At 40.7% G+C, this 1,153,433-nt stretch overlaps 6 protein-coding genes, 2 long non-coding RNA genes and 1 pseudogene across 19 annotated transcripts; 5 read left to right on the top strand and 4 right to left on the bottom strand.

Moving 5' to 3' along the window:
- Positions 1 to 42,777: 42,777 nt before the first annotated feature.
- LOC123607631 lies at positions 42,778 to 47,575 on the top strand. Its single transcript, XR_006716821.1, has 3 exons — positions 42,778 to 42,826; positions 46,106 to 46,246; positions 46,885 to 47,575. It is a non-coding gene; the product is annotated as an uncharacterized LOC123607631 (long non-coding RNA).
- Positions 47,576 to 437,794: 390,219 nt separating this feature from the next.
- On the bottom strand, positions 437,795 to 441,089 carry CA2H7orf25 (chromosome A2 C7orf25 homolog). 2 transcript variants are annotated; one of them, XM_045494339.1, is made up of 3 exons: positions 440,944 to 441,089; positions 440,436 to 440,533; positions 437,795 to 439,979 (listed from the first exon to the last, which is right to left on the bottom strand). In XM_045494339.1, exon 3 carries the CDS (start codon positions 439,956 to 439,958, stop codon positions 438,693 to 438,695), a length of 1,266 nt encoding a protein of 421 aa, XP_045350295.1. In that variant the 5' UTR covers positions 439,959 to 439,979; positions 440,436 to 440,533; positions 440,944 to 441,089; the 3' UTR covers positions 437,795 to 438,692. The 2 variants fall into 2 exon arrangements, with proteins under 2 accessions (XP_045350295.1, XP_045350294.1); XM_045494338.1 differs by lacking the exon at positions 440,436 to 440,533.
- Positions 441,090 to 445,798: 4,709 nt separating this feature from the next.
- On the bottom strand, positions 445,799 to 456,432 carry PSMA2 (proteasome 20S subunit alpha 2). Its single transcript, XM_045494340.1, has 8 exons — positions 456,305 to 456,432; positions 452,546 to 452,622; positions 451,449 to 451,581; positions 449,871 to 449,993; positions 449,038 to 449,119; positions 447,262 to 447,335; positions 446,165 to 446,222; positions 445,799 to 446,077 (listed from the first exon to the last, which is right to left on the bottom strand). Exons 1-8 carry the CDS (start codon positions 456,343 to 456,345, stop codon positions 445,961 to 445,963), a joined length of 705 nt encoding a protein of 234 aa, XP_045350296.1. The 5' UTR covers positions 456,346 to 456,432; the 3' UTR covers positions 445,799 to 445,960.
- A 77-nt stretch (positions 456,433 to 456,509) lies between these two features.
- Positions 456,510 to 461,179, top strand: MRPL32 (mitochondrial ribosomal protein L32). Its single transcript, XM_045494341.1, has 3 exons — positions 456,510 to 456,715; positions 458,344 to 458,525; positions 460,619 to 461,179. Exons 1-3 carry the CDS (start codon positions 456,586 to 456,588, stop codon positions 460,871 to 460,873), a joined length of 567 nt encoding a protein of 188 aa, XP_045350297.1. The 5' UTR covers positions 456,510 to 456,585; the 3' UTR covers positions 460,874 to 461,179.
- Positions 461,180 to 486,168: 24,989 nt separating this feature from the next.
- On the bottom strand, positions 486,169 to 599,805 carry LOC123606238. Of its 3 annotated transcripts, none has more exons than XR_006716183.1 (4): positions 599,646 to 599,805; positions 564,809 to 565,003; positions 541,297 to 541,442; positions 486,169 to 486,270 (listed from the first exon to the last, which is right to left on the bottom strand). It is a non-coding gene; the product is annotated as an uncharacterized LOC123606238 (long non-coding RNA). The 3 variants fall into 3 exon arrangements; XR_006716181.1 differs by lacking the exon at positions 486,169 to 486,270 and adding an exon at positions 529,924 to 532,166; XR_006716182.1 differs by lacking the exon at positions 486,169 to 486,270 and adding an exon at positions 539,009 to 540,215.
- On the top strand, positions 598,753 to 1,021,601 carry HECW1 (HECT, C2 and WW domain containing E3 ubiquitin protein ligase 1). 6 transcript variants are annotated; one of them, XM_045494331.1, is made up of 29 exons: positions 598,871 to 598,980; positions 600,161 to 600,395; positions 780,926 to 781,250; positions 788,740 to 788,847; positions 823,259 to 823,353; positions 867,573 to 867,648; positions 873,343 to 873,512; positions 907,460 to 907,602; positions 909,592 to 909,692; positions 911,248 to 912,585; positions 917,667 to 917,768; positions 922,298 to 922,448; positions 930,200 to 930,339; positions 932,095 to 932,216; positions 934,982 to 935,167; positions 946,321 to 946,455; positions 955,358 to 955,463; positions 956,383 to 956,479; positions 961,630 to 961,713; positions 962,588 to 962,697; positions 967,982 to 968,102; positions 968,828 to 968,941; positions 969,763 to 969,915; positions 999,157 to 999,255; positions 999,802 to 999,931; positions 1,004,877 to 1,005,023; positions 1,006,409 to 1,006,523; positions 1,008,458 to 1,008,656; positions 1,017,677 to 1,021,601. In XM_045494331.1, exons 2-29 carry the CDS (start codon positions 600,273 to 600,275, stop codon positions 1,017,786 to 1,017,788), a joined length of 4,902 nt encoding a protein of 1,633 aa, XP_045350287.1. In that variant the 5' UTR covers positions 598,871 to 598,980; positions 600,161 to 600,272; the 3' UTR covers positions 1,017,789 to 1,021,601. The 6 variants fall into 6 exon arrangements, with proteins under 6 accessions (XP_045350292.1, XP_045350287.1, XP_045350288.1 ...); XM_045494332.1 differs by lacking the exon at positions 598,871 to 598,980 and adding an exon at positions 599,609 to 599,717; XM_045494333.1 differs by lacking the exon at positions 598,871 to 598,980 and adding an exon at positions 723,145 to 723,202 and having other exon boundaries at positions 600,299 to 600,395.
- A 14,689-nt stretch (positions 1,021,602 to 1,036,290) lies between these two features.
- STK17A (serine/threonine kinase 17a) lies at positions 1,036,291 to 1,075,376 on the top strand. Of its 4 annotated transcripts, none has more exons than XM_045494330.1 (8): positions 1,036,321 to 1,036,677; positions 1,047,345 to 1,047,557; positions 1,057,824 to 1,057,968; positions 1,069,534 to 1,069,660; positions 1,073,557 to 1,073,605; positions 1,073,694 to 1,073,873; positions 1,074,700 to 1,074,815; positions 1,074,915 to 1,075,376. In XM_045494330.1, the coding sequence occupies exons 1-8, from the start codon at positions 1,036,481 to 1,036,483 to the stop codon at positions 1,075,022 to 1,075,024; spliced, it is 1,137 nt and encodes a 378-aa protein (XP_045350286.1). In that variant the 5' UTR covers positions 1,036,321 to 1,036,480; the 3' UTR covers positions 1,075,025 to 1,075,376. The 4 variants fall into 4 exon arrangements, with proteins under 4 accessions (XP_045350284.1, XP_045350286.1, XP_045350285.1 ...); XM_045494329.1 differs by having other exon boundaries at positions 1,074,676 to 1,074,815; XM_045494328.1 differs by having other exon boundaries at positions 1,036,291 to 1,036,677; positions 1,074,700 to 1,075,376.
- A 20,153-nt stretch (positions 1,075,377 to 1,095,529) lies between these two features.
- Positions 1,095,530 to 1,104,684, bottom strand: LOC123607239 (cytochrome c oxidase assembly factor 1 homolog). The gene is given in 6 exon segments (XM_045496389.1): positions 1,095,530 to 1,095,880; positions 1,096,759 to 1,096,848; positions 1,099,341 to 1,099,399; positions 1,099,402 to 1,099,488; positions 1,102,081 to 1,102,179; positions 1,104,615 to 1,104,684. Coding segments are annotated over 6 exon segments (462 nt in total). The 3' UTR covers positions 1,095,530 to 1,095,823.
- Positions 1,104,685 to 1,113,117: 8,433 nt separating this feature from the next.
- Positions 1,113,118 to 1,113,214, top strand: LOC123607828 (annotated as a pseudogene).
- The last annotated feature ends 40,219 nt before the right edge of the window (positions 1,113,215 to 1,153,433 follow it).

Raw genomic sequence — 1,153,433 nt, 5'->3', positions numbered from 1 at the left:
ACTGGGGAGGTGCAGAGAGAGGGGGACAGAGGATCCAAGCAGGCTCTGAGCTGACACCAGAGATCCCGATGCAAGGCTCGAACCCACGAACTGTGAGATCATGACTCGAGCTGAAGTTGGATGTTCAACCGACTGAGCCACCTAGGCGCCCCTCACTGCTGTGACTTTGGAATGAGGTGGGGTTACTAAACCTAGGTCTCCGTGACAAACACCTAGCCTTGCAGGATTGCCTAAAGGTCTTTTCTAAGACTTTCCCCAAAACACGTGTGAAACTTGGTCCGGAGGACGGGGATGTGTGAGTAGTTTTTAAAGTGATAGTGGAGAGCAGGCCCCTCCACACCTGCGTGGCCCAGGTGTGGATCACATGCAGGTGCTTCAGTCTCCAGACGTCATCTTCCAACACCAATCGTCTTGCTAGTTTCAAATGCCTCCTTGACCATCTCTGCACACCCCAGGCCCCTCCTGCTTGTGACCTTTCCACTTGCTGTTCACTCTGCCTGGGATGTTTTTCCCATCACTCTTCGAGATCTCCACTAAAATGTCTTCTTGTTGAGGCCTGCCTTGGCCACATCACCTAAAGCTGCTCCCCGCCCCCCCGCCCCAATATCTACTTATCCCCTCTTCCCACCATTTTCTTTTGGTGACTCATCACCTTGTGGGATGGTTTATATTTTTCTCATTTATCTTGCTTATCATCCTCTCCTCCACTAGAAGGTTCACACCAGGAGGGCAGAAATTTCTCCCTTCTTTGTTCAGTGTTGTGTCGCCAGTGTCTAAACGTTGCTTAGCACATAGATGTTGGACAGATGTGTTGAATAAATTAATAAAGTCAAACCTTACTCGTAGGATATTATTTCTTCTCGATGGTGTAGTTCTTCTTTTCTCATACAGTCTTAGAGGAAACGGAGACACTAGGGCTGGAGGTATCTCCTGGAACATCCTGGTCCCCATACCACATTGAGATCTCAAGTTCCACAGTAAATAGGCGATGGAAGGGGATAAGGGCCCGAGGATGGGGAGGAGATAAAATCACTTCACCTTAGGGAACACTGGAAATGAGGGCAGAGAAAGTATGGTTCTGGAAAGTGCCTCTGGGGACAAATGCTTGGGAGCCCAGCAGGGCACTGATTTTAATGTCTTCATGTTTCTTGTAAGGAAGGATGGGGAGATACCTTCCACATGTCCTTATTTGAGGCAGCTCCAAATGATGTTTTAGAGAATTTTGACCCTTAAAAGTGCTTTCTAGGATTCAAAAAGATAGGGCATGGCATTCTTGTTAGAGATCTGTTGACCCTGTCCCAAGCTTAGTTGGCTGTTATAGTTGGCAAAATAGGTAAAGGGGGTTAAGAGGCACAAACTTGCAGTTACAAAATACATGAGTCACAGAGCTGAAGAGTACGGCATAGTGAGAAGTCAATAGTATAGTAATAATGTTTGTATGGTGAGCATTGAGTAATGTACAGAACTGTCGAATCACTATGTTGTACATCTGAAACTAATATACTATTGCATGTCAACTATACTTCAATAGTAAATAAAAAAAAAAACAATTGTCCTTGAGGCTTAACCTCAAACTCATGGGTTTTCAATAACCGTTACACATTCAGTTGAGATAAATATTTATGGAGAACTGAAATTCATTTCTTTAGACTCATAGTTCTCAGACTTGGCTTGGGTATTGGATTGCCTGGGGATTTATAAATATACAGATGTCTGAGCCTCACCCACTGGGATTCTGATTCAGCAGGTCTAGAGTGGTACCCATATATCTGTATTGTTAAAAACTTCCATGGGTGTTATGGCTGCTGAGCTGGTCTTGAGTTACTACACAACAGTGAAAAAATTGAACACAAACTAAAATGCCTAAGGGGGCCAAGCAGGTAACATAAATGAATTAAGCAGACTAGTGAGGACTATGGAAAAATCTATCGCCCATCTCCTGTACAAAAGGGGCAGCTGCTACTCAAAGCCAACTAGTTATAGCAGTGTAAATCTAGGTTGCCAAATCTTACAATTCTTTAAGGAATTCTGAAAACTCTGAATTTTTATGTGCAATGGCTCAATTTTTATGTTTGCTTAATTAACGCCCCCTCCCCCCAACTATTGTGGCCAAACCAAATATATTTCAGGCCAAATTTTAGTTCAAGGGTAGCCTGTTTGCAACTGAGGCAAAAATCTTTTCTTGGTTGAAGCCAGTTTGTTAGAGAGCCGTGTTCCTGGACTGCATTGAATTGGCTCTTCATTTAGTAATTTTTAAAAAATTGTGGCATTTGCTTATATTAAGAGAAGTTATAAAAACAGTCCCACTAACATGATACACTCTGTTTATTATAACGCTGCTATGGGACGCCCCTTGTTGCACTACCTCTAGTCCCGAGGATTTGGAGGAAATTTATTTTGAGCTTCAGTGTAAGGACGGGCTGAGGGTCTCTATGAGAGATTGGTTTATACTTACTCTAAGGGAACTGTGAATGGTGGAACTTCTCACGTGTCCCAACTTCTCATGTGTGTACTAACTTGATCATGATCAGGCCAGATGTCCTGATCTTAGCAAGGATATAAATTGACACGGGTATGTGTTTTTTCACATTGAATTCCTGTTTGCACTTTATAATTTAATCTTGTTCATCCTCCATGGCATGAGTCTTGCTTCTGCCTTACCTTGCTATGTTCCAGTTTCTAGATGAACTATCTCAATTAACATATTCCTGCGGCGAACAAGAGTTGCTGGAAAACAAGGAATCTTGAACTTTGTCTTATTTTGGAAGAATGAAAATATCATTCAGAGTTTTGAGAGAAGACAGTCACGAATCAATACTTGAAACAGAGTTTACGTGATTCCATAGTAAGCCCATAGTGAAACCAAAGGATCTGCTTTATTTGTACATTCTCACACTGTCTCTATTAACTAGAATCTGCAGGATTAATAGGGATTTAGCATGAGATGGGGACCTAAAAAGTATTTATAATCAAATTAAAAAAAAACCCCACCATTACAGTTTTAATGTGACTAAAGGAATGTGTGTTTAGGTATTTGGATGATACAAAATTCTCCTCTACAGGCTGTGTCTCCAGCTCTCTGACCTTTACAACAAAGCATGAGGACACTTCTCACACGTCTGTCTTCTCCAGCAACCAACAGTGTCAATCTTGTAGATTGTTCCGACAATGCGATAAATCGCTTTAGTTTGTTAGCGATCTTAAATATATTATCATAGCTTGGCTTGCTCTATTTTATCTTCTTAAACTTTTTTCAGATGTTTTCCAATAGGTTGTTTATGCTTTTTCTTATGAAGTTGTATGTGGTGTCCCTATGCTATGGGGACAATATATAATCGATATATGTTGTAAACATGTCTTGATAATCACTTATTTTTAATTTTATATGACAAAAGATACCATAACCATTTATTTTCATGTTGCCAAATTTAACAATATTACTTTGATTCTGAATATTTTGCTCAGGAATATATTCCCCACTAAAGTATTTGTGCAATATGATGTTTATTATCTATTTAGAATTTTATTGGAGCGCCTGGGTGGCTCAGTTGGTTAAGCGCCCGACTTCAGCTCAGGCCATGATATCCTGGTCTGTGACTTTGAGCCCTGTGTCAGGCTCTGTGCTGACAGCTCAGAGCCTGGAGTCTTCTTCGGATTCTGTGTCTCCCTCTCTTTCTGCCCCTCCCCTGATTACGTTCTCTCTCTCTCTCAAAAATAAATAAACATTAGAAATTTTATTTACAAATGCAACTGTACATATTTAGGTTCAGTTTCTAAATCTATTTGGAGTTCATTGTTGTGTGCAGCTTTACGTTAGGGAGTTTCATTTTTTCTCAAGTTGAGAGCCAATTGTCCCCAATTTTGTGTCCAACGAACTCTTTATTTTCCCATCATTGGAACTGGTCCAGTTATTTTACTCTAAATTTAGATAAATGTAAAGGACTGTTTCAACGCCTGTCAATATTTTTAGCTTTAGTTCATTCATTTTTAACTTCTGTATAGAGTCCAAAATGTGAGCATGGCATTATTTGTTTATTCGTTTCTCCTAGGTTGTTCATAATTTTTTGCTCTTACAAAAAGCCTAAATTTCCTTGTGCCACCTCCTTGGGTAATTATGTAAAAAAAATTGTCACGTATAGCTAGAAATATGCAATGTTAGGAAGCAAGGTACCTTAAATAGGCCTTGATAGAGTACTCTCCAAGTAGTAATTAGAGCCAAGTAATGAACAACTACTCATTTTTCTAAATCCCTCCTTTTTTTCAAACATTTTTCCTTTTGTCAACCTAAGCATATAAAGTAATATATCACTGTTGTTTTTGTGTGCTTGTCTTTAATTGCATGTGATGCTAAATGTTTATAGACCATTTGGTGTTCTTCCACTAATAAATGCCTATCCTTATTCTTTGCATATTTTTTATCTTTATTGGCATTAAATAAAATGCAAATGTTTTAAAGTATAAATTCTGTAAGTTTTGTCATATGCACACACACATGAAACCGTTACCACCCAAGTCAAGGTAGTGAACATATTCATCACCCTATATAAGTATGTATCCATCACCCACACAACATGGTGTAATTCAATTTATATAAAATTCTGAAAAACACAAGTGAATCTATAGGGACAAAAAAAAGATCAGTGGTTGCCTAGGAATGGCAGGGGTTGGATGAGTGCAGAAAGGAGACAGGGAGAATACAAATGGGCACAAGGTACTGTCTTTGTTCCAGAATTTCTTTATTCCTTTTGGCTCTTTCTTCTTCCATGTACATTTTACAATGTTATTCAAATGTCACAATGCTTTTGGAGTCTTGATTGGAATTGCATTGAATTCATACATGAATTTGGAGATGTTGGTATCCATGCAATATTGATTTTCTCTACCCATGAATATTCTTGTCTATGTTTCTCAATGTTTTATAATATTTTCACTAGGATCTTGTATACAATAAAAAATATTTTTTCCCTAGGTATTTTTTATTTTTTGCTACTTTTGTGAGTAGCATTTTTTTCCTTTGCCATATTTTAATTGTTTTTTTCTGATATATAAAATGCTATGCATTTGTAATGTGGCTGTTAAAATCAAAAGCTTTAAAATCTTAATTTTAATGGTTTTAATTTAAATTAAAATATAGTATTATTAATAGTTGGATTTTAATAGATTTGTGTTTGATACATTTTTAACTTTCTAGGTAGACAAGCATGTTATTTGCCAATAATGACAATCTGGTGCCTTCCTTTCAAATCTTATGCCTCTTCTGTCTGTTTCTTGTCTTATCACATTGGCTAGTAGTTGCAGAAGAGTAAGTTTTCCTTAATTTGGAGAGACTGAATCTATGGTCTCACCAGTATCATAAATCATACTGGATCAGACTCTGTTCAAGCTTGCTTTCACTTTACTTTCCTTTCAAGCCATAAAACAAGCACTGTAAGGAGATAAGTAACCTAATCAAGTGGATGCAGATTATAATGACTTCTTTATTACTCAGTCCAAAATGGTGGTTACTGCACTGCAACGAATGAGGAACCCACATGACAAAGGAACTCAGAACCATCAGTGCAATATTTTTTTACACGAATGCAATGGGGGAGGAGTCTCATTAGGCCCAAAGCTTCTCTCTTACCATATAAGAAATTTCTCCTCCAAGCCATTTGTTACATTCTTCAGCATTTTATTTTTTTTAAAGTATTTTTTAGGTTTATTTGTTTATTTGGGAGAGGCAGAGAGAGCACAAGTGGGAGCAGGGCAGAGAGAGAGAATCCTAAGCAAGTTCCACACTGCCAGCACAAAGCCCAAGGTGGGGCTCAAACTCACAAAACCACAAGATCATGACCTGAGCCAAAACCAAGAGTCCGGCACTTAACCAACTGAGCCACCCAGGGGCCCCTTCAGCATTTTATTTCTATTGTGTCACCAGGCCTGGAGTGTTTTTGGCCATGAATGACCATATTTGGTTAAAAATTTTATTTTACTTATAGTGTTCTAATTTTTAAATTTTTATTAACTAATTAATCAATTAAGTTTTTGCAGGGGAGAGAGAGAGCAGGGGAGGGGGCAGAGAGAGAGAGAGAGAGAGAATCTTAAGCAGGTTCCATGTTCAGTGCAGAGCCTGTTGTGGGGCTCAATCCCATGACCCTGGGATCATGATCTGAGCTGAAATCAAGAGTTGGTTGCTTAACAGACTGAGCCATCCAGGTGCCCAAGGCTTTAAATTCTTAAATTATTGCTTACATTTTAATTTTATTTTAATATATTGTTTTACATTTTAAATTTTAGAACAAAGTCCAAACTTGTTCGGTATCTGTATTTTCTTCTCAAAGAAATTAACCTGCTTTAACTTTCTTTTAATTTCTACCATTTCTATGAACAATATGTGATATTTTAGTTTTATTTTTTAACTAATGAGAATTACTGGTTATTGTTGCCTTTAACTTCATTTAGATTTATCATCTTTTATTGGTTTCTTTGTTCACCTTTTTTTCTTTCGGTTCACCACTTTATCCTTCAGTAGTTTCTTAAGTAAATAATTGTTAAAGTAAAACTTTCATTTTTATGTGCTATTAATATCTTCATTTAACTCTCAATACTAGGTGATAAAATTGCTCGGTATAATATTTTTGAAGATACCGTAATTTCTTATGCTATTACTGATCACTGGGAGAAGTCTTCTCTTACTCTGTATTCTTTGGCTTATAAACATTTTTCTCCTAGTTACTGAACAACTTTACCTTTGATGCTATACAATTGTATTTTAGAGTTTCTAGATGGGATTTAAGTTGTTTGAAGACTAATAAATTCCTGCAGATTTGGAAAATTCTCTCCTTCGCTACTGCCTTTGTCCTGTTCCACTTGGTCTTTCCTTTTGGAAGGCCTATTCGATCAAGATCGATCCTTCCCTGTGCCCTCCGTGTCATTTCACTTCTTTCCTATTTCTCAGTTTCCTCTTTCATTACCTATATCTGGTGAATCACTCAGTTCTATTTTCACATTCACTACTTCTATCTTAAGCTGTACCTTTACTGTTTATCTCCTCTGATGTTTGTGCTTTTCACCAAATAATGTTTATTCTGCATTTATAGAATGCATAAAATATCTTTCTGCTCAATGTGTTCCCAGTAGAAATTCTTCTGATTTTTTCATACCCCCCAAAGCATAGTGTATTGGAATACAGAAAACATTTACATTTTCTCCCATAATTCAAATATATTCAACAAAATGACATAATGTAAAATACCCAAGTCATATTTTAAATATACAGGTAGAGTGTCAGAATTTCATGTGGCTATTTCAGGAAGTGACCCAAGGGTCAGCAGAGGGAATCTGCAGTATGTAATTGCATATGAAGCAGCTGTTCACTCATAATCATGTGAATCTTTCTGGTCATCCAGGGGTGATGTTTTAACCAGTTCACATTCTAACATGAATGGAGGAAAAAGAGTTCAAGGCATCACGTCTAGAGGGCCATGGGCAGAGTTGGTCTGGGATTGGTATAAACCGCCTCATGGAACTTTCGAAGCCACACTGTGAGTGAGGCGTGTTTAGCCTCGTTTTACAGATAAAATTCGTTTGTCCTCAGAGTAGTCCAAAGTACTTCACACTTTGCTTCTTGAGGCCCACCTCTCCCTGCCTTTCTTCAGGCTTGACCCTGACCTCTCTACTTGGAAATCCCATACAAACAGCAAATGCCATGCATTGCCATATACGAAACCTGAGCATATCCCCTTCCCTAAGACTGCTCCTCTTCCGGTCACACTGGAATCTTCTCTCTTCTTCTGTGACAAATAAATTCAGACATCAAAATTTGTGACTTAACCTTTTAACACGTTTTTGGAAGTTATGGTCTGCTCACGCATGCTTACGCTGACCTTGCTGAGGGCCTCGTCTTTGCTCCCAGCCTGTTTCAGCAGCTTCCGAATGAACGTTCCTGATCTGAGTATTTCATCCACATAACTGCCCGCGTTATCCAATGGAAGCATAAGTGAGAATAAGAAATCTCTTTCTTAAAATACCTCTATCTTCCTGGGGCTACTGACCATCATCATTCATGGCTGAGCAGAGGCCTTACGTCTTCAGGACCTCCTTGGCCACTTCTGGTTGTTAGTCATATCTTCTCTGTATTGCTGGACTATTTAAGACATATTGCTGTTATCCTGAGTAAAAATATTGAAGTAAAGAAGAAAGGAAAATAAATAAACGTTGAAAAAAAAAAAAAAGATTTAAGAAGAAAGGAAGAATTTTCTTAAAGATTCAGAAGGATAGTAGATCCCTAAAAATTATTTAATGTAAGAAACAGAAAAAGGATTCCAAAAGAACAAGATGAGTTAGAAAGGCAACAGGTTGGGGTCCCCTGGGTGACTCAGTCAGTTAAGTGTCCAACTTCAGCTCAGGTCATGATCTCACAGCTTATAGGTTCGAGCCCCGTGTCAGGCTCTGTGCTGACAGCTCAGAGCCTGGAGCCTGCTTCCGATTCTGTGTCTCCTTCTCTCTCTGCCCCTCCCCCACTCATGCTCTGTCGCTCTCTCTCTCTGTCTCAAAAATAAATAAACATTAAAAATTTTTTTTTTTTTAAGGAAGGCAAAAGGCTGAAATTTAAGCCTAAAATGAAAAGGGCAGTGGTGGAGAAGAGGAAAGACTTCTGGGAAACCAAAAATGATGTAGCCAAATGAGAAGTAAGATTGGAAGCAATATAGAAAAAGTGAACACTGCAAAACAAACAAAACAAAACAAAACAAAAAGACAATTTTTGAGGGTGAACTGGAGTTCTCTCAAGCTATAGAAGAAAAAGGAAAGGCAGATGATTTAGTTCTTCTGTCTGTTGCATGTGATATATGAATAATGGTAATTTCTTAAGAAACTAGAAAAAATAAGGAAAATGTAGTAACTAATTATATACATAATAGAAGATTTTCTTAGTTATATAAGGAGCTACATATATAGATTTCAAATATTTTTTTCTTATAAGGCAAAACTGATAAAAATAAATAAATAAAGGTACTTGAGGGGTGGGGCACCTGGGTGGCTCAGTCAGTTGGTTAAATGTCCGACTTCGGCTCAGGTCACGATCTCATGGTTCGTGAGTTTGAGCCCTTCATCGGGCTCTGTGCTGACAGCTCAGAGCCTGGAGCCTGCTTCAGATTCTGTGTCTCCGTCTCTCTCTGCCTCTACTCTGCTTATCTTCTGTCTCTCTCTCTCTCAAAAATAAATATTAAAAAAAAGGTACTTGCATTTGGATGAATATTGGCAAAAATGCTTCAATTACAAGGAAAAAATCAATTTGTTTACTTTGCTCATATAGAAACAATAGTTAAGCTGATCTTAGACTTAGTTGTGACTCTGAATGCCAGCACATAGGAAAGCAATGATTATAGTGTATTAGGGGAAAGTGTGTGTCCCCCCAACTGTATATTCAGTCCAAGTCTTAAGGTAACAAAATAACTCAATATTAGTAGCTTTAAGAAGTGTAATATACACATAGGGACAAAGAAACAGAAACATTGCTACTTGGAAACAATCTCAATGTAACTGAGAAGCAAAATAATATTAAGAATTCAAAATGTAGAAATCATATATGAATAATATGACAATAAGTGCTAAAATCTGCTAAACATATTATAAATAAGTTTAAGTATTGATTTAAAACACACAAATTACATGTTGGTAAGTGATTGTCATGATGGAAACACCAGAAATGATAATATTTTTGTTTTTGTCTCAGATTATGTTAACAGACACCATAAAGCAGGTGAATGAGGAATTAAAGGTGTAATAAATTTATCCATCATCCTAAGGAGGGAATGAAAACATGTGTTAGTTTTTCCCTTGGCAAATGAGATAAATATAAATCCATATACGTCCTTGAAAAGATTACTACTACCATTAAAATACAGAATCTATACCTATAAATTACAAAAACCTTAATATGTAGAATAAATGTAACAAATACAGAAGGCTAACATATATTTTAAGAAATGGCAAAATTTAAGCACAAGAGTTCTGATAGCAAGCCTTATTTGTCTAAATGCCACAATTAAGAACAATAAAATTATATAGTTTCATCGATTTCTATGTCAGAATCAAGACCCTGGTAGGAAGTGAGCAGGACTTGGGGACCTGGGATGGAACATTCGAGTGAATGGGCCTGAGAAACTTAAATCCCAAACTTGCCAGTGAACCCTTCCAGCTGGCAGATGTGGCCTCTTTCCCCTTGCTGGAAAAGACCACTTTAGCCTTGTAAAGACCTCAGCTGGGGCAGAGACCTTGCAAAGGGATGTTCAGTCCGTTAAGGAGATCAACCTTCTTCTTAGTGGCAGGTTAGATCCCTTCTACTGGGGAGGTGAGTACGTCTTCTACCCCTGGTGTGGATGTGTCTCCTTTGCCTCTGCCATCACTGCAATCTGACGGCTTACACAATGCCAGAATACACCACAGAATACAGAATATCCACAGGGGATCCACGCGATGCCCTGGGCTAAGAGACTGACTGCATGACAAGGAGTTGCCAAGACCATTACAGGACCATAAGGTCCACTCATTGTACCCCCAGACACAACAAGACTCTCAGAATATTGGAGTCGCCTGTTAATGGTTCAGCTAATGGGGCTGCTTGAGTACAATACCCAGGAGACTGGACACTGTCCTTCGGGCTGCAGTACATGCTACAGTAACCAACGATTGATCTAAGGTGTTATAACCATATTAGTTAGAATGCTAAGTCCAGGAACCAAGTGCAAGTAGAATTGGTCCCATCCACTTGCAGAATTAGATATCCTAGGTCCCCTGCTTGGGGGTGGGGTGAGGTGGACACTTTCACCAGGACACAAAGTATGGGGTTCCTTTGAATTGGAAGCCACGACTGCCATTGGGTCGGTCACTCTGGACTGGGAGAAGCTGGCCGTGGCTGCCATGTGGAGTCAAGGTTTCTGCTACAATGGAGCAGGGATATTTACTGGGCTGTCTTTTGTCACTCTCGTGCCTTGTCACCTGAGTGGACATTCACAGCAACCATGGCCTGGCAAGATCAAGGAAGACTGAGGGCACAGATTTATTAGTGGTCTGGGTCCACTGGTCTGACCCTATCAGATCAGCTTCCTAGATGAGCCCAGCTGCTGGCCAGGGGGGAGAGAGATTAGAATAGGAGGTAGATGAGGCAGAATATGACCAGCAATTGTGGCCTTGGGACCAGATGCAGCAGAGGAACTGAGGATTGCAGCTTACTTCACCAGCCCCTGGAATCAGATCATGGAATCATGATCCCTGAAGGGGATTCCGTAACTGGAATGAATTTACTGGAAGGCATGAAGAGATCTGAGTAATGCAAGGGGGTGGATATGTTACACCCCTTGTACATTGCTTCATATCCTCCTGCCCCTGTCCGCTAACTGTAGCCACCTCTGCAACAACCAGGCCTCCTCGGGCTCTACTCAGCCTAACCCAGGAGCAATCTCAACACCGTGCCCTGGGATACCTGCCACGGACCTCTTGCTTCCTGATCTCTGGGCTTCTCAGTCCATAGCACGGAAGACTCAAGGACACCGGAGCAGCACGCACAGTCTGGCAACCAGGAAATGCAGCAAGGTCAAGTGAGCAGAGACGACTTTGACCAGCAAGGGAAGCAAGCCGGTGAACTGACACTTTCTTCCGGGTGTGGCCTGGACACAGTCCTGAGAAGTATTCCACACAGCTCAACAGGGGCTGCCTTGGGATCCCACAGGAGTGCCTGGCTTGCGAACACACTGGTTTTCTTTCCTTTTCCCTGTTTACTTTCTCTGCATTCCCGAGATCTCATTGTCAAATAAGCTATCTGCACATAAGTCGTTACTCCAGGCTCTGCCTTCAACTAAGCCACAACCTGAACCGTAATAATTTCATTCAGAGGCGGTCACGTTGTGCAATATAGCAGTTCTCAAGCTTTTTGGTTTCAGGACCACTTTTTACTCTTAAAAACTGATGACCCTAAAAGGGCTTCTTTTTTTAAAATTTAATTTTTATTTTTGAGAGAGAGAGAGAGAGAGAGAGAGAGCAAGTGGGGGAGGGGGACAAAGAGAGAGGGAGAGAGCAAACCTTAAGCAGGTTCCATGCCCAGCACGGTGCCTGATGCAGGGGTCCAACCCAGGACCCTGGGAACATGACCTGAGCCAAAATCAAAAGTCAGATGCTCAACTGACTGAGCCACCCAGGGGCCCCTAAAAGGGCTTCTTAAAGTAGGTTAGATCTATTGATCTATTAAAAATTTGAAATGTTTACTTTAATTTTAAATTCATGAAAAATAACATTGGTAAATCTATTCCGTGTTAAAATAAATAACATTTTTCATAAAAAAGAAACTACATTTTTCAAAGCAAAACAAAATAACTGGTGAGAAGAGTGGCATTGCTTCACAGTTTTTAGTCTCTTTAATGTCTGGCTAAATAAGAGACCACTGGAGTCTCCTGGCTGTTGCTGAGTTCTGTCTTCATGATACATTGTCTTAGTTCAAGTGTTCAAAACACCCAGCCTCACAGAAAAACGTAATTGGAAAAGGGAGGGGTATTTAGTCGTTTTTTCCAGATAACTGAAAATATTCTTCTTTGATAGGACACCAAAACTTGGCAAGTGCTAGTTACTTAAAGGTTAGTTGTGACGTGGCATCTGCTCTTTTATCGATGAAATTTTTGTTTTCTGTTGCATTCAAGTCCATGTGATGTATCGTACGATGTGGATGGACCTTTCACCCATGTGTGATTTTTGTTTTAGACCATGTATTGGTCACTTGGGCAATATTGATTCGCTGAGTTATGTAGATCTCTCAAATATCGGCACACTTCATTATACGGGATCCAAAAAGGATATTGGTTAAAAACCCGCCGATCGCATCAGAAAATCTCTAGTTATTGGGCAGCTTTCACGTGGTGGGTACAAGTTTTCCAAAATTTTAATCTTTTGTTTGAAAACTTCAGTGAAACCGTTGGCCCCCAGGACTGTCAGTGGTTTTCTTCAAAGTGACAGGCTCACTTCATTCACTTTCAAGGCAATGTCACACCAGTCCCCAAACCTGGGTAATTACAGTTTTTTAATTGTTCTTTCAAGCAAATATGGCGTTTCATGGAAGCAGTGGCTAGTTGAGTTCACAGCTGAAACCACCATTCAAATGTTCTCCTGTAAGACGAGCTTCCCTCTGCCGTGGGCGGCAAAAGCACTGTGTGCACACTTCCCGCTTCATCACAGAGACTGCTCCTCTGGGGTTGAGGTTAACAACGTCAGTCATTTCTTCTGCCTCATCAAGGACGTTCTCCTGTGACACTGGCATTTTTTAAACTGTAAGCGTGCAGAGGGAAGGGATGACAGGCTCGTGCCCCTGTGGACCCGGCCTGGCCACTGCCTGTGCACCCAGCAAGTAGAGTAAATGTGAACTCGGTGAAAAGAATAAGTAACCGTGGGAATCGTTTTGGCTTCTCAGACCCCCTGAAAGGTTCTTGGGGCATCCCAGAGGCCCAAGGCCTTGTTCTGAGAACCACTGATCTGAAAGAGTATTTTATTTTCTCTTGCCCACGTTTTCTGGAAGCTCAGCAATTAAAACAAAACACACACACACACACACACACACACACACACCTATTTAGAAAAAAATTTTTTAATGTTTCTTTATGTTTGAGAGACACAGAGCACAAGCAGAGGAAGAGCAGAGAGAGAGAGAGAGAGGGAGGGAGACACAGAATCCGAAGCAAGCTCCAGGCTCTGAGCTGTCAGCACAGAGCCCGTCGCAGAGCTCGAACTCAGGAACCGCGAGATCATGACCTGAGCTGAAGTTGGACACTTAGGCTGAGCCACACGGGTGCCCCCACACCCCCCTATATTTAATGCAAGATCGACTTGTTTTGCCCCCAAAGTCTCCAGTCAGCCATACTACCTGAAAAGGAAGCCCCTGAACCATTTTTCACTGTGGTGTGGCCAGAGCTGTGTATCCCCAGAAACACGAGTCTGGTCGTATCATTCCCTCGTGTAAACCTGCGTGAACACTTTTTGGAGTTTCTGTTGCACCAAGGATAAAATTAAAACTCCTTTGCATGGCTTGGAAAGTTCTTTATGGGGCTCCGAGCCCCCTCCAAGTTTATCTCTTGCTTTCTTCCCTTGAGATGTCTGCTGTGGCCATAACTGATAATACTTTGGTTTACATAACTCCTTTCCACCTTTACAGGTGCCAACTTCGGTGGCCCCAAAGTGCCCTCTGTGCTGGGATTGTGACACATTTCACAGTGGCTTCTGATTTCGTGTTTAAGCATCCATTTCTTTGCTGCTTTGCGAATTTATGGAGGCAGTGATGTCACTTGCTTACTTATCTATTCCCACTGCCTTTCAAATGCTTGGCACAGAGGGAAACCTGGCTTCTTTTACCTTCTACCTGGATGAGGAAGTTGGTACTGGGGCCTGGGCTAAGAGCAGGGATGTTCTGTGCCTCACCCAGATTTCTACAATTTCGGGAATGTTTGTCATTCTTAAATAAGTAATACATACTAATTGGAAATACAGCAATAGACACATGTATCACATATGTATGACAGTCATGTATTTTAAATAATGCAATCATAATATATGGTGTTCTGAAATCTGCTTTGCACACAATAATATAACTACAAGATTTTTTTTTATGCCAGCGACATAGGTTCTCTTTTTAAAAAGAACTGTTCAGTATCCCTTTGAGTTTATTTCATTGTATTTATAAGTTAAATAGTTGTCTACCAATGGATCTGTAGATAATTTCTGAGTAACTATTACCAGTTAAGCATCAATGAACACTTTTATGCACATATGTTTTTACTATGTGAATACTTCTACCCAGGAAATTCCCAGATGTGAGACTTCCCAAAGAGCACTCGAAAAAGCTAGATTAGGGGCGCCTGGGTGGCTCAGTTAGTAAGTGTTCGACTTTGGCTCAGGTCATGATCTCACTGCTCGTGAGTTCCAGCCCTGCATTGGGCTCTGGGCTAACAGCTCAGAGCCTGGAGCCTGCTTCAGATTCTGTGTCTCCCTCTCTCTTTCTCTGCCCCTCCCCTGCTTGTGCTCACTCTCTCAAAAAAATAAATAAAAAATAAACGTTTTTTTTTTTTTAAAAAAGCTGGATTAATACATATTTCACCAAAAGTGTATGATGGTGTCCATTTCTCTACACTGTATTATCAGTTAAAATATTTCAAACATAAGTGAAAATTGTGTTATAACTTTTTAAATTTATTTAGGTATTAGTAGTTTGGCCATATTTTATTTATTTTTAATTTTTATTTTGAGAGAGAGAGGACACGAGTGTGTGGGGGGAGGGGAGGGGCAGAGAGAGAAAGAGAAAAAGTCCTAAGCAGGCTCCGTGCATAACATAGACCCCTACCTGGGGCTCAATCTCACCACCATGAGATCATGACCTGAGCTGAAATCAAGAGTTGGTCACTTACCTGACTGAGCCACCAAGGGGCCCCAGTTTGGCTATATTTTAATGTCTTTGTCGCTTACGTTTGTTTCTACCTGAATTGCCTGTTCATACCCTAATGGTATGTTCTTTCCCATGGGCCTACTGGTTTTCTATCATAATTTAAAAATTATTATATATTATGAATAATAACCTACTGTCTGTTATATTTTCAAATATTTTCATTAGTCTAAAAAATTGTCTTTTAGCTTAATTTATCATGTCTTTCCTGTTACAGAAATTTAAAATTTTCAAACAGTCCAACTTGTCAACATTTTCCTTTACGATTGTGCCTTTCATGTCGTGCTTAAAAAGGCTCAGCATCCAAGAGTGTAATGCATTCCCTGTTTTCTTCGCAGATAAGACTGTTGAGTGCATCCAGCTCGTGAGGGCAGAACTATAACAAGAACGCAAGGAACCAGAGGTCCATTTTCCTTTCTCCTTGGACTACCGCCATGTCACAATGCCTTGCTTCCCAGAACAGCCAGACCAAAGGCAATTCTCCAACCTTGTCACAAACACTCTCCACGACTTTCAAAAATCAAGCACAACCTCCTGTCAGGATTGCCCCTAATTTTTTTTTTTGGGGGGGTCTGGAATTGAACAAAAATATTTCAGTGGGAATTTGGGAGGAAATCACACACACAAGGTTCTAGCAACATGAAAATGTGCGTATCTATCCCATATCAGGCAAATGAACGTAAGTTAAATCGAGATAAATGTTGAGTTTTTAACTTTCTTTTTAAATATGTATTCTTGAGATTTTTAAGGAAAAAAGCTCATCAAATTTTTTGTTTCCATTTTCTCCCTTAAGTTCTGAAATCCTTCATATACTCAATAGGAAATAGTAATTTGCACCACTGTCATCATAATTAAACATAATGTGATAATGGTTAAGATTATGAATCACTGTCTTAATGAATGGTGATTATATTGCTCATTATTATGGCAGTTGCTATGATTATTATTTGGGGATTATGGACTATCCAGAAATGGCAAGTTCTTTCCTCTGATGATGATTATAAATAATAATGATGCCGATACCAATATAACAACAGATTTCTGCTTTTGGGGGCAGGTATGACTATGTTATAGGTAAGAATCCTTAAAAATGCACCTAGAGTTTCTTGTATAGAAGGCGAGGGAATAAATGATGAATAACCCAATAAAGGAGTGGGGTGCTGCTGAGTACCTAAAGACTGTGTACTAAAGCCAAAAAGAGCAGAATGTGTTAAAACGATCACATTAATGTATTAAGTATCTACTTATGAACTCTTCTTCATGAAGAATGATGCAAGGGATTAAAGATAATCAGCAGTGTTCAGTTTCAAATTTCTTATATTACAGTGATGTGATGGAAATGCAAGGAAGGAAGGAGGGAAGGAAGGAAGGAAAGAAGGAAGGAAGGAAAAGAGAGGAAAGAAAGAAAGAAAGAAAGAAAGAAAGAAAGAAAGAAAGAAAGAAGAAAAGAAGAAAGGAAGGAAAGAAAGAAAGAAGAAAGGAAGGAAAGAAAGGACAGAAAAAAGAAGGAAGGAAGAGAGAGAAAGGGAGAGAGAGGAAGGAATGAAGGGAAAGAAAGAAAGAAAGAAAGAAAGAAAGAAAGAAAGAAAGAAAAGACAAAGCTATAAAAGAAGACACAGCACGACAGGTGGAGTGGGGTACACAGTATAAATTCCAGTGGGAACATGTCAGATGGCATCTAGAAAATGAGGCTCTTTATTCCAATAACCCCTCTTCCGTACTGTCCTGGGAAGTCATGCATTTCCTCCATGACCTACGTGGGATAATACAGATTCCTAAATTTTAATTTATTTGAGAAATGTGTAACAGCAATCTAATTTCCTTGAAAATTTTCCCGAGAGTTTGGAAGTATGTTTATAGTTCACAATTTTAGAAGAGAAGACTGCTGTTATTATCAATAACAATGCACCTGTGTAAAAGATGCTGAGAAAACATACTTTATTAAAAATCTAGCTCAGTGCTCCGGTTTCCAGCTGAAAATATTGTCATGTTTACTCTCATCGGTAGAATTTCAATTCTTGTTCTGATTCACACAATGCAAAACAAACATTAGAAAAATATGGAAAGGGCTCCAGTACAACATGTAAAGTAAAAAACTCAAATAAAGTAGAAGGAGCACTTAGAAAGAGCGAATGATATCAGAACACTCTTAAGTTTTTCACACAAGCCAGGTGGAATAAAGAAGCCAAGTGGAAGTCTCCCGTGGGAGAATAAGAATAGTTTGTACCAGTACCGTGTTTACATGATCTCACTGACAACCTTGGGAGTTCGCTATGGCAGGTAGTATGCTCCCCAGTGTGTGGATGAGGAAACTGAGCCCTAGTCCCAGCTTCTGATAAAAGGAGAACTAAAGCATAGCTTGGCTCACTCTTGGCCCGGGTTCCAACATAGTCACTGTATTTATTACCAGGGAAACAGAACCAATAGGGTATATCTCCATCCATATATCAGATACAGATATATGGAGAAACACGTCTTTTAAGAATTGGCTCATGTGACTATAAAGGCTGAGAAGTCCATGCAAAGGCACGGTTCCCGTTCTAAACATGAGGGCCGGGGAGCCGATGGTGCAAGTTCCAGGTCAAGTCTGAAGACCAAGAACCAGGAGCACTGATGCCCAAGGATAGAAGAAGGTGGATGTCCCAGCTCAAGGAGAGAGAGCAAATTCACCTTTCCTCCACCTTTCTATTCTCAGGGCTCCAATGGATTGGATAATACCCACCCACACTGGTAAGAGCAGCTTTGTATTTATCTAGTCTATTGATTCAAATGTTAATCTCCTCCTGAAACACCCTCCTAGACACGCCCAGAAAGAATGTTCTGCCTGCTCTCTAGGCATCCCTTAGCCCAGTCAGGCTGACATATAAATGCACCATCACAGGAACTGTATGTAACTACATACAGTGACCTTGTTCCCCAACATTACTGGACACACAGACAGCACATGCCGTGTGCTCACCGCAGTTCTGGTGCCTTTACGTATATTAACCCTTCAAAGCCTCACAACAGCCGTAAAAGGCAGGTATTACTATCTGTGTTTGCAAGTGAGAAAACGCAGGTAAGGAAGCAAAGTCACATGATTGGCAATTGGCAGAAGCAGAATTTAAAGCCTCAGAGCCCCACTGTGCTGGCTGATGGATTCTCAGTCCCTAGCGCAATATCCAGCATCGAACAGGCATGCGATAAAGGCATAATGAATTAACAAATGATCAGAATCATTTAATGATGCTGTTTATTGCTAAAAGCATAATTTAACAGCACATGTAGTACATATCTATTTCACATGATTCTGTGTGTTCCCTCCTTTATTCATTCATTCAAAAAAAAAACAGAAATATTATTCCCTCAATATTTATTGAGCACTTCCCATGTTTGAGAACTGTGCCTGACATGAGGAATACTGAAATAAACAAAAATTGATGTGGTTCTTCTTTTCATGGATTAAATAGTCTAATGGGAACAAAATGCCCTGAATAATCAAACATATATCCAGTGACAAATTCTTAGATGTTTAGTGAAGAAGAAGTTTATGAAAATAATTGGCTATGTAATTGGATGGGAGAAGTGGGCGGTCGAGGAAGGATTTGGATGAGGTGACACTTTATGTGATGCTTGAATGTAGAAGTTAACAAGGCAAATATAGATGAAGGGCACTTGAGAAGATTCCAAAGCAAGGAAAAGTGAGCTTTGGGAGAATTAAAAAAAATTCCTTTTTAATTTTATTTTTTTTTTAAGTTTATTTATTTATTTATTTTGAGAGAGAGAGAGAGAGGAGGAGGGGCAGAGAGAGAGGGAGAGAGAATCCCAAGCAGGCTCCGCACTGTCAGTGCAGAGCAGGTCATGGGGCTTGATCTCACCAAATGTGAGACCATGAGCTGAGCCAAAATCAGGAGTCAGACACTTAACCTACTGAACCCACAGGGGCCCAGGAGAATTTTTCTTTAAAGGCCACTGTGGTGGGAGCCAGGGAACAAGGGGGCTCGGTGGTCCACAGAAGAACACATGGAACCACATAGATTACAAAGTTGATCTGAAACGGAAGGGGCTCCGGAAGTCTTACGCAGGAGAGTTATGTGAGCCAACACGCACTTTAAATCATCACTTTCCAGGGTGCATGGGTGGCTCAGTTGGTTCAGCAACCACCTCTTAATTTTGGCTCAGGTCATGATCCTGGGGTCATGGGATCCAGCCCTGCCTTGGGCCCTGTGCTGAGTGTGGAGCCGGTTTAAAACTCTCCCTCTCTCTTTCACTCTCCTTCTGCCCCCTCCCCAATTCATGCCTGCATTCTCTTTCTCTAAAAAAAAAAGAAAAAAAAAGAAACAAAATCACTTTTCTTAGCTACAGAGGCAGTGAGTAAATCTCCTAGCCTCTGCTTCCATAAATCTGGGAGCACTTCTAGAGATGCAGTCTCAGCAGTTAAATGTTACTTAGGGATTTTACATTACCCATTTGCTTTAACCCCAAAGACCATAATGGCTCTGGGTACAAGGACTAACTTTTATAACTGCTCTGAAACCCTTTCAGCCTCTGATAAGAGAGTGAAAGCCGAGGATAGGTGTTCAGTAACTCTTCACAAATTTTAATCCATGAAAATATATTAAAAACGTGCACATCTGCACACATGACACTCACACAAAACAGGGAGGATGAGGTCCTTGGTTACATTTCTAGAAGGTTCTTTAGAAAGCTAAGCACAGGCCGTGCAGGCACAGGGCTGGGGCATTTTATGGTCCAGCCTGAATCTGCCCCAGTGAAATTCCCACCCCGGTTTTATAGAGTCGACTTTACTCCATGTTAAGATAAGCATCAGAAAAGAATGGAAACACCTGCCCTTGTCTGAGGCTCACATTCTCACTGGCTGTAACCCTAGCCTTGGCCATAAAGCTTAAAGAATGAGGCTCTCCCCCAACAGACGTGCCTGTTTCAAAGTTCATAAGGCACACTGCTTCTACCTGAAAACTTCCATTTTGTTAAAAAAATAAAAATAGCTGCTTTGCAATTTTGAACTCACAAAAACTCTTTTAGCGAAAGACGTTAAAGAGGACCCGATTAATGAAGACATCCAATTAATTGAGAAATTTTGCTCTACTTCATTACTGAGGAGAAGGAGGCAAATTGCACACCCCAGGCTCGAGGCCACAGCCATGAGCACATTTCCAATACTCTGTAAGGAGAACTGGTGTTTGGACTGATAAAGAGAGTCACAGAAAGTCCAATCTTTTGTGAATATCAAATGTCAATCCTCAGTACATTGTTGTTACTAATGTGGACTAATGCATTTGGGGAGGATTTTTCACAAGGGTAAAAATAAAAGGATTTGCCACTGAAGCCTGAATTTACCAGTAAATTCAATTAACTGGAAAGAACATCCTGCTCCCCAGCATTTTGATTAATTGATGGTCGGCTGTATAGTCCTTAGATTCTGGCGTGCTCACACTAAAAGTGGAAATTATAATGACGTAGCATTTACTGAATCCCCTAGCGTGCATATGTGGTAGGTGGAATCCAACATAGGAGGGCTACACAGTCAGAAAGAACTGCCTCTTCAAAACACTGCAAGACAAACTCAAGCGCTCTTGCCACTACTCTTCCAATTATTTTGTAACTAAATGTTTGAATATACATAGTGTTACCCGTATTTAGATTTTTACAAAATATGTTTAATGTTTATTTATTTTTGAGAGTGAGAGAGACAGAGCGCAAGCAGGGGAGGGACAGAGAGACTGGGAAACACAGAATCTGAAATGGGCCCCGGTCTCTGAGCTGTCAGCACAGAACCTCACGCGGGGCTCCAGCTCCGGAAGGATGAGATCACGACCTGAGCCAAAGTCGGACGCTTAACCGACTGAGCCATCCAGGCACCCTGCACATATTTAAATTAAACCATGGCATTAAAAGAATTGTTAATGACCTCTAAAATTCTTTACAACACAATTTAATAATAGATTTTGTATGAATCTCAAAGACAAAAATAGCCCCAAACTACATTTCACAAATGAGCGGGACATCGATGATTTTTTTATGGTTCTAGGTATCAAAAGTTCAGCTGCACACCTTATGTCACGTGTATTTCAGCAAGTGGTACTTCTTTCACAAAAACGTATCTCAGGCAATTTCTTTCTTTTTTTTTTTTTTTAATTTTTTTTTTAACCTGTATTCACCTTTGAGAGACAGAGAGTGAGCAGGGGAGGGGCAGAGAGAGACACACACACACACACAGAATCCAAAGCAGGCTCCAGGATCTGAGCTGTCAGCACAGAGCCCAACACGGGGCTTGAACCCACGAACTGCGAGACCATGACCTGAGCTGAAGTCGGACACTTAACCGACTGAGCCACCCAGGCGCCCCTGGGCAATTTCTTTTCGATCTGGAACTTGAGGAATATTGGAAATATCCCAACAACTGGAAGAAATACACCAGAAGAAATCTGGTTTTAGCTGATTGTTACTAATAGGAAGAAATGTGCGGTGTTCACACTAGGTGTGACCAGCAGGAAAACCCTTATGCATACACCTTAGACCTCATCAGGACTCAGGGGTTCGATCTATAATCAGGATGATTCGGTGGGTTAAATAAGTGGCCTTAAAAAATTATTATTACCAATCATATTTCTCTTGCTGGAAGTTCACAGCGTTTTTGGTTAGGAGACCCAGTGTACCTGAAGCTCCCTGCCTTATCTTTGTTCTCTGCTTTCCCAAGGGGTGTGGGGGGAGGTGCAGTTCTTGTAGAGATGTTGAATTTCCATCACAACGGAGAACAGAAGGCATTTTGCCATGGCTCTTGTATTTTAACTTGTCCAGTGAACACATAAGCCACCCACATTTCAAAGCCTTGCTTGATTCAGAATAACATAGCGCGTTCCCTTAAGAATATCTGTATCATACTTGGTTTTGTGTTCTCCGTAGAAGCCAGCAACACGGCCTTCCATATGAAGGTACTCAGCACACATTTGTTGGAAATTCACTAATTCTCTCTGCTCTCCATGTCCATGCAGCCCAGAAAGAGGAGGTCCACCATTTCAGCCTCGGATCAAAATGATAATGACAGATACTTGGCCTAATTGCTAAAGACTCAAATTAAAGCCACACATTTCGCGCTGTTTCTGTTGTTAACGGACACATTTCTAGGGCCAGAGGAAGGATGACTCTTCGCCCATCTTTGTGAATTTGTGCTTACATTGATTCACTAAAATCAGAGTGTAGCATATCCCTGTGATGGCAATCCTGGGCCACGGGAGCTGTCACCTGACTGTCCCACTCGAGATAGTCACTGCTAAACCACCAAGCCCTCTGGAAACTTCCAATCCCTCCATGCAGCACATAGGCAGCCGCAGGTCCATAGGCATCGACACAAGCTGACCATCTATTTTACCACCATGTGCATTCACAGTCAAGTCTTGATGACTGTTAATAAATTAGCTTTTTAGACCTAATTGTTTTAAACTTAGTACAAGTCGGTGACTTGAGTTATCCTTTAGGTAATATTCAGTCTTGATTCTTTTTTTTTTTTAATTTTTTAAATGTTTTTTTAAATTTATTTTTGAAGGAGACAGACAGAGAGACAGAGCATGAGCAGGGGAGGAGCAGAGAGAGAGGGAGACACAGAATCCGAAGCAGGCTCCAGGCTCTGAGCTGGCAGCACAGAGCCCGATGCGGGGCTCAAACCCACAAACTGTGAGATCATGACCTGAGCCGAAGATGGATGCTCAACTGACTGAGCCACCCAGGCACCCCTTCAGTCTTGATTCTTCTCCCACTGCTGATAATGGTCTCCCCTCTGCTTCTGGTGGCTGTGGAACACCAAGTCTCTGTCACATCCCCACCCAGTCCCATGTCCAGCAACCATGGTGTGGTCCCATGCTGGCCCACTGCAGACTGTGGGATGCTCAGAGGTGCCAGGTGGGGCTCTATTGGGCCCTGCTGTTTGGCTTTTCTATCTGGACTAGACTGCACTATGTTGCCATAGGGCTCTAAGCACTGATCTTCAAGAATTACGAATGGGAAATCTGGGGTCGCAACTCCTCCGTCTGCCCTCTGAATTACGCCAATTTGTTAACTCTTTCTAGCTTCTCTGGTTTGAACCCGGGAAAGAGGAAGATTGGGACAAATATTTCTGCCCTATCTTTTCTAGCTCTTTCCTTCTTCTTTCTTAAAGCTGCAAGGAAGAGAAGTAGTAGGCTTTCCGCTCCTGTGCCAAAATCTCTGGAGTAGGGCTTGGGGATCTGTCATTTAACAAGCTCTCCAGGTGACTCTGATGCAGCTGATGTCTGAGAACAATTGACTTCGGTCACCTCCTTCCTGAATCCATCATGGCTCGGCTTTAGTAGAAAAGAGGTAATTCTTTCCCCGTGAAGAGAGATTTATGGTGAATCCCCCATGGTTAGCCCTTGACATGGAAAAGGGGGAGAAAAAAACTACCTTGGATAATCTATATTTTGAGGGCCAGAACTCAAATTTTAAATTAATTCTGTCAAATCCTAACCTTTCCCTTCTCCCTACTTTTTGCTCGTTCCCCCAACCAAAGATGCCCTAGGTCAATGGGTAAGAAAGGCATGATCTTAGAAAGGAAAAAACAAAAGTACATCTATTATTTCCCAAGATAAGAAGCCCCAATGGGATTCAACAAACCATATTAGCACACAATGTGACCCATGTCTTCCCATCACCCTGTCAGAATGTACTTGGTAACAACCTGGCCAGTGACCGCTAAGGTGAACATTTCTATCCATGCAGCCTCCTGTGACTTACATTGTTGGGATTCACATAGTTGGAATCATCTCCTCATTGCTGCCTGATGAGGAGGATTTATTACTAGTTGCAAAGGATTCTGAGATGTTTCACCTGCAGTGACCCATGTTTCTTTTCCCTGAGAGCACAGTAGGGTTTGCCTTCTCCCTCCACACCAGTGGCTGTGGCTCACCTCCTGACTCTGTCCCCTCCGAAGCTCTCTTCCCATTCACTGGCATGGGAAAAGTGGGCTGATGGCCCCTAGCTTTCTGGTGGACAGAGTACAAATTTCAGAAACTAATCGGAAGAAGAATTCCTATCACTTATGCCTGATGATTCTTTAACATGACTTAATCATCACAGCCATTCCCTGAGTCCTCTCACCAGGGACCACACGTGAACACCTGTGTCTTATAAATTAATTGTTTCAAACTCTGTTGAGGTAGATCAGTGGCTCTCAAATATGGATGTGTATTAGAATCACCCAGAGGGCTTGTTAAACCAGAGGGGACTGGACCCATGTCTGATTCTGTATGTGTGGTAAGCAGAGGAGAGCCCCCTAATGATGTCTGTATCCTAATACCTGTAACCTATGGTTATGTTACCCTACATGGCAAGGAGGAATTAAATTTGCAGATAGATAGAATTAAGGTCGCTAAAGGCAACGTACCGAATGGGAGAAGGTATTTGCAAATGACTTAGCTGATAAAAGGTTAGTATCAAAATATATAAAGAACTTATACAAATCAACACCCCAAAAACGAATTATCCAATTTAAAAATGGGGAGAAGACATGAACACACATTTCTCTTAAGACATCCCAATGGCCAACAGACACCCAAAAAAGATGCTCAACATCACTCAGCATCAGGGAAATGGAAAGCAAAAGTATAATGAGATACCACCTCGCACCTGTCAGAATGGCTAAATCAGCAACCCAAGAAACAACAAGGGTTGGTGAAAATGTGGAGAGGGGCGCCTGGGTGGCGCAGTCGGTTAAGTGTCCGACTTCAGCCAGGTCTCGATCTCAAGGTCCGTGAGTTCGAGCCCCGCGTCAGGCTCTGGGCTGATGGCTCAGAGCCTGGAGCCTGTTTCCGATTCTGTGTCTCCCTCTCTCTCTGCCCCTCCCCCGTTCGTGCTCTGTCTCTCTCTGTCCCAAAAATAAATAAACGTTGAAAAAAAATTTTTTTGAGGAAAAAAAAAAAAAAAAGAAAATGTGGAGAAAAATGAACCCTCTTGTTGGTGGGAATGCAAACTGGTGCAGCCACTGTGGAAAACAGTAAGGAGGTTTCTCAGTTAAAGATAGACTACCTTATAATCTAGCAATCACACTACTGGGTATTTACCTCAAAAATACAAAAACACTAATTCCAAGGGATACATGCACCCCTATGTTTATTGTGGCACTAATTTACAACAGTCAAACTATTGAAGCAGCTCAAATGTCCATCAATCAATAAATGGATAAATAAGTGCTTTTATTGGGGCACCTGGGTGGCTCAGTCAGTTAAGCGGCCGACTTCGGCTCAGGTCGTGATTTCGCGGTCCATGAGTTCGAGCCCCGCGTCGGACTCTGTGCTGACAGCTCAGAGCCTGGAGCCTGTTTCAGATTCTGTGTCTCCCTCTCTCTGACCCTCCCCTGTTCATGCTCTGTCTCTCTCTGTCTCAAAAATAAACGTTAAAAAAAATTTTTTTTAAAAAGTGCTTTTATGTATATGTATATACATATGTATATATATGTATATATGTGTATATGTATGTATGTATATATATGTATATGTATGTATATATATGTATATATATGTATATATGTATATATATATGTATAATATTATTCAGCCATAAAAAAATGAAGTCTGGCCATTCACAACAACATGGATAGAGCTAGAGAATATAATGCTAAGCAAAATAAGTTAGAGAAAAACAAATACCATATGGTCTCACTCATATACGGAACTTAAACAAAACAAACGAGCAAAGTGAAAAGAGAGAGAGAGACAAACCAAGAAACAGACTCATAACTATAAAGAACAAACTGATGGTTACCAGAGGGGAGGTGGGTGGGGGGATGGATGAGGAGGAAGAAGAAGAAGAAGAAGAAGAAAAAAAAAAGGTCCCTAATGAGCTGATCTTAAAATAAGGAGGTAATTCTGGATTATCCAGGTAGCCCAATGTAATCACAGGATCCTTAAATGTAGGAAGGGAGGCAGAAGAGATCAGAGTGATGTAATGTGAGAAGAACTCAACCACGGTTGCTGGCTTTGAAGATAGAGTGATGTGGCTGGGAGCCAAAGATTGCGGGCAACTTCTAGAAGCCCTAAAGACCAAGAAAACAAATTCTCACCAGGAACTTTCAAAAGGAATGCAGTCCTGCTGACGCTTTGATTTTAGTCCGGTGAGTCCCGTTTCAGACTTTCTTAAAGTTTATTTATTTATTTTGAGAGAGAGAAAGAGAGAGAGAGAGAGAATTCAGGGGAGGGGCAGAGAGGGAGAGAGAGAGGGAGAGACAGAATCCCAAGCAGACTCCACACTGTCAGTGTGGAGCCTGATGTGAGGCTTGAACCCATGAACCATGTGATCATGACTTGAAGTGAAACCAAGAGTCCAGTCAGACCTTTAGCTGACTGAGCCACCCAGGCGCCCATTTCAGGCTTTTTGCCCTCAAAACTGTAAACTAATAAATTTGCGGTGTTTTGATGCAGTAAGTTTGTGGTACTTTGTTACTAATACAGTAGGGCTGGAGTGTGGCCAGTGACACTGCTGGACATGGGATCAGACTTTGAGAAGCATGTGTGTAGATTCTATTTGTACCTCAGACTTTCTGAGGTCTTTTCTGGTTGTAACAGACAGACTTTAGGGCTGCCCACAATATCCCCACGTCTTGGAATCCTCTTGTACAACCCCTTCTCACTGACTGTGGATGGGGCGTGTATCTTGTTCCCAACCAAAGACCATGGGCAAGTGATGGGATGTCACTTCTATGATTTTTATATTACATTCTGTCTTCCTAGCAAATTTGCTCTCTTCTCTATTGCCGTCTTTGAAGAAACAAGGTGCCATGTTGTGAGAGGACTGATGCAGAGGGCCACATGGCAAGGAACTGAGGGCAGCCTCTAAGAGCTGAGGGTGGCCTCTAGTTGCTGACATACAGCAGGAAGTCAGGGCCCTCCGTCTTTTAACTGCAAGGAATTGACATCTGCTAATACCTGAGTGAACTTGGAAGTGGATCAGTTTCCAGTTGAGCTTCCAGATGAGAATCCAGCCTACCTAACACTCTGATTGCAGAAGGCAAAACAGAAGACCCAGTAAAGCTGTGCCCAGACTCTTGATGCACATACACAGTGAGGGAATAAATGCTATTCAGTTTTTGCTCCCTTGTTACACAGCATAGAAAATGAACACAATAATACAGTCCAGAGACTGGACTAAACAGAGGTAAGGTTTGGCAAAAAGAAGGGTCAGTGGATCCCAAAGTGGATCCTGTTTGTCATCCAGTTTGAGCCTATAATAATAAAGCTATCATTTATGGAGCATGTTCTGTGTGCCAGACATCAAAACTGTCCTAAAAGTTTAAACTTACTACCTTAGTGAATCCTTGAAATAGCTATTAGCCCATTGCACATATAAAGAAATGGAGGCCCCAAGAAGTTAGGCAACATTCTGATGTCCCCGAGTTAGTAAGCCAGGACTGAGATACCTAAGTGTCTGGCTCCAGAAGGTACACCCGAGTCACGGGTGCAGAGATACCTCCCTGAAATGAAGGCGGTCAAGGTCCTCGGGGTGACCCAGGGGTTCACCAGTAACAGTCGTCTCCCAGTGATGACCGTGCATGAGCCACTGATGGCAAGGCTTGGGAAATGGGAAACGATAACAGCCCCAGTCAGAATTTTGTGCCCATTCAAACTTGCCATCTTTCCTTTGAGTCCTGCTGGCCTCGGGGTATCTGCGATATATTCTACCATCTCCTAAGGTCTGTGTCTGGGAGTGGGGCTGAGGTGGAGACAGCCCCTTCAGAAGTTTAGGTCGTTGGGGGAGAAATAGGACTTGCCGACTTCAACAATAAAAAGCACTTGTACAAAAACAGTTGAAATCTGGAAAAGGGAGTGTTTGACTAAACCATTTGTCTACATAACATATTTCCCTTAATTTTGCTTGTAATGGATGATTTCTGTACATTCGTGAGTACAGGGATGAGATACCGATTTTAAGCAGACCCACGTGGTTGCGACCACATTCATAACTGTCTCATTTATGAATCTCAGCAAACCCATTGAGTGTAATGAAGTAGAAAAATTAGGAGCTCAGAAGGTCATTGAGCGCTACGACTGTGTGCAAATACAATTAATGCACATCTCAGTAATGGTGTTAAGGAAGTATGTGCACCTAATATCCGATTCAAGACAACCAACACGACTAACCCAGCGCTTTGTCTGAAGACACATCTGAAATACATCAAGGAAATAAATTAACTGTCAAAAACTTCATTTATTCTCCTGAGATTATGAAATGCGGCCAGGGAATTCGTCTGAAAGATGGCTGCAGGAACTTGGAGGGAGTTGTGGTTGACACCCACCGCGGAAGGCGCCCAGGCAGCCGAGGGCAACCTCCGACGAATGGACAGAGCTCCAAGTGGCCAGGGGCTTGGGGCCCGAACTAGGGCAAGCTCTGGCGGGGCCGAATTAGCAGCGCGACCAGTGTGGTTGTGGTAAATTCCTGTACTCAGTTTTTATTGAGGAAATAAGTCATACTCCACCCAGATTTTTCAAAGTTGTCAACTCTCTCCCCCAATTTTTCCTTCAAGATTATTATTTTGTGGGTGGTGTGTCAGAGGAAGTTGGGGACGGGGCAAAGGTTCTCAGCAAATGGATTTCTTTTTCAGACACTGGAATGTTAAATTGCAGTTGCTGAGGGATAAAACCACAAGCTCACTGGGTGAGGTTGTTCATTCCATTAGAAAATGGATGAGCCACATGTGGCAAAAAGGAATCCATGGAGATTGGGTGCCATGATGAAAAAATGGGTGGTATCAAAAACAGTGATCTTTCCACTGTGTACACACTTGTAGTCTTCTAACAAGGGCCCCTTCTTCCACCGTCTAAGGGAAAGAAAGTTGTCTTCCCATGACTGTTCAGGACTCAGGCCCTTGTTCCTTCCCCCACGGCCCCAGCCCACGAGGCACGCTCTAGGTGGGCAGCTAACACCAACACCTGCCCCTTGCCAGTGCTGGGTTGTCATGTTCCCTAATCCACCTAGGAACGCTGTGAAGACAGCATCGCCATTTTGTGGACAAGGAAACAACAGCTCAGCAGGTTTAAGCAGCTTCCCCAGGGCCACCCAATTGGGAATGACAGAGCCTAAACAGCAAACCTATTGGCTTAAATAGCAGACCTATTCAAAAGAATAAGTAAAATGCTAGGATGGCCTATCTGAATGAAATTCAAATGTCTTTACAAAGGAGAATGGTCCTGATGTTTAATAATCCTGAAGATTAATATTTGTGGAGTCCGCAGAGAAAAATAAGCCAGAGGACAGAAATTAAAAGAAGCTTTCAGAAAATATAAGAAAAGCAGCATGAACATGCATGTAGAGATGAATATGGAGGGAAGAAAATATCTCCAAATGAGATCACAGTTTTCAAACACTGACTAGAACTAAGGACAAGGGGTCCGGGCAGAGGACCTGACATCTAAGACAGGAGGAGTCAGGTTGGGTGGGAATTACAGGGAACGCGTAGACAGCGGTTTTCTTCCTTCCTCTGGTTCAGCTCGGCCCTGAAGACAGACATTCCACAAACCATTCTTGAGGTAGCTCTGGTTAGACTAGAAGCAGGAAGTGCCAGAAACCTTGCAGGGAAGCCGACTCTCTTGACATTTCCTGCCCTCAAAATTCGAGGAGCTCAGACGCACCTTTAAACCTGAGGAAGCTTGGTGAACTTCACCAAGTTCACCGGACCCGGGGAGAGCCCCGCGGGCTGACAGCAGCTCTCACCAGCAGCGAGGATTTATGTGCCACATTGCAAAGGACATGCATTTTAAGGATTTCGTGCTGTGTGAGAAACCGTTGGGGCAAAATGGAATAGAAAAAAAGTACACCTGATTGTAATTAATGCTGACAGTAATCTCCCGCTTTCCTTCTGCAAACAGCCAGATGGGAAAGCTGGAACTGTTAATAATAGAAAACGTTGCCATCCATGGTTCCTGGAGTCATAACTCTTTAAAGACTGTTTGGATTCCAGATCTCTACAGACCAGCCCAAGCCAGATGCTACTCACACTCTCTGCAGCCATAGGAAAGGAATCAGGAAAGCTGTGCTCTCAGACCCCTGGCCCTGATGAGAAATCTTTGCGTGGGAAGCCTGGAGCTGGCGGGAAGAGAGAAAGGCGAGGAAATGGCAAGAAAATGTGGGGTCAGACTGTGGCATTGAAACATCTTCACTAATAGCCTCCCATACAAGCCTCGTTGAGGGAGGAGCCCATGAATTCCGGCGGGCGGGGGGGGGGGGGGGGGGTAGGGAGGGAGGGATCCAGCCCAAATGAGGTTTAAGAGCGCAGTGGAGAGGCGCCTGGGTGGCTCAGTCGATCAAGCCTCGACTCTTGGTTTCAGCTCATGGTTCATGAGTTCAAGCCCCGTGTCAGTCTCTGCCCTGACAATGGGGAGACTGCTTGGGAGTCTCTCTCTCCTTCTCTCTCTCTGGCCCTCCCCCTGCTCACTCTCTCTGTCTCTCTCTCTCAAAATAAATACATCAACTCAAAAAAAAAAAAAAAAAAAAAGCATGTTGGAAAAAGATGTCATTCCTCCAGGGCCCAGTCAAACGTGGGCCAACGGAGGTCTGGGTGTGGGTGTCCGGGAGCAGGTGAGTGGGAGCCAGCAGTGCTGGTTCAGGCAGGGGGCAAAGGCCGGAAGAGGAGAGCTTGTCAGGGACCAGAGGTATTGAGTCATCTTCTGCCCCCTCCCTGACCCACCAGAGACATCTGCATTCCACCTGACCATGTGCCTTCTGACCCGGGGGGTGGGGGGGGGCAGCCTGGCACAATGAGGGAAACTGAGGGGGCAGCGGGGATCGATGCCATGCCCCTGCTTCTCCCTCAAGGCCTCAGAGAAAAGAAGTTAGGTGCTAAAGGATTTACGGCCAGAGGATTCCTAGTCGGAGGTACACTATCTGGGTCCGAGGTGGCCTTTGCCAGCAGAGGGGGAGTCCTTGGTAAAAGCAGGGGGGGGGTTGCCATCAAAGCTCTCTGCTCAGTCCCTTGCCTGTCCTTTTCAAGAGCACCCCAATCAGCATCACCAAAGTCCTGCCGACCGGGAAGGAAGGACACTGGAGAGACACACGCAGAGGGGCTGTGCAGGAGTTCTGACATGCATTCAGGCTGGCAGAGGTGAGCAGGCTCCCTGGAGGGAAGGGGCCGGCGGATCTGAAGGTCTCGTGCTCAGAAAGAAGCAGTTAGAAAGGCACTGGAAGGGATGGGGGTTCGGCAATGAGAAGGAAAGGAGATGAATTCGAGCCGGAGGATGAACCTCCGGAGAAGCGAGTGCGCCCACGAGGGTGAGCACTGGACGGGGCCCGGTTTCCTCTCCTGCACGACCACCAGAGAAGGAGGTGCAGAGAGGGTGGCTATGTGTGCAGGGGACCCGTTGAAAAGTGGAACTCATCAGGAAATGGAACCGTATGCATAGGCTTTAAGAACAGGCACGGAAGGTCTGTGAGGTCAGTGATTTCTGCTTGATGCTGGACCAGGTGTCAAAATCCTCGCTGCGCTGGAGGGACTGGCCTGTCGAGGGACAGGGACTGAGGAAAACAATAGATGGGGACAACATTTCAACAAATGCTCCTGACAGCCCACACCATGAAAGATGGGATTCTATTTCCACCAGATAACTGGATTAAAAAATAGAATAATAACCCAGCATGCTTTTATTTTCTTCCCACAAATACATCCTAATAATTTTCACTGAAAGTTGGGTAGGTAAGAGAGAAACATTTGGGCTGAGGAGTGCTTGGAATGGGGATCAGAAGACATTATGGAGTAAAAAGGACACTAAGGACAGAAGAATAGCAAGGTTTTGACTGATCATTTTCAGACGGGAGAAAGCTTTTAGCCCCCACCCCCCACCCCCGATAAAATCTCATGGGGAACCACAAATGGAAAACAGGAGAGTGGGTCTGAGTTTTCAGTCAGATCCAAGACTCCTCCCCTGGCCAGCTTCCTCCTGGCCTCGGGGTGGCCACAAATGTCCCCTCCAGAACCTGATGCCTGGGAGGAGCCGTCTGGAAACCATGGGCTTCAGCAACCCTTTCATTTTGAAAATGAGGAGGCTGAAGCGGCTTTGCCATGGGAAGAGACACCAGTTAGAGGCCAACTTGGAGGACCCCGCCGCGCTGGGGAAAACTCCTTAGGCCCCCCACCCCCATATTCTTCCAGCATCCTAGCCCCGGCCTGGGACAGACAGAAGTCTGTTCCCTCTGCAAGGGCGCTGGGACCACAAGGGAGGAACGGGCGCAAACTTGCCTCTTGGGTTTGTAGATTCTGCTATTAAAGTCGATTTCCACAGGTCGTCAACCGGGCTCCCCCCTCTGAGGCAAGGCAGGCCTCACAGCAGCTCGGCCCGCAAAGAGCGTGCAGGGGGCACATGGTGAAACCCGACTGGGCCGTGTGGCCCCCTGTGCCTGCGGATGCAACCTTCTGAGCAAGCGCCCGTAACCCGGGTAATTACAGAGCCTGAGCCCACTCAGGGGAATTAGATGAAGCAACAGGTTATTATTTCCCTTGGTTGCCGAAATAATAACATGTAGTCCCTCCGTGGCACCTTTCATCAGGAGACTTCAAGGTACTTCCCAGGCACTGTTTGATTGTAAACTCTTTTACCACTGATTTGCAATAAAGGAAGTGAAGAAGAAAAGGCCTCTGGTCAATGAAGCAGTATTAGCTCAGCCAAGGAGCGGGGCTGCCTCCGGGACCGGGGTCTCCCTCTGCTCCCCCAGACAAAGCGCAAGATCCTACCTGAACCACAGACGGGGGTGGGGGTTAGGGAAAGAGCGCAAACGGCAAGGCCGGGAATTGCTAGAAAGACTTAGGATTTCCACAGCGCCTCCTCAGGTCAGCTCTGCCAGGCTCTGGGCGCACAAAAGGAGGCTGAGGGAAACAGGAGAAGGGCCAGGATGTTTAAACAATTTCGCTGAGTTCACAAAAGGCCCCAGAGGAGATGGGATGACTAAGGCCAATAAAGCAGTGGTTTGATAAAGGAGCCCGTGGGGACCAACTAGGAAACTGCAGGCCCGTCCATTTGACATGAATTGTGGGCCACTTTGAACTTCTTTTAAGAGTCAAAGAGGAGAACATTTGGAAAGATACAGATTGACTGGGGTGACTGGGGTGTCTTCAGGAAGGAAGGGGCATTGGATTTCAGGAACTCAGAGAATTCTTTATAGATCCGGCAGGTCTGGCTGACAGAGGGAGCGGGCCCCCATGCTTGGAAAATCCACCTCCCCAAGGCAGGCAGGCAGGACGCGCCCACACAGCAAATGTACTGAGCCAGTGGTGATGAGAAGTGAAGACAGGATAACAAACACGAAGGATTTGAAAGATTTCTCGGCCCCGCACACTCTGTCAACCTTTGGCATCAGTCCACCCGGGGAGCAGAGCCCCATGGCCCTGCCTCCACGGTCGCGTTTCCCCAGATGCGTCCCTCAGAGTGGTGTGAGATGGGCCTTGAGAATTGTTCCGGGTTGACGTAAATTTTGAAAATGCCGCAGGATGCTTGAATCCTCCATTGGAGAGGAATAATGCGCATTCATATGAGCTTACTAAAGGCCCTGGGAAGTTTTGTAGGAAACAACTGTTTTAAAATGTCTTTGTCATGGGGGCGCCTGGGTGGCTCAGTCTGTTGAGTGTCTGACTCTTGGTCATGATCTCACGGTCATGATCTCACGCTCGGATCTCATGAGCTCCGTCATGATCTCACGCTTTCCTGAATTCGGCCCCAAGTCAGGCTCCCTGCTGATAGTGCAGAGCCTGCTTGGGATCCTCTGTCCCCTTCTCTCTCTCTCTCTCTCTCTCTGCCCCTCCCCCACTCTCACTGTCTCTGTCTCTCTCAAAATAAGTAAATAGACTTTAAAAAATAGATCCATAAAATGTCTTTATCCCTGCATTCCCAACACTTAACTGGGACATATATTCCTTTTAAAAACATTTTTTTTTTTTTTAATTTTTTTTTTTTTTCAACGTTTATTTATTTTTGGGACAGAGAGAGACAGAGCATGACCGGGGGAGGGGCAGAGAGAGAGGGAGACACAGAATCGGAAACAGGCTCCAGGCTCTGAGCCATCAGCCCAGAGCCCGACGCGGGGCTCGAACTCACGGACCGCGAGATCGTGACCTGGCTGAAGTCGGACGCTTAACCGACTGCGCCACCCAGGCGCCCCTAAAAACATTTTTTTTAAGTTGTTATTATTATTATTTTTTTTTTAGAGAGAGAGACAGAATGAGTAGGGCAGGGGCAAAGAGAGAGGGAGAGAGAGAGAATCCCAAGCAGGCTCCACACTGTCAGCACAGAGCCTGGTTTCAGGCTCAAACTCAAAACCTTGAAATCAGGACCTGAGCTGAAATCAAGAGTCTGCCACTCAACCGACTGAGCCACCCAGGTGCCCCTGGGACATTTATTCCTCTTGCAGGCACACGTGACTGTCCCACAGAATGGCTAGCCCTCAGAACATGAGTGGTGAACACTGTGTGAGAAGATGATGTCATGGCACATAGTCCTATTTGCTCATCCAAGATGTCACAAGTGCAGGGGCTGCTGCTTGAGGCACACCGGGGACCAAGTGGAACCCCGGGGCAGGCAGAAGACATGCTCAGTAGTACAGGGGGAGGGTTCAAGGCTCCTGCCAGGACAGCCGACCAGTCAATAAAACGCCGTTCAGAGAGTGGAGGAAAGCCAGGCGTGGGTTGACCAGGGGCAAGCACACAGATCCCTTGGGCAGTGGGGCAAGCAGCAGGCAATTGCTGGAAGCCCCGGGCAGAAATATCACTGCCTAGAAGAGTCACGGTAAGAGTCATCAGCTGGTGCTTGTTTACCAGGCACTTGCAAACCGTCTTAAGCCCTTTATATGCCTGAATCTCGCTGACGTCTTATAAGAAGAGCATGGTGTAAACCCCAGTAATACACCTTGCAGAAGTCAAGTAGTTTGCCCAGGGCTGCACAGAGAGCAGACTGTTGGAGCTCAAGTTTGAAACCAACCATCTGTTTTCAAAGCCTCCCCTTTCGACCTCTATGCTGGGGGTTGGCACACTACAGCCAGCGGGCCAAGTTCAGATCACTGCTTGTTTTCGTAGTGAGCATTTTATTGGCACACATCTGAACCCATTCATTTACCTCTTGCCTGGGTCTCTGCTGGGTGGTGGGGCGAGGTGGTCTATGGCTTGGAATGTCACAATGGCTGCTCCTTAAATGAACTTTGATTGTTTATAATGTGCCTGGCACCGTCCATATAATGTGTAGGCCCTGTCCTGGGTGTATCACAGAAGGTATTCATTCTGAGCTGTGCTGGGTTTTGGCTGCAGGTAATGTTTGTGATCCTGCCAGGACGGCTGCGAACTGGAGTTGTCCCGTCCGGCCTGTGTTTGTTTCCTTACCTGCCCCAAATGCAGCCTGCACTTGGGCCTCTAAGCAGCCTTGGCCCCAGGGAGCTGGGAAAGATGGCTGCGACAGGAGGCCGGCCTTGGCACCGCTTAGAGCTAAGAGCCCCCAGGCTTGTGACCTTCAGGGAGGGGAGGGTGCAGACTAATGATGAGGGCCCCTTAGCACAGCAGGTGGGGTGCTGCGGATTAGCCCAAGGGGTAATGAACCTTGTATGAAACTGAGCGGGTTCTCAGTTTTGAAGTCATTCTGTCTGTCTCCTCTTGGCCCTGGGGAGATTCTTGGAGGCAGAAGCCTGGGCAGAGGCTGGGAATAGAAGGAAGCTTCTTCTTTCTCTGACTGTCACCCTTCAAGTCAGGCTCGGCTAAACTCTGAAGACTGTGCTCGCAGCCGTAAGTTGGGACACAGGAATTTGTATCTCTAACACGTATCTCAGAAGTTCTTTTTTTCTTATTTTTAATAATTTTTTAATGTTTATTTATTTTGGGCGGGGAGGGGCAGAGAGAGAGGGAGACAGCATTTGAACAGGCTCCACACTGTCAGTGCAGAGACCAATATTGGGCTTGAACTCATGAACTGTGAGATCATGACCTGAGCCAAAGTCGGACACTTAACCGACTGAGCCACCCACGTGCCCCCAGGCAGTTCTTATTGTGTGGGTTCTCGGACCACAGCCTGAGATTTTCCGAGGCTGGAATTCTGACATGGGCTAGCTGCCATCCCCTCTCTCTGGCACCTACCCCCCCAAGCGGGCTTGTCCTTACCCTCACATCCAGGATTACTACTCTGGCGACCAGCATGCTGGAGAGTTCCCTTTGGCCTCCAACATATTGGCACCCTTTTGAGCCTAGGTGCTTGAAACAGGGGACTCCAGACACCTAAGACTTTATGTGCCATTCTTCTTAGCATCTTCTGTCCCTGCAAATACAAATTCTTGGCTTTAGATCCTGGCTTTGTGAAATGCTGTTTCCAGCTTTCTCCAGCACCCCCATGTCCTATGAAAGGCAGTGAGTGGATCTAGGTAAGTACATTAGGGTCTATCATCCTGAACCTCCTTTTTTTTCCTCCCACCCGCCACCCATTGGGCAGTGGGTGATATCTTAGCCATTTCTACCCCTTAACCAGAGGAAGACACCACAGCCATCCACCAAGGGTGGATATATATATTTATATATATATTACTTCATTTTCAATTCCTATCACTATGTTCAGCAAGATGTTTCCCAAAATGGCGGCTGTATATGAGCAGGCAGGTGTGGCATGCAGCCTGTCCCTTCCCGGGATTCTGGCCAATGGGAAGTGTCTCCTTCTGTGGGGCTGTGGGAATTCTGGTAGCCCTAGAGCACAGGTGACCCCGCTGGCCAGCATGTCCCCATAGACTTCCACTCGTGCTCCATCTGGAACGTGTTGACTGCAGGCCCAGTGCAGGGAAGGGTTGTGAGCATGTGCAAGACAGTGCTTTTCTGTTTACCTAGCCCCTCTTGGAGAGCTTCTAGGACACTCCTAGTGTCACGAGATTGCCTTCAAAATGCAGATATTCATCACTTCACAGAGACGCACAGCAACTAACTCACGGCCATTTTGGAGGTGACAACGGGAGATTAATAATTTAGGATTTATAATGCCTGTTCCATTGCAACATTCAAGTTTCTTTTCCCTTTTAAATATATGATTTTTCATCTGGGATGAAGAAAATCATATCATGATAGCCCCATTCAGGTTCTCTGTCATCACCTTCCTTGCAGTGACCCTGCAATATCCAAATTCATGTTTTTCCTGGTGACTGTCATCGCGATTGCCCCTTTGGATGCTGCAGCAAGCTAATAAAAAGGCAAGGAGAATACTTGAATGTTTTCTTATTTCAATTCCTATTAAGGGTTTAGATCTAGCAAAAGAGGGTGAGGCCTGGCTTAGCCAGAGTTCCTACGTTGATGCAGTAGAACCTCAAGCTGCCATTCATTCTTTCTTGTGCCTCCAGGACAAACCTCCAGGAGCTGACCCCTCCAATTTCCTCCTCTCCCTCTATTTCAAGCACATTCTGAGGTGCCACAAGGCCTGTGGCCTCCATGCGTGCTCTTCCCCGGGCCCAGGGCTCTTTGCTCTCGCCAGGACTCCAGCGTCTTGTGGTCAGCGGAAGGAACGTGGGCCAGCCGGTCCACATCATGGCTGGGACGCAGGCAAGCAGAGAGACTGAACAAGTTCTCCCCTCCTCCATCCTCAGTGTCTTCATTTTGAAAATGAACATATTGATAAGAATTGAAAATGAAGTAACATATATAAGGGGCCCCACCAGGACCTTCTCGGTTGGGGAAGAAATGACCTGAGCTGTTATTTTGGACACTAATGTTGCAACTCTCCACTCAGACTTTGTATCCACTGGCATGCTGCCTCTGGTTTGCTCTGACTGGTCCAGGCTTGTCCCGATCCTACCGCATTCAGTGAACAAATTCATTCCTTTAATAAATTTTTATTAAATGTCTCTTATGTGCAGGCCTCTAGACTAAATACGGAGAATATACAGAGAATACAAGGAAAAGAAGGCCTCGTTCCGGACTTCAGGGAGCATGTGGGCCAGTAACTTCTGACTGCGGGTCTGCTCGCTCTGCACCTCAGCAAACTCCACCCCCCTCCCCATCTCCTGTCCCCTCCACTAGGATGTTCTGGAACTAATCTCTGTCTCTCATCTGTACATGTAGCACAAGGGTATGTCTACAGACTCTGCTTTGTCGATATCTGCTCTCTCTCTGTTTAAGGAATGAAAGCAAGGAATAACAATAGTGAACATCAGCAAGCCCTCACCATTGGCCCCGGACTGTCCTAAGCGTCCCGCATGAATAATGCCGTTTTTTCTTACAGCCTCCCATTGAGGTGGGTACTATCTTTGCAGTAAAGAACCATGAGTGTAGCCATGTCGCCTCGCCTAAAGATCTACAGCTAATCTGCCAGTAGAACCAGGATTTGAAAACAAGTGGAGACAGAACCTGCATCTTAAACTCTGTTCTACTATCTCACATCAGCACACGGCAGGCACTCCTTCTGAGACAAAGATCTCTCCCAGGAACCCTCTGCTTTGTCCACAGCAGCCTTAATTTGTTAGATCAGTTGCTGCTTTGGTTAATTCTTCTCTGTTGAGAAATGCCATGTAAGATGATCGCTTTCTCTAAGCACCGACCCTTCCCTACTTTGATGGTCAGTGGTAAGATCATAGAAGCAGTGTTCTATTTTGGTCTATTGTTTTTTATTTTACTTTCACATAGGCTGTCCCTACCGCGGAGCAAGACAAGCGGGCAAACTTTCTTTTCCAATGTCTTCGGGTTGACATTCCTTCTCCTGGCTCCCATTAAAATCCCTACAAAGATGAACTTCCCAGATTAAATGGCAGCTGGTTACAGGCATGTTACTTGCCTTCACAATTTCTCATTGAAATAATTATGGAAATTGAGTGAGAGATAAAACCTTCCACAGGACTGGAAATTAAGAATACAGACTAATGATTTGCTAGATCCTGGGGGGAGGGGGATTTCTCCCAATTAAAGCTTGGATGGTGCCTGAGGTAGACAAGCTGGATCAAGCAGAAAGACATTGAGAAATGTCCACCCCATCTTACTGAATTATGTATCCTAGAATTCTGGAGACTTCGCCAGTTGAATAATGAAATGACTGTTTTCTGTCTTAGCTAAGGTCATTTTATGCAACCAAACTGTTTCATTGGCTTCTTATTCATTTATTTATTTGTTTACTTATTCATTTATTTTAAGTTTTATTTAAATCCAAGTTAGTTAACATATAATGTAATAAGGGTTTTAGGAGTAGAACCTGGCGATTCATCACTTATGTACAACACCCAGCGCTCATCCCAGCAAGTGCCCTCCTTCATGGCCATCACCCATTCAGCCCATCCCCCACCCAACCCCCCCTCCAGAAGCCCTCAGCTTGTTCTCTGTAGTTAACAATCTCTTATGGTTTGCCTCCCTCTCTATTTATATCTTATTTTTCCTTCTCTTCCCCTGTGTTCATCTGTTTTTTTCTTAAGAGTGAAATCATGTATCTATCTTTTTTTGACTGACTTATTTTGCTTAGCGTAATATACTCTAGTTCGATCCAAGTTGTTGCAAAATGGCAAGATTTCATTCTTTTTGATATCTGAGTAGTATTCTATTGTGTGTGTGTGTGTGTGTGTGTAGTGTATTATATATATATTATATATAATTATATATATATATACACACATTATATATATATATACACACATCTTCTGTATCCATTTGTCAGTCGATGGACATTTGGGCTCTTTCCATAATTTGGCTGTTGTTGATAGTGCTGCTGTAAACATTGGGGTACATGTGCCCCTTCGAATCAGCATTTTGTGTCCTTTGAATAAATACCTTGTAGTGCAATTGCCGGGTCATAGGGTGGTTCTATTTTTATTTTTTTTGATTTTTATTTTTTTCTTAATTTTTAAAATATTTGTTTATTTTTGAGAGAGAGAGACAAGAGAGAGAGAGAGACAGAGTGTGAGCAGGGGAGGAGCAGAGAGAGAGGCAGACACAGAAACGGAAGCAGGCTCCAGGCTCCAGGCTCCAAGCTGTCAGCACAGAGTCTGACACGGGGTTCAAACCCACAAGCTGTGAGATCATGACCTGAGCCAAAGTCAGACACTTAACTGACTGAGCCACTGAGGTACCCTTGGATAGTTCTATTTTTAATTTTTTGAGAAACCACCATACTGTTTTCCAGAGTGGCTGCACTCGTTTGCACTCCCACTGGCAGTGCAAAAGGGTTCCTTTTTCTCCACATCCTCGCCAACATCTGTTGTTTCCTGACTTGTTCATTTTAGCCATTCTGACCGGTGTAAAGTGGTATCTCATTGTGGTTTTGATTTGGATTTCCCTGATGCTGAATGATGTTTCTTCTCTTTTGATACTCATTTGGAGAGTACCATTTGGTAATGCAAGAGAGTCAGGTCAGAAATAGGTGCAGGTGTGGGACACTGACAATGGGACAGGAGAATAGTATGAAAACATGCCATAGGAATTGCAGTCTAGGTCCACATCTGAAAAGGAAAGACATACAGACTATCAAATTATCTATGAATAAATTGTGTTTCCCAGTATAAGATGATCAGGCTGGGGAAGCAGACCCCACAAAAATTTGAAAGAGCCATACTATATATCATTGACTTTTAAAGATTACACATTTGGATGGATTTCTGTAGTAAAACAGCCTTCCAGTTTGGGGCCTGGGAACAAGGCCCCAGGGGTGTTTGTATGGTTATTGTTGGAACCAGGTGACGCCCTGAATTTGTGGATATTGGCAAATGTCAGGCATGGAGAGTCCTCAGATCCTTCAGCAATGAGTAAACAGGAGAAAAATAATCCCTCATAGGGCAAAAGGAAAAATAAAAGGAACGGGTCATTCATGTCAAATTGCAGTAGGCAGATGGAATTCTGCATAAAGATCCACTGTAGGAAAAGTTTGCCAAGTCAACCACCTGTATATTCGTTCTGGAAAATACTCAAAGGCATGTGGCACCTGGCCCCGTAAATGAATTAAAATTAAATAGCTAAAAGCGGGGAAGTAGTGGTATTATGGCAGCCAGATAAATATTGAGTGAAGTCTAAATAATTGTTGTAATTGTTATTAGAAAACTGAATGGAAATATTACAAAAGACAGAATATAAGTAATGTACCTAACAGTGATACTTGTAAGCATTACTGTAACCATCAGAGTCATGCTCTATTCCAGGGGGACCAGGAAAAGGCAAAAAGGAGGGACAGTAAAGTAATGCTCATTTCACCATTTTATTTATTAAGTGCAAAGGGGCAGCAATTCTCTTCCTCCCTGAGAGAGAAATACACACTGGAGTATTTTAAAACTTACACTCGAATTAACTACCAGTAAAACTAAAACCAGGATATGCAGTTTGAAAACTACCAGGTTGCGAAAAGATTTGAAAAAACAATCCCCACGTAGGAAAAGACTGAAAAACAGAAAGACAACAGTCATGAATTGGAAAACATATAAAACATAAAACAAGATAATGGAAGAAATACTCTGTATTATAAAGGTCAATGAGTGTAAGTGGATTATGTTCAAATACAGACACAGGCGCAGGATGCATAATGAAAATAGGAAGTAGAGATACATTATATTTAAAATAAAATAAGTGGATGACTATTGTGAACCAGAAAACTTTTTAGGGGTGTGCTTAGAAAATATCCACGTTTCGGGGCGCCTGGGTGGCGCAGTTGGTTAAGCGTCCGACTTCAGCCAGGTCACGATCTCGCGGTCCGTGAGTTCGAGCCCCGCGTCAGGCTCTGGGCTGATGGCTCAGAGCCTGAAGCCTGTTTCCGATTCTGTGTCTCCCTCTCTCTCTGCCCCTCCCCCGTTCATGCTCTGTCTCTCTCTGTCCCAAAAATAAAAAAAAAAAAAAAAAAAAAAAAATATCCACGTTTCAAGGAAACTATTTGTTCCATTGCCGCAACATAACATCTGTTTTTTTCTCAATTCATGGGGACATTCTTTTAGGAAAAAGAAATCAAGGTTGAACACCATTTTCTTTGCTATGCACAATATTCTGAACCCCGGCAAGTAAGCCAATGAAACTTGGTGTAGGTAGGATTTCCAGACTTCTTCATGTCTCTGAAACCCGACTTTGATCGCTCATGACAAAAGGTAAATGGGTTCCCCTGGTCCAATTTACCATTTTATAAGTCCTCTCTTGTATGATCGTGCAGTGAATTGTTCAAGATCAAACCTCAGTATCGTGATTAAAACTAGGCTCACATTAGAGCAATTATCTGGTTATTTGCACCTATGATGTAATCAGCTTAGACAAAAAGTCCTACACAAGTCAAAATGTCAGTCATTGTTAATATTATTGTGGTATGAAGTGAATTTTGCAGTATTTCATATTCAGTATATCTTATGCTTATTTCTGTCTCATTCAATGTAATCCTTGCAGGCTGAGCAGATCCTGCTGTGAACTGAATGTCAGAGTGGCTGTTTTAGGTACATGTGAAAGTGTTTGTTGTCATTGTTTATATGAATAGAATCATTTTAACTGAATCAATCTTAATTTTTTTAATGTTTACTTATTTTTGAGAGAGAGAGAGAGAGACAGAGAGAGAGAGAGCAGGGGAGGGGCAGAGAGAGAGACACACAGAATACGAAGCAGGCTCCAGGCTCTGAGCTGTCAGCACAGAGCCCGAGGCCGGGCTTGAACCCACAGACTGTGAGATCATGACCTGAGCCGAAGTCTGACGCTTAACCGATTGAGCCACTCAGGTGCCCCTGAATCAATCTTATTTTTAAAGTAACTATTAGTGTTCTTTGTTTTCTTTTGTTTATGTATTTATTTTGAGAGAGAGGGTAAGAGAGCTAGTGAGCAGGCGAGGGTCAGAGAATCCCAAGCAGGCTTCCAGCTGCCAGTGCAGAGCCCGACAAGGGGCTTGAACTCATGAACTGTGATAACATGACCTGGGCCGAAATCAAGACTCAACTGACTGAGCCACCCAGGTGCCTCAATAACTATAGTGTTCTAAAGTGTATGTCTGTGTACAAATATTAAAAACGTAGCTCTAGAACCTTGTCCCATCTGCAAGCGCCTATGAGGGGAAACCGTGGGCTTGCGGTTGCGGTCCATGGAGCCATTAGGAACGGAATTCATATCTCTGAGGAGGGTGGCTGAGAAAGCACTGGAAGTAGGATCATCTCACAACTGAGGGAGGTTGCAGGAAACAGAGCTGGGTTGAAATGGAGGTTAGAAAATTTTGAGAAGTTTAGATTATTAGAACATAAACCAGCAAGAAGTGAGGCCAAGGAAGAGGTGAGCAGGGTACAAATCACAAGAATTCCCTTTCAGTCGCTTGTGCTTTATTCTGTAGGGAATAGGGAGGTCTTGGTTAAAGGCATCCGATCAGACCTGGTTTTAGAAGGACCCCTTCGAGGGGGGTGTGTGAGGGTGGGGAGATGGGAAGAGGACTGGCTCAGGGGCTGCCGAGCTCTGCAGGATCTGACATGATGAGCTCCCGAACTCAGGCCGGAGCTGGGGGGACAGCTCGAGTGTCTGTGCTCTCTTCCCTGGGAGCCAACGCATGGCAGGCTTCCTGGTTCTCTCATCAGGCCAGCTGGGTCAGAGAGAGGCCCGCCATTGGGTAAGCTCTCTTGAATGGCAAAATTTGCAGCCTCCAACTGAAAAGTTCCAGAAAGGTTACTTCTGCCCTCTCTGCTCCCACTCCCACTACATTTCCAGCAAGTGCTTGACCAGTAGCTGCTTAAAAATGTGTTTCTCCAACCTCCATTCCTGGGACTCTCTTCCTTAACCAGTCTGCTCCAGATGGTTCAGGAGCTGGCAAAGCTCTCTCTCTGTGCCGTAGGCCTTGATGCCCACTGTGTCCTCTCCCCGTGGCCTTTGGGTCTGCATAAGTGTCACCTCCTACAGAAGCCATCCCTGACTATTTTTTCCAACATATTCACCACCCCCTTTATTCTGCACAGTCATGCCATGTTCCTTCCCTTGTGCCACTTGCCATAATAGGAAAACATGATTTACAGGTTTTTAAAACATGCATTTACTATTCTCTTTTCCCCAAACTATGAACTGTATGTACAAGTGCAAGGCGTATATCTGTTTTATGCATTAGTGAATACTCAGCACTTCTGCATAGATCTCATTGTTTAGATGTTCTTTTTTTTTTTTAACGTTTTTATTTATTTTGAGAGAGAGAGAGTGAGCAGGGGAGGAGCAGAGAGAGGGAAACAGAATCGGAAGCAGGCTCCAGGCTCTGAGATACCAACACAGAGCCTGATGCAGGGCTTGAACTCACAAATTGTGAGACCATGACCTGAGCTGAAGTCAGACGCTCAACCGACTGAGCCACCCAGGCGCCCCTGTTTAGAAGTTCTTAAATGCAAAGCCAAATATTCTTCCCTCTAGGGTCTGGATCTGCTTCTTGATATGTACCTCAAGACAAATCAAATGCCCTGACGAGAGCTCTGGGCTCCTGGCCACTGAGTAGAGCCCACTGGGCAGCATAAGCTCTCCCCTGGCCGCTCCAGTCTCTTGGGGATCAGCAAGAAATGACTGGAAATGACACTGGACTCTGGAAGGAGGTCTTGCTAATTGAGATAAAATTTTTGTCCCCCAGTAATAGATCTTATCCTTAAAAAAGTTGCTAAGTTTCATAAGGGAGAAGATTCTGGTCTTTTACTTCCAAATTCTCTCTCTGAGGATATATCCAATGTGGAATTGCTTGAATAATGAGGATGAATACCACACTGTTTAATTATAGCCCAATAAAAATATAAATAAGATTATCAGTCATTTATAATTACCTCTTGATCTGATCCTTCCGGGGAAACTACATTCCCTTTGGAGGTAAATTAACTCTTTCCGGCTCCTTCTTGCAATACAACTGTAATTTTCCAAGTGCAATGCTTGCAGCCAAACAGTTCAATTATCATTCAAATGCAGACAATTTACTTACTGGTAGGATCAGTGCCCTTAGTTCATATTCGGGAGGAGGCAAACATCAGATGGAGCCCATCTCTGTTCTAACCGCCCGTGGCCAACAATCACTGGAGCACGGTTGAGACTTGTTTAGGGTTTGGAGTCCCTTATAAGTGAGGACTCAGCCATTAGGACCAAACAGCCCAGCAAGGAACAGCCCTATACTGCTTGCTTGCTAATGGCTTGGAACCCACAGCTAAGAGGGCCCTCGGTGCAGATCGCGGCTTTGAGCTCCTTCAGTCCGAACCTATTGGGCCTTGGAGAGTGGAGCCTGGCGCTCTGAGAATATGGTTCGGTGCATCCGCGGTCACGGCCAGGCTACATCTCCCAGAGGCCTGCCCAGATGGGTCCCAGGAGACCAGTGCTGTAGATTTCACAAGGTGACAGGAGGGCTGGGGGTATGGGGGGTGGGGGGATGGGCACAGGCCATTTGGCAAAAAATGACACACATCAGAAAAATGGCTTCAAATACTGCAAGACTTTGGGCTGGGGACCCATGGGGCCTTGATCTAGCATTTCCTATCAACATGCTGTGACACAACCTCTAACTAGGGAAAAAAGCATGCTGAACACCCAGTGTACGAGCCCTGGAAATAGGGTCAGTTCTCATGGGGCCCAGGAGCCCATCAGGGCAGAGCACTAGTGTCCCTGAGAGGTGCCCTTTAACATTGCCAGGGATAACATTGGATAGCTTTCTCCCGTTTTGTTTGAATTCTTATTCTGTGGGCGGAACAGTCCGCTCACATAGTGCAGTGACAGAAAGTGATGTAATCTCACAGGCTCAGGGACGCGGAGAATGACTCTGGCCAGGCATGGATCCCAGCTCCTTGGGGGATTTCATCCAGCCCACCGGGCCGCAGGGTGGCTGGTCGAGGAAGACCCCTTCACTCTTTTCCAAAAGGCCCCAACTTCAGTCTGAGGTATGGGGGACTGGGTGAAGGGTGGGGTGAGTCCACGGCCCCCACGCTCCTCCTCACCATCTGGCCACTCCATAAGCCCCTCCTGAGCCCATCCCTGTGGAGCTTGCTGCCTGCTGAAGCAGTTTGGGGCCTCCGTCCTCTCCAGCTTCTGGCTTTCCCTTGGCATCTTGTCATGAGTTGGGGGAGGGGAGGGAGGCTTATACTTCTTTATTCTGTTTTGGAGGGTAAAGATGGCACAGGGCTGTTCATAACAGGGGAAGGATGCAGAAATAGCACTAGGAATAACATGCAGGCATTTGACTGCGTGTGTCCTGTTCCTTTCTTAACAGACGGCCCTCCTGTCTGGGGTCCACCCCTCGTAACCCCCCTCATCCTGGCCAGGGATCTATCTTAGCTCCTTATTTACACAGCAAGTGTCTGGTCCTCAGCTAGGAACTGTGAGCACATTCCTCTGTGGTGACCAAGTGGTCCTTTGTAGGGTTTGGGGGCAGCTGAGGGCTGCCGCTCCCCTGGGCATGCAGGGTCCTGACCACACACTCTCTCCTCTCTCCCTTGAGGGATACGGGTCCAGCTGAGGCTGAAAGTATCATGGGGTCAGGGGAGGCTACACCTACATGTTTGTGCTTCTGGCTTTTCAGACTTCCCTTTCTCTGGAGCATGAAGACAAGGAGGGAGGCAATCCCCTCTCAGTGATGGACCTGGGCATCGATTAAATTCCCTTAGGGGGCAGAAGTGTTGAAAAAAAATGCGTGGCAAAATGGCAGGGACTTTACTTGTAAATACTGTTAATTTCACCTATTCCCTTCTCTGCGGTTGAAGTACGAAAATCAGAGGATACTTTTCTTGAAAGTAAATCTAAGACAGTGAGCTGCATCCTTGCGTGTTTGTTTCCACGCAAACAGGAGGCAGAGACTGCTAATTCCCTCCCCCTGTCCTTGGTTGGAGAATTTCAGTTGTAGTCTACCAGTCCATGGACTCCGCCAGAAGACTACAGGTCTCAGTTTCCCCCGCAACTGGGTGTGACCACCTGCCTAGGTCCTGGCCAATGAGGTATAAACTGAGGCGTATCCCAGAGGCTTCCTAAGTGAGTTGACTGATGGGCTACACCCTTTCTGCCACTTGAGATTTCTTCCTTCTTTTGGCCTGCGGGCAGGACACTGTGGCCGAAGTGACAGCATCTATCCTGGGCCATTGAGGCTGGAAAACACATGTTAGGTAGATAACGCAGAACACCGGGGTCTGGGCTCCTGAAGACCATGGAATCACCAAACCAGTCCTTCCTTTGAACTTTTGCATGATAGTGAAATAAATAATGTCTATCTTATTTAAGCCATGGGTTTTTTTTTTTTTTTTTTTTTTTAATGTGTTGTTTTCTATTCTGTACGCCATCTGGCCCTTTAAAAGACTGAAATGCCTGTGGGTGATCACTCTGTAATCTATGGGGATATTGGCTTCATCTGATTACGACCAACTGAATCATTTTCCTCCAGCCTGGGGGAGTTAGCCGGCCTGGTTTTTTGGCGATGACCGGTCCACTGGTTCTACAGAAGCTGAAATGACCTCGTGGCTATTCCTTGCTGTGTTTTGTCGCCTTCCAATCCAGCCCTGACCAGGGAGGATAGCTTTTGGCAAAACCTCTAACCAGAAATAGCAACTCTCCTTCTGCCCCCCATTTTTGAATACAGGCTTGACTTCATTTTTAAAAACATTTTTTTAATGTTTTGTTTATTTTTGAGAGACAGAGAGAGACAGAGTGTGAGCAGGGGAGGGGCAGAGAGAGAGGGAGACTCAAAATCCGAAGCAGGCTCCAGGCTCTGAGCTGTCAGCACAGGGCCCTGTGCAGGGCTCGAATTCAGGAACGGTGAGATCAATACCTGAGCCGACATTGGACGCTCAATTGACTGAGCCACCCATGTGCCCCAACTCTTGACTTCATTTAAAAAGAAATTTCTTCCAGCTTTTTTTGCCAAAAATTAGGCACAAATGATAATTTATGCATCTCAGTATGGCTGGCAAGAACAATAAGTGAAGCAACAATTATAAATTTAAGAGCCAGATTCTTATACTTGATAACGGTGATGGAATATTCCACTAGTAATGGGTTATTTTATCCATGACCATGGTAGTCTAGCTCAGGGGTCAGCAAATCTCTTCTGTAAAGAGCTCAGATAGTAGATATTTTAGGCTGCGCAGGTCACGTGTTCTCTGTCACAACAACGATTTAGTTTCGCCATTGTTTAGCACGAGAGAAGGCAGAGCTGATATGTAAACATGAGCATGGCTGCATTCCAGTGAAGGTTTATTTGCAAAAACAGCTGACAGGGCTGGATTTGGTCCCTAGACTGTAGTGTGGTGCAAGGAGCTGAGTGAACACTCTGTGTGCCTCTCGGGGATTGAGAAAAGACACTGGTGAAGCGACGGAGGGAGGGTGTGCGGCTACCACTATGACACGAGATGGTCTGCACAATTCCCTGTAGTGACTGGGAAGGCTCTTTGGTCCTTCAAGCACACGACTGCAGGATGCTGCTGTGCTTCGGGGGTGCTGGGCATCTGTTCCAAGTGGGGAGCCGAAGATTTTTGGAAGTAGACAATGGATAAAGTTTTTTTTTTCCCCTTTCTGAAAGTAAGAGTAAGAGCTTCTGCAAATAAAAATATGTCTGTGCCAATAGTCACTCTCTGTTCTCCGTGTGCCATGTGAATCTCAGGCTCAAAAACTATCATTGACTTAGAGCTTCACGAGCACGTCCTCTGCCCATCACCCCTGCCTGGAAAGGTGGGTGCCCTGCGAGCGGTGAGACTTGAACAGCATTTCGCATCAAGACTTCACGTTTGCTTTAGTGTTTAATTAGCGTGGGGAAGAGGGGACCAGAAAGAAACCGACTTTTCTGAAATTTTAAAAATATCTTTTTAAGTTCAAAACAAGGAATTTACTGAAAGAACTGTACCGAAAAGAAACGAAACTTGTTGGAGATTATCATTGTTTTAGTTTTCGTGTTACTCATTATCAGGTACTCGGGCCATCTTTATTCACTAAACGTAAGTGTCTGGATATATTTATAGAGTCATGTTTAAAATATGTTGAGGTCCTCACACCCCAACCCTCTTGGGGAATCCATCCATTTTGCGTGGATTCAGGGGACACAATACCCTCAGTTTACAGCATATTATAGAGATAGAAAACAATGACAGGTAAGCGGGAAAATGTAGTTTTTGCAAGGTCTTAGCCTGAAAATGATCATTGCAGCCAAATCGAGGATTCCCAAAGGGGAAAGATACAGAAAAATCAAAGAGGGAGACGTGGAAAAGATTATGCTCATGTCAGGTAGGGCCTGCATTCAGCTACTTATAACAGCTACCTTAACCAGCCCAGGCTGCTGTCGAGGCCCCACGGTGATTTCAGTCGTCCATAACTCCTCAGTCTCTCCCATCACCACCCTTAGCTTGTGGTGAATGGTCTCAAGGTGGTCCCTGCCCACCCCCCCACCCCCGACCCCAGGCACAGTGTCCATATTCCAGGCAGGAAGGAAGAAGACAGGGGGGATGTACTCTTTAAGTACATTGCCAATCATCACAACTACCTCTAAAGGTTAAGTGTTATTCTTAGCCCCCTGTTTCCAGAAGAAGAGACTGAGGCACAGATGCTTTAAATTCCTGGCCCAGGCTCCCCCAGCTCTATGCGACAGGAGCAGAATGTGAGCCCTCTATTCTATGGGACAGGTGTCCAGGTGACATCCACATGCTTAAGACCCGCATGTCAAACACCCCAAAACACTGGATGCTGATGGAGCCCTTCCTGCAGCAGCTCAAGGACCAACAGGTTGTCCCACAAGCCAAACATGGGAAACCACACTGTTTGGAGCACACCTTCTGGGGAATGGGGTGACCACGTCCTGGTTTGTTGGGGACTGTAGGAACTCCTGGGATGTGAGAATTTCAATGCTAAACCTAAAGAGTCCTGGGCAAAGCAGGACATGCTGACCGCCCCAGTCTGGAATAAACAACTGGTGTTTGTTTAGGGGGCCCCACCTTAGTTCTAAACTCTCACGGGGAGCTAAGGGTCAGAGGAAAATTGACTCCAGTCAAATAAAGATCCTTACGGTATTATTGACCAAAAAAGTTTCAATATAGCTTGTAGAAAAGACAGCAGCCTGAAAGTCAGAGAGTTATTTCCACATCTGCCTCCATTTCTTCTTCTTCTTCTTCTTCTTCTTCTTCTTCTTCTTCTTCTTCTTCTTCTTCTTTTAATGTTTATTCATTTTTGAGAGAGAGAGAGAACAAGTGAGGAGGGGCAGAAGAAGGGAGACAGAAGATCTGAAGCAGGCTCTGCGTTGACATACATCTGCCTCTATTTCTAACTTATTCTGGGACCTTGGGAAATTTGCTTTATCATCTGGCCCTCATCTCCCAAGTCAACAAAATGATGAAAGTAAATGTAATTTCTAAGGGTTCTTTTAGTTTTCAAATTCAAGAACTTGATTGTTCTTAACAGAAACCCATGGGGGAGGGGAAGAAAAAAAAAAAAAGAGGTTACAGTGGAAGAGAACCAAAGCATAAGAGACTCTTAAAAACTGAGAACAAACTGAGGGTTGATGGGGGGTGGGAGGGAGGGGAGGGTGGGTGATGGGTATTGAGGGGGGCACCTTTTGGGATGAGCACTGGGTGTTGTATGGAAACCAATTTGACAATAAACTTCATATATTGAAAAAAAAAAGAACTTGATTGTTTCTACTGTCTCTTAGCTTGGGAGCCTTCTATGACTGTGTGAATCTACGGTGAGAAACAGGTAATTCTCTTGTGGCCTCTAATTCCTTTTGGTTTGGAGACATTGTGGCCATCAAGAAAGAAAAAGATGAAAATAAATTTTAAAAAGTGGAGTGCCTGGGTGGCTCATTCAGTTAAGCATCCAACTCTGATTTTGGCTCAGATCACAATCTCATGGTTCATGGGATAGTGCCCCGTGTCGGGATCCGGGATAAGTGTGGAACTTGCTTGGGATTCTCCTCTCTCTTTACCCACCCTGAGCTCTCTCTCAAAATGAAAGAAAGAGAGAAAGAAAGAAAGAAAGAAAGAGAAAGAAAAAAGAAAAGAAAAGAAAAATATGAATTTAATTCTAACATTTTGGTGAGATCTGATAATGTGTGCAAAGTCACAGCCAGCTCTCAGCTGTAATGAATGAATGAGTGAATGAATGAATGAGGAAAACCTACCGTGAGGCATTTGCTGTCCTTTTTTGTGTTTCCAAACTACCAGACCAAAATTACTCTTTTTTTTTGAAGTTCTAGGCTACTGTCTACAGTAAATATTTTATGCTAAATCCATATCCTTGTTACATCTCTAGCGTTGCTGTTTCCAAAGAACAGGTGTACGTATGGAGCTTCTGCGATGAGGCTGCATTGGCGAAAAGCTGTGTGAACACCAGAAGTACACCAAATAGTTTCTTGTCTCGAGGAATTTATCTGGGAAGGAGCTAAGATCTATGAACACCGCAAGGAGAGAATATAGAAAAGTATGACAAAGTGCAAAAAACAAAAAAAAGGTATTCAATAAAAAGCAAAAATGTTATGTGCTGTGAGGACTAAACACACATTCTGTATTTTCAAGGACAATCATGTTTTCAAATACCCTGCCCCATTGTTCCTACCAAAATATCCCAAGAATGGCAGCATTTTTGGCAGTCAAGCTACAATTTCATTGTTTCCCATATCCAGAAGTAGTACAAAATATTTCGGTCAAGTTGTGTTGTGAGTTTTGGTACCGAAATACGGACTTGATTAAGAACAGAAGCGACCAGTATTGGCTAAAGTGTCTTCCTGGAAGAATTAGTACTTAGATTTAGAGAGTATTAGACCTGGACGGAATTTCAGAAATTATGCAGCCCAGCCCTTCCTTGCACAGGCCAGAGAGATGAGCAGACAAGTCCAGGCATAATTCTAAGGAGTAACAGAGTCATGAATGGAAAGCAAGGCTCTTGACTCTCGATACATGGTTTCCACTGTGTGCACAGGTACCACTGCTGGGACAGAATGCCTTCACTTCCCTCCAAATAGGGCTACTCTGTGCTGACTGGCCTCCTACTAGGACTTGTGGTGAGTCCCGGCCCTTCAATGACAATGAGCACCAGCAGTGAATACATCCAAGTGGGATGCATTTGGATCCTGGGGGGATGGGGGATGTTGGGAGTCAGAGGATATGGCGGGGAGGCCGGCAGAGTGGGGAAGACTGGATGGCAGTTGTGGACAGTATCAGACAGAGCCAGGGAGATTTACCACAGAGATCCAGGAATGCAGGCTGAGGAGCTGGGACCAGACTGCCCAGGCAGGATAGGGAGACAGATTAGCATAAGGCAGAGTCAAATTATCTGGGCTCCCATCCTTGGTTTTATAACCTTGTCTTCTCACCCATGAAATAGGTATGATAACAGTATTCTTCCAAAGGAGGATCTAATGAAAAACTATATGATATGGCATGATGCTTCGTACATAGGAGACTCAATAAACGTGTATCCTGATTATTATTATTATAGAATATTATATTAATATTATTATATTTATGAGGAGTAGTGTCTCCCTGCACAGAGGATAAGTGCAACAAAATCAGTATCATCTCTTAGACAGAGACCTTTCATGTGACGCTGCTCAATGTTTCCTAACAGAAAAGTTGGTATAATCCTTAGAAAGAAATGGTGTAAAATGCAAAGCTCCGAAGATCCTATAAGCGACCCGAATGTGGACTAGCTTCCCCCTACGTGGAAGGACAGCTTAGGAATGCTTGGTGATGAGAAGGGACTGACCCACAGTAAGGAAGGTGGGACAAGGTGTTGGTGACTGAACGGAGCTTCTGCAGGTGGCTGTGCAGAGCCAGCGTGGACACCATTGCACGGGGGTCTTGGAAGGGACACGTGTGCCAAGCAAGAAAGACACACATTCACGAGGATTTGGGGCAAATAATCAAGTATATTCTTGGATTAGAAAATGAGGGGCGCCTGGGTGGCGCAGTCGGTAAAGCGTCCGACTTCAGCCAGGTCACGGTCTCGCGGTCCGTGAGTTCGAGCCCCGCGTCGGGCTCTGGGCTGATGGCTCAGAGCCCGGAGCCTGTTTCCGATTCTGTGTCTCCGTCTCTCTCTGCCCCTCCCCCGTTCATGCTTTGTCTCTCTCTGTCCCAAAAATAAATAAACGTTGAAAAAAAAAATTAAAAATAAAAAAAAGAAAATGAAACATAAAACGGTCTGCTAAGGAAATAAAGTTCTGAAGTCATTCTTGGGCTTATTCACAAAACCGCCTGGTGGTCCTCACTCATCTAGAGGTTTCTTGAAATCAAACTACCTACGGCCCTTAATAAACACAGAGTCTGGATTCTGATTCTGCAGGTCTGTGGTGAGGCCCAGGAGTTTGTGCTGTAACAAATGCCCAGGTGGTTCCCATGTAGGTGCTTGTTGGACCAAACCTAGAGAAATATTGACTTGTTCCGAGCCTTAGAACGTCTTCATCTATAAACACAGGTAATACTATGACAGCACTATCCCTTTTGTGGGTTGAATTGTATCCCTCCAAAAGATATGATCAAGTCCTAACTCCTGGTATCAGTGAATGTGACCTTGTTTGAAAACCGTCATTGTAGGTGTAATCAGGTTTAGGGAAGGTCACACCCAATTAGTATTGGCCCAAATACAATGGTTTGTGTCCTTATAGAAGGTGTGAAACAACACGGAAGGTGGCCATGTGAAGTTGGAAGCAGAGATTGGAGTGACGTGCCTATAAGCCAAGGGGAGCCAAGAATGGTTTGCAAGGCCCAGACGCTAGGTGAGACAAGGAAGGATCCTTTCTGGAATCCTACAGAGGGAGCATGGTCCTTCTGACACCTTGATTTTAGGCTCTATCCTCCACAGCTGTGAGAGAACACATTTCTGTCGTTTTAAGCCACTCAGTGTGTCATCTGTGTTATGGCAGCCCTAAGCAATGAACCAGGAACTCACGCAGTTGTCAAAAAAATCAACTATGCCAGGGCACCTGGGTGGCTCAGTCGGCTAAGCTTCTGACTTCAGCTCAGGTCATGATCTCACAGTTCATGAGTTCAAGCCCCTCATCTGACTGACAGCTGGGAGCCTGGAGCCTGCTTCGGATTCTGCGTCTCCCTCTCTCTCTGCCCCTCCCCACTTGCACTCTGTTTCCCTCTCAAAAATAAATAAACATAAAAAAAAGAATCAACTGTGTTGTTACAATAGTAACTCAGAACATTATAGCAAATATTTTAGGGCAAGATGGCAGAAAGCATCTTTTTTTTTTTTTTTTAATAACATTTATTTATTTTTGAGACAGAGAGAGAGCATGAACAGGGGAGGGTCAGAGAAAGAGGGAGACACAGAATCTGAAACAGGCTCCAGGCTCTGAGCTGTCAGCACAGAGCCCGACGTGGGGCTTGAACCCACAGACCGCGAGATCATGACCTGAGCCGAAGTCAGACGCTTAACTGACTGAGCCACCCAGGCGCCCCAGAAAGCATCTTTTTAATTACTTGTCACATCTTAGAAAAAACTTAGGAATTTTGTAGTATATTAAAGGGAGGCTTGGGGAGAACGACAGCAGTTTTGGAAGAATCTGGAAACATAGGCACATCTCAGTTCTGGTCTGCGGCCCTCCATTCACTGACTATTTACAGCGGCCACGTCGGGCAGGCTTACACCTCTCAGTTTACCTGTGGGGAGGAAGAAATGCCCTCCTTCCAGGGCTGTTGGAGAAACAAATGCTTTAAAGAATATACAAAGGCTTTTTATAAACTTGAAGATGCCATGTAAATGAAAGAGGTCATTGAATTATAATTATTTTTAGTTTTCAATGGGATTATATTTGGAAGCTACCTGAAGGAGTCACGCTTGAAATACTACTGATCAGGACCTTGCAGATCATGTCTCCTTCAGGTGAGAACACATTTCAAGGCCAGATTACAGAACCACATGGGTTCCGTGGGTAATGGAAGAAGGGAGAAGAGAAGTGATTTTTGGTGAAGGGGCCTTTGTGTCCTTGAGGGAAGGGGTTTTGGAGATAGTATGGTGTTCGTCTCCAGGGTCTGCCAGAGGATCTTAGAGAGAGCACAGCCAGCGGCATCTCCGTAAGATGTTAGGGCTAGCATGCCAGGGTGTGGCACCAAAGGGCAAGGAATCTGCTCCCTCCAGCAGAGTGGCTTTGGCATAGTGTTTTGGGCACAGCACAATTTGGGGGGTGACTCACAGGGAGCAGCACCAGGGACAATGGGAATGTGCCCACGTGCCAGACCATGATGTGCCCAACCCAAAGGGTGCTGGATCAGAACAGGAGACAAAGTGCATGGCCAACCCTACACCATGACTGAAAGGTTAGTCTAGGGACAGTGGTGATCCTGAGACATCTTTCTGGAAAAGACTGAGATTTGGCGCAAAGTATAAAGTAGGGGTGAGTGAGAGTGAGCTGGGTAGAATCATGGCTAGCTGAACAACCCTGTCTCTGCCGGCTTGTTACACCTGAACTGTACCCCCAAAATCTACATGTGGAAGCCCTGGCCCCCATACCTCAGAAGGTGACTGCATTTGGATATTGGGCCTTTAAAGAGGTAGAGATAAAATGAAGTCATTAACCTGGGGTCCTAACCCTACCTGACCGGCATTCTTACAAGTTTGGACACGTACAGAGACACCCGGGATGTGCATGCAGAGGAGACAGACTGTGTGGGGACACAGCGAGAAGGTGGCCGTCTGCAAGCCAAGGACAGAGGCCTCAGAGGACAGCAAACTTGCTGACACCTCGATGTCAGATCTCCAGCCTCCAGAACCGTGAGGAAATGTGTGTTGTTGAAGCCCGCCCCTGGTCCGTGGTATTCTGTTATGGAAGCCACAGCAAACCAATACACCGCTTCATCCTTATTCTCTGTTAGGGCCTACAGGAGAATTTCTTCTGAGAAAAAAACAAAAAATGATTCCAAACACCCTCCCTTTCCTTCCATACCATCTCGGAGATGCCGAGTGGAGCCGTTGGTGTCTTTGCTGCCTGGGACAGTCCACGGCATGAACCTGGTGCTCCAGGCGACTGTATAAATGAGCCGGGCCCCAGCGACAGGTGCGGCCTGTGGTGAGCAGAGACAAGCATTTCTGATTTGGGAATGCGTCGCCTGGTTCTACAATTAACAGGAGCAGGAAGGAATTTCATGAACACTTTCGAATACTTTTAGAAAGGCGTATCTCTTATCCCATGGGGCACATGCTAGAAGTGTCGTCTCCTAATCTGCTGCTGGCAAGACGGATTGCTCGTTGTCCACTCCCAGAACTAGCTCTGTTGGGGAGGGGGCTTTCTTGTCCGACTTCAAGGAATTCGGAAGCCCCTTTTCCAGTCTGGTCACCAATTGCTTTTCTTCTTAGAATGTCAGAAAGGAAGACAGCTTTGAGACTGGAGACTGGAAAGACAACCCCAGAAAGCAGAAGTGAGGGAGTGGAGAAGACAGATGGGCAAGTGAGGAAAGCCAGCGGAGGGTGCCTCCATGGCTGCTTACTCCTTTGCACAACTGAGCCTCAATCCCTCAGGGCCCCTCTGAAAACCCATGTAAAATCCAAGCAGAGGGCAGGTGATTAGGCGTTTATTCACCAAGCCCTTTGGTTAGGGATGCCACTGGCCACATTAATTTCCCTGTGGGACCAAGTTGCTCTGCACTTGGGCTCTTCGTGGTTTCAAAGAAAGTTCTGTGGTAAACAGGCAGGGGGTTATGCACACTCATGATGTAGGTGCTGGTGACGTATGTGGAACAGCCCATCAGAGCTGTGAAGTCAGGTGGGCTGAGGACACGGAGCACAGTGCAGAATATTGCGGGCAGAGCAAACAGCCAGTGCAAAGGCCCTGGGGCAAGAGCATCCCTGAGGCGTTCAAGGAACACAAGAAGGCCAGCGTGGCTGAGTGGAATAAGCTAGGAAGAGAGTCATAGGAGTTGCAGTCAGAGAGACAATGGGGGCCATTCTATGGGAAGACTGCTTTTACCCTGAGAGACGCGGTATAACATAGTCTGATTTATGTTGTGCTGATAATGGACTTGGGTTGGGGGAAGGAGAGGCTGTTTCCAGAATTCGGGTGAGAGATGACAATGGTTGCATGTACCCGGGTGGAAGCAGGGGAGGCGGAGGGCAGAGAGGGGGGAAATGGTAAACATTCTCTAATTCTCTCAACAACACAGCAAGATGATTCTTATTTTGAATCTTCAGACTTTAAGGTTTTTTTGAGAGTTTGAAATCCCCGCGAATCCTATAGGTTGAGGAGCTTGTACAAATGTCCGCCCCCGATAAGGGTGTACGACTGGGTCCTGAGCCTCCATTCTTTCTGAGCCTTCCTGTGATGATCTCAGAAAAGCTGTTTACTCTGTGTCTCCTGCAATATCAGCCGCTGGCCTGGCTATACTTCCTGACGAGGAAGGATAGGGAGAGTAAAGAAAAGAACAAAAGGTCCATATGGTTTTTCTAACAGAGAGCCTCCTCTCCTCATCACATTCCAAGATGCTGAACAAACTAGATGCAAGACTGCAGAAACTATAGAACAGCAAATTATTGGGTTGGGAAGCAATAATTAGAAAGGAAATGAAGAAAATGGACGTTGGGGGCCTTAATGTGAAATATGACATTGATAAATCAAAGGAAGCCTTGAATTAGAGATGTGGATATTTCAACTGATTATCCGAGATAACTCATATCCTCCACTAACCTCGTCCATCTTGTTTTGCCTTTGTGAGGACAAAGACAGTCTTTGCAAATTGCCAGGCCACAGGATTGTATCTTCCAAATGTTTATTCAAAGAGGGTGGGGAGGAAGGGGATGAAGCACTTGAAAAATAATTTGCTTGTTAAGCAGCCCAGAAGAATGTTCCCCTTTCCACCGAGTCTGGTATATTTACGGGAAAGATAATAAGAGAAGCTTGGGATGGCTTTGACAGTAAGGCAAAAGTAAACAATCGGCCCAGGCCAGGAAAAGTTAGATTCGCATACCTTTGCTTTTGATGCTTGTCCTAATAGTTGAGGGTAAACAAAGTGCCACATGACTGTGGAGAAGAGTAAGAATTACTCAGCTGCCTTCTCTCTCCTGATTCCAAAGCAAATGGTGTTTATTTGAGGGACTTTATTTTTATGTCTTTTTTTTTTTTTTTTTTTTCCTGAGAAAGATCCCACTAGGGACAAAAGGCATGTTGGGACATTAGCATGACCACGTGTCTCCAGATTGGTTTGATTCATGTGATAATGTGATGGGAGTCTGAAGGAGACCACAGAAGTAGGGATGGAAAAGACCCCATTGGATTATTCCCTTTTGGCCACTCCACCCTTCCTGGCAGGACAGAGTCCCTCGATAGAAGACGACCCAGCCGGCCTTAGCCAAATATCCCAGTCTTCTGAAGGAAACTCTGACAACATGACAAGAATTTGAACTGGAGCCACGAGACACCTCAAAAACCCCGTGGGCAGAGGAAGAGGGCGGGATTCGTTTTGCATGAGGGTGTTACTTGGGTGTTTGATAAGTGTTTTTGGTGCTTGTTTTATGGCAGGTGACCTTGTGCGAGATCCAGGAGAATCCTTTCTGGCCTTTTTTCGAGACCTGTAACTGCTCCCCTGTTGTACTATAAGCTGTTGCTGTCACAAATAGAGCTACCCAGGGGCGCCTGGGTGGCGCAGTCGGTTAAGCATCCGACTTCAGCCAGGTCACGATCTCGCGGTCCGTGAGTTCGAGCCCCGCGTCAGGCTCTGGGCTGATGGCTCAGAGCCTGGAGCCTGTTCCCGATTCTGTGTCTCCCTCTCTCTCTGCCCCTCCCCCGTTCATGCTCTGTCTCTCTCTGTCCCAAAAATAAATAAACGTTGAAAAAAAAAAAATTAAAAAAAAAAAAAAAAAAAAAACAAATAGAGCTACCCAGGGGCGCCTGGGTGGCTCAGTCGGTTAAGCGTCCGACTTCAGCTCAGGTCACGATTTCACAGTCCGTGAGTTCGAGCCCCGCGTCGGGCTCTGGGCTGATGGCTCAGAGCCTGGAGCCTGCTTCCGATTCTGTGTCTCCCTCTCTCTCTGCCCCTCCCCCATTCATGCTCTGTCTCTCTCTGTCTCAAAAATAAACGTTAAAAAACAAACAAACAAACAAACAAACAAACAAACAAATAGAGCTACCCAATGCCAGCCCTCGAAGGAGCTCGTCTGGTTTTCCCTATGAGGTGGCAACCATTCAGGAGTCTTCGTTTTCTGCTGGGCTCTGGGAACCAGGGTCTGGTTTTGCCTAGCGCCGGAATGCCTGAGGCTTCTAGAACTACTGTATTGTGCCACCAGGGCTACCTGTTGGGTGTTGAGACTCTTGCTCACTCCTCCGCAAATAAGCTGTCACCTAGCCTCGGCCAGCCTCGCCACTCTTACCTGCACTTTCATTCTTTAAAAAAAACTGTTCACGTGGTACCACCCTCCTAAATTGCCCCTCACTTTCTTCTTTGTTACCAAAAATCCCAAAGAAACGGGTCTTTCTTGAGGAACCCTTTTACAAATGTTTAATAAATGTTGAGAATTATGTAGCCCATCGTACTTCCCACCCTGACCTTCACTGCTTAAAAGTTCGGGGCTAGACTGAATGCTTCTTCTTAATTACGCCAGTAGGCTTGGGTCCATATGTTTGCTTCCTCTTTCTATGTTTTCTCTTATTTCCCATTTTAAGATGTAAATATGTACATCATTTATGATAAGCTTTCTTATGTTTTTTGGTCAGAAGCATCAGAGACATAAAGCAAAAACGATCACGTGATGCAATTTACTTTCCTCCAGATCACCTATGGGAACCAACTCCACCAGACCAGGAGCAGGGGTGATGTCCTGCACTGGGCAGCCTTGGCCATCTGTCAGCACAAGTGTGTCCACAGCAGGAGGAACGGTACACCAAGAAGATGCATGGCTGCTGTCCAAGGACAACAGGCATCTTCCAACCAGGCCACTTGGTCAATCTGCTAATCCCACAGTTCTCAAAGTTGGTCCCCCAAACAGGAACATCAGCATCAACCGAGTCCTTACTACAAATGCAACTCCTCGGGTCCCCCCCACCCCCAGTATGTTCTGAGCCAAAATGTCTGGGGAAGGGCTCAGCAATCCGTGTTTTACCGAGTCCTTTAGTTGGTTCTGATGCGTACTCAAGTCTGAGAACCCCCTGCCAACACCACACGCCAGTGGAGACCATTTGAGACAATTTCGTTTTGATTCTTTCTGCTCAGCTTGCATTTTGATGTACAGGCCACAGGTTTTATGTCTCCCTGCACTTCCTTGCTCCGTCGGAGTCTCATTTGCTCTTTTTCGTTCACAGATGGGCCACTTCCCTGCATCCCTTCTGCTTGGCCCATGTGATTGGACACTGACCTTAAGTATCTTCTTGGATCCAGAAACTCGCCTTTGTCCTTCAGCTGACACATTAGTAGGATGTCAAGTGAATTCTTCATTTCTGTGCACACACTTGTCATTAGTTCATTTGCTGGTGGCCCTGCTGATTCACACTATTATTACTCACTGCTCCTGTCATTTTGAACTTTAACAGAGAGGTATAAACAAGCAGGGAACTTCCACGTAAGTGTCTATGAAACAATGAACAGAAAAATTCCAATAAGGCCGTGAGTATGAAAATGTAAGGCTTGTCTTCTCCTGGCACAGGGTATTTTGCTACGGGTGCAGGAAATAATGGGTGAATAAAGAGTTTCTGAAAAATGGGGCAAAGTCAAGTAGCACTCAACCTTGAAGTTAGCTCTTTCCTGCCACAAACCAAGGATATTTATAAGACCTCTCCTACCACATAAGTGCAAAGAAGAAGGCTTCGGTTTTTTTCCTCAGCAGACATTTGATAGAGAACAGCCACTATGGAAGAGAATTACATTCCCCACTGGTCGTGCATTGCTCAAATATACCAGGATGTCCCTTACTTTACTTTATTTGGTGTTCTGAATAAATAGACATCGAGGACCAAAATAAAACCGGCATTCAAGGCCAGAAATAGAATGAGTCCTGTATGAAAGAGGGCAGCGAGAAGGGGATGCTTGGGTCACCTGCCACAGAGCAGGGCCTGTCGCTGTTTGAACGTGTTGCCACCTGTGAAATCCCTGCTCTGGACACGTCTGTGGTGTTAAATCTCCTCTTCCCAACTTCTCATCAGGCTTCTGCCCTTCCTCCCCTTCGCCGGGTAAGTCCAGCCCTATTAGCACATAATCCACAGGCCATAGTATTTTGAACAGCTTGATGCCAACTCTTGTGAGCTCATGAGAATTGCAGAATCTAGTATTAATCCAGATAATTACAATGAACCTCACAGGGACCAAATTGAGGCAACGGAGAGTAATCCCCACTTGCCTGATGAGGCTTTTTTAAAGAGTGACCTTTGAAGGCTTGGTTTCCTGAGACATTGCCAACATCATACGTAATTTCCAGCATTTCTGTGAGGTTTAAATGAGATAATAATTGAGACCTACCATTGTGCCTGGTGTGGTACACACTTGATAAATGTTACATGCCTTTCCTCCAATCCTCAAGCATCAAACTATGATATGAATATTTCTTTGTCAAGCCATGAAATTAATGGAATCATAGGACCTATAGGGCACTGAGGCCAGCTGGTCCTGCCATGAAAAGGACCATTAGGGAATATTTCTTTTGCAAAATTGGCATTGGCCTCTCCATAAAGGCCATATTTTCCTTTCAACTGTTTTCATCCCAGACTCTCAGTTCAACACACACATCTAGATGCCAAAGGCAAGATTTCTATTCTCTTTTTGCTTATAACTTTGCCCAAAGCAATCTAAATAGTCGTGAGGGAGGAAACGGCGGAAGCCCATTATTTTATTTTGGGTTCTGAACAAGTAGGCATCGATGTCTTAAGTAACTAATGTAACTTGTGTTTAGGCAAAATTGTGCTTAAAAAAGCTGTTGCAGTTGGGACGTCACCGTTCCTTTTGTTAGTCTGATCACACAAGGAATAGAAACATAACAAAGGATCAGGAACGTGGTCTGCTTCCTACCTAAATATGTAAAGCATGGGTCTTTTTTTCTTCTGCACGTAAAAATTCACACTAAACCTTTATTAGCAAATGGGCACAAACTAGCTTATACAGCCACCCTGTTCTGTGGGCTTGATGATATTTATTTGACTCAAGGCAGACATGTCAACCTTCCCGAAACAGCGTTCATAAAGAATTCTGGCAAACAGAATCCCTCCTCAGTCAATGGCTGTTCACAGGATTTTAGGCATAAAGTCCCAGGTGCCATCCCTACCACTTTTCTCTTCTGCTCTCTGCTGAGTGAATCTGCTTGGCCCAAGAATCCTTCCCAGTGAGCAGTCACAGGTAGAAGATTTGTCTCATGGACAAGGAGAGAACACATAAACCCACAGGGGTATCAGGGGCTTCTAAAGTGGTTTACTGTGAATAGAAGTGCTGAGGCACTACAACTCCTTCTTGAACTAGGAATACAGAGAGAGCAAGGCCCTTGGCTTCTCTTCAATGAGAGTCAAGGCTCACTGAACGCCATATAGTAGTGGAAATTTAGTGTGGCCATAATGAGCCATACACAAACTGAACTGACCAGGGACAGAAGCAGAAGATAGGTGGTTCAGAAAACATATAGGATATAAGGCATAGAGGCCAGCAGATACCAGAATAGAAGAATCAAAACAAATAACAGATGCCCAAAGAGCCTGAGTCGTAGGAATACAGGAGCACCAGAATGGAGAGGTGGACTCTTGCCGCAGGGGTCTTTAGAACATCCTTAGACTCAAAGCCCCCTTCTGGTCTAATGTCCATGAAATTTGCTCTAATTATAGATCCTGGTTACCCACTCTCCCCCTCTCACTCTCCATGAGATTCTGTATGCCTTACCACTCCATGTGTGTCCTTAATAAATAGTCCTTTTCAAGGACTATTCTCAAGTTCAACTAACTTGAATGAACCTCTGAAACTTACAGCCACATAAGTTAACCATATTTTAGTTCTTCTCTGTGTTTTCCACGTTCAAATATTGCATTTTATCACAGACTTGGCCTCTGAGCTCTCCTTACCCCTTCCTGTTTAACAAAAAAAGGATGGTTCTAGAACATTGCATAACAAAATTGTACCTGGTAATCTATGAAGAGTTTTTTCACTTTTCACAAAGAGTAACCTCCACTTTGCCATTCTTCTTCTGTAAATTGGGCTTTGTGATTTCAAGTTTCTCTGTGAATTTTCTCAGCTCTGGTTGTAGCTGGCCCATATAGCTTGTTACAATGGCTTTGAGCCGCTCTGTTCTCAATGTCATGTTGGTTCATGCCTGGAAGGTCACAGTGAAGTCAACTGCTGCCTTGGGATGTCATGTTTGTTTGTTTGTTTGTTTGTTTATTTATTTTTACGTATTTATTTTTAAAAAATTTAAATTTTATTCAATTTTGAGAGAGAGAGAGAGAGAGAGAATGAATGCATGAAGGCCAGAGAGATAGGGAGACAATATTCCAAACTGGCTTCAGGCTCTGAGCTGTCAGCACAGAGCCAGACTTAGGGCTCAAACCTACAAATTGTGAGATCATGACCTGAGCCAAAAGTTGGATGCTTAACCAACTGAGCCATGCAGTCACCCCGGGATGTCATGTTTGAAAGGAATGTCTTACATTTTTCTTATTATAAAAATTATATATGCTTACTAGAAAAAATGGAGATAGCAGAAGAGTCAAAAAGAAAAACATCACCTATACTCTTAGAGAAAAAAGTCACAGTTAAAATTTATATATGTTTTGTCTTAATTTCTTGGTACATGTTAAGAAATAATTGAGATCATGCGGCACATACATTGTGGAAGCTTCATAATTCATATAGCATTGTAGTGTAAACGTCTTTCCAAGTTTTAAAAAACTCTTTGTAAACATCAGTTTTAATAGCCGGGTGATAGCTCATCAAACAGAATTTCATCACTTGCAATACAGCTAATAATTCCACAGTGTTGAACATTTGTTTACAATATTAAGCTAATATAAATAATTATGTAATGGGTGTTTAGTCCATGTTTTAGATGATTGTTTTCAGATGGATTTCTGAACGTGCAATCTCTGGGAAAGAGTTTGCTTTGGCATCTGTAAGACCCTTTAGCGGCTTTTTTCAAACTTAGAAACTTTTGAGATTAAACAGCCTGCCCTCTGTGGAATCTATCACTTATCATGAAAATTCAATAACTGTATAGTTATCATGACACCTAGATGTCAGATCCCTTGATGACTAATCCCGCTTCTACGCCTACTGAACTCTGCGGTGTAGAAATGTCACACAGTAAAAACCTGATTTTCTACTCAGGAAGTTTGACTAGATGAGTAGTCTTAGCTAAACCCAAGTAGGAGTTTAGTGGATTAGACTGCTGTATTGGATCCTGAAAAGATTGTTATGAAAAGTAGAAAAAAAAAGTATCAAAATCGTATACGTGCACAAATACACACACACACACACACACACACACACACACACACACACACAATAACCCCTTCTCTCTTCAAGATCACCTACTTGGTAGAAGATGAGGAGAGCCAGAATTGAGAAGCAAATGCTCTGTTTGCCCCCCACCTTCTGCTTCAACAAGAAGACCCTGCATTTACCTTCTATATATTTGCCCTCTGGATGAACTATGTTTTGAAGAATGGTACATGGAGGATGGGGGAGAGGGGAATTCAATAGCATCACTCTTAAGGATAATATAGAGAGGCTGAAGAACTTTAGCCTTTTTCTGAGTTTTATTCTAGTAGCATGACTTTGAAGCACAGTACGTTTTCTGACTATCTGAAAAATGTTACTTGTAAAGCGTGTATCAGAATCCATAAAGGGAAATATAAATGAAAGAGGACTCATTGCCTGTCATTCAATTTTCTTTTCAATGGCCATGTTCGAACGATGTTAAAAAATATCACACATTATAGATAGGGACCCTTTAAGTACATAACTCTAGAAATTCTAGAGACACGGAGCCATTGTGGTACCCATGGTCCTTTAGAACTGTTCCTAAAACCAATCGAGCAACCAACCAAACAACCAAATCAGTGGATATAAAATGAAATGAAACAAAGAGATAACACCCACAGAAAAGAAGTTATAGAAGGGGGGGGGTAGCTCATTATTCAGTCAACAAATCCGTCATGAGGACCTACTGTGTCCCATGTACTGTGCTACATGCTGAATATACAGCCTCGATTAAGGCCCATTTCCTGCCTCTGGAAGTTATAGCTTAGTAAGGAAACACACACACCAAAAATGAAGATATCCCAGGATGAGTGGTAGAATGGAGATGTCTGTGGGGTGTAGTGGGAAAAGAGGAGAAATTTAAATCTTATGGAGGAAACAGGAACAAATTCAGAGGAGGAGAAAATGAAGCTGAGGACAAGGTTGCCTTTATGGGCATAAGGATGTTACCGAGGCCTTCTGCTTAGCAGGGCTCTGTGCTTGATTTAATGCTCCACGGCTGGCATTTTGAAATTCTTGAGAGTTTTAAACAAGAAGCCCATATTTCCTTTTTCACTGGGCCTTGGGAATTATGTGGCTGGTTCTGACTGAGGGGTTCATCAGGTGATGAAATGGGGAAGGTATTCCAAGCAAATGGAATATATATATATATATATATATATATATATATATATATATATATACACACACACACAAATACATATTTAGCATAGTTAAAGATATGAATTGGAAAGAATGGGGAATGTAAAGTCTACCAAGGGTCATACAGTTTGACAAAATTACATGTTAAGAGAGGGTAGGGGATGTATGTGAAAATAAGGTAAGGCAAGTTGTAGGATCTGGATCCTGAAGAGTCTTGAGTTCACTGAAGAATCTAGATTTCATCCTATGGGTAATACAAAATCATTCAAAATTTTGACCAGACGAGTAGTAAGAGGACATTTTCATATCTGCAAGCTCATTTATACAATGGAGTAGAGATAAATTGTAGAAGATAAGCATAAGAGTAGGCAGACTGGTAAGATTTCCTTGGGAAAAGCCCACAGAACAGAAACTGAATGATAGCAGAGGGGATTTTTAGGAGACACAGAAAGAAGGTTCATGGACATAGGAACAACCGAAGGAGACAAATGTTGGTTGCATCTAGGAGCTAAGGAGGGGAGAGAAACAAAGGAGTGCTAGATTTCTGACTTGAACAAATGGGTGGGTTGGGATGCGGTCACTTGAGATGGGGAATCTAAAAGGATAACGTTGCCAGTAGAGATGATGGGCTCAATTTTGAATATGTTAACTATGAGTCCATAGTAGATTGATGTGCCAGGGCAGAATTTGGTACCCTGGTCTGGCTGAAGAGACGAGTGTGGAAATCACTAAGAATTGAAGGTAAGTGCAAGGACGACAGCACCCACTGGATTATACAGAGTGAGCAGAGTACCAGGACTAATAGTGAGCTCTGGTGAAAGTCAAACACAAGGCTCAGGTGGAGAAACTGGAATCACAAAGCAAAGTGAGAGAGAATGCATGGAAGGCAGCACCAGCCAGGGTGCCATATGCTAACCAAAAGAACAAGTGTCACAAGGAGAGGGGGGTTAACAATATCCAGGAAAGGGAGGTTTCCTTACTGTTCTCCAGAACCCTGTGCAGCTACAACATGAACCATGCGACTTTGTGCTAGTCCTCTTTCTTTCCTCTTTCCACATCTCATGCTGGTTTTGAATGCGGGACCTTGTTTTTTTTTTTTTTTGCTCTCTCACTTGCTTAGGTTTTGTACTAGCAGTTTCCTTGCTGACATCAGGTTCTCGACCACAACCCAAAGCCTGGTTTCCCTTTAAACTTCCAAAGTCATTCTTAACATGAGAAAGGCACCACCCTCCTATTTGGCAAGAGTTGGGCAAGAATAGATGGAAATTCAGAATGGAGGTGGATTGACCACCTTTTTGCCATGACATCATGACTTTAAGCCAGACCAAATCACCATGTGCCAAGGAATGGCCTCAGACTTCTGTGCATCTATGCTGTTGCGTTCGAGTCTCTTTTTAGCCTTTCCTTTGTGCCTCGCCTCCTGCGTTGCCTCTGCAGCATCCTGGTTTCTGGGACTCCTGGTCCTGTCATCCTTCTGCATCCAAACTTTGCCTTTGGACTTGACCGCAGAAGCAGCTATCCTTGGCGTTCCTGAGGACACACCTTGCATTTGCCTGGTTCCTTACATTCTTGACTTATCTGACCTGGTTGATCCGAGTCCTGGAATCCCTCTGGAATGATTGTTCACCCAGCTGGAATCCCCCCCCCTCCCCACCACTTGGTTCGCCACCATAAACCCTACCTGCCAAGATGGTGATGGGCATTACCTTGTTCTTGCCCTTTTCCCCCAGACTTGAGCCCACCATTTGAAATCAATAATACAAAAGCTATGGGATGCCCTTCTTTTCTACCCTTTGACATTCTCCACAGAACAGTCCTTTGTTGAAGGCCCTTCAGATGCCAGTCTGAGACTGAATAGGATAGTGAGGTTGCCCTGAGTGTACTCGGGGTGGGAATTCTATGCAGTAAATGTCAACTTTGTCTCCATTTACTCTATCTTCTGAGTTCTTAAGTGATTCTGCTGGGTGGATTCCCTGTACAATGGTGTGCTCTTGTACAAACCATTTCTCAAGTGAAAAAGCATCTCCAAATGGTTATTTTTAAGGTTTTATATATAATTTTAAGATACAAATATGTGTATATACATATGTACTTTATATACGAAATTGATATTTCAAGAGCCTTTAATTATTTCTCATGTATTTGTTTGGCAGTAAGGGTAGGGGATTATGCAAATGGTTTCATCAAACACTGATCCAAAAAGAAAATAAAATAAAGAGGAAAAACATTATAGAAAGTCCTGGCAAGGCGTGAGATAGCAAGTGCCTGGTATCCATCTATCTAGACTAGTATGTATGTCTGGATACGATACACGCTCTGCCTTCCTAAAAAAGGTTTGGAACTTTTCCCCTGGGAAGGAATGCAAGACAAGATCTTGGTTTCTTAGTTTGGACAAGCGTCTTGTTCAGCGGCGGGGCTGTGTAAGAAGCTGTTTTGAGAGTGTGCATGTGTGCGGGAGGGGAAAGGGCCAGGAAGTGGGAGAGAGGGATGGAGGGACAGGCAGAGGTTATGACAATGGAGGATTCACTGGGATTTGCCACGCTGAGCCTCAGCTGGCGGGGCCTCCAGAGGTCATAGTAGGGGCATCTGCTTCATTGGATTTAGAACAATAAAAAGGCTATGCTCTCTTGATAATTACTTGCTGAAAGAAAGGAAGAAAGAAAGAAAGAAAGAAAGAAAGAAAGAAAGAAAGAAAGAAAGAAAGAAAGGAAGAGAAAGGAAGAAGAAAACAACAAAAAAGCTAAATCCTGGCTTTCCAGAAATAGTATCATCTCTTGGTTTTTCTATGACACAAAATACAAGGCAAAATAAAACTATCCAGGGTTTCTTTGGCCTGAAATTTTTTCTCAACTCTAAATGTTCTCAGGGGCCTTTTCTAGTAGCTAGTGGGCCAATTATGGTGCCCTGGAAGTAAGTAAGGGGAGAGTTGGAAAATGCCCCCCTGGGGGATCTGTATTGACTCACCCTTCAGAGATAGCAAAGATGTCCTTCTGCTCCGAATATCTGACTGCCAACACCTCCGGGTTCCCCATGCAATGTAAATGTGCCTGACCCTGAGCCTGAGCATCTAACTGGGCCCTCATTTCCTTTCAGTCCTATACTTTAAGCTGTTCCTGTTGCAACATTCGGCCGGGTGACTGGATACTCTGATCTCACTGAACTTCCAATATCTTTTGTGCATTCACTCAACAAGCCATTATTAGGCAGCTACAATATCCTCAAGGAATTAATCATGAGATTTGAGTCAACAAGCAGGTGAGATGGAATATATAAAAATTGTGAGCAGGGCGCCTGGGTGGCTCAGTAGTTTGAGGGTCTGACTTCAGCTCAGGTCACGATCTTGCGGTTTTGAGTTCGAGCCCTGCGTCGGGATTGCTGCTGTCAGCCTGTCAGCCCAGAGCCAGCTTTGGATCCCCTGTCCCCGCCGCCCCCCCCCCCCCCCCCCCGCCCATCCTCCGATTGTGTGCTCTCTCTCCAAAAATAAAATAAAAACATTAAAAAAAATTATGAGCTATTTGGTCAATACGTGGCCCTCCACACACAAAGTAGCTGCTGTGATCTCATTCAAATATATATTTGGAAGGTCCACAGAGAATCACTGAATTCATGCAAATAAGTAAACTGGTTCTTAAATTACTTATGGTCAAAATGAACTTAATAGCTCCCTAAACATGGTGCTCAATAAATGGTTGCGTGTGACTGAATTATCCAAAATAAGAAAACCTTCAAAAAACTTTGAATGGAATTTTTTTGGCCGTTAATTTTATATTTATTATTGGTTAATGCTCATGGTAAGAATGGAAGATGTTACCTTTGGAGAAAGAGAATTTCTTAACATTTTCTGTTCACTGATTTATAAAGAAGACTCTGCTCCAATGTTCTGTTCTGTGTTCACCTATGAAACAAATATTAAGGGCGAATACAGAATGCACAACGGAGAAACATCTAGATCAGTTACTAGTGATTCATGTCTAAACTCAGTGTCCTGAAGCAAGTCTATTTTCTCTCACTTTTAAATCCCTTCTAAATTTTCAGATAAAAGTACTGAGTTAATGCAAAATACCTACCCCCCAAAAAAATAAAGCAAAACAGGACAAACCTCTCGAGTTTGGTATACCTTTAATCAGAAGTAAAGTTTAATTTTTGAGGTCATGGCAACATCTACTAACGTATGCAAACAATTTTTGCTGAATTAAAATTGACTTATTTGACAGTCCCCCTCCAACAACAACCAAAAGACACGAGTCTGCCAATTATTTGTGCCTGTTGAGCCAAAGCTTATGGCAGACACCAGACAGGGTCACTTGGGCAGGCGGAGACTTGGGCAGAAGACCAGCAGGTCACAGGTACCTGTCATCACATGTTTGGGTTCCAGCATGTGGGGTTCTGCTTCAAAAGAGGGATCCTGATTCCCTTGCTGTTTTCTCTTTCAAGTAGAATGACAGTGGGCATGACCTGGTGGGCAGGGGATTAACACTTGGGCTCGGCCATCGGACATCAGGCAATCTGAGCTCAGATGCCGGCTGCTTGGGGGAAGGCTGAAAAATATCAACAGCCCAAGCCTGGAGCCATGGAAGACGCAGGGCCTGATGGAACTGAAGTGGGTGCAGCCTTCCCGCGCAACACCCCCCCACCCCGCCCCCACCCCTGCCGTGGACCCGGAGAGCCTGGAAAGCCTCCAGCTCCTGGGCATTTCCAGGCAACCTGCCTAAGCCCTGTTCCATGGTGACACACACAGTTGTGAGGGATCCTCCTCTTATCAGATACATACTCACATTTCCGATTCCTTAACTGGTTTTTTACTCTAATTTGCCAAGAAATGAGGCAGTAATTTCCATTCAACCTAAAATTCAACCCCTCCCTGCTTTAAAGACTTTAAAAAAAAGGCTTTTAAATGTAAATATCTGAATAGTGTAGATAGGTAGTAGATTAAAAAGAGTGTCAAGGAAATTGACCTCAAAGAGACGGATATTTACATTCTTGTAAGGCTCAGATAGTTAGTTAATTACTTGAATAGATCAACATTCCCTGAGCAAGGTGACCTGGGACAGGGAAATGTAGGTCGGGCAAAGTCTTCCAGAGGAGGTACCTCGAACCAAGTCAAAAGGTCATTTCTGGGTAGCTAAGCCTTTCATTGCTGTGAATAAAATATTTTTATTCATGATATTTTCTAAGGTGTTATAGATTTCATATATGAAATATTGGTTTTTAATGTTTTTTATATATGCTAAAATATTACAATAATTTTATTAATTTTTTTCAGTGATTGTTAAATCATCTGAAAAAAAAAATGCCATCTGTGCAAATGCAAATTGGTGTTCTTTCCAGTAGGCTTTTATATAGTATTTACATAGTTGTACAATGCATATTATGTGGCTGATAGAGTTATCCTTCCTTTTTGTTTATTTAATTTTAATGGCAATGCTTCTAGGTTAGCATATCCCAAAATACGTCTAGTAGAGATTGATAGAAATTTAAGGGTGCCTGGGTGGCTCAGTCGGTTGGGTGTCCGACTTCTGCTCAGGTCATGATCTCACAGTTTGTGACTTTAAGCCCCACATTGGGTTCTGGAGCCTGCTTCAGATATTCTCTCTCTCTCTCTCTCTCCTTCTCTCTCGCTCTCGCTCTCGCTCTCTCTGTCCCTCCCCCGCTCGTGCTCTGTCTCTGTCTCTCTCTCTCTCTCAAAAACAAATAAACATTACAAAAATTAAAAAAAAAAATTAACACAGGTGTTGCGAACAGAAGTATTCCTTGCTTAAATGAAAATGGTGGAAAACACTACGTTTAACAGTTAAACTTAGTCCTTGGATTTCTGAATCTTTATTTAATATGCTAATTGAGATTTGAAAGGTGACTCTCCAAAGGGAACTGATCTGAGTGTTTTTCAAACTTGTTTGACCTCAGGACATGTACTTCTTTTTTTTTTTTTTTTTTTTTTTTTTAACGTTTATTTATTTTTGAGACAGAGAGAGACAGAGCATGAACGGGGGAGGGGCAGAGAGAGAGGGAGACACAGAATCTGAAACAGGGTCCAGGCTCTGAGCCATCAGCACAGAGCCCGATGCGGGGCTGGAACTCACAGACCATGAGATCATGACCTGAGCCGAAGTCGGCCGCTCAACCGACTGAGCCACCCAGGCGCCCCAGGACATGTACTTCTATTAGAAACTGTGTTCTTTCTTTCTACATACGTACTATATCATCACCATCTTCCTGTGTTGTTAAATATTCCCTTACTCCTATTTTCTAGTCAAATATAAGAAATTTAATTTATTTCGCTTCCTTATACTTCTAACAGTTTTTGTTTTATGTGTTTTCAGGGACACACTCTGGTTTGTGAGGCCAGAATTTTGTACAATTTTGAGAGTCATTTTTAAGAAAGTGCTTACAAAATTACGAACATAAAATTGTTAGCACCTCTCTGTTTACAATTCAGTTTAGATATTGTCTTTAATGAACCCCCCAAAAATGACTCTGTCTTCCCTTAATATCTGCCCTATTTGACACTAAAATTGACCATCCTGCCTTTGTTTTTCTGTTACTGAGTATCTTTGCCTTAATTTGTCATTTTGTCTTTGTCAGTTTCTCTTGTAAATATTTAGTCAGAAAAACAGGAAAATCAAAGGCCTTTGCCTTATACTTTACTTCTGAAATGGTTTCGTGCAGTCCACCAATTAAGAGCTAACTCAAAAGAAAGAGCTTAATAGTTGCTGTAGTATTTACAGAAAAAAATAATTACAAGAATAGCTAACTAACATTGACTATTGCCTATGTGCCAGCCTTGAGCTAAGCACTGAATATGGATTACCTTTTTTAAAAACACGAAACAGGTGCTATCAAACCAAATATTATTAATAGACACATTGCATAGATGGGGAAACTGAGGCCTCGAGTGCTGAACAGCTTTGAGCGTGGAGTCAGCTTCACCTCTGTGCAGGTCTGCCCTCCCAGGACTCGGTCCCCCCTGCTCCCCCCCCCCCCACCCTGCGCCTCTTCAATAGGAAGTCCCTGTGTTCAAGGCCCACGCGACAGAATCTATAGACTGTCCATGGGATGACAAAACGGGAGTATTTTGTTTACGATCTTGGGCATTTTTTTTTTTAAATTTTTTTTTTTTAACGTTTTATTTATTTTTGGGACAGAGAGAGACAGAGCATGAACGGGGGAGGGGCAGAGAGAGAGGGAGACACAGAATCGGAAGCAGGCTCCAGGCTCTGAGCCATCAGCCCAGAGCCCGACGCGGGGCTCGAACTCACGGACCGCGAGATCGTGACCTGAGCCGAAGTCGGCCGCTCAACCGACTGAGCCACCCAGGCGCCCCCGATCTTGGGCATTTTTGATGAGAAGTGGGACGCGTTCACCTGAGGAACTGTTAGCATGATGTTTTTGTTAACCTAACCTGTAAGTCACCTTTAAGTGTCCAGGCAGGTGGGCGGTCTGGACGCGCTGGGGCAGCGCTTCCACGGGTTGAGGCAAGCCTCCCACCCCCCCCACCCCCCTCCCGGCCCCACCGCCCGCCCGCCAGGGGCTGAGAGGTGTGGGTGCCTGATAGCAGCAGTCGCACTAGCAGCTCCTGGAGGGGCCAGGCAGGAGGGAAACTGGTGGTGCCCTCTGAGGCCCCCGAAGGCGAAGGCGAGGGCGCGCGGGCGCGGTGACAGGTGACCCGCGGAGGCGAGGGGGGACCGCCCGCGGCGACTACCCGGGTGGGGGCTGGGGTTAGCTGGCACAGGGCGCGGGGTCACTTCGGGGAGAAGGAAAACAAGGGTCTGCGGTTGCTTTGCCGGGCAGCCGGGGCGGGGCCTGGAGCGAGCCGCGTCTGCACCGATTCTAGGAACGTCCGCCCCCTGGGCAGCCGGCCCCTGAGGGCTCGGAGGGTGAGCCGCCTTTACGGAAAATCCGCCTCCGGGCACACCCCGGCCGGCTCCCACCGCAGCCCCCCATCCCGGTGCGATCGCTTCGGGCCCGGGGCGGGGGGGAGGGGGGGAAGCGCACCCGAGGCTACTGTCCCCCGTGCTGGCGGGGTCTCACCCCCAGGGCCCGGGCCCTTTAGTCCCCTCGCCAGGGCCTCGCTGGCCTCTTGCAGAGTTGGTACTGCCCCAGCTGTCGGGCGGAGCTGCCAGCCCCTCCGTCAGGGCACCTGAGCTCGCTTTCGGCACCCCAAATCACAGGCACCCCAGACCCGCGCTCTCTCCCGGACAGGGGCGTGCGGCTCGCGCAGCGCATGGAGGCTTGGGGAGGGGGTGGGGGTAGGGAGGAGTTCCGCTTTTCACTTGGTCTATTATCTTTTCAAGTCTGGTGAATCGCAGCCACAAGTAGAGGATGTACCCGGACGTTTTCAAACGCTGTGGGTTTTCCCAGGCGCTCTGAACACGGAGATGAACTCCGAGCTCCCTTTTGCATTATGTGTCTCAGAGCAGGCGAACCGCGCGAAGCCTGGACTGGCAATCCTTCCCAACAGACACCTCCGTCTTGAGCCACCATTTGAAACTATCCCCAAGGCTATTGCATTCAACCTTTACTTAAAGATCATTTCGAGGAGGCATCCAATTTCTGCTGCTCCCTGGGGCTGTGGTTGAAGACCGGCTTCGCGGTATTTACTGTTTATAGTTTTGAGCTGACAGCTATTTAAGGGCAAGAGATTTCAGCTGCCACCACCCTTCCCCGCTTTTGCCACCAACACATTTGCCAGACAGAACTAGCTGGAGCTTTGCGAAGCCAAGGAAACCAGATTAATATGGTACAGGAGAAAAATTTTGGAATTTGGAGTTCTTTCCGCACTAATATGGTCTGGGTCCCCTGTCAGGTTGGAACGGTGGGGAGTTATCTGTGGCATCTGCCCTGCCTAGGGGAATATTCACTGTGTGTCATGCATCTAGAGTGGTCAGCTCTGCTGGGGTCACCCACATTCTTGGCTGGGGGGATTAAGCTCTGCTCCCCATGCCTCTTAGCCTCCAGCAGGCTAGCCTGGGCGTGTTATCAGAGCGAAGGCAGAAGTGCTGCAGAAACTCGGCCTCTTGAGGTCCCAGCCCAGAACTGGCATACGGTCAAGTCCAATGAATTCTAGTGGCCAAAGAAAGCCTCAAGGTCACCCCCTGTTTGAAGCGTTGGGAAGTTAACTCTGAAAAGAACCATAAAATCCCAAGACAACATGGCTAGATACAGGCACGGGTACAGTATTGGTACTATCCATGCAACCTACCATAGCCGTCCAAGTGGGTGCCTGTCCCCTCTTCCCTGGACTTGTGTCATCGTGGGGTATTCATCTTTTTCTCTGCCACTTCCCAGGAGAGCACTTGCATGTAAGTAACTTTGCATTGGTTTGAGCACAGCTGTACCCAGAGCCTGCATTTACACTTTTTCCTGTAACCAACACAATAGCACTAGAGATGTTTCCTTGCCCTCCACCCACGTCTACTTCTGGCATTTTTCTCCTTACGTTTTCCTATGATGTGTCTAGGTCTGGAGTCTTGTTATTTATCGACTCATCCAACAGGGCTTTTCATGTGCTTCCGCACTTGGAGAAAATATTTGAACTACTTTCTCTTTCACTCTTTCTTCTCCACCATTCATTGTTTCCTTTCCTTCCAAAACCTATACCAGGCTTTTCTCCTGGTATCCCTGTGTTCCTTAACTCCTCTTGTGCATTTACCATTTTATTGTCTCTTGGATTTCTTCTCTGTTTCAAGCTACGACTCAGTTTGTTTTTTGTTATTATCTTTATTATTGTTTATTATTTCTCTCTTCAGCTTTTTCTAGTAATTAATTCAACAAAGTACTTTACAGTACTGGCTACATCTTAGAATCATCTTGGTCCTGCCCTCAGAGTTTCTGGGTTAATTGGTGTGGGTCAGGACATGGATATCAGTATTTTTTTTTTTTAACATTTATTTATTTTTGAGACAGAGAGAGAGAGAGCATGAACGGGGGAGGGTCAGAGAGAGGGAGACACAGAATCTGAAACAGGCTCCAGGCTCTGAGCTGTCAGCACAGAACCCGACGCGGGGCTCGAACTCACGGACCGCGAGATCATGACCTGAGCCGAAGTCGGCCGCTTAACCGACTGAGCCACCCAGGCGCCCCGATATCAGTATTTTTTAAAGCCTGAAGGTGATTATGATGTGTAACCAGAGTTAAGAACCATCAACAAAAACATTTTTTTTTTTTTTTTTGGAATTATTTTCTCAGTGACTGTATTCTTCATGCCCAAGATATCTAATTTTTTTTTTTTTTTTAATACCCTGGGTCTTATTTCATAACCCCTGTTCTTGTTTCGCAGATGACATTCCTTCCTTAGAACATTTTAAACCCTCATAATGTAAGTCTCTTTTGCGTTGTTCCATAATCTGTAACTCCTAAAATATGAATTTCCCCCACTGGTTGATTCTGGCTACTGTCTGTCATGGTATTGAAGTTCCTCATAAGCTTTGTAATTTTTGACTGTGTGTTCATCTCAGACCTTGTGCCTTGGGATATGAGGGGCTCCTAATGGGGTGTTTTCACACTTCCCTGTGCTTGTCTCTGTGAGTCTCACTGGCTCCAAGTCAACTTTTAAAAATTTTTTTTTTTTTTTTTTTTTTTTTTTGAGAGAGAGAGCGGGCAAGAAGGAAAGGGGCAGAGCGAGAGGGAGACAGAGGATCTGAAGTGGGGCTCGAACTCACAAACCATGAGATCATGACCTGAGCCAAAGTCAGTTGCTTAACCGACTGAGCTACCCACGTGCCCACAAGTCATCTTTTATGTAAGTGTATTTTCTTGGGTTTAAACAGCACTTATAGTTCAAATTTAGGGTCTGCATCTAGTCACATATAGCCTTAGTGTTTGGAGCTCATTCAAGTGACCCATCATTTCACATCATTACCTAGGGCAGGGGGCTGATTTCCAATCTGAAGGGTAAGGGTATCTGTGTTTTTATTTGTGAACTTATAATTCCTGGGTTCCACTTCATATGGGGATCCTAGTTCTGGCTCCTTGTGTGGTATTCCCAAAGAGCACTGCTGTGTCCAATTCCTGGGCATCACTTTGGACACATGTCTTGTGCTTCTGTGCACTACTGTGGATTTCTTCCCCATTTCTCTCATGAGGAGATTTCCCTTTCTTGCTCTTAAGTTGTGTGTATATTTTCTTAGTAAAATTTGTAAATAATATTAATGATTTATTATTATTTTAGTTTTAGATTTAGGAAAAAATTGCAAAGATAGTACAGAGAGTTCCAGGTACCCTATCCTTAGGTTCCCTTATCGTTACCATTTTACATTGGTTTGTTGCCTTTGTTAAAACTAATTAAATATTTGGGGCACCTGGGCGGCTCAGCCAGTTGAGCGTCTGACTTGGGCTCAGGTGATGATCTCACGGTCCATGAGTTCGAGCCCCGCGTCGGGCTCTGTGCTGACAGCTCAGACCCTGGAGCCTGCTTCGGATTCTGTGTCTCCCTCTCTCTCTGACCCTCCCCCATTCATGCTCTGTCTCTCTCTGTCTCAAAAATAAATAAACGTTAAAAAATTTTTTAAAAACTAATCAAATATCAAATATTAGAATCCGTATTGTATTCTGATTTCCTTAGTTTTTACCCATGTCCTTTTTCTGTTCTAGGATCCCATCCAAAGTAGCATATTACATTCAGTCGTGTCTCCTTAGCCTTCTCTTGGCTGTGACAACTCACCAGACACTTCTTGGCTTTGATGACCTTGACAGTTTTAAAGAGTACTAGTCAGATATTTTTATAGGATTTCCTTCATCTGGGATTTGTATCATGTTTGTCTCATAACTAGATGGGGTTATGGGTGTTTGGAAGGAAGACCACAGAGATAGAGGTGACATCCTCATCACGTCATGTCAAAGGTACATACTGTCAAGACGACATATCAGTATTGATGTTGACCTGGATCTCCTGGCTGAGGTAGTGTGTGTTAGGTTTCCACACTGTAAAGTTACTGTTTTCCCCTGTGCATATTGTCCTCTCGGGAAGGAAGTCACAATGCCCAGCAAGCACTTCAGAAATGGGGAGTTACGCTGTGTGGCTAGGCTGTGAGACTAGCTGCGTGTATTATCTGGAATTCTTTCACATACAAAACTTTGTCTATTCCTCCCTAATTAACCAATTAATTAGTTTAACCATTTATTTGTATCCTTATGGCCCCTTGAATATTTACCTTAGACTTTGGTTTATAACCCAATACTATGTTACTTATTTTGTGGGCCAAAATGCTGTGGCTTTGGCTATTGGGAACTCTTTCAGTTGGCTCCTGTGTCTCTTTGACATTTTTTGTTTGTTTTTTGAGAATGTACTTACTTTTTGGTATCACGAGATGTTCCAGGCACATTCTGTATATTCTCTTAGTCCAAGAATCAGCCATTTCCCCAAAGATCCCTGGTGTCTTTTATTGGAGAACGGCCCTAGCTCCGGGTTTCTAGGTGTGCTCGTTGTTACTGGGATTTGTTGTTTCTAGGCCCTCCCATCTGACATATATATATATATATATATATCAGTGTGTGTATACTAATTTATGTATATACACATATCTGTAAATATTTCTGTATGTATCCATTTCAATCCATATTAAGCTAAAGAGGAGCTCATATGAGATAACTCTAACTCCAATTCATTGCTACAAGGATCATTCTAGTCTCTTCTCACATGTCTGTACTTCCTGCCTGACTCCTGCCATCCACCATCCATTTACTTAATTGTACAATTCCAGGATACGCGTATAGTGGTTCCAGAGTTATTAACTTGTATCCCACAGGAAATAACTTTATCAGCCAGAGTACAGCACATGTATCCAGTTCCCTTTTCTTTTAGCCTTTATAGACCCCACTCATTTCTAAAGTTGCTTCCCTTTCCCCTTCAGTGAGGTTATTTCATACATGCATAACAGAGTTCGATCTTTGTCACAATCTGTATTCCATTCCTGAGATCTCAGACCTCCTAAATAATGTTTAAAGTTTGCATACATGAGGGCTCACTCTTTGTGCTGTGACATACCGTAGGTTTTGACAAATTCACAGCCATGTATCCACACCATTGTTGTGTCACACAGAATATTTTCATCATTCTAAAGAAACCCTTCAATCTTCAACCTTGCTTCAACCTTCTCTTCTCCCCAAGCTCCTGGCAATCACTGATTTGTTTACCATTTCTAGTTTTCAAAATGTCATGTAAACGGAATCATACAGTATGTAGCCTTCTCCGACTGGCTTCCTTCACTCAATAATGTGTGTTCAGGATTCATCCACATTTTGGGGTAGCTTGGTATACGAATTAAAAAACAAATCCTGGGGGCGCCTGGGTGGCGCAGTCGGTTAAGCGTCCGACTTCAGCCAGGTCACGATCTCGCGGTCCGGGAGTTCGAGCCCCGCGTCGGGCTCTGGGCTGATGGCTCAGAGCCTGGAGCCTGTTTCCGATTCTGTTTCTCCCTCTCTCTCTGCCCCTCCCCCGTTCATGCTCTGTCTCTCTCTGTCCCCCCAAAAATAAATAAACGTTGAAAAAAAAAAATTAAAAAAAAAAAAAAAAAACAAATCCTGTTCACCATTGCATGGTATTACATTGTACAATGCACCACGTTGAAGGACCTTTTGGTTCCTTCCAGTCTTTGGCAGTTAGGAACAAAGCTGCTGTCAACACTTGCGCACAGGTGGTTGTTTACTTTTGAAATGTGTATAGACAGATATTTGCTTTAATAGCATTTGTATGTTTCTGTGAAATTTAATCCTGTGTTTAATCTAGTATCTTGGTACAGAAGCCCCTGAGGGTGAGCCCGGCAACCAGATCTTGAAAGGTCGTGGATCCCCATGGTGCGTAACTAACTGGACCTGTAGTGGCAGAGTAAATCGTTTAGACGTGGGGAGCCACCTTCAGCAGTTGGAGTTACCGTGTGACCATGTTACCACCCATGTAAGCATGGTCATGTTGACCAAACATGCAGACATGGCGGCTCTGAAGTGGAAGAATCACAGGCACAGAAAGTAAGACAAAGAGAGAAAGGAGCGGAGAAGGCATGTCTGTCTCAGGTGTTGGTTAGCTTTCCACTTCCTTTCCTTTGGGGTCTTGGTATCCTTTCTGTTTAGAGTCTCTATATATGATTCTTTGTCATTTGTTCCATAATCTTCCTTTTCACTGGGGCTCGCCTGTGTTCATGCAGCCAACCTCCCCCTCCCAATCAAAAATCCAAACAAAGCCCTGAGAAGAATAATTCTGTTGGTTGTATTTTTGATGGAACATAAAAAGAGATCACCAGAACCTCAAATCCCCAAATCTTTACCAGCTCTGTTTGTGGTTAGAGCTACCTCACCAGATCCCTGAGACCAGCTCAGGAGATTCCTCTAGGGATGCTCTCAATGAAAATCAGAGCATTGGCCTTGGCCTAAATGGTATTCTTCCTTTGTTGTCTAGGTTGGACTACTTTTGTCCTTCAAGAGGCTGATTCAAATGCTTTCTCTAATCCCCTTCCTCTGGCCCAGATTAGTTCTATTAGGACAAGAAACCCTTTTCTAGGAAAGAGGTACCCGTTCCTTAACACACAGCTACATGAGAGCTATAGGAGTGAGCAGCGAAAACCAACAAAAGGAACCACAAGGAAGAAAACATTGTTACATTTTTGAGCCTTCTGTAAGTAATCTCCAACCTCTGAACACATCCTGCTCTTCTCTATTTTATGTTATGTTATGTTATCATTTTATTTTCTACTGAGGAATAATAACACATAGTGTACTAATCTTAAGTGTACAACTTGGTGAATTTTTACATATGCATATATCAATGTAACCATATCTTTTTACATCAAGATGTAAAAAGTTACCATCATTCTAGAACGGCTGCTGAACTTCATATAAATGGAATCGCATAGTATATCATCATTTGAAATTTCTTCTATATTGTTGCATAGATCAGTAGTTTCTATAAATTTGCTGGGTGTGTAGTTTTCTACCACGTGAACTGCTGCAATTTATCCATTCTACTATAATTGTATATTTGGCTACTATGAATAAAGTTGTTCTGACTGTTTATGTACAAGTCTTTTTTTTTGTAGGCGTATGTGATCATTTCTCTTCTATATATGCTTAGGAGTGGAATTTTTGGACATAGGATAAGTGTATGTTTAGTTTCTATTGCCAGCTTTCCAACGTTTATATTCTACCATCAATGGATGAGTTCCAATTGCTCCAAATTTTTGCCAAGATTGGTAGTTTTAGTCTTTTTAATTTTAAACATTCTAGTATTTTTCTGGTATATGTTTTTCTTTTGTCATTGATCCATATCATGACTCCTCCCCACTCACTCTGTTCATCCCCAAAGTTAGCCAATTTGGCAAATGGCATTCTTTCATGACAGTTTTCTTGGATTAATAGTGACTTCCTGGAGTAAGCATTGGAAAGAGAGATATGATTATTTAGTCATGTATTTCATCAGCTCAAAAGGAAAAACTCTGGAATACATGCAAAATATTTATCACCCTGAGATTAAAAGTATGCCACTGACAAATCTTGAAGTCTATTCTTTTTTTTCCTCTTTTTTCTGTTCTTCTCCCCCCCCCCCCCAATATATGAAAGCACAGAATCAGCTCTAAATCCGTGAGACCTTGTTGGATTAGTTAATGCACATCTCAGGGATATATTCTACATTGCATGAATTGAACCATTAGTAAACAAGTGAAGAATGACGCCTACCATTGTCAGGACACTTATTAAAGGACATAATATAATGCAGTTACCTATTATCTCTTGATGCTGTGTATTAGATCTTCCTACTAGATCAAAGTAAATTTTCTCTGTTGAACACAATTCTTATTACACTCCCAGACTGAGTGAAGCCGGATCTTATATTCAAAGGTAAGTGGGAAGTAATCAAATAAAGCTAATAAAGTCAATGCAGTTTTAATAATTAAGTTTTTTAAAAATATATGTGTTAAATAATCATGGCTTTCCCCTCAAATTCTGGGTGATATTTTTATGTGTATCTATTTATGTGTGTCTTTTTTGGTGTAATATTCAGCATAAAGAAGTAATATTCTATAGACCTTCAATATTCCGGAGGGACTGAACCCACGACTTTTTGCAAATAGGGAAATTTGTGATTATTTTTTGTGTTGGTTTCCAAATCACTTCATGGGGTGTTTTGCTCATGTTCTCACAATGTAAGTAAACCACATTTTAACTTTGATGATGGAATTTTTTTTTTGGGGGGGGATCATATCATGACCCAAATCTAACATTTATTCCACAAAATTCATGATGTAAGTAATAAGGATGGAAGTCAGGCACATTCTAGATGGTTGGCTGGGTTTCTTCTGAGAGTAATGCTCTCACTCTATATGACCAAAACATATCCAAATCCATGCCTCAGGAAAATTTAAATTGTTACATTTCCAGAAATATTTGTCGAATGGAATAATGATCTCACAAGGGACTTCTGCCAGGCTCACAGGCCACAGCCCTGAGAAACCCAAACAGGTGACCTTACCCTGACCTCTCCCTTCCCTGGTCATCCCTGAATAGCTGATTCACCATCTTGGTAGCGATTCACACCCTCACAGACAGAGCACAGTTCGTCTGTTGATCCCTGAACCACCCCCATTCAGATGAGGTTCTGCTCCATTAATCATATAAGAAAATTTCCACTGCATGGGGTTTGATGCATTTTCCCATGTTGTGGCGATCCGCAATAATCTCCCAGAAGACTGAGGCAGCCTCTTACATCACTTCATCTTTATGATAAGTGTGGTATGTTATAGCCTCTCCACAATTTTCCTTGGCATAGATGTCACGAGGTAGCTTGGTAAAAGCCCATTTTCCTCCATAGATCCACGCAACAAGGCTCTTCTAAGAAGGAAGCAGGGACTACATGACTCTAACAAGCATTCTAGATCATGGTTACGATGTGCTAAGCTTTGGAAACACCTGTCCAGCGGGAGGGCTGTGATTTTCCCACAGGTTTTATATATAGTGCATTTGAAGCATGGCTCAGTGAGTTTTTTTTTAATTACTTTACCTATCATCTTTCTATTTGCCCCTTCATCTCTCCATCCATCCTTCCATGACACATTGTTTGAGTGTTTATTTAGTGTTTTTAATCATTCACTTATTTACTGAGCAGCTCAGAAGCCTTGACAATGGGTTTGTGTGATTTGGAGGAGGTTAGCCTCTTTGAGCCTCAGTCTTCCTATTTGTAAAATGAATAAAATGGGAATATTTAATTCCAGGTTTGTCGTCGTGGCTGTGCTGACAGCTCAGAGCCTGGAGCCTGTTTTGGATTCTGTGTCTTCCTCTCTGTCTCTGCCCCTCCTCTGCTTATTGTCTGTCTCTCTCTCTCTCTCAAATAAATAAACATTAAAATAAATAAATAAATAAATAAATAAATAAATAAATATGTACATTTTGCTGTTATTGGGTGGAGTGTTCTTTAAATATCAAATAGCTCCAACTGGAGGATAGTGTTTCTATCTTCCATATCCTGGTTGATTTTCTGCCTACTACTTCAAGCAATCGTGAAAAAAGAGTTTTGAAGTTTCCTACATGATGTGTGTATTTTTCTCTTTGAAGTTCTTGAAGCCTTTTGTTTCATTTTTTGAAAGATCTGTTTTTAGCTACATACATTTTTAGGATTTTTATGTTATCTTGGTAAATCGACCCTTTTATCAATTCTAAGGTCTCTATTCCTGGTAATTGTTTTTGCTACAAATACTACTTTGTTTGATATTAGTGTAGCCAATCCGGTTTTCTTTTGGTTAGTGTTTGCAAAGTATACCTTTTTCTGTTATTTAACTTTTATCCTACCCATAGCACTATATGTATAATGAGTTTCTTGAGAGCATGTGGTCATTCTGACCATTTGTCTTCTAAGTAGAATTTTTTTTTTTAAGATTTTATTTTTAAATAATCTCTACACTCAATGTGGGGCTTGAATTTACAACCCTCAAATCAAGAGTCACATGTCCTACTGACTGAGCCATCCAGGTGCCCCTAAGTCTTGACCATTTACATTTATTATTATTATTATTATTATTATTATTAACATTTACTTATTTTTTGAGAGACAGAACATGAGTGGGGAAGGGCAGAGAGAGAGAGAACCAAAGAATCCAAAGTAGGCTCCAGGCTCTGAGCTGTCAGCACAGAGCCCGATGCAGGGCTCCAACCCATGACGTGAGATCATGACCTGAGCTGAAGTCGGTCGCTCAACCGACTGAGCCACCTAGGTGCCCCATTGACCATTTATACTTAATTATTAACTTGGATCTATCTCTGCTCTTTTAAAATTTATTTTCTGTTTGTTCACTCTCTTTTTTACTGCTCTGTTGCCTTCTGCCTTCTTCTGAATGACTAACATTTTTAGTACTCCATTAAAAAATTTAGCAGTATTTTTACTCTATTTCTTTGTATAATTTTTTAGTGGTTGTAGAAAACACAATATACATATTTAACTTTTCACAGTCTACTTAGAATCAATTTTAACTACTTCAAATGGAATGTAGAAATTTTGATAACCATGTATCCTCTTCATTTCATGCTTTAAAGTATCTCATGTATTATATTTACAGACATTGAAAACTCCATCAAACGCTGTTGTAATTTCTGCTGTCATCATTGAAAACTATTTTAACAATCGTAGAAGAAAAGAGTAGTCACTCATGTTTACCTATATTTTTACCATTTCTTTTCCTCTTCCCTTATTACTAATGTCCTGGTATAATTTCTCTTTTATAAGTTCCTTTAGTAATTCTTTTGTTGTTGTTTTTTTTAAGTAGGCCCCAGGCCCATTGGAGACCCCAACATGGGGCTTGAACTCACAGCCCTGATATCAAGACCTGAGCTGAGATTAAGAGGCAGACACTTAACTGACTGAGCCACCCAGGTGCCCCAAGTAATTCTTATAAAACAAAATTGCTGGTAATGAATCCTCAGTTTCCCTCACTCTATTTCACCTTAATTTCTGAAGGATGTTTTTGCTGATACTGAATTCTGTGTTGGTAGTTTTGTTCTTTAAACACTTTAAAAATATTGTTCCAAATCCTTCTGTACTCAGTGGTTTCTTATGAGAAATCATAGTCTCTCAAATTATTCTCCGGTAAGTAATGCATCATTTTTCTTTAACTGTTGTCAGACATATTCTTTCTCTTTAATTTTAATTGACTTGATTATGATATGTCTGAGCATTATTATTATTACTGTTATTTTGTTGTATGTGTGGTTTTTCCTATTTAGGATTTACTCAGCCTCTTAAATCTGTGTGTTACATCTTTCAGAAAATTGGGGAAGTTTCAAGTCCTTATTTCTTTTATTTTTCTGTACTATGTTCTTTCTCCTTTCCTTCTGGAACTCCAGTGCCACAAATGTTAGGCCTTTTGGTATTTTCCCAGAGCTCCCTAGGACTCTGTTCATTCCCCTGCCCCCATTCTTTTGTTCTCTGTATTGCTCCAGATTGGATAATTTCTATTGATCTATCTTCAAGTTTACTAATTCTTCTATCATCTCCATTCCAATCCATGAGTTTTTCATTTTCATTATAGTATTTTTTTTTAGCTAATATTTCTTTTGGCTCTTGTTTATAGTTTCTATTTCTTTACTGGGACTTTTCAATCTTTCCATTTACTTTGCTACTTCTCGTCAAGTCTTCTCAAAGTCCTTGTCAAATAATATCAACATCTGTGTCCACTCGGTGTTGGTGTCTCTTGATTTCTTTTATCATAGGATTTGAGATTTTCTAGGGGATCTGGGTTGCTCAGTCAGTTAAGCGTCGGACTTTGGCTCAGGTCATGATCTTGCGGTTCACGAGGTGGAGCCTGGAGCTCTGTGCTGACAGCTCGGAGCCTGGGGCCTGCTTCAGATTCTGTGTTTCCCTCTCTCTCTGCCCCTCCCCTGCTCGTTCCCTCTCTCTCTCTCAAAAATAAAATAAACATTAAAAAAATAGAAGTTGAAATTTTCCGGATTATCTTATAATGAGTAATTTTGGATTGTATCCTGCATATTTTGAATATTATGTTACAAGGTTCTGGGCTTTATTTAAATCCTATGGAGATTTTTTTTTTTTTTTTTTTCAGTCCATCAACCTTGTTTGGTTCAGGCTGCTTGTGATGACCAGCCTTCTGTGGATTGTTAATGTCGGCTCTGTCCCACATGCGTGCCCCTCATTGCTAGCTTCACACCTTTGTGCTGGCCTGTATCTTAGTGCAGTGCTCAAAGTATGTGTATGCTGTTTAATATCAGATCTACACATGCACAGTGAGCTCACGCCTCCCTCTCCACCATCCCCCTAGAACTTTCTGTCTATTTTGGTCTTCCAGACAAAAGCTGAGATTTTAGTTTCATCTCTGATACGTACTTCTTTTCATTACACCCCTATCCTGGGCCAAGCAGCAGGAGGACACAGAGAGAAAAATAGTAATAGATTTTCCTGACCCTCGTGGAGTCATCACTTATCTCCTCAGAGGAAGGTTACTCTCCTTCAGAGCTGTAGGGTCCCTGGGCCTCCAGTGTTCTGCCACAGCTGCCAGAATTGCCATGGGATGACAGGACAGAGAGAGGATGGCAAAACAAAAACAAAAACAAAAACAAAAAACCAACTTGAAAGAAAAGCAGGAGTCTTCTCCCATACTCAGTATGCATTAGGAGTTCTCTTTCCACGTCTCAAAGCAGAACCAGAAGTCTTCTCCTTGAGTTTTTTCTGTGTCCAGATACCCACCTCCTTAGTACTACTTTTAAATTTGGGGTTGTGTTGGGGCACCTGGGAGCCTCCCTCAGTTGAGCATCTGACTCTTGGTTTCCACTCAAGTCAGGATTTCACAGTTCACGAGTTCAATCCCAGCCTCGGGCTCTGCACTGGCAGCATGGAGCCTGCTTGGGATTCTCTCTCTCCCTTTCTCTCTCTGCCCCTCGCTCACTGGCTCTGTCTCTGTCTCTCTCAAAATAAATAAACTTAATTAAAAAAAATTAACTTGGGGTTGTGTTGAGACCAGTTTGTGGGATACTAGAGGAAAAAAACCTGTTAAACTCACTGCTGGTCCAGGTTTTATGGCAGCATTCCTTGGAGAGACAGGGTGCAGTGAACTTACTCTGATTTACCTAGAAAAAAAAATGCCTATTTTTTTGTGTTACTCCTTCTTTCTCCCTCCAGGCATTGGTGAGGTAGCCCATCAGTCAGTGGGTGGGCAGCTGCCCGCTTCCCCCCACACACTGACTGTGACAGCCGTAGTGATAGGTGGCGGTGGTGGAAGCTCATCTATTTCTCGGCTTTTCTCAAAGATTGTGTTTAAATGAGTCCCTTGTGTACATCACATGGTTGGATCACGTTTTGTGAGCTGTATTGTAATCTTTTTCTTTTAAGCGTTCAAAGGTCATTTGTTTATATCGATGTAATATTGTGTGAGCATATAACACATAAAATACAACATAAAACATAGAATCCTTTCACTTGTGTCTTTGTTTTGATTTTAGTTTTAGATCTATTACTAATTATACTAAATGCTCACATTTTTTTTTTTTTTTTTTTCCTAAATCAACTTCTGCAGTCTCTTTGCTAGATGCAGCTCATCCTCTGGTATATTGCTCAAGGAGGGCTGATGATTGAAGAATTCACCAAGCCCCTGCATATTAAAAACTTTATCTATTTAGCCCTGGTACTTAATATACCTTGACTGGATATAAAATTCTTAATTTCTTGATTTTTTTTTTTTTTTTTTTTTTTTTTTGGTATCTTCACTGTTGCCTTGTTTGTGTATTTTTTTTAGGAGAAGAAATCTTTGAAGAGTTATTATTATTATTATTTTTTATATTTAAGATCTAATGGTTTTACTAGGATACAGCTAGGGATGGAACTTTATGGGCCATGTTTTCAGAGGACATGGTGGGTCCTTTTAATATATTGGGATATGTGTTCTTTTATTTCCATAATATTTTCTTGCATTATACTTTTATTTTTTTACTAATTTAAAAAAAATTTTATTTTGAGGGACAGAGGGAGTGAGCAGAGAAGAGGGCCAGAGAGAGAGAGAGAGAGAGAATCTCAGACAGCTTTTACACTCAGCACAGAGCCCAAAGCAGGGCTTAATCCCATGACCCTGGGATCATGAGCTGAGTCAAAATCAAGAGTTGGCCGCTCAACCACCTGAGCTACCCAGGTGCACCTCTTGCATTATACTTTAAATATTACTTCTTTTTCATTGCTTTGTTTTTCCTCTTCAGTGTCTTGAATTATACAGAAATTGGATGCTCTTTCTCTGTCTTCTAGTTTAGACATGTTTTCTCTGAACATTTTCATGTTCCTTATTTTATGTTCATATCTTGGTTACGTTCCAACGTCTCTTTTAAATTTTCATCAAAATTCATTCTTTCTTAGACACTTTATAATTTCTCGTTTCTTATTTGACATGATTTTGTTTTTATCTTCTATGTGTTTCATGATTTTAATAAAACCTCATTTTCTTTCTTGATGCTTTTGTCTATTTGCTTGGTTTTTAAATTTCTGATTCAAGGTAGGATTTTTTTTTCATATTCCCAAGTGCTTGTTGGAGAGTATGTAATTCAATCTGAAGTGTTATATTATGGTTTTTTTCTGTTTTATTACTACTCTTTTTGAGGGGGTCCACCAGTTGAAAAAAAAACTTTTTTTAATTTTTATTTATTTATTTTGAGAGAGAGAGAGCAGGCATGAGCCTTGAAGAGGCAGAGAGAGAGGGTAAGAGAATCTGAAGCAGGCTCCACACTGTCAGCGCAGAGCCCGATGTGGGGCTCGAACTCACAAACCATGAGATCACAACCTGAGCTGAAATCAAGGATCAGACACTTAACTGACTGAACCACCCAGGCACTCCCCAACTGAAAACTTTGATTCTCACTTTGATTATATTTTGTTCTCAGTTTTTATTCCCGTTTTCTGTTTTTTTTTGTATATTAGTTTTGTATAGATGAATATCACTCACTTCTCTACATTTTCAGTCCAGGGCTGTTGGTATGAAGTGATTTATACACTTGCTATTTCAAGATCACCCCTTCTGTCAGCATAGCAAAATCTGGTTTATTTACCTAGAGACTTGCTGGGTGGAAGAATGGAACAGTCCCATGTCCTTGGATATGTCAATATTATTTTGTTTTACAGAATTCTAAATATGTCTCTCTTGCCTCTTTTTCCTTTCACCACATAGTTTCCAGAAGGCCACTGCAGCTTCTATTTTACCATTTTCTTTTCTGAAGTATTGCCTCTGGAGAACTGCTTCCTTGAAATTTTTAAACCTCTTTCCCTATGACCTGTCCTTATCCATCAAGATTCTTTTTCAATCTTAGCACACTTAGGGTGCACTTTCTCCTCTGTTAGCAATTTTATACCAATTCTGGGCTTCCCAACGTCTCATTTTTTATTTTTCTCTGCACGGTTTTTCCCAGACTGCCCTGTTAAAACTAGAGATTGGTGTTCGTGTTTCTATTTAACGGTAATTTGAAGTTTGGATGTTCCCTCTCTCTTTTTGTTTTTTCTTATGATGGGGATGGGTTTGGGGCAGTTTTATTTGTTCTTATTTTTTTCCCCTAGAGAATACCTTTGCAAATTTGGATTAATACAGCTGCTTTACCTCGGTGACTCAGATTTCCTTACATCATGCATAATGGTGAATACTGAACATTTTCTTCCTAACATCAGAAACAAAGTATGGATGTTCACTCTCATTCCTTCTTTTTTTTTTTTTTTAATTTTTTAATGTTTATTTATTTTTGAAAGAGAGAGCGTGAGAAGGGGAGGGGAGGAGAGAGAGGGAGACACAGAATTTGAAGCAGGCTCCAGGCTCTGAGCCTGATGTGAGGCTTGAACTCACAAACGGTGAGACCATGATCTGAACTAAAGTCAGACGCTTAACCAAGTGAGCCACCCAGGGGCCCCCACTCTCATTACTTCTCTTTAACATTCTGTGGAGGACTTTCAGCACAATAAAATAAAACAAAGAATTAAAAGCAATATTATTACAGAATACAATGTAAACTGACTTTATCCAGGGATTGCATGAGATTTTACATAAGTAACCCTAAGAAATATTCTAAATTAAGGCCAATATATAAAAATCAGTATGTTATCTATATATTAAAAGCTAACACTTAGAAAACGAAATTAAAAAGACAACTAAATTTATAATATCATCAAAAATATAAAATGCCTAGGAACAAATTTAACAAAAGACTTATAAGAACTATACACAGAAAGGCATAAAACATTCCTGAGAGAAATTAAAGAAAAAAACCTGGATAAAGGACTGACGTAACAGGCCCTTGTACTGGGAAACTTGTTAGGATGTCATTTTTCCCTCCAATTGTTCTATATTAAATCCAGACTATATAAAGAGCTCTTAAAAATTAATAACAAAAGACAGACATCTCAATTGCAAATGGGCAAAATAATTGAGCAATCCACAAAAGAAGGTGTAAATAGCCAATAAACACATGAAAATTTGCTCAATATCATTAGTCTCACAAATACAAATTAAAACCATAATGAAGCTTTAGTGTGTATCCACTACCGTGGCTCAAATTAAGAAGACTGACAACTATTGTTTGAGAGTGTGAAAACATTTCGGAAAATTGTTTGGCTCTTCTTACAGGGTTAAGCAAACGCCTACGTTAAAAAAACAATTTCCCTCTTAAAGATTTACCCAAGATAAATGAAAACATATGTCCGCAAGAGACTTTTATATACACTTGAATCATAGTAGCCCCAAATTGGAAATAACCCAAATGTGCCTTAACAGAAACGTGGATGAAGCAGCTGTGGTATGTTCAGACAATGGAATACTATTGGGCGATCAAGAGGGATGAACCGGTGACACATGCTTACAGATAAACCTTCCATACTGTAGACTGAGAGAAGCCAGGCACGCAAGACTGCACAGTGTACAATTTCATTTATGTTGAGGTCAAGCAGAGGCGAAACTAATCTAACACGACACATACTCAGAACTGTGTTTGCTATGGGAAGTGAGGATTACCTGGGAAGGCCACGAGGGAACTTTCTGAGCTGTTAGAAACGTTTATATCTTGGCTGTGGTGATAGATACAAAGATTTACACATTACTCAAATTTCGTTGAGTTGTTCATTTGACATCTGTGTATTTCACTCAAAGTAAACTTTACATCATTAAAAAAAAAATCAAAAACTAAACAACTAAACTAAACTAAACTGAACTAAACTAAACTAAAATGATGCCAGGGGCACCTGGGTGGCTCAGTCAGTTAAGCGTCTGACTCTTGATTTAGGCTCAGGTCACAATCTCATGTTTCATCGGTTCGAGCCCCACACGGGGCTCTGAATTGACAGCGTGGAGCCTGCTTGGGATTCTCTCTCCCCCCTCTCTCTGCCCCTCCCCTGCTTGCGTGCACTCTCTCTGTCTCTCAAAATAAATAAATAAACTTAAAAAGATAAATAAAGCAATCCAGCGTAAGTTTTCATACCGAAGGACTTTGCCACAAATGAAGACAGCAAGGACACTTACTAGTTGCATGGCTTCATTCAAGTTTCATAATTTGGTACTCATTGAGTGTTCTGATGCAAACTTTAAGAGAGCTTAAAGGGAAGACTCTAGAAGACAGCTGGGATTTTGTTCTGCAATTGTTCAGGCTCAAGGGAGGCAGCAAGAACTCTGACAAAGCAGAGCGAACATTCCTCCCTTGTGCTTTCCTCTGAGATTTGACAGTCAGGCTTTTGCTTCTGCTCAACAGAGCCTCATCTGTCTCTGTTGAAATGGTAGAGCACAAGTGTTTGTTCTCTCCGTTCCCTCAACCCCAAACACACACATGTTCACTCAGCATGCGGCTTCTGGGCCCCATCACTAAAGATGAATGAGGCTCTCATCCCGTTATCTTCAGCTCCGATTTCTTCCTCTCTGGTCCTCGCTGGTCCTTGCTTGCTCTCTAAGTTCTGTGCAGCTCTGCTCAGCCCCTGCTCCCTCTGATCCTAGTCATATTGGACCCCAGAGGTGACGGGACTTCACCAGGGAATAATAGCTCCTTCAGACAAGTAACTTAAGGTCATTGTGTTTACGTGTTCACCCAACTTGATGCAATGTCACATGCTCCTGGGACTTCTAAGGAGTGTCCCTATATGAACCTTCAAATGTCTAAATGAGAACTGAGTCTAATGTCCCTTCAGCAGCACCCTTTGGGAAATGTTACGCTCCTCCTCTGTATGCATGGAGTGGGGCACAGGCTTACTTACTCAGGTAAAGCTCAGTTTGCTAAGTGGTTAAAGTCCTTGGAATCCTATTTCTAAAACATATAGCTATAGCTCTTCCTGAGGCCTAGGCCCCATTTTTTTTAAAATGTTTATTTATTTTTGAGAGAGAGAAAGAGAGAAACACGGAGTATGAGCAGGGGAAAGGCAGAGAAAGAGGGAGACACAGAATCCAAATCAGGGTCCAGGCTCTGAGCTGTCAGCACAGAGCCCGACATGGGGCTTGAACCCACAAACTGTGAGATCATGACCTGAGCCGAAGTTGGACGCTAAACGAACTGAACCACCCAGGCGCCCCTCTAGGCCCCGTTTTTATTTATTTATTTTTTAATTTTTATTTATTTATTTTTTTTTAAATTTTTTTTTCAACGTTTTTTATTTATTTTTGGGACAGAGAGAGACAGAGCATGAACGGGAGAGGGGCAGAGAGAGAGGGAGACACAGAATCGGAAACAGGCTCCAGCTCTGAGCCATCAGCCCAGAGCCCGACGCGGGGCTCGAACTCACGGACTGCGAGATCGTGACCTGGCTGAAGTCGGATGCTTAACCGACTGTGCCACCCAGGCGCCCCTAGGCCCCGTTTTTAAATGAACCTTAGGTATCTGATTTTGACCTTCCTCTACTCTTTTCTGAAGGGCTGATATGTTTAGTCCTATCAGGACTGTCTACTCATGATCTTATCCCAACATACCGCACATGATGAATTTCACATACATATCTGGTACAATTCTAGTTCATAGAACATATAAATCATGTGAGTTTCCTCATTAAATGTTTCTGCATAACAAGAAAATATAGAAGGCATGTAAAGGAAAATATTCAAGATCAAAACTGATCAATGTAGCCAGAAAAGTTTCTGTGACACCACGGGAGAATCACTGCACTTTTCCCTCCAACTCTAATTATTACTTTCCATTTTACTACAGAAGCTAAATTATTGTTGTCACACAACATGACATCAAATTATCATTGGACGCTAGCCAACTAGGCAGAAGCTGGAGTCTGGTTGAAATGCCAAGTGGGTAAATGCTCCAAACTTCAGAAGAAGCAAAAGCAACTGTGAAATGAACTTGAGTTCATGCATGTTTATTTGGACTTACAGTTTGTGCTGGGTGGAGATTCCATATATCGGTCCTTCTCATTGCCTGAACGCTGCCCACCAAAAGGCAGATCATGCTAACTTGTCAGTCCGCAAACATTCTTCGAGGGGGGCGTGGCTAGGGGATACATTAGGAATTCTTTATGCCACTCACTTCTTTAACAATAAGCAATGACAATGGCCTTTTAGACCTGCTCTTACGTCAAGGCCTCACATGCACTGTATCCACTAATTCGAACACTCGAGTCATTTAGCTGATTCCTACTCATTTTTCAGGTTCCAGTTGAGATATCCCTTCCTCCCGGAAGTCTTCCCTGACAACCTCAGTCTGAGTTGTTTGCTCAGACCCTTCCTGTTTGCTCTCATAGCCCCATCTATTTTCCTTTCCATATCAGATATCATAGCCCATTTAAAATTAATGCCATTCCGACCAGATGGGAAGCAGTTTGAAGTTAGAGACCACGCATGTTTTCTTCGTTGTTCCTGGCACTTGGTGGGTATGCCCCGTTCCATACCACAGGAAAAGGGATTGAATAGAATAGAGGGTCTCTCACAAGTGCTAATGTACCATCCGGATCAGAGCATGCGGCACTTGGCGGGGACTTTGGAGGAGAGAGACGAGTTGGTGTGGCGAGAAGGAAGAGACTTTGGTAGGATATCTACGGTGCCAGGCATCTTGCGAAATGCTTTACACATCCTGTCTATTTACTATACACAGCAGCCTTTAGAGGTCATCTAATCCAACTTTTCACAGAGGAGAGACTGGAGGGAAACATTCTCGGTGGTGACAAGAAATGCCCCATTTAGGTATGGATGGCTGTTTTCACACCCTATTGAATCACACCCGGGGCTTCCATAGCTTCCTCATCTGGTGTGCCCTTCACATAGCAGTCACTCATAAAGTTCAACTTATCCCTCAAATCCAGCCCAGGCATTTCCTCTACCTTAAACCTTCCCGTGAGAGGGCTTCCTACTTCGCCACCAATCCCTTCCATCAGAATTAAAGATTGCTTCCTTTGAACCTCTCTTGAACTGGAATTTCTAGAAGATACGTGAATATAGTTGCTCAGCACAGGGGCTTTGTACTCAAACTCCCTGAGTTTCAATCTCCTCCCCCGTGCATCGGCCCTATGACCTTGGGCAAGTTACTTAGCCTCCCTGGCTTTGTTTACTCTCTTATTGTATCAGCCAAGGTTCAACCAGAAAAACAGAGCCAGTATGAGATATATTAAGAGATTTGTTGCAAGGAATTGGTTTGCATGACCTCGAGGGCTGGTCTGAAATCCCAAGGGACTTGGGCTGGTCTTGGCCCAAGTCTGAAATCCAACAGGCAAGTCCATCAGGAAGGGCAGGTCGAAACTCTGGGGTATCAGATAAATCTGTTGTCCAAAGTTAGAATTTCTTCTTCATCAGGGAAGCCTCAGATGGGCTCTTAGGCCTTTCAACTAATGGAAGCTGGTCCACTCAGTTTATCTAAGATAATCTTTCTTAAAGTCAACTGATTAAGGGCTTTAATCATATCTGCAAAATATCACCATGGCAACACCTAGATTAGTATTTGACTGGATAACTGTGGACTGTAGCCTTGCAAAATTGACACATCAAAAGTCCATCACATTGATAGAGAGGGTGGGGGGAGCAGAACAATGCAATGTACATCTTAGGGCCGTTACAGAGATTAAATGGGTTTATCCATATCAAGCATTTAGAATAGTGTTTGGTAGGTGACAAGGCCTCCAGACATGTTGACTCTTAATATGTCTATTGCATATATTAAAATTATTTTTGCATACCCACTTTCTCTTCTAGACTTTGAATTCTCATATTCATGTAGGTACCCAAAGCTCTGTATAGAGCCTGACCTACAGTATGGATTTGTTAAGCTCTGCAAGTGAATAATTAATTTCCTACAGTTTTGAAATGACTCACCGACAACCTAGAAGAATGCCATATGTGGGATCCATTAATGAAGACTATTCCTCTTCATGGAATTTTTCTGTCTAACTGGAAGACTAAGAAGATATAACATTTTGGGCCATTTTCTAAAGAAGGAAAGAGCATGATGGCATCTGCCAGCTGAGTTTCACAGCTTCATTTTTTTTTTTTTAAATATTTTTTTCAACGTTTATTTATTTTTGGGACAGAGAGAGACAGAGCATGAACGGGCAGGGGCAGAGAGAGAGGGAGACACAGAATCGGAAACAGGCTCCAGGCTCTGAGCCATCAGCCCAGAGCCTGACGCGGGGGTCGAACTCACGGACTGCGAGATCGTGACCTGGCTGAAGTCGGACGCTTAACCGACTGCGCCACCCAGGCGCCCCAACTTCATTTTTAATATTAGTTTCTAATGGTGGCACAGAGCATTAGCCAGATAGGAGAAGCCCCACCAAAAGGTCTAGGACTTGGAAACGTATTAAGTCTAAGAGTGGCAGTAATTTGGTTTTCGGCCGAGTCACTGTTTAAAGATGTAAGAAAAAGTGTTTTACTTTTTTTTTTTATGTCCCAGAAAGAAGTTCATGTTTATAATAAAGGGATTTTCATTCCATTAGAATTCAGATAATGACTGAGATCTAGGTTCACGTATCTAGAAGATAAGAAAATTAAGCTAAACTCTATGGAGGCACCCAAACCATGGTGCCTATTATTGCCTGTACTCTGTCCACATTTGGAGGTCGGTTTGCTTTATACAGTATAACCTAATGGTAGGAGAATGAAACTCTTCAGTAATCTCTTCTTTTATGTGCGTGAGGATGTTGCAATATCTAAGAGCCAAAGACTATGGTTGCGGTACAGGGGATTCACGTTAAGTCTTCATTTTTATACTTTCTTTGGATTTTTGTTCATCTGTAAAAGTTACTTAGACTTAGCACTTGCGTGCAAATATCACACTTAAGCACAGTTGCAAAGAAAGCTCTACTGGGATGGCTTTAGACTGATCCTGTTTGGAAGGCTAAGTGTAAGCAGTGTTGAACGTTTAAGAAATGAGGATAAAATTCAGGTGCTGGTAAACAGTTTGAACGCTTACTTGAGCTAAAAGAGCAGATAAAAGTGAAGAGTTAACTTTGTTACCATCCAACGGTTTGTAGCAGTTCAGATAGCATGAATATGTTCTACACCAATTTAGGAATGATTTGCTACTAAAGGATTGGAAGCGTGACTGGATTTATCCAACCACATTCTTTTTTTTTTTTTTAAACGTTTATTTATTGTTGAGAGAGACGGAGACAGAATGCAAGTGGGGAAGGGGCAGAGAGAGAGGGAGACACAGGATCTGAAGCAGGCTCCAGGCTCCGAGCTGTCAGCACAGAGCCTGATGCCGGGCTCGAACTCACAAGCTGTGAGATCATGACCTGAGCCGACTGAGCCACCCAGGCACACCTTTCCAACTGCATTCTTCACAAAATCTTTGCATTATAACTCTGTAAATAAGCAAACACATAAAGTTAGTGTGATATAGTTCTTAATTTTTTTTTGTCTTAAATGACATCGCTTTAATCCAAACATTTTCAAGGTGGTTAGGTTTTTATTAAATTTTGTTTGAGAAAGAACATTTGTGAATTCCTAAATGTGGTACTAACTAGATGGATAATGGATCATTCATTTTCTCATTTACTTATTAGACGTTTCCCAAGGGCCTGCTAGATGCAAGAAATGCAGTGGGCATCCGTGTTACAAAGAGAAAATGGAAATTTCAGTCTAGCAGACAAGGTATCTGAACAGCATTTGGGAAAGATGGGGTGCCAGGGGAGAGCACTGGAGAGGTGCCCAGACTCTAAAATATTATGGAAAGCTTCTTGGAGGAAATGACATCCACACTGAAACTTGACCAGCTTCGCAGGTGAGGGGTGCATACATCTGTAGTGTGTGTCTGTGGGGAAAGGGATCGTAGACAAGCTCAAAGTGTTTCAGATAAAGAGAACAGAATATGTGAGGGCTCTGTGGCCAGTAGAAGCATGGCCCCTTCCAGTTGTACTATATTTAACTTTAGCACAGCTAAAATAAGAGTATTTCTGGCATGTTTGTTACAGAAGAGGAGCAGAGGACATGCATGGCAAGAAGACTGGAAAAGTAGAAGTCCAAAAAAGAAGGGTGGTAGATGGATTCAAGGGGTATATTTCCCAATTTTATTATAGGTAAGATTTCAATGTGAGGGAAAGGATAAATCAAGGGTGGCTCTCAGGATTCTGATGTGAGCCAAATAGTGGTGCTACTCACTTTAAAAAAAAAAAAAAAAAAAAAAAAAAAGAACCTCGGAGGCAAGGTTTTCCTGGGACGATAACACAATTGGGTTGGATTTCTGAGTTTGAAATCCCAGTGGGATATCAAGTGGAAAGCCTAGTGGGCAGGTAGATATAGTGCTCTCACTCTCAGAAGCCCCAACTACGGAAACAAATTTGTGATTTGTCATCATATGCTCTAGGGTTTGACACCATTGAGATTTTGGGCCAGGTCATTCTTTGCCGTGAGGAGCAATCTATGCACTATAAGATATTTACCAACATCCTTGACCTCCACCTACTGAATGCCACTAGCACATCTCCAAGTTGTTACAATGGAATGTGTTACAGATATTGCCAAATGTCCCCTGGAAGACAAAATCACCCCCAACGAATCCAGGGACATGGGTGAGTGTAGAAAGGGAGAGGAGAACAGGTCTCAAAGTATGACACTTAAGGACACTTGTAGGGACCAAGTAGAGAGAGAAAACTCCAAAAGAGAAACATGTGATCCATGAAGGCAAATGTGGCAAATGAAGCCTAAAAAGCAGCCTTCTTTTTGGCAGCAAATGTGTCATTGATGATCTCAGTGAAAATAATCCCATTGGAGTTAGGGGGAAAAGGCCAGGGGGCAGTGGGGCGAGAGGTAAATGAGTTCATTGTATACATACAATGGAATACTACTTGGCAATGAGAAAGAACGAAATCTGGCCATTTGTAGCAACGTGGAGTGTTATGCTAGGTGAAATAAGTCAGGAAGAGAAAGACAGATACCATATGTTTTTAGTCACATGTGGATCCTGAGAAACTCAACAGAAGACCAGGGGGGAGGGGAAGGGGGAAAAGAAAAAAGTTACAGAGAGGGAAGGAGGCAAACCATAAGAGACTCTTAAATACTGAGAACAAACTGAGGGTTGATGGGGGGTGGGGGAGAGAGGAAAGTGGGTTATGGGCACTGAGGAGGGCACCTGTTGGGATGAGCACTGGGTGTTGTATGGAAACCAATTTGAAAATAAATTCCATATAAAAAATAAAATAAAATGCTAAAAAAGTAAACATTATAAATTAGAACGAAATAAATAAAAACATTTTTTTTTTTTTCCAAAGTTTATTTATTTTTGGGACAGCGAGAGACAGAGCATGAACGGGGGAGGGGCAGAGAGAGAGGGAAACACAGAATCGGAAACAGGCTCCAGGCTCTGAGCCATCAGCCCAGAGCCTGACGCGGGGCTCGAACTCACGGACCGCAAGATCGTGACCTGGCTGAAGTCGGACGCTTAACCGACTGCGCCACCCAGGCGCCCCAATAAAAACATTTTTATGTGACTCCGCAAAAAAATAAATAAAGAAGTAAATGAGTTCATATTGTGTTGTATTATTTTGTCCCACTAAACATGACAGTCTGGATAGGAGAACATGGACCACCATGTCTTGGGTTGGGATTTTGAAAGAGGGCTCAAGGGACGGTCCAGTGGCAAATGGAAGCTGATGATATTGACAAAGGAGTGACTGAAGTAGGGAACCATGGAACATAAACTGGATAGTGACAGAAACGAGTACAAGGGAGAGTTGACAGGCACAAAGAAGGTAGAGAGTTGAGAGCCAAGGTCTCTGCGACTGAGGAGGGAAAGTGAGAATTTCCGACAGGAACATTTGGAAATCAGTAGAATAGTCATCAACCAGATTGGGCTTTGGTTTGTTTGTCAGTAAGTTTGAGGGTTAGACTAGATGCTCCCAATATTGCTTCAGACTTGTTTTATATCGGTGTGAATCTTCTGATTCTTACACAATAGAAATAGGATTCTCAGAAATGAAAACCATATGTATATATAAGTGTATGTCTATGAAAGCTTATGGATATCATATTTTTCTTAGATAGGCTTCTTTTTGATTTGGGGCAATCTTGACTTTGATGCTATAAGTTTGGTCCTGACTTTGAAGCTATATGTTTGATGCCATGAGTTATTTGATATCCAACCATTAGGTCCAACCAATAGAGGTTGATAGATTCTTTGGTAGAGTCTTTAGCTTAGATATAGGAGATAGTTCTGAGTGGTTCCACTTTACTTTGGAGAGAAGCATAAGTTTTCCAGAAATACAAAGATCAAGGAACCTTTGTTTTTGTGGACTTTCTTCCCTATTAGCATACTTTTCTTCTGGGTGGTATCCTCTCTCCTCTGATCCTTTCTGACAGGTCAGCAATAATAAAAGCTTAAATGATTGTGTCTTATAGGAAAATGATAAGCCTATGAAATGAGGTCAGTGAATGGAGGACAGACACTTCTGCTTTGCCTTCTGACACTCCAGGCAGACATCACTACTTGATTCCCAGCACCTCTTCCTCCAGAATCTGGACATGATTCTTACCTCTGGCTGAGCATCAGAATCCCTTGTGGAGATTAAAAAAATTATAAAGTTTCTCAGGACTCATCCTAAACTTACTCAATCAGCATCTTTGGTGACTCCGACGTGCTTGCCTAAGACTGATTTTTCTACACGTGGCTTCGGGCAGACAGTTTGGAGTTGGCACTTGAGATGAAAGACACATTATCTCAGCTAGAGAATAACTGCCAGCTCTCACCCTCCTCCCAGTTCCCCGAATTGCCGCTTTCCAAAGTGAAGACGCATTTCACTTCCAAAAGTTGCCAATTCTGAATTAGAACAAGACTCCGTCCACAAAGGAGTTAGAGCAAGACCAGCAGTCATTCTTCCAGCCCCTCCCCCATCTGCTTTTTGTCCTTAAGGGTAAGCAGCAACCAGCTCATGGGAGCATTATTCCATTGTAAGCTGTCGTTGATTCATTTATTCCCAAAATATTTAATAACAGCTGGTAGAGTCTAAAGATGCCATACATTTCAGGTGATAAGCAGACTAGGTGATAAAACCAGGTACTGGAGAAATTAATTAGCTCTTGCTCACATGTGCTTCCCCAACAAGCCCAGCATCCAAAGAAACTTTAAATCAAAATACCATCACTTTTTCCCTAAATGACAAATGTACGAAAGGCAGGAGCAGGAAGTGTGATCAAGTCCCCTCATCTGGAGTTGTGTCCCAAAAAGACTTTCCCAATGAAGCCTTGTCCCTGATTCTAACAGAGCAGCCCTAGCTGAATTCGGGGTTCTGGCTCCATAGTTTATCTTCCCATGTGGCATCTTCTGGTTGGGGTATTAGAATTGCTTTGCCGCCCAGAGGTCAGTGCCTGTTGCCTGATGAACGTTTAAGTTATGCTTTTCTTGGGCCCTCTGCAGCACTATCTTTCAAATCTTTGATGACATTTTTGCTAAACTGACAAATTAAAAGATGCTGTTCTTAGCGAAGGTGGCCTCTGAGATAAGAGATTATCAGTTTAGTGTTTCTCCTCCTTTCTGGAAACAGAAAGCTGAGGCAGATTTGACAAAGGGTTGACAAGCTGCTCTGTGGAGCTCCTTGAGTCCAGGTGGTGTGGGAGCCTCAAGGGGGAGCAGACAAGAAGGAAGCCGAAAGAATTGGGGCTCCCCAGCTCTACCGAAGTGAAACTCTGGTTTGTATTTTACCTACTAATAATTCAAATAAAAGGTGAATCCATACTCACCCTCCTTAAAACATCTGAAAAACAATAGCAATCACAACAAAACTGGAATCCTAAAGCCAAAGGGAATAGAACCCAGAACAGTAAGTAGTTCTTGAAATTGAGCTGTGTGGGAATCACTGGCAAGTTTAAGACATAGGATCCTGGGCTCCACTGCTAGATTTTTCTGATTCACTAGGTCTGGGGTGAGGCCCAAGAATTTGCATTTTAACTAGTTCCCAGGTGAGGTTCTGATGCTGCTAATCCTTTGACTCCTCTCTGAAAACCACTGCCTTAGAAATATGAAACTGGAAACTCTATGGATTTCGCGGCCATTAAGAGATGTCTGTGACCCTCACATGCACAGACATCACCACGTTTGGTCGCTGGGTCCACCTCAATCTTCTCAAGGAGATGTCAGGAGATTTATCAAATGCAAATTTTCACATTTTACTTTATTATTATTTTTTTAATTTTTAAATGTTTGTTTATTTTCGAGAGACAGAGAGAGAGAGAGTAAGCACGAGTTGGGGAGGGGCAGAGAGAGGCAGACACAGAATCCGAAGCAGGCTCCAGGCCCTGAGCGGTTAGCACAGAGCCCGACGTGGGGTTCGAACCCCCCGACCCGTGAGATCATGACCTGAGCTGAAGTCGGACACTTAACCGATGGAGCCACCCAGGCGCCCCGCAAATTTTCACATTTTAAGAATTAGACAGGACCATGTTCCATTGGGAGGTTTCACATATACATCTGGATTTGCAGGTGCTCTTGAAAAAATCGGAATAGCTAGCCCCACGGGCTGGCTTTGCCACGTGGCAGACTTGTGCTGGAGACTAAGTAGTAGCTGTCCACCTTAGACAGTCATGATCCTCGCCTCGCCTCAGCCATCTCGCAGGTTCCCCAAATTACCAAGAAATCAGACATACACACATTCAAACCTCACAGCCCATTGGAAGCGTTTTTGGAGTCACGCAATTGATCACTTAGGACTGTGAAGGCCATTCCTCAAGTGTTTTGCCATCATGCACAACATGATACAACATAGCGTTAAATATGGATACATTTGCAAGAAATCAAGCTTACTATAAATTTACGTGAAATATATTATTCTAAATGAAAACAGTACCCCGAGATCCCTAGCGCGGTTTAACAGCGTGAACTATGACCTGATGTAATACTTCACGAGGGAGTTTCAGAGTCTGTTTCACTGAGGTTATTTCATCTGCCAACGCTGGCTACTTCCCGAGTTTCTACAAAAATTGAATCTGTAGCATGATGGCTGGAAAAACAAACATATTTAAAATTCTTAGACTCTTTGGAGAGTCTATTGCTGCCTTCGACTCTGTGATTTTTCTCTAAATTCTTTGGAACAAAGTCCTAGCCTCCGGATCTTTCAGAGGAGGGATTTGCACTAAAACTAATATTCCCAGTCCATGCTCATCAGGGTCAGAGGCTGCCTTTTGCGCTGAGATCCCTCAATATTCACAATCATGCCACACTTTAATTGGGACGGTTTCCCTAAATTCAAAGGCAGAAAGTCCTGTAGAACTTGCTTTGTTTAACAAAGGAGGCTTTCTCTCCCAAACCCCTCTGGCTTTGGTGACTTGGAAAATCTTATTAGCCAGATGAAAAAAAGAATGCCAGTACCAACTCTGGGACTCGAACAGCTATTTGGAGGCTTGCGAAGAGCAAAAACCCAATTAAGCAGCTCAGCGGCACAGGCCCGAGCACAGCGTGGCGGACCCGGGGCGCCCTCACACACCTCGTAGGGTTGAGCTGCCTTTAAGCTCTCTGTCAAAATGGCACGAGTCTGAGTGATTCATTTCCCAACCACAAGACACCGGTGGAGGGTAAAGCTAATGCAGGCCGGGAGTAGCCGGATCAGGGAGATAGGACTCTGATATCTAAACAGGGATTTGGATGGAGCAGAGGCAGGCTTAAAACAACTTTCTCATAACAAAATAGAATGGCTAAACAGAGCTGCAAAAGCATTTTCTTTGACCCCTTTGTCCTTAGCTTCAAGAGGAACAAATATGTTCTACTTTCTTCGCTTGACCTCTTATCTAAGAAAAAAATGACCCTTCCCCCCAGGAATGGTGCTGACAAATCTTGTGTAGGTCTGGCGTGAAAAGAAATGAAGCCCAGGTGGTGGCTGAATCTGCAGAGGAATCTGGGGAATTTTAGGATGTCCCCGTTTGGAGGCCCCACGAGAGGAGGTCAGGCTGGGAGGGGTTCCTGGTTGGAGGCCAACCGCTGCCCCCCCCCACCTCACCCCCCACCCCTTGGAGGCCTGGAACCGAAGGTGAGCCCACTGAGGCTAGAGGTTGCAGCCGATTAGAATATTCATTTCCCAAGTGATTCCTATATGCCAGCGTTACCTTAAAAACATTTGGCACGGCATTTTAGAAGCAGAACCACGGAAAGCTTTGTTAGGATTTAAGTTAACCCTACTCATGCAAAAGTAACAGCTTCAACAACTTAATTTCAATCAAAGTCCACTTCTCACGGAAACCAAGCTCCTGAGCCAAAGAGTGAATAATGCTATAAATATTAGTTACTTAATAACTTAGAGGTTTGGAGAGACCTTGATTTTTATGGTTTTGATCTAATTATCCAGTTTACCTCCAATTATTACATCTTTCCCTATGTTCTGTTCTAAATGGATTCATCTAGTAATTTCCATGGCTGTATTCTGTCTCCTGACCTGGCACCTACCATGTGTCACTCTATTACGTACTCTGAAGGAAACAAAACCAGTCTTTTGGTGTGTTTTGTTTTGTTTTGTTTTTCTCTCAAAGGCATTATAATTTAGTTAGGGAAATGAGTCTAGCATAGGAACAGTCAAGACAATTTACAGGGAGATAGTGTTCACTTGACATTTAAATGCAATTCAAACTTCTATCCTGGACCTTTTTCTCTACTCATTTAGCCTCTCTCTTTGGAAGCTCTTATATGCATCCACTGATGTGGATTTCCACGATTTCCAACCCGCAATTTTCTCCAGACATATACAATTTTTTGTTAATGTATTAATACATAGCGCTGCATAAATTTAAGGTATACAACATGCTAATTTGATACATTTATATACTGTAATATCATGCCATGGTAGCAATATTAACACCTCTATCATGTTGTATAACTATTCTTTTTTTTAGTGGTTGGAATAATTAAGTTTTATAGTCTCTTAGCAAGTTTGATGATCTTAATACAATATTGTTGAGTATGTTCCATTAATACTGTGCATTAGGTCTCTATGTCTCATTTATTACTTGTGTCAAGTTTGTACACCTAACCATCTATCTTATCCTCCCACTGCCCGTCCCTTGGTAACTACCATTTTGCTCTCTGTTTTTACAAGTTTGATTTTCTTATTTTAATTAATTAATTTATTTTTTGAGAGAGGGTTTAGGTAGGGAAGGGGCAGAGGGAGAGGGAGAGAGAGAATCTTAAGCAGGTTCCACGCCCAGCGCAGAGCCTGTCTTGGGGATCGATCTCACGGCCATGAGGTCATGACCTGAGCCGAAGTCAAGAGTCAGACACTTAGCCAACTGAGCCACCCAGGCACCCCGAGTTTGGCTTTATTCGATTTCACATATAAGTGATATCAAACAGTACTTGTCTCTATCTGACTCATCTTACTTGGTATGATGTGCTCAAAGTCCATCCATGTTGCTGCAAATGGCAAGATGTCTTCCCTTCTTACGGCTGAATAATATGTATATACACCACATCCTCTATACTTATTCATCCATTGATGGGTATTTAGGTTGTTTCCATATCTTGGCTATTGTAAATAATGCTGCAGTAAACATAAGAGTGCACATAGCTCTTTAAAATCATGTTTTCAATTCCTATGGCTATATACCCAGCAATTCCATTGCTGGATCATTGATAGATCTGGCCTTAATTTTTTGAGAAACCTCCATATTGTTTTCCATAGTGGTTGGACCAATTTACATTATCACCAATAGTATGTAGTCATTCCCTTTTCTCCACATCCTCACCAGCACCTGTTGGCTCCTGTCTCCTTGTCTAGCCATTATAACAACGATGAGGTGCTATCTCATTGTGATTTTGATTTGCATTTCCCCAATGATTAGTGATATTGAGCATCTTTTCATATGCTTGTTGGCCATTTGGACGTGCTCTTTAGAAAAATGTCTATTTACTTCTGTCAGTTTTTTTAATCAGATTGGGTTTTTCTGTTACTGAGTTTTATGAGCTATTTATATATTTTAGATATTAACCCCTTATCTGATACATGGTTTGAAACTCCCCCCCCTGCCATTTTGTGGGTTGCCTTTTCATTTTGTTAATTGTTTCTTTCGCTGTGCAGAAGCTTTTAAGTTTGATGTGGTCCCATTTTTTGATTTTTGCTTTTGCTGTTTATGCTCCTGGTATCATATCCAAATAAATCACTGCCATGACCAATGTTGAGGAGCTTCCTCCCTACGTTTTCTTTTAAGAGTTTAATGGTTTCAGGTCTTATGTTTAATTCTTGGCCCATTTTGAATCATTTTGGGGGGTGTTGTGAGATAAGGATCATTGGATCGTTGTTCTGCATGTGTTTCTCCAGTTTTCCCAGTATTGTTTGTTGAAAAGACTCTGCCCAGTGGGTGTTTTCAGCTTCCTGGTCAATTATTAGTTGCCTGTATATGCAGGGGGTTAATATTAGGTTCTCTATCCCATCCCATTGGTCTATGTGTCTATTTTTGTGTCAGTATCATTATCTTTTTATTACCATGGCTTTGTAGTAAAGCTTAAAATCAGGAAGTATGATATGTATGACTTTGTTCTTCTTCCTCAGGATTGCTTTGGCTATTCAAGGTCTTTTGTAGTTCCATACAGAATGTAGGATCGTTTCTTCTATTTCTGTGAAGGATGCTTTTGGGGTTTTGATGGGGATTTTGTTAAATCTATAGATGGCTTTGGGTAGTATAGACATTTTAACAATATTAATTCTTATTAATTCTGGTCTATGAATACAAGATATCTTGAGTTGTTCTTCATAGTCCCTTCCTCCACCCTCAGGAGATTGTTGCTTTCCCAGGGTTTTCCGTGGCAGCATCTGAGGTGGGGCTCGTGGAGCATGCCCTCCTTGGGAGATAAGTAGACCTTGGAGATGCTTCCTGTTCATGGAAGATCGGGGCTCGAGGTAAGGGTCATTTAAAATTCAATCTGTAAAAGGCATCTGTAATCCAGGCTTGCTGTATATTTGACAATTCAATTCACCTGAAAACTTAAAAAGCTCCTGATCTGTTTGCTTCTGGTGAGTTTTATATGCCAGTAACACACCTACCATTCCTTTTTTTTTTTTTTTTAATGTTTACTTATTTTTGAGAGAGACAGAATGTGAGTGGGGGAAGGGCAGAAGGAGAGGGAGACACAGAATCTGAAGCAGGCTCCAGGCTCTGAGCTATCAACACAGAACCTGAGACAGGGCTTGAACCCACAAACTGAGAGATCATGACCTGAGCCAAAGTCAGATGCTTAACTGACTGAACCACCCAGGTGCCCCTGCACCTGGGAATAGTTCTCAAATTTGGTCTGTCTTGGCTTTGTTCACACCATGCTTCTCACCTGACTTAACAGAAGCCAACTTGAGACCAAACAAAACCCAATAGTGTCTCACTATATTGTTTTTTCACTTTTGCCATTAGAATACAAGTTAAGTAGGTACCTATTCTATTTACCAACTTATGATAGGAAGAAGTTTTATCGATGTTTTGTCAATGTTTATAATGAATCTACATCTTTCCAGAATTTAGTAATGGTTTCCATAGTACGGGATGCCAGAATTCTCCATAAATTATTAGACTTTTGAAGTTAAGAAGAACACAGACTATTTTTCCAGAAAATAAAAGATATTAAGCTGTAGGTACTAGGATAAATATCAAATAAAAATCTCTTAAGATAGGGAGAAAGCCCAAATATGAAACTTTCATGCTAAATGTGGCTGTTTTGAAGTCCTCCAACTCTAAGTGTCTCCTGACCATAAATAATAAAAATAAGAATAATATGACCTTATATTAGATAAGGGAAACATTTTCCAACTTATAAAGATCTTTTGTACAAATAAGATAAAAACAGAGAGGGAGGCAAACCATAAGAGACTCTTTTTTTTTTTTTTTTCAACGTTTATTTATTTTTGGGACACAGAGAGACAGAACATGAACGGGGGAGGGTCAGAGAGAGAGGGAGACACAGAATCGGAAACAGGCTCCAGGCTCTGAGCCATCAGCCCAGAGCCCGACGCGGGGCTCGAACTCACGGACCGCGAGATCGTGACCTGGCTGAAGTCGGACGCTTAACCGACTGCGCCACCCAGGCGCCCCAAGAGACTCTTAAATACAGAGAACAAACTGAGGGTTCTGGAGGGGAAGTGGGTGGGGAGGTGGGCTAAATGGGTGATGGGCATTAAGAAGGGCACTTTTAAGGATGAGCACTGGGTGCCATATGTAAGAGATGCATCGCTGGGTTCTACTCCCGAAGCCAAGACTACACTGTATGTTAACTAACTTGAATTTAAATAAATTTTTTAAAAAAAGATCTTTTGTATAAATTAAATAAACACAACTTTTCAAAATTGATCACTTTTTTTTAAAGAAAAAGTTAAGCAGAAAGAAGAATTCTCATAGAGCCCCCCCAGCCCCCTCCAACCTCCCCTATTATTAACAGCTTGCATTAATGTGATAGAGTTATTATAATTGATACGTTAATATTGATATATTATTATTACCTGGAGTCCATGGTTTACATCAGAGCTCACTCTTTGTGTTGTACATTCTGTGGGTTTTGACAAAAGTAATATGACGTGTCTCTACCATTACACTATTGTACAGAATAGATGTAGTGTCCTAAAACTTCCTGTGTGCTCTATTTATCCTTCCATCGCCCTTCCCCAAGCCCCTGGCTAAAAGCTTTTTAAAGATAAATACAATAAATTAATGTTATGTTACCCGCATACAGTAAAGGACTCACATCTTTAGTGCCCAGACTGATAAACATTTACATATCACATTCAGGCTCATTGGGATTATTCAAACAATATATGAAGGTGAAAGGGACATCACCTAATTTTGTACTCTAGCGCGGAGTACTAATCATAGCCTGGTGACCATTATCCCAAACATCTTTATCTATAAATGTATTTGTTTTTATTTTTTAAGTTTATTTATTTATTTATTTTGAGAGAGAGAGAGAGAAAGAGAGCGCACAAGTGGGGGATGGGCAGAGAGAGAGAGGGAGACAGAATCCTAAGCAGGCTCCACACCATCAGCACGGAGCCGAATGCACGGCTGGAACTCATGAACTGTGAGATCATGCCTTGAGCCAAGATCAAGGGTCGGACGCTTAACGGACTGCACCACCCAGGTGCCCGATCTCTCCATCTATAAATTTATTTTATGCATATAAACATAGATTCTCAACCCTACTATTTAAAAGTGTATGTTTGATTTGGTTTGGCTTTGACTCACAACTGACATACAAATAGCTTTGCAAGTAGCAGCCTCTTATTCTTTGCTGTTAGCAAACAAACAAACAAACACACCCAGAAGACAAAACACGGGAGGAGTTAATGGAGTTGTCAGCTCAGGAAAATAACTCATAAAAGACAGTTTGTGATTTTTGCATGTAATTTTGAAGAGTTTCAAAGATAAGTGAACTACAGTAAGCCTTCTTCCATTCCCCACCCCCTTTTAATGTATGTGAAACATGGTTTCTTTTGCTCTTGCCTGTGAAAACGAGGAGAATTGATGCTGAACCCTGTTCTCATTCTAAGGGTAATCATTCTCCATACAAATATGCACCAAAAAAAAAAAAAAAAAAGAGGAAAAGTTACACATATTCTATGATTTTGGTGCAGTTCTAAACAAAAGTTTTCTCTGGACATTTAATAACAAATCTGTGATGTGTTTGTCTCATTTCATTTGGGTTTCTATAACAAAATACCAGACTAGGTGGCTCAGAAAGCAGCTCACAGTTCTGAGGCTGGAAGCCTGAGTTGAGCGTGACAGTATGGACCCCTGAGAGCCCTTCTCGGGATCCCATCTTCTTGTTGAGGGACAAGGGAGCTTGGTGGGGTTTCTCTTATAATAGCATTAATCGCATTCATTAAAACTCAGTCTTGGGGCTCCTGGGTGGCTCAGTCAGCTAAGCCTCTGACTCTTGATTTTGGCTCAGGTCATGATCCCAGAGTCATGGGATTGAGCCCTGCTTGGGATTCTCTCTCTCTCTCTCTCTCTCTTTCTCTTTCCCTCCACCCACCTGCACCCACCTCTTCCTCACTAACACAAGCATGCGCGTGCTCACGCACTCACACACGCTCTCTCTCCCTCTAAAAACAAAAAAGAACTGTCCTCAAGATCTAATCACCTCACAAGGCCCCACCTCCTAATACCTTGGGGGATAGGATTACAACCTTCCTATGGTTTGAATGTTTGTGTCCCCCCAAATTCACATGTTAAAACGGTATGCTTCTTATCTTCATCTAAATGGGGGTTACCTGAGTGTAATGAAAATCCCCCATGCACGTGTGTATAGGTGTGTTTGTGCGAGACAGAGATTTCTTTGAAAATAGTCACCCTGCTAGCCTACATATTTAGTCTAAAACAATTCCATGTAACTGTCTTAGCTTCTACTGTTACTATAACACATTACCACAAAAGGAGTGGCTTAGAACAACACAGATTTATTATCATCTTATACTAGAGGTCAGAAATCCAAAACGGGTTTCACTGGGTTAAAATCAAGTAGTCAACAGGGCTGCATGTCTTCTGGAGGCCCTAGGGGAGAGTCCATTCCCTGTGTCTCCCGTCTCCCCCGTTCCCATACTCCTTGGCTATTGGCTGCATCTCTCTAACCTCTGCTTGTGTTGTCACATCTTGTCTGACGCCCTCGCTTCCCTCTTTCCCTTTTAAGTACCTTAATGATTATGTTGGACACCCCCGGATAATCCAGGATTGTTTCTGTATCTCAAGATGCTTAATTACATCTGCAGAGTCCCTTTTGTCATGGAGAGTAACATATTCCCCAGGTTCCAATGAATAAGATCTTTAAAGGACCATTATTTTGCTTACCACCGTAACCCATACATAAAACATGAAATCACTATGGGAATAAGAAAATGCTGTTAGTTGAATGAAGATAAAACACAACGTATCAAAGTGCACAGGGAAGCAGTGGTTGAAGGACATTCATAACCTTGTCTGCTTTTTAAAAAAGAGCAAGAACTCAAGTCTGTGATTCGTGTCAGCTTTAATTCTTTAAAAAAACAAGAGCAAATTAAATGCAAAACAAGCAAAAGAATACAACAATAAAAATAGCGGAGACATAAGTGACATTGAAAACATAATTAGAAAACAGAAAATTAACAAAAGCAAAAGCTGTCGTTTTAAGTACCAAGAAAATTATTGAACTTGTAGCCAGACTGACCAAAACATAGAGAGAAGACACAAATTACTAATTTCAGAAATAAGAAGGAACATCACTACAGATATTACAGGTGATTCATAGATATTAATAGAATATTAGTAACATTTTACCAATAAAAATTTCTTGAGTGACACAGCATATCAAAGTCTGCTCAAGAAGAAATAGATAATTGAATAATGCTATATTTAGAAACTAAATGTGCAGTTAAAACTCTTCCCACTAGATAGATAGCTGGGTAGGTAGGTAGACAGATACATAGATACAATTAAAACCTCAGGTTCAGATAGCTATAATGGTGATTTTTACAAAACATTTGTAGAAGAAATAACATCAATCTATACAATTTTTTCCAGGAATTGAAGAGGATGAAACTTTTCCCAAATTGTTTTGTGAAGTCACATTACATTGCTACCAAAACTAGATAAAAATATGTCAAGAAAATAAAGCTACATGCCAATATCTCTCATGAACATAGTGAAAAAATTCTTAGCTAAATATAAGCAAATTGAATCCAGCCCTGTAGAGAAAGTATAGGGAAACATCACCAAGGGGGGATTAGCCAAAAAATGTTAAGATGGGTTCAACATTCAAAATCATTCAAAAATAAAAAATTATGACTCACCGCATTAACTATCTGTGAATTGGTACAAAATCATTCAACATCCACTTCTGAAAACTAGAGATATAACTAGAAAAAGACAGAAATTTGTTCAATCTGATAAAGAACATCTATAAAATACCTCTTGCTAACTTCATATTTTATGGTGAAAGAATATGTGCTGTCCTTGTAAGATAGGCAACAAGACATTCCTATCCAACATTTTACTGGAGGGTCTACCCAATGCAACAAGGGAAGTAAACAAACAAACAACCAAAGGCATTTATATTTGAAAGGAAGAGGCAAAGTATTCTTACTTACATATGACATGATCATGTACATAGAAAATCCTGGAAATCTACCCTCAAACAGCTCATGTTAGTAACTGAATTTGGCAAGATTTGTATACTAAAACTCTATTGTATCTTCCTGTAGCAGTAGCAAACAATTGAAAATTAAATTTTAGGAGATAAGTCCATTTATTCAACGTTTATTTATTTTTGGGACAGAGAGAGACAGAGCATGAACGGGGGAGGGGCAGAGAGAGAGGGAGACACAGAATCGGAAACAGGCTCCAGACTCTGAGCCATCAGCCCAGAGCCTGACGCGGGGCTCGAACTCACGGACCGCGAGATCGTGACCTGGCTGAAGTCGGACGCTTAACCGACTGCGCCACCCAGGCGCCCCGAGATAAGTCCATTTAAAGTAGTGTTCAAAACAGGAAATACTTAGGAATAAATTTAACAAAAGATAGGCAACATTTCTACACTTAAAACTACAAAGACATTGCTGAGGAAAATTAAAGGAGGTGTATATAACTGGAGAAAATTCAGTATTGTTCACACCACTCAAAAATTAACTCATATTAATCATACCCCTATTGTAAAACCTAAAAGTATAACACTTCTAGAAGAAAACATAAAATAAAAATCCTATGGCCATGGGTCTAGGCAAAGTTTCCTAGACAGGACATTAAAAAGCTTGAAATATAAGAGAATTAGTAGCGGAATTGATTTCATTAAAATCTGAAACATCTGAGGGTGCCTTTGTGATTCAGTCAGTTAAACATCCAACTTTGGCTCAGATCATGATCTCACAGCTCGTGGGTTCAAGCCCAGCATTGGGCTCTGTGCTGACAGCTCAGAGACTGGAGCCTGCTTCGGATTCTGTGTCTCTGTCTCTCTCTGCCTCTCTCCTGCTCCCCCTCTGTCTCTGTATCTCCAAAAATAAACAAATATTAAAAGAATTTAAAAAATAAAAATAATAAAACTTGAAACATCTGCTCTTTGAAACACATAGTTGAGAAAATAAAAAATGGGGTTCCTTGGTGGCTCAGACAGTTGAGTATCTGACTCTTGATTTCAGCTCAGGTAATGATCCCAGAGCTGTGGGACTGAGCCCTGCATTGGGCTCCATGCTGAGCATGGAACATGCTTAAGATTCTCTTTCTCTCTCCCTCTGCCCCTCTTCCCAGCTCATGTTCTCCCTCTCTAAAAACAACAACAACAACAACAACAACAACAAAAAGAAAGAAAGAAAAAGAAAAGCCACAGACTGGAATAAATACATACTTGCAAAACACATATTTGTTAAAGCAACTGTGTTAAAAATATATAAAGAACTCTTACAACACAATAGAAAGTCCAACGACCAGACTTTTTTAGATGGGTAAAAGATAGAAATGGTCACTTAACCAAAATAGATGTATGGATGAAAAATAAGCACATGAGATGATGATCATTAGAAAAATGCAACATAGGGGTGCCTGAGTGGCTCAGTCAGTTAAGCGTCAGACTTTGGCTCAGGTCATGATCTCACAGTTCCTTGGTTTGAGCTCTGTGTCCAGCTCTGTGCTGACGGCTCAGAGTGTGGAGCCTGCTGCAAATTCTGTGTCTCCCTCTCTCTCCAGCCCTCCCATGCTCAAGCTCTGTCTCTGTCTCTCTGTCTCTGTCTCTCTCAAAAATAAATAAACATTAAAAAAAATTTTTAAAAAGAAAGACAAAGGCAAAATAAAACTATAAGGATATACCACTACACACCTACTGGTATAGAAAAATTAATACAATTTTGGGGCGCCTGCGTGGCTCGGTCGGTTAAGCGTCCGACTTCAGCTCAGGTCATGATCTCACGATTTGTGGGTTCGAGCCCTGTGTCAGGCTCTGCGTCAGGCTCTGTGCTGACTGTTCAGAGCCTGCAGCCTGCTTTGGATTCTGTCTCTGGCTCTCTCTGCCCCTCCCCCACTTGTGCTCTGTCTGTCTCTAAAATAAACATTAAAAAAATTTTTTAAAAAGGAAAAATTATTACGATTGATATTACTGAGTTTTGATAAGCTTTTGGTGCAACTGAAAATCTATACATTGCCGGTAAGAATGCAAAATGGTGCAAACACTTTGCAAAAACAGTTTGTCGTTTTAAAATTAAATATGCGCTTACCACACAACAACCATTTTGCTCCTAGGTATTTATCCAAGAGAAATGAAAATATATTTCCACACAAAGACCTGTATGTGAATGTTTACAGCAGCTTTTTCATAATAAAAATCTAGAAAGCCCCCGCTGTCCATTAAATGGTAAATAAACTGCAGTTCATCCATTCAGTGGAATACTGTTCAGTAAAATAGGAAAAAAAATCGTGATCCATGTAGAAGCAGAAGTGAATCTCAAATATGCCAAATCAAAATAATCCAGACTCAAAAATCTTCAAACTATCTGATTCCATTTATATGACATTCTGCAAAACGAGGAGCTATCGGAACAGAAAATTGATCCGTAGTTGCCAGAAGCAGGGAGTAGAAAAAAGGGAATGTCTACAAAGGGTCATGACCCATAAGGGACCTTTTCTGAGGCGATGGAAATGTTCTATAGCTTGATTTTGGTGCTGGTTACACAACACTACACATTTGTCAAAGTTTACCAAACTGCGCACTTAAAAATGAGTGAATTTTATTGGGTAGACATTATACCTCGATACATTTGACTTGAAGAAAGCAAGGGAACAATAAACTCAAAATTCAGTATGGTTGTAAAACACATTTCACAGTGTCCAACATTCTCTTCGGGTTGACTGTTTCCTCTGTCTAAGGCTTGAATGACTCCAGTTAAGTGATTCTCATCTATGCCTTCCTGTTCTAAAGTACTCAAAGCCTAAACAAATAAATGTATTATAGTAGGACCTGGGTAAGACTATTTGTGTCTGAGAACAAGGGAGAAATTCTCATTGAAAGAATTTAAAGTAATCCTATTTTAATATAAATTACTGAATGAATGTGCAATCCTCTTCTCCAAACTGCAAACAGATAGGAAAAGATAAACGAATTGAAAACTGAGGAAAGGTGATTATTTGAAATTCTGATTATTAGAAATTATTAGGATTTTTATAATTGTGTCTATGTGGGGGCAGTTTTGGAAGGAAAGATCAGTCCACCTTGGCCTGTAGGTGTCAAGCAAATAAATCATCTCATGGGAGAGTGGGTCAGAGAGAACTTTGGTGAAAACCAAGCAATTTTAGGAGGTAAGGACAACAAGATAGCAAGGATAGAATGCTTTCAATAGAAGACAAGAATGAACTGTAGAGATTTGAGCATTACGGGAAATGCTACTGAAACAATGATAATAAAGGCAGTTCTCTGAAGGCAAGTAATTTGTATTTTCAATGTAATAAGGATTATCACGTGCAGAGAATTCGAGTAAATCTACTCAAAATTTTTAAAAGAAACCTCAAATTTTTATCTTGGTGTGAAGACTGATTTCCTGGTGCAGAAAGCACACATTAGCAACTCACAAGCCTTTTTAAGAGGATTTTGTGGTGACTTAGCTTTCTTTTCTGAAATACAAATTTATTCAAAGAAATGTCTGTTAAAATGAAGACTGAGATTAGTAAATCTACAATTTTAAGGTGCCTTTTCAAACATAAGTAGTATTAAGTTGCATATATGAAAAATAACTCGTATCTTAATAATTTCTGTTTTCCTTTCTTTTTTTGGAAAGGGGTATTCTCTTACATAACCACAGTATTATCCTCACACAGTAAAAATTTTTTATTGAGATATAATTGACATATGAAATTGTGTACGTCTTAGTTGTACATTTTGATTTCATACATTTGTATATTGCATATGATTACCACTGTAGCATTAGCTAACACCTCTATCAAATCACGTAATTATTATTTTTTTGCGACAAGCACAATTAAGATCTAGTCTCTTAACCACTCTGAAGTTTATAATACGGTATTGATGACTACAAATGCTACACTGTGCATTAGATTTCCAGAACTTATTTATCTGCTCTTAGCTAGTTTGTACCCTTCAGCAACACTTCCCCAAGTCCCCCTGCTCCCCAGCCCTGGCAACCACCCTTCTACTTTGTTTTTATGAGTCCTGCTTTTTTATTTTTTTAATTTTTTTTAACGTTTATTTATTTTTGAGACACAGAGAGAGAGAGCATGAACAGGGGAGGGTCAGAGGAAGAGGGAGACACAGAATCTGAAACAGGCTCCAGGCTCTGAGCTGTCAGCACAGAGCCTGACATGGGGCTCAAACCCACGGACCGCGAGATTATGACCTGAGCCGAAGTCGGACGCTTAACCGACTGAGCCACCCAGGCGCCCCGAGTTCGGCTTTTTTAGATTCCACATGCAAGTAATATCATACAGTATTTGTCTGTCTTTGTCTGATTTATTTCACTTAGCATTACGCCCTCAAGGTCCATCCATGTTGTTGCAATGTTCCTTCTCATAGCTGAATGACATTGGCTTTTTTTCTTGAATGATATTGCTTTACACACACACACACACACACACACATCTATTTTTATCTATTCATTCACAGATTGACACTTAGCCTGTTTCCTTATCTTGGCTATTGTGAATAATGTTGCAACAAACATAACAGGGCAGATATCTCTTCAATATCTGGTTTTCATTTCCTTTGGATGTACACTAAGAAGCGGGATTGTTGGATCATATGGTAGTTTTATTTTTAGTTTAGGGTTTTTGGGGTTTTTTTGTTTGTTTGTTTGTTTGTTTAGGAATATCCATACTGTTTTCCATGGTGGCTAAGCCAATTTACATTCCCACCAACAGTGTATAGGGTTCCCTTTTCTCCACATCCATGCCAGCATTTGCTATCTCTTGCCTTCTTGATGATAACCATTCTAACAGGTGTGAGATGATATCTCTGTCTGGTTTCAATTTGACTTTCCCTGATGATTAGTGATGTTGAGCATCTTTTATGTGCCTGTTGGTCATTTTGATATCTTCTTTGGGTAAATGTCTATTCAAGTCCTCTGTTCCTTTAATAGGATTGTTTTCTTGTTGTTGTTGTTGTTGTTGCTGTTAGTGAGTTGTATGAGTTCTTTATATATTCTGATATTAACCCCTGATTTGATATGTAGCTTACAAATATTCTCTCCCATTTTGTATGTTGCCTTTTTATTGTGTTGATTGTTTCTTTTGTTATGCAGAAGGTTTAAATTTTGATGTAGTCCCACTTATTTTTTTTAATTTCATAGGTTGTGCTTTTGGTGTCATATACAAAAAAAAAATCATCACCATGACCAATGACAAGGGTCTTCTTCTGTATGTTTTCTTTTAGGAGCTTTACAATAGCAGGCCTTATGTTTAATTCTTTGACTCTTTTGAGTTCAATTTTGTGTGTGGTGGTAAGATAGCAGTCCAATTTCCTTTCTCTGCATTCAGTTATCTAATTTCCAAGCACCATTTGCTGAAAAGACTATTCTCTCTCCTTTCAGTGGTTTTGGCTCCCTGGTCAAATATTGTTGACCATATATGTGGTGGTTTATTTCTGTTCCATTGGTCTATATGTTCTATTTGTATGCCTGTACCATAATTACAGTTTTAATTATTATAGCTTTGTAGTATTGTTGAAATCAGGAAGTGTGATGCCTCCAGCTTTGTTCTTTCTTAGGATTGCTTTGGCTATTCAAGTTCTTTGTGGTTCCATACAATTTTTAGAATTATTTTTTCTATTTCTATGAAAATTGCTATTGGGATTTGGGTAGGGACTGCATTAAATCTACAGATGGCTTTACATAGTATGGACATTTTAATATTAATTCTTCTCATCCATGAACATGGGATATCTTTCTATTTGCTTATATCTTCTTTTGATTTCTTTTTTCATCAAACTCTTGTAGCTTTTATCATATGGACCTTTCATTTCTTTGTTTAAATTTTTCCTAAGTATTTTATTGGTTTTGATACTATTGTAAATGGGATAGTTTTCTTCCTTTTTCAGACATTTCATTATTGGTGTATAGAGATGCAACTGATTTCTCTATGTTGATTTTATATCTTGTGGCTTTAGTGTATTTGCTAATTAGCTCTAATAGTTTTGGGTTGAGTTTTTGGAATTTCTTAATATACACAATCATATCATTGGCAAATAATAACAATTTTACATTTCCCTTTCTATAAGATTTCAATCTTTCACCATTGAATATGATGTTAGCTTTGGGTTTGTTGTGTGTGGCCTTTATTATCTTTAGATATGTTCCTTCTATGCCCAATTTACTGAGAGTTATTGTCATGAATTAATGTTGTATTTTATCAAGAGTTTTTCTACATCCATTGAAATGACCATATAATTTTTATTTTATTCTATTACTGTGGTGGTCACATTGACTGATTAAGTGTACGGTGAACCACCCCTATATCCCAGGGGTAAATCTAATTTGTCATGGTGAGGATCCTTTCAATATTTTTTGAATTCAGTTTTTTAATATTTTGTTGAAAAGTTTTACATCTATGTTCATTGGAGATATTGGTCTATAGTTTTCTTTTCTCATAGTGTCCTCATATGGCTTTGGTATCAGGACTTTGGTATGAGACTTTGGCCTCATAAAATGAGATTGGAAGTATTCCCCCTTCTTCATTTTTTTGGAAGTGTATGAGAAGCATTGGCATTTATTCTTCTTTAATATTTGATATAATTCACCGGTTAAGCTGTCCGCTCCTAGGCTTTTCTGTGTTGGGAATTTTTTTTTTTATTATTGATTTAATCTCATTACTCATTATTGGTATACTCATATTTTCTTTTTTTATTGCTTTATTTCAAGTTTTTATTTAAATTCCAGTTCATTAACATATGCTTTATTTCAAGTTTTTATTTAAATTCCAGTTTCAAGAGTAGAATTTAGTGATTCATCACTTACATATAACACCCAGTGCTCATCACAAGTGCCCATCTTAATGGCCATCATCCATTTAACCCATGTCCTCACACACTGCCCTTCCAGCAACCTCAGTTTGTTCTCTATAGTTAAGGGTCTGTTTTATGGTTTGCCTCTCTTTTACCCCGCTATGTTCATCTGTTTCATTTCTTAAATTCCACATATTAATGAAATTATATGGTATTTGTATTTTTCTGACTGACTTACTTAGCCGAACCTAAAATACTCTAGCTCCATTCACACCATTGCAAATGGCAAGATTTCATTCTTTCTGATGGCTCAGTGATATTCCATTGTATATATTTTTAGCACAACTTTTTTATCCATTCATCAGTTGATGAACATTTGGGCTCTTTCCATAATTTGACTATTGTTGATAATGCTGCTATAAACATTGTGGTGCATGTGTCCTTTCAAATCAGTGTTTTGTATTCTTCGGTTGTAGTGCAATTGCTGGATTGTAGGGTAGTTTTGTTTTTAACTTTCTGTGGAAGTTCCATACTGTTTTCCAGAGTGGTTGCACCAGTTCGCATTCCTACCAATGGTGTAACAGGTTTCCCCTTTCTCCACATCCTCACTAACATCTGTTGTTTCCTGTGTTGTTAATTTTAGCCATTCTGACAGGTGTGAGGTGATATCTCACTTTAATTTTTATTTGTCTTTCCCTGATGATGAATGATATTGAAAATCTTTTCTGTTGTCTGTTAGCCATCTATATGTCTTCTTTGGAAAATATCTATTCATGTCTTCTGCCTATTTCTTTACTAGAGTACTTGTTTTTTCGGGTGTTGAGTTTGATAAGTTCGTTATAGATTTTAGATACTAGTCCTTTATCTGATATGTCATTTGCAAATATCTTCTTCCATTCATGGGTTGCCTTTTAGTTTTGTTGATTGTTTCCTTCACTGCACAGATTTTTATCTTGATGAAATACCAAAAGTCCATTGTAGTTTTTGTTTCCCTTGTGAAACAAGTGAAAGAGGTTGCAGCCTTTGTTCTCCTCTAGGGTTTTGATGGTTTCCCACCTCACATTTGGGTCTTTCATCCAGTTTGAATTTATTTTTGTGTATGGTATAAGAAAGTGGTCAAATTTTACTCTTTTGCATGTTGCTGCCCAGTTTTTCCAACACCATATGTTGAAGAGACTTTTTTCCAGTGGATGTTCTTTCCTACTTTATTGAAAATTAGTTGGCCATATGATTGTGGGTCCATTTCTGGGTTTCTATTCTGTTCCATTGATCTCTGTGTCTATTTTTGTACCAGTACCATGCTATCAGTACCATACTGTCTTGATCACTACAGTTTTACAATATACTTGAAGTCTGGAGCTGTGATGGCCCTAGCTTTTTTTTTTTTATTTTATTATTTTTTTTATGATTGCTTTGCTTATCTTTTTTGGTTATTGGTTCCATACAAATTTTAGGATTGTTTGTTCTAGCTCTGAGAAAAAATGCAGTCATATTTTGATAGAGATTGTATTAAATGTGCAGATTAATTTGGGTAGTATAGACATTTTATCAATGTTTGTTTTTCCAGTCCATAAGTATGGAATGTGTTTCCATTTCTTTGTGTCAACTTCAATTTATTTCATAAACATTTTAAAGTTTTTAGCACACAAATCATTTACCTCTTTTGTTAAAAAGAGGTTTATCCCTAGGTATCTTATGGGATTTGGTGAAATTGTAAATAAGATATATTTCTTGATTTCTCTTTCTGCTGTTTCATTATTGGTGTATAGAAATGAAAAAGATTCCTGTATGTTGATTTTGTATCCTGCAACTTTACCAAATTTGTGTATCAGTTCTAGCAATTTTTTGGTGGAGTCTTTCAGGTTTTCTACGTAGAGTGTCATATTGTCTTCAAATAGTAAAAGTTTGACTTCTTCCTTGCCAATTTGGATGCCTCTTATTTCTCTTTGTTGTCTGATTGCTGAAGCTGAGACTTCCAGTACTATGTTAAATAAAAATGGTGACAGTAGACATCTTTGTCTTGTTCCTGACTGCAGAGCTGTCAGTTATTCCCCATTGAGGATGATATTAACTGTGGGTCTTTTGTATATGGTGTTTATGATGTTATGTTCCCTCTATCCCTACTTTGTTGAGGGTTTTGATCAAGAACAGATGCTATACTTTGTTAAATGCTTTTTCTGCATCTATTGAGAGGTTCATATGGTTCTTATCCTTTCTTTTTTTTTTCTTTTATTTTTAATCTGTAGTCTTTATTTTAGGTAGTTTCCATGCCCAACATGAGGCTTGAACTCAAAATCCTGAGATCAGAGTCACATGTTCTACCAACTGGCGCCCCCTTATCCTTTCTTTTATTAATGTGGTATATAACATTGATTGATTTGCAAGTATTGAACCACACTTGCAGCTGGGGAATGAATCCCACTTGATCGTGATGAATAATTCTTTTAATGTGTTGTTGGATTCAATTTGCTAGTATCTTGTTGAGAATTTTTGCATCTGTGTTCATCAGATATATTAGCCGGTAACTCTCATCTTTAGTGGGGGCTTTTTTCTAGTTTTGGAATCAAGGTAATGCTGACCTTGTAGAATGACTTTGGAAGTTTTCCTTCCATTTCTATTTTTTGAAACGGTTTGAGAAGAAAGGTTTTAACTCTTCTTTAAATATCTGGTAGAATTCCCCTGTGAAGTCTGAACCTGGACTTTTGTTTGTTTGGAGATTTTTGAATACTGATTCAATTTCTTTACTATCTATCTGTTTCAAGTTTTCTATTTCTTCCTGTTTCCATTTTGGTAGCTTTTATGTTTCTAAGAATTTACCCGTTTCTTCCAGATTGCCCAATTTATTGGCATATAATTTTTCATAATATTCTCTTATAATTGTATGTCTATGGTATTGGTTGTGATCTCTCCTGTCTTGTGTGTGGTTTTATTTATTTGGGTCTTTCTCTTCTCTTTCTGGTAAAGCTGGTTAGGGTTTTATCAATATTATTAATTCTTTCAAAGAAAGAATTCACCGATCTTGTTTCATTGATCTCTTCTACAATTTTTGTTTTGTTGTTGTTTGTTTGTTTATTTTTGACTAATCTTTATGAATTCCTTTCTGCTGGATTTAGGCTGCATTTGCTATTCCTTTTCTATCTCCTTTAGGTGCAAGGTTAGGTTGCTACTTCTTAAAGTAGGCCTGTATTGCTATATACATCCCCTCTTATGACCACTTTGACTGCATCCCAGAGATTTTGGACACTTGTGTTTTCATTATCATTTGTTTTCATGTGGTTTTTAAGTTTCTTCTTTAATTTCTGGTTGACCCATTCTTTCTTTAGCAGGATGTTGTTTAACCACCACATATTTGTGCTATTTCCAAATTTTTTCTTGTGGTTGACTTCGAGTTTCACATTGTCATGGTTAGAAAATACGCATGCTACAATCTCAATCTGTTTGTACTTATTGAGGCCTGATTTATGACCTAGTATATGATCTATTATGGAGAATGTCCCATATGCACTTGAAAATAATGTATATTCTGTTGCTTTAGAATAGAATGTTCTGAATATATCTGTTAAGTCCATCTGGTCCAGTATGTCATTCAAAGCCATTGTTTCTTTGTTGATTTTCTGCTTAGATGATCTGTACATTGGTGTAAGATCTATCTGTCCAAGGGTGTTAAAGTCCCCTACTATTACTATATTATTACCAATGAGTTCCTTTAAGTTTGTTATTGTTTTATATATTTGAGTGTTTCCAACTTGGAGCCACAAATATTTACAATTGTTAGATCTTCTTGATGGATAGACCCCTTTATTATGATATAGTACCCTTCTTCATCACTTGTTACAGTCTTTGGTTTAAAATCCAGTTTTTCTTGGAGTGCTTGGGTGGCTCAGTTGGTTAAGCATCTGACTCTTGATATTGAGTCAGGTAATGGTCTCATGGTTTGTGAGATTGAGCCCCAGGTTGGACTCTGTGCTGACAGTGTGGATCTTGCTTATGATTCTTTCTCCCTCTCCTCTGCCCTCCACCACTTGCTCTCTCTCTCAAAATAAGTAAATAAACTTTAACAAATAAAAATAAAATATAGCTTGTCTGGTGTAAGTTTTGCTACTCTGTCTTTCTTTTGACATCCATTAACATAATAAATGGTTGTCCATCCCCTCACTTTTGATCTGCAGGTGTCTTTAGTTTTAAAATGTGTCTCTTATAGGAAGCATACAGATGGGTCTTGTTTTTTTTGTTTTTTGTTTTTTAATGCATTCTGACACTCTATGTCTTTTGATTGGAGCATTTAGACCATTTACATTTGGAGTAATTATTGATAGATATGGCTTTAGTGTCATTTTATTACTTGTATTGTTGTTGTCTCTGCAGATTTTCTCTTCCTTTTTAGTCTTTGTTGCTTTTGGTCTTTCTTTCCACTCAAAGAGTCCCATTTAATATTTCTTGCAGGGCTGGTTCAGTGGTCACAAACACCTTTAATTTTTGTTTGTCTGGGAAACTGTTTATGTGTCTGTCCATTCTGAATGCTAGTTTTGCTGGATAGAGTATTGTTTCCTGCATATTTTTCCCATTCAGCACATTGAATATATCACGCCACTCCTTTCTGACTTGCCAAGTTTCTGTAGAGATGTCTGCTGCTAACCTTATTTGCCTTTCCTTGTAAGTTAGGGATTTCTTGCTGCTTTTAGGAATTTTTTATCTCTATATTTTGCAAATGTAACCATGATATGTTTTGGTGTTGGTCTGCTTTTGTTGACTTTCAGGGGAGTTCTCTGTACCTCCTGGATTTAGATGTCTCTTTCCTTCCCCAGATTAGGGAAGTTTTCAGTTATAATTTCCTCAAAGAAATTTTCTGCTCACCTTCCCCTCTCTTCTTCTTCTGGGACTCCAATGATAAGAATGTTATTACACTTTATGAAGTCACTGAGTTCCCTAAGTCTACATTTGTGATCTAATATTTTTCTTTTCCTCTTCTTTTCAGCTTCACTATTTTCCATATTTTATGTTCTATATCACTTATCCATTCTTCTAATTATCCCATCCTTATGACCATTACATCCAGTCATTTTAAATGGCTATTGCATTTTTCATTTCAGCCTTACTAGCTTTTAGGTCTTTTATCTCTGTGGTAAGGAACTCTATGCTGTCATCTATGGTTTTCTCAAGCCAAGTTAGTATCCTTATAATTGTTGCTTTAAATTCTTGATCAAGTATATTATTCACATCTGTTTCAATTAGATTCCTGGCTGTGGCCTTTTCTTATTCTTTCTTTTAGGGTAAATTCCTCTGTCTTGGCACGTGTGTAGGTCTGTCTTCTTTGTGTTAGGAAAGTCTGTTATGTTTCCTATGAGATAATGGCTTTATAAAGAAGAAGTCATATACCATCCAGGGCCTAGCACTTCAGGAAGTGTCTCTGGTATTTGCTGTGTGCACTTTGCTACTGTGTTTTGGCTGCTCTTTCCTTCAGGTTAGTCCTCTGCAGAGTTTTGCCTTGCCTGCAGTGAGTAGTGTTTCGACCTTGGCCAGAGTGTGGTGTTTTAACTAGGTGTGCTCTGATCTGCTTGTTAAAAGAGACCTGATGCTATTTCCACTAGAGCTGGAGCTTTGCAGAACTCTATGGTCAGTAGACCTGGTGCATGCAGGGAGTTTGTGCTAGTCTTCTAGGTGAGGAGCTTGCTGCTCTGGTTCTCAGGCACATTTGCCCCCCCAAAAAGCAGCACCTGCAAAGCACAGTGGGACAGGGCTTGATTATAAGTGGTTTAAGCCACCACTGCTGGCACTGTGCTACTTACTAAAGTTAGTTTAAGCTGAGAAGCAGGGGGAAGAAATGGTATTAACCCCCTCCCTTACCCTCCAAGAGGGGAGTTTGTGCCCACCGCTGTCCAGGAAGCCCTCCCAGAAGAGCAAACAATCTCCCCTCATATGTCCCAGGCCTCCTTCAGATTCTTGCCTTCACCCTGTCTGTGCCTGGGCTGTCTACCTGCCCAGCAAGACAGTGCATCAGTGTTCTATCCAAGGGAGGCTGGCTGGGTTTTAAAACTCTAACCTTGGGGTGCCTGGGTGGCTCAGTCATTAAGTGTCTGACTATTGATTCTGGCTCAGATCATGATCTCATGGTTGTGAGATAAAACCCCAAGTAGGACTCTATGCTGGATGTGAAATCTGCTTGAGATTCTCTCTCTGCTTCTTCCCCTTTCCCCCACTCATGCTATCAATCAATCAATCAATCAATCTCCAAACTTTAGGGACCTGATATGGTGGATACGTGCGCTGGTTCTCTGGAGGAGGGTCTTGCCCCAGTGGGACTGATGCAGGTTTTTCTGAGAAGGGCAGATGCACCATAAATGCACAGGCAAGGAGTTTGGAGTCAAGTGCAGCAGAGATCCAGTGTCCAGATTAGCCACCTCAGCAGGTGTCTCTGCACCTATGCTGAGGAGTGGGGTAAGCTAAAGGTGCCCACTGGCTCTTTCGTTCCTGGAGAGACAATGCCACCTTCCCTAGATGTGCTCCAAGAAGGGGAACCATCTTTTCTGGTGTATGCCAGGGGATGTTAAGATCGTACCATCTGCCCCCCTGGGCTATCTGCCCTCCTTCTCCACAGGAGCACTGCAGCCTCCACTGGGCTCCACACCATCCATGCTTCAGACTTCTAAAACTGCAGTCTTTGAGTTCCACTCATTGTAAACCTCATGAAAATCAGCCCTTTTCATTTTCCCAGTCACTTGCTTTGGGGAACCGTTTCCTTTGTGTGTTCCCCTGTGTGCTGTTCTCTCTCTCTCTTTCTCTCGCTTCTCTCTGTGACCAGGGCTCCCTCCCCTCTGCAGCACCCATGATCTATTTCTCCCAAACCATGTCTCCACACCTCCTATCTTCCACAATGTGACCTTTTCTTTCCCTCTAGTTGTGCAGTTTGTTCTGTTAGTCCTCAGATCAATTTCTTGGGCATTCAGCATGATTTGATATTTATCTAGCTGTGTTTGAGGGATGAGGCAAGGCTTGGGTCCTCCTACTATTCCACCATCTTAGCTCCTATGGTCTGTTCATTTTTCTATTTCTTCATGATTCATTCTTTGTAGGTTGTAGGTTTCTAGAAATTTATCCATTTATTCCAAGTTGTCCATTTTGTTTGTGTGTAGCTTCTTATGATCCTATGTATTTCTGTAGTATCAGTTGCAATGTCTCCGCTTTCATTTTTTATTTTATTTATTTGAGTCTTCTTTCCTTTTTTCTTAGTCTAGCTAAAAGTTTGCAGTCATTCAGTTTAACTTTAATATAATATTTTTTAACAGAGTCCATATTCAAATTCCCTAATTGTCTACAAAATATATCTTTATTTTGTGCCTGTCTTTCTTTCTTTCTTTCTTTCTTTCTTTCTTTCATTTTTAGTTTACTTATTTTTTTTTAATTTGCATTCAAGTTAGTTACCATAGAGTGCAACAATGATTTCAGGAGTAGATTCCTTAATGCGCCTTACTCATTTAGCCCATCCCCCCTCCAACAACACCTCCAGTAACCTTCTGTTCTCCATATTTAAGAGTCTTATGTTTTGTCCCTCTCCCTGTTTTTATATCACTTTTTCTTCCCTTCCCTTATGTTCATCTGCTTTGTATCCTAAGGTTTTCATATGAATGAAGTCATATGATATTTGTCTTTCTCTGACTGACTAATTTAATTTAGCATAATATCCTCCAGTTCCATCCATATAGTTGCAAATGGCAAGATTTCATTCTTTTTGATTCCCAAGTAATACTCCATTGTGTGTGTGTGTGTGTGTGTGTGTGTGTGTGTGTGTGTGTATATGCCACATCTTCTTTATCCATTCATCCATCGATGGACATTTGGGCTCTTTCCATACTTTGCTACTATTGATACTTCTGTTATACACATTGGGGTGCATGTGCCCCTTCAACACAGCATACCTATACCCTTGAATAAATACTTAGTAGTCCAATTGCTGGGTCGTAAGGTAGTTCAAATTTTAATTTTTTGAGGAATCTCCATACTTTTTTCCAGAGTGGTTGCACCAGTTTGCATTTCCACCAGCAGTGCCAAAGAGATCCTCTTTCCCTGCATCCTTGCCAACATCTGTTGTTGCCTGAGTTGTTAATGTTAGCCATTCTGACAGGTGTGAGGTGGTATCTTATTGTGTTTTTGATTTGCATTTCCATGATGATGAGTGATGTTGAGTATTTTTTCATGTGTTGGTTGGTCATTTGAATGTCTTCTTTGGAGAAGCATCTAATCATGTTTTTTGCCCATTTCTTCACTGGGTTCTTTGTTTTTTGGGTATTGAGTTTGGTTAAGTTCTTTATAGATTTTGGATACTAAGCCTTTATCTGATATGCCATTTGCAAATATTTTCTCCCAATCCATTGGTTGCCTTTTAGTTTTTCTGACTGTTTCCTTTGCTGTGCAGAAGCTTTTTATTTTGATGTGGTCCCAATAGTTCATTTTTGCTTTTGTTTCTCTTGCTTCCAGAGACATGTTGAGTAAGAAGCTGCTGCAGCCAAGGTCAAAGAGGTTTTTGCCTGCATTCTCCTGGAGGATTTTGATGGCTTCTTGTCTTACATTGAGGTCTTTCATCCACTTTGAGTTTATTTTTGTGTGTGGTGTAAGAAAGTGGTCCGGGTTCATTCTTCTGCATGTTGCTGTCCGGTTTTCCCAGCACCACTTGCTGAAGAGACTGTCTCTATTCCATTGGATATTCTTTCCTGCTTTGTCAAAGATTAGCTGGCCATACGTTTGTGGGTCTATTTCTGGGTTCTCTCTTCTGTTCAATTGATCTGAGTGTCTGTTCTTGTGCCAGTACCATACTGTCTTGATGATTACAGCTTTGTAATACAGCTTCAAGTCCAGGATTGTGATACCTCCTGCTTTGGTTTTCTTTTTCAAGATTTCTTTGGCTATTCAGGGTCTTTTCTGGTTCCATACAAATTTTAGGATTGTTGATTGTAGCTCTGTGAAGAATGCTCATGTAATTTTGATAGGTATTGTGTTGAATATGTAGATTGCTTTGGGTAGTATTGACATTTTAACAATATTTGTTCTTTCTATGCAGGAGCATGAACTATTTTTCAATTTTTTTGTGTGTCTTATTCAATATCTTTCAGAAGCTTTCTATGGTTTTCAGTGTATAGATTTTTTCACCTCTTTGGTTAGATTTACTCCTATGTATTTTATGGTCTTTGGTGCAATTGTAAACAGGATCAATTCCTTGATTTCTCTTTCTGTTGCTTCATTGCTTGTGTATAAGAATGCAACCAGTTTCTGTGCTTTGATTTCACATACTGCAACTTTGCTGAATTCGTGGATGAGTTCTAGCAGTTTTTTTGGTGGAATCTTTTGGGTTTCCACATAGAGTATCATGTCATCTATGAGGAGTGAAAGTCTTATCTCCTCCTTGCTGATGCCTTTTATTTCTTTGTGTTGTCTGATTGCTGAGGCTAAGACTTCCAATACTATGTTGAATAACAGTGGTGAGAGTGGACATCCCTGTCGTGTTCCTGACCTTAGGGAGAAATCTCTCAGTTTTTCCCCATTGAGGATGATATTAGCATTGGGTCTTTCATATATGGTTTTTATGATCCCGAGGTATGAATTTTCTATCCCTACTTTCTTGAGCGTTTTTACCAAGAAAGAATGCTGTATTTTGTCAAATGCTTTCTTTGCATCAATTGAGAGGATCATGTGATTCTTGTCCTTTCTTTTACTGATGTGATGAATCACACTGATTGTTTTGTGGATATTAAACCAGCCCTGCATTCCAGGTAAAAATCCCACTTGGTCGTGGGAATAATTTTTTAAATGTATTGTTGGATCCGGTTGGCTAATATTTTGTTGAGGATTTTGCATCCATGTTCATCAGGGAAATTGGTCTATGGTTCTCGTTTTTAGTGGGGTCTTTGTCTGGTTTTGGAATCAAGGTAGTGTGGGCTTCATAGAAAGACTTTGAAAGTTTTTCTTCCACTTCTATTTTTTGGAACAGCTTGAAGAGAACAGGTGTTAACTCTTCCTTATATGTTTGGTAAAATTCCCCTGGAAATCCATCTGGCTCTGGACTCATGCATTTTGGGAGATTTTTGATTACTAATTTGATTTCCTTAATACTGGCTATGGGTCTGCTCAGATTTTCTATTTCTTCCTGTTTCAGTTTTGGTAGTGTGTATGTTTCTAGGAATTTATCCATTTCTTCCAGATTGCCCATTATATTGGCATATAATTGTTCATAATATTCTCTTATTATTGTTTTTATTTCTGCTGTGTTGGTTGCGATCTCTACTCTTTCATTCCTGATTTTATTTATTTGGGTCCTTTCCTTTTTCTTTTTGATAAAACTGGCTAGTGGTTTATCAATTTTGTTAATTCTTTCAAAGAAACAGCTCCTGGTTTCATTTATCTGTTCTCTTGTTTTTTGTTTTTTGTTTTTTTGTTTGTTTCTGTTTTTGTTTTTTGGTTTTGATAGCATTGATTTCTGCTCTAATCCTTATTATTTCCTGTTTTCTGCTGGTTTTGGGTTTTATTTGCCTTTCTTTTTCCAGCTCTTTAAGGTATAGGGTTAGGTTGTGTATCTGCTGTCTCTTTTAAATCCTTAGTCCAACCAGGAATTGTCCATACTTTATATTGCCATGTTCTTTTAATTTTCTTTAGAAATAGTTCTTACTTTTGTTTCTTTTTCATGGAATTAGTACTTTTGAAGAGTCCAGATATGCTGTCTCATAGAATGTGCTGTAATTTGGATTTTACTAAGTTTTGTCTTATAGTAAGATTCTGGTTAAATAATTTTCACATGAATACTGTAAGGGAAATGTTGTGTATGTTTGATTTCCTCTGGTCAGTAAGAACCCAATTAACTAAATACCAATATATTTACTTATCTGCCCCACACTACAATTTATACAAAATGTTCTCAGCATTACCTCTACCAACAACAAACCTACTAAGCAAACTTCCAGATTTCCTTTTTGTCCTTAAAATATACAACATAAGGTGTAGAATGAGACCACCATATATGTAGAAATTATATGAATTGATTCTTTGTTCTGTGGGGCTTAGTTGTCCATTTGGTACTGAGTTGAGTTGATTTTATTCTGTATAATGTACTCTTTTAATAATTTAATTATAGTTTCGAGTATGTAAAATTTTAAATGGTTCAAATTAAAAATTATGTGAAAAGTACACTAGAAAAGTCTCATACTCATTCCTATTTCCTTCACCTGATTTCTACCCACCTCCTATTGGTAAACATTTGCATTAATTTCTTCTTCACCCTTTGTATGCTTCTTTGGCAAAAATGTACCTTTGTAGGTCTGAAATATATATGTGCATATTTATATTTTGTAAAATGTGATAAAAATACATAATGTATACACCTTTACTCTTCTTTCTTTCATAAAAGATAGGATGCTGCATATATTGTTTTATATGTTGAGTTTTCTTTCTTTATTCTTTCCTTTTTCCTTTTTAAAAAAAATTTATCTACAGGAGAAAATGGATGTTAGGTGAATCTATTCTGGTAAACATTTCACCGTATATGTGAATCAAGCCATCATGCTGTATCCCTTAACTTATACAGTTGTGTATGTCAGTGATTTCTTAATAAAATTAAAAAAAAATCATACACTTAATAAAATTGCATGACAGGGCAAGTTCCAGAGTATTTTATCCAGTTGATCCAGAATTAGATTGCATTGGTCATATAGATCATCATTAAAATGGAATAACACAAAATACATTTTTTGTTGTTTATAGAAAATTTGCAGTCCTATGAGAATATATCCCTGGACTCCCAGGAGTCCACAAACCCTGTTGAAATACTGTGACATATATGCAATGGTTTAATTGTTTCAACTTAAGAAATATAGACTACATTTTTAAAAACTGCTGCTAAACATTTAAGTATTAGTTAGCTTTCTATGGTTTCATAGTTTGTTAAAAACCTTTAGAAATTATATAGTGAATATACCTTTACTCTTCTTTTTTTCATTAAAGATAAGATACTGTATATATTCTTTTACATATTGAGTTGTTTTCCTTCAACAATATATTTTTTCTTACTATTCCATAACAGTGCATTGAGATCTTCTTCACTTTTCCTTATGAATATATAGAATTCATTGTTTAGATAAAATGTTACATACTCAACTAATCTCATAAGGATAGACACTTAGGGTGCTTCCAATTTTTATAATTACAAATAACAGCACAATAAATAATATTGTAAGATGTATGGACAGTCTTCTAATAATGATTGAAAATTCATTAATGGTAAATGAAAGATCCATTCACCTATGTAGAAATAAAATAAAAAACTTTAGCATGCCAAAATAAATGAACAAAGACCAATGAGAGAAGATAAATTGGGAGAAAGCTAATTTCTCTGATATATAACTAGTTCTTATCATTTGGGGGAAAAGGACTAACATCAAATAGAAAAACAGCCAAAAGACATAAAGACAGTTTGTAGAAAATTATGTACAAATGGCCATCAAATGTACAAAGAGCTGTTTTCAGCCTACTTTATACCAAGAGAAATATAAATTTAAACTATACTGAGAAACCATTTTTCACACATCAGCCAGGCAAAATTTCATTAGCTTTACAACACACTCTGATGTGAGGGTGCTGGGGAGACCAGTATTTTCATACAACATTTATGGGAGAGCAGAATGGCATACACTTTATTGATTAATATGGCAACAATTAACAATATTTTATATGCATTTCCCCCTTGGCCTAACAATGCCACATCAGAGAATGTATCCTGAAATTTCACCTCCACAAACATGATCCTAAGTTTAAAATATATTATTTATTTATTGACTTATTTTAATTTATTATTTCAGTATAGTTGGCATACAATATCACATTAGTTTCAGGGATACAACGTAGTGATTTGGCAAGTTTATACATTATGTTGCTTTCCATCTGGCACTATACAATGCTTTATAATATCATTGACTGTATTCCTTATGCTGTGCCTTTCATTCCCGTGACTTACTCATTCCATAACCGGAAGCCGGTATTTCCCTTTCCTCTTCCAAAAATCGTACCAATATTATTATAGTTAAGCAATGTGGGATGAATACCATGATTTGTTTAAATGACTGCTAGGTTTTATTGCCTTTCAGTGAAAACGTTGGGAGAAAATGTTCATTTGTGAATGTTTAGGAAACACAAATATTTTTTAACCTCTTTTAAATATATACTTGAATTTAGTATGACTTGAACTTTCATCAGCTGAGAAGGAAGATGTGTTTAAAATACTATAATGACATTGTTCCATTTTGAGCACTTGGTCAGCCGTCTCCGGGGTGAGTTTCCTCCTTCGAGGACCATAGCTCACTTGGATGGAGAGGTTTTTAACTGATTGTAATCTGTTGTGATCTCTCTTCAGAAATTGCTTTTATAATTTTATATTTTATAAAAATATAGTTTTTTATAATAGCCTTTTTTTTTTTTTTTTTTTTAATTTTTTTTTTTCAACGTTTATTTATTTTTGGGACAGAGAGAGACAGAGCATGAACGGGGGAGGGTCAGAGAGAGAGGGAGACACAGAATCGGAAACAGGCTCCAGGCTCTGAGCCATCAGCCCAGAGCCCGACGCGGGGCTCGAACTCACAGACCGCGAGATCGTGACCTGGCTGAAGTCGGACGCTTAACCGACTGCGCCACCCAGGCGCCCCTATAATAGCCTTTTATGATAGATTGTTTGTAATTTTATACATTTTATATTTTATAACAATATAGATATTTAATGAGGATGAGGGACCAAATTAATCCTTTCCAAGTTTGTTGAAATGCACAAGCTAAGACCGTTTCAGTTATCTGATACATGGTTGTAACAAGCCATCTTAAAACTTAGTGGCTTAAAAGAACAACAAAGTATTTGTTTGCTCATGATCCAGCCAGGTCCACCCGACAGAGAATGTTCCCTGAGGAGGCCTTGTTTCACTCTTTCATCTACTGCTTTCTGCAGATCTTGGTTTTGCCTTCTACTTTTTTGGTTCTATCCTCTGAGAAGTCTTTTCACTTCCTGTAACAAATGGTTATACTTGCAGCTAAAAATAGCTCTCTCAAGCTGCTTCTGGTACATGGAAAATTGAGAGCCTGTAGACCTTTTTTTTAATTTTGAACTGTTCTTGTCCATTTTAGTCCAAGCTGGTGGTGCTTTGTCAAAAGTCATTCTCTTCAAAACTTTTTGGGTTTTCTATGAGTATTTCTGAGCTTTACTCTGTGCACTAAAAGCCTCATTTGTAATTCCTGCCAAACAAACCTTTGCCTACTTTGGGTGTGTCAAACTAATATATGGCAATATCCTTAAGAATTTAGAAGTCGTTTTGTCTGGCTGAGAGGGGATAGGAGACTGTCGTAAATCTTTCAGAAATCTTAACAAGCATCTTACAGCCACAGCCTTTGTTTGCTTTTTACCTTGAGATTGTATTTTATTCAGTGTACCCTGGATCTGATCTTTGCCACGAGGCATTTTCTCGTTTTGAAAACATTTTGCTCTTTGAAAAGCTGTCCAGAGCCTTCTATACTTCCTCCACAGTTTGCTTGCATTATTAATACTTCTTGCTTTAGCTCACTTCTGTCACCATACCTTACCACATGCTGCTGAAAGAAGTCAAAGAACACTTTAAATGTTCTGCCTCATAATCCTATGCAAACCCGTAAATTCATTAGGCACATTTTCTATGTTTCTTATTACCACAGGCAATGGTATGGCCAAATTTTTACTTCTACGAAACAGGTATTGTCTTGTATCCAGCTTCGATTAGTAATTTCCTCATTGCTTTTCCAGGCTCCACCGACAGTTTCTTTGTCACCCCACCTGTCTTTGCCAGCAGCTCATTCCCAACATTGACACTACAGTCTTAGGGCATCTATTTATCTATCTATTTATTTTTTCTAATTACTTAACACCTATACCCTAGTTCCAGGTACCAATTACTGCTTTAGTTATCTATTTCCATGTAGGAAACTACCCCAAAACCTAGTGTTTAGAACAACAACTATTTATTTGCTCATGATTTGCTAAGGTTTGGTAGGGTTGGATTATCTCTGTTCCCTGTGGCGCTGACCAGGGTCGTTCATTAGTGTGGAAGACCCAAGATGGCTTCACTTTCATGTTTGATGTCTCAGCTGGGGGGCTGGGAGGGCTTCTCTCCTTTTGTAATTTCTCATTCTCCAGAGTCGTTCTGCACCTGGCTCTTCTCTCCAGGAGGGTAATTGTACTTTTGTACATGGCAACTGGCTTCCAAGATGGCAAGGCTCCTGAAGACCAATGCTGTGGAACTGTTACCGTGTTATTTCTAGGATATTCAAATAGTCAAAGCAAGACACCGGGCCAGCCCAGAGCTCACATGGGAAAGGATATGGATGTCATCACTTGGTGGGAGGAGTGGCAAAGAATTGGGGACATTTGTAATTCATAGCTACTGTTTGATCAGCCTTAAGGAATAATTTGTAATTTATTTATCCTAAAATGAGAATCTGTATAAATGGAGGTCCCCACTAGTAGGCTGAGTCCGCTATTGATCCAATCTTAAAATTGATTACTCTGCTAACTCTGACTCAGGCTCTTAGTCCAGTCCTTGCTCTCCTTTTTCTTCCATCTCTCCCTACCCCCAGTGTGGATTACTGTTGGTTCACTTTCTAGTGATATCTAAAGGCCTCTGGGAAACACAAAATTAAAAGCCACATCAAAATATTATATGTCTAGTAGGATGAATGTAGTTGGATGGAGGTGTGGGATCCATGGTTGTGTAAATGCAGTGTGACTGATCCCAGAAAAATTTATTCCACCTGAGTTTGATTTCAGCAATGATCTGTAAATACTAGGCTACCATTGACCTGACTATATCACCAAGATTATATGAAGTAGCACATAGCATTTTCACTTAGATATTTGGCACAAGAACTTTTTAATAGAGCCCAAACCAAACAATTAAAATGTCAGCTTTTAAAAAATCACCAATCAGCCTAATAACCAATTAACTAATTAGTTGGGCTAATCAATTATCTGCTTAACAACTTATTAATTGTTACTTAAAATAATTAGTTTATTGACTTAATTCGTTGTTATTAATTAATTAATGAAACCAATAAGCGACTAATTACCGATGGATCAGAAACGAGTTTACCGACTAATTTCTTGGAGGGTGAGCCAGGGGGTGTGTCTCATGTACAGGCTGGAAGGAAGAATGGAGAAAGGGTAAGGATGAGACACAGGTGAGGGATGAAATAAGGCACAGGGCTAAGTGATGGATGAGAAGAAATGAGATTCAGGGAGGACTGAGATTCAAATATAGGGTAAAGATCAAGGCAAGCTGCACAGATTACAGTGTCACATCATCAGCAGCAGCACATTTTTTTGTCACAGTTACAGAAAAAACCTTGAAACCCCATCAAACAGCTGTAAAAAATGCTCTTATGCTGCCCACTGTCTTCCACCCATATCTTGTTCATCTCCTTGTTGATGCCTTCCCCCCTTGCCCTTCTTCTGGAGAGCCATCCCTCTTCTCCAGCAACCATGTTCCATCCATCCTGCAATGTCTGCTCAAACGCTGACCTTTTAGGAGCTTCTCCTGGACACCAGTTCACACTTAGCGCCACTTTTGACAGATAGACTCAGCACCTTTCCATTAATACCAGCCCGGTCTGAATCACATAGCTTACCACATCAACATTTGTCATGGCCCTGTCTGTAAAATGCAACACATACTGCTACCTTATTTCCTTATAATCTGACAAATGGGTGCCCTTTATCTAGCCCAGACTTGAAATTATTCCTTTTGTCTATTAAATGCACTGCAAATACATGTCGGACTGAATGGTATTCAATTGCTACAGACGTTTGACTAGACCGAGAAAATTCTTGCCTTTTGGCCCTGTACAATTTTGATCTTTCAGTTAACATTAAAATTGCAAGGGAACAGACAAAAACCTAAAGGAAGACAAAAGCCTAAAGGAAAATAATAAAGAACTCAATCAGTTCTCGCAAGTCCTGGATTCTTGTCCCATCTCTCCCATTTATAATCTTTGTGACTATCAACTACTCTTGACCTCTAAGCTTTTGTCTTTTCAGGAGGCCAGTCATATACACTCTGGCTCCCCCCCAGGGATGCATCAGTGATGAGACATGGCTGTAACCATAAAAGGACTTTGACAACCCTGAAGCCTCATGTGTCATCATGTCATGTGAGGACAGGAACCTTTGTGTGCTCAACTTTGAAGCCCCAAGTTCTTCACACGGTATATACAATTTAGGTCCCATATGGGTTGCTTGAATTGCATTTAAATGTAATAGATGTCCAGTTTTTTCTGACCCATATTAAGAACTTTAGATGCTTTTAAGACCTAAAACTCTTCAGTTTTATTCTCATATTTAGGGGTTCATCTTGCTCCTCAACCCAGAAACAAGAACCTGTTTTTCTCGGGACAATCTCCATATTCCTTTTTGAGTATAATTCAGACGTATCCTCATGAGGTGCCCTATCTCATGCCGCCTCTTGCCTTAATGTACATAACTGCCTTAATTTCGATTCTCCCAGAAGGATACCTGGAGACAATGATTTGGGGTGATCCTCTAGGACTGGTAGGGGAGTAGGGAGGGAAAGCGTATGTTTTCAAGCCAGTATCACTGTGGTTGATGGGAAGCTCAAACCCACCAGGGAACTCTGGGAGAACAACGTGGGATATCTGCCACCTGGGGATGATGGGAGTTGGGGATTTATTTTTCCCACTCCCTTTGACCATTTGGAGACGGCTGCTGGGGGTGGGATGGGTGGTATTTTCTGGAACTTCCAGCTTTCTGTGCCTTTGGACTGAGTGGGCTCCAGCTGTCAGAGAAAGCCCTCAGGCAGGTGGAACTTGGGCGGTTGTGCGGTTGTGTACAATGGGTTACAGGTGGGGTACCCCCTGCTTCAATGACACTTCCCCTCTCTGCCCTGTCCCTGGACCCCCAAGAACTATGTCTGAATGAAGTATATTTCTTCTCATTTCAAAACCTGTTGCATAATACCCACCTACAACTGAAACAACTGTGCTTTAATACCACCTTCCTTTGCTCAAACATCAGCATTTCTCCAATAGATAATCCTCAGAAGAGTCAGCTCCACTTATGACCAGTACGAACATGTATATTTGCTTTGAGATTTCAGCAGACTGAACAGCTGCAGGCTCTGGCAGACAGGCAGGAGGCTGTGGTTTCAGTTAGATCTCTCTCTTCCAATCACTGTGCTACCAAGCACCTGTTTTTCTTCTCAAGTGTAAGAAAAATGAGGCATTTCTAGTGTCCTCTTCTCCTAAACATTTTTCTCCAGCCACAGTATCATTCTTGTTCCTTTGCAGGTCTCTGTCAAGGATCCCACAAGATTTATAAACAGACTGTCTCTGCCGCCTCCACTCCATCAGGCACAGCTTATATGCGACACTGCGGTAGCCCGTCTCTAGTTATCATCTGCCTTTGAGATGGACCTCTCACTGCCAATCATTCTTGCTTCCTGCACATGAGACCAGTTTCCTTGCCCCTCCCCCCTCCCATCACAGTCTTACCTCCTTCACCCCACCTTGCCTCCTTGGCCCCTCAAGGTGTCCTTCCTCCCATCTTCCTAAATGCATGCATGTATTGCTGTCTTGTAACGAGTGCTTTTATATCATGACATAGTCCTCAGGGCAGGGGCAGAAAACCGTTTCTATAGAGGACAAGATAGCAAATATTTTGTTTGTGGGCTATGGAGTTTGTATTGCAACGATTCACTTCTACCACTGTAAAGCAAAAGCAGCTTTAGACAATACAGAAGTGAATAAATATGGCTATGTTCCAAGAAAACTAACAGCTTTGTAAAAATGGGAAGTGGGCTAGATTTGACCTGGAAGCGTAGTTGCCTACCCTGGGCTTATTGACAACAGAAAAAGTAACAACTTTCTGTTAGAGTTCCTGGTATAGAAGTGCTCATCAAATATTTATTAAAGTGTTCTGAGGCATGTGTACGAAATAAATTAATACTCTTGTCTTAACCGAGATATTTGGCAGAAACAACAGATTTCTATACCAGTAAGTGAAGGAATTCGCATGATGTCTCCTCCACTTAAATGAACAACTAGCACATTATTTTTATTTTCCTTTTAATGTTTATTTTGTGAGAGACAGAGACAACATGAGTTGCAGAGGAGCAGTGAGAGAGGAGAGAGAGAGAAACCCAAGCAGGTCAGCACTGCCAGCCCAGAACCTGCTGCAGAGCTTGAACCCAGGAAGCTATGAGATCATGACCTGAGCCAAAACCAAGAATCAGACGCTCAACTGACTGAGCCACCCAAGAGGCCCTACATGTAGCACATTATTTTAAAAACAAAGGGGTCATAGCAAAATTTTTAACCAAATAAAAATAAAGGCAAAAATTTGAAGAACAAAATAAATATTTGAATTCTGATTTTCAGTTCCTTTCTCTGCAGTTCAGACGCGAACAGAATCAGTGAAATAATAGCTTGTAGACTGATAGGACTTTTTCTCCACACTTTTAATATTTTTTAAGCGTAGTTTTAGGTTTATAAAAAAATTTAGAGGTAGATACAGAGATTTCTATACATCCTGTATCCCCACACATGCTTGGTTCTTTTTTACCTACATTGACGTGTTGTAATTTCCCAAAGTCTATAGTTTCCTTAGGGTTCACTTTTGGTGTCATAAATTTTATGGGTTTGGACAAATGTATAATGATTTCTATTAATCATTATAATATTATGCAGAGTATTTTCATGCTTTAAAAATCATGTGTGTTCTGTCTATTCATCTCTCTCCTGCCTCCCACCCCTTGAAAACAACTGATATTTTAATTATCTCCATAGTTTTGTTTTTTCCAGAATATCCTACCATTCGAATCACACAGCCTTTCATATTGGCTTCCATATTGGTTCCATTTACTTGGTAATATGCATGTAAGTTTCCTTCATGTGTTTCCTGGCTTGATAGCTCATTTCTTTTTTAGTGCTGAATAATGTTCCATTGTCCAAGTCTACCACAGTTTACCCATTCATCTATTGAAAGATATCTTTCTTGCTTCCAAATTTGAGCCATTGTGAATACACCTGTTATAAACATCCTTGTTCAGGTTTTTGTGTGAACATACAGTTTTCACTCTTTTGGGTAAAAATCAGGTAGTGTGATTGCTGCATCATATGGTAAGAGGATGTTTAGCTTTGCAAGAAACCACCAAACAATCTTCCAAAGTAGCAGTGCCATTTTGTATTCTTACCAGCATTTCGTCTTATCAATGTTCCAGATTGGGGGCATTTCAATAAGTATACAATGGTATCTTGTGGTTATTTTAATTTGCATGTCCCTGATGACATATGAGGTGGAACTTGTTTCATATGCTTTTTTGCCATGTGTATATCACTTTTGGTGGGGTGTCTGTTAAGGTCTTCAGCTCATTTTTAATTAGGTTGTTTGTTTTTGTTTTTTTCTTGGTAAGCTTTAAGACTTCCTTGTATATTTTGGTAATAACCCTTTACCAGATGTGTGTTTTGCAAATATTGTGTTCCAGTCTATGGCTTGTCTTCTACTTCCTTTGGTTTTGTCTTTTGCAGAGCAGAAGTTTTTAATTTTAATAACTTCCAGTTTATCAATTATTTATTTCATGGATCATCTCCTTGGTGTTGTATCTAAAAAAGCATCACTATACCCAAGGTCTTCTAAGTTTTCTCCTATATAGGAGTTTATATAAGTCCTTATAGGAGTTTTATCATTTGACTTTTACATTTAGGTCTGTGATCCATTTTGAGTTAATTTTTGTGAAAAATGAAAGATCTGTGTCTGGATTCATTATTTTATATGTGGATGTCCAGTTGTTCCAACAACATTTATTGAAGAGACTCTCTTTTCTCCATTGTATTGCCCTTGCTTCTTTGTCAAAGATCAGTTGACTATATTTATGGGGGTCTATTTCTGGGCACTCTATTCTATTCCATTGATCTATTTGCCTATTCCTTCACCAATGCCACACTGTCTTGATTACTACAGCTTTATAATAAATCTGAGGCTGAGTAGAATCATTCCTCCAACTTTGCTCTTTTTGGTGGGTTGGACTTAATAAAATGTTTTTGCTTAAAGGAAATAAAGAAAAAAGAGAAATTCCTCAAAATACTAAAACTCAAGGAAATATTACATTACCACTTTGGCTTATGTAAGTTTCATTCATTTATCTTTCTCTCTTTTTCTGCATTGGTGATGTTACTTCATGGTTAAAATCAAGAATTAGTTTATTCAGCATGTATTCACTTATGGACTCCTATATGTCAGGCTGTGGGGATTCACCAATAAATAACATAGACAAAATTTTTGCCCTCATGGGGCTTACATGCAAGGGGGAACTGGGAGAGAGAAAAGAGACAATAAACAAATAAACACATACCATAACAAGTGGTGGTACATGTTAAGAAGGAAACATGATAATAGGCAAGGAGGAGCAGTGAGTGCTAGCATAAGGAGGGTGGTGGGTCAGAGTATACCCTTCTGATGATACAACATTTGAGAAGAGACCCGAAGGAAATGAGTGAGGGAGTCATGTGAACACCTAAGGGAGGAATATGCTAAGGAGAGGAAACAGTAAATGTTAAGGTCCTGGGTGGGTATAATGGTTAGTTTTGTGGTGTTAACCTGACTGAGCCAAGGAGTGCCCACACATTTGACTCTACATTATTCTAGGTATTTCTGTGAGAGTGTTTTTGGATGAGATTAACCTTTAAATTGATAGAATGAATAAAGCAGATTGCTCTCCCTAACATTAGTAGTCCTTACCAATCAGTTGAAGGCCTGAATAGAACAAGAGTTTGACCATCTCCAGAGTAAGAGAATCTTTCCGACAGCCTGTGAACTGAAACATTGGCTCTTCCTGCCTGAAGGCCTTTGAACTGGAACACTGGCTCTTCCTAGTTCTACAGTAAATAGTGTGCTGGCCTTTGGACTCAAATTGAGACATCAGGTCTGCAGATTTTGACCTTGCCAGCCTCCATAATCACAAGAATCTTCCCTTATAATAAAATGCATACATACATAAAATTGGTTCTGTTTTTCTGGAGAACTCCAACTAATACAGTGGGGAAGTGAGTGACTGGGTGTTTGACTGTTTTAGAGAGAAGATGGAAGAAATGAAGTCAAAGAGACTGGAAGGACCTTTTAGGCTATTATTGTAAGGACCTGGCATTTGTTCCAAATGGAAAGTTTTGGAAAGCTTCTGAACTGAAGACAGCTTATATTTTTTTTTTAATTTTTTTTTTAACATTTATTTATTTTTGAGACAGAGAGAGAGACAGCATGAACAGGGGAGGGTCAGAGAGAGAGGGAGACACAGAATCGGAAGCAGGCTCCAGGCTCCGAGCTGTAAAGACAGCTTATATTTTAAGAAGATCATTCTAGCTGCTATGTGAAGAATAGTCTGAAGGAGGCCAAGAACAGAATGGGAACAACCAGTTCAGAGGCTGTTTCAAGAGTCTAGGTGCTTAGAATTGCAGTGCTGGTTGGGGAGCTGGTAAAATTTGCAGACGTTGCTTATTATTTGAAGATAGATCTGACAGGAGTTTCTCAGAAGTATGGAGTGTGAGATATAGAGGACTCCAAATGTGTTATCATAGCAGTGGGAAGAATACTATTTTCATTTATTGAAATGGACAGGAACATGAGACAATCGGGTTTGGTGACACAGGGGGCACCAACAATTTGAATGGGGTAAATTTGAGAATCCAATTAGACATCCAAACCAAACGTAGATATGTAATTATGCAGTTAGATATGCACATGTGAAGTTCTGAGAAGATATAAATTTGGAGATATCAGGGCACTGGTGGTATTATTTATTGTTGTTAAAGTAGATGAGGTCACCAAGGAAATGACCGAGTCCTGGGAAGGCCAATATTTAAAAGGTCAGGGAGATGAAGATCCGGTAAAGAAGATGGAGAATGTGCTGTCAGTGAAGGGAGAGGAGAATTGAGAGGGAACGTAGCCCCCAAACCTACATGGAAAACTATTTCAGGAAGGAAAGAGTGTTTCAGGCTGTCAAATGCCACTCCTAGGTCAAGTAAGATTAGGAGTTGTACTGGTGTCTGACCACCATCTCTGACAATGTGGGGTCAAGGAGGATCTTGAGAAGAGCTATCTTGGTGAAGTAATGGACAAGCTTGCCTGGAATCGGCTCAAGAGGAATGGAACAAGAAAAAAAGGAAGCAAACCACAGGGGACTCTTAATGATAGAGAACAAACTGAGGGTTCTCAGAGGGAGGGGGTGGGGGATGGGCTAAATGGGTGATAGGTATTAAGGAGGGCACTTGTTGTGATGAGCACTGGGTGTCGTATGTAAGTGATGAATCATTGATTTCTATCCCTGAAACCAACGTCGCACTGTATGTTTACTAACTAAAATTAAAATAAAATAAAAAAGAAGAAATAGGCTCAAAAAAGAAAGTTTTTGAAGCAATCTGCTGCAAAGGGGAACAGAGAAATGGAATGTTAGCAGAAGTGGAAATATTTATCTGTATGCTGATGGGACTGATCTGATAAAGGAATTTGATATGGGGAAAATGAGGTATCTTGGAATAGACACAAAAGGATGGGAGTCAGTGCCCAGTGATAGGGGTTGGCTTTGGTTAGGGAATTGGACTGTTTATTTGTATTTAATCGGAAGTAAGGCAGACAAAATAAATATTGATATAGGTGGGTGAGTGACTGTGTTAGGTGAAGCTTGTAGAAATTCTCTTCTGATCACTTGTATTTTCCCAAGGGATATAAGAAGCCAGGCCATCAAAGGAAAGACAATAGGAAAGGAATTAGAACAAGGAAATGGTGAAATCTAGAAAATGCAGGAAGTGAAAAGAGTGACTGGATGAGGGAATTGTGAGATTCTAGTATCTGTAACATCACCAACAACTATGACGTCTGCTTTGTAGTTGTTAACTATGAATTTATGTTGAGATCAGTAAGTACTGCCATGCGTGTTCCTCTAATCATGTCTAGCTCTTGATACAGGTGTGCACGAGGCAGAGGTGAATTAACAAGGCAGGTGAGCACAGGTAAGAACAAGGGAGAGGAAGGAGACAAGGGCGTTGAAGTATATGCAAAGGAGAGTTTGTTATGATGGAAACGGAGTCTCCGTCATGCAAGAAGGAAAAGGCGGGCAAGAAGGGAAGGTGAGAGTTTTAAAAGGTGGTAGGATCACTGTACTATTGATCTTGGCAGCGTTGTTGAATTCAGATAGTGAGCTTCACTTTTACTTCCCTTTCTCTAATTCTCCACATCCACTCCTCCAGCAAGTGGTATTGACTCGACCTTCCCAATATATGCAGAATCGGAACACTTCTCCCCACTTTCAAGATGATCACCTGGGCCTTTGATTATTACTGTAGTCTGATTCCTGAGCTTCCTACATCCACTCTTGACCACGCCCTCCCCTGCCCCATATTCCAGCTCACGGTCATTTTCCACACAATGTCAAGAGGGATTTCTTTAAAACATAAAGGAGGTAATTACTTTTGCCCAAAACCTTCCAGCAACAATCTCACTCAGAGCAGACGGAAGTCCTTATGATGACCTACAAGGACCCACACAAACAGTAAACTCCCTGGCCATCATGACCTCATCTCCTGCCCCTTCCCTTCCTCATGCCCCTCCAACTACATCCTACTCTTTACTGTCCTTGTGCCCACCTACCTCAGGGCATTCCCACTTGACCTTTCTTCTGCCTGAATCACTTTCACCAGCAATCTGCATGTCTGGCTCCCACATTTCAAAGCTTTGCTTAAATTTCTCCTTATCAGTGAAGCTTTTCCTGACCACCCTGTCTGAAACAGTACTTTGGGAAAGTTCAATACAGACATGCAATTAGTATGCTTTTATATCGTTTGGGGCATTGAAGGGAAAGATTTCCCTTTATTCTCTAGAATGAAACAGACTAGCAAATTGAAAAACATCGCTGAGTTTTTTAATAGGAAAGTTGCAAGCCTGATATGTATTCTCCTTCATTCTTCTCCACTTTGCTGCAACCTGTAGCTAATACTCTGGAGAAAAGCACACAGATATTGGTATGACTGGTTTAAAGCAAATGTCACATCTATATATTCCACCTTTTTCTCATAAGAAAGAGAAATGCTTTTTCATGGTGATATTAGTGGGTCTTAGAATTTTTTTCCAAAGGTCAATCACAAAAATTGTGTTTAATTTCTCAAGCTACTTTCTCTTCCCCTCAAAACTTTATAGAATTACTCCATTGTCTTCTGATTTTTGTTGTAAAGGGAAATATGAGCTCTGTTTCCCCCTCTCATAGGTTTTACTTCTTCTAGGTTTTCTTATTATCTTTGTAACAAAAAATAATTCTAGGATTTACCTACCTGTGATTATATTTGCATGTATCATGTCTATGTTGATGTTTTAAAGATTGCATTCATGGCTTTTTTTTTCCCCTCCAGCTCATGAAACTTTTACTCAATTGTACTATCACCAAATATTTCTGTTGTAATTGCTCTGGAGACTTCCTTGGGAATATCTATAATTTTTAGTTTGTATCTCTGATTCCTATTCTCTGCATCAATCATATTCATTTCCTTTTCTTTTGTCCCTTTCTTCCAAATCCTGGAAGATCTTGTCCTTGGCTTTGACATCACTACTATGACTTTTACACTATCGATTCTGCTCCTTGTGAACTCTCACAAAAATTATATTTCTGTGATTTCAATTTTAGTTGCTCAATATTCTTATCTTATACATTTCTGCTTTTTTCTTTGCACCTAGCAATATGTGTATTCTTTAGGCTACTGTGCTATGGAAGTAATACCAAATAGTTTTCTAAAAATTTCCCCCTGGTTTCAGTAGTAAACGAGTTTTAAAAGTCCATGCTTCTGAATTCTCAGAGTAACATTTCTTTTCTGTGGTTCCACAGAATTAGTTCATGGGTCCTGTCACTGCATGTTTTGATGCTAACACTTAAACACACCTGACAACAGATCAGGTGGGTTGTCCATTGGCTCTGTTTCTTCTCATTTTGGTGCTGGGTGAATGCTGGGTGGACACATTACCTAGCTTCATTCCTATTGTCCAGTAGAGATCCTGCTGGCTCTGAGCTGGTGTGGCAGAGACTGTCAGTGCTCATTTATGCCCTCCGCATTTTTCAGCTGCCCTGTTAATTAGAGTAATTAGATGATGTTACCGAGTTCTCAGCATACAAAGGGATATGCAACATTCTGGTGACCCCACGCTTGTGCCCAGGATCTTTCTCACATGCACACACATGTCTGGGAAGCTAGTAGATAAAACGATGGGGCCACAATGATGGAAGGGGCTTGGATCCCTGAATTACCACTTGAAACAGTCTTCCAGAAGAGCTATCTGACTCATATCTAACTGCAATGTGAAAACGATATGTACTTTTATGAAATATATATATTATATATTATTATTATATATTATATATATTATATATATTATATATATATATATGAATTACCACTTGAAACAGTCTTCCAGAAGAGCTATCTGACTCATATCTAACTGCAATGTGAAAACGATATGTACTTTTAGGAAATATATATATAATATATTATTATTATATATTATATATATTATATATATAATAATATATTATATATATTATATGTTATAATATATATAATATATATATATATATATATATATATATATATATATATATTCCTTCCTGGGGAAACGTATATAGACTTTGCCTCTCCCTCTCTAGTTCCAGTTTATCGTTGACATGGAGTCATAGGATCTTCTGAGTACTGAAAGACAGGTAATGGAGAAAGGGTTGCATAACAAAACAGTAGTTTTAAGGTGGTCATGATTTTGTGTTCTGAATTGGGGAACAAGATAAAGTTCCTTTCCGCCAAATTTCAGGTAGACTTAGGATCGAAATACCACTAAGTATGTATTTTAGTCTAGCTTTCTCAAGTTTCATACCTTCATTGGGATCTTTTGGTAATTTTTTTGTAACTGAACTTTTAAATAATTTCAGACTTACAGAGGAGCTGCAAGAATTAAAAAATGAATCCCTGTTCACTCTTCATAGATTTCTCATTTTTTAATACTTAATCACATGTGTTTTATTGTTTTCTCTCTGTATGTATACATATGACTATTTTTTTCTGAACAAGTAAATTACAGATATTATACCTCTCTATTCCTAAATCTGCCATGTGTATTTCCTAAGAAAAAAGACATTTGCTTACATAAACATAATATAACTATTAAATCAAGAAATTATCAGGATTGCACTATTATATAATATAGGAACCTAATTCAGATATTTCCAATGGCTCATGTTTCTAGTATGTGTGTGTGTGTGTGTGTGTGTGTGTGTGTGTGTATCCGTGTACACATATCCTAGCTACCCTCCAGTTCTGGATACATTCTAGAATCAAGCATTGGCCAACCTTTGCATTCGGTTTTTGTGTCTCTCTAGTCTCCTTTAAATTGGGGCAGTCTCTCAGTCTGTCCCTTATAACCTCGATAGGCATTGGTAGATGGTCCCTCAATGTGGACTTATCTGATGATTCCACATGATTAAATTTAGGTTATACATTTGTGATAGTTCATTTTATGTGTCAACTTGACTGGATCATGGGGTGCCCAGATACCGGGTTAAATGTTATTTTTGGGTGCGTGGGGGGGGGTGTATTTCCAGAGAAGATTAGCATTTGAATTAGTAGACTGAGTAAAGCTTGCTGATCCCTTCTGTGCCGTGGGCATCATCCAATCCATTAAGGGCCTGAATAGAACAAAAACATGGAGGAAAGGAGAACTCTCATTCTCTCTCTTTACCTGACTAAGCTAGGGCAATGATCTTTTGCCTTTGACATTCCTGGCTTTGGGGCCTCCAGACTGTGGCTGGAATTTACACCATTAGCTCCCCAAATGGACCACCAGCTTTCCCTGGTATCCAGCTTGCAGATACTGTGGGACTTCTCAGTCTCCATAATCACAGGGGCCAATTCCTTACACTAAGAAATCTCTCACATATGTATGATTAGAGATTACCATACAAGTGATGCTGTGTCCTAATCTTCCAAGTGCATAATATCAAAAGGCACATGATGAAATGTGTCCCCGTGCTGGTGCTCTTAACTCTTATCATATGGTTCATTCTGCCTGCTTCAGAATTTCATAAAAATGGAATAAAATCTTTATTTTCTGGCATATATCACTTAACACTATGTTTATGAGATTCATGTGTTATTCTGTGTGTGTGTATCTATCTGTTTATGTGCAGCAATAGTTCATTTATTCCCGTTGCTGAGTAGTATTCCATTATATGGGCAGATTACAAGGTATTTACTTATTCTTCTTTCTATAGACTTCTGGGTCGTTCTAAGTTTTTAATTATTATAAATAATGCTACTACAAGCATTGTTAGTGCATTTTCACATTTTGGGAGGTATGTATCCAGGAGTGAATTATCAGTATTATTTGATATTTATGAATTCAACAAGTTTCCCAAGGTGGTTGTACAAACTCACATTCCTACAAGCAGTAGCTGAGTAACTGTTGCTTCCTATCTTCGCTAACACTTGGCAAGGTCAGTTTTTGAAATTTAGTCATTTTGCTCTTGACTTCGGCTCAGGTCATGATCTCAGGGTTCTTGAGTTTGAGCCCCACGTAGGGCTCTGGGCTGAGAGCGCGGAGCCTGCTTGAGAGAAGTTCTCACTGTGGTTTTAATTGCTTTTCCTTAATGTAAAGTAAGATCAAGTGCACCTTGTATCTTTATTGGTAATTTGTGTATTTTATTTTGCAATGTGATTATCTAAGTCCAATTTTTTAAAATTGGATTATCTGTTTTCTTTTCTTGATTTGTAAAATTTCCTTATATCTCTTGGCAACGCATCATTTGTTAAATGTATGTTTTGCAAATATCTTCTGCAATCTGAGGCTCATATCTTCACTTTCTTAAATACACTTTTTGGTAAATAGAACTTGACTATGTCTGCAAAGGCCTTATCTCCAAGTAAGATTACATTCTGGGGTACTGGGTGTTAAGGCCAATAACGATCCAGAAGGGATTGGACACAGTTTAACTCAGAATGACTTTAAAGATGTCATTCCATTTTCATCCAGCATCCTTTGCTTCTGTTTAGAATTCACTCATCAGTTCTACTGATGCTCCTTTCAAGGTAAAATACCATTTTTTTTCCTCTGGCTACTTTTAAGATATCCTCTTTGTGGGGCAGTTGTGTGGCTCAGTCAGTTTAGCGTTCAACTTTAGCTCAGGTCATGATCTAACGGTTCATGGGTTCGAGCCCCACATTGGGTTCTGTGCTGACAGCTCAGACAGACCTAAGCCTGCTTCGATTCTGTCTCTCTCTCTCTCAAAACTAAACCTTAAAAAAATTTTTTTAAAAGCTATCCTCTTTGATTTTGCCTTTCAGCAGCTTATTTTAATGTCCATATGTTGTATTTTCTTTCAATCTTGAGAATTAATAAAACTCTTTGAATCTGTGATGTAAAGTCTGTTGAAACTTTTGGTACATCCCCAGCCATCATCTCTTCAATTATTACTTCTGACCTACTCTCTCTTTTCTCTTCCTAAGTCTCTAACTACCCACACATTAGACCTTTTCACCAAATTGCATGTGGCTCTCACACTCTTAACTGCATTTTCCATCTTCGTTTTCTCTTTGTGCTTTAGTATGTTTTCTGTTTACCTACCATCCAATTTACTAATCACCTTCTCTGCTGCATCCAGTCTATAGTTAAACATATCTATTCAGTTCTTCATTTGATTTATGGCATTGTTTCAGTACTAAGGTTTACATTACAGCGTTTTTATTCATCTTAGTTGATGGTTAAAATTATCCATGTTTTTGGTCTTTTGTTTCATATTTTCATCCCGGTTATTTTTAACTTCACATCTGCAAAGTCCAAATACATGAATCACATGGGTGCGTTTCAATTATCTGCTTTGTCTCTTGGATTTGCCCATTTGGTCCTGCTTCCTCAAAGGTGTGGCAATTTTTGACTCAGTGTCAACTATTTGCAATGAAACACTACAGAGGCTCTGTATAATATCTTCTTTGGCTTTTTCTTTTTAAGTTTATTAATTTAGAGAGAGAGAGAGCACATGAGTTGGAAAAGGCAGAGAGAGAGAGAAGGAGAGAATCCCAAGCAGGCTGCACGCTGCCAGCACAGAGCCTGATGCGGGTCTTGAACTCATGAACCGTGGGACCATGACTGAGCTGAAATTAAGAATCAGATGCTTAACTGACTGAGCCACCCAGGTGCCCCTAATATCTTCTGTAGAGAATTTAGTTTTTGTTGTTGGGGATATAGTCTGAGGATCTCAACTCAGTCTATTTGATACTGTTCCATTTCTGGCCTTTCTCCTTTTCTGTTATAACTCTTTAAGTAGGTTCAGTATACACCTCATGCTGTGAGCCTAGGCCCTGCCAACTTGGGAGGTTGTGAACTGCAATTGTGTCTTCTCGGCCCCTTGAAAATGCTATTATATTTAGCCATCTTAGCAGCTATATTCTTTTTGGTTTCCAGAGTCTCTCTGTGAATTTGCACTGTATTGGATTTTAGCAGATCTAGAGAAGAGTTGTATGCAGAATATCTGGCTCACTCATCCACAGTGACTTTTTCTCCAGGATCTGGCATCTCACATCCCCGATGTGCTTGTGGTCATCACAGCCCAGTGAGACTGCTGCAAGCTTCAGTCCTGCACTGCCCAATACGGCAGTCATTGGCCATTGGGCACTTTAAATGTGGCTAATCTGAATTGGCCTGTGCTGTAAGAGTAACATACACGCCAGATTTTGCAGTTGTAGTACAAAAAAATTGTAAAATGTTGCATTATTTTTTTTTACATCAAATACATGTTGAAATGATCTTTCGAATCTATTGGATTAAGTAAAATATATTATTAAAATTAGTTTGGCCTGTTTCTTTTTACCTCTTTTAATGTGGTTGCTAGATCATTTAAGATTATGTGGCTCACATTATGTTCCTATTGAACAGCACTGTTCTAAATTACTGCTTTCTATTTGGCTTCCATGCCCCATACTACGAATTGGCAGTTGTCCCAAAGGGGTAAAGTGGCTTCACATGTAGAGCTTACTTCAATATGCTTCTCTTTTCTCAAGAATTTTAGACCCTCAGATTCTGACTGCCTTGGTTGCTCTCCAGTGCCATTCAATAAATGTTTTCTTCCTTCCCTCTTCCTTTTCTCCTCCCCCTCTTCCTCCTCCTCTTCCTCCTTCCTCTTTTCATCTTCTACAGTTTTTCTTATCGGTAGTGCAGTCTAATATCACCCATATATCCCCCTGAAGCCATGCTTCTCCTTGTGATTATTTAAAAATGCTTTTTAGCAGATGCTATCAGTATCCCCACATATCCCTCAGACATTATCATTTAGTGTGGCACAAATGAATTCTAACTCCCAGTATCTGCATTTTTGTGCCTGTGTATTTTTACGGACTCATAGAATATGTATCTCTTCTTATTCAGATGGCATGCTGGGAATGTCCAGAAATGAACAACCTGTGTGAACAGCCTCAACCTAAACCTATTGCGAGTAGGTATGTAAGTACTCGTTTCTTTGCCCTCGGGACCACAGTACTGCTGTCTGTGTTTTGCACTGTTTCCTAGGTCTCTCCAGGATGTTAAACTCTCGTCCAATGTGGAATCCCTTTCAAAACACAGCCATTACTGGCTGACTTCCTTTCCCTGTTTTACTTCCCCACCCTCTCCCAGTGTTCCCTGAACTTGCCACATAAACTACTTATAATTGAATCATCGTCTCAAAATGTCCTTTTGTGGGAACCCAAATTAAAACAAGTTGTAAGTATTCTCCCAAAGTTCGTCCCCTTTCCTTTTAATTCCTTGAACACAACAATTACATGTAACGCTTTACTTTTTCAAAAAACGAAGCCAATTTATGCACCATGCAACACACAGATTTTAAGGGTACATTTTGGGGAGTTGTGGCAAAGGCATGCATCTGTGTAATATACACACCAGTGAAGCTATAGAACAGCTAGCATCGCAGAAAGTGCTCTTATAGCCCAAATTCAGCTATGATGATAGAAATTAGGACAGTACCGGCTCTGGGTAGTATATATTCTCATGTTTCATTTCTTTTTCATAGTATGATCCCTGTGAGGCTCACGTAAGCTTTGGTGAGAAAAAGTTGCTGTTTTCCCCTTCGTGGCTGAGCAACACTCCTCTGTATAAGTGAATATTCTACACTGTGTATTTACTGTATGAATCTTTTTAAAACATATATTCTCGTTCTGTTGGGGGAATACCTAGGGATAAAATTGCTGGAGCGTAGGTAAATGCGTTTCAATTTCTAAAGGAAAGTAGTTTCCAGTTATTCTTCATCTTCACCAACATTTAGTGTTGTCATTCTTTTTAATATTAGCTATTTCAGAGGATGTGGAATTGTAGCTCATTGTGGTTTTAATTTGCATTTCCTTGCTTACTATGGAGCATCTTTTCACATAGCAATTCACATCTTATGTTGCAAAGTAGTTGTTTAAATTTTTGTCCATTATATATATATATATATATATATTTAATATATAAACACATATTTACGTACATAGTGACACATATATGTATACATAAGTGAATATTTTCTTCAATTTGTAACTTGCATTTTTATATTTTTAATGGTGTCTTCTGTGAGTTTTAGTTTTCGTGAAGTCCAGCTTCTCAATTTTTTCTTTTATTGTTAATGGTTTTGTGTTCTGCATAAGACATCTGGTGAATGTGCTTGTTATTCAAAGCCAGTTGTTGCTCATACAGAAAGCTTAGTTTTTCTTAAAAAGCTCTGATTTGGAATGTTTCTCTATTTCATGATGTTTCATGTTGCTTTAAGTGAAGTCTTCTCTTTTTCCTAGTTCTAGCTTCATGGAACCTGACCTCAGACACTCACCACTTGGCTGGTGGCCTAATCAAGTGCTCCTTACTTCAAAACTAGTTATCTCATCCTCGTAATTAGCAGACATTTCTCCCAGATTCTCGCAATCGGCTGTTTGCAACTTCCAGTTTTCTCTGCTGTTGTGAGTGTTTATGTTTTTCTGGGTCTACGATAGGTCATTTAGAAGGAAGTTGGGAAAGGAGCTGTTTTTTTTAAAATATATATCTTCAATCAAAATTGTTTACATAAAAATGAAAGGAGATGATTGGATTAAAAAGAAATGATGGCTTGTAACTCAAATTACAGTGTATTTTAATTTAAAAATGCCAGGCTCTTCCAATGAATATTTTCAGGCAGTAAGTGACTTGCCCCAAGTCATAAATTAAATAAGCAATTATCTCTATTTGTTTAGGAAAAAATGGTCACCCCTGGAGAGCAAATAGCTTGCTATTTTCCAGGTTGTGGTGAAGTAGGCTCTGCTGCCCTCTTTAAAATAGTCGGTTGAGCGTTCAGCCTCTAAGGCATTGAGAATGGCTTGTCCGTCCTTTAAAGGTGGAATGCCATCATCAGGATATCCAGTTCTCATCTCCCTCTAGGCACTACCGCCTTACGAACTGAATAAAACTCTGTTGCCTTCAAAGTACAAACAAAGGCTCAAGATTCTGTAAACAAAAGATGAATTGGGTAGTTAGGGTAAAAGGAGAGCAGGCCAAGTAAACTACGAAGGCCAGCTCTCAAATGCTCGGCCCTCAATATATTCGTTGTTAGCCATTCTGTACCCACTTCTGCCAGTCACCAACAACAGGGCAACTTTTCTAAATCCTACCGTAATGCATAGCTGAAAAATACAGGTATTCCTCAGTAAATACATATTTCAGATTTATAGTGTTTTGCAACGGGGTGTTTTCAACCTGTAAGAAATAATTTATGGTGAATTCTAATGGTGTTTTTGTCATGGGAAGAACCTAAGAACCATTTTAGAGAAAGACACGGAGGCAATAATATGCCCGAGGTTACGTAGCCATTAAGTGTAACATCCAGAAGCTGAGCTGTGACCACTGAATCCAAAACAAGTCCCTCACTAACCACCCTCCATCAGCCGTTTCTAGAATTTAACCTTTTGGAATCTTTTGTCCAGCACCGGTTAAAAAAAAAAAACTCCCTGGTGACTGAAGCCATAAATTGGAACAGCACTAAGCATGGGTGGTTTCTTCTAAGATTTAATGGGCAGATATAGGTCTCCCAAAGATTTGACACAGTGCCTAAAATTAACATATTGCTGAGTATTCTGATTAAGGCACAGAAGTTACCTCTCAAAATGCAAATATTATCTGCCAGAGGATAATATGTTAAATAATGGAGAGCATTAATACTCTAATGAAATGATTTCTCAGAAATTAGATAACAATTCATTTAGCAAAGCCCTGAGGAAATGGGAATATAGCAGGTAGTTTAGATAAGAGAGGAGTGATTGAACAAGATCTGGAATATTGAGGCTATAAGAGGTGATTTAAGCCTGATATAGAATTTATTTACTGATGTATCTTTGGTCAAGTTTCCCAGCCCTTCCCGTCTATGCCTTTTCTGTTTATGTACTTTTATCTAACCAAGGAGCCACGGGATAAGCCAAAAGCTAGCATACTATAGAATTTAAAATAAAATTAAAAAAAAAAAAATCTGGAAAAGGCAGGCTCAGCAGGAATTGAAAAAGTCTTGTCATTATTTCCCAGAGCCCCAGTGTTGTAAATTACAATACAAAATAATAATAATAATAATAATAATAATAATAAAGTGATTATCAGGAATTATTGTCCAGAAATATGGATGGGGAGGAAGCTGAGGATTATTGTGTTGTAGATGTGTTAAGTCTGACGTGCACTGGGAGAAATAGAAGTGAAAGTACATAATAGCAGTTCAAATATAGGAGTCCCAAGTTCTAGAGAGAGTTTTACGGTATAGACAGATTTTAAAACTATCAACTTTGGACTAGAAATTAAAGTCCCACGTGTGAATCTCACTGCCCAGGAAGCCTATGAAAAGTGAGATGATCAGGGACCCAGTGAAGGGTCCCTAGGGAAAGATCAAAGAAAGAGGAATAGCCAAAAGAGTCTAGGAAGGGCTAGTTATAGAACTAAAGAAAAATGTGTCCCCAAAGGAAGCGAAAAAGGAGCTTCCAGCAAAGGAGGGCACAGCTAAAAGTGCCAAATGATCCAAAGAGGCTGGCTGGGTGGTTAACAAGAGGACAGAACTGTCACTAGTATAAGGTACAGGAACTGGATGTGGGTTTTTTCCTGGGGGCCGTGAGGGCCTGGCCATATGGGTAGAAGTAGTAAGTGGGGCCAGTGCCCACCTGAGGACTCCGGTTGTGAGAAGGAGCAAGAGAAAGCTGGGAAGCTTGAGAGAGCCTGGGGGCTGAAGTGAGGGCCTTCGGGAATGGACGGGGTTCTTCCCGCCGGGGAGGAGCCAGACGGGGTGGAATAGGGCATAAATGATGGAGAAGGGTAACCGTGATGGAGAAAGGAGGGCGACCGGGGCCTCAGAGGACGGTGGAGGCTAAGGCTCAAGAAGGAGAGAGGCTCGTGTTGTCAGAGGCAGGGACGAGGGAGTGTTTGCCGTGGGGTCTGTGGACCAGGCTGCAGCCCCTCTTTCACTGTGAGTGAGATCAGCTCATGTTCTCGGACACACAGACGCCGAGATGGAATCAGACACGCGAGAGATTTCCTGGAGGGAAATGCTAGCGATGGACTAAGGCAAGAGAGAGCAAGGGCAGGCTGTGAGAGCCTTCCGCTGCCTTCCGGCGCAATCCGGAAGTAGAAAGGATCGGACGGGAAGTGCCTCCCCCTGCGGTCAGAGCGTGCGGTGCTGATGGAGGCGCTTCTCGGCCCGTCAGGAGTCCTGCATCAGGCGCCAAAGGTCGGTCCCAGGAAACCCTGGGGTGCGGAGGCACGTGGGGGCCACCACATAGGGCGTTCCCTGGGGCCAGGAGCACACAGCGCCTCACAACCCACAGCCAGGCTGCTCCTGGGCCTGGCTGCTGGCTGGCCTCTGAAGGGCCCTCTGACCTCGAGGTGTGAGCGGCTGCTTCCTGATGCGAACCTCTGACAGCATTGTCTTCCTCTGGCTGGCCTCTCGGCCCTTCTGTTGCTCGTGAAACCGGTGCCATGCGTGAACCCTCTGTGCGACAGACTGAAAGCGTTTCTTCTCTCCTGGGCACACCAGGACTGACCGGAGGCCTGTGTTCACAGCACCTCTCACTCTCGCCCTCCCTTCCCCAAACCCTGAGCTTGGAGTTCTTTATTTTGTTTTGTTTTGTGGTCTCTGGCACACACTAACTAGGAGCAAACAGTACCAGAAACCTAAGTGGAAGGCCTGGTTCCGGCACAAAGTTAAAATCCCAGGTTTCAGAAGAGGCTCAAACTTTGTAATTATCGTGAAAACAGCCACCAGGTTTCTTGGCTGTGTTACTCAATTCCCACCACACAACCCCCACTTAATCCTCATGTCAGGCGAGATGCCCATCTTAACTCCTAGCTTGGCTCTTCAGTCCGGAGGATGCAACATGTCTGTTAAAAAAATACACAGAGGAGGGGCGCCTGGGTGGCGCAGTCGGTTAAGCGTCCGACTTCAGCCAGGTCACGATCTCGCGGTCCGTGAGTTCGTGCCCCGCGTCGGGCCCTGGGCTGATGGCTCAGAGCCTGGAGCCTGTTTCCGATTCTGTGTCTCCCTCTCTCTCTGCCCCTCCCCCGTTCATGCTCTGTCTCTCTCTGTCCCCCCAAAAAATAAATAAACGTTGAAAAAAAAAAATACACAGAGGAATAATGACCTCACGTTCACCACATTATCTTAATAAAACTATGTGCATTTGAAAAGCCCTACCCAGCGTTCCCAGTTTTGTAGTGTGCTGATTTTTCACCGGGCACAGAAAGAAAGGTAATTTTTTTTCTCCTATTATAACCAACATCTAGAAGGAAGAGAAGGCATTCTCCAAATAATGGGTTCATCTATAAAATGCAGCATCATTCTGGGGCTCACAGTAAGTGCAGGGAAAGGTATATTTTTTTCCTATTACTTTTCATTCATTTTTTCCCCCCAGTGGAAAAGCTCTACTAAGTAAAAAGCTCTAATTCCACCCAAGTATAATTTGTGGAGCCGTTCTGGGTTACATCACCTACGAGCTGGCGGTGCAGCAGCTGGCCTTCTCTTTTGTGACTGTCATTTGTAATGAGGGCTCATGGGCCAACAGAGCCTTTTTCTAATTCTTTCTTCAGAGGAAATAAAACAGGAGGGGTGGATATTCATTCGGTGGCTTGCAGGAAAGATCTTGTTGGCTGGGGTAGATTGTTACGACAGTGGCCCCAATGTGGCATGCCTCCCTGTCTGCATGCCACCGAGCACCATGACTTTGCCCACGAGAGGTTCTCCACCCCTTGGCCAGTGACTTGCTTTGGCAGATGGGACAAGTGCACAAGTGGGGCAAACAGAGCTGGAAGGCAAATGCGAGTCCCTTTCACTCTGGGACTTGCTCTCCTGCCATCAGGCCCCTCTGTCCTCATGAGCAAGCCCAGGCTGGCAGGCTGCAGGGTGAAGGTACCCTGCAGAAAGAGGCCCCGGCCAGCCTTGCACAGGCTCCAGACCAGAGGGACCTGTAGAATCACAAGATAAGCTCTCCAGGGTGTTTCTCGGCCCTTTCAAACTTCTCTTCCTTTCAGTGGATATTTGGGGAAACTTAAAAAATACTGTTTAGTATCATTTCTCAGTGAAATCACATTCTTCGTTTCTTGCAGAGAGTTTTCACTTTTCCTTCTTGTGGTTTCTAGCAGAGTTACCAGTCGGGGATGTTTGTATACAAGCCCATTTGGCCTTCTAATCGCGCATAAAATAACAAAAATGATGTTTGTTGTTCCGATTCACTAAGCTCTGGGTGGTTCCTGAGGCTGCAAAATCGAGATGTCTAAGTGAGATAACCCACACGGAATGCCTAGCATAGACCTGACGCATGCTAGGTATTCAATCCTTGCTTGTTGGATGATTGCAAGATGCCTAACGGACTCCTGAAATAGAAAATGAAATCTTTCTCTAACCTTGAGATCCTCTCTTACAACACTATAGCTCACCTTCATTTACCTCTTCTTATCTTTTTCTTAAGTAAGTTAAATTAATTTTCAATTTGCACGGATATTTAGCTACTTTCCTAAAGGGGAGCTGGAAAAGGGTGGAACTGGGGGGTGGGGGGCAGGTGGAAGAGAGAAGAAGGAAATGGAGCAGAAGGCAAAGTGGGAACGGGAAATTTTATAGTGCAGTCTTGCTCTGCTACAGGAAGTGGACACAAAATAAACGTGGGTCTTAAAACTGTGCTCAGGGACGGGTTGGGGGTGAGGCAGCGGAAAGGCGTTTCAGAAGTGAAGGAATCAGGTACTTCTGCTACCTTCTTGTGTGCACATGAGGTGCAGTGAAGGCTGTATTTATCTTCCATATTTGGGAGAGAAGTTGAGAAATACCTACTCGGCTCTGGCAATCTGACTGAGTTAAATAAACACTTCCCAGACGGTTTGTATCTCGGGCTTCCAAATTAACTCTAGTGCGAGACCTTAAAGGCATGTTTCAGCAGCTCCTCATTACAAAGCGCTGAACATTTTAATGGAAGACCAAACCCAACGACAACAACAACAACAAAAGAAAATATCAATCAAATGCCTTTTTTCAACATGTGTATCAGGAAAATAAATTACAAGCATTTTATGAACACTTCAGAGAAGGAAGAGTTTGAAATATTTCTATCCCCAAAAATAGAGGATGGCAAGCTACAGCCCCTGGATCAAATCCAGCTTGCCCCGTTTTTCCAAATAAAGTTTTATTGGAACACGGACGTGCCCATTCATTTACGTATTGACTGCTTTGGGGCCTCAAAAGCAGAGTTGAGTAGCTGTGACACAAAGCATATGGCTTGTGAAGACGAAGATATTTACTACTTGCCCTTTTACAGAAAATGATTCCCAATCTCTGACAAGGAAGAAGGCAAATAAATGGTAACTGCGTTACCTAGGACCACCAGTCACCGAAGATGTCTCAGATATCATTGATATATCTTCTTATTTCCTTTGCTGTCTTTGTTTATCATTTTAATGACCTTGTGGTAAGCGTTCCAGCTTGAGTGTGAGCCCCAGACATATCTAGGCAGGGAAGTGAGAGCTCCAGAAACTCATTTTTATGGGGACTCAGGAACGTCTTTGGAAAACTCCACGTGAAGCAAGACAGAGTCAGGAACGCTGGGCCCCAGTAGGAAGGCAGTGGCTGCCACAGAGGTGCATTCTGAGCACAGCTCCATTCCAGTGAAGTGAATTTGCCCTCCAGTCACAACTCCCCGAGACTCACCTCTTCATCTGAGTGGAATCTGGGACATAAATGCTTCTCCGGAGTTAGTTTACTACAGTCTGTTTAAGGGTTCAGCCAAATGCAGCGCTGTCCAAGGATCTCTTTGAAGGGGGTGGGCGAGAGCCACCTGAATGAAAGGGAGAGGGGCTTCTCTCCCCTCATCTCCCATTTGGCAGTGTGGGGACTCTGGTCAGGTTTGGGTGTTCGGAGATGTAGCAGCCAAGATACTAGAAGGCAGTAGCAGTCGGAGTGCCTGTTTTGTGAGGCTCGTTTGAACAGAAAGATTGGGCAGAAGTGCCTGTCCTTGGAACTTGGTGTCCAAGGCCACAGTAGGAGAAGAGTAGAGGCTATGTGAGTTCTTGTGAATAGCCCCTGGGGCCTGGGGGACCTGGCAGAGCTGGGGGACCGTCACACACCATCACTCAGAAATCCAGCCTTGGCAGACTTTGTACAAGTGACCAAAAGACAACACCCAACGGCCCTGGGGTGGGACGTGTGACAATTTTTACTACGTGAATAATTTTCCCATTCATTTTAAAAGGAGCTGACAGAATCAGAGGGAATAGGATTCAGATTACCCTTGGACCAGCAGGGACCTGAGGAGGAGAGGATGTGACTGTGGTTGGCCCTTCCTCCTAACCTCACTCCACATATTTGTTCTTGGACTAAAAAGTGATGACCTTCAGACCGCATGCTGCTTCCGCAACACAAGCTACCAGGGAGACTTTGAGGCCAAGCTCCAAAACTGCTATCAAAAGGAGAGATCGGCCGTTAAGTAAATATAGGTCTCTTCCCAAATCAAAGAAAGTCTTCTTTTACTCCAAACTTTGATCATACCTCTTAATCCTTCATAGGCAAAGCTAAAAGGGAGTGCTATTTATAGACAGATCCTTCCAGGAAAGGGGCCACATGCCTTTTAATTTCACATAGTATTTGTTCTATAACAGGTGTCATGTGTTTTCTGGAGGAATGGTTTATACATAAGAGTGATACTTCATCTATGGACCATATAAAATGGCCTGCAATTCATCACAGAAGTAAAACAAAAGCTATGGATGTTGGATAGCAAGTTCCACACACGGACAAAAAAGTCTCTATGATCAAACATATTTGGGAAAGGCTGAGTTACAAAACTTAAATGGTTAATTTGCTTCCAAACTTCTCAGGTTCTTAACTATGCTAATGTGTGAAATGCATTTCCAAGAGAAGAAATAATCTGGAGTATTACCCAAATGTATTTGATCAGTGAGACCCTTTTGTGTCACATAACATTACACAAAGCACACCCCGCCCTTGCATGTTTTAAGATCCCAGTTTATTATGGCAGGGGAATTTGTGTAAGATTGTAGACATCTGGGAGTATGCACTGCATTCGGCAGAACTCTTAGGGATAGAGATGGTAAAAAGTCAATGCAAGAGCAGATTAAGTAAAAACAAAATGCACTGGCCATGTGGCTGGGAAGCAGAAGGGTTAAAAAACAGCTTGGTGAGTTGGTGCTCAGTTGGAGGGCTTTGTCAAGTTCTTCCTTGACCTTCCTCTTTCTCTCTTTCCACCTTTTAGCCCCACTTCTTTTTTGCTCCCTTCCCTGCAAGAAGGCTCTTTCTATGAAGTGGCAAATCTGTGATTTCAGAAGGAAAGAATGCCTCTTTTCTGAGAATCCCAGCACAATCCGCAGAGAGTGCTCATCGGCCAGCTTGGATGCTACATCTATCTGTAATCCAAACACTGTGGACAGGGGAATGTAGAATTATGGCGGGCCAGGTCTAGGGCATGTGTCCACCCCATAAGAGAAGTGAAGGAGGAGGAGTTACTCCCACTTCAACTACATGGGATAAGTTCTTGATAAGAGAATTCTTTTAACACGAGACGGAAGAGGAGATGCCAGGCAGGCAAAAAAGTCAACAGACATCTGCTATTTTTGCACGCATATGTAATGTCTGGTGGTGTGCCCCACCCCCCCACCCCCGTTTAGGCTCTTTGCATGTTTAGACCTATGTCACAGCCATCATCATCATCGGTCAGTCATCGTACGGACCAGATATCTTCACCTGGAAGGAAACATTTCTCTGACTCCTCTGTTCTCCTTTTCTTTGCGCAAAAGACCAACTGCATAAACCAAACAGTAAAAAGATTCTCGAAAGTGGGGGGATGCTCAAAGTGTTATCCTAGAACAGCAGTGTCGAAATCAGCTGGAAACTTGTGAGAAAGGCAAATTCTTTGACACCACCCTAGGCCGACTAAAACATCTCATGGTAGGGCAGGGCAGTCACGTTTTTCCCAATTCTACCGGGGATCCTGAAGCATGCTTCAGTTTGAGAACCACTATTCCCTGGAGATCGTTAAAAACCATGTAACCAGAGGTCATTTCAGGGCCTCAGGGGGAAGCGTTTTCTTAATAGACTGCATGAAGAGTCCTTCTCTGATCATTTTGATTCAGCAGGTGTGGGATGGTGCTTATTCATCTATATTTTACCAGAATTCCAAAAGGAGTCCGAATGCATACCAATGCATACTCAAGTTTGAGAATCACTGTCTGAAAAGAGAAAAACATTTAAGGCAAGATTGGTGTTGAGGTTTCAACATTGTGGAGACAGCCACCATAGTTCAAGAGCAGCCCAAGAACTTGAACAGATTGGAAACTGAGTGACCCCAGGATTCGAAAGCAGCTGCTGTAGAAAGAACTCAAGCCAGGCTGGCTAATGAAATGTGACGAGGACCAGGGAAGCCCTTTCAGATAATGTAGCGCGACTGAGCGCCGCTTGGAAACCGAGGAAGGCAGAGGCCCTGCAAGTCAGCAAGGTTTTGAGGGTATCGCGAGGGGGACAGGGCAGAGAACAAGAGGAGAGTGTTCGAGCAAAGACACCAGGTAGTCTTGCAAGGTCAGGAGACAGAGCTCTAAGCAGCAAGAGATTCTGCAATCAGGACAAGCATAATATTCATTTGTATGTTGTCCAAGATCACGGTCGGTTGTTTCAGCCCTCCTGACAGACGTGGAAAACAACTCTTCAACAGCGCCATCTCGGAATATAGAAGGCAAAGACACATGCACTCTTCAACAAGTATCTTGGCAGCTTCAGTAACCTCAACATGCCGGCAGTGAGTGCGCGCCTTCCTGAAGGTGACCAGCTGTTGCCCCGCTCTCAGAAGAACTGAGCTTAAGTGGCTACACGGGGGAAGCAGGCCAGTGTCAGAATATCCCTTCTGACCGGAACGTCCTGAGACACAGACACCAGAATGGATTACAGCAGGAGGCTGAAAAAGGCCTTTCCCCAGAGGGGGCTGCCTCTGGGATGGGGCCTGGTGCATTTAGGACTCTTCTCATGTCCTTGAGATAGTCCAGGATATCTACACAAACTCTGTCCAAGAAAGCAGATGTATAATAGTTTCTAAGGCACAGATTGCCACAGCAGTGAGGGCTTGAGGGAACGAGGCCAACAGAGCCTCTAAGGTTTCAGTAATCCTCTCGAGGTTCCCCCCGGGGACTTCCTGACAATCCACATGAGCAAGAAATCCATCTACTCTTGATTGTTTAATAAGTAACGTTCTGGTTGGTGGATTTTTCTACCTGCTTTTAATCATTTCATTGCTTCTTAGAACTGCAACCAACTGTTAACTGCAGATGAAAACTAAAGGGAAAAACTCAATCCAGCTCTGCTATACGTTAGCTCTGCTAGAGGAAGTGGTATCTTAACATTCAGAGGGAACAGAACCTACTTTATAAACCGAAGCCAAGGGAATGTTATCTACCCCAGCTACAGTGTGATGCAGGAAAGACAGTACAGGATTGACAGCTGGACAGACATCATTCTCTTACACTTTGAATTTCTGTTCATAGCTAGTAAGATTGAGATGAAACTGTTACAATATGGGGTCCTGGTGAGAAGCAAATGGGCTACTGAATCCTCAGCATGGAGTGCTATCTCCCTATGTTGTTGGTGTCGCTAAAGCATGGAACCCTGGCGCATTATCCAGACGGGCAAGTCTGTTACTTTTATTTTATTTTATTTTATTTTATTGTTTCATTTTTATTATTTCACTTCATTTCATTTCATTTCATTTCATTTCATTTCATTTCATTTCATTTATTGTATTTTAATACCAGTACAGTTAATACACAGTGTTACATTGGTTTCAGGTGATTCAACAATTCTATACATTACTAAGTGCTCATCACAATAAGTACACTCTTAATTCCCTTTACCTATTTTACCCATCCCCCCCATCCACCTCCCCTCTGGTAATCACCAGTTAGTTCTCTATAGTTAAGAATCTGTTTTCTAGGGGCACCTGGGTGGCGCAGTCGGTTAAGCGTCCGACTTCAGCCAGGTCACGATCTCGCGGTCCGTGAGTTCGAGCCCCGCGTCGGGCTCTGGGCTGATGGCTCAGAGCCTGGAGCCTGTTTCCGATTCTGTGTCTCCCTCTCTCTCTGCCCCTCCCCCGTTCATGCTTTGTCTCTCTCTGTCCCAAAAATAAATAAATGTTGAAAAAAAAAAAAAAGAATCTGTTTTCTAGTTTGTCTCTTTTTTCTTTGTTTTGTTTCTTAAAGTCCACATATGAGTGAAATCATATGGCATTTGTTTTTCTCTGACTGACTTAATTTCGCTTAATATTACACCCTATAGATTCATCCATGTTGTTGGAAATGACAAGATCTCATTCTTTTCTATAGCTAAATAATATTCCATTGTATGTATATGTATGTACATACATATACCACATCTTTTTTATTCATCAATTGATGAAAACTTGGACTACTCCCATAATTTGGCTATTGTAAATAATACTGTAATAAATATAGGGTTGCGTATATCTTTACAAGATATAATCCAGGATCATGGAAGACTCTGAAGCAAGGTCTAAAGAGAGAGAAATGAAACGATAGACGAGAAGAAAGAAACTGTGGGAAGCAGAAATGTAGAAGCTGAGTCAACGACACACAGACCGCAGGGGTGGCGCTGAATCTCTAAAGCTGCTATCTGCTATTATTGTCACCACCATCACCACCTACCACCTACTATTTATTGAAGACTAGCTATGCATCAGGGACCGGAGAGTAGTACATCACCTCGGATCATTTAACTAGCAAGTGGCAGATCCTAGATCTGAACTTAAATGTGCCTAAATCCAAAGCTCGTGCATTTGTTATATCCCAAAAGATGATAAACACAGTTCCCTGTGAGGCATGTATGTATTTGCTAACAATTTTTTAAAACTGATTTTTGTTTTCTTTTGTATTCCCTGTATAGCTGATCGATAAACTCTTCTTACATGAGGTTCCCTACGCCTGTGCCCAATCCTTGAGACCTGACAGATCCTGAACACACACAGCTTGGAATCCTTCAAGTCTCTCCTCCAGACCTTCTCCAGCCAGCTGACCAGTTTTTCAGCCACAAAAGTTCCTAGACATGATGTCCTGGCATGGTCATTTAATGTGATAAGTTCCCCTCTAAGCACTGTTCTGACTGCATTCCAGAAATTTTCATATGTTATATTTTTCTTTTGGGTCCTTTCAAACTATATTCCTAATTTCCCTGAGACTCCTTCTGTAACAAGTTGTTTATTTAGATGTAGGTTAATTTTCAAGAGTTTGGATAAAGAGTTTCTATTACCTTCTACTACTTTCCAGTTACTGATTTCTAGTTTAATTCCATTATGGTCAGAAAATATATTTTGAATGACTTTATATCTTGTAAGTCATTAATTTTGTGTTATGACTCAGAATATGGTCTATGTTTATGCATATTTTATCCATGTGCACTTAAAAATAATGTGTATTTTGCTGTTGTTGGAAGAACATTCTATAAATGCCAGTTGTATTTTTCTCTGTCTCCCATTTTGATTTTGTTTTGACCTGTTCATTGATTACTGAGAGAGAGAGAGACTTTGAAATCTCTACCTATAATCCCCTTTTTATTTCAATCACTTTTCCCCTCTGTACTTAGAAATTTTGTTGTTAGGTGTGTAAACACTTAGGTTGTTTTGTTTACTTAGGTTTATCATTATGCAATGTCTCTGTTTCTAGCAATTTTCCTTGCTATGAAATCTACTTTATGTGATATTTATAAGTCCACATAAGTTTACTTTCCATTGTTATTTGCATGGGAAATCTTTTGTATCCTTTTATCTTTATCCTTTCCATATGATTATTTAAAGCAGGCTTCTTTTAGTATATGGCTGGATCTTCTTTTTATCCATTATGACAATCTCTGCCTTTTAATTAATGTACTTAGATCATTTATATTTCTTTTTTTTTTTAGCGTTTATTTATTTTTTGAGAGACATAGAGAGACAGAGCACAAGTTGGGGAGGGGCAGAAAGAGAAGGAGACACAGAGTCTGAAGCAGGCTCCAGGCTCCTAGCTGTCAGCACAGAGTCCAACGCGGGGCTCGAACTTACAAACCATGAGATCATGACCTGAGCCAATGTTGGAGGCTTAACCGACAGAGCCACCCAGACACCCCGTATATTTCTTTTTTTAAAACTTATTTATTTTTTGAGACAGAGACAGAGACAGAGAGAGAGAACGAGCAGGAGAGGAAGGATTGGGGGACACAGGATCTGAATTGGGTCCTGTGCTGTCAGGACAGAGCCCAATGTGGGGCTCGAACTCATGACCACGAGATCATGACCTGAGCCAGAGTTGGATGCTTAACTGACCGAGCCACCAGGTGCCCTTAGATCATTTATATTTCATTTAATTATTTTTTATATTTGGATTTAGGCTTATCATTTTGCTTTTTGCATTCTGTTTCCTCTCTTTTTTATTCCTTCTTTTCACCTTTGATATTTTCTTCTGATTATTTGAATTTTTTGAGCAACTCATTTTAAATTTTCTATGAATTTTGACTACGTTTCCTTGTGTAGTTTTTTAATGGTTGCTCTAGGGATTATACAAGCTCAAGTTTTCATGCTCTACTTAGGATTGATATTTTACCATTTGGAGTGGAATGTTGAAAACTTCCCACCACATAAGTGTCTTTATTTTCCTCATCCTTGTAGTTGTCATGTATTACCTCTGCATACTTAAAAACCCACTGTTATAGACAATGCTATAAAATTCTCTCTCAACTGCATACATGTTTCAAACAACAAAAGAGAAGACTAGCCCATTGTATTTATCTGTATAGTTACTATTTCTTTCACGCCTTCATTGCTGATGTTCCCACTTTCCCTTTGATATCATCTCCCTTCTGCCTAAAGAACTCAATTTCGTATTTCTTTTATATAGCAAGTCGACTGACTACAGATTCTTACTTTCCTTTTATCTGAGAATGTCTTTATTTCTTCTTTATTCCTAAAGAATATTTTTGCTAGATGTGCAATTTTCAATTTATAGTTTTGTTTTTTGTTTTTTTTTATTTCAATACTTTTATACTCTTATGGCCCAGCCTTTTCACTCAAAGTGCATGGTCATTCCAATGGCTGCTTCCAAGCAGATAATGCATTGTTTTTTCTCTGGCCACTTTCAAATTCTTTCTATTACATTCATTGCAATTAATTCTTTCTATTGCATTCATTCTTTCTATTTCTAATGCAATTAATTAATTGCATTAATAAGGTTATTATGTATCTGGGTGTGTGTTTCTCTGAGCTTACACTTTTTTAGATTTGCTGTACTTTTTGAATCTGTAAGTTTATGTCTTGTGCCCAATTTGGAGTTTTCAGGTATGTTTTTTCCTCAAACAGGTTTTCTGTGCCATGCTTTCTCTTCTCCTTCTAGAGAGTCTGATGACATAAATGTTAGACCTTTTCCCTTTTCCAGAAGTCTTTTATTTTTTTTCACTTTTTTCCCATCTTTTCTCTCCACTGTTCACATGGTATAACTTCTTCAAATTCTTCTTCTGCCATTTTCATTGTTTTTTTTATCCCATCTACTACATTATTTATGTTGATTTATGTCTATTTTAGTTATGAAATTTTTATTTGATCCTTTTAAAATATTTTTTATATCTATGCTGACAATTCCTATCTTACTATTTGTTTCAAAAATGTTCAGCCTTACTTCTTGGACCATGGTCATAATAGCTGTTTTGACTCCCTTTTCCATTATAAATTGAGATTTTCCTGACATTTCATTTATCGAGCAGTTTTGGATTGCATCCTGGACATTTTGAATATCGTATCACGAGACTGTGAGTCTTGTTTGTATCTTGAGACTGTTGACTTTTTGTTTTTGTTTTTGTCTTCTTTTTGTTTTCGTTCCAGCAGGCAATTTACCTGGTTCGGTTCAGTCCACAACTTCTGATCCACCTTTTTTCAGCTGTGGTTTCAATATCCATTAGATTCTTCCGCCTTTTCAGTGCCACTTAAGTCTGTTCTATATGTACGGCCATGGTGGCTAATCTGAGACCTGGCTGGTGGTCTGTCCTATATCAAAGTTCTCAAAGCTTGGGGTATGCTGTTTAAGATTAGATACACTAGGGGCGCCTGGGTGGCTCAGTCAGTTGAGCAACCGACTTCGGCTCAGGTCATGATCTCACGGTTTGTGAGTTCGAGCCCTGCGTCAGGCTCTGTGCTGACAGCTCAGAGCCTGGAGCCTGCTTCGGATTCTGTGTTTCCTTCTCTCTCTCTGTCCCTCCCCCACTCATGCTCTGTCTCTCTCTGTCTCAGAAATAAACATTAAAAAAATTAAAAAAAAAAAAGATTAGATGCACTTGTGAACAGCTCTTAGATGAACTTAGGAGTTTATAAACAACACTATGGGATTGATATCTTCATCTCCCTCCCCTCTATAATCTCACTAAAGTTTCCCTGACCCCTCGCCCCCTCTGCCTTTTCTAGTACTTCAGCCAGCAAGGCAAACTTTACTTTCTCTGATCTGCTTCACAATTCTCATGACTGCATCTGTTTTGGGACCAAGAAGCACAAGAACTGAGGGGAAAAAAAAAACAAAACCAAAAAACCAGCAGTAGGAATTGCCCCCATGGTCTTGTCACTACAACTCCTCTGGTCAGAGTGAATCTTCTTCCCTCAGAGTGGTTCCCTTGGAGCCACTGCTCCCATCATCTTTGCTCCTGATGTGCCATAATGGTAGTCTCTAGGGGCTGTGGTGGGAAAGGAAAGAAACAAAAGAGGGATTTCGTCTCACTCTTTATGACACTTGGAGTCTTGTTTTCTGCTCTTGGACCTGTAAAAGAGGACTCCTATCAGAGTTCCACTTCCACCTGCTGTACACTTCTGGGCTTTGGCTGTTTTTGAGTCTGGGTAGAATGATTCTGGAGGGGAAGACATGAGAAACTCCTGTGAGTGTCATATTGCATCAGAGTGTGATCTGTTTCCTTAATATGCCTTGTTTACTCTTCAGAATCCTCACATCACGGCTTCATCCATTCTGTCCAGAGTTTATAGTTGTGCTTGGTGGGAGAAGGTCACAGGGTAGAGTGTGTTCATTCCATCTAGCTTGGAGTCAGAAAGTTATGGACAGGGTACTTTTTTATAGTTAAGTCGTCTGTTGCATAAGAAAACATCTCAAACTGTATAACCGGATACATCGTTTCAGTTTTTTCTGAGAACATTTTATTTCACCACCAATATAAAGCTATTACGCTTTATATTTGACCTGATCTGGTTAAATTCGATCTAAAATCTTTGGTGAGTTTCATTCACTGAAATGACGGCTTTTTTTTTTCCCACCCACCATGACTGACAGATTCAACATCAAATCTTTTGAATTCAAAACTGCCTCAGGACATAAAAAACCTACAGAAAATGTAATCTAACCAGATGGCCATAACTGTATCAACATATTCAAAGAGAGGTATCATCCTTAAATACAGTGACAATTTCATTATTTATAGGACCAGATTGAATGAAAAGTGGAAGAAGGGGAGGAGTATTCGTTTTCCACAGAAGCCATTAATAATATGTGGTCCCCATGAGGTCCTCTCTGGGATTCATAGTCTGTGTTACAAAGAACTGATGTAGACTGATCAGGGAGGCCAACAGTAACTTGGGGTTTATCTTCTCATATAGTGAAATACAAGAGTAGATCCTCCATTGAATTAATATTCACATGGTGTCTGTAAATTATTATGTAAAATAATAAGTAATGCATAAGCTTCACGATCCCTTCTGTTACATATAATGAATGTTCCATTTTACACCCAAGATTTTGAGCTCTTTACTAGATTCCAACCAAGTATCAGGATAATTTTCGCATTTATTTGGCTCAAGAATAAGATTGACTGTATTCATAAGCAAGACCTCAGATTTCTTTTCTACCGAGGATATTTGACTGCTTGGATTTTCTTGATACTGTTTACATTATGGTAAACAGATGATCAACCCTCCATGTCTGTATTCGGCTCCACTCCAGAAATCACTGAATATGTATACAAAATTGAAGCAGAAGTTCAGAAGCCTTTTTCTCATGTTAACCCTGTTTGCAAAAATAAACACACAAACACAGAAATGGCAGCATAAGATAAGCATAATAGAGAGGAAGTGTGGTAGGCAGAATAATGGTGCCCCCAGAATGTCTGTGTCCTGATCTTTGGTGCTTGTGAATATGTTACCTTACATGACAAAAGAAACTTTGCAGTTGCGTTTAAGGATTTTGAGATGAGGAGATTATCCTGGTGTATCCAAGTGGGCCCAATGTAATTACAAGTTTTCTTATAAGGAAAGAGCAAGTCAGGAGAGTCAGAGAAGGAGATGTGCCAATAGAAGCAGAGGCTGAGTGACGTAGACCTGAGCTAAGGGATGTGGGCCGCCTAAGGGAGATGGAAAAAGCAAAGAATGGATTCTCCCCTAAAGCCTCTAGAAGAAATGTAGGCCCTGATTTTAACATCCTAACACCCTTTTCGGACTTTTGAGCTCCAGAACTATAATATAATTAATTAATTTGTGTTGTTTTAAGCCACTATATTTGTGCCAATTTGTTACAGCATAAATAAGAAACTAATATACTGAGTTTCTGGCTACACGAGGGAACCACGGTGGCCTCTGAAATTGACTATATGCATCACAATTAATTTGCCTGGACAACAGCTCATCAGGAATCTGTGGAAGAAAGAAGAAAGAAGAAAGAGGGAGATGATGGATGGAGAAGGCGGGGAGGGGAGGGGGGGAGAGGAAAGGAAGGGAAAGAAGATCATTTTGTGAAAGTCTCACGCCAGCTGGAACTTCAGGCCAGCTTTTCAGGTTCCAGCTGGAACATCAGGGAATATAGTTCGCAGGAAGTAATGTACATCAGACTCCATTCCTGAGAAGGAGCAGCTGCCCAGGAAGTAATCAGAGAAGACACTAAGAAAACCCTCTAAGTTCTCCTAATTCAGCTAAATAAGACCTCACGTAAAGACCCCGGGGCTTCTGGAGCCCTCTGCCATCTGGAAGCTGCCAAGACACTGGAGCCCACAGTGGTTGGGTGGTTAGGGCATGAAGGGAGACCAAGGGAAATACTGTCTCCTGCCACTGCGTGTTCCTGGAGTTCGGGCTTTGCTCAAAGAAAGTCCATCACCAGCAGACCTCATGTCTACTCTTGTGTTTTTTCAAACACAGTGAGGAAATATCAGAATCCAAGTGCTCTGAGATTCTCAAGGGTCTTCCTAGGTTTGCTGGATCTCTATAAACTAATGCAGAAGTACAGTAAATGTCATTTTTTTTCTTTCATTTGGATTCGAAAATTTCAGGCAGGTGTTTGTCCCATTTTGGGGATAGCTATAACTCATATCTAACTATAAACCACTATGTAAAGATGAGCAAAAGAGAAAAATGGTCAAATCTCTTAGAAAATATTGCAAATCAATGAAAAAAAAGTTTTCTAGAACTGCAGAGAAACTTGCTGCCTGAACGGTAGGAAAATTTAGAGAATCTCTCATGTTCGATTCTAAATGATTGAAGAGGACGTTTTATCTTTGAAACAAATTTGAGTAGTCATGAATAAGGCTCAGGGGAGTCTGCGGTAAGAATAAAAATATATACCGGCTGGTTGAAAGGTTATATACAAAACAAGTAGAGTATGATAAATCAGCTTTTGTAAAAATCATTTTGGAAAAATCGTAGACATGTATGAGGAACTTAGAAGCTACATGGAAAAGATGAGAAGAGGAAAATGATAAATAAAAGTTAACTTTCCCTAGCAATTGCTAATACTACAGTTGGCTGATGTATCTGAATAGTGTCTTCGTTGTCACCGAGGAAACTTTGTCCTGTTGAGTAATTCAACAGCTCATTTTGCAATAAACGGAACAGGAGGGATGAATGTACTCCAACCACAGATGACACTCTGGGCTATCTTCTGAGCACCAGGACCATGGTCTCCGTGAAGGCCTGCATGCTACAGATTAATGTCCTTTATCAAGGGTGAGAAAGAGGGTAACTATGGATCACACGCCCAATTTGATAACAATAAATTTGGGGGGGAAGCAAATTGGGTTGTAACTCCACTTTTCAGTTCACGGGTCAAGTACAACCATAGGTTGCTTCAAATAGAAAAGTTTGGGGCACCTGGGTGGCTCAGTCAGTTGAGCATCTGACTTCGGCTCAGGTCATGATCTCACGGTCTGTGAGTTTGAGCTCCGCGTTGGGCTCTGTGCTGACAGCTCAGAGCCTGGAGACTGCTTCGGATTCTGTGTCTCCCTCTCTCTCTGACCCTCCCCAGTTCATGCCCTGTCTCTCTCTGTCTCAAAAATAAGTAAAACATTAAAAAAAATTAAAAAAAAAAAGGTTTGGCAAAAATCAGTGAAAGCGGGGCTCGATCCCACCATCCTGGGATCATGACCTGAGCCAAAATCAAAAGTGAGCGTATCACTGACTGAGCCACCCAGGCACTCCAGTGAATTGTTTTTTTTTTTTTTTTTAATTTTTTAATGTTTGTTTGTTTTACTTTTGAGGGAAAGAGCACACGTCAGGGAGGGATAGAGAGAGGGGGACAGAAGATCTGTAGCTGGCTTCATGCTGACAGTAGGGAACCTGATGCAAGGCTTTGACTTGTGAACAGCAAGATTGTGTCCTGAGCCAAGGTCAGATGCTTAACCGACAGAGCCACGCAGGCACCCCAATTGTATTTTTTAAATTGTGTGTTACAGTCTTTTATACCAGTAAAATTTATGAGTCTGTGTGTGCATACACACACACACACACACACACACACACACACATATGTATACATACATTTTTCAGAGCCAATTATTAAACATTTACTAGTGTGTTACTGCTTATAGATAATTGTTTCTTAAAAATCAATTAGAATTAATTGAAAATGATAAGTGTATATAAAATAAGTACAAAATACTGGAGAAATATTTTATTTAATAAAATTGATAGCAGTATTCGATTTGTTCCTTGAAGACAACTTGCTAAAGTGGAGAATCATTAAAATTATACAAATATGCTTGCAAACATGACTTCAACTTAAGAATTCATGACAACTTGTCAATTTGGGGGTTATAAAACTAAAGTTATTTCCTTTAGCGTGTGTACACTCATTAAATTTCCCTTTTGTCTTTCTCACATAAATCATATCTGTTAATTCCAAGAGTTTGGGAACATCTGTGACCCAATGTGCATAACTTTCTCAGGTCACGCCAACAGGTAAGTTGCAGGGCTGGGATGTGACTCTAGGCAGTGTGGGCACAGGACCTGCGTTCTTCAGCAGTGCGCTGTCCCGACTCTCCCACGTGGATGCTGGAGAACAGCAGACAGACCACTAGTGTTCATCGTGCAGGAGCCATCGGCCAATGTCGGACAGAGGAATAGGGGAAGAGGGCTTGGGAAGATCTGTTATGAGAGTTAGTATAGCTTTATTTTATAACAGCAATAACTAGCGTAAAGGTATCATAAATATATTAAGTTAAAACTACAATAAGGTACCACCTCACACCCACTAGGATTGCTAGAATGAAAGAGGCAGGTAATAACAAGTGTTGGCAAGGATGGAGAAATTCGAACACCCAAACACTATACATGCAAATGGTGCAACTCTTGTGGAAAACAGCCTGGCCGTTACTCAGAGGGTTAAATATAGAGTCACCCTGAGGCCCAGCAATTCTACTCTTGAGTGTCTACCCAAGAGAACTAAAGACACATGTCTACATGAATACTTCCACACCAATGTTAAATCTAACAGCCAAAAAGTGAAAAACAACCTATATGTCCAACAAGTGTTTTAAAAAAAATCCCAAGAAAAAATATTAAGATACACATGAATACATACGACATGAAATACACTTGTTTTATGTGAAGAAAATGTTACAACTTTGATGAGAAATATGAAAGAAGATTTTATTTTATTGAAAGAAAGGAGAGATGTATTTGTGAAAATATAATGTTGGGCTGTGTGGGGGCCTAAGTGCTGTAGAACTCAGTATTATAAACAGATTAACTCGTCCCAAGTTACTTTTAAATTTTAATTATTTATTTTGGGTAGAAATCTTACCTTTCCCCCTTTTTGTACTTGGTAATGGGATTCTAAAGTTTTTTTTTTAATTTTTTTAATATTTTTATTTATTTTTGAGAGAGAGAGAGAGAGGGTGGGGGAGGGACAGAGAGAGACAGAGGAGACAGAATCCGAAGCAGGCTCCAGGCTCTGAGCCGTCAGCACAGAGCCCGACACAGGGCTTGAACTCATGAGCTGTGAGATCATGACCTGAGCCGAAGTCCGACGCTTAACCGACTGAGCCACTCAGGTGCCCCTAAAGTTCATTTTTTCATTATTTTAAATATTTATTTTTGAAAAAGAACCAGAGAGGGGCAAAGAGAGAGGGAGACAGGATCCAAAGCAGGCTCTGTGCTGTCAGTGCAGGGCCCAATGCAGGGATTGAACTCACAAACACCAGGATCATGACCTGACCTTAACCGACTGAGACACCCAGGTGCCCCAGGATTCTAAAGTTTATTGAAAATTTAAATTACTGGGAACTGTCCTGAAATTAAAAAAATTATAAGAAGAGTAAAGAGAAAAGATTTACTGTACCACATATAAGGTATTATCAAGCTTTGGCATACATAAAGTATGAAGAAAGTGATATTTTAACTGAAGAGATCAGGAACACAATTTAATAGATGAAAAAATGTGTATACAAAATAATTGGGGAAGGAAACCATTATTGAATACATTATAACATGACAACTAGTAAAATATAAAATTCTCTGTCTCACACCTTACATTGAAATAAATTACAGACTGGTCAAAAGAAATTCAATCTTCCTGAAAAGAAAGCCACAAAAGAACTAAAACAAAATGGTTATAGGTGATAACAGTTAACAAAGAGCATTGTAGGAATGAAAACTATAAAATAAACCACAAATTAATGTGTTGGAATATACAGATGTGTTGGAATATACAGAAATGTAAATTTTCTGTCCATCAAAAGCATTATAACATTTAAGATGAGATGGCAAAGGGGAAAATTTGTGCCACAGATAAAATGCTTCTTATCTGTAATATGTGAAATGCTTTTATAAGTCACTAAGAAAAAGACAACCAAAAACATATAAATAATATACACAATTAATTTATTTAATTAAAATATCCATGTATGAAAACATGGTTATGCACAAATAAAAAATTAAGTTCAAATTCACAGGAAATGAGATATTATTTTTTACATAGTTGGAAACAATGGAAAAGAATGATAACTGATGTTCTAAAAAGTGAAGTAAAAGGATATTCCTGAAAATTTTTATTTCCCTATAAATTTCTATAATCATTTCAAAGAGAAGTTATCCTAAGGGGATAATTAGTCATGTCAAAAGACTAACATATAAAGACATTCTTTTTTTTTTTTTTCAACGTTTATTTATTTTTTGGGGGGACAGAGAGAGACAGAGCATGAACGGGGGAGGGGCAGAGAGAGAGGGAGACACAGAATCGGAAACAGGCTCCAGGCTCTGAGCCATCAGCCCAGAGCCCGACGCGGGGCTCGAACTCACGGACCGCGAGATCGTGACCTGGCTGAAGTTGGAAGCTCAACCGACTGAGCCACCCAGGCGCCCCAAGACATTCTTAATTGTATGATTTATTTTTACCAAAAATAACTAAGTAAAACCACCTTAATGGTCCCTGATACGGTACATGCCCAAAAATTATGGTAAATCTACATGGTTGAAAATTATGTAACCACTAGCAATCATGGTTCCAAAGAATTTAATCATATGAGAAAAAACTCATGATATGTTGCCAAAAACTTTACGCACATAAGTTCAGTGATTCTCACGTGTACACACTCATGCATGTGAATGCACACACATACACACACATGCACCAAACCATTTTTATAAAAACACTCACACATTAACTGAAAAAGTTTATGATGATCATACATAATTTTTATATTCTCCTTAAGGTTTTAAGTTTTTTCCAAATTTCTATAATGAACTGATTTATTTTATAAGCAGGAACTAAGTATTAAAATAAAAACAAAATTTTCAATTGAAAGCATTGTATAGAACATTCACTGAGCATGTACCGTGTACCTTGCACTGTTCTTGATGCTAGGGCTGTGCAGGGGTCCCATCACATTTCTGCTCTCTAGAACCTTACATCCTAGTGACAGATCACACAAAAACATCTCCCCTAGACTCCGCTGCCAAAAAGAGTGTGTTTTAGGGGCTCAAAAAGCAACCAGCCCTGAGTAGAGCCTCTTATTCTAACTCAACTGACTCCGAAGGAGTTTTTTACCTGTGTGAACACTGATTAACCATGGACCGCTCACAAGGAAGCTGTGTCCAAGGTATCAGGTATCCGATACCACAACAGAAGATACGGGTGATTTAAATCCAGACTTGTTCTCTTTCCTGAAACGTAGAGGTTGTAATCCTGTTGTTTCCAAAGCTTGGCATTTCGAACACCTGTATCTTTACAGAAGATTCATAGTTTTTCTGCTGTATGGTTTGTGCAAATTCACAAGTAGTCTCAGATCCACAAAGACATGCCTATTTATAGCCAATGATAGAGAAAATACTTATTCTATCAATTCTGTGTCACTTAAGTAAATTGATTTGTATCCACATTCTTTCATCCACGTTAGGTTCTAAATTTCTGGAGGATGGGAACCCTAGAGGCTATTCTGACATTTGTATAGGCACTAACTTAAACACATTAATTTTTAATAAAGATTCTAATGCTTTAGGATGATTAACATGAGGTTACTCAGTACATAGTAAAGAACTGTGTACATTACCTGATTGACGACTTACCTGGGGTGGTGTATAAATACGCTCTTACAAACTTGTCCATACATGCTTTGCTAGCCATGCTGAAAATCATGTTTCCACACTATTTACACAAAACAAAGCAGATGATGCCAAAAAAAAAAAAAAAAAGCGCTTTATTCTTAGTTGACAGAATGTATATTTTTGCATTTGAGCCTATGTTACTGCAGGGGCACAACATAGTTATAATGTATGTTTCTCTCTTTCATGACATCGTGTCAAGATGGAAAGAAGAGGGAGGAAGGAGGAGGAGGGGAAAAAGAAGAAGAGGAAGGGAAGAAGGAGAAGAAGAAGAAGTTGTCAGGGCTAGATTATTTTTACATCAACATATATGTTTAATCTGTGAAGAAATGGCTTATAGTAGCCCCATGTTTGCTGTGTTCTACCTTTTTCTCTTCCTGGGAGAACAGATTTTTAAACATTCTAGCACATTCGCCATTTAGGTGATTAGGACCCAGGCTCAGTTATGAGGACATCTAAGAAAGGTCCCCAAACCTACATACAGCTCAAAAGAAAATCATCACTTGACTTCCTAACAGCAGTATTTCAACCTTTTATGAGCAAAATTTTCCGTAGAGCTTCTAAAAACACTTTCTTGGGGCTCGTTTTCAATGATTACAGTTTTAGTAGATTTAGCCGGAATCAAGGATTGCTGTTTAAAACAAACAAAAACTACTTACACAGGTGATTCTCACATGTCCTGAAGGCAGAGAACCGCTATTTGAGATATGTGAATGATCTCCATTATTTAACATCTCAATGATGTTAAAATCATGTTATGAAATTAACAGTTCACATGATGGAGTTTTCCCATACAACTTAGGTGTATCAATTTGGTTCAGATCAACCAATATTTGCCAAGAATCTATCAGGTACAAATCACCTTCCTCTGACTGGGGAACACAAAGGTATGCTGAAAACAAAAGAAAACAAAAACCTATCGCAGCCCTAAATGATTAAACCCTACTGATTAAACCCCAAGAGAGAATCTGGAAGGCTCTAAAAGGCATGACAAAAATGCTATGAGGGGCGGAAAGAGGGAAAGGTCTCATCGCTCTCACAAAATCATGAAAAGCATTATTAAAGATGTAGTCGAGGCAGGCATTGAAGAATTGAAGGGAATCTGACAGGCTGAAGTTGGAGGGGCCGGCCAGGGCAGGACCCCGAAGGAGGAAGGAAAGGATGGATGGGAGCAAACTGGCTGAAGCTTAAGTAGAAAAAATAAAGCGAGAAAGTCCTTTTGGGAAATTAATTCCATAGGCAAGAACTCAAACCAAGGAAATGAAAGAAATTCCCTTACCACCATAGAACCTAATAAAAACTCATTTTCAAAGAACGAGCTCAGAGAAAGGAATAGTAAAAACAATAGAATGAATGGAAAAAAATGGAGATTGCAGTTAAAGAAACAAAATAAGGAACAAAACAGCAATATTGGAAACACATACATTAGGCATGTAATAAACAGAACACCATGTCTGAAATTTAATTATTGAAATAAAGGCTTTAGATAAGGGTTGGTGCAGAGGGGAAACAGAAAACAATTAAAACATTTAGATAGATGACATCTTATTTCATTAAAGCAAAGTTACCATCAACTGCAAGACGCACGGCTATTTTACGTAGCGCTCAAAAAGGAAAAAAGAGCTGCCGATAACACCAGGACACAAGGTTGTCTTAGCATTTTTATATTTACTGATGGAGCTCATTTAATCATAGGCAAGATTGTTTTATATCACGTAAGGTTCTGGCGCACACAGAAAGGATACCTTATCAAGATTTATAACAAGATAAATGAGTTAAGACATAACTAGTTTCTCACATTGTGTCCAATTGCCCTCCATCGCTTTCCAGCTCAGAGTTGTTGATGTCTGTGTTTTTCTCCAGCTGATGTCTCAGTAGCACAGCATAACCCAGCATCATCTAATCGTGACCGTTATCGTTTGTGAGAAAATATGGCATTGAGTCATTCTGCCATCGATGAATATCTGTTTCAAAGATAATCCAACACACAAATGGCAGATGTACCTGAATTTAAAAAGTCAGAGAACGGATTCTTGGAAATGTATTCGAGTTGTAAGTACAAAAGTTCACTTAATAAGGTACACTCTGTTCCAGAAAAAAATAGAGAATTTGGACACAGAAGAAATACTGATGAAGGTACCACGTTTCAAGAATGGGCTGTATAGTATATTACTGAAGCATGGGGAGCTGACAGTAAGACTGCCAGCGTTCAGCTCTCAGTTCTTTTTAGTTACAGTCTGTGTCCTCACTGGCAATCTGTGCTACCTCTCTAGGGGGGACTGGGGGGTCAAAATGCCATATCTCAGAAGGTTGTTGTGAGGATGAAGCAACTGTCAGGAAGCGGGTTGAATGTAACTGTTAGGTTAAAAACGATCATTCAGAGGGATGCCTGGGTGGCTCAGTCGGTTGAGTGTCCGACTTCGGCTGGGGTCACGATCTCGCGGTTCCTGAGTTCAAGCCCCGCGTCGGGCTCTGGGCTGACAGCTTGGAGTCTGGAGCCTGCTTGGGATTCTGTGTCTCCCTCTCTCTATGCCCCTCCCCCATGCATGCTCTGCCTCTCTCTGTCTCTCAAAAATAACAAATAAATGTGAAAAAAACCAAAAACAATCATTCAGAGTTCTACACTGGCTGACATGGAGTCACAGAGACTGGACTTACTCTCCCTCTTGAAACTAAACCATTGGACCAAGTGTATGGAACAAGAAAGGTTTTCAAGACATGAGACCCTCCTGCGCCCCACTCCCCACAACACACCACAGTGATCCCTGAGGGACTGGAAAATAGTGAGATGTGCCCCACAGCTGCTCAATGTGTCTTCTGGGGAGAGGTTCTACACCCCGGTGTAGAAGTGACCCCAGGTGGAGCCAGTGGTTTCCCCGGAGCTGAAGAGATGGAGATGGGCTTCTGGGGAGGCCAGGTGTCCAGAGTATGGGGCAGAGGGCCGGAGAGGGGAGAGCTGTCCAGAGGAACTCAGGAGATCTGTGGGGGGTCCCCATCCACTGTCAGCACATGCAAGGCAGGAAGCTATCTGAGAACCATCGAAAGGATTCGGGAATTGCTGAGGTTCGCGCAGGGCCAGAAATTGTTCTGTTCCCAAGAGCCAGAGTGGAAAGCCTCAGAATTCATGGGTCATCGGGGACAGTGCTCAGATGCCTCAGTCATAGGAAAGAATTAGCTCCAGACCAAATGCTGCTCTGGGCCAGCCTAACAGAGCTTGGAGGCAAGACCCACAATGTCCTCAATGTGTTAAATGTTTCTAAGTAACTCTTTTGGTGACATGTCTGATCAAATCTTTTGCCCATTTCTTTTTCAGTTGGATTTTTTGTTTTTTAGTATAAAATTAAAAAAAAAATTTTAATGTTTATTTTTGAAGGAGAGAGAGAGACAGAGTGTGAGTGGGTGGGGGGGGGGGCGGGTAGAGAGAAAGGGAGACACAGAATCTGAAACAGGCACCAGGCTCTGAGTTGTCAGCACAGAGCCCGACGCGGGGCTCGAACCCACGAACCGGGAGATCATGACCTGAGCCGAAGTCAGACGCTCAACCGACTGAGCCACCCAGGTGCCCCTTTAGTATTAAATTTTTGAAGTTTTTTTTTAATATAGTTTCCAGTTATATTGAGATATAATCGAAACATAACATTGTATTAGCTTAAAATATACAACATAATTATTTGGTATATATGTTATATAAATAATATACATATAGCAAAATGATTAGTTAACATCTGTCACCTCACGTAGCTACAGACTTTTTTTTTCTTGTGATGAGAAGTTTTACGTTCTGCTCTCTTAGCAACTTTCAAATACACAATACATGTATTCTGGTTACAAGACCTTTTCAGAGGTGTGGTTTGCAAACGCTTTCTCCCAGTGTGTGATTTGTATTTTCATTCTCTAGGCAGTGTCATTTAAAGGGCAGAAGTTCGGGGCCTGTAGGTGGCCCAGTCGGTTAAACGTTGGATTTCGGCTCAGGTCATGATCTCGCGGTTCCTGAGTTTGAGCCCCGCCTGGGGCTCTGTGCTGACAGCTCAGCGCCTGGGGCCTGCTTCAGGTTCTGTGTCTCCCTCTCTCTCTGCTCCTCCTCTGCTTGTACTCTTGTCTCTTTTTCAAAAATAAATAAAACACTAAAAAAACAACTAAAAAGTTAAAGGGCAGAAGTTCTTATTTTGATAAATTCCAATGTTATCAACACACACACCCACCCACACACACACACACACAGAGCAATATTCATTGCTGCTTTATTTGCAATAGGAAAAACCTGGAAATAATGCAAATGCCATCAACAGGTGCATGGATAAATTTTGGTACATTCATACAGTAGTATACTACGGCTCAGTAATGGACTATGTAAATATATGAATAAACTATTCACATATTCAACAACTTGCATGAATCTCAAAATAATTATGCTCAGTAAAAGAAGGCAGGCCAAAACAGGAGGTACAAATTGTATGATTCCATTTATAGATAACTCTAGAAAACCCAAGCTAATGTGCAGTGATGCAAACAGAACAGCGGTTGCCTGGAAAGGGCAGATGCAGACAGCCGGAATTACAAGGGAGCACAAGGATACATTTGGAAGTGGCGAACATGTCTGTTATCTTCATTGTGGTGATTATTTGATGGTTATATACATACTCTGAAACTTATCAAATTGTACACTATGACGATGTATATTTTATTTTATGTACATTATACTTCAATAAAGCTCTAAAAATTATTCAGTCATCCAATCAAAAAAGCAACCACGTACTAAGAAATGTGGGGGAAAAAAGGTGGAAAAATATCAAGCTAACCTCAGATTTCTCCATGGCCATATAACTTGATTTTACTTAGTGATTTTTTTTTAAGTTTTTATTTATTTATTTTGAGAGAGAGGAAGCAGAAGTGGGTGGAGGGACAGAGAGAGAGAATCCCAAGCAGGCTCCACACTGTCAGTGCAGAGCCCAACTCAGGGTTCAAATCCACGAGCCGAGCCGGGAAATCATGACCTGAGCTAAGGTCAGAGGTTTAACCCACAGAGCCCCCCAGGCGCCCCTATTTACTTGGTGATTTTATCAAGATAGTTGGCAGACTTTTTCATGTCTGTAAGAGCCCAGAGGCTACAGCATCGAGGATCATTTCTTTAAAAGAAAAAGTAAAGGACTGCAAATCATTACAAGCATGACAACTGGTACAGGCCAGTCCTGGGCTGTTGCAGGGGCTTCTGGAAAGTATCTCAGGGCCCTGATCCTGTCTGAGTACCTGGGTAAAGGTCACTCTGGGCAAAGCACATCTGTGCTAAGATAAAGAGAAGTTTTCTGGGTGAAGAAGAGTCCCAAGAGTGTCTTGGGAAGAAAGAACACGTGCAAATGAGGTCCTCCCTTACTGTGAGCTAATCTGCTTCCCAGGAAATGGTGCCAGGTCTAGGAAATTCGATTCGGATGCTTAAGAGTTTGGCCAAAGTCACCCTAGGAAGTGACCAAGACCAGTGAAAATTTAAACAGCTCTGTTTGACCTATTTGATCCAAGAAAAAAAAAAAAAAAAAAAAAGCAAGCCCAAACCCAGAAAGCTGTATAATGTAACCATGAGAGCTGAAAAAGGGAAGAGTAATTCATACTACCGTCCGGAAAATACAAAAGACACATGTGGAAGTTCCCAAATATCTGTCTTGAAAAAAAAAAAAAAAAAAATAGCCACCCTTGTGAAAAAAAAAAAAAATTACCTACCTTTGTGACCTGAAACTAATGTAACACTGTGTGTATCAATCATGTATATAAACTTCCAAGGGCTTACTGAGCTCTCACTGGATGAAATCCAAGCGCATTTGCACCCCATACCCAAGCCTGCATCATTCGCTCACTGCCTAGCTTTCTGCATGTATTTCATCCGTCTCTCTTCTTCACGTTCCTTCCAGCTGCACTCAACAAACCCCAACTTTGGAAGGCCTTGCTGGCTTCCGGTGGCTAGGTTGGCTTCCTCTGCGGGAAAGTTCCACCCCGCCATCCTCCAGGCCCCACCACTCCTCCTCCAAAGGGCGCTCGGCGAGTGGAGAAGTCTGTGCCCAGGCTCAGTGCTATCCATCCGCTCACCAGCGCAGAGGATGTGCTCCACCCAATCGGCCCTACATCCCTGTCACTTTTTTAAACTCCAAAGGTGTGATGAAAGATCTAAAAAATGAAGCACCTTAAAATTGCAGCATTTCCTGGGTGATGCACAATACCCGGGTCCTCCTCGGGAGCGGAAGGACATTTGGGGAGGGTTGGATTCGGGCTGTTAAGCAGTGACTTTCAAATGTTTTAAAAGCTTTTAAAAATATTTATTTATTTTTGAGAGAGACGGAGAGACAGAGCATGGGGGGGGGGGGGGGGGTAGGAACAGAAAGAGAGGGAGACACAGAATGGGAAGCAGGTTCCAGGCTTTGGACTGTCAGCGCAGAGCCCAATGTGGGCCTGGAACTCACAACCAGCGAGATCATGACCTGGGCTGAAGTCGGGCGCTTAACTGACTGAGCCAGGGAAATATTTTAAACAGTGGAGGCCTTTTTCTCACCCCACATGTTACCTGGGATTCCAACATACAGTATAGATTAAAGTAGGACTTCATGAGTAAAAGTTTATTATCTCACATGGGGAAGGGCCGTCTGTAAGAACACTGGGGCAGTTTAGGTACCCGGCCTATTTGAGTGTCTGTGCTTTTTAATTACAATTTTATTTAAAGTTTTTAATGTGTCTTTTAAAAAGCCACTCAGACATTTGCAGACCCTGAAGCAGTCCTGAGCCTGGCTTGAAAATGACTGCTTAAAGTCGGGAGGAGTGAGGCTTAGGCAGGAATCAACGGGCATTCAGGGAATTCAATGGTGTTGCTTGATTTAAGCCTGGGTCTTTCCAATTCTGAAAGCCCGCGCTCTTTCCATTGCCTCACTGCTCTCCAGGCTTTGTGAATTCGCCCTGAGGAGTTACAGACAGGCATTTGCACCGTCCTGAGTTTCTAATTAACAGACCAGAAAATGCACTGGCGAGAGGTGGGGAGCTGAGAACCCAGCAGCGCGGCGCTCTGCAAAGTGCTCACTGTCCTGTGGGGCATGCCCGGCGGAATCCTGCAACCCTCTGGGAAAAGTACTTTCGCGGAGGCCACAGTGAACTGGGCTCGGGCAGCGGCTTCACCGTGATAAAAACGGAAGGTATCTGACTTCGTTCCAATGCTTTCCGGAACGGCCAGTATCAAGTGCAATTTGTGGGGTTCCTTCACCTCAATAGAAGCAGAAGGTTCTGAATGGAGTGGTTGTGCGCCAGCTTGGCAGTAATGTGAGCCACCGCCCAACACCCCCCCCCCCCCGAGGATAATAGGCATCTGGACCCCGCAACCAGAGCTATGTAAAGCTAATACACGCAGACGCTGTGGGCTTCAGCCTGTCGAAAAAGGCAGGGAGGTTGCATGGTATATTAAATTCACTGAATTTTACAGCTCACATCTGGCCTCAAGGACAGCTGTGGTCAGGTTTCCTGAAAGACTTCAGTGAAAAATGGCAAAGTCAAAATATTTGAGCCTCTCTGTTTGCACTGAAGCAACTTGTTCATCAGTGGGTCTGCACTGGGACTTACTAGTTACCAGTTTCACTTTACTTGAGGCAAGAGTAAACTTCTGAAACACAATTAAACAGCATCCTTGGACTCAGGGGAGTCTTACTCATGCAGCGTTGTCCTTTCCGTTTGAGAAACATATCTTTATATTGTTAGAAAATTATGAATGGGTCTCTTAACATCCCTTGAGTTTTGCTTACCTTGATACCCGTTTGGCACTTAATGATGGATAAGTGGTTTAAACAGAGAGTGTGAAATGATCGGCGTTTAGGCGGCCTCCTTGCATGTCCGAGATTTTGAATAAAAGGGAATTTAGCATAAATAACAACTGTTAATCATAACCATGAAAACGAAACTGGGGTTTTACATTCAACAGAAAAGTTGCATCTCAACACTGTTGGGTACGTTGGGCAGTCTGTTTCTAATCTGTCAAAAAGCGCAACATGGATTTAATGTGACCCTGAAGGATATAAGGAAAACAGGGCTTGCCCTCTGATCCTCCATTTGAAGCTTGTTGAATTAGTCCAAGCACATTTGAAATGAATCAAGATGGTTAACATCTGCCTCTCTTTATTAGAAAAATTCTCTTTTTATTATAAATAAACACTTTGTCCGGGTATGATTGTGAATTCCACTAGTCCATGGACTTGGGTTTCCGGAGCAACTTGAGCACCGGACCAGAAGCGCAAAGCATCTTCTAAATCTCTCTAGCATCCATCAGTGAACGCAGAGAAAGGAACCAATAATTAGCTAGTACATCGCAGGCTTTTTACCTCAACCCAGGTAGCAGCGGATTCAGCTACGTCGCAGAACCTTGGACCACTCGGTCACGATTTTCCGGACTTACATTGCAACGGAACGGCACAGAGGTGCCTGGAGCTCTGTAGGAACATGCCTCAGTCAGCCCTTCACTGGTCATCAGAACACGGAAGAGGCCCACCAGACAGTCGATTTGCCTCTCGGCCTCCTCAGTGTGGGTATTCACTGATACCAGGGGGATAAAGTAGGCCCAGATGAGGTAGTTCTTTAAGGGGCTGTGGGTATTAGAAAACAGGACTTTCAAGAGAGGTTGGGTCTCCTCCCCCCACATCTTCCATCTTCCCTTTCCTTCTGCTCCCAAGAACATACAGTATGTAGCTTTATGGTTGTTCATCAGAGCAACCGTTCTGCTGTTGCTTATACCCTATTTAATGGCTGAGGCATAATGGGGTGGTCCTGTGAATTCAGGAGAGTTGTTTCTCCCCAAAAGCCAGAAAATTTAAAAGCCTGTATTGAGTGTGAACCCTGTTCACTGAAAGAACAACTATACCCTCTCATCCAAAAGAGACTGACTCAGGGGCACCTGGGTGGCTCAGTTGGTTAAGCGTCCGACTTCGGCTCAGGTCATGATCTCATGGTTCGTGAGTTCAAGCTCCACCTCGGGTTCTGTTCTGACAGCTCAGAGCCTGGTGCCTGTTTCAGATTCTGTGTCTCCCTCTCTTTCTGCCCCTCCCTGCTCATGCCCTCTCTCTCTTTCTCTCTCAAAAAAATAAACATAAAAAAAAGAGACTGACTTGAACAGTACCTTATTATGGTATGACTTTGGACATGATACTTCACTCCTTGAGGACTATTTCTCTAGTTCAAAAACAATAGAATATTGGCATCTGAAGAATAATCCCCGCAGTGTGCCTTCACTTACATTTATCATTAATGCCTTCTGGTCACCTTGTAGTGGAGACATGATCAACCCGTTTAATCCAGGAAGAAAATTAAGGTCTGATATTTGTACTTGCTAAAATGTAAAATTGGATTAAACTTTCATCTTCCCATTTCTCAGTCGTATGCTCATTTCAAAGCACTAAATCCAAGGGACCTAAAAAAGAGAGAGGTAAAGAGATCCCCTGAAAACTGTTACTGTCCTACACTTTACGAGGTCTGATTGATAGAAAGATATTCTGTTTTTGATATATGTCAGACTAGTGCTAGGTCAACCCACTGAAAACAAACAAATAGAAAAGCTAGATGAAATATTTAAAAAAAAAAAAAATCTTGTTAAAACAACCACTCAGTGATTGTGACATACAAGCCTTAAGGGAAGGAAGCATTGTCTGTTTCTTACCCTGATGCACCCCCAACACATAGAAGTAGCTGGCATATTGGGAGCACTCCAGAACTATTTGTTGAATGATTGCTTTGGTGAGCTAGCAAGCAAGTGAATACTTGGGTCCAGATCTCAGTGAACATGAGAACCTAGAGAGGCAAGCATGGCATTTCATCCAGTATTTTCACCTTGAGAACATTTGCAGAAGCTGACCATTTAAGCTTTTATGATCCTGTTCAGTGTGGAGGCCAGAAAGTAAAGCGCAGGTCCCTTCCAAGTAAGAGTCTAATGGGAAACCTTTCCCCATAACGTGGGAACATCAAGAAGCTATATCTTCAGTACGACAGTGAACTAGAGATAAACCCCAACCCCCCCCCCCCCCCGCCTTTTGACCAGAAAATGGTAACAGGGAAAAGAAAAAAAAGGAGAAAAAGAGAAAGAAAATTGCCTGTCTCAAATCTTGGCACTGAGAGGAAGGGGAGACAAGACTGAGAAATTATATTTACAAGCTAGCTCTCGTGTGGATTTGTTGCCCTAATTTCATAGCATCTGGATGGTCCGGAAAATTTCAAATAGAATTGTTTAAATAATCCTAGATTGGTTGTTACCTGGCAGAGGAAAGCAATAATCCTTTTCTTCTTCTTCTTTTTTTTTTAAATGTTTATTTATTTTTAAAAGAGAGAGAGATAGAGTGCCAGTGAGGGAGGGGCAGAGAGAGAGACACACAGAGTCCAAAGTAGGCTCCAGGCTCTGAGCTCTGATCTTTCAGCACAGAGCCAGCTGCGGAGTTCAAACCCATGAACTGTGAGATCATGACCTGAACTAAAGGCAGATGCTCAAACAACTGAGCCACCCAGGCTTAGGTACAAAGGTACTAACCTTTGTCTCAGTACTTATAAGATTTACACGCATAAGCAAACCACACAGGAAAATTAGCAGCTTACATTAGGGTTTTTTTTTGTTTTGTTTTGGTTTGGTTTGGTTTGGTTTGGTTTGGTTTGGGTTTTTTGAGAAAAAGAGAGAGAGAGAAGGGGGGGGAAGGGTAAGAGAGAGAGAACTCAGGCTGGCTTCACTCCCAGTGTGGAGCCCAATACAGGGCTTGATCCCATGACACTAGGATAATGACCTGAGCCTATTCAAGAGTCAGATGCTCAACCAACTAAGCCACCAAGTGCCCCACAGCTCACATTGTTAAAATGACTGAACAGATGAAGAAACAAGATATCTTTGAGTGAGAAACACTCTACGTGAAATTTTAGACACGGAAACAAAACAACTATGTTTGCAAAGTTTAAGTTAGTAGAATATGAGCTACAACTTTGCCTAAACAGAGAATAAAATACTGCAAAATAACAAAGCAAAGAAGAATCAAAACTTTTAGAAAGAAAACACGTAATGATGAAAATTTAAAAACTCAGTTTGTTTGCATTTGAAAACAGATCAGACAAAGCTGGAGATTAAAGAGTAAATTGGAACACTGAGCTGAAGGATTTATCCAGAATGTAGCACAAAAGACAAAGAAACAGTAATTATAAAGGAGAGTTAAGAGACACGAAGGATAAAATGAAAAGTTCTCACTTATTCTTAGCTGCAGTTCTAGAAGTGGAAAAGATAAAGAATGTGGCAAAGGAAATGTCTACAGAGAAAATTATAAGAATTTTCAGACCGAGAGACTCAAGAATTGAAATACGACATAGGGGGCACCTGGGTGGCTCAGTCAGTTGAGTGTCCAACTCTTGATTTCAGCTCAGGTCATGATCCCAGGGTTGTGAGATTGAGCCCCATGTGGGGCTCCACACTGAGTGTAGAACCTGCTTGAGATTCTCTCTTCCTCTCCTTTGCCCCTCTCTCCCACTCATGCTATTGAGAAAGAAAGAAAAAGAAAGAAAGAAAGAAAGAAAGAAAGAAAGAAAGAAAGAAAGAAAAAGGAGGTAAGTATAAGATCATTTTAACACTGGGAAATTTGAATGCCAAAGCAGAGGTACTATAAGGGAAGCAAGAGAGGAAAGGCAGTTTGCCTTCAAAAGTATGTCGAACTGACAACAGACTTCTCAAAAGCCACATGGAAACTAGAAGATAGGGCAGTGGAAATTTCATTGTACTGAGAGGAAAAACAAGCAAACAAGCAAACTAAACCCAAGAACTATTCAACCTAGGAGCCTAAGAAAATATTTTTCAGAAATGAAGTTGGATATTTTTAGAGAAACAAGAATAGATAGGTTTTGTTACCCACAGAACTCACTAAAGAAAATTCTAAGGGTGCCTGGGCAGCACAGTGGATTAAGCATCTGACTCTTGATATTGGCCTAGGTCATGATCTCACTGTCTGTGGGATAGAGCCCCGCATTGGGCTCTGCGCTGACAGCATGAAGCCTGCTCGGGATTCTTCCTCTCTCTCCCTCTCTCTCTGCCCTTCCTCCACTCATACTCTCTCACTCTCTGAAATAAATAAGCATTTCTTTTAAATATTAAAAATAAAAAAAGATTCTAAAGTATGCCTTCAGCTCAAAGGAAAGTAATTTCCAGGTAAAGATTTGGAATGCCAGGAATAACAAAGAGCTAACAAAGAAATGCATATTTGGGTAATATTTAATGACTACTGACTGAATAAATCCACAGTAACTCTTCTGACATTGAGAAATAATGTACAACATAAAAAGAGCATAAAATTTGGGAAGGAAGTGAATGGAGCCAAGGTATTCTAAGATCCTTATATTTCTGGAAAGAGGATAAAGATATTAATGAAATTTAATGTTGATAAATGGGCATGTTATAATTTCTTAGGTAAACACCAAAAGAATAGAAACTGAATGCACAATATCCAAACTAGAGGAGGAAAAAGATGGATAAAAAACCAAGTTCCCAAAAGTCCAAAAATGAACAAATAAGTGCATACAAGACAACTGAAAAACAAAAAACAAGACGACAGATGCAAATTAAAATACAGTACATGAGACATTCATTACAGCAAATGTAAATAGAGTCAATAATGCAATTAAAATGCTAAAGTTGTCAGGCTGAATTTAAAAAAATTTTTTTAATGTTTATTTTTGAGAGAGAGAGAGAGAAAGAGAGAGAGACAGTGTGAGCAGGGGAAGGGCAGAGAGGAAGGGAGACACAGAATCCAAAGCAGGCTCCAGGCTCTGAGCTGTCAGCACAGAGCCCAATATGGGACTCGAACCGATCATGACCTAAGCCACAGTCGGCTGCTTAATGGACTGAGCCACCCAGTCGCCCCTTCAGGATGAATTTTTCAAAAGCCAACTCTATGGACATGTGTTTATACGAGGCAGATTCCCAGCACTAAGGGCACAAGAGACTAAAAGTAAAGGGATAGAAGATAATGTATCAGGAAATATTAATAATAACAAAAGCCACTGTATGTTAATCATCTACAAAAAAAAATTCTAAGGTCAAAAGATTTCCTAGATATAAGTGAATTTCAGATTGCAAATGATTCAATTTAGCAGTAAGGTGTAGCAATTGTAAATGTGTATGCACCAAAGAACATAGTCTTGCTGGAGCAGCCACAGAGCCACAGTGTTATCTCCAGAAGAAGAGAGCCATGCCAGACCTTACACCTTTCCAGCAAATATTCACTTCTAGAAAAAAGGGATGAACCCCCCCTGAGTGGAGTCTGCTATAAACTAGTTTTAGTTGACAAGAATATATATATATATAGTTGACAAGCATATATATAGGAGTTAAATTTTATAGCATATAATTGAAAAGAAATCCATCAACGGTCAAATAATTTACAGTGCGTTTATGCAGTGGACTACCACAGAGTAGTGAAAATCAATGAACATCCTACATCCACATAGAAGAATCGCCAAAACATGAGCAAAACTATCAAGTCAGAGAAAGTACATGCAGTATGATTCCAACTGTAAAACGTTTTAGTAACCGATCAGACAAAGCAACGCATTATTGGGATATATGCAAAAGTCTTAAAATCATAAAGAACAGCACAGCAATGATTATCACAAAAGCCAGGATACTGATTACATTTGGTGGAGAGGGAGGAGTGACACACAGAATGGGTATCTAGGAAAATGGCACAATCTATTTGGATGGATTACAACTCTACATGGATGTTTAGTTCTTGGGTATTCTCTGTATTATTATTTTAGCAAACTAAAATATATGCACAAAAGTGCAGAAACAGAAGTATATAGCTCAGTGAAAGGAGCTAAAATTTGCAGCACATCAGAACTCCATCTGAATCACTAGCTATCCTAATGGGGGAGAAAAGAGAGAGAGAGAGAGAGAGAGAGAGAGACAAAGTAAGCAGAAGTTTACAAAATAAAGAATGGCAGGTCAGCCCCTCAAAGGTAACTCTATTCTGGCTTCCAACACTATCAATCAGTTTTGCCTGTTTTGCACTTTTTATAAATGGAACTACATAGTACATATTCTTTTTATTTTTAGTCTGGTTGCATTTCCTCAATAATTGGTTTGTGAAATTTACCCATGTTGTTGCATGCATAAATAGGTGTTTTTTTTTTCATTCCCTGCTTTATCATTTTGAAATCACACATATATATGTGTGTTTTGTGTGCATCTGTTTTGTTTCACAATAAAACAAATGAAAATAAAACTTTGAAAGGTCAGATTCAGTAATTAGGTAGTTCCTGCTACTCTTTGCAGATCTCTTAAAAGTTGTAAATCCTAACTATCCAAATATTTTCGACATTAAATATTTCCAGAGAGGCTGGAATGAAAGTCATTTCTCAAACACCTCCCTCTTTCTACTTTTGCTGCCAAGCCCAAGCCAGACACCGGGATAACAGATACAGACTCTGTCAAATACGTTCACCTGAAGTCTGTTTATGAGACCAATTTCAAAAAGCAAAAACAAAGATGTGCTCAGCCGCATTCCCTCCAGGAGATCCGCTCCCAACAGAGCTTTGCAGCAGGTCAACTATCACCAGCTCCACTCTTCCCAGCCCTCACCCCCCTCACACACACATATTCACCTGTTTGCCCTTCTGATCTGTAGCTCCCACCCCTGCACCACACGCTTAATCCCGATTTCTCCCTCCTTTTCAGGAGTCACAGTAAAATGTGAAAAAGAAGGGGTTATTCTATATTTCCAGGGGCTGTCTACATTTTACAAGGCTAACGGTAAGGGCAAAGTTCAGCCATGGTGATGAAATAGTCGAGGGAGATTTGGGGTGGGTCCTTTACGTTACGTCAGGTGGGCATTACCCTCGTTTGCTTGCAACTGAGCTACTCCAGACCCTGTGCCCTGGGACGCTCTGTCTCTTCTAAGCAAGAGGACTTCTGACAGCAGGAAGGAGACTTTTTAGCTTTAGCCTTGTGGACTCCAGACCAGAAACCACAATTCAAAGATGAAAGCTAATCTTCCCAGCAGAAAAATCTTTCTGAGCTGCTGCCACCGAAAAGAGCAAGAAGTCAACCCCCGCAGAGGCCATGGTGGGGACACGCAGCGACTGCCCGGCCTCCTCGGCAGTCTCAGCAGTGCCCGGAAACGCCCCCGTCTGAGGGGCTGGAGGCCAGACCTGCGCATGCTCACAGGGCTTCTGAAGTTGTTTCCCTGAGGATGCTGGTTTCACGGAGCTCCTCTCTGGGGGTAGTCTTCCACCCCAGAGGGACCCAACTTTCCGATTTGCCCTAAAGAGTCCTGATGTATGCCTGTTATCTTAGGATCTTGTTGGTCCTGAAAATTTAATTTTCTAACAAGGTGGCAGTGGTAGTAGTCGCATTAAAGTATCTTGGGAAAGGTTGGATACCCTTCTTTTTAGCTCCACCTTCTGCCATAGTCTCATCTAGGAGTGCGGGAAGTGCATGATCAACCAGCAGAGTTGACTCTTTCTTGCCTGGTTAGACCAGAAAGACGACCAGGGATCACCTACTCTCTTGTTGCACGTCTTCCCACATGCAACACTTCTTACGCTGGACCTATCCCCCTTCTTAGAAGTCAAGAAAAATTAGAATACATTTTTCCTCTAAATTTTTTCACATCCCATTCTCATCTCACAGCCTCTTTTTTTTTTTTTTAAGTGTATTTATTCATATTTGAGAGAGCACAAGCGGGAGAGGGGCAGAGAGAGAAGGAGACACAGAATCTGAAGCAGGCTCCAGGCTCTGAGCTGTTAGTGCAGAGCCCCACATGGGCTCAAACCTACGAAACATGAGATCGTGACCTGAGCAGAAGTTGGATGCTTAACCAACTGAGCCACCCCAGTGCCCCTCAAAGCCTCTCAATGTAGCTTTTATCTTCACTCTTCCTCTGAAACTGCTCCCGAAAAAGAATCACCAATGTTCTCCCTATTGGCATTTCAAGAAAAAATATTTTTGCTATTATTTCCTTGATCTTCTGCAGAAGTTGATGCATTTACTGTTACACTTCTTGGAATTCTGTATGTGCCTGGATTCTTGTAACCACTTCCTCCTGATTTTTCTTATCCCTCCAGGTCCACTACTTTTTCTCTCTTTTTTACTTCTTCCTGATACATCCTTCCCAAATCTGAGCATTTCTTCTCAATCTCCTTCATGGGAGCATCGGGGTTCCCAGGATTCCCCAGCTTGGCTTGCAATGGTCCTCACTTGACTGCTGTCCCAGGGCAAGCCCACCCATGCTGCTGGTCATCTATCCCTATGGGACAATGACCCCAAACTGTCTTCCTCGCCCCACTTTTCATGAACATACCAAATTCATATCCCTACTTGCCCCCTAAAATGCATACACTTACTTGCCACATAAATAGCTCACAGCTCAAGGGGCCCAACATACCTCATTATTTTCCTTTCAAACCTATTCCCTGTGATCCCTAACTTTGTTTATCATGGCTCTACCATGCAGTAGTCACTCAGGCCAGAACCTGGAATTTTTCTGAGATGCTGCACCCCCTTGAGTGTCCAGTATCCAACGAATCATCAGAGTTACTTTTTATGCTCCATATTTTTCAAAATGCTTCCCATCTTTTATATCTTCTATTCTCAGGCCCTCAATCCCTAACTTTTCTCCCTTCTTACACCCTCATCACTCCATGCCGACACTCGGCTATTATGAACACATCACTCAAGTTTTTAAAAACAAACGTTTCATGGGTCCCTATTGCCTGCAGGGTGAACTCCAGGCTCCCAAGATGGCAGATACAGCTCTCCCTGCCCCAGTCAGTCTGCTGTCTCTCTGTGAAGCACTCCAGGAGAAACACACAGAAGCGCCTTCTCTTCCCTGCTGACATGAAATTTGAACATGCATAAACCAGCAGCAAGGTGATGTAATCCCATCCAATTTTCACAGATAATATCCAGGGTGGAAATGTTTCCAAACCACAGCTGAAAGACACATGTGGTTTTATTCGGCATGAAATTCAGCAAGTAATTAATACTCAACTCTGTCATGCTTCTGGAAGCAGGGTCACTCTTGGAGCTTTGGAGGGTGGGAGTAAGACCCTCACCCTGCTCTCTCGTGACTCCATTCCACGAGGGAAGGCTAAAGCCTTTCATACCCACTGCTGGGTAATCACACACCTGTGTTGGCTGCTTCTTGGGATGCATGGAGGAGTATTGAAGATTCTGGAGGATTACACAGAGAGCATCCTGACTCAAGACCGTTTCAGGAGCTATTTCTGGGGCTGATTTCTCTCCTGCACTGTCCAGCAACTATACACAACTAAGGAAATTCTAGAAAAAAGACCATGTAATCATACTAAAGGTTTATACTATACTAAAGGTGTCAGATGCTAGAAAACCTCACCTTTAAGATCAGCTGCAGGAAAACCACAGAGTCAAACTACAGGAACGGTCAGGCTTCAGTAAAACTTCATCTGGAAAACTTAACTCAAGGGTGTTGTTATAAACACTTGCCATAACCAATGTGAAGCTTTCCTTGTCATTCTGTCCTTTCTTTTGCCCCTTCTCCTACTGGATATATTCATTTCTTACTTGATCATGCCTTTGACTGGTCTTCAGTTCTGCTGAAGAATATATTTCAGTGGTTTGAATAAATTTTTGGTTTTCAATCATATTTAGGTTTTTCATATTTTGGAGCTCTCTTTGAGAAACAAAATAAAGCTATGGACTTTCTCTCCAGGAAGTAAAATGTGCATACAGGTAAAGTTTTGCTTATAATTCATGGAGTTCATGGACCAGCTCCCTCCCAACAAAGCACATCCATGACCCTCATATGGCCTGCTTTTCAAATATTTGAAGAGAGCGCTCACATATCACTTCCTCTCTCCTCTCCACCTCCAACTTGACCTATACAATCTTTGCTTGCTTGTCATGTTTCTCTCCCAAATTAAATCTGTTCATTTTCCTCTTCAGGGATGAACTGAGTTTGGTTCAGTGAGTTTGGTATGACACATGTCCCTTAGGATAGGCCACTGCCTCCCATTATCAGGACAGTAGTGGAGGAAATGTAGTCTGCCAGCACTGTCTTCCTCTGCAACTCCATGGCAGACTCCCACAGAATGTGATGGAAAATTAAATTCTAAGGCTGTTTCCTAACATATAGGTACTGAGTTGCATCTCTATCCAGCTCCAGTTGTTGGGTCTGCAGGAACCACATGGAAAGATCTAGTCAACTGTAACCAAACGGATCAGGTTAGGAGAGAGCAGGACCTGGTGTCAGAGTTCCCTATGGGAAGGGGGAGAGCGGCGTTGTGTTGGAGCCGGTTGACAATGCAGAAGGAAGTCCTGTGTTCCTGTCCACACATGGCACCCGTGAATAGAGCATCCATGGGTACAGACAGGTAGCAGATGCTGACACTATGACGTAATCCGGGCCAACCAATGCAAGAAAGCAATGGGAAAGCACATTCCTTCCTTCTTTCTTTCATTTAATGAACCAGACTGCTGTGCTTCTACTAAGTTCTTGGCTCTGTGCTAGGTGCCTGGGAGGAAAAAAAAAAAACCCAGATATGGCCCTACCTTCGTGGAACTTCTGTCTAGTGGGTGATACAGACACGATGGCGTGACCGTTGAACTATGAAGGTAAGAACAAGATTTTAGAGAGGACTTCGGAAAACATCTAACACACTTTGGTTGGGGGGTGATGTCAGAGAGGGCTTTCTCAGGGCGGTGACATCCATGCTAATTTGTAAAGGGTGAAGAGATGCTAGCCGGGGAGTGTGTGTGTGGGGGAGGGGGGTGGAGGTGGAGGGGCGGCGGTGTGGACAGGGCCAGAGTGGAGTGGAGACCTGGAGGTGACTTGGTGGTGAAGGGGCCGTGGGAGAGGCTGGGGGAGCCATACTTCTCTGCAGGTGCTACAAGAGAGGCGGGAAGGGTCCAGAAGGGCCCAGACACCACTTGAAGAACTTCACACTTTCCTTTGAAGGGTTCTAGCCAGGGCATGATCAGAGCAGTGGTGGGTCTCAGAGCCGTGCCAGGGGAAGTCTGGAGGGTTTGTCAGCTTGCAGCCACCCCACAGAGCTGGCTGGGGAACAGAACTTTGTTCCTGTGACTGGGGGCTAGGGGACGCAGAGAACCACCAAGGTCCAGGCCTGCCCCGGCAGCCTGCTGGCAGAGTCCAGAGCACCTCGTGTTGTAAACATCCTCCATCTTGTCTCTCATAGACACATGTGCCCCTCGTAACAAAGAATGTCAACCCGTTTATCCTCCTTTACTTTTCCTGCCTGTCCTTAGGGGATGGGCAGTGGGAGAACCCAGAACTCACTAAAGGCCATGGGGAATGACCCAGGAATGTGTCTTTTGTGCTCTTTGCCAAATCTCACCCATGCCTACGCCGGTCCAGCTCTCCTTGGGGTTTCTGAAACCTACCCAGACTGGGCCTGATACCAGAACTCTTACTGGAATATCCTGGTTCCAGGGCCCAGAGCAGAGAGGCCACACTGAGCTCCTGGGGACCCTGCCTATAACAGCCCACCTCCTCCCTGCCCTGTCTGGTGAGTGGCCCTCCCAGGGGCTGATTCTGTCTTTCTGATTATCTTCCCAGGGAGGCGACTGAGTTGTTAAGTAAAGAAACAGTCCCTTGGGAGCAGAAGAAACAGGTGGGGCTTGTCTCTTAAGAAAACTTCTTGGGGCACCTGGGTGGCTCAGTCGGTTGAGCGTTCGACTTCGGCTCAGGTCATGATCTCATGGATCATGAGTTCAAGCCCCGCATCGGGCTCTGTGCTGACAGAGCCTGGAGCCTGCTTCGGATTCTGCGTCTCCCTCTCTCTCCCTGCCCCTCCCCTGCTTGCACTCTGTTCTATCTCTCAAAAATAAAATAAAACGTTCAAAAAATTTAAAAAAAAAGAAAACTTCTTAAAACAACAAGCTTTTTGGTGTCCGTTTAAATATGGCTTCGACTTGATGCACAGAAAGAAAAAGTCATTTACACTTCTTGTGTTTGACTGAGATCCAAGGAGGCGGGACATGTGGCCTGCTGGTCCGGGACACCACCCTAACCCTGCTGGGACCAAGCTAGCAAGGAGTCCCTTTTGTCCAGGAAAGGACCTGCTTACCTGGGCACCCAGGCCCGGCTGTGCCCCCAGGCCGGCGCCCGAGGTCTCAGCAGTTTGCTGGGTTGACCTTCTGCTGATCCCGGCCCCTTGGGGCAAAATCCAGACGAGGCAGCTGCCTGTTAATTTGCAGTAGTAATAGGACCCCTTCTAAATGCTTATCAAAGTGCCGGGCGTTGAACGTGAGCTCTGGAAATTACTTTCACTGTAAGATCCCCGGTGCCTGCCCTTGCATTCGGTTTCCAGGAGCTCTGCAGCCCCTGGGTGTTTTACTGAGCTCTCTCTCTATTTTTGCAGCCAGCTTGTAAGTCCTGGATGACACTCGTTAAATGGGTTTCTGAGGACTTGTGTACTGCTTGTTTATGAGCCAAGCTGGAAAACTCAGCCTTTCCTGGGGAAGATTCTGGCCTGCAATGTGTGGGTGGGTGTTGGAGGGCATCCGGGATTAGCTTGGCCTGAAACCCGGAGGAGTGTTTGTTCTGGTGTTGAAAGCACTAATGTAACGCAGTCCGAGAATGGGAATAAAACCCGTTCTGCTCCTCAAGGCCAAGGTTAAAAAGAACTGAAGCCAAACTTTGCGTTGAGTCCAGTAACCCCTGAGTATTTCATACCACAAAGCCCCACGCTCGGGCAGCCCACCTCCCTCTGCTTGGAGAATTTATTTTTCTTTGTCTCATATATCAAAGCAATTTGCAAACTCTAGTAGGTTCACTCACTAGTAAATATTCATGGAACATTTACGGTGAGAGATAGAATCGTGAAACAGATACCTCCCATGTCTTTAGGAAGCCTGATTGTAAGGGAAGGAAAACAGACTCTCAGGATTGGGAAAGGATTAAGGGCCATGTAGGCCAACCGTCCCGGGGAGCCCAGGTGTCCTGGATTGTCTTCTTATCGGGCAGATTTAGAGCCCAGGAAGAACACCCTTGTGACTCCCTGTGCCCTAAAGGCGTGGGTTCCTTTTCCAGGGAGCAGCTCATCTAAAATCCCAAACCTGAAGTCTTCTGTCCTTCTTTGCACTGTCTCCAGAGTCTTCAACCATTCCTCTGGGGTGTGGTCCACGGAGGAATGTTTTAAGGCCGCCAAATCTCATTCTATACCTAAGCCTGGTCTCTCCTCCCGTATGTGGGAGGCTGATTCTTTAGGTCTGATGTTATCATCTTGTTTTTAATCTAGAATAACTTCATCTTTTTATATTCACCCCAATATTTCGTCTGAGATCAGGGGTTGACACGTGGCAGCCTGTGGGCCAAATCTGGCCTATCACCTGCATTAGCACCATCTAAGTCTACCATCTAAGAATTGTTCTTACATTCATATTTCAGTGGGAAAAATCAAGACAAGAGTATGCTAATGACACATGAAAATTACATGAAAGTACTTACATGTTATCCTCAACTTCACCTCTCGGCCTGTAAAGCCTAAGATATTTACTGTGTGGCCATGTACAGGAAAGTGTGCCAAACGCTGGTCTCAATTTTAATTCTGTTGTTGACCACAGAGTAATCCATCCCTTTTTCTTGCAAGGGCTCCAATCTGATAAGGATGACATTTTATATTTTTTAGAAAATCTCAAAAAATGTATACAGACCAGGACACGACAGCATACAGTCTTATCACCTATAAGGAGGAGAGCCGTCCTCCAGATAATATCAGTCTAATCCCCAATGTAGTGCAGCTCCCCTAGCTCGGTTGTTCGTAAATTTGCCTTGTGTCTGAGGATATTAACAAAACTATGTCAATCGTCTTGCTTACATCCAAATATGCCAGATGTACTGACGTGCCTCGCTGTTAATTCTTGCTTAGCAGTTGCTTCAGGAAAAGCTCAGGTCGGTCTGACATAACTTATTCTTGGGTGCTAGTCTCCTTTTCTAACATCCAAGATTCAGCACAGAATCTTTCCAGGACTCAGTCGTTGCTCTCCGGCCTGAGCGTGAGAAACCCATCTGTACTGGTGGGGTACAACTGCTGCAACAGGTAAGCTCCCCAGTCGTAGTGGGATTAATGCAATGAAAACCCCAGAGTAGTTCACGATTCTTACAACTTCCATATGGCGGTTTCGGGACTTAATTACTCATGGGTCTGTCATCCCAAAGTCTTTGGGAGGAAGAGAAGGTGGAGAAGGTACACCTGGCTCTTAGCCAGTCACATGACTCTCTACCAAGTGGAAACTTGATCTAGTCTCTCCCCGGCTGACTCTAAGCTATGGAAGGGGAACATAAACCTTGGTGGATAGCTGGCCATCTCTGCCATGACCTTTCCTTTTTTCCTTTGGAGTGTTGTACCTATCTTTGCAAATGTCTATACCTCTTTTTTCCTCTCGTTTTGCCTCTTTAAGCACTGACAATAGGCATATGTGCTGAGGCCAGGGCAGAAAAACTATTTTTAAAAAGCAAGACATTCTAGGGGCACTTGGGTGGCTCAGCCGGTTAAGCATCTGACTTCAGCTCAGGTCACAATCTCTCGGTTCGTGAGTTCGAGCCACACATCGGGCTCTGTGCTGACAGCTCAGAGCCTGCAGCCTGCTTCAGATTCCGTGCCTCCCTCTCTCTCTGCCCCTCCCTCTCTCTCTGCCCCTCCCCTGCTCATGCTCTGTCTCTCTCAAAAATAAATAAACATTAAATTAAAAAAAAAAAAAAAGCAAGACTTTCTGTTAGAATTACTTCACCTACTAAGTGATTATATTTTGGCTCTTTAAAAAAATTTCATTATTCTACCCATTTGGGTTTTAAGATCATTTCCTTTAACTGAGGTCACTTTAGCAAAGGCATTTGGTTGCAAGCAATAGAAACCCGACTTAAATGAGCTAACAGAAAAGAAGGTAGGGTATACACAGGCACAAAAGACCTAAGAAACCATAAGCTTGGGGACTGGAACTAGCTTCTCTCCCTCCATCTCTTCCTCACTCATGTGTCTATCTGACTTCATTGTCTCTCACTGGGGACAAACACCAGCAGCCCCACTCATAGCCCCAAATGAGCCTCATCTAATATTTTAGATGAAGAGATCTTGGGCAAGTATTCTGATTGGCTGGACTTGAGACACCTGCCAGCGCTTAGACCAATCACTGTGTCCACACAGATGGGAGTAAAATAAGGGGCCCCCAGCCCAGGCCTCTCCACACCACCCCTCCCCCACCACTCCCAACTCCACCGGGACTCTGGATGGCCACGGGCCAGGTGGTGGGAATGCTCTCTGGCAAACATACAGAACCAACCCCCCTCTCTCTGGAAGCGATCTAGGACATGGGGATTCCTTGGTTATGTCATCCATTTATATCCTCCTGCAGGCACCCACAGCCCACCAAGGCCTAACACCTTCTTGTTTTTCTTTTTGTTTTTAATTTTTCGCTTTTGTCTTTTTTGTAGAACACATCTGAAAAAAAATATGTGAGCCAGTAGCAAAGTGAAACATATTATGCTATGGTTGCGAGCAGAGTGCTATACAAGTTAGGAGGTGAGAGAGATCCTATGTGACAGTCAGGTTAGGATGTGAGGGATGGGCAGGATTACAACCAAGCAAGGGGCAGGGGTGGGGGGGGGGGTGGGCAGGTATCAGCCAACCAAGGTTCTGAGAGAATCCTCCTTGGGGATGATCACAGTAGAAAGAGCGTCAGGGTGACGGGCAGAGTGGAAGGGTTCCAACGAGTGTCCTGGGGAACAAGGAATCTTGGGCTTTGGCTGAGGCCTGTGAAGGCCAGAGTGTCAGGATACATAAATTCTGGTATGTCTGTGTGAGAAACAGTCTCATTTCCTTATCGTCTCTCATTGTAGATTCCGTTTCCCTCATTAAATTCCAAGCTCCTTGAATCCCCGGGGAAGGGAGCTCCTTTATAGAAAGTCAGCTGTGTGCTGATGTTTTTTTAAGTCTTCATAAATCATGTGAACCCTTTCATAAATCACGTAGAGCTGCCTTGCTGTCGCAGCTGCTCTCCACAGATACTTCAGGGTAATGCTTCTATTTGTCCCGGGCAAAACTACCAAGACTTTTGGCAGTCCCAGACCCCCTTGTTTCTAGATGCTACCTCTCCCCCACCCCTGCAGGTGCCCAAGGCCTCTTACTGTCTTTACTCCCCCTCTCCCGCCCACTGCACCTATGAAAACAGGAAAGACTCTGTTATCAGTCACTTATGCTTGATGATGGATTGATTAATTGCACTTTAACTGAAATCCAGTCACACAAGTAGAACCTGTGCTTTCAACCCTTCATTTGCATTTTAATCCTTTTATCTTCCAATGTGGAATGCAAGGCTATTTGCTATGCTAAAAGAAATTCCAGGCTTTCACCTGCTTACAGCGATGTTTTAGATGATGGTGGTGGTGATGAGGAGAGAGAAAAGGAGGAAGAAATCAGAAATCAGGAGAGGAAAAGGGAAGAGCTGTAAAAGAAGGAGAAAATGTAAGAGAGGTAACAGAGGAAAGTGGAGTACAGACATAGAGTATGTCTAATAAATAAGATGTTCGTTAAATATTTATTGAGTAAGTGCTCATGGAATGCAGAGACAGATGGATGCTCGGTTCAGAAAAATAGATTTAAAAAATTTTCTTCTCCAAACTAGACAACAAGTTCCTTGGGGGTGAGAAATGTGACTTTTTTTTAATCCCCTGGCACCAGGGATATATCGCCCTTCTCGGTAAATAACCAGAGATGTAATAAATATATGCTGATTGAGGGGTTATATGTGTATTTAGCAAGTACTGCCCGAATTTCTTTCTGGTTTGGAGTGTGTTGAAAAATTCTTTCAAAGCTCAAAAACCTCAATCTTTACTTCTAGACACCTGGCTTTTCAGTCAACCAGCTGGGCCCCTTAGGTCCATGACTGACCTCTCTGTACCTTGGTTGCCTCATCTGTGAAGTGGGTGGTTAAGCCTGTTCTCCGTGGAGACCCAGAGATTTCTGTAAGTGCCCCAAAGCCATCCTGAGTAGGGAGAAACAAAGGAAAATCCAAACAGTCGGGGCAGAAAGCCCTCCACCACGGTGCTGCCTCAACATTCCCCACCCCACTGCCTGCAGCTGCTTTGTGTTCAGGAAAGCAGACCTGCTTTTACCTTTTGGTATTTTAATGTCTTAAGTAAATTTTAGGGGCGCCTGGGTGGCTCAGCCAGTCAAGCATCCAACTTGGATTTCAGCTCAGGTTATGATCTCAGGTTGCCAGATCGAGCCCCACACCTGGCTGTGTGCTGAGTGGGGAGCCTGCTTAAGATTCTCCCCCTCCCTCTGCTCACTCCAGCATGTACCCAGGCTCTCTCTCTCTCAAAAAACAAAACAAAACAAAACAAAAAAGCCTGGGGCTCCTGTGTAACTCAAGTGCATCTGACTGTTGGTTTCCACTTGGGTCACAATCTTGTAGTTTGGTGAGTTCAAGTCCTACATTGGACTCCGAGCTAACAGAATCCTTCTTAGGATTCTCTCTCTCCCTCTCTCTCTCTCTGCCCCTCCCCTGCTCATGCTCTCTCTTATTTTGTCTCTCTCTCAAAATAAATAAATAAACTTAAATAAAAGGTCTTGGGTAAATTTTTATTTGGAGGAGTGCAAAGTTTCAGGACCACTGCATTTGATCTCTCAACTCAGAATTTCTTTAACTCCTTTATTTATTATTTTAGGACATTTTTCCTAGGGTAGTATCTCGTTATAGCAGCTTCTCAATTTTTCATGATTAATATCTTTTAATTAGGGATTCAAAACAATATAATTTCAAAGCATTTGCCACATGTCTTCACATACTAGATGCTAGATGGAAAATAGATTTAGTCATAATCTTACAATTGCTCTTAACATATTTGATGTGCTTTCCAAAATAGTTGCAAAATCCTCAAGCCATATTCGAAATATTCCTTGAATGGCAACTATTAAAATTAATTTTTGAAAACATCACTGTTTTCCTAATCAGAAAGCTGAGTCACATAGTCTTTGGATTCCCAGAGGAGAAGCAGTTTCTAATTAGTGATTTCTCTGCCGTGTTGTAATAGAAAAAGAGAAAATCTCATATTAATGAAGACGAGAATACAACTAAATTCTCAGTTGGGTGGTAAATGGTAAGTATCTGGCTTATGAAAGCATGGGAAATCTATATGTTCAACTTCTAGCTGGATGATAACTGTAGTCAAAATAGTCGCTATGGTTTACCTAGACAGTTATTGGCTGAGGTGAGAGGAGCTAGGACAACTTAGATTCATGAGTTGCAAGTCATTTTAGAATTCATGGACACCTCCATGCCAGGAAGGAACCATTGGAGGCCAAGCTCCAAATAATTAACGTTGGTGTGCAATGACATGTGTGGTTGTGTTTAAGGCGGTCCGTCCAATATTTCTGACAAACACAAAGATTGTGCTTCTGGCTCCCCTGTGGTGGGGTGGTGTCACGTGACTAGTTCTGGTCATATCTCGAATGGGTCTACTCTGAGCTAAGCACTGAATTGCTGAGACAAGACCTTCCAGAGCCCTCCTTCCATCTGGCATGACGCTCAGCAACTGGGTCCCTGAGGCCCCACAGACGCGTGGTCGCATAGTGTCACTGAGAAATAAACCACTGTGGCTTTTGTCACAGAGATGTAAGCAAGGCTTTATCGCTGGAGCATAATCTGGAAAAATATGTGAAAAAGAAATTTGTTTCCACCAGGTGGTAAGTAGCCTTTTCTCTTCTAAGCAAATTGGGAAATTTGCTCAAGACGGGACCACAGGCAGGGGGTTCGGAGATAATGCAGCACACCCCTTCTGAAAAAGACGAAAGTGCCTTTATTCCTCAGGCTCCCATGGAATACTTAAATCCTCTTGGGGAACGCTCAAAGAACCTACTTTAATTGGAAGCGTATGACTTTTCTTCTCCCATCTTGAAGTTTTTAAATGGCATGTGTCATATTTTTTGAAAACAAGACCGATCGGGGTAAAAAAATAAATAAATAATTCCCTGTAATGTTTTTCATTTGAACGGGACTCAGACATTTTTCCACAAAACTTTATTTTTCCAACTCTTTTTTTTTTTTTTTTTTTTTTCACTTTACAAGAGAGGCTATAAAACGAGGGAAAGAAAGAACAAGTCCCCAGAGCGTCTCATCTCTCGCAATCCTGGTCACTGTCCTCAAAGCACATGGACGATGTACTGCATACACCTTTTGAAGGCAACTTTGGGTCTTAATCGGCTTAATTTACAGAGCTGAGCTAATGGCTGCTGGAAGTGGTGGTGTCTCCATCCGAGAGCGGCAGAGGGGAGCTCTTTCCCGGAATGAGTCACACCGTCCACATGGCTGCTGAGTTCAGTGGTTCCTATTAGCCAGAGTTCCAGACTTTATTCCCCCCACTCTTGTTTTTACAGCAATATTAATTCCATTCCTATGAACTGAGGTTTGGACAAGTTCCTCCTTGATTTTTAAAAACATATTAGTAGTGAATCAGGATGGGCCCCAAAACGAGAAAACACACACACACACACACACACACACGCAACTTCTGCATGATTCCACTCATGTTAGACCATAAATCCATCAATTCTTATACTTTATACTTCTTTTCCATCATTTAGTTTACTGAAAAAATAAAATGAGTGGAATATTCTACCTATCCTGTGATTAACCACTTAGTCACTGAAAGTTTCATTGGTAAAACAAGATGGAAGGTAAATTTATTTTGGGGGTGCCCCTTGGGAATTTTTTAAAGTACTCTGCCCACCCCCCAAATGCCAAGAGCCATCTGTATTTTAAAGTCTCACTCAAAAAGCATGGAAGCAAGGCATTCAATACCCGTGGCTACTTCACTAACTTTAGTCATTATTCAATTTATCTCTTTAAAATATAACACTTTGGGGGCACCTGGGTGGCTCAGTCGGTTGAGCGTCCAACTTGGGCTCAGGTCATGTTCTCATAGTTAGTGGGTTTCAACCCTGCATTGGGTTCTGTGCTGACAGCTCAGAGCCTGGAGCCTGCTTTGGATTCTGTGTCTCCCTCGCTCTCTGCCCCTCCCCTGCTTGTCTGCTTTCTCTCAAAAATAAATAAATATTTTAAAAATTAAAAAAAAAAAAAAAATATATATATATATATATATATATATATATATATATATAACACTTGAAACCACAGTGCCCAAATAGAGCTTGATTTGCAAACTGAGATATATTTTTCACATTTAACTGAGGAACTTTATAAATTTCTTTTTGGCAATTGAGCCTCAGAAGGCTCTGAAAGTGCAGATTGATGAACACAATACCTAACATAGTCCATTTATAGTAATCGTTGGTAAGTGCTCATCAGTTGGGAAACTTCGCATTAAGGGTCATGATAACATCCTACATCACTTGGGCTTCCATAGAAGAGCCTGCTCAAACCAGTGACTCTTGTATACTGGTAGCCAGGCCAATGTACTGGCCAAGGGTGCTTTTCCAACCACATTCTGACACCAGACAGCTGCTCTGAACTGTTTGAAAGTATTGTTAACAAGATAGACTATCACCTCTACTTCTTCGGCCACCAATTAGGACAACATATGTGAATAACATCTTTAACTTAAACTTCCCTTTTGTGACTTTCCCCCTTGAAACCACACAGTTTGTTGAGGGTTTGCTTCTGAAGACAGTGTTAACTGGAGACAGGCTTATGTGAAGAAGCAAGTGAACATTATCAACAACAACAAAATTTACAGAAAAGCCCTTTACGTGTGATGAACCCTCTACATTCAGGATCATCTACAACATTTATAGAGAGTGCCGTGCTGTACCAAGTGTGTGAAGACATGACATGACCTTCGGTCTGTTCACGAAGCAAGACAAAAAAAAATCAGGCTGCATAGAGTTACGGCACACAGAGAGAGCTGCAGAAACATTAAGCAAGTGTAGGAATAAAAAATAATGCAGGCATTTTATGTATAAACAAGGGGCTAAGTAAGGACCATGGACTAATAACTCTGACTCAGCAGGGAAGGGTTCACTTAGTGAATTTTCCACGTCAACACCCCAGATATACTTTTCAGGATGCCCGAGGCTACGTCAGGCGTATCTACACAAGCACATATATTTGGGGGAAAAAATCCGCCTGAATTTGAACTGCTTAATGATTCATTAACATCATCAAGCATCTGTTAATATTAACGATGATGGTTTTAACCTTTTATTAAGCATTTTGCATGGATCTGGCCCTAGGTTATAAGCTTCTATTTTGAATTGGTTAATTACTAATCCCCATTTCGTAGAGAAGGAAACGGTGGTGCAGATTAATTAAATGCTGGCAGATTGTGAAACTGGGATTAGAACCTGCATCTCTCTGAATTCACATGGTTGCTTTGAAACTTGATGCTTTGATGACTTGACTGTTTGCTTGTTTGTTTTCCTTAAATATACACTTTTAATGCAGTCAGGGAGCCGAGTAAGCAAATTGGGAGGAAAAAAGAGCCCAAGAAATCAGGGAATAACCCTCTGCAGAAGAAAGTATTTTGTTGGAGAAAAGGGCGGGTGATGTGACCCAGGTGAAATAGTCAAGTTTTCTTTTCCTTTCCCCCGCTTCCCGGACGCAGAAGGAGCCTGGACACTGACCCGGAGCCACAAGTGAAAAAATCAAACACAGAGTGAAGGCTGAGGGCGAGACCATTCATTCCCTGAGGGGGCTCTCAGAGCAGCTCCAGCTCCCACATTCAGCGGGTGCTGGGGGTACAGGAACAGACATGGAGGCCCACCAGCTCCTGCAGGTCAAGTGCACACATTAGACTGAATTCCACCGCATCAAAACTACCTGAAAGAAGGTTGCCCATGCCTCGGGCTTTCTTCTTGTTCTAATTCTTTTTTAACCATTATTCATTTTTGAGGGGGAGAGAGAGAGACAGACAGAGCATGAGTCGGGGAGGGGCAGAGAGAGACGGAGACACAGAAACCGAAGCAGGATCCAGGCTCTGAGCTGTCAGCACAGAGCCCGACGCGGGGCTGGAACCCACTAACCATGCCATCATGACCTGAGCGGAAGTCAGACACTTAACCCAACTGAGCCACCCAGGCACCCTGCCTTGAGCTTTCTTAAAGAAAGGGGAATGGATTTTTCAGACCAAAGTTATCCTGGAATTCTGTCTGTGAAATATGTACATACATTAAAATTACACACACATATATACCTACACATATATTCCACATATGCATCATTTGATATATGTACACAAATTTTCTAATTAAACTTTTTAATATAATCTCATGTTGAGTTCCAGCTGTGTAATTTAAATATTCTGTGAATGCCTGAAGACAGAAATATGCCACATGGCAATATTCCACGAAACTACCTGGGGAAATTCACGACAGGGAAACATGGAAGAGATTCAGTCTTATTCCTAGTCACTGGTGTAAATGAATTTTCCTTAAGACTTCCAGCATCCCAAACAATCTGTTTTAGATGTAGCAGCCGGGATCACAGAGAGTGGTTTTCGGCATTTTTAGACTAAAATATACACTTTGTTCTCAGCAACAAACATGACTTCAAGATCCAGTATCTTCTTCCCTCCCTTTGCATCCCTAAGGCATAATAATTCTGTGCAGCTCAGTGCAAAATTTAGCCTTCTGGACTAGCACAACAGCAGCACCCCTCAGGGAAGGGGAGCCGTGGGTGCCGGTCCATAGTGGATTCGGCCTTTGGAAGGGGAGTGAAGGCTCTGCTCTCCTCAGGACAGGAAGTCCTGAGGAGAGCAGAGTGAGCTGGGAGTGAATGACTCTTCTCAGGGAAAACCTTCCTCCTTTAGCTGCTGAAGCCCAACGGGTATGTTTTTCTTTCTTTAAGATTTCCAGCCTCCCTACTTGGTCTCATTACTGCCAAGTTGCACACAAACATACCCTTGAATCCAGACATTTTCCGGGCCCTCTGGCCACATCTTGATTTCTTCTCCTGGTTAGGGTTCCATGCTGGGCCTGGTGCTCACACAGAATTGCACGTGGGGAAATTGCCTAATAAATCATAGTGATCCTGGGCTCCTTATATAAATGGGGTTTTTCTTCATATATCTTCTACCTGGTGCAAAATGCATTGAGGACTGATTTTCTGTGAGTAATTGTGCAATTTTATGCATTTGCAAGAACTCAGGTCTTTAATAAATCAGACCTTTGGAGTCTTGGGAGTATTTTTCTTTATACCACAGACCTGAACGTTTTTGTATGGTTTGTGGTCATTTGTTTTTTTTTAATATTCTGGTTGGTTTTCAGTTTGCTTGGTGGTGTTGGCTGCAGACTTGTAATTTCTGCTAGAGTTGAATTTTCCACTCAGAGCAATTTTATAGCTCTCCAGGGTTCATGGAGACCAGAACGAACATTTTTGCCAATTTTGACCAACTTCATTGACAGACTCGGAATCTTAAGTGTGGGCCAGATAATGGACGTGATTCATATCTTACAAGCACCCCCGTTGATTTGCCCAGAATCTGATGCTGGCCTCATGTGAATAACATTCTCCAGCCTTCTTAACAGGGTGTCTTGGTGTATACATGCAAGGCCCTATCCCACCCGGAACACAACTGTTATTCCTCGTTTCTAGCACATGCTCTCAGGGTCAATAAAATCCTTTGGGAGACATATAGTGTCTGTACCACCCTGCATATCTTTTATTATTATTATTATTATTATTGTGTATGAAGTGAGAGAACATTTAGTGTTCAGAGCTGAAGCAGAGTTATCACTCATCAAACCATCAGACTGGTTTGATGAAGAAAACCTATATTATAGTAGTCTACCACAGGGGAAGGCAACAAGATTTTAGAGAGGCTCTTTCATTCTGTTTTACAAGAATGAGCTCAGGAGAATGACAGATAGCTCAGATGTCACTTAAGGATAGCTGACATAAGACAATACCTGCCTAATGTCATATATCAAGGCGACGAAAACTCAACACACGAATCCATTGTATATAATCTAGCTGTAGCTAAAATTAATGGTAATTATTATGTATGAGCAGGAGCTCTAAGTGAGTTTTAATTCCACACGGGAAACAACACCTTCAAGAAATTAGAGGAGGGGAATTAGCAACATGTAGGCATCTGCTCTATAGCCCATGCCTTGCCTTTATTAAAACTAATTAAATCTGGAAGGAATCATGGATCACATTTTACAGAGTCACCACTCCAAACAGGAAAATTAAGGAACATACCCAAGATTGCACAGCTGATAACTGGCGGAGTTGAACTAGAACCCTGGTTCCCCTGACGACACAGTTATCTCCTTAAACTTACATAAAGCCTTGAGTTTCAGTTTTGAGATTTCAAGCGAAAGTTGGCAAAGCCTACTGAGATCATTCACTTCCAACTGTCCTGCCATTACTGCGGAGGGTGTCCCCACTTACACATATTACCTTGCAAGTGTTTGCTTCGTGCCTACCATCCAACATATTGCCAAGGGCCAAGGAATACAACATGAAATGCAGGGTAATTCCTGTCTTCTAGAAGCCTGTGATCTGGGAGGAAAGGCATGAGGGAACCACCTCTAACAGTTCAATAACAATGTGAACTAGCACTGATCATTGCCTCCATTCATTGATTCCTTCTGTCATTTGCAGTCAGCCAGACCTCATTTTTCGAAAGCATGATTTATTAAAACACGCTTCCGAAACACTTGAGGTAGCTTACAGTGTTACAACACATGTGACACAAAACATTTAACGTAAGACTGGAAGACCAAAACCAGTTCAGACAGATGAGAACTTTCAGCCAGGAGTCTTACAGTACCGTGCCAACCTCTTAATATCGAAGCCCAGTGTAAGATCCAAAAGGACTCTGTTATCTTCCCAAGTTCCACCCAAGGAAGGCACTCTTTCTAGATATGAAATGCAGAGAGAATTTATTCAAATAGATGCATATGCATCAGAGCCTCAGAGGGTCACCTAGAAATTGGCTGTAAGTAACAGAGATTATTTGAGGAAATACTGCAGAGAACCAATTTAGGGCAAATGTAGTGGGTGGTAGTGTGGGTGATTTTCAGAATTAAGAGTATCCAAAATTAGATCCAGTCAATCACAGGGTAAGAAAGTCACTTCCTTTTCAGTGGTCTTTCAATCAGACTAAGTCATTGACTCTAATATTCTCCAATACCTGCTAGCTTTCCCTTTTAATAAAGGGAAGAGTGACCTGGGGTTGAATGCATTCAGTAGGTGAGAGTGTCTAGCAACAATTTTATTTTATTTTATTTTATTTTATTTTATTTAAAAACTTTTAAATGTTTGTTTATTTTTGAGAGCTAGATACAGCACGAGTGGGGGAGGGGCAGAGAGAGAGAGAGTGGGGAGGCACAGAATCCCAAGGAGGCTCCAGGCTCTGAGCTGTCAGCACAGAGCCCGCTGTAGGGCTCAAACTCATGAACCGCAAGATCATGACCTGAGCTGAAGTCAGATGCTTAACCAATGAGCCACCCAGGCACCCCTCTAGCAATAATTTAAAATGTGATTTTTTTTTCATGGTTTCCTTCTCCCTATAACAAGTGATACTAGTGTTTAACTATTCATCTTTAAAATAAATTTATTTTTTTTTCAGTGAGACTTTTTACCTATCCTATTGTTATAAGCCCAGATGTCTAACAATAGCAAGAATTGAGGAGGGTGTGGGTTTATGAGATACCTGTATGTGACTGGAGGCAAAATAAGTTAGTGTGGCCACTTTAGAAAACAATTGAACATCTGCCTGCCCTCATGAGCCACTGTTCCACTGATATGTCCTTACCCAAGATACATTTTTGCATTTGAATTGCAGGCCATATGCAGAAAAAGGGTCATTGGAGGCTTCTGAACAATAGCATGGAAATCACCACTGTATCTAACATAGGTATGAGAGTAGATGAAAAACCGGTGATTTCTTTTTTTTTTTTTTTTTTTTTCAACGTTTATTTATTTTTTGGGGGGACAGAGAGAGACAGAGCATGAACGGGGGAGGGGCAGAGAGAGAGGGAGACACAGAATCGGAAACAGGCTCCAGGCTCTGAGCCATCAGCCCAGAGCCCGACGCGGGGCTCGAACTCACGGACCGCGAGATCGTGACCTGGCTGAAGTCGGACGCTTAACCGACTGCGCCACCCAGGCGCCCCAAAAACCGGTGATTTCAAATAAGAAAATATTGCACAATTGTCAAAATGAATGAATTACAGCCATGCAGAACAAGGATAGATCTAAATAAAATAAAGTGTGATATAGAGTGAAAAAAGCAAGACTCAAAATAATACACACAGATTCTCTTCATAAGGTTAAAAGCAACAAAAGTAAAAATGCACATTTTTAGATATACATATTGATGAAATGAGACTACTTAGAAAAGGAAGCAACAGAATGATAAGCATAAGCTTCAGGATGATTTTCATGTGGGAGGATGCAGGAGAGAGCTTGCAGGAGGGACCACATGGCTGGGATTTAGGTGAGTGTCCTGTCCTGAGGGGGTGGGTTACAGACACGTGCTACCTTGTTCAAAGTAAATAAGTAACTAACAAAAAGAGGAAAAGTAAGCCTTGAGTGGGGCAATGATGACAGTCTGTCAGCAACCAAATACGCTGAACTCAATTCCATGCATTTGAGGTCAAATAGGAAAAACGAGGGCATCAAAAGGAACGTTCTAAGCAAAATAACGATACAGGTGTACAGAAGAATACAACAGACCGAATTCTGAAAAGCACCGCATTGAGGAAAGGCCCCTCCCTTTTGATGGTTCAAACAAAAGCTTGGATGTCAGGTTGAGCAGGTATTCGAAAAGCGCCTGAAATTAACCTGAAATTAGAATAAGCTAGGAATTTGGAGAAGTATGGGAACCACGTGGAAACTGTGGACAAAAGAGGGCACACAGCTCCGTATTAGGCAAAAAAGCTCAGAGCATCAAGGGCGGTACTGCAGTTGGGGAGACAGCAGCTCTGATTGATGCTCACTGAGCAATTTTTTCACATTTGGGGGCTTGCCTTTCGATCTCTTGACGTTCTCAGCCCACAGTCAGTCTGGAGTACACGAGTAACCTACTTTTTTTCAGAAAGAATTTAAGACGGCTTACAATAATATTTAAAGCACATCAGGGTAACTAGGTGAGAAGTAGGTGAAGAATAAATGAGTACAAACAGGGGGAAGAAGCCAAACCAGAGTCAGCAGCACTCTTCGTACAGAAAAAGCCTGTGTCAGGAAGTTGTCCAACACACTTGCTCTGTAACAGATGCGGAAGAACAGTGGGCACTGTCTTCAGCTGCACCTTTGCAGGATTCCCAAGCATGCTCATCAAATGCTGATTTCACAGTGGTTCTTCAGCTGAATGCAAATATAACAATGTTTCTCTGAGAAAGCCTTCTTGAGAGAACTAGACAGGTCTACTGGCTTTTGGGAGCTTAACTTACCAAAGGGTAGGTAGAGAACCTGCAAAAACAAGTAAGTTTGCTATGATTATAAGAGGGTGTAAGTCTTAGATGATTAAATAATAGTAGTTCCCGTAATATTTTTGGCAGGAGCACTTGGAGGTCGATTTCCTGAATTGTTCCTGAAATGGGTATTCGCCTCTAAACAGAGAGATCCGTGTGCTTCAGATTCTCAATGGACAAATGAAACGGTTGACCTTTGGATATAACATGGAAAAATGTGGCCTATGTTCCAGCCCAGGCTTGGGCCATCCATTCTCCACATGCAGGGAAGGCAGGATGTACAGAATTTAAGTAGAGACTTGGGGCTGGGGCCTCAGGGCATTAAAACATTCTCTGTAGTGGATCTTGCAGGATAGAAGATATGGAGTCTAGGGGCGCCTGGGTGGCGCAGTCGGTTAAGCGTCCAACTTCAGCCAGGTCACGATCTCGCAGTCCGTGAGTTTGAGCCCCGCGTCGGGCTCTGGGCTGATGGCTCAGAGCCTGGAGCCTGTTTCCAATTCTGTGTCTCCCTCTCTCTCTGCCCCTCCCCCGTTCATGCTCTGTGTCTCTCTGTCCCAAAAATAAATAAACATTGAGAAGATATGGAGTCTAGAATAAGCCAGTGATGAGGGATAGCCCAAGCTGGCAAAAGTGGAGAGAAAAAAAGAATAGACAGGCAGTTAGAAGATGAAACATCCACAGGAATGTTCATTTCTAGGAGGCACATTAGTATTCTTTCCCATTTGGAAAGGGGAGCCAGTACAGGGCTGTAGGCTGTGGAGTAAGAAGAAATACACATCCCCAAGAAGATCAACCAAGGGGAGAGCTCCAGGAGGCTTGGGCCTGGGCATCTGAGGGTACAGCCGGGTAGGGAGGCAGAGTAGTAGTTCAGGCTTCAAGGCTCTGAGCATCACGTTTCAGGTGATAGCCCATCTTTTCATGCCTTTCTTCTGAGTGAGTCCCCCGGCTCCGTGTGGGCACCTGTTTTGCTATGTATAATTTCAGCTGGTTTTATTCCCCAAAGTAACTAACTCTTTTTAGTTGCTAGGGAAATACTTCTTGTTTAAAATCAACCCTTTCAAGAAGCACTGATCCGGAAACTAGAGTACACAGGATGTGGCAGGAACAAAAAAGAAACCAGTAACAGGGGATTACACTCAAAATTCAATTTTTTGTTTGTTTGTTTGTTTTTAACAGTTGGAACAGACTTGAGCAACATAAGAGATGAGATTCCCGGTTGAAATATTCCAAGGATGTCACACCATTCCTCTTGAAATGCCAGTGAAGTTGAGATGCTAATAAATCAGTCTAAGGCATTCCTTAAAATCCAGTAGCTGAAGAACAACTCCAAGAGGAATCCCTGAAAAACACAGCGTACCCTTCCCAGTGTCCAAAACCGTGGGTCCCACTTGGCTTTGATACCTTATATCCCCTGGTAGTTGTATCAGGCACTCATCACCACACCCGATATGATGGCCCCTACTTTCCTCTTTTTTAGATCACAACAAACTTCAAAACAACTCCTTCTGGCAGAAGGGAAGGGAGCTAAGAGAGCTAAGGAGGGTGCCATGCACACACCTCAGTTCACCAGGGCACGTGCATCGTGGTGAAGACATGAAGAGAGGGAGAAACAGACAGTCAGCAAAAGAGAGAGTTGAACCTAATGCTATTACAATTTTTGGTCAGTTCCTGATTTTTCATGCTAAGGTGGTATGACTTCTGAAAAAAGAAAAGTATGAGTATTTCCACTGGTTGAACTTTCATGCGAAAGAAAAGTCATGTAAAGTTCCATGCACCTGTAAGCCAGTTATTGACTGACTTCCCCAGGCTTGGGAGATCTTTTAGGCCATTAGCTCAAGCTAGAGATGCTGGGAGCTGGTTTCCCAGAAGTGAAGAAAGATGGAAAGGAAGGAAAAGAAATACATCACTTTCCTTCTCACAAAGACATTTCTTTGACATTAAATTAGACGCTAAAAAAACTTAGATCCTAACAGATCATGCCCTGTATAAAACCTGGTTTTACAGTATTCAGTAACAAAATTTAAGTCCACTTAAAATGTGGCTTTTATTATCTCTACTAGGATATATTAGGTTGAACCATAGCAAATATTCAGCCATTTTTGACCTACAAAAGCCAATTTCATATGGTTCAATCTGACACAATTATGAATACCCCATTATAAACTATAGAGAATAGTCATTAAAAAAACCTAAAATTGGATCCATAATCAGTGATATAAAGCTCAAATCCATGCATTTTTTTTCTCATAGGAAAATTTTGAAGAACCAAAGAACATTTTTCTTTAATATCACCTAGCCCAGCCCCTTGATTTCTGTGTTTGAGAAATAATGCCTCAAGAGGTTGATACTTGTGTAAGACCATACATTTCTGTAAATCTAATGGATGTGAAATTAAACAAAGGTTGCCTTCAGGATATTTATGAATCAATCTATAATCTGCCCATGTCACTGATGAAAAAGCCTTAGCAACAACATGGTTCTTATCAGAGGACAAGTATGCTCATGGGGCCACCTGAAACATTTGAGAGAGCAAATAACTCCGTTCTCACCTGCAGATGTCATGTGCTTGATGGTGGAGATAAAGGAGGGAAAGGATGCCAACAACCCAGGTGTGATTATCCCGCCCTTCTCCATTCTGGAACTATTGCAGCTGGTTAAAGCCTAGCTAGTAGGCAATATGGAGAAGTAACTTACACATGTAGGTAGAGGCTTCAAAAACAACAGCATGAAGCTATCTTTGGGGTTTTAAATACTTAGGGTGGTTTCCATTTTCTAGTGAACTCAACGCAGTGTGAGCCCTAAGAGAAGGCATGGGAGTGTGGGAGTTGGGAGGAAAGGAAGATGGTCCAGAATCCCAAGTAGTCACAGGTAAGAGGTCCAGGCAAAGTCCCCCTCTGACAAAGCAGCAGTTAAAAGCTGCTGGCTGGGCCTTTACCTGAAAGATACTGAAACCAGCAGTGGGAGCTTTGAAGAGATGCTGAGTAAGGAAGCCGAGTACAGGAGCAGACACATCTTCAGAATAGCAGTTGTGAAATAGAAGCAAATGCAAGAATGCACCCTACAGGACAGCCATTCCGTGTGAATGTAAAACCCAATGCAGTACATACTGAACAATTGATCATAAATTTGGGAATCTTTGGGGCACCTGGGTGGCTCAGTCAGTTAAGCATCTGACATCAGCTCAGGTCATGATCTTGTGGTTTGTGAGTTCGAGCCCTTCATCGGGCTCTCTGCTGTGAGCACAGAGCCTGCTTCTGATCCTCTGCCCCCCTGTCTCTCTGCCCCTCCCCTGCTTTGTTTTTTCTCTCTCTCTAAAAACAAGTAAATAAACTTTAAAAAATAAATAAGTAAATCGGGGAATCTTTCAGTGTCAGTCACACAAGTTTCATAATGCTATGTAGCCTAGAAACTGAGAGATCAAGTATATCAACCATTTCACCACAAAATATACCTTTTATTAATCCTAAATGTCAACTACTCCCTGCCTAGCTGGTATTTCCCAAACCCAGTGATTTACATTGACAAATATTACCTCATTCTTTACAATGAAGGACTGTATTTTGAAGGTGAAATAAAATATTTTATATTTGTGTAGCACTTGATAATTTATACAGAGATATGCACATGCATTATCTATGCCTGTGGGCTTTATAATAAACCTATGAAGTGAATGGTACAGGCATTTTACTGATAATCATCTTCATTTTCTTTATCTTTGTATTCTGTGCATTTTCACATATGGATTCACTACTGTGCACTATTCCACTGACTCTCCAAGTGTGATCTCTGGACCAGCAACATCAGCGTCACTTGGGCACTTGTTAGAAAGGCCAATTCTTACTCCTCACACAGACCTACTGAATCAAAAACTCAAGGTGTTTTAGGTGACTCTGATGCATGTTCAAATTGAAGAATCACTGCACAGTTCTTAGTCTTACTCCACTTCCTAAGCCAATCATGAGTACTACAGGATATATGTCCAATGGCTCAGGTATCCATGTGCTGAGATTTAGAATACTCACCTCACCAGCTCCAGAATCTAAAGACCTCAGAGCCAACGTGTTATCCCAGAACTGACCCACTTGGGCTTTGTTTTTTGGTTTTTTCCTCTACTTTGAATTTCTAGAACTAGCTTAGATCTGGGTCCTGTGAAAGACAGAATGTACCAGCCACCTAAGGAAATGCTTTTATGGCAAAATGTTCACTCATGAAGACCACCTCAAACAGAAAGAAGGTGTCCGTTGGCAAAACAACAGGCTCATTAATTATTGCATCATAATGGCCACCCCCAGGGCTGCTGTCATGACTCATTTTGATGCAATCTCTTTGCCAATATTACACTCTCTTGATTCCTGTACCTTTACAGTAAATCTTAAAGTCTTATAATTTCTCTAACCTTATCTTCTTTTTCAAAATTGTTTTAGCTGTTCTAAGTTCCTTTGCCTTTACATAAATTTTAGAATTAGTTTGTCTATATCTGTAAAACAAAGTCCTGCTGAGATTTTAACTGGGCATATTGAATCAATTTGGGGAGGATTAACATTTTTACTATGTTGAGTCTTCCAATTCATACACACAATGTGTTCTCTCCAATTATCTTGTTCTTACTTGATTTCTTTAGCGTTTTATAGTTTTCAGACTACAGAATCCACATATGTTTTCTTAAATTTATCTCTATTTCATTTCTGAACCTATTACATAAATACATATATTTATTAAAATTTTTGGTTTGTATGTACCTTGCTAATGTATAGAAATATATTTCTATGTAACTGAGTACATTGTTTTGTGTGTTATGCTTATATCCTGCAACCTTGCTAAACTCACTTTTATTATAGGTTTTTTTTTTTTTTTTTTTTTTTTTTTTTTCCCATTCCTTGGGATTGTCTATGAAGCAAATCTGCTATGTGTGAATAGGGACAGATTTATTTTTTCATTTCCCTTCTGTATGCCTTTTCTTTCCTTCTTTTTTTGTTTTTTGCCTTAATGCTCTAACATTTCTAGGACAATGCTAAACAGGAGAGTTGATACTGGATAACTAACAATATGGCAATTGTAAGCCCTGACATCAATGAAATAATTACTTTAAATGTAAGGAGATTAAATTATCCAATCAAGAACAGAGTGGCTGAATAAATTAAAAATAGAAAGCTAGAATTCAAAGATATGCTGCCTATGAGAAATTCATTTTAACTTTAAGGACACACAGTACTGAAAGTAAAGCGATAGAAAAAGATACTCCATGTTAATGGTAATCCAAAAAGAACAGAGGTGGTTATATTTATATCAGAAAAAAACTTACTATTAGTCAAAACTGGTCACAAGAGACTATCTAACTATAATGATAAAGAGATCAATTCACCAAAAGGATAAAATAAATGTAAATATATATATGCCCAACATTGGAGCACCTAAATATATATAGCAAATATTAATGGAACTGAAGGGAAACCCAGACAGCAATACAATAATAGTAGGGGACTTCAATACCCCATTTTCATAACTGGATAGATCATCCAGACAAAAAAATCAATATGGAAACAGCTGATTTGAATAACATTATAGAACAAATGGACCTAACAGACATTTACAGAACATATCACCCAATAGCAGCAGAATACACTTTCTTCTCAAGTGCACATGTAATATTTTCCAAAATAGATCATGTGTTGGGCCGCAAAATAAGTCCTGACAAATTTAAGACTGGAATATCAATCTTTATACAAATATCTTCTCCTAGCACAATGATATGAAAGTAGGAATCAATAATAGGAGTAAAATTGGAAAATTAATAAATATATGGAAATTATACAACTCACTCCTTAACAAGATCAAAAGATACCAAAAGTATCTTGAGACAAATGAAAATGAAAATACAATATACCGTATTTTATGGAATGCAACAAAAGCGTTTGAAGAGGGAGGGTTGTAACAATAAATGCCTACGTTAAGAAAAAGGAAAAATCTCAAATAAACAACATGACTTTACATCAAAAAGACAATAAAAAAGATCAAACTAAGCCTAAAGTTAGCAGAAAAAGAGAAATAATAAAGATCAAAGCAGAAATAAATGAAATAAAGACTAGACCTACAGACAATAGAAAAATCAATGAAACTGAGTTGTTTCTTTTTTAAAGATAAACAAAACTGACAAACATTTAGCTAAACTAACCAACAACAGAAGAGACAGATTGCCAGTAAATGAAACCATTAATGAAAAAGGAAACATAAACACAAAAGATTATGAGACTGCTATTAATAATTACATTCCAGAAAAAAACCTCAATAATCTAGAAGAAATGAATAAATACCTAGAAACATAAAACCTAACAAAAATGAATCAGAAAGAAATAGAAAATCTGAACAGGGGTGCCTGGGTGGTTCAATTAGTTAAGTGTCTGACTCTTGATTTCAGCTCAGGCCATGATCTCATGGTTCATGGGTTTGAGCCCTGCATTGGGCTCTACACTGACACTGAGGATTGTGCTTGGGATTCTCTTTCTGTCCCTCTTTCTCAACCCCTATCCTCACTCATGCTTACTCTCTCTCTCTCTCCCTCAAGATAAAAACATAAACTTAAAAAAAAAAAAAGAAAATTTGAACAGAACGATAATAAATAAGGAGATCAAAGCAATAGTAAAAAGCTTCCCAACAAAGAAAATTCCAGAATCAGATGGATTTACAGGTGAATTCTATCAAACATTTAAAGAAGACTTAAGGTCAATTTTTCTCAGAGTCTTCCAAAAAAATGAAGAGGAGAGAATATTCCCAAACTCATTTGGCAGTCAGGAATTAACCTCATAACAAAGCTAGATAACAACACTACAAGAAAAAAAATTATAATCAATGTCCCTGACGAACATGGATACAAAAATTCTTCAAAAAATATTAGCAAACCAAATCCAGCGGTGCATTAAAAGGATCATACACCGTTATCAGTTGAGATTTATGCCTGGGATGCAAGAATGATTCAAATCAATAAATGTGATTCACCACATTAACAAAATGAAGGATAAAAACCATATAATATAACCATACGAAAAAGTGACAAAATTCAACATCCTTTCATGATAAAAACTCTCAGCAAATTAAGTATAGAGGAAAGGTACCACCACATATTAATGGTCATATAAAACACGCCCACAGCTAACATCCTGCCCAGTGGTGAAAAGCTGAAAGCTTTTTCTCTAAGATCAGGTACAAAACAAGGGTTTACACTCTCACAACTTTTCCACATAATATTGGATGTCCTAGCCAGAGCAATCAGACAAGACAAAGAAATGAAAGACATCTAAATCAGAAAAGAAGAATTAAAACTATGTTGTAATAAAAACTCTTAGAACTAATAACAAAACTCAGTAAAGTTTCAGCATACAAAATTAATACACAGAAATTAGTGGTATATCATACACTAACAACAAACTCTCTGAAAAAGAACTTAAGAAACAATCCCATACACAAGAGCATCAAAATTTTTTAATATTTAGGAGTAAACTTAAGCAAGGAGGTGAAAGGTCTGTACCTTTATAGTTTTATAAACATATAAACACTGATTAAATATAAACATTGATTAAATAAATAGAACAAGGCACAATAAATGAAAAGATATCCCAAGTTCATGGGTTGGAAGAATTAATATTGTTAAAACATCCATACTAACCAAAACTATCTATAGATTTAATACAACCCTTATCAAAATGCCAATGGCATTTTTCACAAAAATAGAACAATGCTCAAATTTGTATGCAACCATAAAAGACTCTGGATCACCAAAGCAATGCTGAGAAAGAAGAAGAAAGTTAGAGGCATCAAACTTCCTGATTTCAAACTATATTACAAAGCTTTAGAAATGAAAACAGTATGACACCAGCATAAAAATATAGACATTCAGACCAATGGAGCAGAATAGAGAGTTCAGACATAAATCCACACATATCCAGTTAACTAATCTGGCAAGAATACACAACAAAGACATATAGTCTCTTCAATAAATGATGTTAGGTAAGCTACATATCCACACGCAAAAGAATGAAATTAGACCCTTATCTTGCACCACACATAAAAATTACCTTGAAATGGATTAAAGGTTTAAACATAAAAACTGAAACTGTAAAACTCCTAGAAGAAAACAAAGGGAAAAAGATCTTGGACATTGGTCTTGGCAATGACTTTTTGGATATGACACCAAAGCACAGTCAACAAAAACAAAGATAAACCAGTGGAACTACATGAAAGGAAGAAGCTCCTTTACAGCAAAAGAAATAATCAGCAAAATGGGAAAGAAACCCATGGAATAGGAGAAAATATTTGCAAACCATGTATCAGAAAAGGGGTTAATAAAATATATGAGAAACTCATACAACTAAATAACAAAATAATAAGTAACTGGATTAAAAAATGAGCAAAGGATCTGAACAAATCTTTTTCCAAAGAAGACATACAAGTGGCCAGCAGGTATATGAAAAGATGTTCAACATCACTAATCATCAGAGAAATGTAAATCAAAACTATGATGAGATATCACCTTGCACCTGTTAAGATAATGATACCAAAAAGACAAGAGAGAAAAAGTGTAAGCAGAGAGGTAGAGAAAGGGGACCCTTTGTACACTGTTGGTAAAAATGTAAATTGGTACAGTAAATTAACTGTAACATGGAATTTCCTCAAAAAAGTTAAAAATAAAACTACCATATGATTCAACCGTCTCACTTCTTGATATATATCCATAGGAAATACAAACCAGGGTCTCAGAAATACTCTTCCATTCATTGCAGCATTATTCATAACAGCTAAGATATGGAAATAAACTATGTGCCCATTGACAGATAAATAGATTAAGAAAATGAGGTACATACATACAATGGAATATTATTCAGCCATAAAGAGAAGGAGATCCTGCCATTGGGATGAGATGGGTAAACCTGGAGGACATTATGCCGAATGAAATAAGTCAAAGACAGAAAGGCAAACACTGTCTGATCTCACTTATATGTAGAAGCTAAAAAGTTGAACTCACAGAACTACTGAACAGAATGGTGATTTCCCAGGGATAGGGGGTAGGAGAAACGGGGATGTTCATCAAAGGGCATAAACTTTTAGTTATAAGGTGAATAAATTCTGGGGATCCAATGTACAGGATGGTGATTATAGTTAATGATACTGTAATGTATATGTGAAATTTGCTAAAGTCTTTATCCTCCATAGTCTTCTTTTATACAACCATAATACCACAGAAGTTCTTCAAAACCACCCCCTCTGACTTTTGTGACTTCCCCAAATCCAAACAGGAGGATTAAATCAGTTCTAGAATGGGACTTAACAAACCTATACTTGAGTAAGGTCATAGATATCGGAAGAACTTTTAAGGGTCTTGTGCTCACATTAAAGTTCCCCATTTTCCTCTTCTCAATTGTATCCACACTGAGCATACTGATACAAGGAGTTTTTGGTTTCCTTTTTCATAACACAAAACAACAATTAAGACCCTTCATTTTACAATCGGTTCGACACATGTGAGTAAACTCATTCAGATGCTGACTGGACAGTGGGGGGCATCAGTGGAGGGGCTTTGAGACTTAGATCCCAGTTTATCTGGCCACAAGAGACCTTTGGATATAAGGCATGACTTTTCAAGTTCTGGACAAGAGGCATTTTCCTAAATTGCATCAGCCATGTCTGGTGAGTAATAGAAGCATTTATACCTAGAGTCACAGAAAGAGTCTAGCCCAATTAGGTATTTATGAGCTGACACTTAGCCCAATTGATGGAGGGCTTTCATGTGTTTATTTAATGGCCAGGCCCCGTATGGGTTAAGAAGCATGGGCAAGATCCTGGGGAGCAAAGGCCTATCTTGCACACAAGGTCAGTGCTTGTCCCCCAACTCCACAGGCAGACCAGAGATTTACTGTTAAATGTGGATAAACCCGTATTTGACAGTCCTTTTCCCACATGTGTCTACCGCTCATAGCAAAACAAGCAAATAGGTAAGAGAAGGGAATGATCAGGGATGAAAAGTCGGCCCGTAAAACAGTGCCAAGAGCTGGGCGGATGCTCGCAAGTGGGCCTTTATCTGAAAACTCGGCACAAGTCAGAGGTTTACGACCTGGGAACCACTTTCACTGAAGCAAAAGGCAGAAAAGACTGGTTATAAATAGAGACTGGCCACGAGGAATTGTAATTCCTCCCACCGCTGGCCAGAGAAAAAGCATATCTGCTATTCACAAGGGAAGGGCCTTGCCATCTTTTCTGCAGCCGCTCTGTGGGTAGTTCCTTCCCTCTTACCCCATCTCCTGCTCCCTTCCTCCACACACAGCTGCTCTCACAGGTCCTGAAGACTTTGTGATTTTGGGTTTTGCTGGCAGCTTGCATTGCATGATGTCTAATAAGAGCGTCAATGACAAAACCAAACTGAAAATGAGGTTCCAGTATAGACCGAGCTGTGTGAGGTTTTCAGGAAGTTGTGTCTGGAGAGGAAGAGTTTAGGACAGATAACGTGGCTGTTTACAAACATTCTAAGGCCCTCCGGAAGGCAGGGGGGGTAGACTGATTTAGTGTAGCTCCAGCATGCAGAATTGTTTGAGGCTTGATTTATAGCCAGTTATTTTGTCCTCTGGCCTCAGTGAAAAGAGTTGCCAGATCATGAATGTTAGAATTCGCCAAGCATTGCAATTGAAGCCTGGGAGTAAGATGTTAAGCTGAGGTAGGTAATCACTCTGCCAAGATCATTCCTTTTTCCCTTTCAAATATGTATTTTGCCATCTGTGAAAATAATATGGCATCATTGCTGATCTAATCATTGTGAGCACTAACTAGAAAATTAGTTCTCCTTTATATTTATGATTTTAAACCCCACTGAAATATTAATTATTATTTCATTACACCTGGATTCCATAGAACTTTCCAGAAAAATATGACTGTCACGCTAAGGAAAAATGAATGGATACATGAGAAATTCCATTCTGACACAGTGTTGCAACATTTGTGTTCAAATACATAAAGGACACCTTCCTTTAAGCCTCCCCACCTTTGTATTCACGTATTTAAGCTTTTATTTCTTTTGATTTGCCATATCAGAATCTTTCTTTCCAAGACTAAGATATGCATGCCATATTCAATAGTTTCTACTCTTCCCTTTCAATAACTGTTGAAATGTTTTCCATTTAAACATTAGATGGGAGAGGGATTAATCATGTTCAGAAAAGGTCAGATGCATTGTGAGTCTCCCTTTCTTAGCTATGTTCTGATTTTTCACTGCCAGCCAGCAGCAGAACTGATGCGGGTAGGGTTGGGGACAATAGGGCAGGGATCTAGGAACACAATCTATGTAGAGGATCTGGGAGCTACTATGTCCTCCAGGGACCTCCTGAGCCAAGAGACTAGGCAAGCCAAGATGAGCATCCCTCACACTTGCCCTGCCACTAATGAACATGACAGAAAGCCAACAAAGATGGCCACGTGGTGATCCCACTGTGAGTTGCCCATTTCTCTCAGGGCTGGAATGTCTGGAAGACAGTAGACATTTAGCTGGTCAAGAAAGTTTGCGTACAGTAGAAGAGAGAAGATTTCAAAAGCTCCCTATCCTTCTCCTTGTTCCTGGACCTCTGCCAACGTCCAGGCATATTCTGGGAACTTCTGGGAAAGCCACCTTCTTCCCTCAACAGAAAAACAAGTCAACCCAACATTTAGACCAGGAGATGGCTTCCAGGGAAAATATAAATGATCCACCTGCTGAAGCAAGGAGCTGACATAAAGTTGGATATATTTGCAGATGACTCACAGTGATGACTTTCTTGCGGTTGGCCATGTGCAGGCTTCTCATTGCCCCTGTAATTGTGGGGTGGACAGCTCAGCAGGCGATGTAGCCTCACTGTCTCTTCCTGGGGGGACCACAGGGACTGTCTCTGCCCTGACCTTTGTGCTCTCCTGTGACAAGGAGCTGGCCTCAGTTCCCGGGTAGCCACAGTGCTTAACCCACTTCTTCCCTGTAGTGGGCACTCGTGAATGCTTGTGGAAATGAACTAGAATCCAAGGCAATAGATAAGGATGACAGTCTTTCCAGTTGTCCTTCAGGACCTAGGTAGGTGGGTTTATTTAGAACCAGTCTATCTGGGAAGCATTTCTGGGAAAGTCTAGCTAAATGCTAATGTTCCTATACTAGGTTGTTTTGCGGTTCATAGAACCTCAGATTTAGGGGAGTGTTTTGAGGTTACCTGGTCACAAAATCACATTTATGCTTCCCCCCCCCCCACCACCTCTGGGGCAGCTGTGGCTCTTCACTCTTCTAAAAGGTACATAGTCTATCACCATCTCCCAAGGAGAAATCCTCTTCTGTCATAAAACTCACACTCAGATTTCCAAATCAATTCTAGTTCATGGATGAGAATTCTTTTCTTCTCTTTCCTTTACTTATAAAGGAAAAAAGGAAAAAAAAATAGGAGAGTACTATAACTGTGAAGATTCATATAGTAATCCTTAGTTGCATTATTTTTTAACAGAAGATATGTGTATCACCTCGTTTTGAATTAAATCAAAGGATACTAAATCCATATAGTATAGTATTTTGTGTATATATGTGTGTGTGTCTGTATATACATATATATGTGTGTAATGTTATACCAATAAGCAATCTTATCGACTATGCACCGTGCTTCCCTTATTTTACAGAAAAGGAATATTAGGGACATAGAGTCAAAGGGCATACCCACGAATATACAGTGGCAAAGCAAATTAAAGGAGAAAGAAACATAAACAGAGACCGAGGGAAAAACAAATTCTAGGCATGAAAGAGGAAAGACAAGAAGTGGAAAACAAAGGCAGAGAAAAGAAGCAAAGGCGGGGAGAGGAAGCAGAGGAGATTCTGGAAGAAGTCGGAAGAGAAAAAAATAGAACAAAGAGTAAACAGTGGTGAGGAGCAGAAGAAAGGAGAAATAGTAAAAGGAAAGCCTAACATAAGAAAAATTATATAGCTCTAATCATAGAAGAATGGACTTTTAAGTCTTAGCCTCTAAGTTTAAATACCAACTATACTCCTTACTACTCTTATGTGCGATCTTGGAAGTTACTTTCCTCAGCTTCCTCATCTGGTAAGTAGGGATAATGGCAGCGCCTGCTTCCAGAGTCACTGTGGAAGTGCTGGGACCCGGCGAGCATAGTAGCTGAGCATTTGTTCCTGTTATTTTCTGCGGACGCATCCCAGAGCCTGGGGCCCTGGTAACTGTCGTGTGTCACATTCATTGTCAAAATCAAGTGATGGACATTTGTGAACACCTCTTAACTGATTTTTCAAGTCTTGAATATGAAAGATTTTCTCCTTATACCACATTTTTTTTTTTTTCAGATTTGGATAATTAATCTGTTGGAAGTATAACTGTGGTGACTAGATTTCTGGAATTGTCTGGACTTCGAACATTCTTTCCCATTTCCTGTAAGTTAACCCTGTTGCCTTGTGCTCCTACCTCTTCACATAGATAAACGGAGTATATTGTTTTCTGAGCATCAAGGGACAGAAATCGTCTGGGCTATGCACACAGGAGGGCTAACTCATGAGCTTGTCAGTGGCAACGTATGCTTCTGGAAGTCTTCTAAGCAAAGCCTAGGCTTGCCCAAGTGTATCATCTCCACTATGAGCCCCAGCCCTCCAAACCAAATTAACTTACTTGTTATTTCTTATTTGTTCTTCATTTCCGAGCCCCATCCTGGGCCCTCCATTCCCTACCAGCCAGCTAATACTATCCAGCCACTTAGCACACCTTGCTCTGGCATTTCAGACCAACCTTTGAAGTACCAATTTGGATGCATGATGTTCTAGAGTGAATGGCTATGGGAAAATCCCTAAACGTCGAGATAGGTCCACAGTCTGGACCAACGCAATGTTTGTCTTGAACAGCTCAGACTTTCTGAATTCACACAGTCATAAAACAGACAGAACTTTGTGTATCATGGTCTGGCCCTATCAGATTTCTCCACTGCTGTGATGAACATATAATCTGCATTTACTAGGAGAAAATGATACGACTATCATTATTATTTTCAAAGTTGTGCCTTTAGTGGAACTGACTCAGGGTAAAGTACAAATATGAAAACTAATTAAAATTCATAAAGCCAAAAGGCAGCAGTAATTAAAACAACTTAATTTCCCCCTCAGGGTAATCCAATATAAAATTTCATGGGAATCTTCCAGTTGAGAAATCCCAAAGAATTACATAAAGTCTACTCTGGCCCTCATGTAGTGTTAGTTCTCTGCTGGATCTCAGCTTCCACACCATTCCACATGCTTTGAACTGGGTACTTTTTTTAAGGATGCCATCAGACTCCTTATCATCCTTCCCCTCCCACCCCCTTAAATGTGGTAAGTGAGTGAAAATGGGTTGATTTTACGCACTGCTGCTGCTTCCCTTAAAGTTTCTCTTTCTTGCCAAGGGGGATTTTGAACTAAGGGTCATATGTATAGGTGTAGACCTGGGAAAGAGAGGGAGCAGGGACTAACATGAAGCATTGAAATGTGAAAGAAACAGACAAGCGTGCTCCAGAGAAATGTGTCTGGGGGTGAAGGTGTCATAGAGAGCAGGTACAGGCGGGTCCTGTCAGTGCTCGGTGCCATACCCGGTTTCCTGGGTCACAACTGTTCAGCCATAGCTTTTTCATGGTGAGTATTTCAAATTCATTCTATGTATTGTGTATATGTGTGTATACATTTTATACATAGTATGTATATACATTATTTACTACAAACACCTGTGTACCCAGTATCCAGCTAAAAAAAAATAAGTAAATATTGAGCATTTACTGAAATCTCCTGTATCCCTCCCTGGTTCCTGAGTTCATTCTCCTCTTCCACACACACAAAACAGAGCATTATCAGTGACCTGGGGTGTTCATCCCCACATATATTACAGAGAGAGCATTGCTTTGTGTGTTTGTGTATTTATTTAAACTAGTATGTAGAATTGTGTGAATATTTTTTGAAATTCAAGGCCAGCTTCTGTTATTATCATTTTTGAGGATGATATTTTCTGCCACTCAATGGAAATGAAGTGATTTAATTTGGAGATAAAGAAACAAAAGAAAAGCATATTTCTTACCAGCAAATCAGAACTCCCTAAGGGCAGGAATGGCACTTCCTCCTAGGGTTCCATTATATTTCCAGTACCTCGTACAATTGCCTCACACATAGTTGACACTCAGTGAATATCTGTCAGGTGAACAGATGAAGAGTTGAAAAAAAAAAAAAAAAGGAGACAGAACACTAATTCCCTTTTCACTGCTTGGCTCACAGGATGGCTGTCCCCCTGGAAGTGTAGTTTGAGAAACGTCCTTCATTCCAACAGTACATGAGGGGCAGGGAGCTATTTTGGTTGAGGAAGTCTGCAATGCAATTTGGGGGCATACCCAGAGAAACAATGCAACTATTACAATTTTCTAAACTCTAGTACAATGTAGTCAGACAGGGCCTCAATGCATTTCCCTGGTGTTGAAGAGAAAAGGAGAAATTGTTGGACAACAGGCCAAATTATCTTGTTTGAATGATTGGATTTCCTTGCAATACAGGGTCACATATGGCCAATTGCATTCTTTCTGCTCATAAAGAAGCCTAGATCAAAACAACTGAATTGAACCCAAATTTCACAGTTCTTTTCCCCCAAGGCTCAACTCAGAAGCTCGGAGACATCAATGACCGATGATTTTTATGACAAGCTCCAGTCTTGGCATAAAGGGGTCCCTCAGTTAGTTTTAAGGCCCTTTCATTTGCGATATAACAGCTCTGTTGTCGGCAGCACTCAATGACATCACAGTCATAAAACTCAGCAACAGCAAGAAGATTGTCTTGGTGGCCAAGTGGGGATTCTGCTGTGGCCAGCATCACGCCATCCTGTGTTCTTTGTTCAACGCAGAATTCAGGCTGCACTGGGTGCATCCAGTTACGGCCTCTGGCTCACATGGCGGCCACTCATTTGTCACCACCGCTTCCAGCCATGAAACACAGTCTGGCTCTGACATCTTGCTTCTTTCCTCCTCTTCTACTCTGGCCTTCAGGATCGGGAGCTCAGGTGACCACATCGATGAGACCCTTTGACGAAGGCCCAAGGAAAGAAACATGAAATTTCGTCACCAGACCTGTGTTCCTTTATATATGGAAGGCGTTCGGGCTTCATTAGACTTTTCTGAATACTCCCAGGAAAGGTGAGTCAGCTGTCTGTGGGGAAAGGAACGTGTGCTGGTATTGCACACCGAGCTCTCTCACTAGCACCTGGCATATCCCCACACCCCTGGATCCAACCCAACCATGGGCCAGCTGGGTGTGGCCGGGGCTCTCAGCTCCCGGGCTACCTCAGGCACAGAGCGGACTGCTCTGGGGCTCGGCCAGCCCAGGAGGAGCAGGGACAGCCGCAGAGCAGAGACGTGCACAGACTTAGCTTGGCTACCCGCCATCTGCACTGGACCAGGAAAGGAAAATTGGTCACTCACCTTCCATTTGCCTCAAACGTTATGAAAAGTCGGAGCAGGAACCACATAACGTAACTGCACCACTAAAGTCGCTACAAACACCTGCAGAAAAGAACTCAAATACCAGTCTCCCTAGGTAAGAAGCTGACATAGAAACGGCTTTCACAGGAGGTGACTCTGTGGCGTCACAGCCTCAGCCCCCACTTACTCGAAAGGAAGGGGCAGCTTTGCAGTGGGTGCCCTGCGCCTCCCCCGGCGCCTGTCGCCACCGCAAGACACACCCAGGCATTCCCCGTCTTGAGCATCTTGGAGAGCAAAAACGAACAACATCCAAATGGGATCTAGGAATTTTATTCTCCCCAGAGAAGGTAACGGGGTTCCGTGAAGACTCCTGCACTGAGTGCCCTTTCTGTAGTGAGCTTGCGTCTCCAAAGTTTAGCAGAGCAATGAGGCAATTGAGTGCAATTTTCCTGGGCTCAGGGCAGTATTTCCTCCTTATGAAACAGCTAGAGTTTCCTGAGTGTGATCTGCAAACCCTGTGCTTCGGTCTCCACTGAATTCAAGCCAGCCGCCCTCTGTTTCCTCAATTACAGTGGGGCAGGAACTCTCCTTTCCTCACCGGAGTATTGTGACTTTTAATTGGTCTTGCAAGGGCTCCCCAAGTCCCCCACGGCCACCCTCACAAGCTCCTCCCTCTGGCTCCCGCAGCTGCTCGGGGCTCTGCCTTGTGCAGGGAGCAGAGCGGCTCTGCTGGACCCGGGGCTTTCCTTCCAGGGGCATCTCTTCTGCTCGTCGCTGGAACCTGTGAACATTCCAGGGTGAGCTGGCCTCACCAGCCTTTCTCGAAAGTCTTCACGACAGCTTTTCTGAACGAGTTCAACAGGAATAAATCCTCCCACTCCTTCGGAATATCACTTAATTACTACCTGCGCCTCTGTTCCGAGTCCCTGAGAGGAAGATTTTTATCATCAGGCTTGTTCATCGGGCGTTTCTCAGAGTGGGTTCTGTGGGGCACTCATGCCGCACAGTCCGGATAGGTGACACACACTACACACACCCGCTGCTTGCACACACCTACAGTACCCACTGCACACACATACACACCACGCAGCTATTTACACACCGTGTGCAATATACACGCTCTTCCCATTGCACGCACACACATATACTGCACATGGCATGTACCATGTTGAAGTATAGAAAAACCTAATCAGTTTTTTGCATAAAATTTTGCGTGAGCTCGTCAGAGCCTTTAGTATTCTAATGTGCATTGTAAATCTTTAAAAATAGGGTTTTAGTATGCAGTGTTTCCCAAGCTAGTCAAACACAGAGCTATTGTCTTGTGGAGAAGACCTAAAATGAATGGGTGTATCATGGAACATGATTTGCAGAATGTTTTATTACAACAATAAGAAAAATTGGGGCACCTGGGTGGCTGAGTCGGTTAAGTATCTGACTCTCGATTTCAGCTGAGGTCATGATCTCATGGTTTGTGAGTTCAAGCCCTGCATGGGTCTCTGCACTGGCAGTGTGGAACCTGCTTGGGATTCTTCCTCTCCCTCTCTCTTTCTCTGCCCTTCCCCGCTCTCTCTCTCTCTCTCAAAATGAATAAACACTTAAAACACACACACACATCTAAAACTGGAGTGATAGTAACAATTATCCTTAGTAATATTAAAAACATAAACATTTTCAAAAGCATTGAGAGATTAGGTCAGGGGCCAGCACACCATGGCCTGCAAACCAAATCTGGCCTGCGGCCTGTTTTTGTACAGCCTTCCAGCTGAGAGTGTTTTATATTTTTAAAGAGGTATGAAAACAAAACAAGCAAAAGCAAAACAAACAGAAAAACAAAGAATATGCCACAGAGATGATGTGTGGACCACAAGGCCCTTTACTGAAAAAGATTGCATAGCCATTAGCCATTTGTGTTACTTAAACTTAAGTTAATTAAAAAGTAGGAAAAAGTAAAAACTCAGTTCTCAGTCACATTAGCCATATTTCAAGTGACCAATAGTTACATGTGGTAAAAGCCATCATGCTACCAAATGCTGATAGAGAATATTGCTGTCATTGCAGAAAGTTCCATTGCATTGTGCCGGTCTAGATGAAACTTTCTGCTGAGGTTTGGGGTAATGCTATTTGTGGTTGTTTCTAGAATAAGATTTCTTTCTTGCTGTTGCTGTGTTGAAAGAATTTGATTGAAGCGATGTGGACAATGTGAATCTGGCAAAGGATGTCTGACTGGTTTCTGATAGATTTCCAGTTGAATAAGTTTTCCATCTGACGCCTTCACGGGTATGTTGATCTTTCTTTAGCTCCCAGAAACTAGATCTATGGCTGGCCCCATCATGCCCCCAGACCCACACAAGCACCTAAGACAAGCTAGTAGTCGACAGGAGGATTCTCACTAACCACTATTTACATAGTGTCGGGTCTTGAGTTATTTTGGCTTGCCTCTGTCTCCTTCAAGCTCCTGCCAGCCTCTCTGTGTTTCTTTCTTTCCTGAGTTTCCCTTCTGTCCTTCTTCCCTGCTAAATGTAATTCCCTTCAGAACGATTTCGTTCCTCACCCCGTCCTTGGCTTTGGGCCTGTATTTATATATTGAAAGACTCATAAATACACTCTGCTAAACAAAATGTCTACTAAATTACTCCTTAGCAGTAGGGAAGAATTGGCAAAAGCCTTGAAATCTTTCTGCTTTTCCCCACCAATATGTATAACTGGACGGGAATAGTATGAACATTTAGTTCCTAATGGAATATATATTACATCTCACTCATTGAAAGTTAATGGCAGAGTTTTTGTCAAAATGGCATTTCCCCTTGCTGCCTTAGGAAATGTGTGCTGTCAGCAAGAGCAAGGAGAGCATCCAAAGAAAGAAGGGGGTCAGCACCATCGAATGTCATGGAGACAAGTGAGGATGATGACTATACCAGACCGTTCTATGGGGCTTCCAAAAACGTCTTCAATAAGCTATTTCTGGGCAGTAGTTTCCAAGATAGATAATCTGTTGGGCTGTAAGTTACGTCTCAATAGACTTTAAAAGATGGATATTATTCAGAGTATCTTCTCTGATGACAATAGGATGAAGTTCAAAATCAACGATACAAGTAAAATTGGAAATTGGTGAAAAATAAATAAGACGCTCTTAACCAACTGATTAAAGGAGAAATCACAAAGAAAATTAGAAATAATTAAACATAAATGAAAACAAAAACATAATATACCAAAATTTATGGGATACATAAGGAGATATTTGTTAGCATAAATACATTTAAAAATAAAAAAAAAAATCCCAATTCAGCAATGTAATTTTACAACTTAGGAAAATCAAACTAAACTCAGAGCTAGAAGGAAAGAAATAATAAAAATTAGTGCAGAGATAAACACAGAAAATCAATAAAACAAAAAGTTGGTGCTTTGAAAAAATAAACAAAATTCACAAACCTTTAGCTAGGTAGACAAAAAAAAAAAAAAAAAAAAAGACTCAAATAACTAAGATCCAAAATGAAAATGGAGACATTACTACTAATCTGTCATAAATAAAAAGAATTATAAGGGAGAATAACAAACCATTGTACCCCAGCAAACAGATTACTTAGATGAAAATGGAAACATTCCTAGAAACACAAAATCTAATAAGACAAAGTCACAAGAGATAGGACATCTGAAATATGAATAGACCTGTAACTAATAAGGACATTGAATCAATAATCAAAAATCTCCTGAGAAAGAAAAGCCTTGGACCTGATGGCTCCACTGGTGAATTCTATCAAATATTAAAAAAATTCATAATAATTTTTCTCAAAATGTTCCAAAATAATTGGAGAGGAGGGAACACTTCTTAACTCATTCTATGAGGCCAGAATTACTCCCATACCAGAGCCAGAGAGAGACACTTCAACAAAAGAAAACCAGAGATCAATATCCCTTAAAAACATTGATCAGAGGGGCGCCTGGGTGGCGCAGTCGGTTAAGCGTCCGACTTCAGCCAGGCCACGATCTCGCGGTCTGTGAGTTCGAGCCCCGCGTCGGGCTCTGGGCTGATGGCTCGGAGCCTGGAGCCTGTTTCCGATTCTGTGTCTCCCTCTCTCTCTGCCCCTCCCCCGTTCATGCTCTGTCTCTCTCTGTCCCAAAAAAATAAATAAACGTTGAAAAATAAATAAATAATAAAAAAACATTGATCAGAAATCCCCAAAAATCTACTAGCTAACTAATTTCAGCAGCATATTAAAAGGATTATATACCAGGACCAAGCGGATGGTTCACTTTGCATCACCAGTTGCAATTGCATCAAAAATAATAAAATATTACTAATTAATTTAACTAAGACAGTGAAAGACTTGTATAATGAAAACTACAAAACACTACTAAAAGAAATCTTAAAAGGCATAAATAAATAGAAACACATCTCACAGTCATAGATTGGAAGTATTGTTAAGATGTCAATACCTCCCAAAGTAACCTACATATTCGATGCAATCTCTATCAAAATCCCATTGACACCTTTGCAGAAATACCAAAACCTAACCTAAAATTCACATGGAATCTCAAGAGAGCCTGGGCAGCCAAAAGGTTTTTGAGAAAGAAGAACAAAACTGGAGGACTGACACTTCCTGTCAAAACTCACCAGAAAGCTACAGAAGTGAAATATATATATATATATTAGGGGGGTACTGGGGTGCCTTGGTAGCTCAGTCTATTGAGCGTCTGACTCTTTTTTTTAATGTTTATTTATTTTTTTGAAAGAGAGAGAGAGAGAGAGAGTGTGAGTGGGGGAGGGCAGAGAGAAAGAGGGAGATGCAGAGTCCAAAGCAGACACCAGGCTCTGAGCCACTCAGGCACCCCGAGTGTCTGACTTTTGATATTGGCTCAGGTCATGATCTCAGGGTTCATGCGACTGAACCCTGTATTGGGCTCTGTTCTGGGCATGAAGCCTGCTTAAAGTTCTCTCTCTCCCTCTCTCTCAACCTCTCTCCCTCTTCTCAACATAAATAAATAAAAACATTTTTAAAAAGTATGGTACTAACATAAAGACAGATATAGAGACCAACACAGTAGAATAGAGAGTCCAGAAGTAAACCCTCAGATGTATGGCCAAATGGTTTTTCACAAGAGTGTCAAGACTATTCAGTGGGGGAAGGAAAATCTTTTTATCAAATGGCACTGAGAAAACTGAATATCCACATGCAAAAGAATGAAGTTGGACCCTTACCTAACACCAGAAACAAAAGTTAACTAAAAATAGATCAGACACATAAATGTAAGCCAAAAAATTTTAAGGAAAGCATCGGGAAAAATTCTTCATGACATTGTATGTGGCAATGATTTCTTGGATATGACACCAAAGGCATAGGCCTAGACTGGATTTCATGAAAATTAAAAAATAAAAATAAAAAAATTTCTGCATCACAACACAATATCAGCAGAGTAAAAATATAGCCCACAGAATGGAAGAAAATGTCTGCAAATCATACATCTTATAAGGGACTAATATTCAGAATGTACAGACAACTCTTAAAACTCACCACAAGGGGCGCCTGGGTGGCTCAGTCAGTTAAGCGCCCGACTTCGGCTCAGGTCATGATCTCAGTTCGTGAGTTTGAGCCCCGCGTCGGGCTCTGTGCTGACAGCTCAGAGCCTGGAGCCTGCTTCACGTTCTGTGTCTCCCTCTCTCTCTGCCCCTTCCCTGCTCATGCTGTGTCTCTGTCTCAAAAATAAATAAACATTAAAAAAAATTAAAAAAAAAAAAACACAAACTCACCACCACCACAACAAAGTCTGATGCACACCTGGGCAAAGAACTTGAATAGACATTTCTCCAAAGAAGATAAATGAGTGACCAATAAATACACGAAAAGACACTCAACATCAATTATCAGTAGGGAAATGCAAATCAAAAGTGCAATGAGACACAACCTCAGTAAAAAGCTACTGTCAAAAAAAAAAAAAACAGAAATAACAATAACAAGGATGCAGAGAAATTGGAACGTTGTGCACTGTTGATGGGAATGTCAAATGGTCTGGCTGCTATAGAAAACAGCATGGTGGTTCCTGAAAACATTAAAAATAGAATGACCACATGATCCATCGGGTTCACTTCTGTGTATATACCCAAAAACATTGAAAGCAGAGTCTCAAGGGTGCCTGGGTGGCTCAGTTGGTTAAGCGTCCGACTTCAGCTCAGGTCACGATCTCGCGATCCATGAGTTTGAGCCCTGCGTGGGGCTCTGGACTGATGGCTCAGAGCCTGGAGCCTGCTTCCGATTCTGTGTCTCCCTCTCTCTCTGTCCCTCCCCCATTCATGCTCTGTCTCTCTCTGTCTCAAAAATAAATAAACGTTAAAAAAATTTTTTTTAAATAAAAAAACAAAAAAAAGAAAGCAGAGTCTCAAAGACATCTTTGTACATCCCTGTTCATAGCAGTTTATTCACAGTAGCTGAAACAAGAAAGCAACCCATGTGTCCATCAATGGATGAATGGATAAGTAAAATGTGCTATATATGTACCATGAGGTAGTAGTCAGCCTTTAAAAAGTCAAGGAAAAGTTGATGCTGGCTGCAACGTACATGAATCTTGAGGACATTATGCCAAGAGAAATAAGCTAGTCACAAAAAGAGAAATATTGTATGATTTCATTTATATGAGATCCTGAGACTAGTCAAAATCACAGAGACAGAAAGTAGAATTGTGGTTGCCAAGGGCTGGAGAAAGGTTCCGAATGGAGGTTAGTGCTTAACGGATGAGCAGTTTCAGTTTTACAAGATGAAAGGAGTAAGCAAACGGTGGTAAGGGTTGCCTGGCTGGCGTCATCGGTTAAGCTTCTGACTCTTGGTTTTGGCTCAGGTCATGATCTCATGGTTTGCGGGATGGAGCCCCACGTCAGGGTCTGCACTGACAGCATGAAGCCTGCTTGGGATTCTCCCTCCCTCTCTTTCTGCCCTTTCCCCCTCTCTGTGTCCCTCACCCAATCACATACTCTCTCTCTCTTTCTCTCAAAATAAATAAATAACCCTTAAAAAAAAGTAGATGGTGTTGAGTTTCAAAACAACATGACTGTATTTAATACCATTGACCACTTAAAAATCATTAAGTGGTCATTTATTTATTTATTAATCATTTATTTTCTGTGTATTTTACCACAATAAAAAATTTTGAAAGAAAAACAGAAGTTCCAATGGTTCTTTGTTACCTCCAAACTAATCTCCCAAACATATAGTGTATATACAAGCCTTTTCCTAATCTTGCTCCAAACGTTCCTTTCTAGCCTCCTGTCCCATGACACCTGCCCACACCACCCAACCTCCCTACCCAATCCACTGTAAGCATATTAGAACCCACTGAGGATGTTCCCGTTCATCTGGGCTGTGCTTCTGCACTCACCAATCGCAAAGTGCCTAGTTGCACCTGCCTGGATCTTTGCACACGATTTTCCCACCTGGGATGCCCCTGTGGCTTTGATTTATTAATTTAACAAACATTTACTGGTAGTTAAATTTGTTTTGATTCTTGGTAGTTAGTGGATACCTGTCGACAAAGAAAAGAGGTTTGTTTGGTTTTCAAAAACTCAGTGTGCTACCACTTTTTCCAGAAAGGCTGACTTAGAAACTGTGGCCTCTATCTTTACTGTGAGAGGAAATTTCAGCGAATCACCCTTTATAAAAGTGCTGGGTTGGCTGTCCTGGAAGTTTGGGTTCATATGTTTTTTTTTTCTCGCTAAAGATGGAGGACTCCCCCCAAGCGAGGTGACCACCTCTCTGCACGCACCCGAATCCTGGCCAAGACCGCAAGTGATAGAGCGACTCCTTTCTTCCCACTCTGGGGCCAGATGGCAAAAAAACTGAAGTAAACACAACAAAGACATTAATGCGATAGCTTGGCTACTGGATGTGAATCTTGTATTGATTTTCATAAATGACCTTAATGCGAGGCATTAGTGCAGAGTGGTAGAGATCACAGGATCTTTTTAAATTTTTTTTAATGTTTGTTTACTTATTTATTTATGTAGAGTATGTGCACACACAGGGGAGGGGCAGAAAGAGAGGAGAAAGAGAGAAACCCAAGCAGGCTCCACCCTGCCAGTGTAGACCCTGATTCAGGGCTGTATCTCACGAACCATGAGATCATTACCTGAGCTGATTATCGAGAGTCAGACACTTAACCGACTGAGCCACCCAGGCACCCCAATTTTTAGAACAATCTTATTGAGATATAGTTCAGTACTCATAAACTGTACAGTCTACCTATTTAAAGTGTATGATTTGGTGATTTTTAGTATAACTGTACAACCATCACAATAAATATTTTCAATAGAAATAATAATAACCCTGTGGAAAAGCCGGTGGTCAATTGCTAATCTGATTTATAGGCAGAGAGAAAGGGACCAAAAAAAGGTCAGGGAATAGAAAAATAAGAAAGAGAATAGTAAGAATTATCCAAACTGAAGGATAGGTTGCAGTTTCACAGGCAGTACCCATTTAATTAAAAAAAGAGTCACGACTGAGATCCTGGATTACCCAAACTCACCATCGGGGCTGAATCAGATCACTTCCTAGCTTCCCCCCCACCCCCACCCCCACCCCCCCGCCCCCCGAGTCGGAACTGAGTAGACTCAGAATTAACTGAGAATTAAAAACAGCAATATACAAAAGTTATTTGTCTTCCGTGGTGGGGAAATATGAACCTTTCAAAAGGACTGCTCCCCAAAATGACAGAAACATACAGTTCTGGGCAAAAAAGGTGACAGTATTGCTGTAAATGACAAATCCTTTTCTCAGCCGGGTCCCTGTTGTTCTAAACAAGGGAAGCGTTTTTTTCTTTTCCCTGCATCTCCCAGAATGTTCCTTCTGCTTCCTTCCTTTTATGATCTTTTTCCTTCTCATTTCTGTTTTCCCTATTAAATGCTCTTCCCTTGTTGTTAAGGAAATGAAATAGTACTATTTCAGTAGACATGCTTCATAGCCTCTAAGACTCTTATAGTCGCTCAGTTCCCACATCTAAAGACTTGGAAGCAGAAACTGTGGAGGAGAAGCTCAGAAGAAGGAGAAAGTGCTTGTCTACCGCGAATGAAGCATTTGGGGGTCCAGAGGAAAGTCTGTCTCGAGCGCATCACTATGTTACAGAGCCACGACCCTCCTCTTGTCATCTAGCATTCAAATCAGCTGTGACTCCTGAAGCCGATGGCTCAATGCACAACCCACTTGGGCCAGCCCTGGTGCTTCAGGATGAAGCAATGTGTCTCCCTTGATGTTATTTTTCATTGTCTTCCATTCCCTTTTTTGCCCTCACTGAAATCCAGCTTGAAGAGGCCCTGGTGCATTTGGAGTGGCTGTGAGGGCGATCCCCTAATTTGACCCTCATTGCTTACAAATGAGGAGCTTCCTAGCCCTTAGCATCTAGAGCTCACTGTTTAGCACTGACATTACCAGGCCATTGCTTGTGAGTACAGAGGGAAGCAGTTCAACATGAACCTATGCCTTAAAAAAAAAAAAAAAAAGGTTATTTATTTATTCTAAGAGAGAGAACAAGCTGGGGAGGGGCAGAGAGAGAGAGAATCCCAAGCAGATTCCACACTGTCAGCACAGAGCCTGACACAGGGCTTGAACTCACAAACCGTGAGATTATGACCTGAGCCCAATCAAGAGCTCAACTGAGCCAACTCAAATTAAATCAACTGAGCCACCCAGGCACCCCAACATGAAACTATACTTTTGTCTCTTGAGAGAAGTGCATCGCTTTCCTCTGACTCATTCCTCTTCACCCCCCAAGGAAAGAGATGACCCGATTTGGTAACGGTCAAAGACCTGTCACTGAGCCTTGTTTTCTAGCCGTAGAACTAACCCAGCAGTTTTCAAGCATACATGGATGTGGGCTTCCTTCCTTGGTTAGAAAGGCTCAGTGGCATTTCTCCAGAGGCCCGTCCCTGCTGCACCCAGGACAGACCCAGGACCAGAGGCACAAGTGAGCTTTACCCGGAGGCTGCTTCAGGTTTCCACTTGGAGATACCTCATTCGAAATGTGACAGAGACCAAAAGGAAGCATTCACAACCATGCCCTCCACTGGACTGGCCTGTTTATTGGACCTCAGGCCAATGACAGGAGAGAATCATAAGAGGCAGGTACAGTGGGCAGGATTCCATCAGAGAAACAGGAACTTCACGAAGCAAAGCAATCAGCAGAATTTAGTACTCACTCTGGAACACTTTGAGAGCAAAAGGAGGCATTATTAATTATTAGCAGGGACAACAGATGTGAACAGGACTGTCCCAGGTAAACCAGATGTCACAGCAACCTCACTCCAGAAATTTCAAGGAAGGAGAGCTTTCATGTGGGGAACCCAAGCTTCCACCAGAGAGGCTGGGAGTGCAAAGGTCAGGCTCAGGGATGCTGGGACCGAAGCATCAGAAGCTACACAAATCTCAGCAATTACGGGGCAAGTGACCACCAGTGAGTCCAGCTGACAATGTTGGTTTGTGAAGAACTCGGCTCTGCTTATAGGACTACCTGCAACTACCACCTCTCCTCCAGAATGGCAGCTCATCCTTCTCATTTGCCTTCTAGATCTTACACAAGAGCCAGTAGCTGGAAGACGAAGCCGGACCTTGAAAAGAGACCATGGAAAAGCCTGCTAGGGGCACAATGCCAACATCAGAGGAGGCACGCTGATGGAGAGGTGCTAAATTGCAAAATGGATTTATATGAAGAAAGGCAAAACGATTTATCTCGAGGGGCAGAGAGGGATGCAGGAGAAGGAGAGAGGATTTTGAGCCATTGCGGTTTGGCCTCTTGGTCCCGAGGGGAAGGAGAAAAAAATGAGAGGAAAGAGAAGTGAGATTAGAGCAGCTCGCCCACTATAAAGCAATGGAGGGATATCGAAGGGTGAAGAAGAGTTTTAGGACACGGCAGGTGTTGAGGTAATTCAACCCTTTGCTATGTCTTCTAGAACCTTCCGCAAAGGCTTACATTATGTTTCAAGGGGTTTTGAATCAGTGTGTTTTGAATGCAATGCCCAGACACTCCCCAAGTCACATAGTTTTATACTCAGGACAGTGACAAAACATGTGGTTCAGGCCAGCTTTGTAAAGTTAGACACTCTGGCTTGGAGCCAAAGTCCCAGGTTAAAAAAAAAACAAAGTTTGTTCTTATTCCACTTATTGGTCATTTTCTTGTGTCTGTATTTTCCCTCAGGGACACAGACACACATCTCTGGTATGGGGCAGGTTTGGCATAATACTTGGTTCATAATGATTACCCACACACTTGCACCGGACACGACCTTGAATTCTATCAAGGCAATCACACCAATTGGGAAGGAAGACCCCAAATGATATTGGAAAATATTTCAATAAATAAATGAAAATCTGAAGACTTTAAAAAGTTATAGGACAGGAAAAGATAGTGGTGTTTATTCCTAGTACTTAAACTATCCTCATCAACCATGTACTTCAATAAGTGGTTTAATGCTCATCTTACTCGTGAAGGTATAATCTCCATGAGCAGGGACGATGTATATCTTTTCTTCGCTTTTGTAATCTTTTGGCCTAACATGGTGCTCAGACTGGCAAAGCATGTGTCTTTATATTTGTTAAACAATTATTCAAGATACAGAGACTGCTAATCTCCTCCCAACATCAATTCCCCATGTCGCAGTATTTCCCAGGTGTTTCCCTTATTTTTTGCTTAGAAGTGTGGCCACTTACTAAGTCCCATTCAGAGCCTGAGTTAACTTGCCAGCTTTTCAGTGCTATACCGTTCAGCTTTCCAACAACCTCCCAAAACACTGTATGGGAAAGAGCTTCTGTAGAATGGGTATGACTCAGTTTAATTCCCTGACCTTCAGAAATGTGACCACAACACCTGAGCTTTGTTAGCAACTTTTGGCATGTCTTCCAGGAAAGAGGGGAGTTCATGGAGAGAAGGATTATGTCACGCCTAAAGGACAAACTGCATTGGTAAGTCCTTCTCTGACAGATGGACAGACAGAACTCTCTAGACTCCAACTTCCTGCTTAGAAAGGAAGTCAGGGGCCAGAATAATCGGAACGTTGGATTATAAACATTTTAGAATGTCTTTACATCCACTTGTCTCCCCTCCATAAAGCCATTTATATGAAAAAGGACACAGGAGACTTCATTTTGGGGGTGGGGACAAAAAGTGTCTGGGACTGTGCCCTCTCCATCCTGGGGCAGGACGGGGAGAGGGGGACAATGACCCCCACAGGATGGAGTAATAGCAGCCACCATCAGGTCAATAGACGTGCATGAGATTATGGGGTCTGCTTTCAATGAGTCTGGGGCTGACCACAGAAAGGCCTCTATCTGGTTCCTGTGTAAAACCATTTTATTTTGTCACACCTGAGCAGTGGAAGCGGCAGTAGCAAAATCAAGGCTTTATTGAACACGTAAATATTGCTCCTGGATTTCAGATTTCTTTGATACAAGTGGATATTTGATTCCTTGACTAGTTTTTTTTTTTTTTAACGATGCAGCTCGAAAACCTTTTCCTGAAGATTGCATGCGTAGACTGACATGTTCTTTCAGCTCCTTGTTAAGTCCTTCAGCATGACTGTATTCTTCTACTCAATAAAAAAAAAATTATTGCATTAAAACTAAACATACAACGTAATGCTACATGATTCAAAATTCAATCTAAGCGAATGCCAATTACTCCAGCTGCACGTTATGAATAACCACAGAGCAATGTCAGGGTCTTCATTAACTTATTAAATTACAAGCCTGCTGCTGATGTCACATGCTTTTGTTGTTTTTCAGTTGGAAATAATTTTTTTGAACTGCCTCTGGAAGTAATATTGGCTAGATATTCTCAAAAGTGCCCCTAACACGACTCAAATGCATTCTGGATAAATAACCATGAGCGTATTTTTAAATTAATTGTGGAGCTAGCAGGAATATGAGGGAATTCCCCAAAGATTTCTCTCTCAATCCCCAATCCCCAAAGAAAAAAGTAGTGAATCAAAAAACAGGAGTGCGCAATAAATGAATATAAAACTGAAGGCTGCCCTGGGCCAAATACTGATACAAAGAACATAGAATTCGGGGGATTAACATTTGCATGCCACAAACAGGAGATTAAGCTATAGGCATATACAAGGTCAGGGAGCTAAATCAGACCGCAGCACTCAGTGTTAAGCTAGGACAATCAAAAGAAATGAAAAAGAATGCAAAGCCAGATAAAAGAGTGTGTGGCAGATATTACTGATACTCGCAAATACTTCTAGCCCTCCTCCCCTTGCTGGAGCAGTTCCCAGCCCTCTTACAGGTGTTTGGAAACAACTTTGGCCAATGGTCTAGGAGCGAAAATGACATATGTCACTTTCATGTGAAACTCTTGGTGTTTAATTCCGCAAGTTATCTTTCTCTGCTGTGATAAACTCTAATGCATCACATTAAGTTGGAAATACCACGGAATTGAAGTTGTATGTGTTCTAAGCTGCTATACAGAAGACAACTCCCCTGAAGAGCTTTTTAAACCCATGTCAGACTTTGCACAAAAAATTAAGTTTTGTAGTGTGAGTCACTGAGAGAGTGTGGTATATGTCACTTGCAGTCGTTTGTTGGAGTTGTTACTTACTCAGTATTAATTAGCCTATTCTGACTGATACATACTTGCCCACCAGGAAGCATGTCTTTTTCCTCCTGTTGCAAATGAGGTAAAATAATGATTCTCACTAAGAATTTACAGTCATAAATCTGTTCACCTGCAGATCTCAAGTTCAAATGCAACATTACCTCCATTCAGGGAAATCTGAGCCCCAAAACTGTAACTAAAATGTTAACATAAAATGTCATTCATATAAACATAAAATGTCATTCATATAAACTTACCTATTTTCTGAAGAAAATTATCGTCAGTGTTCAACCAGATATGAGCTTACAGTAATATATTTCCATACATTCAAGGTAACAGCCCCCCATAAGAAAAGTAAGCAGATAAAGAACAAAAATCAGAGGCCCTCAAAGACCACTAATAATAAAATTATAAAATCTAGAATATAAAGTCAAGATGTCTGAAATATTTCAAAACAAATACAGACTATAAAACATTAGTAAGGAACACAAAACTAATAAATTAATCAGGCAGATTTATTTAAACCTTTTAGAGATAGATATAATTATTTTATTGAAAGAAAAAAAAACACTCCATGGATTAACAACTGAAATGATAGTAAACTGATAGATTAAACTGAATAAATTTACCTGATATATAGCATAGACATAAAGAGATGGAAAATATGAAAAAAAAGTAAGATATGGAAGATAGCAAGTCAAAAAGTTATTCTTTATTCTTTGTAGAATCTTACTCAACTAACAAAAGAACCTAAAGAGACTGACTTCCAGGGAAATAGCAAGACTAGTTCACGTTATAGGAAAGCCCACAGTCAGAAAGTTTCAGCCATGTGATCAGACCTTCCAATCAACAATATAGTGTTCTGTTCTTAAGATTAGCAACTAGCTGTCATGTCCAAGATCTCTAGACAACAGAGGAAAATCTCAAGCAGGAAAAGTAGGGTCCACCAAAAGCAGAAATAAAAACAACTTGGAAAAAACAGACAATGCAAGACAATGAATATTTTAAAAACCTACTATTCTTGGAAAGATAAGAAACTATATTGCATCCATGAGACAAGAACTGGATGCTGTAAAAAAGAATAGGGAGAGGGGGCGCCTGGGTGGCGCAGTCGGTTAAGCGTCCGACTTCAGCCAGGTCACGATCTCGCGGTCCGTGAGTTCGAGCCCCGCGTCGGGCTCTGGGCTGATGGCTCAGAGCCTGGAGCCTGTTTCCGATTCTGTGTCTCCCTCTCTCTCTGCCCCTACCCCGTTCATGCTCTGTCTCTCTCTGTCCCAAAAATAAATAAACATTGAAAAAAAAAAAATTTAAAAAAAAAAAAAAAAAAAAAAAGAATAGGGAGAAATTTGGAAAGAGTTCTTGGAAATTAAAATCATGATAACAGAAATGAAGACCGAGTATAAGAGTTGCAAGACAAATGAGGAAATCTCCTAGAAAATTAAATGAAAGGAAATCATGAAAATAACAGGCAGAGCAAAGGTAAAAATAAAACTTAGAAAGTTAGTCCAGAGTGAACAGAGAAAATTTAAAATTATACAGTTGAAATTCTAATTTTCCAATTTAAAGTTACCATCTAATGTCCAATAACATGGATGAAAATGGGCATGCAATGTATCACATGCTGAAATTTCTGTACATAGAGGATGGAGATCTTAAGAATATACTTCTTGAGGGAGGAGTCAAGATGGTGGAACAGCATGGAAGATTTTTGTGTGTCTCGTGTCCATGAAATACAGCCAGACCAACACTAAACCATCCTACACACCTAGAAAACTGATTGGAGGATTAACACAACAATCTGCACTACCTGAACCACAGAATTCAGCAGGTACACGGTGAGGAGAGCTGAACTTGGGGAGTGAGAAGCCGCCAAAGGTAGGGAACCGCTTTTGTGGGCAGAGAGAGGATGGAGACTGGGGAGGGGGGGAGAATACGGGAAAAGCACCCCTCCCCAAAAGCAGCTGGAGAGAAAGTGGAAAATTGGAAACAGCCGCAGGGACTAAACTAAAAAGGGAGAAAGGAGAAAGGAGAGGGTTTAAATTCCATTAAGACTGTGAACAAGGGGAGCACAAAGGCTGCAACTCCACAGCTCGATATCTGGCGGTGCGCTGGTGGGAAGGGCAAATCCCCAGGAACAGAGTGAGGTCCAGGAGGTTCTCGGGCCACATGGGGAAAAGAGGTTCCACTGCTGGAAGGACATTTGGTAGAGACTGTTGAAGCTACCTGGTCCCAGCAGACCCTGGAAGGTGGCCACATTCACTGGTGCTGGGGCAAGGTTAAGGGTGAAGCCTAGTGCCAGATGTGTGTTGTGATTTTCCATAATCCCTGAAATGCTGCTGTTATGCTGTCTCACAAACGTTTTCTGGGACAGGCTGGAACCTGGCCACAGTCTTGGGGCACCAGTGACAACAGGTCCAATGGGCGTTCCTTGGTGCAGCCAATATTCAGCCATTGCTCATTCGGCCATTGCTTGGTGACACCCTCCCGCAGAGGGGCAGAACAGGTCAAAGCCAGAAGTAAGGGGCTGGGGAAAACAGCTGCATCTGAGACAAAACTTGGGAAAGAGGTACTGCCTGGGGTCTGGTCATGGAGAGTGAAAAAGCGGGGAGTGGATGAGAGCTAAAGACAAGGATGGATGTGCAATTGCTGATCACGAAGAAGAGACTGGGTAGCTGGGTGGCGCCATTTTCACCACTCCTGCGCATGTGTATATGCACCTACAAGCTCTGCAACAATCCACCCCAGTAGGCTAGCAGCGCCATCTAGTGGAGAGCAGAGCTGTTACACTGAACCCCGCCCAACTGGGCCAACTTTGCTCTTCAAGAACACAAGTCTCACTGCTGGCTAAATTTATGGACTATAAAGAGCTACATAGACTGACTTCTAGGGGAAAACAAAGCAATTTCAGTCCTATTTCAATCTGTTAGCAGGTTCATCTATTCAATTTTCTTTCTTTCTTTTTTTTTCTTTTTCTCTTTTACAATTCTTTTCTTTTTCTTGAATACAGAAAGAGAAAAAAACTCATTTTTACTTTCAATTTTTATTAAAAATATCTTTCTTTAATTTTTATTACTATATTTTTTACTTTTGTGTAAATTTTTTTCAAAATCTACTTTACTTCCATCATATTATTTTAATCTGCTTCAGTGTATCCACCTTTTCAAATTTTCAAACAATTTCCTTTTTTTCTTTATTTTTCTTTTTTTCTCGTTTTTGTTTCTTTTCTTTTCCTTGAATGCAGAAAGAGAAAAACTTCATTTTTACTTTCAGTTTCTATAAAAATATTCTTATTTAATTTTCATTACTATATTTTTTGCTTTTATGTAAATTTTTTCAAATTCTGTTTTACTTCCATCATTTTATTTTACTCTACTACAGTGTATTCACTTTTTAAAATTTTCAAACAATTTCTTTTTTTCTTCTTTTTCTTATTTTAATCTTTTTTCTCTTTTTCATTTATTTTCTTTTTTCTTAAATAGATAAAACGAAAAAATTCATATTTATTTTTAATTTTTATGAAAAATATTTTTCTTTAACATTTTTCTACTATATTCTTTACTTTTATGTATATTTTTTCAAATTCTATTTTACCCCATCATCTCATTTTAGTCTAATTCAGTGTATTCATTTTTTAAAATTCTCAAACGATTTACTTTTTTTTCTCCCCCCCCCCTTTTTTTCTTCTCTAATATGTCAAACCACTTTCAACACCCAGACCAAAACACACCTAGGATCTAGCATCATCTATTCGATTTGTGTGTGTGTGTGTTTAATTTTTAATTTTAATATTTTTTTAATTTCAATTTTTTTATTTCAATTTTTCTACCACATTAATTCCTTTTCTCCCTTCAAAATGACAAAACTAAGGAATTCACCCCAAAAAAAAGAGCATGAAGAAATGACAGCCAGGGATTTAACCAACACAGATACAAGGAAGATGTCTGAACCAGAATTTAGAATCATGATAATAAGAATACTAGCTGGAGTCGAAAATAGATTAGAATCCCTTTCTGCAGAGATGAAAGAAGTAAAAAATAGCCAGAATGAAATTAAAAACGAAATAACTGAGCTGCAATCACGGATGGATGCAGCGGCGGCAAGGATGGATGAGGCAGAACAGAGAATCAGCAATATAGAGGACAAACTTAGAGAGAATAACGAAGCAGGAAAAAAGAGGGAGATTAAGGCAAAAGAGCACAATTTAAGAATTAGAGAAATCAGTGACTCATTAAAAAGGAAAAACATCAGAATCATAGGGGTCCCAGAAGAGGAAGAGAGAGAAATAGGGGTAGAAGGGTTATGTGAGCAAATCATAGCAGAAAACTTTCCTAACCTGGGGAAAGACACAGACATCAAAACCCAGGAAGCACAGAGAACCCCCCAATTGGATTAAAAAAAACTGACCATCAACAAGGCACATCATAGTCCAATTCACAAAATACTCAGGCAAGGAGAGAATCATGAAAGCAGCAAGGGAAAAAAGTCCCTAACCTACAAGGGAAGACAGATCAGGTTTGCAGCAGACCTATCCACAGAAACTTGGCAGGCCAGAAAAGAGTGGCAGGATATGTTCAATGTGCTGAATCAGAAAAATATGCAGCCAAGAATTCTTTATCCACCAAGGTTGTCATTAAAAATAGAAGAAGAGATATAAAGTTTCCCAGACAAACAAAAATTAAAGGAGTTTATGACCACTAAACCAGCCCTGCAAGAAATTTTAAGGGGCACTCTCTGAGGGGAGAAAAGATGAATATATGTATATATGTATGTGTGTATATATATATATATATATATATATATATATATATCAAAAATTCAAAAGATTAGAAAGGACCAGAGAACACCACCAGAAACTCCAACTCTACAAGCATCATAATGGCAATAAGTTCATATCTTTCAGTACTCACTCTAAATGTCAATGGACTCAATGCTCCAATCAAAAGACATAGGGTGACAGAATGGATAAGAGACAAGGTCCATCTATATGCTGTTTAAAAGAGACCCACTTTAGACCTTATGTCACCTTCAGATTGAAAATAAGGGGATGGAGAATCATCTATCATGCTATGTGGTCAACAAAAGAAAGCCGAAGCAGCCATACTTAGACAATAAAGACTGTATCAAGAGATGCAGAAGGGCATTATATCATAATCAAGGGGTCCAGAGACCAAGAATACCTAACAATTGTAAACATTTATGCACCAAATGTGGAGGCACCCAGATATATAAATCAATTAATCACAAACAAAAAGAAATTCATCAATAGTAATACCATAATAGTAGGAGACTTCAACACTCCACTCACAACAATGGACAGATCATCTAATCAAAACATCAACAATGTTGATGTTGGCTTTGAATGACACACTGGACCAGATGGACTTAACAGATATATTCAGAACATTTCATCCTATAGCAGCAGAATATACATTCTTCTCCAGGTCACATGGAATGTTCTCCATAATAGACCATATACTGGGACACAGATCAGCCCTAAGTAAGTATGAAAAGATCGAGAACTTTTTCTCGATCTTTTTCTATGATATTTCCATGATATTCAAAGAAATACCATACCGTGCATATTTTCAGACCACAACGCTATGAAACTCGAAATCAACCACAAGAAAAAATTTGGAAAGGTAACAAACACTTGAAGACTGAAGTACATCATACTAAAGAATGAATGGGCTAACCATGCAGTTAAAAAGGAAATTAAAAAGTATATGGAAGTCAATGAAAATGAGAACACCACAACCCAAAACCTCTGGGACACAGCAAAGGTGGTCATAAGAGGAAAGTATATAGCAATCCAGGCCTTCCTAAAGAAGGAAGAAAGATCTCAGATACACAACCTAACCTTACGCCTTAAGGAGCTAGAAAAAGAACAGCAAATAAAACCCAAAACCAGCAGAAGACAGGAAATAATGAAGATTAAAGCAGAAATTAATGCTTTCAAAACCAAAAACCAAACAAACAAACAAACAAACAAACAGTAGAACAGATCAATTCTTTGGTTCTTTGAAAGAATTAACAAAATTGATAATCCACTAGCCAGTTTGATCAAGAAGAAAAAGGAAAGGACCCAAATAAATAAAATTAAGAATGAAAGAGGAGAGATCACAACCAACACAACAGAAATAAAAACAAAAATAAGAGAATATTATGAGCAATCATATGCCGATAAAATGGGTAATCTGGAAGAAATGGACAAATTCCTAGAAACATATACACTACCAAAACTGAAACAGGAAGAAATAGAAAATTTGAACAGACCCATAACCAGTAAGGAAATCAAATTAGTAATCAAATATCTGCCAAAAAACAAGAGTCCAGGGCCAGATGGCTTTCCAGGGGAATTCTACCAAACATTTAAGGAAGAGTTAACACCTATTCTCTTGAAACTGTTCCAAAAAATAGAAATGGAAGGAAAACTTCCAAACTCTTTCTATGAAGCCAGCATTACCTTGATTCCAAAACCGGGCAGAGACCGCACTAACAAGGAAACTATAGACCAATTTCCCTGATGAACATGGATGCAAAATCCTCAACAAGATATTAGCCAACTGAATCCAACAATACATTAAAAAAATTATTCACCATGACCAAGCGGGATTTATACCTGGGATGCAGGGTTGGTTCAATATACGTAAAACCATTAACGTGATTCATCACATCAATAAAACAAAGGACAAGAACATATGATCCTCTCAATAGATGTAGAGAAAGCATTTGACAAAATACAGCATCCTTTCTTGATAAAAACCCTCAAGAAAGTAGGGATTGAAGGAGCATACCTTGAGATCATAAAAGCCATATATGAACGACCCAATGCTAATATCATCCACATTGGGGAAAAATTGAGAGCTTTCCCCCTAAGGTCAGGAACACGACAGGAATGTCCACTCTCACCATTGTTATTCAACTTCGTATTGGAAGTCTTAGCCTCTGCAATCAGACAACACAAAGAAATAAAAGGCTTCCAAATTGGCCCGGAGGAGGTCAAACTTTCACTCTTTGCAGATGACATGATACTCTATATGGAAAACCCAAAAGATTCCACCAAAAAACTGCTAGAATTGATTCATGAATTCAGCAAAGTTGCAGGATATAAAATCAATGCACAGAAATCGGTTGCATTCCTATACACCAACAATGAAGTGACAGAAACAGAAACCAAGGAATCGATCCCATTTACAGTTGCACCAAAAACCATAAAATACCTGGGAATAAATCGAACCAAAGAGGTGAAAAATCTATACACTGAAAACTATAGAAAGCTTATGAAAGAGATTGAAGAAGACACAAAAAAATGGAAAAAGATTCCATGTTCCTGGATAGGAAGAACAAATATTGTTAAAACGTTGATACTACGCAAAGCAGTCTACATGTTCAATGCAATCCCTATCAAAATAACACCGGCATTCTTCACAGAGCTAGAACAAATAATCTTAAAATTTGTATGGAACCAGAAAAGACCCCGAATAGCCAAAACGATCTTGAAAAAGAAAACCAAAGCAGGAGGCATCACAATCCCAGACTTCAAGCTATACTACAAAGTTGTAATCATCAACGCAGTATGATACTGGCACAAGAACAGACACTCGGATCAATGGAACTGAATAGAGAACCCAGAAATGGACCCACAAACATATGGCCAACTAAATATGAACATTTTCTATGGCAAAAATAACATTTACAATGTCAAAGATAAAAGGGTAAATTATTTGCAGCATATATGACAGGAAAGCTAATTTATCGGATATAAAAATAATTCTTTAAAATCAATAAGGATGGCACAAAAACAGACACTCAGATCAATGGAACAGAATAGAGAACCCAGAAATGGACCCACAAACATATGGCCAACTAATCTTTGACAAAGCAGGAAAGAATATCCAATGGAATAAAGACAGTCTCTTCAGCAAGAGGTGCTGGGAAGACTGGACAGCGACATGCAGAAAAATGAACCTGGACCACTTTCTTACACCATACACAAAAATAAACTCAAATTGGATAAAAGACCTAAATGTAAGACAGGAAGCCATCAAAATCCTCGAGGAGAAAGCAGGCAAAAACCTCTTTGATCTTGGCCCCGACAATTTTTTATTCAACACGTCTCTGGAGGCAAGGGAAACCAAAGCAAAAATGAACTACTGGGACCTCATCAAAATAAAAACCTCTACACAGTGAAGGAAACAATCAGCAAAACTAAAAGGTAATCGACAGAATGGGAGAAGATATTTGCAAATGACATATAAGATAAAGGGTTAGTATCCAAAATCTATAAAGAACTTATCAAACTCAATACCCAAAAGAGTAATAATTGAGTGAATGGGCAAAAGACATGAATAGACACTTCTCCAAGGAAGATATCCAGATGGCCAACCAACATATGAAAAAATGCTCAACATCACTCATCATCAGGGAAATACAAATCAAAACCACAATGAGATACCACCTGACACCTGTCAGAATGGCTAACATGAACAACTCAGGCAACAACAGATGTTGGCGAGGATGTGGAGAAAGAGGATCTCTTTTGCATTGTTGGTAGCAATGCAAGCTGGTGCAGCCACTCTGGAAAACAGTATGGAGATTCCTCAAAAAACTAAAAATAGAGCTACCCTATAACCCAGCAATTGCACTACTAGGCACTTATTCACAGATTACAGGTGTGCTGTTTCGAAGGGACACATGCACCCCCATGTGCACTATCAACACTAGCCAAAGTGTGGAAAGAGCCCATGTCCACTGATGGATGAATGGATAAAGAAGATGTGGTATATATATATATATATATATATATATATATATATTACTCGGCAATCAAAAAGAATGAAAATCTTGCCATTTGCAACTGCGTGGATGGAACTGGAGGGTATTACACTAAGTGAAATTAGTCAGTCAGAGAAAGACAAAAATCATATGACTTCACCCATATGAGGACTTTAAGAGACAAAACAGATGAACATAAGGGAAGGGAAACAAAAATAATATAAAAAAAGGGAGGGGGACAAAACAGAAGAGACTCATAAATATGGAGAACAAACTGAGGGTTGCTAGAGGGGATGTGGGAGGGGGGGATGGGCTAAATGGGTAAGGGGAAGTAAGGAATCTACCCCTGAAATCGTTGTTTCACTATGCGCTAACTAATTTGGATGTAAATTAAAAAAAATGAAAAGTAAAATTAAAAAAAAAAAAAGAATATACTTATAAGCAATGTTGGACCAAGAAAATAGTGGAATGAGGTTTTCATATTCTGAAGAAAAATTGCAACCCAGAATTATGTATCAAACTATTACTCTACTGTGAGGGTAAGATACACATATTTTAGACATTCAATGTGCAAAATATTTACTTCCCATGCATACTTTCTCAGAAAATCAGTAAAGCCTATATCATCAGTCAGATTGCCAACAGAAAGACTGAAAAGGAGTGAAATCATGTCTAATATGGGCAGGAAACCAGGTAAGGTGAAGCATTCTTGTGCTAACAATGATGGAAAACAATTAGCATCCCTAGCCCAGAATGACCATGGGAAGTAGTCATGATCTCACCATCCTGGGATTGAATCCTGCATCGGGCTCTGTGCTGACAACTTGGAGCCTACTTGAGATTCTTTCTCCCTCTCTCTCTGTCCCTCCCATGCTATCTCTCTCTCTCTCAAAATAAATAAGCATTAAAAAAAAACCACTAAGCCCCTGAAATAGTGTGCAGAATTATTAAGCAAACATCTAAGAAAAGGGGACAATAGAAAGATCTAAAAAGACTTCAGGTGTTATAAATAAATATCATATATAGAAGACACATGATTAACCAAAGGAGAAAGGATGAATTATTCAATTAATAGTGCTCAGACAATGGATTAGCCTTACAGGAAAAACAAAATCTTTATACCTCTACACTGAACTGAAAAATTAATTCCAGATGAATTAAAGACTTAAGAAGCAAAACTTTATAGCTTGAGATGGGAACATGAATATCTTGGTTGCTTCTAGGTAAGAAAAACTCAGCAAAATCCAAAAAGCAAAAATTTTTAAAGAAAATAAGTTCTAGTAAGTATACATTGTAAATAACTTTTTGAAAACACATCATCAGTAAATGAAAAGATGAGTCACAAATTGGGCAAAGAGAGGTGCCTGGGTGGCTCAGTCTGTTAAGCCACCAACTCTTGATTTTGGCTCAGGTCATGATCTTACAGTCATGAGATTGAGCCCACATGGGGCTCCACACTGGGTGTGGAGTGTGCTTAAGATTCTCTGTCTCCCTTTCTCTTTGCTCCTCCCCCATTCACACTTCTCTCTCCCTCTCTCTATCTCTCTCAAAAAAATTGGGCAAAAATATTTTTAATGCGTAAAACTAAAAAAAGGATTATTATCTAATATCTATAAAGAAGTTATACAAATCATTGAGAGATAAAGAAATTATTTTATTTTATTATTTTTTTTAAATAACTTTTTTTAATTTGAGAGAGAGAGAATGTGTGTGTGTGCACACGTGTGCACGTGGAGGAGGCAGAGGGAGAGAAAGAGACAATCTCAAGCAGACTCCATACTCAACGTGGCGCTCAATGCCAAGCTCTGTCTCACAATCATGAGTTCGTGACCTGAGCCAAAATCAAGAGTCAGATGCTCAACCAACTGAGCGACTACGTATCCCAAGAACTTACTTTTTAAATGGGCAAAAAATATAAAGAGGGATTTCAGAGAAAAAGAAACGTGGAAACAAATTAACAGATGATACAATGCTCATCCTCATTAGTAATGAGCCAAAGGCAAAATAAAATCCTGAGATACGGTTTTACACCCAAAAGACTAGCAAAAAAAATGTTTAATTGGAAAACATTTTGTAACTGGTGAACATGTACACCAGTGAGAATTCATACTCTGTTGTCAATAGTGCAAATCGGTGCAACCATTTTGGAAAACAATTTGACATTTTCTCATAGACACTGGAAGATGTGTATAATGTATGACTTAGTCATTCATCTTGCAGATATGCACATATGCAAATGTGCACAAGTTTGTATTTTTTATAATAAAGAAACAAAATTTGTTTCTTTACAGTTGTGAGACCGAGGGCCTCAGCTTCTTGCTGGATGTTGGTTGGAGGTCGTGCTCAGCTCCTATTAGCTGCCTTCAGACCCTAAAGGCTGCACACAGATCCTTACCACATGGGCTCTTCCAACACGGCTGCTGACTTCATCAAACCAGCAAACGAAACTCTCTAGACTTTCATTTACCTTTCCTCTTACTCGGTACCTAAATGAGGACTGCTTTTGCCTGGCACAGGGTGTATGATGTATAGTCTTGCTCCCAAGAATTTTTGTAGGAGATCAGATGTGGAAACACACAAAAATTAAGTAGGAAGGCTGATGAAAATGTTCTGGAATGAGGCGGTGATGATTGCATGACTTTGAACACACTAAAACCCATTGAATTGTAAGCTTTAAAAGGATGGATTTTAAGTTATGTGAATTATATTCAGGGAAAAATAACATACCCGAACTATTCATTAAACGTACACGCAAAATAAAAACAATTCAGATACACAAGGAATCAGAAATGTATGCACTCTTAAAAAGCTACTAAAGAATGTACTTTAGGACAATGAAGGATTTAACCCAAAAGGGGAGAACATTAAATCCAAGGATCCAGGGACCCAACACAGAATTCAGGCCCTAGGACAAGAGCTCCATAGTAAGCTCTTCAGCAGGAACAAACGCCACCAAAATTCCCCAGAGGATGATTTGGATATGCTAGAAACACCCAGCCACCAATTTCCAGCAGCAGCACATATGGCGTCTCTAAGGCCTGCAACTGCCTGACGAAAGTGACCCCACTAAAAAGGACTGACATTATTTAGAAAACTTTAGAAAGTTAAGCTGGGAAATAAAACACGGAAATTTGACCTTCTGCCCACTACCTTGGATCACTTGGGGATTCAGGTCCAAAACTTTACTCTGCCATTGCATGGTAGTTTGGCAAAGAAAGTGGTATTTGTAATTCGCCTTTTAACTTCAAGAAAATGAGACGATATTTTATTTTCAAAAAGGAAGTGAGAAGGATGGTACCTATAACTTAGAGTAGAGAAGTAGATGTTTACGTGTTAAGTTCCTAGAGCAATGCACAGAGTAAAAGAATTCCATTCAGAGCAGTTACATAGCTATTTGGGTTGAAGAGGGAGGAGATGTGGGGGAAGTGGATTCAATGCACGTATTACAGGAGGAATCAGAAGGATGATGTCTTCAGGTGATAGGGAAAAAACAGCATTTTGTGAAGCAAATACCTCAGATACATGGAAGCAACCAAAAATAAAATCATCAAACAGAATTGGTTGTACAAGACAGTGGTGAGTGTGAAAGACTTAATGCCTGTAAACTTTGCACTTGAAAATAGTTGAGGTGGGAACTTTTTTTTAATGTTTATTTATCTGAAAGAGAGAGAGAGAGCGCGCAAGCAGGGGAGGGGCAGAGAGGATCCCAAGCCGGCTCTGTGCTGACAGCAGAGAGGTTCCCAAGCCGGCTCTGTGCTGACAGCAGAGAGCCAGAAGCGGGGCTGGAACTCACAAACCCCGAGATCATGACCTGAGCCCTAGTCAGAGGCTTAACGGACTGAGCCACCCAGGCGCCCCTAAAATGGTAACTTTTATGTTAGTGTAATTTGCCACAATTAAAATGTTTTTGAAAAGCGGCTCCGTGCTGGGTGTGGAGCCTACTTAAAAGAAAAAAAAAAGGTTTTTTTTAAAGAGAGAACTGGTTGCAACTGGTTGATTCTGAGTCAGAGATACGTTGAGTACGGGACTGTTGTACTTTACTAAAAGTCTGTGCTATTTAGGTTTGTTTGCCATGTGCATTAAGGAAGACAGTAGAGCATTTTTTTTTTTTGATATTTATATTTTGATGAAAATAAAGCAAGTAAATATTTTATCAGATAAAATACTTCCAGCTGCGCGTCACAGAATTTCCAACTAAAAGCGGCATAAAGAATAAACATCTTACGATTCCACCTAAGAAGCAGTCTGGGAGCAGAGCAGGCGGAAGCCCAGATTGGCAGTCCGCCAGCGCCACCCTGCACGGTGTCTCTCCGTTGGTCCGCTCTGCGGACTTGTGTCAGTTATGTTTTCTTGCCCGTCAGCTTCCACTTTGCTCTTCTTTGCCCGGCGCCGGGATGCTGGGGCTGGGCTCCGTCAACACTTCCTTGCCAGAAGGCACAAAGTTGAGCAGTTTCCAAGGAAGGTGCTTGCGGACAGGCCAGCGGAAAAGGCTTCCTTTCTCGGTTCCCGGGAGCGACATCCCGCCGGCTCCTACAGCACGTGGTCGCTAGCGGGGCGTGAGGCACCCGGGGCGCTCACCCCACTCCAGGGGCTGGACTCCCAGAGAATCCTGCCCGTGCCCCGCCAGCCTCCCAATGTCCTGGGAGCCCCAGCAGGCACGTTCCAGGTAAGTTTCAGCAACATCCAAGGGTGCAGCTTTCCAGCGAGTCCTGCAGGCCAGCTTCACCGGCCCCCTCGGCAACTTGCAAGCGTTCACCCCTGCAAATTTGGTGCTCTCCTAGAGCGTTTTGCCAGCATGCCAGTGGGCAGTTTCCTGCTTGCCAGCCCTACCCTGGGCCACCTCGGGTAATCTCTCCGGTGGGCGTGGGGCCACAGCCACACTCTTGGGAGGTATGAATCTCAGGCTAGGGGGCGTTGGACTCTCTTCTGATTTGTTTCTTTCATATGTATATATGTATACATATATACATGTATATATACATATATATATATATATATATTAACATTTAATTTTGAGAGAGTGTGTGCAGTTATGTGCAGGCACTGGTTGAGAAAGGGCATAGAGAGGAAGACAGAGGATCTAAAGAAGGTTCCATGTTGTGAGCACAAGAGCTTAATGCCAGGCTTGGTCTCATGAACCCTGAGATCATGACCTAAGCCGAAATCCAGAGTTGGCCACTTAACCGACTGAGCCACCCAGATACCCCATGATTTGTTCTTTCTTAAATACTCTGTCTCTGTTTCCAAAGTAGTGGCTGTTCTTATATCTGTGAATCTTGTATTCCTTAGAGTTCTCCTCGCCCTTTGTAGGTTATTTCCCTGTTCATTTAATAATCCTGTATATTAAACTTTCCCAGTCAACTGACTGTCTCCTGCCTGGGCCCTGAAAGATGCATCGCTTAATGCATGGACACTGTGTCCCATTACATACAAACAAAATAGAGTCTGGAGAGAGATGAAGAGGGACTTTTATGTCTTATGAGATGCTCCCAGCACATTTCCCATCAAGCCTCATTGACCAGGATTGAGTCACATACCAGTAGGTAGAAAAGGAAAACGAGAAAACCATGTGTCTGAACTTAAAGTGATAGGCAAAGCACAGTGTTGCAAGTTTAAGGTTAAACATCAGTCAAGACATAGGACAATGTAGGATATGATTAAGCACTGAGGAGAAACAAAAATGTCTTAGATGTAAGGGCAGAGACAGTGGTTAGGAAAGAAGGCAAAACTTGAGCAAAGATAAGTATTGTTTTATAAGCAGAGGAGGGAAAGTGGGGCATTTTAGATGGAAATAAGTCAATGAGGAAACAAGAAAAGAGAAGTTCCAGTTTGGGTCAGGAAAAATCAAAGAAATGGAATTTTTGACGGAGAAGGTCATCAATGAAAATGATCAGTTCAGGCGTGGCCAAGTCACCGGAGCCAGGAATTCCTGCCCACAGGGTGTTCCTTCCCCTACATTCCTATGTCACCAGATCCAAACCTGCTTTAATGTGGACGGCACACAGAAAGTAAGCACTAACTGTCTGCTTGATGATAGCACATGTTATACTCTGTTTATATGTTTTCATGAGTCTCCCTCCTATGCATTCCTTGAGGAAAGAACCGTTATTTCTTCTTGTATCACAAGTGACCTGCATCTACTGCTCAGCCTCTCGGGTGTGGGTGCTGTGCTCTCCAGCTCTCCTCTGCTGTCTTCTTGACCACCCCCAAGCTCCTGTCCTTAGGAGCACACCCCTCACTGACGTGAGACCCTGCACCAGGCGTGAAGAAGGTGGTCCTCTTCATGGAGGCACCAAAGATGCCACCCAGGTCTCAAATATAGACCTTGAGTCTATATTCTTTGGTGGTCTGGTACCTGGAAAAATTCAAGCATTTTTGTTATACTGCTCTTCTCTCTCCTCAGCCATCATTTGCAGGCTGTTCAATCCAGTCTCCTGCCTTCAGGGTTCTCAAGCATCCTATCCACATTCGCCAGCACTACATGCTCTCAGAGACACAAAATTATCCCTAGAACATTCTCATCAAACTTCCCTCTACAGGGCTGGCATTCCTAGGGAAGGCCTTCAGACACCACAGCTCAGCAAACATCTCACTGAGGAGGCAGACGCCAGCTTTCCCTCCTTAGGCACCCCAGATTTTCACACATGGCTTTCCTAGAGCCTCTGTCAGCTGGCCTGAGAGTGGGGAAATGCCTAGAACTTTCCACTCAGCCAATAGTGTGCAATACTGAAGCTACTAAAATTTGCCCATTACATTAAACTACCCTCAAATTTCTAGTCTTCTCTTTTTATAAATATTTGGGGATTGGGACAGGCACTTGTAAGACCAATGTGGCCACCTCTTAATAAATCCTGGACATTTGTAAGGCCGTTGTAATGCCAAATGTAATATGGACATTTGTAAGAACTGGGGGTACTTATCAAAACTTGTCCTCAGCTCGGGCCCTTTGACAGAAGTATTTGATGACAGAAGTCCAATCCACGTCCCTGTGTTTAGACCCCAGCCCATTTTGGAAAAAGTTGTATGCAGCTTCAGAAATGCACAAACTATAGCTTAACACAGGTGAAATCCTGAAAAAAAAATCCATCTGATACTATAAAGATACTAAAGATCTATCTGAGATTTTTGAATGGGAAAGTCACATGATGGAAATAGTGTTTTAGAAAGACGAAACGGAGGGTGGTGTGAGGGATGGGTAGGAGTGTGAAAAGTCTGGAGACCGGGGGAACAACTCAACCAGGGTGTTACATAAATGCAGTCATGCAGGGGGAGAGAGCCTGGCTACAGGGGTGCTGTGCAGGTGGTGGGAGAAGCATGTGGGGGACAAGTTTGGGGGCTGGTTAAGTACCAGAAATGTTTACAGGGTGTAAAAGGGCATTGCTCTCCTGCTGAAATCAGGTGTGTTCAAAATAAGCACATTGGAGGGCGACTCCTTTTTCCGCGGCAGGTGCCAAGTCTCCATCTCTGGGCAAGTCCCTCCCAAATGGCTCCCCATGGACTCGACCGAACTGTGCACATAGACTCATTAGCTACTAAGAGGCAGAGTTGGCTGCTTGCTGAGCGCACTTTAAGATGATAGAGAGAGAAAGAGAGAGTAAGCAAATGAATCAGTGCTAACAGAACTCCCCCAGCCCTCCCAAAGGACCATCCAGGCCCGATTACTAGCGCTCTATCGGTTGTGGAGAACAGCACAGCAGTGCCAGCTGCTGGGGTAAACCATCTGTTCAGTCTCACAGAGAAGAACAAACACCTGGACGTGCCCGCCTGGGAAGATGCTCCCTCTGTCTCGAGTCCTGAGTCATCCTGGACCACCTCCAAATGTGGGTTCAGAAGAGGTAAAGGACAGTCAGTGGAGCAGTGGCACCAGGCTGACATATTTCTGACAGAAAGTTGGGCTTTCCAACTATCCTCCGTCACACTCCAGAGAGTTCTCTGTGATTCTCAGCCTGACTGCTTTCAAGCGGTACCAGGCGAGTCCCCTGGAACTTCTCTCAGCTATTCTCTACAGCTGTGGAGACAGCTCCTTGGGTGAAATCCAGCCTGCTGAATCACTCATTTCCTGTTCTTGATCTCAGAAATTTCTGTTTGATGTTGCTTTCTGAAAAAAACAAAACAAAAAAGATAATAATGATTTTTGGAGGAAAAAAGTATTTTATATAATGCAGCACTAAACCAGTTCATTTTTTGAAGAAGTCCTACCATTATAGCCATTTTCCAAGGAAAAGTTCTGGGTGCCGAGAAAAACTCGAGGAGCTTTCTCCCACGACGTGAGGATGTTGGGTGTCATAGGGCAGGATTCCCAGTTCTGTTTACACCATAAAGAGAAGACATTGCTCAACTGGTCAGCAACAAGTCAGGAGAAGCTGCCATTTGTGAAAAACATCAGATGAGTTACAGGCACAACCCGAGAATCAGCTGTGTGGGTGTTTCCAAAGCCTTCCATCTTGTGAGAGCATCCTCCTCTCCTTTGATATCAAAATAAAAGTGAGTTTATTCCCCATCCTTCATTTAGCTGACTCCCTGCATTTCTCAAGAATTCCAGGGACTTTCCATTTCTTCTAGTTACTCCCTGCCCTAATATCTTCCTTCTGTTCAATTATCTGTTTCACTTAGATTCTCATCTCTTACATCTGCTTCCTCTCTCCACTCTGCATCAAACCAAATGTGGAGACATGGATACTCTTCCATGATTTTTCTGAGCTATTTCTCACACAAGATGATAGTTTTAATGAAGTTTCCTAAGGAGTCAGAAATAAGGAGAGAGCTTATGGAGTCATATAGCAGGTGGCTGGAAACTGGCTATTAGTGTGTATGAGAGAGACACCCCCCCAGCCTAGACCTCCCTGGCCACTTCCCCCAGAGGAGGCATCTCCCTGGCTGACCCCTGCCTCTGATCTCCTTCCGTGCAGCTGGCCCCAATCCTTCCCTACTCCCCATTCATCCATAAGCCCTCTCACAGCCTTCCTCTTAAGCTGCCATGAAAATTTTTGAATTCTTGTTTTATTGGGCAGGCCAATTTAATTTTCTTTGTCTCACTGCTCCTCCAGACCAAGGCCTAGGGTCTCTTTCCCTGCCCAGATTCAACAACCATCAATCATGCTGCCAAGCCAGACTGTTTCCCAACTCCCGTCCGCTACGTTAGTTTTTAAATCATTAAATTTAAAAAGTTACATAAACACTGTAAAATATCTGTTCTCATTAGAAATCAGAAACAGCACACAGAAGGACTCAGTTTCAAAACTATCGTTCCTATGTTTGTTCTAAAAAGTCTATCCACTTAACTTGGGAAAAATCATTTCTATGCTCGACAATATTTAAACCAATTTTTTCTGGCTTCCATTGAGGGTAATGACTGGGGATAAGGAACCATTGTCTGTGGACGTGCAGTTGGACAGTGGCTTCTCTTCCACAAACCAAAGAAGAACACCCAGTGAAACCCAGCTCATCCTGCTTCTTTGCAGAAGAAAGGAGCCCCTGGAAATGACCCTGCCCTTCCAACATATATAAGAGAAAGACACATGCAGTGAAATGTAGCATGTGCCATCTTAAAATGTGAACAACACAAAAATATTATAAGAGAAAGGTGCGATCTCATCTTTCTGCGAAGTTCATGACTACAAAAGCTTTATGGAAAAAGTATATGTCAAGACTATTGGTTTGTATCTAGACATCTCCCCTAAAAGAGTAATTCTAAAATGCACCAGTGTTAATGTGTGGCAAAGAGTTAACTGTTAAAGACAAAATGAGAAAAATAAAGGCAGTAGTGTGTTTTCAAATACATCTGCATGAGGTTTCTACCTCCGGTGGTATAGGTTGTTCTGTGGGATAAGATGAGATCCTCTCTCCATTTTACATTTTTAGTGTTATAATGTCTTGTTCAAAATAGATGCAAAACCCAAAAGTAAGACAGGAAACCATCAAAATCCTAACAGAGAAAACAAGAAACAGCCTCTTTGACCTCAACGACAGCAACTTCTTAGTAGACATGCCTCCAGAAACAAGGGGAACAAAAGCAAAAATGAACTATCGGGACCTCATCAAAATAAAAAGCTTCTGCACAGTGAAGGAAATAATCAGCAAAACTTAAAAGCAACCGATGGAATGGGAGAAGATATTTGCAAATGACATATCAGATAAAGGGTTAGTGTCCAAAATCTATAAAGAACTTATCAAACTCAACACCCAAAAGAGAAATAATTGAGTGAAGAAATGGGCAAAAGACATGAATGGACACTTTCCCAAAAGAAGACATCCAGATGGCTAACAGACACATGAAAAGATGCTCAACATCACCCATCATCAGGGAAATGCAAATCAAAACCAAAATGAGATACCACTCACACCAGTCAGAATGGTGAAAATTAACAACTCAGGCAACAGATTTTAGCAAGGATGCGGAGTTAAGTGGAACACTTTTGCGCTGCTGGTGGGAATGCAAACTGGTGCAGCCACTTTGGAAAACAGTATTGAGGTTCCTCAAAAAATTGAAAATAGAACTGCCCTACGACCCAGCATTTGCACTACTAAGTATTTATCCAAAGTATACAAAAAATGCTGAATCAAAAGGGCACGTGCACCCCAAAGTTTATAGCATCATCATCAACAATAGCCAAATTATGGAAACAGCCCAAATGCCCATCAACTGATGAATGGATAAAGAAGACGTGGTGTATATATACAATGGACCATTACTCGGAGATCCAAAAGAATGAAATCTTGCCATTTGCAACAATGTGAATGGAACTAGAGTACATTTATGCTAAGTGAAATAAGTCAGTCGGAAAAAGATAAATATCATAAGATTTTGGTCATATGTGGAATTTAAGAAACACAACAGATGAGCAAAGGGGAAGGGAAGGAAAAATAAGATAAAAACAGAGAGGTAGGCAAACCATAAGAGAGGTCTTAAATACAGAGGACAAACTGAGGGTTGATGAAGGAGTGTTGGGTGGGGGGATGGGCTAAATGTATGATGGGTATTAAGGAGAGCACTTGTTGGGATGGACACTGGGTGTTATATGTAAGTGATGAATCACTAAATTCTACTCCTGAAATCATTATTACACTATATGTTAACTAAGTTGGGTTTAAATATAATTAAAAAAGTAGTTTCCCTGATGTCCCATAACTGGTTCATGGAAAAGTTAGTATCCAAATTTGACTCCAAAAACTAGCTCTTGGGAATTCATGAGCAATATTTTCAACAGAAAACCAGCTGGATGGTTATGGTAAACTGTCACTGTGCTAGCCAAAGTATTTGAAAAGTTGTAATGATTATTTATGAGAATTTGAGTTCTTTGTTGCTGCTGCCTTTTTTTTTCTACTGCTGTTGCTTCTTAATTGTAAAATTGTGCTCTGTGAATCCTTGAATGGAGATTTATAATGGTGGGCAAGGGGGAGATAGAAAAGGTCTGAATAAAGCCTTTAAGATTAAATTTTTAAAATAATAAAATAAAATGGAGTGATGATAATCTTAGATAACAGTTTTGAGATGAGGAATTTTTAAAAAAAAATTGTACCAGAGTAAACTATGTCCTCAATTAAAAAAAAAAAATTATTCATTAATGTCTGGGAACCAGTTCTCTAGAAACATATTACAAGGATTAAGAAAACAAAACAAAACAAAAACATAAACTTCTCAGTGTCCCAGAATTTGTTTTAAAAAAATCACATCAAGCTTTCCTCAAGTCAAGAACCATTAGAGCTATGAGAAAGGCTGCACACAGGGCCCATCTCTCCCCCAAAAGGGAGGGTCTGGAGATTGGGCACCAGGGCCAGCTGGAGACCTGGGATCAGCCTACTCTGCGGTGTCTTTGTCCTCCTTTCCAAATTTCCATATTCTCTTTAGGGACCAACAGAGGAGTCTGAAATTTTAGCTGCAAAAAGAAAAGCAGATATTATGGTACAATCAGAAGGGTTTGACTACTTCTTTGGAAAGCCGGCTGTGCTGGCTGTCAAATCCCAGAGCCACACAGCTGCGTCTGTTCTCACGGGAGGTCCAACACTCTCATGCTCATAATCCCAACCCAAGGCCAGGACGCTTGGACGAGACATCTGATGGGGAATTAGCTCCTCAAACAAACTATTTTTCGAACAATTTTTCCCTCTTAATTTATCCAACCTTTGAGGAGACATCAAAATTTTACTATATGTAATCTAAGATGCTTTTGAAATTGCAAGTTAGGCAACTACTTTCTAAGCTTCTGCTCCTGTGTCCACCAAGACTGATTCAGGTAATACCAGATTTGAGTCTTAAAGAGATCTTGGAAATACTGTAGCCTGGTGCTCTTTCACTGATGAAAAACTATGATGAGTAACTATGGAAGTTAGAGGCTCCATAATAAGTCAGGATGCCCAGCTCATTGGATGACAATGCTTTGCCTCCAAGGCTCCTTCAAGCAAAGCATACTATTTGCCTTATGCCAAGCTTATATATATATATATATATACACACACACACACACACACACACACACATATATATATATATATATATATATTTCAGGAGATAGAATTGAGAATACTTTTCTTTTACCTCATCCTTTTTGGCAAGGTATAATGGGTATGTTCTGAAATTTCTCAGTTCTTGATTCTTCTATGTACTTAAAAAAATGAGAGTAATAAACGATAGTCTCCATATCATGTTCTTGCATCCAATTGTTGAGTTTTCATTGTCTACTTCTTTCTTCATTCATGTGTTTATTCTTCCCCCAGCCCCCTCCCTGCCAATAAACATATTGCATGACACTCACGTTGAATGAGCTCACACCATGATTCATGATATATACGTGTACATCATGTATGTAGACTATATTCTCAAAGTTTGCATGAGAAGAAAGGACAGTGTTCAAAGACAAGAGAGCATTTGTCAAACGCTAGCGTCTCACCTAAAACTGTTTCTTGTTAATTTGAGAAGGGGAAGCTCAAAGGTCTGTACCTAGCAATGTCGGTTCCCGGGATATCTGCACTCTCAACAGGTTCCTGACATCTGAGAACCCTGCAGGTAAAACTGAAGCATGGATTTTAGAAGTAGTGTCCTGAAAGAATACAACACAAGAGCAATGGCAAAAGTGAAATTCAGTCGACTGTAACTGTGTGCTTCCATCAAGAACAGGATAAAGAAATCATGGACTGAAGATGGAGGCTGATGGAAGGTGAGGCTGGAGGGTATCCTGGAGCCCTGCAGGGTGAGAGGCCCTGTGGGAACTGATGCCAGTTTGCCATGTTCACTACAGAGACTGAGGCCAAGGTCCTAGTTTAGCCCGGTAATATGCTAAGAGGAAGGAGGAGGGAGAATGGGAAGAGATTTGAATAAAAGCAGAGGTGGAAGGGGCAGGAGAGAGGACACTTCATTCTGTGGATGGCTCAGGCTGAGGGATCCATGGGTTTGCCCACAAGTTTGAAGGACAATGTATGATGAAGTCTTTCCTATTCCTTCCCTGACACTTCCTTGTACAGTTGGAGGCTAGGTCATCTTCATGGAATATTGGTGAGGATTAGGTAGGGGGAGGCAGGAGCACGGTGAAGCCTTGCTTCCTGCTACAGGTGCTGCCAAAGACAGAGGAAAGACTTTCCAAGCAGAAGTGTGGGCTCCGCTGCCATTGCAGATCACCAATGGCCCATGGTACTGACCTGCACAGCTGAGCTCAGACACAGGAGTGGAGATGGCATATTTGGGGATGGAATCAGAGTTGGAGACTTTCAGGGCAATGTTTCTAGAGAGGTAAGGGTTGAGAGAGGGTCCCAGGTGACGACTGCCAGAAACAGAGGAAATGTGGCGCACACGTGTGGTTGAAGGGCTGTTGATTAGGACTGAATACAAGACAGAGGAAGATGTGAGAGAATGCAGGGGGGGTCTGGCTTGACAAGAGTGGTTGTAGGAATGGCTTCAGTTGTTAGTGGGTGAAGGAGGCTGTGAGAACAGTGCTTGGCATAACTTTGCGTCACAGACCTTGAAATTCCCCAGAGAATAGAAGGAATTGAGTTAAAGAGGAATACTGTGGCTCAGGACCCACATCTTTAAGGAAAGTGATGCAGTAACAAGGAGAGAAAAAAGTAACTGAGGTCAAACATGAACTTCAGAAAAAGAGGGTTTGGTTTTTTTTTTTTTCATGAAAGTGTAGGAGGCATGCAATTATGACGAAGACAAGTTGCTGAAGTAGAGGGACTATGAAATATTTGGGATAAGAAGCATTTTGTGAAGGGTTTTCCACAACCATAAACGTTGAGTATGACATTGCCTATGGAACACAGGTTCTAAGCAATCCCAGACCTCTCACTGCTAACTGACAAGATCGGGAAAGTCACTTTCAACAATGGAAAATAAGGGACACTGGGATGGCTCAGTTCGTTAAGTGTCTTACTTTTGATCTCAGGGTCATGAGTTCAAGCCTTGCATTGGGCTCTGCATTGGGCATGAAGCCCACTTCATAAACAAACAAACAAAAACAACAGAAAATGAAGGCTTACATTAGTTGGGTCTAGAGCTCCAAAAACACAACTACAAAAAAAGTGTAGCCTCTTGAGAGCCAATCAGTTTGATACAGCATGTTGCTTCTTCCCACGGAAACTATTGGTTCCATGGATAGCATTAGTCCCTAGTGAAGGCAAGCCGGGTCTGTTTTTTATTTTACCCAACACCCATCCATGCATTCAGTCAGTGAATATGTACTGAGTACCTCTTTTGTGCCAGGCATTGATCAGAAGCCAAGAGAAACTCTGACAAACAATAGTAGAGGTGACCCCTGCCCTCACAGTGGTTCCAGTCTAGCGGAGACATTCATGAACCAAACGGTCACCCTCAAATGCCCAATTACAGCTATGATAAGGATACAACAGAGAGATATAGGTGCTGAGAGAGACTGTGATACGGGGCCTTATCTAACTTGGGGAGGCAGGATATTCTCCAGGACATGGCATCTGAGCTGAGATCTGAGACATACGTGAGGCTAATCACAAGGGAGGGAAAGGATCCAGCATGGGCAAAGGCCCTGGGGTAGGAGGTGGTGTGAGTTCTTGGCTAGCTGAAAGGCCAGCACCCCAAAACCCTAAAATGAGGGGGGTCACGATACATGCAAGATAAGATTAAGGTCCCAGTAAAGATCGACTGCTAGAGGATCAACACATGGCATATACCGAACACTCACCAAATGTCAGCTATTAGAACTCTTTAGATTTCAGGGGCACCCGGGTGGCTCAGTCGGTTAAGCATCCGACTCTTGATTTCAGCTCAGATCATGATTTCACAGTTTATGAGTCTGATCCCCGAATCGGGCTCTGTGCTGACAGCCGGGATCCTGCTTCGGATTCTCTCCCTCTCTCTCTGCCCCTCCCCCAGCTCATACTCTCTCTCTCTCTCTCTGAAAATAAATAAATCAAATTTTGAAAAAATTATTAAAACAAGAATTATTTAGATTTCAGAAGCTGCGGAATCCCAGAGTGGTGAGAAAACTTGGGACCACTTAGAGTACGTATTTTTTTTTTATTCTTTATTTGTATAATGTACTATTTTCCCATTGGCTTCTAGAGTCAGTTGATAGAAACCTCTTTTGTGGAGCTTGATGTTTTTTGTTTTTGTTTTTGTTTTTTTTAATAGTGGAACTGGAACAAGGAAAGGTAAGATACAAAAAATGTATTTAATCCGCCCCTTGCTTATTCTCTTACCTTCTCAAAACTTGAAATATTTTCATCAGGCTCTGGTCTTGCTCGGAAGAGGCTGTGTGTCCCGTGGCCTTCTGCCTCCGATCCCCAAGCTCCTGTCCAGTTGCAGGATTCCAAGCCACCACCCCCCTCCGCTTCTCTCCATGAGGCCTTCTTTAATGCGGATCAGCTTCATTGCAATTACCGTCCCTTTCATCTCAAACACCAGTGAGGCAGAAGCAATGTATAAAGTCAAATTGTTTCTTTGAAATCTAGAATTTATTGTGTCCTAATGTCACTTTTATTAATTGTTTAAACTTAATGGTATCCAGACCTGCAGAATTTCTTATAAACATTCACCTTTTTTTTTCATCAAAGGGAAATCTCTCTCACACTCTATATACGGTGATGTGCCTTCTGTTGCAGACTAGTTATACACAGTCGATTTATTTACACCAAGGAAACCAGGAATTTGACCCTTGAATAACATTACTAAGAAAGAATATCAGATCAGATAGAATGCAGCTGAACCAATCGGACAGGTAACCAGCAGGATTTTCCACGAGCCTGTTCCCATCACACAGATGCCAGCACTGTTGGCCATAACAGATTCCTAGGAAGAGAGGGACCCTTTTTCTGGGGTTCCAAGCCAGGACCAGTTGGGCACAAGCATAGAAAACCATTCTCTAGATAACATGAAGACATGAGAGGAAAGTAAGATACCTTTTGCTTTTTTCTTTTTTATTTTTTATTTTCTCCTAAATTTTTTTGAAGAAAAATGTCTGGGGTGATATCAAAGGAATCTTAACTTCAACATTAGGAATATTTTAACATAATACAACCCCCCTGGGGAATGAGAACTGATTCTGGAGGCATAATTTCTCCCCAGGGAAGCAGAGTCCTTGCAATCATTGCCCCCAAGAGGGTCATGTACCTTGCAGTCCAAGAGCAAATTAAGAACAAATTTTGGGACTTAGGGTAGGTGCCAGAATTCACACCAGTCACCCCTAACTTTAAGGAGGAGCATATGGAGTTCTGGTATGCTCAATTCTTTGATCAGTCGACTTGCCTGTGTGCATCTCAACAAGGAAATGCTTTGTTTGGGCATAGATGTAGCACTGCCCATTCGGCTTTGTTCTCGAAATTGGATTATAAACGTAATTCTTAGCAATGCTGCTTAATTTATCTGCGCAAACTTCATAAAAAGCCATTTCATTACATGAGCTGGAGTCCCACTCATGTCTGATGTGTCGCACATGGCAAGCAGCATGATTTATATCCTGGTGAGCGGTCTGCCATAGTCAGGCATTTCAATGCTATGCCCATTATTTAGATGTATTCAGAATCTCGCCCTTTCTTGCCAGTGGATACTGGGTTTTCTCCAAGAGCTCTATGTACGTGTCAAGATATTCTTTTCCTCAGAGAGATGCCAAAACCAGATTTATCCTGTTCCCCCAAGGTTAAAGCAACGAGGGAGATGTCCTTTGCTTTTTTCTTCACTTCTTACTCCCAGAAAATAATTCATCTACATCCACACAGTGACAGCTTTGGCACGAACAAAGGTGTCCCAAGAAAAGCCAGTAGGCATCCATGTAATTGTTCATGATTGTATCAATGTGTACTTAGCATATTTGTAGGCTTCTAGACTTAAACAGTAATCTGACCCAAAATAAGACAAAACAAAACAAACAAAATGTATACATATTCAGTAATTTTTATCATACTTTACAATATGCTGGCAAAATGTCAGTGGAGTGCAGCAGGTGAAGAAATCCAATATCAGAGATTCCGAGAAAAGTAAGTCAGGTATCCACTTTCCTAGTGAAGTATCTCTGATTTTCTTCCTTGACTCTTGAAGCAATCCGCATAGAAAATTCATCCGCAATCATGTAAGCGACTAGAGTTTTGTTTGCTTGCTTGCTTTGGGGATGTAATATGACTTTTCTTTTCCCTTTTTGCCACCTACATAGTAAATGCTCCTCCTGTTAATGTTAATTTCCATATACGCCCAGGTATGAATGGACTGCCAGGCAGGAGAAAGAAGATTGGGGTTAACAATGCATGGAAACTGGTCTAGTGCAAATAATACTCCCAGAATTTTTATTTTTTCTCTTCCTTGCTTGATTTCTTCATTTTAAGTTTCCCTTGAGAAAATTGTTTTGAGATCAGTAGTGAGTCCACTGTGTTACAAACATCTCATATATGTAACTCTCAGGACTAGTCTCATTCAGTCGATATGTTTGAGTGCAGTGAATATTATTCCCATTTGGTAGACAGAGGAGGAAGAGATATAGGTATTAATATCTTGCTCAGATCCCTTAGGTGGGAATGACCTGGAAGGTTGTCCAGTCTTGCTGCCTTAGTCCTCTGCCCTCCTCCTTAGAGCTGGGCCTCAGCTGTGAGTCAGTCTGGTGGGTCATGATGAATAAGGAGAGATAGATCAGGAGCTAAAGGAGAGTTATTTTAAAAAGTAAAACACAGGAAGAACAATCATGAGAGATAATTGGAAATTTGGGATCCACCAACATGCCTTAAACATGGAGGTGGATATGGTTACCTTAATGGATGTAGGAAAAGCATTTGACCAAATTTAATACCAATTTATGATAAAACTTCTAGTAAAGTAAGAATAGAAGGGTTTTCCCAAATTGATAAAGGATATCCACCAAAGACCTACTGCTAACATCGTGGTTAATGGTAAAAGACTGATGTTCCCCTAAGATCAGGGATAAAGTAAGGATGTCTACTTTCACCACCTCTGTTCCATATCATACTGAAGCTTCTGGTTAGCGCAAAAAAAGCAGCAAGAAAAAGGGATAAAAGATGCCCACAGTAGAGAAGAAAAGCAATACTTACTGTATTTAAAGACACATGATCATGACTTTAAAAAATCCTTCTTGGGGCACCTGGGTGGCTCAGTCAGTTAAGCATCTGACTTCGGCTCAGGTCATGACCTCACAGCTTGTGAGTTCGAGCCCCACATCAGGCTCTGTGCTGACAGCTTGGAGCCTGGAGCCTGCTTCGGATTCTGTGTCTCCCTCTCTCTCTCTCTCTCTCTCTGCCCCTCCCCTGCTCACACTCTGTCTCTCTCTCTCTCAAAAACTAAGTAAACATTTAAAAAAAAATTTAAAAATCCTTCTTAAGAAATCCACCAAAAAGATACTAGAATACATTAGTGAGTTTAGTAAAGTGACAAACACAAGGGCAGTGTGAACAAGTTTTATTTCTATATATTAAGCAACAAACCAGCAGAAATTGAAATAAAATACCATTTACAGTAACATTAAAAAACGTGAACTATTTAGGCACAGATTTAGCAAAAGAGGTAAAAGGTGAGTGCACTGAAATTTCTAAAACTTTTCCAAGAGAAATTCAACAAGACCTAGGTAATGGAGACTCATACCATGTTCGTGAATCAGAATATTCGATATTGTTAGGATGTAGATTCTGCCCAAATTGATCTATAAATCTAAGGTAATTCCAATCAAAATTATAGATTATTTGTAGAAATGAACATGTGAACTTGAAAATTTATATTCGCATGCAAAGGATATGGAATAAGCAAAACAACTTGGAAAAAGAAGTAACAAAGTTGAAGGACTTAGACTATCTGATGTTAAGACTTTCTATAAAATTATGGGAAAAAATAGACATTCTGTGTCAATGGGGAAAAAATTAAGAGTCCAGGACTGAGTGCGCACATAGGACCAATTTTCAACAAACATGCCATGTAATTCATTAGAAAAAATAGTAGTTTCTCAACAAATAATGTGGGAACAATTATATATTTATTTAAAAAAAGAATCTCCATCTTTACTTTGGGTCATACATAAAATTTAACTCCAAATGGATCATAAACCTAACCAAAACTATGTAAGTTGTAGAAGACAATATAGGAGAAAATTTCTATCATCTCAGGATGAGATGTCCAAATATATTTTAGGACACAAAAGGCATAAACCATTAAATAATGATAAATTAGATTTAAAATTTTCTGCTTCTTGAAAACACTGTTGAGAAAATGAAAAAGCAAGTCAACAGTATTATTTTTAAAACTCTTGGGGTGCCTAGGTGGCTCAGTTGGTTACATGCCTGACTTTGGCTCAGGTCACGATCTCACGGTTTGTGAGTTCGAGCCCCGCATCAGGCTCTGTGCTGGAGGATTAAAGCCTGGAACCTGCTTCCAATTCTGTGTCTCCCTCTCTCTCTACACCTCCCCTGCTTGTGCTCTTTGTCTCTCCCTCTCGAAAACAAAATTTAAAAAAAATTTAAAAAATTAAATTAAAGTCTTACAACATAATAATGACAATATAATAAAAATAAGGACAATATTTAAACAGACATTGCACTAAAGAAGCCAAATCACTAACAAGCACACCAGTAGTCACAGTGTGATGCCACTTCACACCTCGTAGAATGGCCACGTAAAAAAGACTGACAGTATCAAGTGTCGGGGAAGCTATGGAGCAACTGGAACTCTTCCATGTTGTTGGTCAGAATGCAAATTGGCACAAGCAATTGGAAAACTATTTGATGGTTGTTGATGGTTGAACATGCAGTGTCCATGCAAACGACAATCACATACCTAATTATTTACCCAAGAGAAATGAAAACAGTGATCTATACAAAGGCTTGTACATGCCTTTGTTTGTAGAAGCTTTATTCATAATAGCCAAAATTTGGAAGCAATCCTGTGCCTATCCACAGAGAAATTGGTACCATCAATAGCGGAATTATCAGCAAGAAATAAAAAGCACACACACATGCATGAGTCTCAAAACATGCTGAGTGGAAGAAGTGACACAGGAGTACATGCAGGTGATTCCATGCGTGCGGCACGACAAAGCCATCCACAGTGACAGAAAGCAGTTCAGTGGTGGACTGGGGAGATGGACTGGGAAGGAACACTAGGGAGCTTCTTTGGGTGAGATAATGCTGTATATCTTGACTGTGATGGTTGTTATACACGCGTATAATTCATTGAAAAGTACACATAAAATGTTTCTCTTTTTTTTAAGTGGTACTTTATTTATTTATTTATTTATTTATTTATTTATTTATTTTTAATGTTTATTTATTATTGAGAGACAGAGCATGAGCGGGGGAAGGACAGAGAGAGAGAGGGAGACACAGAATCTGAAGTAGGCTCCAGGCTCTGAGCTGTCAGTACAGATCCCGACGCAGGGCTTGAACTCTCAAACTGCGAGATAATGACCTGAGGCGAAGTCAGACGCTTAACTGACTGAGCCACCCAGGCGCCCCTGTTTCTTTCTTTCTTTCTTTCTTTCTTTCTTTCTTTCTTTCTTTCTTTCTTTCTTTTTTTCTTTCTTTCTGTTCTTTCTTTCTTTCTTTCTTTCTTTCAAGAACAAACTGTTTAGTAAGTATTTCTGATTGATCAGTCTTTGTACTCTGGCCCCATCAGAGTCCCCCTGGGGAACACTGGGGGCTGGAGGCAGCCTGCTGGGGCTAGAAAGGGAGCTCCCAGGCCCACAAGCTGTGCCAGCAGCTAAGCATAAGGGAAAAGCAATCTTCATCATCTAGTTTCATTCAAGCAGAAGAGGCCAGAGGAAAAGCTGTCCTATGGGGACTGGATGGAACTATTCCCAAGTCCATTTTCAACTCTGGGCCTGCCAGTACCAAGAATGACCCCGGAGCACTGTACCAACCTGGAGCCTGGCTCTACTGAGAGTCAGTCGTGCTTGGGTGAACTTGTATCATTTTACTGCCTCCAATTCCTCATTCTCATTCTCCATGTCACCTTGGGATGGCCTACTTCTCCATGCAGGGTGTGGTCTGCCTAGCTGTAGTCACAATGTCTGCAGAGAAGACTGTCTCTTCAGGGACTGGGGTCCTTGTTGTGGAAAGGGAAGTCCCATCCCACCCCACCCTCACTCCCAAGCTTCCCATGAGTGACAGAGGCACCAACTCACCTGCCCCAAGCTGCTCACATCAGGAAAGCCTCAAACTCCAGGCCCAGGGAAGAACGTGCCCTTCAGTCCTGGGGATATAACTAGACAGATGCCATGGTACCCACATGGGTGCATGTGTGTCATCACCCAGAAGCTGGGACTAAAATCGGGAACCTAGACTGGTTTTGCCCTCCCTTTTCACTAACAACAAAAGATGTCTGGTTACTGTGTGCACAAATAATTTTCACATTAACATGAAACTTTGTCATGTGCCGATTATTGGACTTGTAACCAAACACTTGTTCCTACTTACTACTTGGTCCCTGAGGAAAATAATTTCCAGTAACGTTTTTCTTCCCAATTGGACTCTTTCGATCCAGGACCTAAAGATCTTCTGTGAATCTCTGAAGGCAGCTCAAAATAAGGTTCTCCGAGATACCAAGCATCAGATGACTTCATCAGGCTTCCCGCCAACGCCGTGGCCAACAGAGAGATGGGTCCACTCTCTACCAACTGAGGCCAGCCTCTCACAGAACATTCATCGATGGCGACCCAGAAGGCTTTCACACTCTCTTTGCTCAGGAAGCAGCCTCGGTAGGTAGCTCCATGTTTTTGGAGGAGCCAATTAACCCTTTGGATGGGAAGTAAATTTTCTGACCCAGCCACAGCTTTTTATTTCCTAGTCTCCCCCTCAACACCAGACATAGGAAGCATAGAGGCTTAGCATCAGCGTGGAAAATATGACTCAAAATCGACACTTGCTCCTTCCAGACAGCAACATGTTACCTGAATGTAAAGCTAACTGTAACAGGAAACCTGGTTTTCATTACAAGAAGGGTCTGTGTGTAGCTGAAAGGAATCTGACCAGAAAGAAATCAGTCAGTAATTCTACACGCTCAAAATCCAAATGATCCCACAGCACAGGAGAAATATGAATCAGAGAGAGAACTAAGCCCTCGCAGTAACGTGTCAGAACTCTTCGATGGTGATGAAATCTCAGAACATTTATTATCTTCCTTATGTCAGCGCTTCCTCCTCAGTGCCTGGGCTCTTGGCCCCCCTGTGCCCGTTGCACACACCTGGAAAGCAGGTGAGTTTTGTCCTCGGCCTTCCCCTAAGCTTGTTTTTTTAAATCTCTTCTCCTTTCCTTAGCCTTTCCCCTCAAGAAACCATGGTATACTGACAGCTTTGAGCAAATATGTATTTTTGCAGTGCCCCGTGATGTACCTGGGATGTGGTAGGCACTCCAATAGAGGGGTGCTGTAATAAGTGATGCTCCTTCCCTTCCTGATTCACAGGACAGCTGCCCTAGTGCCTCTACCAATCCAGCCCCCTTCTTAACTCCAGTAAGAACAAACCTGCACAGAACTTTCATCAATGAATACGAGCTTCCTTAACACGTTACTAGGATCGAGGATATTCACTGACATGTCACTCCAAAAAGGAAATTGCAACAGGAAGAGGCTGGTGACTCAGGTATCACCAAGTCCCCAGAAGTAAACTGTATCAGGATCATCCCTATTTATTCCTAGTGGATAGCCCTGGTCCTTCCTATAGCACTTTCTTTCCTGAGAGCTCAAATATTAGTGAATCACAAAGTCTGAAAAATATTTGAAAAAAGAGAAGAAAAAAAAAAAAAAGACAACACATGATCACTTTCCAGTGGAAGACTGAGCTTCTTTCCTAACTGGTGAGCTGGTTGGATTTGTTGTATGTTTATGTTAGACTCCATCCTGACTTCATTCAGGATCCTGTGCTGATTCACAGTGGTTTGGACTCACTTTGTCCCTGACGCACCCACATGATCCTGGAGCCACAGAAACTCCGAAATAGGCCTCCACACTTCCTTGTATCTCCACAGGGGTGGGCTGGGCAAGAAGTTGACCAGGGGTGGGACTCAGAGCTGATCTGTCTCGGGGCCTCAGCATGGATGCTCGCACACCCTCATCACATGCAGCTTAGGAGTCACAACTGGGTGCTTTGGCTCTAGAAAGAGCACTTAAGGACTTTGGCTAACTGCCTCTAGTTGGCCTCCAGGTTTTGAACACACTCTTCTTCACCCAGCAGACTCTCCCCAGGCTTACCGCAGACTAACTCCGATTCATCCTTCCGTTTCCAGGTGATCCTCAGGACCAAGACCTCACAGTGACCTACCATGTGGCCTGATCAATTCTAGAGCACCCATTTATAAGAAGTTGCCCGGAGCCTGTGTCATCCATAAGACCGTGGCCATGAGATCTAGCTCAGCGCCAGGCTTCGGTGAGATAATTGCCTAATGTTTGCTGAGTTCATGACAAAACTCACCCAGCCACCACAGCTCCAATTGAAGATGGCTCGATCCCGCCAGGCTTTCTCTAAGTATAGTCACTGCTTCCCACTTGAATAGAAAAATCATAACTTGAAGAGGGGATCAAAGGAGCAGCAACGGTATAAAATACTGGTACAAATATTGGCTCTGAAAGCAGATAATTATGGTGCAACGTCCAGCCGTGCCTCCTACCGGCTCTATGACCCTAGAGAAATCATGTAACCACCTGTTTCCCCCTTCATTTGTAAAATGAAGATAAGACTATTACAAAATGAATCGGGTCATTGCAATGATCATGGGAAGTAATACACACATGTAGAACGCAGTTAAGAAATATTCCATGGTATCGCCATTCAAAAAGAGGGTGGCTACCTTAATCAAGGATATTGCTCTGACAGTGGGCCCAGATCTCAATCCTTGTGATAGTGGGCCATCTACCTGGCTTCTCTCAGAATTCACAGACTGGGAGCATGAAGTGACATAAGGTGCCAAACGGTTTAGAAAAGGTTTTGATCATCCATTATACATACGTCCCCCCCCCCCACACACACACACCGCCATTCAAGTCTAGACAACTTTGCCAAAACATTCTTGGCCATGGATAAGAAGAAGAAAGAAAACAAGTCAGTAATGGTTAAACTCAAACCAGAACAGGACTCACTGGCTTGCCTTATGGGACCCCTGAGCTGTGCAAGACACCTGTGGCAAACTTTAGACCCAGGGCAACGAAGTCGTAAGAACAGAAGCATTCAGGCACACTCCCAGGACCCAATCTTAATTCTGCAAACAGTGTCATGATATCCCCTGGGGTAATTAAGGACCCCAGGGCTCTGTGTCTGTCAGCCAAATTGGAAAAAAAAAAAAAAAAGTTCTAGGGCAGAATAAGCTGTCTTCAACCTAAGCAGGCCATTGGCTTTTGGCACTGGAGCTGGAAACAGAAGTTGGCTCTAAGTCAAAGCTATAAAAGGGGTTGTGTGTGGAATATGTGTAGCTAAGCAGCTGCTGACATTGCAGAGTTCTACATAAAATCCCCAGGTCAGTTTCAGACATTACAACCAAGAGATCTCTTTATAGCATTCACTGGCAATTTCGGGAAGGTTTCCTTAGGGGAATAGAAGATGCCAGGTTGAAACAGTGAAATGTTCCAAGCCTTCAAGTCCTCACATCCTTCATTCCATATTTCATCAAAATAGAGGGATGTTAGAGTATGACAGGGAGAGAGAAGCAGGACAGTCAACCCCCAAACAAGTTCAGGAAAGAGATCATGGTCAAGGAGGCGGTGAAGTTGAGCACACAGAAGAGGACCCCAACAGGGGGCTGAGCAATTACGTGGACCGAACACTGTTCTTTTTTAAAAATTAGAGGAGATGGAGTAATTGTCCAGCTACCTTACCTTCGGTCAGTCTAAAGAGGTAGAGGGATGATAAACCTTTTCCAACCAACAGTTTCAGCCTCTCCTGTGATGCATTTTACTAAAGCTGCTGTATTAGCATGGCCTCTCCTTTCTTCCTCCCTGCCCAGAGATGTTTGTGAGCAGTAAAAATGGCTAAAGGGCAGGCAGCCGATGGGGAGGAGGGGGAGGAAGGGGAGGAGGGGGAGGAACCAAAGCCCCAGATAATCTTTAAATTTGTATAATAGGGTTCCAGAAATTTGACTTCATCTCTGTTAAGGAGTTTTACAAAAATAAATCTTACAACCAAAGAATGTTAGAGCTGGAAGAGGCCTTTAGAAAGATCCTTAGAACCCTATCTATTTAGGGGACAGATAAGGCCACATTTATCCCAGAATAAAGGGCTGATAAGAATGTTTCAAAAAATACATTTCAGTTGGATAATAATTCATGTAGCCGCCAAGATGCTCAATATGTTTGCAACAAGGGAAGGGAAAGCACCAAGTTCAAGAAAGAAGGAATAATTTTCTGGAGAGAATCTGAAAGGCAACCCAGAAATGGAATAGGTAGTGTTAAGAGTTGTGTTTTTGTTCGTTTGTTTGTTTGGGTTTTGTTTTTGTTTTTGTTTTTGTTTTTGTTTTTGTTTTTTTTGGTCACTAGAAGAGAATTAACATTTATTGAAAGCCTACCATGTATCATGTGTTTTCACGAGCTTTATCATCCTCAGTCCTTCAGACTACATATGAAGGGTACCAAATATGACTGTAGGGAGAGAGATGGGGCCAGGGAGGATATTCTGGCATAAGGAGCAGTGGGCAGTCATGTGGCAGGATAAGAGCGAGTACTCTGGGGACCAGGGCACCTGTGTGAGCATAGACACCAGAGTAAGAGACAGTGTGGCCAGATGAAGGGCATGCAGGAGTGACAACCTGGAGTAAGCAAGTCAGGAAGCAGGCAGGAACATGGCTGCAGCGAGTCAGTCACGTAGGCCATGTAAGGATGTTCAGCCTTCATCTTGAAGGACCTGGGAACCACTGAACTACTCAAAGGAAAAAGCATGAGAAGAGAAATTGTCATTTTTGTCTCCAGAAAATTGATTCCTGATCTAACTAGAAGGGCTGCAAGGTTGGAGGCAAGGAGACCAGAGAAGAGATTTCCAGGAAAGAAATGACAGAGAGGTGACAAGTTGACTCTGCTCTTTTCGATCTGTCCAGAACATTTCCAAAGTGTGGGTGATGGTTTAGCTCTGTGATAGTCAGAGATTAAAAGTGTCGAATGGTTAACACACAGTATCCAGAACAAATCAGAGCGAGACGATCATAGAGTTTGTAGAAGAAAAAGAGTAAGCCTTTCCAGATGAGATTTAGAGAATATAGGATTAAATTAAATTGGGTCTGATAAGAACCATCACTGCTTTGATCTACAACTGCTGCCCCCAAGAGGAGCCACAGGACGCAAGTCACAAACAAAGAGCCAAACAAACACAGGACACTGCTTTGAAGGGTTGATTTTTTTTTTTTTTTTTTTTTTTAATCCTGGCCAATTTTAAACTAAAGGGCTGTTATACAGGTAGCCATCTGACCAAGTGGGAGGGAGCCTTTCTTTCATAGTTGGCACATGGACCAGAAAAGTAGAGGCAGATTTAATTTCCCAGCACTTGTGTTGAGTGATCTAGAAATCTGTGATCAGATAATGTACCATGTATTTAACCAACGCTCTTTCTGGTATAGACCAGAGACCTGGGTCTTTGAGTAGGGGAGTGACCAGCCTGAGGTCACCTATCTAGTGAGTAATGGGGTTGGGTGTTCAGACTCCCACCAGCCTCATTTCAAAGTCTGTGCCCTTAGCCACTACACTGTGGTGCTTTCGTTGAATAAAAACTCTTGTGATAATTTATGTTCTCCAGATGCGTATTGTGAAAGGATTTATAAGAAGCCTCCATGAACAATTGTTTTAACCATTGAAGGACTAGACTTGTTGAGCAGTATAAACATGGTTCTGATCCACACTAACAATGAAAACAGTCCTGCTTGACTTGTCACTACCCCACACTCTACTGTTGAAGACTTGCAACATTTAGCGAAGCAGCACTTTTTTTAAGTTTATTTATTTATTTATTTAGAGAGAGAGAGAGAGCAGGGGAGGGGCAGAGAGAGAGAGAGAGAGATCAAACTCACAAACTGTGAGATCATGACTCAAGTCAAAATCAAGAGCCAGATGCTTAACCAACTGAGCTACCCAGGCATCCCAAAGCAGAACTTTTAATTGTAATTTCAGTCTTGTCCTCCTCCTCCCCCAGAAGTTTATATAACTGACAGATACCATAGAAGACTTTGAAAGTGTCCCTTCTAACAGTGATGCCTTGTCCTTAGACTGGCTTAAATACATGGGCTTCCTAAGGGTCTTATTTTCTTGGTGACTCTTTCAATGTAAATGGAACCATGGCAGACCTTCCTTACAGCCCCTCCAGAAGTGTCCAGACATTTTCAAATTTCAGGGCTCAACATGGGACCTGTGTGGTGTAGGTTAACATACATCTCCAGGCAATAATCAAAGCAGTCAATGACTACATGAGTTTGTTTTTAATAGACCTATTTAACCCAAAAATAGATCCAGTCTTGAGAACATAATCAATGATAATAGATCTTTGTCCTCGGGAGTCGACTTCATTATCATAATGCAGCAAGCATGAGTTTTCTGTATGGCTCCAACTGACTCAAAAGAGGAATTCTAGAGAAGCCAAAGACTGGTATGGTCACTGGAATGTGTATACAGCAGTTCAAGTCAATTTCTTTGACAGATGACATTTGTCTAGATGTTTACTTTGTTTTAAAGTTACTGTCTTTGCCATTAGTCACACCTCATGCATCGCTCTACTCTGAGTGCGTGGTCGATTGGGGGAACATAATTTGATGACTTTAATCAAGCCTGAACGACTATTCATATTCGCAACAGCTGTTGGCATATGTTAAGTTTTACATTATTTCCTTCTCCTGGGAGTCGTTCATTAATGGGAGTAAAGAATTGTCCTAAACATTTTTTTTGGCAATTTCACTAGGCAACTGCCAAACACTAAAGTATTGTATTTGCAGTTGGGCTGGGCAGCATGTAGATTCTGACCAGTAAAACTCTGCTTTAAGTCTGCTTCTGTCCTAATCCATAGAAGAGTAAAACTTAAGCCAAAAAAAAAAAAAAAAAATTGGATGATTGCCACATATCTCTGCAACTATTGGTTGGATATGAAATAATTTAAAATGCAGTAAAACTCAGTAATTTAGCACATAGGTTAGTGAAAATGCACATGTTTTGCCAAGAGGCTGCACACAGATGGAAAACCTATTTCTAGACACCAATTTATTGGGTTCTAAAAGTCCCCTGTTTACTCCATTCATTGTGGAGCATATATTTATTTGTAGTTTTTGTGTCAAAGCAGTTGGTAGCAATTCGAAAGCCCAGGAAAAAGTCTTAAGAATGATTCTTTGCTCCCCACATTTATATCAGCAATCAGTGATGGGGAGAAAGTGGATAAAGCGGTGAAATATAGACCTGCCAAGTGATTGCAAAAATTAGGCAACTATTCTTGAAAGAAAGAAGTGGGTGATGTATGGATGTTCCAACCTTTCATGTGTTGGATGTACCCCAGAAGTTATAGATCTCTGTTGTCAACAGCCACATGGAAGTAGATAAAGGGAGAGATTCCAGGCTCTCTCAGAATTCTGTGTATCATTTTCATGTAAAAATATCTACTTCAGTGTCAAAAGTTCTGTACAGAGAAAAAGCATGTGGAAGGAAAAAAAGAACACGGCAGCTGGGCCCCGAGTAGATAATGTTGTCACCTTTTCAAGACTGACCTCAACTAATCAGGGAGTCTGGGTAGCAACATGAAACTAATGAATTCCAGTGGAGAAACCTTGAGCTGGGTCTTGTCAGCATCCCGGGTTTTCCAGGGTTTTCCCAACTGGGAAGCACAATGATGGTCATGATAGGGAAGCGTGGCTGGTCCCTCCTGTGCCACGGGTTACCCTCAGCGCCTGCAGAACTGGGAGAAGGCAGTGGCCATGGCCAAGGCCAGAAGGGGACTCCTGCAAAGTGGAAGGAATGGCCCACACTTCAACTTTGAACCCAAATCTCTTTTACTTAATTTGTAATAAAGTTGCAAAAGAGAAAAACCACACCAGCCAAACACACAGAAACACAGAGTGAAAAGACCATGGGGTGGGGGTGGGGGGGTCTCCAGAATGGTGGCGGAGGTGGTTTTTCTGCCAGCACTAAAGCTTTATCTGCTTTTTACGTTTTTGCGTTTCCCAGACTTCCTAGGATGGCTTTCTTTTAATCCGTAGATATTTAATTTTAGATGGATTTTATTAGTCTGCATTTTGTTAACTTGGCCAATGTTTCAGTGTGATGAGGTTCTTTCTGTTAAGCTTAAATTATAAATATTACACAGCCAACCCTTGAGCAATGCAGGAATCAGAGGTACCAACCCCCATACAGTTGAAAATTCATGCATAACTTTTGACTCACCAGAAACTGAACTATTAATAGCCTACTGTTTGTTGACTGGAAGCCTAAACAGTAGCGTAGATGGTCAATTAACACATATTTTATATGTTACATGCATTGCAGACCACATTCTTACACTACCGTATTCTTACACCCTCTTCTTTCTTTCAAGCATAGTTTCCTAATATTTGCAATCACTTGGCAGTTCTATATTTCACTGCTTTATCCACTTACACTAAAAGAAAATCCTAAGAGACAATGCATTTACAGTCCTGTACTTATTTATTAGTACTTGTATTTATTGAAAAAGAATCTGCATATAAGTGGACGCATGGGTTCAGACCCATGTTGTTTCAGGAGTCGACTGTATTCTAAAGGAGAGTAAAGCCAAGTTCACAAGCTGATGCTTTAGAGACATTTGCATTGAAGATAATGAAACAGCATCTGTGGAAAATCACTTCCTGAAGTGGAGAAGCCTTAGGCAAGTTAGTAAAGCAAGACAAAGCCTCCTTCCAGTCAGGAGAGGTGTAAAGGTATTGGTTCAGGTTCAGGGTGTGAGTACGCACATTTTTTAATCTCTCTCTTGGCATCTGCAGTTAGCAAACCTCCGTCTTTCCTCTGCTTCCCTCACACAGGGAGTCACTTGGAAGTTTGGTGGTGAAGCATTGGCGGGATGCTGGTGAGGGAACCTCCAGAAATCAAAGGCTTTATGACCTACCCCCAGGAAGTTAAACTTCTTGGAAGCGGCAGAAGAAATGATGCAAGTGTGACGAGAGCGTGTTCAGAGTTAACGAGGTTTATCGTGTACCTACTATGCACCAGGTGTGGGTTGGAGGGCCTCCAGGCATGCATACTGGGGGGACTTTGGGCCCCAAATACAGAGTTGTGGAGCAAGTTCAAAGGAGTCTCCAAAGTAAGCCTTGGCAGAACTCCATAGCTAAATTAGGCAACAATTGATAAGAGTTGGGGATCCATTTTTGCCTTGGCTCACACAGCTGCCTAGCTCGGAATGTTCTTCCCTGCCATTTCTCCTCCCCTCTCCTGGCCCAGGTAATCCCAATGGCCCCCATCCCCGCCCTGGACATTGTAGCCCTGCACAGGGTAAGGACTGCACAGTCCGAATCATGGAGTCACAGCCTGACCTCAGAGGAGTCTCAGCTTTCAAACCTACAGACCTGGGTTCTAGGCCTAGTGCATCCACTTTTGTGACTGTATCAGTCAGGGTTCTCCAGAGAAACAGAGTAAACAGAATATATATATATATGTAACTGATATAGGATATATATCTATTCTCCAATACAGGAGACACACACACACACACACACACACACACTGATTACAAGGAATTGGCTCATACGATCATGGAAGCCGAGAAGTCCCAAGATACGTCGCAGTCAGGAAGATGGAAACCCAGGACAGCCGATGGTATCATTCCAGTCAGCGTCCAAGGGCCTGAGAACCAAAGAGCCAATGGTGTAAGTGAGTCTGAATCTCAAGACAGAAGAACACCAATGTCCTAGCTCAAAGAAAGTCAGGCAGAGAGAAAGAGAGAAGGAATTCTCTCCTAGTCAGCCTTTTTGTTCGATTCAAGCACATCCACATTGGGGAAGGTCGATCTGCTTTACCCAGTCTACCTTTCAAATGTTAATCTCATCCAGACACACCCAGAACATTTAACCAAAAATCTGGGTACCCTGTGGTCCACGCAAGTTGACACATTTCTATGTGACTTCGGACAGAGTTGTTTGATCTAGGACAACCTCAAGCACCACACTTATAAAAGCTACGTCCTCTCTGAGCTATTGGTTTTAAATTATAGACAAAATCCTTGGCACGGTGTCTGTCCAGTGAGAAGGGCTTGGTACTCAGCAGGTATCAATCATATCCATTACTGCTATGACACCCTAAGAAATTTGTGTTAAATCCCACAACACTTGTGCTTTTACACACCTTATTATTTAATCTCCACATCAAACTTTTTACCCCCGCTTTACAGTTAAGGAAACTGAGGCTTAATGAGTCATACCTTGTCCCACGGTCACACAGATAGTAGTCCATAGAGCTAATATATGAACCAGACATTCTGACGCCAGAGCAATCTCTTAGCTCCTATACCATCTACACTGGGTTTCCTCAAGCTATAGGTCATGCAAATGATGTAAAAGTTAATTAGCCCACGATTATTATTTATTTTAATTGCCAGCAGTGCAATAGCATTATTCTCCACTATTTTTATTAGAAATACAAAATATTTGAGCTATGTTATAGGTTAAATAGGTTTTTATAAGGTAGCCTGGAGACCAGATTGCCGTTTATAACACTGTTTCTGAAAATGTGGTCTGAATTTTAAACGACCAACCTAAAAATGAGTTTTACATGGGAACATGTTGCCAGGTTGGAGACTGTCTACCGAAATTAGCAATACTGAGTAATGTCGATTCTCGGTTGTTTAACTAAAGGAAAAATTTTGTTTGTTTTTCACTTTTTGAGGACAGTAATAAGAAAAGGCATGCCGGCCTCCCTCACAGTTATCTGTGTGATTGGAAAGGCTAGCCATAAGACATACAATCAAAAATATTCACCCCAAGAGCCCACCTCAGTCTGCTGACACCCTGAGCATAAACCAACTCTGAATGAGGGGAAAAGGAACAGATTTGTGAGCGCCAGATGACAGGTACAGGACATCTTCACTCCCAACATACACACACATTGCCTGTACCCATGGGTCCTCTCCTTCTTCTCTCCATGGGGCTCCCACCTACGAACCTCTGGAGACGGAGGGCCTGAGTTTGACTCCCAAGCTAGTAAGGAACTGTGCAACCTTGGCCAACTAATCATTTAACATCTCCAAACCTCATATTGTTTTCAGCAGAAAAATAGGTCGAGTAGTAAGTAACTCTTTGTGAGGTTCCCATGGGGATTAAATAATTTGTGCATATAGATTCTACATATATATTTTCAGTATACAGACTTTCCTAATCACTATTCTCATCTGTTCTGTTCTAATTTCTGGGCAGGTTGAAGATGGAGGTCCTCAACATAGACGTGATGGAGACGGTGATGACCAGGGGAGGTGGACGCAGAGGCACAGGAGAGAGGGGGAGACCTCCCCATACATTAGGTTGTGAAAAATCACAGCTCTGCCAGTTGCTGGATTCCCATTAATGAGGCTTTCCAGATTCAGGTTTCAAGTATAATTGCTGTTCTGAGGCTGGGCTGATGGGAAACAGAAATCGCTGCCTGTTCATGGGCTGCCGCAGGCTCTGGGCTCTTCCTCGCTGAGCACAGGAAGGCCAGGCCCAGGTGGGGAGGCCCGGGGGTGGGGCAGCGCACTCCGGCCCCTTGCGCCCGCTCGCCCCCCACATCCGTGTCAACCGCAAAGAAAGCCTCGGTGCCGCAATGTATCCTATACTCACTATCTGAAAAAGTAGTTCAAATGTGCTAGGTAGTGTCTTTAGCTGCCCCAAACAGCACATGCATCCAGACCACACTGCTGTTTAAAAATACAAGTTAGGGGTGCCTGACTGGCTCAGTCGGTTAACCTCCCACTCTTGGTTTCGGCTCAGGGCGTGATCTCAGGGTCATGAGATCCAGCCCCGCATCTGGCTCTGTGCTGAGTGTGGGCCTTGCGGAAGATTCTTCTCTCTCTCTCCCTCTGCCCCTCTCCCCTTCTCAAGCGCTCTTCCACTCTCTAAAAATAAATAAATAAATAAAAATACAAGTTAAAAACTACATAGTAATAACACCCCTGAAGGATCCATGAAGTGGGCAAAAATCATATATACACCCTGTGCAAACTAAAACTCTGATCTGTAAGACACTTCAATCAGATCAGGATTTCTTCACTCACCTGTGTTTTACGTAGCTTCGGTTTACCATCAATGCAATTGCAGATAGAAGAGACAAAAGTCGTAGAGGTCTTTTAGGAGCCAGTTAGTCACTCTGCCTCCTAAAAGCAAAGCTAGAACCTGCATTAATGAAGCTGGGCAATAGCAAAACCTTATGCTGTATTTTGTTCAGTTGATACATGTTTAGGTTATATTCCTATACCTTCTTTCATCCTCATGGAATATATTGTATTCTGAGAAATAACAGAAACAAATCAAGAACATGAGTAATAAAGACTTTCCAATTTTACTTTTCATCCATTTTAACCTACTCTATCTCTGGTATTGGACCTGCAAGATCGGTTTTTCGGTTTTTTGGTTTTTTGGTTTTTTTTTTGAACGTGTTACTTTATGTGTCAATAACATGGCTGTGCTAATAGTATCGAAAATCTCCACAACTAAGGGAATTCGTCTAAGAGGAGTTAAACTACTTACAGAAAAGTCGCCCACCTATTGAATGACAGGATTCAACCTGGAGGCCTTTGATTCCAAGATCTATATTATTTCCAATACGTATTGGCTTTCAGATATTTCCAATATATGTAGATATTGAAAAACCAGTGTCAGATCAATTTATCTTGGTTGACGTTAGTCATGAATTTGTCTGGGTAAATCCAAAATTTACTAAGATTATTTTTTTTTATTTTTAATGTTTATTTATTTTTGAGAGAGAGAGAGAGAGAAAGAGAGAGAGAAACAGAATATGAGTCGGGGAGGGGGCAGAGAGAGAGGGAGACACAGAATCCTTAGCAGGCTCCAGGCTCTGAGCTGTCAGCACAGAGCCCGATGCGGGGCTCGAACTCGTGAGCTGCGAGATCATGACCTGAGCCAAAGTCAGATGCTCAGCCGACTGAGCCACCCAGGTGACCCTGAGATTATTTTGATCTTACTTGTGCACTGATTCATTCTAAAGTGGATTGAGGCATGGTTTCCATCTGTGCAGCGGCTCCAGAGCTAAAATGGATGTTTTCATAAAGCTTCTTCGGTGGATGGGTACAACGACTCCAGATCTGTATCACTGATTGTGTATTTGAGGATCTGTATGACTCCACTGAGTTGATTTTTTAGATAAATTACAAGGGAAAATAAGCATGTGTGAGACAGGTCAGCTTCCGCTCCTGCTCTTCAAGACCTGCCGTGGTCCCTTCTGAGGCACTGCCAAGGCCACAGTCTGTACTAAGGAAGGAGCCTGGGTGGTTCCATAAACTGGGTGCCATCACTGTTCCAGGAGGCTCCGGCCATCCTAACTGGGTAGGCAGTCTCAAAGGCCTATCATCAAGGTAGCCGGCAAACCGTGGCAGGCCTGGAAAAAAAGTTTGATGGCCTCTTGGGCACTTTTAATTTGATCAGAACATAAAATGTTGGGGAGAAGGTAAGCTGTGGAGGCACCAAATGAGTTTAAGTGATGGATAAACTCAGGATGTTAGTTGACTGAGACTTCGCGATGGCAACAACAATAATAAACAATAATATTACAGTGTTTACAAAATGCCAAGCTCTATTTTAACGATTTTGTATCCATTGGCTCATTTAATGTCAGCAACCGGCCCATGAGAAAGTATTAACCTTTCCTAGTAGTTTCTCCACGGCGAGAGAGCTGACTCATGATGTCGTGTGGCAGCAACCACAGAAAGCAAGGAGGTGGAAGGGGACCACGGTCCCTCCAGCCGCCTGGCCACCACAAGGGCCATAAAGATCATTGCTCTGTACGTCCTAGCTCAAATACATCTCCTACTCATCCCCTGAGGGCCCATTTCCCTTAGTGTCATCTATATCTCTAAATGGAATCCCATTTCTTGAGGTAGCACGAGTGAGTTCTACTCCGGGCAGCCCCCAAATCTCAACTAACACAGAGCTCCCTCCTGGCTGTGCTGAGTGCAATTAGAAAAAAAGCAATAGAAATATAGGTCCACAGGCTGGTGTCCTGAGCTTTCAACATAGGAATCACCCGATGAAGTCACTGAATAGAGTAATGTGTAATGTGTTCACATGAGTCCTCCAGCCTTTTGCACAAAAGCAATGAACTCTATGAACTTGGACAACCCCTCGTGCTTAGCATCTTAGTAAATGTGAAGGAACATTATTGAATGTGGGTGGGTGCATGTGTATGTGGACAAAAATTTGAAATCTTGGGTATTTTTAATGTTTATTTATTTTGAGAGAGAGAGAACGTAAGTGGTGGGGGGCAGGGAAAGAAAGGGAGAGAGAGAATCCCCAGCAGGTTCCACGCCGAGCGTGGACCCTGACGCAGGGCTCGATGTCATGACCATGAGATCATGACCTGATCTGAAATCAAGAGTTGGATACTTAACCTACTGAACCACCCAGGTGCCCCCCAAATGTGAAATGTTTTCTAATCATCTTCATATGATACCAATAACCCTGTTGACATGTAAGTTGTTTACAGATATTGAAGAAATAACAAAGAATCAAATTGAAAACCTCAAGGAGCTGTGCTAAATGATACAATTTATGTAGCAAGAAATCCCAGGAGGGCATAAGCTGTCTCTGTAGGACACATTTACCTCTGTATCCCAAGCACTTAACACAGTGCCTTGTACATAATGATCTCTCAATGGATATTAAGTGAACTGAGCTGAATTGATCTAGTTACTATATATACTTAATCTCCATGTAGACAAATCATTATTATGAATACCATTAATGCTGGTTAATTTTATTATCAGATTAAAGCATTCAACTTCTGTTCTTGTTCAAAATTCTGAGATGGTTATGTCTAGGATATGGCTTTGTTTCAACCACAAACATTAAAGCAAAATGAAGAGACCATTGGCAAAAACTGTGTGATATGTTTATGTTTTTAATTTTTTTAATTGTGGGATATTTTCAAGGATACCGAAAACTTAACAAAATCTCCGATATCCACCAGTCTGTTTTATCAAAAGAACATTGGTCTCTATTAATTATATTTTTCTTTATTTTTAATGGCTTCAGCTGCACAGAACTAGATCAACCATCACTTTTGGTTTTTGACACAGTATAATGCTTGGCTCTTTAGTGGCCCTCAGTTAGTTAGTTATGGCCTTCAACTAGTTATTAATTCGTTTATTCATGTGGTCACTTGTTGATTTGGTATCCCCACCAACCCTTTGGGTAAAGGGTATCCCCACCTACCCTTTAGAGACAAACGCTATCCTGATTTTGGTGTTTGTCATTCTCTCGTGTTTTTTAAGATACAGTGTTATGATTATATATAGATAAATAGATATATGATGTATTAATACCAAATCAATATATTGTTTTCAATTGATATATTGTTTTACTTGGTCTTGACCCTCTTCAAAAGAATATCATGATGTATGAAGTTTTCTGAGATACGTTACAGGCACTCAATACTGCATTACCAAATTCATCTGTGTGTTATATGTGGCTCAGTTATATGTGGCTCACTGCTGACTTGTTCCATATTGAGGACATGCCTCAATTTTGCATGATTGTGGTTTGTTTTCAGTTTGTTTGTTACTACAAGAACTGGTGGGAGGGGAACATTCTCACAGGTATCTTTTGGTGCTTTTGAGTAGACTCCTAGCAGTGGAGTAGCTTGGACACAGGCTGTAATAATATCCACTTCTATGCTGTGATATACTGGATATGCCACAATATACTGCGATATGCTATACGATACATGGTGACATACTGTGTATGACTCACTGTGATATACTGTTATATATTAAGATGTATTAGGACTCCTTGTAATATACCGTTATCTACTGCCAAGACTGGTTCTTACTCCCACCCGCTGTGATCCTAGATCTTCAACACTTTGTAAGTCAGATTTCTTCATTTTTTTCCCAATAAAAGAGGTGCAAAATGGCATCTCATTCTGGTCTTGATTTTAATTCCTGTGAAGTGGAGTATTTCTTCATATGTTTATTGGTCATCTGCATTCCTTATTTATAAAAACCTGGCTTGTGCATTTTGCACATCTTCTGTTGGATTGTTTGTCTATTGTTTTTGACATTTAAAAAAAAATTTTATGTTTATTTTTGAGAGAGCAAGACAGAGTGCAAGCAGAGGAGGGGCAGAGAGAGAGGGAGACACAGAATCCGAGGCAGGCTCCAGGCTCTGAGTTGTCAGCACAGAGCCCGACACGGGGCTTGAAGCTATGAATTGTGTGATCATGACCTGAGCCAAAGTCTGATGCTCAACCGACTGAGCCACCCAGGCATACCATTGACATTTTTTATATAAAATAAAAATTACAGATAAAGTTGAGGCCCTCTTGTCACATTGCCTTCTTCCCTCCTTAAAGGAAATCGCTATCATTAACTTAGTGCTTATTTTTCTCACAAATTTTGATTGACTTACCATGTTTCTATAAGATACACAAAGTGCTATTTTGTTATTTTTTGAACTTCAGATAAATGTTCCCATATTTATCCATCTTGGTAAAACTTACTTTATTCTCTCAACGTTACATTTATGAGACTTATCCACTTTGATAGTGGAAGCTCTCCTTTGGTCTTTTAACTGGCATAGAGTATATTCCATTACTAAAACATACCAAAGTTTATGTATGCGTATTCCCATTGATGAGTTTTGAAGTCTTACCAATGTGTTTATATGGGCCTCCATGCATGCATGTGCCAAAGTTTCTGCAGAGTGTACTTCTAAGAATGGACTTGCTGATCGCGGGGTGAGCACATCTTCCCATTTGACAGTCATCACCAGAGTAGTAAAGGCACTGAATTCCACCAGCAGCCTATGATGACTCCCATTTCCCCACATTGTTTCTAACTGTATGGATGACACTCTCTCACTGTCCTTTTCATGCACATTTCTATTACCACATTAGTGAGTTTGAACATTTTTTCAGATGTTTGGGTTCTTCTACCAAAAATCTCTTGTTCATCCTTCCCCCATTTCATTTTTCTGTTGAAGTGTATTTTTCTAATCAATTACATATTATTCATTACATATATTCACACATGTTATTATATATAGTATACTTATATGTTACATGTGTAGTCAATATACACGATTCATTATATGTTATCAATCTGTGTTGGGTAGGTTTTAAGTCTTAAATTTTGAGTCTCGTCTATAGTCTCCTTTTCCTTCCTTCTTCCTTCTTTCCTCCCTCTCTTCCTTTTCTCCTTTTTATACAAAATGTAGTAATTTTTTTGAATGTTTATTTATTTATTTTGAGACAGAGAGAGAGCAAGTGGGGGAGGGGCAAGGAGAGGGAGAGAGAATCCCAAGCACGGGGGCTCCATGCAAGAACTGTGAGATCATGACATGAGCCGACATCAAGAATCAGATGCTTAACAGATTGAGCCACCCAGGCGCCCCCAAAATGTTGTAATTTTAATGCAATTGCATTTATACATTTTCCCCTTTTGACTTTTTCCTGCCTTTGTCTGAGGGGTCCTATCCTATGCTGATACCATAAAGGCATTCTCCTATCTTTTTTCTTAAGTTTTACCAAGTTTCTCAGTCACCCTTAGGTCAATGTTCCACCTGGAATTGATTTGGGGCATTGTAAGACATAGAGGGCTGGTTCTATTTTATCTTTTACAAATGGATAGCTGGTTCTGCCCACGCCATGTACACAATAGTCTTTCTTTCCCACTGGTTGGTAAGGCTAGCTCTATCACAGACCAGGTTTCCATGCATGCACAGGTCAGTTAGTTGACTCTGTGTGGTGTGCTTCTCCATCCCTGCACAATTTTTGCTGCCCAAAGTGCTCCAGGCTCCTATAACCTTATATCCAATAGGGCAAACCATCCCTCCTGGCTGTGGCTAATTGCCTCCCTTTACATTTCAATGTGTCTTTTAGATTTAGATGTGTCTTTACTCTTCTGTATGTCTTTTAGATTCAGGTTGTCAAATTCCATGAAATCTTCCTTAGGCTTTAAATAAAATTGTAGTGAATTGCATTGAAATGGCTTTTATTGACATAATTTATGGTCTGGCCTTATTTTTTCTACACTATTTTCTTTTTACCTGAATTTAAATCTATTGTAAATATTTCTCATTATATGTCTCATTAGAAACTCCTATAAATCCTTTGGGGAATGAGGTAGGATATAATTAAGTTAAATGGGTAAATAAGTGCTTGTCTATGTTTCCTGTGGGTAACCAACATACTCTGGAAATACATTTTTGACAGATTGAAGATCTTGTGCATCTCTAAACGTAAAATCCCACTGTACAGCAGAATAAATTTAAAAATCAATAAATGTACAAAGTGTATAAAAAGGTGGACTAAATGCATACTAATCCCAAAAGATGAAAGGGTTTGCTTGGGACGGGATGGAAGGGGATAAGTGAACGAAGTCACTTATTCAGTTTTTTTCCTACATATTCAATACTGCAATTGTAGAGGCAGTTTGCTTTCTCATTAACAAAATTCTTATTACCGTTTGCATCTTCATATAACACATGAGCACAGGCATGGAGCTTTTCAGCCCACTGATAGAATTCTTTTACTTCCTTCATGCTTGTCACTCCATCTTCAAGCTAAATGCATATAACATGCACCGTTGTGTGAACCCTCTTCAAAATAGCATCACTTTCTTTTGCATTAAATGTGCTTCACCTCCTTTGCGGTACTAATAGCAGTCATTATCTCTAAGAGTTGTACTCAGCGCTAAGATAATGCCCCACAATCGGGACATTTCAGAGAACCTTTCACCTCATCTCCACTGCACCTCTGAGAAACCTAAGTGTAGGTCCCATTTTATAGATGGTGAAGTTTAGGTGTCCAAAATCAAAGGACTTCTTCCATTTCCCCCATTAAAGCCCTAGGGAGGCATAAATCTGGCAGCCGTCTGGTGAATACAATGTGTGTGGACAGCACAGCCACATGATGTTCACTGACAGGGCGCGGAATGATGCAGGGAGGTTGAGTTTGTGGATCTAACCACCTGCCCAATTGCCAAGTTCTGCTTTTCTGGTGTGTCTTAGACCCAGTCAAGAAAAGCACGCGGTAGCTTTGGGACCACTAGGCTTCTGGTCCTAGGCTGTATCCTGTGAGTTGTTCATTCTCCAGCCTTTCCCAAGGAGGGCGCTGGAGAACACAGGTTTTAAGGGATGTTGATAGATATTATACACAGTGGGATTCCTTGGTGAAACAGGTCTGAAAACATAAATTTATTGTAGGATTTATATGTCACTGTTAATCTCCAAAAGCAGTAGAACACAGAAGATACCATATCCTCACAAATTTAGATTATAGCATTCTTTTCATTACACAGCAGAATTCACAGAACTAATATGACACAAAACTAACTTTTGGGGCCAAATAAATTTGAGATCTTTTTTTCCAAATGATATAGAAGATCTATTACCAATACCTGTTTGGAAGTTGTACTAGTTGAGGAAACTCTTCGACATTTTACTTGGTACTAAAACACCCAGGTTAGAAACAGCAGGTCCTTTCCTCCTCACTGGGGACATTTGAGAAGGTTGGGACCTCTTCAAATCCCAGCTACTTTGGTACAAAAGACCAGACTGGAGATAAGCAGTCTGTTGCTCATCAAATGGCAAAAATCTTGTATCAATATGGAGAAAATCATGTTAGAATCTTCTCTCCACCCTGACCCTTCCAGGCCATCTCTTAGCTTCTTACCATCATTGACTTAGAGGTACAGCCAAGTATGCATTCCCTTGGACCACCACAGTGGACCTCCTCAGACATTATTTCATGGACAGATGATCCACCCAAGGTGAGGGATGGAAGCAAGATGGCAGGGCACATACTATGCAACGATAGCTGCCATTTCTGGGGATCTGAATCAATATATACAGGTAGTGTTAGTTGTCCATTCTGTGCCAGGACCACCAAATCCTCCAACCTAATGTTTTCTGGATGCATAATAGGATAAATAATAGTGTTTCAGACCCCAAACCTACATTCTAAGGTAGGTAACCCAATGATGGTGTCTCCCCATGCAAAATATTCCTGGGAATCCTTGAGGGGTTTCAAGTCAAAAGCACCATGTCAGGGATTTCAGAATGGTGCAGAGGACTAAGGTCACTCTAACTGGTGTAGTGTCTCCATTTGAGTCTCCTTCCCGGGTGACGACAGATAACTGGTATTTCCTCATGCATGTGGATAGTGCCCAGGAATAAGCAGTGGCTTTGCAAACGAGATTCAAATTCTGGATTTACCTCCCATTAGTCATGTAGACTTCCACAAATTATTTCAAATCCTTGAGACTTGGTTACCTTATCTTAAAATAGTGAATAATGCTCCTTTATCGAATTGTTGAAAATATTAAATGAGGTGACATATTGAAAGCATCTCAGTGCCTGATGCAGAGTGGGACTCAATCAGTTGCACCTGGCTAAGAAGTTTAGACCTTCTTTCTCCTGATTAAATATTCATAGGTTCTACTCCCTTAATTATATACATATACAATAACATATATACCATATATATAAAATACATGTGATAACATACATACATCAGGACTTCAACTAAGTGAAAAAGAAGAACCATATAGAGCACAAAAACTGCCAAAATCGACAGACTAAACCACAAGTAGAGGCCTTGTTTTCTTTTTAAAAAATTTTTTTTTGTTTTAATTTTTTAATTTTTTAAAATCTACATCCAAATTAGTTAGCATATAAACACTTCTTTTTTTTTTTTTAATATTTTTTTTTCCAACGTTTATTTATTTTTGGGACAGAGAGAGACAGAGCATGAACGGGGGAGGGGCAGAGAGAGAGGGAGACACAGAATCGGAAACAGGCTCCAGGCTCTGAGCCATCAGCCCAGAGCCTGACGCGGGGCTCGAACTCACGGACCGCGAGATCGTGACCTGGCTGAAGTCGGACGCTTAACTGACTGTGCCACCCAGGCGCCCCTAAACACTTCTCTTCTAATAAGGTATTAAAAACTATAAATTTCCCTCTAAGCATTGCATTAGCTGCACCACCAATTTTGCGATTAGCTATATTTTCATTGTCATTACATTCAAAATATTTTCTTTTTTAAAATTTTTTTAATGTTTTTATTTACTTTTGTTTTTTTTTTGTTTTTTTATTTTTTTAAATTTATTGTCAAATTGGTTTCCATACAATACCCAGTGCTCATCCCAAAAGGTGCCCTCCTCAATACCCATCACCCACCCTCCCCTCCCTCCCACCCCCCATCAACCCTCAGTTTGTTCTCAGTTTTTAAGAGTCTCTTATGCTTTGGCTCTCTTCCACTCTAACCTCTTTTTTTTTTCCTTCCCCTCCCCCATGGGTTTCTGTTAAGTTTCTCAGGATCCACATAAGAGTGAAACCATATGGTATCTGTCTTTCTCTGTATGGCTTATTTCACTTAGCATAACACTCTCCAGTTCCATCCACGTTGCTACAAAGGGCCATATTTCATTCTTTCTCATTGCCACATAGTACTCCATTGTGTATATAAACCACAATTTTTTTATCCATTCATCAGTTGATGGACATTTAGGCTTTTTCCACAATTTCCACAATTTGAGAGTGCTGCTATAAACATTGGGGTACAAGTGCCCCTATGCATCAGTACTCCTGTATCCCTTGGGTGAATTCCTAGCAGTGCTACTGCTGGGTCATAGGGTAGGTCTATTTTTAATTTTTTTGAGGAACCTCCACACTGTTTTCCAGAGCAGCTGCACCAATTTGCATTCCCACCAACAGCAGAGGCCTTGTTTTCCACCAAACTACCTAGTGGCTTACTAAAAGAAGTAAACCTATGAATGTTTTTCTCTCTTCCCTTTCTTTCTTTTTTCTCTGTCTCTTTCTTTCTCTTTCTTTCTTTCTTTCTTTCTTTCTTTCTTTCTTTTTCTTTCTTTTGCTGCTGACCTAGAAATAATGCATGATGTCCCCTTTTCATAACTCTGTACCAACCACAATACAAACATGGTGAATATATGACCAAACAAGTCATATATTCTAAACAAGACCATATATTTGGTCAAACATTTGACCAACAAGTACAAATGTCATCCTGGATAAGCTGGAGAAACCCACAGTCAAGGTACGGAAACAGTACGACATAAATAAACAATCCTAAGTCCCTTTTATTTCTGCCTTAATATACAATTTTTTATATTATTATAAAATAAATATTAATCTGAAATATTATTTTTATTGAGATATAGATGACATAACATTGTGTAAGTTTAAGGTGTACAATGTGTTGATTTGATACGTTTATATATTGTAATATGATTATCACCATAGCATTAGTTAAATCCTCTGGCACACCACATAATTATCATTTCTTTTCTTGTGGTGAAAACATTTAAGTGGTGAGAACATTTAAGAGCTAGTCTCTTAGCAACTTGAAGACTGTAATACAGTATTGTTGACTATAATCACTATGCTGTGCATCAGCTTTCCAGAACTTACTCATCCTCTAGTTGCAAGTTTGTGAACCTACCTTATTTGCTCTCTTTGCTTCACATGAAAGTCCCTAGTAAACAATGAAATTCTTCAAAGTCACGCAGAGAAGGAAAGGAGGGGCCACAAGACATATACTCTCCAGAAGGGAAAATAATTGGTCCCGGATGAAGGCCAGGGAGCTGTCTTCTAAAAGCATGGGTTTTGTTGGGAAGAGAACCCTTCATTTTCAAGCCATAGACACACACGTTCTTGTAAGGCTGGAATGGGCAGGCCTGTTGGAAACCTGACTGGTGCCAGAGGTTGGGTAAAGATTGGCCTGAGTGGCAGAGTTGCAGACATGGGCTTCTGGTGCAGGCCTTACTGTGAATGATGTTCCCAACGGAGAGGTCGGAGGGTCTTTATCATTCTTTTGAGTAATTTGCAGTCCTCTGGAAACAGGATGGCTGATTGGATATGATGTACCTGTCCTCATCTGAAAAAAGATCAAATATATTCGTGTGGAGCTTATATGAGTTTCTCACTGCTACTGTAACAAATTCCCATAAACTTAGTGGTGTAAAGCAACAAAAAGTTACTCTCTTAACAGGTCTGGAGACCAGAAGTGCAAGATGAGTCTTATGAGGCTAAAATCAAAGTGTTGGCAAAGCTGGTTCCTTCTGGAGGCACTAGCGGGGAATCTGATGCCTCTTCCAGCTTTTGGTTTGTTGCCAACATTCCTTGGTTTGTAGCTGTATCACTCCAGCCTCTGCTTCTGTCTTCACATTGCCTTCTCTTCTTCTATAACCAGATCTCCCACAGCTTCTCTCTTTTTTTGTTTTAATTTTTTAAAATGTTTAGTTATTTTTGAGAGAGAGAGAGAGAGAGAGAGAGAGAGAGTACAACCGGGGGGAAGGGCAGAGAGAGAGGGAGACAGAACCCAAAGCAAGCTCCAGGCTCTGAGCTGTCAGCACAGAGCCCGACGCGGGGCTCGAACTCACGAACTGTGAGATCATGACCTGAGCCAAAGTTGGCCGCTTAACCGACTGAGCCACCCAGGCGTCCCAGCTCCTCTCTCAGGAGGACCTTGTTATTACACTAGGCCCTTCCAAATTGTGTAGGATAATCTCCCCATCTCGAGCCTAATTTAATCACATCTGCAAAGTCCTTTTTGCCATATAAGTCAGCATTCACTGGTTCTAGGGATTAAGACCTAGATATCTTTGGGGACCGTTATTCAGCATACTACAGGTATAGAAAATAAACCTTTGGGGCATCTGGGTGGCTCAGTCGGTTGAGCTCAGGTCATGATCTCACAGCCCGTGAGTTTGAGCCCCGCCTCAGGCTCTGTGCTGACAGCCCAGAGCCTGGAGCCTGCTTTGGATTCTGTCTCCCTCTCTCTCCGCCCCTAACCCACTAGCAGTCTGTCTCTGTCTCTCTCAAAAATAAGTAAACATTTTTTAAAAATTTTACAAAAAGAAAGAAAATAAACTTTTGTGGACTACATCTTCAGTGGCTGAGGGCTTGCCTGGTGCTATTTCTCTGACAGGGCTATATGTATATATATATATTTTTTTACATGTATCAATAGCTCCTTTTATTGCTAATTATAAATATGTACTCATTGTTTATTCATTCTCCAGTTGATATTTTTCCAACTTGGGGCCATTAAGATTAAAGTTTCTATGAATATCCACATACAAATCTTTTTATGGGCATACACAATCATTGCTCTTAAGTAAATACCTACGATTGGGGTTTATGGATCATAGAGAAATGAATACTTAACTAGAACAGAAACTGCCAGCTTCCCAAGTGATTGTGCCATGTTCGCTCTTACCAGTAACAGGTGGGAGTTGCAGTTAACTCCACATTCCCACTAGCATCCAGTATTGTCACTCTTTTAGATTTTAGCCGTACTGGTAAATGAAGATGTATAACATTCTCTGTTTTTAAATTTTATTTTTTATTTTTTAAAATTTTAGATACATTAGTTGGATATAGTGAAACAATGATTTCAGGAGTAGATTCGTTAGTGCCCCTTACCCATTTAGCCCATCCCCCCGTCCCACAACCCTTCCTGTAACTTACCCTCAGTTTGTTCTCCATATTTATGAGTCTCTTCTGTTTCATCCCCCTCCCTGTTTTTATATTATTTTTGTTTCCCTTCCTTTATGTTCATCTGTTTTGTCTCCTAAAGTCCTCATATGAGTGAAGTCCTATGATTTTTGTCTTTCTCTGACTAATTTCATTTAGCATAATGCCCTCCAGTTCCATCCACGTAGTTGCATATGGAAAGATTTCATTCTTTTTGATTGCCGAGGAATACTCCATTGTGTGTATGTGTGTATATATATATGTATATATATATACCACATCTTCTTTATCCATTCATCCATCGATGGCCATTTGGGCTCTTCCCATATTTTGGCTATTGTTGATAGCGCTGCTATAAACATGGGGGTGCATGTGTCCCTTCAAAACAACACACCTGTATCCCGTGGATAAATGCCTAGTAGAGCAATTGCTGGGTCGTAGGGTAGTTCTATTTTTAGTTTTTTGAGGAACCTCCCTACTGTTTTCCAGAGTGGCTGCACCAGCTTGCATTCCCATCTGATGGGGATACATTAATGGGCCTCTTGATGGACTCCATGTGGTATTAGGAAGTGGACAAGTGAGTCCAGAAGTGTACCACTTTGGATAATGTTCTCTAAAACCTCAGTTGGTTGTGTCTGACTCATGGTCATGAAATCGAGCCCTGCATTAATCTCCATGCCAAGTGTGAATCCTGCTTGTGATTCTTTCTCTCCCTCTTTCTCTGTCTCTCTCCTGCTCTCTCAAAATAAATAAATAAATATTTTTAAAAAATGCAAAAGAAAAGAAATGAGAAAGAAAGAAGGAAAAAATAAAGGAAAAAGAAAACAAAAGGAAGGAAGGAAGAAAGAAAGGAAGGAAGAAAAATTGTGGGGTAATAGTCATGGTTGTAGATCATGGGTCTAGATTGTCTGTGTACTCAATCTCTATAATGAACAGAGAAGTTAAATTGATGAAGATACATGACCAACATTCAAGGAAAGGTTGAAATTGTCTCTGTTATGGGAGAGGTACATTGTACAAGAGAATACATTGTAATGGTATCCTAGGGCAGAAATAGATGCATAAATTCTTTGAGAGTCCAAGGCTCATCATTGACCTATTACTGAATAGTGATACATTCATTCAAGAAATATTTATTGAGTACCCACTGTGTCCCAGGCCTTGGGATAGGTAAGTGTACAAACAGATGAAGATCTCCACTCTTGTATGATAATAGGGAGATTAGAACCAGAAGGTACCATGTCTGACATAAGTCCAATAGAGCTTCCATGGACCAACAGAGGCCCAGCCACAGTCCTTGGATACAGCCTTTTCCTCCAGGAGGATATAGCCTTCTGTTTTGGAGACTCAGCTCTCTGCTCCTGGAGGGATCTCAGCTGGGAGCTGTTGTGAGCAAACATTTGTTTGCTGCCCTTACTCGATCACTGCCATCAACTGTTACACAGTCTCAGAGGGTTGAGAGCTTCCCAGTCCAGAGGGTTTCTTGAGGTTCTCAACTTACCTTTGTTATCTGCTCCTCAGTGTGGGATGCCAGGTCATTGACAATGTCAAAATTGAACCTTCTGAAGAACATGGCCCACATCACCTGACACTGGCTGAATTTTAGGTACATGTAACCATATATACTGTAACCATTTAAGGGAGTGCCTCTGAGCCATTGAGGGGGTCCAGCTTCACACATCCAACATTCTGCCTTCCTGATAAAACTGTGCATTCTCAGCGTGCCTGGATGGCTCAGTCAGCTAAGTGGCCCCGGTCATGATCTAGTGGTTCGTGAGTTCGAGCCCTGCAGTGGGCTCTGTGCTGACAGCCTAGAGCCTGGAGCCCACTTCAGATTCTGTGTCTTCCTCTCTCTCTGCCATTCCCATGCTTGTGCTCTGTCTCTCTCTGTCTCTCAAAAATAAACATTTTAAAAAATAAAAAAAAAACCCAACAACCTGTGCATTCCCTCCTCAACAACCTCAAAGGAGGATCTGTTCCAGGGGTAACAATGAACAATCTGCTGCATATGGCCATGCAAGCTATGCCCTATGTAGCTCTAGGGGACAACTTTTGCATCATAGTGGATATGAAAAACACCTCCCAGAGACATGTAGTGCACAATGTACGTGGCAGTCCTGAGGGAAAAGGCCCCAAAACATGTTTCCAGGTCAAAACACAGACAATGAGGGCTGAGCTGTCAGAGTGCTCGGTCCCTGGAGCTAGATCATCATGGAGTTCTCCACTGAGGCCCTTGTGAACACAGCCAGAGCCACAGATTCTCTGGAATGTATCCTGACATGGTGCTGGAGGTAGAAATTTACTAGTGATAAGGTGAGGACTGGGTGTGGTAGATGTCACGTTCAGGTTTCAGCTGGGTACCCCTCGAGGAAACCAGAGGTGTCCTAACAGTGGATGTCTAAGTTCCCTTCGGAAAATGAAGAGGGATCCCATTCTGAAGGCTTTATAGGGAGGCTTATGTTGGAAGAATGAATCTAGGTAAGAGCTGAGTATTGAGACGAGACCCAAAAAACCAAAGCAGGGATTGAAATGAGTCACCAAAGACAGGCAACGAAGGTGAGACCATGACATCAGAGAGTCGGAAAGCCAAAGAAATAAGAACAAGAAGCATGAGGTGTGCTGGGGCACTCCCTAGATTTTCATACTGGAGCCCTATCAGAAAGCATTAATCTCGACCGCCGGCTCCATTTCCCAAATGCGGAAACAAGAGCCAGAGTGCCAAGGGCCTTGCCGAGAAAAGGCAGGACTGGAGCACGTGCCGGTTTCCAATGAGTCACTTCTTTATCTTGTATTCACTAAATAGTCAGCAGAACCACACATTTCCCAGAGAAATGGGTCAGCATCCCTAAAACCAGCACCTTCAGAGAAAGCAGATTATGTCTGTCAAGTTCCTCAACTCCTCTCTAAATTTCCTATGGATCTTTCCTCTCAGTCACTGGCTGATGGCTGTCCAGGCTTCCGGTGAATATCTGATTAATCTGAAGATATGTTAGCCTACATCCCGAATAGTTTTTCCCTTAAGATTTTTATCGCTCTCAGGTAAGTTTGAGAGTTTGCTAAGCTTGCAAAGTTCTCTTACTTTCCCAACAGTGAGCAGGTAATTCAAGGACAGACATCGACTTCACAGCAGACCTTCATGCACCTGCCAAGGCCTCACACACGGTGTTTGTGGTCTGAGGTCACCGATGGGAAGTTGACAGAGAACAGGTGGGGCAAAGGACAAGATCTGGCTCACAAATGCTCTTAGGGAAAAGGAAGGACAAGGGCAAATGGTGACTTATAATGTTTCCTAAGTAGCATGGGTACACTTTCTGATCCCAAATGTCTAAGATGAAGGATGACCCGCCCCTCCCCACCAAAGCTGATGAGAACACTAGTGAGAACAAACTGATTTTTATTTACACAAACATTCTTCAGATGGAGAAATGACGTGGGTGTTTTAACTACAAAGTCCTTAGCACATTGGCTGTTGGCAGTAACTTCAAGGAGTCAGTTCTGACTATTTTTTTCCATGTTTCCATTCAACATTTTAGTTTTCTGGGCTTGGAGAAGCTCTGGTCCTTAATCAAACATAGAGACTCTCTGGGCTAATAAATCTCAGTATGGAGAGATTGACTGACTGAGGTGTGGGAAACATGGAAGGACGGTTTCTAGTGCCTGAGAAAGTATGGATGTCAGGAACACAGCAGCTCACCACACTGATTCAGAGGGAAAAGTCTTGATGACTTTCCAGACATTAGTGTAAGAGCCAGGATGTGCATTTGCCACACTGTTTGCTCTTCATCCTCAAATAAAGCTTCCAGTTTTGAGGTTGACTCTTTCCTCCAGCTACACCCTTCCTTGCTTCTGTCATCTGTCAACTACCTTTCTCTACTGCCATGGTCATCTAGACGTGAAACCTGAACGCTTCCTTCCAACATATGGCCTGAAGGAATGGGAAGGGGTACCAATGGTCAAGATAACAACCATACCAAACTCCATCCTCACACCCTTTGGCTTCAGCTGCCCACTCTCTGGTCACTCCAGGGACCTGGCCATCACCGAGAGCAACTCCACTTGTGAAAGATGAAACTCCAATCTCCATCCCTCTGACCCACATTCTCCTGTTCCTTGATGCTTCCCATAATTGAAGCCTCTTTGTTGTACTTTTTTTTACCTGCCCATTCCACAGCCCAGGGCTAGTCCCCTAAACGCTCTCACCTTCTCTACCACCTGGGCTGCTGATGGACTGGAGACAACCTCGCCCATTCACTCCATCTTCCATTGAATCCCCAGGTCCACTGCTGGTCTTTCACTTGTCCTTTTCCACTTCTTCTCCATTCCCCTCTCCCCTTCAGCAGCTAACCTTCACTATCTCCGTCAGGCTCCCCTGAGAACATCAGCTCCTGTCTCATCAAGACAGTGAGGATTATCAGGAGTTGGTGGCCCCAAGTTTCTGTTTCTCGCCTACAAACCCATATGGCAACCTTTTAATCCTCTTCAAAAGAGGGTGTCTCTTCTCTTCTTCCTCAGTAACTATCCTTTTGTGTCTGTTCTTGGTCACACTTAATCCCATTTTTGAAGGACATAGTTAAAACTATTCTCTGTCTCACAGCTTCACCCTCTTCAGAGTTGATGACAATCTCCCCACACCCTATCACTATCTCCCCTCTAATGCAGAATCAAAGTTGAAATGCAGTTTTGTGTTTTTTCACTCAAGAAGTATTTATTGCGAACCTAGGGGTTACCACCCACTACAACAGGCACAAGAAATCTATTGGCGAAGAAGACAGACATGACTCTCTCCTTCAAGGAGCTTAGGGTCTAATGAATGACAGGGATGGTATATAATGAATATAAAATGGGCATATCGTGACAAATATTAAAAGAGCTAGAAAAGGGAAGTACAAGCTGCCATATGAGCTTGTATCAGGGTACAGCTCTTGGGCCCAGGGGCAGGGGGTTCTCTCTCTGAGAGTATAGGTTTGGATGTCTGAGTCAAGGATGCCTGCCAGCCCACCCTCTTAATAGCTGGTTATTTCTCTCTCTCTCTCTCTTTTTAAATTTTAATTCATTTTTGAGAGACAGAGGGTGAACAGGGGAGGGGCAGAGAGAGGAGGGGACAGAGGAACTGAAGCAGACTCTGCACTGACAGCAGCGAGCCAGATGTGGGCTCAAACTCACAAACTGTGAGATCGTGACCTGAGCTGAAGTTGGCCGCTCTGGCGACTGAGACACCCAAGTGCCCCTAACCAGTCATTTCTTAATCTTGAGCCCCACCTCTCCTCCAGCTCCAGCTCCAGCTCCAGATGCCCATACATTTCTTATTTGGATCTCTTTTTAGAATAGTCCACATTTCTACATTCTTGGCTCCTTTTTCCCCCTCAGCCCACAGTCATATGGCTTCTATTTCAGCTCTGCCTCCAGATCGGCTCTAACCAGGGCCATTCATGACCTCCTGGCTCCAAACACAAAGACGCTTCCCTCCCAGTCTGTGTTAAAATGGAAATTCATTAAGACTGCCCCCAAAAGAGTAACTGTATACCTTGCTAAAGTAAACAGGTTTAACATCTCCGAGTCTGATGAAATTAGGAATGGAAAATAGGCCATAACCATAAGCGTAGAAGCTTTTAGATCAAAAGAGAATCATATATCAAACATTTTTGTACTTAATTTAAAGATCTTAATAGAATAGACTAATATCTAGAAAAATACAAATTATCAACAATGACTTAAAAAAAAAAAAACCAAAAACCTAAATTTAAGAAATGATATCCTCAGAGAATTGCCTTGAGAAGTTTTGCATTTTTTTTCCCCCAAATGCCTATAAATTACAGAGCTTGGGCCAGCGCCATCCAGTGGGGCAGCCACTAGCTCTGGATGACTATTGAGGACTTAAAATATGGCTCAACAGAACTGAAATGATCTGCATGTGTTAATTACACAAAGATTCCAAGGACCAGGGATTACCAAAAAAAAAAAAAAAAAAAAAAAGTAAAATATCTCATTAAAAATTTGTATACTGATCACACGTTGAAATGATCATTTTTTATTGGAGGAGTTTAAATATGTGATTAAAAATTAATTTTACCTTATTTTACTTTTTTTAAACTTTTTTAATGTGGCTACTAAAGAACTTAAAGTTACATATGTGGCTGGCATTATATTTTATTGGACAGTGCTGGTCGAGTAAAAGAAGGGATATACAGCAAATCACCGTGGATAAGTAGCATCAAAGGGAAAGCAGTATTGAACACGGTATTAGTGATACCTAACACTGTGAGTTTACTGTGTCCCAGTAGCATGCTAAATATTTTATATAAATTATCTTATCTCTGGTCTCAGAACCACCCCCACAGGCTAACTCCGACAATTATTAAATTTTTTTTAATGTTTATTTATTTTTGACAGAGAAAGAGAGAGAGAGAGAGACAGAGCATGAGTGGGGGAGGGGCAGAGAGAGAAGGAGACACAGGAATCTGAAACAGGCTCCAAGCTCTGAGCGGTCAGCACAGAGCCCGACGAGGGGCTTGAACTCACAGACCGCGAGATCGTGACCTGAGCCGCAGTCAGATGCTCCACCGACTGAGCCACCCAGGTGCCCCATAACTCTGACAATTATTAAGAGCATTTTGCCATGACCTTACCCAGGTGATGCAGCCAGCGATGACAGAGCTGGCCCTCCCATCCAGGTGTGCATGTGCTCTTCACCTGGTGCCCCCCTCACCTTTGCCCACCAGATAAGGATGAGGAAGGCACATGTACAGCACCATTCTCTTTAATGCATGAGCTTCCTTAAGATGCCTTGGCTGTCGAGTTTCAGGCCAATTTTCTCATGTTCTGGGGTCAGTTCACAGCCATGACAAGGGAAGAGCTGGGTGCCACATCACCGACTATGAGGAACATAACCCATGACATGTGTCTCAAAGGCTAAAGGGAGACCAGAAATGTCCCCAGGGCCAGGCAGGCCCACACTCAGCCTGCTGGTGGTTTGACCATTGGGATTCTATTTGCATTTGCTCTGTCCTCCCAGACAGGAACAGGCCTTTTCAAATGGGCTTAGCTCTCCAAATCCACTCAAAATGTCACAAAATTAAATGAATGGTTTCTTAGACACCATGGGGAGTAGAAACCCAATAGCAAAACACTAATGGTTTCCTTTGCAGGAAACCCCTTTGAGGATAAAAGAATTCATCTAAGAGTCAGACCCCTTCCTGGCTGGGGTGTCCGTCTGTCAGATGACAAGCCGTGGGGAGTCAACAGCACCCTCACCCCACTCCATCTGTGATCCCAAAGAACAAGAGAGGAGCTGGCCAGACGGAAGCAAATCCTGATCCTGTGATTTCAATTACAGGGAGGTGAAAAAATTATTTGATATCTGAGCTTGCTAAAGGCGCCCATTCCTTCGTCTCCAAAGATCTTTCCTGCTAAACTGAACAAAAGAGGAAAAAGAAGTTTCGATGCATATTGAGGGGAAGGGGTAGCGGAAAGAAAGCGAGCACAGCAGGCGGAGAGTTGATGACAATGCAGACAAAAGAAAGAATTTCTTAAGATTCTTTCTAAGAAATGGGATTCGCACTGTGCCCTTTCTTTTATTAGGACATTTCTCCTCCTTTCCCTTGCTCTGTATCTCTCATGCCAAGAATTAGATTTGGGTGTTTGAAGCGATGTTGATAGCACAGAGTTGGTTGTTAGTCTCAAAAGATAACGTCACTTCGGCCTCCTCCACGTCTGGACAAATGTGAGAGCAAACCTGTGGCCGCCCTGGCTTGGGTCCCAACTCAGCCCCTGGCAGGTATCCACCACTGTTATCCTGGACACTGAACCGGCTTTTTGGCAACACTCTCCTCTACACCTGAATGAAGAAGCAAGGCCTCTATTAATTGCAGCCCTTGCTGAGGGAGACTTCTCGCCAGTCCCAGGCTGTACGTTATACTAACTATGGGGTCCCAGAGACCAGCATCCAAACCTGCCTTGACCTCAAGGAGCAGGAGGGCATGGAAGTCATCCAAGCTCTCTGAGCCAGTTTCCTCAACTGGCAAATGGAACAAGTCAAAACTTACCCAATAGGACTGTGTGAGGTGAAAATACATATGCATTACTTGGCTCACAGTAAATGTTCAGTACTTTGTGTCTCTAGAAATCAGTTTTCCTCCCTGTAAAGAAAGAATCACCATAAGCAAGGCTTTTTGAAACAAAATCCCCTGTTCCGTGCAAGCTCCAATTACAGCATCGAGTAATGGTGAAACAGATTCGCCTCCGTGTCCTGCTGCTGGTCCAGCCTTGTCAGCATTTTCTCGAACTGCCTCTTCAGCTCTGTGTATAGTCAATAAAACTGTTACATCACTGTTCAGTGATGGAGAGTAACCTCAGGTTACAGGGTGGCTGAGAAAAATCATCTCATTTCTAGTGTTCTGCTGTCCAACGTAGTTACCACAAACACGTTGCAGTGCAAAGCTGTGTAACTACAATAATAACCATTACATAATTGGAAACAATAATACTTTAATATAGGAACACATGAGGGGGAATTAGCCATGTAAAAATTCTGGCATGTTTGCTCTAAAAATTAAGTCATGCTACCTTAGAGTCACGCATTATAAATTTGGTCTCTTCATCTGGGCTGTAAACTTGCCAAAGGCAAGAACCCTTTCCAACATCTGTGAGCTTCCTTCAGCATCTGCCACTTTGGGCTGGCAAACAGTGGTTGCCTAATTAACATTTGTTATTTGGCTGATTGATTGATTAATTAAAAAGCAACGACGATTCTTTGTCTTGAGGCTTCCAAAGCTGAAATAAAGGGGGCACGATTTTCCTTATTGCCCGGAGGCCATGATCTCACGGGCTAGGAGTTTGGGCGCCATCTCTGCGTGACAGTCATTTCAAAGGAACCCCTTGCTCAAGACCAAAGGAAGCCCACTGGAAGCTGGGAACTGGAAACGGTGCACCTCGCTCTGACCCTCTTGCAGGTACAGACTCATCTCCCTGCCTTACTTCTCCACCAATGTGTGTAAGCTGCTCGTGTCAAGACTCTGCAGAACAAAGCTCAGACCCGCGTTTGCAGTAAATGTAGGCTGATGAACAGTCAAGCCCAGGGTAATTAATGGAGACTCATCACAGAAGTTCCCAGAAATATCAAGGAAATTCCAAAAATCTCAGGAGCTGTGATGAGCAAAGAGCAGAGGCAGGTTGGGGTGTCAGGAATATGGGTTTGGTTGTAGAGCCTATTAGAACAATCTCTGAACTGAGTCGGCCTGGGTTCCACGACTGGCTAACATGGCAAAAGCCTCACAGGGCTTTTGTGTCTGAGCAAGGCCAGGAGCAGCCCTGTTTTCGGGGCCCAACCTTCCCAGGCCACCTGATCTGAGTGTGCCTGAACCAAGTCCAATTCTGGCAGCTATTGAAACAGGGCTCTCTGGAGACTATGATGGGTAGGGGTGGGGAGGGAAGGAGAGCCAGAGGACTTGCCGAGGCTCTTCCACTCCTCCCATGCACCCACACCAGCCTGACCTCCACCTGACTGTGGCTGTCCTCTTGCGTCCTGTGGCTGCCTTCATGCATCCTCTGGCTGCCAGATCCCACTTAGCCCATCTTGAAAGTGGGCTGGAAGCACCCGTCACCCAGGCCAGCAGCCCTCCACCAATGACTGAGAGGTAGAAACACCTTAACTCTCACACTTGGGTGGGGTAACTCTCAACTGCATGATCCACACTGGCTTCCAGAGTTCCCCAGTGGGATTGACCACCAATCTTTCCTGGGGCCACCTCCAAAATAAACTACTTGCACTCACATCCTCGATGCAGGTTCTGCTTCTGCAGCTTAGCACAAACTGTACCTTCACAGTTGACAAATGCCACATGGCCACACGGCAAACGGTGAGGAACAGGTGAAGGACGTGCTTGTCTGTCACAGAGCCTGCAGGATGCGCATGTAGAAATCAGACTGCTCAGAGCCAGCCAAAGCGGGGAATACAAGCGAGAAGTTCCCTGCCTTGCCTCCCTCTCCAGTGGACAGCAAGCATGGAAACACACCCCATTACCCTGTGAAAGATGCCAAGCCATGGAGGCCCTCATCACTATCTCACGTGCCTATATTCCCATTCTTAGTTCCTTACCAAGTGAAGGAGAAATCCATGAAACTGTCTCCTTGATAGAGATGTACTGACAAAAAAGCATGATGTGTAGAACAGCCGTGAGAAAGACCCCGGGTCTTTCTTGCCAAAATGGCACAGGGGGCAGTGATGTGCCAACAGACCAAGTCAGGCACATGGCTGGAGAAGAGCTGTGAGGTCTCAGCCAGGTTGCACACAGGGAGAGCTCTCAGCACACAGGATCGGCTTGGAGTAGGGCACCTGTGGCCTGTGGGCATGTGGGCTCAGGCGACCGGGCGTCTGGCTGACTCTTTGGTTTACAAGGAAGTATCACTACGCAAGCACCGAGAGTGCTGCCTGGTGCTGCAGAGACAGCGGAAGTCTCCGGATTTAGTGGAACGGCCGGGGACCATGCATTGTCCAGAACAACTCCAGACTTCAGAGCTGACCTAAAATGGGAAGAATCTCCCAGGAGATGTCTTTAGTTCACGTTTATTGTCACTTTCCAACAGGCCTAGCTGTTCACCTCTGTCCTTTGAGAAATGGACTGCTGTTAGAACTCTCTTTTCTGCTTTGCCTCTCTGGCTAGACTTTTCCACGCAACATTTTTTCGGTGGGAAGTGGAAGAGTGAAGGCTCCTCTAGCTTCTAAGTTCTATCAGGACTTTTCTTCATGGGGAGGGTCTGGTTTTATCATCCTTGATGTTTCTATATGTATGGGCCTCTTCATTATAAAACACAGGTAACTCAGGGCACCAGAGTAGCTCGGTAGGTTGAGTATCTGACGCTTGATTTCGGCTCAGGTCATGATCCCAGGGTCGTGAGATCAAGCCCCACATTGGGCTCTGCACTGACAGCAAAAAGCCTGCTTGGGATTCTCTCCTTCTCTCTCTGCCCTTCCCCCACTCGCTTTCTCTTGCTCTCTCTCAAAATAAAGAAATATAACGTTAAAAAAAAATTAAAACATCCACAATTCTAATTCCACAGTGTGTTCCAATCAAACTAATTTATATGTTTTCTTTTTCATAAAGTCACGGACTGAACAGTTCGTCCACATACTGTGATACATCACTCCTTCAACCGAGTGGCTCCTACCTGCTTCTGGGTTCCTGACTCTGTTGTCCGGCCTGACCAGCCCAGGTAGTCAGTAAAACCTAGAGGAAGGGCCGCATGTGGCACGTTGTATTTCTAATAAAAGTCATTTCCTCTTCGTGGTTCGATTTTGTTATTTTGCCTACACGGAAGTAGAACATTTCACGCCCACTGAAGGAAACACACAAAACAATGTCCAACTTTTATTAGTACAGACATCCAGGCAACAGCAAATGGGATGGGGTCTTTTCTGGACCACGGGACAAGTGCTGTAGCTATGACAGAGGGAAAGACAGAAAAGACTGGGACTACACCAGGCACCTTAGCTTTGGGTCAGCCTCCAGATCACACAGAGGGAGAGAGTTTCAAAGAGCAAGCCTATCCCTTGACGTCTCCTGGAGATGTTTTATCCTTTTTTTTCTATTTCATCAGCTCTTATAACCAATGAATACTCCTTCCTGAACTTATGATTCTGGATATCCATCTATCTTCCAGGGAGAAGGTTTAAATCGGAGCGGTGCCTGTTTAAAATCACACCGACAAGCCTTAATTCATTTCTTTCAGTCTACCTGAAAAAAAAATTCTCTCTTGCCTCAAAGATATCAAGTTCCTGGGTTGACTGTGACTTGGACAGATGCGTGACAGGTCGGTGCCTGTGACTGAGAAATGTGTCAGAGCCCCTTTCTCCTCATTCAACATTTTAGAGCCAAAATCAGGAGTGTGTGAGGCTGTGCCTGATTTCTCTTTCTGTTTCTCAGAACGAACTCAGGGCACGGTTTTTTTTTGGAGGTTGAAGGAATATGATCCAAGCTCGTCTCCTGAGAGAGCAGTTTTGTTCTTTGACTGCTTCTGATATGAAGGTGGATGTATGCCATTCCTGTGGATTGCATTAAGAACATCCTCAAGCAGATTCTCCCTCCTTCTCCCTCTACCCCTCCCTCTCTCACCCACTCGCATGCTCTCTTTCCCTCTCCCTCCCCCAAAAAATAAATAAATAAAAGAATATCCACAAGCAGACAAGTTAGGGAAGCCTGAGGACCACCAGGGCTTGGGGTTTATTTTAATTTTGCTCAACCTCTGAAAATAAATGCATTAGCACATTAATTTTAAAAAAATCACTTGATTCCTAAAAGTGTAATAAATTACATAATTCTGGAATAGGCAGTGATATTCCCACTGCCTACTCGGCTAAAGAAGGAGGCAATTTTTTTTTTCTCAAATTACTATTTTAGTACAAAGATTCCAACTGGATCTATAACTTTTTGCAAAGCTGAGAGTAACATTCTGCATTTTTCATCCGTAAATATTTTGAAAGCACTGACCCATTTCCCAACAGTTTATGGCAGACCAGTTGAAACTGCCACTTCTGTGCACAGGTGCAATTTAAAACCAGTTTTTAGGGACCTGGGTGGCTCAGCCGGCTAAGCGTCCAATTCTTGATCTCAGCTCAGGTCTTGATCTCAAGGTTGAGTTCAAGCCCGCTGTTGGGCACTGTGCTGGGCACAAAGCCAACTTAAAAACACATAAATAAAAAATAAATAAAGCCAGCCTTTATTTGGATCTAGGTAGTATGTAATTCTACTTCTTATGTAAAGTTCATGAATTAAAATAGGCATGTTCCCTGATGTCCACATTGTACTTAGTCTTGCAAAAACTTTGGTGACAATATAATCATTACTTGTATGCTTCAAATCCTCCATGACAAAACTCCTTAAGAAAATCTGGTAAGCTTCCCTCCTCTGTGAAAGATATAGAGGTTATTGCTTATATCGGGATTAATATTTATTTAGTGACTCTCATTGTCTTCTCTAGACTCCCCTGAGTTTCAGTTCAGATAACAAAATAAAACTCCAAAGAAACTATAGCAACTATAAAATAAAGTTTACTGGAAAAACTCAAGTGAAAAGCCATCTCCTGAAAATGGCAATTACTTAAGGAACAAAAGTTGTAAACCTAATGCTGACCTGCATCTAGAAATAAGTTTATGACAAGGTAGGCAGAAAGTGGCCTTGTCACCTTTTGAACATCAAGAAAAGGTCATTGGGATCATCATCGTTAGGAAAATGGGACTGAAAATATTCACATCATGAGTCCATTGTATGAGAGTCGAAACTTTAAGTAGTACCTAATACTTTGGAGTGGAATGTTACTACGAAAAGCAATTCTAAATAATCCAGGTAAGAAGGAAAAAAGATTTGGAAAAAAAAAAACAAAAAACAAAAAAAAACAAAACAACGGTTGTAATAATTACATCAGGAAATCTCCAAGGAGCCCAGGTTTTTAAGTGGTATGTTGTTAATATGGGTTGACATCATAGAAAATATTCAAACATCCATTGAATATTCTTTAAGGTTGGGGCTGATGCTATGATTTTGCAATTATATACTTTCATAATAGTAGTTTCAAGTTGAAACTATGCCCATGGTTTCAAAGACTCTCTTGTCTTAGATGTATAATCCTGACCAAATTTCCTTGTCTTAGAATATTCACTGACTCCTCACTTGACCCATACTGAATAAAAGTTCAGTTCGTATAAAATGAAAACTTTGGAAACCTAGCTGATGCCAGCAAGCCAAGCTAATGCCAGAAGTTTTGAATTTTAAATAGTAGAGAAATGGAAAATGCTTCCATGATGCTTCCATAATAGGAGCATCTATTCTCGCAATACAGGGTAGTGCCATGCCTCTGTGGCAGAAAACTATACTCATATATAGATAGATCCACGTATCTTATTTGCCATCATGGGCTTCACCAAGATGGCTCATTCCATCACCCTAGATGTCTAAACAGTATCTTTAGCTCACTAACATACCTCTTAACCCTACACACACAGACACACCTTTTTATAATATAAAACTAATCCTTAGCCCGAAATCCCACTCTACTCTTCTACTTTGTGATGGAAGTAGGTTCCTGAGTAAGATTTGAAGACTTGTTTTGCCTGAACTTAAAGTAGTTGGAAATAATATCCAGGGTATGGAAATAACCTCAGTGTCTATATAATTCAGTGTTCAAAAACAAAGAACTTCTGCTATTTACAACATGGAGGGAATGTGAGGGCATTATTCTAAGTGAAATAAGCCAGACACAGAAATACAACTACTGTATGGTCTCACTTATGAGTGAAATCTAAAATACTGAAATTCATAGCAGCAGAGAGTAGAATGATGGTTACCAGAAGCTGTGGGGAGGAGAAAATGGGGAGGTCATGGTCAAAGAGTACAAAGTTTTATGCAACATAAGTAAGTTCTGAAGATCTATATTATAGTGCCTATAGCCAACAATACTATATTGTACACTTACAGTTTTCCAAGAGGGCAGATCTTACGTTACATGTTTTTACAACACAAACACACACACACACACACACACACACACACACACAATACACTCATACCAATAAATTAGTAATAATAATAATAATGGTGGGAGTGTGAGGAAACTTTGGGAAGTTGTGGGTATATCTGTGGATGATTTATGGTTTTGTTTTGTTTTTATGCTTATCCCTCAACTCATCAAGTTGTTACATTAAATATGTATAACCTTTCACATGTCAATTACACCTCAGTAAAATGGTTAAGAAAATAAAAGTAGTTGAATCAATCTGCTCAGATATTGCCCCTTTGCTTGTAGTCTCATTGTAGCCCTCAAGGTTTATCAGTAAAAGGTTTGAAAAGTTAAACTTCAGGGAAAACATTTCTCCCTAACACCTAGAACAGAGCTGCACTAACTTGTCTGCTCCCATGTCCTCTGAGCCCACCCCCAAATGGCCTTCTAACAAGGGGGAAGAAAGAGCCAAGGCGGAGATATGCCTCGTTTAGAAGAGAGAAGGACCAGCCTTCTCATTATAACTGTCCGTGGGAGGGGAAATGGAGAACCAATCCAAAGAGGGAACATAATCCAAAAGATCCACCAGAGCATGATTTTCAAGTAGGATATGGGGGTCAATAGGTTTATTATCATATGTCTGGAAGTTTTCCATAAGAGTGTTCCCTTAGTTTCATTTTTATGTCATCTGTAACCTAAAATAAATAGGCAGTAAACATATTCTAAATTTCCTTGTTAATCATTTTGCAACTGAGTATTGCCACTCTATCCCAGTCCCTGCATTTCTTCTTATATGTACAAAATCCATTGGCACAAAGTCATCACTTAAGTGATATCATTTAAAAGATATTTAAACTGTGTTTTGCTGAACCCCAGGAGCACAAGGCATCCACACCCCTTCCAGTGTAAGAAGCACCACAATCTTGTCTTTTCCCTGGTTTGCTTCTATTTGCAATCTTCTATCCCTGCTCTATAAAATCTATTTTCATGTGACAGTGGTCTCATTGTATCCCTGGAGTTTAGGTGTTCTTTGACTCCTACAGGGATAGTATTGACCAGAAATGAGAATGAAATGGGGAGTGGAAATAAGAAAAAGGTTCCTACTAGGGTTGAGAATCTCTAGCCAAATAACAATTTAGCTTAAGATCTTAACAAACAAAATGATATTGTTTGAGAATACATTTGGACTGTTCCAGATAGATCTAATGGCACCTTAAAAGTGATACCAAAATACTAGATTTTCTACTTTACTTGGACAAAAAAAGCCGATGTTTTTGAAAGAAAAGAAACAAAAATGCATGCTTTATTTTGTTAACTAACCAAGAGTGATCAGCAAGGTAGTAGCAATGTAAGTCTTGCTTCTAAGATCCCTTAGTTCCCAATTAAATATGCATGTGCGGACATCTTTCTAACAAGTGCAAAGACACAGTGGAGTTACTTTCTTGCCTTATTAGTCACATCAAAATATTGACTTCAGAGTAAAGAAGGAAAAACAAAGCTAATCTATCAATTTGGTAACTCTAGAAAAATGACTCTGATGTGTCAGTGCCTGCTGTAGTTTTCTTTTTCTTTTTAATGTTTATTTATTTATTTATTTATTTATTTATTTATTTTTTGAGAGAGAGAGAGAGAGAGACAGAGAGACAGAGCGTGAGTGGGAGAGGGGCAGAGAGAGAGGGAGACACAGAATCTGAAGCAGGGTCCAGGCTCTGAGCTGTCAGCACAGAGCCCGACGTGGGGTCGAACCCACAACCCGGAGATCATGACCTTAGCTGAAGTCGGACGCTTAACCGACTGAGCCACCCAGGTGCCCTGTAGTTTTCCATTAAAAACAAATGCAAGGGGCGCCTGGGTGGCGCAGTCGGTTAAGCGTCCGACTTCAGCCAGGTCACGATCTCGCGGTCCGTGAGTTCGAGCCCAACGTCGGGCTCTGGGCTGATGGCTCAGAGCCTGGAGCCTGTTTCCGATTCTGTGTCTCCCTCTCTCTCTGCCCCTCCCCCGTTCATGCTCTGTCTCTCTCTGTCCCAAAAATAAATAAACGTTGAAAAAAAAATTTTTTAAAAAAACAAAAAAAAACCAAATGCAATACTAAGCAAACATATGCAAAAGCTTCTACATTAATGATATAGTTTAAATATGGTCCAAGGACCAAGAGTGTCTGCAACATCCAGGAACTTCTTAACAATGCAAATTGTCAGACCCTTCTTTATTTTTTTATTTGATTTTTTAAATTTAAATTCAAGTCAGTTAACATAGTTTAGTATTGGTTTCAAGAAGAGAACCCAGTGATTCATCACTTCCATATAACCCCAGTGTTTATCCCAAAAATTGCCCTCCTTAATGCCCATCACTCATTTAGCCCATGCCCCACCCACTTCCCCTCCATCAACCCTCAGTTCTCTGTATTCAAAAGTCTCTTATGGTTTGCCTCCCTCTCTACTTTTATGTTATTTTTTTCTTCCCTTCCCCTATGTTCATCTGTTGTGATTCTTAAATTCCCCCTAGGAGTGAAATCATACGTTGTCTTTCAATGACTGACTTATTTCACTTAGCATAATATACTCCAGTTCCATCCACATTGTTGCAAACGCAAGATTTCATTCTTTTTGATTGCCGAGTGATATTCCATTGCACATATATATATCACATCATCTTTATCCATTCATCAGTCAATGGACATCTGGGTTCTTTCCGTAATATGGCTATTACTGATAGCACTGCAATAAACATTGGAATGCATGTGCCCCTTCAAATTAGCATTTTTGTATCCTTTGGATAAATACCTAGTAGTGCAATTGCTGGGTCGTAGGGTAGTTCTATTTTTAATTTTTTGAGGAACCTCCATACTCTTTTCTGGAGTGGCTGCACCAGTTTGCATTCCCACCAACAGTGTAAGAATGTTCCCCTTTCTCCACATCCTCGCCAACACCTGTTGTTTCCTCAGTTGTTCATTTTAGCCATTCTGAGACATCCTGAATCAAAATCCCTGGGTGTGAGATCTGGAAAATTGATGTTTTAGCAAGCTCTCCATGCATCAGTTTGAGAAGCAGTGTTCTGCATAGATGACGGCTGATGCACGTTAGCAGATTGATAAGACTTGTGTTTATTGGAGACTTAACTCATGTTGTCATAATTCAGAGTTTTCACTGAATGCATCAAGTAGCCTATGAAAGGCCTTTCCCCCTCTTTACTAGTCCCTCTCTACTCCCTTTTTGTCCACAGTAGAGCATGTTACAATGAATCTTGTTTCCCCAGACTTGAATATTTTAGAAGTCAAACTGAATGCTGAAATGGAACCGTGCTTATATGTCTTAGAGTTCCCAGCAGAATACATGACACCTATTAGATTTTCCACGAATAACCACAGTGTGAATTAGAATCTACCTCCATCAACAAAAGTGGCAGGGTTGCTGCATGATAAACCATTTTGGAAAAAGTAAATCCAGGCTATATTTGTTAAAAGAATTCTCATAAAGTGTCATTTTCTCAGATGCTATTGGGTTCTGAACTTATAAATGTAAAGAGATAAAATTTTCACAATGAATCTGAATAAATCTCCAAGAATTTTCTCCCTGCTTTATATGTATTACCAGAAACATCTCTAGTTTTCTTCCCCACTACCATTGATTAGCCTACATTGGCTTAGAATTCAAGTTCGAATTTTAAGTGTTATGCTAAGTGAAATAAGTCATACAGAGAAAGACAGATACCATATGTTTTCACTCTTATGTGGATCCTGAGAAACTTAACAGAAGAGCATGGGGGAGGGGAAGGGAAATAAAAGTTAGAGAGGGAGGGAGCCAAACCATAAGAGACTCTTAAAAACTGAGAATAAACTAAGGGTTGATGGGGGGTGGGAGGGAGGGGAAAGTGGGTGATGGGCATTGAGGAGGGCACCTGTTGGGAGGAGCACTGGGTGTTGTATGGAGACCAATTTGACAATACATTTCATATTAAAAAAAAATAATAAAAATAAAGAATCTTGCTCAGTGTAGACACTGTTTCTGGTCCAGATTCCCTAGTTCCTTGTACCAGTTCTGTGTACCCTCCCCTAGGTGCCACGGGCTTTGATGCCCATGGCTGACACCTGTAACATTCTGGAGGGAACTGTCTTCAAAGCACTAGATCTGCTGTCTCTGTAGCTGGAAGTGTCTGGGCATTCACGGATCCAGGGACTGACTGATGAGGAAATTCTAACGCCCTTCACACTCAGGGCAGGACTCTTTCTGGGATGCAATGTAGGGAATTGCTCTGTGGAAGCACACTAAGAACGAGGCTAAAAGCACACCCTGGCTTGGCACCCTCCTATTCCCTGTCTTCACATCCACTTCCTTACTAGTTTCCCTGGAAGCACATTCTCAATAAATTGGCCATACTGGCATCCTCGACTTAGCGTTGACTTCTAGGAAACCCAGCCATAAGATACCTGATATGCCAAGACTCATCCAAATTCAGTCAGCTAGAGAAACGAAAGACAGAAAAAAACTCAAATAGGACCTACGTCAGATACACCTTTGTCTTCAAGACTATTCTTCCTACACCGTAGTTACTTTTCTAAATACACAAAACTGTTAATGTTTTCTGATATTACTGCTGGTATTTCTTCTAGTTATAATCCTTCCGTAAAATGGGCAATGTGCCCAGAATCAACTGACCTATTTAGTTTGGACCATTAACTAGAAATTTAGAATATCTTCTTGCACTGCGTCACAAATGTTAGAAACTGCAACAGATGATCTTTTATTGCGCAAGTATAATAGGAAATTTTTTTCAGTTTAGTATTAGTCCCAATAAATACGTGGGGGAAGATTGGTAATAAGCAAACATTATACTAAATCTTCCTGTTTCTTCATATTTAGAATGCTTTTTCAAATTCAACAAAATCATAAATAAATATAGATGACTTGAAGAAAGTCAACTATTATTTTAACACTGGGAAGAGCTAATCACCAGTAGAACAATAATGTTTATGAAAATTAAATAAAATGATATTTCTCCTTCCAATAATAAATAAAAATGTGCAGAGCTTTGACATGTTATGAATAATCAGACATTAGTTTGAAATAGACAAAATTTGTATCCACCTGCATTTCTCTCTCAGTGTTAGAATCAGAAATGTTTTTAAGAGACTCTTAAAAACTGAGAACAAACTGAGGGCTGATGGGGGATGGGAGGGAAGGGAGGGTGGGTGATGGTTATTGAAGAGGGCATCTTTTGGGATGAGCACTGGGTGTTGTATGGAAACCAATTTGACAATAAATTTCATATATTTAAAAAAAATAATTAGAAATGTTTTTCTTCTTTATCAAAGACTAAAGTTTTGGGGCGCCTGGGTGGCTCAGTCAGTTAAGTGTCCAACTCTTGATTTCAGTTCAACTCATGATTTAATTGTTCATGAGTTTGAGCTCTGCATCGGGCTCTGTGCAAATAGCACAGAGCCTGCTTGAGATTCAGTCTCCCTCTCTCTCTGTCCCTCCCCCACTTGCACGCGTGTGCGCGCGCGCTCTCTCTCTCTCAAAGTAAATAAAAATAAACTTTAAAAAAAGGACTGAAGTTTTTAGGATCATGCAATAATTGTAGACCCCACAGACATTCCTTAAGCAATTGAGAAGTTTGTGAACTCTCAGTGATACTGTGGAAGACTACGTAAGATCCTCAAGTCTAGGGCAATCATGTATTCCTGACAGGATTAAAAGAGAGAAACTAACATTTATGGAGTGCCTATGATATGCTAGATACTTTTATGTTGATATTCCATTACTTGAGTCCTCATGTAACTTTGGGAGGGAACTTCTGACCAGTGCCATTTTTACTGATCTCTGAGAAGAGATCCAGGATAATATGGTCATCATATGGTCAGTATGTGCTACATATGCAGCCCAAATCCTGACATATTATACAATACAGGCCATTCTTTCCAATTTATGGAAAGCCTACAATAGATACAAAAGATACTGTTGTATTCTAATTTTAGAGATAAGGAAAATGAAGCACAAGAGTCCAAGGCTGCACAGTCACAATGTGACAAAACAGGGTTAGAACTGATACTGTCCATTGGGTATTAACCACAATGTCTTCCCACATCATCAGATTTCGTGTTCAAGGTGGTGAACTGAGCACATGTCTATGCTTTCATTCCATTCTGTGGGCCCCTTCAGAAATGATGTTACTCATTATAAGTCTTTATTGCTGTTTCCTATTTTAGTTATGATAACTATTATTTTAATATAAACTTAAAAAAAGAAATAGAAGTATAGCACCAAAAGCCATCATGGAAACCATTAAAAGAGGAAAAATCAAGAAACGTTAGAAGAGTGGTCTCTTGAGGGATCTGGGTGGCTCAGTCGGGTGAACATCCAACTCTTGATTTCAGTTCAGGTCATGATCTCAGGTGAGATCGAGCCCGAATCGAGCTCTGCACTGGGCATGGGGTCTGCTTGAGATTCTCTCTCTCCTTCTTCCTCTGGCCTTCCCCAGTTCTTGCTCTCACTTAAGAAAAAATAAAGAAGTGTGGCCTGTACATAGTTTGAATTTTTGTTAGTATGTTCAATTTCTATATTTTTTTTCATAAAGAGAAATAAAAGGAAGAATGAAAAACAAGGAAATAGAAAGATGGAAAGAAAAAGAAACATGCATGAATGTCCACACAATAGAATATTATGCAGCTGTCCAAAAGATGGAGGCAGATTTATTGTCCTGGCATGGAAAAATCCCCAAGACATATTACTAAATAGAAAAATAATCCAGGTGCAAAACAATGCCTGTATTCTGGACTTAATTGTGTAATACAAAATTGTCAGTATGTGTATATGCCTAGGTAAGTGGGGAGTGAGATGTACCCCAAATCTACCACTCCCATGAGGAGTAGAATTGAGATTGGAAACAATTGGAGAGGAACATTTATTCTCTGCTTGTTAGATGTGAATATCTCTATACAGTGTCTACCTCTATACCATATACTTCGAGACTACTTTTTACAATAAACTTGATTTATGTGGACAGGTGTGTCTTTTTTGTTTGTTTTTTGTTTTTTTAGAATGTTTAGAAATGAATAAGACCCTGGGCCAGCAAGGTCCTCTGGGAAGCAGACACGGAGACGTCAGGAGTGCAATTGTCTCCTGGAAACGAGGCTGGTATACCAACAGAGGGGAACAGAGCGGAACTAGGAAACAAGACTTCAGACAACCAGGCAGATCTCTCCCCAGTGCCAGGGAAGGAGGAGGAAGCAGGATAGGCAAATGGGCTTCAGATCACAATGCATACCTGATAACACCATGGCCAACCCAATGGGAATCCTGAGACACAACCTGTCTAGGGGCTGCCTGGGAAGAGGTCACCTTGGCTGGGAAACAGAGGAGGGTCACAAAGGTCCCAGCAGCTGGAGGGTGTCACCTAGCTTGCAGCTGATCTGCAAGTTCTTTCGTGAGGAGCCCCAACCCATGCACCTCCAGAGGTGCCATAAACGCAGGTTCTTCCTCAGATGCCCCCCGTCAGGAGCCACCTCCCACACAGGCAGGCACCCAGAGCCAACATCTAAGGAGGCCATATTCTAGGGTGAGGGCTAGTGCAGGTCAGACTGTCCTCGGCTGCTTTCAGCTTCAGCTTTGTCTCTTCACAATGACAAAATCAAAACTGTTCATAGGAAAATATCACCTTTTCAGTGTCTTATCCTATTACGTCCCAGGACTCCATGTTTCTGTTCATTGATGAGATGGAGACATGATGAAAAGCCAAAGTCTTTTTCATACTTAGGGCAAAGGAATCTTCCCTTGAGAAAAATCCTGAAAATCCTAATTTAAAACTCTAGCACCAGTGCAGTGCAATGCACCCAGTGTTTCCAAAATCCTCTGATGGATAACAGTGACAAAATTCATCAGGCTTCTTCTCATAATCACGATCTCTCTCTCTGTCTCTCTCTCTCTCTCTAAAAGATTATACTGCATTTCTCTTCCTTCACATCTTAGTCAGGAGTAACAAATTTAGGAATATTTTCTTATTCTTATCACTTCCTACCTGTACTATAGACTTCCACCCACCTACATATTTTTATGGATTGATTTTTTCCATTTATCTCCACATGATGTAATCAAAGTTTGTTGAATTCTTTTCTCCAGAGAGAAAGAAAGACAGAGAGAGAAAGAAGGAAAGAAGGAAAATAGGAAGTAAAGAAAGAGAGGAGAAAAAGAAAAAGAGAAAGAAAGAAAGAAAGAAAGAAAGAAAGAAAGAAAGAAAGAAAGAGAGAAGGAAAGAAGGAAGGAAAGAAGGAAGGAAAGAAGGAAGGAAAGAAGGAAGGAAAGGAGGATGGAAAGAAGAGGAAGGAAGGAAGGGGAAACAAAGGCCATTGTCTTGCTTTTAGTAGATGGGGGATCAATTCTTGATGGGACACATTCTCTTGAGTCACTCAGCAATTCACCTTCACAAGCATACTTCTTTAAGGGAATCAAAAGCATCCTCAGTCTGACCCACAATCAAGACCAGCTTACTCTTTCATAAAGACAAATCCAGGTTTAGTTTTATGTACTTAGTATATTATGTGTTGTCATAAATTCTGGCCTTATTATTTCATTAAAAAAATTTTGTTTATTTTTTTTTTTTTTTTGAGAGAGAGAAACAGACACAGCATGAGTAGGGAAGGGGAGAAGAGGGAGAACAGAATTCTAAGCAGGCTCCAGCCTCTGAGCCGTCAGCACAGAGCCTGATGCAGGGCTCAAACCCAGGAGCCATGAGATCATGACCTGAGCTGAAGTCAAACGCTTAACTGCCTGAGCCACCCAGGAGCCCTATTTCATTTTTATTCTAACCTGAGAGTGAAAACCCACATTAACCAAAGGTGCTTGGACAAAGGGAGACCCAAAATCTTATCATCCTAAAAAAAAAAAAAGTATGTACTCTAAACTGCTGCTATTCCATCATGCAGTAGATAATGTTCACATCCACATTATGGATCCTTTGGTAGACTAGATGGGCTTTGGGCTGGAGTTGCTTCTTAAGGGTAATGTGGTAAATGAATATTTTCCTTGGAAAAAAAAGAAAGCATATAATTCCCTAAGGTGACAGCATTCAGTCATTCAACAAATATTTATTGGGTCCTTACTATGTGCCAATAAAAGTTATGAGCTAAGGATAAAGCAATGAAAAAAGCAGGTGAAACACCCTACTCTCATGCCAAAAGCACAATTCCTGAAAGAAAAAAATTGAATAAGGTTGGACTTCATTACAATTGAAAACTCCTGCTCTGTGAAAGACATTGTTCAGAGAATGAGAAAACAAGCCACAGATTGGCAGAAAATTTTGCAAAAACACACCTGTTAGAAGACTGTTATCCAAAATATACAAAGTCTTAAAACTCAATAACAAGGAAACAAATAACCCAACTAAAAAAAATGGGTAAGATATCTGAACAAGCACCACACCAAAGAAGATATACAGGTGGCAAATAAGCACATGAAAAGATACTCACATCATATATCATTGAGGAAATGCAAAGTAGAACCACAATAAGATACCCCTACATACCTTGTACATACATATGACAATGTACAAAATCCAAAACACTGACAACACCAAATGCTGGTGAGGATGTAGAGCAACAGGAACTCCCATTCATTGCTGGTAGGAATGTCCAATTGTACAGCCACTTTGTAATCCAGTTTGTGTTTCTTATAAAACCAAACATATTCTTACCACCTGATCCAACAATTGCCCCACTTGGTATTTACCCAAATGAGTTGAAACATATGCCCACACAAAAACTGTACATGAATGTTATAACAGCCTTATGCATAGTGGCCAAGACTTGGAAGTAACCAAAATGTCCTTCAGTAAATGAATAACAAACCATAATACATCCATACAACGGAATATTATTCAGCAATAAAAAATGAACAAGCCATGAATAGACATAGAGAAAACTGAAATGCATATTGCTAAGTGAAAGAAGCTAATCTGAAAAAAGCTACATATCATATGATTCCAACAATATGACATTCTATAAAAGGCAATATTATAGACAGTAAAAAGATCAGTGGTTGCCAGGAGTTGGATTAGAGAGGAGGTAGAGAGGGAAAGATGGAGAGAGAGAGGAAGGGGGTGATGGAAAATATGGGAATTTTGTATTTTCTGTATAATATTTGTATAAACCTAAATCTACTCTAAAATATAAATTCTATTAGTTTTTTAACATCCTACTTTCATGAAACTTGTAGTTCAGCGGTGGCAGGTGCAGGGAACTAGTGAGCAAAGAAAAGATTGTAAATGAATAACATAATATGGTGGTAGGTGATAAGTGCTATAGGGAAAAATAAGATATAGAAGAGGTAAAGGGAGTACACTTCTGGGAAGGGGCAATGTAACACTCATCAGAGCAATGAAGGGAGCTCACTTGGAGGGTGATATTTGAACACATAAAAGTGAGGGAGTAAACCAAAGGATATCTGGGAAAATACAATTCTAGGCATACGTTGAGTTGAAAGAAAAGTAAGTAGGTTGTTGTGGCTGGACCAGCATGAACTCAGGGAAATGAAGGTCAGAGAGAGGGAAAGGGAAGCATGAAGCAAGATCATCAAGGTTTTGTAGCTCTTACAATATGACAGTTTTACTCCACAAGGTTTTGAGTGAAGGAGTGACCTCTTTTGACTTTTCACAGAATCGTGCTGATGCCTCGTTGAGAATAAATATACAGGCGGAAGGATAAAGGCAGGGAGGAGGCATTACAATAACCGAGGCAAGAGGTGATGAAGACTTGGGCTACCTTACAGCAGCAGAGTGGAGAGAAGTGCCCACCATCCGGTTTTACTGGAATGAACACCTCAGAGTTGTAGCACAGATCAGCTCCAAAGGGGCTCTCCCAGAGGGGGTACAGAAGCCTCTGAGTGGACCCAAACTCTTTCCTGAGAGTCACTTATCCCATGCAGCTGAGACATCACAGGTACCATGAAAGGAATACAGGCCATGGAGCCAGACAGATCTGGATTAAGGTGCTGGTTCTTCTGCTCACCAGCCTTGTGGTTGTGAGTAACCTACCTCTCAAATTTTGGCTTTCCTTATCTAAAAACTGTAAAAACATTTGCCTTATAGAAATGATGGGAGGATTAAGTAAATAATAGCTCGTAGGTACTCAAACAATGGTAGTTTTCTCTAGTGGGAAGATTCTTAGTGCTGGCGTCAGGAGAGAGCTGTCGTAGCCTTGAAGCTGCAATGCAGACATAGAGGTTATGAAGGGGCCAATAACAAGGGCTTTCCCAGTCAAGGTTTATCTGGGCACCACCACTGCAGAGTGGCCATGTGACAATAGTACAGGACAATCCTAATCCTGGGGCATATTGTTTATGTGATTCCAGAGAGCCTCCTATGCAGCGAGTGCTTTCTGTTGAATCATTCACATGGAACACAAATTTCCTCATGCACTGTGCCTATTCCAACATGTCCATCCACACGTCTCTTCAAAACACTTTCTCCTCACCATCGTTCACTCTTTTTATCTCCAAGATCTTGACCCTTGAGACAAGCCAGTATGGATTACAAGTCAACCAAAAGCAGTGTAGATAAATATCCCCTCTAGCAATCTCATCTTCTAGAAAAAGTAAACGACAGGATGTATTGTTCAGACTTCTGCCATCTGAGAGTATTTCCCTTCCCCAATGTCTATAGACACTCCTGTTTGGCATATGATGTAGCCATCCATCCTTCTTCCAGTTGATATCAACATACTGTCCAGACTCATCCATAAACCAGGACTGTGATTTTTCTTCTTCAGTCAACTGGTCAATAGAGTTGAGGGAGAGGGAGGAAGGCAGAACACCCCATTTCTCTCTCATTCTCTCTGATCCTTCCTACTTCCATGTGTGAATTCCACCAATGGGTCCCTGCATGTTAGCATAGAGAACCATAGCAATTATAACACCTCATACCACATTTTCCAGAAGATAGACCTTGTCTTCTGACCAACAGTCAAAATTTCTGACTTTCATTTTATTGGTTCTATTCCATTCATTTGCCTACTTCTGAACCAATCACTTTGACCAGGATAAAGTTGATCATTATTTGGCTTATTATGGGCTATACACCAGTCACTGAACTGATAAGTGGAGCTATTGCAATGAAATTAGTCTGGCTAGGGCTGGTCCAAGCTCAAACAGGGAGATGACCACTGGAGTAGATCCTACCCAAAATTATGGCTGCTAAACTGCCAAAGGAAAATCTGGGTGCCATTAGGAATGGGGAAGAGGATGTGAATGACAGATGAATACCCAACAAACATCCCCTATTGCCACCACTGCCATTGCCCTTATGTTCTAATGAGTGAGAGGAAAAAGTCGGAAGTACAAGAGAAAAGCAAAGGATCAGGAGAAAAGAAGAGGAAGAAGGGAGTGAAAGACTAGGAAGAACATGAGAATTAAGGAAACTGAAATACATAACCGAAGGAGAAACAAGGAACCACCATACTGTACCCCCAATTTACCTGCAGAGATGAAAATGACATCAGTGTATGTTTATGGAAGCATGAGTTGATGCCATAAAATATTTTAGCAATACTAGCTTTACAAACACTAACTGAAACCCTGGAAGTACTTTCTGCTGTAGAGCAGAGGCTCTTCCCTCTCCCCTCCGTGAAGCACTCCAGTTACCTTTCCTGTCACTTCATTACAGTTATTGGTACCATAAGATTTGAATTTAATTTCAATGTGTATCTTGTTTATGACATACTATGCACTGGAATAAAGTAATTCTTTACCCCCAAGGGTTATCTCCCTAAGCCTGTGATTCTCACCAGGGGTGATTTTGCTTCCTTGGGAGACATGTGGCAATATCTAGAGACTTTTTGACTGTCACAACTAAGGGAGCTACTGGCATCTAGTGGGTAGAGACCAGAGATGCTGCTAAACATCCTACAGTTCACAGGACGTTCCTCTGCAACAAAGAATTATCTGGCCCCAAATGTCAACAGTGCCAAGTTGAGAAACCCTGATCCAGGTGCTTAAGTGCGTTGCAAGTTCATTGCCTCAGGGCCTCTCAGAGCAAACACATAATTTGGAACCCAAAATGAATGCTCGGCAAAGACTGACTTGGCTTCCGCTGAGTATACGGTATGAGTGACCCATCATGGTTTCACTCAGAAGACAGTCACCCTGAAACTGAGTAGAATTGATCAAAAGAACAGCTGATATGGTAAACTTATCTAAAAACTCCAGTTTCCAATTAACTGCATGTTCTCGTTCAGGCTGACACATGCACTGAGTTACTATTCCTTACCTATATACATGGGCATCACATGCATTGTGTGAAAAAGTGAACTATGTCAACGGTTTCACTGTTGTGAGGTCCTGGTCTCTTGACGGTGACATTCTGTTGGTAGCTTAGCAAAGTCTGTGTGGCTCACTAGTAATCTGATTTTGTTTTGTTTTTTTAATTTTTTTTTTTCAAAGTTTTTATTTATTTTTGGGACAGAGAGAGACAGAGCATGAACGGGGGAGGAGCAGAGAGAGAGGGAGACACAGAATCGGAAACAGGCTCCAGGCTCTGAGCCATCAGCCCAGAGCCTGACGCGGGGCTCGAACTCACGGACCGCGAGATCGTGACCTGGCTGAAGTCGGACGCTTAACCGACTGCGCCACCCAGGCGTCCCAGTAATCTGATTTTGATACTGTAGACATTAGGTAGGCTTACTCCATCTCTGCTCTTGTGAAATACGTGGTAACTCATAAAATGTATATACATTTCTTCACCCAGATTTTACTTATCCAACTTGAGTGATCCTTACTAATTTATACACATCCAAGGTCACATGTATGGGGGCACCATTCACACAGACTGCCTTTCCTTCCCTGATCTTTCGGAGAGGCATTACCCATAATTATTGTAACCCTAGTAGGGGGTTAACTATCTGAGCTAGGTTATGCTGAGGATCAACTTCAAAATCTCAGTGGTTCAGCACACAAATAACTTATTTCTTCTTGGTGCAAAGCCCATTGCAAACCCAGCCCAATCTCCACAGGAACCATCCTCCATACCTTGTCCAGACTGAAAGCAGTTCCATATCCTGGAAGCTACAACATCTGCAACACACAGCCTCCTTGATTATTATTTAAAAAAGAAAGTGAGGAGAAGGTATCATACTGACAATTAAATGCTTCAGCCCAGAGGGGCACATTGACTCGGAACTAATCTCATAGCCCTGTCCGACCACAGGAATTGGGAAATGCAGCCTTGTATGAGCTCAGAAGAGGAGAATGAAGCATTGGTGAACACTTGTAATGCCTAACACAGGGTCTACAGCACAGCTGGGATCTGCCTGGCAAACTTCTAAAAGTTGCAGGAGTTGTGGTTTCAAATAAAATCAAGACTGTTTACTAGGGTGTTTCCACTAAAAGAAAAATTACTGAGTGCTTATTATTTCAAACAAAGTCATGAATTCAAACATAATGTACAAGGTATATGTTTAAGCTAATTTCAATAGTCCTTGCTGTCTGATGCAGAACAAGCTGCCTCTTTGATTGGTACATAGTACTAGACTTACTACTACAAGTTTATGACTTAGTACTAGAAACTCTGAATATTGCCATGAAGCAGAACAGAAATGCAATTGCCACCACTAGGGTGTTTAAGATAGAATTGCCCTAAGCATCCACTTCTACTCGGTCACGTGACTGCATATATAGTTGCTGAACTTCATTAATGGGTGTTTTTATTCCTTCAATTGAATGAACACATATTTATATAACATTTGGTTATTGCTAGACATTATACTAAATCATAAGAAGCACATTAAGAAACGCAAGAGTCTAATTCCTGACTGAAGAGCTAAGATATATAAAGAATAGGTAGAAATAGAGGGCTTCATATAGCACCTTGTAAAGTGGATTGCCCCAAGAAACAGACCTTGAGACAAGGGTTTAAATGCAAGGGGTTTATTTCAGAGGTAATTCTGGAATGAGTAGACGGGTGTCTGGGTGGCCTAGTTGGCTAAGCGACAAACTCTTGTTTTCTGCTCAGGTCATGATCTCACGGTTCATGGGTTCAAGCCCCATGTCAGGCTCTGCGCTGACAGTGTGGAGCCTACTTGGGATCTCTCTCCATCTCTCTATCCCCTCCCCAGTTTGCTCCCTCTAAATAAATAAATAAATAAATAAACAAATTAATTAATTAATTAAAAGATAAATAAACATTAACATTTTTTTTTAAAAATTCTGGAATGAGTAAAGGAATGAATTCGCTTTCCATTGCTGTCCTAGTAAATTATCACGTATGTAGTGGCTTAAAAGAACACAAATTAATTATTTCATAGTTCTGTAGGTCAGAAGTCTGACACGGATCTTACTAGGCTAAAATTAAGGTGTCAACAGCCCTTGCCTTTTGCAGCTTCTAGAGACCACCTGTGTTCCTTGGCTCCTGGTCCCCTTCTTCCACTTGGAGATGGTGGCCCCTACCTTCAAAGCCAGCAGTGTTGCATCTCTCTGACCCCCCACACCCTCTCATCTTTCTTTCTCACCACAGCTGGGAAAGGTTCTCAACTTTCAAAGACTCATGCCATTACATCGAGCCCACCTAGATAATCTGGCATGATCTCCCTGTGTCAAGTCCCAAAACCTTAATCTCATCTACAAAGTCCCCTCTGCCCTGTAGGGTAATGTACTCACAGGTTCCAGGAATTAGGATGCAGACATGCTTGGGGGCCATTATTCTACCTGCCACGGGGAGTGTGGAAGTGAGACAGCAGAGAAGGCAGCCCAGAGTGTGCGTTAATGAGCAGGTCACTGGGACTCCATCCCACTGCGGCCATCGGGGAGATGATTTAGAACTACCCTCAGAATTTTCCCATTTTAAAGGACAACTCATCAGACCATCATTGGCTAAGGGCTACTCTTGAGAGCATCTCCTAGAAGCCCTCAGGCCCAGAGTCATAGAAGCTTCCAGGGGGAAGTAACAGCTCAGCAGTCCTACAAACCGTGATTGCTAAGAAATATGGGTGAGATGTCAACATCAGCTACTACACAGAGAAACAATTTAATATTTCAGAGTCAATATGAAGCAATAGATGAATCCTTCTTAATCTCTTCCCCTCTTCTGTTAGGAGTGATACAGTGGAATGATAGGACCAACAACTGGGAATCTAGTTCTTGCCCTTTATCTGCCACACGGCATCAAATTCTTGGGCCAAACACTTGTCTAGTCCCATTTCCAATCTGAGAATTTGGACCAAATAAACCCTAAAATTCCTCCGGCTCAGACATAGTTTTCCGTGTGTTTTCAGGACACGCACCCTGGTGATGGCTATGCCTTTTCTTAAACATTTTATAAAAGAAATCCACACCAAAGCAGGGGCAGCTGCAAATATCCACTCTTCCCCAACTCAAATTTTAAATGTCAACACACAGCTCACTTATAAAAAGTCTCAGGAAACAAAAAAGAATTATTTAATGGAAGGGTGTAATTATACTGAATGCTGCCTGCAATTGACTTGGGACACTAACCAGGGAAAACCAAGAACTGACTAAATCAGACCTTAATCAACCACAGGAAAGTTGGAAAAATTGATCAAGTATGCCAGACTGCAAATGTTCTTGACCTTGAGAATGAGTTCTTGACCTAAGGGAAACTTGTGACTCAACACAAAATTTCCTGGGAATCCTCGAGGTCAATTTGAAAATGCTCAGACAGACTCTCCGTTTGCAAATTACTCAGGTTCAAGATAAACATTCACCCCTGGGAAATCAGAGCAGTTTCGTTACACATATGACAGGAGGAGGGGGAGAAGCATGGGCGTGAGACAGAATCAGGTGCTGCCGTTCACAGTCCCCCTGGATTTGCTCTGGGTATACACGATGCTAAATAACCAGATTCTAGCTCTGTCATTCACACACGTGTCCCCAAAGTCCTCTCTATTAGTTGTTTTCTGCCTAGAGAAGTGTTGGTCTGGACATGGAGCATGACAAAATTTGCCTTTTGACCCTGCTAATTACACTTCTACTATTTACCGGAACATCCGCCAGAGGATTTGAGGATGTTACCAGTCTGTCCAAGTGATGGCTGAGTGTGTGTCCTCTAATGAGCGGGGGAGGTGCTCTGCATTCAGAGTTAGGTCTTTCTCTGTATTTTTCACCTTTACAGGAAAAAACGTGCGCCAAGGTTGCACAAGTGCTGTGAAATGGATATGTTGTATGCCTGAGTGGTTTGTTTTCAAATTTGATGGTAATCAAGTTAATGGGAACACACATGCAGAGCATTGTAATGACGCTTAGTTGTAATAATTTTAAAGTAATGACCTCTTCTTTCATATCGCACATTTTCACGTTTCTGGGTGAACCTTCAGATTTTCCCCTACATTGCTTTTATATATTAAAACTGGATAGACATTGATTTTTCAATCATTTTTAATGATTCAATGTCTATTTAATATAACAAAAGAGAAAAGCATTTCAATTCATTGCTGCAATAGAATAATACGTCCAAACCATTTACAGTTTGTTCTGTCCTTTTTAATCTTTCAAAAAAAAAATTCTAATTACAAAGTGAAAAGAACAAAATCATGTGGAAGCTTATCCTTATGACTGAATAGCACTTAGTAACTGATTAATCATGCTTCCATTTGTTATCACATTTGTGAGTCCTAATCGTGCTCTTAGGTAGAAGACAGGTATAATTTCACTTTATATAGCAGGAAACTGAGGCTCGGAGAGGCTAGTTATTTGCCCAGGGCTGCTCAGTGGGGACCTCAGAGAGTTCCAATCCCCACCCTGTTGGCCACCTTGTCCTTGCAGTAGTAAGGACAGGGATGTCCTGGCTTCATCATCCTTATGTGACTCCCTAAAATGGCCACAATATTTCCATGTCTCCAAAAGTCTCTGTTCTGTAACTTTTCCCTTTGACTCTTGTAAGTGTCCACATGCTCCCACGCTAATTGCTTAGTGACACCAATGCTTAAAAAGTTACTATTAGTAGACAGCCTAGTGTTTTCTCTTTCATGAGAATTTCACTTTTAATAAAATTCTGGAGTTTAATCTCTAGGAGTGAAATTTCATGGAGCTCTGAACTGAAAGTTATGGCTGGCTGTTGGGGTTTTGTGAAGCAGGAGAGAGGGACTTTATAACACCAGTTCTGCTGGTTGGGCAATCGAGTCTTTCGTGATTAAACAAGGCTTGTGTTTTCTTTTTTTGAGACTTCTTTATGCATGCTAGCCTCAGTATCCCTTATAAGTTTAAAACGTTTTAAAACGTTTCTTTGGAGAGCTTTGTTGTGAAATGGAAAATTGAGGCTTTATTCCAAAACATGGTTTCCCAAAACTTGTTCTCTTAGAAACCGAATGGTTTATGTGGTTTACGTTTTCATCACTGTCTGAAACATATTTTCCAAAGGAGAGAGCCACACATGCCCGCTGGTGCCCTGCTGACTTTGGCAGCCTGTGAAAGCATTTTTTTGGTGACTTTGGTCATCTAACACTTAGTTAACCTCAAAGACACGATGTAATTATTCACAAGACTCTGCATATGGATTTTTTTTTTAATAATGTGGATGGATGAAAAACTAGATTTTTTGTTTTTTATTTGATTGTTTTTGAAATATTCTTAACTTGGCCCCTTGAAGTGACCATTCCGTTCATTCTCACACTTACGCACACAGAAAAATAACAACAAAAAAAAATGTCAAAGGTAAACTATAAATTGAGAATACCGGAGAATATCTTTGCTATGCACACATGGAGTAACTTTTTTTTTTTTTTTTTTTGCAAATACTCTATTCACGCTAGGGGAGGAAAAAAAGTATTAAAAGGAAAACAGGTTTTGATCTGTTTTGTGTGCGCTGGTTGGGGGCTGGGGGGAGTGATGAACACAGCCAGAGAAGAAGTGAGAAGAATCGGTCAGAACTAAGTAATTTTAGACAAACCATTTCACTCCACCAAACCACTGTTTTCTCAGCTGTAAGATGAGTGTTGGACAATGTTGTAAGAGTCCACTCAACAAGCTGAACTTCCAGGAGATCCAGCCTATCAGACACAGGAAGCAGGGAAAACAGTGAGAAACTCCTGAAATTTTCACCCCAAAGTCTCAAGCTAGAAGCCAGCCCTCAACTGAGGCCTCTGAAGATGGCTTCCGTGGGTGGGCCATTGACTTCTGAATCTACTGGGGCCCTGAGGAAAGCCTGTAGGCATTTCCTATCATATACGCATTTCTAAAGAAATTTCCAATGTACACAGGAGGAGGCATCTTCCCCAAACTAATAGATAAAAGCCATTACTTAGAGTTAAAGGATTCATTTTGAATTGTTATCTGGGATATAGACACTAAATCAATTTTTAGACTTTGCTCCCAGAAATGATTCACCAAGGAAGAATACTCAATTGCACTTTACCTCCACCATTCTGGTTGCATACTCTTTATACTGCCTGGGCCAGAATTCACAAACCGAGTCCGGTGGGGTTCATAGTAGGGGAGCCAGCGCCTACCAGGATTTGACTCCATGGAATACACGTGTTCACCGGTTCTGCAACAGGAATGCTTAGTTGACTCCCAATCCCAAATGAAAAAAGATACCCAAGTATCCCAGCGAGGCGGAGCTAGCAAATTCATAAATCACGATTCACAGTTACCCTGATGTTTGGACCGAGCCTAAGACCTTGCTAAGTTGTCAGCATAGGAGAATGCTATTTGAACCTTGCATTTTGGCCATGTGTTTGAAATGTAAACTTATGGACATGTAGCCACATTTTTATTCACTCATTCTCACTGAAACCTTTACCCAAGGCAAGCTCTGTTATGCAAAATAAGTTAATAACTGCTACAGTAGAAGCAAGATAACCCAATGTATCAACTTAATCATTTTTCTTTCTTGTCACAGATATTTGGCCTCCTGGTACTTAGTTTACTTAATGAATGGAAAGGAAGGTCTATGCCAGCACTCACCACTGTTTTTAGGTCAGCAGTGATTTCTATAGGCAAGCAGTAGAGAAGGCTAATTTAAACTCCAAATCCCGAAAAGGATCCAGTTCAGGGATGATTAAGCTATAGCCCAAGTAAGGACTTCAAGGGTTTGTAAAACCAAGCGCAATATGAATATGAATATGAGAATATGTACATTTTTCAGAGGAGATGATTCGTAATTCTCAAGAGATTCTGTGACTTTAAGCAAATCTATGAAATCAATAAAAAAAAATTGTTAGTCGAGGAAGAACTTGGGAATAGGGCAAAAAATGCCAAACATAACACCCGTTTGAAGGTACCTGACAGAGGGTAGAAGGTCGACTGTTACATGTCGGAGTCATAGCACCGTCACATTGACTTTAAAATGTATAATGTGGGTTGGGACCTGGAATGTATGCCTCCCCCTGGGGGGGATACGTTAGTCTCTTGTTAGAAGCACAACATACACTCTTCACACAAAAGTTGAGGTATGCGGTTTTTAAAAATGAAGAGGTGAGCTGAGCAACCCTTAGCTGGGAGCTCGGAGGGAGAATGAAGAAATCTGTGAGGGCATTGGGTTTGGCATAGGTAAGAGGGTTATTCTGCGTTCCAAATAGAAGAAAGCTATTGAACACAATATGCGCAGGTAGCGTGAGGGGCAGCGGTGGATTCACAGTCCAGGTGGCCAAGAAAGGACCAAGAAAGAAAATGTCGTGCTTTCCAGGAATGAACAACAGTAACTTTGGATGTAGACTGGGGATAGAATTAGAGAGATCTAATAGCAAATTTCACATGAGGATTTGGATCTAGGGAAAGAATCAGTTGCTTTGATGGTGAAGCCTGAAACGCTGAAGCCATCATGGGGACAGCTATTGCTTAAACAGAGATTGAGTTTATGGGTCCAGGCCAATCCCCACCCCACTGTCCTCTCTCCCTCTGGCCTGGGCCCTTCACATAATCAATGTGTATGATGGGTGTTTTTTTTTGTTTTTTTTGTTTTTTTTTTTTATCCTAGAATACATGTAAAGAGGTCTGTGTATGGTGCCAGAGACACAGGTAGAGGAGAGAAGGATAACATGAGCTGGCCTAATATCTGCCCCTACTTTATACTACAGTAAAACTTTGGTTTGCGAGCATAATTCATTCTAGGAACAGGCTTGTAATACCAAAGTGAATTTCCAGAACAATTGGCTCAGATGTGATCATGTGACATTAGGCTTCACATACTACTCCTATTGCAAGACATCGCTTGTTTATCAAGTTAAAAGGTATTAGAAATGTTTGCTTGTCTTGTGGAACACTTGCAGAAAAGGTTACTTATAATCCAAGGTTTTACTGTATTTTGAACACTTTGGTAAGCTGGATACCAGTCAGTTTTCTTGAGAGATTTTGTGAGTTCCTGAGCATAGGTGGGGCCATCTTCCTCCCCACCACGTCACTCTGCCATGCAGTGTTAGCACCGCTAAGCATTGTGGGAAACACTAGTGGCCAGCCTGCGTTTCCATGGAGAGTGGGTGTACTGGCAGGAGCAGGCAGGGCATATTCCCACTGATCACGGCCAACCTTGCTGTCTGAGTACTTCCCTCCGATAATTTGCAGAGAGCAAACCCCACAAGCAATCTGGATTTTTGAGCACATTTATTTCTGAGCCCAGGTGACTCTCTCTCTGAAGCTCAGAGAAATAACTGGTAAAGATTTTGAGAAGCAGAAAGAATTTGCACTAAGAAGAAGAGAACAATCTAGGAAATTCAAATACCAGTGTTCAAAATGAACTGTTGGACACCAAAAGTTGCTGAAGTCCAGCTGAGCTCTCTATCCACATCCACCCCACCCTCTTGTTCTATTCGGCTGTCCTCCTACCACATACTCTCTGTTAGACCAGGTTCTACTGCCTTACTGTACCTACTGGTCACAGCAGGATGGGGCCACTCTGGCCCTCCCCCTGTGCCATCGCTGTCCTCGCTCCGCCGGCTGAGAGCCACAGCATCCGTTTTCTCTTACAGCTGACTTCCCGGCTCCTGCCCAAATTTCCCAATTCTTTCTCTGGAAGGCCCCAAGTGTAGGTGTCCCACAAGATCATTGGCAAGTTTTTAATTGGACTCCCTTGGCAAAAACTGTGCTTATGTAAGATGGTGCTTCACCGTAAAAGAATCCCATATTCGGTGAAGATTTGAGGAGGTCCTTTGCTGTACCTGCAGACGTTGACCATCAACATATTTTCTTCTACATGGTTTTATTGCAGTTCATTTTATAAAATGTTATTTCAGCTGTGGCAGGCAGAAATAGATATGTATGAGATGCCTTCCCTCATTGTCCAGCTGCCGCCTACAATTATATCAGTCACTTGAGCTTATGATGTCATGATTTGTTGCCATGGTAACAAATATGCGGTCACAAATACTTGATTATCATTTCACTAGAGTGATGACATATTTATAGTACTCAGGAACGACATATTGGCCCTTTAAAGAAAGTGCTCCTATGTGGCACACAAATGCCCTTTTTCCTCACTGTACAGTTTTTCCTGGTGGTTTGTCTCATTTCCTATGTATGCTGCGTGCTCTTTGCTTGTTTCTTACAGAGACTCAAAATGAAACCTTGTTTAAAATAAATCAGGCAATATGCACGTATTAAAACAAGCGGAACCAAGGAAGAAGAAACATTCCCAGTAAGAATTTCAAAATACTGTTGGGGCGCCTGGGTGGCTCAATGGGTTTAACGTCTGACTTCAGCTCAGGTCATGATCTCGCAGTCTGTGAGTTCGAGCCCCACGTCGAGCTCTGTGCTGACAGCTGGGAGCCTGGAGCCTACTTCAGATTCTGTCTCTTTCTCTCTCTGACCCTCCCCACTTGTGCTCTCTCTCAAAAATAAATAAATGAAAAAAAAATTTTTTTTAAAGAATTTCAAAATATTGTTAAATTACTACAAAAATTCAGCTGTTTAAACCTTCATGCACAACGGGATTTATTAACATGTTATTAAAAATAGTAACTCGAAAGTTGTGAGACAGTGAAATAATATTTTAAATAACCTGGAATGGCCTTCCCTTATATGTTAGCCTGACTAACTACGTATCTGCAAAAAGTCACTTGAGATGCTGGCACTGGAATGACTTAAAACAAAGTATAAATTTCTACTTCCTTGAGGGGGTGAGAAGTGATAAACAAGATCAGGTTACACTTTGCTGATCGCTCCATGAATGTAGCTCTTTATTCTTGCCGCCACCATCCCCCTGCCTTTTCATGAATCCTATTCAGAAGTGAAACATTTATTCCGTTCAGGGAGATTCTCTCTGGAGGGGAAATAATTTTATCAGTAAGACTCCCTGGTGATCAGGCCGACTGGGAACGGCTGTTAATCAGCCTTTTTGACATGGTGGCTTGAATAGCCCTTCCCATGATGCTCTGTGATTCCACCTTAACGCTTTCCTTTTGAACTCACCATGACTCATAAGTGCCTTTTTCTCCCTTTGTGTGTCTGAAGTTATCCCACTATTAACTTTAATTGGAAAGGAGCCTTTTGTTCCCCGAGTGTAGTCATACACTAACCACTGAACTCCCTAGGCTGCAATTTCGGGGGTAGTAAAAAACTTAATTTTTTTAATGGGGGGGATAAATAATGATAATGCTGATAGTTTTAGAGTGGTTAATAGGAAGTTACTGCAAAGGAGCAGATATCTGTGTGAATTTGACTCTTTAAAAATGTTTTGATAAAGAGCCAGGCAGGGGAAGCGGGGCTCCAGGAGGAAATTCGCACGAGGATCTGAGGAGCTTCCTGGCAGAGAAGTGACCATGGAGAAAGAGAGGGCGTGGGTGAGAGCAGTGTCTCCCCAGCGGGGAGGAGGGGTGATTAAAGCCCACATGGGTAGGTGTCTGGCCCACTCCCCAAGGACTCATTTCTGGGCCCTCCAGGAGTGACAACAGAAAGAACTGCGTCACTTGAGTGTCTAGAAGAGGTTGGAAGCATCAGGAAGTCTGCTTTGGAATCTTGTAGTACAAAGTTCAGAGAAAGAGACTCAGCCACCATGGGCTTGTACTCTTTGGAGCTCTTGGCAACCCCTTTGGACAGACAGACATCAGTGCCCTGGATAGCAAGTATCAGTCACCCAAACTCAGATACCCATTAAGTATCACCAAGAGTCGTGACACTGTTGTCTAGCACCCAAAGTCTAGTGCCCCTGGGAGATATTGCCTGCTTGACAAGTCTCAGAGGCCTTAAGCATAGATTTCAGAAAAGCGAAAAGAAAATGGTGACTTCTATGTGACAGCTCAACGGATGTATTTGTGGGTACATCAAAGATATTCTCAAAATTATATGGAATACAGGCGTGGGGACTTACAAGGGCAGGTGAAAGTTCTACAATAGCAGCTGTAGGCAAAAGTCACAGAAATACACCACTCAGTGCTATTATTATGACCCTTATTTGACCTGCAGAGTCTTGTGCTCTAGAAAAGTGGCTGATCTCTGTATTGGAGGCAAACAGTTGGATTCGTACCCAGATCGCCATGAATCAGAAAACTTTTTATGATTTGCTCTCTTCATTATCCTGGAGATCACAATGTTCATAATAAAATGAACAAATCAGATCAAATTGACATCAGCTTCAAGAGTGAAAATAAGGTTAATCTATTTATTGTTATTCTTGTAGAAAGTACTTTTTGTCTCCTTTCAGGAGCTGATTAATCTTACAAAGTGCAAAGAGGGATTGAGTGTCTCTCAAGCAAGAGAAAAGATTGTTCATCCACATGAGAGAGTCAAATAAAAGCATCAAATTTTTGAAAAATCAAGTTTGTTACTAAAGTGATGATAGATCCTTCATTGCTCATGTCACTCTGAATTTGAATATGTATCTGCGGGAAAAGCCCTCAAAGGATCCGAATATAAAAATTCTAGCCCCATCATTACTTTCTACTCTGTGACCTTTAGGTAAGTCACCTAACTTCTCTAAGCTTTAGTCTCCCTATATATTTTTTTTAATGTTAACTTATTTATTTTGAGAGAGAGAGCATGAGTGGGGAAGGGGCAGAGAGATGGACAGAGAGAAAGAATCCCAAGCAGGCTCGAGCCCCACGCGGGCCTCAATTTCACAAACTGTGAGATCACGACCTGAGCCAAAAACAGGAGGCAGACACTTAACCAACTGAGCCACCTTGGCACCCCATAGGCTTCCTATATTTACATTTGTCCCACGTCTTTCAGAGATGGATTGATAGCAATGACTTACGGGAAAGTGTTTTGTATACTGTAAAGCATGTAGCAAAGACAAGACACTGCAGTTACAACTTTTGGGTTCCAGTTTGAGGTGCCTTCTGATAACTTTCTGCATCTAGAGTCCTTGTTCCTCTCCCTCTTGCTCTACCTTTGATTTGGTCTTCATAAGAATGATTGTGCCTTCGGGGCATATGTGATGAGGCCATCTAGGAGTTTAAAGACTTTAAATGAGATTATATGGGACCCCATCAACATATAACGCAGCAACTTTACCCTTTCTTCAGAGTCCCCTTTCCTGGCATAATCAAGCTGTGAAGAGGAAGAAAAGGAAAATTGCCTCCCAATTAATTTTATCTGTGTTGCTTTCTTGAAAACTCTTGCTCCTTTCATCTGCTCCTTTCTCTGCACTCCCAGGACTCTCCTCCTAATTTTCATTCAGCATGCCTTTACTAAGGCCTCCCAAGACAGCCTAGTAAGAAGGAAAGAATGTGCAGTGTGGGTCAGACGGACCTGGGCTCAGACTCTGCCTCTGCTATTTAGTAGCTGTATAACCAAGAGGTAACTATCCACCTTTCCTTAGCCTTATTTCCTTCTCTATCTACCGGTTAGAATAGTACCCACCATGGGATCAGATGTAATACATATATAAATCACCTGTCGTACTTTAATTCGTCAGTATTTAATAAGCATCCACCATGGACCAGATTGTACTCAAGACATTTGGCAATGTGGTATTAAGTGACAGACATAGTAGGTGCTAAATAAAGGCATCCATTACTCTCTGCCTTTTCCCAATTTATCTTTTTTAATGTTTATTATTTTTGAGAGAGATAGGGTGTGTTTGCACCCATATGAAAACTCACACAAGCGGGGGAGGGGCAGAGAGAGAGGGAGACAGAGGATCCAAAGCAGGCTTTCGCTGACAGCACTGAGCCCAACATGGGGCTCGAACTCATGAACTATGAGATCATAACTTGAGCCAAAGTCAGAGGCTTAACCGACTGAGCCACCCAGGTGCCCCTGCCTTTTATTTATTTTTGAGAGAGAGACAGAGTGCAAGCAGGGCAGGGGCAGAGAGGGAGGGAGACACAGAATCCAAAGCAGGTTCCAGGCTCTGAGCTGTCATCACAGATCCTGACCCAGGGCTTGAGCCCACGGACCACAAGATCATGACCTAAGCCAAAGTCAGAGGCTTAACGGACTGAGCCACCCAGGCGCCCCTGCCTTTTCCCAGTTTTTAATAAAGACCTCCAGAACCAAGGCCATCTTGGGCTGCCAAGTTCCCATGGGATAATGGAGGCTCTCTAAAACCAATTCTTATGGCACTACAAAATCATAAAGCTCAAAAAGGAGACAAGTCAGTCAAGTTACCTATACTCACTTCTCTGCCATGCCCTAAGACCAAGGCTATTACAAACTTTACTTTCATGAAAATGGAGAAATAGACCCTCCAGGCCCTACGAGCTTGCTTCTGAAGCCCACACTGGAAGGGAGAGGCAGGCAGGGACTGACTGCAAGGACCCCTGCAGACAGGAAGGCACGAAGTGTCTGAGTCCATGTGGGCTGTTGTAACAAAATGCCATAGACTGGGTGGGTTATAGCAGCAGAAATTTATTTTCCACAGTTCTGGAGGCTGGGAAGTCCACGATCAGGGCACCAGCAGACTTGGCATCTGATGCGGCCCACTTCCTGGTTTGCAGATGGCCGCCTGCTCCTTGGTTCAGGACGCCCGTGTCCTCATGCGGAGGAAGGGGCAAGGGAGCTCTCAGATGTCTCCTCCAGAAGGACACTCATCCCATTCATGAAGGCTCCACCCTGGGGACCTAATCACCTTCCAGAGGCCCCACCTCCAAATACCATCACATTGGAGGGGATTTGGAGGATTTCAACATACAAATTTGGGGAGGACACAAACATTCAGTGCATACACAGACAAAAAAAAAAAAATAAGGCAGAAGATAGATGTAATCACCCCCCAAAAGAGTCACCCTGGAGGCGCCTGGGTGGCTCAGTCGGTTGAGCGTCTGACTTTGGCTCAGGTCATGATCTCACGGTTCGTGGGTTTGGGCCCCGCGTGGGGCTCTGTGCTGACAGCTCGGAGCCTGGAGCCTGTTTCGGATTCTGTGTCTCCCTCTCTCTCTGCCCCTCCCCTGATCATGCTCTGTCTCTCCCTGTCTCTAAAAAATAAAAAAATTAAAAAAAAAAAAAAAAAAAAAGAGTCACCCTGAATGGAAAATAGTGAAAACAGACTGGATCACTGGTGGCAAAGCAGAGTTGTGGTTACCAAGAATCTGAAAAAAAGAGTGCTTACAACATTGCATGACCAGATAGGGTGGTCTTGGAAAGGCATAGATTCTGGGAGATAGGGAGACTTGGATGGTCATGGTAGCCCTTGGGTGCATGGTGGTGAAGGATAAGAAGGAGCAATTGCTGGAAAAGAAAACTTAAAATAAAAACGGACACACAACAAATGTCCCACCCCCTTACCCCAAAAGGCATCATTTATTAAAGAATTACCACCTTGCTGTACCAACAGGCTTAGACTAAGAAACTTAGTAAACCACCCGGTTCCCTCTCCCCTGCCCACTATGAACATGTATAATTGCTAACCAGGAAAAGTATTAAAAAATTAACATTACATCCCAACACAAGTTAAATACTAAACAACTATTTTGGGCGATGCCTGGGTGACTCAGTCGGTTAAGCGTCTGACTTCGGCTCAGGTCATGAGGTTTGTGGTTTGTGAGTTCAAGCTCCGTGTTGGGCTCTGTGCTGACAGGTCAGAGCCTGGAGCCTGCTGTGTCTGTCTGTCTCTCTGTTCCTCCCCCACTCATGCTGTGTGTGTGTTTCTCTCTCTCAAAAATAAACATTAAAAAACATTTAATAAAAAACCAACTATTTTTAATAGTATGTTTAATAAAGGAATATCTCAAATCAGAGATTTGAAACTCAGTGAAGACATGAACAACAGAGGGATGTGAAACTCTTGATTTCAGCACAGGTCATGACCTCACGGTTCGTGAGTTTGAGCCCTGCATCGGACTCCGCATTGACAGTGTGGAGACTGCTTGGGACTCTCCTTCTCTCCTTCTTTCTCTGCCCCTCCCCTGCACACGAGTTCTCTCTCTGAAAATAAAAAAATAAACTTTAAAAAAATTCATCTCAGAAATGAATGCTAATTTATAAGATTCCCAAGGAAAAAGACATTTGGATGAAAATGTAGTCGGAGACAGAGACGTCGAAGAGAGAAATGGCTTAGCAACTGCATAAAGACAAAAAGAAAAAAACTAGAGAAAATTACGAGGATCCAACATGTACTTCATTTGGTCATACTTAAAATCATATCCAAAACAGCGTTCTAAAAATAAAAGACTTGGGTATACGTATTGGAAATGCCTACAATGTGTATAATTCTCAATGATAAAACATATTTTTGTAAAATATTTATGACTTAAAAAAATCCTCAGGCAGAAAAGGCCACATCATCTACAAAAGACAGAAAACCAGTGCGTCTCAGAATTCTTGGCATCACATGTATACAAGATGAGGCTGCAGCAACACATTTGGAAACCCAAGGTGAGAAAGCCTAAGTGGAATGATCTTGTATCTATCTATGCAAAGCTTTCCTTCAAGCATCAATGGTACAGACAAAAGGTTTTCATCTACAACGAGTCAGGGAACACAGTGCTCATAGCCCCTTCCTAACAAAGCTACTAACACATAAGTGTCTTCCAACTAAGAGATGGCTGGAGAAACCAGCAAAAAGTCTAGTGCTAAGAACAGAATACATTTGGGGAGCCTGGGTTGCTCAGCCGGTTAAGCAGCCGATTTTGACTTCTGCTCGGATCATGGTGTCATGGTTTGTGGGTTCGAGCCCCACATCAGGCTCCTTGATGACAGAGAGGGAATCTCTCTCTCTTCTCTTTGCTTCCCCCTCCCCGCCAAAATAAATAAATAAACTTTCTAAAAAAGAACAGAATATATTTATTAGAGCTGACAAGACAAAGATGGAGAAAAAGAGTGGAAAATTGTATGTAAGCATTACATGTTTTGACAAAATAGAATTAATCAACCGAAAACCAGGAGAACTGGGGAGACAGGACAACATAGTAAAAGTTTATTGACTGTGTAAATAGTAAGTGGGAGTCAAAGCATTGAAGGACAACTTTCCTAAACACCCCAGGATGACCCCGCATACCAACATAAGGCCATCTCAGAAGAAATCATTAATATTTATCACTACTGTGTAGTATTTTCTTATTTTATTCTATTCTATTATTTTTCATTTTAACATTTCTAGTTCATTTGCTATTATTTTATCATTTTTTAAAATGCCTCCACTGACTCACTTAAAGCCATGTGGATTATATTCCATTCATTTTACCTTAGGAGTAACAGGCTTGATTCTGGACTGTGGGCATCCAACACTTACCTCCTTCTAATCACTATTAAAAATAGACCCCCCCCCAACTTTTCCCAATTTAGACAGTCATCTACTCTGAACCAGAAAGAAGAAATCAAAATAGAGGAATCCTTTGAATGATTTTTATCAGAGACCATGAAATCCCTCAGAGCTCTACTGAACTGGAGATCTCCCTGGTGCCCAGAAGGAGATGCATGGAGAAGAAATCATGCAAATCCAGGAGCCATGGATATGACACAGTCCGAAAGATCTGGGGCAGAGAACCTAGATCGGGCAGGTATCAAATGGTAGCTTCAGGAGAGGAAAGAGACTGACCAGGTGTTCCTCAGAAACCATGATTTACTGCAACCTTAATATAATGACTCTTTATGGTCAAGAGGAGGGACTTTGCAGTGAGTGGAGAATATTACCCAAAGGCAGTTTCTCCTTACATAAGCGCAAATACGAATGTTTTAAACAATCTAACTCCTCCCAAGTGTCTTTCCTTTCCTGTTACTGCAATGCCATTCTTGTAATCATTTGACTTTTCTCTGCTGAGTTCATGTGAAGAATCTCATGTTCAGGAGACATCCTGCTCCACATGGTTATATCTGTAAGACAAGTTAGGTTTCTTTGCAAGTCAGGAGTAAGACTTTAGACATCATCTCTGACAGCTGGCCATTTTGAGGATCACAGAAAGGCTGAGTTAGCCTTAGTCATAGATTGGGCTCCTCATCAGATGTCTTCTCAGTTATATTATCACCGATGATTGCAAAGTATACATGTGTAAGTGTGGTGTCATTGAACCCAGAAACACCCTGAGTTTACAAGGTTTTGTCTCTCTCTAATGATATGCCTGTCCCATCAGTCAATGCCAGTGGAATAGGTAAGGAATAATGCTCTAACTTTATATGTGAGGAAACAGCTCCAGAGCAGTAAAAGGAATTCTCCATAGCCAAAGACTCTGGCAGAACAGATCAGTTCAGAGATCCCCATGGAGTGAAACAAATAATGGTGGGAGAAGATACTGTAGAGTTATACCCGGAAATGAGAAAGATAGAAACCTCAGCTAGAGCTAAAGGAACTACACCACAGCCTTGCTTCTGGACCTTATAAAGACTGAAATAGAGTTCACAGCTCAAAGTCCACCCAATATCCAGTTATGCTCTCCCATCAATTGCAAGATGATTAGCATAGGAGTTTATTGATCAGTCCACTGTGCTAGTTTCCTAGTATATCACAACCCCTCATCAACACTCCATGGGACAGACCTCTCACATCGATATTTCCAGTTGTCAATATATGCAAAATGACAATAATGATGCAGAAGATGATGATAATAACAATAGCTACAATTATTGATCGTGTACCATGGGCCAGATAATGTGCTAAGTATTAACCCCCTTTTACAGAAAGTGAAACGAAGACTTAAAGCTAATAAGATAATTAAGCTGGTGACCTAATTCCAAAGTTCCTGCTCACTGTGCTAGAACTCTTTTAGATCATGTGATCATTCCATGAACCAATTACCTGTGCCCATTTAAGCTGTGGAGTCCTATGGAACCTACATGGTGACTACATTAAGGACATGGTCCTTAGGACATTAAGGACATGGTCCTTAATTTATGCTTAAGAACTCGCCTATGGCCACTGTCTCGCACAGGTGGCTATGAGCACGGCAGAATCAAGATCCCAAACCATTCAGACTCCTCCACTTCTTGGAGTGGCTGACATGCTTGCTCGGAGTTAACTATTACCTCTCTCCCCGCCTGCCTGCACTCAAGCCGCATGCTCTACTCTCTCTCATTACTGATCCTATACCTCCATTCTTGAATTTCCAGACTAAGAAAAACTTCTACTTCCGAAAGTTTGAGCATTATAGGTCGACTTTAATTACATAAACTTTACATAATTATAAAATACCTTTGTTCTTTTGGCTTTAATATTTACTTTTTCATGCTCTCCAGGGACCCAGTCGGGAAGTATTGGCAGGACACCAGGTTGCTAGCATCAAAGATATCTCTCCACGTTGGTCATGAACAACTCAGGTTATGGAGATGTAGATATTATGCATACCAACATGCATATACATTTCCTCCTTATTGGATTGTGTTCACATGTTTTCAGATTTAGGCTATATCAGAAAGGATAACATTTTACTATTCTGCAATAACTAATAAATCCCTAAATCTCAAGGGCTTGATGACCATATCACTTCAGCTCATATCCCATTGGCCGTAACTCAGTCACATGGTCCAATATAACTGCAAGGTGGGTTGGGAAACAAAGTCTTTCTGTGTACTCAAGAAGAAGAGAGTGATAAGTAAACATCTGCCAGTCTCTGCCCTCTAATTGTATAAATTCTGACCCTTTAAATCCTAGATCTAACCCTGCTGATACCACATATCCATTTGCTCAGGAAATCTCTCTACCTTCAAACTACTGAGACTATAACTACTTATCACCACCTCCGCTGCTTCCACAATGGTCCCAGCCACCGTCATTGCTTGTCTTGATGATTACAATAGGTTCCTTACTGGTTTTGTTGCTTCCTCTTGCCCCATGACAGTCTTGCCCTGTTTCACTCAGAGTGAAATGTTCTTCAGGGTCAACATCCTCACTGTGGTCTCCAAAGCCCTTTATGGTGCCCCCCCCCATTATGTCTCCAACCTTAGTACTCTTCTTCCTCCTCTACTCCCCAAATATTTCAGTTTGCTTCCACTTTGGTTCCCTTGCACTGGCCTTTCCTTCCTCCTAAAATGCCTAGATATCTGCATGGCTAATTTCCCCACTTCCTTCAAGTCTTTGCTCCACTGTCACCCTCTCAATGAGGACTGCCCTGGCACATTCTGCCCCCCACACTCTTGCACTCCCCATTCCCATTTTCTCACTCTATTTTCTTCGTGGTGTTTGTCCTCTTCCAACATATGACAGAGCTTACACATTTATTTTATTATCTGGCCCACCACATTCACTGGACTATAAGCTCCATGAGTGTAGGGAATTAAGTTTGTTTGGTTCACAGGTACCTAGAACAGAGCCGGGCACCTAACAAGTGTTCCATCAATATTGTCAAATTGAATAAGTGAATGAATCCTGGTACCCGAAGGGCCTAGGAATGAATTCCAGAATCCTTTTCAGTATTTCTACTAGAAGGTGTGGGAGAGGTAAATACACCTCCCTTCCCTTAAATCCAAGAATCCCTAAGTTAGATATGTTAGTTAGGCCTTTACCATGACTTTCACTAAAATTCATCCATGAGCATCACATTGCTACACTCATTTTGTAGGTTTCTGTATATTTTCTTTTTTTTTTTTTTACCTCTGTTTCAGACTCTGCTAGTATCATATATTTAGATATTAAGACGTTTAAGGCAAGGATTATGGCTTTCAAACTGATTCGTATATAAAGGGTCTTAATACAATCCATTGGATTGTAGCGAAGGTAACTGTTTAAATAAGCATTTTAGTGGGGCACCTCTGTGGCTCAGTCAGTTAAGAGTCCAACTTTTGGCTTCGGCTCAGGTCATGATCTCACAGTTCATGAGATTGAGCCCCACGTTGGGCTCTATGCTAACAGCAAGAGCCTGCTTGGGATTCTCTCTGTCCCTCTCTCTCTGCCCTTCCCTGGCTTGTGCTCTTTCTCTCTCTTTCTCTCAGAATAAATAAACTTCAAAAAAAGAAGCATTCTAGCAATTTCTCTTAGCTTCTATATGTATGCAGATTCTCTTCTATATATAGACCCAGGCCAGCCAAAGAAAAGGGGTGAGCTCAGAAGACATTCTCTCACCCATCCCAAATCCCCCTTTGAACCAGCCCTGGAGAATAGCCCTAACCTCACTGGCTGTCAGAACCTTGCAAAGGAGTCTCCCTTTATCTGGAAAAAAAAAGCCTGAGAAGCAGACCAGAGGGTTTAGAGACCATTTCTTTCTCCCTTTCCAAGAGGCTGGATCACTGGTGTCTGGATGCAAGCTGAGCGTTACAGTCATTGTTTTAAATAAAGGACCTCTTTGATCTGGTTTAAAAACACAAACAGAAGGGCCTTTGACCAATCTGAATTTGACATGTGTCCTTTGACTCTGTAAATAATCAAATTTGAACATAGTGTGTCTTTTAACCACAACTGTGAAGTGTGGAGTGAGGCAAGTTTCTGTTATAAGAAGACAATTTGCATCTATTAAGTAAAATTTTCCAACAGTACATTCTTGTTTCTGAGATTCTTAGCATGTTCCTTCACCAGCGTTAAGTATGAATTATTTCTTTTTCTTCCCCATGCCCATAATTCCTAACAATAAAGGAAAATCTTTTTAAAAGAGCTCATTTTCCTCAAAGGAACAACAACAAAAAAAGTTTTCAAAGTAACCAAAACCAAAGTTATTCACATCAGTTCAATCCGCATCTTCTGGACAGCTTGACTATTATGGGTGGAATGATTAGTTAAAAGGCTTTTCATGGAGTCCAGAGGTTAGCACTGTCTGGATATCATCAGGTATGTGAAACACTAGGCCCAGGGAAGGAAAAGGCTCTGCAGGATGCAGGAAAGTGTTTACTTTCAACCCTTTTAGGAAAGGAAATGCAAGCCAGTGAGCCTACTTTCTTGGGTCCTTAGGCCTCTGGATTTCTAAGCCCCAGGGCCTAAGGAAGGTTACAACCTTGAGCCCAAGCTCCCCAGAGCACCAAGGTCATTTCTGAACTTGTATTTAAAGCTCTTCCCCAAAGGGAGTTGCAAAAGTTGGAGGTTGTTTCACTGTCAGGGTCAATTTATATTCGAAAGAGTGCAGGAGATGGGGTCTTTGCCCAGGGGACTTCCTAGGAAAAACAGAATTGACCTATTTTTAAGGAGAATGAATTCCAGAACTCAGTCCTTGTGACCCACTCCCCACCCACATCCGTTCTCTGTTCTTCCTGTGAAGGAGAGAACTTTCTGCAAATCACTTTTGCTAATAACAATTGTCACCCTCAGTGCGAGGAACTGCCAGGATCCCTGGCACCCTTAACCCGTGTCATTGACTCCGACCAGGCAGAGACCCTCACTGCATTCCATTGCCAAGAGCTTAAATCTCAAGGGCACTTTTGCATGGGCATTGACTAACACATCAGTGCCAGCTCCTATTATTCCAATTTTAATATTAACTTTTAAAATGTTTATGCCTTCCTAAAACTATTAATGCATTTTACATAACTTAGGTGGGAGACGTTGCAGGTTTTTTTTTAGTAGCAGAAGTTCTGAAACTCCCAGAAAAAGGCTTCCCATAATAGGAAAACAAGGCTTACACTTACCACCACTTACAGCCAGTTCCTAATCACAGAGTATTATCCTCAATAACGTAAGAAATGGCCACAGATCAGAGAAACGAGCCAGAACTCTGTCAGCCTGCTACAAGTTTGTTCATGCAGGAGATTTTAGGAAAACGTAGATGTCTCGAATCTACCAACCATTTTGGAATAAAGAGCTCATCTCAATAGCTTTAGTGTGCGTGATTTTCTTTCATACTCCAAATAAGATAGCATGTGATAGTACTTCCCAAACAGTAAAGACCTATATAAATAAAAGCTGTGTGAAAGAAGTTTACCCTTCTCTGTTCTTTCAGGAGCCCCCAAAACACGAACCCAGTGGAAGGAATAATATTTTTTGCAGAGAAGGAAAGTCACTGTTTTTCTGGAAATCTTCATTGTGTAGTGAAATTGTAGGGTTCCAAGATCAGCTTTGTGTGCCTGAGGATATACTTCTATTTGCACTAGAGAAACACACACACACACACACACACACACAGAGTGGTTGTCTCTGATACATGACCCTTTGGACACAATAAATGACACCGCTGTTTCTTTCAACATTGGCTGGAGCCCAGCATCACCGCAAATTTTAAATACATGCATCGCTTCGTTTTTTAGTGTTAGATGCTCCATATAAGGGTCAGACTTCTACAAAGGATACGAAATAATCTTTTGAATTATTGAAGACATCAAGCTCCCCTCTGGAAGGGGATCCACTCCTTTGGCTCATTACTGAAGAGCTCAGGCTGAGCACACATGGAGCCTCCCTTCCTATACCGTAAGGTGTGTCCATCTCCTTGTTTTCACTGTTCAATGGCTGAACTGAGTTCTAATCCCTGTTGCACCACCAACCAGCTGTATTCTGGGGCCTGTCCCATTTGCCTTTCGGGATGTTTCTTCCTCTCTAAGATAAGGAGGTAGAGCCAGATGATCATGAAGAACACCTCCAAAGCTAACGGTCTGTGGTTGTTTAGACAACTGTATGCACATGTGATGAATTCGTTCTTCATAAGGACAGAGACAAAATTAACCAAATCTACGGTCAGTTAAGCCAACTTAGAGTTGTTGTAAAAACATTTGTCCAAATGTATCCCGTGTAAGAAAGCAAGTGGAATGTTCTTATTGTCCTTTGTGTGGAAATGGATAAGAAGGAAACACATGAAACAAACAGTTACCTAGACATTAACTTTGTTTTATAAATGTCATTCAAATCTGAAATCATCATTAGATAAATATCCATTTGGCTCACAAATTTAGCCTATGATGAAGGAAAGATATTCACCGTGAGAAATAGTCATTTGTCTCCTTGGAGTCAATAAGTTGATTCGTCATTTTCTAAGAGAAGCTTTGGAGCAAAAAAAAAAAAAAATCAAGAGAGAACTTCCCGTGTAAGAGAAAAGTCTGCAGGGGAGGGCATGGAGTGTAAACGGTAGTGTCCTGGGAAAAGCCTGGCCTCTGCGCAGCTTTGCCTGAGGGTGCTTTGAATCATAGGACAAATCATTTTCTCCATTTGTTTCTTCTTTCTAAAGTAAATCTATCATCTCATCACTTCGTCAGGAGAGCAGGGACATGAACAGGCGGTTTCTGACTCAAATACAGTTGGATTGACCCCAGTGAAGGCTTGCGTGCCATTCCCAGCAAAATAATTTCTTACCTAATTAGCTGGCACACGTGAACTAATTAGAGGTTTACCCCCTGCCAGTAGGGAAACTTGAGAAATTCGGTCCAAACATGGAAAATCTGATTTCACTTGCGAGAGTTGAGACACCTGCAAGGGATGGAGGGGAGAGAGAAGTTTATTCAAGTCAAATGAGAAGGAAGGCTGGTGTGCCCTGCTTCCATTACATCATTCATGGGGAGGGCTGTGCCGCAGGCTTCATAGGGCACCGTCCCCGCATGATGGAATGGAAGGAATGATCAGACAGAGAAGTAATTGGCGCACGTGTGCTTGGCCAGAGCCTTAAATGTTTATGGAGTGTGCCGCACGCATCAAGGTAAAACTGAATGATTGCAGTCACAGAGAATCACTGCGGTCATTAACAGAGCCCTGCCTTATATCCGGGACTTTGGGGCGTGGAAGGGCTCTGAGCTGCTCGTGAGAAACGACTACGGGCAGGACATCAAACTATATAATGCTGGCACGAGAGTTCCGATATCCAAAGAAATCCCAGATCTGCCCTCTGATTCTGCCAGTTTCTAAATGTGTGACGTTGGGCAAGTCAGCTTTTCTAGCACTGATTTCATATGGTTGTCCTGAGGTTTCACTGAGGCAATGAATGAAAACACTTTTTTTCTTTGTTTTTGCATCGTTGTTTCTGTAAAAATTAAGCATGCTTGTTACATACATTTCAAGGAAAGTAGAAAACTTGAAAGGTAAAGCAACAGATCACCCGAATTGCTATCATGTAAGAATCATCGCTGTTAAAATTTGGGGAGTTTTCCATGCCTATATTAACAGCTTGAATTTTTCACTGAGTGGTTTAAATTATTAATTACTAATTTACTTGCCCAGAGAAAAATGCAGGGCATCTACTGTAATCTAAATTTGCTGTTCTCTATTGATAAACTTCACCAAAGTATTACTAAACCACTCTTTTAAAGTAGAGAGCAAAATCTGACACAACGCCCAGTAAGAGAGTTTTCAAGTAGTGCCCCCTGCCAACCCTGGGCATCCAAAGAAGTACTTTCACAAATATTTGATTCAAATTCCACTTTTTAAAATGTTTATTTAGTTTTGAGGGGGGGAGGAGAGGCAGACAGAGTGGGACAGAGGATCCAAAGCAAGCTCTGCACTGGCAGCAGAGAGCATGATGTGGGGCCAGAACTCAGGGACCATGAGATCATGACCTGTGCTAAAGACGGGTGATTAACTGCCTGAGCCACCCAGGAGCCCCTCAAATTCCACTTTTTAAAAGCATTTTTCAGTTATCTTGGAACTGTCTTTTAAAAAACCGAACTTGGAGATTTACCTCCCTGCTCCCATGTATGTAAGTAAACCCAATTTTCCAAAAGATTAAGGACTGAAGTTACTTCTGCTATCACTGTCTAACCACATAAAGAACATCCTGAGACTGAAAGTGTGTGGTTGAAAAGTACTATAATTTCCATTACCAGTGTGTGTGAATTCAAATTTTCTCAACATTTTCTAACCCCTTCAACTGTGACTATTAAAATACTTTATGACTGCAACTTGCAATCATGATATCCAAACATAAACTTTATGTTTAAGGTTACTCTTTTTTTTTTTTTTTTTTCTCAACGTTTATTTATTTTTGGGACAGAGAGAGACAGAGCATGAACGGGGGAGGGGCAGAGAGAGGGAGACACAGAATCGGAAACAGGCTCCAGGCCCTGAGCCATCAGCCCAGACCCTGACGCGGGGCTCGAACTCACGGACCGCGAGATCGTGACCTGGCTGAAGTCGGACGCTTAACCGACTGCGCCACCCAGGCGCCCCAAGGTTACTCTTGATCAATGTACTAATACCATGTTTTCAACTGTACTAAAATAATTTTATGCTAATCAGAAAAAGTTGGTGAGCATTCTTTTAGATACTTGCCAAAGATAAATGGATGGATAGGTGGATGGAAGAATGACAGCCAGATCACAGGGTATTTTCATGTGTATGTAAGGTTTTATTTAATTTCCTCAAATTTAATAGTAAAAGAGGGAACTAAAGTGATACTAAAGGAATTGCTGAGCCTCAGAGTTTTTGGAAATGAAATGTATAAAATTAATCTTATATTGAAAAGAATTATACTGGGGCACCTGGGTGGCTCAGTCGGTTAAGCGCCCGACTCTTGATTTTGGCTCACGTCATGATCTCGTGATTCATGAGCTCGAGCCCTGCATCAGGCTCTGCACTGAGAGTGGAGCTTGCTTGGAATTCTCTCTCTCTGTCTCTCTCTCTCTTTCTCAAAGTAAATAAACTTAAAAAATAAAAGTAATAAAAGTAAATAAAAGAATTATACTTATGTGAATTTCCACATTGTATCACCCAGGTTAGAAGTTAAAAGCTCTTGGGGCACCTGGGTGGCTCAGTCGGTTGAGCATCCGACTTCAGCTCAGTTCATGATCTCAAGGTTTGTGGGTTCAAGCCCCACGTCGGTCTCTGTGCTGACAGCTCAGACCCTGGAGCCTGCTTCAGATTCTGTGTCTCCCTCTCTTTCTGCCCCTCCCCCGCTCATGCTCTGTCTCTCTCTCTCTCTGTCAAAAATAAATAAACATTTAAAAAAAAACAAAGAAATTAAAAGCTGTCTATGGGTCTTCCCAGATCACATTTACTTCACCTCCATTACTTATGCAATAATCATTTCCTTGCTGTATTTAGTACTTCTACTGTATATGGAAGCATCTCTAAACATTATTTGTTTAGGTTTGCCTGATTTGAATATTATGTACAAGGAATTATACTGTGTGCAGTTATCTGTGGCTTGCTTCTTTTGCTCAGTCTTATATTTCTAAGATTCATGTATGTTTATATAGATAGTTGTAGTGCATTCATTTTGGTGTCATTTATTATTCCATTATATGAATTAGTACAATTTATTCATTCTTCTGATTATGGTCATTTGTTTTCAATTTTCACTTGTCTGATTACTAATCATATTGGGGTCTTGCCATATACTAATTGGTCATATGTTTCCTGTTTTGTTAAGAGGTTGTTCAATCTTTTGTCTGTTTTCCTATTGAGTTGTTGGTACTTACTACTCATTAATTCATAAGAAATATAGATGGACGATTGATTGATAGAAATAGATATCTTGATAGATGATATACATACATATTCTAGATACTAGCTTTGCCAATTAGTAAGCTATTATTTCTTATTTTTAAATCCATCTTCCCTATATCTTGGTCTGTGATTTTAGAGCTATGTATTAGTTAGCTATTGCCACACAACAAATTACTCCAAGATTTAGCCATTTTAAACAACACACACCCATTATCTCCCAATTTTTGTGGACCAAAAATCCAGACATAGCTTAGCTATATCCCTTGCTTCATAGTCTCTCATAAAGCTACAATGTGTCAGCTCAGGGTCTGTGGTCTCATCTCGAGGTTCAACAGGGGAAGAATCCACTTCCCAGCTCAGTCGGTGTTATTTGACAGGATTCTGTTCTTCATAGGCTATTGAACTACAGACCTTAGGTCATCACCTGCTCTTGGCTGGAAACCATCCTCAGTTACTTAAAATCTGGATTTCTCCCAATGGCAGTTTGCTTCATCAACACACAAACACCAAGAAGACAAGAGACGGAGAATATCAGTGAGATGGAAGTCACACAGAAATGAAATCTTTTAACTTTTGCCATATTCTAGCAAGTCATTAGGTTCAGCCCACACTCAGGGTGACAAAAACCAGGATGCTGGGAATCCACATTTATTCATTCTCAGTTGGTACCTATTAAGGTCCATCAATACAGGGCCCTTGAGGAAGCCAGAAGGCAGGAAGAGGGAGAGAATCTTGCACCCTTGTATTTTCCCACTATTCTTTTTAGTGTCACTGCTGCAATGGCTCCTCATGTAGAAGTAGAAGTTGGAATGAGTAGCAGTTACCTTCTCCAGATATTTCCACACTCCTACAGCCAGTCTCATCACACCTCCTCAGAGGCACCAACTCCAGCAGGCAGCATTTCCTCATTAGAGGCTGAAGCACCAGTTCCATGAGGCCCCTCACCCAAGCACCAGCCTGGGAGCAGCCTCTTCAGAGATCTGAGTTCCATCTCCACCAGATCCTTCTCCCAGCCCCTACCTAGCTCCTGGCCATTGCGCCGTTTCCCTGGGATCCTGGCACCCTCAGGGTGGGTGCTGTTCTGGCAGCTGCTAACCCTACATTACCTTGGTGTTCCTTTTTTCACTTCTTCAGCCTCCCACACCTGTTTAAACAGTTCCCTGTATTAAATAATTTCTGTTAAAACAACTAGTGTGGTTTCTGGCTGATAGACACACTGATGTCTTCAACCAGTCTGAGGGATTCAAAGCAGAACTAAAAATGCCCCTTTCCATCAAGCTCAGGGCTTAGTGGGGAAATACTAATATGAGCAAACACCTATAATACAGACAGATATTGATTAAGGCTTTAAAAAAGCTATAAATAATAGGGTTTAGGAGTTTAGAAGGGAAAAAGTGTTTCTGGCTGGGAGAAACAATCTTCCTAAAGAAGGGAGAATTTTAGCTAAATCCCAAAGAGTGGTAATTCCTTACAAGGAACAGCATTCTAACAGGAGGGAACAGCAAGTGAAAAGCAAAAAGGAAACCATAGTAGGAAATAAGCTTTGGAAGTTAAGTACAAAGAAAAAAAAAATCTCATCTTTATACCAGCAAATGGAAATAGATTGTGAGCCACAAATTCAAGCCATGAAAGTAGTTTTAAATTATCTAGTAGGCATATTTAAAACAAAAAGTAAAAAAGAAAACACAAAATAAAGCGTGTTATTTAATTGAATATATATATATAATATTTCAGTTGATGATATAACGTATACTAAACTATTTTACATTCTTTTTCTTAGACTAAATCTTCAAATTCTAGCGTGTGTTTTACATTTACAATACACCTCAATTTAGACGAGCCATATTCCAAGTGCTCATAACCACATGTGGCTTTTGGCCAGTATAGCTCTAAACAAGAGGGAGCCACATAAGATTTCTGAGCAAGGACCAATATAATCAGGGAAGTGCTTTGGAAATTTTAGTGTGGAAAAACTGTTTATTCAGTGAACAGACATTTACTGACTGCCTAATATCTAATAAGAACATTAAGAGAGTTTGCTGTTTACTGAACGTAAAACTGTGCTTAACAATCAATGGATTTTTTTGTTTTGTTTTAGAGAGAGAAATTAGCTGCCCTACTCAACAAATGTCTTTGGGTTTTTTTTTTTTAACATTAGTTAAATTTTATAAATGTAGTGAGAGGCATGTCAAATTTCTCAAAATAAGTGAACATGAAACTTTGAGTTTTCCAAAAAGTATTCTCCATAGCAAATCCAAGGATATAAAACTGCATTTTGGATTTATGCTTCCTGAATATTTTAGGATCCGTCAATCCTCCTACTTACTTTCTTCCCCAGAGACCTTTAATATGGTGATTACTGACATTCCTACTAAAATGATAAAAATACAGGAAATGTCATTTTAATGATTGTGGGTTTCAGCCTTTCCAAGTTACAAGATGTAAATGAGAATTATTTACAAGTGGACTGCACTCCCTCCAAGGAATTCATTTGGTTCACCTGGATTTATGGACTTAGTCTGTTTTCCATTTCATTTTATAAATGTTAAGCTAGCTATTAAGATAGAAAACACATATTGATAACGCATGGAGTGGGGGCAGAGTCATGCTCTGTCAATAGCTAGCAGTGCTGATATTATTTATTTAATCTTGGGAGATCAGTCAAATGTTATCTTTTAATATTTGCTATTTATTGTCCTTCTACAAAAGAAATAATTCCTTAATTTTCCTCAAACCCTTTTTGGAATCAAGGCAGGAATAAACAATCTTCAAACTGTTTGAGGATTTGGTAAATGTACTCTTTCCATATTTGGGGCTAGATAACCTGGGATTGTAATAGGACGATGGAATCTGGGTTCTGAGCACAATATCAATAATGCAGTCTTTGCTAAATAACTCTGGACCTGTTCACTGGCAGCATGGAGGAGGGGAAGAGAAAAAGGAAATTGAAGATATTTTTAACTTGTAAAATGTTCTATGTAGGTGGAACATACATAATACTGTGTCTCTATTTTTAAATGCATTATACCCTGGCCGGCCAATAACTAATATTTATGTAAGGAGTGAATAAGCCTGCATAACGGAGCCTTTTGGGGAGGCGTGCATTTTTTTAAATTTTATTTTAAAAAAAGAGAGCATGAGAGTGCAAGTGGGTAAAAGGGGCAGATGGAGATACACAGAGAGAGAGAGAGAGAGAGAGAGAGAGAGAGAGAAAGAATCTTAAGCAGGCTCCAAGGGCATGGAGCCCAACATGAGACCCTATCCCACAACCCTGGGATCATGACCTGAGCCAAAATCAAGAGTTGGATGCTTAACCAACTGAGCCACCCAGGTGCTCCTGGGAGGGTGCATAACTGATGGGAGCCTGAGCTAATGTCTGGGAGAGATGAGGAAGGGTCAGGCAAAAGAGAACCAAACCATCCTTAATGCAAACTCAGCAATTAATATGATGCTAATGGAGAGTGTGGCTTCATGCATAGCTTTTCTCTGGGTTTTCCCACTGTGGCAACTAGGTACCTGATTGTGCCATTCTCCAAGAGAGAATCATGGAGCAGGAGTGAATTTGGACTCTCAGGATAGAAAGGGAGCATCCCGTGGACACGATGGATTCGACTTTCTGTAGGTTGAGATGTCCGCGGGACATACAGGAACAGAGTAACACAGCCAACTGGATGCATGTACCTAGAGCTCAGGAGACAGATCTGGGTAGAAAATATATACTTCAGAATCAAGAGGGTAATTGAAGACATGAAAATAGGCAAGCATTCCAGAAAGAACGTGTAAAGAGAGAGGAAAACGGAGCAAGGACAAAACACTGAGAAATTGGCATTTAAAGGAAAGGAAGAGAGAATAGCTCACAAGGATCCTGTGACTGTAGATGTCACCTCTTCCCCTGTCTCGGCCCACACCTGGGTTCATTGGCAACCATGCTGGAGACGTTCCCGGTAAGTTGCCAACTTCTCTCCTCTCTGCCTTATGGTCTGAAGGCTTTCTCTGATGCCAGACGAACCTACTCAGAAAGCAAGTGTCACACAGATACAGAGGGTTTAATGAATTCAGGTGGAGAAATAATCCAGCTCCCCATCCTTAATGGGTCACTTCTGAAATGTGTTCCAAAGGGTTCGTCAGGGTCCCCAAGGTGCCCACCGCACTAACTTGACCTTTGACACACCCTTTATTGGCTTGTTGCCCCATCCCTATTTCGCTCTTCCCATTTCTTTGCACTTGCTGGGATCACTCCCCAAATAAATTACCTGCATTCTCAACTCCTTCCCCCCAAACTTACCTGTCAGAGAGTCTTGGAGGGAAACACTCAACTAAGAGAAAAGGAAAGACCACCCAGATAGGAGAAAATCAATACAGTCTGTCTTGGGGGGAAATCAAGAAGAAGGATAGAGTTTCATGAAGAAATTGACCAACAGTGCAAAATATTGCAGAGATACTGAGCCAGATAAGGACTGAAAATATTTCTCTGAACTTAGCAGCTGGAAGATGACTTTGACAAGAGCATTTTCAGTGAAACAGTGGGAGTAGTCGTCAAATTTTAGGTACTATTATGTGATTGTGAGTAGAAAAGACGAGGCAGTGATACCTGGAGGAGAAATGGTAATAGCTAGAAAAGAACATGGATGGAGGGGAGAAGGTCTTGTAATTTGTTTAAGATGGTGTGGACCGACTGTACAGAAGGAAAATAGGGCAGTAGAAATGGTGTCAGTAGAGAAGCATGGGCAATTAACAGAGTAGAAAAGGCCTTGGAGGAAGAGTGAAAGGGTGGAATCTGAAGTGGAAACCAGCCATCTTGGACCTACCTTGGCCACAAAAGCCAGACTAAATGATAGATGTACAGTGAAAAACTTAATGGTGGGTAAGAAACAGAGAGAGTTCCTAACTTGACTTCTATTTTCTCCGTAAAGTAGATCAGTCATCAGTCAAAATCTATAGCAGAGATGACGAGGAATGGAGCTTTGAGGACAGTGGTGAGGTTTGAAAAAGCAGTTGTGGAAAGTCAGTACTGCAGAATGTACAGACACAGAAAGATGGCTAGAAAATACCGAGATGCCTGCAGGACCAAAGAATGTGATGGTGTGGTGTTCTCAGTCCCTGAGATTTTGTTCAGCAGCTCAGAGACAGAATCCTAGAATCCCAAAGGATGTGTTTATTCAAATAGACATAGAAGTATATGGTTATATTAGTCAGGGTTCTTCAAAGAAACAGAAACAATAGTGTGTGCATATGTGAATATGCAGTGTCCAAATTTTGTAGGGCAAATCAGAAGACTATAAACCCAGGGAAGAGTTAATGTTGCACCTTGAGTCTGAAGGCAACCTGGAGTCAGCATACCCTCTTCCTTTGGGGACTTCAGTCTTTTTCTCTTAAGACCTTCAACTGTTTAGGTAAGGCCCACCCACATTATGGAGAGTAATCTGCTTTACTCAAAGTCCATGACTCATTTAAATTTTTTCAATGTTTATTTATTTGTGAGGGAGAGAGAGAGACAGAGTGTGAGCAGGGGAGGGTCATAGAGAGAAGGAGACACAGAATCTGAAGCAGGATCCAGGTTCTGAGTCAACAAAGAGTCCAACATGGGGCTCGAACTCACAAACCGCAAGATCGTGACCTGAGCTGAAGTTGGACGCTTAACTGACTGAGCTATCCAGGCACCCCAAGTCCACAACTGATTTAAATGTTAATCTCATCTAAAAAAAATACCTTCACAGAAACATCTAGACTGGTGTTTGACCAAATATCTGGTACTGTGACCTACCCAAGTTGATCCCTAAAATTAACCATTACAATGGTGGTAGGAAGAGGGTGATTTAAATTATAGATAAAAGCCTACACCAGTTACAGGTGAAAGTACAACAGGACAAGCCTGACACCCTGACAGGAACAATTGAAGGGATCAATCGAAGGGAGAGTGTCTCAGAGTTGTCAGGAACATGCAGCAGAATCATCTGTGAAATGCAGATTTCCAGGCCCTGCCCTCCCACCTAAACAGTTGGAATCTCTGAGTAAAGACTTTAGGGACCCGCATTTTTACGCACCCCTCCATTGATCATCATGTTCATTAAATTTTCAGAAAAGCAGGATTACAGGGGAAGTTGCCAGAGGAGCACCAATGGAATAAGGCCCCTGACTGAGGGCAGGATTGGCGATGGATGGTGGATGACCAATGCATCAGTCAAGAGAGAAGAGGAACCCCCAGGGATACATTACACTCACAAGAGCAGAAGCTGAGCTATATATAACATCTTCTCTCCTGACCTTTTATTATACTAGATGCGGGAAGGAGAGCCTCCTGCAAATGTCCTCAGGGAGAGCAAGATTACAACGAGGATAAGGGTTGGTGTTCTAGGAAGAGTCAGCAGACAAGGGAATTTGTTTCTTTGGAACAAGTGGGACTGAGGGCAGCAGGGAGAGTTTGGTGGGAAGGAGAGAATGAGAGGTGACGTTTAAAAGGGGCTCTAGAGCATAAGGAGAAACTAAATGGCCAGTGGGTCTTGGGGCCAGAGGCCAAGTATGACAGGATTTGGGGTCTACAGGATTAACTGGAGTCGCAATTCTGAACGTAATTTGGGATTAAGAAAAGTCGGTGCCCCGGGGCACCTGAGTGGCTCAGTCGGTTGGGCGGCCGACTTCGGCTCAGGTCATGATCTCCAGGTTCATGGGTTCGAGCCCTGCAATGTGCCCTGTGCTGACAGCTCAGAGCCTGGAGCCTGCTTCCGATTCTGTCTCCCTCTCTCTCTCTGCCCCTCCCCGACTCACGCTCTCTCTCTCTCTCTCTTTCTCTCTCGCAAATAAATAAACATTAAAAAAAAGAAAAAAGAAAGAAAAAAAAGAAAAAAAAGTCGGTGCCCCTGTAGGGCCTTGGTTTGTTTCACTGAATGATGGTTACAGCAGATTGGCCTTTGCCTGGTTCCAACTAGAATAACCTATTTTGGTCCCTGGGAAAGCCGTTTCTCCAAAGTACAAGCGAAGATAATGGTTAGTCCTCAGGACTTGTGAAGGCAACCTCACAAGCTGGCTCTCAGAGGAAGGATGAGAGGAGCAGAATCTCAGACAGATGAGCAAAAACATGGAGGAGAGAAGGAGTCAACCACATTCAGACCATGGCCACCACACCTCCAATTGTGGGTACGAGATCTTGCCAGCCTTTGCCCTCCTGAAGCCCTCATTTTACTCTAGGATCACTGATGCTACCTGGCACAGGCAGGGTGATTTCCTCAGAACTGTCTGAGCACACGAAGTTTCTGAGAGCTGTCTGCCCTCCATGCCCTGGGAAAGGAGGGATAAAAGGGAGCCCCCTTTCCTGGCTGGTTTTACCTCTGAAGAGTGATGGGCCCAGAGAGACTGAAAATGACTCCCAGGACATGGCTGCATCCCCAGCAGCGAAGCCTAATGGCTTTACCAAAAGTCTCTCGGCTTTTTCTCAAAGCTTGAGAACACCATGCAAGCTACTTCCAACCTGGCTGAAGGGAACAACGTGGAGAAGAATTTAGGAAAGTCTTCTCTTTCCATCTGCCCCAGGGACAGAGATGCCAGCATCATCAAATCTGAAAAAAGTGAAATCCACTTGAGAATTATTGTTTATATTCGTTTCAGCCAAAAATACGGTAGAAAGTGCCCACACTGTTTAAACATTTAGTATAAAAGATGAAAATAGAAATATTTTTTTATTTTATTACTTAAACAAGATTTAAAAAAATTTTTTTAATGTTTATTTATTTTTGAGAGAGAGAGGGAGTGGGGGAGGTGCAGAGAGAGAGGGGGACACAGAATCTGAAGCAGGCTCCAGGCTCTGAGCTGTCAGCACAGAGCCTGAGGTGCGGCTTGAACTCACAAGCTGTGAGATCATGACCTGAGTCAAAGTCAGCCGCCCAACTGACTGAGCCACCCAGGCACCCCTACTTAAACTAGTTTTTAAGTAATTATAATAAATCCCTCCTGTTTTCTTAAATAAGTTTTCCTGTAAGAGAAAATAGAGGGCACTGAGTTTTAGTTCATTATATATCACCCTTCAGATAGGTTCACTAGGGACCCAGAAAAATATTTTTTTAAGTTTTTCTGTATTATGAAACTTGTGTTATAGGCACCTATTGAATATGCCTTAAATAACTCAGGAATGTGTGTGTGTGGTGTGTGTACATGTATGTGTGTATGAGAGAGAGCACTTTAACAATTAGAGAAAATACATTTGAACACTGTTTATCAAAGTTCTTTCTGGAGACCTAGGAACGTCACGGTGCATCCATGGTCCCTGGATGGATTCCAGTGACATGTATCATTCAAACTTATTTAAAGCAATTCGTATGTAGGCAAGTAAGGCAATAAAGAACATGTGAGTTAAATGAAAGCAAAATCAAGTGAAGTTTTGAGACAACTGTCTATGTAATTCTCTCTTTAAATATTCCTTTTGATGAAAGGGAATTTGTGAAATCAACCTACACTAATCAAATTACTCCAAATAAAATTGCTCGGGCACTGTTTTAAGTGCCCCTTATTAAAAATCTAACCCCATGAATATAAAAGTAGCACTTCATTTTAATCTAAAAATGGAATATGTGGACAAGAAACCAGAGACGTGGATTATTGCCAGCTACACCAGTGACCATTTTGCACAACCTTGTAGGTCCTCACCTATAAGGAAGGAACAATGATACCCATCCCACCTCCCCTCCAGGATTGTCCTAAAAAATAAATGAGATCTCTTTTAACTTCAGAAGCACTCTGCAAATGTAAGGGATTATTATTCAATTTTCCTTTAGAGTTACACGGTGCCTTACCATTTGCAGAAAAAGGGACTGCACATGAACTGAAAGATAAAGCCAGGCTCCCCTGAGTCTTAGCTGTTCTCTGCTGGGCCACCTCATACCCCCTCCTGCAGTTGAATACAGAAGAATAGACTTCAGGGCAGAAGGTGGAGGCAGATTGTTAGGCTTCTCTTCCAACTTCATCAAGATTCTTGGCTTTCTTCTTCATACCAGTAGTTTGAATTATTAGGTAGCAGACATGCTGTCAAAAGCCTGGATAATTATCTGTCATTTTCCATGTCTGAAGGCAGCCTTCCACCTCTGCAGTTAGATGGATAATCTGTGCTTGCATTCCAAAATTTATTATATTTGGATTTTATGTGGGTGTGCATGATCCCTCCAGGGAGAAACCTCAAGGAACCTGTATTCACCTCCCCCCTTCAACCCACACCCCACACACACAGCCCCACACCCCACACATGCACCACACACACACACACACACACACACACACGCTGCCACCACCACTCCCTCTGCCACACACACACTCCACAGTAGGGCTCTGCGGACCAAAAAGGGACCAACAACTTTGGATATTTGTCCGTTAATCTTTCAACTCGACATATATGTTGATATTCTTGTTTTCACATCATTTTCCAACCCAATCAATATTTGATCCTCTGCAGTCAAATGAAAACAAAACAGCCAACACTGATGGGCCTTTTCCTTAAGCTGCCATTGCTGTTTGCAAAAGTCTATTTCATTCCACGGAAAAGATGATGGTAGTAGCTTTAGAGTTGAGGATGTCCCTGAAAGAGCCGTTCAGTAAAGGCAAAAAAGCAAAATGCTGATTCAGTAGAGAACTGTTTTGAGTTGTTTTTCCAGCTGCAGGAACTGATCCACAATGATTTATCTCTGTCTCTACCCGGGTTCTCTGTGGGACCAACAGCATGCATTTTTAAGACACCTTGTGGGGTTGGAAGAAAAACTCCTTCGCTCATTCTGAAGTTCTAGTCAGATAATGGTAATCATGATGAACAATCATGTATTTATTTAGAGTGAATAATGAATGTAGTCTCTCAACAGACTGTTGGATGTGCATGGTGCGCTAGGCCCTGAGTAGACACAGACGAAAGAGTCTGCTCTGCAAGATGCAGACACGCAGCCAGTCAGCAGAGTGAAGGCTGACGTACAGCAGAGCATAGGAGCCTCTCTGCTTGAGAACAGGAGGAGAGGGACTGGAATCAAAGGAACCTTGAAGGGGAAATCAGAATTTTTCCTACAGACACTGATCTGAAGCTCTTTCATGGAGGCATACAGAAAGCATGAGAATTGTGAGCAGTGGTCAAGAGTTCCATATGGCTTGCGTTTAAGACTCCATCTTCTGGAGTTGGGCGGAGGTCAGATCATAAAGACAGTTCAGGCCACGCAGGGACTTGATGCTTCCCCCTTTAGTCAATGGCTCTTGGAGCAGCAGTGGCAACCTCACCTGGAATCTTGTTAGAAATGCAAAATTTAGGGCCCCGCCCCAGACCTGTTGATTCAGAAACTCAAAAGTCTGTGCTTTAACAACCTCTTTAATTTATTCTCATGCAACAAGTTGAAGAACCACTGAGTTTGCAATACTGCCGGCACATGAGGGGTCTGCTCTATGGTATCCAACCTGTGCAGTCCTACAGGATCCCAAGCTCAGAACAGCCCATGCTTGGTTTAATGCTCTGCTGCCACCATTTTGAAATTCTCAATTAATTTTTGAACCAGGCCTCACATTTTTTTTTTTTTGCACTGGGCCCCACAAATTACATAGCCAATCCTTGGCGGGTGATTCTAAACATTTTTTTAATGTTTATTTATATTTGAGAGAGATAGAGCATGAGTTGGGGGAAGGATGGTCAGTAAGAGAGGGAGACGCAGAATCAGAAGCAGGCTCCAGGCTCTGAGCTGTCAGCACAGAGCCCAACGTGGGGCTCAAACCCATGATCCATGAGACCATGACCTGAGCCAAAGTCAGATGTCTAACCAACTGAGCCAACCAGGCAAACCTCCCAGGTGATTCTAATGGCAGCCAGTGCTGAGAACTGCCAGGTTAGGGAATGTAGTAGAAATAATGCAACTCAACTCCAATAAGACATTTAACAAAACTGCAGGATGGCCTCATAGTCAAGTTGGACAAATGTTGAGTGAATCAAGTTATAATCATGTGGGTTAAAAATTAATTGATAAAAATTCAAAAATTGGCTAAACTGGACTAGTGATAAGCCTAAGGAGTCCTCCTGGCAAGTTACAGATCTCTTTTCTGTTCTGATAGAAATGTTAATTTGGATAAAGATATTAAAGTAATGCTTATGTGTTTACAGATGACACCATCCAATACTCTGGTTGAGAGAATAAAAATACACCTACCATCAATGGTGTGCTGGAGCTGGTGCACATACGTTCACAAGAAGAGACTGTGTACATCTCGTCCCCAACTCACTGCTTCATGGCATTACACTTAGCCTGAAATCAGCCACGATTGGAGTATGTGAATGACAGAGGCTGAGAAACAGTTCACAAAGCCCATTGTTAAACAATTATCTGCAACACTCCTGATCACCACCGCTCTTAATTGAGGACCTGATTTAATTCACATCGTATCATTCCACGTGTTGCATTTTGCAGAGAAGAAAACTAAGGGTAATACAGGCTGGATGACTTTCCTAACATCCATAAGTAGAGACGCCAAATGTCAACATCAACACCGTGTGCAAACATAGTTTTTCCACAATGTGCCCTATCAGTGAGAAAATCAGAATATGGAAGGCCTTTAGCCTTCAAATAAAGTCCAAATTCAGCACGATAAACACAAAATACAATCGTAAGACTCTTGACTTAGAATCCAAACAATTGCACAAGTATCAGATGGGAAAAGAGGGTTTAACTACAGACCTATAAAAGGAGCTTAGGGATATTTGAAAATATGCTCTGAATCGATCAGCAGTGTGATGCCCATCCCTGACATGGCTTTAAACTGGATGACGTATTCATGAATCCATCATGACCTGGGCCACATGTACCCAGCCACCAACAATGGCTCCTTTCCTGTCATATCTTTCCCACCCCTCTGCTCTCAGCCAGCGTATCCTTGTCCATCCCCTTCACTGTGTTCTTTCCGTCAGATTAAAACACTCTCTTTCAAGTGAATATTCAGTCAATTCAAAGTTTGGGAAGGATTCTCTATGGGGGATGATTCTTCTCCAGTGGGATTCTCCTCTACTTCTTCCACGTATCTTCAGAGCAGAGGCAGAGAGGAGTCTAGCCTTTGTGCTGTCCCCTGGGTCCCCACTGGAGGCCAGTGAGGTCTCCCTGATTCCCCAGGTCATGAGTCCTCCCTGCAAGGTGTCCTGCTAACACACACTGTGAAGGTCTGCACCTCCCACCACGTACCCCATGGTCCGCTCCTCCCTCACCTACTCGTCCTGAGCCTTCCAGCCTACAGTTCTAATGCATTTCTGTGCCCCCTCACCCTAAACAGCATGCGCAAAACTTCTGCATCCCTACCCTTCCACCCTATGACTATAACAAAAAATTGCCACATCATCAGTCATTAAGGAAAGGAAAATTAAAATCTCAGTGTGATACTACACACCCATGAGAATGGTGAAAATTAAAAAGACACTACAGCAAGTGTTGGTGGGTATAGAGATTAACTGTAACTCTCCTACACATCTCGTGGGAATGTAAAACTCAGCATGTCTGTGAATGGCCCAGTCTTTCCCCTGCTGGTTATTCACGAAAGAGAGCTAAGTGCATGCAATGCCGAGGCTTGAACAGGGAGATATGTCTCATCCGAGCCGCCTGAGGCCCAAAGATTATACGTGGCATCCTGAGAAGGAATGGGACCTGGGGTCATTTTTAATAGGATCTTTCCCAAGAGGACACCTGTCATAGGATGAGGGAACAAAGGTAGTCCAGGTGAGATGGGGCATGGTGAGGGGTGGACTCAGAAAGACTCTCAGCAGAGCAGGGACCCTTGGATGAGACCAGGTCCAAAATGCACCGCAAGGAGATGCCACCCTCATTTTCCACACTGCACCTTCTGTTACCAGCGGGTAAAAGAGATTTAATTCTAAGTCCAATGCAAGGGTGTTGAAATATCCACTAGACTGAACATTGTAATTATCAAACAGAAAGTCTGAGGACCTTCCATCACCTAGGAAATATCAGAGACGTCACAGGTCCTGCCATAGGATGGTGGAAAACCTTGGGACACAAAAATAAATATGCACTTGGATCACATCCCCAGAATAGCACCTATTTAATCAACTTGCTATGCTATAAAATGCCTTAAAATACAGAAAATACTTGACTAAATCATAGTGCATCCATATAATGGGCCAGTATGAAGGTAATTTAATGATTTTTATTAATCCCCATGTTATAGCCTGGTGTCATATTTCCTACTGGTTTCTTCCAGCAGAGTCCTGGGTTCGAATCTTCCCCATGAAGCACTTTTGGATACTGCCAGATGACCTTCAGGACCTCTTGACCAGGACAATCCACAGGCAGGAAAAAATGGAAAAATAAATTTAAAATCTTACATTAACAAATTGCTGAGCCAGAGCAGGAAGTCTAGAGCAAGGGACTTAACACAAATAATGACCTTCTGCTTGCCATCATTGGCACCTCCTAACTGTTCTCACTGTTCCCAGTTGACGGTATTTTCTTCCTACAGCACAGAAAGCCTTTAAAGAAACACCATTTAATAGCTTCCCTTCCATCTGGGTCAAATCCATACTCCTCACCCCAGCCCCCCACACTGTGTGTGACCAGATGCTCCCCAGCTGCCGCTGTTCCCTGAAGCTCAAGCATATGTGCACCCCATGGCCTTTGCACCTCCTGTGTCCTCTGCATGGGTCCATTTCCTCCTGACCCACTCTCTCCCTACCCATGTCTCTGTTCAAATGTCACCAACCAGAGAAGCCCACTCCCCACCCCGACATCACTCTATCGCTCCCACCTCCATTTATTGTACTTAGTCCGTAGCTCTTATCACTATCTGCCATGGTTTATATTGGTGTTTTCAACAGCCAACCCTCCCTAGAATATAGGAATATTTTGGCTAGAACTCCAGTGCCTAGAGTAGCGCCTGGCACCTGATGGGCTGTTCATAAGTTCTTGACGAACTGCGGACCCCCGGCCAGAGAGGCAAGGAGGGCATGGTGGAAGGAGGGGACAAGGTGAGTGGAGGTTGATGTGGGGCTAGGAGAGAACAAGTTCTTGAGCCAGGGAAAGCCCTGCAGACCCTCCCATTAGCTGATAGGAGGCCTGCCTCTCACGTGTGGTTGGCAGTGTTCTCCTGGGACAGTCGTTTGACAAAGCTGCCATGTAAGGTCATCTGCCCCTCCCCCTGTGCCCACACCACGATGGGCTCCATCCGCCTCCCACACACACTCCCCATATACTCCTGAAATAAACCAGCCTTCTCCAGTTTCCCAGGCCTGGGGGGAAAAGACCTTATTTGGAGTGATGGGGATGGCTGCATTTCCATTATTATTTTGTTTGCACCTCAGTGCTCCTCCCTCTTTCTCACTTTTCCTGCCAAAGTACCCTTTGCAGCACCTCCTTCCTTTCTTACCAGCCCATCCTCCACTCTGGCTCCTCTCTGCTGTACACACCGAATTACAACCAGGACAGAACGAAGCCTCGCGGGATGTTGGGCTCTCCCCCCTCTCTTCCTCACACTCAACACTGTTTACTGGTCTGCATTCTAGTCTTCAGGGTCTCATCCTCACCCACACAGCCACCCTTGGAGTTAGAACTTTTGTCCCCACCAGTGCATGGAAACCTCTCCCCCGAAAGTCACCAAAGAGCTCCTATCGAGCAAACCCTTAAGATTAACCTACTAGATTTCTTCAGAGCTTTCAGGCATAGTTTCTTGCTGCCTACTCCAAGAGAAACATTCTGCTTCTATGGTTTGTGTCACTTTCTTTCCTCTTTCTGCTCCTATCTCTAATACTTTCCTAGCCTTACACAGTCTTCTCCTCGACCAATTGCTATTGATAGCCACATAGGCTGTGCGCTACACAACTCCAGAGTTTGCCTGGACATTGATATGATCAGTGCCTGGAAATGTGCCGTGCACAACCTGCCCAACTGTGCAAAGAAGCTCCATATCCACTCTACATGTTACTATTCACAATATTCCATTTCTATGCACTGTACTTTTCACTCTTCATTCTCACACTGGGCAAATTCATCTGATCCAATAACTTTAAACACTGTATATATGATGATGACTTCATCATAAATAGATAATCTCCAGTTCATGATTCTGGGTTTATGTAAGAAGCGTGTATTTTTATTGGTATTCTGGACATTTCTCTCTGGGTGACCCACAGACATCTCAAATTCAACATTTCCAAAACTCAACTCAGTGTCTTTGTCACTCATCAAAGCAAATGTTCTCCTGTATACCGTTTTGGTTAATGGATCTATTATCCATCTGGTGACCCAAGTCAGAACTCCAAGAACCATCCTTTAATGCTTTTTCTCCCTCACTTGCTAAATTTCATATTTCCCAAGGTCCTGCTAAATGAATGTATCCCACCTCCCCTTCCCTACTCTTCCAAATATGCCGCTCTTCATCTCCCTGAGGCTCTTGCAAAAGGTTCCAGTATCTCTCCCTCTGCAATCCAACTTTAGCACCATACCCTTAATTGTCTTAATAAAACACAAATCTGACCTTGTCACTTTCCTATTTTAAAATCCTCATTACCTTGAAAATTATATCTAATCTTTCACAACTAGTACCCTCTTGCTGGTGCTCTGGTTTCATATCACGCCAATTTCTACCTACACCTCCTACCCCAGCCATACTAGGTATCACTATTACAGAGCAAACCAGGCCTCTGGCACAGCTCCATGCTTTGGGACATTCCAGCCCCTGTGTTGGGCGTGTCTACCTCATGCCAGACCACCTAGAACATGGTTCAAAATCAAGCCCTCCGTAGACCCCATGCTCAGCTCACACTAGACTAGCCACTCTTCCTCTGTGCCGCCAAGGAAACGTGTGTATAATTCTGAGTTTGTCTTATCCGACTGCATAGTGGTCTGTGGGTGATTGTTTGAAGGCCAAGCTCATGTCTTATTCAAACTTGCATCCTCTGTGCCTGACCCAGCACCTGACACAGAGTATGTCCTCCATAAACACATGCTGATGAGTGATGAAAAGCTAAATGAGTCACCATCTAAATAAGACAAGGTATTGAATATGTTTTACATGATTGGAATTGGTGATACACAGAAGTATTGAAATAGAAATGCTTGCCTATGCTTGATCTAAGGTAGAAAGCACTGAACCTTTCATCATTGCATTTGATGTTTCCAGTTGATTTTTTAGTTTTTTTAATGTTCATTTATTTTTGAGAGAGAGAGACAGAACACAAGCAGGGGAAGGGCAAAGAGAGAGGGAGACACAGAATCTGAAGCAGGCTCCAGGCTCCAAACTGGCAGCACAGAGCCTAATGCGGGACTGGAACCCATGAACCATGAGATTATGACCTGAGTCAGAGTCGGACACTTAACTGACTGAGCCACCCAGGCTCCCCTGCACTAGATTTTTTGAAGATAGTCTTAATCAGTTTCAGAAATGTTCCTTCTGTTCATCATTTGTTGAGATTTCTTTAAATCATGAATGGATGTTGAATTTTGTCAAATATTTTTCTTCACTTTTGAAGTGATTATGTTTTCTTCTCCTTTTTTTTCTGTCAATAAGGTGAATTGCATTAATTTATTTTCAAATATTAAATCAACCTTGCACTTCTGGAATGAAACTTATGGTCATGTATTATTTTTTGCAAGTACTATTTTAAATTCAATTTACTAATTTTATGAAGGATTCTTTTATCTATGTTCATTAGGAGTACTGCTGTGTAGTTTTCTATTTTATGACATTTTTATCTGCTTTCAGTAACAGGGTAATACTTATTTCATAAAATAAATTGAAAAGAACATTTTCCTCCTCTATTTTCTGAAAGACTTTTATAAGAGTAGCTTTATTTTTTTTTTTAATATTTAATAGGAGTCATCTAGGCCTGGAGTTTCCTATATGAGAAATTTTATATTATAAATTATATTTCTTTAATTGATGTAGATTATTCAAGTTTTGAATATACATATATTCAAATATATATATTCTGTAATATAGATAGAGCTACTCCTATTTTGGTAATCTGTTTCCTATTTCTAATTATTTTATAATAATTTACATTGTTTAAAGAATGTATCCTTTTCATCTAGGTTGTTAGATTTACTGGCATGAAGTTGTTAATATTTCCTTTTTATCTTTTCAATATCTATAAGTTCTGTAGTGATGTCCCCTCTTCCACTGCTGATATGAATAATTTCTGTCTTCTCTCTTTCTTACTTGATCAGTCTAGCGATAAAAATCTGTTTTCTGCCATTGTTAGTGTAGTATCCTAGAAACTACAACTAAGTCAAGACACATGATAGTTGTTCAGGTCTTCTTTCTTTGCTGCATACTTGCTTAGGTTTTTCAATTTTAAGAAAGGGATGTTTTAATCTCCAGATATTACTGTGGAATTGTCTACTTCTCCTATTAACCCTGTCAATTTTGCTTCGTATATTCTGGAACTCTGTTATTAGGTATACACATCTATGATTGTTAGCAGCAGCAGCAACTTCCAGAAAAGTAGTCTCTAAGACTCATCAACTTCAGAGTTTCAGGCAGCTAATTGGAAGCAGATTTTCTGCAATACATGCATTTCCAATGATTTTTCTTCCTACATTAAACTTACTCTACTCAAAAAAGTTAGAGCGGGGGCACCTGGGTGGCGTAGTCGGTTAAGCGTCCGACTTCAGCCAGGTCACGATCTCGCGGTCCGTGAGTTCGAGCCCCGCGTCAGGCTCTGGGCTGATGGCTCAGAGCCTGGAGCCTGTTTCCGATTCTGTGTCTCCCTCTCTCTCTCTGCCCCTCCCCCGTTCATGCTCTGTCTCTCTCTGTCCCAAAAATAAATAAACGTTGAAAAAAAAAAAATTAAAAAAAAAAAAAAAGTTAGAGCGATTTCTTTTTTCCTGTCCAACACTTTAGAGCTATAGCGACAAACAATATTTACATAGTTGTATTAAATAAATTCTGAAAATTTATTTAGTAAAAAATATTATACACATACTATAGGTAGGATGTGAGGAGGTCTGAAATTAGAGGTGAGGTGTGGGTTTAGTATGAAAGCTAAACCTCATCTCCCATAGTAGGAAATAAAATAATAGTCTGACATTGAAAAAAAATCCAGAAATAACAACTTATATATGTTATATTCAAATATGAAAATAACCACAAAAGAAAACATTTAAAAGAATTGTAATTGTTTCTCTCTGGGGAGAGGGATTTGAGGGTAGGGAAGGGTGAGAAAGACGGAGCAAAAGAATGCTTGTTTTATTATTAGCACTAGAGTATTAGTTGACTCTAAACTATATACACATATGCTTTGATAAAAATAACATTTTAACTTAAAATTTTAACTTGAAGTAGGACTCCATCTGTGTCAAGGACCATATAAGTACCACATCAAGGGAATATTCAATAGAAGAAAAAAATCAGGGCGTGCTTGACAGGTTTGGGTTTCAGAGAAGAGATGTAATTTAACTTGAGCCTTAAAATATGGGAACAAGTGAAAATAGATTTTAAGTTAGTGATATTACCAGGTTATAAATGTTTTCCAGGAAAGATAAAAACCATGACAGCTTACAGTCCTGAATGTTTAGTGACATTTCCAGTCCCAAGGCTCACTAAACACTCAGACTAACAGTTGCCTTTCTCCAACATCCTTTTTCATTTCTGTGACATTGTGGAACTTTCTGGCCTAGAGTTGTCCTGCTTCCAAAATGGGCTAACATCCAGCGTTATGGCACATTCGGAAAATGAGGAAATAAAAGCAAAACTTGGCTTCTTTAGAAAAATATGAAAGTCTATTCTAATTAATTATACAAGTAGTATATAATTTTTCTTTGAGGATTCAGAAAGCCCTTGAGTTGAATTTACTTAAATAAATTAGAAACAACAACTTAGTAATAGCAAAACTCTGAAGAGTCTAGAAATTTAGCTAGGCAGATATACTATGGGATATACAGATATGGCAATTTTATTATTTTCCAGTATACCTTAAATTTTTTCTGGGTCCAGTTCTTCACTTGGATGAAATTTAAGACAAGTTCCATGAATCTTCAGGTAACTTCCAATTTTAAAAAGTCTTATTTTAATAAGTAAAATTTTCCAGTTCCATGAAATGAAAGTGATCTTACTTTGGAGTTAAATTACAACTTAACTCCCTCCACAAGCTCAGGACAATTGCAGATGAAGTCCTGAAGTCAAGAAAGCTGGTGCTGTTGGAGCACTCATCCTTTCCTATTGTATATTTCGTACACAGCATTGTGTATTCCTTCCCTAACTGCTAATCTCAAGGATGGCGTCTCCAGCTTTGGAGTAGAGGAAAGAAGGAATAGAGAAGAGCAGAAAATTTTTACTTGACTAGCACAGTGGCTATTTATTTCCTGCTGTCTGGTCCTTGTAGGTGCTTAAACCAGGGCCTTTGAATGGGGCTTTGCATGGTTGGGGGACCCCTCTCCTTTCTGTCTGATAATCTTTAATCAACTATTTCTGTGATGTGGGTGGTGCACTATCCCCAGTTATTCACTTACATCTCCTTCTTTAGCCAACGTGCACCTTCTTTCTGCTATGATCTCTTCTTTTCTCCAGCTGTTCTTCATAAAAATCTTTAGAAAGCCATACTGACTCTATTACAGGCTCCCCACAACTGAGAAACCCTCACCGAGTCACTCTGAGTGCAGATTGCCCACAGAAGCCATTGCTTTCATTCCTCCATTAAACTGACTTGTTGGCCCATATCTCAATGTATAGATTGTCCATGAGGGTGTGAGCGGCAATTATGTATCTGTAGTGGACACGTGGAACACTCTGTACCCAGTCCTGTTGCAGCCCCACTATCTTGGATTTGAGAAGAAGTGGAAAGGAGAGAGGAATCACAGATACTAACATTTCTTTTAAAAAGCACACTCATAATCTTTCATTTTCAACTGTTTTATACTTTTGAGGTGGTTAAGATATGTAAGAGATACTAGGTCAGATTATGATGCCTCCTTGGTAAGTCCTTCATGGTATTGTGTGTTGCACCTGGAGACGTGCCTCCCATTTCCCCCTTTATGATGGGACCTACTGCCCCGATTTCTGGGAGTGCTGCCCGTCCCCAGCCCCTGCAGGAACAATTTGGCAGCGGAAAGCTGTCTCACCCATGACCACACCCTTCCCTGGACAGCCAACATCCAATGACTGATGGAGACAGAGGTATCAAGGAGACCACTTTGACACAGTCTAGAACAACTTTGACAGGCAATTTCAATTCCCCATGAGGTTGTTAGGCCTGCATCATAGCTCAGCTTCTACCTCTACCCAATCCTGCTTTTTTCCTCCACATTTTACAGACATTGATGCCAAGCGCACTACTTAACAAATATCCTGGACACTAACCCCTATCTCAGAGTCAGCTTCCTGGAGAGCAAAACACCATGGCAATAGTGTTACATATCAATGAGCTGTGGCATTTATTGAATCTTGCTGCTCCAGCTAGAACGTCTATGTTTATATTTTAAAACATCATTTAAAGCAAAACAACACATACACTAATGGCCTTATGCTGAGATGGATTATTGATAGACAATAAAGATAATTTAACCTCGCTGGAATTTGTTATACAGGGTGTAAAACACTATACTTTCGTGATTTAAACATAGGACTCAAGAACCTAAATTTCTTCAAATTGTTCATCCCTTTTTTTGTTTTTTTGTTTTTTTTTTTGTTGTTTTTTTTTTCAACGTTTATTTTTATTTATTTTTTGGGGGACAGAGAGCATGAACAGAGCATGAACGGGGGAGGGGCAGAGAGAGAGGGAGACACAGAATCGGAAACAGGCTCCAGGCTCTGAGCCATCAGCCCAGAGCCTGACGCGGGGCTCGAACTCACGGACCGCGAGATCGTGACCTGGCTGAAGTCGGACGCCCAACCGACTGCGCCACCCAGGCACCCCATCCCTTTTTTTGGACTATCTGTATACTCTGCTTGCGTAGTGCATGTATTACAATCTACTGTAATTATCTCAAATGTCAAAGTGTGGACTTATCAAAGGCAAGGACTATCTCTTTTCATATTTGTATTCCTGGCACCTCGATGAGAAATAAAGCAACACAACCAGAATTAGAAGTTCTCCAAAATTAAGAAACAGAATTCAGAAAAGAAAAAGAATCATATCAGAAATGAAGACTAAACTAAACAGACCAAGAGCAAGCAAACATACAGATCATTCCTCAAGAGAAGTAAAAAGTAGGGAAGAGAAAAAAATTAAAAATCAGAAATCAAAGGAAAAGGAGAACAAAAGGATTTTTTAAGTGACAAGTGTTAAAGAAAGACACAGAAGAATCAGCACACAGATAATACGAGTCCCTGAAGAAGAAAACCAAATCAAGGGGAAAGAGCAAACGACAAAAAATCTAAATCAAGAAAACTCTTCTGAACTGAAACGAGCTATTTGAAGCTACCTACAAACAAGCAAATCACTGAGCCTACTGAGAATACTGACCCAGAATGCTCGATACCAAAAGAGTCTACCGAAATAACTGGACTTTAAAGAAGAATAAAAAATCCTTTGGACAGCTAGGCCAAAAAGGAAGACTAATAAGGGAAGAATTAGATTATTATCAGATTTTTCAAAACTAATATTTTATGACAGAAGAAAATTGAGTAATGTTTTTAGAATAGGCAAAAAGAAAAAAAAAATTAGTACTCAGGGGTTTTTATATCCCAAGACCTCACTTTCAGGTTTAAAGGACGCATACAAACTTTTACCAAAATGCAAGAACTCAGGGAAAATGTTCCCAAGATCCCTTTGAGAAATCTACTGAGTGTGTTTCAGATAAACCAAATACTAGAAAGACATTGACGTAGGGATTGGTGGTGAACAGTATATATAGAGTTCCTTGTAGAACTAATTATAAATTGACCTTTGATACACACTCACACACAGGATAAAAATTTTTTAACTCTTTCCACCAAACAGGCCTCAAAACACTGGCCAAGCAAAAAACAATGATTTTCCATAGCATTCACATTTTGTCTTACAATAAGATTTCCCTCTAAAAGAAAGCAAAATTTCTTGGTTGAGTCCATGTTTAGGGTAAGAAATGTCCAAGACCACCTTGAAACATTTTGTCACACCAGACAGAGAGCAAATTATTAAAGATCACTAGGAACATACTTAGAAGTCAGCTTGAAGAACAAAACATGGAATGGTCTCAAAAAGGACAATTACAGGTGATTGAAACTCAGCATGTATTTAAATCCATAAGTGTATCATAATATTATTACAATAATATTAAGACAATCTATTTGGTTTCCTTAGAAGAGGATAGGGAATAAATTCATATTTTAAAAATCGGTTAAATAAAGGTGGGGGGGCACCTGGGTGGCTCAGTTGGTTAAGTGTCCGACCTCTGCTCAGGTCATGATCTCATGGCATCACTAACATCACAAAAAGAGAGACAACAATATATTCTGTGTCTCCCGATGAAAATACATACCAACACCTACCATGTTGCCAAAGAGATAAAACATGAATATGATCAAGCCTCTGGATCCAACTTCCAATTTACAAGAAATACAGAGAACAGAGGAATCTTTTAACCTGCATCAAGAGAATACAATCAGCAAAACCTAGACTACAATAAACTTGCACCAAATACGCTCATTGTTCAACAGGTAAGTTGTAAGGAAAATAAAGGAATAGAAGAGTGACTTTCTAGATTAAAAGAGACTTAAAAACATATCCATTTATTTAACGCAAGGCCCTGTGGTAATTTCTAGGGATGCATATGAGCGTGATAAAACTACGAGGAAAAGTAAGGAAGTGACTAATGTAAAGTCAGGATAATAGTTACTGGGGGTGGAAGGTTGTAATTTCCAATCACACATCAAGAGACTTCCGTGTGATTAGTAAAGTTTTACTTCTTTACTGAATGGTAGTTGCAAAAGTGTTTGCTTTGTTACTCATTAAGATATATATTTGTTTTATGTAGTTTTCTATGTCTGTGTTTTTTCTACAAGAAAAATTTTTTAAATATAAAATGAAATTTCTCAGAAAAAACACTGTGGGTGATGAAGCTTCAAACCTCTGCATTTTAGCTTTTAAGAATCTACCCCACAGTTTCAGCATAATCCACATCAGAATCCCAGCTGTCTTCTTAGAAACTGATAAGGTGATTTTAAATTTCATATGGAATTTCTAGTTTATTAATTTATTTTAGAGAGACAGAGAAATTGAGCAGGGGAGGGGCAGAGAGAGAGGGAGAGAGAGAATGTCAAACAGGCTCCACACTGTTAGCACAGAACCCAATGTGGGACTCGAACTCACACACCGTAAGATCATGACCTGAGCCAAAACCAAGAATCGGATGCTTAACCAACTGAGCCACCCAAGTACCCCCAAAATTCATGTGGAATTTCAAAGGATTCAAAGTAGCCAAAAAAAATAAAAAATAAATAAAATAAATAAATAAAATGAAAGAAAGAGAGAAGAGAAGAGAAGAGAAGAACAAAGTAAGAAGACTTATACTTCTTGATATCAAACATGTTAGGAAGCAATAGTTACCAACACTATGCTACTGATACCAGGATATATAGGTCAGTGGAATAGAGTTGAGGGTGCCAAATAACTAAAATGGGGAAAGAATGGTCTTTTCAACAAACTATGCTCAAACAACTGGACAGGATAAATTCAATGCTTACCTTACACCACATACAAAAAATTAACTCAAACTAGATCGAAGACCAAAATGTAAGAACCACAACTATAAAACTCTTAAAAGAAAACGTAGGGGTAAATCTCTATGACCTTGGATGTGACAAAAGATTCTTAGATATGACATCAAAACCATAGCAAAAAAAAAAAAAAAATATATATATATATATATAAATGTATATATATGTGTGTATATATATATATATATAATTTGGACTATATATATTTATATATATGTTTATATATATAAACATATATATAAATATATATAAAAATATATAAATATATATATAAGTGTATATATATATATATATATATATATAATTTGGACTATATCAAAACCAAAAATTTTTGTGCTTAAAAGGATGCGACCAAGAAAGTGAAAAGGTAATGCAAAGAATGGAAAAAATATTCACAAATCACGTATCTGATAAAGAAATTGCACATGGAATATATAAGGAAGTCTTACACTCAATAATAAAAAGACAAATAACCCAATCAAAAAAAAAAAGAATCTGAATAGACATTTCTCCAGGGAAAATGTACAATTAGCAATAGATACATGAAAAGATGTTCTACATCATTAGTTATCAGAGAAATGTAAGTCAAAACCACAATGAGATACTGCTTCACATCCAGTAGGGATGACTAGAATCAAGAACCAGATTATAACAAGTGTTAAGGAGGGTATGGAGAAATTGAAACACTTATACCCTGATGATGGGAATGTAAAATGGTATATCTTCCTTGGACAGCATTCTAGAAATTCCTCAAATAATTAAACATAGAGTTATAGTATAACTCAGACATTCTACTCCCAGGTATATGCCCAAGAGAAATAAAAATATGCACCTACCAAAAAACTTTACATGAATGTGCATAGCAGCATTATTCATAATAATCAGGGCTAGAAAAAAAAGAACCAAATGCCCACCAACTATATATTTGGATAAGCAAAGTGTGGTAAATCCATACAATGGAACATTATTCAGCCATAAAAATAAATGAAACATTAATACATTCTACAACATGGATGAACCTTGAAAACATTATGCTAAGTGGAAAAAAACAGTCATAAAAGACTGCATCTTATATGACTCCACCCATATGAAATGTCCAGAACAGGGAAATATAGACACACAAAGTACATTAGTGGTTGCTCAGGGCTGAAGGAGATGGAAAGCAGTGGGATGGTAACTAAATGATATACAGTCTTTTTTTCAGGTGATGAAAATGTCCTAAAATTGATTGTGGTGACGATTGCACACATTTGCTAATATATTTAAACCATTTAATTGTGCACTTTAAATGATATGTGAATTATATCTCAATAAAGCTGATAAAAAGACAAAAAGAATGACTTTTCCAATGACTGCACATTAGATCTGAAAAGTGGTCAAAAAAAAAAAAAAAAGACAGAGATAGCCAAGGAATAACATGATACATATTTTAAACTAATATTTAAAACTAGTCTGATTAGTATTCTCAAAAGAATGAGACTATATTTATCCATGAAACAAGTACAGGACATTATGAAGCAGAAACAATTTAAGAGATAAGCTGCAGAATAAAGTAAAGTATATCCACTAAAAATAATCACAGAAGTAGTAAAAAAAAAAGGGGGGGGGGGAGAAAACAAATGACATAGAGAAGCAATCCAGCAGGCCCAGCATCCTCCTGATAAATGTTTCAGAAGGAGAGAATTAACGAAAAGGAGAGAAATGAAACTATCAAATAACAAGAGAAGAAAATTTCTCAGATGTAAAAGTCTTTAGATTGAGAGACCCAAGTGCTCAGGACAGTAAATGAATAAAGGTGCTTACCTCGACACACGGCATGAAATTTCAGAACATCGAAGATAAAGAAAAAGATATATAAACTCCCCTAGAGTTTAAAAAATAAAACCTCATCCACAAAGGAACAAATATCAAGCTTCTCAGCAGCACATTGAATGTCAGCAGATGATGGATCAATGCCTTCCACAAGTCATTCCCTGCTTTCAAGTCAGTCAATCAAGTAAGAGTAAAGAATAAGCCATGTAGTGGTTACTTGATTTGTCAGGTTGGATGGCCCAGCACTCAACTTCTTTCCTATTTGGATCTCATTCTTACAGACCTTTACCTCTCTTCCATTATATGGAATCTTAGTAGGAGGAAATTCGTGACTCTTGCCTCTCACTACCTACTCATCATTCCTAAAGTTGACAGGCTTCTCCGAAGAAGACATATAAATGGCCAACAGATGCATGAAAAGATGCTCAATATCATTCATCATCAGGGAAATGCAAATCAAAACCACAACGAAATAATACCTCATACTGTGAGGATGGTTATTATCAAAATAAATAAATAAATAACAAACATTAACAAGGATGTGGAAAAATTAGAGCCCCTGTGCTCTGTGGGTGAGGATTTAAGGTAGCACAGCACTACAGAAAACAGTAGGGAGGTTTCTCAAAAACAAAAAACAGAACTACCATATGATCCAGGAATCCCACTTCTGGGTGTCTATGCAGAATTGGAATAAGGATTTCAGAAAAATATTTGCACTCCTGTGTTCAGTGCTACATTATTCATAATAGCCAAGATGTGGAAACACCTAAATGTCTATCAAGGGCGGCATTGAGAAGAAGGATTAGCCTTCAGATTTTTTTAAATAACGAAGTAACTTGTTTTATTTTTAAATATGATGACTTTATATCCAGTAGTATGTGCATGAAAAATAATGAAGTATTTTCATCAATTAAAATTTATCAACAAAAATACATAATAAAGTATAATTTGTAGCATAAGTACAAATTGGCCAATTTATCTCCATTACCCATGTTATGACTTATCCTTATTTTATAGTTATAGTGCTGTAGATCATAAACAAATACAGAACTATGTGATATATTTACAGGGATTCTCAAAAATAATATTTCCATTCATTAGTGACAATTATATGTCATCAGCATTTAGTCTGCAATGGGATGAATGGAAAAAGAAAATGTGGCTTATACATACAATGGAATATTATGCAACATTGAAAAGAAATTCTGCCATATGCATCAACATGGATAATCCTTGAGGACATTAAGGTAAGTGAAACAAGCCAGTAACAGAGGACAAATACTGCATGGTACCACTTATATGAGATGTTCAAGAAATCATTTGCAAAAGTCCATCTATCAAAAACACTTCACACAATGCTACTTCTGAACAACCATCCAAGGGCCAGTCAATCTCCTGATGTCAGATTCAGATTGCAAATAAATGCTGATGAAATGTAACAGTAACTAATGAATGGAATTATTTTTGAGAATCTCCTGTGAATATATCACATATTTCTGTATTTGTTAATGATCTATAGCACTATAACTATAAAATAAAGATAAGTCATAACATGGGTAATGGAGATAAATTGGCCAGTTTGTATTTGTGCTACAAATTATACTTTATTATGTATTTTTATTGATAAATTTTAATTGATGAAAATACTTCATTATTTTTCATGCACATACTACTGGATATAAAGTCATTACATTTAAAAATAAAACAGAGTATTTTGTTATTTTTAAAAATCTGAAGACTAATCCTTCCTTTAAATGCCACATGGTATATGCTATAGTATAAGCCCATGATCTAGGTTCAACAAAAATGACTCCTCATTGAACCATTAACACAAAGGTTAACAAACTCTTGGAGCTCATTTTCGTCCCAGTGCTGTCAGGAACAGTAGATAACAGTGGGATCCTACCCATGATATTCCTCCTAAAGAGGTAGTGGCCACGTTCCCTGATTCCTGTTGTATTGTTTTCCACTTAGATATATATTCTCTGAAATCTCAATTGATTTATTCCTGTTTTTTTTCTTAGGATACAAAGAGTAAGTTTCCATTGTCTATATGAATGAACTGTAAGTGATATTAAGGTCTCACCAAGTTTCCCCTTAAGAATGTAATAGAAGATACAACAATGTGGATGGAGCTAAAGTGTATTATGCTAAGTGAAATAAGTCAGGTAGAGAATGACAAATATCATATGATTTCATTTATATGTGGAATTTAAGAAACACAACAGATGAGCATAGGGGAAGGGAAAGAAAAATAGGATAAAAACAGAGAGGGGGTGAACCATAAGAAACTCTTAAATACAAAGAACAGACTGGGGGTTGCTAGAGGGGAGGTAGCTGGGGAGATGGGCTAAATGGGTGATGGGCACTGAGGAGGGCACTTGTTGGGATGAGCACTGGGTGTTATATGGAAGTGATGAATCACTGGGTTCTCCTCCTGAAACCAATACCACACTGTATGTTAACTAACTTGAATTAAAAAAAATAAATTAAAAAAAAAAAGAATTTAATAAAAGATGCATAAAAATAAAAAAAGAGAAAAAACAAACAAAAAGAGGAAAATGTACATCACTCTTCAGTAAAGAATGGATCTGTTCCAGGATACAAATTATATAGAAAGAAACTAGAAGTTCTGGTTCAAGATGACAATGTAGGAGGATCGTGAACTCACCTCCTCCCATAGACACACCTAGTCTACAGCTACATACAGAGCCATTTTCCCTGAAAGAAATCCAAAAACTAGCTGAGTGACTTCTCCACAGCAGGTGAACAAAAAATCCTTACATGAAACAGGTAGAAGAAGCTGAGCACAATCTTGCCATAAATCCCACCCCTGGTGCAGCAGCCCACAGTCTGGAGGGACTCATGACTCCAAGCTTCTCCTTAAGCAGTGTAGTTTGAACTCCACACCTGGTACTTCAAATTTTAAGACCTTCACTTGAGTGACAAAACCGTAAAGCATGTAGCTTTGAAAGCCAACAAAGCTTACATCCGTGAGACCCACAAGATTACAGCAAACTAAGAAACTGTTCTTAAAGGGCTCACATGAACTCATTCACCCCATGGCCCAGTACAGGCAGCCAAAAAAGCTTCCAGTCTTTCTGCGAAAGAGACCTGTTAGCTAATCTTAAAGCTTTGGGCCTGAGGGTCAGACATCTAATTGAACATACACAATTTAACATCTAGGGGACTCCTGATACACTCTCTGAAAACAGAGACCAGCAAAGACCACCTTTGTGTTCTCTCTCTACCTCACTCCAGGTCCTGTATCTCCCAGAAAGGAGGTTGTGCCCAAGTCTGGCACCCCAGTTTGCAGCTGCCATCAAGGGGACACCCTTTGATTTCCTGGCTTTGGTGGCCAGCAAGGCTTACATTTGTGGGTCTCACAAGACTGTGACAAATGGAGAAAGTATTCATATTTAGCTATACCCCAGGGCGCAGTGGAAAGGCAGCATACTGAAACGCCGAGTCTTCCTGTGAAAGAGGCTTATCAGCTTGTCTTTAGAGTTGCAACCTGAGAGGCAGTGTTCTAAATGAATACACATACAAGGACACATGGTAATCTTCTCCAGAGACCTCAGAGGCTGAATGTTATCATTACCATTTCCCTCTGCATCACTCCAGGTCATCAGTAACTCCAAAAAAGGAGTTTATGCACACACCTAGTACCCTAGTTTTTGTTGCCCAGGGAATGTACCTTGATTGCCTGCCTGGTTCTGGTGGCCAATGGAGCTTATATTCATGGGTCCTATATGACTGTAACAATGGAAAAATTGTTCTTAACTAGCTACACTGCCCTTTGGTACAACCCAAAGACAGCAGACCGAAATATACCCCTAGTCTTTCCATGAAAGAGGCTTATTAGCTTATCTGTACAGCTGTAGACTGAAGGGCAGAATTATAATTAAATACACATCAAGGGGCAGACAATAATCCTATACAGAGACCAGGGAGTCCAGGAGGTGTCACCTTCACATTTGCCCTCTGCCTCATGTCTGCTCCCCAGTGTTTCTGAGAAAGGAGCTTGTGTACATGCCTAGTGCCCTGCCTTTTGTGTCTGTGGTCCAGATGACACATCCCTTGATAGCTTGGACACATCCCTTGATAGCTTGGCTCTGGTTGCCATGTGCAGTTTATGTTGATGGGCTGTTTGAGACAGTAGTAAATAAAGAAACAGTTTTTAACTGGCTATCACCCCAGGGCTCAGTACAAAGGGAGGAGAGAGTCTTCCCTGAAAGAAGTATATTTGCATACTTTAAAATCTACTGCCTAAGGATCTGGCTTCCAATTAGCCTGAATCTAGTTGCTGACTGGAACCCTCCCCTTTGAGACACTGACAGGTCTTAAACACCCTCAACTACTGGGAACCACTAAGAATAAAGTAAGCTGTTTGGATAATCACAAAGGTTTGAGAGAGAACCAAGAGCTAAAGCAGGCTTAAAAAAATAAGTTTCATCTTCTACAAAGGCCACTCCTTGAAGACTGTGAGAAGTGGTTATTTTATCTAATGCATAGAAACCAACACTGAGAATCAAGGAAAATAAAGAAACAGAGGAATATGTTCTTAAACAAAGAACAAGTTAAAATCTCAGAAAAAGGCCTTAGTGAAACAATATAAATTATTCATCTGACAAAAAGTTCAAAATAACAGTCATAGAGATGTTCACCAAGCTCAGGAGAATAATGCATGAGCAAAGTGAGAATCTCAACAGCGATATATATATATATATATATATATATATATATATATGTACCAAACAGAAGTCACAAGGCTGAACAATACAATGAACTGAAAAAAAATACAACAGAGTGGCTCAACAACAGACTAAATGAAGCAGAAGAAAGGATAAGTGTACTGAAAGAGAGGACAATGGAACTTATCCAATCAGAACCGCAAAATGAAAAAATGAATACAAAAAGTGAAGATATCCTAAGGGACTTATGGAACAACATCATGCAGACCAACATTCACATTATAGAGCTCCCAAAATGAGAAGAGAGAGAGAAAGGGACATAAAAGTTATTTGAAGAAATAATGGCTAAAAACCTCCCCAACCTGGGGAAGGAACAAACCTCCAAATCCAGGGAGCACAGAGAGTTCCAAATAAAATAAACCCAAACAGCTCCACACCAAGATATCTTATAAATTAAAATGTCAAAAGTAAAAGACAAGAAGAGAATCTTAAGAGCAGTAAGATGGAAAAAAATTTAAAAACCAAAAAACAAAAACAAAACAAAACAAAAACTTGTTATGTACATAGAACCCCCATAAAACTATCAGCATATTTTTCACCAGGAATTTTTCAGACCAGAAAGGATGAGGCATTGTATTCTCAAAGAGCTCAAAGGAAAAAAAAAACCTGCCAACTGAGAATACTCTAGCCAGCAAAACTATTATCCAGAATTGAAGCAGAGATAAAGAGGTTCTCCAGACAAGCAAAAGCTAAAGGTGTTCATCACCACTCGATACCTCTTACAAGAAATGTTAAAGGTTCTTTAACTTGAAACAAAAAGACAATAATTAGTATTGGAAAAACATGAAAGCATATATCTCACTAGATATATATATATATATATATATATATATATATATATATATGAATTATGTAAAATTATGGACACTCTAATGTAAAGGTGATGAGTTAATCACTTAAAGTTAGTAGAGGGGTTAAAAGACAAAATTAGTAAAAATAACTGCACACAATTTGTTAATGGATATACACGATACAAATATGTGCATTGAGACATCAAAAATATAAAATATAGGGGCACCTGGGTAGCTCAGTCGATTTGAGCATCCAACTCTTGATCTTGGCTTGGGTCATTATCTCAAGTCATGAAATTGAGCCCTACATCAGGATTCTCTTTCTCCTCTCTCTCCTTCTCTCTCTGCCTATCCTTCACTGGCACTCTTTCTGCCTCTCAAAATAAACAAACTTTAAAAAAACATAAAATATAGTGGGGGGGATTAAAATGTAGAGCTAAAGCATTCTAAAGAATGCATTAAAACTTAAGTTGTTATCAACTTAAAATATACTATCATAACTACAAATTGTTTTATGTAAGCATGGTAATCACAAAGCAAAAACCTATAGCAGATACACAAAAAATAAAGGGACAGGAATCTAAGCATACCAGTACAGAAAATCATCAAGTCACAAAGAAAGGGAGCAAGAAAAAAAAAAAAAAAAGAAAGGAATTACAAAATGGTCAGAAAACAATGAGCAAAACTGCAGTAAGTACATACCTTTCACTAATTACTTTAAATATAAATAGACTAAATTCTCCAATCAAAATACATAAAATGGCTAAATAAATGAGAAAAACAAGACCCAATTATATGCTGCCTACAAGAGACTCACTTCATATTTAAGAAAACATACAGATTGAAAGTAAATGGAATGAAAAAGAGATTTCATACAAATGAAAATAAAGCTGGAGTATCTACACTTAATATCAGACAGAACAGATTTTAAGACAAAGACTATAATAAAAGACAAAGTAGGTCATTATATAATATAAAAGGGATCAACCCACAAGAGATATAACATTTGCTAATATTTATGCATCTGACCTAAGAGCACTTAAGTATATAAAGCAAACATTAACATATCTAAAGGGATAAATAAACAACAGTACAATAATAGTAGTGGGCTTTACTATCCCACTTTCATCTATGAACAGATCATCCAGACAGAAATACAATAAAAAAGATCAATGAAACTAAGAGCTGGATTTTTAAAAGATAAATAAAATATGCATGCCTCTAGCTAGAGTCTCCCAGAAACAAAAGAAAAGGACTCAAATAAAACCAGAAATGAAAGAGGAAACATTACAAATGATACCATGGAAATACATGGGATCATAAAAACTACTATGAACAATTATATGCCAACAAATTGGACAACCTAGAAAAATTGGATAATTCCAAACATACAACCTACAATACTGAATCATGAATAAATACAAAATTTGAACAGAAAGATTACTAATAAGGAAATTGAATCAGTAATCAAAAATCCCCCAACAAACACAAGTCTAAGACCAGATAGCTTCAGTGGTGAATTCTACCAAATGTTTAATGAATTATTAATAACAATTCTTCCCAAACTCTTCCAAAAAATAGAATAGAAAGGACCCCACAAAAGATGAACATTATAGGCCAATATCCCTGGTGAACATACATACAAAAATTCTCAAAATATTAGCGAACTGAATTCAACAATACATTTAAAGGTTTATTTGCCATGATCAAGTGAGATTTATCCTGGGGATGCAAGGATGGCTCTGTATCAACAAATCAAGCAATGTAATACTCCACACTAACAAAACACAGGATAAAAAATCATATAATTATTGCAATAGATGCAGGAAAAAAAATTTGACAAAATTCAGCATTTACTTTTTTGTAAAAACTCTTAAAAATTGACATAGAGGGAACATCTTTTAACATAATAAAGGTCTTATGTGACAGGCCCACAGCCAACACCATAATCAAGAGTGAAATGCTGAAACTTTTACCCTAAGAACAGGAGCAAGATGAGGATGATCACTCTCACCACTTTTGTTCAATGTAGTATTGGAAGTCCTAGCCACGGCAATTGGACAAGAAAAATAAATAAAAGACATCCAAATCAGAAAAGAAAAAGTAAAACTATCAAACTATCTCTACTTGCAGATGGCATGATATTATATAAGGAAAACCCTAAAGATTCCACCAAAAGAACCATTAGAACTAATGACTTCAATAAAGTTGTGGGACACAAAATCAATATACAAAAATCACTTGCATTTTGATACAATAATAAAAAAATTATCCAAAGGAGATTTTTTTTAATCCATTTACAATAGCATCAAAAAGAATACAATACCTAGGAATAAATTTAACCAAAGAGGAGAGAAAACTATACACTAAAAATGATAAAACACGATAAAATAAATTGAAGAAGATAAAAACAAATGAAAAAATAATTATTGCTCATTGATTGGAAGAATTAATATTGTTAAAATGTCCATACTACCCCAAACAATTTACACATCCAATGCAATCCTTATCAAAATTCCAACGACATTTTTCACAGAAAGAGAACAAATCATCCTCAATTTGTATAAAACCACAAAAGACTTCCAAATAGCCAGAGCAAACTTAAGAAAGAAGAACAAAGTGGAAGGCATAACACTTACTTATTTCAAACTATAATACAAAGCTATAGTAATCAAGACATTATCAAATTGGCATATAAACAGACATATAGATCAGTGGGACACGAATAGTGAACCTAGAAATAAACTCTTGCATATGTGGTCAATTAATTTATAACAAAGCAGCCAAAAATATACAAGAGGAAAGGACAGTTTCTTCAATAAATGGTGTTGAAAAAACTGTACAGTCACATGCAAAAACATTAACCAGCTACATAAATAAAAATTAACTCAAAATGGGTTAGACTGAACATAAGACCTAAAATCAAAACTCCTAGAAGAAAAATAGTTAAGTTCTTTGACATCGGTATAGGTAATGATTTTTTTGTATTTGACACAAAAGCAAAGGCAAAAAAAACAACAGCAAAAATAAACAAGTGGGACCACATGAAACAAAAATACTTCTGCAATGCAAAGGAAACCATCAACAAAATGAAAAGGCAATGTAAAAATGGGAGATAATGGGGGTGCCTGGGTGACCCAGTCAGTTAAGTATCTGACTCTTGATTTTGGCTCAGGTCATGATCTCATGATTCATGAGATCAAGCCCTGCATCAGGCTCCACACTGACAGCATGGAGACTGCTTGGGATTCTCTTTTCTATCCCTCTCTTTCTGCTGCTCCCCAGCTTGCAGTAGACTCCTCTCTCTCTCTCTCTCTCTCTCTCTCTCTCTCTCTGTAAATAAATAAACTTTAAAAAATGAGAGGAAATATTTGTAAACCATATCTGATAAGGGGTTAATATCCAAAATATATAAAGAACTCATACAACTCAATAGAAAAAGAATTTGATTAAAAAATGGGCAGTGAATCTGATTAGATATTTTTCCAAAAAAGACACACAGATGACCAACAAGTCCATGAAAAGTGATCAGCATCTTTAATCATCAGAGAAATGCAAATCAAAACCACAAGGAAGTATCACCTCACACTTGTTACATTGGCCATTATCAAAAAGACAAGCAATAACATTGTTGGCCAGGATGTGGAGAAGAGGAAACCTTTGAACACTGTTGATAGGAATGTAAATTGGTGCAGTCACTATAGAAAAGAGTATGGAGTTTCCTCAAAAAATTAAAAATAAAACTACTGTATGATCCAGCAATTCCATTTCTGGGTCTTTATCTGAAGGGAACAAAAACACTAGCATGCAGATATATCTACACCCTCATGTTTATTGCAGCATTATTTACAATAGCTTACATGAGGACGCAGCCAATGTGTCCAGCTATGGATGAATGGATAGAGAAAATGTGGAATATGTATACAATGGAGTATTATTCAGCCACACAAAAAAGAAGGAAATCCTTCCATTTGTGACATTTGTGCTAGGTCAAATAAGTCAAACAGAAGGACAAATATCAGCAGCTCCTGTGTGGCTCAGTCAGTTGAGCATCCAACTCTTGACTTCCGCTCAGGTCATGATCTCACAGTTTGTGATTTTGAGCCCCACATCAGGCTTTGTGCTGACAGCACAGAACCTGCTTGGGATTCTCTTTCTCTGCCTCTTTCCCCCACCCCCCTGTCTCTCTAAAAATAAATAAATAAACTTTAAAAAAGAAAAAGAAAGACAAATAAATACCCTATAATCTCACGTATACGTAGAATCTAAAACAAAATGAAACAAAACAAGCTCATGCATGCAGAGAACAGATTGGTAGTTGTCAGAGGTAGGGAGTGAAATGGGTGAAGGGAGTCAAAAGGTACAAATTTCCAGTTACAAAATAAATAAATCCTGGGTATACCGTGCACAGCATGGTGACTGTAGTTAATAACACTGTATCACATATTTGAAAGTTGTCAAGATAGTACATCTTAAAAGTTCTCATCACAAGAACAACATGTGTGGCTCTGCGTGTTAATGGATGGTAACTAGACTTACACCACACTTAACTATCAAATTATTATGTTGTACATCTGAAACACGTATAATGTTATATGTCAGTTACAGCTCAATTAAAATAAGATAAAGTAAATAAAATACTTAGATAAATCTAACAATATGCACAGGCTGTATATGCTGAAAACTACATATGTCAGCAAAAAGAGAGCTAAAGAAATGGGGAGAGATAGCATGGTCATGGATTAGAATACAACAGAGCAAAGGAATCAAATAGCCTCAAGCTGATAGTTTCGATGCAATTTCTGCCAAAATATTTGTAAATATAGACAATAATATTCTAAAATTTATATGAAAAGGCAAAGGAACTAGAGAATGTAAAACAAATTTTTTTTGAAAAATTAATAAAGTGGGAAGAATCACTTATCCCATTTTCCGGGCTCACTATGTACCTATAATAATCAAGTCTGCTTGGTATTGGCAGAGGAACATAGTCATTGATCAACGGACCAGAGCAGAGAACTCAGAAAAGGATCAGTACAGATATGCAAGACCGATTTTTGACAAAGGTGCAAAAACAATTCAGTAGAGGAAAAATGGCCTTTTCAATAAATGTTGCTGGAGCAAATTGGACAAACCATAGGCAAAATAAAAGAAGCAAACAAATAAGAAAAAAACTCTCGACCTCACGTCTTATACAAAAATTAATGCAAAGCAGGTCACAGCATAAAATGTGAAACTATAAAACTTTTAAAAAGCTAAGGGAAAATCTTCAGGATCTCAGGCTAGATGAAAGTTCATAGACTTGACACCAGAAACGTGATCCATAAAAGGGAAAGCTGATGAATTGCACTTCAAGATTAAACCTTTTGTTCTGTAAAAGACCTTTGAAGACAAAAAGAAAAACTACACATTGGGAGAAAATATTTGCCAACAACATTTCTGACAATGGATAAGAATGTATCAAGAACCCTCAAACTCAGCCATAAAAATTAAAACCATATTATTCAAACATTCGTGAAAAGATATGAAGAGATATTTCACCAAAAAAGATCTACAGGTTGCCAAAAAAAAAAAAAAAAAAACCATGAAAAGATATTCTACATCTTTAGCAATTAAAGTAATACAAATGAAAACCACAATGAGATGTCACACACACTTTTCTAAATGGCTAAAACAAAAAAATATTCAGATACTGCTGGGGAGAATGTAAAATGGTACGGCCACTCTGGAAGAGCTTGGCAGTTAAAAAATTACATGTAACCACCGTACATCCCAGAAATTGCATTCCTGAGCATTTACCCCAGAGAAATGAAAATTTATGCTCACACATTAGTCGTAATGGTCAAACACTGAAAACTACCCAGAGGTACTTCAGTGGGTGAATGCTAAACTCAGTGTGGGAAACCCATACCTTGGAATACTATTCAACAATAAAAAGAACAAACTATTGAAACATGCCAAAACCTGAATGAGTCCTCACAGAATTACACCAACAGAAAAAAAAAAAAAAAACCCATTCCAAAGGGTGAAACACTTATAATTTCATTTATAAAACAATCTTGAAATGACAAAATTATAGGCATGGAGGAGAGGGGATGAGAAGGATGTGGTATGGTTATACAAGGTCATGAGGGCTCCTGGGGATAATGGAACTGTTCTCTTGACTGTATAGATGTCAGTATCCTGGCTATGATATTGGACTATACCTTTGCAAGACGTTACCATAGGGGAAGAGTTAAGTGGATCTCTGAGTTATTTCTTACAACTACATGAATATCTACAAGTATCTCAAAGTTCAAAGTTAATTAAAGAAGATAAACAAAATGTATTTAAGCATACCTCAGAGATATACTGGTTCTGTTCCAGCCCACCACAATAAAGCAAGTTACCGCAATAAAGTGAGTCAAATAAATTTTTTTGGTTTCCCAGTGCATATAAAAGTTATGTTTATGCTACACTGCAGTCTATTAAGTGTGTGACAACATTATGTCTAAACAAGCAATGCACACACGTTAGTTAAAGAATACTTTATTGCTGGAGAGCCTGGGTGGTTCAATCAGTTAAATGTCTGACTCTTGATTTCGGCACAGGTCACGATCTCATGGTTTGTGAGATCGAGCCCCATATCAGTCTCTGTGGTGACAGCATGGAGCTTGCTTGGGATTCTCTCTCTCCCTTTCTCTCCTCCTCCCCCACTTATGTTCTCTCCCTCCCTCTCTCTCTCTCTCTCTTTCAAAATAAATTAAAAAACATTTTAAAAATCTTAAAAAAATACTTTATTGCTAAAAATTGTTAACCATCATCTGAATGTCCATGAGTCATAATTGTTTTTGCTGGTGGAGGATATTGCCTGATGTTGACATCTGGTGACCCATCAGGGTGGTCTTTGCTGAAGATTGGGGTGACTGTGAAAATTTTCTTAGAATAAGACAAGAATGAAGTTTGCTTCGATTGACTTCCTTTCATGAACAATTTCTCTATGGCAGGCAGTGCTGTTTGGTAGCATATTCCTCACAGTAGGCCCTGTTTCAAAATTGGAATCAATCCTCTCAAACTCTGCTGCTTTATTAACTAAGTTTATATGGTATTCTAAATCCTTTGTTGTCATTTTAACTCTCTTTACAGCATCTTCACCAGAAGTAGATTCCACTCAAGGAACACTTTGAAATTTTGTCATGAGGTTGCAGCAATTCAAATATAATAATAATGAAAAGTTTTAAATATTGTAAGAATTACCAATCTGTAGCACAGAGACACAAAGTGAGCAAATGCTGTTGGAAAAAATGGCGCTGATAGACTTGCTCGATGTAGGGTTGCCATAAACCTTGAATTTGTAAAAAATACAGTATCTATAAGGCACAATGATAAAGCAAAGCACAGTGAAATGAGGTATGCCTGTACTAAAAGAGAAACCAACAATCAAAAGTTCATTCGGGGATAAAAGGTATAAGAAGGCTAAAAGTTCATCTATCCCAAGGGTAACTGGAAAGCAATGTCAAAAGTCTATAAATTTAGAAATATCCGTATAAGCATATTAAAAGTGTTGTTATCAGTACAAGATCATATTATTTAGAAATAGAAGCAGTTTCAAAATAATATGGATCAAAAGTAGTTGCTCTGAAGGGTAGGCCTTGGGAGGGAGAAAGGTGGTGAAGAAAGCAGTTCCTTTTCATTATAAGCTCCTCCTCTGAATATTTTATTAAACACGGTCTATGCCTTGCCCTAATTGATTTTTGGAATTGTTAGGTCACAGTTTCTTTGAAACATACAATTATTATGCATGTGAATGTCATTATGTTACCTCACATCTTTATCAACAAATGGCTGGGTTCATGGAAAACATGAAGTACCCTTCTCCTTGCCCCTTCTTTATCATGGATCAGATCCTTTGCCAGATCAGAAGTGGAAACAAAGGGAAAAGTTTGGCTTACTTCCTTTTCCCACATTCTACTGACTTCTGCTCCATTCCCTTGTGATTCTTATTCCCTGCGTGTTCACAAGCACACTCTCCCTCCTCCCTGATCCACCCCTCCTCTCTTCCTGAGGAGTAGGAATGAAATCCCACATCCATTAAGTCCCTCAAGCTTCAATATTTTCACCCTTCTCCAGTAGAAATCTCTCCTTCATGAGTCCACAACCCTGCTCATAATGAACATTTTAGCATACAATGTAAAATTAACACAGCACATTCAAAATAGAGTTACAGCATGACTTCTTCATTATAACTCTCCTTTTTACTCTCCAAATATTTGTTCACTTCATTCAGACTGCAAATCCAAAGACCAATAGAATTCCAGACATTTGATGAGACGCCAGATCTGAGGATAATACTGCTCTGGAAGTGGGAAGGAGCCACCCTGAAGCAGAAGCCACTCTGACTTCATACTCAAAGGTAGAATTCAGTGCTTGTAGAACATGCAGTCAGAGGGATTTCTAACATGCCTGAAAGTAAACTGAACTGAAAAAAGCAAATGCAGAGAGGAAAAAAAACAAACAAACCAGGATTGGGGGTCTTATTCATGGGCAGTATGATAAGACACGTAAGGGTGGGTCAATTATTCTACAGTTCAAGACAAATGAGATAGGCTATTGGGCCTGACGGTAGGTTCTCCAGGAGGCTGAGTACCAGGATGAAGCAGGGAGTTCACAAGGTTCTGTACTACAGATTCCTCAAAATATTTGTTCCAATTCAAGGCTTAATAAGCAATCCCTTGAAAACAAAGTTGGTTCCTCAGGTATATTCACACCAAGAAGGAGGCGTGAACTGCACTGGGAAAACCAGTGCTTAGAATGCCTCACTTCCCTTGACTTGTACTATCTCTGGGTGAAGTGATCATTGGAGTGGATGAGCCTGTGGTGTGAGTCGTCCCCAGACCCTGGGGCCCGGCAAGATGTCACATCTCCAAGTCTATGACAGATTGTCATCCTCTGTGCAACCCTTTACAACACTTGTGCTGAGATAATTTCCTCATCTTAGGGAAGAGGAGATGTTAAAATCAAGATGGCGCGTTGTGTGGGTGGGGTAAGCCCTATTAAATTCACCATCAAATGAATAACCTATGGATCACTTTGCCTCAGCAGAACAACCACCTCTTTACAACTCGTTTGGTTGGGCTTGGAGGCTCTACATCTGGTTTGGTCCAACGTTAGCTCATTTGCTTTCTGTTGCTCCAAGATCACATCTGTGTACTTGAACTCTCCCACCAGACGCTACTTCCAGCTCTGGGTCCTGCTGGATACAGTTCCGCCTATTCAGAGCTGATGCTTTGATGGTGAAAAAAGCAGGAATCAAGTATTCAACAAATCTATTCTTTGATACCTATTTTAGCCTTTATTAAGCCTAATGGTGAACAAGGGTAATGTGAAGTCTAATAAATACAGAAGACAGGGAAGGCTCCTGTTGGATAATGGCCAGCCCTGCTTCCCTCGTAATAGGGCACTTAATTGTTTGTTTATTGATTACACGGAGTGTGCCACAGAGGCCCAGCCTGCCAAGACGACGACATTATGTGAGTCCAAACTTGTAAAGACAATAGGGAGGGCTTAAGAAATACTATGCAAGAAAACTCAAGATACTTTCTTCAAAATATTTGCCATTGAATACCATGTTCTCAGTTTTGGAAATAAAAATTTCAAACTGCCCAGTCTTTGCCACACACTGAATTTATAGCCTCACAAGGTGGGTGTCTGTGCATGTGCTTACGTTCACGTGAATGTGGGTTTCTGTGTGTGTGTGTGTGTGTGCGCGCGCGCCTTCCTAGGATCTAATTCTTTTCCTTGGTTACTTGCTGTCTTGTTCATCTTCTCCTCCATTTCTTTCCTTGCATTCATTTTGTATTTCCCATAGACCTTTGCGTATGACAGTCGTTCCTATTGATTTAAAAGGGGAAATTTTAATTTTAGAGCACTGAGTGTCTTTCATATTGCTGGTTAAGAGATTCATAGGTCCTTGCTCGTCAGACTCCAAATAATCAGAGATATTCAAATTTCAGGACAATTAAATAATAAGATTAATTTCTATTTATAAGGAAAGTGTCTCTTCCGTAGTAAGTATTTAGAGCTTAATGATCATGTATTTGTTATTTGGGTAGTTTTTAACCGAACATTGGAATGGTTCTGTCCAAAATGCTTGGAGCTATTTATAATATACAATTTCCTTAATACAATGACACAAACATGTTCTCAACAGGTATGAATTGTATTCTTTCTAACAGCACAAAGAGGGGGATTTGGCTGCTCTTTGCTCCAGAGTCTGAAGGAACGGACCACTGAGATATATGTTTGCAAATACACACGGCCCATTTTTGTATACATTTGGTTTTCATTTGCTTGAAATCATTTTGTAGCCTAATAAAAAAAAAAGGAACCTACATTTTTATATAAGGAAGTTAACTGGCTGTGGTTGGCCAGAAGGAAGGTTTTTTTTTTTTTATTTTTTTACCCAGTTATGTTAAGGACATTATAGCAAAAATGTCCAGCACTCTGTTAGAGTGATGACAGAGTATTGACTTGATTTAGTATCTTTTATTATTCATCATCTAAAATACCAAAAGCTGACACTTACATAAGGTCTCATGACATATGGAAAAGAAGAAACTGTTTTCTTTTTTTTTTTAATTTTTTTAACGTTTATTTATTTTTGAGACAGGGAGAGACAGCATGAATGGGGGAGGGTCAGAAAGAGAGGGAGACACAGAATCTGAAACAGACTCCAGGCTCTGAGCTGTCAGCACAGAGCCTGATGTGGGGCTCGAACTCACGGACCGCGAGATCATGACCTGAGCTGAAGTCAGATGCTTAACCAACTGAGCCACCCAGGCGCCCCAAGAAACTGTTTTCTAGAAAGAAATACGTCCTCTACAGTGTAATGTGCCCAAGGTGCCATCATTCCTTAACCAACACCCCAGAAAGAAAAGGCCAGTGGTGGCGGATATTTTCATGCATCAATTACCATAAACGTTAATCAGATGGATGCTTGTTTCAGGATTTGGATTCTAGGGTATCTCCCATACAGAATAAACTCAGAACCAATTTGAGTTCTCCAGTAAGGGCAGCCCGCAGGCACCGCAGAGCTCAGCACAGATGAGCAGTGACAACTTCACAACCTCTAGTCTGATGGCAGTTCTTAGGAGTCCGTGACCCACAACCTCAGGTGGGACAGGACTAAATACTTGTGCTGGGTGTTTAGCTCCCCAAGGTAGCAACTAACAAGTATCATAAGAAGCATTTCTGAATTTGTGAGTTCTGAGTACAACCCAGAACTTGGTATTCAGCACCCACATGATCCAGGTGTTTAAGGGCTTGTCTTAATTATGTTCAATCAGACATCATCCTTGCAGATGTTTCTTTCGTTGAAATACAAAAGCTGATGGTCAATGGAAAGCAGGCATCTCAAGAAATAAGCGTGGTGACCTACTAACAAAGAGGTAATATTCTGTAGACCACGTGCACCTGTCTTATACGGGGAATCACAACAACAGGAGCCCCTCTTCAGGAGTGTTGTAAGAAAAGGGACCGTAGAACATTCAACCTCCGTGAAATAATGGCTACCAGTGAGTTGGCCAAGCGCTGGCACTGTGTGCGACCAGACATTCTGCATGCAGATTGCCTCTCATCCGCCCAGCGATGCTGTAAAGTAGCCACTGGTCCCATTTTAGAGGAATGCACAGTTGAGGCTCCAAGAAGGGAAGTGGCTTGCCAAACCACATAAAACACTTGTTTGGGATTCGGCCTGAAAATGACTCTAAAGTGTTCCCATTCTCTGTGAGCTTGATTCTCCCCTTTGCACCTGAGGAAGTGGCAAAAGGGACACCCCCACCTTTTACAGATGGTCCCCCTACTTCCTCGGAGACTACTTTCCTTTTGTTTCCCACTAACTCCCTTGTGGCCAGAGAATGGGTTAGACAGAGCCGAGTGAGAGCAGACGTGGGGGAAGCCAGAGAATGGAGAGAATTTCCTGCCTTGAATTTGGGTACTGATTTGGGGTGCCTGTGGCCTCTCTCTCACCCGACTGGCCACCTTGAAGCATTCACCAGCATCCCCCACAAGGTCATACGCTCTAGTCTTCTCATCTTTTGTGAGGTTTCCTTCGAGCACAATCCACTCGGGTGGCAGTGTTGGGTTTCTCGTGTGGTCACGCACACACTTCCTGCACAATACGCTGAAATGCCAGGAATAGTCTCATTAACTGCAAAGCCTTTGTGTTTCTGTTTTTATTTGGAGGTTTTTATGATCAGACCTCTTCTTCTCCGCAGAAGGTCTGCTCAGTGAGAGGCCAAATTATTGATTCTGTGTTCACGCTGCCTCCCCAGAACAGTGCCTGACACACAGGAGGCACTCACTGCCTATTTTTTAATTAATGATGAGATAAATGATTTTATCCTAGTAATTAACCCAGAGAAAGAAGGAACCACACTGCTATGTCCCATAAAAGGATAATCATTTGGGATAAGCTCCTGGTAAGAAACAGCCCGTGATCTATTTCTCACTCAGGAGACATGACCCCTGAGAGTCAGCAGGTGGCTCTGCTCATTCGAGGCTGAGGGGCAGCTGCCTTCCCTTCTCCAGAACTCTCGTTTGGAAGGTCTGGAACCCATAATGAATGTTGTGGCCTAGAAGCAAAGCACATCACACTCACAGGTCACCAGCCAGAGCCAGTCACATGGCCCCACTCAACCGCAAAGGGCAGGGACACGCAACCTTCCCGTGGGCTTGCAAGGCACGGAGCTGGGAAGGTTGGGTGGGTTGTGCAAAATGGTACCACTGAAAACAAATGTAGCAGTAATTCCACAGGCATCAGAATGCAGTGTGGCGACTCAGGACACTACCCAGGGAAACGGCATGAGACAAACGTGAAGAGGGTCAGACTGGCTGCATCGTCCCAGTGTTCTTTTAAGCTGTGCAAGGGCGATGCTTGTCTTGTCACTACAGCCCCCCTATGTCGCACAGAAACTGATACTCAGGAAGAACTTGAAAAGTGCCTGCTGAATGAATAAGCCCATAAACAAGTGAATTCTGCAGATGGAGTGAAAACAGAGTAAGGCTGACCATTGCCTCTTGGAATGGTATGGTTTCATGGAAGGACTGGGACGCATGCATCAGCCACACCAGAGAGCTTGTTTTTCCTTCCCTTGGAGTCAAAAGCTGTGGTTCCTTAAGCCACACACCCAAGGCTGCAGAAACTCAACAAACTGGACAACAATACACTGCAATTCCAAGTCCTGGGGCTCCCGCCAAGGGCACAGCACTCTCTCATCCTGGAAGCTGTTATGCCCCTCGGATGGGGGCTTGGATCAGGTGTCCCCTCCCCATGGTCTCTTTCCAGCTTGGAGATGCTGTGAGTCTCTGATCCTGGCTTTGGCTCTAGCCCGGGGCTGTATTATATTGCTGAGGTCATTGTTTATCCTAGTGCGTGTTTGTAGCAGCCTCATCTCATAAATGAAGGGACAAAGAACAAGAAAGTTCATCAGGAGTCCAATCTCACACCATGGTTTTCTGACCAGGGCAGGGCAGCGAGGCAAGATTCAAACAGTTAACCTGAAGTCAACACACTGGGGAATTACAGGCATTCTCCCTCTGTGGCAAAGGACCGCATGCGAGGCCTTCATGAGCAGCATCACATAGACGCCTCCGATATGGAATTACATATGCCATTTGATGCACAAAGCCAGGCAGCAATTTCAAGTTCAGCTGTCTGAAAATTGCTTCGAAAGGTTTAAAAGGAGGGAGGCTTGGAGTCCAGGCCGCAAATTCAGAGGCAGTTCCAATTTAGGTGGAAAGCGCCCTCTGCTGGCCCAGGGCGCCTTATTCTCGGCCTTGGAAGCGTTCGATGAGCCCACCCCACAGGCCCCAGACTAAGCGCCTGCCGTCTTCAGGATGGCAAGTCTGTGCTGGCTTAGCGATATGGGTGGTGGTTCAGAAGAGAAGCCAAAGGAGAAGGGAACACATGGCCTTTGGCCAGGGAAGGAAATGCTGCTGATGTAGCCTGAGCTGCTTCTCAAAAATATCATACAAAAAAAAAATAAAAACACACGATATGGTATTTTCACAATTTAGCACTCAACTCCTCCAACTCACCTCTTCCATCCTGCAGCTCACTCCAGCTGAAGGTTCTGTGTGCATACTGTGCTCTCAGATCATTCTCTTAGGAATTGATAGTAAATAGGAACCCAAACTGAAGTTCATTTCAGGAATCTGTCAGCCTCACGGACAGTGTTTATTTGGAATGAACTCCCTCTCCACGGTAAGGATAGCGATTCTGGCTCAGAGCTCCAGCAACGTCCGAGGCATTTGGAGGAAAACAATCTGTTTTGTGCTTGAACAGGAGGCTTGCATCACCTGAACTGCTGTTTCAGCAGAAGGCAAAACATACCACACGCACACACATGCACACACATATGCACAACCAAGCGCCTTTTCATTTTCCACAGTTTTAAAGTTATAGCCTACTCGAATTAAAAATTAGGATCAGTGGGGCACCTGGGGGGCTCAGTCGGTTAAGGGTCTGACTCCTAATCTCAGCTCAGGCCATGATCTCGAGGTTCATAGGAGAGAGACCTGCATCGAGCTCTGTGCTGTCAGCGCAGTGCCCTCTTGGGATCCTCTCTCTGCCTTTGCCTCTCTCTCTCAAAATAAATAAATAAACAAAAAAATTAGGATCCGTTTGATAATCACTCCATACCTCACCCTTGCCCGAAGATTTTGAATTATGCCTTCTGACAGACTGTCATTCCTGAGTAACTCATCTACTAAGAGGTCACCCTAACCTCAGAAACAGCTGTGGGGGCAGGAAGGTGCCAGAAATCACTTGGTCAAGTGAAGCCGGTTTTGTCAGGTGGCAGAGGTGAATAATGACTTGGGTGCAATTTCCAGAGTCTGGACATGTGTCTCAAACACTCTACTGTCTGCCCTACTTTCTTCCTAATGACTGAAATGCAGAATTTAAGCTCCATTTTTTCGACCTAAACCCATGTATCCCTCTTAAGTATGTTTCTATATTTTAAGTAGTGACGTCGTTCGTACCTAGAGCATGGAATCTCAAAGTTCGGGACCCAAAGAAAAAGCCCAAGAGGTCGTTAAAAATAAGAACCTGGCCCAAGTCTTAGCTAAGGCCGAGAAACCTCAATTTCGTAAGTGCCCTGGACGAATTGGTTACAGGAGACCCGTGGGCTGTAGTCCAAAATGAAGGCTTAGAGTAAGAAACTAAAACTACGAGACTCTCTCTTAAGAGAAAGAGAGGAGGGAGGGGGAGTAAGAAGGAATGTGCCCTAAGATATTGAGCATCTAATGGAAAGAGAAGTTGGGGGAGGGGTGACAACACCAGGTGGGAGATTTCTGGACAGGAGAGTCTTGACATGGCTAACCAGAGCCTTGGATCACCTTGCAGTCTTGCTGAGCAAGGACGGACGCCATGCTCTGTTATTAATGATTAGTGGCGACTCTTCCTTATCTTGCGAAGCACTATGCTGTGAGTCAGCCAGCGTGTGAGTTCCCCATCACCGAATCCTGTGAGGAGCTGTGAGCCTTGCCTTCTCACACACAGAAAACCAAGGTTTGGCATCTTCCCCAGGGTGAAAGAGCTTTGCTCTGGGAAAAAGCGTGTGCCATCCGGATGCCCTTAATGGGGGCGGCTCAGATGACCAGGAATGGAAGCATTATAATTTTTCCACTGCTTTTGCCACCAAATTATTTCTGAATAGCAAACCAGATTTTAAACCCCAGAAAAATATCCTATGAGTGCTGAATATCCTTCTAGGGTCGTCTTTAATCCTCTCCTGGAATCCAGGATGAAGGATCTGAAGCCCAGATGAGACATGAGACACGAAGCAGCATACCTCATCTGATGCACCACCCTGCCCCGCCCTTATGAAGTCTAACCCAGAAGCCAATCCTGATTCTAAAAAAGAAACCAAAATGCACATGCACAGAAGACATACATTTTCACAATTTCAGTGAGGAAAGAAGTACGTGTTTGTGTATATGATTCTATTACATTAATTTGAATAACTGAAGAATATCCATACATTGACATTTTCATTATATTGTTTAGTTCTTTCATCAAACACGTTTGCTTTATTTTGCTACTAAAAGCCAGTTTTGGAGTTAGAAGTTTACAGAATCTGTAAAATACATAGATAGGAGTCAGTTATAATAAAACCATAATGTCATTCTAAGCCAAATGGATCAAATCTTACTCTGAATTTTTCACGAGCAATATATTGATTTTAGCCCTGTCCTCAAGACGGAAGTTTTCAAAGTTGAGGCCTTCCTTTGCATGAGTAAATTAGGAAATATTCTGAAAAGCATTAACAGCCAGCACTAAAAAGTCTATTGTGAAATACACCGGCTTCATAATTGCTATGAAGACTTGCTTCACTGTTTTGATCTTTGAATGGTGAAACTCATCCAGATGTTTCTAAAAGAAGGGAGCAGAATAAGAAAGGCAAACGTGTTGAAATACGTTATTAATCAAAATATGCCATCCAGTTTTTCTCTTTCATATCGGAAACCTTGGACTCCTAATTTAACGAAAGGTTATCCTGTGTTTCCCCAAATTCATCTGCCTCTCTGTTGGTTATCCCGAGAAGCTTTTCACTGTTTCTTCAACGACTTTGTATTTGAGGCTTTGCAGATGGGGAGGTGGGGGGCAGTACGATGTCTTCAAGGAGAGTGCCTGAAACAGAAAGGATTAATCAGAGGTTTATTTTGGTGTTTAAAAATCAATATTCAAGTTATTGTTAAAGTCACAAATTGAAAACATATATAGTTCTTCCTTAAAATGTCAAGTTCAACCTATATATCTTATTCACTATGTAGGTCTAAAAACTTTTAAATTATTGATGTGTAATTGACATAGAATGTTATATCAGTTTCAGGTGTACAATAATTAAACTGATTCAACGATTATATACATTACTTAGTGTTTACCACCATAAGTGTCCTCACCATCTGTCGCCGTGTTACGTTATTACAATATCATTGACTATATTCCTTATGCTGTACTTTTCATCCCTGTGGCTTATTTATTTTATTAGAAGTTGTACCTCTTAATCCCCTTTATCTATTTCACCCATCCCCACCTACCCACTTGCCCTGTGGCAACCACCAGTTTGTTCTCTGGATGAAGAGTCTGTTTGGTTTTCTTGTTTGTTCATTTATTTTGTTTTTCAGATGCCACATATAAGTGCAACCATATGGTATTTGTCTCTTTCTCAGTCTGACTTATTTCACTTCGTATTATACCTTCTAGGTCCATCCATGTTTTTAAAATGGCAAGATCTCCTTATTTTTATGGCTGAGTATTATTCCATTGTATATCAGTCCATCTATTGGTGGATACTTGGGTTTCGTCTATATCTTAGCTGTTGTAAATAATGCTGCAATAAACATAGGGGTACATATGTCTTTTTGAATTCATATTCTCATTTTCTTTGGGTAAGTACCCATAAGTGGAATTACTGGGTCATACTGGTAATTTTATTTTTAATTTCTGAGGAACCTCCATATTGTTTTCCACAGTGGCTGCACCAGTTTGCATTCCCACCAACAGTACACAAAGGTTCCTTTTTCTCCATATCCTTACCAACCCTTTACCAATAACTTTTAAAAGGTCTTTGGTTCGTGTTTGGTTCTATTTACAAACTTAATTTTTAAACTTCAAATACATATAATGGCATTTATAAATTTCAGACAAGTGATTCCCTTTTAAACCAACTGTCTGATTGAACAAACAACCTTTTCCTAAATATATTAATATTGGGCTATGGATTTAATACATTAAACTTGTAAACAAGAACTTTAGGTTTTCTTAAATGATTTAATATTATTTACAACTTTAGAACAATTTCAACCTAAAAATTATAAGCCTAAATCAATTACTCAATCAGACAATTTTTAATTTGTTAACAAAAGCTGATTGCTATTCTAATAGACCAAATCTTATAGACATATTCAGATTCCTTATTACAAAAACATTAACACAATGGTCTTGATTCTGTTTATATTTTTAAATTTAAATCTTTTTGAAGTTAAAATATGCTAACCAACTAAAACATAATTATATCACTCTCTAAAATTTAGGGAATAACTAGCAGGGTTTTTGTTGTTGTTGTTGTTTATTTTTTTTTTTAATTTATTTCTTTATCTTGGAGTAGGGGGAAGGACAGAGAGAGAGGGAGAGAGAAAGAATCCCAAGCTCTGTCAGCGCAGAGCCCGATGCAGCGCTCAAAGTCATGAACTGTGAGATCATGACCTGAGCCAAAATCAAGAGTCCAATGTTCAACCCATGGAACCACCCAGGTGCCACAACTGGCAGTTCTTAACAGCTAGAGTTATCAGGAAAGAAGCTGTCTAAATTCTAGTTAATGACACCAATAGTCTTCCTTCAACTGTATATACAGATTACAACAGGGGTTCCATAGCATGATGAATGGATTAGCCTCACAAAGAGCCTACGTCTTTTAGGTTTGAGTTACATCTGACTGAATTCTGTATGAAAACCTGCTACCCCTATTCATGCTGCTATATCACTTAGCTGGGTTTTCCATTCATTTCCTTCATACAAATATTTAATTGTCTTTTCACAAATTTAAAGACCTTGAAATTGACAGGTTTATGTTTCTGTCATATTCTCCCTGTTACGACCACATAATCTTTCTAAATAATAAGATGCTGTCCAGTTGAATCCTAGTTATAAAAAGAGAGTTTACAACCAGATTTCCATGAGTTGGAATTCCAACCCTGTCATTTGATAATTTGGTGACCTCGGTTAAGATAGTTAAGGTCTCAGGGCCTCAGTTTTCTCATCTGTAAAAGCTATAATTTAGGGATTGTTGTGAGGTTTAAATAAGTTAATCTAGAAAAAGCTCTTAAAAGCTCCTGGCACATAGGAAGCATTCTATAAGCATTAGCAATGATCATGAATCTTTCATAAGGAAGGTTATTTTATTGATGGAAAGTCTACCCATTTTGTAATCCCATAGTATCAGCCATAAGATGGGCCTGGTGAGAGATGCCTAGTATAAGCATGTGTATTTCTCTACTAATTCTAATCTTACTAAGCTGTAATGATTTTTTCAGAGAAGAAGATAATCATGTTAAAGTTTTTCAGGAGAAATGCCCTGCTGTTTATAAAAAGCTTTAATGAGGTTTTTTGCTTAGCCAAAGTTCAGTTTCTCCATATTTGGGTCCTGTTGGGAAGTCTGAGGCTTAGGAGAGAGGTGGACCTGTAGACTGTGTCCATTCTAGATGTGTCTAGCAAGTGTTCCTTCATTGCAGAGGGGAAAAGCAAACCGCCACATTACCTAAACACACTTGTTACAAGGTTCAGCAAGTCATTTGGGTTCCACCAATAAGATGCACACGTACAAAGTTTATATCATGGTCATGAAGGTCTTGAAGTGTAACTGCCCTTAGATCTCAGTGCCCAGTCCCTGACTTTGCCGGCGTTGAAAATCAGCAAGCAAAAAATACCACCTTCTTCCTTGCTCTACTCAAAAGTTTCCTCTATTTGTTTCCTAACCCATGCACAATCTGGAGCAGTGGTTCTCAACTGGGGGTGATAACCCGTCCCCCAGGGGATAGTTGTTCTTACTTGGAGACATTTTTTTAATGTTTATTTAGTTTTGAGAAAGAGAGACAGAGACAGAATGCAAGCAGGGGAGGAGAAGAGAGAGAGGGAGACACAGAATCCAAAGCAGGCTCCAGGCTCCAAGCTGTGAGCATGGAGGCCGATGCGGGGCTCGAACTCACGAACTGTGAGATCATGCCCTGAGCCGAAGCCAGACGCTCAACCAACTGAGCCACCCCGGCGCCCCACTTGGAGACATTTTTGATTGTCAGGAGCCAGCACGCTGCTGGGGAGATAGAGGTACAGTCAGAATATTACTGCCATCTGGTAAATAGAGACCAGGGAGGCTCTTCAACATCTTACAAGATGGCCCTCCACAGCAAAGATTTATCCAGTCCAAAATGCTAATAGTGCCAAGGTTGAGAAACCCAACAACCCTGTAATGTGCTCAATATCTGCTCATTAAGTGGCTCTTAAACTCTGTGAGTTGCTTGTATTCAACCTCGAGGTAAAGAGATAACAAGTATGGAAGTGGCTTGGGCCAAGAGCACGAGAGCACAAGAGCAGGAAAACTTCCTGGGATGTCTGTATTTACTTAGTTTATTGATTGGTTGCATAGTTTAATTTGAATGAGTGATTCTAATTTTGGAATTCTAGTCTCTGTATGGGAAAAAAATGGTCCTTATCTGTTCTTTTTTTTTTTTTTAATTATATTTTTAGTGTTTATTTACTTTGAGAGAGAGAGAGAGAAGGACAGCACAAGCAGCGGAGGGACAGAGAGAGACAGAGACACAGAATCCGAAGCAGGCTCCAGGCTCCAAGCTGTCAGCACAGAGCCTGACACTAGGCTCAAACTCACAAACCGTGAGTACATGACCTGAGCTGAAGTCGGACACTTAACTGACGGAGCCACCCAGGCACCCCGTGTCCTCATCTGTTCTAAAAGAGGAGAGATGAAAGACATTTGGACTGTCTTACTAATTTGTTGAAAGGTTCCCTAGATCCTTGCTATTCAAAGCAATACCACAGCAATGGCAGCACTGGGAGTTTTCTAGAAGTGAAGACACCCTACTCCCACTCCAGAGACTTTGAATCAGAATGTGCATTTTAACAAGATCCCCGGGAGACAGGTGGGCACACTGAAGATGCCCTGCGGACGCAAAACCAGCACAAGATTGGAGAGACAACTTTTAATTGGCAAGTACCTAGATATCGAATTGCGTGGTTTCATTCTTTGGCTCTCTGGCCAGTAAAAGGCAAAATTTCCAAATCAGACATATAAATCAGTGCAACTTCAGATCTGCTTTGTTTTTATATCTGATTGCCACTTAAACACCAGTGGCCCAGAACACAACAATTATTTCTTTATCCCTCTATTAAGTATTTAATGATCTACAAATAAGCTCCGGAGAAGATGCCACATAAAGAGACCCTATGGTCCTTTTATAATGTGAGTCATTACACCCGTTATCGTTTCGCTTGTGAGATAGATGCTCAGATACCAATGTTAGGTATACTGTTAGATAATGTAAAAGAATAGAGAAAGTCACACCTTCTCAGCAGAAATATTCCCAGCACTCTCCCCACCCCTGCATACACATTCACAGGGGTTTTTGTGGATCGTCCTTGGCCGTCAGCGTAGCACTTTGCTCTCTCCCAGATCACACACAGTCTGTAGCTCCACACATCGCTAAATTACCTCTGCAGGGATTCAGCAGGGATATCTGCCAAGGGGCTAAGACCACACTAGAGGCAAATGGGTGGTTTGCAAACTCTAGTTCACAGAAGGCTAGGGTTTTGTACAGCAGTCTCATGGACTGAGGGCAAGTTGAGTCATTGGGCTCAAGGGACCCTCCTTCCCACGCCAACCAGACACATGTATCTGTTCTAGAGATTACAGTGTATAAACTTGCATTTGAAAAATGCATACTACTGCTTATAAAAAATAAATTAAAGAACACTGGAGCAGATGACTGCTAAGATCTGGTCAAGATCCATAATTCTATATATCGCCTAAAGAAACACAAATAGTAACAAACATGAAAATATGCTTACCCTCAACAATAAACACAATTCCAGTTTTCTCATGATATTATCACAAAAGGCATCTTTTTGAAATGCCCACATCTCATTAAGGTGTGATGAAACATATATTCATACATATGTATGATAAGGTTATAAGAGGACATAATGTTTTGAGAAGTTAGTGAATAGTAGGCATCACAATCCATAAAAATATTCATATCCTTTAATACACATATTCCACATCTTTCACTTTGTAATAGAGAAACAATTCAGAATTCATCAAATAATTCTATGGACCAACAGTTATTAAAGTTCTGTTTATTATATCAGAGTATAACAATCTAAATAACAATCTAAATGTTAAAAATTGTACAATTAAATACAATTATATATCATATAATATATATATTATGCTTATGACATCACGTTAGGTTAAGAAAAATGCAATATAGGGGCACCTAGGTGGCTCAGTTGGTTGAGAATTTGACTTGGGCTAAGGTCGTGATCTCGTGGTTGGTGAGTTCGAGCCCCGCTTTGGGCTCTGCACTGCCAGTGCGGAGTCTGCTTCAGATCCTTCGTGTCCCCCTCTCTCTGTGCCTCCCCTCTCATGCCCGCTCTCTCTCTCTCTCTCTCTCTCAAAAATAAAAAACAAACATGAAAAAAAAAGAAAACTACAATATAGAAAATGTGTAAACTATTCTTTCTAGAATGTCATCATGTAGAGAGAGAGCAAAATGCTCACACTAGTTTTATGGGTGATGAGATGATCATTTATCTTTTTTCTTGTCACTATTTTTCTAAATTTTGCACAACTGGAATGGTACTTTAAAACGAAAACAAGTCCACAGGGCATCTGGGTGGCTCAGTCAGTGGAGGGTCTGACTCTTGGTGTCGGCTCAGGTCATGACCTCACAGTTCATGGGTTTGAGCCCCGCTTCGGGCTGTGTGATGACAGCACGGAGCCTCCCTTGGATTCTCTCTCTCCCTCTCTTCCTGCTCCTCTCCCACTTGCACATGTATTCTCTCTTTCTCTCAAAATAAATAAACATTTAAAAAATTTTTTTAATAAAATGACAAGTCTTTTTTGAAGGAATCTTAACAGACTTCAGTGATCACCCTTAAAGAAGTATCACTGAGCTTTTGTGTAATAGCCACTGCCCTAGGCACTTAACATTTTTAAAAAATCGTCTTTGCCCTCAGTCAACTAAACAAAGAATACAGTGACATGAGTTATGTGTGCAGGATGTGTGTACAATATGTGGGGGCCCAGCCATTGATGGAAGTGCTTCTTTTTTTTAAGTTTATTTATTTATTTTTGAGAGAGAAAGAGCACGGACGTGCATGCACACATGTTGGGGAAGGGGCAGAGAAAGAGGGAGAGAGAGAGAATCCCAAGCAAGTCCCATGCTATCAGCACAGAGCTCAGTGTGGGGCTCGAACCTGCGAACCGTGAGATCATAACCTGAGCCGAAGTCAGATGCTTAACCAACTGAGTCACCCAGGCACCCCAAGGGAAGGACTTCTGGCAGTTATACATATATTATAATATGTGAGCCTCAAAATATATTATCTGCATGTTGATGATGCAACACATAAGAATACTTCTACCTGCATTCATTTCTGTGATTTTTTTTTTTTTTTTACCCTAAATGCATAAGAGTGCCAGTGACAGGCTTGATTTCACATAGATATTTTTACTTAGGCGATGGTCTTATCCCAACTTCTGGGGAATTTTTCTAAATGTGAGAAAGAGGGTCAAGAAATATGACTTTGGAAAGTAAGGAATCACTGTCACGGGCAAAGGTGAAGCAGGGGTGGAAGAAGGTGACTTCCCAGATCACCAAACAGGAACAAAGATGGCGCCATGTCAGAGAAACTAGAGACACTGGTGTCCTTCCTTCTGGTCATGGCCTTTTTAGCTCAATGTTTATGAAATGGACTCCTGCCTAACTTCATAAATTGAAGGTGTAACATGTGTTTACCACCAGCTTTCTTGGAAGATGAGAAATGGGAAGGTACTTACCTTAACAAATTTATCTAAAGACAGAAAATGTTTTAGACCTTAATCTAGTGGTTAACACCAGACCAGCCAATAGCTCACCCGCTTCCTTTTCCAGACTTCTTCCTCATTGTTTGTTTGCTTTCACAACCACACTATGCTTGATTTAATTTAGAGTAGGGTACTTAATTACTATTTAGGGTTAAAATAATCATTCCTAATTTACTATTTGGGGATGTGAAGTAATAGCCTATATTAATGTGTGTCCAGTTTTGTGCTAGGCTCTTCATGGGTTAAATTCATTAAGCAAGAAAAGATCATCTCTCTTTTTAATGTTTATTTATTTTGAGAGAGACAGAGCATGAGCGGGAGAAGGGCAGAGAGAGAGAGAGAGAGAGAATTCCAAACAGGCTCTGTGCTTTCAGTACAGAGGTCAACACGGGGCTCAAACTCATGAATCATGAGAGTATGGCCTGAGCTGAAATCAAGAGCTAGATCTTTAACTGACGGAGCCACCCAGGCATCCCAAAAAGATCATCTATTTTAAGCCTCATAGAAAATGTATTAGGCAGATGCCATTAATTCCATTTTACAGATTAAGAGACTGAGGCCCTGAGAGCTTACATAACTTGGCCATGGCACACAGCTAGTGACTGGCTGGCTGTGACCTGGATTGGGTATTCGTGAGCCCAATGCCCCTCCCCCTTCCCTCACATTACCAGCTGCAGTTGAGTTGGTCTCCCTTGGATTCCAGGAGGAAACAAGTGTACCCAGTGTCTCGGGTAGAACTGAGCAGCAGCAGCCCTCAGTCCCTTGCTGACTGCACTGTCTCAGTGGCATTGGCTGGCTGTGCAAAGAAAGAAATGGAAGGACACCACATGGCACACCGCCACTTGATCTTACCAGTAAATCCCCAAGTGGGTTGATGATGCCTGGTCCCCTTCTCTCCTTATGACTCTCAGGAAATGAAAAATAGCTTCTCTTCATAAAATGTCTGGCATGCCCAGCTTGTGGTCTATAAATATCATCTCACCAAGGGACCAGGAGTCTAAGATGACCTTGGACATCTTGCCTTACCAAACAGCAACAAAGCTCTTGGTGACTACTGGGATTGACACAACAGGGCTCAGAAGCCAACACGAATAAGCCCCCACCTGACAAAGATAACACAATAACTGCAATGGATTGGAACCCATCAAATGTATTCAAACCCGTGAACTCACAATGATGCAATAAGAAAAACCTTGTTGGTCACCTTTAGTGGACGCTGGGGAATCAACACATTGTTGAGAATATTGGTGAATAAAAAAGGGAAATCCTCAACCATTTGTCTTGTCTTGTTTTATATAATCTGAACCTGAGCTATCCATGTGGTTGATGAGGGGCAAAGTCTCTTTATCCCAGCTAATAAACAGAAAAAGAAGGACAGTCTCTCTATTTTGCAGCTTCTCAGTATTAACGAATCCAGGCAGTGATCCGACGGATAATCTGCCTCTTACCAAGTCTGAACTCCCAATTTATAGGAATTACAGGGGATGTAGCACTACCACAAGACATTAGCATAATCAAAACTGTGGGAAATCCTCCAGAAGGAAAGACCCAGTTTTTCCAACAGCAAAAAGAACACAGAGATCATAAGAGACACAAGAGAAATACCAACATATCACAATGTAGGAACTATATTTTCTTTGTGATTAAAACAAACTATTAAAAAGTTAATAGGACAGTCAGGAAACTGTGAACGCGAACTGGTTATTTGGTTATATTAAGGTATTAATGCTAAGTTATTTAATGTTTATTTATCTTTGAGAGAGGGAGACAGAGCACGAGTGAGGGATGGGCAGAGAGAGAGGGAGACACAGAATCCAAAGCAGGCCCCCAGGCTCTGAGCTGTCAGCATAGAGCCTGACGCGGGGCTCGAGCCCATGAACCTTGAGATTATGACCTGAGCTGAAGTCAGACTCTCAACCGACTGAGGCACTCAGGTGCCCTAAGGTATTAACGTTAATTATTTGGGTGGGGGGGCGCCTGGGTGGCGCAGTCAGTTAAGCGTCCGACTTCAGCCAGGTCACGATCTCGCGGTCCGTGAGTTCAAGCCCCGCGTCAGGCTCTGGGCTGATGGCTCAGAGCCTGGAGCCTGTTTCCGATTCTGTGTCTCCCTCTCTCTCTGCCCCTCCCCCGTTCATGCTCTGTTTCTCTCTGTCCCAAAATAAATAAACGTTGAAAAAAAAAATTTAAAAAAAAAAAAAAAAATTATTTGGGTGGGATAATAGTATTCTGATTATTCTATTTTAGAGGTTCATAAGGAAATATTCAGGTAAAATTAGAAGGTTGGGTCTGGGGTTTGGTTGAAAATAACATTGAAGAGAGTATAGTTCAAACAAGATTGCCCAGACATTAATAATTACACTTGTGTATGATATATATATATATATATATATATATATATATATATATATTTAATGAAATATCAGGTTCACCATAGTATTATATATATGTGTGTATATGTATGTATATATATATATATATATTATATATATATTATATATATAATATATATATATTATGTATATATATAATTTGAAATTTTCAATAATAAAAAGCATTCAAAGCTGGAAGACCTTCCCAAAATCTTTTCACCCTTCCAAACTTAAGGACAAATTATATGTATTGATCCTGTAAAATAGAACATATGCAACCTGAGCTTATTTGCAAATTTAATTCTTTCTTCAACTACAAAGATGAACTGTTCCTCACAAACCATTACCACAAGGGAATCCTGAAATGTCTTCCTTATCTTCCTACGTAACTTTAAATTGACACCAATTTTTAGTGACAAGGCCACCTCGGATGACCAGATTTGGTGGTCCTGTCGGAAGAGGGATTTTGCATTTGGTCTAAAGGTAGCTGTGGCTCTGGTGCCCGCACCATTAACATCCAAAGGGCGGCTGGGCTGTGCAGAAAAGGCCTAAAGCTCCTCCATGTGGCCAATACAGGTTAAAACAAGCCATGCCTTAAACAGAAAAGCAGCGCAAGCCTCCTGACCCCTTCAGTCCTTACACGCAGATACAGCCAGAAATCTAAGAGCGTACTCTTTGCCAGGCCTGATACACACTTTTTTTTAATATTTTACTTTGTTTTTGAGAGAGCGCAAGCAGGGGAGGGGCAGAGAGAGGGGGCAGAGATCATGAAGCAGGCTCTGTACTGATAGCAGAGGGCGTGATGTGAGGCTTGAACTCACAAACCTGGAGATCATGATCTGAGCCAAAGTCAGACTCTCAACTGACTGAGCCACCCAGATGCCCCCAGGCCTGATACATTCTTGTATGTGAATCCAGCTCTCCCATCTAATAGTAATAAAACAAATTTTCCAAAGAAATAAGTTTCCTTAGTCGGAGAACAATAAAAAAATATTTCAATAATAATCGTCCTAAAAGGTTTAGACATTTTATGTGTTTAAGGTCTTATGTGTCAGCTTTTGCAAATGTTTTATGTGATTGCCACTAAATTCTGGCATGGAAAAAAGGTTGTAGACATTTTGTTCTACTTTATAACAAATTATTAATGTGTCCAAATGGCGAAAGGATAATCCTAAAAAGTGAGCACTGTGAAAAATTTGACTTTCTCTGATAGCACTGACTTTCTGCAGTTCGCTGGGAATTAGAACAGGAAAGAGGGAGTAACCGCTCTGGACTCCATCCTCAGGGCGGCTCCAGAGGGATACTGTTTCAGTGCTCGTGATGGAGAGGGCCGTGACCCACCGCAGGAACACACAGCAGAGCAGACCCCAAGGCCAGGCCTGTCTCCCCCCAGGCGTGCCCTTCCCACAGCCCTACACACCCGGGACTTCCCTCTCTGTATGAGGCCTCAGGGAGCTCATGGCTGCCTTCAGCCTCCACTTCCTCTTCTGCAAAATGAGGGCACTGGGCTAGATGATCATTCTGTTCAAAAGCTAAGCCTTTACCATTTCTCTAATGTCTGTGGAGCCCAAGATTCTTTGCTTGACCAAACTTTAGTTAGGTTCCTGAGCTTTCTCGTAGGTCCATCAGTGGACTTCAGCAAGAACCCCCCACCCTTCACATCTGATTAGGTCCTCACCCTCCCCCATTCCCCAGGAATGGATCACCCCAGCCTACCTTCAGCCAAGATCCTGCTAGGCCCCTTTAGCCAGAATCCCCTCCAACTTCTGATGTTTCCTCTTAGTAATTTTTCATCCATTGACCCCCACCCTGTTCCTTGGCCATAAATCTCCACTTGCCTGTTCAATAATTCGGAATTCAGCCCAGTTCTAAACTGAGGTCTCTTTTCCCTGATTGTGATAGTCCTGAATAAAATCTGTTTTTACTACTTTACTGTCCAGCTCTGGCTTTTCTTTGACATGAGCCCCTTCTTCAAATTGCTCTGGACCAAGGGAAGCCTCCTTGTCTGGAGGGACGCTCCTAAGGAGGGGCAACTCAGCCCCAATGACTCAAGGAGGCGTACAGACGCCAGGACTTATTGCCCCATACAGGGCAATTCTGAAGGGCTGTCCTTGCTCCAAGGCTCCCCATGCCTCAGCTGTGACTGTACCAAATTTTAAGTAGTCCCTCTGCCCAATCTTACCTCCTTTACTCCCCACAGTGGATGAATCACAGCTTGGGGTCAAGGGCACACCCCAATAGACCTCCTTAGGCACATAAACCTCCACTTTGGAAGGAGCTCATTAAAGGTAGAACCAAGGGAATAAGAGGCAGCTTCTGGGGTCCCAGGAGCCTGGTGTATTAGTTGTATGTTTGAGACTTTTATACCCTTGGTCAGGAGTCTGCATCTCCAACGTGAGAGTGATCCTCAGGCATAGGCTTCTCATAAGAATTAAATAGGACCATAATAAAGACAGGTCGGTAACATTTTTGTTCTTAGTAGTGCTGATGCTGACAATAATAATGATGTGATGATGATGATGACGAGGTGGTCATGATGGTCGTGATGGCGATGGTGATGACGAAGAATGTAAATTAGTGGCTCAATGCCCCACCTATCAGATTAACTATTTCCATTAACGTTCTTTCAAAACTTGACGTAACCCTGTGGTTCCTGAGTTTGGATGCAGAGCAGGATCCCTGGGAAGGTGAAGAGGGGTGAACAGAGAGTCTCCTTTAGTAGCTTAGGACAGCCCCAGGTGAAACAGGGATCCCTGGACTGTACTCTGAGAAAACTGCCTCAAGCACATGGCCTCCTTCAGCTAAGGCCCCACCTACAGACTCAGGTGGCTCCAGGATCTAATCCTGACCCTAATCTGACGGGATCAAAAGATAGCCTTGAGCTCCATTCTAGAAAGGGGGTTTCCACATTATTCTAGAAGATGGCAGGATACAATGAAGAGAAAATGAGATTGTTGAGAACGTAGGTAGGTGTGACTAGGGACCGTAAAGGGGAACAGTCAGTCTGGAGTTTAAGTAGGTTCCTTCCCCGGGACCCAGAAATCCCACTCCCTGGGATGCAGCCCAAGAAACTCTCATGTGTAGGTCCTGGTGCACACCAGGATTTTCATCCCAGAGTTATCTGAAGTCATGGGAAGTTGAAGGCAATCTAGAGGTCCATTGCAGAAAAATAGATAAATAAATATGACAGATGCAATTAGAAGCAATAACCTAAAGGTGAATAAAGCAGAGTGGATAGTTGATGGAAAGAGTACTGAGTGGAAACAGTAGGAACCAAAACAAGACCTTTATAGCACAGGTTTGTCTATATTTTCTAGAAATTCATACCCACACCAGAGCACAAGAGACAGAGTACAAGGACATATAAGAGCACCAAAGTAGTTACATGGGAAGGACATATTTGTTATCAAGAAGCAGCTGCAACATTAATATTTTCAAATATTTGCATGAAAAACACCCAAGGTGTACCATTCTAATGTGTTTCTCTCCTTCCCACCCTATAACACTTGGTTCTCAAACTCTCTAGTACATCAGAATCATCCAGAGAGCTGATGGAAGATATTGAGAGCTGATGCAAGAAATTGGTCCCACATGGACCACGGATGAGAATGAATTGAGGAGTATAGTTAATACACAACTCTGTATTTGCACTTGCAAGGAAGGGAAGAGAGGGAGGAGGGAAGCAAGGGTAGGGATATTAGACACCAAAATGCTTGAACCTCACCACTATGCGATAGAATTACATTCAGGCTCTCTGATGCCTGTTTCTCTGGCAAGAGTGGAGATGCACCCCTGCGCGTCACTGCTGTCCTTGTTTAGTGATTCGGCCTCTGAAAAGCCTCTGGCATGTGGTAGGGGTCTTTTTATATCTTATTAGGTAAAGGTGTTTGAAAAAAGTAGCATAATTATATTTTAATCCTATAGCTTTCACCTTCAAATAAGTCCACTCCTTCTTACCTCAGCTCTTACCGCCCTTATTTAATCCCCCATCATCTCTCTCATGGATGATGCAGTAGCCTCCTATCCAATTGCCCACTTAGCTCTGTCTGCACCCCTGTTATGACTGAGCAGCCAGCACGATCCTATTAAACATAGGTCAGATCATGCATTTCTCTCCTGGCAACCACCAAGAGCTCCCCATTTCACTGAGTGAGAACAAATACTTTGAAATGACCTACAATATCCTATGTGATCTTCGAGAAAAAGGAAAATAATTATAAAAGGGTGCTTTGAGATGCAAGAATGGAAAACAAAGAAATTAAAAGGCCTGTGTGTAAATCAATGAAACATTACCTATATAAAACATTACACACACACATATATATATAATGTTGATATAAAAATTATATTAATTATGTATATAAAAGTGTAATGCCTAATGAAACATTATATATAAACATTAACTATATAAAACAATAATGCCTGATTTATTAGAGTTTAAAACTAGAACATAACTCAAATAATGGACAAGATAGAATGTTGAGGAAGGAATGATCAAAATTATAGTCTATTAAAGCCCTTCTATTTTGGGTGGGAGGAGTTAGGATACAGATCAAACCTGGACTATGTTATTGCTGTCAAACAGCGTTACAATAGAGCTTTATATTAAGTTTATAATAATAATAATTATGCTACACTGTTATTGTTGTCTATAATAATTCATTCAGGTGGATTAAAACCTCACATATAAAAGGCAAAAAATGTTTATAAGAACCTATAGGAAGATATTTTCAGGGTTTGGGCTAGAATAAGGTTCTGCAAACAAAACAGAAAAATAATAACCAAAAAAGAAAATATAGGTGAAATATCCATTTAAATTAAGAATTTCCATTTCTTGGGAAGCAGATGGCGGCATAGGAGGATTATGGGCTCTCTACGTCCTGCTGATCACTTAGATTCCACCCACACCTGTGTAAATAACCCAGAAAACTGCCAGAAGACTAGTAGAATGGACTCTCCAGAGCCAAGCATAGACAAGAGGCCCACGGAAGAGGGTGGGAAGGGCGGAGAGGCAGTGTGCGCTACACGGACTGGTGGGAGGGAGCCGGGCAGTGGAGGGGCAGCCCGCCTGGCAAGGCAGAGCCCCTAATGTTAGTTCTGTTGTCTCCTTTTCTGAGACTATGTCTCCACCCCCTGCTTCTGGTTCCTGAGTTCCTGCCTGGCTAACCTACCCAGAAAGACTTCGGTTGAGGTTCTGCAGGCATGGTCGATGGCCAGGAAGTGGGTGGGATTCAAGATGCACAGATGACATCTACTGTCACTGAAATGGAGTGACTGCTACAGGGTGGCCCTTTGCTCCAAGGCTTCAGATTGCACTACATGAGTTCATTATTGATAAGAAATAGGTCCAGGATTCAAAAGGCACATAAACAGTAACTCTGGTCCACAGGCCCTTATCTGAAATTCTGAGACCCATAAAGCCCTTAAAGCTGCATAAAAACAATCTCAGGTAGCCACAAAACCTGGGCTGGCTTAAGGAGAAAAGATTTATATTCTTTACATATCCCATTTAATTTAATGTGACTATTCACATGTGTGTGCGTGTGTGTGTGTGTGTGTGTGTGTGTGTGTGTATTTCACTGCTGAAATGTTAATGTGGTTTTTGCACAGAGTGTTGTTCCAGATGCTACTAGGGGTATGCAATACATGTTATAATGTTTTTTTCTTAAAATCCAAAATAGTCCGAAATCCAAAACACATCTGACTGCAAAGATTTGAGGTATGGGATCATAGAGAAAGGCAGTATGAACTAAAGGGATGAAAAGTAGAAAATCAAGTCGCCATGTCAGGATTGTCTCCTGTGCCCCTTGGGGAGTAGCATGAGCTGTTGCAAGTGTCCGCTTAACTAGCGTGTCCTTGCTGCCAGGTCGCTTCCAGGGGAACTTGGGTATGTGGGTGTCATCACCTCCCTGATTCCATGTGATCAGTTGACGAGAACATTCTGGCCTGCTCGATAGTCACAGTCTTCCAGAAGGACTCACGCATGAGCATCCCTGGCTGTCATCATTTTCCCAGGAGTTTTGTTTTGGCAATTCTGCCCTTGCTCTGGCCCCTGACGCGGATGAGACTAAATTTACAGACTTAGGAGGTTGAGACCCAAACTTAATGGTTTGCTGTGGCAACTGCTCCCACAAGCCAGGCTGCCTCCTCCACTAGCATCAGGGACAGCCCATCTCTTCATGCAGTTGCCAGGGTTTTCTCAAGGTCTTACTGTTTCCGAACTTCACTTACTCACTCCCGGTTCCCAGCCAAGAACAAAATCTGCTTGCCTCAGGGTTGAGACTCCATAAAGATGCCAGGCCTTTTTTCTTCCTCACACTGTGAAACCAACCAAATCATTTAGAAAGATTTAGTTAGGACAGTTTCTTCACACTTTATATCATATCTTTGGAACAGTATTAAATATATTGTAGGCACTTAATAAAGTTATTGGCTGTTTATGCCTGATTTTGATTATTTTCACATTTTCTATGTCTGTCTCAATTCAACTTTGCAAGTGAACCTCTTCCCCAAAAGCTCTGTAATTTTTACTGCTTTGCCACATCATCACTTGTTCCCTGCCTTCCTTCCGCTCTCAAGATAATCTGGAAATAATATAATGTTTTGTATAACTTTTCCCCCCAACGATACCACTATAATTTTTTTCTGATGGTTGGTAACACAACTGAAGGGTTGACAACCTGAGCCCTGAATGGCGTTGGAGACTTAACCTGGATCCATTTAATTACTCGATGTCACCTGGCCAAACGCAACAGGGAGCATCTATGAATAAGGAGGTGACACACACCAGAATCTCTTAAAAGAAAATGATGTGCAGGCTGGAAATCTAAGAACCATTGAAAAAGAACCAATGTTAAATTTTCCCAAGTCAATATGTATGGACTGAGTCACTTTCTTCCAAATTGGTGAACATGCCAATTTGCTCTCAACTATTTGAATAAGAAAATCTCAATCCAACAGTATTTCTCACAGAAATAGAATAAGAGTAAAATTTGTATGGAACCACAGAAGGCCCTGAATAATAATAATCTAGAGAAATATCTAGAGATATAATCTAGAGAAAATAATCCAGAGAGAAAAGAACAAAGCTGGAGGTATCACAATCCCTGATTTCAACATATACTACAAAAATATAATAATCAGAGCAGTATGGTACTGGCACACAAATAGGCACACAGATCAATAAAACAGAACTGAGACCAGAGAGAGACCAGAAATAAACTCACACTTATATGGTCAACTAATCTATGACAAAGGAGGTAAGAATATACAATGGGGAAAAGACAGTCTCCTCAGCAAATCATGCTGGGAAAACTGGACAGCTACATGCAAAAGAATGAAACTCAACCACTTTCTTACACCATACACAAAAATAAACTCAAAAGTGGATTAAATACCTAAATGTGAGACATGAAACCATAAAGCTCCTAGAAGACAACATAAGCAGACATTTCTTTGACATCGGCTGTTGCAACATTTTTCTACATGTGTCTCCTGGAAGCAAGGGAAAGAACAAAAATAAACTGTTGGCACTACATCAGAATAAAAGGCTTCTGCACAACGAAGGAAATCATCAATAAAATGAAAAGGCAACCTACTGAATGGTAAAGGATATTTGAAAATTATATATCAATATGGGGTTAGTATCCAAAATATATAAAGACCTTACTTGTACAAGTCAACACCAAAAAAATAAAATAATCTCATTAGAATGGGCAGAGGACATGAACAGACATTTCTCCAAGGAAGACACCCAGATGGCCAACAGACACATGAAAAGATGCTCAACATCATCAGGGAAACGCAAATCAAAACCACAACAACTTAACACCTTACCCCTGTTGGAATGGCTAAAATAAAAAAGACAAAAAACAAGTATTGATGAGGATGTGGAGAAAAAGGAACTTTTGTGCACTGTTGGTGGGAATGCAAATGGTGCAGCCACTATGGAAAACAGTCTGGAGGGTCCTCAAAAAATTAAAAACAGAATTACCATACGATCCAGCAGTTCCACTACTAGATATTTAGCCAAAGAAAATGAAAACACTAATTTGAAAAGATCTATGCACCCCTATGTTTATTGCAGCATTCTTTACAATAACCAAGATATGAAAGCAACCCAGCGTCCAATAATGGATATTGAAAGATGAATGGATAAAGAAGATGTGGTATATATATACAATGGGATATTACTCAGTCATAAAAAAGAGTGAGTTATCCCTTTTGTAACAACATGGGTAGATCTAGAGGGTATTATGCTAAATGAAATACGTCAGTCAGTCAGAAAAAGACAAATATTGTCCGATTTCACTCATATGTGGAATTTGAGAAACAAAACAAATGAGCAAAGAAAAAAAAAGAAAGAAACACACAAAAACATTCTTAAATACAGAGAACAAACTGGCGGTTACAAGAGAGGAGGTAGGTGGGGGAAGTGGGTGAAATAGGTGAAGGGGATTAAGAGTACACCGATCGTGATGAGGACGAAGTATAGAATTGTTGAATCATAATATCGCACATCTGAAACTAATATAACACCGTATGTTAACTTTTCTAACTTTTCCTCAATTTAACGAAAGAGTATCTCAATGCCCTGTACTCTGTAGAATTCAGCTTTTTTCTTTTCACCACCTAGAGCTGGATGTTCGCTACCGCCTGATGTGACCAGGATTTTGAATCAAGTGATCCATTTAGAGTGTCTGCTACAAACCACTTTATCCTCTTACATATCAGTGGTTGTTTGAAGATATACAACTGTTTAAATAACTCCTTTCTCTCTCAGAAGCTAAAGAAAGTCTCCTCCCTGTGCCATACCCTGCTACCCTATACAGACCCAAGCCCACCTTCATCCTACTTATTACTCTTCTTTACCCACCATCCCTGGGTCTGGGGGCCCGGCACTCCTAGTCTCCTGAAGGCAGACCTGGTAGGTAAAAAGGAAAAAGGAGAGAGAAGACAGTGAAAGAAAGGGAAGGGAACCCCCCCATTGTTTCCTTTCCCCGACTCCCACCACTTCAGTGCCCCCAGGAGTGGCCTGGAGGACATGGAGAAGGGGAGGAGGAAGGCAAAAGAAGAGAGAAGCGCCCACAAAGAAAGCCCTCCCTGGACATCCATTCTATTCTCCCCATCTGCCTGCTGCTCACTTTCACCTGCCGATCCCGCCCAGCCCAGCCCACGACCCTTAACCAGACCATGGACATGGAAGGACCAGCCCTTCTTCAGGGAAGGTATCCTCTGGCTCCCAAGTCCCACCTCCCAGCACAATCTACAAATGACCTTTTGTAACACAATGTTTTGTAAATAGACACTATTTAAATTCCACCTTAAGTTTTGGGATGTGTATATTTATACTTCATACTAAGTAAAACTGTCTTCCAGTATATATTAAATATAGCTATTTTAGTCTGTCAGTGTAATTAATTACATCTGAAGACAAGCTCCATTATTTTAACCCTATTCCTTATTTTAAAAATCAACTGTCTTTACTATATATATTTTATAATAACATTTGGGTAATTTTTATTAATGTTACTACTACAAATGTACAAATTACTATATATATATATATATATATATAGGCACAGTGATGTTCATATCTGTGAAATTTACATATAAGAAATTACATATAATATGTTACATACAATATAGATTTTAATACATATACAATATTAAAAGACAAAATACAAAAAGACTGGCAGAAACTACTAAAATTTTAACAATGATACTAGAATTATGGGATATTTTTAAATCCTTTCTACTTTCTATAGTTCTCAAATTTCTTCTCCTAACAAATACTACTTTTAGAATTGGAAAAATAAAAATAAACATAATTCTATATTTTAATATGTTAATTCCTATTAACTATGAAACCTGGCTAACACAAGTGAAACAAGGGTATTTTTGAGTCAATCTTCCAAATTTGGATTTTCAAAAACAAGAATACCTATTACAACGCTTTAAAATATGACTGTAGCGGTGCCTGGGTGTCTCAGTCAATTAAGCATCCGACTCTTGATTTCAGCTCAAGTCATGATCTCACAGTTAGTGAATTTGAGCCTTGCATTGGGCTCTGTGCCTATGGCATGGAGCCTGCTTAGAATTCTCTCTCTCCCTCTCTGCCCCTCCCCCACTTGTGCTTGCTTTCTCTCTCAAAATAAGTAGACTTAAAAAATTTTTGAAAACATATGACAGAAATTTGGAAATTGTCAGAGTGGTAGAAACCTATAATTAAGAGACTAAAGAAAAATTATCTTTTCAGGATTATCTGTGGTAGAAACAAAATCTAGCTAATTCTTAGAAAAACAAACCCTTGTCTGGATATATATCTCAAGTAATAGAAAATCATTTCACTTCATGAAGTCTTACATTCTTGGTGGATTTTCTGATTTAAAGACACATGTATATTTTCATCATTTCTGAAGCATAAATGTGTTTTTAACTCAAAATCAAAACCATGATGAGATACCACCTCACATCTGTCAGAATGGCTAAAATTAACAACACAGGAAACAACAGAATGTTGGCGAGGATGCTGAGAAAGGGGAACCCTCTTACACTATTGATGGGAATGCAAACTGGTGCACTCTGGAAAACAGCATGGAGTTTCCTTAAAAAGTTAAAAACAGAACTACCCTACAACCTAGGGATTGCACTGTTAGGTGTTTATCCAAAGGATACAAAAATACAGATTCAAAGGGACATATGCATCCCAATGTTTATAGCAGCACTATCAACAATAGCCAAACTATGGAGAGAACACTTTAAATGTCCATTGACTGATGAACGGATAAAGAAGATGTGGTTTATATAGACAACGGAGTATCACTCAGCCATCAAAGGGAATGAAACCTTGCCATTTGCAACGATGTGGATGGAATTAGAGTGTATTATGTTAAGTGAAGCAAGTCAGTCAGAGAAAAACAGATACCATAGGATTTCATTCAAAAGTGGAATTTAAGAAACAAAACAGATAAACATATGGGGAAGGGAGAAAAGAGAGAGAGAGAGAGAGAGAGGCAGGGAAACAAACCATAAGAGACTCTTTACGATAGAGAACAAACTGAGGGTTGATGGTTGGAAGGAGGTGGCTGGGAGGGTGGGCCAGAATGGTGATGGGCATTAAGGAGGGCACCTCTCGGGATGAGCACTGGATGCTGCATGTAAGAGATGAATCGCTAAATTCTACTCCTGAAACCATTATTACACTATATGTTAACTAACTAGAATGTAAGTGAAAAGTTGAAAAAGAAAAAAAATTTCTCAACTGTGCCCATCTTGCCTGGTTATATCAGTCTCCAGCAAAGCTGTATTTGTGGACAGCGGGAACAGAAGTGAACAGGAATTAGGAGAACTGGTCTTTTCGCCCCGGCAGCGTGAGAAGAACCCTGTCGCTGTGGGCTGGTGACTCAGCAGCCCAGAGCCTCAGCTTCCTCACCTGGAGACTGGGTTCGACAGTACTGAGCACCTCAGCACGTGGCCACGAGGGCCCCACGCCTGTCAAAGGGCACCATCCATAACCTCTGGTGTGGCTGGCCTTTTGTGTCCCTCTTGCTGAGAAGTGAGCCAATTCTAGGGGAAAGCGCACAGTCCTGGAGGGCAGACGGTACCGTCAAGGAGCTTTGGGGATGCTTCAGAGCACCTAAAAAGAAGAGCCTTAGAGGGTAACAGTGTCATGTGACACACGAGACATGGATGCAAAGGAGAGAATGGGGAAAGGGAAGGTGCCCTAGGAGGGACATTGGTTTGTCTCCTTTCCCAAGGCAAAGGGCAGTTGAAAGAACCAGGTGATAGCATTTTCCAAAGCAGTCCCCATTAAGACCAGTGATGCGTTAGAGCAGGGCCACGGTGTGTGGGACAACGAGGACAGACAGTGGCCAGTAGGCTTCCTGGTGAAGTTCTTAAAGAGGCTGCTCAGACGTCTGGCCCAGCTCCCGTCCATGACTCAGACAGGAGGGAGCCTGAGGGGCCGTGGGATGCGGTGAGAGCCTCCGGTTCACTTGTAGGTGAGCATCTGTAGCTGCTGTGCCTGGTTCCTCAGACACCTTACTAAAATATTGTGATAAGAAAGCTGTTAGCAGGACGCTCCGGGATGTAGGTTGTGTGTATTTTCCCAGGTGCAGGATGGGACCTTCTTCTTCTCTTCTCGTAGACAGAAGAGAAATTCGAAACCTTTCATCTGACCACCGGACTGGTCAGAGCAGGGACATCTCCAACCAAAAGGTTAAAAGGTTGCTATTATGTCTACAGAGCAAGACAACCCCCCTGCCAGCCCGCCGATAACTGAGACCTTGTAGGGGATGTTCGAAGGCAAAATAAAATGCTCATAAACCAAATGCCCTCACTCGCATTTCCTGACTATCTAACCCAGATGGCTAATTGGTGAGCCATTTCACATTGCCTGTCTTCAGGCCCCTTGGAGTTTTCTCCGACAGAACCAACAATCTCACGGGCTAAGGGACAGAAACAAGGAATGGAATAGATCACAAAAGTTTCAGCAAAGAAACCCGAAATTATTTTGATAAGACGATGATTCTTTTCTCAGTTTAGAATTCTCATGAATCTCCTTTCCTGTCTGTTTCACAGCAGAGAGGCTGGGCTTTTAGCTTCCTGTCTAATGTCTATTGATTGATATTCGTAAATTTTATGGAAAATATATTGCTACTTTAAGGCTGGACCACCATGTTTCTAGATCCTTAATGGCATCCTGAAATTTCAAGGAAAGAAAACTAATAAAAGTTTCAGAAATATGCTGCCCTGGTTCTAGGGAAAGCCTTTCTTTAGAAAGGAGCTTATTTTATCCTTCTTCAGGCCTCTTTATCTTAGAGAGAAAAGAGAGATACACAACGTCTTCAGTTAGCATCACACAAGGGTGAGTTCCTCCAAAAACTAGTCTATTTATGTAATGCAGGAACATGCTCTAGAAAGAGAAAAGGTACATTTCTATAGAAACAAAACAAAAAATTTTGGGGGCAAAAATTGGCCCTTTGCCCTGGGATAGCTGAAGACGGGTTTTTGGAACTGATGTGATTAATGCCCAAGATTTTAATTTTAATTTTAATGAACTGCATTTTAATTGGGGGCTTGGAGGGAAGTGAATTCCTAAGCGATATCTATAGCATTCCCCTCGTTTATAAGGATAATGTAGCACATGAGATGAACGTGCCTGGATGGAAGTGTAACCAAATGGTTGACAAAAACCTTTCAAGATCTTATTTTATGTATTTCTGGGAAGCTTCCGTTTTTAAGCTTTTGTAATCAGAACAAAAAAGGAGACAGAAAGACTTTGGCGTTGGCTTTACTTTAGGTGCTCTATGGATGGATACTGGAACTAGGTTATTTTGATCAAAAGCACAGATCTGCCCACACAAATGAAACTAGGAGAGAAAGGCTGCCCAATAACCACTTATGCCAGAAAAGGCTTGGCCCTGTACGTAGGTACAGAGGGGGCGAGGCCGTGTGCCCCACACCTCGGGTCCCCAGCCCTGCAGTGACCAAGGTTCACTCAAGAGGCCTTTGTTAATGAATCCATTAACCGGTGGTGGGGGAGGGGATGTTCACGGTTGGCCCAACTCTTGCCTGCCTCAGAGAGTCTTGTGCTTGTCAGCTTCTGGTCCCCATTCCATGAGCTTATCCAGCACTGCACCTATTCTCACCAGATGCCTCTCGGCTAACAGGGGAAGGTCCACCCCACAAGACCAGTTCCTGCGGAAGGTCCCACGAAGAGGAAAAGTACACAGAGAAAGGGGGTGGGGGGTCTGAGGCTGAGGAAGAATGGGGGATAGGTGTGGAGAAAGGGTGGAAGAAGAGGATGAGGGTGGTGCATGGAGAATGAAAAACTCTATAGTTTGCGGGAGGGGGAGGGCGTAAAATGGGAAGGGTCCTAAGGAGGCATTCAAAGTGCTTCCGGGGTTGAAACACTGAACCCCCCCAATGTCCTCACTCATGACTTCTGCCTATTGGCCTGTGCTTCTTAAAGCATCGTGTTCCTCTGAGCCTGGGCCATTGGGTCACTCAAGTGACAGAGGCAACAAGTCCAACAAGGACCCAGGAAGGGCACAGGGGCGAGGTACACAAAAGGAGGAGCCCAGGTCCTGGGAAGGCTGCCCTGTTGAAGATGAGAAAATGCTCTGAGCACTGGAAAGGGCCCCAGGTGGCCTCAGGAATGGTACTGAGGCAGGAGAAACGATTAACTAGATCTGAGAAGAAATATCCAACATAGAGAAGCAGCGGGAATGGAGGGAGAGCTCAAAAGATCCATCTCATCTATCTCCCTCACACCTTTGTGTGAGGGACACAGTCCCCCAGGGATGCATTTGGAGGCAGTCCCCCCACCCCCCCAACGTGCGCCACCGAGGAAAGGTGGAGGGAAAGGTGGGTGATTAATCACTGCCTGGGCTGACTGGAAGTCACAGACATTGTGATTGGAACGCAGTGTTAATTATTAGCTGCTGGGCCTGGTAACTCAGGCAGCCATCCTTCTTGCCCACCTTTGGTGGCCTTAATGATGGCTGGGCCCAGCACCTGAGTTCGGTTGCTCCCAAAACTGAATTTGAATTTTATTTTTTCTTTCCTTTAGTGAACCCTTTAGTGAGGCTCGTATTTTCAGAACAAATGACTTTATGTTCGAGTCCTTAAACAGATGTAGCGCTTTCACCCTCTAGCTGACTTTGGGCTGCCAGACATCTTAGCTTTCTTTCAACCATATTTAAACTTTTTTTTTAACGTTTATTTTTTGAGAGACAGAGACAGAGCGTGAGCAGGGGAGGGGCAGAGAGAGGGAGACACAGAATCTGAAGGAGGCTCCAGGTTCTGAGCTGTCAGTACAGACTCCCACGCGGGGCTCAAATCCATCAACCGCAAGATTATTACCTGAGACCAAGTCAGATGCTTAACCGGCTGAGCCACCCAGGCGCCCCTCAACCATATTCTAAGCTATTATAAAGAGCACCTCCCATGTTATCAAGTGGAGACCACGGTTAGAGTGGTTTCTCGGTGACAGGAAATCCGTGGCTGCCCTTACGTCTTAAAATATTAGAGACACAGGCTTTGTACTTAGAAGGCCTGGGCTTCGGGCTCCACTCACTGTTGGGCAAGCGAGTTGCCTCTCTGAGCGTCAGTTTGGTCATCTGTCAAAATCAGATGAGGGGAATAATTCCAAGAGCTTTGGTCAGGAGTAAATGAGACAGATCAGTGCCTGGCAACGTGCCCAGCACATCCTGTTAGTTTTCTTCCCTTTCCGAAACATTATTAATTTGCTTTGCAAACCTGTTTTCACCCCCCTCCACAGTGCAATAAACGCCACATGAGCACCTTAGAATTTCAGGTAAATTTAAATGGTCGGGGTATTATTAATTAGACTTAGTTATAACTACTTATTGCAATCAATATTAAATTGCATGATAACAATTACTGTCTCCTCTGCAACACTCACGCGTAAAATCAGATGCTTCTATTCAACAACCTGCTCTCAGTCCCTGGTGTGACCATAATTTTATCGATTGTCTGTCCTGGACCTGTAATAGGGTAACACGTGTTTCTCCATTCTGGGGAGGACCTCTGTCCCACACCTGCCTTTGGACCTGTATGTAGACCGCACCTTCCTGAGATGGGCAACGCAGGCTTGTCATATGTGACACCTCTTTCTCGAGTTTAAGATGTGCAGAAGCAACAGGGGGAGAGTCTGCAGGTGGTAGACCTAAGGGGACAGTCCCTCTTTGCCACTGACACCTCCCTGAGGAGCCACCCCCAGGGAAGTCTTGGGAAAGAAGCCTGTGGGATGAAATTATTTCTGTCCATGTCACTTGCAAGTAATTTTTCTTTACGTTTCAAAATGTTAGCTGAAATCCAGACTGTGGTACTGTGGCCATTACCAAAGGTTAAAAGCTGAAGGCAACGTTGTGGCGATTCCATAAGTTACAGGAACAAACACAGAGTTTAAAACTGGGTGTCCTGCTATATTTGAATCATGTCCCACCCATCATGGGTCCTACACCCGAGGCAGAGGCCCCCCAGCTCCCAGATGCAGAGGCAAAATGCCAAGACAGGTCCATTCCTCAACAAGCTGGTGACGACTTTCCGGGAGGTCAGCCTCCCTCATCAGCCTCCACCAGCCTCCAACAATAGGACCCACCAGGATGCCCTGACGTCTGGCCAGCCCCACCTCCTGGCCTCTTCCATAACTGCCATAATGCCTGCTCTCCTCTCCTCTTACACCTTCATACCTCATGCTTGGGCCCTTCTGAATGGAAGCACACTGAAACTTCCAGATTTTTCTGTGGTGATGGGACTGGAGGAATCTGCACTTTTACTTACAAAGTGTATTCATGTTTGCAGCAACATTTCAAAATGGGTGGAGAAACTAATAGCAAAGAACAAGGGTCTCTAAATATGACTAATTTGACTCAACTACCTGCCAACATGCCTCAGTTTCCTTCTACTACTCACACTTTCAAAACCTTGCACAAATGCTGAAACATCTTTGAACTTTTCAGGTTTAACAGGGGCAAAGTAGAGATTACCTTTATTTCTCTTTACTGGCTTGTATTTTGTTTTGTCAATTTGTAGTCGAAAAAAAATTTTTAATTAAAAAAATTTTTTTAATTTATTTTGAGAGAGAAAGACAGAGCGTGAGTGGGGGTGGGACAGACAGAGAGGGAGACACAGAATCCAAAGCAGGCTCCAGGCTCTGAGCTGTCAGGCTCTGAGCTCCAGCTCGACACTGGGCTCCAACTCACAAACCTCAAGATCATGACCTGAGCCAAAGTCGGATGCTTAACCAACTGAGCCACCCAGGCGTCCCTGAAGTCACAAACATTTTATTGTTCTACACTTTTTTGGTTTAGGAGTTCACTAATAAGATAATATAGCTTTGTTCCCTCTCGAATGAAAAGTTTATTCTCCATGTTGCTGGATTGGAACAGTCCCATCAATGGCTAAGCTTAGAACACTCCAGTCACCTAAACCACTGTCTGAATAGATTTGAACCAGGAAAAGCAAGGATGTTAAGGGAAATTATTTGGGAAATTAACTGTATTGGGTTGATTGTTATATATTTCTATTGATTTCTTATATAGAAAAGATTATTTCCCTTCCTTGGAGACATTCAAATACAAAGATTTTATAAAAAAGACATTACCTGATTTAACATGTAAAATGCCTTAGAAGGTGCAAATTTTGTAAGTTCATTACTTTCCAGACCTAGTGATCTGATCACTTGTATCAACAGTTAGAGGCCAAGAATAGTCCTTGCAAAAGACAGTGGAGGAAAGCTCACATTACCTGGACCATTGTGACGCAGGCATGATTTTGAAGGGAAAGCAAATTTTTCCTAAAATAGTTTGTCATTGTCCCCTTTCTATTATCTAATTGCCTTGATTTAAAAATAGGATAAACTCAGCAGAGTGAAGAAAACAGTCTAATACAGAGCCACATTTCATTAGCTGTCCTTACAGTTGTTGTCATTGTTGTTATTCCTCAGATTTATCTTAAACTTTGCCACCTGAGATCGTAAGTCCAATGCTCACAGAAGAAATAAAGATTCCATCTAGCCAAGGCTCAATGGATGACGAGTCTGTGATTACAGAGCCAGTGGAAAACAAAGCAACCACAGACAGAATACATGCCACGTCTACTGAGGAGACCAGTCAAAAGCCAATCTAGGAGCCAGATACGAGCCACCTTACCGACTTGGGTGACAATCGCTCAGAGTCCAGTGGTACCAACAACAGACCTGCTTGGGGATTCTGCTGCCTGTAAGGACACTCTGCTCCCTGACTTCACACAGAGATTCTTGGTTGACTTTCCAGTTTGAATTTTGCTTTTGTTTCAATTAGCCCATTTTTGTGGGTTTTCCCTCTTCACTCATGCACCTTTTAAAGTTTATTTATTTATTTTGAGACAAAGAGACCACGCATGTTGGGGGGGGCGGGGCAGGGGGGTGGAGAGAGAATCCCAAGCAGGCTCCGTGCTGTCAGCTCTGGAACCCCACATGGGGCTTGATCTCGTGAACCACGAGATCATGATGTGGGCTGAAAGCAAGAGTCAGATGCCAAGCACTCCACTTCTACACCTTTTATAATCCACCACTCTGCTTGGCTCCCATCCTATCACCCTGGATAAATGTGGAAATAAAAACAACCCCTCGGTGGTAGTAAGCCATAGCCTGACTCCGTGTTCAGGAATTCAGAAATGAATAGGATCTATTAGCATCTCCCATTTGATTTTCTTCCAGCAGGATTTTCTTCAAGATTGTAACCTTCTCCTACTGTCACATTTTTTTTTCTTTTGAACCAATGTTCTCTATTTAAAAAATTATGCATGAAGAGTAAGTCCCCTCAGTTCAATACACATTGTGCAAAATCAAAAGAGAATGGGGCACAGCCAAGAATGCACAAGCACCCTTTTAAGCAGACAGAACTAAATTTACTTTCTGGTCCCAACTCACACGTTATCCATTTGTTTTGCTTTTATAGACTAAGATCACAAGAATCTTCAACAGAAGAAAGGCCAAGAGGGCTAGAATCTCACCAGATGGTGGTATTTAATAATGGAGCAAATAGAACTGATGACAAAGTCAGGAAATGACACAAAGAATATAAATACGGTGAGATGGCTCTCTCCATCCCAAATAAGCCTATTTGACAAATATTTTCATTCCCTTTGTAATGTTCATGGTAAAATACGGAACACAGAATCACACATAATATCTAAAAATGTTCTGCTGGTGACACTGTGTGATTCACTCTTTGTGTCATACGTGTCTTTAAATAATAGATTGACGGGTATTAAAATCACAAAAATATTTAGTAGGATCTGATATGACTTGTATCACCACTTTGATTAAAAAATAGATTTAAGGCAGTTTATAAGTTGAGAAGGAAAAATGATAAACAAAGCCTAGAGCTTTTTCTAGAACCAGAACTGAAGTTAACCTTAAGAGCTTGATGCCTCCCGTAGTTCTCCATCCTTCCTCTGGGTGGCGTCAGTGTGCACGGCTGAGAAGGGGCTGCAGCGTCTTCCCCACCACTGCCTGCCAGAAGGCTCCTGGAGAGTGGTGGGTAGAGGTAAAACTCAGAATTGGTTGGACAGGTAGCAAGCAGCACACGTGTAAATGAACAGTCTTGAATCTGGGCAAAAAGATCTATTTTGTGTATCTTGGAGTCTTTGAATAGTTTGACATCAGCATTTAAACTTCTCTCCACATAGAATTTACCTGCCCACAAAGGCCCCATCCTTCCCCGCATTCCATACCCCTGTACCCCCAAATCCACAAAGACACACAGGAAAGGTATCCCGAGCCAGTATTCTCTTCATCACAGAAAATTAAAATAGCCCTCATTAAAACTTATTAGGACCCTACTCTAGGACGTGCGTGGTCATGGAGTGCCGAAGTCAAGTTTCACAAGGTCTTCCACAGGCCGAGTAGGGTTCCAACCACCTGTAATTAGCACAAATTCAGAGCAATTACATATAAAAAGGTATAGGAAGTACGATAACTAAATAACAATTGATGGTTACTAGGCCCTGTCATTGTGCCAGATTCTGCTTTAAACGCTATGCATACAGTATCTTATTTCATTTAAAGCTTCAAAACAATCCTATAAAATAAATACTATTCTTATTCTACAGACAAGGAAACCACAGCTCGGTGAGGTTAAGTCCTCGGCCCAAGGCCCACGCAGAGTGCGAACTGAGGAATCAAACCAGAGTCGGCTGGACTTCCAAGGTCTGACCATTCCGCGGTGCTGCCCCCCAGTGGGAAGAGCTGGTAATTAGCAAACCGGAATTCTGGTTCTGTTTCTCTTCGTTCCTCCTGAACTCCGTTTTCACCTCAGAGATGGGCTGGGCAAACATGATCCCCGAAGTCCTTTTTATTCCCAGCCTCCTTCATTGCACCAGAGATAGGGAAATATGTTCAAATAGCAAACTGATTCTTAAGTATCCTGACTTTATGGCCAAACTGATAGTAATTCATTTAGCTTGGATTTATAAATTACATACTAAGGCTAATCGGTGTCTTGTATGTGAATCCTGAGACTATAATTATTAGGATATACATAAATCTCCATGAGGACCAGAACCGAGACTTCATCTGTCTTTGCATTCCTCACACTGGGAACTGTCTTTCACACCAGAGGGCCTCCTAGATGGCTAGTTCATCCTCAGAGATTAATGTAAGATCATTAAACCAGCTCTATACTCATTTTGGGGGGGGGGGGGGTGAATAAAAGAAAAACTGAAAACCATGGAGCTAGAATTGAATTTAAAGACAATTTATGTAGTTCCCTCTGTTTTATAAGTGACTAAATTAGGCCCTGAGATGACATTTTTCTTATCACTGTATTGTTATTGTTAATAATATGTAGTTATTATCGCCATCTTCAACTTCTAAGGGGCTCCAACTGGCTAAGAATTCTTTTTTCATCCTCTGCCAAATATCCTAGGAAAAGAGTCCTCAAAAGCTCTCTGCTTTTTTCTTCTGAGCTAGAGATTAGGAACCACAACCCTCTGGCCACCTTGACTGCCCCCTACACACACACACACACACACACACACTCACCACTCAAAACGAATTCCACCCTTAATTCTTAATGATGGACAATTATTTTCTTTTGCAGAAAGTTTTTGAAGACAGTTTTGTAGAAAAGTTTCGTTTTGCTTTTTTATTTAAAGGGAGAAAACACCGCATCATATACACATACACGTGTGCACGTGCATAAGTGCATGTCTGCATTGTGGGTGTGTGTTGTTTTTACTCTGTAGTTCACTGGTAGATGCAGTTGTCCATCAAAAGAAGAAAAGAACAAAAATGTGTAATTTGAAATTAATTTTAGTTTGGATCTGTAGGCATTCTGTTATGAACCTTCTGTTTACATATGCCTGGTTGGAGATGCAAAAACTCTTTCTTAAAATGAACTGTTTTGTGGGAAAAATGTTTGTCTCCTGGGCTAATCCTACATCCAAGGTGGAAAACCTCATATAGTCCTATCTGTATTGCTCATATAGTCCTATCTGTATTGTCAGGATGATCCAAACTGTCAGCCAAAACTCTGGGAAGAGAGAAAAGATCACATCCAAGGAATTCCTTTCAAACTGCAATGAAGGGTGAAGATAATACCCAAAAAGCTGCATGGAGTCCAGTTATGAAGAAAAAACGGAAGCACAATTCTGTCAGACCCAGTGGAAATGCTCTTTAAATAGTTTTCAACAGTTTAGCAGAATATCAACTTTAAGCATCTATGAGAAGAGCTCATTTATATTGGACTGGTCCTCAAAATTATGTTGCGGTACATATAAAATGTTATTTTATTAGTATAACATGGAAGCCCAAAATAGATTTTGTTCATGGAGCAAGAATACAATTAAATAAAAAGAACTAAAAGACTGATACTCATTTTATTTTGGAAAATATTTTAAAGGTTCTGACTTTGTGTGTACGTTACATACGTAGTGAACATACGCACACTGAAATCAAACCATATAGACACCAGAAAGATGTATAGGGGAATTTTATTTTTAAAAGTAATTTTGGATGAAGAAGGCCTTTCTCAACTTGACACAATCCAGAAGCCATAATGAAGAATAAAAGCCAACATAGTTTAATACATAAAAATTCAACACATCTGTGTAACAAAAAAAAAAAAAAAACCTAACATTGAAAGACTAAAACAAAAATCAGGAATATGCAATGTATTTAACAGGGAAAGGTTTGAATCCTCATGGTGGATTAAAAATGGTCACAAATTCTATAATAGGCTTTCCATCAAGTGCTGAGCCCTATGTCCCCTCCCACTGAAGTGAGCCCCTAGCCTGCTTTAACCACTAGAGTAGGGAAGATGCTGTACTGATTTCTGGGCCGAGCTGGGTCTTAAGAGACTGCATGCTTTCCTTCCTGTCTTCTGGTGTTACAGCAAATACTTGGCTCCCAGGAAAAGACAAGCGGCATGCCCTTGGGGAATCAGAAAAGACTGCTTATTTCACACCGGTGCCAGCCCAGCACAGTCACCTCCAAAGGCTGAGCCCCGAGCCCTGGCGCTGGCCTTCTTTTATGCCTGGCTAGCTTCTGGGCACTTGGAATCTTTCTATTGGCTGCACAGAGGAAGCACTACCGGTTGTGCTCCTGGAGCAGTTGGCTGATGCAAGAGGCTGCTGGAGAGACCACATGAGGAGGGAGAGGGACCAGCTGAGCACAGCCTCCCAGTCATCCCTGCCAAGGTGACAGCCATGTGAGCAGAGCCACTGTGGAACCTCTAGGTCATGCGAGCTTCCAGTTAAGTACCACCGAGTGACAATGCCAGGCAATGCCACTCAGAGCAGAAGAATCACACAGGAAGTCCTGCTTGAATTCCTAACCGGCAAAATCATGAGGTGCAACAAAACGGTGATTATGTTAAGCCACTAAATTGTGGGATAGCTTGTCATATTAGATAGATAACTGATACAATCCTTAATTTGTATTAACAGATGTTATAAATCAATGAAAAGTAAAACATCTCAGTTGAGAGAGAGGAGATACTAACAAGCAAATTATGACAGAAATACAATGATCATTAAACATATATAAAGAGTCTTAGACTCACTAGTAACCAAATAAGTGAGATTTCTTTTCTTTCTTTGTTTCTTTTTTTTTTTTTTTTTTACCAACTGAAAAAATATAAAAAGTCCAATCCTGGTAAGGCCATAGGGAGCTAAGCACTGCCATATATTATTTATGGAAATGCAAACTGGCAATCTGACAAGAGAACTTTCAGAAAGCCTTTTCAAGACTGATGCAGAATCCAGGAAGAAAGAGAGACTAATAATTTGATTGTATGAAATGCAAAACATCTCCAAGACAAGAGAAATACCATTAATTAAGGCAAAGCGTATATTTATCAGTGGATTATCAACAGTGTTAGACTCTGCTCATGTAGGTAGACTTTGCTCACCAATGTTAAAAAATAATAAAAAAAAATTCACCTGAGTAAATGTAAAGATCAAATTGGTTTTATTCAAGGATTCATGAATTGGCAAGCATCCCATCTAGCAATAGGAAAGAGCTTTGCTGAGCTGTACAAAGGGAAGGGTGTTTAAAGGCAGAAAGGGGCAGAAAAAGGAAATTATTAGCAAAAAAAAAAAAATGCATTGTTTTAGGCAAGGTCATCCTTCTAAGGGGAATGGAAGGGCTGTATTTGGTGAGGATTATCTCACTAGTGCTGAATGGGTAATTACAGGTTCATTGGTTAAAGGGTACATCCTGGAAAAAGTTGAAACTGAAGTTATGTTAGGTATTAGGTCTTGGTTTGCTGACATGGGGCTTAGCACAGGTGACTCCTTTTCTGTCCTGTTGTTTCTTTTTTAACACCATAGACACCATTAACCCAGTTCCCTTTATTTGGTACCTCCACCAACCCACAGGCTCCAAGTCTCCCACTAATTCTTTTGTATCTGGCCACAGAAGAGAAAAAGAGTGTGAAGGATTATGCAAGAAGGTTTAAAGCCAAACCTGGAAGTAGTGTATTTCACTTCTACCCGTATTCCATGGTCCCATCAGATAAAAGTCAGCCCATTTATCAGAGGAGGCTGATAAATGTGGTTCAGCTGTGTGCTCAGGGAAAAAAGGGCAATGGGGTTTAATAAACATAACAGCATTTTCTTAGTCACACACACACACACACAAACTAGATTTTACCAATATGTAACACATAAAAAATATAATTTCCTTCTTATACAAAGAGCACCTATAAATCAGTAAAGAAATAGAAAAACATAATAGGAATGCTCCAAAAGATATAAAGTAATTCAGGGCCACCTGGGTGGCTCAGTCTGTTAAGCAACCAACTTTGGTTCAGCTCATGATCTCACGCTTTGTGGGTTCAAGCCCTATGTCGGGCTCTGTGGCTCTGTGCTGACAGCTCAGAGCCTGGAGCCTGCTTCAAATTCTGTGTCTCCCTCTCTCTCTGCCTTTCCCCCACTCACACTCTCTCTCTAAAAAATAAATAAACATTTTTTTAAATTTAAAAATATATATAAAGTGATTCAGAGCAAGGGAAACATAAATGGCAAATAAACCTACCAACAACCTGACTCACAATTAAATACATGTTCTTTTAGATAATGAAATCTTTTTTATATACTTGTTAAAATTTTCTAAAGTTTGTATGATACTCAGTATTCCTAAGTATATGGGTTAAAGATGCCTTCACAAACCATTTCTGTAACTGTAAATTGGTTCAATTTATTGGAGGGCAATCTGGCAATAAATTGGTATAGGCACATAACACTTAATATTTTAATTCTATTGTTAGGAATTTATGTGTTGTGTAAGGTAGAGTGTCCAATTTTCCCAGGACAGCTGGTTCAAGAAGCTAGCCCTGTTGTCTTAGCATCTTCTTGTATTTTCAAGTTTCTTGGTTTAGACAACAAATTACACAACGGTAGCCCTAGTGATGGATAGATTTTTTTTTTCAGAACTGCTTATAATAGCAAAGTACTATAAATTCCTAAAAGTCCGTCAATAGATTGTATAGTAGTTCATGAAAATTATGATATATATATTCAATGGGAGCTATTAAACAATTAATGACAGACACCTAGAGTCATCTTCACTACTGCTCTCCTCTAAACCATATGGAACAAAAAGGAGAGCAAATAAAACACCCACAATCTACTCCTATGGCATAACTATAATACAGAGAAGAAAACAAACTCCTACTTTACAAATAAATGGGGAAATGCACACCTAAAGTCAAAAGATTTGGAAGAAACTTCATGGAAAAGCAGAGATGTGGAAGATTCCTGGGGAAAATAGACCTGAGAGAAAACAAAAATGTTCCATTTCCAAAAGTAGAGGACAGCACTAGAAGTGGGAACTATCTCCATAGTCAATCTGAGACCAGGAGGATCTGAGGGCTAGGAACACCAGAATCAAAAAGAAAAGACTTGGAAAGTACTCCTTACTAGACATGGCAGTATGGAGCAGGCACTGAGTTTGGAAGAAAGCAAGGCTGTGGAATCCCTTGGAGAGAGAATCTGATGACAAAGGAAGGAAGGGAGAAGCTGATGATAACAGCCCTACTAAACTCTGTTAACACTGAAGAATTATAGGGACCCAGAACAAACATACACACACATACATATGTGGCACAGTGTATTTAAAAAATAATTTTAAAGAAACTGCATCTACAGCACCAGAAGAGATCACCCTTGAATTGTGAAACCAGAAATTAACAATCTAACTTTACACCGCAAGGAACTAGACAAAGAAGAACCAACTAAGCCCAAAGTTAGGAAAGAAGGAAATAACAAAGATCATTATGAAAATAAATGAAAAGAATAATGAGACTAAACTGGGTTTTTGAAAAGGTAAATAAAACATACATACTTTAGTTAGACTTGCCATGAAAAAAATGACAGGACTCAAATAAATAAAATTAGAAATGAAAGAGGAGACATTACAACAGATAATACAGAAATGCATATGATCATAAAGACTACTATAACAATTATACACCAACAAATTGAACAATCTACAAAAAATGGAAAATTTCTGAAACGTAAAACCTACCAAGGCTGATTCATGAAGAAATAGAAAATCTGAACAGATCAATTAATAATAATGTGATTGAGTTAGTAATCAAAAACCTTTCAACAAAGTCCAGGACCAGATGGTTTCATTGGTGACATTTATCAAACATTTAAAAAAGGATTAATACCAATCCCTATATTCTTTCAAAAATTAAAGAGGAAGAAATACTTCCAAACTCATTTTATGAAGTCAGCATGATCCTGATACCAAAACCAGACAAAAACACTGCAAGGAAAGAAAATTACAAGCCAACATCTGTGATAAACATAGGTGCAAAAATATTCAACAAAATATTAGCAAACCAAATTCAACAGTTTAAAAGGATTATACGCCTTAATTAAGTGGGATTTATTCTAGGCATGCAAAGATAGCCTAACATCCATAAATCAATCAGTGTGATATGCCACATTAACAAAATGAGGAATGAAAATCATATGATTATCCCAATAGACACAGAAAAAGCATTTGACAAATTTTAACATTCAGTCATGATAAAAACTCTCAGAAAACTGAGGTTAGAGGGAATGTACCTCACCATAATGCAGGCCATATAAGGCAAACCCACAAGTAACATCCTACTCAAAGCTACAAACTTTTCCTCTAAGATCAGGAACAGACAAGGAAAGGATGTTGACTCTTGCCACTTTTCTTCAACATAATATTAGAAGTCCTCGCCATAACAATCAGGCAAGAAAAAGAAATAAAAGGCATTCAAATAAATAAAAAACAAGTAAAGCTTCTAAAAAACTTATCTGCAGATGATGTATTATAGATAGAAATCCCTAAAGAGTCCACACACACACACAGACACAAAACTATTGGAACTAAAATTAATATTCAGTAAAGCTGCAGAATACAAAATCAATACACAGAAATCTGTTGTATTTTGATACATTAAAAACAAATCTTCAGAAAAAGAAATTAAGAAAACAATTTCACTTATAATTGTATCAAAAGAATGAAATCCCTAGTAATAAAATTAAACAAAGAGGTGAAAGATCTGTACATTGAAAACCATAAGACATTGATGAAAGAGATTGAAGATGAGACACATAAATGGAAAGATATTCCATGCTCAAGGATTAGAATTAATATTGTTAAAATGTCCATATCACCCAAACCAATCTACAGGTTCAATGCAATCCTTATCAAAATTCTAATGGTATTTTTCCCAAAAGTAGACAAAGCAATCTTAAAATTTGTACAGAACCACAAAAGACCCCAAAGAACCAAAGCAATCTTGAGAAGAAGACAAAGCTGGAGCCATCAAACGTCCTGATTTCAAACCATATTACAAAGCTAGGAGTAACCAAAACACTATGGTATTGGCATAAAAACAGACACATAAGTCAATGGAACAGAACACAGAGTCCAGAAATACGCCCATGCATTTATGGTCAATTAATTAAGGACAAAGGTGCCAAAAGAATATGTATGGGCAAAGAATAGTTTCTTCAATAAATGGTGCTGGGGAAACTAGAAAGTCACATGCAAATATTAATGAAACTAGACCCCACCTTACACCATGCACAAAAATCAAATTAAAATTAATTAAAGACTTGAACATAAGACCTGAAACCATAAAACTCCTAAAAGAAAACATAGGAAATAAGCTTATTGACCTTGGTCTTGGCAATGATTTTTTGATTTGACACCAAAAGTAAAGGTGACAAATGCAAAATTAAACAAGTGGGGCTAAATCAAACTAAAACCTCTACACAGCAACGGAAACCATCAACAAAATGAAAAGGTAACCTACAGAAGGGGAGAAAATATTTGCAAATCATATCTCTAGTAAGGAGTTAACATCCAAAATATATAAGGAACTCATACAATTCAACAGAAAAAATAAATCCAATTAAAAAATAAACAGAGGAGGGCCTGGGTGGCTCCATTGGTTAAACATCTGACTTTGCTCATGTCGTGATCTCGCAGTTTGTGAGCGACTCACCGGGCTCACTGCTGTCAGTGTGGAACCTGCTTCGTATTCTCTGTTGCCCTCTTTCTGTCCCTTCCCTGCTCATGCTGTCTTTCTCAAAAACAAATAAATATTTTAAAAAGTAAACAGAGGAACTGAATAGACATTTTTCCAAAGAAGATACACAAATAGCCAACAGGTACAGGAAAAAGTGCTCAACATCAGTACACATCAGGAAAATGAAAATCAAACTACAATGAGATCACCTCACACCTGTTACAATGGCTATCATCAAGAAGACAAGTATAACAAATGTTGGCAAGGATGTGGAGAAAAGGGAACCCTTGGGTACTGTTGGTAGGAATGTAAACTGGCTTAGCCATGATGGAAAACAATATGGAGCTTCCTCAAAAAAATTAAAAATAGAACTGCCATGTGATTGAGCAATTTCACTTATGGGTATTTATCAGAAAGAAACAAACTCACAAATATATCTGCACCGCCAAATTCACTGCAGCATTATTTACAAGAGACGAGACATAGGAACAGTCTAAGTGTCCATCTATGGAGCAATATATATATATATATATATATATATATATATATATATATACACACTGATATATATATTGATATATAATGAAACATTATTTAGCCATTAAAAAGAAAGGAAATCCTGCCTGACCTTAATGCCGGTTAGAAATATTTCAACTACATGTAACTGAAAAGCCGAGGTGGCTTAAATAAATTGAGGTTTTATTTTTCCACACGGCAACAAATCCTGAAGGAAGCACCAGGTTGGTCAGCACCAAAGTGTACAAGATTCCATTGGCCTTTCTCTCATCCTTATAAAATTATTTAATTCAGAATGACAAAATGGTGACTTCCCCAATTTTCTCATCCCCTTTACACTTCTTAGCTATCATTTTCCCATAAGTGAGCCTCATCATCACCCACACTAACCAGGAGGAAGACACAAAGAGGAGGCAGCACTAACAGAACCCCACTTCTGTCTCATTGGCAAGGAATTTGGGCACTTATGGATAAGACTGGGGGGATGAGGGTTTGCAGCCTCTACAGGACTGGCAGGCAAAGGAAGTGAGAACTGGGGCCAGGCTCAGAGTGCCAGCCTATATCTGCTGTGACTCTTGTTGGATATTCCTAAGTGTCCTCTTTGTCATCCGGTCACATTTTCCAACACTTAACTTTTTTTGTTGAATTCTGGGAAATTTATTAAGATCTATATTTCAACTCAGAATTTTTTCTTTAGGTTTGTCTATTCAACTTTTTAAAAGTTTGTTTCTCAACTATTAATTTTAGTGAGAGTTTTTATATTTCTAGAAGCCCTGTTTGCCCGCACACTTATGTTCCTTAGTCCCTTTTATTTGGGTGGAGACAGAAATGTCTTTTTCCTATTGTGATTTCCATGATGGTGGAAGGGCGGGGGGGGGGGGGGGGTTCTCTCTGCCCGCCCAGTACACTCCTGGCCTTGCTCCACTGTGGGAATATAGAGCCATTTATGTGATCACAAAATCTGAGAGGACAGCATGGGATGCTTGGCTCATCTCTTTTTCCCTCTTGGAAACAAGTTTCCCACAGATGCGGTGTTCTCTGCAGCTCTGCAAGGGACAAGCTCTCCGGTCACGATGTCAGTACAACCTGTGACTGGGTAGGTAGCATCTGCTACCTGAGCTAAACCCTACCTGAGCTAACCCAGCTCTCTTTCTGTAGATATAAACCACATCCTCCAACTTAGCTGCACCCAATGTTTTGTTGCAAATGGTATTTTAGCCTCCATTTGCCATTCTGGATTATTCCTCTTGTCCCCAGAACATACATGTGGAACACATCAAAGACCCCAATACTGAGGAACTCTTTGTGTTGCTGATTCACTGATGGTGGGTTTCCTCATGTTTTCAGGATGTCACACTGAAAGCTCATCCACGCCAAGTTTGGTTTTTCCATTGGACTCTGTGACGCTTATGTGAGACTTGAGAAACTGAAGTGTCCCCAAGCCCAGAATGATGCCACATACGTTTCTGTCAGGTGTCTGAGGGATAGTACTTGCCTGAGACAACTTTTATACTAATTTTACATCCCCCGGAAGCTACTAATAGAATTTGGACTCTAAACCCATGTACAGCATGGGCTGGGCAAATCAAGCCCAAATCTGACTTATTTTCTTCTGCTCAGAGCCACTAGAGTCAAATTTCCTTGCTGCCTTCCTGGGCAATGTTTGCACGATCTTCTTTCATGGGGCCACAGATTTTCAAAGGTTCTGGCTTTACACAGGCATCTTGGGGATAACCTCATCTCAAGTGAGCCTTATGTCTCTGATTCTACCCCAGCATGGAGCTTAATCCCAGTATTAAGGTTGGGGACTCATCTCTGCCTTTCATCCTCTGGGAAACAATATTCCCACGGGGTGAGGCGTTCTCTGCCTGGGCTCCATTTTAACTGAGATGTTTGTGCATATATTCTTAAAACTGAAACTTGGCTGTAGCTTTTTTTTTTTTTTTTCCAAGATACAATGTCAGGTTTCAGTATCAGAATTATGCTTATATTCGATAAAATGAATTTGAAAACATTCCTGATACAGTAATGATGTGAGATGACCAGCCTACTGTCACATGAATTCCGACATAGCCAAAGGGCTCCAGCCCTCCACAGAGGCCCTGCCCTCAAGCAGGAGCAGGCCAGAGCTCTCTTCAGACAGGAGAGGGGCAGTAAAGAGAACACCACAGTGACCGTGTTGCGTATTTTCCATGTAGCTTATAGTGTTGTGCTCCACGTTACTTTTCAAGCAAGAGCATTATTTGATATTTAAAAGTAAGCAAAAACTTATCTAATGAAGCTAACTGGACCTAGACATTTTTTGGGTCATTATTTAATAACTCTGTAATTTTTTCAATGGCTAATGGTTAGTTAAGTCTTCTATTTCTTCAATTCTATTTCATTGAGATTTCCAAATTTATCCCGACAATATACAAATACAGTGTATTTCCCTATACTAATTTATCTTCTCCCCAGCTATTTTATATCCTTCTTGGTCTTACATGTCTTATTTTATGCTTTCTGGTTTTTCTGCTCCCTTGAGAGTTCTTCTGGCTTGTCTTTACCTATATGGACTAGATTTATTCTCCATCCTCACCCCTCATTTGAAAGCGAGTCAGCTTGGTTTAACTTACACCATCAGTCACATTTCCTGTTTAACACCTCAAGTTATATTGTTCTATTTTTCAATGGCAAAAATGACAAAGTTGCTGTTGACTCCCTTCTAAAGAAGATGAGGCCTTAACACGCTTTTACTTTCCCCCACCGCGTTTAATTCTTGGTCGTAGCCATAGTTTTTACATTATGTATATCCACTCTTCATAACATTTTGGACATCTCATTTCCTTTATAACCATAGGATTCCTTGGACTTGACAGTTTTTAACTGCTATTTGACAACATTCTCTTTTCTCATTCTTTTATTAATTTTTTACCTTTGCTAATTTTTTTTCCTTTGGTCGGCTGTAATAGGTCTAGGATATATATAGGTGGAGTGTGCATGTATGTCTTTCTAGAGAAGGCACTTCTTTATATTTTAGGATCCAGTGCCCCACCACATGTCCATATCTAGTGCTTGCATTATTGTAGATTGTTGGCAATTGTTAACAACTGGATGTCTAGAAAAGGTTAATGATCATGGGAGAAGCACAGGTATGGCCACTTCAGAAATCAATTTCTTCAAAGAGTACTGTGGTTGTACACATCATGGCTGGCAAAGATTCAAGTTTTTTGGTGCCAACTCACAGCAGAAAGGAATAAAAATCTACCTTCTTCCTGCTACTCCTTGAAAGCTCAGCCCTTCATACTGTGCCTGACACATGACAACACTCAATAAGTTAATCACACTTCAGTTGTTTAGCTCCATTTCAGAATAAGAATTCCTTAGTGCAAAGACCAATAATTCATTTTTTTTAGGCCAAACTATTATAATAATGCTCGGTACTTAATAGTACCAAGCACTTCAGTACCTTAATAAGTGCTTGAAAAGTCCTAAGCCCAATTTCTAACACTACACAATTTCAGTTGCAATACAAGTTAAATCCACCTCTCCCCACTAAATGCGAACCCCAATCCCAGCCTTTTCCCCTAGGAAATGTGTTACTAGTTAATAATGGAATCTCTCCCAAGAGAAACACCCCCGAGTTTACTTTTTCATTTCATCTCAGTGTTCACAGACATCCTATAACCAAATTCTACCCCCCTACCCCCAACAAACACTGTGGCTAGAAGCTGAGTTTCCCTTCTCACGGAACAGTAAAGTTGGCGCAACAGAAAGAGGTTAGGCTGTGGCAATGTGTTCTAATACCATTTCCTATGCTTAGCTTGCATTAACACTTAAGCTCCAAGGTGTAATGTCCCATTTTTTAAAATGCTGTCAGTGCCTATCTACTTTGCTAATTTTGTTTTGCTTTGCTGTAAATGAAGCACCTAGGGCAACGTGGACATAAAAATTTATTTTTAATTACAAATTGTGTCGTGCAACAAGTATGGAATCTCCCCTACCACCATTGCACAAGAGTGAAGTAATGCAGTTGTTACTTGCCACTTGCAAAAGAAACAGTAAAGGCATTATTTATAAGTCAAATACTTGCATTATGGGAACTATTTGTACTTTAAAGTAAAATGTGATTTAGATGCTTAATTCTTTTACCATTTATTCAAATTACGATTTTGCCTTAAATGTCCCAGCTTTACAGGAGTGGGACTGCTGCTTACCTTTCTTTTCACAAAGGCGTATCCATAGGCTCATGGGACTCCCATGACCAGTATTCACTTTATTTTCCTCTACATTAATGTACTCTTTAACCACCAGAGTATGCCTGACACATAGCAACCAAGGAAGTTCCTTTTCATTGATAATGGCCATAACTTTACAATCTAAAACTAATCATAAACTATTACTTCCCAGCCTCAACCCACATCAACTGATCAATCACCATAATGAAAAACAAGCTTCAGAGTTTTCTCCAGATATTTAATGCAAGATGCAGTGTAGCCATATTCCATGAAATGCTGATGACCACTAGGGGGCTGTTGCCCTACTCAATCAAACAAAAGTACCACAACACAGCTAAAAGCTTTAATATAGATGTATTTCTGTTCTTAACTGCTATCATGTAGACAGTCTGATAAATAAGGTTGTCTCTTGTGCTTTTGCTACTGCTGTAGGAGGTTATATATTTTATAGATGACACACACAATCAACTCTACTGGTTTAAGAGTTCTAAATGTTATGTGTACTATAGACCTTTTTTTCTTCCCCATTTAAGATGGGAAGACCCAGCCTTTGGTATAAGTAACTTACTTCCATGACAATATTTAAAGGATATCATTAGTGTTCGCTGTCAGTTGTGTCGTCTTTTGGTAAGGGGGTGGCCAGGGCCTCTTTGCTCTCAGTAAGCGCTCTGGGCTGGTGGATAAACACACTAAATTTAACACCCTGGTTGTTGGCAGCTCTGACAAAACCACTATTGGCAGTCATTGTGATGGCTTTTAGAGTGTCTCCCGTCCCAAAAATTGTTAATGAGCGGCTATTGATTTTTGAACTGGCCACTAGTCTCAAGGCACGCTCAGAAGGCTGGTCTGGCACCACATTAATTTGTTTAATTAGCATAGTGGCCCTCTCTCTCTCCCCAGGTCCTCCTAAGGTATCTAGAATAGACTGAAAGTCCTTGACAGCAGATTCACAAGCAAACAACTCTTTGTCCTTCATAAACGCCTCCAGCTGTGGTAACACCTGCTCTTTCCTCTCTTGCTCGGCTTGTTCTGTGAGCACTTTTTCTTTGAAGATAAAGTGGCAGCCTCCATAGCTGAGGGCAGATACGTATGTGATTAAGGTAGTAATGTCCAGATTTACCCTTTTGCACACATCAACCTTAATTTCTGTTGGAAACGCAACACTTGCTAGTATATTTTCTCGGTCTACTCTGGTCACTTGCAAAAGTTCAGGGCCTTCGTCATCGGACTCACTCTCGCTTGGTTGGAGCTCTTCAGGGTGATCTAACAGAGAGTTAACCGCTACTATGTCTCCTCTCACGGATATGCCCATTTCTTGGAGCTTCTCCGCCATGGGGCTGGAGACACTGTTGTAAAACGCAAAGATGATGTGAGGATTGCTATACTGCACTGGCTGCTGGTAACTGGCCTGGAGGAAGTCTTCAGCCTGCTCAATGATGCTCTTGTCACCATACTGGCCCCTGCCCAGCCAAATGTTGTGTAGAGCTTCAGCCTTGCGGCCAATGGCTTTCACCCACGTATGACCACCGTTTGCAACTACATCCACCACAAGGGTCTGCTTTTCTCCCAAGGTATCTGTGTAACCAAAGACATGAAGAACACTAACAACCTCTTCCAAGTTTTCTGCTGATTCCACAATGGCTCTTAGGTGTGTTAGATTAGTGCTCTGTAAATGGGATTCCTTAATAGCTACTTTCCCAGCTTCTACTTTCTGTAGGAATTTTAATTCTGCCTTCAATTTGCTGCACAGCTTTGCACCACCTTCTATACCACCTTTCCTTGATCGAGAAAGTGATTCCGCTCTCTTGATCAGTTCCTTGGCTATGGCGATTCGTTCACAGAGCATGGAGTGTGCGGACATGCTGACAGCATTATTCCTTTCCTATGAAAAGAAACAAGACAAGGCAAATTGAAATAGTCCTCAAAAATCATGGCAATCAATTCTTCACTGAGGACTACCTAAGTTCAATCCAGCAACAAAGCTTATGGAGTCTGAATCTATGAACCTGGACTTGGGCATGACTGATTTGGGAGTGACTCCCTCCTCTGACAACTAAGGATGATACCTGTATTTCTGAACTCTTCTGCCGGGTTCGACACACTTTTTAGACCTTTATTTTTTTTCAGTTTGAAGATAGTATTCGGCACGTCCCAGGTCAGAATAAAGTGCAGTTGTTCAGCAATCTACTACATAAGGGATTCGCTCAGCAGCAGCTTTGCTGTTTGGTGGGAGAGCAATTTTATAAAAGGCTGGGAAAGTGTAGAGAACGTGACTAGATTAAAAATGACTAGCTGGTTATAGCAAATTGTCCAAACCCATACTGTAAGCCTTTCTAACCTTTTCCTCCTTCGTGAGTCGCTCTCCTTGACGTGACTGCCTCGTGCTATGCCACGGGCACACGGTACACCCGCCGAGGAATCAAGACTGCCCCGATCCTGCATTTGACGTCAACACAGTATATTTTAAAAGAGCTACGGGACCCACCAACTCGGCTCCCGCTCACACCAGGAAGGACAAGCCGAAGATTAAGTAGACCCCACGAGCGCAGCCCGTGACGACCCGGAGGTCTGCGGAGCCTTCCGGGGGGGGGGGGGGGCCATTGGGCCCTGGAACCCTAACGGGTCCGCCTGCACAGCAGGACCCCGCCACGCAGACTCGGGCTCAAACAGCCCCCGAAACCAGCGCCGGGCGTGGAGGCCAGAGCGGGGACGGAGGGGGGCGGGGAGGGGGGGGGACGCGGCGGCCCGGAGCCGGCCCCCTCCCCCCGCCAGGCCGGCCGGCCCAGCCCCCTCCCGGTCTCGGTAGGGGCGCCCCGTTCCCTCCCTCTGCCTCCCCGGCTCCTCACCGGCAGCGCCAGGACCGGGAGCGCGAGCAAGCGGGCACGTGCGTGCGCGAGGCTGGGACCCGCCGGGAAACCTCGTCTGGCGGACCCCACCCCACTCTAGCCGCCGCGGCTGCTCAGCCCGCGCGAGTGCCGCCGCCTCGGCAGCCTCTGGCGTCACGTGGCCCCGCGCCGGGTGACGCCGAGCCCGCGAGTCCCAGGCGGCAGCGCGATCTACCGAGCGTGGCTGACGCTAACGTGGCGGCCATGTTTGTTGAGGGCACCCGGCTTCTCGCACGCACGGAGCAGGGAGGCACCGGGGGTTCGCGGCCACTTGGGCCCAGGAAAGGAGCGGAGGCGAAGCTCGCGGGGCTGGGCATCATTCCCAGTGGGTCGTCGGCCACTCAGTCTAGGAGGCCGACCCCGCACCCTAGGTCTTAGGCTCGGTTGGACTTTCCCTGGGGCGGGAGTCGTGCATTTTGGTGGAGAAAACTCCCAGTTGTGCCCAAGTACCCCACTCCTGCTGTCAAGCTCAAACCCCTACCAAGTGACAGGCAGCGGTGGTTCCAGAATGATTTTCAGCTCATTTTAATATAAGAGGAGACAGGCAGGAAGCTTGTCAAAAGTGTCACAGCTGGTAAGTGCCAGAGCTGGGAGTCCGGATTCCAAGCCAAAGCACTTTCTACTGCACCATCCTGGGCTCTCCATTGAAAGTGTGGTATCAGAGATATGCTGCCTTTCTGAAGAGGACAAATCGGATGGCTTCTGAGGGAGGAACTTATATTAGGCTAACAAGAGTGTCCAAAGTCAACCAAAAGGTTAGGACTTTTGATAAAGCTAATTTTAAAAAATTAAAATGGGCTTCAAGTTAATACTAGTCCCATGTGTGCCTGCTCCTTCCCCAAGCCTTACTTGAATGGCAGTCTTAGGAAAGAAAAAGCAACAGACCCACGAAAAAAAAACAAGAAATGAGACTGCACATGAGATATGTCAACACATTTTTGGAATGCCAAAAGCAATAATAACATCCATTCAATGCTTATTATATGGCAAGTGTTACTCTAAGTACTTTTCACATATTAACTTATTTGATCCTCTTCGCAAACTGAAAGGTAAATATATTTTACGGGTAGTCCACCACAAAGAGGTTGTTTAACTCAGGCAGCCTCTCTGTAAATGGAGCAGTGAGCACAGTGGAGAAAGTGTCTACAGCAAGTGACTGACAGAGCAGAGCCCAAAAAGGTTTTGGAACTGCAGGTGCCTGGAAGACAGAAGGGAGGGGAGCAGTGAGGCAGGACTGAAAATGGGCACGGCTTCAGTCTGTGAGAACAAACAGCCAAATGCTCTCTCAGGTGCAGTGCAAGCTGGACAGCTAGCCACCCTTCCCCGGGTAGAAAACTAGAGTTTACCATGTCGAAGGCAGGGAGTCAGAGGGATTCGAGACACATTATGAAGTGACAGTCTCCTATGGAATGTGAAATACTATTAGTCCCTCCTCTGCCCCTCCCAGGATGCAGACGCTCCTCTCCCTATTTTCCTCTGGAGAAGCAGAGCAAATGAAAGACCACAGAAAATGGCCTATAGCAGGATCCCTGAGTAAGTAGGTGCGGGGCTCGCAAACACAGTGCTTCCAAACATTCTTCTGTTTGAAATTTGAAGTAAACATAAAGCAGAACAAATGGCTTTGAAAAGTATTCTATAACTAGCATCCTCAGATAAAAGGTGTTCCATTCATGAAACACAAGGACTTTTTTTAAGGGAAAGGTGACAAAGAATGAGTTTTTTTTTTTTTTAATGTTTATTTTCGAGAAAGAGCATGCACGCGAGTGGGGAAGGGCAGAGAGAGGGAGACTGAGGATCAGAAGGGGGCTCCGCACTGAAAACAGAGAACCCAGTGCAGGACTCACGAACCAAACCATGAGATCGTGACCTAAGCACAAGTCGGAGGCTTAACCAACTAAGTCACCCAGGCGCCCCAAGAATGAGTTTTTCAAAATTAAAAATGGTATCGCCAATGTTAAAATATCAATGAAAGAGTAGGAAGAATGGGTAAAACTGTACTAGAATGCACAATAAAGACAGGTGAAAACTTTAGCAAAAAATGTTTCTCAAACACTATGAAATTTACCAAAACTGAAAGATCTTAGTTTCTACAGTGAAAAGGCCTCCTGAGTTAAGAAACCCAAAGACAGACATGTCATTGTGAAATTTCAAAATGCTGCAGATAAAAGTCCTAACAACTGCAAAGGAGAAAAAAGTTATACCAGCCAATGGAGAGAGAACATAGTTTCAAACCTGAAACTGGCTGGATTAGGGCAGAAAGACAGAAGGTTCCAAGACAGAAACTTCTGGAGGTGTTGGGGAACCAGGGTGGGGGATTGGAGGACTGAGGAGAGAACCGTTAAGGTCACTTGACACGATATACTGAGGAAAACAGTATGCAGGTTTTACGATCCTGTCACGGGAATCTGGGAGTTGGTGATGGCTACACAGAACACAAAGAAGTGAAGCAGTATTACCTGCAGGAAGATTATTTAGGAAGCGGGGTAACAGCATACTTCCATAGCCATAACAGAAACTTTTAAACTGAATATTATGATCTAATTAAACTGAGGCAGAGAGAAGGGAGGGAGAGTTCCGAATTCCCATCTTGCAGGATATAAAGTTTATATAGTGGCTCAACTTCAGGAATCCGGAGATAACTGAATAAGCCTACTGTGTGAAATATGGAGGACAGTACCTGCTGGAAAACCTAAAAAAGTTCAAAGTGATGAAACGCAGGGGCACAGCCTTTGATGAAGTGTTAGAATTATCGAACTTTTTAAATATGCTCATGCTTAGGAAGCTGTCGCTCACGTGGAGTTACGTGACAGAGGTGGGGTTAAGGGCTGACTTGGCGGTTTCAGTCCCTGAACATGTGAAAGCTCTTTTGATCCTCCTTATCATCCAGTCAGTGCCCAGTGAACCGGTGCTCGAGAACTAGAAAGGTCAGTATTGCCCCTCATCCTTATCTCGCCTTTCCAACTCCCTCCTGCCCCCACATGTGAATTTTAAACATTCCATGGTTCATAACTAATTATTCAGCCAACTTCAGTGAGGAACTAGAAAAGAGGAAGGACAGCACAAGTGGAGGCAAACTTTTTAAGACTGGGAAGATACAAAATGAACTGAGAATGGAGGGGGGCTGTGCACACGAGGAGCACTGTGACACGGAAGTGGATTAAAAGCAGCTCAACTCCACAACCTAGAGATGACTGAAGGGTTGTGGGGCATTCTGGGATGCAGTGGGTCATAAGACCAAAGAACTGAGTTCCCCAAGAACTGAGACGAAAAGGAATGGCTTAATTTTAAGGTTAATGAAAAGAATAAACTGAGAACAAAGGTAAAAGTGTTCTAGGCAGCTTCAGTTGAACTAGGCTTTGCATTTAGTGGGGCAAGAGGCAAGAATAGAATATGGACATAAATCTGCTTCAGTGAGTTTTTCCTCCCTTTATTCTGCGGACTTACTCTGTTAGCCCCCATTAGGAATCTTACACACATTTTCCTTTTGTCCCTGCCTTTCCTTTTGCCTGCCTTATGTTTCCCTTCTTTGATTTGTAGGATTTTGGCATTCCTCTAGTTTTTGAATATTGGATAGAAGGGAGGGCTTACGCAAATCAAAGGCAGCTAAACCTTAGAGTACTTGACCGTCAACCCTGCCAGGCCTTTCATTGGCATCATCAAATTCTGTCCTTAGAAAACCCTCTGAGATAATTACCTGTACAGTCACTTAGCCTGTAAATGAGAGTTAAGACCTGACCCCAAACCTATTCCTTTTTACCACTATGTTCTCTTTCCAGTGTGCAATATACCAAGAGCCCATGACATGAGGACAGATGATTAGATAAGGCCTTCAAGACCAACATCTTGATGTTGGATATCAAGTTGCCATCTTCCATCTTTCATAATAATCCTGCCGCTGCCTATGCTAAGATATGGTGCTGTCGTGATTGTGGGAGCAGAACTGGGAATCCTGACCAAACTATCCAAGGTAAGACTCTTTTCTCCTACACTCAGCTAAATCTTAATCAAGATCTTTTGAGCCACATTTAAATCATAGAACTACATACTGTATCTTTGTTGGTAAGAATGATGTTCATAACCTCTGTTCTGTGAGCCAAACTAATGATGATTTCTCTTATCCTAAGAAGCTTTAAAAAACAAAAAAACTAAGCAAATGTCTACACATCTGATGAAAACAGAGTTCGCGTTATTTGCCTGTTTGTATGGGCCTTAATTTAAAGCCAAGGTTCTGATTACACTGAGATAACATGAATAAGGGAGACCCTTAAGCCATAGTTTTGATGTTTAAGTATTAGGATTTTATTTCCATACTCATGTTTATCCTCGAGTTTAAAAAGTCTAGTAGAATCTAAGGGACTCCTTTTAAATACATTTACCTACTTGTGATGGAGAAACCAATAGGAACCAGTACATCATTTTTATCCACTTGCATCATGTATCTCCTATAGGAGACTCTTTGGCCTGGCACTCTTCACAGCTCCAGTGCAATCTCAGTGTGCTACAGTTTCACTGATCCACACCTAATGGTGCCTACAAAGCACCCATGCTTCCCATCTTGTCTCATGAATCCATGAAAGCCTGCAGATTCTCCCAGCTCTAAAAGCAGTGTTTACCAAAATCAGCATTTTGCTTTCCTGAAACATGGACAACATCTGATAGTAAAGAGGTTAACAAGATTTGACTTAACCAAAATTGCATGAAGATTAAAGAGTGTGTCACCATTCTGCTCTGCAATGTAGTTTCCAGAAGTCAACTGTGATAAAAAGCAGGAGATAACTATTTTAAAATTTTACTAACTCCTAAAAAGCTGAAGTTCGATTTAACAGTTTATTATGATTTATAAGTGTCATTTTAAAAACATCTGTCCATTAAACCATGTAGAAATAAGTATGCAAAAAGTCTGCAAAACAAAACATACTTTAAACATGTTTAAGTAGAGGGATTATTTGAAATTCCGGATTTTTCAGTCACTTCATTATTATGCTATTGCAGCCAAGTAATCCTTAACTTCAGTCGGAGTAAGCCTCCTGAATCCGGCTTCATTGCAGATTCCAACCTCTATGTTGTCTTCTGTCATCTGCCCTTCAAAGCTTTCCTATTGAAGAGGAAGGGCAAAAGGTCAGTTTTCCAAGCACTTAATTATAAACTCATTATAAATCCCATTGTTAGAAATTGTGCTAACCTTTAGAGTTAATATGGCTGTGTGAATGGCATCTTCAAGTTCCAAGTCTTCGTTATATCTAAAGAATTTTTTGAAAAGGCAATGATTTATAGCAGAACTTACATTATTTATGGTTACTTAAACATGACAGCGGCAACGAGAATTTCTCAAAATCTAAAACGCTCCTAAAAATACTAAGCTACAGATTAATTCTTTTAGTCCACTCATTGTGATACCTGTGCCCCAATAATAAATTGATGCTTATAATCCTAACAGCAGTATAAATATTTTAATATAATCAGAATGTGGTGGCAATATTATAATTTTTTTAAATAAAGAAATCAGACCTTTGCTAAAATTTCTTTTGTTTGTTCTTGTAAGTTTTAACTTCATGTGAAATGTTTAAAGACTATTAATACGTAAAAGGAAAAGGAAAGTGCTTTAGGAAAGATCTTAAAATTATTTGTTTACTGATTAATCCCATGTCTAAAATTTTTCATAATCTTTTAACATTATGTGAAAAATGTACTGAAAGGTTCATCTGCTGGTTATATAGAGTTAATTATAAATTTTTGCTGTTCAAAATGCGTGTAGGACATTTTTCGGTGGACCAATGCTGAGAAGATAGCTGGAAATAAGAGCAGTGACAGCAGATTTTTACACAGTACCGCACTTTTCATCCAGCACATACAACAATCTACTGCCAATACCAGGAACTCAGCTTCACCATTTTTTTCTGTAACTGTCATAAGGTAAACGGGTATCACTTACGTCACTTAAATTTTCCACCCCAATTTTTTACTCCAATTCCATACTATTTTTTCTTTGAGATTGTAGGAGGAAAAATGAAGTAAAAAATAAAAACAATTAAATTTAGGAAAAAACCCAAAGAATGCAGAAATAAAAGTTCTTAAGAAATAAATAATATTACCACTTAATATACTGAAGACTAGGGAGCCAGGGTGAAGAGAAGTTTTTACTTTATTTGTAACTAGGCTAAACAAATGAGTGTTTGAATATAAAGTAATAAATGTGTTTAGATTCGGGATACTAATTGTTTAAAAACACTGAGAACCATAAAGTGAGATTGCTAAGAAATTGAGTTTCAGTAAGCCTACCTTTTCTCTAGGAAAGTCTTCCCATTCACGTAGTTCTTTCCCATTGCTGTGGCTTTCCATGCAAAGTAAGCTCCCTAATCAGGAAGAGAAGGGAAACACATTTTAAATCATTAATCTAGTTATATCACTCTGCCGTTTCTTTTTTAGGTCTATAAATTTGTCTCTAACAGTTCACAGAATATTTGGAATATAATGAAGTATGTCACAAGAGAGGCTACTTTCTAAAAAGATTAGAGAGCTAAACAACAAAGAGGAACGAAGATACCTCTGGAGATTATGGAGAAGTTCAGTAATTTGATCGTGGTGACAGCTTTCTCAGCTATTTATATCCATCAAAACTCGTCAAATTGTACACTTTGCATATGTGTGATTTATGGTTACAATTTATGTGAAAAAGTCAGTTAAAGGCAACAGGTTCACTTACAACAAATAATCAAAAGTAATATTTCAGCATATTAGGATTGAAGGACTCTATAATCATATATATATATATATATATATACACACACATATATACGTGTGTGTGTGTGTGTATATATATATATATATACACACACACACACACGTATATATGTGAGAAAAATGGTGACCAAGTCTTTATCATCACTGCTGAACAAAGTAAAAAGAGACAGTATTTCATTAAAAATATTTTGAAGTTTTGGGGCACCTGGATGGCTCAGTCAGTTGAATGTCCAACTCTCAGTTTCAGCTCAGATCATGACCTCATGGTTTCATGAGTCCGAGCCCCGTGTCAGGCTCTATGCTGACAGTGCAGAGCCTGCTTGGGGTTCTCTTTCTCCCTGTCTTTACTCACACTGTCTCTGTCTCTCTCAAAAATAAATAAATAAAACTTAAAAAAAATTTTTTTTTAATATTTTGAAATTTTGATATTTTGTAATCTAATGTTTAATGAAAGCAGCAATATGTTGTATATAACATGGCCTCATCTGTTGAAAAAAATACATATGCACACACATTAAGAAAAATACTGAAAGAAATACACCAAACATTCTTTAAAAGAAACAACTGCCTTTGAAATAAAGCAGGGAAGAAAAGGGCAAAAGATGAAACCTGGATTCCAGTGATGATGGCTTCTGCTACCCACTGGGAAGAAAGCTAAGAGGGCATGTCATTTAGTTTCAGAGGCTCAGAGATGGGGTAACAGACACTGTCAGAACTCCCAGAATACTTGTTTTTTCTTCCGGCTTTCCTAGACAAGGAAGAAACTTGTGGAAGAAACTTCCTCACACAGTTGCAGAGCACTAGTAGCCCCTCTGAATGCCTTCTAACTCAGATGCCGATCTCCTGCTTTAGAGTAGACGGACTCACCCACTTTGCACAACACTGTCTTCAAGAGTCATGTCTGTGTGTGTAATTAGAGTCATACTCCAAGTCGGCCCCAGGATTAAACAGATGGCAAGGAGTGCAGCACTGTCTTCTAGACCCAAATCTTTCATCGGAATATTTCTCAAAGTAATAAAACTCCACAGATTTAAAGAGATTTGATAACTATTTCAAGCAATCATTCCACTGTGTGAACTTAATGAATACGAAAAGGAAGAAGAACAGAGAGCGCAGACCTAATGTACCCTCTTCAATCAGAAGACTGAATTACCAACATTTTAAATGTACAAATGCACTACTCCATATGTTCTAAAGCCCAAATGAAAAAGAAAAAAAGAAAATACTGCTAAATTTTAAACTTTTTATGGTTTTTGTTTTTATTAGCTGTTCAAAGGGTACTTTAATCCCTCTGGTATATCTGATAATACTTACAGATGGATCTGACTGAAATAAATACGGTCGCCCCTCATTCCAACCACAAATTAGTAAAGAAACTCCAAATGGCCGAACACCACTAAAGAAAGGAGAAACAAAAATTATTTGGCATCTTCATGGTGTTAAAATCAACCTAAGGTAGGAATTTATTAACACTTTCAAGTCTTAACAAAGCAAATCATCAGGTATAATGAATTAGACTTTTAAGTTCCTTAAACAGTATTTAGTATCTTTCTGAACAAATCAATTCAAAAACGAATTCTCTTTATGGTACTAAGGAACACTAGTCAAATCATTTTGGTAAATGGAGTGACACAAATTTGGAGTTAATAAGTGTGGAGTAACATTTTGTGTCTTAACAAAGGACAACTTTCAACAAATGCAGTTTTTTTCCACTAGCTTTACACATTAGCAAGTACTTTTATACTATCTCATCCACATGTTACCCAGATTCAAGAGAATTACAATGAATATGGATGTGTCCAACAGCTATTGCTTTCATTATGTGCTTATAATCATTTATAGTTGGAAAGATAAATTTGGAAGCAGAAATAACCGCCTGCCCATAGGGAAGTGTTTCAGTCACTGGCAAAAGGGCTTTATTGAGAAGCCGCATTTTGCTAGTAGATCAACAGCAAGAAAACACTCCAATCTCTTCCTTAAAAAATATTCTAGCTCCAACTAAGATCAGAAATATTCATCATTGTAATTTTCTCTACTTGTTCAATAAATACAGGAATAGTAAGTCCTCTTTTTAAATACACCTACGCTTCTAAAATGTTTTCTTTTTTCTAATTCATGATGCATTTCAAGTAATAAAATCAACTTACCCTGACTGAGTATATTCTTGCATCACAGAAGCTACTCTCTGTACCAGCTGAGCTGTGGGAATGGGTTCTTGGTACACGAGATAGTACTGCTGAGCTAGTTTTCGAGCTCTGTGCACAAGCACTCTAACAAACAAGGAAGAAATAAGACTTCATGAAAATCTTGACACTCGGCTCCTTAACGACTCTTCTTCTACAGGCATATACCTACAGCACAAGTCTTATATGCTTCTATGGAATAGTAACGATCAGCTCAAAGCCAGTCTTGCTCTTACATCTGGTTACAGTTATCTTACACGAAAACAGAGCCACACAGAGGAGCTGAGCCACAGGAGACGAGACAAGGACAAGGCAAAAGGAAGAAAATTAGGGACAAGGGGTACCAGTCAGCTCGGTACTAACAGATTTAGCATACATAATGGGAGCCCTATCTCCCTCCATGGCTTCTTCAAGATTGTGCCCCCTTTCCTGAGGGCAGTCACCCTGTCTTTGTATCTTAGTCAAGCCAACACACATAAATGCCCACACGATCACTCACTCTCTCTCTCTCACTCACACACACACACACACACACACACAATTTGGGGCATATCTTTCTCACTCTACTTCAATCTTTTCGCTACTCTGCACTTCAAAGAGTACCCTTAAGAGATTAAGGAACAGCAAGAAACTACTTAGAACATAAAAAATAACAAATGTATTAAATAATATTAAGAATATTCTATATAATAATCAAATTAGCAAGACAAATAGATGTACCTTTACCTGCTCCTAAACTACTCATGTGAACCATCACCCCCAGTGTAATACTCAGTTTGTCTTCCGCTGTCCTGTCCTCACACTTTACCCCATCAGTGCACTGCAGCATCCCTTCTACACAGTGGCAACGGGATCCACTGTAGTGAGGCTTGACCACATTCCAGCAACTGTGGCTTTTTCCAACTCATGAAAGTGAAACTTTGGCTCTGTCTTGTTCCCCCAAAATCAGGAATGAAGTTAATTGTTTTTTCTTTCTTTACTTTCTTTACTTCCTTTGCTTTACTCGTTAAGTGGCAAACATACAAAGTTGCCAATCTCTTTCAACTTGCTGGTACCCTGATGTTTCAGGGGCCTTGAGAATTTTGTCCCTTTGCTAAGAACAAAAATATAATCGGGATAACTCTGAATGGGATGGTAATGTTTTCTTTTGCTGCCTTGTAACTTTTTTTTTTTTTAAATATAGTTTACTATAACTTGTATTGCTTTGGTTTTTAAAATACATGACAGAACAGCAAATCCTCTGAAGCCCAGCCCTTGGATGGAAAAAAAGGGGTGTGATCAGAGGGGAAAAACCACTAAACAGATAAGAGAATTACTGGATCTCCTCTTTTACAATGCAGTGGCACTGAGTTATCCTTAAAGCAACCCTTGGTCTATTCCATGCAGACAGACTAAATTCAGCTGCCCGTGATGCTGCTGTTGCTAAGCAAAGCACACAAATGAAGAGTTGGGAGATTAAAGGAAAAATATCCCTTGATTTTTCTCCTCAAAGTGTATAAGCAGCTCATAAAACAGTGAGGAAAAACAAATAGTACAAAGTACCTGTAATCTGGGCCCATGCCACTATACACCAAGCCTATATGCTTGGTGATTGGTTCCACTTTGTGTACACTTCGCTCGTCATACAGAATGGATTTCTGTTTCTTCTCGGTTGCCAATACCACACCATTTGCAGCTTAAAAAAAAACAAAAAAACAAAAAAAAACAGTGCTAAATGTTTAGTCACTTAAAGATTCTGCTTCAACAGTTTTCTAATTATGGATGCATTTTACCCAAATTCCTTTATTTCTTATTTATAAAACTTTTTCTGTATTAAAATCACCTAAGAAATGATAAACTCAGGGCATCTGGGTGGCTCAGTCAGTTAAACATCTGACTCTTGATTTCGGCTCAGGTCATGATCTTAGGGTTCATGGGACTGACCCCCCTGTCCGGCTCAGTGCTGACAGCACAGAGCCTGGAGCCTGCTCTGGATTCTGTGTCTCCCTTTCTCTCTGCCCCTCCCCTGCTTGTTCTCTCTCTCTCTCTCTCTCTCTCTCTCTCTCTCTCAAAAATAAATAATCAAAAAAAATTTTTTTTAAATGGTAAATCCATTTTTCCCTCATTGGTCATCTCTATTATGCTAAGGAATCCCTATAGGTAAATGCATTACCCAATATTCCAGAACACCGAAGAGTCCGAAGAGTCTGTACCTTTTAGAATTCTGCTTACTTGGCTATTGTTCTTGTAATTTGAAATTTAAAATCAATGATACAGGCTTTTTTTAAAAAAAGGGTATCTTTAGATGAAGTTTTATAATTAAATTATTCTAAATTATAGAAAGGATAAAAACTGCCACAGAATAGTGATTATTATCAGTGGAAAAACAAAAGAATGCTCAGTTTTTCTCAATGGGAAAGACTACTTGTGGGTTATTACAACTAAAAGATAAAGGAGCTATATTTATTTTGAAAAAAAAATCATCTTCTTGTACTCATTGGCTTATTACTTTTCTTTAAACTTCAAAATACTGTAAATCAACAGAAAGAACTATTAAAAATTATGCTGCCCTATTTATTTATATTAATCACTAATTAATTCCAAAAGCACTTTAGGATAACTATTAACAGGCATGTGAAATGAATGAAACATTTAATTACCTTTAATTCCCACTGAAGGGGCTCCTCCAGCCACAGCAGCCAACGCATATTCAATCTGGACAAGTTTACCAGATGGGCTTAAAAAGAAACAAAGGTATTTGCTAAATTCACATATTTTCAAATATGTATAATAGGAATATCTCTTAGAGAGGGCAGATATATAAGTCAAATCCATTAACCAAATACCAAGGAATAGCTGGGCTTTCACATTATAAAGCTGTACAGAAATTGAGGATACCAGGCAATTTGTACATATACATAGTAAAGCACTTAGCTTTCCTTTTTCCCCCTCTCCTTCTTGTCTGACTCTTTAAGCACCATCATTATTACTGTTGCCTTTTATCACTCACCAACCTTGTGACTTCAGGCAAGTTACTTAATCCTGCTGTGTCTCAGTTTTCACATCCATAAAATGGGGATAATAGTACTACAGCCATTTCAGAAGTTTGTTGTGAAGATTAAATAAAGGGATGCCTTTTGTTCCTGGCACAAAATCAGCAGCAAGTAAATACCAAATAGTGTTATTAAGAACATGTATATGTCTGTTAAATACCAAACAACAGCATAGATTTCATATCGGTGGAGTTCCACATTTTAGAAAGTAGGCATGGCCTAAGATGTAAGACCTAGATAGTTATCAGCCACGACAAAGTTATCTTCTATATAAGCTATTTCTAGAAGCTGTGAGCTGGTGATACCTAACATACCTGATTTCATGGGTTTGGTAGCCAGATTCTAGCCCTAACCTGGCTTTTAAGATCATACTTTATTTCGAACCAGTTGTTGAGTTAAAATCATCGTAAACTAACCTGATTTCACAGTTAAAAAGTTTTTGAGTGAAAGTAGTTTGTCCAGAATGACATAGCTTGGTCCGTGTCTCTAGTCTACTAGTGAAAATAAAACTTGAGTTTCAGAAGGTCATTTATCTTCATAAAATTATGGATACTCTCATGTCACCCAAGCCTCAGCTTTGTTCCAGACACACAGACTACTCTTAGAATTCAAAAACCCCTTTGACAAGCTAACCCCCTCTGTCTGCAATGCATTTCACCCTTGTCTGGTGAACTCCTTCCTCCTGGTCATCCTTCAGTCTTCAGTAGAAATGTCATTCATGTCCTTAAAGAAGCTGTCCTGGCCACAGGGACTAGGCTGAATCGCACACACTCATGCCTATGGTGCCCCATACTTCCTCTCTGGCTAAGATTCATCATGCTTAAATTACTCATACAATGTTCGCCTTCCTCAACAAAGTCTAAGCTCTGTTTGGTCAGTATCCTAACGTACAACCTAGTACCAGGAGTCCGCATCATTTAGCTGACAGAGACACAAGGAGACCTATTTAAGGGATAAGCCTAAGTGTGACAGTTTAAAGACTCTTAAGTGACAAAAGCAGTTAACTTGAGTGGAATAACATTAATACGTATTTAAATTTTTTAAATTAGGCTGTAGTTGTTAGTCACTATTTCAATAATCATATGACCCACTAGGTCCATCTGGCTTCCAATTATTGCTCAACATCGAGCTCAAATACACTTGGGAACATTTTAAAGGCTCAGGTAAACTTAAACTTACCTTTTCACTGTTCCCCACAATCACCTGCATGAACATCTACTGTTACACCTTCCTGTATGAAAGCTCGCCCATCTGTGAGCTCACTGAGCAATCAACCATCTGTGTATTCAGTCACACAACTAGCCCATTCCAAAGCACCAGCACCTCTACCTGGGATAACCAATACAGCCTTCTAACTAGTTTTCCTCTTTCCCACCCTTACTTTTATCCCGCCAGTCAGTTATCTTTGTACCAGGTCACCTGTCACTTAAATATAACTTCCTGGTTCACTTAAAATACAAACTTCTTCTGGCCTGCCAGGCTCTTCAAGATCGGCCCTACCCACACTAACTCTTTGCTCACTATACTCTAGCACACTGGCCTTATTATCAATTCCTGTAAGAGTTCAAGCTCTTTCCAACTTCAGGACTTTCATTTATCCTCTTTCCTCTGTCCATAAGTCTCTCTACCCCTAAATCTTCAAATAGTTTGCTCTTTTTCACCTTCTTGTCTCAAAAATCACCCTGAAGCACTGGCTTTTCCTGACTATTCAATCTACAGTTATGCTGCTTCTTTTAGGCTCTTTTAATAAAATTCCTGAGTAAAACATTTTTCAGAATGTATTAGTAGACACCAATTTGTTTACTCATTTACTGTCAATATCCTCAACTGAATGTAATTCACATGAACACTTTTTCATCCTATAACACAGCCTCATCACTTCCATCATTAAGAGTTTAATTCTAATTACAACAGGCGAGAAACACATATTTAAAATCTAAAACAGAGTTGAACCACTATGTTAAAAAAAGTTTATTTTACTAAAGACATTATTACAGAAGGATTTAGCTCCTGATGATATTTGTTTCGGCTCCAGTTATTCTAAAGAAAGGATTACACTCTCTTAAAGATACAGAACCAAGTTTGCTTTGTTCACAAATATGAACAGTGACTATTTAGCAAATATTGTTCTCTATCATTGTATATAAGACCTTTGATTTACGAAATTTCATTTCATTCAAAGGTTAAAACACCCTCATTTATCACTGAAAACTGTGAAGTTTACACTTGGAAAGTACTTTACTTTTTTAGTATATTACTATTTTACTATTTTAAAAAGACATCTAACAGTAATAGGAAATGTATTAATTTTGTCATCAGAAAGAACCCAGTTTGAATGTGACCTCAGCTACTCATCTAAGACCTTGGACAAGTAACTTAGTTTGACCAACCTGTGGTTGGTTCATCTGTAAGATGTTGAGATAACGTTTATCTCACATGATAGGAGGAAGAAATGGAGTAGGTTAAGTTGCACCCACACATAAAGTACTCAACAAGTTGGATCCTGCTTGCCTTCAGTTGCCAGATACAACTACATTTCAGCTAAATGGGAGATTACCGATCCGTAAGAAAATGGTAAAACTGAATCATTACCCGGTCGATTTATTAAACCCTTCGCTGCGCTGACGGTTTCTTACATTGTGAACAATATTGAAAAGTATACGTATTATTTTAATCCTTTGTTCTAAAACAGAAAAGCCTACAATCTTTTGCAAAGTAAAGACATTCCCCTCCCCCCCCCCCCCCCCCCCGCCAAATGTAAATGTAGTCTAGTAATTTGGGGCCCACAAACACTAAGTGACACAGAGAGATTCGCGCTTTCCTTTTTAGTCCTTAAACTTCTAACAGGGGCATGGAAGAAACCGAAAGCGGGAAGAGGTTTCTAAGTACCAAATGGAGACTAAGACTCAGACCAAACTGTAACGGTGAGGTTTTCAGAAGAGAAAAGGGGACCTCAGAGATTTGACCAAGATTCTAAGCTCCAGAAGCTCCCCAATCAGGCCTACGTGGTGGGTCAGGAAGGAAATCCCGAGTTCCGAACGGGACACCCGGAGACAGCTAATCCAAAACTGCCTTATTCTCTAGTTTCCAAAGAGAAAGCAAATCCCTGACTGAAGGCCTTAACCCCCCTCAGCCCCAAGGTCGCCCTGGATCCCCAAAACCGCGTTCCCGCGGCTTCCCGGCATCGGGGTTTTCAGGCCGCGGGCGAGCCAAGCAAATGACTTTGCAAACTCGCGTTTCCATCCCTATTTCCTACTGTGCCCCCCGGAAGCATTAAGGCAGAGACTAGGCCGGAAAAAAAAACTAGGAGCCGGGGAGTTCCTGCAACCTCGACTACGCGGAGGGCTTTCGGTGCCCCTTCCATACCTGAATGTAGTCAGCGAAAAGCTGTAACCGCGCTCCGCCATCTTTGCCTGGAGTGCCAAAGCACATCCGCACACATGCGCACTGGCGCCGGTTTCTTTTCATTTCCCCTCCCCGCTCCTTCCTTTCTCTCTCTCTGATTGGAGGAGAGTCAGAGCCGTTCCAGGGACCTGCTGGGCGTTGTAGTTCCAGTAGCCAGGTTTGTCAGACTCTGCATCTGTGCGCATGCTCGAGATGGAGCCGGGAGCCAATAGCCAGGTGGGAGTGGTCTTCAGGCGAGGAAGATGGCGTCGGCCATGCTGGTCCTGGTGGTTGCTCCGTGGCCGGCAGCCCGGGGACTCCTCCAGAACTGTTGGGAACGACTGCAACGGAAACTTTGGCAGAGCTGGCGAGGCTTTCCCAGTTCCCCGTGGGGTACGTAAGCTATGCCGCCGTGGAGGAGGGATTGGATGAGAGGACCCCAAGCATCGTGGTGAACTCTGCTCATATTTCGCCCTCCTCCCGCGCTTTGATCCGCTGCCGCCGGTGGGGAAGTTGTCCGGGTTAATTCCTTACTTAGAAACTAAAAACAGCTGGTTTTGCTTCCCTTCGCCCTGAAAAACAGAAAACGTTCTGTGTCCTTTTCGCACAAGGAATGTAACCGAAGCCCATCTTAGATCAGGGGCGCTACTATCTGGATCCTGTTTCCTTATCAGCCTCTCAACCCCTGAAGCAATTTGCCCTCCTTTGTGGTGTTTGAGCTCTGCAGTTGAATACTGTTGATATCGGTGTGTTCCCTGAGAACTAATTTCAGTTAGAAGTATCTTGAAGGTTAAAATTGTCATTGCTTTGACATTTACATCTATCCTTAATTCTAAGGTATTACGGACATAATACCCCGGGAGTCTGAACCGAGAGTCCCCGATATGCCAAAGCCTACATATGCTTCCTAGGGAATCTCCACACCATCCCTTTAGGTACCACTGCTTTTCAACGGAAGAAGTAGGCTCGTGAGGGCCTCAAGGTCACACGGGCCGAGCTGTTAACCACTGAGCTATACCTAACAATACTTCTGTAGATATACTGAAAAGGAATACCGGTTGTTAAATGTTAGCTTTGTATATTTTTAAGAGCTCCTAAAACCAAAAGAAGTATTCCAGGTCTGAGGAACAGCAGGAAAAGGATAAAGGAGTGTTTTTGACTTGATCAGCCATTTAGGAAAACAAAACCTGATAGTTGATAGTCATATAAGTAAATATTATATAGAGTGGTGAGTTCTTTAGAGAACGGATAATAAATATGAAGAACTAAGTGATGGAAAGGGCCTACCAGGTTATATGACAAAGGAGCTAACTCAATTGGAATAAAAAAAAAGGGCGGGGGGGCAGGGTGGCAATAGACAGTTACCTGAGTGAAGGTTGGAAGTACATTTTGGGAATCTCAAGCTTAGATTGACTTGTAAAGTAAATAGGAACTGCCTACCAAGTAGCATGTGGAGTTTGAGTGATTTATTCATGTTTACCAAACCCGTGGGTTCTGTATTTCAAAAGGTGAGAAGTCTGGGTAGAATTTCACAGATTCATTTCAGCAGGTGCCTCTAAAAAAAATTCTGTTTGTGTTGTTTAAAATTGTGTATAAGTTTGGGGCGCCTGGGTGGCGCAGTCGGTTAAGCGTCCGACTTCAGCCAGGTCACGATCTCGCGGTCCGTGAGTTCGAGCCCCGCGTCGGGCTCTGGGCTGATGGCTCGGAGCCTGGAGCCTGTTTCCGATTCTGTGTCTCCCTCTCTCTCTGCCCCTCCCCCGTTCATGCTCTGTCTCTCTCTGTCCCAAAAATAAAAAATAAACGTTGAAAAAAAAAATTAAAAAAAAAAAAAGATAAAATTGTGTATAAGTTTTAGTGTATTTTAATAGCCAAGGTTTCTGTTAAATGCCTATTGAATGTAATATTCTAAACTTTATATAGGGCTGTTGACATCACTGTTGGTTGTTAAGGAGAATGATACCTGTAAACAGTCATTTTGAAGCTAGAAATCCATTCTGCATTTCCATGTTTTGTTTTTATAGGACCAGCGTTAGCGGTCCAAGGTCCAGCAGTATTTACAGAACCAACAAATGATACTAATGGAAGTAAGGAGATCTCCAGCCTTTTGGATAGTATTTTTTGGATGGCAGCTCCTAAAAACAGACGCAGCATTGAAGTTAACCGCTGTAGGAGAAGAAACCCTCAGAAGCTTATTAAAGTTAAGGTAATACACTGATTTTTGTGGGTTTGCTTTCTCTCATATCCACCACTGCATGTCTTCTGGTACTTATATGGCCTATCAGTAAATCATCCTTAGAGCTTATGTGTACTTTGCTCTGGCCTCTCGCTATGTATGTATGTATGTCAATTGTCCTATAGCCTAAATATTAGGACCACAGTTGAGGAGAGTTTGGAATCTGGGCAGAGGACTGGGTTGTGAAGAACCTGTGTGACTTTTGTTAGGAGCTGGTGATTTGGAATTATATGTGGGTAAACATCTTAATTAGGGCAGAACCTAAAATTAAAGTCAGAAGCAGTAGATATATTGGGTCCTGTGTTTTACTAGCCCTTACGTATTTATTCTCTTCTTCACTGTGATCATTAAAATGCTGTGAAGGAAAATCCTTAGGTAGGTAATAAAAATGGCTAATATCTGTTAAATACCTACGATGGATATAAGTGCTTTATGTGAATTATCTCATCGAATCCTCACAACAGCCCTCCAAAGTAAATATAGCTTTGCTCATTTTTAGGATGAAGACATTACTGCAAAAAGAATTTGACTGTAGTCACAAACTGTCAAGTGATAGAGCCAGGATTTGAGCCTAGGCAGTCTGATTGTTGAACTCACATTCTTCTCTTGAAACTTTCTGGTGTGTTCCTGTCCTCAGACAATTCCAGGTCTCCACACCCGCTCCCTGCCCCCATAGATACACTCTTCATTATTCTAGTAGACAGAAATTAGAGTGTTTACTACCTTTGATTTGTTCACTTAAGGCTTTACCAGCCATCATTTGAGTGGTTCTCCTCCATAACATTCCGCAGCAGCTCAGTACAGGTGAAACTCAAGAACAGAGAATCGACTTGCATAAACTTCCACATTCAGTATTAAACCACACCCTTAGAACTGAAGCCAAAAAGTATTACTGAGTCACATTTGGAACTGGACTTAAAGTCTGGAGCTGAAAAGTATGTCCTTAATTAAAGCAACAATAATTTATACAATTTGGTTGAGAGAACAGAAGATTTTCAGAATGAGAGCCTATACCAGTCTGCGACATGATTTTATTCTGAGGGAAAAGGATATCACCCTGTGTATTCATTTTCCTCACTAAATTGTTTTCTGCCACACACGGTACATTTTGCTGCTGTCGTGGTCAGGAAGAGAGCACCGACTTCACGTATAGCTCCTGTACCTCTGGTTAGACATGCAGTCCAGTGTCATGAGGAAAATGAGAAATTGGCGAGGCAAGTCATTTGCAGGGTTCTTTGCTCCTTTCAAAAAATGAAGAAGTTGTTTTTGTCCTTGCCTCACAAACGTTTATATGTTAATCTCATGAAGTAGTTGGAATTTCTTTGATGCTCCTATTTACAATTTTTCTTTTCTATTTCAAATCTACCTTTAGAACATTGTTGAAGAGATTTCTATAGAGGTTATAAATGCCTTATGAAAGTAGGGCAGACATGTATAAAAACTCATTAAATTACTTTCAAATTGTAGTATAACAAGAGACTTTCATGTTAAGCATTACAATCAGTCTTCATTCTTAAAAAGAAAAATTATACCATATGCCAACTATTATACCACGTATGATACATATACTATTATACCATATGTTTCATACAGGAATTTAGGGTTCACCGATAAATAGGGGAAGCCAATTTTAATGTTTGTCGCCTTGTTTTCCCCACAATAAATTGAAAGAAAAAATGAGTTCCATATCCCTTGGCCACATTTAGATGCCGGCCATATGGATCTCCCCATTGTGTTGAAGGACTCCTTATTAGATGTTTAGTATTTGAAGGTGGGGTAATAGAGTTCATTTTATATAATATGCCTGTATGGTTAAGAAAAATGTACCAAGTTCATACTTGGTAAACCTGAGTTCTAGTCCCACTTTTTCTATTAATTGAAATTCATTTGTCCTCTGTTTCCTTATTAAAGTGAGGTTGACCTACATGGTGCATGACCTTATGCAACGTGAACAGTCCAAGAAAGTTCAAGTGTGAGCGTCATTCCTGTCCGTGATTGATGTGCATTATTATGCTTCTTGTTAAAACAGGATTTTGTTGTTTTTTTGTTTGTTTTTTTTAAAGAACAATATTGACGTGTGTCCTGAATGTGGTCACCTGAAACTGAAGCACGTCCTTTGTGGCTATTGCTATGAGAAGGTGTGCAAGGAGACGGCAGAAATCAGAAGACAGATAGGGAAACAAGAAGGGGGACCGTTCAAGGCTCCTCCCGTGGAGACTGTGGTGCTGTACACAGGAGAGGCACCATCTGAACAAGATCAGGGTAAGAGAATCATTGAACGAGACAGGAAGCGACCGTCCTGGTTCACCCAGCATTAAGACCAAAGGTATTCGAGGAGGATAACTTCATATAAGACACTTGTCCTGGAAGACAGGAAGATGCTTTGTTTTCATGTTGATTTTATGCTTGTTTTAAAATCACCAGTATAGTTTAAAACATTCTCTCAAAGCAGTTACTTTTATGTGGGTTAATTTGAAGAATATACCAGGAGTAAACTCTGAAAATGCTTGTTTATGCAGAGGCACAATGGATTAATATGTGCGTTTCTGTTACACTGTAAGGTTTTCAGTAAACCTAACATTTCCAGTGCAGAAAAATAAACAATGTAAAATTCTTAGCAAAGATCACATGTTTTGGAGGTGCCTGGGTGGCTCAGTCGGTTAAGCGTCTGATTTCAGCGTCTTGATTTCAGCTCAGGTCATGATCTCGGGTTCATGAGGGCAGGCCCCACATCAGACTCTGTGGTAACATCAAGGGGCCTGCTTGGGATTCTGTCTCCCTCGCTCTTGGCCCCTCCCCTGCTCAGTCTCATTCTCTCAAAATAAAAAAATAAAAAAAAGTATGTGTTCTGGTTCTGGTTTTGTTTTCTAGTGATTTGTCTTACACAAAAATACACAGATACTTTTAGTTAAGTAACACCTGAAAATAGGTTAATTTGAATTCTGGGTATTGTTTCTTCAAATGGTGGTAGTGACAGTAAGAGAAGGTTTGTTCGGTTTTGTTTTAGCAAATTAGAATTTCCTTTGGTGGAACTCACTTTATATGGGTATATTATGTTAATTTAGATAGAAAGCTCTTCATGTTTTACATTAAATCAAAATGACGTTCAGAATTTATTGGATAGCTCATGAGATTTGTACTTTATAGTTTTGAAAGAGATTTTTTTTTTATTTTTATTTTTTATGTTTTTATTTTATTTTTGAGTGAGAGAGAGACAGAGTACAAGCAGTCAAGGGGCAGAGAAAGGGAGACACAGAATCCGAAGCAAGCTCCAGGCTCTGAGCTGTCAGCACAGAGCCTGACGCGGGGCTCAAACTCACGGACCGTGGTTTGAGCCACCCAGGCGCCCCTGGAAGAGATTTTTAAAAGATGTGAGTAAATTCACTAGTCCGCAGAAAATGTACTAAGAATGTTGTCTTTTGTGTTTTTCTAATAGAATGTCCTTTTAGTTTATTTTTCACTTTATCTCTTTGTAGCAATGGCATTTTTAACATAATTCATTTCAAATTTCCCTCTTCATGCCCCATTCTTGTGTCTATCCTGAACCTGAAGTTGGCTATTTTATGTGTCTCCTGCCTCATCAACAAAAAGAAAAAGTGAGAAAACTTATTAAAACACAAAAACACACAGATAAATAACGGAATTACAATTAAATGGAAAATTAGTAGGCAAAATAATATAAAACCTAGAGATACATTTAAATGCATGCCACTGTAGCCTGAATATTTTTTGGAAATAGGTGGGGAATTCAACTAGGAACTTTTTCCTTGAAAGAACCTACGAGGATAAACCCTCACAAGGTGAGACACATGATCCAGAAATATACCACATTCTTCATACTCAAACCTGAGGGCTGTTTCTCCCATGGGATTTCATAGTGAGGATTCTGTGATGCAGTAATCCATGTTAGTATTCCTAGAAGTGAAATGAACCAGTTTCATGAGGTACAGTATAGACCAGTACTGCGTTGTGGTACAATTTAGTAAAAGCAAATCCTTAAAACTTCCAAAGTATTGGAATCCCAGTAAGTAACTTTTGACTCTATCCAAGCATGAAATTAAGATTCTGGAAGAATTAATTATGTGGGTAATCCTATGAAGGCAGTCATCTGCAGATCATTATTTCTTAATGTTGATAAGCTTTAGAAGTGCTGTGTGTCGAACTTAAGGTGGAATCGGTGATTCATGAAAGCTGAGGCCAGTGAAGTACATGCCTGAATCTTCCCACCGCCTACTCAGCCTCCCCGTGGACAACAGGTTGTGTAGTGTCCCCCTAGGTAACGTGCTGTCCTTGATTTAGCAGCTCCACACACAGACCTGGTGAGCATATGTGGGCAGATCACTTTGCTATTCACGGATAGATAAACATTCATGGATGTTATAAAATAGATCCCCAGATTTGATGTCAAAACCAGATGTTTATGTTAGGAAATGGTGTCATAAAAGATTACCATTTTTTTTAAGAAGCCCCCTCAAAGTTATCTTTGTAGTACATTTTATTAGTTCATTCTTCCAGTTTTTAGTATTAGAAGAAAAAGGGCATCATGAGCTTCAATTAAATTATTCATGTACCTGATGTGTTAATGTTCTGAACATTAGAAGTGAACTCCTTCCCTACTTGTCCCCTGCCCTCAAGACGCTGAGACATTTTGCTAGGCACTCTTGGAGAAGAACTCCACAAGGGTTCAAGTTGTGGTTGGGAGAGGCTGGGGCGGAGGTGCATGCCCCCTCTGAGCTTGAGGCACTCCCCTCCTTCCTGACTCGTGTTTAACCTGGTCCTAGCAGATTAACCAAGTCCTAGTGGATTCTGAAAATCAGGTGTCTGACTTCATTCCATCTCCCTGCCAGTGTCCTCATTCTGACCCTGTCCTCCTTCCTGAGCTGTTGTTACCATGTGCTTCCCAATTATTAGTTTCTAGTCTTCTCATATTTCTAATTTTCTTCAGTAGTTTTTAAAATTTTTTTTTTTCAATGTTTATTTATTTTTGGGACAGAGAGAGACAGAGCATGAATGGGGGAGGGGCAGAGAGAGAGGGAGACACAGAATCGGAAACAGGCTCCAGGCTTTGAGCCATCAGCCCAGAGCCCGGCGGGGCTCGAACTCACGGACCGCGAGATCGTGACCTGGCTGAAGTCGGTCGCTTAACCGACTGCGCCACCCAGGCGCCCCAGTAGTTTTTAAATTACAGAAGTGACATGTCATTGTGGCTAATGAAACAATGCAAAGTATGTAAGCAAAAGTTGAGAATCATTTCTCTCCCACTATGCCTTCTACCACACCGCCTGGTGTCTATGCTTCTAAATGTCACACTGCCACTAGATGCTTTCTAAAACCCATGTCTGATTGTATCACTACCCTGGTCAGAACCAGGCTCCTGGTTAAACCCTCCCTCATCTTCACAGTCCGTCCAAGTCTTCATGCCTGCCTCCTACCGCAGTGTAGTGTGCCGCCCATCCCTCAGATTGTTGAAGTCAACCATCTGCAGCCGCTAGTGGACCACCTTCTCAGCAGGCTTCACTCCTCTCCCACTGCGTTCACTTGGCCTCACTGCGTCTCCGACCTCAGCGTCCTTCAGACTCCCTTACTGATTGCACCTCTTGTCCCTAGCCCTTTCACCTTCTAGTGCCCAAGGCTCCCTCCTTGGTGATCTCATCCAGTCAATGGCCTTAACTATATGTTGACACCTTCCAGTGTGGTGTTTCTGGCATGGGCCTCGCCCTTGAACTGCAGACCCATGCTCAACTGCCTACATGACATCTCCAGTCGAATGTCTAGAAGATGTCTTCAACTCCCTATCTCCAGTTCAGAATCCCTTCTCTCCCAGTCTACTTTCTGCTACTCCCTAGACCTTTTTCATCCCAGCTGATGGCAACTCCATTCTGGTTGCTCAGTCCCACAACCCACCCCAGTCATCCTTAAATTGGCCATCTACCCGTCTCTTCCTCTCATATTCAATCGGAGCAAATCCACAAATCCCACTGGTTCTACATTTAAAAATATACTTAGAATCTGACCTCTCACCACCACCTGCCTTCCCAATCAAAGCCCCTATCATCTTGTCTAGAATACCAAAGTATCCCTCTCACTGGTGTCCCTATTACCACTTGGTCTCCTATAGTCTGTCCCCAACACAGCAGCCAGAATCCTTTCAAAACTGGGCAAGGCATGGCTCTCCTCTCTTCAAATTCCTTTATTCAAAATGTTAACTCGGATGAAACGTGAGGATACATACGTGAGGACTTTTGCATTACGTAAATATATACCTTTTGTGGATAAACTGAGTTTTGAGATTTAGGTGTACTGTGGATGACCCCCACTTAAAGAAATTGTAATAAATCTTTTAAAAATGTGAATCATTCTTCATAATTTGTCAGGCATGACTTTCAAATTCAAGATTTCTTTTTACATATACGAAAAATAGAGGGCTTTCAGCCATTCCTGGTAGGGGAATGGGTCACTTTAACACTCTTCTAACTGGAGAACTCTTCTATCCGAGCCCCCACCCTCCCATATGCAGTTGTTATGTTTCAGGGACAGGATTAGTCCCTCAGAATTTCTAAAACTGTGCTTAGGAACTCTACCATCTATGATTAGTGTTTCTTTTCCTGGTACACACACCAAAATAGATGCTCTGCCTTTGGGCGCAGCTCACAAGGAGCAGTGTCATCCTGTGGCCTATATTGGTGCATAGCGTTTTAACTTGTGCCTTTCTAATGGAATGGTGTCTCTTCCAGCTGCTGTCTTCACTCCTGTCTACGGCAGAGGGCAACAGAGAGCGTGTTCTGGCACCAAAGGCTCTTTTTACCTTACTGGAAACACTTCCTGTAATGGCCATGCCCCTGTGTCACCCTGCTCCTCTCCTGTCCCATTGACCTCCTTTGCCTTCCCCCTTCTCAATGTTTGGTAAGTGGCTAGAGAGTGATAGGGAGGCAGGTTGGAGCCAGGACGGGAAGAAAGCTAGGCGACCAGCATAATCTGGTCTCCTGGAGCCTGTTTCTCAAGCTCTGAAACAGCTTGACAGTTCTCAGCCTTGAAACCAAACCCTGGAAGTGCCACAACGTACCAGGCATCCCGAGCTGCCTCACTAGGGGGCAGCAGGTGAACTGCACTGCCTCTTCTCCAGAGAAACAATGGCCTGTCAGGTCCTGCAATGCAGGGGACATTTTTTTCTGATTCTACCAAAGCCATACATTTAAAGCCGTGGAAACGAATGAGATTATCCAGAACAAGTACTCAAGAGAGAGAGGAAAGAACCCTAAACGGAGGACGAAATCAGGATCGTTGTTCAGCCACGGATTCCAAAAGAGGAGAGCATGTCAGGAAGAGGGAGTTCCCTATTCTGTCAAGTGCGGCTGGGGTGAGGATCGAGGGGGCCCAGCGATCAGGACAAATCTCATTTGTGACCTGGCAAAACTGCTATCATTTGAATGTTTGCGGCCGGAGCCAGATTGAAGTGGGCTGAAGAGTAGACAGACTGAGGATGGAAGCAGTGTTCCTAGAGAGTTCTTTCCAAAAGTCTTCCTCTGCAAGGGAGTAGAGAGATGAGGGGAAAGCTGGAGGAAGACAGGGAAGGAAGAGGCCGATGTAGCACACACGTGCACTATGAACTTACAGCTCAGACATGTGTTTATGCTTATGGGAATTATCCAGTAAAAGAGGAGACTTGATGAAATGATGAAGGACAGACAGAGTCTAGTTCTGTATTCATTGAGACTTTGCTTGAGATGTTAACCCTAAACTTTAATGGATTTGGTATAGTCTTTCCACATGGCAACATGGTATTTTTCTATATTTATCCCAATCTTATTTTCCAGCCTTAATTAAGGCCCCACACATTCATTGCAAGGGCCACCTCGATGCCCTTGACCCAAACCACTGTCAGTGGAGAGGAGACTGTGTCCTGCTAGTTAGCCAGAGAAACTTCCACCTCCATCAGGCATGGAATAAATAGTGATCAGACATCAGTATTTACTAAAGTAGTCCCAGAAGCTGGAGGAAATCTGAGAAGGCTGATTCATCTTCATACTTTTCTGGAATATGCCTAAGACGCCTAGGTCTCTGAATCTGTGCTCACCACAGCCCAATCTATAATTTTGCTTTTCCCATTTTCCTGCCATTAGATTTAGGTAAAGCAAATACTTCTATTCAGTCCAATGTATTGATGATTTAATGGCTGGTGTTGTAAGTCATGTATCATTTGGGAAGCTTAATGGTTATTTCTGCTGATACTATTTTCCAGAACACGGAGGCCAGGGACATCGAATTGTACAATTAGAGTTAGCACAGGATATGGTTTATAGGAGGTAAAAATGAGCAACAGGAAAGACAAATTCTCAAAGCTTTTAAAAAATTATTATTTCCAGTTAATGTCCTCATTCAAAAACCAATACTAGTCTTTATAATAAGCTCAAAATCATTTTTCTTCAATGTGAGTGATGTTTACTGAACATGTCAGGCATTTTGCATGTTATAAATAACCTTTAAAATAATATTGTAGAGTCGTTACTAATAATTACAGCTGAGTGTGTATAATGCATGAGGCACAGTGCTGAGTGTTTTATATACACTACTATTTAAATATATGCTGTAAAGCAATATATGCTGTAAAAATTTAATGTTTTTTTTCTGTGATACTTCCTGTATCTTTTGGCCTTTATCTGAATCAGGGAACTAGAACAACTTATTTACTTTCTCAAGGAAGGAAAGGCAGAAAGAGAGAGAAAGAAAAAAAAAAAAAAGACTTCAAAATCTTGGCTGTTAGGGGAAAAAGCAAAGAATTAAGGAAAATGATTGGGGAAGGCACACATTTATGTAGTGGGTTAGCTTCCCTGCCCGAGGGACCAGATGAAAAAGCCCTGGGCCAGAGAACAAGAAGGCAGGAGTCTGAGGAAGTTTTCTGTGTCCTGCCCACCCCACCCAGTCCCCAGTCAAATTCTAACTCTGGAAGGAGGCCTGGAGTTTTTTGTTTTTGTTTTTGTTTTTTCTTGGGGGGAGGGGGAGGGCGGGTATAGCCTCGGGGAGGCAGAAAGACTCCAGGGAACAAGTGTCTGTGTGGTGTTTTTAGGCAGGCAGTGCCTTTTGCAGTATCACTGAGAGGTGAAGAACCATGGAATGTCTGGTCCTGACAGGGTCTTATAGACAGGAACCAAGGATGACTCTCCAGATATATGTGTGGTGAGGCAAAGCAGGATCTGTTGACCTTGAATTGGCGGTTGTGTCTGTCACCTGGTAGAATGGAGCCTCACAATAGAAACTAAGCAACACCGTGAGGTAGACTTTGGCACACAGCAAAGCCTTGCCATTGTCAAACCAGCAAAGAGGCTAAGAATTGAGATTAAACCGATTCTAAATCCTAAATCCTAGTGACTTTGTTACTATGGTAGACTGCCTTGGGGTTTATAGATGGTGAACATGACAGAAACTTGCCCACATCCCGGAGCTTCTGGAAGGGAGCTGGTATCTGAAATTAGCCTGGGCTCTCCCATGTGCCTCATTGCATCTTTGGTGTTGGCACGTGCTAATCGTAAAGCTGTACTTTTTAATTCTATAGAACAAATGTTGGCGAGCCTCCCAGATGGTATATAGATATTTATAGTAGAATAGGTTGTTAGAGCTTAAAAGAAAATGATTTAGTCCAATGGCTTCATTTTGGAGCTCAGGAAATTTAACCCTAGATTTAACCAAGATCACAAAGCTAGTGAATGTTAGAGATGGGTCTAGGACTATCTATTTGGACCATAATCCCAGCCATACTTGACTTTTAAAATATTCTTTTTTTTTTTTTTTTTCAAATTTTTCTAATGTTCTAAATTGTTTTTTTTTTCTTTTTAATGTTTATTTTTTTAAATATAATTTATTATCAAATTGACCAACATACAGTATGTAAAGTGTTCTCTTGGCTTTTGGGATAGATTCCCATGGTTCATCGCTTACATACAACACCGAGTGCTCATCCCAACAAGTGCCCTCCTCAATGCCCATCATCCATTTTCCCCTCTCCCCCACCCCCTGCCATCAACCCTCAGATTGTTCTCTGTATTCAAGAGTCTCTTATGGTTTGCCTCCCTCCCTCTCTATTTGTAACTCTTTTCCCCCTTCCCTTCCCCATGGTCTTCTGTTAAGTTTCTCAATATCCACATATGAGTGAAAACGTGATATCTGTCCTCTGACATTTCACTCAGCATAATACCTTCCAGTTCCATCCACGTTGCTGCAAATGGCATGATTTCATTTCTCATTGCCAAGTAGTATTCCATTGTATATATAAACCACATCTTCTTTATCCATTCATCAGTTCATGGTCATTTAAGCTTTTTCCATAATTTGGCTATTGTTGAAAGTGCTGCTTAAACATTGGGGTACATGTGCCCTGTATCCTTTGGATAAATTCCTAGTAGTGCTATTGCTGGGTTGTAAGGTTGTTCTCTTTTTAATTTTTTGAGGAACCGCCACACTGTTTTCCAGAGCAACTGCACCAGTTTGCATTCCCACCAACAGTGCAAGAGGGTTCCCTTTTCTCCACTGTTGTGGAGCATCTGTTGTTTACTGAGCTGTTAATTTTAGCCAATCTGACCAGTGTGAAATGGTATCTCAGTGTGGTTTTGATTTGTATTTCCCTGATGATGAGTGACATTGAGCATCTTTTCATGTTTCTATTGGCCATCCGGATGTCTTCTTTGGAAAAGTTTCTATTCATGTCTTCTGCCCATTTCTTCACTGGATTATTTGTTTTTCAGGTGTTGAGTTTCGTTAAGTACTTTATAGATTTTGGATACTGATCCTTTATCTGATATGTCATTTGCAAATATCTTTTCCCATTCCATTGGTTTCCTTTTAGTTTTGTTGTTTCCTTTGTAGTGCAGAAGCTTTTCATCTTGATGAGGTCCCAATAGTTCATTTTTGCTTTTAATTCCCTTGCCTTTGGAGATGTGTCGACCCAGAAATTACTGCATCTGAGGTCAAAGAGATTGTTGCCTGCTTTCTCCTCTAGGGTTTTGATGGTTTCCTGTCTCACATTTAGATCTTTCATCCATTTTGAGTTTTTTTGTGTGTATGGTCTAAGAAAGTGGTTTAATTTCATTCTTCTTCATGTTGCTGTCCAATTCTCCCAGCACCATTTGCTAAAGAGACTGGTTTTATTCCATTGGATACTCTCTTCTGCTTTGTCAAAGATTAGTTGGCCATACATTTGTGGGTCCAATTCTGGGTTCTCTATTCTATTCCATTGGTCTATGTGTCTGTTTTTGTGCCACTACCATACTGTCTTGATGATTACAGCTTTGTAATAGAGGCTAAAATCTGGGATTGTGATGCCTCCCGCTTTCGTTTTCTTTTTCACTTGGCTATTTGGGGTTCCATACAGATTTTAGGATTGTTTGTTCTAAGTTTGAAAAGAATGCTGGTGCAATTTTGATTGGGATTGCATTGAATGTGTACATTGCTTTGGGTATTATTGACATTTTAACAATATTTATTCTTCCAATCCATGAGCATGGAATGTTTTTCCATTTCTTTGTGTCTTCTTCAATTTCCCTCATAAGTTTTCTGTAGTTTTCAACATACAGATCTTGTATATTTTTGTTAGGTTTGTTCCTAGGTGTTTTATGGTTCTTGGTGCAATTATAAGTGGGATCAATTTCTTGATTTCTTTTTCTGTTGCTTCATTATTGGTGTATAGAAATGCGGGGCGCCTGGGTGGCGCAGTCGGTTAAGCATCCGACTTCAGCCAGGTCACGATCTCGCGGTCCGGGAGTTCGAGCCCCGCGTCGGGCTCTGGGCTGATGGCTCAGAGCCTGGAGCCTGTTTCCGATTCTGTGTCTCCCTCTCTCTCTGCCCCTCACCCGTTCATGCTCTGTCTCTCTCTGTCCCAAAAATAAATAAACGTTGAAAAAAAAATTTTTTTTTAAAAAGAAATGCAACCAATTTCTGTACACTGATTTTGTACTCTGTGACTTTGCTGAATTCATGTATCAGTTCTAGCAGACTTTTGGTGGGGTCTTTTGGATTTTCCATGTAGAGTATCATGTCATCTGTGAAAAGTGAAAGGTTGACTTCCTCTTTGCCAATTTTGATGCCTTTTATTTCGTTTTCTTGTCTGATTGCTGATGCCAGGACTTCCAACACTATGTTAAACAACAGCAGTGAGAGTGGACATCCCTGTCATGTTCCTGATCTCAGGAGGAAAGCTCTCATTTTTTTCCCATTAAGGATGATATTACCTGTGGGCTTCTCATATATGGCTTTCATGATGTTTAGATATGTTCCTTCTTTCCTGACTTTCTTGAGGGTTTGTATTAAAAAAGGATGCTGAATTTTGTCAGATGTTTTTTTCTGCATGTATTGACAGGATCACATGGTTCTTATCCTTTCTTTTATTAATGTGATGTATCACATTGATTGATTTGCAAATATTGAACCAGTTCTGCAGGCCAGGAATGAATCCCACTTGATCATTGTGGATAATTCTTTTTATATGCTGTAGAATTTGATTTGCTAGTATCTTGTGGAGAATTTTTGCATGCATGTTCATCAGGGACATTGACCTGTAACTCTTCTTTCTAATGAGGTCTCTTTCTGGCTTGGGAATCAAGGTAATGCTGGCTTCATAGAATGAGTCCAGAAGTTTTCCTTCCATTTCTATTTTTTGGAACAGCTTGAGAAGGATAGGTATTAACTCTGCTTTAAATGTCTGATAGAATTTCCCTGGGAAGCCATCTGGCCCAGGACTCTTATTTGTTGGGAGATTTTTGACAACTGATTCCATTTCTTCACTACTTATGGATCTGTTCAAATTTTCTATTTCTTCCCATTTGAGTTTTGGTATTGTATGGGTGTCTAGGAATTTGTCCATTGCTTCCAGGTTGTCCAGTTTGTTGGCATATAATTTTTGATAGTATTCTCTGATAATTGCTTGTATTTCTGAGGGATTGGTTTTGATAAATCCATTTGCATTTGTGATTTTATCTATTTGGGTCCTCTGTTTTCTTTCTGAGAAGTCTGGATAGGGGTTTATCATTTTGTTTAATTTTTTCAAAAAACGAACTCTTAGTTTCATTGATCTGTTCTGTTTTTTTGGATTCTATATTGTTTATTTCTGCTCGGATCTTTATTATTTCTCTTCTTCTACTGCCCTTGGGGTTTCTTTGTTGTTCTGCTTCTAGTTTCTTTAGGTGTGCTTTTAGAGTTTGTATTTGGGATTTTTCTTATTTCTTGAGATAGGCTTGGATTGCAATGTATTTTCCTCTTAGGACTGCCTTTGCAGCATCCCAAAGGGTTTGGACTATTGCGTTTTCATTTTCATTTGTTTCCACATATTTTTAAATTTCTTCTTTAATTGTGTGGTTGACCCGTTTATTCTTTAGCAGGATGTTCTTTAACCTCCATGCATTTGGAGGTTTTCCAAACTTTTTCCTGTGGTTGCTTTCAAATTTCATAGCATTGTGATCTGAAATGTGCATGGTATGATCTCAATTCTTTTATATTTATTGAGGGCTGTTTTGTGACCCAGTATGTGATCTATCTTGGAGAATGTTCTGTGTGCACTCGAGAAGAATGTGTATTCTGCTGCTTTAGGATGAGAAGCTCTGAATATGTCTGTCAAGTCCATCAGGTCCAGTGTATCATTCAGGGCCATTGTTTCTTTATTGATTTTCTGTCTGGATGATCTGTCCATTGTTGGAAGTGGAGTATTGAAGTCCTCTGCAATTACCACATTCTTACCAATAAGATTGCTTATGTTTATTAATTGTTTTTTATATATTTGGGTGCTTCCAAATTTGGTGCATAAGCATTAACAATTGTTAGCTCTTCTTGAAGGACCGACCCCATAATTATGATATAATGCCCTTCATCTCTTGTTACAGCCTTTAGTTTAAAATCTAGTTTGTCTGATTTAAGTATGGCTACTCCAGCTTTCTTTTGACTTCCAGTAGCATGATAGATCTCCATCTCCTCACTTTTAATCTGAAGGTGTCCTCAGGTCTAAAATGGGTCTCTTGGAAAGACAGATACCATATGTTTTCACTCTTATGTGGATCCTGAGAAACTTAACAGGAACCCATGGGGGAGGGGAAGAAAAAAAAAAAGAGGTTAGAGCGGGAGAGAGCCAAAGCATAAGAGACTCTTAAAAACTGAGAACAAACTGAGAGCTGGTGGGGGAGGGGGGGGTGGGGGGGAGGGGAGGGTGGGTGATGGGTATTGAAGAGGGAACCTGTTGGGATGAGCACTGGGTGTTGTATGGAAACCAGTTTGACAATAAATTTCATATATTAAAAAAAATTTTTTTAAATAAAATAAAATAAAATGAGTCTCTTGTAGACAGCAAATAGATGGGTCTTGTTTGTTTTTTTTTTTTTTTTTAATCTATTCTGATGCCCTATGTCTTTTGATTGAAGCATTTAGTCCATTTACATTCAGTGTTGTTATTGAAAGATATGGATTTAGCATCATTGTCTTATCTGTAGGTTTCTTGCTGGTAGTGATGTCTCTGGTCCTTTGTGGCCTTTGCAACATTTCCCTCACAGAGTCCCCCTTAGAATCTCTTGTAGGCCTGGTTTAGTGGTGATGAATTCCTTTAGTTTTGGGGGAAAACCTTTATCTCTCCTTCTATTCTGAATGGCAGGCTTGCTGGAGAAAGGATTCTTGGCTGCATATTTTTCCTATTTAGCACATTGAAAATTTCCTGCCACTCTTTTCTGGCCTGCCGAGTTCCAGTATATAGGTCTGCTACTACCCTTATGTGTCTCCCCTTGTAGGTTAAGGCCCATTTGTCCCTAGCTGCTTTCAGAATTCTCTTTATCTTTGTAGTTTGCCAGTTTCACTGTAATATGTCCTGTTTGGAGGGAGTTCTCTGTGCCTCCTGGATTTCAGTGTCTGTTTCCTTCCCCAGATTGGGGAAGTTGTCAGCTACAATTTGTTCAAGTACATTCCACCCCTTTTTTCTCTCTTCTTCTGGAAATCCTATGATATGGATATTATTCCATTTCACTGAATCACTTAGTTCTCTAATTCTCCCCTTGTGGGCCGGAATTTTTTTATCTCTCTTTTTCTCAGCTTCATCTTTTTCCATAATTTTATCTTCTATTTCACCTATCCTTCCCTCTGCCTCTTCAACCTCACTGTCACCACCTCTAGTTTATTTTGCACCTCATTTACAACATTTTTCAATTCATCATGACTGTTTTTTAGTTCCTTAATCTCTGCAGCAATAGATTCTCTGCAGTCTTCTGTGCTTTTTTCAAGCCCAGCAATTAATATTATGACTATGATTCTAAATTTTTTCAGTTATATTGTTTATATCGGTTTTGATCAATTATTTGGCCGTCATTTCTTCCTGGAATTTCTTTTGAGGAGAATTCTTCCGTTTCATCATTTTGGCTGATTTTCTGTCCCTTATGTGTTTTAAAAGTTTGTTATGTGACTTGCACCTGTGAGCACTACTATATTAAAGAGGGGTCATACACTGTCCAGGGCCTTGCCTTTCAGGAGGTGTTTTTTTGGAGTGTGTTACTTGTTGTCTGTTGTTGTGACTCTGGTTGCTTTATTTCCCTACTCGTAGTGATGTTTTGGACCCTATACCAGGCATGCTTTGATTTGTTCTCCAAAGTAGGCCTGGAAAAGAAAACAAACAAACAAAAAAAAGAGGAAAAACAAAAACACGCACTACAGCAAAACAACGAGGTGGCCACCTCGTTGCTGGAAGAGGGCTTATCTCATACAGAAAGAGAGATTACAAGGGTGGGGGGAAAATAAAAGAAAACTGACTAGGCAGAGGAACTCTATGGCTTAATACAGAGAGAGGCAGAGGAAAATAAAGAAGGAGCTATAGACCAGATATAAAGAGAATAGATTGAATATGTCCGCTTAAACAAATCAACAATAACCAGACTATAGGAGGGAAGAATAACCAGACTATAGGAGGGAAGAAATAATAAGGAGAAAAGGAAGAGGGAAAAAATATCTATATCTATATCTATATCTATATCCATCTATATATGTATATATAAAATAAGAATTGTCCAAGAATTAAATAAGGAAACGCAAAACCACTGAGTGCCTTGGAACCAGTGGCAGCACTGGTGTGGAGGAGGGGCCGTCTGGTTCGACAGTTGCAATCTCACTCCAGTAGATAGGTGGCTACCAGGCACGGAGGGGCGTGGCTAGGTGTAGGCGGGTCCTGCCTCCCCCGTGGAGAGCTGTCCATTCCCTGAAGCCCCACCTTGTCGGCGACGGGGAGAAAAATGGTGCCACCCCAGCCTCTCCTCCCTGACCAAGTGTCCCAAACCACTCTGCTCAGGCCGTCCTTGCAGTGCCGCGGGCACAAACGAGGCGGTTTGTCCCACTGCACCAGTTCTTGTGCCTCCCTGGAGCTCGGCGGGGATTTAAACCCGATGTCTTAAAGGATCCCTCTCCGTGCACCCCGGTTCCAGGGAAGAGCCGCCCCATGCCACCTCTCAGTGTCGCGAGAGGTTTGTCCCAATTCCTGGTTATCCTCAAGTACCCAATCCAAACTAAAGTTTCTCTCCTTATAAATACCATTTTATGGTTGGGTTGTCTGAATTAGGAAGCAAATAAACCCACACACTATGTTCAATCATTAAGTCTCTTACATATTGCTAATCTAGTGTGGTCCCCACCCCCATCTCTGTCATGCCTTGGTTTGTTGTTCTGTGGAATGTCTCACATTTTAAATTAAAAAAAAAAATTTTTTTTTTTAATGTTTACTTATTTTTGAGGAAGAGAGAGAGACAGAGTGAGAGTGGGGGTGGGACAGAGAGAGACACACACACAGAATCTGAAGCAGGCTCCAGGCTCTGAGCTGTCAGCACAGAGCCGACGCAGGGCTCGAACCCATGAACCGTGAGATCATGACCCAGCCGAAGTTTACCGACTGAGCCGCCCGGGCGCCCCTCACATTTTGAATTTTTAAAAAATGTTTATTTATTTTTGAGAGAGACAGAGGGTCTGTGCACACATGTGTGTGGGAGGGGCAGAGAGAGGGGGAGACAGGATCCGAAGCTGACCGCAGAGAGCCCCACGCAGGGCTCAAACTCAGGAACCGTGAGATCATGACCTGAGCCAAAGTTGGAGGCTTAACCGACTGAGCCACCCAGGAGCCCCACACGTTTTGAATTTTTGTTTTACTTCCTTCTGTTATTCATTTCCTTCTGTTCCCTCCTTCTGTTCCACTGTCCCCATGTGAACAGGAAGTTAGCCTTAATGCTTGATTAGATGCAGACTCAATTGTGTTTGGCATAATTAATATGTAGGTAGTTCTGTGTCCTTAACATAGTGCATTAGAAGTCACGTGATGTGTGGTTGACCGGCTCTCAGTGATGTGAAGTCCCATAAGTGGGTTCAGGTAGCAGCAGCCTGATTTTTCCACTGTCAAGTTCCCCATTAACTTATCATCTAAGGGTTTCATCTATTGGTGGATCTTCGCCTGAATCAATTATTTTATTAGGACTTGCAAAATGATGGATTTCTAACTATGATCTACTCATTCTTAGCAGTTGGAATTATCCTGTAAATAAACTTTCCCTTATCAATGAGGATAAACATTGGTCATACAGGAAAATCAAGGGAGATGTGGAATCCCCCCCCCCCTTATTGGCCATTTTTTAGAACATGGAGTTGGTGCCCTAGTTACCAATAATGGTGACCAGTCTTAAATAATGTCTTGAATATTAGGATAACTACACAGTGTTTTAAATGTTTAATATGTTTTTCAATCATTGTTTGACTCTTGCATCCTTTCTTATTCAGGATTTTGTTTTTCAAATGTTTATTTATTTTGAGAGAAAGAGAGTGCATGCTTGTGCACATGAGCAGGGGAGAGGCAGACAGAGGGGGAGAGACACAATCCCAAGCAGGCTCCCCACTATTAGTGCAGAGCCCCACACGGGGCTCGAGCACATGAACCAGGAGATCATGACCCGAGCTGAAATGAAGAGTCGGACACTTAACCAACCGAGCCACTCAGGCACCCTGTTTTGAGAATTTTTAAACATAAAGGCAGTTTGGAAGAATTGTACAGTGAACATCTATACCCACCTACTGGATTCAACCAGTTATTAACATTTCAGTATACTTGTTTTTTCTCATGTATCCATCTATCCATCAATCCTTGCTATTTTTCTAATGGATTTCAGAGTAAGTTGCAGATATCATACACTTCCCTTAAGCACTTCATTGTGGATAATATTAACTAGATTTCAGTATTAATTATAGTGGGGTTTTTTTTTATGTTCTTTAGACATTAGTTCATAATATTTTAGACATTGGTATTTAGGCCATGTAGCTTCTGCTGTGCATTTAACCATTCCAAAACCAAGTGGCTGAAACCAACCAATTTTTTAGCTCATGATTCTGTGGGTTGTGTGGGACTGCTCATGTTGTCTCTGCCGAGCCCTCTCATACATCTGTCGTAAACAATGCAGGTAATTAGAGGATCGAGGATGGCCTTATTCACATGTAGGGCTGGGTTTGTGACCTATTCAGGCACACAGAGCCCCATGCTCTGAAGGGCCTCATCCTTGGCCCCAGAGATCTGCTGTTGCAGTTTTGAAATTAATATGTTTTAAAGAAAGGGCCCCACATTTTTACTTTTTTCTAACCCTGGAAATTTATGTAGCTGGTTCTGCTCCCATGGTAGGCCTTTGGTGGCACTAGGCTAGGACACCAGGAGCAGACAGACCATATTTCTTTCATCCAGTCCGTTTGTGGGGGGCTTCTTCATATGCTGGTGGTCACAGAGTTCTCAAGAGCAGCAAGAGAGTAAATCTTAAGGAGAATGTGCTTTGCAGCCTCTGCTTGCATCACCTTTGCCAGTGTCCCATCCGTGAAAGCAAGTCACATGGCCAAGCCTAGACTCAAAGGGAAACACTCGAGCTTGGGAATACCGGGGGAAGCTGTGACGTTACTGCAGTCTATCCCCAGAGTGAATGGCATTTAGAGGTCCTGATCTGTTTACTTGGGGTGCTCATTGCTCCCAACTTGTCACTGCCTTCAGGATTTTTAAATGGAAAACAACTAAGAAATGTACTGCTTTTAAAAGGAAAATACTAATGACTTTATAGTGTTATTTTCATTTTGAATGCAGTGTTACAGGACTTTTATTTCTTTAATTTTATACTTGCAACTCTGTGGCAGAATGCTGAGAATCTTAGTTCCTAACAGTATTAACATAGTTACTTATTTGCTTTAGCTTACAATTTAGCTATAGCCATACCACTTTATAATGATAGTAACATTACTGAATGAAGTTATGATTTTTTCATAGCTGGAGCACCTGGCTGGCTCGATTGGCAGAGCATGTGACTCTTGATATCGGGGTTGTGAGTTTTAACCCCACGTTGGGTGTAGAGATTACTTAAAAATAAAACCTTAAAAAAAAGACTTCTTCATAGCTTAATTTGCCCTTATGACACGTTTCACTAACAATATGCGATCAAAATATTTGTTCTAAAGTTATTTGAAATAATATTGTTCTTTATATGATTATGTCACTAACTTGAGATACAACTAAATCATTTGATACAATTTCATAATCAGGGAATGTTTTTTATTCTTCTTGATGTATTTTGATATTTAATGAAATAGTCATAGATTTGCATGCAGTTGTAAGAAATAGTACAGAGAGATCATGCTTACACTTTACTCAGTGTCCCCCAACAGTAACATTTGCAAAACCATAGTATAATATCGCAGCCAGAATATCAACATTGATCCAATCCACGGATCTTGTTCAGTTTCTGCCAGTTTTCCTTGCACTTGTGTGTGTGTGTGTGTGTGTGTGTGTGTTTAGCTCTAAATAATTTTGTCACCATCAAGATACTGAACAGTTCCATCACCACAAGGGCCCCTTCTCATGATTTACTTCTATATTTTGAATACAGAAGATAATTACATGATTCAAAACTGAGAACTGTATACTAAGGTACAGTCAAAGGAGTCTGGCTTCTCTCCATGTCTTCTTACCTCTTTCCTCCTTTTCATTATGAGTGATTTCTTAAAAATTGGTATTCTTCCACTGTTTTCTTTCTGAAAATATCAGCAAATATATGTATCTATTCCTATTCGTTCCCTTTCTTTCATACAAAGATACAGAAGAAAAGCAGTTTGCCTACCACTTGCTTTTCGTACCTAACAATTGTTACCTACCAGGATAGGCTGGGGTCTATGTGTAGGTTTGGGTACAGCACTGACACCTCAGTGGTTTGAAACACAGTTCACTTTGCATCTCACAGTCCGTGTCCCCCTCGGGGGCTGGGGCTCTGCTGCCATCGTGGGCTCCCTCCGGCCTAAGCTGAGAGAGCAGCTCTCCCTGGACTGTTGCGGAGGGAAGGGAACGTGGCAGAGCCCACACTGGTTTTCAGAGGACTCACGACCACACACTTCATTGGCTGTCGAAATTGTGGCCACAGCTGATTTCAGAGAAGTGCGCTTTTATTATATGCTGGGGAAGAGAGAAAGCCAGCACACCTGTGAACAGCCATAATAACTATCACAGTCCACTTTTCTTGGCAGTAAGTACTTGGTTCCAATTCTTCCCAGCATACAAATATGCTTGTCTAACCTGAGGATGCTATGCATTCCTGGCATTCATCTCCAAGTCAGACTCTTTGGGATGATTGGTGGTAGCCCTACACCAAGGGTGAGGTGTGTGTCTCTACACTGGATCCAGATGTGGCTTCTATATATATATACATATATGATATATATATCATATATATATCATATGTGTATATATATATGTATATTATATATATCATGTATATATTATATAATATATAATATATATTATTTTATATATACATGATATATATATATCATATATATATATACATATAAATGTTTATTTTTGAGAGAGAGACAGAGCATGAATGGGGGAGGGACAGAGCGAGAGGGAGACACAGATTCTGAAGCAGGCTCCAGACTCTGAACTGTCAGCACACAGCCTGACCGTGGGGCTCAAACCCATGAACCATGAGATCATGACATGAACTGAGGTCAATTGCTTAATGGGCTAAGCCACCCAGGCGCCCCTTTAAAAATTGTTTTTAATGTTTATTTATTTTTGAGAGAGAGAGAGAGTGTGTGTGTTCATATTTTATTTTATTTGAAATTTTGTTCTTGAGATATAACAGAACACTTCCAGAACCCTGAAAGGTTTCTTTGTGCCCCTTTCCCAACACAGAGATAGCTATTATTCTCATTTCTATCAATATAGTTTGTCTGTTCTTGAACTTCGTATAGATAGAATCCTATAGTATATAATCTTTTATGTTTGGCTCCTTTCATTCAACAGTGTGTTGTTAGGTAGTATATTGTTAAATACCATTCTATTGTATAAATACCACAATTTATTTATTCAATCTATTGATGAGCATTTGGACTGTTTTTTTATTTTGGATTATCATGGATAAAGATGCTATACACATTTTTGTACATATATTTTGTTGATTATATGCCCTCTTATGTTTTTTATATAGGAGTGAAATTGCTGGGTTATGGAATAGGAATATATTTCATTTTTAATGGTTCATATCATGCTTATATTTACGTGTTAAATAGTTCTTGAAAGTGGTTGTTATCTATTCACATTTGATGCATTTCCTGGATCCAGAGACTTAACAAGTCATCTGACCATCTGTCCACACACAGCAACAACACACCCCGACAGGATGGAGTAAGATTGTCCTGGTGGACATTCCCATTTGGGAAGTAGACCAACGGGACGAACAGCAATCTTTACAGCAACTCTGGCATACCACCGGGCAGTTGTCTGAGGACCTCTACCCTGGGGCTGTTTCTTGAGTAGGACTGTTCTGGGGCTCCATTGTTTTTATGACTCTTTGACTTTAACCTCTGGAAGACCTTTCTCTACCCATTATCTTCTTGGTCCAAATGTGACCAGGCATTTTACCACTGCATAGTATGGATCCCCCTCCTTCCAGCTTCTACTCGGTTTCCAAACCCTTTACAGCTGAGCCTTAAGACAGTATCACCTCCCACTTTTTTTTTAACCATAGCACCCTACTTCTGTTTACAAGTTGATCTATCTGTCAAGATACTGTGTTAAGCTGCAGCAACACCCTAACACAAAAATCTCAGTGGTTTTATGCAACAAAGATCTATGTCTCACTCATGTTACATGCCCCTTGCCATTCCAGCTAGGAACCCTATTTTGTGTCACTGTCATCCTGACTTTGGGACCCAAGCTAAAGGAGCAACTACCATCTGGAACATTGTGTGGGCTCAGCGGAAAGGAAAGAAAGGCTAGTCACACTGTGCCGGGCAACAGCTCCACACAGGGGTGAGGCATGATGCTTCCACTGACATTGAATTGGCAAAAGCAAATCCAAGTGGGCATGGAAGTGCGTTCCCGCCATTGTCTGGAGAGAGAGAACACCTAAATGACTACTACAGCCGTGTGTCCTGGCAGCATCTCCATGGCAGGATAGAGAGACCTTCCATATACCATCGAAGGCCCGAAGGGCACACAGTTCTATGCTGTGCGGATGTGGCACAGATCACCCAACAGGTGTCACAGTGGTAGACATTGGGTGTTTCTATTCCTTTGGTATTATTAACGTCATGGTGAACAATCCTGTGTACAAATCATTTTACATTTTACATTTTTGCTAGTGTGTTTATTTTTTTAACTTTTCTGTGTTACAATATTTCATTTTCCTTTCGACTAGCATTTTTAGCCTCATCTGATATTTTTGCATTTTAATGGTGTTGATTAACTCACACTTAGTCAAATGATTAGGTTTTCTATACATCTGATGCCTATTTAAAAGAAAAAGTTTAATGCTTATTTATTTTTTAAAGAGAGAGAGAGAGAGGGAGACACAGACTCCAAAGCAGGCTGTAGGCTCTGAGCTGTCAGCACAGAGCCTGACACGGGGCTTGAACTCACAAGCCGTGAAATTATGACCTGAGCTGAAGTTAGACACTTAACTGACTGAAGGATCCAGGTACCGCAATGTCTCATGCCTACTAAAGCATATTAAAGCATTGTTTCCTTCTTTTTCTTCTTTGCTGTGCAATTTGTTTTCTATCTGGTATAGGCTATGTGTCATTTTTTCTCTCTTGAAGTACAGATGTTAGAAATCATGCTTTAAACCATTAGTTTAATACCATTTTTCTCTTAAGAATATCAAGTAAGGGGCGCCTGGGTGGCTCAGTCAGTTAAGCGTCCGACTTCGGCTCAGGTCATGATCTCACGGTCCATGAGTTCAAGCCCCACGTTGGGCTCTGTGCTGACAGCTCAGAGCCTGGAGCCCATTTCAGATTCTGTGTCTCCCTCTCTCTCTGCCCCTCCCCTGTTCATGCTCTGTCTCTCTCTGTCTCAAAAATAAATAAACGTTAAAAAAAAATGAAAAAAAAAAAAAGAATATCAAGTAAATAACAAACTTCTATATTAGGATAAGACAATACATTTGTCTATTCTTTAAATATAAAGGTACCCTTAATTCTATGATTCAGTCTTTATTTCATCTGTGACTTACAGGTCTAGATCATTATTGTGATTTCCCCTTTTTTACATCAAAAACTGCCCCATCCCCGAAATCTTTTCTTGTCTTGCATTCAGTTTGTTAACCACACCTCACTGGTCATTTTTACTTAACAGTAAAAGACTTCCCAGTAGGTTTTAACTTCTTTCCTGTTTTTTTGGTTTAGATTGATCAATTGCAGTGTATTTTACAGGGCTGTTGGTTTTCTTTTACTTTGTTTCTGCAAGGAGGGGAAGGTGGGTTGTACTGAACTTCAGTCACATCATTGTTTCTCCTTTGACCTCCTAAAGTCCTCTGGTTTCTACATTCTTTCCCCTTCTCCCTTGATGTCCTCCAGTGCTGTGTCTTTAACCTTCTTTCTTCCCCATCCTTTGAGCAGAGTCTTCTATGTCCAGGACTCCAGCTGTTTCCCACCTCTGACAAGGACTCCAGTACCTCTATCTCTAACCAGAGGCACCCTAGCAAATACAACATGTGTATTTTCCAAGTGCTTCCAGATGTCCTGTCCAGAATAGTTTGAGGATAATGCAAATGTAAACTTTTGTTCTTCTCTCAATCTGCTCTTGGTCTTGCCTTGCCTTCATTTTGGTCACCAACATTCTTCAAGCCTCTGAAGCTAATATCCTTGAAAAATCCTTTAAAATCCTTTGGATCTTTCATTATATCCAGTCTGCTCCTAAATCCCATCGATTCACTCCTGGGTGTCTCTCAAGTCCACTAGCTCCTTTCTGCTTCCACAGTTGGCACCGTATTGGATCCCTCTTTACCTTCCCTTGGACCCAGCAATAATCTCTTTGGTTTCCCTATCCCCACTCTTTCTCTTTATCTAAATCTTCATGAAGATACTCATGCATAAAAGCTTTCCAGTCTGACATTCAAGGGCTTCCACATTCTGGTGTGCCCACCTGCAATCAAAATATCTATTTCAAAAGCCACCCTTGTCCAGGAATCCTTTATTGACATCACTCATCAACAGATCGTCTTTTTAAATATATTTTTTTTATTTTAGAATAATTTTAGATTTCCAGGAAATTTTCAAAATTAGTACAGAGTTGCCATACACCCTTCATGCATTTTTCTCTATTACTAGCAATTTACATTAGTATAGTGCATTTGTCACAATCAATAAACCAATATTGATACATTATTATTAAATAAAATCTGTACTTTACTCAGATTTCCTTACTTTTGCCTAATGTCATTTTTAGTTACAGGATCCTACTTAGGAGACCACATTACATTTAGTCATCATGTTTCCCTAGGTTCTGTGATAGTTAATTTAATGGGCACACGTTATTCTGGGTGTTTTTGTTTGGATGGTTTTATTTTTGCTTTCCTGTTTGTTTTTTGTGCTGAAACCCCAGAACAAACCAACTAGGTGTTTCTGTGAGGGTGCTTTTGGATGAGAAGAACATTTAAAGCAGTAGACTGAGTAAAGCAAATTGGCCTCCCAATGTGGTCGGCCTCGTCCAATCAGTTGAGGGCTTGAACACACCAAAAGGGTAACTCTCCCCCAAGTAACATAGAAGTTCCTCTGTCTGACAACCTTTGAACTGGGACATCAGCTCTTCCTGGTTCTACAGAAGTCTGGCAGCCTTTGGACTTGAACTGGGACATGTATTGGTTGTGCAGATTTTGAACTTGCTAGCCTTCATGATTGTAGGAGCCAATTCTTTATAATTAATTCATTTGTGTGAGTGTGAGTGTGTGTGTGTGTGTGTGTGTGTGTATGTGTGTGGTGTGTAGGCTTAGTCTATTCAGATTGGTATTCATACCTCAGACTGGACTGTGTGTCTTCTAAACAACAGAAATTTATTGTTTATAGTGCTGGAGGTTGGGAAGTCTGAGATCAAGACATCAGCATGGTCATGTGGTCATGCTCTGGTGAGGGCCTTCCTGGTTCACATCTGTCTCCTTACATGGTGAAGAGAACAAGGGATCTTTGCAGGGTCTCTTTTTCCAGAAAACTAATCCCATTCGTGCAGCCTCAACCCTCATGACCTAAGTACCTCCAAAGGCCCCACATCCTAATATCATCATCTTCGAGGGTTAGGATTTCAACATACAGATTTGGCAAGGATGCAAACATTTACACCCTAGTGTTTTGGTTCCGTCGTTGTGGAGAATTTTGGCTAATACAGGCTCCTCTTGGCTGTGATAGTTTCTCAGACTTTCCTTCTTTCTGATGACATTTGTGGAGTACAGTGCCCTTCAGACTGGCTTTGTCTAGTGTTTTTCTCATGGTTAGACGGCTTGTGGGTCTTTGGAGGAAGGCTGCCGAGGCGAAGTGCCTTCATCACATCAACAGTGTGTGTTTTCAATATGATTTATCACGATAGTGTTACCCTTGCTCACCTACCTGGCTGAGGTCATTTCTGCCAGGTTCCTCCACTGTCAAGCTACTTTCTCCCCTCTGCCCATACTCTGTCCTCTGGAAGCACGTTACTAAGCTCACCCACACCCCTGTGGTGGGGATTAGATGCTGGATCCTTGACGGGAAGTACCTACATGAAGTACCTACATGGAATTCTTCTGTATGTGAGATTCGTCTCTCCCTCCCATTATTTACTTATTCAAGCATTTATTTATGTTAGTATAGACTCGTGGATGCTTATTTTAGACTTTGGATTACAATCCAATACTGCTTTATTTATTTGGTTGCTCAAATTGTTTCAGTGCTGGCCATTGGGAACTCCTTCAGGTTGGCTTCTTATTCTATTACTTTGAAAAATACCATGTTGCAGTTTATCTTGTCCTTAACTACATGCTTGACTAAGCCTCACCATTAATCATGAATTCATTGTATTCATCTTCATTCTCTGCAATGACCAAAGCATGTACCTATTCATTAATTTGTTCATTTGTACAACTAACGTCTCCCACCATGTGGCTGCATGCTATAAGGAATGAGGACTCGGCAGTGATGAGGTCCAGTGTCACAGAGCTTTTACTGTCTCATGGGGAATAAACACACACACACACACACACACACACACACACACACACACACAGAGAGAGAAACGTGTATTGATAGAAATCGTAATTAGTGCTATATAAGGAAAACAACATGGGTGCGATGAGAGAAAATGGTGGGGGAACCTGCTTCAGAAAAAACCTTCTCTGTGGGCATGGGACATAAGGTGAGAGTTGGAGGGTGAGCGAGAGGTGGGCCATGAGCAGAGGAAAATTCCATGCAGAGGGCAGATAGAAATTTCCCAAAGTAAAAAGGAGGTTACAGTGTAAATGATAAATATTTTCCAAACTAAATTGCCCAAATGTAAGTTTTATTTTAATTGGTACTATCCACTGGTTCCTTTAAGCAATAGATGAGAATCTTGGTCATGGTCTGTGTTACCGTGATTCATGCCAGTCACTAATACAATCCATAATGTGTCTGACATATCTCAATGGCAGGGTTATATCTCATGCACATCACAGCCTAACAAAGAGTTTAGTCAGTCCGGTCTCCAAGGTGACTCTCCAAGTGGTGAACCCAGATAGTTTGACCTCTTCTATTGTGTGGCTCCAGATTCTGAAACCTTCACTCCAGAGCAGAGTGAGGGGGGTGCGGTGGGAGTGGGGGGTGCATTGGGGGATCTCAACGGTTTTCAGAGGCAGAAAAGGTGGTCACATCCCTTTCATCTGCATTCCGTTGGCAATAAGTCACATGACCTCACTTCTTTTGTATGTGTAGAAAACATGTTTTAACAGAAAAGATCTATAGTTCTATCTCTTCTTGGCAGCCACAGCAGCCTGGTTGGCCTTTGACACGAAGTCCAAGGTGGTAGAGGTAAATTATGGGCAATTAAGAAACCTACTGCAATATGGGAATACACCGTGGGAAGTGGTGCAGCCCTCATGGGCCTGAGTCTTCAGTCAATCCAGGTTCACAGGGCTTGTTGTCCAGACCGTTGGCCTGACCTAGCTGTACTTTTCCATTCTTCACCTCCTGTCTTCTCAAGATTGTGCATAATGGTGATCACATGCCCCACCCCATCCTCAGTGAGCTCTCCTGAACTGTTGATGAGGTTGACATCTGCTTTCCCACACAGCACATGCGCATATCTGGGACCATACCCTCAACTGCAGCTACGGCAAAGGCTGTTTTCCACTGCCCATCGGTGTTGGTGCGGAGGGCCCACAACAGCACTGGAGCTTCTCAGGGGTCACCAGAGACAGGGCAGCAGCCCCTCCTGTGGAAGACAAAAACACAGCACTGTCTCTGCCACATGTTTCACAGTGTGACACATGCAGAGAGTCTTGAGGAACACTATGGTAAAAATACTTTTGAAATGACTGAAGAGGTAGTTGCATGCATTTCAAGCTGTCATGGTTATCTCATTTAGAGATAGAAGACAGCTGTTTTCCTTGAGCCCCGAATGTGTCCCCTGCCACCTTCTCTGGCATTGGGAAGGCCTCCAAGCCCCTGGTCATTTCTCACCAGTCAAGCTTCCCACAGTGCTGTTCACACTTTCCTCAAGGTTGCATCTCACAGGACCCAAGTTTAGCTATTGCTTTTAGAAGGCACAGTGAATCATCCCCTTCAGCAAATATCAAATGCGCTATGCCCTCTGCAAATGTCCTACCATCTCTGCTGCTGAGCCAGAAGCAGAAAAGCCAGGAATGGGAGGACTTCGTTGTAACCGACCATCGTTATTTATTCCAGGCCTAATGGTGGAGTCAGATACAGAAAACAGCTCTGCCAGTTATGTCTGGGAAAGATTAGTGGCTTTAGAGTTGAAAGAATGAATTTGACACATCTGGATCCTTGACCTATTGAGTGACCTTGGGCTAGTTATCAATTCTAAACATGTATTAAGCACCTGCTATAAGCCAAGTACATAAGAATGGAGGTTGTAAAGTAAATTATGGGCCATCAAGGGACTTACTGCATTGCAGTATGGGAAATGTTTTCTCATTCCCCTGATGTGTCTACCCTGGCCCATAGTGGAAGGGATGTCTGTCCCCTCAATCTTGTAACCATTGCCAACTTCAACACCTGGATGCTTTTACTGCTGCTCTCACCAGTCGAATTGATGCCTCACAAGAGCCTGTTTCTTTACATTGTTGACTTCCAAAATAAGATCTCAGATGGATGAGCTTGACCAGGGCACCTACGTGATAGGTCTGTGGTTTAGTTGTAAAGAAGGCCAGGAAAAGGAGGGTGCAATTTTTTTTCTTAATTTTCCAACTACTAGATGGGCATTTAAAATGTGCCAGGCAGAAAATATGGCACATAAAAAGATTTCCAAATGGCACTGAAGAACCACTTGATCTTTCATGGAGGCCATGCTTTTGTTTTGGCATGATGGTAAAATCGCTCTCAGGTGTTCTGAGCAAAGACACACAGGACATAGACCAGGGATGGTTTGGTCATGGGTTTGCCACACTGGGATAGTTGCAGCAGAAGAACAAGGCTACTAGATGTCAAGTGGCCTAGAAAGAGGTAAGTAATGATGTTCTCAATGAATAGGGAGAGCAGATGGTAACAAGAATGAGAATAGTTTTCTGGAATTTAAGATCTCAAGCATTATGCAGTTCTGAGTAATCATCTGGTGTAGGAATGTGGATAAGTTTCCCCTTGGTTGCACTGTGTTGAGATAGTACCCTACCTAGGTCAGGAGAAAGAATAATATGGCATCTCAAGTATCATTTGACTTGTTCAGCATATTTCAATCACCTTTTCCTTAAGAACTAGACCCAAATCCTTCAGGAGCTGGTCTGGAGACACCCGAGTGACAACCTAAAGTTCTGCGTACAAAGTTCTCTATTTCTGGGACAAATTTTCAGGCAAATGCAAAGGGAAATAAGCATTCCAATGAGAGGGATCTATCAGAAGAAAGTCTTGTATGGACCGTCTTATGAGACAGGAATATAGTAAAGAGCTGGAAAAGAAACTTCTCCAGGCAGCATCACATTAGGGAGTAAGGGTTATGGTGTCAGCCTCTTAGAAACTGGAACTGAACAATTCTAATGTGGAACTGAACAGATCACTGGTGATGGACTGACAATAACTAGAATCACCCGAGACTAGGTGTAAAATCATGCCACACTGTGGTAAGGATACTACAAAGTCTCTATAAACCCTCAAAATGTCCCCTTTGCAGTCAACCCCTCCCTCACCCCTTAACCCCTGATGGCCACTGATCGCTTCTCTATCCCTCTAGTTTGCTTTTTCCAGAATGCCATATAAATGTAATGCAATATGTAGTCTTTTGAATCTAGGCAATATACAGTGAAGATTCATCAATGTTGTTGAGTGTATCAGTAGTTCTTCCTTTCCGTTGCTGAATACTATGACATTGTATGGATGTACCGCACTTGTTTATATATATCTCCCAGTTGAGGGACAAGGAAGAGAGTCATGGCAGCCATTTTGGCAAACAATCTAGCACACATGTTAATGATTCAAATTAAACACAGTTATGTATCCTTTGTACAAAAGAAATTCAAACAAATGTAGAGAGAATAATACAATTATTCCCCATATAGCCTTCACTTAGCTTCAGTAGTCACTAAGATGTGTTTCATGTAACCTATTTTGCTTTTTTTCCCCTCCTTTGCTGAAGTATTTTAAGGCAAATAGTGGACATGCATAGTAAAGGATGTAGGGATTACTTGGTTTGCATCTCCAAACATTATGGATGTTTTTCAAATAGCATTAATGGATGAGCAAATTATTTTCTGTAAAGGGTCAAACTTTGTGAGCTCTATAGCCTTTATTGTAATTATTCAACGTCTGCTATTATGTGAAGAAAGCAGCCTTAAATGATACATAAATGAAGGAATGTGGCTGTGTTCTACTAAAGTTTGTTTATAAAAACAAGGATCAGGCCATAGTTTGCCAAACCCAATCTAGTATCCAGTCCATGATCAAATTTCCCAGATTGCAAAAATGTCTTTTTACTATTTAACAATTATGACACCAGTTATTTTTTTTTTATTTTGTTTTAGAGAGGGAGAGAGAGAGAGAGAGAGAGAGAGAGAGAGTGAGTGGGAGGAGGGGCAGCAGAAGGAGAGAGAGAGAGAATCTTAAGCAGGCCCCATGTTCAGCACAGAGCCTGACTTGGAGCTCCATCCCATGACGCTGGGATCATGACCTGAGCCAAAATCAAGAGTCAGATGCTCCACTAACTGAGCCATCTAGGTGCCCCCTGACACCAATTCTGATGGGGGTTTTCCCACAGTGATGAAGTGTGGGAAACGAAGTTTTGGGGTAACGGGGTTCATGGGGTCCAGAGCTGATGGCCAAGAAAGAACTCTTAAAGTCATCTTTGGTGCAAAAAGGTGATTTTATTAAAGCATGGGGACAGGACCTATGGGCAGGAAGAGCTGCACTATGGTCATGACAGGTAACTCATTATGTACCCTCGGGTTGGGAGGGGGTCAGGGATAAAGTAAGTCTCTAAGAAATTTTGGAAGCAAGGTTTTCAGGACTGTGAGAGGCTAGCTGTTGCTAGGGAAACACCATTTATTACCATTTAATAAAACCTCAGTCATGAGATCTTTTAGACGTATATCAGGGTCTATAAGCTTGGAGTATGATTGCCAACACGTATCTTGGGGCAGTTGAGATAAAGGAAGTTGACTTCAAGATCCACCAGGTTGAGATAATGTTAAGCTAAAGTTATCTTTTGACCCCAGAAAAGTATCATCCTTGAGGTAGCTGAACTCGTTAGAGGGAGGTCACTCTGCCAGTCTCAAGGACTTGTCAATGGGCTGTAGGCAGTAAGGGAATTTAATTTTTCATTTGCCTTAGTTTCCCACATTACCATGGCAAACACTTAAACACCTTTCCTTTGTTCTTGGGTAGCCAGGATTGTCTGAGGAATATCATACATATTCTACCTGTGGGGCAGAGAAGTGTGCCAGCCTATATTTTGCCCTCAGCTTGCCCCAAGCTCCCTCATCAACACTACCAAGCAGTTCTGGAACAGCAACTGAGTGTCTTTCAGTTTAGCTCAATTCTGACACCATCTACCCAGAGATAGTGTCAGATTCCATGACTAAAGGCTCAATCCTACAAGACTGTCCTCCACTTTAGATATCAATTTTAGGTCCAGGTTTTTACCTCTGCTTCTAACCAACTGGCTTTAGATCTCAGGTTGCAATGACTCCCCTCAATTCATTTGCTAGAGCAGCTCACAGAACCCAGAAAACCAGTTTACTCACTAGATTATTGGTTTATACAACTCAGGAACAGCCCTATGGAAGAGATGCATAAAGCAAGTCACAAAAGCTTCCATGCCCTCTGTGAGTACTTCAGTCTCCCCAAATTTCCAGGTGTTCACCAACCTGGAAGCTCTCTGAATCTTGTCCTTTTGGGTTTTTATGGTGGTCTCATAACATAGACACAATTGAATAAATCATTGGCCGTCTGTTATCGAATTTAATCTGCAGCCCCTTTTCCCTCCCCAGAGATAAGAGTTGGGACTGGAAGTTCCAATCCTCTAATCACATGGTTGGCTTGCCTGGCAACCATCCCCATCCTTGGGTTTTATAGGGGCTTCCCAAAAGCTGCCTAATTAACATAACAAAAGACATCTGTGTTGCTCTCCTCACTTAGGAAATTCCAATGGTTTTAGGAGCTTTGTGCCAGAAATAGAGAGGAAAACCACATACATAATTGTTGTTATAAATTGCAATATCACACTGGTTTTTCAGCTCACATCAGGATCCAAACAAGGTTTTGAATCCAGTCTTAAATGATTTATTTTTTATTTTTAAATTTTTTTTTTAACGTTTATTTATTTTTGAGACAGAGAGAGACAGAGCATGAATGGGGGAGGGTCAGAGAGAGAGGGAGACACAGAATCTGAAACAGGCTCCAGGCTCTGAGCTGTCAGCACAGAGCCCGACGCGGGGCTCGAACTCACGGACCTCGAGATCATGACCTGAGCTGAAGTCGGACACTTAACCGACTGAGCCACCCAGGCACCCCCAGTCTTAAATGATTTTAAAGTTTCTAATGATAAAGTTAATTTGTAGATCAGTACCCACAAAATAGAAGCCATCCCAGTTGGCTGGCTCAAGTTACAAATCTGAACCGAAATCAGCCACACTTACGGGAAATGCCTCATTGTCAAGGAAATCTAACCCATACCAGTCACAAGCCTCCAACTTACCCTTAGCTAGCTTACTCTACCCTAGGAAATAAGACCTCCTGGCCAACTATTTCCACATTACCTCTTCTAACTGTGTAAAACTCACTGTCCCCTAAATACCCTGGGGGGAGTGTTCCACTGCTTGTGAGGCACTGTATTACCCCAATCCATGGACTGTCTTCCCTTGAATAAAGAATACAAACTCATTACGAAATGTTTTGGTTTTGTCACTCGACACTAACACAATGACTTAAGTAGCCATATTTTCCAGTGTATATTACGTCTGCTATCCCCAGACCTTCTTCCTTGAAAATCAACTATTTAAAATGAACAATATGTATTCATCACTGAGAAATTAGGAAAAAAGCATAAGTGCCTCTAATCTTATCAAGCAGAAATAACCATTGTTTTTCTCTGATTTATTTCCCTTAGCATAAAGGCATCATATGATTTCACTCATATGTGGAATTTAAGAAACAAAACAGATGAATATAGGGGAAGGAAAGGAAAAATAAGATTAAAAACAGAGAGGGAGACAAACCATAACAAACTGAGGATTGCCAGAGGGGAGGTGTGGGGGGGGGGGGAAGGGCTAAATGGGTGATGGGCATTAAGGAGAGCACCTGTTGGGATGAGCTCTGGGTGTTATATGTAAGTGAATCACTGGGTTATACTCCTGAAATCAATACTATAGTGTATGTTAACTAACTGGAATTTAAATAAATTAATTAAAAATAAATAAATAAATATATATATTTTTAAAAAGAAATAACCATTGTTACCCAGTGTTAATATTTTGGTATATATGCTTCTAAATGTAAATCCGTTGATATAGATCTATAGACAGATATAAATCCATAGGAAATTTTTAAATTAACAAGGGATCTGGCTTATATATTGGTTTATAACTAGCTTGTTTCACTCCTAATGTTATAACATAAACATCTTTTTATGTGAGTAAAGATCTTTCTGCAACTTCTGTGGAGGTTTCTGTGATAGATGTGTTCTATCATTTTCTTATAACTTACTTACCATCTCATGCTTTTGAGATCAAAAGAAAAGAATTAAAAATCCCAAGGGCCACTCTCCCACTGATGCCAAAACTTACCTTAACAGAGTTTAGTCTCATGACTGAAAAGCAAATAACTTTTTAATGTTAAGAGTTACAAAAGGTGGGCTTAACCATATTGCTGACTGAGCAACAGTCATCAGATGATCAGGGACTCACAGGGACCCTGCTGCCTCTTTACCATCCCCAACAGTTCCTGTGGTCACGTATGCTTTAAGGAACTCATATGTGCTCAGGGTTCTTAACAGGGCCTGAGTTGGGCCAACCACAAAACACTGTTTTGGGGTTCTCAGAGTTTTTAGTGCCTATCCCCATAGATAGTCCAAGGTTCCATAAACCAATGAGTTTTAAAGATAATAAAGACAAGGGCACTTGGGTGGCTCAGTTGGTTAAGGGTTCAACTTCGACTCAGGTCATGTTCTTGCAGTTTGTGAATTCTAGCCGTATGGGCCTCTGTGCTGACAGCTCAGAACCTGGAGCCTGCTTTGCTTTGGATTCTGTGTCTCCCTCTCTCTCTGCCCCTCCCCTGCTTGCTCTCTCTCTCTCTCTCTCTCAAAAATAAATAAATATATATATATTTTTTTAAAGATGATGAAGGCAGAGTTTGTACTGTCCTCAATATTACGACTTACTGGCTCTGAGTCTTGGTTACCAATTGTAGTCATTTTGCAATGTCTACAATTCTTTGTCAGTCTCCTCCTCAAAAAGGTGGAATTCACTTTCTCCTTGCTTATGAATGGGACTTAAGGATTTACATCTAACAAATGGGATGTGACAGCAAATGACTTCTGAAACTAATCATAAAAGATATGATGGCTTCATCTTTGCTTCCTGAATCACCCACTCTGGGGGAAGCCAGCTGTCACATTAGGCAGCCCTATGGAGAAGTCTGTGTGGGTGAAGAGCTGAGGCCTCTCGCCAACAGCTACATGAGAGAACCATTTTGGAGGTGAGTCCCCCAGCCAACCCTTCAGATGACTGGTCACCATCTTTTTTTTTTTTTTAATGTGTGTGTTTTTTTTAATTATTATTATTGAGAGAGGGAGAGACAAAGTGTGAGCAGGGAAGGGTCAAAGAGAGAGGGAGGCAGAGAATCCAAAGCAGTCTCCAGGCTCTGAACTGTCAGCACAGACCCCGACGAGGGGCTCGAACTCATGAACTATGAGATTATGACCTGGGCCGAAGTCGGACGCTTAACCGACTGAGCCACCCAGGCACCCCGACTGGTCATCATCTTGACTATACCCCAGGAGAGTCCCTGAGCCAGAACCTCCCACTTAAGTGTTCCCAGATTCAGGACCCTATGAGATATTAAATGCATATTGTTTTATGCCACCAAGTTTTGGAGTAGTTTATATGAGTAATTTGATAACTAACATGCCAATGAAGAAGTATTTTTCAGGGGGGCATAAAGAAGAGCTTGGTTTATGATAGGGTCTGAGAGGAGAGGCGTATGGAGAGGTGGCATTTCACTGGCAGAACCTCCCAGAATACCACATGACTGAGTCCACTTCTAACTCAGGGTTTCCCCTGCAGTCTCCCAGTTCCTTAGGCTGCATTTCCGCCTTTCCCCAAAGACAAGCAGACGCTCTGCTCTGACATCCTCGGTGTTGGTGGACTGATGAGAACAATGGCTCTTGCTTCCAAGGGTTTACTCCATGCTCAGCATTGTTGTAAGCACATTGTTCATCCGAAGTCATTTAATCTTCACCACAACCTCCTGAAGTAAGTTCTACAGACATAGACACTGAGCTACAAAAACCCTAAATAATTTCTTCCATGTCACAGACCTAGTATGAGTGGGTTCCAAGTTCAGGTACACAGACTCCAGAGACAACACTCAACCACAGCTTTATGCAGCAAGAGAGACCAATAATCTCTAAGAAGAATGACAGGGTATTAATCAGTGATTGTTGTGAAGTAGGGAGCCCCATTTCAAGCAATACAAATACTTCTGCAATTTAAGTCACACCTTTCCTCAGGTACAAGATACCACAGGTTCACCAAAGAGCATGGAAGCTGGGTCCTGGGCTGTGGTGAAATTGCTCTGCCCTGCACCAGAGATCCCCTCTCCAGGAACTAGGTTATCTGTGTTCTCCAAGTCTTTCCCTAAGACTAAGACTGAGCTTCTGTCCATACGTCTCTTCCTTCGATGTTGCCACTACCTGCCCTCCCTGGGTGCCTGGAGTAATGGCCTCCTCTCATGGGGCAAAGATCAGACCGACTCTTGGATTTGTAGATTTGCCCTCCAAAGTTAAACATATGGAGCCTTGAAGAGGTGGGATGGAGTCAGATTTTTCAGAAACTTAAATGCCAGCCTGGCAAGTTCAGCCTTTGTTCTATAGGCATTTATTTTTCTCAATAAGAATCTCTCACGAGGTGCCTGGGTGGCTCAGTCGGTTAAGTGACTGACTTCATCTCAGGTCATGATCTCATGGTCTGTGAGTTCGAGCCCTGGGTCAGGCTTTGTGCTGACAGCTCAGAGCCTGGAGCCTGCTTTGTATTCTCTCTCTCTCTCTCTCTCTCTCTCTCTCTCTCTGCCCCTCCCCTGCTTTCACTCTGTCTCTCTCTCGTTCTCAAAAATAAATAAACATTAAAAAAAAAATTCTCTTGGGGCACCTGGGTGGCTCAGTCGGTTAAGCGTCCGACTTCGGCTCAGGTCATGATCTCCCGGTCTGTGGGTTCAAGCCCCACGTCGGGCTCTGTGCTGACAGCTCAGAGCCTGGAACCTGTTTCAGATTCTGTGTCTCCCTCTTTCTCTGACCCTCCCCTGTTCATGCTCTCTCTCTCTCTGTCTCAAGAATAAATAAATGTTAAAAAAAATTTTTAAAAAATTCTCTCACATTGCTTAAAATGTAAAGGCTCTCAGTCACACTGCATATGAAGGAATAATCAAAACACTCTTTAAAGAGGAGGAATTTCCTTTTTTTCCAAAGGATTTTTCTAGTTCCTGCACAGTGCTCTGAGAATACCTGGTTTGTGGGTTTGGGGCAGGAGAGTTCAGAAGGTGTATTCCTGAGTCGGGGGAGGGGGGCAGAGAAGAATCTGGGAATAAGAGAAGGGAAATAAAGAGAGACAAAACTTCAGACATAAACAGACTCAAACTTAAGGTTAACAAGATCTATAGATGTCAAAGGAGGCTTGGCTCACATTTCCACCTAACCTCACCTCTGAATTTGATCTCTACCCACACATCCAACAACCTCCTCTAAGTTAATATGTCCAAAGGAGAACCCTCAGTTTCTTCCTTCTCTGAGTTTCTCTTCCTTCAGGTTTCTCTCTTTCAGTAAACACCATCTTTATTCTAGTAGCTATGCACCCCCAGTCCTTGGAGTTCTCCTGTCTCTTAATCTTTCAGCAAAGCCTGTTGGCTTCACCTTCAGAGCACAGCGGGAACCTACCTTCCCTCCCCTACCCCGTCCTGGTCCAGCTCCCCATTACCTTTTGTGAGGTTATTATGTGACTCCTTCCTGGTTTCCTGGCTTCTACCCTTACCCCTGTAGTCCATTCTCCTCATCACAGCTGGAGAGACTCTTTTTAAATGTTTATTTATTTATTTTGAGAGAGAGAGAGAGAGATCATGAGTGGGGATGGGCAGAGACAGAGAGAGACAGAGAATCCTAAGTAGGTTCCATGCTGTCAGCACAGAGCCCAGCGTAGGGCTCAAACCCATGAACCATGAGATCATGAGCTGACCAAAGTGGGACACTTAACCGACTGAGCCACCCCTGGAGTGACTCTTTTAAAACAAAGGTCAGTTTATGTCCCCCTACTCAAAACCCTCCAATGGCATCCCAACTTTATCAGAATGAGATTTAAGCTGCTTTTTAGGCCCACAAGGCCTTACATGAATCTGTCCATCAGCTACCTATTCTCAGTCACTTTCCCCATTCCTCCTTGCACTCCAGATTCTGTGTCCTTTCTGTCCCTCACACATGCCACCCCCACTCCATCCTGGGGTCCTGGACATTTGCTGCTGCTCATGTTTGGAAGGCTGCCCAGTAGCTGCTTAGCTCGCTCCGCTTCATTCAGGTCTCTCCTCCAGGTCACCTTCTTAGAGACGCTGTCCCTGCCTACTGTGACCTCAGTTCCTTTCCCCGGCCTCATGAACCCTTTGTCCCTGGATATATGACAGACTATTTATTGGTCTGTCGTCCTCTCTACTCCTTGCTTGCTAGCCACCGAGAACGAGGGTTTTGCCTGTTATCTCCCCAGTGTCCCCCGTGCCTCCGCTGGTATCTGGCACCCACCAGGTACTCAGCGAAACTTGTTTGAATGAATGAATGTCATCGTTCTGTACCGTGAACCGTAATGAATGTGCAGTGATGCAAGAGAAGGAAGACTCACACTGGGTCAGCTTAGCAGCTACTCTTAATTCCCTGAGTGATGTTGGAAAATGAAAATTTCTGGATGATAAATTAAAGCTGCTAAATGCCATTTATCACAATTCTTATCATAATCAACTCAATAAACTATGGGATGCACATTGTACATCTAACTGAATGTGTGTAAGCGAGGCGTGTAATGACACAAACGTATAGCTGGTGGGTTGGAGTTAATGCATAAAATTGTAATATTAACTGAAAACAAGAGAGCCAATGACACATTGTCTACACTGGCAGATCGATCCACCATTATAGGCAGTCTATTAGAATCTGGTAATGTTAGCTGAGGCATGAGCTAATCTTCAATCAGATACAGAAAATGCCTTTTGGAGGAACCAATATTACAACTCAAACGTGCAAAACTGTATCAAGTCAGCCACCTTCCAACTGTTTCAAGTTACAAACTTAATTCTATTCTCAAAACCTGTGAGGAAGACAAAGAAATGGTAAGAAATTGCTGCTTATCCCTGGATGTGGTCATGAATAGACAGGGAAAAAAAAAACCTCTGGCTGAACAATGTGAAATTATTTACTGTTGCACGCATTACCCACATGCATTGAGGGTATGTGCGAAATGTTGGTTGCATGCTTTTTTAAAATTAAAAAAAGTTTTTAATGTTTATATGTTTTTGAAAGAGAGAGAAAGAGTGAAAAGTGGGGGAGGGGCAGAGACAGAGGGAGACACAGAACCTGAAGCAGGCTCCAGGCTCTGAACTGTCAGCATAGAGCCCGTCGCGGGGCTTGAACCCACGAACCATGAGATTGTAACCTGAGCCTAAGTCAGACGCTGAATTTGGTGATTAACATAACCCCTTATGGATTCTCCCTACTGAATATCAAGAACACAACTCAACTTTGTAAATAAATCTCTCTACTGAGAATCAAAAGTATGTCGAATTAAAAGCCATGGAGAAGCCGGCCTCTGGAACTCAAACTGAATATATACTAAATCTAAGTCTTGAGTCTCAGCTCCTCTCACCAAACCATCCCCACCTAAGGTCTAAACTACTACCATGGCCCCTTCGTCAGATCAGTCACCCTCCTGAATTTGTTTGGCACACCAAACTCCATGTTACCATCGGAGATCGCTTACTAAAACCACTGTTTCTTCCTGGATGTTGATGTCTACCCTCTTGCATCACACTGAATCTTGACTTCTTTACCATTTTTGGTAGAAAGGGAGGCGCTGATTGTTTTAGTGCACTTGGGAGATCCTCTCTACTGTAAATCCATCGATCTATTGCTATGTTAGGTCACACCACATAGACCTCCCCTTCCCCCCCAGGGAGAAGCCGTTGCCTGAAATTTCCACGGTATAGGTAAATCTTAGAGAACCCTCAACTTTCCAGTTGCTGTAGGTTACATTCAGTGATTTTCATGTCTGTTTCAAAAGCAGAATTCCAAAATATGTGCTCTTAGGGGGGAAAAACAGCAAGGGTGTTTGGGAATGCTTCAGTGAAATATTTCCAAACAGAAATTTTTCCCTAAGTATCTTATTTACAAACAATTTTTAAATATTTATTTTTGAGAGAGAGAGAAGGAGAGAGGCAGAAAGAGAGGGAAACACAGAGTCCAAAGCAGGCTCCAGGCTCCGAGCTGTCAGCACAGAGCCCAATGCAGGGCTTGAACTCAGGTACCATGAGATCATGACCTGAGCCAAAGTTAGATGCTCAACCAGCTGAGCCACTCAGGCACCTCTCCAGAAGTATCTTCTTTTCAAAGTTCCTTTTGGTTTCCTAGGATTATTCCTACATCGAGAAAAGGAATCCATGTCATAATTGGTACAAGATCTAATATTTAGGGTTTTTCTAATCTCAGGCATTAAGTATACTTTTCATTGTTTTCCATTTAAAATTTTTACTTTTTTTGTCCTATATAGTTGTGAACTGGACTAATGTTTTATGAGAGTATGTACTCAAATACTGCAAGCACTGGGCTGAATTCCAACAAATATACATTTAAAATACAGTAACTCTTGGTAGTAGATCGGAAGTTTTTTTAATGGAGTCATTAAGATACATTTATGAATAAGAAATCCCAATTTCATATGGACAAGACCTTGTAATCTAAACTCCAACTCCCTTTCCTTTTTAACATCTTTAAACACATAAGAACTGATTGTAAGTGAAGCTACTTGTTTTCATCTGTAGTGTTAGCTGGACATTTTTCTTTATTACAAGTCAAGAACATTAAACACTGAATAAAAAATAAATATGGGGCGCCTGGGTGGCTCAGTCGGTTAAGTGTCTGACTTCGGCTCAGGTCATGATCTCATGCTTTGTGAGTTCAAGCCCCACGTCAGGCTCTGTGCTGACAGCCCAGAGCCTGGAGCCTGCTTCAGATTCTGTGTCTCTCTCTCTGCTCCTACCCCACTTGTGCTCTCTCTCTCTCTCTCTCTCTGTATATCAAAAATAAATAAAATGTAAAACAAAAATTAAAAATACATATATATAAAATAAATAAATAAAAATAAATAAATAAATAAATATTACTTTTCTTGCATCAAAGCCAGAAGTATTTTAGGAGGAGGGATGGCTGGAGCATTGATACTTGAATGATTTCTTTTTTCTTTCTTTTTTTGGCCTTAGAGCTATTTTGAACATCAAAGAAGAAATTCCTAATAAACTTTACTTTGCATCCACCCACGTTTAACAAGACTGGAACTATTGAAAAACAACACTGTAAAAGATGCTGAAATCGATTTTGATCAACTACACACACATTCACGATTATCTAAGAGTAGCTATAGAATTTAATAGTCAAGCACATAGTTGGTATTCCTAACAATTCACTCACAAGGACAAATTTCTATTGATAGGAAAACCTTCTCCCCACAAAGAAAGTGAGATTGCCCCATGAATTATGAAGAGGCTGTCTCAACGTGCAGCTCTTTAATAGTATCTGACGGGCTGCTGCTCAGAAGCCCTCCTAATGCATTTGCTCCTGAATTAGTAATAGGTTTCCAGCCTCAGTGAGCTTTCCTCCAACGTTCAACCTTTTACTGTTCAGCAGGCTGAGTCCAGATATTTGAAGAGCTTCCCTTGTCTTCCTCCCTTTCTTCCTTCCTTCCTTCCTTCCTTCGTTCTTTCTTTCTTTCTTTCTTTCCGTTTTTAAAAGAATTGCCAAAAGATGCAACCTGAATTTATAATGATCTGGGTGGAAATGTACTTGCAGTGCTTTAGCATGACAGGAAGTGTTTTTATTCTACCCCCGAAATCTTACTCTGAATTTACTTAGACATTTGCTAGGCTTACAAAACCTATTCAGTGAACCTTCTTGAGCTCAGATTCCTCTTGTGCTTCTGGGTTCTTTGGCTTTTGAGAAGCATCCAGATGAAGTTGGAGAGAGAAAATTTGATTCCTTTTATAATTTAGGATGGGGGGGGTGGAGAATATTGACTAAAAAAAAACAAAAAAACAAACAGATTTTTGGAGTTTGAACATCACATACAGTCATTAAGCTATTCTCAGCCAAGCCTGGAATAATGCTGCCAGAAGAAGCCTGTACATCACCTCTGGAATAAAAAGAATGTAAGGATGCTTTTACTCCATCTTTGAGATTCTTACTCAGTAAGCCCAGAATGCAGCTCAGTTATTCAACTGAGATGTTTATATATACATAAAACACACTGGCTATTTCCAGAAGAAAAATTTGTTCTCTTTCTCTCAAAAGGAGAGTTACAGGGTGACATTCTGGAACAAGGAAATATTAAGAATGGTTTGGATCAGTGACTTCTGCATATACGGCTATTAATTTTTATGTCCAAATTAAAATTCACCTGTAAAGTGGGATATATTCTCTTAGCAAACTTCCTTATTTATCTTTAACCTCCTTCTATCTTTAAATTAATAAAGACAGTACTGTTTAGTTTGATACTTAGATTTCCCCTATTCTGTAGGTTTGGCAACATAGATGTTACAACTGGATCCCAAGCCATTTTCCTTCTGTTCTGTTTTATATTTCCTCCATTTTAAATATTATTGTTAGTTTCATATTAGTGATTTGGAATGTCTTTTTTTCTATTTTATCTAATCAAGCCCCTGAACATTCTACTACTCTGTGACTTACTGGAAAATTTTTCTAGAAAAGAAACTTAAAAAAAAAAAGGAGGGAGTATCCCTGCTCTGTGCTAAGGGTTCAGCCACCATCCCCGCCTTGTTTACCCCTAGGCAACTGAAGAAAGAGCAGATCACTTCTCAGGGTAGTAAATGTCCTTGTCTCCCAGGGTTTTCTTTTCCAGTCCTGAGGATGATAGTACAGCTGAGTCGTGAACTTAACCAGGAATGTAGTGGGGGAGCCAGAGAGCCCCAGGCGCCAGAGCCTGCGGGGTGGGAGGGGAACGTTTCCCGGGGGACTTCAACCTTGAAGGCAAAAAAGGATGAAAGATGAAAGTAATTGCTCGGGAACAAGGACTGCCTCTACTTCTGTTGAATTTATTTGTACCACGGGGAACGATTTGAGAAACATCTAGTCTGGAGTTCTGAGGCTCTAAAATATTTCCCTTTGATTCTCAGCATAAGTTACCCAAAGGACATACTTATTTTAGACCCAGATTTCTGGAAAAGAGTGGGAGCCGGCCTGCCGGGAACGGCGGATTCTACGAAGAGAAGTTCATTTCCTATCCTCGTTTTATTTTATATTTGTTCTCCTCTAACACAGTTTGCTTGCATCTCGCCACGATGACTCTTCAATATCTGCTCGTGAAATTAATAAAAGACCAAAGTCATTAATTTTGTGAAACATCACTTGAACAATGCAAACGTTTTTGCTGAAGCCCCCACTTTCTCACTGTCACCCCACATGGAATTGTGGGCGAGCTCCCGGCTGTTTGGAAAACCACCCCTTCCGGCTGCCGCAAAAGCTCCCCAGTGGCTGCTGTGGATGCTGCCTCCTTGCGGGCTGTGCTCGTGGTTCTGGAACGTCTTGGGTCTACCTTCTCTTCCACCAGTGTACCTGAATTAGCAGCGTGAAAGTCCCGGTGACGAGCATGCCTGGGAGAGAGAAAAACTCTTTCTTTCTCTCTCTTTTCTTTCTTTCTTTCCCTTTCTTTCTTTCTTTCCCCTTTATTTCCCTTTCTTTCTTTCTTTCTTTCTTTCTTTCTTTCTTTCTTTCTTTCATGTTTTATTTATTTTTTGAGAGAGAGAGCGAGTGGGCACGTAAGCGGGGTAGGGGCAGAGAAAGAGAGGGGGACAGAGGATCCCAAGCGGTCTCTGCACTGACAGGCTAACAGCAGTGAACCCGATATGGGGCTCGAACTCATGAACCACAGATCATAACCTGAGCTGAAATCGGATGCTCTACAGACTGAGCCACCCAGACGCCCCAAGAGAAAAACATCTTTTAATGGGAACTTTTGGAAAATACGGAAAATCCACAACCTGTTAGTACAAGTTATTTCTTGGCTTTGGTCCTGACTTTTAACCTAAGCTGTGCCAAATTCATAGTGCATTGATGACTAACTTTAGTCATTCATGATAGGTAGTGTAAATCCTCCACTTGCTTTCTTTTTCAAGATGGCTTTGGATATTCTAGGCCCTTTGCATTTCCATAATCATTTTAGAATCATCTTGTTAATCTCTACAAAAAAAAAAAAAAAGCCTGTTGAGATTTTTGACAATTAATTTATTTCTCTAAAAATACATCAAAGCTCTTGATAATTACTGAGAAAGTCTGGGCTCCTTGTCTGAGTTCTCCTGGAAACTAGGTGACTGGTATATTTGCGAATTGAGGTTGTGTCTTAGGGCTCAGGATGGGAGAGCCACAGTCAGAAGGCCCAGGGCACTAGCCTGACACTGCCCTTTACTAGCTGTGTGATTTCCCCAGAGCCCTCCACTGCCTCATCTGTAAAAACAGGGATAATAATAACACCTAGTTCATGAGATGGTAGCAAGGTAGATGAGTTCATGTACAGAAAAAATTTTCCCACAAGTTTTGATATGAAATATTGACATTTAATTAGAAAGATTTTGTTTTAATTTTTTGAAAACGTTTATTTATTTTAGAGAGAGACAGAGACAGAGATAGAGCGTAAGTGGGGGAGGTACAGAGAGAAGGAGACGCAGAATCCAAAGTAGGCTCCAGGCTCTGAGCTGTCAGCACAGAAACCAATGTGGGGCTGGAACTCATGAACCTGGAGATGATGACCAAAGTCACATGCTTAACTGCCTGAGCCACCCAGATGCCCCTAGCATGAAAGATTTTCTGATTTTCATTATTCTTTTCTCTTCAATTTCAATTTAATTTTTATTTACTGCTGCATTAAAATTTTTTTTTAATGTTTATTTTTGAGAGAGAGAGAAAAAGTGTGAGCAGGAGAGAGGCAGAGAGAGAGGGGAGACACAGAATCTGAAACAGGCTCCCGGCTCCAACCTGTCAGCACAGAGCCTGACATAGGCCTTGAACTCACTGACCATGACATCATGATCTGAGCTGAAGTCTGAGGCTTAACCAACTGAGCCATCCAGGCGCCTCTGCTACATTTATTTTTTACCTTTATATTAGTTTTGTTTTCTTATTTTCTAAACATATAATGTTTTGCTAAGTTATTTTAAAATTTATTTCACCCTAATTGCCTTGTGATCAGAGAAGATAATGTATGCTTTTCATCATTTGTAATTTGTAGGGACTTGCTTTATGACTCAATGTATAATCAATATTTGTAAGTGGTCCGTTTGCCTTTGAAAATAATGCTCATTCTGGCACAAAAACAGACAGTCAGATCAATGGAACAGAATACAGAACCCAGAAATGGACCCACAAACATACGGCCAACTAATCTTTGATAAAGCAGGAAAGAATATCCAATGGAATAAAGACAGTCTCTTCAGCAAGTGGTGCTGGGAAAACTGGACAGCGACATGCAGAAAAATGAACATGGACCACTTTCTTACACCATATACAAAAATAAACTCAAAATGGATGAAAGACCTAAATGTGAGACAGGAAGCCATCAAAATCCTCGAGGGCAAAACAGGCGAAGTATGTCGAATTAAAAGCCATGGAGAAGCCGGCCTCTGGAACTCAAACTGAATATATACTAAATCTAAGTCTTGAGTCTCAGCTCCTCTCACCAAACCATCCCCACCTAAGGTCTAAACTACTACCATGGCCCCTTCGTCAGCAAAAATGAACTATTGGGACTTCATCAAAATAAAAACTTCCACACAGCGAAGGAAACAATCAGCAAAACTAAAAGGCAACTAACGGAATGGGAGAAGATATTTGCAAATGACATATCAGATAAAGGGTTAGTATCAAAAATCTATTAAGAACTTATCAAACTCAACAATCAAAAAATAAATAATCCAGTGAAGAAATGGGCAAAAGACATGAATAGACACTTCTCCAAAGAAGACATCCAGATGGCCAACCGACACATGAAAAAATGCTCAACATCACTCATCATCAGGGAAATACAAATCAAAACCACAATGAGATACCACCGTACCCCTGTCAGAATGGCTAACATTAACAACTCAGGCAACAACAGATGTTGGTGAGGATGTGAGAAAAAGGATCTCTTTCGAGCTGCTGGTGGGAATTCAAACTGGTACAGCCACTCTGGAAAACATTATGGAGGTGCCTCAAAAAATTAGAAATAGAACTACCCTACGACCCAGCGATTGCACTACTAGTTATTTATCCAAGGGATAAAGGTGTGCTGTTTTGAAGGGGCACATGCACCCCCATGTTTATAGCAGCACTATCAACAATAACCAAAGTATGGAAAGAGCCCAAATGTCTATCAATGGATGAATGGATAAAGAAGATGTGGTATATATATATACAAGGGAGTATTACTCGGCAGTCAAAAGAATGAAATCTTCCCATTTGCAACTATGTGGATGGAACTGGAGGGTATTAATGCTAAGTGAAATTAGTCAGTCAGAGAAAGACAAATACCATATGACTTCACTCATATGAGGGCTTTAAGATACAAAACAGATGAACATAAGGGAAGGGAAACAAAAAGAATATAAAAACAGGGAGGGGGACAAAACATAAGAGACTCTTAAATAGGGAGAAGAAACAGAGGGTTATTGGAGAGATTGTGGGAGGGGGGATGGGCTAAATGAGTAAGGGACGTTAAAGAATCTACTCCTGAAATCATTGTTGCACTATATACTAACTAACTTGGATGTAAATTAAAAAAATAAATTAAATATAAATACCAAAAGAAAGAGAAAATAATGCTCATTCTGTGGTTGTTGAATGCAGCTATGTATGTCCTTCATATCTATTTAAATCCAAATCATTACTGATATTTTGCCTATTTGTTTTATCATTTACTGCTAATTCTCTACGTATCCTTGTATTTCTCCTACTTTTTCTTGTATATATTATAAAACTTGCTTTTAGATACATACATAGTTAGAATGTTCCAGGTGAATCAAATATTTTATCATTTTGAGGTACCTCTCCTCCTATCTAGTAATTTTTTTTTGCCTTAAACTCTACTTCAATATTAATATTGCCATTTCAACTTTATTTTGTTTCTATGAAATATTTTTCTATTCATGAATTTCTAATCTCTTCGTACCTTTTTTGTAATTTTTTTTATGTTTATTTTTTTTTTATTTTTAAAAAAAAAATTTTTTTTTTCAAAGTTTATTTATTTTTGGGACAGAGAGAGACAGAGCATGAACGGGGGAGGGGCAGAGAGAGAGGGAGACACAGAATCGGAAACAGGCTCCAGGCTCTGAGCCATCAGCCCAGAGCCCGACGCGGGGCTCGAACTCACGGACTGCGAGATCGTGACCTGGCTGAAGTCGGACGCTTAACCGACTGCGCCACCCAGGCGCCCCTATGTTTATTTATTTTTGACAGAGAAAGAGAGAGAGAGAGAAAGCATGAGTGGGGAAGGGGCAGAGAGAGAGGGAGACACAGAATCTGAAGCAGGCTCCAGGCTCCAAGCTGTCAGTACAGAGCCTGCCACGGGGCTCAAACCCACAAACCACGAGATCATGACCTGAGCCAAAGTTGGACACTTAACCGACTGAGCCACCCAGGAACCCCTCTCTGTATCTGTGTTTTAGATGTATCTCCCCTAAATTGCATAAAGGTTTTCTCTCAGTCTCATAAGCTTTGTCTTTTGAGTTCTCATTCTTTTCTACTGAATATAATCTATAACCTTAGTATATAATTTGTTTTTCTTACTTATTTTATACTCTCTCTTCTCAATTTTTTTTGGATTAAAAATAAATGATTTCATTTATTGGCATCTTGGAATATATGCATGCTATGATTCTTCCACCAATTGTTCCTGAGATGAGAGCATGCATCCTGACTCATCAGAGTTGAACATTACTTTACCCTTTCACCTTCTTTCGGGGCAATGCAGGGACATTAGAACCCTTTAATTCAGTTTATTCTCCTTAGGTCATGCAATCTTAACCCTTCCTACAATTTTAAATCTTATGAAAATAATAATTGTCAAGGGGCGCTTGGGTGGCTCTGTTGGTTAAGTGTCCCACTCTTGATTTTGTTTCAAGTCATGATCTAAGGGCTCATGAGTTCGAGCCCCACATCAGGCTCTGTGCTGACAGTGCAGAACTTGCTTTGGATTCTCTAGCTTTCTGTCTCTCTTTCCCCTTCCCACTCATTCTGTCTCAAAAATTCAAAAAAAAACATTAAAAAAATAATAGACAATCAATATTTATTGTGATTAATATCTATATTTATCATTTTCGTTCCTCCTGCATCTCAAACTTTCTATTTAGGATAAGTTTTCTTCTGTCTGGAGAATATCCTTACGTTTTCCATGTGGGTCGGATCCGTTGAACTACCTCAGCTTTCATTTGTCTGAAAATATATTTAATTCACTTTCATTCTTGAAGGACATTTTTGTTGCAAAGTAGGATTCAGAATATTGAAGATAGTATCCCATTAACTTTAAGCTTCATTACTCTTTTGAAAGTAATCTTTGACTGCTTTTGTGATTTTTTTTTTTTTTTGCCTTCTTTTTCCTCCACACTCCTCTTACTCCCATTTTACTTGGATATTTTTAGGTGTCAATTTATTTTTATTTTCTGGCTTGGGTTTTCTTTGGAATTCTTGACTCTGTGAATCTATACTTTTCATTAGTCCTGTAAAGTTCAAAGCCATTAGGACTTAAACTGTATCACCTATGTTTATTACCCTCTCTTTTGTGTTTTTCATCCTTTTATTTTATCCTGTCTTCTGGATATTTTTCTTCTAGTATTTTATCCATTTCATTAATTTTCTCTTCAAATTTTCCTAATCTTCTGTAAACCTTAACACTGAGTTTTTAATTTTAGTAATTATATTTTTAACTTCTACAATTATATTTTGTTATTTGTTTTGTTTTATTTTGTTTTTGAAGTCATCTCTGCACGCAATGTAGGCTCAGACTCTTGACCCTGAGACCAAGAATTGGTTGCTCTACCAGCTGAGCCGGCCAGATGCCCCATATTTTGTTATTTTTAACATGTATTTTTTTCTAGTTTTATGCAAAAATATTCATCTTGTGTTTTAGCCCCTTGATCATATTAAGAAGAGGTATTTTAAAATCTGTCTAATAATTCCAATGTCTCTAGCTCTGTAGAAACTGTGTTGTTTCTGCTGGTTCTCCTTCATGTAGGAGACATGACTGACTAGACATGACTGACTCTGATTTATATATTTCTTTTTCTGGTGTGGGAGGGTTCCAAGAATTGTATTTGAAATTTGTAGAAATAATTTGATGCATAGAGTCATGTCATTTTCCTCCGAACATTATTTTCATTTGCTCTTGCTACATTTTTATGGTGTCCTAGAAATACAGGCTCATGTTATTACATTTTCAAAGTTTGACATCCCCTGGGCCACTCACATGATTTGAAGTTAGAATTCGATTTGAATGAACAGTAGTTTACTTCCAATTTTCCCTTACTCTTAAGATACAATCCTTTAGGACCCAAACCTAGACTACATTGAGCTTACCAGAGACCTCATTTTTAATGGTGTTGAACTCTTATTTTCTTCTCTTAAATTCCACAGGGCTGTGAGAAATGTTGATCAGATTCTCAGCTACCTCTTCTGGATTGGCAATTGTTCCCTGGCAGAAAGATGTCCAAAGTGATAGGATTGTCATCTGGTTTTTTGGTTTCAGTTTTTTGTTTGTTTTGGTTTTGGCTTTGGTTGCTTTCTCTCAGACGTAACCAAGTAATCTTCACCTTCTGGTCAGTCTTCTGATAACTTCCAGCAGATTTAAACCACTTTTTTTCAATTTTATTTTTAATTTTTTAATTTTTAGAGAGTGTGGGCACAAGCTTGGGAGAGGGGCAGAGAGAGAGAGAGAGAGAGAGAGAGAGAGAATGTTAAGCAGGCTCCACACAGAGCCCGATATGGGTCTCAATCCCACAACACTGGGATCGTGACCTGAACTGAAGTCAAGAGTCAGACGCTCAACCAACTGAGCCACTCAGGTGCTCCTATTTTAACCACTTTTAAGTGTACAGTTTAGTGACATTGAGAGCATTCATAGTGTTATGCAATCATCGTTTCATTTCCAGAGCTTTTTCATCACACCAAACTGGAACTCTGTAACCACTAAACAATAAGCTTCTATTCCCTCCTCCCACTCCACCCTCTGGTTATCACCATTCCACTTTCTGTCTCTATGAATTTAACTATTCTTGATATTTCACATAAGTGGAATCACACAATATTTGTCCTTTTCTGTCTGACTTATTTCACTTAGCATAACATCTTCAAGGTTTATCCATGTTGTAGCATGTATAAGAATCTCATTCCTTTTTAAAGCTGAATAATTTACCATTATATGTATATATCATATTTTGTTTATCTATTCATCCATCAGTGGATATTTGGGTTGCTTCTACCTTTTGGCTATTATGAATAATGCTGCTGTGAACATGAGTGTGTAAATACCTCTTTGACATCCTGCTTTTATTTCTTTGGAGTATATACCCAGAAGTGGAATCACTGGATCATATAGTAGTTTTATGTTAGTTTTTTTCAACGTTTATTTATTTTTGGGACAGAGAGAGACAGAGCAAGAACGGGGGAGGGGCAGAGAGAGAGGGAGACACAGAATCGGAAACAAGCTCCAGGCTCTGAGCCATCAGTCCAGAGCCTGACGCGGGGCTCGAACTCACAGACCGCGAGATCGTGACCTGGCTGAAGTTGGACGCTTAACCGACTGCGCCACCCAGGCGCCCCTATGTTAGTTTTTTAAGGAGCCCCCATATTGTGTTCCACAGCAGCTGCACCATTTTATGTTCTCACCAGCATTGCATAAGAATTCCAATTTCTCCACATCCTCCCAATATTTGTTTTCTGTTTTGTTTTCATAATAGCCATCCTAGTAGGCATGAGGTTTACAACTAATTGTGGTCTTCATTTGCATTGCTCTAATGATTAGTGGTATTGAGTATCTTTTCCTATGCTTATTGGCCATTTGTATGTCTTCTCTGGATAAATGTCTATTCAACTCTTTTGTCCTTTTTTGAACTGGATTGTTAGTTTCTTGGTTTTTGAGTTTTAGGACTTCTTTATATATTTTGGATATTAATTCTTTATTATGTATGTGACTTGTAAATATTTATGTTCCTTCTGTAAGCTGCCTTTTACTCTGTTGATAGTGTCCTTTGATGCATAAAAAGTTTTAATTTTGATCAAGTCCAATTTTTCCATTTTTACTTTTGTTGCCTGGGCTTTTAGTGTCATATCCAAAAATCATTGCCAAATTTAATGTTATGAAGGCTTCTCCCTATGTGTTCTTCCAAGAGTTTTATAATTATAGCTTTTACTGTAGATCAAAGATCTACATTCTGTATATGTATAATGTAAAGGTCCAACTTCAATCTCATGCATCTAGGTATCAAATTTTCCCAATGTCATTTGGTGAAAAGATGGCTTTTTCCCATTGAATGGTCTTGGCACTCTTGTAGAAAACCATATATGTGAGGATTTATTTTGGGGGTCTCTATTATTCCATTGGTCTTTATGCCAACACCACACTGTTTTGATTACTGAAGCTTTGTAGTACACTTTGAAATCACGAATTGTGAATCTTTTAATTTATTCTTCATTTTCAAGATTGTTTTTGCTATTTAGTGTCCCTTGAGATTTCATATAAATTTGGGATGGATTTTCCTATTTTTGAAAAAAACATCATTGGAAGTTTGATAGAGATTGCTTTGAATCTATAGATTGTTTTGGATAGTATTGACATTTTAGTAACATTAAGTTTTCCAATCCATGAACATGGGATGCCTTTGCATTTATTTATTTCTTTAATTTCTTTCAACAAAGTTTTGTAGTTTCCAGTGTATAACTTTTTCACCTCCTTGGTTCAGTCAGGTGGATTTTATAATTTTATAATTATATAATTTAGTATAAGAATTTGTCTGAGTTATCTCTAGTTTTTCCTTTTTTATATAGCACCTTACTAGTGTCTCATAATATTTTATTAAGTCTCTGTATAGAACACACACACATATTTGCACACATACATATGTACATTCACACACACAGGTATGTAATTTTCTCATGCTCTTTGTGTTGTTATTCTTTCTTTTTTCTGTTTGTTTGGATTTGTCCCTATTTTTAATTAACATCATTTTCTTATAGACTAGTTCTCCTGGACATTACTGTTTACAAATGAAAGACATGAAAATTTATTGCAATCTTTTAATGTACTCAAATTTTGTCCTCTGAGAGTTTCTACATAGAATACTCCAGAAGGAAACTTGCAGCTTTATGAAAGGTGGCTTCATAAAGAATCTTGGATTCTGAGGTGCATCATGGCTGGATAACTGACCTTCAGTACATCAAGGTTTCTGGAAAAATTTAAGAATACATTGAGGTTGCTTTGCAGTTTTGACTTTTACCTGATGATCGTGTGGACTTATAAGCCATTTGCAGAACACTCTAGTGGAACTGGAGAAGACAAATGGTGTCACCGTTAGTTTGTGGAATCCTCACCTCATGCATGGCAAATGATAATGGCAGTTGCATGTGACCTTTTTAATAGAACACTTAGGAGTCCCAAGAAGCTTTTGTTTCCATCTGGGCTCATGCTATACTGTCCTCTGTTCAGGTAATTGTCTCTCTAATTTTTCATACTTTCCATTAATGAAATTTAACTGTCTTCATATCAGTTATACTAGTGTCACCATTCAGTAAGTAGACTTTTACTTAATCTTCCTGCTCCAGTCTGCCCCTCACACTTACCTTTCTCATGCTTGAGTAGGAGAGGGGTAGTCACCTGGCTATGTCAGGGTAGGAGCAGATACATGGATCTAGGTATTTCTTACAAAGTTTTTTCCTAAATCCTACCATGTTTCATCCATTCTTCACGATGCCTCCAGTTTCTGGAATTCTGCAACACAGTCTGCTTGCTTCTTGTTGGTCATCCCTTCTTTAAACACATGGATTTAACTTTCTGTGTTAAGGAAGTTGCCAGTTTTTCTTCCACTTTTCATTTTCCAAAAGCTTTCCTTCATCTGCTACCCTTTTCTTTCCTATTCTATTTTCCTTTAAGGGTGTATATGCATTCTGCTCTATTGCTTTCATTTTGATTGGGTCAAGGAGAGAGTAATGTGTTCAAGCCCTTATGTTTAACCTGAAACTCATTTAGTTCTCTCAACAACACAGAGGTTAATTATACCAATTTTAAATATGGAATTTCATGGTCACTCAATTAGTAGGGAATAAAGCTATGTTTGGAACACAGATCAGTCTTCTGCTGAAGCATATGCCACCATGGTATACCATGACATACTTGCTCTTATGAAACACCTTCTCCTCTAATTAAAGTTTGCATCTAATTAAAGAAAATAGATTCATGAATTTAATGCAGAGCAGTCTTCGACAAAATCAAAAGGTTTAAACCTACTCTAAAGTCTTCAAGTAATAATGCACATCTTCAAAAAATCTTTCAGATTACATGTATTGTACATCTTCATTGTTGCCTGTAAGAGTTTAGTACTCAACATAATAGCAATATTGGAAAGTATGTATCTGTTTAGTAAACTCAATATGCATCCAATTTTCTTTTTTTCTTGTTGTGTGTGTGTGTGTGTGTGTGTGTTTTGAGGGGACAGGGAGAGATAGAGGCAGAAGGACAAAGAGAATCCCAAGCAGGCTCCACATCACATGCAGCATGGAGCCTGATGAAGGGCTCGATCTCATGACCATTGAGATCATGACCTGAGCCAAAATTGAATCAGACACTTAACTGACTGAGCCACCCAGGCACCCCAATATGCATCCAATTTTCAAAGAGTGTATATCTGGTATAATTGCAATCTTTCTCCCTCTCTGATGTATATTTCTTCTAGTCAATGTGATTCCAGGAGGCCAAAAAGCAACCATTAACCCTGTACTCTGCCAGTGACAGCAGCCCTGGAAATATTACCTAAAAGTCAAGAACCAGAAGATTATGTCAATATCTGTTATCCATGAATACCCATTGTCTAAACTCTACCCTCCTGAGGTTTTTTAAGGTTTATTTTGAGAGAGAGAGACAGTGAAAAGGGGAGATAGAGAGGGAGAGAATCACAAGCAGGCTCTGTGCTGTCAGCATAGAGCCCGACATGGGGCTCAGTCTCACAAACCATGAGATCATGACCTGAGCCAAAACCAAGAGTCAGACACTTAACTGACTGAGCCACCCAGGTGCCCCTCTTGTTTTTTTTTTTTAATGTCTATTTATTTTTCAGAATGAGAGAGAGAGAGAGAGAGAGAGAGAGAGAGAATGTGAGCAGGGATGGGCAGAGAGTAAGGGGGACAGAGGATCTGTGCTGTCAGCAGAGAGCCCAATGTGGGGCTCAAATTCAAGAACCATGAAATCATGACCTAAGCCAAAGTCAGATGCTTAACCAACAGGGCCACCAAGGTGCCCCTCCACTTTCTTGGTTTTAGGTTATAAAACCAAGGTTGGCAATTCAGTTGTTTGAATATTAATTTGATATTTTTTTATACTAGGAAAAGTAATGATGGCCTCTTATTCTATGCTTCTCATAATAGGAAAGAAGAAATTATAAAGTGGTGGCTTATTGCATGGATTTTAGTACTTAACTTAGCTTTGTTCAAATCCTAGAGCCCACTATTTATGTGATCTTAGAGAATTATACATATCTAAACACAGAGGCTCCTTATTTAGAAAATGTGGGCCATAAGACTAGTGTCTATCTAACAGAGTTTTGTAAATATTAAGTACGGGAATGCTGGTAAAGATTTAGCATAGTGTCAGGCACATAATAAAAATATAATTATGGGCAAGGGTTATTGCAACAGAACTGTGGTTCAAAGGCTTTATTGAATAGACCCCTAGAATGACTAATGAAATGGAGATAAAAGGAAAGAATAGACGATGGTTATGAGAGAAACAAAGAGTTATTGAGGACTACAATACACCAAACATCACACTAGTCACACAGTGTGACTAATTTCAGTCTTGCAACCACTCTGAGCTGTGCAGGGTGTTCTCCTTCCTCCACAAGGAGGAAAGTAAGTTGGTGTCATGTGGAGATGGAACTAGGATTCAGATTCTTGTTTTCCTGACTCCAAAGTCTATTCTTCCTCTTTATAGCACGCACTCTACTAAAGCTGGATGCTAAACTGATTTGAAGTCAAGTCATCTGTGGATTTGTATTCTATTTCTGGTTATTTGATTAATGTTATGTTATTGTGTGTAAAGTGCAAAATTAATTCCTCCTTCTTTCTTTAATCATCCTAAAGGAGGGTTAACAATAATTGTCTTTCATTTCTCATGAGGTGTTAAAAAATAATAATCCCATGAACTATTTGAGAGGGCAAATCTAGATAAAAAGAATAATCAAATTTTAGAACTAGAAGGGGCTTTAGAGATCAACTGGGAGAATTTTCTCATTCGACAGAGGAGGAAACCCAGGCTCACAGAAAAAAATCTCTTGCCCACGTTCTGACAATGTCATTCGGGGGGTGGTTGGCTTCTCTACTAGTGAGGCTTAGGTTAAGGCAAGGAATGTTTGGCTGATAGCAATGGGTCATGCTTTCTTGTGACTCTTACACAATCACTTACCTTCAGGCATTCTTCCTTCTCTAAAAGGGGAAGAGAGAAGCAGCATGGCTCCCTGTGGGGTCACAGACATCTGATCAACTTCAACATTTTATAATCCATTCTTGCAAACCTTCCCTAATACTACCCATGGTTAATCAAAGTAGTTTCTGACATTTACAGTGAACTTATTATGAAGTACTAATAGTATATAAAATATATCTAGTACATGGTAAGTCTATTATTTTCATTGATTTTCTCTTATCCTTTCATATTTACCTTGGCTAGCAGAGGCTAGGCAATGGGAGTTCTAATGTGTCCTCAAAATGACAGAAAAGACATGTGCACAATTAAAAGGTTGGTTGTACAATAGATATCTGTTGAAAGGGCACAAGACAAAAAGCCCATCCTAATGATATTCCAAACCAAATATGTGTCTTGCTTTTCAACATCTACATTTCTATTTTTTTCTGAAAATTAACATATTGTTAATTCTTTCAATAGACGCCTATTCACTTTTTATCTTTCAAGAAGAGCGAGTATTATTGATGACCACAGTGGATGCAGGTATGATTTCTTTGGTCAGTTGTGCATGGGGAAAGAAACAGCGGCCCCTCTCTGTCTCTCCATGCAGGATATGCTGTGCACAGCGCATGGGGGAGGAATTAAAGTTCTCATTATTAGAAAGTGAACCGATTCCAAGCTATGTGCACATTAGCAGAATACAATAAACACAGGTTGTTGGCTGAATCTATTGTCCTGAGCTCAGCAAAGTAAGGACAAGACCATTACAATGGGTCCTATACTCAAAGGTGAGAACTGTAAAGCAATACACACACACACACACACACACACACACAGTATAAAGGAATATAGTATATATAGTAATATACATATATATGAGTTTTACAATTTGAACCTAATTTACTCATATATATATAACACTATCATTAAACACCAGGAAAATACCTTTTAAAACTTCACCTTTCTTTAGAAGAATGCTTTTAATTCTGGATTGGCCTTTCTGGCATAACTCGCCAATTGATTACTGTCAGAAATCAAGGCATGTTGATTGCCCTACATGAGGGCCCTTTCTCGGAGAGACATTGGAAAAATGGAGAAAAGAGTCTCTAGTTCTGCCATTAACCCCTTAAATTGATTGTGTTCATTGTTTTTGAAAAGCATGGGAAGGAAAGGAACAATTTAGGAAACAAAGGGATTTGGAACCAAGGCCCAAAACCCTGCACAAACAGAGAAGGGTACCTTTGAGAGACTGTTCACACAACATGGTGACTATCAAAGTCCTTTCTACCTCACAGGGGTTGCCTGAGTCCTATTTCTTTAGCACCCTTTGTCAAGATTCTCTGGCAGTCAGAGAAGAAAGAAAAATGATTTTTTTTTATTAGACAAAAATTATTAGGGGATAAAACACTGAACATTGAAATTGGGAATTTTGCTGAACTCATAGGAATTAATGAGCACTTTTCAAGTTCTCTAAAACCCATTTCTGGGTCTCCTTAGGGAAAAAGAGTCTTTCGTGTGAGTGAGAGAGGAAGAAATTATTTGGTGCTTTTTGGTGGAAAGGGGGATGTGGTATTTCATTTAAATGGGTTGACTCTTCAGCTTTCTTCATATAGTGACCCCCAGTCATTTTAAAAAGAAAACTTTGACTTTCTCCTTGACAACACATCCTTTTTCCTTTCCTGTCCACCACTGTCCACTCTCTGTCTTGTTTTCCAATATCCTAAACCTTCTTCCTGGTCCCCCTGAAATGCAATGCTGCCTACAGCTTTTAGGAATGAAAAGAGAAGTTAAAAGTTGTGAGGATATTCTAGTGACCAATGAGGCAAGTCTAAGAAATGTCACTCGTGCTCCATTACTGCCTGTCAACCAATATTGGAAGGCCAATAACCACAGTTCGAAATTCTTGATGGTCACCTAACCTTTGATCTAACCCTGCACTCAAGCAAGAGGGATATATGAGGCCTTGGATTAGTCATTCAAGTGACTCCACATCAAGTCAACCCAATGGCTGTCCTCAGGCTCGCACTATGACCCGTCTTGTGGACATCTGCTCTTTTTACCAGCCAGGCATCTATCCCCTCACTATGAAATGGATATTTACCAAGAATGCAGCCTGCAGTCAGTCAAGAGCCAAGCTAGTGCTTATAACTGTGCTGGAAAAACCAGTCTCAGAGGAGGACTGAAATATTACATTAAACAATTTACTGGAAAATCCTCACTTAATGGCTCCCAAACTATTGATAGTGTTGTCCACCTGCCCTACTCATTCCTCATTTCCAAAATCCTGCCCAACATCACCAGAGTTTCACTTGACCTTTTTAGCCTACTCCTATAAAAATGCTGCCATAACTTTCCCTGTTGGTGAGACTTGTTTTCCCTTGCCTAGCAAGAATACATTTAACTTAGCCAACAATTCTCCCTAGTTTCTTTGTGGGACCCTCAGCATTCCCATTTGGCGAGAGCACCTCAAATTTCCTTGGAGAACTCCTCCCCAATCTTCATTCAAGTATTTCAAGTGTGGCCAACTTCACTTCCATTTCTATGTGTGAGCATGTGACCCAGATCTAGGTAACTATCACATTCCTCTTAACATATGAACTAGTTTTAGGAGTATGAACTAATGAGTGTCAACCTCAAGACTATTCTAGAGCTATTGGTAAATATGTATTTTTCTTTCCATTGGGGTTGTTAAGTTGATAAACTGTAAGCCTGGGGCTTCTAGGGGCCATTTTGAAACTGTATAAAAGAGGCTAAAACAGAGAAAAAGTTATTCCTGGGGACATTATCTGTGAGCATAGAGCTGGCATCCCTTAACTCCATCCAGAGTTGTAAACCCATTAGGTCCCCTTTTCAATTAAGCTAATTTGAATTAGGTGTCTATTGCTTGTAATAAAATACACACACACACACACACACACACAATAGAAATTAGTAATTGAGTTATTGCCTATCTCTTGAGGACAAAACTGCTTTGTACCCCATTCTGGTAACTGGGACCCTTACTTCTTCTCCCCTCCCTTTAGCTATATTCCCTATGATATTGTTTCCAAATATTTGCTTTTAATTCAAAATACAACTATGCATCCTTTCCCTGTGTTAAGTGATCTGCCCCACATACCAGGGAAAGAAGATACGTGATCAGGACTTGGCTCACCGTCCTTTAGCAGATGGGTTGCAAATCTCCATGACATTAGCTTTATTTGACTGAAAGCTTTATATTACGTGGATTGGTCCAGGCTCTATTGTATTCATGTCCTCTGCTGTGAGAATAACAGGTGTCATATAGAAATTTCTCCATCTCTGGGTGTCAGAACTAAGCAGGTCTCAGAAGAGCTTACCTATGTCAGCAGAACTGAAACAGATCTACAGCCCTCCTTTTGTAACTTAAGTGAGAAATGCTTTTGGGGTTTTTCGTAAGCCACCAGATTTCTTGAGGTTGTTTGTCATGGTTTGCAAAAGCTAACACAACTTGGTTCATCTTCTCCAGCACTGCCTTGACTCAACAATTCTGTTCTAAAACTTTCAGTTAGCAAGCTCCTCATTACCTGGTTTTTGTCTGAATATCATAACCCTAAAGAGAAAAGGGCAAGAGCCTTTGGGAAAGCCGGAACCAGGTCTGGGAATCTTCCTTTGAGACAGCATGAGTTCAAAGACGCTAGTGCTGGAGGAGATACAGAAAGAGCAATTAAACTGTAAGCACCCAGGTCTTATGTGGAGCGAGGAACCAAGAGTTTAGAATCAAGTTGTTGAAGCTACTAAGAGCAGGAGAATCAAAGCTGGCAGATGTGGGAAAGGTGTAGGGTGGGGAAAGTAAGAAGTGAACAATTTGTTAAGTCCTTAAGAAAGGTCCTCGGTAGAGCAGATACAACCACCACCCCATCCCCTCACAAATTTCAGTGCTGGGGATTATCCACTGGACTGCTTTGGTGCCTCTCAGGTTATTTTTGAAATGGTGGGAAGATTCAGTAACAGTTTTTGCAGCCCACATCTTTTCTATCACCACTGGCTGTAGAACTGAGTATGATGCTGGCCAGAGTCTCATCTTCCTCCCCCATGTGCCCAATTCTTTCTCCTCTTTGTGGATGGGTTCTAGAGGAAGCTGTGGGAACAGTTGAATGCTGTGATGCTGATAGGTAGCCAAATTTTCTCCCCTGAATCCTTTGCCTGTTTGCGTTTGTTTTGTGCTAGCCTGTCAGAGGGTGTCATGGTGGTGATCCAGAATGCCACAAGAAGCAGGGCAGGGTGTGGTTGCTGTGGAATGGCGCACTCTGGGTAGAAAGTGCAATGAGTTACCACCTCAGTGCTGAAATGGAGAAGAAAGTCATCCACTTATACAACCTGTTGGACAGGCAGCAATAGAGGCACTTCTTTAGAAATGACCCACCTCTATGATACACGCGTGGGCGAAGGGGATAAAACAGAGCAAAATGAGAACATACTTGGAGACAAAGACCCTGAGCACCCACTCTTCTGGACAGGAAATGAGATCTAGATTCAGGTACCTGGTGGGGAGGGAAACTTCTCTTATGTGCAAAGTGGTGGTGGCTAAAGGGATGGAGTCAAATGCTGGGAATAAAGTATGGAAGTCCAGCAATGTAAAGTGAGTGGGCAAGTGGGTGACATTTCTAATTCTCTGCTTTGATTGTGACTATTGAGGCTACAAGTTCTACCCTGCTGTTAGACTCAAAACTCTTGTATACTTTCTTATTTATCTTTCATCCCACTTTACACAAGCATTGCTTCTTGCACTACGAGTGCTCAATAATAATTCAATAATCATAATAATGGTGGCAGCAAATGGTTAATTAAATGAATGAATGACCTAGATCTACACAGAACTGTCAGGGAAAAAAAATAGCCTTAATATGCTGTATTCTCAAAGTACACTTATTCACGGAGTTTTCATTATTGTCAGAGATGGAACATGTTTTAGTGGGAAAAAAACCGTTAGGTGATAGCCGACAAAACACACTTAATTGTTAATTCCAGTGTAAGAAGAAAACACAATGAACAGGAAGACATTAAATAAAGAGTATTGTAAATAGGTTCACAGTCATCATTTGAAAAGGGAGTCATCTTCCAAAGCAGTTCACATTTTATCACTTCCATTAAAGATATCACACCAGGGAATTGTGGTGTCTTTCTCACAAAGTCATCCTGAGTATTCAAGCCATTGTCCCATAGCAAAGCCCTTAATCCTGCAGCCTATCTTCCAATCCTGTGTGACAATATAGTTAGTTCAGAAAGCTGAAAAACAACCTTATGTAGTTGATTAATTGTCTAGGACCCGAGGGTGATTCTTTTTTTTTTTCTTTTTTTTTTTTTTTTTCAACGTTTATTTATTTTTGGGACAGAGAGAGACAGAGCATGAACGGGGGAGGGGCAGAGAGAGAGGGAGACACAGAATCGGAAACAGGCTCCAGGCTCTGAGCCATCAGCCCAGAGCCCGACGCGGGGCTCGAACTCACGGACTGCGAGATCGTGACCTGGCTGAAGTCGGACGCTTAACCGACTGCGCCACCCAGGCGCCCTGAGGGTGATTCTTAAAGGGGGAAGGTGTTAATCTCATGAATCTCATGGTAAGCTTCTGCTGATGTTTTTCTTGCATCAAGGTAAAGAGTTCATGCATCACTATGGGGTAGAGTCTCTGAAGACCTAGTCATTCTTAGAATAAAACGCCTTTGAAGAATTTAGGCTATACCCAGTCATAGCAATGGTGTATTGCACAAAGTAATCATGCACATAGAATCGTTACATTTAGAAGAAAAGTTTGAATATTTTTAGAATGAGGGTTGTTGGGTTTTATTTTGTTTTTGTTTTCTTTTGTTGCTTCAGGTACTATAATAATTATGCCATGATTGAAGAGAGTTTTAGGATTTTACCTTTGGGGTTAATTTATTAATTTTTGTATGTAAAGGGCCAGTTTGAATGAGATTAGTAAAGTATAATTCACTTTCATCTCTTTCCACATCACAAGTTTGGTTAAATAGGACTGAAATTCATGGAGGCCAGAACCCACTCGCCATTCATAAGCCAATTGTTTTGATAGCAGAAATGGATAGGCTCTGATATATTTACATTTTCTTTTTTTTTTTTAATTTTTTTTTTTGAACGTTTATTTATTTTTGAGACAGAGAGAGAGAGAGCATGAACAGGGGAGGGGCAGAGAGAGAGGGAGACACAGAATCTGAAATGGGCTCCAGGCTCTGAGCTGTCAGCACAGAGCCCGACACGGGGCTTGAACTCACGGACCGTGAGATCATGACCTGAGCCGAAGTCGGACGCCTAACCGACTGAGCCACCCAGGTGCCCCTACATTTTCTTACCATGTTTTAGCTAATCGTTATTACATTTGGGAAGTATAATATTTTGTCTCTTTTAACACAGTATTGTAATCAACCTGTCAATAATTGATAGATATTCATTGAGATGCTTCACCAGGCACTACAGTAAATAAAAATCATAAAGAATAACTCTTGTGGGGGCTTGGGTAGCACAGTCAGTTAAGCGACCGACTTCGGCTCAGGTCACGATCTTGTGGTTCGTGGGTTTGAGCCCCACATTGGGCTCTATGCTGACAGCTCAGAGCCTAGAGCCCAATTCAGATTTGGTGTCTCCCTCTCTCTTTGCTCCTTTCCCACTCACCCTCTGTTTCTCTTACTCTCTCAAAAATAGACATTTAAACATTTTTATAAAAATAAAATAAAAAGGAACTCTTGCCCTCAAGAAACTCATAATCTCATCTTCTAACCAAAGAAAATACTTAGTCCCCTTTTGTTTCCAGATAAGGTCACCAGCCTTTGGAAAATTTAACCAGAACAATCTTAGAAATGGGAAAGAGAAGTTGATTCTAGGAGGCAGGAAGAGATAAGCAGTTTAGCTCTGGATGCATTGGGGTCAAGTGAGTGGCAACATCCTAGAAGCAGCTAAAAACAGAAGACTGGAGATCACGAGGGTATTTGTACTATGTGCATACTAATCAAGATAAAAGGATCACAGTACAGAGGAAGAAAGACTCTTTCTCTACTTTTCTTGGCTCTATCACTGACCCTATGAAATAAACTGACAATGGGCAGATTACCAGGAGAAAAACTATACAAGTTTATTAATTTTTAACATTACATGCTTAGGGCACTGCAAGGAAAAAGTGAATACCCCCCAAAAGCAGTGAGATTTGAGAGTTTATATACCCATATTAATAGGAGAAGGGGAGTGGATATGTAGACCATTTGGACAGTAAGTGATTTTTAGGAGAGATGAATGGGCCCTTAAAAGAAGAGGTTGGAGATGTGATAGTGTGTGACCGAGTGTGTCTGGGTAGGGTGTCTACTTTGAGTCTCCTCTCCTGTGATGAGTCTATCTTCCTTGGTTGATGAAACTTCCCGGGAGGGGATTTATGACAATTGAGTTCCTTTTGGAGGACCAGTCTTTAGGCAGATAAGGGGAGCTCAAAGAGAGAAAGCGTCTCTCTGCATTTGTTCTTTTTCACATGTCTTCAGTTCAAAGTAATCAAAATACCAAAGTGGCAAATTTTGGGGTGGCATGTCCTGAAAGCCTTCCAAAGAAAACAAGAAAGTGAACAAGTTCCTTGTAGAGCCAAGTACAGTGAGAAACAAGCAGATGGCCTCGCATAGAGCTGCAGGGCATGGCTGTAGTTGGGGGACAAGAAAGAGAAGTTAGAAAAAGAATAGTTGTTTCCAAGTTGAGCTCCCCATTTCCCTCAAGTTCCAATTAGTCATAGAACTCCTGCTCCTGTCTCCATAGTTATACAAACAGTGTTTGAGAGGTTCAGAAGATCAAGGGCCAAAAGGTTATTCAATTAACATTCGTGATGATGGGGAAACTCAAAGACTAGGGGTTTGTCAGTTACTAAATGTATCAAAAACAGCTTTGCATCTTTCCAAGATGGTGGGCGTCTCCAAGGGAAGGAGTACTAATGAGACCACAACTAAAGATGCAGTCTCTGAAAGGGCTGTTTATTTGCAGAATATTCTCTGTGTTTTTGGTAATAAATAAATAAACAAGTTAAATAAATCAAAACCTCTGGGCCACTGGTCATGTGGGAGCAACAAGCAGATGAAGGAGTTTAGTGCAATTCTATTTCAATCAGGGAATAAAAAATGCCTCATGTACATATCCCTGCATGAATGTTTAGACTGCTCATTGACACTGTAGAAAGAAAAGAGCCTTCTCTGAATACAGGATAGCATTTTAGCATCTATAAGGTACCAATATTGATTTCATGGAATTTACAACTATTTCTTTAAATCTTGCAGCAGCTAAGTTTTGAAGGAATGTGTCAATTTCTCAGTCTTCTTGCCTACTTCTCTAGCCCCAAGAAAATTAGGCCGCTGTCAGAATAAATATTTTCTGGGGTGTTGTGGTGTAATTTGGGGTAAGTCAGACAAATGAAGCCACAACAAGCTACAGGAAGCCATATCACAGGAATACGGAAATGGGGAGAATTTGGCTAAACACCACCACACTGAAATACCTGGTAGAGCCCAGCAGGTCCTGCACTGGAAGTGGTTCTGACATCTACTCTGGAGAGTTGTTCCCCTGCCTTTGTAGGGGACACACACTGTGTGCCATGTCTACTGGCTTCAGGTTGCTTGCTCTCTGTCCCTGTCACTTTGCTTACCTGAGAATGAAACCCCATAAGAATTTTACTGATTAGAAACAGCTTAATAAAATTAATCTGTAGGAAACTGCAACTTCACAGATTGTATTTATCACTGTCAAAAGAATAAGCACAAATATTATTTAAAACCTTTGGCCCACCAAAGGACATTTCTCTGAAAGAGAAAAAGATTCTTTATGCTCTGTGCAAATGCCCCAGTGTGGCTTTTCATGATGTTCAGAGTTGTTTTGAGGGCAAGTGAGGCTTTTTAAACAAAAGGGAAAAGGAAGGAAACATTTTGGACCACACTCTGCACTAGATTCTATGGGAGATGCTTCATAGATATCATTTCCATTTTATCTCATTGGTGGAGTGCTTTAAGTACACTTGCAATTGGAAGAAATTTCAGTTTTCATCATGGAAATGATAAATGGAATTGGGGATGACCGGAAGGACAAGGCAACATTGGGAAAGATATTTTGAGGCAGGTACATTTGGCAGGCAGCTCAGAATTGATGAACATGAGAGGCACCGTAGGTCAACATTAACAATTGTTTCTAAGAGCAAGCTTGTTCTATCAGGAAGTACAATAGCAATTGTTGGTTGGATGAATCATAATTAGGTAAGAGGAAACACAAATGAACCTGTATTAAAAAGGACAAGGAGAGTCAGAAATGAATGATGGAAAAGGGAGGCTGAGAAATTAAGAACATGAGTGTTATCTAACTGCTCCAGAAATTCCTCCCAGTACTGAAGGAGAGGACTTCCCTTCCAATTTTGCAATTGCTTGATATCACAAAACTATATTGTTTGCAAACTCAGAATTCATCTAGGCTGTTAGAAGTCAGTTGTTTTGTGGAGGGGAGTAGGGTGGATGGGGCTCAAGGGGAGATTCCAGGGAGCTGGCAAGGTCCTGCTCTTTATCTGGCTGCTGGTTATGCTCAGTGTCTCAGTTTGTGGTAATTTATCAGGCTGCACAATTAAGATATATAAATATATCATACTTCAATCAGAAAGTTTAAAAAATGCTGGCAATCTAAAGTGTCTTGTTATACTTTTAACTTGGTTTCCCCCAAATACCCTAAGACTGAGCACCTTTAAAGTTTTATTGGTCATCTGTATGTCCATTCCATGCGTTAAGAGAGATGTCAACAAATCGCAGTGAAGTCTTGATTTTCAAAGTTAAAGAAAGAATTTAACAAGTCATTCAGATACTCACATATGCACATACAAAAACAACCCCACATATAAATTAAAAATCTCACTTCAGCACAGGAAAACATTTCCACCTAACTCATTCATAGAAGAAAATTGAGCTTGCTTCAGATTTCCCCTTCACAGAAGAGGAACCAAGAGATAGCAACAGAAAAATGGTCACATATGACACAGTTCTGAAATAAACCTCATATGTAACCTTGCTATAAATATTTATCAAAAGTATTCCAGTTAATTGAGAAACCAATAAAAAGAATAGGAAATTTTTGGCATAAATAAATGGCAAGTTTATAGAACTCTTGCATGTGGAACATGGACAACTAAATATAGAATTTAAAATGAATGCATACATCAAAATCATTCTTATAAGTAAAATATAAGGAAAGAAAAAATAGAGAATATATAACACAACATGGAGAACAAAATACTACGGAGAAGGAAAATATAAAAGAAAAACAAAACCATGGAAACAACACGAAGTTATACATACAATTATGACCAAGAAGTATAAATGTATTGGATGCTCTTATTAAAAGGCAAGATGAAGCTTAAAATTAAACAAAATAGACACCTTCAAAGATGGTCATAAGGGCATTCATTTTATTTATCTATTTATCTATTTACTTACGTATTTATTTACTTTAAATTCAAGTCCATTAACATACAGTGTAATCTTGGCTTCTGGAGTAGAACCCAGTGATTTATCTTTTACATATGACACTCAGTGCTCATCCCAAAATGTGTAGGGCATTCATTTTAATAGCCAGAAGCGTACACCTCTATCTCCTCCCTTTATCTTTTTGACATCATTTTGGCAAATATTTGGCATTAAATATTTTTGACATTATTTGGCAGATTCCACATGAATTTCTAGTATAAAACAAACACAAATGCCTCCCACATAATAATGAACAAACAGGAAATATAAGGACTTGAAAAAGTGTGATAGTTCAAAAGGAGAAAGGTTTTTAGTTAAATAATGGATTAAATATATTCTCTTAATTGTATTCCTTCCCCAAGGCCTGCTAAAATCACATTAACAAGGACATTTACCAAGAACACATACATCCATAGGAACAAGGAGAAGACAACAGCAACATATTTCTGGAAAATGGATGCAGGGAAACCAACTGGGTGGGCACAAAAGAGTCACAGAGGAAGCTGAGAACCAGGGTAACCATGTGTGGCTTGTTCACTGTGTAAATGTACCGAGCTGTGTAAATAAAATCCTGGCCACATCCCTCAGCCAAGCAATAGACCCTGACATGCGGCTATGGGTGCCCAGATATATGTAACTGCCTTTGCCTAGAAAGGCACTCCTCTACATACACATATATTTTGTCGGGGGCCCTGCTGACAGCCCGCCCTGACTTACAGTGCAGAGTCCTCATAAGGCTTGAGAACTACCAGCACTAAATCTCTGGCTCACAGGACAGAGGGGACTGCTAAAATGAGGAGGGTCGCATAGGTTACTTGGGAAATTCATCTGTAGCTCCCCACCCCATTCACTAGGCAGCTGCCCCTCCTGTTCGCCTCACCCCAACCAACATATATCTGGGAGTGAAAACCCTAGCAACTGTAAAAGGCACTCTGTACTGGGAATACTGGGGAGAGCCTTTGGACCTTAACCCAAACCAGGGTGGTGAAATGATTGCATGTCTGCAGAGGGCTGACTCCTGAGCCACGTTCTCCTCCCAGCCTCCAGAGAGCTGACAGCTAAACCTTTACTTTTCAGGGGAGATGCCATTCTGTACTCAGAACAGACCCGAAAATATTGATATCAGGGTTGTCCAGGCAATGAGCACCCAAATACCGTAAAGCGAAGTCCAAAGTTGACAGACCACCCTGTCAGCACAGGTTTAGAGCTTCCATTTGAAGCTTTTTTCCCCCTCCCTTAATTTTGAGCATGCCTCCAAGAACTGCCATTTGTACAAGGGAAGGACCATGTATATGAAAGACAGAGAAACAGAAACTACCCAGGGAAAAAGAACCGTAAAAAGAAGTTATTATTCTCAGTGGCATAACAGACAAAGTCAATGAAGAGAGAATGAAATGTTATTTTAAAAATAGGAAATTGAGGGGGCACCTGGGGTAGCTCAGTCTGTTAAGCATCTGACTTTGGCTCAGGTCATGATATCCTGGTTCGTGGGTTGAGACCCGTGTCAGGCTCTGTGCTGACAGCTCAGAGCCTGGAGCCTCCTTCAGATTCCGTCTCCCTCTCTCTCTGCCCCTCCCACGCTTGCTCTCTGTCTCTCTCTCTCAAAAATAAATAAATCTTAAAAAAAATAGGAAATTGAAGAAATTAAATTATGCTGGTAGAAATGAAAAACACAAAAGAAGTGTTAGAAAATAATGTTGAGAGAATATCTAGAAAATATAGGGAAAAGACTCAAAAATGGAAAGAAATGATGAGAAAATAGGCAGTGTATAGTGTCCAATATCTAAATAATTGGAATTGCAGAAAGGGAGAGGGACAAAATGGAAAAGGAGAAGAAATTGTCGATGAAATAACTCACAATTTCTCCAGGACAGAGGATGAGAGATGAAGTCAAATAGATGAAATTAGACCCAAATAGTGCATCACTGTGAAGTTCCTGAGTCCTGTGGACAATGAGAACATCCTTCAGACAGAAACAGAGATAGATGCACAGAGTGATAGAAGGACATTCTATACAGAGAAACAGAGAGAGAGACAGAGAGAGAGACAGCAACGGGGAAAGAGAGAGAGAAAGAGAACACAAGTCATAAATTCATAAATAAGGGAATAAAAATCAGAATGACTGTGGTTGTTCTGACAGCGACACTACAAGTTAGAAGACAAAAGAAGGGTCCTACAGGATTTCTCCAGGAACATTTATGCCCAACTTGGAGCTCTACAGTTTGTTAAGCCAACATCCATGGAACAGATAGAATAAAGAACAAAGATGCTTTCAGACAAGCCCGATTCTCAAAAAAATTTACCTCCTGCCCACCCTTTCTCAGGAGGCTACTAGAGGATGTGCTCCACCAAAATAAGGAAGTAACTAAGAAAGAGGACTTCATTAAAGACAAGAAACACAAGATTCAATAGCAGAGAAGTAAAGAGAATCCCCAGGATGGTGATAATCATAATTGTGTGATCCACGATTGTGATGGCCTAACTGAAATCCAGTGCTGAGACAATAATAACATTTTAACCTGAACTGTTACAATGAAGCACTGCCTCTCTCTTTTTTTTTAATTTTTAAGTTCTGTTTAAATTCAAGGTAGTTAACATATAGTGTAACAATGATTTCAGGAGTAGAATTTAGTGATTCATCACTTACATTTAACACCCAGTGCTCATCCCAGCAAGTGCCCCCCTTCATGCCCATCAGCCATTTAGCCCATCCCCCCACCCACCTCCCCTCCAGCAGCCCTGTTTGTTCTCTGTATTTATTGCCTCTCTCACTTTATCTTATTCTTCCTACCTTCCCTTATGTTCATTTGTTTTGTTTCTTAAATTCCACATCTGTGAAATCATATGATATTTATCTTTCTCTGACTGACTTATTTCACTTAGCATAATACCCTCTAGTTCCATCCATGTTGTTGCAAATGACAAAATTTCATTCTTTTTGGTTGCTGAGTAATATTCCATTATATATATAACAAAAATACAATTTTTAAACTTAAAAATTTAATACATAAAAATAAAAGACGCAAATTTTAAAAATCAAAGCAAAAGGCTCACTTCAAAAAGAGAAATTATTAAAAATCTGTCATTTTTATTCCTAAGGAGAATCGAGAAGGCATTAATTCAAATAAAACATTTTGTTATCAAGGAGTTCTAACTAGTTCATTCAACATGCTGTTCTAGTGATAAGGATTTGACTGAACTCTGCAGAAAATTCCTCCCCTCATGTGTAATCCATCATCAGTAACAATAAGTGCCATGAAGAAAAAAAGATAGACTTGAGAGGGATGAGAGATTATTTCTTAGTTAGGGTAATGTGAAAAGGCATCTCTGAGGAGGTGAGTTTAGAGCAAACTTTTGAATGAAGGAAGAAAAGAATGCCCATACATATGAGGGAAGAGCTTCAGGCGCAGAGTAGAGCAGAGGTTGCAACACAGGCCCCTCTGTACACAAAGAACAGCTAGTTTGCCAACGTAGTGGAATCGCAAGGGATAACGAAGGGGGAGAGTGGTGGGAGAAGAGGCTGAAAGGAGGTGTTAGTCAGGGGTGACTTCTTGTAAGATGCCATCAGCCTTGATAAGCGATTTGAAGGCTTTTGAGGAGGAGAATGATTGCATTTGGATTTTAGAAGGATCCCTTGACAGCTGGGTGGAGGATGGACCGCAGGTGGGGCAGAACTGGAGGTAGGAAGACCCGTTTTGTGAGGCTATTGTGATAGTCCAGGTGAGAAATAATGTGGTTTGGCCTGGAGTCTAAGCCCTGGAAACAGTGTATTTGGGTTTGTTCTGAAGGTCAACTGAATTGTCTGATGGGTTGAAGTCAAGGTTTGAAAGAAAAAGAGGACAAGAGTGGCCCTAAGGTTTTGACCTGAGCAAATTGATGAATGGAGGTGCCATTTCTTGACATGGGGATGTCAGTGGGAAGAGAAGGTTTGAAGAGAAAAAGTTAAATAAATAGCTTTGTTTTTGAAGATACAGATACTTTCAGATATTCAATACTGAGTACACAACTGTTTGTAAGACTCAACAATTCAGGGCCAAGTTGGAGGTTGGAGCTAAAGGTAAGACTTGTCAACAAAGCCATGGAATTAATTGTGAATGTGTAGGAAATAATAGTTGGCTAAGAAAGAACAGATTGCATATGTGAGCACTGGGACACTCTAACGTTGAGAGGTCAGGAAGAGAGGAGGACCCATACACAATATCCACATAAAAACCATGATTGCCAATTTTTAAGTCCTTGTTGAATGTTTGCACAAGAAATACATCAACATTTTCTCATGTAACATGTAAAAAAACATAGAGCACAAAGTAAAACTTCTGATCATGTCCTAGTCTTATCCTCTAACAAAGAAGAAACCTGTTAACTAATTTGTGGTATTTCTCAGTCAATTTCCTCAATGTACATGTTTGTATACATTTATGTGTGTTTGTGTGTATAAGTGTATGTATATAATTTTTATTCCTTACATACATGGGATTATTTGTTTATATTGTTATGAAATTTACTTCTATACTTAATGAATCATGGAGGGTTTTTTTTCATATCATTATAAATTTACATCATTTTTCTTTAACTTGTACAGATTATTCTACAGTATGGAGGCACAATAATCCATTCAAGCACATTCCTGTAGATAAACATATATCATGTCTCCAGGTTTTCATGGTTAGAAACAATGCTGCAATGAAAATCTTTACCCTGCTTTCTGTACACTTATTCTCACAGATAGAGATCTATTAAGTAGAATTGCCGGACTCACGATACACAATAAAAAAAAAACCTAATGTTTATTTATTTTTGAGAAAGAGGAAGAGAGACAGAGCAAGAGCGGGGGAGGGGCAGAGAGAGAGGGAGACACAGAATCCGAAGCAGGCTCCAGGCTCTGAGCTGTCAGCACAGAGACCGACGCGGGGCTCAAACTCACGAACGGCGAGATCATGACCTGAGCCGCAGTCGGATGCTTAACCAACTGAGACACCCAGCTACCCCAACGACACAGTTTTTAAATGTTGATAAATACTATCTTATTCCTTGACAACATTGAATATTATCGATTTTGCACTGGTGACGTATACTGGGCATTATTTGCATTTCTCTGGTTACTGGCTAAGTTGAACATCTTATCATAATTTGAGACTATATTTCTTTGTTAAGCCTTTTTCAACTTTAATAGACACTGACAAACTTCAGCCCCCAATTTTTCTACTAATGTATTTTCTCAACAGCACTGCATGAAAGGTTCTGACTCTCCCCGCATCACAAATACCTGGTCTATTCAGACGCTTCAAATATTGCCAATCTTAAAAGTGTACAAAGATACCGCCTTATGATTTTAATTGCTTTTCCCTGATTACTTACATGGTTGAAAATTTTTCAGATGTGTGTGAGTCATCTGGACACTTTTGCAAACTGTCAGATCATTTCTTTTACCCATTTGTTGTCAATATTGTTAGAAGTTGAGTATCTTTTTGATTATTAATTTGTATAAGATGACTTTATACATCCTGTAAACTAACACTGCCTCAATTACGCATGTTGCAAACATATTGCCCAACTTGTCGCTTGTCTTTTTCATAGTTCTTTGTAAAGTGATGGTTTTGAGGAAAACAATTTTTAAAAACATAATCATATTTGGGGTGCCTGGGTGGCTCAGTCGGTTAAGCCTCTGACTCTGGGTTTTAGCTCAGGTCATGATCTTCCAGTTCATGAGATTGAACCCCATGTGTGGCTCTGCACTGGCAGTGAGGGGCCTGCGTGGGATTCTGTCTTTCCTCTCTCTCTGCCCCTCCCCTGCTCTCTCTCTCTCTCTCTCTCTTTCTCAAAAATAAACATTTAAAAAGCATATAATCACATTTGTAAAATTTTGGCTTTGTATCAAGTAGTTTTTGTGTTTTAAGGAAATCCCCTTCTGCCCCAAGGTTATTAAAACATAAGTGTTAAATCGTATTTTCTTCTAAGTACTTTAACATTTTCTTTTCTTCATGTAAGGAGTTATTCACTTGGAAATTAGTTTTTCTTATAATACGTGTTAGCCATCGAATTTCCTTTTTTCCGTGTGTATAACTAATTGACGTAACAACACTAACTAAAGAGACCTTTTCTTCTCCATTAGTTTCTAGTGCTACCTCTGTCAAATTTTGTGTCTGTATTTCTCCTTTGGAGAATTGCCTATTCACTTTTCTTAGATTTTTCTAAGGAATTGCTTTCTGTTTCTTATCCTTGCTGTTCAGAAACCATCATTATATTTTCAGGATATTTTTATTTGTTTTTTTTTAATATTAAATATAATTTATTGTCAGAATGGTTTCCATACAACACCCAGTGCTCATCCCAACAGGTGCCCTTCTCCATGCCCATCACCCACTTTCCCCAGGATATTTGTATTTGTAATATATTTTGCAATTAGTTTCTACAACTCTGTCATTTGTCTCTGGTGTGGGTATCTCACAACACAGAGGGATTTTAAAGCTTCATGTGGTCAACTCTGTACATTTTTGTGACATCTCGATTTTGAAGACTTTCTCTAACCCATGATTCTAAAAGTATTTAACAATATTTTCAACTAGTTCTTTTACAGTTTTACTTTTTGTTTTTAGATGTTTTTTATCCTCTTGGAATTAATCTTATATGTGGTATTAAGCGGTCTAACTCTTCCCAAGGGGATAATGAATTTTTCTGACACTTCAGCTTTTCTGCATTCCTCCCCCTACTCACTAGACTTTTCCAGAGTTGAAGCAGGACAGAGGAGGAGAGGGCAAGGGCAGAAGAGCTCTGACCTGGCTGGTGGTGCCAATGTAACCAATATAATCTGTAGTTAGTTTCCTCTGAACAGGGCTGCGGTTTCAAATTCACTCTTTCTCTAGGGCACCCCTGTGCCTCTCAGAGGCTCCCCTGGTTGTGCCACAGTCTTCACAGCCGCTCACTTTCACAGCCACTCACCTCGGCCCCCAAAGAGGCATGTCTAGGTCCCCCAGACACACAGAGAGGTGTTCTCTCTGAGAAGTAACAGTCCCACCTGCAGCGTGACTTCTGAATGTCTCACCAAACATTCCTATAGTTGAAAACGCTGTTTATATAAGTATTTGGACTTGGGACCAATTACAATTTACAAAGACACACAAAACATTCTTGCATGGATTTCATGTATTCTGCTGGCCGGAACTGAAAATCCTAAGGAAATCAAGAGACCATTGGACTTTGTGTTCAGCACTCCTCCACGGGTTGTTTGACATTTCAGAAGATCCAGCACTGATGACAGTGAAGTCCTTGAGTCACTAGAACCCGCCCCTGTATCATGTATATTTGTAGCTGCCATGTCCTTGGCGATTCCACGTATAGGTACAAACCTCCAGCCACTGCATTATGTCTGCTATTTTAGTGAGGTTCAGGCATTTACATATTGAAAATGCATTTTCCTTTTACGGTCTCCTTCGTGTCATAGCTAGCGCATTACAGTGATTTTCCCTTTTTATGTAATCTTTCATTATGCTTTTCGTTAAGTTATTGTAATACAAATTTCATTTCGGAATACACTAGATAGGAGGCATTACACAGTATTTATTATAAAAAGGGTCACTGGATTTGACATGGCTGAGAATCACTGCTGTCTAGGGATGAATTCCGGACTTCTTAGCTCATCATCCAAAGCCTTTTATTTCCAGAGTTCTGCCTGTCTTCTCAGGTTTATCTCTCTGGTCCCTTCCCACAAGTGCCTTACAACCAGGCACACACAGCAGCCTGTCTTCCCGGCACGTGCCACACTCAGATGTGTTTCCATGCCTTCCTACTCACCTTGGTCCAGTAAGCCTGGCAGAGCCCCACTGGCCTTCATTCCTCAGCTCCCAGGCTGTCTGCTGAGCTTCCCCATCTTGACCTTGGTACCATCAATACTGCGTTCAGGTTGGTCAGGTGCGTTCCTCTTTCTGCCCCTGATTAAGACTTCGAGGACAAAGTCTAAGGATTCATCCTTGTAGCCTCAGATTTTTACCCAGTATCCATCTGGCCAACTGTAAGATGGTAGACAGTATTTATGACATGTATTTGATTCTCACAAGGCAAAATCAGGAAACAACCAAATTCTGCGGTGATATCAGCTCCCCGGAGAGTATACTGGTCACCATGTGGTGTTGCAGGGGTGCTGGAAAAGGGGTGAAAAGGAAGACAAATCTTCCATCTCAGCTTTGTGTCCCCTTTCAGAACCCCTTTCCCCCATTCCTCTGTTCCTCTCTTATACCCCTTACCAGTTAAAGTCATGTCAGAGCGTTTTAGCTACCCAGTGAGTGTGATCAGAACTCACTTCGCAGCGGATGCCGAAGACAATGTGCGTGTGTGTGTGTGTGCGTGTGTGTGTGTGTGCGTGTGAGAAGGGGCCCAGCCAAGGTCTGAGAACTCTGGAGGACCCTGGCCTTGAAAAATAGGCTTTGGATCTTTGTGGCACACTGGCCACTTAGAAGTATCCCCGAGGACCACAGAATAGAATCACACTTAAAGACAGAAGAGCCTAATTCATGTATCCCTGCTCCTCATTCTACTGAAGGAACAACTGAACCCTGAGAGGTGAGAGCGTTTCCCAGGATCTCCACCCAGAGATGGCTAGTGATGAGAGAGGTCTGTGCAGGCTGCCTGGACTTGGCCTGCACTCACAACGTGCCAATTGTGGCTCCGGCATGTGATGTCCTCCCATTCTGTCACCCTGACTGGTGTCTCCTCCCTTGTGTCCCAACTGAGGGGTGCTCAGGATCATAGTGCCTGCTGGAAGTCCCAGAATGGTACCTGTAACAAGTCAAATAACTCTTTTAATGATATAGATATGCAGCTACTTTTTGCAGTGCTTTTAGAGTAAAAAGTAAGTCGGGTTTTTTTAAACCCAGCTATCTCGTTGAAAATGAATTTGATGAAAAAAGCTTATCTAAAAGCATGTCTTGCATTAATAATTGGGTTACATAATCAGAATCTTTTTCCAAGACTTACATTCTTCCCCACTGTAGTATGTACCTCAGAATTCAGATCCCTTTCCTTAGCACTCCAGGTTGTCTCCATGTTTCAAGGTTCAAAACTATAAGGCACTGTTTCTCTCACTGAAATAGTTCTAATCTTTTCTATCAATAACTAAAGAGCTATAGGGCTAATTTCATTCAGCAGACTTGTGGCTTAAAGACAGCTACAAAGATTTTTAGGCCAATTTATTTTTGTATCTCTTATCTCTTAACAGAAATAGTACATGCTGATTGTAGAAAATTAAGAAAAATGAGATGAACAAGAATGGTGTATGTTATTAGAGATTTTTTTTCCAATTTATGTAAAATGTTTGTCTTCCAAATCATGCTATGGCTCACTAAATGTTTGCTCTTTCTTTGAAGAGGAAAAGAAATAAATGTCTACGAGTGTCTCAATATAATTGAGCAGTATTTATGTACAATTGCAAGGCTGTGTACAAAAACCCATTTTGAAATGGCTGCACCCTGTTCTCTATAGGCTTTCTGAAGAGCAGTGTGAATGATCCATTGCTTTAATTAGAAACCTTAGGCTATGGAGAATGGTAAGAGGAAAAAGTACTCTGCCTGGTGCTGGGAAATCCTGATGAAAATAAGACAAAGGCAGCTAAATGAAATCTCCTGCGAAGAGAAATTTTCACTATCATTTTCCCGAGAGGATTCAGCTTCAGGAGTTAAAGAACTAGGCTTACTCCATGGCAGTTGGTCATCACATTGGATTCATTTAGCTGCATTTGTTGATACCTGGATTTTTCTAGAAACACTTCTAAAGAACTGTAAATCCACAATTCAGCATCATGGACCATCAGCACAAGAGTGGGGGTCCCTGAAGACTATAGAAGGTTGGTAAAAATCCATCCCATTATTACAAATCTTTAATTATCTGACCTCAGGTTTCTATTCTTTTTTAAAAAAAAATTTTTTTTCAACGTTTATTTATTTTTGGGACAGAGAGAGACAGAGCATGAACGGGGGAGGGGCAGAGAGAGAGGGAGACACAGAATCGGAAACAGGCTCCAGGCTCTGAGCCATCAGCCCAGAGCCCGACGCGGGGCTCGAACTCACAGACCGCGAGATCATGACCTGGCTGAAGTTGGACGCTTAACCGACTGTGCCACCCAGGCGCCCCACAGGTTTCTATTCTAAACTGGGTTCCTGGTAAGAAGAGGAAGACAGAAGGGCATTTTCAGGACTAGGAAAAGCAGAGTCACCATCCTCTTAAATAAATGGAGGTCAGTGGAAAAAAGAACATATGTGTTCTGGGGTGGTTGTCCAGTCAGCCTTGCATGCTAACATGTGCTGTTCTGGCAAGTAATTAGTTAATGCAAACCAGACATCAGTTTTGCACGTCTAAGAGATAGGACACAGCTGCACACTGTAATACCATTGAAAGGACAGGAGCTATGAGAAGATTTCTAGATTCTGTTGTAGAAGTTGGCCATCCCACGTGAGTTCTTCTCTCATGGTGGAGCCATTGGAGATCCATGGACAAAATGCAGGTAACAAAAGGAATGGGCTCAATTAAGATGTCTCAGAGAAATAATCTGTAAATGGTAGAAGGATCCTTAGCCCTATTAGTTGATGGCAAGAAAAAAAGGCACTCCTCAAAGTAAATTTGGGATCTCGTGTGTCAAATCCTTCCTCAAAGAAGACGACTGAGGTATAGAGAGTAGTGAAGAAGAAGAATAAAAAACAGGATAGGAGAGATTGAAAGATGGGGCTTGGACACCAACCCTTTCACTTCCATAGGAATTAATAAATATGTGACTATCTTTTGACATTTTGCTTCTCACAATGCTACCCCAGAGGTGTCAGAAAGAACAGAGCCACAGGACTAAAGCACTCCTGAATCTGGGAAAAGCAGGGTCTGAGTCCCAGTGAAAATAAGTGGAAACCCATTCTGCAACTTATTTTCTTTGCTTTAGATTATCTCTGAACATGGGCCATGAATAACGGTATCATTCATGTTTCTTTAAGCTATTTCGAGCATTTTGGAGGCCATATGCAAAGACCATTTATGGACTTCCTGGATAAAAGGTAAAATAAAAACACAAAAAAACAAAAAAACAAAAAAACCTAAGATCACTAACATGATCTCTGCCATTTTTCATATCACCTGAAGTAGGAATCCTTGGTCAAAAAGCTGCAAATATTTCACTGGGATATGTGGTGGCAAGAGGGAAGGAAACAACCATAACCAAAGCTTCAAAGTGTAAAAGTTATGGCCAGAGACTTCCAGAAGAAAAGGGAGGGGTGGTGTGTCCCGAAGACATTTCCAGAGAAGGGGCGCAAAGGCAGGAGATGCTCTGGAAGCCCCATTGCAGGTCAGAACTCTGCAAAGGCATCCAGAACATACTTCTTCATGGAATGCATATCTGGGGAAGAAAGAAAGGAAATCACCCAAGATGGTGACTGAGAGTTCTGTGTACAGCAGGCCAAGGCCAGCAGCTTGATCTCAGTTACCAAGAGAAGATTCATGACACAGAGGTTCAGGGGCCACAGAAAGATGGATCTGGGGAGTCCGCAAACAACCCAAGAGTGCCAGGGGTGAAGGTGCTGGGAATCCAGACTCTTTGGGAGCCTTTTGAGCACCACCAGCAGCAGCCCTGGGCTATGAGGCCACCCCTGCCCTCAGAGTGATGCTAATCTGCAAAACAGCTAAAGCCACATGCATTTCTCCCTGCCTGCTTTCCAACCTTGCAACCTTCCAGATGTTCCGGAAGAAGAGATTTAGATGGAAACTAAAATACCAGTGAATAAAATATTGGAGTTGAAATACGAAATAAGAAAATTCACAGTGAAGAAATAGACCAAATGGAGAAAAAAACTTCAAACAACTAAAAAAATAATAGAAGTTGGGGTGCCTGGGTGCCTCTCTCAGGTTAGCATCTGACTCTTGGTTTTGGCTTAGGTCATGATCTCACCATTTCATGGGTTTGAGCCCCGCATTGGGCTCTGTGCTGGCAGCGCGGAGCCTGCTTGGGATTCTCTCTCCCCCCTCTCTCTTTCTGCCTCTCCCCCACTCATGCTGTCTCTGTCTCTCTCAAAATAAATAAACTTAAAATTTTTTTGAAGAAATCATAAAAGAAATCCTTGAGACTTCAGATTGAAGAAACTTTTGGGATATCAGGGTTTATTTTGGTTTTTACCTTGAGAACAAAAAGAGACTCACACCTAAATTTATCCTGGTAAAACTTCAGATGTTCAAAGATAAAGGACAAAAGCAGTAACTCCTGGTTGATTGCTGGCCGTGGCTCATCTCCTCTGCAATGGAATTATGCTAAGACAGCGAAACAAGATCTATAGAGTTTTTAGGGAAAAGAGTGTGGCCCAGGAATTCCAAACTGTGACAATTTATCATGGCAACACTAGGAAATAACCATATTCTGAGATGTGTGAGTATTCAGGGGAGCAAACCACCCATGTCACATGAAAAATACTCAAGAAGGTAAATGCGGTGGATAATAGTGATAATAATGAAACAAAGTAAGGTCCTCAGTGAATAATTACTGTTTAGATGGTTACGTGTAATTAAAATGTCAAAATGGTTTAAGAGAAGTTACAGACTGATAAACCTAATTGTAACACCCTGGTTTTAAAATCTGAGATAATTCTAACACAATCTGAGAGGCAGAGAAAAAAGAAAAAAAATGAAAGCAAGCTCAATTAATTCTTCCCCTTATATGAGACATTGAGGATTTATTGATAGTATGGACAGGGCAAGAAATGGCTCCCTATTTTTAAGGAAAGATGCTCTCAAATAGACTATGAGTAGAAAGTGTTATTTTCCAAGTCAGTGGAAAGATAAAATGCAACACATCCAAAAATAAAATAAAATAAAACCCAAAAAAGCAATACAACAGTCGAGCATGAAATGCAATTGCATTAAGTAAGATAAGTGCCAAAGGGTCGAATTCCATCTTCAGAGGAGAATGGGTTTTCGCATTGGGTTTGGAAAACAAAATCTAGCTAAATGTTGTTTTCAAAAAACATGTAAAACAAATTGGAGAGAAACATATTTTTCACAGAGATGGACAAAGACACACCCGAGGAACACAAATGGAAAGCAGAAGTGACAATTTTAATACTGGACCAACTAGCGTGAAGGGAAAGGAATCACTTGAACAATGACAGCCATTTCACAGATCAAAGGCAGAATCTCAAGTAAAGGTGCAATTGTCAGGAATAATGAAGGGACCAGTGAAAACAGCACTAAAAAACATGAAGCCAGTTCTCTTAGAAATTTGAGTGAGCAAAACACTGGTATTGGCTGCTTTTTTTTTTTTTTTTTTCAACGTTTATTTATTTTTGGGACAGAGAGAGACAGAGCATGAACGGGGGAGGGGCAGAGAGAGAGGGAGACACAGAATCTGAAGCAGGCTCCAGGCTCTGTGCCATCAGCCCAGAGCCCGACGCGGGGCTCGAACTCACGGACCGCGAGATCGTGACCTGGCTGAAGTCGGACGCTTAACCGACTGCACCACCCAGGCGCCCCGGTATTGGCTGCTTTTAAATGAAACAATTCCATTATTTAAAGCAAGTTATTGATGTTTAACACTATTTTTTCTTTATCTTTAAAAAAAATGTTTATTTATTTTGAGAGAGAGAGAGAGAGAGAGAAGGTGTGAGGAGGGGAGGGGCGGAGAGAGAGGGAGACAGAGAATCCCAAGCAGGCTCTGTGCTGTCAGTGCAGAGCCTGGCACAGGTTTCGATCCCATGAAACGTGAGATCGCAATCTGAGTGGAAATCCAGAGTTGGACGCTTAACTGACTGAGCCACCCGGGCACCCCAACACTGTTTTTCCTTTACAGTGTCTTTTATTTATTTGTGTCTTCTAGGCTATTTTATTGAATCCTTAAACAAATATTGTTTCTTGTTTAATAATCATATTTAAAGCCAAGGATTTTTGTGCTCCATAGGGTCTGCCTCCTCCTTCTGCTGCTCCTGGGGCTGCTTGTCACCTGCTCAGCGGGGAGCTGGTACCTCTTTGTGAAGCGACAGTGGAGGAGACTGGGGTCTGGCAAATAGCCCAAAGAAGGGGTCAAGACTGACAAGAGCGATCATTTTAATGTGAAGGTGGTGGGGCAGGATGGTTCTATGGTACAACGGAAGATTAAGAGGCATACAACATTTAGGGGGACCTGGGTGGCTCAGTTGGTTAAGCATCCCACTCTTAATTTCAGCTCAGGTCACCGTCTCACGGTTGGTGAGTTTGACCCCTGCGTCCAGCTCCTCCCTGGCAGCCCAGAGCCTGCTTGGGATTCTGTCTTTCCCTCTCTCTGCCCCTTTCCTGATCTCTCTTGCTCGCTCTCTCTCAAAATGATAAACGTAAAAAAAAAAAAAAAAAAAAAGAAGCATACGTCACTTAGTAAAAGCGCTGAAAGCCTGTTGCGAAGCAAAGAATTTGTCAGTGAGGCAGATTCTGATTTGATGGGCAGCCCATGAATAAAACAGACACATCTGCACAGCTGGAAATGGAAGATGAAGCACAGTCGGTGTGTTCCAGCAGACAAAGGTGTCTACTGAAAAGGGAATCTGCTACTTTCCTCCAGAAACTCTGCTCCTCCGGACCAGGAAGACATTCTCAATCAGAAAACTGCAATTTGGTTTCACCGCATTCTGACTACTACTACAGTATAGTTGTGCCTATTCTCTCATTGTCCCCTTCCCCCCCGCCCCCTTTATTGTACATAAAGTAACTGTGTGTGCACAAAAAATAAAGCCAAGGATTTTCTTTTAAGAAGAAACTTAACCCTATCTCATTATTCTGTCTAATGTAATGTCTTATCTAATAGTCTGCAGTTTGATTTTAACTTTCTTTTTCCCTCAGGATTTATTTATGAATATCTACTTTTAATTCCCAACTCATTTTATTTTTAAAGTGAATTTGAGTTCTATCTATTGCGCTCAAAGATTGTGACCTGAGTGATTTATATAAATAGTTCGTGTTAGTCGAAAAAAATGCATTTTTTCTTTGTAACATGTAGAATTATTATCTGAATTTTCTTAATTTTCTACATTGAGCATCTACTATTTTTATTAGGAGAAAAAATATATATAAATTAATTGATGTAAAGATCCTTCTGGCCATATTTAAATCATGAGCCTGTCTGTTGAAAATATCACTATGGTTCTTTACTTGATGTAAAAGTTTAGAAATAATTTAAAGAAATTTATAGTTTTACTTGCAGGAATAAAATCCCAGATATCAAATTACTCTCTTGAAATATAAGATAGGAAAGTTCTCCTCCATGTAATCACAGAGAAACTATTTTGGTTATTTATAATGTCGAAACTCTGTTATTTTGTACAATATAGCTAGGAATTGGCATTTTTAGCGCTGTAATTGGTCTCCTTTAGAAAGCAAAGCTGAAATCAATGTCATCTTCTGCTTCTCTATTCTTTTTCCATGAAACACACCTTGAATTGCTGGGCCTAGTACAACACCTTTAGAAAAACATTTAGTGCGACAAGACTGTAATTTTCCAAATAAAGCAACCGATAAATTGGAACAGTACATGTGCAAAGAATATCAATCATCATATGCAATATAATTACACATGCAATAAATACTACTTAAAGTATTTTAGGTACAGACTTCTGACATGTAAAAATAATACAGGAAAAACATTGATAAATAATTCCACCGATTGTAAATTATAACAAATTAGAAGAAATAATAAGTCTTTTGTTACAATGGGTTGTATTCTAAGTTGGTTGTAAAACCAAATGAACTTTCTCATTTAAGAAAAAAAGACATGCAGGTGGGTTCTAGAAGCTCATTTGACCCATAGTTCACCGAACCTTGTCAGGGCATGAATGTGAAATTGGAAGAAGGATGTTTCTTCAGAAGAATGTGCTGGGAGCTCTACTCAGGAAGACTGGCCCACATGTGTCCCACCTATGCCAGCTGAGGGAAAGGACATTCTGACTGCACCTCTCATGGGTGCCAGTGGGCAAGACCTGGGAAGGTGTGAGTGGTTTCTCAGGTGAGGCTGATTCTCTGACATATTCTTTATTCACCCAAAGTATTGGCTCTCTCCGATCGGCTTCTCCTTTGATCTTTATATTTTTAAAAGAAGCAGAGAAAGATTATTTTCTAAATACCTCTATGTGTATAGTCACACCTGTATAATTCAGAAGAGAAATATGCCAAATGGTAACATACCTTCAGATATATGAGGAACCCTTTTTCTTTTTAAGTTTATTTACTTTGAGAGAGAGAGAGAGAGAGAGAGGAGAGGCAGAGTGAGAGCAGGGGAGGGGCAGAGAGAGGGAGAGAGAGAGAATCCCAAGCAGGCTCCATGTTGTTAGTGCAGAGCCCAATGTGGGGCCTGAACTCATGAACCATGAGATCATGACCTGAGCCGAAAATCAAGAGTTGGACGCTTAACCAACTGAGCCACCCAGGTGCCCCTATGAGGAACATTTTTGAGAGTTCTTTCCACCCAGGTGCCCCTATGAGGAACATTTTTGAGAGTGCCCTTATGAGGAACATTTTTGAGGCATGTGGAAAAGAGCCAAGATACCCGCTTATTTTCAGGAAGGTCCCAGGAGCCCTGCATCATGAATTAGCCTGAATAAACAAGTCCTCACTTACATAAAATGAAGCTTGAAATGAGACAAAGGGCTCAGTAACACACCTTCATGGAAACCTCGCCCCTCTCACAGGATGGAGCCTTCCCCAACTGCTCTGTGCACCTGCTACAGCCCTTCACGTGGCAGGGCAAGGCCCCTTCCCGGGGTCGCAATGTCAGCCCAGGCCTGCTTCCCAAAGCTCTTAGGAGAGCACTCCCCATTCCACGCACACTGGTGTTCTAGAATGTTGGCCCTCTTCCCAACATTCAACCTACCGCGTCTGCTCCCTGAGGTGCCCTCCTTTTGTCATGGAACTTTGCCATTTCTGAAGAACCCCCATCGCATGCCCAGTCACCCTCTGTCTCTTCAAGGGACCATGTCAACAAATAGTTTGTGTGAAGTCTTCTAGAGCCTTCTTCCCCACTGCATCCTCTCTTTCTGTGCTTTCAATTTTTAACTAGGCCACCCACCTCCCTCTTTCTCTTTCATCCCATCTGATGGAGTTAAATGCCTAAGGCCACAGTCCACAGAGAGAGAAGAGGAGATGGAGGCAAAGGTCACGTACCCTGTACCTGGGGTCAGTTCAGGATCCTGGCCCGGATGCAGGAGCTCACTGTTTGCCGGTTACGTACACCTCAGCGCCTCTTCTCCCATCCTCTGCCCACAGCTGCTCGGCAAGAGATATTGGTGATGGCAAAAGTCCGAGTCCGGCTGGAAGAGAGGAAGGGGGTCAGGAAGGGGACTGGGAATGAGGAGAACGTGGATAAGTGATAGAAGAGAGGGGAGGAGTTAGTGACAGTGGGAAAAAGAAACCAATGCCCTTTCCTCCTTGCAAACTGGAGAGTCAAGAAGAGCAGACAAGAGAGCTGGTTGCCGGGGCAGCCACATGTAGCAAAGCTTGGCAACTTGTGGTGGGAGGGGTAAAAATTGAGACGGGAGGGCGACTGCCAAGGCAAGATGTCAAGATGGAAGGACCTTCATGTTCAGCTGTTCTTCACGAGGGCAGCTGCCACACTGGGTAGGGGCGATGCAAAGCCACTGAGCTAAGGGGACCTTTAACTGCTCCTTGACATTATACTTGCATAGCCCTCTGCTCTCAGTGAGACATGTGTGGGACAGATCATCCGGAGGGGGATTAATGCTTAAGTGTGGTCGATACTCCCTGGTGTGACTCACAGGCAAGGACTAAGGTTTGTTATCAGTTCTTACCAAGGTTTTCAGGTCAGCAACAGTAGGAATGGATGTTACAAAAGAAAGAAAGAACCGACTCAAGATTGCTTGTTCTGCTTCTGAGGACGAAGTTTTCCATCGCTGATGAGATCTCTTGATGCAGGTCTCACTGACGTTTAAATCACTGTGACATTTGAAACTTATGTTGATCCCTGAATGGAGTTTGACAACTGATGTATTTCCTTTTATATTTTTTAAATAGTTTCTAAAACTTTTCCGACTTAGTTTCAAAGGATGTGATTTTGATATATTTGTATATTAACATTCTAAAATAAAATGGTTACATTGCTTTGATAAATATGAAATGCATTCTGAAAATTGGAACATAAACAGTCGCCATTTGATACCCAACATCATCCATTTTTAAAACACGTGAACATTTTTTCCTTCACAGTCAGAAAGTTTACATCAATCATCTTCCTCTTACCACAGTATTTCTATCACAATTCCCCCGTAGACTTATATCCAAATACGACTTTTATGTATAAAGTATTTAATTTTTTAACACTATCAAATTTCTTTTAAGCAGAATTATGTCCATAAATTAAAATTATTTTTAATTTCCCCTGGTTAAAAACCTCTAAATGTAAGGGTGCCTGGGTGGCTCAGTGGGGTTGGGTATCCAACTTCGGCTGAGGTCATGATCTCATGGTTCATGAGTTCGAGGTCCATGTCTGGTTCTGTGCTGACAGCTCAGAACCTGGAGCCTGCTTCAGATTCTGTCTTCCTCTCTCTCTGCCCCTCCCCTGCTCTCGCTCTGTCTCTCTCTGTCTCTCTCTCTCAAAAACAAATAAACATTAAAAAAAAATCTCTAGAGTTAAAACTTCTATTTTAAGTAGAGTAATTATTATAAATCAAAATACCTTAAAGATATAATGAATTATGATAAATAATTTTTAAGTGTTTATTTATTTTTGAGAGTGAGAGAGATAGAATGTGAACGGGGGAGGGGCGCAGAGCAAGGAAGACACAGAATCCAAAGCAGGCTCCAGCTCTGAGCTGTCAGCACACAGCCCAACACGGGGCTCGAACTCATGAACCACAAGATCATGACCTGAGCCAGAGCCAGGCACTTAACCGACTGACCCATCCAGACTCCCTGCTGCTCTTTATTTTTTAAACTCCCATTTCTAGGTTTTCTACATTTTCTATGGCATAGAACATTTTCAATATAATTTTTGATATGTTGATAAAGTAGAACAAAGGCATAAATGTGAAAATCACTTGTCTGGAGCAAGTCAGCCGTGAGCATGATTGTAGAATCACATTATTCCATCCGTTTGAAGAAATACCTTGCTTATGATTGAGTTCTGAGGGGCAGGATTCCTCAAATGAGGACCACAGATGATGCGTCATAGGACTGTGAGTTTTCTGGCATAACATGTAAGTAATGAATGATAACTTGTAACTGTAGTGTAGTGTGGACCATCTGAATGACTCTATCCTGAGGCCTCCTGTAGGATTTCAGGGAACATGTCTTCCATGACATGAGGGCCCCCAGTTGCGATCTTTGGTCCCCCATTTTTCTCTAGCTTCATCCACTCTCTGTCTTAGCTTCATCCACTCTGTCTTATTCATTCAGTCCCTTGGCTTTAATGCCATCTCTGTATTCACTGGCTCCTAAATTTTTATCTCCAGTGCAGACCTCTCCCCCAAACTCCAGACTCTTGTACCCAGCTTCTCCTCCACTTGGATGCCTGCCAGATGTCCCCAAATTAATCGGGTCAGGATTGAACTCCTATCTCTCCTCAACCCCACACCTGCTCTTCCGGCAGCTTCCCCAGCTTGGTTGGAGGCACCTCCATCCTTCTGGGGTGACCCTTCTAAACTGTAAGACAGATCATGTGATGCCCCGGCTCAACAAGCTGCAGTGGCTCCCCTTTCCATGCAGAGTAAAAACCAAAGCGGCTGCCGTGGTTTCTTGGAGTTTACACAGCCTTGCCCTCACTAATCCGCCCTTCTCTCCTACCCTAACTCACCATGTGCAGCCACAGTGACTTCCCGCTGTTTCTTAAACACACCAGACCATTCCCACCTGGAGGATTTTCTCCCCCTGATACCTGCTCTGGCTGCTCCCTCACATCCCACAAATGCTCTCTCCATTCTCACCTTTTCAGTGAGGTCCCACCTGACCCCTACCACCTGCCCCATCCTAGCCCAGGCACTCCCTAAGCCCTGTTCTACTCTCCTTTTTAAAGTGCATTTATCATTTGCCAACACACTATAAAGCTCACTCAGTAATACATCTCTTGTTTTCTGTCTACCCCTGCTAGAGGATGAGCTCCACACAGACCAGGATCTTGTCTATTTTGTTCACTGATGTGCAAATTGCCTAGAACAGTGCCTGGCACACGATATGTGCTTCGTGTTTTTGATGGTTGAATGAATGAGTGAATGAATGAATAAATGAGCAGAACGTAGGCCAAATCACGCATACGTTTTATGTTTTGTCATGCTTTAGAGAACAGTGATGGAAAATGTGAGTTCTCACACAGCACACGGTACAGCAATCATAAAATTCAGAGAGCCCACACCAACTGGGCAATTGGCCTTGGGTTCTCATTCCAGGCAGGTACACGGCATACAGTCTAGCCCATCTTGCTCTGTGCTAATGAACAATTCATTAGCAGCAACTACTAGAATTACAATGAAGATTTTTTTCCTTTTGCAATGCCAGAAATAAATGGATTAAGCACCCGTTTATTATAGATTCAATACCATCACAATACTGACTTTATTTTAAGGTGAACTAGTCAGCTTTACGAATTACCATGTGACATTTCTTCACTCAACAATTGCTTGCTGGCAGAATTTTGGCTAAATTGGAGACCTATTTACTGAAAAAGCCTTGAAGTTATGAAATCACTTTAGCCATTGAACTTATCCAGACAGGCCTTCTCTAAAATTAGTATCTTTCAAGTTAAAATACAGAAATAGAACATCCAACTGAAACTAAGGCTACTCTTTTATTAAACTCAATTTGGATGATTTCATTTCACCCAAACAACAATCCGCTAGTATGTTACATTAATGTTGTTAGTATGATTTTTTATACTTGTACTTAAGTTTTAAGTTTTAGTTTCCTGGTTGTAGAAACTCATAAGGCATTTTCACCTAGTTTCATGTTTGTCATAAGAACTAGGTCCCAACAGTTTCCATCTGTCATCCATTAGAATTTAGGACAAATTCCATAAGGAAAGAGATAAGGGATAGGGTTTATTGAGGAAAGAAAAAACTGACGAGGCCAGATTAATATAAGAGAAGGCACAGGGTTGCCCTTTTCCCATCACCCCAGGAAGAGGAAAGCCAAAGCCAGTGTACTTTGATGGACACACGGTGGAGCTTGTGTCCCAACGGAGGGACCCTTCCCCATGTGGGTGTTACTCTTTACAAGGCAGGTATACGAATCATCATCAATGGGGTATTCAGAGCACCAGCTGGGAAGTGGGTACCAGCTGTCTCCAGAGTAGTCTGCAAAGGGGAATCCAGGCCCTGCTCTCAGAGGAAGACAGCTGCTGACAGAGGGGGAGGAGATGAATCCCCTGGTCCCTTCTTGTTCATTGCCCAGGCAACCCAGTGTGAGCACACGATGATTCTGCTCAGTGTGTCACAATGTTTGCTGTATTTTAAGTAACAGTATAATAAAAATAATTTAAATCAATAGCTGGTGTCTGTTACTTTCCCATAATGGGTTCTACATAATACTCGGGTTTCTAAAATGCTGCCTGATAAGCACTGACATTTAAAAATAGGCTCACTCACTAAGATATTTTAGTTTACAATTGGCAAACAGTTTGGGAGACACCACTATGCAAGACCAAATAAACCCTTCACTTCAGGGAATTACGTTCTTGGGATCTGGGATGAGTACATAGTAGAAGTAAGCACCTGTGGGGGCGCCTGGGTGGCTCAGTCGGTTAAGCGTCCGACTTCGGCTCAGGTCATGATCTCACGGTCCGTGAGTTCGAGCCCCGCGTCGGGCTCTGTGCTGACAGCTCAGAGCCTGGAGCCTGTTTCAGATTCTGTGAATCTCTCTCTCTGACCCTCCCCCGTTCATGCTCTGTCTCTGTCTCAAAAATAAATAAACACTAAAAACAATTAAAAAAAAAAAAGAAGTAAGCACCTGTCTGCTTTTCTGCTTTTTCCTTCACAGCAGTGATATTTTCCTTGGAGGGTTCTTCTGGAGCGTTATGGTTTTCCAGAGATGAACCTAATGCCAATCAAGAACCTTGTCACATAGGAGCTGATCCATCTCTAACTTCATGTTCAAACATGGCACATCCTATGATGCAGTCAGTAAACAATAAATATTTTTCTTTTGACACAAGCGATTGTCATCAGTTTAACTAAAGATGACATATCTTTAGTTAAGATATGTCTTAAACTTAAGACAAAAAGTTTTTGTCATCACCTGGTCGCTGACCACACAAGGACAGAGAAATCAACAAAACTGGCTTTCTTTCCATTGAGGGCTTTTTAATTAATTACTCTTCAAAAATGGCATCTGTTTATCTGACAGATGAAAACCCTACAGGATACTTTTATCTCTTTGGTTTTCCAGTTTGATCTATTAAGGGACTATTCCGGCTTCCAATAGCTAGGACACTTTTAAAGCAGAGATGACCAATTTCTAGTCCAATTAGTTAAGATACATTGGCCCTTTGGTTCTAGGAATTTGTGCAACTATTTCATCCCCTAAAGAAACAATTACCTTCTCTATGGAGCATTTGCCATTTCTTCTTCATTATTTCCACACTGCTACGTCAATGAAAATATTGTGCAATTAGCTAGGTGCGTTTGAGGTCCACCTATCTTTCCCAGGAAGCCTTGCTATGAGTCTTTATGATTACTTTGCATTTTATAAGCAAGAACTTTTCAGTGAAGACCTCTAAGGATTTCCTTTCACCACCTCTTTATATAGTTAGTGTATTTTAGAATAACATACTGCCACTAAAAATGCAACCTAGATATTCTCTGGGCTTCTAACGGAGAAGTCAGCCTCAGCTCCCTGCAGGGCCTCATCAGCCCCACAGTTGCACACACACAGGATCAAGGAAAGAACTTGTTAAGTAGAAGACCAGGGGGGAGAGGTAGGGGGGGAAGTTACAGAGAGGGAAGGAGACAAACCATAAGAGACTCTTAAATACTGAGAACAAACTGAGGGTTGATGGGGGGCTGGGGGAGAGGGGAAAGTGGGTGATGGGCACTGAGGAGGGCACCTGTTGGGATGAGCACTGGGTGTTGAATGGAAACCAATTTGACAATAAATTATATAAATAAATAAATACATACATACATAGGGAAAGAACTTGTTTTATTTGTAGAGCCCTTTGGCAGTTTTCAAAGCATTTCCCCCTGTGATTCAATTTGTTCTTTCCAACAACCCTGGGAAGAATCTGTTGTGATTTCTATTGAAAGAATGTAATTAATCAAGACTTAGGGAGGTTGAAGTGTACCTGGTAATAAGCGACAAATGAGGAATCAATGTCTTTTGATCCTGAAGCCTGGGTACTTTCCTGCATCTCACACTACCTTTGATAGGAGCGTCAGGCCCAGTGTTAAGCACAAGCACCCTCCCAGCAGCTTTACACATGCAGACTGCCTACTGATCATGACTCCCAGTTGGTGAAAGGTTGAAATATGCCTCAGCCACACCACCATGCGATCATCTCGTACACAAGAGGAGTGTGACTCTACTTCGAAGACGTGTTGGAGTGAGAAATGAAGCCGTTATTTCAAAACACCCTGAAGGTTTCTAGTGTTTGGAAATCTATTTTTAAAAATCATGTATTTTTTTCATTACTAATTTACTCTAGTACTGTTCGATTTTCCCCTGAGGGATTTCTGGTAGAGAAGAAGATTGAGTTGCAAAGCCAAAAATAAATCACATGCAGATTAATATTAAATACTATCAATACAGCTTCTGATATATGGTAGTTTGGTGGCCCTTGGGCTATAACGACCTTCTGCGAGTGGGCAGAAGATGAAAGGAAGCAAAACGGAAGGTGTCATTAGATTAAGATTAGCCAAAGGAATGCTCTTCGAATCCAGTGGCTGTTGGCAAGGTTGGAACGAGGGTGCGGTGGCTGAGGACTCGCCGTGGGCTCACAATTTAAGGGTGCTAAAAGACTCAATAGTTGAAGAAAAATAATATTTTAATACAGCCTTCTGAAACATCAAAGGAATGCCAAAATAAAATCCATGATGAATAAAATATTAAAAATTTTAATAAAGACAGAATTGGCATTATTGGCTTTTTCTTTTGTTGCCAGCCCCAGTTTGGCTGGGCACAACACTGCCCCTGACACTGCATGGTTAGTTCATTTAACATTTTGACATCTCGTTCATGGTGGATTTTTCTCCATACATTGTGAGTTTTCAGAAATAGTGCATTAGAATATAATTTACAAATTTCACACCCAAGATGAACGCCTACCTCACCCTATCTCACCCTAGTCCTGGCTTCCAACATCCAACAGTGTCTATCCCTGGATCCCTACTTCAGTGATAACCCTTGGGCTGCTCGGTTCATCCCGAGCATGGAGATTTTCCACATCCCCCAGCCCTTTCAGAGTCTCTCAACTCCCCAGACTCCTCATTGCAACTGAGACTACGTTGTGTTAGATACAAGAAACTGAGGGGACCAAATGACCAGCGTCGTAACAAACGTCCTACCCTACTGGCTCCCTTCCCCCACAGATCAAGAAATCTGCATAATGGGAGGCATCTCCTTGTTCAATATGTATTTCCTTCTATGACTTCATGAACAAAAATGCAAACATACTCTGCCCCTCTGCGTGTGCCACAAAAAAGCCTTTTAAAAAACTTCGGCAGAAGCTCTGTCTGTCAGTGTCTGTCAGGAGTGTCCAACACAACCATCTCTCAGAAACCCAACAGCTCGTTAGAAGATCTCCCAGGATGTGCGATGAGCAGAGGCTCCAAGCTTAGGCCACCTAGATTGTATGGCTGCTTCTAAGAGGCAGGAAACTATATACTCTGGTTTCTCTTCAGATCGAATAAATTTTTCGCCTTTTACTAAGAGGCAGGAAACTAGGTGAAGGACATTCAGGAGGCCCACCATGCATGTACCTAGGATTGTTAGGACCCTCTGCCTGGGAGGGTGTGTAATCCAGGTGTGGCAAAGCAGGAGATTAGCAAATGCAGCAGAGAGAATGAGGTGAACGGGATTTGAAGAGCAGGAGATATATTCAGACATAAAAAGGAATGAAACCTTGTCATTTGCAACGACATGGACGGAACTAGTGAGTATTAGGCCTAGTGAAATCAGTCCGGGAGAGACAAACACCATACGATCTCACTCATATGTGGAACTTAAGAAACAAAACAAAAGAGGAAAGGGGAAAAAGAGAAGGAGAGAGACAATGAAGAAACGGACTCTTAACTACAGAGAACAAAGTGATGGTTACCAGAGGGGGAAAGGGTGGGAGTGGGAGAAACAGGGGACAGGGATACACAGTGGACTTATCGTGATGAGCGCTGAGCAATGTATAGAATTGTTGAATCACTACATTGTATACCTAAACTAATATAACACTGTATGTTAACTACATTGGAATTATAATGAAAAAATTAATAAAGAAAAAGAGCCAGAGAAGATGGAAATGAGAGCCGTGGCAGAGGAAGCACTTAGAGGAGATGAGTGAGAAACCAGGCAAGAATTGGTGCCGCCATATGCACACACCTGATTGCTAGCTTCCACCACTGCAGACCACTGACTGGTTCAGATCCAGGTGAATCAGACCTAGAGGGCGTTGCTTCCTGCACTCCTGGACCTTTTCAGAAAACACTCCCTCACTGTTACAATCATGGGACAGTCTTGGGCATGAGGGGACAGAATAGCATTCGAACACGTGAGCTGAAGGAGGGATTGCAGGAGCATAGACCGTGGGAGGCCACAGGTTGTCAGGGCAGACATTGTGCAACCAGCTGCTGTGGGTCTGTACTTGGCACCTGGGCCATTGGGCCGGCCAAACATGGGACCTGTGCATCTCCAGTGACCCTAAGTGAGGAGGCAAAATGCCAGGTAGCACAGAGTGCAGGTGGAGATCCTCAGCATCAGCTGGTGTTGTTGCCTCAGTTCCTTTCCACAGCAACCTACAAGGTGGGAGCTGTGATCCCTAAGTGACAGAGAAGGAGGCCAGTTCAGAAAGGTTCATCAGCTTGTCTAAAGTTGTGCAATGAGGGAGTGGCAGAGGTGAGACCCAAATACAGTCTATTTTACCTCAAAGACCATGGTCCTTCCATCCTATGACACAACCTTTAAAACTTCTTTTGCAAAAGTGCTAAAAATATAAACAAATACTTAACCCAGTAAGGTCATTTGAAAATAGAGAACTATTGCAAAGAACAACAACAAAAAATCAAGTTCCAAATTTGCTAAAGGTCATTAAGACTCAATGGCCTCAAATTAAACTGATATATCCTAAAGTAAAAGATATCAATGAACCTTGACAATGCTTTGAATTCACAATGACCTTGATTTCAACAATAGAATGACACCAACTCTGATATCAATTCAAAGATACCATTTCAAGATGCTCAGAAGAAATAAAAGTCACATTAGGATATCACTGAAGCTATTCTCTAGAGTCCATATTTTGCATGCTATTTTGTTATGAAAGATTTTAAAGCTTTGTTTTTGTTTGTTTTGTTTTGTTTTGTTTTGTTTTTTGCAAATGCATTTCATTGCCTTCAGGTTGGAATCAAGTGCTGAATACATAAACCACAAATATGTTTAGATTTGGGACTAAAGAATTAGATATTTTAGGGATGTCACAGTAAAGTTTCCAAAATCTAATTCTACAAAAAAAAAAAATCAAAATTTTGTGATTTGGGCATAAATAAGATTCCAATGTTTACTCTCGGTAAAAAATGTCAGGAAAATGAATTAAAATAGGTGAGATTTCAATAAAGATGTGAAGAGAGGCTGGTTCGGCCAAGAGATTACACCTCACAGACTTTAAGTACAAGAAGCATAATTGACCAAGAGCTCAGATACTTGTTCTGAAATTCATTACCATAACTGAGCCAAAGTGATGCTTCCTATGGACTGTTCCCAGCCAGCAACTGAGCACAGCAAGGATACTAAAGCAGGCCTGTTTAGGGACACTTGGGTCTCCTCTGACAGGGAACTGTTTTTCATGAACCCACCCCCTGACAGTCGCTGCCTCTTCCTTATGGGCTGCCTGGGGATCTGCAATGTTTCCCACCCAGCCTTCCATTCCCTCTCCCCTTCATTCAGGGGAAGGCTTGGAGTCCAGTCTGATAGCTTCCTGGGCTCTTCCCAGCTCCATCTTCTATTTTATTACCCAGTAATGTCCTCACATTGAGTCTTGTCTCTGTGTCCACTTCTCAAAGGTCTCGGACAAAGTATAAACACGAGGAAAAACTAGGATAGCTAATTTTTTTTAAGATTTTGTCTTTATTTCTAAAGTTTTAGAGCTCAACATAGTTTCTTCAATCAAATTTGCCAAAAGAACAAAGTAATCAATGAATATTATAGTAAAAATGTGTGGAATGCATAACTTCTAATGCTACTAACCTTACATATTTCTTTCAGTGTTTTATTCATAGAGGATAGGAAATATGTCCACTGAAATCTTTGGTTTAAAAAATGTTCCTAATCCTGGGGCACCTGGGTGGCTCAGTCGGTTAAGCGGCTCAGGTCATGATCTCACAGTTCATGAGTTCAAGCCCCTCATTGGGCTCTGTGCTCACGGCACAGAGCCTGGAGCCTGCTTCAGATTTGTGTCTCCCTCTCTCTCTGCCCCTCCCCCACCTGTACTATGTCTCTCTGTCTGTCTCTCTTAAAAATAAATAAAACATTAAATTTTTTTTGTGTGTGTGATGCTCCTAATCCTAACTAGAAACCAAATACATTTTAGGCATTAAATTAAAAAGGACCTTCAACTCATTGTGTCAGTATAGATTAGATAATATATAAATCTATAATACCGAAAAAGAAGTAACAAGTATTTCTGTTACCTTACTTTTCCTTGTCATTTTGATGTTATCATGTCCTAAATATGAGGCTTGGAAACCACCCTTCGTTTTCCAAAATAGCATGAAAACCGTCAAATGTACGTTACCACCAGCTGAGTGGGTGCCTTGGAAACCATGCTGGAGCCTTTACTTTCCAGTAACAATCCTTTTATTCTTGCTGGCAATTCTAGGATGCTCACGAAGAGCCAAATGTTATCACAGTTTAGCCTAAGCAGAAAATAAAAGTCCCTTGTGTGCTTATCTTATCGTTTTTTAATAAAGTACTTTCTCTCTTTCATACAAGCTAGACAAAGTTAATTAGCTTGGATATGAGAAGCTGTTCCTTGTCCTCTTTCCCCTCCAAGCACTAATTAATATTAATGAGTAAAAGGATAAAAATTACTAAGTACTCCTATAATTGTACTCGTGGATCATTTCCGTAGGATGATCCTGAAATCCAGATAAATAGGACTAAATGTGGACTGTCAACCATGAGAGAGTTGACAGACCTTGGTATAAATTTCACCAAAGACCCTGATAAGAGGGATCTCCCCACCTTGAGGGAGGATTTAAGAGGATTATTGTACAGAAACTGATTGATTTACTAACACCAATGTTCCCCTTTTCTCTTCCTTCTTATTGCTTTGTTTTTTTTTTTTTTTTTTTTTTTTTGTTGTTGTTGTTGTTTTTCCTGTTTGGCAGGGAGAAGCGGTGGGATTTGATATTCTGCCATGCAGCCTGCTTTAACTCTTTCAGATGCAGAGCCTTGAGGTTTTTATCCCAACACTTCATGAGGCTAAGAAGACAAAAAACCAAAAAACCAAAACCAAAAACACCACATTTTTTTCCACCTCTTCAAAGGAGGGTGTCAAAGAACGTAATAAAACGGAAAGCTTTTTTGGAAACTTAGCAATCATGTCAAGAATTTTTAAAAACAAGTCCTAAGATCCTTTGGCTTTCTTGTGGGCAGCTGAAAGTCATCTGCAAATGTCTCAAGTGCAATTTGAGTCGAGAAGGTATTTTCAGCATGTTAATTAGGCTGCCGTGCCTTGCGACAGAGGAAACCCACGGTCTCTAGGGAATGACACCAAGCGATGCCTAATCAACTTGGCTCGCTACTTCCAGAACTGCAGGTACTGAAATCTGACACAGAGATGTTTCATAAGGGTTAAACATTGCTACTTTCCCACTGAATATATAAACCAGGCATTTTATGGAAGTTCTAGGTCTGAAAAAACGAGAAAAGTTTATAAGAAAACAAAGAGGCATCTTCTAAAAGGAAAGCTGTTGTGTTCGAATAAACAGACTAGTAATTTATAGTGAAGTGTATAAGTACTCATAAAAGCTATAATTGTATTTAGTAAGAAGCTTTATGAGGGAGAGAAGGTCCTCTGTAGATATACCTACTTGGAATATATTAAGTATCTTTCTTGGTCTGCATGATAAATAGAAAGACTATGGTTGACAGAAAGAAAAAAAACCCTCAATTATACTTATAACCAATTAAATATGTGGCCAGGATTCATACAAATGGTGGAAAGTTCTTTGCAAATATTTAAGCTCCAGGGGCACCTGGGTGGCTCAGTCGGTTAAGCATCTGACTTCGGCTCAGGTCATGATCTCACAGTTCATGGGTTTGATCCCTGTGTTGGGCTCTGTGTTGACGGCTCAGAGCCTGGAGCCTGCTTCAGATTCTGTGTCTTCCTCTCTTTGCCCCTCACCTGCTCACACTCTGTCTGTCTCTCAAAAATAAATGTCAAAAAAATAAAAAAAAAAAACAACCCCAAATAGTTAGGCTCCACAAGTCTCCCTGGCTATTGTCTGTGTTACTGATTCTGGCCTCGTCAGGGAAGCCATTCATCAACAAAGATCTCGAATTGGGTGGAAACCAAACTTGGAAAGAGTTTGAGCGATAATGTCAGGGTTATAGTTAAAAACAATGGAGTGAGGCTTGAGTATGCAGGTCTGCTGTGTATCCCGCTGACCTAGACAATCAGGGCAAACAACCACATCATGTTTCTTCTGGTGGCTGTGGCTGCAGAGGAGGAGACCCACAGGAAGACCATGGCACTCTTCTGGTGAGCTGGCACTTGTCAACTGTCATTGCTAGCAATTTAGGAAGACTGCTACTTTGACAGTTCTTCCTGTCCTTCCTCTTTCCAAAAAGAGTTTAAAATTAGAACAGGTGGCCAAGGGAGTTAGCAATTCATCCCATTTTTCTTTTCTACCCTCTGAATTTCTATTTGGACAAAGCTGGACTATAGATCGTAAGTGAAGTCTAACTCCAAATACTCCAGAAAGAAAAAGAGAACAAAATAAACATTTCCTTACCTTAAATGCTAATGATACAAGCATTCCTTTACTGAGGAATATTTTTTTCTATATGCCATGCTATAATAGTTCATAATCCAGGCATACCTCATTTTATCACACTTTGCTTTATTGGGCTTTGCGGACACTACATTTTTTTTTTTTTTTTTTACAAATTGAAGGCTTGCAGCCACCCTGCACTGAGCAAGGCTTATTCATGCCATTGTTTCCAATGACATTTGTTCACTTCTTGTCTCTGGGTCACATTTTGGCAATTCTCACAATATTCAAACTTTTTCATTATTATGTATGTATTACGGTGATTCATAAGCAGCAATATTTGATCTGTTGTAATTGCCAGGAACCACACCCATATAAGATAGCAAAATTCATTGATAGATGTGCGTGTGCTGACTGTTGCACCAACTGGCCGTTCCCCCAGCTTTCTCTCTGTCCTCAGGCCTTCCTGTTTGCAGACACACAACAATACTCAATTAGGCCAATTGATAACCCTACAATGGTCTCTACATGTTCAAAAGAAGGGAAGAATTGCACATCTCTTACTTTAAATCAAAAGTTAGAAATGATTAAGCCTAGTGAGGAAGGCATGTCGAAAGCTGAGACAGGCCAAAAGCTAGGCCTCTTAAGTTGTGTGCGTAGAGGAAAAGTTCTGGAAGGAAATTAAAAGTGCTACTCCTGTGAACACATGAATGACAAGAAAGCAAAACAGCCTTATTGCTCATATGGAGAAAGTTTAGGAGTCTGGAGAGATGATCAAACCAGACTCAACATACTCTTAAATCAAGGCCTAATCCATGGCAAGGCCCTGACTCTCTTCAATTCTATGAGGGCTGAGAGAGATGAGGAGGCTGCAGAAGAAAACTTTGAAGCCAGCAGAGTTCATTTGGTTTAAGGAAAGAAGCCATCTCTATCACGTAAGAGTACAAGGTGAAGCAGAAGGTGAAACCTATACTCAGTACACCCATTGGTTTCTCTCTCCAATCCAAGGCCATCTGGCTTTGCCCGTGGTACTCCATTCAAGTGCCTCTGTGAGAAGTCACCATGTTCTCACTGCCAAATCCAGTACCCTGTAATCATGACACATTAGGCAGAAATTTGGCTACCTTGGACTTTTGGACCCTCTTATAAATTATAAAATTCTGTCTTTTCGTGGCTTCTGCAACCCCACCTGCTCCTGTTTTCCATCTTCCCTTTGTGACAATATTTTTATATAAGAATCCCAACTCCAAGACAGTTTTGTTTAAATTTTTAAAAATTTTTTATGAATGTAATTTATTGTTAAATTGGCTTCCATAGAACACCCAGTGCTCATCCCAACAACATCTCTCCTCAATGCCCATCACCCATTTTCACTCTCCCTCACCACCCATCCACCCTTAGTTTGTTCTCTGTATTTAAGAGTCTCTTATGTTCACCTCCCTTTCTGCTTGAAACTATTTTTTCCCCTTCCCCCATGGTCATCTGTTAAGTTTCTCAAATTCCACATGTGAATGAAAACATATGAAATCTGTCCTTCTCTGACTGACTGACTTCACTTCGCATAATACCCTCCAGTTCCATCCATGTTGCTACAAACAAAGAATGATTTCATTCTTTCTCATTGCCAAGTAGTATTCCATTATATATATAAACCACGTCTTCTTTATCCATTCATCAGTTGCTGGACATTTAGGCTGTTTCCATAATTTGGCTATAGAAAGTGCTCCTATAAACATTGGTTTTAATAGAAGGGAGGAAATCCATGGTTGATAGTAAGGAAAGCAGGTGTGTGTGTGTGTGTGTGTGTGTGTGTGTGTGTGTGTGAGAGAGAGAGAGAGCACTTGCATGCATCTACATGTATGTACATGTACATAGGCATCTGTAAAGAACAACTTTCCTATTCCAGCTATTTCTTCCCATTTCCAAAGTGATTGGACCTGTGAGACTGGAAAAAAGCTCTTCTTTTTCAAGAAGGTCTGTAAACTGATGGATCCATAATTCCTAGATGACTAGAACTTTAAGGGCTGGGTGTTACGGTTCTACTTTCCCAAAAGTCTCCATCTTCTCCACACTCTGCCCCTCCCAAAATATTTTCCATAAGAATTCCAAAACATCCAGTCCCACCCGAACAGTGGATTTCTAGCACCTCATTGAGTCATTGACTTTGCCTCCTACTTAGTCTGCTCATCTTATAAGTTGTGGTGAGAAAGAAAGGGGCTGCATACACATGTTAGGCTCCCCTGCAAACAGAAGCCTGGAAGATTATTATTGACTCCCTTGGAGTACCCAGCATTTCAGCAACACATGGGTTCCTCTTGGGACTCAGCGTGTAGCATTTCTTACCACTACTCAGTCTATTTATTCTACAGGGAGATTTTGTAAAAGTGTGAGCCCTAAGTAGAGTTTCATTTCTGTCCTACATTCTTTGATGGAATTGGTCATCTGAAACCCCCATTCACCTTGAGGTCATCTGCAGACAGACATTTATAGACATGTTAAACATGCATCAGGGTACTCTCGACCACTTTCCCTTTTTCCAAGACAGCCTCTTGGAAAGAAGAGTTTTTGACATTCTGACTGCAAGTACATAGTTTATGAACATATAATCACTGTAGGAAATTCCTGGCCCTTCTTAGACATATGGGCACCAAGTAGCAGAGGTACCTGGGTCTCCAGTACCAGATGGCGATCAATCCAGCACACCTTCAACAGCAAGAACTCCAGATGAAGACTGTCTGGGTTCAAGTCCTGGATCCATTACTTATTCACTAGGTGACCCTTAGGTAGCTTATTTTACCTTTCTATGCCTCCATTTATTCATCTGGAAATCGGGAATAATAATAATAACAATAATAATATCTACCTTATAGGTTTCTTGTAAGAATTAAATGATTTAATGAATTCAAAGTGCTTATAACATAGAAAGTGCCATATGAGAGTTAACCATTTATTATTACTATTGCTATTATCATTATAGTGATATAAAGACTTCTGAAAATAAACATCAGTATGGTGGTTAGGGCAAGGAGAAAATCTGGCTGATATGTCTGAAATAATACTACCTATGAGGGAAGTAGAAGTAAAGAGTTTTAGAAACTCAAATTTGCTAAACAATCTGAGATCTGGGGAGTTCTCTAAAATTTCTATCCTTTGAAAACCCCCAAGTTTCGATAGATGATAGATAGATAGATAGATAGATAGAAAAATTTGGGACATTTGAGGCTTCTACTCATCCAAGATGACCTAGGCTCATTATATCCATCTTTTAAAAAGTGAAAAAATAATGATTTAATATATTTTTGTTATATTATTATTACCATTACTCTTATTGCAATTAACCCAGCGAATTAAATAATCACTGATCATGTACAAATTCAGGGATTTGCAAATGATAATGATTTGCTATTTAGGTTTCTAGAGACCTAATAACCCTACTACTATGATCGCTTTTATCCCGCATTATACTGCAGACCTTATCAAGCAAAGTGAGGGTGGGGGGAAGAGAAAGCTCATAAAAACTAGAAAAGAAGAACACTGTCATTATTTATATATGATATGGCTGCTACACAGAAAATTCTAAAGAATATACATACACATTATAAGAAATAAGAAAGTATAGCAAGATTTCTGCATATAAGATCAATAGACCTAAGTCGATTAATTTCTGTACAGCAATTAAAGGGAGCTGCTTGGCTGGTGTTAGTCCCTCAAAATCTTTGAATAAAGGACCCACAGAATAGGGCTCAAGCCTCTAAGAAGGGCCTTTACCCAGGTGGTAATTATACCTCTAAAGGGAGACAATTAAGTAGGGTGTGAGAGAATAGAAGAAAGCTGGAAACAGAACCCACCTGCCATGATAAAGACCCATTGCTAGAGTGATTTTGGCAAGGACAGCAGAGCAGAGATGAAGATTCTTCTTCCCTTCTTATCTTCCGCCTTTCCTCCAATATCCCTTATTGCAGAATTTAAAAAGAAGTCATTTGGCAAAGGAGACCTACAGTTTGCAGAGACCTAGCCCAGCATCATATGGCAGAGTATGGAAGGATTGGCTTGGAATAAGAGTGGCTTAATAATCTAGCCCACTCTTGTATAGATATCTCAATATTTTATATTTAGGTATTCAGAATATTAGAATATTTAGAATATTTAAATATGAAATGGCATTAAAGTAGGCTTAACTAAATGGAGAAAAATATTGTTTTCATGGGTAATATATCATATCCCAAAATTTATCTATAGACTCAATTTAATTCCAATGAAAATTCCAACAGGTTTGTTTCTGGTGAAACTTTTCAAAGTAGGATTCTAAAATTTATCATAAAAGCAAAAGCCTAAGGAATGGGAAAACCATTCTTTTTTTAATTTTATTTTTTATTTTTTTAAATTTACATCCAAATTAGTTAGCATATAGTGCAACAATGATTTCAGGAGTAGATTCCTTAGTGCCCCTTACCCATTTAGCCCATCCCCCCCCTCCCACAACCCCTCCTGTAACCTTTAGTTTGTTCTCCATATTTATGAGTCTCTTCTCTTTTGTCCTCCTCCCTGTTTTTATATTCTTTTTGCTTCTCTTCCCTTATGTTCATCTGTTTTGTCTCTTAAAGTCCTCATATGAGTGAAGTCATATGATTTTTGTCTTTCTCTGACTAATTTCACTTAGCATTAATACCCTCCAGTTCCATCCACGTAGTTGTAAATGGCAAGATTTCATTCTTTTTGATTGCCAAGTAATACTCCATTGTATATGTATACCACATCTTCTTTATCCATTCATCTATCAATGGACATTTGGGCTCTTTCTATACTTTGGCTATTGTTGATAGTGCTGCTATAAACATACGGGTGCATGTGTCCCTTCAAAACAGCACACCTTTATTCTTTGGATTAATACCTAGTAGGGAAATTGCTGGGTTGTAGGGTAGTTCTATTTTTAGTTTTTTGAGGAAACTCCATACTGTTTTCCAGAGAGGCTGCACCAGTTTGAATTCCCACCCGAAGCGCAAAAGAGATCCTCTTTCTCCACATCCTCGCCAACATCTGTTGTTGCCTGAGTTGTTCACATTAGCCATTCTGACAGGGGTAAGGTGGGATCTCATTGTGGTTTTGATTTGTATTTCCCTGATGATGAGTAATGTTGAGCATTTTTTCATGTGTCGGTTGGCCATCTGGATGTCTTCTTTGGAGAAGTGTCTATTCGTGTCTTTTGCCTATGTCTTCACTGGATTCTTTGTTTTTCTGGGTGTTGAGTTTGATGTCCTTTATAGATTTTGGATACTAACCCTTTATCTGATATGTCATTTGCAAATATCTTCTCCCATTCTGTCAGTTGCCTTTTAGTTTTGCTGATTGTTTCCTTTGCTGTGCAGAAGTTTTTATTTTGATGAGGTCCCAGTAGTTCATTTTTGCTTTGGTTTCCCTTGCCTCCAGAGATATGTTGAGTAAGAAGTTGCTGCGGCCAAGATCAAAGAGGTTTTTACCTGCTTTCTCCTCGAGGACTTTGATGGCTTCCTGTCTCACATTTAGGTCTTTCATCCATTTTGAGTTTATTTTTGTATATGGTGTAAGAAAGTGGTCCATGTTCATTTTTCTGCATGTCGCTGTCCAGTTTTCCCAGCACTCCTTGCTGAAGAGACTGTCTTTATTCCATTGGATATCCTTTCCTGCTTTGTCAGAGATTAGTTGGCCATATGTTTGTGGGTCCATTTCTGGGTTCTCTACTCTGTTCCATTGATCTGAGTGTCTGTTCTTGTGCCAGTACCATATTGTCTTGATGATTACAGCTTTGTAGTATAGCTTGAAGTCTGGGATTGTGATGCCTCCTGCTTTAGTTTTCTTTTTCAAGATTTCTTTGGCTATTTGGAGTCTTTTCTGGTTCCATACAAATTTTAGGATTATTTGTTCTAGCTCTGTGAAGAATGCTGGTGTGCAAAAGCTATTCTTGAAGAAAACTAACAACATATCAAAATATTATTTTGGATATTTTGAAACTTTTCTGAGTTAGCTACTGAAGTAATATTCATGTCCAGTAAAATTTAGCCTTTTTAGTTGTTCAGTTTTGAGTTTTGACAAATATATATTGTCTATAATCACGACAGTCAAAATGCAGAAAATCACCATGACCTCCTCCCCCAAGTTCCCTGTTCCCTTCTCATCAATCCTTTCCCCAATTCCCAGCCCTGGTAACCTCTGACCTGACTATGTCTCTATAGTTTTAACATTTCCAGAATGGTGATTTGTTTTTGTTTTTGTTTTTGTTTTTTAAGACAGAGATAGAGAGAGAGAAAGCGCGCACAAGTAGGGGAAGGGCAGAGAGAGAGAGAGAGAGAGAATCCCAAGCAGCCCTGATATGGGGCTTGATCCCACGACTCTGGGATCACGACCTGAGCCAAGATCAAGAGTTGGATTGAGTCACCCAGATGCCCCCAGTACTGTGATTTTTAAAATAACTGTTTTGATGCACAGTTAAACATGTTGACCAAGGCAACAAAGTTAAAAGCCTAGAATTAGACCAGTGCATATAAGAAAATGATGTATGACAGAGATGGAATTGCCCGTCCATGAGAGAAGGTATGATTTTTCAGTAAATGATGCAGAAATAATTGACTTATCCACATGGAAAAAGTGAAATTGAATTTCTCTCTCATGCCACACACAAAATTTAATGGATTAATGACAAATACAGAAGATATATATATAAAACCTTTTTAAAAAAGTCAGAAGAAATGTTAGACACTACCTTTCTTACTTTAAGATAGAACAGTATTACTGAAACCTGACCCAAAAACCATGAACATAAAAAACGGATAATCTTATATTAAAATTAAGACTTACTGTTTTTCAAAAGACATTATAATAAAAAATTTAAAATAAGCCACAATCTGAGAGAAGCTATTTACAACACATATTACTAATGAAAAATTAGTATCTATAAATCTAAAGATTTCTTATGAACTAATAACAAAGAGATCAGAAATTCAATGGGAATTGGGCAAAGCACCAACTAGGCATTTTACAGAAAAAAAATGGCTGATATACATAGATAGATAGATAGATAGATGAGAGAGAGCGAGAGAGAGAGATAAAAAAGATGCTTAGTCAGGGAAGTACCAAAAACAAAAACACATTGTGTAAAGGAATAAATACTCAAGACTTCTAACAACACCAACCATTAGAAAAGATGCAGAAGAAAGAAGACAGCAAAGGATGCTGTTGATGAGAGTGTGGATTTGGCATCACTTTAAAAAGTTGAGCACTTGAGTTTCCTGCAATCCAAAAATTCCATTCCCAGGTACATACTTGTAAATATGTGTTCTAGAAGTCATTCGTAGAACTGTTCATAGCAGCATTATTTGTTATTTTAAAACATTCAAAATGCCCAGGTATGCACTGACAAGAGGATGAATAAATTTATTGTGGAATATTCACATGAAATATACAGTAATGAAAATGAATATTTTGCAGTTTACTAAAACAAAATGGATGGAATTTAGCAATAATTACTCACTTTTTTTTAAATTTTTTTTTAACGTTTATTTATTTTTGAGATAGAGAGAGACAGAGCATGAATGGGGGAGGGGCAGAGAGAGAGGGAGACACAGAATCTGAAGCAGGTTCCAGGCTCTGAGCCATCAACCCAGAGCCCGATGCGGGGCTCGAACCCACGGACCCCGAGATCGTGACCTGAGCTGAAGTCGGACGCTTAACAACTGAGCCACCCAGGGGCCCCAATAATTACTCACTTTAAAGTGATGAGTAAAAACACATCCAATTAGACTGCATTACAGATTATAAATGTATTAATTCCACTTATAATAATATAAATTACACTTGTAATAATATAAATAATACAAATTACACATTAAATGTGATAATTATGTATTATTAAATCCAATTCATATATTTTAAAAGTAATAATTACAATGTATTAATGTATAGTATATCAAGTATTATAACATTTTTTAAGGCTCAACCCAGGTAAAGGTGAGTGGTATCATGTTTAAAAATTCATGAGTATGTGGCAAACTACAAGATTTCACTGTAGGAGCGACACTGGGGAGGGAGGGAAGAGGTGGGAGCATGGAAACACACAGGTAACTTCAGAGATATTGGCAGGGTCTTTGTTCATAATTTGAGTAGAAGGCTCACAGGTGTTCATTATTATGTTTATAGCTTAAGTAAATGTTACATAAATTCAACTATTGATAACAGCAAGTCCGCAAGTGAGAACCTTTTTTTAAGGTGCCTGACTTTAAAAATAATTTACTAATTTTTGGTTCTAAAATATCTTGCTTTTCAAGATATTTGTTTAAACACTTGAAAATGAATTTAAATTTGCATTGCATAAAGACTAATTTCTTGTTACAATCAGTCAATAAGTTTACCTCTGAAGCTATCAACGCACATCAGAGTGAGTAAGAATCTGTAGAAGTGGTTTCCTTTTGAAATTGCATTACAGTGTGCCCTCAGCACTTTCAGAGAGTTATAGGGAGAAGTTGTCTTCTTTTTAGAGAGAAGTAAATGTGCTTTGTTAAAATCATGGAAAATAATCTTCTACATTCTCTTTTTGTAAATATTGATGCTTTAAGGAAATAATTACTATTTCCCTTGAGCTTCCTATTTCTTAAAGTAGGCTTTTTTTTTTTCAATAAAGATTTACTTGTTGGCCCAGATATGTCAAAACCTGGTTTAATATTCTTTTTAAATTCCTGTGATAAATACAAGCATAAAGATTCATTTCAGTGTCATGATTACTCTATGGATCAATGAATATAACAGATTAAGTGTGAAGTTAGTATAAACTGCATTGTCTTTGAGGATTTTTAAAATCTTTTGAGTAGCAGAGGAAAAAAAAACAGCTCCATGATCAGATACGAAACATAACAATATAATTAAGATTATTATTAATGTACTTTTTATGTTTAACACATTTTTCCAAGCATGTTCAATATTATTAAAACCATCTGGCATCCCAATTTTCTTTTTCTTTTTCTTCTGCCCAGAGTTTTTAACCTGCTTATTTTTAATGTAATTTTTTCTTATTTATTTATATTTCTGAGGATCTTTAAGCCCTTTTAAGAAGATTTCAGATGTAAATGAATAAAATAACTGATAAAATACACTATACACCTAGACCTATATACTATTTATTTTTTTGAATTTTAAAAATTTTTATTAATTTTTGAGAGATAGAAAGAGACAGAGCACAAGTGGGGGAGGGGCAGAGAGAGAGGGAGATACAGAATCCAAAGCAGGCTCCAGGCTCTAAATTGTCAACACAGAGCCTGATGTGGGGCTCTAACCCATGAACCATGAGATCATGACCTGAGCCGAAGTCAGATGCTTAGCTGACTGAGCCACCCAGTTGCCCTTATATACTATTTAAATAAGAAATTAGACATAATTAAAGTTGACAGAGTCATTTTACCTAAGGAAAGGGGGGTTCCTGCTCAGGCAGATCTGGAGTGAATTCTGGGGTATGCTTGAGAAGAGCAGAATAGCAGGGCAGCCAACCCACGCAGACCCAAGACTAACCAGTGAATGAAATGATGATATGACCCCATCAAAATATTGATGTATCTGTATAAATGCATGGTTGCAAAGTTCTATAAAAATGAACAAGGGAGAATATAAATGCTTGGCAGCGAGGATGACTTTAAAACAACAGAACTCAGAGGGAGGCTGCAAGGAGAGAACCCTGTACAATATTGATTGAGTGTCATGTTCTGAGACCTATTAGCTAACCTACACACAAAAATAACCAATCTCCAAAACAACCTTACAAGATAAGCATTACAGTCCCTGTTTTACAAATAAAGAAACTAAAAATTAAAAAGGCAAAGTAATCTAGCAAGTTTGGTCTTATGAATTTTATACAACCATAAAGGATGTAAGAAATAAATTTTTTTCTTATTTTCGAAATCAAATCTAACTATGGTGCTGGATCCCTGGCTGTCGAGGCTTATACAAAAGTTCCAAAGGAATTACGCTGACTAAAATAATTCCTGTGGCCTTTGATTCACACTAGTAACCGGAGGTGAGTTACTATTCAAAGCCTCATGATGACTTGAAAGTAGTGAGGTACTAAAAAATTTTTCTGAAATCTGGGCACCCTGGTGTCTAATGACTAGTCTTTCCAAGGTCATACATGCCATTGCCTTCTGAAATCTGAGCACCTCTCTCCTCTCCAGCTCCCAGGTATTACCAGAAAGGGAGCTGGCTTCCATTCCCCTCTCTCTCAGAGATGCTCTTCTAATGTTAGCCTTTCCAACCTGAATACTGCTTCCCAAATTCAACATGCATTCAGAAAATACAACCATCACAAAACCAGAATACAGATAACAGAAGTTTCATAGCTGCAGGTTGCACTCAAGTGGGTATAGTTACCATAAATGAAAAATGCACCTTGGTAAATATTGCTAGACATTTTAGTGTTATACCAAAAAAAAATTTATTAGACCCTGTTCATAGTTATAAAGCTTAAGAGCAAGAGAGATTGGGGAAATTTATACCTTAATCCAATCTCAGGAAAATTATACCTTAATCCAATCTCAGGAGAATGTCAATTGGCCTCATAGATGGTGCCTGTGATCCGGCCTCTGGTTGCACATTAGTGGGGTGAGGTTCCATCAACGTACATCAATATAACCCAAGGGCGCTTTCAGGTATCTGGTCCTATCCCACTGTGTCACATCCTGCTTGGCAGCACTGAATACATATTTGCTGTGTACATTCTGTAAGAAATAGAGATTAGCAGATGGTAAAAATGTAGGGGAAATTATGTGATTATATCTATGCTTCATTAAGATAGTTCATTGGCTTGGATAGGTTTGACATAGTAGATAATGAAAAAAGAAAGACCAAAATATCTTTTAACATTTACAGTTGTTCTTTATTATTCGCTGATTCCAATGTTAGGATTCACCAACTTGCTGTAATTTGTCTGTAACCCCAAAATCAACACCGAAAGCACTTCCACAGTCATTCCTGGACATGTGCAGAGCAATGAAAATTGGGGGCTGTCCAACACACATTTCTAGCTAAGGTTGAATTAAGGTGATGCTCTACCTTCTGTATGTCTTAGTAGATTTAGTGCCACATTTTTCATGTGTTTGTGTTTTTTGGTGATTTCTCTGCTTAAAATGGCCCCCAGGAGTAGTGCACAAGTACTGTCTAGTTCCAAACACGAGAAGTCTGTGATATGCCAGATGGAGAAAACATGTGTGTGGTTAAGTTTCATTTAGGCATGACTTATGGTGCATTTAGCCGTAAGTTCAGTGTTAATGAATCAACAGTGTATGTAAAATAAGTTGTCTTTAAACAGAAACACATAAAACAAGGCAATGTTTTAATCAATTAACAAAAATGTTATAACTAGAGGTTTGAGGGACTTAACCTCAAATTTCCCCTAGGAACAATGGTTCTATATTCACTAATTCAGACGTCCAGGGCAACTTTATACAACATAACTATCATAAATAACAAGAATAGACTGTATGACCATATAAATATTTCATGTGTTACTTTTATTTGAAAATCTAGCAACAACAGTTATGGGCAGTGTAAAGGGTCATACAAGAAAATTAACAAATATCAGGTCGGCAAATAGCCCGTTACACCAGAATGAGTTCAAATTGTCATGGGGGTGGGTGAGTGTGCTAAGAAAAAAGTATGCAGAATCAGGCATAGTGGGATAAGTATCAAAAGAAGGACATATAATTGAAGTTCTTTTACTCATATATCTTTTAGATTGGTTGGACTTTTTTCTGTATCCTCAAATCAAATTGAAAACATGATTTCTGAAATAAATCCATAAGGAGAGAAGAAGCTGAGAAAATTTTAAAGATGGAGAATGAAATTGTCAAAGTAGGAAAATCATGCAAGGAAACTCAAAATACAACAGAAGAAGTAAAGCACACATGATGGCAGGGAATGAAGAATAAAATTTGTCACCACAGAGTAAATGATATGAGGAACAAATCTGGTTAGGTGTCCTAGAGAGCAAGACAAAAGGGCAAAAACGTAAGTTAACAAGGAAGTGTGGAGTCTGTATATGAGATGCAGAGAACAGAGGTGCAGCCAAGGAATTAGATTCCCTTAAGGAAGACACAAAGACAAATAAAACCAGGAAAAATTAAAGATATCATTTAAAAATTTTTCTTAGCTGATAAACCATCAAGGTACAAATTGAAAAGCTTCACAGTGTTCTAAGCAAAAAATCACCAAAAAGAGAATTGTATCTAGACCCTTCCTAACAAAAAAATGTGAAACAAACACACACGAAAAATCTTATAGGCAAAAGAAGAAAAAAAAAATGTTCACAGATTCTGAAAAATTTATGTTCAGATGTACTGTAGCCAAATGGAAAAAGGAAATAGAATTAAGAACCCAGGAAGAGAAAACCATGCTCCAAAAGACTGGTGGGAACAGCACTGAAACAAGTGAAATGGCAACACAACCCTCCATAACAGTGGCCATTCTGAACATAAAACTGAATGCTGAGATGAGGAGTCATTCTTAAAAAAGAATACATATGGTATAAAAATATTGTATTACAACAATTAGAAATGGCACATGCACCCCAACATTTACAGCGGCACTTTCAACAACAGCCAAAGTATGGAAAGAGCCCAAATGTCCATCGACTGATGAATGGATAAAGAAGATGTGGTTTATATCTACAATGGAATATTACTGGGTGATCCAAAAGAACGAAATCTTGCCAGTTGCAACAAGGTAGATGGAACCAGAGTGTAGTATGCTAAGGTAAATAAATCAGTCAGAGAAAGACAACTATCATATGATTTCAGTCATAACTTGAATTGAAGAAACAAAACAGACGCAAATAGGGGAAGGGAAGGAAAAATAAAGATAAAAACAGAGACGGAGGCAAACCATACAAGACTCTTAAATATGGAGAACAAACTGAGGGTTGCTGGGGGGGTAGGTGAGTGGGGTGATGTGCTAAATGGGTGATGGGCATTAAAGAGGGCACTTGTTGGGATGAGTACTGGGTTTTGTATGTGATGAATGTCTCAATTCTACTCCTGAAATCAATACTACACTATATATTAAGTAACTTGAATTTAAATTTTAAAAAAATGTTGATGTATTAGCAATAATCTAGGCCTAGATCTTATCTTATCTTATCTTATCTATATTATATATCATGAATAAATTAAATCATATAATAATATACCACAAATAATGCTAACAAATTAATAAACAGAATTGCATGGAAAGGGAAGGAAGAAAACTTGAAAGCTATGGTGTCCTCATCTTAAGTGGAATGGATAAAACCATACCATTTTGCTCTTCCCTGACATTGCAGAAACTTAAAGAACAGTTTTGAAACTTGCTGGTAACTGTATTAATTTGAGTATACAACTAGTTGCAGTAGCAAAATTACAGTAGCTTAGCACAGCACAAGTGCAAAGTCCAGTGCAGATTTTCTGTTTGAATGTCTTATAAAGAATTTGGGCTTCTAATGTATTGGTTTCACCATCTTGGAGAGCTTTACTCCAGCCATACAGAGGAAAGGAGTTGGTATATATAAGGAAGATACTGCTGGACTTTTCATGGCCAGTTGGGGCTAACATTCCACTGGGCAATCACAAGGTCACAACCAAATGTGGGGTGGCGAAGGGATTGTTGCTGGGAAATAGTTAGCTTTGAGCCCAAGAAGGAGAGTAAAACTGGATATTGGTAAATACTGACCATTTTTATCACAATAATCAATGCATATACATTTACCTTCAAAATGCTAGCGAAGACAAAGGTGAAGAAAGTATGGTCCATACAGCCACAGATAGAAAATAAAGAGAATAGAGTTTACACCAACAGCCAGACATTTGAGTGACGTCTCCCTAAACCAGCCAGCAGCCAAATTGCCAATTAACTTCAAATGCATGAGTTAGCACAGCTAATAATACCATAAGGAGCAGCATTTTCCAGTTGAGCCCAATGTTCAACCATTCTGAAAAATTTGGGCTTGAAGGCATCTTGAGTCACCAACACAGAACTGTGAAGAAATAAATGGTTATCATATTAAACGACAAGTTTTTGAGAGGTTTACTGTGCAAAAATGGGTAACTGATACAATGCAGAATGCTGATTTGAAAGCCAGTTTCTGGAGAGTCTTCTGTTGTCAAACACAATAGAATAATGGAGATTAGTTATACTCCCCTTCCTTAAGTAAGTAGAAGCTCAGACAAAACAAAAAATGAACAAAAACCACCACCACACACACACACACACACACACACACACACACACACACACAGGTTTCCAAACATTAGATACTGGTCGCATATGACCTGGGAGAAGAGAAATAAATGAGATAAGCCCAAAGATTTTCTCAGCTTATTGCCTAGAGAATTTCTAGACTATAATGCAGGGAGAGGAAACCCAAATAGAGCCCAAAAGTCTAACTAAGTTAAGGAGATAGACTCGAGAATTCCATAGGCCATGGAGGCTAGACTTCACAGAGCAAAGTACAAGAGAGTAGAGAACTTCTCAGACAGGAGAGAGGTGCACAAAGAGCTTTGGGGTTCTCCAGAGGGATCCTCTCATATCTTCTGCTAAGTACTAATCTGGACAAGAGTGTGAGGAAACACCAGAGGCCGATGAAAAACTTCCCAAGAGGACTAGAAGGAACAATTCTAGGAACTCACACAGGTCCAATAATGGTTTGTATTTTTACCAATCAAGTGGAACAACCACATTCGTATGTTAAAGTAGGTAGATAAGAGAACCAGCATTTAAGGAGAAACACTGAGATCATAAAAAAGACCCAAATTAAGCTTCCAGAGGTGAAAAAAAAAAAACAGTATCTGAGTTGAAAAATATATGGTGGGATTAACAGTAAATTGGACATTACAGAAGATTTAGAAAAATAAATGAGAAAAAAAAAAAAAGAAAAAGGAATGAGGTATCAGTAACCTGTGTGAGAACTTCAAGCTGTCTAACATATATGTACCTGAAGTCCACATTGGAGTTGGGACTTATGGTTGAAGAAAGAATAGCTGAATTTTTTCAAAATCTCATGAAACTATAAACGTACATATCCAAAAAGCTCAATGACTCAAACACAAGAAACATGAGGAAAGCATCACCAAGGAACATCATATAATCAAATGGCTCAAAACCAGTGATGGAGAGAAAATTTTGAAAGCAGCCAGAGGAAAAAAGATACACTATGTACAGAGGAAAAAATTTATGCATGACAGTAAACTTTCTGTTGGAAGCAATAAAAAACATCACAAACCATAAGGTGGCAGAACAATATTCTTAAAATACTGACAGAAAAAAAAACAACCAAAAACAAAACCCCGATTAACCTAGAATTCTATACCTAGAAAAATATCTTTCAAAAACAAAGGTGAAATAAAGAGCTTTATCGACATACGAAATCTGAATTGACTCACTAGGAGACCTATACTACAAGAAAATGAGCAAATCAGCTAGAATGCATAAAAGCAGAAGGAATTGAATAAGAAGAGGTAGAAGAACTAAGAGATCAATGATTTATATAAATAAACTCTGCAGTTGGATAGTAAAGAGTTTTGGGTTGTGTCCTAAAAGTCTAAGTATTGTTGTTTATGAGAGTGTGTCATGGCTTAATGGAAGGTCCACAGATTATTCAATATTCCTCCCCAAAGGTGAACCAAATTCCTCTCCCCTTAGTCGAGAACTTAGTTACTTACTTCTAATGAATAGAATGGGACAGAAACGATGATATGTAATTTCTGAAACAAGGTCTCAAAAGGTGTTGGGCCTTCCTTGTTGCTCTCTCTTTTGTATCAGTTACTGTGGTAAAAGAAGCAAGCTGCCATGTCATGAGGATACACTGAAACGTCACTATCGAGAGGTCCATGTGGCAAAGAACTGAGGCTTCCTGTCAGCAACCAGCAGGCATTGGGAGAACCGTCTTGAAAGCAGGTCTTTCAGCCCCCATCTGTACTTCAGGTTGATTGTCTCCTCGGGTGACATAACTGTAACCTCAGGCAAGAGCCAGAGCCACTCAACAAGCCGCTCCTAGATTCCCAACACACTGAAACTGTGAAATAATAAACAGTTATTGCTTTAGCCACTACATTTTGGACAATTTGTGATGCAATAATAGCTAACAAATACGAAGTTAAAGCAAACAAATCTCAAACAAACTGATACGTTAAACCTATTACAATGGCTACAGCATATCAGGGAAATGCAAACAAAAATTTGTTGGGATCATGATGTTAACATTATTTGATGTAGACCAAGTCTTGAGTTATGAATACTAAAATCCCTTTCATATATAAACCTGGAAAAGAGATCTAATCACCACCTAAGTGGTGTTGAGTTCATGGTATAATTCATCATTGTTCAAAATGGGAAAATATATATGGAGAGAAAAGGCTGGTATCCAGATTTTCTCAGTCTTACAAGACTTGTTTCCTGCTGCTACAAGGTGAGAAGAGAGATATGTGCACAGAAGGCTAGGCAAACATATATCATTTGTTACTACCAAATTGGATCATTTCTCTTCTATAAAAACTGAAATTCGGGGCGCCTGGGTGGCGCAGTCGGTTAAGCGTCCGACTTCAGCCAGGTCACGATCTCGCGGTCCGTGAGTTCGAGCCCCGCGTCGGGCTCTGGGCTGATGGCTCGGAGCCTGGAGCCTGTTTCCGATTCTGTGTCTCCCTCTCTCTCTGCCCCTCCCCCGTTCATGCTCTGTCTCTCTCTGTCCCAAAAATAAAAAATAAACGTTGAAAAAAAAAATTAAAAAAAAAAAAAAAAAAACTGAAATTCAAAATGCAGTGATAATTTTCATGAACTTTGATATACCTAATAATACTTTGAAAAGGTATATAAAGCGCAAACTATTAGAAATACAAGAATTGACAAAAATACAATACTAGTGGTAAACTTTGCCCAATTCAAAAAGCAATTTGAGTGATCTAAAAGTAGTTGGACTTGGAATTACTTACTGTTCCAACGGTTTATTTAAAAAGACTTTGGCTAGCAGTCTGGTCATTGAAGAGCTCTGCTGAGCCCAAGGCCAGGATTCAGAGCTCCTACCTGCCCTGTTTTCCCTGAGAAGTGGGGCCATTTCATATAGATGGCTGCCTGGGCCTCAAGTTAAGTGTCTGCGAGCACTTTGGCAGAAGAAGTTTTTGAAGTTCCCCTGCTAAGCATGAAAAATTGCCTGCCTACACTGTTGTTGCATAGAGCTTCCTTTTTTTTTTTTTTTTTTTTTTTCATTTGGCAACCGTTTTGGTTAAATCCTTCTGTTTGGCTGAACTTGGCCATCTTGTTTGAAGCATTTCAGCCAACTTTTGCTTCTGCACATCAACAGTGTTCTAGAAAAATGAGTAATTATATAGAGTAATATATATGTGTGTTTTTGTATCAAGGAATTAGGGGGGGAAAGATAAAGTTATATCTAAATATAAAGATGTTCATAAAATGTTCTCAATGATGAAAAACAAGTGGTAAATCCAGGTGATGGGTAGACGATTGTTCATTGTACTAGCCTTCCAACAATTTTTATAGGTGTGAGGATTTAAAAGTTAAATGTTGGGGAAGAATACTATATATGACAAATAACAATAATCTCAGATATGGGAGGTATATGGACAGGTGAGGGTAGAATTTGAAACAAGATTAACCTTGAGTTGATAAGAGTTGAAGCTCTATGGTGGGCACATAAGAATTCATCATACTACTTGTATGGGTTTGAGATTTTCCAAAATTAAGCCTTCAAGGAAAAACAATTTGTAAACTGGGCAAAGTATGATTCCATTTTAGTACAAGCAAACAAAGACACAAAGAAACCATATACATTTAAAGGTACCTGTATGAATAAGGGAACAGAGGGCTGCATATGGCATGCTGTTTATCCTGGTTATTTCACAGGGATGGGTGAGATGGCAGGGAGAGGGTTAGCTTTGTCATTATATATATTTATAATGTACTGGTTGTCTTATTGTATAGCATGCATATAATATTGTTATGATTTTCAAAGCATAAAATAATTTAAAAATGGTGCCTTAAAAAGAAACAGACTTGAATGCTTTCAGGGATTCTCAAGATGATGTGACTGTGTGACAAGGCCTGGAATTTTGGGAAACTGTAGCAAACAGGAGTGAACCAACTCAATGAAGAAGAAATCCACTAAACTTCTCAAACTAAATACCTCCAGTATTCAATCTCTGGACAGACACACTCTCAATATAAACAACGTCAGTAACTTAACAGTGTGACAACCTTACCTTACTGAACTGGAAGGGTTTCTCTTACACACTTTCTAAAAATAATCCATTTGCAATCTCTATCACTCATGTTCATGGACTACAAACCAGTTCTTGCCGGCATCTCTCAGCTTTTAACATACTAACTTCACTCCTCGACATTTTCTAAGACATTGACTGCAGAAGAGACATAAACCTGAATAGATCAATAATCATGAAAAATTTGGGAATATTGTCAAAAAACTGTCCCAAAATGTAATAGAGTAGGAAGTTCTATTGATCATTTAGACCAATCCCTTCAAGAACAGATCATGCCTCTCTTAGATGAATTTCTCAAGGGCCTAGATAGAATAGGAAATCTTTCCAACACAATTTATATAGCTCTGAAAACCCTGACAGAGTTAGCACAAAAAGGAAAATTCTTGACCATTCCCAATGATAAATATAGGTAAGTATGAATAAGTTGAAATCAGGATTATATTTAAAGAATAATGTAGCCAAGTAGAATTTGTGTTCCATATATGCAACATAAGGGACTCTAATATATTTTTTCACATTAGTAGGTTAAAGGAGACATTCGTTAACCTTAATTAAAGTGTAAAAGCCATCTTTTGACCATGTGTGGGCTACTGTCTGGCATCTTTACATGTTTAGAGAATCCTGAACCTTGTGAGTGTTGGTGTGATATAGAAGATGAAATTAGTTTTCCCAGCTTATCCTGCATCCAAGGCTTGAGTACAAGTCCTAGATTGGTCAACTGCACTGACTCTGAGTTCAAATGGCTACTAAACAAAAAGTGGGGGAATGGCAGCAGTCATGCCCAGCCTCTGGGGCAGCAGGGCAATTGCACCAGGATGAATACGGTAGCCACAGCTGAGCCTGGAACTACCCCACCCTGTAGTGGCTACCAGCTGGACCTCCCAATCAGTCAGGCCAGAGACAAACCCTGCCCACCAGTGCACCCACCGTAGCTGCAGCCAGTCATTGCTGACAGCTAGGCTGAGGGGTGACCCCACACACTAGTACACTCACAGCAGTCATGGCCCAACCACAACAGGGCTGAATGCAGCCCACAAAAGGGACACTTCTAAAATGCATGACTCTGGTGACCACAGTGATTTCATTACTGGGTGCCACAGGACACCTTCTATGTAAGGCCATTACTTTCAAGACTGGGAGACATTGATGATCTACCTAATGCATAGTAACAAACACAGAGAGTTAGACAAAATGAAGACAAAGAAAAATATGATCCAAGCAAAAGAACAAGACAAAACCTCAGAAAAAGAGCTAAATGAAACACAGATAAGCAATCTACCTAATAAAGAGTTCAAGGTAGTTGTCACAAAGATATTCACCAGTTTTGAAAGAAGGCTGGATGAACTCAGGGAGAACTTCAAGAGTTAGAACATATAAAAAAGAACCAGTCAGTGCTAAAGAATACAATACCTGAAATGAAAAATAGACTAGAGTGAACCAATAGTAGATTAGAGGATGCAGAAAAATGGAACAGTAATTTGGAAGATAGGGTAGTGGAAAGCAACCACACTGAACAGCAAAAAGAAAAAAAAAATAGAACAAACAAAAATAGGTTAACGTATCTCTATAAGAATATCAAGCATAATAACATTCTCATTATATGTGTCCCAGAGGGAAAAGGGAGGGAGAAAGGAATAGAAAACATATATGAAGAAATAATAGCTGAAAATCCTCCTAACATGGGGAAGGAAGAAGACACGCAGATCTAGGAAGTACATAGAGCCCCAAATAAGATGAACTCAAAAAGGTCCACACCAAGACCCATAATAGTTAAAATGGCAAAAACTAAATATAAAGAGAGAATATTAAAAGCAGCAAAAGAAAAGCAAGCAGTCACATACAAGGGAAACCCCATAAGACTATTAGCTGATTTTTAGCAGAAACTTTGCAGCAGAAGAGAGAGGCATGATTTATTCCAAGTGCTGAAAGAAAGAAACCTACAATCAAAAATACTTTACCTGGCAAGATAACTGGTCAGAATTGAAGAAGAGATAAAGAGTTTCCCAGACAAACAAAAGTTAAAGGAGTTCATTACCACTAAAATGGCCTTACAAGAAATATTAAAAAGATTTCTTTAAATGGAAAAGAAAAGGCTGTAACTAGAAGTAAGAAAATTATGAAAGGAAAAAAATTCACTGGTAAAAGCAAATATACAGTAAAGGCAGTAGATCAATAACTTATAAAACTAGAATGAAGTCTAAAAAGATGAAAATGGTAAAATCAATTATATCTACAAAAATTAATCAAAGAAATCACAAAATAAAAATATGTAAAATATGACACCATATAGTTAAAACATGGAGAGAGTAAAAACGTAGTGCTTTTAGAATGTGTTCAGTTAAGCAACCATCAACTTAATATAGACTGTTATATACATAGGATATTATATATGAACCTCATGGTAACCACAAATGAAAAACCTATCATAGATACACAAAAGATAAATTCAAGTGTAACACTATAGAGTCATCAAATAACAATGGAAAAGAGTAGGAGAATAAGAAAGGCTCAGCAAAAAACTACAAAAACAGCCAGAAAACAATGAACAAAATGGCAATAACCACATGACTATCAATAGTTACTTTGAATTTAAATGGACTAAATGCTCCAATTAAAAGACATCGGATTACTGAATGGATAAAGAAAAAAGACCCATCTATATGCTGCTTATAAGAGACTCACTTCAAACCTAAAGACATAGACTGAAAGTGAACAGATGGAAAAAGATATTCCATGGAAATAGAACTGAAAAAAAAAAAAAACTAGGGTAACAATACTTAGACAAAACAGACTTTAAAACAAAGACTGTAGCAAAAGACAAAGGACACTACATAATGATAAAGAGATTAATCCAACAAGAGGTTATAACAATTGTAAATAACTATGCAGACAAAATAGGAACATTTGCATAAAGCAAATATTACCAGACATAAAGGGAGAAACTGATAGTAATACAATAATAGTAAAGGACTTTAACACCCTGCTTACATTGATAGATCATTCTGACAATCAACAAGGAAACAGTGGCTTTGAATGACACATTAGACCAGATGAACTCAAGAGATATACATACAGACTATTCCATCCAAAAACATCAGAACACACATTCTTTTCAAGTGCACAAGGAATATTTTCCAAGATAGATCACATTAAGTTACAAAACGAGTCTCAGTAAATTCAAGAAGATTGAAATCATATCATGCATCTTTTTCCAACCATAGTAGTATGAAACTAGAAATCAATCACAAGAAAAAATGGAAAAAAAGCGTAAAGATATGGAAGCTAAACAGCATACTACTATACAACCAATGAGTCAATAAAAATCAAATACATGGAGACAAATGTAATGATAAAAATAAACTCAACATGGATTAAAGACCTAAATGTGAAATATTAAACCATAAAACACCTAGAAAAAAACATAGGCAGTAAACTCTTAGACATCAGCCTTAGCAATATTTTTTCTGGATGAGTCTCCTGAGGCACAGGAAACAAAAGCAAAAGTGAACAATTGGGACTATATCAAACTAAAAACTTTGGACAGCAAAGGAAACAATCAACCAAACAAAAAGGCAACCCACAGAAATGAGACAAGATATTTGCAATTTATATATCTGTTAAGGGGCTAAAATTCAAAATATATAAAGAACTCATACAACTCCACACACAAAAAATTCAAAACAATTCAATTAAAAAATGGGCAGAGAACGTGAATAGAAACTTTTCCAATGAAGACATACACATAGTACACATAGCCAACAGATCCATGAAAAAGTGTTTAACATCACTAATCATCCCAGAAATGCAAATAAAACCACAATGAGACTTTACCTCACTCCAGTCAGAATGGTTAGTATCAAAAAGACAAGAAATAGCAAGTGTTGACAAGGATGTAGAGAAAATGGAATGCTTGTACACTGTTGGTCAGGTAGTAAATTGGTGCAGCCACTGTGGAAAACAATATGGAGGTTCTTCAAAAAATGAAAAATAGAAATACCATCCAACTCAGTAATTACATTTATGAATATTTATGCAAAGAACCAAAACACTAATTTGAAAAGGTATATGCACCCCTATGTTTATTGCAAATATAATATAGCTGCAATATTATATGTATTATATAAAATAATAATATATATAATATATGTAATATAAAATATATAATATATATCATGTATATTATTATATTATATATATATAATATATAATATCTATAATAGCCAAGATAGAAGCAACCCAAATATCAATCAACAGATGAATGGATAAAGAAGATGTAGTATATATACACAATGGAATATTACTCAGCCATAAAAATAATGAAATCTTGTCATTTGTGATAACATGGAAAGACCTAGAGAGTATTGTGCCAAGTGAAACAAGTCAGACAGAGAAAGACAAATATTATATGATTTCACTTGTATGTGGAATCTAAAAAACAAAACAAATTAGAAAACAAACAAAAACAGAAACAGACTCATACAGACAGCAAACTGGTGGTTTCCAGAGGGGAATGGGCTTGGGTGGGAAAGGAAAAGAAGATTAGAAGGTACAAATCTCCAGTTTTAAAATAGTCACATGGATGAAAAATATAACATAGGGAATATAGTCAATAATATTGCAATAAATTTGTATGGTGACAGAAAGTAACTACACTTATTGTGGTGTATTCTGTAATGTAGATAATTGTCAAATCACTATGGTGTATACATGAAACTAGTATAATATTATATGTCAATTATACTTTAAAGACAAATAAATAAAAGAAATTCATTGAATAAATGTACAGATATATCCTGTTCCTGGATGTAAAAAGTTAATATTATAAACATGTCACTTCTTCCTAAACTAATGTATATTTTCAATTCTCCTCAGAACATAAGTCTAATGATATTTTTTAGAGAGTCTGACAAAATTATTTTAAAGTTTATACCTGTGAATGAATTTATAAGAAGAGACAAGAGAATTGTCCATAATCACTACATTGAAAAGGGCCTCACTCTGTGAGCTATCAAATCATCTTATAAAATGAGGAAAAGTAAAGCAAGGTGGGATTGTTGCAGGAATAAACAGACAAATAGAATAGAAAAAGAAGTCTAGAAACAGAGTCACGTGTGTATAAGAATGTAGCAATTGGGATAGTTGGAAGATGGCGGCGTAGAAGGATGCTGGACTCACCACGTCCTGCTGATCACTCAGATTCCACCTACACCTGCCTAAGTAACCCAGAAAACCGCCAGAAGACTAGCAGAATGGAGTCTCTGGAGCCAAGCGCAGACGAGAGGCCCACGGAAGAGGGTAGGAAGGGCGGAGAGGCGGTGCGCGCTACAGGGACTGGCGGGAGGGAGCCCAGGCGGAACCCCGGAGTCTGGCTTGCAAGAGCAGACAGGCTGGACAGAGTGTGTTCCTACAGCAAGCGGGACTTGACATCTGGAAGGTTATAAGCTAACAGCTCTGCTTGGAGAACGGGAGCGCTGGAGGACAACGGGAGGGAGAGTTGTTGAGCCCCGGACGACAGAGCTCAGCTTGGCGGGGAACAAAGGCGCTTGCCAGCGCCATCTCCCTCGCCCATCCCACAGCCGAAATCCCAAAGGGAACCAGTTCCTGCCAGGGAACTTGCTTGCACGGCACAAACACCCAACGCTGTGCTTCTGCGGATCCATCCCTTCAGCGGGTCTGACTCCCTCCCAGTGCCGCAGGGCCCCTCCCAAAGTGGATCTCTGAAGGAAAAGAGAGCTGAGCCTACCCCTCCTGCCCCTGTGCACCTTGCCTATCCACCCCAGCTAATAAGCCAGACCCCCAGCACCACAAGCCTGGCAGTGTGCAAGTAGCCCAGACGGGCCACACCACCCCACAGTGAATCCTGCCCCTAGGAGAGGGGAAGAGAAGTCACACACCAGTCTGACTGTGGCCCCAGCGGTGGGCTGGGGGCAGACATCAGGTCTGACTGCGGCCCCGCCCACCAACGCAAGTTATTCAAGACAGCACAGGGGAAGTGCCCCGCAGTCCCGCACCACTCCAGGGACTATCCAAAATGACCAAACGAGGGGCGCCTGGGTGGCTCAGTCAGTTAAGCCTCCGACTTCGGCTCAGGTCATCATCTCACAGTCTGTGGGTTGGAGCCCCGCATCGGGCTCTGTGCTGACAGCTCAGAGCCTGGAGCCTACTTCCGATTCTGTGTCTCCCTCTCTCTCTCTGCCCCTCCCCTGCTCATGCTCTGTCTCTCTCTGTCGCAAAAATAAATAAAAACATTAAAAACAATAAAAAAAATTCAAAATGACAAAACGGAAGAATTCCCCTCAAAAGAATCTCCAGGAAATAATAGCTAACGAACTGATCAAAAAGGATTTAAACAATATAACAGAAAGTGAATTTAGAATAATAGTCATAAAATTAATCGCTGGGCTTGAAAACAGTATAAAGGACAGCAGAGAATCTCTTGCTACAGAGATCAAGGGACTAAGGAACAGTCAAGAGGAGCTAAAAAGTGCTATAAATAAACTGCAGAATAAAATGGAGATGACCACAGTTCGGTTTGAAGAGGCAGAGGAGAGAATAGGTGAACTAGAAGATAAAATTATGGAAAAAGAGGAAGCTGAGAAAAAGAGAGATAAAAAAAATCCAGGAGTATGAGGGGAAAATTAGAGAACTAAGTAATGCACTAAAGAGAAATAATCTACGCATAATTGGTATCCCAGAGGAGGAAGAGAGAGGGAAAGGTGCCGAAGATGTACTTGAAGAAATAATAACTGAGAACTTCCTGGACCTGGGGAAGGAAAAAGCTATTGAAATCCAAGAGGCACAGAGAACTCCCTTCAGACGTAACTTGAATCGATCTTCTGCAGGACATATCATAGTGAAACTGGCAAAATACAAGGATAAAGAGAAAATTGTGAAAGCAGCTAGAGATAAACGTGCTCTAACATATAAAGGGAGACCTATAAGACTCTTGACTGATCTCTCTACTGAAACTTGGCAGGCCAGAAAGGAATGGCAGGCGATCTTCAATGTGATGAACAGGAAAAATATGCAGCCGAGAATCCCTTTTCCAGCAAGTCTGTCATTTAGAATAGAAGGAGAGATAAAGGTCTTCCCAAACAAACAAAAACTGAAGGAATTCGTCACCACTACTAGCCCTATAAGAGATCTTAAGGGGGATCCTGTGAGACAAAGTACCAGAGACTTTGCTACAAGCATGAAACCTAAGGACATCACAATGACTCTAAACCCATATCTTTCTATAATAACACTGAACGTAAATGGACTAAATGTGCCAACCAAAAGACATAGAGTATTAGAATGGATAAAAAAACAAGACCCATCATTTGCTGTCTACAAGAGACTCATTTTAGACCTGAGGACACCTTCAGATTGAACGTGAGGGGATGGAGAACTATCTATCATGCTACTGGAAGTCAAAAGAAAGCTGGAGTAGTCATACTTATATCAGACAAACTAGACTTTAAATTAAAGGCTGTAACAAGAGATGAAGAAGGGCATTATATAATAATTACAGGGAATACCCATCAGGAAGTGCTAACAATTATAAATGTCTATGTGCCGAATATGTAAGTCCCCAAATATATAAAACAATCACAAACATAAGCAACCTCATTGATAAGAATGTGGTCATTGCAGGGGCTTTAATACTCCACTGACAAAAATGGATAGATCATCTAGACACAGGATCATTAAAGAAACAAGGGCCCTGAATGATACACTGGATCAGATGGACTTGACAGATATATTTAGAACTCTGCATCCCAAAGCAACAGAATATACTTTCTTCTCGAGTGCACATGGAACATTCTCCAAGATAGATCACATACTGGGTCACAAAACAGCCTTTCATAAGTATAAAAGAACTGAGATCATACCATGCACACTTTCAGACCACAATGCTATGAAACTTGAAATCAACCACAGGAAAAAGTCTGGAAAACCTCCAAAAGCATGGAGGTTAAAGAACACCCTACTAAAGAATGAATGGGTCACACAGGCAATTAGAGAAGAAATTAAGAAATATATGGAAACAAATGAAAATGAAAATACAACAATCCAAACACTTTGGGATGCAGCGAAGGCAGTCCTGAGAGGAAAATACATTGCAATCCAGGCCTATCTCAAGAAACAAGAAAAATCCCAAATACAAAATCTAACAGCACACCTAAAGGAAATAGAAGCAGAACAGCAAAGACACCTGAAACCCAGCAGAAGAGGAGAAATAATAAAGATCAGAGCAGAAATAAACAATATAGAATCTAAAAAAACTGTAGAGCAGATGAATGAAACCAAGAGTTGGTTTTTGGAAAAAATAAACAAAATTGATAAACCTCTAGCCAGGCTTCTCAAAAAGAAAAGGGAGATGACCCAAATAGATAAAATCATGAATGAAAATGGAATTATTACAACCAATCCCTCAGAGATACAAGCAATTTTCAGGGAATACTATGAAAAATTATATGCCAACAAACTGGACAACCTGGAAGAAATGGACAAATTCCTGAACATGCACACGCTTCCAAAACTCAATCAGGAGGAAATAGAAAGCTTGAACAGACCCATAACCAGCGAAGAAATTTAATCAGTTATCAAAAATCTCCCAAAGTCCAGGACCAGATGGCTTTCCAGGGGAGTTCTACCAGATGTTTAAAGCAGAGATAATACCTATCCTTCTCAAGCTATTCCAAGAAATAGAAAGGGAAGGAAAACTTCCAGACTCATTCTATGAAGCCAGTATTACTTTGATTCCTAAACCAGACAGAGACCCAGTAAAAAAAGAGAACTACAGGCCAATATCCCTGATGAATATGGATGCAAAAATTCTCAATAAGATACTAGTAAATCGAATTCAACAGCATATAAAAAGAATTATTCACCATGATCAAGCGGGATTCATTCCTGGGATGTAAGGCTGGTTCAACATTCGCAAATCAATCAACGTGATAAATCACATGAATACAAGAAAAGATAAGAACCATATGATCCTGTCAATCGATGCAGAAAAAGCATTTGACAAAATTCAGCAAACTTTCTTAATAAAAACCCTCGAGAAAGTTGGGATAGAAGGAACATACTTAAACATCAAAAAAAAAACATTTATGAAAAGCCCACAGCTAACATCATCCTCAAAGGGGAAAAACTGAGAGCTTTTTCCCTGAGATCAGGAACACGACAGGGATGTCCACTCTCACCACTGCTGCTTAACATAGTGTTGGAAGTCCTAGCATCAGCAATCAGACAACAAAAGCAAATCAAAGTCATCAAAATTGACAAAGATGAAGTTAAGCTTTCACTTTTTGCAGATGACATATTATACATGGAAAATCCGATAGACTCCACCGAAAGTCTGCTAGAAACTGATACATGAATTCAGCAAAGTTGCAGGATACAAAATCAATGTACAGAAACCAGTTGCAGTCTTATACACTAATAATGAAGGAACAGAAAGACAAATAAAGAAACTGATCCCATTCACAATTGCACCAAGAAGCATAAAATACCTAGGGATAAATCTAACCAAAGATGTAAAAGATCTGTATGCTGAAAACTATAGAAACCTTATGAAGGAAATTGAAGAAGATATAAAGAAATGGAAAAACATTCCGTGCTCATGGATTGGAAGAATAAATATTGTCAAAATGTCAATACTACCCAAAGCTATCTACACATTCAATGCAATCCCAATCAAAATTGCACCAGCATTCTTCTTGAAGCTAGAACAAGCGATCCTAAAATTCATATGGAACCACAAAAGGCCCCAAATAGCCAAAGTAATTTTGAAGAAGAAGACCAAAGCAGGAGGCATCACAATCCCAGACTTTAGCCTCTACTACAAAGCTGTCATCATCAAGACAGCATGGTATTGGCACAAAAACAGACACATAGACCAATGGAATAGAATAGAAACCCCAGAACTAGACCCACAAAAGTATGGCCAACTAATCTTTGACAAAGCAGGAAAGAACATCCAATGGAAAACAGACAGTCTCTTCAACAAATGGTGCTGGGAGAACTGGACAGCAACATGCAGAAGGTTGAAACTAGACCACTTTCTCACACCATTCACAAAAATAAACTCAAAATGGATAAAGGACCTGAATGTGAGACAGGAAACCATCAAAACCCTAGAGGAGAAAGCAGGAAAAGACCTCTCTGACCTCAGTCGTAGCAATTTCTTACTTGACACATCCCCAAAGGCAAGGGAATTAAAAGCAAAAATGAACTACTGGGACCTCATGAAGATAAAATCTTCTGCACAGAAAAGGAAACAACCAACAAAACTAAAAGGCAACCAACGGAATGGGAAAAGATATTTGCAAGTGACATATCGGACAAAGGGCTAGTATCCAAAATCTATAAAGAGCTCACCAAACTCCACACCAGAAAAACAAATAACCCAGTGAAGAAATGGGCAGAAAACATGAATAGACACTTCTCTAAAGAAGACATCCGGATGGCCAACAGGCACATGAAAAGATGCTCAACGTCCCTCCTCATCAGGGAAATACAAATCAAAACCACACTCAGATATCACCTCACGCCAGTCAGAGTGGCCAAAATGAGCAAATCAGGAGACTATAGATGCTGGAGAGGATGTGGAGAAATGGGAACCCTCTTGCACTGTTGGTGGGAATGCAAATTGGTGCAGCCACTCTGGAAAACAGTGTGGAGGTTCCTCAAAAAATTAAAAATAGACCTACCCTATGACCCAGCAGTAGCACTGCTGGGAATTTACCCAAGGGATGCAGGAGTGCTGATGCATAGGGGCACTTGTACCCCAATGTTTATAGCAGCATAAACTCATACTCTCAACAATAGCCAAATTATGGAAAGAGCCTAAATGTCCATCAACTGATAAATGGATAAAGAAATTGTGGTTTATATACACAATGGAGTACTACGTGGCAGTGAGAAAGAATGAAATATGGCCCTTTGTAGCAACGTGGATGGAACTGGAGAGTGTGATGCTAAGTGAAATAAGCCATACAGAGAAAGACAGATACCATATGTGTTCACTCTTATGTGGATCCTGAGAAACTTAACAGAAACCCATGGGGGAGGGGAAGGAAAAAAAAAAAAAAAAGAGGTTAGAGTGAGAGAGAGCCAAAGCATAAGGGACTCTTAAAAACTGAGAACAGGGGCGCCTGGGTGGCGCAGTCGGTTAAGCGTCCGACTTCAGCCAGGTCACGATCTCGCGGTCCGTGAGTTCGAGCCCCGCGTCGGGCTCTGGGCTGATGGCTCAGAGCCTGGAGCCTGTTTCCGATTCTGTGTCTCCCTCTCTCTCTGACCCTCCCCCGTTCATGCTCTGTCTCTCTCTGTCCCAAAAATAAATAAACGTTGAAAAAAAAAAAAATTTAAAAAAAAATAAAAAAAAAAAAAAAACTGAGAACAAACTGAGGGTTGATGCGGGGTGGGAGGGTGGAGAGGGTGGGTCATGGGTATTGAGGAGGGCACCTTTTGGGATGAGCACTGAGTGTTGTATGGAAACCAATTTGACAATAAATTTTATATATTGAAAAAAAAGAATGTAGCAATTAAAAAGTAGTACAAAAATGGTTTCTACTTCTAGACAAATATATCAAATTTTAATGTTTGTTAAATGCTGCTAAAGCTATGCTTATACAAAATTTATAGCCTTAAATGCACATATTAGAAAAAAGACTGAAAAACAATGATCTAAGTATTCATCTAAAGAAATTAGTAAAAGAGCATCCAATGAAACCAAAAGGCAGAAAAAAATGATCTAATATACCTAATGAAAATATAGCTAAATGTAAAAACTGAGGACATAATAACATTAACAGTAATAATAAAATGGGGAGGTCAGTAATTCCAACAGTTGAGTCTTGGTAAATACTACTAAAATTAAACTCCTGGGAAGCTGATCAAGAACTAAGGAACCAATGTTATTCATTCATATCAGGAATGAAAAAAGGGACATCATTATGGGTCTTGCAAACATTAAAATTATAAAAAGGGACTAGTATAAAGAGATCACTGGATAGTTTATATTATAAAGCCAGAGAAACTTTGTCACTGTAACCTGATTAAAAAAAATCTTAGTATATAGGGAAAAGAAAATACCTCACTAACATATGGGATTCTCGGAAAGTAAAGTTGATATAAGATTAAAACCATCAAAACCATTATAGTGATTTACAATATAAATGACCAAATTAACAAGAAAGAAAATTTTATGTAATAATCTCGGTGAAAGTGAAGAAATTATTTGGTAAATTTGGATTCCAGCCTGGCTTTCCAGGTCATTAGGAGGCATATTTGTTCATTAGGATGATGAAACATATTTGATGTAAGAATTGGTTTGATTTATAACTTTAAAATGTTTAGACCCAGGTATGCAGGCCAGCATTTAAAGTTTGCCCTGCCCCTCATATATTAGAGGGGGGCAGATAGCTCCCCAAAGCCCAGGTGGCAGAATGAGCTGAAGGCTAGAAAAGGGAATGCCTCTGTCATCGTCACAAGAGAGAATGAAGTGGCCCTGGGTAAGTCAGGAAACTTGTAGGTGTCATGACAGAAGTTTAGAGAGGTTGAATCTGGCAGATTTTTTTTTTTCCTTCAAAGTAACAGTTGAGAACTCAATGTGTTAGATAAAGAACTTGAGGAGTGATGAAGGTTTGAATCTGTTAAGAAGAAAGCATAACTAAGGAGGTAGTTTTCTCACTCTCATCTTCCCCTAAAATGCCGTAAATATTTTTCCATATCATACCTAGTCTTCCTACATTAGCATTTTCAACTTCCTCATAGTAATCCATTCTAAGAATACATCATACTATAACAAATACACCATATTGGATTTTTAAGTTGTTTATAATTTTTTTTAATTACAAAAAATACTCCATTAAGCATCTCCAGAGATAAGTATTTAAATATATCGTAGATACATTTCTAGGATAAATTTCTGTAATGGCAATTTGGGGTTCAAAGAACAAGGTGTTAAAAGTATTGTCAATTACCTTCAAACTATAATCTTTGAACCAACTCATCCTCCTATTCTATTCAACAAAAGAATGACAGTTTATCATTGTCACCATCACCCAAATCAGGTATTTTTCTTTTTATTTTAGTATTAGTATTAGTTTTTTTTAATGTATTTTTTATTTAGAGAGAGTGTGTGCCATGCAACCGAGTGGGTGAGGGAAGCAGAGAGGGAGAGAGAGAAAGAGAGAGACAGAGCGACAGAGAACCCCAAGCAGGCTCTGTGCTGTCAGCACATAGCCAGATGTGGAGTTTGATCTCACGAAACCTGAGATTATGACCTGAGCCAACACCAAGAGTTGGAAGCTGAACCGACTGAGCCATCCAGCCACCCCAGTATTGGCACATTTCTTAGGCAAAAATGACCCATAATTACTGTTCGTGAATATGTTCACCTTAGATTGCTAGTAAGGTGACACATTATTTTGTGGTTTATGGTGACTTGCTTTTCTTAACTAGATTCTTCTTTTTTTCTTAACAGATTGTTCCTTTTTCTCATTAACTTGTAATTGTTCTTTAAATACTATGGATTTCTGGGGCGCCTGGGTGGCTCAGTCGGTTGAGCATCTGGCTTCGGCTCAGGTCATGATCTCGCGGTCTGTGAGTTCGGGTCCTGCGTCGGGCTCTGTGCTGACAGCTCAGAGCCTGAAGCCTGCTTCGGATTCTGTGTCCCCCTCTCTCTCTGCCCCTCCCCCACTCATGCTCTGTCTCTCTCTGTCTCAGAAATAAATAAACATTAAAAAAATTTAAATATTATGGATTTCTTGATCATATAGGTGACAAAAAATTTGCCTCGTTTTTCTTACCACTTATATTTTAAATTTATTCTCAACTTTAAACTTCAGATTGCAGGATCATATTGGAAGGAATAAGAAGGCTTTTTGAGATTTTTTTTCAAGAGATGTTAAGAACATAATCTGTTTTTTCCCCAGATTTTAGAAAATCATACTTTTGGGGGAGAAAAAGGCATAAATTCCAAAATTGCATTAATATTTCTTTTTATTATTATTTATTTATTTTTTACATTTATCTATTTTTGATAGACATAAAGAGACAGAGCACAAGCAGGGAAGGGGCAGAGAGAGAAGGAGACACAGAATCCGAAGCAGGCTCCAGGCTCTGAGCTGTCAGCACAGTGCCTGCCATGGGGCCTGAACCCACAGACCGCAAGATCATGACTTGAGCCAAAGTCGGACGCCTAACCGACTGAGCCACCCAGGTGCCCCTCATATTTCTAATTATAAGAGTGCTATTTAAGATACATTGCTTATCTTATCCATTTGATTAAGGCAAATGTTGAATGGAAGTCATTTCCAGGGGCCAAAGAAAAAAAAAGGAGCACGGTGCCCAATAAGGCTCTGCCAGGACTTTGACAGTATTCTCCCAACATTCCCTAAGAGAGAAAATGTTCTTCAGCATGCATAGAAACAAGATTGTCTCTGATGGGCTCTATCCAAGAGGAAGCCCTGAAATCTGGCTGGTGTTGAGGCATGGCCAGAAAGGATGTCACATGCATCTTCTCCCCAAATCTCCTTGACCCTGTATAGCCCTCTCTTTTCCTACATCTTGTATGTATATGTGTGTGTGTGTGTGTGTGTGTGTGTGTGTGTGTGTGTAGAAAACATGGCATTCAGTCTATTTTTTACTCTCTAGTTGGAGAGGTATTAAATTAAGTATGGGATAGAGTCTGATATTAGAAAAAAAAAGGGACTGAGAAAGGGTACTTTGTAGAAAGTGCTATTTTAATTCTGTGCTGCCATTTGCAAAATAAGCCCTATCTTACACCTAGTTGACATTCAGAAACATTAGGCCACTTTACTTTCTACTGGCAATGAAAAGACTCTTGGGTCCAGATATGATAATCATAATTAAAATAAAAGTGAATAATGTACATCGAACCCTTTTTGTGCTAGGTAGACACCATTCTAAGTGTATCTTGTAATAAACTTATAAAGAAGACATTATTATTATTTCCACTTTTAAATGAGAGAAATTGAGACAAAGAGGCTGAAAAACATAGCTAAATAAATACACATGAGCCCCTCTTGCTGGAAATGATTAGGAAAAGAAGGAATTGGACTTCAGAGCTCCATGAGGTAATGAGGCAGAACAGGAATAGAAGTCTTTCCCTTGCAATAAGGAAACCTTGACTTCAGCAGGATAGTCTTGCTTTTTTTGTGTAAGGGTTTCCTTGAGAAAGAAATGTGTTTAGGGGCTACATGTTTTGAGACTTCTTGGGGATAATAATGAGTCACAGGATCAGAAAAGTGTGAGAGAAAAGCAAACGTTACTATTTATAATCTGTACAGCTGATAAAACAAAGATGACTTCCGTGGAACAGCAGCCCTTTCCTGCTGGACTGAGGGTTTATGTGGGAAAGTTTGGGAGTAAGAATTAAGGGAAAGCTGAACTTCAGCTCTCCATAACAGTGAGGACAAAGTGCCTTTTAGTTTCTAAGGCAATCTGAGTGGGGGGAAGTGAGCAACGGAGGAAAGAGGAGAGTCGATGAGATGGAGTGGCAGGGTGACAAAAAAAATTTGAGCAACACTGTTAAATGCAGAGTCAGGAAATGTTTGCAATGCCACATCCCTTCCCCACAACCTACCTCCAAACATCCAGAAATATTTTTGTGAGTAGTTTTTTTTTTTTCCTTTTCTCTCCCCCCACCTTTCTGAGGGGGGTATCTGAAGAAAAGCATCACATCTATGTCAACACAGCACATGGCAAACAAACACTGAAGACGTCGTCCATGGGCAGAGGTGGCTGTGAGATGATGAGCAGACCGGGAATTTGAAGATCTTAGTAGGCTTTGAGCTTTCTCAGGGTGTGGGATTCGAGTCTGAGCTAATTATGAAGGGTATCAAGAACTCCAAGGTAGGGAGGTCCCAGCTGATATCTGGGTTACAAAAGCACTGGACGTTTGGTTGGGGCGCCTGGGTGGCTCAGTAGGTTAAGCATCCAACTTCCGCTCAGGTCATGATCTCGCGGTTTGTGAGCTCGAGCCCTGCATTGGGCTCTGTGCAGACTGCTCAGAGCCTGGAGCCTGCTTCGGATTCTGTGTCTCGCTCTCTCTCTGCCCCTCCCCTGCTCATGCTCTGTCTCTCTCTGTCTCAAAAATAAATAAAACATTAAAAAATTAAAAAAAAAAGAATCTACAAACAAAAGCACTGGATGTTTGGGTGAAAATCTGGTCAGTGAAAAAGGATGCCTTAAGATGCATGGTATTTGAAACAAAGCAAAACAAATTTTAACTATTTTTCTAGGTGCATAGGGATGACATCCAGGCTGGGTTGCCTTGATTGCGTTAGAATCCTTTAACAAACTATCCACCAGACAGTCAGAGGTCTCCGTGACAGGGTTTGGGGAAACCCTTAGGTCTTTCAGCTATAGGGAAGACACTGCTGAAAATCAGGCCGTGGATCCTATTATAAGAGATTGCTGCAAGGGAGACTGAAGGCACATCCTTGATGGGTCACCTTTGTCAAAGTGAGGTCTCTGATAATGAGACCCTGAGCCCTGGGGCTGGGACATTTGGTTGACTTCCTGGAATATCTCAGGCTTGCAGCTCTCTCTCTCTCTCTCTCTCTCTCTCTCTCTCTCTCTGGATAGAGGAGAGAAAGCTTCCTTTGTTCTAGTCCTTGCTGAGGTTCACCTGAGGCAGAAACCTTACATGATGATGCTTTTCCTTCATCTCCTGTCATTATTTCCATCCTGATAAACTAGAGTCCGGTCCTAGTGATTACTGTCTGTCTTCCAGGAGGAGGAAATAGGTTTTACAGTGAAAGAATTATAAGACCTGACTAATGTATGCCAGCAAGATCTGAGATTTTGCAGTTAAGATCTAGGAAGAAAAAAAAACAGGGAATATTTATCCTAAGAGGAAAATGTGAGGGAATGCAATGATGTTTTAATATACTAATCTATCATAATACATGGGGTATAAAAGGTTTCACTTTAGACGTTCTGGAGGTTTACTTTGTTAGCCTTGTATATAATCCGTTTTCATAAAGTTTCATGGCTGATTAAATAAAACACATCTATTTGATTTTTAAAACTTAAAAAAAAATTTATTTATTTATTTTGAGAGAGAGAGTGCAAGCAGGGGAGGGGCAGAGAGAGAGGGGGAGAGAGAATCCCAAGCACAGGGCTCCATGAGGGGCTCGAACTCACAGGCCATGAAATCATGACCTGAGCTGAAATCAAGAGTCAGATGCTTAACCAACTGAGCCACACAGGCACCCCTGATTTTCAAAACTTTTGATAATATGCCAGTTAATTGAACTTTTACATCATATTATTCTAATCATATGTACTTCAAATTTCTCTGCATTGTAACCCACCTTGTCTGGTGTCATTGGGTGTCAATGATCTGGATCCCAAAGAATAAAGTACGTGATACATAGTCTAGGAATGTACTTCTCAGTCCTTCATATCAAGGATGCAATTGTTAGATTCCTGCTCAGGTTCTGGACAATATGATATTGTCTCTTTTGTTTCTCATACTACTGCCACTTTTGGGCCCCAATTCTCTATTCTGTATTCATGACCTTTACATTGTGAACTCACAGTTCCTCCCATCAAGAGCTGGAGTCTACTTCCCCATCTCTTGAATCTAGGCTGGCCTCATTACAGGCTATGGCCAATGAAATTTGGTGGAAATGACGGTGCATCAATTCTGAGCCTAGACCTTGGAGGCCTTGTATGCTTCTGCTCTCTCTCTCTCTCTCTCTCTCTCTCTCTCTGTCTGTCTCTCTCTCACCCAAGCTGCTGCCTTGAGAACAAAGCTTGGACTGTTTGCTGAAGTATGAGTGATCACATGGAAGAGAGCCAAGCTGTCCTGGATGAGGTTGTCCTAGATCAGCCAGCTCCCAGGAAACCTGCCAACTGTCCACATGGATGAGCCCAGCTGAGATCAGCTTAGTTGGACACAGATCAGCAATTTATAGCCAATCTACAGACTCATGAGAAATAATACATGGTTGTTGTTTTAACAAACTAAATTTTGGGATGGTTTGTTATGCAGCATAAACTAACTGATGCAGCTACATTTAAGCACATCAGCTATTTAAAGATTCATAAACAAGTGATGGATTGCATTTTAGAAGTATTAGAATAATTTGCTTTCTCACTAGCAGAAGCTCACTGCACCCTGACAAGTAACTTTTTAAATGTGTATTTTTGGGGGGGGCAACTTAATGAGTGCAAATGGTTTCTCAATTTAATTTGCACTTATTTGATTCACAGGGCTATTTAAAAGTTTTTAATGCTTTCATTATTAATTTTAAATCATCCATTAACATTTTTGAGTGTACTTTGTCCCACTTTCTTTTGTATAAGTTGGTTTTTAAAAATCTTTATGAAAAACCTTTTTACATATTTTAAATGTCTAATTTTTGTCCAGATGCTTTATTTTCTTTTAGTTTATGTATTTATTTTGAGAGAGACAGAGACAGCATGAGTGGGGAGGGGCAGAGAGAGGGGAGAGAGAGGATCCCAAGCAGGCTCCTCATTGACAGCATGGAGCCTGATGCAGGGCTTGAACTCACAAACCATGAGATCATAACCTGAACAAAAACCAAGAGCTGGACGCTTAACCAATTGAGCCACCCAGATGCCCCTGTCCAGACACTTTAAAACTCAGTCATATGCATTGCAGCATGTTGGAATCCCCAAATGGATTTACGTAAAAAACATTACTGATGGAACAAGCTAAGGAATATTGAATGCCACCATGCTCAATGCTATGAACTTCACATTTGTTATCTCACTTCAACCTCAACAATTTTTAAGGTAAGTAATAGTAAGTCAATTTCATATATAAGAAAATTGAATTTAAGTAAAATTTTTAACAACACGAAGCAAGTAAATGGTAGAACCATGTTTTCAAATCCAGTCATTGATTTGAGTCTATATTCATCACCACCACTCTCTACTTCTCTCATTAGATGAAGGCTTTGTGTTTCCAAGAAAGGGGAATACAGCAATATTTGTTTCTATATTTTTGTTTTTTCTGTCTGGCTGTGTTTCTTTTTTTTTTTTTTAATTAAAAAAATTTTTTTAATGTTTATTTATTTTTGAGAGAGACAGAGACAGAATGCGAGTGGGTTAGGGGCAGAGAGAGAGGGAGACACAGAATCGGAAGCAGGTTCCAGGCTCTGAGCTGACAGCACAGAGCCCGACACGGAGCTCCAACTCACACGCTGTGACATCATGACCTGAGCCAAAGTTGGACGCTCAACTGACTGAGCCACCCAGGTGCCCCAGTCTGGCTGTGTTTCAATGCCTAAGCCATAGTTTGATTAGTGAAAAATCCTTCTGGAGTATGATAAATTGATAAACATTCATAGTTCATAATGGTCTGCCACTTTTCTTTAATATGTATTTTGACGGAAAGCTGGGTGCAAGCAGATTAGCCAGCTGCCATCCTGTCCTGATAATTCTGTTATCAACACATCTTAATAATCTAAAATTATTACAAACTTAAAAGTGCACTGTAAATTTTACTTTACTATACATTTAAATGACAAATCTTGTTTTACTTCCTGGCTTTAAAAAGCATTATGGTTCTCCATTACTTACAGAATTAAGTTTAAAATCTAGAGCTGGGCATATTCAGTTTCATTACAGTCTATCTTAAACCTTTCTATCCTGTTATCCTTGATCACCTCTCTTTTTGCTCCACTTAAATTGAACTCTTCACCATTTCCAAATACATTCTACCCCCTCGGCCTTTCTGCACGTCCATGTGCACTCTTCTTTCTTCTTAGTATGTATCTCCCCTTTTGGCCATTCAGCAAACTCTTATTCTTCCTTTAAAGCCCTGTTCGTGAAGGCTTTCCCTAGCTTCCCAGCCGTAATTAGTATGCTCAGTCCCATCACACTGATAGCACATCTCTGTCCTAGCACTTACATCATATTGTATTTATATATTTTACTTGACCATAAGTTTATATGCTCTTCAAGTATTATTCATCTTTACACTGAAGCTCAACAAATAATAAATTATTGCTTTAATAATATTAAAATATATGCAAGAATTAGAAAAGATAGCCAAAAAAGATAATACCAAAAGATAGAAAAGATAATACCAAAAAAGCACACAGACAGAAAAAGAAGAAATAAAATTCTCTCTATTCACAGACAACCTAATTGTCTACATTGAAAATTCCAAGTGATTTACACAAAAGCTCCTAGAATTAATAAGTGAGTTTAGCAAGATCATAGGATAAAAGATAAATGTACAAAAATAATCCTTCATTTTTTTTCTATATTCTAGTGATGACCCACTATCCATTAATCATGTTTTTAAATTTGCTGTATTTTACAATGTTTTGACATTATAGGGGCCGTGCTACCTGGGGAGTGAACAACTTTCCTGTGAATACACCTTTCACATACAAACCAACTAATTCTGAATCCATACTCCCAACCATCTCCTTTATCTAACTCTCACACACCAAAACATTTCCCCTGCCCTGCGTCACCCCCGGGCCAACTTGAGACCACCTGTCTAGCCCAGAGCCCACTAAAATTATTCAAACTCTCCAATCCTAAATTTGTTCGAACTTGCCTATCCTGCTCCCCTGATTCCTTCCTACAGAGAACAAAATAAAGGCTCTGGGCCATGGTCTCCCCTTGCTCTTTCTGCCTCCTGACAGACCAGGTACTTCCCCAGGTGGCCCTGCATGGCATGTCCTGCTTCCTGTTTCTGGAAATCTGTAAACTTCCTGCTTCTTGACAATAATTTCTGTGCCTGCAAGTCCATAACTGATTAAAACTAAATCCCAGGTACATTTTAATACAAAGTGAAATTCAAAATTAAAATTAATACCTTTTACAGTAGGACTAAAAAATATAATTCTTAGGTCTGTATCTAACAAAACATGTGTATGGTCTGTATGCTAAAATCGCCAAATACTGATGACATAAAGAAAACCTAAATAAATACAAAGATACACTAAATGTATAGATTGGAACACTGAAAGAAATTAGAAGATTGTTAAAATGTCAGTTCTTCTGTTTATCCTATCCCTCCGCCCTGCCCCCTCCAGCAACCCTCAGTTTGTTCTCTATATTTAGGAGTCTCTTCTGGTTTGCCTCCCTCTCTGTTTTTACCTTATTTTTCCTTCCCTTCCCCTATGTTCATCTGTTGAGTTTCTCAATTTCCACATATGAGTGAGATCATATGATAAGTCTTTCGCTGACTGACTTGTTTTGCTTAGTGTAATACACTCTAGGTCCATCCACGTTGTTGCAAACGGCAAGATTTCATTATTTTTCATCACTGAGTGGTATTCCATTGTATATATAAACCACATCTTCTTTATCCATTCATCACTCGATGGACATTTAGGCTTTTTCCATAATTTAACAATTGTTGATAGTGCTGCTATGAACATTGGGGTACGTGTGCCCCTTCAAATCAGCATTTTTATATCCTTTGGATAAATGGGTGACAGTCATTGAGCAGGTCACTTTTCGGGATGAGCCCTGGGTGTCATATGTAAGTGATGAGTCACTGGGTTCTGTGAAGCTAAGACTACACGGTATGTTAACTAACTTGAATATAAATAAAAAGGGAAAATATCTTTATATTACAAAAAAAGAAACAAAATGTCAGTTCTTCTGATGTTGATATATAAATTTAACATAGTTGAAATCAAAATGCTAGCAGGAATTTCTTGTAGGTATTGATAAACTGATTCTAAAATTTATTTGTAAAAGCAAATAAGTGAGAATAGTCAAAACAATTTTGGAAAAGAAGAACAAATTTGGAGGACTCTACCTGATTTCAGGACTTAGGATGATCCTATGTAATTAAGATAGTGTAACATTGGCAAATTGACAAACAGATCAGTAGTACAGAACAGAGAATCCAGAAAGAGACCCAGGCAAACATTTATTTCTGAAAAGCTGCAAAGGTATTCTATCAAGAAAAGATAGTCTTCTCAACATATAGTGCTGGAATAATTTGACATCCATTCGCAAAAACAGACAAACAAATAAACCCCACAACTTATACCTCACATCTAAAAAAATAATCATTCCAAGTAGCCCAAAGGCCTAAGTGTAAGATGTAAAAGTGTAAACGTAGTTAAAAAAAAATCAGCCAACCTCTTTGTAACCTTAGGCTAGTCAAAAAGTTCTTTCCTTGATATGGTACTAAATACAAGATCTTTAGAAGAAAGTTGGTAAGTTGAACTCCATCAATCTTAGAAACTGTGCTCTGTGAAAGACGCTACTAAGACATTGCAAAGATAAGCCACAGACTTGGAGGAAATATTTAGAAATCACGTTTCTCTTTTTAAAATTTTTTTAACATTTATTTATTTTTGAGAGACAGAGGGAGACAGTGTGAGCAGGGTAGGGGCAAAGAGAGAGGGAGATACAGAATCCAAAGCAGGCTCCAGGCTCTGAGCCCTCAGCACAGAGCCCTATGTAGGGCTCGAACCCACAAATCGAGAACTCATGAACTGAGCCGAAGTCGGACACTTAACCAACCGAGCCACCCAGGCATCCCTTAAGTTTGTGTTTTTATTTTTATTTTTTATTTTAAAGAGAGAGAGAAGTAGAGAGTGGGGGAGGGGCAGAGGGAGGGACAAGGATGTTAAGTAGGCTGCACGCTCAGCATGTAGCCAGACTTGGGGCTCAATCCCATAATCTTGGAATCACGACCCTGGGATCACGACCTGAGTCAAAATCCAGAGTCGGATGCTTAACCGGCTGAGCCACCCAGGTGCCCCCGAAATCACATTTCTAACACAGAACTTGTATCCAGAATACAGAAAGAACTCTGAAACTCGACAGGAGAGGAAGCAACCCATTTAAAAATGGGTAAAATTTTTGAACAGATTCTTCACTAAAAATGGAAAATAAGCACATGAGAAGAGGCTCACCCTCACTCACCAATAGGAAAATGAAAACTAAAACCACAATAAGACACTGCTACATACCTATGCATTTGTCTGCATTTCAATCAGACTGAAGTTTTCTTGAATATACTATACACCTCTCTGCCTATCTTCTGACCTTGCCACATATTCTAGCATCCTCTTTCTTCACTCCCTTCACCTGCCAAATCCTACTGATCCTTTAGGACTCAACGTAGATACTGTTAATTCCAAGAAGTCTGTCCTCTGACCCCACCCTCACTCCTCACACCTGGGTGTGAATCAGTGACCCTTGTAATATGTAATGATGGGCCTTCTGTTTTACTCATCACTCCATCTATCAAATATAGAGTGCTAATTTGTTTAATCAGAGGTTTTAGAATTCTTAACTCTGATGTCCATGAAGTCAGACTCTGTCTTCTTCAAGGTTATAGCTACAGAAATTAGCACATTAAAAAATACTGTTGAATGAGTAGATAAATTCATATAAGTCCTAGGTATGTATGAACCTCGGTCTCTGTTTGAACCACCCTTGATCCCAACCCTCCCCCACCTTGGGTTTTCTTAGCTACCAAGACAGTCACAGCCATTCTCTAGTCATTTGCAAGCTAAAATCCTATTTCCTTCATCAGAGGAAGGCCTGGTTTTCTAGGTAACTTGTTCAGCTGACCAAAGTTGGACACCCTGGCCTCTGAATTACTGTCCTTAGCCTCAGGTGTTCTCAAATGATAATTCTGTATCACTGGCTATGATTGGTCCTATGGAGACAGACTATGTCAGACATGACACCATAAACGTGGGTCTAGCTGCTTGATACTTCTCTATAAGACATTCACTTTGGACATTACGAAGAAGTGTGCTCCCAAAGGTGATTGCTTCTTTGGTTCAAGTCACTAGCTTTCTCAGTATTTTAGGAGCCACTTACAAAGGATGCCATTTGCTCATCTTTGTCTGTATATGGCCTGGATGAGCATGCATGCTGGTCCCTCCCTGAGTTATAAAAGGTGGAAACACTAGGTTACATGACTATCATGATAACATCGAGTGTTTGAATGGGCTTCTCAAAATGCCTTCATCATCTTACGCCGTTATGTAAGATTAGTATCGTCAGGGGCATTTGGGACTGTGACTTGATTTTATGGTACTTATAACACTGTTTGGAGTATATTACAAGCTTTGTAAATATGATTCACAAGCGGGTGGCTTTAAAATTTGTGACAAGTCTTTTTATTTCTCTACCAGATATGCCTCGCTTTAAGGTTTGGTTCCACCAAATATGCCAAAGTCAGTTAATTCTAGACTTGAAATCTTCTGCTGGCCATGAGTGGGACCTTAAGGCAATTGTACAACCCAGGGAGCCTTGGTCTTCTCCTCTGTAAAAGAGGATGATGCTATCCAGGCTGCAGTGGGGACCGTGAGGAATAAACAAGACAATGTGATTGTGGGGAATACAGAGGATAATAAGTGTGGGTTACTATGTATGTTGCCATTGCCCCCAGCACAGAGAAGCAGCTTTATAGTTTCTTTATCTACTCAACATATTAAAATGTGAAAGGTTGTATATTTCTGCTTTCTTATCTTCTGCCTTCCGTATAAAAAAGGAAACTCTGGAAAATAAAGCACACGTCAGGATTGTTGCTTCAATGGCCTTTATGAAAGGTGTTGACTCGTCAAGTTATCTCCATGACGGAAAGAACACAGAGAAGTATCTCTGAGCCAGGTTGATGCCGTATCCCTGAAAACAAGGAGGTGTATATGTTGGCAGTTAACTGAGGTAAAGAATTTTCTTTCTTGTGGTTTGGGGATATTGTGCTAATTTAGAAACTGTGGATGCCGGGTTTTGGCAGAGTTTTTGTTTTCGTTCAAGTCTTTGGTCGGAAACTTCACACGATTGGTTGATGTTTTGCTGTTTACTGCTGCAACCTGCTCTAGTCTATTCTTGGGGGGCCTTCTTCACATACAAGGTGATAATGACCAGTGTACAGTCTGGAAAAATGTGTGGCCAGCTTCCTGCTTGGACCCTCAGCTGAGATTTGAAAAGTGATAGATTTGAGCTCATCTGACTGGGGCATCTAACAGTGTCAAGCAATGGGAAGCTGTCTGTCAGGAAAAGAGGAGTCCTGGGCACCTCACCCCCAGTGGGATGCTAGGGAAGGCCTGATGATGGGTGCCTCATTGGGGAAAAGAATACAGCCGGTGAAACCGCCTTCACATCTCCCAAGTTCTGGTTGTGAGAGAGAATCAAGAGGTGGGTCAGTGAAAGGAGAGCCATGGTGAAGCACCCCATCGCAGAGTGTTTGGGGAAGGAGAAGATTTGGTTTAGAGAGGGGGGACACTGGCTTCAATGAAGAGTTCTGGAGTCAGAGGCAGCCCTTTGTTTATTCTAGAGGAGGACTGGGTTTGCGGTATGGGAAAGAAGATTTCTCCGAGTGTGTGAAATATCTCATGGAGGGGATGCTGGGCTGGAAAATGGGGATAGATAAATAAGCATTGCGAAGAATACCATTAGTTCATGGAATCCCTGGCTATGGAGATGATGTGCTCAAAACCACTGCATCTTCTATGAATACATTAGGCCAAATATCAACCAACGCACATAGATATACATACACGGAGTAGCCAGCAGCCAACAGTAACCAACATTTCAGTTCTCTGTGCCTCTCGGTTGGCTGTTACGAGGAGGGGTTTATTCTTTGCTTCCTTCCAGTTCTAGCATCCTGACACTGCGTGCAGTTTAATATAAAAACCCGTTTTGAAAGCTAGTCTTGCCCAACAATAGATTTTCCGGGGTGGGTGGGGGGGAGTATTTTCACCCTCTGCGTTTGTAATTACAATGTTTGTTTTGTTTGTTTGCGGTGCAGACACAGGACGGTGCCCAGACATGTGTGAGCGTTTGTATCTGTGTATAGGGCAGGTGAGGAAAGTGTGTAAGGCGGAGGCCAAGAACACCTGTCATAGGGTACCTGCTGGGGTACCAGATCCTCCCTGAACACACTGTTTGCACCGACACAAAAGGGCCAATGGGCCGGGGCTGGTGCTGGATCTGCCCAGTACCCGTGCTGGGTGTGGGAAGGACGGGGCCGGCGGTAACAAGAATCAATATATATTTACGGCGGGGGCGGGGGCGGGGGGTGCGCGGAGGCTGCAGGGCGGGGCAGCGCTAATGAGAGCAAGCCCGGCCTGTGGTTGGTTCGGGAAGTCTGGTACCCACAGAGGAGCAGGCAGGGAGGGAGGGGATGCGGGCGGGAGGATAAAGCGATGAAGTGTGCTGCGTTACCGCGCATCAGGCGCCGTTGTTGGAGCCGGAATACCGTGCGTCTCTGACCGAGCCGGCCCAATCGTCGCGCACACACTCACCGAGCCGCGCGCGCCCCTCGCCGTGGCCCTGGCGGTGGCCGCCGCTCGCCCGGAGCCCCCGGAGCGCGGCGAGAACGGGTGGGCACCCAGGTCCCCCGGCAGGTCCCCGGCGCGCCATGCAGGGCACGTGCGCCCCCCGGCTCTAACCTGCGCATTGACGGGAGCCCGATCTGTGCCCAGGCCGGGGCTGCCAAGGTAAGCGAGCGCCGTGCGGGGACTCTGCCTGCCGCCCCTACCCCCGCCCTTCTCTGGGCGGCTTCCCCGCCGCTCCCGAGGCCCCGGCAGCGCCCTCCCTCCCTAGGGCCCGGGATCCACCCTCCTCCCCACCCTCTCGCTTCTCCCGCGAGGTTCAATTGTCAGCCTGGGGCGCGCCGCCGCCCGGGCGGGGCAGGCATCCCGGGTGGCGACCCCGACTCGGGTACCGCGGGCACACCGGGCCGTTCTGCGGGGCACGGAGAGAAACAAAGAAGCCCCCAGGCGGGTTCGTGGCGCCTCCCCCGCCCCCCGGCGCCCTCCCAGTGGCGAGGAGGTGTCAGGGGAGGGGGCGGAGAGACCTACGTAATCCCCCTTCCCAGCCCACACCCACCCCTTGTGAACCACAGCTCTGATCTGGGGCTTTGCCCTGGACTCCCTTGTAGACAATTGTGTCCCATGCAATTCCGTGGTTAGCCGAGCAAGCCCCCAGCCCCGCACGACCTCGCCAGGGGTCGCTAAGGGGGAGCGTGGCAGGTCGGGGCCGTGCTCCCCTGGGTGGTGGCAGGCTGAGAGGATGCGCGCTGTGGGTGCTCCTCCAATGCCTCCCGGTCCCCTGCCGGCTGCACCGCTCAGTTTTAGCGGGAGCAGCCCGTCTCGTCCCCTACCGTATTGCGACCTGCACACAGGCAGAGAGGAAGCCGCTGGGAAAAACGCGTCCGGTCCATTTTTGGCTGGAGGTGTGCTTCCTTCTACCCCTACATTCCCGGACCATGACAATGCAGCAAAATCCGGGGGCGCAAACAATGTGGCCCCTCCAGCCCCTGCTCCTCCAGTGCCTTGTGATTGCTCTGCCGTTTTGACGTCCCGGCCACTTGGCGGATTTGCGGAGTGTGGGTGCGTGGTCTGTCTCTCTGTCTTGCACACAGAGACCATAACTTCCCTGCCCAATTTGAGCGCGTGGGGGGAGCTGGCAGGGACACAGGCTGCAGAGATGCCCGGCTTCCTGTGGTTCCGGGCACAGCGCGCCCCAGTCTGCATTGAGCTGACACCAGATAGCATGTGGGGATTTTCCTAGTTGCCGAAGATATTATTTGACGTTGCGATAGTTTTGTGCTTGCTTCTCTTGGGATCTGCAGTGGTGCAATTCTCCCCTTGTTTTTATTTTTTTCTCTTTGCAAAGCTAACAAGGCTGTGTTCAGCAGAAATGGATACAGGAGGAGCAGCGTAGTTCAAAGACTAAGGGAGGCATCGTCTCTCTTTTCCTGGGATTTAAACGCGATTTAGGAGGGCAGATGCCCTACCTGAAAAGGCCAGACTTTAAAGACCCAGGCAGTGTCGTGGTCCAAGGCGTCTCAAAGCAGGTGGCCAGATCTGCGTTTCTCATCAGCGGACTCGCTCCGGCTGTGGCTATTACGGTAATTCGTTCTAGATCGGGGATTCATTTTGAAAATGTGTGTTTTCCACTAAGAAGGGATTAGAGTCCACATGGTTATCCTGGTATGAATGTGTGTGCCTGCTTCGGAGAGCGAGAGAGTGTGGCAGAATTCCCTGTTGACCCTTCCCTCTGTTTGCTGCCTCCTCTGGAATGTGGCATCGGAAAAACGTCGCACTGTTTTAGTTTCTAGACCTACAGGCAGACTGGACTCGAGAGTGTTTCATTTAATAACCCAAAGTGTGACTAATTCTGGAATCCCAGTCCAGTGCATTTTAGCAGCTTTGTGGAATGACAGTTCTCTTTTTGTCTCGGGTAGTTATTTCACGAAGGCAATTTGCCTAAGTTTGTTTGGATTGTGACATTATTGACTTGGTAGGGAGACCACAGTCTGAGCTGGAACAGCCTATCAGTGCATCAGGACAGACTGCAGCTGCTGTGGTCTGTGGACGTAGCATCATTTGATTCCGATTACACTTCTGGCTTTTAAAGACGGATGTTTTAAAAGATCGCCTGAAGCTTTACTTTTCGTGATGCTTGCATCAGATATGGTTATCAGTACATATAGGAAATACTAGAAGGCCAGAGGTGATCACGGGAGGCAAGCCTCTGCCATCTCCCCTCCTTATGGGTAAAGTGAGGAAGTTGAACTGGCTGATTTCTGTGGTTCCTTCCCTCCAGCCCCAGCCTTGTGTGATAATGGTAAAGGAATAAGAAAAGTTACCCAGTTCCTTAAGGCCAATAATTATAGCCCAAATTTTGCAAACAAACCAGGGACAGGTTATAGAATTTATGGTTTATTTTTACATATCACAATTTGTTTTAGCCCCAGTATCTGCATTTTTTTTTCTTAAATGAAATTAGTCAACGACTCAAACAGGTCATTTATTTTTTTATTTTTATTTTTTGCCACTAGAGCAAAAGATTAGGTAGAGGCTGGGGTACTGAGAAGAATATTGGATAGTGGATTTTCTCCTTTTTTGTGGATTAGTTATTTATTGCAGCTCCATCTTTGGTGTAATGGACAATGTAGCTTATTAACAATGTTGCTTTTGTTGTTGTTTTTAACGAAAGATTCGGAGTAGCTGTTTCATCCTACACGGCAATTGGCAACAGCATCAGACTTACTTTCCCTGATGGGATTTGATAAAACTTGCTAGCGTGGATGCTTGTTATAAAAATGAGTGAGGCGACAATTACTCTAAACAGGCAAGCAAAGCATTTTTATGTGCTTGTGGTAATTTTTGCAGTTTGGGGATGGTTGAGGTATTTGGTCATTGATTTATGCTTATCTACTCAATTTTCCACAGTAGTATGCCGATTTGTTTTAAAGTTACAATTAAAATAACATCCAGAAATAAGGCGATGTGGCAGGCACAATGAATCACCACCCCCTCTCTTGTTTCCATAGCCTTCTTGTTCATACTGCTAAGACAGTACTTACCATATTGCTGTTACATGAGGTGTGAAAGGGCCATAGCCCCCTTGTCTTAAACATGCTTACGAGCATCTTGAGGTCAAGGACATTGTTAAATTCATCTCTCTCTGGCACATTGCACTTTGCCCGGGACAGGAGTCATATTCTCAGGAATGTTGATTAAGTGCATTTTAGGTAAAAAAAAAAAAAAAAAAAAATGCCCTCTACTCGTTTAGGCAGGAGGTAGGTGGGAATTCTTCCCTTTGTGAGTCAGATGGGCAGATCAGAGGGGTTATGTAAGCATCTGAGGGAACAGGTGAGCCAGGACTCAAATCCAGACCTTCCCCCATGCTGCCCCAGGGAGGGGTTCACCCCACTCTCAGTGAGAAACCAGGTAGACTACAGATTGGTATGCTGCATGCATGGCTTCTTTCTTACTTGAAAGACCGGGGTTGTCCTTTGACAAAATCGATCTGAGAGCTTCTTGGTTCTGTCTTGCTGTGGCCCTAGAAGGGAACTTATTCAGCCCCAGCACTCTGGCCTCCAACCTGCAATTAGACAGTGAGGGTGAGCCCCTTTTTGCCACCTCCTCTCCAGGGCTGGTTCCACCACCCACAGCTTGCTCGGATGATGGACTTTTCTAGGCAATGCCCCGGACTGCCCATTGTTTGTCCAAATCACATTTAACCACTGTGAGCTGTGCCTCTGAGATGACCCAGTAGTTAGACCAGAGACAACCATCATTGCTGGGTCAGCCCACCCTGACGGAGTCTCCTAATAGTCAGATTTCTGTGCTAACAGGTGTAACTCACAGACAGACCCTTGCTTCCGTCCCATCACATCTTGAAAAACAGGACAGGTTACCATTAGGAAACCAGAAAGTTCAAACCCATGTGTCCTACTGTAATGCAGCCCGGGGCATGTTTGACATGCATGGACTTCTAGAGACAACTGTGTGAAATGTTCCACATGGCTTTTTTTTCCAAGTCACTTTTCCTCTCTGAGGTTTAGTTTTCTTTTCTTTAAAAGTAGGGAGTTGAGGGATGCCTGGTTGTTTCAGTTGGTTAAGCATCAGACTCTTGGTTTGGGCTCAGGTTATGATCATGGTTCATGAGTTCAAGCCCTGCATCAGGCTCCACACCATCAATGCAGAGCCTGCTTGGGATTCTTTCTCCCTCTCTCTCTGCCCCTCCTTCACACGTGTGTGTGTGTGTGTGTGTGTGTGTGTGTGTGCGCGCGCGCGCGCTCTCTCTCTCTCTCAAAATAAATAAACTTTAAAAAATAAATAAAAGTAGGGAGTTGAATCAGGTAATCCCAAAGGTCATGTCTAATGCCATGATTCTGGGTTGTTTTTGTGGGTTTATTCAGCTGAGTGAATTACAGGGAGAAAAAGTTTAGTATTAATTATTACATTAATATTGACATTTATCTATAAATTTAACTTTGTGATATGTATACACTAGAAATACTTAAGGCGATGTGTGTTAGTCTCTGGGTTACCTAAGAATCATTTTGGACCTTCTGTTAACAATATTGTCTGTAAATATCTATAGTAAATCTTTCTTAATTGCTAAATTAGATTTACTCTATTAAAGGAAAAGATTTGTAGCATTTCTGTTCCCAGTGAGGAGGGCAGTGGTGAAAAAGCAAACAATCCCCAACTCCTGTATAAAAGATTCTTAAGTTTAGGATTTGATAGTCAAGGTTCCGGGACCTACAGTAAAATATTTCTGTTCTCACCACTGAGTGTGTTTCACAGCTGAGTAGCTCTTGAGGTCAAAAGTGTTCCCTGGGATTCACCTAACAATGTTCCTTTCCATTTCCTTCTGGTCCCTCATTTTGCTCTTAATTATTTATTTACTTACTGTTTCTTGTTTTTGCCCCTTCCTGAAGCTCGGCTGGCCCTTGGTTGCCTCCATGAAACATACAGTGCTGGTAACACTGCCCGCCCACCCCCTGCCTGCCCCGCTAGATGCAGGAGTCAGAGCTTCATAACCTTCTGCTTATCTGAACATTTTCTACTTTCTTCATAAACGTTGCGTCTCCAGATACAATGAGGTTTTGTCTGATGATTTTGATCGTAGTAGACGTGAACACGGACTTTCTGACCACTGGGCATTTGTCTTCAAGCCTCCTTAAACACTTTAGGCAGCAAAGCAGTATATAGGCGATTTATATATCCCATGCCATAATGTTTGGATGTGTGAGTATCTTTTGGGAAGTGGTTGTCATGTTCCGTGACATGGGCATGGTACGGAAAATGAGAAGTAGTCAGTGCAGGATGTCAACAACGTCACTGCTGTTGGCAAGATACCACAAAGACCACTGAGCTCCCAGGTCACTAGAGGAAAACCTCTGGATTCCCGTAGCCATAAGTGATGTGCACATTATTTGTTGAGAACCCACACTTTTCCTGATTTATTGGCCCAAAGCGTGAGGTACACAGAAGACTGAAAATAAGGATATAGGGTACAGACAGGCTCTTCTGGTGTTATCCCGCATCTATTGCATTGAAGTATTTTTGGGAGTGTTCAATGGATGGGACTTAAGCTGGTATTGGGATGGGGGGGAGGAGAGAGCCCTGGAAAAGGATGCCATCTGTGCCCATAATGACGAATGCCATCATGGAGACTTCACTCGGGGTCCCTTATATATATTTAGTGGAGCAGATTTTCCCTTTCACACTTTCTAGATCTATTTGCATTGCACAGATGTCAGGGAAATATCATGTGTGTGGAAGGGAAAAAAGAAGACCGAAATTCACATCCATGGCCGGGGATTGTAATTCAATCCCTTTGTCCTTAAATTGACACCCATTTAACTTGCACACCTGTTCCCTGCGTTTGCTTTCGGGGTTTAGCAGAAATCTCAGTCTTGCACTTGAGAGGTTTTGGCGAAGGGGAGACAAGGGTCGAGCGCAGGAGACCTTGCTTGCTCGCTGTTGGTGCAGGAACTGACCGACCACGGTGGCCATCCACCACCCTCCTTCCTGGAACACACTGACCAGCTGGAAAACCACAGGACATGATCCATAGATTTTTACCCTTAAAAAGGCTTCTCTTTTTTTTATTGTTATTCTTAATTCCTTCTACCATCAAAACTTAGGACAGCTAAATTAAAAAAAAATTTTCTCCTCTATTTTGAGCACAAGCTATTTTTGTGGAAATTAGCTTTTTGAAGTTGAGAAAAAAAGTAGTTTTGAGTGTCACCTTTGTCCCTGGTGAGGCATTAGACCTGCGGGTAAAGGGGCTGAGGAGGAGACAGCACACAAATGTGCTGTGATATGTGACATTTACAGACCCCTCCCTGGAATCCACACGCCCTCACAGTTGAATCAGTGTTCTGGTCCCTCTGTCAGAACACGCCTGGAAAAAGTTGTCTATGCTGCCTTTCTCTGCTCTCCCCGTCTAAGCCCGTAGAAACATATTTTATCGTGTAATGTTTGATTGAGACTAACAAGATGTTTAACATATCTGTAAATTGTGAAGAAAATAAAACAAGTGCTGGCCGGCGGTGCAGCCAGAGACCAGAACGCTGTCCATTCATTTGAAGGGAGTGCCCTGTGTGCTCCTGCCTCATTTCTTCTTCTGCCTTTCAGAGCCCCCCGCCAAGCTCCAGTCCCCATCCCGCCCTTCCTCTGTCCCCCTGATGGTCACCGATGGTCTCTGCTCATCCAGTACAAGGTCAGCTCTCCATCTGGGTGCTGCTGATCGCACACTTGGGTCCACTCCCTCTGTCTTCCAGGACACCAGGTTCTCCCAGTTACTTACTGTGTCCCTGTGTTAGGCTTTCTTGATGGCCCCTGACATTTTATCACTACTGACCTCCACATGATGGAATCCACCAGGGTATGACTCTGACATCTCTTCTTACCCGTATGATGAGCCCAAGTTTATCTCAGCTGTCCTGCCTGACTCATTCCTAGAATGCCATCACCAACATCTCCCTGAATGCCATGCAGTCTGAAATTTGTGCAACTCACAACCCCCAACTTTCACTGCTCAGAGCTGCTTCACCTTTGGAGTTCTCCACCTGTGTAAGGGACACCTCTGTTCTTCCTGTTGCTCAGGCTGAATGCTTTCGATCCCCTGGCTTCCCTCCCTCACCTCATCTAGCTTTTAGCAAACGGCTCTCCCTTCTTCTTGGCCCCTCTGGCCACCAGGACCAGCCTTATTTCAGCCACCATGATGTCTCAACTTCAACACTGACACCCAACCAGTCTTCTGTGTTCCTTGCCCATCTGCAATCTGTTCTTTGTACGGCAGCCCAAATGATCATTCATTCGTTCACCAAATATTGACTAAATGTCTGCTATGTGCCAGGCCTTATTTTTGGTGTTGGCATGCAGCATGAACACAACGCAGAACAGTCACAAATCTCTGTTATTTCTTTGCCCACCATTTTCCGATGGTTCCATCCCTCTCAGAACGAAATCCAAACTTCTTATTTGGCCTACAAGATTCTGCATAGCTGGGCTTCCTTCTCCTGCCTTTCCAGGTCAATGCCCCCAAATTTCCTGTTCTTTCTTGACCATGCCAGGCATGCTCTCATCCCACATGCTGCTCCCTTCACCTGGAAGGGGGCAGTGTGTGGGGTGAGGGGGGCTTGTCTCCCAGGTACCTGCAAGCGTGTCCCTTAACAAGGTTAATGTAATGACCTTCTTCAGAAAGGCTTGCCTTGACCACCCATTTATACTGCCTTCTCTTCCAGCTATCTGCTTTCTTTTTCTTCACATCACTTAGCCCCACATGATTTGTGATGTATTTTCTTGCTCGTGTGTCTATTGTGTGTCTCCCATTCTAACTTCTAAACTCACCAGAGAAGGGGCCTGTTTATTTGTCTGGTTCCTGGAACATAGTAGCCACACTCTTTACGGGATACAAATTTTTCCGAATCTGATGGTTTAGAGTTTGGATGGTATTTTCCAGTCTCTGGATCCTCCAAGAATACTCTTTTTCTTTGCCATAAATGATTCCCCTCACACCACAAGGTGGGGGTCAGCGGTCTTCATTACTGTCTGGGCATTTTGTTGGTAGTGAATCTCTGTGTTATTTATCCTGGCTGGATTCCTCTGACAGTTAAAGCTTGAGCTTGTCTTTGCTTCCTCTTCAACGCCCAGCAAGTAGCAGTTGGTCACTCAATTATTGTTGAATTGAATCATTTCTTTGTTGTTGCCAGGACTTGAGAAAACTCTCTGCCCTCTGGTCTCTGCCTCCTCTGGGCCACACTGGTTTTGTCATCTTGATTGTGAGCACGTCATTCCTATGTTCAAAACTGTCGGGAGCCACTAAAATCTACACAATAAAGAGCCTACTCCCCAGACTGGCCTTGCGGGTCTGTGGGCTGTGACCAGTCATGTCCCAGTATGCCCCATGGATCTCTGCTGATGCCAGACAGACCTTCTTTCCATGTCTCCAAGCATGCTCTGTGTTTTCCTATAATTATGTACATTCTTCTGTATGCCGTTTTCTACCCTTAGATTCCCTACCCCTCTATAAATTTACCCGTTTTTAACATCTAGCTTAACTCTCACATCCTAGCCAAAGCTGCTACTGAGTTTCTCCATTGATAGGATTTTCCCTGCACTGAGTACCCCTGTGATAGGTATCCCTGAATGCCCGCTATTAGCTCTCCTGCCTTTCATCCTCCCTACTAAATGATGAGCTCCCCAAGGTTAAGGACTGTGTCACATTTATCTTCGTATCCTGAATACACTTGTCCTGGTATCTGCCACTGCAGGTACGTCTCTGAATGTTAAATGAGTGAGTGCCCCAAGGAACAATCTGAGTTGAGAAGGTCTGTATTTTATTGCTTCTAGAATGACGTTATGCACAATGTATGCATCCACAAAATGCGTATCATAACAGTAAGTAGAAAGTTGGAAGAGGTGAACTCCACAAAGACAGGAATTTCTATCCTGCTTTGTTTGTTGATTCTCCTAAGTGCTTAGAGTAGTGCTCAGGAACAGAACTCACTATTTAAAGATTGAATGTGGCTCATAGCTGGACCATATCTTAAATATTTAATATCACTGTATATAAATGAGCAAGCCCGAGGACTGGAGGAGCTTTCCCAAGATCACGCAGTAAGACACGGAACCTGTGTTCTTCCTGCTGTCCAGCCGGGTCTTGAACAGAAGAATGCCCGATAACTTTCCAGAGGGATGGTCACAGTGTTACTTTCTTACCAATATCTGGGCAACTTCTTTCTTCAGAAAAAGCCTGACTTCTTAGATCTTCTGAAAGAAGCAACAGAGAAAAAAATTGCAGCATTTCAAAGGACCCAGAGACTAGTCAATAGGAAACAACATTTATATGTTCCCTTGCTGTTTGCCTGGTCCATTCATTTTTGGAAATGCGGAGCAGATCTAGCCCCTTGGCTCCGGTGGGCCACCCTCAGGAATTTTGCTTAAACCTGGTGTCTGCTTGAAGCGATGAGGTGGTCGGTGTTTCTTAGAATCTCTCTGATGGCATAAACAATTCACAATGAAGTCATCTAGTTTAATTTCACCAGGGAATTTTATTGGCAATGCTGCTCTTTATCTTCATGACAAATTTGAGTAGCAAGCTAGCACAATTTTTGATGAAAATATCTCCCAGAAGAACTTTGTGAGTGTTCTCCATCATTTCGTTGCAAGCAAGTAAAACGTATCTGTTTTGGAAACTTACATTCAGATCCTGGTGTGACATCCTTGGGAAAATAGTTGAAAGTCACTAATTGTTATTTTCATCTTTTTCCTAGGAGAGAGGAAAAGTATCACTATATGTATAATGAAGAGACATCTTGCTTCTCATAAGAAATTTGACCAAGGGACTACTGGATCACAAACCAAAATAGAAATGCATTGTGTATATGTATACACACATATCTGTGTACTGATAATATAGAAATACATATAAAATATATAAGTACATGATATAATTTTTTAAAACTCTTACTATTTTCAAAGTAATTTTCAATTGTTTCATTCACCTAGAAGAAATTTCTTGAACTTCTGTTATATGACAAGTACTTATGTTTGTGCGTGGGATTTTAACATCTAGTTAAAATCTACTTGAAGGTGAAAATGTACAAAAGATACAGCAGCATAAAATCCCTGCAGTGGAGAAACATTTAGTTTGAGAAAGCAAATTGAAAAAGTTGTGTCCTTTATGATATTTTTTAAAATGACTTTTTGTTTTTAAGTAATCTCTACACCCAACATGGGGCTCGAACTCACAACCTTGAGATCAAGAGTTGCAGGTTCCACTTACCAAGCAAGCCAGGTGCCCCAAGAGTGATTGTTTTGTTTTCACACTATTAATGGAGCATCTGTCATGTACCAGACACTGAGCTGGGGGCTAGGTTACCCTGGTGAATGGACATGCAGCCCCAGTCCTTGTCTTCACAGAGCTTAGAGTTGAGGTCCTCAAATTTGTGACCTTGCTTCTGAGAATTTACACAGTTTGGTCATTAAACAGAACATCGCCCTTATCAGGGATTTAGAAATCATTGTGCTACTCTTTTTTTTTTTTTCTTTTCTTTTAATGTTTATTTATTTTTGAGAGAGAGAGAGAGAGAGAGAGAGAAAACACAAGCAGGGGAGGGGCAGAGAGAGAGAGACAAAGAATCAGAAGCAGGCTCCAGGCTCCAGGTTGTCAGCACAGAGCCCCACACGGGGCTCAAACCCACGAACTGTGAGATCACAACCTGAGCCGAAGTTGGACACTTAACCGACTGAGCCACCTGGGCGACTCTCATTGTGCTATTCTTTAGCTAAACTTAATTTTACCAAATTGAATGCTCCTGTCATTGATCTTAGGCACCTTAGGGCCAAGGCCCTGGGTCTGTTACTTGAGAGCCCACAGTGCTGTAGGATCATGTGTCCTCATGACTTGAAACTTGGCCACAAATGTTGTTTTCCCCAGTGATCCAGAGAATCTTCTGGAGGAGGAAGCACTTTTTTATCTAAGTATTTTAGATAGACTTCAGTGAACAGCAGTGTGAAGGGACATTCTGGCTACCTGCTCAGGACCCATAGGCTCCCAGGATCAGGTGAAGTGAATGGTCTGGTTTGATGCACATTGTTAGCAAGAGGACAAGGCCTCAGATGGAGACTGCACTGGTCGCTCCCCCTCAGGGGCTGCTTGCCTGCTTTATGCTGTGGAATAGTGATGCCATAGCCCTGACGATGGGGTGAGTCATGGGTGGCGAAGGGAGGCAAGAGGACAGAAAGCCAGATTCTCCTCTTCAGAGGCCTTAGTCCTGCTCTGGCTTAAATGGCGTTTTTCATGCAAACCTAGGATTTTTTTAGTTTCTTGAAGAAAGTATTGAACAAACCATTTCAGCTATGTAGAGAAAGTTGAGGGATTATTGCAAGAGAAAGAAAACCAGTCTAAACCCAAGCTGTGTCTGTAGACATGTGGGAGTAAAGGGGTGGGGTAGGAATTAGGTGTCAGAAGTGTCACACTTTAAGAGAAGAAAAGGTCATGCTGGGGTCCTGACCCCACCCTTTCTCAAGTATTCATTTGTCTCGGTTGAATAATGTAATTGATTCAGTGTTTTTATAAAAACATTAAACTTTGTGGTAGGAATTTTGTCTTAATTGTAAGAGCTCTTGCCTTTGAAATTTCATTTTAGAGGCAACATAGAGTGAATGGCTTTGTTTTTACATTTAGCACATCTTGGTATGAATTTGCAAATGGCTTTTGAGGGATCCAGATATTTTATTTTTCAAATCTATTTTTTCCGAAGTGCCATTAGCAGGTGGAACTCATGACTTCCGGTATTTTTCAGGCAATGAGCTCAGTGAGATTTGGAAATTAGCTAAGCCATTTATAGATTCATAGAATGCTGGCTGGGGAAGTCACCTAAGCTGTGTCCCACTTAACCCTCTCGTGTTCTGCACAATGAAACAGCCATCTCCCAGGGTCACAGACCCCGCATTTGTGGAACCTAGGATGGGAGGCTGTCTCTGGGCTCCTGGCTTGATGCTCTGTGGCACCACTTGCTAGCTCATTTTGGGGCTGGGCTGGAAACTTGGATATCCTTGGGGTCTAGGCATATACGGATTTGGGGGTGGGAGGGGTGGTGGGCAGTTGCAGGCAGGGGACTGTGAACCATGGGCTCCTGCTGGTGGCTACTTAGTTTCAAGCCAATTGCTGGCATGTGGGAATGAGTTGCTAGTTCTGATTTCTCCCAGAAAACCTAAAGGTTGGGTATCGAAGAGAATTATATTTTTTTACGATTTTTTTTGGTTTTTTTACTTATTTTATTTAATGATATGGCAACACTTAGTGGGCCAGACCAGCCATAACTATAAGCCTCCAAGTTGCAACTTATGCTCTAGAAAAACTGTCCTTTGAGGATTTCTAGGATGGAAAGAAAGGACCATGAACACTGCTTCAAATTACTAAAATCTGAAATGTGGCAGAGGGACTTGCTCCAAGTCCAGAATGAAAACCAGTGGGCAGAGGATTTGGATTCAATGATAATAAGCATTTTCTGCTACTCGGAATTTCTTGGGAGCAGCGAGGCATTAGTGTGCCAGGGTCCCACTGAGCAGGGTTCACTGGGCCCTTTGTTGGGATGCTGGCTAGAGGCCTGGGGTCCTGGCACCTCCGTGATAAGCTCTAAGGCTGCCGTGTAACCTGGCTTTGCAGTAATCCTGCGCGCCTCCTCCTGCTTCGGTGTGCCGTGGGAGGATGGCCCAAAGCCTTCAGGGGGAATCCATCTACGGTTGACCCTTGAGCCACATGGGCGTGGGGGGCCCTCCATGTAGTTGAAAATCTAAGTGTAACTTTAGAGTCCTCAGAAACTTAACTACTCCTTACCCATAATGATAACATAAACAGTCAATTAACACATATTTTGTAAGTTACATGTATTATATACTGCGTTCTTACAATGAAGTAAGCTGGAGAAAAAATGTTATTAAGCAAATCATAAGAGAAAATACATTTATGGTACCGTTCTATATTTATTGAGAAAATCTGGCTTACAAGTGGACCCACACAATTCCAAGCCGTGTCAGGGGTCAGTGGTATAGTTTGCTCTCACTGTTTCTTTTTTTAATACAACATGTATATATCACTATACAATGGTCTGCAAACTAGGGCTGGCTTGCCTCCTGTTTTTGCAGTTTTACTGGAACATGGTCACACCCATAATTTGCATTTTAATCTGTGGTTCTTTCAAGTTGTAATGGCAGAGCAGAGTAGTTAAGGCAGAGAGGCAAACCTAAAATATTAACTGGCCCTTTAAGAAAAAGTTTACTGACTCTTGAAAAGGAAAACATGTATAAAGTAAAAACCACCTGTAATTCAATGATTAGGCGGAAGAACATTGGCATCTTTTTAAATGTTTATTTATTTATTTTTGAGAGAGAAAGAGAAAGCAGGGGAGGGACAGCGAGAGAGGGAGACAGAATCCCAAGCAGGCTCCAGGCTCTGAAGTGTTGGCACGGAGCCCGACACGGGGCTTGAACTCACAAACTGTGAGATTATGACCTGAGCCAAAGTCAAGAGTCAGGCACTTAACTGACTGAGCCATCCAGCACCCAGAACATTGGCATCTTAATGCATTTCCTCTAGGCATATGCATGATACTGAAATCACACCATAAATACATTTAACAATGTATCAGATACATTCTCTTGTCATATAATTTTTGATATTTGCATGTTATTTTAATTGGCTATATAATATTCTATACAACTTTCCATGCATATGTATTAGGCATGTATCTATTATGTATTGATTTTATTGTGACACTTAGCTGTATGTTTTACATATAAAATTTTATTAATCCTTCTAAGCTTACGTAGGAAATATTACTAACTCCATTTTACAGATGGGAACACTGAGATGTAAAGTGTTTCTGTGACTTGATCAGCTCACACAGTTAGCCTATCTGACACCCCGTCCTGCATTTTCAGCCATTCACCTATTACTGGGCACTGAAGTTAAACTGACCTTTTTTGTTTGTTTTGTGAGGGACACTGTGTCTTAGAAACACTACTTTGATGAATATCAAGTATACAAATCATTGACTGTGTTTCTTATTATTTCCTTAGAAATGATTCCCAAAGCAGAACAGATAAATCCTAGAGGCACATTGCGGCTTCCTCAAATAGGTCAGAGTTGCTTTGGGCAAAGTTGTAACAACATATACCATCCACAAACACTCTGTGAGGGTGCCCAGTACCGACTGCTATGATTTAGCCATTCTGGTTTTTTTGTTTTTTTTTTAAAGTTTATTTATTTTGAGAGAAAGAGAGTGAGCATGGGAGGGGCAGAGAGAGGGAAAGAGAGAATCCCAAGCAGGCTCTGCATCATCAGCACAGAGCCAGATGTGGGCTTGAACTCACAAACCGGGAGATCATGACCTGAGCTGAAACCAAGAGTCAGATGCTCAACTACTGAGCCACCTGGATGCCCATGATTTAGCCATTCTGTTTTTACTCTTTAATCAAGGGAGGAGGGATACTGGAGGCTGATTCTTTGCAGGTAGTTATGGCTGATGACCCCCGAGAGAGCAACTTCTGGGAAAGATGTTTTCTGGATTAAAATAGGACAGGGTCAGCTCTCATCACAAATCTTTGCCCCTGTGCCTTTCCACTTCTTCCAGCTGTCTTGTGACCAGGGATGGGAAGTTGCAGGCTAAGAATGGCAGGCAAATGGAAAGGTGATCTGGGGCCTGGGTCCCTGGGGGCACCGGGTGGGAAAAATACTCCTCTATAGTGAAGCATCTGTTGCTAGGGTTCTGATATGATTTATCTAGAGGCAGTCCCATCCAGTGTTGTTTCTCCCACTTGCCCTTGAAGTGACAGAGAGACAGTGAAGCTCTGTTTCTGCAAATTCTTCGTACCTGTGTTTTGCCAACACCCTCTTCCTAGGAAAGGTCTTGGTATTTCTGTTTCCAATTTGTATGAAGTCATTACATATTATAGATATCAACTCCATCATATTTGATGTGGTTATAATGTGACTTTTAATTTTATTTACGATGATCTATTGGTTAAGGTGGTGATCTTTAGGTGTCTCCATCAAAACGTACAATTTGTCTTCACAATTAGTAATAGAGACAGATTCCTATCCCCCCAATGACCTTGCACTTAATTGTTTTATCATCCAGTGGATCTTTCCCTGGATCCATCCAAATTAGTGACGTTTCCATGGTATAATTCCTTCCACATTTATTAGTTGTCATTCTTCTGTGAAAAAGAGCTTTCCCTTTTTTCTGTTCTCTTCTTCTTTTGGGAAGAAAGGAATCACTATGTTCTCATAAATTTTTATTTACTCAGTGTGATACAGTCAATTACAGTCATCATTATTATTATTATTTTTTTTTGATGCTCAAATTAACCCAATTTTGGCCAGTGGGAGCCTTTTATGCTATTTCTAACACCAGAAATTGAAGGCTTATATTTCTTTTTAATTTTCTATGCTTCTTTCCTCTCTTCTCCCTCCTCCTTCTCCCTCCTTTCAATCTCTTCCTCCCTCCTTCCTTCGGTTTTTTCTCTTTCATTGGAGTGGGAGGTGTTTATAACATTGGCTGAAACCAGAGCTGTATTAAGTAAAAGTGGTAACAAGAGGTCTTCTTATCTTCTTCTTGCCCTTAATTAAAATGGATTTAATTTTTTGCTATTAAATGGTATAGGCTGTTTATTTCAGTTAAAAAAAATAAGTTAGAGTTACTCTATTCCTAGGTTAGAAAGTGTTTTAGTCATGTTGTAAACATAGAATTTGGGGGGAATTTATAGTGCATTTTCTCCTTTGACCTAATGAAATGATCAATCCCATTACTATATTTCCTAATAGTGAACTATTTGTATTGTCTTCAAATTCACCCAACCTGAACATTGCTTATTATTTTTTTAATTCTGTGTTGATTCAATATGCTCAGTTATATAAATATGTATACATATATACATATAAATTATGTATACATATATATTGCTTAGTTATATATATATATATACATATATATATATATAATATCTTCAAAGTTAATTATAAACTACATATAAATGTACTTATATCTCTATGTGTAAATGAAGAAATTAGATTAGTCTACATTTTTATTTTGCTGTATATTTAAAATTTGTAAAAAATAAATTGGGAAACTGTTGTTTTAGTCCTCCCCAAATGAATGTGCTGTTAGGATTATTATTCCCTGGAATTCAGACAGGTTTACTTGTAAAATCTCCTTGGGCTTTATGCCTTTCTCAGGCAATATGATGAATTAACTCATTAATCTCATGGTTATTGGTCTATATAGAATTGCTACTTCCATTTGAGACAAACAAATTATTTTCCTAGAAAGTTATCTATTTGCCTAAATTCAAATTGCTGACTATATTTTTTTGTAAATTTTAAATTGCCTCTTACTATGTGGTCTTACCTTTTTTTTTTTTTTAATTTTATATTGTCCCTCCCTCAATTCCCTCTTTTCCTGTCTCCTCCTTCTTCCCTTTCTTTTAAAAGTAAAATTGGTTAGAAATTTGTTTATTTTATTTTACTTCTTGAACCCAAGAACTAGTGCTGGTATTTATTTATTTTATTTAGCACTTTCTTCTATCTAATGCTGTTACCTATGTGTCTGTTTTTAATAATGCCTTCTTCTGTGAGTCTCTTCTTTTTTTCTCTTTATGCTATCTTGGATAAAAAGCGAATCTATTTATTTCCATCTTGTCATGCTAGTAATTCTATGCAGTTCATCGTTTTCCTGCTGAGCCCAGGTTTGGCCTAAGGATTTTCTCAACACCGAGCCATACGTTGTCACATGTAGGGTAAAAGGTGTTGCTGTGTCCATCTTTGGAAAATGCAGTTGGCTCCTAGACTTCTCTAACAGGTTCAAATTTACCCAAATCAGGTATAGCACAGGTTTCCCATTCTTAAATTATAAGACTAATTTTATTATTAAACATGAATGTAATGAGTTTCTCATTCATAGATTTGGGTGAAAAATCTATGTTGCATTAAGTTTTTATGGAGTATTTTTTGATTCTTTCACCATATGGGGGATTTTTTTCCTCTTACTTTTATAAATAAACAGTGTTTTGACTGTGATTATCACCTTTGTGAAGTATCTTTTTCCCCAAGACTCTTGACATACTATTTTATGATCCCCTGTCTTTGGGAATCATGGAGAAGTCTGAGGAAAGCCTAAATTTAAATTCTTTGTAGATAATTTGTGGGTTTTTTTTTCCCTCTCTTGGATACTTTCAGGATTTAAAATAATTGAATTAGAACATCTTATCAAGATACCTAGGTACATAGGGTTTTGTTGCTGTGGTTGTTTTTATTGGACTTTACTAGAAACATGACAAACTTTTCATTTGCAGGAAAATCATGACCTGTTAGATTTGTGTATATTGGTTCTTTCCTTTGTCGTTCTATTTATCTCAGTAATTTTTTATAGTCTATTTATCTACCAGTATCTCCTCTTTCCTTTTACTTACTCATAAACTCTGACTTAATTTTAGGGTGATCCCAGTTTAAAAACTTTATTTCCCAGTCTTCCTTGCAGATAGAGGTAGTCATATGACTCAAAGAGCGGACCTACGCCCGCCAACTCCATCTTGTTCTGTGTCCTCCACCTTGAGTGACTATGTCCCCAACATGCCCCCTTTCCGGGAAAATCGCAGAACCACGCCTCCTCCCCTTGAGTAACCTCCCGCTCACCCGTTCAAACTTCCCGATCAAAACACACCTGGCGACCTGCGTAACAGGACTCCAACCCTTCACCAGCCAATCGGCCGAGGCCAGGACCCTTCCCCAGCCAATCGGCTGAGGCCACAGCCATCACCTCACCAACTGCCCCTCGACCCCTATAAAACCTTTGTGCTTTTGAAACTCGCTCTCTCTTCCCGGCATCTCACCGCTGCGTCAGTGCAGGTAGGGGATTGAGCTCGAGCTAGCTGGAATAAAGGCTCTTTGCTTTTGCATGGGACTCGGCTCCCTGGTGGTCTTTGGGGATCACGAATTCTGGACATAACAAGGACATACTTGAGTCCAGTGAGATGTACATGTAAGTCACTGGGTGGGACTTCTGTGGAAGCTCTTTAAGGAGGGGGGCTCACCCATCTGGCATGCTGCATTTGCCCTCACTCTTCTTCCGTGTTATTCTGGAATGTGCTCCTGGTGGCTGGAGTGCCAGCAGCCATCCTGTGAGCTGGGGAAGAAAGCCACACACTAAAGCCGGTGGAAGGAGGCCTAAAATAAAGTCTGGGACCCTGGCAGTGTAGCTGCCAGAAATGTCATCTTTGGACTTCTTCTCACAGGAGAAAAAGCAAACTTGTCTCTTGGCTAAGCCACCATGAATGACTTGTTTTGTTTTGATCGGTATCTTTGAACAAAATCCCTCTCTGATAAACAAATACCTCTTTCCTAAAGGTAAACTGTCTACAACTATCTCCTCACACACTCCTTTGCCCCCCCCCCCTTATTTTGTATTCTTAAAGAACTTTTTTATTTCTTTTCTACATCTCTAATTTGAATTTCCACTCCAAAGCAGACTTTATTTCTCTTACTGCTTTTTAATTTTTCTTGATTTAATCCCCAATTTGAGCCATATCTTTTTTTTTAATTTTAATTTACATTTCATCCAGTTTCTCTTTTGATCTCTGAATATAAGTTTCTCTTGAAATTTTTTCTTAAGTTCTCTTTCACCTCACCTCCCATGTGCATCCACAAGGCCTTTTGCACACTTGCTACATGTATTCAGAATGCAAAATAGATTCAGTGTAGGCTTTTCTCCTATTTGCTGTACCTCCTCTCAAAATACACTTTTCTCTGAATTCCCTGTTGTCTGCCTGTTATCAGTTTTCTTTTCGGTTTATTCACCTTTGGACAGTAAAACCATCTGGGCTGATGTTTTCCAGGGGCACATGGTCCTGTCTGTTCTCCTGGGTTCTGTGTGTGTCCTGCCCGAATCAGAGGAGTGCCAATATTACCCAGAGGCAAGGTAAAGTACCTACCTGGCTCCAGCCAGGTTTTAGTGCCTCCTTGGCATTTATCTACTGGGGTTTATCTAGCTTCCCAAGGTTAGTGTGTGTGGCTGTGTGATCACCGAATGGAAATTGGTTCCTAGATCACAATAAAAAGGGGCGAACTTGTAGGACTCTTCCTCTCCATTCCCAAGGGAGGCTGATTCCAATCCTAGGGCAGATGACACCCCTGCGTGGTGCCCCTTCCTCAGCGGGGCTGAAATAGAGGGAGGTGCTCCCATCTCCGTGCAGACAGATCACCTGAGGAAGCAGGTTCTCCACAGTGCTGGAGGAGCCAGACACGTTTTCTGGGGGTGTGTGGCTCCTGCTTCACTTCTGAAATAGGATGGTTTGCCATGCCTCCTGTTTTCTTCAGAGTCACCCTCTGAACAGACTACAGTTTTGCAATCCAGCCCATCCACACTGCACCTGAGAGGGATTTCTTCCAGAGAGCTGGAAATACTGATCAGCCACATGATCAATTTCCAGCACCGTGCTTTCGGGAGCATTACTGTTGATGGAAGCCCCCTCACACTTGTTTTAGTGGTGGCCAGATCAAGCCCAGATTTTCCAGACCTGAGTCTGATTCTGCTGAGATTTAAAGGCATTTCATCTGAGGCATCCTTTTATTACTTCAAGTTTGATATGTATAAGGCCAAATTTATGACTTCTCCTGGCAATGACATTGTAATTCTCCTGGCCCTTAAAACTTGTAGTTACATAGTTAGACCCATGTCCAAGTTAACATATAGGAGGTAAGCAGCCAGACACAAGAAGCATTGCCTTCTAGATAACCTTTGAGGTTGTTCAGAATTCCACCTGCGTCTGGTCCATTCTCATTGTTGCCGCTCTTGTGCAGGATTTCATCACTTCATATCTGAATCAGCAAAGGAGCATTCCCACTCACCTCCTTTATCCTGTCTCTTCTCCCCGTGGTCGCCCCAAGCACATCAATTCCGGGTTCATCTTCTTTAGACAGAACCTCAGTCATGCTCTACTACTTTGCCTGGGAACTGCTGTGTCCTTCCTTTGATCTGTGGTATCAGGTTCAGAGCACCCCCGCCCTCCCCCCCCATAGCTGGATTCCACGTTCATCTGCCTGTAGTGATTCCCACTGCTGTCGAGGACGGATACTCATTAGCAGATCTCACACACCGGTTCAGTGCTCATCCTCAGCTCTTAAATCTTATTTATGATGTTTGGTTCCCCCCTGCCCCCCTCTTGGAATATTTTCTCCATTCTTTATCACCAGTTTGGATTCTACCCCTTCCCAAAGACCAGCTCAAATCCAGTGATCAGATTGTTCTGTAACCAATGCGTTTTAAAAAATGATTGTGACCATTATAAATTAAGTAGGGTTTATGTACATTCGGAAATAATTTCACCAGATTTGTGTGCTGCTCCTTTTACATCACTCTCATCTAAGTGTCTCATTGCACAAGTGAATGAGCAAAAGGAATGGGCAATAAATAGACAGTCTTTTTTCCTGCCTCTAAGTCAGGATAAAAACCACCCGACTTTGAGAGGTAATGCAAGAACATGCCATCCTTCTCTGTAGGTTGATATTGTGCTGCTCAGGTGGGCATGACCCATTGTATGGGCACTATTGGAATGCTTGGTGAAATTCTCATTTTGTGCTCTATACTTTCTTGGCACAGGTAGTCAGTGGCTTAATCTCTGCTGAGAGTTGAATGCCTCTTTATCGAAAACATGAGTTTTTGTTTTTTCTTTTTTGTTCCTGAAGCACAGATTGCTCTAGCACTGCCAGTAAATTAATCAGGAAGCACCAGGTGGTTTTTCTTCCGGGAGGCAGGAGTTTAGGGTCTTTTTGGTGGAGTTTATTTATCACGTCCTATTGCCCACATTTCTGGTTCCTGAATTGCTGTTACAAAATGCCTGACTTTTCTGTCTGCATATGTACTTGTCTGCGTGATCTATTTATCACCCCCATGGAAGCTTCATTTTCCTAATCTATGTCTATGGCATCTGTTTTTAAATTGGTATGGTCTATGCATTAGTAAAGACTGCCCTCCCTCTTAGACCAAGTGACCCTTTGTTAGGACCACATATTCTGGAGTGCTTTCCATAAAACTGCTTCTAGGATGAAAAGAGAACTGATCCATGGAAAAAAGTTTGGGATTTTCAAGGTCAGATGAGGTGGCTTCAACAAAGAGAAACAGGTTTCTTTGTTGCAGGACTTCTCAGGTTTTTTGGTACGCTGGTGTGCAGCACAAAGCTGTAGCAGGACAGGTTGTTGGACTCGGCACCGAGCAGCTCTGATGTGAACTGTGCCTCTGGAAGGGGTCCGGTGACACCACCCCAGAGGGCACTCCAGCGGCATTCCAGAAGTATCTGCCATGAGGCTCTTTTTTTTTTTTTTTTTTTAGAACATATTTTAGAAATCGTCTTTTATGGGACACACCATGTCAAACAGCCTCGGCTGTCGTAAACCCTGTAATCAAGGTAAAACTGGAGCTTTGCTAGAGTTTTGCCACCAGTTTGGCCTAAAAGTGCTCAAAAGGCCCCTTCTATAGCGTGATGTGTGACCAAGATGCCAGAGCTGGTCTTGGTGCCGTGGGGAGACCATGCTGTGGGAGTCTGTTTCCTACAGACTCCTGTTTTCCTACTTTATTACTGTCACATTTTCTCTTTTGTAACACTTGGCATTTCAGCTTTGCTTTAACATGGTGTTTTTCACCTCGCTTATGCCATTTTAATTTGTTCTCTTTTTGCTTCCTTGTCTATCTTATTGAAATAACTTCCTTTTTTTGTAATTTTCCTGCTTTTGATTTTTTTTAATTTTCCTTGATTTAGAAGTTTAACACCCTTTCTCTTATTCTTCTCAGCTTTCTAGTCTTTTCTTTATTATTATTATTATTTTTTAATGTTTATTTATTTTTGACAGAGAGAGAGAGAGACAGAGCATGAGCGGGGGAGGGGCAGAGAGAGAGGGAGACACAGAATTGGAAGCAGGCTCCAGGCCCTGAGCTGTCAGCACAGAGTTTGACACGGCGCTCGAACCCACAGACCTCAAGATCATGACCTGGGCTGAAGTAAGACGCTCAGCCGACTGAGCCACCCAGGCGCCTCTAGTCTTTTATTTTCTTAATTCAACTTCAGTTGAATTTTATCTTAATTGCTTTATCTCATTATTGATTTTGAGGATTTCGTTGGTGAGGGGAAAATTTTCTCCTACCCCTTGTGGTTCTCTTAACTAATCTAATAATTAACCGAGGACAGATTAACAGGAGAAAAACAAATTTAATTATGTACGTATGAGGGCCCCAGAAGAATATGAGACCCCAAGAAGTGACCAAAGCAGGCAGCTTTTATACCTATAAACATAAAAACAATACATTTCTGAAGAACTGTCCAGACAAAGAAACTTAGGCTCCGGTACTAATTTGTGAACAAAGTAAGCCAAGTTTGTTTACACAACCATCTTGTCCCTGAATTCCCTATCTCTGGCATCTCTCCACCTCTTGGTACAGGGAGGCTACCCTTCCCATGAGAAAGTGTATTTTCTGCTTTTAGGGGGACAGAGAAGGGTCAGTATCCTTCTCATATCAGCTCTTTCTCAAGTAATGTTAATTCAGAATAATCAATCAATTAATCAAAAGTGGAATATTCTGGGATGGCCTGCCCTGGATGCTATCAGTTTCATCTTTGGAAAGAGAAGTACAGTGCCCTACTGCAGGGGGCAACCTTGGGGTCAGAGCATGGGATTTTGCCTGCTCTTTCCACCAGCTCCTCTCTTGAGTATCTTTAGGCAAGCTGTTTGACTCCTGGATATGCCTCAGTTTTCTGATCTATAAAATGGAGTTAGTGATGAGTTCCTTTAAATGCTGAATGACAAAATGCGCCTAAAGTCCTTAGCCCAGTGCCTAGACGACGTGTCGAATGAAAGTTCCTCACAGCTATGTTGATATTAGTGCATTTTAAGCGGTTTTATCTCTCTTTGTTGTTAAATTTATACTTGATATCTTCGATGATTTTCTTTATTTTTTTTCTTTCTATTCGTCTCTAATCTTTGACATTTAGGATTTTGAAATTCATTTTTTAATTTTATTTAATCTATATTTCTCTTCATTAGTTTCTTTCAATGTCTCTCAAATGTTGTCATTTTTATTATGGTGTCTCTTTATCTAGCTACATGGAGAAGGATGAGGCAGAGCTGAAATTAAGAGGATCATAGGACCAGTGAGGAGAGCACAGGTTACAAGGGCTTTTTCTTTCACATCAAGCGACTGCTGCCCCTCTGAAAGCTCCTGTGTGTTTTCACATCAGTTCTCCAGAAAAATCCTACTGTGCTCTACTCATGAATTCCTCCTGAGCAGAGGTCAGTCTTCCATTCACTGTGAACGGGTCTAAGTGCTGGGGTAATGCTGCTGTTCCCTTGCAGCCCTCATCCACGCCAAGAACTCTCCAGTCTGTCACTTCCGGCTTTCGTCACCCTTAGCTTATCTTTTTTTGTTAAAGGATGTTATCTTTTTTTGTTAAAGGACATTCCAAAGGATGTCATGATCAGTCTAGTCTTAGACGATTATAATGGCGATTCAATATATGTTGTTCGGTTTTCTCCCACAGATCAGGAGAGCACGACTAGAGCAGTCTGTCTTGCCCTTGTTTTCTTAGGTAAGGAAAAAGCTGGCTGGTGACAGGTCTGTCTGCCAGCACTGGATGGTGACATTTTCCACCTCCATTCCTTGCACCCCCAGGCTGAGCTGCTCTTTGCCTGAATCCACTGAGTGAAGTCCTGAGGAAACTCTGGATTCCACTCACTAGGGAGCCCCGCCCACCTGGTTCTGGACTCCATCAGAAGTTGCCTGTCCAGGAATTGTCCAAAGGCAAGGAACTTTGGCCCCCTGATCCATCAAACTGCTACACTTGCAGTTGGAACTGAGCGACATGAGGCGATCCGCTGTGCCTTTGGGGCCAGTGGTTTCCTTGGAGCGTGGCTTTCTTGGAATGTAGCCAAGAGCGTAGACATTTCTCTTGGGTTTTAATATCACACGTATGCGAGAAATTTAGATTTTAGAAAACTGATTTCCACAGTTTGTAAGGAACCGAGGAAATAAAAATCTTCTGTAACGGTAGGGAGAACTCACCACCTGAATTAATGTCAGCCCCAGAGGGGCCACTGCCAGACTCTAAATGATACCACAGGATTTTTGCCTCTGGTCCTAATTTAGCCTCTGGCCTTTTGGATGCAATTGACTGCAGTGTTTTATTCCTCCTGAGAAAATGCTCACAATATGTGTGGACTGGGGTCTATCGGTCTGTCTATATTTATCTGTCACCCTGTGTTGCACATATTCTATGATGGAGAAAATTCTCTGAGAATCTGAACACTAGGATTGACTAGTATTGGGGTCTGTCTGATTGAGGAGTGGGATGCCTGCTTTTGTTCCTTACCATGTGGCCTGGATTTCCCACATCAGAAATACTTAAGGGACACTAATTTAAAAAGGCAGATTCCGAGCTCCTGGGAGGAGCCCTGGAATCTGTCCCCTGCTGAGGATGTTGCCTAAAATCAGCATTTTAAAACAAGTTCCTGGGTGATTCTTACACACACTACAGAGTTCCTCCGGGAGTGCAGTTTTCTCTCCCAAATAGAAACTTCTTAGAAATGGATTCACGCGCAGAATCTACTATAGGGAAAGGCGGCACCAGAGAGGAGCCTGGAGGAAGTTAGCTCCTCCTTGCGCCAGGATGATTTGCTGTTATTTTGAGGAGACCAACCTGCTTTGCTCCTGTTCACAAACAGAGCCAGTGTGCCCTCGTATTCTCAGCTCGGGAGTGACACCAACCACGCTAGCTCCGCACCTCCTACATCCCCCCGCCAACCCCCGGCCTGGCTTCTCTGCCCACCAGCTATGTCTTCTACTGTTTTGTTTTATACATGGAATTTGACAGCACAGTTTTTGGATGATCTGCCATGCTCAAATATTGGTTCTTTTAGGACCAAATTTCAGCATCCACTTAGCTTCATGTTCCTCATGCTCAGAAATGAGGGGTCCTGACTTGTCTGGGCCCCAGCCCCGTCTGTCACGGAGGATCCTGGCTATGGGGCTGTTTTCCCTCCCACTGTGGGGGGTCCCCTAGCATGATGGTGCTTCTGGCCAGGAAGACTTGTAGGTGGATCAGGGGACCCATCATAAGAGGGCACTGGCCTGAAGTACCCCACCGAACATGGCACTGTCATCAGCTGGGATGACGGACATCTGGTGCCCCATTCATTAGAATGCTGCATGAGAAGCCCCTGAAACCCTAAGGTCAGGAGAAGATGACCCAGATCATATTCAAGACATCTAGCACCCAGCCAGCCATGCTGCCCTTCACACTTCTGGCCATACCACAGCTGTGCGAGGGACTCAAGCAACGAGCTCACTCACACTGCGCCCATCTCCCCGTGAGTGTCATCGTGTGTCTGGACCTGGCTGGCTGGGACTTGACAGATTGCCTTAGGAGATCCTCACGGAACTTCACCACCAGGCCAGGCAAGAAATTGTGCGAGGCCTCAAGGAAAAGCCCTGCAGTTTTGCCCCAGACTTTGGAGCAGGAGATGGCCAGCAGCCTCCAGCTCCTCCCTGGAGAAGAGCTGTGAGCCTCGGAAGGTTAAGTCCTTAGCACTGGCAGCAAGTGGTTCCACCGCCCTGGGTTCTTCCTGGGCATGGGATCCTAAAGCATTCATGAAACTACCTGCAGTTCCACTGTGGGTATGACATTGACCGTCCACAACACGTGACATGTATACCAATGCAGTCTGTCTGGTGCGACCACCCGTACCCAGACTTTGCCAATAGGATGGAAAGGGATCTCCCCACTGACCCCCAGCGTGAAAGGCCAGATCATCGTGCTTCTGAGTGCAGACATCTGCGTAGATTGGTGGTTCCTTCCTGGCCTCACTGCCCACCTTCCAGCAGATGTGGTCAGTGAGTGGGAGAACCACGAGTCCAGCCCGTCCATCGTCCCCCTCAAATGCTTCCAGGCAGATGGCGCATTACCTCCTTTCTTGACGAGACGACACTTGCACAGAAGATGAGATGATGTTGGCATGGATGCATTTATTCATTTTTTGTACCTTGACCCAGGATTTAAAAACTGGAATGCAGAAGGTGGTAGGGGTCAGTTGGAATTTCTGTTCCCCAAAGTTGTGCAATGTGACCGAGTGTTTTGATTGTATGCTTTTTTTTTCAAGTCGTTCCAAATATGAGATGCATTGTTCCAGGAAACTTCTTGCCTTCCAAACACCTCCCCACATCTCCCTAAGGAGAATGGCCCAGACCTTGCCCAGTCTGCTCATTAAAGCATTGCTTTTATGTAATTTATGTAGTCCATTTTTTTCACCTTCTGCCTGAATACTTGTTAGTTTCTTTTCTCAACTGAATATCTAATTATTAAAAAAAATTTTTTTGTTATGTGTTCTTCAGCTAATATCTTTTTTTTTTAAAGGTTTTTATTTAGGAACACCTGGGTAGCTCAGTCAGTTGAGCATCCAACTTCAACTCAGGTCCTGATCTCGAGGTTCGTGAACTTGAGCTCCACATTGGGGTTTCTGCTGTCAGTGCAGAGCCTGCTTCATATCCCTTGTTCCACTCTCTCTGCACCTGCCCCGCTCATGCTCTCTCTCTCAAAAATAGATAAGCATTTAAAAAAATAAATAATTTTTATTTAAATTCCAGTTCATTAACATACAGTGTTACATTGGTGTCAGGTGTATAATACAGTGATTCAACACTTCCATACATCACCCGGTGCTCATCACAAGTGCACTCCTTAATCTTCATCCCCTATTTAACCCATCCCCCCACCACCTCCCTCTGGTCACCATCAGTTTGTTCTCTATAGTTAAGAATTTGTTTCTTGGTTTGCTCCTCTCTTTTTTCCCCCATGGTCATTTGTTTCTTAAATTCCACCTAAGGGTGCAATCGCATGGTATTTGTCTTTCTCTAACTGACTTGCATTATATTCACTCTCTAGCTCCATCCATGTCATTGCAAATGGCAAGATTTAATTCTTTTTTTACAATTGAGTAATGTTCCATTGTATATATACCACATCTTCTTTATCCATTCATTAGTTGATGGACATTTGGGCTGTTTCTGTAATTTGGCTATTGTTGGTAGTGCTGCTGTAAACATCAGGGTTCGTGTATCTCTTCGAGTCAGTATTTTTGTATTTTTTGGGCAAATATCTAGTAGTCCAATTGCTGGATTATAGGGTAGTTCTAGTTTTAACTTTTTAAGGAATCTCCATACTGTTATCCAGAGCGGCTGCACCAGTTTCCATGCCCACCAACAGTGCAAGAGGGTTTCCCTTTCTCCACATTCTTGCCAATACCTGTTTCTTGCGTTGTTGATTTAAGCCATTCTGACAGGTATGAGGTGATATCTCATTACAGTTTTGACTTGTATTTCCTTGATGAGCAGTGACGTTGAGCATATTTTCATGTGTCTGTTGGCCATCTGTATGTCTTCTTGGGAAAAATGTCTGTTCATGTCCTCTGCCCATTTTTTAATTGGATTGTTATTTTTTGGGGGGTGTTGAGTTTTATAAGTTTTTTATATATTTTGGAAAATAATCCTTTATCAGATATGTCATTTGCAAATATCTTCTCCCATTCCATAGGCTGCCTTTTGGTTTTGTTGATTGTTTCTTTTGCTCTGCAGAAGCTTTTTATTTTGCTGAAGTCCCAATAGTTTATTTCTGCTTTTGTTTCCCCTTGCCTCAGGAGACATATCTAGAAAGAAGTTGGTATGCCAGTGTTAAAGAGGTTACTGTCTTGTGTTCTCCTCTAGGATTTTAATGGTTTCTTGTCTCACATTTAGGTCTTTGATCCATTTTGAACTTATTTTTGCGTATGGTGGGAGAAAGTGATCCAGTTTTATTCTTTTGCATGTTGCTGTCTGGTTTTCCCAACACTGTTTGTTGAAGAGACTGTCTCTTTTCCAAAATGGACTATTTTGTTCAATTTTGAATAGTCAGTCATCATGACCCCCTTTTTTGCCACCAAAATTCCAATGTATGAAGACTTTCGGTCTCCCTGGGCGTTGGCTGAGATGCTGCGACTGTTCGATAAGCATTCATACTTTAAGAGAGAGAGAAAGAAAAGACTTGACCAGAGTCCTGTGGTTGACTCTAGTGTGCGGCAGGCTGCTCCAGGATCTACCTCATAGTCACATCTGGAACAGAATGAGTTGCCTCTGTTATCACCTCCAATTTAAAAAAGGATTGGAGGATTCTTATGAAATTAATGGCTCCTATTTTACCTAGCTCGCCACCATTTATTCTATCCATCCACTTAAATGTGTACTTTCTCCCTTATGATTCCTCAGCCTGGGCACACTCCTGGCAAGATGGCCATGCGTGACCTGGGTAAGGGAGAGATTTGGCTTCTGTGCATGAAGGCCTGGCACTTGGAGTGTCCCTTCCCTCCCCTCCCAGGACTATAGAAGACTTGCTCAAAACCCTTACTCGTCATTCCCAAAAGTACCCCATCCCTCATGCTTAGATCAATGGGCAAAAATCTCCAGGTTGAGCCTGGATTTCACGTTGTGATGTAGTTCTTAGCCAAGCTCTGGTCTGACCTGCCCACTGCCTGCCTGGACCCAATCTGCCTTCTTGGGTATGGAGGCAACTGAATGGTCTGTGGGACGATGCCTCCACAGTGTGCATCCAGAGGTGGGGCTGTAATTCATTTCCGTTGCTTCCCTGGGCCTTGGTCTTTCCTTCTTGTAAACCATCAACCCCACCCTGATGTGGACCCAAACCCTCTGCCCTATCCCAATGTTGTCTTCAACATTGACTTTGGTACTCCTAGAAAGCTCTCTGGTACATTGGCCTGGTCTGCTACCCTGAGGAGGGGCCTTCTGATGGGATGGAGATGAGAGGCACTGTATCGGGAGGGAGGCTCTGAGACAGACAGTCTGCAAACACCGAGATACCACCTGGTGTGGATTCTCCAAGCCCTCCACCTGTTCCCAACACTGATTACAGGGAGGAAAAATGAGAAAACTTTGCTAGGATCGGCTGCCATTTCTGCTGACCTAGGGTTCTGGCCTTCATGGAGCTGGCAGCTGGGCACACCTCTCTGTCCACAACCACCCTGCCCTCAGCAGCTCCATTGCCTGCAGCACTGGGACGTTAAGCAGCAGCGGGAGTGCACAGGGTGTCTTTTGTACTCACTGGGGACCCTCTCCTTACTGCTGGCAATGGCCTTGTGAGGAGTGGGCTGGCTGCTCCCCTTGAACGGCCCCCCGGCTGCTGCAGCTGCCTTTCCCTCATGTGGGCGAGGATGCTGCGTTAGCGCCGGGGACATCACTACCCCTTTTATCTGTCCCCTCTTTGGTGATTTTTGGCCTTCCAGCCCTCAGCAGCTGCCTCGCCCCACCCTGGTTTCCACAGACTTGGCTCAGGGTGTTCAGGGGTGACCTCGTGACAGGGGAATGGAGCATCTAGTTGGGTGGACTGATGTGGAGGTCAAGAGCAGGGGCTCTGCACACATTTTTAGCTGTGGGTCTCGGGCAAGTTTAAAAGTTTGGTTTCTTCCTCCGTGAAATTGGAATGACTGTGTACTCATTTTCTAGGGGTGTTCCTGGTGTAAATGAGGACATACATGTAATATGACTAACATTGTGACTGGCCCATAGTGCCCTTAATAAGTGTTAGTAATCTTCCACTGTTACTAACAAGTGGTCATCCTGTCCTCCTCTTAACCTATACATGGGTGTCCCAAAGCTGCTCGTGACATGGGGTAGGAGAGAAAGCGGGTGATTCAGAGACCTGCTGCTCTCTGAGGAGCTCTGAAGCTTAGTCAGGGATTTCACCTAGTAAGAGATAAATCTTAATAAATTAAGATGTATCCACTCCACCTGGAGGTTTGTCTTCTGGTTCCCAGTTTGAAAATAACTATTAATGAGCTTACCACACACATATCCTCACTTCCCAACCCACATACCCCAAAACATTGACCAGGTTGGTGACAGGGCATGTGAGTCAGAATTTGAAAACGGGACCACTGTTTTGTAGCAAATTTAAGTCTTTCTAAAAACACCCTATCCCTGGGGCGCCTGGGTGGCCCAGTCAGTTAAGTGTCTGACTCTTGATATTGGCTCAGGTCATGATCTCACGGTTCATGAGATCAAGCCCCACGTCAGGCTGTGTACTGACAGCATGGAACCTGTTGAGATTCTCTCTCTCTCCCTCTTTCTCTGTACCTCCCCCACTCATGTGCTCTTTCTCTCTCTCAAAATAAATAAAAAAAAAAAAAAAAGCAAGAAAAAAAATAAGAACACCCTATCACTCACAAAAATAAAACACAAAGCATACACAAGTTTGGGAGATGTGGTGTTTGCCTAATAGCAGTGGCTCCCCTGGGTCCAGCCCAGACTCGTTGACAATTTAACTTTATCTCTTGTCCCTTTATGACTCGAAGAAGATGCTTCTGAATTTAAGAAGTTTTATCAGCTTTCTCTTTGAAAGACAAGTCGTTTATTTAAATATTGTAGGCCTCACACTTCTTTCTGATTGGGCATTAGTAACTTTGCTTTACTTCGCTTGATTAATCTAGAAAGTAGATAGGGGCATGTGAGGACCTTCTACCCATAGAAGTGGGACTCTGAGGGTTGGTTCATTTCTCCGCATAAACTCAGCAGGCACGGCCACATACCCACAGTAAGGTCTATCCTATTTTTTAAAAAATTGTTTTTAAGTTTATTTATTTATTTTGAGAGACAGAGAGTGGGCAGAGGAGGGACAGAGAGAGAGAGAGGTAGAGAGAGAATCCCAAGCAGGCTCCTCACTGTCATCACAGAGTCTGAAGGGGGGTTTGAACTCATGAACCATGAGATCATGGCCTGAGCCAAAACCAAGAGTCAGACTCTTAACCGACTAAGCCACACAAGTGCCCCATCCTAATATTTAAGATGAAGTCCCCTACTCTTTCATTCATCAACCCCTTGGTTTGCTAACTGTGATCCCCAAATGGTTCTCCCTTTAGCTCTTATTTTCAAGCCAGCTCCCTGACCAGAGCTCAGTTGTAGAAGCAGGAAGACCTTAGGTACATTTTTCATCACTAAGTGAAAAAATCTATCAGGATAATATAATAATGTTTAAACCTTTTGCTATTTTTAAATAATATTTCTCTCTGTGTATGGAGATTCATAGTCATTATAGAAAATCTAAGTGTTTCTTCTATCACCATATGAATGTACATGCATAACATATACACATTTTAACCTTTTGCAAGTCATTTTTCCCCATTATTTATTGTGATAATATCTTCAAATAATGAAAGATTATTCTGACACTGTTTTTTTTGGTCCTTAGATATAGATATAATCCAGTTTAACTCAGGTCCTGTTGCTGGGCATTTAGGTTCTTGCCAGTTTTCACTGGTTTATTCAAAAGATAACCTTCCTTTTAAATAAATCTGTACACATCTGTTTAAAATTTTTTTAATGTTTTATTTTATTTTTGAGACAGAGGCAGAGTATGAATGGGGGAGGGGCAGAGAGAGAGGGAGACACAGAATCCGAAGCAGATTCCAGGCTCTGAGCCATCAGCACAGAGCCCGATGCGGGGCTCGAACTCATGGACCGTGAGATCATGACCTGAGCTGAAGTCAGATGCTCAACCGACTGAGCCACCCAGATGCCCCTGTGCACATCTGTTTTAAAAATGTGACCTTTTGAGTCTGGCTTCTTTCACTTAGCATAATGTTTTTGAGGTGCATCCACATTGTGGCACATGTCAGTACTTCATTTCTCTTTATGGCTGAATAATGCTCCACTGTATGTATATGTTCAAATTTGCTCAGCCATTCATCAGCTGGTGGACATTTGTGCTGTTTCTACCACCTTTTGGCAGTTGTGAATAATACTGCTATGCACACATATTTGTTTTCTTCTCACTTCTTTTGGGTATAAATCTGGGAGTGGAATTGCTGGGTTCTTTGGTAATTCTGTGTTTAACTTTCTGAAGGACCGTGGTATTTTAAAAGATAGACTTAATTTTACAGCAGTTTCAGGTTAACAGAAAAATTGCAAAGGTATTTATTACAGAGAATTTCAGTATACCTCACACCCAGTTTTCCCTACTATTAATATCTAATATTAATATGGTACGTTTGTTACAATTAATAAGCCAGTATTTGTATATTATTAACTTGAAAGCCAGACTTTCGGATATCCTTAATTTTTACCTAACATCTCTCTTCTGTTCCAGGATTCCATCCAGAATAGCAAATTACATTTAGTCATCATGGCTCCTCCTGGCTGTGACAATTTCTCAGACTTTCCTTGTTGTTGATGACATTGACAGTTTTGAGGAGTGCTGGTCAGGTATTTGTGGCATGTCCCTCTACTGGGATTTCTTCTCACAGTTGGTGTGAGGTTGTATGTTTTGAGGAGGAAGACCACAGAGGCAGAGTGCCATTTTCACACAGTATCAAGGGCACATGTCAGTGTGACTTGTCACTGTTGATGCTGACCTTGATCACCTGGATGAGGTGTGTGTCAGGTTTCTCCACTGTGAAGTCCTCTTCCTTTCTCCTTTCCACACAGGAATTCACAATGTGCTGCTCATACTCTGGGAGTGAGAGCTGTGCCCCACCTCCTTGAGGGCAGAGTACCTACAGAAATTATTTGGAATTATTCTCCACGGGAGATTTGTCTCTTCTCCACTTATTTGTTCATTCAATCATTTATTTATGTCGGTACAGACTCATGAGTATTTATTTTATGCTTCAAGCTATAATCCGATGATACATTATTTATTTTGTTGCTCAAATTGTTCCAGCTTTGGGCATTGGGAGCTTTTTCAGTTGACTTCTGTGTTCTTTTTACATACCCCATCATCATGTGGGTTTTTTGGGTTTGGTTTCGCTTGAGCACTTCCTTAGTTCCTGGTACCACCAAAGACACGCAGGCCCATCTTATATATTTCCTGTTTCAGTGCTAGCATCAGCCATTTCTCCAAGTAGCTCTGGTTTCTTTATGGGAGAGTGGAATTAGACACTGAAATCTGGGTCCAAGGTTTTATGGCATTTCTGATGTGCAAAAACCCATGACATTAAACTTGGTTTAATAAAATTATCAATATTTTATTCACTATTTTCTTGCTTTGCAAGAAGGGTAGCCTTAAAATGCCTTCTCCTTTCTAAGAATAGATGATTGGATGATATAAATTCAGACCAAATAACATATGTATTTTTAATTGTTTCTTGGCTATATTTTTAACATTTGAATCTTTGAGTAGATAAGCTGTACATTTGGTACATGGTATCAAGTCGATATTTTACGTTTTTTTCAAATACATTGCTAGTTCTCTCAATAGGATTTATTTTACACTTTTTAAGTAATTTCTCCTTGGCCTTTGAATCTTGATTGGATTATGGATTAAGCTGTGCAAACTCAGTCTAGTGTCTGTTGCCCCCTTAATACAGTTGAGCGATATGTCACTGGTAAAATCAGAGTTGTTTTGCCCTCCTTTTTTCTTATATCTGAATGAACAGTTCCTACTTGCAATGGATACATGTCTTGTTGCTTGGGAAGTCTAACTTCTGGCTGTGGCTACGGAGCACTCTTTCAGTGTACCTCGGCGGACTCCCCTTGATGAAAATCCATCTGTTCTAACTCAGTGCCGCAGGAGATATCTTCAAACCCCCTGTTGCCCAAGTGTCATTGGGGTGTGGTTGTGAGAAACAGAGTACATGATATATTTTCTGAAAGATCTATGGTCTGCCCAATACTCTGTTTTCTACATGGTACCACCAGGGCAAAACAGAGCAGAAGTGGACTGGCTCTACCAGTTTTGGTCCTTTGTAGATTTGTTCTTGTGTTGGTTTCTGTCACATCCTTGCACTGTGGGATGCTATGAGAGCTAGTTTCCCTGAAACCACACTTGGATACAGCATTTGGGGCCTTTATGATGGAAGATGTGGTCCTCTCCATCACCCTGTGTCTCCTTTGTGCTAGCCTTAGGAAGAGTTTTTATCAGATTTGTTGGCCAGAAGAAACTTCCCCAGGGTGGTTGTGGTTAGTTTTTATCTCTTGGGCACTGTTTCCTCTACCATATGGTATTTTTCCCTCTTTGGTTTGGGTGATAGGGAGCTCAGAGCAGATTATCTGTGGTTCGTTTATAACAAAATATTTGCCTTTGACTGAATCCTACCTTCCTGCTTCCAATTTTTGCTTTGTCCTTACTTCCTTTTCCATTCAGTTTTCTACGGTATTGAATTTAGGGTTTCTCTACCTCTACACTATTGACATTCTGGGCCACAAAATCCTTCCTTGTGGGGATCTGCACTAAGCTTTGTAGGATGCTTACCAGCATCCCTGGCCTCTGCCACTGGGAGCAGCCTCAACTACCCCCAGTTGTAACAAACAAAAATCTTTCCAGACATTTCCATGTGTCCCCTGGAAAGCAAAATCGTTCCTTGGTTGAGAATCACTGGACTATGTGTACTCATGTCATCATGAAAATATTTTTGTCTATACGACAGTGTATAAAATTTTAAATTAATAATAAATACTGAATAAGCCTTAATGGGTGAAAACAATGAGGTGTGGAGCATTTATATAAGGATCCAATAGAGAGAGTCTAGAGCCTTTATAAGTTGCCCAAGCATCACTGCAATTGCGCTGGCAATTGTGAGGGTATTCACCTGAGGGTGCTAGAGCAAGATTTAGTCCATGGGGTTGTCATGTTTTTAAAGAGAGGAGCTTCTGAAGCAGAGACATGGAGGACGTGTAATGGACCAGACTTCTTTGGATACTCCCACTCTGCTATAGACAAGCAAGACAAACGGGGTGTATCAGCAGCCATCATTCACAGGGGTTGGTCAAGCCCCGTGTCCACACACAGGCAGAGCTTCTCACCGCTTCCACTGCCCAGTATAATATAGTACCTAACTCAGAAAATGTGGACATGGGAAACGAAGACAAAGAACATGAGGAGAGCATAGAGATCATAAATGGGGACATAAGAATTGGGTTATTTGGCACCTCGGGGGGCCCTATTGCTTCTAAAGACTATTTTAAGGCTGCTTTATGTGCTAGTACAATTGCGTATCCCTTGAGGAACTTGCCTCTGGCCAGCAGTGGGTAATGGACATTTTGTACTTTTAAAATTTTCTGTGAAAGACCATTAAAGTTGTCTATCTTCCAAGGAAATCTTTACCAACCTTTCAAATCAGAGCTAAAGAATAATAGGTAGTGCCCAGGCAAGCATTTTCATGTGCCTATTCTGGTTTTTCTAATGGCAATAGGGACTTAATCATGCAAGAATGTGGTCTGTGTGTGTGTGTGTGTGTGTGTGTGTGTGTGTGTATAACACTTCAGGCTAAGAGATCTTTCATCAGAGTAAATAAGTGAGTTTTACACTGTTTCTGCCTGTAGAGATAGCGATATAGAGCGCATTTTGCCCTTTGCTTGAGGAAACATGATTTCATTTCACTTTCAGGGTACATTCCTTTACAATAGAAGCCCAATGTAGTTTTTCCTTTGTTATTGCAGAACAGCTGAAATAGAGGTGCAGAGAAACTTTATAGAAGCATTTTTAAAAAGCAGAACTACAAAATTCAGGTCCACATTCTTTACAACTTGGGTGTCCTAAACTTGCTGACATCTGTCTGTGGACTTTTTTGACAAGGGTAAGCAAAGAGTTGTTCAGGAAACAATGAGTTTTTTTAGTGTAAAATTAGGTTGTTTTGTTCTGTTCTGTTTTGTTAGAAAACCAGTTGTGACCCTCCCTCTGTTGGCCCAGGGTTCCCCAGTGGTGGCCCTTGATGGAGCTCTATCAGGAGGTGAATATGAGGAGAATTTGGGCTGGGAAGGCACCGCCCACTGGCCACAGTACTCTTGACAAAACCGTATTTTGGTTAATTGCACAATCTCATTTAGTTTTCAGTCTTGACAGAAAACATTGTTTTGCTGGAGTCTCCGTCTTTGTAACTAACACTGTGTGGGGTGCAACATGGGTTCTTCATGCAAGCAGGATCAAGTCGTATTGAGTGATATGGACAATATGCAAAGGTGTTTCCCCACAAGCTTAGCAATCATATTATCATACTCATAACACCCGTTCCCAGTTCTTCAGACTGTCTTTTTATCATGTGGCAGTTTCTGGTTCTTCTGAAAATGGACTGTGATATGAAGTTGGGTGTTTGGGATGTTTAGTAGGAAGTGCCTCTGGCACTGAAAATGATCACATTTCAATGATCACAGGGTTGTCTTCTGTGGGGCCAAAATGTCTGGGCCTCTGTATCCTTGTCTTTAGATATGAGTCACCTTCTGAAGGGCATGACCTTGGGTGAGGCAGCTGTCTACTACTGAGGCTGACCCTGAAGGTGTAGCTGGAGGTGTGTGCACTCCCCACAGCTGGGCACGCATGCACATGCACATCTCTGTGTCCATCACTCCACCAGTGGCTTTTCACATGCTATCTCTTGTCTTCACTGTTATCCTTAAAGTTTGTTAATATTTCCTTCATTTGCATGTAGAAACTAAAGCTCAGAGAGGTTAACAAGTAAATAATATAAACAAATAATCCAAGTACAAATGGGCAAAGGATCTGAATAGACATTTTTCCAAAGCAGATGTATAAATGGCCAACACACATAAAAGGATGCTTGATCTCACTCATCATCAGAGAAAGTCAAATTAAAACTACAATGAGATATCATTTGATAACACCTGTCAAAATGGCAAAAATAAAAAACACAAAAAATAACAAGTGTTGGTGAAGATGTGGAGAAAAAGGAATAATTGCACATTGTTGGTGGAAATGCAAATAGTGCAACCACTGTGGAAAACAGTATACATATTATATATATATAAATATTTACATATATAAAAAAATGTTTATATATATTTATATATGTAAATGTTTATGTAATGTAAATAATATATATGTATATATAATATATACATAGTTATAGATATTATATATGATATATAAATAATTATATATAGTATGTATATTATCTCATTTATATATATATATATATAATGAAGGATTGCCCAATCATAAAAAAGAATGAAATCTTGCCATTCAGGACAACACGGATGGACCTAGAGAGTATAAGGCTAAGTGAAATAAGTCAGTCAGAGAAAGACAAATCCATGTGATTTCACTGATATGTGGAATTTAAGAAACAAAACAAATGAACAAAGAAAAAAAGACACAAAAAACAGACTCTTAACTACAGAGAGCAAACCGGTGGTTGCCAGAGGGGAGGTGGGTGGGGCCTGGGTGAAACAGGTGAAGGGGACTAAGAGTAAACTTACTGTGATGAGCACTGAGTAATGTGTAGAAGCATTTGATCACTGTATTGTACACTTGAAGCTAATATAACACTGTATGTTAATTATACTTGAATTAAAAAAAAAAGAATGAATTTATATATATTTTATATAAATAGTGCTAAATATTTAAATTAAATTCAGCTCTGACTTGCAGCCTGTGTGCCTTGGGTTTCTTTTGGGAATGGATTAACCAAGTAAGAAGAGGAGCATGAATTGGGAGTCAGGAGGCAGATTGTTGACTGGCTTTGCCGCTCACTCCAAGTGTGGCTTCAGTTGTTAAACTCGTTAATAAACATGGAGCTAAAATGAGCTTTGAAGCACACGAATCACTCCAGAATCTTGTTAGGATACAGATTTGATCCAACAGGTCCTGGGTGGGGCCTCAGGTTCTACATTTCTAACAAGCTCTCAGGTGGTGCCAGTGCTGCTGGCGTATGAGGCCTTGGAAGAGCCTGAAGTCTCCAGCTCTGAGATTCAATGGGTCTTAAACATGTAGGGACAGCTCTTCCTTAGACAAGAATTACAGTTGGTAAATATAGAAAAAAATTAAGGAAATGGAAGATCACCAATAGAATACCCCCCCCCCCATGGTAATTGTTTCAGGTAAGATCTGGATGGATGCTAAATTTAGAATGTAAAAGTTTGAGAACAAACATGATATTTGCATAATATCAAGTATTTATTGATTACAGAAGGAAAATAATACGTTTACAGCAGACCCCACCTTCACCAAGGGATCACAGTTGGTATCACCAATAATGACGCATATTGATATGCACTTGCATATAGGATGCACTAAGAGGGACACATCACTTCCGGTACACTTATGTAAAACACGGAACTTCAGTCTAATGAGAAAATATTAGATGATCCCACACTGAGGGATAGTCTACAAGATAGCAGACCAGAACTCTTTTAAAAGTGTCATGATCATGAAAGACTAAGAAAGACTGAGGAATTGTCACAAATGGAGGACACCAAAGGAGACATGACTGAGGGATCTGAGACTGGATCTTGGAACAGGAAAAGGACAGTAAAATGTGTAAATGGAATCTCTAGTTTATTGCATTACCCAAATACTTAGTTTTGACAAATGCATCATGGTGATGTAAGGTGTTAACATTAGGGGATGCTTGGTGGAAGGTAAACTGGAAGTCGTCTATTTTTGCAACTTTTTGGTAAGTCTACACTATTTAAAAATGAATAAATTTAAAAAGTAGACACATCTCTAGGTATAGTTTTCATATTTTTAAGCCATTTTTACCTGCAAAAGCACTTACATAATAGCGTTATTTAGACTTTATATGTCATATCACTTGTCAATAATGATGGTTTTTCACTTAATTTTCTATTATTTGTACCTCTTTTTCTTCCCCCAAAGCTAGAACTCAAACAATTCTAAATTACTATGGTGGTCTTAGATATCCTAGCAGCATTGCTGACTATAGAGGTTTTAGAGTAAAAAATAATGATAATATTTAGTGTGTTTACTACAAACTAAGACTGTGCTAAATGCTTTATTCTGTCCAATAGCCTGTTATTACTGCTAATTTACAGAAAAGCAAATATTTAGAGAAGTAAAATAGCTTGCTCAAGTTCACAGTAATTTATAAAGCAAGGATTTGAACCAAGATTATATGACTCTGGCACCTAAGCTTTTAGTTAACACTCTCCATAACACTGCTTGATAATATTAGCAATTGATTTCAGAGTTTTTAACATGGAAGGGTACCATCACTTAAGCAACATTTTAAAGAGATCAGAATGACCAAGAAATCAACCAGTGATTTGTGATCCTCAACCCGGTACAGGCAAAGCAGGGTGTCCAGAGAAAAGGGTGTCCTCGCAGACCCCTCAAAATCCCGGCCCTGAGTCACTGAGGTTGGGAGGGGTGGGGTAGGTGATGAAGGACTTAGACGTCTGACCCTGCATACCCACCAAGGGCAGCTGCGGCCTTGCCCCCAGGCTCCACATGATGGCCTGCTCACTAGGTGCAGTGGGCCTGGGCCACAGCTGGCTTCCACCTGGGCAGAAGGAAGGAGGTCCCCTCTGACTGTGCTCACACAACAAATACAGACAAGAGTAAAGAAAAATCACTTCAGGTGCTCGTCCCGGACTTCCTCCAGGCACCCATAGCTCTGACTGCACAAATGTCTCCATGGTCCCAAGCAGAGGCTGGAGGACCAAGCAGAGTTGAGAGGCCAAAAGACTTCAGTAATTTGGACAGAACAGAACTTATAACTCAGCAAGGCTACCTGTGTCCTTTCACCTCCAAGCAACACGCAGGGTAATAACATTTATCTCATAGAATTATTTCGGAGTTTACATGACATAACATTTATATTATTTAGCACTCTGCCTAGCACACAGAAAGTACTTAGTAAAACCTGTTCTTGTAAAAGAAATTGATTTATACTTTAATTTGGTAAATATGGGCAAAAAATGAAGAATCTTGGCTGAAGATACTTGAAAGAGAAGCAGCAGGTCAAATTGAGTGGGGGGAAGATGTGGCATGTTCAAGGAAAACACATAAAATAGAATGAATTTTTACAGAATAGAAGAGGCATTTAAATATACTCCAATTAGCTATCTGAAGTACAGTTAAGGAGGATATTGTGCCAAAAAAGTAGGCTGCTTTGAAAAAGGAAATTGAAAATTTGCTTGCTGACAGAGTCCCACCAATACTGGCAACAAATCCCAATTAAACACTGCTAGGAATTGAGTTGCGGATTTAGAATCTAATTTGAGGAATTTTCACAGAACAGAGTGAAGATGTAAATAAATAGGCATTACAAAAAATAAGTGACTAAGGATAGGTTTACAGTATCTAACATACATGTATTCCCCTCACACACTCTAACTTGGAGCAGGTGGAGAAGTAACAACACTTAAAGATATATAGAAGAGAAGAAATTTTTTTAATATGAAATTTATTGTCCACCTGGTTTCCATACAACACCCAGTGCTCATTCCAACAGGTGCCCTGCTCAATGCCCATCACCCACCATCCCATCCCCCATCAACCCTCAGTTTATTCTCAGTTTTTAAGAGTCTCTTATGGTTTGGCTCCCTCCCTCTCTAACCTCTTCTTTTTTTTCCTTCCCCTCCCCCATGGTCTTCTGTTAAGTTTCTCAGGATCCACATAAGAGTGAAAACATATGGTATCTGTCTTTCTCTGTATGGCTTATTTCATTAGCATAACACTCTCCAGTTCCATCCACGTTGCTACAAAAGGCCAGATTTCATTCTTTGTCATTGCCAAGTAGTATTCCATTGTGTATATAAACCACAATTTCTAAAAGAAATTTTTAAAAGTTAAGACATATAGAAGAAAATTTACCTGCGCTAAAGAAAGAGTTGTGGTTTCCGGTGTAAAAGTGCCCCCCGAGCCTATATAGGATATTGAAAAAGACACACACATATACGTATCCTAACAATATGTTTTAATTTCATGGATAAAGAGAAAAATCCATAAACATTTAAATTAAAAAAAAAGAAAAAAGATGGAAGAGACCAATAGTGTTATCAAGTAGCTCATTTGCTTCACTAATGGCCTGACAAAGGAACAAGATTCACCAGGATTGTGAGGCCATAGTATTTTATGTAAACAAATTTGTATTCGTAGAGCCACACAACAAAATATACTGTGACCTGGCAGTACTGTGTAAATAGTCTACCAATGCATTATTTCTGGAAAAATGTTCACTATTCATTAAAATCCATCAAAATGCAGAACCAACAACAGGGAAGTCAGTGCAGATAGGAAACACTATGAAGCACTGAAACTGCTAATCTCATAGATAAACCAAAGTATGTTTTAAAACATGTATTTGGAAGAATTTTAATGTAACTCTGATAAAAAAAAATCCTAAAATAAGAGACATAAATGAACAGTATTGTAATAATCTGGAAGTAAAATTCCAACTTTACTTCCAAACTGGAAGTAAAGTTTCAAAAAATTGTATGGTGGTGAAGTAAGTATTTTACTTTTAATTTTGAGAGCTTTATACTACTCTTTATTGTTCTTTTTTTATAGACTCCTGTTCTTGTTTCATGGATGAACTCTCTCATATAACATTCCTTTTTTCCCCTTACTGTTAGTTTTTTTTCTGCTCCTTGATGTCTTTTTCTTCCAAATCCTTTTAATGTGTCTGTTGGTTTTAATCTCTATATTTCCTACTAGAAGCTTTTCTCCAAAATATGGTCATCCTTGGCTGTCTGGTCATATTTAAGAATGAGATTTAGTCTATCAGTTGCTGTACCTTACTTCATCGGAAGAGCCCTCCAGTCCTCATTATCTAGCAGTGTTTTCCCTTGAGCTGGTCATTTTCTCCCAGAAAAGAAGACTAGACTCCTGCCTGTGGGTTTGAGCTTGACTGCCAGAGTGCTGGGAGCTGGATCAGGTGGGGGTCAACATGGTGCAGTTCAGTGATGCACCTCTCCCCTCTTCTGTGCTTGGTGCCTTGTAATCTGGAGCTTCTTTTAAAAAATTCCCTCTGGGGATAAACTTTTTATGTATTGCTGTGGGATGGGGGAAGATGATGTACAAGCCAACTTTCCCTATTTTCTCCTATTTCTACCCCCCAAACCCCCCCCCCCCATTCTGGAACTTTCTGGGATTCTGCAGTGTGCATTGGCTTGTTTCTGCTGACTGCTTTTTCTTTGGGCTAGTTCTTTGGTATCTGCTTTCTTTTTTGCTAATCACATTTCCCTTTTCCACCTATGGTTCACAAACAGGTGGGTGGGTTATCTCTCATTCATTGTCATTATCTCCTGTATTTTTTGGTTCTTGTAACTTTATTGCTTCTCAAGTTTTTTGCTATCTCATTAGCTTGAAAGAAGGGAGCAGAGGTAAGCACATGCATTCGTTCCCTGTCTGTGCCTACCCAGGAACTTTGGGGTAGCATCGCCACAAAAAGGCTCTTCTGTCAAAAAGAAAATCCCATTTGGATTTTGGCTGAAGTTGCATTAAATCTGTGCATTACTTTTAGACAAAAAAAAAAAGTTCTTTTTAATACTGAGTTTTCCCATCTGGGAACATAGATGACTCGGCATTCAGTTCAAATGTCTTCTACAACATCTCAGTTTTTTTCTGCCTGGATTGAGGAGCTGACCCAAGGACTGTAGGGAGAGGAAAGACTTTGAAGAAAAACAAAGGTTTCTGGCCTGGCTCTCCTAAGAGCCGAGTGGCATCTGATGGCTTAGTCCATTGTCCTGACCTCCTTTTCCTCAGGCCCAGATGGGACGTTAACGACCACCCAGTGGAGCTGCAGTGGAAGTAGAAAGTCTGTGTAAAGCACACAGAACTGAGATAAAAGATGATGGTCCTCATTTACCATTTCACGAATATAGGATACTTCCGGGTGCATGCCTGTGTATTTTTTTTCTTGCTGTTAAGATAAAAGAGCTGTTTATTTTCAATATTTCAGTTGTCTTTTGATAGTTGTTAGAAAAGCAATTTCTCTCTGGAGAAATAGCCTTTAATCCTGATATGTTCCTTGAATTCCATCTCAATTCTAATAGTACTTTTTAAATTAATTCTTGGGTTTGCCACCAATGAGGAAATTTTAAGAACTCTGTGTGTTTGAATGCAGGAAGCAGGAGTGTCTAAGCCATGCTCTGGTGTTTCTTACTTGAGGCCCAATCAAAGGCCAGACCAGAGTCCTGTTTGGGGGGGGGGGGGTCTCAGCCATTATAGCTCTGTTTTCGGTAGGTTCTAGATGCACTTGTGCAGAGTAATGTTTCTGACGTAGTGAAACAAGAGTAATTCTCTTTGTAAATGTTCCGGCGTTCTCTTTTTGTTTTCTTTTAAAAATTATATAACATGTGATACATACAAAGAAGATATGTAACCTCAGGACTATGACATTGTTAACAGTGTTGAATCCACCTGGATATTCCTCCTCAGCCTCCAGCTTGTATTTTGCATGACCTGCAAAGGGTACGGACTGCACCCTCAGGCTGTGCCTTGCAGTATTTGGTGAGTCTGCAGTTGGCTTTCAAACCATGCAGTAAATCCATGCACCTCTGAAGAGCAGCCTGTGGGAGACTGGTTAACTTGTAGCATAACCTTCAAAATCACAAGCCTGTGTTTTGTTCTAGTAAATGAGATCACATATAGGAAAGTCCCTAGAAATTATGAAACTGCCTATGAGTGTAAATGTCTCTATGGAGACGCTATATACTGCTATCAAATTTAACAACTCTTTCAGATGCCCTCAAGAGGTAAAATTGTTTTAAATGAACAATAAACAGAGACCACACCAAGAGGGTTAGGATCCATGGCAACTGGAAACGGGAAGAACAAAGGAGGCCTTGGAGACAAAAATGGTTTAGAGCTTGTCAAAGAAATTTTCAAGAAGGGCATACATAGAGGAGTGTTGAGTGAAATTAGTGAACAGAGCAAAGGAAATCTGTATGATAATAAATTTGAACTTCTTAAAAATTTCTATGCAGGGAGCACCTGGGTGGCTCAATGGGTAAAGCACGCCCAACTCTTGGTTTCAGCTCAGGTCATGATCTCACAGTTTGTGAATTCGAGCCCTGTGTTGGGCTCTGTGCTGACAACATGGAGCTTGCTTGGGATTCTCTCTCTCCCTCTCTCTGTCTTCCTCCTCTCTCTCTCTCTCTAAATAAATAAATAAATAAACATTTAAAAATATTACTATGCAGTGTTCATGGAAATTGTATTTTACTTTGGCAAAAGACTTATAAGTATATGTTTTTAAATACTTTGTATAGTAAACATGTGAAGATCAATTTAAACATGCTATTTGATAGACTTAACTGCATATGTATTCCTATATTTATCAAGTACTAAATTATTGTTATGGTCTTTCTCTACTGTAATTATAATATCTCCAAGATAATAAAGCTGGCAGGCATTTATCATGGGATACAAAGACACCTATTTTATGGAATGGATTTGGTGGGAACCCTTGCTGTCACTGGCCTGCTGTGCTCACATGGGCCCTGCCCATCTCATGTGCCCAGCACAATCTCACAGGTGTAATGGTTACTGAATTATGAATGAACAGGAAAGACATAGGCTTGGTGTCTTTGATTCATGGATGAAGCCACTTGAACTGGCAAGGAACTACATTTCACTTGTCCCTTTCTTGTTTAAGTGTTTTAAACAGTAAATCGAGAATGAATCCTATGACAGCTAGACAGGAAGAAAATTAGCAGCTGCAGTTAAGTATCTAAGAACATGCAATTAGAGAATGTAAATTACACCAATTCTGAACTCTGATGAAAAGGATAGCTAATTTTTTAAAATTATCTTTTAACAAAATTATAAAAGAAACACATGATAACAAAAGTGTAATACATGAAAAACTACCATCGAAAGAATAAATTATTCATTGTAGCACTCTAGCATGCTGGTGTGCTTGCGTTTGGGCTGAGGCCAGAATCTAGGTCTTAGCCATCCTCATGTTTCCAGAGCAGCCCTCAATAGATGTTCACTGAATTAAGTGAATTATTTATGGGGTATCTTCAGACCATTCTGTCTTCTCTCACCTTGCTTATTGGCCATTGTTAATCAACGGTTATTTCTTTTATCTTTGTAGCTATGAAAAACCGATGAATAAAATGTATAATAAATATGAATTTATTCATATTCAAATTGCCACACATAATGGATAAAAGTAATAGATATTTCAGCAGTAACACACCTGTAATGTCAAGGAGATATACAAAGCCACCTGCTTCTATGTGTCTTTTGATTATTATCGAAAGAGAGAAACGGACATAGGAAACCATCACTAGCGAGTAAATATATTAATGAGTACTAATAACTTTGTGTTTCTTTCTTTAGACCTTTGATAGCAGCCCCTAAGACTGTCATCCAGTATTTTTGGCTTCTTCATCTTCATGTGTGGTAGGATTGCACTTTCCCACACGTTGAAGTTAGGCGTGGTCATGTGCCTTAGAGTGGCCAGTGGAATATGAATGGAAGTGATACGTGTTACCTCTAGGTTGAGATTTATGAGGCTATTTACCACACTGTCTTTCCACACAGAGGTGATCCAGGCAGCATGTGTTAAGCTGAAGCTACCATCAGTCTCTGTTCCTGATAAACAGACCTCTCTCCCTGACCAAGATTTGGCACATGGTATGATTCAGAAAAGGAACTTTTGTTGGATTGAGCCAATGAGATAAAGGTGGTTATTTGCTACCACAGTGTGATTTAGCCTGTCCTGATGGATACATACCCATTCGCAAAGCTGGGCATTTTTCTAGGCATTGTGGAAACTACTACTGATAAAATATGTATCTTTACTTCAGAAAAGTTTCCATTCAAATGAGAGAGTCAGGTGCACAAAAAGTACCATTCAGTCTATAAGTACAATAAATCAAACATTCATAGGATGCATTAAAAGTTGTGGGAGGTATTGCTTCAGGTACAGTGTTTTGAATTAAAAATCTGTAAACTCCAACGATTTCATTGTTGAAGTGGCTTCTATCAAACACTCAGAAAATATTTTATCAGCAGACTAATCCCTCTGGCTGTACTATTCAAGGCCAGAGTAAGGAAAAAAAGTGCTTTCATGTTTGAGAAACAAATTTCCTCTGCATAGACTATTAAATTATAATTTATAATAAATTTTAAATATTATTATACATGTTATTCCAATACATTATAATAATAGTATCAATAATAATAATTGGTGTGAAACCATCGCTCTACTCTTAAGGAAGTAAATTACTGTGAGATCTTATTCAGTGGATCACTGCCACAGAGTTTACTTTTATAGGGATGAAATTGATGTTCTTTTCAAAATCAAATTGATTCACATCTACAGCAATATAGAGCTCAGGTTTTGGCCTTGGTGTGGTCTGAGTCTTTGCTTCCCCACTGATGAGGTGTGAAGTCTGAGCCTAGTAACTTTCATGTATTAGGGCTTTAAGTTTTCTTATCTATAGAGTGGAAGTAATGAACTCATTGGAGTTTACAGATTTTGAATTCAAAACACTGTACCTGAAGCAATACCTCTCACATCTTTTAATACATCCCATAAATGTTTGACTTATTGTACTTATAGGCTGAATGGTACTTTTTGTGCACCTGACTCTGTCCTTTGAATGGAAACTCCTGTGAGGCCACTGGGGGTTTGTGGCTGTGATCAGGCAGTCATTCCCACACAGCTGCCTCTCCCTGGGCCTAGTTATATCCCCTCCCAGGGTAAAAATGCAGCCCTACTGTTACCAGTCTCAGGATCCTGTACCAGCCTTGTGGTTTACTTTACCTTAAAATTCTTCGAACTGTCCAATTTGAGTGTCCCATATAGTTCCTCCTAGGACCCTGATTCAGACAGTGAGTGAGAGGTTCTCAAACCTCTGTAGTGTGCATCAGAATCTCCGGGAACGTTTCTTAAAACAGATTGCTGGGCATGACCTTGGGGAATTAGTGACTCAGTAGATCTGGGAAAGGCGAGAGGGTCTGAATTCTTAACAAGTTCCCAGACAATATTAGAGCTGCTGGTCTAGGGACCACACTTTGAGAATCATTGCATTAAACTTTCACTCTGTTGTGTGAGTCTGACCATTTATTTAGTCAACCATCTCTCCTTTGTACAAGTAACCCTGACCTTTATATCCTTATAGCTAAATCTTTACACACAGATTTGTTGGTTTCATTCAAAAAATTTCCTACAAGTAGAACTTGGGTACATGTATATGCAAATTTTTAAGGTTTTTGATCTGTATTGCCAGATGGCCCACTAGAAAGTCTTTATAAATTTGTAAATTCCAACGTATATGAAAACCAGCATTTCTGTGCTATCTTTGCAAATATAGTGCAGCAGTTATCACTTATTAAAATCTTTGACAATTGACAAATGAGAAAATGGAACTCTTGTTATTCAAGTTATTTTGATAACTACTGAAATGAAGCAGCTTTTCATATGCTTTTGTGGGTCTGCACTTTCTGAGTTTTGGGGTAGTGTCTTCGTGATCTTTGCCCATGGTCTATGCCTATATTTGTTGTTTGTTTTATAATTTGAGATACTTTTTACTTGTAAATAATACCAACCTTCGCCTTTTGCACGTTTTCAATATTTCCCCCAGTTTGTTGTTTGTCTTTGGATTTTGTTTATGATTATTTTTTAGACAAAAAATATTTTGTTCTGTCTGTAGTTAGAATTCTCGGCCCCTCACTTTCTAGTGTCAGGCTTTAGCCCTTATGGTTAGAAAAACAAAAGCCACCTTTACCCCCAACAGGAGGAAACTCTCTACCAGTGCTTTCTACTAATACTTTAATGGATTTCCTTTCGTGTTTCAGTGTTTAGACTTTGTTTTGATAAGACAGAGGTATAGTTTTCCTCCATAAATCTCCTAGAACCACTCCTGAGTGATTCGTCCATTCCCCGTTATTCTGAAACAGCATTTCCATCAATTGCAAAGTTTTAAGTGTATTGGGGTTTGTTTTTAGAACTTCTTTTTGTTCCACTGGTCTGTCAACACTGGTCCAAGGACAACACTGTTAATTACTGAACATTTGAAATGCTTTTAATGCATCTCCTTGACTTTCTTTTATTCCCCCCAAATTTCTTTAGCAATTATAATGGCTTACTACTCTTAAATAAAATGACATTTTGTCTGGTACTCTCAGAAAGGCCAATAAAAATGTGTCAAAATTTACCCCAGGGACCTTTAAAAATATTTTTTAACCTTTTTTTTCATGAATTTCAGGGCTTCAACTGTTCTGGGCCCCCATTCTTTCTGTGTTGATTTCATTTGTTTTGTTTACCTTATTCAATTTATTTACCTCATTTAATTTTTTATAGCTTATCTCTCCTTCGTGTCTATGGCTTATTTCTCCTTCTAAATCGCCAGGTTTCTTGAGGATGTGGGCTCTGAGTGTGTGCTTCCCCGGGGCTGGTAAGGGGGCAGGGCTGAAGGGTCGCAGGACCTTGACAGCTCATGGCCTCCCACAGGGGTCTCTCTTGCCTGGTCCAGGGCAGCTGTGGGTCCTGATTGGGAATGATGAGTGAGAGAATAATTTGATTTAGTGTCACTTTTCTGAAAGAGCTCCCTTTTGCATGTTTTTATGGTACTATATTTTGAGATTACTTTTTATTCAATGCTATTGATATAATTATTTTCTCTTTATTCTGTTTAATGGGATTCATATCCCTAAGGTTTTGGACTTGACCTGAGAATGAGGAGCTGATGGAGAAAAGGTGGGCCAGGCACCATCAGATGTGTTGAGGGTCAAGATGGGGGCATGGAGAAGATAGCAGGTAGCACTTGCCTTTCCTTGGGCTTCTTCCTGGTTCACTGTGCTCAGCTGGGCACGCCCTGTTTAAAACCAGCCCATCTGCCCCAGACACTCCCTGTCCCCCTTTCCTGCTTTACAATGTTTTATTCCATTGCATTTGTCGTCACCTGACATACCACATATTTTCTTCTTTATTTTGTTTATTGGCCATGTCAACGATTTAATTTATTGTTTGTGTCCTGCACCAGAATGCAAGGCTTGGGTATTTTCTTTCTTTCCTTCTCTGTGCATCCTCAGCATCTAAAACAGTCTCTGGCACCTATTAAATGGGCTCAAAATTATTTGTCTAAGTGAATGAAAGTCTGGATTCCCTTTGCCATGGAGTTGCCCTGCATCCTCTACAAACACACACACACACACACACACACACACACACACACACTCTCTCTCTCTCTCTCTTCATCAGGCTGAGACTTAATCAGCTTTCAGGACTCAACTAATGGGTCATCTCTTCTAGAAAGCTCTCCGTGTAACTCCCTCCTCAGATATCCCATAGTAACCGTGTGAGCAACACTGCAGCGAACCTGCCTGCTCACTGTCCTCCTCCCCCTATGTGACGGTGTGACTGGCCTGGCCCTGAGCTCAGACCAGCTCCTGAGTTTCTAGGTCCTTGTCTATTGCTGGGCTTGACTCATAGCACAGACCTGGTGACTCTCTGTCAAATGAATGAATGCAAGAATTGGGTCAAGTTTTTTAATAAGAGCTGACACAAGCAGACACATGACACAGAGAGACACATTTTGTCTTGCTCTGGCTAAGAATGATATTTCAAAAAAACCTTTTAAGTAACACAGGCTCATGAGGTAGTGAACTGCCCGTTCCTGGAAGTATTCAAGCAGAGACTGACTGACAACTGTCAGTGGGTATTGTGGAGGTGATTACTGATTTCATTATCTTGGAGGGTGAACTGGATGACCCTGTGTCACTAAGATTGAGTGATTCTATCATTCTTGGCTAATTAAGCTTATGTTTTAAGTTTTCTCTTTCACTTTTTCCTTGCCCTAATTCCCTTTATTCATTTCTCTGCGAGGTTTATTTGTCACGTTACTTGTGTGCATTTGCGTCCTCTAAATGATGACTGCAGCTCCGATCATCTCCCGTTAATTCCTTGGGAAATTCTGGTGCTTTTCATCCGTCTGCTCCTTTGGCAGCCCATTTGTCTTTATTGAATATGCAAATGTGATGGAAACATCTGTCACTTGCTCTGTGATATCTCTTTTTTCATAAATGATGGAGAGAGAAAAAATGATTTCGTGTTGTTAACACCATAAACAATTGGATACCCATTTCAGCAAACATCAAGATTTATAGACTAGTACGTTGACCTGTCTATCGAGTCACTCTTTGCTACTCTTTGTTTCATTTTGCTTTACAAAACAAATTAAAATTCAAAAAGGAGCTAAAAATTAAATGCAATATAATTTTCAAAACGTATTTATCAGTGTATTCATTTCTCAGGGCTGCTGTAGCAAATGAACACGAACTTGCTGGCTTCAAATAACAGAAAGTTATTCTGGAGACCAGAAGTCTGAAATCAAGATGTGGCAGGGCTGTGCTCCTCCCAAGGGCTCTGGGAGAATGGGTTCTTTGCCTCTTGTCACTTCTGGTGGCTCCAGGCATTTGTTGGCTGATGGCTGCATGGATCCGATCTGTGTCTCTGTGGTCCCATGCCCCCTCCTCTTGTCTCTGTGTCTTTCCTCTGTGTGTCTCTTATCAGGACATTTCTCACTGGATTTAGGGCCTGCCTGGGTAGTTCAGGATGATCCTCTCATCTCAAGATCTTTGGCTTAATTACATGTTCACCCCTTTTCCAAATAAAGTCACATTTACAGTGCCAGTGGATTAGGATGTGGACATCTCTTTGGTTGGGGGCAGGGGGCACCATTCATGCCACTACAGGCAGTAAACCAGGAGATCTCATAAAGAGAAAAGGCAACTGAGTAAGATCTCATGTGGAGATCCCAGGTCCACCACCATAGACCACGTTAGTGGCCTCTTTACACAAAGATCCCCTCTCACTAGGATAATAATATAACCGTAATGGCAGCTACAATTTAGGGAGCACTTGTTATATGCCAGGCACTGTTCTAACTAAGCATCAGCTTGGCCAGTTTTCTCGACAAGTTTGTGAGGAGGCAACTGTTGTTTTATAGATGAAGCAAAGGAGTGTTAGAGAAGTCAGAGAACTTTCCCAAGGTCACGTGAGCAGCAAACGGAAGAGTCACTTACCTGTGTGAGTTAGACACCATGACCTATGTTGGTAACCATGGCTGTTAAGTTTGTGAACAGAAGCAACCCAGTGTTGTCCTCTGTGACCTGTCCAGCAAGGGCAGGGGAGGTGACAAGGAGCACAGTGGCACACACCACGTGAGTTAGAGAAAGACTCAAAGGTCTTGAGTGCCCTGTGCCAAGGGCTGCCAGTAAAAATAACCAGTCCAGTTCCCAGAACAATTTCTCTCCACTGCCAAGCTACTAGAGAAAAGAGTGCAAACTCCATCCCATTTGATTTGGGGGAGGATCATAAATCACATATGGAAAGGAGAACATGGTTATGGTTGACCAGTTTGCTCACGGGCGTGCCTGCACACCACACACACATGCGCATGCACACACACACACACACACACACACACACACACACCCATCCTTGGGCCCACTGAAGGAGTGCTGTCTGTATGCCAGCCACCCCCCTTGTTCTGTCTGGAGGAAGTGCTGGGAAGAGTGGGGATGGACGCAGGCTCTGCTTCTGTCCGTATTCCTAACCCACCATGACCGAGCTCCAGACCTTCCATTTAAGGCCCAGGCCACAGGCCAGTCATTCAGGAACGTTCGTGGGTCCCCCACGACTCCTGGACTCCCACCTGCTCCTGGTTTTCTTTCCCTTCCTGAAAGAAAGGCCGCAGATCAGGCTGGGGAATGAGGATCAGTCCAAGGGAGCGGGCATCTTGTTCTGTGTGGGTAGGAGACATAGAAGCAGCGGGAAAGCACGGGGAGAAAGGCTGCTCCATTGCCATTCATTATTTATTAGTTATTTTTTGTTTATTTATGCCTCAACTACTTAAGGAAAAGAATTAAGCCAGCTAAGAAAAGGTGCATAAATAACAAAACAAAGATGTGTATTTCTGAGCTGGAGGTGCAATTCTGTGTGTAGGAATTGGGTGGAGGGGGTTGTGGACCTCCCGGTCTCCCCCACTCCCCTAGGCACCATGGTCACAACCTTGGTCTAGCTCAGGTCTCCAGGACTGACCAAGTGCAGTGTGAAGAGGAGGTGGGCACAAACTTTTCTTTACAGAATTGAGGAGATGCCCAGTGTGGAACAGCACTTACCCAGTGCTTATTTAGAATACTGTCGTGCCAAGCGCAGGTCATTACGAGAGCTCTTTTATCAGGGTGTGCCTTAGGAGTGAGGAGTCCTGGGTGAGGGCAGAAGGAAGAATAGGTCTGTTCCCCTCTGAGTCTGGGAATATATCTGCTTTTATTTTAAACTGCCCCCCGCTTCAGTACCTTTCTACTTTTTGAGAAATGCCTTAACTTCGTCTACCTATAAGTTTTGTTTTAATGTCAGGGGCTTCTCAGTCCGTCAATAATAAATAATGAAAATGAAAGATTTTAATGTTTCACTGGCATGTATTTCAAGTGTGACTATAGTGCATTGCGAAACTGTGTTTATTGTGTATATGTGTGTGTGTGTGTTCTTTTCTTTCCTACGTTTTTGAAGACTTGTGTGTCCATAGCTGGAGATTTCTAAAGTACACTGGTAACCACTTACATGAAATTTCTAATTTTAGTGTATTGTGTGTGAATTATGTCCAAGTACATATATCATAAGGTTAGGAAATTAGAAAATAATGTCAAGGAAACTGGGGTTTTGCAGATGTGTGTGTGTGTGTGTATGTGTGTGTGAATGAATACAGTATCTTCTGACATCCAGCTTCTTCCAGTCATCACAAGTTATTAATAACAACTCAGTAGATTATTCATAAAGGTGTAAGATGTTTATTCTGTGAAATTTAGATTACTTTGAGCACATTAGGGTGTTTTTGTTTTGGCTCTTTGTGCATTTGAAAAGGCTATGGCTATCCAAGAGCTTTTTACATTTCTTTGGGGCTCTTTTATACATAGACAGGCATTGTGGACTCCGTGTAATCATTTAACTTCTTTGGCAGTGGTTTTCCTTTCAATCAATCATGCCAGCAGTTATGAAAACATGCCATGAGCTTTATAGTCAGACAAATAAAGTTAGAGGCTATGCCCGTCAATCATTCATGCCAGAGGCAAGAAACCATGCTATAAGCCATTGGTGTGTGTTGAGATTCTGGGTCCCAAAAGGAGACCTTCTTCCAACTCCTTGTTCATTCATTCATTCATTCATTCATTCATTCATTCATTCATTTATCCATGCAGTTATTCAACCAGTGTTTATGAGCACCCATATGGTTCAAGCACAGTTACAGTCACTGGGTCATAAAGATGAATAGGACCCTTACAGTCTGGTGAAGGAGACTGATAAGGAGTCAGAAGTCTTTAATATGGTAAATGTTAGGTCAGAAGCTGCCAGGATATAATGGTATGTATTTCTAGATGAAACACCCAATCAAACTGCGAGGCAGAGATGGGTGAAGGAAGGCTCCCTGGAAAAGCTGACCCCTGAGCCAAATCTTTAACCATTGCTGATACTTTTAGAAAGGATAGTGGTTAGTCACATTTAAAAGCCTCCCAGCTACTGGGTGGCTCAGTCGGTTAAGCATCCGACTTCAGCTCAGGTCTTGGTCTCGCAGTCCGTGAGTTCGAGCCTCGCGTCAGGCTCTGTGATGACAGCTCAGAGCCTGGAACCTGTTTCAGATTCTGTGTCTCCCTCTCTCTGACCCTCCCCCATTAATGCTCTGTCTCTCCCTGTCTCAAAAATAAACGTTAAAAATAAATAAATAAATAAATAAATAAATAAATAAAGGCCTCCTTATGCACAAGATACTAATAATTGTTTAATTCGTACTGTACCGTATGATCATATATTGCATTTCATATCACTCTTTGTAGATTATTATAGAAGATTAGTTACTCGATGGGGTGGCTGGGTGGCTCAGTAGGATGAATGTCCAACTCTTGGTTTTAGCTTAGGTCACGATCTCATGGTTCGTGGTCTTGCAGTGAGAATGAGCCCCACGTTGGGCTCCATTGTGTCAGTGCGGTGCCTCCTTGGGGTTTCTCTCTCACTTTCTTCTCTCTCTGCCACTCCCCTGCTCTCTCTCTCTTTCTCTCTATCAAAATAAATAAATAAACTTAAAAAAATAGATTAGTTACTTGAAAGTATGGTAGGAATCTTTTTCATTCAAGAGTAATGAGGAATTAAGGTGAATGCCAACCATTCTGCAAGCATTCTGGTCACTAAGCAGAGAGGTCAATTTGAATTCTTAATCCTAGAGAAAAGTAGGAGGTACCAGATGCCAGCTGGGCAGTGGTGTCAGGAATGGTGGCACAGGCACACGCTATGTGGCCTGCATGTGTCTGGCCACATGAGATGACAGAAGGCAGCTGCAGAGCTCAGAGGTGGCCCAACAGGAAGGAGCCTGTGTGCCATGCCTGCGTGGTTGCACTTCCTCCCAGGGGTTATGCCAGCCACTGAAGAATGCTAGATGGGTAAGAGGCATGATCAGAGTGGGAAGTTTCAGAAAGATCCTGCGTGATTGCACTTTGATGGGATGGTGGATTAGTTTCCTAGGGCTGCTGTATCAAATTACCACAAATTTGGTGGCTTAAAACAACAGGCACTGATTATCTCCTAGTTCTGAGGATGGAAATCTCATGTCGATGTGAAGGTAGGGACATGCTACTCCAAAGGCCCTGGAGACAATCTGTCCTTGTCTTCCAGTTCCTGGTGGTTCTGGGCTTTCCTTGGTTTGTGGTAGCATCTCTCCAATCCCTGCCTCTCTCTTCACATGGCCCTCTTCCCTGTGTCTGTGGCTTCTCCTCTTTTTATAAGGACTCTAGTCATTGGATTTAGAACCCACCCTAAATCCAGGTTGATTGCATCTTGAGATCCTTAGTTATATCATCTACAAAGACCCTACTTCAAAATAAGCTCACATTCTGAGGTTCCAGGTGGAATGAATTTTGGGGGCATGCTATCAACCAACTACAGGTGGGGAGAAGTTGGGAGAGGTCCAGATAATCAGATTCTGGAAGGACCTGGGAAGGTGTTATAATGAGACACCTATGAGGAGACAGAATGAGTACATGGGTAGGATGGGGTGGGAGACAGTTTCTAGGAAATGTGTGTTTAGGGAAAATGAGGGAGGAAATGGTAAAAAGAAGTTTGAGGGGTTATGGAATGAAAAAAAAAAACGAATCTTCACAAAATTTGCATGCTGCCCATCTAGGTGTTTTCTATCATTTATGTCCTAGCTCGTATGCCACTCTTCCTCCTGTAACAATGGCTGATCACATTTTTTTCCGCCTTACTTTACGTCTAGCACTGTGCTAAGAGTGTTACCAGTATTATCTCATTTAATTCTTAGTCTTCAGAAACAGGTACTATCCTGATCACCCCCCACCTCACCGTAGAGACGAAACAATGGAGTCTTGGAGAGGCCAAGTGATATGCTAGTAGAGAAATGGAGGAGTTAGGACTTGAACCACACAAGCACACTCCAAAGCCAGCACTCCTGAACACTCACACATCACATGCCCCCACTGCATCCCCATCAGTAGTTAGTTATTTCTCCTTCTTTGAACTCCCATACCACGTGAGATCTATTTCTCTTTTGGGCTTTGTCAATTTATAACTAGTTTTTTTTTTTTAAAGTTTATTTATTTACTTTGAGAGAGAGAGAGAGAGAGAGAGAGAGTGATGAAGGAGGGACAGAGAGAGAGAGAGAGAATCCCAAGCAGCCTCTGCACTGCCAGCGCAGAGCCTGACACAGGGCTTGAACTCATGAACTGTGAGATAATGACCTGAGCCAAAATCAAGAGTCAAATGCTGAACTGACTGAGCCACCCAGGCACCCCTAACTAGTTTCTTTTTGTATAGATTTGTGTGCAAGTCTTGAGGGCAGGATCTGGACCTGTTTCAACTTTTGCGTGGTGCCCCAGTGTCTTGTACCTTGCATTGCACAAAGATCATATTCCTGTGTGTTCATTGAACAAAGGGATATTATTAATTCAAGCCACAATTATATGTCCATCCTGGATGAGATACAAAGAAACATACAATTATGGAACAGTTTGTTGTGTGCCAAGATGGCGGTGAGCATGAGGACCTTGGGATGAGTCTAAGAGGAGCACTTAGCTCAGATTGGGAGGGGAGTGGAGGGTAGGTTCCGACCAGGGTAGCTTTCTGGGACTGAGGCCTGAGCCACACCTGAGGGGATGGGTAGGGGTAGCCAGGGGAAGGTTCCAGGCAGAGACAAGAGCTCCACATGTGGCTCAGAATGGCTGGAGATGGGGAAAGAAATAAACTTGGGTGGGTAGGCAGTGGCAAAGCCATCAGAACCTTTTCTGTTGTGCTGTGGAGTTTGACCTTTTTTCAGAGGAAACATCTGAAAGATTTTAGAGAGCATGGTGGGGGATGGGTTAGGGGGGATTAGACTGGAGGCAGGAGGCTATTTGAGAGCAGCTGTGAATCTGAGGAGAGTGTGGGCCGTGGGAAGTGGGGTGACAGCCCTGAGGTAGAGGGGCAAGAAGTGGAGATCACTAGAAGCTAGGATCAAAAGAACCTGGTTGCAGATGGAGGAGTTGGGGAAGGAGGGAGGCAGGAATGACTCCTGCAGTGGTCACAGGGGAGCAGCTTGTGGTGGGAGGGACGTTAATGATTTGATTTGGGACTTGATAAGTTCAGGACTCCGGGTGCAGATGTCTGAAGGGTGGCTGGGTTTTTAGGTCCTGCATCCTGGGCGTCCTGCCTTGCAGGAGCTATTTGAATGGCAGGCAGCCTCTGTTCAGAAAGAATGAATTGGAATTCGGAATTTGGAAATCACTGAGCTGGGAAGACTTTAAACAAAACAACGAAAGCAATACCTTTAAGGGAAACACTTGACAAATTTGACGCATCAATATATGGAAAGCTTCCGTGCAAAGAAGGTTAACAAAAGTAAATACAAGTGAAGATGTGGGACTGGGAGAATCCACTTGTAACACAAGCATATACTTGTCAAAGCATTTAGGGTACTAATCAATGGGGATAAGGGACACATTCCTACACTGACACAAACGAAGAAGGAAATGAACTGGCAGTTCTCAGGGGAACTAGAAACTGTCAATGAAGGTATGAAAAGATGCTCAATTTCACCTGTAATTAGCAATGTGCAAGTTAAGCAACAATGGATGTTATTTTACTCCGGAAGGATTGGTGAAATAAACAGTTTAAGGGGAGCAGGAAAGGGGTCTTTGTTCATAGAAAGGTACAAACCACACTGAGAATAAACGGCAATGTCAACTTCTGAGGGCAAAGGGGGGAGTGGTTGCTAGGGAAACCTGACTTTTATCTGTGATGTTTATATTGTTTAGCAGGAGAATGTGTTCATGCATTGCTTGTATATTTAAAATTAATAAAGAAAGAAATCATTGCCTCCCCCTCATCTTACATTATTGGGTAATTACAAGGAGTCATGATGTGTGTTACTCATTGTTGCTTTCACAGCAGCAAGAAAGACTCACAATGTGCATTACTAATTCGGCTATCTTTCCACCATATTTTAATGATTAGTGATACAGAATCTGGAAGTAAAGGAAATACCAGTTAAGAGGGAAAATAGAGTCTAGAGCAGGGCTTTTCAAGAAAAGCACCATTATTTGCTGGCTGGGTTGACAACATTTCTGTGTTGTTAGAGGCCATCCTGTGCCATGGGGGATATTCAGCAGCACTGCTGTCCTCTGCCCACCTTCTGAGTTGGGACAAACCACTGGTCTAGGCAAAGCCCAGAAAAAGAACTTAGGCTTCCCAACTCAGCCCAATTCCACTTATAAAAGAAAAAAAAATAGGGACTTAATTATTGCATGGTAGTACTTTGCTATCCCCTACACCACTGTTGCATATTCCTTGACAACATTGTGTTTTATTGCTTTTTCTTATCTTTGTATCTTAAATATATTTCCCATGCCCAGGTAGGGGCAACTCTTTGCCTGGCATGGCTCAGTGGATTTTGAGCCTGCAGGGTAGCTCAGAGCCATGAGATGATGGAAAGAAAGTGGTTATTTTGTCCATTGAACATTATCAAGAGTTTTTGGACAGAAGATGATTCCAGTGGATGCACTTGGTTTCCAGTCATAGATGCACTACGGCTCTTGGCTCTTGGGTGTAACAGAAACCCACACAAACTAGCCTAAACCAAAAGCAGGAATCGGTCACCAGGCGATGACAACTTGTTGAAGGGCCCCGTATGGGGAGCGCATGCATGCAGAGATCAGAACGCTGGAAACCAAGTCTGAGTGACAGCACAGTCTGTATTTTAAGGGCCCTGTCAGCCGTGTTAGGAACAGTGAGCACTGTTTGTCCAGAGAAGAAGAGCTCTTAGGCCACAGATCACCCGGGCCTGGAGGCTATTTTGGGGAGCAAGAGCAGGGTGAGGAGGAATCTGTTAAGTAGGTGCCAGCAGCCCTGAGCAAGAAAATGGCCCAGCTGACTGGTGACAGTGTGGATAGAGCAAGTAGCTGGATCCCAAGGAAACCAGACAGTGGGTTCAGCTGGAAGTGGGGCCTGGGTGACACATATGCAGTGCAATTGTCCTTTTGCACACAGTGAAGAGGAATATGCTCTTGAAAGTTTAGGCATCTAGGGGACATTAACGGAACCAGTGTCCTCTAACTCAGAGAAAGTGACACCAGCATGGCACGTGTGCACTCTCACCTGCTTACAAAAGGTTCCTGGGAGCACACTGGCGGGCAAGGTGGGGAAGTGCTAGCATGGAGAACCCTTGTGTTTTCTATTGCATTCTTCTGTTCCTCAATTTTTTTTAAAGGTTATTTATTTTGAGAGACAGAGACAGCACAAGTGGGGGAGGGGCAGAGAGAGGGGGAGAATCCCAAGCAGGTTCTCCACTGTCAGCACGGAGCCCAATGTGGAGCTCGATCTCACAAAACCGTGAGAGCATGACCTGAGCCAATACTAAGAGTCAGACGCTGCACCACCGACTGAGCCACGCAGGTGCCCCCTCAAATTTTAAGTCTAAAATAAAAACAAGATAAGTGCGTAAATTTATAAAATAAGAGAGTATCTGACTTTCTTATATGGAACGAAGATTACAACTTTATAGTCAAGGAGTTCCAAAACTATTCTGAGGGATGGGAAATGTAACTCCCTGAGGTGTTGAGCTATTCAGAGTCACCAGTTAAACACATGCACGTGTTTACATTCTGGTGTGTTGTTTTACAAAATCTCATTTTCAAGTTGCATCTCCCAGTGTCTACGTCTGGTATTTCCTTAGGTCTTGGTCAAAATTTGAATGAGTATTTGCGTTGTAGGCATCATGGTTTCAGCAAACCCACTGTGTGCCGTCCAGTCCCCACGGACAGGAGCTCCGTGTGGACAATCTAGTGGGAAAAGACAGTCCCGTAAAATATCATTCAATGATGTGAGAAGATGTATGAGAAGCAATGGAAGGAAATTCCTTTTTCCCCTCCTGGGAGTTCTAGCTCGTACCTAGAAAAATCTATAATCCTGAAATTTGAGGAATTGCCTGTGAATGATAAACTGTCAGACTGGCAAGTGTTTCATGTAGACTCTCCCTCAAAGGGTTGGGCATTCTTATCCCTTTTCCCTTTGTCAGCTGCATTGCAGGAAATCTTTTTGGTAAGATGGCACTTGGAAATAACAAAAGCAAAATGCTTTTTTGGTATTTTATCAGACAGCTTTTGAGATTAGTTTAATGTTACTTGTGTGCTGTGAGTTTTAAGTTCCGATGAGCTGAATATTTAAGCAGATACAAGACTTTCACAGTCACTGAGAGTTACTTTTATTTATTATTAAGTAAAAAACAAAAAAATCTACAACTCAGTATTTTCACCATTGGGCTTTAGAGACTGCTAGGATGTTTTTTCATAATAATTCTTTCATATATGCCTGTTTGACATCAAACACATATATGCACACTTATAGACAGGGTCAAATTTTACTTGTGGAAAACAGGATTGTATGCACTCAAACGGACAGGTCAAGCTATACTTATGCACTAATTAAACTATTATTCTATGCACTTGAATGCAATGTGTTACTTAATGTTCAAAATCACCTTTATAGCATGCTTTAGGTTGGAGGAAAATAAGCAATCAAAAGAGGCATGAGTCTCTCCCCAACCCCCATTCTTCCCCCAGAACTCAGAATCCTCTTAATTGGCACAGATCCCTACAGGGAACCGATGTGACAATTAGAAGTCTGCCCTCATTATCAGAGGCTCAAAGGAATACAAGGTGTTGGGAAATACTCTTATTTTCTCAGTCCCATTGTAAGCAATCCTTGGACACAGCATGCAGAGGCTCTCTAGAAAGCCATGTGCACAGTGAAAGGGATGCTTCTTATCCCAGGGAGGAATGGATGAGCAGCCGGAAGGATGCAAACTGCTAGACCCCCTCCCCCTCCCCCTGGTTGTTTTGTTTGCCCTTGTCCATCCCTCACTGTGCCTTTAAGTGCCCACTGCTTATGGTTCCTAACCCTCATTCCCTGCGAGGCAGTGGTTTTTATTCACACTGTGTGCACAAAAGTCTCAGGTTCCGAGGAGAGCTCAGACCTCCCATCCCTTACACCCAGAGCTGCTCTGATTCTTTGTACATTTTGATTTTGTGTAAAATGTAATCTGAAACTAGGGTTGCCTTGAGGGGGGGGGGCGGGGGATGAACAAAGACAGCAAACCTCAGCTTTCAGATGTAAGTGACCGCCATGAGAATGTTCCAGTCATACCTGGGCCACTTGGGAACAGTTGTCAGGTCTGTGGCAAGTGAGGCAAGGAGTGGAGGCACCCCAGGAAGAAAGCAGTAAATCTGGGGACTCAAGAAGACAACAGTCTTCTCATTCCCAGAGGGTGGTTAGGTTCTGGCATTACATAAATCCACTCTCCTCCTACCAGAGGAAAATTAAAAGGCCACTTAGCACGTTGAGCAGGGCCGAAAGGTTTTGCTGTCTGGTTTCTGGAAAGGAAGGATTGGTCTACTTGGGGATGATCAAATGCACAGTGTCCAAATGGGTTGTTTCTCCCTTGGCACCCAGTGACCGTATGCTGTCCTCCAGGGGATGTCCACTCCTAACTATGTGTTGGGAAAAAGTATCTGATTAAATAGTCACCCAGGGTATGGATGTCTCCCAGTGTACCCACGACTACCTGGGTGCCTGTTATCTTCAGTGAATCTTGATAAGTGGAATCTCAGGCAAAGTTGGAAGATGGCATGAATATCCTACTGCATAGGGAACGGGTTTGTACCACAGTGCCTGGCAAACCCCAGGGTCTGAGCCATCATTCTTGCCACTGGAGGATCCATGGAAATCCCTTACGAGGAAGCTGGCACCTTACCAATCTGGGTTTCCTGGGACATGGGTAGGTGGCCTCTGAGTAGTGCCCTCCCCCAGCCAACCCCCAAGTGTCCTTTCTTCCTTAGCTTTAGTATCTGCCCTAGTCCTTGCTCCAAATCGTGATTCAGAGATGACCCCGGTTTCTTCCTCTGCTTCTTGGGTCTTTTCCCAGTGTCAGCCTGGACCAGGAAGTAACTCTCCAGCCCAGCCTAGGACCTTGTGCTCAGGTGCTGGCATGAGCTCAGAGGAACCCCCCACCCACTACTTCACACCCCCCAAGTCTCCGTCTCTTTTGTCAGCTTATAGGAACAGAAACACTTCCAGAAGATTTTGTTTCTTTACTGCAGGACGCCCAAAGTTTTTATTTCAACCAACTCACTGACATGAGGAACACTATCAAAATGTCTGTTCTGTGCTGTCTGTGGATAGGAAGCAAATGACGAAAAAACAGTTGATATTTGCTCTTACCCCAAAGCAACTCAAATGGAATACACTTAATTTCATGTCTCATTTTGATTTAATTAAAATTTAATATTTGATAAAAAGAAATAAGTGTTCTATGCATATGTAAGTGATGGGGCATATTAATAAAGCCTTTTCACAACTTAAGATTTAGAACACCTGGGCGTGCCTGGGTGGCTCAGCCAGTTAAGTGTCCAGCTTTGGCTCAGGTCATGATCTCACAGTTCATGAGTTCAAGCCCCACATCTGCTCTGTCTCCCTCTCCCTCTCTGCCCCTCCCCTGCTCATTCTCTCTCTCTCTGAAAAATAAATAAATAAACTTTAAAAAGAAGAATTAGAACAGCTGAAGGTGCAGGTGCCTATGTCCCCACCCCCCGGCTCGTCTTCCTGATTTCTTGCTATCATTTTCCCCAGCATTTGTTACGAACGTTGTCAAACATACAGGAAGGTTGAAAGAATTTCATTGTGAACACTAACATTTTCAAAGTAAAAATGTCTTCCAATGTTGAAGACGGAGTTTCAGCAACGTAGGACTCTGTCAATGCTGGTTGTTTCTTATTCAAGTGGGTAGTTAGGAGTTCACTTCACCTTGTGGGCTGTGAATCCTCAGATGAAAGGCTCTTTACAAGCACAAGTCACTGCCAAAATGCAGCTGATTTGAAGGTAGGCAGAGTAAATCCACTAATATTTGCTAGATCTGCTCTGTGCATGTAAGAGGAAGTATTTTTGGAAGAGTATGCAGCTTTTTATGTAACAAAGAAGTCATCAGGGCTCTGGGCTGGCATTTTACTCACTTCCTTTCAGTAGACTGCTCACTTTGATAAATGCAGACCTTTCATGGGTGAATGTTTTTAATATTTTAGTCACTTTTTCCTTCTCACAGGCATACTTTATTTCAGCAGTCTCTTGGTTTTGCTACCTTTTCAATAGATAATTATGTCTCAAGTTTTGTTTTTTTTTTTTCCTTGCCCACCAAACCACATTTCTTCTTAATGTTCATAGTGGCTAATGGCCTGCTCACATTTGAGTAACCTTTTAGATAATTCTTCTCAGGGAGCCACATGGCATTTTCTTAGCATAATGTTTACCTATTTTGCAAGTACTCCTTGAGGAGGAAAAATGGATTACCTGATGGAGTTGGTATTTGCAGGTAAAGAGCAGCAAATGTGGGCAATTATTGACAAATGATAGTGGGCCTTCTGTGCCCCTGGTTCAATTCCAGAGTCCATTACTGCGTGCAGAGTGCTTTGTGGGGGGACTGGAAAAGAGGCCCCCAATGTCTCCTTTCCTATGCCTTTTTTTTTTCCAAAAAGAAGAGACAGAGAGAGAGGCCACAACCAAACCTGTACAATGGAACTGTAGTGAGGGGCTAGGAAGCGGTCCTAATTTTGTATTTGGGGTCCGTTTTTCAGTGTGTATCTGTGATGCTCTAGAATAGGGGTTCTGCCCCTGAGGCCTGGGGACCCCTAGGTCAGAGTTTCTGGAATTCGTCTACAGGCCAACTGTATTAGGATCCCCTGACAATGTCTGTTAACAGGCAGGCTCCTGGGCCTCATCTGTAGATCTCTTAGATTACTCTCGTAGGAACTAGGGTTTGGGAATCTGCATCATCGTCGAGCTCTCTGGCTGCGCTTTATAGTGTACTAAAGTTTGGGAACCACTTCTCTATAGCTTCAGGGTTTGAAATTTCCTGAAATTGTATCCAAATATTTTTGTGGTTCGCATATGAACATTTTCCCCTGACAGTCAAAATATTTGGAACTACTACTCTAGAAAATAGAATCCGTGGGCCCTCAAGGAATTAATCCTGCTGTCTTACAGTTTGGGATTGAGTGGCTCAGCTTCTGCAGGAAATGGCACCCAGAGAGGCTTGATGGCCAGGAGAACTTGCCAGAACCCAGCCCTGGCACTCCCCTCGCTAGACCATCAGTGATGAGGACCTCAACAATTATTCTTCCAATACTCAGTTCTGATCATATTACCTCTCAGTCCAAAATGTCACCTGACCCCCACTGCTTAATGGCTTTGTAGCATTCTGGGCCAGGTCGGTCCCTACCCCGGTTTTCATTATGTTCCTTCCCGTCGTCCTCACCCCAGCCAAGCTGAGCCACTCACCTTCCCATCCTTCGTGTCGTGTGGTTTGAAAAGGCTGCAGGGTAAGACACACCTGCACTCCCGCCCTGGCACTGCCACTTGTCAGCTGTGTGACTCTAGACAAGTGGCTTAATCACCTTGAGTCTCAATTTCATCCATAATCACATAAGAATAATTGTACCTCCCTCAGCAAAAGTTAGGGAGCTCAGCCGTGTGTCTGGCACACAAGAAGAGCTTGAATACTGGCCCTGTCCCTTCTGTCCCTCTGCCTTCCCCCGTTCCCCCCGAGTCCCAAACCTATCATCCCCCAGAAGTTTCCTTGGGTCTCCCAACACTTCCCCTGCAAGAGGCCCTCTGTGTCTCCTCTGAGTACAGGTAACATTTTATTTTTATCTTTCTCAGCCATTTACCCCTCCCTGCTTTGTGTGACTTTTAGGTACACAAAAAGTCTTACCTGCCCTGCTCCCTGTGGGCAGGATTCCTGTCTCATTATCCCCACGGACCCAGACAAAAAGGTGCTTTTTGCACTTAAAAGGTGCTCAACTGCAAGTTTATTTTAGAGAGAGAAAGCAAGAGCAAGGGAGGGGCAGAGAGAGAGGGTGATGGAGAGAATCCCAAGCAGGCTCTGCACTGCCAGCACAGAGCCCAACACGGGGCTCAAGCTCACGAATCAGGAGAGATCACGACCTGAGCTGAAATCAAGAGACAGACGCCTAACCAACTGAACCACCCAGGCATCCCTATTTGATGTTTATTATGCACTAGTCACTGTGTGAAGCTCTGTCCCTGATCAAACCTTTGCAATGGCTTTGACTTGGTTCTCCAACACCCCCAATCTAAAGGTGAGAACTAGAGGCTTAACGAGGTGAAGAAAATATGCTCAAAGTCCCACAGTTAGAGGATGTAAAACCAGATGGAGCTCATGCCTTGAAAGGCTATGCTGTGCTGATGTCCCTGCTCTACCCTGGCCCACTCTTTTAAGTCTTACAAAGGTTCTTTCATTGTCCATTCTTTAAATTAGGGAGGGCTTGGCGACATGGCAGCCTCAATTAAAAAATAGTATTTTCAGAACTCTTCCTGAAAATGTTTTCCTATTGGAGGATAATACTTCCATGAGATTATATCATTTAAAGAATATTTAATTTGAATTAATAAAACCCTGAGCATAATGCTGTCTAGACAACAAAGCCTTGGAGAATATCAGCCACTCTCTTGGAAGTGCCAGGCCCTTCACGAATACCAGCAAGAAAAAAGAAAGCATTTTCTCCAGAATAATTCATCCCTGTTCCTTCTGCGGTGAGAAATCATCAAAGTTGTTGACACTCCAAAGAGAATCTCGCTTTCCACAGGAAATAAGAAGTGGAAAACAGCCATCCTAGGCTGCTGGAGAGAGCAGCTGACGGCTCTACCCAAGGGCTCCAGTTTGAATCAAGCTGTGTTATTTGTGCAACATCAAAAGGGGAAGCTGAAATCTACTGCGCTGAGACCAAAGGTGATTATAACATATGGTCTTACTACCGAGTCTGAGAATCCTGGGTGCGATATTAATGCCAACCTTGGCCTGATTTGTACTGCACTTCAGTAGAAGTTCCTTGTATTCAAGAGCCTCGGCATGGTATTAAGACTGAACCGTCTTTATATTTTATTGACACCTGGACCCCTTAACGCAATTATGGTCACCCATTAAAATGATGTCCAGCAGGGGGAAGTTTTATGTATGCCATTTTTTTTTTTTAAGCCAAAGATCAAATGTATCCAAATGCAAAGATTACACTTGCAGTTTTAAGGACAAATGACTACAAAGAAATGTGTTTTTAATCTATTTAGTATTGTGTATTGTCCGTATGAGATACTAGAGTGTAGACTATGCCTTATACCCAGGGAAAGTTAGATAACCAAATGTTCTTTCTCAGGAGCCCATACATCAGGGGCTGTGTCACTAGAACATAACCAAGAGATTGCTGTCCCCCCACAACAGAGCAAGGTTGAGCTTTATTTATCAACATTCAAATTAGTCCTAAAAGTGTCACTAGTTAGCTCAAGGGATTTTAGAAGTAATTTTTCATTGGCGAAATGAGTTAGGGTACAGTTTGTCCCGGAAGGGTATGTAGGCACCTTTGCCTTTGTCTGCAGAAAGTAAAATAATCAGAAAAATGTTGAGGACTTTTAGCACAGGGTGCGTGTCTGTGTTTGAGGCTGCTGATAATGAGTGTTTGCTCAGGGAAGAGATGGGGCTTTACTGTCACTGCACCGTGGCTCCAGGGACAATGTCCTCTAGTCCTTACGCTGTCCCATGGTTAGAGGCTCCAAAGAACCCAACAACTTTGAGTACCTAAATCGAGGCTTGTATGCGTGGAGTGTATTTTCAGTGATTTAAGTGCAACGTTGGCTGTAACTTCCCAGGGAACCTCCCCAGGCATCCCCACAGAGCACCATGAACCCTTTGCCAATTGCGGCATCTGGGCGGCTCAGTCAGTTAAACATCCGCCTCTTGATTTCGACTCAGGTCAAGATCTCACAGGTGGTGAAATCGAGCCCCGTGTTGGACTCTATACTGAGGGCAGAGAGCCTGCTTGGGATTCTCTCTTTTCCTCTCTCTCTGCCCCTCCCCAACTCGCATGTGCTCTCTCTCTCTCTCTCTCTCTCTCTCAAATAAGCTTTGAAAGAAACCCTTGCCAATTGTATACAAGTATAAAGTGAGAGCAGCTCTCGCTTCCTCTCTATTTTCATGCAGGCATCTACCAAATATTTATCAACTATCTACTAGGCTCAGTGCCTTGAAAGGGTAGGTGCTGGATTGTGGGAGCAAAAAGTGTAAGATAAAGTCTTTGTGTGCAGGTGCTCACGTGTCATTTGGATTTGCTCTCACGGCTTCTATTACAAATGAGGGCACAGTAACATGAACCAAAACCTTTCCCCTGTGAAAACTCTTGTAGCTCCTGCCACCTGCCCCTCCATCCTATAGATCTGGTAGGTGCCATCAGGCTGGGAAATGGTTACCTGATTCTCCTTCCTTGTTCTGACTGCCTCTGCTTTTGCCCTCAAGAAAGGTATCTCGAGCATCCCTGCCCCTCAGCACAGTCCCTGCCATACACAATGGTGTTCATCTGTCATAATCAGAATGAGTTAGTGGCGATGTTTAAAAACTGGCTCTTTTAAGAAAATGAAGTATATATACACACACGTTTATTAAAAATTTTTCTGATATAGAGGATAGGTAGCACACAGTTTACAAATCACATATACATCTTTTTTGTTATAAATTCCATAAAGTTGATAGATTTTTTTCATAGAATGTCGATGTTAATTTCTGCCAAATTTTTGTATTTTGCAACCTGTGGTTACAGTGGACAGAGTGCAATTCAAATTACATATTGTTTGGTATTTTCATTTACCTTAACTGGTAAGATAAAAGTGAACCCATGAAGGCACGTGTTAGAACTCCACTCATTCTTCCATGTTGAATTGGGCAAAGTGTTCTGAACCCTGGAAGAATGTTTCCTCAAAGCTTTGTGCTTGTTCCAAATGCAACAGGTACAGAAATGACAGACTTTTGCAGAATAACTGCACTATTAACATTTTCCCTATCACTTCCTAAAGAACAGACAATTAAAAAAAATAGTAAATCCAGGCCAGATTTCTATTAATTCCCAGAGTATAATTACTCCCACCACAGCTGGTCTCCAGCTACCAGTGTGATTTCCCACTGAACGAGCAGTTGGGAAGAGATGTTCAGTGCAGTATTTCCATCATATAGATTCAGTACACATCAGTTACCTCAAAAGCACAGAGAAGAGTATAATGTAGTAAAATAATTAGGATGTGATGAGCTATCAGCGTTTATTGCCTTTTTCTTTAATGTAACTGACTTAATCAATCACTGAAAGTATAGCAGTGTTCTCTCACAAGCCAGTACGAGCTGGCCCCAGCATGCCAGAATGGATGTGAGTTAGGTGGTGGATTTAAGAGTTCTCTTTGCAAGAGAGGATGGGCCTACTCCATTTGGTAGGTCCTAGATAAGGGATCCTTGCTGGGGTTTACCTGTTCAAAGATCAAGAGTGACGTGGTCCTGAGAGAGTTTCTCTGGGAGTTTTATGCTTTGAGATCCCCTCTATCTGCAAAGAGAGGGTTCCATTAGAACATACCTTACTTGACTCCTTTCTAATACATTTGCTTATTTTAAAAATAGTTCTAGCAATTTGTGTTCATGATCTATTTCCGCTTTACAAATGATCTAAAACTTAGTAGCTTAAAAGAACACATACTCATTTTTTCACACAGTTTCTGAGAGTCCAGTGTCTGGGGCTGGCTTAGATGGGAGGTTCTGGCTCAGTCTCTCACCAGGCTGCAGTTGGCATGTCAGCCAAGTTTAGAGTAACCGAAGGCCTGACTGGTACTGGACGACCTGCCTCTAAGATGACTCAGCACATGGCTATTCCCCTTGCTACACGGACCTCTCCATAGGGCCACTGGAATGTCCTCACAATGTCTCTGCCAGAGCCAGAGATCCAAGTTGGAGCACGCAGGAGACCACGGAGGCTTTTCTGATCTCATCTCAGAAACCACATGCCATCACTTCAGCTTTAGTCTGCGCATCAGAAGTGAGTCTCTATGTTCAGCTCACTCAAGGAGAGGGAAATTAGGCTCCACCTTTTGAAGGTGGTGTCAAAGAATTTGTGGGCATATTTTGAACCACCACATACCATAGTTTTATATAACTTTAGTTCATTCTAATTTATGTTTTCAAATTTTAGGATTTTTATTTTACTTTTTAATAGTTCCTTACATTATCTATGTTTTGTTTTCATAGATACCATTACCTTTTATTCATTCTAAAATCTTGTTAAGTAACTTAATTTTTTTTTTTATTTTAGAAAGAGAGAGTGCAAATGAGGGAGAGGGGTAGAAGGAGGGAGAAGAGAATCCCAAGCAGGTTCCACACTCAGCATGGAGTCCTACTTTGGGTTCAATCCCAGGACCCTGGGATCATGAACTGAGCCAAAATCAAGAGTCAGATGCTCAACCCACTGAACCACGCAGGTGCCCCTTGCTTTGTGACTTTTATTGTTAATATTCTTAATTTATATTGTTTGAGACTTTCGATTTTATGTGATTGAGCTTTGGGTTTTCATTTGTATTATCACGTGATTTTTTATTTTAACTATAATGATCTTTCAATAATTGGATTTATTCCTAGCTCGTTGTACTCTCCTTGCTTATCTCTCCTCGTCTATCTTCTTGACTTGAAACTTTCTACATTTTATATTTTAGTTGTTGCAGACTGACCCAGTTTGATTACACAGATTTTTTCGATAACTGTGAGGCCTTTCGATAATTATTGACAACCTCTGACATTTAAAGGTAAATGGGAGCTACATATCTCCACAGCCACACTCTCCAGTGGTATGTTACCGCAGAAACAAGTCTCAAACTGTGTTTGGCCACGTGTGCAATCATATTAGCAAGCAGGCATAGGCACGAAAGAGCTGCGTGTCCCATCTGTAAACCCAGGGAAGCCTCTACCTGCAACCTTTCCAGCGTTCTGCCCCACATCTTGCCGGGAAGACAAATTCTGGTGCCAACACAACAAACATTCTGATGCCGCTAAACCTGTAGTGGGTTCAGGTGAGAGAATTTCCTGTGGGCACAGGACTGAGAGGAGTTCTGTGCAAAGAGGTTTGTTTCCCTGGCTCCTTGGATTCTCCAACCCTGTTCATACCAGGTTTGAGTTACCTGAATAATATTTCTGGTCAATGAAGAGTTAATCTCCAAATCCCATAGACCAATTAGTGATCTCTCAGAGGCAGATTTAGATTGGGATTTTTGAAGGATAGTCACGCTCTGGGCTAAGGATGCTTCATTACAGCTCATCCAATGTTAGGGAGGGAGTGGGACTTTGGGTCAGGGAGCATCGGGTATTAATCAACTACCCTTGGGTTACAGATTAACTCAAGCACTCTGCCTATGTATTGACGTGTGTTATGTTTAATTCCCAAAACGTAACATTTAATTTCTTAAATTTTATTTTACATTATATATTGATCATTCCTTTTATTCTTTTTATTGAGTTCTTCCTACCTTTAACTTCTTAGTCTCTTTTGTGTTGTGCACTTTTTAAATTTTCACATTTGTTTAACATAGATTTATTATCTGCATTCTATTTTGTTTTACTTTAATGCTGTTTTCATAATCACTGGCAGTAAGCATGGAGAGCATAGTCCACCACAATAAACAGTAGAAATGGAAAGATATTTTTTTCCCCACAGCTGCATCTCCTTAATAAACTTAGTATTTCCTTAAACAGAGGTTCTCCCAGCCCACCCCACCCCCCCCCCAGAATTTCCTCTTATTTAATTGTGGAAACCTACAGATTAAAAAGTTTGTAGGCCAAAGAAGAGTCTCCTTTTGGAGAACCTCATTGGAATCATCGAAGTGGTATTATTCATCTTCCTGTTTCAGTCACACCTTTTGTAACCTAAATTCTGTAGTGTAGCTGTGTCAGTCAGGGTTCTCCAGAGGAATAGAACCAATTGGATACATATAGATATACAAGAGGAGATTTATTGTAGGAATTGGTCCACACAGTTACGGAGGCTGAGAAGTTCCACATCTACCATCAGCAAGCTGGAGACCTAGGAAAGCCAGTGGTATCATCTACTTTGAGGGTCTGAGAACCAGGAGCTCTGATGTCTGAGGGCAGGAGAAGATGGAAGTCCCAGCTCACAAGAGAGGGCAAGAATTCACCCTTCCCCCTTTTTTTTGTTCTATTCAGGTGCCCAACGGATGGGCTAATGCCCTCCCACACTGGTGAGGACAGATGTCTTTACTCAGTCCACAGATTCAGAAATGTCTTCACAGACACACCCCAAAATAGTGCTTTCCCAGTGACCCCTTAGCCCAGCCAAGTTGACGCATACCATTAACCATCAGAGTAGCCAAACCAACAATTAACGACGACACACTCAGTTTAAGAGTACTGTCTCAGTCAGGAGGGACCATGTGCTGCTGTAGTAAACCTCAGAATCTCAGGGGCTTTAAATGTCAGCACTGCTTCCTCTCTGGCTGAGTCTTTTTGATGTTTCTGGTCTTTGGGCCAAAGGAAAAGAGTGGGCTCTGGAGGGCCTCCCACTAAAAATGAGATGCTCTGGCTGGAATGATGTGTCACTCTGGCTCACAACTCACTGACTGGATGGGCCTCCTGCCTCCAGGCCACAGTGCTCCAGAAAGGGCAATCCTGCAGGAAACGGGAGAACTGGAGACATTTGGCAAGTACACGCACTTACCTCAAATGCCTTCCCATGGTGTTGTCATTACGGTTAAAAACCACTCACCAAATCCATCAGTGAATATTAATTATTGTGGCCGTCCTGGTACCTTCAAACAGCTACACATAAACTACTCACTGGGTTAATAGACGCTGTCTTTCCTCTTTTGCACATCCCGAATGATGCCAATGATGTGGCGAGCATGTCACTAATCACACTCGCTCTCTTCCATTCTCACTGTGGCGTTGAATGCTTCCAGAGTCAGGTGTGCTTCTCCCATACTTGTTTATACTAGCTGTGCTTACTTTCCTAGTTGCATAACTCAGTTAAATCGGATATAATATTATAAAATACGAGGACAGAAAGAAAGAGAAGATCTTCTTTGCTACTGAAAGGGCACCTGGGTGGCTTCATCAGTTAAGTGTCTGACTCAGGTCATGATTTCGTGAGTTCAAGCCTTGCATCGGGCTCTGTGCTGATGGTTCAGAGCCTGCTTGGGATTTTCTCTCTCTCTCTCTGCCCCTCCCCCGCCTCAAAATGAATAAATAAACGAACAGATAAATAAATAGTTGCTGCTGAAATAAGTGTAGGCTCGATCAGTGCCACTCAAATTTTAATGTGCATAAGAACCACTCAGAGATGGCTTGAGGCAGATTCTGATTCTGATTCTGATTATACTAGCTCCCAGGTGAGGGTGATACTGCCCGTTGACAGATCACACTGGTAATAGCAAAATATGAGATAGTTACAGACGCTTTCTGGGACATCAGTAATGTCCAGAAGGACGTCCCCTTTAGGTTGTTTTGACCATGTCTGGTCCTCTGAAGTCTCCACTTTGCAGACGCTTCTCCCGGAGTGCATGGCGGTTGCATTAGAGAGCAGGCTGTGTGGTTGAGGGCATGTGATTTCCACTTTAAGAGAAACATACTCAAAGGAAAGACCTTGACCCTATTGTGAAACGTAGATGTTTGGGGCTAGAAGTCAAATTGTCAGGTGCTCATTTATTGTTTTTAAGTAATTGTCTACTCAAAACCCTATTCACATTGGCAGACCAGTCATACTGGAGAAGAGCTTCTAGAGCTTCTACCGAGTTACATGGGATGTGTGATTGCCAGTGGAAGTTACCAAGACTCTTTCAGCAATTAAGCAGGCTTTAGGCAGATTCATCTCACAAGATCTCAGTCAGGGCTACCTCGCTGCTCAACTCTAGGGGTGCCTTTTACACAGAATAGGATAGCAGACCTGCAAAATCTCTTGAACCTTGGAGCTTTTTGTGTATTTTGTTTTCTAATACGGGGAAGATTATTAGCTGCGGTAGATATTCGACACTTTAGAGTTAATCTAGGCAGAGAGGAAGACGTGCTGAGTGGATTCAAAGAAACATAAATGCTCTTTGCTCTGACATCGCCTTCACACACCTGTGGTCATGGCTGAGGAAATGTATTTTATAGTCACAGTAGGCAAGGGGAGGGAGAATGAATTTTTTCATTGTACTGCTAAATCCTGATAAGCTTGAGGGATTTTCAAAGAATAGTGACAGTGGAATACTTTGGTATGGGGAAACTTGGACCAAGAATGATTTTCATAACGTATTCAGTTGATTAGTGATGTATTTGCAACAAAGAATAATTCTAGTCCTCATCTTCTAGACTGCCCAAGGACCACAGAGCTTGCTGCTGTTGGGTAAATCGAGAGATGGCCCCTCTGCCAGCCACCCCAAGTGGGGCAGTCTTGTGGTTTACAAATAAACCCACCTGGAGGCACATCCTCCTCCCACTATGCTCTACCCTCCATATTCCAAACTCCTACCTTGTTCAATTCCACTACGTGTGTAAAGGATCATTACTGACCTAGGTCTAGTCTTGGTTTCTGGCTGCTAATAGGCTCATTATATGAGTTCCTATCAAATCCCAAACTGGAGTCTGTCTGAAGCATTATTCTTGAGACTGGAGTAAAGGAAAGCACGTGCCTTCCACTATTGTGTAGGGAAGGACTTCAGGCAAGAACCTACCAGGCAAGGTATTCCAGAAATCCCAAACTAAGAAGGCTCTGGACCAAATTAAGATGCTTGAATCCCACAGTTTGTTAAATCAATTTAAAATACAAATAAGGGGGCGCCTGGGTGGCGCAGTCGGTTAAGCGTCCGACTTCAGCCAGGTCACGATCTCGCGGTCCGTGAGTTCGAGCCCCGCGTCAGGCTCTGGGCTGATGGCTCAGAGCCTGGAGCCTGTTTCCGATTCTGTGTCTCCCTCTCTCTCTGCCCCTCCCCCGTTCATGCTCTGTCTCTCTCTGTCCCAAAAAAAATATATATATATACAAATAAAGAGAAACCATTGGGGTAGATTAATATAAATCAGGCTAAGGTATCAGCAGGTAGGGCTAGTCTGAATTTGGGCTAGTAAAGTTGATGCGTCCTACCCATTGCAGCAGCCTTCCCCAGTGACATCCAGAGCTGGGTTTGAGCAAGGGGACCCACAGGCTGTAGGTGCCTGGGACCATTGACACACTCTCACTCTCCCTGAGAAACATGCTTAACCTGTAGCTGTAGCTTCCCAGTTAGCTGCTAAACAGCTATGGTTTCTAATTGCACTTTTTGGGCAAAGCACCAATGGAGTCAGAATGGGGACACAAGATGTGTCACTAATGGGTGGTTGATGTGAGGGGTCACCCAGCTGTCAGTTTATGACTTGTTCTGTCCATCCTTTCCTGGTTTTAAGTAACATTTACATTTCTGCCATTATATATTCTGCTTTTTATCTTTTGTAGCATTATAGGTTTTTAACTTCTTGTCAGCATTTAGCACACACTATAATTCTGCCCATGCCTCCCAAGCCATTTGTTGAATCATTATTTGTACTTAACACATACTGAGTTTCTCTTGCAGCTCACAAGCCGCTTGCTAACTCACTGTCTATGCTTTACATTGCTTATGAATTTATTCCATTTTATTTGTTTTTCTTGTCTTCTTGAGCAAACCTGAGTAATGTCAAATGATACAGCAAATTCATGTCATGCAACAGAATAGGGGGACTGAGAGAAAAACACTGTGAAGACATTTTTTGATGCTTAGCCAGTAATTGCTATGGCTTCAGCAAATGGTACATCCCTGATGATTCTTTTTAAGGAAATTCTTTAATTATTATAATTGTTAGTTGTACATGCTCATTTTAGGCAGTCAGAAAACACAGAAAAGTATAAAGAAGAAAAAAGCACCTTTGATGCCAACAACTTGTGACAATATCAACATTTTGGTGTACTTTATTTTTATAATCTTATTTTAGTAGACGTCTTTCCTCACCTGTTAAGATTGTACATGCATTTCTATATCTTGATCTTTTCCCTAGATTTTATAACATATGCCGCTTCCTAGCTTACTATCAGTTCTTGTAGCCATTTAGTGGTGCAAATATATCTTTTTTAGAGTTTGCAATTTAACAAACCATGTCCTTTTTGGACAATTGGCTGATTCAGATTGTCCACAATGTACATAACACTGCATGAATGGATTTGTGCATAAGGTGTTCTCTCTCTTTCATAGTATTATTATACTTTGTATGAGAAATATAATATTTACATATTATATATTATTTTTCTCTCTTTCATATTATTGTTTGTAAAGATGATTTGGGGATAACTGGTTGAAAAGACCTAAATGTTTTTCTCTTGAGATAGATGTTGAAAAATTATATTCCAGTAGGGTTGTTGCAGTTTACAGAACCGAGTAATTGCCTCCTGGTGACACACAGGTGACTCTTGTTCCTCCCCAGTACTAGAAGTAGGAGATCTTCCTTTTTGCTTGTTTCTTAATTTTGACATTCTATGGGACTTCAATTTTTTGGCATTTAAAATGGTCTGGTATTTTATCGGCATCTTAATTCAAAATGTAGACAGGGCCTCTCTTCACTTGATTTTTATCTTAACCCAAATGTGTCTTACTGTTTCAGAGGCAATTTTTTTATTAAATATATAGGGCTGGGAGAGGATTTTTCACATTCAGTTTTTTCACTTTGCATGGAGTAAATCATACTTTGATGACAATCGTCGATGACGACCTAATTCAGCATTTATGCCGTCCAGGGTAGAGGCTTGCCATGCATCCTGGCTATTTAGCTCTGGCCCTCAGAGGATAATTGATGTTCATGAAATCTCCTTTCCCAGTGATTTAAAACCCTCAGCGACATGGCTGCATGCTCACAGGTCAGAACCACACTGAGCCAGAGATGGGCTGGACGACACTTAAAAGAATTCTACTTTTTCCCCTCCACTTAAGCAGGCTTCCCCCCCAAAAAAGTATATACAGTTGACCCTTGAACAACTTATAGGTTAGGGGCACCGGCCCCCTACACAAGTTGAAAATCCACTTATAACTTTTGACTCCCCCAAAACTACTAAGAGCCTGCTGTTCACTACCAAGCCTTCCCCATGACATACCAGCCAATTAACACATATTTTGTATGTTATATGTACTATATATGTATTCCTAAATAAAGTAAGCTACAGAGAAGAAAATGTTATTAAGAAAATCACAAGGAAGAGAAAATACATCAGCTGTACTGCACTGTATTTATTGAAAAAAAAATCTGCGTGTAGGTGGACCCATGGAGTTCAAACTTGTGTTGTTCATTGGTCCCCGGTACATGTGAGTACATGTGCATGTTCATGTATGTGTGCATTTCTGTGTCTGTGTGCATTTCTGTGTCTGATGCTTTCACGTTCGTTTCATAAAAGCACCTGCTCCTTGTAGGATACCAGTGAGCTAGAGGACAGGTTCATATATCTTGAACCCATTCATATCATCCAATAAACCCTTAAAGAAAAAAATGTGTATCATTTGGAACACAAAAAGCACCCCATCTCTGGTCGCAGTGTACCTTTCTATAAGGTGATATAATCAGAAGTATAGTTCTTAGAAAAATATTTACTGTTCTGTGTACATCCAAGCAAATTTGGAAGGAAAAAAGAAGAGAAAAGAGAATTATTTCTTTTTTTTCTTTTTTAATTTTATTTTTTTAATTTGCATCCAAATTAGCATATAGTGCAACAATGATTTCAGGAGTAGATTCCCCTAATGCCCCCTACCCATTTAGCCCATCCCCCCTCCCACAATCCCTCCCATAACCCTCTGTTTGTTCTCCATATTTAAGAGTCTCTTATTTCTATTTGGGGTATCCGTGAGGGCACTCACTAAGTGAGAGAGGGAGCAAACCTTTTCTATATAATGACTTCAGGGAAATTAGAGAAAGGCATTGTTTGCTTGGAACTCTTTCCTGCCATCTGTGGGGAGTAGTAATACCCTCCAAAGCCACAGTGTCTATTGGGTGATTGGCCCCCTGCAGGTGTGCCTGTGTCTTCTCTACAGTTTTTTCCAGGTCCCCAAGCCCTGAGCATTTTCTTCCTTTCTCTGAGCTCCTAAGCTTATATAAGGCGCTACCGAGTGAAGGAAACCAGGTGTGACACATGATCGAAGATAAGCAGCAGGACTTGGTGACCACAGGAGGTGGTGGGTCAGGATGGGTGAGGCAGGCAGGGAGAACATGAGGACCATTCACCCAGGGCAGCCCCTAATAGGACTGGCTACATAATTTGTGGGACCCCGTGAAACATGCAACTTTGGGGCACCTTATGGAAAAAACTATTTAGAATTTTAAGATGGTGACAGCAGGGCAATTAAAATAAATGTGGGGATCTTGTAAGAGCAGGCAGTGGAGACCGCCCTGACTCCTTTCACTCCCGTTTGCTTGTCACTGCCTCGAGAAACGCCACATGTCTCATGGTTCTGCCCCTGAGCAGTCCTGACCCTCAACACAGACACACACACACACACACACACACACACACACACACACACACACTCCTGCCAGGATGGCTTTGGGCCTTTCATTTTATTCTCCCTGAGAGAATTGGTACAATGGGAACTACACCTTTCCAGCATTCTTGCTGTGAGGATCAAACTGGACATTATCTCTCTAAAGACTAACTGCCCGCTTCACTCCTTGTGCCTGTCGAGTGATGTAAACGATTTTCCTTCCCGCGTCCAAAGTCTAGAATGGCTTCATAATGTCTATGTAGCAGAGTCGAAACATTCTGCTTCAACACGCAGAATTCTCTAGAACCTCATTTCACACTCCCTGTCTTTACTCTCCTCCCCAGAGAAGCTAAACTATCTTTCACTCAGCCAGCCCTTCTAACACTAAGAATGTTCTGTTGTGATTGAAGTTCGCCTACCTGTCTTCACCTCTCTCTTCAGTTCACGAGTTTCTTCAGGCCACATCATGTAGCTCTTTCTCTAGATCTTTTCTACCCTAGTGGTCTTCATGCTCCTTTATAGGAGGCTTCACAGAGAGAATTTTTTGATTGATTGATTAATATTTCCTTTTTTATGTTTTTTTTTTTTTATTTTTAAGTAATCTCTACACCTGATGTGAGGCTCAAACTCACAATCCCAAGATCAAGAGTTGCACAGTCTACCGACTGAGGCAGACAGGAGCCCCTGTTTTACGTGCGTGTGCGTGTCTGTGGTGCCAAAAACCCGGGATCGAACCAGAGAGAATTTTTTAAACTGTGTACTCTTTTGCACTTTTCAAGTTAACGTTCAAAAAAGTTTCTCAATAAGTCTAAACAGTGGGGAAATATATAACTTATTTATTTAAATAGTGACATTTTACTATAATATTTTTTTTACTTTATTTTTTAATTAATTTTTTTTATTTATTTTTGAGAGAGACAGAGACAGAGACTGAGCAGGAGACAGGCAGAGAGAGAGGGAGACACAGAATCCGAAGCAGGCTCCAGGCTCTGAGCCATCAGCACAGAGCATGACGTGGGGCCTGAACCCACGAACCGTGAGATAATGACCTGAGCTGAAGTCGGATGCTCAACCGACTGAGCCACCCAGGCACCCCAATAATATTTTTGCTTTAAAATACATATACTCAGGGTGCCTGGGTGGCTCAGTCAGTTAAGTGTCTGACTTCGGCTCAGGTCATGATCTCACCTTCCGTGGGTTCAAGCCCCGGGTCAGGCTCTGTGCTGACAGCCCAGAGCCTGGAGCCTGCTTCGGATTCTGTGTGTCTCTCTCTCCCTCAGCCCTGCTCCCACCTGAGCTCTGTCTCTCTGTCTCTGTCTCAAAAAAATGAATAAATATTTTAAAAAATGTAAATACATATACTCAATGGAATCTAAATACTATAGTATTTTGAAAACATCATCAATTTACAAAGTCCAGGTAAAGCTTTCCTTTAACCTAAATGGAATATTAGCATTTCTCATTTTCCTCTGGAATTCCTCTGTTTCACTGACCCCATTGAATTTCATCCTAATACAAATATATTTTTATGCAGAGCAGTATTATTGATCGCTGTGTTATATTTTGCTGCAGCAAAATACGCATGAAAGTAGGAGTTACATTTTTTAAATTTCTTGTGAACATGAAGTTTTTCTGTATGTGAAAAATATCTGATTTGGTGTATTGTTATATTTATGGTTAGTGCACAATAGTTCACAACCTAAATATGCTATAAATCTTTATCAGGAAAAATATACAATTTTATTAGAAATCTCTCTTTTCCTGAGTAGGAAGGGGCATTTAGTTTTCACATGTTCATGTACCCATAGATGAATGTTATTTGCTGCCAGAATAAGACAGTTGTCAGCATCAATTCTGTGCATTGAAATAAGAGATTTCACAGTTGAAAGTGGTGAGGACAATTGTTAGCTTTAATTCTGTTCGGTTTTGGTAACAGTAATAATCTGTGAATGACACTGAGAAGGAGTCACTCAATTTTTTATACTCTTTCTAGGGCCTGTGCCCCAAATCACAATTATTTTTAAGTTTATGTCCCCTGACAATTTGATTAGATTCTCTTTCAGTGTATTTCTGGAAGTATTGAAAACCGGGAAGGCTCTCCTAAATGACTGTTAATTATACCTGTTACTCTTAAACTTAGAAGCATCTTCTGAAAGTTGGTCCATATGGTTAGCAAAGGTGAGATTGAAGTATTGTTAACTTAGTCCACTTTAGCCAACGAGATGCAATCTTTTTACATTTTATATATATATTTTTTTCAACGTTTATTTATTTTTGGGACAGAGAGAGACAGAGCATGAACAGGGGAGGGGCAGAGAGAGAGGGAGACACAGAATCGGAAACAGGCTCCAGGCTCTGAGCCATCAGGCCAGAGCCTGACGCGGGGCTCGAACTCACGGACCGCGAGATCGTGACCTGGCTGAAGTCGGACGCTTAACCGACTGCGCCACCCAGGCGCCCCTACATTTTATATATTTTTAAATGTTTTTGGCAAACACTTGACTTTTTTATCTCATGTATGTCATTTAATTGGTAAAATGATCACTTCTAACCAAATTTGCAAAGCCGGCTCTCTTTGGCAAATCAATTAGCCAAATCAGATTTGCTTTTTGCAAGAAAAATCTTACCTTCCTGTTTTTTAGATTCCAACAGTGTGTGTTAATACATGTTTCTGAGACAGCCAGCTCACTTCTGAATTCTCCTTCGGAGATAATTACATAGAGAAGCCAGGGAGCTCTCCCACACATGTCTTGGCTGATAAATTAGGGCTCTTTTGCCACCAATATTTTGTACCAGACCCTTTGCTTTGCTTTTGTGGGAGGCTCCATCAGGAGCCATGCATTGTTTGCTATGAGCTGGGAAATAGAAGAGACACTTTTGTGTCCCCGTTTGATAGTATGTCTGGTTAATGAACATAGCAACTTGGGCCAAAAATGCTCATTTCCGATTCTTTGTTTCCATGCTTTACCCTTAGCAAAAGTAGCTGTAAAACTGGGAAGACAGGAAACCTTAACCAAAGCACCTTGATTGAAGGAAGCTTCAGGAAGGAGATGTTTACATCAACCCTTTGTGGAGTTCCAAGAGGTTTCAACATGGGGAGTCAGGGTAGGATTCATGGTGGGGAGAAGTACGCCTGTATTTCGGAACGTGACAGAAGTGAGTTGTGGAAGGTGAGTTGTGTGCACACCCGGTTCAGGGACCATGGACATGAAGTGACAGCCTTACTGTGGGCTGGGCTAAATCCCTCACACACCGGCCCTTATGATCTTTTTCATCAAAGTCCCCTGTGACTGGCCTGCCGGTCTGCATGCTGGGCAGAGCAATAGCTTGGTTAATTAAGGACAATCCAGATGGAAGAGACTGTCCCAGTCACGAGGCTTCGGTGTAGAGGATTTTAGAAGCTAAAAAGGCAGGTTTCTGAGTCTTTGTCGTAAAGGTGATAGGTGAGCCATGGACGTCCACAAATCTCCAAGGTGAGATGTGAGGAGATGGGGTTTGGTGAATGTCCAGGGCAAAGCTCTGCTGTGTTCAAGACATGGAAAGCTGAAGTCATGTGATGGGGCCTTTCTATAAGTTATTAGGATAATTATATGAGAAAAACAGTAAGAGCCAGCATGAATTCATCTTTATACTTCCCATGGTGGATTATTTTTGACCTAAACTGGTTCAAGTTACCATTTTCTTCACACATTGGCCAAGTCTTTTTCCTGCACAAAATTGCCAAAGAAATCCAGCAATTCTTGTGGATCTGATGCTGGAGAATCTTGGGGAATTTGTGATGACTTACCTGTAGAGGAAGGTCTCGCGTGGAGAGACATATCTGTTATATTCTTGCTACTAAGTGAAAAGACTGCATGTATGAGGATGTCGTTAATGTTAGGATGTAAAGCAAAAAGAAAGCACCCGAGGGGGCACCTGGTTGGCTCAGTTGGTAAGCGTCCGACTTCAGCTCAGGTCATGACCTTCTGGTTCATGAGTTTGAGCCCTGCATCAGGGTCTGTGCTGTCAGCACAGAGCCCGCTTCAGATCCTCTGTCTCCCTCTTTCTCTGCCCCTCCCCCACTTGTGCTTTCTCTCTCTGTCTCCCTCTCTCTCTCTCTCGAAAATAACTAAACATTAAACAAAGGCAAAAACATATTTGCTGAATGTCTGAACATATTTAAGAGAGTGTGGTAATGTGAAGCACTATAACCCATGCCTGTGGATAGCAGCTCTGTGAAAACTCAGAGAAACTTGTTACGAGGACCTTCTTTGTAAAGAGGGTTTTTGAGAATAAAAAAAGTAACACCAAGCCAACATGGAACTGTTCCTTGTGCTCCAGATAGTTTTAAGCATTTACTTAGTCTTCACAGTAAAGTCTGAGAAGTACGCGTAGGCTCTGTTAAGATTCCCACTCTAGGGATGAGGACATTAAGGCACATGGAGGTTAAGTAATTTGCAAAGATACTCAGCTAGTTGGTGGCCAAGCAAGAATCTGAACATTCGGTTCTGGCTCTCAAGCCTGTACTAGGCACACTGACGTGGAAGATTTCTCACGTGTTTTGGTCAAGATCTGTACCCTACAGATCACTCTCACAGTTTTAAAAAGTTGCATATGTGTTTTGGGGTTTTGTGCACACTAAAAACACCATAGCAGTAATGACAATAATTATAGAATATAAGGAAGAGTATTTTCCTTTTCCACCTTTTCTGTATTCCTTTCCAGGTCCATATGCATTCATAATTATTGTAAGATTACAATCATAAGACAGTTAAACTTTGTTCTCTGCTTTTTCTACTTATTTTATTTCAGATATTTTTATTTTGCCACCTTGTCTTCATGGTAATTGTTCTGATAGCTGTAAAGTGCTTCAGTAAGTTGATGTTCCATGATTTATTGAGGCAATCCCCTCCTGGTTTCTTTTTTGTGTGATACTGCAAATAACATTGCAGTGACTATCTCATAAATGATTTCTTTTCCTTCTTCTGGGCTATTTCTTAATGATAAATCCCCAGGAGTGAGATTACCAAAGGATAAGAACATTTTTGTGGCAAAAATAAAGTCACATTACTTTCCAAATGAGTAGTTGTACATGGTCATCAGTTATGGGACACACAACCCATTCCTCTGCAATCTCACAAGGATTGGAGTATTTTTGTGTAAATCTTATTTGTTTATTTTGAGAGGGAGAGAGAGAGAAAGAGAGAGTGATCACAAGTGGTGGCGGGGGAGGGAGAGAATCCCAAGCAGGCTCTGCAGGGTAAGCTTGGAGCCTGATGCAGGGACTCAAACTCCTGCTCCCTGAGATCATGACTTGAACCAAAATCAGGAGTCAGCTGCTTTAACCGACTGAGTCACCCAGGTGCCCCAAGGGTTGGTGTATTTTAATGTTAACATCCTTTTGCAAGTGTACCTCCACTTTCTCAAGTTACATCTATCTAATAGCAGACAAGTCTGGCTATCACATAGTAATATCTTTTATTCATTGTGTTTAGGTGTTCATTGCTGAGAAAAAAGCACCAACTGAATTATAAATGATCTCTCTTTGTCTTTCCCAAAGGAAATACTTGGAAGTTGTAATTAATAACAAATTAAATTTTATTTTACAAGAATGCTTATTGTGGCTACTTAGCTCAGGGTGTGAGTAATTCCTGCAATTCTTGGCAGATTCTGACTTTACCTACCCCTCCACTACCATAAAGAAATATTTTCGCTTTCTTCACCTGTAGATGTCAGAGCAGCTAATTGTGCTGCCCTATCATTATGTGAATTCATTCTTACCGTGAGGAAATCTCTGAAGACCACTCTGTGTGATTCATGTACACTCTACTGAAGAAACAAAAGTAATCTAAGGCAGTGAGATCACTCCGTTTCTTCATTTGCGTAGATGCATTCAAGAACCTGATGTGGAAAATGTTGGGGTTTAGAGGTGACAGCTGGGAAAGAATTCTTCAGACGTCATTGGTGCAAAAAGGTGGTTTTATTAAAGCTTGGGACAGGACCCTTGGGCAGAAAGAGCTTCACTGGGGTTGTGAGGAGTGACTGGTTATATACTTGGGATTTAGGGGAGGTAAGGACAAGGGGAAGTTTCCAAAAGGACTTTCATATGCTAATGAAGACTCCCAGGATCCTGCAGGCTTAGCTATTGTCAAGCTAAGGTTGTTTTTCCCTCTAGCAAAGTATTAACAGTAAGACAGTTGGGGGTTCCTGGAAGAATGTTGTACTCTGCCTGCCTCAAGTATTTGTCAATGGGCTGCAGGTTATAAGGAAATTTGATTTTTTCTACATTTTTCTTTCTGACATTGTTTCCCATATCAAAACCTAAGTCATTTTCTTTGTGGGTTAGTTTGTGCCAGACTGTATTTAATTGTATTTTGTAAGCGAGTCACGGTCAGAGTCCAAATTGAGTGGACTCTCTTAATACTCATTTATTTATTATGCAAATATTTATTGAGCACCTTTACCCTGCTGGTGGCCAATTTTGCAAAGCACGGGCCTGCCCTCCTGGGATTTATGGCCCTGCTGGGACTGTCCAAGAAAAACAAAGCTGGACATTAGTTAAATGCAGTTGGACATATTCTTTTGGTTCAGTACTGCTGCAGTATAGACCTCAGTGTAACCTGAGCTCAACTCTGCCAAAATAAAAGGCCTTTTAAACTCTGCGTGTGCCAAAGAAAAGCCACAAAACGATGTTGAGGGGGTGCGTCTATGTGATTAGGCCATTTTGTTTTTCAATTGGTAATTGGTGCTTATCTAGGGGAGACACAAACTTCTCGTTTTCTTTAGGACTGGAGGTGGTCTTGCAAATTGGAGTCAGGTGCCCCATCCACGTTAGGGTCTTACCCTCCATAGGAACTGGGAGACAGGAAGGCTGCCTTCCTGGATGCCTGCATTTCGAAGAGCCAGCTTCCTGGTCCTTGAGGAGACAATTACAGCTGGTAGAGGATTTATATCTCAAAGCAGCAGGGAAAGGATTTATAATAGCAAGCTTTCTAAAGTACATGCTCTCAGAAAAGGAGATGGGGGTCGCCTACAGTCAGGTTTTGGCTGGAACAAACAATAAACTTTTTGGGCAGTATTGAGTTTTCTTGGGTGGGCATTTTAAAGGCCCTGGAGTCTTCTGAGGAACACAGGCCTTGAGCTTATAGAAACTATGCTAGTGTTTGTTTAAGTCTGCTAGTGGGAGGTGTGGACACAACTATGCTGAAAGTTGTACTTCTTAATTACTTATTTATTTTTTAGTTTTTATTTAAATTTCAGTTCGTTGACATACAGTCTAGTATTAGTTTCAGGTGTACAATATAACAAGTCAACATTTCCATACAGTGCCTGGTGCTCATGGCAACAAGTGCACCCCATAAGCCCCATCACCTATTTCACCCCCACCCACCTCCCCTCTGGTAACCATCAGTTTGTTCTCTGTAGTTAAGAGTCTGTTTCTTGGTTTGCCTCTCTCTCTTTTTTCCCTTTGCTCATTTGTTTTGTTGTTTGAATTCCACATATGAGTAAAATCATATGGTACTTGTCTTTCTCTGACTGACTTATTTCACATTATTCACATTATTTTCGCATGTGTGCACACACACAATGGAATATTATTGAGCCATAAAAAAGAATTAAATCTTGCCATTTGCAATAGCGGATGGAGCTAGAGAGTATTCTGCCAAGTGAAATGTATCTTCTGTATATGGTCCAGCTGATGGACATCTGGGCTGTTGCCATGATTGGACTATTGCAGATAATGCTGCTATAAACATTGGGGTTTATGTATCCCTTTGAATTAGGATTTTAGTATTCTTTAGGTAAATACCTAGTAGTTCAATTGCTGGATTGCAGGGTAGTTCTATTTTTCACTTTTTGAGGAACCTTAATACTGTTTTCCAGAGTGGCTTCAACAGTTTGCGTTCCCACCAATGGTGCAAGAGGGTTCCCTTTTCTCCAAACCTTTCCCAACACCCGTTCTTTTTTGTGTTGTTGATTTTAGCTATTCTCACAGGTGGGAGGCGATATCTTATTATAGTTTCGATTTGTTTTTCCCTGATGATGAATGATGTTGAGCATCTTTTTACATGTCTGTTAATTATCTGTATATCTTTTTTGGATAAACATCTATTCATATTTTCTCCCCATTTTCTAAATGGATTATTCATTTTTTGGGTGTTGAATTATATAAGTTCTTTATACATTTTGGATACTAACCCTTTATCAGATAAGTCATTTGCAAAATCTTCTCTGATTACATACATTGCCTTTTAGTTTTGTGATTGTTTCTTTTATTGTGCAGAAGTTTTTTATTTTGATGTGGTCCCAATAGTTTTATTTTTTGCTTTTATTTCCCTTGCCTTAGGGGACCTTTCTAGAAAAACATTGCTATGGCCAGTGTTAAAGAGGTTATTGCCTGTGTTCTCCTCCAGGTTTTTTATGGTTTCCTGTGTCACATTTAGGTCTTTCATCCATTTTGCATTTATTTTTGTGTATGGTGTCAGGAAGTGGTCCATATTCATTCTTCTACATGTGGCTGTCCAGTTTTCCCAGCACCACTTGCTGAAGAGACTGTCTTTTTCCCATTGGGTATTGTTTTCTGCTTTGTCAAAGATTATTTGATCATATAGCTGTGGGTTCATTTCTGGGTTTTCTATTCTGTTCCAATGATCTCTGTGTCTATGTTTGTGCCAGTGCCATACTGTTTTGATCACTACAGCTTTGTCATACAAATTAAAGTTTAGAATTGTGATGTCTCCGGCTTTGCTTTTCTTTCTCAGAGTTGCTTTGGCTATTTGGGGTCTTTTGTGGTTCCAGGCAAATTTTAAGATCGTAGGTCTGATGGTGGTATTTTGCTAGGGATTGCGTCAAGTGTGTGGATTGCTTTGGGTAGTATAGACGTTTTGACAAAATGTGTTCTTCCTATCTATGAGTGTGGAATGTGTTTTCATTTTTTTGTGTTCATCAGTGTTTTATAGTTTGCAGAGTACAACCTCTTTGGTTGGGTTTATTCCTAGGTATCTTATTGGGTGCAATTATAAATGAGAGAGTTTTCTTAATTTCTCTTCCTGTTGCTTCATTATTGGTATATAGGAATGCAACAGATTTGTGTAGATTGATTTTATATCCTGTGACTTTACTGAATTTGTTAATCAGTTCTAGCAGATTTTTGGTGGAGTCTGTCAGGTGTTATATAGAGAGTATATAGAGTATTGTGTCATCTGCAAAGAGTGAAAGCTTGACTTCTTCATTGCTGATTTATTTCTTTTTGTTGCCTGATTTCTGTGCCTAAGACTTCCAGTGCTATGTCAAGTAAAAGTGGTAAGAGTGGACATCCCTATCTTGTTTGTGACTGTAGTGGAAAAGCTGTCAGTTTTCCCTATTAAGGATGAGGCTAGCTGTGGATTTTTCATATATGGCCTTTATTATGTTGAGGTATATTCCCTCTAAATTTACTTTGTTGCAGGTTTGTATCGTGAATAGATGTTGTACTTTGTCAAATGCTTTTTCTGCATCTACTGAAATGATCATACGGCTCTTATCCTTAATGTTGTACTTCTTAAAAGCAAAGGTTGAAGCCTAGTTGAGAAGTGGGCTCAGAAGCCTGACTAAAGTTGGGTCAGGGAGACTGTCTTTGCCAGGACCCAGCCAATTAACGTGAGACTTATTATGTTGCTGCCGGTAAAGGTGTGCAATTTGTACACTGTGCAACTCTAGATGTGCCGTTTACTTCATAGGCTATGTGAATGACTACCTACATCTGAGCTGTGTGGCATATAGCTTGCATGGCCAGGTGCGGCAGTCCTGTGACCACAGTGGCTTCAGCTGGTAGAAGAATTTCTGGATGGTTCCCTTTAGTTCCATCTTGGTCAGCGGGGAAGGTCCCTCCTGTCCTATCCCTACCCAAGATGTCTGAATCCCTCATTGTCATTTGAGAGGGTTGGACCTCCGGACTGACTGTGGTCTACAGTGCTGAGTGCATCCAAGTGCTGAGTACAACTTGCCTTCTACCCTGTCCTTTGGTCTTCCAGAGAGAAAGTCTTTACTTCCCTTCTCCATCCACAACACTCTCTGCCCCCACTGCTGTTCTCTTTGGAGTCTAAAATCTCTATAAGCAGACACCGTCTGACGCCTAAGACTGTGGCTCTTTCCAGTCTCTATTTCCTCTTTGCAGTAGAGGAGAGCAAAATCAGGAACACAGGAAACGTGTGGATTGATACATATAGATAATTGACAGAGCACTTTTTTTTTTAAATTTTTTTTAACATTTATTTATTTTTGAGACAGAGAGAGACAGAGCATGAACAGGGGAGGGTCAGAGAGAGAGGGAGACACAGAATCTGAAACAGGCTCCAGGCTCCGAGCAGTCAGCACTGAGCCCGACGCGGGGCTTAAACTCACAGACCGCGAGATCATGACCTGAGCCGAAGTCGGACACTTAACCGACTGAGCCACCCAGGCGCCCCCAGAAGCACTTTTAAGGAAGCAGTTGCAGGGTTCTGGTGGGAAAGTAAGGGAGCTCTGGGAGCAGACACCAAGACACATCAGCCAGTCTGCAGCAGAGACCAGGGGCCTTCCAGGAGACACTTCCATAAAACAAGGGTAGATGGGCAGAAGAGAGCAAAATGCAGTACAAAGGGTGGTTTGGCTAAAAAGACCTACTATGCTTTTTTGTTTGTTTGTTATTTTGCTTTCCCTCTCTTCTGCTTTCTACTGGATCAATTATGTATTCTTTACAGCTTTCCTCCCACCTTCACAAAGTAATGTATTCTATTTGAATTCTTTTAGTGGTTAACTATGTTTCTAAGAGGCATAGTTAACTTTACAAACACCAGAGATCATTAATCTCCGCGTTATCCTTAACAACACAAAGGCTTTAAAACGCCCAGCTTTCCTTGTCTGTCTCCCATATTTGGCACTGCTTCTATTTTCTTCTTTTTGTGAACTTCCAAGTCTCTTCATTTATCATTATTTTTATAGTCAATTCATGTTTAGATGAACCAAAATGTTTGCCTGTTTCTTTGCTTCATATGGCATCTTAAATCCAGCTTACTTCTAGATTCAATATACTGTGTGCTGAAATAATGTTTAAGCTATGTAGAGTGAGGAAATGTCTCAGTCTTTGTTATATTTGAAAGCTAACCCTTACTCGTGAATTACAGACTTGCTAAGTATATAATTCTAGCCTAGCGGTTCTATTTTCCCTTGGCACTTTGAATGTATCATTACATTGTCTTCTGGAGTCCTTTGTTGCTTTGGGGAAATATGCTTTTGTCTAATTGCCATTACTTTTTAGATAATCTTTCCTTTCCTTCTGGCAATTTTTGTAAAGTATTCTTATGTTCTGCAGATTCACTCTGCTGTATCTGTGCAGGTCTGCTTAATTTATTCTCTTTGACACCTGCTATGTGGCCTTGGTCTATGGGTTGTGTCATTCTTCACATCGGAAACGTTTCCACTATCAGTTCTTCCCCATTTTCTCTGTTCTGTGTTTCCTGAAAAACATACCTGTTTGTATATAGTGGACATTTTCATTCTCCCTCCGTATTACTTAAAGTCTTGTGTTTTCCATATCTTTCCTCTCTTGTGGTGCACTCTAGATGATTTTCTAATATCTTTCTTCCAATAGACTAATTCTCTGAGGTCTGTTCATCAGCCAGTCTGTGGATTTCACTATTTTAGTGGCTTGATATTTCATAAGTAGAATGTCTTTGCATCAATTTGTTCTTTGTCCCATAGGTCCCTGTCTTATGATTCATATTTCTTCCTTGATCTCTTTGAACAATTTAAAGTGACAGTCTTAATTTAAACGTTCTCTTAGATTGTTTTATTATTTTTGGTACTCAGGGTTCAAAGTTTCCCATTTCTTACCTGCTGACTGTGTCTTATGGTGGTTTCCTCTCACAGAGTCCTGTGGGCCTGGACCATGGCTGCCTCCCATTAGGACAGTTCACATTTGCCTCTCTGGGCTTCATGCAATTCATGCATTCAGGGCAATCTTCTGTGGCAGTTTTTGGCTGGGGATGTTATGTGTTTTTTGCTATCCATGTATGTGAATTTTGACTCCATTTCTCTTGGTAGGTTAGGTCTGGGGCATGATGTTCTCCGATAATTCCTATCACTCTTGGCCTCTTTGAAGTCCCCGTGTCCCTGGGCTGGTGGGCAGTGTTTGTGCCTTCTCCACTGGGCAGTGTTTGTGCCTTCTCCACTAAGTGACAAGACAGCCCCCCAAATCTCCTGGCTTCCAGCAGGAAACTTGGGGTCTCCATTCATTGAAAGCCATGCTCCCAGAATTTAAGGACTGTGTCCAGTTCTGAAATACCTGTGGCCTGGCTTGGGCTTCAGCTTTAGCCAAGTTCCTCCAGCTTCTAGTTATCTCTTCATTCCTGGCACCTCTTTTGATCTTGAACTTGGATATATACACAGAATAGTATTTCTTATTTAGTGCTTTTATGTATTTGAAGCAGGTAGGTCAGCATTAGGAGTAGGAGATGGGAGCCTTTTCATGTCAGCTCAGCTTGCCCTATTGTATGAGACCCTGAGGTGTTTCATGAAACCAGCATAATGTTGACATCAAAGCTGCTGAGACCCCTTAGTAATGATGCTATGGTGATGAATGGTTTCAAGATGGCGCTGGCACACTGGCCTGTGGAAGATCCATGCTTCCCTGTCACACCTGTCGGCCCAGAAGCAGGTGACCCCTCACAGGCAGGTGTCCTCAGTCAGTGACTGGGGGCCTATGACATTCTCTAGACACAAGAAGCATTGCTCTGCTTTCTGAGCAGTTCATTCTGGATTCAGTTCCCTATTTCTTCTAGACTGGTGATTTTTTTCTTTCTTAGGGCTGCTGCCTCCTCTATAAAGCCCTGCAGTATTTGCAAGGAAACTTCTTCCCCCATCTCCTGTCTCTACAGATTAGAATCTGCAAGAAGGAGCTCCCCACCCCATTTTTTCTCCTTGAGAGAAGTTTCAATTGGAGGGTGAGATTGTAGCCAGGATACAACTGGGTAAGACTTGAGGGAGACATGGAGAAGGGAAACCAGGACCATGACTGTCCTTACAAAAGGCGGCTGAGAAGGGGAGAAGATAGATAAATAGGTTATTTGAGTGAGACACACGAGGGAGAGGAGTGAGCCTACCTGAGGGCTGATGGGAAGGAGCCAAGACAGCAGAAGGTAACTAACAGAACAAAGTTATGGAGGGACCAGAACAGCCTTTCCCTGTGAGGTGACCTGACATACACAGCCCCACAATGTCTCCACTTTAGGTATGCACTAGATTATGTCGAAGGGAAAACTTTCACTGAAGGGGCAATGCCACAGCTCACAGCCCTACCTTCGGATTCTTCTCCAAAAGGTTGGCAGAGTTGAGAGAGATTTGAAATCACTGTCCTAGATTTTTGACTTTATGGGACTGGTAGTTCCTGGCCTGGCTGGAAGCAGCTACCTGTGGGGTCTGATGTGGGGCTTTCCTCAACCCGAGGACCCCTGCAGCCTGTCAGCCTGCCTGGACTAGGGCACCTTGGTGGTCAGTGAGTCTTTTACTGGAGGAATTTCTTAGAAGTTGATGGGTCTGTTGTCACTGCCCAAAAATAACTTGAGGGGATGGGTCCTTGAACAGATATATTGTGAGGGTGTATTCTAGTCAGCTGCTCTAACAAAGTGCCTTAGCCTGAGTGACTGAAACAGCAGATATTTATTTATCACAGTTCTAGAGGCAGGAACGTCCAAGATCAAGGTGCCGGCTGGTGAGAGCCCTCTTCCTGGTTCACACACGCCCCCTTCTTGCTGTATCCTCACATGGAGAGAGTGCAGGGGCTCTGATTTCTTCCTCTTCTTGTAGGGATGCTAACCTCCTCGTCCATCCTCATGACTCCTTCTAAATCCGGTCACCTCCCAAAGTCCGCACCTTCAAATACCATCACACTAGAGGTTAGGGCTTCAACATAGGAATTTGGGGGAGATACAAACATTCAGTTCATAGCAGAATGAATATAAGGAAACTTTCAAAGGTTGAGGCCCCTGGGATGGCTTTGATAGAAAATTGTAGAGAGGGATTCAGAGCCATCTAGAAGACAGAATTTGTGCATGCTTGGAGGAGGCTGACAGAGGACCTAAGAAGGGTTAAGTAGGTGTGTGTGTGTGTGTGTGTGTGTGTGTGTGTGTGTGTGTGAGAGAGAGAGAGAGAGAGAGAGAAGCAGATAGGCTAAAAATCAGGATGAAAAATCGAACATTTACAATTTTACATAAGTACAGCTTGCTCTGGATTTATTCAGGCAGTTCTCACTTTTAAGTCCTTCTGAAATGGCACTTTTCTGTAAATGAATGAACTAATTCATTCAGCAAGTATTTATTTGTGATACTATGTGCCAGGCACCATGGGAAGGAATAGAGATGCAGAGACAGGTAAATTGCCTCTGTCCTCAGGGAAATCATAGTTTCATGGGGCAGTGGTCCTCAAACTGGGAGACATGACTCCCAGGGGCAAAAGAAGGCTTTCCAAGAGGTACTCAAGCATGGCTATTTTACAGAATTCTGTTCTCAAACCATCAACTTCTACCTATTCTTCTCTAAAATTAATCTGCTTGGATGAGCCTGTGCTCACAATAACTTTTTACAAAAGGAAGGCATTCCCCTCACCTACCTCAGATCTTACCCTGGTGGATTACTCACAGGAAAAACTTCAAGGGCATCAAACAAAGAGAAAACCTTTTTGTAAATAATAAATCAAGACATCATAACATTTGGAGCTTCTTCTTATGTTCCTGTCTTCTATAGTTCTGTTAAGAATGAAGTGTGGTGTTGAAAGGGAGAGGTTGGCCCCATGTATTTGTGGTAGCTGATGGATGGTATGTGGAGAAATGACAGGCTTCATTTCAATGACTTCACCTCTTTATTCTCTGCCTATTGTGAAAAAAGTTCTTAAGGGACATGTGCTGGACAGCAAAGCAAGGAGAGCTTCTGTATGAAATAATAAATACTGAAAACAGGTCACATATATGTTTTTAAGTTTATTTTTTTTTATTTGGAAAGATAGAGAAACAGAGCACATGAGTGGGGGAGGGCCAAAGAGAGAGGGAGAGCAAGAATACCAAATTGGGAGGGAGTCTCATGAACCGTGAGACCATGACCTGAGCTGAAATCAAGAGCTGGCCACTTAACCAACTGAGCCACCCAGGCGCCCCAAAACAGGACACCATCTTTAAATATGTGCAGCTCTTTATACCCACCCTCAGTGCCCATCCTCCAGTCAGTCACTGATTCCTGCAGATGCAGTGAGGATGTTTCCCGGCACTGCCAACATTTTCTATGCTATTAAATAAAATGCACAAATAGAACTCTTACCGACTTCCCTCAGGTGAGCAGTATGTTACTTAATTCAGATAGTCAAAACCTAGTTTCTCAAATCGTATCACAAACTCTGTCTTACAATCATTATCATGTTTAAAATGTTTAATATTTCCTTCCTTCTACTGTAACACAAAATAAAATTGTAATTATATGCTAGCTACTAGACTGATTAGCAAAATATTCTTTTCTCTTTTTAAAATAGATATAAAAATTCTCATGATTATATCTAACAAAATTATTGGAGTTATTTCAGATTTCTATACATGAGACTCACTTTATTTTCCTTCAAAACTGAGTCATATACAAACAATTACAGAAAGAATGCCAAGGGTGTTGCCAGGCTCCACTCTTCTCAAATAACTGATAATTTTAGCTGCAAATTACATTGCACTAGAACGAATTAAATAATGAGAAGCATTTATTATCTTGTTTATACAACTTACTTTAAAAAGGATAAATATATTAGATCATATAATTTTAATCTTACTGGAATATTTTTAGTGATCTAGCTTATAAATTGCATCTTTTACTTTATATCTAGTCAATTTATAATATTTTAAAATATGCATTAACACACTGATTTGAATTTAAAAATAAAATCAGAGTTTTTCTGACAAAAACGTCTGTTTTGACTTATTGGTTTGACAAAGAAGATGGCTTTACCATTTATGTTCTATGGTAAATATTGACATACATCAAATAATTAAATCTATAGCTCCAGAATTATGCCAAAAATATATTTAATGTAAAATTGTTTTGTTAAAAATGTTGGATTCGTAAAAGTGTAATGAAATTAATAAGGAACTTTCCTAACTTTTCATGGATTGATGAATATACTTCCAAGTGAAACAGGAGTATCAATCATCTGATAAACTTTTTTGTATGCTTCTCAGAAAGTGAATGACTCTGATGACAAGTAAACTTTTTCAAGTGAGATGTTTTCTAGTTCTTTACTTTTACTAAACTGAAGCAGGATCTAATTGAGTTGTTGGCTTATGAGCATTAAAAATAATTTCAATGATGAATAACTATAAGATTTGGTTTATAAAACTTGGATATAGTTCAAAGACTTGTATTGTATTACTATAATAAAAGCTTTTCCAGTCACATCTACTTATTTATGATACCAAGATATGTTACTGCTTAATTCTATAATGATAATAGTAGGATTAATAGTTTCATTAACTTAGAAGCCTGAATCATTCTAGCAATGTCATATTAATCATGGCTAGATAAGCTACTTGAGGAGAAACAGCCTTTATTCATATTATTGATAGGTGCATTTTTTATCATTTTTTTCTGTTAGTAATTCTTAAAACCAAATTTGTAATACATTTATTTTTATTTAGATCAGTTGTACACTACTGATAATAATTTTAACAACAATAATAATTGAAGTTAATAAAAGAAGTTGTTTAACACTTACAGCCTGGGATCACTGAAGTTTTTAAAATTACACTTTAGTCTCTATATTTAGATGATAGATAGATATAGATATAGATGATATAGATAGAGATAGAGATAGAGATAGAGATAGATAGAGATAGAGATAGAGTCACAGAAAGGCATAACTAACAAAAGAATTTACATCATAAATACATAGCATTAGGATTAAATTATGTCAGGGAATTGCAATGGCAACATGCATGCAATAACAAAAGGGATAAGATTTCTGTATGCTGTGGCCATCAAATGAGTATGTTAGAGTCTGTTGGATACATTTAAAAGACGCATGCAACCATTTAATTTTACAATGTCAACACATATACAAGAATTGAAGAAATCACCTCCTTCGCTGTGATTGAAATTGTTGATGAAAAAATTTTGTACTTCAATTTTAAAATGTTCATGCAATCAAATAGTTTTTCAAAATACATGTTTCCTGGTTATGGTAAGAGAAATGTGTGAAGAGAACAAAAGAACTCTAAGAGAGCTCACATAGAAATAAAACAATTATCACACGGTTCCATGAATGTAATACGTATAATAAGTATATGGCACATCTCTCAGGAAGGTCAATGAAAACTTCCCGGAGTCACTAGGACCAGAAAAGGTGCACAGGAGCCAAGCTAAGCAGAAGATGGGGCCCATTGTGGAGGACCCATTTAGGGGAACTGTGGGTGTGCAGGTATGGTGGAAGCAAAATGTATTCCATCAGTATCCTATGCTTGGTCACTGAGGTAGTATTTTGTAACTACAGAGAGGCTGAAGTGGATATTCTTGTGCATCGATATTTTCATATTCTCAATGTGTATCTTTAGCATACCTTCCCAGAAGTGTGATTGCTGAGAAGAATTGCAGTGGGGTACTGGAGTCTGCCCACTCAGGCATAGGCTTGCAAGAAATGATGGCTACAATTTCAGGAATTTGGGGAGCCTGGTGTTAAACCAGTGATAACTTGAAATTGACCAGGGTGGGGGAATTTCTACCACGGAGATTAGCAAATGCCCTCTGCCAGCCCTAGAAAGCCAGTTTACGAGTACAACACTGCAGGAAAAGTGGCAAATTCCCAACTATTCATGTATTAATTTTCTTTAAACATATTACTGAATTCATTTTCTATATCTTGATTTAGAATCTTTGCATCATTTACCTTAAGAATGGGTAGGTTGTAATTTTTGAGGGGAAGGTGCATGGCATAGGTGTTGCTTTGTTAAATAAATTAGGAAACTGTCCTGTACATTCTGAAATATGGAAATTGTATAATAATGATCACTTCATTGAATTTGTGAAATAATTTTCTGGTAAGGGATTCATACTTTTAATTTTTAAATTTTTGTTTATTTTTAAAAATTAAGTTTTTTATTTAATTCAACTGTTAACATATAGTATTATATTAAGTTCAGGTGTATAATGTAGTGATTCAACAATTCTGTACATTACTCAGTACTCATCATGATAAGTGGACTCTTTAATCCCTATCACTTATTTCACTCATCCCCCCAACTACCTCCCATCTGGTAACCATCAGAGAACACTCTGTAGTTAAGAGTCTCTTTCTTGGTTTGTCTCATTCTCTCTCTTCTTTTTTCCTTTGTTTTATTTCTTAAATTCTACATATGTGTGAAATCATATGGTGTTTGTCTTTCTCTGACTGGCTTATTTCACTTAGCATAATACACTCTAGCTCCATCCATGTCATTGCAAATGGCAAGATTTTATTCTTTATATATTTTGGATATTAACCCTTTATCAGATATGCCATTGAATATCTTCTTGCATTCCCTAGGTTGCCATTTAGTTTTGTTGATAATTTCCTTTGCTGTGCAGAAGCTTTTTCTTTTGATTAAGTCCCAATAGTTGTTTTTTGTTTTTGTTTTTGTTTTTGTTTTTGTTTCCTTTGCCTCAGGAGACATATCTTAAAAGAAATTCATCTGTGTTCTCTTCTAGGATTTTTATGGTTTCAAGTCTCAACTCCATTTTGAGTTCATTTTTGTGTATGGTATAAGAAAGTGGTCCAGTTTCATTCTTTTGCATGTAGCTGGCCAATTTTCCCAGCACCATTTGTTGAAGAGACTGCCTTTTTCCCATTTCATATTCTCACCTCTTTTATTGAAGATTAATTGACTATATAATTATGGGTTTATTTCTGGATTTTCTCTTCTGTTTCATTGATCTATGTGTCTATTTTTGTGCCAGTGTCATACTGTTTTGATTACTACAGCTTTGTAGTATAACTTGAAATCTGGAATTGTGATACTTCCAGCTTTGTTCTTTTTTTTCAAAGTTGCTTTGGCCATTGAGTCTTGCAGTTCCACACAAATTTTAGGATTGTTCTAGCAATGTGAAAAACACTGGTGGTATTTTGACAAGGATTGTATTAAATGTGTAGATTGCTTTGGGTAGTATAGACATTTTAACAGAATTTGTTCTTCAGTCCATGAGCATGGATTATCTTTCCATTTATTTGTGTCATCTTCTGTTTCTTCATCAGTGTTTTATAGTTTTCAGAATACAGGTCTTTCACCTCATTGGTTAAATTTATTCCTAGGTATTTTATTATTTTTGGTACAATTGCAAATGAGATTGTTTTCTTAATTATTGCTTCTATTGATTCATTATTAATGAATAGAAATGCAAGGGGTTTCTTCTGTACATTGATTTTGTATCTTGTGGCTTTACTGAATTCATTTATCAGTTCTAATAGCTTTTTGATGGAATCTTTCAGGTTTTCTTTATAGAGTATCATGTCATCTGCAAATAGTGAAACTTTTACTTCTTTCTTACCAATTTGGATGACTTGTATTCCTTTTTATTGCCTGATTGCTGTGGCTAAGACTTCCAGTACTATGTTGAATAAAAGTGGTGAGAGTGGACATTCTTGTCTTGTTGCTGATCTTGGGGGAAAGCTTTTGGGTTTTCACCATTGAGTATGATGTTAGCTGTGGGTTTTTTATATTTGGTCTCTATTATGTTGAGTTATGTTCCCTCTAAACTTACTTTGTTGAAGGTTTTCATCATGAATGGATGTTGTAATTTATCAAATGCTTTTTCTGCATCTATTGAAATGATCCTTTGGTTTTTATCCTTTCTCTTGTTGATGTTGATTGATTTGAGAATATCGAACCACTTTGCAACCCAGGCATAAATTCCTCTTGAGCATGGTGAATGATTTTTTTAATATATCCTTGGGTTCAGTTTGCTAATATTTTGTTGAGGATTTTTGCATCTATGTTCAACTTTTGTAATTCTCTTGTTTTGTGGTGTCTTTGTCTGGTTTGGGCATCAGAGTAATGTAAACTTCATAGAATGAATTTGGAAGTTTTCTTTCCTCTTCTGTGTTTTGGAGGAGTTTGAGAAGAATTGATATTAACTCTTCTTTAAATGTTTGATAGAATTTGCCTGTGAAGCCATTTGGTCTTGGACTTTTGTTTGTTGGGAGATTTTTTTTTTCTTAACTGATTCAATTTCATTACTGGTAATTGGTCTCTTCAAATTTTCTATTTCTTCCTAATTCAGTTTTGGAAGGTTATCTGTTTCTAGAAATTTATCCATTTATTCTATTTTGTCCAGTTTGTTGGTATATACTTTTTCATAATATTCTCTCATAATCCTTTGTATTTCTGTGGTGTCTATTGTTATTTCTCCTCTTTCATTTCTGATTTTGTTTGTTTGAGTCCTCTCTTTCTTTTTGTGTTCAATGAGTCTGTCTAAAGGTTTATCAATTTTGTTGATCTTGTCCATAAAACCAGTTTCTGGTGCCATTGATCCATTCTATTGGTTTTTATTTTTTTAGGTTCTAATTTGTTTATTTCTGCTCTAATCTTTATTATTTCCTTCCTTCTACTGATTTTAAGTTTTGTTTGTCTTTCTTTTCCTAGCTCCTTTATGTGTAAGGTGAGGTTGTTTGAGGTTTTTCTTGCTTCTTGAGGTAGGCCTGTATTACTAAAAACTTCCCTATTAAAACCACTCTTACTGAATCCCTAAGATTTTGGATCACTGTGTTTTCATTTTCATTTGTCTCCATGTATTTTTTTATTTTATCTTTGATTTTGTGGTTGACCTATTCATTATTTAGTAGCAGGTTATTTAACCTCTCTCTGTATATATGCTCTTTCTAGATGTTTCCTTACGGCTGATTTCTAGTTTTGTAGCATTTTAGTCAGAAAACATACATAGAATGACTTCAGCCTTTTTGAATTTGTTGAATTTTGTTTTGTGTGTTAATATGTGATCTATTCTGGAAAATGTTCCATGTGAACTTGAGAAGAATGTGTATTCTGCTGTTTTAGTATAGAATATTCTGAATATATCTGTTAAATCCAACTAGTCCATTGTTTTATTCAAAGCCACTGTTTCGTTTTGATTTTCTATTTGGATGATCTGTCCATTGATACAAGTGAGGTGTGAAAGTCCCCCACTATAATTGTATTACTAGTGATTATTTCCTTTATGCTTGTTATTGTTTTAAGTATTTGGGTGCTCCCATGTTGGTTGGATGCATAAGTATTTACAATTCTTATATCTTCTTGTTGGATTGTTCCCTTTATGATTATATAGTGTCTTTCTTTGTCTTTTGTTATAGTCTTTGTTTGGAGGTGTATTTTGTCTGATATGAATACTGATATCCAGTTTTCTTTCCACACTATTTCCATTATAAATGTTTCTCCATCCTGGGGCACCTGGGTGGCTCAGTTGGTTGAGCATCCAATTTTGGCTCAGGTCATGATCTCATGGTTTGTGAGTTCAAGCCCCACAATGGGCTTGCTGCTATCAGCCCAGAGACCACTTCGGATTCCCTGTCTCCCTCTCCCTACTCCTCTCCTACTTGCACTCTTTCAAAAATAAATAAACTTTAAAAAAATTAAAATATTTCTCCATCCCATCACTTTCAATCTGCAGGTTTCTTTAGGCCTGAAATGACTCTCTTGTAGGCAGCATATATATGGGTCTTGTTTTTTTAATCCATTCCATTAACCGAAATATTTGATTGGAGTGTTTAGTCCATTTACATTCAAAGTAATTATTGATAGATATGTATTTTATTGCCATTTTATTACTTGTTTTTTGTTTGTTTTTGTAGATTTTTCTCTGGTCCTTTCTTCTCTTGCTCTCTTCATAGTTTCTTGGCTTTCTTTAGTGACATATTTGGATTGCTTTCTCTTTATTCTTTGCGTATCTATTACTGGTTTTTGATTTGTGGTTACCATTTGGTTTGTATATTACATGTTATGTATTTAGCAGTCTTTATTAAGTTGAGGTCACTTAAGTTTGAACCCATTTTTTATTCCTCTTCTTCCCACATTTTAGGTATATGGTGTCACACTTTACATCCTCTTCTTGGGCTAACCTGCTTTTATTTTCTTTCTCATTTTGAAAAGTGTAAGGATTTAATTCTCATTTCCTTTATTTACCTGTTGTCTCATTTCATAGCAAAAACGGTTTAACCACATATTAGTTCATTACTGGTCCTGTATAATGTCTGACCCATCGCAATTGGGAGAGTTGGTGTTCCCAGGAGAGAGGCTCGGAGTGACACTATTTGTCATCCCATACAGAAGGGTTTGTATGTTTTAACCTTTAGATGGCTGACCCAGTGAGTGCTGGCGGGGCAGAAGTCTTATTTCATGCCACAGATTCTCCTTTTGCATATAGTTCCACCTGTGTTCCTTTTGTCGCCTTCTCATCATCATCATTAATTTCTAAAGTCTGTAATTGTAATTTAAAATGCCTTTTCACCAAAAAGCTGTTTTGGTTCTTAGTTTTAAATTGGTTAAGGTGTTTTAAAACTTTAAATGTGCATTATTAGTATCTCCTCGTTGTTTCATGTTCAGAAAATGTCATCCATATCCTTTCCATATCTTTGTAATTTATCTAGTTTTTCTCTGAGGCCATGTATAACTAGTTTCTGTAAATGGTTTGTGAATATTAGAAAACAAAATCTATTCTTTGATGGTCAGAATCTTGAAGGCTTTCTTCAATAGTTTTGTTCTGGCCATGGCTGTGCCAGAGGACATGTAAGGACAGTGTGTAGAGATCCAGGCAGAAAAGGGAGCAGACAGAAACTACTCTAGTTCTGGGACATCTAAGTGGCTCAGTCAGTTAAGCATCCAACTCTTGATTTCAGCTCATGCCATGATCTCATGGTCATGGGACAGAACCCCACGTCAGGCTCTGCACTGGGCATGGAGCCTGGTTAGAAGTCTCTCTCTCTCTCTCTCTCTCTCTCTCTCTCTCTCTCCCCACACACACACACACTCACAAACTCTTTCTATCTCTTTAAAAAAAAAGAAAGATGGGGTGCCTGGGTGGCTCAGTCTGTTAAGCATCCGACTTCGGCTCAGGTCATGATCTTGCGGTTTGTGGGTTTGAGCCCCGCGTCGGGCTCTGTGCTGACAGCTCAGAGCCTGGAGCCTGCTTCTGATTCTGTGTCTCACTCTCTCTCTGCCCCTCCCCTCCTCATGCTCTGTCTATCTCTGTCTCAAAAATAAATAAAACATTGAAAACAATTAAAAAATAATAATAAAAGAAACAACTATAATTCTTCATAATGCCTGACCCCCACAAAGGAGAAATATTTGCCTAGTGTTTTATGGGAATAAACTCAGGCCCTCTGAGGCACAGAGCAGGCGGACTTAGAAGTCATATGGGTCTGGGTTTTATGAAAGGAAATTTGAGTCTGCTGACATGAAGCAAGTTTTTAAAACCTTAAAGGTCTCAGCCAAAGCAGTAGGCAGTCCATCCGGCTTAGTCGTCAGCACTGTTGGCTTCTTCTATTTCTCCCGGGCCACGGGAAGCTGAAGATGTTGCCTGGTACTGCTCTTCAATGCTTGTGTCCATCCAGAGGCAATAGCCTCCTAGCACATATCCTGTTCGCCTTTTTGGAGTCACAAAAGCTGTGCAATCTTAAAGCATCCTTGGACTAGCCTTCAAGGGAATGTTGCTCAGGATCTGGTCATAAGTGGAATTAGAGTCCTTTGTGGCACTATTTTAACAGCTCCTTCTCTGATTACTCTTTCCCATTTGTGTCCCACCCTTAGAGGATGCACACGTTTTAATGACAGCAGCTTATTACCAGTTACGTTATACTAGAAAAATGTAGAGATTCACTTATTTTTATCTTCTCTTCGTATTTTCCTTCTTAGACAATTTCGGCTTGAATTCTGATCCTGAACCCAGTGCTATAAATTATAATTGAGTCTCAGATATGTAAAGTGTATTCTTGGCTCCAGCTAAATGAAGTCTCTCCCTGGGAATGCAGATAAGAAATAAGAAACATGTGTCTTCCTACTTAAAATGCATGAATTCTGTTAAATAGGGTTGGTGTTGGATTATAGTTGAATGTCTATATTAAATTAATGAGGTCTATTGCAACTTCTTTCCCTTTGTGGATGAATTGTTCTGTCCTAGAGAGGAAGGTGTGTCTTATTCCCTCCAGAATCATTGCTTGCAAGGAAAGGAAACCAACCTGAGCTGATTCAAAAAAGGGGGAGTTGTAGAGGAGCAGTGTTGTGAAATCATACAACAGACAGATGCAATTGCAAATTCACAAGGGGCTCAGGTTTCTCTCTACTTCTCTTTTTGGACTGTATTCCTTTGCCTGTCCATGTCCTTACATGGCCTGGGGGTTGGATGACCTCACAGAACTAACACCCACCACTCATGTATCTTAGAACCATCAGGAAAAGAACTCTTTTTGGTCACTGACCAGCCAATTAATTGGCTCCACTTGGTGCCATATCCATCTCTGGCAGTCAGCTTTGGCCCAGGAGTGATGTCATCTAGGGCAAACCTGGCTACCAGCACCTGCTCCTTGTGGGGCTGGAGAGGAAAGAATATCCCAGAAGAGCAAATTCTGAGGCAGAAGGACAGGCAGTGAGGCTCGTGTGGTGCAGAGGAGGGAGAAGGGCAGAGGATCACTGAGGTATTAGGAGGTGTTTTACATTCCCCTTGGAGGAGACCTGTATAAATGGCCCCACAGTCTGTGTCCAAAAAGATTTTGAAGCATTAGGAACAGAATTTTGCAGGTGAAAACTGATAGTTCATCTTGTATTTTTAACTTAAAAAATCAATATCACAACGCTGGGCCATTCAACTTCAGGTATATTTAGATCACAGGTTGAATTTTGTTCCTGAGCGGCAACATGATATGAGAGAACAGGAGGGGTGTCAGGTCCAGGTTCTAATTTCTCATGCAGTGGCACAGGGTCACCTTGAGAGCCCGGCTCTCGACTCCTGTAACGCTCATGTTGTTTTTTCCAAACAAGAAGATAAGATGTATCTTGGCTCTAAAAGTGGGCAGAGCTGGGCCAGAAATTCACAGGCTTCACTGTGTATAATCAGGTGTGGCTGGTGTCACAGAAGGAAGCCCTGAGACTTGCACATTCATGGTCAGATCCTCCTACTCGAGAGGACCATGCAGGTGCAGCTTGGTGCCCACCTATGCAAGACGCTCTAGGCTTGCTCAAGAGTCTTTAATGAATCTTTCTTCTAAGGCCTGGAAGCACTTTGAACAGGGTTTGGCAGGTCTCTTATCAAATAGCGTGGTGAGTTATTAATTACCTGAGCTTTAAGGCTAAGGGAGTTTAGATAGACAGTTGCCAGGGGTCCCATTTCATGTGTACTAGACAAATGTAATGGGACCTAGTATCACATTAGAGTTTTGGGGAGATTTGTGGTTTCTGCCATTGATTGTCCAGGATTATTTTACATTTTGATCTCTTTAGGCTAAGGATGACGTATCTATCAGTCAATCTGAGAAAAGACTTAAAGCCTATTTGACCTTCCTTTTGCTGGTCAGAACCCTGACTTCTTTTTCCCTCTTACCCTCTGTATCTCTTGAAGCCTCTAATGCCAAACTTCATGCATTGTACTGCCCAGTTAATATTTCCTAAATGAAATTTCTGGAGAACTAGCTTTTAATAGTTGAGTTGACTACATTTTATTATCATAGATAGGAATACTAGTTGAGTTTTGTAAAGATAATTATGAAGTGTAGATTCTTGCTCCTCGAAGTGTGGCCCTTGGACGAGATCACATCCTCCTTTGGGAAATTAATAATGATGCTGAGTCTCAGGTCCCCATCCAGACCTGCTGAATCAGAATGTGCATTTTGACAGTGTCTGTGGGAAATTCATACGCATTTAGGTTTACGAAGCCCACTCTGGACTGTGTTTCTTAAGGCTAGTGGCAATTACAATCCCAGACAATTAGGTCAGACTTTCTGTGGGTGGAAACAGGCTTTGGTATTTTTTAAAACTCCCAAGGAAAATCACAGGGGAGCTCACTGTAACTCCGGAGGAAGCAGCTTTGGTCACTTTGGACAACCTGGCTTTTTTTTCTCTTAATTTTTAAATTTTATTTTACCTCCAGTAAAATTAACATACAGTATTATATTAGTTTCAGTGTACAATACAGTGATTCAACAATTCTGTACATTACTCAGAGCTCATTACCATAAGCGAACTCTTAATCCCCTTTACCTGTTTCACCCATCCCCCCACCCACCTCCCCTCTGGCAACCACCAGTTTGTCCTCTATTTTTAAGAGTCTGTTTTTTCCTTTGTCTCTTTTTTCCTCTGCTCATTTGTTTTGTTTCTTAAATCCCACGTATGAGTAAAATCATATGGTATTTGTCTTTCTCCGATTTGACTTATTTCATTTAGCATTATACTGTCTAGGTCTATACATATTTTGCAAATGGTGAGATTTCATTCTTTTTTTGTGGCTGAGTAATATTCTATTGTATATATATATACCACTTCTTCCTTTTCCATTCATCTATTGATGGATACTTGGGTTGCTTGTATAATTTGGATATTGTAAACAATGCTGCAATAAACACCAGGGTGCATATATCTTTTCAAACTAGTATTTTTGTATTTTGGGGGTAAATAGTACTGGAATCACCATATCATATGGTAGCTCTATTTTTAATTTTTTGAGGAACCTATATACTGTTTTCCACAGTGGCTGCACCCGTTGGCATTCCCACCAACAGTGCACAAGTGTTCTTTTTTTTCCACATCCTCCCCAATACTTGTTGTTTCTTATATTCTTGGTTTTAGCAATTCTGACAGGTGTGAGGTGATATCTCATTGTGGTTTTTCATTTGTATTTTCCTGAGGATGAGTGATATTGAGCACCTTTTTATGTATCTGTTGGCTAGCTGGATGTCTTCTTTGAAGAAATGTCTGTTCATGTCTTCTGCCATTCTTAATTGGATTATTTGGTTTTTGATGTTGAGTTGTATAAGTTCTTTATATATTTTTGATATTAACTCTTTATCAGATATGCCATTTACAAACATCTTCTCCCATTCCCTAGGCTGCCTTTTAGTTTTGTTGATTGTTTCCTTTGCTGTGCAGAAGCTTTTTCTTTTAATGAAGTCCCAGTAGTTTATTTTTGCTTTTGTTTCCCTTGCCTCGGGAGACATATCTAGAAAAACGGTCCTACAATGGATGTCAGAGACATTACTGCCTGTGCTCTCATCTAGGATTTTTATGGTTTTGGTCTCACATTTATGTCTTTAATCTATTTTGAGTTTGTTTTTGTGTATACTGTAAGAAAGTGGTCCAGGTTCTTTCTTTTGCATGTATCTGGACAGCCTGGGTTTTTATTCTAAAAATCAGATGCTACCGTAATGAACTGAGTCACCTTTCCTTCCAATAAAATCTGGCTTCATCTCTCTATCTTGCACGTCTTACAAATTATAGAACATTCATGTCTGGAAGATACTTTGTGTTAGAGGTGATTGCATTTAAGCCATGTTTAATCTAGGATCAGCTGTTTTCAAAATGTGCAGCTGAAGAGTATGGTTGAAGTACTTTGAGGAATCTCATAAGAAACTTGCAAGGTCAGGTCTTTTAATAATATTTTTTTTCTGATGCCACCACTGAATTAGTGTGGAGAAATTGTTTTTCTTCTATAAAGAGCCAAGTTCAGTAGGGGGCAGCTTGCACAGATGCTTCAGTTTACGAAATTAATCTGGAAACCTGACATGTGTGAGGTTTATGACCTTCCTTTTAGCTTCCCTTGGCCATGCAATGACCTTCACGGCCATCTTGACTCCTCTGTTGCCTTTGTGGGTTCTTCTTCCTTTTCCTGCATCCTGGGGCTCAGGCCTTTGGCTTCATGTTTTCTCTGTGCTCACTGTCCTAGAGGTTCCATCCATTCTGAAGACTTTCAGTTTAACCTATGTACTGATGACTTGTGAATTTGTATTTCCACCCCACATTTCTTCTCTGAATGCCAGACTTGTATTTGTTTCTTCACCTGGATGTCTCATAAGCATTATTATTATATTTTTTATAAGAATTTTTTTATTTAAAAAAAATTTTTAATGTTTATTTATTTTGAGAGAAAGAGAGAGAGAGAAAGAGACAGCGCATGAGCAGGGGAGGGGCAGAGAGAGAGGGAGACACAGAATCTGAAGCAGTCTCCAGGCTCTGAGCTGTCACCACAGATCCCGACGTGGGGCTTGAAGTCACAAACCGTGATATCATGACCTGAGCCGAAGTCGGACGCCTAACCGACTGAGCCACCCAGGCGCCCCTAAATTTTTTTTTAATGTTTATTTATTTTTGAGAGAGAGACAGAGCCCAAGCGGAGGAGGGGCAGAGAGAGAGGGAGACACAGAATCCAAAGCAGCGTCTAGGCTCTGAGCTGTCAGCACAGAGCCTGATGCGGGGCTCGAACTCACAAACTGTGAGACCATGACCTGAGCTGAAGTCGGACAGTTAACCGACTGAGCCACTCAGGCACCCCTCATAAACATTTTTAACCTAAAATGTCCAAAACTGAACTCAGGTTTTTCTTCCCAGAACCTGCTCCACTCCCTTCCTTATCTCAGTACATGGCAAGTCTATTCTTCTGGGTGACTCAGGTCAAACAATGGCATCCTCCTTCTCTTTTGTTCACATTCCATGGCCAATCTGGCAGCAGATCTTTTGCTTCTATCTTTGATGGATGTCTACAATCCAAACAACTTCTTGCCACTATCCTAGTGCAAACCACTAACAATTCTTACTGGAATTATTTCAAAGACTCCTTATTTGTCTCCCTGCTTTTTCTCTTGGTCACCTTCACACCCTGGGAGAGCCCGTTAAAACATCTGCTCAAATCTGTTCACAGGCTTCCTATCTCTTAGGAGCAAAATTGGAGTCCTTACTAGGACTTAGGAGGTGCTACGTAGGTTGCCTTTCCACTTCCCTCTCCGTCCTTATCTCCACCTCCCTTCCCAGTCTCTGCTCCAGCTTTCCTCCAGGGTGCCGAGAATGTCCCTTCCTCAGGGCTTTGACTTTTTCCATTCTCCTGCCTGGAAAGTTCTTCCCCCGAATACCCACATATATCCTTCCCTCCCCACCTTCACATCCATCTTCTCCTGTTGCCCCTTCTAGGATTCAGCCCTTCACAGCCTCCTGCCTCCCAGTGCCCATCCCATGTCTGAACCCTGTCCTCCCCAAAGCTCATGTCACTTCTACCGCACTATATAACTTACTCAGTTTTGTTCTTCATCTGTCTTCTCAGTCTAAAGGTAAGCTCCAAGATGGTAGAAAAAGGCATTTCAACTGTTTTGTTCACTGTTGTGAACTCTTGCTTAGAAAAGGCACATACCATGAATGAATGGATATATTTGCTCTTCCAAAGAAGACTGAACCCCATTTAAAGTAAAACATCATGTGCTTGTCATCCAGTGCTTATCAGCCCCCTGCCAGCAGCATGAATCACTAAGACATTATCTGTGGATTTCTAAGCTCAAAGGGTCCGATATGTGAACAAGCACAGTGTAATGTGATTCACATGCTTATGGCTGAAAAACAAATGCCCTGGGAGCTCAGAGGGGCAGCAACAATCTGGCTGAGGTAGGAGATGTGGCATCGAATGTGGTGCAGAGTGGGAGTCCCCAGGGAAAGAAAAGGGAAGCATCTCAGGCAGAGACTGAACCATGTGAAAAGGGACATGGGTAAGAAGTGTTTCTAGAATCACTGAACAGCAGGATCAGTGTGGTATGTGGGCGGGAGCGGCTGGGATAATCCTGGAAAGAGGAGGAATGAGCCCAGCCTGTGGAGGGTGAGTTTGCCGGACTGGCAAGTTTGGATTTGATCCTGCAGGCAAAGAAATAAACAGATTAAATTGATGGCAGGTAAATATCTCTAGTGAAAGTTCAGCGAAGGATGAAGGAGAGTGAAGGCCAGTGGTTTGACAATGGAGGTTGGGCTAGGGCCTGGCCATGGAGTGAGGAGGGGCAAGCGACCTACAGAAATATGAAAGGGTGACTGGCCTGGTTCTAATAAAACCCTGACTGTGGAATAAAGGCTTAAGCACCAGTGATAAGAGAAATACAAATTAAACCCATAGTGATATACGCCCATCAGATTAAGCACAAAGGAAGCTGACAATAGCAAGTATTGGCAAGAATGTAGAAACATGGCAACCTCTCTGATATGGGAGAAGGAATGGGTTCTGCCCCTTTGGCAAGCACTGTGGCCCCTCTGGCAAAGTGAAGGATGAGCTGTCTTACTGTTCTAGCAAAGCTATGCCCGTGCACACTCTCGGGAACCTCTCATAAATGTGTGTCACTGCTTGTCATTAAGAAAGTAACATGCTGGGGCTCCTGGATCGCTCAGTCGGTTAGATGTCCAACTCCCGCTTGGGTCATGATCTCACGGTCCATGGGTTTGAGCCACATGTCAGGCTCTGTACTGACAGCTCGGAGGCTGGAGCCTGCTTTGGATTTTGTGTCTCCCTCTGTCTCTGCTCCTCCCCTGCTTGTATGCTCTCTCTCTCTCTCAAAAATAAATAAAACATTAACAATTTTTTTAAAAAGAAAGTAACGTGCTTATATGGCAAACAAAAAAAATGGAAAAAATCCAGATGCTCATTTATAGGAGTGTAGATAAGTAAGTTTTGGAATATATGGCAATGAAATACTATAAAATGAATAAATCAGAAGTCTGGAGCTACTTTCTAAGCACATAAATATCCCAAACATAACATTGCTACTTCTAGAATGTAAGGAGCTTTTTGATAAACTAATGTGAAATCATTCATGCCACTAGAGAAGGTTAGTTAAAAACCATAAGTGATAATAGAAAAAAGAACATTTTCTGTGAGATTTCTATAATATAGAATATGCATAGGATAACTGATTACTAGTTGAAGCGATCTTTGATTTGCATTGTTAGATTATTTTTAGATACCTACCTGAAAAGTCAAAATGCCACAAATACCATATTTTCTTTTGTAAACATAATCATAATAGGTTTTGTGTGAATTTAGGGAACATGGGGTTAAAATGGAAAGAGTTTTGAATAAACACTGAAAAGATGTCAGCTCTGGCCCTGGTTCTGTCCTTAATTCTGTAGCCTTTGGGTCACTTAAACTTCCTGAGACTTCTGTTGGTTGGTGTTCATGGAAAAGTGAGGATAGGACCACCTGCCCTGATGCTGATGGTGTGATGGTCAAGGCCAAGTGAAAATGTGCAGAGAAAGGGGGCTTTGAGAAGTTGAAGTGCCCTCCAAGCTTGTCGCTCTAAATTCACTGACCACATGCTTTATGTTTTTATCTCACTGAGGTAATAGATTTTGAAATAACATTATCACTCAATTGGCAGGTGTGAAAGGACAGTAAAGCAGCCTGAATTTTCTAATCACGGACCAAAACTATTCATATCTGTGTTACTTCCGGTCCTCTGAGCAGCAGGTACAAGATGGGATTAGCCACACAGGCGACTGATTAGGAGAATCCCTTGGAAGGGGATGTGGGGAGGGAGCCTGAAGGGCTGGGAGACCCAGCAGATCGGGGCTGACCGTGGTCAGGGGAGAGGGAAGAAGAAGATTGAGTGGATCCTCAGTGTGAGTCTCAATGTGGCCTTTCAGGAGAGCCTTTCGTCTCCAGGGAATGGGCCCACACTAGCTTTCCTGCCACACCCAGCCGTTGGCAGGAGCCACCTGTAACAAGCCATGGGTTCCAGAGCACATGGGCCCATCTCCAGCAGTCAGAAATCTGAGTTACATTTTCAGGCCACAGTGTCATGAAAACGCCTCATCCTATTTTATGTTCGATGACCATGATTGCCATTATTCACAGTAAAAGGCCTTATTAAAGCATGTATTCATTTAGATAATATAAGATGGGAATTAATGTCTGTTTTAAACTAATGGCCAATGTCCTGCTTTATTTTAATATATTTCTGTCACTGTCAGAAAAAAAATATAAAATTGACTGCCATTCTTAGTGATTTTTTAACATTGATCTTGGCGTTCAGGCTAATGCAACAAGATATAGAAAAAAAGCAATGTGGATGGCCATTGTAAAGTTGGGAAAAAATGATAATTATTTTTGGATAAATATTACACAATGTTTGTATACTTCTAAAATGGAAGAGAAATAGCTAGTTAGTTGAATAACTAAGGCAGTTTACAAAATTAACAATTACAGAATGTGAAATTTAAAAGTCATTTAAAAAACATCCGATTCACAGTGGTAATGAAAACAAGAAATATCCATATGTAATCATTAAATGCAAGAAGTATATAAATAAACGTACAAAACTTTACTGAGAAACATAAAAGATTTTGGGGCTCCTGGGTGGCTCAGTCAGTTGAGTGTCCAGCTTTGGCTCAGGTCATGATCTCACAGTTTGTGGGTTCAAACCCCGCATTGGACTCTGTGCTGACAGCTCGGAGCCTGGAGCCTGCTTTGGATTCTGTGTCTCCCTCTCTCTCTGCCCCTCCCTTGCTTGCACTCGGTCTCTCTCTATCTCTCTCAAAAATAAATAAACATTAAGAAAAATTAAAAAAAAAGAAACACAAAAGATTTAAATTAATCTATAGACATTGCATGTTCTTTCAGGAGAAAACTGAATATTGCAAAATTGAGGATATGTTTCATGGTAATTCATATACAGAGTACAGTGTTATGATGAAAATATACTCAATTTTCCTATTTAATTACAAATTTTTATTAATTTAATTTAGTAAAATTATTCTAAAGTATTCTGAAAGGATGAAGAGGCCACAAGAGATACATCTAAAGAGTGCAAAAGAGAAAGGATGAAATAAGGTCAACATTACCATATTCAAAACTATAGTAATGAATAAAACGTGGTCTTGACTCTGAAAACAACAATAGGTTTATGGAACTGCATAACAAGGATAAATTCTAACATGATCAGAGGCAGCAGATACCAGTAAGGAAGAGGGATGTAATTCACATGTTCCCAAATAAACTGCAAATGGATTTGAGAGGCAAGGTTTCCAGGTGCGCCAAGGCAGCTAGTGGGTGCAAGAGAGAGGGAGAGGAGAGCTTCCTAAAAGAACTTGTGAGGACTCCCCAGAGAAAGCTTAACTGCTCTAAACTGGAGATCTTCCATTCATATCCAAATACACAAAATTAAAAGGCAAATAATACATTGGAAAAATATTTGCAACAAGCATATTGAATGAAAGCTTAATACTTTAGGGTGCGTAGAACTCATGTACTTCAGTAAAAAAATAACACTAAGCTTCAGTAGATAAGCACTCAAAGAGCAAGATCAGACAGTTAACAAAAGGGCAATAGGAGTGGCTAAGAGGAGGTGGAGGATGTACAGTCAAGAGCTAGAATCATGAGAATAATCAGTGTTGTTGAGTTTGTGGGGAGGACAAGACTCACGTGGATTGCTAATTGGTATATAAATGGGTGTAAGGCGTTTTGTGGAAGGCTCCTTGACAATATGTATTCATAGCCTGCAACTAGGCCGTGCTCATTCAGGCCCTATATTTCCGAAAGAAATTTAAAAAAATGCAGAAAATACCTTGTGTGTATGCAAGGATATTAGTCCTTTCATTATTGAATAGTGGAAACATAAACCGCCTGAATGTTCAAAATAGAGCAAAATGAACTCCATTATAGCATATTTCTAAAGAGCATCCATTAAGATTTATTTATGAAAAAAATTTTTGACAACATTGGAAATGTTTACATTTTATTGAAAAATTGGAATGCAAAATTATATATTCAATGTGTCTTTTTTTTTCCATTTAAATTGAAGTTAGTTAACATGCAGTGTAGTCTTGGCTTCAGGAGTAGAACCCAGTGATTGATCTCTTACATATGATACCCAGGGCACATCCCAAAAAGTGCCCTCTTTAATGCCCATCGCTCACTTAACCCATCCCCCCCACTCCCCTCCCCTCCAGGAGCCCTCAGTTTGTTCTCTGTATTTAAAAGTCTCTTATTATGTGCCTTCCTCTCTGTTTTTATCTTACTTTTCCTTTCCTTCCCCTTTGTTCGTCTGGTTCATCTGTTGTGTTTCTCAAATTCCACGTATGAGTGAAATCATATGATATTTGTCTTTCTCTGACTGACTTATTTCGCTTAGCATGATACCCTCTAGTTCCATCCACGTTGTTGCAAATGGCAAGATTTCATTCTTTTTCATTGCCGAGTTATATTCCATTGTATATATATACTGCATCTTCTTTATCTGTTCTTCAGTTGATGGACATCTGGGTTCTTTCCATAATTTGGCTATTCTTGATACTGCTGCTGTAAACATTGGTGTGCAGTGCCCCTTTGAAGAAATGGGCAGAAGGCATGAATAGACATTTTTCCAGTGTGTCTTAAGATAAAGTAATAGGAAAGAGTTGATGGCAAAGAACATAGCAAATTGGTTTATAGTGTTAGATTCTGGCTTATGGGTGTTGCTTTTTCTGTTTTATGCTTTTGATTGCTTTCACATTTTCCACAGTTTCACATTTTACACACTTTCTTATGAGTTTCTTTCATAATTAAAGGAAGGAAGGAAGGAAGGAAAGAAGGAAGGTGCTATGTGGAAACCAAATGTGAAATGTCTATTATAATTGAAGTCTAGAAGACTTTCTGGCAAATAAAATGTTTTCCTAGTGTTGGTCATGGCCACCTTTCCTAAATTAAAGTCTTTGCAATGAGCTGACATCAGGCAGGAACTCATGTTTTGGAAAGATGCTTTACAGTATAGCAGCATTGGTGAGTCTCATTATAAAATTCATTGCCGTGGAAAGTATTCCTCAAAAGACAGAATTCAAAACCTCTGTAAGAAACGGGCAAGGACCATCAAGATAATAACTGATTCAGGCAAAAATAATTAATGGATGCTAGAAGAAGTAGGTGAAAGTTTAAGAAGTAATAGTGTATTTACATAATCTCCAAATATCTCTCCACAAGACAGCTATTAATTACAAAGGATAAAATAGCTTTACAGTGTAGAAGCCTGGCAGATATCACCTTATCTAAGTAATTAAAGCTAACATCAGAAATGGGGTAATGATAGCCCACTATCACTGAATATGGTGGATGGAGAATTCAGCACCACTTCTTTGGTGTTCTGGCCCAAAAAGCAGAGCCTGGAACTGATCACAAGGAAACATCAGGCAAACTTAAGGTGAGGGACACTCTACAAAATCACTGGTCTTTACCCTGGAAGACTATCAGTATCATGAAATATGCAGAAAGATCCGTGATCTGGGATCTTGGATTTTCCTTTGCCATATATGATATTATTGAAAACATTGGTGAAATCTGAATAAGTTCTGTAGATTCAATGTTAATTTCCTAACTTTTATAATTATACCGTAGTTATAAAATAATAAGTTATAAAATAATTTCTTGTTTTTAGGAAAGACACACCAAACTAGGAGTAAAGAGTCTACAGATGACTTTTTAATGGTTCAGAAAAAAATTAGACATGCACACATATCAATATGCATAATTATATAGATTACATATGTATATATGCATGAATGTGTATGTATGTATACACACACACACACACAGGCAGAGGGAGAGAGAAATATTAACATTATTAGCATTTGGAGAATCTGTCTGAAATATATTAGGGAATTCATTGTAATATTCTTGCAACTTCAAGTCTGGAAGTATGCCAACATGGAAAAAAAAAAAGAAAAGAAAGAAAAACAATAAAGGAGAAAGTGGCCAGATGCTCGCACGCTCAGCTGAGCATTAGTACTTCTTTAGGGCCCTGGCTGGAGTGAGAAGGCTGCTCATGTCCTGAACTTCACCCTCCTTTCTTGATACTGAGCTCTCTGTCTCTCTTGGTCCTGTAGGTGCCATGGGTCTGGTACTTTCTGTATATTTTCCTCCCTAAATCTATTAACAACACTATGGAGTAGATGCAATCATAATCCTCATGTACAAGCGGGAACTCTGACATTTGGAGAGACTGAGTAACTTGCTCAAGATCCCAGAGCTGGAAAGTGGCAGAATCAGACTTAAACTCTGGCTTCTCTGCCTCCCTCTGCCCTTCTGCCTGTTCCACATCTGGGAACCATCTGTCTCTCCCATCACAATCCTTTCAACACCACTCTTTCTTTCTGGCTATTTACAACCCTAAAAGCATCCCTGTGGTCCTTACACATGATGTGGATTCACCAAATTGATTTGTACCAACACATGTTGCCCCATTTGCTCAGTGTGCTGCCGTTAAAATCACGTTGAAGTTCTGCCCTATTATTCCTTAAACTATGAGATTCTGGATAGGGAAGACGAAGCAGTGACCTATTTCATTAAGTCTCTAAATTTGAGGTCCTTAAAGCTCTTTGGTGTAGAATGAGCAATCTCTAACATTCCCTGGTTGTGGTTCGTCAGCAGCCCCTCCCGGCCATGGTAGACAGTGAAAAGAGACAAGACACTAACCTCTCCTGGCAGGTCTTCTCCCTCCTCCTGCCTCCCCATCCCAGCTGCTATGATCTCAGACTGCTCTTACTCTAAAGTGTAAATGCCTCCAGGAGGACCCCGTTTAAGTCTGTTAAACTCCAATTTTGTAATTGTGTTAGTGCCCTAAAGGGGACTTTGTGTTTGCCAGCTGGGAGATTGAAAAAGAGTCAAGACAGCAGATTCAAGTAGGAAATGTAGCCTTTGGATGGTGCAAGAGACTTATTTCCCTGTTTTTTTTGTTTTTTTTTTTTTTATGCTTTGAGGAAAAAAAGTAGTAAATACAAGAATTTAACTATGAGCCTTTATCAGCAAAACAGCACTGCCGCCACAGAGTGGAATCCAACATTCTCCCTTGTTAGCAAAGATTATTTTCTTTGTGGGAAATATTGAGGAGGGGAGGATACAATATGCATCCTGACATGATAACTACCGGGAGAAATTTGACCTGAGAGTTGACAGTTACTAGGGGAAAGTCATTGTAAAGAGCTTGAAAGTGCAGTGAAACCAGCAAGTACCCGAAACAGAAAGTAGAGGATTTGGTGGAATGGGATGGTTTGAATGGGACACAGGAGAGAAGGAAGATGTGTCTTCGATCCTTGCCACCTCACGAGTTTATGTTGGTGCTGAAACCTCTCCCTGACTCATGAAACTGAAAACCTTTCTTGCAGAGAAGGTCAGTTTAGGGGAATGCCGAGTGCTGGTTGGCGCAGAAGAATCTGGATGTGCCCCCTTCCATTGTGCAGTGGGGTCCAGTTCAAGAAGGGGGTAGAAATGGAGACTGGTGTGAGGCTGTGTTAGTCTGCTTTTGCTGGTTATGTTGTGAAACAAATATCCACACAATGTGCTTTTCCCAGGTAGGCTGTGAAATAAACATCCTTCTGCTACAAATGTTTATTTCTCCCTCATATCACATGGAGCCTGTGGGTCAGCTGCTGCTGTCCTTCAGTTTGTGGGTTGGGTTTTTGAGGCATAGGCTGGAGGCCTAGTCTAGAACTGGCACGTGCTGTTGTTGGGGAGAGAACAGGAGCAAGGGGGTTGGTGTAAACCCATGACACCTCGTAAAACTTCTTGCTGGGAAGTGAACATCACGTGTAATTGGCCAGAGCATTTTACATATTCCATGACCACGTTCGCAGCGTGTGAGGTGGATGTATATGGTCTTCCTACAGGCAGCATGAACAAGTCTCATGGCAGACAGAGATGTTTGATCCCCCCACAGAGGAGAATGGAATGATTGAGGGGCATCAGCAAGTGGTGTTACTGTCACAGCCAACTCTCCTTCCATTGTTAAATTAAACATCTACTTGTATTCATTTATTCTGACAGAAAACATGAGGTCTTAGGATCAGTGACAGACTGATTTCTTGGCGATCTTACCATCCCCATGGGATGACGTAATAGGAGCCAGATGTCCCCCATGCAGGCAGAGGTTTGTGCCACAGGAGAGATCCCTGAAGTTATGAATCCCAGAGCTTATATAGGTGCTACTGGAATATTTGGCTGCCTTCCTCTCTGCAGAAAGGAAGAAAGACCTTTGTTCTGGAATACAATGAAATCCTTTCCAAGGAGAGGAACCAAAAGACTCTGGGCTTATACACCTGCATGTAAACAGATGCTTCCAGAGGAGGTGGGATTACATCTTTCCAGAGGTCTCTACCTTTAGGGTGGCCATGAATCACCCTCAAACCCAGGTATCAGTGCTCTTTGCTCAGAAACCCCTAACGACCAGAAACATGATAATATTCATAGAGTATTTTCCCCAACACTCGTGCTTTTTAATGTTCTGAGTTTTGTTGTTAAGTTTTAGTAGACCCACATTTTCAGAGGTGGAGATGAGAACCCCTCTGGTTCACAGTTCTCAGTAGGTGAATATTCTCTGGCTGAAATTCTGAGACCAGAGTGAAAATCTAACACTTGTCTTCCTATCCCAGCTGGTGGACATTATTGGGTTAGATATTACATCTGGAAACTGTTCATGTTTATACACACCATCAATGTGGAGAAAGTAAAGTTACTGAAGAAACTGCAACTTGGATATTACAATTTTTCTTGCCTCATGAGCCCTCAACATCTTAGCATCGAGTGACACAATTTGCTTACATTTAGTCCCCAGGGCTTTTGAGATGCTGTTGTGGAAAAGATAAGTGACACACAGTCGCATATATCAGGGTCAGCATATGCCTATGGATTCAATATCTTTATGGATCATATGTTCAAAGAAAAGCTGCTATTGCTTGTTTTTCAATGTCTGAGAAACTCTTCTGTGTGTCTGTAGAGTCTTAAAATGTTAGCCAGTGCACTGAAGGAGATGGCGGTGATATTCAGTTACCAGACTGACTGACTGGTAGTGATGGAGGTCACTGGATGCATCTCCCTCCCCCAAGTACAACTTCTATGAACATAATTTTGTGAAAAGTTTCCGAAATGATACCAGATGATAGTGCTCTGGAGCCTAGAAATAGTGATCGATATATCTGTCTCCAGGACTGATTTCTAGGACATAGGGTTTGACTGGGGCCCGGAAGACCAGGGCTAGACCTCTGCCAGGCCGCACATTCCACCTGCCCTCTGTAGCTCTGGGCCAGCTCCAACCCACATCCTGGCCTCCATTTGCTCCTCTCTTCCTGTTTTCATTTGGGGTCCTCCCCTCCCCAAAATGCAGTGGAGCTGGAAGTGGACTTAGAGATACAATGGGCACAACGGGAGCTCTGATGACCATGATAAACAAAAGATTTGCAGAGAGACATGAAAACAGGTTACGGTGTCTGGCAAGGGAAAGAGAAGCTGCTTCATACTCTCCAGCAGGAAGTTTCATTGCAGGTATTTGAGCAGGTAAGCCGCGGCAAGCATCCCCTTCAGTCTGCAAGAGCTGCATGTGATGAAATGGCTGCTCGATGAACAGAAGCTTAGCTAGAGGCATTACAAATGAAATGTAATACAGCCTTGCCCATGACAATGCTCCGCTCTCCAGAATTCTGACCAAATTCTCACCCTCCCACTGCTCATGCCACCTTTGTGTCTGTGCTGGATTCTTGCAAGCTGTCCCAACCTCCTCCCTTGCCTCTCCTTCAGTGTGGTCTTAAACCGGCGGCTAGAGACACTTTGCTCATTGCCAGCCAGGTCGTGTCACTTCCCTGCTTGGAGCTCTCCAGTGATTCCCCACCCCGCTTAGTGTGGAGACCAGAGCACTCCCACTGAACAAGGAAACCTAGCACCACCCAGCCCCATGCTACATCTTCAACTTCATTTCCTACCATTCTCCCCTCTGGTTTCTTAGCTCTGGCCACACTGGCCTCTTTGCTGTTTCTCAAAACAAGGAAACAAAGAATGAAAAAAATGCACTTTCCACCTCAGGACCTTTGCACTTGTTCTCTCTGACCAGAACCATCTTACCCTAGACATTTCCTTGGACACTTTCTTTTCTTCCTTTTGTTCTTTACTACAAATCTTCTTTCCTTTGAGAAATCTAATCTAAAATGCCACCTCCTATCTACATCTTAACATTTCATTTCTGATTTATTATTTTGCCTTAAAATTTCCTACCCTCTAACATGTGTATTTTACTTATTTATTTCCAAGGGGCTTTTTTGTTGCTCTCTCCTCTCAAACATAAGCTGCACAGCCAGGCTCGTAGTCTGTGATGGTAACTAACAATGCCTCCTCATCTCCAGTGCCTGGTGTGTGGTTAGCCCTCAATGAACACTTGTTGGATATGTGACTGAATGAAAAGACTCCTCCACATGAGGCCCTAGAGAGAAATGGATGCACAAGAGATGAAAACAAATGTTAGGTCACTTTGTGACTATCCAGGTTTAGGCAGCAGACCCAAAGTAAGGTCCTGTTGGTCCACCTAATCTTGTTGGCTCAAGATTGATCAGCAAATCAGATCAATCCCTGCTAGAGCCATGGTCCTGACTCAAGCCTTGACCACCGTGGTACATGCAAGCCCAGCCCCAGCACACCTGCAGGGAGAAGACCTGGGTAAGGGAGAGCCCTCACCTGGAACCAGGCAGAGCCTTGCCCAAGGGGCTCCAGAGCTCTCCCTCTGGGACACTGTAGGAAGGTAGAGCTCACTCCCTGGGGGAACCCTACAGAGAACCACCTGCCTCTACCTCAAGAGTGGCTGGAGGGAAGGAAATGTTGGCCCTTTATACTGGGGAATGTAGGTAGGAGTCTGCCCTCCTGGCTGGTGATGAACCCCAGACCAGCAAACATGTTGATATTTGGCCCCACATGTAATAAAACATGATAAAACGTGAGCATGAAGACTAGGCTGATAACAAGAATCTGAAGGAAAAGGAAGGGAATAGAGTGCCATAATCATAAAACATGCAGAATTAGAAAGGCATCCATTGGCCCAAACCCATGATAATTTTAGAAACCATCTTGCAATCTTAACAAAGAAAACCTGAACTGCAAATAGCAAGGACTTTGTGGGACCTGTGTGAAGAAAGCTATGAATGTTAATTTTTAAAAAAACAAAATAGGAATTTAATAAGTGGAGAAACAGATCATGTTCTGGGTTGGAATAACTTAAAGTTCAAACCCTTATCATATTCATCTGTTAGTTTAACTTTATTCCACTGACAAAATCCAGAGGATTTTCATGTTCTAGAATGTGGCCAGTTGAGTGTAAGGATTGAGTTCCATTGAATCTTCAGTGGGAATCCTCTGTGTGGGTATTGCAAGCATTCCCCTGGTTCCTGCCTTGTCAGTGCCTTGTGATAAACATAGGGCTCTTATGGCATTTCCCCATGCTTACCTTGGGTCCACAGCAACCCTGGTTCTCCAGATTCTAGACAAATAAAAATGCAAGCATTGTTAGGAGATTTTTGAGAAGAATATATTTCAAAAATTAACAAAGGGGGTACTTGTGCTATCCAATGTGATAAATTGTCATACATATATAGTAAATAAGTGTATATGTTTGACTCTGGGTACATGTACACACACACATACCACAAACCTGAAAACTTAATGTGTCAGTATAGGAACAGAAAGGACAATCAAAGAGATTGAGACTCTTGCAATACATATGAGTTTATTAAAATGTTTAGTGATTTCTAATATATTAAACGATTTCTTAACACATAGCCCTTGGAAAACTCTTTGTAAGGGTCAAAACCGAAAATGAAGGAGACGGCAACTGTTATAAACCATACACAAAGATAAGTTTCAGAAGAATTAGGCTATGAAGTGGAAACTAGACTAAAAAATAAAAAAGAACAGGGCAAACAAGGTGTTTAACTGAGGAGAACAGGGTTCCAGGAGGTATATCCCCATTAGTGTCATAAAGGTATTACCGACAAAAATAACTTTTCAACACTGAGCAAGGACTGCGCAGACCCCCCTCCACTCTTAAATTCAGTGAACCAAGACGTCTTGCATACTCAGGTGATGGGTCCGTGTGTTGGTTCCTTTAGGGCAGGGTCCAGGTATGTATGCGCTCCAGAGCCCCGATGCCCGGGTCTGAGTCCTGGCCCTGCTCTTTATTCTTTGTGTGACACTTGGCAAGTTACATAACCTCTCCATGCTTCTGTTTCCTCACCTATAACATGCAGACAGTCATAGCAACTGCCTCTGGGGCGGCTGCGAGGGTTAGGGAGTTCTATAGGTAAAGCACTTAGAACGGGGCCTGGCACGTTGGAAGCCATAGAAATACTAGATATTAGCTTTCATGACGGCATTTTTCCAATGCCAAAATGATGCCAGGCAAGTGGTGAATGGTTAATAAGTGAACAACTCTGACTCTCTAAGGATACAAGCAAGCCCCACCCCTCTAAGACCACCGGTGACAGATTTTGGAAACAGAGGCAGAAATGCAGTTCACCAGCCTTTTTCTTCTGCCACTTGGAGCATGAAAAAGCACCGTGCAGGACAAAGTCTGAACATACCCGTGATGGGTGAGTCAAATAAGCTATTGAAAACAGGGCAAATGAGCTCCTAGCTGCCGAGGGCAGTGTTAAGCCCATATGTTTTGCATAATTCTGCCCCCATCATATTGCTTATTGTACAAAGAAAATGTTTTGATAGTCTGTCACTGAAATCTGTTTTTAATGAAAACATCCTGGGATCAGCTATTATTCTTAGAAGACAGCTTTGTTGTGGAGTTAGTCAAGTATGGAGCTCTGTTATGAGGATTTCCCCGTCACAGATGTCCTGCGGCTGGAACATGAAGGTTGAGGAAAAGCAAACAGCCGTGGGCTGAACAGCAGTAAATCTCAGCCCTGGGAAGGATGGAAGTGGTAAGGCGGGGACCCAGCTCAGGGCCATGAACACTGACCCTGGCGCGAGGGCTGCTGGGGGCTGCCTCCACCCTGCCCTCACCACCTTGGCCACCAGACTCAGCTGCACGCCTTCTCCTGGCATTTCCTCTCTGCTGCTCAGAGTTGGGGTCTGAGGAAGAAGGTGCTGGATGGAGGAGGCTGCATTCACATATTTATGTTGCCTGCTCATGGAGTTGGAACTGTCCCTGTGAGGACAAACTGGCCGTCTCTGGGGCCAGCCTTTCTTAGAACCAGCATGAGTCCATCATGTTGGGAAGAAATAGTCACTAGGGAAGTTTGGTGAACTTGGGAGTCAAGACATCTTTATTTTCCCTCTGTGTATCACTGTTTTTCTTTTTTTAATATATGAAATTTATTGTCAAATTGGTTTCCATACAACACCCAGTGCTCATCTCAAGAGATGCCCTCTTCAATATGTGCATCACTATTGATAGAAATTTGGTCACGGTTATGCTAGAGACCTGGAAAAATATATGCACAAATGAAATTAAAAAATATGCTGATGAAGTGAATATAAAAAATGAATGGCTCACAGGTTCAGCCACCAAGTCCGTGTTCTTTGAGAAAAGCCTCGCCAGTTTGTCAAAGCCTTTTTTTTTTTTTTAATTTAAGAGAGATGATCTATATGAGTGGTGGGGCCTGAGAATCTGGAAGGCATTATAAGTCATTAATGACAGGAAGTGATGATTTAGGTAGTGGCTCATGAAGACACCTCCTCTCAGGAAGACAAATTCAAGGAGAGTAGTTCTTTAAGGTCATGTGATAGTAAATCTTATATGTCCTGAAGATGCAAATGGCATCAAGACAAGGGGCTGAAAGAAAGGAGCTCAGGATGAAGCCAGACTGGTTAGCCCCCCAGTAGTGCTGACACCCACCAGCCTCATGGTCACAAAATTGGTAACAGGACCAGATTCATTTGTGTCAATGCACTGTCAACGCTGACTGTTAGCAGAGGACACCTTGCCTTTGGGACACAACACGAGGGAAGATCTGGTGACACAGCATGTTCCTGGGAGCTCTCAACCAGAATCATCTTATTAAATCAGCGAATGTAATATTCTGATATCCAAGAAGAAATAAGCTTTAAAAAATCTCATTCAAAACACGTACAGTTGAGCTTAATTTGTCCTTGCAGGCGGGTCTGTCGTGTTGTATTTGGAACTGCCCACGTGCAGCTTGGCATCTCCTGTTGGAATTCAGTCGATCCTAATTGTCAATCATCCATTCTGAGGACAACCTAAAATAATTGATAGACATGATTGCAGTCTTTTATGGGGAGTGATTATGCTGGTTGACCAGCTTTCTGAGGATATCAGATACATCCACTTAAAGTGAGTGTAAAGTCTTTTTAAATATCACAAGCCTCCTCGGAAGGCCAGCAACTCTGGGCTTCTTTTCCAGGATCCCCACCCCCAAGCCAGTGGGACCTGCTGGGACCGGGCCACCCTGAAGGTGGCCCCTTGGCCAGGCTTCCTTCAACCCACTTCTTAGAAAGAAGAAACCCACTCCCAACCAGAATCTCTAGCTTTCTTCAGGGGTAGGTTTATGAGTGACTTTTTATTGTACTGTCTGTATGGTTTGGGAATTTAAATACCAAATGTACATTGTTTCTATAATTACAAAAAAAAAAAAAGGATTTTCCCTTTTATCCATTTCACCCATAATGATATTGATCTCTTCCTCAAAACCCTTTACTTCCTAGATGCAGATGGAAAGGAACAGGGGAAAAGCAAAACAACAAAAAAAATTTTTAGCACATTATAAATCACTGTGGTATGCTTTCTGTATTAGTTTTCAACCTTGACTCATTTGGGTAGGGGCAGGATTGATACTGGCCCTGGATTAACATCTTATATGGTTTATTTGATTTTTAATAATGGTAGCTTCCACCCACGTGACCTGGAAGCAGTGTTCTGCCTTTCAGCCTTGACCCCACGATGGGGCTGACAGAGGGTTAGTTTCCAGGGCGCTTGCATGGATGTTGGGTCCTCAGAGGGCTGAATCAGGGACCGTGAAGGAGCGTTCTTGTCAAGGGCTGTGCTTGTCTGCTGTTAGGGCTTCTGACTCAGGCCCTGCTGCAGTGGTCTTCAAAGGCGTCCTTCCCATTTGATTTTCCTGTTGCCCTGTAAGGTGGACTCCAAGAGTGTCCCTAAGGTTCCTAGCCCCTGGAGTGCAGTAGGAGAAGTGGATATAACCTCTTATAAATGCTCATGCATTTGAAGGAAGAATTATCTAATCTCAGGTTACTTACAAGGTACAACTTTGTTGATCCTTAATACTGTCAATTGTCTTTTCCTCCACTTGAAATCTTTGAAGAGCGTGGACAGATCTGTAAAGCCTGGATGGGCCAAAGGCAAAGAGTAGAGCACTTTCCTGGTTGCGTTCATGTAGACGGTCACTTGGTCCCCATTTCATTCCTTAACCTGCTTGGGTTCTAGCTTATTCCTGATGGAGGAGGTTCCATCCAGGAGGTCCTGGCTGGTGGGGTGCCATGAGATTTGGGGATCTAGAGCCGGATCCTTTTTAATCCCCGTTCACTTTACTTATAAAGTCTTCACTCTGCTATTCTTCTTTGCCAGTGTCAAGTTTTGCTGCTAAACTATTAGTAAACTGTAAAAAAACAATTTACAGGAAACTATAAAGTAAAATAACCAGTCTTCCCCCAGGTTAAGTGCTAAATTGGTAACGTGTAATTTGAATGGTCTTTTTTTTTTTTTTTTCTGTTCTGCTTACTCTTCAAATGCGCATGTGTATGTTTGATTAATTAGATCAACATTTGGTTAAGGACAGGTGCATCAAGAGGCTTCTTTTCTGTCTTCTAAAGTCTAGACTGTGAATTCCTCAAGGACACAGATGTCAGTCCCCCATCGTTCAGCAGTTCTTTCATCTGTCCTAGTCTCACTGCACGTGGTGAGCAAGCCTGTGTTCCAGGTCTGTGCTCAGCACTGAGGACGGTAGCCCAGCTCCCACAGAACTTCGGGTTGACTTTAAACAAAATACACAAATAGTTCTTTAGAATTATTTTCAAAGACACTAATGTAAGTACCAGGTATTGTTCTAGGGACATTTGTTCTGGGTGGGGAGCCCAGAGGTGCGAGGACGAGAGGTTGCGGAGAAGGAGGACTGAGGGAAGCATGTTTCAGACAGAGGGAACAGCATACTGACATCTGCCAGAAAAAGAGGAGTACCTCCGAGCAAAACTCCCCAAGTGACTGGGATGTCATGCATGGGGTGGAGAGAGACAGACAGTAGGGCCAGGGAGGAGGAAGGGCCAGATCCATTTTCCATGCTTGTATGAAATGTCTCCTCTTGTCTCAGACTTTAGCCTAAAGGAAGTGTGAGGCCATTAAAGCTACAATCTGATGTCCTTTTATAAGAATTCTACCTGTTGTACAGAATGTATACGGGGCATGGGCAGGGTGGGGAGACTTAGATTGGGGAGGGGAGAGGCTTGGGCCATGACGAAGGAGTAGAAATGGATTCTTAGAATGGTTAAAAAGTAGTAGCAAAAGTTATTGACAGGGAAAAAAAGAGTTACTGGCAGGGAGACCCAGTGGAGAAGGAATTGTTACTGAGTATGGGCTTTGGTGGGGAGCATCAGGTTTAAGGATAAAGATCCTGAGTTCCTTTTGCACTGTGTCTGGGGGCTGTGAGAAGCCCCAGTGGATGTTGGTTTGGAGCTCGGACAAGAGCTTTGAGCTGTCAGGGAAATTTGGGAATTGTCAATGTTAAGAGAGTAATTGAGGCCATGGAAGGGAATATGGGCCCCTAGTGTGAATATGGAAGGGTCTGAGGGCCTCCAACATGGAAAAGGGTGAGTGAGGAAGAGCCTGTAAATGGAGCAGGGCTGGGGAAGCCTGAAGAGCAGCCATAGGGAAAGGGGTGAACACCACGTTGTTTTCTTACCATTGAGAAGGCATGCAGTGCCCGGCGTGTGTTAGGGAGGGGCACACAGCAGGATCTGAGTACATGAGTACGTGTACCTTAAATTCTCTGACTCTCCCCTATGCAAATCTGCTCACACCAGGGCTGAGAATATAACCTACACATGCAGAATGCAAGCTTGCGACTTGTTTCTTACCCAAACCCATTTGTCAGCAAAGCTTTAGGTTTCACTGGGGTTTTTGGAAAGCTGATATCATATACCACTTTTTTCTGGAGTATAAGACCATATCGGTTACTTTCATAGCAACGTTAACTTAATCAGAATAAAGACCCATGAGCCACAGTGACACTGGGATTGATAGGACCCTGGTGGAATACTGTCAGCAATTTTCCTATGCCTGGCATGTCTCCATTCAACTCCTAATTTTTGACATGGTTTCTCTGTACTCAAGTGCAGACGTTGTGACCAGTGATGGCTATCTGGGGCAATACTCTACTGGGCACGTAAGGGACACTGCTTCCTCTTGAATCTTTCACATCCGAGTAACTGCGCTGAGATGAGTCAGTGATATTTCCAGCAGCTTAACTATAGATCAGGTTCCTTTGTGGTTGAGGGAGTCTTACAAGTGGAGCATGTCTGAGGACGTCTTTAGGTAGTTTTCTCAGAGGGCTGGGGAAACAGATCTCCCCCTCCCCGCAAGCCCCACACCAAATCTTTGCTTTCTGAAAGGGACAAAAAGATTTCTTTCTAGTCCTGTGATTCTCACTCCTTAGCATTAAGTTTTAAAATCTAAATCAAATGACTCATGACATAAAAGAATGTTGTTTGCTACCTTTTGTCAATTTTATGGAAATGATTGTGATCCTTGTGTAAGTTTTCCTTTTACATGTTGGTTGCCTGAGCCAGGTACCTCGGTGGGGGTGGGGGCACGGCATTCTTCTTTTGGGTAATGTCGCTGATTTTGTTTGCTCGGGATACACGCTGAGTTAACCTCGTTGGACTTTTCCCCAGGAATTGATGCGCGTGCACGTGGTGGGTCATTATGCTGCTGCACCTCTGTAGTGTGAAGGTCAGTGTGTTTTTCTGATTATAAGAACCCATCCATGTCATTCCATTATAAACCCACGCCACTCATAATGGAATGTGCCTCAGCCCACAGGCCACGGTGGTCGCCCGGCCCGGGAACTCCCACCAGCGCAGCTCGGACATTTGAGATCCATCACCCGTCCCTCCCCTGCCACCTGCATCTACCCCTTTTTGACTGTGCTCCATTCTGAGATGATGTTCTTTGCATGTCAAGTTTCCCTTGTGTGATGTGAACGTACGGTTGTCGCAAGTGAATTTGTACCTGGAAACGAGCACTCTGTGATGGTCCTTCCCAAATTATAGTGGAGCACTCTGCTGGGCTGTGGGGAATTGCCTTATAGTTGATGCGAATGCATGGAAATTCACCTGGAGACCAGAGCAGCAATCTCTCCTGCTGCCTCGGTCAAGCCAGCCACCAGGAGTTTGCCAGTTCATTGCAGGGGGGCTCTTGTAGCTGGGGGGGAGGGCTCTCCTGGGAAGGGCTTTCCCCAGATCCCCGCAGACTTTGTGCCAAGTCCCCTCCTTCCCATATCTCACAGCCTTATAACTTTCAGTGACAGTCTTGGTTTACAATAATCACAGCTTATATTACCCGGACACTCTGTGTCATGATATGTGTTAGATGCTTTTCTGCATGAATCCTCTCTACCTGCCACAATCTGAAGAGGTAGGTATGACCATTGTTCCCGTCTTATGTTCTAGGGAACTGGGTATAGAGGGCTCTGTCACTGCTGAGTCTCTGGGTGGGTAAGTGAGGAGCAGGTCCGTGCCTGTGTGAGCTGGAATCTCCATCCACAGGCCCTACTGTGGCAACCCTTAAAGGAGGCTTTTGTTTAAAAAATAATTAAAAGCTCACATCTGCATGGTGCTTTGCAGATGTGCTAAACATAGCCACGTGCATATTCAGCCAATCCCTGAAATGGCCCTGCAGTAAGGGGACCAAAGCTCTGAGATGTTCAGTGTGCATCTTGGCATTTTTCAGCTCACAGGAGGCAAGAAATCTTCAGACTGAGGTCCTCTCTCCCACCACGGGGCACTGTTTCCAACTTGCTCACAGGGAGCGATCTTAATTAGCAAGTTTAAGGCAGCACACTTAGAGAATGAGCGTTTTCAGTGTTGTGTTCAAGAAGCATAAATCACTACTTAATCACGTGCTGCCAAATGTACAGGGACAGTGACAGGGCAGCAATTTCAAATTTTAAATGTTAAACTTTTTTCCTGTTGTGTCTCTGAGTTTGTTGTGCTGTCGAGCCGCTGCTTTATTTCTCTGAGTTCACTGAGCCACCCATCCCCTAGTTTTCCCCACGTGGGGAAGGCTTGACTTTTGCTAAGAGAATGCTTTCCCCAATGCACAGTGCTCTTGTCTTTTTACATTCCCCTGGGACTTCTGAATGGTCTCTTTGGCTATAAAGATACAGGAGGAAGTCGTAAAAAATACGTTTTGGATGCATTTTACATTCTAGGAGAATGTTCTCACTTCCCTCTTTTCAGGAGGGGGATCATTGGAAAATTAGGGCTTTCCCATCCCAGGAAATCTCAGCTTATGTGCCTCTTCAGATATATACGGTCTGCCTTGAATGTAACCACGAAGCTAAGTGTGCATGCAAACAATCTCAGGGGATTGTATTCAGTGATCCGGGAAATACGGTGGCCAAATATTCTCCCTCATTATTTATGTGAGTGAGCTCTCCCTGAGTAACAGGAGGGAGAAGACAGAGATCAGGACTGGTGGTCCCAGAGGACTTAGTTTGTGAAATGTAAGCATAACCACAGCCTCCTACACAGCAATGACACTAGAAACCTACAGGGACCGAACACAGCAACCTTATTTCCAGTTTCTGTGGAAAATCAGTGCAAAACTCCTTGCCCCACAGTGCATGATAAAGGAAATGTTACAGCCCCATTACTTTTGTGGTTTTTGTTTCGATCTTCAAAACTGAAAATGATCCCAAGGTGCCCTATGCCTTTCTATAATATTTTCCAAGATTCATTCAACATGATCCAAAATAAGTCTGCATTACTAGCTGGATTTATAAAAATATCTGGAGATGAATAAGGGATCACTCAACTGACCATTTAGTGCAGATACACTTTTCAGCTTCTGGAATGATCCTCAGCAGGATGAATGCTCATCTCTCAAAGAAGCCCAGATGAGGCAGACTTTCACACTAAGACTAGTGGTTCCAACTAGGGGTCTGTCTCATCACCAATTGTAACTTTGCGTGTGCAGCTTGGCCATCTGCATTTTGAAAAAGTCTCTGGGGGCGATTCTTATATGCACCCCTGTTTGAGAACGGCTGGCGAAAATTGATGGGATCTCAGCCTCTCTGTGTCTGTGAATGAGAGTGGAACAGAAATTTACACTGCAGATCTTTAGGGCACAAAGAGGATCTTGTTGCTTGAAGATAAGCTTCCTGAAGCCTGTAAAAGGTCCTTTTTGGAAAAGCAAACGAATAGACTTTAGGACTTACACATTGCAATGACTAGCACCTCTGTGTCTGTTGGGTCCCCTAGAACATAGATACTGGTTGTGCGAGCGAGAAATAACACCTGTGAAAGAAAAAAGGAGGAAGTAGAATTGGGCTGGGAGTTGCAGCCTGACCGTCTTCCACCCAGTGGGACCCCCAGGAGCAAATCTGTCTGCAGAAACACCTGTGTTGAATGGGGAACAGCCAGGCCTTTGGACCCCCACCAAGCTCAGGGCACCCTGAGAAGATCATGATCACAACTCATAAGCAGAGCTGGACCTGAAGGAGTTGTCCGCTATAAGCAACGAGTCCTTATCTCTATTGTTTGCCCCACTCTCCGGAGACTTTAGAAAAATCAGTGCTTCTGGGCTTTTCAGAGTTTGGTCAGAAGCAGCTAGAATAGGGAGGCAGAACGAAGATGTGGTTCTTTGCTGGAATTCGCCACCTTCCTGGAGGGAGAGAGGGGAATGGAAGAAATAGGGAGACAGACTTGGCTCATTAGATTTCTCTCTGTGTCAGGGTATGTGCTAGAAGGCAGGACTAGGAAGAGTAGGGCATTAAGACTTGAGGGATCTTAAAAACTTCTCATGTAGGAAGTGAAGCCCAGAGAGGCTGTGTGCTGCTATCCCAAATTGTCCAGAGAGGCAGAGCTTAAGGAAGCCCTGGAGTCAGACCCTGCTCCACCAGCTTCACGTCTGCCCATGACTACACACTCCTCCGGATACAGAATATTCTTTGTCTGTTCGTTCTCCTTGACCCCAAACTGCGTATGATAAAAGAAATTATATATCTTCATAACTTGAGTGTTTTCACATAAGTCTTCCAAATGAAAAATGATCCCAAAGTTTCCTACACCTTATCTCCACCCCATTACATGCTGGAGGTAAGCTCTGTATCTAGAATGTATGTATTAGTAGACGGAGGTATGGATCCTTGAGCATCTGAAGCCCACAGCTGGCTTACTGAAATACCCACTGTTTCTCAGTCTTGCTTTTCAGTTATAGTGCCACTCAGGCATAAATGAAAAGTCATCGGAGGCCTTTAATTCCACCCCACAATTTGTTATCTTGACACCAGTAGAAAATCAGCAATAGCAAATCATTAATTCTCTACATTTATCGATTTGGGAACTCAGTTGAAAGGTCCACTGCACCCCTCCTGCCCCTCCTCCCCCTCTCCCTCCTCCTCCTCCCCTTCCTCCTCTACCTCCTCCATCCCTCATAGATTTCAGGTTCCGAAGTCCTAACCACTGTATTGCAATAACTACTGAAGATATAAGCGCTAAATCTCCTGGCACGTGAAGCCACAAGCTCTAGATTCACTGAGTTGGGGACCACCAGGCTCTCCCCCTAGCCCTTCTCCAGTCACTGCCTTGAATTCAGCTTTACTGGATGATGAGAGAGCAACTGTGTAGTCTAGCACTGCTAGTGGGTGAGCTGAGTCATGCCCTTGGCCGAGTCAAGGCACTACGTCAAGGAGACCAGTATCTTTGGGTGAATCTGGAAGGGACCTGATCTGATGAACAAGGCCTCCTATAGGGGCTGCTTGCCCTCTGCCCCCCAACAGGTGACGGGCACCCCCCTCCTCGCCTCCCTCAGAACTCGGATCATCTGGGGAGTATCGACACTGCCTGATACCTGGGGGGAGCTCTGCCACCAATATTTTCCCGTGAGGAAGCAGCAATCTCAGCACAGAAATAAAACTGTCCTGCTGACTTGCCCAGAGCCTGTCCCAATAATTGTTCCAGGCGTCATCCTGACGCAGCAGCCCCAGCAGACCAGGCCCCACAAGCTCAACTCTCTCTGTGAACCATGCCCAGCAGGAGCAGAGCTGCCAGCACAGAGCAAGGCTGTGGCACTGGACAACCTCTCGGTCTGCTCTTAAGAAGGTGTCTTGTTTTGAATACATAATCTGTGCTGTTCTTTCAAAGTAAGTGCTTTTATAAAAGGTCTGGACTGTCCTTTAAACATGTTTTTCTCTCACTTAAAGGGAAGTGTATTTCTAGTCTCTTTGTGGACTCAACTTGAGAGAGGGAGACAGGTAGGGGAAGGATGCTTTTGTGTGCAACTCAAAGACTGGTTTAAACTAGGGCATGCACGTTGCAGGGCCGTTTTCCTCAGACAGCAGCTGGCCAAAAACGTGTGCGAGTAGCTAATTGTTTTGAGCTTTGCTGGTTTGAAGTAGCACGGAGTAAGTGCCTTAGTTCAGGCAAGGGAGTGCCAGCTTTATATGCAGCCACAAATGAGACGCCCCCCTTGCTCGGTAGTGCCAGATTTAGAACCCGAATTTTCTTTTTCAGCAAGAACAGGAAGTCCCTTGGTACGGATTTCTATCCCCTTCTGCTCGTTTGCATTGTGTAGAAGGAATTCTTCGAGAACAAGGCATCGCTGGTGTCCTGCTGCTGTCTGGGTACCGTGCTGTGTGTCAGCAGATGTGGGTTCTGGGTTTGTTTGCTTAGCTGTGCTTTCTTAACGAAGGTCCTTGTTTTACACGATTTCAAACAGTAAGTCAGTGTTTTCATGATCACAGCTAAGTATATACCCTGAGTGGATATGTATTTTTTTTCTTTGTCTCTTGCAGGGGTTGTTTTGTTTTGTTTTGTTTTGTTTTTTGGGTTTTGTTTTGTTTTGTTTTTTTTACAAAGTAGAAGTAGGGTTTTAGAGTATTTTATTCCCTGTAGAAATTTTGGATATAGATTATCCATGTCACTCTGGTGTCATGAACTGCTAGGAATTAGATGTCAGACCCCAGAATAAAGGTCCTATGGGACAGGCTCATCTGATGTGGATGCTGCAGATGGAGACATCGACAGTCATTCATAATTCACTTGGCAAGTATTTATTGGGCAGGGTCTGACCACACTATGTACTAGACCCTGTTGTGTGGGAGACACAGCGGCGAACAAACAGGCCCCTGCCCTCATGAAGATTCCATTCTAGTTGGGGGAGGGGAGGCACCAGAAATTAAAGTAAGTATACAGCATGATGTCAGGAACTGGGAAGTTCTAAGAGGAAAGAGAGAGCAGGGTAAGGGTAGGTGGAGAAGAGAGGCCCCAGGGACACCCTGTGTTTGTCTGCTTGGCCATTGCAACCCACCTTTGGGTACAATCTCCAGAAGCCCATGCTGACCCTGAACTTGCATAAAAACATAACCCAGAGGTCATCACCTCTATACTCCCTGACAAGATTATTTTATTTGGCCACCAGTGTTTTTGTCGTTGTTGTGGTTTCTATTTTGGGACAGAGTTTGATTTTGTAGATGACAGTATTAAAAAAAAAAAAAACAGTTCTGTATAAAAATTCAAAATCTGAGCCTCTTTTGAAGAAAAAAACCTAAAGTTCTTACATTACATGACCCACATTCTGCTTGGCGGCAATTTTCAGGAGCCGAGTGAGGGGGCCCCTGTTAGGTCGGGGGCCTATGACCTTCTGACTGTCACTGCTCCCACTTAGCTCACCTCCTGCTGGCCTCTGAAGGCAGCTCTGGCTTCAGCCCATTTTGATGCCAAATTTGATTCCATTCCTCACTGGGTGGACACCATGGAGCTTTCTCCTCCTTCCTTGTCTCACATAGGCCAGCAGAGCAGGGGACTCAGTGCAGTCGACACTTGCTTCATTGGTGACAGTTGCAGGTCTAAATAACTAAGACGATTTGGAGTGATGGGTTCGTTACACTCCTGCCCACTCTCCAGTTATTTCATCCTTTGTCCTTTATCAGTTCAGCCTCCCAGATCCTTCCCAGACTTTCTCTCCCCCCCAAAATGTAATTAGCCAAAGCATGTTATTTTGTTCCAGTTACCGTTTCTTTCAGTTTGATGCGGTTTTTCAGAGACTGATGCCACTCATTACCTGGTAAGAGTGTGACCACAGGAATTGCAAGAGGCCGCGTCCCCTGAGTTCGAAGTGGTGCTCAAGGGGCACGTGCCCTGGGATCCTTGGCTCGCTCCCAAGAATGTCAGCGTTCAGGAGTGTCCTCCTCCTTCTCTTAACCGGATCAACCAGGGTTGGCCTAGAATTCACTCATTTGACTTATACAGGATGTTTGCAAGTGTACGTAACTCTCATAACCATATGTTTGCAACCCCCATAATCAGTATATAAGTGTCATTTTCACTTAAATAATCTTTCCTTACTCCATAATGATATAATGCATTCTTTGTGGGTGATGCCTTGCCCCTGTTGCACGTGTCTTTCCTTCTGTCAGAAGCACATGTCTGAGTGTCCGCTACAACATTTTGCCCCAGTCAGTATCCCTGTCGGCGAGGGGCAGTCTGATCCTCACTCACAGGCCTGTGCTCATTCTGCTGAGAGTAGATCTCTCCGTAGCCACCCTAGGTTGCCTCTACCCAGGAACCAGTAGCTTTGGCATCAGCTGGGAGCTTGGAAATGCAGACTGTCAGGCACATTCAGGAAATGCTAAATCAGTACCTGCATTTTTTTTTTTTTTTAAATTTTTTTTTCAACGTTTATTTATTTTTGGGACAGAGAGAGACAGAGCATGAACGGGGGAGGGGCAGAGAGAGAGGGAGACACAGAATCGGAAACAGGCTCCAGGCTCTGAGCCATCAGCCCAGAGCCTGACGCGGGGCTCGAACTCACGGACCGTGAGATCGTGACCTGGCTGAAGTCGGACGCTTAACCGACTGCGCCACCCAGGCGCCCCAGTACCTGCATTTTAATAAGATTCCCGGCAAATTTGTGTGGACCTTTAAGCATTGGCCACAGTATAAAATGTCCTTGGGAACTAAGTAATTCATCATAAATATCTAAATGGTCATTAGGGAAAAACTAATCTTGCAGTGTAGTTTAACACTGGATATAGAATGTGCAAAAACCAATTAAAGCCACTAAAAAAAAGTTGTTAAATTAAACAGAATATTATTACCTGTCAGGCGAGACAGAGAAGTGGTTAAAAGCTGACATGGGAGTCCAGTGGCCAATGTAGGTTAGGGTCTTGCTTCACTCCCAGCTGTGTGACCTTGGGGAAGTTACTGAGCCCAGTCATCTGCAAGCCCACCTGCTCAGTGGGATTTGGAAATAAATTTTCAGCTGCCTGGGATACGTCACTAGAGACACTGGTTCAGTGGCTTTCTGCTGAGACCCAAGCATCAGGATTTTTAAAAAAACCTTTGGGCCACTTTGAAGCACAGCTGAGTTTGGGAACCACTGGCATCTTCAAATGAGGAAATAAGGTGGGGTTTTGAGAGAATTTAACGGTAGCACAGAGAGAAAGGTCACGTCACATGCCTGACACAGATGATGATGATGGTGATGGTGATGACCATGATAAGGAAGATGGTGGTGGTGCCGGCAGTGACGATGACCACAATGACTGTTCCATTTACACACCCTCTGGACTTGCACAAATCTGCATTCCTTTTTCTAAAATGTAAGCATTACTTTACATATGGGTCTGTCTTTGTGGAGGCTTAGTAGCATTACTTGTCAGAATAAATATGATTATTTTATAATGGCTGCTGGTAGATCTGCATCGAACTCAAATCCTCCCTTTTAATAATGCTGGGGTTTTTATTTGCATTTTTTAAAATTTATGTTTAATTGAAGTATAGCTGACCTATAATATTAAGACTTCCAGTTATAAAATATATAAGTCATGGGGGTGAAAAGTACACACAGCATAGAGAATAATAGCATGTATTATGTTTGTTTTGTACCTTCGGCTTCTGCAGGTGCCATACCGGACATCATCACCCTTGACATTCCCTGTGATCTGCAGGCGTGCCCAGAACTCTCACATGATCTTAACCTCACTTGATAAGGACTTAGAGAAGCAAGGGGCTTGCTAAACTCTGCCCACTGCACAACCAGAGTGGGGCTCAAGTCTTTGGACTGCTGTTTTTCTATCAAAAGCTCATTTTAAAGGGAGTTTTCCTGGCAAATCTTCTCGGTTGACTGCCGATGAATCTCCCCCAATTTTTAGATTAACAACTGTTTGGGAAATAGCTTTGTTTCCTGGGTCAAGCTCTAACTTAGTCTTGTATTTAGGTCTTTTCAAATCTGAGGAGGCCAAATGCAGAGGAACTTTTTTTTTCCCCCATTGGAGAATCAATGACCAGTGAGGGCAAAAATAACAAAGGCCCACTTAAGTGAAGAAATAACATAATTCAGGTAATTGTTAGCAGCAAATATGATACGGTCCACTAACCCTATATTCTAGCACTTGTATCTGCAGTTTTTCATGAATTCCCTAACATAATTAGTTTTAGGAGATACTGCCAGGCGGCACTTTTCTACCTTTCTACTTTCCCAACCTCTTGGAATTATCTGACAAGCGCTTGTACTGGAAAGCTGTGTCAAGGAGTTTCACAGGACGTAGTAGAAATCACATCTATCAAACAAACGTTAAGTCGATACACAACCTACCGACACCACACTCATGGGAACCACAGCAAAAACCTTCTTGCTTCGTCTAGCACTGTTTTGCCCCGGCAGAGGGTTCAGCCCTTCAGCTTCCAGAACATGATATATGAAAGTGTGTGAGGAGCCAGGGCACCCTCAGCTCCACCTCTGTTGAATTATCATCCCTCCTCTCTTTTCCACCAGCATGGGGCCAACCTCCCAGAGAAATGGCCACTCTCTACTCTCCTGAAAACCACAGGACCAACTGTAACTGTTGGCCTTATACCCCCAAGACCCTAGTGGTGTCACTAGAAACAGGGGTTTTTAATTACTTTCTTTCAGGTCACTTTACCATTGCTCACTGTGCTGCCCAGTGGTGTCTCCATACTCTCAGTCCAGTAATCTGTTCTCCATTTATTTAGGATTCATGTATGAAAAGTATAGTTAAAAGTCAAGAAGGGGAGCACAGTGTCTTGGTTAATCAATATGATAGATTTAACACTATAACTCCCAACTCCATATTATTTAAGAATTAGGGCATCTGGAGGCTCAATAGGTGTGCCCAATGTGATCCAAGGTGCTAACTCATTTATGCTGATTCCTCATCAGGAATCCTACTTTCAAGCCAAAGGGTTTGCAGTGAAAACAACTGAGGAGTCAAGTGCTATTTCAGATACTACATAGATTCATTCTGTACTATACTATAGATTCATTCATACTATAGATTCATTCATAAATATTTGTGGAGTAGTTACTCTGAGCCACGTGTTGTGCTACATGCAGGGGATAAAATGGTGAACAAAGCCCACAGTGATTTTCCAGGTTTACAGTCTAGTGAAAAAGTCACTCAAACCATAGCTTATAGCTTATATGGGTGTTCAGAAGGGAAAGAACATAGCTCTGTGAGTACACATAAAGGGGATACTCTACTTAGACTGGGGTTTAGGAAGCGTACTTGATGCAGGGGGCACTTACTAGGGAACTGACATGTGGATTGTAGTTAATTAGGTAAGACAGAAAGATTTTCTTGTTATTAAAATTGATGTCGTCTGCTTCCAAGAAAATCTGACCTCATTATTTAATATGGAGAGATACAAAAAAAATAAATAAATAAAGCAAGTTAATAGTTCCTAGTTGTTCTTTCTAGAACCATCTATGTAACATTTAAAGTCTACTGCTCATTACCTTGCAAACCATCTCCTATATATCTAGGCAATTGCTTTTCAAGTTATTTCACATTCTGGATCTGTAGGAGGTTCTCATAAATATTTTGAGAGTCTTCAAGGAAGAGAATAATGACTGGCTATTTGCTTTATCATACTACCCAAACTAATAAATTTGAAGAGTTAGTATGTTGGTCACAGAGCCGTGCATAGCAGAAAAGCTCTACTGAGCCCTATAAAAAGGAAGAATTACAGTTCAAGCCAAGTAAGAATATAGTAGAGTAAAAGATGAGCACAAAAGTAATTTCTCCTAATTACTAATACCACAGTGAAATTCTGGAATAATTAATAAGTAACGCATTAGCCTAATGTGTACCAAGGGAGTGATTGGTTAAGTAAAAGCTACTGCACTAAAAGTGCTATTTCCTAGAAGAGAGCATTCTCCTATCTCCTTTCTCTGAATGTGGCTTCCCTCTTCCTCCTGCCTCACAGGGAAAGAAATGTATATGGATAAGGTATTGCGAATCATTTGTTTGATTCTCTTTATGCTCTCTAAGGCTCAATTTCAACCTGAGATCTAAACATTTTAGTATAATTGATACAGAAATCATGAAACAGAAAGGAAAAATGTCTACTCTCTTCCTGTCCCAGAATTAACAATTTGTGTTACAGTGATTACCACTAGGTATTTGCTCATTCTCTCCATCATTTACTCATTCTGTGAACATTAGTTGATTACCGTACTAAGGGCTGTGGGGCCATCCAAATGAACAAGACACAAACAGATGTTTACATAAGTACAGTATATGTGTGATATACCAAGATGAGCTATTAGTAATTGTCCATAAAAGGCTTCTGTGATCAAGTAAGCTTGAGCAGCACTGGCATAAACAAACATAATCTGATTTCTTTGCTGCAGGACCTCTTAAGAGAGTTTAAGAGATGAGAGGGAGATTCAGGCATGCAGCATTTATATAGCATTTTTTTTTAACATCATCTACTAATTCATGATTCCTTGGGTATATTCTGAGAGTTGCACATTTAAGCCTTTGAGCAGGAATCTGCCCTCTGGGTAAGGAGGCTGATATTAGTGGGGTTGGTAATTACCTAGCAGGAGGCATGGGGATCATGTGAGACAGAGTTCTGTCTCTGAAGGAGGAAGCAACAAACTTCTAGTAGGTAGAGAACCAAGAGAGAACACAGTCATATAGACCAAACAAACTTGAGGGTAACTTATTTTATTTGCATCATTAAATTTAATAATATTGAATATGAATAGTGAAAGCAAGGGGTTGAGGGTCAGTAAGTGCCAGGAATTTCAGCAGAGTGGACAAAGTCTGTAGGCTCTTGCTTCAGACTTTTAGGTTTATATCCATATTTTGCTACTGCTGACTTCTATGACCTGAGGTAAGTTACTTTACTTCTCTAAAACTCAGTTTTTCGTATGTAAATGGAAATAGTAATAATAATACTGCAAAGGAAGAAAGCATAAAAAGAAGAGCCCTCATATCAGATAACTTAAGTAAGTGTTGCAATGTATATAATTGCTAAGATTCTGTTTTGATCTACAAAACTGCAATTTCAGAAGGCTCACACTAGTAAGATTAAAACACCTGGTCTTTTTTCTGACACCATTTCTCACACTGTGTGCTTTTTCTATTCTCTGTCACCAACTGGGTATCCAAAATATCAATTCAATTCTGATACAAACTCCCAGTTAGCATACACCTTACAGCTTAAGGACTCGGTCCCACAACATTGCTCCTGCTTTAAGTCCTACCTGCAAATGGGGCACCCAGGCTACCCTTCCTCAGGCCAACTATAAATTCTTCTCAGCCAAGTACCAAATACAAATACGGGTTCCCATGACTCCTTCCCCTCATGTTCAATAATATAGTAGAATGAGTTACAGAACTCAGAAGAACACTGTACTTATTATTACAGTGTATCATAAAGGATTCCAGTGAACCGCCAGAAGTACATAAGGCAAGGCCCTAACAGGTTCCTGAGGCATAATGCCTCTGTTTCTGTGGAGTTGGGATGCACCACCCTCTTGGTACATGGATGTATTCCAACTTGGAAGCTGGAATTAGGGGCTTTTATGGAGGTTTCATGAGGTAGGCACGATTGATTAAATCATTGGCCATTGGTGATTGATCCAAAAGTTCCAATCTTCTGACCATATGTTGGGTTTTTCTGGTGACTAGACCCATCCTCCAGCTCAGGTCGCCTCACTAGCATAAATTCAGGCACAGCTGAAAGGGGTTCATATGAATACCAAAAGATGCTCCTATCATTCAGGAAATTCCAAGGGTTTAAGTTGCTCTGTGCAGGAACTGAGGACAAAAACCAAATACATATATGAAACCACACACCTCTTATAAGTATCAATAAACATCTCCTAAGAACAGAAAATTCTCAAATTGAATCAAACTACAAAATTTATGTATATTGTATTTAAAAGAGACACGTATAAAGTAAATAATTAAGAAAGAGAAGTAAGAGACTAAATAAATAAATAAATAAATAAATAAATAAAAGTCAGCTTACTGTCAAGTTAAGTACTGTTTGCTGGGGAAAAGTTCTTAATGTGACAAAGATGCTAATATTGTATGGATGGAAATCACAGTCCCCAGTGAGAGAGCCACGAACCTCTATGTTCCTCCTAATAATGTAGCGTTGAAATAGGTAAAGCTGCAGGAAATGAGCAGAAATGTACTTCTGTTGAGAGTTTTGGCTCATCGTTTGGCATACAAATGTGAGATAAATATTATTACACAGAAGCCAAATGATTTATGAAATTAAAAATTATACCAGTTTTTGTTCTGCATGATGCTTTCTGATTCCACATGTAAGACGCTTGGAAGTTTCCACTCCATCCTAACAAACAAGAAGCCAAACAGACTGAAAAATCAGCAACAACTCCTGAATATTTAAAGAAAGAGAAACACAGGGCAAATTGCTCCCCTCACGACTGGAGAGCCAGACTGGCAAATACACGGAGTCATGGCTTACGAGAGCAGACTCATGAGTAGACACAGCCATGGGAATCACACATGCAGAAGTAGGAAAGCCTAAACTGTAATTGATGAATTGCTTGGAGGCTTAGGGCGGACAACTCTGAGAATTAGAAATTCCAGGGACCTAGTCTTAGGGGGCCCCCATGATTTTGAGAGATTTCTCTCCAGGAGCTGAACCAGATTTTGACAATAAGAGAATACTTTTGGCAAAGGAAGGGGAAAAGGCACATCTTGAAATACCTCAGGGCACTCTGTTCTTAACAAGGTCTGCCTTCAGTGGAAACTAGTTAACCAGAGTCTAACTAGTTAACCAGAGTCTAATTAGGTTATTATCAGAACCTAATTGACTAGATGGAAGGGAAATACCCAACTCCAGCCCATTCTAGCTATCCTGTCTTACCAAACTGGGGAGAAAAATATAGGAAAACACTTGTGAACTTGTTGGGAGGAATTTGGGTCTCTTCAAAGATCCTTCTAGTTGAACTAAGGATCAGATTGACATGAGACAGGTTAACAGAAGAAAATCAAATTTAGTAGTGTATGCACAGGGAATCCACACAGTCAGGCAAAAATGAGGTATATATGCCATTCTGAACTAAGGAGAAAGAGATAGGGGTCTGGGATTTCAGAGAATAGGAATGCAGTTCGCAGGGAGATAAGACAAACAGATGTTTGGTAATTGGATATTTGCCCTACCATACAGATGAGTCACTCAGATAAAATTTATCTCTGCTAAAGCTGTATTCTGGGGGAAAAAAAAAACCCAACAATTTAGTTTCTTCTGTGTAGTTAAGGGAGGGGCAAAAGTTTGTTTTGAGCCCATAGGGTCTCAAGTGACTTCATCTTAAAATAACTCACATGCCAAGTGTCTTGAACCCCTTCAAACTTCACACTCTCACTTAAAACACAGATCTAATTATTGGACTATAGAATGTTTTCTTCCCCCCATATCTCACCACCACATTATTAGAGATTTATTTACCGCAGTTCCTTTTATCTTGTGCATCATGTCAGGCTATCAGAAAAAAAAAATGACAAAGCATACTAAAAGGCAAATACAATTGTTTTAATCTTATTTATTTTTGAGAGAGAGAGAGAGAGAGAGGGCATGGAGGAGAAGCAGAGAGAGAGAGAGAGAGAGAGAGAGAGAGAGGATCCCAAGCAGACTCTGCACTGTCAGCACAGAGCCCGACATGGGGCTCAAACTCACAAACTGTGAGATCATGACCTGAGCTGAAACCAAGAGTCGGTCATTTAACCAACTGAGCCACCCAGGTGCCCCCCAAAAACACGATTTGAGGAGAGAGTGCAAGCATCAGAATTTGACATGGCAAGGATGTTAGAATTATCAGACTGGGAATTTAAAACATTTGTTATGTACATGCTAAGGACTCTAGTTAATAAAGAACACCATATGCAAGAACAGATAGGCAAAATAAGCAGAGAGATTAAATCCTAAGAAGACACTTAAATGCCCGAGATCAAAATTGCTATAACAGAAATGAAAAATGCCTTTGAGATGGACTTATTAGAAGACAGGTTGCTGCCAAGGAAAGAGCCTCTGAGCTTGGGAATATGTCTGTGGAAGCCTTAAAAGATTGAAAAGCAAAGAGAACAAAGACTGAAAAAAACAACAGAACAACCAAGGACTGTGGGACAACTACAAAATGTGTGACATACATGGAATGGGAATTCCAGGAGAAGAAAGAAAGAAAAGAGCAAAATAAATATTTGAAACAACGGCTGAGGATTGCCCCCAAATTAATGTCAGACACTAAAATCACAGTTCCAGAAAGCTCAGAGAACACCAAGCAGAATAAATACCAAAAAGCTACACCTAGGCCTATCAGATGCAAACTATGGAAAAATTGAAGATAACTCTGAAAGAAACCAGTGTAAAATAACCTTACCTATAGAGGAACAAAGGAGAGAATTACATCTAACTTTTCCTTGGAAACCGTGCAAGCAAGAAGAGAGTGGAATGAAATATTTAGTGTTTAGAGAAAAAAAAACACCAACCTAGAGTTCTGTACCTTTCACATTCAAAAGTTTTCAAAAATGAAGGAGAAATAAAAACTTTTCCAGGCAAACAAAAATTGAGGGGATTTGTTGCCAGGGGACATGTCTTGAAAGACATGTTAAAAGAAGTTTTTAGAGACAAGGAAAATAATATAGGTCGGAGACTCAGATCTACATAAAGAAAGGAAGAGCACTCAAGAAGGAATAAGTGAGGGTAAAATGCAGGAAGTAGTTTGTTCAAAGTAATAATAGCAACAGTGTATTTGATTCTGTATGCTTATATGCATACCTTATGTACATACTTATGCATGCTTTTATGAGAGAGGTGGTTGACAGTAATGATACAAGGGAGAGAAGGAAGGAATTAGGATTCTTTTGTTATTATAAAGTACTCACCCTATCCATGAAGTGGTAGGGTGTTATTTGAGAGTGGACGTAGATTCGCTGTAAATTTATATTAGAAACACTTGGACAGCCAAGAAAATAAGCTAAGAAGAAAAAATGGAATCACATAAAATTTCTGATTAATATCACCGAGACAGAAAAAGAGTGGAAGGCAGAAATAAGAACATAGAACAAAGGCAGTGAATAGGAAATAGTAACAAAATGTGAAATATTAATCCAAATATATTAGTGATCATTTTGAAGACCAATGGTCTAAATGTACCAATTAAATATCAGACATTGTCGGAGTGGATCAAAAAAACTGGACCCAACTCTATATTGTGTACAAGAAACAATGTAAAGATGTGAAAGTAAATGGATGGAGAAAAATATGCCATACTAATGCTAACCAGAAGAAAGCAGCAGTAGCTGTATTAATTTCAGATAGTAGACTTCAAAGCAAAGAAAGTTATCAGGGATAAAGAAGGACCTTACATAATGATAAAGGAGTCAGTTCTCCAAGAAGACATGACAGTCCTTAATGTGTATGCACCTAAAAAACACTGTTACACTACATGAGACAAAAACTGATAGAACTGCATAGAGAAATAAATGAGTCCATTCTTATAGTTGGGTCTTTCAACAACCCTTATCAGAAATGGACAGGTCCCATAGGCAGAAAATCAGTAAGGACAGAGTTGAGCTCAATGCACCCTTGATCAGCCAGATACAGTTGATCTCTATTGGACAATTTCATCCAACAACAGCAGAATACACATGCTTCTTAACATAGAACATTCACCAAGATAGACCACATTCTGGCACATGAAACACACCTTAAAAGCTATGAAATAATAGAAGTAATACTGTATCTGCTATCAGACCACAATAGAATTAAGCTAGAAATCAGTAACAGAAAGATAACCTTAAAATCCCCAAACGTATGGAGATTAAAGAAGCACTTCTTTAAAATATTTTAAAATACTTTTAACTAATTGAAATTGAAAACCAACTGGGGCACCTGGGTGGCTCAGTCGGTTGGGTGTCCGACTTCAGCTCAGGTCATGATCTCACCGTTCATGAGTTTGAGCCCTGTGTCGGGCTCTGTGCTGACAGCTCAGAGCCTGGAGCCAGCTTCAGATTCTATGTCTCCCTCTCTCCCTGCCCCTTCCCCACTCACATTCTGTCTCTCTCTGTCTCAAAAATAAAATAAATATTAAAATAATTTAAAAAAAAGAAATTGAAAACCAACTTATCAAAATTTGTGAAAAGAAACAAAAGCAGTGCTTAGAAGGAAATTCTTAGCATTGAATGGATCTATTAAGAAAGAAGAAATCAATAATCTAAGTTCCCATCTCATGAAACTAGAAAAAGAATAGTAAATCAAAGCCAGGGTAAGCAGAAGAAAATAAATAATAGGACTTAGGGCAGAAATTAATGAAATTTAAAACAGATAATAAATTGAGAAAATCAATGAAACCATAATGATTACAATTACAATTCCACAAACAATACAATTAGACAATAAGATTTTTAAAAATTCTATTTTTAAAATTGAAAAATAACTGTTGTCCAAAGAAGAAATGGAAGCTATAATTTTCACTATTTAGGAAATAATGTCAATGTGATTATTATACATTGAAACTCATCAAATATTGCTGAAGTTATTTATAGGGAAAAATTCACAATTATGTTTTATTACTTAAAATCAGAGAAAAGAAAACTAAGCATTCAGATGAAGAAATTAGAGAACCCCCAGCCAAACAAACCTAAATTTAGAAAGAAAAATTAAAAAATTAAAATATAAGAAGAAACTGACATACTAAAAATAAAACACAGGAAAAAAGTGGCATTGATCAAAAAATCTAAAAGCATTTAGTTGGGGAAGGGCAACATTGTAGCAGATCTAATTAAAAGAAAACAAATATCCTTGATTAGAATCATAAAAGGCATCTAGGGGTGCCTGGGTGGCTCAGTCAAGCATTTGACTTTGGCTCAGGTCATGATCTCACAGTTGGTGGGTTGGAGCCCTGTGTCAGTCCCTGTGCTGACACCTCAGAGCCTAGAGCCTGCCAATTGACTTCTGTGTCTCCCTCTCTCTACCCCTCCCCACTTGAGCTCTGTCTCTCTTTCTCTCTCAAAAATGAATAAACATTAAAAAATTAAAAAAGAAAAGGCATCTAAAATTACAGAAAGTTCAAAGAGATATATTAACATAAATTGTTATGTTTAAACTTATAATACTATATTTTAAAGTCTTGGACTGATTTTTTTAGAAAAGGAAAATTACCATACTTACAAAGTAGAAAATTTCAAAATACCAAAGCCATGATAGAAATTATAAAACTTGCCAGGGAATTACCTATTAAAGTTTCCAGAACCACACCCTTTTAGAAATGGATGTTTATAAATTTTCAAGAAATACATAATTCCCATGATGACTGTAAGACATGAGTAGTAATTATCAGCAGTAACAATAATCAGAGAAGATAAAACACTTGTCCCTTTATTTTATGAGGCTCTCATAACCAGTGTCCAAACCTACAAGTACATCACAAAGTAAGAAAACTAGAGACTGACATCTTTCATAAATAGAGGTGCTAACATCCCTTTAGATCATTAGCAATCAAAATTACCAATCTAGATTTCATTTCTTTATTTAAAAAGTATTTACTGAGTCTCTCTAATGTGCAAGCCATTCTGCTAAGCCTGCCAAATACAGCATCTCTGCTCTCAAGGAGCTTCCTTTCTAGTAGGGAAGACTGATATATACAAGTAACTACAGAATTAGTTACTTGTTTGAGATAAATACTAGGAGACCCACTGTGTGCTAGAACAGTGCCCAATGAGGTGGCTCTTGCTCATGGGCTCAATAGTTGAGAGATGTAGTTCAGAACCAGAGCATCAGAATTTGAATCAAAGGTCTGCTGCTTTATTAGCTATCAAACTTTTGACCTACTGGTTCTCAACAGGGAGTGATTTTGTCCCCCAGAAGATGTTTGTAATGTCTGGAGACACATTTGTTTGTTACAACTCTGAAGATGCTGCTGGCATCTAGTGGGTAGAGGTCAGGGATGCTGCTAAACAACATCCTGCGGTGCACAGGGCGCCCCCCACAACAAACAATTACCTGGCTCCAAATATCAATAGTGCTGAGGCTGAGAAACCCTAGTACATGATGATGATGAATCCCAAATGTTTCTCCAGTGGGGGACAAAGAGCCAGAGCCATGTATCTAACTGTTCACTAGGCCTCTCCACTTGATATCCCACAGGAGCTTCAAACTTGAAATTTGTCATCTTCCCCTGGAAAACTTGCCTCCTTTGAGTTCTTTTTTTTTTTTTTTAAGTAAATGACCCCACTATCTACCCATTTGCTCACACTAGAACTCTGAGTGCCATCCTTTCCCTCACCACGGAAATACTATCTTTAATGAAATTTTGACAGTCTCCCTCTTAAATATCTCTTGAATCCATCTACCATGCTCCTCTGTGGGACTTCTACTTACTTCTTCAGTCTTCCTACCATTCCTGTTCCTGCCCCTCTTGTAACAAATATGCCAGGAACCTTCTACATTTTAGTTGCACTGGCCACAGAACCACAGAACCTCACATCTTCTCCTCTTTGAGGCTATAACAGTTTGCATTGCCTACAATCACACACACTTCACTGATGAGCTCATTCAGGTCTTCGTGTGATGCCATTTCTTCCAGGAGGCTTTTTATGAAACTTCAGGCCTGCAGCCATCTACTACTCTCCCTTGGCACTTCTCTGACACAGTAACAAACTTTATTCTAGAGTTTCATGAAATGAAAACTTGGAACAGATTTGGGTTGGGAAGGCAATTTCAGTATAGGAGTGAAGGAACTGGAGAGGGTATTTGGAGAGTTAAAGAAAGTAAATGAACAGAAAGGGCTAGTTCACCCATCTTTGGATAGACCAGGTCCAAGGAAAAACCAGCACATAGAACACTGAGGCGTTTCTAGAGCACCTGTAACTGCTGCCACAAGTCTGAAGTGTCTGATAACACACAACTGGTCTAATGAAGCCAGGAAAATAAAGCAGTGGTTCTCACTGGGGAGAGGGGCAGTGCCCTAAGGGGACAATTGGCAATGTCTGGAGGCATGTTCTGGTTTTCACAGTTGAGTGGCTGCTTGTGGCATCTGACTTGTAGAAACCAAGAGCCCTGCAGTGCACGAGGCAGCCCCATAATAAAGAACTGTCCAGCTCAAAATATAAAGCAAGGTTGAGAAACACAGTAAACATACTGTGTGCCCGTTGGCACAGCATGGCAGCCGCCTTCCTACAGAACAGTTGAGCTAAGAGACCAAGGTAGAAGCTACAATGCCTTTATGACTTAGCCTGAGAAATGGCACAATCTGTCACTCTGCCATATTGTATTGGTCACTCAGGCCAGCTCTGACCCAGTGAGGAAGGGCACTTTGTAATGGTGTGAATACCAGGAGGTGAAGATCATTGGAAGCCATCTATGGGGCTCCCAATAAAATATTAGAAAACAAGTAAAAAGAAAATAAATTAGTATAACATTTAGAGATGTCCAATTGTCAAACTAAAAAAATAGTGAAATATTATTAGAATTAAAAAGAGTTAAATAATGTGACAGGAAACAAAATAAATACATGTCAATAGATTTCATCTCAACCAGTGATATACAGTTAGAAAATATGAGGGAAAGAAAATCCAGTTATAAAGTATCTAAAGCTAGCTGCAAAAAGAAGTCTACAGAAACTTTTTGAAGAAGAATATAAAATTTCACAAAGGGACATAAAAGATTTGAATATTATTGAGAGATACATCAAGTGGTTGGGATGGAAACACTGAACTTTATATAACTTCATGCTTCACAAATTGATATATAGGCTGGATGTAAATCTAAAATCCAAGGAGAGAGATTTATGTAAATCTAATTTCCTGTATGCCATATATATATATATATATATATATATATATATATATATATTTATATTTCATTAAACAATTCCAGAAATTATGTCAATGAATAAATAGAATGACATAACCAAGAAACTTTAGGGAAAGAAGTGTGGATGTTCAGCTTAACAGTAATATATTATAATGTAATTTGAGTACAGCATTAGTACAGTAATATAAAGGAAGATCAGTGGAACTATATAAATAGGCCAGAAATTGACCCTAATATAAATTTTGTAAGTAATAGTGATGGAATAAAAAACTCTTTAAGTAAAAAATATATTACACAGTAAATGTTTGATACAATTAATTAACTACTTAGAAAACAAAAACCTAACATTTATTTCCCCCATTAGCCACACAACTTTCCCTAATAGATTCGTATTAAATATACAATGTGAAATCATCAAAGGTCAAAAGAAAATATGGATAACTATTATGTTCAGTTGGAGAGAGAGACATCTCTTAAGTATAAGTTAACAGAATTGTAACAATGGAAAATAAACCCAGATATTTGCCAATATAAAATGCAGATTCTCTGTAAATTAAAAAAACCCACAAAATTAAAGACAAGTAAATATCAGCAAATTTTGTCATGTTTATGGAAAAGTGTGAATATTCTAAATATATAAGAGAAGTAGTAAAATATCTTTTTATGATAAGTAAAGCAGTAATATCCTATGACAAAATAGAAAAGACACGAGTTGTCTCTCCATTGATTCTTCATTCCATATATATATATATATATATACATATCGAATTCTTCATTTTTTTAAGTTTGTTTATTTTGAGAGAGAAAGAGGCAGCATGAGTGGGGGAGAGGCAGAGAGAGAGGGAGAGAGAGAGAGAATTCCAAGCAGGCTCCATACTGCCAGCACAGAGCCTGACAAGGTGCTCGAACTTGAAACCGTGAGATCATGACCTGAGCTGAAACCAAGAATCAGATGCTTAACCTACTGAGCCACCCAGGCACCCCCATTTAGTATATATTTATTGACCACCTATGGTGTACCAGACACTGTGATAGATGTGAGTCACACATGTAAAAATTTATTGAACCACTGAGAATATATTTAGCTGTCCTAAAACACAAAACAAAAAATAATAAAAAACACTCTGTTGTTTTGCCTATCAAACTAAAACTTTTTAAATTGACACTACTCATTGATGTGTTCTGGGACAGGCACTCAAAATATGCAGAAGCAAGTGTAAATGAGTTGATGTGAGTCATAGGTTTTGGCTAGCAGTTTGCATGCATCAGTACTATGACTGAGTTATCAGGGTCCTCAGAGAATAACTTAACAAAATACTGAGATATTGGTACAAAGAATAAGCTATAAATAATTTATTTTGGGGTGCCTGGGTGGCTCAGTAGGTTAAGCGTCCAACTTCGGCTGAGGTCATGATCTCGCAGTTCGTGGGTTTGAGCCCCGCGTCAGGCTCTGTGCCGACAGCCCGGAGCCTGGAGCCTGCTTTGGATTCTGTGTCTCCTTCTCTCTCTGTTCCTCCCCTGCTCACGCTCTGTCTGTCTGTCTGTCTCTCTCTCAAAAATAAAGATTAAAAAATAAAAAAAAATAGTTTATTTGAAGCATGCATTTACAATAATGAAAAATTAGAAATATATTACAGAATTCAAAAAAGGATTACTTAAGATACCTAAAGCAACACCATAATATGGAATAGTGTGTAACCTTTATAAAACAAATCTCCTAAGAATACTTAATAAGAATTGCCCATGGCATAATGTCATATAAGTACAATGTATAGAGCACAATATTTTTTGGCTGAAAAATGCATATGCATCCATTGAAAATAGTTGGGGAGGAAATCCCTGATAGATCAGCACTGAATATCTTGAGGTGATGGGGCTTGAGGTGGTTTTAGTTGTTCTCTGTATGTTTTTGTTTATTTTATAAGCTATTTATAATTAGGTGGCATTGTTTTTATGATAAAAACTGTGACTTAGAAAGAAATGGAATATATTAGTTCTGCAAAGGCAAGAGGAGGAAGTAATGTAGGTGCAGGAAGCCTCTCTCCAAATTATGGAACTGCTTTGTAGCTTGATCATTAATTTATCCATGTAGTTCCCCTCCACTGCTTACTCTCTCTCTCTCTCTCTCTCTCTCTCTCTCTCTCTCTCTCTCACACACACACACACACACACACCTGCAACAAATCTAATCACCATTCAAAAGAACAATGTGAAAACTGGATAGGTGGCTTTAGGTTTATTCAATCAAATGCTTTAAAGAGTTTTTGCCAATATACTGCTAATTGATCCATGGGGCCATTTCCTCTAGTGATTTATGGTATTTTACGGTGTCAGCTATAATTGAATTTCCTTACTAGATTTTGTTGTTGGAATTGTTTCATAAATTGAGATCTATTATAGGAAATGACATTCAATACTGGTGCTGGAAGGAGACAGAGGGAGGGGGAGAGTCATAAGATTTCAAGAATTGATTGTGCAGAAGGCCTCTTGTCAAAAGGCCAGTCTGGTTCCAGTTGATGGAGGCCCTGTGGCAAGAAGTGACCCTTTTATTTATTTTGCTGTCTGTGTAAAGGATACCAGAAACTGTGGGAAATCACATTACATAAAAACCATGCAACGGACAGTTTGTTTTGGATCAATCTAACAGACTGACTTACAGCCTGGCCTGTTCTTTAGAGTTATCTAAAGGCCAGCAACATTGATTTCCACGTCAAGACTCATAAACTCCCAGTATATGTGGCTCCTCTGAGAATTCCCCTTCTGTCCCAGCAATGACCAGAGACCTCCAGTGATGCTTCTCCCAGTTTGTCATTAATTTAAACACACACACACACACACACACACACACACACACACACACACAGGTCTTACACAGTGGGTTTTAGAATTTAACTAGATGTTGAATTAAATCTTTTTAAGAACTTTCATGTTATCAGGTACTATTCAAAATAAAATGTAGGCAGAAATTCACATCATTATTATATTTTTAAGAGTTGTGATGAGTAGCCCTGTCTCTTCCTTCGTTCAGGAGAATTCCATCATCTTTATGTCATTATAAATTTTTTTTAATCCCAATGAAAAGTAAGTGTTGCATTTCTTAGATGGTACTATTTATTTTTGAGCAGCTAGATTAGGTCAAATGTAGTCTTCTGGAAACATGGCAGTAGTTCTTCTTGGAATATGCCTGTCCACTATCATAGAATACATATTTGAAAATAGACCACAAACCGAAAATGATTAATGTTTTATAGTATGTGCAAAATTAGTTCTACTTTGCTGTCTCCTGAGGAGTGCTTCCCTTTATGACGCATGGTCTAGCTTTTCTTTTTTTCTATTTTGTTTTTCTACCTTGAAGTCAGCCACCTGAATCACAAAGAATGCACTGTAGCCCTCCTTTGCCTGAGGGATAGAAAGTACATTCAGCAGAAATGCAAATACCTCTTATTCCACGTACATTTGTCTCTCAGAAAATATCAGTTGGATACTCTCCGTGTTGGCTGGAAGCTTCATTTGGGGTTTCTCTTGGGTCCTTGGGATGCTCAGGGCTTTTTTCTCTTCCTCCTTCTAGTCCTGCTCTTCTTTCTCCATATAAGACAAGATTTTATATTTCTGAAAGACAAATGAATTCATTTATTAATTAAAATGTGGTGATGAACAGATCTTCATCATGTCCTTCTCATTATCTCATTCAGATGAGGGATATCCCTGCTTCACATTTTGCTGAGACTATTGCAAGGGTCAGAAATGGCCAGAGAAACCTTCCTGCCTTTCAGGATAGGTGAACTGCCTACCTCCTCTCTAAACCCACTTGTGCACTAGCGCCTGCCCTCTGTCTCGTAGGAGGACATCAGTTCAGCACCCCCACACTCCGAGTCTCTGCTAGATCATTCCCTAAGTGTGCACCAGCAACATCTCCCTCACCTTCTCATCTCCTGCCTCCTCCCACCCTGCTGTCAGGCAGGACTTCAAAGGTATCTGGACTGCCTCCCATTCCTTTCCTTCCATCCTGTAATCAAGCTTACTAACTCCAGCTCTTGTTACACTCACCACTGGCCTCCACTTCGGAAAATCCACGGGTCAATTTTCAGTCCTCACCTCTCAGCACCTGACACAGTGGACAGCGGCTTCCATGAAACACTGCTTTCTCCACTTCCAGGAAATCATCCTTTCCTGGTTTTCTTCCCTAACTGACTGACTGCTTCTTGGGCTCTTTCCCTGACTCCCCCAAACTGTAAACTGTGGGCTGCCCCAGAGCTCAGAACCTGGCCCTCTCCTTTCCCTTGGTGGTCTCATCCACTACCATGACTTTACAAAACGTCCATAAGCCGGTGACTCCCACCTTTATATGTCCATTTGGACCTTTCCCCTGAACCGTATGCTTGCACGTTCAGTTCCTGTTTGAGAGCTGCAATTGGATACCCAGTAAACACCTCACATTTAAACTCTCCGACTGACGTCCTTGTCTGTTCACCAGCTTCCTCCATTCAGTCTCCCCACTTGATGACAATGCCATCTTTCCGGTTTCTTAGGCCAAAACTGCAGAGTCATCCCTGACTCATCCTTTCTCTGTACCCCGCATCCAAACCTCCATCCTCAAAAATAGATGGTTTCTCAGCACGTCCACACTTACCACCCTGGTTGGGGATGGGCATGTCTTCCCTGATCACAGCAGCAGCTTCCTAACGGCTCTTCCTGTTTCCACACTCAGTACATATGGTGACGCTCCTGCCAGCAGGTCCCTTTTCATACCCAATCTGGAATATCCCACTTCTCTGTTTGAGCTTCCAATGGATGGCTCCAGAGACTGGTTCAGCAGCCTCTGAGGCTCCATGTGAACTGGTTCCCACTTTCCTCTCCTGCCTACTCTGGCCCAACCATATGGGCCTCCTTGCTGTACCTCTGGCCCTCCCAGCACCCCTACTTGGGTGTTTCATGCCCGGTCTCCCCTCTGCTCCCTGATGTCCAGACAGCCTGCCTCCTCTCCTCCTCAGACACCAGCCTCCTTCACCATCCTATTAAAATTGCAACCGCCTCACACTGGAACTCACTTTCCTGCCTCATTTTTCTCGACGGCCCTTCCCTTCCTAATATAGTCTATAGTTGGTTCAGTTGACTTGTTTATGGCCTTTTTCCTTCATCAGAATTTAAGCTTCCTGATGGCAGAGGTTTTTGTCTACTGTTTGCTGCTCAATCGAGAGTGCCTAGCACAGAGGCAGGAACACAATCAGTTGCATGTATGAATATATCCAAAGATTTTCAGTGATTAAGAACGAGGACACACAGATGTGGATGCATGTTTGTATTCCTTTGAGCTAATCCAGGTTACATTTTCTCCTCATTTATCTTAGATGCAACATTTAGGTGGGTTCAAGGAGAGGGGCATCAATTTGAATTACAAGTAAGGGCCCTTTCTTTCCAGCTGAGGGGACTCTGTGATCCTGAACTGAGTTACATTTGCATTTTCCTGAACTGATTTTGAACAAGCAGCAGACTCAGGGACAGCCTTGGGCTTTTGCAGTGTTGTCTTTTTCTTTCTTTCATTTTTTTTCCTAGTTACTACTTAATAGACAAGGAGAAAAGTTCTAGGATGAACATTTTTATGAGTACTTTTGTGTACGGGAGGGGTATCTCCCAGTTTCAATTAAGTGAAAAGAAGAAGCATTTTAAACAAAATGTGATTTGTTCATAACTGGAACCCCTGAACTTCCATTGGATCATGTCTGATGCCCTCAAAGCCTTTCCCACTGTATTGAGAACAAAATGCGGGTCTTCCCATGGTTCTGTGTCACCTGTCCCTGCCACCTCTGTCCCGTGCCTCTCTTTTCCTTGTTCACTATGTGCAGACTCGTGTGTCTCCAAGTTCACTGTGTGCACTGTGTTCATGCAGTCTTCACGCGGTTCCTTGAATCGTCAGCAATTCCCTTTTTTCTGTTTGCCTGCATTGTGCTTTTGCCTAGACAAGCAGAAGATCTGTAAGGTCATTACCAACTGTATAGTAATATTAAGACTTTATTTACCTTTTTCACCTGATTCTCTCGTGTGGTGCACTGGAGTTTTTCAGAAGCTCCATGATGATCAACAGACTAAAGTCAGGAGCAGGCATGAGAATGCAGCTGTCTTCTTTTCTACCAGACCTTTACTTGCGAAATGTAAAACAATGCTACAGTTCTCTTTTTTTGTTTTGAAAAACATAGTTATTTTGCATAAAATGTTACCCATGTTAATATTCTATGAGTCTATTCTTGTTGTTTTTATTTTTTCTAATGTTTATTTATTTTTGAGAGAGAGCATGAGCGGGGGTGGGGCAGAGAGAGAGCGGGGCAGAGAATCCCAAGGAGGCCCCGTGCTGTCAGCAGAGCCTGACAAGAGACTCAAACTCAGGAACCAGGAGATCATGCCCTGAGCCAAAGTCAGACACTCAAGTAACTGAGCCACCCAGGCGCCCCTATTCCTGTTGCTTTTAAACGACATAGGACATAATATAAATTTTTCAGCTTTAATTGCGAATGTGATGAAAATTGATAGATAAAACCCACATAAATGAAAGTTCTTTGGGATTCTCAATATTTAAGAGTGTAAAGTGATCTTGAAACCAAACGTTCAGAATCACAGATTGAGAGCTACAGCTCTACTAATTTAAGGGTAATTGTATTGTCCGATATTGCCAGTGTCCCTCAGCTTCCATCTTACTAGGTTGTGAGCACCTGTAGAACCCAGAATCGGAATGGGAAGAGAAGCAAGAGCTTGACCTGCTGGAAAAGGATACTTTGTTATGCAACAGTCTACTTCATTCAGGCTTTCTGAGAGAAACCATTGAAAGTTCATTAAATCGTCTTTCATCTCCTTTGGGCACTTACCTGCTCAAAAACTACTCAAATCACGAGCTGCCTCAGGTCAGCAGTGGAACAGTCATGCCCCTTCCTGGTGCTCAGATACAAGGCTGCCCTTTGAGTCAAGGACCTGAGTAGAGGGGGGAGCATGTCTCCAGGGCCTGGGTGATGGTCGTAAGGGGTCTCCAGCGGTAAAGGCTCACAGTGTTTGAGATATGTGACTTTAAAGCAAGTGGAGTCCCAGGACTGGGACCCTTCTCTTTTGGGTCTGTGGGCTCTATTAGTCACAGGCCATTTTACTGTAAGAAATGCGAGGCTTGTCTTTCCCAGAATCTAAAATAATTTTCATTCTATTCTTAATAAAATAATAACTTTTGGGGCATCTGGGTGGCTCAAGCTTCCAACTCTTGGTTTTGGCTCAGGTCATGATCTCACGGTTTGTGGGTTCAAGCCCCGCATTCGGCTCTTTGCTGACAGTGCATGGGAGTCTGATTGGGATTCTCTCTCTCCTCTCTCTCTCTCCCTCTCTCTGCCCCTACCCAAATGATGCTCTCTCTCTCTCAAAATAAATAAACTTAAAAAAAATTAAAAAAATAAAATACTAACTTTATGAGATACATTCACAAGCACTTAGTCCACGTTCTTCCTACCTGTGAACTCATAGTATTTACATTTTGCTGTTACAAATGAGGACATTAAGGAACAAGAAGGTAGGAGACTTGCCAAAGTTTAACAGATCAAGCCAGAGGCGTTGAGCCAGAACAAGGGCAGGATTTATAATTCAAAACCTCAAAGGGGTCTGATTTTATTCCCTTTGTCTTTTATTCACATATGTGAGCTTTCTATATGGATTTTTTCTTGCTTTAAGACTTAAATTTTTATTCGAATTTATTAAACTTAGTTGTATGAACTTAGTATATATAACTTTTGGTTACAAAATAAGTTGCCTGGCTTTTTAAAAGGGAAGATTTTACCAATAACTGGGAATTGCTGGGAGATTATTTAACATAGTGTGAGTCTTGGAGCCCTCACTCTAAAAAGCAGCTTAAAACAAAAGACCAGGAGGGGATCTGTTGTCGGAGCCTCCCAAGATTAGATGTTGAAACAAATGGAATCAGGCTCTCACCTGGGGAGCTTTGTGTACCCAGGCATGACCAGGAGCCAATTAAGTCAGAATCCCTGGGGCTGGGGTCTAGGTATTTACATGTATTTGTTAAAGCTGCTCAGGCTAGTCCAAGCACTATTGACAACTAGTGGGCTAGAAAATCAAAATACAGCTCTGCAAAGGTCAGTGAGGCTCTCTGAATTTCATGAAGCATATGCCACTTGGATTCCAACTATTTACGAGGAGTACAGTCAGGAATGAACTTGCTCAGAGTCATAAAAAACAAAGGACCCAGACCAGTCTGAAAAAAAAAAAAAAAAGCAAATAACAAATAGCAAGCTTTAATCTCTGATCCCAGGAAAATGCCTAGACATGGAAGAATAAATCATAGTGAAAGCACCAGGAATCCAAGCTGGGCAGAGGCCAGTGGTCTAATGGCGAGAACCGGTCAGAGGTCTCTTGGTGTATGGTGTGTAAGTCTATACTTACACCTTGCCTATAAATGGGACACCGTAAAGAGAGATCACAAGAGACTTTGAAGCTGTGTCCAAGAGGGAAAGGACAGGCTGACAGCAAGTGCGTCCCTGCCCTGGTTGCAAAGGAGGAGCTCAAGAGCCTGGAGGGTGGGAGCTCAAGGAGGGCAGACAGAGAAATGAATTGAACAGAGATGAAATGAGAAATCAAAACAGTCCAAAGGAGCTTTCAGTGGGGGGCGCCTGAGTGGCCCAATTGGTTAAGCATTTGACTTCAGCTTAGGTCATGATCTCACTGTTCGTGGGTTTGAGCCCCTCATCAAGATCTTTGCTGTCAGCACAGAGCCCGCTTCAGATCCTCTGTCCCTCTCTCTCTCTGCCTCTCCCCCACTCTATCTCTTCCTCTCTCAAAAATAAATATTTTTTTTAAAGTAGCTTTCAGTGAAAAAGAGACATAGCAGCAGGCTACAGAGACCCAACACTTGGGACTAAGCCAACCACAAATCATCAAGCCCAGTAATCATGCCAGCAAGACCAGCCTCTGCTAAAGCAGCAAGGAGCCCCGTGATGCCCTTCCTTTAGTTTGTGGCTCAGCTGGTCCTCAAGCCTTCATAGCTGCAACGTTTCCTGCTCTCACTTCTGTTCTCCTGATGGTGCAGTTGATCTCTGCTCAGTTGATTCCTTATAAGAATGAATATAATGTCAGTTTCTTTTTAGAAAATATTTAAAATAATATTCAGCCAGTGCTGGTAAATTTTTCCCTCTCAAAAACGGTAGCTGTTATTTTTTTCTTTTCTACTCCTATTGGCAAATGCAGAGTTTCTGTTTGCCACTTTTAAAATGGTTTTGTGTCCAACAGAAGTCTGAACTACCACCAACCTAATGGCCACCCAGAATCAAACCTTTAACTGCTGGAAAGTCATAGCCCCAGGCTACTTACAGTTTGAAGGTCACAGAATTCAGGAAGTTCCATGAGGCTACAGAAATGCTTGCCCTGAGTTACTGAAGCACCCTGAACTTCCTGTGGTGGTCCTTTAACTTATTCATACTAATTAACAGGAAAGTCAATAGATTTGCAAGTGATTCACATACAATGACAGTAGTAACATTCATTTATTCACCCTTCCAAAGTAATCAAGGGGTTTGCTGTAGACACCAGGAGGACACAGCAGTGAGCAAACAGTTGTGGCACTCATGAAACATGCCCTTGTACTGGAAGAAGATAGACGTACAAACAAATGGATCTATATTTGTTTGTCCACGTTAAGTGCTATCAAGACAGCACAAGGGAGGGGTGCCCCGGTGGCTCAGTTGTTTAAGTGTCTGACTTCGGCCCAGGTCATGATCTTGTGGCTCTAGAGTCGGCCTCTGTGCTGACAGCTCAGATCCTGGAACCTGCTTCAGATTGTGTCTCCCTCTCTCTCTGCCCCTCCCCCACTCATGCTCGCGCTCTCTCTCTCTCTCTCTCTCTCTCTCTCAAAAATAAATAAACATGGGGGGGGCGGCAAGACAGCACAAGGGAAAGGGGAAAACTATTAGCCACAGGGAAAAGATGCTACTTGGTGTGCGATGGTTGGGGATGAGTAGATGCTCTGAATTGGATCAGAGGTGTGAGAGGGAGAGTCAAGAATGTCTCCAAATGCTCAGCCTGAGCAGGGGAAGGAGTGGAGTTACTATCTACTGAGATGGGGAAAGGCAGATTTGGGGCTAGGTTGACCAAGAACTTGGTTTTTTTTTGGACATGTTGTGCTCGAGGCTCCTAGTAGGTATCCTATCCAAATAGATGTAGCTAGTTGGGGGAAAACCCACCAGCAGTAATCGCATGATTCTCTGCATGTTACAAATGGGGACATGTTCTCCACGCCTTTTCTCATTGATAGTATTATAGTAACATCTCCACTCTCTCCTGGGCTTGCACGATTGAACACACAGCTGAAACCACCAGGACTGAGCTGCCTCAGGACTCAGCTGGGGGAGGGGGTTGGCAGGACTTGCTGCAGTGAACGCTGATAAATAGCAGAGTCAAGGAGCTCTTGCAAATCAGATGCACCGCAATGACACTGTCAGAATTTGGGAGCAGAGGAGGGAGGGAGGAACAGGATGCCCATATGTATTTGGAAAAAATCCCCAGGTAATTCTGATAGTATTCCTCCCTCCTGACATTTTTGTGGGAATGTTGTGATAAAGCTTTCCAGATTTTTAAATTGAGAGGTTTTTTTAAAGAGAAAATGTGCATTGTATTTGGAGTAAATAAAATTATTGCGAGGAAAAGAAATATAAGCTAGAAGACCAGGAGTCACAAGCCAGAGGTTTGAAACCCCACTTTACGGCTCGCTGGGACCCCAGGCAGGACCCCCCCCCCCCCACCGAATGGACTGTAATCTGTCTTCCTGGGCCACTGCCACTGGGACGATTGTGTGACATGACAATTGAGGAAATTTCTTGGAAACTGGAAAATGCTGTGCAAAATCTCATTGTTATCATTCCCTCATTGTCTTCTGTCGGTCTTGCTTTTCCAACAGTTCATTTTCATCCTGTTACTCTCCATCCTTCCTGAAGAACTTGCAATGAATGGCATGTTCTTCCCCATCGGGGGCAATGAATCTCAAAGACAATTTCTAACACTCAAAACTCCCCAAACCTGATCCCAGCCTGCCTCTCCCACCTTACCCTCCCATTCCAATTAGGTTCATGTCCTTGCACAATCGAATGCAAGCTTCACGTGGGCGGGCCTTTTGCCTCTTTAATTCTCTGGTTTATCTCACTGCCCACAACAGCGCCTGGTTGGTAACAGGCACTCAACAATCTTTGCTCAACGAAGGAATGGAGTACAGTCTTTTAGTGCCTGCTGATGCCATTCAGCACTAAACCCCTTTGGAGGGTGGGTTCTAGCCTCTTTCTGAGACCTCCCTGGTCTTCTCACTTGCCAGAATGACAACTCAAGGGTTCAGGAGGTCATGGGTTAGAGTAGAGGAGAACGAGGATCCGGAGACAGTTATTCAAGCACTCTCAATGGACCAGGTGTGTGCGGGATTGACCTGGCCCACAGGTGGTATAAGGGAAGTAGGCAAGAATGTTGTAATGTCCAGAGCCAATAACCCTGGTCACAGGTCACAGCAGAATAGAAGCAAATTGAATTTCCTGCTGTGTCGCCCTACTTTCCCATGATGGACTAGTCACAGGGGTGGCCAGGTACCACCAGCAGCAAGTGGCATATTGTGAGGTGAGGAAGGGCTGGCAGAGCTGGGCAGGTCGCTCGTGAATGACCTTCTTCTCCATCCAGTACTTGTCACACCACCCTGGACTCCTCTGACTTTATCATGTGTGTGAGGCAGTGTTTCCTGGGGGTTGTGGGTGCTCTGTATTGAGCTCAGGTTTTCTGATAGTTCAAGACAAAACCTAGGTGTTTGTGTCAGATAATGCTCCATTGCTTTCACCAGCACTTTCCCAAGGCCCTGTCTCCAGTCTTCAGTATCGCATGCTCTAGGGCGCTGTCCAGATCTCAAGAGAGTCCTCTGGAGTAGAGGTGGGATTTTACGTTTTTAAATTAGAAACAACTTAATTTTAGTGGATCACATAACCTTTAAACCCCTTAGGGGAAAACTCTTAGACTCAATCAAGTGGCAACCTCCAAGTGCTGCCTGGCAGAGACCTTGCTGCATCCCCCGTGACCTCAGACACTCTGGTACCTTTAACATGGCATCACCTTTTCTCAAGAGCAACACGTGTGGCCACGCAGGTGACCACAACAGGGGAAATCTTCAAGACAATGGCAACAGTCCTACAACCAGCCTTTCTGACGCCTGGGGCAGGTAGTGGGAGAAAGGGTGATTTTTTTAATGTTTATTTATTTTTGAGAAGAGAGAGACAGAGCATGAGTGGGGGAGGAGAGAAAGAGGGAGACACAGAATCTGAAACAGGCTCCAGGCTCTGAGATGTCAGCACGGAGCCCGACGCGAGGCTCGAACTCACGGACCGTGAGATCGTGACCTGAGCCGAAGTCGGATGCTTAACCGACTGAGCCACCCAGGCGCCCCAAATGTTTATTTATTTTTGAGGTGTGTGGGGTGAACAGAGGATCCAAAGTAGGCATTGTGCTGACAGCAGAGAGCCTGAAGTGGGGCTCAAACTCACAAACCATGGGATCATGATCTGAGCCAAGGTCGGACACTTAACCGACTGAGCCACCCAAGCACCCCAGAAAGGGCATTTCTGAGAAAGCATCTCTTGGCAGAGAGAAGTAACTTGATTCAGAGAAGCCCCAGAGGGATTGGCTGCCACTGTCGCGGTGAAGCTAGCTCCTTCCAGTCCCACAGCAAAGGTGTGTTACTCAGCTCGCTAATACCTAGCTCCTCAGTCCTCATCCCTGTCGCCACTCTGGCTGTAGCAACCATTTCCTGAGGAGGTCAGGTCTTATTTTATTGAATCAACTGAAGTTTGGGGAGGTCAGGATCATGCAACAGTTAGAAATATATTTAAGGCCAGTCAGTCTGACTTCACGGGCTTTTGCCCCCATCCCTAGCCTGTGTGTTACTGGGACACCTGTTCTCTTGTTCGGCCATCCTTGAGCTGCCAGCAAGATTGAGGACTGAGAACCATTCTGGGCAGGGGACCTGGATCAGCACACTCTTGGAGGCAGGTTTTCTACAGAATGAAAAGAAAGCCAGAGGACGAGGAGAGGGCAAGAGGCAAGGGGGGCAGGTGGCCATGAAAGAAGAGGACCTCCGTCTTGCATGAGTATTTTCCAGCCCATCTAAAGATTTTCAAATTGACCTTTGTTTATCCCCAATTATCCGTCGTAGCTCCAAGTGGTAGCTCCCAGGACACTTTGGTTAGAGAGAGACAAGTGGTTGTAAGCCCGTTCCTACCAGACAAACACAGATCCACTAAATTGTTTTTAAGTTTTAATGGCATCGGTGACAAAAGCATATGGTTTTAAATTATTTTTAACATCTCAAATTATAGATTATTGTTTTTAAAATCTCAAAATGCCGTTTTTGACTTGGACATTTTCACTAGTCCGTGGTCATGCCAGCTCAATTAGCATTACTTACAATGGAGAAAAATTCAAGCCATCTAAATTTCCAAAAATAAAATTAGTGTGATAATTACTATAAATATCCATGTGCTAATTATGGTTATTGAAATGACTTTTGTAGCATATTTTTAGTGACATGGAGAAATTCTTACACTCTGATAGTTATGCATAAAAACTGGATACAAAAATGTGTAGTCTCAACTACCTGATAAAATGAGCAAAGCAAAAAGGAAGAAAATATTTTAAATGACCATTTGGGGAGCCTCTGAGTAGTATGGTTATGGGGGCATGATAAATATTTAAAAAAATTTTTTTTTGGTAATTTTCCAGTTTTTAGCAAGTATTATTTTTATACACCAAAATCCCAACCCGGGACTTCCTTAGGTCCTGGGAATTTACATGATGTGGCTCGAGTTTTCTTCCTGCCCAGGAAAGGCTGTAGTGAGAGTGAGACCCATGGTCGAGGCACACACCTGAATGTTTGGCTCTGAGGTCGGCAGCACAGCCATGGCCCCCCATGGGATGATGAAGCTGAAAGAAGGGCCAGGGTGTGACATTGTCCCTGCTCGTCCTCTGCTGGGTCTCTCAGGTCCAGAGTAAACGCACCCATGCCATTTCGCTTATCCTGGTTCACCTTATGGTCCCTTTGCACCATTCTAGATTGAGAAGTGAGGGCAAAGGTGCACTGAGCCTGGTGAATCCATTCAGTAACCATTCCAAGGTTCTCCCTGGCACCTCTCAAGACGTTTGAACCTTCAGGAGGCACTTGGCTGCCTTGGTATCTCTGGTCCTGGCTGGTGTTAATAAAAATTCAGCTGAGTAAACTTGAAGATCAAATTGGTTTTATTCAGTGATTCATGAATTGTGTAGCATCCCATCTAGCAACAGAAAAGAGCTCCACCAAACTGTAGAAAAGGAGAGGTTTTGAAAGGCAGAAAAGGGAAATTATTACCAAAGAATGCATTGTTTCAGCAAGATGGCCTTCCTAAGGGGAATGGAAGGGGTCTGTTGGGTGGATGAACTCACTAGTGCTGGCCAGGTAATTCCATGCTATCTCCTTAAAAATTACAGTCCTGGAGGGGTTGGAACTGCAGTTAGATTTGGCATTAAGCCTGGGTTTGCCGGCATAGGATTTGGCACAGGCGAGTGACTCCATTTTGGGTATGCTGTCTCCTTTTTAGCAGTTCTCTCTTTTTGATCAGATTCAGCTTGAATGAAAAATGTGATTAAAATGTAAGGCATCAGCACCACCCAAGGACTCTGTAGTCCTTGCAGCTTTTGTCAATTCATTGTGTAGGGTCACAGGTCATGACATCCTTTATCTAATCTCTGTGATAGTCACAGGCCATGAATTCAGGTTCACAATTTTAAGTCAGCCATTTTCTTTGCTCCTTTTCTGACATTCCAGTCCTAGGGAGATCATATTCTTGGTGGTTAGCAGCTGCAAAAAGCATTTAAAAGCTTTTGAGAGACTATAATGCACCAGGGAGATCATTATGACTACTATAAACAGGATAATTCCCAATATCTGGAGTGTACTTTGGAGTCATTATCCCTAAGACCCAAACGATCAAAATCAAAGAAGTCAAAGAAAGAGTCTGCTGAAGGAGTCACCTTCTAAAGCCAAGTAGCTTGCTCAGTGACCTTACATAACTGAGCTTCAGCTTCCTCAGAAGTATTAATCCAGGTGAAGTAATCCATGGATACCTCTCTGCTCAGATAAAGGATAATCAAGGGTTATCCTATTACCAAGAACGACTTTGGCCAGAGTGTCTAAGACTCTTTGTGGGCAGCTACTGTTTTAGCTATGGATTCTGCAGTATCTTTCAGGAGAGGTTTCTGACCATATTCTTATTTACATTCACTCCTAACCAGAAAGTATGGCCCTGCCAAGGGAAGTGAATCCTGATTCTGAGTCACAAAGGCCTCCTGATAATTCCTTTCTAACTTGATGGTGTAAATCCAGGAAAGTCAACAAATGAGGTGTCTTAGTTTGTGTGTGTGTGTGTGTGTGTGTGTGTGTGTGTGTGTGTGTGTGTAAAGTTTTTTTTTTTGTGGAAAGTTAGATAATCTGAGAGACATTGCCTGGTTATGTCCAGCCATCTAGGCCTTCATAGGCTCAAGGAGCATGATGACCACCACAGCTAAAATTAATTCCTGTCAGGGCACAAATCACTCCCACTAAGGTGACACTATTAATGGACAGATAGGAGTTTTTGATGATAAAGCCAGTAGTCTGAAAGGCAAAGTTATGCCCCCATTCCTTAGCAATGTCCTGAGAGAAACAAATGGGGGCATTATCTTTTCAGGCCAATGCCAGAGTGAGGGAAAGAAAGAGGAGAAAAGAAGTTTAATGTTCAGTTAAAGTATGAAGTCTTGATCTGGCTTCTTGTGTGCAAGTGGTCTACCAAGACGTCAGCTTCTTCTCTTCCTCATTGGTTTGGTTTGGAGGTTTCTAGTGTTTTTATAGGACCAGGTGTCAGGTGGAGCCTTCTTCAGCTGTGAGATGTGTATCTAAGTTTCAGATCCCTGAAGTTTGGCTACCATCTGGGGAGTAAAGAGGATCTGGTATCTCCTGCCAAGGAGATTCAAGGGCAGTCTTTGGTTTTAGTGATTCCAAATCAGAAGGATTGGAGAAAAGTGAGAACATTAGTTTAGTAAGTTGTTATCAGATATTTCAGGAAACTAGAAGGATTCAGGATCCAGTCCAGTTTATAGGTATATAACAAAATTTCAAAGAAAATGAACAGGATCACAATCTAGTATAGACAAGTGTACGTATTTTTTTTCTCTACAATTATCCCCATTTTTTCCAAGGATAATCACAGTAAAACTAATTTGCTTACTTTAGACTTGAACTGGTCATTTACATAAGTGCAGCAAGAATAGTGTTTGACCATATAAACTCTTTTTAGGATAGCTTTGTTGGAACCTTGTAAGCAAGGTACCAGGCCATTTTTTCCAAGGGGCTTCATTGGCTCCATAAAGTCAACTTGAATTCCTTAAAACTATCTGGTCAAATCTGAGTCCATGCATAGCTATATAAAATATGACATTCTGGTCAAAGCCTGATAATATAACCAGTGTTTCCAATTGTGTCCTGTTACAAGGAGAACAGATTCTTTTTTTTTAAATCAATATAACTTATTGTCAAATTGGCTATACAACACCCAGTGCTCATCCAAGGAGAACAGATTCTTATTGAACTCATATAATAACTATTTTACCATGAAGAGAATACTCAAGAGTTTCCAAATTCTGGATGGATCTGGTAGGGAGAAGAAGTAAATGTTTCATCTTTGTTTACAAGGGTATGCTTTACCAAATTGTTGTAAGCCATAGATAGCTTAAGACAAAAGATTTCCTTAGATCTGGAAAAACAAAACATTAAAGGACCAGCACTGTTTCAAACAAAAAGTCATAAAAATTATAATCATCCTCCTCAGTTCATTCAGTCCCATGTAATTAATTCTTATTTTGCTTGAATCCAGTTTTTCCATTAGCTCTAGAAATTCTTACCCAGTTCAGCTTTATGATCTTACAGGCTTCTTATGATCAGAAAGCTGTACTTACCGTAATTCTTTCTTTGAATCTCCTTAAGATGAAGTACTTTTGCAGGAACACTTCAGCAAATCATCAGAGTAAAACAGTAACTGTCTGTAAATGACAAAAACTAAAAAAAATGTCTGTTGCTAGAGATCTGATGAGAGTTCATTAAATGAAATTGACAAAGAAATTTGGTTATTTTTGTAACATAAACATTTTGAGAAAATAACTAGAGTCATGACTGATAATATTATGCCAGGACCTAACAGATTTTAGAGATTTCATACAATTTCTAGGAAACTAATAACATATACAAACACAGCATAAAGAAGGCCTAGTATTATTTCTTATTTGACAGTATTTCCCATGTAACTTAACATATCAAATATGCCTGGGGAACCTGGGTGGCTCAGTCAGTTGAGCATTCGACTCTTGATTTCAGCTCAGGTCATGATCCCAGGGTCTTGGGATTGAGCCCCATTTCTGGCTCTGTGCTGAGCATGGAGCCTGCTTGAGATTCTCTCTCTCTCTTTCTCTCTCTCTCTTTTCCCCCTCTCCCCTTCTCCCTCTTTCCCTCCCCCATTTGCACATGCCCTTTCTCTAAAATAAAATTTTAAAAAACATATCAAATATGCCTCATTAGTTTATCTCTTATTTTATAAGGAGAGAGAATAAATCTTGTACATGTTCCAGGGATCCTCTAAAAAAAATTCCTAAACTTAGTTTGATTTCAAAAACACTTTATTTAGAATTTGATTTGGGGAAAGTTTGTCAAAAATTTCTAAAGGTTTGGGGTGCCTGGATGGCTCAGTTGGTTAAGTGTCCTACTCTTGATTTCAGCTCAGGTCATGATCTCACAATTGTGGGACTGAGCTCCCGCATTGGGCTGCATGCTGAGTGTGGAGCCTGCTTGGGATTCTCTCTCTCTCTGCCCCTCCCCTGCTTGCAGGGGTGTTTTCTCTCTCTCTCTCTCTCTCTCTCTCTCTCTCTCTCTCTCTCTCAAAAATAGATAAATAAACTTTAAAAAAATTATCAAAAGGTTTTAAAACATTTGGTAAAATAGGATTATAGGCCATTGTAAAACAGTACTTAATTATCCATTTACTTATAGTGACAAATGAAGATTTCACAGGCAAATACAGAAAGTTGAATAGTTCTGTGGCTTGGCAAATTGTGAAAAACAACAAAACAAACAAAACTTAGGTTTTTAAATAGACTCACTTTTTTAAGTAATGAAAGAACTGATAAATACACAGGAACTCAGGAAAATATTTTGACAACACATAAAATATATTTCTAGGCAGATTACTTAAAAGGTCAAGAAAAACTTTTTACAGTTTCTTAAGAACAAATCAAGAAAACTTTGTCCAAGAAAATGGTGTCCTTTTAACAGAAAGAAAATCAAATTTAATTTTGTACCAGTTTATTTTGGGTATCAAAATTCATTTAACTTAATTAAGTTCATTCTAATCCTAGCTTGATCACACATTAAAATTCTTTTATAAAATACCTTTCCATAAGCCTTTCGCAACGTTCTATCTTACATTAAGATTTTGTCCTATGTTTTTCTTCTTTCCCATTTTGAAATAATTAGCTTCTCTTTAGGATGAAATTACTTTCATTTCCCTCCACAAAGATACATTTCCATTCCTCACACCTTCTTTTCCTGGAAACACACATCCTACTTGACTTGCATTCACAGATGTTTCCCTGGTAGTTTAAATTTCTAACAGCTTTAATTATGTAAGAACTTTAAAATTCTTAAAAACCTTAATTTTTAGTGAAAATGAAGAAGTAAACAACTATGACTTGTCTTTTATATTAGCATTCTGTGGTTTGGCAAATTTAAAAATACTTTTTATAATTTCTAGAAACATGTTTTCTCATAGTAAATTCTTTTTTTGCATGGCACAAAACACACTGATTAATAACCCAAATATCTTTAGTTCCTCTGTAAAAGGAAACCTATCTTTAGTAACTAATGTTTTAGTATTTTATCTTATTTAGAAATGACCTAGGTATTTAATTTTTTATGTTTAATATTTAATGACTATTCATCATTTAACTCCCCAAAACTTTAAGATTGCAGGTTACCAAAAAGATTTGGGGGGAACTATTTAAAAAGTTTGGGAGCAACTGGGCAGCTTAGTTGGTTGAATGTCTGACTCTTGATTTCAGTTCATGTCATGATTCCAGGGTCAAGGGATCAAGACCCACATCAAGTTCTGCACTGAGCGTGGAGCCTGCTTGGGATTCTCTTTCTCTCCCTCTGCCCCACTTCCATCTCACATACTCTCTCTCTCTCTGAAATTAAAAATAAGTAAATAAAAAAGATCACCTAAAACCTTTTCATTCTATTTACACCCATTTAATTTTCTTATTCTTAATAATTATGTCTAGATTACTCACAAAAACTTCATGAGACATCAAAGTCAGCCATCATCCCAAGCTATTTATTTTTCTTGCTGACAAATTTTATAAGATACATGAACTTATTTGACTAATAAAGTCAGGTAAAAGAGAAGTTGTATGTCTGCATTATATTTAATGCTGGCAACTCTGAAGACATGCCTATTTTAATTAAACCAAACCTAAACTACCTTTTATTTGCAAAGATTATCCCAGGTCACATGAACCTGAAATGTAGTTGGGTTAGTTTCTATTATATTTTTGAGATTTTTTTATGAATAATTAATTCACATAAGGGCTTATTTAAGTCAAATAAATAAATAAAGTTCTTTTACAAGTTAATTTTAGCAATGTCATCCAAAGGTAGAAAATACCACACATCTATGGGACTTATTTGACTTATTTAAGTCAAATAAATAAATAAAGTTCTTTTACAAGTTAATATTAGCAATGTCATCCAAAGGTAGAAAATACCACACATCTATGGGACGCCTGGGTGGCTCAGTCAGTTAAACATCCGACTTAGGTCCAGGTCATGATCCTGTGCTTCATGGGTTCAAGCCCTGCGTTGGGCTCTGTGCTGACAGCTCAGAGCCTGGAGCCTGCTTCAGATTCTGTGTCTCCCTCTCTCTCTGCCCCTCTCCCACTCGTACTCTTTCTCTCTAAAAAATAAATAAATGTTAAAAAAATTTTTTTTAAAGAAAATGCCACACATCTAGAGCACATATATGTAGACACATGTAACAAACAGAAATATATAAACAGAAACTTTATAGCTTCCTTTTTATGAAAATAAGCAGGATTGAAAAATAGAATCAAAAGAAATAGGATCTAAGTTGTTTTTCTGGTAGATGGAATAAGTGAAGGCTTCCTGCTCAGATGTCTAAAGCTAAGTTTTAAATGACCTTTCCCTACTTTGGTTCTTCTTCTGATAAGGGTTACCTCTCTGAAATGTGTACTTTAACGTTTATGTCTCAAAGGCACAGGGAAAGAAGGCAAGTTACAAGCCTTTTAATATAAATAAGGGAGGCTTGGGGAATGGTTAAAAGGATTGGGTGATCTTTGAACTGCCCTTAGAGTTACATTTCTAGTTTTGCAAAGATTTGTAAGGTAAGAACAGTTGCTCACAATTTCTCAAAGAATTGGATTGCAACTTAAATGACACCGTACGTTGATCCATATATCCATCTTTCTATAAAGGCTTTAGAAAATCCCCCCCACACACGCCCCTCAGCCCAAGAAAATTTTATTTAAGCCTAGGGGAGAAGGCCGAAAATAAAAAAAATTTCTTTTAGGCTTTGTGGTTTGGCCAATTTATAATCATGGAGCCACTTTGTAATTTTGTCTGGGACAAACAGCATACATTTTTGGCAATTTTGAGTAGCTCCTTGGACTCGACAGGTGACCTCAAAGAAGGTACAAGAGTTATTACTGTCCCAAGATCCAGAGTCACAGCCAGAAGAAAGAAGTGACAGTCTGCATGTCCCAGGCAGTGAGAAACCTAAGCCACGCCCTTAGACAAGCTAGAAGGCAGTAACTATCTCTGGCAAAAAAGACCAATAACCAATGGGTGTGGGTTTGGGAAGGAACGGACATTGTGAAATTTTATTTTCCTGTAAAGACTGGGGATTATAGACAGATGTTCATAAAGGTTACCCTATAAGCATTCTCACCTTTACCCAGTTTTTGCCAATTTTTCCAGGCTCCCATCTGAAGCTCTGATATTTCCCAGAATTCGGCAAGAGTTTTCATTATTTTTAGTTTTAGTTGTCCTTTGGCCATTTAAGATGATAACATAGAAGTTGACCAGAAAATCTCTCAGAGTCTCCTTAACTCTGGGAAGGCTTTGAAGGTAGATATGGGGATGTCTGTAAGGCAATTAACTTGGAGGACTTTTGTTAACAGTTGTATAAAGAAGGTTCAGACAAAAGATAACTAGAACGAGTACTTAAATGAAGAAAGATGGAGGAGAGCAGTAGGAATTACATAAGTCTTATATTCCTTTGTTTTAGGTACCTCTTGTTTCTTCAATTTTTCATTAGCCTTTTATGAAAAATATTTCAATGCACCTATTTTGGAATTGTGAAACCTTTTGGATCTGGTGCATGCCAATTAAAATAAGTATTCCATTCTGTTTTTTTAATTTTAGAATTCTTATGTTTAAGTGCACTTCTTATATGATCTTATCTAATTGGAAAGTTCCAAATTCTGGATTGTTTTAGGAATATTTTGCCATTTTTATAGATATTTATAGTTTCTAAGGCCATAGATTTTAGACATAAAATAAGTAGGTGTGCCAGGAGGTGGCATGCCTGGCTCTTTAAGATTTAAGGATCCCATCAGCCAAGGCTTTGGGTTTCTCAAAGCCAATCTGTCACCTGAAAAGGATGCGTCACTGTGTTGTGCAGTGTTTTACAGTGTACCTTGTTGCATGGAAATTTTCTTGAGCTTGGTGGGGGAGCTAGTATCAATCCGAACCCATTCTGTGACCAACTTATCCAAACATTCAATGTCTTCTTGAGACATTGAGCATTCCAGCAACCTTTAAATGCTCAAGCTGTGGGGTTTAAGATGGCAGCATAGAAGGATCTGAACTCATCTCTTCCCATGAACACAGCAAAGCTACAGTTACACATAGAACAGTTAAGGACCTGAAGGCTAGCTGAATAGCACCTCCACAAGGATAGAAGGGCCACATCAAGATAGGTAGGAGAGGCAAAGACATGGTCTCACAGAAACCCCATCCCAGGCACGCCCCCCCCCCCCCCAGTCATGCAGGATCTCATAGTATGGAGCTTGTTTCTGAGGCGCAAGAGTTCTCTGCCACACATCAAACATCCCAAAGCATTTGTCCTTGAAAACCAATGAGGCTTAATTCCAGGAGAACCACAGGGCTGTAGGGAATGGAAAATCTGCTCTGCGGAGGCTCATGCACAGATTCATTCTCAACAATTTGAAAAGTGCCTAGACCATATGTGAAGGAGTCTCTCTCATTTGTTAAACTTAAAGAATCTGCCAGAGGGCCAAGAACCTGTTAGGAGCTCTTTCTGGATAGAATGGTGGGCTCCATTTTTGCATTCTCCTTTTGCTTTGTTGGTGCTGTTGCCAGTAGGCAACATTTTGGCACCCCACTTTTAGCCTGCTAACTCTGATAGGAGTGCCCTGCTCCTGTGTACTGCAGCTGTGGCCAGCCCTACCACAGCTGGTGGGCATGCACAGCCCACACAGGGAACACTCCTTGAGCACCAGCCTCTGGTGGCGGGGGGCTGTGGGGGGGCGCTGTGCTTCTGGGCCTCATGGGTCTGAAACAGTCAGAGAGACAGTCCTCATCAGGCTACCACCCCCAAGACACTGTACTAACAGCAGAAACGCATCCCCAGTCTTCATGTAAAAAAACCCTAGTTTCTTGTCTTGGAACCTCAGCTTGTGGGTCAGGCATCACGTTTGTCACACAAGAGGCTATAGAGGTGCCCACAGGGAACATGGGCAGGGAGACACCCAAGTCCACATGGAACATTCTCCAGGATGGATCATATGTTTGGGTACAAAACAAGTTTCAATACATTCAACAAGACTGAAATCATATCAAGCATCTTTTTCAATCACAATGGTAAGAAACTAGAAATCAATTATAGGAAGAAACTGGAAAGATCACAGATATGTTAATATTTAACAATATGCTACTGAACAACCAATGGATCAATGAAGAAATCAAAGGAGAAATAAAAATACCTGGAGACAAATGCAAATGGATGTACAACAGTCCAAACTCTGTGGGATGCTGCAAAAGCAGTTTTAAGGGGGAAGTTTGCAGCTATACAGGCCTGCCTAAAAAAACAGGAAAAGTCTCAAATAAACAATCTATACTTAAAGGAGACAGGAAAAAGAATGAATCCCAAGTAAGTAGAAAAAGGAAATAAGGGTCAGAGTAAAAATAAAGAAATAGAAACTAAAAGCACAAAAGAAAAGATCAATGAATGAATTCAAAGATCATTAAAATGTCCATACTACCCAAAGTAACCTACAGATATATAGAAAACCCTTGAAGACTCCACGAAAAAGCTGTTAGAACTAATATATAAATTCAGTAAAGTTACAGGACACAAGATCAATACACAGAAATTTGTTGAATTTCTACCCACTAATAATGAACTATAAGAAAGAAAAATTAAGAAAACAATACCATATACAATTGCATCAAAAAAATAAAATTCCTCAGGAGTAAATTTAACCAAGGAGGTGAGAGATCTGTATGCTAAAAACTGTGAGACACTGATGAAAGTAATTGAAGAAGATACAAATAAATAAAAAGATATTCTGTGCTTGTGGATTCAAAGCAATCCCTATCAAAACCCCAATGACATTTTTCATTGAACTAGAATAAATAATTCTAAAATTTGTATGGAATCACCCTCTTGTATAAGGGTGTCTTGTATAAGACCCCCTCAAAAAGGCAAAGCGAGTAACCTTGAGAAAGAAGAACAGAGCTGGAGGCATCACACTCCCTGATTTCAAACTATAGTATAAAGCTATAGTAATCAAAACAGTATGGTGTTGGCATAGAAACACATAGATCTATGGAGCAGATAATAAACCCATACACATATATGGTCACTTAATTTACTACAAAGAAGCCAAGAATATAGAATAAGGAAAGGAAAGTCTCTTCAATAAATTATGCTGGGGGGGGGGGGGCGCGTGGGTGGCTCAGTCAGTTAAGCGGCCGACTTCAGCTCAGGTCATGATCTGGCGGTCCGTGAGTTCGAGCCCCACGTCAGGATCTGTGCTGACAGCTCAGAGCCTGGAGCCTGTTTCAGATTCTGTGGCTCCCTCTCTCTGACCCTCCCCCGTTCATGCTTTGTCTCTCTCTGTCTCAAAAATAAATAAACGTTAAAAAAAAAATTAAAAAAAAAATTATGCTGGGGAAACTTGAAAGCCACATGCAAAAAAATGAAACTAGACCACTGTCTTACACCATATACAAAATAATTCAACCTGGATTGAAGACTGGAATTTAAGACCTAAAGCCATAAAATTCCCAGAAGAAAACATAGGCTGTGGTCTTCTATCATGTCATCTTCAAATAGTGATTATTTTCATATTTTGGCTGTTGTAAATAAAGCTGTACTGAATACAGGGGTGCATATATCTTTTCAAATTAGTGTTTTCATATTCTTTGGATAAATACCCAGAAGTGGATTAACTGGATCATAGGGTAGTTATATTTTACTTTTTTTAGTTTATTTATTTTGAGATAGAGAGAAAGACAAAGAAAGAGACAGAGAAAGACAGAGACAGAGAGAAAGCAGGGGAGGGGCAGAGGGAGAGGGAGAGAAAGAATCCCAAGCAGGCTCCATGCTATCAGCACAGAGACCGAAGGATGCCAGGCTCAAACTCATGAACCATGACATCATGACCTGAGCTGAAATCAAGAGTTGGACGCTTAACCAACTGAGCCACCCAGGAGCCCCAGTTATGTTTTAATTTTTGGAGAAATCTCCATTCTGTTTTCCACAGTGGATTCACAGATTACCACAAACAGTGTATGAGGGTTCCCTTTTCTCACATCCTCTCCAACACTTGTTATTTCTGTCTTTTTTATAATAACCGTCTAAGAGGTGTGAGGCGATATCTCGTTGTGGTTTTTAATTCATATTTCATGATAATTAATGATGCTGAACATCTTTCATATGCCTCTTGCCCATCTGTATGTCTTCTTTGGAGGAATGTCTGTTCAGGTCCTCTGCCCATTTTTAAATCAGGTTTTTTTGGGGTTTTGTTGTTCACCTACATGAACTCTTCATATATTTTGGATATTCATTCCTTACTGGATATATATGACATTTTTCACAGCAATTTTTTGGCGGGGGGTGGGTGGGTGGGTGGGATCTGACTCCAACGGCAAGGGAAACCAAAGCAAAAGTAAACAAATTGGGCTGCATCAAACTACAAAGTCTCTGCACTTGTTTCTGCATTTGTTTCTTCTGGTAACTCTCACCTTGTCAGTAGAGTATGACTCCACAGAGGACCTTGGGTTCACTGATTTTTCACTCAGGTGTGTTCTGGTTTTCCAGGGCAGATGCCATAGTTTCTATTCGTGTTCATTTTCCAGCGTTTGACATGTGCATTTGTTGACCAAATGAATAAATACATGAAGATTGGCTGGGAAACCCGCCTTTAGCAGCTTAAAGCCATCCTGAAATGTGGCTCTAGCCACCTTCAAGTAATGTTAATAAAGCCAGAGTAAAATGCTGGCCTCTGACTGTGGGTCTTAGTTGAGGTTTTGACATGGAGCGCCTGTTACAGAGGCGATAAGACCTGTCCTCTGCAAAGAACAAAGCTAATGTATTGGAAATGCATGCACTTACGACTCATTAGCAGGTACCTGTGACTCTTACTTCATGGGAACTAATGTTTCATCTTGAACAGCCTTTCAGAAATCCATATTACTTCATTTTCTCATTTCCCTTTTAATACTGCTGTCTCTGGGGGTTTTGTGAAAAAGCCTAACGAGCAGTTTGAATGGCAACCCAGGCATCTCGTTGTGATGACACTGTCTCTGTTGCTGCCTCCCTATGAAGGAGGGCTGTGTCTGCTGCTCCTACATCCCGTGGCTTCTCCTACAGCTGTCACTCCCTGGAAGGATACAAGACTTTAATCTCTGATGTTTCCCACCTACGAGGTAGAAGGGAAAATTAGAGATGTTATCTGAATAATTAATTCAAGCCTCAGATGGAAAAAAAAAAAGATTTTTTTCTAAAATATCCAGATCATTGAGACTCCTGTGTTCTATTTATCTGGGTAGGCGGCTTATCTTTTAACTAATTGAAATGGCAGCAAGTGCTCTTGAATATATTACCGTATCATTGAGACCCAGGACTTCTAGGCATCAGCTTAAGAGTGGAAAATGTCTTAGCCAGACGATAATCATCTAGTTCGCCTTCTGGTGATTGCCACAGAGAATCAAATTAAATGGTCTTCTCACTGAATTTAATGTAAACCTATACCATACTATTGAGCAAAGATTCCCCGTGGCTGGGAATTGTTGGGAGAAGCACTGTGTCAGCTGCATCTTTTGTGTATCACAGACAAGCTCAGGTGATGGTCCCAGGCATCCAAACAAGAGACGGACTAGGAGAAAACCATTCTATTCCTTTAGTCTGGAAAACTGAAAACACTGTCTAAAATCCCCAGCAGACTATAGCTTTTGTCCATGATTCCAAGGTTCCTAGCAGCCTCAGTTGATTATCCCTTCTCCTTAGTTCTGAAAAATCAAAAAAGGGTGGATTTGTATGACAAATGTCGGAAGGGATTCTCTGTGAAAGATATTCAAGAATTTCAGCAGTGTGTCATGTTTGAAAAAGGGATGGCTAAGTGTTTCTTTTCTCTTAATATTCTTTTAGAACTAAGCAAGACACACATGAGAAGTCAAGTAGGGAACCCAGTTATCTGGATAACCACAGCCTGAATGCCAGCTCCCAATCCACTCTGGCCATAATCTTAGTGATGCCTCCCCCAGTGCCATCAGAGCTGAATAACGAATCCTATTTTTTGTTTTCAAAATAGAATTCTTCCTTCCTTTTGACATTTCCATAAATAACCGGTAATAAAGTAATATGGTACTTATCTAGGTCACTTGATTTGCTGTTTGACCATGGGGATATCCTGATGCTGTGGGAACTTTCAAGGGACTTTCACAGATCTAGACACTTGTCCATTTAGTTGCGGTTCACTTAGAATGCAACGCTTTGTCTCTGCTCTTGTATTAACTCTCCTATAGATGTTCAAATCTTGATGGAGATGCTGGTGGATTGATTTTTCTCCCTATCGTTCCAACATTCCCAATCATATTATCTTAAATCACTGAAGGGGCTCCCGGGTGGCTCAGTCAGTTAAGCGTCTGACTCTTGGTTTCGGCTCAGGTCATGATCTCACAGCTTCGTGGGTTCAAGCCCCGCATCGGGCTCTGTGCTGGCAGCAGGGAGCCTGCTTGGGATTCTCTCTCTTTGTCATTCTCTGCTCATCCCCCACATGCACTGTCTCTGTCTCTCTCAAAATAAATAAATAAATAAACTTAAAACAATAAACTAAATCACTGAAGATAGGCCTCATCCTTTTTAATAGCATCAGTTCTTAATTATTTCCTTCTTCTTCCAAAGGATATCTCTTGATTTAAACCATCTCTACCGGCTCTTGTATTATAGCCTCGGTGCTGAACTGGTACAACCTGGTGTGGCTAAGAGAATGAGTGACAGCTACCATTGGATTTGAATAGCCTGGACTGGAAATATCAGGAGTGGGCACAATGAGGGGAGGAGAGGGACTTGGGAAGGAGTGTCTCACCCAGGACCCCATCTGGGATGTGAACTGGCCGTGCCACTTCTCAAGTTAAGGGAGAGGCATAAGTATGACACAGAAGGCAGAAACCAGATGCATTTATGTTGCCAGATGCGATCTATGTTTGCCTCTTTATTACTGCTCTAAGTTGTCTTCCAAAAAAATGGTCTCACGTATGAATGCTGAATTAATACCAACTATGGATGTGTTCATCTGGGGCACTTTGATAGCAAAAGGAAATGCTGCTGTGGCTGGTTCAGCACCCCTGTATACTGATCGTGGGCTATCCTGGGTCATGTTCCCAAGGATTGGCACTTCTGTTAGAGCTGCAGTCCAGGGTGGTGCCTTCCTCCGTCCTGACAGGTGATCTAAAAAAGCCATGTTGATGACCACCTATCCTCCTGAGGGGAGAGCTGTGCATGTCTATATACCTGGCCGGTAGTTCCTCTAGGACCTTGGCAGAAACTGTCTGCCGTGTTCCTTCTGCCCAAAGGACAGTGTTCAGAATCACAGTACTCGTGAAAGCACAATGTAGGGGAGTCCCCCACTATTCCTTCCTGTCTTCAAAAGGGCTCAGTGTCCCCCAAAGAGCCTCTCTCCTTACCTGGGCTTTCTTGGCCTTAAAACTGGTCTTGATTCTGCTGTAGCCTCACACCCCCACCCCTTCCCTGCTCCTGCTCTGCATACCCTCTGCTTCAGACACACTGGTCTTTCAGTCCCTGGACACACGTGGGCAGTCTTTGTAACTCTCTTCACGCCTTTCCATATGTTCTTTCTGCCTAAAACATTTCTCTCCAAGTCTTATTTTCTTCCCTAACAAAATGAGTAATTACCTTCCTATCCTGCAAATCCCTCTAAACTTGTTTCTTTGTCACCCTATATTAAAATGATTAATTTATGTATCTTCTCACCACTAGATAGTATCCAGCTCATAACATATGCCTCATCTCCAGTGTTGTACAAGCCACACTGTATGTGCCCATATGTGTTCAAATTACGTATTAGTTAGCCATAATATACCATTGGTGATGTTACTTTGCACTATAATGGTACAGAATAGCCTTTGTACTGTATTCTATGGCAAAATAAGATTTCAAATACAGTACGTTCCAGAAAACCAATCCAATTCAGTTTGTATTGACGTAAATGTTGGCAAAGCTGTGAAAATGAAGGATGCGAAAATCCTGACATTTATTTCTCCTGATTAGTTCTGAGGAGCAAAGTGTCCCAGGGCACATGTTATTAAGTGATGCAGTGTCCCCGACAATAAAATTAGGCACAAGTACCACTTGCCTTAGATGCACTGACACTGCCAGATTCCAGAGTGAATGCAAGGGCCACGAGATCCCAGTGGAAACAGGCCACACACGGTGATGTCCATGGTCTCCATGACTGTGCCTCCTTCATTTACACACTCCCCTCAAGGACCCCCTCAAGGACCCCCTCAAGAGCCTTGTTCCTTTACCTCTCATCCTTCCATGAGACTTAGAGCCTCGGATGCAGATGGCACTGTGGGTTTAACTTAAAGAATCATCTGATGAAAGTGCTCCCTACAGGTGGACTTGGCTTTCAGGATTGATGTAGTATGGGCTTCCCCAGACATAGCAGGCTCCTTGCCCCTAGCTCTCCTCTCACTGATGCAGGCTGATGTTTCTAAGGTGAACAGACTGTATCCTTCCCCAGATAAAAAATCTCCTGTGGCCCCTCCTCCAAGGGAGGAGGTCCTATGTCTTGGTGTGTTGTGGGACCCTCTCCCCTCTCACCCCCTGGCTTCCCCTCAATCCACTGGTATGCCATGCTTGTCAAGCTCTGCCTTTTTAAAAAAATATAATTTATTGTCAAATTGGTTTCCATACAACACCCAGTCTTTATATACAGAGCTCCTTCTGCTTAGATTGGATTTCCCTCTGCCCAGGTCCAGTTGGTGACCTTCCCACTTCTCCTTCCAAACACGGAGGCTCTGTTCTCCCATCTGGAAGGTTATTTCCAGCATCTCTCTCCCTCCCACAAGGACCTTGCCTACCTCTCCTGTTGTGGTCCTTGTTGTTGTGTCAGAGTTGACTGCTTAAATGCTTGCCTCCTGTGCAAAACTCTTTGAGGGTAGGAGCACTGTTTAATCTATCCCTCTGTGCATACTCAATACTCTGTGCAATGTTTTGTACACACTAATGATTCAATAAACATCTGCTCGTTGAATGAGCTAAAGGAAGGAAGAAAGCAAAAGACAGTTTTTTACTTAAAAATCTGACCAACTCTGCTGGACCCAGCCTCCCAGGGGGTGCCACAACTTAAGAGAGCATCTCTATGGCGCCCTGAGTCTCCACAACAAATAATAAGGTATTTGAGGATTAACTTCAACATGGATGCAAACTTAGCACCTCATTTGCAATCCTGCAGAAATGTCCTTTTTAGAACTATATTCATTGCCTGACCACACTGACGATTAGTCAGCAAATCTGAACAGGATTGTGAACAGAGGAGCAAAACACACCATGGCTTACATTCTTTGCAAGCTTGATGCTCCCTCCTGAGTAAGGCAGTGGGGTCCTAGCCATGGAGCCTGGGTTCCAGGCGTAGCTCCCCTGCTCACATGCTGTGCTCAAGGCAGGCCACTGCCCTTCTAGAGCAGCAGGAGGGACTGGACACGATCCCACCACTCACTCTGGGGGTCTCTGTGACTTGGTTTTATGGGTCAGGTTTGTTAGGCAGGTGGCGGTGCCCTGGGTGTGGAAGAGACACAGTTACCTTGCTTGGCACAGCAGCCCTGTGTGGCTCCAAGAGTGGAGTTGTGGTGGTCGGTGGTGTGGTTTACGGCTGCCCAGTTCCACAGCCTCGTTGCTCCCTCGCACTCCCACCGGGGGGCTCCCAAGTGGTCAGCGGGTCCCTGAGGCTTGGGCGCCATGACCTGCTGGGAGTGACACTGTGGTTCTGGGAAACGAGAGCATATTCTTTGCTTTGGCATGTGTCAACACCTAAAGAAGGGACCTTTCCAACTTGCATCAAGATGAGACTCTCCTGAGGAAGACAAGGACATGTCTGAGATCGAAAAGGGAAAGGCATCTGTGCATTTCTATTCATTCTCTGTCTCTTGTCAGTCTGTCCATCTGTCTGCCAATCTTTCTCTCTCACAAAGACACACACACATACACACACACAGAGGAAGACCACTTTCAGCGATGTCTCTTTTCAAGTAGATCAGAAGGAGATGCTTCCCTTAAATAACATGGGACGGCCCCCCTTGCCTCCTACCTTCCTCTCTCTCCTTACCCTGTCCCCCTACCCCTGCCCAGACTTTGACAGCTTTGTTCTTGAACACCTTCAAGCATAAATCTCCCAAGTGGCCCAGAGTTGCACCAAGAATTCCAGATTTGACTGAAATGGTGACAGGTACATATCCTCGAAGCACAGCCGGGCCTCCTGCTCACCTCTCTTACATACAAGCTGCAAGAATGGCATTAGAGCAACAAGAAACAAAGACGTCCCTCTGCCACCATCACTGGGGGCCCCAGAGAGAAGTGCGGGTGGGGGCTATTCAACTCTCTTAAACCTATTGTTGGATTTTTTTTTTCCATTAGGGGTAAGGCTTTTTGTGTTCCTAAAATAATTCATTTGACTGTCATTTTAACAAGTCCCTTGTCTGTTAAATCATGACTTCCTATGTGGATATTCCTTGACTTAGTTTGATTTGCTTATTAAAATTTCTTCCGCCTAATGTTCCCTTCCAGCCGGCAATGTGTGGGATTCTATTTCTTCTTCAAAGAAAAGGAGCCCACACAATTTAGTTTATGTAATTCTGTGATATTCCTCTGCACAATGGCCACCACAAAACACAGCTTTTTCAACACATGGCTTTGAGGCTTAAAACACAGTTTTGAGGCACAGTCTCAGGGACAGGTGTCAGGAGCTAAAGAGTTGGATAGAGATGGTAATATTGCAGCTACCTCCTACTTTCCTCCTCGGAAGTGCTTGGCCATTTGATGATCTGTCAGATCAGCCACCTCTGTCCCGTGAGCAAACACGCGAATGTACAGGCTAGACTTGGATCTCAGGATGTGAGATGCGGAAGGGGACCCAGGATTGGGACCTCATCCCCACCTCTCCCTTCTTACCAGTGTCATTCAGGAGCCTGTCATGGGGATTCTGGACAACAAGCCTTGTGCTTTAGGCAAAATAGGCACTGAGAAGGGTTCCTGAACTCAAACAGCAAAGCATGTCATGGCTCTGCAACACAGAGGCAGATACGCCCCATCCCGAACCATTCACTCACTCATTCATTCATCCGACAGAACATCTACTGAGCACTCACTACCTTCTCACCAGGCACCACTTTAGCTGGAAATGCAGATCCAGAAGAGCTGGGCAAGGCCCGTGTTCTTTTGGCACTTGCTTATTAATAGAAGGGAACTGATAAGAAATAAGTAAGACCGTTGCAGATAGAACAGGTCATTCAGGCTCTGGTTTATCTGCATCAAGGCAGGACAGAGAGATGTGGGATTGGGAATAGGAGCTGAACTGAGAGCAGGAGGTTTGGAGCATAAAGGGTGGAATAAGCCCAAGGGGCTTTTGCATGTGGTCAGAAGGAAACACAGCGAAACACAGCCCCAAATAGACCTTTTCTATTATAACCTTGACTTTCGTCAAAAACTTGTGCGAGAATCTGCCACTGTTTGTGATTTTACAGTTTTTTAAAAGATAATGTTCACCACATCCTGTGGTATTCCCCATGTAAAGTCTAAAGTGAAGCATTTTATTAAGAACCTGGAGGGAGCAAAAATTCTAATATTCTGATCATGAGAACTATGCTTTCTTTATGTCTTCTTGGTTGTCAAGATCAGAGGAATATTTGAATCAGTTTCTGCAACTATATCTGCCCAGGTTATAATTTGGAGAGAGTGTTCAAGATTGATAAAAGCGCCCACTTCAGTCACACAGAGCAGGCTCACATCCCCATTTCCTACTGTAAGAGGACCTTGGGAATGTTTATTAACCACCTTTCTGAGCTGAGTTTTCACCGACAAGGAAGGGGTGATACTCAGGAGGTTTCTAATGTGATAATGCACCACGCTCCCAGCATAGAGTAAATGCTCATAATTATTATCCTTTTCCGTATTGCTACTTTGCAATTTCTGTCAGGTCTCTATTCCTCTATTTCCCTGTACGTTTCTTTTGTTGCAAATTTTCTCAAATCCATTGTAGAAAGAGACAAGTTACATGTAAATTTTTTTTAAGTTCCATTACCCCCGATGGCAAAACCAGAGCTGAGAGTAGGATAAAAAAGCTTCAGGCATGTACTTGCTCAAAATAAAATCTGTTCCTGAACTCAAAAAACCGTTATGGTCCTTCTTCCAGCTAAATAATGCCAGTTTCTATAACCTCGTCTCATATACTTTAATGAGGTTTCCTTCAGGGCCTGTGTTTTCCACTCACTGTTTTTGATTTCTTAGCGTAGAGGCAATTTTTAAGAATCATTTTCTCTATTGTAGATATGGCTTTTGTCCACTTTCTTTTCATTTCTGAGATGGTACTCACTCACGGCTTTATATATTCCAAAACAGAAAAGCTATTAATGACTTCGTCAGTTAGAAATTGACAAAGCAGATCTTTTGTCTCCCTGTGTTCTGAAAAAAAAAAAAATCTATGATAACATGTCCCTTCCCTAGAAGTGATAATTTTTTCCTTTAAGATTCCATCTCCTTACAGAAGGTTTTGTTTTTGCTAATCTACTATAGTGCATAAGAATAACTTAAAACATTAAACATGCAAGGCCGGCCCAAGATTTTTTAAAAGTCCAAGAATATATCACTTAATTAAAATCATTTTAACAATTTTGAGTTATTTAAGTTGGAAAGCAAAACAAGTAAACAAAATATCATTGTTGGATCCTTGCTGCACATAGGAAAACAGCCAGCAAATGCAAGCTTACTCCCTATGAAGTAGGTCACAATGTGATAGATTGTTCTCAGCGGCTCACACATTGGATTCACTTTTTCAAGGGTCAGTTAAAATCTATGCTTAACATAGCCCACAACCAGAGAGCCTTGATTACAACCAATGATTGGAAAATTACAGTGTTGCTGAAACTGTGACTAATATTCTCTTGGTTTCTTATCAGTGTCTGTTACTCTTCACCCAGGCAAGAGAAAATAAAAGACACTTGAATTACTTAGTGGGATGGAGAAAAAACTGGAAGCAATTTAGTGATACTGTTAAAATCCTCCTCATACAGAGAATGGGAAAGCCACTCCTCTTTGCAGGGAGGGAGGAGAAGTCAGGTCTCTGTCCCATGAGATTTGCCTTAGCAATTAGGAAGAATTGCGAGATGGTAAAACAGTGGAATCACTGTCTGGGAAGAGAGTGGTCTTTTATCCACGGCCATTTAAAAACAGGACAGATCCACCTCTATCTCCCACGGTTCAGATGTGAAGGGAGAATGATTAAATTATTTCTTCCACCCGGATGAGTCTATAGTCTGAGCTAGGAACACTTGTGAATGCCCGGGTAAACATAGCCACAAAGGAATCGCACGTTGGGAATCAGCTATCCACCTGCTGCGTTCAAGAGGCAGCTGTAGTGAGTCTTTAACGATAACACCTGTTTAGGGACATGATGGCATTTAGTTTTATGTTAGCCTTTGTACATAACTTTTTGTCTCTATTTTCTTCTCTCTCTGCACTATCTACTAACTTGTCATGTCTTTCTGTATTTTATCTATTTTTAATGGCAAACTTAAACACTTTCTGCAAAAAGAAATGACATGATTGAAGAAAATCCATCATATTAATTAAGTTTTGAAGTTCTGCGTGTGTGTGTGTGTGTGTGTGTGTGTGTGTGTGTGTGTGCACCAGGAATCATGCCAGTTCCAGGGGATATAAAGAGCAGGGAACACTGGCTTCAAGTCTTCACAGCATAGGGATGCACATGAACAGGTCAACTAGCAATAATACAGTAAGGATCTCTGCAGGGGAAGGGGATTCCTGTGGGATCAGGGAGCAGAGGCCCATGTTTTCAGGAATGGGAAAAGGCTGGAAGGAGAGGTTATAGCAGAGTTGGTGCTGGAGCGTAATCTTGAAGCAGGAATACCATTTCTGCTGCAAGTACAAAAGGAGAGAATGTGGGCAAAGACAGGGGTGGGAGAGTGCAGCCTTCAAGGCACAGCTCCGAGGTCGCCCTTCTTATTCCAGGCAAATGCCATTATTCCAATCAAGTAAATTACTGACAAATGTCTTCCTTGACTAATGTTTCCTTCTATGCCTTAGTTCCCACCACGTGGACAGGGATCACTGGTGTAACTTGACAGTTTCAGGAGAGTTGCCTGGTTTCCAGGGAATTCTGATAAAAATACCACAGCACAAGTGTCTTCAACAAAAGCAAAGCTCTCTATAATCTCTTTTGAGGCTGTGACTGATACTATGTCAATAAAAATCCCTCTGCCTCAACATTAATGCATAAATACCCTTTTTCAAACACAAACTTTTCAGATAAAGGGATGCTCCCCTCCAAAAAATTGGTATGATACCTTTACAAATACACTAGACTGTTTAATGTTTGGAATTTCAGTTTTGTGATTAAACCTGCAGGGCCATGACTAGAAACGATTTGTGGGTTTGTTGCAGGAGGATTTAAGTATGAGGGCTCTGGGGATGGTGTGAGGGGACCCTTGGCCAGTGAGTGAGCCTGGCCAACTGCCCAAGACCTGTGTTTCAGTGAGGCTTTTTTAGTAAAGCAATATCAGTAGTATTTTAGTAGTAGATTTTCATTTGTTGAGTACTCACTATGCTAAGGGCTTGATTTGCACTATCTCATTAAGTTCTGACAACAGCCCATTTACAAATGGTTACTGAGGACCAGAAGGATTAATTAAGTAAATCGTCTCGGGATACACAGATTGGAACTTGGTAGGTGCTGCACCAACTTTGGTTTAACTTGCAATTATATTCTTGAGTATTTAATTCCTAGTTGTTTTTAATCTCCATAATAATACTTTAAGATGTTATCAGTCCACATAAAGTTTATATAAACTGCAGAAATCTTATGCTCTAGCAGCAGCCTTTCTTTGTTGGAGATTTACAAAGGTCTCTGGACAAAGCCCCTGGAGGATGGTCAGGTAACCGAGGTCTCTGAACTGCCCAGAAGAGCCAGGGCACCTGGGAAGTGCACAGATAGCTCATGCTTCCTGGGCTTTGCCAGTCTTCCTGTAAGGAAGACTGGTTTCCAGGTGACAATGTGGTCTGTCCATGTTCATACTGTCGTAATGACAAGCATTAAAAAAAAAAAAATGACCACATGGTACCAATAGTGTGATGAGATGCTTTCTGAAGTCTGGCTTTTCTGCCTATGGTAAATTCCATGGTTACCGCCAGTGGGGCCAGAAGAATGCCTAACAAGAGACTCAAATAATGAATGAATAGGCATGCCACATGGCCATTAAGGACCGAGACACAAAATGCCAACACTGTGCTTCATCAGGTTAATGGACTTTTTACAAGTGCCCTGTTCTTGGAAGATGGAAAAAGTGCAGGCCTAAATTGCTGCTAAATAGACTTATGTAATCCAAAGAGTAGACTGTCGCTGAGGCCTGGTCCTCATGATGTGTAAACAAAAAGTCAGGAACTTGCATTTGATTGATGTGTGTAATAAGTAACTGCCCCTGGGACCTAAACTGCATGACTCAACACGTTTTTAGGCCTTAATTTTCTCTTGAAAACAAAAGTGTTATTAGTTGTAGAATAGCATGTACTTTTATAGCCAGGAACCCCAAAAATGTACGTTTAAATCCCAGTTTTAATATACTTTGATGGAGTCAGAACACTTGCTTGTTTCAAAAAAGAATCCCTTGTGCAAGTTCGAAACGATGTTTTTTCCCCATGTTTTAAAAGCTACAAACAACCCAGCTATTGCTGAGTATCGGCTCAGCTCACATGGAATGCTCAATGTTGCAAATGATAAAAAAAAAAAAAAATGCATTTTTTCTCATCAGATACAATGGTTTCTACAATAACATTGGCTCCAAGGGAGACATGGTTCTCTGAGATTGGATTTTGTTGGAAATTATGGTGTTTGAAGATTACTAAGGTATCAGAGGTCCTTAATAGAAATCTCAGATGACCGGGACATTCTGTAGGATAGAGAGTTGTAATGCAAGACTGGTGACCTCACCCAGCAGGGACCGCCTCTAATTCCGGGTTGTGTATAGGGTGTTGAAGCCTGCAGGGATCACTAAAATGTTCAGTGATAATAACCATAATCAACCCTAAAGAAGGATAAAATTGGATCCAATTGAATTGATGCTGGATTTCTCAAAGGACGGCACTCTGGGGGCAGTCACACCGCCGGGGCCATTTGGTCCTCCTAATCCCTGTGGGCTAGAAGGAGCGGGGAGAGACAGACCCCAGCAGAGCATGGAAAAGCATGGCCCCTCGGGGAGCTTGCATTTTTGTTCTTGCCATCCCTGTGTGAACCCTGAGGAAGATGCTTTGTGTCGTATTTCAGATCTCCCTTGGAGAGCAGCTCTCTCACAGCCTATCTCTCCCAGCATATACTTCTTTCCCTGGGAAGACAGTGATTGTGGAGCTGGCATCTTCCACCCCTGCTCATTGTCTGTTTGCCCCCACAGAATCTGTACCAGAACAGGTTTTTAGGCCTGGCCGCCATGGCATCCCCATCTAGAAACTCCCAGAATCGCCGCCGGTGCAAGGAGCCACTCCGTCACAGCTACAACCCTGGCCAGTTCCACAGCATGGCCATCAGGACCGGCCCCCACGGCACCGTCACCATACCCCGCTCCACCAGCGACACCGACCTGGTCACCTCAGACAGCCGCTCCACACTTATGGTCAGCAGCTCCTACTACTCCATAGGACACTCTCAGGACCTGGTGATCCACTGGGACATCAAGGAGGAAGTGGATGCTGGAGACTGGATCGGCATGTATCTCATTGGTGAGTAGGACAGCACTTAGCCAGACTCGCTGACAGAGTGCTGCAGACAGAATGGTCTCAGCCATGTGGGTCGGGTGGTCAACAAGCGTAGCATTCACAATGCACTTTTAGGTATGCTTTAATATTTCAACAGACTCCATACTTTAATTAAAGTGCACAATTTACAACCAAATGTGTTATACACCAAATTCTTTTTTTTTTTAAGTTTATTTATTTATTTTGAGAGAGAGAAAAACAGAGCACACAAGTGAGGGAGGGGCAGAGAGAGAAGGAGAGATAGAGAATCCCAATCAGGCTCCTCCCTGTCAGTGCAGAGCCTGATGCGGGGCTTGAACTCACCAACTGTGAGATCATGACCTGAGCCGAAGTCAAGAGCCGGACTCCTAACCAACTCTTAACCCAACCCAGGCGCCCCTGTACAGCAAATTCTAACACACTGGAGACCCATTCACTAAGGCTTCTCTTACCATCTCTATTCAGTGGAAGAAAACCATGAGTTAGAAGGGCCAGCTATGGTTGAACACAAATGTTATTACCATTTGCAAGTATAGACGCTCTTGTAATTATGAATAAGTTAATATCAAAAGCCTGTTTTCAAGTCTGTATGTTTATAAGACCAAAGCAACACCATATACACAAGCAAAGGACACACATCTCTACGGAGGGGGTTCTACTTTGTTTCCAATGTAATCATGTGCCTCTTTTCACCTGTTCTTTGACCATTCTTACTGCTTTGTATTCAAAGGATGTAACAGTGACAGCAAGAGACCGCAGGTTGGGAACAGAGTGATGGTTGAGAGGAAAATGGCCACACAAGTCTGTGTGCTGCAGAAAACAGATCTCACAAATTTGAAATCCCATGAAAAAATGTATTTGATCTATTTTACATGATAGAATTGAATGTGTTAGAAATTGATGCATTTATGCTGGTTAATTGGCAAGCAGAGGTGTGGTTGCTGGGTGGGGAAGGGGAGTCGCTCAAGTCAGGCACTAAGTTCAAGGGAGACCAGGCCTTCTGCCATCAGTCTGTGCAAGGAGCAATTTACACATTCTGACACACAATGCTGATTTAACATGGAATATCACAGAAACCAGTGGATTGTTCTAAGAATTTTGCAACCTGGACTGTTTTTCTGATAAACTAAAGGGGATCTTATCTAACTAACTAGCTGTGAGGGAAATATTTTTAGATCTCTTAACGGCTTTGCAATCAGCTTGGCCGATGTATTTACAATATATGCATTATCGTAAAGATGGAGAAACATAGTTTTTTAAATTTGTACACAAGTAATGGTTACTAGCTAAGTTGGACTTAGGTAAAATTGAATTTGCTGAAAAAATAGTTCTTGCGTAAAATTGTTTGGATACCATCAATCTAACACAGAGCTTGCAAAATAACAGCCCACCAAGCATATTTTTAGTCCACATTGTTTTAAATTTGATAAGTTATCAACATTGAAAAGTGTAGAGATTTCACATTGAAATCCAAATTTCTAGCTTCTTTCACAAAAGCCCTCAATTTGGCAGACTGAGCCTGTAATTCTACTTGGCTTTAGTTTGCTAAAGTTAAGCATTAACTGCCTCATTTAGCCTGGTCTGCACCCTTTAGTTTTGCCACAGTCCCCCTCCCACCCATCCCTACTTTCATTGTGAAACGTTACTTGTTTAGCACCTTAGGCAATTAGGGTTTTGGCCCCAGATCTAGTTTTGAACCAGCTCTTTGAAGCTGTACCTTCCTGCAGTGGTGAGTCCTGTTGTCATTCATTCATTCATTCATTCATTCAGGGAACCATTAGAGGAGGAGAGTGTTTTGTGGGGAAGGTGAGAAATCCAAAGACATTCATCCAAGGTGAAGGAATGGGCAGATCTGGAGCTCAGCCCTAGATCCAGGCTGTGGGTGGAGGTTTGGGGTAACTGGCACCCCAAGAGTCAAGTCATTGTGGATTGTGTAGAAAAGAGGACCGGAACACCTCTGTCAGAGGGACGGACAGGAGAGGTGCTCACAAAGGAGGTGGAGGAGGGATGGAGACTTAGACCACGTCACAGAAGTCAAGAGAAGGTGGCGGAGGAAGGAAGGGGCAGTCAGCAGCATCGAATGTCGTAAAACTCTAGGAATGAATAAGATCTGGTGTTAACATGACATTCTGACGGAGACAAAAGTAAACACAGCTCGTCATCTTAGGATCTTAACTTGACAGTTTGCTCTTCTCATAGTAGCTGCACATATATAACTGTGAAGTTATTTAATGCAGAACGCCAACACTTTCAGCAACATAGCATTTCAGAAATAATTTCCAAATCCAAAATTATCTGTGTGCCTTAAGAGTTCATAATTTGTAGGTCCTTAGTAACGTGTCTGTCAGATTTGCAGTGTCTTGCCAAAGATCGAATCACCATTCTAGGCCTAAAGATTTAGAGGTGATGATTTCATTTAATCTGTCATTTCACCACTGAAGAAATGCCGATGCAGTGGCTCCCAAGGCCACACAGCTGCCCTCGCCTGGCGGCAGACCCCATGCTGCCCATAGGAACATCTCGGTGGAACCTGGTATGGTATCATTCCATGCCAGTGGACCACCTGTCCACGTGAGGCCAGGTTTGTGATGCTTTTAGCTCTGGCCTCTAGAGCTCCAGGAATACACGACTTTTCTTCTGCCATAGAGAGTGAGACACCTGCATGTGGACGGGCATGTGTGGCCCTCTCACCAACACCAGTGCTGTCCTTAGCCAGGAACCCAGTGATGGGACAGTGACAGTAGCATTACCGTTATTATCAGTGAAATCCAATTTGGTTGCCCTCCTTTATGAGTGGCCATGAGCTCGATACGGAGTAACGAAGGCTTCTCTCTCTGGTGACACAGAATTGGGAAAGATCATGTGGTTTCAGTGACAGCTTGACCTCGTTTAGAATTCTACCCTGCCACTGGCCAGATGTATGGCCCCAGCCGTGTACTGTCATCCGAGCTCTAGGTTTCTTATCTCCAAAACAGAGGGGAAAACATAACTTTCTTCTCAGGATCATTGAGCAGAATTGATGAGACACTGCACATTTACTGCCCGTTGATCAATACTTCATGTCTTGATCTACCTTGTCAGGGAGCTCTATTCTCTGGATGTGTGATAGCAAATTACCTTAATTCCCAGGCTTCGTGCAGCCTAGCCTTCACCCTTAGATGGGTACTCAATCGTTGTAACTGTGCATTATAGACAAAAGCTTCTTACCAAACCAATAGGAACATGGAAAGAGATTTTAAAGTTCAGTAAGTGGGAAGAAGGTCATCACCTGGTCAAAAATAAGTACATAGAAGCATGTTTATTAAAAATCGGCATTTCCAGAAAATAGTTCTGCCGTTATTCATTTGAAAATGCCTACTTGACTTTGACAAATAAAACCTAATTATTTATGAGTTCTATATTTAGGGGTAGAGAGTCAGCAATGCCCATGGCTTACTCACACTAAGGGAACAGTCTTGTATAATTGAGTTAGGACACATAAGTTGGAGGATACAACTAATACCTCTAGTCATTAGAATGCTAAGTCAATGAGAATGTATCTATTCAAGTATTTTTCACCTCTTCACCTCACATTCATGTTAAAATAATATAAAATAATCTGCTTACTAGTGATGTCTAATAATGTTCTCTGACCAGTACCTGTATTCACTCATTCAGTCCTCACAACAGACTTTTGAAGCTGGTATTGATATTATCCCCGCATTGTAGTGAGGAAGCAAAGACACAGAGGGATTAAATAAGCTACCTAGGTTCACATAGGTGCTAAGGTAGCCTAATGTTCCTGCTTCAAGGGGTTGTCAATATCCCTGTAATCACACAAACATTGCTCCCACAAAATGACTTCCACCATGACAAAAAAATATGGAAAAAAAGAACCTTGGGACAGATGGCCCAGGGCCTATCAATCCTCAGGGTGGCAGAGAGCATGGCTGGGCCCCCACCATCCATTCCAGGCCTCTTCTTTTCTCCAGTGCTTTCCTCTAGTGCAGAATCCTGTCCCTAAAATTTGTATATCTCAGACTCCTGTGCAACCATGTCCCAGATGCACACCGGTCCCTTCATTAGGCGCACCTGTGCAAGACAGGGAAGGAGGCAGCAAACTGTGGGGTTCCTCCTCCTACTGGTTAGCCTGTGGCTGCCTCAGTCATGGCTTTGGAAAGTTCAGCCATCCACCACAGTGCCTTGCTATCCACTCACTCACTTCCTGGGTGATGTGGTGGTGGCAGGTACCCATCTTGCTACAGGCTGGTTGCTCTCTGTGGGTGGAGAGGCAATCGCTGTGGCCTGGGAAGCAGCCTCTTGCTCTCCTGCCCACTGGCCACTGCTGCTCTATGAGGTTCTTGAGCTGAGCAGTTCCCATGAGGCCACTCTGAGTGAGGTGGAAGCAGGGCCTTGGAGAACCAGTTATTCTGGGGCTGTTCCCAGAGACCCAGCCTGGAGTCCATTTCTCTAGGAACCCAATCCTCTGCATTGAATCCCCTTCTGCATAAAATATCTGGAGTGATTCTGTTTCTCTGCATCTGACCCCCACAATACACTTGAATTCCCAAGCAAAGACCAATAACTTTTCCAACAATTGGTAATGAATGCCTTTGGGGAAGGAGTTGACCTCTCAGCACAGATGGTTCAGGCAGGAATATCGACTATTCTTTTTTCTTATGTGCTATGTGTTATGAAGTATTATAAATGTAAGAGAATGGGCTATTTATCAGGACCAATTGACAGTCTTTTAAAAGGTGTCATGTTTAATTTTTTTTTTTTACGTTTATTTATTTTTGAGACAGAGAGAGAGCATGAACGGGGGAGGGTCAGAGAGAGAGGGAGACACAGAATCTGAAACAGGCTCCAGGCTCTGAGCTGTCAGCACAGAGCCCGATGCGGGGCTCGAACTCACGGACTGCGAGATCATGACCTGAGCCGAGGTCGGACGCCCAACCAACTGAGCCACCCAGGCGCCCCAAAAGGTGTCATGTTTAAATGTGTACAGTGAAATGTATCTTGTTTTCTTTAAAATGTGTGTTATTTTGCTATCCTCATTAGTCTTTGCAGATTCTTCCCACCTACTCATTCCATCCTTTTCTCCTTGAGGTTCTCCTTGTGCTGCTGTGGTTCCTTAATAGTTAACCTATTCTTAAACTTACTATAGTCTAATGAAATTGCCTGTTTTCTTGAATAAGTCCCCAAATCTATTAGAAACTTCCCGAGAACATAGACCATATCTTGTTCACCAGTGTGTCCGCAGGGTTTAGCACAATGCCCAGAGTGGAGGAGATACTTACTGCACATTTACCTAATGCATGAATGAGCATCCCTTCTAGATATTATTTACAGGGATTCCTGATCATAACTGTTAAAATGAATATTCTGGTGATCAGAGTGGAAGATTCAAGTAAATACCTCTCCTTAGAGAATTGCTATAATGAGGCAAATCTCTACACTGAAAACCCAGGGAGCTAGGAAAATATTATGCCTTTTTGGCAGAAATGAGGCAATTACGGTAAAAGACATATTATGCAATCATCTTAGTAACCCAACCAGGGCTGTGAGCACACACTGTAAATATTAAGACTGGCAAATTTTGCAACCAAGTGATTTTCCAGGGGATACAGTGCCTGCCATTAATGAAGCAGAGATAGTGTTGCTGTGCCCAATTATCTTTACCAAGGACGAGATAGCCAAAAATGTGCAGTCAACATAGGAGGGCACAAGCACGTTGACCAGTTGTCTCATTTACTCCTCCACTAGGAGGTCCCAGTGATTAGTACCCCACCCCCATTTTGCAGGGGAGGACCTGAAGATGTAGGCTCGATGCCATTGGTATATGGCACAAAGAGCCTTGATAACTGAGTCCTTTGCTACAAATCCTGCCTTCCTTTCACCTCCTTCTTGCCTGTTTTCCCAGTCTAGGCAGATACAATCTTAGTTGCAAAAAGGACAACCATGACCTTGCTCCTCTTGGCAGAGCTGGAACTTGGAGCCTGCTCTCAGGAACCCCTGAGTTCTGTTTATTCGTCTTGTCACTGCAGTGGATCTGGATTCTCAAAGCCACAGACCCATCTAGCTCAAGTGTTTACTTTCTGCCAGGGCCCCATAGATAACCAAAGTAAAATTCATATCCCTGTCTTAGCCTCCACTGAAAACATGAGGTCCGGAACCAGAGAGGGGGCAGTCAGCTTCTCCTTCACAGATCAGTCCTCTCCAGGAACGCTGTTCCTGTCTGGACACCAACTTTAAGGAGGATATTGGCAACTGCAATGTGATGAGCAGAGAAAGAGCAGGAAAGGAAAAGTACACAGTCCCCCACAAGCTCCTCTTAGTGCCTCCATGCAGGAGGCTCTCCATCATCTTAGGTCCTGGACACCACATCAAGGCCTTTCTCTGCCCCCTCCACACCCACCCTCCATCTCCACCCTTGTGGCTTCTTATCCCTCAGTGCTTCCCTGAACTCCAGGTGGCCTCCCTCCTTCAAACTCCCTGTTAGAGCACCCTGTTCTTTTCCTTCCCATCCCCTATCACAAATTGTAATAATACCTTTACTTCTTCACTTAGTGTTTTAAGTCTGCATCCTTGGGGTGCCTGGGTGGCTCAGTCAGTTAAGCGTCCCACTTCGGCTCAGGTCATGATCTCGAGGTCCATGAGTTCGAGCCCCACGTCGGGCTCTGTGCTGACTGCTCAGAGCCTGGAGCCTGTTTCAGATTCTGTGTCTCCCTCTCTCTCTGACCCTCCCCCGTTCATGCTCTGTCTCTCTCTGTCTCAAAAATAAATAAATGTTAAAAAAATTAAAAAAAAATAAAGTCTGCATCTTCAATTGTTTTAAAGCTTTAGCTCAGAAAGGACCATATTGGGTTTGCCCAACACCATGGCTCTTGCATTTTTCCCAGCATGACAGACGGTTCAGTCTTGATAAGTATCTGTTGAATGAATAAATAAATGCATGAGTGCATGAAGGATGGATGGATAAATTCATGGATGAGTCCCAGGTATTAGATGATGACAGGTATCCGGGCTGGAGAAGAGATGCTATAAAGTGGGGTCTATGAGAGCTGGGCCCCAAACAGAAAGTGTGATTGAATGTTTTCTTTATGCCTCATTCACAAACCCAAAGCAAGACCAATTCCTGAAAGCTTTAGGAGGAAGATTTTTGCACTCAGATTTCACACACGTAAAGACTATTCAAAAGTGAAATGGCCTGCCATAGAAGCAATTATTTTCTGTTTGTGGAAGTGTTTGCAAACCAGCTAGATGATCGCAGGAGTATTGCAGAGTGGGGATTGGCTCTGTATTACAAAGGGTTGGTCGAGAGGGTACCTGAGAATACTTCTAGCTCACTCATTTGGATTCCATGTGCTTTTTCGTCTGTTGAGTTAGAGATAGCATTAATATCCTTTGCTCTTTTTCTTTCTTTCTTTTCCCTAAATATACTGTTAGCTGATACATTTTTCTACTCTGCTTTCTTTCTTTCATGGGAGTATAGATGAGGTCTTGTCAGAAAACTTTTTGGACTATAAGAACCGTGGAGTCAATGGTTCTCATCGGGGCCAGATCATCTGGAAGATCGATGCCAGCTCTTACTTTGTGGAACGTGAGTACTTTTCCCATTCCTGTTGCTCGCGATGGGGTTCAACTGTTTCAAGTCCTTCGTTCTATTGCATTGCTTCCCTGAGAAATGTGCTGTGTAAGAGAGGCATATGTTTAATGAAATGCTTAAAAATAATGAAAGGTGAGATCTAGAGCATTTGGGCAACAGCCATACAAACCAGCCCAGACTGCCATTCCTTTTGTTTCAAAGAGATGTTTGGTTCATGGTCATTCATAGGCCTCTGGATTCAGAATCTTTTGGCTCAGATCTTTTTCACTCCGTGCTCCTCCACGTGCTCTCCAAATTTGCGATAGTTGCCCCTTCTGTATACTGTAGTGCAGTGTTGGCTTTGCTTGAGCCAGTTCTTCAAGACTCCCTGATCATGGCCCCAGAATATTGGGGATATTCCACACTTCACCCTGATTTTCGGCTCTGGCCATAATTCCCCAGGATGGAGGTGATACGTTACTACTACTGACCTGTTTCTTTGATTCCTGATCTACTGATATCTCTGGGTGTATAAACTTGTCATCATGTATTTTACTGAGATATTTCCTAAAATTTTATGCTATCTTTGAAAATAAGTCATTTTTGTAGTTAAGGAAGGGTTCTTTTCAAAAATCCCCATACTGGTGCATTTCCCATTGCACAAGGAAATATCTTTGTGGGCCTCATGTTTACCAACTGAAGGAATGCACAGAATACCCTTATCTGCAAGTTCTTCCCTTCCCACTTGGGTATGGGAGAGTGCTAAATGTACAAATCCCTCCTGCATCTTCTGGTCCATAGCAGGGATTCAGTCAGTATGTCACTTTTGAAAGGTAATGATGGAATAGTCCCTTGTTCCAACTGTCCAGTTCTCAGAGGAAAGGACACATGGCCAGGAAACTAAAGTTTATTATCATTTGACTTGTTCAGGAAAAACTATAGGCTGTAGCATGTTTTGCTCCCATTTTTATTTACTCTCATTTCCATTTGTTCACTTAGTAAGCATTTTAGAAGACCTACTATATTCCAAAAACCAGGGATTTGAAGATGAAAGGTCTGGTGTCTTCCCTTTAGAAGCTTTTGGTGTCTCTGCTCCTAGAAATGACACAAATGCCCCCCTTTTTTATTGGCAAACATATGTAGATAGGAGATTGATACTATCAGATGTAGAGGGGACATGATTTTATGAGATGTGGTTGGGCCCTTGACTTTGGTTTCGTCATAATGAAGTTCCCACCAAGAGATTACCTTTTCCTTAGTATTTATCTCCCTGTCTCTAGCTTTTCTCCTCCTAATCCATTCTGATTCTGCTACCAGACAAAATGCCTTTATATTCAACTCTGATACCATCTGCTCAAAAGCCTCATGGCTCTGCTTTCTGACTACATCAGCTGAAACTTCTCTGCCTTGTTGCCAAGCCCCAACAAAACCCACCCTCATCCCTCAACCCTATTTCTCCACCCTCCCCAGCATGCCCCCTTTGCCCAAGTCATGCCAGTATCTTCCCCATCCCGAAAATAGCATCATTTATCATAAAGGACATAGGTGGGCTTGATTTGGGGACAAAGACAGGTTCCAGCTAGTAGTACTTAATATGACTTCCCAAATGCCAGAAAGAACAAAAAAGGTAAAAACTTGCATTAGCGATGAATATTAAACACAATAGCTGACTATATGCCCTGATCTGATCTACATTGGAAGTTTGGTAGGAAAGGACTTCTTTACTATGCACCTGTTTCCTTCTTTGGAGTTCCAACTAATTGGGAAATCGACACCATTTAGGGTCAAAATATAGTCTCAGCTCAAAATGGTGCAGGAATGAGCACAGCTTCCAAGTTTTTGTCTTTTTAGAGTCAAGGAAATAAATACTAAGGATAATGTGAAATCTTATGAGCTAACGTAAAAAAGATGAGTCTGTGTATAAAGTCATCTAGCAATAGTGCCATTCTTTCCAAAGAAGTTCTTTTCAAGATTTCCAAGATTTCTGTGACATATAGAATATTTTGTGTATATTCATCTCAAATAACAAGCCATATCATATAATTGTCTTCATGAAGAAACACTTTAAATACCACTAGAAGATATTATAATATAAAAGCAGCTCTGTAAATTATAAAAAATATTGCCATAACTGAGTGCAAGTGTATTCAAACTTGGTTAAGTAGCAATGTCCTATAGTAAACAAATGGCTTGCCACGTCATATTCAAAATAACTAAAAATCGAACACTTTAGAAAAATGGAATTTTATAAGTGTTCTGGTGCAAATCTGAGACAATCTCACTCTGCAGTATCCCTGTTGGACTAGCAATATCTCAGTGTTTTAGACAAATGGATGAAATTGAGAAGGCGGATATTTACATTTTGCAAATACATCAAAACAGTGCTCAATATACAAAGAATGTAAGATTTTGTACAAATGTAATATAATTTGTCAAAAACTAAAAATGTATCCAGAAAAAGATTAATTGAGTTTAAAAATGATTAGAATATTAGCTCAGGGCACACATATAAATCAAATAAATTAAAATGCTGTGATGGACTATAGCTTTAGGAGTCTGAATGCATTAAAACTATAAATATGCTGTATGAATTTATATTTTAATGTGAAATCACTTATATTTTCAAAAATGTATGATTGAAAAAGTGCCAAATTAACAAACAGGAAGAGATTGGATGTACAAAATGTTCTAATATCACTATCTTTCATTAATGCAGCAAAGCATCAAAGGTCCTCTTGCTATAATAAAAATGCAGAACACAGTCCATTAACCAGAAGTTTACAGAAGTTTTTGACGTTAATAGAAATAAGACTCTTGAAGTCTCTAAATAGTAATAAACACATTAATCTAATTGGTAAATTATACCTTCTTAAAATTAAAAATTATTTTACAAACTTTGCACATAGGCCAGATTTTAAATGTTGAAATACAACAGGAGGTCATTCTTTCTATCTGAGGGTTAAATTAAAGTAATAAAATAAATGGGGTTGTTATTTCATTTTTATTTTCCGTTTTTGTCTTTATTTTTTCCTTTTATTATTTCCTTTTATAAGAGTAGAGATACATCACTGATTACTTGGAGTCTATAATGTTCTAACAGTACATTTCTTCAGGGTTATGATTCAATTTAGAATTAGGTAATTGCTGTTGATTTATACAATTTTTTTTAAGGTCTGGCTAAATCGGATTTTGAACGTACTTCCAAATCAGGAACATTCAAAACAGATTATTTTCTGCACTCTTTAAGGAATTACATGCATGATAAAACACAAAAGAAATAAAACCTGAATTGTTTCCTTTTCTCTGGCATAACTTTTCCCTAGTGGGCCCCTGGCTGTTTGACTATACTAATAATTGCTGTAATATGAGAACTGCAGAAAGATGCAAATTTTAACACTGACAAAAGAAAGAACTAGTGAAGTTTCAGCTTTACTCATCCTGATCAAATCTTAAAATGCTGTATCATTATAGTAACTCCATTACTATTTTTTAATATGTGCAGTCAGGCTTAGAGCAGGCTAGGCTTAATCCTCAGGAGTCACCACAGTCCTTGCTGATCGTGTGCTCCTATCAGAACTCCTTCAAAATTGGGGCTTATGTTGCCCAGAAGCAATGACAAGGGTGATGATTCTACAGGGAAGACATCTTTGTGTTGATCCTTGGCCCAAATCTGTTCCATGTAGCTCCCTGTTCATTGTTGCTCCTCATCGGTAGCAGGAAGAAAAATGTGCCTGCTGCCACCACTGATTACAGCCAAAAAGAGTTTCTCCCGAAGGGATCTCCTTTCTCCACCCACTTTTGTGTTGTGTCCTGTTATCACGGTCAGGAGCTCTGCCTTCTCACAGCTGTCTGGATGCCAACCAGAAATCCACAGTCCTCTAACTGCTCTGCCTTGCCTTGGTTTCCTGCCCCTGCTCAGGTCACTGGTCCTGCCCTGCTCCCACACTGGATCCTTCCCCACTGTGTCCTCGTTTCCAGAATCACTCCCTGCTACTGCCCGCTTTGATTCTATCATCCTGCGTTTGTCAGAATGTCCGTCAAACATTAGCACATTCCCAAGATCCTTTTCCATCCATCCTCCCAAAGTTAAAAAGCACACAGTGGCCCCTGATTATACTTAACACCAAATCTAAGCTCAATGACACCCATTGAGCCTGGTGAGGTGAAATTTACACAGGTGGGAGGAGTCAGCATTTGCCTCTCAGTCCACACTTGGGCAAGGGGCTTCCCAGTGAGAGACAGGTGGGCTCAACATCAACCCCGGTGTGGCCCGCTCTGTCTCTTCATCTGTACAATGAAGTTAATGTGTACTGCCCCCAGTGCAGCCCCATAAGGATGGATGATTCACCCAGTGAAGGCCAGGTGTGTCTGGTGTAACCAGATCCGCTGTGTAAGAAGAAGGCTTTGAGTTAGGGATTGCGGTGCCACTCGGAAAGGGAGTCAGATCAGCAGTGCACATTGCACTTGGCATTTCTCCTCAGGGAATGGACAAGGGGGTGTCATGGTGACAACTGTGTGAACTGAATGGCTTTATTCGGAGAGTTTTCTGTGAGAAATGCTTTGCAGCTAGAGTTGAAGACCAAAGGCACTGGAGGAAAAGCAGGGCTCCAGGAGAACCAGCTGGCTTCCCCTCATTAGCATTTCTGGCACATGCTTTCTCCTCTCCGACAATGCAGCAAGAGCAAGGGCCAGTCCTCCTGGAGCCGGGAGGCCACCCAGATCCATGATTAGACACAGGGGTCTCATCAGGTGGACAATCAAGTTGGTTCAGGTGACACATTGTTACAGCCTTTTATTTGAACCTGAGCATATTTTCACCAGCACTGCTCTGCCGTTGGAACCAGTATGGCTGAGAACTGCACTGCAGGCTGCCATTTTCAATCACTGTTTTGTTATTTCCAAGGAGGTGTCTCCATCTGTACTACAGTAAACATTTGAGCCATAGACTCCAAGCCCTCAGGAAGTCTCAAGTCTACTTGGGGAGACTAAACATAAGCCCGGTACTCATGCTGCTTCACAGGTTTTCTGTGAGGAACAAGAATGGCTCCATAGAAATATTTGCAAGATAGTGGACATTAATATTATTATGTCATCTTATTTTTATTCCATAATTCCTGGGACACCATGACTATCTCCATTGTTCATCCAGTTTAATACTGTCCCAAAGGGAAATCATGGTCAGCATTGTACTCTACAACATACTGCTTATGTTCTTACTTATATTTCTTCAAGATGGAGGAAAAAAAATGGATAGTTCACAGCAATACTCCTAAAATTCATTTTTCTCTTTCACCACACAATTCCCCTGGTTTTCCTTCCACCTAAACTTCTCCATAAACGTACTCCTGGTTGTAGCTCACACTCAGGGTGCTCTTCTTCCCTTCCTTTTTTCCTTCACATTTTGCTTTAGAAGCCTAAAAGTAATCGTTCGGGAGATAAATCTCTGGGAGTGGTGGAGAAAGGAACCCACGTCACCAAAGACACAATCACTCACTCTTCAATAGACCAGAGTGAAATGGTTGGAGATATTCACATAATAATACCATCTTGGCTGCCAAGCCAATCTAAGTGTGCAGTGGTTCTGGCTGAACAGGGCCAATAAAACGATGGGACTGTGGCAGTGGAAGGGCAGGGGTCCAGGTGGGAAAACAGGACATACAGGTAAGGAGACACACACAGCCGGCTTGCCCCCAGTCTACCCAATGTGAGAAGCCAAAGTGTTGGATGCAATCACTTCTTACCATGTCGAATATTCCATTACATCAGGGGCAGCAAAATTGATCTTCAGTCCGCAGAAGTGTCAGTCTATCAGATTAAATAACAGACCATACAAAGAGTGACTCAGCATTATTACAGAAAACAGGAAGATATAACCAAACAGTCAATTCAGATTTGCAGCAATACAGATAGTGCTGACTTCTAGTTGGATATGTGTCAGATTCTCCCAATGACATGAAAGCTCTTCATCAACACAAATAAATGGTCAGGCCCCATTATCACAGACTGAGACCTTTCTGGATGAGTCACCATGTCAGTAAAAGAACATACAGATTCACCTGCCTCTCTTAACCCTATAGTGCTGGAGGCCTGTTGGACTGTACTAGTCTTCAGGACCTCCGATCTAGAGGTAAAGGCTTGGTCCCTGCCAAAGCTCTTGCATTCTAGTACAGGAGACTAGCACATACCTCTTACAGTGTCCCATGTCAGTGAAGATGGAGGAGCACCCAACCCAGCTTTGGGGCACAGAGTTATTCATCCCCATACATAAGAGGAGCTCATAGGCAGACTGGGCCAGTGGGAAGGGCTGTGTTGGGGGTCAAGTGTAGAGAGGTCATTTCAGGAAAGGGACAGCACCTACAAAGGCATGAAGGCATGGGGAGTGGGCAGGCGGGGATAGGTGAGAGTTAAGACAGATTCCTGACAGAAGGAGGAGAGGAAGAGGAGGGGGAGGAAGAGAGATCATCAAGTGTGGAGGATTAAGTGTGGCCACAGATTCCTTGACAGTCCTCTTGAGAGGAGGGTCCATGTCTCCTCTCCCGTGAGAGTTTCCGTGCTGAAGTGATGCTGTGCCAACTTCCAGGCCCAGGCTTTAAGAGACTGGTAGCTTCCACTTCCTACCCTTTAGAATACTCACTCTTAGAACCCTGAGACAGCGGTGCTGTAAGTAGCCCCGGTGGCCACGTGAAAGGTTGCATAGAGAGATGGTTCACCAGCTCAGCTGCTCCAGCTGTCCCCACCCAAGGGACGGTGGGGTGCAGCCCGGCTGTTATACATGGCAACAGCATGTGAGACCCCCAAGGGAGAGCTGTCCAGCTGGACCCAGTCACCTCACAGAACCTTGAGAGATCACAATATGGTACTGTTTTAAGTTGTTAAGTTTTGATTCCTTCGTTATGTAGCAAGAGTTGCCGTAGCACCAGAGAAATGGAAAGAGTGGGGCCATGGGAGTCAGGGAGGAGAACCTATCAGAGAGGCCTCGTCAACACAACCTGGTGAGTGCCAATGGAGGGGTCATGGGAGACACGGTCTGGAATGCATCTATGCACAGTTGCCATATGGGGGCCGTGGTGGTTATCATAAAAAGAAAATACAACAAGCTGATGAGAAAGAGTAGGGTGAACAGTTCATCCTGCCTTGCTCAGAGCGATCCTGGTTTTGGCTTTGAAAGTTTCCAGTCCCAGGAAACCTGTCCATCCTGGGCACACTGGAATGGTGGTGGCCCTCTGGTACATCTGCACTGACAGAGGAGAGCGAAGTGTCCTGGCGCTCCTCCAGCGAGGAGGCTGTGAGAGACTCTGAGGTGGCAGCATGGGGAATAGGACTGAGATGGGCTTGAACATGTGTACAGAATGAAGGGAAGGAGCCATAACATAAGAGCTCTCATTGATTTAGTACCCACTCATGTCCACTTTTTTACACCCTGTTATGCTGATGACAGCACCATGAGGAGGGTGCCAGCACCATTGTTTCTGAGGAGAAAACAGACGTGGTAGTGTGTGTGGTACAGCTGGGGTATGAACCAGCCTCACCTGCTTGTGCTCATCAGCCCCAGGGAAGAGGTAGGGGATGTTGGATGCTCGATGGACCGGGGCCCATAAGCAGTCAGAAGGCACTGGATGCAGAGAAAGTTAAGAGCCCAGCCTTTCCTGGAATTCCTTGACCTGCTAGGGACCAGGAGACTGGAAGTGTGGTGGGGCAGGATAGGGATAGGACTTGGGGTCAGTACGTGTGTGCTGACCACCTTATAGCACCCCTTTCCTACCAAGAAGGGAAATAAGAAGAAACTGGAAAGACTCAGGAGTGATTTTCACCTGTATAGGTGTGGTGGAGTAAAATTACCACTCTACAAAAAAGACTCTCTCGGTCCCTCTCAAAGCCACTCTGTACACAAAATGAGTCTCTTTCTCTCCATGCCATAGACACAGGGAGCTAGAAACAAGCAGGGCTGCTGAGATTCTCCATACCCCTGCCTCTGGACAGTGCTTCAACAAGAGAAGGAGGAAGTATTCTGCCCATTTTAATGTCCATGAGGTGGGGCGTGATAGCTTTCTCCTAAAGGCCGGTGTGGGACAAAGCAGAGAGACACTGCGTTTGGCAGGAGAATATGTAGGGCAGACAAGGGAACCTGACCTAACTAGGACGCTGTGTCTGGACTTGCAGCCAGGTGGGTGAGGCCGTGTCTGAAGGGCATGCCCAGCTGATTACCGTGATGTCCAATTAGACAGATATAGCAGATGGGAATGAAGGCGGCTGCGGCCATCCCACGGACGGTGGCCTGTGCTTGTCCCTGGGGACCTGAGCCTGGCTCATAAGATCTGATCCCTGAACTGCCATTTGGGGAAAGACTGATGTCCTGAATAGAGGAGTAATAATAGTAATAGCAGAACTGAAGATCTCTGAGCTCTCCTGATGTGCCAAGCACATGCTGAGCACCCTAACATGTATTGTCCCATTTAACCTTCATGAGAACCCTAGGTGGCAGATAATACTTTCCCTTTTTGTTGATAAGGAATCTGAGGTGCAGGAAAAATGCAGCTGCTCCACTATTCACAGGGTGGGACCCGTCAGACCTTGGCAGTGTGACCTTGGAGCCTGCTCTTTTCACTCCCGTGATGTCCTGATAAGATCAAAGTAGGCCAGAAGGGCCACCACCAGGAGGATGGAAATTCAGTGCAGGGTTCTGGTCCCATGGGGGGGTGGGGTATTACATCCAGGTATCATATCCAGGCAATACACTGGATGGAACTTTGAAGTTGGAGTCAGTGCTGGGGGCTTACCTCCCAGAGTAACTGGCAGGGGATTATTTGGGCATTAAAATGGGGACCCAGATGTCACTGGGATAGTAAGTCCTTGACCAGAGGAAGGAAAGTAGAAGTGATTAACATATGGCCTTCCTCCCATCCATATGATTCTGAGTGAGGGGTTCAGTAAGCTCCACCATAAAAAGCTACAGAGAAAGTTCAAATTAGATGACAGATGCTATCCAAGATGTCAGTTACTTCCCCACACATAAACCCAGAATCTTCTCCATTTCAATATAGTTGTTATGTGTGTATGAATCTCATTTGTATATGCATTTTTTAAAGTTTACTGATTCCCTACAGAAAATTTGAAGAAAAGATCAAAGTAAAAATCACCCATAAGTTCAACACGAGATAATATTTTTAGAGATTTTTTTTTATCACTAGTAGCATCTCCCTAAGAGGGGCCTAATAAATATTTATTCAATTAATTAATGAATTACTTAAGCTAGTGCTCAGAACTCCTGTGTAGAAAGCAAGAGACTCATGCTCAAGGACAACAACTGTTATGTCTTATCTTTCCCACAAGTGGCCTCTGAGCCATCTAGAGGAAGAACAGGGAAATATGGGTGAGGGAGGGAACCAAGTGGTCCCTGGTCAGACACATATGGCAAGTGGGTACCACAAAAATGGAGTACAGCGTACAGATATGTCCAACTTCTTGGAATAAGGAGGGGGCAGAGAGGTACAGCCTTTCATTTTTTAATTTAAAAAAAATTTTAACAATACTTATTTATTTTGAGAGAGAGAGAAAGGGAGAGGGTGAGAGTGGGGGAGGGGCAGAGAGAGAGAGAGAGAGAGGAAGAGAGAGAATCTCAAGCAGGCTCCACACTGTCAGCACAGAGCCAGACTCAATCCCATGAACTATAAAATCATAACCTAAGCCAAAATCAAGAGCCAGAGGCTTAACCAACTGAGCCACCCAGGTGCCCCCCACCTTTTAAAGAAGAGTTATTCTGCTCTCCAATAAACATGGCTCAGTCCACACTGGGAATCTGACCAACCAGTTTAGTGATTAGCAGTTCCTCCTTTGATTAGTTAGAAGCTGATGCTAGACAAGCAATAGGAAGGGAGAATTTTCCCTTTTCCACCTCATCCCCAACTTACACTGCTTCCTTTTGACCCATTGAGACTTTCAGCTGAGTCTATGGTCAGGCACAATTGTAGGTAGTGTTCTTGGTGAGGACAGAGACCCACAGAAGTAAGGGAAGCCTGCCTGAACACCATGTGTGCCTCCCTAGATACTTGTCACTGCTCCCTTGCACCTACCCGGGGCCAGTTCAGAGATCACTCCCAGGAGTTGCTGTCATCAGCCAAGACAGGTCTCTTCCAAGTCAACTCCAAGGCCATTTTCGAATGATGCCAGCGATGTTGTCTACATGGGCTTTGTACAGCCAAAAAAGAGTTCAGAGTTCATATACTATATAAATAGCACTAATTCCTCACAATTTCTCATTAATGCAGACTTAAGTATCTCATGCATCCCACCTTCCCAAAATTCCAGAGTTGATATGGTACCCAAGAATAGTGCAAAACCCACCAACACCCACAAAGTCTAGAAAATGCAAACACCTTGTCCATTGTGGCAGCTGCTAATTCAGCCTTGTTTCCCTCTTTCCAAGCAAAACCAGAGTTTGCAGGTACTGGGCCACATTCAGACCCACGTTGCTACTGCCGGCTGTTACCTGAGAGAAGATGGCAGACAAAAAGCAGAAAGGAGGAAGGAGCTAATTGTGTTTCTTTCAACTTCACCAGAATGAGCTCCAATCTCTCCTTAAAATCCTTAAAATCCAAACCAGAGAACTCATCTTCTAAGAGATGATCTGTGTCATTATGCCTCTCATATCTTGGAGAAAATACAGTTATAAATATCACACTGTCTACTAGAGAATGGCATCTATGAAACACTGCTATTTTTGTACAAAATCTAGAAATTTGAACCTATATATTCAAAGCCTTTCATGAGACTTCTATTCCTTATATTTAAAACCTCTCTCTCTCTCTTTCTCTCCATTAATAGTTACCCTAGAATAAAAGAGGCTTATTTTACAGGTTTTCCATAACAGAGGACATGAGTTTCTACTGAACACTAAACCTTTAAGGCCCAGCTGACCCTTTAACAAAGGAATAGATGAAATAATAACAATATAAATAATACAAAGTATTTTTTCGAAGGGGAAGAGTAGATTACGTAAAAAAAAAAAAACTAATAGAAGGGCAAAAAGGCAAAAAGGGTAATGGAACATGGAAAATAAACAATAGTCAAAATAATTTATCACGAGACTGCACCCTTTGTACTACTAGCCTAATCACAGGTAGTTCTCAAATTGAATAAAATACATTTCGGGCAAACTCAATAAAAAAAATGAACATTAAAACATCACAACCAGTTAAATGGAAGCTCTGGATACTTGACACAAACTAAGTGACCTCATAAGCAACTGCACAAAGCAAATTTTTACAAGAGATGGACTCTGATAGAGGATTCGGCTCCTGGGGTCTCATGAGGGTCCCCAGTTGTCTCCATCATCGGCTCAGCCCAGGGAGCCCTTGGGGTCCCTGCGCTCAGCCCCTGCAGCGCCCTCTGTCGGCGACCGAGTGAAGAGGAGCAGGAAGAAGGTCCTTTGCGCGTGAGGCTGCTTCTGTCCCCATCCCGCCAAGGCTGGAAAGGAGCCAGAGAATCCGGAACTCAACTAAAGGATCAGAGTGTCCTAAAACTCTTTGTATGAGACACAAGAGAATGATGCGAAGCTTATAGGCAGCTCCAAGCTGGCAGCGGGCAAGAAGCTAAACCAGATGCAAGATAGTAAGAATTTCATAAAGCCTGTGTTTCCTGCCACCTGGAGAAAGTGTAGAAGTAACGGGATAGTTATTGGGATGTTTATGTCAAATTAGGACTGTTTGTAAGACGCATGCCCCTCTTGCTTGACCACCTCTGACACAAGCAAGAGTCTGACCTTGGTGTGTTCGAGAATCTTCTGTCACCCCTCCCACCTCCACACACTTTCCTCTAGGACAGTTCTTGGTCATCTGGTATAGACTCATCTCTGAGCCTACCCTGAAAAAGATGCTGAAATTTCCAGTTCAGCCAAGTGCCTTGCACATGCCGGTCTGGTGGAACACAAGGCTCTGCCATCCCAGTAAAGGCTTGTGCTATTAGCCAGGTTAATATTTCTGTGTTTTATGGGATGGCATGTGTGCCTCATTCATCACTTTTTTTCTCTAATGGCTGTGACTCTAACCTGCACCATCATACCACACAGTGTCTGTAGACTTTCTTCCTGGATGGCCTCCCCAACTCAGCTGTATAGTGAAGACCAAAGCTTCCAACTCAGAAATGAGTTTTTCCTCAAGTAGCAACAATTCCAGTAAATTCCAAAGCTGAAAGTATATATTTTTTTTCATGAAATCCTACACCAGTGGAGTGCATTGTTCCTTTCTCAGGAATTTGCTTGCTGTAAGGCTGCTTTTTTTTTTTTCTTTTTTTATGTCAGAGGTCCCTAAAAGGGACCCAGCATTCATTTGCTGTATCCTAGGTTTCAGAATCAACTGCACCTGGGAAAAGCAGCAAATTCAATATGCAGCATGCCAGATGGCCTGGCATGTCTATATGTGCTTTGAGCTACCACGTCCTGTGTGCCAGGGAGCCAGACTGGTGGGTGGGCTTTCCTGGGCCGGAACTGCAGGTCTGAGTATTCCTGGCCTGCAAAAGTCTCCCCACAGAAAACTGTGGTCCCATCGGCAGCCAACCATGTTAGTCCTGACTGAGCATCAAATTGTGAGAAACCTTAATGTCTCCTAGAACCCAAGGGGAAATTGGGTAAAGGGAGAAGAGAGGCACCCTGAGGGGAAACATTTTCTACTAGGGACAGAGCAACATTTTCTACTAGGGTGGATTCCTGTACTCCTTACCAGAGAAACCCACCTCTGAGGAGTTTACCTTGTCATGCAGCCTATTCACAAGATTAAAACGTGATTGTCTGTGTTATATGATTCCAAGAGAGCCATTTTGGTAGGTTTCCGTGAGCTGTGTCTCTGGAGCTGGTAATGCATCAGTCCTGTTAAATATAGCCACAGGAATGTCTGGTGACCATGTATCAGAAATTACACTGCCTCATACTACCATCCCTAAGATCTGTGCATGGTCAAAGATATACCCTGTTAGCCTAAAGGATTAGGCTACCCTCCTAACCTCCTGAATAGCCATAGGTATGAAGCTCTGACCTGCTTTACTGTGGTAGTGCGTTACTCACACTCCAATGTCATAAAAGCTATTTGTCACTCAGGTCTTCTGAAATAGGCCCCTGACACTTGTTTGTGGTTCTTACCTTGATACAGTTTCATAAGTCAATATTCAAAATTCTCTTACTGACCAGAGCAGTTCATTTTAAACGTCAGGCTGAGATTGCTTCCCTCCTGCACCCACACACTCTCAACACTGCCCTTCGCACATTTAAACCTCTTCCTAATATATCCTTGTACTTCGTGGCACCACCAATCTGGAAAAAATTGGTTAATACCTGAGAAAAGTACATGCTGCCCTGAAAGACCTCTAGAACACACTCCAGCAGGTCAAGACCTGGCTTAAGACATTTGTAATCAGCATAGAATATAGGGAAGGGTCTCCATCTGACCCTTTCCCTTTATGCCAGGAGCTGTACTTTCTACTTTCTGGAACTTTCAGTCTGTCGGTCCTTCTGATTTACGTGTCCTACCTCAATCCTAGGGAACTCAGTTCTCCAGCATCTGACCAGTCAAGAGCCTTCCCACTACTTGGACTAACATGCAGAGACCTACCCCAGTAATCCAGATTTAGGGATAAAAACATGTGGCACAGAAGGTACTGGAATCTGTGGTGTCATGGCCAATCATGTACACTTGGCCTCTGAGGATCTGTTGGGATCCCTGCTTCCAACTTGAATGCCCCCTGGGAGGCTTAGAGACAGCTCATCCAACTCCACCCAGGAGAGATAACACAAAGAAGGTCAGCAGCTAAGTGTTGCTTTTTCATTTTCAGATTCTCTATTTTTATAACTATCTCTCTCTCACCAGGGATTTTTTAATTTTATTAATCTTTACAAAGGGCCAGCTTTTGGTTTTCTTGATCTTCTGTGTATGTTTTCTGCTTAATTCGTTTCTGCTCTTATTTGTAATTTTTATGATCTCCTTCCATCTATTTCGTTGGGTTTAATTTGTTGTTGTTCTTCTAATTTCTTGAGATGGCTGCTTAGCTCATTGGTTTTTAGCTATTCTTCTAGATGTATGCACTTAAGGCTGTAAATTTTCCACTAAGCAGTTTTTGTTTTGCTTTGTTTTGGTAAAATTCTAAGTGAAGCATAACACACACATAGAAAAATGCACAAATTTAAATGAAGAGCTTATGAATTTTCAGAAAGTGAACACATCCATGTACATAGCACCCAAATCAAGAAGCAGAGCTTTACTCACATTTTAACCCATTCTGTTTCTTTTCCCTCCTTCCTATACATTGACGTATGTGTTTTTTATCTTGCATGCTTTTTTTTTTTTTTTTAGTTTTTATTTAAATTCTAGTTAGTTAACATACAGTGTAACATTAGATTCAGGTATACAATTCAGTAATTCAACACATCCACACAATAGCCATTGTTCACAAGTGCCCTCCTTAATCCCCTTCACCTATTTAACCTGTCCCCCCGCCCCGCCCCACCACCTACCGTCTGGTAACCATCAGTTTTTCTCTATAGTTAAGAGTCTGTTTCTTGGTTTTCCTCTTTTGGTCTCCTATGATCATTTGTTTTATTTCTTAAATTCCACATATGAGTGAAATTATATGGTATTTGTCTTTCTCTAACCAACTTATTTCACGTAGCATAATATTCTCTAGCTCCATCCACATGCTTGCAAATAGAAATATTTCATTCTTTTTTATGGCTGAGCAATATTCCATGTCTCTGGTATGTGCTGTGTGCTCTCTGCTGTTGTATTTTGGCTGCTTTATCCTTCAGACTGGTCATCTGCAGAGGCTCTCTTTGCTTGCAGTAGGCAGTGTTTTGTCCTTGGCCAGGATGTGACAAGTTTTAACTAGGTGTGCTTGGTCTGCTTATGAAATGAGACCTGTCACCACCTCTACTGGAACTGAGACCCTACAGAACTGTCTGGTCAGGAGACATGGTGTGGGCAGGAGTTTCTGCTGGCCTTCAGGGGAAGGGACCCACCATGCTGGGACTGAGGTACACTTACAGGAGAAGGGCAATCTTGCCAGAGCACAGAGGTGTAGGACTTAGTGGAAGCCAGCGAAGCAGTCAGTGTAGAGGCTGTGCTTCCTCCCACAGGTGGCTCGGTGTTTATGCTGAGGAGTGGGGGATAGAAATGGTGCCAGTCAGTTCTTTGGTCCTTGAAGACGAGTCTCAATGCATGTGGCATCTCAGGGAAGCACTTCAAGAAGAGTGAATAATCTCCCCTTGTGTGTCCCAGGCATTTTTCATTTCATTGTTTCCACACTGCCCCCAAGTTCTTTACCTGCCTTTTCTCTAGGAGCAGTGCAGTGCCCTCTGGGCAGCCAGAGGGCACTATCCCAGCCAAGCCTGCCGACTTAAAACTCAAGGCTTCAGGAATGTAGTGTGGACAGGGACCTGTGTTCGTCTTCTGGAGGAGCCTCTAGCTGCACTGGGACTAAGGGAGGTTTGACTGAGAATGGTAGTCACACCAGAGCACCGGGGCGTAGGACTTGGAGCAAGCAGGCTAGGCAGCCAGTGTCAGGGCCAAGCTGCCCTCCTCAGGTGGCTCTGCACCTATGCTGAGGGGTAGGGGGAGGAAATGGTGCCAACCATCTCCTTTGTCCCTGAGAGGTGCCTCCATAAATACTACCTCTCAGGCATATGCTCCAAGAAGAGTGAACAATCTCTCCACTGTGTCCCAGGTGCTCCTCAGATTGCTGTTTCCATGCCATGCCCCATATGCCCCCAGATTGCTTGCCTGCCTTCTCTGTAGGAGAGGGGCAGCACCCTCAGGGCTCTCCCAGCCAAGCCAGATCTTTAAAACTCCAGTCTTCAAGCCCCACTGATTACTAGAACTCACGAAAATCAGCCCCTCTCGCTTTCCCAGACAATGGCTTTGGGGAAATATTCTCCTCTGTGTTCCCCTCTGTACCCCACTCTCTCTCGCCTTTCTCCTCAACCATGGCTCTCCCTCCTCTGTGGCAGCCACTGTCTGTTTCAGTCCCAAACTGTGTCTCCACACCTCCTACCTTCCTCCATGTTGGCTCTTCACTCCCTCTGGTTGTGGAGTTTGTTCTGTTAATCTTCAGGTTGATTTGATAGTTATCCAGCTGTGTCAGAGGGACTAGACCAGCCTAGGGTCCTACTGCTCCACTGTCTTAGCTTGAGCCCCACACATCTGTGTTTCTGTCTGGGATCATTTTCCTTCTAAAAGGAAAGAGCTGTTGCCTGGATGGCTCAGTCGTTAAGCATCTGACTTTGGCGAAAGTCATGATCTCATGGTTCATGAGCTCGTGCCTGGCTTTGGGTGAGCTCGAGCCCTGCTTCAGGTGAGCCCTGCTCCTCTCTCTCTCTCTCTCTCTCTCTCTTTCTCTTTCTCTCCCTCTTTCTCTGCCCCTCATAAGATTCTTTCTCTCTGCCCCTCACTCACTTGCACACTCTCTCCCCCCGCAAAAAAAAAAAAACAATAAAAGGAAAGAGCCTCTTTTGTGTACTTCTTTTAGTGCAGGCCTACTGGTGATAAATCCCTCAGTTTTTGCTTGTCTGAAAACATCACTATTTGACTTTGACTTTTGAAGAATAATTTCATAGTTGTATGAAATTCTAGGTTAGCTGTTATTTTCTGTAGCACGTAAGAATGTCATTTCTCTGTCTTCCAAAAAGTCATCTGTTAGTCTCTGTCATTCCTTTGAAAATAACATGGGGTTTTCTTTCCTTCTGATGCTTTTAAGACTTTCCCCTTTTTCTTTCATTTTTAGCAGTTGAACTATGATGTTCTTATGAGTGATTCTCATTTTGATCCTGAGGCTGGATGGCAAACTATTATCATCTCCTTAAAAGCCTCTTCCCTATTCTCTGGAACCCAGCTATTCCATTGTCCCATATGTCCCTTATTCTCTCCTCTGTATTTATCATTCTTTTTTCTCTTCCTTCACTCTAGATGTATTCTATGAATGCATTGTACTGACCCTTTTCCTGCTGTATTTGCTATGCTGCTAAGCCAATACATTGAATTCTTAATTGCAGCTTTTCTATTTTTCAATAATAAAGTCACTATTTGATTCATTTCTGTTGGTTCTAATTTTCTGACAAAGGTTGCAATTTATCTGTTTTCTGCAAATATAAGTCATGGTTTCTTTAAAGTCTTTGCTTAATGACTTCAATATCAGGATCCTCTTTCCATTTTCCTTCTTGCTTTTGGTCAGTTGCTTCTGTCTCTTCCCATCCTTGGCAGCTTTCTATCCATCATCATAAGTTGCGTGTGAAATGTAGGAACTTTGGCAGTAGCATCTTCCCCTGCAGAAGGTTTGCCCTTTTCTCAACGAGGCAGTGCAGATGCTGATGGGTGGTGGTCCAATTAAAGGATGAGCAGAATGAAGTGCAGTAGAGTCATGGTAAAGCCTCAGTCTCCCTCTAGCTCACCCTGTTCCTAGGGACCCCTCTGCAAGGCTTTCACAAAGAGCCAAGAGTTTTCATCAGGGACCCTTCCCTGACCCTGTCCCTGCTAGGTGTCCTCAGTACCAAGAGAGGGCTCTACTTTTCAGATGTTTTCATGATTGGATTTTTAGACTTTTGCCCTAAAAGCATAGGATTTGGCAAAGGTCTGAGGGGAAACCAGCTGGGTCTTGAGGTCTTCAGTCCTGCTCCTTTGGGCCCACATGGCCAACAGCAGCTCTGCTGGTTTTCTGCCACCAAGAGTAGAGGCTGTAGGTTATCAATTCACCTGACTAGCTCTCTTGTCCAGAATTTGTAGTTGTTGTTTCCATTGTTATGCAGTGCCTTAAACATTTTGTTTCAAAATCAGTTTGCCAACTTAGCTGTAGAAGCCTTAATCTGCTACAATTATTCTAGCAGGAAGAGGAAGTCTAATTTCCTTTTAGCAAATACCCCACATGTACTGATCCTAGAGACCAGAAACACTTGCCTAATAACCAGCACTGAAGCAGGAACAAAATACATTTATGGGATTGTTTTTGGGTTTAGAATTGGCCCTCCAGCACCTGAAATAAATATTGCCCATAAATTGAACTTGTAACATTATTTTGCGTAATGGTTCCTTTTGATCAATCTCTCACTTTTGCTGCAGTACCATATTTGAAAGCATTAACATAAGATTTATGCTGCTATTCTAAATAGGAAATTAGTTAAATAATGTTCAGTTCTTTATGTAAAAAAGATATATCCATTATTAAAATTACCTCAGAAAGAAATTGCAATTAACTATTTTTCATCATAATTTAGCTATTAGAGAAACATGACCTTAGCACATAGCAATTTTTACAAGTTAGGCAAATCTGAAACTCTAAAGGATGTGAACATCTCTGTTTATTCAAAATTTATGACTGTATTTTTTTCAATTATTTTCAAATTACAAAGCTAATATAATTAGTCCATAATATAGCATTCTAAACCACCTCTGGAAGATATTAATTGAGATAATATCTTTACCAAATGACAACGTTTTGACAAATCAATACGATATCCTGTAATACAATAAGATTTTTTTCTATTAGAGTCATATGTTACTTTAATGAGAATTTTACTACAAAAAATATCATTTGAGCCAAGTTAAAACACCATATTTCTCAGAAATATTTATAATAGAACAAAGTTGGGTTTTTTTTTTTGGTTTTTTTTTTTGGTACAACCTCTTATGTTTACACTTACATAATTTTCTTTTTTGAATGAGTTCTTGAATGCACGCTGCTAAAATGAAATGTTACAGGACAAGTGTATATAAAAGGTGACTCCTTCAATCTGGTGTAAGTCCAAAACAAGAGCCTGATGCATGAAAAGCTTTAAAACTCTACCTTCAAGATATCCAACAAACAATATCAGCTTTAAAATAAAATTACTTTTCCAGTGTTAACTCTTTACATATGTCATGGAATCTTCAATGTTAGAGGCTTTTTCAATGAACACTAACCCCATTTATTCCCTTTTACTGGAAAACCCTTCCTTTTGTTTTGGTCAAAAATCACAGCTGTTCTCTAAGCTACTCATTTCTTAAGCTCTATTTAATTTTAAAATGAAAAAGCATACAAATACACATGTTGCTATATAGGATAGACTGGAAGGATCTAAGAAGGTTTATATCATTAGTGTTGATTATTTTTGTAAATACTGCTCTTGGTATTTCCTCTTACTGAAGCTAAATGTTCTTCAGATTCAAATTTTAATTTGAAATCCATTGCTTCTTTTTTTTAATTTAAGTATAATTAATATACAGTGTTATATTAGTTTCAGGTGTACAATATAGCGATTCAACAATTCTATACTTTTCTCAGTGCTCATCAAGATAAGTGTACTCTTAATCCCCTTCATGCATTTCACTTCACCCACCTCCTCTCTGGCAATGACCAGTTTGTTGTCTATATTTAAGAGATTCTGTGTTTTTGTCTGTCTTTTTTTTATTTGTTTGTTTCTTACATTCCACATATGAGTGAAATCATATGGTATTTGCCTTTCTCTGATTTATTTCACTTAGCATTATAACCTCTACATCCATCCATGTTGTTGCAGATGGCAAGATTTCATTTTTTATGGCTAAGTAATATTCCATTGTGTATGTATACCACATCTTCTTTATCCATTCATCTATTGATGGACACTTGGGTTCCTTCCATATATTTGCTATTGTAAATAATGCTGCAACAAACATAGGGGTGCATATATCTTTTCAAATTAGTGTTTTCATTTCTTTGGGTAAATACCCAGTAGTAGAACTATCAAATCATATAGTCATTCTATTTTTAATTTTTTGAAGCACCTCCATACTGTTTGCCACAGTGGCTCAACCAGTTTGCATTCCCACCAACAGTACATGAGGATTACTTTTTCTCCACGTCTTCTCCATTGCTTCTAGATCTTTTTGAGCATGTGAAGATATTGTACTCTCTATTACCCTTTCTAAATAACTGTCAGGACTGACTCTCTCACTGTGATTATAACTTCTTGAGTTAAAAGTGCTTTACCTAGATGTTGAGGTTATGGTTTACCTTGACTCACATCTATTTTAGTAGATTTAAGCTCACTGGAATATTAGTAGATTTATAAAGCTACTAATGGAATATTCGTAGATTTAAGCTGTAAATCTACTAATGGAATATTAGATTTAAGCTCACTGTTCTTGCCACAGAATGTTATTGCATAGATAATTTGGCTCTTTCTGCACAAATAAGTGGTTCACAAAGGAAGGCATTTGTGCTGATCCAAATGTCTAAGTCATCAATTCTGATCACACTTTGATTCATAAGATTTGGGCATTTCTGCATTGCATGCATTGTAACATATGGATAGCTAAAAACTTGCCATGAAGTTCAAAATTCATGGTGTTGGCAGCCTGTGCAATGTTCAGACAGCAATAGCAATGATCACCTTATTCTTATAGAATAAGACTTCTTATTTTTTCTGGGTTGAAGAATTCTATGTAACAAGGTGTTTTGGTTTTCTTTTTTTAGCACATTGAAGCTGTCATTCCTTTGTCTTCTATAGTTTCTGTTGATGTTGACTAGCTATCTGTCAAATTATTGCTCCTATGAAGATAATCCAGCTCCTTCCCTCACTGGTTGATGATGTGATTTTTCTCGTCTTTTTCAAAGTTCTACAGTGATGTCTGTGTGCTCTGTTCTTTTTGGATTCATAGGGGTTTTTCTTGACCCTGTAGCTTGATGTTTTTTTATAACTTTTGGAACTTTTTGATGAATTTTTAAGTTTTGAAGAATTTTTGGCTTTAGCACCACTGTCTCTCTCCTTTACTTTTGGATTCTAATTTATACATATTTTAGACCACCCCCTAGTATCACATATGTTTCTTACTTCTCTTTTATATTTTATACCTTTTTTCTCTGCATGCTTCATTCTGAACTTTTTCCTGACCTATATTCCAGTTCCCTAAATATTCTCCTGTATTTTGTTTAATCTGTTTTAAACCCATCTAATGAGTACACTATTTCAAAAGTGTAGTTTTTCAGATCCAGAATTTCTGTTTGGTTCATTTTTATAGACTTCATTCTTTGCTGATATTTTCAATCCTGTCTTTTATTTCCTTGAATGTTTTCAGTATAAGTTCAGTTAAAGCTTGTGTCTGATAACTCCAATATCTAGAAGTCAAATGAGTCAGCTTATAATGCCTACTTGTTCTTTCGGTATTTTATACATTGCATTGTATCTGCAAGTGCCTGGGCAATTTTGATTGAGGACTGGCCATTGTAAATGAAAACTTGTAGAAATAATTTGAGGCTTAGAATGATGTTTCCCTCCAGAGAGGAGTTACATTTCCTTCTGGATGATATCTAGCAATCCAGAATACACTCAGTTGAATTTCAAGGCTTGAAATGATTTGAAAGGTAAGGGCAAGGGTATAGTCAACAGCATATCTGTTCTGCTATTCAGTGTGCTGATTTGAATCGTGAAGGATTACCAGAGTCTTCATCTTTGGCAAGCCCTGAACTCTTAAGTTTGATCCCCTTAGCCTTGAAAGTCTGAAAGAAGTTCTTTTCACTTTTCTAGCCTCTCAGCTGCATTTATCAGAATCAACACAGCTCTCCCCAGCCCAACTAAAGAAACAGCAACCCCAAATACTAGGTTTATCTCTGAGTTTTCTTTTTATGGATCTTGTCTTCATATTCCCATTGTCTCACTGGATCTCTGATGCCTTCAGGCTAGGATTTCCAATTATAGGGGGGAAAACTTCCAAGACTCTCGAACTAAATTTAAGAGATTAACAATGAATATCTTTTTTAGTACAAGTCTGTTCTATGTAATAATTGGAACAGACTTATACTAAAAACGTATTCCCTGTTTTGTTGAAACTCAAATTTAACTGGGTATCCTTTATTTTATCTGGCAACCCTACTTTAGGCAGATTTATTTTCATATTTTTCCAGCTTTTCTAGATGTTTTCTGAATTTACCCAGTACGTCATTACTGGAAGTGGAAGTTTGCTATTGCTAGCTAGTCAATAATCTTGACTTTCTAAAAATTTTAAAAGACAATCACCAGATGGAAAGTCAATGTTAATTAAATCCTAGCTGCTGTGAGCTACATCTGTGAACTTGTATAAGTGGCCTCACATTTTGGCCTCTTTGTTTTTAGATGTAAAAAAGGAATGATAGATGACATTTGTTGAGGTCTTATTATATGCTAAGCATTGTGGTAAGCACTTTATTTTTTTCTTTTAATTTTTTTTAATGTCTGTTCATTTTTGAGCGAGATAGAGTACGAGTAGGGGAGGAGCAGAGAGAGAGGGAGACACAGAATCTGAAGCAGACTCCAGGCTCTGAGCTGTCAGCACCAGAGCCTCACGCAAGGCTCAAACTCACAAACCATGAGATCAAGACCTGAGCCGAAGTCAGACACTTAACTGAGCCACACAGGTGCCCCTGTGCTAAGCACTTTAAAAAAAGATTAATAATAATCACCTATACTTCATAAGGATTTTATGAAGATCAAATTAGAAAATAGTATGAATGGCCTCTAATGTTTTCAGTGCTAATTAACTGTTAAGGTCAACTTGTCATAACTTTTATGTTTTTTTATTTTTGCTTTTTTTTACTTGTATTTTTATTCAGTTGTATTAAGCGCATTTAACATGAGATGTACCCTCTTAACAAACCCCTAAGTGTACGATACAGTTATTTATAACTGTAGGAATAATTTCATACAACAAATCTGTAGAACTTACCTTGTGTAACTGAAACGTTACACCCATTGATTAACAACTCCCTATTTCCCTTTCTCTCCCTTCCCCTGGAAACCACAATTCTGCTCTTTGCTTCCATGATTTGACTATTTTAGATACCACATATAAGTGGAATCACACGGTATTTGTCCTGTGACTGGCTTATTTCACTTAGCATAGTGTCCTCAGGTTTCATCCATGTTGTTGCATATTGCAGATTTCCTTCTTTTTGAAGACTGAATACTATTCTGTTGTTGTATATACTATGTTTACCATGTTTTCTTTATCCATTCATTGATTGATACACGTTTACGTGCTTTCCACATCCTGGCTATTGTGAATAGTGCTGCAGTGAACACAGAAGTGCTGACATCTCTTCAAGAGCCTGATTTCAGTTCTTTTCGATAAATAACCAGTAGAATTATACGGCAGTTTCACATTTCTTTAAGTTTTTATTTTAATCCCACATAGTTAATATGCATTCAGGCGTACAGCATAGCAGTTCAACAATTCCATACATCAGCTGGTGATCAGCAGATAAGTGTATTCCTTAATCTCCATCCACCCACCTCCCCTTTGGTAACAGTCAGTTTATTCTCTATAATTAAAAATCCATTTTTTAATTTGTCTCCCTCTCATATTTCCTTTTGCTTATTTGTTTTATTTCTTAAATTCCACATTTGAGTAGAATCATATGGTATTTGTCTTTCTCTGACTGACTTATAGATAGATAGGTAGATAGAGATAGAGATACACCACATCTTCTTTATCCATTCATTAGTTAATGGACACTTGAACTTCTTCCATAATTTGGCTATTATAAATAATACTGTTATAACATAGGAGTGCATTTATTTCTTTGGATTAATGTTTTTGTAGTCTTCGGGTAAATACCCATGAGTAAAATTGCTGGACGAAAGGGTAGTTCTATTTTCACTTTTTAAAAAAACTTTTAATGCTTATTTTTGAGAGAGAGGGAGACAGAGCACAAGTGGGGGAGGGGCAGAGAGAGAGGGAGATACAGAATCTGAAGCAGGCTCCAGGCTCTGAGCTGTCAGCACAGAGCCTGACACAGGGCTTGAACCCAAGAACTGTGAGACAATGACCTGAGCCAAAGTTGGTTGCTTAACCAACTGAGCCACCAGGTGCCCCACAATTTTTTACTTTTTAAGGAACCTCCTTACTGTTTTCTACAGTGGCTTTACCTATTTGCATCCCCACCAACAGTGCACAAGGGTTCCTTTTTCTCCACATCCTCGCCAACACCTGCTTCTTGTATTGTTGATTTTAGCCATTCTGACTGGTGTGAGATGATATCTCATTGTAGTTTTGATTTGCATTTCCCTGATGGTAAGTGATGATGAACATCTTTTCAAGTGTCTGTTGACCATCTGTATGTCTTTGGAGAAATGTCTGTTCATGTTTTCTGTCCATTTTTTAGTTGGATTATTTGTTCCTTGGTGTTGACTTGTACAAGTTTATACAAGTTCATATATTTTGGAGACTAACCTTTTATTGGGTATGTCATTTGCAAATATATTTTCCCATTCTGTGCATTGCCTATTAATTTTGTTGATTGTTTCCTTTGCTGTGCAGAAGCTCTTTATTTTGATGTAGTCCCAATGGTTTACTTTTGCCTTTATTTCTCTTGCCTCAGGAGACATATCTAGAAAAAAAAGTTGCTATGCCCAGTGTCAGAGAAATTACTGCCTGTGTTCTCTTCTAGGCTTTATTTGTTTGTTTGTTTCAGGCCTCAAATTTAGGTCTTCAGTCCATTTTGAATTTATTTTTGTGTTTGGTGTAAGAAAGTGGTCCAGTTTCATTCTTTTGCATGTTGCTGTCCAGTTTTCCCAATGCTATTTGTTAGAGAGACTGTCTTTTTCGCATTGACTATTCTCTCTGGCTTTGTCAAAGATTAAGTTGTGGGTTTACTTCTGGGTGTCCTATTCTGTTCCATTGATCTATGTGTCTATTTTTGCACCAGTACCATACTGGTTTGATTACTATAGTTTTTAATCTGACTTGAAGTCTGGAATTGTGATGCCTCCAGCTTTGCCTTTCTTTTTCAAGATTTCTCTGGCTATTTGGGGTCTTTTGTAGCTCCACATAAATTTTAGGATTGCTTGTACTAGCTTTGTGAAAAATGCTGGTAGTATTGTGATAAGGATTACATTAAATGTGTAGATTGTGCTTTGGGTAGTGTAGACATTTTAACAATATTTGTTCTTCCAGTCCATGAGCATGGAATGTCTTTCTATTTCTCTGTGTTGTCTTCAGTTTCTTTTATCAGTGTTTTCAGAGTACAGATTGTTTACCTCTTTGGTTAGGTTTATTTGTAGGTATTTTATTATTTTAGGGCAATTGTAAATAGGGTTGTTTTCTTAATTTCTCTTTTGGTTGCTTCATTATTGGTGTATAGAAATGCAACAGATTCCTGTAGGTTGATTATATATCCTGCAACTTTACTGAATTTGTTTCTCAGTTCTAGCAGTGTTTTGGTGGAGTATTTCAAGTTTTCTATACAGAGCATCATGTCATCTGCAAATAATGAAAGTTTTACTTATTCTTACTGATTTGGATGCCTTTGATTTCTTTTTGTTGTCTGATTGCTGTGGCTGGGACTGCCAGTACTATTTTGAATAAAAGTGAGAGTGGACATCTTTGTCTTGATCCTGAACTTACTGGAAAAGTTCTAAGTTTTCCCCATTAAGAATGATGTTAGCTGTGGGCTTTTAATATATGGCTTTATTATGTTGAGGTATGTTCCTTCTTTTTTTAATGCTTTTTTAAATTTATTTTTGAAAGAAAGGAAGCATTAGTAGGAGAGGAGCAAATAGTGGGGGACAGGATATGATGCATACTCTGTGCTGACAGCAGCGAGCCCTATATGGAGCTTGAACTCACAAACCTTGAGACCATGACCTGAGTTGAAGTCAGAGGCTCAACTGACTGAGCCACCCAGGTGCCCTGAGGTATGTTCCTTCTAAACCTACTTTGTTGAGGGATTTTATCATAAATGGATGTTATTCTTTGTCAAATGTTTTTTCTGAATTTATTGAAATGTACATATAGTTCTTATACTATCTCTTACTGATCTGATGTATTATGTTGATTGATTTGTGAATATTGAACCACCCTTGCAACCCATGAATAAATGCCACTTGATTATGGTGACTTATTTTTTTAGATGTATTATTGGATTGGGTTTGCTAGTATTTTGTTTAGGATTGTTGCATCCATGTTCACCAGGAATATTGGTCTGTAGTTCTCTTTTTCAGTTAGTCTTTATTTGGTTTTGGCATCAGGGTAATGCTGGCCTCATAGAATGAGTTTGGAAGTTTCCTTCCATTTATGTTTTTTGGGAGTTTGAGAAGAAAAGGTATTAACTCTCTAAATGTTTGATATAATTCCCTCTGAAGCCATCTGGTCCTGGACTTTTGTTTGTTGGGAGGTTTTTGATTACTGATTCAATTTCACTGCTGCTTATCACTCTGTTATAATTTTTTATTTCTTCCTTTTCATTTTTGGTAGGTTATGTGTTTCTAGGAATTCATCAATTTCTTTTAAGTTGTCCAATTTGTTAGCATATAGTTTTTCATAATATTGTCTTATAATTGTTTGTATTTCTGTGGTATTGGTTGTTATTTCTCCTGTCTCATTTGTTATTTTATTTATTTGAGTTCTTTCTCTTTTTTCTTGATTTAAATCTGGCTAGAGGTGTAATTTTATTTTATTTTATTTCCCAAATAATCAGCTCCTAGTTTCATTAATCTGTTTGATTGTTTTTTAGTTTCTGCATCATTTCTTTCTGCTCTAATTTTTATTATTTATTTCCTTCTGGTGGTTTAAGGTTTTATTTTGTTTTTCTTTTTCTAGCTCCTACATGTGTAAGATTAGGTTGTTTATTTGAAATATTTCCTGCTTCTTGAAGCAGACCTGTATTGCTATAATCTTCCCTCTTAGAACCACTTTTGCTGCATCCCAAAGGTTTGGCTCAGTGTGTTTTCATTTTCATTTCTTTCCATGGATTTTTATGTCTTCTTTGATTTCCTGGTTGACCCATTCATTGTTTAGTAGCATGTTGTTTATCATCCATGTATTTGTGATATTTCCAGATATTTTTCTTGTGATTGACTTCTAGTTTCATAGCATTGTGGTCAGAAGAGATGCATGGTATGACTTAGATCTTCTTGAATTTGTTGAGGCTGGCTTTGTAGGTTAATATGTGATCCATTCTGGATGATGTCCCATGTGTACTTGAAAAGAATGTTTTAGGATAGAATGTTCTGAATATGTCTGTTAAATCCATCTGTTCCAGTGTGTCATTCAAAGCCATTATTTCCTTGTTCATTTTCTGTTTAGATGATCTGTCCATTGATGTAAGTGGGGTATTAAAGTCCCCTATTATTATTGTATTATTATCAATAGTTGTGTGTTTGTTATTAACTGTTTTATGTATTTGGCTGCTTCTATGTTGGGTGTATAAATATTTGCAATTGTTATATATTGTTTTTGGATTATTCTATTTACGATTATATCATGTCCTTATGTGTCTCTTGTTACAGTCTTTGTTTTAAAGTCAATTTTGGCTGATATAAGTATTACTACTTCAGCTTTCTTTTGACATCGATTCACAAGAAAGATGCTTCTCCATTCTCTCACTATCAATATGAAGTTGTCTTTAGGTCTAAAATGAGTCTCTTGTAAGGCAGCATATAGATGGGCCTTGTTTTTTTTATCCATTCTGTCACCCTGTGTCTTTTGATTGGAGCATTTAGCACATTTAATTTCAGCATAATTGTTGATAGATATGTACTTATTTTCATTATATTATTTGTTTTGTGGTTGTTTCTGAAGATTTTCTCTGATCCTTCCTTGCCTTTCATGGTTTGCTGATTTTCTTTAGTGATATATTTGGATTTCTTTCTCCTTATTCTTTGTATATTCGTTAGTGGTTTTTACTTTGTGGTTCCCATTAGGTTTATACATAACATATTCTGCATATAGCAGTCTATATTATATTGATGGTTGCTTAAGTTTGAACCCATTCGTTACTCTCTCCATGTTTTAGTTATATCTTATCATTTTTTTGCATCATTTGATCTTGTGACTTCCTTAACCTACTTTTTACAGAAAAACTCATTTTTTACTGCTTTTTTGTTACATACCTTTATACTTTCACTTTTGATCTTTCCTCTCCACTCAAAGAGTCCCTTTTAATATTTCTTGCAGGGTTGGTTTAGTGGTCATAAACACCTTTAGTTTGTGTTTGGGAAGCTCTTTATCTCTCCTATTCTTGATGGTAGCCTTGCTGTATAGAGTATTTTTGGCTACATATTTTTCCCATTTGGCACTTTGAATATATCATGCCACTCCCTTCTAGGTTGGAACGTTTATGCTGAAAAATCCCACACTAGCTTTATGGGGTTTCTCTTGTATGTTACTGCGTTCTTTTGTTTTGCTGCTTTAAAATTTTTTTCTTCATCACTATATTTTGCCAGTTTAATTACAATATGTCTTGGTGTAAATCTGCTGTTGTGGACTTTGGTGGGGGTTCTCTGTGCCCTTTTTAAATATTTATTTATTTATTTATTTATTTATTTATTTATTTATTTTGAGAGAGACAGAGAGACTGCATGGGGGAGGAGCAGAGAGAGGAGAGAGAGGATCCCAAGCAAGCATGTGTTCAGCATGGAGACCAAACTGGGGCTTGATCTCATGACTGTGAGATCCTGCCCTGAGCTGAAATCAAGAGTCAGGCTTTTAACCAACTGAGCCACTCAGGTTCCCCTCTCTGTGCCTTTTAGATCTGGATATCTGTTTTCTTCCCCAAATTAGAGAAGTTTTCAACTATTATTTCTTCAAAAAAAATGTACTGCTCCCTTTTCTCTCTCGTCTTCTTCTGGAACACCTATAATATGAATGTTATTATGTTTGATGAAATCACTGAATGCCCTAAGTCTATTCTTATTTTGCATAATTCTTTTTTCTGTCTTTTGCTCATGTTGATTACTTTTCATTACTCTGTCTTCTAGGTTATAATATATTCTTCTGCTTCTTCTAGCCTGCTGTTCATTACATCAAGTGTGTTTCTCATTTTGTTTATTGAGCCCTTTGTCTCTGCTTTGTTATTCCTTATCTCTGTGTTAAGTATCTCACTCATGTCTTCCACTCTTTTCTCAAATCCAGTGAGTATCCTTATTACTATTACTTTAAATTCTCTATCAGGCCTGTCACTTATCTGTTTTGCTTAGATCTCTGGCCAATGTCCTGTTCTTTCATTTTGGATAAATTTGTCTGTCTCTTCATTTTTGTCTGCCTCTCTGTGTCTGTTTCTGTGTGTTAGGAAACTCATCTGTCTTCTGCTCTTGAAAGTAGTTACTTTATGAAGAGGAGATCCTGGAGTGCCTGCAGTTCAGTGTCCCCTCTGCACCCAAACTTGGCACTTCGTGAAAGTATCCTATGCATGTTGCTTATGCCCTGCTGTTGTGTCTGAGTCACCTGTCCTTTCAGTGCAGTTGTTTGCACTGACTTTGCATGTTGTGGTCTGTGCTTGTTCTCTTTCCTGTTAGTGACACCCAGGTAAGCCAGCTTTGAGTGGGCATGCCTATCTGGAAACTTGGGAGCAAGGTGGCAGTGTCAGCAAAATTTGCACTGGGCTGCTGGCCTTATCCCAAATCCCCTGGGTTGGCTTGGGTTGTGAGGCTGGGCAGGGCACATGGCAATGGCTGGGCATGGCTAGGCACTTTGGGGTGGCTGGATGAGGTGGACAGAAGCATCTGGGCACCCAGCGACTGGACAGGTCATATACCTGGCTTTAACAAAATTTGCCCTGTTCCCGGAGCCAAAGCTAGCAAGCTTTGAGTGAGCGAGTCCTCAGGAGAACTCCTGGGTGTGGTGCACTGCTAGCAGGTTACATAGCAAGTACAGCACCACTCCTTACCCCCACAGATGGCCTTGTGTTTATGCTGGGGGGCAGGGGAGGAAAATGACACCTGCCAACTTCTTCATTTTCAAAAAAATCCCCCAACATACTCCAAAATCAGTATGAAGAGAGCTGTCTCCCATTTGCCTCTGGTGCTGCATAAACTGCCATTTTTATGTTGCCTCTCTGTGTGCAGCCTGTTGTCTCTTTAAGGGCAGCAACCCAGCTGTCACTCACCCTCCTGGCTTGCCCAGTGCTGAGTCAGCTGACTTTTAACAGTCCAGGCTCCAAGTCCCACTGATTATACAAAGCCATGGAATTCAGCCCCTCTGGTTTTCCAAGCCAAATGTTATGGGGATTAGTCTTCCCCAGTGAGCTCCCTGGTGCAAGAATCCATGTCTCTGCCCTCTCTAAGTGTGCAGCTCCCTCCCTTCTGTGGGCGGCTTCCCTTCACCTTCCTGATCTTCCTAACCTTTCAAATGCAGCTTCTTCTCTATATTTAGTTGTGGAGTTTGTTGTGCCAGCCTTTGGGTCACTCTCTAGTTATTTACTTGTATGTGGATTCTATCTAGTTGTAAACGTTGGATGGGGAGAGTTCAGGGTCCTGCTCCACCATCTTCCCAAGCCCTTTGAGTAGTTCTCTATCATAACTTTTAAACTTAACTGAATACTATACTTCTGCCAGGTCTACTACCATCATGGCATACTGATGTCTCAGATACTACAGAAGCCTTGCCAATCCCTCAAGAGTGGAGGAGGAAAAAGCCAACAATTTTCTTGTTTGCTTAAGTGATACTATGACTGAAGTAAAATAACCTGTACTTTCTGGATACATTCCCCCAAAATAAAAATTACATTTGCAAACATACGTATTTATACAGGCAGAAACATCAGTTTTACTCCACTTTGTGAATGAGCTGGTACCCCTGCCCACATTGGAAAACAAATCATGTGCCAGGCAAAAGCAACCAAAATAGGGAGACTTACTTCAGGGCCACCATGGGCCTACGAGAGTTTAGGATGTAAACTTCATCTTCTGGAATGGCAAGAACACTGAGTGGAGCCTGGGTTGGATTTTGACCCCCTACTTAACCCATAGTTGGACACCCTATTGTAGGATATATCTGAACAACTATACAAGATAGTTCTGTGGATCATAAATGCTGATCTGGCTGGCACATTTGAGAAGAGTAACTTATATGTGCTGACCACCTCATGTATAGTAGGCCTCACACATTATTCCATTTTCTCTGTACAACAACCATATGTGAAACAACATATGCAATGTTGGCAATGACACCACTATTCTACATAAAGATTAAGGCTTGGAGAGTCTATGTAACTCGCTCTATTAATCACAGGTAAGTCAAGAATTGGACTTCCATCTATTCGATCCCACATTCCTTCTTTTTCTTTAGATTGCTTTCTTAAAGTTCTGTTACTACACACATAATTACTACAAATAAGCAATACAACTATTATAGCAGGGATTGCTGGTGTTAAAACTTTGAGATTTTTGAATGATTATTATTTTATCTAAAAAAAGTAGAGAAAGATGGAGCCACTGTCGGCTTCCTTAGATGAAGTATCTGACATAATAACCAACAGCTCTTTCATATTACTTGGCCTTTGAACCTTGATACTTTTCTCAAAAAAGAGCAATAAAAGTTAAAAATGTGCCCATTTCTTAGTCTATATTTGAGTCTATTTTAAAAGTCATGTGATATCAAGCCATGGAAAATTTGTGTTCTACATGAAGAATTAGGACCCATCAGGACACTATACCTGATCCTGTGTTAATAATAAGGCAGTGGAGTCAATTAAATGAAACTAACAGCTCATTAGTCATTTTTCAACAGGTCTTTTTGGAGGATCCCTACATTATATTGCACTGTAGATATAAAGATAAATAGTACGCAGTCTCCTTCTCCTGGAAAAACTTAGTGTGGGGTTAATCAAACAGATCAATTTAATATAACTGTCACCAAAATCAGAGCGATGTAGCATAGAATTTGTAAGATGAAGTGATTTTTAAAAATCCATACAACAGGGGTGCCTGGTGGCTCAGTCAGTTAAATGTTTGACTCTTGATTACGGCTCAGGTCATGATCTCATGATTAGTGAAATCGAGCCCTGCTTCAGACTCTGAACTGACAGTGCAGAGGCTGCTTGGGATTCTCTCTCTCTCTATCTCTCTCTGCCCCTCCCCCACTCATACTTTCTCTCTCTCTTAAAAATAAATAAATGAACCTTTTAAAAATCCATACAACACATCATTTATATATTATTGTGTGTGTTTTAACATTTTGAGTGACTTCTCTTCACACTACATACCTAAAGAAGAAGAAATTTTACATAATTCAATTTCTTTCAACTTTGAGTAGAAAATCATTTTAAGCTATAGGAGATATTTATTTAGGTTAAATAAAAGGAAGATTCATTATTAATCAAGTTGCTAAATACTGGAACAGACAAAACACTTGCTTTAAAACAAGTTGTTTGGGAAAAAAAACAAAAACAAAAAAAACCTTTGCCAGCAGTTTAAGAAGATTAACATGCTTTGAAATTTTCCATGAATTCTTGGCACAAAATATACACTAGTCTGTTCACCTAGCAATAGGATTCAATACAAGATTGTACATACTTTTACCGATCTTTTTTACTTAAGGGCATTGGGCTAATTTTGTTTGAAAAGGAAAGCTAGTGGTGCCTTTTCTGAATGCCTGTTATCTAAAATTTCATTGCACCCAACTGTGCTTGAGGTGAGGCCAGTCACCCCTCCATGCTGATCTCACTGGCACCTACAAGCAGAGTACCTCACATTCTGAACTGCACTGGCCCAGTGGGGTTGTGTTGCTATATAGGCTCACTGCTTTATTCAGTGTTCCTCCATGATCCCTAACCTGCCTGTCAGGCTGAAGCAATAGTAGATCTGGGTGAGTATATCTAACAATGTGGGGACAACTGTGAGGTGCCTTGGAGAATATGGAACTAGGTTATAAGATTGTCCACCAAGAGCTTAAAAGGCAATTAACAATAATGCAAAATGACTGCAGGGAAAGAATGACTCAGGAGGGAAATGGAAAGTATTGACATACCTAAAGTATGGACATATCCACTAAAAGGTGAGCACCCAGGTTTTATCCAGGCAACGGGAGGTCTTAGCAACTACAGTTTAATGAATAAAAAAGAGTCAATACGTTGGCTGATCAAAATTTGATGAGGGGCACCCGGGTGGCTCAGTCGGTTAAGTATCTGATTTTGGCCCAGGTCGTGATCTCGCTGTCCATGAGTTTGAGCCCCGCGTTGGGCTCTGTGCTGACAGCTCAGAACCTGGAGCCTCCTTCAGATTTTATGTCTCCCTCTGCCCCTCTTTGCTCACACTCTGTCTCTGTCTCTCTCTCTATCTCAAACATTAAAAAACTTTTTTTTAATTTGGTGAAAAATGTTTAATCTCACTACTAATCAAATACATGAAGTAAAAATGGACACTGTCTTAAACTCATATTTAATTGATAATGCTCAATATTGACAAGGTTCCCATGAAATAGTCAGAGCTACATTTTCTGGTGGAAGCGTAAAGTGCTTTTTGGAAAGCAGTTGGGCCACAAGAAGGGAGAATCCTTAAAATGTTTACATCTTCTTGGGCCCCTGTGTGGCTCAGTTGGGCTTCCAACTCTTAACTTAGGCTCAGGTCATGATCTCATGGTTCATGAAATCAAGCCCTGGGCTCCATGCTCAGTGTGGAGATTCTCTTTTTCTCTGCCTCTCCCCCACTTGTGTGCACACTTGTTCTCTCTCTCTCTAAAAAAAATTCACATCTTCTAAGGAAGAGTATTGTAGTATTCATCTTCTATGTCAGGAAGCCTTTCTATCTATCTATCTATCTATCTATCTATCTATCTAGTTAGGTTTACAGATAACAGAAACCCCAAAATAACAATGGAAAACAACATAAATGTTATCTGCAAGGGAGGCTCCAAAACATGATACTTCAGCTGGACATTACTATCTAAAATAAAATCGAAATTCTGTCATTCAGGAGGAAAGGTAGAATGGGTATTTGGGTAGGTAACCAGCAGGTTTTGCTCCCTTATCCTAGGGAGCAAAATTGAACTTCAACATAATTTTCAAAAAGTCGTTCATTTTTAGGGAAAAGCCCAAATTTCCAAAATTACAGGAATATTTACAAATTACAAATCGATTCAATGATTCTATAAAACAAAGAATGTTATCAACAAAGGTTTGATCATTGAACCTGTTTGTTTAATGTTAATTTTTAAAAATGCAGTTTCATTGCATTATTATTTTATGACATTACATATACTATTAAAATTTATACCCTCAAATTTGCATAAAAACACTCAGAGAAGAAATTTTATACTTTTCTTCATTGAGTTTAAAACTAATAACTTCTGTAGTACCTGAGTGGCTCAGTCCATTAAGCGTTGGACTCTTGATCTCAGCTCAGGTCTTGATCTCAAGATTGTGAGTTCATACCCTGTATTGGACTCTGCAATGGGTGTGAAACCTACCTAAAATGAAATAAAACAAAACCAATCATCCATAATCAGATAGGATGGATGCTGAGAAGTTGAAATATTGAATTTCACTTACAAAGAGTAATTTTTGCTGATACATTTTTAGAAAGACATCAGACCTGTCCATGGGGTCACATGTTGAACAAGTGTCATCAAGTGTGGCCTGCCTGGCTCATGGGAGGAGTTCAGTGGCAGTGTCCGGGGTGTTCCTCTGGAGATGGTTATCTCTTCCTGGGTTATACCTGGCTTCTCAGTACCATTTGATTTTTGTCTTTCAGCCGAAACTAAGATCTGCTTCAAATACTACCATGGCGTGAGTGGAGCCCTGCGAGCCACCACCCCCAGTGTCACGGTCAAAAACTCTGCAGCTCCTGTAAGTCCCATCTTTTCCTCTTTGTCAGAGCTAACCCTGGTGCTTTTTCACTCCCATTTCACTCGTGTGTGTGTGTGTGTGTGTGTGTGTGTGTGTGTGTGATTATAGTGATAGATTATAATAGGTAGTTCGATAGAAATTATCCAAAGGTAAACTTATTAAAATCACACCACTTTTTGTTTGAGGAATGTTAAGCTTAGATAGTGAGATGTTTCTAGTAGGCTCATGCATAATGTCTGTGAGTAACAAGTGTTTCTTTGGAATACATTGTTTTTAATTCCTTGCGTTTAAGGATTTATATTTTCATATGTCTCGATTTCTTCTTAGGCCTATAAATAAATTTCTGGAATAACATTTATAATCTCAGATTGATTTTGAGCATAGAACGAGAAAATGGTAGGCCTAGAAAAGATTGGAATCTCTGGTCCTTTTTCCTTTTATATGAACGAGGAAAGTGCCTGAAGTGCCCAAGGAATGTACCTAAGCTCACACAGTTAGCTAGTTGCAGACCAGGGACTTAGGTCAAATCTTTTGTTTCTTACTCTCTGGTTTTGCTGAGTATTCTGAGAATAGCTGCCGTTTTCTCCTAAATTACAGTCTAGTTTGTATCTCTGTGGTGCTTCTTTCCTTGGTTCTCAATACATCTACTTACAAGTGGCGTTCCCTTTCCTTTTCACATGAATTAAAGATTACTCAGTGGAGGAGGCTAACCAAAAACCGGTAAGGACTTTGTTGGGGTGGTATGAGTAAAAAAAAAGTTTGTTTCTTCTATGTGAAAAAAGAGAGACCGAGAAAACTTGAAATGAAATATGAATTACCCAGAAAGAACTTTGCCTCCAAAGGACAACATTTCACTGTTTCACAAGTCAGTTCTTCAGTGTGCAGAAGATGAGTGAGTCGAGTGTGCCTCTGTTCAGGGAGGTGGTGCAGAGCTGGACACTGGCCAGGGAGGGGGGTCCCAGGACTCCTTGTCAGGGGATACACAGCAAGAGGGACGGTAGAAGGGGAGGGACCATCCGCACCTCTGACCCATTGTACCATTTTCCCCTACACTAACCAGGCAGATTGGAGGATGATATTGCTATATTACTGGGTAGAACAGGAAGGTAAGTATGGCAATTTGGGAAAGTATCCCCAGGTGCCACACCCTCCTTTCTGGGCCCATTGTGTGTGGGAAATCCTCAAAAGAAGGTGCCTGGGGAAGCGAAAGAGGCCCTGACACAGGCCTCCGGTTGTCAAGGCAGTAGAGTCAGCTACATCGAGGCAGTGAACCTGGAGCTGGGGCTGCACTGACCCAGAGGCGAGATGGGCAAAGCAGGGAGACACAGAACACACAGCAGACGGAGAAGAAAAAAGAGGCTGGAAGTGGAGTCTGCTGACTCGGGAAAAACCTTTCAGATGCAGGCTTGGCTGCCTTTTGCCACAGCACAGCATGTCATGCAATTAGGCAGCTTCTTTCTGGATACACTGATATCTCAGCCAGGATGGACCGTGCCCAGGGATGGACAAGCCTTTTTGGCCCAAGGCTGGAATGGGAGAAGAGCTCCTAATCTGCCTCTGCTCGGAGTACTACTGCGAGTGAGCTTGGCCAGCCCTTTAATCTTTAGGTAAGCCCTTTTTGGAGAAGGCTCTCTGGAGCATTTGGCTTCTCTGAACTCAGCCTACTGGAGACTCCGGCTGTAATCTGTTTCTCAGACCAATGCAAACTGCAATCACATCATCACAGAGATGTGCAGTATAAGCCTAAAAGAAAACAAGGTGCCAACTACCTGGAATACTGCCTGGATTGCACAGTAGACAAGTTTTACAAAATGGGATAAACCGTCAACAAACAAGTCTTTCCAGGGGCTGCCGACAAGAAACAAGGATGATGTCTGAGAAGAGGAAACATCATGTGAGCTGCTTCAACCTGCTATTTGACAGAAAAGTTCAGGAGATTGCATTAATTCTGAGTCAGCCCTGACCTCATCTTTGTTATTTAACCTGTGCTACCATTGCCTGTACTTAAATTTCAGACACCTTGGAATACTTGGACACGTTGCTGTCGTCCTGATGGCCATCTCCATAATGATTTTCTCACATAAATCAGTAGACACTTGAGTTGCCGCTTTTATATATATTCCACAGACAACTTTCGTTTCTCTTCTTAATCCCCACACATGTGAGCACCCAATCATAAGGCCAAGTGATGCCAAGGACAGAGAGAAGTCCTCCCGCTGCCGTGCTGGACGTCCTTTGCATTGGGAGCATGCATCTTCCTGCAGACAGTATTTTAACATGCAGTTGGGTTTTATAATAGTTAACCTCATGGCTCTTACAGCACAGTGCACTCTTTAGAGGAGTTTCACTTGCCTTATTTTAGGTGATTCACAGCACATCTGTGAGACAGGCGGGAAGTGCCATTTTGGTTATGTGACCCTTTGGCTATCTGATGATCGAGTTGGAATGAATCTCGGTTTAGTTACTCATACAATCTAGCAGCCTTCTGGATTAAATAAGTATTTACAGTCTGGTCTAAGGCCTTGTGCACACTGTTACTAAGGGGAAATGCTATTCAAGTTTTCCAAAATCATTTTCCCGATGAACTTTGAGTATCCATTTTTAAGCCAGATCTCTGGTGCTGCACTAATCTCTTATGAAAAGTTGGCTGTCAATGGCCGTTGTGTCATGCCCCAAGGGTCACTGAGTTAGTTGGTGACAAAACAGTATGCTGAAAGTAAAGTTTTTTGTAAAGGAGAAAAAGATGTCAAATGCCCATCTAGTATATAATCAGTGCTTTGATGTTTTGAGCACAGAAGATTCTCAATATGTTTTCATTCTTTTTCTCATTTCCTCATTCCCCCTTATCCTTTGTCTTTGTCTCACTGAAAATCGTTGAAGTCCCAGTTATATGTTTTTTAAAGTTTATTTATTTATTTATTTATTTTGAGGGAGAGAGAGAGAGAGAGAGAGAGAGAGAACAGGGGAGGGGCAGGGAGAGAGGAAGAAAGAATCCCAAGCAGGCTCCACACTGTCAGCACAGAGCCCGATGTGGGGCTCAAACTCACGAACTGTGAGATCATGACCTGAGTCAAAACCAAGAGTCGGATGCTTAACCAACTGAGCCACCGAGGTGCCCCAAGGTCCCAGTTATGAAAAGAGGTTGTCACCTGTCTTTATCTTTCCAAGGCTCTTATTTATGTATTAGTCCTAACTGTTTATCAGAAACTATGATGAGTGAAGGGGTATAGAAATAATGAAATATAAGTCCTGACATCGAGAACTCATGGCTATTCCATGATGATTTATAAATACTGTTTGAAATGCCTGGTACTGGGGTATAAAAACCCACTGGGCTGGTGTATAGAGAAGGCAGTGAGAAGATGCCTGCAGCAGCTGGGAGAGCTTCCAGAGGAAGTGGCATGCGGGCGGCATGAATGGGATTTGCCAGGCCTGGGAGGGAGTAAGACCCTGGTAGAAGGAACGTCATGTGCAGAGGCATGTGGGGGTATGAGGTGCCGCAGGCCTAGCAGGGAATGAGACCTACTGTGTGTTAGGTCTGAAGAACATACAACTTACTTAATTTTCACCATACAGCACCCTGCACTTTGTTTCTCATACTGTTTGTATGTCATTGGGAGCACCTCACATATGTTTTCTGTTTCATTCTATTTTCTGTAAAAAATTGTGCTCACAATAAGCTCTTTCTCTCAGCACTTTTGCTACTTTTCCCTTGTCCATTACAGTCTATTTTATAAGCCTCATGATATTTTTTTTTCTCTCCCTCTTTATACATCGAAGGACAGAAATCTCTCCATACCTACAAACTGCCAAAAGACAGGGAAGATAAATTGTCCTTAGCTCAGCACACTGGGAGTTTTACAGCTTTTCCCTTCAGGTCTGTGCCTCCACAGTAGCTTTTCAATCTGCCTTTCCCTCTTTGTGGACCAAGTGGGCATCCTCTAATGGGGACTGCTGGAGGGGAGAGAGCTCTCCCTCCGCCTGCTGGGTTCTCTATGGGAGTGAGATTCCGATGCAGCTTGTAGCTCTTCTCGATGTATGTTCAGAGTCCTGAGCACACTGCTTGCCACACCTACTTTCCAGGACTTTCCCTGAAAAGTGTTTGTGTTTCCTTGCACCCAGCAGTGTGGAGGCCTAGGGATTGTAGCCTCTGGATGCAGAAAATAAGTAGCTGTTGGAAGAATAACTGTGGCAGGATCAGGAGGCAGGGTACAGGGAGTTGGGGAAGGGCCACCAGAGTGAGGGGCAGGCAGAGGATGTTATGCCCCTTAACTGGGGCCTGCTGTAGATGGTTCCCAGGTTTACATTTAGACCAAGAATGTATTTTTTAAATGTTTATTCATTTATTTAGAAAGAGAGCATGTGCGGGCAGGAGAGGGGCAGAGAGAGGGAGGGAGAGAATCCCAAGCAGGCTCTGCACTGTTAGCACAGAGCCTGACATGGGGTTCAATCCCAGGACTGTGAGTTCATGACCTGAGCCTAAATCAAGAGTTGGATACTCAACCAACCGAGCCACCCAGGCACCCCAACCAAGAATGTATTTCTTACTCAGTCTTAATCAAAATTTTAATTTGTGGAAATTCCATCAGAATTTTGTTATTCTGGATTGTTCATATCCTTAATTCGCATTGCTATTGTCTAGCTACCTATTAGTGTTTTCAATGAGAGATTGGAAGTGAATATATCCATTTCTGCTCCTTCTTCTATCACTGTTTTTAAATTTTTTATTTAATTTATTTTTTAAATTTATATCCCCAGTTAGTTAGCATATAGTGCAACAATGATTTCAGAAGTAGATTCCTTAATGCCCCTTAACCCATTTAGCCCATTCCCCCTCTCACAACCCTTCCAGTAACTCTCCATATTTAAGAGTCTTTTATGTTTTTTCCCCTTCCCTGTTTTTATATTATTTTTGCTTCCCTTCCCTTATGTTCATCTCTTTAGTATCTTAAAGTCCTCATATGAGTGCAGTCATATGATATTTGTATTTCTCTGACTGACCAATTTCACTTAGCATAATACCCTCTAGTTCCATCCACATAGTTACAAATGGCAAGATTTCATCCTTTTACATTGCTGAGTAATACTCCATTGTGCATATATACCACATCTTCTTTATCCACTCATCAATTGATGGACATTTGGGCTCTTTCCATACTTTGGCTATTGTTGATAGTGCTTCTGTAAACATTGGGGTGCATGTGCCCCTTCAAAACAGCATACCTGTATCCCTTGGATAAATACCTAGTAGTGAAATTTCTGGGCCATAGAGTAGTTCTATTTTTAATTTTTTGACGCACCTCCATACTATTTTCCAGAGTGACTGCATTAGTTTGCATTCCCAACAGCAGTGCAAAAGAGATCCTCTTTCTTGCATCCTCACCAACATCTGTTGTCACCTGAGTTGTTAATGTTAGCCATTGTGACAGGTGTAAGGTGGTATCTCATGATGGTTTTGATTTGTGTTTCCCTGATGATGAGTGAAGTTGAGCATTTTTTCATGTGTTGGTTGGCCATCTGTATGTCTTCTTTGGAGAAGTGTCTATTCATGTCTTTTGCCCATTTCTTCACTGGATTATTTGTTTTTTGGGTGTTGAGTTTGATAAGTTCTTTATAGATTTTGGATACTAACCCTTTATCTGATATGTCGTTTGCAAATATCTTCTCCCATTCCCTTGGTTGCCTTTTAGTTTTGCTGATTGTTTCCTTCACTGTGCAGAAGCTTTTTATTTTGATGATGTCCCAATAACTCATTTTTGCTTTGGTTTCCCTTGCTTCTGGAGACATGTTAAGAAGTTGCTGCGGCCAAGGTCAAAGAGGTTTTTGCCTGCTTTCTCCTCAAGGATTTTGATGGCTTCCTGTCTTACGTTTAGGTCTTTCATCCATTTTGAGTTTATTTTTGTGTATGGTGTAAGAAAGTGGCCCAGGTTCATTTTTTCCACGTCGCTGTAGAGCTTTCCCAGAACTACTTGCTGAAGAGACTCTTTCTTCCATTGGATATTTTTTCCTGCTTTATCAATGATTAGTAGGCCATACGTTTGTGGGCCCATTTCTCTCTTCTGTTCAATTGATCTTAGTGTCTATTCTTGTGCCAGTACCATACTGTCTTGATGATTATAGCTTTTTAATACAGCTTGAAGTCCGGGATTGTGATGCCTCCTACTTTGGTTTTCTTTTTCAAGATTGCTTTGGCTATTCAAGGTCTTTTCTGGTTCCATACAAATTTTAGGATTGTTTTTTCTAGCTCTGTGAAGAATTCTGGTGTTATTTTGATAGAGATTGCATTGAATATGTACATTGCTATGGGTAGTACCGACATTTTAACAATATTTGTTCTTCCTATCCAGGAGCATGGAATCTTTTTCCATTTTTTTGTGTCTTCTTCAATTTCTTTCATAAGCTTTCTATAGTTTTCAGTGTATAGATTTTTCACCTCTTTGGTTAGATTTATTCCTAGGTATTTTATGGTTTTTTGTGCAACTGTAAATGGGATAGATTCCTTGATTTCTCTTTCTGTCACTTTATTGTTGGTGTATAGGAATGCAACCGATTTCTGTGCATTGGCTTTATGTCCTGCAACTTTGCTGAATTCATGAATCAATTCTAGCAGTTTTTTGGTGGAATCTTTTGGGTTTTCCATATAGAGTATCATGTCATCTGCGAAGAGTGAAAGTTTGACCTCTTCTTGGCCGATCTGGACGCCTCTTATTTCTTTGTGTTGTCTGATTGCAGAGGCTAAGACTTCCAATAGTATGTTGAATAACAGCCCATTCATTCTTTAGTAGGATGATCTTTAGTCTCCAAGTATTTATTTTCTTTCCACATTTTTTCTTGTGGTTGATTTCAAGTTTTATAGTTTTGTGATCTGAAAATATGCATGGTATGATCTCGATCTTTTCGTGCTTGTTGAAGGCTGATTTGTGTCCCAGTATGTGACCTATTCTGGACAACGTTCCATGTGGACTGGATAATAACATATATTCTGCTGTTTTAGGATGAAATGTTCTGAATATATCTGTTAAGTCCATCTGGTCCAGGGTCCAGTGTGTCATTCAAAGCCATTGTTTCCTTGTTGATTTTCTGTTTAGATGATCTGTCCATTGCTGTAAGTGGGGTATGGAAGTCCTCTACTATTATGGTATTATTATCAGTGAGTTTCTTTATGTTTGTGATTAATTGATTTATATATTAGGGTGTGCCACATTCAGAGCATAAATGTTTACAATTGTTAGGTCTTCTTGGTGGATAGACCCCTTAATTATGGTATAATGCCCTTCTTCATCTCTTGCTACAGTCTTTACTTTAAAGTCTAGATAGTCTGATATAAGTATGGCTACTCCAGCTCTCTTTTGTTGACCATTAGCATGATAGATGGTTCCATCCCTTTACTTTCAATCTGAAGGTGTCTTTAGGTCTAAAGTGGCTCTCTTATAAAGAACATATAGATGGATCTTGCTTTCTTATCCATTCTGTTACCCTATGTCTTTTGATTGGAGCATTTAGTCCATTGATGTTTAGAGTGAATACTGAAAGATATGAGTTTATTGCCATTATGTTTCTTGTAGCGTTGGAGTTTCTGGTGGTGTTCTCTGGTCCTTTCTAGTCTTTGTTGCTTTTGGTCTTCTTCTTCTTCTTTTTTTTTCATCCATTCTCCCCTCAGAGAGTCCCTCTTAAAATTTCCTGAAGGGCTGGTTTAGTGGTCACAAACTCCTTTAATTTTATTTGTCTGGGAAACTTTTGATCTCTCCTTCTATTTTGAATGAGAGCTTTGCTGGGTGAAGAATTCTTGGCTGCATATTTTTCTGATTCAGCACATTGAACATATCCTGCCACTCCTTTCTGGCCTGTCAAGTTTCTGTGGATAGGTCTGCTGTAAACCTGATCTGTCTTCCCTTGTAGATTAAGGACTTTTTTCCCCCTTGCTGCTTTCATGATTCTTTCCTTGCGTGAGTATTTTGTGAATTTGACTATGATATGCCTTGTTGATTGTCCATTTTTGTTAAATCTTATTGGAGTCCTCTGTGCTTCCTGGATTTTTATGTCTGTGTCTTTCCCCAGGTTAGGAAAGTTTTTCACTATGATTTGCTCACATAACACTTCTACCCCTTTTTCTCTTTTTTCATCTTCTGGGGCCCTATGATTCTGATGTTGTTCCTTTTTAATGAGTCACTGATTTCTGTAATTCTTAAATTGTGCTGTTTTGCCTTAGTCTCCCTCTTTTTTTCTGCTTCATTGTTCTCCATGAGTTTGTCTTCTGTATCACTGACTCACTGCTCTGCCTCATCCATCCTTGCCACTGTGGCATCCATTCGAGATTACAGCTATTATAACATTTTTTATTTCATCCTGAGTAGTTTTTACTTCTTTATCTCCACAGAGAGGGATTCTAATCTATTTTCAACCCCAGCTAGTTCTCTTATTATCGTGATTCTAAATTCTGGTTCAGACATCTTGCTTGTATCTGTGTTGATTAAGTCCCTGACTGTCATTTCTTCCTGCTCTTTCTTTTGGGGTGAATTCCTTCATTTCATCAGTTTGAAGGAAGAGAAGGAATTAATAAGGTAAAAAAATTAAAATTAAAAAATTAAAAACAACACATACAAAAAAAATCAAATAAATGATGCTAGATCCTAGGTGTGTTTTGGTCTGGTTATTGAAAGGAGCTTGATAGATTAGAGAAAAAAGGGGAGGGGGAGGAAAAAAAAGAAAAACAAGAAAAAATTTTAAAAAAGGAAAACACTTGAAAATTTCAGAAAATGAATACAGTGAAATAGAATAAAATGAAATGATGGAAACAAAATAGACTGAAAAATTTACAAAAATTAAAAAATATAGTACAAAAAATAAAGAAAAATATTGTTAATAAAAATTGAAAATACAAATAAATTTTTCTCTTTCTGTATTCAAGAAAAAGAAAAGAAATGAAAAAGAAAAAAAGAAAATTGAATAGATGGATCAGTGAACAGACTGAAATACAATTGGATTTACATCATTTTTCCCTAGAAGTCAAACTATGAAGCACTTTATAGTCCATAAACTAAGCAGGCAGAGAGATTTTTGGTGTTCCTGAAGAGCAAGATTGGCACATTTGGGCGGGGCTTAGTGTAATGGCTCCGTTCTCCACTAGATGGTGTTGTTTAGCTTACTGGGGTGGACTGTTGTATATGCACATGTGCAGGAGGGGTGAAAACGGCATCACCCAGCTACCCAGTCTCTAGTATCAGAACTCTGTGCTCTCCCCAACCAGCATTCCTGCACCTGTTCTTTGTCTCTGGCTTCCATCCACTCCCCACTTTTACACTGTCTGTGACCAAGCTGTCAGGTTGCCAGGTGGCACCTCCCTCCTGAGTTTTATCTCATATGTGGCTGTATTTCCCAACCCCTCACTTCTGAGGGACTATAGCTTTGACCCACTCAGATCCTCTGGGGGATGGTCTCACCAAGCAATGGCCAGGTGCCAGCTGCACCCAGGAATGTTTGCAGGACCGTGCTGCCACCAATGCCCAGAGACTGTGGCTGGGTGCCAGCTCACCCCAGAAAATGTTCACGCAATCGTGTAGCAGCAGCATTTCAGGAAATGGAAAATCACAACACACATCTGGCACCAGCCTTCACCCTTAACAACCTTGTTCCAGCACCAGCAAATGTAGTTGTTCTTTGGAGTCTGCTGGGACTGGGTGGCCACACAGCTTCTACCAACTGTCCTTCCAGCAGTGGAACCGCTTCTCCTTGTGTGGCCTGTGGACCACCTGGACCCCACTCTGCTCCAGGGAATTCACCCTTCCCACCAGAGCACCACCAGGTACTGAGCTGCAGAGTTTAAGACTCTGTGCTCCCCCTGTTTTCAGGGTCTTAATAGAATTTAATCCTTCTCCTTTCTCCTTTCTCTCTTCCTCATTCAGTCTCTGTAGCTGTTTCCATTTTTCCACTTTCTTTCCAGCTGCTTTTGGGGGGGGGTGTTTTTCCCACACTCTCCCCCCATCTCTGTCCTCTCTCTGCAAACAAAAACTGCTCCCTGCCCTCCATAGCTTCTCTCTCCCCCACTTCACTTCTCTGTGCCACGTACCTGCTGAGTTCTATGGTTCAGGTTGTGCAGATTGTTGTATTAATCCTCAGATAAGTTTTCTAGGTGTGCAGGATGGTTTAGTGTGGGTCTGGCTGTATTTCATGGACACAAGATGCAAAAAAACTTCCATGCTATTCCGCCATCTTGGCTCCTCCCCTTCTTCTATCACTTTGATCCAGTGTCTCTGCAACCAAGATTTTGATAACAATTGAACAGCAGAAAGTCCAAAGCAAAGTTCTCTGCCACAACATTGAAATGTATTTCCTTAAGTTCATGTTCACAGATTTATTTGCTTTGTCAGATTCCTAAAGAGTTCACATTCTCCTATTTGAAAAAAAAAATCAACTCAGTAGGCCATTTCCCTGGGAATGTAGGGTAAGTTAGTACTCTAAAAATAAGATCAGGTTGAGATTTTCCTTCATAGACAGTCTGGGTATTCTGCAATGAACAAACAGGTCAAAAGCACCCAAAGCCTAAGTCATTAAACTTAGTAATGTTCTAGTAATATTTATCTTGGGAATTTTAAAAGCAGATTTTTCAGAAAAATATTTTAAATCATTAAAAATAACTATAGAACAATTCCTTTAAAGTTACCAAACCTCCTGGCCAAATAGTTGCAAAATTAACTCATAGGCAACTGACTGGTGAGACCAACTGTCAAGAACTGTTAGATATAAACTGATAATCTGGAAGACATGTTGGTCTTATAGTAAATGATCTTGTGGTTTATGTGTGGCAGAGATTAAGTGGCAAGCCTAGGTGCTGATTGAAATCATTGTGATAAGCATCAATTGCAATGTATCATCAGTTCGGGGTGAAGGTCTCCCAGCTTACCAAAGGGCTCCCTTCATCCTGTGTGTCCACTTGGAGTCTCAGCTTCACCTTTAAAGTACCAAAAAAATTAATGGAGGAGCACATAGTTTATCCTCCCTTGTTAACTGGGATGGACGGCACTGCTCTACTGGAGAGGTCTTGGCATTGGATCTGGGAGAGACTGGGCAGAGGATCTCACAGTGCCCAGGAAAAGGCAGCCTTGAGCAAATCTTAGGATGGAAAGAAACAGGGCCTTCTGAGGATTTAGTCAGAATTGAGCCTTTTATGATCTCACTAGACTTGTGCCCTGCAATCATATTCTTAAATCTGCCCTCTTTTCCAGTTCTGGTTCTGGAAACCTGGCCCCATGGCATTTTGAGAAGGTGACATGATGTTTATTTTATGACTTGTATTTTAATAATAGCCATAGGAGCCTTTGAAAATTAATTGTTTTGTTTGTTTTCTCACTAACACATCCATAATTTATTTTTGTAGCATTTCACCAGTAGCTATCCAACCAGGCACTAAAAGAGAACTTCATCAATAATCCTATGATGAAATGCAATTCCAAGACTTAGTTCCTAATAGTCTGAAAATCAGTTTCTAAATGAAAGAATCTCAGTTATGCTAGAAGGGCAAGAAGCCTGAAGTAATTAGATTTACAGTATTCTAATTTTTCATTTCTTTCTTTCATATATATGCCTGTTAACCTTTGTTTAGGAGATAGCTTAAGAAAACATTTTGATTTGTATAATCTATAAATTAAATGCTACTGATAAAAGAGAATAAATGTAAACTTGAGGGCTCTAGCTAAAACCACACACATGATTTATTTACATGCAAAGGATCAGTGTTACCCAGACATTTACTAGTGAGCTGTAGAATGATTTTATAAGGGGGTATTTTACAGGATTTCCTGACTATTTTAACTTTAAAGTCTATCTCTATTCCACAAAGTCTAGGGTGCACTGGGAAAGGAGTTTCTCAGGGGAATAGGGAGAAGTTGATGGTCAGATGCTTTTTAAACTTTTGACTCACTGAGCCCATTTGATGGTTAGATATTGGCATAACATATCATTTGTTTTCTATTTTTTCTTTTATAAATTTTTTTTAATGTTTATTTTTGAGAGAGAGAGAGAGTCAGAGCATGAGCAAGGGAAGGGAAGAGAGAGAGGAAGACACAGAATCTGAAGCAGGATCCAGGCTCTGAGCTGTCAGAGCAGAGCCCGACATGGGGCTCGAACTCATGAACTGTGAGATGACTTGAGCTGAAGTCATATGCTTAACCGACTGAGCCACCCAAGCACCAAACGCAGCAGAACATTTAGACATTTGTGTTTTGGGTAACACATTAGATGGACTCCTTCTTTTAGAAGAGAAGTATCAGGAAGAGAGGTCACAGCCACATGAAGCATCTTCTTTCAGAGAATTTGCCTATGCCCTGCCCACCTTTGTACCTCTGTAAAAGGCACCCTGGGAGCACCTGGGTGGTCAGTCAGTTGAGCATCTGACTTTGCCTCAGGTCATGATCTCACAGTTTGTGGGTTCGAGCCCCACATCAGGCTCTGTGCTGACAGCTCAGAGCCTGAAACCTGCTTCAGATTCTGTGTCTCCCTCTTTCTCTGCTCCCTCCCTGCTCACACACTGTCTCTCTCTCTCTCTCTCAAAAATAAATAAACATTAAAAAAATTAAAAGGCACCCTGAAAGTTTAGATTCCATTTTGGCCCAATATTAAGAAATTTGTTCTATTTCAGGGGGAAAGGTTCAGAGCTTATTCTAAAGTGGAACTTTGGGGTCTTGAGTCTGGAGGTGGTGTTTCCTGATAATGTTCCTCTACCAGCTTTGTTTCAGCTACATTTTCATAGGGTTCGTTTTCATCCTTCTTTCCTGGGATGTAGAAAGCAAAATGCCAAATAATATTCTGTAATTACCAATAGTTAATTCCAAATCATCTCTTCAATTTTCATTTTCCATAGAAACCACATTTTAAAATACCTAGACACATATCACTAGTGCAAAGTGGAGATCCTCTCTATGTTTGTAAGAGCCATGTACTTACACTGGGATCGGGATATCTGTGAAGCCCTGATGTTATATGAATGTGTTCATGCATGTCCTAGGGAGTGGATCCAAGGCAGATTCTGAACAGGGAGTGGATCTTGTTCAGATTCTGAACAGGGTTCATGGTCCCAGAAAGCTTATGTGTCACTGGTGGAGAAAACACCAATATCATTCTTTGCTGATATACAGACCTAATTTGTCAGGCTTTGTGCTATTAAAAGTCTACTTTTGCCTTTATTGGAGTAAACACCGTAGTCTATGGCAACCCTACATAAAGCAAGGAGTGTTCTTAATGAAAGGAACCAGATAGTAAGTATCTAGATAAGAGACCTGGACCTAGAAAAGAGATGACTCTAGACATGAATATATCCAGTGAGCCTGATACAGGAGGACATGAAAATTAAATGAAGCCTTCTTAATCAGAAGGCTTTTTATTCTTATTTTGCAACAGGATACAAATGCTGACTTCCCAAGGATTAGTGGCCAGGAGCTTGGCACAGAGCCAACAAATTAAAAAGAGTTGTTCTTTCCAAAACAAGCAAAATGGATGAATTCATAGGTGAAGTCTTTCAAATGACGGAGGCATAAATAAATCTGGTACAGTTTAAACATTCTAGAGTAAAAAGAAAGAAAAATCTTCTAAATTATTGTCTTTATCCACCATAGATATCATTGAAACTAGAACAGCCAAAGTTAGCACTAAAATAGAAAATGATGGGTCAATCTTGTTGGTGAATGTAAATATAAAAACCTAAAGTTAAATATTGGCAAATAGATTTCAAAAGTACAAGAAAATAGAACATTACACCCAGGTTGTAAGGTTGCCTCAATATTCAGGAAGTTATTACAATAAACTATATTAATAGACAACCATATCATCCTCTCCATAGGTCCAAAAAACAACATCTATCTGACAATTCTTTCTCTTAGTAATCCCACTGGCTTCTACTTTCATAACAATGCTAAGTATTAGAGGTATTACTAGCAATATTACTAACAATCTCTTTATCTTGTTCCCAATTTTAGTGAAACCATTTCTAGTAGTTCCCCAGTAAACATGGGTAAGAAATGAAGATTCAATATTGGGAAGAGAAATGAAATTATCACCACTTATAAATAACCTTATTATATGACCCAAACTAATTGATTGAAACTCTTAGAAACAATAAATTATTTCTAATATGTAAGCATTGATAACTCTACTATACGCAAAAAAAAAACACCCAATTAGAAAACATAATGGCAAAAATGTTTCATTTTTAGATTAACCAAGAAAAATAAAATATCTTAATAAGAAATGTGCAGGACCATGATCTCAAAGTGATGTCTGCACTCACATGTTCATTGCATCATTATTCACAATAGCCAAGATATGGAAGCAACCTAAGTGTCTGTCAATGGATGAATGGATGAAGACAATGTGATACACACACACACACACACACACACACACACACACACACAAGTCTTATTCAGCCATGAGAAAAAAGGAAATCCTGCCATTTGTGACAGCATAGATGGACCTTGAAGGCATCATGCTAGTAAAATTAGTCAGATAGAGAAAGACAAATACTGTATGATCTCATATGTGGAATCTAAAAAAATTGAACTCACACAATGTTACTTGCCTATTATACTCAATAAGGGTAGAAAAATTGCGCAGGACCAATTTAATGAAAAATTTACAACTATTGAAAGATGTAGAAGATTTGAATATATGCCAAGATCAACTGTAAATTAATCTGTAAATTAATCTATAAATTCAAAACAACTTCAATTAAAATATAAATAGGATGCTTTTGACAGCAGAGTAACCCTGGTCTTGTCAGAAGCAATATGTGAGAAAAGTTATAATGGTTTTGGAAAATGAAAGTAATGAGGAAAGATTAGCTTGCCAGGAATTGAAATGTGCAATGAAGCTATAATAATTAAAATAGCTGATGAAGAAAGAGACTAGTAGAACAATGGAAAAGAAGAGAGTAAGGAAACAGGCCCCAGGTTATTGGCGACTTTAACAGTTAAGATAGTATTTAAAATCAGTGTTAAAGACATTTTAAGAGACACTTAAGGAGACATTTAAAGATAGAAAGCAAACTGAGGGTTGATGGAGGGAAGTGGGTGGGGGGTGGGCCAGATGGGTGATGGGTATTAAGGAGGGCACTTGTTGTGATGAGCACTGGGTGTTGTATATAAGTGATGAATCACTGAGTTCTACTCCTGAAACCAATATTGCACTGTATGTTAACTAAATAAAATTTAAACAAAAATAAAATAAAATCAGTGTGAGAAAGAGAGATTTTACCATATACAGTATTATGGCAACAAAGCAAACGATTGAAAAATATATATATACACTAATCCCTCTTATTATTCCTAATTCCTTATGTAAAAATGGATAGAAGTTTTCAACATTAAAAAAAACATAAAACTTCTGGTAAGAAAGCATGGATAAACAATTTAAAATCCTGGAGAGGAATAGTTCTTTCTAATCAGAACACAAAACCCAAAGCCATAAAGGGAAAGTACCAATAAATTTCATTAGATACAATTTAAAAAATTTGAATGGAGAAAAACTCTAACAAGTAAAAAGTAGAAAATAAAAAGAAGAAAGGAAACTGATGAAAAAAAATCAGGCAAAAAGCCAACTTCCTTAATTTACATAGAACTTATATTGTTTATTTACATTTATATTGTTAATTATATATTTATATTGTTAGAGAAAATACAATCAAATCAAACCATTTTAGAAGCAAGCAAAGAACCTGAAGTCAGTTTTTAGGAGGAAAAAGTATCATTGCCAATAAACACATGACAAGATGCTGCATCAAAAGAATGTAAAAACAGCCACACTGGGAGAAAATATTTGGGAAAGATATATCTGATAAAGAACTGTTATCCAAAATATTCGAATAACTCTTAAAATCAGCAATAAGAAAATGAACAACCCAATTTAAAAATGGGCTAAAGATCTGAATAGACATCTGACCAAAGAAGATATACAGATGACAAATATACACATGAAAAAATGCTCCACATCATATGTCCACAGGGAAATGCAAATTAAACCAAGGAGATACCACTGCACACCTATCAGAATGGCTAAAATCTAGACCCTGACAACACAGAATGCTGACAAGGATGTAGGGTAATACAAATTCTCATTCATTGCTGGTGGGAGGGCCAACTGGAAGTTTGGAAGACAGTTTGGTAGTCTCTTACAAAACCAAATATACTCTTACCATATGATCCAGTGATCACCCTCCGAGTGTTTACCCAAAAAGTTGAAAACTTAAGTCCATACAAAAACCTACACACAGATGTTTATTGTATATTTATTCATAATTGCCAAAACTTGGAAGCAACCATGATGTCTTTCATTAGGTGGGTGGATAAATAAACTATGGTACATCCAGACTATAGAATATTATTATGAGCTATCATGCTATGGAAAAACATGGAGGAATCTTAAATACATATTACTAAGTAAAAAAAGCCAATCTGTAAATGTCAAATACTGTATGACTCCAAATATACAGTATTCTGGAAAAGACAAACACATAGAGACAGTAAAAAGATGAATGGTTGCCAAGGCTGGTGGGGAAGGAGGGATGAACAGAAGGGACACAGAGGATTTTGAGGGCAATGAAAGTAATCTATACAATATTATAATGGTGGGTACATACATGTTATTACACATTTGTTCAAACCCATAAAATATACACCACCAAGAGGAGCCCCAATGTAAACCAGGGACTTTGGGTAATAATGACTTAAGCGTGTAGGTTCATACATTGTAACAAAGTTGGAAGATGTTGGTAATGGGGGAGGATGCATGTGAGTAGGGGCACACTGTACTTCCTTCTCAGGTTTTCTATGAACCTAAAACTGCTCTTAAAAAAACGTCAATTAAAAAAAAGAGATGTTCTAATAAGAAAGCAAAAATTAAAAAGGTTAATGGTACTCAGAAATGATAAGGGTATGGAAAAAACATGCGTACACTACTCCGTCCATTTTCCTCATCAGACATGTTGCAAAATACCTTTGAGATACACATACAATAACATTCATTGCTGCATTGAAGGAAAAGCAACAATAAGAAAAACCAAGAGTCCATAGTTGGGAGACAGGATGATACATCCCAAGGGGAAAAGATTGGGAGGATCTGATTGTGATTATGGGGAAAGTTTTATTAAGTGAAAAACCAAGGCATAGAACAGTGTTTTTAATATTACCCTATTTATGTAATTTTTTATTAATAGTTAAAAAGATAAATACAAAATTATTTTCAGGAAAAGATAATAAGAAATGAATAACAGTGGTGACCTTTGAGGATTTTACCTGTTTATATTTTCCAACAATGGATTCCTTCCCTTTTTTCCTGTTTATATTCCCTAACAATAGATTACTTTTTTAAAAAGCAGCAGGAGTCATCAAAATAGGGAGATTGTGAAATTTTGTGTTTTCATCATAGTTGTTTTGCCATTTTAAAATCATTATTTTTTTTTTTTTAACAAAAAGGCCAATTGCATCAAAGAAAAAAAAATGTTCCCTTTCCTCCCTTCCCATTTTCTTTCCAGGACTAGGCTGGCTAAATCTGGATACTGAAACATTTGTAGTGTCACAATTTAATCCACGATGTGAAGGGAAGGAATATCTCCCAGCAGATGTTAACATAAGAGCACTAAAACCACCTGCCAAATCTGCCTTTTCCACAGCTGGAAGCAGATGTCCACTGCCCACTTTAGTTTGCCCTACTCCCCCCACCTCCATTCCTACAGGAATGATAGATAAACAGAAAAAAGGCAAAAAAAAAAAACTTGTCAATATTAAAAAGCATGATCAGTTATTAAAACCATAGGTGAAGAAAGTGCTCAGGCCAGATATCAAAAGAAATTTCTGGTGATGATGGTGTCACTGGATGTCCCAAGCTTGAAGGGGGAAAAGCTAGAGGCAAAGCAGGTTGGCAGCACTGGGGACTCCATGGTCACCACCTGCCCCCCTGCCCACAGTAAGTGATGTGCATGCTGCTGATGCAGTTTGGTGTTATTTCCCCCTTGAAGCATGTTAATTTTAATTTGCCTATATATAAAAATACAAATTTGTGTAAAATATCCCATTTCACAAAGAACAGCTGGTGTACTTCATTTAAATTTAGAAAAGTTTTTATTGTGCTAAAACATATGTAATATAAAACTTACCACTTTAACCATTTTAAGCATACATTTAACCACTTTTAAGCATGTAATTCAGTATCATTAATTACATTCACATTATTGTGCATCCATCACCACCATCCATCGCCAGAACTTTAACATCATCCCAAACTGAAACTCTGTCCCCATTAAATAACAACTCCCCTTTCCTCCTCCCTAGCCCAGTCCCTGGCAACCACCACTGACTTATTGTCTTTATGAATTGACTTTATGAATTGAGGTATCTCATATAGGTGGAATCATTCAGTACTTGTCCGTTTATGAATGGCTTATTTCACTTAGTATAATGTTTTCAATATCCATTTTGTAGCATGTATCAGAATTTCCTCCCTTTTTAGGCTGAGCAATATTCCATTGTAGTTATATACCACATTTTGTTTATCCCTTCATCATCCATTGATGGACACTTGGGCTGTTTGGCATAGATATTTTTAGAGGGAATCAATATTGGTATTTGGGGCAGGAAAATTAAGTTGTAGGATTTCTTGCACTGAAGGATGTAATTCATTATCTTTAAAAAGTTTTCTGTAGTTCAGGGATGTTTGGGTGGCTCAGTCAGTTAAGCGTCCAGCTTCAGCTCAGGTCATGATCTCGTGGCTCGTTGGTTTGAGCCTTGTGTCGAGCTCTGTGCTGACAGCTCAGAGCCTGGATCCTGCTTCAGATTCTGTGTCTCTATCTCTCTCTGCCCCTCCTCTGCTCATGCTCTGTCTCTGTCTCTCAAAACTGAATAAATGTTATGAAAAATAAAAAAATAAAAAATAAACCACTGGTTTAAAAAAGTTTTCTGCAGTTCAAGTGAGAACTCACAGGAAACTCACAGTGTTTGGCTCCTTCTGAAGTAAATTCAATGTAATCAACGGAATAAAATTTTAGAAAATTTCACTTGTGTTCTCAATGTGATCCACAATAACACTGTATCTTTGAAACTTGGTAAGAGAATGATAAAAAGGACAGCTAGGAGATAATGGGGGCACCTTTGAAAGGCTGGTTCAGATGCCTGACATAGAGGCTACCCAAAAGGCACTCACTGAGTTAGAAAACAAACTAAGAAAATCCACCTGAAACCCAGTGGAAATAAGAGATGAAAATAGACAATAAAAAAGATCTAGAGATCAAATCTAGCAACAATAGGATATTCAAAAAAAAATTACCAATGAAATAAAAGATAAAAACATTTTCTGATCTTAAAAAAATACACTTTAGACTTAACATTGAAAGTCCTAATCATACATCAGAGATCTGGAATTTATATACTAAAATATATATGTATGTTCATGGAAGAAAATTTAGTAAGCACATAAATAAGAAGAAAACTGATAACCCAACACACAGCAAGCCTCTGTAACTACATCCAGAAGAATTTTCAAACTGATGAATCCTATAAACAATCAGGAGAAACTTTCAGGATCCTTGGGAAAAAAACAATAGCCAAGAAACTTTTGAGTGTTCCCTGTCAAGCACAAATGATTATTTAAATGATTAAAGGAAACATTTTATTTTCTACTGTTCAACTGTCAAATGTGCGTGAGGACAAGGAAAGACAGATATCCTCAAGACTATAAGAAGACAGAAATTGCCCACACATCAGAGATACAATCCCAGGTTTGAGGAAATTGTGCATGGAAATGAATAAGGAAACTAGTTAGCTATAAAGAGATAGGGAAGATAATTGTGAGGGTACATTATTGTTTTATTATTCAAATATACATTGTATGACTTATTGCATGAATGGGTTAAATAAAAAATACTTTAACCTTAACAATCAAAAAGCCACCCTGAAAAACTCTACAAAGAAAAACACAACTCAGTAACAAGACTAACCATGGTAAAGAATACTTGTTTAAACCAAAAAGTCATATGGTATCTGTCTTTCTCTGTATGGCTTATTTCACTTAGCATAACAGTCTCCAGTTCCATCCACATTGCTACAAAAGGCCATATTTCATTCTTTCGCATTGCCACGTAGTACTCCATTGTGTATATAAACCTCAATTTCTTTATCCATTCATCAGTTGATGGACATTTAGGCTCTTTCCATAATTTGGCTATTGTTGAGAGTGCTGCTATAAACATTGGGGTACAAGTGCCCCTATGCATCAGTACTCCTGTATCCCTTGGGTAAATTCCTAGCAGTGCTACTGCTGGGTCATAGGGTAGGTCTATTTTTAATTTTTTGAGGAACCTCCACACTGTTTTCCAGAGTGGCTGCACCAATATGTTTTCACTCTTATGTGGAACCTGAGAAACTTAACAGAAACCCATGGGGGAGGGGAAGGAAAAAAAAAAGGAGGTTAGAGTGGGAGAGAGCCAAAGCATAAGAGACTCTTAAAAACTGAGAACAAACTGAAGGCTGATGGGGGGTGGGAGGGAGGGGAGGGTGGGTGATGGGTATTGAGGAGGGCACCTTTTGGGATGAGCACTGGGTGTTGTATGGAAACCAATTTGACAATAAATTTCATATATTGAAAAAAATAAATAAATAATATGAAAAAATAAAATAAAATAAAACAAAAAGTCAGTGTCATACTTGTTGAGACGCAGAGGGACTTTGATGGGGCTTTTACCCACCACTAACCTCACAGGGGCAGGTGTCCACAGGAGTAGATTGTACACATAGGTCTGATCTATTCATGTTGGAAATGTAAATTATTATTTTGAATGCATTGAAATATATCTTTATGTGTTCATGAGCTTCACTTCTAGTTCATGACTAGTTTATAAAGGGCTCTTGAGCAGCCATGAGGACTAACATGGTGACTGTATTAGTGGGCAGGATCACAAAATTCCACAGATAGCATGGCTTAAGCAACAGACATTAATTTTCTCACAGTGCTGAAGGTTAGAAATCCTAGAGCAAGGTTTTGGCAAATCTGGTTTCTCCTGAGGGCTCTCTCTTTGGCTTGCAGATGGCCTCCTTCTCACGGTGGCCTCACCTGGCCTTTTCTCTGCACACATGCATCTCTGGTGGCTCTCCCACTTCTTATAAACACGCCAGTCTGATTGGATTAGGGCCCCGCCCTAAAGACCTCATTTAACCTTAAAACTTCTTTAATAAAGGCTCTATATTCAAATATGTTAGTTACATGGGGAGTTAGGGCTTCACCATGTGAATTTGGGGGAATATAAGTCAGTTCATAACAGAGGCCTACTGTCTTCTTCGGATGACTTGATGAAATCTACCCTAGCTGTCTGGTCAAGTCTCTGTGCTCCTAGAACTAGCTTGCTATTAACCATTATTATAAATAATATATATTATATATTTATGTAAATACGTATTATCACATAAGTATATAATTATATATTTAATATATTCTTATATACTTAATGTGTATATTTAATCTATATATATTAAAACGTAAGGATTTGAGTCTAATTTTCTGGGACTCTTTAATGATACAACACTGGAAAAGAAGGTTGACCTTAAAGTACCAGTCTTGTCTCCCTGGTCCTGTAAATATAGATACAGATGTAGATGTACATATAGTTGTAGCTGTAGATATAGATATAAATAGAGGTATACAGATATATGCATATATACAATTATATATGAATTTTTCTTTTCTTATTTGTGTGAGCTTGATCATCTCTCCACAGTCCAACAAACCAAAAATATACTCATGCATTGCAGTGCTTAGCCTTGACACAATAAAGGTTTTTACAATCAAAATTCAACCAAAATAAGTATATAGGGTATCATCCTTTTTAACACTTTAAAAGAGTATAAATAGTGTATGCTCTTTGGAAATATATATAAAGAGAAAAGTATCACCTGTAATCGTACCACTTAAGAGACTGAGGAACTCATAGAAATGAAAGGCTTTTGATTCTCTCAGCTCTGGAGTCAGCGTTTGGAGAAAATTTAACAAGTCTCCCAGTGAGGGGGTCCCAGCCAGCATCTGGGTTATGTGGACTCTCATGGCCATCTGGCACTGTGTCTTTTGCACAGTAAGTGTCCAATAAAGGGTCATCAGATTGGCAAAAATCTAGCTGAAAACTTTCCAGTTTTTAAAACCCAAATGAGCTATCTATAAAAACTCTTTTTATTAACACTTCATTGAAGGATAAAAAATTTCAAATATAAAGATCTTGATTCCAGATTTGCAACGTTCAGTTCCAGTGTTCAACTCAATGGTCACGCTCTGGAAAAACTTGCCTTCAAGGAAAAAGTCTTGAGAAAAAGTAGATTCTTACTTCCCAAAGATCTCACAGAGCCAATTAAGTAAATTAAATCTGAGCTATACACAGACTGAATGAATGTAGGGTATAAGGCATTCTGGTTTGACAGAGATACACCTGGGACTTGGAAGGGTGGGCTCAGTTCCTACTGACCTCAAGCAGAAAATTAACTGGCCACCCATGGGAGGTGCAGAGAGATAGCCATTACCAGCCAGACTGGTCCCCACCCCCAGGAGGGCCACACTTCCCTTCTGCCGACCACATTTTCAAGCTTAATTAAAAGTTCATGGTTGTGATATACAGCAAACTGCCATCAACATTTTTGCCATCCTTGGTCTATGAGGAAAGTGAAGGTTGATTAGCAAGTGATTTGATTCCCATCTCTCATTTCTTTGCTTCAAAATACACCAGACTGACCAAGGAGCCAAGCTCTCAAAATGCACCTATTCAAGAGTCTGCTGTTTACCCTGTCCCCTCACAATAATTAATCTCGGGTTGTGGTGTATAGTTAAGTCCCATCTCCTCCGACCACCTGAAGGGTCCTGGATTTAAGGTGCTAACATCTGACCTGGAAGCCAGGACCAGCACTTTTAGATCAGGCATCTTCCCAGGTTTCATTAGAGTTTCAAAAAGTCAGGATCAGATCCTTCCATTTTAATGCACAGAGATAATTTCTTTTCCCTTTTGGAGTTTTCCTGGGTTACTTTTGACAAAGATGGCAGAAGCCCTAAAATTAATAAAGTCCTCAGGCATGTTACCAGGGTGTAAATGCCCTTATCTGTGTCCCCACCAAAGAAAAGTCATAATTATCAGGTAGCCCTAGGATCTAAAGTGGAAGCCGATCCTCTAGATTTTCTTATATTGCTCCCAGGGCTGTGGATAATTTCTCCTCCCGTATGCTTAACTATAACCATCTTTTATGAAAAATGTCTACTTTGCCAGCATTTCAGAAGAGGTCGGTAGAAACTTAGCACCAAAACTTAATGCTTTGGTGTGTGGGTATAAATGTTTATTTATACATCCAAATAGATGCATTTCTATATAGTCATTAACAGGTTGCTTTGAAGAATTCCTTGAGTTTTACTGGAGCCTATTTAATTTTATTGGCTAAGTATATAATATGTGTGTGTCACACTTTCAGATGAAAAAAAAAATCTTGCTTGCTTAAAATTGCCAGCATTAACCTAAGGTTGTTTTTTTTAATCTATTTGAAATTATTGTTATTTTTCTTTCTAGACTCTGTCTAGCAATGTCTAAGTCTCTTTAGTTTGCTAAGTCTCTTTAGTTTGCCTTTTCTTAAGGACTAAAGAGCTCATATGAGATAATTTTGCTCTCCTATGTGCACAGGAACTATCAGGTGAGAAGAGAGGGGACTTGTCAGGAGATTTATTTCAGAATATTTATTCAAGAGCAGGGGAATCTAACTTTTCAAATGATTTGCCCAAAGTCATATGGGCTTTTTTTTTTTAAGTTTATTTATTTTTGAGACAGAGAGAGAGCATGAACGGGGGAGGGGCAGAGAGAGAGGGAGACAGAATCGGAAGCAGGCTCCAGGCTCTGAGCCATCAGTCCAGAGACCCGTCGGGGCTCGAACTCACGGACCGCGAGATCGTGACCTGAGCTGAAGTCGGAGGCTTAACCAACTGAGCCACCCAGGCGCCCTGCCCCGGGAATCTAACTTTTCAAAGAGCTACTTATAACCTGAAACAATCATGTGGTTTACGGGTGGAGTGCTCCCAAATAACCTGCCTTTGAAGATTCTTCATTGTTCTCTCCAATGTTCCAGATGTGCATGATGAAGCACTTTGAACTGAGAAGAAAATATGGACAATGTACATTTCAGGTGTAGGGCGTGGGGGCTAATTATTGCTTACGTGTGTGTGTGTGTGTGTGTGTGTGTGTGTGTGTGTGCACATGCACAGGGACACACCTTGTTAGGCTAATATAAGTAGGAAGTTAAAAGCACACTGAAGGCAAACAGAACCAGATTCAAACCCTTGCTCTCTGACCTACTGACTAGCTGTATCCATTTGAAGCTGAGAATAGGATACCCAACCCCAACAGTTGTGTGGGGATTTTTTGCCTTACTCCTTCATACACTTAGTTCCCACTCTTAAAATCTTTTTAAAAATAATTTAAGGGGTGGGGAGAAATGGAATAAAGAAATGGATAATACCATTTTGTCATAATTTTTCTTCTTACTTGGATTATGCAAATTAAAATTTTAAATGATGCTTTACTCATTTGTTGCCAAATATTAAAGAAAATATCCCCTTGCCCTATATTTCCCCAAATAATATACAAGGATGTCAAAAAACTGGGATGGGTTTATATTCCTGGCTATCAGAGTTATTCATGTAGAGTTAGGGTCCAGAAGCAGGCATTATGGGTTAAGGGTTTGGTCCCCTACAAGTCTAAGCCCGTGTATCAGCATGGACAAAAGTCAATGACCACTGTTCTTATCACCTAGAACTGTACTATAATATGGGGCTGAAAGATGATTCTGTTGTGATTCTTGATGATACGATGGCTTCCATGTCATCTAAAAGAGACGCCCTGTCCCACACTCTGGCTTCTCAGTTCCTAATGCCGATCTATTCCAGCAGGGACTCCCATAGTTCTAATCCACATCTTCACACCTCCAGTGACAGCATCACTTCCAGATTCAGTTTTGGGTACACGACTCTTGGGTCATCCTCCCTGCACTTTGCAGCCCACTTCCCTGCCCTGCCTTAACTATATGATTGCACCCATGTGTTCACCTTCCTCCCTGGCTAAGATTCTGCCATACCTCACTCTAATCTATCACTTGCTCCTGTTATCCTTGTGTCATTGTCACCTGGAAAAATCTAGCCCTGATTAAACGCAATTCCTTCTGCTCTTTACTTGCTTCTAAGCAGCAGAAGGGTCTTCCATTAGTCTTATGACCACAGATCTCAGGGTCCCTATAGCATTCCCCAGAAGTACTCCACCTTTACCACATTTAGAGAAGGCTGTTTCACATTTTCTTCTTTTTCCTCAAACCTCAGCACCCCTCCACTGTCAGTTGATGACCTGCCTTCCTCACTGAGAAAATGGAGGCAATCACAACACAGCCAACCTGTGCTCCCACCACCGGGTCTACTAGCTTGCCTGCATGTGGGCAATGCCTCCTTCCTGTCACCACTGTGACATCCTATTCCATCTTGCCTTCCAAGAAACCCTGATCATGAAATTGGTAACTGTCTCCTGCATCAATTATCTCCTTTACTGGACCTTTCCCAAGCCATCACATGATATTTCTGCTCAAAACTGACTTTTTTCCAAACAACATTCTTTCCATAGCCCTCAGTCCTAGATGGTCAGCTTCCTGCTGCCTCCTCTTTTTCCATGATTCTAGCCTCACTGGTTGTCTTTCTGACCCTTGAATACAGCAAGCTTGTCTGTCCTCAGTGCCTGTCATGTAGTGTGGATACGGTGAGAATTAATTCATATTATGAGGAGCATGAGCCAATCCTATAACTGTTTCTCTGTGGGACTGCTCCAGCTCTCTGGTTGCAAAATACATAGACTTTAGTGTCCGTAGAATACAGGGTAGCTAAATGCATGTTTGGATAGTATACAGAAAGTTTGAAAGTGTTGCGGGTGCCTGGGTGACTCAGTCAGTTAAGCGTCCGACTTCAGCTCAGGTCATGATGTCACAGTTTGTGGGTTCGAGCCCCACATTGGGCTCTGTGCTGACAGCTGGGAATCTGGAGCCTGCTTCAGATTCTGTGTCTGCTTCTCCCTCTGCCCGTCCCCTGCTCGTGCTCTGTCTCTCTCTCTCAAAAATAAATAAACACTAAAAAAATTTTAAAAAGAAAGATTGAAAGCACCAAAAATAATGAGTTAGTATCTATAAGATAGGGTTTAATTCCTTCATTTAAGATGTTTTCCTTAAAGGAATACACTAGCTCAAGAATAGTACCTGTAAAATGGATGGATGGATGGATGGATGGATGGGTGAGTGGATGGATGGGAATAATTCAAAATGATGGCCAAATGTATGGGTTTGATTTTAACAAGTATTTGTTTGTTTTAAATGTTTATTTATTTTTGGGAGAGAGAGAGAGAGAGAGAGAGAGTGAGTAAGGTAAGGGAATAGAGAGGGAGACACAGAATCCAAAGCAGGCTCCAGGCTCCACGCTGTCAGCACAGAGCCCAATGCGGGCCTCAAACCCACGAAGCATAAGATCACGACCTGAGCCGAAGTTGAACGCTTAACCAACTGAGCCACCCAGGCACCCCTGATTTTAACAAATATTTGTAAGGAAAGAACTAGATCAGAAGTATATGGATAACTTCTAGTGCACAAGTGAGTCTTGTTATTCAGAAAATCACAGTTTAGGCAATTAGAAGGAGGGCCATGGTTTTCCACAAAACCCCTAGAAATGCAGAGGTGTGAGGTAGGTGTGAGGTTCTTGGATGTTGAGCGATACTTAATGAAAGAGCAAGAACTCTCCTGCCATATGTGAAAGAAGGAAAAGTACCACTCATCTCATGATCCAGCGAACTGTAGGCAGCATGAGCCCTGTCCCCCCCCCCCCACCCCAACCAGATGCATCTGGAGGGAAGGCAGCTGCTGCTCAAGGGCCCTGAGGTGGCAGAGTGCCTGGGGGCCAACAGCAAGCCCACCCTCGGACTTAGGAGAGCTCTTGCTAGTTTCTCTTGCAAAATGAGTACCCTTCTGGCACTTCATGGGACAAAAGAAATTGCACTAGAGAGAGACAGACACACATTTTTGCCTGCACATAAATATATTTTTTACATGGGAACACATCCTAGAAATTTTAAAGCAAGCGAGGGGACAATGGTTTGTGTGGAAGCAAAATCATTTTATAGGCATCTTTTCAGGAACACGTTTCATTTAGTGAGGTGGAGATATTGCCGCGATGTCACCCAGCGCTGGACTGGAAGAACCATGCACATCCCTCCCTGGGTGATCCGTCACATGGCTGGACCGACCATTCAGTCAGAGGAAGTGGGTGGCGGCAAAGAGCTCTGTGCAGAATGTAGTCCTTTTGTTTCACTCAGCGGACTTCTGACCCACAACAAACAGCAGCTGATGTACTCCCCCACAATTTAATTTACCCAAAGGTTTTCAGTAAATTAATTTAATAGCTGTTTTTAAGAAGCAGAACTAAAGCTGTTTTCCCTCCATCCTCATCGGTTTAGAGGCACAGACCTAACTCTTGGTGCTTTTATCCCCTTAGCTGCAGGGCCTGGTGGCAGAGGACAAAACCCAGGGATTCAAGGAATTTCATAGTCTGTCAGAACGAGATTCTAAATTCAAAGAAAATACAAAGACAGAGGTTCCCGGACTGCCCTTATTTATTGCCTCCTTCTCTCTGTTCTCTGTCCATGTTGTCAGGACCCTCCTCGTTATGCTTCACTTGGGCCCTTGCAAGTGCCTTGGTCTTGTGCCTTCTGTTTTCATGGTTCTCAGCCTGCAGTGTAGCCTGGACTCACCTGAGGAGCTTTCAGGACAGATGCCTGCCCTCTCCCCCCAACCCCCCCCGCCCAACCCAAGGGTCCACTTCCTCAGGTCTGGAAATCTCTTGCACTACACCCTCTAAGCTATGGCCAAGCGAGCCTTCAGGACACAATCTAAGTATCGTATCCTCATCCAGAGTGACACCAACTTTCTGCAATGAGTATATCTTCCTTTTTAAGGCAAATTTGATCATTTAAATACAAATTTATTTGCCAAAAAATAAAACCAAACATTCAGTGGCTCTCCCTTGCCTATAGGTAAAGGTCAAGTGCCTAAACATATACAACAATAAAAAAGAAATAAAAAAATAAAACATAAATACATTTATTTTTTTTTTAATTTTTTTTAACGTTTTTATTTATTTTTGAGACAGAGAGAGACAGAGCATGAACGGGGGAGGGGCAGAGAGAGGGGGAGACACAGAATGGAAGCAGGCTCCAGGCTCTGAGCCATCAGCCCAGAGCCCGACGCGGGGCTCGAACTCACTGACAGTGAGATCGCGACCTGAGCCGAAGTCGGACGCTCAACCGACTGAGCCACCCAGGCGCCCCAAACATAAATAAATTTAAATGTTCCAAACATGGCAACACTGGCCTCCATTTCCTGACCCTTGCAGAGCCTCAGGGCCGCTAATCGTTCTAGCTCAGAGATGTGGCAGTGCTTGTGGCTCCCAGAACACCAGGCTGGTTTGCATGGCCCTGCCTTTGCTGCTGCAATTCTGTCTGCTGCCTCCTTCCTCCCCTTCCTCTTCTGGCTCATTCCACCTCATCCAGAGATACCCAGTTCAGGAGTGTCCAGCCTCCAGAGCAAACCTAGTCCATACCTCCAATTGCAGAGTATTGAAGCAATCGGTTGCCTGTCTGTCAAAGATCAGTTCCATAACAGAAGATGACAAGCCCCCCATGGCACTCCAAGGTGGCAGGAGAGATGACTGAGGGCAGGCCACCAGGAAAAACCCAGGTCTGGAAGGACAGCGGATTTGAGGAATTTCATAGTCTGTCAGGATGAGATTCTGACTGACCCCCTGGCCCCGCCTCTCCAACTTCCATTCTCCCCCTTATACACTCTTATGGCCACTTCCCCTGACTTCTGCCCCTGGCTTTCAGAGCGTACTCTGGCATGGCTTGACTTTAGTAAAATTATGATCTATCAGTGTGTAGAACACACAAAATGGTGGCAGATATGGGAGGAACACAGGGTCATGAAAGCATTGCTACTTAAAGGGAGGTTATCATTCAAGAATGTACATACCTATACAAGTTTATAGTATGCAACAAATTATTCTATATGGTATATGATGCTTTATACACACACATATTTTCACAAAGTTGGAAAACAGAATACATTCATTTTTAGATAGGAGGTTAGTTATAGAATAAAACCTTGGTGTGCAAGCATAATTCATTCTGGAAACAGACTTGTAATCCAAAGCACTTGTATATCAAAGCAAATTTCCCCATAAGAAATGATGGAAACTCAGATGATTCATTCCACAACCCAAAAATATTTATATAAAAATTATTTTAATACTGTAATATAATAAAAAATAATAAAGAAAATACAGAATATAAATAAAAATATACAAATTAACCTGCACTTACCTTTGAAAACCTTCATGGCTGCTGTAAGGGACACAAGACAGAGGAGGGTTATCATGTAGAACGACTTTCACTATCACTAATGGAATCACTGCTATCTGTTGGCTCAATGGAATCTTTTTCTTTTCATGCAACTTTAACAAGGAACCTATCCAAATGACACTTGCTTTTGCCTCATTTGGGGGATTTTGTGGAAGTGTGACATTGCATTGACAATCACCCACAATCCTGCAGAGAGAGAGAGAGAGAAGAGCCATTGGCTCAGTTGTGATCATGTGACATTCAGAATCACATACTACCCGTTTTGAAGACATCGCTCACTTATCAAGTTAAAATTTAGTAGAAATGTTTGCTTGTCTTGTGGAACACTCACAGACCATTACTTGCAACCTAAGGTTTCACTGTATTTCCAAATAATATAGTTAATATATTTTTCTTTACCCTCCAAACACCTTTCCAGGTGTTTTTCTGTTTGTTTATTTGTTTGTTTGTTTGTTTGTTTGTTTGTTTTGAGAGAGACAGAGCATGAGTTGGGAGGGGAAGAGAGAGAAGGAGGGAAAAAAATCCCAAGCAAGCTCAGCACTGTCACAGGGCTTCATCTCCCAAACTGTGAGATCCTGACCTGAGCTGAAATCAAGAGTCAGAGCTTAACTGACTGAGCCACCCAGGGGCCCCCAGGTGTTCTAAATTTAAAGCAATGGATCCAGTTTTCAATTTTTGTGTCCCTACAAAGTGTTTTAAGAGTCTGGAATCACAGGGAGAAGTGTGTGTGTGTGTGTGTGTGTGTGTGTGTGTGTGTGGACGCACAAGCCCTGCCTTGCTCCAGAGAAGATTTCGGGCTATTTACAGAATACATGAGCAGAGCATGTACTTTTAGCCAATGAAGAGTGGGGCTCCCAGTTCAGGTTCTCCTAACAATGGTGGGCACACATTTTACAGGGGCTGTGGTGGGGGCTGAAGTCTATGTGCTCAAGTGGTCCTTGCTAACAGAGGAACAAGTCCAGTTATACAGTTCATGGTTTACCGGGGGATGAAAACTGGCCACAGTTGCTCAGGAGAAGTACACCTGTTGGTTCTAGGATACGGCAGAAATTTCTCACAAGGCAAAAAAAAATGTGTTGAAAATGAGCTCTGGCTCCTAAAGGAAATAGAGTGAAGAAGGCTGTAGTAGTCTCCTATTGTTTAACAAATTACTACAAAGCTAGCAGCTTAAAAAAGCACACATTAGCTCCCAGTTCTATAAGTCAGAAGTCCAGCACATGATGGCTGCATTTTCTGCTCTGTGGATTGCAGGTAAAATCCTGAAATCAAGGTGTCAGCCAGGTTGAGTTCTCATCTGGGAGTTCTAGGGGAAAGTCTGCTTTCAAGCTCAGTCTTGTGGGAAGAATTCAGTTCTTTGTGGTTATAGTTCCCATTTCCTTCATGGCTCTTGAAGGTAGCAATAGTGCATTGAATCCTTCTCACTCTGAATCTCTGACTCTCTCTCTCTCTCTCTGGCCTCTAGACCCAAATTTAAAGGGCTTGTGTGGTTAGATTAGACTTACCATATAATCTCCCTCTCTCAAAGTCAACTATAACATATGACATAACCTAATCATGGGACTAGCTCACAGTCCCTGGGATTATGCGGCACTGGTATGCCATGGCTAGGAAACCTTGGGACTCCTCTTAGAATTCTGCCTGGTACACAGCTTAAAAGACCTCCCAGTATTTGGCGGTTGAAGATGAAGGAGGAAAGACAGGAGCCAAGCCAGCCCAGAATTCCCAACTACCCACGTTATGTAGACATTCACCCCCAGGGATGCACGTGGACCCTGAAGAAGCAGTGCTGCCCTGGATCAAACACCGTTCCTTCCCCATGAGCTGCCAAGTACTTGCCCTAAGTCCAGCCTTATCCCAAAGTCATCAGGGAGATGCTGAAAACTCCCTACATGTTTCCCCTGTCTTCTGATGGAACTCTTCCAGAAGTTCTGCCCACCCATAACTCCTGCCTGATGTTACTCTGTGACCCCTAATCTCAACCTGTGACCCTTCACCCAGGCCCCTGGTGCCTCAGATCAGCTCCAAGATGAGGGAGATGTGCTCATCGTCTTACTGGGCCAACTGAAGGGTGTAAAAGCTAACATATGCTTACTGCACAATTGCTTCTATCTTCTATTTCATAAAGGCCAGGTGTTATTTACAACATGATTAAAATAGCAGCTTGACATGGATTTGTTGGAAGACTGAGGATAGAAAAATATAGACGAGATTCCAAGTATATTGAATTAATCCAGATGAACATGGCATAGCAGACAATGCATTTGTTGTCCTGGGGCGTGAATTTATAAGAGAGTCTGGCTGAGCAGAAAAATGACCCAGACATACAAAGCCATGGAGGCAGCTTCCAGAATACTTTTTGGTCATGTCTCTTTTTCACAGTCAGCCAAACAGGTCCCTCAATTGATCTTTTTATGCTTCATGTTTCTCATTGTAAAGAATCAAATATTAGATAATCTGCTAACATAATTCTTAACAGTAAAAGGTCAGAGGCTCGAAAACAAGTAACAGTATAACAACATTGGCCTGAGGGCACTTACTGTGTACCAATCTTTGTGCTAAATGCTTTGTATGCACCACCTCATTCAGTTCTCAGAACTCAGAGAGGTAGGTTCTATTCTGACCTCCATTTGATAGAAAGGGAAACTGAGAGTTGGAGGAGTTGATTGCCTTGCCCTGGGCCACATGGTGAGGAGGAGCTGGCAGAGAAAGGGGTGTGCAGACTCTGGCTTGAGCTGTCAACACCCAGTAATACACCTACCTATCACAACCTCCAGAAATTTTTGGTTAAATACCAGAGCAAGAAACAAACTGTGGTTGTGATGTCATCAAGGTGGGGGTATAGGAGACCCCTGCCTCTGTGCCCCCACGAAGATCAACAATTAGCTATCCATGAGAAGAAACAGTTCTGGGAAAGTTGTTCCTTAAGTTTCCACTTAAGAAACTTCAGCAACACAGTGAACAAAAATCCTAATAATTACTCCAGAAATGAGGGAAGAGAGCTTCGTTTTGGTTGCATCATCCCATTCCCCAGGCTGGCACTGCTCAGCACGAAGATGGAACGCCCAAGTGACCCCAGTCTTTTAGGGCACCACACGAAGGCCCCACTTGGATTTCACTGCACCCAGACCAGCAAAACTGAGCTGTATAGAGATAGCTAGGAACCAGAAAGAAAAGTAGTGTCTACCAATAACAGCCATGCAGCAGGAGCAATTGTGGTTCGCAGTGAAATGCTCTATAGACAAACCCAGCAGCTTTCACCACTGGGGAGGGAACTAATGACCAGCTCAGCTGTAGCAGAACCCCTCCTGATTCTACCAGCTTTTGCCCCCAGGTATTTGTGTTTGCATATACAACTACCAGAGTCCCTCCTAGCTCCCTTTCTGCCCCCTCCCACCAGAGCCTGAGAACCACACCAGCAGCCAGCCTAGGCCTCTGCAGCTGTACAAGTGCAAGATGCCATTCTCGAACCCCCATGGCTGACCTTCATCACTGTGTATGCCAAAAGGTCATTATATAATTGCAAAGGGGACCATTTATCAAGAGCATATAAGCAACTATATATTTATATATTAAATGGCACATTCCTGAACAATCAATGGGCCAGAGAAGAAATAAAAGGGAAATTAAAAAACACTTTGAGACACATGAAATGGAAATACAACATACCAAAACCTACAGGATGCTGCAAAAGCAGCTTTAAGAGGGAATTTTATAGTGACAAATGCCTACATTAAGAAAAAATAAAGGGGTGCTTGGGTGGCTCAGTTGGTTAAATGTCTGACTGTTTGATTTTGGCTCAGGTCATGATCTCATGGAGTGAGTTCAAACCTCACACTGGACTCCACACTGAGGGTGGAGCCTGCTTAAGATTCTCTCTCTTTCCCTCTCTGCCTCTACTGCTCTCCCACTTGCTCGCTCTCACTCTCAAAAAAAATTTTTAAGAAAAAAGAAAGATCTCAAATAAACAACCTAAATTTATACTGTAAAGGAACTAGAAAAAAAGAACTAAGCCTAAAGTTAGCAGAAAGAAAAAAATAACAAAAATCCAAGCCGAAATAAATGAAATAAAGACCAGAGAAATAATAGAAAAGACTAAAAAAACTAAGAACTATTTTTTAAAAGATAAAAATGGAAAGAACTTTACTTAGACTAAGAAAAAAAAAGAAAGAAGATTGAAATAAATAAAATCAAAAATGAAAGAGGAGACCTTCTGATACCACAAAAATGCAAAGGGTAATAGTGATTACTGTGACTATTTATACCCCAACAAATTTGATAACCTAGAAGAAATGGATAAATTCTTGAAAACATACAACCTACCAAAACTGAATCATGAAGAAGTATAAATATAAACAGATCAATAACAAGATCGAAAACTTTCTCCAAAAAAGCTCAGGACTACATGGTTTTGTTGGTTTTTCCAATCAAACATTTAACACCAGTGCTTTTCAAACTTAAAAAAAAAATGAAGAGGAAAGAACACCCCAAACTCATTTTAAAAGACCAGTATTACCCTGATACCAAAACCAGATAAGGACACTATAAGAAAGAAAACTACAGACAAATATCCTTGATGAATATAGATGCAAAAATTCTCAACAAAATATTAGCAAACAGAATTTAACAGTGTAATAAAAAGATCATACAATATGATTAAGTGGGATTTATCCTTGGGATGCAAGAATGGTTCAACATATGCAAATCAATCAGTAAGTAAACTAATCATTAATAGAATGAAAGATAAAAGTCATATCATGTCAATAGATGTAGAAAAAGCGTTTGATAAAATACAACATCCTTTCATGATAAAAAAAAAAAACAACACAAGTTGAGTATAGAAGGTATGTACCTCCATACAATAAAGGCTACGTATAACAAACCCAGAGCTACCATTATACTCAACAGTGAAAAGTTGAAAGCTTTTCCTCTAATACCAAGAATAAGACAAGGGTTCCCATTCTGACCTCTCCTATTCAGCTTAGTATTAGAAGTCCTAGCCAGAAACAGGCAAGAAAAAGAAATAAATCCATCTTAATTGGAAAAGAAGTAAAATTGTCTTTGTTTGCAATGATATGATCTTATATATAAAAATCCTAAAGACCACACCAAAAAAACTTAACAGTTTCTTAGTTCCAACGAACTAATCAATGAATTCAGTAAGTTGCAGGATATGAAATCAACATACAGTTGCTTCTGTATACTAGCAGAAAATATCAAAGAAATAAAGAAAAAAATCCCACTTACAATAGCATTAAAAGCAATTAAATACTTAGAAATACATTTAACCAAGGAAGTGAAAGATCTGTACACCGAAAAATACTAAATGTTGATGAAGGGAATTAAAGAAGACACACACAAAAATAGATATTCCATATTTATCGAGGAGAAGAATTAATACTGTTAAATATCCATGCTACCCAAAGCAATCTACACATTCAGTGGAATCTTTATCAAAATTTCAATGGCACTTTACACAGAAATAGAAAAAGAACAATCCTAACAGTTGTATGGAGCCACAAAAGAACCTATATAATCAAATACTGAGAAAAACAAAGCTAGAGATATCACACTCCCTGATTTTAAACTATATTACAAAGTTATAGTAATCAAAGCAGTATGCTACAGGCATACATTTAGGAACATAGACCAAATGAAAAGAAACACGAGCCCAGATATAAATCCTTGTATATACAGTCAACCGATATTTGACAAGGAAGTCAAGAATACTTAATGTGGAAAGGATAGTGTTTTCAATAAATGGTATTGGGAAAACTGGATAGCAACATAAATCAACTCAAATGGATTAAAGACTTAAGTGAAAGATCGAAAACAATACAACTCCTCAAAGAAAACAGAGAAAAACCTCCTTGACATTGGTCTTGGCGCTGATGTGTTGGATGTGGCACCAAAACCACAAGCAACAAAGTAAAATAAGTGAGACTACATCAAACTAAAAAACTTTTGTGCCCAGCAATACAAACAATCAACAAGATGAAAAGGCAACCTACAGAGTGGGGGAAAGTGTTTGAAAATCATATATCTGGTAAGGTATCAATATCCAAAATATATAAAGAAATAATGGAACTCAATAGCCCAAATGCAAACAATCCAATTTAAAAATGGGCAGAGGACTTGAATAAACATTTTCCAAAGACAGGCAAATAGCAAATAAGGACATGAAAAGGTGCTTGACATCACCAATCATTAGGTAAATGCAAATCAAAACCACAATGAACTATTATCTCACACCGATTAAAATGGCCATCACCAAAAAGAGAAAAGATTAAAAAATGGCCATCACCAAAAAGAGAAAAGATAAATGCTGGTGAGGATGTGTAGAAACAGGAACCCTTGTGCACTGTTGGTGGGAATATAAATTGATGCAGACACTATGGAAAATAGTATGTAGGTTCCTCAAAAACTTAAAAGTAGAATTTCCATATAATCCACTTATGGTATGTGTATATATATATATATATATATATATATATATATATACACACACACACATATATATATATACACTATATATATGTGTGTGTATATATATATACACTCATATATATGTGTGTATATATATGTATAGTGTATATATAACATAAATATTATAAACATGTTTTATATATTATATGTATATTATATATTTACTTCTAGTATATATCCAAAAATTTGAAAGTAGGATCTTGAAGAGATATCTGCACTGCCATGTTCATTGCAGCATTATTCACAGTAGTCAAGCTATGGAAACAACCTAAGTTGTCCATCAGTGCATGAATAGATAAAGCAAATGTGACATAGGTACACACACACACACACACACACACACACACACTATTGGATATTATTAAGCCGTGAGAAAGAAGGAAATCCTGCTATTTGCAACTACATGGAAGGACCTTGACAGCATTGTGCTAAGTGAGATAAGTCAGAGAAAGACAGACACTATATGGTGTCACTTATATGTGGAATCTAAAAGAGCAGAATTCAAAGAAACAGAGAGTAGTAGAGTAGTGGTTCCCATGGGTGGGAGGTGGGGGATGATGGGGAGATTTTGCTCAAAGGGCACAAACTTTTAATTATAAGATGAGTAAGTTCTGGGGATCTAATGTATAGCATGGTGATTATAGTTAACAATTCTGTATTATGAACTTGAACGTTGGTAGATTGTATATGTTCTCACCACAAAAATGAAATGGTAGTTATATGACATGGTGGAGGTGTTACCTAACACTATGACGATAATAATTTTGCAGTATATAAATGTATCAAATCAACACATTGTACAATGTTGTATGTCAATTATATCCCAAAACTGGAGAAAAAAAATAACTTGACAGGATTTCAACAGCAAAAAGAACATACTGTGGTGTATATATACAATGGATTATTAGATATAAAGAGGATTAACATGCTACCTCATGGGGGAACCCTTGACAGGGACACAGGGTACACTGATATTTGGTCAAACGATATTCTGGGTTTTTCAGTGAAGGTACTGTTAGATGAGCTTAACATTTATATTAATAGGCTGAGTAAAGCAGATTGCCCTCCCTGATGTTGGTGGGCCTCATCCTATGAACTGAAGATCTGAATGGGGCAATAATCCTAGCCGTCCATTGAATAAAAGGGGGTTCCTCCCACCTGACTGCCTTCTAGCTGGGACATGAGTTTTTCCCGGCCTATAGACTCAGACTGGAATATCAACTGTCCTTGGGTCTTAAGACTGCTGTCTTTCAGGCTCCAACTTACACCCTCAACTCTCTTGAGTCTCCAACTTGCTGACTGCAGATGTTAGGACTTGCAAGCCTCCATAAGTGTGTGAACCAATTCCTTATCACATATGTGCATACACACACCCTATTAGTTCTGCTTTTCTGGAGAACGCTGATTCATACAAACCTCAAAAACATTACTAAGTGAAAGAATTCAGTCGCCAAAGGCCATAGATTGTATGATTCCACTTATATGAAATATGTAAAATACATAAACCCATAGAGACAGAAAGTAAATTGGAGGCTTTCTGGGGCTGGGGAGGAGAGGTGAATGGGAAGAAACTGCTTACTGGGCATAGGGTATAAGGTTTTACTTTAAGTCGTTAAAATGTTTAGGAACTAGATAGAAGGGATGGTCGCACAACATTGTGAATGTGCTAAATACCACTGAATTGTTCCATTTAAAATGGTCAATTATGTTATGTCAATTTCGCCTCATAAATTATTTTAAATGAAACAGAAAAAGTAGAGGATGCATACATATGTATTCACACACACATACATACATATGTACACACATATATACACGTACGTACAAATGTGCATGCATACATACATACATACATACACATGTACATACGTACGTACACACCAGAGGAAGGATTCAAAAGCTTCCAAGGAGCCAAGCTGGTATCACATTCATAGAATCTACAATGCTATGGATTTTAAGATCCATCATTGATTTTCATACCACCATTCTGGAAAAAGCTTTCCCGTTACAGTTATAAGGCACATTGATGATTAGCCACACCCTGATTTCACAGCATTAACATGGAAAGCAATGGGCATCTTTTTTTTTTTTAATGTTTATTTTTTTTTTTGAGATAGGGAGAGTGAGTGCCCATACGTGCACATGGAGGAGGGGGAGAGAGAGAGGGGGATAGAGGATCTGAAGTGGGCTCTGTGCTGGTAGCAGAGAGCCTGATGTGGGACTCAAACCACAAACCGCGAGATCATGACCTGAGGCAAAGTCAGATGCTTAACCAACTGAGCCACCCAGGGGCCCCTGGAAACCAATGGGCATCTTAGGGTTGATGAAAGTGGCTCCAGAGAGGAGGCCTGGGAAGGTGCCCAGCTTCAGTTGCTTACTGTTGGACATTCCAAAAGACTCTAAAACCCACAACTTAAACAAATTGCTTGATTTTGAAAAATACGTTGGAAACTAATTTTTTAAAAATTCACTTGTTGCATGGGCCAAAGAAAACCTGTCATTGGGCCGTACAGCCTGCAGCCTCATTTGTGCCCAATGAGTGCAAAAGGCTGCCTTTTTTGTAGGTTTCAACGAGGCAACAATGATCAGCCCAGAGAGAAGAGTGAAGGATGATCCTTCACAGACTAAGGGAGCAGCTGGCTAGGTGACAGTCATCCAGACAAGGAAGTGAGATCTGCAGAGAATTGAATTGTTTGTCCCTAATGGGTACAGGCTTGAGCACTGGGCATGGGGCCTCCGTGGGTCAAGGCATCACAGAACCTGCTTCTGGTGCTTGAACTAGGATCAAGACAGTTTGAGATAAGAGTTACAAAAAAGCTAACACATCTTTCTATTACCATTTGAAAGAAGTAGACACTTGAGACCGATGCTTCTCCAAGAATCGTCTTGCTGGCCGGTAGCATCTCTCTCATCTGACGAAACTTGGTAGAAATGCAGACTCTCGGGCCCTCCCCAAACCTACCAAATCAGACCTTCTAAGATGGAGCCTGGAAATCTCTAGTTTATCAAGCCCTGCAGGAGATTTTGATGCGTGCTGAAATCAGAGGACGTCAGCCCTAGGGCAAACAGAATGGTTCAGCTATTCCTTAGAATTTGGTAGTTCGTCATAAGCTTACTTTCAGAGCAGTCTGCACTACACAAGAAACTATGTTAAAAAGAATAGCTAGAAAAACTAAAAATCATCAGGGAACATCCAGGATTTGATTACTTCCAGCTAACATTCTCAATGGCACAGTGCTTCTTACACAGTCTCCTCACTTTCTTCTTAGTGAACCAAATGCTTAGCCTCTCACACACAGCAGCCCCTTGCCCCACACAGATTTGCCCCTGGTGCGAATATCTGCAATCCCGTGTTGCCTAAAGCAGTCAGAGCATCCCTATGTAATTAACATGTTTTGCCCAGTTCACACAATGGAAAGTAGGAGGAATTCTTCATTTTTCCAGCGCCTCTCTTTTGCCCACAGCGGTTAGCGGAAGAGCCCTGCAATTGGGAAGCTTGTGTCTTGCCTTCAAGGGAAGAGTAGAAGCACTGAGGGCTCTGGAAGTTGACTTGGTGACAGCAGCATCAGAAAGCAGAGAGGAACAGGCAGAATAGGACCAAAATATGAATAGAATATGAGCACCCGACAGCTGAGCAGCCAGGCTGGGTCTGAAGAAACAACCTCACGGGTGGACAGACTCTATGTCAGGTTCTGTCATTCATTCTATTTAAGTTGGAGGGACCAGAGTTGGATTCATCCCAGGTGAATTTGGGGAAGTCAACAAATTGGTCTTAGCTCAACTTTCACATTTGTGAACTAGTGGGGAGTGAATGATGCTTAATTCGCAAACTGTTAAGAGTGTGTCTAGAAGAACTGGCTCTGTACTTGGCACATAATCCGGTCCCATCCCTGTTACTCATCTCTTGCGCCTTCGATGGGCCTTGTGAGTCTTCCATTGCATGTGTCCCTGAGATGGGGAAATTGCCTGGGATGCGGTTGACTGTTAGTTTTATGTTTTATTCTTTTAATGCCCCTAAAGATGACTTTGCCCTTGAGGTGTATAGGCCTTGGTGCTGGAGAACTTGGAATGAGTTGCCTAACTACCCAATATTCATATTATGAGGATTCAGTGAGGCAAATGTACCCAAAAGTGCTCTATACACATTTGTAGTGTGTGTGTTCGCTGTTTTCTGTTTGCACGTTTGAACATTTCAGAGATTTGGAGGTAGAAATGGAATTTGAGACCTGGATTTGTTTGATATTTGTGGGTTTTTTTTTTAAGGTGGCTTGGAGGCATATCAGATTATTCACTAGACTTTATCTTGGAGGCAAAAGATATTGAAGTGTACGGGAACCACTGATCTCTGATCTAAAATAGAAGCTGTGACCTGTATCTTGGCTGCTGATATGCCATGGCTTGGATATTCTATTATTTGTAATGCACTGTTAGTTGGCGCCTGATTTTTAGATTCACATTATCAGTCATGGAGCCCTGCACTTTTCATTCATAGGAAAATCAGAGTTATCTGGGTCAGGTGAATGAATAAATGTCGAATGAAGGCATGGATTTCGATTTCTGGCATCATTGTAGATTTAATTATTCTGTAACTAAACACAAACCTTATCAGCATTTTTAGGGGGCAGAGTCATTCTACAATTATTTAAGAATAATTGTGGGCATATAAATGGAGTTAATGCATCAGAATTGAGCATGATGTGGCCACACCCCTGTTGGAAATGCCAGGCATGCTACATGGAGTTTTTCCAACTCTTACCTGAGGAAGAAAAGCCAGGTCTGGGACATTCAGAGGAGCAACTCGGAGTCGCCTTTCACCTGCGAGGAAGTTCTTTGAAAACCCCTGTGTTACGTCCAAAATGCACGCATGTTTTGCATTCGACCTTAAATCTCTTCGTGTTAGTTTCTAAATTAGTTTTTACCCCAATCTTTGAGTACAGTGGATGCTCCAAGACAGGCACTCTTGCCCCTGGGCACACCTGCCTACCTCTGGGAATGAGCACGCACCTGAGAAGCCTCCCTGGCCTCGGAGACTGGAAGGCGGAGGATATAGGTCGGCATGCTTACATGATCGTGTGTGTGAGACACAGGTATGTTTCCAGCAAACAGCCTCATCTTCGTGAGGCGGTACCAGGAAAGGAAAAGGTGGAATTTGAAGAACTTGTAGAGTTAAGGCGGAGGGCAGCAAGTCGTGGGAGCTACACGTCTTCATACTGCTGAGGCAGAAGTTCCCTTGCCAGGGTAAAAAGGCCTGATCTTCACTCCATTTTTTGGCGAACTGCATTTTGGGAGTGTGCAACAGTGGTGTGGATTCATACTTAGAGCCTTTCAAACATCAGACATGAAGAGAAAACCGAGAATGGGAGTAGGAGAGATACATCAGAATTAACCCTAGAGCCCTTAATTCAACTCCGAGGGCCTTCTCAGTACCTACGGGGTCCCCTGCACACCACCAGCAGATGTGGCTTTGAATCTGCGAAACCATCTGCCAGAGAGGCTTTGCCGTGGAAACGTTTGTGTGCAAAACAGTGAAGCTGCCAGGGCTGCATCTGAGAGGGGGCGTCAGGACCCAGCACCCAGTGGTTAGACTAGCAGCGAGGAAGAGCAAAGGGGACTCGTGGAACGTGCAGGTCTGAGAAGATGAGCAATTCCTTCATGCGCCTCTGTCACCCCAGGTTGTTCCAGAGTGAGCGATTTGGCCGCGTCATCACACCTCTTTCATAGTCAATAAATGGTAGTCTGTAAGGGCAACAGATTTGTTAACCTCGGACATGCCCCCGGAACTCATCTGGAGCAAGAAGTCAGGATGTAGAACCTTTCTGAGACAGGCAAACATCTTTACTTCCTGGAAAATGTTTATCATGGCTACTGTTGTCTCCGCGTTCATGTCATCAATCTGGCGATGACTGTAAATGATGTTAGCAAAGGCCACGAGTTAAGTAGACTTCTGTGGAGTTTTGAATGTGTGTCTCCCCTTTGAGCTTAGTAGCTTCTGAAAAATAGACATTTTTTTTTGTCTCAGACCTGATTTTTGATGCCATAAAGATGAAGAACTTGCTTGTAAATATCCTGAATAGCCAGCAGGGGAATATTTAAATATGAAGAACCAAAATGTGTATGCTTTAAACAGGAAGGAAAAAATACACTATCTTTTGCTATCATAGTGCATGTTTAAGTTCGTGTTAGCCTCCTATGAAATGTGTAGTTTTATCCTACACTTTTTAAAATGGGAATGCACACGCTTTAGACTTAATAATTCTACAAGGCTCTATCGAAAGGAGTTTTTGTTGGGTCTTCAAGGAACTTATAGTCTGAGGAGACAAGCTAGATGTTGACATCGTCATTTTTAAAAAAAAAATTTAATGTTTATTTATTTTCAAGAGACAGAGAGACAATGTGAGTGGGGAAGGGGCAGAGAGACACAGAATCTGAAGCAGGCTCCAGGCTCTGAGCTGTCAGCACAGAGACCGACGTGGGGCTGAAACTCAAGAACTGTGAGATTGTGACCTGAGCTGAAGTCAGACGCTTAACTGACTGAGCCACCCAGGAGCTCCAGATGTCGACATTTTTAAACTAGATTTAAGAGGTTGATTGTCATTGTCCTACTTAGGCAGGTACAGCAACTTAAGGGTTGTGGCCAGCCGGCCGAGAGCTGCTGTGGCCTTCATCTGGGCATAGGTTTGACAAAGAAGAATACTTTACAACATTAAGGAATTTTGATTTATGCCTATATATATTGGCCACTTTGACAGTTAGGAGTGTGGTCCAGCCTGAGGATGCAGGTTCTGAGCTGTTTTTTTGACTTCGATTACTCTGTGTTAACCATGCAAAGTGAAGAACAAACCCAGAGTAGGAAGGATAAGTGTCTCCAAATTGAAGGGAGATCATTCCTTGGGACCAGCTCACATTCCCAATGCATGAATCCCAGCTGTGCCTTCCTCTGATTCTCTACTATCAAATGAGACTCTTAGAGACACAGACCTGTCTCTTATCTCACTTCATGCCAAGATCCATTCCATCTGCCACTCACATTGGTTCTCTCTGCTGAACAACCCAGCATCCCTGAGAGGCACCTTGCACTTGGGTCTAAAAGCAAGCATACTGAGATTTGTACACAAGTTGTAGCCAAGCACATAGGCACACCAGGAGCAGCAGCTTCAAAGTGGGGAGGAATTCTAATAATCCATTTGTACTCTCCTGGGCCAAAGCTGTGAGCCCAGCTTTGAGATGCCCAATCATTATGCTCAAGTCTCATAAAGGCAAGCTGATGGTAACATCCAATCACACTCTTACAGCATCAAGGATACTGAGAGGCAGTAGAAAGAGTGAGAGAACAGCCCACACAACCTACAACAAAGAGACTTTGAGCTAGAGGTCATCGAGTTTTCCATTTTTTCCTTCTTTGGTACAGATTATCTTCTAAAAAGTGGATACTCTATGGATTTGCTTGATACTCAGATTTTAAAAATTATTTCCTGCAAGTGCAGTGTATTCAGCAGTAACTCTGCCTTTGAATAAATATTCAGAATTATTTCTGAGTAAAACTTTCCTAGGAGAAAACGGAAGCAAGTACTCTAGCTGTTCTGATTAATATGTTAGCAGATATATATTGAGCAAGGATGGGATAGAAAACATTTTAACAACCTGGTTTGCAAATACCTACTAGACTACAGATAAGCCATTTAACAATTATGTTCTGAAATTTCCCAGGATAGCAATTAAAGAGGAGAGATCTCAAAGTAGTTTCTTAATGCTATGCTCAGGCTCCTCCCTAATAAACAGAATTTCCTGGAAATCCCTAGATAATAATACAGATCAGAAGAAATGAAGGTACGGCAGTTTAACACTATACTTTGCTAAGTGGAAACATTGTAATTACAACAGTAAACATCTATTGACCTATCATTCTATTGCCTTAGTGTTGGCTCTAATAAATACATTTTGCAAATTTGAATGTGAAAAGACGTTGTTTACATAAATAGTTACAAAGAGCCTCTAATATTACAGTAATTGTGTTTGTTGATTTCCATTACCCTGAAAAATACCCCTCATCCCCACTAGCAGATCCTCTATTACTGGGAAAGACATTAGATTGTGAGAAGCTTTTTTTTAATCAATAGTAGCCTAATAAAATCACAACGCTGCTGTCTTTGTAGACTGTAGCTGGAGAAATAACTGTGATTAAATGTGTTTGTATTACAATGTGAGTAGCTGTTTCAATGCTTGTTTTGCTTGTCTTCCATTTTCCTTCTTACAGATTTTTAAAAGCATTGGCTCTGATGAGACCGTCCAAGGGCAAGGAAGTCGGAGGCTGATCAGCTTTTCTCTCTCAGGTATGTTTTGCTCACCTGAAAGCCTTGTGGAGAAAATAAGAAGGTCAACCAGCAGTCAGCACACCTACTTCAATTTGACTCTTACCCACAAGTTACTTCACCTCTATGTGCCTCAGTTTTTCCATCTGTAAAAGAAAAATTAAAAATGTCTGCTCCATTTTCCTTGACCGCATGAGGATATTGGAGGAGTCAATAAGTAATAGATGCTAAGCACTTTGTGATGATGAGAAGAGAAGCCACAATTCCACTTTGCCTCCATCATCAATAGCATTAATTGAAAGTTTATAAAGTGGAGGTAGGGGAAAGCCTGGGGAAAGAAGCAGCCAGCAGACCCTTTGTCTAAATAAAATCTCACATGAAGCTCAATTGATAAAACCGATAAAAGCCAAACTGCTCAAGCAAGTACATTTGTGGAAAAGTCAGTGAAATCCAAATAAAGTATGTAATTGAGTTAATAGTGGTTTTTTTTTGAGTAATCTAATTTTTCAGTGCTCACAAGGTACCCATAGTTCTATAATATGCTAACAATGGGACAAACTGGGTAAAAGGTATGTGGGAAATCTTTGTACTACCCCTGCAATTCTTCTGTAAATCTAGAATAATTTCAAAATTAAAAGTATAAAGAAAAACTGAGTTACCCTGCCGAAAATGATATACGAATCTCAGAGCCCTACACACTGAATTCCACCCTAACTGGGCTTTGAGGAGACACAATGGCATGAAGCTCTAGGACTCTATTGAACACAGTTTGGAAAGTACTGCCTTAGCTTGTTGTCAAACCAACAAGTGTTACAGACCATGAATGTCGGAGATCTAAGACCACAGAAATGATGAGTGTTCCTGAGAGATAGACAGTCAACTGCCATTTTTATGTCTATGTGAACCCCAGTAAAGAAAATGCATTTCTAAAGATTCATTGATAAACAATTATAGCAAGGTTGCGGGATGCAAGTCAATTGCTTTCCTACATACCAGCAATAACAAGTGGAATTTAAAATTAAATACACAATACCTTTTTATATTTGCACCTCCCCCAATGAAATATTTAGGTATAAACCTAACAAAATATGTACAAGGTCTATGTAAGGAAAACTACAAAAACTCTGATGAATGAAATTTAAAAAGAACTAACTGAGTGGAAGATACTCCATGTTGATAGATTAAAAAACTCAGTGTTGTCAGAGTTTCAGTTTTTCTATAGAATCAATGCAATCCCAATTAAAACCCGAGCAAATCATTTTGTGGATATTGATAAAATGACTCTCAAACTAATAGAGAGAGGCAAAAGATCCAGAATAGCCAACACAATATGAAGGAGCAGATCAAAGTTGGAGAACTGACTTATTCAACTTTAAGACTTACCACAGCTATGGTAACCAAGATAGCATGGTATTGGTGAAAGAACAACAACAACAACAACAAAACAATAAATCAATGGAACAGAATAGAATACTCAGAAATAGATGCACATAAATTTAGTCAACTGAACATTGACAAAGGAGCAATAGCAATACATTGGAGCAAAGACAGTCTTTTCAACAAATGATGCTAAAACTACTGGGCATTCACATGCGGAAAAAAAAATCTATATCCAGAACTTACACTCTTCACAAAAATTGACTCAACCCACTAAAAAACTGTTAAAACTAATAAATGCAGTAAAGTTGCAGGATACAAAATCAAAATACAAGAATCTGCTATGTTTTAATACTAATAATGAACTGTCAGAAAGAGAAATTAAGTAAAAAGTCCTATTTACAATTGCATCAAAAAAAGACCAAAATACTTAGGAATAAATGTAACTAAAGAGGTAAAAGGCCTGTACACTGAAAACAAGAAAACATTGATGAAAGAAATGGAAGGAGACACAAATAAATGGGAAGATAGCCCATGCTCATGGATGAGAAGAATAATGTAGTTAAAATTCCCATACTATCCAAAGCAATCTACACATTTGATGCAACCTCTATCAATATTCCAATGGCATTTTTCACAGAAATAGAATAAAGAATTCTAAAATTTGTATGGGACCACAAAAGACCCAAATAACCAAAGAAATCTTAAGAAAGAACAAAGTTGGAGAAATCATGATTCCTGATTTCAAACTATATTACAAAACTATAGCAATCCAAACAGTATGGTATTTATATAAAAACAAGACACACAGATCAAAGAAACAGAATAGAGAGCCCAGAAAGAAACACACATATTATGGTCAATTAATTTACAGCAAAGGAACCAAGAATGGGGAAAGGACAATCTATTCAATAAATGGTGCTGAGAAAACTGGACAGCCACATGCGAAAGAATGAAACTAGGCCACTATCTTACACCATCCACAAAAATAACTCAAAATGTATTAAAGACTTGAACAAAAGACCTGAAATCATAACATTCCTGGAAGAAAATATAGGCAGTAAGGTCCTTGACATCAGTCTTGGTGATGATAGTTTTTGGATTTAACACCAAAAGCAAAGGCAACAAAAGCAAAAATAAACAAATGGAACTACATAAAACTAGAAAGCTTCTGCACAGCAAAGAAAAATGTCAACAAAATTAAAAGAAGTGAGAGAGAATAATTGCAATTTGTATCTCTGAAAAGGGGCTAATGTCCAAAATATATAAAGAACTCATGCAATTTATCAAAAAAAAAACAATCTGACTAAAGAATGTGCAGAAGATCTGAATAGACATTTCACCAAAGAAGACATACAGATGGCCAACAAGTACATAAAAAGATGTTCAACATCATTCATCATTCGTGAAATGCAAAATATCAAAACCACAGTGAGATATCACTTCACACCTGTTAGAATGGCTAGTATCAAAAATGCAAGAGGAAACAAGTGTTAGTGAGGATATAGAAAAAGGAAAACCCTCATGCACTATTGGGGGAGATGTAAACAGTACAGGTATTATGGAAAACACTATGGAGTTTCCTCAAAAAATTAAAAGTAGAACTATCATAAGATTTAGGAATTCCACTTCTGGATATTTATCCAAAGAAAATGAAAACATGAGCTCAAAAAAATACATGCACCCTCATGAGTGATACTCAGCCATAAAAAAGAATGAAATTTTGCTATTTGTGACAATATGGATGGAGCTAAAGAGTACTATGCTAAGTGAAAGAAGACAGACAAAGACAAATACCATATGATCTCACTTATATGTGGAATCTGAACAACAAAACAAAACAAAACAAACAATACAAAACAAAACCACGCTCATAGATAGAACAGATTGGGGGTTGCCAGAGGTGGGAGGTGGGAAAAATGGGTGAAGGTGGTCAAAAGATTCAAACTTCCAATGTAAAACAAATAAGTAAAGTGGATGTAATGTACAGCATGGTGATTATAGTTAATAATACTGTATTGTATATTTGAAAATTGCTAAGAGAGTAGATCTTAAAAGTTTTCAGCAGAAGTTATAACAATGTGTGGTGATGACTATTAACTAGACTTATTTGATAATCATTTTGCATTATATCCAAATATAATACAAGTACATGAATCATTATGTTGTATACCTGAAACTAAATATAATATGTCAATTATATCTCACTTTTAAAGAATCACTCAAAATGGATCAGACCTATGTGTGAAATGCAGAGCTATAAAACTCCTAGAAGGTAACAGGAGAAAACCTAGATGACTTTGGGTATGGAAATGGCTTTTTAGATACAATATCAAAGATGTGGTGCATGAAAGAAATGATTGATAAACGATGGACTTTATCAGAATTAAAAATTTTTGTACTGTAAAAAGACAATGTCAAGAGAGTGAGAAAAATTACACTACACTGAGAAAAATTATTTGCAAAACACACATCTGTTAAAGGAACACTATTGTAAATATAAAAAGAACTCTTAAAATTCAATATGAAAACAAACAAAAAAAAAAAACAATTAAAGAGAATGGGCCAAATACCTTAGCAGGCACCTCACCAAAAAAGATATACAAATGACAAATAATCATATGAAAAGATGCTTCACATCATATATCATATATCATCAGGGAAATGCAAATGAAATGCAAATGAAATGCAGATGAAAACAAGACGCCACTACACACCTATTAGAATGGCCCAAATCCAGAACACTGACCACATCAAATGCTGACAAGGATGTAGAACAATAAGAACTCTCGTTGGTCACTGGTGGGAATGCAAAAGGGTACAGCCACTTTGAAAAGCAGTGTGGTGATCTGTTACAAAGGTAAACACACTCTTACCATAGGATTCGGTGATTGCACTCCTTGGTATTTACCCAAACGAATTAAAAACTTAAATCTGTACAAAGCTTGTACACAGATGCTTAAAGCAGCATTATTCATAATTGCCAAAACTTGGAAGCAACCAAGATGTCCTTCAGTAGGAGAAAGGATAAATAAACTGTAGTACAGGCAGATAATGGATTGGTGTTCATTGCTAAAAGGAAATGAGCTGTCAAACCAGACTAAGACATGGAGGAATCTTAAATGCATATTACTAAGTTAAAAAAAGCCAATCTGAAAGGGCTACATACTATATTATGGAAAGGTCAAAACTGTGAAGTCAGTAAGGAGATCAGTGGTTTCCAAGGTCTGGGAGAGGATGGAGGAGATGGAGCACAGAGGATTTTTAGGACAGTGGAAATATTCTGTATGATGTTCTAATAATGGATACATTTGTCAAAACCCATAGAATGTACACCACCAAAAGTGAATGATGATGTGAACTATGAACTTTGGGTGATAATGATGTGCCAGTGTAGGTTCATCAGCTATAACAAATGTACCCCTCTGCTAGAAGATGTTGATAATGGGGAGGCTCTGCATGTGTAAGGCAAGGGGTATATGGAAAAATCTGTTCTTCTGCTTAATTTTGCTGTGAACCTATAACTCCCCCCTCAAAATAAAGTCTTTCATTAAAAACAAAAATCAAAATGTTGGCAACATTAGCATATGTCTCTCTAAGTTAAAAGAAAAAGGAAGAAGAAACTCAATACTTTTGTATTACTAGGGCAGAAAACCAACAACTCCTGATTTTCCATTCTTATGTTCCTGTTGAAATGCTTGAGAAATAACAAGTATTTGTACAAAACCTGTAGGAAATTCAGTAACCAAAGCTCAGTGAAATCCTGAAGCCCAAGAGGGATGCCATGCAGGATGGGCAGCATGGGCCTGGGGAAGGAGAGAAATTCTCTGTTAATTGGTTTCCATTTTGGTTCTACCATACAGACAAGGGCTGATAGAACAATTATATTCATTGTGAGACTATAGCCCTTGGTTTTCTTCCACCTCCACTTTGCAGAGGAATTTTCACCTGGACCCATAGAATTCTCAAAGTTGGATTTCCTCCTTCAGTGTACAACCCAAGTTTCCTGAGGTGATTTCAGACCCTCACCCCAGCTTGCCTGAGGAATGCCAGTAGTCCAGTCCAGTAAAAGCCAATGGTCCTCTCTTGAAACACATCATGACCACAATGCCAGTTGAATTGATTTATTTTAAGGAATGGTTTTATACATGCCAGTAAGCGTTCCATATAATGGGTTCTGTAGACATACCAGTACATATTCATAATGAGGTGAAAAGTAGACTGAAGACTGAGAAGATTTTTCCATGTTTTGGTTGGGCTTTACTCCTTGTGTAAGCCCTGATATGCTCTTTAACCTCACCAAAACACATTTAACTTAAAATATTCCTTGTTTTATAGATTTCCAGGCCATGGGGCTGAAGAAAGGGATGTTTTTCAACCCAGACCCTTACCTGAAGATTTCCATTCAGCCTGGAAAGCACAGCATCTTCCCTGCCCTCCCACACCATGGACAGGAGAGGAGATCCAAGATCATAGGCAACACCGTGAACCCCATCTGGCAGGCCGAGGTGAGAAGAAACGTCAGTGACCAACTGACCATAAAGCAGCCTACATGGTATGCCCTCCTTTCTTAGAGCCCTAAACTGCTCTGTTTGTGGCTCTCCAGTCTTGGAAGGAGGCTGTGTTTTCTGTGGGTTATAACTCAGGGATCTTGACAGAGCCCCTCAAGACAGTACCAGGAAACTGTTTGTTGCTCCTACACTCAGTAGCCCTGTTATAGCTCCTTCTTCTGATTCAGGACCTGCATCTGAAAGCAAGACAGCCTCTCTCTGCCTCTGTGTGGGAGAAGGAAGAGAAGAATTTTGATTTGAGCATTCTCACACCCCTCCTACATGTGCGGTCCTTAGGCAAGAGTGCCAAATTTTAAATGAGTCCCTCTAGACCAGTTCCAGAGATTCTAAAATTGCCAGGTTCCTGGGACAGGTAAATAGATAAACCCCAAAATATCCTTGGGAATTACATATTGTTTGATCTAAATAGACATGAAACCTAATTGTGCATCCCATCTTCCTGCTAGTAAATTTAAAGGAGTATTGACAGTTTGTTTTGTCTCATGAAGGCCTGTCTCCACTCTCAAATGGGTCCTCTGCTAGCCAGGAGTGAGGAGGCTCCTGAGCAAAGCCACATGTGTGTCAGGCTGGGCTTCACAGTGGCTCAGTCCTCTCCTAGAGGACTAGCAGAAAGTTGTCACAACCCATTGGCAGCCTAGCTCACATGCTTTAGCTTGAGGGTATGACCTGCTAACTGTGTAGCTTGGGGAGCAAAGAGGCTTAGGTCATGGGAAAGGCTACAGTATAATGTAGGGGTTAAAAGCACAGCTTTGCAGCCACACAAACCTTTGTTCAAATCCCAGTGTGGCCACTTGCTAGTTGTGTAGATTTAAGAAATCCGTCATCCTCATTCTGAGCCTCAGGTTACCTTCATCCGTCTGTTACTGAAGGAAATATGCGACTCCTACCCAAGCCACTTGCTTTAGACAGGGCTCCTTCCTTTATTCTTCTGAGTATATCATCTATGATGTAGACCTTTCAAACATTCTTGAGCAAGAAAGTGTAATTAGATGTTTTGGGGCAAAGCTTTTTCATTGTCTCTTAAATTATACCACCTACTTCCTAGGCTTAATTAACCCTGACCCAGGCCTTACAGAAGAGCAATGTTACAGCTTTGAAGTTAGAGCAACATAAAGGAAATGGAATTATGTTTAATCTTCCTATGACTTTGGTTATCAACAGATTCTAAAGCACTGAGAGTACCAGTAGCATGGAATAATGAATCTTAAATTATTTGTTCCTTTAGTCCAGGCTATTCTTGCCAATTATTTCTGGTCTCTTCATTGCATTCCTGGGGATAATACAAGATGCCACAGGAATTTATAGTACATGAAAAAAAAAAAAAGAAGAAGAAGAAGAAGCCTTCTCTCTTCTGAAGGACTTCAGAGCAACTTGTTCTAAAACATTTAGTCATAAAGGTATTATAAGTCTCAAAGAACATTTCAAAAATCCAGCACCATCAGAATGTTTTTTTGTTTTAAAATGTCAACTAGAATCTGCTTTAAGTTCTGCAATTATTTCTGAGTCTTTAGTTAAGATTTACTTCTCTCTGGAAGGATCCTGGCAAACTCTTGCTCGTCCTCTGCTCTTGACCTCCTGCATTCTATCCAACGTGCTGTGGTTAAAGTTGGTGTTCTAAAATAGGTTTTGCCACGTGTTTCCCTGATGAGGCTCAGATTGAGGATAACTGATTTCTCAAGTTAAACATCAAGTAACTAACTTGACTGCAAATCTGTACTTTGTGTTTTTTTGTAATTTTATTTATTTATTATTTATTTATCTTTCAATTTACATCCAAGTTAGTTAGCATAGTGCAACAATAATTTCAGGAGTAGATTCCAGTGATTCATCCTCTATGTATAACACCCAGTGCTCTTCCCAGCAAGTGTCTTCCTTAATGCCCCTTACCCATTTAGCCCATCCCCCTCCCCACAACCCCTCCAGCAACCTCCCGTTTGTTCCCAATATTTAAGAGTCTCTTATGTTTTGTCCCCCTCCCTGTTTTTATGTAATTTTTGCTTGCCTTCCCTTATGTTCATCAGTTTTGTATCTTAAATTCCTTATATGAGTGAAGTCATATAATATTTGTCTTTCTCTGACTGACTAATTTCGCTTAGCATAATACCCTCTAGTTCCATCCACATAGGTGCAAATGACAAGATTTCATCTTTTTTGATTGATTGCTGAGTAATACTCCATTGTGTGTGTGTGTATGTATATATATATGTATGTATATATATGTGTATATATATACATATATACACATATATATATATAATCTTCTTTATCCATTCATCCGTCAATGGACATTCAGGCTCTTTCCATACTTTGGCTATTGTCGATAGCACTGCTGTAAACATTGGGGTGTATGTGTCCCTTCAAAACAGCCTATCTGTATCCCTTGGATAAATACCTAGTAGTGCAATTGCTGGGTTGTAGGGTAGTTCTAGTTTTAATTTTTTGACGAACCTACATACTGTTTTCCAGAGTGGCTGCACCAGTTTCATTCCCATCAGTAGTGCAAAAGATGCAAATCTGTACTTTCAACCCCTAAAGTATACTATAGTGCCCAGTGCCCTGATGGAGAAACCAGTGCCCTGATGGAGGTATTTTGCATACCTCCTATGCAAAGTATTCCAGGACTTTGGTGAACCAGCATCACTTGCCACTTGTGTCAGGTATGGATGCATTTGGCTCTAAGCTAGAGGAACTGGGGCCAGCTCTGATATTTCTCACAAACAGGAAGTCCAGACAGAGGTGGTCCTGGCAGTGCAGCTACTGATAGAGCCATCAAGGACTCGGATCTCTGGGTCTTCTCACTGCACTGTTAGCATATGGCTTTCATCCTCCTGTCTTAAAGCCTCAAACTCAAGTACCAGGCAGAAAGAAAGCCAAAATGCAAAGAGTCTTCTCCTTTTAAGACTTTGCATCTTTATTCTTTAAGGGAAGCACTTCCCAGAAAAAGCCCTATTACCTGTCACAGGACCTCTGTTTGGGAAAACTTAGTGCTCTGATTCCCCGACTCTATAGATAGGGAGGGCAGGGGAGAAGGTGGCTGGACATGGGTGTTGAATAAAACAACTTGTAGTGTGTGCAGTGTACTTCAGCTCTATTCCTCAGTACCTTGCTCCTCAGACATTATGTGAAGGCCACTCTTGAGAGCTACAGTACCCTACTGCCTCTCATGCTTTCACATGGCTGCATAGATGTCTTTGCTTATCTGCCTAGAGTGTGCATTCCCAACTAACCCAACTAGCAACGCCTGCTCATCCATCAAGGCTCAACTAAAATATCACCTCCTGTGTGGGCTACTCCTTGACCCCGCCCACTCCAGGCCTCAGGAGGAAAGAGCTCCTTTCTCTCTGCCCCTTTGTCCAGACCTCTACCATACTGCCTTTTATTTGCACGTCTGTCTTCCCTGTGAGAGTTTGAGTTCCTCAAGGGAAGGAATCACACCCAATTTTTCTTAGCACCTCCAGTTCCTGGAACCTACTAGCAATAGGTTATATAAGACTTATCTAGGGCTTACTACTGCAAGTGTAAACATTTTATATAATTAACTCACTTAATCCTTACAACAACTCTATGAGATATATACTATTTTTATCCCCATTTAAAGAAGGGGAAACAAAGCATGGCAAAGTTAAGTAATTTTCCCAAGGTCTCAGAGCTGGTAAATGGCAGAACGAGAATTTGAAGCAGGTCATCTGCCTAAGAGCCTGATACTGATCAGTTTTGTGTTCAGATGGGTGTGAATAAATTCTGGAGAAAGTATCCATAGCTTATATCAGGTACTCAAAGTGATCAGTATAATCCCTCCCCTTCAGAGGAAAACTAAAGTTTAAATCTATAGCATTGGGTGATAAGGCCAAAAACAGTTATCAAAGAGCTTTATTTGGTCTTTCCAGCTAATCGTGAACTTCTGGAGGATAAGTCTGAAGGATTGATGAAAACTCTTTTAATGGGGAAATCTAGCTGAAATTCTTATGACTGATTATTCATTTAAGAAATGTTACTAAGTATATACACTGTAGTAGAAATAGAAGCCCCTGGAAGGACAGAGAATAATTGATAGGTAAGACCTCTCAGGCTGGTGGAAGGAGACAATACAATGAAATATATGTTCTAATCAAGGGTGGACAGAATGCTGCAGCATACTTAGGGAAGACTTCCCACATGGTCAGCTGTGGACTGAGGTCTTGATGGGTGAGGAGACATTTTTGGGGAGTGAGATGGGGGTCATCCAGGTAGAAGGAACAGCACGTGCAAAAGCACCAAGGCATCTCACAAACTCTTAGGGAACTGTTTAGAAATGCCATGTTGTTGGAGTTCATGGTACACACAGATAAGTGATGGTGAGTGGGCTGGGCTTACTCCAGTTGCACACATCCAGCATGGCTCTCTTATTTCTTAAAAACAAAGCTAATGTTGGCTTCTGGGTCTCACATTGTACCTTGGTGAATGAAATGAAGATTCCCTGCTCCTACAGAATTCATGCACGTCTTTAAATCTCTCTGCCAGCAGGTAAGTGAGAACCAAACTGTCCTATTTTCTATGTACTGACTAATATACAAAGGATGTTCATGAGAAATAATTAAAGTTGCCTGCATTTAAAAGCAAGAATATCCTTTAATGTGTAGTTCAAATGCTAAATTTATTTCTGTGATTAATGCTGCATTAAAGTCTTACGTGATTTTTTTTAATTTATGCAAGTTCAAACTTGAAACATGTTTTTGCTGATTAAAACTTGCTAAATCTTAGAAAAATTATAGTTACTATCTGAATTTTACAATGAGGGAAAATGGAGAGAAATACATATTAAATGTAATATCAACTGAGAAAAATTTTAAAAGAGACTACCACATTGATTGATTTATCTCTTTTTTATTATTATTATTACTGTAATTAGAAACTATTTTTACCCAGGGAGCACTCTCCTTGATTTTCAGGTCTGTTTACTTTCCTGAATGGATATAATGAGCACTTATAAGATTATAACTACACAGAGAAGTTAAATAGAAAATGGCAGCAACTGAAGAGTCTTGGGTTATTTATTCAGAGTGCCTATGTGGAGAGTATATTTATACCTCTAAATCAAACAAGAAACTCCTAAAAGCAAATTCTCAGAAATATCCAGTGGATTGAGCAAATATTAAAATCAAGCCTGGGGCATTGGTGTTTGTCAGCCTCCACTCCATTCCCTCTGTCTCAGCCCTCAAAGCTGGGTGGAGTAATCCCATACATGTACACTATCAGCCTGATCTAGTATGGTCACAAGATTAGAAAACAAGGCTTTGCCTCCCAGAGCTTATATTCTAATGTAAGAAAATAAATAAATAAATAAATAAATAAATAAATAAATAAATAACAAGGCAATTGCAATGGAAAATAAGCAACACAAAAGAAATATTACATCGTCATATGATGTACATAATGGAGAAGAGCTAACTTAGGTGTCCACAGCCCAGGAAGGACTTTCTGAATTACTGTCACATGAACTGAGAAGACAGATACACAAAGACCTGGTTAGATGTATGCTGCAGATAGAGGAAATAGTTAGTATGAAGGGCCTGGGTGTACCAAACTTGCCATGCTTAAACAACAGCAAGAAGGTCATTGTGGCTGGAGAATAGCCATATGTGAAGGATGGGGGTGGAGTATAAGATGAGGTCGGGGAGAGAGTCAAGGTCCAGCTTCTTGTAAATCGTGGGAAGATTTTATGCTAAATGTGGTAAGAAGCCATTGGAGTAGGGAAGCATCATGTTCTGATCAAAATTTATACAAACATTCCTGCTGCTCTGTGTAGAATACATTACAAAGAGGCAAGAATGGAAGCAGTTGATCTGGCTTCCATGGAGCAGCATGTGGCATGCTAATACAAAACACCTAGAAAAGCCAGATAAAAAAATTTTTTTAAACATTTGTGATAACATGAGAGAATGGTCAGGACAACAGACCTCATGTGGTCACGAATCTTGAGAGAAAGGAATTTCAAGTGAGCCAACTTTCTGCACCTGCTTTTATAAGAAGGCTAAGAAAGTAGGCCAAAAGCTGCTGAAGAGCAAAGAGGAGTTTTGTATAATTTGACTGCTGAAGAGCCAAAACTTGAAGTTCTGGATCCTCCAAGGGTAGATGTCCCAGCAAAACCCTAGATTCTAGATTGGACCCCTGGCTGGCTGCAGTGAAGGATCAGGACAAACCAGTGGTAGAAAACTTCAAGACAGCTCAAACAGCTCAGTCAGTCAGTCTCTGATTAGTTAAAATAGTATCTCACCTCAGTAACAAGACAGACGGACCATGGGTGACTATTTTTGGAGTTATTAGAGGTAGATTTTAAACACTATTTTATATTTTTAAACTTAAGAAGCTCAACATAAATTTAAAAAATATATAAGTAGAAAATGCCCATTCATCTTGAAAATTAAGCAAAAAACTCCTAAAAAATACATGGGTCAAGGGATGCCTGAATGGCTCAGTTGGTTGAATGCCTGACTTGGGCTCAGGTCATGATCTCACAGTTCCTGAGTTCGAGCCCCGCGGCGGGCTCTGTACTGACAGCTCAGAGCCTGGATGGAGCCTGCTGCAGATTCCTTGTCTCCCTCTCTCTGCTCCTCCCCTGCTCAAGCTCTGTCTCTCTCTCTCTCTCTCTCTCTCTCTCTCTCTCTCTCTCTCAAAAATAAATAAACATTTAAAAAAAATTATATGGGTCAAAGAAGAGATCACAATAAAAGAAAATACTTTGAACTGAATAATAATGAATATATGACATATCTAAGCTTGTGGGATGCAGCTAAATTAGAAAATAAGACAAGCTTTGGGGCCCCTGGGTGGCTCAGTCAATTAAGCCTCCAACTTTGGCTCAGGTCATGATCTCATGGTTCCTGAGTTTGAGGTTCCTGGAGCCTTCTTCGGATTCTGTGTCTCCCTCTCTCTCTGCCCTCCCCCACTCGTGCTCTGTCTCTCTCTCTCTCTTTCTGTCAATAAATAAACATTAAAAAAAAAAAAAGAATGGGGCGCCTGCATGGCTCAATCGGTTGAGCGTCTGACTTTGGCTCAGGTCATGATCTCGCGGTTGGTGAATTCAAGACCCACATGGGGTTCTGTGCTGACGGCTCAGAGCCTGGAACCTACTGTGTATTCTATGTCTCCCTCTCTCTGCCCCTCCCCCTCCTCAAAAATAAATAAACATTAAAAAGAATTTTTTTAATGAAAAAAAGAAAAGAAGACAAGCTGATCCCAGTGAACCGAGTTTTCATGTGATCAAGCTACTGTACCAGTCCAATGAAGAGGATAAATGCAGAAATCACTGAATTAGAAAACAACTAAATGTGATAGAGAAAATTAACAAAAATTATAATGTAGTGATTATACATATATTAAAAAGATGAGTTATGAAAATATTTACACTAATAAATTTGAAAATTTCAATGAAATGGAAAACACTCTTTACATGATTATTTTTGTCATCATCTTTAAGGGATAACTTACATACATAAATACAATTTATTACATACAACAAGGGGAAAAACTGCATTAATTTAAAGCAAACAATTTGATTGTAGCAAGATTTCAGGATACAAGGTTAATATACAAAACGTCCATTGCTGTACAATGGTATATACAACAATAAACAAATGGAATTTGAAATTAAAAGCATAATGCATTTATATTACCATCCAATGAAACATTTAGCTATATATCTAATAAAATATATACAAGATCTGTAAAAGAATAACCACAAACTATATTGAATGCATCTTCAGGAATAGAAAGATACTATTGTCAGGATACTAGTTCTTTCTAACATCGCTTATAAATTCAGCGCAATCTTAAAACCCCAGCAAGTTATTTTATGTATATTGCCAAACCGATCTAAAGCTTGCATGGAGAGGCAAAAGACCCAGAATATCTAACACATGAAGGAGAAGAACAAAATTGGAAGACCAATGCTACCCAACTTCAGAGCTGCAGTATCAAGAAAATGTGGTATTGGCAAAAAAACAAACAAGCAAATAAACAACAAAACAAAACAAAAAACCTAGACCAATGGAACAGAGTAGAGAGCCCAAAATTAGACCCCCACATAGTCAACTGATCTTTGGTGATCTTTGACAAAGTAATAAAAACAATACAATGGAGGAAAAACAGTCTTTTCAACAAATGGTGCTGGAACAACTGGAAATCCACATGCAAATAAAAGAATCTAGAGACAGACCTTATACCCTTCACAAAGATTAATTCAAAAAGGATCATAGACCTAAATATAACATCCAAAATTATAAAACCTCTAGAAATTAACATAGAAGAAAACCTAAATGACCTTGGATTTGGTGGTACCTTTTTAGATATAAGATCAGAAACATGATCTGTGAATGAAATAACTGACAAGCTGGACTTCATTAAAATTAAAACTTCTCTGTGAAAGACTATATCAAGAGAATTAGAAGGTAAGCCACAGGCTGGGAGAAAATATTTGAAAAATACATATCTGATAAATGACTGTTATCCAGAATATACAAAGAACTCTTAAAGCTCAACAAAATGAAAACAAATACTCGATTTAAAAATGGGCCAAAGGTCTTGACAGGCATCTCACCAAAGAAGATATACTGATGGAAAATAAACATATGAAAAGATGTTCCACGTCTTATGTCATCAGGAAAGTGTAAATTAAAATAACAGTGTGATACCACAGCACACCTATTAGGATGGCTTAAATCCAGAGTACTGACAACACCAAAGATGGAGAGGATGTAGATCAACAGTAATTCTCATACATTGCTGGTGGGCTTGCAAAACGGTACATTAACTTTGGAAGAGAATTTGGCAGTTTCTTAAAAACTAAATGTATTTTCACGATATGATCTAGCAGTCAAAGTCCTCAGTATGTATCCAAAGGATTTAAAAACATGTTCACACCAAAACCTGCACAAGAATGTTAATAGCACCTTTACACATAATTACCAAAACTTGGAAGCAACCATGATGTCTTTTGATTTTCTTATAAATTTTAGAAAGCCCTTTGAATCTGCAAAAAAATATTCTGGAATTTTGTTTGGAAATTTGTTGAATTGTATTAATGATTCCATTCTATGAAATGATATATCTCTCCATTTATTTAGGTCTTTAGTATTATGTAGTTTTCAGTATACAGGTTTTGCATACTTTTTATTTTTTGGTCTATTGTAAGTGGAATCTTTTTCTCATTTCATTTCTAATTATTGCTGCTAATATATAAAATTTTCTATATTAGCCTTGAATCCTGCATTTATGCTAATTTCTCTTATTCAGTAGTTATTTTGTGTGAGGATATTTAGGTAAACAATCATGCTACAGCAAATAAAAGTAATTTTACTCAATTCTTTCAAAACTTGTGTCTCTTGATTTGTTTGTTTGTTTATTTTTGGTATTTGCCTTATTACAATGTCTAGGGCCCTGAGTACAATGTTGAAGCAGTGACAGAAGTCATCTTTGCTTTTTTACTGATATTAGGGGGAAAGCATTCAATATCTCACTACAAAGTGTAGCAATACTGGATTTTTTTGTACAGATGCTTTTCATCAGCTTAGGAATGTTTCCTTCTATCTCTAGTTTGCTGAGAATTCTTTTTTTTAATCATAGATGATATTGAATCTTATTAAACACTTTTCTACACCTGTTGAAATTATTATATATTTTTTTACTTTATTAATATGGTAATTTACCATGACTGATTTTCTGATGTTAGATCAACCATGCATTCCTAAGATGAATTCTACTTGGTAAACTGTATCATTATTTTTATGTATTTATATTTTATGTTGGGTTCCTTTTACCAATTTTATTAAGAATTTTTGCCTGTACATTCATGAAGAATATTTATCTGCAGTTTTCTTTTATTAGCCTGGTATGATTGTAATGCTGGTCTTATGAAATGAGTTTTTGAAGTTTTCCTTATTTTATATATTCAAGAAGGGTTTGTGTATAATTATTATTTCTTCCTTAAATGTTTGTTAGAATATATGAGTGAAGACATTTTAGACTGTAGTTTTAAAATATGTGAGAAAGTGTAAAATATGAATTCACTTTTTAAAAGTAGAAATAGGGTTATTCAAGTTAACTAATTCTTCATGAGTAAGCTCCAGTAATTTGTGTCTCTCAAAGATTATTGCCATTTCTTCATGTTACTTTTCATAGGGTTGTTCAAAATAGTGTTTTATTATCCTTTAATGTTTATAAACTCATTAAGGAAAATTTCTTTCTCATTTTTTAAAATGTTTATTTATTTTGAGAGAGAGAGAGCACGAGCAGGTGAGGGGCAGAGAGAGAGAGAGAGAGAGAGAGAGAGAGAATGAATCTGAAGCAGGCTCCACACTGTCATCATGGAGCCCAACGTGGGGCTCGATCTCACAACTGTGAGATCATGACCTGAGCTGAAATCAAGAGTTGGACGCTTAACCAGCTGAACCACCCAGGCACCCCATTTTTGTTAACCAATCTAGCTATGGGTTGATTGGTTAATTTGTTGATTTATTTCAAAAGAACCAGCACTTGACATTGATAATTTTCTCTATATTTCTTTGTTTCCTAATTCTTTCTATTTTTACTCTTAATTTTATTTTTTGCCTTTGTTGCTTTCTTTCTACTTACTTTAGGCTTATTTTGCTCTTCTGTTTCTAGCCTCTTATGGTGACATTTTAGGTTTTGATTTTACACTTATTTTTCTTCTCTAATATGATCATCTAAAAGCTAGTAATTTTCTTCTAAACAGTGGTTTAGCTGCATTCCATGAATTTGACATTTTTTTAATTTTCATCATCATTCAGTTCAACACATTTTCTAATATTCCTTCTTTGACCCATGGATGATTTTGAACTGGATTGTTTATAGTCCAAATTTTAGGTTTTTCCTAAATAGCCTCTTGCTACTAATTTCTATTTCAATTTTATTGTGATCAGAAAATAGACTTGATGTGATCTCAAACTACTTAAATACATTGAGCTTTGTCTTACAGTCCAGCATATGGTATATTTTGGTGGATTTATTACGTGCACTTGGAAAGAATGTGTATTCTATTATTTTATGTAGTGGTCTGTAAAAATCAAATTCCAGGTACTGTTCTTTTTGTCTAGCTTTTTATCAATTTCTGAGAAAAAGATGCTTAAATCTCCTGCTATGATCAGGGAATTATCTATTTCTCCAGTTCTGTCAATTTTTGCTTCATGTATTGTAAGGCTCTTTTGTTAGGTACATGCATTCTAATGTTTTCCTGATGAATTGGCCCTTTTAACATTGTGAAATATCTCTCTTTGAAATATCCTATCTTTGATAATACCCTTTGTCTTGAAGGCTAATTTAACTCACATTAATGTAGCAACTCCAGCTTTCTTATATTTGATATTTGAATGGTGTATCTGGTTTCATCTATTTACTTTCAAGTATCTGTGATCTTACACTAAAGGTGCATATTCTGTAGACAGTATATACTTGGGTCTTGCTTTTCACCTATTATGATAATCTCTGCCTTTAAATAAGAGTATTTAGTTCATTGCCATTTAATGTAATTATTCATATGGTTGTATTTAGGTCTGTTATTTTTTCATTTGTTTTCTGTCTATCCATAATTTTTTCAGTTTTTTCTTCTTTTCTTTCCTTTTGGATTATTTGAGTACTTTTTAAAATTCCATTTTAATTCATCTATTGGATTTTTAGCTACACGTTTTTACATTACTTTCTTTGTAGTTGCTTTAGGGACTACAAAGACCTTACTATATTTTCATTATCTACATTGACTTAATTTATACCACTTCACAAATGTGTGGTAACATTTCAACAATATTTACCTTCATTTACCTGTGCCTGTGATCCTTTACATTATATTTGCCATATGTAGTGCATTTTACAATATGTTATAAATCCCACATGACTATTTATAATTTTTTTCTTTAAACAGACATATATATTTTAAATAAGTTAAGAAAAAGTATAGTCCCTCATGCTTCCCCCAGTTATTTCCTGTTTCTAATATTTTTCATTCATTTCTGAAGATCCAGGTTTCCTTCAGGTATCATTTCCCTTCGGTGTGGAACCCTTCCTGTGGCATTTCTTGTAGAGTGACAACTAATTCTCCTAATTTTTTGTTTATCTGAACGTTTTAATTTCACCTTGGAAGATATTTTCATTCAATATGAAGTTCTGGGTGACTGGTATTTCCACCCCCCAAAACTTTAAAAATGTTGTCCCACTGTGTTATGGCCCCACTGTGTTATGGTCTCTGTAGTCTCTAAGTAAGAAATCTGCAATAATTTAAATCATTGCTCCCCTGTATGGAAGGTGTCGTTTTTCTTTGTTGGTTCAAGTTTGTCTCTTTATCTTTGATTTTCAAGTTTGATTATGAAATTTCTAGGTATAGTTTTTTTTGCATTAGTTTCCTAAGGCTACCATATACATTGTTCTGCCATATACAGAAACGTATTGTTTCATAGTTCTGGAGACAAGAAGTCCATAGTCAAGGAGTAGGAAGGGTTGGTTCCTTCTGATTGCCCTAAGAGCGAATTCCATGCCTCTGCCCTACCTTCTGGTGATGCTGGCAGTCTTGGGCACTTCTTGGCTTGTAGATGTGTCACTCCAATCTCTGCCTGCTTCTTTACATGGCGTTCTAACCATATGTCTCTGTGTCCATATTACACCAGTAATACACCTTATACATAAATATACCAGTCACATTGGATTAGGGCCCACTTTAATCACCTCATCTTAACTTGATTACATCACAAAGACTATTTCTAAATGTGATTACATTTACATGTTTAGGGTTTCAGCATATTTTGGAGGGACAACACAATTCAACCCATAACAGTTTTCTTATAATTTATCCTATTGGTTCACTGAACTTATGTTTTCACCAAATTGATGAAGTTTGGCCATCATTTCTTCAAATATTTTTATGTTGAATGCTCACTTTCCTTTTTTTCTTGGACTCCACATACTATATTTTAGACCTTTAGATATTGTCCTACAGGTCCTACAGGTACAACTGTAAGGCAGTTCTCTTTCTTCCTGTAATTGGATCATTTCTATTGATCTGTCCTCAATTTCACTGACCCTTCTCTATCACCTCCATTCTACTGTTATCTCCATTCAATGAATTTTTTCATGTATTAGATTTTCTTATTCTAAAAATGCAATTTGGTTTTGTTTATGTTATTTGCACTTTGCTGATGATGTTTTTAATCTATTTAATCATGACAAGTATATTTTCCTTTACCTCACTGAGTATACTTGCAAGAGCTTCTTTAAAGTCCCTTTCTGATAATTCTAACATATGGGTCATTTTTTTGTTATTTGTTATTTTGTTGTTTTTGCCATAACAGTCAGTTAGCTTGGTTTAGGCTTACACTGCTTTGTGTGTGGTGAGAAACAGCTCAGATCTCAGTTCAGTTCTTTAAGCCCTAACTGCAAGCTGATTTCATTTCCCCTGTGCATATATGATTCTGTGATCAGCCAGAAACTAGGGCTGAGTTTACAAACAGAATGTGGGTGCTTTCCTTCTTTGCCTCTCTTCTTTCTGGCATTCTTCTTTCACTCTTTGTTGATGCTGGTTACACCAGGCTCCTCTGCCTGGTTCTACCAGCCAAAAACATGTTAGGGTTTTTATTGAAATTTTAGCTGCTGTGCACTTCTGTTGGAATAACTGTAGCTGCATTCAGGTCAAAGACCCCCAGTCCCTTATTTCACCGAACAAGTTTTCACAATTCAACTGTATCATAAGTATAAACAATCCTTTTACACTTTTCTGGACATTGCCAGAATTTGGATTTTTTTAAACAAGCAACAATGGCTGGCTTTCTTCTGTGCTATTCTTTTTACAGTGCTGTTAAAATTTATTAAACTTAAAAAATAAATCAATATAAGCTACCATATTGACAACATGAAGGAGAAAAATCATGTTTATCTCAGTAGACCCAGAAAATGTAGTTGACAAAATTTAATATTCATTCTTGATTTTTAACAACTTTCAGAAAACTGAGAATAGAAGAGAACCTCTTCAATCTGATAGAGGATTTAAAATATTAAGAATAATAATGATAAAATCTACATCATATTGAAATACTTTTAAACATCATATTAAAATACTTTTACTTGAAATTGAGAACAAGATAACAACAAGATAACATGCTTTAGCCACTTCATTTAATATTTTATTAAAGATCCATCCAATGGAATACAGCAAAAATAAAGAAAATATATCACGATTGGAAAGGAAGACTGTACTTATTCTCAAATAACATTGTTTAAGTAAATAGTGTAAAATAATTAATAAACCATTAGAATTAATAAGTGAATTTAACCAGGTCACTAAATAATAAAAGGTTAATATATAAACATAAATTGTATTTCTGTGTGCAAATAGAAAATAAAATTTTTAAAAAGATGCCATTTACAATAGTACCACAAAACATAAAGTACCTAGGAATAAATCGAACAAAAAGACCTCTATATGAGTATACAACATTTCTAAGAGAAATTAAAAACAGCTTAAATAAAGAGAGATGTTATATGTTTAAGACTTAGAAAATTCAATATTGTTAAGTTATCAATTCACTCTCAAATTGATTTGTGGATTCAGCGAATCCCAATGAAATCCTAAGAGGTATTTCTAGTGTTACTTGACAAGTTAATTCTAAATCTATGTAGAAATGCAAAAGGTCAAGAATAGGCAAGAAAATCTTGAAGAAGAAAAGCAGAAGGACTTATGCTTCCAGATGCCATGGTAAATATAAAGCTATAGGAATTAAGATAGTATGCATTGGCATAGACAAATAACTATTATATTTAAGTAAATAGATTAGAATAACAAATTAGATACATACACATTGTTTCATGACAATGGTGATATATTGCAATATAGTAAGGGAAGAAGAGCCTATCCAAAATTTGGTGCTGGGTTAATGTGCTATCCATATAAAAAACAAATGAATCTTGGGGTGCCTGGGTGGCTCAGTCAGTTAGGCATCCGACTTCGGCTCATGTCATGATCTCACAGTTTGTGAGTTCAAGCCCCACATTCGGCTCTGTGCTGATAGCTCAGAGCCTGGAGCCTGCTTCAGATTCTGTTTCTCCCCCTCTCTCTGCCCCTCCCCTGCTCATGCTCTGTCTCTCTCTCTCTCTCAAAAATAAATAAACATTAAAAATTTTTTTAAAAATGAATCTTTAATGCAGTCTTATAGCATGTATAAAAATCAGTTCCCAATAGATTATAAATCTAGATATGAAAGTTTAACTTTAAGCTTCTACATACAAGAATTCTTTCATGACCTTGTGGGAGCCAAAAAAAAAGGTCTTAAATAGAACATGGAAAACATTAACCAGAAAGCAAAAGCTTGGTTAATTGGATGACATTGAAATTATGAGTGTCTGTTCATCAAAACTCTACATTAAGAGCAAGCCTACCTAGAGAGCAAAGAACTAGTATCTAGAATGCACACACTACCCCTATGAATCAAGAAGAAAAGGACACATACTAACAGAAAAATGAACCAAAGACTTGAACAGGCGCCTCACAAAGGAGGTTGTCCAAATGCCAATATACACATAAAAAGGTTCTCAGCTTCATTAGTCATCCAGGACTGAAAATTAAAAGTACAGTGTGATACCACTGCACACCCACCAGAATGGCTAAAATGAAGGAGATCAACAATAACTATTGCTGGCGAGGTATGGAACAAATAAGATTCTCACATTCTGCCGATGCTGGGGTGGTGTGAGAGGGAGGAGGGGGAGAAAGGACATCAGTTAACAAGCAGTTGCAGAAGCTAGGTGGGAGATGATGAAGCTTGGACCAGAATGGTGGCAGTGAATATAGAGAAGTGTAGGTGTAGCCATAATTAGCCATTATGCCTCACTTTTGTCTACTGGGTCCCTTCAATATCCTCAGCTATTATGCACTTAAAATAGGGCTCTGGCATGTGAGAGGGACTTCAAGCAGCGCAGGTAGCTCAGGGAAGCTCCTACTTGTAAGGCTGGCTATGAGTCTATGGTAGTTACCAATAACCAAAACATTATCTTACGGTTAAGCCACAAACCACTGCCCTGACAACTGGAAGTGTCAGATGTGGGCATGAACTCACAAGAGTCAGGCATGGATTGACCACTTAGAGTACTCTTCTAGATACCAAGTAGGAATAGGTTGTTACCACACTTAATCACTCGAACAACATCTCGAGGAGGTAAGAATGTTTACTCAACTCCCTGCTAGCAATTAGCAGGGAAATGGCCAAAACCTGACTGACCAAGCAGAGCAAGGGGATCAGGTTAGGCTACAAGCCCCATCCTCCAGAGATAAATAAAGGAGCCTGGCCAAGGCTCATGATCTCTAGAAAGTAAGGACAATTGCTAAATGATTACTGTAATCAGCCAGCCCTAACAGGTTTTAACCAAACTCTGATTGGTTTCAAATAGATTGTTAACCCCAGTCCTGATTGATTAGAAATTGAGAGATAATTTACTCAGAAATTATCATAAAATTTCATAAACACAAAAATCACATTTATGAAAGAAAAGCATTCTTCAAAATGCAAAGCTGACTCTGGTGGTGAGTGAGAAGCCCTAACCCGACAGCCCTGTCTCAGGGCAGTAGTTTTTCAGAACGATTTTTTGAAGTTCTCTGATACAATGATCATCTAAGCACCAAATCAGTTATTTTAGTTCGTTAAACCAAGGATTTAAAATCATCTGAAAGGAACTCATGAATGAACACCCATGTAAAAACACAAGAGGTTCGACTCCATAATACTGCCTCTGGTTCCCAGGTGACGCCTGAGGCTCATCCACTGAACTCAGAGGAACATTTTTTTTTAATATGAAATTTATTGTCAAATTGGTTGCCATACAACACCCAGTGCTCATCCCAAGCTTTTTCCCACTTTCCCCTCCCTCCCACCCCCCATCAACCCTCAGTTTATTCTCAGTTTTTAAGACTCTCTTATGGTTTGCCTCCCTCCCTCTCTAACTTTTTTCCCCCTTCCCCTCCCCCATGGTCTTCTGTTAAGTTTCTCAGGATCCACATAAGAGTGAAAACATATGGTATCTGTCTTTCTCTGTATGACTTATTTCACTTAACGTAACACTCTCCAGTTCCATCCACGTTGCTACAAAAGGCCATATTTCATTCTTTCTCATTGCCATGTAGTATTCCATTGTATATATAAACCACAACTTCTTTATCCATTCATCAGTTGATGGACACCTAGGCTCTTTCCATAATTTGACATTGTTGAAAGTGCTGCTATAAACATTGGGGTACAAGGGCCCCTACGCACCAGCACTCCTGTATCCCTTGGGTAAATTCCTAGCAGTGCTATTGCTGGGTCATAGGGTAGATCTATTTTTAATTTTTTGAGGAACCTCCACACTGTTTTCCAGAGTGGCTGCACCAGTTTGCATTCCCACCAACAGTGCAAGAGGGTTCCCATTTCCCCACATCCTCGCCAGTATCTATAGTCTCCTGATTTGTTCATTTTGGCCACTCTGACTGGCGTGAGGTGGTATCTGAGTGTGGTTTTGATTTGTATTTCCCTGATGAGGAGTGACGTTGAGCATCTTTTCATGTGCCTGTTGGCCATCTGGATGTCCTCTTTAGAGAAGTGTCTATTCATGTCTTCTGCCCATTTCTTCACTGGATTATTTGTTTTTTGGGTGTGGAGTTTGGTGAGTTCTTTATAGATTTTGGATACTAGCCCTTTGTCTGATATGTCATTTGCAAATATCTTTCCCCATTCCGTTGGTTGCCTTTTAGTTTTGTTGATTGTTTCCTTTGCAGGAGGCACACGGTTTGATTATCAACTGGCTGAAGTGCTCCTTATACTTGTCTGTTAGCATCATTTTACAGCCTCTGAGGAAATAAGAAGTGGAGGTTTTGAGAGTGCAATAAAACCCAATGCCTCCTAATGTCTCATGAATAGAGCGAGCTGAGTGAGGGCTGGCTCAGCACATCCATCCATGGGGTCAGAGTGTGCTGCAGTTGACTTTTGTGGGCTCACAGCGTCCACTACGCACATCTCTCCCCAGCCTATTTAGTGAAGTCTGCTGTGGGAGTATTTATACCAAGAAAACTTGCAAACACTACAAATCAAAGATGGGATGGGGTGGTGCCTCTTTCACTGATCAAAATTTGTTAAGCTAATGACATCCTCTAGAGCTGGTACCAAAAATCAAAAGTGAGGCTAGAGTCATAGGTACCCGATCTAGGTGGATTTCTAAGCATAAAGGCTTGAGAGGTAAAGAAATCAAGTACAGGTGAGTCAAAGGGGAGGATCTAGAAACCAAGGAAGACAAGGGTCAGGGATGATGGAGCAGGCAGGTGGGAGATGCCCTGGGGAATTTCAGAGGCGGTATGCAGTCGTGCTTAGCACACTCATACAAGGTGATCACATTTATTTGAAAGAATGAAAAAAACAAAGCCAATGGGAACTAACTCATAGAAACTGCCAAATCCTGTGGTTTGCTTTCCTTACTCATTTAATAGAAATGCTGTTTCAGCAAGGCCCATCTCTGACAGTGATCCTGTCCTTTTGGGAGGCCTACAGCAGATCCCCATCTTTGCCTCCCTCGTTCTTGTCTTGCAGGAAGTAATGGCTGTGCCCCAGGGATAAATCCCAACTCATGTCAGGCTTTAATCTGTTTAGCTTTCTCAGCTTTTTCAGTGCTTTGGGTAATTTACCTAGAAAAAATAAAGATATATGAACAAAAGCAAATATAGATAACGGTATTTTTAATGTTAAAAATACCAGGGAAAATCAATAGAGTTCTTGTCATATTATCAATAACTTTAATTTGCAATTTTGTTACAACTGAATTACTGTGTTAAGCTATTGATTTCATGTATTATGAAATTATTATTATGGTACCAGCATGATTAATTAGCTAATCTCACATTTTTGGGGTTTTGTTTGTTTTAAAGACAATATATGTATCTGGAAAAATCTTCTGGTAAACATTTAGGTCACTAACTATATCCATCTTTGTCTAAGAAAACATTACATTTAAGGGAGGCATTAGTGGGTATGGGTGTAACTTAGTGCATTTGTAAGAAAGACATACAGACAGAAGTAATACAGCACAATTCCAGTGATTAACAGAGCAATTGAAAGGGAATATTATGCAGCCCACACATAACATTAAAGAGCAGATGGTAAATCCACCTGATGGTACAGGGAAGAGAAGGGAGTCTGGCCCTAGATGTTGGACCAGCTCTTTAGACATGGATCCCTTAGTGACCTGACTCTTCCTCTGAGCATACAAATACCAAATCTGAGGCCACACAGCATATAAACCCTTTCAAATATTCACCTTTAAATATACCATTTTATATCTTTTGTTTATTTATTTACTTAGAAAGAGAGAGTGTGTGTACCTGTGTGCATGAGTGAGGGAAGGGCATAGAGAAAGAGGGAGAGAGAGAATCCCAAGCAGGCTCAGCACTGTCAGCTCAGAACCCCATGCAGGGCTTGATCTAATGACCGTGAGTGGGATATTTAACCAACTGAGCCACCCAGGTGCCCTATAACATACCATTTTAAACATTCAATTCTCTTCTTATTCCTGGACACCCACAAAATGCATACCATACAGCATGATAAGATATATTTAATATAAGCGAGAAAAATGAAATCAGAAAAATATTTTAGTACAAAGATAAAGTTAGCACATAATGTAAATGTCCAAAGCCTTGTGCACCTTCTAGAAGAACATTAGTAATGACCAAGGAGAAAAGGGCTTCTGACCTCAGAGGAAGGGTCACACAGGTAGTGTTCAGCCTGGAAGCCATACTTTGGTATTTGTCATATAAATACTGCTTTTGATTTGCAGCCAATTTTATTTAGGATTTTTGCAACTATCTATGCTAATAAATGTCCTTAATTTTCTTTTCTTGAATCATTGTGCAGTTTGTATCAAAGATGATCCTCAGCAGACCATTTGGGTAGCTGTCTTTTTTTTATTTTTAATTTGAATAGTTTATATAAGATAGAGATTATCTATTCCAAGGAGTTTTGGTAAAATTTACTTATAAAATGACCTGGTGACAATTTTTTAATGTTGTAATTTATTCAGGTTTCCTATTTCCTCTTGAATTTACTTTACAATTTTTCTAGAAAGTACCTGTTATATATTTGTTTTCTGTTTATTCTAATAAAGTTGTTCATAAAAATATATACAAAATATACACAAATGTGGAGGCTATGTTAATGTATATATATGTATGATTTTTATATCTCTAGCATATCTCTTTTTATTAATCTGATGCCTTGATTTGCAATTTATAAATTATAAGTCTGAAAAAAGGCCCTGAAAATTTGTAGATGGTAAACTCTCTAAGTCTTTATTATTTGAAAATGTTTTTATTTTTCTTCACTCTTGAATGAGAGTTTAGTAGGTATAAAACTCTAAGTTGACAGTTATTTTTCCCTCAGCACTTTGAACTATAATTGGACACAAAAACACCAATTTCCCAAACTATGATTTACCTAATAACAGTCTACACAGAACAACACACACATACACACACGTGCACGCACATGCCCAGGAAGGTGCCACAGTCAAATATGGAAATACTGCATTCTATCTTGCAGACTTATGATGCACATTTGTATAATTAAAGCCTTTGTGTTCCAGCCAGTAAAGAACGGTTTCCCCTGTTTAGCCCAGTGCTTCTCATCAGAGCTCTCTCTCTTTCTTTTTTTGGGGGGAAGTCTCATCATCATGTGGAAACCAGTTAGGAGATACTACAGTACACAGATTTAAATACTAAATATCAAAAAATAACTCCACATACATATTCAGAAAGTCTCCTCATCCTGCTGTTACTTACCCTATTTTAGATTATTGTGTTAGGTTTCTATTATTGTGTAACGAATTACCACAAATTTAGCAACATAAAACCACAGCTATTTAGTATCTCATAGTCCTGTAAGTCAGAAATCTGGGCCCACCTAACAGGTTCTCTGCTCAGGGTTCCAAGAGACTTAAATCAAGGTGTTAGCTGACCTGTGTCTTCATCTAACCTTGTTTAGAGAAAAGATTATTTTCAAGACCATGCAGGTTGTTGGTTGGAGACAACTCTCAGCTACTAGGGGCTGTTCTCTGGTCCTTGCCATGTGGCTGTGTCCATTGTCAAAACCAGTAATGGAGACTCTCCCTTGCATCAAATCCCTCTCACACTTTCCATCCCTCTGACTTCAAAAAATGCCCAGTCTTTTTTAAAGGGCTCACCTGATTATGTCAGGCCCACCAAGATTATCTTCTTTTGTATTAATTCAAATTAATTAATTAATTAACCTAATTGTGGATGTGGCATCTATGATGTTAACAAGCTCCAACTACTCTGTGGAGGGGATTATATGGGATGGGTGGGGAGGGAGAATCTTGAGGGTTCATGTCAGAATTCTCCCTACCATATTTATTAATTCTTCATTGACAGCCTGTGGGTATCCATATCACACACACAAATAGAATTTCACTTTCCTTTTATTTCGGCAAAGTCCACTATAGCATAATCCTTATATTTGATTAACTGTTTCTCTCTCTCCACATATACATATGTGTATATGTATATGTATATATATGTATATGTGTGTATATATATGTATATATATATAATAGTTCATATAATAGTTCACTGTAATATAATCCTTAGATTTTTCTGCCAGAACAATAACTAGTATGGCTTGGACACTGATGTTTCAGTCTAGTGTTCATAGAATATTTTGGCTCACCCACCAGCTTGGATTGTATTTCACTTTTGCGGCATTGGTGTCTCATATGGAGTGGAATTACCTCAGAAGTCATTCATTACCTCATTTATTGATGTGCTCAATACAAAGGTAATGTGTGGCTTCTGTGCACAAAGAGGTTTACTAAAAGCAGATACTACATGTGTATCCTTATTAACCACAAGAATGTAAATAAACTATAAAGAAGATGTTGAAGCAGAAGAATATCTGCCTCTTTTGATGGTTCCCAAAGTCAGAAAAGGCTTCACAGAATAAATTTTATGTGAATGGGATTTTAAAAGATGCATAGAAGTAGCATGGCCAGGAAGCTGGGGAAGAACACCTCCCAGGCAAATAGTAAGTCTGAAAATGTGTGAAAGAAAATAAGGTCTTCAGGGAACGAGTATGTTAAATGGACCTGGAAAGGTTGGCAGGAGCTGGACATGTCATTAGAACAGTTAGATTTCATCCTGAAAATGAGAAGAAAAATGAAGTTATTACCAGAAGAATTAAATGATCAGATCTGTGTTTCAGAGACATAGGTTTACTGGCAACCATAATGAAGACAGGGAGACCAGTTAGGAATGGCGAGGGCAGCCAAAGTGAAGAGGAGATAATGGAGAGTTAGTAAACTGAGAGTTTAGACTCTGACTGACTGGATGGGCTCCTGCAGGTGAGAGAACATTCAGGTTGGCCCAAGACCCACAGTTGAGGAATTACATCAGTGATGAAGGCAATTTACCAACAAAACATGTGCAGATGGTAAAACTGTCAGAGTTACCATAAGGTAGAGACAGAAAAGTTAGTTAAGTTGCTTATGACCACATGGCAAACTTTGGTCTTTGTTCCCAATCTAGTAATTTAATCCCATTCCTTCTTAATAGGTGTTTTTAAGGAATCGTCTTCAGAAGCCAAAGAATAGAGATGTAGTTGTAGATGTGGACAAGGACCTGGATATAGATATGGTTGAAGATAGATTGCATGTATGTATAATATGCACTTTTGCATTGATATATTTTATGTGTAATATATAACCATATACACATTACATATTTACATGCACACACATACAGATCTTGCTTCCCACCGACCAAACCATGAGTAAATCTTGGCCTAACTTTGCCATAGCAGTGCCTGCAAATAAAATTAATAATATTCTATTATGAAACTTAAGATTCTTAGAGGCTCATATAGAGATGGTTGAAGCCCTGCCAAGATCCGGTTCATTTGCTCTTATAAGAAATAGAAACTTCCTGTATATCACAAATTTGTAAGAGCAGCCCTTATTATTCAAAACAGCTAGATTCCCTGCAATTACAAGGCTCATGTCCCAGAAGGATTGTCTCTGGCACTCCCTTCCTAGCACAGAGTCAAGCCACACATCGCTTAGAGGGGCAGGTCTTCTCCTACACCCAGACTCCAAGGGCACCACTTTTTAGTATAAAACAGTGTGGTTGCTAATGAGAGAGAAAAAAAAGTTTCTCTTGATTCAATTATTGCTCTACTAATGAATTTGTTTTTCTATCCTTGACTTTAGGCAGCCTTGTTTTTGAGAGCCATTTTTAAACTCAATGAACAGTGCCACCTGGATTGAAAGCCACGTACTATGCAAGGCTCCAAGGAAGAGTAGCTGCCCAGTTTGCATGCTCCATTTACTTCTTTCCTGCTTTCCTTCTCCTTGGAGAACTTTTGCACGGGAAGCAGCAGGCCTAGTCCATTTAACTTTCATTAGCAATGAACAATGGTGTTGGCTGGATGGTACCAGGCAGCCTCTTGTGAACAGAACTGGTGTCTTATTTCCCCTTTATGCCCCACTGCAATAGAGGAGAAGCAAAACTGGGTGCCCTTGTAACTGACCTATTTCACATAACAGTTAGGACCACTCTTACTCCCACATCACCAGTTATATAATCTTGGCTTCTAGTTGGTGTTCCTGCCTTACTCCTGAATATCTTCCTACCTCTTCAAAAGCAACATCACCTGAATTAACCATCCCTACTAATTTTCAGTTCTCAACCTTTCCTGACTTGCATAAGTTTATAAATGAGTCACTATACTTCTGCTGTCTCAGACTGGGGTCATCTTTTCTCATACCCCTCCCTAAGCATCCAAGTGAAAATACTTTCCAGATCATGTTGAACATATCTCTTAAATTTCCCACAACTATTTACTTATTTTTTATTAAAGTTCCACCCTCACATTGATATCTGTATCATCTTAGCTACATTGAGGCAATAATAAGTCCCATTACTTACTCAGCCATGGCCAATAGAGACATTTCTACCTGTGGTACTATCTTCCCTTTCTACCCAAGACCTGCTATTAGTATGGTTGATCATGGTCCATGAGTGACCTATTAGAGATACTATTTTCCTCAATCTCCTTGGTCTTTTTGACCTTCACTTCCATTCATCAGCAACCATCAACTCCGATGCTTATACCCTAGATCTTGTTAAAATGTCACAAGTTCTTACAGTCAACTGTCCTTGCATATGCAACCCTCTATTTCCATCATTCTGTTCCCTGATTACTTTGGGACATTCAGTCACTCATCCCCTTTCTTCATTCCTAGCTATTAGCCCTCCCACATGTCCTCAATCTTGGGAATCCAATCTTAGGAATTTGTGGCTTCTTTCTCTCTTACATACCACAGCTCTCACTGGCCACCCTCTCCTCCTTCCCTGCCAGGCTTCCTCCCCATATCTTACTTGTCTCACCTGATCTGCCCGCCTACAGGTCTGACCTATGTATAGGCCACCTCCTCAGCCCTACCTCATTTCTCAAATGCAGACCTCAGTGTGTCTCATTTGCATGATTCAGATCCTTTAGTTGCTCCCTGATGCCTTTGGGATAAATCCCAGCTCTAGACAGGAAGCTGTTCATGATTTGGATCCTACTTCTCTATCCAGTTTTACCTTACAACAAGATCCCCCCTAGGGCCTAGATGCAGTGAACCACCCTCAGTCCCCAGAGGGACCTGTGAATTCTGTGAATTTCAATCCCTTGCCCATGGCACTCTCTCTCCCTGGAATGTTCTTCCCACATCTTCTTCACCTGGCAGTTGTCTGTCTGCTTATCTGTTAAGTCTCAGTTAAGACATCGCATCCTCTGAGAAGTCATCTCTACTTGTCTATCAGGCTCCTCCCCACCATTATGGATCCTCTCTGTATTCCTCCATCTGGATGAGCCTTTGCAGACCTTCACTAAAAGTACTTCCTGTCTTAGGGTTGTCTACTTACAGCATACATACTGTGACTGTTAAGGTAAAAGATCTATGGCCCCAAACACTTAAGGGTAGTGGCTGTGCCACCAGTACCCAGCTCAGAGCCAGTGCTCAACAAGTGTTTGTGAGTGTATAATGTTCCCCTTCTTCTGAGTCATTGGTTCCTTTATTAGCGACATTTAACTTCTGCCTCAATTGCCCATTATGGAACTGCTGCCAGTTTATATAATTGCCAACTAAATATTCCCTGTAGTTAGCTACTCTTTTTTTTCAATAAGTTCAATTCATGGGGGTTCTTTTTATAAAAAAAAATTGCCTCTTTTTTTATGAAGCAACATGGAACATAATAAATTATGTTATTTCTATAAATGGCCTATTGAGTAACGGTGCAACCAAAATAAATAAATTCCCTCACATATTGCAACACCAGTCTTAACATCTCTCTGGAAAACTGAATATGGCCTACATCAGTGGTTCTCAACAATGGTGATTTTGTCCCTCAGGGGACGTTGGGCAATTTCTGGACACATTTTTGGTTGTCACAACTTGGGAAGTATTACTGACATCTACTGAGTAGAGACGCACTACCATCCACTGCTATTGTTAAGAATGCCAAGACAAAAAATATATATATATATTAAACTGGGGATTGAAGAATAGGTTATAAATCATTGGGCTAAATATTTAAGTCACAGAAAAAGATCTAGATTAGATCGAAGGAGAAGTTGCCAACAATGAGATTATTGGAAGTTAAAATGGATCATTATTGAGAGAACTATGACTCTTCACCCTGGGTGCACAGCAAAATAACCTGGGAAGCTAGAAACACTACCAGGACCCAGCTCCATTCCCAAGGGAATCTAATTTAATTAGTCACAAATGGGATCCAGTCATGGGTATTTTTGTGAAAGCTCCCCTGATTATGCTGAGGAGAACCAGGGTTGAGTACCAATGGCTGAAAACAGAAATAAGAGTCCCAACAATCTGTGCTCAAGCAAAAAGTAAACTTTTTGTTTGAAAGTTTACTTTTATGTGAAGTTTCCTTTTAGCCAAAAGGAAACTTGATGCTCTAGGAATACTGCATGTATCACTCCAGCTCATGCCCAGGCATTGGGCCTTGGACAGCTTTATTTCTGCCCTTGTTGACCAAGTATAAGAGATCTGACCCTTGGTGCCTAAAGTACAGCCAAGAAAGAGAATCCGCTGCTCTAATGGAAAGGTAACCTATGGAACTTTACTATCTGACCCTGGAGACACCTTTGTTTAGGATAGTCTCATGTTTATGCAGACATAAGGAGCCATTTATGTATTGGTTGGTCCATGCATGTGCTCACAACTCTCTAGGAAGCTTCCCAGGTATAATCTGAAATTGGCCCCCATAGGCAGAGGGCAGAGAGAGAGGAGGAAAGAGGCTTGTCAGGCCAGGTTAGTAGTTGGCAGTTTTAAAAATAGCAAAGGGAACTTACATATGAGGCATGCTTTGGGCAGCAGCAAGACAAGTAGATCCCCCACGCCACCCTCCAAATCTTAAAAGCTCATAAAGAGGTTTTAACTGGGTTCAGTCACATGTGCCAGGAAGATATTTTCACCATCACATCACCATCTCAAGCCTATGTCCTTGGAGCAGGCTCTGGGAGTGAGAAAGGCAAGCCGAACCCACGTTCCAAGGACAGGGTGGGGGTGAGGAGCCTCTGAACATCTGGGTCCAGCTCACAGGTCATTTGTGGTCTTTTTTATCACATTTCCCAACACCGTTACAGTTGTTCTTAGACGCTCATGAACGAAAAGATGAAGTGGCCAGAATTTAAACCCTAAGAATGTTCAGGATTGGCTCCTTCATTTGCTACATTGGTTATCTTTCACAGGTGAACTGGGATTAAAAAAAAAAAAAAAAAAAAAAAAAGATAAAATTCCCAAAACAGGGCTTGGATCAATAGTGCATCTTTTCCAAAGATCTTTTGCAGATACATTTCATAGATTTCTCTTTTGTCCCAGAACCATGCCATTTCTCTGAATAGAATGACAGAGGGGACATTAGTTATAGGAAATTGTAGCTTTTGTCTGTACTGTAGGCATTTGAACCAGGCCATATAGATTACTACAAACAGCTGTAGAATTAGTGGTTGTTAAGCAACAGCTGAAATGAGGTAGTTAATTTGAAAAAAGTACAATAATTAGAAAGTCAAAAGGAGAAGGAAGTAGCACAGATAGTTCCTGACTTAGGATGGCTGGACTTAATTTTTTGACTTCATGATGGTGTGAAAAGTGATATCCATTCAGTAGAGACCATACTACAAATTTTTTTATTTTGATCTCTTCTTGGGCTAGCAATACATGTGTGATACTCTCTTGTGATGCTTGGCTTATCTAGTGATGCTCCCAGTCAGCCACACGATCGTGAGGGTCAACAACCAGAATACTTTACAACCATTCTGTTTTCACTTTCAGTACAGCATCCAATATTATATGAGGCATTCAACATTTCATTATAAAAAAGGTTTGTGTTAGATGATTTTGCCCAACTGTAGGCTGAGGTAAGTGTTTTGAACGTGTGTAAGGCAGGCTAGGCTAAGCTACTGATGTTCAGTAGGCTAGATATACTGAATGTATTTTCGACTTATGATATCTTTAACTTACAATGGGTTTATTGGGATGTAACTCCATCATAGGTAGAATCTGTAGTGGATGTGGCAGGTGGAATCTGAATAGAGCAGAAATGGAAGGAAAGAAGACAGTTTGGGGTGCCTGAGTGGCTCAGTTGGTTAGGCATCTGACTTTGGCTCAGGTCATGATCTCATGGCTTGTGAGTTCGAGCCTCACATCGAGCTCTCTGCTGTCAGCGCAGACCCTGCTTCACATCCTTTGTATCCCTCTCTCTCTGTCCCTCCCCTACTCACGCTCGCTCTCTCTCTCAAAACTAAACATTAAAAAAAAGAATACAGTTTAATCTAACATGGCGTGGGTCTTTTTTTCCCATTCATTCTACAATTGAAGATGCTGAGCTTCAGAGAGGTTATGAATGAGACTCAAGAAGTTGGATGTGCAGAGCTAGAAATATAAGCCAAGTCCATCTCACTCCAAAGGTTCTTCAGGGTCTTCACATAAAGGCCAGGTCAGAAGAAGCAGCCAGGCTAAACAGCCCATCCACACTGTCAGTGCAGAACCCAACGTGGGGTCAAATTCATGAACCATGAGGTCATGAACTGAGCCGAAACCAAGAGTTGGATACTTAACCGACTGAGGCACCCAGGCACCCCTGCTCACTGGTTCTTAAAAGAACCTCACATAGCTGGGGGTTTACATGGACTCCAATAACCATGGCATAGAAGTAAAGGCCTAGTGGGGAGAGCTTGATGCCTGGGTGGAGGGATGGATATATGAAGAGGCTGAGAAGGAAGTCCCTATGGAGGGAGGAGAGAACACAGGCATTGCCCCCAAATTTCAGAGTGAGTTTTGCTAAGCTGACTTCAGTGTCCTGTGCAGGCTGCTATAATCAGAAATACTCATTTTAATAAAGGTGATTACATTTTCCATTATGAAAATAACACATGCTCATTATACAAGATGTGGAAAATAAAGAGGGGGAAACAATCCTTCTTGGTAAGACAATTGCTATTAAAATTGATTGATTGTAATTCTTTCCAGTTTTTTTATTCATATAATTCATATTCTTGTGATCATGAATTAAATGTTTCCTGCTCTTATCACTTAGAATTGTAAAACAAGCATTTTCTATCTTTCATTTAACATGTTATAATATTATTATAAATTACTGTACTTTAGAAAATTATAAACTATTCTATCATATGCATTTACTACAATGTACCTAACCTATTGTTAAGCATTTAGGTAAGGATATTTATTATTGTACACTTTAGAATGGAGTTACTGGATCAAAGATACAGAAGTTTTGAGGACCTGAGACAGTTAGGGGGGCTGGATTCTTGCTTACATAGGCCTTTTAAAAGGAGTGCCTATTCCTAGATTGATCCTCAAGCTTAGCCTGTCCATAAATTCTGTTCTGTTAGTATCGGGAATGATTGGTTCTTAGGAATTGTATAGAAGTGAACTAAACTAGTGTATAATGGAAATTAGAAGCACAGCATGGAGGTATGGAAGTCATTAGCGCTGTTTGCCAAGTAATTCTCCACCTCCAGACACACTATAGGATTGTCTCCTGCTGAGACATGAGTCTAGTCCTGATGAGGAGTGGGGTTTGCAAGAGAATACTTATTTGCTGGAGGAAGACACTCCAGAGTTCTCTTTTCTCCACTGTAGCTGGCAACTTTTGAGGGGATGTCTGCTCCATCACCCTGGCTTCTTGAATAACTAATGAGCAGAGGCCTCTGCCAGCCCTCAGTGGCAGAGTGAGCTAGGAACAAAACTTTACCATCAAAAGTCACTGAAACTCGGAATTTGGTTGTTAATGCAGCACACCGTAACCCATCATCACCGTACAAAGGAGATTTTAACATTAGCACGCTTAACGTATTTAATCTCTGTAATTAGAAATCAACTAAAGTTAAAAGATTCCTATTAGAAATGAATCACAATAAAAAGAAATAATTATATATTTCAGCTGTTACACAGCCCTTGCTTAAGAGTACTGTGATGTTCAGTATCATTAACACTCTCTTCCCCAGATAGTCTGAGCTGGGCAATGCCAACATGTACCTCCCTCTCCTTTCCTACACTTTATTTTTATTTTTATGTTTTTACTTGTCAAGCTTTATTTTAATTCCAGTGTGATTAATATACCGTATTATATTAGTTTCCAGTGTACAAGATAGTGATTCAACAATTCCATAGATCACCCTGTACTCATCAGGACAAGTGCACTCCTTATCTCCATCACCTATTTCACCCATCCCCCCACCCACCTCCCTTCTGGTAACCATCAGTTTGTTCTCTACAGTGCAGAGTCTGTTTCGTGGTTTGTCTCTCTCTTTCTCTCTCTTTTTTCCCCTTTGCTCATTTGTTTTGTTTCTTAAATGCCACATATGAGTGAAATCACATGGTATTTGTCTTTCTAGGACTTACTTCATGTAACATTACTTTCTCTAGCTCCATCCACATTGTTGTAAATGGCAAGGATTTCATTCATTTTTATGGCTGAATAATATCCCATTATTCCACGAATGAATATATATATATATATATATATATATATATATATATATGCCACATCTTCTTTATCCATTCATCTAGCAATGGACACATGGACTGCTTCCATAATTTGGCTATTGTAAATGATGAAGCAATAAACATAGGGGTCATATATCCTTTTGAATTAGTTTTTTTTTTTAATTTAAGTTCTATTTTTAATTTTTTGAGGAACATCCATGCTGTTTTCTACAGTGGCTTCACCAGTTTACATTCCCACCAGTAGTATACAAGGGTTCCTTTTTCTCCAAATCCTCATCAACATTTGTTGTTTCTTGTGTTGTTAATTTTAGAAATTCTGATAGGTGTGAGGTGATATCTCATTAAGTTTTGATTTGCATTTCCCTGATGATGAGTAGTGTTGAGCATCTTTTCATGTGTCTGGATGTCTTCTTTGGAGAAATGCCTGCTCATATTTTCTGCCCATTTTTAAACTGGATAATTTGTTTTTGGGGTGTTGAATTTTAAAAGTTCTTTATGTATTTTGGATGCTAACCCTTTATCGGATGTGTCATTGGCAAATATCTTCTTCCATTCCATAGGCTGCCTTTTAGTTTTATTGACTATTTCCTTTACTGTACAGCAGCTTTTTATTTTGATGTAGTCTCAATAGTTTATTTTTGCTTTTATTTCCCTTGCCTCGGGAGATATATCTAGAAAAATTTTGCTATACCTGATGTCAGAGAAATTACTGCCTATGCTCTATTCTAGGATTTTTGTGGTTTTAGTTCTCACATTTAGGTCTTTTATCCATTTGTGAATTCATTTTTGTGTATGGTGTAAGAAAATGGTCCAGTTTGATTCTTTTGCATGTTTCTGTCCAGTTTTCACAATATCTTTTGTTGAAGAGACTATCTTTTTCCCACTGCATATTCTTTCCTCCTTTGTCAAGATTAATTGACCATATAATTGTGGGTTTATTTCTGGGTTTTCTATTCTGCTCCATTGATCTATATGTCTATTTTTGTGCCAGTACCATGTTGTTTTGATTATTAAAGCTTTGTAGTATGACATGAAGTCTGGAGGTAGTTTTTCTCCAGTTTTGCTTTCCTAAGATTGCTTTCACTATTCAAGGTCTTTTGTGATTCAATACAAATTTTAGGATTGTTTGTTCCAGTTCTGTGAAAAATGCTAGTATTTTGATAGGCATTGCATTAACTCTGTAGCTTGCTTTGGGTAATAGAGACATTTTAACAATATTTGTTATTCTAACCCATGAGCATGGAATGTCTTTCCATTTCTTTGTGCCTTCTTCAATTTCTTTCATCAATGTTTTACAGTTTTTAGACTTTCACCTCTTTGGCTAAGTCTTTTCCTAGGTATTTTATTATTTTTGTTATAATTGTAAATGGGATTGTTTTCTTAACTTCTCTTTCTACTGCTTCATTATTAGTGTATAGAAATGTAACAGGTTTATGTACATTGATTTTGTATCCTGTGACTTTACTGAATTCATTTATCAGTTCTAGCAGTGTTTTGGTGGAATCTTTCGGTTTTTCTATATAGAATGCCATGTCATCTGGAGATAGTGAAAATTTTACCTCTTCCTTACCAACATGGATGCCTTTTATTTCTTTTTGTTGTGTGATTGTTGTGGCTAGAACTGACAGTACTATGTTAAATAATGGTGGTAAGAGTAGACATCTTTGTCTTGATCCTGACCTTAGGGGAAAAGCTGTCAGTTGTTCTCCACTGAGTATGATGTTCACTGTGGGTTTTCATATAAAGCCTTTATTACGTTGAGGTATGTTCCCTGTAAACTTACTTTGTTGAGGGCTTGTATCATGAATGGATGTACTTTGTCAAATGCTTTTTCTGCATCTATTGAAATGATCATATGGTTTTTTATCCTTTCTTTTACTGATGTGAAGTATCATGCTGATTGCTTTGTGAATATTGAACCACCTTTGCATCCCAGGAATAAATCCCACTTGATTGTCCTGAATGATTTTTTTAATGTATTGTGGAATTCAGTTTGCTAGTATATTCTTGAGGATTTTTGCTCTATGTTCATCAGGAATATTGGCCTGTACTTCTGTTTATTTGTTATATCTTTATCTGGTTTTGGTATTAGGGTAATGCTGACCTCATAGAATAAATTTGGAAGTTTTCCTTCCTCTTCTATTTTTTAGAATAGTTTGAGAATAATTGATATCAACTCTTCTTTAAATGTTTGATAGAATTCCCTTATGAAGCCATCTGGTCCTGGACTTTTCTTTGTCGGGAGTTTTTGATTAGTGATTCAATTTCCTTGAATTGGTCTGTTTAAATTTTCTGTTTCTTCCTGCTCCAGTTTTGGTAGGTTATATGTTTCTAGGAATTTATCCATTTCTTCTAGGTTGTCCAATTTGTTGGAATAAAATTTTCATAATATTCTCTTATAATTGTTTATATGATGTTAGGTGTTATTTCTCCTCTCTCATTTGTGATTTTGTTTATTTGAGTTCTCTCTGTCTCTCTCTATCTCTCTGTCTCTGTCTCTGTCTCTCTCTCTCTTTCTCTCTCTCTCATGAGTTTAGCTAGAGGTTTATCAATTTTATTGGTTTTTTTTCCAAAAAAACAACTCCTGGTTTCATCGGTCTGTTCTATTGGGTTTTTTTTTTTTTAGTATCTATATTATTTCTTTCTGCTCTAGTCTTTATTGTTTCCTTCCTTCTGCTGGGTTTGGGTTCTGTTTGTTCTTCTTTTTCTGGCTCCTTTAGGTATAAAGTTAGGTTGTTTATTCCTTTTCTATACTCTCATTGCTGGCCATGTCAACTCCTGATAGTCACAATCTTCTTTAATTGTTTTTGCCTTTATTTTAAAAGTCATAAGGCATGCTACTTTAAAAATGAACAATTTAGAATCAAATGAAAAAGGTCTGCATTCTGTCCTCCCTACTAGCCTACCTTCTTGGGTTGAGTTTGGAGTAAACCCATCCAGGCATTTTCTTTGCAGTTCCAAGTACAAATGAAATCCCACTCTTCATATTCTTAACATCTTGCTTTTTTACTTTGTTTTTCAATTATCTATTCATGTTGGTGCATATTTACGTGTTTCTTTTGAACGAGAGCAGAGTTGTCAATTTCAAAGATTTAGTATCCTTAATTTAAACTGGTTTCCTGTTGATAGACATTTTTGGCCTTTCCAGTCTTTTGCTACTATTAATGCTCCAGTGAACATCCTTATAAAATGTATAATTTGCACACTTGTGCAAATTAATTTAGAGGGAAAATTCCAGAATTAGAATTCTGACTTGCAGGGAATTTGCAGCTTAAACGTCAATAAATATTGTCGATTCCCGTCCCAAAGTTTGAATCAATTGAATGGGATTGTACATCAATACAGTGTGAGAGTTCTCTTTCCACTCTCAAGAATGCAAGGTACTATCAAATATTTTAAATCTCTGCCATTATAATCATTAAAAAAGGGTATTTTGTTACGGTTTAAAGTGTATTTCCTTAATAATAGGTGAGTTTGTGCTTGTTCTTTCTTTAAATATGTTAATACCTTTAGTATAGTGAGGCTTAAGTGGCCTCTTTCTCCTTAAGGTGAGTTGTTTTTATTATTTGAATCTCAGAGAATAGCCTTATTTTTAAGCATTGAAGAAGTACCTCAATATTACTGTTATTCATTTACTGAATAAATAGGGCTCACAGCATTTCTAAGACCTTGATATATATATTGCCACTGGGATGTTTTATAATGACTTCATCCAAGGCAGATGGGCTGGGAATTGGCCAGCCCTTGCACCTCTCAGTTAATTGATGTGACATATAATTTCATTGCAGCAATTCAGCTTTGTGTCCTTGCCCACTGATGTACTGGAAATTGAGGTGAAAGACAAGTTTGCTAAGAGCCGCCCCATCATCAAGCGCTTCTTGGGAAAGCTGTCGATGCCCGTTCAAAGACTCCTGGAGAGACACGCCATAGGGTAAACCTGTGACTGAGACCTCACTATCACTAAGGCTTCAGTGAGCAGATGAAGGGAGGCCTGCAAGCTGCAATAATATAGTCTCATGGTGGTATTGAATCTCTTTGGCTTCTCCCATTAATTCTGTTGCTCGAGCCACAACATTCAGTTAAACAAACCCTTACCTTTCCCCTTTTCTGTACCACTGGTTACTTACACAAGAGAGCAGAAAATCCTAAGACAATATTGAAAGAAGCCCTTAATGGGGCATTTTTCTAGACAGGTAGAAATTAAAAATTTGTTTTACCATGAAGAATATTATTTCTGCTTGTGGGATTTAATCATTTGAGATGTTTGTATTACAAGATCAAATGCTAGGTTACTAGAGTAGAGAGACTTAGAAAATGCTAGATAGTATGTATGAAATTTTAAAAGCATGAATTGTCATGGGCAACTGCAATTATGTTACTCACAGAATTCATTTGTATATAAGAATGTTTCTGTATCTTTTACATTCATCTCCACTCATGATTCTCATTAAAGTGAACTCTTACCAGGTCAAATATTTATATATAATATGTGTTTCCTTAGTTAACAGCTACTCTATTTGAAAACACTGGGTATGGCTCTCTAGCCATAAATGTATGCTATGCTATACAATATAATCCTTAGAAGGATATCAAAGGAATGAGGAGAATTTACAGAATTTCCAAGTGTCTTCAATTAAAGCTTTTTGGATTTTCAGGACTTTGGAATCACTAATGATTATCATGGAGACACTTAATTAGAACCACGTGTACAGCTGTATGCATATAGACATGCCATTAACTCTCAAGCCAAAGGTAGAGACATTTATGGAGCTACAACCATGTGTCAAACACAGGGTTTGCACTTTCCATTTATGGAAATCCTCACAGGATTAAACAAGCAAACAAATGTACATAAAGAATGCAAAGCAGTCCCTGGTACATAGAGACTAAACTGCTCTAAACTGTTCATTTTTTTTTAATAGAATATAACATGATTTTTAAAATAAAGGCAACTCAGAAGGCTCCCTCAATTCCTTTGCCTGTAACACCCCAGCCCTTCAATGGCTCTCTGCTTGCCCTGAAGTCCTATAAACAGACCAGGGTGGAGTTTCAAGGTCTATATATGGGGCCGTGATGTTGGTGTAGTTGGACACCAGCCTACAAGTCTTGCTTCGGTCCATCCTGCAGCAGACCACCTTCTGAAGCACTCCACAGCTCCTCACATGGAGGAGGTTACTCCAGTAACCATGATGGCATATTTTGTTAGACATTGCATATATGTACCGCAAGATATGTATCTGTTGCTGGCGATGTCCATTATTAAGGGCATATTTGGGAAATATCAGCCTGCACAGGAAAAGCAAGCAAAGATACCCATCTTTTTTGTTGTTATTGTTGTCTTTTGGGGGGCTTCTTTTGGCTTAGAACACAGGTTGGCAGGTAACTTTCTGTTAAGGGCCAGGTAGTAAATATTTTAGGTTTTGTGGACCATATAGTCTCTGACTACTCACCTCTGCCATTGTAGCATGAAAGCAGCCCCAGATGATAAGTAAACTAATAAGCATGGCTGCATTCCAATAAAGCTTTTATTTGGGGAACTGAAATTGGAATTTCATACAATTTTCATGTGTCACAAAATATTCTTCTTTTGCTTTTTTTCCCAACCATTTTAAAATGTAAAAAACTCATGGCTTTATAAAAATAGGTGGTGGGCCAAATTTGGCCCCTGGACTGTAGTTTGCTGACTTCTGCTTTACAATATCCGAGAGGGATTTCCTTGAAGTTTTACATTGTTGTTGAGCAGATGTAATTTCCCATCTTTACCTTAAGACCATTTCCTATGTACCTGAGTGGATCATCACCTCCTATTAGCAGGGCCTCCCTGGGCTTGCCTACTTCACCCACTGGCATAGAAACCATGCTGTAGAATCTTTAAGGAGAGGTATTGACCAGATCTGTAATGGTGCTTATTTCCTTCTAGGGATAGGGTGGTCAGCTATACACTTGGCCGCAGGCTTCCAACAGATCATGTGAGTGGACAGCTGCAATTCCGATTTGAGATCACTTCTTCCATCCACCCAGGTATTTTTGGCATGAATTCATGTCTTGTCCTAGCAGAGGGTCAGTGTGTTCCTTTCTCTAAAATACAATAACCGTGGTTCTCTCCAGACATGTCCTAGGTTTTGTGGTTCTCTCTCTTCTCCATTTGAGGCCCAGAAGCCAGTGATCTGTTCTGGAAACCAGATTGCTGTCCCCTTGATTGAGAGGCTCCTCTTCATTCTGGTGACCCAAAGGTAGAGGGTTAGACAGTGGAGTGGGAATTGACAATGAGGCCAACGTGGGTATGGAGCCATGTCTGATTTATCATTTTACTTCCAGCACCCACATAGGAGGTGCTCAATAGATACTTAATCATTACATACATGAATGAATGAATGGATGAGAAAATGAATGAATGTGATACATGTCATATTATTGAAAAACTATTATTATCCAATGGATTTATCACAATGAAAAAAATAAGTTGGACAGAAAATTTCAGAATCATCCAGTGTCCAGTTTTTCAAGCCAAAACACATTTCCAAATAAGAATGATGAGTTGCCTCCTAATTCCACTTTAGCTCTTCTCCTGAACTCCCATACTAAGTGTAGATCATGCTGAGAATTAGCCAGTCCTTCTGGGCCACATTTACGAGTTGCTGTTAAAGCTAATGAGGCTTTGAAAACTCGGGGTCTGGAGTTTATCACTGCCCGCTCATTAAAGTCTTGTTGTACTTGTCTATGCCCAATATATAATGCAGATTGGAAGAAAACATGCTGACTGTTTGGTCCTTTCACTCAGCCTTTTCTTCATCCTGAGAATAAAATTGACTCTTCCCTCACTGTAGCAAAAAAAGAGGGCCTATGGCTCACCAAGAGAGATCATTCCTCTTGAATGAGTCAATTGCACTAGTGCTTTTGAAATGGGAAGTTCACACTGGGCTGGGGATCCAATAGATAAAGCACCTGGGAGGAAGGAGAACTAAACAGTGATTGCTGCTCCTTAAATGGTTGCTTGATGTGGAGACTTGTTTATTTTCCATTGCAATAACCTCCAAATATTGGAGGCCTCCGGGTCTGAGCTACCGAAGGACTGTGGTTGCTCCCATCAAACTAGCCATTTTCTTCTCTGTAGTTGCTAAAAACCCAGCTTTCCCATTCTGCCACCTGGTGGACCCAGCCAGAGGAAACACTCTGAACAAGTATTAACCTTACTGCCATGCGCAAGACCCTCTAACCACCCCCCCACCCCCCAACACGGCTTCTCCGCAGTCTTCCGCCAAGCCAACATTGTTGAGCACCCGCTATGTGCCGGGAACTGGGTAGTTCTAGGCTTTGGATATTTTAACCAAAACTATGAATTCCCTGGAAACAGAATTCTGAAATATATCATGACAGCAAATTGTCATTAACAGAAGAAGTCCTTACAGATGTTTTTAGCAGAGCTTTGGCCTATGAGAAACCTTCATCCACCCTACATCCAATATCCTCACGCAGAAATCCCTTAGGATGGCTTACATGGCCGGCAGAGTACACTAATACACTAAACCCACAATGCGCTCTTCTGGAAGAAATGACATTTTCTTCTCGCCCGCAGATGATGAGGAGATGTCCCTCAGCGCCGAGCCTGAGTCCGCGGACATTCAGGACAGCCCCATGAACAGCCTGTTGGCCAGCAGCCGCGGGGAGCCTCCCGGCGAGGCACCGGAGCTCCCCAGGGTCTCCAAGCCCGAGCCGCCGAGCCAGGGCAGCGCCGGGGACGCTGCCGGGAACGGGAGCCTGGAGCTGGCCGAACCGGTTGAGGAAGCGGCAGGTACCAACGAGGCAGGAGACGACGGCGCGGGCTCTGTGGGACCTGACGGGGCTGGGGAGCTTCTGGGCCCGGGGCGTGAGGACGCCGAGCCCGCCCTGAGTGCGGAAGAACTGGCGGAGCGGCTGGAGCTGGGTGGGGAGGTGCCCCCACCGGGGCTGCTGGAGGACAGCGAAGGCCCGGGCGGCACCGGGGAGCCCGAGGCAGAGGAAGAGGCCACAGAGAGCCGGGCGGGGGGAGAGGAGGAGAAGGAGCAGGCGGAGGAGGAGGAGGGCGACGTGTCCGCCCTGGGGCAGGGGGAGGACAGGCTGCAGCTGCGGGCCTCGGTGAAGAGGAAAAGCAGGCCGTGCTCCTTGCCGGTGTCCGAGCTGGAGACGGTGATCGCGTCCGCCTGCGGAGACCCCGAGACCCCGCGGACACACTACATCCGCATCCACACCCTGCTGCACAGCATGCCCTCCGCCCAGGGCGGCGGCGCCGCGAGCGACGACGGCGCGGAGGAGGAGGCCACCCTCCAGGACGCGTCGGAGAAGGACGGGCTCAGCGAGGTGGACACGCTAGCTGCCGCGCCGCCTCCCCTCGAAGAGGATGGGGAGGAACTCGAGGGGGCTACTCCAGGCACGGCGACCCCCGGCCACTCCGGCCTGACCAACGGCCTGGGCCCGGACGGCGACACGCTCCCCAGCACAGGGAGTGAGAGCGACTCGAGTCCCCGGCAGGGCGGGGACCACAGCTGCGAGGGCTGTGACACGTCCTGCTGCAGCCCCTCCTGCTACAGCTCCTCGTGCTACAGCACGTCCTGCTACAGCAGCTCCTGCTACAGCGCCTCCTGCTATAGCCCCTCCTGTTACAACGGCAGCAGGTTCGCCAGCCACACCCGCTTCTCCTCCGTGGACAGCGCCAAGATCTCTGAGAGCACCGTCTTCTCGTCGCAAGACGATGAGGAGGAGGAGAACAGTGCATTCGAATCTGTGCCCGACTCGGTACAGAGCCCGGAGCTGGACCCGGAGTCGGCAAATGGCGCCGGGCCGTGGCACGACGAGCTGGCCGCCCCCGCCGCCAGCGTGGCAAGAACCGTGGAAGGTCTGGAATCCCCCGTGGCAGGGCCAAGCAATCGGAGAGAAGGTTAGACCTCAAACCTGATCAGAGTGAGAATAGGACCAGCAGGGGGACACAGGTCTCACCAACATGGTTTAAAAACAAGTGAGAGGATCAGTCTCCAGTGGGGTTGCTGGGGCAATGTACGCCTGTCCTGTACATGTATGTGTGCATGTGTATATGTGTATGTAAGTATTCGTGACTGTGAAGAGCAGACATCCACCACCTCCCAGGTAGACACCAAGAATCACAACTAGCACACTCATGTGAGTGTGCACTTGTATGTGTGCATCTCTGTTTTAACTAATCGTTAGAACTGGTTAGTGTACATGTTACCTTTCTAGTTTTGACAGTGACCAGAGCACCAACAGGAGTATCTCATGATATAAGCAGAAAATATTCATCAACATTCAGTGGATAATGTATAAATACCTGCTCACTTCCCAAAACATACTGAAGATTAGCAATAAATGTTAATATAAATTGAAAGAACATTGATTTTACCTCTGCTTTAGAATTTAACTTAGCCTGTGTACATATGGATATGTATAGCTTACATATATTTGTCATTATTTCTGTCTGCTCAGTTCTCGTTATTGTTGGTTTTGTTTTTTTGTTTTGTTTTTGTTTTGTTTTTTTACTATTATTCAATCCAAAAACAAAAACAGTTCACCCATTTCTCTCACCCCCACTCCCCCCAGCAACCATCAATCTCTTCCCTGTTCTCTTGAAAAACTACAAGACAGTAATGAAAGAAATTGATGAAGACACAAATAAATGGAAAGGTATTCCATACCGATGGATTGGATGAATCGATATTGTTAAAATGTCCATGCTACCCAAAGCAGTATTATTGCAAGATTGCAAGATTCCATGCAATCCCTATCAAAATTCTGATGGCATGTTTCACGAAAATAGAACAAACAACCCTATAATTTATATGGAACCATGAAAGACCCCCAATAGCCAAAGCAATCTTGAGAAAGAAGAACAAAGCTGGAGGCATCATACTCCCTGATTTCAAACTACATTACAAAGCTATCGTAATTAATTACGGTTTTGTTTTTTGTTGTTTTTTGTTAGTTTTGTTTTGTTTTGGCTATTTTGGCTAATGGAAGGAAAAATAACAGGAATTCGTAAATTGCTTTGTTTCAAGTGGGATTCTAACCTAAAAGCTGCCACCTTCAGGTTTAAAATGTATTCAGTATTTTAACTCAAGATGTTTCTTTTTAGTCATGCCTGTGGAATCGTATGTAAAATTAACTCACATTTCTTTATCCAGAATTGGGAACCATTTTCCAGTCAAGTGACAGTGACATGGGGGAAATAATTCAAAGGGCACAAAATAATATTAAATAATTCAGTTGTTTTAAGAGCAAAAAATATAGATTCTGCTATTTTTCTGTTCTACTGCTTATATTAGCTTCCAAACAAAGGTGGTGGTATTGTCTCTAGATTGTAAGCTCATCAAGGGCCAGAACTATATTTTCTTTATGTTTCATTCTTGGCACCTACACAAATTCCTGACACCTATAAATTTTTATAGGAACCAAAGTGAGCACAAAAATTCATCCTGAGTATTTAGCAATGCCCAATTCTACATTTCAGAAAGTGGTACATGGGCTAAGGAGAAGTGCGAGGAGACTGGAAAAGAAAGAGAAACACAGAGAGGAAACCATAGTGGCATAGAATAGGAAAAGGCACAATTGAAAACGGGACAGACAATTCCTTTCTTTAATGTGGATGTTTCGAGTCCCTTTGTTCTGGGCCAGATGCTATGTGCTGAGCACAGGGAGATGGATCAGTGTCAGAACGTGTGAAAGGTGCTCAGTAATTATTAACAATTAAAAATAAGTATAGTATAAGGAGATTTGGGGATACACACATAAACGGGGCAACTAGGAGCTGGCAGGGATATTTTAGTCCAGAGGTCGGCAAACTTTTTTTATAAAGAGCCAGACAATAAATATTTCAGGCTTTGTAGATCAAGAGATAAAATTAAGCAACTCTTCTCACCAAAGGCTACTCTTTTTTTTTTTTTTTTTTTTTTTAACAGTTTTACCTAGCTCAGAGCCATATAAAAACAAGGCCAGATTCGTAGTTTGTCAGCCTGCTGCAGCCTATGGTATATATTTTGACTGCTGTGTTGGGAGACAACCTACATATGATTAGTTGAAAATTGGCTCAGTAAACAATTGTCTTCATATATAAAGGCATTATGAAAACAAAAACAAAACAAAACAAACAAAACAAAACACTGCCCATGCCTTTGAGGGACTAACAGCCCAATGGGGGAAAACTCCTCTTTAACAGAAAGGACAGGAAAGCATTTCAGAGACCTAGTGGAAGTCTTTGCAGGGAAGTTTTCTAAAGACATTTCTGAATTCCTGAATTCTGCAGACTATAAACTCAGAAGAGGTTAAGAAGCACCTATAGGCTTCACTCAGGTGGTTGCAAGGGGCAATCCGAAGATTCCTGAGACTGTCAATCTCACGAAGGCTGGGCATATGTTGGCGCGTGACTTCACAGCCCATCTTCTCCCCTGTCAGCAGTGAGCCCCTGAGCTACCTGTGTCAGTGATGTGGCTCTGTCCCTCACTGGCACATGCTCTGAGAAAGCAGGGCTTCACCACAACCCACCCGATATTTGCACAAGAATCTTCTTCCACAAGAATCACTGGTGCCCCTTTACTGTGACTTCTAAGATTGCAAATTCTTTCAGTTAACTTAGCAAAGGTAGACTTACCATACCCATGCCCGCAAAACTGCATCTGCAGCAATTTTGGGAAGATGTGTTCTGTATCTATTTTTTGCTTTTTTTTCCCCTCTGTGAAAACCTCCTTTTTAACCTCAACATAAAATACTTTTTTAAAAAACTGTCCGCAGATCGAATGAAAAGAGCAATATAAAGTTGTGATTTGAGCTCGGGCCCTGGAGTCAGGCCTCCTGGGTTTAATTCAGCCCCGCCACTTTCTGACTGTGATACCCAAGCCGAGTTACCTGAGTGCTCTATGCCCTTGTCTGAAATGGGTGCAGAGGTAGAATCTATTTCAAAGGGTTGTGGGAAGGATTAAATGAGATAATACATATGAAGCGCTTGACTCTCGTTGAGTGAGGGTTCTTGCAAGCAGATAAGCAGTGAGGCTAACTTTTTAAGTGGAGTATGTTTCCTTCTCAGGGATTCTAGCAGCTCTGAACACTTGCTTTGTGTTTGAGGCAAGGGTGAGTGTGTGGAGCCGTGGCCTCTGCAGAACAGAATCGCTTGCTTCTTTCGTGCGCTCCATCCATTCAGTAGGCTGAGCTGCGCCCGTCACATCATTGCATTTGCTTGGGTTTCACGAGCAGGCGGGGTCAGCTCCATTAACCCCAGCGAGCGGCAATATTATGTTTCCACTAGCTTGGAGGAGTAATTAACCTGATTGGTTGAATTAATTACAAGAGGTAAGTCTGTTGTTCTTTTTAAGAAACCAAATTGAAAATGCAGCAGTTGGTGACATAACAACTGTGCCATTGCTTTTTAGTTTCTGACACGAAACACCTACAACGACAAACATGAGTGTGAGATCCACTAAAAACAGAACCCCTATCTGAAGCAGGAGTCAGTTCATAGGAGTTGTGCACTGAGACTCCACCCCAGGATTTGAGTCACATACCAAAGTTTGCACAAGAAAACATGCTATATACTTAACATTTAAAAGGATCCGTTGTTCCTGAATACATCTCTGTTTTTGCTTTACAGTTAGCTCTAGGAATCAAACTGCTAAATTCAACCTGCCTAACTTCCTTCCTAATTAATTTCATCAGTTTTATGGATCCAGAATGAGAAGAAATTACCATCCTTTCCATGTATGGACATTCTAGGAAGTCTTGAAATGTGAGATCCCATAAAGATCTTAACCACCGTTTTTCAGTTTCTACCCTTTTTGACTCAAGGGATAATGGAACACGTGATATTTCCATCAGCCATGGAGGGCAGAGGAAGGAGAAGGCCTGACCTTTGTCCTCTGGCTAATAGGGGCTATTTTGAGAGAGCCATGAGCGTGTGAGCTGGAGGGATACCAGTCTGAATGGGGGCTGTCTCGTGGCCCTTCTAGCTCTCCAAAGGTCAAGAGCAATTGCCTCTGATAATATGCCCCAAACAGCTGGTGAGTTGGCCTGCCTTCCACATAGCCACTCTCATGCAGTATTACCAGGACCTGAGGACGTCATGAGATAGGAACATCATTTTAGGACATTGCTCAGTCTATTATAAGTGTGAATGACAATAATATCGGCTATGTCTATAATAATCGAGGCATGCATTCTGTGGATATGTCTACTTCTAAAATCTCTCCATGTCCGTCTTTCTTCCTTCTATCCCACTTCTGTGTTTCAAGTTTTCCTGTCTCAGTCTTCCTGCCTCTTATCTACTTCCTTCGTCTCTTGTCCTTTTCTCTTTCCAGAGCACCCTGACTTGTCTGGTTTTTCCTCAAGATAATCTGGAACAATCACAAGATTCCATACCTGCTTGGCTCCCCACCCCAGCCCCTACACTCCCATACTACAGGAATATGCCTTCTTGGCCCACCAGTTTCTCAGCCCCATCTTGGAAAGGCATCATCTAAGAATCTCATTCCAAAAACAAAACCTGAAAAACAGCATCTTAGCAGCCCTGTGATGAAACCGATCCAGATAAGGACCTATGGTTTTACACTGGCTCACCGAGTTTTATGGGACCTTGCAAATGCCACACTTCCCTCAGACAGGCCTGTTTCTTTAGCTGGGCTAGAGTCAGGCTCTGCTCATTTTCTTTTGTGTCCCTGTCTGATGCCACCTTCCCTTCAAAGAAAAGTCGGGTGGTTATAGAATCAGACCCTGATCCCCACATATTGGTCTGTGTGGTACAGATCATAGTCATAAAGTGTTTATTTTCTTTGGGGTTTGAAACAAAAAAGTGCCCTCTACTCCCTCTCTCATGAATTACTGTGAATGTAGCAAACTGACATAAAAAACAGATTGCCCATCCTGGGATTTTTTTTTCTTGTACTAGTTTGTTTTACGGTCATGCGTTTTTGATGGAGTTGCTGCAGCAATGAGTGAATCTGAATGTCTTGACTATCTTGTCCGTAGGTGAATGTCCTATACTCCATAATTCCCAGCCAGTAAGCCAGCTTCCTTCCTTGAGGCCTGAACATCATCACTACCCAACAATCGATGAGCCTCTTCCACCAAGTAAGCTTTAGTTTTTAAAATCTATGTCTTAATTCTTCCTATCAAGTCTAAACAGGTCAGTATGAACTTGTATGTACACATCCAAACTCTTCCCCAACTCCATACTTCACACTGTGATCAAAAATCAGTATGGCACCTACTACTATAAAAATGGGGCATTTTTGACTAATGATTTCAGTATGTGGTCTTGAAGAGATAACCCAGTATTTTCAGTGCCCCCTCACCTTCTGAAACAGAGAGTATTTCTTTACAAGACTTGACTAGTCCTTGCAAACTGTACCTGATCTTTAAGTCCTAAATTCTACTATTTCATATTTAAAAGTTCACAGGTCAAAATAGAATAATTCTGTTGTTCTCCATTGGGCCTATTGTGCCACAGGCACCTCCATATAATAAAACATTCCACCCAGCAGAATGAAAGAACTTGCGTTTTCCTTACTATTAACTTCCATCAATAGGAGACAGTCTCAAATTTCTTCTGTAGTTCTTAGGGGTTTCCAGAAAAAAATATATACGTATTATCTTTAGGGATGGTATTCCACATCATTTTCTGGTAACTGCAAAACTGCAAAACTAAGAAAAAATGCCTATTCCCTGATGCATCGATTCTTGACAATGTGATATATTTTGCATTTGCACCATTCTTGTCCTATTCAGTTGTAATTTATCACTGACAAAGCAATAAATACCTTGAATATGTAAACATTTAAAAGAACACTGTATTTGTTTTGGGGGGGGGGTCAAGGCAAACATTATGTTCTTTAACTTTTGATAACTGATTTCTTTATTTATACATTGATTTATGGATAGTCCACAAAAGACTAGTAAAATTTCAGTGTCTATACTTTCTACTTAGCACTTATGTAAAAATATCTATAACATGTTCTCTCCAGTGAAGGAACACTTTCCCCACAATAAATAACCTATCAATGCATGTATGCATGAATTGACTTCCAATCCATGCAAGAGTAATAACTAGTTATGTACACAAACCTTGTAAATAATTGAATGTAAGTATATTTCAGAGAATTGCTTTATACAAGCTGCTTTCAATAATGAAAACAAGTTCACATATTTCAATTCTCTGTTCATGCAACCCTGAAAAATATTACAGAAGCTGATAGTGAAGCCTTACAACAGAATTTTCTAGGTAATCTCATATGGTACATGGATGACTTCATTACTGATATTCATTCAACAAATATTCATTAAATGCTCACTCTGTGTGAAGTACTATCTTAGGCAAACAAAACAGACCAAAGATCCCTGCCCTCATGGATCTTATAGTCTAGCCTGACAGAGACCTATGAATAATAAGAAGAGTGAATGAGGCAATAGTATAACATGTTAGATGGTAATAAGTGCTATGGCAGAGCATGAGCAGAGCATGCTAAGGGGAATTTGGAGTATATGGTGGTGGCTGGTTTGCCATTTTAAATAGGTGGTCAGGTAGGCTTCATTGAGAGGCAACATTTGAAGCTAGCCTTAGAGGAGGTAAGAGGGTTATCCTTGGGGAGGAAGAGCTTTCTGAGAAAAGAGAACTGCCTTCCTGGTAGGTTTGGGGAACAGCATGGAGACAGTGTGTCTGGAATGGATTTAGGAAGGAAGAAAGCAGTGGCTGATAAGGTCAGGGAGATATCAGGGACCGGATCACAGAGGGCCTTGTAGATCACTTAAAAGCTTCGGCTTTTACTCTGAATAAAAGGGGAACATTGTAGATGTAGAGAAAAGGAATGACATTCTCTGACTTAGGTTTCTATGGTTGCTCTGTTGGCATTAAATTTTGAAGAGGAAGGACAGAAGCATGAGACCCAACATAAGGTTATCACTGTGGCCCAGGTGAGAGGCAGTGGTGGCTTAGGCCCAGGTGGGAGCAGTGGAGGTGGTGAGGACTGGTCAAGTTCTAGACATATGTTTTGTAGGTAGATTTGTTGACAGATGTGATGTGATGTGTGAGATAAAGATAGGAATCAAGAATGACCTCAAAAATGTTAACCTAGAAGGATGGAGTTGCCCTCAACTGACATGGGAAGGGAAGGCTGATGATAGAGCATGTTTGGGTGGGAACGATCTGAAGTGTGGTTTTGATCAAGTTATACTGGAGATGTTATCCAGGTAGTGATGTCAAGAAGGCAATTGGATATGTGGCTGAAGTTCAAGGGAAAGGCCTAGACTACAAACATGGTATTGCATTTGTTAAAGTAAAAAGAAAAAAAAAGGAGGGAGGAACAGTTTCACAGTCTTTTGTTAGTATAATAACTAAAAATGATACATTATTAGGCTCTACATTGTTCCTAGACTTCTTGGAAAAGATATACTTCTGTATCTTATAGGTCTCTCAGTCACAAATGAATGACCCTAACTTGCCCCACCATCATGAAGGTAATCACTGGCAGAATTCTATTTGCACAATACAGTCCTAAATCCATCAGGACATGCTGAGGCCTGAAATTCTGTCTTTCTTTACACAATATGTGAAAGTAAATTCTTTACAAAGCAATCCAGAAAATACACTTATAATCTATAAGTGCGCTTAGCTATTACTTTCTGAATATTTGTAAGAACTTAGCACTATGCATTTACAATTAGCACTATTTGTTGTTTAATATATTGACAGGATGGCCTGTCCACCTGGCTTGCCATCCTTTTCCACGGGAGATTTGGAAATATGGAAACTTGTACAGTGAAACTGTTATTACCACTGCACTATTCTCTAATGTTTTCCCTAGCAAATTTCTGAGACTTGAGCCATGTCTTTGAAGGAATCCTTCCTTTACTGTAGGAACCTGGAGGGCGGAGGCATTAGTTTCTCAGCAGTGTGTCCAGGGGACCTGGCATGGTGTCACTCCTAGAGAGTGTTGGGAGGAGTGTGTTTAATTGAACTAGAGACCACAATACTCTTCAAAGATTAATGTTCATTCTTTGTTGGAAGACAGTCATGTTGAATTCAAGAAAAAAAGTGTCCAATTGCTACTAATTTGGGAATCACTGAAATTCCAACATTAACTACCTAGTAGTTACACATATGCGCAATTTCATCAGTGAGCTAATTAACATTTACAACTAACAGTTGAGCTGGATTATATAGTAAGCAATTTCAATCAACACCTCCTAGAATATAGTTATACAATCTGACTGCATTTTCCTTCAGTTTGTCTTAGATAAGGTAAATTTGGTGTTTTCTGGTATTTTGGTTTTCATTGGGCATTATTTGACAATTCCTCAGGTAAATGTCAGACATAAGCCACAATCTTCACAAACAGATGTACCATGCACATATAATACCAAAATTAAACCAAATACATTGATTTTTTTTCCTTAAGAAAATTGAGAGTTGCTATGTCATTACCTGAATAATCATTTTTCAATAGAATTGTTAATATCTGACCTACTCCCAAAAGCTATTGCTTTTTTCACTCAAAAAGCTGAATAGTTTCCCTCCATTTGCAGCCATTTTTGCTTTTTCTTCTTTAATCAAATGCATTTTTCAGCATAACTTTATCATGAAGCTGTTATTTCCAGCACGTTTTCACATGTGGACTCCAAAAGCTTTGCCCATTGCTGTACAGCAGACATTGCTCTTGTGTGTGAAGCTCAGATATGTATGTATTATTTCCAGCTCTCCCAGTTTCGAGGACTTTTCCACCCACCCACACACCTCCCCATATGTATTATGTAGTGTATCATCCATGCTTCTACCTTTTAGTCTGTTGGTTTTGAAATCTGAGAAGTAAAGGAATTTATCTTAGTCTTGGGCTCCCTCTGCTGTTTGCCATGGTTATTTATCAACAAAGAGGTATTTAAGCGCTTGATGTGTGTTAATAGTCGTTATTGGTTTTGTTTTGTTTTGTTTTGTCAAGAGATATTTGGCAGCCACAGGTGGGTTGAATATACACTGTGAACCTACAACTTGTCAAAAGGATGGTTTGAAGGGATCAAATCCGTCCATTCTTCCTCTCAAGAGGAATGGCAATCAATCAAGGTTGCTAAGTATTGAATAGAGGTCCTCTGAAGTTTCAGGTACAGTATCTTAGAACTGTAGTTAAAGGTGGTTTGAACATGAGGGCCATCATTCCCTCACCCACTAGTTGCTGTCCCTCAGATTTAGCAAAAAAAGGATTCTCCAGCATCAGACTGTGCACTCTCAGTGCAGGATGCTTCCAGTCTTCCAGCTGTAAGTTGAGTAGCCAACAAGATTGACATGATGGAAATTGTTAAAGGAAGAAATAAAGTAAATATCAGCCTTTCTCTTTAGAAAATGTTAGACTTTTTAACACAGGTCATATTTGAGGAAACAGTTACTGTTTAAAATGGCCCAGCAGAGAGGCTGAGTCCAGTAGGCTCTCTTTTGGAATGCCAATTCAGTACCAGTACCTCAGAAGTCAGGGCAGGTGCTGTCAGCAGTGTCTGGCCTTCAGCCAGTAACCAATAGGGAGTTCTACCCACAGAAGACACGGAAGTGGTATCTGTTTCACATGAATCAATAGTTTGTCCTTGATTTTTATTTTTGCCTTTTTATTACACACTAGACTGGGAAGCTCGCATTGACAGCCACGGGCGGGTCTTTTATGTGGACCACGTGAACCGCACGACCACCTGGCAGCGGCCGACAGCAGCAGCCACCCCCGACGGGATGCGGAGATCAGGGTCCATCCAGCAGATGGAGCAACTCAACAGGCGGTTGGTGATCAGCATGCAGTGAGCCCCTGTGAAGCACTGGGAAAGGAGAGTGGCAGCCAGAGAAGCCCCCTCTTACACTTTTCTGCTCAGATTGTATGAGGAGACTGGGAAGTAATTATGTATCTTAAGAAAACCATTTACAGTAGGTACTTGGGAGGCTAGACTCAGAATTTGGTGGCAGGAGCCAAGCTAAAGTCTGAATGTCATTTAAGCATAGACAATCCTCTGAACTTCTTGATGGCACATACTTGAAACGAGGTGTTCTTAAACCAACAGCCCCCAGAACCCCCGCCCCCTGCCCAGTATTTTCTGAGGGTGCCCCTATTCCATGAACCCTCCAGAAATTGTATGCAAAATTATATATGGATGCACGTTTTTCTGTCCGACTGGTCCATATGAGACTCTCAAAAGGGTCCAGAACTCAAACAGCTGAAAACATGCCAAGGATGGTTCCATAGAATATTAAAAGCTGCCTGGAGACAAAAAAAAAAAACCCTGTTATAAATCACTGTATTCATGTTTGCCCTGGTCTCCTAATTGCTATATACTCAGAAATAGTAATTCCTAAAAAGCTTTCATCTTAGAAAAAGAAATCTTTAAAAACAGTTTTTGAGAATTGTTTTGTCTAAAAGCTAGACCCTTACTTAACTTGTAAAGATGCCATTTTGTTTTTAACCTGTAAATGAGACCCAACATAACACTTCTCTCATGCTGTAAGCTAGCATGAGCATCGTATGACCTCTTGCTTCAGGCCAAGACTGCAGCTTTGGGATACTTTTAGTAGCCAGGAATGCAAACTTCACCTGTCTCCACATGCCATCTCATGAGTACGAAATATAGGAATGGTTGGGAGGAATTATAAAGAATAAGGAACCCCATGGGCTTGAGGGACACATCTCTTGATAGCAGATTTCCTTTGGAAATTAACTGTATCAGCCAGAAAAATAAAGTGGACAATTTAGTCCTATGAAAAAATACATGGAGACAAAAAATTTGAACTTCTAGTTACTGTTGTACACAGAGCAGCATGATTTGGTAAAAATCATCAGGATTCTTTAATTGCTTGAGCATTGGGAAGACATTCACTTTCCACTTTTTCTCCATCAGTAGCCGAGCGTTTAAAGTCAAAATGAGAATCAGGAAGGATTTTCATTGGCAGTGCATTTCTCTACAGTCATTCCCACAGGAAGAAAACACATTACAAGAGGAACTTGTGATAACCCAGTTTTACTAGATATGAATGCACCAAAACTCCATGGGAGAGTCCTTTCATGATGATTGCAACCAAACTCCTGTAAATAAAAATGTAGAGGTCACAGCAAGCTCATTTTACGTAGAGCCCGGGTTGACATTCCATAGGCAGAAATAGTCTCTAGGTCTGTCTTGCCAGAACAGAGAGGCTGAAATTGGGAGAGCATCACCAGGCTATATCTATGAGAGGTGCAGTTTGAGCACTAGAAGAAAATAATAAATCAAAGCGAAGTAAGCACCTTGACCTCTGACATAAAAATCCATGAAAGTTCATCATGTTCTTGTTCTATAATATAAAAATTAGTCCAAGTCCATCCTGAATCAGGCCTCTAGAGAAGTTCTGAAGGCTTTAATGTGTGAATTCCTGTGCCCTCCATGGAGCCCAACACTCTGGGAGAGGCAGCCAGACTTTGCGGAACAGGAAGTTGTGTTTTGCTGCATCCATCTGGACAGATAAAAAGAAAAAGAATTTAAAGATTTGAGAAAGTACTTATTTCTTGTGAAAAAGCCTACTTAGAGAAGGAAAGGTCAGATGACCTTGAGATAAGTATTCAGGCTCTTCAGCACTTATCTTAAGCTATCACTTTCAAGCATGTACGGTTTTTTAGTGATTTGGCATGATAACAGCAGCCACAGAAAGTATACTGCCAGTCTTTTCCCCATCACGGATGTGATCAGTCACGGGGGTCAGTTTTTGATAACCTGCAGTTGGTTATCGGGAGGAGTTTACAACCATCACTGTCTCACAGCAAAACGGAAATATTGTCAGTGTTGCAAGAAGATGTAGGGGAGGAAAACTTCCTAAGGAAGGAAACTTCTAGGTTCTTGACATAAGATTAACATGAGAAAAGCAAACTTAATTTCTTATGGATGGGAGCTCCTAGAAATATGAGACTCAAAGAAGTGACCAAAGCAGACAGCTTTTATGTCTTTTAGAGAAAGAAACATTTGGGGTGGGGCAGGGGGTGAAGAATTGACAAGACAAAAAAGTTTCAGCTTGGGGTAATAAATTAGTGAAGAGTAACAAGGTTTGTTTACACAGTCTTCCCCACCCTGATTCCCTATCCCTGGTGATAAGGATGACTTCCAGCCTCCAGGTACAGGAAGGGTGCCCTTCACAAGGCGAATTCATTTCCTGCTTTCAGGAGAACAGAGAAGGGTCAGAATGTCCTTCTGCACTGGCTGGTTTTTAAGTAACTTTAATTCAAAATAATCAATATGCCAAAATGGCATACTTTAAGGTGGTCTGCCCTGGACCCCATCAAAGGGGTTTCCCTGGACTCCTGACAGCATGATTGTGAAAGTCAGGTGTGTTTGTGCAAGGAGACACACACTGAGAAATGCAGAGTGCACAAAGCAGCCTATGGTGACCACACTCAAACTTGGCCATTCCCCAAACTTAGCCCACCCTTCCTAGCCTTTATAGCTTTGCCACATGCTCCTACTGCACAGACGTCCCTCACTGTCTGCCTTCCACCTGGTATCCGTCTCCATTCTGCAAAGGCTCAATGAGAACATCGTGTGGTCCCGGAAATCTTCCCAGAACCCTCCAAACAGAGCCCGTGGTCACCTCTACTACAACCCTATGACTGATCGTGCCTGCCTCGAGCACGGTCTTTACCTTCCATCTTATTCTTCTCTGTATCCCTGCCAGTGCCTGGGATGGTGCCAGAGTTTAACAGGACTCAGTGTAAGACAGTTTCTCTAGTTAATTCTTACACTTTCAGAATATCCTGAATTAATTAAATTTACCTTCACAGATATTTATTGAGCAAACAGAAGATAGAAGTATATATTCGCATTTTAAATAATACACTTAAGGTTGGTTTTTTAGTTATTTGGATGAAGTTTTTCTATTATTGAGAAATGGAATTTTTAAATAGGAAAAAAAACCGATGTATACATAACTCTTCCACCCCAAGGTTGACCTTTGAAAAAAATCTTACCTCTCTTTAATCTCCGTGTACATGCGCAGGGCTTGCATAGTTGTGATGATAAAATATAGTTAGCTTTATATTCACATTTCACTTGCCACACTATAAGCATTTTCCTATTGCTACATAGCCTTAAGAGTATCATTTAGATGGTTGTGTAGTATTCCAATGAATGGATGTACTTTAGTTAATTTGCCATTTTATTGGATGTTTTCCTCGCTGCTTTTTATCACTATTTTGGATGAGGCTAAAGGTCCTGTTAAATATTAGTATTGTCTTATGTAGAATGTTTCCTGGGGGTTATAGTCCCAAAAGAGCAGGCCAAGGGGGATCACTGTGGTTTTGGTATTTGATATCAATGCCTAAATGTTTTTTAAAGTGTTTCCGCGGTTTCAGTATGCCAGCAACAATAGCTTTACTTCGTCTTGTCTGTTGGTATGTTTTTGTTGACTTAAGAGGTGCTCCTGGTATTTGGTTCTTCTTTAGTTTCACTTCTTACAGGGAGGGTCAACTTTTGTTTCCTTAAGCTTTTCTTTTACCAAGTGTAGCTCCTCCCTTGAGAGTTGTATGTTCTTGGGCTTCGTTTGGGTTTTGTTTGCTTTGGCTTGGTTTTGGAAGGTTTTTTCCTTGTTTGGTTTTGTGTATGCCTGTGAGGGGAGGGCTGTTCATTTATAAATTAGATATTCCAGTTGTCTTTCTTACCAATTTCCATAAACTCTTTGTATAAAATTTGGCCTTTTGCTGAAAAAAAAAAAAAAAGTCAGTGATGACACTGAAGGATGGTTCTTGATGAAATGTAAGAGAACCTGCTTTCTGACTCCCTCTCTCATCTTTAAAGCAGAGCAAGCCTCTAAGGCTGCCATCCTGCCCTTGCTGAGTGATCCCTCCACAAACTGCTGAGTGACCTTCTTCCCCAAAACTTCCCCTATACTTCAGCAAAGATCAGGGTGGTACCTGAAATTTGAGGCAGTAAGGCACAAGACAACCAAGGTCCAACTGAGGACACAGCAGGTTGTGAAATTACTGACATCTTCATCATCAAATGAGATCATATTTATTCATTAAAATTCTCTTCTGTGGTCACTGCTCTTTGGGAAGGAAATGTGAGGCTACAACTTTGTTTGTCTAAGCTCTGTTCTGAGTATCTACTGCCGAGTAACAAACCACCCAAACCTGGTGGTGTAAAACAATGATAATTTATTGCTACCATCATTATTATTATCATTATTGTTACTTGTCATTGTTCTCATGGTTGACCGGGTTCAGTGAAGCCATTTTCTCTCGGGGTATCTTATGGTTGCAGTAAGAGTGGGCTGGGGCTGGTGACCCATATATCTGGAGGTTAATGCTGGCTGTTGGCTGGGACCTCAGCTGTGACTGTCAGCCAGAATACCTACATGTGGACTTCCGTGTAGCCTGGGTTTCCTCACAGCATGGCTACAGCATTCCATTACAAACTGTCACTTACATTATTGTCAGTCAAGGTCGCCACACGATCTTCCCAGACTCAAAGGGAGGGGACATTGATTCTACCTCTTAAGAGATGAGTCTAGAAGGTTCTAGAAGAGCATGTGGGACTAAAAATATTATTGAACCATTTTTGGAAAATGCAACCTGCCATGAGTCATTTAGGGGATCCTCCCGACAGCAGCTCCCTTGATCTTTGGCGGGCCCCATTCCTCCCCTGGTCAAAGTTGCACACTTACTCCCACCATGGGGCACTCCCTGAGTTCCAACAAAGAGAACACCTCAGACAGCTATCCTTCCTGACCTTCCCCACAAGGGGGTAAATAAACATGGGTATTTCTCTGTATAATTCTTTGCCCATTCCTGCCCCCTCCATGTTTTCTTATTAGAGACCTTCTCAGGAATACCTCACAGTAACTGCTACAGGCGAAGGTGTCTTCTGACAGGTGTCAGGAGTGAGTGGCTGAGCCTCTCTAGATAAAATACAATGTAAAGAAACAACCAGTGATTCTTAAATGTAGATGTAGGTAATGCTACCTGAAGAACTTCTTAGAAATGCAGATTTCAATTTTATTTCAATATCTGCGATTATAACAGTTACTCAGCTGATTCTCTCCCAAGTGTTCGGTCTAGAGACCACACTTGAGAAAAAAATTCTTTTTTAAGGTCAGGGAAAGAGGTCACTGGTCTTCAGAAGCCCTGCCACAACAGACCTTGTCTACAATGGTACCTCGCCCCATGTTAGACTGCATTTGGAGACCTGGTTATTCACTGCTCCCCAGATTCTCTCTCTCTTCCTCTTCATGCCTCTTCCTCTACCCTCGTATCTCTTTCCTGGGCACAAGACTCATATAGCAACCAACGTTCCCTTGGCTGTTGTCACTTGTATGATCTTAACGACCTCCAAGTCAAATATCCAAATCCACACCAAATTATCCCTCCCCACCTGCCTGTCCTCCTCTTAAGTGTTGACTCCTTCACCTGCCTTCACAACTGTGTCCTCTGTCTTCAACCTCCACATCCAGGCAGGCCCCAAGTCCTGTTGAGTCTACTTGTAAAATCACACAAATTCTATGGCTAAATTTCTCTTGAATTTGGCTTTTTCTCCCATTCCTGCTCTGCCTTGAGGAAAAGGGAAGCTGAATCCTGGTCATGTGCCTCAGCAGGCTGAGACATTAGGCAAAATAAAGGTTATATGGGGAGGAAACGGGGGCTACCCGGCATGGAGGAAGGAGAGCAGGGGAACAACACAGCTGGACATCTGCCTACAAAATACAGTGTGAATTACACAGCTCAGGCTATCAGGGGCAGGGAGGTTTAGGAAATTTCTCTGAGGATTTTGGGGGCAGAGGTAGGAGATCTTAGTATCCCTGCAGTGTGTGGGTGCCCCCCCACCCAGCAGCATGCCTGCAGAGCCACCATGACCCACCATCCTTGCCCAGGTCCAAGCCTTTAGCACCTCCAGCCTAGACTGCTGCTGTGGCTGGTTCCCAGCTGCTTTCCCTAATTCACACTCTCCTCCTCCAATGGATTCCCCACCCAGATGGCATCATCATCCTCAGTGCATAGCTCAGCCTCTCTCTCTTTTTCAGCAGCTAGCCAGCCCCTACATCAGTGGTTCTCAAAGTTGGTCCCTGGACCAATAGCATCAGCATCACCTGGGAATGAGTTAGAAATGCAAACTCTTGCCTCCTCCCTCCCCAGACCTTCTGGATCCGAGAAATTCTGGGAGGGGGGACCAGCAATCTGTGCTTTAACAAAGCTGCAGGTGATTCAGACACAGGTCAAGTTGGCAACTCTGTGCCTAGAGAATCACATTCAAACTGTGGCCAGGGCATCCTGTCAGCACTCCCCACTTCCCCTCCCTCCCCTGATGCCTTACTACCAACCGGGAACCACATACCCTGATGCCACCCCTACGCATCTGAGAGTCCCCCAGGTGAACCCTTCTGTGCATGGTAGTCCACGTTCTTTCCTTACAAGCTTCCCAAAAGGTTCACACTGACTTCAAAATATATACAGCTTGGGTGGGGTGCCTGGGTAGCTTTGTCAGTTAAGTGTCCAACTCTTGATTTAGGCTCAGGTCATGATCTCCCACTTCGTGGGATCGAGTCCTGCATCAGGGTCTGCACTGTCAGCCCAGAGCCTGCTTGGGATTTTCTCTCTCTCTCTCTCTCTCTCTCTCAAAATAAATATATAAACATTAAAATATATATATACACACACATATATATATACACACCCACACATATATATTTTATATATACATACATATATATATATACACACACACACATACACATATATATATATATACATGCAGCTAGGTGTTTCCGCATCTATGTCTTACACATCAGGACAGTTAATTCACGTTGCTAGAGTCATGGCGTATATCCTATCCCCCTCCTTGTCCTGTCTTGACTGTGTATGTTCAGAGGGTGATATCCTATTCTCATCCTGACTTTGATCTAAAAGTCCAGGATACAGCCTGGGCATATTGGAAGAGTTAGTAAATATTTAGTAAGTACCTGGCCAACTGCCAACTGACTGAATCCCCAACTGGGGAAGAAAAATAAAATGAGCCTTCAAATCAGCAGAAAACATTCATTTGTCAGCCAGCATGTGTCTAACATTTAATATTTCCACAATCCCTGCCCGTGGTATCAGTTACCTGTCGGAGAAAAGTAAGTGAGCAGGACTGTTATTCTGGCTTGTAGACTTGTCACAATAACGTAAAGGTAATGTGATATCTTAGTCATAACATTTAAATTACTTCCCGTACCATTATTTTGGACTTAGCCTGGTTTTGTTTAATTCAGGGCAGAGGCTGTTTTTGTGACTAGTTATTATTTGTGTCGATGTGTAAAATGTCACTATACTTGAAACTCATCACAGTTTACAAAACAAAAAGAAGTGTGGCCATCCAGAGATAGTTGTCTTGTTAATTGTTTTGGTATCTTATGGGAATTTTAAGCATTTCTTTCCTGACATCCAAGACAATTCTTCACAGATTTCTCCAGTTATCTGATTCAGAACATCAGCCCCCAACAAGCCAATAAGCAAAAGTTAATTCCTGTCTTTCCATTTTCTGATGCAAAGGTATCAAAATATTCAGCGAACCATTGCAACAGAGAGACCAGAAGAAGATTCTGGAGGCCAAAGTTGTGAGCAGGTCCCAACAGGAGGCAGTGGAGGCGGTGGGAGCGACTCAGAGGCTGACTCTTCTCAATCAAGCTTAGGTATGGGAGGAGGGGGACCGAGACTCCTGGGATGGCATTCAGCGGCAGTGTGACAGAGAGTGTGAGCCCCTGCCCTGCCTTGTGGGATGGTGCCTCACAGTGGGCCTTGGGAATGGAATAGGGGAGGTCAGGGTGGAGGGGAAAGAGGCTTGGTGCCAGCAGGGAGAAACAGACAGGAGTTTCCTACCAGGAACATCAAGGAGAAGTGAATTCACAGTAAGAGAACTCATACTTGTGCATCAAGGCAATTTGTTCAGTGGCCTAATCATTTCTTGTTAAGTAAATTTATCTGTCGGTGTCCTAAGGATTTTCCACTTATAGATAAAACATGCAATGAAATTTCACAGTCTACTTCAAAGAAGCCGCATGACAACACTGGGAATAATTATTTGTTTGCATTTAGAATAAAATACAATTCCCCCTGAGGGAGCAACCTGGAGTAAAGAGGTTTTCCAGAGAGTTTACCTGATGCACTCCACCCCGGAGTCTGTTTACCTAATACTGTAGGCGAGGCATCTGCCGGGGGTCTGCTTTTCGTGTCTCTGAATCTGCCTGAGTGGAGCTCAGACAAGAATATTCGAAAGGCATAGGAGACTGCCTTCAGCTTTTTATACCTGTGATGCCGTAAGCTTATCACCATGACATCCTAATAATCCCCTCTCTCTTAAATTGGGTTAAATGACGGCACACTGGAAGCAGTGAGCAAGCAGGAATGTGCCCCCCGTTCTGCCAGCTCGCAGCTGCCTACAGTGATGCAGATTAGTGGACATTTTCATGTGTGTACACAGTCCCACCAACAATTGTAACTGCATCCATTCTATTCATTTTACCAGATATGGTAGCTAAACTTACTGGCTTAGGTTTTTCTGTTATTAATTTCTTCGACCTCTGGGAGAGATGTGGTAAAGTGGTTGAGTAATGAAAAACATTAGGAAAACAATAAACAGAAAATTTCTTTCTGAGTTTGGTATTAGATCCCTTGGCATTTTCTGTGTAACAAACTATCCCAAAGTGTAGTACCTTAAACTCCCAGTCCTGCATCTTTCCCACAGGTGAGCCATTGGCACTGAGCTCCGCGGGGCTCATGCATGCATCCTGGGTCAGCTATCAAACCAGCCACTGGCTGACCGGCCTGAGAGGACCTCATTTGGGCCGGCTTGCCCCTATTCCCCGTAGTGTCTCATCTTGCACCAGGGTAGGCCAAGCTTGTCCTCACAGAGGTGCAGGGTTCTCAGAGAGAGTGGGGACACACAGACTTCTTGAAACCCTGGCTCAGAACTTCTGCCAAATCCTGTTTCTTAATGCAAGGCACAAGGTTGGCTCAATTCACCAAGGGGAGAGGCACAAGGCTAGCCCAGTTCCCCAAGGGGAGAAGCTGCAGTCTTGTACAGGTGGGTGTGGATGCAGGGAGGGCAAGAATTGTGCTCCTTCCTGCAAACAGCCAAGCTATGGTTAGCAACTCATAAAGAGAATAAGAAGTAAAGTCATTGTAATAAAAGGGACAAGATGTTCAAGGACCTGAGCCTAACTGAAGTTATGCAGAAGGTCTCTTAGGAAGCAATGACTCTTAACTGGCACACACAGTGATACGACACCTGCTCCTATCACTGTGACACCTGATCAGATCACCATTCAGAACAACAGTCTGTTCCAGCTGTCTGGGTGAAGGCTTGGGTGCTGCTGGTGTAGAGAGAAGCACTGTATTTGAAATGCCTTTTCTGATGCATCCTTTGCTTTGCTTCACTTTTTTTCCAGATCTGAGGAGAGAAGGGTCACTTTCTCCAGTGAACTCACAAAAAATCACCTTGTTGCTGCAGTCCCCAGCAGTGAAGTTCATTACCAATCCCGAGTTTTTCACTGTACTACACGCCAATTATGTAAGTGCTCCAGAACGCAGAAAGAGCCCACCTGGCTCCCATCAAACCCAAAACACTCTTTTGCAAAGTTGTTTGATAGATTAAAGAGGGTAGCATTTTAACCCTGGCAAGATTGAAAAAACAAACAAACAAACAAAAACACCTCAGCCCACTGTTTTTATTCTCTGTGAGTCTCCCAAAAAGGAGAAAAGCTGGATTGGCCATGCTGTTGCTTCTTCAATTTTGTTAGGCTCAAATGTATTAATGTCAGTGAAAGTGGTTCAGAAGTAAATGCATGTTTCTCTTACTGTTAAAATTTTAAAGGAACAAGATTCTGAAGTTGACAGATTCCTTTCAACCTGGATTATATTATAAAATCACTTTCATTAAAGAACTTTTGAAATAGATTTCTCCTAGATAAATATCTAGTTTTCCTTTTAATAAAACTAGTTGTTTAAGTATCATGCTTAAGTTATATTTGATGTGAGTTTTACATATAGTTTTTCTTTTCTTTTTTCTTTTTTTTTTTTTTTGTATTTTCAGGAAAGCAATGACATGCTATCACTATATTCATTAATCCTTTCATTTGACAAACATTTTCTGTGGACAGACACAGACCTAGGTGCTGGCATTACAGAGACAGTGTGACACCTGAACGGTACAAGCTGCCCAGTTTCTGCAGCAACAGACATGTACAAAGACCAGCGTGATGAGTCAGGACAGGGCCTGACCTCAGGGAGGAATGAAATGCTCTGAGAACACAGGAGATATAACACAGGGGAGCCATCCCTGATGAGGCAACTGCTGAATTGAGTCATAAAGGTTGAAAGTTGGTGGGGAGAAGCTCCAGAGAGAGGGAGAGAGGACACAGCTGTGACCCAACCCAGCCGGGGGTTGGGTCTGTGAGGGTGGGATGTGGTGACCCACAAAGCTGGGAGGAGGGGCTGGAGAATGAGTAGCAAAATGCAGGGTAAATCATGAAAAGGAGCCTGGCTCTACTTGGGAAGGAACCAACAGCAGTCTTAGGCATTTGTGTCACATGGTCCAACGTTTGATTCAACATCTTCTCGAGCAGAAGTGCAGGAAAGATGAAGAAGCTGTGAGGCTAGAGGCTGATCCAGGCTCATAAGTGAGAGATGATGGAGGCCCGCCCTAAGAAAGGGGCCAGGAGAATGGAAAGGGGGACAATTGTGATGGAGGAGTGGTGGGAGTGAGGACTGGAGAAAGTCTGAGTCCTTTCCACTTTGGGCACCTGAGTTAGGGGGTGTCTCCATTAGCAGGTGCAATTGTTTGATTAGGTGACAGAGGCTATGACTGGGGAGGAGACCAGTTTTTAGCAGGTTATATTTGAGAAGCCACTGGGACATCCATTGTTAGACCCAGAGCATCTGCCCACTAGTACAGGGATGAGTCACGAAGGGGGACACAGATGCTGGATATTGATGCCCTGGAGCACTGGGCCAGCAAGCAGTGTTTGCTTTCACCACATGCACACCAGCCCTGTGCACCATTTGGTGTCGTAGACTCTGGTTCTAAAGTTCTTTCTTGTCCAGCAAGGAAACAGGATACAGGATTAAAATGCGAGAGATGGCTAATGTCCAGGAGGAGACAAGAGCCCTGATTAAGGGTCCTTGCTCTGTTTTTATTAGGATCAGAAGTCTTACAAACATGGTCATGGATGTGCACAAAGAGACAGTAAATCTGTGAACATTAACTCATGGTTGTGAGGGAAAGGGGGCTTTGAAGATATCCAGTGTTAGAGGTTTGGGTCAATATAAAACAAAATCCTGGTGCTGGGCAGATGGTTGTTAACGGAAGACATGAGGTGCCGTGTCTGTTTATTTTAGCTCCCTAGGGGATAACAAAGCTACAGCATGCTACCTCGGGGTCAACAAGGTACCTTTATTTTGCTAATTAGCTCTGCTTTGAGCAACTTCATCCAGCAGAGGTCTATAGCCCTATTTACCTGTTTACCTAATCTGGTCCTTCCTTCCTGTGAAAGCAGCTTTCTGCCATAGTACTAAATTGGGGGGTGTAACCACCCTCAATACCTAATCTTATTTACCTCGTATACCTTTGTATTGGGGCCTTTGCCCCACCCTCTCTATACTGGGGCCTTTGCCCGGCCCTCTCTATACCTATTTACCTAATCTTGTTTACCAAAACTTGGGTGTGAGCATCCTATGGCTTTGTAATTCTTTATGCCTTGTTAACCCATCAGTGCAGGGTCAGGAAATTCCTAAGCTTATTTCCCACAATTTGGCACAATTACAAACTCCTGAAACTTTCTTCCTGTCTTCTCATCTCCAACTCGTCCACACACAAAGGTCCAGCCTTAAATCCCCAGGGACCTTAAATTAATCCTCCTTGTTACAGACCTATAAGAGGAGGGAGGACAGACCTGTGCAGACTAGGAAGGAAGGTGGAGGAGAGAGGAGCAATGGTCCCAACGGTGGAGGGAGACTCAAGAGAGCCCAGTCCAGTGCTGACTGACAGAGGAGGGACGAGGGGCAGGGGAGCCTTTGAGATGCACCCGGAGGTCGACAGTGTCCAAGGTTGCAGAGGAGCTTTGGGTAGAGATTGCCAACAGGCCCATGTGTGTTTACGGTGCACATTTAATTTGGGGGCAAGATCTCCACCTCTGAGGTTTCCCCCTCAAGGCTCACAATAAATCACTGTGTTAGCTATCAGGTTACACTGCGTGGCACTCAAAGTGTACTTGGTCTGTGTTTTTCTTACCCACCCCCTCCCACACCCCACCCAAATCGTCCCTGACCCCCTCTCAGGGTGCCTACCGAGTCTTCACCAGTAGCACCTGCTTAAAGCACATGATTCTGAAAGTCCGGCGGGACGCTCGCAATTTCGAACGCTACCAGCACAACCGTGACTTGGTGAATTTCATCAACATGTTTGCAGACACGCGGCTGGAATTGCCCCGGGGCTGGGAGATCAAAACGGACCAGCAGGGAAAGGTGAGTGTGCCTGTCATTAAACAGGCTCTTTATGTGAAAGAGAAAACCCATGAGAAAGTGAGGAGGGAAATTGTGAGGACAGGAAAGTCTGTGTCTCAGAGATGTGCCATCAGCTATCAGGAAGAAGAGAGAGGTAACTATTCACAGCAGGGTTTCCATCCTGTATACGAAGTTTAGCGGCATCCCTGGCCTCTGCCCAGTGATGCCAATAGCATCCCCACCAACTTGGGATATTGCTATATGTCCCCTGGAGGGTATAATCACCATGCCCAGTTGAGAACTATTGTTTCCATGATTTTAAATTTAGGTTTGGAACTTGAAACCAGAGTCTGTTCAATGACCTTTCTGTTGTTATGCCTCCTTAGACAGCTAACTCTCAGGGAATGAAATTATTAGTTAAATGGGAGTGACATTATTAGATTACTTGTTGTGATTTTCCTAATAAGCCTTCAGTTCTCATTAAAACAGCCTGGCAAACAGGTAGGGTGTATTAGGCCCATGTGATGTTATTGGCTTGCATTGTGCCTTCATGTGACCTTAACCAAATTGATCTTTCCCAGTGATATTTTAGAAGCGTAGTTGAGTTTGCTAAAACAAACATGTTTTTTTCTTAATCACTATCAGTGACATCAAGGTATTCATAGGACAGACTTAACTGTTTATTAAAGAATAGTCTCTGTGTATTCCTTTATGATCTGTGGAAGGGAGAATCCCTCCCTTTTTTAGGATCAAAGGAATCAGAAATTTTGTCAGAAGACATGTCTCATTGGGAAACTACATTACACAGTTCATATGCTCTGTGATGGTCAATGTGCAAAGCCGCAGTTCCCCAAAGTAGGTTGATAGGGCATCGTTGTCCCCTGGGATCCACAAATTCCTCCCCACAAACCCCTTAGCATGTCTCAGAATCTGGCTCTCTGGAGTGTGTGGAGAAAGGATTTCCACCAATGCAAGTGTGTTGGTTCCATAAGACTGTCTGATCAGCTCCTGTGTGGTTGGATGAGTTGGAAGACAGTTGGGATAGGGGGCAGGGGTGGCTTTGTGTAGTAGAAAGGCCACCATAGCCAGAATCTCCTCCTCGGGACCTCCTCTTTTACCATATGTGTCTTCCACTTGGAGAATGACAGTGGTTTATGCTGGGAGGACTTGGAAATGCGTATTAGGGTGGGAAATAAAGCCTGAGCCGGAACAGAAAGTAAAGGAGCATCTCCTCAGAGCTGGGGTGCGCATGCCTCATCTCAGTGGTCTGTCGTGGCCCCGGATACATTTATTGGTTAACCAAGCTGCGAAGAGTACACCACTATGAATCAATGAACAGAAGGGGTCATTATGGTGTATTATGCAAATAGCACATGCTCGTGCAAACACCTTGCTTAGACTCAGATCACCATGAGGCCATGACTGCAGCTCTCACACTAGGGTTCAAACAGCAGGAGGCCCAGTGGGATGCCAGGGAAACCCCCCTCCCAGTGCCATTAGTCCTGGTCCTCCGTGGTCCACGTGGCCTCCTGGTCATCACAGTAGCAAAGAAGCACAGCAGCTGAGACATGCACCAAGAATTTTAGTCATCTTGAAGTGCATATTTCTGGAAAAACATTTCCCCCCTAATTTTGTTTAGTGAGATGGTATCATATACAAAAAAGAAAGAAAAAGTCTGCATCTAAAATGAAGGGCTTGGGGAGCCTGGGTGGCTCAGTCGGTCAAGTGTCCGACTTCGGCTCAGGTCATGATCTCGCGGTTCGTGAGTTCGAGCCCCGCGTCAGGCTCTGTGCTGACAGCTCAGAGCCTGGAGCCTGCTTCAGATTCTGTGTCTCCCTCTCTCTGCTCTCTCTCTGCTCTCTCTCTCTGCTCTCTCTCTGCTCTCCCTCCCCCACTCTCTCCCTCCCTCTCTCTCTCTTTCTCAAAAATAAACTCTAAAAAATTTTTTTTTAAAGAAATGTGTCATCACAACCCACAGAGTAAAGAGCAACAATGGAGGATAGAGGGGGAAATAGGAGGAGGGGGATGTGTAAAAGGCTGCCCCATCCCATTCTAAACACGTTGACTGGGGGCAAGTCCCTTTATAGCTGAGCCCCACGTTATCATAAAGTAGCAGTAATAATGCCTGCCTTCATGATTTTATAGCCAGATGTAAAGAGCAAATAAGTGGATGTGGGAATCTATGATAATACAGCAGATTAGTAATATCTGCTGTTCTTCCTCTTGATGCTGTGAGAAATATCCACACACAAAAATCCAACATCAAGACTGGCAACTGGGAAGAATGCGAGAATACCTCATTGCTAAAGCCCATCAATGATGGGAATAGGTTGAGAAAATATATCCTACAGGCTCAGCCCTCTGACTTGGAAAGAATGTGCTGCAAAGGAGCCTGGGATTTAGGAAACCCGCTCACCGAGATATGGTGTGGTGATAGGTCTCTATGCAAAAGCCATCTTCATAGATGGCCAGAGCAGGTTCCAGAATGCCACATCACCTTCTCATCCCATCTGCTTCTTGCTTTATTAACACATGCAGAGACGACAGCCTTCGTTTTTAGTGTATACCGTAGTAGGAATAGAAGGACCAGGACTAGCTGTTTGGTGTCTTTGATCATCCCCACAAAGGGTGACAGGGACAGATCTCTGAGAGTTGCACCACTTCAAGAGGACTGGAATAAAGGGCCAAATGGCATCTGACTCATCTCTTGTCTTGGAAAGGACACAGCTTCCTACCAACTTCGGTAGAGATTGTGTGTGGGCTTCAAGTGGGTCTAGGCCTGAGCCGATGAGGGGCTCATCCACCAGAGACGGGGTGGGGCTGCAGGTTTGAGGGCAGGTTTGCGGGCCCTATCTGGGGCCCGGATGAGGCAGAGGCAACCTCTACAAAGGAATGGACACACAACAGCAAAGTTAAAAGGAGCCTATGAAGACTAAACTATGACATGAAGGAAACAGAATCTTTATCTCAGAAAAAATATATCTCATAGTATAATATTCTTCAGAAAACAGAAACATTTCAAAGGTATCTGATTATCATCCACAAAATGTTTAGGAGAACTTGACTTCTATTGAGTGAGAAGCAGCAGCCACAAACAGAAAAAAAAAAGCTGAGAGGAAGCAGATATAAGAAAAAAGAACTACCGTGTGATCTGGCAATCCCACTTCTGAGTATATATCCAAAAGAATTGAAATCAAAGTCTCAAAGAGCTATCTGAACTCTCATGTTCCTTGAAGCATCATTCACAATAGCAAAAATACAGAAACAAACTAAATGTCCATTGACAGATGAATGGGTAAAGAAAATGTGGTATATAAGAAGGGAGGTGGGGGGAGGGGATAGGTGAAATAGGTGATGGGAATTAAGGAGTGCATTTGTTGTGATGAGCACCAGATGATGTAAGAAGGCGTTGAATCACTATATTGTATACCTGAAACTAATATTACACTGAATGTTAACTAAGTGGATTAAAATAAAAACTTAAAAAAAAAAGATGTGTTTGTAAACTTATGTGTAGAAGCATATGGGAATAGAGCTGCTTTTAATTCAGTGAAACTACACAGTACGTAATGCATCTTTCAGGTAACATCTTTTATTAAGACCTAAGTGTTAAACAGGTGTTGGCAAGGATGTGGATGAAGGGGTACCCTCTTGCACTGGAAATGCATTTCCTCCTGGTGGAAATGCATACTGGTGCAAACACTCTGGAAAACAGTATGGAGATTCTTCAGAGAGTTAAAAATAGAACTACCCTACAATCCAGCAATTGCACTACTAGGTATTTAAACCCAAAGTAATACTAATTCAAAGGGATACACGCACCCCAATGTTTATAGCAGCATGATCTATAATCATCAGATTATGGAAAGAGCCCAAATGTCCATAGACTGATGAATGGATAAAGAAGATATGGTGTATATATACAATAAAATATTACCCGGCTATAAAAAAGAATGAAATCTTGCCAATTGCAACGACATGGATGGAGCTAGAGAATATTATGCTAAGTGAAATAGGTCAGTCAGAGAAAGACAAATACCATATGATTTCACTCATATGTGGAATTTAAGTAACAAAACAAAGGAGCAAATGGAAAAAAGAGAGAGGCAAACCAAGAAATAGACTCTTAACTATAAAGAACAAACTGATAATTAGTGGAAGGGAAGTGGGTGGGGGACTTGGGTTAAACAGGTGATGAGGATTATTGAGTGCACTTGTGATGAGCACTGGGCGATATAGGAAAATGTTGAATCACTATATTGTACACCTGAAATTAATATTACACTAAATCAACTGGAATTCAGAAACTTATAAAAAAATATATGGTATATACATATAGTGGAATATTATTCAACCTTAAAAATGAAGGAAATTCTGACACATGCTACAAGGTGGTTGAACCTAGAAGACATTATGCTCAGTGAAATGAGCCAGTCACAGAGGGACAAATGCTGCACAATTCCCCTTATATGAAGTATCTGATATAGCCTCAGGGTGACAGAGCCCAATGGTGGTTGCCAGCAACTGGTGCAGGAGAAAATGGGAGTTCAGGTTCAATAGGTGCAGTTTACCAATTATTCAAGATAAGTAAGTTCTAGAGACCTAGAGACCTGCTGCACAACATTGTGTTAACAGTACTGTTCCATCCTGTGCACTTAATACTGTACAATTAAAATTTTGTTAAGAGAGTAAGTCTTATGTTACATGTTCTTACTACAATTTAAAAAAGAAAGAAAGAAAGAAAAGAAAGAAAGGAAGGAAGGAAGGAAGTAAAAGGGGCGCCTGGGTGACTCAGTTGGTTGAGCATCTGACTCTTGGTTTCAGCTCAGGTCATGATCTCACAGTCCATAGGTTCGAGCCCTGCATCAGGCTCCACACTGACAGCTTGGAGCCTGTTTGGAATTCTCTGTCTCCTTCCCTCTCTCTGCACCTCTTCTGCTCACTCCTCTTTCTCTCTCTCAAAATAAATAAATAAACATTAAAAAGGAAAAAGCAGACAAACGTTTTAAGATTGCAAGGAAAAGCAAAGTGTAATAGCATAGGGATAAAACAGAGTAGAACTGATGCTGTGTAAAATCAAATCACTGATATAGGACATGGAAACTAGCCTCAAAGTGAGGGAGGGATCCAGATTGCAAACAAAGAGGGATAAGGTTTAAAAAAAAAAAAAAAAGTAAAAACCAAAAAGAACAAATCTCACCTTTTCAGCAAGGCCTACCCTAACCACCTAATTTAATACAAAAAGCATCCCAAGATCTCTAACCCATGTGTTCCACCATATAATTTATGTATTTGTTAGATTTACTGTTTTCTCTGTTTCTCCTGGCAGAATTCTAAGCTCTTTGAGAAAAGGCATCTTTGTTTGCTCATTGATGAAACCTCAAGGACGTAGAATATTCCCAGCATATAATTGGCAGTCAATAAACATCTCTGTTTGATGAATGATCTATAGATGTTTCTAAAGAAGAAACCAGAATAATAGGTACAGCAGCAAAAATTAAATACTAAATGTAAATATTAATTAAATTAAATTATTAATTAAATATTGAAAATAAAACTCTGTTCTAAAATAAATTGTTCAAGTAGGCAGATTAATTGGGCTCACTGAGTTATAGTAAAATCAATTAAAATAAGTTCTATATCTACACATACTCTGGAATGTGTAGATGGAGATTTTAAAAAATCTTACCAATGTATAGCCATGATAATATGAAAGTCACTTAAAAAAGGATAAAAATAAGACAAGCTTAAAATTTTCCATTTATACAACTCAACTATAGAAATCCACAGGGCAAAGAGTACAAGTTATTGGTGAGAAAATATTATAGCCCCACAATTCCATATCCAGAAATGGTGTCATTCAAGTGTGAAGACACTAGAAAAATTTCAGAGCTCACATCCTCTTTTCCCTGTCCGAAGTAAACACCAAAAGCCATTTTCCAGATGGCTCACAAATGAAGCAGAACAAGAAATCAATAATGGGGAAAACATAGTATAAATGGACTATGGTGGTGAATATTTATCAATCGAATACAGGAATATTAATACAAATACTTGATTTTAAAATGTTTTGGAAAAGACTCAATAAAATATGGGAAAATATGTATAAGGAAAATGGAATAAATGTATAAAGACAATCTGAATCATATCTCTAGCCTGGAATAAAATTGACAAGGAAGCAGAAAGGGGACCAGAGAACGGGGCAAGGAAGGTTGTGCTAAGTCCCCAGTTGAGTGTAAGAGAAGTCAAATTGGATAATTTGAAAAACAAGGGCTAAATATAGTTATTTGATCAACTTAAAAGGCAACTATTTGTACCATTGAAAACAAGATTGCTGTTTCAAATTCCTACAAAAATAAAATCAAACAAAATACAATTTACATAGTAAAACACCAAAAAATCCACCAGGAAGCAAAGAAATCAGAAATAATAAAAATAAAATAACATAAGCACAGCCAAGCATAATAGTCATAGTGGTAGATGGAAATAGGATAAACCTGCATACCAAAAGGAAAACACTTTCAGATTTAGTAACAAACAGATCCAGCTTATTAAAAGACATACCCAAGAAATGATTCAGAGAGTTTAAAAAATAGAAGAACAAATATTAATAGAATTGGAAAACATTAACAGGAAAATCAGTGGTGGTATATTAATATCATACAAAGGAGATTTCAAATCCAGAACCATTAAATGGAGTCAAAGTAAGATTTTATATTAATCAATGGCACAACTAAAAGTTACAATAATCATGTATCTTATGAGTGAAATAACATCCTACCATATGAAGAAAACTAGAAGAGAAATACAAAAGGAAATGAAATAAATACACAACAGGAAAATGTGTTTTATATCCATCAGTTTGACAAACAGACGAAATAAGTCAGGATTTGAATAATTTTGTATTAATGGAACATACATACTTTTGTTAAAAATAGAGCTAACATAGAGCTTAATTACATACAATTTTATTTGTCAATTGTACCTCAATAAAGGTGGAAAAAATAGAGATTACATGAATGGATAAACAAAATGTGCCATGTGCAAACAGTGGAAGATTATGCATCCTTAAAAAGGAATGAAATTCTGACACATGTCGCAACATGGATGGACCTTGAAAACATGCTAAGTGAAGCAAGTCAGAAACAAAAGGACAAGTATTATATTTCACATGAGGTATCTAAAAGTAGTCAAATTCATAGAGACAGAAACTAGAATAGAAGTTCTCAGGGGCTGGGGGAGGGAGGCAATGAGGGGTTAGTGTTTAATGAGTACAGAGTTTCAGTCTTGGAAGATGAAAAAGTTCAGGAGATGAATAGTGGTGATCGTTGCACGACACTCAGAATGTACTTAATGCCACTAAATTGTACACTTAAAAATTATTAAAAGGGCAAAATTTGTGTTTTGGACATTTTACCACAATCTTTTTAATAAGGAATAAATAGTTTACAACTTCTTTACAAGATCCTATGGAACATTTTTTTAGGGGATAATATTTTGTAACACAAAGAAAACAAAAAAGCATAAAATACTCATGTTGCATTCCATGGCCATAAGTAATAGAGCTAAATTTTAAACAACAAATGTAAAGTCAGTCAGAAGAAGACAAATACCATAGGGTTTCACTGGTAGGTGGAATTTAAGAAATGAAACAGATGAACATGGTGGGGGGTGGGGGCAGAGAGAGAGGCAAACCATAGTACAGACTCTTAAATGTAGAGAACAAACTGAGGGTTGATAGAAGGATGTGGGTGGGGGATGGGCTAGATGGTTGATGGGGATTAAGGAGGGTACTTGTTAGGATGAGCACTGGGTGTAATATGTGAGTGTTGAATCACTAAATCCTACATCTGAAACCAATATTACACGGTTTATTAACTACCTGGAATTTAAATAAAAACTTGAAACAGCAACAAAAATAAACAATAACTTTAAACACAATCATCAAAAACCAACTATTTGCCACTTGGAGATTCAAAACAGTATTCTTCATGACTACTGGGTTTTAAATAAAATCAAGACTTATAAACCATTGAGAAATTATTGAAAATGCGTATCACCAGTACTTAATAAAACGTGATATAGAAAGACTGTGCTCAAAGGATTTGCACACTGGTTTTTATTATCAAACAAGAAAAATTTTAAAATACAAGCTTTCAAATTAATAATTTAGAGAAGGTTAAAAAGCAACAGTAATTGAAGCAAAAATTTATTTCCAAAATTTATTTGACAATAAAAACCCAGAAGTTCATGAACTGGAAAACAGTATAAGAAATAAAGGTAAGAGTTGTTTTAGAAGAGGGGCGCCTGGGTGGCGCAGTCGGTTAAGCGTCCGACTTCAGCCAGGTCACGATCTCGCGGTCCGTGAGTTCGAGCCCCGCATCAGGCTCTGGGCTGATGGCTCAGAGCCTGGAGCCTGTTTCCGATTCTGTGTCTCCCTCTCTCTCTCTGCCCCTCCCCCGTTCATGCTCTGTCTCTCTCTGTCCCAAAAATAAATAAACGTTGGAAAAAAAAAATTTTTAAAAAAAAGAGTTGTTTTAGAAGAGAAATAAATCAATCTAAGGAAAATAATACATAAAAACAAGGAATGAGTTATAAGAGATGCAGGGAAATTTTAAAGAGAAAATGCATACCTACTTATATAAATGTTTGAAATCAAAGTTAGAAAATCTAGAAGATGACGTGCCTGGGTGGCTCAGTCGGTTAAGTGTCTGACTTCACCTGAGGTCATGATCTCACAGTTCATGAGTTTGAGCCCTGTGTCAGGCTCTGTGCTGACAGCTCAGAGCCTGGAGCCTGCTTCGGATCCTGTGTCTCATTCTTTCTCTGCCCCTCCCCTGCTGGTGCTCTGTCTCTCAAAAATGAATAAATGTTAAAAGAATTTTTTTTTAAAGAAAATCTAGAAGAAATGGATAATTTAAAAATAAATACATGTGATTTAAAAATTGACTCAAGAAATATAAGAAAACAAGTGAACTTATGGAATAAATTGGAAAATGCAACAATGAATTACTTGCCCAGTGCCACGTTTCTTTATGATCTATTCCAGAGTGAAGGGAAAGATAGAAATAGAAACAGCATAGTTCATTTTTTGGAGCAGTCATATCTTTGCTACTGAAACCAGACAAAAAGCAAAAATCATTGGCACAAATTTCAGTAAATTTGCACCGTAGAATTTTACTCAGCAGTAAAGAACAAACTATTGGTACAACAACTTGGATGAAGCTCAAGGGAATTGTGCTGTGTGGGGGATAAAAAATCCCAAAAGGTTACATAGTGTGTGATTTCATTTATAGAATATTCTGGATGTGACAAAATTACAGAAATGGAGAACAGATCAGTGATTGGCTGGGAATTGAGGGGTGGAGGAATAAGGGAGGGAGATGGGTGTGACAGAGGGGCAACATGAGGGATCCTCATTGGAGAGAACCATTCAATAACTGTGGTGGTGGATACATGAACTTACACAGGTGATGAAACTGTGTAAAACTAAATATACACACACACGAATACGAGTAAAAGTAGGGAAATCTGATTTAAAAAAACAAAACAAAACTGTAGGCAAAACTCACCTGAGTTCCAGAAAGTTCATTGTAAAAAATAAAGTTGAGGGGTGCCTGGGTGGCTTAGTTGGTTGAGCGTCCGACTTCGGCTCAGGTCATGATCTCATGGTTTGTGAGTTTGAGCCCTGCGTCGGGCTCTGTGCAGACAAGCTCAGAGCCTGGAGTCTGCTTCAGATTCTATGTCTCCCTCTCTCTCTGCCTCTCCCCTACTCGTGCTCTGTCTCTGTCTCTCTCAAAAATAAAATAAAACATTAAAAAAAAAGTAAAATAAAATAAAATAAAAATAAATAAAAGTAAAGTTGAATTAGATAGTATATTGAAAGAGTGACCCACCACAATTAAGTAGGTTTTCTCCCAAAGATGTAAGGCTCATTTACTACTAGTAAATCTATTATCTCTAGTACATTAACCAATAGTTTATAGGAGAAATTTTAGTTGATTATTTTAAGAAATGCGATACAAGTACATGATAAAAATTAAGTATACATTTATATTTTAAAAATAAAACATAGTTTTAGTAAATTAGGGATGTAAATATGTTTTCATGACATTATAAAGAAAGTATTAATTTTCTCTTTTATGAGAAGTAATTTTAGATTTAAAGAATAACTTTTGTCATATATTGGAACATGTAATCAGACATACTGCAAAGGTTTATGAATACGAGTGTTTACTGAAGCATTATTTTAAAGCAGTAAAAAAGTAAAATGTCCAATGACAGAAGGTGCTGAAATTATTATGCATCCATCTGAATACCATATGCTTACTAAAATTCTGTTTTAAAAGAATGTCTAATAACTTAGGGAAATGCTCAAAAAATAATAGGTGAAAAATTCTTCCAACAAAATTGTAAGTACCAATGTGGGGAAAAGATGTAAATAATTGTATATTTGCATAAGAAAAGAAAAAATAGAGGGGCGCCTGGGTGGCGCAGTCGGTTAAGCGTCCGACTTCAGCCAGGTCACGATCTTGCGGTCTGTGAGTTCGAGCCCCGCGTCGGGCTCTGGGCTGATGGCTCAGAGACTGGAGCCTGTTTCCGATTCTGTGTCTCCCTCTCTCTCTGCCCCTCCCCCGTTCATACTCTGTCTCTCTCTGTCCCAAAAATAAATAAACGTTGAAAAAAGAAAAAATAGAAAAAAAATTATCAAAATATTTTGGTGATTACCCTTAGATTGTGACATTTGGGATGATTTTGGCTTTCTCCTTAATTTTTTATCCTTTTAAAGTTTCTTCTCAGGGAGACTGCTAATTCTTTAACCAAAAAAAAGAGCATTTATTTAAAAAATAAATAGAATGCTTCACAAATTATTAATTACTAGTTATTTTACTGTCTCAAAGTCTCCATTTCTCTTCTTTTCCATCGTGAATAAAATGCTGTGATCATGACTCTGTAACTGTGTACTGTAAAGTGTTTATCAATGACTGGTATTGTTTCATTCAACTACTGAGCAAACAGATGCACAGTGCCCCAGTCTTCAGTCTAGTTTTGAGCAGATAAAAAGGAGGAACAGAAATAAACATGAAGACTGAGCCCCGTCGCGTTCCCTTACATTACTGACTTAATTTTGGCTCATTCTCATGCAGTGTTCTTTTTTATTGGTCTGTCTGCAGTCTTTTTTCGTGGACCACAATAGTCGAGCCACCACTTTCATTGACCCCCGAATCCCTCTTCAGAACGGTCGTCTTCCCAATCACCTGACACATCGACAGCACCTCCAGAGGCTCCGGAGTTACAGCGCTGGAGAGGTAACACCCCCAGGCCCCCTGCCACCTTCACAGTTCCTTAGGCCCCTCCTTTAGTGGGGCCAGCACTGTTTTAATGGTTGGGATCTAGGATTGCCTGTTCCTCAAGGGCCTCTGCCATATCCACACTGCTCTCTCTGTAGAAGAATGATAAGTCAGGGACACCCCCTGAACTCCCTAGACCCATCTTCAGATCGCCTTCCTTCTGCCTTCCCTTTTGTCCTAACAGTTGTCACTACGAAAAATCTGTCTAGCTTAAAGGAAATTGAAAATGCAGGGTCAGGAGATCCCTACATTATGGTTGGAGCTGTGCTTCCTCAGTCCTTCCAGTCACATGTGAATTCTTAAAAGATCATACAGTGTGTGACTGACATTAAACTTCTGGCTTTACATAGATCCTGGAGAAGACATCAATACTATATATATGAACTAAAGATTGGGGGAAATCAACAAGGCACATAAGTACTCTGTTCCCATCCTACCCTGTGCTCTCTCCTACCTGCCTGTGGTCACCTTCCATTGAATCATGAAAAGCTGAAAAGATGAAAAACATCATCTTAAAACATGATGTCCTTTGCCTTCCTGAATTGCTATCTCTGTATTCCATACCCTTTCCTGGCCTCCTTTCTCAAGCCAAAACTCAAACCATAGCTCTTTTCTACTTCTAGTCAGTTCCTGGCAATATTACGAGCAAATCCCTTCTTATGTCCTGACTGACATTTCCCAAGTATCGGTACCATGTTTTCATAAAAATCACCAGGATCTCAGGAGATGTGGGTGCTAAGAACCACTTCTCATAAAACAGCTTGTAGAGTTGGATTACAATGAAGTAAAAAATGAATAAATAGTGTAGGAAAAGAAAGTGTATATATATATGTATTGTATATACAATATATATATATGTGTGTGTGTGTGTATGTGTGTGTGTGTGTGTGTGTGTGTGTATCCCCCTCTCCCACCCTGTCCCCCAAGAGTTATTCCTGGGAGAACTAGAGTGAACATCTCAGGAGAAATGGGTAAAATAACAATCTACCTGGCAGACTCCCGATAGCAAACATAAGTCTCAGGGGAAGGGCCTGTTGCTGGTGTATCGGCACCACTTTACTACTTTTTAAGGAAATCATCTGAATGCTCTGACAGGCATAACTGTTTCCAACCAAGGGCATTCACGATTTAAGGCCAGTGTGATAAAATGAATTTTTCTTTCATGGCTCATCTTAGGTATTGTTTTAGGCAACTGCTGAAAACATGTTAATTCTTCCTTTCTGCATGTATGTAAAATGTGTATGTGACTATGCAGAGAAGGCATATTATGCATCCCCAAGGGTTATGTGGGTGTGAGGATGCTCAGGTAGCACACACTCAGCAGCAGGCACATTCACAGATTATGGAAAACAGTGCCCTGACTTCCCAGCTCAACATGCATTGTATCCTTCTCTGGTGGCATTTTTACAATACTTTAGAAAGTACAACATTTATGAGATAATAGTGGATAGATTCAAAACTCTGCATCAATTTGAAATATGCTGTTTATTTAAAATTTATTTAAAATTTAAATTTATTTAAAATTTTGAAATATGCTGTTTATTTAAAATTCTTTAATTTTATTAAGGCAGTTTCAGTGTTAATATAGAGTAATTACATTTGATAAAAGAATCTGAGTACTACAGATTCAATGTCAATAAAACAAAAATGTAGATTACTCAAATGTAAGATGAACCCCCTAAAGATACAGATCTCTCTATGGGGCGCCTGGGTGGCGCAGTCGGTTAAGCGTCCGACTTCAGCCAGGTCACGATCTCGCGGTCCGTGAGTTCGAGCCCCGCGTCGGGCTCTGGGCTGATGGCTCAGAGCCTGGAGCCTGTTTCCGATTCTGTGTCTCCCTCTCTCTCTGCCCCTCCCCCATTCATGCTCTGTTTCTCTCTCTGTCCCAAAAATAAATAAAACGTTGAAAAAAAAAGAAAAAAAAAATTAAAAAAAGATATAGATCTCTCACATTTATAAGAAATTAACTTGAAAATACAAGTACTAAAACATTTCTGTTGAAACGAGATTAAGATCATGAGTACCACTTGCATTACCAGTTCTAAAACATTCATTTAATACAATTGAATAGCCCAAGCCCAGTTACATTGAATATCAACATTAATGACAAAGTACCACCTGCATCAGTCCAGAAAGACTGTAACACGTAACAATGAAAGGGCATCAGTGTGTACCAGCGATCTGTATTCTTCCTAATTCATCCACTTGCCAACTGATTCAATTCATCAGGTTTTCAAACCCCTCCCGTCCCCTTGTGCATCCACTCTCTGCTGGTAGCTTTGCACTGGCACAGGGAGAAACCAAGAAAAGCAACAGAGAGAAAAAGCGGGGAGGCAGAGACTATCTGATCTAGAAGCAGCATACCAGAGAAAACAAAGACCCAGCCTCTATGAAAACAAATATCTGATTCCTCCTGCTGAGAGAGCCCGCAGCCTGGGAATGAGAAGATAGGAGGATCTTGGTATAAAAACAGAGGGAGGGGGTAGTGAGAAAGGATAATTGTGTTTGCCGTGATGTGATTTTGCTCAACAAACATTGATTAAGTTCATGGCCTGCTCTGAGCACTGTGGAATGCAAGGAAGTATGAGATATGATCCCTCCCTAGGAGAATTTTATATTCTATGTTTGAAGCCAGGCCAAAAAAACACAGAGTTAAGTAACAAGAACAATTAGAATATGACTGAGTGCCAAGAGAGATGTTAGGACAAATGCAATAGGAGTTCAAAAGAGGCCAGGGAAAGGCATCTTTAAAATAAGGTACTTGGGGCACCTGGGTGGCTCAGTCGGTTAAGCGTCCGACTTCAGCTCAGGTCATGATCTCGCAGTCTGGGAGTTCGAGCCCTGCGTCAGACTCTGTGCTGACAGCTCAGAGCCTGGAGCCTGTTTCTGATTCTGTGTCTCCCTCTCTCTCTGACCCTTCCCCCATTCATGCTCTGTCTCTGTCTCAAAAATAAATAAACGTTAAAAAAAATTTTTTTTACATAAAATAAAATAAGGTACTTGACCCAACCCTAGAAAATTGGTAGAATCTAGCAAGGAACAAAGGAAGAGGAATGGCAATCCCCCAGAGACACAGCATAAGCAGAGATGCAGCGGTAGGATTGAGAAGTGTCAGTAGAGAGACAACAAATAGTTTGGTATGACCAGAATACCATTTCTACTTGGTTTTTGTCTTGGTTTTTGTTAAGTTTTGAATGCCACATGGTTGGCACTTTCTTAAAAGCCCACTGAATGAAATTGAGAGGAATAATATGATGGTTTTTGTATAAAAATGGGCTTTAGAGATCAAGTCACCCATTGTCTCTCAAGAAGAGAAGGTTATTGGCATTTTGAGGACAATTTTGTGAAGTGTAGAATTGTCTTATGTCATTGCTGGACCTTTTCTTCCTGGTCACATCCATTAAATGTCAGGAGTGCCCTCACCTCACCAGTCACTATGACAACCAAAACAAAAAACAAAACAAAATACCCCTAAGCATTTCTAAATATTCCCATGTGGCAATGCCACTTTAGTTAGGAATTGTATTTTAAAGTCAGGTAAACTTAAATACCAAAAACTCAGGTGACACAGGGAGTTCAAGACCACAACTCAGATCTCCTAAGTCCCAGTCCAGTGTATACTAGTATTTTAGAAAGGAGATAATGATGGCCAAGAGGAGGAAGGATTGTGCAAAGAGTGATCTGCGAGAGAAAGACCCATCAGGGGCCTCTGCCACAGACCAGGTATAAGGTGGGGAGGCCTTGGAAGCAGCAAAGAGACAGAAGACAATGGACACCGCGTGGGAAGAAGCCTCAGGTGGTCAAGAGGTGCAAAGGAAGGGGTGCTTGGGACTTCAGTTAGCAGACAGAGTCTCAGCTCTGGCTTCTCCACAGAGGAACTATGTATCATTGCTCCTTCCTTTCCTTTCTGGGGCCTCAGTTTCCTCATCTGCAAGTGGAGACAAGGGAATTGGATGGCCAGCTAGCTCTGTGACTCTCAGAGTCCGTGGGGCTTGACTCACATTATCAACACATTGGTAAGATGAACAGGAAAGCCAGTTGGGGACAATGGTAGATTTGCTGTTAGGTAAGTTGATAATGAGTATGAAAACAGCAGGATATCCAATTTGAAATGACAGTTAAGCAGACATAAATATGGAATAATTAGACTCAGGAATAATCAATGAATTGTTTTTATAATCCATGGTTTTTCTGTGTCACATAACAGGGGCAATGGGGGATTTGCTATAGATGTTTCTTATACTACAACCTTAGGAATCAGTTATTTTCTGTTCACCTTCATGGGCCATTCTCTTGAGTGTTGCTCAGCAGTTGATATTTTTATCAATTGAATTTAAGGATAGAATTGAAATCAGTTTCTATATTCAGGATCCTAATTGATAAAAATTTTTCTCAAAACCCTTAAGATAGGTTATTAAAAGAGACACTGTTAAGTGTCTTTTGGATTAGCCTTTACTTCAAGTGAACATATTTCAGGAAGTTTGCTGAAAGCCATTATCAGGAATATAATACTTTATGCATAAAAAGATCATTATTTGACACTTTAGCCTGCATTTTAGTACAGGGTCACGTCTGTCTGCAATATACAAAAAAAAAGTACTAACAAAACAAGTCTGTATCTTCCCATAATGTCCCAAGGGAAATGGACACAGATAAATGGAAAGAGCATATAGGGCTATAAATATTGGTTTCCATCTCTCTATCAGTAAGGAAGTCACTGGAGGTCACATTTGTCTTATTTATACTGCAATTAGCAATATAAATTAACATTAATAAGGAAGGATAACAGAGCACCTAAGTTTTATTTCTTTTACCAGTTTAGAAAATTGTTAGTCATAGAAAAGTTCTGGAAGGGTACACACATGGGTGCGTTGCCTCATGAAAGGATAAGAATCTGGCAGGGAAGAGAAACTGACTTTTCACTTTTAAAGCAGAAGTCACTCTTGGTCGTTCTTTGCAGTGAGATTTTTTGATGACAAAAGTTATTTCACTGGCTCGGATGACACAGGGAAGTGTGGGGAGGTAACTTCTGCACTGCTTCTAAATTTGGGGAATTTTTCTCTTGATTCCATGCAACCAATATTTGATTACAGTTTGGTTGGAAGTTTATAAAATTCAGGCACCTATGAAAATAAACTTTTGAATTATCAACAGTAAGCAATGAGTGTAGAAAACACAGACACAGGTGGGAAAGAAGTTAAAAGGCAAGTATAATTCCCGATCTGGAGACACTTTCTGGTAACCATGGAAATAAAAAATTGAATCATGTTGTCTATGGTTCTGCATCCTATTTTACTAATACAGTACCTTGTAGACTGTCCCCATGCAATTAAAATTCTTCTATATTTATTCATATAGATCTACCACAATTTAAATCAAGCCTTTCTTTGTACATTATTTATCGCCCACTTTTCGCTTTTATAAATATGTTGAATAGCTCAAGATCTCTCTCTCCCTCTTTTGTTTCCTTAAGCTAATTCTGAAAACTTTGTTAATGATCTGTTTTTAGAACACAAAAGGATTCTAGAGATGAATTAAAATTCATCACTTGGGCCTTTCCTCTGAACTCACTATTTTTTTCATCATCAGATCTCCAGTGTTTTCAAAGAGAGCATTAACTGGTTATTAACCCAAATTCAGTCTAAAACCTGCAATTTTCAATCACATCTTTAAAAAAAAAAAAAACACCAGTTTACATTTCTAAATTGCAACACAGAAGAGAAATTTGTTTACCCGTCACTGTAAACTATTTTCTGAGCATATCTACTTTTTTTTCTGGAGAGCTAAATGTTTGAAGTTTTCACATTTGCAATTATGATTAAAGCTATTTCAACATCAAAAGGAAAAGAAATCTTAAAAGTAGTCCCTACTGGAAACTGGGTTTTAGCCAGTCATAGAGTAGTCATAGCATGTCTGGGGAGAGGCAGGCCACTGGGGGAGTCCCTTCTTTGTCTGTCTCTCACATACATCCCTGAGAAATTCGGGAACACAGAAGGTGTCAAATGCCAGGGAATTCAGTGAGTCGTATAATTTTGGTTTTAAATGGAAAATTCAAACTTCTAGTCATTTTCAGTAGTTAGGAAAGCAAATGTTAGCATCATGTTTGCAGTGAGATCCAAATCAGTTACTCAGTCGATACCTAATATTCCTCAGGATGGACCATTTCGTATTACTTTAGGGCTACAAGGATCCTAGCACATACTAAACTCTCGCCCAATCTCAGAATTCTCTCTAGCCCTGTCTGGAACTGTCCTTATCCCTATAAATTCTCAGCTCCTTGTTGGAGAAGCCTGTTTCTGTTTAACCTTCCCATCCTCCAGCTCATCTGTAGACCTTCCAGTACTACTTTGCAATCACCTCCTTTGCCCTTGGCAGTTGTTTCTATGGTTCAGGTACCCCACAAGCGGCACCTTCCCCCTGGGTTGTTTTCTCCATCTCACTCGTCATTGGCCTGAAGCATATTCATCAGTCAGTCATCTACCTTTGGGGTGGCTGGCCTTCATCTGACTTCTGAAGTTTTGCAATCTGGCTTGGTTTTGCCAGTGAACAGGTAACCTCAGGAGAAGGCACCATTTTTCCCTAAAGCATATCTGTAACACATGAATTCCCTCTGGCAGCTAGGAAGAGAAGTGAGTTTCTTCTTGTTTCAGAGCCCCATTTATTTCAGGGCAACCCACCAACAATGACACACTTTAGCCCAGGGTGTGACAGCAGACATCACCTGAGTTCTGTATTACAGTCATGCCTTCCTGAAGTCTGCTATCAGATCCACTTCCTCAGTTTCTCTCTGTAATGCATCATTTAGATAATCTTCTGCTGAGTGGTCTTTGAGATTCCTGTCTTTACAGCATCGAAAATATTTCAAACACACAATAAAGCAGACTGACATAATTCCCTCTAAGGAAAAGAAACCTAACATTTCAGTGCCAGAAAGGCTTTACATATTTATTAATTCATGGTGGAAGAAACGTAGAGACTCGTACATATTTATTAATTCATGGTGGAAGAGCGAGCAAACCTTTCTTTTACCACTTTGCGTTGTAACCATTTAATTGGGACTGGAAAGTGCTGTTGTCGAAGTACCTACTTCTAAATCTTGGTGGCTGGCTACAGTAGCTGAGGGCTAATGACACCGAAGTGAGAAGTCCACCACAATGGCACAGAATCCATTTCCTTGTCCCTCAAGTAAGCAGTGAGCAAGGAGAAGAACCAGGAGAGAAAAGGGTTGGATCTGCATCTCTGCTGCTTCCAAAAGAGCAGTTCAAAGACCGCCATGTACAGACAGTGAACTGATAGCACATCTCTGCAAAGGAAGGATGTTCATCCTGTCTGTGTGAAGTATGGAAGTAGGACCCGAAGGAAAACTAGCAATTACTATGTCTTTAATTAGTAAGCCCTAAGTAATCTGTCCTGTTTGTCATCTGCACTAGGACACATGGTCTCATCTTAAATGACCCCTTTGAGATTGACTTGACCTTTCTGGACTTTGTAGCATAGGATCTCAGTACCTCTCCTGAATTCTGTGGGAATGAATTGTATACTGGTCTCAGAGGGAGAATTTTCTCTCCTTTTTTGTCTGGATGTTTGAGCTTCTTATAAGTATGTTACAAAGTAATCTTCAATGTAATTCTTAAATGTTTTTAAAGCCTATTTTGGCATACTTTACCAAATATCATAAAATGAGTCATACTCTACAGCAAACCCATAAATTTGTGGAAGATCTATACAGCCTCTGTTTAAATAGCTTACCCTTCAAGAGTCCTTTAAGAAACAGAATGTACATGGAATCACAGTAGAAAGTTCATCGTCATGCTCTAGGACTTAGGGGATTTCTGAAATTTAAAATTGAGCTAAATCAATCATCACAAATATCAGTTTTAAGCTGTGCAAGTTCTGAATTCCATGACGTTTTGTCAAAATGCCCATCCAAAACCAAGGTACTGGATGCAGGCTAGCAGCATGAGAGAAGTCAACAAATGCTTTGCAATCAAGCAAATCCTGGTTCTGCCTCTTACAGTTGAAAATTTTGTAAAAACTTAATTATATCCAATCCTCAGATTTTCTGCTTATAATATGTGGTTAATAATGCTTATCTTCCAGAATTTTGAGAAAATAAAAAGATACTATGTTAAGGAAGAGTAGCCAGCACAGTGAATGGAATAATAGGCAATTAGCAAAGAACAGCCATCTGAGGGTGATACGTGGTGTTGGAAAGAGCAAGTCCATTCCACATTCAGTTCTGAAGTTCAGTATCAACTCTCACAAATTAAGGTCATAAACCCATCTTTATTGATAGTATTCATGTAGAATTTATTTATGTCTCTTGAACATATTTATAAAGAGAAATGTTCTTTAGTCAGTATGTTAATCTAGTTAACATTTAGGACATTTGGCACATTCACTTTCTTTCTTTTTTTTTTTATTTTTTTTTTAATATTTACTTATTTTTGAGACAGAGAGAGACAGAGCATGAACGGGGGGAAGGTTAGAGAGAGAGGGAGACACAGAATTTGAAACAAGCTCCAGGGTCTGAGCTGTCAGCACAGAGCCCGACGTGGGGCTCAAACTCACGGAGCACGAGATCATGACCTGAGCTGAAGTCAGATGCTTAACCGACTGAGCTACCCAGGCGCCCCATGCACAATCACTTTCTTAAAAACCCTAACATAGCACATCAACCATCCTACCTAATCTTTTTTTTTAACTTGCTTATTTCAATTCATTTTGAAGATTGTAACTTCATTGCTTTTTAACTTAAGTGATATCTGGGTCTTTTCCCCCTCATATTGGAAAATTAGTATCAAAAGACCATCTGAATTTGATAATATTTCCAATGCTAACAATTTTATTTTGAAATTAGGCTTCAGAAGTCTCTCGAAACAGAGGAGCCTCTTTACTGGCCAGGCCAGGACACAGCCTGGTAGCTGCTATTCGAAGCCAACATCAACATGAGTCATTGCCACTAGGTATGTATCATGCTTTTGGGATCCTGGATACCCAGTCCTTAGCCTTGTTTTTCTTATCACAAGTCCTTTAATATTCAGGATTCTGTATTTTCTTTTTCCTTTCCTATGATAAAATCTACCCCCTACCCTTTGCTTCCATCCCTCCTTTGCCCTTTTTCCCTTTCCCTCCCCTCCTTGATTTGTTCTTCCCTTTTCCCTGTCTCAGTTCTTTTCCAGACTCTCAGCCCCTTCTTTATTCCTTTCAGTGATTTGTTAGCTGAGTACAGGAGAGCATAGTTTAAATGAGGTGATGGATCTTATTGCTATTAGATGCGGTTTGTAATTTAGACCTCTTTTCCCATGTGTGTATGGGGACAAGTCAGTGTAGTCTTCATTCCTAACCTCAGCCACCTCCTTCTAAAACACGTGCCACTTGTATCAAGGGAAATGAGGTAAGAAAGCCCAAATGGATTTGGGTATTTCCATTATGACTACTGGGAAATCAACCATGGCCACAGGTTGTAAGTGTCAAGTGTTCAGAAATGGATTTCTTTGAAGTTACGAAGAATCTTTGGCCATAATAACTATGGCAAAATGACCAAGAGAAGTCAGAAGGAAGAGAGTAAAATAGCTTGTGGAAGAATGATTTTATTCTCCTTCACCTATTCACACAGGGGTGAGTTAACACCCCGTTAAGGTCTTAGAATATTAAGGATAATTAACTTAGATCTAGTTCACTTTGGTTTGATCTTTTAGAAATGACAATGCTATTATGTCACACACAAAGAGCCCTCAAGAGCTTACATTTTTCTGATGAGTGTGCTACCTGCCCTTCGAACTCTTGCATTAATCCTGGTATCAAGTAGCTATTTTCCAACCATTAGAGAAATCATCTCTGGGCTGAAAACTCAACCACAACTTGCACTTTTGTCTGTTTCAGCATATAATGACAAGATTGTGGCATTTCTCCGCCAGCCAAACATTTTTGAAATGCTGCAAGAGCGTCAGCCAAGCCTGGCGAGAAACCACACACTCAGGTAAGGGCTTGTCCCTCACCTTGTAGCTCCAACTAGTCGTCCAGGTGGGACAACATATCTGTGGAGAGAGCATAAAAGCTTATGATGCATTTTGTTCATGCATTTAATTATGTCTTGAATACTCCAACTGAAGGATCCAGGAATTCTAATGTTCTCTGAAGTTCCACAATGTGTTTTTTATTTTATTTTATTTTCTATGTGTGTTTTTTTTATTTTAGTCATTCTTAACAGGTGTGAGGTGATATCTTACTGTGGTGTAATTTGCATTTCTCTAATGATGAGTGATGTTGAGCATCTTTTCATGTGTCTATGGGCCATCTGTATGTCTTCTTTGGAAAAAAATCTATTCATGTCCCCTAACCATTTTTAACTGAATTTTGGGGGGGATTTTTGGTGTTGAGTTGTGCAAATTCTTTATATATTTTGATATTAACACTTTATTGGATGTTATCATTTGCAGATATCTTCTCCCATTCACTAGGTTGTCTTTTGTTTTGTTGATGGTTTCCTTCACTGTTCAAAGGCTTTTTATTTTGGGGCAGTCCCAATAGTTTATTTTTGCTTTTGTTTCCCTTGCCAAAGGAGACATATCTATAAAGATGTCAAAAAAATTACTACCTGTATTTTCTTTTAGGAATTTTATGGTTTCAGATCTCACATTTAGGTCTTTAATCCATTTTAAATGTTTTTATTTTTAAAATATCATTGTTTAATGGTAAACCAAAAACTAGATGAACACATTAGAAAATAAACCAACAAGCAAACAAAAAGTATCAAAAATATATGTTCTAACTAGTTAAATCTTACTGTCCATTAATGTCATTGTTGCATGAGTGTCTCTGAAACTGAGTCACTTCATTTGGAAAGGACAGCCACCAAAAGTGATAAAAAGGGAAAATATCCTCCGAACTTAAATCCCACTTTCTCTCCAAGATATCTCAGTATCACTCTGCTTCAGTTGACTACACAGCATTTTGGAAGCTGGCAATGCATGATGGTTAAGTGTGTCCTCTAGGAGTTCAAATTCTTGCTCCAGCTCTTAGGAACCATTGATGGAGGCATATTATTCAGCCCAAATCTGCCCTTAATCTCCTTGGAAACAGGTCACTGTGTGGGCACTGGGGAGATGCTTTTATGGGTATGTGTATAAAGGATCAGGCAAGGTGGGTGGGAATGCAGTCACTGAATGCCTCTGATTCCTTTCCTCCCATTTGGTGGTCTTTTGAATCTAGTTGACAACTGTAATACTCTGCCTTGATTTCCTCAGTGAATCACCAACACCTGAAAATAGTCTCTTTGCTATTCAAATTCCTATTAATCATGCCAGGGTGGATCATTCACTGTCCTTCCCCCTCCACACACACCCTCACTGACACCTCTTTCCCTTGTGTTTTACTCTGTGTGAATTAGAACCATGTCCTCCCCACTGCCTTGTCTCAACTCCTCCCTCTTTCTCTGTCTCCACACCCAAACATCTGCCTCCTCACTTTCTCTCTTCCAGCTCTTTTTTTTTTTTTAATTCTTCCCTGTCATGGCCTGTGTTTGGGTGCTCAGCATTTCTCTCCTGGATTTTGCAGGAATATCGTAGAAGATACCACGTATCTCTCTCACCCTGTTATAACCAGAATTACCTTATTTTGGCAAAGATTAAATTATACTATTACTTCCCTTCAAAAAAAAACAAAAAAAAAAAAAACAAAAAAAAACCACCTTCCCATTGTGTGTGAAATAAAGTCAGGATTTCTAAGCACAGTTTCCATGGTCTCCAAAGTCTGGCCCTAACCTAACTTGCCATGCCACACTAGTTTTTTCCTTCTAGAGTCTTCTATCTCCACCAAACAGTCTGTGTCATCTCCTACCTCTGCCCTCTGGGGAGTGGCTTTTCTCTTAAGGACCTCTTAACTCATTTTAAAGGCTCAAACCAAATGCAAAGACTCACTGACCCAGGCAAACTTTAGTATTTCTTTTACCTTGCTTTAACAGCATTCCTTTTTGTATCTCTAGGATATTTTTCCATTATCTCTTATAGTTGTCCATACTGATGTCTCCCTACAATACATAGGTTCCTTAGAGCAGGACCTTCCATTCTTTGCCTTTGTGTCACTCTCCCCTTCAGAACCTAGTCCTCTTTGAAGAGAAGAAGGACTAATTACATTTAGAGTGAATGAAAGATCTTTAGCATTAACAGATGAACTTTCGCACAAGTGATTGTCATTTCCACTTATGTTCCACTCTACCCATTTCATTACTGTGTCATTTATTTGTGGGCTATTCCTTGACTCACAGTACATCATAATTTAAGGGAATTTCAAGGGATTTTCAGAGGAGTTGTACTACCTGAAAAATTTCTGAGAGCTTGCTGCTCTTGAACATTTTTTACGTTTCTGATTCTACCACTAAGTAATGAGTTTCACAGCTTATTTTTTGCAGGAATTTGATCTCACCAAAGGCACTAGCGTCCCATTTAAGTTATTTTAAAAGTGAAAAATGTAATCCCCTGGGTAAAAGAGTGAACTGTTTTCAAGGGAAGGGAAGCTATTTTCTGTACTTTTGCATAGTATCACATGCAATAGTGATATTTTTTAAAGGCTTTTTTTAAGACTTTTTTTAAAGACTTTTTAAAAGACTTTTTAAAGGCTTTGTTGCAGTGCAGAATTGTATAATTATGATTTTCCAGATATGGCAGAACTTGGAATTAGGAGATATTGGAATTGAAAAAATCTTGGCAATTATTTTGTACAGAAACTAATAACTTCTTTAAGATATGGATTCTTTTAAGGACCTGTAGACCCAAGATGAGAACCCAAATATCTCATCAAAAACAGAAGGCCCACAACGACTAAGAGGCCATGGATTTAAAAAGAGAGAACAAGAACAAGAAATTGCTCCTCAGGGAATCAGGCTTACAAGAAGCAGGAAGCCAGGCACTAGTTACCATGACTGGGCCTGTGCCTGCCCCTCGATGTGCTGTGAGGGTGCATCAGCTCCATTTTACAGGTCCAGAAGTTGAAAAGAAAACCTCCTTTTCCTATGACACTGCCCAAAGGAAGAACCTCCTGCTTCCTCTGTTGTCCCCAAGTGGAGACTGTGACCCTGTTAAGCCATTGCTCATCTCAGGGAGCCATCGATCCACTGTCTTGGGTCCACAAAGTCAGTTGCTGAGTTAAAGGGTAGAGAGTGAGTTATCAGAAAACTGTGTTCAGCAGACAACAGTGAATCATAAGGAAGCCACATGTGGAGAGGCAAGATGGAGCCAGAAAACCCAGAGGTTAATGACATCTGTTCACATTAAGGGACATGGTAGCAGTCCTCATTCATTCATTCCTCTTTCAACCAGTGCTTTTATTGTGCCAGTATTCTGAATCAGGATTGTGCTGGATTTGTGTATGCAGTAGCATAGCAAAACAGACATTGGCCCTACTTCGCATGGTATTTGCAACCTATTGAAGAAGGCAGACGATAGACAAATTTGACTTTTTGTTTTCCTTAAGTCAAATATATAGCTGTAGCATGTGTTTAAAGGCCACAAAAGACAAGATCAGAATTCAGTGATAATGATAGAAGAATGTCAAGGATTTCATTTGGATATTAATGAACTGAGCTCTGAGGAGACTTTTGCACTGGAGTTTTCCTGGTGAGCAAGGGATATATGTTGAAGGAGCAGATGGCCTTCTTGCCTTCGGAGATCTTTCCCAGTTCCAGTGGAGCTGGAGTTGAGTTCCAGAGGCATTTGGAGGCCCCCCAGACCACTGGGTCTGCATGAAATTTTCATATATGTGACAGAGGATGCAATGTCCTGTGGAGAGCCACTGAAAGTCTCAGAAAACTGTGTTTGGCTGATACATGGATATGCTCCATGTGGGTGGTGAGATAATAGAACTACTTTGCTGCCCTAGTAGAGTTGACCCCCTTTGGACTTCGTTTCCTCAGGGACCCTGGGAACAAAGGGCAATCACTAGAATTTTCTCTCCATTTTTCCTCCAAGCAAGGAGACCAGGGGCTTACCCACATATGGGTACCTAGGGCAACAGAATAATCTGCCCTAGGGACATTGTCATTGGGAGGACATATGAATTGAAGAGTCCTTTGTGGGGCTGAAGTCAATTAACCACAAAAGTCTTCCAAACAAGAGGCCTGTGAGGTGGTATCAGGATTTAGAGGCCAAAGCTCAGGAACATGGAATCAAGAACATAAAGACCCGGAGGAAGAAACAGGTGGTGGAGGAGGCATGGTGTTTGCACTCTTGGCTAGGTTTCCACATCCTCCCTGCAAAATGATGTGTGGAAACATATGCTCTATTTTTTTTTCAAACCATTAAAAACCATTGGTTGTGGCATTTGTAATATTTGAACATTTGTTTTTGTTTTTTTAAATGTTTATGGGGGGGAGGGGCAGAGTGGGTGGGGGGGAGAGAATCCCAAACAGGTTCCATGCTATCAGCACAGAGCCTGATGCAGGGCTCAAACTCACGAACTGTGAGATCATGACCTGAGCTGAAATCAAGAGTCTGACACTTAACTGATTGAGCCACCCAGGCACCCCTGTAATATATGAGTATTTGAATGTCAGAGAAGCAAAGTACAAAGTTCATTTGATCAAAATAAATGTTATTTATCTATAGACTCGGAATAATTTGCCAGGTTATAGTTGGAGGTCATGAAAGAGAGAATGCAAATTGTAATTAAACAGAGAAATTGATGCCTGTGCTCAGACTGACCTAGGAGACTCTGGTATTCTGAACGCCAGACCCTCCCTTACTCAGTGTGGCATTATACATTTTCCAGCAGGCGTAAGGTTTCTCAAGAGATTTCCTCCTGCTCTTTCCTCCCATGGCTCCCGAGACACCATGAGCCCATGACAGTCCTCCAGCAGCTCTCTTTATCCATCTTCACTCCTGACTGTCATTGCTATCTGAGGTCCTATCCTTGTTGTGTTCCTCAGCTTCCATCCCTGTGTGAGTCTGAGGAAGGGTAGTCCCTAGTAGAGCATCATGGGAACCTGCAATAGAAACTTAAAATGCCACAAAACTCACTGAACGTTAGAAAATTGCTATTCAGCCATATTGACAGACAAAATGAATCAGAAAGGGATTTATTCCTTAGCTTATGTATTGGTGTGTAATTCTTATTTTCTTTCCCACATTGTTCTAGGGAGAAAATCCATTACATTCGGACTGAGGGTAATCATGGGCTTGAAAAGTTGTCCTGTGATGCAGATCTAGTCATTTTGCTGAGGTAAGGAGCTAAGCCTGAAACCCTTCTGGAAAAGCTGCTCTGGGTAGTTCTCCACTACAGCTATGACTGAAACATTCAACATTTGTTCTAGGGGATTCTAGTGACTGCAACTAAAGTAGGGCCCCACCCTTATACCTGCTGTCCATTGCTTTCTTTACATTTACAACTGGGGTATCAAGAACTGTGTACAGTACTTGATGGAGAATTTATTTTTGTAGGATTAATTAGAGTATAAAATAACTCTGAGAATTTGCATACTGGCTTTGCCTATCTAAGTGAACCTAAGTGCTTTTGTTGCCTTGTGAGAACTGTAACCACTATCACCCCAATTCGTGAACACTCATGGACAGAAAACTAACTTTTTTCCTTCCTTTCTTTTCTTTCTTTCTTTTTCTTCCTCTTCTCCCCCTCTTCTTCTCCCTCCCCTTCCTCCCTCTTCTTCTTCTTCCCCCCTTTGTTTCTTCCCCCTTCCTCCTCCCTCTCCTCCTCTCCCTCTTCTTTTCCTCCTCCACCCCTTCCTCCCCTTCCTCCTTCCTCCCCCTCCTCCCCTTTTTCCCTTCCTTCCTCTTCCCCCTCCTCCTCCTCTCCCTTCTCCTCCTTCTCCTCCTCCTCCTCCTTCCTCCTCCTCCCCCTCCTCCTTCCTCCTCCTCCCCCTCCTCCTTCCTCCTCCTCCCCCCTCCTCCTTCCTCCTCCTCCCCCTTCTCCTTCCTCCTCCTTCCCCTCCTCCTCCCCCCTCCTTCTTCCTCCTCCTCCCCTTCTTCTTCTTCTTCTTCTTCTTCTTCTTCTTCTTCTTCTTCCCCCTGCTCTTCCTCCTTCTCCTCCTTCTCCTTTACCATTTCCTTCTCTTTCTCCTTCTTCTTTTCTCACTGTGCAGTCTCTTTGAAGAAGAGATTATGTCCTACGTCCCACTGCAGACTGCCTTTCATCCCGGGTACAGCTTCTCTCCCCGCTGTTCACCCTGTTCCTCACCTCAGAACTCCCCAGGTAACTTGAATATTTGGCATTCTGTATCCTGTAGAGACATCTGTGTTTCCAGATGAAGAGGAAAAAAGGTGATTATATATACATCCTCTCTCCCTTCCTCCCTTTCAATTTTCTGATTGAAAGCACACTGTCACATTGGGTGTTGACAAATTGCTGGCTGTTTTTGTAATGCCCCCAAGCTACAATGCATTCTACATTTTTAAATAATTTGAAAATGTTTTTACAAAAACAGTGTTTCATGACATGTGAAAATTATATGAAATTCAAATTTCAGTGTCTATAAATAGAATTTAATTGGACCCCAGCCACACCTATTTATTTATGTATTTTCTATAACAACTTTCATACTACAACAGCAGAGCTGAGTGGTAGCAATGAGACCAGATGGCCACGAAAGCCTAAAATATTTACTATCTGGCCCTTCACAGAAAAAGTCTGCTGACCCCTGTTCTAAATTACTATTACATTCCAAAGGTACTCTGCAAGCACTTAGAAGGGAAGAGCCCTTTCTGAAACATTCTGCCTTATGACTCTGAATATTATTAGATACCAATTTTAGTAACTTTGTGTTAACGTGTAAAGGAATTACTAGGTGATATGGTTACTAGGGACCACCATTATGTACCCACGAAGCTGTCTGTCAAAGAGTTTTCTTACATGTGAAACTGTTCCCCTACAGTTTTCTTTATGTATTAGGATTAATTTACCCATATCACAGAAATTCGTTATAGGTCATTTCTGTTCCAAATGAGGAAATGTATACTGAACTGTTTAGTGAAAATAAAGAAGCTTTTGTTCCTGGGTTCATCCAGATAATTAGTGTAAGTCAAATTCATACTCCCAAATGGGATCCAGACACTGGAAAGTTTTTCCTCACTTGTTTGATTGCAATACCACCTTGTTCTAAGTCTTGAGGATAAACCCAAATTTCTTTTCATAACTTTAAAAGTATAGGGATATAGATATATAGATAAATGTAAAGGGATTTAGTTTCAAAAATCTAGTAAGGGGGGCACCTGGGTGGCAAGGTTGGTTATGCATCTAACTCTTGATTTGGGCTCAGGTCATGACCTCACAGTCATAAGATCAAGCCCCACATCGAGCTCCTCACTGGGCATGAAGCCTGCTTGAGATTCTCTCTGTCCTTCTCCTTCTAACCTGCACCTACACATGCACATTCTCTCTCCTTCTTTTTCTCTGTCTCTCTCTCAAAAAAAAAAAAAGAAAGAAAGAAAGAAAAGAAAAAAAAACCTAGTAGATTCCTATCTCACAACTTCTAGAGTCAGAATCTGAGCTTGGCTTTTGAAACCAGTGGAGAAATTCACAAGAAATACAGAATTTAGCAGTGTGCTCAGTCCCTCAGAAGGGATGTCTCACTCAGCATCACTCAGTACTGCCATAGGTTTCTAAAACTAGAATATCTTTTAGTTTGCCTCTTCCAACTCATGTCACTCAGAAATGTCTCTTAGAGTTTATTAATTGCTAAAATCTGTTTCTAAGTCAGTGTCTCCTTGTCATTTCCTCCAAACCAGTGCACCAATGACATTGCTGAGGAAATGCCCAATGTGTGCTGCCTCTGACATACAACATAATTGAGATGCCATGGCCTGGGAAAAGGAGGACAAAGAGCTTTTCCAGAGCCAGCATCAGGACAGTCAAATGTTCCCATGCACACAGGATGACTTACTTTTGGGAAGCAGAGCCTTCCATTTGCGGGGACCATCATCTGCATGATGATCTGCCATTTTCTTATAGAGATTGTTCCAGCCTGATAAAGTATCTGCACTTTGGTTGAAACATTTGACACTACAGTATGCTTTTAACATCATTGCATGGGGGAGATACCATATTACAAATAGAAAAATAATAGAGAATAAAGAGTTATTTGCTAAATGAGAATTACTTGTATGACTTTTATAAAAGGAATCAAGTTTCCTAATGAGGAATTACTAATACCATGAATCCAAACAATCATTCAATTCATTTTAATTCTTTATTATCCTAGCTCTGATCATGAGGTTCTAGATTATGCAATCCAAAAATTTTGATGTTAAATTTTGTAATTCTCATTTTTCTAGACTTTCATGAAATTTATCTGGGTGCTATGGAGATAGCAAATCATAGATATTTATGCCAAAGTACTTTGTAAAGCATGAATGATTAGAAAAATACATCATGGGCAGTGGTAATACCAGAAGCATAAAAATCATATTATAAAATATACTGTAATCTACTGGACAGAAAATGATACTTGCACCTACAGACTTGTATTCTAGTTCTACCTGTAGCCTGAAACCTGGCATTTCACTGAGGATACATCTTTTCAAGTGGTGGCTGTTGGTTCCCTCACACTTCAGTTGCTGGGGAGCCCAAAGGTGGGGCTGGTGCCCTTCATGTTTCCCTGCTTGTACCATTCAGGTGTCTCTCCCCCCACCCCCAGTTGCTGTCATCTACCAGCCTTTTTCTTATTCCCAAAGATTATGGTACCTGTCTCATAGTCTCCCTCTCCTTCGCTGAGTCCTTCCATCATCCTGAATGACTTCAACATCCACAAGGATACCCATTCATTTCCCTGGCCTTCTGGTTTCTGGAACTCTGGTCTGGAATGACCTTCCCCTTCCCCACCACAACCACTTGTTCCCACAGTCACCTTCCCACCCTTGTTGTCATCTCTAAAATCACTGACTCAAGCATCTTGTTCCCGTCCAACACACTTATTCAACTGCTGTCCCCGTTACTGTCCTTTGCCTTCATCAGGACCTCTAGTTCATGCACACCTCTCCCCTCCCTTCTGTCCTTCCCTTATCTGGCATAGATTCCATGGTTCATTATTTCAGTAACATCTCTGCCAGTGATATAAATTCCACGGTCCCCTCTTTTTTTTTTTTTTTTTTTTTTTTTTTTTTTTTTTGCAGAACTGTGCCCCTAGACAAGTGTACTATCTGCATCTTCTACATCTGTGCTCAGGCGTTCTTGATCAAATTCACCTGACAGGGCAGATTATAAATTATCAGTTAGTCATCTCTCACTTCACATGGACCTTGAACACCCAAAAGAAAACTCTGCCACATTTCCTTTGTAAACTTCTCCACTGCAATCTCAAGTGTTTATGCTCCCCTCAAACCTCCAACCCTCTGTGTCTCTCCTAGCAAATATGTCCCTTCTCCCTTCACTGAGAAAATTGAAGCCATTAGATAAACATTTTCTCAAATGCCTGCTACCAATCCTACAAGCTTGCAAAGCCTGCCTCTCCTTCTGCTCCACACCTGTGCATTAGAGGAGGTGTCTTCACTAAGGTCACCATGACATCTGGGCACACAGTTCACTGGGTAATTCTCACATTTAACACTAAGCCACATTTGACATTATTGACTGCTCTCCCTCCTAAGTCACCTCTTCAGTTAGTTTCTGTGACACTACTGTATGCATTTCATCTACTACTTTGGCCACCTTTTCAAACTCATCCTTCACTTCCTACCATGCTCAAGACTCAGTCCCAGGTTTCTTCTCTTCTCTCTCAACCTATATCTCTTTCCAATCATCCATTCAAAGATAATGCCATCAAAGACCAAGCTCATTATCTCCCCTACAGATCTGTTCTTCTTCCATTGTTCCCCTCTCAATGACTGTCACTGCAGTCCCTTCAATTACAAAATCTGAAGCCTACCTCTCCCTCACTACCTATGTCCAGTTCATTGCCTCCTAAACACACCTCCACTCTGTCTACTTCTCACCTCCACTGACACCACCTTAGTCCAATTTAAGCTCTCTAAATCCACCTTATCCCTCTCATTTATTTTTGCCTCTACTTCAGATAGACTGATGCTTTCATAACTCTAGTCTCATCATGTCAGCCCTCATGCAATGGCTGCCTATTGTGCTTAGCATTAAACAAAACTGTTTAACAAAGTAGACTTTATCCTGTTTGATCATCTCCTGCCCACCTCTCAACACTTGTGTTGCATCACTCTGGTCCTTATACCCTGTGGTCCAGATAAACTGGAGCACCACTTTCCATTCTGCTGCAGTACCTTTGCACATGCTGATCCTCTACCTAGATTGCTCCTCTCCCAGCTCATCTCTTGTCTTAGTTCAATAGAGGCCTTTCCTAACTAGTTTAGTCTAATTCATGCTTACTTGTTCTTCAGCTATTTCTTAGGAAAGCCTTCCTGAACTTGGCCAGAGGGCAAGTTCTCAAAGAACATGATCTCAAAGAACTGAGTTCCATTCCTTCATGAGCAGCAATCATCTCAACTTGTAATTATATTCTCATTCCTGTGAGTTTGTTGGTATCAGTCTTCTTTAGAATATAAATTCAATACCTGGAATGTAATAAGTAGTAATTAAAGGGGCTTCAATAACTAATAAATAGTTGTTAATAATATAACTATTAATTATATAATTATATATAATTATAACATACATTGTAATTATATATTATTATATATAATACATGATTATATATAATAATATACAATTATATGACTATTAATATTATATTAACAATATAACTAATAAATAATACCTGTTTATAAGTAATAACTATTAAATATAACTATTTATTTGTTATTGAAGGGGCAAGCTGTATTTCTATCCATCTGTAAAACTTGGAAAAGAATGTTATTTTTTCCACTCCTTATTTTCATTAAAAAGTGTATAAAGATAATAAAACATTTACAAAGATCCTGAATGATATAAAAACTCTCTTCTATATAGAGTGAATGACTTATTGTTGTTGCTGTTGTTGTTATCATTATCATTATTATTATTATTATAAACGTTTCTTCTATGATGCAAGGTAATCTAATTCAAATTCCTAAATGCTCTGGGCCCTACTGGACACCTATGTTTAATTTAGGATCAATATAGTTAGAGAAGTATGACATACATACGTATTACAGTCTGACTTGCCTCATCGTAGTTACAATCACTTCTTATAGTATAGAAACTTACAAGAAAAATTGAGACTAGTCTGATTTATGTTGTTTTAGATTATTTAAGTACAATTAAGCCAATAGATATGCTAATCAAGATATTTTTAAGAGAAATACAACTTGAAATGGAGTGCAAGACTTAAATGTTTATTGTCATCAGAATTCCTTTATCTCTTTATTAATATTTTTTCCATTTATTATAAAAGTAACTGAAAGAGTAATGGAAATCAAGGGAAACTTCTTTGAGAAGAAAAATATGAAGACATAGGAATGTGCCTCTGGTTGGCCCTTCTTCTAACATTGCTTCATGTATCAGTGATGGCCTTCAGACCATGTGCTTCTCTCTGCAGGTTTACAGAGAGCCAGTGCAAGAGCCCCTTCACCCTACCGGAGAGACTTCGAGGCCAAGCTCCGCAATTTCTACCGAAAACTGGAAGCCAAAGGATTTGGTCAGGGTCCAGGGAAAATTAAGTGAGTGCTCCCGTGCTTATTCCTGAATTCAGAAGCTAGATTTTTCTATCCTTTTCTCCCCCATAACCTTTGTGATACTTTTTGGAGATTGGATTCCGTGGTGTGGTAATATTTATGTTCATGTAAAGGAGGAAAGAAAAAAGTTGGGAAGAAAGAAGAAAGGAAGTTAAATTGGAAGAGAAGCAGAAAGAAAGGAAAGAGAAGAGAAGGAGGGAGAGAAAAATCAGATTTCAGGCAAAGACATATATATAAAATTAATGATAAACCTTTTCAGAAAACAAAGAATCTTGAACAGAATAAAATAATGTATATTTCCTTTTACTTATTTTGGGGACAAATTTAACTCATTGATCAAATCCATGGATTCTATAGCTTTGTAATTGGGGTCTAAGTGAATAGTTGTATTTTTCCCCTCTAGGTTTATTATTTTTATCTTTAAAATATGAGTCTAAACTGAGGTATCCAACTTAAGAGATTCTTTTTGGAATTCATCAAAAAGAATCCTAAAAGTAGTCCAGTATGATGGAATATATCCAATTATAAAAGTGTACATGTTGTCCTTGTGCTCCCAATGTTTTGCAAAGAGCATTAAAATAAGTCCATTGCTGAACTGATGGAATCTGCACCTTGTTGGAGAGGCAGGGCACCCATAGCTCACCTAGAACACCCTCCAACATCAGAGCTTGGAGCCACCACTCACCGCCCACATGGCTTCTTCTTCCCAGGCTCATCATTCGTCGGGACCACTTGTTAGAAGGAACCTTCAATCAGGTGATGGCCTATTCCCGGAAGGAGCTTCAGCGAAACAAACTCTACGTTACCTTTGTTGGAGAGGAGGGGTGAGGCACCAGCAGTTTTATGCAGACACCTCACTCAATGTGGGCAGGCCAGAGCCACCATATCTTGGTTATTTTGCTCAGGAAAGAGCAGGATGGCTCTTAGCTTTGCCCCAAGGTGATTCTGATCATGTCCTTTCAGGAGGTCTTTCTCTCTCCAGGTATTGCCAAGCTTTAGATTTCATGTTCTTCAAAAGCCTAAGATTATTGACATGTGCTAGAGTCTGAGGTTATACCCTCATACTGTGCATGAGCCAAAAATACAGACTTAAGCTGTTGGATCTTCACTTTTTCAGGTGGCATACACTTCTGAATATCTGATCACAGAGCTCCTCCTCCTAGAACACTCATATACCACTACATACCAAATTTTTCATAGCATTTCAGTGATTTCATAGAAAACCATTTCAACAGTGGAGGATCAGCCTACCTAGGAGGGTATATCAAAACAAACTGGGAAGTTCTTTCAGTTCATACACATGCACTATCACGGGAAATTCTTTTATGCCTCTCACAACAAAGTCCTTCTTTTTAATGGACCAGCTGTGTGGTTTATACAATAGGTGTTATATGATTGAAAAAAAGGTTAAGAAATACTGCCCTAAGGGTTTATTCATGGACGTCTAGTAAGCAACATCCCTACCAATTACTGCATCCTCACTTTCTACAACAAGTTATGCTTCTGCAAGGATCCACTGTAAAGAACAGAGGCTGCTCTCTGCTTTCCCTGCACTGAGTCTGAAAGAACACACTAGAACCTGGATAGAAACAGGCCCCCACCTCCCGCATGTAACGAACTTCCCGGGCCTCTGCTTCCTTTGCAGTCTGGACTACAGTGGTCCTTCGCGAGAGTTCTTCTTCCTTTTGTCTCAGGAGCTCTTCAACCCTTACTACGGACTCTTTGAGTACTCTGCAAATGATACCTACACGGTGCAGATCAGCCCCATGTCGGCGTTTGTGGAAAACCATCTTGAATGGTAAGATCTGGAAGGCTGGCTTTCTGTGCTTGTAAGTTCTGGTCTTTCCTGGTCAGGAGTCAGTAGGATTGTATTTCTTGAGCAGCACTATTTCTTGTTTAGAGCAGAGGGCCAGATCTTATGAGGGGTGATGAGAGTGAACAGCAAAGCCCTAGAAGGAAGACTGTTACTTTTCACCCAGAACATGAAATAAATTACTAAAGACACTGCAAATTTACTATCAATTGCAAATTGATGTAAAATCCAGTAATTGCCTTCTGAGGAAACCCTAAGGTAAGTAGACACAGTTGAATGTTGAAATTTTTACTAAATATTTAAAACTCTACTAAAACCATTAGTCCTCGGTGGAGGCTTCTTAGAGGTATTTGTGGGTTTGAATTCTTTTTACTTTGGACCAGAGGTTTTAGCACTGTGGACATCAGCTTCTGCATCTTACTGGGAAATAAGGCTGTTGGGCCAGGTGCTCTCTGAGCATCCTCCTGACTTGAAAATCCAATCTCTCTTTTGTTCTCTTTTATTGTGGCATATTACCACTTAGATGTGTAAGAAGATAAGCATCAGTCAGTACAATGCAATTCTGTGGGTGAGATACCTCAGATATGGGTATTAGAAGTCTCCAAAAAGCCACATAGGACATCATCTAGGTTGCAAGCTTTTTCCTGCTGTGGCACCACCACACCTGGATTGAAAATTACCCCCACTCTCACTGCAGGTGCTCCTGCTGCTAAGAGGGAAATGAGTCCTGGAAACTGCAGATGTGGGTTCTTATCTGGCATTGCTTGTTTATCATGTGTTGCAGCAGCTAATGGCAAAGGGAACTCCTGGGGTGATACGTGGCCTCCTGGGCTCAGAGCCCTGATCCCCGCATTTTGGTTTACAGCATCCGAATAACCCACCTCTGCTGAAGCTTCCAGCTATTGTGCACGTCCTCTCTCTCCAAAAACTCTGAGCTCTGAAGTTCTTGAGCTGAGGCAGCATTGTGTCTACATCAACTGTTTGACATAAGGGAAGAACCAAAGGTTGCCCTTTGTTGCTCCTTTTCCTGTAATTTCTCAATGAGTGGATGTTGAAGTCTGTGAGGCAGAAACACAGAGACAGGGCCGGTGGAGCAGGCAAGTGGCCCTTAAAGGGACTTATGACCCTGACAATTGAATGCCAGCTCTGACTTAGGTCATATCAGGCGGGGTTCATTCCAACAGTAGAGAGTGCTGTAGTGCCCATGGCACAAGAGTACCTACATACACAGATTATACTGTGAGCATGAGATTTAAGATGGTGCCATAGAAGTCATGAATGAGAATGAGCAATCAATAAATATTTTCATCAAATATGATACCACATATGACTATGCTAAGGTATTGTGGGGATGCTTCATGAATTTAGCAATTATAAACCAAGTATGTACTATGTGTCAGGATGATATAAAGATGAAATTGTGGAGTGAGAGTGGGAGAAGCACAGGAGTAGACCAACAGCTACGCTACAGTGTCCTAAATGCCAGGTTATACCTACTTAACGTGCATGTGCATTTGTGTGTGTTAAGTCTGGGGTGCATATATAAGCCCGAGAACTGTGCTGAATCACAGGAAGAAATGTCTCACTTCACCCAAGGTAGGGGGTGGGGAGTGGGGAGTGAACCCAGTATATCTTATAAAAAAAGGGGATGATTAATTGCACTAAGTCTTAAGGAACAGTTGAACAGGAGACTCAGCAGAGAAAGGGAGAGAAGACCTTCGCAGAAACCAAAATGGGAAGTAAGAATTGAAAAGCGTGAAAGGGAACGGAGCCTTCAGCAAGCAGTGAAGACAGATCAGAGCAGAGAATGACCTCGGGGTTGTGGTGGGAGGTGAGGCTGGGGACGGAAGGGTGAGGCAGATGACCCTGTATGGAGAATGTTGTCACTGGATTTGTGGTTTTGAAAAACAAATCTTGCTATAGCATGGAGACACATTTGAGGAGGTAAGGCTGGAAAGAGCAAGGCTAGCTATAAAGCTGTTGATGAGTCAAGGGGAGAAATAGAGGTTCAAACTCAGGCAGAGGCAGCATCTGAAAAAGGAAGGGACTGACTTCAGGGACATCCTGGAGGGAGAAGAGATGGAGCTAGTTTGTTCACGGACAGAATGTAGAGGTGAGAGAGAGAGAGAGAGAGAGAGAGAGAAGTATAGCATGTGTCTGGAGTTCCCGGTTGGGTGGGCTGATACTGCTAGCTGTAACAGGAGTTATGTGAAGTAAACAATATTTAGAGGAAAGATGAGGAATTCACTCTTTTACAGGTAGTTTGCAGTTTCTGTTATAAAGACTGATGTATTATGTAACTGGAACTAGAGCCCTGGTTGGCAGGAGAGCATCTGGGCTAGAAATTGAGGTTTGGAAGACAGCCGAGTGACTTAGCTGTGAGAGGAGGTGACAGCCCGCAGAGCTTGGGTGGAGGGCCAGCAGAGCAGAGGACCGCGGTGAAGTGGACAACATGGATGTGCCAGGTGTGGGCAGAGTCGCGGGTCCCTGAAAAAGCTAAGAAGGAGTGGGCAGAGAGCTGCGCGCCTAGGATGAGAGTGACAACAGAAGGAGCAGCCTGGTGGAACAGGAGGTGCTCAGGGGAGACCTGCTGGGGCAGGGAGAGGAGGGCTGGAGGGGTGGAAGCAGAGGGGGTGTGTAGGCAATAGAAGGGGGACTCCAGGGCTCCAAGGCTCCAGAACATATGATTCAGTGAACAGAACTGAGGTCATCAAGGAAGTAACAGCGTTGAGATGACCAAGGGAGCTGCATTTGGATGGTGGCACAGGGTCACGGGGTCAGCTCTATGGTGGCATTATGGGGACTCAACATTTTGAAGAAAACCTTGCAGTTGAGCATGTTTTCGTGCAAACAGGGAGTGAGGCTACAGATGGAGGTCTAATGAGAAGCACAGAAGACTTGCTGGACTTGTGACCTGCTCATGTGCTACATGAGGGTGGCCTCAGTCACCTGCCACTGGATAAGGTGGCTGGCCAACTGCCCGGCCCCTGCTGTCAATCTGGCTGGTTGCCCTCTGCTCATCTCTGGCACAGAGGCGCTAAAGATGCTCTATCCATGTGTGAGTTACTTCACTGCAGTGAGGAAGGAAACTGGCTATTTGGGGATATTGCAGGCAGTAACAGAGTTCTCTGGATGGCTCCTTCAGAAAGGTCAAAGGCCCGAAAATGACTGCCCTGGAGGTGCTAGCTAACCTCGTCTCTCCAAAGGAAGGGATGTGAGGACTTCTGCCTGAGGACGTTCCCAGTCTCCTTGAAGATATTTACTGTTTAGCTTGGAACAAAATTGCAGGTAGCTTTCTGAGCAGCTAGCAGTCTACACAGAGCTCATTCAGATGAGTTCCCTGTGGTGCTGCACGTTGCACAGCAAATTGTTATAAAGTGAGCAGGGACCTCTCCTCTGATGTGAGGCTGAAGCTCTGAACCTCCAGTCCCTCTAGCCCTGGGCTGGTGGAGACAAAGGATGCAGAACCAGCACAGGCGCCAGATCGTGTGGTGAAATTCACATGGAGTCAAACTCTTTTCTCATCCTCACATTGGGGGTCCTGGGAGCAGGGAACAGGTTTCCTTTGGGCGGTCACGGCCGTGGCTGAGCAAACCTGAGGCACTAGGGCACAGCTTGCTTTAGCTTTGGGAGGGAAGCCTTACTGGGTCGTGGGCATCTCCGCCAAACGGTGATGCTGCAGCTATCCCTTCGGGGTATTTTCCTACGAGCCATCCTTGTGTCTTGTAGCAAATGGTTTTACAAAGAAAACTGAGCACCCTCAAGTGCTAGGTTAGCTCTTTGGCAGGCCTTATACTGAGGGGCGCCAAGGAGGGCTCACACCTTGACGTCACTCTAGGCCTTGCACAATGTGTGGGCAGTGAGTGGGTGCTGAGGCCCCCGCCCGAGGCTTTGTCACTGTCACCCTTGCAGCCAGGAGGTTGACAACACTGAGGAAACCTGAATCCTGAGTTCTCAAATCTGATGACCCAAGCAGGTGCCACCTGCCCCCCAACCTTGGGCAGAGCTGTGGCTGATCTTAGACCTAGGTGCAAGGCTCTCCTTCCTTCCTTAGTCCCCAGGACATTTTATCCCACTACCCACATGCGCAGTTAGAAAGATGATTCTTGATGTGACCAATACATCACACCTAAGAAAACAGATCATAAAGATTAGGAGACCCATCACGGTCACAGCCTTGACTTTGTAAAGCTGGAAATTGTTCCTGATGCAGAACAGGCCTGTGCAGGGGTCTGCCAGGGAGGAGGAGTGACTCCCACCCCCAGCCCTCCTTTTCACTATATACACCAGAAATGAAAAGTGAGAAAATTAGTCAGCTTTGCAGGATTCAAACATCACCCAGGCTTGAAATGTTGCTCAGGTGTGGCTGGAGGAGGCATCCTTGCACTGGTCACTTTTTGCTCATTTGTTATTCTAATCTTTATCTTTCTCTGGCCTTCTTCTGTGTCTCATACTCTGTTTTATGTGATTCCCCCCTAGAAAGTAAACTCCATTGGAGCAGAGACAGATCCATCTTATTTTATTTTAGCACACACCTGCTACTTTGAGGTGTTTGAAATAACATGTCTTTGAAGATTGGCTTCATAAATGAGTATTGTTCCACAAGCCACACCTTCCTTGTACCAGGGCCATATTATATAGAGGGCTCATACCTTCCATGTGCAATTAGTTGCTCAAAAGTCACACTTTTTTTAAAATCATCTATGGCTTTAAAGCTCTTACAATGTCAGCAGTAAATGCACATGTCCCCTGGGAGCTTTGCACTCTGCTCGGTGCCCAAACTCTACCTGTTACTGACAGAAAGCCTCCGTCTCTTCTCACACTGCTCAAGGCCCCTCCATCAGTCACTTGCATGCCAGGCACTACCCAAAGAGATGGGCAGAGGGGCCTTCCCTGCAAGCTCCCACCTGACTGCAGCCACTTGAAATTCTCTGGCTCCTGCTTGCTAATTGTGGGCTTCACATACACTGGAAAACAGCCAGGGAAATCCAAAGTATATACAGAGGGGTATATGGATTCCACTTGCTTCCCTTTGTTTCTAGTCAAGTGTCGAGAGATCCCAATATGAATAAATACAGTGAGGAATCTATATATACACATTAGTAAACTGGAAAAAAAAATCCAGGTTTTTGTCATAGCCCTAAAAGGATGTCTTGTAATTGCTGTTTCTTTATTTATCTGTACCACTGACTTTCCAAGGTGATAAGGATCCTGTCAATCAGCAGTGATAACACTCATGACAAGCAAGAGAGAGCAGATGGAGTTAAAGCCCCGTTGGTCCTCTCATGGGACTTGTGGTCACAAAAGACAGGAGTCAGGCAGAGACTGGCTGGGAAAGAGTATCTTGACACTTTCTTCCATCTTCCAGTCCCATCAGCCAAACCAACCATAAACCAGAAGGCAAGAGATCTCCAGATTTTGTAGCCCATAGCAGCCTGTCCCAAGGTCACCATGCAAGGCAAGGAATGGTGGGAAACCCATGAAGGTGTAAGGCAGGGATTAAAAATAACCAGAAGAGCTTCTACAATTCAGGACTTTCAATCCATCCACTAGAGTTATTACCTTTTGCTAAACTGTATATCTACCGTATGTGTCTTTGACTACAAAAATCTCAAACTAATACTACAAATTCCATATCTTACTTCTTTGATCATGATTATGTAGTGAGGTGTTCATATGCTGATCTTTTTATTCTTTTAATCTCTATTGTATGCTGATTTTATGTCCCTGGAGATACAGAAATTAATATAAAACTAAATAATAAAGCATCCATTGAAAGCTTACTAACCATGCCAGGCAATGTTCTAGACATTTTTGTATAACAGTACTATAACCCAGATACTGAGTATCCTGATTTTACAGATGAAGAAAATAAGGTACATACATAACCAAAGTCACAGAGATAGTCATCAACTAAGTTGGGATTGGAACCCAGGCAACCTGGCTCCAGCATCAGGCTCTAAACATCATACTAAGGCAAAGGCAGATACTTAATAAGGCAAATTACAATACAAAGTGATAATTGCCATATATACCTTATTATGCACATATCACATTGTATGGTAATTAGTATTAGGTATAAGGAGCTTTAAGAATGAGTGGGAATAAGGGACTTCCAGATAGAGGTCCCAACATTCACAGTGGGGTGGAGGGGTGAACAAACACGTCAGTTTGGTGTGGATGCAAAATGAGACATAAGGAGGATATAAAGGCATCCTTATGTCTGGTAGGAAAGGGCTTCTGTTGGGATTCCAGGGAGTTCAGATTTTATCATGAAGATGACAATGTAATATTTTTAGAGGAATGTCTTGATCAGATCTGTATCTTAGAAAGTCAGCTCTGGTTATAAGTAGTTGAATTGGAGTGGGTGATGGGGTGTCATTTAAGAGGCTGTTGAAATAGTTCTTTCAAAAGAAAATAAACTAGGGCAGAAACAGTGGTAATGGAAAGTTATTTCAGAAGGATAATGAACAAATGAGCAACACTTGATGTCGGATTATAGATGATGGGGGTTTAAGTATATGAAATTTCCCACTTGCCAAATATGATGTATAAGAAAATATCAAGTAAGAAATTCTCATATATTTTTGAGTGGAAGCAACAAAACTATAAATTTGCAAAACTCCAATCTTATTTTTGTATCTACTATAAAGTATGAATGGTGAAAATGCATATATTTTCAGATTATTATGCTTGAATAGTAAAGATTCACATTCAGCTTAAACATCTCTAAGGGCCTGATCACTCAATTTAAAATATCCCATCCATTTATAATTCTCCAACTTAACAGCTTTTTATAGTGACAGAATTTATTGCTATATGAAATAAAGCATATTTATATATTTAACTTATATACTTATAATTCATTATTGTTTGCCTCTCCCCCTAGAATGTAAGCCCTGTAAGACCAGGGTCTGTTTTCCTAATCACAATTTGGCACTCAATAAATATGTGTGGAAGGAAGCAAAGAAAGAAGGATGGAAGGAAGGCAAGAAGGATGGATGGATGGATGGATGGATGGATGGATGGATGGAGTAACCCTCAGTTAAAAATCCTTTGCTATAAGAATTTCAATCTCATTTTAATTTTTAATTCAGAATACTTGGGATTCAGAACAAGTGCTTATTTTTGAATGTCATTAAAGATTCTACCAGTTGTCCTCTCTGAAATTACCACTAGAAATTCTTTTCTGTCTTAATGATTCTAAATGCCACTTTTCCCAGAGCAAATCTAAGATGCATTGATGTCTAAACAATTGAAATAGGTGAACACCTTCTCTATTTTGAGGCCACATGCTGGAGTGTCAGACACACTCTGTTTTAAGTATTATCATGCATCATTTAAGCAGTTACTGTGGTATGAGTCACTCTTTACGTAATCGTCAGCACAAGAAGAATTTTCAGAAGCCAGGTTTCAAATTTGACACTGCTTAATCAGTTTTCGTGCAACAACTAGAATCCATGTGGTCATTTCATGTCAGTAATGGTGACAGATCTAACATTATCAGTGTCACAACCAGAAATTCTAGGACCTCTCAAGCGAAAATCTCCTAAAGCCTTTGCCTCTACCCTGACCTCTCTCCCTTTCCAAGCAGACACTACTTGGGTGGTAAAAATCTTCTGCTTTCAGGTCTTTAGCAAGGGGAGGTTGGGGGGAGGAGGGAGGCTCCTTTGAACACGTTTAGAGGTTGGCCAAGTGGGTATTAAGTATAATTGTAGAGGTTTATGGAACTTAAGAAGTCCTGGATAACACACTTTAAATATCCCTTGCTACATGTGCAGAGTCTTGAATTAGTAGTTAGAAACCACAATGTCACAAGATCCCATTGGATGTCTCCTGGCCCTTCAACCTCCCATGGCCCCTCCTTACAGAAGAGGTCAGTGTGTAGTTTTCATTTGAGTCAAGGATCAGATGAACTCCCTTGCCCCAAGTCATCCAACAGCAGTCCCGAGGATCTTTCCTAGACCAAGAGCTTCACGGCTCTCATCTGTGACTGAATCTGAGTAGCCCTCCCAACAATGCCCTAGAGTAGCTGTGGGGCATAAATCAGTTTAGATAGAAGTCACCATTCAGATGTGCATGACCAGTTGTGACTGTGTCCATTTTGTTCATCTCTTAACCCAGCTTTCTTCAGAACTTGTGAGAAATTTCTGGAAAAGTTTCAAAACCATTAGAAAGAATGCTCACTTTGAACACTTGCATTATCCGAAATAGACCTGAGGATTTAATATATGTACTTCAATTCAGCTGGAAAACAATGGATTCATTAGTTAGTGATGCCAATACAATTAGCTGTGCAACAACAAAAATAGGTTCAATTTCTAATTTGAAAGCATATGTAAAAAAAATGTAACAAAATTTCTTCAAACCTCGGTAATTCAAACCTCTAGATATTCTAGAACATAAACATTAAAAACATAAAAGAAACTCAGAAACCTTGAGTGGTAGAAACTTTTAAAATCATTATTGAAACCCTAGAATCTATAATAGAAAAGATATATTTGAATATTTAAAATTAAAATACTTTTGATGACAGAAATATCATAAATAAAGTCAAAAGGCAAGCTTTTGATTTTGAGATTGAAAATTTATAGTATGGATTTCAAAGAGATCTTACAACTTGAAAGGAAGAGGGAAGACAATTCTACAAAAATCAAAGGAGACCATGAAAAAGCTGTTCAGAGAAGAGAAAATTCCAAATAATCAAAAAGCCAAAGAACTTCAATTTCACTCAATTTTATGGCCATGGGAATGCAAAATAAAGTAATAAAGATTTATCACTTCATAACTATCAAATTGGCAAAAATTAAGAAGTTATATTATCGCTTTTGGAAAGGGATATGGGTAAAAGGATACTCTCATGTATTACCAGTAGGAACATGAATTATTACATTTTTAAAAATGCAACGAATGATATATACTAAAAATGTAAAACCCAATATAGCCCTTTGGCCCATGAATCTATCTCACAGAAACAAAATCACTACTATGAGGACTCCTATAATAATAGCTAATATTGGGGCACCTGAGTGGCTCAGTCGATTAAGCATCCAACTCTGAGTTTAAGTCCTGCATCAGGCTCTGCTCTGTGAGCTGCTTGGGATCCTTTCTCTCCTTCTCTCTCTGCCCCTCCCCTGCTCACTCTCTCTCTCAAAATAAATAACTAAACTTTAAAAAATAATTATAATAGCTAATACTTATTAAGTGCTTATTATGGACCAGGTATCTTTTAAAGGCTCTACATGAGTTACACATCTTATTATGATCTTCTATTTTACAAATGAGGGAACTGATACTCAGGTTTAATACTTTCCCAAGGTAACACAGCTAATAAGTGTCAGAGCCAGAAATCAAACTCAGTCCAGCTCTAGAATGTAGACTTTTAACAGCTGTCCTGTGCTGCCTAATGAAACCAACAAGGGTGTTTATTTCTGCATCCTCTGCAAAGACACGATGTAGAAGCAACCTAAATGTCCATCCTCAGGGACTGGTTAACTTCATTCCAGCAGATCCACATTGTACAGTGACATGAGGCAGCAAAGCGCTGACATAGAACCTTGCCAGATGATGAAGGGGGATTTCTTCAAGATATGTAGAGAGAAGAAAGAGGTAGAAAAGTATGAACAATATGATCCAAAATTGGGAAACATTGATGCAAAACCTATGTGTGTATAAACACAGATATATAAATATAAATAAATTAGTATGTGATTATAGGATTTATATGAAAAATGCGGGAGGATACGTCTTAGTCAACGTGAGTCACAGGAGATGAGGTGAGGAGAGAAGAGCCAATCAAGCCAGGAGAACACAAAACCAACAACAATAAAAATTTATCTAAAAATTACATGTGTGTAATTTTTAAAAAGTAAATTCCTAATAGCTAAAATGCCATTTGCTACAAAGGGCTTAGCTAATTATTGGAGGGAAGCACATCTCAGGCATGAATTCCTCTGTGCACTCCCATTCCTGGGCACTTGGTGCTGGGCACAGGGACGGCCCCACAGGGAGCCTCCTGGGGCATGTTGTAAGTGCCATGTGTACATGTGCTACCTTGCCTCTCCCAGCCTGGTCTCCTCCTTTCTCCACCTCATTCTGCCACCCATCCCCCTGTCACTCGGCACAAAAATCTTCACTAATTCCCACTGTCTACAGAATGAAGTACGGCTTCCTCAGATCCTCAGGACAGCCCGAGTTCTGAGACCTCTGGCCTTAAGACACCATCAGACTCCCCTGGCCAGCTCCTACTTTGTCCTCCCCCTTCATCTCCCCGGGGCTGCACTCCACTCCCTTCCACTCCCTAATGTTCCTCTGTCCCTCTTCTTTCAGTCACAGGGGTCCATGTTTCACTGGCCCTTAAAGCCCATGTAAAATATTTTGTGGTTCCTTCCTTATTGCTCTCCGGAACTTTCTTCTGAAAAACAACTTCATCTTCTCTTGAGTTCTTTTAGAAACAAAGGCGTTCAAATACTTTTAGCTGAAACTTTGCTTGCCAATGGAATTCGTGTTCAATCCCAGTATCCAGAACAATGAAAGCAGAGCCTGTCACCTCCAGGAGCTGGGTGGCTGCTTACCTGCGCCCTCAAATCCTTCTCCTTCCCTATCTCTATGCGTCTGTTCAAAAGAGTTTGAAAAACACTGCTCTGGGTGCCTCCTGCCTGCATTTCTCTTTCCATCTCTCCCTGGCTCCTTGCATTGTAAAGATCTGTGATAGTTCTGAAACTGGATCAGGCAACCCCGCCTCCCCCACCCCCATTGTCTTTGTTTACCCTTTGCACCCAGCATGGTTTCTGGCATGGAGGCAGCTCTCCAGTTCCTAAGGCAGGGTGCCACTCAGCAAGGGTGATGACATCAGAGCCAGGCAAACACGGGTATAAATTCCTACTCCAGCTCTTCATTGCTGTGTGAGCCTGGTCAGGTGTCTTACCCTGTCTGAATCTCAGCATACTTGAGATAACAGTGCCTATTCTGCATGGTGGTTGTAAAAGTACTGAGCAAGTAATAGGCACCCCATATGCATTTAAATGTAGATGCTATTTTTCTTTCCTTCACATTTTACAGGGACATGAGAAGGTGCTAGAGAGAGCTAGAGTGCTTCCTTCGATCTGATCCGCAATTTCTCAGCCTCAGCACTATTGACATTTGGGCCAGATAATTCTTTATTGTAGGGACTGTCCCATGTGCTGGAGAATGTTTAACAGTGTCCCTTGCCTCTGCTCACTAGGTACAGTTGCACCCGCACCCCATCACCACCCCCAGTTGTGACACCCAGAAATGTCTCCAGACATCACCAAATGTCTCCTGGGAGGCAGATGTCTCCCGGTTGAGAACAACTGTTTTAATGTTCCCATATGGAAAGGGGTTCGGAAGAGATTAAGTGTCTTGTGGCTGAACCAGAGCAGCAACATTTTTGCAGGATAAAGAATATTTCTGCAGGCCTATTTTAGTGTCATAAAAACACAGTCAACATTGGAACAAGTCACCTATTAGACATCTCTGGCTACCTGAGCAGCATGACTCAGCCTCTGAGTGGGGACCAGGCAAGAACCTCGGTGCAGTCAGGCCCCTAACTCCATGCTCTCTCTGCTTCCTTCTCACCCATCCAGAAGGGAGCCTCCCACCTACTGTAATCATTTGCTTCCACAACCATTGCCACATGGACCCAGGGGCAAAGATTAGAGGACATGCCTCTCGAGGATCAGAATACCAGTGGAGTCCCTTGGGAGGGCTGCAGGCAGCCGGTTCTCTTAGGCTGAGTGCTGTCATCTACACCACGGGCTACCCTGTCCCTTCTAGCAGGCCTACAGCTGCACAGGAGGGCCCAATACCATGCCCCAGTCTTCCTCTAGACCAGGAGGGAGCAATTACAGACAAAACCACCTGTGGAGATGCCAGGGCCAAGTGCAGCCCACTATTAGCTGTGGAAATGGGAGACTAGCTTGGGGCCAAACGCTGAACTCAGCTAGCAGGAATGCGCACCAAACAGGGAATGAAACAATGGTGGGCGTGGCACGGAACAAGGAACAAGGAAATGTCACCCCTCTGGGAGGACTAGGAACTGCAAAGAATCAAAACCTCACTTTCCTAACACTTGTTCCAGAACAGCTCCATAGCAGGGATGTTATTGTTGTTGCATTTGCCCCTTATGTTTGCAAGGTGTGTTCACTTTCCAAAGGGAGTTCTGCTTCTGTAAGTTATGGGGATGTAATGTCCAGCATAGAGAATAGAATCAGTAACATTGTCATAACTTGGTATGGTGGACAGATGATAACTAGACTTCCGTGGTAAGCATCTTGTAATGTATAAATTTGTAATGATGTACCCCTGAAGCTAGTAGGATAGTGTATATTAATTATACTTCTATTAAAAAATTATTTTAGCAATCAATGGCCCTGAAAAGTGGCTCTTTCTGGGAGCCTAGCTGTGTGCAGCAGCTAGAAGCATGTAAGGAGATGATGTAAGAAAAGAGGCAAAGACTTGACTTCTAAGAGAGAGCAGAAAATTGATGGGACAAGAGCCCTGAAGGGACAGGAGGAAAGACACTGTCACACTGGTGAAGAGAGAATCTTTGAACCCGGGACAGCTCCCACTTCCTGGACAGAGGGAAAGAACTGACTAGTGTAGGCTGCAGATGCACATGTGAGGTTGGTAATGTGTAAAGGGGATTAGCTTTGGCAAAAAGAAGAACCTTCCTATTTATCGGGGTGGCAGGTGGCACAGACAGATGTGTGTGGCTGCAGGTAAGTGGGCTGAGGGGAGGCCAAGCAGGTCACTTTGTACCCTCTGCTTTGAGAAGAGACAGGGCTTTATACCCCATCCCTTCTCTGATGTCTGTGCTGAAAGCACAATGGCTGATAACTAAAGCAAAACTTCACTTCTTACTTTCAGACCTTTTTTTTCCCATTTAAAAATAAATAAATAAAAGGACGAGGGATATGAAGTCCATGGTTCTCTTTAGTTGGCAACTGCAGAACTTGTTTTAAATGCAGATTTCCAGAACCCATCCACAGAGTCTCATCTCCAGGCACCCATATTTTAACAAGCACCCCAGGGAGTCTGATGCCAACAGAAGGGTCGCCACGCTTGAAGAAACACTGCCGTAGATGCTGGCAGCTTCATGAGCCCTCAGAGACATGGAAAGAAGAAAGCTAGAAGTTCCTGCAGTTTTCACACAGAGTAATGAAATCACCACAGGCAGAAACAACAGATTTTCACTCAATTTACCAAAGTGTGAGAAGTTAGAAAACATAAAAACCTAAAAACGAAGGCAATGATATCTGGTAAAGCATAGAAATGTACACTGTGTGGGAACATCATAAATATTGTATGCACTTAAATAATGAGGTTGAGAAAGGATAATTATGTTTAATTAATAATTGTTATGAGCATAAGGAAAGAGGAGTATCTTTGAGATAGGTTTATAAAGTAGAATATATCTTAGCAATTACAAAGGCCTTTTCATCTTCAAAGAACCTATTAACATTAAATTACTCTTGTTTTTAATTCTCCCGTGTGGTAGGTAAGCAAATGTTAACATTATTATCCCTTATTTGTAGAAGGGAAGAGAGGAGTGCAAAAGTTGTGACATGCCCATTGTAGACTTAAAATTGAAAGGATTTAAAAGAAAAAAAAAAAGTTCCCACTGTAGAGAAGATCTGGGTTTTCAGGCTGTTATTTTGCTCCAGCTCTCCTGTGTGCTTACAGTATTGGAAAAGAAGTTATAGCAGATTTTGTATGATCAATCATTGGTGGAAGAGTGGAAGAAACTCCTTGCTGCACAGGAAGGAGAGATGCCATTTACTGTTCTCTTGATTTCCCTGGTGTATTGCGATTTAAACTGAGGAATGCTTCTGAAAGAATCAGAGTTAATTAATTTGACCAGACTATTTACATTACCTGACTGCATCATATATATAAAATGGGGATTAAAAATTATGCTTTGATTATATGATTCAAACTCTTTTTTATGAATATATTTATTATGGCTTGATTAAATAAATGAGAATTGATGCTGCCCACCTTAAATATTTGCTTTGAGCACAAAGAAAAAGGAGAGCATTCTAGTAACAATGTCAAGCCCAAGGATAAATTAGAATATGTGGCCAACATCATGGCTGAGAATCCATAGGCTTGACTCTTTCTAAGTATAAAAATTAACAAAGTTGGAGCTATTGTTTAAGTCACTGAAAGATGCACTTTCCATGAAATTTGTTCATTTTCTGATTTATTTAAATACTGAATGGAATTAAGAGAGCCAATAGCACCTTGTCTATTGAAAGAAACTGAAAGAGACATAAGTTATGTGAAAATATAGAGGTTTATTTTCTGTTTAGCCTCAATCTCATGAGATGAGATGTATATTCATGGCAGGGGGAAGGGTCGAGTTTGGCAACAACAGAAACTGGAGTGAACAGAGGGTTGGGATCAATGTGAACCACCTAGAATGGGTTTCCTAAATTGAAAATAGTAAAGCTGTTTGAGAAAAAGTATTGAGAACGGCATTTGCAGAGGTGAGCCAGGGACAGATGTTTAACCTTAATCAAGTTGAGAACAGGATCAAGGGATCCAAGTGATCTGAGGAGGGAGATCATTGGTTTCTAAGGAAGTATCTAATATGATCCAGGAGACAGACCCCCAGGCATAGGCTGGGCAGATGCCTTGGGACTTTGGGATCTTTAAGGGCAAAAAGGGCAAGAAGGGCTTCCAGTTTTCAGATGATGAGTAACAAATGTAGACCCCAAAATTGGCTTTCCCTACTGTCCAGGTTCCTAGGGACTTTGTCTTTATATTATAATCTCAAAGAATATCAACTAATTCTATCATCTAAAGAAAAGTACAGTTACTAGATAAATCTTCAAAACACTGAAGCCAAATAAAACATAGTTGCAAGCCTCAATATCATATTTGTTTATTATTTTGTTTGGTTTATGTTTCCCATACTCTCCCTCTATCAATACAATTAATTCAGAACCAATTACTTAAGTAGCTTCAAGTCACCCTGCTTTCCTGGTTACATCAGTACATGTGTAGAACTCGGTGTTGTCAGAGCCACTGTTATTTTGCCAGTCACATGAAAATTAAAGAATGTCACTGTAGTTGAGGCTTTCAGTAATTCTAATAATTTCCTGAACCCTAAGTCGCTAGATAATATGCTCCATGGGAACTTGGGAGCCTTTTCTGTTGTGTTCATTCAAGTAGGCCAACAACCAGCCAGTGCCCAAAAATGGTAGGTACCTCATTATGATTTTTCAGAAAGAAGGCAAGCAGGCCTAATAGTTGTTTAAGCAATATCAAATTGATTATTTTTTAACCTGAGTTTTAGTGAAATATTGTGCATTACTCAATGAGTCATAGGCAAGAGAGGGACGTAACGTTTAAAGGGTCCGTTAGGCATTGTGGATTCTGCTTAGAGCACAGCGACATTGCTATTCCTATATTCTCTGCTCTGTGTAGCTCAGATAATTAAGATTTTTGAAACTTAACTTTCCTAAATTACTCAGTTAGATGAGAATATAGCAGATTTGAGAGTATTTTAGTGATCCAGGCAAGCAGCCCTTTTCGGCCAACTTTTCTGCATAATTCTGGGCATGGAACTAGACTCCATGTCTCATTCAAAATTAGATAAATTTTGTTCTTTCATAAAATTAAATATTATGACCTTAGTGGATCAACTTACAAACTACATAACAATATGCTTATTGAGAATATACAATATGCATTCCAGAAACCTGAAGAAGAGGATTTTTGGATTCTATATTTGTGCTCAATATTACTTTCCTAGGGTTGACGTACCAAATTACCAGACTGGACATTCTTAGTCCGGAGGCCAGAATCCCAAAATCAAAGTGTTGGTAAAGACATGCTCCCTCTGAAGTCTCTAGAGGAGAATCCTTCCTTACCTCATTCAGCTTCTGGTGGCTCTAAGCACTTTTTGGCTTGTGGCTGTCACTCCAATCTCTGTTTCTGTCTTTTTTGTGGCCTTTCCCCTGTTTCTATGTCTTGTCTTCTGTCTCTAGTAAGGACATTTGTCAGTGAATTTAGGGCCCATGTAAATAATCCAAGTGATCTCATCTTGAGATCCTTAATCATATCTGCAAAGACCCTTTTTCTAAATAAGTTCACATTCCCAGATTCCAAGGTTTAGGAAGTGGATGTATATTTTTGGGGGGCAACATTCAACCCACTACAGACACAGATAATTTGCATTATATACTTCTAGAAGAGATTTCTCTAAAAAGAAGTCGTTCATTTGGCCGCCATGTTGAGGAACAAGCAGCCTTGTTCTTACTTGTTTGCCCCCTGCAAGGCTGATATTAATAGCGGGCACTTGGCAGGCATCAGGGCTAGACATTCATTTTAGTTGCTAATTAGCAATCAGAAGATAATATCCTGTCATTATCTTGTGTTGGCAGAGTCTCTTTCATGGCAGATAAGGAAAATTTCAAGGTTTCTCAGCAACACTGTTTCCTCACACATGGCACTATGAAAACCAAATAAAAATGCCTCGCATATGCAATATTTAAACAACTTTGGCAATATGAAGGAGGGGATTCTTTACACATTCCTTGAAACATTATGTGAATAAAGGTGGGTGTAGAGAATAGACCTAACTTCCCTAACCCCAGAGGCCTTGACCTACATTGCACTTCATCCACCTGCTCCCATAATGGCTCTCCCAGACTCATTATCACCCAGAACTGTGCCATATTTGAAATCGAAAACTCTAAAATCCCACCATCAATCATTCTAAAACCAGTGTTCCCACCTCCTCCCCCTATCACAGCTGCTCACCAAGTTCATTTGCACCTCAGACTCGCCATCTCCTTCCCATCTGGCATGGCTCCCTTCACCCCAGGCCTCCATGCTTACACTCCATCTGATGGGCAAAACGCCACCTTGGTTCAATGTCAAAACACACTCTCCCACATTCAGTGCCAGACCTGTCTCCTGTACCTCTAGAACCAAAGAAAATGAAATAATCCTGAGAAATGGTACAGTCCTAAATCACACTCTTTGACCTCAGCAGGTTGTACAGCAAAGCTCACCAGTCCTTGGACTGATGAGTCTTGCATTCCACTGGCCTGAAAGCCCCTACCAACCAGACTTTTTCACTTTGGGGAGATGACTTCAGATCCTACTAAGGTAGAAACACTGAGGTGACCACCTCAAGTTCCCACCCCAGCTACAAATTCCCAGTGCTGACACCTTCTCGGCATTGCCCTCCTCCTGTTCAGGACAGACCCTTCCACTTAGGCTCTGGATCCATCTGCTCCCATCTCCTCCATACCCTTGCTCCAGCAATTTTCTCTTTCGCATCCATCTTTATAGTTTACCTTCTCCCCCTGGTTATGACTCCTTTCCCTCATTCAATCTCCTACTGAATCTGATGTCAGTATCAGATCAGTATCAGATCAGTTTCATCACCAAAACTGCCCTATCTATGAGCACCTAATCAACAAACCCAGTGAACGATTATCAGTCCTTCCCTTAATGGAAACTTTAACTTACATATTTTTTACATAAATAAACATATATAATTTTATAATATCAGTATTGTGCATTCATTGTAAGAAATTTAATTCACATAAGGAAATATCTTCACACAGAAGTAGGTACTATTAATATTTTGTCTCAAGTCCTTCCATGATATTTTATAGGCGGTTGGATAGATGGGAAGATAGATATAATTCTATAAAAATATAACAATAGAATCAAAGTTTATAGTTTTATAAAGTTCTTTCCATGTTACAATATGAATTCTAAAGCTATTTGTAGCCTGACCTCTCTGTTGAGCTGCAGACTCTTTTATCCACATACCTACTAGACATCTTTATCTTGATCCTCCTCCAAGTTAGCATCTAATCTCTCCCATGAACCACCTCCTACCATCCTTCCCTTCTTCTACTCACATAAAGCTCCAGGTCCTGACATTTTTACCTCCAAAATTTTTCTCACAATGACCTGAACATACTTAATACACCCTCCTATCTGCCCTCCTCAAGTCTACCCTCCATTTGACTGCAGACTGATTTCTTAAATCACAAACCAAATATATCACTCCCTTGCTTGAACCCTTCAGTGGGTCCCCATTCTCTATGATTTAAAGGCTGAGTTTATTGGCGTGGAAAATAAGACCTTGCAGGACCTCCTACTTCCTCTTTCTTCAGCCTAATCTTGCCCCTCCTCACTCTTTGTGCTCTAGTCATCATGAATTGCATGCGTTTCTAAACACATTCCATTCTATTTCCTGCCTCTTTCCTCACGTGATTTTATTTTCTTGGAAACCCCTTCCCTGCCTTAAAGTGATCTAATTTCTACTCATTCTTCCAAGCTTACCTCAGTCATCACTTCCTTCAGGAACCCTGCCTAGATTTAATCCCTCCCAAATCAGCAAGTGTCCTTCCTCTGTGTTTTCACACACCCTGTGTACTTTTCTACAGCACATCTCATGTGGCAATAAAATGCTGCATTGTTATGTCTCTCCTCCTACTGTCCTGTAAACTCTTCAGAATGAACATTTACCTTTGTCATCTTTCTACACACTTCATACATAGAAGGCACTCAGTAAATTTGTTGAAATTGGAAATTCATGAACACACCATAATTTCTCTCATGTGAAAAATAAACCCAAGCCTTCTTTGGTGTCACACCCTTTTCCACCTACCACTCTGATTTACTGCTTCTCTTTAGGGACACATTCATGTAGAGTATCTGTGCTTACTTTGTACACTTCCTCTTCTCCCATTCTCTCTAGCTAGCCTTTCCTCCCCTCTACCCCTGCGGAAACAGCTCTCATCAAGGTTGCCAAATCCACTGGGCAACTCTCAGACTTCCTGTGACCTGATCTCAGAGGCACTTGACACAGTTGGTCTCTGTCTCCATCCCAAAACATGTTCTCTTGGTTCCTCTCCAACCTCATTGCCATTTCTTCTCAATATATTTTATTGTGCCTCTTCATCTTTCAGATCCATGAATGCTCAGCCCTTGGCCCACCTCTCTATCTGCATACACTTCTTTGGGGAAATCCTATCCAGCTACATAACTACAACTGCAATCTACATCCTGCCGACCCTTACATTAATATCTGCAGCCAGGCCCTGTTCCCGGAAGTACTGACTCATTGGTACAGCTGCCTACTCAACAGCTCTACCCAGATATTTAATGGGCGTGACAAACCTAATATGTCTGAAAGAGAACTCTCAAGTTTTTCCTGCAACTTTCTCTTCTGGTGTTTTCCATCTTGATAAATGGCACCACAATCTACACAATCGCTCTGGTCCGAGATCATGGAATGTCTTTGGTGCCTCTCTTTTTCTCACATCTCCCATCCAGTCCATCAACAAATCCTCTTGGCTCTATCGTGAAAATACATCCTGAATCTGACTTCATCACCTCCACTATCACAACCTAGTATAAGCTACTATCATCACCCATCTGGATTACTGCAGGAACCTCTAAACTGTTCTCTCTGCTTCCACTCTTGCCAGACTCACCTCTCTCCACACAGCATCCAGAGTGATCATTTCAGCATATCAATCAGTTCATTCATAGACCCTACATGAAATCTCCAGTGGATTCCTGTCACACTTTGGATAAAATCCTAAGTCCTTACCATGGACTGCCCCTGGGTATCTCTCCAAACTCATGTTCTACCATTCCCCCTTTGTCTCTCTGTGGTCCAGTCACACTAGGCTCTTCTCTGTTATTCAAACAAACTGTATGTGTCCCCCTTGGACATTGCTGTTCCCCAAGCTTATAATGCTCATTCTCTTGGAGGCTTAATTCAGATCAGGTGTCATCTGCTCAGAAAGAATGACACAGTCTGGTGCTCTTGGAAAGAATCATTCTTGCCTCCCATCGGTTCCCCAAGAGAAACCTAGAGGCCAAGTTCCTGGTGGGAGTCTAAAATAACATCTGGTGGAGTAGGAAGGTATACTTAGAGATTCTAGGAGTACTGAACAACTGCCCAGGTATTGCAGAGTAGAGCATAAAGCCTTAAGATTGGTGAACCTCGTTGCCTCAGAAGGTCCAGGAGAGGCAAGTGGTGCCTATGTGTCAGTTAGAAAGGAGACTCTGATCACCTAATTGGATATCCTTCCTTGCCGCCACCTCCACCAAGGGACATTGAGCAATGTCTGGGGACAATTTGGGTTATCACAACAAGTACTGGCATCTAGTGGGTAGAGGCCACAGGTAGTGTCAGACATCTTAGAGTGCATTGGACAGCAATAGTCAATAGTGCTGCAGTTGAGGAACCAGTTCTATTCTTTTTTTTTTTTTATCATTTTTTTTTAATGTTTTTATTTATTTTTGAGACAGAGAGAGACAGAGCATGAACGGGGGAGGGGCAGAGAGAGAGGGAGACACAGAATCGGAAGCAGGCTCCAGGCTCTGAGCCATCAGCCCAGAGCCCGACGCGGGGCTCGAACTCACGGACCGCGAGATCGTGACCTGGCTGAAGTCGGACGCTTAACCGACTGCGCCACCCAGGCGCCCCAGTTCTATTCTTTTGAGACCTCTTAAAAAGACCTTAACCCCACAAGTCTGGTCAATTACCAGTGACCTAAGACAGTCAAGAAAGTAGCAGGAATGGAAAACATGGTTTCTGTAGAGAGAGCCTTCTAGAATTCAGCTGATACAAACCACCTGCTATCAAGTCTGCAAGTGTTAGGCAGGGCACAGGTGGGTGCAGTCACAGAGTCACAGCTTGGGAAGGAGGCCATTGTGATGGTGTTCTGGGAGCATTCTGGCATGGGTGTAGTTTTAGCAGCCCTATGGCCTCATTCATCGATTCAACAAAATGATTTTGAGTCCCTCGGATTTGCCAGTACGTTGTTGCTTCTGACAGGTGTTTTTGCTCCAGGAGATGCTGTGGCATTTGGAAGAGGCCTCCAAAGTCTGAAAACTGTACTGGATTTGGGGCAAATCTCTGTTTCCTGCCAGATGTTCCCACATCTACTCCAGTTGCTATCCCCTCACCAAAGGCAGCAAGAGCCAAGCATGTTGTAACCAAGTGTCCAGCCTCTTTACTGTTCTCAATATACTGATTACTCAATAATCTGATTACCTTTCTAGGCAGGAAGGCCAGGAGATGGGGTCAGCTTTGGGTCTTTCAAGGCTGAAGCTGATGCAAGGGGCCTCTGTAATGCTGAGTAGTGTTGCATCAAAATATCCAGAAACCAGAGTCACACAGAGGGAGACTGAAGGCTTACTTATAAGTCAAGAAGAAAATGAGAAGATCACCAAACCCAACGACACCTTGAGACAATTATTAGGGGGGCAAGTTTAATGCCAGATACATACTACAGAATCTTTTAGACTTAGCATATTGCCTGGATAGTGCACTGAGGGTTTTATTCCATTTTTATATCACTTTTATATAAAGGGATTAATTAGAAGCCTTTTAAGAGTGTTTCGTTTCACTTTCCAAATTGTCCTTCCAAGGTGTCATTTGGTCTTTTATTTTCTTCCCTTGGCAAGCCGTCTGCTTTCACTACCCTAAATTCAGCCTGTGAACAAGAAATTCCTCTCCTAAACTTCCTGACTAAATTTTTTGCCATTGCACAAACTGCTTTTGTTTAAATAATAAGTTGAAAAATACACTGTGAAATCATTACGTAATACCTTCCTGCTAAAACATGCTCTCACGCAAAGTTCCATTGGAGAGATTGAAGAGGGAGAGAGGGAAGGAGGAAGAAACCTGCTACGTCGGCTTCTTGGTGTAAAACATTCACCACGTCTTTCAATACGTTGCCTCAGTCACCTAGTCTCCTCTGCAGTTCAGTCTTTCTTGCTTTCTTCTTGACTAGAGAACTGCTATCAATACTGGGAATGTGAGCAATTAACCAATTCAACAGGCATCAAGTGATCTATGATGTTTCAGAAATTTTCAGTAGGCTTGTTTAGTTGTGCTCCGCTGGGATAAAATCAGATGATAATTTTTAATTCATTTCAACAAATCATGCACTGTGACGCCTGAATGCTATGTGTAAACAGAGCAAAAGCTTGCGGTTCTGCAGCAGCAGCAAACAGCAGACTAGTCCACTGGCTTAGTCCAATTCTCATCCTTCAATCCAGCATGGGTGTACAGCCCTGGGGTTCTGAGCCTGGTATAAGGCATCTGCAGATCATATGTATTAAATACCCAGGTAGACTGACCTCCACTAGTCCTTGGACAGAGTCTTTTAGTGTTTTAGCAGTTGCTCTATACAAGCAGTACCATCATGACCCCCATTTTGCAGATGAGTAAACTGAGGCTCATGGATGCTCAGCAGCTTGTCCAAAGTCACACAGGTCAGAAGTGTTAAACTGAGGCAGCCTGACACCAGAACTGACAGTTTTTTCTTTCCCACCAAATTGCCTGTTTTGAATTATTAGCAAACAGCCCAAAGAGTAATGAGTCAACAAACAATAATACATTCAAGGGGAGTCAAGTCTTTGTTGGGCCTTTAAGCCACGTGGGAAGATGTGCTAGAAAGTGTGAAACTCCATTACCTTTTGAACTCACTAAAATGAACAAAATGCAGATGGAACTGAGATAAATCCGTGCCAGTAACATTGGTTCCTTTTAGATCTCCTGCCATAATCTCCCTCCATGTCTTTATGAGAACAGAGGCAACTCCGTTCATCCTCCAGACATCTAGTGAGGTATTGAGGAGGCTGTTTGAAGACTGACATCTGCCCATTTCAAAAGTCCTCTGATGGTCCCAGAGTTAACTGGCTGCATGCTGCCTCCCCCAATACCTGTGAGCAGATGGATAAAGATGAGAAATACTTATGTTTCCATCAGAGCAGGAGGGGCCAAACCAAGTGAAGAACATTTACGAAATGTAATACTTTGCCAGTTTACTTAAATCTCACGATGAAAATCTATATTTGCAGATATGTGAGGGCCTCTGAGCTGTCTTGTGGTGTGAAAAGAGGAAGCTGCAGAGGAGCAGGAGTGTCAAGGCAACCCCATAAACACACACAAGTGTGTCTGTGCTCATCCAGGGATACGCAGGGGAAAGACCCATCAGGGTGAAAGATGTCCCCCCATGCAATGGAGTTGATGTACTTTTATTTGGTATTTTCTATGTTGTTCATATTTTTCTTTGCACTAAAAAATGCCCAATTCTGTTTCGTTTGGTTTGGTTTGACTTGGCAGGAGGGCAAGTGTCGATGACGCCAATAACAGAAACTTGCAATGCATGGAAAATCAATGCATGGGAAAGAACTAGGGTCCAAGCGCTATTTCTACAAATCACAAAGTTGGTGGGGTTATGTCGATAAGTCTGCTTATAAGCTGTGCATATTCTTCCCCTGAAGGAAAACAGACCATTCCTTCTTACCAGTGAAACCTGTTGTTGATTGGCTCTCAATAGAAGTGATTTTTTTTTCTATTAAACATAGAGTTCTTGGTATTTTGCTACATTGATCATATGTTTGTGGTGTCTTGGGTCCAAATGGGTTTCTGTGGATTCATCTCTGATCAGTAAACAAATAGGAAAAATGGCTTCTGTGTTTTTAAAAAGTCAGGAATATATCTTAAGGTGCTGGCATATCTGAATATCCTGGGGAGTTTTCATATTACATGCAAGGTGGAGCTAGAGGGAAACTCTGTCTTCCCACAACTTGAGGATTACTGATGCAAGGAGGCCCTACTCCTGACCCATCAGAGTGCTGTATGCTTCAAGTGGCTGGAATGGAGGAAAGGTTGAGACCTACCATCTGGTACAAGGGGAAGGGCCCCTGTGGGACCTGCCATGGTATAGCTGGTGTGTGGATTTAGACATGCCTGGTACATGCAGTTGAGGGAGATGCCTTGTCTCCTCGTGTCCTCAGATATCTCCATGCTGTCTGCACTTGCACCCGCTGATTCACCTGGGGTCCGAGGCCCCTCCTGTGAAGAGAAGTTGAATGGTGTCCCTCAGTGGAATTGAACACATGTGGGCATGTCTGATATGCTTGCAAAGAGAAGCCAACAAAAAGCAAGTGTGACCAGGGAATCTGGGGTCCTCAGAAATAACACAGCTCAAGAGAAGCAGAAAAATGGCACAGCAAGCCCGAGTGGCCAGCAAGCCTGAGCTGGAGATGTGAATGAGGGGTGGTAGCTGCTCCCTAGGCCCACCATGGCTTTGCCAGCCTAGGAATTAAAGGACAATGAATGCACTTCAAAAAGAGTCCCAGGAAACTCTCAGGTCCCCAGAAACTGCACTGTGAAGTCCCTCTACCAGAGCAGGTCAATACCGAGGAGCTGTTTCCCTACCAGCAAAATAAAAATGAGCACAAGCCTCTTCAAAGCGTAGATCTTGGGCAGCAGCCTGGGGGTTGATGGCAGTGGCACCAGAACATGCAGCACATTAACTATCTCTGGGATTTGCTGAGATCAGTACGGTTTTAAGAATGGCGGCCCAGCAAAGAAGGAGGAACAGGGCCACACCCCGAGAGCTAGGCTGGTCTGCAGTATCTGATGAGACTCCTTATGGGGTCCCTGAGGAGGAAGGAAGGACGGAGGCCCTGCAAGTTCACTCATGGGGGCTCTGCAATGGGGGCTTGGGGCCTGGATATTAAAGTGACCCATGCATACTCACAGGCAGGGAAGGCATAATCTCGTACTTCTGTAGCAATTTACTTTTTTTTGTTTGTTTTTAATGTTTATTTTTGAGAGGGACAGAGCATGAGAGGAGGAGGGGCAGAGAGAGAGGGAAACACACAATCGGAAGCAGGCTCCAGGCCTCTGCGCTGTCATCACAGAGCCCAGCGCAAGGCTCAAACCCACAAACCGCAAGATCATGACCTAAGCTGAAGTCAGATGCTTAACTGCCTGAGCCATCTAGGTGCCCCCTGTAGTGATTTACTTTTATCTGTCCTTAAAACTATTTGTGCCAGGGTGCCTGGGTGGCTCAGTCAGTTAAGCATTCGACTTCAGCTCAGGGCATGGTCTCAGGATCCGTGAGTTCAAGCCCTGCATTGGGCTCTGTGATGACAACACAGAGCCTGGAGCCTGCTTCGGATTCTGTCTCCCTCTTTCTCTACCCCTGCCCCACTTGTACTCTCTTTCTCTCAAAAATAAATAAACATTTTTAAAAAACCCATTTGTGCCAAGTAACTTAGATCAAAACAAACTTTTTATTTTTATTTTTATTTTTTTGCTTAAATTATGTGCACAGTAGGGGCACCTAGGTGCCTCAGTCAGTTAAGCATCGGACTTCAGCTCAGGTCATGATCTCACAGCTCATGAGTTCGAGCTCTATGCTGACAGCTTAGAGCCTGGGGCATGCTTCAGATTCTGTGACTCCCTCCCTCTTCCTCTCCCTGACTCACTTTCTGTCTCTCTTTTTCTCTTAATAAATAAATAAGCATTAAAAAAAAGAACACTTTAAAATAAAAAAATAAAATAAATTATGTGCGTAATTTCTTCAATTATTAATACAGAAGTAAAGAGACATAATTTCTTTCCATTTCATAATTCCTACACATTCGTAACAACACATACAATCACTCTCCCAACAAGTAATTGTTCAAGCTAAATGAGGTAAATAAAGGAAGTGCAGGATCACTAGAAGATGTTTTCTCATAAATGAAATTAAGCACCATGGCAATTCATCAACTGGTAAAGGCGGCTTTCCATTCCAATCTATGCTTTTTAAGCTATTGTTTTGGGTTTGAATTGTACAGTTGTATTGTGCTTTACACAAACTCATTCTAGATCACAGTTCATCACTCTGGAATATATCTTACTATATGTATTTTGGTCTGGCTATGAGCCATCTTGTCTGTGTTTATGCAAAGCCAAACCACATTATCATAGATTTCTTGCACAGCTACAAAAAAATATCTAGAGCTTACTAGTGGCCTGCATCAGCCTATACTGTGAAACCAGTATAATTTGGTCTTTAGAAATTCCATCTTATGGTCTACTTTCAAAGCAAACAAACAACTGTCTATTGGTGGTCTGCATTGCAAGTCCGCTGTGCTAGAAACCATGCCATCTGCCACACTCCATCTGGTCACAGCCCTTTGTTGAGAGGTAGGCAGTGGTGATCTTTGCTGCACAGTGCTGAGCAAGACACCAAACCCTGAGATATCCTCCCCAGACCTTGCTTTCCTGATCACTTACAACTGATCCAAGGTGAGCATCCAACCTGTGTTGCAACAAGCAAGAAATCATGCGAAATTTGGACCTAGGACAAAGAGACTCAAGTTGCTCTTGAACTCCAGGATGAAAACCATGAGAAGCGTTGATGGCAAGAGAGAAGAAGGGAGCAGATGTGTACAGAGATGAGCCAAAGGGAAAAGGTGGATGCAGAAGGGAGAAGTCACTTGAGTCCCTCATTTTTCTGATGCCCAACTGCATTCCTGACCCTGGATTCTGTGAGACACCACTAGGGACTTATAAAGAATTTCCCCTTGGCTTAAGCTAGTTGAAGTTTACTTAAACTGAAATATTTCTAATTACCACAAGTTGATGTTGGAAGCCCACATAAAATACGACAATGATATCATTTAAAGAATGCAGTTTTCCAGAAGAGGAAATGGAAATCGGGTAGTTAAGTCCTTGCACGAGGTCACATACCAGGCGTATTGTAAAGGGTGGTGGTAACCAGCATCCTTCTGTGTTTTTACTGTTAAATAGTGTGCTGAGATAGATGTTCCTCATTATGGTAAGGAAGGATTCTTCTCATCCTGGTTACTACAAAGATTTTTTTTCCTCAGAGATTGATGGCAGATACTAACAACTAACTTTTCAGCTTCTAACAACAACCAAAATGCCATATGACTTTTGTCTTTTGACATCATAATACATTAGAATACATCATTAGGTATTCTAATAATAGAATACCTAATATTAAACTGTCCTCAGTTTCCTAAAATCAAATATCTTTAATCACTTTGCATTGTTCTGGGAATGGATTGGTAGGTTCTGGTGTTTTATTTATGATTTTTTTAATGTATGAGTGAGATGTCTTTAGTTTTCTTTCTTTTGCTCTTTTCCAGATTCCATTTATGGTGATGTAACTCATAATGATGAACTGAGTTTTCTATACTTTTCTGATTTCTGAACTATTTATATAGCAAGGGAGTTTTCTATCTGTGGAGGGTTTGAAAGACTATGTCTTTAAATACATGGGTATATATATCCATTCCCAGCATCAATTTTGTAGAAGTCCTTTTTCCTTATAATTTTCTAGTTTACACTGTTGTTATTGGTCTATTTAAGTTTTCTACTTCTTCTTGAATAGATTTGAATAATTTTATATTTTGTTAGAAAATTCACAGTTCATTGAAATATTCCATTTTTTCAACATTGAGTTGAAACTTGGATTTTTGTGTAATATTTTTATCTACTCCATATCTGTGGGTACTTACTCCCTGCTGAGATTACAGTATTTCTTTAGTAGGCCCTTTGGGGCCACCTCCAAATGAGGAGGGTACTTAGCCAGGCACCTGTATTGATCTTTGCTGTCTTTCTGCTTTGGGTGTCCTTGGTCATCTCCATCTGGATGGTCACCAACCCCACCATCATGCTAGAATTATCAACTGTAATGCTTAGAGTACAGTTAGAATGGGTAAGCCTATTTTGGAGTAGAAGTAAACAGGATTGTGGTAACCATGTTTGGGACTGATTGGGCAGGGCAGGAGAGAGCACTGAGGGATGAAGCACTGGTGGGGCACCCTGGCCGCAAGGACTCAAGGACTCTAAGATGTCTAATTATCCTATGAACTTCTCCATCCACGGTGCAGCCCATAACGCCTTCACTGAGCTTCCCTTCGCCTCTAGTCTCTTTGGAGTCAATAATATTTCTATGTTAATATTTCCATGTTGTTTCCTGCAAATACAATTGACCACCTGAAATATGCCAATTTGGTTTTTTTTCTTTGTTTTTGGGTTTTTAAAAAAATTTTTTATTTAATGTTTTTATTTTTGAGAGAGAGAAAGAGAGACAAAGTGTGAGCAGGGAAGGGGAAAGATAGAGAAGGAAACACAGAATTAGAAGCAGGCTCCAGGCTCTGAGCTGTCAGCGCAGAGCCTGACGTGGGCCTCGAACTCAGGAGCTGTGAGATCATCATCTGAGCCAAAGTTCGTCCCTTAACCAACTAAGCCACCCAGGAGCCCCAGAGATATTGCCAATTTGAAGTGTTATTTATAATTATGCTTATTCTATGGGATCAGATGATCTATTAATTTAAACAATTTTTATAGTAAAGAGTAGGAAATCTTCTGAGCCTGAAAAGAACCTCATGAAAGTTAGTAAAGATGGGTTAATTGGAAATTCCAACTAAGACCATCTGAAAAATCACAATTAAGTTCACACTTAGGTGAAAAATCTACTTAGATGGAAAGAGACCAGGGAGACCCCTGTTATATGGACATAGGAGCCAGAGATGGGCAAGGCCCACACAGTGAGGAAAACCAGGGTGTTAGACCAAGCAGATAAGAATCTGGTTGTGGAGCAGGGCCACAATGGGACCAAGGGAGCCTCAGCACTCAGCCAAGCAGGTTATTAGCAAAACTTCCAGGATATTAGAAAAAATCCCAGGATTTGCCCCAACAAGGATTTAAATTGGTAAAGGCCCTTACATCTGGAGGTAGCTAGATCTACAGGACCAATTCTTCCAGCAGAGACCTGTTCTTTGTTTGCATGTGGCTGGCAGTATTTAATAGCAACGTCGGCTCAGCTTATTGCTTATCACAATGTGATTCAATGTAACTCTTCCCACTGACCCTAAGCACAACTGCCATATGGGACTCATACTCAAATTCTCCACCTCTTGGCAGGTATCAGGTGCACATTTGACCTTCAGGTGGTATCTCTGGAATATTTGAACAGATAAGGATGGACGGTCCAAAAAAATTTTCTGTGTCTTGGGTTCAGGTCCTCCTCAGGTTCAATGTGGACTGTTTATCTAGGTTCCAGACTTCCCCTTTACAGTGCATTTCTTCTCTTGGGTCCTTATACCATCAGTTCTGAGGAGAGAATTCCAGCCTAATGACTCTATTCTGGTACCTGGGGGAAAGGAGGGTTCCTTTAGCACATACCAAGCACATAGGCATTGTTTATGGTAAAGAATAAGAAGGAGAAGGAGAATGGGTACCTCCCTTGTGTAATTAATTGGCAAATTCCTTAAACACCTTACAATGAGTATTATCAAGAAATACATCAAACACAAATACAAACTGAAATTTTTAACAGTGTAAATTTCTACCTGGCCTTAAATTGCTCTGCCTTGTCTGTGTTCCAGGTTCAGGTTTAGTGGTCGGATCCTAGGCCTGGCTTTGATCCATCAGTACCTTCTTGATGCCTTCTTCACAAGGCCCTTCTATAAGGCACTCCTGAGACTGTAAGTGTATTGCAGGCCATGGTCCGCAGCCCTGCCTATGGGACAACAGTCGCTGACCTCCCTGGCACCACTGACCCTTTGTCCCTGTTTTGCCCTAACCATTCCTGTTTGTTCACTTTCCTGAATGCTTAGATATCACATAAACCTTTTAGTACAATAAAAAGGCATTTGGAGTTTTTAGGTAAGCATAGGAGTAGACAATTATAACATCATATAAAGGATATGAATCAGTTTATATAAATAATTACAGTAACATTACAAACTTTGCATTACACTACTAAGTAGAATTGATCTAAAACTTAGTTGTTTTTAAATGTTTTAAAAAAACTTTTAGCCAATTGCCATCAAGAGTTCCTGAGTCAGTAACTATCCCATGTTTATTACTGTCATTCGCAAAAACAAAAAAAAAGCATTGAATGGATGGAAAGATTCATCAATGTATTCAAAAGTGTCAAATTGTTAGACTCAGTGTATATTGTTTTAGCCAGGTCTGGGCAGCCGTTTGTTTAACAATCTGTTTACCTTTCACCCTTGGGATGCATCCAGGCCCTGTGATTTAAGTGATCTGGAATATCTGGATGAGGAATTCCACCAGAGTTTGCAATGGATGAAGGACAACAACATCACAGATATCCTAGACCTCACTTTCACTGTTAACGAAGAAGTTTTTGGACAGGTTTGTGAGATGTGGTGCTTGGAAAAGACCATTTGTTTTTTTATTGTGGAAGATTCACATAACACAAAATTTACCACCTTAACCATTTTTATGTCTACAGTTCAAACTTGTGAAGTATATTCACACTGCTGTATAATCTCTAGTACTTGTTCATTTGGCAAAACTGAAGCTATAGCCGTTAAACAATTATTCCTCATTTTTCCTTCTCCCCAATGCCTTGAAACCACCATTCTACTTTCTCTTACCGTGGATTTGGCTGCTCTAGATACCTCACATAAATAGAGTATGTGTCTTCTTGTGACTGGCTTATTTCACTTAATACAATGTCCTCCAGGTTTATCCACATTACAGCATGTGACAGGATTTCCTTACTTTTTAGGGCCGGATAATATTCTGCTATATGTATATACCGTATTTTATTTACCCATTTATCTGTTGATGGACCCTTGGGTTGCTTCCACATTTTGGCCATTGTAAATAATGCTGCTGTGAACATAGGTATACATTTACCTGTTCAAGTTCTTGCTTTCAATTCTTTTGGATAGATACTGACGAGTGGGATTGCTGGATCGTAAAGTAATGGGATTTTTTTTTTTAATCTAGAAAACAAAGAATCTCATCCATTTAAAATACAATTCTTTGAGGACTACTTCCTTGTCTTCTTTTCCTTGTTATGACACGGATATGCTTTAGAGAGTTTTTTGAAAATCAAATGTGATAATGGATCAGAAAACATTTTTTGAAGTGTGAAATACACTTGTAAGGTATTTCTGTTATCTGCGCAACTACAAAAATACTTTTTTTTATCACTAGCATCTAGATGTTTGCTCCTCCAAACTGCATGTATCTCAATACTATTAATAAGATAAAGCTTTGCATTTTTATTCCCACCAGTATATATACCTTTGAATCTTCTGGGTTACAGTTTTATCAGGTTAACCATAGCCTGAGTCACTCACAAGAGATTTCAAAAGCCTCTGACACATGATAATTTGAAATGGGTTGTTGTGAGAATTGAGTTGATAGGCTCTATAAGTATCTTGATGAATGTGAACAGTGTGCTATGTCTGTGTGAGAGGTACCCACTGACCTCTGCAGCACCATACCATAATCATAAATTTTGGACAGGTCAGCATTCTGTTGAATTTCCTTTGTGTAAAGGACACTCAGGTATTCTGAATAATGCCCTCTTCCATATTTGAGAAAAAAATTATTTCTCCTTATAACTATAAAGGGTACACTAAATATGTTCAAGAATATATGATTCATTGGGCACCTGGTTGGCTCAGTCAGTGGAGTATGCAACACTGGATCTCAGGGTTGTAAATCCAAGCATCACTTTAGGTGTAGAGATTACTTAAAAAATAAAATCTTTAAAAAAAAAAAAGAATATACGATTCACATGACTGTCCTACCTTGTACTAGATGAAAATATAAAATACACTGTTCCCTGTGTGTGACTTCTTTTAGTTCATTCTTTATATCTGTCCTGTAGTAGAAGGTAAATTTGTAAAACAAACCCAATCATTTAGAAAGTTTTATTAAGACAAATGGGTAGTCATCTTAAAGTTTAAGTTACACTCCTAACCTAACTCATTACACCAAAATTAATTCCACCTGGATCAGAAAGCTAACTGTTAAAAATAAATAAATAAAAAGACGAAAATGCCAAGATTTTTATTTTTAATCTTCCAGTAAGGAATGCTCCTGTAGATATGACCCAACTTTCAAAGTCATAAAAGCAGAGACTGACATAGCAAACTAAAATTATTGTTTTAATTCTATGTGGCCACGATACAACATAAGCAAAGTAAACATGGCATAATATCGAATACGCTGTAATGTATTACACAGACAAAAGCCTATTCTTTCAACATTGGAAGAGATCCCACAGATCAATAAGAAATGACCAACAACACAATAGAAAATTAGCAAAAAATAAATGGTTCCCAGAAACGGAAATATGAGGAAATACTCGATCTCATTCACAAGTTGTAAAAATGTAAATTAAAGCATAGTGAAATGCCATTTTCTCTTATGAGATTATCTTGAGTCAGAAAGTTTAACAGTATCCTGTTTTGGAGATGGTGTAGAGAACAGGCATGCTGTATGGGAGTGTAGATAGAAGTTTGGTTCACTATGAAGGGCACCTTTGGGATAGCTACCCTCATTCTAATTTTTTTTTTTCAACGTTTATTTATTTTTGGGACAGAGAGAGACAGAGCATGAACGGGGGAGGGGCAGAGAGAGAGGGAGGCACAGAATCGGAAACAGGCTCCAGGCTCTGAGCCATCAGCCCAGAGCCCGACGCGGGGCTCAAACTCACGGACCGCGAGATCGTGACCTGGCTGAAGTCGGACGCTTAACCGACTGCGCCACCCAGGCGCCCCTAGCTACCCTCATTCTAAATGGACCTACCCACAACCCCACCAGGTGTTGTATGTAAGTGGTGAATCACTGAATTCTACACTTGAAACTAATATTACACTGTATGTTAACTAACTGGAATTAAAAAAAAAATTTTTACATTTATTTATTTTTTGAGAAACATAGAGAGACAGAGCACAAGTTGGGGAGGGGCAGAGAGAGAAGGAGACACAGAATCCGAAGCAGGCTCCAGGCTCCCAGCTGTCAGCTCAGAGCCCGATGCAGGCTCAAACTCACAAACCATGAGATCATGACCTGAGCCAAAATCAGACGCTTAACCGACTGAGCCATCCAGGTGCCCCTAACTAACTGGAATTTAAATAAAAATTAAAATAATTAAACTAAGAAAAGTAAGAAAATAAATGCACCTGCCCTTGACTCAGCACCCATGTCTAGAAATTTGTCCTGCTAATATATTTATTCACACCTAATTCAAATGAGTAATGTATCAAGATCTTCACTGCAGCATTGTTGATACTTGAAAAAGATCTGAAACAATATAAATGTCCAGCAACGGAGCATGGGTTAAATAAATTATGATACATCCACACAACAGATGTGCTAGTGGGATGTGTGGTTAAAAAATGCAAGATATCCCAGACCATCAACTTACATGTAAATCATAAACAATAAATAGGGTATTATAACAAAAATAGAATAAGTCAATTCTAAATTGGTATAAAACAATTCTTACATTTTTAAGTGAAAAGTATGGTGATGAACAGTGTATATAATATGCTACTGTTTGTGAGCAAAAAGAGATGATATATACATATTCTCTGATAAATACATAGAATCTTCCTGGAAGAGAAGTAAGGGCAATTTTTCTCCAGGTAGGGAGATTGTATGGCTGGGAGATGAAATGAGGAAGAAGCTTGCTTTTCATTTATGGCCTTTTATACAACTTGAATGTTATTCCATGGATGCATATTACCTACTTAAAAAAATGAGGTAAACCACAAACAACTGAATATATAAAATTAGAAGGAAAAAATAATATCTAAAAAACAAAGAGACATCCTTCACGGGTATGTGGCATAGGAACAACTCAGAAAAGTTTAAGATGTTCCCAAAGAGGATGTGCCATAGGTCTAAAATAACTCATATCTCTGTAAATGGGTGTCTCGTTCCTCTTCAAATGAGGTCACTAAGAACTATGACTTGGGTTTTAGGAAACCGAGTTATAGCCCTTCTTTTGGCAAGTTATGAGACACTGCGGAGCAGACAGATAGAAGCAGGTGAAAGACATGATGGGCGTTTCCTGGGTGTGTTAGGAATAGAGTCAGCTGCCAGAGAAGAAACCCAAAATGACGCAGCTGAAACCAACAGTTTATTCTTCCCTCACAGAAAAGTGTAGAGGCAGGCAACCCAAGGCTGCAACACCTACCAAGGGCATCTGAGCTTATGGCCCAGATGCTAATAGTTCCCGAACCATCATGTTCCTGCCTGAGGCATCAGGACAAAGGAGCAACAACCCCTCCCTTTCAGGGGGTTCCTGAAAGTGCCATACAACATTCCCGCTTACAGAGTATTGGCCAGAATTTAGTTACAGGGCACACCCAGCTGCAAGTGAGGTTAGGAAATAAAGTCTTTTACTGGGCAGCTAAAAATCAGAGGTTCCAAGGAATGTGGAGAATTAGTGGCAACTAGGATGTTATAATCAGCCAGTATTTTGTGATTAGCACAAATCACCTAAGTGCTGGAGAAAAAAATAACTGTCAGACTTTTGTGGACTATTTATTCAGGTAGCTGTGTCAATGAGTGCAAATATACATATCTATGTTTATTAAGCCAATGACTAAGTAGAGGTATGCCTTACATGTCTTATAGCTTTGAGACATGAGGTTAGCCCCTTAAGTGAATTTAAGATGACCCCCTCCAAACAACAAAGCTTTCTGATAAAAAAAAAAATGTCTAATATGTTACCCACCCTCTTGCCTTTCAAAAGACAGAACACAGGTCGTAACTTTTCTCAGTGACTCGTTTGTCCTAACAAACAAGTGTCACCACGTTAAGTGGCATTGTCATTCTGTTTCCTTTCTCAGTCTGTCATTCTTCAGCCACTATTACACTGGGATGTAAAAACCATCTTCTCATTATCTGCTATTTTTCTGCCAATGATCTGCTTCGGGTGGGGAGGCTGGTGGCTGTTGAGAATTTGATCTAATTGGGATTTGGGGAAATTGAATGTGTGATTATGGTATAAGGACATTCTGGTCCATCTGTTTCCCTGGGACAACCAGGAGCACTTTTCTTTTATTTCCATTATGCCTCTTGAGTTAAACATGTTTCCTCTTTATAAAACAAAAACTGCAGTAAGGTGCATCAGTATCATCTTAGAACATGCAGAGCTTTTTTTAGTAGCTTCCAGGAAAGGAACAAGAACTAAGGAGGCAATAATGCGGAAGCCACGTTGAAGAAGACTTTTTGTAAATAGTTCATCCTCCTAGAATTGATGTGAGTCACTGCACGATCCACTGAGTTGACAAGCATCACAGTCTCTCTGTTTCCCCACAAGGTAACGGAAAGGGAGTTGAAATCTGGAGGAGCCAACACGCAGGTGACGGAGAAGAACAAGAAGGAGTACATCGAGAGGATGGTGAAGTGGCGGGTGGAGCGCGGTGTGGTGCAGCAGACCGAGGCCCTGGTGCGGGGCTTCTATGAGGTGAGGAGGGTGGCTTGTGGGGAAAACGGAGAAGAAGAACCAAGGCGGGCAAAGGGCTCAGCTCCCGTCACCAGAGGGCAAAGAGGACACCCTTTGTGATAGGGGTAGATGAAGAAGGTGTCAGAGTTCTCTGGGAAACCAAACTCTTACGGTAGGTGAAAAATGCTCTCACAAAGATATTGTTGTGGCCCCAGTGTGCCAGATAGGAAAACTTTTGTTATCTCCTGTCAAGAGCTGTGCGTGTGTGTTTCCTTTCATTCGGTGAAATAAAAATAAGTGAGGCGAAGGCATTCGAGGGCATTGTCCACTCTTGGTAGATTTCTCTTTTGTTGTAGTGTCACTCGGTGCCATGTAATCCATACTGAGGTGGTAAAGCAAGAGGACAGGGACAGCTTCCAGCTTCCTATGCTCCAAACGTCGACATCCTTAAACTTTTGCAATTAAGAAACAAGACACTGTAAATGTTTTCTCAAGGCTCGAGTCTTGGAAAGTTTTCTTTCCCTGCCATGATGGACAACAACATGGCTCACTGGCTTGTCCATCTCTACTTTGATTAGAGGAGGTACCGACTGACCTCAGGTGTTCAGTTGTGTCTGACACACTTGGCAATAAGGTATAAAGTCAGAGCTTAGCGCCCTCACAAAGGAGGTCTTCCCTCTTTAGAGGGAGGAAGGAAGAGAGGGGATAAAGGAAGGAAAATACAGTTGTTTTAATATAGAATGCCCATTCCTAGGAAACAAGTCATAGTTTTATGTGGAAGAGAGGATACCTTTTAAGTGAAGTGATAATACTAACATCAAGTCACTTCACAGTGTTTGGATTTTTGCCTTTAAAATGCAAGGATACTTGGAACTTAAATGTGACTAGAGAAAGTCAAGTCAGGTTTGCCCATAACATCATTCTGAGAGGGAGCATCAGAGGGAGTGAAAACCCTGGGACCTTTTTTGAGTTCACAGCTCGTGAATGGGTTGTGTTTCAAAATGTGTAAGTCACGATTTTGAACTTAAACATGATAGTACATTTTTTAAAAAGTTGTAGGGGAGCCTGGGTGGCTCAGTCGGTTAAGCAACCGACTTTGGCTCACGTCACGATCTCTGTGTGTGGGTTTAAGCCCCACATCAGGCTCTATGCGGACCGCTGGGAGCCTGGAGCCTGCTTCAGATTCTGTGTCTCCCTCTCGCTCTCTGCCCCTCCCCCACTCTCTCTCTCTCTCTCTCTCTGTCTCTCTGTCTCTCTAAAAATAAATAAATGGTAAAAAAAATTGTTTTAAAGAGAAAATAAAAGTTGTAAATGATGATCAATTTCCCAGGTTAACCCACAGAAGTAATAATAACTGAACAAAACCTTTCAGTGTGGTTGTACCTGAAGCCTAATCTGTATTTCAGGTGGTAGACTCGAGGCTTGTCTCTGTGTTCGACGCCAGGGAGCTGGAGCTGGTGATAGCGGGCACGGCGGAAATCGACCTGAATGACTGGCGGAATAACACAGAGTACCGGGGAGGTGAGACGGCGGGGCCAGCACAGACACAGGGCACCACTTTTTAAAACATGTTATATTGAGGTGAAATTGACAGATCGTAACATTAACCATTTTAAAGTGAACAGTGCGGTGGTATTTGGTACATTCACAATGTTGTGCAACCATCACCTCTCGCTGGTTCCAAAACATTGCCCTCACCCGGAAAGGAAATCCCGGACTCATTCGGCAGTTGCTTCCCGTATCTGAGAGCCGTCACTCTGCGTTCTGTCTCTGTAGATTTAGGTCCTATCCCGGATATTTCGTACAGAGTCATACAATATGTGGTCTTTAGGATCTGGTTTCTTTCATTAGGCATTCTCTTTCAAGGTGTGTTTCGCTGCTTCATTCCTTTTTGTGGTTGAATAATAATTCCTTTTATATTTATATTCCATGTATAGTTATAAATATAATATGCCATGTTATAGCTGTATATATGATATATATTTCAGAACTTCTTAAAGGGTGAATAAAATTTGGCCTTACTTCGATTTGGCCTTCAACGCAGAGTAGGTTCTCCTAACAAGCCTTCCAGTGACTTCCAGCCCGAATGTTCCTTCAGGTGATCCCCATTACTGTAATCTCTGGCCTAACTGCATGTAGATGCATGACCGAGATGGCCACCCAGAGACCAGCTCCTGAGCTAGGTTACATGCTGGCAAGGAAGCGTCTTCGCTCCAGCTGGAACTGGAATCCTCTTCCCCTCTGTCTCAGTTCGCCGCAACCTGGTTCTGTTGTCTCTCCAAACCCTAAACTTCTCCTAACTATTGGCCTTCACGCTGCCAAACTAGTCTTCTTGAGATATTTTCACCAAGCCATTTCCTTATCCACAAAACAAACTCCGTATTACTTTTGAAAGTGTTTTGTTTTTAAGGCTCAAAACCATTTCTTTGTGTAAAATATGACAGAGAAACCTCAGTCGGAGCCATAGACAGAAAGCTGGGCCCGCCATCTCAGCCTCCCTCGTCTCCCCAGTGTACTCAGCCATGAGAAGCCTGTGTGGGACCGCTGGGCACTTCTTGGCATGGCAGGGGAAAACCAAGGAGTCGAGTCCCAGTGTCTCTGCCTGGCTGCTACAGCCCTCTATGGCCCTCAGCCAGTTTCCCTCAGACCCCTCTCTGCACTAGTCAGCTTGCAATTCCCTGCATATTTCTTCCTTATTCTTGTTCTCTGTTTCTCCTGTTCTCCACTCCCACAAAGCCTTCCTGCGCTCACGTACACCTCACTTCCCTCTTTCTACCCCGGCTGACGTACATCTCTCCCATCTTGGAGTGCCTCTTGCATTTGCAGGGGTGGTGAATCATTTACCTGAATCAGGTGACCCAAGCTTGCTCTCCCAACTGTACAGTGACAGCGGCTCAATACCTCTTCCATGGGCCCAAATGGCCTGAGAGCAGCTGTTCCGGGAGCACTAATCACTAATGGCCACTGGAGATTCCAGCATCTTCTGTTCTCTACGCTTGTCATTTACCTTCCGTCCTTCTTAAGTCCTAGACTGTCCCACGGTATACAGTTACCAAGAGCTAAGACCTCAGAACAGAGAAAATACAGTGAAATATTATGTTCATAGAGGGTTTTGTCTCTTAGGGTCCCAAGGATATCTAGCCACTCCTTGTCTCATTTATATGAGGCAGGATAATGACTAGTGTGGTCCCAATTGTTTACATAGAAAGCAGACATCTCTGAGGACACCCCTCAGAGCATAAAATCTTTTAATAAAATGGCTACTTTCTAAATCGGCTTTTGTTATAAAATTTGACCTAGCTACACAGATGGTCTTAGACTTGTGTGAAGGCCGTCAGAGAAATCGGCAGGCCAGCAGCAGCTAGTCGGTCCCCATTGCACCTGCTGCGTGTTTCGCCTCTCTCCCTTCCTCCTCCTCTCTGCACATCCTCCCTTCCTCCTTCTGCCCCATTCAGGTTATCATGACGGGCATCTTGTGATCCGCTGGTTCTGGGCCGCCGTGGAGCGCTTCAATAATGAGCAGAGACTGAGATTACTTCAGTTCGTCACGGGAACGTCAAGCGTGCCCTACGAAGGCTTCGCAGCCCTTCGAGGAAGCAATGGGCTTCGGCGTTTCTGCATAGAGAAGTGGGGGAAGATTACGTCTCTCCCCAGGTACGGGCTCCTGCCAGCCTTCAGGAAACCCACCAAGTATACTTTGTTATTAAGTTTGGATGATGATCCTTTAGGATAGAATTCCCTGCCACCTACAGTTTGTTACGAGTTACTGATGAAAGGTGCCAATGAAGAGTCTCTGGGATGTGAATTTAGACCGTATTCTTAGTTATTTTTGGACTATTGATGGTGTTTGGGCAATAATGTCATGGTCCGTGTGTGAGTTCTGGGAAGCTTTCCAATCTGTACATAGCCCAGTTTAATTTAAGGAGGAATGTCTCACCTGGTGAGGGTGGGAGGAGAGACTGGAAGCCCAAAATAACCCTTCCAATGCCGTATCTGTACTCCTCCAGCATGTCACTTGATACTCTGTAGGATAGTTATGCATGTACGTGTCACATTTTTCCTACTATGTTTTCCTAATGTTTATTTATTCTTGAGAGAGAGAGAGAGAGACAGAGACAGAGAGCAAGTGGGGGAGGACAGAGAGAGAGACATGGAATCGGAAGCAGGCTGCAGGCTCCAAGCTGTCAGCACAGAGCTCAGCATGGGGCTCAAACCCACGAACCGCAAGATCATGACCTGAGCTGAAGTCAGACACTTAACCAACCGAGCCACCCAGGTGCCCCTATCCTACTGTGTTTTAAACCATGTGAGGACAAGACTATATGTATCTCAGGCCTCTAGAGAGACTTCTATATAGCAAGCTGTCAAGGAGATTATTGTGGGATAAATGCAAAAAAGGAGACACTAAAGATCCTGGCAGTTTAACAGATGAATTTCCTACACTGTGAGTTTTAATCCCTACACTTCCTGGGTCCTTCATAATCCACTCTGGGCAGCCTTTTCCTGCCCTGAAATAAAGAGCACTAAAGACATGCTTCTGTATAGGTACTACAGTAATAAATCCTACTCAACAACAAAAGAAAAGATTGATCCATATTACTTTCTTCTATGATACTTTCTAATTATAAAAGGAGATTCACATTTCATTCAGCTCTATTTCCACATGACTTCCCAGATACCATTGCTAAATCCCGATGGAAGGATTTACTGAACTATGATTTGCATCCAGATCTCCCACACCTTCTAATGTCCTGAAGACAAGTCACCTGATGCCAGTGAGCATCAGGAGGCCCAGGAAACAGAGCTCATGCCCAGCTGGTTAATAACAGCCAAAAGCCTTGGCACAATTTTCAGCCCTGGCTTCACCCACTTGCTCAGCAGCCCCTCGGTGCTCATTTGCATGGTCCTGCTGATGGCTGAACCTGCTGAATTAAATCTGGCAAGAAAATAATGCTAAAAAGGCAAGATTCCCATTTGTCTAGTTTAATGATAGATTTGAAAGACAAGGTTATTTGGAAACATTCTGTTCTTATTTTGGAGAATGTGTTGAGTCACCATTTGATGATAGCCTCCGCCCCAAGGAGGGACTAAGATACAACCACCTACCTTCCCAGAGGAGCTTATAGTCTAGGAAAGAGGGCAGCCCAGTAGTAGTAAATTACAACACAAGGTGGAATCCAAGGGGCACTGAGAAGGGAAGATAAAAACAAGGTGCTATGAGGATGTAGAACACAGACCTAATAATCCCAGCTGAGCTGGTAGGAGGAGATGCCACAAAGAAGCTGGTATTTAGGTGAGCATTGAGGGCCAAGGAATGGGTGGAGGGGAACTCTAGGCTGAAGCAGCAGCTTGAGCAAGGCCTGGGGGTGGGAGGTGGCCAGCATGTGTTCAGGAAGGAGTGCTGGGCCAGCATGGAGGACAGAATGTCCTAAGTGATACTCATAAGGGATAAGGTTGAGAGAGATAGTTTGGTGAATCACAGAGAGAAACCCCTGCTGAGGAGTCTCAGTTTTGTTCTTTAGGAAATGGAAATAGGAATTGCTTTTGTCATTTGGGGTCACAGATTGAGTCTAATTACATATTTGCTTTGAGCAGCTTTGAATTGTGCATTAATTCTATTCACCTACACAAACAGCTTATGAGGTGGATGTTGGGCTTATCGTCAGGCTCTTCACATCGGGGCCAAGGCATCCCTAAAAAGTCTGCTATTCCACAAACCCCAGAGAGGATTCTTTGGGGAGGCAGGGACTTCACCCTGGACCAGGAAGACCCCAAGAAGCAAAGGCTGAGATGCTCCTGGGAGGACGGTGAAAATGACCCCCTGGATAGTAACCCCTAACTAGTCTTCCTTGTGCATTTTCTGAAGATCCAAGAACCTAAAAAGTGTCACCAATGTGTGAAGAGAAAGAAGTAACTTCTGACTTCTAAGAATGGTAGTTTGGAAAGACCTGGCCAGGTGACATGGCAGGTGGCAGGAGGCCCTGAGGTGGGCGGGAGCAACATCCGCAATGAGTTGGGGCGGGGAAGGGCCCAGAGGCTGGCAGGAGAGTCAAGCAGACACAGGATGACCCAGGACTTCCCAGAGAATGTGAGCTCAATGCACACTGCCCACACTGGGAGGAGAGGTGGTCTGGAGCTGCTTTGTCTGCAGGTCTCCCCTCTACAGACAACTGGCTGCCCAGATGAGAATGCCAAATACTGATGCAACCAAACCTGAATCATAGCCCAGGCTAAATAAAACCTTTACATCAATCCAAGCCCTTGCCTCCCCAAAACTATAGGAGGGTTAGGAAGGAGGACTTTGAGAATAATGGTTTCTAGGATGTAATTTTACAGTGCCTGATAAACTTCAGTATAAGACAGGTGGGACAGTCACTAAGGTTGAGGTCAAGGAGCTAGCATGTTAGGGCATTGAACAGGTCATCCATGTGGACTCAGAAGCTACACAGTCTGTTGAGAATGTGTTGAGAATGGGAAGGATTTAAGCAAAGTAATACAGATTTTAATAAATGTAATTATAGCTGGAAGGTCAGAAGGTATGGAAGGTATATCTAGAGCACTGATTTGCAAACTTTTTAATCATAGGCCACAGAAAGAAATACCTTTTACATAACGTCACAACCCAGTACATGTGTATCTACTTCGGTGTGTGTGTGTGTGTGTGTGTGTGTGTGTGTGCATGTCTGTCTGTCTGAAATACAAGTTCCTCAAAACAACGCTTTACCCTGGGGCGCCTGAGTGGCTCAGTCGGTCAAGCGTCCGACTACGGCTCAGGTCATGATTTCATTGTTCATGAGTTCAAGCCCCACATCAGGTTCTGTGCTGACAGCTCAGAGCCTGAAGCCTGCTTCAGATTCTGTGTCTCCCTCTCTCTCTGCCTTCCTCTGCTCATTCTGTGTCTCTCCCTCTCTTTTAAAAATATATAATAAACATTTAAAAAATTAAGAAAAAAAACAATACTTTACCCTTATTACCTGCAGGTAGTACACTCTTCTAATCTATCCTATTTGATTGAAATAAAATGCCAAATAAAACCTGTAATTATAGAAAAAAATCTAAGTGGCACAAGATTCAGAGAAATAGAATTTTTTAAACATTTGTTTCCCTTTTATTTTTATTTATTTATTTTAATTGAAGTATAGTTGCTACAAGATGTTATATTAGTTCCAGGTGTACAACATAGTGATTGGATAAGTCTGTTGGTTATGCTGTGCTCACCATGAGTGTCACTACCATCTGTCACTATACAATGCTATGACAGTGCCATTAACTATGTTCCCTGGGTTGTGCCTTTTATTCTTGTGACCTATTCATTCTGTGACTGGAACTCTGTACCTCCCACTCCCCTTCACCTATTTTGCCCAACCTCCCTCCCCACCCCACCCCCGGCAACCATCAGTTTGTTCTCTGTATTTATGAGTCTGTTTCTGCTTTTTGTTTGTTTGCTTTGTTTTGTTTTTAACATTACACATATAAGTGAAGTCATTTGGTATTTCTCTTTCTCTGTCTGATCTGTTTCACTTAGCATAATACCTTCAAGGTCCATCCATGTTGTCACAAACGGCAAGAGCTCATCCTTTGTTATAGCTGAGTAAAAGGAACAGAAATTTTTTATCAAAGACTCAAAAGTAATGATCTAGAATTGGTAGTGGAGAGTGAGCAAAGTGCTCATTCACATCAAAGAATGTGGCAGGATGACCATTGACCATCTCTACTCATGGGGACTGAGACAGGATACTAAGACTTGTAGGCCACATCCAGAAAGGGAGAGTGGGAGAGTTTCCTTACTGTACAACAAGGACTGGAGAGGGAACAGAGGAGAGGCTCCAAAGAAAGAAAAGCGTGGAAGCTAGTCTGAATAGACACACCACAAGGCAGCATGGAGACGGAATAAAGGAGAGGAAGGGAACTTAAGAGTTTACATTTGGAGTGGGAACCAAGGATTCCAGAACTATGAGTCATGGGCAGATTGGCCTAAAAGTTGCAAACAGAATTCTAACAACATGCTCCACTGCAGATGTAAACTGAGCCCAAGCACAGGTGGAGGGGAAGGCCTGGTTGAGGTAGATATTGACTTACTCTATAGGGATGGCTCTCAAGAGGGATGGGAGAGATGACTTTGCCCCCCAGGGGACATTTGGCAATGTCTGGAGACATTTTTGGTTGTTGGGGAGGGGCTAGTGGCATCTAATGTAGAGGCTAAGGATGCTGCTAAACACCTGCGATGCACAAGACAGCCCCTCATAATGGAGAATTATCAAGTTTAAAATGTCAGTCGTGCCAAGGTGAAAAACCCTGCTCTGTAGGCTATAAGGCTACAAAGGAGGCTTGAGGGAGCCATTGGGAGTTTGGAAGGGAAACTGACAGCCACTGAGAAGCCATAGAGAAGGCAAGAGGAGAGAGATGTTCAAGAAGAAAAGATATCAAAGGCTTTTAAAAAGCTTGAGGAGGTGTGGGCAGAGAATGGGCCTCTGGATTTGGGGATCAAGAGGTTCAAGTTGAAAAAGAATAGGTTTAGTAGTGCTGAGAGTGAGAACCATCTGTTATTCTCTCTCTCTCTCTCTCTCTCTCTCTCTCTTTTTGAGATCATAAATGGGGGAGGGATAGCGAGAGGGGGACAGAGGACCCAAAGCTGACTCTGCGCTGAAAGGCTGACAGACTGACAGCAGCGAGCCTGATGCAGGACCTTAACTCATAAATCATGAGATCGTGACTTGAGCCAAAGTTGGACACTCAACTGACTGAACCACTCAGGCACCCCTGAGAGTAAGAACCATATGTACAGGGAGGCTATGGTTGGACAGCGGAAGAAAGTGACATGAAGGGGAGACAGGACTTCTAAAATTGGCCTCACAACTAGCTGAACAACCAGCAGCAGAGAGCTGCTTTGTTTGCTTTTAGTAGTGTTGTTTGCTTTTGGCCAGCCTTAAAGTGGTCTCTTCTGGGGAGGAGCATGCTATCATTGGTTACCATTTTAATCAACAACTTGGAAAAAATCAAGGAGACACTGTAGATGTTACAAAGTATAAGGGCAAATAATACAGTGATTGGCACGATCTAAATCCTGAATTATCTCAAAATGCTGGAACCCTAGATTAACAACAACAGAGTGAAAATTGACCTGGCATGATTGAAAAGATTCACGTGGAGTTCCAAAATATCAGTTGCACAAATGGGAGATCAGGGTGGGTGATTCATTTACCAGTGGTTTATATGAAAGAGGCTTTTGAGTACCCACAGGTGTGACACAGTTCCGGAATTTATAACTGCAGTTGTGGTTGCATTATTAAGAGAATCTTATGTTTAGATGATGATTCACATGGGAATGCAAGCTGGTGCAGCCACTCTGGAAAACAGTATGGAGGTTCCTCAAAAAACTAAAAATAGAACTACCCTACGACCCAGCAATTACACTACTAGGCATTTATCCAAGGGATACAGGTGTGCTGTTTGAAGGGACACATGCACCCCCATGTTTATAGCAGCAATATCAACAATAGCCCAAGTATGGAAAGAGCCCAAATGTCCATCGATGGACGGATGAATGGATAAAGAAGATGTGTTATATATATACAATGGAGTATTACTCGGTAATCAAAAAGAATGAAATCTTGCCATTTGCAACTATGTGGATGGAACTGGAGGGTATTATGCTAAGTGAGATTAGTCAGTCAGAGAAAGACAAAAATCATAGGGCTTCACTCATATGAGGACTTTAAGAGACAAAACAGATGAACATAAGGGAAGGGAAACAAAAATATAAAAACAGGGAGGGGGACAAAACAGAAGAGACTCATAAATATGGAGAACAAACTGAGGGTTGCTGGAGGGATTGTGGGAGGGAGGATGGGCTAAATGGGTAAGGGGCACTAAGGAATATACTCCTGAAATCATTGTTGCACTATATGCTAACTAATTTGGATATAAATTTAAAAAAATAAAAAATTAAATTAAAAAAAAAGAAAGAAAACCAGAAAAAAAATAAAGGAAAAGTTAATAAATAAATAAATAAATATTCACAGATTACAAAAGGCATTTATGTGCATTCTAACATTGGTCCTCACTACAACCCCCTGAGGTACACAGAGCATATATTATTGCCCTCATTTTACAAGTGAGAAAACTGAGGCTTAGAAAGATTAACTGACTTTCCCAAGGTGATAAAGCTAGCAAGTGGCTAGGCTGTAATCAGAATAGAGGTCTTCCAACCCCTGGTTTTGTGCTTTCTCTGCCACCTACTGCACACAGGAGCACTGGGCCCAGAGCCGAGGGAGGGAATGAGCAGGTGTTCTATGCTGTCAGAACCATGCCTGGAGAACTGCAAGCATTTAAGAATACTGAATCAAGGGCACCTGGGTGGTTCAGTCGGTTAAGAGTCTGACTTCACCTCAGATCATGATCTCATGGTTCGTGGGTGCGAGCCCCACATTGGGCTCTGCACTGAATGGCTCAGAGGCTGGAGCCTGCTTCAGATTCTGTCTCACGCTTTCTCTCTGCCTCTCCCCTGCTCGTGCTCTGTCTCTCTGTCTCTCTCTCAAAAATAAATAAACATTAAAAAAAAGAAGAAGAATGCTGAATCAAACCATGATTTGATTGTGTTCATTCATTCTCAATTACAAACTACAGTCTACTTAAGAGAATTAACCAAAGCTGGTGATAAATGCAGTAAAAGCAACTTGAAGAAACTGGGTAGCCATATTAGGTCTTGAAGAGGTGCCATTTGCTAATGCTTTCAGATTATTCCCAGAAATTATCTTCTACACAATTCATTTGGTTCCAGCTATTTTGCAAATATGGGATTTTTGACATAACATTTCCACTCATGAGTGCCAGTTAAAATGGCCAGAGGAAGAAAACCAAGGCAATGATGGCTGCTCATACCTTGCTCCTAACTAGCTCAGCTAGTTTCAGAAGCATACTTGGGATTTTCCCACCCTACTTAACTTGGTTAGCCAGAAACCAGAGCATGTCTTTGTTTTAATCTTTCTAAACATAGAGAAGGGTCGATGTAATTGTCATCCTACATTGAGTGCTCTTCCACTTTTATTCAAATGAGTTTAGCTAAGATATTTTAATTATTCTCTTGTGAGGTCAACAGAGGCCTGTTTGAATCTTCAATCATAATCTGAGACTCTGCTAATCTTGGTCTATTTTTATGCTTCTTCCCAGGTAAATCCTTAAGACCTAAGGCCAGATACACTCCTATCCTGTGCCCACCCTTGGAGCTTGTGGGGGCATAAGGAGTTCGGGGGTTAGTTTTCCAAGAACAATGAGGGAGCTATGGGCAGGAGAAGGAGGAATGGATGCTGAGAGGCAAAAACATCAGCATCCTCCCACTATTCTTCCCGTGCAGGAGAACCCACCTTCCCTCTTCCCTCTTCCCTCTTCCCTCTTCCCTCTTCCCTCTTCCCACCTCCCCATCACCCAAATAATCTCTCTCATACCCTGAGCACTACATCAGCCTGATCAGGAACTCTGAAAACAAAGGTATAAACAATACACAACTTCCCTAGGGATCTTGTAATTAAAAGAAGAATTCAGTATCCCAAGTGAAATTCAAATGAAGGGGAATGGTGTCTTTGCTTAGAGTTGTGTTTAGTCTTATTGTGTATATGTTTGTTTTGTGATGTTTTATCTTCTTCTCTTTTATTGTTATTTTATTTTAGTTTAGTTTAGATTAGTTTAGTTTAGTTTATTTCGTTCCATTTTCATGTGCCCTTCTTCTGTGCTGGTTGGCTTCTCAAGACACCATTGCATCACACCTTTTAGGAAGCAAAAGACATTAAATTGACCTTGAGCTGCACCCATCCACCTTTCTCCCTACTTTGGTATAGACCTTGGCCTCAACCAACAATTCCATAAAAACAAAGCACATCTGACAGGAAGAAATTAGTCAGGTTATTTGAAGTTCCACGAGGGGAAACTGTCCTGGGCCTCTCGGGCTCACCACTGAGCCCTATGTAGGTAATACAGGGTCTGGTCCTGGTCCGTGCATTAGTGCAAGGCAAGGAAAGCCGTTCGTTATCTAGACCAGATACTGGTGTGCGTGGGCCCATAGGATGAATGAAGAATATGACAAATAAGGCAGAACTCAGGGCACAGGGATGCTCCAGGCAACCAGGGAAGACTATTCCAAAAGCTCAGCTGTTCTTGGAAGTGACGCACTCTGATGTCAGGTTAGCTGTGTCCCCCTGAAACAGAAGAGTCACACTGTCTCCAGGGCACACCTGACTTGATAGAGCATTGGATCTCAGAATTTCAGGGCATCCGGTGGCATCTCTACATCAATACACATGGTTTACTGTGGCCCAGAAATCAGAGCTAGACAAGGAGACTTGGGAATATGATCCTGTAGTATTAATGACATTTCTGCCTCCTTCACTGATCACATCCAATTCATATTTCAACTGCAGAATAAAACTGATATTGTCGATTGATGAGTGTGGTTTGCTTGTAAATGTTTCCAGTTATTCTACTCCCTCAACTAGTTTATTCATGCCTAGGAGGCCATCGTTCTTAGTTGCAATCTTATATGGTGGTCCAAAACCTGGTTGTGCTCATTTTTTATTCCCTTTTGTTTCATACCTTCAGATTGATCACAGATACATACAGATACATACAGACCAGTTGTACCTTGAAACAAACACCTTCACCAATCTTTTCTCCCCATTCAGGGCACACACATGCTTCAACCGACTGGATCTTCCACCTTATCCCTCATACTCCATGTTATATGAAAAGCTGCTAACAGCAGTAGAAGAAACCAGCACCTTTGGACTTGAATGAGGAAATGGAAACTCACCTGACATTTTCCTGGCAATCACATCACCCTTTCTGGGATCATCCCCTTGCCCTTTCCCTGAATCAACTCTCCTTTGATTTTGGTATTCCATGATTTTTATTTTCAAACCAAATCAGGATTGACAAAAGCTGTGCATGAAGAACTGCCTTCTTCTGAGATCCTACCTTCAGGCTTATCTCCTCTACTCTCAATGAACTGCTAGCCTGTATGCAATATTAAACAACAGCTGTCTCAAGGTCTGTGTGTATCTCCACATACCTCCATTACTAACAATGAAATATGAATGCAAGTTATGCTACACTTGACCAAATGGTAATAAAAGTTTACTTCCATTTATATAATTTTAGGGAAATTTGAGCATTAAGCATTCCGAGCTTTTTTATGCCCATGTCTTCTGAGCAGAGCCACCATTTTTTATAATTTCTAACGAGCAACTCCAGGTCTAGGAGTCAATCAACATTTTCTTTTGCTCCCACTCTACTTTTCCCTGTGCACACTATCCATCCAGAAACAGCAGTGACAAAGCTGCAGTTTTTATACATTCAACTCATGATTCATATGTGGCATCAGTCCCATTAGCTGGAACGAGCCTAGGCATATGGTGCAAATATTACACTTTCCAACAAAAAACAAAAGCAAGAAAAACGCCTCCTGCTGATGCAATGTGGTGCATCTCAATGGTTGTGGGGATTGTGGCTCAACCTGAGTTTAGAGAAGTCTAGGAGGGGTGCACCCCTCATGAGCACTTACCACACAAGAAGCAGAAAACTTGTGCACACGAAGGAGATCTCATTATGTAGCATAAAGGACGAGGCTTCTCCCCACATTGTGTTGTGTGGAATGTGATGGTGCAAAGAGGAGAGAGGGAAGAAGGCCATGTTAGGTTGGTTTGAATACCTGAGTTCTGTACTGTTTTGTTCTGTTTTGCTTTGTTCGGTCTAGCTACAGTTCTCCTTCACAAAGGAAAAAAAATGTATAGATAATCTCATGACTTTGTTAAAAGCCAGGTAATTATTGCTTGGCAAACAAACTTTGTTTTAACTTTGATGTTGTTTTTTTCATGCTCTTTTCTTTTTTTTCTTTTCTTTATGATGGTGTTCAAATTCCTTCACATCTGATTGTCCCATGGGGACCACACTAAACAAGAAGCTGCAGAGAGTGATGGTGCTTGTTCGGGGTCAAGGGCAATATAATACTCCTTCTTCATCCATAGCAATCCTCCTGGAGCAGACACCTAACACCCCCAGAGGCACATTGATTTGTCAGAATAGAGATCCAGTTTCTTTTAGCACTCAGTAAAGAGGTATCTCAGAAAACTTAGTGTTTTCAAGAAAACAGTTGCAGGCTCCAAAGACAGCCTAACCTCTTGATTCCATTTGATATAAGTGCAAACATAATGGTGAATCTCTATTTTTCTAAACTTGTTATCCATGTTGTCTGAAATATGTCGTGAGTGAAAGTGTTTTTCTTCACTGGGAAAAGAAGAGCTAAAGGGGCCTCACTGTTGAAACGTCACATCGTTTGTTTCCAATATACTAAACAAGGGAGAAATGTGAGACATTTAAGACAAAGTCAGTTTCACAGGAAGCCATGCCTCCTGCTCCTTGTATGGGTTTGTGTACAGGCAGCACATTGCATTTCCTGCCCTCCAAAATGAAACTTCTTTTAGTAGGAATTATTTATAATGTCCAGCACACCTTGCTGCTGTGTATCTATTGTCAATCAGGAAGTAATATGTTCAGAAATTTAGCTTCTATTATTGTCTAAAAGAGTATTTGCCAAGGTAAGATGGAACGTGTAAGTTACATAATATAAATTTGAGGGATCTGTAAAATTCAGTACATATTTCAGTGTCTGAAAAGTTATGAATTCCATTGAAGCTGTTATTTATAAAATCAGAGCATAAGAATAATACAAATCATTTCACCATTTTAACTCTTTGAACATCATATCTAGTATAGGGAGCATCTTTCATTTTTAGAACTTGGTGTTATACATGTGTAAACACTCATTAATTCAAGCACTCCGTTCTCTTTTTAGTATTTCTCTTATTTGTTAGGCATTGGCAAGGGAGGAAGATGTTCAAAAGATGGAACCTGCTCCTGAGGAGCTTTACATTTACACAAACATCTAATTAACATATTAATTAGATTACTTGATGTCTATTCCACCCATACACAGAAGGAACAAGGTATCCTAGAAAATATATAGAGATAGATATCTCGGGCATAAATGGATTTTCAACTAACTTTTCCTTCTTCCTGTTCCTCCTCCCTCCTGCCCTGATGCCATGGCTCTAAATGTGTCCCATGAAGCATTCATTACAAGATCAGTATTTGACAAAAGTATGAAATTCCAAAAAGAAATACTGATGTCAAAGTCAGCTGAAAGGAAGCAAATCTTGCTTGACAGGGTCCCAGATTGTATGACAGTCTTGCACAGAATCGTAAACAAAGGGAAGAGGAGAACAGACAGTTGTTATGGAATGATTCTATGATTTCCCCATGTCCCAAGTCATGTTTCTTTAGTTATTATTCCCTAACATATGAAGCTGGAATACATGAAAATTATGTATAATTTTTCATTACATATATAATTATGCTATTAATTCCATCAGCTGGAGGTGTAAACCTCCCCCAATCATGTGACTCAATGGGCAAGGCAGATCTGTTTGTTACCACTTCTAATTTTTTTTTTTTTATTAAAAGTATGAATTTTCTCCATGGAGACATTTTATATTAATCACTTATAAACCACAATTCTCCTAAAACAAAACGTTTTAGAGTTAGTTTGGTAAGAGTGTATTACCCTCAACTAGAGGATAAACAAGAACAGTAAGCAAGAGAAAATTTATCTTTCAAGTAGAAAAATGCTTTTAAAATGCTATGAAGTGTCATAATAATTTTATGGATATGACATTTTATTCTATCACATGAAAATGATACCCCTAAAATTAGAAATTGCCTCTTCAGGGTAGGAGTTCTCTGTAACTTCCTATGTAGAGAGAAGTTGGCAGTGGTTGTGAGAACTTTTCCTTCCCATCACCGCTGTAGCACAGTTTCTTGCGGGCCATGAGAAAATTAAGAAAAAGAGATCTGGGATTCTTTGGCAGGCTTCTAAATCTTTTTTAATTCATGACCACATGTCCATTCATGGTAAGTATATTTGTGTGGCAAGTCAATAAGCCAGACTTTCCAGAACAGTTTTAATGTTACATCTATGGCATTGTCAGTCCATGTGTCAAACTGTGTGTCCAAAATTTGGGTTCAAAAAATTTCTCAGTTGCCACAAATGATTTCCCAGTCAAGATGAAACACTTTCAAATGAAAGTAGTTAGAACTTTACATAACAAATGTGGTGCTTTATTATTATTATTATTATTATTATTATTATTATTATGTACTTCAGTGTTCATTATTAAATCTACTGCAATACTATATCATAAAAATCTGGGATGGATGTTCTAGCCATCATGAGGTCCAAAAGAGAAAGTGTTATTTTCCTGTTAGTGACATGTAGTCCCTTTGTTCTAGTAGAAAAAAAAAGGTGCCTAGAGGTAGTATATAGAGTAAATATTGTTCCATTAGCCTACTTCCTGCAGCTTCCAATTTATCTAAGGAAATGTCTATAACAATTTTGTTAAAAGTCTTTCTTCTAGTCAATAGCAGGAGAAGTCCACATTACTGGGCTGATTTTGCTTACATCAGCAAGAGAAATGTCACGTGATACTCAGGCAGAGCTTTCTCTTCCATCATACCACCTTCAAGGAATGTCAATAAACTCACTTTGGTATGGCATTGTGTGTGTTCCTTCTTCCAAACAAAAGCCAAGATAATGCATAACAATTTGTATTATGCCTATGTTCTCATTGGATATAAGCAATAAAACAACATGAAAGGCTACCAGCGCTATGAAGAACAATCCCTGGAAAAATTATTTATCAAAAAAGCATAGTCTGTGTTCAAGAACCCATGAATAAAGGAACGGCTTTTGTAACAAGTTCCTTGTGTAAGCCTATTAGAACTGCACACAAGCCACGTGGGCTTCCTTTGTGAGTGTCCTTTATGTTGAACCACGCATACACTGGCTTATTGAATTACTACATGTTGAGATGCTTCTCAAAGACTTCAGGACACAGCCTAATACCAAGTGTGACCCTAGGAAAAGGTTTAGCACCAGGCAAAAATGTTGTGTCCAATGACGCATATCATTACTCCCAATATTGCAGTGGTATTACTTCCTTTCCAACTTCTAAAAGACACGCCATGTGGCTGTCACTGGGCAGTCAGAAGCTGATTTATTCTTTGAGGGAAAAAAAAAAAACATTATTAGAAAGTGCAGATATGGGGCACCTGGGTGGCTCAGTCAGTTAAGTGTTTGACTTCGGCTCAGGTCATGATTTCACGGTTCGTGGGTTCGAGCCCTGTGTTGGGCTCTGTGCTCACAGCCTGGAGCCTGCTTCAGATTCTGTGTCTCCCTCTGTCTCTTCTCCTCCCCCCTCTCTCTCTCTCTCTCTCAAATAAATAAATATTTTTTTTAATTTTAAAAAAAGAGTGCAGGTAGGACTGAGAAAGGGAAAAATCTAAGAAGTCTCAATATTTCATTTCATGCACATGCTGGGTTTACTTTCATTCATTCTAACTGAAAATGATTTTTCTCTTAAGGCATAAGAAAAAAATTAGCCTAAACCATAATTTATAGACAGTAAATGATATTATTTTATATTTTAATCTGATAATTATTCTGAGATCAAGATTAGATTTCAGATCTCCTGATTTCTATGGCCATGTTTTTCCAATATGCTATGCTGACAGCTGTAAAAAAAAAAAAAAAAAAAAAAAAAAAGCACATATAGTTTATATTCCAGATGAAGTTTAAGTATGTTTATAGAGGCTGGTTCTCTAACAGAATAAACGAAGAGAGTTATGGAAGGTCAGGCTAACCTTTATCACTGCTGCAGGAATCATCACATTTTTAGCTGGAGAGAGACACTTAGACACTTTTGCCTGAAGAGTTTCATCTTGGAGATAAAGAACCTGAGACCAGGAGAGATGATTTGCTCAAGGCCAGAAGCATTATCTTGAGGGTTAAAGGTATGCCCTCAAAATATCCTTTGGGGTCCTGAGCTCCTAGACCTGGCAGAACCATTAAGAAATTGACCAGAAAGGGGGCACCTTGGTGGCTTAGTCGGTTGAGCACCGACTCGAATTCAGCTCAGATCATGATCCCAGGGTCGTGGGATCGAGCCCCTTGTCAGTCTGGGTATGGAGTCTGCTTAAGATTCTCTCTCTCTCTCTCTCTGCCCCTCTTCCCCACTGGTGCTCCCTCTCTCAAGAGAAAAGAAAAGAAAAGAAAAGAAAAGAAAAGAAAAGAAAAGAAAAGAAAAGAAAGAAAAAAAGAAAGAAAAATAAATTTGCCAGGAAGATGGGAGGGATGGAAGCTGAAATCTATCTGGCATACCATAAGGAATGCCAGGAATCAATGTGTACTCACCAGAGAAGGATGCAGGCTGCCTATGGCTATAGCCCCTCTGAATGAGTTTGCTGGGGTGGCTACAACAAAGGACCACAAACTGGGTAGCTTAAACAAGGGTAGAAGTCCAAGATCAAGGTGATGGTGGGATTGATTCCCTCTGAGAAAATATGTTTCATCCCTCTCTCCTAGCTTCCAGGAATTTGCTGGCAATATTTGTCCTTCCTTGGCTTGGAGACCTCAGCCTTCATCTTCATGTGACATTCTCTGTGTGTGTATCCAAATCTCTTCTTTTTATAAGGACAGCAGTCATATTGGATTAGGGCCTGTCCTATGACCTCATTTTAACCTGATTACCTCTGTAAAGACCCTAATTTCAAATAAGGTCACATTCTGAGGTGCTCATATTTTCTATGGGGGACACAATCCAGTCCATACTATCCTCTTTCCTGCCACATTAATAGCCCCATCAGCCCCAACAGTAATTGTAATAATAATAAAAGCTAACATACTTACAACAACACTATTCACTAGGCTCTCTAATTGCTCTAATACTAATCACAGAAGGAATAAAAAACATTGCCTATAAGTTTACTGCTTTTTAAAATAGTTTAATATAGTAAATCAATAGTTAATATTGTGGTGTCATTTTAATCACTGGATTAATAAAGACAACTGTGATCACAATAAATTTTTTCACTACTTGAGAAAAACCTAATTTGTGCTTTTCATGTATCACCCTATGAAATAACTTATAACCCTCTCTTAAGCTGAAAAAAAACCCCTGAAACATAGAGAAGTTAATTCATTTGTCCAAAATAAATGGTATAGAAAAGATTGAATGAGAAAGCCAGGCTCCAGAGCCCAAACACTCAAGCACCACCCCACACTACCTTCCTTGTATACTTATTACATGCTGTGCCCTGTGCTAGGTACAGGGGGGAAATAGCAGTCTTTGCCCTCAGTGAGTTCTGGTCTAGCAATATGCAGTGCATTCTTCTGCTTCATGTGAGATTTGGCCCTTGTTTTTGATATGAATAGTCCCTCGCACCCAACCCTACCCCAACTCCCAAGTAAGATATGATGTCATTAAAAAAATAATAATAAATGAGCAAAATGCTATGGGGAAAAGAAAACAGGAGTCATTGGCTCCACCGGAGAGGAAAGGCAGACAGGAATGAAATAGTAAACAGAAAAAGGATTAGAAGTGACTGAATCAGCCTAAGCACCTTCATATCTTAAACAGCTGGGGGATTACAGCTACAAAGAGATTTATTTTAATGTCTGGAACCTCTGAGTGAGTTAGTGTCAAAACTTGTTGAGATTAATCATCTTATGTGTGCCCAAGAATTTGTATTTCTTTCCATTTTATTCCAAAAAGTACGTCACATAGTTTTCTTTTTCCTCTATAATTACATAATCCTTATGACTTTTTTAAATGTAATAAAAATTGGGTCATGACTTTTATCACATCCAGACTTTTATATTTGTCCTTTATAAAAAGAGCTACTCTTCTTTTAAGCTTATTATTTTAGCAGGAAAAAATAAATGACAATAGAGAATGTCTCTTTTCTAAGATTGTGATAGATCGCATAAAATGGCCTAAATTCTTCATCCCTCTCTATAACCATACCCTTTACCTGTAACTGTGAAGTCACCTCCTACTGGGAGTCAAGTACAGAGGCATGTAAATTACTTGCGCAATTGAGCTTGACCTCTCTCCTGATGCTCTACTGTCATGGGGAGTACATGTGTGGTATAAGAGGAGGATAAACACATGGGGAACGCTGCTGAGACCAGGCTAAATCAATCAACAGCCAGTTGACCCCCAGGTATTTGAGTAAATGCAGCCAAGATTATGAAAGCCACGTAAGCCAAATTGTAGCTGACCCCAGAAACATGAAATGAAAAGTTTATGGTTGTATGTCAGTGATATTTTGTGATTGTTACACATCATTTTTGTGGAAGTAGATAATGGATTCAAAGACCAGGAGGCATCTTTTCCTCTCTGGGGTAACTTTTGAAACCAAGCACTGGAAGTTGAGTTTAATGTTATAAATGCATCCACACTAGGCACAGTAGCCACTATTTAATTTAAATTAATAATGATACTGAAGAGAGAAGACAATTGACATCTTTATATGAGCTCATCAACAAAAATATTAGAAAATAATATTTTCTAGGAACTCCACTGCCCAGAAAGAGAATCCACAGATAGAAGGAACAGGAGGAATTTGAAATATATTGTAATCTAAAAGAGTCATAAAATAAGTACTTTGAAATGTTCAAATGGACAAGGAAGTAATAAAATACATAAATCAGAAACAGAAGATTATAAACCTAGAAAGGCAAGCTTGACAAGGACAACACTGTGCTTCTTTCCTTTTTATTTTTTTTTTATTTTATTTATTTATTTATTTTTTTTTTTGGTCTGGAACAAGCCACTTGAATTCTTTAAGTATTTAACTTGTATGAAAATGTATATAACAGCTCACAACACTTGGAAGATGTAGCTTCTAAAATAAGCGAATCTGTATTTTTCATATGGATGTGTTTATAAAATGTAATTTTATCAGAATTGCATGGTAAAAACAAATATTCCTCGGTTTTTATTTTATAAATTCAACTATCGGGTTGAGGTAAGAACATACAAATGCTGAACTTCTACCCTTAGAGTGCTGACCTTCAACTTTCAAAAAGTAGATGTGTAGCTTAATAAATGTTATTTAAATTTCATTTTGTTACAGGAAATACAATTTACTTCATTGGCATAGCAACACACATATACATAAATATGACTTGATTTGTTAATTTTTGTTATTAATTTGTTTAATTTGTGTAATTTATAAATCAAAATTCCTTGAATTTGTAGTTCACTAAGCTTCATATATTTTGAGACTATGTATTACATGTATATAAGTTAATGATTGTTATGTCTTGTTTATTTTACAAATATGTAATGACCTTCTTAGTCCCCATCAATATTCACCTAAAATTGTATTATCTTGTTTATTAAGAGTATTAAGGGTTCTATGGATATCTATGTTCACTTATTGTGTAAACACCCATAAGATTCAACAAACGGAGAATATGCATTCTCCCAAGCACAAGAAATATTAAAAAAAAAAAAAGTAGCCCCGCATTCTCTGACCACAATACAACATAATTAAAATCAAACTTAAAAAAAAAAATGTTTACCACAGGATAGTAACAAAGCATGAAGCATCCCTAACTCATGGAAACAGCTAAAACATCTCTTACACTTACATGTTCAACTGGTCAATGAACATCTCTATTCAGTGGGCTAATAAACATATCATATTTGATTAGTCAGGGTTTTGATCAGGAAAGTATAGTTACTCCGAATGATTCAGAATAAGGAATTTATTATAAAAATAGACCTTACATAGTTGTGGGAGCTGGTGAATAAATCTGTGGAAGCTTTGCAGCTGCTGGTTGGCCTGAATCAGGAAGAAAAGTCAGACATAAAGCAGGGGTAAACTAGAACAAAGAACTAAGATAAACTGAAACCCATGAGAACAAACTAGAAGCCTCTTCAGGTTGGTGACCTGCCAAAAGTGATGGTTCTTTTCATCATGGAGCTGCACATATTCCTGACTCAAGACTCAGAGAAACTGCAGAGAAACTCGGAGAAACCCTTCATTGAATCCACCAACAATTCCTGTTGAGCCTAGCTTGACAGAATTCCACTGCTTTTCATCAATCCCACTGCCACATCCCTGGTCTGAGCCATAGTAATTTCTCATCTGTATGACTGTCATACCTCCTAGCCAGCCTTCCCACATCCAGTTCACAATGCTACAGCCTATCCTCCACACCGTAGCCAAATAATCATTATAAAACATGTGTTAAATCATGTCATTCTTCAGTTTAAGCCCTCCATTGATTTTCCATCAGTTTATAAATCCCTACACGATCTGCTGCTACCTCTCTTATCTCTTACCTCGCTCTCCTAGCCACACCCCCCAAACACGTTTTTCACCTGAAAGCATTTGCAGTCATGATTTGCTCTGCCTGAGATGCTTTTCTGCATGTCTGCAAGATTCTCTTCCTGTCTTTATTTAGGTCTCTCCCTATTTGTCACCTTCTCACAGAGATGTTTCCTGGCCAGTGTATCTGAAGTACTGCCTCCAGTCCCTCCCTATGTCCTTTTCTTGCTTCATATTTTTCCCTATTCCTGCTTACTTATTTGTACCTGACACTGTGTTATACAGTTGGCCCTTGAACCACACTGAGCTTAAGATGCTGACTCCCCACACAGTTGAAAATCCAACTTTTAACCCCCCAAAACTTAACTACTAATAGCCTACTATAGACCAAAAGCCTTACCAATTATATAAACAGTCTATTGACACATATTTTGTATGTTATGTGTACTCTCACAATAAAGCAATCTAGAGAAAAGAAAGTGTTTTTCAGAAAATCATAAAATACAAGTATAGCACCATACTGCATTTATTGAAAAAAAGTCGCGTATAAGTGGACCCACACAGTTCAAACCCATGTCGTTCAAGGGTCACCTGTATATCAGTTTTTTTTATTGTATCACCTCCATAATAATGTAAACTCCAGGAAAGCAAGGATATTTTTTTGCTTTACCCTTACAGTACCAAGAGCAGTTCCTGGATGAGTAAATATTCACTGGATATTTCTTAAATAAATTAGTGAATTAATTTTCTACAGAGTATCAAAAACTAATGAGGCTTCCAGTTTCCAGTTCTGCATGTAAGGTGTTTATAAACTGCCACTCTGTCCTAGCAACACATAAAAACCTGAACAGACTCAAAAATCAACTCTCCCTGGATCCATAACAGAGGGAAAGACACAGAGAAAGCTAAGCAAAGATTCTTGAGCAGAAATTGCTGCAGGAACCTTTGCCAAAGTAGGAAACCCTGAACTGTAATTGACAAATTGCTGGAAGTTCAATGTGGACAAATCTGAGAGTCAAAAACTCCAGTCACAGGGAAGTCTCCACAATATTATGAGAGCTACTTTCAGATATTTAACAGGTCCCCACAGTAGATATCAGAGAATAATCTCATCAAGCTTCTGGCGGGGAGAGGGCAAATGGAACCATTCTGAAACATCCCAGAGCGCTTTGTGTGCTTTTGTTTGTTTGTTTGTTTGTTTTTAGTTTATTTATTTTGAGAGAGAGCAAGAACGTGTGCATGCGTGAGCATGCACGCGCGCACACACACACACACACACACACGTGTGAGAGAGAAGGAGAGGATCCCAAGCAGGCTCCACACTGTCAGTGCAGAGCTTGATGCAGGGCTCAATCTCACAAATCATGAGCTCATCGACCTGAGCCAAGATCAAGAGTTGGACACTTAACTAAGCCACCCAGGTGTCCCTACAGCACTTTGTTCTTGTCAAGGCCTGTCCTGATAGGAAACTAGTTAATCAGATCTTAACCTGCTGGGGTGTTATTAGAGTCTAATTGACTTCAGGAAAAGGAAATACCACAGACTCCAGGCCAGTCTAGAATTCCACTTGGGAGAAGAGAAAATACCCAACTCCATACTCTCCCAGCTAAGGAAAGAGAAGCGAACTGACTTAGAAACATTTGTGAAGCTCACAGTCCAGAGGCAAAGGCTCACTGAAAGACTGAGCCCTAATCATGGATTATAGAACACTTCCCTCCCCAACGTCACACCACCACATTACTAAAGGCCTATGTACAGCAATTCCTTTAATGCAGTACCTCATGTTTGACTATCAAGAAAAATTATGCCTATCAAAAGACCAAAATGGAAGACACAATTTGAAGGGAAAGAGCAAGCAAACATCAGAACCAGAAATGCCAGGGATGCTGGAATTACTAGACTGGGAAGCAACCACGACCAATATGCTACGGGTCTAACGGATAGACAACATGCAAAAACAGATGGGAAATGTAAGCAGAGAGATGGAAATACTAAGGCAGAGCCAAAAAGAAATGCTAGAGATCAAACACAGTGCAACAGAGATGAAGAATGCCTTTTATGGGCTTATTAGTAGACTGGACACAGATGGGGAAATAATCTCTAGAATTGAGGATATCTCAATTGTAACCTGAAGACTGAAAAGCAAAGAAAACAAAGACTGGGGAAAAAAAACAGTAGAGCAGACTATGAAAGCATTGTGGGACAATTACAAAAGGTGTGGGTCCACGGTCAGGTCTGTGGTTGGCAGGAATGTTACCAGGAGCACGAACCAAGTGTAACTTCTGCCAGGTCCCTAAAGCATTCTCATTTTGGATTCCTGGGCTGGTCCCTGCATATGCAGGACTGTCTCTGGACTGCAACTGTGCTTCAAGGAGCACAGACGGATCTGAAGCTGGTGGACCTGTTTAGCAGAGATGCCCATGGGCTTGTCTACTGCTGGGTCCCTGAGCAGGTTCCTGGGCAGGTATAACTGTCTCAAGATCCTCTGGAGTGGAGCTAGAATTGGGTCACATGACTACTTCAGGGACTGTAGTTGGGTCTGAGGTCAACATTACTAGGGGCATGGACAGGCATGGCTCCTGCACCCCCTGGCAGGAGGGGTTGGTAGCAGAACCAAGAACAAGCAGAGACTGAGCCAAGTCCACAGAGGGACAAGGTGGCTTCTTCTTCTTCTTCTTCTTCTTCTTCTTCTTCTTCTTCTTCTTCTTCTTCTTTACTTCATTTATTTATTTTGAGGTAGAGAGTGAGAGAAAGCAGGGCAGGGGCAGAAAGAGAGAGAATCCCAAGCAGGTTCTGCACTGTCAGTGCAGAGCTTGATGAGGGACTCAGTCTCCTGAACCATGAGATCATGACCTGAGCCCAAGTCAAGAGTCAGATGCTCACGAACTGAGCCACCCAGGACAGGGCTGCTTCTGTTCCACAGCTGAGATGATAGTCAACAGGCCTGCCAATGGTGCATGAGCCTGCTTTCTCAAAGTGGCTGTCCTCAGTCTTGGGTTCCACTGAAGTGTTACAACCTCCTTCCCAGATCCCAAAATTCTCACAGTCACTTTTGTCTGTGGGTAGCTATCAAATATTTGCTTCTGTGGGAGATGTGATTTGGGAACCTGTAATTCTACCATCTTGCTGATGTCATCAATACCAATTGTCTTGATTACTGTAGCTTTGTGATAAGTCTTGAATTTGGGTTATGTCAGTCCTCTGGCTTTGTTCTTTCCCTTCAACATTGTGTTGGATATTCCAGGTCTTTTCCCTCTCCATATGAATTTTAGAATCAATATCTACAAAATAATCCAGTGGGATTTTTACTGAGATTATGTTTAATCTACAGACCAAGATGCTGTTATTTTGAGGCCTCAAGAAAGTACCTGAAGCAAAGTCTTAAAAAAACAGTGCCTAGAATACATTTAGTCAAGGGATTTAATAAATTTCATTTCTGAACAGTCTTATCTTTTTAAAAATTCTTTTAATGTTTATTTATTGTTGAGAGAAAAAGACAGCACTGTGGGGGAGGGGCAGAGAGAGAGGGAGACGCAGAATCTGAAGCAGGCTCCAGGCTCTGAGCAGTCAGCACAGAGCCCAACATGGGGCTCAAACTCACGAACTGCAAGATCATGACCGGAGCCAAAGTCGTACCCTTAGCTGACTGAGTCACCCAGGTGCCCCTCAACCACCTTATCTTGCATAGGAGACAGAATTTAGGAATTAAAACATTCCTAAACATTCCTGCATCAGGTCAGTAAAGTCCAGTACAAAACAATTACGTCTGTGTCTGCAGTCTTCATAGAACATAAGAAGGCTGACCTTTACTCTCCTTTCATTTCCTGGGAGATATCATCAGAAAGGATTTTGTAAGTAAATGTACTAATCTTCTTTCTTAATGTTGTGCCTTCAGATATCGAACTGTAAATAGTAGAAACTAAGTCATGGGGGGGTATTTTTTTTAAGTTTTTATTTTAATTCCAGGTAATTAACATACAGTGTTACATTAGTTTCAGGAATACAGTATAGTGATTCAACACTTCCATACCACACCCAGTACTCCTCATGACACGTGCACTCCTTAATCTTCATCATCTGTTTAACCCAACCCCTGCCCATCTCCCCTCTGGTAACCATCAATTTGTTCTCTATAGCTAAGAGTCTGTTTCTTGATTTGTCTCTCTTGTAGAGTCATTTTTATGGTTGATTTTATTTCTCTTTTATTTTTCAGAATTCATGAGGGTATTTCTTCCTCATCCTCTTCATGAGTATTTATTTATTTAATATAATTTATTGTCAAATTGATTTCCATACAACACCCAGTGCTCATCCCAACAAGTGCCCTTTTCAACGTCCATCTCTCCATGAGTATTTAAATAGGATTTAGGAGAGGGATTTTAGGCACCTAAGCTGCTGCTGTTTAGGTGGTCTTGATGATGCCCTCTGCCTCTTGCTCAAAGATTTACATAAATCTGTTATGTATTTTATGTAATAATAACCCCCAAACTCCAAACATTATAGCCAATAAAATACCAGTTATATTATGTTCTCAACCATTCTGAAGTGGATCCACATTTTCTCTCATAAGCTGACATGCTCTCATTTTAATATTTACACTGTAAAACACTGAACTGCAAGAATTTCATTCAACTTATGAAAATATTTCTTATGCTTTTCATTATCTCTTCTACATGAATTACGATATTTAATTTTCTGGGGCACCTGGGTGGCTCAGTCAGTTGAGCGCCGACTTCGGCTTAGGTCATGATCTCATGGTTCATGGGTTCCAGCCCCCCATTGGGTTCTGTGCTGACAGCTCGGAGCCTGGAGCCTGCTTCTGATTCAGTGTCTCCCTCTCCCTCTGCCCTTCCCCCACCCATGCCCGCTCTCTCTCTCTCTCTCCCTCTCTGTCTCTTAAAAATAAAATTTTAAAAAACATTAAAAAAAGATATTTAATTTTCTTAGCCAATAAACACTTCAAAGTTATATAGAAAGTTGTAATCTAGGAATTGAGTTGCACATTTATCAACATATCAAAGAGTATTAGCTGATCATTTCACTGGATTCCACAACATTCATCAAACAGCTATTGTATTACATGGTATAGCGGCTTCATTTATGTTCTCTCATATTCCTGTGCTATCAAGCCTGAATCCTCAGTATTTGTGAATTTTTCTTTAGTTTCACAACAAATCTCCTCACAGGATTTATCATATATAACTCTGATAGAACAATTGTCATTCTTTCAAATGTCATCTTGGCTTAGAAATGCTAAATGGCAAAGAAAATGAAAAAAGAGATGGCCATCATGAGCTACTCCTTTCTAAACAGAATTCTGAGAAATAGTCACTGACAGATTAGAGCCCAGTCTTACATTTGACCTAAATGCTAATTTTGGCACCAAAATGAGAAGTACAAATCAATCTTTTTTCTTTGACAGCAGATATCAAAGGAAATTATGTTTTTCAGTTGAACTGCCGGTCTCACAGGCATACTTATCTTCAAAGAGCTTAGATCTGTAACTTGCACATCATTTCCCAGAACAGTGCTCTGATATTTAAAAAATGACAGAGGTTTGGACATATGGCAAGCTTCCATTTGAATTGAACTGGGAGAAAGAGGCTGTGACTTAAGCCCCCATCAATAAATGGAGAGATAGGGAGCACCTGAGTAGAGGTGAGTGGTGTTTAAAATAACCATTGTCTGTGCCTGGATGGCTGCACTATGGAATATTTATTTTAAAAACAAAGCTTTAAATTAGTTCAATAACAAAAGTAACATAATAGTTGAAAGACATTTAGGAAGTACAAAACAAACGAAAATTACTCAACAATAGTCACCTCACTCAAAGACAATCACAGAATGATAATTCTGTGTCTTCTCTCTTCAGTGCACTTTTAAAATATAATACATAATTGGGGCGCCTGGGTGGCGCAGTCGGTTAAGCGTCCGACTTCAGCCAGGTCACGATCTCTCGGTCCGTGAGTTCGAGCCCCGCGTCAGGCTCTGGGCTGATGGCTCAGAGCCTGGAGCCTGTTTCCGATTCTGTGTCTCCCTCTCTCTCTGCCCCTCCCCCGTTCATGCTCTGTCTCTCTCTGTCCCAAAAATAAATAAACGTTGAAAAAAAATATATATAATACATAATAGAAATAATATTGAACCATTTTTATGGCTATAATTGCAAAGCAAGTATAGTTCAGTATTATTAACCCTTTGAACAGTGTTGCATAATAGCCTATCTGTTAAATACATCATAATTCATTTAATTTTTCCCTTATTGATAGATAACTGAGTGTTTTGTATTCAGTTCAACCAAATTTATTTATTGATACTTATGGAGTGTCAGTTATACACAGAGGGTACAGAGGGAACCTCTGGCTCCACTTTTCTTTGATTCCTGGTAAATTTGACCATTGATATGGATTTATTATATCTGTCCTTTTAAAATATCTTCTTCTTCTTCTTCTTCTTCTTTTTTTTTTTTTTTTTTTTTTTTTAATGGATGCCTGGGTGGCTCATTCAGTCAGTGTCTGACTTCAGTTCAGGTCATGATATCAAGGGTTGTGAGTTTGAGCCCCACATTTGGCTCCGTGCTGACAGCTCAGAGCCTGGATCCTGCTTCAGATTCTGTCTCCCTCTCTTTCTGCCCTTCTCCCGCTCATGCTCTGTCTCTGTCTCTCTCTCTCTCTCTTTCTCAAAAATAAACAAACATTTAAAAAAAAATTTTAATGTCTTTTTTTGGACCTCCTTCTAATATAGTTTTAGCATACCTCTTAGTGATTTATATGTTCTTTATAAATTTACTATGATTTTTGTCTATAATGTTTGATACAAATGTTTCTATAGTTGGTCTGCCTTTAATTTTGTATATAACATTTTTTGATATGCAAGAATTTTTAAGTTTTTGGTAGCCAAATGTTTTTCTGTGAGTTTTGTCCCCACTACTTTACTGTTTATAAATTATTTCTCCTTTAGAAATCAGCTAATTGTTACATACTCTTTCTAGACTTTATAGTCTTGTTTTATTACATTTAATAATCTAGAATATTTGGGGCCTATTTAAGTTTCTTTTTTTTTAAGTTTTTATTTAGATTCCAGTTAGTTAACATACAGTATGATATTAGTTTCAGGTTTACAATATGAGTCAACATTTCCATACATCACCTGGTGCTCATCACAAACGCCCTCCTTAATCCCTATCACCTATTTCACCCATCCCCCTACCCTTCTCCCCTCTGGTAACCGTCATTTGTTTTTCTGTCAAGAGTCTCCATCTCTGAGGTGCCTGGGTGGCTCAGTTGGTTGGGCAACCAACTTCAGCTCAGGTCATGATCTCACAGTTCATGGATTCAAGCCCCATGTTGGGCTCTGTGCTGACAGCTCAGAGCCTGGAGCCTGCTTCAGATTCTGTGTCTCCCTCCCTCTCTCCACCCCTCCTCCCACCCCTCCCCTGCCTTGAGGCTCTCAGTCTCTCAATAATAAATAAACGTTAAAAATTAAAAAAGTATCTCAAAACTGCATACTGTGCTCTATTATGTTGAGCTGTCTTATCTCATACTACATTTTAGTATCTGTTAGGATAATTCTCTTCTTACAAACTTTCTTTTCTAAAAATTTCCTTGCTATTCTTATTTGGGCATTCTTTATAATAACTTTTGGATAGCCTTAACAAGTTCCAAAAGAAATCTTGTTGGGTTATTAAACTTTGTTAAATGTATTGATTGATTTACAAAAAATTACAGGATCCAATCTCTTTAAGAACAGATTATGTATCTCTATTTGTCTTTTTTTATGTCTTCTAGAATAATTATATTCTATATAATTATAAAATAAAATGTAAGTTTGTGCATTTTTATTAGGGTTGTTTCTGCATGCTTTTTTTTATTCTATTGCAAATGGGATAGTATCCTCACTATCCTGCATGCCTCATATTGTTTTGAGGTAAAAGGGCTGTTGATTTGTTTTTATTTTATTATATCTAATCACCCTTCTTTAATTTTTTTAATTTTAATATTTTTCAGTCAATTCTTTTGGATATTTTAGAAGTGTAATTGAATTGTCTATATTTAATGACTTTGTCTTTTCCTTCTTGACCTTTTTAACTCTTCTTTTCTAATATTAACACCATTTTAGTCTTATGGCACTGCTTCCCTTCTCTACTGCAACGCTGAGTAGGAGTGACTAGGAGTGAATAGGAGTGGCAAGTATCATTGTTACGCCCCTGACTTCAATAACAATGCTTCTGTACGTTTTTGAGAGATACACCTTATTAAGGCATTCCTTTTAGGGGCACCTGGGTGGCTCAGTGGGTTAAACATCTCACTTAGGCTCAGGTCATGATCTAACGGTTCCGGAGTTCCAGCCCTAGGTAGGGCTCTGTACTGACAGCTCAGAGCCTGGAGCCTGCTTCAGATTCTGTGTCTCCCTCTTTCTCTGCCCCTCCCCTGCTCACACTTTGTCTCTCTCTCTCAAAAATAAACATTTTTAAAAAACCCGACCTAACATTTTTTTAAAAGACCAGATGAGAACACCATGTTAAAAACCTAATAGACTACAGACAGGTTCAGTGTCTGTTGCATAGGGCTAGTGTGAGGGCTTAATAATATTTATCCCAACTCCTGCTTCCAGATTTCCTCCTAATGGTATGAAGGAACCAGGTGCCCTGGCCAACTCTCACGTGCTGTACAGCAGCTGAGATCAGAGTCTCATCACCATTCCTCACCCGCCCAAAGTAAAGGTCCAGCTGGCAACTCATATGCCTTTCACTGAGGAGGGATCAGGTTTTGGAACACTCGGGTTCTCAACAGGTGTGTTAACTGGCTGAGGCAGTGGGTACCCCCCCCCCCCAACTCCCCCGCCAGGACAGAAGGGTGGTGCTGTTTCTCTTCTCCCCGAGGCCAGGGCGACCCCCAGGCTGCACCTTCTCCTTCTCGGCTGCAGAGGGCGCGCGTGAGGTATCCGGCGCTCTAGAAGGCAGGCGAGCTCCACGAGGGGACGGGGAGGGGTAGGGCCAGGGGGCGGGGCGGGACATGGGGCGGGGCACCCGGGAGTCTGGCGGGGCGGGGCATGGGGCGGGGCACCCGGGAGCCTGGCGGGGCGGGGCATGGGGCGGGGCACCGGGAGTCTGCCGGCAGTAGTTTAAGCGCGCAGAGGAGGAGAGCGGGTTCCGGGAGGTCTTTCGGGCCGGCGCGAGGGAGCTGCAGGTGGGACCGTTACCCGCCCGGCACCTGAGAGCGAGCGGGGCGGCCGGAAAGGAAGCGTGCCTGCGCACCATGATCCCCTTGGAGAAGCCGGGCAGCCGCGGCTCCCCCTCTGCAGCCGCCTCAGGGGCGGGCCGGAGTCTGGGCGCGCCGCGCCGGCCGCCGCCCCCACCCCAGGCCCGCGGGCTGCTGACGGAGATCCGCACCGCCGTGCGCACTGAGCCCTTCCAGGACGGCTACAGCCTCAGCCCGGGCCGAGAGCTGGGCAGGTGAGGAGGGCGGGGGCCGGGCGGGCCGATAAGTGCCGAGGCCGGCGGGCGCGGTGGCTTGGCGGCGCCGGGGCCGATAGCGTGCTCTGTGACATGGCACAAACTTGGGTGCGGGCGGCGATATCGGGGCGGTCGAGTGGCACCAGCCAGCCCTCCGCTGGTTCCCGACGCCGGCGCGGCGCTCCCGCGACCGTGCGGCTTTCACTTGGTAGCGGGTGTGAGAAAGTCTCCAACGGCGGGCCGCCGAGACGGTCCCCGCTGCCTCCGCTCCCGGCCCTCTCGGCATCTGAGGTGTTTTCGCGGCGGCGGAGCGCGGGGGGGGGAAGCGTGTGAGCTGCGCCGCCGCCTTTTCCCGGAGCCAGCGAGGCTCAAGCAGACCCGGAGCTGTGCAGGCGGCTTTGGCTTTGCCCTCCGACTCGTGCGTGTTCTCCGTTTCCTTGTGTGGCTGTAAGAACGGATCGCTCCAGACGTGACAGCTTCCTCTGAGTCAGTGCTGTGTGAACCTCTCAGCCTTCGGCGGACTTCAGTTTCGGTGCCTTGGCTTTGTGCTGTTTTACTTCTAGAATATTCAGGTCCTTGTGGCTGTTAAGTTCACAGGCGCCTGGCCCTTGCCTCGCTCTTTCTACTCTGCTGGGAGCTGGCCCCAGCCTTCTCCTCCCCACGCCGCTCTTGATTCGGTCTTTTAAAATTGTAAACGGCGAAGCCTGTTTGGATACTTAACTTTTTGTGTGAAGAGGGATGATCCAGTGATAGGGGCCTGAGGACTGACTTCCTTTTTGCTTTCGAACACTTTGGAGAAGTTGTCGAGAGCGTCGGCTTTGGAGTCCGACCTGAGCTTAAGTCCCGGCCTGCTTGTCATGTGTGCCTTTGAGTGGGTGACTTAGACTCCCCAGCCTCCTGTTTTTCACCCATAAAATCCTATAATGACGGTACCTGTCTCGTGGGGGGTGTTGTGCAGATGCCTGTAAAGCACGTGCTGCAGGTCCTGGCACATAGCCTTCAAGAAATGGTGGTTGTTGTTGCAAAATAACACCATGTTGCGATGGGGAAAGGGCCTGACAATAGTGACAGCCTTCCTCTGGAGTCTTGGAAAAGGAGAGTCTTGTAACATTGGTTACAAACAATATCGAAAATGTGCTACCTTACAAATGTTAAGGTAGCGTTTAGAAGTAGCTTTTTTGTGGGGCGCCTGTGTGGCTCAGTCGGTTGAGCGTCCAGCGTCGGCTCAGGTCATGGTCTCGCGGTTTTTGAGTTCAAGCCCCGCGTCGGGCTCTGTGCTGACAGCTCGGAGCCTGGAGCCTGTTTCGGATTCTGTGTCTCTCTCTGCTCCTTCCCTGTTCATGCTCTGTCTCTGTCTCTCTAAATAAATAAGTAAACATTAAAAAAAAATTAAAAAAAAAAAAAGAAGTAGCTTTTTTGTTGTTGTTTGGTTGGTTGGGTTTTGTTTTTGGGTTTTTTGTTTGTTTGTTTTTGGAGGGGAACCTACCATTTTAAAATGTCATACTTATTCCAAATGTTAACAAAAGGAAAAACATCCATCAGAACAAGAGGTAATGCTTGACTGTGGCAGGCACTGATGAACTGGATCTGTGCACACTTTAAATATGACAGGGAAGACCTAGGGACCTACTCAGCTAGGTATTCTAATTCATCAGAATTCCGGACATTCTGAAGTAGCCCTGATCTCTTGAAGAAAGAAAACTAAGACTTTCCATTATTATTTGCTTGTCTGGCTTCATTCCACAAAAGGAAAACTGGTATTACAAAACTGAAAGATCTTCAGGTGGCAAGCACTGTCTTGTAGAGTTTAAAATGAATGATTTAATCTGAAAAAATTTATTTGTGCCCTACCAGCTGTTGCTACTGATTCCTCTAGGAATGTTCCTTTCAACTCTTGTTTTTATCTGCATTATGCAATTCACTTGCCTATAGGTGTTTATCTTCTATACATATTTGCTTATGTAAATTTCTTTACGCAAGTAATAATTCCTGAAGCAGCAGAACAATGCAGTTAGATACTTGATATAAAAAAAAAAAATCTGGGGCGCCTGGGTGGCGCAGTCGGTTAAGCGTCCGACTTCAGCCAGGTCACGATCTCGCGGTCCGTGAGTTCGAGCCCCGCGTCGGGCTCTGGGCTGATGGCTCGGAGCCTGGAGCCTGTTTCCGATTCTGTGTCTCCCACTCTCTCTGCCCCTCCCCCGTTCGTGCTCTGTCTCTCTCTGTCCCAAAAAATAAATAAACGTTGAAAAAAAAAATTAAAAAAAAAAATCTAAAATTGAAAAAATTATGTTTCTTTTTGGTTCCTCCTCCTCCTCCTTTTTTGTTTTTTGTTTTTGTTTTTGTTTTTTTGATCACAGGGAAGTTTAATGCAGTGGTGAAGAACATGGGCTTTGGAGTCTGATGGTCTGTGGTTGAGTCTTAGCTTTTTACTTACCAGTTATGTACACTTGAGTGAGTTACCTAACCATTTATTGACTTAGAGTTGTGGGGAGAATTAAACAGAACACGTGTTTATAGCACTAAGTCTGTGCCTGCCTTAGGAGGAGGACTCGGGGCGCCTGGGTGGCGCAGTCGGTTAAGCGTCCGACTTCAGCCAGGTCACGATCTCGCGGTCCGTGAGTTCGAGCCCCGCGTCGGGCTCTGGGCTGATGGCTCAGAGCCTGGAGCCTGTTTCCGATTCTGTGTCTCCCTCTCTCTCTGCCCCTCCCCCGTTCATGCTCTGTCTCTCTCTGTCCCAAAAAAAATAAATAAACGTTGGAAAAAAAAAAAAAAAAGGAGGACTCAATAAATATAACTCATTGTGTAACAATAAATGTACATTATTTTTAATGTAACCAGAGAGCCAAAACAAGAAAACCTGCACAACTTCATGCTTCTCTCTATGGCAAAAGTGATGAAATCTCATTGCAAAAGGTAGAGGAACTGTTTGGAACTCTCAGGAAGCAAGAGTTCCGTTTTGTGTCATAAACAATCTTTGTTCCAAGTTTACAAATTCTGCCTGTGTATTATGGTTCTGACATAATTGAGTGTTTATTCATAAACCTTTCAGTAGTAATGAAGTTGTCTCTTTTTCCAACTATAAACTGTGGTTGCATTTCTGATATAACTCCTCTCCTTCTGATATAGAACTTACAAAGTTACCTGTGTTACATTTTAATGAGGAATAGATCTTAAGGTTTTCCTAGGACATTATATTCTGTGGTCTTTCATTTAGTCAAAAATGTTGAAGAGTGAAGAGCCAACTGTTCAAACAAAGAAATTGAGTTCTTTCAGGAGTTACCATTATCTTACAGAAAATTAAAGCTTTCAGTGAAATGGTTGAAGAGGATTTTTGAAATGGTCAATATTCGTTCTATATCCATCTAATGACAGGATGTGATGTTGATTATTTTATGAAATGTCACATTTTTCATGTCTCCAACAGAGTCCATAGCAACCTAAATGTGGGTAAATATATGATGTAAAATTTTCTTTTGTTGCTAAAAGCTTGACTTGTTATTCATAAAGCTTGTTGCCTTTCCTTGAGGCAGGATATGTGCCAGTGTAAACCACATTAATGATTATAGATGTGGGAGACATGACCTTCGGTTCTGAGAATATTTTCATAATGTTGATTTTCCTTGAGTTTGAGAGTACGGAAACAAAAAGAGGTTTCTAGAAATTTAAAATTATAGTAATTTCACATTGACTGATTTGCTTTGCATGTGATCTCATCTAATCCTCAACTTTAACATTTTTTGATGTATTCATAAATTTTATCTTTAAAAAAGGATTTTTAAAGCCAAAAGAATATATTTTTTCTTTATATTTTATACTGACAGTTGAATTTCCCTTTGGGACAAAAGAGATGAATTCTCTGCTGAATGAGTACTGCATAAATGTAGAGTTACACAAGTGCTTTCACATGCATTATCTTATTTAATTCTCATCACATGCATGTTTGGTAAATCCCATTTTCTATGAGAAAACCAAGGCAGAAATTGATTCTTATGATAGACCGCTTAGCTGGGACTCTGAAATCCCTGCCATTATAGAAGTCATGGATGTTTCTCAGAGAATAATCTGAGGTCTATCTTGTAGTAAAGCAATTTCCCAGAGTTTTTATGAGTTCCACGTTGGGACAAACCCTGTGTTTGTTCAAATTAGACCACCCTCCTCATTTATGGTTCCCTCTTCATTTGGGCCTTATGGTGGGTAGGGATGTTGTAGCTTTCTCTTCAAAGCAGTTGAGAGTAACAAGAACAAGGAAGGATTTTTATCAGAGAATAAGAGAATGTTCAAGCTGAAGCAGATGCAGGGGCAGGTGTATTTCAAGAACTGTGTGTTCTTTACCTGGATTCATGGCTGTAGGTAATGGCTTCAGGTTTTTGTATGTTACAGCTACTTAAGCATGTGTCATAAATTGTAAGTCATAATTTCTTTAGAAATTAAAACCCTTATTAAATAATATCCATGTAGAAATTGCCTTGTTTTAGGATGGATATTCTTATTTAAGATTTCCTGGCTACTAGGTATTAGTTTGAAGAATATTTACCAATAGTTGTGTGTAATCTGATATTTTTGGATGGATTTAAAAAATTGGCTATGTATGTGGTTCAACAACGGGAATTACTTAGGAAGTATGGCTTGTGTTCTAAGGCAGAAATATTTCATTAAGTCACCTATCTTAATTTTAAAAAGTTCGGGCTTATGAAGTTAAAATCGTAATTTAAAATGCATAAACTTAAAGATTTAATGAATTTCAGCCTTTTTACAAAGTAACAAAATTTTATACAGTCGGATTATTGAGCCAAGTGTGTTAGAAAGCTAAGTAGGTATTGTCATTGATTCACCTATTCAGGTAAAGAAGGAACTAGATTTATTGAGGGAACTTTTGCATCAAGTAGAGAGTTCAAATTAGACCACCTTCAAAACTCCTCTGTTCTAGGATTCTTTTTTACAAATCACTATCATTATCGTAGAACTGAGTTTAGTGCCCCAAACAATAAAAGTAGCTACTGATTACTGATCATTTTCTGAATGCTGCACACTATAGAGATGTAATTTTGTTTAGTCTTTACTGTCTTGCAAGGTAAGTGTCATCAACCTCATTTTACAGATGAGGTTAAATTAAGGCTCAGAAATGTTGAGTAAATTGCCTCAGATTACATACACATTTATTAGCCAGAATTTAAAAGCCTGACTTTCAAAGCCCTGCCAGTTCTTGTTACTCATGGTGGTATCTGGTCTGATGGACTCAATGAATTTTTATACGTAGAGTCAACAGATATTTTGGGTTTTGTTGTTTTCCTTTCCGAGGTAAAGAAGACAGGTAGAATATATTCTAGGTCTTTCTTGAATGGAACTTCTTTACATTTAAGGTATTACTCCAGTGCTATTAAGTAAATGTTATATGTTAAGCACATAAGGCACTTTACTAGGCTCTGGAAATTATTCTCAAATGTAACAAATCAATCACTACTCCCTTTATCAGCAAGGTGACATGCCACATGGGAAAATATTATGGGGAAAATAACATTTGAGCTGAGCCTTAAAGAATGGATGGAATTTCAGTAGTAGTGATGAAAGATATTCCTCTCGCCTTTGGCAATAAAATAAATAAGCACAGTGGCAGAAAAAGTCAATAAAAGAGGGAATAGCAAGTAGTCTAATGTGGTTAAGATATTAAACTTTATGAGATTAAGTTGCCTTAGAACTTTTATTTAATAAAATAACAAGAACAGTTGTATATATTCAGCATGCTGATATCCTGTTTGAGTACCTGCCATGTGCAGGGCACTATGGCGATACAAAGATGAATGATAAGGGAGGTCTCGCTAGGGAACTCAGTTTAGCTAGGGAGACAGACATAGTGAACAAATTGTACTATGTCAGACCAACTTAAATAATATAATACAGATATAAACAAAGCACTTTATTGTAATCTAGAACCAAACCCAGAACCTCAGAGATCACTTTTATTTTGCTTCCTCTATATACCACTTGAATTAGCATCTCCAGTTTTTGATCTTTGACTAAACCTTATGTATTCTATTATTTGTTCACCTTTGTCTATAAGACAGCACTGGAACTTATATTTGGAATCCATCCAGTAAATAAAACTTCTCCCATCCAAAACCTAAGACATTATCCCCTTATCCATACCATTCTTATAATCAGTCTCAGTTGATGGTACCACATTTATCCAGTATTCAGGTAAAAATCTACAGGTTGTCCTCTGCTTCTACTTTTCTCTTTTCCCCTCATCTCTGCCTGCAATTCCAGGGGTGCTAATGAGCCTTGACCTTCTTTTAAATGCATTGTCTTTTCCTAGCCTCTACTGCTGCTGTTTTAGTTGAGTCCCACTGCCTTGAATTATTTTATTGGTTTCCCTGATTTCTTGTTAATATTTTGCAATACACTCTTCACAGCACTATCAGAATTATCTTTTAAAAACAATTATTTTAAAAATTCTAATGTACTCATTTTTACCATGAGAAAGCTCAAACTCCTTAGCATGTCATACATACTTAAAGATGCTCACCATGCCTTCCTAAGCTTTACCACTTAGGCACTGGCAATGCAAAGTTAACTAAAACCTAATCCTTGTTCTTAGGAAGCTTAGACTGGTGTCTAACTCAGATGTCACTTTCTCTTGTAATAATTGTTGATGTATCTTTCCTTTACCACCGCTCTGCAATATATTATCATTAAGTAATTCTGAAATATATTGATTTTTTTTATATTCCCCCCAAAACTGTTTAATGAAAACCTGGGTTCTCAGTGTGTAATAGTGAACCATAGATGTTTGTGAAGTAGATGAAGAGCTCAGGAAGTTGTAAAAACTATGTAGTCCAGGAAGAATTTTGGCTAAATAGATAAAGTAGATGAGCAACAAACATCTTATGTCCTTTGAATCTCATCTACCTCAAGTCTGTATATAACTGGCTCTTAGTGTCAGAGAAACATTTATTTTTATGCCTTTGTCTCAGTAACCTAAAATTAAAGGATTAGGTACAATCACAATTTTTACCATGAAGTTGTGGTAAAACATACATATTAGAATCCTTGTGGGGTGTGCTGTGATAATGTAATTCTTAATGTGTTCACTAGGACTCCTCACCTTGAATGCTGAATCTCACATTCCTGTGTACTGTGTTGTTCTACACAAAGAATAGTTCCAGAAATGTCTTGATCTCCTTTGGACTCCTCCTTGAGTAGTTTTAAGAGTTCCCTACTCATTGCACCAGTCATTTAGAAATGAAGGCAAGACAGATTTCATCAACTTTCATGATCTGCTGTCTTACTCTCAGTTTCCATATCAGAATGATGGACGAGTTTCTTCAGTGTGGAATAATGCAGGGATTGGCAAACTACTGCTGGCCACCTATTTTTGTGAGGCTCACAAGCCGTATAGAATGATTTTTACATTTTTTAAATGGCTCAAAATCAGAAGAGTGATATTTCATGACATGGAAATTATGTGAAATTCACATTTCAGTATCCCTAAAGTTTTTTGTTTTTTGTTTTTTAAACCCAGATCCACCCATTAATTTACCTTTTGTCTATGTCTGCTTTCATTTTATAATAGCAGACTTGAACAGTGGCAACATAAACCAGCAAAAGAAAATTTTCTGTCTGGCCCTTAATAGAAGTTTGCTGACTCCCAATATAGTGCATGACACAGTGGGAAGAATAAAACTAAAACTGTGAGGACTGCTTCCACAGAAACAAAGATGATGTCAAGAGTAGTCACTGGTGTAGGAAGAGAGCTCTGGGACCTGTGTTGGTAACCCTAAGAAACAGTTGCATGGCCCCAGATGTCAAATACATCTGGGTTTCTTCCCTGTATTTGCCTCTGGTCCCTGAATTTAGCAATAGCTCTTCTGTAAGAAGGGCTTCCAGAGTTTGCAGTTTAGTGATGTGTGTGGATCCTTTTCTCTGTTGGGTCATTAGTCTCCCTATCTATTCAAAAATACATATTCTCAGGGCTCCTAGTGGCTCAGTCGGTTAAGGGTCCGACTACAGCTCAGGTCATCATCTCATGGTTCCTGGGTTCGAGCCCCGCGTCTGTCTCTGTGCGGACAGCCTGGAGCCTGCTTCAGATTCTGTGTCTCTGTCACTCTCTGCCCCTCCCCCGTGCTTGTAAGCGCGTCCTCGCTATCTCTCTCTCTCTCTCTCTCTCTCAAAAATATACATTAAAAAAATACACATTCTGGCCAGATATTAAGTAGTGTTTTACTTAACTGCAGAGTACTGTATTGCCTGGAATTTTAAGTGTGTAACGGTAAACATTGGTATGTTTGATGTGGGAATATTTTGAAGGCAAGTTCAACCGAGTTATTTCTGATATACCAGGCATATGCTTGCTATCAGTTATATATGTTGGTCAGTTTTCTACAAATGAACCTTTCTCTTTTTTCTCTTCTTTTAAAACTTCTCACAGCTATTAAAAGAAGTCATGTTATTAATGATTTTTCTCAAAAGAACCCAAAGGTCATTAGGAACCTTTTAAAATCTGGTGGAGGGGTGCTCAGGTGGCTCAGTCGGTTAAGTGTCCAACTTTTGATTTCAGCTCAGGTCATGATCTCATGATGAGATGGGAGCCTCAGGTTGGGCTCTGCCCTGACAGCACTGATTGGGCTTGGGCTCTCTCCGTCTCTTTCTGCCCCTCCCCCGCGCCTGCACTCAAGTGCACACTCTCTCAAAATAAACACTTAAAATTTGATGGAAATGTTAGTTTAATGATTTTGTAGGGTAAAATAAAAGGAGGCATTAGTCTGTGATGAATATGTTTATGATTTAATCCCTCCAAGCATCTGTAGAAATCTTTCACATTTTTGTGAACAAAAAGAACTTTGATCTGAACAAGGGTGCTGTTAGGTAGATTGTTACTTATTTGAACAGCTAGAGAGGTCTATGCCTAAGGATGTATCATTTAACATTTTTGTGGTGGTTGCAAAAATACAGAGGGCATGAAAAACATGTTTCTGGTTGATACTAGCTAGGAAGAATTAGTACTCAAAATTACATCAGTAGTGTCAAATGCTGGGGCTGAACCTAGAAATTAGAATTTAACAGAACAAATGAAAACCTTGCCTTTAAATAAAGTATGAGTACACCAGCTTGAAAATTTTCAAAAGGAAAAAGATCTAGGTGGTTTATTTACCAGCCCAATATGAACTATGAAAAACCTGTCAAGTTTTTTTTAAAGCAATATTGGATTAACAAAATAATAATCATGCAACCCTTTGATTCAATTGTACTTAAAGTAGGTTGCTTCAAATTTGGTTGGCACGTTTTATTTTATCAGCAGTTCTGATGAGGCATAATAGTGAGAAAGTCTTAAAAACCTTTATGGGGTTAAAGAATGATTGAAAGTTGGAAAAGGGAGTGGCAGTTAACAGATCATGTTAGCTGCAATCAATACCTGACAAACTGGTCTTTGAAATTCAGGAAAGAAACGTCTTTCTATACTGTTCAGCAAAAGACCCAGACTTAACCCTTCACTTTAGGCCTGTCATGAAAACTTATTAATGAGGTTCCTGGGTGGCTCAGTCAGTTGGGCGACAGACTCTTGATTTCAGCTCAGGTCATGATCTCGCAGTTCTTGGATTCAGGCCACACATCAGGTTGTGCCCTGACAGTGTGGAGCCTGCTTGGGATTCTCTCTCTCTGCCCCTCCCCCACTCATGCGCGCGTGCGCGCGCGCTCTCATTTCTCAAAATTAATTAATTTTCAAAAAATGTACCCAGGAGTGGAAGAGACTGCTTCACAGTTTGAAAGAAGGCATTGGCATCTGGCAATAGGTTAAAAAATAAACAACCCTGTGATTTCTAAGTTGCCTTCCAGTATAAAGATTGGGTATTTATGGGTGATGACTATCACAAATCAATGATTTGTTTAATAATATTTTATTTAGCACTTACCATGTGGCAAGTCCCACGCTAAGCAATTGATTTGTGTTTGTACTTGAATTCTCACAGCAACCCTAGGAACTGGATTCCAGTGTGTTCTCTTAACAGATAAGGAAAATGAGATTTAAAAAGGTTAAATAAATTGCCCAAGGTTATATGTCAGGTGAGCTGTAGAGCTATTTGTGGGATTCAAGCTCACATCTGATTTCAGAGCTCATACCCTTAGTTTGCTTAGTTCGACTCCCCTGTGACTTGCTTTATTAGTTTAATAACAAATGATAGTGTAAGGTATCAAAATAATGTGTGTTGTATCTGTCTTTATAGGAAAACAAGACATTTCCAGCTATGCTGTAGTTGAAATATATAAATGAGATCCCTAACTTTTTTAATTTTGGAAGGTTATAGTATTAGAGTCAATTCAATTCTTTTAGGAGTTCTGATAACTAGTTTCTAACAAGTCAAGTGGCTTTTTAAAAGATTTAAATCATTCTTATGTATAAATGTGTAACAAATTAAATTATGTATAGCTACAAAAATATTGAGTTTAATATTTGGTTATCCTCTGTTTAGAAGGAATTTTGCAGATTTGCAGTTACATTTTATTATAGATAGATGTATCCTATTAAATTCCTAAATGATAGTGCTGCTTTTGTGTTTGAATATAATCTAAATTTGAATATCCACTGATGAGTATTTGGAAGTTTTATTAAAATTATTACCATTTCTAGAAAGTTGTCAAGTTTAACAGTGAATGTTTTTGTTTAATTCCAGGGGGAAATTTGCAGTGGTGAGGAAATGTATAAAGAAAGATTCTGGAAAAGAATTTGCAGCAAAGTTCATGAGAAAAAGAAGAAAAGGCCAAGATTGTCGAATGGAAATAATTCATGAGATTGCTGTTCTTGAACTAGCACAGGATAATCCTTGGGTCATTAATTTACATGAAGTCTATGAAACTCCATCAGAAATGATTTTAGTTCTGGAATAGTAAGTATTATTTTCCTTAAATGGAGTTTATTTGATAGTTCATACTTCCTTTATAGGAAGCTAGTCATCTGTGATACGTGTTGGGGCCTGGCTCTGGAAATCTGAAGAATTTCCAGAACTTTTTCATGTATTTCTCATATTAATTTGACATTTTTCAAATTAACCAGAATGCATGTAGATTAGATTTTTCATTTTCATTCTTTAATGAAATTCTCCTGATAGTAGGGTAAAATTCTCTTATATTCTTAGAGGCATTCTTGAGAAAGTAAGTGATACCAAGGTAATATTAAAAGACATTCTACAATCCTTTATATGTTCATAATAGTCTGAGTTAATCTTTCAGAAACATTTTTTTTGATTCATATCATGTTTTCATTTGAGTAAGGAGGGACAGTATAGGAAACAGCTTTGGAAAATGAACAGTTTTTTCTTCCTAAGAAATCCTGTTTTCCTCTCTACTTCTCCTACCAAAGGAAATGATTGATAGATTTGAATACATTAAAATCCTTACTACATCAAGAAACACAAAGGAAAAGACAAGCTCAAGGAAAGTACTTCTCATACCTGTTCACCCAGAATGCTTAAAATTTCTTTATTGTGTGTAACTAGATCTTAACATATTACACAAAAACATGAACCTCCCAGTTTAAAAACAATGGACAAAGGATATGTTAAAAATTTTTTTCAACCAGATAAAATTGAAGATCTAATCAATGTTATTAAATGATTCTAGCAAGTGGAGGGCAGCTCCAAGGCATTGTACAAAATGGATAGGTTTTCTAGGAAGGAGGGTGTGGCAAGAAGTTATTAGCAAAAGAAAAAGGGTTATTTCAAGCAAGATCCATCACCTTCCCTTATGGAAATGGCAGAGGGTCTCATTAGGTGGATTACCTCATTTTCTTTTGGGGGATGGATAGGCCCCATGTGAGACTCCTATTGATGCTGATCAGAAATTTTCTGACTGACCGATTAAGACTTACATTCTTGGGGGGAGGTTGAAACTGTACTTGGGTTAGATATTAAGCCCCAGTTTGGTGACTTGGTATAAGTGACACCATTTTGAGCCTGCTTTTCTTTTTAAAAGATATGAAGAGAATTCCACATAGACATACATATATAAATGGTCTATATGTACGTGAAAGTATTGATTCTTATAATTTTTATAATGTAAATTTAAAAATAAGTTTTCAATTTCCCCTTATAAGAGTGGCAAAGATGATAAAGAAAAGGTGATATTCATGGGTTGAACCATCTGATTTATACTACAGGTGGTAGTCTGTCTTAATGGTACAACTTATCTGGGGGACAGGCTGGAGTTATATATCAAAAGCTTTAAAAAAAAAAAAAAAAAACAACACTATTTCATCCAGCAATTTCACTTAAATATTTTTTCACAAGAAAATAGGCCAGTTGTGCAAAGATATATTAGAAAATGTTCAGTGAAGTTTTTTTTTTTTAAATGTAACAAAAAATAATCTAATTATTAACATAGGAGGGAGTTGGTTAAATAAGTGATAATATTACAAAATGAATTACTGTGCAGTGATTTAAAAAGATAAGGTAGATATAAATGTATTGACATAGATTTTTTTTAAATATTGTTAAAAATTTGAAAAGTTAATGTGTAGTATTATTTTTAAAAACTTTAAAAGTTTGTAGGAAGCAAATTCTTGGTGGCTAAAATAGTGTCTTCCTCTTCATGTACTTCAAGAACATTATGTTCATATATTTTAATTCAGTAATTTCACTTATACGAATCCCTTCCAAAAAAATTGTTAAATGTGAACAGTGAGAAGCACAAAAGTGTTTCACCCAAGGTATTTTTAATTACAATAGTAAAAATATTTAAATTGGTGGATGGTTAACAAATGTAATATATGTGAATTATATCTGAATAGAGCTGTTTTATGATTTTTAAAAAATGTTGGTATAGGAATCTCATACATAAATCCCCTGCCTACCTAGGTTTTTGGTTTCCAGTTTGTTTTGGAGAGGATCAAGGCAGAATTGGAACTTGATCTAGAGGAGACTTTGCAAAATACTATTCTCGGACCAGATCTTGTTCCTCTCCTGTTCTCACCAAACCTGCTCTTCAGCCTTCAACCCTGAACTCTTCTCAGGTGTTCCAGTCTTTCAGCCACCTCCTGACTTTTTTCTTTCCTGTGATTCCCTTCTCTTCAGTAGTTATTTTAGCTAATCTCTCATCAGCACCTTCCATTATTTCCTTCTTCCTTTTCATCTTCCTCTGCAGCTTGTTTTGCCCGTTTACCCTGGCCCGTGCTGTGTCCTGCACACTCTGGGGAGGATTTTGTATAGTCTGTGACCTGCTCCTTACAAGTGTGAGAGTCCTCAGTTGGGCTCTCGCTGTCATTGGGTGATTTTTTACCTAATCTCTCATCCCCTTCTATTAATGTACACCCCGGCCCCAAAAGGAGCTAATCAGAATCTTTAATACTCTTGCTACATCACTTCCTTCCCATCTTCTATTAGATACCTAGTCCTTTCTCCCCTCATGGAGAATAAATAAAGGATGGCACACACTCCCTCAGTGTCCCTCTGCTTTTACTCCTCTCAGTCCTTCCCTTCTGTTCAAAGACGTTTTCACTACTTAACTCCAAGGCTTAAACCTTTACTTGTGCTCTTTAATTCTCTTCCTTCCTTTTCTAGCGCCATTGTTTTGTTTTTTAATCAGTTCACTGACCTCTTGCAGCCTTTCAAGGTGCTCTTGAAAGAACACCTCTCCCAAGGTGGTTCTTTTCCCTCATCTTCCAGTGTTTCTGTCTCTCCTATCCTCAGATTCCTTTTCCTCATCTCTGACTGTCTTTAAACCATGGTCCTGGCTTGCTCTTTCCTTTACTGCTATCTATAGTCCTTAAAGGAGCAGTCTGAATTTATAGCTTTCCTCACCTTCTGGTCTGTTTTGTTCCTCGTTGACCCATGAATCTGCCATGTGCCAGTTCTCCCATTATTCCTCGTCTGCTGCACCTGTTCTTCTCAAACCCTGTTTGCCAAAATCAGTCTCCTCATTTTAGTGTTCATTCTACTCTCTGTAAATATTTTATTATACTTTCTTGAAATGATGTTTTTGGTTTTCATGGTCCTCTTTAAAAACAAAAAGTGAATACAAGTGCTCCCCCGAGTTCATTAGTGTTGTTCTTGTCATACCTTCATTCTGTACACTTACTCTGAATGGTAACAGTCTATGTTTGTGGCTTCAGCTATTCTTTACATGCAGTTATTTCCAAATCTTTGTCTACAACCTTGGACCTTCTGAAGTTCCAACTCCCTGCTGCATATCTCTGCATCCAACCACACATCATTACCAATTCAGGATCGATATGTGTGCACTCCTGCATTACCCTGGTAATGCCTGTTTTTCTTTTGTTCCCCATTTCCAATAATAGCCCCCTTTATTTCATAGCTCAGGCTAGAAACTTTGAATCTATCCTTGTTTTGTTTATCTCCTTTAAAAGCTCATGTATAACAAATCACCAAGTCTTACACTTAAGCCTTTCCCCTACTGGTCCCCTTTTCTTGGTACTTGCTATTTCTCTTCTGTATTGGGTTCTCATTGTCTCTCCTGTGGACTCTCACAGGAGAGAGATCTTTGCTGATCACCCTGGCTTCAGTTCTAGGATGTTCCTCAGACTGCTGCTAGATAGTTAAGACATAAATGTGGTGTTATTATTCCCTTGCTTAGAAACCTTTGGTGGCTTCTATTGCTTCAATGATCATGTTTTTATAACCACAAATGAGTATGATTTGGCTAAAAATGTTTGTGTTCTACTTTTTGTTTGAAGGGAAAGTCTTAGAAATATACTTTTAGATACTGAGGTATCAAAATTCATGGCAAACATCAATAGATTGTTGTTACAGAAACAGGCAGGTTTATGATCACTATTTCAGTAATGCATTTCACATACACTTAAATACCTGCCATATGCACTAGTGCTAATAGGTATAAAAGTGAAAAGTGGTATAAAAGTGAAAACAGCATAGCCCTTTCCCTCCAGGTGCTACAGGTTTAGTGAAAGAAATATAAATGATTGCAGCAGTGTTGGTGTTTTACTTGAAATGCTAGTTGCTGTGGGAACACAAATTGTAACAGTCATAATGTGTTAAGAATTTGCCATGTGCCAGGCACTAAGCTAAGTCAACCAACTTTATGTAAATTATTTACATGCTTTATATACATTATTTTATTTTAAAATTGTTTTCCAGCTTTATTGAAGTATAGTTGACATAAAACATTTTGTAAGTTTGAGGTGTAGGGTATGTTGATTTGATACACTTATGTATTGGGTAAGGATTACCACCATAGCATTAGCTAACACCTGCATCAAGTCACTTAATTACCTTTGTGTGTACGTATGGTAAGAACATTTAAGATTTATTCCCTTAGGAACTTTCAGGTATATAATTTAGTATTAAGTATATATAATATAGTATTAACTATTATCACTATGCTGTATGTTAAATTTCCAGAATTTATTCATCTTATAACTTGAAGTTTGTACCCTTTGACCAGTAGCTCTCCTTTTCTGCCACCTCCCCCCACCCACTGGTAACCACCATTCTGTCTGTTTCTAGGAGTTTTACTTTTTTAGATTCCACATATAAGTGGAATATATTTATTTGGGTGAATAATATTCCATTTTATACATAAGTGTATAAAATGTATATCTTAATAGGTGTGAGATGGTACCCAGTTGTGGTTTTGATTTGTAATTCCCTGATGGATTAATGATGTTGAGCAACTTTTCAAGTACCTGTTGCCTATTTGGATGTCGTCTTTGGAAAAATGTCTCTTTAGTTTCTTAGCCCTTTTTTAGTCAGATTGGTTGTAGGAGTTCTTTATATATTTTGGATATTAAGCCATTATCATTTAATATGATTTGCAAATATTTTCTCTCATTTCGTAGGTTGCTTTTCATTTTGTTAATGGTTTCTTTTGCTCTGCTGAAGTTTTTTTCATTTGATGTAGCCCCCACTTGTTTATTTTTGCTTTTGTTGTCAAATTCAAAAAAGTTGCCAACACTGATGTCTGTTTTCTCCTCAGAGTGTTATAGTTCAGGTTTTACATTCAAGTCTTTAATCCATTTTGATTTGACTTTTGTGTATGATGTAAGATAAGTGTTCAGTTTCAGTCTTTTGCATGTAGCTACCCAGTTTTTTAAAAACCATTTATGGAAGAAACTCTCCTTTCCCCATTGTACATTCTTGGCTCCTTTTTAGTAAATTAGTTGACCATATATGCATAGTTTTATTTCTGGACTTTCTATTCTGTTCCACTGATAGATCTGTTTTTATGCCAATACCATACTGTTTTCATTACTATAGCTTTGATACATACATACACCCACACACATTTTTTTCCACAAGAAATTTTTTACAAATGGTATATAATTGGTATAAAACATGTTTTGGGTATGCAACATAATTTGATATCTGTATGCACTACAAAGTGATCACCACTAAAAGTCTAGGTACCATCCATCACCTTCTAACTGACCCCCTTTGCCCATTTGCCCACCTGTCTCCCCTCTTCCCCTTTGATTACCACCAGTCTGTTCTCTATACCTATGAATTTTGTTTGTTTTGTTTGTTCATTTGTTTTTTTAGATTCCATATATGAGTGAAAGTTTATAGTATTTGTCTTCTTCCTTCTGATTTATTTCACTTAGCATAATATCTTCAATGTCTATCTGTATTATTACAGGTAGCAAGATTTCATTCCTTTTTTTGTTGAGTAGTACTTTGTAATATATTTTGAAATCGGAAAATATTCTCAAATCCAGACTTGTTGTTTCTCAAGATTGCTTTGGCGTTTCAGAGTCTTTTGTGGTTCTATGAAAATTTTCGGATTGTTTTGTCTGTGTCTCTGAAAAATGCCATTGGAATTTTGGTAGGAATTGTGTTGAATCTGTAGATCACTTTGGATAGTATAGACATTTCAAATGTATTAATTCTTCCAACCCATGAGCATAGTATATCTTTCCATTTACTTGTATCTTCTTTGATTTCTTTCATCAGTGTATTACGGTTTTCATTGTATACATCTTTCACTTTCTTGCTTAAATTTATTCCTGAGTATCCTTTCTGACGTCATAGAAAATGGGATTGTTTTCTTAATTTCTCTTTTTGAAGATTCATTTTTAGTGTACAGAAGCACAATAATTTTGATATATTGATTTTGTATCCTGCAACTTTACTGAATTTGTTTATAAATTTTAGAACAGGATTTTATATGAGAAAAACATTCAGAGAAGTAATCAAACCTAAGGTCACACTGCAAATAGAGCTGGGATTTAGTCTGGAAGTGTGTGACTCCAAAGCTTTTAGCCATGTGTTGTCCTGCTTTCCTCTGCTTGGGAGAGTGGGGAGTGCTTTTGGAGGAGACATTCAGCTTTATATACTAGCACTTTTATTGCCTTACCTAGGATGTTTCAGATTGTTCTGACCTCATCTCATGCTTTCCTGTCTGACTTCTATTCTGCCTCATCTCCTGCTAGTCTTTTTCCAACCTCATCCTGCATTTTAGACACACTTTCTTTTGTCTGCACTTAAAGATAGCATTGCATTGTCATTTGCCTTGCATTGTTTATGACAAGAAGTCTGTTTTGATTTTTAGTTCCCTTATAAGTGTCTTTTTAAATATTTTTTCTTTCAGTAATTTGTGCATAATGTGCCTTGATTTGCCTTGTGTTTATCCTGCTTGTGATTTATTTTGAACTACTTGGATCAATCTTTCTCTGTGTAGCTCACTCCTCTCTGGTACTGTCCCTATGAAATCCAACTTTGTCAAACTCCTAGTCTGTTTCCTCAGTTTAGCAAGGCCGCCATATTCTGTTTGGCTTTCTCCTTCACCTTATACCACAGTCCATAAATTACTTCCAAGTAGGAAGACAGAAACAGTAGAGCCCATCTTGTTTGTGTCCCTCTTTTCAGGGATCATGGTCCTAACTGCCTATGTTCTGTCTGAAAACAGTTGGCTTATATACTTTGCTCATTTTCTAGTTGTTCATGGCTAGAGGGTAAGTTCCATACCATTTGGCTGAAAGGGGAAGTAACGCTTACTTAACCTTTAGTGAGTCTGTATCCTGTGTTTTTGATACCGCCATGCCCTTTTATTTGTGTTCACTATGCTGGGGATGTGCTCTTACCATTTCATCTGGTGGATTCCTATTCATTCTACAGGGCTCAGAATAAATGTCATTTTTCTAAGATTTTTTTTTTCTCCTTTCCAATTAATTGCTCAGTTGCTAAATTATTACATCACTTTATATATAATTTCACACCCATATATATTTATGCATATATATTCTTTAAAATGTGTTTCATTTTCTCTCTCTCCTACTGGTACATGAAGTCATAAGCCATACTTACAATTAATTTATCTTTCTGTCCATAGCACATTGCACAAGACCTAACATGTTTGATTGGTATTTGTTCATTTTTAAGAGTGAAGGAATAAAGATCTAAACCAACCCTTTAAGCAGGATGGAAATGGAAATGCTAGTTTCTATAGAAATAGGAGTGTTTGATGTTCGAGGTTGGGAGCTAAAATCTAGACAAGGTGCAGGCAACCAAGAAAATGCAGTGACTCTTAGCCTGCAGATATCATGTATATGGCTCTGCATAATGTTGATCAAAAAGATACTTATCCCCTAACTTTCTAAGGGCCACTAGGAAGTTGAAATTAAAAGTTCTTAATATGTTTTATAAAAATAGGTTTTTGTAAAATTTTTTGTAAAAAGTTTTTGAATTAATGTTTTCATAAAATTTTTTTTGGTAAAAAATTGTGTGTAATTCATAATAAAGTTAATTGCTGAGTTACTGAATAGTTTTAAAGTAGTGGAAAACAAGCACTACTAAAGTAAATATACCATAATATACATGAAAATCTTGCTGTAGTTAAAAGATAGGCACAACAAAATGTAGTGTTTCTCTGGCTTTATGTAAAGGAAGATACTTCCTGTGAAGTAGTTGATAATATTCTTACATTTCCTGTAACCATGCCTAACAAATGCTTTTAATGTCGCAAATTGTTCTTTAGTATAATTTTGTTTAGATCCACTAGTAAATATGACAATGAGTTAATGGGCCAAGCTTACATTTAAGCAGGTATAAAATAGGGTGATTGTATCAGAGGGTATATGCAAGTCTTGCTGGTCACTGAAGGCTAGCTTTTACAGCTTTGTTAATAGTCTGCATTTGAAATACATCCTTGAAAATTTTCAGAAAATGGTAGTTTTGTGCTTCGTATCTTGTGCTTATGTAAAGTACTTAAATTATGTTAAGGCAAGAATGGGTAAACTTTATAGTGAAAAGAACTAGCAATAAATTGCTCTTAAATTTTAGGTAAAGAAATCATTGTACTTCTGTAAATTGACCTATAGTGAATTTTATTGTGGAAGCTAGTAATGAGCGGAAAGACTCAGAGGACAATACATTGTGATTGGAAAACTTTTTCAATCAAAAATACAGTTCTTTGTTTTAGTTGAGGAACACGGACAGTTCTGAGTGTAACAGGCAAAAATTGTGGTGTGTGTATGCAGAGGGCTACGTGGGCTATATGTTGTATCATGGTGCATCGTGCTGCTTAGACTGAGTTGACAGTTCATACTGACTTTTACTTTAGATCATCAAATCCATATTAACAGTATATGGTACTCCTAGGCTGCCATTATTACTCTGTAATTGTGTTGTGAATGTTCACCATTTCCTTTCTTCTGACTTGTATATTACTTTAACTGTGCCCAGATGCACGATGGCCATTTTACACTTAAATAACAAAAACGGTTTTGATGCTTTCACATATGGTTTTTTTCATGCTATAATCAAAATGTAATAAAAATTCAGTTGTGTAGGTTTAGTCAAAATGAAAACCTTATCAGCCAATGAATCATTCTTTCACTTTCGTCACCTGCAGCTGCTCAGCTAAACTTAAATATGTTCTTATCTAATTTTGGTGACAAATTGTGTCTCCTTATATGGGCAGAATTTGGAAATAGGTTGCTTTAACAGGAAAGGAAATAACTAAATTATCTTCTGAAAAGGAATTCAGTAAGTAGCTCTTGTCTGACAGCAGCATGGCTGTTTGCAGTTAGGTATTCCATGTCAATTCTATAGCAACTTTATGAAAGCAATCTTGCCTTTTTTTTTTTTTTAACACATAAAAGAAATTTTGTGATATGACACAAGCTGTTATTTATGGTATGAATGAATGTTTAAGTATGGACTTTTTGCTGAAGGGAAATGAACATTTTTTAATGTTGATTCCCCGCCCCCTCCCCCCCTCCCCCCCCCCCCCCCCCCCCCCCCCCCCCGCCACACCTTATTGGCAAAATTAGTTAGAGAAAAACTGAGATGCTTTGGCCAGAGGTTGAAAGAAAATTTAAATCAGTACTGCTCTTTTGGAGAGGATAGGCTCTTCCTATTAAAATTTTAAATGCACATTCCCTTCAGTCCAGCTGTTTCTTTCTAGATGTCTACCCTTGAGAGCTCCTCACACATGAGTAAACATATGAGAAATTGTAATGTGCCTTCTCATCACAGCATTGTTTATAGTTGTGAATCATTAGGAAGAAAGTAAATGACCTTCAAAGGGGAATGGTTACATCAAGTATGGTTTATCTATTCACAGGGATGTAAGAGTTCAAAATTACAAAATAGATAAATATAAAACCATCATGGAAAGATTCTTAAGACATGTTTAAAAGTAAGGGTTGTGGAACAGTATGAGGAGAATGTGTCCTATATTACCATTTGTTTTTTTAAAAATCCAGGCAACTAATATTATTTTTGTATGCATTTAATAAGTATATATTTTTAGAAACTCTGGAAGGATATAGTACACCAAAGGGAGAATAGTGTTTATCTCTAGATGTGGCTGTAGGATTGGGGAAGGGGTCTTTAATTCATTGAAGAGCATTTGCTTTATTTTCATCGTTTGTATTTTTTCTAAAAATAATATTTCTATGTGTTTTTCAACCAAAAATTCTCAAAAAATTTTCACTTGAGAGTGTGTTAATACATTTTCCCATTAAAGTTTAATTTTTGAAGTTCTTAATCTGAACTCATATTTGAGGCTTCACATTTTTATTTTAAAAAGACAAAAGAAACATGGATATAGGGACACACACTCAAATTATACTTTACCTAAATAAAGACACTTAATATGTAAAATGTTAAGAACAAAAAGGCTAAATATTTTTAATGAGTCCTTTTCCTTTATAATTAAAGTATGCTTCTACCCTTCTCTAGTGCTGCTGGGGGTGAAATCTTTGACCAGTGTGTTGCAGACAGAGAAGACGCCTTTAAAGAAAAAGATGTTCAAAGACTCATGAGGCAGATATTAGAAGGTGTTCGCTTTTTACATGCTCATAATGTAGTACATCTTGATCTGAAGGTAAGATCTAGATTACTTTACAATGTAAAATATTTTTAACAGTGATTTATTAAAACATTTATCAAGGTTGTGTATTTTATTAGGTAATAAGGATATAAAGGTTGTGTCTGTTCTTATCCTCTAACCAATTATTTATATTAAGGAGGTAATGCACATCTGTGTACATAGAAAGATAAATAATAATACTTTGCTCAAGAAACGGAGCTTAGAGGATATTGGTGGGGTAGGTGAACTCTTCCTGGTAAGAGACAGAGTTTGAGCTAGACCTTTAAAAAAAAAAAAATAGGATTTAGATAGAGAAACTATAGGAAAATGTAGAAAATAGAGGATAAAATTAATTCACAAGAGTTAAGAGTACTTGTTGGGCAAACATAAATGGAATAGTGTCACTGGAATTGAGAGATGAAATAGGAGATGCTGACAATTGAGGAAAGGCCAGATTCCAGGGGTTTCAAATATCATGCAGTGGTAGATGACTTTTTAGCAGGGATATCTGAAAAACCATGTTGTAGAAAATTAGGCTGCAGTAAATAAAATAGAGAACTAAAGAAATTAGAGGTGGGTAGATTTCTTTTTTTTTTTTTTTTTTTTAATGTTTATTTATTTTTGAGAGAGATAGAGTGTGAGCAGGGGAAGAGCAGAGAGAGAGGGAGACACAGAATCGGAAGCAGGCTCCAGCCTCCACGCTGTCAGTACAGAGCCCAATATGGGGCTCATGAGAGACATGAGATCATGACCCCAGCCGAAGTCAGACGCTCAACTGACTGAGCCACCCAGGGGCCTCGGAGGTGGGTAGATTTCTAGTTTAAAATTATCAAAGAAGGAAGGGGAAGAGGGAGGAAAGAATACACAAAGGGCAGTTATGATGCTTTCAGGTGATCAAAATGCCAGCTGAAAGTACGGGAAGCAAAAAAGGAAATTTTATTAGCTAAAAGTTCCAGGGACAATTCCAACTTAAGGAATGCCACTATTCGTTAATTCAAATATTGCAAGTACATAGTTGGTTTTTCTTCGGTCTCCAGCTCTACCTTCTCAAAATGGCAATAAGATGGTAGTAAGTTAGATGCTGCCATTTTAGCCTTACAGTTGTCCAGAGATTCAGCAGGAAGGAGCCAGGTTCTATTTATTAGCTCTTTCAGAAGTTCTGAGATTCACTCTCATCAAACTGACTTAGATCAGTCTGGAACTAGTAAGTGTGTCAGGGGGACGTTGGGGGTGCTGGGTTTTGACTGGCCAGGCCAGCATTACCAGTGTCCTTTGCTCCAACCTGGGAGGGTTAAATTCCCCCTCCCATCCCAAGTTGTTTTTGGACTGAGAGTGGGGAAAGGATGGATTCTCAGACCAGTTCTGTTTCAGAAAGAATAGAGAGTAGGTGGGCGATCAGGAGACAGAGAGTGAATGTCCACTACAAGTATCCTTAGCATAGTCCTTCAGGCATCTGGGGTAGAAAAGTCTAAGATCCCTGCTGATGGTTGCTACCACATGAAGTCCAGGTGTAGCTATGGGGAAATGAAACATTCAAGGACTACACCAGTGGCTCCAGTTCCTTATTAGCCAGAGGAGTTCAGGTTAGGAAGGAACGTCACCTGAGGAGGCTGAACCCCTGGACCCAAAAAAGGCTTTCCTATCTTCGACTTCTGCCTCATTTCACTCCTCATCTTCTCCCAATCTATCTTGACCTCTGCTGTAGTTTGCCCCGTAGCAGAAAGTAGACACTTACGGCAGCACTTCTCCAACTTTGACAGGGATCAGGAACACCAGAAAAGGCTTATTAAAGCAAATTGCTAGGCCCCAATTCCAGAGTTTCTGATTCAGGGAAGGGGTGTGTGATGCTGATACTGTGGGTCCAGGCACCATTTTGAGAACTGCTGCTGTAGGGCACACCGTGACACCTGATAGATAGAATACTGTATAAATAACTGTGTCTAATCTTTACTGCATGAAGGAACACTCTCAAGGAAGAGTGAACAATGTGTACTCTGGAGGTTGACTTCTAAAGTAAACTTGATAAAATTCCATTTGAAATAAGGGGGAAGGGTAATAGATATTCCCTCAAATAGTAGTCCTACCGAAAAATATAGGGGAAAGAAAACAGTTAGGAAACTTTCTTGTTTTTTTCTGAAAAATGCCAATTTAAATTCATTCTGTAAACATATTTTTCTAAAAGATAATTAATTTTTTAGTATGGTAGCTAAAACGCATGATTATAACACTGTAGACTATGGTAGTTATAGTGTCATTTTTTGAAGGTAAGTGTGGACATGTGTGTACCCACATGTAGTCCCAAGGTATTAAAGCTGAAGTGGCCTTAGAGATGATCTAGGTACAACCCTCATAGCAAGAGTGAGGGAACTGGGGCTTTGTTTTTTTTACTTTAGCCTGTCATATGGTTAGAAATTCAAAGATCCTTGCTGTAAGAAATACCCAACTGTGCTTCCCTCAGGAACACAGAGAAAGAGATGGTCTCTGCAGTCCAGACTTCAGTGGACTCAGACTATAAGAAGCCTCAGTTAGTCTCAGCCATGCAGAAGAATTCCCAAAAGTAAAGTTTGTGCTATGCTTGTTTCCATATTTGGTTTCACACACTTAACTTTTATTTTTTATGATGTTTTGCTAGTTTTGTGAAGTAAAAAGGACTTCTAGGAATGAACCCCAATTTAAATAACATTGCATTTATAGGAAATATGCTTTCGATTTATGACAGCTCAACCTATGACTATTATTTAGGAACTAATTAAGTAGCAAGTCAGGTTGCCAACACTATGTGTCATGGATCTTTGATGTTACTTGAAAGCAGCCAAGGGTGAAAATTAAGTTCTTGAATACCAGGTTTAACTGGAAATTATATCCCTTTCTCCCCAATACACTCAGTATAAATCATATTCCTTTCTCCCCGGTACACTTAGTGTAGAATTCTTTCTGGATTTAATAGAGGCTTTGATGATGGGCCTTTGATGTTGGAAGCTGGACTCTTCATGTTGCCTAGGCCCAGAGGAACTAGAAAGAAGACAGGGTGGCCCGATAGGTCCTCAGCCTTTCTTCTGCCCTCACAGTCTTCACATGTGCAGTCAGAATTTGTCTCTAAGTGAACTGCTGGAGGGGGAAGATTGGTGGTGGGGTTGGTGTGGCAGGAGTGCAGATAGGAATGATTTCTACCAAAAGGTCATCTGCAGTTGACTTTCTGTGACTTCTGTGAATCTGGACAGAGGGTCTACTGTCCTACACCGTTTAACAGCTGTCCGCCCAATGACAATTTATGCTTGTAATGTTGACTCTGAGTTTCTTTTTTTTTTTTTTTTTTTAATTTTTTTTTTTTCAACGTTTATTTATTTTTGGGACAGAGAGAGACAGAGCATGAACGGGGGAGGGGCAGAGAGAGAGGGAGACATAGAATCAGAAACAGGCTCCATGCTCTGAGCCATCAGCCCAGAGCCGGACGCGGGGCTTGAACTCACGGACCGCGAGATCGCGACCTGGCTGAAGTCGGACGCTTAACTGACTGCGCCACCCAGGCGCCCCGACTCTGAGTTTCTATAAGAGCTTGAAAGCTACAAAGCTAAATATGTTTTCTAAAGGTGTAATTCTGTGAATTAGAGAAAAAAATAGTTTTAAATCTGTGAAACTTGGTAATCCCCATGTATAGGGTAACTTTGAGTTAGTAGACTATTTGTTCTCCATTATGGTTAAAATGGGAAATTCTTGTCACAGAGACAAGTAGTAGTTAGAAGTTAGAATAACTATTATAGTTGCTCCTATAAAAGAGATAATTGACACAATGGGAAATCTGCTACTTGGCTTCAGATCAGACTCCAAATGGGCAGTTTGCCAAAAGACTGATTCACTGAAGACTCTCAGCCAAATATCTTAAATTGAATATGGCAAATGCTTTGAGGGGTAGCAGATGCAGATTTTGGAGTGTTTCTAGGACGACAAAAATAGAAAAGACACTAGATTATGATTAGGGGAAAGCCCATTCATTTCATGTAAATCATGGCGGGACTGACAAATCTGAGAAACAACAACTCTACCAAAGTCAGAACAAACCTAAAAGCCTCAAAATAATCTCAGTTGGTGAATTAGTCATTGGCATAGTGGCCTGCTTTTACTTCAGTCAGAGGAAGGTCTTGACCAAAAAGAACACAAAGAAATCCAGTCTTAAAACCCAGTGCTCCTTGTGTTTGGATGGTCTTCTGTTGGTAGGTGTTCAGTTGTTAGCTTGTCCACCCTGGTAGATGTATATGATGAGAAGCGCAGGAGCAGACCAGGAACTAGAAGCCAGAGCTTTCCCTTCTGAGATTTAAATTGATCATTGACAGTTTGAAACCATAACATTTACTTGAACATTTCTAAACAGCCCCCCAGACTGATTTAGACAGTATTATTAACCTATTTCTGTACTATGACCTGGGTTTTAATAAATAAAAAGCCAATTAACTTGAATTCTCATTGCCTGATAAAAATGTTCCTTAAAATTGTATCCATGGCACCTTAAGGCTAATTAATAAGCAAGTTAGCCTCAACTTTACAATGATCTTACCCAGAAGTGGTTGTTCAGTAAATGTTAAATGGGTTATGTACAAAGATAAAGATACCAAGATAAATGAAAGGATTTCCCCCATGAAACAGAGAAATAAGATTTTACAAAGACCTCCCTACTGCCTTTGTCTATTTGAGGACAGTTTGTGTGTTTCCTTTTTTTCCCCCACTTTCATTGCCTCTCAATTGACCATGTCATTTTCTTTCTTACCACCTGGGGTTCATGCATCTTAAATAGAATTAAATATTGTGAACCACAGCTTCTTTATCATGAACTGGATTCCCTAGAAAGGAGGCCTAAGCTGTAATGCTAATGCACTTCTCTTTGTTTTCAGCCCATATATTTCACTTACTGGAAGTGGGTATATTTTGCCATCAAAGACTGACAGATTATAGTCCTGTAATTGTACTTGTTTTATTTAGAGGAGCAAGATCTGTTTTTAAAATGTACCTGTGTTCAAACCAAGGCACAGTTGATAGAAACTACATAATAAACATTAACTGAAATTCCATGAAAGAGTTCTGATTTTATGAGATGTATTTTTTCCTAGCAACATCTCTGTCAACTGTTTAAGTTCTCTCACATTGGTAGGTAATAGATGCATGTGACTGGGCCTAGATTTCAAATACAGTAACGTTTTTTTGTTTTGTTTTGTTTTGTTTTTTAACGTTTATTTATTTTTGAGACAGAGAGAGACAGAGCATGAACGGGGGAGGGGCAGAGAGAGAGGGAGACACAGAATCGGAAACAGGCTCCAGGCTCTGAGCCATCAGCCCAGAGCCCGACGTGGGGCTTGAACTCACGGACCGCGAGATCATGACCTGGCTGAAGTCGGACACTTAACCGACTGCGCCACCCAGGCACCCCTACAGTAACGTTTTAATAATTTGATCACACTAGTCGAGAATTTACTACATTACCACCACACCCAACTAGTGTGGGTTTTACTAAAGAAAGTATTTCCCAAGTAATGTAAAGTATAAACAAAACATAAGCTGTTTTAAGCTTATGAAAATATGTAAGCTGTTTTAAGTGAACAAATGATATTTAAGAACATTTCACAGAATGTGCATGTTTTATTAATCATAAAATGGACCTTAAGATATGGTGAAGATTTCCACTTGGCAATATTTCTTTTGGCATTTTTTATGTACTGGGAAGGGCAAAACATGTTCAGTGATGAATATATATAACAGAACCAAACTTTGCTCATCTAATTTGCCTGAATAATGACATTTTATTTTACTATAGTATTTCATTAATAAAATAAAACTAAAATTACCTTGAGAAGTCTTGGGACTCATAATCCTAGGTTTTTTCCTTGAAGAAATTGCTAGAAGCTAATTAACAAGGAGAATGTCACTTTATAATGAAGTTTGTTTATATATATTACTAAAACCTCTTGTTATTTTATCATTGAAAAGAGAGATTGATTCTAACACTGATCAGCTGAGCATTTTTACTCCTTTTGTGTGTGTGTGTGGCAAGGCAGGGGTGCTTTACCTGGTTTGGGTATTTATAACAATTTAGCATGCCTCTGCAGCCCAAGCTTCTATAGTGACAGCAATTTGGTTTTGTCTTTTTGTTCAGTTTTAGGTTTTTACTGTAGCCAAAACTTTCTATGGTTTTAAAAAACAGGTTTTTATATAAAATCACAGATTACACTGAGCCATGGTGTGGTTATTTTCACTGTTGAGAAGTCTGTTTTTGTGAATGAAGTTTTCAAAACTTCATATGTTTTCAAAATGAAGTACAGTCTGTGATTGCATAGTGGTAATATGGACATTATGCAAGAGATGTTAAGAATTCCTAAACATTTATTGGGATATCACTTAGATCCTTTTTTATTAACAACGTTTATAGCTGCAGTGTTCAGTCCGGTACCACTAACCATTTGTGGTTGTTGAGTACTTGAGAACTGTGATATATTCAAAGTGTGAACTCTACACCAGATTTCAAGGACTTAGTATGGAAAAGAAAAAGCAAAATATCTCAATAATTTATATATTACATGTTGAAGGGATATCTTAGACATATTGAATTAAAAAATAATTTCATCTGTTTCATTTTACTTTTTATAATATGGCTACTAGACAATGTTAAGTTACATTCTGTGACTTGCAGTACCTTTCATAGGACAGCACCAGTTTAGAGAGTATCCACAGATAATTAAGCCAGAATGGCCTGCAACGTAAAGATCGCTTAGTCTTTCAATTTACTTTTCAACCTATTACAATCTAGCTTTTTCTCCCATGGTTTTACTAAAAATTACTTTCTCAGAAGTCTTTCAGACTTTCGTTATTTGCTATATTCAGTAGCTTTTTCTTAGTCCTCATTCTTCCCCTCATCCCATTTGATGATCCTCTCCTTCCTTTCTTACTACAACACGATGCCTGTGTTCTTTGCCTCCCTCTCAGACTGCTATTTCTGAGTGCCTTCATCACTCTTGTTGTCTCTCGTTAGATGTGGTTATCAGCCAAAACTCATCTTGGCCACTTCTCTTCTGCCATATTCTCTTCCTCTTGTTTACTTCCATGGTTTTAGTCTTGCCTCTGTGCCCTTGCTTTCCATAGCAGTATCCTCAGCCTTATATTCTCTCCAGACTGAATTTCCAACTGTTCTGGGTGGTTCTGCTGGCACCTCAGATTCTGGGTCTGAGAATCAAAATTGAACCAGTTGTCCTCTCTTGCTGACCTGACTATATTAGTCAGTGAATGACATAAGCACCTTATTGTTCCTGCTCCTACACAGCAACAGTCACAATGGGCTGTGGATTTTGCCACTGTAATGTGTAAAGTTTCTTCTGTATTTTTTCATTCCATGCTTCATCATATCCCTCACTCACGCTCTCCCTTTCAAGACTTTAAAAATAGGATAAAGGCACATTCTTCAGAGACATTCTTGTATTTGGTGATACTTTGCATGTGTCATGCTATATATTGGCTCACCTGTATTCTTTGGCATGTGACGTTTTCATTTCCTGGAATGTCCTCTTGCCCTCCCCTGTGGTCTGACTTCTTCCAGTTCTTCCAGAATGGCTCAGAAAGCCCTGATTCTTGTCCATCCACCCTCTTTGTGCCTGCCACCACTTTTGTCCCTTTCACCTTTGTGCTGTTCTCCAGTGTGCAGTCCCTCCACTAGTAGCTTGTCCTTGCCTTGGGTGGGGTCTTTCCTCTCCCTGGAATGCTCCCTGCCTACCCCACCCCCCAAAGTATTCTGCCATGACGTTCCTTCTTAGCATTGCTTTCTCCCCAAATACTGTCTTAGAGAAACCTTCCCCAACTATTCTGAATATAACATGCATATGCACACAAACACACACAACAGGCACTGTCATCCATTACCCTACTCTGAGTTCTCCTTGGTGCTTAAAACTACCTGAGGTATTATTATTTATTCATATTTGTTTGTCCCCATTAGAATGTAAGGTTCCAAAAGAACAGGGAACTCACGTCTTATTTTCTGTTATTTTTCCAGTATGCAGTCCATAATTTTTTTTTTTTAATAAATGTCAAAATCCTTTTTATCCTTCAGGGTCTGCTCACTTACCTCCTGTGTAATTCTCCAAGGCTGAATTATTCCCTCTTATTTATTTGTTATACCTGAGCACTTTGTCTATGACAGCACTTAAAATGCACAGCAGAGTTAGTCAAGCCTGATATAGGTGCTTCTGTTTTCTCTTCTGATGGTGATCTCTCTGTCAGTAGGGACTTGTCACTCATATTTACAGTGCCTCCACTCCGACACAAAATAGACACCCTTCAAATTGTTTTTTATAGTTAGTTATGTTTTTTCCTTTCTTTCAAACAGCAAATAACGTGTGCCTCCCATGTGCTGGCATGGATCCTGGTGCTATTACAGTGACCAGTACTGTGGCTCATGGATCTTTAGATTCTCCCCATCCTCTGTTTCTGAATCCAGACTTTGAATAATCTACAAGTATTTTCTGATAAGGGCAGAATGGATGGTTGGGTCAACATTGAACCCCTTTAAAAAGGGACTGTCTACACTTCAACTTCTTTTTTCATATTGCAGCTCTTCACTGTTGAACATTGTTAGAATCTGCTTCACTGCCCTCCTGGGTCTTCCCAGCAAGTTGACACCAGGAAAAGAAGAATGAGGAAAAAGTATACAAAGATACTTTTGTGAGAGAGAGCATGGCAAGTAGGAGAGACTGAACAGTGTCCATTGAGACTCACTGTCCCTGGGCCAAGGGCAGCAAGTTTATAATGAGGCTGGAGAGCTAGGCAGGAGCTCGAATTAGCAGCTTCCAAATACATTTGGAAGTTAAGAGTAGTGGGAAGCTACTGAAGGGTTTAGGCAGGGGGGTGACCGATCAGATTTATATAGTGCAAAAGCTCCTTCTGGCTAAGTATGGGCAAAATAGATCCTAGCAAACCATTTAGGGTCTGTTGCAATTAAGCAAAAACTGATGGTAGCTTGAATGATTGTTCTCTAGTTGGAGAGAAATAAGTAAAGTTTAGAAGTGCTTACATTTACGGTTTAAAATCAGTAGGATATGGTGACACGTTAGTTAAATGAGGAGAAAGTGGGGAGAGAGGAATGACCAAGGTGATTCTTAGTGCTTTCTTCTACCCTGCTGGGTGAGGATGGCATTCCCTGGGGTGTAATGACCATTGACATACAGGAAATCTGATTTGGGAGGGAAAATAGGAGTCTGGTTTGGGCATGTTGAATTCAAGATAGCCTTGAGACATCAAAGGAGAGAGATTAGGTAAGCAGTTGGTTGAAGAGTCTGAGCCAGAGATAAAATCTGTGACTCCTAATGTATAGGTGGTAATTAAGCCTTGGGTACAGATACCTTGTGTGAAGTGAGAGTGTGGAGTGAAAAGAGCAAAAAGCCTCAAGATCAGGCTGTGAGAAACCCACCATTTAATGGGCCAGTTAAAGGAAGATGAGGAGACACACACAGCAGCCAGAGTATTAGGAGGAAGACCAGGGTAGTGTTTGTTCTGGAAGCCAAGAGAAAAAGAGTTTGTAAACAAGGAAGGAGTGGCGGCAATGCCAAGCATTGCTAAGGTGGTAGTCCAGAAAGCATGGAAATATGTCGCTGGATTTTAGTGACCTGCGGTAGAGGAATGAGGACACAGAAGCCCAGTGGAGTGGTTGAATATGCATGGAAGGAAAGGAAATGTTAACATTCATTGTAAAACTCTGGAGAACCACAGTGTGATGGAGAAGACAGAAAAATACAATTAGCTAAATAGTGGGATAAGTTTGCTATGTATAAGATGTTGTGGAATAGAGAGGGGTCAGGCATCAAACCCTCCCTGGAAGACCAGAGGGGGCATCGGAAAAGGCTTTATTGAGGAATCAGTGCTTTGTTGAGAGCCACCATGCATGGAGTGAATGACGAAACTAAATTTGTCCGGGAGAGAGCTTCCTGAGAAAAGGCAATACATAATGCAAAAGCATAAGATGTGGGAGTGCACATCTTGTTTAGGGATTACAGCTTGTTGGATTTGGAACACAGATTGCCTACAGAATAGTGGAAGGAGGTTAATCTTAGAGAGGAAGCAGAAGCTGGGTTATAAAACACTTGGGGTGCTACAGTGAGGTATTTATACTTTATTAGTACTGGTGCTTCTCAATTTATCTTTGGAAATTTTCTTAATGGCAGAAGACAGTAAGTGTAGACTTTCTGAAGCAACACAAACTTTTCTTTCAAGTGCCATTTCAAAAATTCTAATGAATTTTATATTCTAGTCCATAATATATCTGTTTGACTTTTTATGTAAAAGTGTCTTAGGTTATTTTCATTTGGGTTAAAAAAAAAAAATGACTCCAGGAATATGAACCTTATTGATTTTTGTGGCCTTGGGTAGTTCTCTCTCACCCATGGTCAAATACATCCCATTTGAGAGTGTGTCCATTGGTGAGGACTAGCATCAGTATCATGATCAGACTTACATTATGGTGAGATCGTTGTACAGTGAAGGATGGATTGAAGGTGGGGGCAGTTAGAGGCAGGAGGGTAGTAGTCCAGGTAAGAAATAATGAAAGCCCAAACTTTAAGCAGTGGGTTTTTTGCAATTTAAGAAATAGCATTGGCATGCCGGTGACTTCACTAAGGGTGAGACATGGTTGAAAATGAAGGAGATGAAGTACTGTAGGATGATTCCCTAGTTGCTGAGCTGGGCATTGAGACTGGGAGTACAGAAGGGGAGGCATGGGTTTAGTGGGGTTTGAAGGAAGAACCTGTTCTTGAGGTGTTTACTGAACTGATGGCCTTTGCTCAGTAGTGGGAGCTGAAGGTGTGGCCCATTTCAGCCAAATGACAAGATCGATTTTAATTGGACCTATGAGTCGGCCAGGGGCTTAGGGTAGAAGGTAGATAGAGGTCATCAGCAGGTAAGTGGTAGCTGAAGCCTTAATAGTAGATGAGATTGCTGAAAGATAGAGGGCCAGTAGGCAAGAGATCTGGGGCAACACCAATATTTAAAAGGAAAGAAGGGAAAAAAGTCCTAAGAAAACAGTGAGGGATCTATTGAGGAGGAAAATGTCCAACAGGGCATATAAGGATGGTTGCCAGTAGTACATTATATAGCAATCAGTGTGTATGAAATGGTGCCTAAAAGACATCCATTGATTTGGCGGGTCTTTGATTATTAAAGATTTTATGATCTTAGGACAGATCTAGGAGAGGGGGCAAAATCCAGAATCAACTGCATTGAGAAGTGAGGGAATAGCAATAAGTATGTTGGCTAGAAAGAAATGCAGAGTCATAGGGGATTCCTTTATGAGTAGCTTGGTCTTGTTTTTAAAATAGGGGTAGATGCACATTTATGGTCTGAGCAGGAGCCAGTATAAAGAAAGAGATTGTACAAGGCCTGTTGCCTTACACATCGTAAGTACATTGTAAAAATATTTGCTTAATGAATGACTGCTTATTGTTAAATTTGTCAATCTCAGTTTCACAGTTAAAATGTGTATGTTTTATGCACTACTTGCTCTTTCTATTCAGTCATGGTTTCATTAATTTGGAGAGTGGGATGTTATGTTTTTAGCCTCAGAATATTCTGCTGACAAGTGAATCTCCACTGGGTGACATTAAGATAGTTGATTTTGGTCTTTCAAGAATAATGAAGAACAGTGAAGAGCTCCGAGAAATTATGGGTACTCCTGAATATGTGGGTAAGTATTCATAAGACTGGGTTGTGTTGTGTGTTTGGGGTCAGGCATGATCTTCATTAGCAAATTCACATGTGGCATGATTAATAGTGGGGCCAGCCATCTGCTATGTTAAAATTCTGCCATCAGAGACTCCTTCCTTTGTATTAAATGTAAAAATGGTAAACTTTAAGGTACCAAACTGATGATCCCTTTCCCGAAAGGCTAACAGAATTTGAAGGTATTACTTCTTTTTTTTTTTTTTTTTTTTCAATGTTTATTTTTTATTTTTGGGACAGAGACAGAGCATGAATGGGGGAGGGGCAGAGAGAGAGGGAGACACAGAATCGGAAACAGGCTCCAGGCTCCGAGCCATCAGCCCAGAGCCTGACGCGGGGCTCGAACTCACAGACTGCGAGATCGTGACCTGGCTGAAGTCGGACGCTTAACCGACTGCGCCACCCAGGTGCCCCTGAAGGTATTACTTCTAAAAAGAATAGAAGAGGATTTTCTTCACACAGTGTAGGATATCATATTATCTGAAAGTGGGAGGATATTTAACAAGTAAGGGCCTTTAAAGAATTTCAAGTTCATAGTAAACATTGTTAAAGTAATTGCAAGCCCTGCAATTCCATAGATGTGTGAAACAGAGGGTATTTTGTTGGATTGATACAAGGTTGAGAGCCTCTGCCAGAAAGAAAAAGGAGATTAAACTGTGAAGGTACTAGTAAGAGAGCAGCTGAAGTGATGAACTGTGGCTCTTACGTTTGGTACAAAAATAAATAAACTATGACCTTTTTGATAAACTGGAAGAAAAATAGGATGCAAAAGAATAGTGGTTTGAATGAGTAACAACAACAACAAAAAAGATATCTGTAAGCAGAGCAAGGCAGTGAAATAATCTAAAGGTTGTGACCAGAGATAATATCAACATTTAAAATTTCAGAGATGAAACAGCCCTTTGTAATTTTAAGGCCTTGGATGTAGCTGTGGAAGGGCAGCTCTTTAGACCTGTAGGTCAAGAAGCATGGATATGCTGGTGGCTGCATGGGTCATGAACACGAGTGTGTTCATGAGGTTGTCAGAGGTGATGGCAGGCAGGTTAAGGAGGCTGGTATTTGTGTCCGATGACAGCAAGCACCCAGGGCCCATGCCTGAAGGGAAGCATATTTACCTGATAGTAGAAGTGTCAGGTGGGCAGACAGGCTGCATTTTATGGGGTCTGGGGCAGCCTAGGCCTCCTTTCACAGAAGAGACAGTGAAAGTCATTCTTGAAGGAGCGGAGGATAGCGGGACTTTGTTTACGGGGGAAAGTTCATTCCAAGGACACAAGGCTGGGAGGACGATAGGGTTGAGGAAAACCAAGCTGTTTGGCAATGATAGTACAAAAAAATAACTCAAAGCTTTAACATAAGTCCTGCGATTTGAGAGGCGCCTGGGTGGCTCAGTCAGTTAAGCATGTGTCTTTGGCTCAGGTCATGAACTTGTGAGATCGAGCCCCGCATCAGGCTCTGTGCTGACAGATTCTGTGTCCCCCTCTCTCTCTGCCCTGCTTACACTCTCTGTCTGTCTCTCTCTCCCTCTCTCTCTCTCTCTCTCAAAAATAAACATAAAAAAATAAGTTCTACAATTTGAAACAGATCTTTAGTTAGGTAATAAATGATATCACAGGCAGAAAAACAACCTTGAAAATGTTGATGTATTCTTTGTGGCTAGAATACTTAAATTTCAGCAAGTGTCATGACCACAAAGTAAGGTTTAAGAACGTGGCCTAATAGGGCTTCATCTGGGAAAGAGGTAGTCCAGATATTTCGGCCAGTTTAGAGCATCATAGACTAGAATGAAGGGTTGTGAGCTGAGAATCTTATAGTAATTATTGCCCTGAATGAGTTTTGTTTTGTTTTATGCTTTCTGTTCTTTGGTAAATTCTAAATTTTCTACCAAGAGAGCTTTTTTTCCCTCCAAAAAATAGAAGTATCTTTATTATAAAAGTAATACAAATGCAATCCCAAACAACTAATCCCAATTAAATGATTCAAAAGTATATAATAGAGAAAAACAAGGGGGCCTCTCCTCTTTCTTTCATGGACTTTTAGCGATGAGTGTAAGACTCCCACCTTGTTTTCTACACAGTATCACCTGCCTGGGAACGGTATGCTATCTACTGGCTGTGTATGTGACCTCAGTACTGAAATCTCTGTACCTCACATTCCTCTGTCCATAACATGGGGCCATAATAATACTGCCTTATTGGATTTGCTATACCAAGCTCTTATATCAGTGTTCAGCATATAATCACAAAAAAGGAAGCTGTTTTTATTTCCTACCCCCTCTTCCCACCATCTTTTTTTTAATGTTTCAAGTTTTTATTTAAATTCTAGTTAGTTAACATACTAATAATCTTAGTTTCAGGAGTAGAATTTAGTGATTCATCACTTGTATACAACACCCAGTGCTCATCACAAGTGCCCTCCTTAATGCCTCCTTAATGCCTCCTTAATGCCTCCTTAATGACTCCTTAATGCCCCCGGCTCCCTGCCCACCTCCCATCCAGCAACCCTCAGTTTGTTCTCTGTAGTTGAGTCTCTTTTATGGTTTGCCTCCCTCTGTTTTTATCTTATTTTATTTTTCCTTCCCTTCCCCTATGTTCATCTGTTTTGTTTCTTAAATTCCACAAATGAGTGAAATCATATGGTCTTCCCACCATCTTTTGCTCTATGGTCTCTTATTTTACTTTTTCCCCTCCAGTAATTTGGATGCTATGCATTTCATTTTAAATTTCCTAGTAGTTTCTTTTAAAACTTTTAAATTTGAACTATTAAAAATTGTTTTACTGATAAAGTAAAACTTTTAAATAATACTTGTAGCTTCTGTTTCACAAGTCAGTTTCAGAAGTAGAAGTTGAGGAAATTTAACCTACTTAACATTTTCTCCCAACCTGTCATTCCTCATATTCAGGGGACGAGGGGAGAAGGTTGTCCCCAACCAGTAATGAATATGTGACTTGAGTGTTTTGTCTTTTCCTAGAATTGGAACATCTTCATTCCCCCCTTTTTTTAAATCATAATTACAACAGTTGTTTAGTCTTTGATCTGTTTTTAAATGGATCCAGTATTTGATTGCCTATCTTTTCTTCCTATTTGCATATTTTTGAAAAAAAATCATCTTTTGGTTGACTGGATTGTATCAATGAGTAGGTTTTTCTTTAAAGGAGGATTTTCATAAACCTCTCCTAAGTTTTTAAACATTTGCGAATGTCTTTCTATTGCTGTATGTGTGACAGCAGTTTAATTAAATATTATCAAAGCAAACTTGTTTTTTACAAACTCCACAGAGGCAACTTTGTTGTCTTTGTGTGTGATGCATGTCATCTGAGAATGCCCAGGGCTCTTTTTTTTTTTTTTTTTTTAACTTTGTTGGCTTTTTGTCAGTGGGTAGACCTTTTAAAGCTACAGCATGGAAAATAGATCAGGCATGTGGAATGAATGGGGAAGTCAGGAAGGGACAGTACCCTGGACTAGGGTGGGAGGTAGGGAAGGAGAGTCACAGATGCATTGAGAAAGATTTGAAAGTAGTAATCTGTTAGATACAATGCATGATTATAGAGGATATGGGAAGAGAAAGGTGTCAGTTGTCAGTTTCTATTACAGTATTTATGCATTCAGATATTTTAAAAATATTAAGACCCAACAATGGAGGGTGCAGGTGGGAAAAATAAACAAGTTAATTATATCTAGTTAGACTTTATAATAATTCAGATTAATTTACACAATATATATAATGTTAACTTATTTTAGCCCAAATCTTGAATAGTGTCTTAGAATTTCTGGTGGGTTTTTAAAAAAAAAACTTTTATCTCGAAAAGCAAATTAGGAATTTTTTTCACACACCTAAATGTTTTCTTCTGTTTCTGATACTAGCTCCTGAAATTCTTAGTTATGATCCTATCAGCATGGCAACAGATATGTGGTAAGAGCTATTTATGAAAAAATTGATCAAATTAGTTTCAAGAAATGAATAAGTCACTAATTTTTCTTACATTTTCATTCTGATTTAGGAGCATTGGAGTGTTAACATATGTCATGCTTACGGGAGTATCACCTTTCTTAGGTGATGATAAACAAGAAACGTTCCTAAACATCTCTCAGATGAACTTAAGCTATTCTGAGGAAGAATTTGATGTTGTGTCTGAGTCTGCTATTAACTTCATTAAGACGCTTTTAGTTAAGAAACCTGAGTAAGTATTAGTTAATATTGATCTTTGTCAATTTTTGAGTGATATGCTCTGAACAAAAGCAGGTTAAACTGAAACACAAAAGTGTAGACATTAAGCTAGATAAGACCTTGAGCTTATTATACCTATTGAAAGAAAAAGTGTCAAAACTGAGAATGTTTCGGAGCGCCTGGGTGGCTCAGTTGGTTAAGCGTCGGACTTCGGCTCATGTCACAATCTCACAGTTTGTGCGTTTGAGCCATGTGTCAGACTCTGTGCTGACAGCTCAGAGCCTGGAGCCTGCTTCGGATTCTGTGTCTCCCTCTCTCTCTGGCCCTCCCCTTCTAGTGCTCTTTCTGTCTCTCTCAAAAAATGAATAAACATTTTTAAAAAAAATGAGAATGTCTCTAGAAAATGTAAGCTGCCTCTCGGTATAACAGACATCCTCTGCTGTGTTTGGTCTTCCAAAAGGACTTTTCAGAGACACGTAGTTTAAAATATTTTTCATGATTGTGGGAATGGCATTGCACATAAACACCAAAACTTCCAGTCTTATCCAGGAATCACAATAAGATTCTTGTTAACTCTTCATAACTCCCAAAATATAATACAATAAATCTACCTTATGTTCTGATTTATTAAATTGGTTGATTTATAGATTTATTCACTTTTTTTTAATATTTTATTTTTTTTTAAGTAATCTCTACACTGAATATGGGGCTTGAACTCACAACCTTGAGATCAAGAGTCTCATGCTGTACCAATTGAGCCACCCAGGCATCTCTCTTATGCTCCAGTTTATAATTGAAGTTTTAAACTACTTAAGTGTGAAATGTGTATCTTTTTATAGACATCGAGCCACAGCTGAAGAATGTCTAAAACATCCGTGGTTGACAGAGAGCAGTATTCAGGATCCTTCTTTCAAGGTGAAAGGGACATTAGAAGAAGCAAATGCACTCCAAGAAGGTGATTCTGTGCCTGAAATTAATTCAGATACTCAGAAACCAGAAACCGAGGAATCAGTTGTAACAGAGGAGTTAATTGTATTTACTTCATATACTTTAGGACAATGCAGACAGTCTGAAAAAGAGAAAATGGAGCAAAAGGCCATTTCCAAACGATTTAAATTTGAGGAACCTTTGCTACAAGAAATTCCAGGAGAATTTATCTACTGAGCAATACTTCCCTTTAGAACTTTAAGATTTCTACATTGAAAACATTAATATTATTTATGGACTTCTGGCCAAATGGTACATGTACTGAAAGTGGACAAACCAGGTATCACTGATAGAAAAAAAACTAAAATTACTTTGTCAAACTTGTGGATTTAGATGTATCAAGACAGATTTATAAAGTTGCCAACCAGGAGTTTTAACGGGTAAAGTTATCTGTGTCAATGTTATTTTTGAGAAGGGAGATGTTTGAACCTTTTATTTCTAAATCCTATTTCTCCAGAATGAAAATTTGTTATGCAAAGATAATCTGTATTTACTTTCTTTAAAAATCCAAGTAAAAGTGCCAAATTAACATCTTTGTAAATCTATTTGCATTATTCTTGTGTATCTATATATGCATATATGTATTGATATCTTTACTAAAATTGATACTTTTTCACTTTGGATTTTTTTGGAGGAGTAAGATTTTAATTAGGTATCTTTCAAATTTTGAGACCTAGAATAACATCCATGATAATTTAATAATGTCTTATTTTTATATTTTATTACTGCTTTGTATCGACTTGATTTGACTTCTTTTGTCTTTGTTTTTGCCTAATGCTTATAACCTATCAGTGAAAACCCTTGCTCATTTTTTTTTCTCTTCAACGTCACTAATAAGAGTGGTGTTGATTTTTCACCTCCCATTATTCTGGTTTTAAGGTCAAGGTAGGTTAAGTAATCCTGTAATATTAAACCAGCGTTGGCTTCTCGGCTGTTTCCCTCCTCACACCTTACATATTTACCCCTTTCATAAGGCTGTTCCCTGCCACCACCTCACATGCTTATCACCTAATTTTGGTCACTTGCAAGTGTCAGTGTGATCTGATCAACATGATGGTTGCTTTGGTCAATGCAAAGACGCTGTTGTATTGTTTTTGTTAACAAAATACCCTAGAGAGGGGTAAGACTGGAAGCATATTCACCTTGGCCATCGAATCTCTATTTCTGTTGAGTTTATTAGACCTCAGATTGTATTAGGAAAAGTTCTAAAATGCCAAAATATTTATAAACTTTTATTTTGTTCATAAAAAATTTGACATTGGATACTTTGTCATTAGGGAGGAAGCCTTGTTCCTTAAAGATTTATAAAAATATACTCAGTAGAATGTAATTTGATTGGGATTGAACACTTCAATTGTAAGTAGGCCCCACAGTGAATAGTAAATTCTTATTTAAAAACATGGAAATATAGGGGCGCATGGGTGGTTCAGTCGGCTGAGCGTCCGACTTCGGCTCAGGTCATGATCTCACAGCTTGTGGGTTTGAGCCCCGCATTGGGCTGTGTGCTGACAGCTCAGAGCCTGCTTCACATTCTGTGCCTCCCTCTCTCTCTGCCCCTCCCCCACTCGTGCCATGTCTTTCAAAAATAAATAAACACTAAAAAAATTTTTTTAAATGGAAATGTAAAAGTGTACACTGTGTAACTTGAAGCAACTAAATCTCTTTTTCACACAAAGTCTTAGTAGTGTCCTTATTTATCTTTCGCTAGGCTCAGGGTGTTAGATGCTCGTGAATGCAGTTGGTCTTTCCCACGTGTACTTTGTGCACACGCCAGGCTTGTGCTATGCACTGTGCCCTATACTGTGTACAATTCAGACCAGTCCCTTTGCAGGCTGCTCTTTGGAAGTCACATGATGCTCTCTTCCTAGCATGGGTTCTCAGATGTCACATCCTGACAGTGGCAGCACCTCACCACCCGTTTCAGGTGTGTGCGGAGTTCAGTGTTACACATTTACCCTGTGGTCTGTAGTTACACCCAGCCCTGCTGGGCAGGTGCAGGGGCACCAGCAGATGAGATTGCTGAGGCAGTTCCATACATCAGGTTGCACTATTTTCTCATTAAATTGGCTTTATTTACACAGTTTCTAAATAAGTTCTAGAAGGAGGAAGAGGAAATTCTGCCATAGTGGCAGGGTTTTCGGTGAAAACTTCGGTTAAGCCTCAGGTAAGTCTTGGAAGAAATAAGACACAATTCGAGACAAATTTTTGTAAATATCTCTGACAAAAATAGGAGGGAGGTGAGAATACCCACTATTGAATGACATATTTTTATACTTGATAGATTTGTCCAGTTTTAAAATCAGAACCATTCGGATAACATTTAGACTTTTTCCAAGCCATTTTATATTACATTCAAAATAAATACATTTACTACAGTTGCTGTATTTGTTTTCCTTTAGCTGACCACTTAGCTGATTGCAGTGTGCTGATATCCCTACTTGCTTTTGTACCTTGAATTGAGTTGTACAGTGCCCTTTTTTTTAGAAGCATTTATACTTGTATACTGAATTTTTTGTTTTATATGATATAAATAGAGCATGAAGAGTCTTCACAAAATTGGGCCAAATAAAAATCTTTCTAACCAACTAGCTTTATACTTACCTAATACTGGTAATTTTTTCTTTTAACAAGTTTACAAAGAACTAAACAGTATTATTGAATTTAGTCATAGAATTTATAAGTCCAGTTTTAACTATAATAAAATTCACTAATAATTTAGCTTGATGAGAAGTTTGTGAAATATGCAAAATGTATATGTGGTTTTAGTCAATTGGGAAATTGTGTTTTAATGTTGTTTTGTGGTTTTCACATGAAAAGTAAGAGCAAAATGCCACTGTCCAGTGGTTGGATGCTAATTAAGAGACACCACAAACTCTTAAACTTTTACAACTGACCTCAGTTTGGAAGAAAATTTACTAGAGAAAAAGTCATAAAGGTTACTTAGAGAATGTTGGGCAAGAGGTGAATAACAGTCCTAGTAACATAATGGGGTTGTATACAGCTCAGTTCATGGAGGCCTAAAGCAAGATCGATCCATGGCATCAACATAGATTGTTTTATATAGGGGGAAAGGTCAATATTCAGGGTACTAACAAACTAATCTTAAATATATTTTAAGCTCACACTTGTAGGAATTTGAATTGCACTGATGAAACTAAAAATAGTCAAAATCATTCAAAGTCATTTACCACCTAGCACCTTCAGGTTGTTGAATAATTTAAAAAACTAGATGAAAACTCTTAATCTTTAGGGGCCTACTCTCAACTATTGTTTTATCGTGGAAAGTGGGGATATAATTTGCAAATAAGGAAATGTGTAGATCTAAATCTACACTAGACTGCATCAGGCTTGCCATGTGTACCCTGTAACCCCGCTCTTACTCTATTGTTATAGTTTGACTTATCCTCAGATTCACATGGATTGAATCATATGGAATGTGCTCTTTGCTCTTTGGTGTCTGGCTTTCCCTCAGCATGATGTTTTTGAGATGCCTCCATGTTGGGGCTTACATCAGTAGTTTGTTCCTCTTTGTGTGTGTGTGTGTGTGTGTGTGTGTGTGTGTGTGTGTGTGTGTGTGTGGTGTGTTTATTTTGAGAAAGGGAGAGCATGAGCAGGAGATGAGCAGAGGGAGAATCCCAAGCAGGCTCCGCGCTGTCAGTGCAGAGCCCAATGTGGGGCTCAAACTCATGAACCATGAAATCATGACCTGAGCTGAAATCTAGAGTCAGACACTCAACCGACTGAGTCACCCAGGTGCCATAGTAGTTTGTTTTTTCTATTGCAGTGTCATACTCTGAATATACCACAGTTTATGTGTCCACACCTCTGTTCATGGATCCCTCAGCTGTTTCAGGTTTTGGTTATTCTGAATAAAGATGCTTTCTATATTCTTGTCCAAGAATTTTTGTGGACACATTGTCATTTATCCCCAGTTAAATAGGCATAGGATGCTAGGTCATAGGATAGATGGTTACCAAACTTTTTAAGAAGCTGAAGAACGGCCTCCCCAGGTGATTGCCCCATTTTCCATTCCTGTCAGCAATACCTGAGTCCTGGCTGCTTCACCTTCTTGCCAGGATCTAGTGTTGGCCATCGTCTTCATTTTAGCCATCTTTGCGGGTGGGCAGTGGTATCGCCCACTGTCTAAATTTGCATTTCTCTGGTGACTAATGAGGAACACTACTTCATGTGCTTATTGAACCATTCTTTTGTCCTTTTTTCTCCTTTTTAATTTAACAGTTGTGATAGTCCTTTATATATTCTGGATACAAGTCATTTGTCAGATTTATGTATTAAATATTTTTTTCCCACTCTGGCTTATCCATCTCAACAATGCCTTTTCAGAAGAAGGTGGTTTTCATTTCGATGAAGTCCAGTTATCACTTTTTGCTTTATGGCTAATACTTTCTGTATCCTCTCTAAGAAGTCCTTACCCCAAAGTCATGAAGATACTCTTTTTTTTTTTTTTTTTTTTTTTTTAACTTTAATAGGGCTATTACATTAGGTCCGTGATTCACTTTGAACTACACTTGTGTGTGGGGACAGAGGCTTTTAGGTAGGTGTCAAGTATCTTTGAATATTCAATCATTCCAGCACCATTTGTCAGAGATTTTCCTTCCCCATTGAATTGTTGCACTGTGCTTATCTAAGGTCATTTCTATGGATCTACTTCTGGACACTCTTCCTTTCCATTTATTTGCTTATACTTTTGTCAGAACTTTGTCTTGATGTCAAAATAGGACTTCCAATTCCTTCTTTTTCAAAACTGCTGTTGATTCCAGGTCCTTTGCAATTCCAAATAAATTTTAGAGTTGGCTTGGCAATTTCTACCAAAATTACTGCACCCCACCACCACCAAAAAAAAAGCCTCATAGGATTTTGACTGACATTGATTAAATCTGTTGATCAATTTGATATTTTAACAGAATCTTCCACTCCATAAGCACAGTATATGTTTCCGTTTACAGTAAAACCATGGTTTATGAGCATTATTCATTCTGGAAACATGCTTGTAATCCAAAGCACTTATATATCAAGAGAATTTCAAGAACCATTGGCTCGGTTGTGATCATGTGACTTTTGGTGTCACGTGCTACTTGTATTGCAAGATATCGCTTGTTTATCAAGTTAAAATTTATTAGAAATGTTTACTGGTCTTGCAGAACACTCAGAACAAGTTACTATATTTTTCTCAGCATTGTTTTGTATTTTTTAACATAGAGATCTTGCACATCCTTTAGCTCTGTATATTTTGTTGCTTGATGCTATGGTTTTGGACTCTGCTTTTACCTTTTTTGTGTTTTTGATACTTTATCTTCCAGTGGTCATTTTTAACTCCTTGTGCTTAGACCTATGTTAGAACTTATTTAAATAACAATGAGTCTACCTCCTGACTGCTAGGGAAGGGCTTTTACCTATGGATTGTACTCTGGCTTCATTTCCTTCCTTTCTCTCATTTACATTTACCTATGTTTATTCATTTTACCTTTGGCTACATTTTAGCTCGAGTCCATAACTCAATTTTTAAAAATTAGTTGTGTGTAACTTGGTTATGTATGGATTTTTTTTTAATAACTGGAGAATGAGTAACCTGAGCTCAGGCTAGTGCAGAGGTTAGCATTCTATGGCCCTTGTTGCCTGTTTGTTAAATGAGGTTTTATTGGAACACAGCCTGACCATTCATTTATGTCTGGCTGTGGCTGCTTTCATACTAAAGCTGTAGGGTTGAGCAGTTTCAACAGAGATCTTAGGGCCTAAAATAGTTACTATCAGGCCCTTTAAGAAAAAGTTTGCCAACTCCCAGGCTGTTGTAACCTAAATGTATTTGAAATATGGGATATTTCCTATTTAAAGCCAATATTGATACAGTCCTTCAGAAACCAGTTTCTTTCACGTGGCAGAATAATCTTACAACTTTGGTTGCATTCCTTCTTATGCATTTTATTAAAATATGGGTTTTACTTACTAAAACTAAACTAGTTTTCCTAAATACGTTATCAGTAGTAACTTTTTTCTTCTTTAACTTTATTTATTTTGAGAGAGAGGGGGGCAGAGAGAGCGGGGTAGAGAGAATCCCAAATTGGCTTCTCCTGGTCAGCGCAGAGCCTGACAACATGGGTCTGGAACTCATGAACCATGAGATCATGATCTGAGCTGAATGAAATCAAGAGTGAGCCTCACTTGAGTAAGATGCGCTTAACCAACTAAGTCACCCAGGTGCCCACACCCAGAGTACATTCTTAATGTAAAATGTTGTTATAGAGCACCTGGGTGGCTCAGTCGATTCAGCACCTCTCGCTCAAGGTCATTTGACTCTTGATTTCATTCAGCTCAGGTCATGATCTCATGGTTCATGAGTTCCAACCCCACGTCAGGCTCTATGCTGACCAGGCTCTGTGCTGACCAGAAGGAGCCTGCTAGGTATTTTCTCTGCTTCTCTCTCTGCCCCCTCCCCTGCTGTCTCTCACATACTCTGTCTCTCTCAAATAAGCTTTTAAAAAAAATGTAATCTTAATTTCAATAAACTGTGATGGGTTTTTCTACTGGTAGTATCTCTCTAGTTATCTCTTGTTAAAATAACCAGCCTTCTAACAAATTGTGAGAGAAATGTACCCAGCAGAAAATAAAGGAAGATATTTGGGAAGAGATCAATTTAATCTCTGAGAGCTGGAAATTATTCAGGAGGAGGGATTATCACTTCATCCCTGCCCCTCTCAAAGTAGCATAGTCAGTGTCTTTGTCCTATACCCTTTAAAAACTATTTTGAAGTAAAGATTTGTGAGTGAACCAAAACAACATGAGTTCACTCCTTGATGAGTCAGAAACTATATGGTTGAGTTTTCACACAAAGAAACTTTTATTTGCAACAACTAAGGAGAGTTCCCAGGGAATGGCTTCCAAAGCTGTTACTCCCTGAGAGAGGGTGAATGGGTTCCTTTTGCTTAGGGTTAGGTTGTATATTTAGTTGGGGGAGCCTGGTCATCCTATTTAGAGGCAAGCATAAGGTCACACATGCCCATACATTGTATACTTTGTAAATGAGGCTGAGTTTCCTTCTTAGACGGAGAGTTTAGTATTAAAATGAGGTAAAAAAGTAATAGTACTCATTCCAGAGGTCACTCCATGGTCCATCTGTGCAGGAGTGAGTCAGGTTTAGCTCAAATGGGATGGTCTGGGCAGGCCAGAGAGTCCAGGCAGTTGCATCTGGGGAGGTGGGGGTGGGTTGGGAAGGTGGGGGGTGGGTGGTTCTCAGATTTCATTTGAGTGAAGGGGAAAGCTGAAAAGGAGAGCTTACAGTAAAATGTAAGAGAAAGGTTAGTACAAGCAGCTGGACAGTAAAGGCCAGGTTTGGGGGCCTAGATGGTGACATGGGGAATTGCAAAGATAGTACAGTATGTCTTCGGTGACTATAAAACAGTATGAAAACCCGGAAGTCAATGGTAGTACAATGTGTCCGGTTCTGTGCCACTTTATCAGGTGTAGATTCCTGTAACCACCACCACAATTAAGATCCAGAACTGTTTTCATCACAAAAATCAGTTGAGGTCAACATTTTCCCAGATTGAGGAAAGTCTTACATCCGACAGTGTTATATATCTTGTTTCTACCATCAATTCAGAAAACTCAAGAGGAGAAGGAGAGTCTATTACATTTACCCATATCTTCACTCTTTTCATTGTTCCTTGATGTTCCAAGACTTCTCTTTTTTTAAAAAACATTCTTTTCGGGGCGCCTGGGTGGCGCAGTCGGTTAAGCGTCCGACTTCAGCCAGGTCACGATCTCGCGGTCCGGGAGTTCGAGCCCTGCGTCAGGCTCTGGGCTGATGGCTCAGAGCCTGGAGCCTGCTTCCGATTCTGTGTCTCCCTCTCTCTCTGACCCTCCCCCGTTCATGCTCTGTCTCTCTCTGTCTCAAAAATAAATAAAAAACGTTAAAAAAAAATTATTTTCTGTTTTAAAAACTTCCTTTAGTCCTTCTTTCAGCATAGGTCTATTCAAGCAACAATTTTAGTTTGCCAGAGTCTGAGGATGTCTTCCCCCCCCCCCCCCCGCCCAATTCCTGAAGGCTAATTTCACCAGATATATTCAGAGTTGACAGTTCTTAGAGCACTTGAAAAATTGTATGCATTTTCCTGGCCTCTGTGGTTTCCAAGGAAAAATCTGTGATCTCAATTATCTTTCCCTTATTGGCAAGCAGTTGTTTCTGTCTTGATGATTTCAAGCTTTTTTATCTTTAGTTTTCAGAAGTTTGTCTTATCAAGATTTCTTAGAGTTTATGCTGTTTGGGGTTCACTCAGCTTCTTGAATATATAGATTTATGTCTTTTGCCAAATTTGGAAACTTTTCAGCCTTTTTTTTTTTTTTTTCCCCAAACACTTCTGCAGCCCCACCTTCTCTTTCTGGGACTCTGATGACATGTTAGATCTTTTTGTTACAAACCCATAGATACTACCTTCAGGCTGTTATCCCCATTCACATTGAGTCATTTCTGTTTTAACTTTGAGTCTCTGATTCTTTCCCTTTTCCTCTCCACTCTGGTGTTCAGCCCTTCCAGTGAGATTTTTATTTAATTTCAGCTTCAAATTTCCATTTGATTCTTACATTTCTTTGCTGAGACTTTGTTTTTTCAGGTTTCAAGCGTGTTCATAGTTGCTTAACGAAGATTTCTAAAATTTTTTTAAGTTTTTAAAAAAAATTTTTTAGTGTTTATTTTTGATACAGAGACAGAACATGAGCGGGGAGGGGGCAGAGAGAGGGAGACACAGAATCCAAGGTAGGCTCCAGGCTCCGAGCTGTCAGCACAGGCTTGAACTCAGGAACTGAGAAATCATGACCCGAGCCGAAGTCAGATGCTTAACTGACTGAACCGCTCAGGTGACCCTTTAAAGTTTGAGAGAGTGAGAGTACAAGTTGGGGAGGGGCAGAGAGAGAGTCCCAAGCAGTTTCCATGCTATCAGTGCAGAACCCAACATGGGGTTCTGTCTCACAAACCGAGAGATCATGACCTGAGCCAAAATCAAAAATTGGACCCTTAACTGATGGAGACACCCAGGTGCCCCGATTTCTAAAATGTTTTTGATGGCTGCTTTAATAGCTTTGTCCAATAATTCCAACATCTGTGTCATCTCCATCTTGGTATCTGTTGATCGTCTTCTCCTTCAGGTTGAGATTTTCCTGGTTCTTGGTATGAAAGTGTGACTTTATGTACAGTGAGACTCTGGATCGTATTTAAATCTTCTGTTTTAGCAGGTCTTCTTCTCTGACACCACACTGGTGGACACAGTCGGGGTACATACAGTGCCTCCCCATTACTGCCAGGTGGAGGTGAAGGTTCAGGCTCACTGCTCAGCCTCTCTTGACACCGAGGCAGGGATAGAGGTACGTCATTATTGCTTCCTACTGGAGAATGTGGGCTCCAGTGGTACCAAGGGGTTGGGCGCTTATTCCTGCTGGAGTGGGGAGAAGTGTAGGCTCTCCAGGTGGCCTCCACTGACACCACGGGGCAGGGGTGGGGGGTGGCATACCATCAGACAGGGATGAGAGTCCCAGCTCTCTCTTAGGCCTTCTCTGCCACCACCCCAATAGGGAACTGGGTTGGGGAGACCTCATTGTAGCCAAGCAAGGGAGGAAGTCTAGACTCCACTTGGCCTTTGCTGACAGGGTGGGACTGAGGTTTTTCCATGTGTTTGGCTAGAATCCACAATTACTGTATAAAAGTTCTTTGCCTTTCTAGGTTGCCGCTTTCGGGTCCTTTGGCTTGAGAGAGCAGGCTGTTCTTGGCTTTTGTTGTCTGCTCTCATTGGTGTTTCTGGGTTGCTCATTCCATTTACACCCCAGTCTGAGACATGTAAGCAAAACAAAACAAAGAAACAAAAAACACAAGGAACTCACTACTGTGTTCTTACTGAGGTACTTTGCCAATTTGCATTCTCCTTCTCTTCATCTTTCAGAAGTGTCTCATGTTTATTTTATCTATGTCCAGGGCTTTTAGCTGTATTTAGCGGGAAGAATTCCAGGGAAAAACATATCTACTCCATCTTGTCCCTCCTACTCTGTTATGAATAATGAATTTGCTGGAAGTGTCCTAGACTGGCTTTGTGTAGACTTAATTTGTAAAATGGAAGCAGTATTTAAGTATTGTTTAACACAGATGAACCATTATAACACTCCCACTGGCTTCAGGCATACCACTAAGAACACATTCTGTAATCAGCTCCCACACCCTGCAACCATAGGATGCTGTAGCAATAGGAGTAAGGGAATCATCAAACTGCTGGGAAGTTTGAATGACAGATATCTTGGAATGACATATCTTAAGACAAAAGTAAAATCAAAGTGTTAAAAATCTAAATTTGTAGAATCATACAAAAAGATCTTTGGCTAAAATTTACAATGATCGTTAGAATACTATAATCATCTCTTTCTCTCAGCTACATCTTCAGTAGTGGTCTTTACCTGGGCAAATATAGATACTGAATTCTCAATGCCAGGACTAGAACTAGGAATTAGTCTTGTCTTCTAATCTACTAACTCTTGCACTCATCAAGAGCAACTTTTTTTATAAAGCCACAATTCCTGATATCTGTGGAAAGGTGATGCTGTTAAAGTACCATCAGTCAAGCAGACATTTCATAATGCTTGTGATTAATTTGTGCTGATCTTGATAGCACCGCACTCTTGTGGCCAACATTTACATTTGCAAAATGGGAGAATTTGAGAGACGGTTTACTGGTATAATCAGTACAATGGCAAAGAAAGATGCTATCTGGGCTATAAAAAGTAAATCAATGGGGACCCCACAAACTGGGATATAAATTAGTACAAAGTACATTAAATGTATTATAGAAACATTATTTTTTTTTTTCCCCAGTTGGATAGCAATGGACAAATCTGATATTTTCCTTCGTTGTGCTTCTTAAAAATAGTGAGAACTCATGAATATCTTTCAGGGAACACCTTTAAGATTTTAGTGTCATGTGGGGAATAGTTTAGATGACAGGTAGGGTCATTTTTGTGGCAAATGATACAATGGAAGAGAAATGATTTAACTTTTTAAAAATGCTTTTTTTGCTGGTTTAAAACACAAGATTCTAACAACCATCCTACAAGACTTTCCCACCAGTCCTAGGTGAGGTCCTAGATAACTAGGGCTTCTCCAAATGGATCTGCGTGCCAGGTCCCTGGACTTGCCTGGAACATGTTTCCTATACAGAACCCTTGATGTGTTCTCAAAGCTTTCAGCTTTTGCTGTGTTTTCTCCACAAACCGTGAATTCTTTGTTTTTCTAGATAAAGAAACCCAACACAAACTAGGATCATCTTTAATATTAAAATTTCAGCAAATGACTCTCAAATTCACTATACTTTGCTTCCAAGTTCCTTTTCTGGGGACTGAGAGGAGTTTTAACAGTTTTAATTTTGGTATGAACTTGGCTGTCTTGCTTATCCCATGTGTTTAATAGAAGAAGAAAACCACACAGTCTTCCCCTTTGAGATGTTTGTGGCCTTTAAGTTCCCTTTTCAAAGAGTGGTGTAATTTTCTTAGATGTTTTCTTTTTAAAGTATCCTGGATTATGTTAGATCTTTCTTATCCCCATTTAAATCATGCCACTGAAACTGGGACCTAAAATACTGTCATATGTAAGATATCTGCCACCCAACTTGATAAGGGATTCTTAGGTAAACAAGTATAGAGCTTTATGACAGTAGTTTGGATATATTGATATTAAAAAATGGTTAATATTAAAAGCTTCCTTCTTTGAGCTGTTAAGAGTAAATCTTGCTGATCTAATGTCTCAAATATTTTATATAAACATGATGTTAAAGCAAATTCCTGCCATAATTCCCTCCCTTAGATGAAATCACTTGCTTTATGAGAAAAGTGGGGAGGGAGGGGCTGGGTGGATATTGGAGAGAAGGGATGGTTTTGCCTGAGATGTTATGATACTTGTCTAATTTATCACTCACTTTGAAAACCCATGGTTTATGGTAAGAATTCATGAAAGAACACAGAGTGGCACTAATACTTAGGAAAGGAGACTGCCCCTGAACAAACACTGAAATACTACTGAACATAAAAACTGACAATTTCAAAAATTCTCATAAGTAGAGAAAATGATAAAATAAACCCCATACACTCATCAACCAGTAACATTCAACAATCACAATTTTGTAAGCTAGATTCAGTGATGTGTGGAGTGTTTTTAAAGTAAATCTCAAGCACCAAAGTTTATGTGAAAAAAATCAATACATGGTTCTCTCTGGGATCAGAGTAGGAGCAGGAAATCGACTATAGTGGGGCCTGAGGGTATTTTCCCTGGGGATGGAAATGATCACAATCTTCATAGAGTATGGATTACATGAGTGCAAGCATTTGTAAATATACATGGAATTGTACACTTTAATATTTGTGCGTCTCACTGTTTATAAAATTTGCCTTTACAAGTGTAAAAAAACCATGTGAAACCCTCTAGTTATTAGGTTTTTTTTGTTTTTTAGAGTTAGCAATTCTGGAACTCCTTTCTGTATATTCTAGATTTGAGCAAATTAGTAAATATACCTAGGATAATGAGAGCCAAGTTCTTTCTCTTGGAGATGGAAGTTACATTTGTGGAAAGGAGGAAGTCTCAATTGTGTATGTAAGTGAATGAGTATATGCTCATGTATGCTCACACTAGGAGGAAGTCTCGATTGTGTGTGTGAGTGAATGAGTGTATACTCATGTATGCTCACACTAGCCCACTGAATGGAATTTAAGATTTCTTGGGGTTTCTTTTTGCCATTTGGATATATCCTACCAAAGATGCTGAGTCAGAACTGTTAAACTCACTAGAAATATTTCTTCACTACAGATTCTCGTTTCAATATTGTGTGTGTGTGTGTATATACACACACACACACACACACACATTTAAAGATTGTGATTTAATTTTATTTTTAAATTATGTAAAAACAAAACAGCATGGTTTCAAAGTCAAAAGTACAAAAGAAGATACATTCAGGTAAGTAAAGTTTCTATCCCTGTTCCCTACCTATATCCCCTGGCCCTTTGTTTGCTTTCTCTAAGGTAGTAATTATCCCAGTGTTTCTTTTTGAAAATAGGAGCTAATATATACATACATACATATACACACACACATGCATATACAGTATGCATTATACACACACTCTTCAATCGTGTGAAACTATCAAAGGTTTCAAAGTTTATTTAATCAGTTTTCTATTAATGGATATTTTGGTTATATTTGGGTTGTCTCCAGTTTTTGCTATTACAAATAGTATTGCATTAATAATACTATTTAAATGGCATTTAGTATTTTTGCCATCATATCTTTGGCAGAGTCTCAGACATGGGATTGGTGGGTCGAAGGGTAAAGACATGTAACATTTTTCTAGGTCTTGTCAAGTTCCCCTCTATACAACTCTATAGGAGTTGTATCACTGTGTGCCCACCAGCAATTTAAGAAAGGCTGATTCCTCCCAGCCTTTCAAGAAAGTAGGTTCTCAAATTTAGGTGTTATTGCCAATTTGCCTGAAGAAAAATGGTATCTTCTTTTAATTTGCATTCTTTCTAAGAATGAAGTTGAGCCTTTTTTTTCCCCCCCTGAATGTTTAAAATTCACTTGCATTTCTTTTCTGTGAACTCATTAATATCTTTTAGCCACTTTTCTACTGGGTTACTGTTTTTCTCCACTTTTTCTCTTTAAAAATCAGGGATATTAACTTTTGTGATTTACGTTGTAAATCATTTCCAAGTTTGTCATTTACTTTTTGCTTTGTTTTTGTTATTTCCAGACATGCAGAAATTTGTTTTTATATAGTCAAGTTTATCAGTCTCCCTGATCACTTACAGATGATGACTCATGGTTGGAAAAGTTTCTCCACTTCCAGGTTCTAAGAGTTTACCAATATTTTTGCTAGTATTTAGATAGTTTCATTTTTACATTTAGATCTTTGACCGAACTGGAAATTGTATGCTGAGCAATGGATCCAATTCTATCTTTTTGCATATAGCTGTTTTTTCCAACATCATTTTTCAGAGGCCTTCCACTCCCTCCCCTGACTTAGATGCTGCCTTTATCATAACCAGGTTTCTGTATACACTTGGGTACTTCCGTGTTCTCTATCCTGCAACACAGCATCATCTCTTCATGTGTCAGTACTTCATTATTTCATTTACAAATAGGTTTTAACGTCTAGTCCTCCCTCCTTGCTCTTGCTTTGCAAGATTTCCTGGCTACCTTTGTTTATTCTTCCAAATGGGTTTATAACTCATTAGCTTGTCTAACTTTAAAAAACCACTAGTGATATTTTTATTGGCATCACATTAAATTTAACTCTGGGAGAACTGGCATCTTTCTGATGGAGAACCTTGCTATCCACAAATGTGGTATGCCCTTTCATTTGTCCATTTCTACTTTTTTATCTTGCAGTAGTGTTTCAGCACTTCTCATATAAGTTTTGCAGATTTCTTGCTAAGTTTTTACTATTTTGGGTTTGTTTGTTTGCTACTGTAAATAGGGTCTGCTCTCCATTATCTTTTTTCTTTTTTTTTTAATTTAAGAGAGCACAAGAGGGGGACAGGAACAGAAAGATCATCTTAATTATTTTTAATGTTTATTTATTTTTGAGAGACAGAGCATGAGTGGGATAGGGGCAGAGAGAGGGAGACACAGACTCCGAAGCAGGTCCCAGATTCCAAGCAGTCAGCACAGAGCCTGACACGGGGCTCAAACCCACAAACTGCAAGATCATGACCTGAGCCGAAGTCAGATGCTCAATAGACTGAGCCACCCACATTCAGGACGCGGGGCTCAATCCTACAATCCTGGGATCATGACCTGAGCTGAAATCAAGAGTTGGATGCTCAACCAACAGACTGAGCCACCCAGGCACAAGATTGTTTCTAAACATTAATGTCCTCTACTAAATACTCTAGTTTTCCACAGATTCTTTTGGGTTTTGCAGATATATAATGATACCATCTACATAAATAGCAACTGCTTTACTCTTCCTAATTTTTAGGTCTCTTGTTTTTGTTTTGTTTTTTGTTTTTTTTTTTTTTGCCTAACTATATTGGATACAGCATAATGTTAAATAATAGTGGATATAGTGTATCCTTATCTTGTTTCTGACTTGAATGGAAAAAAACCTCTAGTAGTTTTCCAGTTGGGTAAGATGATCGCTTTGGGAATACATGTACGTGCACACGCTCTCCTCTTATGAGAGGAACTATCAATTCTCATTTGTTTTTAATGTGAACACTTAATGAGTTTTTGTGAAATGACTTTCTGTATCTATAAAAGTATCACATGGGGCTCAGTTGGTTAAGTGTCCAACTTTGGTCTCAGCTCAGGTCTTAACCCTCAGGATCGTGAGTTCAAGCCCCATGTTGGGCTCCACACTGGGCATGAGGCCTACTTAAAAAAAATGAAATAAATATAATTTTCCTCCTTAGCTCTGTTAATATGATTAGCTCTATCAATAGATTTCCTTATATTGAACCACCTTGCATTCCTGAAATAAGTCTTAGTCACTGTTTACAGAATTGGCTAGGTTAAGCTGATGTAAAAATGGCCCCTAATTTTAGGGGCTTTTAAGGGTTTATTTCTCACCCATGCTACATGTCCCATTGTGGGTCAGCTGTAAGCTCTGTCACATATCATCTTCATTCCAGAACTCAAGTCCCTAGAGTAGCTACCATCTAGAATATTACTGACTTTTGGGAAGAGAGAAAAGAGGGCATGAAGAACCAAGGGCTGGCACTTAAAACTTTTACTCAGAAGTCTTGCTTATCACTTCCACTCACAAATCAATTGGCCAAAACAAGCCACCTGGTCACACCTGAGTTCAACAAGACAGGGATATATAATCTTCCCATAGAGGAGGGCACTGCAAAGATATAGGCACCACCATATTTTGTGAAAAATAATATACCACTTATTATATGTCCCTGGATTCAGTTTGCTAGCGTTTAGAATTCTGCAACCACATTCATGGGAGGAATTGGTTTCTCTATAAAACTGACGTGGAAGTACAAAATTACTTTCTTATTAAGGCTGCAAGGTGATTGACACATGGTAGCTGCACTTAAAAGCTAAGTGTTACAGGTCTTTTTTGCGGCGACTCGGAGGCAGTAGGCTGCTTCAGGATGAAGCTGAACATCTCTTTGCCAGCTGCTGACTGCTAGAAACTCATCGAAGTGGACGATGAATGGAAACTTCATACCTTTTTTGAGAAGCGAATGGCCACAGAAGTTGCTGCTGATGAACTAGGTGAAGAATGGAAGGGTGATGTGGTCTGAATCAGTGGTGGCAACGACAAACAAGGCTTCCCCATGAAGCAGGTGTCCTGACCCATGGCCGTGTCCGCCTGCTGCTGAGCAAGGGGCATTCCTGCTACCAACCAAGGAGGACTGGAGAAAGCCCATATCTGTTCAGGTTGCATTGCGGACCAACCTCAGTATTCTCCATGTGGCCATCGTGAGAAAAGGGGAGAAGGATATTCCTAGACTCACTGACACTACAGTGCCTCATTGCCCGGGGCCCCAAAAGAGCTAGCAGAAACCTCAGACTTTACAATCGCTTGAAGGAAGATGATGTCTGCCAGTCTTTGTGAGAAAGCCCCTAAACAAAGAAGGGAAGACACCTAGAACCAAAGCTCTCAAGATTCAGCGTCTTGTTCCTCCACCAGTCGTCCAGCACAAACGTTGGCATACTGCTTGGAAGCAGCACACTGAGAAACATAAGCAAGAGGCTGCAGGATATGCCAGACTGGTGGCCAACAGAATGAAGGAGGCCAAGGAAAACACCAGGAACAGACTGCCAAGAGACGGAGGCTGTCTTCTCGGAAAGCTTCTATCTCTGAGTCTGAGTCCTGTCAAAAATGAGATTGTTCTAAGAAGAACAAATAAGATCAGATATCAAAATAATAATAAAAAAGCTAAGTATTATGTGGTGGAGGAAAAAATTCCTGCCTCAAAGGCTTATTATTTAATGATAAAAGGCATTTAATATACCACATGTGATAAATGTGATACATACCTATGTCTGAGAGGCATGTTTTTAATATTTTCATCTCCCACTTTTCTACCCTGGATTGTAAAATGCCACAGTTTTTCTCTACATGTTCCTGAATGTACTTTCACCTGAGCAACTCCGACGCTGGCCAAAAAACAAGCCTGGATGATGTACAGGTTACTAAGGAGGCAAGAATCCTGTAGGTGGGGCCTAGAGGTTTTCCCATCATCCTCCCGCCTCCTCCCTGACCTCCTCAGCCATCAGGCCTCCTGTGTACACGGCAGGTTTGCCAAGCATCTCAACGAGCGGTAAAAGCATTGCCTCACTTGTAAGGTGCTTGGTAAGTATTTCTTCATATTTTTCATACAAACTGAAAACCAAACAGTCAAGCGGCCTAAGGCTGCCTGACTTCAGGAAACCCTTGTGCTGCTGCCTATTGAGCATTACCTCGACCTTCCCACTGTGCCAGCAGACAGAGGCCACTTTGTCAAGTTCTGGCTGTTTTGTATACATGTATTTTATTTCAGCTTCTTCATCTTTACTGTTAAAAACTTTACCAAAACCGGGAGTAATAAAACATCTCATCAGGTATTATTAAATCAGTGAAGGGGGGATGGTTGAAGGGAAGAGAGGTAGGAGGAAGCCAATCCTAGAAAAATGGAATCAATAACAGTAAAATGTGTGATTTATCAAAAAGTCCTATCAGCCTGTCAGGACATATTCATCATTAACTGTGCAATCCATCCATTACTGTGCAATCCATTAACTGTGCATTACTGTGCATGGATGTGCATAACCATCCATTAACTGTGCAATCATATGCTTACTCCCAAATCTATGATGGCCACAAGCCACATGCAAAATGCTAACACTGGCACATGTGGTGGCCAACTCACCTTTCCAGGGCTTTCTTTTACTGTGGCTTCAGCTAACCTATCCCCTGGCCAAAATGGGTATCTTCGTTCTGGGGCATAGCTCATATTTCTCCTCCTGAGGCCTTTTTTTTGTGTGTGTGTTTTCTTTCCATTCGCAGGCCACTCACTTATCGTGTCTGAAATCTTAGATTTCAAAAAAAAAAGAGAGAAAGAAATCTTAGATTTCAAGGCCCATCAGATGACTGCTCCCTCCAGACTGCCTCCTGGATTCCTCCTAATCAGTATCTGTCTTCTCCATCGTTATAGCACCAGTGCTTAAAACTCTTCTGGCACAGTGTTCCTAACACTCTAACTCCCCGGGCCCTCCCCACCCACTCAGCATGCCAGCTGGTAGGCAATTTGCAGGGGAAGACATGCCACATCCTGTAGAGTAAAGGATGTAGCAGTCATACTACCATTTGTTGGCTGTGATTTCTGATTTGTTGACTGTGCTCTCTCTTCCACAGTCTTTAGGGAATTCTTACAATTCTAGTGAAGCCCTTTTCCAGTCCCTGAGCTGGGTGTGCAGGGGGCACTTGCTCAAACTCTGCTTGTGGGCAACGGTTGCCTTTTCTTCTGATGACAATGTGCATTATCCAAGATGTCTTCAAGGTAGTGGGAGTCCAACGGCTGAGTCACAGTGATTACTGGATACATAGGAAGTGGTGGGCTGCAAATACACATCACTGCTATGCTCAAAGCAATGAAAGACAATGTCTGTCTGCAATGGCCAAGTCCCAGCCTGTTCACAATTGCCCAAGGTGGATGGAAGTAAACTTAACTGGAAGAAGTACTCAAGATGGTGATTTCCAAATAGAAATCAAGGATTTTTTCCTGACACAATACTATTTCCTGTCACTTGGGTTAGAAAAGCCTCTTAATTCAAATTCTACACAAAAACTGTCACTTGCTTTTACTTCAGAACAGATGGCCCATCCAGGCCCTGGCTTTCTATGATTTGGCAATAGCAAGAAGAAACAAGCAAACACTGAAAGGAAGTAAAAGTTAGAGAACAATCAAACATGAAACAATATGTAAACTAACACATATATACAATAAACAGTGTGTAGCTATTCACGAATAAAGCAGCACAGGGGTGCCTGGGTGGCTCAGTCAGTTAAGTGTCCGACTCTGGCTCTGGGCACGATCTAACAGTTTGTGGGTTCAAGCCCCGTGTTGGACTCTGTGCTGACAGCTCAGAGCCTGGAGCCTGCTTAGGATTCTGTGACTCCTTCTCTTTCTGCCCCTCCCCTCCTCACCCTCTGTCTCTGTCTCTTACTCAGAAATAAACATTAAAAAAATAAAAGCACAAAAGTACATGCACAGTATACCATTTGCAGTAAAACTTTGGATTGCATGTAAAAGTTCTGTGTTTCACAAGACTAGCAAGCATTTCTAATAAATTATAACTTGATAAACGAGCTATGTCTTGCAATATGAGCAGTATGCGATGGTGAATGTCACATGATCAAAACTGAGCCAATGGCTCTTGAAATTTGCTTTGATATATGAGTGTTTTAGATTACAAGCATGTTTCCGGAACAAATTATGCTCGTAAACCAAAGATTTACTGTACTTTAAAAGATTGTTCAGATTGTACTATCTGCAAAAGTGCTTTCAGGGAGACTCCTATTTCACTCTATAATCTATTCAAAGAATATTTGTTTTTAAAGAAACAAGCTCCAGAACAGAAATAACTTCCAATGATCAAAGGCCTCATGTTCTATATTGAATTTAAGCTTAATATTTCTGGAAAGTCTTCCCTCCAATGAATATTAAGAATGTAGGAAAAAAGGGAACCTGGGTGGCTCAGTTGGTTGAGAGCCCTACTTTGGCTCAGGTTGTGATCTTGCAGTTCGTGAGTTTGAGCCTCATGTCGGGCTCTGTGCTGACAGCTCAGAGCCTGGAACCTGCTTCAGATTCTGTGTCTCCCTCTCTCTCTGCCCCTCCCCCGCTCGTGCTCTGTCTCTCTCTAAAATAAACATTAAAAAAATTTTTTTTAAGTTTTTCTTGGACCTCTTTATAATACGGTTTTAGCGTACCTCTTAATGGTTTATATGTTCTTTATATATTTAAAGTATGATTTTTGTCTCTCAAAAATAAACATTAAAAAATATTTTTTTTAATTTAGGAAAAGATCTAATGAACATCCTTTTATTGTAGGCAATTATAACTGCATTAAGCCTAATAACAATAAGGGGGTGATACTGGCCTTTTCAAAGCAAATGTATCAGATTTCTGGTTTTCATCAGCTCTGGTGCTCAGAGGGGAGGAAGATGGTCGGCTTCATAATGTTCACTTATAAAAAAGGTACCACCTAAAGGTGTGCCTCTCTAATTCGTGGCTGTTTGCAGAGCAGAAGGATAAGGACCTACTAGCTTTGAACTATCATTCCCAAGTTAGTTTTGCATGTGCTGTGTACACCTACATATTTTTTAAGCTTCTAAAATGGACTAAAGCAGTTATTTTGCAAACCTTCATCAGGCAGACAGCTGACAACTAAAGCAGAAACAAGAAGATAAACCGAAAGCAGTGAAGCAAAAAGCATTTCAAAGGGATTGACAATGTTTGCAAGCTACTTAACATGAATTCAGGGTCGGGCATTCTCATGTTAACAGTTACAGACCTCTTCAGAGCTGCTAGTAAGACTTGCCTTCTCATTGATGGAACTGAAAACTATGGGGGTCCGGAGGGGGAGGCAGGGAGCAGGCAGGAAAGAAAGAGGAGAACTAGCAAAAATCAGCGAACATCTTATTAAAACTGATTCCTTCTACTCTGTGCTTTGCTTTTAGACAGTGAATTTGCAGATAAATTCTTATAAACTTATAGTAAAATGTCCATTTTTGATTAAATTAAAAACCCGCAATAACCGTGGTCAAATTAACATTATACCAAAATTACCACATGCCAGCACATACAGTCACCCCTGGTGCTGGACACCCGGCTCAAGGCCCTGGAGGGACCCGGTGAGGAGGGGAGGCCACTCTTGGAGAAAGCAGAGTCGTTTTGATCACCTGTCCTCCTTCATGACCAGTGTCCCTGCTGAGCTTAAACACGGGAATCTGCTGACCACCCTTGAGATTTAAGACCTTCTGAAGGTGCCACCTGAGAGAAAACAAAAGAATAGCCTCTAGTCACAAACACCAAAGCAAAAGGCATGGTCAAAAGAAAATAAAAAAACAGTTGTTTTTGAATAACGTCTTAAAAATTTTACACACTATTTTGTTAGAGCTATAAGATAACGTTTTAGCATTTTCTTAAGGACTCTCATAGTTTAACCAGCATCACTGTCAAGGCAAGTTTAACAAAGAATGAATGACCAGTGAATGGAGGGGGCACCAGGAAAGAGAAGGAGCTTATTCCCCATTTCCTAATTCACATCAACCTTCAATTCTTGGCTGGAACTCTGCCAGCTCCTGCATTAATCCCAGGCTCGGGGGTCAATGAGCCCAGGGGGAGCCGGCTGGGGGCTGCCTGAGGGCTGCCTGCTCCTTTTGTCCTGGGGAATTAAAACACAACTTGGCTAAACAGCAAGCATCTCTGGAGAGGCTTCCAGAAAAGGGAGTGAGTGAATGTAGCTATTGGCAACCAGACAAGAAAAGCCAATTAATGGGGTGGAGATCTTCTATAAAGAATGTAATGAATACTTCTGGAACAGGAACCCATGCCTTTGTTCATCTGTGACGACGGAGGCAAGTGTTAGAAGTTGTAACACAGCATCAATATCATAGATCTAGATCAGTAGAGCTGTCAAGTTCTTCACAGTCAGCAGCATAAGGAGAGGACAATTCAAGAGGCTGCACTGCATAAAACATCTGGACTGAGCTAAGAGCCAAAGCACTGGCTTGGTGTCCAGGCCATGAAACTTTTCAAGGTTTGAAAAATGAATTCTTACTATTGCAATCATTTCACTACAAATGAAAATGAGAATCAGGATTGTTTCCATTGGAGGGTTCTCTTCCTGTTCCCCCATTCCCACTCACCTTCCCATAATACCTCTGAAAGGGGGCATCTCTGGATGATCTGACATAGTTATGGCCCTCTAACTTGGTTCCAGAGACTGGAATCTTCAACTGGGGGTATAAAATGCCAGATACAATTGGATACATTGTTGTCCTCCCAAGAGATGAAAAAGTGATGTTTTCTAGAGCTACCCCTATGAAGTCCAATGATCATTCACAGAATTGGTTGTTTTCTAGCTGGAGAACTGACCTGATTTTCCATCTGGTTCCCTCCAAATGTCCTGCCCCTCTTTGAATGGTTTGGTGAGGTCAGTGGCAGTCCTCCTATTTGGCAGAGACCTTATGTACAAACTCAGGGCTCTGAGTACTTACAACCATATTCAAAAAACCACTGTTAAGAAAGAACATAACTACAGATACATGCAACAATATGGACATCAAAAACAGGCCAAGTGAAAGAGCCTTACCCAGAAGCATATAATTTAATTTTCTAGAACAGGCTAAACTATGCTGGAAAAATGTATCAGAGAAGTGGTTGTCTCTAGCAGGGCTGAGGGATGTGAGAGGACCAACTGGGAAGAGCATAAGCGACTCTCAGGTGATGTGAACAGGCTACATGTAGATGGGGGCTTGTTACATTGGTGAATGCATTTATTAAAATTCATCAAATAGGACAGATTTGTACCTTTCCCAGAATGCAAATTTTACCTCAAAAAAAGAAAGAACAATAAATATATATTAAACTCTGGTTAATGATATGTTGCTTATGTGTTTAAATGAAGTGTATGGATGTTTGAACATGATGTGTTCATGGACACAGATATGGCTAGACGAACAGATATGAGATAAAGCAAATCAAGGAAAATATTACAGTCGACCCTCGAACAACACATCAAAAATCTGCACGTAACTTTTGACTCCCCCCAAATTTAATTATTAATAGCACACTGATGACTGGAAGCCTTAATACTAATATAAGCAGTTGACTAACACATGTTTGTATGTTCTATGTATTCTGTGCTGTATTCTTACAATAAAGTAAGCTAGAGGAAAGAAAATGTTAAGAAAATCGTAAGGAGAAAACACATTTACAGTCCTGTACTGTATCAACAAAAATCTGTGTATGAAGTGGGCCCACACAGTCCAAACCTGTGTTGTTCAAGGATCAATTGTAATCGGAGAATCCAGGTAGCGGCTACCTGGGTACCAGAGTGTCAATTCTTTTATCTTCTCTGTACGTTCAAAGCTTTTCATAATGAAAGAGAGGATCCAGCCCATGGGGAAGCACAGAGGAGCCACGCCGCATGGTGTGAAAGACTTGATGACATGCACATAAGGCCACCTGGCACACAGTGGGGCACTCTGTACCTGTCCACCCCTTCCCTTTGTCTTCTGGGCTCCCTCTCTCACTTAGTGGCACCGCCACCTTCCCACTCACCCATATTCGACATTAAAGCATCACCTCTGACGCAGTCCTCTCCTGATCTAAGCAGGCCATAGCTCCGGTTCACACTCTCACGGCTGCACAGCTGCATAGCCACACTGCTTTCCTAAAGGCAGTCCCCGGGGTCCAGTATCTGGGTATTTCCAATTGGCATGAATTGATCTTCTTTTAAAGCCAGATCAAATATTTTTATCAAAATACTCAAGTATGAGTGGCTTTTGTCAGAAAAAAGTCCCAATGAAACTATTCCCATTAAAAAATTAATAAAAACAACACTGACAAAAAAAAAATAGATCAGAGCATCTCACTCTTACCCATGGCTTCCGCTGGCCCCACAATCGAGTGTGTCTATCTCACACAATGATGTCAAGGCCCTGTGGTCCCAGCCCGTCCTACCCACCACACCTGCCTGGGAAGTCTGCACCTCTGTGGAGGTCACACTGGCAGGGGGCACAGCCACGTGGCTTCTTGGGCACACTGATCCATAGCTGGCATTCCTTCTCTTCACAACAATGTCCCAGGTGGCTAACTGCTCCCTCCCAGGTTGCTACCACAGCATTCGCTTCAGGGTACCCTGTCTTACTTGGGAGTTTTAAACCATAACCCCCTGGAAACCCTTCTGTATCTCTGTATTGCCCACACAGCTTCGAATCATTCCTCTAACTTGGTGTGGACTCAAAACATATTTGTTCAACAGAAGAATAAACGCATCTCATATTCAGGTGACTTTACTGGCTGAAATATAAAAGCAGATATAGCTGAGAAAATGGACTGGCATTTCGTGGCAGCAATGGAATAAATGAGCATTAAAACTACAGTTTAAAGAGTTGCTCACACTTGAATGAGCACTGACTGGTCGTAGATGTATTTCAAGTTCAAGGCAGAAGCTGTGGCACACTGCTGCTGCTCACTTCCCTACAACAGTCAGTTCCAGATGGTGCCCTGAGCCCGAACACTGCCTTCCCTGCCACAGTTATCCCCCAGAAAGGAAGACGAGTATGTGAGAATAAATTCACCCATAATGCTTTCACAGAAGGTGCTCAGTAATACCTAGTGGAGGTTTTACTTCGTGCATGTTCCCATCCCGAATCCTCCAAGACCGTCCCCCAAGCGATGGCAGCCCTCTCCCGGACTTCAGTCTGCATGGGGAGCACGTTACCTGGGCATCGGCAATGTCAAAGAAGCTGTACTTGTCGGTGAGGTGGAGCTAATGGACAAAAGCAGAGGGCCCAGAGCCGCCAGGGCCTTGGGGTAGCTGTGCAGCTGCTCCAATGCTAGCTGGTAATAGGAAGCCCTGGAAGAAGCTTCTAAGGGGGAAAGACAGTTGTTACATTTATTTTTCTTTTTTAAACTCAGTCAGGTAGACTCTCTATAGAAAGTTGGAGGATACAATTCATATAACAGCATGGAAACAGAAACAAATGTGAAATTTCTGGATGGAAAATAATTCGGGAACATTTACCCTAAACTGTCCCTTTTAGAGACTCCAAAAGCAAAGTATAGAAAGTCAGTGTTAGGATGTCCCTGGAAGGGGGCGGCCCTCTTGCCAGCGCGCCGGGACAAACTGAAGGTCAACCAATCACCGAGCGCCAGCACAACCCAATGGAGAGCCCCGAGCAGCGCGCCGGGACAAACTGAATGAAGGTCAACCAATCACTGAGTGCCAGCACAATCCAACAGAAAGCCCTGAGCGGCTCTCCAGAACGAACTGAAGGTCAACAAATTACCAAGCAACAGCACAACCTGGCTCGAGAGAAAGACCCACCCGAGCCTAAACCTGGAACTGCTGCAGCTTAAAAACCCTACCCCACCATACCTGGGTGCGACTTCCTTGACTCCTCTCTCTCTCTCTCTCTCTCTCTCTCTCTCTCTCTCTCTCTCTCTCCCTGAGTCACGGAACCTCGCCTGAGACCTTAGTTCCCAAATAAAGCCTTTGCTAAAATTTTTTAGCCTCTGACTCCTATCTTTACCCTGCCTTACGCCTGACCCTAACAGTCAGTATCTGCGGGAACGTGGCAGATGACCTTGAGCAAGGTACTTGATTCTTTCCGTACCTCAATTCCTTCATCTCTCATTTCCCACCTTATTCGTTGCCTCGTTTCTTCATCTAAGGGGTTTGCCCAGATCCTTTCTGGCGTTCCTTTCAGTTCTAAAGTCCTGTGATTCCATGACTTGCTCAAAGTGACATGGCTCGTCCATGGTAGAGCTGGGGCCAAAATCTATGACTCTGGACTTCTAAACATTGCTCCTTTCACTAGGATGAAGGCCCCAATAAACCAGCATAAAATATCCCCCAACATCAACAGCAACTAAACCTTTGGGCCAAGAAACAGAACGTGAAAATGCTGGTTTGTCAAGTTTATAGATTTAAGGCAACATTTCATGTAGGTAAAGCTGCTTATAAGCTGCTCTCAGTCTCAGGTACATTTCTTGGGCCAAAGGCTACCAGAAACCCCAGGAAGTTCCTCCCTGAAGGTATAAGGTAGACGAGCTGCCTTCGGGAGAGAGCAAAGGTAGGCTTCCCAAGTAGGGGTTTCAGTTTGGCAACAAGAAAGAGCTTCCCTCCTGTAGGCCCCATCCCAGTATGAAAGGGGAGGATGGCCTGAGACAGGAGAGGCCAGGGAGGATGCTCACCCTGGGCTACTTCCCAGGACTGGGAAGTATGAGCATGGTGCCAGCCAAGACAGGAAAAGGAGGAGCACAGGTCAGGTCCAGATTTCCATGGCGAGACACCGTTCTCAGTATCTCCTATGTCTTACAATTTATTTAATTTTACAACAACCTCATGCACAGGCACTAGTGTTGCCCCTCATCACACAGATAACGGAGGTAAGAGATCCTCCCACAAGGCTACACAGCCAGCGCAGAGCTGGCTCTGGCATTCAACTCAGGCGGTTGGCTATAGATGCCAGCTGGGCTATCTCTCCTGGACGAGCCCGGCCTACTGAGGAGGAAAGACCTCGGTCTCCTGACCCATAAAATGTACCCATTCCTGTTGTGTCCTGCTCCCACCCCTTTGGCAGAGGGGAGAGGAGGCTGAGCTATTCCAGTCTGAATTACCCCTGGCTGTGCTCGCCTCAGGCCACCTCAAGACTCAGAGAGCCCTGGGCCAAGGCTGAAGGAAGGCGGGGGAGAAGGGATGCACAGGACACTGAGCGCTCTCTGCCTGTCTGCTGGTGATACGTCCTGGCAGGAAGTGAAAATGGTGCAGAGTCAGGGTGAGAAGCCAGGCTGGGTGGGCATAAAGGATCTTCAAAGAAAGGCAGTCTAGAAAAAAAAAAAAGAAAAAAACTGCTGCTGCTTTGCAACTAGTAGCACTGAAATGACCTTAAATGTCTTGGCTGCCCACAGTAATTGTGGCCTGTCTTTACAAATTCAAATTTGTGTGCAGTGGGGCTGGAAGCAGCATCTGTCAGGAGTTTGCATCCCGGGCTCTTCTTTTATTTTCTTCCCTCACCAGAGTCCCTTGCTCAAGGTCCCCTCCTCCACTAAATCTACAGCAGAGAATGGCAGGGCAAACAGGCTGACGACTCTTGAAAAACAGCCAGTTTTCCCCACCTGTGAACCATCTGGTACTGCCCTTCCCTCTCTTCTTTACATAATCTCAGAAATCTTAAGGGATCTCTTGTGTGTGCACTGGAGTGAAAGCCCATCTTGCTTTTTGCAAGGCTTGTGATGCAAACGAATCCTGGTCCTCTCATTTGTGCTTGGAGCTCCAGGAAAAACTGGGATTATAGGATAATCAGGAAGCTATAGCCAAAGGAATGGTACTGGCTACTAAAAATAGCCCTTTCTCTAATCTCCTGAAAGCATCTCAAGTATTTCCTTTGATGGAGGAGCAGGGCAGAGAGAGCTGGGAGGAAGCCACGCCTTGGCGGCTGGGTTCACTGGATACTTACTTCGTATAAGGTAATATATAAGGGTGCAGCTCCCACTGGCCACCACACTGGAAAGAAGGACCAGTTTCCCCAGAGGAATGGCATCTTGCTTCCTGGAGACTTTACAAACAAAAGACATGAATTAGTCTTTAAATTCAAGTTTAGGACAAGGGACTTTGGCTGGATTGGGCCCCACAGGGAAAGGAAAGCTAAAGAGGAAGCCAGCAAGGAGGCGAGGCCACCTTCCCCATTTGCTTCCTTTCAGAAAACCAGGGCTGGTTCTGGAGCCAAAGCAAAAGTGCCCTCCCGAGGGTGGCCCACATCCAGGACCCAGGCCGTGGGGGCGACGGCTGAGCACAGAGCAAGCATTCAGCACTTGTCTTTTCGGACAGAACCCAGCCTGTGTGCCAAGTTCCTACATGGCCAGGAAGCACAACCACTTTGTCTCCTGCCTGCTGGTAAACAGGAAGCTTATCCTTTTGAGGCAGTAGTTGGTCTTATGAGCCTACCAATAGGTCTGCGTGGTCACTGGCTGCTTTCTTTCATATTTTGAAAAATGTCCCACCCCCCTGGATGAGGAAACTGTGGTCATGACTCTCAGGATGAATGAACAGATGGAGAGGAGCCAGCTCAGCAAATTCAGCATACCATGGCCACCCTGGCCTTAACTCCTGTCTCCTGAAGGCCTGGGTGGGGCTTTGAACAGCACTAGGGCCTCAATGGTACCAATTATGCTCCTTCCGGGTGGCCATTTAACCACTGCTCACAACTGACCTAAGCCTTTCTGTGAAGCTGTAAGATACCCGGCCATAAAGCAGAGCAGGACACTGGCTTAGGACTGGATAAATCACATAAATGAGAGCAGACACTGAAAAGTGAGGAGTGCATGGCGCAGCCAAAGGGCAGCTTCGACCCAGGTCCAGCTGACAATAGTTATGCAGGCCAAGTCTGGATGGATCTTCCAATATTTCAAGAGACCTTTTATGTTAAACTGTTCCAATTCTAAGTGTTGACAACCAACTAAAAAGAAAAACAAACAAAAAAAACCAAAACAACCAAAAAAAAAAAAAAAAAACCAACAAAATGCGTATGAGTCAGGTTCTTTCTGTAGGCTTCTGGTTTGCTTTGACCACCCAAGCTGCACCAGGGCATCCTCACCCTCCATGAGATTTAGGTAAATTCCTCTGTCTGTCCTTGCTGATATTTCTCCAAGAAGAAATGAGATTTTGGACAGAGATGGAAACCTCAGTTATAAACTGGGAAGGAAAAGACGAAAAGTGTTTATATCCCCATTTGAAGATTTAACGTTAGAGTTTTATGTGCTTCTTCAGGACCAAGCTTTTGAGGTGACCTAAAGGAGTCCAAGGCATTACAGTGCAAAATACTGGGCATGATGCTAGTTTCTCTGCCAACTAGATCTGTGAGTCAAGGTATCCATATTCTCACCATCTACTCCTCCACCTTCTAGAATACAGACACTACTAACAACTGTCTACTTATTTCTGAAACCTGAAGGTAAATGAATCCTTAGGAAGGGCTGTTGGAGAAATTTCCTCATATGGATATTCCTTCTGGGAACTGAGAACTAAATATACCCTCAGACAGGGCTAATGTTGACCAGCTCTACACTAAAATAACACTAAATTGAGGTTTCTGTATAAAAAGTATTTTGATCAACATATCAAATTAAGGAAGATGAAGCATTAGATCATCCTTGTATTATTTATTTATACGCATTTTATCCAACAGAGAAAGCTGCTGAAACCCCAAATACATGTACCCAGATCGCTGTGACAGTTTTGGCCGGTGCTGGGTAGTATGTAAGAATATTTATCAAAGTTGCATGTAAGCTAATTATAGCAATGTAATCTGGGAAAAGCCATTTAGTCTCATAATGGAAAGGGTCGGAGCATCTCCAAAAAATGCATGAGTCAGATCTTGCTTAATTTGAAGGATAACTCAGGAGGGTGGGGCCGTGAGCATGAATCACATAGAACTCCCCAGAAGGTTGTAAGTTTCTACAGCTGGCATGAGACATGAGAAGGAAAACTGTCCTGAAACAATTCAGAGAATAGCCACCCATCTCTCATGTGAAATTACAGCCACAAGTGGACACTAGAGACCAGGAAAAACTCACAATTATTAAGGGAGCAACTTACATCTATTGTCTAACTTGAGAATACTCTGGCGGGTTCTAAGGGGGAACACGGCCCCAGAACATTCATTACCTTTGCCACTTCACAGCACGGCTTTCTTGAAAATCATCAAAGAGAAGTCGCTCTGCAATTAAAGATTTTACATTAAAGTCACTTTTCAAACCCAATTCTCTCTGATTTCCAGTTTAAGACAGCCAAGTTTTATTACCAATCCAAGCTTAGGAATACGAATAAAAAGTTTAAATTTCAAAACAAGCCTTGTCTATACAGGGCTCTTGTTTTCCCCCCTTCTCTTCTGCCATGTAAGGAAAAGAAGAAACAACAAAGCCTGATGGTCTCCTGCGTGTGCACTATGTACCTCATAACAACCAGAAAACTGGTGTGGAGGGGCAGGCATACACGGCACGTGTCTGGCCACAATGCACACGATCCTGGATACAGGCAGCTGCCCACCAAAACAAGACGCCATCAATATAAGCTGTACAGCATGGATTAAAGCAGTTTTTTAGGGTTAAAAAGAAACAACAGTGTATTAAGTGTATACATAGGCTTTAATAATAATGATACGAGGTAACATACCTCTATTAGGTGCTTGGTGCCTATATGCTAAGCACGGTACATACAATAATTCATTTAATTCTCACAATCACCCCATGAAGTAGGAACTATTGCTATTATCCCTATTTTATAGATAAGTAAACTGAGGCACAGAGAGGTTAAGTAGAGTGCAAAAAGACCTCATCATATATGCCTTTCCTGCTATTTTTCATGATAAGAATGAGGCGCATACTTGTACTTTCACTCTTGCATTTAGCAAATGGTTGTGGAGGGCCTGCTCTGGTCAGACAAACAGTGCTGAGGGGAATAAAGACAATTCACAAAAGGGCCGTCAAGTATAACTATGCAGTACAGCACAGCACAATCCTAGCAGGCTTCCACTTCCAGGTGAAACATCCTAGATTCTTCATTATTAAGACGGTTTTCCAACAGTTGGAAGTTCTAGAAAGTTACTTGAGGAAGGGGCAGGTACCTTTTCCTAATTTGCACAAAGGTGCCTATGGGCGAGCTGCAGCCCGGTTAGTGCAGGCAGAGTCCTGAGCACCAGGAGAGGAAGCGACACCCAGGAAGTGGTCAGCTCTTCCTGGAGGGGGTCAGCAAAGGTTTCACAGAGGAAATCAGCTCGGCAGAGAGAGCAGAGCTGAAGGAAAGGGTGACAGGCTTCAGGTCGGTGGAAACGATGAGCGAAGGCCAGCAGCAGAAATGAGAGCTGGGGGTGTGGGAGGAGTCAGAGCCACACGACAGTGGTCTGGGAATGGAGGCAGTTCCTGCTGAGGAAGGCCACCCACTCTGAGCTGCTGGGCTCTACCCCATAGAAGGGGCCGCAGGCAGGAGCAGCAGCAGTGGAGTAGAAAGAGTATATGAGAAGGGCAGTTTCTTAAAATATTTATTTGCTTATTTGTACACCAGCTCATTCTAAAAAGGATGATAGGGCTAACAAGGATGCAAATTTTAGAAGAGAAGAAAGAAATGAATGAGGAAACGAAGCCAAAGAGAAAATAATTTTAAGAAAAGAAATACAGCTGGGGTAACATTAGTGCATAAAATTACACACTCTGGTGCACTAGACATTTCTTCAAGGCAGCCAGGAGGGAAGTCTGAGCAACTACAAGGCCCAGTGTCCATGGGGTCATGGGACACAGCAGCTGAGGAGGAATACAATTCCTAATAACACACAAAGCCCGAGAAAGATCTCTCCCACACATGCTCAGCAATGGAGTCTCTGAATTGGCTAGCATTGCAAACAACATCCCTAGAATTGTTTTTAAAAGTTCACAAATTCCAAATAATCACTTTTTGGATAACATCCCCTAATAAAAGCCACAATCAGAGTCCAAGCAGAAACATAAACAATTCCACAAGTGGCCCAAACATTGGGGCCTAAGTGGGAAGTTCTGACCGGCTACCTTGACTCAAAGGAGAACTAAGGCAGTCATGACTGACCGGGTCTCCAGGGAGCCCCTCCATGTGTGACAGTGAGGTGAGGGATTTGGGGTTGAGGTGGGGAGAGGAGAACGAGGACTCAGCCTCTGCCCCTTTCAATCAGCTTCCGTTTACCTACCTCATCTGCAGCCTTGAAGATAGTGGTCAGCAGCCCCCAACCTCACACACCACAAATTCAAAAAGGCATGCTGGAGAACTAGAGATAGATTTGAGGCTACCTCCAGGAATGTTGTATTTTAGAACTAAGCTTTTGATCACTGAAAATTTGTTAATCTGATGTGAAAATCTGCAAGAAACTCAAATTCAGTTAGCCTAATACACAGCCAATCAGGGGAAGATTTTTTGCTTTACAGTTAACTAAGAGGCAAGGGTTGTGACACATCTTGAAAATGAAGCTGGTTAGCCACAGGAAAGCGGAACAAAGTACAGGCAGGCTCTCTTCAGAAAGCAGTCAGTGACTCTGCTCTGACACATGAAGGGTGACTTAGGCCCCCAAAGGCTAATGGCTTACAAACTCTTCTCAAAGGAGTGAGCGCCTTTCCGGAGTCAAAGGGCAATCTGTGAAACAGGGTCGAGGACCCTCCTGTCACCTCCCTCCGCGCCCAGATGGAGGAGATCCATAGGAAGTATCATTAGGGAGATAAACAGAAGCAGCTAGACGGTTCAAGCCACAGTCATGATCTGACCAGGGGAGGATGGAAGCAATCTGGTGGTACGATCTCAAACTGGGCTGCACATCAGAATCCTGTGAAGAGCTTAAAAAAATTTTTTGATGTCCAGGCCACTCCTCAGATCGATTGAAATAGAATCTATGGGAGTGGGATCCAGGCACTGGTGTTTTTTAACCTCCTCAGGTGAGCCTAATACACAGCCAAATTTGCAGCCAGTGGTCTACAGAAACAACACCCTGCAAGTCAAGCACATGGGCTGTGGTTCAAAGGCTGGTCAGATGATCCTGTAGGGGGTCCTGGGACATTAGAGAAAGGAGACAGCTGTTCTCTCCACGCCACACACACCACCTCCCCAACCACATCTTGAGAGATTTAGAGGCTGTGGCAATAAATGAAATAGACTCCTCTTCCCAAGTGTTCTGGCCCTGGATAACAGGCACACAACCCTCGTGGGCCCCGGTCTGATGGTGGGAACCTGAAGCAGCAATCTGCCAGTGTGTGAGATAAAATCCTTGAGTTTAATAAGAGGTAAGCTCAGGAGGTCCTTATAGCAAGACAAGCACCCCAAAACCCAGCTGAGAAAGAGGGACTGATCTAAGATAATAAATCCTTGATTTTTATGAGGCAGTTTTCTCACATTGTAATATTTCTGAAATCAGGCTATGTCTTACAAGCTGGGTCTCTTTAGTAAAGTGATTCTTTTCTCAACACTACCATCCCCAAATTGTTAAAACCATAATTTGCCTTAATACGTTAAGAGTGGGCATAATAGGCAGCTGAAGTTGGAGCAGGGCCAGCCTGTACATGAACTCAGGACAATGTGAGCTTCCCAGCAAGACTATTAATATCCCATGGTTCTTCTTTAACTCTGGGCTTTGCTCAGGGAGACCCAGTCCAGGAATAATCTACCCACTCAATTTCCTCTGGATGACATATGGCTGGTCTGGCTTGCCCCACATCTGAGTGATTACTATGGGCCAGGCATAAAGCAGGATATTTTATATGCACTACTACTATTTCTTATAATATCTACAAACGGTGAAATATTTTTGCCTTTTTTGAGCTAGGAAAGAAGTCTTAAGAAAGGTTGTAAAAGTTGTTTATGGTTACATAGCTATTCCACAACAGAGCTATCACATGTATCTGTCTGATCCCAGAGGCCACGATTTTTCCATCAAGTAACAAAACCCATGTTATGGGTTTCCTAACAATCAACTTCCCATACAGGTAATATGTGCTGTCCAAAAGCCACTCCAAAAGTTCACATGTTCTTTCTGCAGGAAACAAGCCATCCCTACCAACACACTAGCTATGTGAATGAGCAACCATGGACATTCATGAGCCACCAGATGACTATAGTACCAGCAGACTATCTATGGAGCAGAAGGACCATCCACCTGTTCCAACCATGAATCACAACAGATAATAAATTGTTCTAGTTTGAAGCCACAAAGTTTTGAGATGGTTTGTTATGCAGCAATAGATAACCAAAATATCTTTTAAAAGCTTTTCTGAAAAGATTTTAAAAACTCTGTAAAACATATGTTAATTTTTTTAAGTTTATTTATTTATTTTGAGAGAGAGAGTATGAGCAGGGTAAGAGGAGAGAGAGAGAGAGAGAGAGAGAGAGAGAGAGAGAGAATCCCAAGCAGGCTCCACAATGTCAGGACAGAGCCTGACATGGGGCTCCAATTCATCAACTGTGAGATCATGACCTGAGCCAAAATCAAGAGTCAGACACTTAATTGACTGAGCCACCAAGGTGCCCTGTAAAATATACATTATTTCTAAGAACAACAATTTAAAAAAGCAATGAAAGGCTTAAAAAAAGAAGACATATTCAAACAAAAACAAAGCAGAGTGGAAATATTCAGAGTAGAATTCAAGGCAAAAAGCCTTTAATGGAGTCAAAAATAGACAAAAATATAATACCTATGATCAGTAGTAGCAAACAACATAACAGTAAAATATATAAAGCCAAAAACTAGTAAAAATAAAAGAATAAATGAAAAAACTACAGCAGGAAACCAACATGTCATTTTCTATTTTTAACAAATCCAATGAACAAAAAAAGCAATCAAGAACCAAGAATCTGAATAACTTTTTTACCTTGCAAGGTTCAGCGTTTGTGTGCGTGTGCACATATCTGTGAATACACATTTGAACATACTAAGATTTTCCAGTGTCTAGCATAAGGCTTCGTGGGACTGACATAAACATTCTACTGTTCCCATTGCCCAGTCCCGTGACTACCTCCTGGAGAATAAATCTGTACAATTTTTGAGAAGACAAAGCAAGTACAGATCAGCAGTTATGTATCTTAAGTCAACTCATATACACAACGATGGAAACTGACCTTCCACTACTGCAAGCAGCTATTATCCTTAATTTTGAAGATTAAAATGACAAAATTTGAAATTGAGTTTCAAATAAGATGGAAGAAATTAAAATCAGCTTAATGCCATTTTCATTAAGAATAAAACAAACTGAAAATGTTAACAGTTGTTATCCATTAATTCATTCAACAAATATTTTCCAAATGCACTCAAAATACCAGGCACCATCTATGCACTGGAGATACAGCAGAGAAAAAAATAGACATGTGGTTTGTGGACCTTACATTGTAGTGGGAGGAGATAAACAATAATAAGATTAGTTTAGTTAGTGGTAAATACTTTGGAAAAAATAGAGTGTCAAGAGAATGAGAAGATAAACTACAAACTGGGAGAAAATACTTGCAAAAGACATATTTGATAAAGGACTGTTACCAAAATATACAAAGAACTCCTAAGAATCAACAACAGAAAAATAAACCTAATTAAAAAATAGGAAAAAAAAATTGAACAAATGTCTCACCAAAGAAGATACACAGATGGCATATAATCATATGCAAAGATACTCAATGTCATCTGTCATCAGGGAACTACAATTAATACAAAGAGATACCATGACACATCTATCAGAACTACTAAAAGCCAAAACACTAACACCAAATATTGGATGTGGAGCAAACACTGATGGTGGGAATGCAAAATGGTACATCCACTTTGAAAAAAACAGTTTGGTAGCCCACCTACCAACCTAAACAAACAAATATATGCATGTGACATATGTGAGAATCAAGAAAAGGAAACCACACTAAAATGGAGTCGGGGAGGGGAGGTTGGCAGGGGAGCTCTTATGCCCTATCACCCATCCTCAAATGCAAATCCCACAGGAAGAGAGGGACCTTGCAGGTGGATTCTACTTTCCCATCCCAGCAGGTGGAACAAAGGTTTTCCTCACCGCCTATGCACCACCACCCAGCAACAGATCAGCCAATGAGAGACAACCACCACTCAGCCAATGAGGAGCCACTATACTTCCAACTCTCAGTTTACTGCAACGGTCTATGTGTTTATAACAGCCTCCCCAAGTCCCCGTTTTCCTCTATAAAAGAGTGTGGCTCTCCTTTGTTCTCCTAACTTCCCTATGGTTCTGACATAGCTTACTTGGCCCAGATTGCAATTCTTCGCTCTTCGCACCCCCCCCCCCAAAAAAAAAACATCTTTTGCTGGGAAATAACTGGCAGTTTTCTTTTAAGGTTAACTCATGCTAGAGTATAAAAGGAAGAAAGAGCAGTTTAAACTGTGGGGTGAAGGAAGGCCTCTCTACCAAGGCAACATTTGAGTTGAGATTGAAGGAGTAATTTGAAACCCAGAAGAGGGGCAAGTAGAGCAGGCTAAGGCCTCCAGGCAGCCGCCAACTTGGTATGTTCAAGAACCAGAGGCAGGCTAGCACGTTAACTGAGGGCCGGCAGGAGGGCAGGGTCTTCATCATGTAGACCTTTTTCGGGTATCACAGACAGTTTGGATTTTGTTCCAAGTGTAATGAGATGCTGCTGAAGACTTCAAATGGGATAATATAGTCTGGCTTGCCTTTTCTTTTTTTAAAGATTTCTCTAGAAGGGGCAGGATGGAAGCATGAAAACCAACTAAAAAGCTCCTGCAGTAGGAAATAATAGCAGCTTGGACTAGCTGGTAGCAGCAAAGATGCAAGAAAGTGAAAACATATGAAGTAGGAAGCAGAACTAACAGGATACTGGAGGGATGGTGAAGGGCAAGGCAGAGTGATTTCACAGGATTTGTCATTATTATCCTGAAGCCTCCTTACAAGTATTACCAGCATTCAAAATTACCATGCACTTAGACTTTAGAAATGATAGAGTTGTGGTAGAAAGCTTAAAATAGTAAACTTTGATTGCTAAATCTGATTACTCATGATGTCTCATACATTTGAATAAAAAACGTTTCAAGGCCATTCTCTTGCAGATTTGAAAACACAGTAAAAAGATATTCAGTATTTTCTGGCATCAAAAACTTTAGATAAAGGACTCTGATTCATAACCGTTTTGCAAGGGAATATGAGTAAGGAAAACCCTATTAAACGTTTACTTCAGCATTTCTATTAAAACCCTCCATCTTAGAAAAAGAAAGTATATAGGAAAATAAAACAATTTGGCATCAGTGATTAGAAGTAGAATCTGGGAGGCTCATGGCTGAATGTTCCCTCCCTGAAACTCTCCTATCATGTTCACTCAACTCTCTACCTGTTTTCCTTTTACCTTTCTGGCCAGTCCTCTTAAGTTCCTTATTGAAATTTATACCCTCTGTCTCTTCTTTTTTTTAATTTTTTTTTCAACGTTTATTTATTTTTGGGACAGAGAGAGACAGAGCATGAACGGGGGAGGGGCAGAGAGAGAGGGAGACACAGAATCGGAAACAGGCTCCAGGCTCTGAGCCATCAGCCCAGAGCCTGACGCGGGGCTCGAACTCCCGGACCGCGAGATCGTGACCTGGCTGAAGTCGGACGCTTAACCGACTGCGCCACCCAGGCGCCCCCCCTCTATCTCTTCTATATTGCCCCTCATTCTGTTTTATGGGCTGAATTGTGTGCCCTGCCATCCACTCATATGTTGAAACCCTAATGCCCAGTACCTCAGACCATATTTGAAGACAAGGGAATAGTTTTTTATGTTAAAAAGTACTCTTAATCATTCATCATCAGGGAAATAGAAATCAAAACCATGATGAGATACCACCTCACACCTGTCAGAATGGTTAAAATTAACAACAAAGGAAACAGGTATCGGCAAGGGTGTGGAGAAAGGGGAACGCTCTTACACCACTGGTGGGAATGCAAACTGGTACAACCACTCTGGTAAATAATATGGAGGTTCCTGAAAAAGGCAAAAATAGAACTACCCTATGATCCAGCAATTGCACTGTTAGGTATTTACCCAAAGGATACAAAAATACTCATTAGAAGGGATACATGCACCCTGATGTTTATAGCAGCATTATCAGCAATAGCTAAATTATGGAAGTGCCCAAATGCCCACTGACTGATGAATGGATAAAGAAGATGTGCTGTGTATGTGTGTGTGTATATATTAATACATACACACATATATATAATGGAATGTTACTCAGCCATAAAAAAGAATGAACTCTTGCCATCTGCAATGACGTGGATGGAGCTAGAGAATATTACGCTAAGTCAGAGAAAGACAAATACCATGTGATTTCACTCATGTGGAATTTAAGAAACAAAACAAACAATCATAGTGGAAAAAGGAGGGAGGCAAACCAAGAAAGACTTTTTTTTTTGGAGACAGAGACATTGAAAGGACTATAAACCATCATCAAGTGAGATTTATTCCAGGGATGCAAGGACAGTTCAATATCCACAAATCAATGTGATTTACCACATTAACAAAATGAGAGACAAAAACCATATAATCATCTCAACAGTTGCAGACAAAATAGCATTTGATAAAACTCAACATCCATTTAGGACAAAAACTCTCAACAAAGTGGGTATAGAAGAAATACTCCTTGACATAATAAAGGCAAAATATGACAAACACACAGCTAACATCACACTCCTTGTGAACAACTGAAAGCTTTTCCTGTAAGATGAGGAACAACACAACGATGCTCACCCTCACAACTTTTATTCAACATAGGACTAGTAGCCCTGGACACAGCAATTAGGCTAAGTAAATAAATAAATAAATGGATCCTCATTCAAAAGGAAGAAGTACAACTGTCACTATTTGCAGATGACATGACACTACATATAGAAAACCCTAAAACCCCCATCAACAAACTGTGAAAATAAATAAATTCAGTAAAGTTGCAGAATACAAAATCAATCTGTTGTATTTTTGTACACTAATAACAATCAGAAAGACTATACTTTCAGGGATCATTTCTATAGTTCGTTACTAATAACAATCAGAAAGAGAAATTAAGAAAGTCCTATTTATAACTGTATCTGAAAGGATAAAATACCTAGGAATAAATTTAACCAACAGAGTGAAAGACCTGTACTCCGAAAACTATAAGACACTGATGATAAAGGGGAAGCCAAAACAAACAAATGAAAAGATATACCATGCACATGGATTGGAAAAATTAATGTTGTTAAAATGGCCATACTACCCAAAGCAATGTACAGATTCAGTTAAATCCCTATCAAAATAGCAATGGCATTTTTCACAGACCTAGAAAAGATCATCCTAAAATTTCTATGGAACCAGAAAAGATCCCAAATAGCCAAAGCAATCTTAAGAAAGAACACAGCTAGATGTATCCACACTTCCTAGTTTCAAACTCTACTACAAACTCTACTACTACAAAATTGTAGTAATCAAAACAGTATGGTATAAGCACAAAACAGACAAATGGATCAATGGAAGTGAATAGATAATTCAGGAATAAACCCACACATATATGGTCAATTTATAAAAGGACACAAGAATATACAATAAAGTCTCTTTAATAAATGGTGTTGGGAAAATTGGACTGTTATATGGAAAAGAATGAAATTGGACCACTCTGTTATACCATAGACAAAAATAAACCCCAAATGGATTAAAGATCTGATTCTGTAAAACTCCTAAAAGAAAGTATAGGCAGTTAGCTCTTTGACATTGATATTAGCAACAATTTTTGAGATATGTCTCCTCAGGAAAGAATGACAAAAGGGATTACATTAAACTAAAAAGTTTTTCGTACAGCAAGTAAACCATCAACAAAATGAAAGGGCAACCTATTTGCAAATGATATATTTAGTAAGGGATTAATAACCAAAATATATTAAAAACTCATTCATCCCAATATTAAAAAAAAAAACAATCCAATTAAAAAATTGGCAGTGGACCCGAATAGACATTTTTCCAGAAGAAGAAATAAAGATGGCCAACAGACACAAAGAACAATACCCAATATCACTAATCATCAGAGAAATGCAAATCCAAACCTCAGTAAGATATCACCTCATACCTGTCAAGATGGCTGTCATCAACAAACACACAAAATAACAAGTGCTGGCAAGAATGTAGAGAAAAGGGACACTCATGCACTGTTGGTGAGAATGTAAATTGGTGCAGCCACTATGGAAAACAGTATAGGTTTCTCAAAAAATTAAAAATAGACATACCATACAATTCAGCAATTTCTCTTCTGCATCTTTTCCCAAAGAAAATGAAAACACCAATGCAACAAGACATAAGCAGTCCTATGTTCATTATAGCATTATTTACAATAGGCAAGGTATGGAAGCAACCTAGGTGTACACTGAGAGATAAATGGGTAAAGACGATGTGGTATATATACACAATGGAGTATTACTCAGCCATAAAAAGGAATGAAACCATGCCATTCACAACAATATGGATGGACCTAGAGGGTGTTATGTTAAGTGAAATAAGTCAGAGAAAAAAAAAGGCTGTATGATTTCACTTATACATAGAATCTAAAAAAAAACCGAAACAAATGGGGGTGTCTGGGTGGCTCAGTCGGTTAAGCCTCCAACTCTTGATCTCGGCTCAGGTCATGATCTCACGGTTGTGGGATCGGACGCTGTGTCAGGCTCTGCACTGACAGCATGGAACCTGCTTGGGATTCTCTGTCTCCCTCTTTCTCTCTGCCCCTCCCCTGCTTGCTCTCTCTCTCTCTCTCTACCTCTCTCTCTCTCTCTCAAAATAAACATTTAAAAAAATAAAACATTGTTAAAAAAAAAAAAAGAGCAACCAAAAGAGAAACAGATTCATAGTTACAGAGAACAAAATGATGGTTGCTGGGGAGGGGAGTTTGACAGACAAAACAGGTGATTAAGAGGTACAGTATTCCAGTTCTACAATAAATAAAACACAGGATGTAATGTATAAATAGGGAATATAGTTAATAATATTATAAGAACTTTGTATAGTGACAGATGGTAACTAGACATGTGGTGACCATTTTGTAATGTATATAAATATTTAATCATTAGGTTATTCACCTGAACTAGTACAATATTGAATGTCAATTATTCTTCAATAAAAAAAAATGCTAAAAAATTAAATTTTTAAAAATAAGGTAAAATAATAAAAATTTAAAAGGCAAGAAAATGGTAAAATTGAGGACAGCAGTATTTCTGATGGGGAGGTTAGAGAATGGAATGGGAAAAAACATACATGTGGACAAACAATGTAGGGTGTGTAAAATTTTACCTCTACCATCTTACAGTCTCCAGCTGGGCCTGAGAATTAAATTGACTTAAAACAGATTAACAGGAGAAAGGCACACAAATTTTATTTTTACATACACTTGGAAGTTCCCACAAGAAAATGAAGACCTAAAGAACCGGCAAAATCCAAGTTCTTCGATATTAGGTTGAACAAGAAGAGATGATTTTGGAAAGACAACTAGAATATATGGCAAACCTAAATGAAAACTGTTATTTTAACAAGGTCTGTTTGTACAGAATACCCAGTCTCAACTCCTTACTCCAGTGATAAGCATGTTTCTTCCCTGTATAGGGAGGGCATCTTTCACATGGGTGATCAGAGCATTCTTCTCTGCACCTGCTGTTTTTCACGTGCCTCTAGCTAAAAATAATCCTTATGCCAAAGTGGCATATGTTTAGGTAGCATATTCTGCCACTCTTCAATATTATTCTACATTCTCACATTGTTCTTACACTAGGTGATCCATTCACAGAAATCCATAACCCATGTGTATGTGATGCCTAGATTCCTTTGCATGTATTTAATGGTACAGATTTTTAAAATAAAATCTTTAAAACATAATATTAGCTCTGTGCCAAACATATAGTTAATGCCCAAGAAATATTAACTATTTTTAATGTGAGGTGAAAGTCCCTACATAAAAATATAGTACAATTTGGACCCATATTTTAAAGATTAAAAAGGAACTGGAGGAAATAGATCAAAATGTTCACAATGACTACTTCTGGGTGATGAGAGGCAGAGTAAATTAATTTTTTTCTGGACCTTCATATTTATCTGTACTTTGCAATCTTCTGCATCAAGCATGCTTAGATTACTAAGAATGACAACAAAACCAAATAGAACAGTCAATGAATACAATGCCTGAAGCACATTATGTATCTGTTATGATAATAAAGAAATGTATATATCTCATCTTGTCAATATTATCAAATCACTAAATGGCTTTGCTTCACCATTTTATCCTAGCAAAGTCACTCAAAGATCAATACAGGATATATTCTAAAGGTCCCTTGTGCTTTTCTACATAGTTTATTAATAGCTTATCTGACTCAGCATTTTCTAAAGATACTGCAGAAACACAGGAGTGGGACTAACCACCTCCTCTATTCTCCATTTAGTCTCAGCCTTTGAAATGTAAAACGCCAACAGTACCGTCACAAAGAAAATGGAGAAGGATGTCTGGGTGGCTCAGTCAGTTAAGCATTGGACTTCAATTCAGGTCATGATCTCATGATTTGTGAGTTCAGGCCCCAGGTTGGGCTCTGTGCTGACAGCTCAGAGCCTGGAGCTTGCTTCAGATTCTGTGTCTCCCTCTCTCTCTGCCCCATCCCGATCCCATTCTCTCTCTCACTCTCTCAAAAATAAGTAAACATTAAAAAAAAATTTTAAGGAATAATGTAGATAATATAATATCAAAAGCAATTTGTATTCTGTAAAGGGCAATGCAGTTGTTCTTGTGTCCTATACTTTTGAGTATCTTGGGAGCATAAGCAGGTTTGTAACCGCAGTGACTATCAAAGAGTTTCTGAAACAAAAAAAGGGGTTCAATAATGGCTTCTTAAATAGAATTTTTAAATGTGTCTTCCTCTTCCCTCACCCAATAGCAGTTCTAACACTTCTGTTTTATAGACTATAAACCTCCAATGACTAAGATGGCCTTTGATAAAAATAAAAACTATTCTTAAAATTCAGCTCTGGATAAACTTCTGTCTCATGTGTGTTACATCTTCCTAACAATACTCTGTGTTTACCGGCAAGTAGAAACTGTGTATTAACTTGTCTCCAGTTCAGCATAATACAATGTTTGGCAAATGGTAAGCATTCAATACACAACAAAGATTCTTTATTACTTGTTCCAAAAGTGAAAGCTCAATAGCTTTCAGGCAGAGTTGGCAGAATTTACCCTAAATATATAAAACTGCTGGTGATACTACCATAGGCAATTTGATGATAAGCCACCCTTTGTGTTATAAAAGAATGAACATAGCAGCATGCTTTGTTCATAATTTCAGCCTGACGTAATCCTAAAATTGAAGTGTATGATTTGTGACAAATGGATCTGAGTCAAAGACAAGATTTCCTTGATGAATAGGCTTTATTCACTGAGTTAGTCGCAGAGGGAGTAAATATACACAATTCAGTATTAGGGCTTATCTTCAGGAGTTTGAAGGGCAGGCTTCCCATGACCATTCTCATTCCAACCCAGTCTGCGCTTTCTATAGCTGAACCATGGCATAAGTATTAGGCATTTTCAAAACTGCTGATAAACTGATAGAGTTGCTTGGCTGAAGGTAATTTTAAAGGTTAAAGGTCATTAGCCAAGTTTATTTTTCAACAGATATTACACTTTGTTTTTCTTAGATACCGTCTGTCTATACAACAGTAGTCCTTCATGGTTTTTTCTTGCCCCAACACACATACCACATGACATTTAGATGCACATATACATGCCAGGCTATAGAATAAACAAGGGCATTCACAGTAACACTGCTTCCTTCCCCATGATCAAGGAAACAAGTCAAAAACTATTATAAAATTAAGTGTTAATCTACCATAATTTGTATTGTAAAAGTAAATTAATTACAAACTTAATCGAATTCCTAGATTTAACAAATTACTTGCTGAATATCTCATGACCATTCATTACTCTGAATTATAGGGGGATAATGTCACACAGAGAAAGTTAGATTATACTTTAAGGTGAAAAAAGGGGCTACTGGTACACAGTGCAAGAGAATTTACATGAAAAATCTTATCAAGGAATCTTCCAATGAATTTGAACAAAGCCAGATGTTATTCAGTGTCTCACTTGTACTCACTGGAATAAAATAATTAATGTACTGCTCTGCTGATTCCTTTAATAAGAAGCCCTCTAACAGATTTCTAAAAATTACTCCCTTTAATATTTCATATTCTTATGGGAAACTACAATTCTAAGAATAAGTTTTCAGAAGCTTTTTTTGTGGGGAAGTTGGCAGGAGCCATTCAAAACAGACAGCAATTCTTTATTTAACATGTACTTAATCAAAACTTACTGCTAATTCCTCTGTCAATTTCAAAGGGTTTGGAAAGACGAGAGTGGAATCAAGGGAACTAGAGAATCAGGCTATCTAGAGACTCTCCAATGTGAAATCCTTCACAATCAGATCTTTGGCGAAAGCCAGGCAAACTCAAGGTGCAAACTGACTGACTGGACTGAACACCTCACCCTTCATTAGGCACCAGAAAAGACTAAAGTTTTAAAGTGGTAGAGTTATTACTTGGATTGGGAACAAATACCTCTCATCATCAGTTCCTTAGAACACTATTCTAAAAACTTTGGCATTACCAAAGAATTTCCATTAAAAATGGTTATTTTTTGTTACAAATAATAGAATCATTATCTTCAATCAAGTATTGGTTGATACAAAGGGAAAAATTAAGAATGCCTTCTCTCTATTCTGGCTTATATACTGGGTGAAGGCATGAAAACACACCTATAATGTATTTATGGTTTATTTAGAGAAACAATCTGGCAAATTAGCATGGTTAAGTGTTACTTATTTGGAAATACTGATGTAGCAGTAATTTGAAAAAACAAAAACTACTCTACCAGTTTATTTCAAGATTTCAAGTCAAATTTTCATTCTCAGTAAAATTTCTATTAAGGCAAACAACTTGGGCTAGGCTCTTAAACATCAAACAGTAGAGGAGACATTTAATGAATAAACTTCCTTGTTAACACTTTGCCTAAGTAGACTTTTTCAGAGGTACCGTGTTCTGGCTAAATGAGGCTGGCTTTGTTTCTTTCAATAAATTAGAGAAGGGAAAAAGTGGGGAAGGGAATGTGACAATCACACTTAATCCAAACCAGGCTGCCATATGTCACTTTTTGTCCTTTGCTGGTTCATTGATTATTCATGAATTCACTACCTGACAAGTGCTATATTTATCTTTACAGCCACAAAGCTGTCAATTCAGTTTCAAGCAAGCCTGTCTTTGTTTTCAATGAAACACACAATTTATGCAAAAAAAGGCCTTGTGTATGCGACACTGCCCTATGCTGTAATACAAGTATTAAAAAAAAAACAAAAACAAAAACACAACACTGATATAATATAAGTGAGTTTCCATGTTGGTCCTGGCCTGAGCCTTATTACTATTTTTTAATGACTGTTACATCAAAAGAAAAATGAAATAGTCTCAGCTTTTAGAGCCTTTGGCCTCTATGGATTCCCACAGAGGCCCTGAATCCTTCTCCCTGTATTCTGTTATCAATGGTCTTACTGTTTCCATTTCTTTTATTCTTTTATACATGCTTATTTCTGGCAAGTTTACTCTGCTATTAACTTACCTGCTTAAAGCTACCTGAGTTCCAAGCACTGCTTCCCTGGGATGCATTACATCAGCTCTAACTCAAAATCTGCCCCAGAGTTTCCTTTTCCCATATACAGCCCCATGAAAGATATCACGGGTCAAATTCCAGCTTGTTTGCCAGCATCTAAAAAAGACATATTTTTCAAAGGTATAAAAAGAGACACACTTAAGGGGCGCCTGGGTGGCTCAGTTGGTTAAGCATCGACTTTGGCTCAGGTCATGATCTCATGGTTTGTGAGTTCATGCCCCGCATCAGGCTCTGTGCTGACAGCTCAGAGCCTGGAGCCTGCTTCGGATTCTATGTCTACCCTCTCTCTGCCCCTCCCCAGCTCATGCTCTGTCTCTCTGTCTCTCTCAAAAATAAATAAACATTAAAAAATTAAAAAAAACAAAAAGACTTAGCTTTTATTACTACCAGACAAGAAGATAGGGAAAACAAGCTTGCCTAAAGACATTTTAAATGCTTCCTTGATGGCAGTAAGCTTAAAACTACCACCACAAATCCACTATATTTGTCCTGAGGGAGAAAATCAGAGGGAGAAAATAAATTAAAAATAAACTTGCATCCTAAAAATTCCTTGACTAGCTTGAAGAATAAACAAGTAAAGTGAAATCTACAATCCAAAATTACTGTCATTTAAAAGTTTTATGATAATAAATAATGCCAAAAATGTAAACTGCATTTAATTCTCCCTAGATGTGCTCAACAATAATTTTGACATGAGAGTTCAAAACATGTGATAAAGATTAACAGTTAGTGATTGAGGGCAAAGACCTACTCCAAAGTAAAAATAGCACCTCATAAATAATTCCAACATATGATGCATTCCTCCATGTTTTATTTCAATTTATCTTTTGAGGATCCCCAAACTTAAAAATTTCTTTATAATTCAAGAATGTGATTAAGATCTATCCCTCCACTAACAAGAAAATGAAGCCGAGACAGCATTAATATTTCAGAACTCCACTATGTTCTAAGACAAAGTCATCAAATTCCTAAAGTAATTAAGGCATGAGATCAGTGTTTATGCCTAAGAAAATAAAAGAAAAAAAAAGATTCAAATACAGGTTGAATGTTTTCATGATTTAAGACTTATCCAGGTCAGTGTATAATTGTTTTATTGGACAATCTATGTCCAGAAGTTCCTAACTTGTTTGTTCTTTACCAAATGCATCACCACTTGTTCCATCATCCAAGATAAAAAAAACTTAGGCTCTTCTATCACCCTGTTTTCATTAGTCAGGATTAGGTGCAGCTGCAGATCACCATCTACAACAAGAACAAAACAGATATACAGACAAAACCGACGGCTTACATAAGACAGAAATCTTTTTCTGTCCACACAAAAAAGAAGCCCTGATGTAGTCAGTTCAGTGTATAGCAGTTCAGAGTGTTGGACTCTTCCACTTGATGATGTGCCATTCCCAACGTGTGCCTTCCACTTTGAGGTCCAGGACCTCAAGATGGCTGCCTGAGCTCCTGGTATCACATGCACAAAACAGCCAGTAGGAGAGGGGAAGCAGGATTCATTCAATCCTAAGATTTTTCCAGAAGTTGCACACAATGCTTCTACTTTCATCTCATTAATCTGAATTTAGTGATATGATCACATCCATTAACTAAAAGAACGTGAACATGCATTCTTTGCACTAAGCAAAAATAAGTCCAGCTAAAAACTAGGGTTCTATTACACAAAAGAAGAAGAAAATGAAAGCTGGGATTGGCACAGTCGTAAGCTCTGATACTTCTCCCTTACCTTACACATCCAAGTCTCCTCAGTTCTTTATCATTTATCTAGTTAAATCAACCCCATCAGCCTGGTTTTAATTTACCTCATCATCACCTTTGCTTGAACTATAGCATCCTACCTGATCTCCTTCACCAAGGTGTAAATTAGCAATTCCGTTTGGGCACAGAAACTAAAGAATAATACTAACTGGTATAAGCATGGAAAGAGCCATCTGAGTGAGAGGCACTATGCCTTTTCCTTCAGACTTGTCATGCAAGACAGCCTAGCAAAGGAAGAACTCCCCATTCTTCCACGCGAATGTATTAAGACCCCTACTGAAAGGCACAGAGATTGACTATAATCTGGTGTCTTTGTGTTTGTGGAAAATCTTCCTGGGGGTTAGTGGTCAGAGATGAGGGTCTTAACAGGGCTGGAAATCAATCTGTTTTTCAGAAAATACTTCCTAATGGGCAGAATGTTGGGCCAGAATTAAAAAAAAACAAAAAACAAAAAAACAAGAAAACCCAAAACTGTCAACCTAGAATTCTATACTTGGCATAAATATTTTTTCAAAAATGAAGGCAAAATGGGACGCCTGGGTGGCTCAGTTGGTTAAGCATCCAACTTCAGCTCAGGTCATGATCTTACGGTTTTGTCAGTTTGAGCCCCACATCAGTCCCTGTGCTGATAGTTCAGAGCCTGGAACCTGCTTCAGATTCTGTGTCTCCCTCTCTCTCTGTGCCCCTGCCCAACTCACGCTCTCTCTCTCTCTCTCTCTCCCAAAAATAAATAAACATTAAAAAAACAATTTTTTTAATGAAGGCAAAATAAATACTTTTCCAGACAAATAACAGCTAAGAGAATTCACTGAGAGCAGATTTACATTATAATTAATGCTTTTTTAATTAAAATATATTTGATATATAACATTGTGTAAATTTAAGGTGCACACATTAATTTGATACGTTCATATGTTGTAATAACTGCTGTTATAGCAATAATTAGCATCTCTATCACATTACATAATTATTATTTCCTGTTAGTGGTTGGAATAATTAAGTTCCTGTCCCTTAGCAAGTTTCACGATTATAATACAATACTGTTACCTATGTTCACTGCAGTGTCCATTAGCTCTCTAGGACTTATTCTCATTGCAAGTCTGTACCCCTAAACAACATCTGTCCAATTTCTCTGCTGCACCCCCATTTCCTGGTAAATGCTATTTTAGTCTCTGTTTTAATGAGTTTGTCTTTTTAGATTATACAGTTAAGTGATATCATACAGTATTTGTTTCTCTCTGTCTGATTTATCTCCTGAGAAATTTTAAAGTTTTTCTGGCAAAAGGAAAATATCAAGTGGAGATTTAGAACTAAAAACATAATAAAGAGGCTTATGATGACAAATATGTGGCTAAATGTTAAAGACGGTGTTTCTCATTTTTAATTTCTTTACAAGTTGAAGTGACATTGAAGTGACATCAGCAAGGTGGTAGAATAGGAGTTTTCTCTGTCTTTTCACCAAAGAACAATTATGACAATCACCAATAAAAGAGTACTTTTGAGGAAGTCCAGAAGTCTAGCAGAGAAGTTCCAGCACACCATCAGAGCAAAAACTTCTGACATTAGCTTGGAGAGAGGGAAGATGGGAGAGTAAGAGGATCATGAACTCACCTCCTCCCACAACACACCAAGGCAACAACTACATGTATTGCAACTCACACTGAAAACAACCTGAAGACTGGCAGAATCTTCTACAGCTAGTTATAGAGAGAAGGTGACATCAAAAAGGTAGGAGGGGCAGAGAAAGGGTAGGAAGCCAAACCCCCTAGCCCAACTACTCACAAAGGAGACAGACATCACAAGCATGGAGGAGTCAGGTGGCCCACAAGCATGGTGGCCCACATTGGACACCCATCACCCTGGGGACCCATATTGAGAAGACAAATCCCCCTAAAACGTGCTTTTAAAAATCATTAAGGTTTAATTTCAGGATAACTGTACTGCTGCTATAGGAAACCAAGTCTCTGCCCTTAAAGAGCCAGCATGCTAAATAACTCAGCCCAACACAGCACAGGAAGGGGGGAAAAAAGAAAGAAAAAAGAGAGAGAGAGAGAGGGAAACAAACCATAAGAAACTCTTAATGATAGAGAACAAACAGAAGGTTGATGGAGGGAGGTGGGCAGGGGATGGGATAGATGGGTGATGGGTATTAAGGAGGGCACTTATGACGAGCATTTAGTGTTGTATGTAAGTGATGAATCACTGAATTCTACTCCTGAAACCAACATTGCACTGTATGTTAACTAACTAGAATTTAAATCATTTTTTTAAAATTTTGCCTTTTGTGACAACATGGATGGACCCAAATGGTATTATACTAAGTGAAATAAGTCAGAGAAAGAAAAATACCATGTGATTTCACTTATATGTGAAATCTGAAAAACAAATGAGTGAACAAGCAAACAACATAGAAAAAAAGACTTTTTTTTCTATGAAAGAAAAAAATACAGAGAACAAACTAGTGATTGCTGGGGCTAGGGGGGTAGGGTTGCTGGGGGAGGGGGTAAGGTGATAAATAAGTCACAAGGATGAAAAGTACAGCATAGAGAACATAGCTAATAATATTATAATAACTAATAACTTTGTATAGTGATAGATGGTAACTACGCTTTTTGGGGTGAACATTTCATAACATACATAATTGTCAAATCACTATGGTGTACACCTAAAATAAAATTATACATCATCTATACTTTAATTTTTTAAAAATTCTGACATTTGACTCATTGAAGAGGGTAAGAAGAACAATTTCACTTTACCCACATTACCCTTCCTCCAAGGTAGGGTACCATATATACCTTATGGTACAGCTCAGTACCATAAGACCCACTCACCTGCACATTACTGCACATTGTATTGGCCCAAAATAGAGTGGCTGGAGAACATTAGTGCCAACTATCAGAAGCACAAAAAGACAAAAGAAAAAGAGGGAAAGGGGGCTGAGGGTCAGGGTTTGATACCAGAGTCCACGATCTGTCACTAGCTACAAGATCTTACTTAGGCAAGGCACTTAACTTCACGTTTTATTTTCCTCATCTATAAAATGAAAAGGTTGACCTAAATTATCCTCTAAAGTCTATCCCAAGTCAAAACATAATGAAATATGGGAGAAAGGAAGAAAACAAAGACCAGAAGTTTATTCTCCTTAAATTTGAAACCAAGGCTTAGCACTTCATCTTCCCATGGGAATGGAGAATAGAAAAGTAGACTTTAAAATTTTGAGGCCAAATGATACCTTCAAAATAGTAAGACTGTGGGAAAAAATCTGACTCTCTATAGCATTTTCACCACTTAAATTTTCTTTCCTTTTTTCTCAAGTAGGCTTCATGCCCAGTGCAGAGCCCAATGCAGGACTTGAACTCATGACCCTGAGATCAACACCTGAGCTGAGATCAAGAGTCAGACGTTTAACCAACTGAGCCACCCAGGCACCCCATATCACTTAAATTTTCAACGTAATCCATTTAAGTTAAAACAGCCACAATAGATGACATATTTTGATGATTCTAATAATAAAAATACATAAAATGATAATATTATGCCATTAAGAAAGGAAAGAAAATTTTAGAAGGTTAGCCATTCTTTAGTGTTGGGCAAGAAGGAAAGAGAAAGGTAGAGGAACCGGTTGCTAGGAAATAGAAAGTGTCATTCAGCAAGAATAATTTACGAGTTATGAAATGGTAATCAACTAATTAATGAATACCTTAGAATACAAACCTAAAAACAAACATGCAAAATTAATCAAATGAACGGCCATTCCCCATGATCTCAGAATACTAATTTTTTTAAGTTTATTTATTTTTGACAGACACAGAGGGAGAGAGGGCCAGAGAGAGAGGAAGAGAGTGAATCTCAAGCAGATTCTGCACTGTCAGTGCAGAGGCCGAAGTGGGGCTCAAACTCATGAACCACGAGATCATGACCTGAGCCAAAATCAAGAGTTGGACACTTAACTGACTGAGCCACACAAGTATCCCTCTGAATTCTAATTTTAAAATGATAAAGTATTGAAATATATTATGCAGTTAATCCCTATTACAAAAGAATGTTGTATATGATATGTGAATACTTATTGATTATAGCAATTTCATGTATTTAATATAACTAAATCCCTAGAGATAGTTCCTAGACTTTTTTTTTCCCAGAAAGAACTGATTATAATTATTAACCATCTTATACTAATTTACCAGAGGAACACTGAAAAGTATAAAAATTACAGTCAACCTAAAAGCAAAGGGAAATCCTCTCTGAAAGTAATAATCCAGATGGCTACTTTTTGGCCTCAACTAACATTTACATAATCATTAGTAAGGTAGGCTTTGAGAATTCAGAAATGTTTATGTAAATAATTTACACATTAAGAGCTATAGTTTTTTTAATAAATGATTATCTGTTCTACATGGTGAGTATGTGGCTTCTGCACAGCAAAGGAAACAATCAACAAAACTAAAAGGCAGCCTACAGAATGGGATAAGATATTTGCAAACGACATATCTGATAAAGAATTAGTATCCAAAATCTATAAGAAACTTATCAAATTCAACACCCAAAAAACAAAAACAAAAAAACAGTAAGAAATGAGCAGAAGACATGAATAGACATTTTTACAAAGAGGACATCCAGATGGCTAACAGACACATGAAAAGATGCTCAACATCACTCATAATCAGGGAAATACTAATCAAAACCACAATAAGACACCACCTCACTCCTGTCAGAATAGCTAAAATTGGGGCATGTGGGTGGCTCAGTCAGTTAAGTGTACAACTCTTAATTTCATTGTAGGTGATGATCTTGCAGTTCCTGGGACTGAGCCCTGAGTCGGGCTCTGTGCTGACAGTGCAGAACCTGCTAGGTATTCTCTCGCTCCCTCTCTCTCTGTCCCTCCCCTGCTCTCTCTCTCTCTCTCTCTCTCTCTCTTAAAATAAATAAATAGTTTTAATAAAATAAAATAAAGTGAAGTGAAATGAAATAAAAGAAAAAGAATGGCTAAAACTAACAACACAACAAAAAACAGGTGTTGGCGAGGATGTGGAGAAAGGGGAACCCTCTTATACGCTGGTAGGAATGCAAACTGGTGCAGCAACTCTGAAGAACAGTATGGAGGTTCCTCAAAAAGTTAAAAGTAGAATTACCCTATGTTCCAGCAATTGTACTACTAGGTATTTACCCAAAGGATATAAAAATACAGATTCAAAGGGGTACATGCACCATGATGTTTATATAGCAGCACTATCAACAACAGCCAAGCTATGGAGAGAGCCCAAATATTCATTGGTTGATGAATGGATAAAGAAGTGTACACACACACACACACACACACACACACACACACACACTTGAATATTACTTACCATCAAAAAGAATGAAATCTTGCCATTTGCCACCATGTGGACAGAGCCAGACAGTATTATTATGTTAAGCAAAATAAGTCAGTCAAAGACAAATACATGATTTCACTGAATATGTGGAATTTAAGAAACAAAACAGATGAACATATGGGGAGGGGTGGGGAGAAAGGGAAACAAACCATAAGAGACTCTTAAAGATAGAGAACAAACTGAGGGTTGATGGATGGAGGTGGGTAAAGGATGCGCTACATGGGTGATGGGAGGACACTTGTGATGATGAGCACTGGGTACTGTATGTAACTGATGAATCACTGAATACTACTGAGCTGTCAGCACAGAGCCCAACATGGGGCTCAAACTCATAAACTGCAAGATGACAACCTGAACTGAAGTCAGACGTTCAACCGACTGAGCCACCCAAGCCCCCCTCAAATTTTATTTCTAGAGAAGGTTTAGTTTCACAGAGAAATTGAGAGAAAATACAGACAGCTCCCAAATGTCCCCTGTGTACACCTCCTCCACATACAGTCTCCCCTACTACCAATATCCTGCACCAGAATGGGCCATTTATTTCGATCAATAAACCTACAGTGACACGTCATTATTATCCAAAGTCCATAGTTAAATTAGGGTTCACTCTTGATGTTACATATCCTATGGATTTTGACAAATGTATGGCAACATGTATCCACCATTACAGCACCATATAAAATACTTTCACTATTATAAAAGTCTTCTGAGATTTGCTAGTTCATCCCTACCCTCACCAACTCCTGGCAACCACTGATCATTTTATTCAAGTGACTTTTTTTAAAGGCCAAATATTTACCCTAGGAAAATGTAGCCTAAAGTTGGGAAGACTTGTTATATGATGGTTTAATTTCCTAGGTTGTTTCCACTCACTGTCATACACCATCACAGGGTACCTGATCTATGTCACTATTATATAGACAATACAGGATGAGGAAACTGACAAGAGTAGGAAAATATTTCACCCATGAAACTTAGCATTAATAAGTTATTTTAAAAATTTTTTAATGCTTATTTATTTTGAGAGAGAGAGAGAGAGAGAGAGAGAGAGAGAGAGAAAGCATGAGCATGGGAGAGGCAGAGAGAGAGGAAGACACAGAATCCGAAGCAGGCTCCAGCTCTGAGCTGTCAGCACAGAGCCTGAAGTGGGGCTTGAACCCACAAAGTGCGAGATCATGACCTGAGCTAAAGTAGGATGCTCAACTGACTGAGCCACCCAGGCACCCTTATTAATAAGTTTGATGTATCTAACAATATTCTGATATTATCTTCATGTAAACCTCAAAGAATTTTAGAGAATGTGGTACAATATGATTATTTAAAAGCAAGCAAGCAGTACTTTAAGATTTTATTTTTTAATTAATCTCTACACCCAACATGGGGCTCAAACTCACAACCCCAAGATCAAGAATTTTATGTTCCACCGACTGAGCCAGCCAAGTGCCCCAAGCAAGCAGTATTTTTGCCTTCACCATTTTTCCAGTGGTCTTTAACATTTACGATGTAACTTTCAATTAATTTTATTCTTCAATGATGGAAAGAAAGAACTAAAATAAAAAACTGGTATTTCCTGCTCCTGATAGTAATAAAAAGTCTTTATGATATTCTCCCAGCTTTTCGCTTCCCAGCTTTCTGTTAAAAATGAAAAATTAAGTTCACTGTGCTGCACATTCTACAGATCAAAAATCCAGTTATTTTCTTTTCTTTCCCTCTCTCTCTCTCTCTCTCTCTCTCTCTCTCTCTCTCTCTTTCTCTTTTTTTATACAGCAGGGGTCAAAATACTGGAGATGAATAGTTGCAAATGCCAAAAGCATAATCTGGCAATTTACATTTATTTAATATATTTTACAGTTAAGAAAAACCATGGTAACCATTCTTCAGGGGTCTTCCCTGACTCAAACCTGGTTTACAGCTATTTTTCAAGCCCGAAATCCCAGACTCAGAACTGCAATCAGGCAGGTATGGAAAACCCAAACTGTCTGGGCCAACTGGGTGAGGCCCTATCACTTAGAGCATGTTTCCACTTGCCAAAACAGCTCATTGCCAGTCAGAGAGGAAAAGAGATGATGAAGGAGCAGCAGAAAATACCATGGTATCTCCAACTACAATGCATTTCCAGGAGGCCAGTTTTCAGATGAAAAAATGTCATCTTGTAATTTGTGAGCCCTCTTCTATGTATTCTATGTACTTTAAGAAAAAAAGAGAAAAAATTGTGTTGGGGACTATTTTGGTTTACTCTATAACCTAAGGCCAGTATACTTTGGTATGAAGTCTATTATGCTATTCAAGACAGGTAGCATAAGATCCTTTTTAACAATCAAATCTTCCCCAGTGAAGAGATAGTTGATATAATGGGGGCACAACTTTGGCTTCTAGATGCAAGTAATGATCAGTTTCTTGATTTGGGTGCTCATTACACAATATGTGCAGGTGCATACTTTTCAGTATTCACGTAATACTTCAATAAAAAGCTCAAACCAGGGGCGCCTGGGTGATTCAGTCAGTTAAATGTCCAATTCTTGATTTCAGATCAAGTCATGATCTCACAGTTTGTGAGATCGAGCCTGGAGTTGGGCTCTGCATTGATAGCTCAGAGCCTGCTTGGGATTCTCTCTCTCCCTCTCTCTCTCTGCCCCTCCCCGGCTCATTCTTTCTCACTCTCTAAAAAAAAAATTTTTTTTTTTAAAAATCTCAAACCAAAACAAAAATCAAACATGTACCAATATAATAAAAGGTTCATGGGTATGAAAATGTAATTCATGGAAACTCAAAGGCCAATTAACTTTTAAAGATGCCCCACCCCTCTTGAACTCCCAAACCTTTTACCTATGCCCTTAGAAACACATCTGTCATCCTTAATTACTCATCCTTTTCTCAGAACATTCCTGCTTGGGACACAACCCTGTCTGTACACACAATCACTTGGGAGTTAAAAAAAATTTACTTAAGCCTGAGCTCCACCTCAGATGGTCTTGAGTCAGAATCTCTGGGGGCTGGGACCAAGGAAATGGTATGTTTACAAGCCCTCCCCGGTGATTTTAATGCACAGCCAGGGTTGAAAGCCACTGCCAACTGAAACTTGGCTCTCCCTATAGCCCTCTTCAGTTTTGGCTGTCTTTGGGAAGACCTTTATCTCTCCTTCTATTCTAAATGACAGACTTGCTGGATAAAGGATTCTCGGCTGCATATTTTTTCTGTTGATCACATGGAAGATCTCCTGCCATTCCTTCCTGGCCTGCCAAGTTTCAGTAGAGAGATCGGTCACGAGTCTTATAGGTCTCCCTTTATATGTTAGAGCACATTTATCTCTAGCTGCTTTCAGAATTTTCTCTTTATCTTTGTATTTTGCCAGTTTCACTATGATATGTCATGCAGAAGATCGATTCAAGTTACGTCTGAAGGGAGTTCTCTGTGCCTCTTGGATTTCAGTGCCTTTTTCCTTCCCCAGATCCGGGAAGTTCTGAGCTATTATTTCTTCAAGTACACCTTCAGCACCTTTCCCTCTCTCTTCCTCCTCTGGAATACCAATTATGCGTATATTATTTCTCTTTAGTGCATCACTTGGTTCTCTAATTTTCCCCTCATACTCCTGGATTTTTTTATCTCTCTTTTTCTCAGCTTCTTCTTTTTCCATAATTGTATCTTCTAGTTCACCTACTCTCTCCTCTGCCTCTTCAATCCGAGCCATAGTTGTCTCCATTTTATTTTGCAGTTCATTGATCGCATTTTTTAGCTCCTCCTGGCTGTTCCTTAGTCCCTTGATCTCTGTAGCAAGAGATTCTCTGCTGTCCTTTATACTGTTTTCAAGCCCAGCGATTAATTTTACGACTATTATTCTAAATTCACTTTCTGTTACATTGTTTAAATCATTTTTGATCAGTTCGTTAGCTGTTGTTATTTCCTGGACGTTTTTCTGAAGGGAATTCTACCGTTTCGTCATTTTGGATAGTCCCTGGAGTGGTGCGGGACTGTGGGGCACTTACCCTGTGCTGTCTTGAATAACTTGCGTTGGTGGGCGGGGCCGCAGTCAGACCTGATGTCTGCCCCCAGCCCACCACTGGGGCCACAGTCAGACTGGTGTGTGCCTTCTCTTCCCCTCTCCTAGGGGCAGGATTCACTGTGGGGTGGCGTGGCCCGTCTGGGCTACTTGCACACTGCCAGGTTTGTGGTGCTGGGGATCTGGCGTATTAGCTGGGGCAGATCGGCAAGGTGCACAGGGGCGGGAAGGGCAGGCTCAGCTCGCTTTTCCTTCAGAGATCCGTTTCGGGAGGGGCCCTGCAGCACCGGGAGGGAGTCAGACCCGCCAGAGGGACGGATCTGCAGAAGCACAGCGTTGGGTGTTTGTGCGGTGCAAGCAAGTTCCCTGGCAGGAACTGGTTCCCTCTGGGATTTTGGCTGGGGGATGGGCGAGGGAGATGGCGCTGGCGAGCGCCTTTGTTCCCCGCCAAGCTGAGCTCTGTCGTCCGGGGCTCAACAACTCTCCCTCCTGTTGTCCTCCAGCCCTCCCGTTCTCCGAGCAGAGCTGTTAGCTTATAACCTTCCAGATGTCAAGTCCCACTTGCTGTCGGAACACACTCCGTCCGGCCCCTCCGCTTTTGCAAGCCAGACTCAGTGGCTCTGCTTGGCAGGTGGGCTGCCCCTCCGCCCTGGCTCCCTCCCACCAGTCCGTGGAGCGCGCACCGCCTCTCCGCCCTTCCTACCCTCTTCCACGGGCCTCTCGTCTGTGCTTGGCTCCGGAGACTCCGTTCTGCTAGTCTTCTGGCAGTTTTCTGGGTTATTTAGGCAGGTGTAGGTGGAATCTAAGTGATCAGCAGGATGCGCAGTGAGCCCAGCGTCTTCCTACGCTGCCATCTTCCCAGGATTCCCCCGTCTTGGCTGTCTTCAATCTCATAGTCCTCTTCACATTAGGCCTGGAGACAGGGTAGGTGTTCTTATTTCTTGTTGCTACTCTGAAACTACCATCTCACCTGCCTCCCTAAAATTCTAGCTTTCAATCTCACATTATCAGACCATACCATCCCTAATTCTTGCTGTAGTCATTGGCATGACACCCCCAACATCATTCCTTAAATATTTTAGCTCCTGGCCATGACTCTGTCCAACACTGTTCTTACCAAAATGCATGATGATCTAAGAAGTCAAAAAATACCTTGAGACAAATGAAAATAGAAAAACAACATACTAAAATTTATGGGATGCAGCAAAAGCAGTTCTATGAGGGGAGTTCATAGTAATAAATGGATACCTCAAGAAAAAAGAAAAATCTCAAATAAACAAGCAAACATTATCCCTCAAGGAACTAGAAAAAGAAGAACAAATGAAGCCCAAAGTTAGTAGAAGGAGGGAAATGACAAAGATCAGAGCATAAATAAATGAAATAGAGACTAAAAAGACAATGGGAAAGACCAATGAACTAAGAGCTACTTCTTTGAAAAGACCAGCAGGGGTACCTGGGTATGACTCAGTTGGTTAATTGATTTTGGCTCTTGATTTCAGCTCAGGTCATGATCTTATGAGCCACATTGGGCTCTGCACTGATAGCATGGAGCCTGCTTGGAATTCTGTCTTTATCTCTCTCTCTGCCTCTCTCTCTCTCTGTGTGTCTCTCTTAAAATAAGTAAATAAACTTTAAAAAAAAATCAACAAAACTGACAAATCTTTAGCTAGACTCACCAAGAATTAAAATGAGAGGACTCATGTAAAATCAGAAATGAAAAGAGACATTACAACTGATGCCACAGAAATAACAAAGAATCATAACTGACTACTATGCACAATTATATGCCAACAGATCAGATAACCTAATAGAAGTTGATAACTTCCTAGAAACAAAATGCATGAATATTTAAATATCCACATAGATGAACCTTAATATCCTCCTTTCCTCTCAGGGTCCAGTCTTTTGCTTGACCACAGCTACTCATTCTCAGTCATACTCTAGAACTTCTCACCAATAACTTGATCCCCTGTACAGTCTCAATTTCTAGCTTCCCACTCTTGAGCCAGCCTCTATCTTTTCAAATCACCTCTTCAAATATCTTTACTCCAATATTTTTAAACTCCTGCTCTGTAATTCATTGATCCTACCACCTTTGCATTGTTTTTCACCCAAACTTAGAGTCCATGGTCCATTATTATAATCCCTCTCCTTCTAATATACCCTCAACTATCCTGCCCCTCTTCCTCTATCATTATCACCAGGCAAACCTTAATCTTAGATAAATACTCTTCTCTACCTTATTAGCACAGGTTGTGGCCTTGTAATCACAAACAAGTTCTTTAGTCTCCTGAATGATCAGGTCATACTTTTAGCTCTCTTTTTACTTCTATATCTCCTTCCCCCTTCTCAGGCTCAGTAGATGAACTTGCTTCCCAGTTCTTCCAAGCAATCAGAATCTATCAGTACCTACATTTGTCCCTGAGTACTCCTGCCCTCCCCTTGCCATTATGGATGAATGGTCTGTGTTCCTCCTAAAAACAATCCCTCCACTGTATGTTAGATCCCATCTCCTCAACCTCCTTCCAGAAATTCTCCCCATCTTTTATGCATCATCAATTTCCCCCTCTTTATTATACTATTTATATCAGCATCAAACACACTATAATAGCTCCTATCTTTGAAAAAACTCTCTCTCTCTCTCATATCTTCTTCTAGCAATAGTCTCATTTTCTATTCCCCTTTGGGAAGAAATTCCTCAAAAGAGATACCTATTTTTGCTAGCTCCCATTCCTGTCTTCCCATTCCTTCTTGAGGGCACTCTATCCTAGCCTTTATCTCCTTGCTACTCCAAAGAGACAGCTCCTATGAAAGTCATTAATGACTTCCATATTGTTAAAACCAAAGGTCTCAGCACTCATCTTACTTGATCTATCTGAGCATATTTAATATCGTCAACCAGTCCTCCTATGAAACAGTTTCTACACTAGGCTTCCAGGACACGACTCACTCTTGGTTCTCCTCCACCTTACTGAGCACTTCTTTTCAGTTTCTCATATTGATAAACCTCATCTTCCTGACCTATAAACACTGGAATGACCCAGGGATCTTCTTGAACTTCTTTTCTACCTCTGCACTCATTCCTTCATCCAATCTCATGGCTTTAAACATTATTCTATGCTGGCATCCATATCTCTCGCTTGGACTTCTTTGTATTCCAGACTCATGAATCTATCTGCCTAGTCAACATCTTAACCTGAATGTAAAGGAAGCATCTAGAACTTGCTTGTTCAAAAACAACAAATTCTGATTAATCTCTCCTCTCCCAAACCTGCTTCTCCCACACATCCTTTCAATGAATGGCAACTCTAGCCTTCCAGTTGTCCAGGCCAAACACTCTGTACTTATTCTCTCACATCTCATATCTAATACTTTAGCATGCCTTGTTCACTCTACTTTCAAAATATATCAGACTGAGAACACTTTTCACCACCTTTATCTCCACCCTAGACTAAGTCACCATCATCTCTTGCCTGGTTTATAACAACAATCTCCTAATTAGTCTCCTTGCTTCCTCCTTTAGCCTCCCTTACATTGTCCTCTTAACACAGCAACTGGAGTGATCCTTTTATTTATTTTTAATGTTTATTCTTGAGAGAAAAAGAGACAGAGTGCGAAAAGGGGAGGGGCAGAGAGAGAGAGAGAGAGAGAGACAGAATCCAAAGCAGGCTCCAGGCCCTGAGCTGTAAGCACACAGCCCAACGGGGAGATCGAACTCAAGGACCCTGAGATCATGACCTGAGCCAAAGTCAGACACTTAACCAACTGAGCCACCCAGGTGCCCCTAGAATGATCATTTTAAAACCTAAGTAAGATTACATCACTCCTCTGTTAAAAAAAAACTTCACATTTCAGATAGTAATCACACTCAAGGTAAAAAATAAAAGTCTTTACAATAGCCTATGAGCCTCCCTATTAATTCTCTCACCTCATTTCCTTTTACCCCTTTACTTACTCTATTCCAGCTGCCCTGGTTTTCTTGAAGTTTGTGACATGCTACATATGAAAGTCTTCTCATTTGTTTTTCTCTCTGCCTGGAATTTAAGTCTGATAAAACCAAGAATGATCAGAATATGGAACAAAATCTTTTACACACCAATGGTGGGAGTATAAATTAATGCAAGTACTTTATAGAACAATCTAGCAATATCTAGTAAAAATGAAGATACACACACCCTTCAATCCAGCAACTGCACCTCTGCATACATATCCTAGATTCCAGGGCCTAGAGCAACTCTCTCACAAGTACACATGGAGACCCTACCAGAATAGTCACTGCCACATTGTTGTAAAAGCAAAACAACCAGAAACCTGAATATCTACCACCAGGAAATGTACAAATTATAACAGATACATATACTAGAATACTATATAATAGCTAAATGAATGACCAACCCATGAATATCAACATACTGTAGTTAAAACCATAATGGTAACCTAATGAAAAGCAAGTTACAGAATGAGATATATTACAATATGATCCTATGAATATATATTATTAAAAACCTGGAAAATGAAGCTACCTTATGTGTGACCATATTCATACATAATAATATATATCAGGACAGTGGTTAGTTACCTCTGAAGAGGAAGGGAAGAGAGAAAAATACATTCAGGGAGGATTATACAGAATGTTTCAACTATATATGTTTTATTTCCTAAAATAAAACATACTAGCAAGTATGGAAAAATATCAAGATTTGACTGAAATTGGTGATAGGTACATGGGTATTTGTTGCTTTAGAGAATAAAGTCTTCTGTATGCTTAAAATATGCATAATTTTAATCAAGCATATTACATTCTAAGAAAACTTATATGATTAAAATTCCACACTTTCCAAACTTCACAAACAACAATGGTCACCTTAGCTTCTTCTAACTGAAGTGAATGGTAAGGTTGTCAGGGCTTTTCTGAAAATTCTGGAATTCCACAAAAAGATGGTCGGTTGCCATCACACTCAGTATTCCACCTCAGCTTCCTTTTCTTAAAGTTGCATATTTCTACTTAAATATTAATCATCTGTAAACACTACCACATAAACACACTTCCCTAGGTAAGGACTATGAAGTGGAAATGTAATTTAAAGCAGACACAGCAACAGGCATGAAGATTCACGTGAGCTTGTAAAATCACCAGTTGGTACAGATGACTAATGTAAAGGTAGATAAAAGCTCTTTCTTTTAGAGTCTTGGGTTTCTGGATTGTAGCAGAACCAGTGATCTCTCTTCTGTTTTCTCAAACCTTTATCAAAACCAGAAAGTGCCTGTTCAAGTTGAACTCTGGAAAAATGTTCCTTAGGGTCATTTATTAATTAGATTAATACAGAATGGAAATTCACGAACACTAAAGCATAATCTTTAGGAAAACTGACTTTTGCAAGATCAAAACAAACGTTATGGAATCACATACAATATGAAAAAGAAATGTTTAGCCTGCAAATAAATCGCAGGTTAGATTAATTTCAGTGACTCAGTACAACCCACTTGCTCTTTTAGCAAGATGGTTTTTAAAAATCTCAAACACAGGGGCACCTGGGTAGCTCCCGTCAGTTAAGTGTCCAACTTCAGCTCAGGTCATGATGTCGTGGTTCATGTGTTCAAGCCCCACGTTGGGCTCTCTGCTGTCATCACAGAACCTGGAGCCTGCTTCAGATCCTCTGTCTCCCTCTCTCTCTGCCCCTCTCCTGCTCTCTCTCTCTCTTTCAAAAATAAAAACATTTTTTAAAAATTAAAATAAGATCTCAAACATGAAAACTGAGCCATAGTTCACAGATGCAGAGGCATAAACCCAGCTGACTGGTATAAATGACAAACCTCTTAATGTTATGGTTTCCTTGCTTTTATACACTTTTAAGATAGTGAATACTTGCCACTATTTATATTTTCTTTATATTTATTTATTTATATTTATACAGAAACTTTGAGAATCTCAGGACAAAAGGCAATGCAAAGCCTGCTTTGTAACCACAGTGAAAGTTAAAAGAGTTGATGCAGGGGCGCCTGGGTGGCTCAGTGGGCTAAGTGTTCAACTTCGGCTCAGGTCATGATCTCACTGCTCATGAATTCGAGCCCCACATCGGGCTCTGTGCTGAAAATCTGGAGCCTGCTTCAGATTCTGTCTCTGTCTCTCTGCCCCTCCCCTACTCATGCTCACTCTCGCGTTCTCTCTCTCTCTCTCAAAAATAAAATTAAAAAAAAAAAAACATAAAAAAAAGAGTTGATGCAATAGGTAGTCATGAGCCAAAAATGAATAATTCTATTATGCTAATTATTTTGTATAAATTCTGTTAGTGGCTCTGAGGTGTGAATCATCAAGAGTCTGTCATACTCGCACATGATCTTGGGTACTTAGTTTCCAAGGAACTAATCAAAGACTGAATGTGCTTTAAAGGCCCATTACCAGTTGTTGCTGATTAAATAAACTTCACAATTAGATATTGCTAGGAGGGCACAGCAAGTGCCACACACATGATCCATCTGCAAAAGGGCTGATATATCCATTCTGAAAAAGTATATGCATATTTGAAAGCTACAAGTCTTCACGACCACCATTTTTTTTTAATAGTAGCATAAACAGCTTTGCAATTGTCAACCAGAAAGTTTCAAATTCCCCAGGGCTTTATTTTAGCACTGCAGAGATATCTAGGGCTTGGGAAAATTCAGAACAGGGTAGGTTAAGGAAGCTACAATTATATCTTTGCTGCCTTCATCAAATTATAGGAGTGGGAGGTAAAGACATTAATCGAGACACTCATAAAACGACACACCCTTAAAAGTGAATCCTGCATTCTGATAAACTAGAATCAAATGCAGAAAAAAGCCACATTTACCCATCACTTGGTGAATTTTACAGGAAGCACAACAATGAGGAGTGCTTAATTCATAGGTGTCTAAGAAAAGAAATTCATGCTTTTAGCTGTAACCAAGGTAGTTATTATGATGTAATTAAAAGTTCTTATTCACTTTATTAATTACAGAGTTAATTATATCTGTTTAAAGTGAGCCATGGGATTTACAGAGTCAACCTGTTATTTGTAAAAAAAAAAAAAAAAAAAAGTGAAGACTTTTCTAAGTACTAATCAGCATGGGTGTGTTTTATAGTTGCTCTTAATACAGTTTCCAATCTTGAAAGACTGCCTAGATTTCCACTCAACTCTCTTTACCACTGACAACACCACTGTCACATAGCCACAAAAAAGGAAATGTTAAACAATTCTGTTAGAAAATGTTTTAATTGATTCAATATGTCCTACATAGGTTATTTGATATCTTACAAGTAATACCACACATATTTAGAATGTTATTCATTTCATAGGCACTATCATTTCAGAATGAGAGCTACCTTAGAAGTTACGGCCAGAGGCCTTTGAGAAATATGCTGAAAGAAAAATTAGGCAGGAGGTAGGGAATTCTTGGAGCAATACTAGAGTTGGCCTAATGTTTCAATTATACAACTTCTAGGTCTTGGGACTATTTGGAGGATATTTTCAGTCTATCCTTTTGATTCCTCATCTAATGGATTGATGTTAAGAATATAAGTATATTTAAACATACATACACATTTGACATCACTTTGTAAGCACGTAAAAGGTGAGGGAAGACTTAATTTCTACCTCTTTGGTGTCCCTCCTGAAACAAAAATCAGGACTATGACAGCAAATCCACAGTTCTGTGATCTTGATGGATCTTATCCAAATTAGGCTCTAAATATTTAGTATCATCTGGTGGCAAATTTATTCTTTGAACTGGAGAATAAAGTATGGATCACAAAAAGTAATGTAAAACTTCAAATCAGTAATAATATTCCAACATCACTGCAAGTTAAAGTTTTTGGCATGTGTTGAATTTGGGTCATAAATAAATATATGGTTGTCTGTTATACCATGCTCTCCAATTTTGTATATGTATGAAATTTCCCATATTTATTATGGGAAATGAATGAAAAAAACAAGCCTCTGGAAATAACAAGATTTGTCTCATAGAAAAACTCTTTAGACATATATTCTAACTAATTCTGTCCTCCAATTTCTTTCTTTTTTAAATTTTTTTAATGTTTATTTATTTTTGAGACAGAAGGAGACAAAGCATGCGTTGGGGAGGGGCAGAGAGCGAGGGAGACACAGAATCTGAAACAGGCTCCAGGCTCTGAGCTGTCAGCACAGAGCCCAATGCAAGGCTCGAACCCACGAACCGTGAGATCATGACCTGAGCCAAAGTCGGACGCTTAACCGACATAGCCACTCAGGCACCCCTGTCCTCCAATTTCAAATACAATTTTCAAGTTTCAAAAATCTCTGGTAATATCACAGGGGAAAAAAAAACTGGCAGAGAAGCACTGAGTAGCTTTCTAAAAATGTAGGAAGATCCCTATATACATATGATGGAAAAAAAAAACACCTTAAATTTATAACTTAATACTCAAGTTCACACTGACTTGCTGTATTTTATCACAACAGTTCAATTCTTAAAAATGGGATGAAAATATTCTTTACAGTTTACAATGTAGTGAGTTAAGAAAATAAAGCCATAGCTGAGCTGGCCAGAACACAGACCTCCCTGCTAGATATTCTGTAAAGAAGTTAAGTACTTCTTGGGCCATCAGAGGCTTAAAAGGGTTCCTTACTTCAAAGAAATTATAATATGGACTAACATGTCATTTTATCAACAGCAGTAATGAGTTTATGCTGACATATATCCCGCCTATTTTATCTGTTTGCATTCCCACAAAAGAAAGCTACAAACAAAACCAAGAACTTTATGTAGACTTCAAGCAATTACATTACTTTGAAGAATCCTTTTCATAAAAATAACCACTTTTTTATTCTAAGTTATTAGTTTAAAAATTTTTTTAATGTTTATTTTTGAGAGACAGAGAGAGAGACAGAGAGAGAGAGAGAGAGAGAGCATGAGCAGGGGAATCTGAACCAGGTTCCAGGCTCTGAGCTGTCAGCACAGAGCCCAACGCGGGGCTTGAACTCACGGACCACAAGATCATGACCTGAGCCAAACTCAGATGCTCAACCAACTGAGTCACCCAGGCACCCCTATATATTAAAAATTCTAAACTTTAACAGAGAATATATGTAACTTTTATAAAACCACAAACCTCCTGAGTTAAAATAAGGTTTAAAACAATAGAAGAAAGTACTAAAAAAAAAAGTGATAACTTTTTTCACAATTAGACTTTTCTTCAGTGAAAATTAAAAGAAACAACAAATGTGGCATAAGAGTGTTTCGTTACACTTCTGTCATCTTTAAAAAAATGTATGCTGTTTGTGGGTCATACAAAAAGTTGGAGCATCTGAATTTTGAAGGGCAGAGTCACTTTGTGTATGTGTGCTGGCTAAAACTATCCCTATCTAATCTTTGAAGAGTTTACAAGTATAATATCAAGCCTAAAAGTAATCATTAATCAAAGGACATAGGCAAGTATTCACAAATTAGATTGAGAGGTCAAAAGGAAAATTTCATACTGAATATTTGCCGGGTATTATAAAGCTGGGTTATTCTTTCCTTATTTTTCTATTGAAGTTTAACACTCAAAAGCACACAAAATATAAATGTTCAGCTTAATAAGTTATAACAAAGCAAGCATCCACATACTCACAACCATTAAGGACTAAAAATAGAGCACTGTCACTACCACACAAATGCTTCTTGTTTCTGCCTAATCATTTACCCCTTCCTCCTCTCCAAGGGTAACTACCATGACTTGTAAACACTGAGATCATAGAGCATGCATTCTTTTGCATGTGGTTTTTTTGGCTCAACATTATGTTTCCAGATACATACATTTTGTTACGTGAACAGTGTCTGTTCATTTTTATTACAATATAATATTCCAAGGGGAACATATAATGCCTTACTACCTACTATAAAATTGATGCACACGCTCCCACCCAATATGGAGCTAGGTCAAATTATGCTGCCATAAACATTCATATACATAGCACTTGATTACACACATGCGTGGCATTTCTGTGGGGAGTTGAACTGCTGGGTCACAGAGTATACCTACATTCAGCTTCTACACTGCCAGTTTACCAAAGTGGTTCTACCAATACATATTCTACTAATAGTGTATGAGAATTTAATGCTCCACATTCCAACAAACTATTATCAGTCTTTTTAATTTTACTGTTCTGGTAGAACTGTGGTAGTTGTATGCCATCATGGTTTTAATCTGTATTTTTCTAATGACTTGTGGTCTCAAGCAACTTTTCTCATTTTTACTAGACATTGAACAGTCTTTTCATGAGTATCTGTTCAAGTCTCTCACTTATTTTTCTATCAGGCTTTTCTCTCATGAATGTGTAGTCTTAATTATATCCTTTTGGGGTCTTTGTCAGAGTGGTACAATTATCTTCTACTCTGTAGAAATAGCTTGTTTTTCACTCTCTTAATTTGGAGAAATGGAATTCTTCATTTTAATAAAATTCAATTCATTGTTTTTACTTTTAGGTTTAAAATGCTTTCTGTGTCCTGTGTAAGAAAAGTTTTTATATTATAAGGTCAAAGATATTTTCCTATACTGTCTCGCAAAATATTTACTGTTTGCCTTTCACAAGTAGATCCACGATCCACTGGGAATTTATTTGGTGTGTGGTGTGATATAGATCTTTGTTCCATATAAATATGCATGATGCTCCAGCACTATTTACTGAAGTACCATGTTTCTATTGTTCTACCGGCCACCTCTCCTGTAAACCAAGTGTCTGTATATACATGTGCTTGTTTTTATATTCCTTATTTTGTTCTATTCATCTTTTGAACAAAGAACATTGTCTTTATTAATCTAGCTTCATTAAAATCTTGATATCTAATCAAATAAGTTATTCCATTTTGTTCTTGAAGAATGTCTGGACCCTTCTTAGCCTTTTGCGTTTTCATATAAATTTACCTGTTTCAATGATTATGGCAACCCTGTGTGTAACTAAATCCTATTAACCTACTTAAAAAAATATGATACAGCAAGTATAGAAGAAATATGTAACTTGCCTGAGGCTATAAAATTGCAAAGTCTAGACTTGAACTCATGAGTATCTTTGTACAAAGTGTATACTTTATAACACAATATTCGGCATGCCCATAAGCTCACACTCAATTTTTTAGGTAAAAATTTTAAGCCTAAAAATAAAAATATACACAAGTAAAAAATATTATTTTAATACCTATTCAACTTACTATGGGCAATGTTAAGATAATTAATTCTGTCAATGATGGCAAATTTATGATGAATTGGTACTATACCAATTGGTACTATTAGTACCAATTTTGCCAGTAGAAGTGAAAATTACTTCTGAACTGAATTGAAAATTACTACAATCACAGAGCCTGGGTGGCTCAGTCAGTTGAATGCCTGACTTCAGCTCAGGTCATGATTTTGTGGTTCGTGAGTTCAAGCCCCACATAGGGCTCTGTGCTGGCATCTCAGAGCCTGGAGCCTGCTTCGGATTCTGTGACTCCCTCTCTCTCTCTGCCCCTCCCCTGCTCATGCTCTCTCTCTCTCTCTCTCTCAAAAATAAACATTAAAAAAATTTTTTAATTAAAAAAATAAATATGTTAAAAAAAGAAAAGAAAATCACTACAATCCTTTTAGAGTTCTGGAAAACTAGTAATGCTTACTACTAATAAAAGTGCAAAAGAACTCGGGTGTTTACTGCCTGTTTAAAGGCAGTAAAGGATTTATTTACTGCCTGTTTAATGTCCAATTATTAAAAAAAAAATGTGGGTTATGTCAAACTCCCATTCTAGGCCTATTAAGATGAACTGGATAGGGGCACCCAGGCGGCTCAGTCAGTTGAGCATCCAACTCTTGGTTTCAGCTCATGTCATGATCCCAGGGTCATGGGATCAAGCCCTGCATTGGGCTCCACACTGAGCATGGAGCCTGCTTAAGATTCTCTTTCTCTCTCCCTCCCTCTACCCCTCTCTCCTGCTCATGCTCTCCCTCTCACTCTAAAATTAAAAAAAGAAGAAAAAAAGATGAAATGGATAGATCTTTGATAGATAAAAGAGACAAAAGATTCGTGGATGATTCTTAGATATCTGGCTTGAGAAAAGCATGCTCATAGAACTAATACACTATGAACTAGTATTTCGTTAGCAACTAGGCAGTGTGGTTACTGCTTGACATACATGATCTCATTTCATCTTTCCAACTCTAACATATTACTGCCTCAAATTACAAATGAAAAAAAAAAGGAATGGGAAAGAAAATACTAGATATTAGATCTTAACTAAAGCCTTCATTTGCTAAGCGTTTTCTATCATTGCAAACTGCTAATATCCATGTGATATTTATTTCACAACTGAGCTGAAAGACTAGATTTTCCACTGGAGGATATATAAAATGACACTAAAACAACAGCCAGGCAGGTTTCAGGGTTTCACTGTAAATAAATACAGTATGTCACTTTGGAGTCTTTTGACATTACTGCCCCTAACAAAGTCACTTTTGAAAACAACACTAGATTTGTCTCTTTGGTTTTCTTTTTTTCTTTCTTTCCATTTTTTGTTTTTGTTTTGGGTTTTGTGGGGATTTTACCTTTCTTTTTCCCCTTGAATTTTGGTACCTGAAGCTTAAAGGATTTTTTAAAAAATTAAAGATATTTAGATCTTTAACACATGATGAAGATTATGTAATATATCTCATCCTACATTTTTTAAGATTATTTATTTATTTTTGAGAGAGGGAGTGTACATGTACGAGCAGGGGAGGGGCAGAGAGAGGGAGAGAGAGAATCCCAAGCAGGCTCTGTGCTGTCGGCAGAGAACCCAATTCAGGGTTCAAACCCAGGAACTGTAACACCATGACCTGAGCCAAAATCAAGAGTCAGAGGCTTAACCAACTGAGCCAGCCAGGCGCCCCTCACCCTACACTTTTTACAATTCCATTTCAGTGACAGAAGAAATCCTGGGATTTGGTTTTTAACACAGATATAAATTAAAACTATTACAGGACCATCGAAAGATAAGGGGTTCCTATGATCCATGTTAGTGTAACTGGGCAGAAGAGAACAATTTCCTTATATAATGAGAGCATGGGAACTACATTCAGGGAGAAAAATACACCCACTTCATTCTGTACTCCTTGGACCACATCAGTAATACAAGGCAATACACTTAAGATCAACCAGACTAACCATTTTTATCTGTGAGTACAATTTATATGGTGATTTCCTAGAAATTATAAATTAAACAGATTGAAGGCAGGACCTAAAACTCTACTTTTTAAAAAAGTTTCTACAAGGCACCTGGTTTAATGGACACCAGCAAATTGGACACCCTAGAAGAAATGGATAAATTCCTAGAAACATACAACCTACCAAGACTGAAACATGAAGAAACAGAAAGCTAAACAGATCGAATACTAGTAAGGAGATTAATCTGTCACCTAAAACCTCCCAACAAACAAAAGTCTAGGACCTGATGGCTTCACTGGTGAATTTTTTGAAATGTTTAAGAAAAATTAATAACAAACCTTCTTAAACTTTAAAAAAAAATAAAAGAGGAGGGCACACTTGTGAACTCATTTTATGAAGCCAGAATTGCCCTGCTAAAAAAACCAGACAAGGACACCACAAGAAAAGAAAATTAGAGGCCCAAATCCTTGATGAACAAGGATGCAAAGATACTCAAAAATATAACTGAATTCAACAATACATTAGAAGTATCAAATACCATGATCAAGTGGGATTTAGTCCAGGGATGCAAAGATGGTTCGACATCCACAAATCAAACAATCAACAACATGAAAGATAAAAATCACATAATTTTAACAATAGATTCAGTAAAAGCATTTAATAAAATTCAACATGATAGAAACTCTTATCAAAGTGGGAATAGAAGAAATATACCTCAACATAAAAAAAGGCCATAAATGACAAGCCCACATCTAAAATTATACTCAATGGCAAAACACTGAAAATTTTCCTCCTAAGATCAGGAACAAAATGAGGATGTCCACTCTGGCCACTTTTACTCAACATAGTATGGGAAGCACTAGTAAGAACAATTAAGAAGTAGAAAAAAGTAACAGACATCCAAATCATAAAGGAAGAGCTATAACTGTCACTATTTACACTTGGCATGAAAACCCTAGAGACTCCACCAAAAAAAAAAATTGTTAGAACAAAAAAAATTCAGTAAAGTTGCAGCATTCAGAGCCAATATACAAAAATCTGTTGCATATCTATGTGCTATAATATCAAACTACCAGAAAGAGAAAATAAGAAAGCAATCCCATTTACAGTCCCATAAACAGAATAAAATACTTAGGAGCACATTTAACCATAGAGGGGGAAAAACTGTATACGAAAAAAAAAAAACTGTAAGATATTGATGAAAGAAAGTGAAGACAACAAAAATAAATGGAAAGTTACTCCATGCTCCGGATTGGAAGAATATCGTTAAAGTGTCCATACTCCCAAAACAATCTATTGATTCAACGCAATCCCTATCAAAATGCCAATAACACCTTCACAGAAAGAAAACAAAACAATCCTAAAATTTGTAAGGAACCACAAAAGACAGTGAATAGCCAAAGCAATCCTGAAAAAACAAACAATGTGGAAGTATCACAATTCCAGACCTCATGTTACATTACAAAATTGTAGTAATCAAAAGTATGGTACTGGCACAAAATAGACACATAGCTCAACAGAACAGAAGAGAAAACCCAAAAATAAACCCACAATTAAATGACCAATTAATTTTTGACAAAGGAGGCAAGAGTATGTAATGGGAAAAAGACAAACTGTGTTGGGAAAGCTGGATGGCTACATGCAAAAGAATGAAACTGGACCACTTTCTTACACCACACATAAAAATAAATTCAAAATGGATTGAAGACCTAAATGTGAGACCTGAAACCATAGAAATCCTAGAAAATAGCACAGGCATTAATTTCTCTGACATCAGCTGTGAACATTTTTCTCAATAGGTCTCCTGAGGCAAGGGACAAAGCAAAATTAAACTTTTGGGACTATATAAAAATAAAAAGCTTCCACACAGCAAAGGAAACAATCAACAGAACCAAAGACCTACTGAATGGGAGGAGATATTTATTTGCAAATGACATGTCCGATAAAGGGTTAGTATCCAAAATATATAAAGAACTTGTACAACGCAACACTCTCAAAACAGACAATCCCATTTAAAAATGGGCAGAGGACTCGAATAGACATTTTTCCAAAGAAGTCACACAGATGGCCAACAGGCACATAAATAGATGTTCAACCTCACTAATCATCAAGGAAATGCAAATCAAAACCACAATGAAATATCACCTGACCCTTTCTGATTGGCTGTTTTCAAAAAGACAAAAATAACAAGTGTTGGCAAAAATATGGAGAAAGGAGAACCCTCATACACTGTTGGGAATGTAACTCCTGCAGCCAATATGGAAAACAGTATGGAGGTTCCTCAAAAAATTAAAAATAGAACAACCAGAGTGCCTACGTGGCTCAGTAGGTTAAGTGTCCCACTTTGGCTCAGGTCACATTATCTCATGGTTCATGAGTTCGAGTCCCACATTGGGCTTGTTGCTATCAGTGCAGAGTCCACTTTCGATCCTCTGTCCACCTCTCTCTCTGCTCCTATCCCACTCAGTGTCTCTCTCTCTCTCTCTCTCTCTCTCTCTCTCTCTCTCTCTCTCAAAAACAAATAAACACACAAAAAATGAAATAAATAGAACTACCGTGAAATCCAGCAATTCCCAGAATACAAATTCTGGGTATTTGTCCAAAGAGATACATGTACCCTTATGCTCATTACAGCATTATCTGAAACTGCCAAGATAAGAAAGTAACTTAAATGTCCATCAATAGATAAACGGACAAGAAGATGGAAAATATACATTAAATGGAATGTTACTCGGCCATAAGAAGGGATGAAATCTTGCCATTTGCGACAACATGGATGAACCTGAAGGGTATTATGTTCAGTGAAATAAGTCAGACAAAGACAAATAGTGTGTGAGTTCACTAATATATGTATCTAAAACAAAACAAAACAAAACAAAAAAACACTGGGGCTCCTGGGTGGCTCAGTCAGTTAAGCATCTGACTTCGGCTCAGGTCATGATCTCATGGCTCATGGTTTCCAGCCTGATGTCAGGCTCTGTGTTGACAGCTCAGAGCCTGGAACTTGCTTTGGATTCTGTATGTCCCTGTCTCTCTGCCTCTCCCCAACTCACGATCTGTCTCTCTCTCTCTCTCTCTCTCTCTCTCTCTCAAAAATAATCATTTAAAAAAATTTATTTACAAAAACACTACAACAAATGAACCAATAAACAAAACAGAAACAGACTCATAGATACAGAAAACATTCTGTTGGTTACCAGAGTAGGAAGGACAAAATAAATGAAGGGGATTAAAAGGTACAAACTTCTAGTTGTAAAATAAGTATGTCATGAAGGTGAAAAGTACAGCATAGGGATATAGTCAATAATATTGTTAATAACTTTGTATAGTGACAGATGGTAACTAGATTGGGGGGACCATTTTGTAATGTATAAAAACATCAAATCACAATTATGTACACCTGAAAGTAACAGGATATTGTACATCAATTATTCTTCAATTAAAAAAAAAAAAAAAAAAAAAAAAGCTCAAGGGCATGGTTCCAGGCTCTGAACTGTCAGTCCAGAGTCCAACACAGGGCTCAAACCCATGAAGAGTGAGATCATGACCTAAGCCAAAGTCAGGTGCTTAAACTACTGAGCCACTCAGGCACACCCAGAACAAGCTTTTGCAGGTTAAGCATGCCTGGAAAGCCAGTCCTGGAGAAAACTTAAGCATTCAGCATCACCCTAGGGAAAGCAAGAAGGAAGCTGTCAACATCTAGTCCAGCTTTGCAGGATTGAGAAATGGCATACAAGCTTAAGAATTCTTTCTGCCATAAGAGTGAGCAAGAAGTGTGGAGCAACTGTAGAAGAGTTCTGAGAAAGACTAAATCTCTCACAGAGCTGAAGGAAGATATTTCTCTCTCAAAACCAGTGAATAAACACTGGAGGAGGTGACTGCTTCTTCAAATGTAAAGACAGCAATGCAAGACATGAAGAAATATGAATATCAAGAAACATAACAACACAAAAGGAATACAATAATTTTCCAATAATTGAACCCAAAGAAATGGAGATCAGAAATTTACCTAATAAGAATTCAATATGGTGGGTTTTAAGGAAGCTTAGTGAGCTACAAGAAAATACAGAAAGACAATTCATTGAAATCAAGAAATGGACAAAAAAAATGAGAACTTTATAGAAAGGTAGAAATCATAAAAAAGAATCAAACAGAAATTCTGGACCTGAAGAATACAGTGAATGAAATAAAAAACACAATAGAAAACTTCAACAGGAAAATGAATCAAACAGAAGAAAGAATCTGTGAAACAGAAGGCTTTTGAAATTATCATTGGAGTAGAACAAAGGAAAAAAAGAATAAAAAAGAGTGTTGATTGCCTATATGAACTATAGGATACCATTAAGAAAAATTACCTATGTAGTATTGCAGTCCCAGAAGGGGGTAAAGGGACAAAGGAATATTTAAAGAAATAATAGCTGAGAATTTCCCAAATCTAAGGAAAGATTTAGACATCCCAGTTCAATCCTAAATAACTTTTTCCACAATGCATTAAAATAAATCTGTCTCAAATCAAAGAGAAAGAATTGTAAAAGCAGGAGGGAAAAAAAATCCTCAGTTACGAGGGAAATCTCATAGGCTATCAGCAAATTTTTCAGCAGAAATCTTACAGGCCAAGAAAGAATAGTATGATATATTCAAAGTGCTGAAAGAAAACAAACTTACAATCAAGAATATGTTACCCAGCAAAGTTGTCCTTAAGAAATGAAGGCGATAAAGACATTCCCAAACAAAAGCTGAGAGAGTTCATCACCACCACGCCTGCCTTACAAAAAATGTTAAAAGGAGTTCTATGAATTAAAATGAAAGGATGCTAATTAGTAACATGAAAACATACCACGGTAAGGTAAGTACAAGTCAAACTTAGAATATTCTGGAATTGTAATATGTGGGTGTAATAACCACTCAACTTCTAAATAAAGGTTAAAGGACAAAAATATGAAAAATAACTATAGCTACAATAATTTGTAAATTAGTCATAAATTGTAGCATCAAAAACATTAAAGATGGGGGGAGGGGTAAAATGCTAGTTTTTGTATGTGTTCAAAGTTAAGTTGTTATCAGCATAAAATATACTATTATATCTATAAGCTGTTTTATTGAAGTCTCATGGTAACCAAGAAGCAAAAACTTGCAGCAGATAGAAAAAAGATTAAAAAAAAAGGAATCAAAGCTATAGAAAATCATCAATTCCCAAAGAAGATAGTAGGAGAAGAATGGGAGGGCTTACAAAACAGCAGAAAACAAAAAGATGACATTAATATTCTTTACTTATCAATAATTACTTTGAACGTACTTGGATTATTCTCCAATCAAAAGGCATACCATGGCAGTGCAGATAATAACAAAACCCAACTATGTGATATATACAAAAGGAAAACTTCAGGTTTAGGTACATACAGAAGCTAAAAAATGAAGGAATAACAAAGATATTCCTTGCAAATAGAAACCAAAAGAGAGCAGGGTGCCTGGGTGGCTGAGTCAGTTAAACGTCTGACTCTTGATTTCAGTTCAGATCATGATCTCACCGTTTGTGAGATCAAGCCCCACATCGGGCTCTGTGCTGAGAGCATGGAGCCTGCTTGAGATTCTCATTCTCTCTCTCTCTCTCTCCCTCTCTCTCTCTCTCTCCCTCTCTCTCTCTCTCTCAAAAATAAATAAACATTTAGGGGCACCTGGGTGGCTCAGTTAGTTGAGCATCTGACTTTGGCTCATGTTTGTGAGTTCAGCCCTGCGTCAGGTTTGCTGCTGTCAGCACAGAACCTGCTTCAGATCTTTTGTAACCTTCTTTTTCTGCCTCCCTCTCTCTCTCTCAAAAATAAACATTTAAAATAAACAAACATCAAAAAAAAAAAGAGAGAGCAAGAGAACACAGACTTTAACTGTAAAGGTGAAACCAGAAACAAAAGGTTATAATATAATAATTAAGGGATCAATTCATCAGAGGATATATCAATTCTAAATATATATATACATATATATATAGACACAGATACAGATATACATATACATATATATACAAATACAAATATTTGTAAATAATAAATACAAATATATACAATACAAATATACATATGCACACAAATATATACATATACAAATATACATATACATATATACAAGAATATATAATATATATATACATATATACATGCATAAAAGTATGTATATTTATATACAGCCAATAATGGAGCATCTACATATACTAAGCAAATACTAACAGATGTGAAGAGAGAAAATATATTAATATAAGAGGACTGCAATACTCCATTTTTCAACAATGGATAGCTTACTTGGAAAACCAATAAGGAAATCTTGTACTTGAACTATACATTAAACAAAATGGACTTAACAGACATTTACAGAACATTCCACTCAAAGGCTCAGAATACACATTGTTTTTAAGTACACACAAAATATATTCCAAGATAGAGCATATGACTGGTCAAAAAACAAGTCTTACAAAATTTAACAAGATTGAAATCACAGCAAATATCTTTTCTGACCAAAATGGCATAAAACTAGAAATGAATTACAAGAGAAAAACTGGAAAATTCACCAATGTGTGGGAATTAAACAACATATTCCTAAACAACCAGTGAGTCACAGAAGAAGTCAAAAGGGAGATCAAAAAGTATCTTGAAACAAATGAAAAAGGAAACACAACATACCAAATTCATGAAATATGATGCAGTTTACAGCAATAAAGGCCTACCTTAGCAAAAAATAAACCACCTAGCCTTACAGCTAAAGGAACTTTCTAGTTCAAACTAAGATCAAACTAAGATCAAACTAAGCCTTGAAATGGCAGACGGAAAGAAATAAAAAAGATGAGATCAGAAATAAATTTACTGTAGGAAAACAAAGAAAGATCAACAAAACTAAGAGTTTTTTCACAAAATCCGCAATCCTTTAGCAGACTTGGGAAAAGAAAACAAAGATTCAAATAAATAAAGTCAGAAATTAAACAGGAGATATTAAGTCTGACACCACATGAATACAAATGATCAAAAGAAACTACTATAAATGCTAACAAAATTATTTGCCAACAAACTGGATAACCTAGATAAAATGGACAATTTCCTAGAAACATACAACTTACCATGCTTGAATCATGAAGAGAAAATTTGAAGAGACCAAAAATGAGCAAGGAGATTGAATAGCTAATGAAAAGACTCCTAACAAGTCAGAATCAACTGGTTTCACTAGTGAATTCTGCCAACATTTGGAAAAGAGTTAACACCAATCCTTAAAGTCTTGCAAACAACAGAAAAGGGAACACTCACAAACTCATTTTACAAGGCCAGCATTATCCTGATACCAAAGCCAGATAAGAACACTACAAGAAAAGAAAACTACAGGCCAATATGCCTGATGAATATGGATGCAAAAATTCTCAAAAAAATTACTAGTAAGCCAAACTCTATAGCACGTTAAAAGGTCATATACCGTGATCAAGTGGGACTTATCCCTGAGATGCAAGGATGGCTTAAACATTTGCAAATCAATAAATGTGATTTAACAGAATGAGAATTTAAAATCATATGATCGTCACAATAGATGTAGAAAAAGCATGTGAAAAAACAATTACATCCTTTCATAATAAACATGTTCAATAAATAGAAGGAATGTACATCAACATAATAAAGGCCATATATGACTATCCAACAGCTAATAACACACTTAACAGTGAAATACTGAAAGCATTTCCCCTAAGATCAGGAACAAAACAGGAAGCCCACTTTCATCATTCCTATTCAACATAGTACTGGAAATCCTAGTCAAGACAATTAGGCAAGAAAAAGAAGTAAAGGCATCCAACTCATAAAGCAGAAAGAAATTATCTCTGCAGATAACATGGTCTTACACACATATGAAATCCTAAGGACTACACCAAAAAACTATTAAAACTGATCTTATTAAATTTATAGCACACAAAATCAGCATACAAAACCAACAATCAACACAAATGCAATCAATCAATTGCATTTCTATACATTCACAATGAAATATCTAAAAAGGAAATAATAAAAACAATATCCATTATAATAGCACCAAAAATAATAAAATACTCAGAAATATATTTAACCAAGGAGGTAAAACATCTTTATTCTTAAAACTATGAGACACTAATGAATTAAATGGAAGAAGACACAAATAAATGGAAATATTCCCTGAGTTCATGAATTAAAAGATTTAATATTGTTGAAATAGACATACTACCCAATGTCATCTATAGTTTTAATGCAATCCCTATAAAAATTCCAAAGGCATTTTTTACAGAAAAATCATATGAGAAGCACCTAGGTGGCTCAGTCGGTTGAGCATCCAACTCTTGATTTCAGCTCAGGTCATGATCCCAGGGTCATGGGATCAAGCACTGTGTTGGGCTCTATGCTGAGTATGGAGCCTGCTTGGTATTCTCTCTCTCTCTTTCTCTCTCCCTCTCCCCCCCCCCCCCCACTGCTCTATATGGGAAAAAATTTTTTTAGTAAAAATAAATTAAAAATAAAAAATAAAGGGGTGCCTGGGTGGCTCAGTTGGTTTAGTGACTGACTGTAGCTCAGATCATGATTTCACAGCTCACGAGTTTGAGCCCCACATCAGACTCTGTACTGACAGCTCAGAGCCCGGAGCCTCCTTCAGATTCTGTGTGTGCGTCTCTCTCTCTGCCCCACCCTTAGTCACACTGTCTCTCTCTCTCTCTCTCTCTCTCAAAAATAAATAAACATTAAAAAAAATTAAAAATATAATAAAATAAAAAGTCACATGGAACAATAAGACCCAACACACAAACCAATCCTGAGAAGTAAGACCAAATTTGGAGGTATCAAATTTCCTGATTTCTAACTATATTACAAAGTTATAGTAATCAAAACAATATGGTACTGGCATAAAAACAGAAACACAGAGCAACAGAACAAAATAGAAAGCCCAGAAATAAAGCTATGTTTATATGGCCAACTAATATTTGACAAGGGATCCAAGAATACTCAATGGGGAGAAGATAGTCTCTTTTATAAATGTTGCTAGAAAATCATATTCACAGGCAAAAAAATGAAATCAGAACATTATCTTACATCATTCACAAAAATTAACTCAGAAATTGAGTAAAGATGGGGCACCTGGGTGACTCAGTTGGTTAAGTTTCTGGCTCTTGATCTTGGCTCAGGTCATGATATCATGGTTCGTAGGACTGAGCCCCACATCGAGCTCTACTCTGATAGGGCGCCTGGGGGGTTAAACATCCAACTCTTCACTTCAGCTCAGGTCACGAACCCAGGGTTGTGGGATTGAGCCATGCGGGAGCCTGCTTAA

Source organism: Leopardus geoffroyi, chromosome A2 (assembly GCF_018350155.1).
Source record: "Leopardus geoffroyi isolate Oge1 chromosome A2, O.geoffroyi_Oge1_pat1.0, whole genome shotgun sequence".
Classification (NCBI taxonomy): Eukaryota; Metazoa; Chordata; class Mammalia; order Carnivora; family Felidae; genus Leopardus; species Leopardus geoffroyi.
Note: the sequence above shows the minus strand (reverse complement) of the source record. Positions and strands in the feature narration are given on the sequence as shown.

Coding starts and splice junctions, on each gene's coding strand:
- MRPL32 (XM_045494341.1), top strand. CDS start 456,586: ATGGCGTCGGCCATGCTGGTCCTGGTGGTTGCTCCGTGGCCGGCAGCC. Junction 456,716..458,343: donor CTTTCCCAGTTCCCCGTGGG/GTACGTAAGCTA, acceptor TTGTTTTTATAG/GACCAGCGTTAGCGGTCCAA. Junction 458,526..460,618: donor AGAAGCTTATTAAAGTTAAG/GTAATACACTGA, acceptor TTTTTTTTAAAG/AACAATATTGACGTGTGTCC.
- HECW1 (XM_045494331.1), top strand. CDS start 600,273: ATGCCCTACCTGAAAAGGCCAGACTTTAAAGACCCAGGCAGTGTCGTG. Junction 962,698..967,981: donor CTCACCTCAGAACTCCCCAG/GTAACTTGAATA, acceptor TTCTCTCTGCAG/GTTTACAGAGAGCCAGTGCA. Junction 969,916..999,156: donor GTGGAAAACCATCTTGAATG/GTAAGATCTGGA, acceptor TCTGTGTTCCAG/GTTCAGGTTTAGTGGTCGGA.
- CA2H7orf25 (XM_045494339.1), bottom strand. CDS start 439,958: ATGTCCGCACACTCCATGCTCTGTGAACGAATCGCCATAGCCAAGGAA.
- PSMA2 (XM_045494340.1), bottom strand. CDS start 456,345: ATGGCGGAGCGCGGTTACAGCTTTTCGCTGACTACATTCAG. Junction 449,120..449,870: donor CAAGAATATACTCAGTCAGG/GTAAGTTGATTT, acceptor TCCTTTCTTTAG/TGGTGTTCGGCCATTTGGAG. Junction 447,336..449,037: donor TATTTCAGTCAGATCCATCT/GTAAGTATTATC, acceptor CTTCCTGATTAG/GGAGCTTACTTTGCATGGAA.
- STK17A (XM_045494326.1), top strand. CDS start 1,036,481: ATGATCCCCTTGGAGAAGCCGGGCAGCCGCGGCTCCCCCTCTGCAGCC. Junction 1,069,661..1,073,556: donor GGGTACTCCTGAATATGTGG/GTAAGTATTCAT, acceptor TTCTGATACTAG/CTCCTGAAATTCTTAGTTAT. Junction 1,073,874..1,074,675: donor CTTTTAGTTAAGAAACCTGA/GTAAGTATTAGT, acceptor AAACTACTTAAG/TGTGAAATGTGTATCTTTTT.